The sequence below is a fragment of the Schistocerca piceifrons genome, chromosome 1 (assembly GCF_021461385.2).
Source record: "Schistocerca piceifrons isolate TAMUIC-IGC-003096 chromosome 1, iqSchPice1.1, whole genome shotgun sequence".
Taxonomy (NCBI): Eukaryota; Metazoa; Arthropoda; class Insecta; order Orthoptera; family Acrididae; genus Schistocerca; species Schistocerca piceifrons.
This window is the reverse complement of record NC_060138.1, coordinates 661,311,422-662,464,854: the sequence shown is the minus strand read 5'-3', so window position 1 is coordinate 662,464,854 and position 1,153,433 is coordinate 661,311,422. Positions and strand designations below refer to the sequence as shown.

Below are 1,153,433 nucleotides of genomic sequence, written 5' to 3'. Positions count from 1 at the left end.
TGAAGTAACTGGGGGTTGTGGTTGTTTGGGGGAAGAGACCAGACAGCAAGATCATCAGTCTCATAGAATTAGGGAAGGACGGGGAAGGAAGTCGGCCGTGCCCTTTCAAAGGAACCATCCCGGCATTTGCCTGGAGCGATTTAGGGAAATCACGGAAAACCTAAATCAGGATGGTCGGACGTGGGATTGAACCGTCGTCCTCCCGAATTGAAGTAACTATATCAACTAACTAAAGCCAGTAAATATACTCACTCAACGTGACCATGACGAATGAATAAAAATTACTGCAAAAATAGTGTTGGCATTGAAATATGGAGAGCTAAAATAAGTAGACTGAATGTTTTCAGTCATGTGTTGACAAATTCTAGCTCTGTTGTACTTGCTACTGTTATGTACGGTAAAGGAGGGAGTGGCCAGCGGTTGCACAAAACTTCATCATCTTCTAATAGGTAAGTCAGTGAGTAAATGATCAAACAAAAGATTGCCAGGTTAAACAGTTATCTAATGGTTGCGTCATCTTTAGGTGGAACACAAGAATACATCTCTCTTGTAATCGTATTAACAACATTGGAGAAAAACATCAATTTGTTTGCTTTAGCTTTTTTACATTTGTAAAGACAATTCACCTTTTGTAATTGCGTTATTTATGACTTATGACCATTCTGTAATATCAAAATTACCGTTCCTGATATATTTTACATAATTATTTTACATCTGTATTTTATGACTAATCAGTCACTATCATAGTTGTCAAATGACGATACTGTTCGGTTTAAGCACTTGTAGCCTGCTGTTTTATATATTTCGTCTTACAGCTTGTGGGTGATAGCAGTTAAGATACATAACTTAAAAGAACCGGTAAACTAGATGGCATGACCGTGTAAGCTGAGTTCTTACTACCCCCACTTTTCGGCACAGATTCTCTAACTGCGCGCGTGGATGACCTATCAACGCATCTGATTCCGTTTTCATTTATTTTTATAAGATTAATAAGTTCTGGGTGTCTTCTGGATCACTCACACGTTTGTGAGTAATAGCAACCTGTATGTAATAGTACCGTACTTGGATAATTACACAACACTGGATTATACCTGCCCATATTTAAACCAAAGACTCTCTAACAGTTACAGTTAAGCCTTTAGGACTATTACTTTTAATGATATGATAATAACATGTTACCCTAAAGGGATGCTAGCTGGAGATTTTATTAATGTTTAGATATCTGTAGGGTACCAGTCGGTACAATTATTTATTTACTTTACGTACAGCAACTGAACTGTGATGTTCTAAATAACAGCTTGCTACCCAAGTTGAAAATCTTTTTCTACAATATTGCTTGCTGTCAGACATGATTAAGTGTACGATCTTTTAAAGTACGTCACTAACTTTGGCGTTTCCCGTAAACACATCGTTTACCCTTCCGATAAAATACAAAAGTTCTGTCTTCTTTACAATTCAAAATCTGATAAAACCTACTCTACAAGATTGTATTGAGAATGATTTACACGCTTCTTTTGTTTATAATTCACCCATCCACGCGAGCAAAGATTGTTCTCACAATAAAATCAGCGATGTAACTATTTCTTAACAGTTGTTACGAATTTTACACAAACTGATAAAAAATTAAATTTCTATCAATCTTTGCTCTCGTATTACTTATCGGTTTCTCTCAGTGATTCCTCTCCAAAAAAAATTAAATAAATCACTAAATAATTACAACCATAAACGATACAGCTGACTACCATCTCTGTTTGGGTTTAGTCAGAAACCGGAAATTCAATTAAAGACTCCTTTCATTTTTACTAACGAAGATCAAGCAAACTTTTTCGTATCCTTCTGTCCCTAAGAGATTCTTTCCCAATCAATCAGATTACATCTTTTAATATTCAGAAATATAATTTGTCTGTTGTGCATGTATTCTCTTTTATTAGTGCTTTTCACTTCAGTATTTATAATACCTTTCTTTCGAATAAAACTCTCTCAACTTTTAAAGATAGACTTGAAAGGAATAGATGTACACTTCTTCTTCAGTTTACATATGAGCGTGAAGCTCGTTTCCTTTTATTTGTTTCTTCAAATACAATACACGAAGCGTCGGTTGTGAACGAGTGCCCGTCAACCCTCCGAAAAGAATTACAAAAAAATGTGCGCTGGAAAAAAAATGCCTGCTTTTCCACTGCCACTTTAGAACTTAACGTTAACAAATTGTACGAAGCTATACTTTTCAGCCTCTGGCGCTACTCGGAAACTTCCACTTACACAAGTTGATGTGCGTCATTCGTCGTAATATGTAGAAGTGTACAGTATCGCCAGTCCTGATTCTAATCTGTGGTTCCAGCGGGCATAACTTTACTAAAACTCAGAAATATGGATATTAGCAGACTGTAATAGTTTTGTAGTGATGTTGTAAACCTTGAGTTCCGCAAAATTAACCACACTAAGACCTGTGTTCAATAAAACCACTGAGGCACCCACAGCTCACTGCGGATCCACGCGAATAACCAGCTACTGAGACGGTACTTTGCTCAATGCTGTTTTCCACAACCCACCAACTAATGGCATACATGAAATTCATTGGCAGTTGCGAATATGAACAACCATCAGCTGTATAACGCAATGACGGCAATGAAAATTTGCGTCGGACCGGGACTCGAACCCGGGTTACCTGCTTATCTCGAGCAAACGGCTTACCATTTTTTTATCTCATTTTGTTCTACATTGTTCATTGAATTTGTTCTGGGCAGAAGTCCGTCAACACCCGTTCAGGCTGTTCTTTGAGCCATTCACCCGGTTTTTTTATTATTATTATTTCAGAGGGTAGCAAACCCTCTGACCGGTTACGCTGAGCTACTGTGCCGGCGCCCGGCAGGCATTAGGTTATCCGAGCGCGACCCACGGCCAGACAGAAATTTCCGTATGTTGTCAACCAAGTGTCTACAGCCTGCCCTCGCACATGCATGAAGTATATTCCCGTACAGCGTACAGGAGAGACACTTTACTTGAAAGTCGCGTCCCCGGTGTCGTGTTGAATTACTGGAATTTTCTCTTCCGCACAAGAATCGTTAGTTATTCAGCTGTAGCTCGATCAGTAGCCTACCACGCTGATCGAAGCCAATGTCCTCAACACACAAACTTTCCACACAGTACTGGTCAGAATATCTTCTACTAGTGAACAATCTGACATGAATTTCACTACAAAATATTTTCTTACACCGACCACGATTCCCTCAAGATTTCTACGTTTATTGTGAATTTCTCTTCATTCACTTCTATCCTCCACGGAACATAAAATTACTCCTGAAATCGGAATATACTTTAAATAACTGAACAGTTATGATAAAATATCGTCCGATGATCAAGATTTCAGGTTGAAAACTCAGCCACAACGAGATAAGAGCTTGATCCCAGCCTGAAGAGGACTAGATGAGAACTCTCTACGTAGAACCCTTTCGCCGGCCGGAGTGGCCGAGCGGTTCTGGGCGCTACAGTTTGGAACCGCGCGACCGCTACGGTCGGAGGTTCGAATCCTGCCTCGGGCATGGATGTGTGTGATGTCCTTAAGTTAGTTAGGTTTAAGTACACTCCTGGAAATTGAAATAAGAACACCGTGAATTCATTGTCCCAGGAAGGGGAAACTTTATTGACACATTCCTGGGGTCAGATACATCACATGATCACACTGACAGAACCACAGGCACATAGACACAGGCAACAGAGCATGCACAATGTCGGCACTAGTACAGTGTATATCCACCTTTCGCAGCAATGCAGGCTGCTATTCTCCCATGGAGACGATCGTAGAGATGCTGGATGTAGTCCTGTGGAATGGCTTGCCATGCCATTTCCACCTGGCGCCTCAGTTGGACCAGCGTTCGTGCTGGACGTGCAGACCGCGTGAGACGACGCTTCATCCCGTCCCAAACATGCTCAATGGGGGACAGATCCGGAGATCTTGCTGGCCAGGGTAATTGACTTACACCTTCTAGAGCACGTTGGGTGGCACGGGATACATGCGGACGTGCATTGTCCTGTTGGAACAGCAAGTTCCCTTGCCGGTCTAGGAATGGTAGAACGATGGGTTCGATGACGGTTTGGATGTACCGTGCACTATTCAGTGTCCCCTCGACGATCACCAGTGGTGTACGGCCAGTGTAGGAGATCGCTCCCCACACCATGATGCCGGGTGTTGGCCCTGTGTGCCTCGGTCGTATGCAGTCCTGATTGTGGCGCTCACCTGCACGGCGCCAAACACGCATACGACCATCATTGGCACCAAGGCAGAAGCGACTCTCATCGCTGAAGACGACACGTCTCCATTCGTCCCTCCATTCACGCCTATCGCGACACCACTGGAGGCGGGCTGCACGATGTTGGGGCGTGAGCGGAAGACGGCCTAACGGTGTGCGGGACCGTAGCCCAGCTTCATGGAGACGGTTGCGAATGGTCCTCGCCGATACCCCAGGAGCAACAGTGTCCCTAATTTGCTGGGAAGTGGCGGTGCGGTCCCCTACGGCACTGCGTAGGATCCTACGGTCTTGGCGTGCATCCGTGCGTCGCTGCGGTCCGGTCCCAGGTCGACGGGCACGTGCACCTTCCGCCGACCACTGGCGACAACATCGATGTACTGTGGAGACCTCACGCCCCACGTGTTGAGCAATTCGGCGGTACGTCCACCCGGCCTCCCGCATGCCCACTATACGCCCTCGCTCAAAGTCCGTCAACTGCACATACGGTTCACGTCCACGCTGTCGCGGCATGCTACCAGTGTTAAAGACTGCGATGGAGCTCCGTATGCCACGGCAAACTGGCTGACACTGACGGCGGCGGTGCACAAATGCTGCGCAGCTAGCGCCATTCGACGGCCAACACCGCGGTTCCTGGTGTGTCCGCTGTGCCGTGCGTGTGATCATTGCTTGTACAGCCCTCTCGCAGTGTCCGGAGCAAGTATGGTGGGTCTGACACACCGGTGTCAATGTGTTCTTTTTTCCATTTCCAGGAGTGTAGTTCTAAGTTCTAGGGGACAGATGACCTGAGAAGTTAGGTCCCATAGTGCTCAGAGCCATTTTTCAAGAACCTTTTCGGAACCATTAAAACAGAAAACGATCCTCACATTTAACAATCTAGTTATTATTACATTCGGCGTTCGTTGGGGCCTCCAGGGGCCGGCTGCGGTGTGATGGGTACTCTTTGCCGCTTCCGAAACTTTGGTATAGCGGTGCCGCTACCGACGCAAGTACTTTGACGGTGGTCGTTATACTAGATGACAGTATGACGCGTCGCTCTACTTACTTTTACAACATTTAACAAAAAATATAAGAAACACATGTTAAAAAACACAACACCGCAAGATCTATTACCATCGACAAATCGATTAAAGTATGATTTGAGGCAACGTCTTGCACTTCTAGTAACAACGGTCAATTCTTTTCAGACGTTACACACCGTCACCTGCTCCCTTGTTACTGTGCATAATTGTGCTGTTAACTTTTGATCGTTTCTATTTTTCAATTGTTGGGATTAACTGTGTAGTCTTTAGTACCAGTTTTGAGCTTAAGGTGTTGTCATTGTTCGTAATGATTATCATCGCAAAGGCCTCGACAGAGGCCAAGTGTTACGTTTAGGTATTGGTTACCCGTGCCGTGGCGCGGCCCTGCCTCGACGGTTTGCTGTAGGAAGCATGCCGAGCCTGCTTGCCATACTTTCGCCAGGTGGTCGGTAGAATGTTTTGATAATTGTTTTTGGATTGGGTCTTCAACATTATATACAATAACCATTGAGCATGACTCGATGAGTATTCAGTATAAGGCTGTTATTAGTGTGAGCTGGCAATTTTCGTTAAGATGTTGGAGCTTTAGCTAATTTCCTCTTTTGTTTAGCTGCAGGCAACCAGAAGAAGTTCTAATAACGATCCGGTCGTAACACAGTAAATGTGTAATAATACATCTGAGGTGATTTTCATTGACATTAATACTAGTGTCAGTTGTGGCGCTCAACACGAGCAAGACTAAAAGTATACAGTCAGCCCGTGTTCAAAATGGTTCAAATGGCTTTGTGCACTATGGGACTTAACATCTGAGGTCATCATTCCCCTAGAACTTAGAACTACTTAAACCTAACCAACCTAAAGACGACACACACATCGATGCTCGAGGCAGGATCCGAACCTGCGACCGTAGCTCAGCCCGTGTTATCCACCTTCACTTATGACAGTGACCTATGGACTTTTAACGCGAAAACGATTCAAAAACTGACGGTTGCCGAGTGAGCAATGGATTGATGCTTGTTGTAAACCACAATGAGAGGCAGGGAAACGAAAAAAATGGATTAGACTGGGATGAAGATGTAATCATGAACGTAATAAAAAATGAAATGGACGTGTACGGAATATCAGGCCAGGTGTTTGGCAAATGGACCAAGTAACTACTTTGTTAGATGCCAAGAAGTAAAATACGGCTGACAATTAGACAACGACCTAATAGGAGATAGGTGAATAACAATAGAAAGAACACAGGAGCAACGTGAATGCAGGTAGTAGAAGACAGCGACGCACTGAAAAGTCTAGAGATGGGTTTTGTCGAACAATGAACGTCAAATGCCTCATGGTAACGATGATGCTCATGAAGATGAACATATTGGCAGTTATTGGCGGTATTTGTTAAAACGTAAATGTATTGAGTATATCAAGCGTCATATGGAGGGCGAACAGGTGGGAGGAGTGGTAAGTGAAATTTCAAAGAAACTATTGTTACTGTATTCCACTACTAACTAAGCTAAGTACATTATTATGGTCGCAGACGAATCCAGAAATGATAATCGATCATAGCATGTTTCCTTTGTAAGGAATTCGTGTTAATCAGAGAGTGGAATTTCGTGAATAAATATTTAGTGACTCTCTCTGTTTGGCTCTTACTAACATCATCAATATTGCAAATAACTGTAGAACGCTGCACCAACATTCTGTAGCTGCTTGTAAATCCTAGAAGAGTTTCTGCCCCATTTTAAGCCTCAGGTTAAGGTCTACCTCACAAATATTTTACCTAAATATTATTAGTATGGTGCATAAGTTCACGAGAGTTCGCAAATGTGATGAACTGCGACCAGTCGATCATTCGTGTATTGATACCGCATGCTCTAAGCTAAAATCATAAAAATCTGCGGGTGGCCATGTGTGCATCTCTGCTTGTTCGTCATCAGTTGGCTCGTGAACAACACCGACCATTCCTATCCGGCATCATTACTGGTGACGAGAAATGATGTCTTTGTGCTGACGTAAGGACAAAGACGTACGCACATTCGTAAAAGATGGTGTTATGCATCTGGTTTAAGAGCGACAGTGTGGTGCACTACAATTGCTTCCCCGAGGTGTAATCATCACAGCTCAAAATTATTTTCAACAAAGGAATCGTTCTGGAGACGCAGTCCAAGAACAAGGAGTGAAGTGATGCTACTCTGCGATAACGCCCTCCCGCATTCTGCTAGACTGACAAAAAAGCATTATATGGGAGTTGGTTGGGAAGTCATGTCACATCCATCTTATTCACCTGATCCTGCAACCTCAGACTTCCACCTTTTCCGCTCTCTGTCGAGCATCCTTGAAGGAACTTCCTTCCCGGATGAAGATCTCCGAAGATAGCTCGATGAGTTCTTCGCCTCAAAACCAAATGATTTCTACAATTACGGAACAGAAAAGTTACCCCAGCGTTGGCAGATTGTTGTTAAGTCAAGGAGAATATATTACTAGGTCTACAACTTTGCTTCCACCGTTTTTTTCTCGAAGTTCGGGGTTTTATTGTGAAAAACAAATTATGAATCATAGTATTGCCTATCGCTGGCCACTACATTCTCCCATCTTTCGGATAGCATACGAATCCCGTGGTGGAAGAACTGGGCGCCTTTTGTGGGGATCCATGAATCGATTCAATTTTGCACTTGTTCATATGATCGGAAGTGCTGGTCAGCCAGACTGTACGCCACTGATCGAAAAAGGTGGTAGTCAGAGAGAGCAACGTATGGAGAATACGGCAGGAGGGATAGGACTTCTCATTTCAACGGTTCCGTGTGTATTTTGACGGGTTTTGCGACATGGGGTCGAGCACTGACCTGCTGCAAAATTACCTTTACGTGTCTATCGCTGTATTGTGGCCATTTGTGTTTCACTGCTGGGCTCGAACGCACTAATTGCTTTCGGCAATGATGTCCTGTGACTGTCTTCGTGTGTTTCAGTAGTTACGAAAACGTTCTGTCTTCCACCTTCATGCTGGTCTTCGACATCAAAATCACCATTCTTAAGGCGTTGAAAACATTCTCTGCACGTTCTTCCACTAATAGTTCCCTCACCATTGGTCTTACCCAACATTCTAATAGCCACAGCCGCAGATTTCTTCATGTTAAAGAAGGAAATTAAAACTTACCGCAAATGGCGAGAAATGGGTACGTAAGTTGACGTGCTTAATCGAGAATAACCTTATGATGCAATCACAAATCGACTAATACTTTTATGGCATTATGTTTACAGATGCCTAAGCTTATAGTATTACACCTATGACCAACCACCCGAACCCCACTTGCCGCTATTACAAAACGGCGAATCTGGTGTGTTTATTGAACTTATGGAAGAACGCTAAGAACTAATGTACCAAACAAAAGCAGGTTCTCTTAGATTCTGACCGAGCGAGGTGGCGCAGTGGTTAGCACACTGGACTCGCATTCGGGAGGACGACGGTTCAATACCGTCTCCGGCCACCCTGATTTAGGTTTTCCGTGATTTCCCTAAATCGCTTCAGGCAAATGCCGGGATGGTTCCTTTGAAAGGGCACGGCCGATTTCCTTCCCCATCCTTCCCTCACCCGAGCTTGGGCTCCGTCTCCAATGACCTCGTTGTCGATGGGACGTTAAACACTAATCTCCTCCTCCTCCTCTCAGATTCTGTCCGCGTTTCGCCTCATGGAACGCGTGCACATCTCGTAGTAGCTTCGTAGACTTAACTGTTTCGCTTGTTTTGCCTTCATTCATGGCTCTTGTTCAAATATGTGTGAAATCTTATGGGACTTAACTGCTAAGGTCATCAGTCCCTAAGCTTACACTACTTAACCTAAATTATCCTAAGGACAAACCCACACACCCAAGCCCGAGGGAGGACTCGAATCTCCGCCGGGACCAGCTGCACAGTCTATGACTGCAGCGCCCCAGACCGCTCGGCAAATCCCGCGCGGCCTCGTGGCTCTTCTAACCTGCTAATATGCAACTCCGACCTCAGGTTTCTATAATTGTCATTAACAAATCTTCGCTTAGTTTATGAGACTTGTTGCAGTGCATAGAGTTCTCATAAAATGTTATCGGTAACTAACGCCTTTCATAGATTAAGTCTTTCCAGCCTTTCCCGTCCACTTCGTGACCGAGTGTCCCATTCGTCGGAAAATTAGTATTTGGCTGCTATCAAATAAACTGATGTCGCTCATCATATCCCTGTTGACGTTGATTCCCATAGCGACCGGCTATACAAGGTGTGACAACATCTGAGTAGCGTGACCCGCGCCGATTACTCTGGCCGAGCGGTTCTAGGCGCTTCAGTCTGGAACCGCGCTGCTGCTGCGGTCGCAGGTTCGAATCCTGCCTCGGGCATGGATGTGTGTGGTGTCCTTAGGTTAGTTAGGTTTAAGTAGTTCTAAGTTCTAGGGGACTGATGACCTGAGAAGTTAAGTCCTATAGTGCTCAGAGCCATCTGAATAATCTCGGAATGGGTAAATTCAAGTCCCGTATGATTTTCGATGGAATATTAAACAATGACAAGTTAAACTAACAATGATTAATATGAATAGTGATTGCTCACCGTTATCTCCAAAGTAGACCTCAAAGGCGCAATACTATTGAGATGAGATGACTGTGGTGGCCAGGGAAGATGCGACATTTCATAGTCGTGCTCACAAAACCACTCCTGGACGATGCGAGCTGTATGGACAGCTGCTCTGTCGTCATGCAGCACAGCATCGTCACTGGGAAACAAAATTTTGTGCAACGGGACTTACCTGATCACCCGAAATACTCACATAATCCTTGGCAGTAACGCAGCATTCCAGAGTAAATCTGAGACTCATGGAGGACCACGATATGGTTGCAAAGATCATCATCGAACATCAGCCATGTTTCACTTTCGGGACGCAAACTGGGCCAGACGTTGCAAGCAGTGTGAAACAAGATTCATTCGACCAAATAATTTTCTTCCATTTCTCCTTAGACCAGGATTTATGGCTTCCGCACCGCGGGCATTTGTATCACTGATGAGTGGTTTTGTAATTCCAGCTCTCTGAAATTCTTTGTTCATGCAGCTCCCTTCGTGTTCTTTTGGAGTTGACAGAGTTAGCGAGTGCGAAATTCAGTTCTGCAGTAACCTTTGCAGCTGTCATTCTCTTATTTTTTGTTACAGTCCTTTTCGACCGTCCGTCACGATCATTCATACATACACTTTCCTTCGCGTTGTGACTTGCCGCATCATGTTCTTCGCTTTCTCTGTGAGCGTTATAAGTCTTCGAGAAGGTCCCTTTGAAACACCAAACACTTCAGCCACCTTGGCCACGGAAGCACCCAACGTACGAGCCCCAACAATTAGCCCACGTTCGCATTCACTTTGATCCGACATAACGCACTCACAACAACGCAGAACTCTGTTCTGACCACGGCTGACACGTGCTACGTATTGAGGGCACTGGAGAGATGCCGTTCGTGGTCAAATACAGCAGCGCCACCTGCAAGCTTGGCTAACATCTGCGTTTATATTCAAGCAAGCATTTCTCGTGGAATTTACATATTTTTGTCCAAACCACCGTGAGCGGTTTGCTCGCGTCAACCACTGCCAATTATCTGCAACATAAGACACATCAGCGGCAGACAATATTCTGAGGCAAGAGGTACACAATCCTAATTGCACAACTAGTAATCAGTATCTTTCAATGATATCCTCCACACTTGAAACCAACATAATTAACCTCCGTGACTTACTTGGGCAGTCACAGCTCTTAAAATTTGGTTAGCCAATCTCTTAAAACCGTCACTAAAATAATGGCATAAAGTTAGAATAGCAAGAATAATCTCGGCGCACATTTAAAGGCCAAACTAAAATCATGACATAACAGGTAGAATGAGAAAAATACTTCTGCGTAGCTTGTAACGCCAAACACTGACTTACGCACTACTTAGTTACACTTCTAGCTACGTGTGTAGCCATGCTTCGTGTCTGTTTGGTGGGCGTCGTTACACTTCCTTAACTGCCGTCGAAGTATCAAGTGAAGACACCAAATTCAGTCATAAGCAACTGGAACAATTCCAAATGGTTTCTAGTACACTGGAATATTTAGTTAACATGAACACCACCCATCGAAGCAACTCGACGACTCCAATTCATTCGGCCTGTGTAATCTGTAGCCAACTTGACGGAACTTGTCCTTCCAACCTCGAGGAAATCCCAATCACCATGGGCAGAAGATTTGCATTGTAACGGTTAAACTCGCAATAGCGGCTGGCCACGCTCCTTCGTTGTGCCGACTCTGCCTCTCGCCGTGCTGGATACACAGTCAGTCCCATGTCACTCCACCTCACACCGCGGATACCCGCACACCATCCCTCAGTAGAGCGCGCGAACTGCAGTTAAAATCCCCCCGCCGCCAAAGATGTGAAGAAGACAAATAAGCATCGAAGTCGACTCAACGATCAAAAGACAAATGATGGAAACTGGCGCCAGCAACGTACCAGCTCACTATCAGTTTAACTAAATACCTAGCGATAACAATAACTAATAACTTAAACTGGAACGAACACATACAAAATTTTACGGGGAAGGTGAACGAAAGATTGTGTTTTATTACCAAAGACTTAGAAAATATAACAGTTTTGCTAAAGAGATTGCCTACACTGCGCTTGTCCATTCTCTTCTGGAGTACCGCTGCGTGGTATGGGATCCTTAACATATAGGAGTGACGGACAACATCGAAAAAGTCCAAAATGGCTCTGAGCACTATGGGACTTAACATCTGTGGTCATCAGTCCCCTAGAACTTAGAACTACTTAAACCTAACTAACCTAAGGACATCACACACATCCATGCCCGAGGCAGGATTCGAACCTGCGACCGTAGCAGTCGCGCGGTTCCGGACTGAGCGCCTTAACCGCGAGACCACCGCGGCCGGCGAAAAAGTCCAAAGAGGGAAAGTTAATTAGAACACTGATATTTTTCGTTGCGGTGAGATCTTTTCACGAAATTTCAGTCACCAACTTTCCCCCCCGAATGAGAAAACATTTTGTTGGCGCCCCACCTATAGAGGGCGAAATGGTCATCGTAACAAAATAACAGAAATCAGAGCTCACAAGGAAAGGTTTCTCCCGCGCTCTTTACGGAAGAAATAGTCTGAACTTTTCGCCGGGAACCAAGTGAAATTTGCAGGGCGCAATCAGATGTGGATGTTGTAGACTGACTGTATTGTCCGAGTATCCAGCGAAAGAACCGGAGTCTTCCATCATCTTTACCTATGACTGAGCCTATGTGATCATTCCATTTCATACCCCTGCCAATTGTTACACTGAGGTATTTATATATGTTACAAGTTTTATAAGTTTATATAAGTGTTACACATGTAAGTCTATATAAGTATTTTATATAAGTTAAGTCTGACCCGCCGTCACTGAATCAAACTGATCAACAGATGGGCCATCTGAAAAACAACAGAGCGCCAGGTCAAGACGGAATATTAGCTCAGATGTGCAAACTGGGAGGGATGCGGACAGCTCGAATCATTTGTAAGGTTATTAAAGATTGCTGGGAGAAAGGAAGAATACCGGACGACTGGAAACAACCCATAATCCATCCGCTACGTAAGAAGGGTGACAGGACAGACACCAACAATTACTGAAGCATGTATCTACTTCCACCCATCTAGAAAATTACAGTTTATCCAAACCTCCAATGAAGAAGATAGAAGATCAAGTAGAACATACCACTGGCCACTATCAAGCGGTTCCAGAAAATATGGATCGCGCCCAGACCAAATTTTTAATTTGAAATCCATCCTCAGGATCAGAAAACTGCGCAACCTTAACACAGTCGTTACAATCATTGATTTCAAAAAAGCCTACGACCGTGTAGACTGAAAAACAGTTTTACCAACACTGGAAGAAGCAGATATGGACTAAACCACCAGACAGTTAGTCGAACAGCCACTCACAGACACAACTTCAAAAGCTAAATTCCTGGAAGAAGTTCCTGAACCCTTCAGAATTTACAAAGGTGTTCGGTAGGGCGATCGGCTCTCACCGATTCTCTTCGGTTTGGTCTTAGACAAGGTCACGAGAGAGTAGGATTAAGAAATAAAAGAGGAAAACATCAAAGGAATCCATCTAGAGCAAGGAAGGGGAAGATTCGAGGTGAAATGTCTCGCTTGTGCTGACGATGTTGCTGTAATTTCTAAGGGCAAAACAGAAGCAACGATGATGATAAAAACACTTCATGAAATTGCAGCTAAAATAAATATCGTATGGGAAAACGGAGTACATTGATCGTAAATACCACAGAAAAGAAATGTATACAAATGCAACACGGAACCATTAAAAGAGTTGATGAGTTTAAGTATTTGAGGGAATAGATACAATCAAAGAGATAACTCCAGAAGTAATGAAAGATCGAAGAAAAAAGACTTAACATACAACTCACCCAAAACCAATATGATAAAAGATCAGCATCATTCCACGTGAACATCAAACACTACACAACAATGAATAAATGAGGCGAATAAGAAGAACTGGAAAAGAAAGAAAGGAAAACACTCAGAAAAATTTTAGGACCACAAAAGAACAAAGGCAACAACTGTACCAGGATAATAAATGAATATCTACATATAAACATGGAAACAGTCGCAGGCACGATAAGAAAGATAAAATTAAAATTTTACGGTCATATTTACAGAATGAATGACAATAGGCTAACGAAGAAAATTTTTAATTTTATTTCCAAATTAAAAATCACCACGGGATGGCAGGGAGAGACAAGGAGCAGTTTGAGAAAACTTAACATCACAGAAGACACCCCACAGAACAGGTAATGCTTCAGGCTACTGATCAATGCTGCAAAATTTCTTGTACAACAACAAAATTCATCACCTAGGAGGGTGGCGTCAAAATAACAGAGGCAGCCCATCAACCAGAGCATTAATATATTCTGAGAAGATAAGAAGAAAACGATTGTTGCTTAGTTTTAGGTTCCAATAGCACTATAAATGGCCAGATTCTGCAATAAAAAACTAAGCTGACTGATTCCAGTTGTGAGTCACTGATAGTGTATTCATAGGATACTAAGTTTTTTCTTTATTTGAAGTGAACATTTGTACGGTTCTGAGCATTTAAACTGCCTGCCAATTTAGGCACCACGTCAAAATCTTATCAAGACCTAACGGTATATCTGTACAACATTTTTCGGATAGTACTCCTGAGCAGATAACTGTTTATCTGTGAAAAGTCTGAGTCTACATTGTCTTCCAGGTCATTAATGTACTATATGAACAACAAGTGTCCCAACACACTTGCACGGGACGCCCCTGAAGCTATTTCTAGATCTGTAGGTGACTCTCTCACCAACGTAGCTACGTCGTCGAGGAAATAAATCCTCAGTCAATTCATAAATTTCTTTTGAGACTCTGTTTCAAGATGACCTCGGTAGAGTGCTAGACTTCAGCCCTGAAGGTCCCGGATACATCTACATCTATATCAATACTTTCTACATAAGCTCACAAATTTGGCAGAAGGTTCAGGTTTGGAATATTTCTCGACCGATTCACCACCGATCAGCACGTGTGAGAAATGATCACCTAAATACACTGAAGAAAAAAGTTGCAACACCAAGAAAGAGCTAAGCAACATAAATGAAAGTTGGCAGGCGTGTTTTTACACCTGAAAGACGATGTCTATTCAAATTTCGCTCCAGTCGCATAAGAGAGGCGCTAGTGGAACCACTATGAGGTCGCAAATCAGGATTGCTTCAAATACACGCTGTAACGGTCGTGAGTGTTACTTACCTTTGTGATTGGACCTGGTGAGCTGACGTTAGTCAAGAATGCCTTTAAGGCGACCAAGACGCGATTACCAACACGTCACAGAACGAAGTCATTTGCTAGGATCACAAGAAGCTGAATGTTCCTTCTGCGATATTGTAGAAATACTTGGCAAGAACTTAGGCACTGTACATGATTGCTGGCAGTGGTTGTTACGAGAATGTACGGTCGCAAGAAGACCAGGCCCCGGATGGTCACTTGGCACTACCAGGAGGGAAGACCATCGTGTTCTGTGTATGGTTCTGGGACATCTGCAGCAGCAATTTGAGCAGCAGTTGCCACCACAGTGACAAAACGAACTGTTGCTAATTGGTTACTTCAAGGACAGTTCTGAGCCAGACGCCCTTAAGCGTGGTTTCCACTCAAGCCAAACCACTGCGATTTCCGACTTCAGTGCTGTCAAGTGAGAGCTCATTGGAGGTTCACGTTGGAAGTACGATGTGCTTTCTGATGAAAGCTGGTGCTTCCTCAGTGCCTGTGATAACTCTGTGTTGGTTAGGAGGAGAAGGCCAGCCGAACGCCTGTCTGAGCCCTAGACACATTGGACCTACATCTGAATTAGGGTCTGAAGTGCGATTTCGTATGACAGAAGGAGCACTGTCGTGGTTACCCCACGCACCCTGGCTGCAAATTTGTACTTCAGTCTAGTGACTGCGCCTGTTGTGCTGAAACTGTGCAGGAAACTCCATCTCACATACTGACATCCGGCGCCTGAACAACGCAATGTATGCACGTTTCCATTCAACACTCTGGCGGTTACACGGGTTATTAATGTACCAGTAGTTCACATTTTGCGATGATACAAATCGAGTTTCCCTTCTTTGAAGTTTTTCAGTGTTCTTCTTCAGTCCACTCTGGTAAGGATCCCATATCGCGCAGAACTAGTCTAGCAGTATCTTGTAATTGTTCTGTCAATAAAAGGCAGTCTTTTGTTCGCTATACACAAATATTCTCTGTGCGGTAGTTCCAATGTAAGATGTTCGTAATTGTAAACCCCGGGTTTTTTTTTTTTTTTTTCATCAGTTCATCAGTCTACTGACTGGTTTGATGCGGCCCGCCACGAATTCCTTTCCTGTGCTAACCTCTTCATCTCAGAGTAGCACTTGCAACCTACGTCCTCAATTATTTGCTTGACGTATTCCTATCTCTGTCTTCCTCTACAGTTTTTGCCCTCTACAGCTCCCTCTAGTACCATGGAAGTCATTCCCTCATGTCTTAGCAGATGTCCTATCATCCTGTCCCTTCTCCTTATCAGTGTTTTCCACATATCCCTTTCTTCTCCGATTCTGCGTAGAACCTCCTCATTCCTTACCTTATCAGTCCACCTAATTTTCAACATTCGTCTATAGCACCACATCTCAAATGCTTCGATTCTCTTCTGTTCCGGTTTTCCCACAGTCCATGTTTCACTACCATACAATGCTGTACTCCAGACGCACATCCTCAGAAATTTCTTCCTCAAATTAAGGCCGATATTTGATATTAGTAGACTTCTCTTGGCCAGAAATGCCTTTTTTGCCATAGCGAGTCTGCTTTTGATGTCCTCCTTGCTCCGTCCGTCATTGGTTATTTTACTGCCTAGGCAGCAGAATTCCTTAACTTCATTGACTTCGTGACCATCAATCCTGATGTTGAGTTTCTCGCTGTTTTCATTTCTACTACTTCTCACTACCTTTGTCTTTCTCCGATTTACTCTCAAACAATACTGTGTACTCTTTAGACTGTTCATTCCGTTCAGCAGATCATTTAATTCTTCTTCACTTCCACTCAGGATAGCAATGTCATCAGCGAATCGTATCATTGATATCCTTTCACCTTGTATTTTAATTCCACTCCTGAACCTTTCTTTTATTTCCACCATTGCTTCCTCGATGTACAGATTGAAGAGTAGGGGCGAAAGGCTACAGCCTTGTCTTACACCCTTCTTAATACGAGCACTTCGTTCTTGATCGTCCGCTCTTATTATTCCCTCTTGGTTGTTGTACATATTGTATATGATCCGTCTCTCCCTATAGTTTACCCCTACTTTTTTCAGAATCTCGAACAGCTTGCACCATTTTATATTGTCGAACGCTTTTTCCTGGTCGACAAATCCTATGAAAGTGTCTTGATTTTTCTTTAGCCTTGCCTCCATTATTAGCCGTAACGTCAGAATTGCCTCTCTCGTCCCTTTACTTTTCCTAAAGCAAAACTGATCGTCACCTAGCGCATTCTCAATTTTCTTTTCCAGTCTTCTGTATATTATTCTTGTAAGCAGCTTCGATGCGTGAGCTGTTAAGCTGATTGTGCGATAATTCTCGCACTTGTCAGCTCTTGCCGTCTTCGGAATTGTGTGGATGATGCTTTTCCGAAAGTCAGATGGTATATCGCCAGACTCATATATTCTACACACCAACGTTAATAGTCGTTTTGTTGCCACTTCCCCCAATGATTTTAGAAATTCTGATGGAATGTTATCTATCCCTTCTGCCTTATTTCCGATTCTAATACTGGATCCCCTATCTCTTCTAAATCGACTCCTGTTTCTTCTTCTATCACATCAGACAAATCTTCACCCTCATAGAGACTTTCAATGTATTCTTTCCACCTATCTGCTCTCTCCTCTGCATTTAACAGTGGAATTCCCGTTGCACTCTTAATGTTACCACCGTTGCTTTTAATGTCACCAAAGGTTGTTTTGACTTTCCTGTATGCTAAGTCTGTCCTTCCGACAATCATACCTTTTTCGATGTCTTCACATTTTTCCAGCAGCCATTTCGTCTTAGCTTCCCTGCACTTCATATTTATTTCATTCCTCAGCGACTTGTATTTCTGTATTCCGGTTTTTGCAGGAACATGTTTTTACTTCCTCCTTTCATCAATCAACTGAAGTATTTCTTCTGTTACCCATGGTTTCTTCGCAGCTACCTTCTTTGTACCTATGTTTTCCTTCCCAACTTCTCTGATGGTCCTTTTTAGAGATGTCCATTCCTCTTCAACTGTACTGCCTACTGCGCTATTCCTTATTGCTGTATCTATAAAGTTAGAGAACTTCAAACGTATCTCGTCATTCCTTAGTACATCCGTATCCCACTTCTTTGCGTATTGATTCTTCTTGACTAATGTCTTGAACTTCAGCCTACTCTTCATCACCACTATATTGTTGTTCTGAGTCTATATCTGCTCCTGGGTACGCCTTACAATCCAGTATCTGGTTTCGGAATCTCTGTCTGACCATGATGTAATCTAATTGAAATCTCCCCGTATCTCCCGGCCTTTTCCAAGTATACCTCCTCCTCTTGTGATTCTTGAACAGGGTATTAGCTATTACTAGCTGAAACTTGTTACAGAACTCAATTAGTCTTTCTCCTCTTTCATTCCTTGTCCCAAGCCCATATTCTCCTGTAACCTTTTCTTCTACTCCTTCCCCTACAACGGCATTCCAGTCGCCCATGACTATTAGATTTTCGTCCCCCTTTACATACTGCATTACCCTTTCAGTATCCTCATACACTTTCTCTATCTGTTCATCTTCAGCTTGCGACGTCGGCATGTATACCTGAACTATCGTTGTCGGTGTTGGTCTGCTGTCGATTCTGATTAGAATAACCCGGTCACTGAACCGTTCACAGAAACACACCCTCTGCCCTACCTTCCTATTCATAACGAATCCTACACCTGTTATACCATTTTCTGCTGCTGTTGATATTACCCGATACTCATCTGACCAGAAATCCTTGTCTTCCTTCCACTTCACTTCACTGACCCCTACTATATCTAGATTGAGCCTTTGCATTTCCCTTTTCAGGTTTTCTAGTTTCCCTACCACGTTCAAGCTTCTGACATTCCACGCCCCGACTCGTAGAACGTTATCCTTTCGTTGATTATTCAATCTTTTTCTCATGGTAACCTCCCCCTTGGCAGTCCCCTCCCGGAGATCCGAATGGGGGACTATTCCGGAATCTTTTGCCAATGGAGAGATCATCATGACACTTCTTCAATTACAGGCCACATGTCCTGTGGATACATGTTACGTGTCTGTAATGCAGTGGTTTCCATTGCCTTCTGCATCGTCATGTCGTTGATCATTGCTGATTCTTCCGCCTTTAGGGGCAATTTCCCACCCCTAGTCCAGAGAGTGCCCTGAACCTCTATCCGCTCCTCCGCCCTCTTTGACAAGGCCGTTAGCAGTATGAGGCTGACTTCTTATGCCGGAAGTCTTCGGCCGCCTTTAGGCAGTGGCGGGGATCGAACCCGGGACCGATTACGAGTCAAAGACGCTACCCCTAGACCACGGGCACTTACTTGAATCAAAAACCTTTAAATTTATATGATTTATTGTGTAACCGAAATTCAACGGATTCCTTTTAATACTCATGTGGTGGACCTCACACTTTGTACTGTTCATTGTCAAGAGATAGTTTCCCCTCCACCGTGTCTAAAACATTTCTTAATTATATTGATCTTCTGAGGAATTTACTAGACGATAAACGATAGGATCAGTTGCATTCAATTAGTGAGGACTGTTCACATTGTGTTCCAAAACATTCATATATAAGGGACGATCAAAACGTTTCCGTTTGACGGCGTTGCTGCCGGCCGCGGTGGCCGAGCGGTTCTAGGTGCTTCAGTCCGGAACCGCGCGACTGATACGGTCGCAGGTTCGAATCCTGCCTTGGGCATGGACGTGTGTGATGTCCTTAGGTTAGTTAGGTTTAAGTAGTTCTAAGTTCTAGGGGACTGATGACCTCAGATGTTAAGTCCCATAGTGCTCAGAGCCATTTGAACCATTTTGAACGGCGTTGCTGCAGCATGTATGCAACGTACATGAGTGCAATAAATGCAGAAACGTGAAATATGGATGACTTTATTGCCTAATGCGTCCAAAGAGAACCAACGTATTGATATTGTTTTCTTGGCTGCCGAAGGGCAAAGACCGACAGACACCCATTGGAGAATGAATAATGCATATGGGGCAGCGTGTCTGTCGAAAACGACTGTAAACTGCAGAAGGCATTAAGGACTCTTCACGCAACAGGACACGGTGTTTTATCAAACAAGTATCTTCAAACTGGTGCGTCGGTGGGATGATTACCTCAATACTGACGGCGGTTTTGCTTGATTGGCATACCGATTCCGGACTCCATGTCCTTCGAGCGGAATCTTTTTGATCGCCGCTTAAGGTCAGAAACGGGAGAGGGCTCCTAACACTTGCTTGGGGAACGCCAGATATCACTTGTGTTTCACTCAATGATTTGCCGTTAGGCCGGCAAGAGTGACCGATCGGTTTTTGGCGCTACAGTGTGGAACCGCGAGACCGCTACGGTCGCAAGTTCGAATCCTGCCTCGGGCATGGAAGTGTGTGATGTCCTTAGGTTAGTTAGGTTTAAGTAGTTCTAAGTTCTAGGGGACCTCAGAAGTTAAGTCCCATAGTGTTCAGAGCCATTTGAATCATTTGAAATTGCCGTTAGCTACTGTGAAGTGTGTCCTTTCTGATAGGAAATCAGGAATCATCAGGCAAGACGACACTGCACAGGCACCCAATTTGATTAGCACTCGCTTGTGCGGAACGGTGACAAAAGCCTTCCTGAAATCTAGAAATATGGAATCAAATTGAGATCAAATGGCTCTGAGCACTATGGGACTTAACATCTTAGGTCATCAGTCCCCTAGAACTTAGAACTACTTAAACCTAACTAACCTAAGGACATCACACACATCCATGCCCCAGGCAGGATTCGAACCTGCGACCGTAGCGGTCGCGCGGTTCCAGATTGTAGCGCCTAGAACCGCTCGGCCACACCGGCCGGCAGAATGGCTGCATTCTACTTGCAGTCAAGACAATAGCGCGGTCACGGGCTTGAGTCGCAGGCCTTATTTTACTTACTCTGTATCATCGTTTTTGCATTAATAAATGTTGGTGTAGAACCGGGTCAAGCGGTTTTCTCGACAGTGTATCGTTCTGGCAGTTGTTTACACATGTGCGGAAGAGGGAGAGAGCAGCTTGTGGGAATTCCGAGAAGGTATCGATGCAGATACGCTATCGGCAGCTGCGTCGCCGGGGTGACGAGCGGCGACCCGGCGCCGTGCTGTGGTGGGGAGGGTGCTGCGTGACGTGGCGCGGCGCGGCGCCGCATATAAGCGTTCGGGGGCCGGCGCGGCTTACAGTGTCAGCCGCACCGCAGCACAGACCAGACCAGACTAGAGGAACCATGCGCGCCGCCGCAACAGCCGCTCTCTGCCTCGCGCTCTCCGTGAGTACCGCAAGCAGGGCCGCGCAGCCACTCTCCCCCAGCCCACCGCCCTGTGTTTACACACCGCGCCACGTGTTGTCACAGGATTGCTTCCATTCAGTAAACTTTGTCCCGTAAAGAAGAGAAATAAGCCATTTGAGCTCTGCGTGTTTAAGGGAAATTAGATCAGCACCGCAACCGCAAATCCCTTGCCCCCAGGTTTTTTATCCTCATCTACGGATGTTAAAAACCTTAAATCATTTTAACCTGTTCGGTAAACGTAGATGCCAACTTTGACTACATTTTAATGCAACTTAGTACAAATGGCTCTGAGCACTATGGGGCTTAACAGCTGAGGTCATCAGTCCCCTAGAACTTAGAACTACTTAAACCTAACTAACCTAAGGACATCACACACATCCATGCCCGAGGCAGGATTCGAACCTGCGATTGTAGCAGGCGCGAGGTTCCGGCCTGAAGCGCCTAGAACCGCTCGGCCACCCCGGCCGACTACAACTTAGTCTTTCATATTATTAATATATTCCGCACAAGTTCGCAAGTAATGAAACTGATATCATGAAATATCCACCGGAGTATTTCCGTAATATTGTCAAGTCAAATGCAATCGTGCTACAAATTAACGTCGCATACTGCATGCTGTTAAAGGTTAGTGATGGAGTTCGTTTATCAAATGTACTTTAATTCGCCAGTTTCTTCTTTTTCGTTCCTCTCCTGCCCTTGTTTCACGTCGGTGCAGGATCGGCACGGCTAAGAACGGATTTGCAAATTTGAGGTGTGGCCGGATGCCCCTCCTCTCCCCACGGGACGCAATGGGCGTACCCCCACTAACTGCGTGTAGTGTTATTTATGTGAAAGTGTGAGGAAGTTTCTCTGAATATTTCCGAATCGTGTAACCGAGCCAGCACATGGCTACCAACCCGCCATTCGCCTAGCGGAATGTGAGCAACCGCCTAAAAGTCTAATCCAGGCAAGCCGAAATGTCCCCATCACAGAACGGTGCCTTAATACTCTCGGCTGTGCTAGCAGATTACGTTTATTTACCACAATGTTAAATAATGTTTCTCTGCTAGACATTTCAATGTAATGAGCGTTGCACTGCATACTAGTGAGCAAATTTAAGAGACAAGCTAATAGACCCACTGATTTTGTATCTAAAATTATTTATTTCGTGCGTGCTACATAAACAGGAGTCACACCACAAAGCAAAGAGTCCACTGGACAGAGTATCAGCGTCGTTTTGTAGTGGCTTCCGATAGATCCATAAGACCCCCTGTTACTCCAGCCCGAAGCTGGGTGGACTCGGGCCTCAGACTGGTACGACGAAAACTGGACGGACGCGTCACTGTGCGAGACACTAGGCTGGAGAGCACGTCGCCTGCTTTTCTAGTCCTTAAAGGCGTCGGCAGAACGTCTGCCCTCTCCAGGACACTGAACTTTACAGTAAGTTCAGTGGCACTTCGTCCCGAATAAGTAATACGAATAAAAAGTATAGTAACAATCATTATCGATGGCATGTAATGGAAAACAGGCAAAAAATGTAATATTGACGTTGTCCTTTGACTTTTAACTACAAAGTAGTTATTGCTACGGATATCGGCAGATATATTCACCCGCACGAACACTTACCGATAGTATCCGGTTACAGGTTTAGCGATAAACATCGTGTAAGTTGTTAGTGGTAATACTAAAAAGCGACATACACTGGGACGAACCTGTTCAATCGCTAGTAGGAAAGTCGATTGGTTTGTCGGAAGGACTCTGGAAAAGTGCAGCGTATATGTAAAGGAAATTGCACACAAGAAGCTGGTGCGACCAATTCTAAAGTATTTTTCCACTGTTTGGAGTCCTTATCAGGAGAGCACGTCTGTAGACGTCGTACGCTCTTCGAGACACGCTGCTAGAGGCGTAACGGGATGTGTTCAGCAAACTGAAATGAGAATCTTTGGAAGAAAGACAACATATCGCTCACCAAACGCTATTGGGTAAATTTAAGTACAGTTTCACGAGGTGGTGCCCCACAACGCGTAGATATTTGATAAATATCTCGATTACCGTCTCGAACTGCGATAAAATCTTTATTTAAACAACCAGTTTCGGCCGACTGTCCAACAGGTTCCTAAGAGAATTTACAGAATCATCTTAGATGAATATAAAATCATTAACTTCAGATAGTTGTTGTTGTTGTGGTCTTCAGTCCTGAGACTGATTTGATGCAGCTCTCCATGCTACTCTATCCTGTGCAAGCTTCTTCATCTCCCAGTACCTACTGCAACCTACATCATTCTGTATCTGTTTAGTGTATTCATCTCTTGGTCTGCCTCTACGATTTTTACCCTCCACGCTGTCCTCCAATACCAAATTGGTGATCCCTTGATGCCTCAGAACATATCCTACCAACCGAAAAGTATGAATTTGTCACTGTTGTCATGTCGTAATATAAATTATACACTGTCGAATCACATTAACGTGATCAGCTGTCAAAAGCCTGAATAATCACCTTTTGCAGCGAAGGCCGCTGCGAGGAGTGAGAGAAGAGTCAGTAAGGTCCAAGAAGGTTCAGACGGGTACATGGAGCCACGCTGACTCCACTGCCGTCTCCACCTGCGCCAGGTTTCCCGGTAGAGGACCCATGGGGCGAACAGCCTGATCGAGATGGTCCACAGATACTCGACTGGGTTTAAATCTAGGGACTTTGGAGGCCAGGGGAGTACGGTAGACTCAACCTGGAGCTCTTCAAACCACGCACGTACACTAAGAGCAGTATGACACGCTGTATTGTCCTGCTGGTAAATGCCATCGTGTCGAGAAAAACCACACTACATATAGGAATGGACGTGGTCCCCAAGGACAGATAATAGTTGTGCTGATCCACTGTGCGTTTTAGAATGTCGGGATAACCCAGGGAATGCCACGAAAAAAATCACAACGTTCTTTCCCCCGTCCTGAATCCTTGCGATGATTGTTGCAGGGCGTTTTCCATCTCTCCGATGGAGAATACAGCGTGATACATCTGAAAAGGCCATTTGTCGCCACTCAGTGGACGTATAATTGCGGTACTGGCGTGCAAATTCCAGCCTTCGTTATCGATGAGCAGCAGTCAGCACGGACGCACCTACTAAGCGCCTGCTGCGGAGGCGCATACGTAGCAACCTTCGCTGAGGAGACACTGTTGGTAGCCCCCTCGGTTCAGATTAATGTGACTGGATCGCATGTAATCAAAAATGTTCAAATGTGTGTGAAATTTTATAGGACTTAACTGCTAAGGTCATCAGTCCCTAAGCTTACACACTACTTAACCTAAATTATCCTAAGGACAAACACACACCCATGTCCGAGGGAGGACTCGAACCTCCGCCGGGATCAGCCGCACACTGCATGTAATCAGTGTTACGCAGTTTATTCTTTCTGTTGCATCAGCAATCGGCGTTAAGGCTGTGAACAGATCTATCCGTTCAATCAAAAATACACTAATTTACGTTTTTCGAGCATCCACTAATAATATTTACGTTTAACAAGTCGCTGAAGAGGAAAAAATATACTCAAATGTTGCAGGAAAAATAGTACGAGTGAGTGTTCTTCTACACATTATCATTTTATAATGCACGGAAAGCAGGCACAGTTGTAGTTAATTTTGTCTTTTCGAGCGTTTACGACACTACCATCATTTATCGACTTCAGCTATTAAGCGTACAGCTATAATATCCCCCTTAAAAGATGAGATATGCGCCACACAGGGTAAACAGCAACGTGAACAGTAGAGCAGATATGTCGCAGTCATGAGGCATTTTTAGGGTTTATAGAAACCTCTTTTGGTTCAGCATAACACGCTGTAAAGAGTGGGTCTCTTGTATTTAGTTCAAATGGTAAAGAAAAGACTTAATGTTAGATTCAGTGTAAACAGCGATCACAAGGCTATTATAGCGTTATTGATCTCTAGAAAGTTGGTAAGGTAAATCTGTTTATTTATATCCTAGGAAAGTGATCAGAAATTACCTGAGCAACCAGTTGCAAACGTTGAGCTCTGGGAAGCAGAGTGTGGACGTCTGGCAACACAAATTGAGAATTATAGTAAGCACCACGATAGTTTGTGCAGTGAAAGACAGTGATGGATGCGAAATACTTCAGTGGCAATATCAGAAGCACGATGAATTATAATTATTATGTCTGCTGAGTTAACACAAACAAAACAAAAAGATTTGACTCACGTAAAATCGGTTAACGGATTTAAATCTTCTAGCTTGACGCTCGTTGTTCGTAATGAAACCAAACCGAATGGTGATAAAATTACGGTTAAATTAATAAATACTGCCTTCTGAAATTCGAAGATCACAAAATAATTCCCACTTTCGTCAGTCACTCGAATGCAGCATTGATAGCTTTAAAATCTGAGTGCAAAACACTCGATAGAAATGGTTCAAATGGCTCTGAGCACTATGGGACTTAACATCTGAGGTCATCAGTCCCCTTGAACTTAGAACTACTTAAACTTAACTAACTTAAGGACATCACACACATCCATGCCCGAGGCAGGATTAGAACTTGCGACCGTAGCGGTCGCTTGGTTCCAGACTGAAGTGCCTAGAACCGCTCGGCCACTCTGGCCGGCCACTCGATGAGCAGAAGCTCATGAAGTATCCTTTTGACTGTAACACAGATATGCGGAAGATATCGCCCATCTTCAAACAATGGTGTGTCGTAACTCACTGGAAGAACGGTGCATCCCATACGATTGGTAAAACGCCCGCAACTCGTTCCAGTCTTTAAGAAGAGATGCCCTTCGGACGCGCTTCACTACACACCCACCGGACTGCAGTAGAATTTTTGTCGTCGTGGTCTTCAGTCTGAAGATTGGTTTGATACTGCACTCCGTGGTACTCTATTCTGTGCAAATCTACTCATCTCCGAATAACTACTGCAACCTAAATCCTTTAGAAACTTCTTACTGTATTTATTTCTTGTTCTCACTCTACGGTTTTTACGCCCCACACTTCCCACCAGTGCTAAATGAGTGATCCCTTGATATCCTACCAACCGATTCCTTCTTTTAGTCGTGCAAAAACTTCTTTTCGCCCCATTTCTTTTTAGTACCTCCTTATTAGTTACATATATCACCGATTTAATTTTCAGCATTGTTCTGTAGCACCACATTTCGAAAGCTTCTATCTCTTCTTGTCTAAACTATTTATCGTCCACGTTTCACTTCCGTACATGGCTACATTCCATGCAAATACCTTCACAAAAGACTTCCTAACACTTAAATCTATATTCGATATTAACAAATTTCTTTTGTACAGAAACTCTTTTCTGGCGATTGGTAGTCTACATTTTGTATTCTCTCGTCTTCGGCCATCATCATTTATTTTGCTGCCCAAATAACAAAACTCATCTACTACTTTAAATTTCTCATTTCATAGTCTAATTCCTTCATCATAGCCTGGTTTAATTAGTTTACATTCCATTATCACTGTTTTGCTTTTGTTGATTTTCATCTTATATCCTCCTTTCAGGACACTGTCGATTCCGTTCAACTGCACTTCCAGGACCTTTGCTGTCTTTGTCAACTATAACTTAATCGGCAACCCTCAACTTTTTTATTTCTTCTCCCTGAACTTCGATTCGAACTCCAAATTTTTCTTTGCTTTCTTTCACTGCTTGCTCTACTTACTTATTGAATAACGTCGAGGATGCGCTACAACCCTGGCTCACTCCCTTCTCAGCCAGTGATTCCCTTTCCTGCTCCTCAATTCTTATAACTGCTGTCTGGTTTCTGCACAAGTTGTAAATATTCTTTTGTTCCCAGTATTTTACCCCTGCTACCTTCAGAATTCCAGGTAGTGTATTCCAGACAACATTGATAACAAATTTCTCTAAAAATACAAATGATGTAAAAGCTGATTTGCCTTTCCTTGATCTATCTTCCAACGTAAGTCGTAGGCTCAGTATTGCCTCGCGTGTTCCTACATTTCTCCGGAACCCAAACTTATCTTTTCCGAGGTCGTTTCTACCGGTTTCTCGATTCTTCTTTATTTAATTCGTGTTAGTATTTCATGATAATGGCAGTATAATTATGAAACATATTTATGTTCGCGTGTGGCCTTTTCGTATAGCGTAACGTGGAGCGCGCCGGCTTGGGAGACCGGGTAGCGAGCTAGCCTTGCATCGAATCCGCGGAGCGGATTAACGATCGTGGATTGATACACCGACCAGCCTGGATGTGGTTTTTAGGCAGTTTTCCCATGCTCGTTTATGCAAATGCTGGGCTGGTCCCCGTCACGGAATATAGTACATGAAGAGTTAAAATACGATAGCACACAGAACGAAGTTTACACAAGAAACTAACAAATGGAGTACTTGACATCGCTGCCTTAGGTTACCTTGACGACTGCGGCCTCAGAAAGAGGATACGGCCACAAAGTTAAATCCGTACGTATTGTAAAAACGGATGTGTGTTTGTGTGTATACGTTGCATATGTGTGCGTGTGTGGGGGGGAGGGGGGGGGGGGAGAGCAAGAAACACCTATTATCACAGTTCAGCAGATATGACGTCTTAAAGTCTGAGATGCGTCAAAAAATGCCGCATCGTACACGAAGTTTTACTGCACATATTTTATTCTGTTACGGCAATCCTACATTCGAGTCACCTTAAGGAAATCCATGTGACCTGGCAGCGCTTTTGACAGCTATCAACTACGAAGCGCAAATGGCTGTAGGAGAAAGCAACAGCCGTCTACAGAGTTAAAAAGAAGGTTTGCCACAGGAACGTTTACAATATCGGGTTTCATACCGCGAAGCAGGTGCTCCCTGCGCACAGGAACCGTACGTTTCTAATAGAAAATTGGCAAAATAAATTCCCGGGGAATAACCGGTTCGTCAGCTAGTAGTAAAATAAAATTTGCAGAATTCTGAAGAAGCGAACCCCTTACTAGACGGAATAAAGATTATGGAAAACAAAAAGATCTGATGCTCGCGTTGATGACATTTTGCACTGGCCAAAAAAACTTCTGCGTAGGAATCAATATGCAGTTTTTCAATTGTCTTAGATGTCAGGAGACTTTTTCTCTTCTGCCGGCCGGGGTGGCCGTGCGGTTCTAGGCGCTTCAGTCTGGAACCGCTCGACCGCTACGATTGCAGGTTCGAATCCTGCCTTGGGCATGGGTGTGTGTGATGTCCTTAGGTTAGTTAGGTTTAAGTAATTCTAAGTTCTAGGGGACTGATGACCTCAGCTGTTAAGTCCCATAGTGCTCAGAGCCATTTGAACCATTTTTTTCTCTTCTGGTTATCAATTCAGAATGCCAACTAAACTCCTAATTCATTTGAGGAGTTGACTCGATAATCGGCCGTGCTCTGTGTCAGTTTGCCTCGGTAGCACTATGCTGTTACAATAAACGTAGATTTATACTTAGCTGCTAAATGGAGAAAAAATAGCAGCCATTTGCCTACGGAGTCGTCCTTACCGTCAGTGACTACATGAATATATGAAAACGTACTAATCGGGAGGGATAACTTTTAAGAAAATAAGTGTTCGTTTTTAATTAGGTCCTCAACTGTATGATCAGACTTCCTATAGGTGAGACAGAGATGACACTATGTCTTTAAAATTTAGTTTAGAGCACATGAATCCAAACTGAATGTGGAAGATACAGTTTCAATCACCGTTCAATCAAATATCACACACTTCCAAATTAATACCGGATTTTTACGTTCACTTTTCTACTTCATTTGCTACTTCCTACTTTTCTTTTTTATAACGTTTTGTTTCTGCTTTCGAGGTTTGAAACTCCTGTGGACGGCAAGTGCAAGAAAGAATAAAGAGAGAAGTCGGTACAGGAGTTGGAAAGGCTTGTTGTAGGAATAATCTTAGAGTGGTTTAAGGAGACGAGGGATGTAAATTATAGTGATCAAGTGGAACTTGAAGTCTAACATTCTCGAATACGAACGTAGGAAAGAACTACACGATCCCATTGAGATAACAGCTATTAGAGAAGGGACATCTGATTCTTTGGATAATATTCTGATACTGACCATGATATTTTCGGTGACAGCTAGCGGATTCGTCTCACTTGATTTAGGAAAACCATGGAAAATCTAAATCTGGATGATCGGTCGAGGATTTGAGCCTCGGTGTATGCGTCTACTGTCTCATCTCTGCGCACCTCTCTCGATCCTGGAAACTAGTTCTGTGTCTTAGCAGTTATCGCTACTCATGATTTTTTATTTACGTGACATGTGGTATATAAAAGAGTCAAATTAACAACTTAAGCCACCTCCCTCCGTATCAACAACTCAGTAAGTGAAATTGTAGAAATTTTGCCCTCCCTTCTCCCCTCCCCCTTTGCCACTAACACTGCTTTCTATTTTACTCAGTTCTTGTTATCCTTCAACTGCAGCCGTCAGTACTGGCAGCTGTTTGCTAACTGGTATCCGCTTGTTGGCAGTCATAACCATTCAGCTGCGTCGAGACCAGTCTTCGCCGCTGAGCGACCTTTGCCACTGCAAGCGCAAAACGCCGCAGACCCGGGACAGGCGCGTGACGTAAATGCGAAATTACATAACGCTGATTGGCCAAAAGGCCAATCGTGCCTGCCAGTCTATGACGTCGCTTCATTCGCCGCCTGAAAGAGAATATTGCAACCGGTATGTTTACTTCAAGTCAACAGGCGCAATCCGTCACACTCATTTTACAGAAAACAGGTCTTAGACGTAAATTTTCCTACTCATAACACATGGCATTGATGCTCACTGACTGAACCGTACTTAAAGCATAGATCTGAGAGACAAGCAGATGGGCCACACTCGGAATGACTCAGTGCATCGAACTGACAACTGTCCAGTAGACAGGCCAGCGCTTTTACACATCCCAGAACTGGATCGACTGTGGCTGATTCCGTTTGCAGCTTCCTCAGCAGTGCCGCAGGTTCTTTATACACAAATGCGATGTGAAAGGGAGAGGCCCGTGACGAGAGATACTTGTACAAATGGCGAGACGCCTTTTCGCTACCAGACTTAATATAATACGACTTTATATGAAGATAGTAACTGTTCTCGAAAGAACAGATACCACTGACGAACGTGCAGCTTCTGTAGAATAAACCCGGCCATTGACCGTCGTCTGTGCGAATGCGCACAGGTTGCCCGAACTCTTACGGGAATCGTCACCTTAGTGTGCGCGAGTAATGAGTGGATGGGCAAATATCTATTAGGTACATTACGCATGTAGATTGTGGACAGTTGGGAATGTGGGTCTTACGGGAAGCGTGCAAGGGATAAGTCCCTGCAGTCGCGGTATTCACCTGTGTGCTCGGTGGCTCAGATGGATAAGAGCGTCTGCCATGTAAGCAGGAGATCCCGGGTTCGAGTAGTGGTCGGGGCACACATTTTAGCTGTCCCCATCGAGGTATATAAATAACACCTGTCGGCAGCTGAGGGTTTCAGCTAGTTATCATTTAATATGACTTTGCTGCGACAGGAATAGCATTTAGCCACAGAAATGGAAATATCCTAAGAGTCACAACTGTTAATACATTTATCACACTGTGAGATACGATGGTCAAAACGGAAAAAATGTTTGCGGTTCCCTGCGGGGAGCACCTCTTCGTCGGAAGCAAATCGACGGCCACGAATCTCTATCTTTTTTTCAGGGCTCCAAAAATATGGAAATCGCATGGGGAGAGATCGGTACTGTATGAAGGACGTGTAAAGGTTTCCCAGAGAAATTTCTGCAGCGTAGTCGAACCGACCTTGCAAAATGTGGGCGGGCATCATCCTGCAACAGAATGATGCCGTCCGTCAACGTTCCTCGGCTTTTGGACTTGATAGTGCACTTCAATTTTTGAAAGTGTCCGTATACCGCTGTACGTTAACCGTGGCGCGTGTTCCGGAAGGTTAACGAACAGCGACCCCTTGCAGCCGAAGAAAAAGGTCACCAAGACTTTCCCGGAGCTGGTGTGAAGAAAGACATTCGTGGCAGTCGATTTGCTTTAGACGAATAGGTGCACCCCTGGGTACAATCACGATTCCCTAGGCAGCCGCAAACATTTTTCCATGGAGTCTTTGACCATCTTGTCTCACAGTGGTATAAATGTCTTACTTTTGAAATAATAATCAGTTTACTTACTTTTTCCCATCTGCCTCGTTATCATTTGACTACCGCTTATACGTTTGGAATTATCCAATAAGTGGCGGATTTTTCACAGAACTTTCGAAGTCTCACCTGGGTTTGCGGGAGACATCATAACACGTTGCGTTGTTTCACCATTTCGTTCACGCTAGACAGGAAGCCAAATTTGACGATATATCGTAGTGCGATGGTTTCAAAGATACAGAATCTGGCTCTAGTACAATCTGCATATCGAGTGACGCGAAAATTATTCGCAGTAATTTGGCAGAACACTTCATCAGTGACACTGGATGACGTTAATGTCAACATTCTTCAATTTAAGACCGAAAACTTGTACAAATCAAGAGAGAAAACTTTAATTTGTACTCAATACAGAGAGAACTGCAGTAGAATGTGTCGACTACGAAACTCTCTACGTTAATCGTAGTCACTGTTAGCTCCATCTAGGCGCTACAGTCTGGAGCCGCGTGACCGCTACGGTCGCAGGTTCGAATCCTGCCTCGGGCATGGATGTGTGTGATGTCTTTAGGTTAGTTAGGTTTAAGTAGTTCTAAATTCTAGGGGACTGATGACCACAGCAGTTAAGTCCCATAGTGCTCGGAGCCATTTGAACCATTTTTTGTTTCCTCCATCGCCAGACGCGCGCACAAAAACTTTAATATTCTTTGGACTAATGATATACAGCTAGTAGTCGACAGAAACTGTAAGCTTCTGATCTGTCAGAGTGTACCGAAACTGAGGTTGAGAGTTCACCTCGTAACTGCGGGCAGGCAGCTTGAGGTGTCCCATCTGAAGACTGCCATTTCACTCTGTGTAAAGCGAGTAGCGACGATTGCCTTGGAAAGATACACGACAGCTACAGCGAAGCGAAGACAAAGCTCTGCGTCTTTCGCGTGAAAGCACCCGTAAAATTCAGTGAAAAGCGAATCGTTTCAGCTCTCCGTATTTGGGTGCACGGCGTCCCTTGCGAAAGTGTAAAAAATATTTAGCGCATAATAATAATAAAAATAATAAAATGACGATACAGATGTAGATAGTTATTTCACTGAATAGGTAATGGGAATGAAATGTTTTGTATCTCCAACGGTGTGTTCTCAGAAGCTCCGATTGCCAAATAATTCAGCTACTTTTCTCGGTTGGAAATATTTGCACGCTAGTACTTTCTTTCTCTCGCAGGAGCGTAACAACGTCTTTCGTGATACGCAAATTCTAAATACACCTTCTGTGCGTATCATTTGAACGTATAAAAATAATTAATAACAATGGGACCGTACCACAACATTCCATCATAAGATAGTGGATTAGTCTCATAAAAGCGTCATAAATTTAAAATAATTTTCAGTTTCTGTAAGAAATATGAGTGTTGCGTTTTTCGTGCCGGTCAGTGTACTAAAACTGAATATTTGGCGCATTGGTAATCTGTCTTGTTTAATTAATCTTCTAGAGAGTCACAATGATACATGAAAGACTCGCTCTTTAGTCAGTACCTCAGCACACAATATTTCTGATGCAATTTAATGCCTACCATTATGGGAGCAATCGACTTTTGCGTCCTGCTCGTAAAAAGACTCACGCCACAAAAGTGAATACTGCACGCGATCAGTCTCGCATCGGTGTAAAGGCAAAACGCTAGGCGACGGACTCCCATCAGTGGTGTAGTAGTTACAGCATTAGGTTTGGATCGTCAGCGATCAAATGGTTCAAATGGCTCTGAACACTATGAGACTTAACATCTAAGGTCATCAGTCCCCTAGAACTTAGAACTACCTAAGGACATCACACGCATCCATGCCCGAGGCAGGATTCGAACCTGCGACTTAGCAGTCGCGCGGTACCGGACTGAAGCGCCTAGAACCGCTCGGCCAGCGCGGCCGGCTTTCAGCGATCAATTACTGAGCAAAAGTTAGACACACTCGTATTAAAAATAGTGATGGTTACTACAAGGACCCTCACTAACAAAAATCGATTTGTAGAGGAAACTATTTGGGTATCCACGCCGCCATTAGTGCAGAAAATAAAGGTCAGTTGCTCTATTAGGTCAGCCGCAGTGTAGTATCTATTACACTCGCAATCAATCTGTGTAACCAGTCCCCGCACCATGCAAAAGGACAGAAAAGAACGGAAGCAGAAAAGACGAAAAAAGCAAAGACTGAAGGAGAAAAAGTGAAAGCTTAGAAACTCGCAGAACCTGACGAGGACAGCCTGTCGTCTTCGGCAAATTCCAGTCGTCTATCTGGCTGCACGAGGATCGGTAATTAGCATTCCGGAAGGACCGGTCTCGACACACATGTCGCTTTGCGCTTGTTTCTTGTTTGAAGCCCGCTGGCGCCGGTGGCAGACAGCCACAATTCTGCACCGCGGGGAGGCAACGCATCCTAACAGCCTCTTCACTGAGAGACAATACCCACACCGGGCCACCTTTTTATTTTGAGCAGCTGCCTGCAGCGACCTTCCCGCGTAGCATTAAGTGACGAAGTGCTCGCGCTGACTAGCAAGTGATTACGTTTACAGCTACAGAGGTAACCTGCAAATCACTCTAGGTGGCACTCGGATGCTTGTGCTCTCTTTACATACCTGCGGCTTCATTTGTACCCAAACACAGTTTGAAATACTGGAAGTCAAGAACACGGACTATAATTATAGAAGCCGGCCGGTGTGGCCGAGCGGTCCTGGGCGCTTCAGTGTGGAACCGCGCGACCGCTACTGTCGCAGGTTCGAATCCTGCCTCGGGCATGGATGTGTGTGATGTCATTAGGTTAGTTAGGTTTAAGTAGTTCTAAGTTCTAGGGCACTGATGAACTCGATGTTAAGTCCCACAGTGCTCAGAGCCATTTCAACAATTTATAATTATAGAGCAAGCCCTACAGCAAAAGTATATATTTATTTCATTTCAAATAACTTCGACCATTGGCATCTATAGCCAGCTACAAGATTCGAAAACATGAGGTGAAATTAAATTCTAGTGCGTTACACGAGGTCCGTTCAAAAAATCCAAAAAAAATTCTACGCTTACCTTTTACTTATTGGGCATGGGCTCCTTCGAGATACTCTCCTCCACAATGGATACAAAGCTCCCAACGCCGTTTCCACTTCCGGAAGCATTCTTCGTACGCCTCTTGCTGGATCGCGCGAAGCACCGTCTGCGAATTTTCTTTTATCTAGTCTATCATTGCAAATCTTCGTCCTTTCAACGGGGTTTCCAACTTCAGAAATAAAAAAGACCACAGGGGCCAGGTCTGGAGAGTACGGAGGATGAGATAGCACAGAGATTTGATTTTTGTGCAATAATCACGCACCAGCAGTGACGAATGTGTGGCTGCGTTATCGTGACGCAAAAACCATAAATTGTCTCGCCACGTTTCAGGCCGTTCCCTTCCCACATTATCTGGCTGTCTTCACAACACGTCCCGATAGTACCACAGATTAACAGTTTGTCCCTGTTGCAGGAATTCATGATGAACTTATCCTTCAAAGCCAAAGAAAACTATCAGCATGACTTTCGCATTTGACCTGACCTGACGAGCTTTTTTTGGTCTTGGAGAACCTTTACCGACCCACTGTGAAAACTGAACCTTAGCCTCACCATCATAACCGCAGGCTCACGTCTCATCGCCAGTTATGAGTCTCTTAAGGAACATCTCGTTGTCATTTGTGCAATCCAAAAGCTCTCCTCAAATTGCGAGGCGAAGGTCTTTGTGGACTTGACTCGTGAGCCGTGGGACGAACTTGGCGGCAACAAGATGTATTCCAAGATACGTGTCAGGATTTCATGACATGATCCAACTAAAATCTCTCGGACAGTCAGTCTTCGATTGGCAGCACTATTTCTTTGACGTTCCTGATATGAGTGTCGTCGGACGGCTAAGCACTCGTCTCCGTAGCCTTCCTTCATCATTTAGTGTGTCTGTACAGGTTCTCTTGAGTTTCACGCAAAATTTAATGCGAACGCGTTGCTCCTTTAACTCTACCATCTCGAAATTCGCAACTGTGAGACACAACGTTCTATTCAATACAACACTGTACAATAACTAACAGATATACTACAACGAAACTTCCGGCAGTTACACATTAAACACAGGAGTGTGCAGGGATGCCAATCGCATTTCGCTCCAACACGCCATTGACGTGAAATTACGTACGTTCTGGAATTTTTTGAAGAGACCTCGTTCGTAGGACATAAACATAAGGGTATTTTTAAAATTAATATTCGTGTATTTTTATCATGAATATAAGAGCACTGAACGTTGTGACATTCAGAGTTAAGTTTTTCATAAAGTAACAAGTAAAAAAACCAACAAATCACGTGATAAGTACAAACGAAATATTATTCAAGATTCATTTTGCAAGGTCTAATGAATTTCTACATATATTTACAGGTTTGATGGTTCAAATAACTTAGAATCAATCGGAGTGAAAATTAATCAGAAATTTTTAGTTCTAAATGTAGTATTTTCTAGCCTTTTTATTGATATTTTTCACATTCCAGTTTAAAAAAATGCCGAGTATCGTCGTGGACTGCACAATAATCGCAATTCATAGAGGGTATTAACATTACCAGATGTTTCGTTTTGTTGGTTGTAAGTAGGCTGTTAAGGTTTTTATGTTGGTAACTCCACGTAGCGCTCTGTGGACGATATGGACGTGTGTCCGTCAGAAAGAGGAAATTTTTAAGACTGGATATCATGAACTGATTTATATATGATGACTTTTGAACATTATTAAGGCAAATGCAATGTTTGTTCTCTATCAAAATCTTTCATTTGCCAACTATGCTGATCAGTAGTTAGTGCCTTCAGTAGTTAGGATCTTTTATTTAGCTGGCAGTATTGGCGCTCGCTGTATTGCAGTAGTTCGAGTAACGAAGATTTTTGTGAAGTAAGTGATTCATGAAAGGTATAGTTTATTGTTAGCCAGGGCCATTCTTTTGTAGGGATTATTGAAAGTCAGATGCGTTGCGCTAAAAGTATTGTGTGTCAGTTTATTGATGATCAGAATAAGTAGAGAGAGCAATGTCTGAGTACGTTCAGTTTTACTCAACTGTCTCTGTATGAAATAACGTAGACGTTTACCAGCACAGTAATTCATAATATTTCTTAGGGGACGTTTCATGGTAACCATGTGGCTTGCTCTTAATATATTAATGGTGATAATCTTTTTCCGCTTAAGACCACAACTAAGCGGTATTTGCTATTGGATAGCACAGTTCAAAATTTCTTTCAAGTTTAAATTATTGTTAGCCTTAACCGCAAGCCTCTGACAGTAAACATAATCCTGCAAGGAATTTATAGTGAGCATCAGTTCGTGCACTTTTTTGCAGGATGGTCAGAACGTTTATTGCCCAGTAGTCCGCTGATTTCCTACGACAACCTTAACAGGCATATTTTCCGTTGTTATCAAATTTGCACCATAACAAACTACCAGATGAAGACATGAAAAATCAAAGAGTACATGTGGCGCAACAGGACAAGCGAAAATGTAGTTACGGAAACCATCATGTGTCAGCGGAAAAATTCATAATTTGCAGCCGACTTGCTTGATACTGACTTTTTGGAACTACTACTATTACTTTTTGGAACTATACTTGGCGTCGGAAGACCTGTCCCTCAGCAGAAAGACACTCAAGCAAGGTCATGGACAAACCGGTTACAGGAAATGTTCTTGGCAAGAACGGTGGGATAGCCATAACAATATAACAATTAAAATGGAAGCGTTACTGTAATTTAGAGGGTCAAAGCTGAACCCTTCCAGTCTACTTACGGAAAACTGGAACAAATAACCACTAGAAATTTATGTACCTTTTACCAAGTACAATCAGGAGCACCGCAGGACTTTGGTCATTACAGGTGCGGGCATGATACATTTACTTCTACAAGTTTACTCTGCATTTAGCGCTTGTGTGTTTTACAGAGGATTTATAGATAGACTTTCTGACTATTTCTCGACCGTCCCTCTCTCGATTAACACGTATGAACGACGAACGCCTACGTCTTTCCGTGCGAACGCTGATGTCTCGTATTTTATTACGATAGTTGTTTCTCCCGAGGTAAGTGGAATTCAGCACTATGACTTAACATTCGAGGAAGAAATCTGGTGACTGAAATTTCCTGAAAATATCTCGCCGCATAGAAAAACGCCTTTGTTTTAATAATTGCCACCCGAACTCGCTCGTTACTTCCGTGACTCTCTCCATCCCATTTCGCGATAATACAAAACCAGCTGTCCTCCTTTGGGCTTTTTCAATGTCCTCCAACCATTTAAACGATCACGCACCGCACAGTAGTACTCCAAAATAGGACAAATAAACATAGATTATGCAGATAAGTGAACGTCAATTGGTCGTAGCAAGGAGGTACGATTAGGGTTTCATCAAGTCGAAGACAAGACAAAAATGGACTAAAAGTTCGGATTTGGTAAGATTTGGAAGGAAATCCTCTGATTCGTTTACAAAGGAGCCATCCCGGCATTCGCATTAAACGATCCACAAAGACACTAAATATGAATGACTCGTTCGTCCCGCACAGCGCCATCTCATTCGGTCGATTGCTTGGTGAGCAAGTGAACACGAAATTGTACCAAATTGTAACAGAAGGTGAATTACCTATTCTACCAGTCACGGATGGAATTACGACTTTTGAATCGACGCCACGTGTTCACCTTGAAGACGATTCAAATCACGGGAAAACATTGAAAACGCAAATGCATCAGGGTCTGTCATCGCATGCAAATATTTAGGCATGTAGAAAAAAGTAGAACATTAGAAGCAAGCGGTGATATATTTCCTTGGCGTCCATCTCTAAATTTACAGTATAATTATAATGTATTCCGTATTTTGTCCCTCATCAAAAATATGAGACAATATTGCGGTTCGAAAGTCACTCATCTAGATTTGACAAGTAGGCAGTTGAGCAGCAGTCTCGAGTACGATTCAAACTTCTGTATTTGAGCACAAACGGGAAGAGTTTTGCAATATTTAGATATGTCGGCCGGCCGATGTGGCCGAGCGGTTCTAGGCGCTTCAGTCTGGAACCGCACGACCGCTACGGTCGCCTCGGGCATGGATGTGTGTGATGTCCTTAAGTTAGTTAGGTTCAAGTAGTTCTAAGTTCTAGAGGACTGATGACCTTAGATGTTAAGTCCCATAGTGCTCAGAGCCATAGATATGTCATGAGAGACTCTGGAGCTATATATTGTCATGGATGTTCGACTCGTAGTCAATCGATGTAATGCAAGCTCGACTTCTCAGGAGATGTCTTAGTTAATGACCTACGGTCGTCAAAGCTGTTTCATATAGTACTAGCGCTAGCAAATCTGGTTGGTTTACTGGAATTTTATACCACATATTTCATGAATATATAGTTTTTAAATACAGTCACAGCAATAAACTGTAATGTAACCCTAGTCATTATGTATAGGTGAGTAGTAAAATTTGATGTCAAGAACAGAAAGATCTAATTACGAAATAATTATTCCATATCTGTGTAGATCGATACTTTCTTTTGTGCGCTCTGAATAGCTTCTCGTAAAATACGTCCTTAAGTCAGCAGTATTGTATTCCGTATTTTTGTGAGATCGTTATAATGCAACACTGTCTCACAACCTCAGTTGTAAAATTATGCCCGACGGCTATGTTGAGTACTGGATGCCACGGCATTAGAAACACCATTTAATGCTTTGAATATTTGGCTTCAGATATCAAAATCGAGTGGAAGTATCGTACGACTTACTAATACAAATTTTTTTGCAAATGGAGTGTCACGTTATTTTGTGCGAAGTTGAGGCAACAGTGAGCAAATAGTTCAAAGCAGATTCACGATGAGTCATAAGCGCCATTAAAAAGTTATCTTATTCTTGACGGGAATTGCTAGTCAAGCACGACAAATATTTTGCTACTGATAACGTCGGCAGTAATTCGTTACCCTGCGGTGCGGTTTCAACCGGTATAAAGCAGAAACTCCGCCAGTTCGTCGCTCCCACAGCCCAGTCGTTGCGAAAATTGCAAGTATTGCTGTCCTGCACATGAAGGAACAACAAGTATGATCATGAGTGTTAGACCATTTGATAGGCCGCTGATTTTAATAGGAAAATAAACTCTGACGACACATTGTATGTGGGAGGACTGCGTTTCAAATCAGCGTCCCACCATGGCGATTTCTTATCAACCTGTCTTAATGGACTCTGAGCTTACACTGAATGGGCCCCGCCATTTTGTAGCGACTTGTCTTATAGCAGCATCGTCAAAGATTGACGTGTATTTTACGCAGTCATTACATTATTACGCCCTCTAAAATCACATAAACGATCAATAAAAAGTTTTCAACACACTGCTGGCCATTACCAATTAAAACTGCATGAAGACGGCATGCAGCAATCGATAATTGACGTGAATGTAGTAGATGCCTGGGTATGCAAATGATTAATATTCTAACGCAACCACACAGTGTAGATAGGAGTATATCCATCTATCTCTGTATACTGAGGAAGGCTACACTGCGGGTTTCTCGTTCATAAATCGCAACGCAGTGTCGGTTGTTTGTGAGAAAATCCCACGACTGTCAAGCGAATACAGTAGAGACAAATTCAGGAGGGTCATAATAACTGGCAGGATCTCAATAGCCTCTAGCGACCAGCGTCCGAGAGGACGGACTTATTGTTCGCTGAAGTGTGCGGTATCGTACGGACACGTCAGGTACCTTTAATTAGAGATTTGCTTGTTTCCGGCAAGACAAGTATGCAAGTGGACAGTACGACGACGTCTGCTGGACCAGCTCATGGACTGCCAGCAAGACGCCCGTTGTTGCAGCTCCCTTTGACACAGCAGTAGAGATAGAGCCGAGTCTACAGCGGTGCGAGCGCCTTACAACAATGCTAGATACAAGAGTGTCACCACGTCGTCTTTTCAGACGAATTCTGCATCGCCATCGACGTATCCGTGCATCGAAGCTTGGAGGATAACGAAAGTAAACAGACTGCATTCCTCATCCTCATTTGGGTCCAGCACCTAGTCTGTTGGTGTGAAGTACCGTTGGGTATACAATGTAATTTCCGCTGATTCCCATAGCGGGTAATATGGACACCATCAGTTACATTTTCGACTCGTAATACCTATTTTCGATTACTCCGAGCCATTTCTGTCCAACAACATAGAGAACAACTGCATGTTTCCAATGCTGTTCTGACCTACTTCGAAATGGAGTGTGTTCAACTGTTGCCCTGGTCAGCACGTTCTCCACATCTCTCAAGCGTCAGAAAGGTCTGGTTGCGGGTTTTTCGAGAGACTGGTGCGCCACCCACTGGCCATCAATAAGATTGGTGAACTCTGGTACAGATTTGTACCAGCATAGATGAAGCACCTGCATTTGTCATCCAGATTCACTACGATTTAATAACTAGCCAAGTTAGAGCCACTGTTGCTGCCAAATAGGGCACATCTGTACAAGATTTTGAGTACTGCATACTCTCAAACCACACACAAATTAAGTCATTTATTCTTTTATTCTGTATATGCACAATACATAAATATCACTAATTGCTGTTCTTCCTGGCCTTGTAATAGAGCATGTAACGGTTATAAGTGCAGGTATTTTTGTATATACACTCCTGGAAATTGAAATAAGAACACCGTGAATTCATTGTCCCAGGAAGGGGAAACTTTATTGACACATTCCTGGGGTCAGATACATCACATGATCACACTGACAGAACCACAGGCACATAGACACAGGCAACAGAGCATGCACAATGTCGGCACTAGTACAGTGTATATCCACCTTTCGCAGCAATGCAGGCTGCTATTCTCCCATGGAGACGATCGTAGAGATGCTGGATGTAGTCCTGTGGAACGGCTTGCCGTGCCATTTCCACCTGGCGCCTCAGTTGAACCAGCGTTCGTGCTGGACGTGCAGACCGCGTGAGACGACGCTTCATCCAGTCCCAAACATGCTCAATGGGGGACAGATCCGGAGATCTTGCTGGCCAGGGTAGTTGACTTACACCTTCTAGAGCACGTTGGGTGGCACGGGATACATGCGGACGTGCATTGTCCTGTTGGAACAGCAAGTTCCCTTGCCGGTCTAAGAATGGTAGAACGATGGGTTCGATGACGGTTTGGATGTACCGTGCACTATTCAGTGTCCCCTCGACGATCACCAGTGGTGTACGGCCAATGTAGGAGATCGCTCCCCACACCATGATGCCGGGTGTTGGCCCTGTGTGCCTCGGTCGTATGCAGTCCTGATTATGGCGCTCACCTGCACGGCGCCAAACACGCATACGACCATCATTGGCACCAAGGCAGAAGTGACTCTCATCGCTGAAGACGACACGTCTCCATTCGTCCCTCCATTCACGCCTGTCGCGACACCACTGGAGGCGGACTGCACGATGTTGGGGCGTGAGCGGAAGACGGCCTAACGGTGTGCGGGACCGTAGCCCAGCTTCATGGAGACGGTTGCGAATAGTCCTCGCCGATACCCCAGGAGCAACAGTGTCCCTAATTTGCTGGGAAGTGGCGGTGCGGTCCCCTACGGCACTGCGTAGGATCCTACGGTCTTGGCGTGCATCCGTGCGTCACTGCGGTCCGGTCCCAGGTCGACGGGCACGTGCACCTTCCGCCGACCACTGGCGACAACATCGATGTACTGTGGAGACCTCACGCCCCACGTGTTGAGCAATTCGGCGGTACGTCCACCCGGCCTCCCGCATGCCCACTATAAGCCCTCGCTCAAAGTCCGTCAGCTGCACATACGGTTCACGTCCACGCTGTCGCGGCATGCTACCAGTGTTAAAGACTGCGATGGAGCTCCGTATGCCACGGCAAAATGGCTGACACTGACGGCGGCGGTGCACAAATGCTGCGCAGCTAGCGCCATTCGACGGCCAACACCGCGGTTCCTGGTGTGTCCGCTGTGCCGTGCGTGTGATCATTGCTTGTACAGCCCTCTCGCAGTGTCCGGAGCAAGTACGGTGGGTCTGACACACCGGTGTCAATGTGTTCTTTTTTCCATTTCCAGGAGTGTATTACCTTAATATGTACACTCATCTGCGTGTTGCTTTTCCTTTTCGTCTGCGCTGAATATTGTTCTCTAGACGCTTCACTAACTTTACGACCTGATGTTTTCTGCACGGTTGTACTGCACTACCTCTGTCAGTATACGCTTAACATTTTGCATCCACGCTTCCACACCTCAACAGCTAACCTGCTGCCCAGGGGAAAATAAGCGTTAATGGCTTGCTCTTGCCACATGTACTTGGAACTACTAATCTTCCTTACAACATAAGACTTGTAATGGCTATTAGTCTGGAAATTACGTAAATACTGAAGTAATATTGTTCGGTACACCGTCCTCAGTCACCTATAGAAATATCTGCACTCATGCGCATTACATTCTATATTAATGGACAGGAGTAGATGACGTCTCCAAGTATTACCAACATAAAATAAATTGTATTTAACTAGTACAGGATGAGATGTAGGAGCATTCGGCGAGAGCCACGGCATCGGAGCCTTATCGGTGAGGGACGGCTGAACCGACCGTGGCCGCAGCCGGGCTCCCTAAGCCTCCGGCTGACTGTTGCTTACTGCAGACGGCAGTCCTGGCACATTACACAATTCTCCTGCAGAGGACCTGGCCGCAAAAAGCAACAGGTTTGCCGACCAGTTTTGAGAATATCCGGCGCGGATCTGACCTTGGCTGTAGTCACCAGCCGGAGGTTTCTGCTGCCTCCTTCCACAGACAACAGGCGTCTAAGAGCAGGATGCACGCGCTGTCTGCAGAGTCCTCGTCAACGACTAGGAAATGAACAGCTGCGTGAGGCCCTACTTATTGGGTATGCTTCCGATACCTCATATGAATCGACAGATCGCGGATATGAGTGGTTATAATTTCTATGAGAAATTGACAGCGTACAACTACTAGGAATTTTCTACATAAACAACTAATTTTTGTAGGTGTGGACATTCCCTCATAAAATTACTTAATTTAAAAAAATTCTTTGGATTACCTTAGAATATTTCAATTTTAGAACTAAAAATTTCCCATTGAGATGGTATCATCTGAAAATGGATTCTGTAATTCTGTGCTACGAATAGAAGAAAATTTTAATTCGTGAGATGACAATACTATCTAGTTTAAAGCTAGAAGTTGTGACTAACTGGCCATCAAGCAGATTTCAGTACATACAACACTTATTATACAGATCCACTTACATCCCAAATAAATTATTATTTCGATTTTGAACTCGATGTTGAACAGTTCAGTCTTGCAGTAGTACCAAGATTGTGTTATCGATAAAACCGTAATTTGTAGGACATGTTACGCAAGTGTGAAGTAAATAGAAACTTCTGAAACGCTCCTAAAATAATGATTAACTGTGACAGTGCATGTTTTTGTCTTTCATTTCAATCAGCTTATATGGCTTGATTCGCGTCTGGTTGCGTAAAGGTGGTAGCGCTTTCAACCTCGACTAAATACGAGAACGTAAAATTCCGTAAGAGTAGTCCATGAACGACAAGGACCACGTCTTCTTATCCTAAGAAGAACGCGTGATAAGTAAATTGACAAAGACCAAAGACTGGAATTCATAAACAGTTACAGTTGATATGCTCTGTATGGGTACACGATGCTGATAGTAGCTTCTAAGAAAAGTGTGATTTCACCCGAGCATGCCAAAACACTGCAAAATGCTGCTGCGGTTGTGGGTATATAATATAGAGACTTAGTGTAGGTATCCAAAACGTTCAATAAATAATGAATCTGCAAACGACATCTGAATGTATTTCCACGTTTTCTCATATATCCAATGGGAAAAAATAATACCTAGAAGATGTATGACCTATAAGTAGGCTGTTTAGGTTTTTATGTTGGTAACGTCACGTTGCGCTTTGTATGAAAATCACTGGCTGAGCTGTGTGCTGTGTGCAGTCTATGGCTGGTTGGCATTGTTGGAATATTCGCTATTATAGTGTTGGGCAGTTGGATGTGAACGGCGCATAGCGTTGCGCAGTTGGGGGTGAGCCGCCAGCAGTGGTGGATGTGGGGAGAGAGATGGCGGAGTTTTGAGAGTGGACGATCTGGACGTGTGTCCATCAGAAACAGTAAATTTGTAACACTGGATATCATGAACTGATTATATATACGAGATGACTTTTGAACACTATTAACGTAAATACATTGTTTGTTCTCTGTCAAAATCTTTCATTTGCTAACTATGCCTACCAGTAGTTAGTGTCTTCAGTAGTTTGAATCTTTTATTTAGTTGGCATTATTGGCGCTCGCTGTATTGCAGTAGTTCGAGTAACGAAGATTTTTGTGAGGTAAGTGATTCATGAAAGGTATAGGTTTTTGTTAGTCAGGGCCATTCTTTTGTAGGGATGCGTTGCGCTAAAAATATTGTCTCAGTTTAGTAATGATCAGAATAAGTAAAAAGAGAAATGTCTGAGTACGTTCAGTTTTGCTCAGCTGTTTGAACATCAAATAACGTTATGGGTTTACCAGCACAGTAATTCATTAATTTTTCTAAGGGGATGTTTCAGACCCAACAGATTTTCCGGTAAACGCTGCAGATGATATACTCCTTACGTGCAAGCGCGGTAAAGAGAGTAACGGTGTGGATGGAACAATACATCCTAAAAACAGTCATGAAATGAGACACATCCGTGTCTTTCAAAAAAATTTTCATTAACTACCTAATCAGCTGCGGCGACTGGTGGGCTACCAAACGGTCGCGGATCGAATATCGGCATCGGCAGGACTTGGACTTCAATGTGTGTGTCCTTCGCAAATGCAGTGTAGCGGAGGGGGCGGTAGGCGGTTGGGGTGTCGGCCCTAGTACATCTCTGCTCTAATACCCATCCGCGTCTAAAGTTGTAAAGTGATAAAGTGGTACAGAGTAAGGTACGAGATGCAACACCATTGCTGCACTGGTAACACCGGTCCCGTCAGATCATCGAAGTTAGCGCCGTCACGCTCGGACAGAGCTTGGATGGATGACCGGCTAGGTCTGCCAAGCACTGTAGGCAGTGGGGTGCATTTAGTCCCTGTGAGGCCAGATGAGGAGCTACTTAATTGAGAAGCAGCGACTCCGGTCGCGAAAGCTGACGACAGCCGGGAGAGCGGTGTGCTGGCCGCGTGCCCACCCTTCCCTCTCATCCGTATTCAGGGACGCCTAAGGACCGAGGATGATTTTCATTGTTTTATGCCTAATTAAGAAATACATATTTGTTTTCATATCGAATTATCTCCATTATCCATACACTTTAGAAAGTCACTTCCTTACATCGCTGTGCAAAAGTAGCAAATGAATGATTTATTATTATTATTATTATTGTTGTTGCTGTTCTTGTTATCATTTTTTTGGACATTTTATCGTCGTGGTACGTCTCTTAAATTCCTTCTCTGCTGTTTTCCCGTCGCAGACGTTAATTTTTAATATTCATCACGTTACGAATAAGCATGAAATTGCAAAAAACTAAAACAAATAACGACAAAATTAAAAATAATACTTTTGTACTATTTCTTGCTTGAGACTTATAACCGATATGCAGAGCAAATTTGAGGTTTCTTACACCGCAAGCACCCAGCGTTTCTTACTACACAACTGTGAGAACTATAACACGGCTCCGTAAAGGCTGTTAGTGCACTTTGCGATTATAGCCAGTCCGTATTTCGATGAAAAGAAAAATTTTATCATGAAAATTTTGTCTCAAGGAAACAATAGGCGGAGGCGTAACCCTTTATATACAGGGCGTATCAAAAAGAATCAACCGATTTGGCACATCTACATTTCTGAAACTAATAAATATATACAGTGATTTTTGTTTTTTTGATGAAGGGGAAGCTCAAAAAGTTTTTTTCATACCTTTTCATAGGCGTTCAATATGCCCCGACTTGAGATGCACGGCATATGTCTATGCGACATTCAAATTGTTCCCACACTGCAGCGAGCATGTCTTGAGTTACAGCTTCCACAGCTGCTGTTATGCGATGTCTCAGTTCATTCATTGTTGTTGGTAACGGAGGCACATAAACAGAGTGTTTTAAAACCACCACAAAAAATAATCACAAACAGTCAGGTCCGGTGACCCTGGAGGCGAGTAATGTAAGGCTGAAGCATTTGGTCCAGTGCGACCATTTAGTGATACTTTGATTTAAAAATTCCCGTACTTCTAGATGCCAGCATGCTACTTAGCGAGAAGCATGTAATACTCGAGAGTTTGCTCTTTCCAACAGTACGTTGTTCACACACATATCTCAAATAACGTAATAGTTATGATTTTTTTTAATTGGTTGATTCTTTTTTATACACGCTGTACTTCTGCTTTTGCAACTTGCAACATATGCAACGGCATTTGGACAACAACTCCGTATACGCCTCCAACAGTACGTTGTTCACACACATATCTCAAATAACGTAATAGTTATGATTTTTTTTTTAAATTGGATGATTCTTTTTTATACATGCTGTACTTCTGCTTTTGCAACTTGCAACATATGCAACGGCGTTTGGACAACAACTCCGTATACGCCTCCAAAATTTTTCTGAACGCACCGTCATGGTCATTCGTGAGTGAATGTGGGGGGGGGGGGGGGGGGGCGGATTCACTTGTTTCTTGACGTGTAGGGCTATACAACAGGTTCACTATCTGCAGGAAGAGACTCATGAGTAAAACAGTGCTGTAGAACGTAGCCAGTCTTGCTTCCGTTTTTCGTTAGCGAAGATGCAGGCATAAATGAAGACAGTTGACGTCACTGTTTGCACCTGAGAGTAGCAAAAATTTTTTGATAACTATTAAATCAAATGAACAGGTTGTCTAACTTAGAAGGGAAAGAAAGATACAGGCAGTAATGAAGACTAGAAGTGACAATAACAGCCAGTAGAACACAAAATTAGTCACAGATACAGTAGAAGCAAGGAAAGAATTTTAAGCCTTATGAATCGAAGACACAAAATAGTACATAGGAAGAACGCTTAGATGGCAAAATAAAAAAGGGCTTGAAAAATCCCTTCGTCTGCCCAAAGTCAGTGATCTGAAAACAGTAGTCCACATTTACAGAAGGAGTTTCTGGAACTAAGCTTATGTAGGAGGGTATAGTGTCGGAAAAGAGCCTTGGAATATCGCAAAAAATTGGCCAGGCGCAAGTAGGACACGCACATTGAAGGTTCCGTACAAATTTAATTATGTATATAGACAGTTCAATAATCTGAGGCACGAGAATCTCGACCATTTTTGCCTGTTATTGGCATTACTACTGGCAGTATATCGGTCCCCGTAATTCCAAGATTTTCCAGAATGTTTTAATTGCAGTAATATAAATGTGACATAAAATCTTGCATGAGGCTGGTGACCATTAATATAATAATCAGTAGTTCTCTATTCGGGAGGAATGGATTGCAGTGGTAGAAGTCAGACATAAAGCAAGGAATGATTTTATTGCTAATGTAACGCGCCTGCGAATGTTTGTATCACATGCAGCTTGAAATCGCCACGCATTCCAAGGCAAGCTGCAAGAGAAGTGGAGAAGAAGAAACAAGAAATTGATCCTAAACATCCTTTGTTCGGACATGACCCTCAACAGCCAAGACTGAGGTCAAGAAAAAGCTTCCTACAGAAAACTATGGCAATTCGTTCATCCCCCAGAACTCGCAGAGAGAAGCTTTGGCGAGACTCCCTAGCTGAAGACAATCACATAACGGTCAAGGAGTTCACACCTGTCATACCTGGCCTGGAAGACTTTGAACAGACTGCGAGTTGGGGTGTCAAGGTGCAAAGTCAACCTCAGGATGTGGGCTTCAGTAATGAGGAGGAAACTTGTCAGTGTGGTAACGTAAAGGAGGAACTACATCTGCTAGTCTGCAGGAACCTACCGGCTGCATGCACTCTCTGTGATCTTGCTGCAGCCAGCGAAACTTCTGTGATAACCGCCGAATACTGGGACCGTCAAAAAATATAATCATCTTGCTGTTTGTTTATCTGCTGCTTGTTTGTGTATATTGTTGAATCTGTGTCATAAATACTACTGTACATATTTAATTTTGCAAATTTGATATGTGAATCAATACTTACTAGTTTTTGTAATTATTTTATGTCCTGGACACGAAAAATTCAATAATGATGGATATCTCATGATGGATGAATTCTGAAAAGCGTCATATGAGCAAAAAGTTATTTCATGCCTGATGTTAACTTTTACCATTGCGACGCAGTCAGTTACAATGCAGAACGACTGATAGTCGTAATTTCAAGTTTGACGTCGTATAACAAATGAGAAAAGAAATATCTTTTCGTGTGATATAGTTACAGCTTCACAATTTTCGGATTTTTTTCTTTATTTGTATTGTAAAACCCTGCTTCCTGCCAAACTTCACAATTCTAGGACAAAGCGGAATACTCTAACAGTTTTGATGTGTGACTTTGCGAGTATCAAAATATGTGACATAAATCGCCGTAGCTTTTGATTTCGTTGACTTGGAAGATTCAATGTTTTACACCGCCAAGCGACCATGGACTTCAGTATGTGCCATAAATTTCAACTTGGTAGGTTTTTAACAGTCGGACAGACAGGCAGACAACAGACACTAAAGTGATCTTACAAGGGTTCCGTTTCTACCGACTGAGATACGGAACCCTACAAAGGGGTAGAATACGTCAGAATGCCATGAATGAGACGCCAGAGTAGCAGCTTCGATACGACTTCTGACGAGGTCGCCCGCCAGAGGACGCCCTCGATCTTGAGTGTTGTGTCCTTGTCAGGCGAGCTTAAACGGAGCGTGCGTCTGGTGCTCGGCAGACAGTAAACATCGCAGCTGCGCACGGGTCATCGACTATCGTCCTCTGCGGTGCTCGCCAGTCACAGCCTTGAACTTGGCCGACTTTAAGCTCTCCCTCTGCCTAAACACACACTGAACGCTCTTGTCGACACTCTCTTCGTGTTTGCGTCAGCTACTGAGGATCCCAAACACAAAATTTTAAAAATCTTATCGTTTATTAGTGCTTTACGACGCCCCATTTCCGATTAATTAGGAATCCAGGCGATGTTATTTCATTCAGACTCTCTCAGTCGCTGTTTGTTTCTCACGGTAGCCCCTTATTGTACTAATTAAACTCTTTACGGCTTTTCGTCGAATGAGGCAAATCTGATAGAAATAATCGAGCTCCTTATTTTCAAACTACTAACCCTGCCTAATTCGTCTACTAGACAGTGTCAGTAACTAGCACAAGCTGAGGTTTAAAACTCGTGATACCGCTGAAGTATCACTTTAATGAGTCGACGAGCACGATTAGTAACGCGTTACAAAGAAAAGTTAAAAGTGTTAAACAAGCACAAGTTTCGTCGTATGAGTCCCACACGATTTTAGATGAAGAGGTGTGGGCAAAGACAGATAAAGTAAATTCGTGAGGTTCTGTTTTTAGGAAAACCTCTTGGTCTTGGGTCAACTGTCCAATTGGAAAATTGCTCTTCTTCCGCGCGCATTGACACCTTTCCTTCGCGAAGTTTGTCTTGACGCGAATGTGAGCGTGTACTCTACATCACTTTTACGTGCACAGTTTGGCATACTGTTTGGATTGTGGACGATGAGAGGAAGAGAGGAATTCGGTGCTTTTACGTAACCTGTCCCTCTCGAATAGCGCCAAGGGAGCCGCCTTGCTTAGCGTTCCCACCAGATGAACGGATCGCTGATGTGCAGCGCTTTGGTTCCGTATCACGCTCGAGACACGTTTAGAATTTAACACAAGCCATTGACACAATGGCTAACGATCGGCAACCGCTCGTTTTCCTGACAAATACTGCCGATGAAAATTTCTTCCAGCAGCGGGATGTGAAACGCCAAACCCTGGACACTATTGTTCAGTAGGCACCTCTAATCCAGAGATATGGTACCTGCAGAGGAAAAGTCCCTGTTCGCAATAGTGGGGACTAGCTGCACGAGATTAATGTTCGTGAAAAGGAAGAATGACTACAGCAGTGGTGCAACAGTGACAAGAACAATCAGTACTGGATTTTCTTCACGTGCGGGTACATGCGCTCGATGCCAAGTATCAGACGGAAAGCGTCGATTTGTTCCCCGTTACAAACAAAATGATGTTTAAAGCGGAATTTGACGTCTCCATCGATAGAGCGGTCCCAATTAGCGACATTCATTTTATCGTTATGTATTACCAGTGACACTGAAATACGAAAATAACAAGGACTCCACGAGGGACAGGATCGCCCTTGGCGGCAATGACAGCTACGGCAATGCGGCAGCGCTACTCAGTTACTGCTGGAATAAAAGGCTATTATTCCGTTTTACTGTCCCGTTAATACATATCGATGAAAAAGGTATCGAACTAGACGAATTTGTGACCGCTCTATCGAATGGACAGATAAAATTTCCGCTTTAAAACTCATTTTGTTTGTAACAAAAAGCAAACCAGCGTTTTCCGTCGACACTGTGCGTCGCATGAGAGACGTGATGAGTGGTATTTGTTTTGCTGACTCCAGCTACACAGCGCAAACACAAAATCGCAAATATCTGCCGAAACACCAGAAAAAATGGCTCTGAGCACTATGGGACTTAACTTCTCAGGTCATCAGTCCCCAAGAACTTAGAAATACTTAAACCTAACTAACCTAAGGACATCACACACATCCATGCCCGAGGCAGGATTCGAACCTGCGACCGTAGCGGTCGCGCGGTTCCAGACTGTAGCGCCTAGAACCGCTCGGCCACTCCGGCCGGCGAAGCACCAGGGAAAATGTGTCTGAGGACTCTTAGGAGTGACACACCGTATGTACATTGTGCAATAAAAGTCATCTTACATTAGAGTATTTGAAAGCCTACGGTGTTTTTCTTATGGTTTCATCATTCTTTAACGTTTACAGTTTTATAGCGTTAGTGCAAGGCATAAACTGCTTAACTCAGTTTACACAGCGTATTGAATGCTATCAGACTGAAGCTCAAAACTGGAGGACAGCTGTCTAGGTAACACAAGGGGGAGGAGGGGGGGGGGTGAAGAGCAGCTACGGGAAAGACACAGTTTTCCGTTATTCTCGGATGCTTAATATTTTCCTACCAGTGATTCTGCAACACCAAAACAAAGGGAAGACATACGGAATTAAAGAAAGTATAAACTATAAACGTATAGCGAAAATAAAATATTTTCTGAAAGAGAACAGAAATTATGCATACTTGTGCCTCAGCAAGCTTTGTGAAAAGCTTGGAAGTTCACACGTAAAATAATTGGAAACGTTTATGGAAAAACCTGAACAGTCCGAGATAAGTGCTACAATTTTTTTCATATGCTGAAAACTAAAATGTTAACGTAGCGATGCCGTTCGACCTCTGTGTCATCCATCAACCTGTGTCGTTATATACACATCAGTATGTTGTGGTCTGTACCCCGATGTTAATACTTCGCTTTCCCGGCTATTAATGTTCGCTTTTCCAAAGCATACTTCTCCTTCACGTAGTTTTCAGAAATCCCAGAAAGAATAAGACCAAGGCTGTACCGCGAACAGAAATCAGCTCATACGCATTACAGACAACCCCACTGACTGCTCGACTACAGCTGTCTGGACTGCTCCTCGCACGCAATTTTTCCTCTCGCGAGCGAAACTTGCCACAGCCCGTCGCTGCCCCGCCCTCCTCTGCACACAGGCTCGCTTTCCAAAACCGAAAGACCAGCGCTGTTGGAGAACAGGTTTCAGAGAAATATGGCCCAACAACTAAGTCAAAACTGCATTCTGTTGTAATCTTTTCCTCACTAACAGTGTCAGTGCACGAGACGTGAAATGTTAATAAAGTTGGACGGGGGCCTTCAGCACGAATAAGAAGACGTATGAGATGCTCGAATGCTGGTCCGGAAACAGTTATAAGTGGACACATTGAACCCAAAGAATGTGATGCTCGCAAATGAGAAATATAGCCTCTTTATGGAAATACACACAGGCGATTCAGCTTGTTGAAGGAAAGTTCAGCTGCACACGTGCTGAGGAAATACGGCCAATGTCGTCTACTTCTTCAACAGCATCTATATCTGCGCCGATCCTCTGCAAACCACTGAATCGCATGACAAAAGGTACTTCCCAACATACCTCATACACAGGGATGTCTGACCTAACTGAGTCCTGAATACACATTTATTCTTTTATTGACCCATGTCGATTTTGGGGTATTTTGTCCAAAAGATGTGACTTAAAACTCACGTGCATAAATTGAAAATTGTAGATTTTGTCATCGTCCAAGATAGCATCAAACCGAAAGCCCAGTAATTTGATGACAGAGCCTAGACTTCACCACCTTTCCTCAACACCGCCGACAGACTGCCACTTGTTTTGCCTAATGCTGAGCGTATATAATTATTCTATTTTCGCATCCCTACAAATTGTTTTATCCATGTATTTATAAGAAATTTCAGTTGTGATTCAATGGATTGTGTGTTTTCTCAAGTGCACACTTTCACATTCCTCAACTTTTAATGCAAGTTGCTAATCTTTGCATCAGTTTGAAATCTTATCACAATCTGACTGGTTTTTTGTGAGGTTTTTTACGAATAGGACATTATAGATAACCCCATGATCTGCGATATATCGAAAGATACTGTTAATAGTGTCTGCCAGATGATTATATTACTGACCATTAAAAATATGCAGCCCCATGAATACAGCATGCAACAAGCTTCAATTCCCATTAACTGTTCTTCATGCCTCCAAATGAACAGCATTTCAGCAGAGCCACACAAAGTAAATAGGTTTAACACTATCTACATTTTGTATAAGGGCTGTAACGAGTACAAGTGCAGATCTTTCTATTGCTGACTGAGGGCGGTGTACTGAACAACATTGCATTAGTATTTCCGTGATTTGCAGACTAATAATTACAGCAATTACAAGTCATATGTTTTTCGGTTGGTAAGTACCTCCAAGTATATGTGGCAAGAGCAAGCCAATATTTACTTTTCCCTGGGTAGGAGATCACATGTTGAAGTGTGGATGCACGGACGCAAAACGGTTAGACTATTTGACAGGCATAGTCCACTTAAGTGTTAAAGTTACTACCTTGCGGCAAGCATCAGGTAGTACATTATGTGACGTGTTTGTGGGGACACTGTTCGCCGCAGAGAAGAATGAACTAACTCCCTGGTGTGTACACATATTAATGTACCACATGTACTTAAAAATATCTGCACTTGCACACGTCACATCCCGTATACGGAAACACTACACAGCGGGTCTCTCACTCATAAATCGCATATTAATGTTGTTTGTTCGTGAGAATATCGTGTGACGCCCCGTGTGAGCGTGAGAAACGTGTAGCCGGCCGGAGTGGCCGAGCGGTTCTAGGCGCTTCAGTCTGGAACCGCGCGAAAGCTACGGTCGCAGGTTCGAATCCTGTCTCGGGCATGGATGTGTGTGATGTCCTTAGATTAGTGAGGTTTAAGTAGTTCTAAGTTCTAGGGGACTGATGAGCTCAGATGTTAAGTCCCATAGTGCTCAGAGCCATTTGAGAAACGTGTACCAGTACATGTTGGAATTCGCAAGCGGCGGGGTCGTGATCCTATCGACATTGCACATGGTCGTTCGCAGTATTGTTGATCATATTTATCGGCGTCGAACTACTGTCGTTCACATATGGAATCGATGGGTTTTGTGCGTCATACTCGACGCCATGCCGGATGTAAAGCCTCCCACACACGGCTAACGCCTGAAAGGACAGACATTCGCTCGGCAGTGCAGGATTGTGCAGCCACATCGCGTACTTTTGGTCAGTAAATTGGCTTGTTTGCACGAAAACAAATATCCACGCTGACCTTGAGACGCCTTCTGGAGCTCCGCAAACTATAAGGAAGGCAACCATTATTGCAGTTTCCCTTGATGTGGCAGCCGAGAGGTACGCGCCAATGGTAGTGTGCCTGATGGCAACACTCGGCACCGAGTGGCAGCACGTCGTCTTTTTAGACAAGTCTGCATTCTGCGTGCACAACACGATGGACGCGAAGGTTCCGTGGGGTGTACGCGGCGTGGTGACATTGGCTGTCACTGGGTACACAAAATGATCATCTCCGGTTCACATGTCTGTTAATTTGAACAGCAATGGTTAGATTACTGATATCTTAAGACTGGTAACTATTCCCAACCTTCGAGGTCTCCGCGACATACCTTCCAACAAGATAACGCATGTCCGCATATTGCCCTTGCTGTCCTGACCAACATCTACACAGGTGTTCAATTGTTACCTTGGCACCACTTTCCTCAGATCTCACACCCATTCAAAAACATCTGGTCACGAGCTGCTTATATACTGGCGCCCACTCTTTCACCAGCCACTTCCAACACTGGAGTGAAACAGCATGGAATGGCGTACTCAGGTCTCTCTTCGAAGCTTATTAGACTCGATACTGAGCCTGGTTGGAGATGGCAGCTAGATTCTGCTAGAGATGGCAGCTCAAAGTACTAAATTCGCCGTCCTGTATACCAGTAAATCGCCTGAAAATTTAACTGTGGGTGCTTCTTATCATACTCTATACACACAATAAGAAAAATTTCGCTATTTGTTGCCGTTCTTCAGTAATGTAGAACATGAACGGCACTGGCCCCAACATGCTTTCCTGAAGCACGCTTTTAGTTACTTCTACATCTGTTAGTGGGACGGACTTCCAATGCAGTTGGAACTGGAAGTGCTTCCAGCTGTCTCGAGTGCCGGTAAGACTCTCACCTGTCAGTCAGTACAGCAGGCAAGAGAGAGAGAGAGAGAGAGAGAGAGAGAGAGAGAGAGAGAGAGAGCACGCGCCCGTAGCCCGAGCCAGCCGCGACGGCCGAGCCGGTCCCGGCCGGGACGGTGGCCTGTCCTGGCGGGGTGAGCAGATTCAGGTTTGGAACGGCTCGGGTGCTGACATTTGTGCGGGACACGCCGGCGCGTGTTGGGCGTGGCACTGGCCGCAGGGGCAGGGGCAGGGGCGCAGCCAGGCCGCGACGCCGCCAGCAGAAGCCGCCGCCGCGTACTCCTCTCACCCAGCGAGGACCTGTCAAAACACGAGTCTCGTATTCTGGGGGGCGCCGTTTCACATTCCGTCCGGCCACCCAGATTATCATTTCTCCTGATTTCCACGTGTCGCTTAAGGCAATTGGCGCGCGATGATTATTTCTAACGGCATGACCGATTTCATTCCCTATTTTTTTCCAGTCAGCCCTTTTTCTTGGTCTATAATGATCTCGCTTTCGATGGGACATTAAACTCACCTTCACACATCTCCCTCACCTCTTTCCAGTCTCTTCCTCCAGTTGCAACCCCTGTACCCTGGTGAAAATCAGTCTAAAGTCATGGATACTTGTAGGAAAATTAATATTGTCCGTTGGAATAGTTGTGCACAGTGTATACGCAATAGTATGAGATCCAGTACAACGTCGAATGCAAATACATATTATCGCTTTTGATGTCGGTAGAGCAGTATACAACAAGATATCTAAATTTATGCCGTTGGTGACCGTACAGCTTTCTAGAATGAAATTATAATTAATTCAGTACCATTAGCTGCTGACGGGCGTTGATATACATCAACGGGAACAGTTAAAAATGTGTGCTCCGACCGGGACTCGAACCCGGGATCTCCTGCTTACATGACAGACGCTCTATCCATCTGAGCCAGCGAGGGCAGAGAGGATGGTGCGACTGCAGGGATTTAGCGCCGGCACGCTCCCCGTGAGACCCACATTCTCAACTTATAGTCCACACACTACATTCGTAGTGTCCGTGCCATTATACCCATTACTCGCGGCAGACAATCTACCGAGTCCCGTAAGAGTTCAGGCAAATCGTGTGCATCCGCACTGAAGAACAGATGCCAGCTTCACATCGTTTAAGGCTAATCGGCTGATCGGCTGATGACCTTCTTCAGTGCGGATGCACACGATTTGCCTGAACTCTTACGGGACTCGGTAGATTGTCTGCCGCGAGTAATGGGTATAATGGGAGGGGCACTACGAATGTAGTGTGTGGACTACAAGTTGAGAATGTGGGTCTCACGGGGAGCGTGCCGGCGAAAAATCCCTGCAGTCGCACCATCCTCTCTGCCCTCGGTGGCTCAGATGGATAGAGCGTCTGCCATGTAAGCAGGAGATCCCGGGTTCGAGTCGCCGTCGGAGCACACATTTTCAACTCTCCCCGTTGATCTATACCAACGCCCGTCAGCAGCTAGTGGTATTGAGTTAATTATAATTTCATCTAAAATTCAGGTAGTACAGAGTAGAACTCGGAATAAAGGCTCTGTGTGGTGTTAGTGTATGTGTGTGTATGTACCTTGACTGAAGATAGGGAGCAGAGACCATTAGTGACAGTGTATAAATCACGATTCTGACAGTATCATGTGGAAAACAGTTACCATGAGATGAAAAAGTAAAAGTCGGTGTGCACAAGGATATCAGACTCTCTAATCTTCAAATCTCCACGAAGTCGAACCGTTCAAGTACACTTACTGATAATTTCTGTACACTGCAGAAAGAAGATGGGCAGAACTGAAGATATGAGCAAGGTACAAAATTATCTGAGGCATCGAAACGGTTACTTTCGCTCAAAGCAGGGGTGACCAACTGTTATTCTTCTCAACTTGTTGCTGATTTACAGTTGTCAGTATCTGCCAGACGCGTACAACAAATTTTGTCAAATGAAAACATCTTGTCGTCAAGAAACGACTGCAGAAACCTGCTGTAACATCCAAAAATAAGAAGACTAGATGCTCTTCAGAATGCGATTAAATAATCTGTGACGAGAAGTAGTTTAATGTAGATGGGCCAAATGGATTTCAGTATTACTGGTATGATCTGAGAATAGAGCAGAAGGTAAGAAAGAGAAAGTGTTATGATTAGAGCAGCCTTCTGCGCTAAAGGTAGATCACGCATTGCTTGACTGAACACTAGAAGTTGCTCTAACATGGTACACTGATATGATAGAGACAGAATTGACTAGAATGTATGACGACCTAGGGAATGAAAGTCTAATGCTTCAATAACATATTGCATCTGGTCAATCTTTGGGGAATACCTGCAAGGCGTGTTTATCACTATGGAGGGCAATTTGAGGTCGTATGTGAGCTGAAAAGTGCGATACAAGAAGAGTGGGTGACAACTGAACTGCAAGAACTAAAAACTCTAACAAAATTAATACCGAACAGAATTTTTGAGGTAATTAGGAAGAACGTAGATTGGAGAAAGTGCTAACAATGCAATAACACAAAAGAACAGCGAGTGCCTTTATGCCTGTTTCGGTCCGGGTAATGGAAACACCTCATTTGATACTCTTGCTATGAAAGAAACTACGTAATTCCGTCACGACTGCCTATATCACTTTAATAATAACTTTGATACAGTGTGCTTCAAACACTGTACTATTACTTTCGTAGGAACCTTGTCTTGGTACTGATTTCCACCACTGTAGAAGACATGCACTGCAATGACACATTCAATATCAGCAGACACGTCCAGTGCGAGACTCGAAACTGCGATCTTCACTTACCTAGAAACACACCATCCAGGCCGTCCTCTTCAGTGGAGACTCTTACGCGTCATATATAGTGAACACAACTATGATCTAATAGTTGCGAAAATGTGTTCCTACTTTTTTACACGATACGCTGAAAGCTCAAGAAAATCATAGGATGGTCATACTGCACAGAAATCACAGGCGAAACATGCTTGGATCATAAATCAAAATGATGAAGAATCGTAAAAGCAGACTTCCACCAAAACATGTTTACCTAGCACACACGGGACCTGGATTTAATGACTCTTTACACAGTATGTGAGCGGCGTCTTCTAGCGTTTGGGTGTCGGTTAAGGGCGCTCAGCCACAAGGTTATTACCCGATCACTATAATATTGCACTTGGCGTTCCGTCGACGTTATCGGAAACACACAGTGACGTTACAGTAAGCAAGTACAGTGATGGCTAAGGAAAACGTATATCACTGTGAATTATTTGAAGACAGTTGTGCGTACATTATCAAGTGCTTCAGCGTGTCCTCATGAAATATAACAATAAAAACTCACGATAAGTCGAACAAAGCGCTCTTGCTCTCAGGTGTAATAATATTATGGTAGATTAATACCACCACGTGTATTGTTAGCACAGCATGCATCTGAGCCATAAGAATGTAAACAGAACTGAAGTGGTTTGTGGTCTGTGCAACCACGTCAACGATCCAAGGGACTGCTCTTGCGTACCTTGCATGTAACCTACCGAATAAGTATTCGAAATCTCAGAAGGATGTCTGTGTCTTCGGTTGTTTACATTCTAGTCATGGTACAGTATGATATGAATTTATTCGCTAGTTAAAAACAATGTAAAATCTAAACAAAAGGCCTACCTTAGTTAATCTGTCGCATGAATGCGATGCTTATCTAGATCGTTTCATTGTCTCAGAAACTGACGCTCTACGCGATGTGACGTATGACAATTTGAATTTGTTTTTATTCGTGTTTCATATCATCATATTTAATGCACTGCTAAGGAAACAAATGAGTTTCTATTGCTTTTTCCTGTGGAAACCGGAACGATAAGATAATATTCGGACTCTGTGAGCATGGAAGTCATGAGAGACATCTTATTTTACCCTCTTTTGCGTCAAACCAGTCTGCACCGCCCGCTGTGGCCGAGCGGTTCTAGGCCCTTCAGTCCGGAACCGCGCTGCTGCTACGGTCGCAGGTTCGAACCCTACCTCGGGCATGGACGTGTGTGATGTCCTTAGGTTAGGTAGATTTAAGTAGTTCTAAGTCTAAGGGACTGATGACCTCAGATGTTAAGTCCCACAGTGCTTAGAGCCATTTGAAACCAGTCTGCATCGTTTCCCGTCTACTCTTGAAATGTCATCGGATGGAAACATAGTCTCCGATACTCAAAAAACATTGTCACCTGACTGGTGTCATAATTTGGAATTGCCTATCAGCTTTGGTGTAAACATAGTGTGGTGTTATACCTCGCATGCTCACCAGTTCCGCTAACAAATGGAACGCAATGAAGATGATTCCATACCGTGTGGCCTTAGAAGTAAGTGACTCGATCCTCTTTGAGGGTATGAATCAAGCAGTGATTTTGAACATAAATTAATCGAGGTTAATCATGGGGATGTAGGAGAACGAGAAGAACAATACCAAACTCGTAAGAATGGGAAGAGCCCAAACTGGTCTCCTTAATTGCGACATATTCAGCATTCAAGATTTACAAACAACAGAAGACGAATATTTAGCACTGGAATCTGGATGAAAGAGTGCACTTGTGTTCAAATTCAGGTTCACATGTCATGCAGCATGAATTAAAATAAGATTTAAAATAAGGTTTACCAGATCGGAGTCAATGAAGCTCCTAAAAGGTTGAGATGAGCGAGAGAGAGAAACGCTCGCAACGAGGAGCAACAGTGGACTACGATGGCGCGCAATATCTCCCCTTGTTGTGCCGAAGGTGGCCGGCGGACACCTGCTCCAGGACACTTACAGAAGTGAAGTTGACTTTCTCTACTGGGTCTATATCCATTAGGCTGCCAGTACCTGGCTGGAACTAACTGCCAACTACCTCCTAGGCATGCATCCTGCTCTCTTGGCGTCCTTGTTCAAATCAATATCTTCTCTTACGGCCTTTTGGTGATCACCAGTAATTATAGTTTGAAAGGCGTTACCTTAAGGCCCAAAATTACTCCTGTACAGAGGGTATAATGTTCAGTAATTTCAGTATCACTCTCGTTTCGGGGACAGAGAGAAAACAGGGAAGCAGATGGTGCAATGAAGGCTTTCACGACCGGATGTTTCAGCTGCCGAGAATTCTTCCGGAATGTTCGGCCGTGGTCCATGTAACTCTTCTATCCCTGACGTTTCGTCCAAAGCTACGTTAGACATCTTCGGAGGTGCTCCTGGTTGTGCTGAGTCAGAAAGACTCAGCACAACCAGGAGCACCTCCGAAAATGTCCAACGTAGCTTTGGACGAAACGTCAGGGATAGAAGAGTACCTTGGTCCACGTCCGTACAACCCGGAAAAATTCTCGGAAGCAGATGGTGTTTTACTTTAATTTACAGCGTGATTCCCTAATAAAATAAATGTAGCACCAGAATAGGACCCAATCAAAACTACAGTAAGACGGTCCAAATCGTTACATATTGTTTAAAATACCTTGCAATAAAAAGAAAGTCTGTGCTATACGTTCCCCCTTGCATCCTTCATTAGTTAACATATCCGTTGTTATAGATAATATAAAAGAAGACTATAATATGTTTGTTTGCATGATCATCTCCGCAGCAGCTATTAAAAGCAATTACTATTGGTTTCTCCGTCTTAAGCTTACTGCATTTAATTAAAGAAAATTTTTCATCAGACTTGTTTCACCTTTTTTTACAAAGTATGTTATGTCGTCATTCTGGAAATATGTATGTTGTACGTTTTGGTTGTTATAATCTTAACAAGCAAAATGAATGACGATATGTATCCATATTTCCAGAATGAACACAGAAGATGCTTTGTAAACAAAACCGAAGCGCGTCTGTTGTAAAATTCTCTTTAATTAATTGCTGTAAGATTAAGTCGGAGAAACCAAAAATAACTGGTAAAACAAGACGCTTCGAACCACTAGTTCAGGATTTTAATTGCCATGTCGAATGGTCTTATTTGCATTCATCTCATTTAGAAGAGAATGGCAGTAGCAGGTGTTCTATGAACGTTATATTACTAGAGTTTTGTCCTCTGTCTCCAAGTTAACTCTGAGTTATCCGCTAGTAGGTGGACGATACTTCCACGGCTGCACGAACTAAGCGAACACCGGAAATTTTCCGACAACAGAACGTTTTTCGGCCTTTTAGAGTTCTTGAAAACAGCAGAACAATAACATAAGACTTCTTAATAATGACGATTAACGACCTCTTAGGACCAGCTGTATAACGTCCTGGAAGTTAAGACTAACGGGACCGGCTCTGTGTCTATTGGCAAGTCAACATCACGTAACGGGTCTGAAACAAGGCTCTGTCGGCAGACTTTTGTCTCACATTTAGAAAATTTCCCGCCATCTGTGAAAAAAAACTTCCATAGCAAACAGCAGCAAAGCATTATATTAATATACCTGTTCTGAAGAACTGTGGAATATTATTCAGAATGATAATCTGTTCTGTTTACAGAAGTGACTTAGTAGTCGAAATACTTAAGTACATAAAAGTTTGCTAATGTTTGCCATAGAGCCAGCTTCAGGAGTTTCGCAGTTTTCATGGGTTTCAACCTTTCGCGGTCTATCTGTGCAAGTCATCAACTTAAAGCTGCTCAGTACAGGGTAACAGAATTACGTCACAAATTCTTTATGTAAAATCACTCAGTCGACAGCCCTGAAGAACATCGCTCGTTTCCTCCCGTAGGTGCAGCGTACGGAAATCAAGGAAAATACGAACTGGTACAGTTACAACGCAATACTCTGCGCTTAGATTTCAGAGTCAAACCAAACGTTGCCATCAGCTTAGGGTAAGAGCGCCATAAACAGCTGAGACGGCGGCAGGACGAGTGTTGTAGCACATGTGCAGGCGAGTGTAAGCGCAGCGGTGACGTTGCCTCCGTGCGGCCGCTGTCACGGTCTCGTCCGCCTCACGCCAGCACGCTGGCGACACACTTTCTCCGCTGCGCAGCCCGCAGACGCGCTCCTTTGAGCAATCTGAGGAGGAGGATGAAAAGGACGGCGGGAGTGGGGGGGGTGAGCGGAGGAGCAGCACAGTTAAACCACCCTCCTACGTCACTGCCTCAGGTACCCGAGAGCGAAAACCAGGGAAATCCCGGTGATAGAAGAAGACATTGTCACGTTAGAAATTGGACAACAATAAGTCAGTCGGCCCTCTTGTAGTGATCATAGTCAGGGTGGATTTCTGTGTCCTTAGTTCTATCTCTAATAATTTTGGTGTTTACGCCACATTTATTATTTCCTCACCATGTGTTATAATTGTGCAGTGTCTCTAGATGTGCAGAACTGAATATGTTGTCTTTTTAAAACTGAGAGTAAGACCATTCGCAGGAAACCAGTCGATGACATTTTTAAGACCTTTGTTTACCATTTCTTCTGTTTCTTTACGTGTGCTGGGACTGATTATGATACTAGTGTCGCCTGCAAAAAGAACTAATTCTCCTTTTTGTATGTTATCGTTTACATATATGAGGAACAGTAATGGGTTAAAGAGACCTCTCAGAGAGGTCACAGTTCATAGTGATAGACGGTAAATCATCAAGCAGAACAGAAGTGATATCTGGCGTTCAGCAAGGTAGTGTCATAGGCCCCTGCTGTTCCTGACTTATATAAATGATCTAGGTGATAATCTGAGCAGGCCCCTTAGATTGTCTGCAGTTGATGCTGTAATTTACCGTCTAGTAAAATCATCAGACGACCAATTCCAATTACAAAATGATCTAGAGAGAATTTCTGTATGGTGCAAAAAGTGGCAATTAGCACTAAAGAAAGAAAAGTGCGAGGGCATCCACATGGGTACGCACAAATCGACTAAATACCCAGGAATTACAATTACGAGCAATTTAAATTGGAAAGACCACATAGACAATATTGTGGGGAAGGCGAAACAAAGACTGCGCTTTGTTAGCAGAACACTCAGAAGATACGACACACCCACTAAAGAGACAGCCTACATTACACTTGTCCGTCCTCTGTTGGAACACTGCTGCGCGGTGTGGGATCCTTACCAGGTGGCATTGACGGAGGACATCGAAAAAGTGCAAAGAAGGGCAGTTCGTTTCGTGTTATCGCGTAATAGGAGTGAGAGTGTCACTGATATGATACGCGAGTTGGGGTGGCAGTCACTGAAACAAAGGCGGTTTTCTTTGCAGCGAGATCTATTTACAAAACTTCAATCACCAACTTTCTCTTCCGAATGCGTAAATATTTTGTTGACACCCACCGACGTGGGGAGAAATGATCATTATAATAAAATAAGAGAAATCAGAGCTCGAACGGAAAGATTTAGGGGTTTCCTTTTCACACGCGCCATTCGAGAGTAGAATGGTAGAGAAGTAGTATGAAAATGGTTCGATAAACCCTCTGCCAGGTAGTTAAATGTGAATTGCAGAGTAACCATGTAGATGTAAATGTAGATGAAGCTCAGTTTTATGATGGTGATTTGTTAGTCTGATGAAGATCTTAAAATTGGCGGTCCCACTGATACCGATCAAGAAGTGTACGCCTTAGCACTCCACAATGCTACACCTTCATCCGCAGGATTCAGAGATGCATATGGCACACTAGACTGAGGTAACAAAAGCCATGCGATACCTCAAGTGCACCATCTCCACGTGGCATGGATTCAAGAAGTCATTGGAAGCCCCCCGCAGAAATATCGAACAATGCTGCCTCTGTAGCTGTCCGGTGCAGGATTTTGTGCTCGAGCTGACCTCTCTATTATGTACAATAAATGTTCGGTTGGATCCACGTCAGGCGATCCTGGTAGCCAAATAATTGACTCGAACTGTCCAGAATGTTCTTTAAACAAATTGCGAACAATTGTGGCCCGGTGACACGACGCATTGTCATCCATAAAAGTTCCATCGTCTTTTGGCTGTAAATGCTTTCCAAGTCGCCGAACATAACCAGGACATAGTCCATTCCACGTAAGCACAGCCCACACCACTATGGAGCCCCCACCACTATGCACAGTGCCTTGTTGACAACTTGGGTCCATCGCTTCGTGAGGTCTGCGCTCACTCGAACCCTACCTTCAGCTCTAACCAACTGAAATAGGGACTCATCTGACGAGGCCATGATTTTCTCGTCATCTAGGGTGAAACCGATATGGTCACAGGCCTAGAAGTGGGTCTGCAGGCGATGTCGTTGTACTAGGAAAGGCACTCACGTCTGTCGTCTGCTGCCATAGCCCATTAACGCCAAATTTCGCCGCACTGCCCTAACGATACGTTCGTCGTACGTCCTACATTGATTTCTGCCGTTATTTCACTCAGTGTTGAATTGTCTGTTAGCACTGACAACTCTACGCAAACGCCACTGCTGTCAGTCGTTACGTGAAAGCCGTCAGCCACGGCGCTGTCCGTGGTGAGAGATAGTGCCCTAAATCTGGTATTCTCGGCACATTCTTGACACTGTGGATCTCGGAATGTCCCACGGGCTTAGCTCGAACTAACACTCCGCTTTCAGAGCCTGTTAATCCCCACCGTGCGTCCATAACCACGCCCGAAAACTTTTTACATAAGTTACCTGAGAAAAAATGACAGCTCCGCCAATGCACTCCCTTTTAATAAATTATGTATGCGACAGTGTCGCTATCCGTATACGTGCACGTCGCTACCCGATGACTTTTATAACCTCAGTGTGTATTGGAAGAGGAGACTCACCTCGTTCTCACATCATATCCCTTGCATATTATATAATAGCCGGCCGTTGTGGCCGAGCGGTTCTAGGCGCTTCAGTCTGGAACCACACGACCGCTACAGTTGCAGGTTCGAATCCTGCCTCGGGCATGGATGTTTTTGATGTCCTTAGGTTAGTTAGGTTTAAGTAGTTCTAAGTTCTAGGGGACTGATGACCTCAGATGTTAAGTCCCATAGTGCTCAGAACCATTTGAACCATTATATAATACCGGCCACTAGTCTGGACACGAACTAAAGACAAGGCGTAACTAGCCTAGAGACTCAGGAGAGGAGATGCGGGTTCATATGTATGTATGGGTGGACGGGGGTGGTGTGTACCACAATGTAAAGCGATTTTTAAGTTTAGTCTCAATTCACCTGTTTCTCATTACTTTCGTCTTTCTTCGGTTCACTCCGTCCAAACTGTGGCGTAATTAGACTGTTCATTCAATTCAACAGTTTCTGCAACTCTTTCTCACTTTCACTGAGGATAACAATGCCATCAGTGAATCTTATCATTGGTGACTAAACCATATCAGCGTAATAAAGCAAGGGACAATGCCTGGCATAAACCTTGAACGCTGACAATTCAGTACAGTCGCAGAGAACATTTCGAGAAGGAAAGAAAGGAGATCAGGGCTTAACGTTCCATCGCGATCGAGGTCACAACTAGAGACGGAGCACGTCCTTTAAACGAAGGACGGGGAAGCAGATCGACCGTGCTCTTTCAAAGGAACCATGCCGGCATTTGTTTGTGACGATCTAGGGAAATCACGGAAAACTTTAATGTGGATGGGAGGACGCGGATTTGAACCGGCGTCCTCCAGAACGCGAGTTCAGTATGCTAACTATTGCGCCACCTCGCTCGGTAGACAATTCGGCTGTGAACTGCTAGCACTCGACAAGTCACAAAAATGCTGCCTTCTGTCGGTCTCAGATTAGAAGTTCCAAGGCAAAACATTACGACATAGCCTAGTGTAGATATTATGAAATACAGTGACTCTTTGAATGTTTTTTTCATCGATCTTTCGCTATCGGGAACGAACGATGAACTTGATGTCTCGTATATATGCGGAAATCTTACCAATAAATGTCATATAATATTCATTACAATAAAACTCTATTTATAAGAAATATTTCAAGATTACTTTTTCCTCATGGTAAGTCAGTCAAAACTGAACTTTCAAGCAGATTTTTGATTCGGACAACTACGTAGATATGAAAACAGAAAGATAAAAATTATTCTTTTAGTTCAGCCAGCGCCACTCTATATTACGTAAAGAGAGTAACTGTAAACTGACTGGTGAAGCAACAACGAGATATTCGAAAAAGTAATTCTGTAACTTATAAAATCCTATCGACATGCCTATTAAACAGACTGATCCCAATTAGTGAAGAATTAAATGGTGACTACAAATGTGGTTTCCGCAGAAATAGATCCACAGTAGATATCTTTTCACTCTGAGACAGATAACTGAAAAGGCGTAGGAATTCAATGTAGATGTACACATATTGTTGGCAGATTTCAAAAAGCCCTACAATAGCATCCACCGACAGACACTTCTAAATGTATTGAGAGAATCTGAAATACCATCAGAGCTAATCAGATTAATTAAAACCTGTACAGATGAAACTTTACGTTGAATCAAGATAACTGTAGGAGAAACACAAAATTTTAAAGTCTTCAGTGGAATGAGACAAGGAGATGCCATTTCACCTATCTTATTTAACCCCGTCTTAGAGAAGATCGATAGAGGATTTAGTAAACCTAATCCACGAGGGATGCAAATGCAGGAGATGAACATTACTAGACTTCCCGACGCAGATAATATAGCATTAATAAGTACCTCCAAAACAGATTTAATCAAAATAATGCAAAATTATTACAAAATTGATGAGAAATCAGGATTACTTGTTAATGAAGAAAAGACAGAATATCTGCTCATAAGTAAGAAAGGCCAAAGTGATGCACCTTCGGCTGCAGATGGATTCACTTTCAAAACAGTTGACCGCTTCAAGTACTTAGGGAGTCCGTTTAGTAACAATAATGGAATGGATATAGAAATAGATGCCCGTTTAGCAACAGCGAACAAAACATTCTTTAGTTTTATCAAAATCTTACCGAAAAATCACTAAGTACTAACTTCAAAATAAGCTTTTATCAGTCGATCATTATACCAGTAACATTATACGGATGTGAACCACTAATATTTAGAAAGAAAGGTAAAGAAAAACTGTTAATACTTTAAAGAAAAATACTAAGAAAAATTTTTGGTCCAGTATGTGATGAAGATAACATGGAATGGAGGATAAGAAAAAATGAAAAATTAAGAGAGCTGTACAAACACAGTAACATCGTAGATGTGCTAAAGAAAAGAAGGTTGAACTGGGCAGGCCACATAGAAAGAATGACACAAAACAGGCTACCTAAAATAGCATTTGGAAGGACAATAGATGGGACGAGAGGAAGATCCAGAAGTAGGTGGAGAGATAACATCCGGGAGTACACAGCCAGGATGAACATGAACACTGAATGGACAAACAGTGCACTCAACAAAAGGAAATGGAGGAGGCTTGTAGAGCATGCGATGGTCGATAAGACCCTTGCCACTTAATGAAGAAGAAGAATTTAACGTTTTATTTGACAATGCTGACGAATGACTGTAAGTGAAACTGTTCACCAATTAAAGCCACAAAGATCAACTTTAACAAAAACTTGAATTAAGTATTTGAGATGCAGGAGGAAGGAGACGCACTAAATAAAACTGATTTTTTGACACGACCGAGACAGACAAGTCTATTTACTAAGATTATGTCGCTTTAAGAAAACCACGAAGGGATTCAGAATCAGTTGTCCCCCTCCCGACTTCAGAATTCCCACCCAACGCTGCGACGTGGGAATGCCGACACTGAAAACAGGCCAAACGAATGTTTTGTAAACGTTGTCTTCCGGTCACACGCTGTTCTTCCGGCAAGTCGCCGCCATGCGTACATCTGAAACCATTGTTCAGCTTCCCCACCATCAGATTCATGTCGCGAACGTTTTTCTGTCGCTGTTGCGCGTAGCGTAGTAGTCGTTGAATTCTGTAATGTTTTTCTTAGTCTTGTGTGTACAATATCTCTGTCATCTGAAAAACGATGATTAGTAAGGAATGCGTTCTCTGTCTGCCAATGTTCTGAAAATTTGAAAAATTACCGGAACAGGTGTCCATTTCTGGAAGTTATCTGCTAAAGACGGCCGTCGATCGCCTGACTACGCCTGCGTTTCATGTTGAGCTTTAAAATTGTCAAGAGTAAATGATAACTGCTCAGAAAGTGTACGTGTAACAGAGAAAACTTCGGACGATTTATTCCTGAACGTAGCTCACCGTTCTAATTTTACACCCCCTTAACTCTCGTGTTCCTCATTTGACTGTACCTGTTACTTCATTGCCGGCCGTGGTGGCCGAGCGGTTCTAGCGCTTCAATTTGGGACCGCGCGACCGCTACGGTTGCAGGTTCGAATCCTGCCTCGGGCATGGATGTGTGTGATGTCCTTAGGTTGGTTAGATTTGAGTAGTTCTAAGTTCTAGGGGACTGATGACCTCAGATGTTAAGTCCCATAATGCTCAGAGCCATTTGAACCAATTCTTCCCAAAGTGAGTCAACTCTTCTCTAGTTACCATCCCGGATGCAAGCCCACTATGCAGTTACTCTTAAATATGCAGAAGTCATATAATGCCAAGTGCCAATCATGATTTCGGAGCGAAAGATATACGGCCAGCCTTGGCTTCCGGAAAGGACTGTTTTCATTATTTGCAGCGATCTTCTTAAATCATTCAGTGCAGTCTGCATACAGTTGTTCACTTCTTTCTGTTATTGTTCTCGAAACTTGCGTTATGGCAGATCCTCGTGCTCCGTCAATCCTTGTGTATTTCCCGCCTCCGACACTACTAGCGGTTATGATTCTCGCTCCAGTCTTCGTCTTTTCCTACAGAATTTTCTCTCCGTCTCCAACCTTTACTCTATTAGTTATTCTGTATAATACCTTTCATTTTTCCAGGTGTTAATCCCATTAATTTTTACATCTATTCATTAACCGCATTCCTCAAAAGTACCAAGTTATTTCTTTTCTAGTTTTCCAATCGCCCACGTATAATTTCCCACGGGGCATTTCTCCAGATCTACAGTTTTGGGTACATGTTCACTATATCTGCGCAGTATCGTTCTGGGTATCCAACAAGAATCTTACTGACTTGTCTTAGCAGCTGTTTACATAGTCACTGAAGGATAAACAGCGCACGCTAACTTGCGACACCTACAACTAGTTACGCACCGGCAATGGTAATCTTCCACTATCGCTGCGGAAGAGAGTAAACAACAATTCTGTGAAACCCAAGGCTTGCATGGCACCCTATTCGCTTACACTACTAGCCATTAAAATTGCTACACCAAGGACAAATGCAGATGATAAACGGGTATTCATTGGACAAATATATTATACTAGAACTGGTATGTGATTACATTTTCACGCCATTTGGGTGCATAGATCCTGAGAAATCAGTACCCAGAACAACCACCTCTGGCCGTAATAACGGCCTTCATACGCCTGGGCATTGAGTCAGAGCTTGGATAGCGTGTACAGGTACAGCTGCCCATGCAGCTTCAACATGATACCACAGTTCATCAAGAGTAGTGACTGGCGTATTGTGACGATCCAGTTGCTCGGCCACCATTGACCAGACGTTTCCAATTGGTGAGAGATCTAGAGAATGTGTTGGCCAGGGCAGCAGTCGAACACTTTCTGTTTCCAGAAAGGCCCGTACAGGACCTGCAACATGCGGTCGTGCATTATCCTGCTGAAATGTAGTGTTTCGCAGGGATCGAATGAAGGGTAGAGCCACGGGTCGTAACACATCTGAAATGTAACGTACACTGTTCAAAGTGCCGTCAATGCGAACAAGAGGTGACCGAGACGTGTAACCAATGGCACCCCATACCAACACGCCGGGTGATATGCCAGTATGGCGATGACGAATACACGCTTCCAGTGTGTATTCACCGCGATGTCGCCAAACACGGATGCGACCATCATGATGCTGTAAACAGAACCTGGATTGATCCGAAAAAATGACGTTTTGCCATTCGTGCACCCAGGTTCGTCGTTGAGTACACCATCCCAAGCGCTCCTGTCTGTGATGCAACGCCAAGGGTAACCGCAGCCATGGTCCCCGAGTAGATAGTCCATGCTGCTGCAAACGTCGTCGAACTGTTCGTGCAGATGGTTGTTGTCTTGCAAACGTCCCCATCTGTTGACTCAGGTATCGAGACGTGGCTGCACGATCCGTTACAGCTATGCGGATAAGATGCCTGTCACCTCAACTGCTAGTGATACGAGGCCATTGGGATCCAGCACGGTGTTACGTATTACACTCCTGAACCCACCGATTCCATATTCTGCTAACTGTGTCCGCCCCCGGTAGCTAAATGGCCAGCGTGACGGAATGTCAATTCTAAGGGCACGGGTTCGATTCCCGGCTGGGTCGGAGATTTTCTCCGATCAGGGACTGGGCGTTGTGTTGTCCTAATCATCATCATTTCATCCCCGTCGACGAGCAGATCGCCGAAGTGGCGTCAACTCTAAAGACCTGCACCAGGCGAACGGGCTACCCGACGGGAGGCCCTAACCACACGACATTTCATTTCATTTCTGCTAACAGTTATTGGATCTCAACCAACGCGAGCAGCAATATCGCGATACGACAAACCGCAATCGCGATGGGCTACAATCCGACCTTTATCAAAGTCGGAAACTCGATGATACGCATTTCTCCTCATTACACGAGACATCACAACAACGTTTCACCAGGCAAGGCCGGTCAACTGCTGTTTGAGTATGAGAATTCGGTTAGAAACTTTCCTCATGTCAGCACGTTGTAGTTGTCGCTACCGGTGCCAACCTTGTGTGAATGCTCTGAAAGCTAATCATTTGAATATTACAGCATCTTCTTCCTGTCGGTTAAATTTCGCGTCTGTAGCACGTCATCTTCGTGGTGTGGCAATTTTAATAGCCAGTAATGTATTATCACAGTACGTTTCGGCAAGACAACTCAAGAATTTCGTAACAATCGTTATTCTCCGGTCGTCCTCTGCAGATGAGGTCGCCAGCTTGCGAGTTAAATCCGCTCTTTAGGAGGAAAACCGAAAGTTTCGTCACGTGTTCACTCACCCGCGGCGTGACTGACCTTGTTAACCCCGGCACTTTGCGTCATCCGAAGAAGACTTGCGCGATAAAGCTTTGCACTGTCGATTGCGGCGTGTGGAAACGCTGACTTTCGCCACACATGGACACACACGCAGAAACATCACATTGCCAATTACGCCGCATGTCATTGCGGTTACTGACGAGCTGCAACAAAACATGTCTATCCGCTTCGCGATCCTACTGTGTTGTACAGACCATCTTTTTGCCCTCAGCTCTAAGTTTCAGTCTTTCGCCATGGTTCCCCTTATTTCATTTAGGGCAAATTCTGGAGAGATGCCGAGTTCTCTGGATCTCTCCCCAATTGAGAACGTTTGGAGTATTGTAGGCAGGGCCCCCCAGCTACGTCGGTATTGGACAGAATTCGGCACGATATCCCTCAGAAGGACGCCCAACAGCTCTGCAAATCAGTTTCAGACCGAGTAACTGCTTGCGCAAGGGCCAGAAGTGAACCACCGCATTATTTACTTCCTGAGTTTATGAAGCTCTTTGTCTTGAATAAATCATCCATTTTTTCTGATACTGTGATCATTTGTCTGTCTGTGCGTGTACATCACATTTATCGATTCCCTCTCCATTCAGCTAATTCCATCGTAGTATGACGATTTTTTTCCTTAGAGGGTAATTCTCTCTAAATCCTTTGCTGGAACCCAAGTTCGACGTGCACAAAAATGAAAGAAGTTATGCTTTAGCGTTCTGTCGACAACGAGATAATTAAAGAATGAGTTGGGGAAAGTAAGAAAGGAAGTTTGCGCTGTCCTTATGAAAGATGAAAGCAACTATCCTGGCATTTACCTGGACAGATTTCGGAAAACCATGGAGAACTTATATCTAGATGGCATATTTCTCGACTTTCGAAAGGCGTTCGACTCAGTTCCGCACTGTCGCTGGCTACAAAAAGTGCGCGCTTACGGTCTATCCGATGACATATGCGGGTGGATAGAAAGTTTTCTAACAGACAGGAGGCAGTATGTCGTCCTGAACGGGGTGACTTCAACAGAAACAAGCGTAACTTCAGGTGCGCCCCAGGGCAGCGTAATAGTCCTCTGCTTCTTACGATTTACATAAACGAACTGGTTGATGATATTGACAGCGACCTTAGACTGTTTGCCGATAATGCTGTAGTCTACAGGAAAGTAGTATCACACGAAAGTTGTGAACAAATCAATGAGGATTTGCAGAAAATAAATGCGTGGTGTAATGACTGGCAGTTATCTCTCAATATTAGTAAGTGTAACCTACTGCGTATAACAAGGCGAAAATCCCCATTAATGTAAGAGTAGAAAATAAATGCCCAGTCTTTGGAAGCGGTAACGTCCGTCAAGTATCTGGGTGTGACTACTCGAAATGATCTCAAATGGAATGGTCAGATTATACAACTAACGGGTAAGGCGAACTCTAGATTGCGGTTGATTGGTAGAATCCTGAAGCGATACAGTCCTTCAACAAAGGAAATTGCTTACAGTACGTTAGTTCGTCCAGTCTTGGAGTATTGTTCGTCTGTATGGGACCATTACCAGTTGGGTCTGATTCAAGAGATTGAGAAGGTCCAAAGAAGAGCAGCAAGATTCGTGACTGGTACATTTAGCCATCGCGAGAGCGTTACAGATCTCATAGAAAGTTTGAAGTGGGACACACTTGCAGATATACAGCTCACTAAATTTCGAAATCCGATCTTCACCGAGGATGTAGAGCATATATTATTACCACCAACTTTCAAATCGCGCTATGGTCACCATTCAAAGATAAGGGAAATAAGAACTAGTACTGAGGCGTTCAGACAGTCGTTTTTCCCTCGCACGATCCGCGAGTGGAACAGAAGGGGGAAATATGACTTTGGCGCCAATTGTGCCCTTCGCCACGCACCGCTTGGTGGCTAGCGGAGTATATACGTAGATGTAGATGTATGGATTTAAAAAGCCGTCCTCCCGCATGCAATGCCAGGGTACTAACCACTGTTCCACTTTAATCGGTATGGTGCACTAGCACTGGTCGTCAATATGTTCGGAAGAATATTAGGGGGCAGCATAACATCTATTTATAGATTCGTTAAAGGATTGTTCATGCAGTGCGTAAATGTTATTACCGTTACAATTTGTATCATTACGTTCATCCTAGAGTGGAAAAAGTGGAGTGCGAAAGAAATTCTGTGCACATACAGGGAAGAGGAAAGAGTGAATTGAAAAGTAATTTTTGTACCAGGCATAGCTTTGTTTCCGTGACTTAAGGGAAGTTTTAAAATTGTTCTTTACTTGTAAATCTTCACTTCGATCTAAAACAGCGTTTAAGTGTACAACTGTGTGTGACTTCATGATACAAGAATCAAATTTGTTTTTAGCTTTCGATTCAATGGTCGAGGCGAATAACGGTGATTTATATAAGATCGAAACATTTAAATCCACTGTATCAGGAAAACGTAATGCTTCAAATTTTGAGGTGTCTTTCTCGAGGTGTCTGCTAATACGGTACCATTCCCACACTTTGAACGCGCAAGTTTTTTCTTCATTTGTTCTCTACTGTTAAATTTTGAAGCATAAAACATTTTATATGTCCTTTCTTTTTCAATCTGTTAGTATTCTTACTTATAGTTCCGACACAGACACGACGGCTCGCTTACGCAACTAATGAAAATGATACCTGGACGTAGAAACCAGTTATACTAGAAAAAACGTGTGACTGAAAAATAACGATATATAATTTTTTTAAATATCCACACAATTACCAAATTCTCTCAGAACGAATATGCCGGCTATAGTGGATTTTGAAATGATCGTGTCAGAAACACAATGCTAACTACAAACAAGGTATCCTCGACTCGCCAGGCATATACTATTTAAGCGTTTTCACCTTCAGCATTTTTAGGCATCTCTTTAGGGCTTATTGATTACTTTTACGAACTGAAGAGTGTGCAACATTGCTGATATACACTCCTGGAAATTGAAATAAGAACACCGTGAATTCATTGTCCCAGGAAGGGGAAACTTTATTGACACATTCCTGGGGTCAGATACATCACATGATCACACTGACAGAACCACAGGCACATAGACACAGGCAACAGAGCATACACAATGTCAGCACTAGTACAGTGTATATCCACCTTTCGCAGCAATGCAGGCTGCTATTCTCCCATGGAGACGATCGTAGAGATGCTGGATGTAGTCCTGTGGAACGGCTTGCCATGCCATTTCCACCTGGCGCCTCAGTTGGACCAGCGTTCGTGCTGGACGTGCAGACCGCGTGAGACGACGCTTCATCCAGTCCCAAACATGCTCAATGGGGGACAGATCCGGAGATCTTGCTGGCCAGGGTAGTTGACTTACACCTTCTAGAGCACGTTGGGTGGCACGGGATACATGCGGACGTGCATTGTCCTGTTGGAACAGCAAGTTCCCTTGCCGGTCTAGGAATGGTAGAACGATGGGTTCGATGACGGTTTGGATGTACCGTGCACTATTCAGTGTCCCCTCGACGATCACCAGTGGTGTACGGCCAGTGTAGGAGATCGCTCCCCACGCCATGATGCCGGGTGTTGGCCCTGTGTGCCTCGGTCGTATGCAGTCCTGATTGTGGCGCTCACCTGCACGGCGCCAAACACGCATACGACCATCATTGGCACCAAGGCAGAAGCGACTCTCATCGCTGAAGACGACACGTCTCCATTCGTCCCTCCATTCACGCCTGTCGCGACACCACTGGAGGCGGGCTGCACGATATTGGGGCGTGAGCGGAAGACGGCCTAACGGTGTGCGGGACCGTAGCCCAGCTTCATGGAGACGGTTGCGAATGGTCCTCGCCGATACCCCAGGAGCAACAGTGTCCCTAATTTGCTGGGAAGTGGCGGTGCGGTCCCCTACGGCACTGCGTAGGATCCTACGGTCTTGGCGTGCATCCGTGCGTCGCTGCGGTCCGGTCCCAGGTCGACGGGCACGTGCACCTTCCGCCGACCACTGGCGACAACATCGATGTACTGTGCAGACCTCACGCCCCACGTGTTGAGCAATTAGGCGGTACGTCCACCCGGCCTCCCGCATGCCCACTATACGCCCTCGCTCAAAGTCCGTCAGCTGCACATACGGTTCACGTCCACGCTGTCGCGGCATGCTACCAGTGTTAAAGACTGCGATGGAGCTCCGTATGCCACGGCAAACTGGCTGACACTGACGGCGGCGGTGCACAAATTCTGCGCAGCTAGCGCCATTCGACGGCCAACACCGCGGTTCCTGGTGTGTCCGCTGTGCCGTGCGTGTGATCATTGCTTGTACAGCCCTCTCGCAGTGTCCGGAGCAAGTATGGTGGGTCTGACACACCGGTGTCAATGTGTTCTTTTTTCCATTTCCAGGAGTGTATATTAACGCAGTCGCACCAAATGACGGCCGGCCGCGGTGGTCTAGCGGTTCTAGGCGCTCAGTCCGGAACCGCGCGACTGCTACGGTCGCAGGTTCGAATCCTGCCTTGGGCATGGATGTGTGTGATGTCCTTAGGTTAGTTAGGTTTAAGTAGTTCTAAGTTCTAGGGGACTGATGACCACAGTAGTTAAGTCCCATAGTGCTCAGAGCCATTTGAGCCAACCAAATGACGAACGGTAGTCGCATGAAGTTGCTGTAGCATTTAAATCTTATGGCAAACTCAGATCGCGCATGTGCGCCTCACCATATGAACGCATGGAGTTCAATTTCTGGCCAGCTGATAGCTCTGAAAAGTATTCTAAGACGAAACACGGGTCATGTGTGTCACGTGGTAGTTTCTGTTACTAAACGACCAACATGGTGGAAAGAGTAGTTCATGGTGATGCTTAGAAGGGATTGCAGAAGTGTGTTGATAGTGTTTTCGACAGAGATAATGAACTGTTGACAGGACGAGAACAGGCAAAGCGAGAAGAAAGGAAAGCCAGACACCAAGACAGGAGCTGATAAAACCTAAATGTGCCCTTGAACATTTGAAGGGAATTTGTGGATAGACTTTCATGACCAAATAACAACTCTCCTTCCTGTCATGTGACACACAGTTAAGGGTTACGGAAAAATATTTTTTTTTTTTATCTATCAGTTGTATGTATTCTTTACTGTGTATCACAAAATCAGTGGAAAGAAAAAATCTACTACACTGACTTCACAGCAACACTAAATCTTTTTTTTTTTAAAAAAAAGTATTTATTTAGCATTTAGCTGTTTCACAGAATAACATGACATAACAGAAAACAAATTCATTTTAAAAGTAGCTATACACTCTACAACACACATTTTAGCCTTTACTACGGAAATCTGAAAGAAATTGAGTTATTTCTTAGATGATACTTCTGTAGAATTCACTTCAGTGAACTGCTACCTTTTCAGCGATTACCATCTCTGAGACTTCAGGCAAGACATGGGCTCATTTCCCGATGCACGTACCCCAAAGGACAAGAAAAAAAAATCACAAAAGGGTATTGTGTATGCTACTCATGAGGGAAAAGAAATGAAAGTGCGTGGCAGTGTAAAAAGTGTGGTGTTGCCCTACATTTAGAAGGCTATTTTGAGATCTGTCAGACCGGACTATGAGATAGACTGATATGTACAACAACCATACCGGCTCCTATTTATTAAATCTGATTTCACAGCAACAAGTAGAATACTTAAATGCGATCCCTTTGAGTTAAAATTCTCCTGCTATTCTGCCTTCTAAAATCGTGATTTATTGCACGAAAACCAGGAAAAGTTAAGAAATCCTCGAAATTGCAAAGCAGTAGAAAATCCTTGACTAAAGCTCTGTGGACACCCCAATGAAACAAATCCTGACAGCATCTGTAATCTTGTTGCTCCTTCCTGTCTTAAGAAAGCATGAGTGCAAACCTACTTCAAGTTGGTGTGTGAAACTGGTTATTACACAAAGAACGCCAAATGGGGACAAATAATATGTCCTAAATACTGCTCGAAACTCATTTGGCTAACAAATTTAGGTTGAAATAATCTATGAAGGTTGTCATCTGCTCGAGGAGAAGTTATTAAGGCTAGGAGCTGCACCACTCGTACCTACGTGCTGTGCGATTTCGTTGTTACAAGAGATGGGAATGTGGCAACCAGACGCTCCTGTTGCAGGTGTCGCCCTGGTGGGCGGTATGTGTGACCGCCAGCCCCGTGCCGTCGCCCGTCACGCCGGAGGACACCTCTGAAGTGGACAACTTCGACAGGTACGCATGCCTACCGAATGTCGTATTGGCAACCTCAGTTAATTTATGAACCTTGTGATACAATTAAATGTTGCATGAATCTACAAGTGCATTATGAGACTGATTTATAACAGGAATTATCCTCATTCGTTGTAGTAGTTACATAAACTGCCACTAAAATCTACTTTCTTATTTCATATTGTCTTCTGTGTAGCTAAGACCAGCACGGGTAGGAAATCTCAACGTATCGTTTATATTGTGGCGAAACTTCCTAGCAGATTAAAACTGTGTGCCGGACCGAGACTCGAACTCTGGACCTTTGCTTCTCGCGGACAAGTGCTCTACCAACAGAGCTACCCAAGCACGACTCGCGCCCCGTCCTCACAGCTCAGTTGGTAGAGCACTTGGCCGCGAAAGGCAAAGGTCCGAGTTCGAGTCTCGGTCCGACACGCAGTTTTAATCTGCTAGGAAGTTTCATATCAGCGCACACTCTGCTGCAGAGTGAAAATCTCATTCTGGAAACATCCCCGAGGCTGTGGCTAAGCCATGTCTTCGCAATATCCTTTCTTTCAGGAGTGCTAGTTCTGCAAGGTTCGCAGGAGAGCTTCTGTAAAGTTTGGAAGATAGGAGACGAGATACTGGCAGAAGTAAGGCTGTGAGAACGGGGCGTCAGGCGTGCTTGGGTAGCTCAGTTGATGCCGGCATGGTAGCTCAGCGCGTTCGGTCAGAGGGTTAGCTGCCTTCTGTAATTAAAAAAACGCCGAGTTAATCGATCAACAACGAGCTTAAACGGATGTCATACGACGTCCGCCCCGAGCAGATGCAACGAACAAAAGCAAACAAAATGAGATTTTAAAAAAATGGAAAAAAAATAAAAAAAGTTGGTAGAGCACTTGCCCGAGAAAGGCAGAGGTCCCGAGTTCGAGTCTCGGTCCGGCATACAGTTTTAATCTGCCAGGAAGTTTCATATCAGCGCACACTCCGCTGCAGTGTGAAAATCTCAATCTGGTTTATTTTGGTTCTTGAATTAATAGCCGTAGGTTTGCTGACTGGAAAACTCTACAAGGAAAGTATTTCCTTCGCTCTCAAATTAATTACATTTTTGAGTATCTCAAGCATGCTGGAATTGCACAGGGCTGCAGCTTTTCTGTGATTACAATAATTATTAGAGGAACCGCCTTAAATTGAGTAGGAAGTTTTATTTATTCACTGATGACTAGTTTCGGACAGTTGGTCCATTATCAAATAATCCATGTATGTAAGTCTTGCGTTAAAACTAGATGTGCATTACAGACCACAAAACACGTAAACGTGGCACTACGGCTATTAGCATGTGTTGACGCTGCGTTTTATAGTGCGGCGTTTACATGTTTTGTGACCTGTATTGCACATCTAGTTTTAACGCAAGACATACATACTTGAATAATCTGATAAAGGACGAGCTGTCAGAAACCAGTCGTCAGTAAATAAATAAAACTTCCCACGCAACTTAAGACGGGTCCTTTACCAGTTATTGTAATTTATTTTTCATTTCGCTATTAGCGCTCTGAAGGAGGAGCAGAGTTAGTTGTTTTCTACAATGATCAAAACAATTACGAAAACAGACGAGATGTAAAGATAGATTTCTAATCCAGTACGATGAAAAAGTAGTAGAGTTTGTTATCAGACAGCGCTTGATAAATCATCTCCCATTAAAATGACACCACTGTGAACGCGGCATCTTACAAACGTGAAACTGGCATTAAATGTATTACATGCCTCGCTATGCAAACGATTAGCATTTCAGCGCAGCTGCACTAATTAAGCAGGCGTAACACCATTTATGTTCTGTATACGAGGGAAGATTACGCAGAGCGCTCCTCATTCATAAATCGAATTTAAATGTCAGTTAGTCGTGGGAAAACAGATCCGCGATATTTTTTCTCCCGTTTGTCGGGATCCCGCAACCGTCACTCGAACATGGAATTGATGGGTTCAGGGAGACCGCGTTCAACGCCATGCAGGATTTTAAGTCACATGATTTTAGCGCCCGAGAGGACAACCGTATTCTTCGCTTGGCTGTGCAAGATCATACAGCCACGTGACCTACCTTGAGTCAGGAAATGGGCTTGTTAGCAGCCAGATAAATACCCACATGGACAGCGTGATAAAATCTGCAGCACCACAGAGAGGAGCCCCCACAAAGTGGGGAGCACAGCGACAATTCCGTACAAAGCAGTGGCACCACGTCGTCATTTCAGACGACTCACGGCGCTGCATACAACATCACGATGTATGTACCCATCATGTGTGGAGGCTCCATGAACGAAAATTGACAGATTGTATTCGTCATTGTCGTATGCGCCCAACAACTGGCTTGATGCTATGGAGTGCCTTTGGCTGCACAACACGATCACTTATAGTTTGGATGGTCAGTTGGACAGAAATCTGGACAGGATCTGTTCCGTTTCGTGTTATACGTGCTGTAGATTGGCGCAAAACAATGACTACCCCATGAATTGCTATCTATGTAAATGAATATTGTTACTTGATGCTTACGAAGCACCTAGTATGTTTAAGTATCATTTCCTCCTCTCCGAGACATTCACGCACCACAATCAAGTTATGAACTGCATTTGATAAGCTTCAGAATATAAGAATGTAGGTGAATCACTATGAACAAGGTGCTGAAGGGATTACCAGAGCCAAGATGGACTCAAAGCCTCGACTCATCTCGGTAGTACAAGTATACTCATCCACCAGCTGCACAAACCAGGATAACTGATTGAATAGCTTTCCTTCAATTCATTTAACCCCTTGATGCGTATGTACCTTCTGATTCCCTTCCTGTCCCTGCAACAAAACTGGTCCTGTTACTAGACCTGATGCATCAGTCTGTAAAATGAATTCAGCATTTAAATCTGGGATAGCCAGTACCGATGCTGACCTTAACGCGTCCTTTAAGGCCAAAGATGCGGCTTTCTGGAAGGTCCTCCACATAAATTTACATCCCTTTTTACACCGTTAAGGAGAGCTACCTTCGCCGGCCGCTGGTGGCCGAGCGGTTCTGGCGCTATAGTCTGGAACCGCGCGACCGCTACGGTCGCAGGTTCGAATCCTGCCTCGGGCATGGATGTGTGTGTTGTCCTTAGGTTAGTTAGGTTTAAGTAGTTCTAAGTTCTAGGGGACTTATGACCTCAGCAGCTGAGTCCCATAGTGCTCAGAGCCATTTGAACCATTTTTGAGAGCTACTTTCTCCGCAAAGCTACTAATAAATGTCCTAAAAAATTGGCCATCCCGGCTGTCCTGGCATCTTGTTTGACATTCTGCAGTTGTTGCGGGAAGTGATCAGTGGCTTCCAGTCTCTCTTGGTCAGTAAAAATTCCATCCCCTGAAATTTTATGTCCATAAAAGCAAATTCAAAAACAACTGTCTAACACACAATGTCACAACTGCCTTTCTTAATTGCTCGAACATCTCATGTAAGTGCTGTATGTGTTCCTGAATCGAACTACTCCTAGATCACCAGATCATCCAGATACTGATAAACACACTGCATTACATTTTATACAGGAAAACATGGCATCCACAAGCTACAAAGAACCGCTGCCATTGTCGCCACACACAATTTTGATCTTATCCTTTATAAATTCATCTAAATGAGCTAACTGGTCATCTAACGAATCTTACTTCCCCATATTAGCTACCTCTTCACTGGGTTCATTACAAGCCAACACCACCGTGCTTCTTTGCCCTTTCCAGCTAAACAGAAAAATTCTTTGTAGCCTAATTTTATAATGAAACTGCTCCACTGACCAGAGGGGAATCAGAAATATAGTCAGTGGCTAAATTTTCAATGACCTTCATCCTCATCTTCCAAGAAAACTCGTCAATCATCAGCTTGATTTTAACATATATTCACAATTCAACTCGACGTATCATCCGTCAAGTATTGTCCGTTATCTGCTACCATCTCCCTCTACGCTCAGATTCCCTCATGCTCCGAAACTATTTCTAATTAACTACCAAGATCGTACTACGTAAATCCAGAAGGGTGCAGATTGCTTCATTATTCAATGCTGCACATACAAATGGCAATTGTGAAATTCTTTTATTCTTTATCACACTAATCCGTTAGCCTTCCCCTTGCAGTAATTGTCACAATTCTTGTTCTCGTCTTTCTTCCCGATGCCTTCACTTCTTAGATGTACGTGCTTCCCACACTTCCAACAAATTAACTTATGTGACCACCTGTCTACCCACCTTTGTGAATCACTGTTTCTTAGTATGCCTTTCTGTTGAAGTCTTGCTCCTTCTGTTTCCTCTCTAAATCGTTACTTCTACAAGCTCTTCCTTTTACGGATTTGCTGTCCCTGTACGATCCACAAATTCTGTGGCTGCATGGCCTGCTTGTGCCTTACTACTTCATCCAATTGAGTCACTGTCATGGAGATTTGACAACATACCGTGTGTTGCCTACTATTAGGCTTCAACCGGCGTAAAATACGGTTTACTTGCTCTTTGGTATATGAAAGTTCCAAGGCTATCACGCTTCTTTTATCTCTCTCCAAATACTTTATCACTGACTCATGAGTCCCCTGTTCACGTCCTTACTGCCGAAAAATTAACTCTTGCAGTGGTCTTGGTGGAATTAACCTACAAATTGTAGTCCTAAACTGTTTCTGCATACCATTTTCTTGCGTCACTTTGCAAAACTTCATCAAACAAATAATCCTTTACTTTAATGACAATCAGTCTCAAGGCATCCAAATCACTCATTTCCGTGGTCCGTACTCCATTTGAAACTCCACCCTAAAATATAAAAATCAACTCTACAATCAACTGAGTTCAACGGAAAATGGGAACATTCATTTAAAATTTCCTGTAACTCTTTCTGCAGTTTTATAAATGGAGTATCAAGGATCATTTGCCTCACCCTCTACTTTAATCTTTCACTTTAACTGCACCGTCAACAACCCTTACTCTTCTGTTACTGGTCTGAAACCACCCTCGAATAGTATCACAGTATGTTACTAGACTATGCACTTGTTCCTTGTTCCCACCCATTAGCTCATTCATTCTATCCAGGTAATTTTTAAACCAGGCCTCTAACTTCCGTATTTGATTCAGTGTCCAACTATCCTCACTCTGTAGCACCCCTGTCATGCAGCAGCATCCAAACTCACCTCACCGGCCTCGGTAATGTGTTGCTCCACCGCAAATGACTATTTTGAAGCACTTTTTCAACCAGCTCATAGACAGTGCCTTTAGCCTCTAACTTTGGTCATTGTAATACATAGATTAACTGTCCACACCTAAAATAAGGCGGATACTTTACATTGTCAGGCATTCTGAAAAATAAGAACAGTATAAGGAAACAATACAAAAACCACTGCAACAAAAAATATCCACCTTCACTCAATCAATCAACGATACTCTGCTTCCAAATGTACTGTACTGTAGTAGATTAACATGTTAAAAGGGTGGAATCAATTGAGGTCAGGTTAATATTTGAACACTTCAGTCAAATACAAAGGTGCAATCTCTCTTGAACAACAAAACTATCCTAATAAATGAGATACCATAAGGACCACAAAATGTTTTAAGGCTCTAATTCAATAAAATTCTACAGAATTTAGCTCCATACGAAAGTAAGTGTAAGCATAAACGATCAGGTGACAAATACTCTCCATTTGTCCTCAGTTTAAAAAAGAAATATTTGCAAAACACTCTCTAATCACATTCTTTAAACTGAGAATCACTGGCTTACTTTAGAATCCAAAAAAACTGAATTAGTTGCATTTTAGATATGCACGTGTTCCTTTTACAAATTTTCAAACAGATTGAGATCAAATCTGAGTTTTTTTTAGAACCATAAAAGGAACAGTAACTTCCTTGGCATAATCCGCTGGGTCCCAAGCACTAATTCTATCTTAACATGAGGTGAGCAGTCTGACCCATAGAAACAGTGTAAGGCAGTCAGACAAACTATCACAGTTTATACATTCTGTCGGCACATAGTCTGTCAGAGGTAACTGGAAAATGGCAAGAAAATAGCGATATGTCCACACCAAAGCACAGCATCTGTTTCAGTCAGAAAGGTCCAAGGATCGTGACAAGCATTCACTCCATGAATCAAGTTCACTGCCCTAAAGTAAGGCTGCGACGTCTCCAGAATCCACAGTACTGCACGCCCGCGGTCGCTCATTGTGTACGGCGGACCCGTTAAACAAACCGCATTCACAGGTAGCGACAAGGGTCCTTCCAAGCGAGCAAGCAACCGCCTTTCCTCGGGGCTCCGTGCACCGACTGACTGGTCACCTCCGCGTCCCGACAGCCACCAGATAAGCGCTTCGCAACCAGAGGTAGAAGACCGCCATGGACAAGGATGTATAGCCAAAATATGACTTAAGTCTGACACACTATGTGATCGAAAGTATCTGGATACCTGGCTGAAAATGACTTATAAGTTCGTGGCGCCCTCCATTGGTAATGCTGGAATTCAATATGGCGTTGGCCCACCCTTAGCCTTGATAACAGCTTCCACTCTCGCAGGCATACGTTCAATCAAGTGCTGGAAGGTTTCTTGGGGAATGGCAGACCATTCTTCATGGAGCGCTGCACTGAGGAGAGATATTTACAGGGATGTTATTGTCGTGCAACCAATCCGCCACAGATCGTTTATTATGAACAGGTGCTCGATCGTGTTAAAAAATGCAATCGCCATCCTCGAATTGCTCTTCCATAGTGGGAAGCAAGAAGGTGCTTAAAACATCAGTGTAGTTCTGTGCTGTGATAGTGCCACGCAAAACAGCAAGGGGTACAAGCCCCCTCCATGAAAAACACAACCACACCATAACATCACCGCCTCCGAATTTTACTGTTGCCTCTACACACGCTGGCAGACGACTTTCACCGGGCATTCGCCATACCCACACTCTGCCATTGGATCGCCACATTGTGTACCGTGATTCGTCACTCCACACAACGTTTTTCCACTGTTCAATCGTCCAATGTTTACGCTCATTGCACCAAGCGAGGCGTCGTTCGACATTTACCGTCGTGATGTGTGGCGTGTGAGAAGCCGCTCGACCATGAAATCCAAGTTTTCTCACCTCCCGCCTAACTGTCATAGCACTTGCATCGGATTCTGATGCAGTTTGGAATTCCTGTGTGATGGTCTGGATAGACGTCTACTTATTACACATTACGAACCTCTTCAACTTTCGGCGGTCTCTGTCAGTCAACAGACTAGGTGCGCCTGTACTCTTTTGTGCTGTGCGTGTCCCTTCACCTTTCCACTTCACTATCACATCGGAAACAGTGGACCTAGGGATGTTTAGGAGTGTGGATATCTCGCATACTGACGTATGACACAAGTGACACCCAATCATCTGATCACGTTCGAAGTCCGTGAGTTCCGCGGAGCGCCCCATTTTGCACTCTCACGATGCTTAATGACTACTGAGGTCGTTGATATGGAGTACTTGTCAGTAGTTGGCAGCACAACACACCTAATATGAAAAACGTATGTTTTTGAGGGTGTCCGGATACTTGTGATGACGTAATGTAGTTTCAGCCAGCACACATGGCACACTACTGATATTTTTGGATGGGATTCAAGCATAAGTAAATTTTAAGTATTTGTAAAGAGTTCCTATGGGATCAAACTGCTGTGGTCGTCGGACCCTAGGCTTACATACTACTTAATCTGACTTAAACTAACTTACGCTAAGGACAACACACACACCCATGCTCTAGGGAGGACTCGAACCTCCGACGGAGGGAGCCGCGCGATTCGTGGCAAGGCGTCCCAGACCACGTGGCTACGCCGCGCGGCTTGTAAACAGGATGTAAGACTTTTTACAATAAATTTTTACTGTATTGTTCCCAAAATAACACTTTGTTTCAAAAAAGGGTCTTTCTCTCCTGTCATAATACAGAGTTACATAAAATGTAATAGTCAGCTAGCCGGTTGCACACAATAAAAAAAAAGAAAAAGAAAAACACGTTAACCAGGATTCGATAGTTGTAAGACTATCTTCATTAGAATGGTAAAAGCTACCTAGAAAAATATATAAGGTATAAATAAAATATATACATAAAATAGATACATATTTGAAAATTATAAACCAAAAACAGAAAACTTTACTTACATGAAATCACATAATAACTTTATAAACTCAGCAACAATGATCTCGACAAATGACATGTTTGCGTTCTATGAGTCAAGAATAAAAATCATAATAAAAAAAAACAGACAGTTATCACAGAATGACAAAACCATGGCTGCAAGCGGTGGCACAAGTTAACAGCTGTAGCCGGCTAAGACCGCCACGTACGCAGTAAGAGGCGTCAGACTAAATGGCATGTAAGCCGACACTGCCATGATGTGGACAAGAGGATTAGTAGTGCCATCTAGTAACAAAACGGCAAACTTACAAACAGCTGCCTTTTTACAGGTAGTTTTAAATAAAGTAAAAAACTGACAATGACAAGTGGATAAGGGAAACCGACATCTCCGACGCTACTGTAGTGAAAAATTAAAAAATCAGGCAGTTCTAAGTAACGACTCTGATTGTTCGTTAAGAATAAAACCGTCTTTAAGGGAGAGGTGTTTGTAAATTCCCAATTCTTCAAGGATATTGAGTCTGAGACCTTTTTTCTCGGAGTGTAGGATACTGATATCTTGCAGTTGTTTGGGTTTATGTCCTGTGATTAACAAGTGGCCGGCAGAGTACGAATTATGCATATTAGTACCTTTTTTTCCTGGAAGATGTTCTCTAAATCTTACAGACATAGCCCACTCCGTTTGTCCTATGTAATAGGCCGGAAAGAGTCACAATCGATTTTATAAACTGACTTTTGCAAATGAGACTGTGTTGAATCCAGACTGTGAATAAGATTACTTTTTAGAGAATTATTGGCAGAAAAATCTACTTTGCAATCACATTTGATTTGCAGATGACGCTGTATTCTGTAAGAGACAGAACCAAGAAATTGTATGGAACTAAAATTTCTCTGATCATTTCGGTCATTAATTGAAAATTGATCAAAAACATTGCAGTTAATAGTGGCTACGAACCCAACATAGTAAGTAACATTTTCAGTAATAAAACGAAGATCAGAATCACCAATCTTGGCGTTTCCATAAATGACGAAAAGATCAGAAAAATTTTATTTCCATACCATTTCTTGGACCTGTCTCACAGAATACAGCGTCTTGTGCAAAACAAATGTGATTGCAAAGTAGCTTTTTCCGCCAATAAGGCACTAAAAAAGTCTTATTCACAATCTCATTTGTAAAAGTCAGGAATTTATAAAATCGTCTGTAACTCTTGTCCAGCTTGTTACATAGGACAAACTGTGCGAGGTATATCTCTAAGATTTAGAGAACATCTTCCAGAAAAAGGGATACTAATATTCATAATTCATCCTTTGCCGACCACTTGTTAATCACAGGGCATAAACCCAAAGAACTGCAAGATGTCAGTATCATACACTCAGACTCGATATTCTTGAAGAGTGAAAATTTTCAAACACCTCTCTCTTAAAGGCGGTTTTTTTCATAACGAACAATTACAGTTGCGTAATAAAAACTTTTCAAGGTTTAGGGCCGTTACTTAGAACTGATTGATTTTTTAATTTTTCACTACAGTAGGGTCGAGGATGTCGGTTTCCCTTATCTAACTGTCATTGTCAGTTTTTTACTTTATTTAAAACTACCTGTAAAAAGATATTTACTATTTTTGCAAATTTTCATATTGCGCATTATCTGGGTACTATATGTTACTAGTGCATACCTACAGCCATGTAATTTTGCTCTTAACGCATATGTATATAATTTTGCCGTTTTGTTACTAGATGGCACTACTAATCCTCGTGTCCACCTCATGGCAGTGTCGGCTTACATTTTTTATTATGATTTTTATTCTTGACTCATGAAACACACACATGTAATTCGACGAGAGCACTGTTGCTGAAGTTATAAAGTTGTTATGAGATTTCATGTAAGTACAGTTTTCTGGTTTTGGTTGAGAATTTTCACATATTTATCTATTTTATGTATATTATTTATACCTTATATATTTTTGGAGGTAGCTTTTACCATTCTCATGAAGAGAGAACTATCGAAACCTGGTTGATGTTTCTTTTTTTTGTTTAATTGTGTGCAACTGGTTGGCTGACTATTATATTTTATATAACTGCATACACGGTTGCTGAGCTCACAGCCACAGAATGTTTAGAATAACACAAAGTACAAAATAATTGTCAGTAGCTTGTCTTTTCATTTGCAGTACACCTGAGGATTGGTGCGAATGAGCCATCTCAGTATTTTAACGTTTCGTATTATTTAGATCCGAACAAGGCCTATTGTCTACCTTTTGGAACCCTCCTCGATATAATGATGATGCAATTCTTGCAGCACTGCATTTTTCCTGGTAATATGTTGCCTCCACAGCTACAGTTTACAACAGACGACCTATTACCACGAACGTACTAATTATGGCATTCCTCAATGAAATGCACCATTATTAGCACAAAACATAAAAATCTTTGAGAGCTAACTATTACATGAACTTTGCTCAACCACTGCTTGCTGGCTAGTATCTCTACTACAATCTGTCTGCTGCAGACTTCTTCCAAAGAAAAGCCGCACCAAAGAATGGAAAAGCCAAGGCCACCTCCTAACCCTATGATGACCGCTGTCTGCGGGGACCGCCTACCGCGCTTTTCTCTCAAAGAAAAGGCGTTAAAAAAAAAAAAACGAAACAGAAGCAGCTTGGAATTTAAAAGACGTAATGACTTCCCTATTAAGGTAGTCGAATACCAACCTTTTCTTTATAATAAATTATTTCTTCCTCGAGAAGAGAACAGATTTTCACAGTTATGACTGTTGCAAATAGATATTAGCATAAGCATGTAATAAAGCAATAGTCTGCTAATTACTCTCTCTGAATGTCAAACACACTGACGCAATCATTAATGAGTTATCTATGTTACTGATACATTACGAAAAATTAAATGTGACGGACAGCAGAAATACTGTCTTCAGATGTAGCTTGATTGATCCGAGGGGGGATAGGCTGAAAGGACAATTCGCAAGTAATCAAGAAATTAGTTTGGTAATTTGCTGATAGGAGTGGAATGTGGGGTACCAAAGTTTAAATACTGTACGTACGTGGAATAGATGCAGTGTCCAGCAGCTATGCTGGTGGTCAGGCACGGATCCGGGGCTAGATTCTTGGATTTGGGGATTGGCTTATAGTTTCTAACTTTCTCCTCCCTCACCATTCCCAAACATAATTTGCTGATGTCCTCTTTTAACGTCCCATATTGCCTAATATTTAATAATAATAATAATAATAATATAGAATGCTTAAATATAATAATAATAATAATAATAATAATAATAATAATAATAATAATTCCCTATGTTTGATGCTTAGTGCATCGCTTTGGCACCCTCCAGCAAACCACTGAACAGTATCCTGCGTTAAACGCAGCTGTATTTTTGCGGAATTCCATGCTATTTTTAAACTGTCTTCATCCTACTTTACTTCCCAAAATTTATCTAAGTAATTTGAGAATCGATACACGTAGAAATATAAAAGCTTAAATGTCTTTTTTCTTTTGGGTGGGGGAGGGGGGGGATGGGAGCGAGGGATGGTTTGCCATGACTCTCCTTAGATCTGCGCCTGAGGCAGATGTGAAAGATCTTGCACAAAGTACACTACTGGCCATTAAAATTGCTACACCACGAAGATGGCGTGCTACAGAAGCGAAATTTAACCGACAGGAAGAAGATGCTGTGATATGCAAATGATTAGCTTTTCAGATCATTCACACAAGGTTGGCGCCGGTGGTGACACCTACAACGTGCTGACATGAGGAAAGTTCCCAACCGATTTCTTATACACAAACAGCAGTTGACCGGCGTGGTCTGGTGAAACGTTGTTGTGATGCCTCGTGCAAGGAGGAGAAATGCGTACCATCACGTTTCCGACTTTGATAAACGTCGGATTGTAGCCTATCGCGACTGCGGCTTATCGTATCACGACATTGCTGCTCGCGTTGGTCGAGATCCAATGACTGTTAGCAGAACATGAAAAAGGTGGGTTCTGGAGGGTAATACAGAACGCTGTGCTGGATCCCAACGGCCTCGTATCACTAGTAGTCGAGATGAACGGCATCTTATCCGCATGGTTGTAACGGATCGTGTACCCACCTCTCGATCCTTGAGTCAACAGATGGGGACGTTTGCAAGACAACAACCATCCGCACGAACAGTTCGACGACGTTTGCAGCAGCACGGACTATCAGCTCGGAGACAATGGCTGCGGTTACCCTTGACGCTGCGTCACAGAGAGGAGCGCCTGCGATGGTGTACTCAATGACAAACCTGGGTGCACGGATGGCAAAACGTCATTTTTTCGAATCAATCCAGGTTCTGTTTGCAGCATCATGATGCTCGCATCCGTGTTTGGCGACATCGCGGTGAATACACACTGGAAGCGTGTATTCGTCATCGCCATACTGGCATATCACCCGGCGTGATGGTATGGGGTGCCATTGGTTACACGTCTCGGTCATCTCTTATTCCCATTGACGGCACTTTGAACCGTGGACGTTACATTTCAAATGTGTCACGACCCCTGGCTCTACCCTTCATTCGATCCCTGCGAAACTCTACATTTGAGCAGGATAATGCACGACCGCATGTTGCAGGTCCTGTACGGGCCTTTCTGGATACAGAAAATGTTCGACTGCTGCCCTGGCCAGCATATTCTCCAGATCTCTCACCAACTGAAAACGTCTGGTCAATGGTGGCCGAGCAACTGGCTCGTCGCAATACGCCAGTCACTACTCTTGATGAACTGTGGTATCGTGTTGAAGCTGCATGGGCAGCTGTACCTGTACATGCCATCCAAGCTCTGTTTGACTCAATGCCCAGGCGTATCAAGGCCGTTATTACGGCCAGAGTTGGTTGTTCTGGGTACTGATTTCTCAGGATCTATGCACCCAAATTGCGTGAAAATGTAATCACACGTCAGTTCTAGTATAATATATTTGTGCACCCGTTTATCATCTGAATTTCTTCTTGGTGTAGCAATTTTAATGGCCAGTAGTGTAGTTTAGCGTGGAGAGCTGCATCAAACCAGTTTCAGATTTTTGTCAACAAGGTTCACAAAAAGCGCTAATTCTCTGATCGCATTCTTTAATTCAAAAAAGTTGCAAAAGCTATTTGTATCATAGCACCATGACTGATATATGCAATGATATTTTATTTATCTCGCCATGGAAAACGCTTCACGAACTGGAATTCATTTTGTTTTGTCATTTCTGAACGTGAAGTATGTCCGGTACTACACCTTCAAGTGAAATTTTTCAAGCATACTCGCAGGATATAAAAGGACGCAAGTCGACTCCAGCGTCCTTACTCGCTCTTCCCCGTGTCTAAAGGCTGCCGCTGCTTCTTGCAGCGAACTGTGTCCCGGCCTTGGACCTTGTTCCTGAGGCTGCAAGTGTCGTGTGCTGTGGTTGCTAGTTGTAATATTATGTACCAGCAGACAGATGGAAATCGAACCTTTGTTCCGCATGTTGTTCGTGTGTTAGCCGTATCTTTCATTTTTCTTCCGTTATATGGGGGTATTCAGGTGATAGACTTGGGTACGTCACCAAGCGACTAACAAGACAAGAAATTAGTTCACTAAAAACAGTTGTACCCATGAGCTTCCAGTCGCTATAACGTAACTTCCTTATCGAGATTAAAAAACAACATTTTACTGTCAGTACATTAACTCATTACAGCTCTTCGGAACCGAAAAACTGTGTTGTAAAGACTACATTGACACGTGAACTTCATTTATTGCAATTCCCTCAGGAATTGGTTTCTGTATGAAGAGTAGTATAAACCACTTAAGTCATGTACTACGAAAAGATGAAAAAGACTGTCCGCTGAAAGGATTCTGTGACACATGTTGCTGGAACGTCTCTCCTTCTTGAAAAGTACCTGATCCAGAACCTCGTACCGCGTAAACAAACATGTAAAAATCTTCTTCTTACAGATCTCAGTTCTCAAGAGATGGCTTTATTATAACAATCATGGTTACTACTGAAAGTACTTTCTCTTATTATTGTGGTCGAAAAAAGGAAAATTACAAATTAATCATACAAAAGAGTCCATCCCCACCTGTAACCGAAAAAATTTATTTGTGAAAGACTTTGTACGATAACGTCGCCCTAATCAAGAAGTGGAAGCACTAATAATCGTTCGAGCTACTTTTTGACATGGAAAGGGGTGATATTTTTAATTTCAATTTGAGTAGACGAATCAGTGTGACAATATATTTTTCGGAGTTACCGTCCGATGACCAACTGAAGTATTCGACGATTTCGTCTCTATATGTTCGTTAGGTAAAGTGATAGTGTGACAAAATACAAACAAAATAGTTGCTCCAAACGCGCTTATAAGGAATATCTTCCCGCTCGCTAGGCACTTGTGCAGCCGTTTCGCATCGAGCAGGTTTTGCACTCGTAATAGAGGCGGATGCTGCCACGCCGCAAGGCTAACGTGTCGCAGAAGGCCTTCTGCGGCCGTGTAATGGTGTGTGAGGGATATCTATCTCTGGCGGCCCGTGTGAACACGTGGGAGAGTCCCCAGCAACGCTCTCTACCTGTCGCCCCACAATGGCACTTCAACCTTTCAAGCACCTGACTTTGACGGAGATATATACAGGTGTACAGGTACAGCTGCTCATGCAGCTTCAACACTATATCACAGTTCATCAAGAGTAGTGACTGGCGTATTGTGACGAGCCAGTTGCTCGCCACCATTGACCAGATGTTGCTGAGAGATCTGGAGAATGTGCTGGCCAGGGCAGCAGTCGACCATTTCCTGTATCCAGAAAGACCCGTACAGGACCTGCAACATGCGGTCGTGGATTATCCTGGTGAAATGTGGGGTTTCGCAGGGATCGATCATTTATTGCGGGTCGTAACACATCTGAAATGTAACGTCCACTGTTCAAAGCGCCGTCAATGCGAACAAGAGGTGACAGAGACGTGTAACCAATGGCACCCCATACCATCATGCCGGGTGATAGGCCAGTGGCGATGACGAATACACGCTTCCAATGTGCGTTCACCTCGATGTAGCCAAACACGGATGCGACCATCATGATGGTGTAAACAGAATCTGGATTCATCCGTCAAATGATGTTTTGCCATTCGTGCACCCAGGTTCGTCGTTGAGTACACCATCGCAGGCGCTTCTGTCTGTGATGCAGCGTCAAGGATAACCGCAGCCGTGGTCTCCGAGCTGATAGTCCATGCTGCTGCAAACGTCGTCCAACTATTCGTTCAGATGGTTGTTGTCTTGCAAACGTCCCCATCTATTGACTCAGGGATCGAGACGTGGCTGCACTATCCGTTACAGCCATGCGGATAAGATGCCTGTCATATCGACTGCTAGTGATACGACGCCGTTGGGATCCAGCACGGCGTTCCGTATTATCCTCCTGAACCCACCGATGCCATATTCTGCTAACAGTAATTGGATCTCGACCAAGGCGAGCAGCAATGTCGCGATACGATAAAGCGCAATCGCGATAGGCTACAATCCGACCTTTAGCAAAGTCGAAACGTGATGGTACGCATTTCTCCTCCTTACACGAGGCATCACAACAACGTTTCACCAGGCAACGCCGGTCAACTGCTGTTTGTGTATGAGAAATCGGTTGGAAACTTTCCTCATGTCAGCACGTTGTAGGTGTCGCCATCGGGACCTACCTTGTGTGAATGCTCTGAAAAGCTAATTATTTGCGTATCGCTGCACCTTCTTCCCGTCGGTTAAATTTCGCGTATGTAGCACGTCATCTTCTTGGTGTAGCAATTTTAATGGCCATTAGTGTAGTTATTTCATTATTATTTGTTATCAAACATAACCAGATAATTGCATGTCGTGAGACTATCAATAAAATAATTTAGCAGCAAACACCAGTAGGTGATAGTAACGGCGCGAGACAATGATGTCATGAAAGACTGTTCTGGATGTCATGTTAATAATCGAGCACAAGAGAGAGAGATTGGAGATATCACACACTGTCTGCATTCACACTTGCCAAACCCACGTGGAACTATTACACATCTAAACAATCTTTCATTGACTTGTCGCGGACTACGGCATGAACGGACTACCGAGTATGCCGTGATTCCGGAGAAACTGTCGCCGCCATAGTAAACTGCCATCCCCGTCAAGGTACAAACAACGCCAGTCACCATCGGATAGCTCGAATTATAATAGCAGACAGGCAGATATCCCTCCAGTTCAGTGCTGGACAAAGAAGCAGCCACATTAATACAGAAAAATTTCGTCGCTGTGAGAGAAGCCACCGACCCTCACGGGTACTGCTGAAGGAGTGGCTCACATTGTAACTATTGAGGGGACGCGCGGCTCACATGGGAAAACGCTGTGTGGACTCAAGTGTCGCACAAAATGTCGTTGCCCTAGAGTGGCGAGGTACGACGGCGTAGAAATCGTAAGTGGCAATGGCACAGTCTCGCCAACAGTCTGGTAATTAACAATAGTATCTTCATTTGGTTTATACTTTCTACACTAGAAGCTGCTCTGGGACATTAACAAGATGTACTTGTGGTGGTATATCACATCGATGACGTGGCTTAAGTGCCTGAAGATGAAGTCTTAGTTGCTTCGAGGTATATAGCAAATACATCAAAACAATAAACACAACTAACAGGAAGAATATTAATAAGAGAATAGCCTTAGTTTCAGATAGCACAATATTTCACAGCTGATGTCTCCATTGTCCATCGCTAAGAAAGAAGGAACAGTGTACGTAAAACGTTTACTTTCTCCGAGATAGGACGCCTAGCATGTGTGCCATCGTCCCTCATATATACTTACAACAGGATACAGGCTGACAAGCCTTATGCACCAGTTCCTCCTTCTTTTCCTAACCTGGAGGCTAGTTAAATAATACACTGCATAATTGTATTACGCTCACTTCCGCATTCTGTCAATATCGATTGATGAACATTCCGAGAGATGGGGTTATTTCATCTGTCTTCAGTTCTTTTCGGAACCCCACCTGGGGCTCTGTCGAGAGGGATGTGCACAATTTGAAGCCTACATGTGGACGTAAAGCAGTCGTGGCTCAAATGGCTCTGAGCACTATGGGACTTACCATCTATGGTCATCAGTCCCCTAGAACTTAGAACTACTTAAACCTAATTAACCTAAGAACATCACACACATCCATGCCCGAGGCAGGATTCGAACCTGCGACCGTAACAGTCGCGCGGCTCCGGACTGAGCGCCTAGAACCGCTAGACCACCGCGGCCGGCAAAGCAGTCGTGGATCAGCGTGGCTCCCTATCACTTGGACTGTCTTGCGTAGCCTTATTCTCGGAGTGCAAGAGAAATGTGCACTTGATCAAGCACGTTTCGCGTTCGGTGGCTTTAGTAACCTAGTACTGTCACCGTCAGTTGTCAGGTTCACGGGGCTTCCCGAACGGTTGTAAGCTATTAATCCATCGCCAGCTCGAAAGTGTGTATAGGTCTAAGAAAATCGAATTATTAAAACAAATGTTCAACTCTCGAGTTCTCTGTTTGTAAAGTTCGTAATTTCGCATTGTTCAACTGTCTAACAAATGTTGTTGCGGCTGAGAATGTGTAAGTGCTAAACGTCTCATATCTAAAGGATGATTATCGCCGCCATTCTACCGTAAGTACCAGACCTTCGACACAGGAAACTTTAAAATTTGGGACACCCTCCGAAATGTACACGTCGTTGCAGTTGTGGTTCATTAATATTGTCAAGAAAATACTACAGACCGGTAGCGAGCGGCTCTTTCAACTACTATAATAACGTCTAAATATTTTCCCATTTGTAGTTTATGCACGAAATATTCAACGCGTCGAATCTTAGAACATGGCAAATGTTTCGTAATCACCTTAACAACTCATTGATTCGTCTGTAGTTGATATTGTGCACATCACACCAGTTTCGTCCCACTGTTGCTCGAATTCCAGCACCAGTTCCCCTCTCTCCGAGATCTTCCTTTTCTCGACTCTTAAGCTATCATTTGTTTGCACTCCCTTGAATCAGTCGGCCGAAGTAGACACCGTAATGAGCCGACTGACGTGTTGTGTTGCAGCCGAGTGTCGCTCACCCTGGAGGAGATGTCGGCGCTTCACTCTTCCACGCTTCGGCCGCACGCTCCGCCCGTCGTCAAGTAAGCACCTACCAAAATTAACTTTTGTATTGCTGGAGTAGTGATTGTAAGTTAACAGTCAATAAAATGTCTCAATTTGTTCAGAGTAGATAAATAAATAATAAACATACATCAATGTTGAAAATACGCAGATGGAAATGTAGTGTTATTCGATGAAACTCCAACTTGATATTAGCCAAACTTTGAAGAGATGTTCTTCACATAAAGAATATTAAACGTATAAACATTCATTCCATTTGGAGCTGATGTCCACCATCAGCATCATTACAAAGTGAGAGCCCCAAAGTCAAGCATACTTTCTTGTATTCGTTATGGTATGGAAGCAAACAGCCTTCGAGTGTCATCTTTAGGGTTTTTTTTTCTGCCACGCCAGAACCACCGTCCGTGTCAGTTCACGAATGCTGCTGACTGCATACTGGAATGAATGTAAATGACTTCCTATCAAAACAACTGCCTAATTTATACTGGTTTCGGACAGTTACCGGTGTCGGCAGGATTCCTTCGGCCAACGTGTTCCATTCAAAGGTGTAACTGGAGCGCAGGTTCACTGACGTCACGTCGTGTGACAACCAACAGAGGAAAAGATTTCCGCCCAAATATTGGGCGTTACCAACCTTCCCTTTGTTCTGACCAAGGATAGATCAAGCTTCGCAAAGGCAGACAGTGTGGGATATCCATTAACAGAGATATCTGTATGTTGGGTCGGTGTGTAGTTCGTAGCATTTTTCCACAAGTTTAATAAACACAACAGATACACATAATTGACGCTTTAGTCGTCAATAATATATTCTCCTCCACTATTTACAACAGTCTGCCAACGCTGGCGTAGCTCTTCGATTCCGTGAAAGTAGAAATCACGTGATTTTGAGGAGAAGAACTCGTCGAATCATGTTCGCAGGAAAGGAAGGTCCTTGAAGGTTGTTCCTTATATTATCATAGAGACACCATTTGTCGTCACCAGGATGTGACTGGTCGACGTTGTTCACGAGACAACTGATGACGTGCAAGCAGTGATACACGTACGTCCACACGCTGACTTTTGTGATTTTGGCTTAGAGCAAGCGGTATCTATTCACCAACTTTTTGAATGTTCCGCATTGTATGGAAACCTCGCACGATGGTGGGATGATCATAGTTCATAACATCTGCCAATTCTCGAGCACACTGACGTGGATCATTGTGGATTAATGCGTTTAAACGATCTTCATCAAATCCCGAAGATGTTCCTGAACGTGGAGAATCAGTAATGTCAAAACGATCCTCCTTAAATCGACAAAACCATTTTCTTGCTATGGTCTGACCATTGCTATTATCCTCATGCACGACGCAAATGCTTCTGGCTGCCTCCACTGTGGATCAATAAAAATGGCAATTGATAAATAAACCCATAGCAACCGGAATACCAACATGAAAAACAGACTCGCTAAGAACTTATGCACCAACCTAATACGTCCAGCGATAGTCGCTTTGCAACCAAGCAGCGGCACAGAGATATGACTACCTGTACAGCGATATGGTGCAGAGAGGTGGGGATTTAAGGTAATGGGAACTGGAAAAAACTGAAAGAACCAGTGGTTATACACAATTTAAAAAGTAGCATCAGGCAACGACTGACTGGGACAGGGGTAAGGAACACATCAGAAGACGAATGGGTATCCTTGAGAGACGTAATAGTGGACCCACCAGAGGATCAAATGGGTAAAAAGCCAAAACCCAATACAAATCGTTGGGTAACGTACGAGTGGTTGAATCTAACTGATGAAAAGAGAACATATTAAAATGCAGCAAATGAAACAGACAGCAGAGGATACAGACATCTAAAATATGAGACTGACAGGAAGTGCAAAATGACAAAGCAGTAGTGGCTAGAAGAGAAATGCAAGGGTGTAGGAGAATGTGTAACTACGGGAAGGATAGACACTGCCTATAGGAGAATTGAAGACACCTTCGCAGAAAGCAGAAGCGGCTGTATGAATATCAAGAGCTGAGATGTCAAGCCAGTTACAATCAAAGATGGGAAAGCTGAATGGTTGATCGAATATATAGGACTGTTTAAGGGAAATGAGCTCGAAAGCATTATTAGATAAAGGAAAGAGGAAGAAGATGAAAATATAAGCTGTGACGCTACGAGAAGTATTTCGCAGAGCACTAGAAGACCTAAGTCGAAACAAGGCCGCTGGAATAGATTACATTTACTCGAAATTATTGAAATCCTTGGGAGAGCCATCCACGAGAAAACTATCCGATCTGGTGTGAAAGATAGGAGACAGCCGAAATACCTGCGTACTTCAAGATGAATGGAATAATTCCAGTTCCGATGAAGACAGCGTCTGACAGGCCTGATAATTAACAAATTACTCCCATACCTTTAATAAATTATGGTTGGAAATATTGAGACTAATTTTTTTACAGGAGAATGGAAAAACTGGTCGAAGCAAGACTCGGGAAAGGCCAGTCTGGTTTTTCTAAGAAATGTAGGACATACTAGACAATACTGAGCCTACGAGTTATCTTAGAACGTACGTTAAAGAAAGGCAAACCTACGTTTATAGTATTTGTAGACTTAGAATAAACTTTCAACAATGTTGATCGGAATGCATTCTTTCAGTGTACTATACATGGAGCGAATGGATATTTTCAAGTTGTAAAGAAACCAGAGTGCACTCGAAGGATACGAAAGTGAAGCAGTGGCTGAAAGGAAGTGAGGTAGACTATCGCCGATGTTATTCAATCTTTACATGGAGCAGTACTGGAAACCAAGAAGAATTTTGGGAAGGGAATCAAAGTTCAGAGAAAAGAAATAAAAACTTATTGTTTGCTGATGACATTGTACTTACGTCAGAGATAGCAAAGGACTTGGAAGAACAGTTAAAAGGAATTTTTTTCATCAGTCTTCTGACTGGTTTGATACGGGCCACCACGAATTTCTCCCCTGTGCTAGCATCTTCATCTCAGAGTAACAGTTGCAACCTACATCCTCAATTACTTGCTGGATGTATTCCAATCTCTGTCTTCCTCTACAGTTTTTGCCCTCTACAGCTCCTTCTAGTACCATGGAAGTCATTCCCTCCTGTCTTAACAGATGACCTATCATACTGTCCCTTCTCCTTACGAGTGCTTTCCCCATGCTCGTTTCCTCTCCCATTCTGCGCAGAACCTCCTCATTCCTTACCTTATCAGTCCACCAAATTTTCAATATTCGTCTGTAGCACCACATGTCAAATGCTTCGATTCTCTTCTGTTCCGGTTTTCCCACAATCCATGTTTCACTACCAAACAGTGCTGTACTCCAGACGTACATTCTTAGAATTCCTCGAATTAAGGCCGCTATTTGATATTGGTAAACTTCTCTTGCCATTGCTAGTCTGCTTTTGACGTCCTCCTTGCTCCGTCCGTCATTGGTTATTTTACTGCCTATGTAGCAGAATTCCTTAACATCATCTACTTGGTGACCATCAATCCTGATATTATGTTTCTCGCTGTTCTCATTTCTGCTACTTCTCATTACCTCCTTCTTTCTTCGATTTACTCTCAGTCCATATCCTGTACTCATTAGATTGTTCATTCCTTTCAGCAGATCATTTAATTCTTCTTCACTTTCACTCAAGATCAATGTCATCAACGAATCGTATCATTGATATCCTTTCATCTTGAATTTTAATTCCACTCCTAAACCTTACTTTTATTTCCATAATTGCTTCCTCGATGTACAGACTAAACAGTAGGGACGAAAGGCTACGTCCTTGTCTTATACCCTTTTTAATACGAGCACTTCATTCTCGGTCGTCCACTCTAATTATTCCCTCTTGGCTGTTGTACATATTACATATGACCCGTCTCTCCCTGTAGCTACTTTTTTCAGAGTGTCGAACACCTTGCACCATTTTACATTGTCGAACGCTTTTTCCAGGTCGACAAATTCTATGAAAGTGTCTTGATTTTTCTTTAGTCTTGCTTTCATTATTAACCGCAACGTCAGAATTGCCTCTCTCGTGCCTCTACCTTACCTAAAGCCAAACTGATCGTCATCTAGAGCATCCTCAATTTTCTTCTCCATTCTTCTGTATATTATTCTTGTAAGCAACTAGGATGCATGAGCTGTTAAGCTGATTGTGCGATAATTCTCGAACTTGTCAGCCCTTGCCGTCTTCGGAATTGTGTGGATGATGCTGTCCCGAAAGTCAGAAGGTATGTCGCCAGACTCATACATTCTTCACACCAACGTGAATAGTAGTTTTGTTGCAACTTCCTCCAGTGATTTTAGAAATCCTGATGAAATGATATATATGCCTCCTGCTGTATTTGATCTTAAGTCCTCCGTAGCTCTTTTAAATTCTGATTCTAATACTGGATCCTAAATCGACTCCTGTTTCTTCTTCTATCACATCATACAAATCTTTCCCCTCATAGAGGCTTTCAATGTATTCTTTTCACCTATCTGCTTTCTCCTCTACATTTAACAGTGGAATTCCCGTTGCACTCTTAATGTTATCACCCTTGCTTTTAATGTCACCGAAGGTTGTTTTGACTTTCCTGTATGCTGGGTCTGTCCCTCCGCCAATCATTCCTTTTTCGAATTTCTTCACATTTTTGATGCAGCCATTTCGTCTTAGCTTCCCTGTACTTCCAATTTATTTCATTCCTCAGCGACTTGTATTTCTGTGTACCTGAGTTTCCCGGAACATTTTTGTACTTCCTCCTTTCATCGATCAATTGAAGTATTTCTTCTGTTACCCGTAGTTTCTTCGCAGTTACCTTCTTTGTACCTATGTTTTCCTTCCCAACTTCCGTAAGGGCCCTTTTTAGAAATGTCCGTTCCTCTTCAACTGTACTGCCTACTGAGCTAGTCCTTATTGCTGTATCTATAGCCTTAGAGAACTTCAACTGTATCACGTCATTCCTTAGTACTTCCGTATCCCACTTCTTTGCGTATTGATTCTTCCTGACTAATGTCTTGAACTTCAGCCTGCTCTTCATGACTACTATAATGTGATGTGACTCTATAACTGCTCTTGGGTACACCTTACAATCCAGTATCGATTTCGGAATCTCTGTAATCTAATTGAAATCTCCCCGTATCTCCCGGCCTTTTCCAAGTATACCTCCTCCTCTTGTGATTCTTGAACAGGGTATTAGCTATTACTAGCTGAAACTTGTTACATAACTCAATTAATCCTCTCCCATTCCTTGTACCAAGCCCATATCCTCCTGTAACCTTTTCTTCCACTCCTTCGCCTACAACGGAATTGCAGTCCCCCATGACTATTAGATTTTCATCCCCCTTTACATACTGTATTACTCTTTCAATATCCTCATAAACTTTCTCTACCTCTTCATCTCCAGCTTGCGACGTCGACATGTATACCTGAACTATCATTGTCGGTGTTGGTTTTTGTCGATTCTGCTAAGAACAACCCTTTCACTGAGCTATTCACAGTAACACACACTCTGCCCTAACTTCATATTCTTTCCACTTTACTTCACTGAGCCCTACCATATCTATATTGAGCATTTGCATTTCCCTTTTCAAATTTTCTTGTTTCCCTACCACGTACAAGCTTCTGACATTCCACGTCCCGACTCGTAGAACGTTATCAAATTGGTTCAAATGGCTCTTATCACTATGGGACTTAACTTCTGAGGTCATCAGTCCCCTAGAACTTAGAACTACTTACACCTAACTAACCTAAGGACAACATACACACCCATGCCCGAGGCAGGATTCGAACCTGCACCGTAGCGGTCGCGCGGTTCCAGATTGTAGCGCCTAGAACCGCTCGGCCACTCCGGCCGGCTTGAACGTTATCCTTTCGTTCATTATTTAATCTTTTTCTCATGGTAACCTCCCACTTGGCAGTCCCCTCCCGGAGTTCCGAATGGGAGACTTCCGGAATCTTTTGTCAATGGAGAGATCATCATGACACTTCTTCAATTATAGGTCACATGTCATTTGTATACACGTTACATGTCTTTCATGCAGTGGTTTCCATTGCCTTCTGCATTCTCACGCTGTTGATCATTGATGATTTTTCCGCCTTTAGGGGCAGTTTCCCACCCCTAGGACAAGAGTGTGCTCTGAAACTCTGTCCGCTCCTCCGCCCTCTTTGACAAGACTGTTGGCAGAATGAGGGTGACTTCTTATGCCGAAAATCTTCGGCCGCCAATGCTGATTATTAATCAAAATCTAAGCAGCGGTGGGATTCGAACCAGGGATTGAATACGTTTTGATTATGAATCCGAGACGCTATCCGTAGACCACGGGTGTAAATCAAGTAATGGATAATGTCTTGAAAAAAAAGATATAAGATGAACGTCAACAAAAAAGAAGGGTAAGGAATTTTAGCCGAATTAAATTGCTAATTTGCTATGTGGGCTGTAAAATAACTAGCGATGGCCAAAGTAGAAAGACAGAAAATGAAAACTGTCTATACCACGCAAAGCATTTGTTAACAACTAATATCCGTTCAAGTGTTAGGAAGTCTCTTCTTAAGGTATTTGTCTGTAGTGAGGCTTTTATGGCCAACGGCCTTGCCGCAGTGGTAACACCGATTCCCGTCTGATCACCGAAGTTAAGCGCTGTCAGGCTTGGCTAGCACTTGGATGGGTGACTGTTATGTCTGCCGAGCGCTGTTGGCGCGCGGGGTACGCTCAGCCCTTGTGAGGCAAATTGAGGAGCTACTTGATTAAGAAGTAGCGGCTCCGGTCACGAAATCTGACAGCGGCCGGGAGAGCAGTGTGCTGACTACACGCCCCTCTATATCCGCATCCAGGGACGCCTATACGCTGAGGATGACACGGCGGTCGGTCAGTACCGTTATGGTCTTTCGAGGCCTGTTCGGACGGAGTAGGCTTTTACGGAACTGAAACGCACAAAAGAGAATAACTTTTGGAACGTAGCCCTACAGGAGAATGCTGAAGATAAGATGGGTAGATCGCATAACTGAGGAGGAGGTGCTGAACCGACTTGAGGAAAAGAGAAATATATGGGACAAGTTGAATAAAAGGAGGGCTCGCTCGACAGGAACACACTCTGAGGCATCAACAAATCGTCAGTTTGATAATGCTGGGAAGTATGGGGTGAGGGGAGGGGGAGAAAAATTGTAGAGGGACACCAATACTTTGGGTACGTCGAAATAGTTATACGGAGATCAAAACGCTTGCACAGGGAGAAAGTGGTGTGGAGAGCTGCATCAAACCAGTGTTTTGACTGAAGACCACAACAATCTGGCGATTAATCACCTTCTGCAAGGCAATACAACGTAAACATACTTTTACTGACGTAGAACAATTGCAGAAGATATGGCCACTTTTCAACATGCAACCACATCCCTCCTCCCCCTCAGCCCCACCCCACCACCATGTATAGGGGTGTCTTACACCCACCCAATAGTAACTGTCTCCTGGCATGTGTGTAACGAGTTTGGTTGAAATTGCTCCTGGCGTTCCTACCCATCCTATTGCACATATGCATACATACATACTCTCTCAAAGATCCCCGGTGCCTGTTGTACCAGGAGACAGGCAGCTTGGATCCTAACAAGCAGCTCTTCATCCGTTTCTATGGAGTTTGGTACACCAATGTCTTGACGTAACCCCATAGGATAAAGTCCAGAGGTGAGAGATCCGGCGATCGCGCTGGTCGTGAGTCACGACCTCCCCTTCGAATCCAACAATGTGGGTACGTGTCATTCAGCTGCTCGTCGGCATTAACATCAAAGTGAGCTGTTGCACCTTGTGTTGAAACCACATGCTCTCACGGGCAGGGAGGAGTACAGTTCCCAAGAACTGTGGTAGCACATCTCGCAAAAACACAACACACGTGCTATGAGCTAAGATGTGTACAGTATGTTTGTATGGTTGTCAGAAGTGTACGCTGTTTATCACCCACTACCTGTTCCAGTGTACAACAGACACCCGGGATCTTTGCAAGAGCGTGGCAGAATTGCAGTGCCATTGCCAATACATGCATTGAGACTGGCGGTCTTGGCTTTGAACAACTGCTATGAGCTACGTTGCTATTCTGCTATGTGCATCCATAACGCAATAAATACGCATTTTCGACCATTAGTTTCCTGTCTCAATATAATCGGTTGTGGACAACCTATCACCTGTTTCAATTTGACCCAAAAGGTTTAAGACAGCCTATATGGACATCAGTTTTGTCCTGTACATTATTTTGAAATCAGTATCTTTGGTTTTAGACCATTCCTGTGTTCCTGGTTGTCAGAGGCATTGTGATTAAGCTTTAACTTGTTCCACAGCCTTCCAACATACACTACTGGCCATTAAAATTGCTACACCAAGAAGAAATGCAGATGATAAACGGGTATTCATTGGACAAATATATTATACTAGAACTGACATGTCATTACATTTTCACGCAATTTGGGTGCATAGATCCTGAGAAATCACTACCCAGAACAACTACCTCTGGCCGTAATAACGGCCTTGATACGCCTGGGCATTGAGTCAAACGGAGCTTGGATGGCGTGTACAGGTACAGCTGCCCATGCAGCTTCAACATGATACCACAGTTCAGCAAGAGTAGTGACTGGCGTATTGTGACGAGCCAGTTGCTCCGAACCATTGACCAGACGTTTTCAAGTGGTGAGAGATCTAGAGAATGTGTTGGCCAGGGCAGCAGTCGAACATTTTCTGTATGCAGAAAGGACAGTACAGGGCCTGCAACATGCGGTCGTGCATTATCATGCTTAAATGTAGGGTTTCGCAGGGATCGAATGAAGGGTAGAGCCACGGGTCGTAACACATCTGAAATGTAACGTCCACTGTTGAAAGTGCCGTCAATGCGAACAAGAGGTGACAGAGACGTGTAACCAATGGCACCCCATACCATCACGCCGAGTGATACGCCAGTATGGCGATGACGAATATACGCTTCCAATGTACGTTCACCGCGATGTCGCCAAACACGGATGCGACCATTACGATGCTGTGAACAGAACCAGGATTCGCCCGAAAAAATGACGTTTTGCCATTCGTGCACCCAGGTTCGTCGCTGAGTGCACCATCGCAGGCGCTCCTGTCTGTGATGCAGCGTCAAGGGTAACCGCAGCCACGGTTCCGAGCTGATAGTCCATGCTGCTGCAAACGTTGTCGAACTGTTCGTGCAGATGGTTATTGTCTTGCAAACGTCCCCATTTGTTGACTCAGGGATCTAGACGTGGCTGCACGATCCGTTACAGCCATGCGGATAAGATGCCTGTCATCTCGACTGCTAGTGATGCGAGGCCTTTGGGATCCAGCACGGCGTTCCGTATTACCCTCCTGAACCCACCGATTCCATATTCTGCTAACAGTTACTGGATATCGACCAACGCGAGCAGCAATGTCGCAATACTATAAACCGCAATCGCGATAGGCTACAATCCGACCTTCATCAAAGTCGATACGTGATGGTACGCATTTCTCCTCCTTACACGAGGCATCACAATAACGTTTCACCAGGCGATGCCGGTCAACTGCTGTCTGTGTACGAGAAAACGGTTGGACACTTTCGTCATGTCAGCACGTTGTAGGTGTCATACCGGCGCCAACCTTGTGTGAATGCTCTGAAAAGTTGATCATTCGCATATCACTGCATCTTCTTCCTGTCAGTTAAATTTCGCGTCTGTAGCACGTCATCTTCGTGGTGTAGCAATTTTAATGGCCATTAGTGTATTCTGAAATCAGTATCTTTGGTTTCAGAGCATTTCTGTATTATTTCTGTATTCTTGGTTGTCAGATGCATTGTGATTAATAAGCTTTAACTTGTTCCAAAGCCTTCCGACTTTGATTTCACAGCTAGCTGTAGCTTGTTGGTGTGAGCAGTGTGTCTGCGTGTCCGGCAGGAGGTCGCTGACGGTGGAGTCGGACCCGCCGCCGGCGGACAACAGCGACGCGGTGCTGCGCAGGGCGCCCGCGCTGCCGCTGCTGCGGCTGGAGGGCGGCGGCCGCGGGGGCGTGCCCAGCCGGCCCGAGGACAGCCCCAACCTGCTGGCCGCGCAGCCGCCCCCGCAGCCGCAGCCACACAGCAGCAGGCGGCGCCGCCAGGCCCTCGACGCGCCCGCCGTCGAGTCCGAGGACGCGGAGGACCCCCAGCCGGCAGTGCCAGCGCCCAGGTAACGACAACGCACAGAGCGTCGGTGTGAGTTACACCGTGCCGTCGATAGGATCGCCGTGGACGTCCCACGTGGCTCATAAAACTGGAAGTATTGGTGCTGTGCTCTTTCCGCTTTGATTTTTTGCAGTGGTTACAAAAAATGGTTCAAATGGCTCTGATCACTATGAGACTTATCTTCTGAGGTCATCAGTCCCCTAGAACTTAGAACTACTGAAACCTAACTAACCTAAGGACATCACACACATCCATGCTCGAGGCAGGATTCGAACCTGCGACCGTAGCGGTCGCGCGGTTCCAGACTGAAGCGCCTAGAAACGCTCGGCCATCCCCGCCGGCAGTGGTTACACCAAATCACCAACCCGTGGTGGAAGACCCTATGCATTCATCGATGTTGTGAAACCCAGCTCGTTTGTGAACACGCGGCAAACAGGCACCAGTCTCCCCATTTCCTGTCTTCCTAAATGCGTTAGATACTTTCATATTGTCGTCCAATGAACAAAATACGAGCATATAGACTATCTAATTCTCCTTTACTACTCTGCTGTTCACACTTAAGTGCTTGACAGGTGTTCATCGAACCACCGTCAGACTACTTCTCCACCGTTCTACTCTCGAATAGGAGATCTAATTTCTCTTACTTTATTGGTTGGTTGATTCGGTGGAGGCGACCAAACAGCGAGGTCATCGGTCCCATCGGATTAGGGAAGGATGGGGAAGAAAGCTGGCCGTGCCCTTTCAAAGGAACCATCCCGGCATTTGCCTGAAGCGATTTAGGCAAATCATGGAAAACCTAGATCAAGATTTTCTTGATGCAATAATTCACCAACAGCCGTATGTATTGTAGAAATTTATTTTATTTTATGAACTTCTATGTGCTACCAGTTTCGGCATTACATTGATGCCATCTTCAGGCCCCACTCGTCATAGTCGTGAAATCTCTATACACACTGGATCAGTGAATCAAATCGTCCTGAAACAGCTCAGTCTGTGTCGCCTGGCCACCAAGAGCTGTTGCAGGACGATTTAATTCACTGATCCAGTTATATGGCTCTTTCGTGTATAGCGATTTCACGACTATGACGAGTGGGGCCTGAAGATGGCATCAATGTAATGCCGAAACTGGTAGCACATAGAAGTTCATAAAATAAAATAAATTTCTACAATACATACGGCTGTTGGTAAATTATTGCATCAAGAAGTTCATGCCAGCCGTCGTCCCACGATCCATAATGGATCAACGAAGACTAGATCAAGATGGCCAGACGCGGGTTTGAACCCTCGTCCTCCCGAATGCGAGTCCTGTGCGCTAACCACTGCCCCATCTCGCTCGGTTCTCTCACATTATTACGGTGACAAATACACCCCTATATAGATGGGCGCCAGCAATGTATTTTCGCATTCAGTGGAGAAAGTCACTGATTGAAATTTCGTGAAAATATCTCTTTGCAATGAAAAACGCCTTTCCAGAATGAAATTTCCACTCTGCAGTGGAGTGTGAAGTGCTATGAAACTTCCTGGTAGATTAAAACTGTGTTACAGGCCGAGACTCGAACTCGGGACCTTTGCCTTTCGCGGGAATGTGGTCTACCATCTGGACTACCCAAGCATGACCCACGATTCGTCCTCACAGCTTCAATTCCACCAGGTCCCGAGTTCGAGTCTCGGTCCGGCACACAGTTTTAATCTGCCAGTAAATTTCAAAAATGCCTTTGTTTCAATGTCTGACACCCCAACTCGTATATCACACTTGCGTCACTTTCTCCCCTACTTCGCGATGTCCTGTATCAATACTGTCTCAAAAAGTCTCTTACCGTGCAGCAGTATCCCAGAAGAGGGCAGGCAAATGCTGTATCTTCTAAGTATTCTGCCAATAAAAGACAGTTATAGGTACGCCTTCCCCACAACATTATCTATCTGATCGTTCCAATTTAAGTTGTTCGTAATTTTAATTCCTTTGTACTTACTTGTATTGACAGCTTTTTAATATCTGCTATTTGATGTGTAACCGAAATTTAACGGATTCCAGTCAATTGGCACTTTTCACGCCCTACAGACATCTTGCCTAAATCATATTGCAATTGGTTTTGATGTTGTAGGGATTTTACTAAATGGTAGACGATAGCATCATATGCTAACAGCTTAATAGGGTTGTTCAGACTCTCTTCTAAATCGTGTACATAGATTAGGAACAGCAGAGGGCCTATAACACTTCCCTGAGAAACGACAGATATTACTTCTGTTTTAATCGATGACATTCCGTCAGTTACTATGAACTGTGACGTTTCAGACAGCAAATCACGAATCCTGTCACACAACTGAGACGATACTCCACAGGCACACAATTAGATTAGAAATCGCTTATGGGAAATGGTGTCAAAAGCGTTCTGGAAATACTGAATCAATCTCACGTTTCCTGTGATAGCAGTCATTACTTCATCTAAATAAATGGCCAATTGTCTTTCACAAGAACAATATTTTCTGAATCCGTGTTGACTAGGTGTCAATAGATGATTTTCTTCGAGGTAATTTATAATGTTCGAAAAACACTGTATGTTCATAAATCCTACTGCCAATGGACGTCAGTGTTATGGGTCTGAAATTTTCGGATTACTCCAGTTTCCTTTTTTGTGTCTTTGTGTGACCTTTACAAATTTCCATTTCTTAGGAACGGATCTTTCGTCGAGAGAATGGTTGTACATGGTTGCTAAGTATAGAGCTACTACATCAGCACATTCTCAGAGGAAGTCGATGTTATTCACTCGAGAGCGGGAGAAATGACTTTATTAAATAAATTAAGTTGCTTCGCTACATCATGGATATCTACTACCAAGTTACTTATGTTTGCAGCTCTTCTCGATTCGAATCCTAGAATATTTGGTTCGTCTTCTGTGGTGAGATAATTTCAGAAAACCGTGTGCTGTAGCCGCTTTAGTGGCACTGTCGTCGGTTTCATAACCATTGCTATCGTGCAGCGAAGGTATTGTTTGTGGCTTCGCACTAGTGTACTTTACATACAATCAGAATGTCTTTGGATTTTCGGCCATATGTCGAGCCAGAGTTTCTTTGTGGTACCTGTTAAAAGCACCTGGCATTGAACTCCGCGCTAAATTTCAGAGTTCTGTAAAACATCGTCAGTGTTAAAGTATTTGCGTTCTTTTAAGTCTGCCATTCTTTTTTTCGTTGTTTCTGCAGCAGATTTCTGAACTATTTGGCGTACACAGTTCCACGAAAAATCCTACAAATTTAAAGGCTGCCACTACAACTTACTACCTTGGGAGTACGGCTATGAAGAACTTAAACTGGGACTGTAATGCCCTGAATCTGATAAGACCGGGCTCAAGGCGACAACACAAAAGAATCAGGCCGACTGGCCTAGGACCATCAAAAGCCTGTTGCTGAGAGTTAACAATAAGGTGAAAACAAAAAGAACAACAATGGAGATGGCACGACAGAATAGTCAAACAACGAGCGTAAACTTGGGATGTGACGAATCCAGAAATCAAAACAACTATGTGTAGCGAAATTAATACAAGACCACAGTGAAATCACCACTGAGGATAGAAGTGCTCCTTTCAAAGGAAGCTAGCCAGAGGAGCGAGCCCCTTTGGCCAGCTCTGCAGCAGTGATGCCAGCGCTTACGGATGAAGCACTGCTGCCTAGAAGCGGCCAATGAATTCCATGCCCTCCGGTGGGCCTTAAAAGTCGCCAGCCCAGGCTACCAGATTACCCCCCCCCCCCCTCCCTGGCCCAGAAACCTGGGTATAGCTCCAGAAGGAAATTGGATGACGCTTTCGGAGGTGAACTGGTCACACAGTTGGTGTCCCAGCACTTAAGCCCACTTATGGGTTGTTAGATTAAGAATCCACCACAACGAGTGACAAATCCTAGAAATGGGCCCTCTAAATCCAAATGAATACAATCCCAAGGGCGAAGAGGGTGGAGCGGCACAAGTGGCACTGGCCAGTAGGCATACTGCCAATGTCCACGATGGAGGAGTTGTAAAACCTGAGGTCACAAGGCAGTTGGTTCGGATCTCTGGATCGGTGTTCTTTGAAAAGTACTTGAACCACCCATGGGGAATACAGTTCACTACACAGTGTATGAAACACTTGCAGCTCGTGGCTGTAGCGATCCGAGCAGCCATAATGGGAAACACTTTCAAAGCATGTCACTGTTCCACATCTACCTGGAAACATGAGGTTTCCTGTTGGTCCAAGCCTGGGTGTAGCCCTGCAGGCAGGTGAGTTAGAGCATCAGATTTTGCATGTTCTGCTGTGGGTTTGTACTTAATAGTATAATTATAGAAACTGAGGAAAAGTGCCCAGCGCAGGACCCATTGTGCTGTCCACTCTGGAAGTTGGGAGTACAACGCATAGAATTCGACCAGTGGTTTGTGGTCCACAGTGAGTGTAACCTTGGTCACGAATAGATAAATGTGGAACTTCTTAATTGCACAGATAATCGCCAAAGCATCTTTTTTGTCAGTAAGTTCTTTGAATAACTGTCGGCATCTTTGACGCATGGGTGATTGGTTGCTCGGTGCTGTCATGATTCTGATGTGCTAAGACACCACCAATGCCGTAAGGAGAGGCATCTGCTGCAAAAAAAAAAAGTGGATGTGATGGGGAAAAGGGCATAAGGCAGGGTGCCGTGCATAGCAGATCAAAGTGTGTCCAGCCGGCTGCGGTGACCGTGCGGTTTTAGGCACTGCAGTCTGGAACCGCGGGACTGCTATGGTCACAGGTTCGAATCCTGCCTCTGGGATGGATGTGTGTGATGTCCTTAGGTTAGTTAGGTTTAAGTAGTTCTAAGTTCTAGGGGACTGATGACCTAAGCTGTTAAGTCCCATAGTGCTCGGAGCCATTTGAACCATTTTGAACCAAAGTGTGTCCACAGTCAGCCATGCACCTGTAATGAATTCCCTTTTTCTGCAGCTGGTTTAGCAGACCCATAATATGAGCCACTTGGAGAAGGAACTTAAAATAATAACTCACTTTCCCCGAAAAAGCCTGTAGCTCCTCTAAGTTTTGGAGGTGCTGGAGACAGTCAATAACTGCTACAGTACTGTCAGTGAGCTGGAGCCCTTCTTTGCTGAGCAAGTATCCAAGGTGTTCCATTTGTTCCTGAGAAAACTGGCATTTGTGTAAGTGGGACTTGAACCCTGCGTCTGTGCCAAGGTTGCACAGATGGCCCTGACGTGTAATGTCCATGACAATTAATCTAGGTAGTTAGTGCAAGCAGAGATGGACATGGTTAACTGTTCCAGCTATCTCTGGTAGACTGCCAGAGCAGAAGAGGTCCCAAAACTCAAACGCTTGTATAACCGAAGGGAGTGTTAATAACGACAATGATTCACGATTCCTCTTCCAGCGGTATCTGAAAATATGCCGTGGCCAAATTTATCCAGCTATGTGAGAAGGTCCTTTGGACTCCGTATTGGGTATTTATTGTCCATTTAAGTCTCTGTAGGGCTGTATGGAGCCATTTGGTTTCCTGGCCACTACCAAGGGTGTGGCCCAAGCACTGGTTCTAAGAGATTCAATCACTCCTGTTTCGGGAAGATGATCGAATTCCTGCTTAACGGCTGCCTGTAGGGAGATGGGAATGTGTCGCGCCCAGCAGAAAATGGGGCCAATGTGTGGAAACACAGAGATATTAGGCTGAAAATCTGTGGATACCCTAGGCCAGGCGCTAATATAGGTGCGAAAGCAGTACAAGGTCGTGAAGTTGCTCTAAAAGATCTGTGTCAGAGACGATCTGAAACGAATCAGAGAGCCCAAACAATGAGAGACATCCAGACCGAAAATGTTTCCTGGTGAGTGACTAAGGACAATGAACAACGTCATCAGCCGTCCTACATTTTCGTGCGCAGTGGTGATTGTGAATTGAACCCAAAGAGGAATCGAACTGTCACAACACCCTACCATCGTACGAGAGGGTGCGGACAACTCAGGGGAACCCAGTCGAGATTAGACTCTCACCTGGAAGCAGGCTTCTTGATTGGCAGATATGCAACTTGATCGCCGTGTGATATCCAATTCGAACGCTCCAGTTCATATTACCGGATCGGGAGTCAACTGAACCACTACGTATCGATGGAAAGAATCTGCAATGAGGTTTTGCAAGGCAAGTTTGCGCATTTGAAATCGCAACGGAGACTCAAGCTTTGCAAATCGATCACCCACGAGCGATATGACTGACCAGATTACTTTAGTATTAATAAAACTCGAGGCGCGACGCGACTACGTAGAATCATTGCGGGTAATAATTCGGAAGCAACAAACACGTCTTCTCGAAGTGAGTGTGACGGAGTTCGAGAGTGGAACCAACTTCTTCTGTAAAGAAAACTTACCTGGAGAAGCCCAAGAAAGATGCGCGACCGTTGAAGAGCGTCATCAGAGGCCCGAAAATCTGCATAATGCGGTTTCAGCCGCTCAAAACTCGTGTCCAAACCCTCTTTGGCGTCGTTAAATTACGGAAACGCGGGTGAACGACTCTCTACCTGTTAAATGACCTCATCCTGGATGGGTTGGGTATCCTGAATCTGCAGTTGATCTTCCGCAAGTTGAATTTCCTGACAGACCAACTCAATTTCCTGCTAGAACTGCTATTATAATTCCTGCTGCAAGAACAGGTGTTGCTGTTACTGCCAGTCTTTTTCCTCGTCGCCAGTTATAGTGACCGGAATCTGACGAGACCGCAGACGACTCGATAACTCGCGGAAACTGGACAAGAGCCGTCAGTATCGAATCACCGAGAGTTAACAGGAAAGCAACAACAAGAGGAAGGACGACGCAGTTTCGTAACACGTCGAACGAGTAAACCAACTGAGAACCTGAGACGTAATAAATCCGGAAATGAAAAAAGCTGTGTATGGCGAGATCAATACGACAGCGCAGTGAAATCAGGACTGAGAACCGAGTTTTTTTTTTCTTTATTGTATTTCAATTCCCCATCGGGGCGGGCTGGTTGCAGCATATGTGTTGCTCTTCAGCCGAAAGACATAGAAAAAACAATAGAAGACTGTTAAAAGTACACAAAGGAGAGAATATGGTGAACATAGATATAAAAAAGGGGGAACATCATGGAAGGCAATAGACAAAAAAAGGGGCGACTGTAAAATGGAGATAAAAACCGTAAAAAAGTAGCGCACACAAGAAATCACACACTGGGACAATTAAAAGAACACAAGGCACAGTATGTCTGGAACATGAAAGTATCGACGGATGGCATAGCACATAACAAACACTGACAGCAAACCTCAAGGCAGCACAAAATTAAAATCACACCTCTTGACGCACAGGAGAAACAGCACTAAACACAACACTGACGTGGCACACTGACGATGATCAAAACAGAGGATCTGCCAGGCGCAAGGAGATGAGGGAGACCGGAAGAAGGGAGGGAGGGAGGGAAGGAGGGGAAGAGAGGGGGGAGATGGGTGGGGGGCGTGCTGAAGAGGGCCAGGTAGGGAGGGATGTGGGAGGGAAAAAGGCAAGTATGGGGTGCAGGGTCTCAGGGGGGGGGGGGAAGGAGGAAAATACGCTCTGGAAGAAGGAGGGGAGAGGAAAAAGGGGGCCCTGGGGAGGGGGGGGGGGACAAGGCCAGGTTACAGTTGGAAGGAAGGGTAGATGTCACGGCGAAGTTCATCACCCGGGACGGGGAGGCGCTGGAAATTGCCCTGATGAAGGGGATGGAGGGTGTGGAGGTGGAGAGAGGGAGTGATACAGCGATAGAGGTGTGGCAACGGGCGGGGGGGGGGGGGGGTGGAGAGGAAGGAGGAAACCAGAGGGTGGGGGGGATCAAGCCTGCGGACAATGTAAAGGATGCGGAGATGTTGGAGGAACAGGAGGAGGTGGGGGAAGGGGATGAGTTCATACAGGAGCCGTGTGGGAGAAGGAAGGCGGATATGGAACGCAAGGCGGAGCGCATGGCATTCGAGGATTTGGAGGGTCTCGTAAAAGCGGGTGGCTGCGGAGATCCAGGCAACGCTGACATAACAGAGGATAGGACGGATGAGGGATTTGTAGGTGTGGAGGATCGCAGAAGGATGCAATCCCCATGTCCGGCCAGACAGGAGTTTCAGAAGGCGGAGGCGAGAATGGGCTTCCTGCTGGAAGGTCTGGAGGTGAGGGGTCCAGGTGAGGTGTCGGTCGAGGGTGTGGCCAAGGTATCTCAGGGTGGGGGTGAAGGACCGAGTTGCTGCGCTGCTAGCTTTAAAGAGCGGCCGCGAGCACATAGGAGCACAGAGGAGCGTGCCTCTGCGGCCAGCGCTGCAGTAGCGACGCCAGCGCCAATTGATGCAGACCTCCAGCTAGCGGCCGCCACTCAATTCTGTGCTCTCTGGCGGGGCTTCAGAATCGCCACGCCGGGATACCACAACAACGACCATGTACAGGGTCAGTCTGAAAAGCGTTGCAGGATAGGTTGTGCTGAGAAATAATTGGGAAGAAAAAGATTTGCTACGTTGCTCCACATTAATTAGTATTGAGGCTAGCCAATCAGGGCGCTGAGCGCTCCGATTCAAGGGGCCCTCCAGATATATTTGGTGTCAGAAGTTCTCATAGCATGGACGATAGTACACGAGACTGCTCTGCCTTTGGCTCGGGTCCGACTCTTACTGCCGTCCCATGTCCAACTTCTGTATCGCTTTCTTGTTTGATTTGAGGAAGCCAAACGAAGAATACGTTTGGCGACACTGTCTCTGGTGGACCGCTGCGCGCAACGGCCTGATCGGCTAACTCGGAAACGGTGCAACGTATCGAATTTTTTTCTTAAGGATTATTACTTAGCGCAACCTACAGCACTCTTAACAAGCCTTTCAGGCAGTTTCTGACCACGCTGTGGATAATGTTGCGGGAAAGGCGAACCAAAGACTGCGTTTTATTGGCAGCACATTTCGAAGATGCAACGTATCGCCTAAGGGACTGCCTACACTATGCTTGTACTTCCTCTTACCGACTTCTTTTAAATGCGGTATGCTTTTATCGTTGCTTCTGAAACAGTGTTTTGACCTGTTTTACGTACCAAGAGTGACCTGTTCCATCTCTTATTAATTTATTTGGTATAAATCTCTCAATTGCCAGCTATATTACCTCTCTGAATTCCAGCCACATCTGGTCTACTTGCACATAGTTTGTTTGGAACAAATGAAGACGGCCTCTAAAAAGGCGCCAACTGAATTATGATCTGCTTTTTTAAATAGATAACTTTTGCGATTATTTTTAGTAGATTTGTATTTTACAGTATTCAACCTCGCTACCACGACCTTATGGTCACTAATCCCTGTATCTGTCATGATGCTCTCTGTTTTCTCAGGAGTCTTTGTCGCAAAGAGGTCAAGCATGTTTTCGCAACCATTTACTCCGCGAGTGGCCTTTTGAACTAATAGCGCAACATAATTTTCGGAGTATGCATTTAGTACAATTTCGGACCATGTTTTATGCTTACAACAAATTTTAAACAAGTTTTTTCGTCAACATGTAGAGTCTAGATGGAAGTCACCGCCAATTATGATTGAAGAGTCGGATGAGACTAAAATCTTCCTTGGAACCTTCATCAACTGTATTAGATAGTCGGATATTAGAGCAACTTTTTGATCCATCTGGAGAGTTCCTGGCAAATAAAACGCAGCATATCGTTCTTAACGAAGAAAAAACTTCTGACGCAACTGTAGCTTCAGGCATATCCGACAGGAGTGTTAATAATCCCATTATTGTTGGCTACAAAGCAGGAAGACCTGTATATGCTCAGTGCTTGGTGCGGAGATTAACATTTGGCTCTCAAAATAAATGTAACATATTGCGCGTAAATAGGGGGAAACATAACAAGTTTGATTACATGGCTGCAGAACAATCACTGGAAACAGTCACATCCATTGAATACAAAGGAATACGCGCAAGGAGCGATTTAAAATTGAACAACCACAAGAAACTAATTGTAGGGAAGGCAGATGCCAGACATAGTCATTGGAAGAATATCCTACTAGTACAGTTTACCCGTAAAGGAGATAGCTCACAAAGCCTGCGTTCCACCAACACTTGAGTATTGCTTCGGAGTATGGCACTCGTACCAGGTAGTACAGGGAAAGTAGAAAAGATCCAAAAAAGAATTCCGCAGTTCATCACAGGTTCGTTTAGTACGGACGAAGGTATCACGCAGATGTTCAAGCAGCACCTATGACAAGCGCTACAACAGAGGCGTTTTGCATCACAGTGCGGTTTACTACTGAAATTCTGAGAGCGTATGTTCCTAAAAGAGTCAACGAGCATATTACTTCACCCTGGATATGTCTTGCGAGGAGACCAAGCAAATAAATTGAGAAAGATTTGTGATCATACAGAGGCTTACCAGCAGGCGCTCCTGCATGCCATCCACTGCTGTAACAGTAAAGGGGGAAAAGAGGGGGGGGGGGAAGGGAGATTAGATAGTGGTACACGAAATGGAGTATAGACATAGACATGAAATATATGTACTTATAGCTATAGACGTAGATTTATAGAAGCGTCATCAACAAACTCATTTAGATCACTCCACTGTCGTCTTGTAACTGAAACAATAATTTCATACTCCGTGAGGTGGAAGGCGGCAGCGTTGCAGCACTTACAATATTCCTTCTCGTCTTCTTTTCGAGAATTCACACGAAATGTCTGTTACAATCATCTACCTGGTCTGTTATATGCGAGAGTGATGATTTCGCTACACCATGCGTTAATTTCACTGTCGAGAAGGAAACATTTACAGTCGGACGTTAATCCATTTTCTATAGCCCTGCACCTGTGAAGTTCACCGTATCAGCGACTAATTAGTCACAACTCTTTCACTATTGATTTTAGCCCTCTATCTACCTGACTGCAATCACATAAACTCCTTCTTGGACATCAGACCGTAAATTGTACACCCCTGACAGTCTCGACTTAATCATCTCGTTCCTTGCTACGTCCTCAGATCAAAACAAACAATAGAATAATAATTAGAGAAGTATGGGGCTACAGTAACACAAACAAACGCTTTACTTTCCACAAAAATGATTTCCAATTTAACAACTTAGGGAAGTGCGACCCTATGATCAAAACTATCTTGCTTTCACTTCTGTCAAACAACAGAGAGCTGGCATAAAAAGGTAACAGCATGTGTAGGCTAAGACACAAACTCTCACCTTCGATAACTGGAATTTTGTGAAAGATCTGTAACCTTTCTTCACACCTCGCATGCGGTCAACCATGCGTTAACCCCTCTGCAAAGTTAAGATTGCGCTGACATCATGGAAATTCTCTGATAACTGACGCAGTCCAAAAGTCTCTGCCAAGAGTTTTCTACGAACGCTATTTAAGATCCAAACAATACTAGGCTTACGGAAAGAAAACATAAGTTAACATTATTTGGAGGCTCCAAGATGTTCTCTTGGCGTGGTAAAGGCTACAAATTGTACACTGCGTTCTAAATGGCGAAAATTATCCGTAATTGTGGAGGTTTCTCCCAATTAAAAACACCGATAATCTACTGCTATGAAAGCTGGGCTTAGAAATGACTGTTCTCTGGTGGTTCGGGACCAGTTTCATTACATCATCATCATCACCATTTATCGATATCACTCGTGATGGAAAACAAAAGTCTACCAAAATATTCGTTTAGTCATTTTTTGTTTACCAAGTAGTCTATCTCCATCCGTTTCTTCTACTCTCTCGTATTTTAACTTCAATGATGAATTCCCAATTGTTCTTAGTCTTTCACGGTTTCTGCTGTTTGTAACACTCTTGTCCATCTCCTGTTCCTCAATAGTGTCTGCTCATTGCCTATATTTCTTTATTGCTAGACATCCAATTTAATAATTCTCCAATAAGTCCTCATTAGATATTACAATTGGTCATCCGCCACCAATAATTTGTTGGAGATACGTGTTCATGATATATGGTTGACTGTACTTTCATTACAGTTTCTTCTTGTAAGTTTTTGCCACATCGTTCTGAATTTTCCTCAGGTCGTCCTATAAAATATGGCAAAGTTATTATCTGTCCTACAAAATGAAGAAGCGTCTGGACAAATTGTATTAGATGACATTAAGAAGCAAGCACTGAACAACTCACTATGCCCCGTCAACTTTAAATGCTAGTTTCTGCCACACTGACACGCTCTCTTAAGGTGGTTATGACCAGAGAAGTTACGTGGCCACAGCATGTTGTATTTTTTTCGTTTCTTATTGCGCACACCTGTCAGCACCTCTCCCGCCCAACAAATGTCTCCCCTCTCGTCGTAATAGTAAGACAAGATTCTTAACATGTTTCTGCCCACCCATAAAATGAAAATTTCCTCAGAGTTTTTCTCCATTGAATCTATCGAACTCTGGAACTCCGGCACAAGTTTTCACTAGTCACCGTTGACTTTATTTCAGTGTCCAATTTCGGCCGATGTCTTTGTTCCTCTTTAAACCTCGTACATATTAAACGATTAAACTTTCATTCCTTTCGGAACTGATGTCCATAGTATACATCAGAATGGCGTATAATCGAACGGTCACGAATATGATTCAAATGGCTCAGAACACTATGGGACTTAACATCTGAGGTCATAAGTCCCCTAGAACTTAGAACTACTTAAACCTAACTACCCTAAGGACAGCACACACATCCATGCCCAAGGCAGGATTCGAACCTGCGACCGTAGCGGTCGCGCGGTTCCAGACTGAAGCACCTAGAACCGCTCGGCTACAGTGGCCGGCGGTCACTAATACCACACACTGTTACTTTGATTGTGGCATGCAAGTAAACAGCCTACGGATGTCATCTTGAGGATTGTCTTCCTGTAACTGATATACATCCTGTCTCATTTCATGAACACTACTGGCTAGAGGCTGGCTTCCCATCGCATCCTAGACATGCTTGGGGGAACTTGCAGGCCGGTTAAGTGCCCTTACATTCTTCGAGGCGTTTACGGAGTGATCTACAGCGTGCAGTCTTGCATTGTCCTGGTGGAATATTCAACTTTTTATCCTGGTCGTGAAGGGTATGATAACAGAGCTTATCATTCCTGCCGCATGCCAGCGAGTATTCAGCTCCCATTCACAACTACCCAATAACTCCTGTTAAGCCGTATCCAGTTGCTCCCTGCACCATGATTTGAGTAGTTGGACAGGTACGACTCTCGAGAATCGCTGAATCGTACGGACGTACACCGGGTCGTCGACGGACGCGTTGGTGCTGATCTGATCGCCACAAACAGTAGCGATACTCGTCGATTAACACCACAGAAAACAACACAATGCTCCAATTGACTCGGCTGTACACCACGCAACTCTGTTGTGTCAGCAGTAAACAAAGCATGACATATCGAAATCTCAACCGAGCTCCCAATAACACACTACTGGCCATTAAAATTGCTACACCCCGAAGATGACGTGCTACAGACGCGAAATTTAACCGACAGGAGGAAGATGCTGTGATATGCAAATGATTAGCTTTTCAGTGCATTCACACAAGGTTGGCGCTGGTCGCGACACCTACTACGTGCTGACATGAGGAAAGTTTCCAACCGATTTCTCGTACACAAACAGCAGTTGACCGGCGTTGCCTTGCGAAACGTTGTTGTGATGCCTCGTGTAAGGAGGAGAAATGCGCACCATCACATTTCCGACTTTGATAAAGGTCGGATTGTAGCCTATCGCGATTGCGGTTTGTCGTATGACTGAAGAATATGGAATAGGTGGGTTCAGGAGGGTAATACGGAACGCCGTGCTGGATCCCAAAGGCCTCACATCACTAGCAGTCGAGATGACAGGCATCTTATCCGCATGGCTGTAACGGATCGTGCAGCCACGTCTCGGTCCCTGAGTCAACAGATGGGGACGTTTGCAAGACAACAACCATCTGCACGAACAGTTGGACGACGTTTGCAGCAGCACGGACTATCAGTTCGGAGACCATGGCTGCGGCTACCCTTGACGCTGCATCGCAGACAGGAGCCCCTGCGATCGTGTACTCAACGACGAACCTGGGTGCACGAATGGCAAAACGTCATTTTTTCGGGCGAATCCAGGTTCTGTTTACAGCATCATGATGGTCGCATCCGTGTTTGGCGACATCGCGGTGAACGCGCAGTGAAAGCGTGTATTCGTCATCGCCATACTGGCGTATCACCCGGCGTGCTGGTACGGGATGCCATTGGTTACATGTCTCGGTCACCTCTTGTTCGCATTGGCGGCTCTTTGAACAGTGGGCGTTACATTTCAGATGTGTTACGACCCGCGGCTCTACCCTTCATTCGATCCCTGCGAAAACCTATGTTTCAGCAGGATAATACACGACCGCATGTTGCAGGTCCTGTACGGACCTTTCTGGATACATGAAATGTTCGACTGCTGCCCTGGCCAGCACATTCTCCAGATCTCTCACCAACTGAAAACGTCTGGTCAATGGTGGCCGAGCAACTGGTTCGTCACAATACGCCATTCACTACTCTTGATGAACTGTGGTGTCGTGTTGAAGCTGCATGGGCAGCTATACCAGTAGACGCCATCCAAGCTCTGTCTGACTCAATGCCCAGGCGTATCAAGGCCGTTATTACGGCCAGGGGTGGTTGTTCTGGGTACTGATTTCTCAGGATCTATGTACCCAAATTGCGTGAAAATGTAATCACATGTCAGTTCTAGTATAATATGTTTGTCCAATGAATGCCCGTTTATTATCTGCATTTCTTCTTTGTGTAGAAATTTTAAAGGCCAGTAGTGTATATTCCCGACGGTTCATAGTGGTGTCACTCTGCCTATAACCTCGAGCCGGATTCCAGTTGTTGTCTCCCATCTGTTCGTCAGTGTCTGTCGTACTATGCTACAATTTCTCGAAGGGTAAATCTTCTCTGCCACGCTGCTGACCTGAGACCAGCTGATTGCCACTCTTTCTGCAGTAATTCCACTGACTGATCGATTTGTCGGTATGGTGCTCCAGTGCTACGACCTTAAAACTCGAAACACGCCAATAAGCTGCACGCGCGCATCCTGTGGGACTGGTCATTTGCGACATGCTCCTGAAAAGTTCCAATAATGTAAGGAAGACCCAACAGGCATTATGTACTCACACCATTCAGCAGTTGTACCAGGGGCTTTGTCCTGTATTGAAAATAATGAAAATGAGCTCTCATAGGAACGAAATTTTAATTAATATCCCACACCCATAGAAATACTGAGAATGGTTAGGTGCAAGGACGTGTGGCAAGCGGAATAAGTAAATACAGACAAAACTGTTGCAGTGGAAACGGGGCAGACGACTCGTACGCGAACTACTCTGAGTGAGAAGCCTGCGGCAGGGCGGCGGCCCTCGCCCGGCGCCCCGCCCACGCGCCCAGCGGCGGCGCCCCCTGCAGTGCGGCGCCACGGCCGCCCCCACGGAGCGGCCCAGCTCGGCGCCAGTTCTCCGGCAGCCTACGTACCAGCCGTGCTGCGCGACCACGGTGCCTCGCTCTTCAGGCACAACGGAGAGACATTTGAGGCGTTCATGAGCCTTGCACACGTCGTGTAAACGACAGCGCGGGGAAAACTGTTGTCTTAATGAATATTTATCACTAGTGTACGCTTACTCTTCCTAGTTGATGTGTTTGTATATAATAAACATTTGCTAGAAAAACCTACGACATTTGTTCAGTTTTGTACTTTACTGCAACCTAATGAACGAAATACGTGCTTATAGAATAATAAAACGCGAATGGTACCTCATAGAAACTTAAGGTAGACAGAACTCGGTAAGAAACCTCCAGTGTCGAAGTGAAAGTTACGATAGCTGTACGATAAGAGTGTTGTGTATGAGGCGGAACTATGGGCCTCATGGAAAAAGGGTGACTTGGCTGAGTCACGCAATTTGACTCTTACAAGGAGACGACACGACTGTGGGGTCAGGGATTTGTCCGCAATGTTGTGTGGTAAAAGAGGACCCCTAACACCTCATGTGGTTAAAATATTAGGACGCACTACTCGGAAAATCCCGAGAAAAATCGATCCAAAGTTTCTTAGGTGCCGTATAAGTATAAAATGTTAGTTTAATGCCGAGCCGTCGTTTAGCCTACATGGATGCCGGCACGGTAGCTCAGCGTGTTCGGTCAGAGAGCCGGTTGGCCTCTGTAATAAAAAACTGAGTGGAAGGATCAACCACCGAACTTGAATAGGATGTCTTGCGACGTCCGCAACGACCAAACACAACGATCACCGCGAACAAAAAACATGGTTAGCGTTCGGAAATTTATGCCAGAGGTCTTGGGTTCGATTCCTCCTTCTGTTACTTGCAAAATTGCAGCGCACTGTTGCAGGAGAATCGTGAAATTAATTCCCGGGAAGATTATATAAAAATTCGTTCTATAATTCACCATCAATTTTCGTCACCAATATTCCGAGACATGATTCAATTTTCCTGGTTTGCCTCAAAATTATCAGAAACTCAAATATTTTCGTAAATTTTAATGGGGCATGTTTTTGTACAGATTTATTGCAAACGCTCTGTGATTGTAAAAAATTCGCTTTCATATGTTGCGCAAGATGTCGCAAAAACTATTGCTTTGTTTTTACGATAATTACCACTGCGGTTCTTGTTTATAATTATTATATGTATAAAAATTGAATGTTTCCCAATCGACTTTGCTATTCTGATTAAAAACGCAATGTTTCTCCTCATATACTTTACAATGAAAAATGGGAAACCAACCGCCATGAATTGTGTTGTTGGACAAAAAGAAAATAATTTTTATTCAATAATGTAACTAATTTGTTAAAGATAATGTAGGTTTGGGAAACTTTCTGAATAATTTGTGGAATAACAAAAAGAAAATGAAACAGAAGGAAAAAAAGTGCCGGAGAAGGAATCGAACCCGAGACCTCTGGTTTATTCTCATACAGCACCTAAGAAATTTTGGATCGATTTTTCCCGGGATTTTCCGGGTAGTGCGTCCTAATATTTTAACCACGTGAGGTGTTAGGGGTCCTCCTTCACCACACAAAATTTCGGACAAATCCCCGATCCCACCGTCTCCTTGTTAGTCTGATCACGAGGTGTGGCCATTGCACGCATTGATCACATAGGCTGACGTGAGGATCAATGAACTCTACTTGACGGGATGTATCTGGAACAGGGATACAATTTAATACTTAGCTTTCATTCAGCATCAGCGGTGAACGAAGATCTTGACTTTGTACAATAATATTTACAGGTGCAGTTATAGACTGGACTGCGAATACTTCTTTACAATTCTGATTGCTTCACACATATAGATCAATTGTCAATGCATAAACTGTATGTGCCGCCTGGCTAGGTCGTAGCTTCTGACTTAGCTGAAGGTTATGCTAACTAGCGTCTCTGCAAATGAGATCTCTGAACCTATAACAAGAGAACCAGTCCTATTAAAGTCGGCTGTAGAACTGGGCAGTGCGCTAGCTTGTCTCGTGTAAGACCAGCCGAATGGCGGCGCTCGGTCTGCTAGCGTCGACAGTGGCGGCTCGCGGGTCCGATGTGTACTGACGGACCGCGTCCGATTTGAAGCCTACAGCCTAGCAAGTGTGGTGCCTTGTGGTGACACTACAAAGTTACTGAGCTATTACTACTCCTTACTTTAAAATGAGTGACCAAAGGTTACGGGAAGGTATAATATGTAACGTTGAGAGAGATTACATTATTCGTTCGGGTTACCTGACTACATGCAACAATGAGGCATGTTAATTTCTTTCTAAGCCATAAATGAATTAAATCTTTAAAAAGAAACCATGACGATGAAGTTTCGAAATACGCCAAAATCAAATGAGCGACTAACGCCTCAGGTACTTGCAGTGCCAGGTAGACACACAGATATATTATACATCGTAATTTTTCTGCTGATTCTCTTTTTCCATGACAAATAGAAATATTTTTCTGGTTATCTCAGATTCAGATTTTTTTTCTAAACAAGAACGCGGTATTTAAGCCATAATTAGCTCACTATTTGTAGTTAATTTAACATAATTAGCATACAAATACCTTTAAAAATGTTAAGTCAAAAAATGTTAAATCTTTCAAGCATGTCAGAAATTAGCAGAGTAGGGAGTGCAAAATGGCCATGTTAAAACATTATTTTTCATAATGCAAAGAGCGAAAGGAGGAGGGCGACAAAGATTCAAAGTATGCACGCACAGCTCCTCTGTTTCACTACGTTACTGACTGCAGATCGCGAAATTCTACTAAAGAAATATTACGTTGCCTAATTGGGGCAGCTATTAATCATAATCATACATAACTGAAGAGTGGACACTTTTGGTAATATGTTATGATTAGCACATTTCAGTTCTAATGCAGCACAGCTGGATTTGAATGGACAGAACGAGGTTAAATTACTTTTTCATGCCATTTAGTGAACAATATAACATCACATATACAATCAAATAACATCTGAGTCAAATTATATAAATTTTTATTGTAGAAATACAATACAGTGCAATCGCTGACAGCCGAAATTATTGTAGGGTTTGATACTGATTGTGACCGACATTCGTCTCCAGTCCCACTCAATTATGATCACTTTCAGTAGGCATTATCACATGGTTCTGTCTGCACTCACAACCAGCATATCGAATAACTTCATTAACGGTATCGTAGTGGGCATGACGAAACACGACAGCTCTTTCTCCCTTACTGTAATGTTATAGTATGCCTTGCTTTTCCCATCGGATCTGGTGCTAAAAATGCTTTCAAAACGTTAAGTCTTGTAATAATGTTAAGAAATTAGGCTATCAGACTTCATATAATTAAATGCAGTTTCGTACTCAGATCGTGAAAAGCACTCCGTCTTCAGGTCACAAGTGGCCCATCGGGACCATCCGACCGCCGTGTCATCCTCAGTTGAGGATGCGGTTAGGAGGGGCGTGTGGTCAGCACACCGCTCTCCCTGTCGTTATGATGGTTTTCTTTGACCGGAGCCGCTACTACTCGGTCGAGTAGCTCCTCAATTGGAATCACGAGGCTGAGTGCACCCCTAAAAATGGTAACAGCGCATGGCAGCTGGATGGTCACCCATCCAAGTGCCGGCAACGACCAACAGCGCTTAACTTCGGTAATCTCACGGGAACCGGTGTATCCACTGCGGCAAGGCCGTTGCCAGATCGTGAAAACTATCATATAATTAGATTTCGTCATTTTTTCGGCATGCATACACACCACATCACAAACTAAAGACGAAGGGTAAATACCTAGTGACAGTCGTCAACCCTACACTAAAGACGAAGGGTAAATACCTAGTGACAGTCGTCAACCCTACACTAAAGACGAAGGGTAAATACCTAGTGACAGTCGTCAATCCTACACTAAAGACGAAGGGTAAATACCTAGTGACAGTCGTCAACCCTACACTAAAGACGAAGGGTAAATACCTAGTGACAGTCGTCAACCCTACACTAAAGACGATGGGTAAATACCTAGTGACAGCCGTCAACCCTACACACTGTAAACAAGCATATTCAGTACACAATGAAAAGTGGAAAATAAGTGTTGAAATAAATGTGGTAGGAAAAAAAGCCGAAAATTGGCCATCTATAATATACAGACCGAGTACATACATCTCCTGGACGATATACATGGATTAACATCGGAAATTGTAAGTAATTCCAAACGATAATTTAACATCATGAAAATTGTGCTGGAAAAGTTGTTTCTAACTTGAAAAACAAGAGAGTAACAAGAGGAAACGTATTATAGTAATATACTTGTCACTACTATACAACGCCTTTATTGTATACAGTAAAAAACAGGTTTTACAGACCACTGTAGATGCTTCACAAAAAAAGTTAGCGAAATGTATATGGAAAAAACAAACTGCATCTCATTTAGTAGCAGAGACGGAATAGACATCTATGACCTACATAATTATTGAATAAGCACACCATATGAGTACAGTGCTGTACATACCATAAGTTTAATTGCAAACAGAGCTGAAGGCTCTTTAATTAACTTGGCAGTTGTAGAGCTTAGGGCGGTTTAATTAATTTTTTAATGTCACATAATGTGATCTGAAGTTCACCTTCTAATTATAGATCGAAATTCAATTCTGTATACTGAAAGAGAACACGTATGCAGGATAACAGTTTTTTTATTGTACCATAGAAACACATTGAACCTGAACAAAAGGAGCAAGACATAATCAGTGATGTGAGAGAGAGAACGAGAAAGAATGTGATCCTTAAGCCATTGCAATATGTTTCACGTTTCGTAATGAACCACCGAGTGGATACCAAATGTAGGACTGAATCCCTACAACGATAAATAATGTAGTTTCCTAGATGACAGCTGCTCAAAGAAGAGATATCACTGCCACACCAAGGACGCATTGTTACATATTTCAAATTACTTTTAAATCGTACTACTACATGATGTACTACAATAACTCCACATCGACGAATCTTATGGTACTGATTCCACATCAGCGACTTGCACATATACACCACTTCACCGCTAAGACTTACTTCAGTTGTGGAGGCTCATATGACTGCCTGGAACCAGTTCTACACCATCTACAGCTTTCCAGAGGGACCAGGGTGCTTTTTTTAAGAGGGGGGGGGTGGTATTTAGCCCAGTGAAATTAACAAAGGTTTGAAAAATCTTTCTATACCCCACATTAAGTTCAAATATTGGCACGGAGCTGGAATATCACTACACGCTGGACGACAATCAAACTGTAGTAGATTAAACTTACTATTCATTGATTTGGAGATAGCTGCTGCCTTGCATGGTAGAATGCTCCTGTCAACGTGGAAAAATGAGTGATACATTGTATCAAACAGCTTAGGTGTCTTCATGCCTTATACTGGCATGAGAGATGGGAGCAGGCTGAAAACAAGTGCGATGTCGGTGCATTTGACTGTGTATACATTCCTGTTGCCCGGTGAATGGATGCTCCTTCTCCAAAGCTCCAAAGTCGCGCAACTATAGCACCTTCATCTTGTTGGGGGGGGGGGGGGAGCATTGGTTCCTCCATTCAATGTGGCTACCACCATCAACATGTTGATGACAGTGGCCTAAAGTGGACTGTAACACTGGGTAGATGGGACATAGTGTGGTGAGCACACACCAGTTCAGTGATGAAGGGCAGCCGGTGGGAGGCCATGCTAGTCAAAGCTGTCTTCTCTCTGTAAAGTCCAGGGACCACAACCTCACACTTTCTTCTACGCTCGCTGCGTGTCACAGGACACATGAACCGGGCTATGCACAGGACACTATTAATGGAGACAGGTCATCTGGACTGGTGAGTTCAATTCCTGCTGTTACACATCAGTGAAAGGGAGGAGAACATTGAAAACCACATTAGGTAATGCAACGTGGTTATAAATATGGCACCGTTCAGACAGGTGTGGAGGTTGAACTGCAGTTCCTCATATACCTATATTTATATTTCACCAGTTAACGGGACAGGGAAACCATTGTCTGATCATGTGCATACTTTGGTTCAATCACACTACTCTGCAGGCATTCTATTAATGCACCAACCTATCGCTTTTGGATTGTATGAAATTTGTGTGAGGAATCATACACAGATGTGAGGGTGCCTGTATGGCCTCCATTACACCCAACCTCAAACATAATCAGTTGATATCGACTACAAGATGTGCATGCTTAGAACTCAGCTCTGATCAATCTCTGTGAGCTGTGAGCATTTGTCAAGTAGTCACTGATGAGTATAGCATCCCAACACTTTGAGTGTATCATAGAATCCCTACCACGATGCTTTGATGCCATATCATGAAGAAAGTATTTCGCTACCAACTTCTCTAGAAATGGTCTGATTATTTAAAATCAAGGACTGAATTTTCCTGATAGCTACACAGCAAGTAATGATGTTCATTGCTAACCTGCAAGAGAAATACTAGTGTGTTTTAAAGAGGCCTCATTGCTACAGAGATAGGTAACTACTTTCTGTGAGAAATACCAACATATTCAAGCAATTATTAAGCTACCAATAGAAGGTAAACAAAAAGTATTTAATATACATAACCGAGGAACCAGAAAGTCAATAAAAACAGCTGTGTTCCTACTAATTTTCATTTAGGTATAGTAATCACAAGAAAATGACCAAAATATTCAAATAATTATCAAGTTACTAACAGAAGGAAAACAGAAAGTATTTACTACATGTAACTGAGGAAGCAACAATTCCATTGAAAACAGCTACTTTCCACCTAACTTACGTGTAACTGGAGGAAGCACAAGTAACTATTAAACTACCAATAGAAAGTAAACAGCGAATAATTTATATACATACCTGAGGAAGCAGCAACTCCATTAAAAACAATCGCTTTCATAATAATTTACCTTTAGCTGGAGTAGGCACACATGTTATTAATAGCACGTCTACAGCCATTCCAGCATTCAGTTCAAGCAGCCGCCATTAGTCGGTACTGCAGTCACCGAAAAATCCAAGAAATTTAAAAATCCAAGATGGCAATGGAGGGAAATTTAAAAAATGCAAGACGGCAGTGGCAAAAAATGTCACTGACAAGAGATTTAAAAAAAAAATCTGTCGCATCAATTTAAAATGAAAAAGAGAATTAGAGTGCAGTATTTTTGCTGAAGAGACCATTAACACAACAGCCAATGTGTATGCACCCACAATATTTAAAAACATTCGATTATTTATGAGAGATATTCACAATAATATAGCTCTTAAAAATTATGAAAGCTTCACCTGAATAACTTTAATTGGTATCATCTTCAAAAATGTATGCAAATGATCTGAATTTTTTATCAAAATTACCTAATCTGACACACACACACACATATATATATATATTATGTAAAATACTAGTGCCTCATCAGTATATTTCACCTCTCTCTCTGATTTATATATCACCAACAAAATGTTTGTGTTAGACAACATACTCAATGTACTGCCTCAGTGAATTTCATCTCTATCTCTCTCTCTCTCTCTCTCTCACACACACACACACACACACACACACACACACACACACACACACACACACACACACACACACACTTTGTATTATATTAAAGAAGGGGAATGGAAAAAGTAAAATACAAACACTGTATATATAAATTTTATTATAAAGAAAGTTTATATTCTAAAGAGAAGTTAGATGTGGGCCTGGTTAAGTGCACAGTTAAAGCCAGTCTCGATCAACTAAGATCTGTACAGCCTATCACAAACCGTGTAAGTGATGAACGAAATTCTGAGTTTAAATTGCACAATGTTTTTACGTTTTTACACATGCAGTAAAATCAGTTACTGATCACATACAGCTTTTATATTCTCAGATGTTAGTGACTCCATGCTAATATATTTAATTGTATTAATATTTCACAGCCGTGAATTTAACTGTATTTAAGACACAGTTAGTACGAATAAAAAAGCCTTCAGTTACAATTTTTCCATGTTTTGTTAAATTACATGATGCATTTCAGACCCTGTAGGTCCACCATCAGGTACTAATCATCTTAATACATAATGTACTATTGCTCCTCAGTGAGGTGAAATGTATGTTCCTATTAGGAGAGGGTAAAATATTAAGTTTTGTATTTCGTGAAGCAGTTGAGAAAAATATAATGAGAAGCAGTGGAAAATAAAGGAAAAATTCTTTAACCTTTTAATGTCAGCAGATGTTGTTTTATCTTTTCTCTTATCACACATCACGCCACTCAAAGCACACATACATTTACAAGTTTCAAAATCACTTCACAGATGTAGTTTAGCATGATGAGGATGAAATTTCCCGCATAGTGTCGAGATCTGAATATCAACTAAACTGACATATACAGGGAATAAATTTGAAATAAGTCTTTAAAATTACTAAAATAACTTTGCCTAGAGAAATGTGCCTGTTGATTCGACATAGAGTCACAAGCTTTTTGATTTTATGGGGATATATTTCCACCTGTTCTATTGAACAAATTCTCTTAGCAAACAACATTACTAACATTATTTAGAATCATAAAGAAATACCTGAAGCTGCTTATGAAGAGAGAATGTAAACATCATAAACAAGAAACTTAATATTAATGACGCCATGACTGTAAAGGATTACAAAAATAGTCCTGTATTAGTTATGAACAAAAATGAGTATACCCATAAAAACTGACTTTCTTTCCTGAAAACAACATAACTGAGCTTAAACAAGATCCAACAGTAAAATTCCAGAGCAAAATCAGAAAAATGATTAACAAATGCAATTTCCTATTCACAGAACAACAAGCAAGAACATGTATTGTAATGGACCCATTACTCTGAAGCTGATAGCTCAACCTAAAACCATAACTCTTATGCCCCAGTGAGGCCCATTATTAGTTCTAAAAATACACCTTCCTTTAACCTCTCAATTACTGAAGCAGTGCTATACTTTTGAAAATTCGTACTCAGTTAAGAGTACAAATGACTTAGCAACTAAAATCTAATATATACATAAATTCCTGCTGGTAATAGGTGTGTTGGTTTTGATGTGACTAACCTATTTACAAATGTACCAACTAACAAAAGAATATGCTTAATCTCCTAAAACTTAGTAAAATATGAAAAGTAGCTATTTTCAGGTGTATCAGAAGTCACTGACATGTTGCAACTAAAATTCTCACATAATGAACCATGGACCTTGCCGTTGGTGGGGAGGCTTGCGTGCCTCAGCGATACAGATGGCCGTACCGTAGGTGCAACCACAATGGAGGGGTATCTGTTGAGAGGCCAGACAAACATGTGGTTCCTGAAGAGGGGCAGCAGCCTTTTCAGTAGTTGCAGGGGCAACAGTCTGGATGATTGACTGATCTTGCATTGTAACATTAACCAAAACGGCCTTGCTGTGCTGGTACTGCGAACGGCTGAAAGCAAGGGGAAACTACAGCCCTAATTTTTCCCGAGGACATGCAGCTTTACTGTATGATTAAATGATGATGGCGTCCTCTTGGGTAAAATATTCCGGAGGTAAAATAGTCCCCCATTCGGATCTCCGGGCGGGGACTACTCAAGAGGACGTTGTTATCAGGAGAAAGAAAACTGGCGTTCTACGGATCGGAGCGTGGAATATCAGATCCCTTAATCGGGCAGGTAGGTTAGAAAATTTAAAAAGGGAAATGGATAGGTTAAAGTTAGATATAGTGGGAATTAGTGAAGTTCGGTGGCAGGAGAAACAAGACTTTTGGTCAGGCGATTACAGGGTTATAAATACAAAATCAAATACGGGTAATGCAGGAGTAGGTTTCATAATGAATAAAAAAAATAGGAATGCGGGTTAGCTACTACAAACAGCATAGTGAACGCATTATTGTGGCCAAGATAGACACAAAGCCCATGCCTACTACAGTAGTACAAGTTTATATGCCAACTAGCTCTGCAGATGATGAAGAAATTGATGAAATATATGACGAGATAAAAGAAATTGTTCAGGTAGTGAAGGGAGACGAAAATTTAATAGTCATGGGTGACTGGAATTCGTCAGTAGGAAAAGGGAGAGAAGGAAACATAGTAGGTGAATATGGATTGGGGGGAAGAAATGAAAGAGGAAGCCGCCTTGTCGAATTTTGCACAGAGCATAACTTAATCATAGCTAACACTTGGCTCAAGAATCATAAAAGATGGTTGTATACCTGGAAGAATCCTGGAGATACAAAAAGGTATCAGATAGATTATATAATGGTAAGACAGAGATTTAGGAACCAGGTTTTAAATTGTAAGACATTTCCAGGGGCAGATGTGGATTCTGAACACAATATATTGGTTATGAACTGCAGATTGAAACTGAAGAAACTGCAAAAAGGTGGGAATTTAAGGAGACGGGACCTGGATAAACTGAAAGAACCAGAGGTTGTAGAGAGTTTCAGGGAGAGCATAAGGGAACAATTGACAGGAATGGGGGAAAGAAATACAGTAGAAGAAGAATGGGTAGCTCTGAGGGATGAAGTAGTGAAGGCAGCAGAGGATCAAGTAGGTAAAAAGACGAGGGATAGTAGAAATCCTTGGGTAACAGAAGAAATATTGAATTTAATTGATGAAAGGAGAAAATATAAAAATGCAGTAAATGAAGCAGGCAAAAAGGAATACAAACGTCTCAAAAATGAGATCGACAGGAAGTGCAAAATGGCTAAGCAGGGATGGCTAGAGGACAAATGTAAGGATGTAGAGGCTTGTCTCGCTAGGGGTAAGATAGATACCGCCTACAGGAAAATTAAAGGGACCTTTGGAGAGAAGAGAACCACTTGTATGAATATCAAGAGCTCAGATGGCAACCCAGTTCTAAGCAAAGAAGGGAAGGCAGAAAGGTGGAAGGAGTATATAGAGGGTTTATACAAGGGCGATGTACTTGAGGACAATATTATGGAAATGGAAGAGGATGTAGATGAAGGTGAAATGGGAGATAAGATACTGCGTGAAGAGTTTGACAGAGCACTGAAAGACCTGAGTCGAAACAAGGCCCCGGGAGTAGACAACATTCCATTAGAACTACTGATGGCCTTGGGAGAGCCAGTCATGACAAAACTCTACCATCTGGTGAGCAAGATGTATGAGACAGGCGAAATACCCTCAGACTTCAAGAAGAATATAATAATTCCAATCCCAAAGAAAGTAGGCTTTGACAGATGTGAAAATTACCGAACTATCGGTTTAATAAGTCACGGCTGCAAAATACTAACGCGAATTCTTTACAGACGAATGGAAAAACTAGTAGAAGCGGACCTCGGGGAAGATCAGTTTGGATTCCGTAGAAATGTTGGAACACGTGAGGCAATACTAACCTTACGCCTTATCTTAGAAGAAAGATTAAGAAAAGGCAAACCTACGTATCTAGCATTTGTAGACTTAGAGAAAGCTTTTGACAACGTTAACTGGAATACTCTCTTTCAAATTCTGAAGGTGGCGGGGGTAAAATACAGGGAGCGAAAGGCTATTTACGATTTGTACAGAAACCAGATGGCAGTTATAAGAGTCGAGGGGCATGAAAGGGAAGCAGTGGTTGGGAAGGGAGTGAGACAGGGTTGTAGCCTCTCCCCGATGTTATTCAATCTGTATATTGAGCAAGCAGTAAAGGAAACAAAAGAAAAATTCGGAGTAGGTATTAAAATTCATGGAGAAGAAGCAAAAACTTTGAGGTTCGCCGATGACATTGTAATTCTGTCAGAGACAGCAAAGGACTTGGAAGAGCAGTTGAACGGAATGGACAGTGTCTTGAAAGGAGGATATAAGATGAACATCAACAAAAGCAAAACGAGGATAATGGAATGTAGTCAATTTAAATCGGGTGATGCTGAGGGGATTAGATTAGGAAATGAGACACTTAAAGTAGTAAAGGAGTTTTGCTATTTAGGGAGTAAAATAACTGATGATGGTCGAAGTAGAGAGGATATAAAATGTAGACTGGCAATGGCAAGGAAATCGTTTCTGAAGAAGAGAAATTTGTTAACATCGAGTATATATTTAAGTGTCAGGAAGTCGTTTCTGAAAGTATTTGTATGGAGTGTAGCCATGTATGGAAGTGAAACATGGACGATAACTAGTGTGGACAAGAAGAGAATAGAAGCTTTCGAAATGTGGTGCTACAGAAGAATGCTGAAGATAAGGTGGGTAGATCACGTAACTAATGAGGAAGTATTGAACAGGATTGGGGAGAAGAGAAGTTTGTGGCACAACTTGACTAGAAGAAGGGATCGGTTGGTAGGACATGTTTTGAGGCATCAAGGGATCACAAATTTAGTATTGGAGGGCAGCGTGGAGGGTAAAAATCGTAGAGGGAGACCAAGAGATCAATACACTAAGCAGATTCAGAAGGATGTAGGTCGCAGTAGGTACTGGGAGATGAAGAAGCTTGCACAGGATAGAGTAGCATGGAGAGCTGCATCAAACCAGTCTCAGGACTGAAGACCACAACAACAACAACAACAATTACTTTACCCATGATGGAAAAGAACATCAACAGAAAGAGGGTCTTACCATGGGCAGTAGTACTGTGTATCAAGTTTTCTGGCAGATATATTTCTCAATCATCTCAAAAATCTGTTGGAATAAAAACCGAAAACAGATATTTGTAAGATCATTTATTTTGAACCATAACTTATGAGTACTGACATTTTGTTGGTGGATCTCATATGGTGAAGTGACACTGTTCCTGAAGTTTGGTTCTGGATCGATTTTTGGGGATTTGATGGCACTCTTCCCTGTGTGGAGTTGCTAGTCTCCCATCGGCCACCTCCCCAGGTGGCAGATTGGGGAACGTTCACCAAATATGTTGGACATCGGGAAAATAAAATACCCGGGGCAGACCAAAACTAGCAAAACAACAGCTCCTGCCTTGTGGGTGAGAGTTGGGTCTCCAAAGGCTAATGGAAGGAAACTCTGATTAAACATCACCTGTCCCCTGGTAAGGGTTAGATGCAGGGTTGACAGCCCGCTCTGTAAAAAACAGTTGTTGCGAAAAGTAAAGCTGGAAGGATGAAGGAAGATGGACCTGGCTTGGAAAAGGACAATGAAGATGGAATACAAGTAAATGAAGGAGGGAAAATAAGGAAGAAGAGAAATATAAGGCGTAGATCAGATCTATATATTGGATCTTGGAATGTGAGATCCCTATATCGCCCAGGAGCACTGAAAGTAATGCTGGATCAAATAATGAATCTGAAGCAAAGTATAACAGCACTACAAGAAATTAGATGGACGGGGAGTGGAGTTTTGGAAAAGGAAGAAGCGAATATATTAAGTAGCTGCAGCGAAAGAAATCATGCGCTGGGGACAGAATTTGTTGTACACCATCAATTAAAGCATTTGGTTATAGGGTTTACAGCAATTAGACCAAGATTGTCAACGCTCAGGATAAAGGGAAAATTCTTTAACTATTCCATAACTAATGCCCATGTACCAACAGAAGAATCCGAAGAAAAAGTATTCTATGAATCTTTGGAAATAGCATATGATGAGTGCCCAGGGCATGATATTAAAATAATAGCTGAAGACCTAAACGCTCAGGTGGGGAAAGAACAGATTTATAGACCGATAATTGGCCCCCACAGCAAACATGCAGCAAGTAATGAGAATGGAACAAGGCTTATACTGTTCGCAACATCTAGAAATATGGTATCAACACTTTTCCCACAAAAAAAAATACATAAGGGAACATGGACCTCGCCGGATGAAAACACAGTAAACCAGATCGACCATGTGTTGACAGATGTGGGCACAAATCGAACCTACTGGACGTGAGGAGTCTCAGAGGCCCAAACATAGATACTGATCATTTTCTGATAAGGGCACAGGCGAGGACGAGGATATCTAATGCAGCGAAAGGAGTCCGACCCAGGACACAGAAATATAACAGCTTTAGAACCAGTGGAAGTTAGAGAACAGTGTCAGGAGAAGATAACTCGGATTCTGGAAAATTTTGGAGAATATAACAACATCGAAGATCAGTGGGAAGCGATAAAAAAGACGGTGGAGACATCGGCAAGAGAGATACTTGGAATTGGGACAAGACAAGTAAGACCATCATGGTTTGATACTGAATGCGAAATAGCAACTGAAGAAAAGAACGAAGCAAATAGAAGGTCACTGCGATCACACTGTACACGGAGGATAGTAGAAGAATACAAGGAAAAACGGAGGATTGGGAAGAGGACCCACCAAAGAAAAAAGAGAGAATGGATGAAAGCAAGTGTCCAAGAAATGGAGCTCATGAGAAGCAAAAATGAAATAAGAAAATTCTGTAGAGAGGTGAATGCGGCATGGAAGCCTTTTGGTAGTAAAACAAGCTTAACAGAAGATGAGACAGGGAATATAATAAGTGAAGAGAAGAGAATATGCGAAAGATGGCGCAGGTATTTTGATAATCTCCTCAACCCCAGAATAACTATACCAGGTAATCCAACTGAAACGAATGGGAAGAGAACCCAGACAACAACACTGACCCCCAAATATAGAACTGAAAACTGCCACGAGGAAGTTGAAAAACAGCAAGGCGGCAGGGACAGAACTGTTTAAGCAAGGAGGCAAAGAGCTGGAGCGAAACCTTCTGAAAACGCTCATCAGAATATGCGAAGAGGAGAAAATGCCCCAGCAATGGAATGAGGGTATCATATGTCCCATATATAAGAAAGGAGATCAGATGGACTGTGGCAATTACAGAGGGTTCACACTACTTGATCTGGGATATAAAATATTCTCTAATATACTATTCGACAGAATCCTCCCAATCATACAGATAGAGACAGGGCCGTACCTACACGAATTTCTCCCTGGGAAGTCAACTATAGATCAAATATTCACCTTAAGACAAATCCTGGAAAAAACAAATGAATATGGGGTTGGCACGCACCACCGCTTTATAGATTTCAAAGCAGCTTATGATAGCATAAATAGAAAGCAGTTATATCAAACTATAGATGAACTGGGGATTTCGAGAAAGTTGGTAAGGCTGGTGAGAATGACAATAAGCGAAACACAAGGTAGTATAAGAAGAGGAGGAATGATGTCCAATACATTGAATATTAAAAACAGAGTGCGACAAGAGGATGTATTGGCATGTCTTCTCTTTAATGCCGCCCTGGAGAGGGCGATGAGAAACGCAAACCTTCAGAATAGGGGAACGATCTTCTATAAATCAGTGCAGATACTGGCCAACATGGATATCAAAAACCCAAAAAGCAATGGAAGAGACATTTACGGCTCTCGAACAGGCTAGTAGGAACATGGGGTTAATTATTAATGAACAAAAAACAAAATATATGGCAGCTGGAAAAGCACATAGAGATAATATGCGAAATGCAATAACAACGGGTAATTATAGGTTTGAGAGAGTTGAACATTTCAAGTATCTGGGTTCCACAGTTACCCGTCTAAATGATACCTCATATACAATTAAGCAGAGATTAATACTAGCCAATAGAGCCTATCTGGCCCTAACAAGATTTCTATCCTCAAGGCTCCTGACTCGTACCACTAAATTAACTATCTATAAATCACTTATACGACCAGTGCTTACATATGCCTCTGAAACCTGGACATTAACAACTAAAGATGCATTTGAAAGAAAGGTACTTAGACGAATTATCGGCCCTATCTGTGAAAGAGGAAGATGGAGGAGGAGATAAACCCATGAGTTGTATATCATATACAAAGATCAAGCCAGCAGAAAGATAGTGAAATCATCCAGACTGAGGTGGGCGGGACATGTGGCACACATGAATGATACAGAAGTACCAAAAAGAATATTACAAGGAAAGCTAGGAGGGCAGAGAGGACGTGGTCCACGAAGAGCCAGATGGGAAGATGGAGTAATCGAAGGTCTTAGGAAGATGGGCTATAGAAACTGAAGAGTATTGGCAAAGGACCGAGAGAAATGGAAGGAAATTGTAAAAGAGGCCAAGGCTCATCGTGAGTTGTAGAGCCAAGAAAGAAGAAAAAGAAGATGATACTTTTCAGCTTATTTACGATTTGACAGTCTACTCACTTGGCACATTTATATTATCTGGGCAGTGAAGGTTGCGTCTTCTATCTACCCCCTCATCAGGATCTCATGTGGTATAATTTAGATACCAACCTGAAGACGTGGCTTTAAACTACGAAACTGATTGTGGTTCTGAATATAGAATATTACATACATATAGCTATTTGTGGTTTTCATTCCACAAGATGTACGTTCACAGCTCTGGCCTAACACAAAGTTGTTTCCATCTCAAAAATAATTTCTTTACGGAAAACGATAGGTTCAAAAGTAAAATAGTATATTACTGGAGGTATGCTGATGATGTATTCCTAATACATGATAGTAGAAAGGAAGAAATTGAAGAACTACTTGCAATAATCAATTCTTTCCACGAAAATATGAAATCACAGGCCCTGCACGTGGGGAATGCGGCCATGATATACCCATCACATTGGGGATTGCATCCATGATAGGCTTAAAATTGGTGTCTCAGATGGCTTCACATGTAGGGAATACAACGATGAGGGGCCTGGACATGGTGGTGGCACTGGACACGTCAAGAATTGCTTAGCCAATCATGTTGTTGCTGCCTCAACTCTGCCTCTAGCTGGTTCTCTCGAATGTTCCGCAAAAAAATAAAAACGACATGACAGGCATTATGTACGTATAACTATTTTGAAAACAAAATAAATCATACATCAATAATAACGATTTCTGGCACTTACTCATACATTCATCTACGTCGAATGTAGCCCTTATATCTTCATCGTCTATTTGTGGGCCACTTCACAGCAGCATCTCCAGATCATTATCATCCCACTGTGTTATCGTTATCGAATACAGCTATAAACAAAGAAACATGTCAAAAGCATTACATGTAAGTATGGAAAGTTGCTGCAGAAGCAGAAAAAACATCACACACATATCTTCTCATCTATGTGGGGGAGACCCATCCCTGTGAGCTCGTGGTGGAATACTGAGTCATGGGCTCAGACAGCTCATTCTGTTCGATCACCGCTGCTGCATCATCGACCCATCCCCCTGGCCTCATTGACAGCACCTAGAAATAAGAAAATCCTATAAGCAATACATGTAAATCAAAAAATTGTGAATGATTATTATCATAGAATAAGAATGAATTTTAAAAAATGGTTCAAATGGCTCTGAGCACTATGGAACTTACATCTGAGGTCATCAGTCCCCTAGAACTTAGAACTTCTTAAACCTAACTAACCTAAGGACATCACACACATCCATACCCGAGGCAGGATTCGAATCTGCGACCGTAGCGGTCGCGCGGTTCTAGACTGAAGCGCCTAGAACCGCTCGGCCACACTGGCCGGCTAAGAATGAATTATTACCACATACAAATTTGTTCATCTATTATGGGTATCCATTCCTCTGGAGCAATGGATGAAAATAGAGTCATAACCCGAGACAGATCATTTTGTGTATCAATACTATCAAGAAAAATGAAGAACTCATAGGCAATGCATGCAGACGCAGTAATAATAATAAGAATTATTGTAGAAGAAGTGTGTATCACAACATACATATGTATGTGCTCATTGACAAGCTGAGTTGAGCTCTGGGAACTCAGAGCCAAAAATGGCGTCACGGGCTCCACAACATAATCTACACGAGGTACTTCCATGAGGGAGAAAACAGACGGTAATGTATAAGTATCACATGTAAGAAAAACACAAAACAAGTGGAAAGATCGCGTTATCAGTCACCATTTTGTGGAGACGTCGGGCTGCTTACACCCCAGTTGTCAGCTTGTGGAGCGACTATGCCTTGTCAAGGCGCAGTCATAGGAGGGATGGGCTCAACTTGGGCCATATTCGCCCCCACAACATCACTGAAAAAAAAATCTACAAAGACAAAAAAGAAATACGTTGGATACTCGTAGTAGTATAGACACACGTAAAGATATATACAAGGTGTTCGGTATTTCCCGTTATGAACTTCTAGGACTTGTAGACGAGTATGAGTACATAATATTTTCAATAGGAACCCTTTTTTGGAAGTGTGTCGTTTCCCTCCTACAGAGTTTGATAGGTAGGTATGCAAGAGGGTAGTTATGGTTGGGGGGGGGGGGGGGGGTGCTCGCGTCGTATCAGCTCATGTCATTTGATGTCTGACCTACCTCTCTGACTGTTTCAAGCTTCATTCACAATTCAGTGAGTGTTGAAGCAACTTGACTGATTACATGTTTGCAGATTACACTGATGTGATCCTTCTGTTTGGTGAAATTCATGGTAGTGGAAGAACTGCTCCGTCGCCTTTATAAAGATACACCACTGGCCATTAAAACTGCTACACCACGAAGATGACGTTCTACAGACGCGAAATTTAACCGACAGGAAGAAGATGCTGTGATATGCAAATGATTAGCTTTTCAGAGCATTCACACAAGACGCGAAATTTAACCGACAGGAAGAAGATGCTGTGATATGCAAATGATTAGCTTTTCAGAGCATTCACACAAGGTTGGCGACACCTACAACGTGCTGACATGAGGAAAGTTTCCAACCGATTTCTCATACACAAACAGCAGTTGACCGGCGTTGCCTGGTGAAACGTTGTAGTGATGCCTCGTGTAAGGAGAAGAAATGTGTACCATCACGTTTCCGACTTTGATAAAGGTCGGATTGTAGCCTATCGCGATTGCGGTTTATCGTATCGCGACATTGCTGCTCGCGTTGGTCAAGATCCAATGACTGTTAGCAGAATATGGCAACGAACGAGTACATAGATATACACAAATTTCACAATACATACCGTCATCAATGGGAGTTCACTTACCTGTCTTACGATCTGAGAAAGAAGAAGTAGATTGCTGACGCATCTTAACTACAAGTGGTTCTGGCGGCTGTCTAATCAGGACTGAGGTGCGCTGCCATCGCGTGATCTATTAATAGTCCACTGGTGGGGGCAACTAGCGTCTGTGGCATGGCCAGATCTGACCAATAGAGACGCCCCACCACCATATTTCCAGTCAATCAGAGCAGAAACATTGACTTCATACTTCTCAACCAATCAGGACAGAGATACTGACGCTCCTGTGGGCTGAAACAGGATTTTTCGCTTTACAGAACTGATACCGTATTGTGATATAGTATAGACCAGACATAGACAAAAGCTGTCTGTTGGCATGCACCTGCTTTTAAAGAGAGGTTCCTCTGCTATATAATAAACCTCTGTACCAAACAAATATTATCGGAGGCGGGGGGGGGGGGGGGGGAGGGGGAGGGAGGCGAGACACATCTGGTGCTCACAGCGGGTACTGTCTGTGGTATATAATAAATTTTATAGCAGACGATGTCCACCGCAGCAGACACAGCTTCACAGTAGTCTCATGCACTATACAATAAATTTTTTTACCGGACAAATACTGTCTGCTGAAAGCAGATGCAGCTGCTCCATAGCAGAGTCCTCTGCTGCACATACAAAAAAATTTGTGGCATTCAGTGTCTACCAGAGCACACTGTATGGTACAGGCAGAACAAGGTCTTCCAATAAATTTTTGTACGAGATGCACAAGCAAACACCATCTGCCAGAGCAGACCATGCTCCATAGAGCAAGCTGGCTGGATGTCTGTTACATTTATATGAGTGTGCCTCTTGACACTGCAGGATGTGGTAAGTTCTCAAGGCAGACACCATTGTATATTTACATTCAACTGGCCCTTCCTTAACACTTCGCTGTGCATGCGATCTTAAAAGAATGCACTAGATATATTTACACTCCACTCTGCCAGAAGTGATAAATTTAGTGCTGTTTTTATTCACATAAGCGGGATGTGTCTTTAATGAAATTGAGATGCTCTGAAATGAAAGCCTAACAGCGTACAGAGAGCAGTGGCCAGTGTTCTTAAAACACTTCAACACACCTCAAAAGAATTATACTCCATGCCACTGATAAAACGCTACAGCCCAGCTCTCTGCAGCCACTCCCAAATGAACACACTGCCCATTGTAGCATGGAGGATGCCTGCCAGTGTAAACATGTGCAGCATGTTATCCAGCCCGCCAAGTATTGGCCACACACTGCAGTGGAGACAAAGCACATTTAGTTTGCAGATGGACATATCATAGTTCACTGTTTGATTGCTTGTTCATATGGTATGTCCAAATGTGGGCGATACATGCACTTGACCAACACTGATTTCAAAAGCATATTCGAAGACTGTCTGAAATTCTGTCTCCAATTCTGGAACCAAAACACAGGGAGTTTATGCAGTTAAAGCTACATATTCACCATTAAAACCTATTGGTGTACGAGGGATAATGGAATAAGTCAAATGCATTATTTTGTTTTAAAAAATGGTTTGTTGGTGAAACTGAAAATAAGTGTAACATTATTTGAAGTGGAAATAAAAGCATTGATTCTTGCTTCCTCTTCTTCATCTCCGTACATTTTCTTAAGTTGGCAGATTGCTGGGCAGTCTGGGTGCCAGACTTAACTGTTTCCCTCATCCAACATTCCTTCTCACTGCCTTTGGTGTAAACGGCACCATCGATGTGATCGATATTCCGGACCGTCGTCAGTAAGTGTTCCAGAGGTAAGCCAAATTCGCCCTAGTTCTTGAAATGGTGATTTCGCGTCATCCACAGTATAGTCCTCCAAGTTGTAGTGCATTTAATGGTTTTGAATGGTTTAGGAGCTTCATCATTCACAGAGAATGTCGCTATTACACTTCCAGCTTCTGAAAAAGATAGAAATGCCAGGTCCTTTAACATGAACTGCCCGTATTCGTTGTGAAAATCCTGTGTATCAGTAATAATTATAGCAATCGAAGGTCCCAACGTGAAATGCTGCGGATGTGATGCATCGCTCAGTAATTTATACTGTTCGTTGCACTGTTACAGTCAGCTGAGAATAATTCACCACACTATCTTGCAACAACAATGTGTAGGCGACAGTTCCCTTAGATACATTGTCCAGTGACAACAATGCTGTTATACGTTTCAAGACTAATAGCTTCAATACTCCATTCCCCTTATTTAGGTCAATTGGGAAGTAAATTGCGTTTAATATTGAGGATAGTTCTTTCAAAGTTAAAGTGAATGACCTCACATCTACACATCAATTGATGCGCTCATGTACATGCAGTTTGTTTTTTATGCTGTCTTCAGGATGTACATTAGACAGAGAAACGCAGAGTGATTATAAACTGAAGCCTCAGTAGCGTCTAAAATTGTAGAACATGCATGTTGTCAATAAAGTAACACTGCAGTTCTCCTGGCGGATGTAAATCACCATATGAGTTGAAGTAGTACACATTATTCCTGTTCTTCTTAGCACACGCAACCCACTGAGTCCCAGATCCTCCTCCAACATTTAGGATCACAATGCCATATTACGTACATTTACACATGGTCTTCAGGAGTGTATTAATTATAAACACTCCTTGGAATCATGGGATGTGGAATTTTTTGACGAATGTAAGTAGATCTGTTTTTTAAGTGTTTTCTCAGGTAGTAGGACTACAATCTTCTTTTCCCCATGAACAGTTCCTTAGCGTCTTAGGTCTTTTCGCTTCCTGAAGTTGCTGTTCCATTCTTAGTTCATTCTGCATTGTCCGCGCTGTTGGAATTAAAAATGGGATGATTCCACTTGATGCCTTAGGTGTTCGTAGAACCCCACGTATTTTAATGTCTTCTCCTTCTTACTCCTTCCTGCTTCAGAACTCTTTTAGCAACTAACAACGATAACTTGATGCAATTTTTTAACCATCCTATACATATTTTTTAAGTGGGCAACATGTTGCAGCTCATAATCTGTTTGACATTTATCCCAGCGCCTGTAAAACTGCACCTTTCATATTTACCCCCTTTAAAGCGCTAGCGCTCATATTTCTATGAATGAAGTTCTAGTAAGACGGTGTTATTCTTTTTTTAACAATGTGAGACGCGCAGCGCGTGTGGACACATTTCTGTTAATGAAGTTCCAATGAGATGATGCGAATTTGTTTCACAACGTGAGACGTGTACAATGATGCACAAGTTATGCAAACAGTAACTAAAATTACTAAATAGCGCCCAGTCTCTAATTTCTGACTGCAAGAGAGAAGCCATGCGCTCTGTGTCAATCGGCAATTCTCTTTGGACTTAATAATAATTAACGAATTATGAAAGGACGTTCTGGTGCTAGTTCTCCAACTGAGTAGACGTGTAATGAGTTCTTGTCTGTAGCTAATTTCATGAATTGTTGAAAGTCAGCCATCTTGTTAAATTTGGAATTCTGAAAGTTTACTGATTTGCTAAAGTTGTGATAAGATCGATACAAATAAAATTTGATGTTGGGTAAGAAGAACATAGTAAAATACACCATTTGTTAATACAAAGAGACTAACTACAAATTTTATTTCAAGTCATACAGCTTATATGTATCCCGACGTGTTGCTCATCAGACTAGACCTTTGGATGGATGGACTCTGGTAGCAATCCAAGAGCCTGCGCACCGTCAGAACTTTTCTAGATGAATTTTATTCACCCTAAAAATATTTTCCTTCGTTTTTTAAGGTTTTTCTAGCATGGATAATATTTACCAGCATCCAGTCCAGAATATTGTCATTGTGTGGACGATTTCTGAATGGTTTATCACGAACAGTCTAATCTATTCCCGACTTGTGGCCTACAGCAAACATACCAGCCAGACGTGGGGCAGCAGAAGATTCAATTCGCCGAGCTGCAGAAATCTTGAAACTAACTTCCGATTCAAAAAAGAGTGGCAAATAATGATCATACTACTGCGTATAACAAACGTTCATACATGCAGATTTGATTTCTCGTTGAATAGTTAGAAAATTATCTTTGATATTACGAGATTAACTGAATCCAATTAAATTCTTTCTTTTTTTTCTATTTTAAGTGTCAACCTATCTAGACAGGACATAAAGAAAACCTTGGAGATTAGATGTGGACTTTCAATTGTTTCCTATGTATTGTATTATTATATATGTTGTATATTAATACTATCTATCTATCTATCTATATCCGAATCCCGCTCCAGCTACTGCCGGGTCTGGGTGCTGATGAGTCCTCTCCATTTGGCTCGGTCCTCCCACCACTTTTCTTCCTCCACTAGTTGCCAGGTCACACCTCTCCTTTCTACAGATATTCTCACTCCCATTTTCCACCGTGTTCTTGGGCGCCCTCTAGGTCTTTTCCCATCCATCTTTAGTTCTTCCATAATTCTGAGGAGTCTCAGCCCATGCATCCTCTTAACATGCCCATACCATCTTAATCTCTTTCTTTCAGTTTCTTCTCTCATACTTTCTTGTTTGAGGTCCTTTCTAATCTCTACATTCCTTACTCTGTCCATTCTTGTTTTTCCCTTAACTGCTCTGAGAAATTTCATTTCCCCTGCTTGCAGTCTGCTCCAGTCCCTTTCTGTCATTGTCCATGTTTCTCCACCATAGGTGACAATAGGGAATTCTTATACATAAGGAGTTCTGCTCTTTCTGAAACTGCATTATTCCAAATCAGGTGTTTTATTGTTTGATAGAAATTGCCTCCCTTCTGTAACCTCCTATTAATTTCGTTCGTTATTCTTCCATCCCTAGATATTTCACTCCCTAAATAAGTAAAACTTTCTACCACTTTGAGGGTTCTCCATTCAAAGTAATATTTCTGTTGATTCCTTTCTCTCTTCCAAATACCATTACTTCACTCTTATCTTTATTTATTTTGAATCCATACCTTTTCATTATTTCCTTCCACACATCAAGCTGTACCTGTACATCTACCTCTTTATCACCCCATATTACCATATCATCTGCAAAAATCATCTTTTTGTCTTTTTCTTTTACTATATCTTTAACCGCCCTATTCATTCCCTCCATCACAACATTAAAAAGTGCAGGAGATAGAATATTTCCTTGCTTAAGTCCTTGTCTTATTTCGAAGTATTCAGAGTTCCCCAGTGGTGTTCTAATTCTACAATTGTGTCCTCTGTACATTGTCTTTATAACATTAATGTATCCATCTTCTATATTCATCTTCCTCATTTCTTCCCAGAGTCTTTCCTGTCAACTGAGTCATATGCCTTTTCTATGTCTATAAAAACCATTATCACCCTTTTGTTATACTCCCAAGTTTTTTCCATCAGTTGACGGATAGAAAATATCAGGTCGATCGTGCTTCTTCCTTTCCTAAACCCATGCTGTTATTCACTCAGCTCCTTTTCTATCTTTTCATTTATTCGATTTAGTAAAAATCTTGGCTGTGTGACTCATAAGGGTTATTCCTCTGTAGTTTTTACAGAGACTTTTATTGCCTTTCTTGAAGATGGGAACAATGTCTCCTGTTCTCCAGTCGTCAGGTATTGTACTATTTCTCCACACGCTTGATAGTGCTCTATACAGCCACTGCATTCCCACTGGACCTGCTGCTCTTATCATGTCCACTGATACTTCATCAGGTCCTGGGGCTTTCCCCCCATTCATCTTCTTCACAGCTTTTTCCATTTCTTCCCGTGTAATTTCTCCTAATTCTGCTTCCCAACTTCTCTCAATTTCTCCATTATTTGTTGTTTCCTCATGTACCTGCTCCTCATCGTTTAGCAGCTTCTTAAAATGTTCTTTCCAGAGATCTTTTATATTCCCTGGATCTTCAATAATGATACCGTCCTCTGTTTCTGTTTATTAATACATGTGTTGTATTTTGTTGCATTACTTGTGGGTGCAGTCGTGGGGAAATAACTGCAATGCAGCCAAGGTTCTTCACAGAGATCATTTCATCAGTGAAGACTTCGAACAGGCAAGTTTAGTTAACATTTTCACCTACTTCACGTCTGTGCCAGTTCAGTCAAGTAAACTTCTACATGTAGCCATAGACAGTTGTACGATTGTCATACGGTATTTAGTGTAGTGATAGTCTGTGTCTTGAGTTAATCTTTTCAAAAAAATTTTTATATGTGTCAAGTGTTAGATTAAGAATGAATTCTTATTTGAGTAACCTTACTAGGCTGGATTAACAACTCGTATTTCAAACTCCATTTTTGGTGCGTTATAGCTAGAACTCGAGTAATGTTTACCCTGCAGCATGAATAACAATCAAATGTTGAACACGTAATTGAGCATTCAGGAGTACAAGAGGCCACAGCATCCACGTAAGTAGTCACACATCTGCTTGCGGAAACTTTGAATCATTTAAGACTTTTATCGTCTCAACAAACCGGAATGTTTACAAAGGTATAGAGTTGTATCTACAACTGCTGAAAATGTTTTTGCTCAACAAACCGAAATGTCTACAAAGGTAGCAATGTCTAACCAAACAAAACGAATTACGAACCACATGAGACTTTGAATTAGTAACTTCGCAGGTGTCTGTTATTGAAACTAAGCAGTTCGAGATCTCTAATGAGATAGTTAGTTACGATAGGCTCAGGAAAAATTTCCTGATAGGTTCGTGAATGTGTCAAACGAAATTAAGGATTTAAGAACTAGCTAGGAAACGATTCACACCAGTGTTGGTCCGCTAACTGGGACTATTAATATTTTCTCATCCAAGTTATGAATAATCAGTTGTACATAAGCTTGATGAACATCAAACCCATTTTAGTAGTAAATTAGAAGGCTAAGGCCAAGGAAAACAAGAGCTTTATAGCGTTGATAAAGGAATAAAGGAAGCTGTAGCTAACTTATAAATCGAAGATTTACTTTCAAATAGCCAGTGTCAAGAGATAATTAAAAAAGATACCAGAACAGCCGGGTTCAGACTTTGCTCAATGGAGAACCAAGGTAACAAACACTGTCGAGAATGTATCTAGGGATGTAGAGGAGGTCCGAGGTTCATTACAGATGCTCGAACAGAGATTTATGTCAAGGCACGACAACGACAGATTTATGTCAAGGCACGACAATGACAGACCTCGGGCACCGCATCAGGCTCTAACAATGCAGAAGCATATCAATCGTTCTGTGCATACAATCCGGACACAGCTCACGGTGTTTTGTCACCGACGAATTTGTGTACCATGATGCTGATGGAGGAGAAGCTCCCTAAGCACTGTCAGTTCCATCAATATTCGCCGGACAAGAAAACATTAAATCCCTTTGTGTTCATAAGGGATTTCGTGATGTGCTACCCCACACATGAAATGAATATCAAAGGAAGCTACATGGCAAGGCATATGCAGGGGAACGCAAGCCTTTGGGTGACTGACGTGAAGAAAATTTGTCAGACTTGTGAGGAGATCGAGAGAGCGTTTTTCTCGAAGTACTGGTCTGATGAATAGAAGATCACTTAAAAAGGAACCTGGACAAATGGTTCAAATGGCTCTGAGCACTATGGGACTTAACATCTGAGGTCATCATTCCCCTAGAACTTAGAACTTCTTAAACCTAACTAACCTAAGGACATCACACACACACCCAAGCCCGAGGCAAGATTCGAACCTGCGACCGTAGCGGTCGCGCGGTTCCAGACTGTAGCGCCTAGCGCCTAGCGCCTAGAACCTGCACATGTTCTCTTAGAATGATAATCTCCGACACTCTTTTGAGAAGTGCTTAAATGAAGTTCAGTGTTGGTACGAGTCCTTTACTCATAAAGATATCTTACATACCTTGAAGACGAAACTGCTGGCCGAGATGCGCAAGAAACTCATTCATTCTCGTGGTGAAAGGATGAATACAATTCAATCAATTTCATCCTCAATGATTTCAGATCATGGTGCAGGCCAAACTGTAATACGAGGGTGAGTCAAATGAAAACCTTAAATATTTTTGAAATATTATTTATTGTGCAGAAGTGATACAAAGCTGTATCACTCTTCAACATAATCTCCCCCACGCTCAATGCAAGTCCTCCAGCGTTTACAAAGTGCATACATTCCTTTAGAAAAAAATTCTTTTGGTGGTCCGCGCAACCACTAATGCACCGCGTGGTGTACCTCTTCATCAGAACGGAACTTCTTTCCTCCCGTTGCGTCTTTGAGTGGTCCAAACATATGGAAATCACTTGGGGCAAGGTCTGGTGACTATGGTGGATGAGGAAGACACTCAAAATGCAGGTCTGTGATTGTTGCAACTGTTGTACGGTCAGTGTGGTGCCTTGCATTGTCATGTTGCAAAAGGACACCTACTGACAGCAATCCACGTCGCTTTGATTTGATTGCAGGCCGCAGATGATTTTTTAGGAGATCTGTGTATGATGCACTGGTGACAGTGGTCCCTCTAGGCATGTAATGCTCCAGAATGACGCCTTTTTCGTCCCAAAAGAGAGTCAGCATAACCTTCCCTGCTGATGGTTCTGTTCGAAACTTCTCTGGTTTTGGTGATAAGGAACGGCGCCATTCCTTGCTCGCTCTCTTCGTTTCCGGTTGGTCGAATTGAACCCAGGTTCTTGCAAGAAAGCCATAACCTTCTCGTTCAAAGCGCCGAAGAAGTTCTTCACAAGCATCAACACGTCGTTCTCTCATTTCAGGAGTCAGCTACCGTGGCACCCATCTTGCAGACGCTTTGTGAAACTGGAGCACATCATGCACAATGTGGTGTGCTGACCCATGACTAATCTGTAAACATGCTGCAATGTCATTCACTGTCACTCGGCGGTTTTCCTTCACTATGGCTTCAACTGCTGCAGTGTTCTGTGGACTCACAAAAAAATGGTTCAAATGGCTCTGAGCACTATGGGACTTAACATCTATGGTCATCAGTCCCCTAGAACTTAGAACTACTGAAACCTAACTAACCTAAGGACATCACACAACACCCAGTCATCACGAGGCAGAGAAAATCCCTGACCCCGCCGGGAATCGAACCCGGGAACCCGGGCGTGGGAAGCGAGAACGCTACCGCACGACCACGAGCTGCGGACGTGGACTCACAACTCGTTGTGCCTGGCCTGGACGAGGAGCATCTTCCATTGAAGTCATACCATTTGCGAACTTCCTACTCCATTTGTAGCCTTGCTTCTGTGACAAACATGCATCACCGTACTGCAGCTTCATTCGTCCATGAATTTCAATAGGATTCACACCTTCACTACGCAAAAACCGAATAACAGAACACTGTTATCCCTGGTGCAAGTCGCAAGTGGGGCAGCCATCTTTATACTGATACTGCGACGGTATGTGTGAATCTGCACTATGCTACCACCTACAGGCCATTCTGCACGTTGTTTGCAGCACGCTTACCAATTTACAGGATAACAGTGCGAAATTTCGATTTGTTATTACAAATTTAAGGTTTTCATTTCACTCACCCTCGTATTTCAGGTCCAAGTGTACACAATGGCGATGTTAGTAACATCCATCATATTCAATAAACTAAGGGTGACTGCCGACATCAGAATCAGTTGGTAACAACCATAATGCACAAAGTAATGGCAGTAACTGATGACGTAGAAACGGCCACAGGTATCAGCTAAAATTCGATATGAAACGTGACGTTCTTCTAAGACTTTATTTGTATACTATGCTAAATCATGTTCCTTACATGCTTCAGCCAGAGGTTAAGCCCATCACAACATGTCAGACGCGTTTGGAGCTTTGTTTTGCATACACAATAATTATACCCAGATTTCAATTGGTAAACTGTCAAGAATACTATCTTTACCATGATGATGTGCATCCTATGAAACATGTTATGACGCTGCATATTTAAAGGGTTTGCTCACATTACTATATACTGTGTCTTTACTATCCACCCAACTGTTGTGCTTTGATAGAAAACTAAGCCATTTCACTATAGCCTTGCTCCCTCAGTGTCTTATGAAGCGCTCTGTGAGAAACACGGTACGTTTAGAGCTTCTCTCTAATTCCTCTGTGTAGAAGCTAACAGCAATATCTTCATGTTTACTGTTCTTTAAGAAGTAAGTTTTTGGGATTTGTTCATCGCACTTTGTAAACTGTAAATAACTCTGTAGACAAGTACGGTAGGTAAGATTTCTCAAACACTGTCTTGTATTTTGAAATATTTTGAAACGTTAAATTTATGCTTGTATGGATCCAGCATTTTAATGCGATAGTATGCTGTATTTAGAAGCTCAACATCACAGACATCAAGAGGGCTCGCGTTTATAGTATTATATCAAGACTGATCATACTGTGCAATTTTTGTGGGAGAGTATTGAGCTCCTGGTATGATACTTAGAGATTAACTGCACCCACATATGGTCTTTTATTATCGTATTTAAATGTACCACAGTATTCTGTTTCGTGTGGAAGAATGCTGAATGGTGGCGTATGCAGTGCTGATCCATTACTGCCCTGAAATACTGATTGTAGAATTCGCCCCATGATCAGTTTGAAGATTGTCTGGGCAGTGATTCATCCCTGCCTGCATCAACTGCTCAAACACATCTGCAACTTCCGTATTAGTCTTCACCTTCACATGTAGGGTCCATTCGAATTTGGAATATGTATTTATAACTATTAAAATATATTTGAAACCTTTATTCACTCACGAATATTGCTTCATATCAACCAGACCTGCCTGCCATAGATCATACAAACCACGTATAATACCATACCAGCATATAAGTGTTTGGCATTGTTAAGGTGCGTTTACACCTGTGGGCCTTTTGACTCGTCCCTGTACAGCTGTGCTTGCTCCACATGCTAGCAGAGGCAATTGTCTTCCAATTCCGTATGGGAAATCTCCTGTGGATGAACCTGCTTTCCTCTTCTGTGCAATGGCTGCATGCACCTAGTGTGCATGGAAGGTCGCACAGGTGTAAACGCGCCTTTAGTCTGTACCTCGCTCAAGCAACACCATGCAACATGTGGAATGCTCAGCATGGTAATAAATCCCAACGCTATTTACCGATTGTGTTAAAGAATGCAGATACAAATATGGAATTTAATGACATAGAGCACCAAAAAACACGCCCTTGCTAATTTGAAACTAATATTATAGCAAATAGCGTTCCTGAACAAGAATACAGGAGCTGGAAACTACTACCACAGTGCCTAACCTGCAACCACGCATAATAATGTTTAACTAATGTCACACTATACAAAACAATAGGTGCATGTTGCTCTGACACCATAATATTCTAGTAAAGAACAATGGGATACGTAGCTATACGCTTTATTATGCACTGTACAGTCGCAGTAACCGTTTTAGATAGCATCATTTTGCAGTGCACAGTACACTTCAACCATGGCGGCATACATACAGTTTGCAAACTTTCAGACATGCTTCCACTATTGACCTGATAGCCAATGATCAAGCCCTTTTGAATGTCATATAAATCGTTCTGTTTCTGCATTATGACAATAACAGCACTGTTTTCTGTGTTACCCTCGAATACTTTCTACTGCCACTTGCCACCTGTGGATGGTTATTGTTTGTTGACATTGAAAGTAGGCAATGGTCACATTAATGTGACTGGACCATGAATATTTTACACACAAACACACACACACACACCAGCGCTACACTCAGTTGGGGGATGATGGGTGCAGGCAGTGGTGTGGTGTGGGGGCAGTAGCTCCACTCCATGCAGTTGGTGGTCGCTGGAGTGAGTTTGATGCAGGCAATGTGGATGGTGTCCTATGCACACCCCTACTTCTCTTCAGGTGCCTCAGTAAATGCACAGACAAATGGCTTGCTGTCTCATAGCATCAGGCTATCTTCAAGATATGCATCTGATTATTAGCGCTTAAAGATGTGTAATTGGTTTATCACAGTCAGTGTCATACTTGCAGATAGGAAAAGGGAGTGCCCCCAAAAAGAAAGTAGGTGTATTAAATACTGTCCATTTTATTCGATCTCTTTTATAACCTACTCAGCATAGTTTAGTATGAGTTGGGACATCAACCTCATAATCTCCATAGCACTCATCAATTAGTTTCTTATAAATTTCAAGAGTCGCCTGACACATGTTTTCAGATTGAAGGCATTTGAATGTGTGATTTCAAATTATTGTTCGCTAGTAAGGTTTTTGCAAATTTCAAGAGTCACCATAGACGTACATTTGGATTTGAGGCATTTGAATATATAATATACATCAACACTCTCTGTCTTGTTGAATCCATAGTCTTCTACATGCATCATCATTATATATTTGGGACCAGTGACCTTCCTGTTTGGTCCTCTCCCCCAAATCAATTAACCATTATATATTAGTAGTTCCCTGAAAACGCCGATGCTGTACAATCATCATTCCCCATCAGCAGTATGTTAATGTTTGACTACAGAGTATTGAAAGATTCTTCAGTATTGAGAACTTGCAGTGTGCACTCATCACCTATGTGTAATTTAACGAACAATCCTATTGACCTCTCGTTATCACACACAAACACACACATGCACACACACACACACACACACACATATATATATATATATATATATATATATATATATATATATATATATATATATACGAGCTCCACAACTAGTTCATCATATGAGACAATGAATGAAGTCGTGATAGCAGACATTAAATGCAATAAGGTGAGGGTGATGGTATTAGCCATTAAATTACACTTGAAACCAAAAATTATATATATAAAGAGAGAGAGAGACAGAGAGGTTTTTCGTTCTCGCGTACACTGCTGTGAATATTATATATTAACAGCAATTTACGGTAACATTATATCAGCTGAATGAGAACTCTTAAACGGTGAAGATTTAACTACAGATTGCAACTAACCTTCTCCTCAATACAGGTGGCAAGTGAGTAGTGCCACTGAAGTGAGTATAGCGAGCAATCAAAACGTTTCCAATGCTGGTATATAAGCACTTACATATAGGAAAGGAATTAGTCCAGCATTTGTGTTTCAGACATGCATGTGGTAAATGCAGAAAAGTGAAGTATCGCGATTCTATCACCAAACGTAGGACCAACGTACTGTTATTCTTTTCTTGGTTGCTGAAGGACCAACATTGGTAGACATCCACTGGAGAATGAAGAATGCGTATAAGGTAGCATGTTTGTCAAAACAACCACTCTGGAAAGATGTGCCAAGTTCTGTGCTGGTCATGGTTCGACACAGCATGCCGGTCGATCTGGGAGGCCAGCCTCATCTGTTACGGATGATGACAACTTAGATGGGAGACACTCGAGCACAGGCAATTATCATGCCTTCGATCGCTTGAAAAAGACCTTGAAGGGTCGGCAAATCTTGTCAGACTAGGATGTACAAAAGGCAATGATGGACTTCTTCACACAGCAGAACATAGTGTTTTACCAAATAGATATCTTGAACCTGGTGCGTCGATGGGATGATTGTCCCAATGCTCACTGCAATTTTGCCTCATTGGCATACTGATTCTGGACTGTATGGCTTTGAATGGAAACTTTTTGATCGCCTCTTGTAGAAAACGTGACCACACGTGTGTATCTAAAACATTTCTTCTTCTTTCTGCAGGTGAGGCAAAGCCATTACAGAAGCCACCAGATGTTAGAATTGTTATGTAATACCACCTACACTTGAAACACCGATGACAGCAAAGATGTTAGTGTGAGGATGATCTCAGATCGCGGGTTCTACCGAGAGCTGGTTTTCGAAAATCCCTGGTACAGTGATACATCCCTAGATATTGAATTTGCCTATGAATGCTGGGGACACTGAGGGGGTGGGGGGTGGGGGGGTGGGGGGTGGGGGAAGTCCAGTAGGAGCACACTGTACCTGTGTGTGTGGGGGGGAGGGGGGAATGCCATTTTGGGCCATAAATTACCATCTTTATTAGACAATTGTCAGACAACTGGGTAGAGTGCAAGTACACTACTCGGCCACCATCTTGTCTACAAATTATGGTAATTAAAATGATAGTTATGGACTATTAATTGCAATTATAGTGGCAGTTATAGTTCATTAATTACAGCCTGAATAGACAAAATATGAACACAACCAAGTTGCTTGTTTACATACAGGTCATTAAATTAGGCAAGGCAAAGTGACCAATTTGTTTACATAAGAGGACAACAATGTCACCCATTAAAGTCATAGTGCCATAGTGGCATGGCGCCCTACTAATGTGTGTGTGTCTGTGTGTGTGACAAGAGGAGATCATGTAGGAATGAGTTTAGTCAATTTAAAAGTATTACTATATATGTACAACGACCAAGAAGGAGTTTTGCGACATAAATTTTATAAATAAATGAATTCAGATTTTTCGCATAATTTTTTGAACTTAACACCAATTTACACAATTCAGGTGAAGCTTACATAATTTTTTTTAATGATGAAGTTCTGTGACTATCTTTTACAAATAATCGAATACTTCGGGTTGCATACTAATTGGCTGTATCATTTTGATGGTCTCCCAAGTAGAAATACTTTGCTGTGATTGAATGCATCATTTTCAAGCAATGCAAAAACAATCTTTAAATTTCTCACCAGTACCATCTTACATTTTTAAAATTTCTCATCAATGCAACCCTTTACCAACTGCATCATCTTGAAAATTTAAATTTCCCACCACTGCCATCTTGGAATGTTTATTTAAACTTTCTGCCTCTGCTGTCTTGGTTTTTTTAATCTCTCACTACTGCCATGAGCGACAGCAGCGCTCACTAGCAGCGGCTGCTTGAGCTGTGTGTTGGAATGCCAATAGACATACTACTGTTATTATCCAGTATAGTGATAGTTCATTAGTAAGCATATACTTCAAATTCTTAAGATTTGCTTCTCTTTTGTAAAGGTCCGACTTCAAGCTTTTCAAATATCGAACGTTCAGCTTGTGGATGAGATCCATGGAACACAACGAATGAATAAATAAAATTCGAGGATGCACATCAGGTGTTATCCATACAGCTTTTGTATATTTTGTGTCTAATTGCAGAGTTAGACCACAAAATTATCCCCACTTACCTTAATGAAGGAGATCATGAAAAGTAACGCTTTCATAATCAGTGACATGCTCAAAAAGTTGTTTTTCAAAAGTGTTTGATTTCCTATTCCGATTTTGATTTTTATTAACAGGTATTTTCAACATTGCTTTCCCAGCACTTTATTGTTATTGGCGATGTTACATCCTACGTTTTACTAAACTGAATGTATCCAGGATAACCGGCAGTGCTATGGGTGGATTATTTTCAGTAAACAAGAGATGCTGTAGAGTGAGGAATGTCATATTATTGCATTACTTCGAAGATGAAATGGTTCTGAAAGCCCTACCACTTCTTCGTAAACGCTGAAAACATCTGAGAACTTTAAGGCTAATGAAACAGAATGTCAAGAGGAGATCATATAGGAACGAGTTTAGTCAATTTAAAAGTGTTACTATATACATACAATGACCAAGAAGGAGTTGTACAACATAAATGGAAATTGGCAGGCGTGGTTATACATCTGCATGATGATGTCTATTCCAGTTTCGCAGGCCGGCCCGGGTGGCCGAGCGGTTCTAGGCGCTACAGTCTGGAACCGCGCGACCGCTAGGGTCGCAGGTTCGAATCCTGCCTCAAGCATGGATGTGTGTGATGTCCTTAGGTTAGTTAAGTATAAGTAGTTCTAAGTTCTAGGGGACTGACGACCACAGCAGTTAAGTCCCATAGTGCTCAGAGCCATTTGAACCAATTGACCCAGTTTCGCACTAGTCGCGTAAAAATGGCGCCAGTAGCACCAGTAAGAGGATACAAATCAGGCTTGCTTTAAATACACGCTGTAACGGTATTGAACGTTAGTCACCTTTGAGATTTGACGTGGTGAATTGATGTTAATAAAGAATACCTTTACAGCGACAAAGACGCAATTATCAAAGCATTGCTGTGTATGAACGGGATCGTGCAATAGGGCTACGGGAAGCTGGATATTCCTTCTGTGATATTGCAGAAAGACTTGGCAGCAATATTGCCACTGAACAATATTGTTGGCAGCCGTGGTCACGAGAATGTACAGTCGTAAGATGACAGGGCTCCTGACAGCCACTTGGCACTACCGAAGGGTAAGACCAAAGTGTTCGACGCATGGCTCTGCTGCATCGTAATGCATCTGCTGCAGCAATTTGAATTGCAGTTGGCACCACAGTGACGCCACGAAATGTTGCAAATCGGTTACTTCAAGGACAGTTCCGAGTCAGATGCCCCGCAGCGTGCATTCCACCAACCCGAAACCACCCCCATTTGCGACTTTATTGCCCATTAGAGGGCAGGATGGAGATCTGTTGTGTTTCCTGCTGAAAACTGGTTCTGCCTCGGTGCCAGTAATGGCCGTGTGTTGGTCAGAAGTAGACCAGTTGAGGACCTGCAACCAACCTGTCTGTGTGCTAGGACACACTGGACCTACACCTGGAGTTACGGTCTCGGGTGGGATTCCATGACAGCAGAAGCACTCTCGTGGTTTTACCACACACCGTGATTGCAAATTCGTACGTCAATCTGGTGATTTGACCTGTTGTACTGCCATTCATGAACATCATTTCAGGGGGTGTTTTCCAACAGGATAATGCTCGCCCACATACCGCTGTTGTAATACAACATGCTCTACAGAATGTCGACCTGTTGCTTCGGCCTTCTCGATCACAAGATCTGCCTCCAATCGAGTACATATGGGACATTATCGGACGACAACTCCAGTGTCATCTACAAACAGCATTAAGCGTCCATGTAATGACCGACCAAGTGCAACTGGGGTAGAACTCCATCCCACGAACTGAAATCCGGCACCTGTACAGCACAATGCATGCACCACTGTATGCTTGCATTCAACAGTACGCCGGTTACACCGGTTATTAATGTTCAGCATTCCACATTTGTAGTGGCTTAGCGATATCTCGCCCTCTGCTAATTACGGTAAAGTGTCCGTGATTCATGTTGGCCCCGTGGACACTGGTAAAGGTCGGACATTGCGCTTAATCGGGTGTGTGATCACTACGGACGGCAATGTATGCTCTGCAACATGCTGTCATGCAAGTTAGGAAAGAGTTCCCGAGGTAGGGCGTTCCATTGCTCCACCAGCACGGTTGAGAACTCCTGGAAGGTCGTTGGTACATCTTGAAGTGCTGCAATACGCCTCCCCAACGCATCCCACATGTGCTCGACAGGATTTGAATCGAGGTAACGGGCAGGCCTGTCCATTGTCAAAACACCCGCTCGTTCCAAGAGCTTCTCCACCTGCTCTGTTCGATGCGTTCGCGCGTTGTCGTCCATAAAAATGAAGACAGGGCCGAATGCACCCCTGAAAAGACGCACTTCTTTTTCTTGTGTATATTAATGACCTGTCATGTGTTACAGTACCAGATGCCAAGTTTGTCTTATTTGCAGATGATACAAACATTGCAATAATAGTAACTCAAATATAAATTTAGAAAGGGCAGCTAATCAAATGGTTTCTGACATTAATAAGTGGTTCATGGCCAATTCACTGTCATTAAAGTTTGAAAAGACCCCCTATAGGCAGTTCAGAACTTCCAAGAGATTTCCTTCTAGTTTGTGTATAAAATATGATGGCATGGAAATAGGAGAAGTTGCGAGTGTAAAATTCTTGGAATTAGAACTTGATATTAAATTCAGTTGGGAGCGACATACTAACGAACTGTTAAAGCGCCTAAACAAGTGTGTGTTTGCAATGCGAATGATGTCAGACATAGGAAATATAAATGTAAAAAAAGTTACATATTTTGCTTATTTTCACTCCATTGTGTCATATGGCATCATATTTTGGGGTAACTCCACAAACCGAGAAAAAATTTTTAGAGTACAGAAGCGTATAATAAGAGTAATGTGTAGTGTAAATCCAAGAACATCATGTCGAAACCTATTCAAAGAATTGGGCATACTAACCACAGCTTCTCAGTATGTTTATTCCTTAATGAAGTTTGTTGTAAATAATGCATCTCTTTTTCCAACTAACTGCTTAGTACACAGTATCAATACTAGGAATAAGAACAATATACATCAAGATTTAAAATCACTTACTCTTGCCCAGAAAGGAGTCCAGTATTCAGCAACGCATATTTTCAATAAGTTACCAGTAACCATTAAGAGTTTAGCTCAGACAAGGCACAATTTAAACAAAAATTAAAAGAAATTTTGGCGATCAACTCCTTCTACTCCAGCCATGAATTTCTCAACAAGTGCAGTAGACCATTTTAATGAAAATTTATTATACTTTAATTTTTGACAATACTTGGTTGTAACAACCAAGTAAACTACCTATTGTGTGAATGATGGATGTATGGAAAGCAGATGTAAGTCTTACATCTGTAAATAGTGGAAGTTTAATTTTAAATCTTGTACATAATTTGACTGTTCTTAACTGAGGATCAGTGAAATGAATAATTTACTTTAATTTTTGAGAATACTCGGTTGTAATAGCCAAGTAATTAGTTACTGGGTGAATTATGGGCTTAATGAAAGCAGATGTAAGTATTAAACCTGTAAATATTAGAAGTTTAATTTTAATTCATGCACATAATTTTACTGTTTATTGACTGAGGATCAGTAAAATGAATGAAACTCAAGTTTTTCTAATTACATTTTTATAATGTGTTTATCTGACATGTTCCACACCCAGGAGGATCCCCTCTTTTGTGGGTCTATGGAATGAATAATTAAGAAAAAATATAAAACATGAGGAACGATGTTTTAAGGCTTCCCTGATAACACGAATAAGTTCGCTGAACCACTCGGGCACACATATTCCACGAAGGATAGATTTATCAACCAGACTTTTATTAGTATGTTATCTAAGAAAGATAAATATTATTCATTTTCGACAGAGAAAAGCTTGCACTGATAAATGCTGAAGAAAATTCCTTGGCGAATGAGTAGCATGATTCTCTGGGACGTTGACCTGTTCCCTAAATCACGAGCTTACATTTTTTATGTTAAGCGGAATTTCTGGTCGCATTTTGTTTGTGCTTCACTGTGTTCAGATGCTGTACTACTCGGAGCTTCTTTGTCAGAAGCAATACTTCAATCACATGACAAACATGTTAATACTTGCCCATCCTCGCTTAAGTTATCACTCTCGAACTCTGTACATATTTACGTAACACAGATTATTGCGACAGTTTGACTGTGGTAAAACGAAGCAAAATATTTTTCAGTCCGCATTCTTGCTCTGAACTGTGACTGCAGTTGCAAGTAAAGGCTTGTAACACATCCGACAGATGTAATCTTATGTCATATCTCAGATGATTCCTCATCATTCTATAAACAAGGAGAATCCCAGCTTCTGTTGCAACGTAGCTAAACAATTGGCTCATATGATGCAATCGCACTATAGTCACTAGTCGTCATTTCAAGAAAATAGAGAAAACTATTGCATTTGTCAATCAACTAGACTCTTAAATACCGCACTTAGGCACTTTTAATGATAAAATATGATTTGATTATGACTGGGAATTTTTATTTTGGTTGGAGAAATGAAAATTTGTCATTACTTGTAATTCTAATAAATGTGTATGCAAAATCAGTTTTCCCCAAAATATGCAATTATTGCTCTTTAAAATTGTACCAGTGACTTCTTAAAAGAGAGAACAGTAAAGAACACTGCTAATACATACTTTTAAACTACTCAAAACTCTATGCATTTTGCAAACAAATCCGGTCTCTGGTGATCGCACATCCTATTAAAGAAAATGTCTCGCCTTTTTTAATGTCCAGCGGACCACCATGAATCGCGGTGACTTCAGTGTAATTATTGTGGATGAATAAAAGTGTTACTTCTGTTCGTCTCATTGCGTATTTATTTCAGTTATCTTCTGTGCTATACTGTAGCAGTTCATTCAACGTAAGGTCCAAGATCTACCGAGCTATGTTACTTGGCAGGGACACAACATCCAAAAATTACTTTCATCCTTAAATTTTGCACGCCAGGTTGTGAAGGAAACTTTCACCATTAAACAGCCAAGTATGAAACTGGAAGTGAGAACGACTTTCTTAGAGACGAACTTAGCAGACCCTGTATCAACTTAGAAATCATGTTCCGTGCATTGTTGTAGAAATAAAGGACACATAACCGCGAGGTGTGTTTAGGAAAGAGTTCAAATATATGCTAATTTTTATTAGTGTCTATACCTTTGAGGAACGCATAAAATACTCAATTGCTAATTTGTTAAAGAATGTGCATAATGGGTATATTATGTATGGTATTTCACATGAAGAATTTATCTGCTGCTTCTTTTCTGTGTTGATTGTTGCATTGCAGTCGTATCCTAACAAGTGAGCCTGAGGAATAACAACTATGACCTGAATGAGTTAAAGCGTGTATGTGAAAAGGTTTGAATGGAGTAGGAAAATTCCACGGAAAGTAAAGGTTTTGTTACGTCTGTAACACGTCCTGTTCCTTCGTTCAGCGGCAAATAAACCCAGGCTGTTTCATCAGATCTTGGCGTATCTTGTTCATACTCTGGTATGTCTGTTTTTAATTTTCATATTATTACTGCTTTGTCAATTGTACAAATGTTACGCCCGTAACCATGCAATGAGCCAGTAGTGACAGGTATTAGAATGTAAGATATTCATTTTTTATTCATAATTAAGACATACATATTAGTGTGTTCCGATAATTATCTCCATAGTATGTGTCAGATTATGTATCTCTTTAGAACATGACTTGTCTAAATCACTGTACAGAATGATCAAACGATGAATGAATATTATTGTTATTGTTATTAGTAGTAATATTATTATTATTATTATTATTATTATTATTATTATTATTGTCCCTTTCTTGCACGTATTGTGGTTTCTGTCTCTCCTAGTGAAGTTGAAGAAGTTGTCAACGACTTATTATGGGCTACGGTGCAAACAAAATTTTGTATATTCCATAAAAACGGAGAAGCTGAACGAGGGATATTAAGAATAATTTAAGAAAAACACTAGAATTATTACACCTTCCAGAAGCAAAGAGTCTCTATAAAGCCAGACTTATGTTCTGTTGGATGTGGGATTAGCCTTGAAGTAGTAGACCAGGTTACGTCCAGACCACTAAATAACTAGACAGAAAGGGGCACTGGTTCTGATGGTATCGCAAGGCGATGCTTGAAGTTACGAGTGGGCTGCTTGATACGCAACCCACTGAATGCATTGCGTAATACGCTATTGGGAGGAGGTCAGCAGGTGATCTATATTGGCCCAATTTGCTGTGGTTGAGTTATTCCTTCGTTAACATAAGTCACGTTTTAATTTCAATTTTCAACTTTTCGTTTTTCTTTTTTGTGGATAACAACACATCTGTGTGCCACGATGTATGTGACTTTACAGCAGTATTTTAGTGTAACTGTGACTGACGATGACTCACACGTGTCAGTATCAAATCGTTGCAAATGAGAAGCAGAATCCCGAAATCTCCTCAGATGAACGCAGCAGTGTGAGTAGGCTGTTGTGACTGATTTAAGTGAACAATCGCTAATAATGTAAAGAAAGAATAATATTCAACTCAGAAATTGCTATATCACTCAAGTGATTATTTTTTTTTTTACTTTCAGAGCCAGGCAGATTTATTTAAGGAATCCTCAGGAGCAGCTGAATTAACGGAAGAAATAGCGAAGACACAAAGAAGTACTGTGCGATTTATATAGCGTTTGTAGGATTTTTCGGGTTAGACAATGTAGGAAATAAATTATTCGCCTTATAAGAGTGAGGGAATACCCTGAAAAATGACGCAAGGAAAGTATTACTTCCTGCCACGTACATTTTGCGTAAGGGCCACGACGGGAAAATTAGAGGAAATTTGACCCAAGGGATCACACGAAGACATACCGACAATCATTCTTGTCACGCACCACTTGCGAATGCAACAAGAAGAGAGCACGTGGGTCTGGTACATTATGGATGCTATGTTAGGAGATTAATATTTGCGACGTGAGAAAATAGTAAACAAAATTGCTGTACTATGTCTGTTGGAAACGAAAAAAAGCTGCTTACATTAGTAGAGAAGATTTACACATTACATTAGAATGAGATTTTTTCCGTCCTTGAATCGTGTCCTTACACCCTGATCAGTTTCAATTTGACCAATAGACCCAGTGACAGTGGACGAGCTGTGGATTCTAGACGTTCTTGCCTTCACCAGATAATGTCCTGTTTTAAATCCACTGCTTAAAACGTTTTGGCTGCGCAGTAGGCCTACACTATGTTTTCAGATGCAGCGCAGTAACTCGTCTACAACAAACTACTCATCCATTATTATTGACGCAACCGACAAGTTTCAGCTTGTCACAGAGAAATATGTTGTTCATCTACATCTACATCTACATTTACACTCCGCAAGCCACCCAACGGTGTGTAGCAGAGGGCACTTTACGTGCCACTGTCATTACCTCCCTTTTCTGTTCCAGTCGCGTATGGTTCGCGGAAGAACGACTGTCGGAAAGCCTCCGTGCGCGCTCGAATCTCTCTAATTTTTGTATTCGTGATCTCCTCGGGAGGTATAAGTGGGGGGAAGCAATATATTCGATACCTCATCCAGAAACGCACCCTCTCGAAACCTGGCGAGCAAGCTACACCGCGATGCAGAGCGCCTCTCTTGCAGAGTCTGCCACTTGAGTTTGCTAAACATCTCCGTAACGCTATCACGGTTACCAAATAACCCTGTGACGAAACGCGCCGCTCTTCTTTGGATCTTCTCTATCTCCTCCGTCAACCCGATATGGTACGGATCCCACACTGATGAGCAATACTCGAGTATATGTCGAACGAGTGTTTTGTAAGCCACCTCCTTTGCTGATGGACTACATTTTCTAAGGACTCTCCCAATGAATCTCAACCTGGTACCCGCCTTACCAACAATCAATTTTATATGATCATTCCACTTCAAATCGTTCCGTACGCATACTCCCAGATATTTTACAGAAGTAACTACTACCAGTGTTTGTTCCGCTATCATATAATCATATAATAAAGGATCCTTCTTTCTATGTATTCGCAATACATAACATTTGTCTATGTTAAGGGTCAGTTGCCACTCCCTGCACCAAGTGCCTATCTGCTGCAGATCTTCCTGCATTTCGCTACAATTTTCTAATGCTGCAACTTCTCTGTATACTAGAGTATCATCCGCGAAAAGCCGCATGGAACTTCCGACACTATCCACTAGGTCATTTATATATATTGTGAAAAGCAATCGTCCCATAACACTCCCCTGTGGCACGCCAGAGGTTACTTTAACTTCTGTAGACGTCTCTCCATTGATAACAACATGCTGTGTTCTGTTTGCTAAAAACTCTTCAATCCAGCCACACAGCTGGTCTGATATTCCGTAGGCTCTTACTTTGTTTATCATGCGACAGTGCGGAACTGTATCGAACGCCTTCCGGAAGTCAAGGAAAATAGTATCTATCTGGGAGCATGTATCTAATATTTTCTGGGTCTCATGAACAAATAAAGCGAGTTGGGTCTCACACGATCGCTGTTTCCGGAATCCATCTTGACTCCTACAGAGTAGATTCTGGGTTTCCAAAAACTACATGATACTCGAGCAAAAAACATGTTCTAAAATTCTACAACAGATCGACATCAGAGATATAGGTCTATAGTTTTGCGCATCTGCTCGACGAACCTTCTTGAAGACTGGGACTACCTGTGCTCTTTTCCAATCATTTGGAACCTTCCGTTCCTCTAGAGACTTGCGGTACACGGCTGTTAGAAGGGGGGCAAGTTCTTTCGCGTACTCTGTGTAGAATCGAATTGGTATCCCGTCAGGTCCAGTGGACTTTCCTCTATTGAGTGATTCCAGGTGCTTTTCTATTACTTGGACACTTATTTCGATGTCAGCCATTTTTTCGTTTGTGCGAGGATTTAGAGAAGGAACTGCAGTGCGGTCTTCCTCTGTGAAACAGCTTTGGAAAAAGAGGTTTAGTATTTCAGCTTTACGCGTGTCGTCCTCTGTTTCAATGCCATCATCATCCCGGAGTGTCTGGATATGCTGTTTCGAGCCACTTACTGATTTCACGTAAAACCAGAACTTCCTAGAATTTTCTGTCAAGTCAGTACATAGAATTTTACTTTCGAATTAACTGAACGCTTCACGCATAGCCCTCCTTACGCTAACTTTGACATCGTTTAGCTTCTGTTTGGCTGCGTTTAAACTTGGAGAGAAGCTCTCTTTGCTTTCACAGTAGTTTCCTAACTTTGTTGTTGAACCACGGTGGGATTTTCCCGTCCCTCACAGTTTTACTCGGCACGTACCTGTCTAAAACGCATTTTACGATTGCCTTGAACTTTTTCCATAAACACTCAACATTGTCAGTGTCGGAACAGAAATTTTCGTTTTGATCTGTTAGGTAGTCCGAAATCTGCCTTCTATTACTCTTGCTAAACAGATACACCTTCCTCCCTGTTTTTGTATTCCTATTTACTTCTATATTCAGGGATGCTGCAACGGCCTTATGATCACTGATTCCCTGTTCTGCACTTACAGAGTCGAAAAGTTCGGGTCTGTTTGTTATCAGTAGATCTAAGATGTTATCTCCACGAGTCGGTTCTCTGTTTAATTGCTCGAGGTAATTTTCGGATAGAGCACTCAGTATAATGTCACTCGATGCTCTGTCCCTACCACCCGTCCTTAACATCTGAGTGTCCCGGTCTATATCTGGTACATTGAAATCTCCACCTAAGACTATAACATGCTGAGAAAATTTATGTGAAATGTATTCCAAATTTTCTCTCAGTTGTTCTGCCACTAATGCTGCTGAGTCGGGAGGTCGGTAAAAGGAGCCAATTATTAACCTAGTTCGGTTGTTGAGTGTAACCTCCACCCATAATAATTCACAGGAACTATCCACTTCTACTTCACTACTTCACTACAGGATAAACTACTACTAACAGCGACAAACACGCCACCACCGGTTGCATGCAATCTATCCTTTCTAAACATCGTCTGTGCCTTTGTAAAAATTTCGGCAGAATTTATCTCTGGCTTCAGCCAGCTTTCTGTACCTATAACGATTTCAGCTTCGGTGCTTTCTATCAGCGCTTGAAGTTCCGGTACTTTACCAATGCAGCTTCGACACTTTACAATTACAATACCGATTGCTGCTTGGTCCCCGCATGTCCTGACTTTGCCCTGCACCCTTTGAGGCTGTTGGCTTTTCTGTACTTGCCCGAGGCCATCTAACCTAAAAAACCGCCCAGTCCACGCCACACAACCCCTGCTATCCGTGTAGCCGCTTGCTGCGTGTAGTGGACTCCTGACCTATCCAGCGGAACCCGAAACCCCACCACCCTATGGCGCTAGTCGAGGAATCTGCAGCCCACACGGTTGCAGAACCGTCTCAGCCTCTGATTAAGACCCTCCACTCGGCTCTGTACCAAAGGTCCGCATCAGTCTTGTTGACGATGCTGCAGATGGTGAGCTCTGCTTTCATCCCGCTAGCGAGACTGGCAGTCTTCGCCAAATCAGATAGCCGCCGGAAGCCAGAGACGATTTCCTCCGATCATTGGTGCCGACATGAGCGACCACCTGCAGATGGGTGCATCCTGTGCCCTTCATGGCATCCGGAATGACCCTTTCCACATCTGGAATGACTCCCCCCGGTATGCACACGGAGTGCACATTGGTTTTCTTCCCCTCTCTTGCTGCCATATCCCAAAGGGGCCCCACTACGCGCCTTACGTTGGAGCTCCCAGCTACCAGTAAACCCACCCTCTGCGACTGCCCGGATCTTGCAGACTGAGGGACAACCTCTGGAACAGGACAAGCAGCCATGTCCGGCCGAAGATCGGTATCAGCCTGAGACAGAGCCTGAAACCGGTTCGTCAGACAAACTGGAGAGGCCTTCCGTTCAGCACTCCGGAATGTCTTTCGCCCCCTGCCACACCTCGAGACGACCTCCCACTCTACCACAGGTGAGGGGTCAACCTCAATGTGGGCAGTATCCCGGGCAGCCACAGTCGTAGTACGATCGGGGGATGCGTGGGACGAGCTGGCCGTCACCGACAAACCCCATCCGGACCCCCTCAGTGGTGCCCGTTGGCAACAGCCTCAAGCTGTGTGACCGAAGCCAACAGTGCCTGAAGCTGGGAGCGAAGGGATGCCAACTCAGCCTGCATCCGAACACAGCAGTTGCAGTCCCCATCTATGCTAAAAACTGTTGTGCAAAGAACGTCTGAACTAATCTACAGAGAGCACAAACAATTCGAGACAAAAGTTAAACGGTTATTAAAATAAGAGATTGCCTAGTAAATGCAGTAATGCTGCTACTTGCGCACTGCTGACACACTGCTCGGCAGCGGAAAGAGACTATGCGATTTTACACTATTCAGGTACTAAAACGCGGTGCTACAACTCTCAAATACTATAATACGCCCAAAATTTATGAATTAAACAATGCAAGTACCAAAAACACGCAAACAAATTAAGAATTAAACTATGTAACAAATAAGTGAGCTAGGAGTATACGACTTGGTGCTGCAGCTGCTTATCCAACGGCGGCAGGGAGCACACTGCTGTCGTTGTTGCAGTTGTGATCTTCAGTCCACAGACTACCCTCTGCAAGTCCCTTCATCACGGCATAACTGCTACTGCCTACATCCATTTCAACCCGATGTCTGTACTCCACTGCTTACCATACCATACGTCCTACGTATCCTTCCATTACCAAACTGACATTACTGGACGCCTCAGAATAAGTCCGATCAGCCGACACCGTCTTTCAGTCAAGTCTGTCACAACTTTCTTTTTTCCCCAGTTCGATTCAGTAGCTCCTCAGCCGGCCGCAGTGACCGAGCGGTTCTAGGCGCTTCAGTCTGGAACCGCCCGACCGCTACGGTCGCACGTTCGAATCCTGCCTCGGGCATGGATGTGTGTGATGTCCTTAGGTTGGTTAGGTTCAAGTAGTTCTAACAAGGGAACCTCCCCATCGCAGCGCCCTCAGATTTAGTTATAAGTTGGCACAGTGGATAGGCCTTGAAAAACTGAACACAGATCAATCGAGAAAACAGGAAGAAGTTGTGTGGAACTATGAAAAAAATTAGTAAAATATACAAACTGAGTAGTCCATGCGAAGATAGGCAACATCAAGGACGATGGGAATGTAGCAGCGCCGTGGCCCTGTGGTTAGCGAGAGCAGCTACGCAACGAGAGGTCCTAGGTTCAAGTCTTCCTTCGAGTGAAGAGTTTAATTTTTTATTTTCAGTTTATGTGACAAACTCTTATGTTTTCATCACTTTTTTGCGAGTGATTATCAAATCCACAAGAAAACCTAAACCGGGCAAGGTAGAAGAATCTTTTTACCCATGAACAAGTTAGGTGGGTCGACAACATATTCCTGTCATGTGACGCACATGCCGTTACCAGTGTCGTATAGAATATATCAGATGTGTTTTCCTATGGAGGAATCGGTTGACCAATGACCTTGCGATCAAATGTTTTCGGTTCCCATTGGAGAGGCACGTCCTTTCGTCTACTAATCGCACGGTTTTGCGATGCGGTCGCAAAACATAGACACTAAACTTATTGCAGTGAACAGAGACGTCAATGAACGAACGGACAGATCATAACTTTGCGAAAATAAAGAAAGTAAAATTTTCACTCGAGGGAAGACTTGAACCTAGGACCTCTCGTTCTGTAGTTGCTCTCGCTAACCACAGGACCACGGCGCTCCTAGACTCCCATTATCCTTGATGTTGCATATCTTGCGCATGGACTACTCAGTTTGTATATTTTACTAATTTTTTTCATTGTTCCACACAACTTCTTCCTGTTTTCTCGATTGATCTGTGTTCACTTTTTCAAGGCCTATCCACTGTGCCAACTTATAACTGAATCTGAGGGGGGTGCGATGGGGAGGTTCCCTTGTAAGTTCTAGGGGACTGATGACCTCAGATGTTAAGTCCCATAGTGCTCAGAGCCATATGAACCATTTGAAGTAGGTCCTCATTATTTATTCGATCTACCCACCAAATTTTCTACATTATGCTTTATATAGTTCCAGGAAAAAACAATCGTGTATCAGGATGCTGCGAGACAGATAATAAAGTGGCCAGGCTAGTTCCTTGGCTTTCTTTCTGGCCAGGCCTCTTAGACGTGCATCCAATCCCGAAAGGTTTTAAAAATACAGGGAACGGAAAATTCATTCCTCTTTTATTATGTGGTGCGGAAATATCGGTGACATATTCATTAACATTGTTTCTTCATGAACGAATAAATGAGCACTATTACACTCACATTTCTATTTATTTTTGAGTAAACCTGTTGGTTGACCAAAGAATAAGCTGTTCCGTTGGTCAGATGGAATGAAAAGTATTTCCACAACTAGGAAGCCGCTCTACATTCTGCACAGTTGTTAGGTAATGCCTAAGGCTTCCTAATCAATTGATTTATAGTGTTGATACTATAGTCAAGCCGCAAACATCTCCACAGCTATGTTTTTCTTTGTGTGACAGACATGTAAACAAGAATGAAGTTACAAAAGATGAACTGCCGTACGCCCTGACGCACTTCCTTTTCACTTTCATTACAGTCACGATTATTTCTTCCACTTCATTCTGCTCCGTGAGTCATCCGTTTACCTTTCTGTCAGTAATTCCCAACGGGTATCTCTCCAATGTTCTCTGAGCAACCATCAGGTCTTAACAGATTTCTCATTGGACGTCTCACTGCCATAATGCATAACAGTACCCTCAGATCGCTTATACACATCGTAAAGACGTCTTCAACACGGGATGAAGCAGCTGACGTTGACGTGGACGCCGAGCGGAAATCCAGCTGCACGACAGATAGCGCCAGCGTCGTATAGTTCAGTCAGTAGAGTTCAGTCAACGAAGGAAAGTTGGGGGAAAAAATTCGTACAGTCGCAAATTTCTGTGCAGTGGAAGGGGGAGAGTGCAAAAAATAACATACTAAAAATCATAACCGCAAGGGGAAGGGAGAAGGCATGGGGAGGGGGGAGGCCACCAAGTTTAAAAATCATATTTTAGGCTTCACTTGACTCTCTAAGAAACTGCAGCATTCAGCGAAAATGTTTCCCAGTACAAACTTCATTACGTTTCCTACGGAAAAGGTCCTATTAATTTTTTTTGTGTAGGACTAACAGCTCTCGTGTTTTAGTAGATAGAAAAAGCGCAGATTAGTAAAAATAGTGTTTCAATGGTATAAAATTGATGTTTATTGTTAACTGATGTTGTTTAAAAACAAGTATTAAATGTCTGTACCACATCAGAGTGCAGTAGAATCGTAACAACGGATAGATTGCGTTCTGGGGGTGTAGCATGGTGGAAAGGCAGGAGTGGGGGTGAGAAGCGTAAAGGACGATAGGTCATTGGATTGTGGTCATAGACTTCCCTCCCTCACAGGTCGGCAAAATGAAGAACGAGCAGGTAATTCCCCATTGTCTCTGTCGCACCTAGTCACAAAAAGCAAGTACAGGGTATCTGACAACACGGAGCTTCCGCAGATCGCCTTCTGAATCACTGGCGACCCAGTCTCAACGGAACGGGGTCGTCTATTTTCCACAAAGTTCGTTAACACTACATGAAATACAATATGAATTACTAATAACACTAACACAAGAATTTCATATGGACAGTGAGCACCTAAATATTTGCAAACTGTTCTACAGTGCTAGAGCAAAATTGATTGTTAGTCATTACGTACAGCAGCAGTAGAGTTCTTTCGGAAAAGGCAACTTCCCCCACCACGAGCGCTGCTCACTTTTCAGAGACACGCTGTACCTCCCCAGCAACTTCTGTCCTCTCTAGTGAGTGGAGTAAATAGCTTCACTGAAATCGTGTTTAAACAAAGTGATTCAGGAGGAAAGGTACATGCTTTGAGGGGTGATAGTATTGTTGATTCTGAACAAAAAACTTCAAATTACATATGCCCTTTTCTTAATAGTATCCGACGCATAGCTGTTTGAAAATAATGGCATCAATAACACGCGCAACTCTCGCGTCTGGGTAGATTAAAATCTTCACGCTACTGTGGAAACAAATTTTCCACGAAGTTTTTTAGTGATGTGCTGTGCGGTACTATTGGTAACCAGCTCATCGTTCCATTTGTTTTATAGAACCGTCTTAATTGAGTACGCTACCTTGATTTCCTTAAAAATATGTTACCAGAATGCTTGCAGGATATTCCTTTGGCAGCACGGCGTCATATTGCATCCCGGCAAGAGACGAGACACAAGTCGAAAAACGTCATCCTTAGCTTACGCCACTGAAAAATACGTGTGAAGCGCACCAACATTCTTGAAACATAATATGGAATTTATTGCTAACAGTACTTATGTGAAATACGGTATAACGGCAGCTTATTCTATTTCAGTATAAGTTTCATAGAATTAATTCTAAGAGTCGAGTTTCCTCAAGTATAGCATTTATGAGTTATGTCACTTTTTTACCGGGGTGCGATATGTACTATCATACCCAAAAGTATCCGAATTATCTGAATTGCATTTCTCCTGATTTGCATGCAGCCCACATAACGTATCTGCCTTGCAGGTCTTCTAATCTCTATGCAAAAATATGTTCAAATGTGTAAATTTCTAATGGACCAAACTTGTGAGGTCGTTGGTCCCTAGAATTACAAACTACTTAAACCAATTTATGCTAAGAACAACACACACACCCATGCCCGAGAGAGGACTCGAACCTCCGGCGGAAGAGACCGCGCAGTCTCTTTGCAGTACAGACGTTAGACTATACAGAATGAATACCACAAAAGATCACTAGAGAACACTGTTCCTTAAAGTAATCAGTCTAGACGTAAATCAACACCAAGATATTGTAAATTCTAGGAAATGCGTCATTAGAGATGAGACAGTCCTCGACGATTGTAATGTCAATTTTATTACACTAAGTGTTATTTTAAAATCACTACCATACTCACTAGATTTTGAGTTAAGTAACTCCATCATATAAGTCATTCCAGCAATATTTATGCAGATTTAAATATTTTCTATGGAGAAAAGATTTTGGGACAATATTTGGACTCTCAAAGTTCTACAATTCGAAGTAGTTTTGCTCTTTAAAATGTTTTCCCACACCAGTGAAACGTCGCTCCAGATACGAGTGGTGTGGCACAAACTGGATGTTGAACTAACCAGTTAAAAAGCTACGCGATTAACAGCCCAAGCGCTCCTTGGAAACCTCAAAATTAACATCGTACTACCAGTAATTTCCGTATAATCATACTTGGGCCAATATTTGTGCACATGTGTGAACTTAAAACGACGAGGCGAGATCCTTTGTTCTGGATCTGGATTGAAACCAAACACCTGTAGTCATTGTACCTAAGTAAAGCTTTCGTGCCTGACCGATACTCGATCAGAGCAACGTTCGTCATTGGCGACTGGGCGTAAAGAGTCGTCAAAAATCGAAGTTTCCACCACTATCAGTTAGCAAATATGAACTTGAAAATTTTTGTGCTCTGCGTGGAATCCTGTCAAGACCCTTATCTCCCTGTTAGCTAACCACGAAAAAGGTTTGATATATTTTAAACTAACAAATTTTGGGAATGTATTAAACGAACAGCCCTGATGTAAAGTTTTGTGACACGGCGACTCAAACCCAGCACGTAATCACATTGTTAAGTAAGTAAAATCAGATGTTAGATGTCGATTATTTTCACTAACAACAAGATATTTGAATTTAAAATGAAAGAATTGAACCTGGCACCAATCACCGTTGTTGTCTATCCACGAATTGCTTGCTCACCAGTGTGCATGTGTGACTAGATATAACGGCACCTATTGTTATTGTTGGCAACACATCAAGAGACATTAAAAAAATTATTTATCACCAGTTAGTTCGGTGTGCATGTGCTAGGACTTGAAATAAAACCATGAATATTTTTGTGCTGAGCCTTTTGTGGAGACCGAGAAGAGTTTCCAATCTTGGGGAAAACAACTAAATGATCGAAGTAAGTCGTTTCGTGTGGGTCAGATACCACGAAGAGGAGATCTAGATTCGAATCCCGGTCCAGCACCAAATTTTTCAACGTCTCAGGAACAAATAAATTAAAGGCCATGTGACCTTGAATGACCGTTGTCTCATTAAATAAAATAAAGATTCTAATGCACGGAAGCTCACTGGCGACATAGTTTCTGTTTACCTGGACTTCTGCCTCTGCTGCAACCCAACCTAACTCGGCTCTGCCCCAGCTAGTTGCGAAGGGATATCATGATGTTTATAATGAGGATTCTGAACTAAGGTGCAACCTGACGTTCTTCAAAAATGGTTCAAATGGCTCTGGGCACTGTGGGACTTAACATCTCAGGTCATCAGTCCCCTAGAACTTAGAACTACTTAAACCAAACTAACCTAAGGACATCACACACATCCATGCCCGAGACAAGATTCGAACCTGCAACCGTAGCGAGCGCGCGGTTCCAGACTGCAGCGCCTAGAACCGCTCGGCCACGTCACCCGGCTGACGTTCTTCACTTGGCGTTACTAGATGTGAAGGAGGTCTGTTCACGTGTCTTTAAAATACCTGCCGGAAGTGGAAATCGAACCCATACCGCACAAGCCAGAAACTAAGATCAATGTACCAGACCACTGACGCCCACAGATGCCTTCCTGACTGTGTCGTAACATATGATCCCCTTTGCTTACAAATTAGACACGGTGAAAAAAAATTCAGTTCCCTATTAACTGGTTAATCATCAGTAGGCTTCTGACAAGGAAATTATCTTACAAGGGGAAGGCCTCAGACACGGCCAATCGATTCGGCTCAAATTTGGCAGGTCGCTTGTGTACAACCTAAAACGAAGGACTCTAAGATATTTTGGGTCAACACCCCCGCAATTTTGAGAAAATCACACCTAAAGGCTACGACGAGCAATCGACTCAGAATTGGAGGGATCGGTAGATAATTATAAATAGAGCATTTTTCATCATCAGGTATGGGGTCGGCAAACGCAAACTTTTCCAGAATTCGAGGAAAGGAATTTTTACAACTGCCGCGTCTGTACCCATATGGTAAACGCCGACAGTGCCGATAGTGCCGACAGTGCCGATAGCGCAACGGCCAAGGTAACGCTGGGAATCGCAGAAGCAAACGAAATGACTTGTTGATACTGTAAGAGGTCCGAGCAGATGTAATTTCGATGTATTGCTCATGCGCTGCCTGCGATATGCAAGGTCTCTGACCAGAGAGCAGTGTTGACTGCAGTAGGAACTGTGTAGCTGTAGCAGTAAGTTGTTGCTAGTCTGGAGTCTGCTCTGGTCTGGTGTGGTGTATCGTGTTGGCTGGCCCGGTCGCGGTGCAGTGATGCCGGAGCTTGAGTATTATTGTATAAGGTAAAAAGCAGCCTCGCGCATATGTAGTAAATGTTTTAAAACTGTCGTAATAATAATCTTCCTCATAAAAAGTAACTTTTAACAACCATTCTTTTCAGTGTAAAGAATTTACTAATTTCTCCCATCCATGATCATCCCGATTATTGCAATAGAAAAATCAGTTGCTTCCTTTCATAAGTGACAGATAGGTCGGCCAGCATTGCACAGAGCTGTGCCGGAAAAATTTATTGTAAGAGCAGATATATCCGGCGACTTCATTGAGGTAAGAATTTTTCCTTTTTTTATTCAGAATGAGCTTTCAGGGCCATGACGTAGCACTGCTGTCGTCCAAAATTTACCAGGTTAAATTCACAGTGAATTATTGAAAAGTCATAAATGAGAGACAATTTAATTGAGAGCTTAGTTACATTGTTTTATTACCAGGTTACTGAATTTATTTTTTTATTGGGATGTTATACTGAATGTGAACGACATAATTATAATTTTTACTGATGAGAGGTTCAGGAATTTTTCTGTTTTGAGGTTACGCTAAATGTGAATGAATTTTGAGCTTAGATTAAATCAGAAAGAATTTTGTGGGTAGATTAAATGTAAACGAATTTTGTGTGCAGGTTAATGTGAAAAGAATTTTGTAGGGAGGTTATAAATGTAAAGAATTTTGTTTTGAGTTACACTAAATCAGAATCATTATTAATAATATTTATTATATTTTTTTGTGGGGAGGTTACACTTGGCGACAACCGGCCAGTATCGTATTTCTTTGTGAATCTCTGAGAAGTAGTCATATATCTACTCTTATTTACTTAAACGTAGTTTGCATCTGGCGCAACGCATTTACTAATTTGTCACTTTTTCTTTCACAGATCATCGGCAATTTATTGCTCTTTGTTGTAATTGTGTTTGTTACATTTCGCTTTGTCTTGGTTTCATTTTGTGCTTAATTTTGATTTGTGAAAAATGCCGCGAAAAACTGTTAGCAGTACAGCGCGATGTGCAATGAGTGACAGAGCCGACTCGAATAATTTGACCGATAATACTTGCGACACTCGGTGTAATAGTGATAATCCCCTAGTTACAGATAATCAGTGTGTGCCGATCACTAGTAATGATATTGATCCTAATGATGAGCAAACAAATTCAACTATGTCCACAGTAATTTTAACAATTGATGACGCGGCACTTTCCGATACAATGAACGCTGCCCAGTTTGACACACCCGGTTTGCAAAATTTGAATTGTGAACAGATAAATTTTTCTCACGAAGATGAACAATGTAGTCAGAATACGTTAGATTTATTTGATTCCGATTTAGTGACCAATAGTGCACATCCGATTACCAAACCTTTTCAAGAATCAGAGGATGACCTAATGGTTACACAAAACGTGACAAATGCACATACACCATCAAACAGCACAGAAAATACAGCAGTTAATTTTGACATGGATCGAGTTATGGCATTATTGATACAACTTAATGAAAATCTTAAACAACAACTTAATGAAAAACAAGACAACAACTTCAAACAACTTAATGAAAGTCTCAAACAGTCGAATGATTAGCAAGACAACAATTTCAAACAACTTAATGAACAGAACAAACAACTTAGTGAACAGATTACAGCCGTTGCCGTGCAATGTCATGATACTAAAGAACAATTACGTGAGGAAATTAAGGCCTGTGCTAGGAACAGTAGTGAAGAAATTAGATCTATGGCACAAGAATTAAGTAATACACATGCAGCCACAACTAAATTACTTAGAGATGAAATTAGTGCAGTCGTTAAACAATGCTCTGAAAACGCATCACAGTCACGCGACGAGTTTAAATTAATGTCATCAGAACTTTCACGCACACTGGATGTGAAAGTAGATGCGAAATTTGACCAACAGAACAGCCAAATTGACGAACGTTTTAATCACCACCTACAAAACAGTGAAACGCGTTACCGTAAATTTATACAGGAACAGAATAAAGTAAAGCAACAAGTCATGGAAACAGTTACTGTACAGAGACAGGAAGATAGGCGTAAATTATTTACGAAAGCAAAAACATACGTAGACAACAATATTGCTACACTATCGGACGAAATCAAACAGTTGAACACCGAATTGCATGATGAAATCTCCGATCTTAAAACAAAAACAGACACACACACATTAGACTTTCAGACAATGACCAACAGACTTTAAAAGTTAAAATTAATACAGGATCCCGATGTCATTAAAGCAGACGTTAAGAAATTGAACAAAACCACACGTAAAATACAAAAACAAATTAATGCTTGTGATACTAAAAACGATGATCAGGTAAAAGTACTGACTGAAAAATATTATGAATTGGCCAGTCGTATTGATGTTATCGAAAATAATAATGACACCAAATCAGACGATACATCACCAATTTCGTTTAATCAAACACCCGAATTACAAAATTTACAGCAGACAATCAGTGAGATAGGTTCGTCCAATAATACATTACGTAGAAAATTGTCATCTTTACAACACGAAGTGACGGAGATGAAAAATATTTCAGCCTTGAACACATCACAGCATACGCCACTCTCCGAACATTTGTCAGACTCACACAGCCAGTATAATTTAGGTAATTTACAGAGAGTACATGAGTTAGATTTCGAACAGACACAGACAAATAGATTCTCATACAATCCTGAACCTGTTCATACATACAGAGACGATAATTTTGATTATAAGCAATTTTTATACGTGAAAAAATTTAAGGTATTTAAAAATGACAGAACACAAATACGCCCTTTGGACTGGATACGAAAGTTTGTTTTTGTACTTTCACCAGCTTGGCCTTTAATGCAGAAACTTGAATTGGACTGGATACAACAATTTGTTTTTGAATTTTCACCGGCATTGCCTGTAACGCAGAAACTAAAATTTATTTGCAGCGCGTAATATACCTAGGGGATTCATTACACTTTGATGAATACGTGCCGTAGCGTGCACAGGGCCCCGAGCTGTAGTAGTGCTATGTCATCTTTAGTTTTCTGCACTGCTGCCTTCTCTTCTACTATCCTTTATATCCGTCAAAACAGCTCTTCAACTATCGATCTATCTAGGACTAAGAATGAGTAAGGAAAACCTGATATGACAAGTTTTACCGAAAGTGACAGTTTCATTAGACACTCCCGAAATGGCAAGAACTACCAGCATTATTTTAATAACATACAAAATTTTAATCATCAGTATGTACAAAATTTTCAGCAATCGCAGACACATTTTGGTAACAATAGAGGTTTTTCTCAACAACAGCAACAAAACCAACCGGTTAGCATACCTAACCGACAATGTAATGTGCAAGGTCAATCAAGCTATAATGTTTTGCCGCCTACACGTATAGCGTCGGCTCCACCAAATAGTAACACACAGCAGCAAGGAAATCACTACGTGCAGAAAACACACCATTTCAATTCCTATCGCAATGCACCGTATAGAAATGACTATCATGAAAGACGTAAAAGTAATGAGCACAATTTTCAGCGTACGTTTAATCACAGTCGGTCTTACCAGCAGCAAAATCATCCGCAACAACAGATTATCATGAATGAACCAGACAGTAGGTATCATCCCGAACCTAATGCGTCAGGACGAAATAACAGAACAGTACAAATAGTGAAAATGCCACAGCATCCTCCCGCAAATAATAGCACGTCAGATAGAATTTGACTAGATACATTACAGGTTACATCTTCCAGCAACGTAAGCAATACTTCAGATACACAGAATCTTGTTCACGAAAATGTTATTTGAAACATGCCTTGTTGAATGCACCTCTTTTATCACATCCAGATCTTACTAGAAATTTTTCCATTGCCACCGACAGTTCTAACACCGCTTTAGGCGTACACATTTTTCAGGAAATTGAAGAAGATGGTTCTACAGTAATCAAAAACATCGCCTTTGCAAGTCGCATTCTGTCACCTGCTGAACGAAATTATTCTGTTACAGAACTTGAAATATTATGTGTTGTATGGGCATTTACGAGATTCAGGCATTTTCTTTATGGAAGACATACGACCGTTTACACAGATCATAGAGCTATACAGTTTCTACTTTCCGCAAAATTTACACACGACAGGTTAAGCTGATGGAAACTTTATTTACAGGAATTTAATTTTACAATTGTTCACATTCCCGGTACACAAAATATTGTAGCAGACGCACTATCCCGTTCTCTCAGCAACAATCAGCAAGACATCGCAACCAACTTCTGCAAAGCAAATTTCAGCGTCATGTATATTCAACAAGTTGCATTTGAAAATTTCATTTCGTCGTCATTACGAGACATAGCACAAGAGCAGAGCAAAGACAACGTATGGAAAGAAATTATACACCTTTGGCAAGATAGGAATAATGTTACCATCAGAAACCATTACACTGTACGCAATAATATTCTGTTTCGCCACTCTCAGCCTGACAGCAACAATTGGTTACTATGTATTCCTGACGAGCTTGTTAACAAATTAATTTGGTATCCTCATTTAAGTTATGCACATTACGGAGCCAGAAAATGTTTTCTTATACTGAGACAGAACTGTTATTTTGCCAACATGGAGAAACGTATTCGACGAGTTTTAGAGTCATGTAAAATCTGCCAGAAAGCTAAGTCAGACACGACTTCACATATTCCTTCGTTACATCCCATTGTACCTGTTAAATTTAGACACATGGCCGCTGTAGACATTTTTGGTCCGATTCCCAGATCTAATAGAGGTTTTTGCTACATCTTTGTCGCTGTTGAACTCACTTCGAAATTTGTTACCTTCACTCTGTTACGCAAAGCTACTGCTAAATCTGTTTCGAATGCATTTGTAAAACATTTTTTATTCCATGTAGGGCATGTATTGAAAGTAATTTCCGACAATGGATCACAGTTTCGATCTGCGTTATGGACATGTATGTTACGAACAAGAAACATTTCTCCGATCTATATATCCAAGTATCACGCTTCTTCGAACCCTTGTGAACGACTAATGAAAGAAATTGGTAAACTATGTAGAATATGCTGCCATAAAAAACATATTGATTGGGATACACACTTACTGTCATTCCAGGATTTAATTAACTCAATACCAAATGAATCTACTATGCTATCTCCGACTGTTATACTGAAAAATGTTGAACCACCTAACAAAATTAAAGAATTAGTATCCTTTCCTACATCTCGTCGACTACGACACCATGAAATAATTAACATTGCGCTGAACAACATCAAACGTGCCGCAGAGCGCCGGAGAAGACAGCAAAAACAGGTTTGTACACGCCGTGACTTTCACATTGGACAGAAGATATTAGTACGCACACATTATTTATCCAACAGAGGAAAGAGTAGATGCAGTAAATTTGAACTTTTATACGCAGGTCCATATCGAATTCGCAGCATTCCTCACCCCAATGTAGTACACGTCGAAACTCTGAGAACCAGAAAAAGTAATCACCATGTCTCCAATATTAAACCCTTTATTGAATGAACATACTTTATGATTTATCACACTGTAATGCCATTTTCCTGATTTTTTATATGACCAATTATGCAATTCTATCTATATGACTACTTACTGATGATTATCATTTTTTTTCCTGGCAAGTGCCCGGCAAGGTAAGGTTAGCAGGTCGCTTTTCTTGTCGTTACACATCAGACTGTGCACATTTTTCCAGATAAAGTTACATATTTTATGACCAATTATGCAATTCTATCTATGTGACTACTTACTGATGATTATCGTATTTTTTCTTGGCACGTTCCCGGCAACGTAAGGTTAGCAGGTCGCTTTTCTTGTCGTTATATATAAGACCGTGCACATTTTCCATTTTTCGTGTATGTATGATTGTTTTCCTGTTTTTTTTTTTTTTTTGTATGCACTACGAAATCTTTAAGGTATAACAAACACCAGTTGACTTTGACATTTTTCCTTATGATATCTCAATATCTTGACTATTCTATACTTTTGGCTACTGCATTATGAGACTGTGTGTACATTTTTGCCCCTGAACACTCTCTATGTTTTTGACATAATACGTTTCCTGTCATGCTATGCTGTATGCTTAATTATATCACTAGAAACAAGTTTTTATTTAATGGGTATATGATTTAAATGCAAGATATAAATCCTTATTCATTATTTTCAGAAAGCAATAACGTGTAAAAGAAATAACTTAAACAAACCACAGTGGATTACTATGAAATGGGAATTTCACCTTCGGAATGAACGAAAGAAAATGCAATACCATGTCACAAAGAGTAAATGGATCAGAATTAACAAGCATTAACAAGAATATACTATACACATCGTATGATAGCAGTCTTAACTAACTTTTTTCTTTCAGAATACGAGGTAATTGATGCATGCTGTCAGACAGAACCACACATCTTAGTTTTAGTGATGAAATATGCTAGAAATAAGAAACTCTATACTATGAATAGTTGTATGAAGTAAATGGTAATATGAATAATGAATAATGAAGTGTCTTTTATTGCAGATGATAATGAATAGTTACGTGAAAAATATGCTAATATGAATAATGAAGTTTTTCTTTGCAGGTGATGATAGTAATGAAGTTATGGTAATATGAATACTGAAGTTTTTCTTTGCAGATGAGGATAATGATGAAGTTTATATATTTACTGTTAGTTAAGAAATGCTATGTAGTTATTTAAGTATTTGTTGCAGTTCGTTTTGACAGTATGTCTTATATCGCATGGTATAATGACTGAATGTTTTGAAAAGGACAGCTAGAGTACATACATATTGAGTACACGTTTCATTACCTGTTAATTCGAAGTTCACTACTTTTCAGCATAATATGCGTTTCTTCTTTCAGCTTAATAATCCATTTGGTATTTTTTCCAAGAGAAACTATTCATGAATGATGAAGTTTATATATTTACTGTTAGTTAAGAAATGCTTTGTAGTTATTTAAGTATTTGTTGCAGTTCGTTTTGACAGTATGTCTTATATCGCATGGTATAATGACTGAATGTTTTGGAAAGGACAGCTAGAGTACATACATATTGAGTACACGTTTCATTACCTGTTAATTCGAAGTTCACTACTTTTCAGCATAATATGCGTTTCTTCTTTCAGCTTAATAATCCATTTGGTATTTTTTCCGAGAGAAGCTATTCATGAAATTAATGTGCTATAAGCAGTTAGTTATTAAACCTGTTCTAGTACTTGCATTTTTTTACCCATTTGTGAGTGTCATTCATGAATGTGATCACATATACTCTACTTGTTCATAACCTTGCTACAGCTGACTCATGACGAATGGCGTTACTAATCCTTATTTGCAGCAATAAGTCAAAAGCAAATATTTTCATGCCCCAGCAATTAATTATCGATCCCAACGCAATGCATTGCTGGCACAAAAAAATGTATTACCAGTCCCAAATAATGCTACTAGTTTAAGAGATATTTATAGTACTAAATATAATGCAGATTTGTCAGATGTATTGAATCCATTATATCTATGTATTATTGGAACACAGACCTTGAGTAATAGCTACAGTGTGTTACATTTTAAATATGTCCTATGTCACTTGAATGATGAGTTCTGAGTAATACTGAATGATGTTTTGTAATAATGCATAAATGCTATGCCAATAATTTCTCTAAATAATATTTTTGTTATACTCTATAAATGCTATGCGAATAATTAACTCTCATTTTGAATGATAATTTCTGAATAATACTGAATAATGTTTTATAAAACTATACAAATGCTTTGTAACTGGCCAATGAATGCCACTGTTTCTTATATTTTAAATTTGTCTTATCTCACTTACATGATATCATATATGAATACCAGTAGCTTAATGCTACACTCATTAACTCTTGTTTTGAATGAACACTTCTGAATAATGCATAAAAATGGTTTGTAACTGGCCAATGAGTGCCAATGATTACTATAACTAGATGTATTATGTAAATGGTATGCCATTAATTAGCTCCTGTTTTGAATGATGACTTCTGAACAATGCATAAAAATGGTTTGTAACTGGCCAATGAGTGTCAATATTTAGTGTAATCAGATGACTTATGAATGATGTTCTGTAATACTCCATACATAGTACAGAAATGTTTAGTAACTAGGCAATGAGCGCCAACAATTACTCAAATCGGTTAATAGACTAGTGTAATTCTCAATGATGACTAGCATAAGACTTAATGTCCTTCACCTTCTGACCTAATTACCAGAAATTACTGCAATATCCGTTTGTCCTGTCTATCCTCATGATCATGGAGCACTATATTTGGATTTTGCACTAATTCTATGTTGGTGAAAAAGTATCAATTCTGCAGGAGTGTGGTGTTGACACATCATGCTGTCCACCACCTTGAACGATGGAGATGTTATTGTGGTCCCACTGTTTGGTGTACCTAATAACTACGAAAATGATAACTTTGAATATTAATACAACATTTCAGTGTCTTGGCTACACTGATTAATACTTCAGGGAAGAGAACTTCAGATTGTCTCACTTGGTGTTGTGCTTCTGTAGAAAGATATTGACTTTCAGTGCAGCTACGTGCAACCTACTGTGCTACAACCACGATGCAATCCTTCCCTTTCCTTTCCTAGTTCTTGTAAAATGGCAGAGACATATACAGTGCTTGTGCACTTTATGTCATTTGTTAATATGTTTTGTACTCATTTCGTATCCTAGTTCTTGTAGAATGGTAAAAAATATATACAGTGCGTGTGCACTTTATGTCGATTGTTAATGTGTTTTATGCTCATTGCGTATACATTTTGTCATTGCTTGATATGTTCTGTACTCAGTGCATGTGCACTCTATTTCATTTCATGTTCTGCACTTATATATATATACTCTGTGACAGTAAACTTAGTCAATTAAGTAGATTTTAGAAAAATTTGTTGCTCATGGCAAGTCCAATTGACTCACCATCGCTGCCAAATTTTTGCCCCTCCCCCCCTTTGGAGGGTTATGTAAAAGGTCCAAGCAGATGTAATTTCGATGTATTTCTCATGTGCTGCCTGCGATATGCAAGGTCCCTGACCAGAGAGCAGTGTTGACTGCAGTAGGAACTGTGTAGCTGTAGCAGTAAGTTGTTGCTAGTCTGGAGTCTGCTCTGGTCTGGTATGGTGTATCGTGTTGGCTGGCCCGATCGCGGTGCAGTGATGCCGGAGCCTGAGTATTATTGTATAAGGTAAAAAGCAGCCTCGCGCATATGTAGTAATGTTATCTCAAGTCACATGTAAATGTTTTAAAACTGTCGTAATAATAATCTTCCTCATAAAAAGTAACTTTTAACAACCATTCTTTTCAATGTAAAGAATTTACTAATTTCTCCCATCCATGATCATCCCGATTATTGCAATAGAAAAATCAGTTGCTTCCTTTCATAAATGACAGATAGGTCGGCCAGCATTGCACAGAGCTGTGCCGGAAAAATTTATTGTAAGAGCAGATATATCCGGCGACTTCATTGAGGTAAGAATTTTTCCTTTTTTTATTCAGAATGAGCTTTCAGGGCCATGATGCAGCACTGCTGTCGTCCAAAATTTACCAGGTTAAATTCACAGTGAATTATTGAAAAGTCATAAATGAGAGACAATTTAATTGAGAGCTTAGTTACATTGTTTTATTACCAGGTTACTGAATTTATTTTTTTATTGGGATGTTATACTGAATGTGGATGACATAATTATAATTTTTACTGATGAGAGGTTTAAGAATTTTTCTGTTTTGAGGTTACGCTAAATGTGAATGAATTTTGAGCTTAGATTAAATCAGAAAGAATTTTGTGGGTAGATTAAATGTAAACGAATTTTGTGTGGAGGTTAATGTGAAAAGAATTTTGTAGGGAGGTTATAAATGTAAAGAACTTTGTTTTGAGGTTACACTAAATCAGAATCATTATTCATAATATTTATTATATTCTTTGTGAGGAGGTTACAATACTGAAGTACTATACCATGAAGACGAAGCAGAAAGTGATTCAGTGGAAGATATCCCGACTAGTGAATCACAAAATGGTCATAACACTTTGAAAATCTCCCCGTCACTGGGAATATCTGCTTCATCTGTTCCCAATGAGTATTACGAACCGGTTACTAAACGATTGAACTACTTGAAGCACATCTACATCTACTTGATTACTTTGCTATTCACAATAAAGTGCCTGGCAGAGGGTTCAATGAACCACTTTCAAACTGTCTCTCTACCGTTCCACGCTCGAAAGGCACGCGGGAAAAACGAGCACTTAAATTTTTCTGTGCTATCCCTGATTTCTCTTATTTTATCGTGATGTTCATTTCTCTCTATGTAGGTGGGTGCCAACAGAATGTTTTCGCAATCGGAAGAGAAAACTGGTGATTAAAATTTCAGGAGAAGATCCCGTAAGTAAAAGTTAAGTCGGTAGCGCTAGCCAGGACCCATCCAAATTGGAACTTTCAAACACTGCAAAAGAATGGAGCAACAACAGGGAAAAGGAAGAAGGACTTGAAATTATGGGAAAGTGATATCGTTAAAGGAGGGACAAGATATGACAAATACCAGGTTATAAATAAATGGACATACGACCGATTTGTCGAATCTCGTTGTCGTAACGAGAATGTTACAACGAGAATACTTCAGGAGTGGGCTGCAGGTGCAGCGCTTCAAAATACGGACAACAAGGATTTTACGTTTGCTGCATCATTACCTTGGGCAAGAAATTTCACATCGGAGTATAAAACTCGTCAACGGCACATCACTAAATACGTCTCTCATAAGGAGGTACAAAATATAGAAGGTATACAGAAAGTGGCGGCTCTTTTCAGCACGCATACGACGTCACTTATGACTGGTTTTAATCACGATTTCGTGATCAACACCGATCAAACAGGATGGGAGTATCGGGTGAACATTCGACGCACGTTGTCGCATAAGGGAGAAAAAAGAACCCTTGTCGCAGTTGGTAGTAAAAACAAACTAACACATTCGTACACGGCGCAATATGCTATCACAGCCTCTGGAAAAGTGTTGCCTAAGGTTTTCCTGTGTTTACAAGAAACAAAGGTTACATTTGGCCCTCCGGTTATAGAAGAGGTCAATCGTTTAACCGTATCATTTGAAAAATGTTTACATTACCTGCTCCAAATCTGGGAAACTAACGAATGCGATTTACAGAACATTTCTTGAGAATGTTTTAAAACCATACGTTTCTGATAACAAGTTTTGTCTAATATTGGATTCCTGGAGTGGACAAATTAATACTACAAAATGTGACACAATGTTTATAGATGGCGAGGGTCAGCCGACGTGCACAGTAAAAGTAATACCGCCAAACTGCACACCTGTGTGCCAGCCGTGTGATGTTTATTTCTATCGCCAGGTTAAAAACTTCATTTCCAGGCTTCAGAAGTGCAGTGTGGTTCTGGAAACCCAGCGGGAATTGCACTACCGCACGGATGCAGTAACTATTCACAGCATAATTCATAACCAACTTTCAGCACCGATTTTTCAGGCAATGTTATCGTATACGTGGTATGTATCAAAATTAATTCCCGAAAAAGACATATTTTTAAATGTAAGCCAAGTTTGCTTTCCGCCGACTCTTCGGAAGGAACAGTGTAGCTGTCGAAAGATTGCATTCTTTAGATGTTCTTAGTGTCGTGAGTATATTTTTTCGAATGTTTATATGACCAGTACCAGCCACCTAGTTGTTCGAAGAAAAGTGAGGACATGTAACAGTGACTGGAAGAGCCATTGTAAAGTGACCTGGAGTAACATTTTAGTTGTTTACTATCCCAAGAGGTTTGAGAAATTTATTTGCCTATCTTATTATTATCATTCCTTATTGATTTACTTACCTTATTAACCCTCCCATCCCTATCAATTGAGATACGGAAAAATACAAACGAAAAGAATAACATCTGCTAGGTTTCTCCGATTCATAGCCAGTTACCTTGGCCGTTGCACTACTTTTTTTTTTTTTTTTTTGGTAGTTGTGGACTTCACGTGACATCCGTTACAGTTCGTTTGTTGATCTTTCCGCTCAGTTTTTTTATATATATATCTGACCGAACACGCTGAGCTACCGTGTCGGCTGGACGCGGCAGTTTTAAATGTTTCTTACCTCGATTTCTGGAAAAGTATGCGTTTTAGGAATCCATACCTGATCATGAAAAATGCTCTATTTACAATTATCTATCGATCCCACCAATTTTGAGTTGACTGCTCGTCATAACCTTTAGGGGCGTTTTTCTCAAAAACGCGGGGGTGTTGACCCAAAATATCTTAGATTACTTCGTTTTAGGTTGTACACAAGCGACCTGCCAAATTTGAGCCGAATCGGTTGGCCGTGGCTGAGGCCTTCCCCTTGTTAGTCTCATGTCAGTTAGATGTAAAGACACTTTTAGCCATCATAGCCTCGATTCGAAGCGGTTTAGAAATGTTCACTACTGCAAGAAATTTCTTAGATCGAGAAATACCTTTGCAGAGTATGAAGTTACCAAATACGTCGATTATTGCTGTCACTATCTCTGTTAACTTCTTAATTCTGCTGCTGCTACTCTTATGCTGGAGGAAATCATTTAATGCTTCTTGGAAATTTTTAGAAGCGGTTGCCCAAAAACAGGTAAAAATTTAGTTCGCAGCAAATGGTTGTGCCGTTCATTGGCGACTGGACCGTAACGAGTACTTGTCTAGTTCTTTCCATGTCTAGGGAATACTTTTCAAGTGAGTACCGGCCACCTTCAATTATTCGTAGATTACATTAAAAATAAATCAACTGATGAAGACGTTACTTGAAAATAGAAATTGCGTTGCATTACTTCATTTACTTGCACTTAGTAATGTCGCTTGTAAAATGCTAAAACTGGCGGTTCAAAGCGAAAGGATGTTAATGTCTTCTGTTGAACGTCAAAATCATTCTCTCCAGGCATCTTGATCGACGTCACCTGTTTCAAATAGCGCAAGGTAGAAAATATTGCAGATCAACTGTTCTCCGTTGCAATAAACTCTTTCTACGTGGTCCATGTTAACATTTTCTAAGTGTAGTATACACTTCAACAACGCAGAAAACTATTTCAACGTTGCAAATCTCACATAGGACAACACTTAGGCGCCAACAAGAAATTCTAATCCTGTGGAACACAAGTTTCACTAAACTGACGTAGCGAAGACTGTTTACCACTGCTCTTTCTCACTGGAAAATACATACTTATTGGGCTCTATATCTATACAGCAACAATAATTTCCTGCGCAAGCAATGCATACGAATTAAAGAAGTTCATAGTGCCTTGGCTTCAAGTTTTGTATGTGCCTGACCTCTGAATCACTTCAGGCCGCAGCTACTGCAACTTCATACTGACACCAACAGTGTGCTTGTACTTCCAAATTCATTGCTCGTTTCGCTTGATTTTGTAATCATTGAAATAAAAGTCACATGACCTCCCAACATCAGGGGTTTAATTTCGTTCCATCTTTCCTCATGGGAGGTTACTTTTCTGGCCAGTAAGCCCTTCAAGGCCGGCGTCTGTGACCGAGTGGTTCTAGGCGCTTCAGTCTGGAACCGCGCAACCGCTACGGTCACAGGTTCGAATCCTGTCTCGGGCATGGATGTGTATGATGGATGTCCTTAGGTTAGTTAGGCTTAAGTAGTTCTAAGTTCTAGCGGACTGATGACCTCAGATGTTAAGTCCCATAGTGCTCAGAGCCATTTGAACCATTTTAAGCTCTTCAAATTCTAACCAGCGAAGTGCGCCAAAATGCGATCATTAATCGCTTCACAAACAGCTACTTAGCTCTGTTAAGAATAGTTCTTTTAACGGTGTCGTAGATAAAAGAATTTAGTTTAATCTTAAAACTTCTTAGGCAGCAATATACACTTATTTACCGATAAGAAAAACTTATTGCCCAAGAACGAAAAGGTTTAAAACGAAGTCTGCACCTTCTGGACCAGGTCGACATTTTCGTCTGATAGCACTACATTATTGTTTGCCTAAGAAGTATCACATCTTCATCAACAGCTTCAGGTTCAAGGTCATTCATCAAAATACCCATATAATAATTACCACCATTATTATCTGTCGAAATCATTCATTGAAACTGAATTTAACATCTAAGGGTATGGTACTGCTAGAAACACAAAACGTTTAACAATCGAAGGCTGCGTTTATCCTCAAACTGAGGCGTATTTATATACTGAAGCGCCAAAGAAACTGGTATAGGCATGCGTATTCAAGTACAGAGATATGAGAACGCAGAATACGGCGCTGCGTTCGGCGACGCCTACAAAAGACAGCAAGTGTCTGGTGCAGGTGTTAGGTCGGTTACTGCTACTACAATGGCAGGTTATCAAGATTTAAGTGAATTTGAACGTAACGTAGTGTTATAGTCGGCGCACGAGCGATGGAACACAGCAGCTCTGAGGTAGCGCTGAAATGGGGATTTTCCCGTACGACCATTTCACGAGTGAACCGTGAATATCAGGAATCCGGTAAAACATCAAATCTCCGACATCGCTGCGGACGGAAAACCATCCTGTAACAACAGGACCTACGGAAACTGGAGAGTATCGTTCAAACTGACAGAAGTGTAACCCTTCCGCAAATTGCTGTAGATTCAGTGCTGGGCTATCAACAAGTGTCAGCGTGCGAACCATTCAACAAAACATAATCGATGTGGCCTTTCGGAGCCGAATACCATCTCGTGTACCCTTGATACCTGCTTGACACAAAGCTTTCGCCTCGCCTGGGCCCGGTAACACCTACATTGGATTTTTGATGACTGGAAACATGTTGCCTGGTCGGACGAGTCTCGTTTCAAATTGTATCGATCGGATGGACATGTACGAGTATGGAGACAAGCTCATAAAGCCATGGACCCTGCATGTCAACAGGGGACTGTTAAAGCTGGTGAAGGATCTGTAATGGTGTGGGGCACGTGCAGTAGGTGTGATATGGGACCCCTGATACGTCTAGATACGACTCTGACAGGTGACATCTGCATAAGCATCCTGTCTGATCACCACCATCCATTCATGTCGATTGTGCGTTCCAAACGGACTTGGGCAATTCCAGTAGGACAATGCAACACCAAACACATCCAGAATTGCTACAGAGTAGCTCCAGGAACACTCTTCTGAGTTTAAACACTTCCGCTGGCCACTAGACTCCCCAGACACGAACATTATTGAGCATATCTGGGATGCCTTACAGCGTGCTGTTCAGAAGAGATCTTCACCCCGCGTGCTCTTACGGATTTATGGACAGCCATGCAGGATTCGTGGTGTCAATTCCCTCCAGCACTACTTTAGACATTAGTGGAGTACTTCTGCGTGTTTGAGGGGGACCTACACGATATTAGGCAGGTGTACCAGTTTCTGAGACTGTTTGTATTTGCATTGGAAGTCACATACACAAATGTTAAGAATACTACGAGTACTTTTAAGGTTACAATTGACGTTGTCCTCCTAAACTAACAATTCTTTGTTTACAACGAATTAAAATTTCAGCGGCAAGATTCGAACCTAATAACAAAAGATATGAAACCCACCACTATCTTACCATTTGTTATAAACTGCTGTTAGAGACAACCGTGGTGCAATATGTGAGGTAACATAGTTCACTGAAATACAATATCCGGAGCAACATGACCTGCATCTCAACGTAAGTCTAAATATTACCTTTAGTCTCTCAAAACCTTGTCATTATTATTATTAGGTATGATGGTTAGATACAGCCATGTGCACTGTCTGGCAACACTGTAGGGTACAGGAGTGTACAGATAAAGTTGTGTCAGACTTCTCGAGCTCAGTAGATGTTTACTTGAAATTATGATGAAATTTTTTAAACAATACGTGTGTAATACGTAACATTCATTGAAAATTTTAAGTTTTGAACTGTAAGATGATTATTTAACAGCAAAATTACAATGTCTCTTTCAGTTACTGTGTAGGAAACCTGCTTCTTTCTGCAATAATTGTTGCCTCACTTGCGAAGTTTAGGAACCACGATTCTGTGGAATAATTACGTCCAAATCAGTTTCAGATGAGGCAGTGCAAACGTGTGACGTTACAAAGAGCTACTCCAGAGCATCAAAAAGAAAATGAAGTTTGGGAAGGTTAAATCTTAAGTGAACAACTGACGTAAAAAGAAAGTGTTTCACATTCTGAAGCACCACGGTAACAGCTGCAAAACTACCTGTTTTCCATACAGCTCCACGACCGCAGACAGCACTACCAGACGTTGATTTCTGGCCACCCACTGGCAACCTCTACCGCAAATACTCCAATAACCACTCCAGCAGCGAGCAGTGAACAAATCAGTTCGTTGTTAAGCTATACTAAGGTAATTTATCTTTATGTAACAGTTTTCTGTTATACACAAGCGCCTGATGATGAACAAAAAATGCCTGATATGCGCTACAATAAGTTAAACATAAAATAAATAATTAAACTGCCTTTCTCTGCCTTAGTCTGTACTATTTCAGTTATTGCTTTCTCGGTAGCCGTGTTACTAAAACTGTAGCCATAGGCTCAAAAATCCCAGTGGAATGGTATATTTAAAGTCAGACTTTTTCCTGCTTCTCTATCTTAACCCATAAAGACTGCAACAAATTCCTAAGAAACTCTTAAGTTTGTTCTGTTTTCCATAACCGTCATATAACTGATGTGGTATGCTAAATTTCACTGATTATTTTTTATTAATTCATAGCTGCTAGATGATCGCCATACAGAGTGTTCGTATCGTTTTTAAGTATTGCCAGTGAGGCAAAAAAAAAGTATCTTCATTTCAAATTCAAACGTCTTGCTGTTGGTGAAATATTTCGATATCTAACATCTGATTTTACTTAGTTAACAATCTGATTACGTACTGATTTGAGTCACCGTCACAAAACTTTACATCAGGGCACTTCATTTTATAGATGCACAATCTTCGTTACTTGAAATTATATTAGTCCTTTTTCGTAGTTGGTTAACAGGGAGATAAGCGTTTTGACAGGATTCCAAGCAGAATAAAAAATTTTCAAATTCATATTTACTAACTGATAGTTGTGAATTTCACGAGTCTACGCCCAGTCACCAATGACAAACGTTGCTGTGATCGAGTCACGGTCAGGCACGAAAGCTTTGCTTTGTTTCAATGGCTATAGGTGCTCGGTTTCAATGCAGATAACAAAGAAGTTCGTCGTCTCGTTTTGAGTTCCATGTGCACAAATAATTACTCAGTTATGAGTATAGAGAAATTACTGATGATAAGACGTTAATCGTGTGGCTTTTAACTGGTTAGTTCAACATACAGTTTACGACAAACCACTAGTATCAGGATGGACATTTCACAGGTGTGGGAAAGCATTTTAAAGAGCAAAAATACTTCGAATTGTAGAACTTAAAGAGCCCAGATGTTGACCCAGAAACTCTTGCTCATAAAAAGTATTTAATTTTGCCTAAAGATGGCTGTAACGACTTTTATGATGGAGATAGTTAACACAAATTCCAATGAGTACAGTAGTGATTTTGAAATATCACTTGCTGAAATTGAACTGACTTTAATGAACTGATTGCTTTAAAGAATATTATTCTCTAGTGATTTCTTTTTCTATCCATTTTGTATTACGTCTGTACTGCAAAGATATTAGAAGACTTGCAAGGTAGCTACATTATGCGGGCTGCATGCAAATCAGTCGAAATGCATATCAGGTCGTTCTGATACTTCTGTTTATGATAATACTCTCTGAATGACTGCACTCCTGCACCTTCCGTACGTCCAGCGGCGCAGTACCTCACTGAATAGTAACCTGGGCGTTGGATCGGTCCCCATGGAGTCATTTATTGGCCACGAAGGTCACCTGGTCTTACTCCGTGAGATACCTGTTCGTGGGATTGGCTTAAGACCGAAGCCTACAAGCGCAGAGCGGGCACAAAAGAGAAATTTATCGCTCGTATTTCACATATGTGCACTCAAGTAAAGGACCATAGGAATGAGCTCTGAGCAGTAACACAGCAGCAGCAGTTCACAGTGACAGTGGACTTCTTGTGCATCATTTGTAAGGAAACGTAAACAATTAAACAAAACATTAGATCACAATGTTTCATTTACTGTCACCCACATTTATGCTGTTCACCATTGTTTTCACTAGTTTCCTCAGAAACTGATAAAAACAGCGCTTATGTTCCTTCTCAGCCATTGCTTATAGCAACGTATTGCAAACGGGACACCACTGAATTCCAACGTGTAGGCCTTACCTGACTGCATGCAACGAACACAGCATAACTATGTCGCTCGTTCTCTAAACCCTCTGCAGTACAGTCCTTTGACAGTACATAATGGATACAATAGACCACTAGAGTACACTGATATTTATGACAGTCTGTCCAGATGTAAACCAATACCGTCACACAACAAATACTTGAAAACACGTTGTTAGAGGTGAGACAGTCCTTAACGCTTGTAACTTAAACTGCAACATGACACACTGTAGAAGTCATATCATACTCCACAAGTGACATGACAGCTTGTTGCTCATGATCCGAATTTGAACCCTTTGTTAACCAAACAAAGCTTGCGTGTCTGATCAGTACTCGACTAGACATAAAGAAATACAAAACATCGAAGTGCTCACAATTATCAGTTTACAAGGCTGAATGTCCAAACCTGTCAATAAATACGATACGTTTAGCACTGCACCAGGAGCCCCATGAAGATTCTATTGCCCCTGAGAAGTAACCACGAAAGGTGTGTAATAAAGTGCAACGCACATGTGTAAACGCTATGAAGTAAAGCTGTGGTGATAGACGGGAAGTAGAACCCAGTGCCTATACGAATTGTTAGGTAAGCTCAGTTAGATGTCAGATATTAAATATGTACACCAACAGCATGATAATGGAACCTGAAACAATGATACAAATGATTTTTGCCTGGCAAGGACTCGAGCCTGCACCTTTCGCTTTTATTTTCTCTTCACCAGTAGTGAGATGTGCACATATTTGGCTAGAGGTAACACGATGAATAATTTTGTGCCGCCGGGGGCTAGGACATCGTCCTCTAGCATTGCTTTTCCTCAAAAGTATTATTTTTCGAATTTTGGACTGGTCACTGTTATCTCAGTTGCTTTCTGAAATCTTCCATATAATTTTATACTCAGTATGCTATATTTCAAGCTAAAATTTATGAAAAGGATTTTTTTATAAACTATTTTACTTTCGATGTTATAATCGATACGTACTAGTTCTGAATGTACATTTAAAATTATTTTTCAGAAACATTTGTAATTGCGAATTATTTGCACACTTAAAATTTCTATTATTAATTATGCAATCCTGTACTGTTTACTACATTTATTTCTGAATTCATTTATAAAATAATAATCGAAATTAATAATGTAACGAAAACTAATAGGAATTAATTTGGGAAGAAAAATTGTAGACCCTTTGAAATATTGTTATTTCCGCAGAGTCGGAGAGTCGTAAGCTTGCCTGTGATGTGATGGGACCTATTTTTGTGCGAACAATGTAATTTCGACTTTGTTAATGTGAAAAAACAAAATACTGTATGATATACTAAAATGTGAGAAAATCGGTGGAAAATATATTTAGGTAACAAAAAATTCTGCAACAGCGATCTTCCAGTTTATTTAGTTCAAACCAACCGTGAGGACCTGATGTAAGATTTTCAGCTTCAAGAATCAGACCCCTTGACAAGAAGAACTGCAGCCATCTCAACATCACAAGCTAAGTAAACTTGAAAGTTTATTGCAATCTCCGCTCCTCTCAAATCTTCACAAAAGACTTTGCTTATTAATTACTTGGACTGGGTGTTTTTGTTAATGTGGACAACAGATGGAAGAAGGAAGGGGGGGGGGTGGGAGATTACAGACTCCAGCCCCGCTCATATCGTCGTTGTTGACCCCACACGAAGAGGTGTCAAGTGTCAAATTCTCTTTCATTAGTAGTTAGGATCGCGCCGTTCATAGAGACCTGGAGGAGTTTGGCATCATGATGAAACAACGAAATTATGGGACAGTATCATCTCGAAGGGTTCAGATCCAGAGAAAAATCGGAATCGGAGCTCAAAACCCAGTCCAGTGCCAGAGTCATTTTCAAAACTTCAGGGTCACTTAAAATAAAAATGAAGGTCCGATGACCTTACATAACGATTGGTTCGTGAACTAAAATAACATTACCAGCGCAAGAAAGGTTACTGGAGATGGACTTTCTGCAAGAAGCGACTTCCGCCTCTCACAGTCAAGACTAATTCAACTCTGTTCCAGTCAGTAACGAATGGACATGTTTAATGTTGATTTGGAATCACAGCAAAGTCCTGCGTTCTTTACTTGACTTACTGGAGGTGAAGAGGGTATGTTTGCGGCTGTTAAAAACTGTTACCCACCGCGGGAATCGAACCCACATCTTAGACATTATAAGCTAGCATCAGTCCAACCAACCACTGAGTTTCGCATGTATTAGTATCATGTTGTTGTCACAGTGGGGGTATGCAGCACACGTTACGAGGAATGTTGACTTCCACTTGAGCTGTTGTGAATAACCTATTAATGGTCTAGCAGTCAACGTGATGCAGTGCGAACGCAAATACGTGATATCGACACCATGATTTTCCTTTCCTTTTTTTAATGCTGTATTCCGTCTATCTGCTAAGAGCATCAGTCTGACAGAAGGTCAGAGACAGTTTCTTCATGTTCTAATCAGCCAGTAACAGAAAAATCTTGCGATAAAATGTTTGTGTAAGGTCTCGTGGGTTTCTGTGTTGGTAAGACCAATTCCAGTGTCATCATTCAGCGGTCGTTTGATACTAACTAGCGTCCGCCGTCCGCCCAAGTGATCTATGATCTCCAGCGGACTTTTCTGCGCCCAAATTAGCAATTATAACATCATGTAACGTTGCTTATGATATAACACTATGTTTCAGTATGCTCCGTGGCGATTTTGTATGGCCTGTTGCTATAAGCGTATTTAACTATGGTCATATTTTGTTCAAGTTTGTAGTACAGCGCGTGCCATGACAACTTGAATATTACTCATGAGGAGAGTCGTTTATGCATTAGGCAACGAAGTATAAAACGGAGTAAAGTCTAACATTTGTGTTTAATAAGAGGGTGAAAGCGTTGGAGGCAATTCGAAACACCTCTGTCCTGTGTCCTATCGAGAAAGTCAAGTTGTATTGTTTCAAGTAGGATCGTTGCGAGATAAGTTAATCACTACGCTCAGGAAGACGAACAGGCGTTGATGAACGACATTTCTGCGATTTAGTACTACGATCACTTTACTTGCGGAATCACACTCATCACTTCCGTTTCACTATATGACGTCCCATCAGTTCATCAGTTACTGCGAAACGTGACCTTTCAGACAGGAAATTACCAAGCCACTCCCACAACTGAGACGAATGTCCATAGGAATGCAAAGCGGTAGGAAGCCGCTTATGAGGAATGATATCAAAAGTCTTTTTGGGTCTCTATAAATACGGAACCAATTTGAGAGCGCCCGTACGCAGTATGCCGTGCGAATAAAGTGGCAGCTGTGTCTCTCAGGAATGATGCTCCCCATATCCATGCTGGATTGATTTCAATAGGTGATATTTCGGGGTATTTAATAATGCTGGAACAAAGTATTTGTTGGCACGTTCAGATGATACTGTCCCATCATTTCGTTGTTTCCTCACGATGCCGAACTTCTCCAGGTCTCTGCGAACGGGGCGATACTAACTGTTAGTGAAAGGGAATGTGACAGTTGACAAGTCTTCGTGTGACGTCAACAACGACGACATGCACGGAGTTGGAGACCCAGGCGGCAGAGAATTATTCACTGCCGAACATGTGCACATCTCGCTATTTTTGAAGAGGCAATAAATATTTCGTGTCTATTCTTAACTATAAGATAACAGCGAAAGATTCCAGGCTCCAGTCCCTGCCAAGCAAAAATCACTTGTATCATTGTTTCTGGTTCCAATATCACGCTGTTGGTGAACATATTTAACATCTGACATCTGACTGTGCTTAGCTAACAGTTGATGTAGGCGCTGGGTTCTAATCCCCGTCCATCACCACAACTTCATGGCGTTTCAAACATGTGCGTTTCATTTTACTACATACCTTTCGTGGTTACTTCTCACGGGTAACAGAATCCTCATGGCGTTCCTGGTGCGGCGCTAAACGTATCGTCATTTATTTACAGGTTGGGACATTCGGCCTTGTAAACTGATACTGGTGAACACTTCGATGTTTTGTATTTCTTCATGCCTAGTCCAGTCTTGATCAGACACGCAAGCTTTGTTTGCTTAACAGAGGGTTCAAATTCGGATCACGAACAACAAGCTGTCATGTCACTTAAAGAGTCTGATAAGACTTCTACAGTGTCTCATGTTGAAGTTTAATTTACAAGCGTTAAGGACTGTCTCACCTTTAATAATATGTTGTCGAATATTTGTTGTATGACGGTATTAGTTTACATGTGGCCAGTCTGCCATAACGTGCAGTGTTCTCTAGTGGTCTCTTGTGGTAACCATTGTGTAAAGTCAAGCAACGACTGTCCCCCATAGGGTTTTGGCATTTAGAGGACCTGCAACACATCCTCGTAATGTTGGTTGCATTCAGCAGTGGCCCATTTTTTTTGCTGTCAAATGTACGAGGGCTGTCCAGAAAGTAAGTTACGATCGGTCGCGAAACGGAAACCACAGTGAAAACCAGAAACATTTTATTTGCAACAGTTAGGTACACCTTCCACCTACTTCTCTACATAGTCGCCGCTCCAACTTCGAGTTTTGTCGTAGTGTTGTATCAACTTTCCAATATCCTCGTCATAGAAAGCAGCCGCCTGTGCTTTCGGCCAGGTCTGCAGCTCGTTGTCGGTCGAAAAATTTTGTCTTCATGGCCAGCGGTTTTTGTGAGCAGAAATGAGACTCATGGGGAGCCAATTACGGACTGTATTGTGGGTGATCAAACACTTCTCATCGGAAACGCTGCAGGAGCGTCTTCATTGCCCCTGCAGTGTGTGGCCAAGAATTGGCTTGAAGAAGGAACTGCTCGACAGTTGTGTTATGTGGGCTGCATGACACAGGCGAAATCTCTAACCGGGCCCTCGTGCTTGGCGGGAGACGCTATTCCCTACGCGTCTTTACGTGCTCACTGTTCACTCAAAACTGAAAAGAGCGTCGCGACACGATTGACGGGCATACTAGAGACACTGACCAACACATCTGTGCGAAGCTTTACCGGATTTTCCCAGTGGTTTCCATTTCGCGGCCGATCGTAACTTACTTTCTGGACAGCCCTCGTACATAACAGCTCACTTAACACCTGAAAATGAGTACTTGTTTAAAAAAACTCCACCATGTAAACATGAGCTCAATAAAGTTATTTTGCCTGCTTATGTAAGAGAACTAGACAGGAAATACCTGAGATGCAGAGAATGTTTGTAAACTGAACAGCAAGCAGTGTTCACGGTTGAGGAAGTCGCCTTTCCCGGAAGAATGCTATAAGTGCCATAAGGGGTTGACTGTAGTCTGATTAAAATTACTTGATAGTTGACGTATGTCACTTCTCTCTACAGTGCTGCCACATTCACTGCCGGCTACCATTTGGTTATAGGCAGTACACAAACACAGCAGATCACTTCACAAATGTTGTTAATATGTAACGCAGAGCAATGTTGGGAATAGCCACCACGAGGTGTGACAGAAATAGGAGATGTTCTGTCGACAGCTGATTTTAAATGACCAATTACTGAACAGCGCAGACAACAGCTTTTGTAGTTCTGAATTTAAACTCATTTCCTAAGCTAACCACAACCTCGTGATGTGCAATGTATCCGACAAAATGGTGATCAACAACCTGCAGCAGAACTAAAATCATGATCGCTTTGGCAACGTTTATGGCTAATCTCTACCGGAAAACTCAAGACAGAAAAATTTCATAACATTTTTGTTTCATAGCATCTTCCGCAGAAAAATTTCAGCTTTAGAGGTAAAATCAGACCGTAGCTTATTTCTGTTATTGATTACTTGAAACTATAAGAGGAGATGCTACATTACCAACCATTACCTTTACAGTGCTTGTTGGCACTTGAATGCGGAGTATAGGTGACATAAGCAGATTCCAAACGAGAAAAAGAACGCTAGGAAGAAAAATAAGAGCAAATGACAAAAGTCAATATGACTGTGAAATTGACATGGCGAAGAGTTAGAAGTAAAAAATACATTTAAACCAACTAAATGCCATAAAATGATAATCATAGTCTTTTGATTAGGTTCAGAAAAGTAATAAATGTCGCTGCATTTGATGAAATTCGAACCTACGACCTTCTTCTACATGTCAGGTTTACAAGCTAACCACTACACTACGCCAGCACAGAGATACTAGCGTCCCAGTCGCAACGATTAAATACAGCCTTAAAAAATTCGGCTTCGTGGAATGTCATGCAAAGCTTATCTATTGTAAGCCGATGTCTTCGATTATAGTAACTGTATAAAAGACGCGGAATGGCGTTTTGTGCAGAAGGTTGCAATCGTTGCTGGCGAGAATTTCAGTGAATATCTTGCACGTCCTTACGAATACACTGACAGGTCTGTAGTTCTTTATCTCGTCTGTTTTCTTTCGGGTGAATTAGATAATTACTGTTCTGAGGAATAGTATTCCTTCACATATGTTCAGTTATCAATTTTATTTATCTATTCATTCATTCATCCTTTGGTCACTGTTTAGAGTGATACTGGATACACCAAGTCCTTTTACATTTGAGTTTCAGGCAAGTGTGTCGAGTTTTACCTCTCTGCCAACATTCTTCCCTGAGTTACAAGGTGTACAACTTTGCTTCCGCCGTTTCTTCCCCAACATTTGAGGCTTTAATGAAACTAATTGATTACACATGTATCATTCAAAGTATTTTCCATCGCTGGCCACTACCTTCTCCCATCTTTCGGGCAGTGTACGAATCCCGTGTCGAAAAAATTGTTTATCTTTTGAAGCAATCCACGAATCGATCCAATTTCTGACTTCTTCATGAGGTCGGCCATTAATCTAAACAGGTTTTAGTCAGAGGAAGCAATGTCTGGAGAGTACAGCGGGTGGGGTAGGACATCCCATTTTAACGTTTCCAAGTATGTTTTGACCTCTTTTGCAACGTGGGGTCGAGCGTTGTCGTGCTGCAAAATCACTTTATCGTGCCTCTCGCTGTACTGCTGCCGTTTGTCTTTTAATGCTCTGCTCAAACGCATTAATTGCGTTCGATAACGAGCACCTGTGATTGTTTTACTTGGTTTTAACACCTCATAGTACACGACGCCGAGCTGGTCCCACCAAATGCAGAGCATGATCTTGGAGCCGTGAATATTCGGTTTGGCCGTCAACGTGGAAGCATGGCAGGGATATCCCCATGATTTTTTGCGTTTAGGGTTATCGTAATAAACCCATTTTTCGTCCCTGCTCACAATGCGATGCAGAAATCCCCTCCGTTTTTGCCTCTGAAGCAACTGTTCACAAACACACAAACGCCGTTCAACGTCTCATGGTTTCAGCTCACAGGGGACCCAACATCCTTCTTTCTGAATCATGCCCATAGCCTTGAGACGTTTTGAAATGGCTTGCTGTGTCACTCCCACTAATCGTGCCAATTCTTCTTGAGTTTGACGCGAGTCTTCACTCAGCAGTGTCTCCAGTTCTGCATCTTCGAAAACATTCTCTCTTCCACCACTATGCCGGTCTACGACGTTAAAGTCACCGTTCTCGAAGCGTTGAAACCACTCACGACACGTTCTTTCACTAATAGCGTCCTTACCATACGTACTTGAGAGCAGGCTATGAGACTCAGACGCTGATTTCTTCATATTGAATCAAAACAGTAACACTCCCGCAAATGACGAGAATTAAGCTCGTAAACTGACATTTTCAATCAAGAACAACTTTATGATGCAGACACAAATGGACTAATGTTTGAATGAGGTTATGTTGACCGAGGTCCAAGCTACTGCCTGACGTCTGCCATCTGTTTCTTTCGACCGCTGCTTACCGTTGTAGTCACCTATCGGCAAAAGGCGGAAGCGAAGTTGTACACCTTTTAGTACTTTTTCAAATGTTAATGGACTTTTGGGTCACCCTGGTTTACGGTTTATGGTAACAGAGTTCAAAAATGGTTCAAATGGCCCTGGGCACTATGGGACTTAACTTCTAAGGTCATCAATCCCCTAGAGCTTAGAACTACTTAAACCTAACTAACCTAAGGACATCACACACACCCATGCCCGAGGCAGGATTCGAACCTGCGACCGCAGCGGTCGCGCGGTTCCAGACTGAAGCGCCTAGAACCGCTCGGCCACTCCGGCCGGCTGGTGAAAGGGCAATTACAATTTGGGCACTTACATATTTTACGATAAACACGTGTATACATAGATGAATAAATAATAAATGAAAATATAACCAAAACAAAATTTTATTTTTATGTAATTTACTATATAAACCAATTTCACTTTCTGCTGCAATGTTTGATTGCTCATCAAACATAAGAAATGGTATGTGTATTTCTGAGTGACAAGCTTCTGGCTGCTGCTACAGCGACAGCGGGACACCAGTGACAAGACCTGCGGCACCTCTGGTGTCGTAGGAGTTCCCTGGTGACCTGGTTGTCTCTGTGTCTTCAGATACGCAACGTCTGATCAGTCTGTCTTCATTCCACAGTGAGTGGCGGACAGTGGGGTGTTCGCGCGTAACTCAGCGGAAGACTAGAGAGGAATGGGCCGCACGGCTGACTACTTACGCCTTAGCAACAGGTACGAAATTCTACCCAGTGTTGGCAATATAGAGTGTCCATAATTAAAGTTTCAATTTCAAAACGCCATAGAAAGAGATCCACTGCTTAGAATGAAGTGAAATTTGAATACCATATTATTGACACAGGGGGAAACGTCATGGGGAAAAAAAATTATCAAAAATTTTATAAATAGATGGCGTTTGCCATAAATGGGGTCGGCTACAAATGACACACAAATCACAATACGGCAGCCATGGTTTCAGTTGCACGTTACACCATCCGTACCGTATCATGCGCATGACTGCATAAGTTCGGCAGCCAATAGTTGTGGCACCGTTCGTTACTCCACAGTAAAGTCATACCTCATCGGATGGGAAAAATCGGTTTTTAATTGTCCTCAGGTCAAAAACCGCATACAAATCCAGATACATAGGTTTTTAATTGTCCTGGGGCCGAAAATTCTAATAAAAAGCAAAATTACATTGGTTTTTAATTTTTCTGAGGCCAAAAATCGCATAAAAAGCAAAATGACGTCGGTTTCTGTCGCGAGGCTGAAGCAAGACATGCTCAATATGCTGTCCACAGTTTTTTGCGAAAAGTTGAAATCGAGAAAAGCACGTTCCACTACAGATCGGAGTGTCTCGGGGGTCAGAATGCGTTAAGCAGTGCGTGCCTTCAATTCAGCTACGTTTGTAATTGTAGCACTGAACACAACATCTTTCAAACATTTTCTGGCAGATTAAAACTGTGTGCCGGACCGAGACACGAACTCGGGACCTTTGCCTTTCGCGGACAAGTGCTCTACCAACTGATATACCAAAGCACGACTCACGACCCGTCCTCACAGCTTTAATCCCGCCAGTATGTAGGAGAGCTTCTGCGAAGTTTGGAAGGTAGGAGACGAGGAACTGGCGGAATTAAAGCTGTGAGGACGGGTCGTCAGTCGTGCTTGGGTAGCTCAGTTGGTAGAGCACTTTCCCGCGAAAGGCAAAGCTCCTGAGTTCGAGTCTCGGTCCGGCACACAGTTTTAATCTGCCAGGAAGTTTCATATCAGCGCACACTCCGCTGCAGAGTGAAAATCTCATTCTGGATCTTTCAGATAACCCCACAGCCAGAAGTCAAATGGATCAAGATTAGCCGATCTGGACAGCGAGGCTGTAGGGAAATGACGGCTGATAATTCTGGCATGTCCGAATTCCTACGCAGCAGCCGCTTCACTGGCTGTGCAAGTGCTGTGGAGCACCTTGTTGCACATAAATGATTCTACTCACACATTCACGCTGTTGAAGAGCTGGAATGACGATGGTGCGCAAAAGACTCTCATAGTCTTTACCAGTGACGGTCCAGCTAACAAAATTCGCAGTACAATCGCCTCGAAAAAATACATCCCTACGATAAATGATGCCGTCAACCTGCACCACACAGTTACCTTTGCAGAATGAAGTGGTGCTGGTTTATGTGCGTGCGGGTTTTCCGTTGCTCATATTCTGCAATTCTCTATAGTGACATGTCCTTGTAGATGTAAATAGGCTTCCTCTGTCCACAGAATGCTCCGTGGCCATTCACTATGCACTTCCATTGAGCAAAAAGTCCCAGACTTAATTATTGTCTTGCTGGCAGGTTAGCTGAACATTGCTGATTTTGTATGGATAGCAACTCACGCTGTTTCGTAGGATTTTATGCACCGTGCTCGCAGGCATGTCTAACGTTTGGGCAATTCCCGGTGTAATGTTACTAGTAAATCATAAAAATTTTGTAAAGGAAAAAGATTGTTTTGCAATGGTATATAAGAAAATGCGTGTTTATCGGTGAAAAATAACTGCGTCTTGTATAACAAACACATTAGAATCATTGGAGTTGCCACAGAAACGTTGATGTACGAGAAAGGTGAAGCTGTACGACGCTTTTTGTTACATTTGTTCGTTCTCTTGTCTTATTTCGTCATGTTCAAGATGCTGTTCTCTCCTTTTGTGTTCTTCATATGTAAGAGTCAAAGAAGAAGTATTTGGTGGATATATATATATATATATATATATATATATATATATATATATATATATATATATATAGTATGAAATACATTTGTATCTCGTGGATTTATTTATCAAATAATAATACAGCAAGTCAGTGCTAAAAGAAGTAGGCGTAACATTAGAATGTCCGATTCGCCTCCATTACAACTACATGGAAAAAACTCCTGAAAATAACATTTTTTAGACAGCCTCACAGGGAAGAATCAAGAAGACAAAAAGTAAAAGATTGAATTTTACAATATTTACGAACGATGGACTAAGTAAGTGCATCAAGAACTGATACGCAGAGCTTAACAGTACACAAACTAAGAACATTCATTATTACAATATGTTATTCACTTGTATTCATGTATCTAAATTTTATCCTTTCTGAGTTCGTCATAACATATTTTATTGTACATTTTTATTAATATATTGTGTACTGGCGACTGTGACAGGACTGTGTTCAAAAATGTTCAATTGTGTGTGAAATCTTATGGGAATTAACTGCTAAGGTCATCAGTCCCTACAGGACTGTGCCTGTAACAATAGTTACATAGCTATACATATTTGTATAAGACTCATCATTCATATAATAATGGACGTAAAGTTTCTTTCGGTTACATGACAAAAAAAGAAGTGGAGTAAAAACACGTGAAAGAAGAGAAGAGACAGGAAAGAAGGTTTTTAAAAAAGTATAATGCAAAGAATACGTAATATCTGGAGCGGCAAATCAATAAGAAGGCATCATTTAAGGTATGACGAAGGCTTGATATTTATTCGGCTGCAGTCAGTCAACTGCAACAATAGGCTTTTTCTATGTAGATTTTCTAGTAACATTTTTCAGCAGAACGTAGTATTCTGTGCTAGCAATCTTGGGCTACACGAAACGTTTTTGTAAGAAATAGCTGCCATCTTGTTGTACGCGAATGCTGCGCTAAAAGATTTTCCGATTTATAAAAATTATTACGACTCACTGTAATAATTTTCAAGTGTGAATATCTGATTAGCCATTAAGGATCAAACAAAAGATCAGTAAACTAATACAAATATTTTTAAAATCAGGCTTAGGAAGTAGTAAATGTGGATGTACCAATACCAACAACTGATATGGTACGTCATCAGAATGACGACAGTATTAAGAGCAATCACAATATGGATTTAATTGAAACTTTATCATTTTGTTACGCAATATTTCAATGCAGACTGTAGACGAATTATCACACAATCGCCATCCGAAAGTATTTTTTCCCAGAGCAGTTATGAAAGAGGTATCGCGAGATGGCAGGAAATTTCATATACTGGGTGATCAAAAAGTCAGTATAAATTTGAAAACTGAATAAATCACGGAATAATGTAGACAGAGAGGTAAAAATTGACACACATGCTTGGGATGACATTGAGTTTTATTAGAGCCAAAAAAATACAAAAGTTCAAAAAATGTCCGACAGATCAGAATAGCAATAATTAGCATAACAAAGTAAGACAAAGCAAAGATGATGTTCTTTACAGGAAATGCTCAATATGTCCACCATCATTCCTGTAGTCGAGGAATAATGTTGTGAACAGCACTGTAAAGCATGTCCGGAGTCATGGTGAGCCATTGGCGTCGGATGTTGTCTTTCAGCGTCCCTAGAGATGTCGGTCGATCACGATACACTTGCGACTTCAGGTAACCCCAAAGCCAATAATCGCACGGAGATCGCAAGAGATCTTTCATGCGTCTAACAATATGGGGTGGAACGCCATCCCGCATAAACATCGTACGTTCCAGCAGGTGTTTATCAGCCAGACTGGGGATGATGCGATTCTGTAACATATCGGCGTACCTCTCATCCGTCACGGTAGCAGTTACAAAACCAGAATCACGCATTTCCTCGAAGAAAAAAGGCCCAATAACAGTAAATGTGGTAAATCCAACCCATACCGTGACTTTCTCGTCATGCAATGGAGTTTGCACGACAGTTCTAGGATTTTCGGTAGCCCAAATTCTGCAGTTGTGGGCGTTGACAGACCCTCGGAGCGTGAAATGAGCTTCGTCGGTCCACAACACGTTCCTCAGCCAATCGTCATCTTCCGCCATCTTTTGAAACGCCGAAACCGCAAATGCCCTCCGCTTTACTAAATCGTCAGGTAACAGTTCATGATGCCGATGGATTTTGTTACGGATAGCATCGGAAGGTACGCCTCAGTGCCAACCAAACACTATTGTATGGAATGCCGGTGCGACGTGCGACTCACGAGCGCTGACTTCCCCGTGCACCGTGTACGAACCCGCTACAGTCTCCATTTCTTCCTGAACTGTCTCAGCAGCATTACCCCTTGTGCTCGGTCGGCCACTACGGGGTCTATCGTCTAAACAACCCGTGGCTTCGAACTTCGAAATCATTTCCGCCACAGCTGCATTTGTCAACGGACCTTTACCCGTTCGAATCCCCTTCCTATGGCTATAGGATCGTAACGCTGATCTAGCACATTCCCCATTCTGATAATACAGCTTCACTAAAAGCGCCTTTTCAGGTAACGTCAAAATGCTGCGACTGCTGGCGCATCTGATTCTCTCTCTCATTACAGCTCCTTTTGTACACGATTGTCACGCGCAGTCACTGACGTTCTGCTGTCCAGCGCCATCTGTCGGACATTTTGTGAACTTTGGTTGTTTTTTTTTTCCTTTTTCTTTTTTTTCCCTAATAAAACCCTGTGTTATTCCAAGCATGTGTGTCAATCTATGGGGTCAATCTATCTACATTATTCCGTGGTTTATTAAGTTTTCAAATTTATACTGACTTTTTGATCACCCGGTACTCTGATGTTCAAACTTAAAGCAACAAACGAAATTTTGCAAGGTTGCTTTTATTTTGCCACAAGACAGTATAAACAGGTGATAATATACTGGAAACAAAGCAAAGAATTCGGAATGTAAATAACTGCAACAAGCTTAATGGTAGATAAAAATGTTCTTCGTTTTTTTTCCAACTTAACGGACTTGGACACACATTCCGACAACTGGTTAATGTGCTCAGTATGGGGTGTGACTCCCTCTGGCAACAACACAGGCCCGACAACGATGGGACATGCCGTGTATGATGTCATCAGTCTCATGTTGAGACAATAAGGCCCATTCTTCCTGAAGAGGTGCTCGCAGTCTTGGAGAGTGGTTGGTGGATGCTGACGTGATGCAAGCCATCTTCCTAGTGCATCCGAGACGTTCTCTGTAGGATTCAAATCGGGAGAGCGATCAGGCTACGCCAAACGTGCTGTTTTAACGTTAAAAACATCTTACCAAGATGACGCCGTGGAAAAAACTCAAATGTACGAGTGGTTTGCTTGATTTAAAAATGGCGACATTTCAGTTGATGAGAAACCTCGTTCTGGACGTCCATTAACTGCCAGAAACAACGAAAATGTTGAAAAAATTGAGAGCTCGTGTTCACAGACCGTCGACAGACAATTGATCAGCTGTCAGAGATTAGTGGGTTATCTTGGAGCTCGGTTCAGCGAATTTTAACGAAAGATTTGGGCATGAAAAGAATTGCTGCCAAATTTGTGCCTCGGGTTCTGACTGTCAATCAAAAGGAACGTCGAGTTGAAACATATCGTGCTTTGAAACAACAGCTTGAAACTGATCCACATTGTCTGTCAAAGGTCATTATCGGTGATGAGTAATGGTGCTATGGTTACGACCCAGAAACAAAATAACAGCCAACGGAAGACGTAATTATCACCCTACTGAAAAAATGTCGTTAAGTCAAATCAAACATCAAAACAATGCTGATTTGCTTTTTTGATGCCAAGGGCATAGTTTATTCAGAATTTCTTCCCCCTGGCCAGACCGTGAATCAAACCTTTTATTTGGAAGTTTTAAGAAGATTGGGCATGTGTTCGTCAAAAAACACCTCACTTCTTGGCAGATAAGAGGCTGGTTCTTCAGTTACGGAAATGCACCTGCACACACAGCCACTTCTGTTTTTGGCTAAAAATGGCATGGTTCCGCGGCTCCACGTACGTTACTCGCCTGACCTGGCTCGATGCGACTTCTTATTTCCGCGCATGAAAAGGAGCATGAAATGACAACGATTTCACAACGTGTGTGCGTGTGTGTGTGTGTGTGTGTGTGTGTGTGTGTGTGTGTGTGTAAGATTATGTACTACTCTGTACTAGTAATAAACTTTTTATTAAGAAAAGGAGGACAGAATCTATATTCTGTTCATCACAAGAATAAACCTGAAGTAAACAAACACAAACGCGATGATTGCTCAGAAACTGTAGCACACGTACACTAGTGTTATAACGGGAAGCAGGTCCTGCATATGTACTAGATATATCATTACTAAGTTACGTTATATAAAACTGAAGATATTCTAATGTATTATCGGCCTCCGACGTTGCCCTTAATCATGCTTTAGCTCTGTAGTTTTTATTTTAAAAATCGTGTACAGTTATAGTCTTTGTATTGTTGTGTTCTGATTGTCGCGCTATTAATACACAGTATGAAAACGGATGAGGCTGCCTTCTGTCCCGTAGGGAAACACTGTTAAAAAGTTCCGAGAAATAGATTTTCCTTAATGTTTTTCATAAATTCACAGAAAAAACTGGCTTTGAAGTTTCCCGAGGGCTGTACTTGATGCAGTTGAGATACATATGCACTTTGTATGTGTAGCGGAATCGGTAGCGTAGTAGATTGACAATCTGGTGCAGTTCAGGGATCGCTGATTCAAGTCACGTCTCCGTCATTTTCTTCGTTCAATTTGAAATATCTACATCTTGTAATTGTAAAATCCATCATCATTTTCATGAATAATGCACGTCTTCTTATTTCTAGTTACATATTGCACTCGAAATTCTTGTTTTTATTTAAAATGTAAATACTTATCTGTCGACATTTTATGAAAGAATGTTTATAAAGGTTGCTTAAATTAAGAATACATAACAATTTAACTTTTGGGCAAAAATGAAAAACCAAATACTCTTTATTTGGGTTATTTCTATTGTTTTATGCCATAGATGTAGTCTTACTCGAACCAGAGTCCCAAGTGTCAAGAAACGTGGAAAACGATCATTTTCACAGCATCGAGCACGAAGTACAAATGCTGCATTTTTACATTTGACACTGTACCATTACAATATGAACCCAACAGACCTCATCTGGAGTCAAGTTAAGGGATTTGGCCCGAGAAATAACAAGTATGTTAAGCTGCCAGACCTACTGGAATCAATGCGCGCAGCTTTTTCACATTCACCTTAGCAGTGGCATATGAAAAAGCTGGTGGGATATAGAACGGCACGTCATTAAAGAAGAAGAGAACATGCGGCGCCTGCGTGGATTCCGTGTTGATCGACTCGTTATCAACGTAGCAAATGGCAGTTCCAGAACTGAAATGTATTTCTCGAACTCGGTTTAAAGGAGGAGCTGAGAGATTACCGGACGACTGACAGTAATTAATACCTTCAGTGGCTTCAGTATTCAACAATGCGGTGAAATCCCGCAGTACGCTTTTGTATCACACCTAGCTCGATCAGAAAAATTACCCCGTGTTTAAGTTAGGAATTGTTCGCCTCGATAGCTGATTGGTCAGCGCGACGGAATGCCATGTTAAGGGGTCCGGGTTCGATTCCTGGTCGGAGATTTTCTCCGTTCAGGGACTGGTTGTTGTGTTGTGTTGTCTTCATCATCATCATCTCATCCCCATCGACACGCAAGTCGCCGAAGTGGCGTCAACACAAAGACTTGCACCAGGCGACCGGTCTTACAAGGCGGGAGGCCCTAGCCACACGACATTTCATTTCAGTTAAGGATTTTCATCACTCTTATTTGTAACTAGAATACTATATTAGGTCAGAAGGAGTGCATTTTATGCTTTCCGTCTGGTCACCTAAGAAGCGTGCGGTAACGCTGGAGTTTTGCCAAATATTATTTCATTCTCATTAAAAACTAAATGACATTCGAAGCTATATTGTTTCTTTGCTAGTCTCTTTTTTTATGTCTGAACTGCAACTGCTCAAATCGTTGGAGGTTAGTTCGAGCAATTGGCTGGCCACTGCTGTCCAAGTTTAATGCGCCAATAAAGCTGTTGTCCCACATTACCGTTCAGTCTATGTGCGAGTAACACAGCATAAAACTTACCCTTATGGTAGTATTTGTCTGGACACGGCTTGGCTTCCGCTCCACGTGGAACGAAATCCAATGCGCTTCAAGCAAACGTGGAAGAATACGTGGAGTAATTTTTACATCAGGTTTATTCCTATCCTGAACAGAGCAACAAAACTCGTAATAAATGGGGAAGTGTTACAGTTACGGCGATTGATTATGGACTGGTGTAAAGAAATTTAATTTTTTTAATCCTGTTAAATACTGAAGGGATATGAAAAAACGCATGGGAGACTGAGTGTGCGCGGTATATCAAATGAACGATGGCAAATACTATACGTCTTGTGTAATATTCGATTTTCACTCTGCCACGTGTGAACAGTCGTAATATCCTAGAGATGTGACTAACAGACACAAGGCAAAATACGGTGTCCGTCTTGATGCAACTGATGCGCCCATTCACTCATGCCAGAATGAAACAGTGGAGGTCCCGACAGCCGGCTGGAACAATGCAACGATGCGAAACCCGACCTTTGGTACAATGCTGCACTAAATGTAGTAGCTGAAGTGTTTCGGTGACAGGAATCGACAAAAACTCAAATGAGTCCAATCCGTCGTACATTACACAAGCAGTGCTTACTGTAAGCCAATCTATCTGTAAGGACATGAATGAATACGTAATAGTATTTTTTTTCTCTCTTCACTGTAAACAATTAGTCATGTAACATTATTTGTTTAGAAAGTAAGAAACAGCGTATCAGCCGGAGGGGCAGTCACCTCCTCTCCACCTAACTTCAAATTCTGGGGGCGGGGGCCAAGATACGGTTTCTGCCCCCCTTGCCCCAACCCCCTCCCTAAATTCACTTGGATTTTATTTGATCTACAGGCAGAGCCACTGCACCAACTATGCTGCCGTCAAGAAATATAGGATCAGTATTTCTTTTGGCAACGATTTTTGTTTTTGAGTGAAGCATCTTATAACATCTACTACATTCTGTTCTCTCCCTTCGTCCCATTTTTCAGTTTTGTGACTCCTAATGGGGGACGGTCTCTTCGCGCATATGTAACAATTTCTGCACAGCACTTTCGAACAGTAGTTGAGACTGATCAAGCCCCCAAGGCTGTGTGTGTCGTATGGGCGAACCACAGAGTGGCCAGTAGACCGAATTTGGGGAGGGGGGGCGCCAGACTTAGGGCAGATTCTTGAGCGTAAAAAATCGGTTTTGCTGACCCTTTACATTGTTAACAGCTATCCTCTGCTCCTGCATAATAAAGTACTGTTCAAAACAAGTATTGTCATCACCCTCATTACTTACTGTTCGATTTCCCTTGAATCTGAGTCCACACACTTTCGCAGATCTGCAGGTGGTGCAAAACCTTTTTTGGTCAGTTTAGTCTCTCGGTCCTATCGAAAGTAACAAAACATCGGTCAAACTGCCTATTGGCTTCTGTCTCGGGTTCTTCGGCCGACGTTCATCTAATGATTTTTCTGACGTTTCGCCAGCACGAGTGGCTGGCATTGTCAAAGCTTCACCCTCCATTGCCGGTGGTGAACTGGAGGCGAGCTCGCGGCCGCAGACTATATGTAGCTGGCGCGCCAACGTCCGAGGGCTTCTCCGCGGTCATTTCCGGTGCGGTTCTCCTCTTGCTACCTGCGACGGTCGTTCGCTGCAGTACGGGCAGCCAGGATCCGTTTTCCTTAAGGCTTTCCTCTTTCTTGTTGAAACTGTTCGCGTGTTTTTGGATTTCTACAGCTTCTCTGAACAGTTCACCACCGGCAATGGAGGGTGAAGCTTTGACAATGCCAGCTACTCGTGCTGGCGAAACGTCAGAAAAATCATTAGATGAACGTCAGCCGAAGAACCCGAGACAGAAGCCAATAGGCAGTTTGTCAACAAGTGGCCACGAAAGCCTTAACAATTTTGTATTACTCCTCTATGGGGAGCAGATTTGCACATTGTACCGACGCCTTGACCTACGACGGAAGAAGAAAGCGTGACTGATGTCCTCTCTCGCCTTTCTGTCACGGTGCCGAGATGAATGTGCTACACCGAAGTTCTTGAGATGCAAGCGCCTATTCACCACCGCCCAAGCACATCGTATCTACGACAGAATGGAACGAGCTTTTCTTCGTGAGCGAATGCATACAACACGGAGAGACTTGGCAAGAACGGATCAGGAACTTCTGGACATTTTCTATCAACTAAGTAGCAGAATGCATCGAGACGACTGGGACAAGATCGACAGCATCACTCACAGGAGCATGCAGAACGAACTCCAGCGCTGCACCGAACGGCAAAAGAAAAAGTTTGAAAGATGCCGGAAGCAGACCGACAAGGCGATTCCCGACATGTCACACACAGTGGTCAACCTCACTGAACGACAATTGACCGAAGAGGAAGTGTCTGTTCTTCAAAAAGGAGGGAATTTCGCTATCATCCCGAGAACTATACCTATGGAGGACATCATTGCCAACACCGAAGCAGCCATTCGGACCCTTCCTTGTGAAAGGGCAGAGGAAATACGCACTGAAACAGCCAGGATACTGCGCCGAGCAAAACCACCAGCTTGCAACCTGAAGAAAGAAGAGGTACAAGCCATTAAGAATCTCAACGCCGACAAGAGTATATTGGTACTGCCTGCCGATAAGGGGAATGCGACCGTCGTAATGAAGACCCAAGATTATGAGAAAAAGATCCGAGACCTATTAGATCCGACGACGTACCGAAAACTAAGCGCAGATCCGACGCAGCGTATCACTCGGAATACGAATCGATTAATCAAGGCGTCTTCTCTGCCGGCGGACATACAGAGACCTGCGCAACACAAAAGCCCTACCGCCTCCGCTGTATGGATTACCCAAGATCCATAAGAACAACGTTCCACTGAGACCGATCGTTAGCGCTCTTGGCTCACCAACGTATAATCTGGCGAAACACTTGGCCTCTCTGCTCCAGCCACACGTGGGAAAGACCGACACATACATTAAGGACTCAGGACATTTGATTGAGAAGCTGAAGAAACTGAAACTTGCGCCAAACGACATCCTGGTCAGTTTTGATGTTGTTTCGTTATTTACGAAAGTGCCACTCAGTGACGCTCTGGAGCACATCGGTTCCATGTTCCCGCAAGACATCAAAAAGCTCTTCCATGCATGTCTCACCACGAGCTATTTCACGTGGAATGGCGATTTCTACGAACAGCTAGAAGGTGTCGCCATGGGTAGTCCTCTCAGTCCAGTGGTGGCCAACTTCTTCATGGAACAATTCGAAGCACAGGCACTGGACTCGGCGACTTGCAAACCTAAGGTGTGGTACAGGTACGTCGATGATACTTTCGTGGTGTGGAGCCATGGTGAAGAACAGCTCGGTGAATTCCTGAGACACTTGAACAGCCTCCATGCCAACATAACATTTACCATGGAAGTAGAAAAGGACAAGAAACTGCCATTTCTAGATGTGCTGGTCACAAGGGATGGCGAAAACCTTGGACACAGCGTGTATCGGAAACCCACACACACGGACCGATACTTGCACAATCTGTCAAACCACCACCCGAGCCAGAAAAGAGGCATGATTAGTACGCTCGTAACGAGAGCAGGACGAATATGTGAGCCTCAACACCTCAAACGAGAAATGCAACACCTGGAAACTGTTCTGCGGGGCAATGGGTTCTCCACAAATTACATTAGAAGTGTAACAGAGCCAAACACTCGGCGAAGTAAGGAACCAGAAAAAGAAATGTCGGGTACGGCCTTTCTGCCATACATTCCCAGAGTGACGGACAGAATCGGCCGTATATTGCGCAAACACGGCGTAAAGACGATTTTCAAACCGACAAGGAAGATCAAAGAGTGTCTTAGATCGGCGAAGGAGAAAAGAGACCCACTTGCAATGTCGGGAATATACCGTATACCATGCACATGCGGAAAAGTTTATGTCGGAATGACTGGACGATCAATTAACACCAGGATCAAAGAGCATAAGCGACATTGCAGGTTGGGGCAGGTGGAGAAATCGGCCGTGGCAGAGCACGCACTGAATGAGACCGACAACGTAATAAAATTCGCCGACACGGAAATTCTGGCTGTAGAGAAGCACTATCACACGCACTTGTTCAGAGAAGCTGTAGAAATCCAAAAACACGCGAACAGTTTCAACAAGAAAGAGGAAAGCCTTAAGGTAAACGGATCCTGGCTGCCCGTACTGCAGCGAACGACCGTCGCAGGTAGCAAGAGGAGAACCGCACCGGAAATGACCGCGGAGAAGCCCTCGGACGTTGGCGCGCCAGGTACATATAGTCTGCGTCCGCGAGCTCGCCTCCAATAAAACACAGATCAGACAATAAAACACAGACAGACATATACATCAGACAATAAAACACAGACAGACATATACTTCAGACAATAAAACACAGAAACACAGACAGACATATACCCTATATACCCTCTCTCCCTCTTTCTCTCCCTCTCTCTCTCTCTCTCTCTCTCTCACACAAACACAAACACACACACACACACACACACACACACACACACACACAAACAGCAAAACGACAACACTCGCACACTTAAACAAGCCGGCACACTCTTCAACTACTCAATCCTGTTCTGCCACTGAAAAATATGAAAATAGAAAATAGCTATAATTGTACAACAAACCAAGTAACAATACTAACATCATTATATGCTACTCACAGACTAACTTCAAAAACCTCTTCTCATATGCTCTCCTCCCTTCTGCTCCACAACCGAACACAAACGTAATTTAGGAAATATTACACACAAATCACACACAGAAACACTACACACTCCAATGTAAATAACCACAATTATATATCACCATATGTCAATGTTTACACCTACAAACCTCACCAAATTCCAATGCTTAAATCTTTATCTCTTACTGTCACACCCCTAAATCTCTCCCTTAACCTCTCCCCTTCCATATTCTATTATTATAAACATTGTTAATTCTAGTACTATATACATTGAGAAACTAAAATATAACCATGTAAATCATATCTTGTTGTTAAATTCTACTACTATATTCTTTGTTAAACCAAAATATAACCTTGTTAAATTTACTATAACCTTGTTAATTATATAAAATTGTTAATCATATATTATAATACTAAATGCTAATTGATTGTTAAGTAGCGGAAAAGCATCCGGACCAGACGAGATACCCTTAAGATTCTACAGTGATTATGCTAAAGAACTTGCCCCCTTTCTATCAGCAATTTATCGTAGATCGCTGGAAGAACGTAAAGTACCTAGCGACAGGAAGAAAGCGCAGGTCGTTCCCATTTTCAAGAAGGGTCATAAATCAGATGCGAATAATTATAGGCCTATTTCGCTTACGTCAATCTGTTGTAGAATAATGGAACATGTTTTGTGTTCTCGTATTATGACGTTCTTAGATAATACAAATCTCCTTCATCATAACCAACATGGATTCCGCAAACAGAGATCATGTGAAACTCAGCTCGCCCTATTTGCCCAAGAAATTCACAGTGCCGTAGACACTGGCGAGCAGATTGATGCCGTATTCCTGGACTTCAGGAAGGCATTTGATACGGTTCCACACTTACGTTTAGTGAAAAAAATAGGAGCTTACGGAATATCGGACCAGGTTTGTGATTGGATTCAGGATTTCCTAGAAGAAAGAACACAACATGTCATTCTTAACGGTTCAAAATCTGCAGATGTAGAGGTAATTTCGGGAGTACCGCAGGGAAGCGTGATAGGACCTTTATTGTTTACAATATACATAAATGACTTAGTTGACAACATCGGTAGCTCCGTGAGGCTATTTGCAGATGACACGGTTGTCTACAAGAAAGTAGCAACATCAGAAGACTCGTACGTACTCCAGGAGGACCTGCAGAGGATTAATGCATGGTGCGACAGCTGGCAGCTTTCCCTAAACGTAGATAAATGTAATATAATGCGCATACATAGGGGCAGAAATCCATTCCAGTACGATTATGCCATAGGTGGTAAATCATTGGAAGCGGTAACGACCGTAAAATACTTAGGAGTTACTATCCGGAGCGATCTGAAGTGGAATGATCACATAAAACAAATAGTGGGAAAAGCAGGCGCCAGGTTGAGATTCATAGGAAGAATTCTAAGAAAATGTGACTCATCGACGAAAGAAGTAGCTTACAAAACGCTTGTTCGTCCGATTCTTGAGTATTGCTCATCAATATGGGACCCTTACCAGGTTGGATTAATAGAAGAGATAGACATGATCCAGCGAAAAGCAGCGCGATTCGTCATGGGGACATTTAGTCAGCGCGAGAGCGTTACGGAGATGCTGAACAAGCTCCAGTGGCGGACACTTCAAGAAAGGCGTTACGCAATACGGAGAGGTTTATTATCGAAATTACGAGAGAGCACATTCCGGGAAGAGATGGGCAACATATTACTACCGCCCACATATATCTCGCGTAATGATCACAACGGAAAGATCCGAGAAATTAGAGCAAATACGGAGACTTACAAGCAGTCGTTCTTCCCACGCACAATTCGTGAATGGAACAGGGAAGGGGGGATCAGATAGTGGTACAATAAGTACCCTCCGCCACACACCGTAAGGTGGCTCACGGAGTATAGATGTAGATGTAGACCACATCAAAGCGCAAAAAATTTGTAAAGCACCTTTCTGCAAGCACTTTAAATTATATTAAAAAGAAAATAAAATTGTAAACCTCGCCTAAGGCTAAAAAGTGCAACGCAAGCACTAGAATAGCCCGCCCTCCCCCCTAAGGGAAGGGAATGAAATGTGCTAAAAAAAAAAGAGCTCGCCTTCACGCCTCCAGTTCACCACCGGCAATGGAGGGTGAAGCTTTGACAACGCCAGCCAGTCGTGCTGGCGAAACGTCAGAAAAATCATTAGATGAACGTCGGCCGAAGAACCCGAGACAGAAGCCAATAGGCAGTTTGTCAACAAGTGGCCACGAAAGCCTTAACAATTTTGTAAAACACCGGTCAACAACACCAAAACGCACTCGGTACGCCTGACCTGGCTCGCCGCTGCGACAATTCCCGCCGCACTCTGTGAACAATCCAACATTTAAGAAAATAAAAACAAAGTGATAACCTAAATGTTAGGAGAGGCAGTATTTTGACACTCCCCCCTTTCCCCTCCCTTCACGTCGACCATGCCTCCACGCCGTAACTACATCGCTATGCACTGTTGTTCTGGTTACGAACGTGAAACGTGTACATTGTAGCCAGTGATTTTGCTTCAATTTTCTAGACAGAGATAAAGAGACGCAAAATTGATTTGCAGTTTGGAGGTGATAAGACTGAAGCTTTGCGGTGAAATGTATGTAATTATATTATGTCATTTATTTGTCATAAATGTCCTAGCTCAACACCGAGTTATCTAGTTAGTTAGTTGGTTGCGTGTTCCATTGATCAATCGCACGGTACGGTACCCGTTACAGTGTGGAACATGTCAAGTGCACAAGAAATGCACATATGAAACAAGATTTTTTAATATATATTACGGTACAGTGTTAAAGTTTAATATTTCTCTTATTTACCCCATTCTCTTAAATGGGACAACATGCATATACTATATTTATAGATTTATTTATTCCTATTGAAGAATTCATCTTTGATATAGAAGATGTTGTCAAGGAGATATGATTTTAATTTATTTTTTAGCTATTACTGCTGTCTGTCAGACAACATTTTACTCTCAGTAGTTCTTTGAAGAACGTAAATGTAATTACATTCCCACACTTCTCAGTGAGACTATTATGGGCAGAGGGTTGACGGGGCAGGGGGGGAAAGCTATGGTGTACCCGAAAGCATTTGCAAAAAAGATATCAGTTATATGGTGTACAACAAAGTATTTGCAAAAAGATGTCAGTCATTTCCGATACAGTGGAAATGCTTTTGAGTTAAAAGGGGCACCAAACGCCATTGCAAAAGCGACAAAACTGTGTCTGGATCTACACTGGAATATTTAGAACTCACTTGACTATCTTTACCTGTGGCAAACAGGTCAGCCCCAAGGATTCGAGCAGGGAAAAGCGAAGAAATGTTCAAATGGCTCTGAGCACTATGGGACTTAATTTCTGAGGTCATCAGTCCCCTAGAACCTAGAACTACTTAAACCTAACTAACCTAAGAACATCACACACATCCATGCCCTAGGCAGGATTCGAACCTGCGACCGTAGCGGTCGCGCGGTTCCAGACTGTAGCGCCTAGAACCGCTCGGCCACCACGGCCGGCGAAGAAATGTTCCAGAAATAATTAACAACGGTCGCTGAAAAAGCAACTGCAGCAAACCAAGATGAGGTTTACTCAAGAAAGATGTCGATAGTCACTATGTAACAATATGAGTTAAACTCGTACAGAAAGGCGCAAGCGACGTGCATAGCTTCGTATCGAGAACTGAGATGGAATAATTCTTGTGCGCTGCAAGAAAACTAGTATTTTCAAGAAAACTAGTATTTGGACGCATGCGTTTGAGCTACGTGTAGCATTGCACGAAAATCCCTCCGTAGCCCACTGTAGCTTTTCCTAAAATTAGGCATCATGACAGGGTACTCAGATCATCGTTTTATTCCACAGCAAGAGAAAGTCCACTGCTGTCGCAGGATAAGAAAAGTGAGACGAATGTTTCGAAACATTAGTTAGTGGTAGTAGTAGTAGTAGTAGTAGTTAAGCAATGCACTCTATCAGAATTATTGCTTAGATAATGTCCTTCATGCTAAAAACAGCCCTCAGTTTACTGAGGCATTATAGATAATTTGATCCTGACGTTCAGTATACTTTAATTTATTATCCAGATTCACGATCGCAATTCGTTATCCCTGGCTCAGAGACACGTATCATTTTTGCGGACTGTTTGTGGAAAACTTTTTCTCGCCATGCAACACAAAAGAACCGAAGCGGAAACCGAATTTTCACTCATAAGGATCAATGTTTTTTATAATGAGGCAAGGCTACATCCTTTTCTGAAATTAGTTTGTTTGGAAAACGTTTTACTACTTGCACACAAAAATTAAGAAAATACTGTTCTTGGATTTGCGTGGGGTTTTTTCTTTTATCTGTGCAACGTTTCTCATGTGATTTCCTAAAAAAATTGATGGATAATAGTCGAACATTCTTGCATGGCAGTGAAGTGACTACCTTTTCGTTATTGTATTGTATTGTATGTTAACCGGGGGCCTAGAAACGACGGAGAGGCTCCGTCTTCGCCGCAGCCGCAGTGGTCCACAACCCCACGACGACTACCGCAGTCCAATTCACCCCTCCGCCGCCCCACACCGAACCCAGGGTTATTGTGCGGTTCGGTCCCCGGTGCCCCCCCCCCCCTCCCCCCACCCAGGGAACGTCTCACACTAGACAAGTGTAACTCCTACCCTTATGTTTGCGTGGTGGAGTAATAGTGGTGTACGCGTATATGGAGAACATGCTTGCGCAGCAATCGCCGACATAGTGAAGCTGAGGCGTAATAAGGGGAACCAGCCCGCATTCGTCGTGGCAGATGGAAAACCGCCTAAAAACCATCCACAGACTGGCCGGCTCACCGGACCTCGACACAAGTCCGTCGGGCGGATTCGTGCCCGGGACCAGGCACTCCCTCCCGCCCGGAAAGCCGTGCGTTAGACCGCACGGCCAACGGGATTCCTTTATTAGTCATAGTTTTTACGATGTTTATAAGCGTACCAACTGAAGCTAACGTACCGAAGTAATTTTTTATCGTGGTAGGAAAGCTGTATCTTTCCAGTGACGAGTAAATGGGTCTACGTGTTGGTGATACGCCGCACATGATAAGTTTCTGCACGCCTTACAGAACGCAGCGTGACAATTCAGTGCACATAAACAGTTAAAGGTGTACTAAAACAAGGTTTTCAGCAAAAATTGTAAGCAAAGAGATGAGTAATTCTCTCTACAACAAATACTGAGATGTTTTCATCCATCATAATGTGGAAGTATATTAATGTCATTTGTTTGCTTATGAAAGGAAAAGTACAGTGCTATAATGCAAGTCAATTTTTACAGTAAAACTTGTCGCAAAAACAGCAGCAAGTAAAAATGTGTCTGGGAAACTCATGACACTCCTCGATGAGAAGGGGAATGATGTGCCGTGACACTTAGCTGGCGCTAGTGATACAAAATTACTGGAAATTATGACTCACATGAGAAATTGTGCACCGAAAAAATGTTCCCATTTTACGGAATTATGGCAGATTCAGCGACGGGCGTGGCTGGCTAGGGGCAGTTCACGTACGGTGTGTTGACCCTGAGATGCTCGAAATAAAGAACTTTTTCTGTGTTTCTGTACTCGCCGGACTCCCAAGGCGCAAACGCGCGCCCACTGTTTCTGTGGTGCAGCTGGTATGTCTGGGCAGAACAAAGGTATGAAGCAAATCCTTGCTCAAGGCCAGCCAAAGAGTTGTTACATCCGCTGCAGGAATCTTTGGAACTGGCACCACAGGAAGTTCAAGAAGCTGTGATCCACCGTGTGATGTACTGTTAGCTGTGAAAGACGTCTCAAATATAATTCTAGAATTCGCAAAAAGGAAAACCGTGTATGCAGATGTTGTGCTATAGTCTGGTGTCGATGAGACGAATCCAAACCCAATAGCTCAACGACTGATTTCAATGTGTCCCACCCGACGCGCTGTAAGAGCAAAATCTTTGACACGTTTCAGGGAAAACTATAAATGGGTCCAGAAAACAGTGACCAAAGTCTTGAATGTGCCTGGCTCAGTTACAGAAGAATGAAGGTCAGTCCTGTGGGGTTACGCGAAGTGGTTCGAAAAGTTTGAAATTATTTTTTATACAATAGCAATTGAAGTGTTTGGACTGTGTGACGTACTGGCCAGATCCCTATAGAATCCAGATTTTAATACAGCTGGAGTGAAACATTCTGTACAGATTGTAAAAGTAGCTCTTGCAAATCTTAGGACTACAGAAGCATTTGACATGCTGTTACAGAAATCTGAAGATTATTCTAAAATCGAAATATGAAAGACCCAAGTATCTCACGGCCAAGAAAAATACCAGCGAAATTGTAACACATAGAAACGCCATCTGTTCCAAAACGATTGTCTCAAAAACGAATATTTAGTAAAAATTTGTTTAAAATTCTTGATTCCTTCTGAATGAGATTGATCGAAGGTTCAACCTAGAGGCTCTAAAGCGACTATCCCACCTAGAAGAGATACTTATTACGTCCTCCCAAACACATCCTCCATCTGCACGATGTTTGGAAGAATTGCTTGGAGAACATACAACAGACTTTATTCTGGACAGGCTTCATGTACAGTTCGAAATGTTGCAAACCATTACGACTGGTATACAACCATGTAATGTATCCTCTATTACAAAGAAAACTTATTGCTGAACGTGGTTGGACTAAAAAAACCTTTCAGGAAGTCATTCGCCTCATCATTCTGATTCTGACAGTTCCAATATCGTCAGCATCTTCTGAGAGGTCATTCAGCGCCCTGAAACGACTTAAAACTTCCCTCAGATCAACAATGACTCAGTCAAGACACACCCATCTACTCCTCCCCCATGTTCATCAAGACAGGTCTGAAAAAATTAGTCTTATGGATGTCATGAAAGAATTTCTTTCCCGAACTGTTGAAAGGAAAACTACTTTTTAAAATCGTATGTAAAATTTTTTAGTCTAAATACAAAACAAAATACATGCTTTCTTCTTTTCCAAACAGATTATGTTCTTCTTTTTTTCACTAAGTAATAATAACAAAAGGTTTCTTTCTGGCGGATTAATATTGCAGTCTGCTGTAAATATGAACTCATTTTCATAAATGGTCTCAGAACAAAGTAGGACCAGTGTCTTCCCAGATAAATGATATCTTTTTAAAAATTAAAGCAACGAAATTGTCTTCAAAAGCATGACCTGTAAACATGTGTCCATGTTAATATTAATGAGTTGTTTCTCTCTGTAGAACACCATAGCGCTGATTACCTGTCACGCTTTACCGTAGTATGGTATGAATGTATTCTTAACGGTTTTGCTGAAAGGCGAAATCAGTAAATGCGTTTGCTTGCCTCCATCTCTAAAGAAAAGGGTGTGCAGCATCTCCTTGGAGCACCACAGTCATGCCTGATGATGGTGACTTTTCTCAAAGCTGTTGCGTAATTGTAGCGAAAAGGGTACGTGATGGAGTCGGACGTTATGGAGAGATCTTAATAAAGGCGATAAGTAGCTCTCCCATTCATGGGTTCCTATTCAAAATATTGCATACTCACTCCCCTTACAAGTCCTAGAAATCTGTAACAGGAATTTCTGAATGTCCAGCATAAATGATCTAATAGAAAGCGTCGGAAGCTCAAGACAATTTCCAGAGGATATGGTTGTCTATAGAACAGTAGCAAAGCCAGAAGATGTATCCATTTGCAGAATGACCCACATAAGATTGATGAATGACGCAGGCTCTGTCAGTTGATCCAAAACTTAAATAAATGTAACACATTGTGCATACATAGGAAAATAAATCCGCTACTATACAATTAAACTGTTGGTGACAAATTGATGGGAACGGTATACACTGTAAAATATCTAGGAGCAGTGCTCTTTTTCTAAAAAAAATTGAGGATACTCCGACATGCGATATAACGCAGCGAAAATTAGTTAAAAAGAAAAAAAAAGGTATCGGACTCTTCAGTTAACTTTGCTCAAATGAAGCAGGCGATACCGGGAAACACAAATATACAAGAGAACGTGGCATCGAACACTTCAGTTTACATCACCTCAAATGAAGCATGCAATTTGAGCGTACGCATATCCGTTTAGCACTACCATCGCCCACTATTAGCGGGCGAGGGCACTACATGCTTGTCGAACTGGCTGCCAGCGATTCAGTTGTCGAGAACGGTTGCTGCAGCTTCGAAATGCTTGAAACAGTCAATGACATCGATTTTCCTACCAAACACTGCACTGGTATCATTCGTATTGCAATTACCAACACGAAAAAATGAAATAAAAAATTTTCGAAGTGAAATAAATCTTTGGCACTTTTCCAAGTTCTCAATATCGTAAAAAAATTACTTTGTCGACGAAAACGTTTAGGGGTACGCATCCCCCAGCGTTCCCCTAGAAAAACAGCACTGTCTAGGAGTAACTATCCAGAGCAATATTAAGTGGAATGACGACGTAAAACAAATAACGGGAAAAGCAGACGCTAGACCAAGATTCATCAGAAGGATCTAATGGAAATGTAACTCATCCACGAAAGAAGTGGGTTACAAAGAAGTTGTTCAACTGATTCGTGATATTATTAATCAAACTGGGACCCTTAACAGGTAGGTCTGATAGAAGGAATAGAGAAGATCAAACAAAGAGTGACGCATTCTGTCACTGGATCATTTAGTCAGTGTGAGAGCATTACTGGGATGCTCAATGAACTCCATTGGAAGATGCTACAAGAGACATGTTGTACATGACGGAGAGGTTTACTGTTAAAATTTCGAGAGGGTGCATTCCGGGAAGAGTCGACCAACGTATTATGTCGTTCCACATACATCTCTCAAAATGACTGTGATTCCTACGCGCCATTTATACTGTGCAAACCACCGTGAGGTGCATGGCAGAGGGTAAGTCCCATTGCACCAGTTATTAGGGTTTCTTCCTGTTCCATCATGTATGAAGCGCGGGAAGAATGATTGTTTGAATGCTTTTGTGCATGTAGTAATTATTCTAATCATATCCTAACGATCCCTGTGTGGGCGATACGTTGGGGATTGTAGTATATTCGTAGAAAAATCATTTAAAGCCTGTTCTTAAACTTTGTTAAGAGACTTTGTCGGGATAGTTTATGTCTGTTTTCAAGAGTCTTCCAGTTCCGTTCCTTCCGTGTCTGTGACACTCTCTCTCAGATTAAACTAACCTGTGACCATTTGTGCTGCCCTTCTCGGTATACGTTCAATATCCGCCGTTAGTCCTATTTGGTACAGGTCCAACACACTTGCGCAATATTCTAGGATGGGTCGCACGAGTGATTTGTAAGCAGTCTTTTTGCACTTCCCAATATTCTACCAATCAACCGCGTCTACCACCTGCTTTACTCACGACTGAACCTATCAGGTCTTAACATCTTTCTACATCAAAAGTCATATTTTACGCAAAAATACAATTTACACACAGATGCTGAAATTATTTAGCGTTAAATTGCGTGTTATAATTTGAAAGTAATTTGCGTAACTGTTGTATTTGTGTATCACTTCTTACTAAAAGTCATACAGTATACTTTCTCACAAAGCTTGTAAAATAATCTAAAATACACCACTAGCCATTAAAATTGCTACACCACGAAGATGAGGTGCTACAAACGCTAAATTTAACCGACAGGAAGAAGATGCTGTGATATGCAAATGATTGGTTTTTCAGAGCGTTCACACAACGTTGGCGCCGGTGGCGACACCTACAACGTGCTGACATGAGGAAAGTTACCAACCGATTTCTCATACACAAACAGCAGTTGACCGGCGTTGCCTGGTGAAACGTTGACGTTTGCAGCAGCATGAACTATCAGCTCAGAGACCATGGCTGCGGTTTCCCTTGACGCTGCATCACAGACAGGAGCGCCTGCGTTGGTATACTCAACGACGAACCTGGGTGCACGAATGGCAAAACGCCATTTTTCGGACGAATCCAGGTTCTGTTTACAGCATCATGATGGTCGCATCCGTGTTTGGCGACATCGCGGTGAACGCACATTGGAAGCGTAAATTCGTCATCGCCATACTGGTGTATCACCCGGCGTGATGGTATGGGGTGCCATTGGTTACACGTCTCGGTCACCTCTTGCTCGCGTTGACGGCACTTTGAACAGTGGACGTTACATTTCACATGTGTTACGACTCGTGGCTCTATCCTTCATTCGATCCCTGGGAAACCCTACATTTCAGCAGGATAATGCACGACCGCATCTTGCAGGTCCTGTACGGGCCTTTCTGGATACAGGAAATGATCGACTGCTGCCCTGGCCAGCACATTCTCCAGACCTCTCACCAACTGAAAACGTCTGGTCAATGGTGGCCGAGCAACTGGCTCGTCACAATACGCCAGTCACTACTCTTGATGAACTGTGGTATCGTGTTGAAGCTGCATGGGCAGCTGTACCCGTACACGCCATCCAAGCTCTGTTTGACTCAATGCCCAGGCGTATCAAGGCCGTTATTACGGCCAGAGGTGGTTGTTCTGGGTAGTGATTTCTCAGGATCTATGCACCCAAATGGCGTGAAAATGTAATCACATGTCAGTTCTAGTATAATATATTTGTCCAATGAATACCCATTTATCATCTGCATTTCTTCTTGGTGTAGCTATTTTAATGGCCAGTAGTGTATTATGATGTCAAAAATATATTTATAATATAAAGTCATTTACGACACACGTGACTTTTTCCAAAACTATCATGTTTAATTGTTAATCAATCAATGTCATACGTTCAATGAATTGGAAGCCATTATTGTAGCATTATTGTCCTTATGGAGCGGACCACTGTGAAGAAACGAAGGGTGTGGCGGATCGCCTTTCGGCAGAGCTTGCTCTGTCGGCGGCCCCATCCGGCCCACCCGACGACAACAAAACGGCAGACGTCCTTGGACAACGAGATGGACAGCAATACGGGCCAGCGCAGTCATGTGACCTCAGTCTCGGCTGAAGCAGCGAGTGGTGTAGCGGAACCACCGGCCACCTACGACAGACTGGTCCAAAAGGGCAGGCGCGCTATTTCAGCGGATGGGGTCGTGCCGCTGCATGCTGTAGCCAGCGTGCTTGACGTAGGCGGCCCGCCGGTCCCGTCCTGTGCCTCCTCCATGAGCAGCGCGGCCGTAACTTCGGCTTCACCGCGCCAATGTCGGCCGTTCCGCAGCCACGATCCGAAACGGATACGTCAGCTACTGCACCAGACGATACCATTTCGCAGGGGATAACGCCTGCAGAAGATCCAGCCCAGACGCCGGAAGCAGAGAGGCGGCTCGCCTTCCTGATGGTCCTTATCCCACGCCCCAACACGGCGGCCGAAACGATGGAGGTGGAGAAGCACTCGCGAAAGCGGCCAGCTGATGCGAGCGCGGCAACCATCTCCAAGAGATCCGCCACTAGCACATCTAGTAGTGCACCAACCCTCTGCACTCAGCGGAAGGCGTCACGGAAGGGATCCAGGCCCCTTCCACCAACCATCGAAGATGAGGACTTCATGCAGCCCACCAGGAAGCACAAAAAAATTTTCAAATGAGTGTGAAATCTTATGGGACTTAACTGCTAAGGTCACCAGTCCCTAAGCTTACACACCATTTAACCTAAATTATCCTAAGGACAAACACACATACCCATGCCCGAGGGAGGAACCTCCGCCGGGACCAGCCGCATAGTCCATGACTGCAGCGCCCTAGACCGCTCGGCTAATCCCGTGCGGCCCCGCAAGCACACAGCCAGGGCACAACAATCAGCTGTTAACACGGGCAACCAGTTCTCTGACCTCAATGACGATGCCGGCGAGACCATGGAGGACCAACAGCAGAAGAGGTCGCCCCCACAACCCCCTGTCGTCATCGAGTGTACCGGCGGCTTCAGAGAATTTCGCGAGAAAATTAAAGCCGTGGTCAAGGGGAACGTGACATTTCGCGTTGCAGGACGCAACTAGCACCACGTTCTCACGAAGACCGCAGAGGATCATCGTGGGGTCATGAACCTCGTCGAAAAAGAGACTTCACAACTTCACCTACTCCTGGATGCCGGTGATGACTCAAAGTCGTCTTCTGCAAGTTCCCCTTTAGTATGAACCATGGGTACCTGCGGGAGCTGCTCGAGGACCAGAGCTTCCCTATACGCGCCACAGCGCGTATGAAGTTACCCAGGGGCAACTCCGACAAGCCACTGTTCATGGTGGTCCTCGATGACACTCTTGAGAACAGCAAAATCTTCCAGCTGACCCACGTGGCGGATGTCGGAGTTACCGTGGAAAAACTGCGCAAGAGACGAGGACCGCCACAATGCTTCAACTGCCAGGGCCTGGACTGTGTGGTGAAGCTCTGCGTGGGAGACCATCTCAGTCAGGACTGCAAGATCCTGAAGACGGTCACGCCAAAACGCTGCAACTGCAGCAAGAGGCATGTGGCGTCCTACCGAGGCTGCATTGTCTTCCGGCGTGCGGCCTCAAAATAACGAAGGCAGCCGGCGCTTTCCGCGCTGGTTCAACCAGGGAGGAGCCTCGCTTCCGCTGCTGCTGATGCGGCACCAGCCAAATCAGCTGAGCAGCGCCCTGCCACCTCCACAGACGTCCAGGGGCGTGGCAGACAGTCGGAGCCTGCCGTGACTTCTATTAGGCTTCTTACCTAGTTGATACGTAGCTTCAGCAGCCTACACTGCTGTTCCTACAGCTTCCTATGTGTTTTCTTCCATCTCTTCCTTGAATTGTCGTTTTAGTGGCACTAGTGAGGTCTTCTTCTTCTTTTGCTGCTGGTGCATAGTCGCTACTCGCGCAGCAGGTCCGCCCAGCGTGTGGTCGGTCGCCAGTGGACTTGATTCCAAAGTCCTCTGACGAGTTGGTTGTCGGCTTCACTCGTTGCCGCGTAAAAACTTGCCGCTGCTTGCCCGAAGCACTGTTTAAGCGGCGGTATTCCGGCAAGTTCGTGCAATTCCCTTGCGGGAAAATCGCGTGGGAGGTGCAGTGCGAGCCTGAGGGCTTTGTTCTGCACGGTCTGGAGCGTCTTCACTGAAGTGTCGGCCGCGTTTCCCCAGACTGCGGCAGCGTACTCCAACACTGGCCTGATGAGCGTTAGATAAGAGTGTTCTGCCGCAGTCTGGAGGTAGTCTCGACTCTGGGTTCAGCAGCAGGTACAGCAGGCGCATGCTGGACAGCGCCTTTGCTCGCACCTCCCGAATATGCGTCTTCCACGTCAGGCGCCTGTCGAGGGTAACGCCGAGGTATCGACCAGTATGTGACCATGGTATGGGGCCTCCCATTAACTGCACCGGCCTGACGTCCGCTGGCACCTTCTTCAGCGTGACAATCGCCTGGCTCTTGCCTGCGTTGAATTTGAGCCGCCAACCGTTGGTGGCCCAAGCTCCAAGCTCGTCGCTGGCGAGCTGCAGGCGGAGACGCAGCAGTTGCGTGTTCATGCTCCTCGCGAACAGCGCGGTGTCGTCCGCGAAGAGTGCCAGGTGAACCCTCGGCGTTTTCGGGACGTCTGCGGTGTAGAGGCAGTACAGTAGGGGGCCGAGGACGGACCCCTGTAGTACTACCGCTCTGATGGGGCGCGCTGTAGACTTCCCATCGTCGGCTCGCACGTTGAACTTGTACAGGAGGCCGTTGTGCCACATGCAGTCGAAGGCGCCAGCGACGTCCAGTAGTAGCGCCCCTAGGTACTCACGACGCTCCAGCGCCCCCATCGCCAGCTCCACGAGTCGCAGCAGCTGTTGTTGTGTCGAGTGTCCTCGGTGGAAGCCGAACTGCTCGTCGGGAAGCAGGCCTTCTTCGCTGACGTGGCGGCGCAACCTTCTCGCGTACAGGCGCTCAAACACGTTTGAGGTGGAAGGCAGGAGGCTGATTGGCCCGTAGTTCTAGGCCAGCCTGTTGTGTTCCCCTGCTTTCGGAATGGCCACGATCTCAGCACGTTTCCACGCCGATGGGTAGCTGTAGCTCTTCAAGATGGCGTTAAAAATAGCCGCCAGGACGCGGACTGCGTCAGGTGGCAACCACCCGCCTTCCTGGTTGGCAGGAGGGCGAGCTGCTGTTGTACCTCTTCTTCGGCTATTTCTTCGATGTCGTCGTCGTCCGCTCTGGCGGGCAGGTAGGCAGGCAGCCGCTCTTCCACCAGGCGGACGTGTTCTTCGTCGATGTCGTCTTCCAGCGGCGTGAATTTTGCCGCAAAACGTGTCGGCTAATACGCTGGCTTTAGTGTCGGGTTTCGCGGAGACGTCACGTCCCACCAGCAGCGGCGGAATGCGTTGGCGACGTCGCAGGAACCTCTTGGTGGTTTTCCACGGGCTGCCGTCATCGATCCTGAGCGTTGAAATCAGGCCCGCCCAGTCTCGGTTTCGGTGGTCTGCTACTGCGGCCGCAATGTGGCGGCGGCGCCGGTTCAACTCTCGCTTCGCGGCGGGGTCACTTGTGACCTGCCAGTCACGAAAGAGCCTATTCTTCTGCTTGAGGGCGTCTATGATGTTAGGAGGCAACTGGCGGGAATAGTGCCGTGGTTTCCTCGGGCCTTGAGGTGTGGCTGCAACTGCTGCATCCAGCGTGAGACGCGTGAATGCTGCGATGGCCGCGTCTGCTCCCATGACGTCCGGCTCGGGCGTGGCGGCGACTGTCTGTGCCAGGTGCACTCGGAAGTGCTCCCAGTCGATGTTGTGCAGCGTTCTGCGGCTCTCCGGTGGTGCTACCCCATCTGTGTCCATATCGAATATCAGTGGCAAGTGATCTGACAACAGGGCACAGCGGGTAGACGCGATTGCGTTGTGGGCGGCCCCCTTGATGATGGCGACGTCGAGGACGTCGGGGAGGCCGCATCGTGGGTATATGGTAGGGTCATAAGGCTCTACCACAATCGCATCGTGGTTCCTGGCCGCTCGGAGTAGCCACCATGTAATATTTCTGGCTTATTCAGCCATCATATTAGGCTCCAGGAAGCTATTCCCAGGGCAGTGGAGATGCAAGAAGCATAGAGATGACGCAGTGTGGGATGAGGTATCGGTGACAGATGTTAGATTCGGTACCATTCCCGTGAGAAAGACCGCCTGCATGATGCTGCTGCTCTGTGATTGGCTGCTGTGTTCGGTGGTAGGGCGCCAAAACGTTAAACTTTAGTTGGTATTATTAATTAAACCTGTCATCCAAATTACTTCAGTTTTTTAAATAAACATCTCACCAGCCAGCTATCAATCAGTCATTTCAAAATTATTAAAATCAAAGTATTGCTAAAACAAAAGACTGACGATATTACTGCCGATGCACTTCGGTGGCGTTCGGGTCACGCCTTGCTGGCTTGGCGCGCGAAGTGTCTCAGGCAGTCCGGCTCTCCAGTTCTGACCGTTCCAGTAGGCAGACATGTTGTCTGTTATAGCAGTATTTGTTGCATGCAATTTTATTTACTACAGTTCCGACCGTCCCTAGGTACAGACATGTTGTCTGTAATAGTAGTATTTGATTCATGTAATGTTATTCTCCAGTTCCGACGGTTCCAGTAGACGCGACATGTTGTCTGTGGCAGGACGTATTTTATGTTATTTTAGCCAGATATAATGACTGTGGAAAGATATGTTCAATACGTTGTGATCAAGAATAGTTTCTCATGTCTATATAAATAAAAACGCGAGTGGCATCCCAAATGAGTTATAGTTTATTCATAGCAGCAGTTCCTTGCGAAGTTAATTTCAGCCTCAAGAAAAAGAATCCACGACCTGCGTGCTGTTTATTGCTCTGGGGACATCATCATGAAGACAGCAGGTTAGTGAAGTGTACAAGAACTTATGTATTCCACACAGGGCAGTGGAAACAACTAGGCACCTCACGTCTACTGCATACACAGTACAAATGTGCTCAGTGACACGTCGTCTGCAGAAGGATGAAAGTATTAACACTATCTCACTTTTATTCCTTTTTTCTTGCTGTAACCTTCCGCTATTGTTCGTTACTCGAGAGTTCCATTCCGAGTGTTTGGCGTCGCCGATGAAGAGGTTGCTGCGCATTGCCAGCAGCGCCTCGAAGTCTGCTTGTTGTAGTGTCCCGCTCGGTGGCTGGTATGCTGAGATGAAGGTAATCTTCCCCGCCGATGTACTGACAACGACGCCAGCTCTGGAAGTTGTACAGGGTGGTGGCGCAACGATGTTTTTACGTACACCGCCTTTCCACCTCCCGCCGTTTCTCTGTCTGTGCGGTAGCAGTGGTAATTTGCTGCCCACAGGTTGACACCGGGTTTCAGTGAGTTTCCGTGACGAGGCAAACGTCCACTGCCTCGTCGCACAGATACTGCCGGAACGCACCTTCTTGGGTGCGAATGCTGTTAACGTTACAGACACAGGCTGTGAGCCCCAGTATTGGCGTATAGCCATGTCTGGGCGTTGGGGTTGCTGTTGTGGTGTTGGCCTGGGTGGCCGCTTGCACTGCAGCCACAATAAGCGGCAGAATCTGCATAACGAGCTGTTTAAACTCATTTAGAATCGCCTTGAGTTCTGTTGCTTCGCTTGTTCGTGAATTTTAACTAGTAAGAATTACGAGAATACAGTCAGTAGGCTGAGAGTTCTTTCTATTGCAGATGCTAGGGAGACGTGCACCGTGGGTGACCACCCTTATTGGAAATATATTGACATCCTGCTTCATGGAAAAAGGAATGTCGTTCCAGGATGTACAAATGCAACAGTTCCAGTGTGCACCAGGGATATATTACAGTAACTTTTGTATAGTCAGTCTATATAACTTGGAGGATTGTTAGCTATTTCAGCCTAAGAGAACTACATGAGAGGTTTGCACAAATGCAACAAATGGCCACAGAGATGTAATGCATTGGATTACACATTGGATCAGGTCAAGGTAAGCACAAGCGAGTGCAATAATGCTCGGCAAACTATAATGTGGCATGTAGGGAAAATTATGGAAGTAAAAGAATTAACTGGGCAGTTGAGCATGCTTGAGCAAACACCGACAAAACAAGGCATACTGAACTTTATTGCCACGACTAGCAAAATATTGTTTGGTACATTAGACAAAGATGATGCTTCCTTCTTTAAGGTAAAAATAGATTTGTTAGAAGAGCAACAGATGGAACTGTTGTAACTGTCTAAAGAGCAAGTCACTATAGTAAGAGAGTCTCTAATGGGGGGGGGGGGGGGGGAGGGGGGGTTAATCAAATGATAAATGCCTTGACCAAGAATAAGCAGATTATTGCCAAAAGGCTTAGAAAACTGAACATTCGTGTGGAGGAATACAAAAACAGTATGAGTAAGAAGTTGCAACATGCCACAATTCTAATAATCATAATGGAGCAATTAGTGTAACTCACGACCATGTTCAGTGAATTAAAACACATACTGCTGATTTCTGCTATAGCGAATGCGCAGAAGGGTCTATTGGAAACACACTTGATCAATCCCCCACAGGTTTTTAAGCATCTTGTGCTCATTAAGAAGGAACTGAAAAATACATTTAGACAAATTTTTAGCAGGTACTACGTTAATCCACATGTTAAAGAGACCCTAGTAATACATATAATCTATATAAAGTTTGGACCCTAGCTGCTGAATTTGATAAGTCAAAGCCATTACCCATTTTCTGATCATACACGAAGCAAAGCGACAGTATGTGCAAATGTCCAGTGCCCAACTACTATGTAAAATGGTCACCCTGACACATCAAATACCTAAACAGATTTTCATATTAATGTCCACATAAGATCACAAACGATGCAAAGCTCACATAATGCAACCTTTACGAGAAATTCCCCAAATTTTCAACAGTAAGTACATAGTGTTGAATGAAAGTATCTGGACGCAGATACAAAACAACCAATGGTTGCATGTCGCTCCAAAGAACGAAGTGTTGTTATACTGTGTAACTACATACCTCCCACTGAATTCATTGTGTGAGGCATTGGAGGCTAACATTTCTTGTGTAAATGTAAGGGATATGGTGCACAGATTATGTTGCAGTCTGACCATATGGTACACACCACTACAAAAAAAAAATAAATAAATAAATAAATAAATAAAAAAAAGCATAGTTGCTTAGTTAAATATAGGCATAGATTGTTGTCTAACAGAAGAAGAGAAACAATAAGTGTCCCAGATCCCCCTACTTTTAACATTAGAGCATGTAATTATACGTTTAGATGACCCCTAGGTCGCTGGACGTAAAATAGAAGAATTACAAAATTAAATAGACTACCAACAATGTACGACCTGCAGAGGATGGTCAATGAGTACTACACGTAAGGGTTCGCTGGTTCAGCAATACTTTGTTTTGTAACTGTGACCTTTTGTTTATGCACTTACTGTAAATGCAAATGGATTTGTGAAGTAGGAGACAGGTGTTAAGCTAGAATATGTGTAACTAATACATTAGTGTCTAGCAACACTCGTACGGACTAGTAGGGTTTACGACCTCTCCACAATCTGACCAATAAAGTGAGGCGAAGGAGTTATTCAAGTACAATGCTAAAGTAGTCCGACATACTCCCATTCCTGACAAAGTGATGTGGAAAGAATGAAGTCAGGCACCATGATCTTCCAGAAAGATGGTAGTCGTAGTAGTTGACATGCTTACATTAGAGTCACCCAAGTTACATGCTGATGAAAGATAGAATGAAAAGAGGATTGTAGACAATGCGTGCTATATGGTGTGCAATAATGAAAATTGTAATTATTCTGTAGTATGCCAATGATTCCATCAATGCAAGTTTTGCGCTATGAGGAAAGGTGATTTATATTGAAAATATTGTATTATGTGAGATGCACTGAGAAAAATTGTAGCTCTGCTGTATATTGATGATTCCATTAATGTGAGTTTTGTACTATGCGAAATTGTAACCTATGCTCAAAACAATGTGTGCTCATGTATTATATGGAATATGATTGATTACTGAGCCTACTCCTGTAAATTGATATGTGAAAAAAATTTATTATACTGAAACAGCCTTCCTAGCAGCATGTTGAACCTGTTTTAATAAATGTAAATATGTCTGTTTGGCAATAAAGATAAGAAAAAGTCCAGTGGCGCACATGGCTAGGAAACAAAAATTTTATAACTCCAGACGTCTGAGTTTACAAAATTTTCCCTGGGGGAAAGGGAGGTGTCATGAATGTCAAAATATTCTTACCAGTTCCTTAATACAGCTCAGAGAGCAATTCTGAGCCAGAGACAAGATGCTGGATGTTTCAGTACTGGAAGCAGCGAACCAGTATTTGAACCCTATGATGGACACTAGCGCTGCTGCCCTCGTGACCAGTAATAGTGGCATATGTGACCAGCTTCCTGTAGCTTACATGGTAGCAATGAGAGAATATGCCAGAAGAACCAAATATGCTGGGCATCTCATACTAAATGTGTGGCCAGCCACTCCCGCTACATCACTGGGTACACGGAAGGGGGCTCCTCGAAGATCGCAACAAAGGGATAAATACAATAAGACAATGGAAAATTGTACTGAAATGCAGGAGGATCTGCAATGAATTGACGCATGGTGCAGGGAATGGCAATTGAATCTCAATGTAGACAAGTGTAATGTGCTGCGAATACATTTGAAAGAAAGATCCTTTATCATTTAGCTACAATGTAGCAGGTCAGCAACTGGAAGCAGTCAATTCCATAAATTATCTGGGAGTACGCATTAGGAGTGATTTAAAATGGAATGTTCATATAAAGTTGATCGTCGGTAAAGCAAATGCCAGACTGAGATTCACTGGAAGAATCCTAAGGAAATGCAATCCAAAAACAAAGGAAGTAGGTTACAGTACACTTGTTCGCCCACTGCTTGAATATTGCTCACCAGTGTAGGATCCGTACAAGATAGGGTTGATAAAAGAGATAGAGAAGATCCGACGGAGAGCAGCGCGCTTCGTTACAGGATCATTTAGTAATCCCAAAAGCGTTACGGAGATGACAGATAAACTCCGTGGAAGACTCTGCAGGAGAGACGCTCAGTAGCTCGGTAAGGGCTTTTGTTGATGTTTCGAGAACATACCTTCACCTAGGAGTCAAGCAGTATATTGCTCCCTCCTATGTATATCTCACGAAGAGACCATGAGGATAAAATCAGAGAGATTAGAGCCCACACCGAGGCATACTGAGTCTTTCTTTCCACAAACAATACAAGACTGAAATAGAAGGGAGAACAGATAGAGGTACTCAAAGTACCCTCCACGACACACTGTCAGGTGGCTTTCAGAGTATGGATGTAGATGTAGGTTTAGATGTAGACATGTCATCATCAGCGATTAGGCGTACCCTGGGCAACGCTGGGAGTACTTTCAGTGGCAAATCCTTCCACCATCAGAACATTACACCAGATTATAAATCGAAAAGGCTTTTTCCAAAGCCAGCTGTTACAATAATCTCCATAAATGTAGAAGGAAAATCAGTGCAGAAAGAATTATTACTATCCAATATGTGTAAGACAAAGAACTGTGATGTCCTGCTCATCCAGGAAACTCACAGAGGTCCGAATGACAGAAGGCCAAGGATACATGGAATGAGATTAATCACTGAGACCCAGTGAACAGTATGGCAGTGCAATATTTGCTAAACCAGGCCTCAACATCTCGTCCTCAGACTTAACTGTAGATAACGACACAGAAATATTGACTGTATCAACAGAGACTTATACGGTAACATCAGTGTTCAAAATGGTTCAAATGGCTCTGAGCACTATGGGTCTTAACTTCTAAGGTCATCAGTCCCCTAGAACTTAGAACTACTTAAACCTAACTAACCGAAGGACATCACACACATCCATGCCCGAGGCAGGATTCAAACCTGCTCAGCCATCCCGGCCGGCAACATCAGTGTGCAAACCGCCAAACAATGTATTCCGTTTCAAAGAATCTGATAATTTCAATTTACAACCAGTGAAGTTGGTCATGAGAGATTTTAACTGCCACAGTGTATCATGGGGCTACAGAGAAACAGACCAAAGTGGAAAAGACCTTGAAAACTGGGTAGAAAGCACGAGCCTGAAGTTAACAGACCAGCCAAAACTACCATACTCCTACAGGAGTGGAAGTTGGGGCCATGGATGTAACCCAGATAATATCTTTGCAAGTGGATATGTTGCCCACCAAGTGAAGAAAGAAATGGGAGACCCAATTCCAAGGACACAACACCGAGCAATTATTTGCACTATAGAAGCAGGCATCAAACCCAGCTACACCCCCCCTCAAGAGAAGATTTAACTTTAAATGAGCACAATGGGATACATTTACTGAAGAACTTGATTCCAAAATCTTTGAACTAGATCCTTCTCCAGAGAAATATGACAGCTTTATAAAGCTGGTGAAAGCTGTCTCTTGTAGGTATATACCCCACAGATGAAGAACAACTTACATACCAGGATTAGACAAAGATACAAAAACACTTATGAATAAATATAAACACATTTATGAAGATGACCCATTTGCTGAAGAAACAATACAGGTTGGTGAAGAACTTATACTAGCCATATCAGCTAGAAGGAAAGAAAAATGGTGCAACCTTATGACACAGCTCGATATGAAACAAAATAGTAGAAAGGCATGGCAACTGCTGAAGAACCTTGGAAATGATGCAACAGCTATTCCCTCGACCATCTCTGATAAAACACCTAACCAGATAGCACATCAGTTACTGCTGAATGGCAAAGTTAATAAAAAATCGGTAACTCCAAAGAGCCAGAGAATTACTGAAGAGAATAACTATATTGACACACCATTCTCACTGGACGAATTAGAAACCGCAATATGCTCAATGAAGAACAATAAAGCTGCGGGGTTAATTGACTTGAGGACGGAACAGATAAAAATGTTTGGACCAGCAACCAAGAAGTGGATTCTAGATATGATGAACACCTGTGTCTCAAAATTGCAAATACCAAAGATCTGGAAAAAAACCAAAGTTGTGGCCCTACTGAAACCAGGCAAACAGCCAACAGATGCCAAAAATATCTGACTCATATCACTCTTATGTCATCTATACAAAGGTTTAGAGAGAATGATCCTCAATCAAATCTCAGACCAAATCGATCAAACACTGATCAAAGAACAATGTGGGTTCTGCCCTGGGAGGTCATGTTGTGGACAGATCTTGAACCTGAAACAACACAGAGGATGGATATGAACACGGGCAGATCACCGGTGTCACTTTTGTGGATCTTACTGCTGCATATGACACCATTAATCACAGGAAAATGTTAACAAAGATCTATGCCATCATGAAAGACTTCCACCTAACACGGTTTATACGATGCCTGCTACAAAACAGACATTTCTTTGTTACTCTACAAAACAAGAGGAGCCGGTGGAGGGCACAGAGAAATGGTATCCCACTAGGAGTGTGCTAGCCCCACTGCTGTTTAATATTTACACTAATGACCAGCCAGTTAATCTTGTCACAAGATCTTTCATTTATGCAGATGACACACCACTTGCCAAGCAAAGTTGAACTTTGGAGGAGGTGGAAGAAAAACTCACAATAAGTCTTGAGGCATTATCTAACTACTACGATAACAACTACCTGAAGCCAAACCGCTCGAAAATACAAGTGTGTGCATTCCACTTACGGAACAGAGAAGTACGGAGGAACTGAAAATAACCTGGAGAGGTCAACAGCTGACCCACTGTGACACCACAAAGTACCTCAGAGTGAAGTTGGACTGGTCCTTCACCTTCAAGGACCACTGTACAGATACAAAAATGAAAGTCAGTGCAAGGAACAACATTATTAGGAAATTGACCCGTAACAATTGGGGAGCACACCCACAGGTCCTCCGCGCATCTGACCTCACTTTGTGCTTCTCCGCTGCTGAATATGCAGCACCTGTATGGCAGAACTCCAGCCATGCCAAACAGGTAAATATTGCCCTAAATGAATCAGGACGAATTGTAACCGGCTCCTTACGGGCAACCCCTGTTGACAAAATCTACCACCTCATGGGTGTAGCACCTCCAGACATCAGAAGGAGAGCAGCAGCTGAAGTGGAAAGAAAGAAGCTGGAGATGGATCAGACACACCCCCTGTTTGGATGCGAACATCAAACACCAAGACTCATGTCGAGAAAAAGTTTTCTCTGGACAACGCAACCAATCTGGATATCACCTGCAGACCACAGGATACAACTCTGGCATAGCTCATCATCAGAGAAATATTGGGTCAACCCCAAGGACGAACTTGCTACAGGTCATCTCCCACACATGACATGGAAGGTACTCACTACACTGAGAACTGGAGTATCTCAGTCTAAGGAGAACATGAAGAAATAGGAGATACATCTCAGGGGACGAACTATGTTGGTGTGGTGAACCTGAAGACCATCAGCATCTATACAATTGCAGGAATCTGTTGGAACCTGTGTCCATGGGTGATCTGATTATCGCCAATGATAAGGCAGTCTGTGCAGCAGAATTCTGGGCAGCACATGGAATATAAATATGCATATATTCTCTGTAATACTTGTAATATATATGTATGATAAATCATATTTAATATGTTATGTTCTGGACACGTATAAATAAAATAATCACTAAACCGACCAGAAAGGGCCAAGGGCAAAACATGTAGTATAAATAGGGACCCTCTTACCCTAATGAAGATGGGTGCACTGCTGGCAGGGAGCCAATGACACCGTGTCCATGGCCCTCATCTGTAGGTTCCAAACTTAGTAGTTTTCACAGCCTTGGCCAATGTAGACTCAGAGAATGGAGAATCAGTCGTTTACCGATGGTAACTTGTAAATAGGAAAAAGTGCCAGAGGTACTTCTGTGAACTGCATTCACTTCAGTACTGAGATAATTCCACTCAGTTTCCTAAGTAATCCTACTGAGTTCTGTACTGTGCACCACTCAAAGTTTCTTTTCAGCCACAGTCAAGGAATTAGCAGGCAGCCCATCTCCAGCTAACCTTATTGAATTAATCGAACAAGGTAAGGTCCTTTGTTAAGCATTGATCTATCCTCCTTTCTCCTTCCCAGGACACGGCACTGCATCAAACCAACTCAAAAAATAAATAAATATCTCCCCCGTGCTGTTGCATAATAATAAGTGGGTTTCTTCTTACTTACCTCAATATAAGTTGTTTAGCCAAGCTATAGTAAAAATTCTCTCATTGATGTTTTATTTAACTCTGTTTCAGTTTCTTAGTTTTCACTACCATTTGTTTGCCTCATGCTCAAATTACAGCGTGCAGGGGGACGAAATAGTGACGTCGCAAAGTAATTTCCCACTTCTTCTGTCTGTACTCTTCATTCTGTTGCCTTCTTACTTGCACATCTCTTTATCAGAGGTTAAGACCAAAAATATTGCAGGACATAAGGACGTGCTGTGACACAGTTCCAGCCTATGCAGTTTACAAGTTGATACTCGGAAGGCAGAGGATGGGGACAGAAAGATCCAGATGGTGGAGGTAGTGAAACAGCCACTGACATACACTATTGTGTATCACATCCAGTGAGGGTCAACCTAATCCTTCACAAAAGTTGTCATGCCCAATCATGAAGAAGTTGCAGCAGACAATCACATGACTTATCTTCAACTAAGCCCTGGCCTCAACTCCTTCAGTTACTTTCCAATCCTTTCCAGTAATCTTAATGCTCCTCACAACTTCACTATTGCAGCCGCCTTTCAATTTTGTTCATGAGTACACAAGTCTATTACTCTTTATCCACATGGTCCTCTCAACAGGACCCCCCTCCTCCTCCATGCTCCATACTCCTATTTCATCAACAACAATATAACCCCTTCCTACATCACAGTGAGCTTTCTATGATATTGTATTCGGATCCCCCTTGCTACGCTACCCCTCCTTCTCTATCATTTCCTCTTCCACATGTATATTGTCAAGAATAATAACAGAACTTCATAAGCATAGTTATGTTCTAGTTGCAACTACAGTAGTAATGTGAAGTACTGTTACATAGTACTGAGTTGCAGAAGACGTATGTACAACTTTTTATCAATAGTTACAATGTGTCAGCATATCTGTTTTTAATGTCAAGATTACATTTGTCAGTCATGCCACAATGACATTTTTGTATCAGGTTGTAATGTTTGTCACAAGTTGTCTACATCTGCATACATACTCTGCAAAATCACTAAAGTAAATGGCAGAGGTATTTAGCAATGTACCACATTTTTGGGTTTTTCAGTGACCCATATGGTATTTTTGGTCATTGTGGTTGTTAACTACACAAAAATGCTGAGAGGATGAGCTTTTTTTCCATGCCAGGTGATCTTGTGATTGAAACAAATTGTAAAATAAACTATTCATCAAAGCGACTGCGGGTCTATCAATACAACTTCTAATAATAACAATAATAATAATAATGTTTTGTTCACTGGCCTGGTGCAAGTCCTTCAATTAGACTCCACTTAGATGATTTGCTTGCCCCTAACCTACACCAGTTATCTAACTGACAAAAGGGGACGTTCAGTTTAGTGTCGTATCCGAACTAGGTGTCATTTCTAGCAACTCCTCACATCAGCGAGCCTTGAAAGCAAGCTTTAAAATGCAGACTGAAAAATTCAAGCTCCGTCTGGCATTTAATCCTATGACCTCTTGGTTTCCAGTCAAATGATTTACCAGGCCCGACTCTTACCTAGATAGTTCATCTACATCTACACCTACATGTTTTAATGCCCAACTAGAGTTACAGAGAACTGTCAAAGTCTGATTGACAACATATTTATAGATAAGTCAAGAGTCAAAAATATCAATGTATGTCCAATTCTTGGCCTTTCTGATCATGGTGGCCAATCCTTTCTCTCACTGACATCAATATGAGCAACAGTTCTGAAATTCTTGGGAATCCTTTAGGATAATAAATGATGAAACCCTCCAAAATTTCAACACCAGCCTGCAAGAGATAGACTGGAGTCCAGTTTTCAATGAAACAGATGTGAACAAAAAGTATAATACATTTCTGAATGAATTTATGTCTATCTTTGAAGCCACATTTCCCAAAAAATAATTAGAAACAGTCTTGTAAGCACTGTCAATAAGTCATGGACCACTGCAGGAATAAAAACATCCTGCAGAACAAAGAGGATGCTATATTATTCCCTTAGAACTTGTAATGATCCAAAGAAATGTCAGCACTACAAACTTTACTGCAGCATCCTAAAGAAGGTAACAAATAAGTCAAAAAATATGTGCATTAAGTCTGAAATTGATAAGTCTGACAGAAAAATAAAAACAATTTGGAATGTGATAAAGTGGGGAAAAAAAGAAAAAACGAGGACAGGACACCCATTGAAATTAAACAAGGTACCAATATTGTAAAGAAACCTGAAATGGTTGCAGAAATCTTCAACAGGCACTTTTTGTCAGCAGCAGAGAAGACAGGCTGTAAAGGTTCTGTGGATGAGCCATTGGCTCTTCTACAGAATGCTATCAGTAATAGACCCCCACAATTACCCTTACATCATCTTACAGTAAAAAGAGATTGAAAGAATTATTACCTCATTAAAAAATAAAAAGTCTGTTGCTGTGGACAATATTTCCTGTAAAATGTGAAATATTGCTATAAATATGTAAGTCCAGTCTTATGCAACATATTCAATACATCTCTGCAATAAGTAATAGTGCCAGACAGGCTAAAACTAGCTGAAGTGGTACCTCTCTTTAAAATAGGTGAGAAAAACAATGTTACAAACTATCGCCCAATCTCCTTCTTAACCATCTTTTCAAAAATTCTTGAAAAACTCATGCACAGGTTGATTGTCAATCATCTCAGCTTCCACAATATCCTAAACAAAAGTCAGTTTGGTTTCCGTGCAGGTCTTTACAGAAGAAGCAATATTCTCTTTCACCAACCAAGTTCTGGAAGCCATGAACAAAAAATGTCTGCAGTAGGTATTTTTTGTGACCTCTCAAAAGCCTTTGATTGTGTAAACCATCTAATCCTTTTGAGGGGTTGAGTTGGGTTCTTTGGGGAAGGAGACCAGACCGCGTGGTGATCGGTCTCATCGGATTAGGGAAGGACAGGGAAGGAAGTCGGCCGTGCCCTTCCGAAGGAACCATCCCGGCATTTGCCTGAAGCGATTTAGGAAAATCACGGAAAACCTAAATCAGGATGGCCGGATGCGGGATTGAACCGTCGTCCTCCCGAATGCAAGTCCAGTGTCTAACCACTGCGCCACCTCGCTCGGTAATCCTTTTGAAAAAGGCAGAATATTATGGTTTGGGTGGTACTGTTGGTTCCTGGCTCCAATCATACCTAAAGGACCGAAAGCAGACTGTAATGCTGAATGGCTCATCCAGAGAACCTGCCTCATCTGAGTGGGACTCAGTAAGTTGTGGTGTGCCACAAGGCTCTGTTTTGGATCCACTGCTTTTTCAAATCTTCATTAATGATCTCCCACTTTGTTCTGATACAAACAGTAAATTTACTCTTTTTGCAGATGACACTACAATTCTAATTGACGATCTTACAAACAACAATCCTGAACAAACTAAGACTAAAGTTTTCAATAATATTGTAAACTGGTTTTCTTCAAATGGTCTCTCACTCAATACAGATAAAACCCTTTATATGAGATTCCATACTCCACAAAGAAATCTGGAAGACATTAACATTAAAAAGTACAGAGATCAAGAAATACAAAAAGCTGAGGTTACAAAATTCCTGGGTACTTATGTAGATAGCAAATGTAACTGGTCAGCACACATTCATCACCTTTATAAAACACTTAGCTCAGCAATATTTGCACTACGTGTTATTGCTTCAGTGGCTGAAGTAGACACCATTAAGGCTTCGTACGTCGGCTATTTTCATTCATTAATGTCATATGCTATTATATTCTGGGGGGAACAAACGTCTCGCAAAGAGCATTTTCACTGCACAAAAAAAAAAAAATCCATTAGAATAATGAGTGGTGTCCATCACAGGCACTCTTGCAGGTGCTTGTTTCGAAAGATGGGGGATCCTTACCACCTCCTCACAATGTATCTTTTCCTTGTTGACCTTTTCCTGTAGAAACCCTTCTATCTACAAAGATAACAGCCAATTTCATGACTATAACACAATAGCCAATAACAAGCTGCATACTGAACTGAAAAGCCTCACTATGGTTCAAAAAGGAGCTTATTACTCCAGCATTTAGCTGCTTAATGCTCTCCCACTACACATCAAATGCCTTCACAAAAGATTGCCAGCATTCAAACAAACTCTCAAGGAGTACCTGATAGAGAAATCTTTTTATACAGTTGATGAATATGTGAAAGAAAATGTATATAATCACTAAGCTTGTAAGTGTTGCAAACTTAGTATAATTAATTTTATTTTGAGTACTATCATAGGCATATGACAATTATTTATTAGTATTCCTGTATTTCCTTTGTAATATTTATTTTATCTCGACTCCTGCATATATTACATATCCTTAACATGTGAAACAAAAATGTTCTGTTAATTGAATGTGCTGTTGTTTAGCTGATATCTTATTTACATTGCATCTTTTATTTATGGAAGATATATTTCAACTGTGTACAATCTGACGCATTCCATATCAGAAATATATTACTCACCCTTCATGTGAAACACAATTTTCTGTTAATTGATTGTGCTATTGTTTAGTTGATTTTTATTTACATTGTATCTTTGTACTGTACTTATACAAGTTACATTTGAACTATGTAGAATCTGACACATTCCATATCTTTGCGATTCACTCGCTACCAGGATCTACGGAACATGAAATGAAATAAAAAAGAGTTTGTGAATATCAAAATGTGTGAAATAAATGATCACATCTTTTGATTCCATTGATTTAGAGGCTTAAACTATTTACACTGCAAAGAGACTGAAGACCTTACTATTCGACATAAACTCAAATAAAGCTGATTCAGGTGACAGTAGTAGTGTATAACATGCAAGCTCCCAGTCATTTGAGTTAATGCAGGCTCGAGACTGCACAAACAACCAAATGACATGTTTAATCAAAGATACACTTTTAACTGCTATTTACTGTATTTACAAAATATACACTAGCTTTCAATTCACTTTCAGGAAATAACTGTCCGACTTTTTCTGTTTATGTTTCTCCATTCACATTTTCCTGATAGTGCTGCTCATTTTCTGGAGAGTAGCAACATTAAACAAATTTTGTCCTGATTACTTTCAACGACAGACCAACTTATTTCAGTGCCTCAGTGAGTCAATAACCACTTCCTCCATCTCCTCATCGTCACTCTTTTCCTATACTGAACACACTTTGTTCACTATCTAGGTCACATGACAGCTAAAATCCCATTTTACAGGCATCAACACTTAATTACATATGGATGTAAACTTAATCTATGCCTCTCATTTCACAGGATCGATCAAATAAGCAGCTGCATCACGTAACTTACTACTATAACTTTCTAAGTTACTTTCAATGGAGGTGTTGCAATTTTCTTCCACAATGCCATGGACTGCACGAAGCACTTTCAGTGATTTCAAGAAACTAAGGATGTCTGAACCTTCTTGCATAACCTATTACAAGACACTCAACTGGTAATATTTCATAGCTGTGAGCATACGTTGGTTATGCGAGTGCAGTAACAAGATGTAACACATCTCATAAAAGGCATTTGTCATCCGAAACAAGCACATCTGCTGAATGATAATGTGGTGTAACTGCACAGACACATCCAGAATCACAGACTGCATTGGGACACAAGCACAGACTACTACTGGACAACATACAGCACAACAGCCGCAGCCATTTCCACGTGTGCATGGCCTGAGAAGTTGACCAACCTCCTGGAAGATTCCGTGGCTTGACCCACCGTTGCTCAACAGACAGACAGACAGACAGACAGACAGACCGCAGCCAAGGATCTTCTTCCAGACATCCCTGTGTGATGCATAAATGCAACCCCTTCCACAAAGTCAGAACTGGACAGCTGTATTTAAACCCATCTCTAATGACCTTGATGTCGACAGTATGTTAAATCCTAATTTTCCTTCCGAATAAGCAGCTCGCACCCCAGCTGCAGGGGAAGTGCCACTGGCCACTGGCCACTTGCCTGCCATGCTGGGTTGAAACAGTAAAGGGCGATGCCAAACCACTCTAGAGATGAGGGTGACCCTGAAAGATTGTTTAAGTTCACTGGATTAATAAAGAACTATTTATAGATCAAATTCTTGTCAGGTCTTCAGCCGGATCGAGCTATCATCTGCACACAATATTTCCGTGGTCCACCTGGCCGCCATCATCAGGTGAGAAAAGCTAAGCCACTCTCGCCAGTTATCGATGAGAGCAGCTTAGCTTTTCTCACCTGATGATGGTGGCCAGGTGGACCGCAGAAATATTGTGTGCAGGTAACAGTTTGATCCGGCTGAAGCTCCGACAAGAATTTGATCCGTTAATGTGCCGGGGAAGTATACATAGCCACATCAAGAACTGTTTATATTTGTTGAGTACTTGTCTACAGCTTCCCCCACTCCAGTGGGTGTCAAAGTACATCCTGACAAATGCGGAGATGGCTCCCACCAACCAATAGCTGCCATACGCCCCCCCTCCCCCCCAAACTGTTAAAGTGTGTTGTACAGTAAATTAGCAGCAGGGGCAAACACAGAATGGAATTAGTCTCTGAAGATAGTACTGTTCGTCCATGCTCCTAGTGCTTGGTTCTTGTTTCTTAGAATGTGCATAGTATTTTCGATTTTCCAATAACTGGCTTCACACACTGAATTTGCATAGAAAAGAACAGTAAGTCTGTACTACACTTGCTTGCACTTCAGTCTGAGTGACTGAAGTTCACACAGGCATTTCCTTCCAATACAGGGAGCTTTTTACATCTGTTCTGGGAGAAAATGATTCTATTGATTATAACTGAAGAATTTATCATAAAAAGAACCACGTGCGTCTGTTAGCATTAAGTTTTTCCCCTGAACAGCTATTTCTTGAATCCTGTAGCAATGCTTAAAATGAGAAATATATAAGATAATGGAATGGCAACACTTACCTATAGAGGATTGGTGAATGGAGCACAGAAACACCTAACATGTTTAAATTGAGTTGGTCATCCTGACGCAGCATTAAATTTTCCTTCAGTCTTCAATTCCATGATAATCTCCTGCTTTCTCTGTTAAGATCAGATCTTATACGAAAACTACTGCTGCTTTATTCTGCTGGAGCCGAAAGTGCAGTGCTTCCCATAAGTTTCATGTAAAGTGAAGCTTTAGGCACATCCAGTGACAGTCTGTTTTGGCTATTAGCTTTGTTTGCAAGAATTTAACAACTTTTCTTTATTTTTCTTACAGTCTCTCACTGTTCGTATGCCTATCCCGTAATCCTGAGAAATTTTTATTGCAGTTTTGCCCCTTTGTTGTTTAACTGTAACTTCTAATTCAGTTTAGATTCTAAGAACAATACATTTGTGTTTATCTGTTAATTTCCACACTTTCTCTAATTTCAGCAACAACATGAAGTGTGATACAGGTTGACACTCATTCCCAATAATCCATTTTAGAAGCTGCAATATTATTGAGATTTATTGACAGGCAGAAAAGAATGATCAACTAAGCATTCCTCTTGGCAATGTTCAACAGTATGCTTTCACTGCGTATCAACACAGAGCAAGAATTCTAATTCTGAAGGGAACTGTCCGAGAGAGAGAGAGAGAGAGACGACCTAGGAGAAAGGGAGGCAACAACATAGACAGGAAATTGGCTGCAGACATGTTATGAGGGCTGAGCACCCACATTTACCTGGTGGTGAAATGAAAACATGAAAAATATTTCTGGGCTGCCTGATGGCGGAATGGGGGGACTGCATTGTCTTCCATGGTAAAAAATGAGTCAGATGCACAATACTGTACTCTAAACAAAAATATTCATTCTAGTAATTATGCGTGGAAAATGGATAATCTGCACCTTGCTCTTTAAGTAATTGACTCACATTCATCCTGATATTCTAACATAGGCTGATGATGTTAAATACTACCATACAATTGATTTGTCTGGCTAAACAGATTAACAGTGTATTAATCCTATTACTGTTGTGCAAAACACGTAGTGTGTGTAACATATCTACAAGTCCGTGCAGTTTGTAATGAAATTTCAAAACTGTAACCAAATGAATAGTGATATCATCCTGGATTTTTTCTTTAGCATAAATAATTTAACACAGTTTTAAGGTATTCTCGTAAATGTTTTTTCTTCAGTAAAATAATCTATGAACATAACATATAAATAACATACATATGCACACAAAATTGATTTATGGCAGCAAAAACTTCACAAATGTTGAATTCTTCCTGGCAATACAAAAATACTTACATTACACGTGCTCAGTATAATCACTGATACTCAGTTTTAACAAGATGAGACGAGACGAGTGTATGAATTAAGATAAATGTATATCTCAGGTGAAAATTTACAACAATGTTTAACTCTTTGCAGATTTCTATTAGTTTCTCTAATGTGGAAGTGTCATTCCATAAATGATATAAGTAAATTGTTTACAGTAATGCTGTTAACAGCTTTTGACCACACCAGTGAGTTTTGTTTATTGGAACAGCTTCAAGGCTTCACTATTACTGCTCTCAGAAATTTTTTGCCTGGCTAGATGTAACAGTTTCCTGCTTTTATAGTCAATGGCAGGCAGGATATTCACTAAGCAGGTATATACTTCACTGCAGTTACAGTAGTGTACTATTTGCCTCATTAGTAAAGATTCATAATGAATGATAATACACTGTCAAACACTCCAGACAATGTTGGAGCGTTTAACCAAAATGACAGTCGTAATTCAGCTCACATGAATGAACAACAAAATTTGTTATGGCATGAGCTGAACACTGTGACTTGAGTGAACGAATGTAATGGGACAAGGAGGACAATCCTAACCACAAAGGTTACCCATCATTTGCAGTACTTTTTGGCTTGCAACAGTTTCCTCAGAAAATGTATAACCAACAGTGTTACATAATTCTGAGACGATTAATAAGAGGCTAATTACAAAATGTTGTCCTAAGCCACCTACTCAAATTTTGTCATTCCAAAGCTTTCACTTAATTTCTCTAGTTTAGTGTACATTCTACAATGTTCTGTTAAGCAACCACACTGAATGACCCTATTTCAAAATACAGCAAAATCTACAACTAAACTTAATGTTCAACACTTTTTGAAATATGTTATTGTCTACTTTCACTGATTTACCAACTCTCATTGTAAACTTTTGTGCTATGCAATGTCCAAGCTTCATACCAAATGCACTGTTGTGCAACAAACAACAATATGCTAAGAATAAAAGAGAACATGATTCATAAAACCGAACAAAAATGAGTGAGAATATTTTGGATTATGACTGAATTATATCTGAAGTTTTATTATTTTGTTACTAGAGCAACATAATGAATATATTCAAAGGAGAATATTTTAAGAAGTTTGTTTATTTGTTCATTTAACACCCAAACATTGACACAGTTTATACAGTTTGTTCTCTAGCCTGTGCAAGAAGCTGGCGGAAAGTTTTCCTTGCTAACACAAATTAGAAACAAAATATTTCAAGCAGCTGAGAAAATTTAAAATATTTACAACAAGGTGAATGAAAATTAACGTTCCACCCTCTTCTCAGGCTGTCACGGGGAAGAAAGCAGCGTGTTGCAATCCATTACAGGCCACATGAGCCATGTATCATGACGACAAGGAAACACTAAACCTAATGCATGTCTATTACCTAAGTATCCAGTTCGGTTCAAGCATGGACATTAAACTGTTTACCTTTAAATCATCTATGTAGCTCAGAAACCTTTACACCTCTTTTCTTGTTAGCTAACTAATACTCTGGATCTAGTTTTAAGTGTTATTTACACCATTCTTCTCCTCCAAAAAGAAAAGAAAAGGAAAGAAAAAAAGGATATGAAAAATCTGCACTTATTACTGTTATATGTTTCAATGGAGATAGTTCAAATATCTAGTTAACACCACTGCTTTATAATCTCTCTTGAAAGTTTTTTCTGATGCAACTCGGGGAAAAATTCTCAGCAAGCCTGACTGGGGAAAAACCAAATTTTAACAAAGCTCTGTTAACACTTCTCACTTCCTACACAGATGATACGTTCACCCAAAACACAGCTTCCACTTAAGGCAACTATTCAGACGTGTGGAATGTCATAAAAGATCACCTGCCCTCCCCAAGAAGCTGAATGGTTGAGAAAGGCTGAACATGTCTGAAAAAGACTAGCTGGTTCTATCAAACAAGACACTTTTCCTGAAGAACAAGGCAATTCATCAAACTTCACATCTTTAACAGATCCCTTCTTTTTCACTTTCCCATTGTAATTCTCAACATACACTGTACAATAAAAGAACATTGAGTTTGTGCACACTTTTCCACATTTCAATAACAGCTATTTTCACTAAACCAAAATATCAACTGCAGCAACCCGTCAAATTCGGCAGACTGCTATTGACAGCTCCAAAAGTGCACGTAAAAAAAGAACGGCTTCCTGGGAGCTAACCGGCCCAGCCGTGTCCCTTGGACAGCGAACACAAAATGTTTAAAAGTGTAGTAGAAGAATACTTAACAGTGGAATTATATATAATATATATATCTTGCACTTTTAACAATCAATATTCTTCTGTTTTCTGTAACTGTTTAAATATCCAGACACTGTAAGAGCAGAACAGTACACGCATGACACACTCTGTGGTACACCGCTTTCCTCCTTCCTGATGTGCCTACTAAAACGTGGCAGGCTTAACGCTGGCACTGCTTGTCACCAGGCCTGGAGCACTCTAGTAGTATGTTTCCTGTTCCAACCAACCACCTGGGTTTCGGCGTAGGTAGAAACGGCGCACTTCATCGTAAATGAAGATGGCTAGGGAGAAGGGCAGTCCTGGTAGCCACCACACAAATCTGTAAAAAAAAAAAATAAATTGAAAAGACAAAAGAATATGGGTAAGACAAGCTCTAAGCTACACCATATTAGTTTGAAACATTCTAACCACAGGTATAAATACACGAACTTCCTTCTTTTTATATTTTTAACCACAAATTTGTGTCATATGCATGATAAATCTAATATTTTAAATGTTTTACACAGGATGTAAAGTATCATGTTACATATTATACATATATGTATAGAATCAAATACAAAATTGTGTGTTGCATCATTTAGGAAAACATTCTAACACATGCTACCCATTAACAACCTAATACCTTCTTTAGTGGAAGTATTTCAGCAGCAAACACTCTTATGACAGCAGATTTCATTTCTAGAGGCATGTTCATATGAATAGTTAACCCTTTTACCACCAAGTACGATCTAATTACAATACACAGTACCTACAAAATGTGTAAATCTCAATCTAATTGTGATACTGATCTTGTGGACTTCTTTGCAAAATATCTTCCTCAACCACCTCATTTCTCCTCCCTGAAGAAGGAATTTAAAAATGCTACTAAAGGGCGAGTTTTAATTTGAATAATTTGCACAATTTTTTCTCAAACTTTAAGATCTATTTTTGTTGTATTTTTATACATCACATTTGTTGCAAAAACCTGCGTGCAGCATGACTACCTTGCTTTTCACATATTCTCACAAAATAATGTTATGTGCAATTACAGTACTTACCACAAAATGAGAGAGGCAATGAGACATAAATAAAATACAAACACTAGACATAAATAAAATACAAACACTGAAAAACATATATCATCCTATGGAATTTCAACAGGTCTAACCTCACACCACTTGAAAACTGACAGTATGGGTAGTTGTCATTGCAGATGCCTGTCAGTAATATGGGACAAGATTATACAACTTTTCCTACATTGTTTACGAAAAGTTTTAGGCAGTCACTTTACAATACATTTCAAGCACAAAGTGATCATCATGTCTCCACACCCTGAAATATTGTCCACATGACATTCTGGAAATAGTTGGGAAGTGAGACAACTGCCATTAATTAACTTGCAGGCAGTGGACAAGTTCAATAAGAGCATATAAAAATGTTTGTGCATGTGTGCACAATGCTAGTTGTGTGTATATTTTTGCTACTTAATGCCAATAATTTCTTAAGCTTCATTTCCATTTTCCTTTGCCTGTTGACCTATTTGTTTCCAGACAAAGTGAGCAGCTGTCACATGGAGAAATAATTAAGATTTTAAAGAGTAATAAGCTTTACAGCAATGATGAGCTAAAGTGCAGTACATTATTTTGAGACACAGGGAACTGAGCCAGGCCCTGACTGAACTCACGTAATACATTAATGATTGTCGGCGTGGTAGACTGGCTGCCAGCCTGAGTATGGTCTTCACGCAATTTTCTGCACTAGTTTAGGCATAATGCTGGGATGATCCCAAACAGCTGCCTCCAAGAATATGATACACAAACAGCTAATATACAATAATATGCAGAACAAAGCTTACACAATTCACACAACAGGTTCCACCCACAACTCATCTCCCTTGGGTTAACAATGACTGTGGCAACAGGAAGGGCATCTGGCCAGAAAGTTAACATAAAATAAATTTGTCAAATCATGAAAACAGGAAGCAATGTATGATGGGATAAACAGAAAGATGAGAAAGACAGATGATGAGCAAAGGTGAATTTCTCAGAAAAGGTGGAAATAAGTGTAAAGTATCTTTGTGATTAACCTGTTCTCTCTGGTGAGATAACATCCTCAAATATTTGTCTACGAGAGGTGAAGAGGTGCAAGTCTCATTTCCACAATTTTGACTTGAGACCATATTTATAATACCACCACACTGCTTCATTTATGGAAGAGGGCAGTCTTGCTCCAGCCAATGACGTATTTAAGTAATGATAATTGGACACATCCGTTTCAATACTGCCTAAAACAGCCATGGCTTGCAGCAGGTCTGCTGCCCTTCTTCCACAAACAAAGCAGTGTGTGATTATTACCTATATGTGATCTCAAGTTGTAATTGCATAAATTTACTTATGGCCCCTTTTGTCTCAAATACAGAAATATTTGAAAGTACTATAGTGACTGTCCCCCACTAACTGTCAAGAATCACAATTCACTTCATTGTTCTCCATTTACACATTCTTTTCTCTCTGTGCATTACTGCATTTCAGCTGTTGTCATTCCTTCCTTATCAACAGGGGCAAACTATGGTGTAACAAGTTGGTCATAGGGAATAACATGTTCCACTACTAACTGCTCAGATGTGCTGAAGCTCCAGAACAACAAGCCCATGGCATCTGATGATGTACCTGGAAACGTAAAACTGTGTTCCGGTAGCTTTTAAGTATGGAACAGCCCACTGTGTACACCTTGGTTTAACGTATGTGCAGATGGGGTACAAAAACTGTCAGCTCAGGACATTGACATTGTGCAATGGCAGAGTGCATACCTCCACCTGCTGTGGAGGCCCACTTATGCTTTGGCATCATGACTTGGCAGAGACTTTTAAGCCACAAAGGAGGTGTGGGCAGGCATCCCAATGCAGATGAATAAGACTTGAGAACTGTCATTCTACATGCTACAATCTGTTGTAGGCTACAAGTTATGAGCAACCCCCAGCAAACAAAACTGTAAAAGCAGTTATAATACAGAAGAGTTATCCCCGATCTGATTACATTCTTTCAGTAGCTTAAATAGATCACTGCTCTTCCAGCACTCGCTCCAATTGCAAAGGAAGACGTCACAAAGCACAGTTTAGTGGCACTGCACAGCAGGCTCACTCAATCAATTAACTTCAAGAATGGTGACTGCGAATTATTCGTAGGTAAAGTTGACACACACACACACACACACACACACACACACACACACACACACACACACACGCAATGGAGTCACAGATGATGTATGGAGTGCAACCCCACACCATAACCCAACGATACCAGATACATTCGAAACACACACACACACACACACACACACACACACACACACTGGTGGAAACAACTTTGAAGATTATTAACTGACTTATGTTCATACAGGAATTTTATAGCATACTCCTTTGGGATGTGCCAGATAAAATATAAAATCAGATGTCTACTTGAATACACATTAAAAAAAATAAAAATATGAATTTGTGTGTTGATAAGATTGTTTATTTGCCTAGAAAATAGTTAAACATCTGATGAGATATCAACTTACTTCAGGGGATACATCCGCAGGCCTTTGTCCATGCCTGGACAATATGACAAGAAGGCAGCCAGAGCAGTCTCAAAAACAAGACCGAAGTTCAGAGCCCAGTTCCTGTAAATATAACAACCTTTTTAGCATCCAAGTGTACATAAAAGATTAAGGAGGGACTAAATTTTTATTGCAAAATCATCATATTTATTTGTTGCACTTTATTATATTTCCATTATATCCCAGCTGATTTGAAAAGCCAAACTTCTTTCTAGGATTCCGTACATCAATTGATAATAATAGAAGTCTTTTACAGGATCAGTTTTTGTCAGTCTGTTTGTCTATCAAGACCCCGTTTCCCTAGGAACGAGTACTGGTGACAAGCTGAAATTTATGTCAAGTACTAAGGTCTGTATTCCCTTGGAAGTGCAAAAAATTTAAGTTTCTAAGTCAATGCAATCAAAAGATACAGCTATTTATTTGTCACCTATTTTGACACTCGCCAAACCTATAGGTGAACTACCTATACACAGTAAATAATCCAGTTTGTACAGAACCTTCAGAGTGTGAGACCTACTAACACTTATTTTTTTTATTTATTTTTTATTATACCCTGGCTTATACAAATCTATAATGAACAAAACTTTATGTTTCCACTGAACACTGGGGCTGTAAAATATTTAGTACAAGAATATTATTGAGAGATGAAACCTCATGCCTGAAGGCAAAACTTATAAAAATAAATTTGACTCATCTGGTACTTGCACCAAATATCTAAATTTGGACTATATCACATAAATTCTGATCTGAGATTATTTAAATCGAAAATAAAATAAACAAAGCCAATGCAGATACAGTACACAATATTAAAATCACCATGTATGTAAAATGTTACTTAGCAACACAGCAGAGGTCACTGATTGTATACAGTGTATCACTTAGGTATCTAATACATACTCACTCAATACAGAGTTCTCATTGCTACCGTATGGTCTGCCACTAGTGACCACTTTATATGGTCATTGCTCTGCTTCTAGGGGCACATCAGTTTTGATGCTAGATCCAGGTAAGTAAAAAACCTCCTGAGTATGTGTTTGCAAGGGGCTGTATACATCAACGAAAGTTTTGTTCTTGTACCCAAAGATGCAGAATCAACTATTGTACACTAAGCATACTCCTAACTCATTTTTGACCAAAACTAACAACTGATTTTTACACCAAGCCCCACAATTACAATTAATTGTAATATATTGAATTAATCCACAACTGACAGCTTTGTGTGTTCACCCTTACTGTTTCTCACTTTTTGATAAAGCATCCACTTCCGCAGCTCAGTGGTCAGTGTGTCTGGCTGCTATGATAAGGACCCACATTCAGTTCCCAGTACCGTGTAGCATTTTTCCTTGGTAGGAGGTCTGGTACAGGTGCAGTCGGTCTCATGAAGTCAACTGAGGAGCTACTTGAATGAGAAGTAACGGCTCCAAAGTCAGGAAAGCTGACAATAGCCAGGACAGCGATGTCTAATGCCACACTCCTCCTCACCACAATTCAGTGGAGCCAATGGCAGAGGATGACAAGATGGTCAGTTGGTCCCGTTTGGTCCATCAGGGCCAGAATGTAGAACTGCACTTTGCTTTTGGCACAGTGGTAACGAGCCTCTGCTGTTAAATTTTCCTCATCACCTGTCCCAGTTTAATGTTACACCAATGATGGTTTTACCTTAAATTATCCAATATATAACCTTATATCACTTTCAAGAAGGGTTAGGGAATAATTGCGACATTTGCTACTTACCTGTTAGTTCTCCTAGATGAGTGTCCTACTGTGTAAATATGAAATAAACAAATTTCAAAAAAAGAAGTGCTCTATTCAGCACTTCGAATTTTCAGCTCTCTACCACAATTATGAGCCAACTAGGTACACCATATCAGATGGCGTAAGGTTTTCTTCGTATTTTGCTGGTACATACCTGAAGTTTTGGTGACAATTTTTTGCTCATAGTAACATGCACAGTAAGATACCATCTCCAATTTCTAAATTAGCCAGACACTTCAACAGTAATGAAACTTACAAACAGAGAATGAAAAATGACAAAAAAAAGTCATGACTTTTGGTTTTTCAGCCATTTCAGTGACTTATCAATAATTTGTTATGACTTATTAGTCATTTCTTACTTCTATTCTCTCTCCAGTCGCAGAAAACAGTCCTCCTCCTCTGAAGACCTAACTATTTTTCATTATGTTCATTCTGTTCCTGCAACTACCGTCAATAGATTTCATTTCATATTTGTTATTTTGCATACTTCAAAATTATTTAAGAAGTGGTCTACAGTGACCAACTTATTATCAAATACGCTGAAGTTCAGTCACAACAGAATACTTTGCAAGAATGGAAATATTTCTGTAGCAATTATCACATCTGCATATAACAAGTAGCAATGTTTGTCAATTTCTTCCCCCTCCCCCCCCCCCCCCCCTCTCTCTCTCTCTCTCTCTCTCTCTCTCTCTCTCTCTCTCTCTCTCTCTCTCTCTCTCTCTCTCTCCCCTGCCCCTCCTTCATTTTTTGTCCTGGTGATACTGCAGGGCTTTCAGTTTTAAGTATCAAAATATTTGAGTGTATGCTACTGTTGATCTTGTTTCTTTAATCTGTGTATTTCCATATGAAAACATGGACTTTATATCTATTTTTTTTGGAAACCTAAATCAACATGTATGGAAGGCAATTTCAATCTCATTCCTCTCATGTGTGAATTGTATTTATCGAGGGTTTCAACCACTGTGCCATCATGTTTGATAAATATATATATGATTACTCCACATATTTTCATATTTTTAATCTTACACTATAGAAATTGTCAATGTTTAATGAATAAACACTTGATCAATACCACATACACTGAAAACCGTGAAGGACATCATGCACAAATAGCAGAAATAATTCTGAAAATAATGAAAGGGAAAAAAGTTGTACACACCTCATTCCCTGGTGAATGATAGAGTTGCGACGAGTCTTGCAGATGATCAAATCAGCCCACTGCACAATCACAATTGTTACGAAAAACGCAGTGTGGCAGGTGTATTCCAGTTTCTTTCTGTCCTGATAGGTCTGTAAATATAAGTCATTACAAATATCATTGTTCTAATGGAACCCATTATCAGTTCTGAGAATGTATCTTAAATTAAAACTAATATACAACCCACTTTTAACTAAAGCACTATGTACCTACCATCCTTCCTCATTTAGTTTCAAAGGTTCATCACAGGACAACAGCAATATACAACAGCAAATGAAACACTGTCAGACTGGCACTAGGCATAGATTTACGACACAAAAACAGATACTTTACAAGACAAAACATCAAAAATTAGTTACATGTTAAGTGAACACTTTTTAAGTAATATACTTATTGGTGAAAACCTTGACAGTGTACTGCTCAATGAATCTGAGGACATCTTAAATGACATAATTCATCATAATCATTTGTATTTCTAACTACAAATTATTATTCAGCTTAAAAGGTGCCAGAATGCAATGCTGTAGGTAAGGCTATCAAACCAGAAGCATGAAACTTAATTATAGGATATGGCTCAGGCCATGCACAAATAAATCACAAGACATTGACCCTAAGTAAAGGCGTGGATGGTATTAGCCATCCCAGCATTTGGTCTACAGCTCACACAAGCTATTATCTTTGTAGTTAGGTGTGTTTGGGGCTCAGTCTTCAACGTAAGTTTAAAGTGTTATTTATGAATCCAACAATTTCAAAAATATTGCAGAAAGCACAATTAACAATTTATGTTCTTAACCTAATGGAGATTCCTTGATGGAATAAGACATAAAATAAAGGGAAGGCAACCACTAACCTATAGCAGACTGATGTCTGGCACACAGAAACATGCAACAGAAAATCTTATTTATACAGGGCTATTACAAATGATTGAAGCGATTTCATACATTCACTGTAGCTCCATTCATTGATATATGGTCACGACACTCTACAGATACGTAGAAAAACTCATAAAGTTTTGTTTGGCTGAAGCCGCACTTCAGGTTTCTGCCGCCAGAGCGCTCGAGAGCGCAGTGAGACAAAATGGCGACAGGAGCCGAGAAAGCGTATGTCGTGCTTGAAATGCACTCACATCAGTCAGTCATAACAGTGCAGCGACACTTTAGGACGAAGTTCAACAGAGATCTTCCAACTGCTAAGTCTATTCGGCGATGGTATGCGCAGTTTAAAGCTTCTGGATGCCTCTGTAAGGGGAAATAAACGGGTCGGCCTGCAGTGAGCGAAGAAACGGTTGAACATGTGCGGGCAAGTTTCACGCGTAGCCCGCGGAAGTCGACGAATAAAGCAAGCAGGGAGCTAAACGTACCACAGCCGACGGTTTGGAAAATCTTACGGAAAAGGCTAAAGCAGAAGCCTTACCGTTTACAATTGCTACAAGCCCTGACACCCGATGACAAAGTCAAACGCTTTGAATTTTCGGCGCGATTGCAACAGCTCATGGAAGAGGATGCGTTCAGTGCAAAACTTGTTTTCAGTGATGAAGCAACATTTTTTTATTAATGGTGAAGTGAACAGACACAATGTGCGAATCTGGGCGGTAGAGAATCCTCACGCATTCGTGCAGCAAATTCACAATTCACCAAAAGTTAACGTGTTTTGTGCAATCTCACGGTTTAAAGTTTACGGTCCCTTTTTCTTCTGCGAAAAAAACGTTACAGGACACGTGTATCTGGACATGCTGGAAAATTGGCTCATGCCACAACTGGAGACCGACAGCGCCGACTTCATCTTTCAACAGGATGGTGCTCCACCACACTTCCATCATGATGTTCAGCATTTCTTAAACAGGAGACTGGAAAACCGATGGATCAGTCGTGGTGGAGATCATGATCAGCAATTCATGTCATGGCCTCCACGCTCTCCCAACTTAACCCCATGCGATTTCTTTCTGTGGGGTTATGAGAAAGATTCAGTGTTTAAACCTCCTCTACCAAGAAACGTTCCAGAACTGCGAGCCCGCATCAACGATGCTTTCGAACTCATTGATGGGGACATGCTGCGCCGAGTGTGGGAGGAAATTGATTATCGGCTTGATGTCTGCCGAATCACTAAAGGGGCACATGTTGAACATTTGTGAATGCCTAAAAAAACTTTTTGAGTTTTTGTATGTGTGTGCAAAGCATTGTGAAAATATCTCAAACAATAAAGTTATTGTAGAGCCGTGAAATCGCTTCAATCATTTGTAATAACCCTGTACTTGCTTTCAAGCTCTTGATCTTCCTCTAGAGAAAATACACACACAATGCAGGCACGGTTGTGTGCATTTGCTCTCTCTTCTACTACTGGTAGACAGAGAGTTCAAAAGCTAAGCTAAATACTTTTTTCTGTTGTGTGTTTCTATCCACCACACATCAGTCATTATAGTTGAGTGGCTGCATTTTCTTTATTTTGCATATGTTCATAATCCATTAGTCACAGACTGGTCACTTTGTGTCTCAAGAGACTTTTTTTTAAAGTTCTGGTGGCTGGCAGATGCCCCTTTAAGTATTGTGGCAATATAGGTAAAGTTAAACTTTCTTTCATATTCTGGAAGAAAATTATAATTTTTTTAATCTCAGATTCAACTGATTTATATGCATAGGACTCTCTATAAAGTAGTAGAGATGTTTGAATGAATTAAGGAAACAATATTAGTGAGTATAAAAAATGTGCTAACAGCACAAATTCGCAAGTCCAATGAAGTACAAAGTGGGAAGCCATTTAGCATATGTTCCCTACCTGGCACTAGCTTCCAAAGACAAAGTACTACAGATCTTACACCTATGAACACCAGATTAGTATACAATCCCCAATAAGCTCACAAGGTTGTGTAATTCTCCTGTCTAGCAATTCAAAAACACTCGTATGTAAAAGTTTATTATTTCTCTAGAATTTCAGTCTACAAAGTTCTGATTTCTGACTGAGAATGAGACACGTATGTCTCCAACATTCATCCAAGGAGAAACTAATAATTATAAAAAGACAGGACATGGCAGCAACAATATTGCATGCAAGAGCACATGATGGTGGCAATATGCCGAAATGGGCTCATAGTTGATTTATAAAATAAACACTATTTAAAGGAGCAGTGTAGATGGCTGATACTCATAACAATTCTTGCACTAGTTTAGGCACAGAGAGAGAGAGAGGAAGGGAGGGGGAGAAAGAAAGAAAGAGAGAGAGAGAGGGGGGAGGGGGGGGGGGGAGAAAGAAAGAGAGAAAGAGAGAGAGAGAGAGAGAGAGTGCGTGTATATTTTCACTGGAAGGAAGAGGAAAGCTTGATGGCTAATGAAATTATCAGTGCTGTTTCATGTGTCTACGCATCAACACACTGAACATAAGTCATCGTTTATTGCCGATTTTTTTCATTGGTTCTACCCTGGAATATCAATTGTCAAACTGCACATAACTTTTTTATATGTTTCAGTGCAGTATTTTGATCACAGAACTAAATACGTCACATTTCATGTAGGTCTTATTGTATGTAATCACTTTCCTTATGAGAGAGTAGTGTTCAATAATATTAACATGTACATGAGTAGAATTCACTTGTGGATATTTTAGAAAATATGACAAAATATGTTTCAGTTTTTGTCAACTGTTTCACATTTATTCCTTATAACAAAACTTTTTCTTAAACTTGAGATCATTAACTACCGTATTTGAAATTTGAGACTCGAAATTCAAGGGGAGAGAAAAGTTTTAGACCGCACCTCCAAATCGAAACAAAGTTGGTCCATTGTAACATGAGACACAATTTAGATTGAATGGATGAAGCTACAGCTACAGTAGGTTGGTTCGAGTCATAATCTTAACTGTTAAGCTTTCCCAAGTAGCCATTGCTATGTGTCAGGCACTCCGTCTGTATTTATATGAGTACCCTTCCTTTTTCACATGCTTCGTCTGGTTTGAATCGATTGATTATTTTGTTTGATCTGATAAGTGCCGTTCTCTTTGTTATAGGTGTTTACGTCACTCTGAGCTGAAAGTGCATTATCGTACTGTGTCATGCATTGTTCGTCGCATTCTGATAATGAGTGTTTGCGACCTGTCGCCGCTCGCGGCATGGCTTGCTTTTGTGCGTGCTGCCGCCGCTTTCAATAATAATAATAAAAAAAGAGGAATTGTCTAATAAGCAAAAAAATGGCAAGAGACTGCTATTTGTTGTTACTTACTCTGCTGCTTTCTTTGATAATGATCAACAAGAACCAAATAATAGACTGCGTATGATAGATGATGTTCTGAACGAGAGTTTAGCAAAAATTTTTCTCCGTTTGAAAATCTTTGCAGACACCTCTTTAGTACATTACATTCTGCACAGAAATTAGAGTCATCTTAGATTTAAAAATCTAGTCAGTTGCTGTACTTCATTTCTGACTGTATTACTATTCAGCATAAGAATAATACGAATATAATCATGACATGATGAGTATATTCTTCCGCATTTGCTGTTGTCTCACTCTAGTTTCATAGTTTATTAGGCAGGCAGGATTTAAATGAGATAGCAGCAAACACGAAAGAATACATGGCATAATGCTTACATTCTTCTACCTTTTCTTTTATTTACTGACACAGAGGTTTTGGCGCCAGTATTTATCTTTGTCCCTGCAAAGCGTGCCTGTATAGCGGTACACATATTCGACAGCAGAAGTTAGTTGTGGCGGCACCTACCAACATTTTTCAGAACTTCCAGTTACTTTGCACTCGATTCTAAGCCTCAGGCGGTTTTTTGGATTACAAAAACTGGAAAAAAAGTGCGGCTTAGATTCGAGTGAATACGGTAGTTTTTAGTAACAATGTATGTAGTTTTACCTGAACAGAATGAAGCACTCATTAGAAATGAGAATTTTTTTAAAGGTTTGTTAATACAGGGTTTCACTACACTTACCACAACATTATTATGATGATGAACATCGTACATGAATGGCAGAGGCATGTCAGCCTTTTCTTGGAAATATAAACATAGAGCTCTGTTGATTAGCTTTCACAGTTTCTTTCACAGCTTTCACCAAATAGCAAAGTTTATAAAATCCAACTTTTGAAGTAAGAGCATCCTGCTTGATTGCCCATTAACAAAATGAGTGCCGAGATAATTAGGCAACAAAGGTTTGGCAATTACATGCTTCTTGCTTTCATCATTTTTGTAAATTGATGTGATCTAACCATTCTATGTGAAGGTATTACTTCAGTTATTAAGTACAATACTGAAACTAAAGAGCTGATCTTCCCACCATCTTTATTTTGTATATTACAATTATTCTGAGAACAATTTTGACCTACACTTCATCATTTAGTTGATTAACTCTTAACTCTACATTTGAGGTAAGTACAAAAAAATTACTATGGAAAACCAATATACATAAAGAAGAAAACTAAAAGACATCCACTTTTTCACTACAAAAAGTTATACACCTAATTACCTGCATAGGACAAAAAACAAAATGTAAAGTATGCCCAACTGAAAAGGAGACCTTAGCTGTAGCAGTGCTGTACGTAGTCCCAGTGGATAAATGTGTTTCTGAGAGATGAAATGGTGGTATTTCCAGTTGTACAAGAAGAATTAATGGCTTCACAGCAATTGCCTCATTTCTGGAGAGTTGTTTCCGCAGTTTGTTGGAGAGCGGTTATCCAGTTTATTCATAGAGAAGGGAAGCATGCTTCACAAATATATCAAGGGATGAAAGAGGTGTATGGACAGCAGAGTCTCATATGGTGCACAATATTTCGGTGATGTCAGTGTTGTGAGGCAGGATGTGTAAACATCAAGGACACGCCACAGTATGGGCAGGTGCATGTTCTCACCAGTGGTGCCACAATTTCAGCTGTTGAAGAGCTTACAAGGTTGAATCATTGAACCATAAGTGATGCTGCCACTGAACTATCAGTAAACTAAGGAACTGTGCCATACATAATCCACAAGAAGCTTTGTTATGGCGAAGTTAGTAAACCATGGGTGCCCAAGCATCTTTCAGATTCAGAAGATGGAAGTTTGCCTGACCAATCTGTTAAAGATACACAGAGCAAGGAATGGATTTCACTGCTCAGATTGCGGCATGTGATGAAATGTGGTGTCCCCACTTTGACTGTGCCACTAAATGGATGACCACTGAGTGACAACGTCTTGGCTCCCCTCATCCAAAAACAAGTCAACTGCTCTGGGGGCCAGAAAAGAGATGCACAGATCCTTTTTCAAAGAAGGACTTCTACTCATCAACTGACTATCATGGGGTGCAACATTTAACACTGAGCAGTATTGCAACACATTGCTTAGGTTCTGACAGGCCATCAAGAACAAGCACAGGAGCAAGCTTTCAAATGGGATAGTGCTTCTCCAGGGCAGTGCTGGGCCAAATGTGGCCAAAAAGACCCTCAATTTCTTTCAAAAATTTCAATGTAGATCATGGAACAAACATTCCCCTTACAGCCTCGATTGTCTCCCCACATGATTTGCATATTTTCAGCCCCTTAACACAATCTCTGAACGGTCAGAGGTTCTCCTGTGGCAAGAGAGTGGAGGACAGCTGTGGAAAACTGGATCTGTCAGCAACCCAGGAGTTTCTACACTGAAACCATCCTCTTCCTTCCTATGCACTGGGATCAGTGTATTGATGTCAATAGCAACTGTGTGTAGTAGTACTGTTCCAGATGAACTGTAACTATAATACTGTTGTTATAACTTCTTAACATATAACTCTAGTCTCCCTTTCATTTGGGCACACCCTATATTAGTTACTTGATCCAAAACAGGTTTTAATCACAAAAAATTAAAATAATCCTTCTCTTTCAATCTTTATATTTTGAAAAGACTCATACCCATTCTTGTCCATAAGAATCTGGAAGATCATTAACAGCCTTCGAGTCCCACTGCTTTCGAATTCCAAATAGTTTGAGAGGCAAGAAACCGTTCTCAGCCATTATTACAAAATAGACAAAGAATCCTGCTGCAGCCTGTATCATGCCAATCTGCCCATACGCCATGGAGATAAGCCTGCAGAGCAAATATTCACCATTAAAGTATTCACTCACACAAGAAAACAGACTTTACTGAAAACAGATTGAAAACACATTTTCAACTATCAAGTAAAAGTATTTATTGCACAAACTGACTAAACTGCATTTCTTATATGATTTTAGTATTAATTTTTTCTTTTTAAAAAATGAGCTGATGAAACTATTGAAATTCCAAAAGTTGCAATTTTTTTTTTTTTTTAAGAAAAGAAGTTCTGTTGTTAACTGATTTAAAATCACAGTTATATATCAAGCAATACATGTTTGTTATAAATCAACTATGTTGTTACAGGTTATTTGTGAAATGATATTCATCTAATAGCAGCAATGTCAGATAACTATGCTGTGTAAAACACAAGCCAGCACCACTCATGCATAATAACAACATAATAGTAACAGAAAAGGTCTTAAAATGGAATGAACTCACCAAACCACTGTCTCAGGTGTCCAGTCTGGCTTTTCAAGGGTAATATTTACCTTGTGTAACAGGGACTGCAATGTGTATGGGAATAAAAACAGACAAGGTTATGATGAACACATCAAATAAAAATGCAGCATTCCCCACAGACAGAGCAAGATTAATAGGTAGTTTAGCATGTTCTCTTTCACAAGACACTTGCAACTTTAAGGCTCGCAACTAGGGTGATGCCCCCTGTGCCATAGTTCCATCAAATATTCATTTACATCACAAACACAATGGAACCATTACTCTCCATCTAGAAGTAGGGGTTATACTCAGAATTACTGTATGCATATTACTTCTGGTGATTATGGTTGGACAGGAAACTGGTAGTGATGGAGAACTGAACGTAGGCAAATGAAACACACAGGTGGGGGAACGGGAGACACCACAGTTGTGTGATATGGTCAAATCAATGTATCACCAAGTATGTAAAAACTGTTGCCAATTACTAAGAACATACTTTAAACTCACATGACTGACATACTTACTTTCACATACTAAACAGAAAAAATAAATTTATACAATAAATGATCAGTGACAGTCTACACAGCTAGTCTGCTGAGTGCACCTGTGACAAATTACTGTACATTAATACGAAAACTAGTTTCTGCTGAGATACTAAAGAAAATGTACTAAGTGCTTCCAGGTTCTAATACTAGTTACTACCAGCTGCATTTGTGGTAGTAAAATTGTGTTTATGTTATTGCTTACATGGAGACAATTTATGAAAATTGGTGAATGTACAAAGATGATTAGGAACTTCTTACATTTATTCCTTTTGTAGATGAGAGATCCAAGAGCCATAAATACAAAAGAAAATAAGCCTGACACATATATGATTTTTTTTTTAATTTATGAGGAGGAAGACAACATACTCCAAGTCTTGGCAACTAAAAATCTGCATACAATGTCTGTAAATTCAGCATGGGTGATGCAATGAACTATAACAGAAATTTCTTATGAGAATAAAATCTCACACTGTATAAAATAACTGAATGGAAATGACAGTTTGAGCATGGTCACAAAATAGAAGTGTAATGCATACTTCAGGAAGTCTATTTTGGTCCAGTATATTTACTTTTATCCTACAAAATATCTGTGAAAGGGGCGAGGAAAACTAAACAGTTTTCTGCCACAATCTGTAATGTGAAACAAAATGGAAGCACAGGGTGATCTTAACATTAATGAGTCTACACAAGATCAAGATTACAGAGTGATCTGCAAGTGCAGCCAGCTAGGACTAAAAACCTGGTTGCGAGCCAATGCCACAATATAGACATGCATTTATCTGGTTGCCGGTTGTTGTTGGAGATATAAGGTGACAACACCACAGTCATCCAGCAGCCAACGGGGGTTATCATTCAAACATACCTGCGGTTCACCAGATTGTCCCTGTACGGATCGCGGGGCTGCCGTTTCATGATATCCGACTCTGGAGCTTCGTAAGCCAGAGAAATAGCAGGCACCTATAGTGGCAGTGTTAGTAATACAGTAGAGAGTTAGTAATCAAGAACCATGCAATGGAAATTTCCCTGTCTACTTAAAACCAGTAGAGAACAATAGACATCTAACAGAGAAAGACAGAGGCTGGGACTTGTAAGGTTTGTGACAGGAACAAGGGATGTGTAATGGGGAGCAGCAATGAAAACAACAGAGATGAGACTGAAATTTCAGCTTGCATGCTAGGATATACAGAGAAAGTCTAGCACAGCATAATTAAATAAAGAAAGAAAGCAACAGTTACACAATATACATAGCGAAAATGAATGGAAAGTGAAGGATTGTTTGATGCCATCATCACTACTTTGGTCACAATTAGATTAGTTTTCTTTTAAAGCGAAGAACTGCAACTTATATTTAAGAAAACATACCTCGACAAACCACAATGGTTCTCAGCCCTGCTCCAATTTTGTTTGTCTCCCTGTATGAATTCAAATGTTTTGATTGTGTAAGTCCTTATCTTAAATGTAAAATGTAAACCTCACCTAAGGATTAGGCCCTAGACCTGTTCTGACTGGTGTACTGCTTTCTACAAGGTAGAGCAAGGAGCAATCTACGATTGTAGGGAATGTGATCACCATGTTGCCAAACCATCCAGCCATTATTAACAGTAGGTGAATCCTGATGATGCCACTGTGAATCACTATAATGCCCAAAAACAGGGAGCAGGGATTTATAAAAATAAATAACAGGAGAGGATACACACTTATGTGAAGAACACAACCTAAAAAAAGGAAAGGCAGATGTCTGGGAACTGTGAGCAGATTTTCATTAGTAACAAACAAATTAAGTGAAGGGGTTCAGACAACAACAGCAGTAAAGTGTACTAAGGGACCTGAAATTTAGTATCTATTTATGGCAAGATTAGCTTAATTCTTTTTTTTTTCCTAAATGATTAGACGTACAAATCTGAAAGGTTGTCACATTATGAGCCTACAGGCGATGTCTCCGTGCTGTGCTTAGAAACTGGCTGTTAAATATTAAAAAAGGGGGTGATTCCCCAATCAGCTTTTCAATTAGAATGTTTGCTTTTATTAAAACACATGCTTTTTCTCAAGGTAGGTCTTTGTCTATTTTCTTCTTCTGGCTCTACTTGAGCTTTCAACAAATGATTTTTTTCTGTCGAGAAGCAGCAGCATTTTCCCACCATGGACCAAGACTGACTTAAGATGACTGAAGATGTTTCTAGACATTTTTCTTGTTGCACCAAATTAAATAACAACAAAACCTACAGAATATTGGTTTTGCCCTTTCGTGGGCACTCACAGCTGTGGGACTCATATCTGCCACTGCTACAGACAGAACCAACAAGGTACTAATGCTCATTTAACATTAGCAACTACCTGACCAAACTCAACTTCTCGGAGTGCATGCGCCTCTCATGCCTGGATGTAAATCAGCAGCCGACCATGTCACAAATGTGTGTGTGATGTCACTAATCGACAGATTGTGCGAAGTATGCTGCAGACTACACATGCGCAGAAGCATGGGTTTGGCAGAGTCTGCTAATATTGGAAGTTAGCTTATTCCTGCCATACTTACTTCAATCATAGATTGGATTTTTTGCTTTAGTGTTTTCTGAATCTTTATCATGTTGGTTGCTTTGTTTTCATGACACACCGGAGAGGTCGCACGAGATCTCTCTACAAGAGAGAAAATAATCCAGAAGCAAAAACGTTATTTCATTTTACAAAGACTAAAATGTGCAAAAATAAGAACATAAATAGTTAAACAGGTCATACCGAAAATTATTTCCACAGAGAAAAAGCCAGAATTACTAAGAAGAAAAATAATTTTCGGTATTATTTGGCACTAAGTAAGAAAACAAAATATGAAAAATAATGTAAGAAGGCATTGTTTACTGCATTCTAGATATATGATTTGTTTGCAGGTCTGTACTTTCTCAAGCAAATGTTTATGTCTTGAAATGTTTGGATGACACCTTTCCCATTATTTCATTTCTCTGGAGTGGAAAGAGTTTAGCACGTGGTCTTTGGCAAGAACTACGAATTTTATTTGATGATTAATATACTATTGTCTTTGCTTGTCCTTATTATATCTTGATTTTTTTCACAAAAAGGATAGTCCCTCATAACATCACTTCCACCACACAAGTGCCAAACTGCACGGCAGACAGCTCTCCCTACATACATGCAGTTTTGGCACCAACGTGTGAATAAAGAGACCCCTCAAGACTCAGTAGCAGAATAAAGTCCCATGCGTGCTGCAGCAGACTCACTCATTTTGAGTAGTCAATTGAGATAGGAAAGTTAATTGTTCTGAAAGGGACTTTAAATAGAAGCAGGGGGGGGGGGGGGAACCTCTTATTTCCACATTAGGGAAGGAAATTCGGCACGGTCAAAATACATTAACATCATAAACAAGGTAGGTCAGACCCGATCTCTACTGATATTTGATGTAACCAAAGTTCAAAACACCTGCCACCTGAAGCTGCCATATTAAAGTTTATCATTCTTTTTAATGCCAGCTCTTGAACTTTAGCTAGCACATAAAACTGTGTGTTTATTTGTTCTAACATGCTAGGTCCCACAGCTCAGTTCTACATTGCATTATGCAGCATGTATCTTATACAGGCCCATTAATCACCCAAAACTGACGTGGCACCAGAGCACTGAGCACACCGATATGTCATTGCACTTGTGCACTTTTTATTTTGGAAATACATTCTTACGTATCTTTCCCAGTTGGGCTTAGTAAGTTGATGTGTAATGCCAGCAATCAGAAACTGGTCACATTTATGATATTTCTATGCAGAAAAGAAGCTAATTCAAGCAAGCTCTGACAAAATAGTTCACCTGGATAAAATTCACTATGAAACAGCATTTACTGGCTAAATTTTCATTTTCACTTTTTGAGGCAGAATTTGCTTCTGCATTTGCATTTATCACAAACTGAACTTTTCAGGTTCCTAGGTGTACTTAACTGATAAAACCAGAACTCAGCAATTCCCTGCTTGTTATTGAATGCTTTTTGCTTTTCCTCTTGCACCAACCAATATTCCAACTATTATCTCCATTATTTCTACTTAACTTATTTAGTCTTTGTATCGTTTATTGCTGCAGTCTCTAAATCACACCCAATGGTTGTGTTATACAGTCATCATGCATGCAGAATATACTTTTGCTGTTTATATTTCATGCTTAGCATCCTAGCTTGCTTATGTTTCTTTGTCTTGGTACTTTCAAAACTTTTGCTCACATCTACTCACCATTCTATCAACCTTCGTTCTAAGCTCTGTGTTCACCTTTCATAAAAGGAAGCTTAAAATTTATGTGTCTGATGGATCACTTTTTCAAAACAGAAACATTATGCTAAACAAACACCACATATTTTGTTTAAAAAATTCACCCGCCACCTTGCTTGTTTCTTCATTTATCATTTTCATTGTTTTCTTTTGTTTCATAAGTTATCATGACACTACCTTTTTTTTTTTCTTTTACATTCACCAAGTGACACGCAGCAGCACTAATGTGGCAGATTTCACATAATTACGACAGATACGATAACCATTACAACAGTTCCATCAATAGGGCTATGGGCAATTCCTTTCTGAATTCTTGCCGAAACCAAGTTAGTAGCCCATTGCTGGAAATCTCAATATGCAAAACATGAAGTATTGGTACCAAAAGACGATTTTGTAGGCTGGGAGGAATGGGAAAGATAGAAAAGGTATGGCGTTTCCATCTTGTGTGTGTGTGTGTGTGTGTGTGTGTGTGTGTGTGTGTGTGTGTGTGTGTGTGTGTGTGTGAGCGCGCGCGCGCGTGCGTGCGTGCGTTTTACGTATGTACAAACTCATGATCAAAAGGAAAGGCAATACAGATGGTATCTTTCTTTCACTGTTGGAGTAACAGGCAAAACAGAGTAATGTAACACAATGTGCTCGATTTTAGAAGGGATGTTTACCAAACACCGGATGTTCACTAAAAACTGTGCTTCCCAAAAGTGATGATGGCATTCTAAGTTTAACATACAACATACGGAGCTAAAGCACAATAAACATTCAGACTTACCTTTATATCCTTGGCAAGTGAGTAATTTTCAGAAGTCACATATTTTTCGGGGTTCTCATCATTTATAGTGTATTGAGAGAAGTAAAATAAGGGCCCCACACAACCAAAATAATGACCCCAGTAGAAATTGGATATTTTGACCATTTACCTTTCATTTACGAGCTTATCTGTGAAAGGATTTCGAGGCTGTCGCTTCATGATATCAGATTCTGCTTCTTCATAGGCCAGAGAAATGGCAGGGACCTAACAAAATGGCGCAACATGATGAAAACACAAAACTAAAGAAAATGAGAACAAAAATTTAAAGATTTCTAAAAGTGAGGGTACTACATAAAAGGCATGAAACTGCAGGGTATAAATTAAACAAAAGACATTCAAGTCAGCAACTAAGTGCAAGCACTATTTCTGTGGACACATAACTAACCCTAAACATTCACTTATGAGACTTTCCCTACAGGAAAGAACTATGTAAGTGCAGTAGTTACACACATCTACTACATTCTACCCATATGAACGCAAAGAGCAAGGAATGGTAAGGGGAGGTCTGAGGAATCACACATTATAATTATAACTTTGAACTGATATTATGATTATTATTATTATTATTATTATTATTATTAATCATCTAAATTCTCTGTAAAACACACTATAATATGAAACTAATTACTATCACAGGTACTGCGACATCAGTAAACCATCCTCCAGAACCAGTAAGTTACAATTATTACAGTTTATGCCCACATTTGGTTATGTGAGATTAATGAGACTACACATCACATTTCTCACATACACCTGACGGAATATACCTTCTGTTAACCAAGTTATCCGTTCTTGGGTTTCTTGGAGGACGCTTCATTATATCTGCTTCTGCAAGCTCATATCCTAATGAGATGGCAGGGACCTAAGAAATATAAGTGTCCAGAAATTCAAAATTATATTTCTTCAAGCAAAACTTATACAAGAAAACTGATTTCCTATCCAATTATTTCCCCAGAACATCCACAAATGGAGGCTGCTTGTATTTGATCCTATGTAAATAACTGATACTAGAAGGAGTCTGAAAATTAAAATTGCTGTTTCTACTACAATCATAAGATGGATGCAATATGTGACTACTCCAATATACACACAATACTCTCAATGGGTAACAAAAAGAAACAAAAAAGTGGAATGACTCTGGAATGCATAACTATTCATGGCTAAAAGTAGAACACAAGGTTATACAAAAATATGTACCGTTTTCACACTTCATGCAGTGAGCTTCTCTGGAAAGTAATCTGCAATACAATTAACTGTCTAACAATTTTAATTCATGCAAATACAATAAAAAAGAGAATTAGTACAGATTTATATCCCTGAGAAGTTCCACTGTTATTACAGATAAATGTTATAAAATGTTTGACAAATGTTCTGCTATGATGAATGAGCTACAGTTTAATAACTGTTTTTAAATGCTCACAACTTTAATGTTATTCTTTTAGCCATGAAAACACTAGAAAATTAAAAAAATAAATCATCCAGGATCAATGGCATCAGTTACAAAATACTGCAGGTACAGGTCATCAACAAATGCAAATTTCATCTGAAAAACAAGTGTCTATTAGTCTCTACATGTATAGTTATAGAAGTAATGGATGTTAAACTGTTTGGAATTTGAATACTACAATTATGAGACAAGCACCATACATGAGACAGTGTTGAAAAATGTATGAAATACAGTTGCAATGTATGAACTGTTGCATAGTCTAGTCACTGTTTTTTGTATTTACTGATGAGTGATACTCAACTAATTCTACAGCATCATTCATCATATAAAAATTATTATGTGGCAGTGACACTGTTCATACAAATGCACCAAGAAAGCATTGCAACCCAACAGATGCTACAATACTTTCTTGTGGAATCTGAAAGGCTGGATGGCAGAACAATAACAACTGCCCCCCCCCCCCCACACACACACACACAAAACACAGTGATAGTAGCTACAACATAATTACTCATTGCTCTCAATGGTAAGAACTCCACTAAACTTCAAAATCTCAAACGATTCTCTGTATGAGTGCGTCAGAATTATTAAATTTCTCTCTATATTTCAAGTACAGTAGATACTATGGAAAAAAAAATTAACTGGGCAAAACAGAAATTAGAAACTGTCTAGCATAATCATAAAACTGCAATCATTTAGCATCACTCATATGTAGTAATATCTCTATAATCTTCTTAAGAAAGTAAATACAGAGTCTATGGTAAAAAAAAGAGACTAGCCCCCTAATGGCTGGAACATTGTGACAGAGGAAATGGGAACAGGAAAAGGAACCTTGTCATTTGAGATATAACTGCAAAGGTCAGTGTAGCAGTGGCTTATAGTGAGAACTTACCACTTCACATCCAGCTGAAGAAATTTCAAAAGTAAGAGATAAATAATAAAACATGCATGGAAATTAAATATGAATGTCAGAGAGGACGAAATAAAATAAAAACTAAGAAGCAGTAAATACTCTAGCTGCACAGCCTATTAAAGACATTCTCTAGCTTGACAAAGATCTGTTTATGCATCAGTATAAAATCTAAGGGGTAATATGCATAAAAAGTGTTGTGCTCAAGTAATATGCAAAAATGTTTACATTACAGTAACAATTCTTTTGGAGGATAAGCCCACTGAATCAAGTTACCTTTCATTGACCAAATTATCTTTGTAAGGATTACGTGGACGTCGCTTCATTATATCAGACTCAGCCTCCTCGTAAGCCAGGGAAATTGCTGGTACCTGATAGTGACAGAAAGATGTACACAGGTTCCTTCTCCAAACAATATTTATAATCTTTGTCCCTAATCAGTCTGTGTAGGTCTCAATCATGTAGTAATACAAAAAAATGTGATTCTGATGAGGTAATATTACTGAATTATATGAGAAAATATACCAAATCCTTCCAGAAGGATAAAACTGAATGAATGTTAGCACTGCTTTTTCAAATCGACTGAGATTAAAAAATTTCTGCACACCAAACATGGTGTGAAGATTTTTTATTCAGTAGACTGTAAGCTCAAACGTACAGTATCATTTTAACATAAAAAAGACCACTTAACAGCTCATTTAATTAAGTCACAAAACAAGAAAAATGTCTGGTGAATGCAATTGTGTCCCTTATACCAGACATGAGCAGAATGACGAATGTAAAGAAAGAACTGGTACAATACAGAGTGTGTGTAGAAGGGAAAAGTCAGACGAACAGATTTGACTGGAATGAACTATAAGCACGTCTGTTGATCATTCATGAAAATGCCAAATATTGACAGTGCAGACCGCTCATATTTCCTTCCAATGCACTGTCACAAACACATCCACTTCCCTCTAACTGCACAGACATATTCTTAAGAATCAGTATAGAGAGAATGGACCATAACAGATTTAACTACAACTCAATGAAGAGCAGCAATACTAGTGCACTTCTCCTGGAACAAGAAAGCTGCTCCTGCAATGCAGTATCTATTCTGAACTCATATTTCACAGTTTTGTAGACTGTACTGAAATTAAAAACAAAGAGCTAACAACAAAAAGAGACAAGACAGAGAAGATGCAGAAATTTATTACAAAAATTCTGTACTGAGAAACATTTTCTCTTTTGAAGTATCATAACTGATACGACACTTTAGTTTCACACACACACACACACACACACACACACACACCTACCTTTTGTATCCCTAAGAAGAAGAAAAATGAAATAAAAGTAACTCATAGTTAAGTAGCTACTGGCTTCATGCTGAAAAAAAAAATCAATCATGCTGAATAAACATATCACACACACAGAAAAAAAACACACAATTCAAGTAACTCTTAAGCCACACCAATGACGGGTAAGGTTCTCTCAAATAGTACAGGTATCTGAAATTCAAGTAAAACTGCAGCAATAGAAAAAGAAATTACAAACTACTATGAAATGTCAATCATTAACACTGAAACAGTGAACAGCTGTGGCAGCATGACATTACACACACTTCAGATACTGGAAAAACATGCTGAATCTTCAACCATAATTAAGGTACTGTTTACATTACACAATTTAGAGAAAGTTGGTCGTGATTGCTATGGGACAGTTGGGTGTTCTTTGATTTTTAATGTCCTCATCTCAAAAAGGAAATCATCTGTTCCCTTGTGTCACTGTGATCCAAAGAGTCATAACAAATGGTGTGCATTTTACATACAAATACATATACAGGTAGACTTTCAGTCAAGAACAGAAGAAACTGGTCACCTTAAGTATTTGCAGCAATACTCTGACCACAATGAAGTGATACTGGCAGCTGGACTCGGGACTTACAGGACTGGATAATTTCTGGATAAGGATACACTGTTCCAGTTTCCCCATTATTTCAAATTAACATGAGCTAAAAATTTTGTTACTGAAAATGTAATTATTACCATAAACAGTAATTCTCTGACCTGTAACATGGAAGTATCTATACATAAGAAGAAATAGTATAATAAATACTCACCATGTCAGTGCCCAGATCAATGCACAAGATTGTAACTGTGCCAAGGGGTAGAGGAATGTCACATAAGATGAATGCAAGGAAAGGTGATATTTCAGGGATGTTGGATGTCAGTGTGTATGCAATAGACTTCTTCAAGTTGTCAAAGATCAAACGCCCCTCTTCCACACCAGTTACAATTGAAGCAAAGTTATCATCCAACAGGATCATGTCAGCAGCCTGCTTTGATACGTCAGAGCCAGCAATACCCATAGCCACACCTGAAATGTAATAAAATTATCCAAGATGTTACAAGATAATCACAACTTTTAGCCTAATTATCACAATTATCAGTGATTTCATGAACACACAACTTCAACCTTTTCTTAAATAATCACACACACACACACACACACACACACACACACACACACACACACACAATTAAAATGTGTCATGTCCTCAACAAATATTAAGCATGGCACACTAGTTTACTTGAAGAAACCAGATAAGTGGAAGCTATGGCTTACCGACAGAATCAGGGCAGCATTCACTGAAGTAATTTGGGGAAACAAAAATCAAAATCAGAGTGACTAGATTATTCACCCTGCTCCTATTGATTCCAAGACAACTCTCTTAAAAGCTAATCCTCCTTACAATTCATATTACAACCCGAAAATTATAATTTTACTTCTAGTTTTCCTGTTTTCCTTCGTGGTGGGTGCTTTCAGGATTTTGTTCCTTTCCACTTTGTCCGTGGAAAGCAGCAGGAATTCGAATGCTGAAGACTGAATACCATTACCCGTTTCCTTTCTGCAATGTTAGAACTTTGACTAGTCTCAGATCGCATCCTCACACCATCATTTCATAATTTCTGATACTTTCAGTCATAACAATCTTGGTTTTGCAAAAAACAATTGATGCTGACTGTAATCTAATAGGCTAAACTTCATATTCAGGCAATTTTTCCCAGTGAAAGGACAAGAAACGATCATGGATCCCTGAAAGGTCTACACTAATTTGATAATCCATGCAATTATGATCAAATACGGACTGACATGTAATATTCCTTGATGTCCAGAACTGAAATGTAATCAGAACAATATTCCAAGCAATACTTCAGTTTTGCTTGCTTTGGATACACAAATATGAGAGTACGCTGAAAAGCAATGCACACATGCTTCTGAGAGACAAATAAAGAAAAAGCAGAAACATCAGGCACAATGTACATTAAAGTACAAGTTTTAAAATTCAAAACCATCTATTTATTTTTCAACAGAGTCAGCATTATGACTAACACACTTCTCCCAATGTGTAACAAGTTTTTTCATTCCATCACAGAAAAATGCTTCCAACTTTTCTCAAATCCAGGACTGGACAGCTCCCTTCACCTCATTGTCTGAGTTGTAATAATTACCCTTTAGGTCCCTCTTGAGTCCAGGAAAAAATCAAATTCGCAAGTCACAAGTTCACTGTAGTAACAAAGGTATGGAATTGGTTCAAACTTCAGGTTTCACACAGCCTTTTCAGTTGAGGGTGATGCGTGGATGAGCATTGTCATGTTGCGAGATTATTGCTCAATAATGAAGCTGACACATTCCTTAGATATTCCAATATGGTTTGCAATATGCTTTTGAGTGATTCACTGATTATTTTGAATCAAATCATCGATGAGTTGCAATGTTTATCATCTGTGGTAGTGATCACATGTATACTGCATGTTTCACCAACACTTATAGCTTTTCCAGGCTCACAACCACAAAGTTTATTACTCATCAGTTTAAAGAACACCTATAAACAGCATTGTCACCATAAACAACCTTTAAACAACGTCGAGTTTCACAAATAGTCACATTTTCAGCAATTAAAATCACGATAATAGCAAGCTGTTTAACTGATGCTGACACAGCACTAGAACACATCTCCATACTTCCATGACTCAAAACATACTGGACGAATGCACCCTGGATGAATGCAACACATTTAAACTAAGCGTTCTTAAAGAGGGGCAAGTTACCTTCCAAATGCTACCTGGCATATTTCTCAAAGTCATTTCATTCATGTTCTATAAGCATATATGTATTAGTTCTCAGTCTACCTACATACACTGCATAGCACTGACTTTTAGATACAAACTTCCTGTTCTCCAACACGATTATTTCCTGGAGCAGAGCAGTAACTCAACTGCATTTATTTTACAGAAACACCTACACGCTAGAGACATTTTCAAGAACCTATATCTAGTTATTGACTAAAGGGTCAACAAAAGGATGTGACTGTAAAGAGTTATACTGGTCTCTTTCAGGTCTTTTATATAATATACATTTTAGCGTAGTACTTCCAAGATCAAATATCACATGTATTACAAAAACTGTACAAGTATTACCACTGGTATGGCACTCGATGTATATGTTATGATTGAACTGCACTTTTTGTCAACAAATTTCCACTGATGGTGCTGTTATGAAGAACTTATACAAAAAAGTAAGATCTTTCTAACACCACTATCAACTAAAATGTGTTCACATAAACTGCTGTTCAGATGTATCCTGTGTGTCAAATGTGATTATGTTATTTACTAATGAATGTGATTTTAACTTTGTGACAGGGTAGCCCTACCAATGGAGACCCTGGTACATTTTTTTTTAATTATACATGTGGGTTTAGCTCTGGGAAGTGCAAGGCTAAAGACATGAATCATACATAAAGATTAAAAGTTACCAATACAGCAATACTTGTAATCTCATATACTTGTAATCTCATATTTTTGATGACCCTGTAGTCAATAACTGTACCTAGGTACTTGAAAACCCTCGCCCTCGCCCCCCCCCCCCCCCCCCATGAACCATAGACCTTGCCGTTGGTGAGGAGGCTTGCGTGCCTCAGCGACACAGATAGCCGTACCTTAGGTGCAACCACAACGGAGGGGAATCTGTTGAGAGGCCAGACAAACGTATGGTTCCTGAAGAGCGGCAGCAGCCTATTCAGTAGTTGCAGAGGCAACAGTCTGGATGATTGGCTGATCTGGCCTTGTAACACAAACCAAAACGGCTTTGCTGTGCTGGTACTGCGAACGGCTGAAAGCAAGGGGAAACTACGGCCGTAATTTTTTCACGAGGGCATGCAGCTTTACTGTATGGTTAAATGATGATGGCGTCCTCTTGGGTAAAATATTCCAGAGTAAAATAGTCCCCTATTGGGATCTCCGGGCGGGGACTACTCAAGAGTACGTCGTTATCAGGAGAAAGAAAACTGGCGTTCTATGGATCGAAGCATGGAATGTCAGATCCCTTAATCGGGCAGGTAGGTTAGAAAATTTAAAAAGGGAAATGGATAGGTTAAATTGGATATAGTGGGAATTAGTGAAGTTCGGTGGCACGAGGAACAAGACTTTTGGTCAGGTGAATACAGGGTTATAAATACAAAATGAAATAGGGGTAACGCAGGAGTAGGTTTAATAATGAATAAAGCAATACGAATGCGGGTAAGCTACTACAAACAGCACAGTGAACGCATTGTTGTGGCCAAGATAGACACGAAGCCCACGCCTACGACAGTAGTACAAGTTTATATGCCTACTAGCTCTGCAGATGACGAAGAAATTGAAACAATGTATGATGACATAAAAGAAATTATTCAGATAGTGAAGGGAGATGAAAATTTAATAGTCATGGGGGACTGGAATTCGACAGTAGGAAAAGGAAGAGAAGGAAACATAGTAGGTGAATGTGGATTGGGGCTAAGAAATGAAAGAGGAAGCCGTCTGGTAGAATTTTGCACAGAGCACAACTTAATCATAGCTAACACTTGGTTCAAGAATCATGAAAGGAGGTTGTATACATGAAAGAACCCTGGAGATACTAAAAGGTTTCAAATAGATTATATAACGGTAAGACAGAGATTTAGGAACCAGGTTTTAAATTGTAAGACATTTCCAGGGGCAGATGTGGACTCTGACCACAATCTATTGGTTATGAACCGCAGATTAAAACTGAAGAAACTGCAAAAAGGTGGGAACTTAAGGAGATGGGACCTGGATAAACTGAAAGAACCAGAGGTTGTACAGAGTTTCGGGGAGAGCATAAGGGAACAATTGACAAGAATGGGGGAAAGAAATACAGTAGAAGAAGAATGGGTAGCTTTGAGGGATGAAGTAGTGAAGGCAGCAGACGATCAAGTAGGTAAAAAGACGAGGGCTAGTAGAAATCCTTGGGTGACAGAAGAAATATTGAATTTAATTGACGAAAGGAGAAAATATAAAAATGCAGTAAATGAAGCAGGCAAAACGGAATACAAACGTCTCAAAAATGAGATTGACAGGAAGTGCAAAATGGCTAAACAGGCATGGCTAGAGGACAAATGTAACGATGTAGAGGCTTATCTCATGAGGGAAAGATAGATACTGCCTACAGGAAAATTAAAGAGACCTTTGGAGAAAGGAGAACCACTTGTATGGATATCAAGAGCTCAGATGGAAACCAAGTTCTAGGCAATGAAGGGAAAGCAAAAAGGTGGAAGGAGTATATAGAGGGTCTATACAAGGGCGATGTACTTGAGGGCAATGTTATAGAAATGGAAGGGGATGTCGATGAAGATGAAATGGGAGATATCATACTGCGTGAAGTGTTCCACAGAGCACTGAAAGACCTAAGTCGAAACAAGGCCCCGGGAGTAGACAACATTCCATTAGAACTACTGACAGCCTTAGGAGAGCCAGTTCTGACAAAACTCTACCATCTGGTGAGCAGAATGTATGAGCAGGCGAAATACCCTCAGACTTCAAGAAGAATATAATAATTCCAATTCCAAAGAAAGCAGGCGTTGACAGATGTGAAAATTACCGAACTATCAGTTTAATAAGTCACAGCTGCAAAATACTAACGCGAATTCTTTACAGACGAATGGAAAATCTGGTAGAAGCCGACCTCGGGGAAGATCAGTTTGGATTCCGTAGAAATATGGGAACACGTGTGGCAATACTGACCCTACGACTTATTTTAGAAGCTAGATTAAGAAAACGCAAACCTACGTTTCTAGCATTTGTAGACTTGGAGAAAGATTTTGACAATGTTGACTGGAATACTCTCTTTCAAATTCTGAAGGTGGCAGGTGTAAAATACAGGGAGCAAAAGGCTATTTACAATTTGTACAGAAACCAGATGGCAGTTATAAGACTAGAGGGACATGAAAGGGAAGCAGTGGGTGGGAAGGGAGTGAGACAGGGTTGTAGCCTCTCCCCGATGTTGTTCAATCTGTATATTGAGCAAGCAGTAAAAGAAACAAAAGAAAAATTCGGAGTAGGTATTAAAATCCATGGAGAAGAAATAAAAACTTTGAGGTCTCCGATGACATTGTAATTCTGTCAGAGACAACAAAGGACTTGGAAGAGCAGTTGAACGGAATGGACAGTGTCTTGAAAGGAGGATATAAGATGAACATCAACAAAAGCAAAACGAGGATAATGGAATGTAGTCGAATTAAGTCGGGTGATGCTGAGGGAATTAGATTAGGAAATGAGACACTTAAAGTAGTAGAGGAGTTTTGCTATTTGGGGAGCAAAATAACTGATGATGGTTGAAGTAGAGAGGATATAAAATGTAGACTGGCAGTGGCAAGGAAAGCGTTTCTGAAGAAGAGAAATTTGGTAACATCAAGTATAGATTTAAGTGTCAGGAAGTCATTTCTGAAAGTATTTGTATGGAGTGTAGCCACGTACGGAAGTGAAATATGGACGATAAATAGTTTGGACAAGAAGAGAATAGAAGCTTTCGAAATGTGGTGCTACAGAAGAATGCTGAAGATTAGATGGATAGATCACATAACTAATGAGGAGGTATTGAATAGAATTGGGGAGAAGAGGAGTTTGTGGCACAACTTGACAAGAAGAAGGGATCGGTTGGTAGGACATGTTCTGAGGCATCAAGGGATCACCAATTTAGTATTGGAGGGCAGAGTGGAGGGTAAAAATCGTAGAAGGAGACCAAGGGATGAATACACAAAGCAGATTCAGAAGGATGTAGGCTGTAGTACGTACTGGGAGATGAAGAAGCTTGCACAGGATAGAGTAGCATGGAGAGCTGCATCAAACCAGTTTCAGGACTGAAGACAACAACAATAGCAACAACAACAACTTGAAAATGGCATGAGGTTGAATTCTTATGGTAGTATGAAAAACAAATGGAGAATTGATAATAGCAGGCGTTATGGTGTCCATTAATAAAGTTCATTTCCTCTTATAACAGCATGCCCATTTCATGGTATTCCTTATTTTCCCTTCTACTTCTTTGTTTCTTTTACCTTGTTTTTTCTTTTGGCTTTGCCTCTAGTACAATGAATTTCACTTTTCTTGCACATACAAATCTTTTATTGCTGTTGTTACTTTTATACATCAAATTCTGACTTATCCTCTTTTCTTGAATTTCTCCACAATCAAATGTGTACATGCTGCTACTGTTAATGAAGTTACTCCTTTAAGTTCTTCTGTTCGAGTTTCAAATATAAACCAATAAATGAAAAACGTGCTGTTGATTAACTCACCAATGTCAGCTTTCTTGAGTGCAGGGGAGTCGTTTACACCATCACCAGTCACAGCTACAATAGCTCCCATTCTTTGACAGCCTTCTACAATGATCAACTTTTGTTGAGGTGATGTGCGCGCAAACACAATTTCAGTGTGATACCTGAAATCATAAAAGAAAAAAAAAAAAAAAAAAAAAATTAAGTAACCTACACTGCGATCTACTGCAATTCTCTTTTCACCTTCACAGATTATCTGCAGATTCAAGTTCATGCTACCATGTTACACAAGGCCTACATACCACTAGTAAAAAACAGAAAATAATTTTAAATTATTATTCCACCTCTTCCCTTGACGAAACATCATCGATATGGGCTTTCAGAGCTGAAGGCCCACTCGTGTAACCTTGATGACTGCACAACACAAAGCTTTACACCTTGCCTGTGCCCATCAATGCAGACATTGGACTGTCCATGGCTGGAAACATGTTGCCTGGTTGGGCGAGTCTCATTTCAGATTGTATCGACAGGATGGACGTGTACGGGTAAGGAGACAACCTCATGAATCAATGGACCCTGCAGGTCAACAGGGTACTGTTCAAGCTGGTTGAGGCTCTGTAAAAGTGTGGGCATGAGCAGTTGGAATGATATGGGATCCCTGATACGCCTAGATATGACTGACAGATGACTCATATGTAAGCATCCTGTCTTATCACCTGCACCCATTCATGTCCTTTGTGCATTCCAAATGGACTTTGGCAATTCCAACAGGACAATGAGACACCCCACACATCCAGAATTGCTACAGAGTGGCTCCAGGGACACGCTTCTGAGTTTAAACACTTCCACTGGCCACCAAACTAACTGGCATGCCTTGCAACATGCTGTTCAGAAGAGATCTCCCATCCTCATACTCTTATGATTTTATGAGCAGCCCTGCAGGATTCATAGTATCAATTCCCTCCAGCACTACTTCAGACATTAATTGAGTCCATGCCACATCGTGATGCTGCACTTCTGCTTGCTCGTGGGGGCCCTACACTATATTAGGTAGGTATACCAGTTTCTTGGGCTCTTCAGTGTATGTCAAACTTACTGATTTGTCTCTTTTCAATGATTCTAATTGCAAATGTGGCTGAACTAAGTTATTTTAGGAGATCCAAAATGTGCATTTTCCAATTTCAATTCTCATCAATATGGACATCAAAGAATTTTTAAGTTTTCACCCTATTTACTATTTCCTACTGTATGTTACACTTACCACTGGTATAGGACCATTAGATGTGCAGAACTGAATATTTCGTGTCTTTTTAAAGCTGAGGGTGAGACCATTTGAAGAAAACCAGTGATACATATGAACTTTGTTTACCATTTCTTCTGTTTCTGTGTGTATGTTTCGGTTGATTAGAATACTATTGTCATCTTCAAAAAGAACTAATTCTGCTCGAAATATATTAGATGGTAGATCGTTTACATGTATGAGGTAGTGGGCCTAAGATTGAGCCTCGTATGTGATTTATCCCCAGTCAGATTTATGTCCCTGGATTATATACTCTTAAGATAACTGGACAGTATACGGCCAAAACATCAGAAGATGAAGTGAAATTTACGCAGCTGTACACCCGAAATTTTATGAAACAACCCTTCTGAAACCAAACTATGATTTGCGGATGATACTACTGTTTTTAAAGTAAGGTACTATTGTAGAATACATCATCTCAAAAATTTTGGAAAATGACATCAGCAACAAAACAGATCAATAGTTATTGACATGGCTTCAGTGATAGTATTTCTTATAGTTTTAATCTGTGAATATGTATGATCAAAAAGCTTTGGACAATTTAGTATTATCATAAGCTGATAAGCCGTAAATATAACTTTCCTGTTTTCTGTTAAAAGAAACTGCAAGAAGCAAAATGATGTGCTATACTGTGCTATGCTATGAAAGTGTGCAGTTTCGATGTCTTTCTTACAGTCAGTTTCAACTATCATAGGAGGGCATATGAACTATTAGATAAATTGTTTATCTCATATTTATACACTTCTCCTTTACATACAGGATGAATCAAAATGAATGGTACAAAAAGAAAGTATTCATGTGACTACAGTAATGACTTTATTTCAGAAATACACATATAGACTAAAAGGTTGACTATCACAGTTTAAGCTGGCAACAATGAAACAATGCAAAGTTGCCCTTATTGTTCATCACTGGCTTTCATATTCAAACTGTTGGCATGGAAAATAAAAAAAGGCATATCACGTCTTAAAATACTCAAATACATCATTAACAATTGTCGTTGAAAGACATTTTCAAAACAAATTTGGTAAAGTAGCTACCGTACTGTCACAACAATGCTAGATGGGAAAACCAACTCGAGGTGACAGGGTCCACAAGCAAGAAGAAAACCACAGGACAGCCATCCATCGAGAACAAAGTGGTGGAAAACATTCGTATGATCTAACAAAAAAGCCACAGAAAATGCACATGTCTTGCTGCCAGCAGAGAAGTGAACGTGTCACATTCAAAAGTGGTGTGTGTGTGTGTGTGTGTGTGTGTGTGTGTGTGTGTGTGTGTGCGCGCGCGCGCACAATCATCTGCTGTTCAAGGCCATAAAACCAGCTTATAAACCAAAACAGAGACAACTATGCATTGATTTGCACACACGAATGGAGGTAAATGGTTTTGCAGACAGACTTGTGTTATCTGATGAAGCCACATTTCACGTAAGTTGCAAAGTGAACAAGCATTATATGAGGTACATGAAACTCACCTGCCTCTCTGGAACATAAACATTATTCTCCGAAACTTAATGTTTTCTATGCCATAACAAACAGCAGAGTCTATGGTCCTTTCCTCTTCACAGGATCTACCATTACAGGCACAACCTATCTCTCTGGCTGTTGCCTCAGTTGACAGAAGAATTATCCAACTCCATTTTACAGCAGGACAGGGGCCCGCCACATTGCCATGACATCATAAGAAATCTCCTCAAAGAACACCTTCCACAGTGCCAGGCACAATTAACTCCACTGGTATGACTACATTGGAACAGGTCCCAAAAATGCAACACTAGATAGGCATCTGCCACTTTATACTTCTGCGAATGTCCATGGGAACAGTGGGAGTTAACCTTTCGGTCTAATGTGTATTTCTGAAATAAAGTCATTACTGTAGTCATAGGAATATTTTCTTTTTGTCCCACTCATTTTGAAACAACCTGTATTTTCAGGCAAAATTTGTATAATCAAACATATCCTGTTCTGTTTTCTTACACACTGTTGGTTATACAGGAAGTTATATTTCTGGCTTATTGGTTTATGGTGAGAATACTACTACGGAATCTGAATCATCCAAAACTTTGTAGTCCTATACATTCATAGATTAAAGCAACATGAAATACTGTCACTGAAGCCATTACAGTCACAGATCCAGCAGCTGGAGAGATGTCTCTCATTCTCCATGTACCAAATATCCTGACCAATTTACCCATTCATCTTATGTAACTTCAGTTTCCAATCATGGTTTCGCTTGCAATAACAATAAACAAGGCTCAAGGTCAGAGAAAGGGGTAAGAGAGCAGAACCATGAGGGGGCACGGGAGGGGGAGCCAATAGATATAGGGAGGGGGAAGGAGGAGGAGACTGGCAGATGTGTATCCAAATACCACATATCTGGTAACTGTAAAGCCTTGCCATGTTTGCTGTATATTAAAAATATGTAGCTTATATCTGTCCAAATCATCTTAGAACATTGCGTAAAAATCTTAAGTAAATCGATCAAGAACTTTTTGTTGTTTCCTCTTTATCTATTACATATACGGTTACATACAATATTAAAAAATATATCCAGCCTATGTCCATCTGAATTATCATTAGTGCGTCGTGCAAAAATCTTAAGTGAATTAATGAAGTATTAATGAAGTACTTTTGAAAAATTGTAACAACGTTAACCAACAACTTGCCTTTAGATAGTAGTATAGGTATAGCATAAAACTAGTCCACAGTTCTGGCAGTCATACTGTTAACAATGTTACTGTTCATAACAGTACTAAAAGTTTGTTATGAACAGTAGTGTTGTTAAGAGGATGACACTGCAGTCCCTGTTGCCTAATTTACACGGGATTTCAAAAATGTGTGACACTGCTAAGCTAGTTTTGTGTGTATTTTTTTACAATGCCACTGTGGCTTCATTACATTAGGACATGTTTTAAAACAGCTCTGATGATGGTCATGTTGGCCAAGGCCTGTAGCCTAAGGAATGAAAAAAATTTTTTGGTCTCATAGACAGAAGTAAAAGAACACTCTGTAATGCAATTTCAGCACCTGAAACTGAAATCAGATAATCATCTAGTAGGAGCATATACTGAACAGGTTGTGGCTATTCACACTTTGATGGTAACTATGGTGAGGAAAAATAGGTCCTTGCAAGAAAGGAATTGTGTTTTCTTCAACCGATAATTGGTGTAATGAGGACAAAAAAGTGACCTAAGGAGGGTACAAGACTATTTCACACCATTTAAATGACATCATCATGAGGAATTGCCATAAGTGGACTTCTCGTGTAGAACAAATGAGTGCTGCAGACAGTCATATATCATATTATGGGCTTTATCAGAGAGAGCAGGCTGAAATTAAGACAGAAAAACTAACAGTGTGTAGTATCTGAAGTTGGCAATAGGAAAAAAACTTACTGCTTTAAGTATATGAAGATGGTTTCTGTCATCTGACAATAATACGCAAAGGATGGATGGCTACTCCCCACACAGAGGCAGCGCTGAGTCACAGACAAACACAATGAAAAAGAGTTCTAAATATATTCAGCTAGCTGGCTGAGTCCATCATGAGACATAGATTTAAAGAAAAATTTACATGTGTGTATACGTACGCACGCACGCAAGCGCACACACACGGCTACTTTTGTCTTCAGGTGCTAAGGTGGGAGCCTCAACACCTGGAGAATGACCATTTGTGTGTGAGTTTTGTTTGTGTGAATGTGTGAGATTTTTCTACATTTGGTGGATCTCTCTCTTCAAGTCAACACCAACTCTATGTTGTCGGGGTAGTCATCTTTTCATACTGTGTTACTTCATCCTTGATTTTCTATTATCATCCTTGATTTTCTATTATTTTATTTCTGTCTTTTTAATGACCCTCTTCTACCACACACACAACCACTGCTCAATGCATAAAATAATGTGGAACTTGAATAAAAGTTTCTGACAAATCCTCTGAAATTTGTGCTTCTCTTACACCTAATGCTCTTTTTGCTCTTACCACCTCCAAAACACTGTATTTTATGTGGAACAGGAATTATGGAGCAATAGACAACTATATGGAAGAACAGATGAGTACTAAGTTTCCTTACACGTATCACTTGGTTTCTAGGACATACTTCCATCGGTCAAGTGGATCAAATTTTTTTTTTCCTCAAAACACGCACACCTGCACCCCCAAGCACGTACACGCACACACACGCACGCACGCACGCACGCACGCACGCACACTCACTCACTCACTCACTCACTCACTCACTCACTCACTCACTCACTCTGCAAGATAATGTTCAGTTAAACTTGACAGACTTAGCACTGCTTAGTCTTTTTCTCAGTAAATATTTCCCTGATTATTACTGAAAGAAACAACTCTCCTTGGATAACTGTTTCCTCATAATTAATAAACAACAACTGAGGCAGAAATCTTTTTTTCCATTTCAAACAACTTTCCTTGGATAACTGTTTCCTCATAATTAATAAACAACAACTGAGGCAGAAATCTTTTTTTCCATTTCATAAATTTCTCAACCTTCAAATACTTTCAAATGAATTTTTCTTCAAAAAGTAAAAAGCAATGCGAAAAATCAGTAGGCTCCTGTTCATCATGGAACTGTAACACTATTATGCATACTTCACAAGAATGTTATTCCTTGACGATGAACTAGTGATACGTACCTGAGGATCTCATCTAGCTGATCAGAATTAAGGTCACGTAGTTCTGTACCATGAACCACAGCTGCTTTTGCTTCACGAGGATTAACTTCTGACACTGGAATGTTTAATCGTTGTGCAATATCTTCCACAGTTTCATTGCCTGGAAATGGAGGTGTGATTAAGATTAAAGTTCACAAAATGAGATTTATTTTATTAAATCTTACTCTGGTACAATTTAAAAAAAATAATGAATCAGTTATCAATAAATTAAGCATCATATATGCACAGAGGACACTGTCCTGTCATATCTCTCTCACATGCCTCTGCAGACTGTACATTTGATACTCTCACAACTGAGAACTGTGTTGGCAACAGTTTAACTACAGGTATGTTGTCCCATTCCAGACTGGTAGAAGGCCCAGGTTAGTGTCTCCCTTGATGACACATCTCGGTGATATTTCTTTATATTTGAGAGTATGGGATGAATCAAAAAGCTTAGAACCCCTAACTTTAATGGTTACTTTCCTAAGCTTATGCACACAGTTTGCAGGTGGAAGAGGATTACCTTGATGTCGGAGACACAAAAATAAGTCTAGGAGAGTAGTTACCCTAAGGAAAATCATGAAGTTCAGAATTAACACATCAAGGTAGCACTTCCATAACTGAGCTATTTTTGTGCAAAGATTTTCTACAGCGATCTCATTCATTACGAATCAGTCGCTGCAACATTAGAGCTGTTTCACAATTTTGGAATTGTGTAATATTAACAACCACAATTCAAATTGATGTGATGTATGTGCAGTTACTTTTCCATATGAATGGACAGTTTGAAATTAACTTAAAACTACGTTTTTATTACTAAAAGAAGTTATGGTGCTCAGTCTGGTGCAAGCCTTTCAGTTTCACTCTACTTCAGATTTTGACAGACAGTTTCACTATTTATTTACATTGGAAGATTCTCATTTGATTTTCCAAGGCTGAGTGGATCTCATCCCTGACCTTTCCATCACTTACAAACTGGAAGCGATCAACTGTGCATTAAACTAATGACCTTCATATCATTATCCATCAATGGTAAAGACTAAACCACAAAAGGAGCATATCAACGCAGTTATTTATTTACAGCATGGCCATGATAAGTTGACCCTATTTACTGGACTGTCAGTAGCAGAGAAAATCGGCACTACCTGGAAGACACTCATTTGTTTCCAACCACTGCCAATATTTTTGTGTGTCACCTCTGCTTAAATATGAGTACAAAATATTAATAATGGTGCCAGCACTGCTGGTAGGGGAAGGTACTGCCTTCCCTTCACTGCTCCCCTCCTCAATGCTGTCTTAATGCATGCTGGGGCAAGGCATGGCCTCCTGCAATTTCCACCAGCCATCAAATGAAGGGTCAATTTATAGTGGTGAAACAATATTTATGTGTTTACTTCAGCTGGCAAGATTCGGATCTTTTGAGGGAGCAGCATGGATAGCTCACATTTATTTTAACTATTTAATTTTTTCTTTACATTTCTCCGTGTCAACAGGCTACAGTTTCCCACACAAAATGTTTAAAATAATCTGATTTAAGTTTATATATCATTTACTTTTTTCATGTATGAGAACTCCAATGAGACTAGTTTCTGGTATCTGAATACATAACTGCTTTTCTTTAAAGCAACACGATTCACACCAGACAAGCAATACAGAAAAGGACACACTTGTGGCACCTTGTGTTGGCAAAAATGGGAACCTCTAATGGAAGCGGAGAGAACACTGTGTTATTAGGGACTGGCAGATGGCAATGTGTTATCTCAACATAAATCAGAGAAACAAGTATTACAACTAAAAAGAATACAATGAGATGCAAAGAATAATGTCCTTAGTTAACACTGTTGTGTTAAGTTAAAGAAAGTGAACAATTACAAAAAATATAAAAACCGCTTTGTTGATTATTAACATAAAAGTTGGACTTCCCCCCCCTCCCTCCCCCGTCTCTCTCTCCCTCTGGTGTAATACTGCAAAGAAGTTATGTAATTATCCATAGTAACTGTGATTTTAAAAAATTTATAAAATAAAGAAGTGAATTCTAGTGTTCATCAAACATTATCCTTCCTTATGACGTTTGTTATACTGCTGCAGCGCACAGTGTAGGAAGTTGCGTACCAATACAAGTAGATGTAGAACTGAATTTTTCTCCCACTCCAGGCAGAATGCATTTCTGGGATTATTTTCTGACATTCTCTTGATCACATTATTTCAAAAATGAATAATAATATCCATTACGTACCAGTCAGAAATATAAAATTAATCAGAGAAAGGTTGCATAAAATCGCAACAGTGCACAGTTTTCTTTCTTTGTGGAGGATATGTCTTTAAAATTTATTAGCAAACAAATAAATTAGCTTTCCCCACGGCAAATTAGCAGTAAAGGATTGATTTAAGGGCAGTAAATAATTTCACTAGCAAAGAAGGAAGAGAGAATTTTTTTGTGTTGTTGGCTAACGTCAAATACGAAAGCTCGACTATGACTTACAGGAGACACTATCTCACAATATTATTAAATGTATGTAGACATATGAATCTGGTTGCTACAGTAAAATAATTACGTAGTTTAATCAAAATCAACAACAAGGTAAAAGTATTAGTTTTGTTTTCGACTGTCACTGAGCACAATGTATGGTGGTCAATTTTAGTTTCAATGCCACTCTTCAGATGGTCGTTCTCATGACAGGCTATAGAATATTAACTTTTATGCAGTAGTCTGTGAGTTGCTCTACACTGAGAAAAAAGGAGCTCGCAGTCTTCAGGTCCCCACTCACCAGACTTCCACGGTGAATAAATATTACAATTTGTAAAGTACACTGTCAGTATATAACAACAATAATAATAGTAATAATAGTAACAATTATAATATCCATAGCAATAAGTAAGTGGGGAATTTAACATCAAGGAATTTTCTCACTACATTCTTATCAAATGTGAGTAACCACATCCACAAAAAACATGGACAACAGTAGAAAAGAAAGCTGACAGACAGAGAAGAAGTTTACTGGTCAGAGGAAAAGTGATAAATAACAGGGAAGGATTAGCAGATGAGAAGGAAAGCAGAAAACAAAAATAGAAGCGGATGAGTAATGCAAAGAGAGGGAAAATACACCAATGATAGAAGACAAAGCTTTAATCTCAATGCAGGATGATTTGGGATAAGACGCATAATCGTAGAAATAAGTCATCTACATTAATATTGCAAATCAGTTACTTTTACATTCTTTCTCCAATTCGCCAGAAAATATAAATACTGTACAGACCTTCAGAGATAATTCCAACAGATTTAGCAATAGCCTTGGCAGTGATGGGATGATCACCAGTCACCATGATAACTTTTATACCAGCAGAACGACACTTTGCAACAGCATCAGGTACAGCTGCACGAGGTGGATCAATCATTGACATAAGCCCAACAAAACGAAGTCCATTTAGGGGAAAATTAGGATCATCAGCATCAAACTTGAATCCAGGAGGAAACTTGTCTGTTGGCAGCATAAAGTCACAGAAACCTGAAAAAATTAAGAAATAATGTCAAAATTAGACAGACTGTGGAAAAAAGTAGGGAAAAATTAATATTGCACATTATCAAAAATCTCTGAAAATTGAACATTGGAAAATGATTATAAGTTTGTTTCTCTGTACATAATTATACCTTGTTTTTATTTGTAATTAGGATTTAACATACTCCAATTTAGGCTCATCAGCAACAAAGCACTACTTCACATCAACAACAATAAGGAGTGAATCTAAGCCTTTATAAAGCAACCAGTTAAAGAATCAAAATTATTTACAGCTTTTTGTTGTAGTTGTTATCTTCACTTCGAAGACTGATTTGATGCAAGTCTCCACACTACTCTATCCTGTGCAAGCCTCTTCATCTCTGCGTAACTACTGGAACTTATATCCACTTGAACCCCACTATTGTGTCCATCACTCGACCTCAGGCTACAATTTTTACCCGTCATACTTCCCTACGTGCCAAACTGATGTTTCCTTGATGCCTCACTGTGTGTCCTGTGAACTGAAGTCATTTTTTAATGAAGTTAGGTCACAAATTCTTTTTTTCCCCAATTCGATTTAATACCTCTACACTAATTACCTGGGCTACCCACCTAATTTTCAGAATTCTTCTGTAGCACATTCCAAAAGTGTGTGTATTCTGTTTATCATTCATGTTTCACTTCCATTCATGGTTAGACAAAAACTCTGAAAAAAAGACTTTGTAACGCCTAAATTTATATTCAGTGCCACTGAATTTTTCTTTTTCAGAAATGCTTTTCTTGGTGCTGCCAGTCCTCATAGCTCATCCCCTACTTCCACAGCTACATTTATACTCTGCAAACCACTGCAGTTATGGCACAGGGTATGTCCCAATGGACCAGTTGTTGGGGCTTCTCCCATTCTATTCAGCATGAGAAAAATGAGTGTTTAAATGCCTCTGTCTGTGCTGTATAGTTCTCGCTTCCCATGTCCGGGTCCCCGGGTTCGATTCCCGGCGGGGTCAGGGATTTTCTCTGCCTCGTGATGACTGGGTGTTGTGTGATGTCCTTAGGTTAGTTACGTTTAAGTAGTTCTAAGTTCTAGGGGACTGATGACCATAGATGTTAAGTCCCATAGTGCTCAGAGCCATTTGAACCATTTTTTTTTTTTTGTGCTGTATAGTTGGTCTAATCTCGTCTTTGCAACCCCTATGGGAGCAATCTTCCCCCTAAGAACCATGGACCTTGCTGTTGGTGGGGAGGCTTGCAAACCTCAGCGATACAGACAGCCGTATCGTAGGTGCAACCACAATGGAGGGGTGTGTGTTGAGAGGCCAGACAAACGTGTGGTTCCTGCAGAGGGGCAGCAGCCTTTTCAGTACTCTCAGGGGCAACAGTATGGATGATTGACTGATCTGGCCTTGTAACACTAACCAAAATGGCCTTGCTGCGCTGGTACTGCGAACGGCTGAAAGCAATTGGAAACTACAGCCGTAATTTTTCCCGAGGGCATGCAGCTTTACTGTATGGTTAAATGATGATGGCGTCCTCTTGGGTAAAATACCCCAGAGGTAAAATAGTCCCCCATTCGAATCTCTGGGCGGGGACTACTCAAAAGGACGTTGTTATCAGGAGAAAGAAAACTGGCGTTCTACGGATCGAAGCATGGAATGTCAGATCCCTTAATCAAGCAGGTAGGTTAGAAAATTTAAAAATGGAAATGGATAGGTTAAAGTTAGATATAGTAGGCATTAGTGAAGTTCGGTGGCAGGAGGAACAAGACTTTTGGTCAGGTGAATACAGGGTTATACACTCCTGGAAATGGAAAAAAGAACACATTGACACCGATGTGTCAGACCCACCATACTTGCTCCGGACACTGCGAGAGGGCTGTACAAGCAATGATCACACGCACGGCACAGCGGACACACCAGGAACCGCGGTGTTGGCCGTCGAATGGCGCTAGCTGCGCAGCATTTGTGCACCGCCGCCGTCAGTGTCAGCCAGTTTGCCGTGGCATACGGAGCTCCATCGCAGTCTTTAACACTGGTAGCATGCCGCGACAGCGTGGACGTGAACTGTATGTGCAGTTGACGGACGTTGAGCGAGGGCGTATAGTGGGCATGCGGGAGGCCGGGTGGACGTACCGCCGAATTGCTCAACACGTGGGGCGTGAGGTCTCCACAGTACATCGATGTTGTCGCCAGTGGTCGGCGGAAGGTGCACGTGCCCGTCAACCTGGGACCGGACCGCAGCGACGCACGGATGCACGCCAAGACCGTAGGATCCTACGCAGTGCCGTAGGGGACCGCACCGCCACTTCCCAGCAAATTAGGGACACTGTTGCTCCTGGGGTATCGGCGAGGACCATTCGCAACCGTCTCCATGAAGCTGGGCTACGGTCCCGCACACCGTTAGGCCGTCTTCCGCTCACGCCCCAACATCGTGCAGCCCGCCTCCAGTGGTGTCGCGACTGGCATGAATGGAGGGACGAATGGAGACGTGTCGTCTTCAGCGATGAGAGTCGCTTCTGCCTTGGTGCCAATGATGGTCGTATGCGTGTTTGGCGCCGTGCAGGTGAGCGCCGCAATCAGGACTGCATACGACCGAGGCACACAGGGCCAACACCCGGCATCATGGTGTGGGGAGCGATCTCCTACACTGGCCGTACACCACTGGTGATCGTCGAGGGGACACTGAATAGTGCACGGTACATCCAAACCGTCATCGAACCCATCGTTCTACCATTCCTAGACCGGCAAGGGAACTTGCTGTTCCAACAGGACAATGCACGTCCGCATGTATCCCGTGCCACCCAACATGCTCTAGAAGGTGTAAGTCAACTACCCTGGCCAGCAAGATCTCCGGATCTGTCCCCCATTGAGCATGTTTGGGACTGGATGAAGCGTCGTCTCACGCGGTCTGCACGTCCAGCACGAACGTCGGTCCAACTGAGGCGCCAGGTGGAAATGGCATGGCAAGCCGTTCCACAGGACTACATCCAGCATCTCCACGATCGTCTCCATGGGAGAATAGCAGCCTGCATTGCTGCGAAAGGTGGAGATACACTGTACTAGTGCCGACATTGTGCATGCTCTGTTGCCTGTGTCTATGTGCCTGTGGTTCTGTCAGTGTGATCATGTGATGTATCTGACCCCAGGAATGTGTCAATAAAGTTTCCCCTTCCTGGGACAATGAATTCACGGTGTTCTTATTTCAATTTCCAGGAGTGTAAATACAAAATCAAACAGGGGTAATGCAGGAGTCGGTTTAATAATGAATAAAAAAATAGGAGCGCAGATAAGCTACTACAAACAGCATAGTGAACGCCTTATTGTGGCCAAGACAAACACGAAGCCCACGCCTACTACAGTAGTACGAGTTTATATGCCAACTAGCTCTGCAGATGACGAGGAAATGTATGATGAAATGAAAGAAATTATTCAGATAGTGAAGGGAGACGAAAATTTAATAGTCATGGGGGACTGGAATTCGGTAGTAGGAAGAGGGAGAGAAGGAAACGTAGTAGGTGAATATGGATTGGGGCTAAGAAATGAAAGAGGAAGCCGTCTGGTAGAATTTTGCACAGAGCACAACTTAATCATAGCTAACACTCGGTTCAAGAATCATGAAAGAAGGTTGTATACATGGAAGAAGCCTGCAGATACTGACAGGTTTCAGATAGATTATATAATGGTAAGACAGAGATTTAGGAACCAGGTTTTAAATTGTAAGACATTTCCAGGGGCAGATGTGGACTCTGACCACAATCTATTGGTTATGAACCGCAGATTAAAACTGAAGAAACTGCAAAAAGGTGGGAACTTAAGGAGATGGGACCTGGATAAACTGAAAGAACCAGAGGTTGTACAGAGTTTCAGGGAGAGCATAAGGGAACAATTGACAGGAATGGGGAAAGAAATACAGTAGAAGAAGAATGGGTAGCTTTGAGAGATGAAGTAGTGAAGGCAGCAGAGAATCAAGTACGTAAAAAGACGAGGGCTGGTAGAAATCCTTGGGTAACAGAAGAAATACTGAATTTAATTGATGAAAGGAGAACATATAAAAATGCAGTAAATGAAGCAGGCAAAAAGGAATACAAACGTCTCAATAATGAGATCGACAGGAAGTGCAAAATGGCTAAGCAGGGTTGGCTAGAGGACAAATGCAAGGATATAGAGGCTTTTCTCACTAGGGTTAAGATAGATACTGCCTACAGGAAAATTAAAGAGACCTTTGGAGAAAAGAGAACCACTTGTATGGATATCAAGAGCTCAGATGTAAACCCAGTACTGAGCAAAGAAGGGAAAGCAGAAAGGTGGAAGGAGTATATAGAGGGTCTATACAAGGGCGATGTACTTGAGGACAATATTATGGAAATGGAAGAGGATGTAGATGAAGATGAAATGGGAGATATGATACTTCGTGAAGAGTTTGACAAAGCACTGAAAGACCTGAGTCGAAACAAGGCCCCGGCAGTAGACAACATTCCATCAGAATTACTGACAGCCTTGGGAGAGCCAGTCCTGACAAAACTCTACCATCTGATGAGCAAGATTTATGAGACAGGCGAAATAGCCTCAGACTTCAAGAAGAATATAATAATTCCAATCCCAAAGAAAGCAGGTGTTGACAGATGTGAAAATTACCGAACTATCAGTTTAGTAAGTCACCTTGGGGATTTTGTGTTCTTTTAAATTTGGCATTCTTTTTTCGTTGCTTCTGCAAAAATGATCTGATCCATTTGTGTACCATGGGGGATCAGTACCATCACTTATTAATTTATGTGGTATGTATCTCTCAATTGCTGTCTATACTATCTCTTTGAAAACATTCCACAACTTTTCTACACTTACATGATCAGATCGTAAGACTGTCTCTTAAAAAGGTGTAAAGAGCATTTTTATCAGCTTTTTTAAATAGATATACTTTGCGGTTCTTTTTGATGGTTGTAGGTGTTACAGTATTCAGCCTAGCAGCAGCTGCCTTGTGGTCGCTAATCCCTGTATTCGTCACAACTCACTATTTGTCCAGGATTATTTGTTGCTAAAAGGTCAAGTATGCTTTCGCAACCATTTACACTTCGAGTGGGCTCATGAACTAATTGTTCAAAATAATTTTCTCAGAAAGCATTCAGTACAATTTCGGATGACGTTTTATGCCTGCCGCCGGCTTTAAACATGTAATTTTTCCAGCATATCGAGGGTAGATTAAAGTCACCACCGACTGTAATTGTATGAGTGGTGTACTTACTTGAAATGAGACTCACGTTTTCTTTGAACTGTTCAGCAACTATATCTTCTGAGTCAGGGGGTGGGAGGGGGGGGGGGGGGTCGGTAAAACTATCCAATTAATAGTTTAGTCCAATTGTCAGGTATAACCTCTGTTGTTGTGGTCTTCAGTCCTGAGACTGGTTTCATGCAGCTCTCCATGCTACTCTATCCTGTGCAAGCTTTTTCATCTCCCAGTACCTACTGCAACCTACATCCTTCTGAATCTGCTTAGTGTATTCATCTCTTGGTCTCCCCCTACGATTTTTACCCTCCGCGCTGCCCTCCAATACTAAATTGGTGATCCCTTGATGCCTCAGAACATGTCCTACCAACCGATCCCTTCTTCTGGTCAAGTTGTGCCACAAACTTCTCTTCTCCCCAATTCTATTCAATACTTCCTCATTAGTTATGTGATCTACCCAGCTAATCTTCAGCATTCTTCTGTAGCACCACATTTCGAAAGCTTCTATTCTCTTCTTGTCCAAACTATTTATCGTCCATGTTTCACTTCCATACATGACTACACTCCATACGAATACTTTCAGAAATGACTTCCTGACACTTAAATCAATACTGGATGTTAACAAATTTCTCTTCTTCAGAAACGCTTTCCTTGCCATTGCCAGCCTACATTTTATATCCTCTCTACTTCGACCATCATCAGTTATTTTGCTCCCCAAATAGCAAAACTCCTTTACTACTTTAAGTGCCTCATTTCCTAATCTAATTCCCTCAGCATCACCCGACTTAATTAGACTACATTCCATTATCCTTGTTTTGCTTTTGTTGATGTTCATCTTATATCCTCCTTTCAAGACACTATCCATTCCATTCAACTGCTCTTCCAAGTCCTTTGCTGTCTCTGACAGAATTACAATGTCATCGGCGAACCTCAAAGTTTTTATTTCTTCTCCATGAATTTTAATACCTACTCCGAATTTTTCTTTTGTTTCCTTTACTGCTTGCTCAATATACAGATTGAACAACATCGGGGAGAGGCTACAACCCTGTCTTACTCCCTTCCCAACCACTGCTTCCCTTTCATGTCCCTCGACTCTTATAACTGCCATCTGGCTTCTGTACAAATTGTAAATAGCCTTTCGCTGCCTGTATTTTACCCCTGCCACCTTTAGAATTTGAAAGAGAGTATTCCAGTCAACATTGTCAAAAGCTTTCTCTAAGTCTACAAATGCTAGAAACGTTGGTTTGCCTTTCCTTAATCTTTCTTCTAAGATAAGTCGTAAGGTCAGTATTGCCTCACGTGTTCCAGTGTTTCTACGGAATCCAAACTGATCTTCCCCGAGGTTGGCTTCTACTAGTTTTTCCATTCGTCTGTAAAGAATTCGTGTTAGTATTTTGCAGCTGTGACTTATTAAGCTGATAGTTCGGTAATTTTCACATCTGTCAACACCTGCTTTCTTTGGGATTGGAATTATTATATTCTTCTTGAAGTCTGAGGGTATTTCGCCTGTTTCATACATATTGCTCACCAGATGGTAGAGTTTTGTCAGGACTGGCTCTCCCACGGCCGTCAGTAGTTCCAATGGAATATTGTCTACTCCGGGGGCCTTGTTTCGACTCAGGTCTTTCAGTGCTCTGTCAAACTCTTCACGCAGTATCATATCTCCCATTTCATCTTCACCTACATCCTCTTCCATTTCCATAATATTGTCCTCAAGTACATCGCCCTTGTATAGACCCTCTATATACTCCTTCCACCTTTCTGCTTTCCCTTCTTTGCTTAGAACTGGGTTTCCATCTGAGCTCTTGATATTCATACAAGTCGTTCTCTTATCTCCAAAGGTCTCTTTAATTTTCCTAGTGAGATAGGCCTCTACATCCTTACATTTGTCCTCTAGCCATCCCTGCTTAGCCATTTTGCACTTCCTGTCGATCTCATTTTTGAGACGTTTGTATTCCTTTTTGCCTGTTTCACTTACTGCATTTTTATATTTTCTCCTTTCATCAATTAAATTCAATATTTCTTCTGTTACCCAAGGATTTCTACTAGCCCTCGTCCTTTTACCTACTTGATCCTCTGCTGCCTTCACTACTTCATCCCTCAAAGCTACCCATTCTTCTTCTACTGTATTTCTTTCCCCCATTCCTGTCAATTGCTCCCTTATGCTCTCCCTGAATCTCTGTACAACCTCTGGTTCTTTTAGTTTATCCAGGTCCCATCTCCTTAAATTCCCACCTTTTTGCAGTTTCTTCAGTTTTAATCTACAGGTCATAACCAATAGATTGTGGTCAGAGTCCACATCTGCCCCTGGAAATGTCTTACAATTTAAAACCTGGTTCCTAAATCTCTGTCTTACCATTATATAATCTATCTGATACCTTTTAGTATCTCCAGGGTTCTTCCATGTATACAACCTTCTGTCATGATTCTTAAACCAAGTGTTAGTTATGATTATGTTGTGCTCTGTGCAAAATTCTACCAGGCGGCTTCCTCTTTCATTTCTGTCCCCCAATCCATATTCACCTACTATGTTTCCTTCTCTCCCTTTTCCTACACTCGAATTCCAGTCACCCATGACTATTAAATTTTCGGCTTACCAGAGAATTCATTTTTTTAATGATAGTCTCCCTTCACAATCTGAATAATTTCTTTTATTTCATCATACATTTCTTCAATTTCTTCGTCATCTGCAGAGCTAGTTGGCATATAAACTTGTACTACTGTAGTAGGTGTGGGCTTCGTATCTATCTTGGCCACAATAATGCGTTCACTATGCTGTTTGTAGTAGATTACCCACATTCCTATTTTCCTATTCATTATTAATCCTACTCCTGCATTACCCCTATTTGATTTTGTGTTTATAACCCTGTAGTCACCTGACCAGAAGTCTTGTTCCTCCTGCCACCGAACTTCACTAATTCCCACTATATCCAATTTAACCTATCCATTTCCCTTTTTAAATTTTCTAACCTACCTGCCCGATTAAGGGATCTGACATTCCACGCTCCTATCCGTAGAACGCCAGTTTTCTTTCTCCTGATAACGACATCTTCTTGATTAGTCCCCACCCGGAGATCCGAATAGGGGACTATTTTACTCTGGAATATTTTACCCAAGAGGACGCCATCATCATGTAATCATACAGTAAAGCTGCATGCCCTCGGGAAAAATTACGGCTGTAGTTTCCCCTTGCTTTCAGCCGTTCGCAGTACCAGCACAGCAAGGCCGTTTTGGTTATTGTTACAAGGCCAGATCAGTCAATCATCCAGACTGTTGCCCTTGCAACTACTGAAAAGGCTGCTGCCCCTCTTCAGGAACCACACGTTTGTCTGGCCTCTCAACAGATACCCCTCCGTTGTGGTTGCACCTACGGTACGGCTATCTGCATCGCTGAGGCACGCAAGCCTCCCCACCAACGGCAAGGTCCATGGTTCATGGGGGGGGGGGGGTATAACCTCTACCCACACTATTTCACACGAACTATCTACTTCAATTTCGCTACAAGGCAAACTACTCTGACAGCAATAAATACTCCACCACCGACTGTATTTAATCTATCCTTTCTGAACACTGTTAGATTGTTTGAAAAAAATTCAGCTGAACTTATTTCCGGCTTTAGCAGCTCTCTGTACCTACAACTATTTGAGCTTCTATCAGGGCTTGGAGCTCGGGTTCTTTCCTAACACAGCTACGCCAATTTAAAACTACAATGCCAATCGTTTCTACAACTACCTTACTGTGTTTTACCTGCCCGCTTTTAGACGGACGTCCCTTCTGTGGTTCCCTGAGGCCCTCTAACCTAAAAAACAACCCAGCCCCTTCCACACAGCCCATGCTACCCGTGTAGCTGCCTCCTGTGTGTAGTATAATAGGGGCTGCATGTATCCTAAACTTCAATAACATGTGTGAGAGTATGTCAGTATGTTTTGTATTAAACATCTTTATAACTGCCAGGTAAGTTGAAAAGGTAGTTCCCTTCATTTACATCTGTAACTCTGCCCAGGACATATTTGCCTTTTTGTGTGCTTTGGTGGGAGCATTTTTTTTCTGGTACCACTGTAACAAACAATGTTTTTCATAGTTTTGTATCATTAAAAAGCATTATGTGGCAAATGAAAAACTTTAGGGATTAACTACTGGCCATAAAGAGCACAATTTGCATGTTCATTTGTTTTCACAGTGTAATGACTGCTCCATTAAATTTCAGGTGTGTGGCTACATAAATTCCACTTCTCCTAATATTTCAGCCATATACCGTTCAGTCATCTTCAGAGTGAGCCAAAAGATTGACGCTAAAGCACTGGCTCCATCCTTTTAAACTCACTGACCATGCCAATGTGCATGTGGCTGCAGATACTCAGGCGCCAGAGACACTGATCAAAGGCAGCGAAGTGCACGTACACACAAATTAGATCTATGGCTACACTGCCAATCTGCACTGGGAAGTAGGTATACCACTGTTTAGCTGCAGTGTGCAATGTCTTTGCAAGATTACAAAGAAAGTGCCAGGTTCCATGGCTAATACCAGCTGAAATTGGTCTCTCTGTTAATAAAATTTGTTGCCAAATGAATATCAGTTACTTATTTCACAACAGAGTTCCAAAATGATGAAGCTGGTGCTAGAATTTCGACGCTTTTGTACAATACAGAGTGATCAGTGTCAGTACAATGCTCTACCATAGCCAAATTATTGGGGTGGAAGAGCTTGCTACACCTAAGGTGTTCCATGTGTCTTCCATGGACATTATGATTTATCTATCCATATCTCCGATGTAGAATGGCCACACCTACAGCAGATCTTGTAAACCTGAGCCTTCTGAAGCATCAAATTATCCATAACAGAGCCTAAGAGTGTTTTTGGTGGACAGTTAAAAATAACTTTTATTTCGTGCTTGCTGAGAATCCGTTCTATTTCTGATAACAGGCTACCCATATCCGACAGGAAAGCCATAGACTTAAATCTTCCTGTACCTTCTTCTGCATTCCTTGGGCCCATCTTTAGTTTCATTTGTAGCGTCTTACTGCTTGTTCAAAATAACTTGACGATTTTATTACTGCTGCCAAAAGTGGGGAAAATTGGCACTAGTTGAAGGGTATTCACCTCATCTCTCGGTGCTGCTAACATTAAAGTACACCTAGACATGAAGTGTCACTGTACACATTATTAAGGATTACAAAGCCAGCACTGCAACAAGCAGTGGACACTGCCTTCCCCTCACCATTTCTCTTCCCTTGGCAGTCTTAATGCAGGGCACGACATGCCTTCTGCCATTCCCAACAGGCACCGCATGAATCGTCAGTTTACTGTGGACGAACAGCATGTATCTACTATGGAGAATACCCATTGACTTCAAATCCGTATACATCGATTTCCAATACACTTCATGTCCCAAAGTGCCATCATCCTTGTGTAGAAGCAAAACATCCAAAAATGAAAGTCATCCCTCCTTTTAAATTTCCATTATAAACTGGATTTGTCCATAGATAGAATTCAGATGACTTAAAAATTCTTGTAATTTATTTTCACCATGGGGTCACACTATAAATGTACCAACAGATCTCCAAAACACTGTGGGCTTCAAGCTAGCAAATTCCAGAGTCTCTTCCTCGGAGTCCTCCATGAACAAACTGGCCACGGAGGGCAACAGGGGACTGCCCATAGTGATACCATCATCTGTTCAAAAAATCCGTTATTTGTTGAGGTCTTAACATGTTTGAACAAAGGGGTCATCATACACACAACTCTGTGGACTTCTTTAGCAAACTAAAATCACTTAAACCAAACAGTTCTGATCTATTTGTGAGCTCTCTTATTGGCAAAAAATTTAATAGAGAGATTTCAGCTTTGTTCAAACATGTTAAAAGACCACAACATACTGTTTATTTAATAACAATTTTTTTGAGCAGACAGACTGTCAACATGGGTAGTCCCCATTTGTTTACAGGGGAGTTCAACAAAATAACAATGGAACCTGCATTTGGAAATATGCTGACAATGCATTTGTAGTGTGGCCTCACGTTGAACATAAATTACAAGAATTTTTAAATCACGTAAATTCCATCCATGGACAAATCCAGTTTACAATGGAAATCTAAAGGGAGGCACACTTTCCATTTTTGGGTGTTTTGGTTCAGTGCAGAGCACACAGCACACATCACTGCTGATAAGACAGCTCCGCAAGACAAGTTTCAACTCAAAGGGAGGTTTTGAAGTCAAAAGGAATTCTGCACAGTAGATAAGTAAGGCACTATGAATAAAATCAAAGATGGGCATAAGGAAAAATAGATTTACAGCTATCTAAAATAGTATGGATCATCAACAAGCACAAGGTAAAAGTGATGTTTTGCCCTCCATCGAAGATAGTAGACATCTTTGGTTCCATTAAAGGCCGTTTGATGCTTTGGAAGGCTGGGGTGGCTGGACACACGACTTGTAGAGTACCTGAAGGACGCATGGAACACTCCAGGTACACCCGACTCAAAGTACAATAAATTGGCCATGGCAGGGCATTGTATTTACATTGCTCACTATGTAGTATGAAAATGTCAAAATTATAATGTCAATTTCATCTTTATAGGACTTGACAGTGATAGGAGCACTTGAAATTGTTAGGCAACAAATTTAATTAATAGAGACAAGGGTTTCAGCTTGGGGACTTCCTTTAATAAACTTACAAAGATATCGCTATGGTGCATCTCACAGTGATGCATAGACTTCCCAGCAAGAACTACCCACATAGTCACAGCTCAAAGCATACATGTACTTCTTTGCCCCCAATCAAAGTCTGTGTGTCAGTGGTCACATGGCAAGATCGAAAAGTTTAAAAGTATGGCGCCAGTGCTGTAGCGTCAGCCTTCTGCTCACTTCAAAGCCAGCTAAACAGTATACCACCAAAATATCAAAAGAAGTGGAATTTATGCGGCTGCGCACCTGAAACTTAGTGATCACGTTAACTTAATGATCACCTTAAGCCATACAGACAGAATATAAAAAAAGCTATTACTATCAATAGTAAGCTTACTATACAGTAATACTAGTTACATTTAAAGATAAAAGACATACCTCACTATAGGTGATAATTAACATATGTTGTACAGAAAGGGGCATTACAAGGGGGGAAAAACTAAACTGCAATCATACTGTTTCTAGATACATATTAGGAGAGAGAAACATTCCTAATATATTTATATTTAACAAAGGAAAATCAGTCATGGTTCAAACAACAACCACTATGCATAAAATTAAGTCGGTATCATGCAACCTCCAGTTAGTTTCTCACACTCAGCTTTGTAACTGCTATGGATCTGCCTGCCTGATCACAATAACATTTTCCTTAGCCATGACATGTAATCATATACACTCCATTGTTGTCATGTCTTTGTTGAAAGACACTGTGCTGCTGTGTTATAGTTGCAGGGATGCACTGTTTTTGCCACCTCCTGGGAGGAACATTAGGCAAAGTGCATAGTAACAGACATTTAAAAAATGTCCTTTCTCCGGAATCAAGAAACAAAATGACAGTTTCACACAAACTTTGGATTTTGCTTTACTTACCAAGCACACGTTCTCCTAGGCCACCCAATTCAAGGTATGCATTATTAAAAGCTTCCTTCATTTCTTCATCCAGGACTTTCTCTTTACCACCAATAAAAATTGTAGAACATCTATCCAGAATACGTTCCGGTGCTCCTTTCATAACCATTAAGTAACGGGGATCATTCGCATCTTCTGTTTCATGGATAGATACCTGATACTTGTTAGTTGAATTAAATGGTATCTCACAAACTTTCTTGTTGCGCTTTCGAATTGACATTACATCTCCCAAAGCAAGTTCCATACACTTCAATAAGGCTGCCTCTGATGCATCACCATTTACTTCTCTGGAAACAAACAAAGTGCTTACTGAATATAGTAGTCACAAAAATGCAGTGCAGGTTATTACACATTTAAAATGTTGTAAGCTGATTATTTTTTACAGACATTATTACAGCCACTGTTCTCTCATTCTGTTGAATGGATTATTTATATGATAAATAAGTAACGTCTAAATAAGAAACTGTAACATTTCAGTGAAGCTTGCTTTCAGTCTCTGCTTGCACCCCCATCCCTTCCCGTTTCCCACAGGAAAGAAAGGTTAACTCTTCATTAAAATTGTTTTTTGATAACAAACCAGGAAAGTTTTTATCACCAATCAACACTGCATGTGAATCGTATTTAAGATGAAACTGTTAAAAGCCCGAGAGTTGAAGAGACATGGTGATTTGACACCCACTGTTGAAAAATGGCACCTCCAATCCTTTCCATGTATTACAGTGTCTCCAATTATACATACCCACATTGCTTATGTGTTTCCTAATGCCATCTACCAATTTCCCATGAGGTAATCCCCTATCATCATCATCATCATCATCATCATCCTCGTCGTCGTCGTCATCTCTCTCTCTCTCTCTCTCTCTCTCTCTCTCTCTCTCTCTCTCTCTCTCTCCTCTACCTATCTACCTATCTACCTTTTAAAATCCCTTGGAACACAGCAAGGAACTCCCTTCATCCATCCACCATCCATTCACTTGGATAAACATCTTGCCCACTCCCTTTCATTTTCACTATGGTCATAAATAAACTTTTCCCTACAGTCTGTTTCCTGATCCATTATGGTTTCCTCTCTCTTAGAAATGCTCAACATGCATCCCTCCAATGCTCACTGACCAACCCTCAGCCTGAAAATTCAATGTCTCACAAGAACTCTTCAACTGATTCAATGACTTTAGTGTTAATATGTACTAATTCCTTTTGGATAAATTATTTTCTGTATATATTATTTTTATATTAATAAAATTGATTTTGATGTCTACTTTCAAATTTGCTCCATAAAGATGCTCCATTTGTTGCCAAAATTTATCAGCCCAAAAAGCAAACAGAACAATGTCACTAGCTAAACTACGAGAGATCAGGTCACATATGTTATACTAACACATTTTGCTTCTTTACTTTCCCTGTTTGTCTTCTTGGTCATTAAGTCTAAGCTTGGTTTTAAGCAATACCCCATTCCTATACTTTGCCAGATTTTCACTTTATTCCAGCACAAATTATGTATCCTATATTGTCAACTGTCTGCTATATATATTTATAATTTTTATGCATCCCATATTGTCAACAATCTTCTAAATATATTTATACCTAGTCCTGCACCTGCAATAATTTCCTTCCACCACCTTTCTAAGATCATTTTCTGCAATTAGTGCAGTCTTAATATGTAACCACCTATTTCTTCTCTTCAATTCATTTGGTTCTTTATGGGATATTTTCTCATGGACTAACTGCAGAACATCTTCATTCCCTATTTTATCAATCCATCTGATCCTCAACAGGCTCCTGTACTATAGAGTACATTTCAAAGGTGTCTAATCATCTCATTTCTGTCCTCCCCACTGTCCATGTCTCTCTCTCTCTCTCTCTCTCTCTCTCTCTCTCTCTCTCTCTCTCTCTCTTTTTTTTTTTTTTTTGGAGGATAGCATCTGTTTCTTTTAGCAGAAAGTCCTTTTGCAGTACATGCTGCAACAGCATTCTCGTTTATTATCATCTACTTTCAAGATACCAACATTCATCTAGCTCTTCACGAATGTCTCTTCCAAGTTTAGCATTTAGACATCCAGAAAGCCTATCTGTTGTGTGCCCCTTGGCCTTATTTTTCATTTACATACAAACTAGAGCGACCAGCTAGCTCATGTTAACTATGCACCATATCAGTTCCTGTCACCTTTCAGTGACCACTGCTATGCCATCTTGCGGATTTACTGTCAAGAAACAAAAAAACTCCCACGTCAATATAATCCCTTACTTCCCTCATTGTCTCTTAAATACACAAATTCAAATTAAGTATCAACCGTGCATCTGAACAATCCCGCCTTACATCCGTCCAAATTTTGGGCTCTTTTACCATTCTACCAATCTGCCCCCATGGCTCATAAGATTATCTTTCTATTCCTTTAGCTGATACCAAATGTATATGAATGGAAAATATTTTATTCCATTCCACATTTTAAAAAGTCTTCTTCGTACCTACAAATGGAATGTATGTTTCCTTGTTTTTACTAAACCCTCCCTCTGTAATGAACCATATTGCTACCGAGCGAGGTGGCGCAGTGGTTAGCACACTGGACTCGCATTTGGGAGGACGACGGTTCAATGCCGCGTCGGGCCATCCTGATTTAGGTTTTCCATGATTTCCCTAAATCGCTCCAGGCAAATGTCAGGATGGTTCCTTTGAAAGGGCATGGCCGACTTCCTTCCCCGTCCTTCCCTAATCCAATGAGACCGATGACCTCGCTGTTTGGTCTCTTCCCCCAAACAATCCAATCCAAACCATATTGCTAAAATTATTTCTTGAGTCCCCCTACTTCAACTATAACCAAACTGGTCTTCTCCAAATATGATTTCATCTTCTATAATTTTGTATTCTTCCCACATACAATCTTAGACTGACTGACAGGCAATTTTCACACCTATCTTTTCTTGCTTTCTTCTTAAGAATAACAATTACATTTACTTCAAAATATGTTTACATAGATTTAATTCACAAACTTGCTCCACCCTTTGGCTTCATGTCCTTAATATGTCTACTGGTATTCCATCAATACTAGGGCACTTCTTTTTTTCTTCCAAGGTCTTAATAAACTTTCTGAATTTCAGAAATAAGTATCAATTCTCTTCTTGCACTGTATCCTCATTTTCAACTGGTATGATTGCTTGTCGACACCACCTAAATTTCTCTGAGAATTGTATCCAACTTCTCACCTTATTTGCAGCCATCATTATACAATTACTTTTTTTATCTTTTGTCACTATGATCCTTATTCCATGCTTCCTAGAATCTGTGTGCAGTATCTATATCACCTTAATGAAATCTTCCCTTCCTTCATTTTTTTTATTCACATAATTTTGTTTCCGACCTACACTTTTGCTGTTCTCGTTCAACATACCAACTTTTTTTTTTCCTTTATTAAATCCAGTATCTCATCCATCTGTTATCCATGACTGCCTCTGTTCTACCTTATTCAATCCCAGTACCTTTTCCGCTAGATTTAATACACGACTTTTAAGACCATTCTGTCAATTTTGCACAGGAGTAACTCCATCAGGTGTTATTATTACTTTTGCCATATGTTCTTTCAAAAAATTCGTTTTCTTTCTTCCTTTCACAATTTATGGATCTCAAACTCTTCCCACTGGGGCTGCTGGGATTAGTTTTGGCGACAGGGATCTTTTTGTCCAATTTCTCTTTCAGTTTGGAATTTCCCATTACACTGATGAAGTCTAATGATGACATGGTGGCACTGATGAATTATTCTTCAGTAGAATTAATTTAAAGACTACCTTGCTTCTTGAGGGCTGTAAGTATAGATTTGGCTGAAACTTGAGCAAAAACTCTCAGTATCATATATTTCACACCATTCTATAATGTGACAGTGTTCTGTGTTTGGCTCCATTATCTTTTTATGCCATAATGTACTATGCATGTTCTTTCATTACTACTCAAATGACTTACAGGGATGCTGTAAGTCAGTTGTCAAAAATGCATTTGGTGCAACAATACTAAACTTACGAAAATACAAATTTTTTGTCAACACAGAAATACATGTTGAGGTTATTGAACCTACACAAGATGCTCAAAGTAGTTTCCATGCTGTTTTAAGCAAACATTGCATCTTCTTGACACTGATTTACAAATTTTATTCCCAATCTTCTGAGACAATAAGTTTTCTGATTCTAATTGGTTTATTCTTTCAAACACTCAATATCACACATTTTGGGGGAATAAACCTCATTTGGGAACCTTCAATAGCACCCAATCTGCCACTCCATTCCTCAAAGTTTTCATTTAGAAAGTCTCTCATCACAATTCCATAAAGTGGGGGTGCCCTATCTTGTTGACATCTCATTTTTTCCTTAACTAGCTGCAGATGTTCAAAATCTGGAATATTTTCTGGTTCTAATGATACTTCTTGAAGCAAGTCTAGGCCATTTACAGAACTGACAGTGCCGTTAAAAAGATATAAGGCCCAATTAGCTCATCACCGAAAATCCCTGCCCATACGTTCATGCCACAAGAGTTTAACTCTGTCTCTACAGCCACATGTGTATTCATAGAATCCCAGTTCACACAGTTGTGCCTGTTCACACTGCACATTCATCTTGAGAGTCACTTTGTCACACACAAACAATGCTTTTGTAAAACTTGAGAGGGGTGCCCTGCTGGATTGTGTACAATTTGCAGAATTCCATTCTTCCATACACCCATCTGGATCACATTCAATTGGGCCTTGAAGTAAAGTAGGTCTACGTGATCTCAATTTCAGCCTTTTCTGAAGTCTTCACAGGCTTGTTCTTGCTATTCCAACTTTCATTGAATGCTTTCTTTGAGATTTAGTCAGTGATTGAACAAAACACTGCACAGCAATATTAAGACCCTCTTCTGTAGTAACGGACACTGACCTACCTGACTGACGAAGTTCCACTACCATCATATGGGGTGAAGTATACTGCTGAAGTGAAGTTGACTGAGAAGCTCAAAAAGCATTTTATGTTAAATAGCTATACACGATGATAAACATTATTTCATTTCAGTTATTATATTTTCTATTCGAAAGTTCTTAACTTGTGGCACTGGCCAAGTGTGCAGTATTCTAAATCTGAATACTGTTGTTTTCAAAAAGACAAACTTTTTAAACTTCTTTAATGAGCTAAAATGTGACTGACATAAAACAACTCTTGTATCTAGATCTAATATATGTTATGCACTAACCCTCCATAACAAAAACTAGAGCAGTAACATCAGTTGATCTATTATATGTACATATTTTATAGACGCCAAATAGAATGTACAAATTCTTGGTGGAAATCAAGGTGAAGTTGACCAGCTGAGAAACCTGGGGCGAAATTGAGTGTCTTTCCTTGAGTGGTTCCTTTATGAACAAGCATTCGTGAATGTGGCAATAGTGTGATCTAATGAATGCAGCAACAATGTGGTATGGTGGATGCAGCAACAATTGTCTATAATAGTCTAATGATTAGTGAAGAAGTCGTCGTTGCAGGTGTATGTATGTTAACTTGCGAATTTGTCACTCAGGCCACAGTTGTGTTTCTTTCATCATACTGCAAAGATCATAATTTGTCGTGCAAAAATTCCACATGTATACAAATGTAAACTGTGTGAACTGAAGAAATATACCTGGGATACTTTCGAACTGTGTCTCACAGAAATTATGAATTGAAAGATAAATATTAAGAAGACTAGTTGAATGTAAAAATTCTCAAAAAAAAAAACCACATAAATAGGACTCTTGGCTTTCATGATAAAACAAACATGGCCAGTTTTTAGTGTTAAAGAAGAAGAGGACTTACTGATGTACTGACGGTACTTCTCGACTGAGCAAACTGGGGATTTCCACTTTTTGTCATGGATATCAGAGGTATCTCTTTGCATTTCTGTTCCAAGAAAACAGATAAACACTATGTGGGTAAAATACCTATGAAAAGCCACATACAGCTATTTCTTACATTCCTTCATAGAAATGAGTCTCATTTTGTGTGGCCTGTAATTGATGATATACACACAATAGAGGGTTCAGATATAAAATTTTGCCAACCAAATAGTTGGAAGAAAGAGGGATTTTCGTATTGAAATTGACTTATTGGGGTTCAATATACAGTGAACACATTTTTTGTGCGTGTTTATTTGGAATTTCATAAAGCATATTTTGATAACATAGTTCTGTCCTTAAATTTTCTCTGTATCTTCCTCTGAGATTACTATTAAAATTTAATAATTATGCTAAATTTCTTTTCCATTTATTTACAAAGGTTTGAGAACAATAAAAAATCACTCTAGTCATAAACAATTCACAATTATCACATAACAGATAATCAGTCATATCCATCCCCTGGCGTGGTGAAGTTGACATAAGCAGGTTTTTTTTTTTTTTTTTTTTTTTTAATTTCTGATTTTTTATAGTAAACAAACAGCAAAAATTCTAACACTACTGCTCAATACCCTTGCTCTGAAAGAAAAATTAATATATTAGTTTTATTTGTTTCAGAAGTATTTATGCTTGAAGTCCAAAATCTGTCAGTTTCAACCCTTATGTCAGTACCAACCCAGACTCTTCAAATATTAAATTTCATTTGTGAATACTTGGTTAAGATGAAGGTTGGATGTTCGGAAAGTGTTCCACAAACAAATACATGCTGTTATATTCACTGTTTCTTAGATATAAACAAACAACGTAACCTGTGTCAAGTTACTTCACACTAGTGAAGTCCACTACTGACTAACACTATGTTAAGCAAAACAAAGTTTAAGGATTGCTGGTGACAATTGACTTACCTTGTAGCTTAGAACCAAATTTGAAGGGACTTCACTACTTTAATATATCTCCAAAAAATTACTCAAACATACAGCATACCATATAACTTAAGTAATTTGAAACACAGATAAATACATCTGAATGAAATGCTAAAGTAATAAAGACACTGAAAGAGAATGAAATGGCAAAAACAGTAATGAATCTATATGCAATAACACAATTTTTCAATACTTGGGCCCTAAACAAAAAAAATACAGATTTGTAGTGCTTAATTACAATTATATTAACCTTTTCAAGATTGGTACTCCATCCTGACCGGGCTTGAATTCAGCTCTGTTACAAAGTGTTGCTATTCTGGCCAATGCCTTAAATCCTGGGCTTGTTCGATCATACTGCACACCTGAAATAAATTATTCAATAAGCTTATAGATGCACTACCTGCACATACTACTGAAGAGTACAAAAAACAACAACATGGTATTCAGAGACACAGGCATTACAGTTTCAAGTAATTTACAGGCTTCTAATATGTCCTGTTGCGTAATAATGGAGAATGTCTGACAACTTACAGTGTAAGAATAACAACAAAAGTACAGATAATATTTTGTATTACTTCATTTTAAATGCCTCTGCAACACACAAGTTACTCATACTGTTCAACAGGTATTTATATATAATGGCACTAATTAAACCCTTCGCAAAAATGAAGCTAACAGTATTTCCATTTTCCTATGTAGAGTTATCCATTGCAGAACAAATTTAAATATTTAAGTAAATTAGAATTTGAAGAGCATGTACTATTCATCACTCACATCGCATATTACGAAGTGAAACAAAGAGGTACCCGAGGCACTGCATGACGCTTAGCAGTACAGTACACTCACAGTTCTGTATAAATGCTTCATTACTACCTCACAAATTAAGCAGATAGACCATGTGAGAAATGAAGAAGCACTACAAAGAATATGTGAGGAGAGGGAAAAAGTGACAGGTTAATAGGACATCTGCATCAGCAGCCAGTAACAGTTAAGTTTTTGCTAGAAGAAGCACCTAAATGGAAAAGTGGTAAGGTTAGATAAAAAAAAAAGATGGATGATATTAGGTGAAGTACTTATGAGTGATGAAAACAGAGGTCAGCATTAAACCAGTGAAAAGACTGAGGCTTTAAACAATGCATCACAAATTAAAGCACAAACCGTATTTTTCTCTTTTAGTATATGTCTAAGTAATACATTTTGTGCAGAACTGTATTCAAATCAGACCCAATGACAACATATACATTGCAGAAATAGTGTACAGGTAGCATATACGATATGCTACTGATAACAAATGATATACCTAACATGTTAATGGCTAGAAATTTTTGGTTTCGTTAGCCAATTATGTTTCTGTACTACTTGTTTAATTGCTTGGATACAAAGAAGTCCCATGAAGTGAGTACATCAAATGTTTGGTTTTGTTAGCCAACTATGTTTCTGTACTACTTGTTTAACTGTTTGGATACAGCAAAGTCCCATGAAGTGGGTACATCAAGTCCACTTACTTACACTGTCTCTATATGGCCCAAATGAGATAACCAATTTTTCCCTATTGATGTTACTTTATTTGTTACTTGCATACAAATAATATAAGAAATTATTGTACTGGATTTTCCTAATTTCCATAAATTTTGCCCTCATTATAAGCACAATGTCCCGAAAATACATCAGACGACCATCCTCAATATAATTAGTTCCTAATTATGATCTGTGAAAACCAGCAAGGGAAAAAATCTGAAACTATTTCTTTACTTTGTCATATCAAAACGAGAGTTAACTTCAGCAAATAGATTACTACGGAACTGGAGACTGAGGATCAAACGTGAACCGATATCACTTGAAGATAGAAGATAAACCTTTGAATTAAATTTTAAACTATTACTTTTGTATAGTGAAAAAACTATCTGAAATATTGAATTAAGCATAATTAAATAACACTTGCTATATCTGTACAACCACATAGGAGGGACTGCTCCTGAGAGATTCACAGACCATGTCACGAAACAAGATGGAAACATTGACAAAACACAATATTTGAGAAGCACAAAAATCCTATAGGGTTCTGTATGTGCTCGAACTATCATGGACTGTTAATGATTGTTTAGTCAAAATAACCTTGTTTTTAAGCTCTTGTGGAACATTCACCTTTGTTACATTTATTTTCTCAAGCTTCACAACAAAATGTTAGAGTTAAGTGGCACCACAGTTTGTCCTCTCCCTCTCCCTTCCTCCTTACCCTCCATCCCTGACCTTTACTTCATGTCTCAATCAGCAGTGCTCTTTATCATTCAGCCACCTCAAACTCTAATCAATGTTCCCAGACAATATGAAAATATTTTCTGATGAAGTATTTCCACTATGAAGGCTCAGTTCTGACTATCTTACTGGAATTTCTTTTCAGAGTCTCCTGCTCTCAGAATAATTTAATCTCACTGCTGAAATTCTGCTTCTTTTGAGTCCATACTTTAGGTGCTGTATTTTCTCTTCAAGACAATGAGGGGTCTTCCTGGAACTAGCTTAAATTTAATGTTAATAATTCCTCTCTTCTCACTACACTACTAATATTTGAAATAGGGTAGGCATGAAACTTAATCCACCATTTTCTGGCATTATATGCTGCCAGCATTTCACACCCCCTATTACCATGGCACTAACAAGCATTTAAGCACTGTCATTAAATCCACTGCCTGTTGCTAAAACTGCACATGTTAATCATCCCTGTCATTAACAGAACCCCCAAATCATATCAAGTAGGTACACACTGACACTTCTACCTATGTATACACGGACATTAGAACTAGTCTGTAATAACTGGAAGATAACTGCATGAATATGCAATGAATTAGTATAAAAACTGATGAACTGTATGATTTGATCCATATCTTCAATTCTTTCTCTCACACGTGCAATGAAAAAGTTTTTGGATCGACTGCACCAAGGTTAATTAAAAGTTCACCAAGGTTACATTGGCATTTAACCTTTGTCAACATAAAATTCAAATGCACCAGCCTTGGTTAAAGTTAAATGAAGGAGTTTGTCACAGTCAAAGTTGACCAAGGTTGGTGGCCCCTTAATCTTGAACTGGGAATTGTTAAAATAAGTTAAATAAATTTAAGATGGCAGCACATTTTGATATTTTAGATGGCATAGAAGATAAAAAATTTTACATCTTGACCACATAAATTGTCACCACAACCATATTAGTATACTTATGGAAAGGGGGAAATTCTTTCAGTGATTATGGTGACAGGAAATCTGAAGAGAGATTTCGACTTTCAAAAGAAACAGTGTGGTGATTATTAGGTCATATCAATGAGAGGGTGGAATTTCCTACTTATCAGAATAACCCTGTCTCACCCATGAACAGACTTTTAATAACATTAAGGGCACGGTTATTGGTGATAGTGCTAATGTACACAGAACAACGGAACAAAGAATTATCAGTGATGTATGGGGAATCACGGCAGCAATGTCTCCACAATACATAAAGTTTCCTTTTCAAGCAGAATTACACTCCATGATAGATGGTTTCAGTGTACTGGAAGGATTTCCTGAAGTCACAGGTACAGTGGATTTCAGTGCTATCGCAGAATCATGATCTATCAAAAGAGAGTCATTTTGTTAGAATTTGTCAAAGCTAAATATAAAAAAATATTTGTAGATTCCATCTTTACATGGTATATAGCGATTCAGAGAATTTCCTACTCTGTTGAAGCTGTAGTTTCATTGATAGTACCATGAGCTGTGAAGTGGATGGTACCAGGTTAACATCCTCCTCCTTCCAAATATTTTTTCACCTTTTGTTTTCTGAATGGTTCTGGGTCTTTCTTCTTAATCTAATAGAAGTATTACATGCAGTAGTCAATGTTATTTACTATAAATAATGTATTTGCTGTATTTTCTGGAATGTTACCCCAGTGGCCCGAAATCTTAATGTGACTGTCGGTCTATATTAGATAGTAAACAGAAGTTATTTCTTGGTTTTATGGAATGCCTCACATTTTTATCTTGTCAGCAAATACCTTTTTCAGTGATGACATGCAGCATTGAAAAAAAATTCCTCTTCCATTCAAATGAAATTATGAAACAAATCATGATCTTGAAACCTATGTGATGAAGTGCATTACTTCAGTCAATGCAACAACAGGAATATGGATATTATGCACATGCAAACTGACATTAGACACTAGAGTTTAACTATAATTAAATTTAAAATTGAAAATGGGATGAAGAGTGAATTGAGTTAACAAATAACTTTCACCGGTGTGTATCTCAGATCATTGCACGGCACTATTCTGTGTTCAAACCATCGGCGATTTCTAAATCTTCTTAACAATACATCATAGAATTATCGCATTACAGGTGACCAGCTCTAAAAGGAAATCAGTTTCAAATTTTAAGAAACCAGGCCTCCTTCCCTTGTTCTCCATAGCACCGTAAGAATACCCATGTTTCACTGACATACTGAAAAGTGCCTGTAAGTACCAAATACAGCAATTATTGTTAACTGTGCATGTACAATGGGCACTTTTCCTTTGTAAGACACAGAGTTAACCACAGTCACCTGGTTAGCTGAACACATTTTACTAACCAGCATTTAATGTTGGTGCAGTGCAGAGAGAACTAAGTTGTGACTAAGCTTTAATCATGGTCACAGGACCCTTGTTTACCTTGCTTTTTAATTGACGTTGATGCAGTTTTTTCATCATAAATTTCTGACAATTATACAGCTATAGTGGGAAAGCTAGCCTCTTCCATGTGGCTTGAGGTATATTTTCTTAAGTTAGTTGGTAATTTGTGTAATGCCTTGTCACATCACCACTTATTTTCTAGAGAGACACTGAGCACCTGCTCGCGTCGCCAAATTTTCTCTGTAATGCTGCACTGCCCTCACTCTTAAGCATGAATCAAATGTTCCTGTCCAAGTTGATTTTTTTATTTTTGTTTTCTTTAAATCAAATCTGCAACTAATAGTTCAGATAGTTTTACAGTCCAATATTGCCTCCTTCATGAACAGCCAGGAGCTGTACAATCCATGTGTGCAGTTTGCAAAAACAGAAATCTCTTCATTAGTTCAATTTCCACAATGTTTAACTGTTCTACAAAAAGGCTTGCTTCTGCCCTGCTCTTGGCCATTTCTGGTGCCAACTGTAATCAGTAAGAACTCAAAAAAATTCATATTCTATAATAATTTGTAAAAAAAGGTAACGATATTTTGATTAATTGCATTACATATCACCATACAAAGCCCAATTTGGAAAGAAAATATATGTAAGAACACATCTGCAAAATAAAAGGTCCATGAATGCAACCACATATTGGTGTTCTCAATGTTTTGGTGAAAAATCAGTTATGGATAGTTGAATGTTCACTATACATGCCATGTAATGCACTTTACAGCTCGGCCATGGGACCTGTTGTCTTAGAACGAGGAAATACATGTGGTATGTTTGCCTCTCAGCTAAAGTCCAAAAATTTCTATAATCACTATTTTTACACATGACAACTTCCAAAAGATGAAAACCAAATTTTGGAAACTGTTTTTCGCTGTTGTGTTTACATGTTAAGGGCTGAAATGCTTTTGCTAGACTGGTCAAATATTGCACCTGGAGATCATCTGTTCTGGTTTCTGATTTAGTTAACACAATGGCTAATCTTTTACAGTTAAATATTAAAGGTACAAAACTTCATACTCGATCTAATATTTCTACTTCTCCTTCATTGCACAAGATGTCACTCCATCACATTAGCCAAAAATTCTTAAAGAGATGTAACCTGACAATCCAAGCATTTTAAAAAAATGGTTGTGTGTCCACATGGAAGATAAAATTGATTGTGGTTGCTGAAATCCGGCAACAACTGAATTCCCAGTATTGATATTGGAGTTTTTACACAACTGACCAGGAACACAACTGCAAAATTGTTTTACAAAATACAGTTTTGGGAGCTACATGTAAGTGCAGTGCATATGGACACTAAAATGGCTGTTTTAGGTGGCTGATGTTTTTAACTGTGGTTGTGTCAAATACCAGTAGAGGTCTGGCCTGAATACCTTGTTTACAACTCTACCAACTTGTGTAAACAACTGCATGGTAGCCATTACCGAATGCTTTGTGTTGTGTTTTGCTCATCATTTTACTTTCTTATTTTGAAATGAGTCAAAAGACTAATCCCAGACTGTCATCATGGAGTTCAATTATGACCCCAACAACACTAGCCGGGACTGGTGATCCTTAATATACCCTATGGCCCTTACAATCCTAGTTTGTTTATGCTCATGGCCAGCTGCCAGTTTATAATGTCCACATACTGCCCTACAGCGACTGGAAAACAAAACTTGTCAACATATTTTGATGACCCTGAAGTCTTTTCCTAACGCATCAATAGAGTTATTTTTGGTTCTACTTCTATGCTAAGTACCTGCAGCACAGTTGAGTATGGGTTGGATGGCTATGAATGGCCATGAAAAGCTGAAGCCTAGAAGAGGTAGAATGGGATGAAGTACACACAGAAAAGGATTCCGATGCCAAAATCAATTTATTCCACCATAAATTTGTCTCAATATTTGAGAGTTGCTTTCCTGAAATGTTATCCAAACAATCCATTACAAAGTCAAGCAAGAAATGGATTACTAAGGGAATTAAGATATCGTGTAAGAGGAAGAGGGAAATATATGGACCGGCCAGAACAAGTCAGGATCCGACATTACTTGCTTACTACAAAAGATACTCTAATATTTTAAGGAATGTCATTAAGAAGTCGAGAAGCTTATGTGTTCCGACAGAAATTAATAATGCGGATAATAAGATTAAAACTACATGGAATATAGTCAAATGGGGGACGGGGCAGCCTGACAGTGCACAGCATACCATAGCAATAAAGCTAAATGACGATTGAGTGATAACTCACAAGTTGCAAGTATTTTTAACAATCACTTTCTGAATGTAGCAGGAAAAAAGGGTTAAAGGGTTCCACAAAAATCTTAAACATGACATTCCCCAGGACTTTAGAAATAGCACCAACATCCCCCACTGAAATTAAGGGAATTATAAATATACTAAAAAACAAGAGCTCATGTGGTGTTGATGGAGTCTCTAACAGAATTTTGAAGTGTTGTTCTAATTCAGTAAGGGGAGTCTTCAGTGACATATGCAATGCTTTGCTGGCACAGGGAATTTTTCCAGACAGATTGAAATACACAATTCTCCAACCTCTTCATAAGAAGGGGGACAAGAGTGTAGACCAGTCTCATTTCTGACTTAATTTTCTAAAATACTAGAAAAAGTTATGTATTCAAGAGTAGTCCCACATTTAAGTGAAAATAATTTACTCAGTATGTCACAGTTTGGATTCTGGAAGGGTTACTCGACTGAAAATGCTATCTACGCATTTACCCATCAAATAGTACAAGCCCTAAATAACAAATTATCGGCAGTTGGTGTTTTTTGTGACCTTCCCAAGGCATTTGACTGTGTGGATCATGTCACATTCCTAGAAAACTCAGATTTTATGGAACTGGAGGCTATACATACAGCTACTTTGAATCATACGTAACGAACAGAAAGCAAAACGTTGTGCTGAAAAACACAAATAATGTTGGGAGGGTGGTAAATTCTAGTGAATGGGGAGTTATCACAAAGAAAGTCCCATAGGGTTCAATTTTGGGTCCTCTGCTGTTCCTTATTCATGTGAATGACCTCTCAGCTTAACGTTCAGCACGCAGAACTAGTACTTTTTGCAGATGACAGAAGTGTTACAATAAACCCCATTCCAGAAAAAGCAGCTGAAGATATAGTTAAGGACGTCTTTCATAGAATTATTAAGTGGTTCTCAGAAAATGGACTCTCCCTTAATTTTGAAAAAACTCACTATATCCAGTTCTGTACACCGAATAGAGTCATACTGAGAGTTTATGTAGCATATGAACAGGGTAGATTTCTCCAAATTTTTGGGTGTTCACACTGATGACAACTTGAATTGGAAGAAGCATATTACTGAGCTTCTCAAACAATTAAGTTCAGCTTCTTTCGCTCTTCGTATAGTCGCTAGTCTTGGTAATAAACAAATCAGCCTCCTAACGTACTTTGCATATTCCCACTCAATAATGTCTAATGGAATATATTTCTGGGGTAAAATACCTCTTAGACAAAGTATTGATTGCACAAAAGAGAACAGTGAGAAGAATCAGTGGTGTAATCAGTGGTGTTCACCCAAGGATATCATGTAGGCACCTATTCAAGGAGTTAGGCATTTTAAGTACACCATCAGAGTACATATATTCGCTAATGAAATTTGTTATAAATAATCCATCTCAATTTGCGGAGAACAGTGATGTTCATATGTACAACACTAGAGGGAAAAATGAGCTTTTCTATCTGTTATTGAAGCCGTCAGTTGCTCAAAAAAGGAGTACATTATTCAGCAACAAAAATTGCCCAGCAACATAAAAGTGTCTAGCAGGTAGCAGATCAAGTTTTAAATCTAGCTTAAAATCATTTCTTCTGGACAACTCCTTCTATTCCATGGACAAGTTTCTGTTTCAGAAATGGGGAAAAAAAAAGTACCTCTAAATGTAGTTGCATGTGTAGAACAAAAAATTTCAGCAATATTAATATTAGCACTATTTATGTGTGTATATCTTGTAATCTGACTTGTTCCTAATCATATTGGTGAAATAATCACAAAAGTGATCTAAGGAACATCGCACACAGGGTGTATACGTGGACAAGGAAAAAAAAAATTCCCGGATTTCCCGGTTAAAAATACACTTTCTCCCGGGTGGAAACATCATTTTTCCCTGTTAATTGACAGTATATTTTCTCTCAGAACTGTATAATTTATCAATCCTTTGAATGGTTATAGTTTTGTACATGCGCGTAGAATTTCCCGGCGCTTTAGAAAACGAAACACCTTTTGGAAAGATGTTTGATGTGCAGTAACATGTTACACTGCATATTTTCGTATTGCGAAAGTATAAATTCGAATTCCACCAAGCACCGCATGTTACTTTCCGAAGCATTGAAATAGAAATTGCGATGCGTATTTGTAAGCCAGTCATAGTTCATGTCACGTCATCTCGCCAGCCGATGACAACGTATATTCAGAGCTTTGGACACGTGGTGTAGTCAGCCAATAGCAACATCACTATTAAGTAGCGCGAACACACGAACAGGAAAAGTTAATGGTTTAAATTAATATATATAATGTTGCTACAAGAAAAACAAAGCTTTTACATATAATATTGATCTCTAAGGCCAATACGCTGCAAGAGAAGCTAGGATTTCACATATAATGTTGGGCTTTTATGCCCATATTACATTTTAAGATATATCACACAAATGTACCAGTAAATTTTTTAACAACGACATAAAAGTGTGATCTTCTGGGCTATAAATTTTTGTAAGTAGCTCGTCATTAAAGAGCTGATTTTTAAATGAGTCCCAGATTCCCAGTGAAGTAGGCATCGACTTTATAATAAGCTATTCAAGGTTGTTTCAGGATGTAAATTTCCCTGCGTACCAGTACTTTGTTATCTCATGTCTGGTTCTTTGTTATGGCATAATGCCATACGTTCTAGGAGATGAAAACGTACACTTGAAATGCTCCGAACAGTTGAAACTAGCCAATAGTTTGAAATTAAACCCTTTGTTTCAAATATATTGACCCCCTCAGCGGAAAAGATTAATAAAAGAAAATTTCTTCAGCAAACCGATAAAAATAACTTCATTGTTCTGCATGGCAATTAATGCTTGACTGTCAGAAAGGTGGAAATAAAATCTGAAACTAATAACGTATTTTAGCCATCCGTAATTATGTGAATGTAATTTTGTCATATGATGACATGATTGAGACGGTGGCTGTTGTTTGAAGACAAATGTTGATGGTGTTAGGACAGCAACCAGCCACAAATTTACTTTCAGTTCCTTTATTCAAAGGCTACCGTTACTGGTTTTGAATCGTTGTGATTCATCCTCAGACGGTTTACATGCTTTCTTTATGACATGTGGTGTGTTTTTTCTTTATGACTTGTGGTGTGTTTTTTATACATTAATTGTCCTAAAATATAAATAATACATAATTATAAACACGCCACACACAGATGGTTGCGTTACCGATTTTCGTTGCATGTGACTTACGTGAAACGTTGGTTTCGAGTGCTTGTTTTCATAAAATTCATCCAGCAGATGTAAATGCATTCCCACTGCATTCTTATTGTTGCACACGTAAATTGTTCTCACTGAACACTTAAAATTTTTCACTGAGATGATTTCTACCACGCACCACATGTTTTGATTGTAGATTGTATTTTATTGGTCCTGTTGTCTACATAGCAGCTTATGCATAAGACATTGGACAAGTCAAGTTATAAATATACAGGCTGAAAGTCATTTCAAGGCATACATATTTAAGCTTACAATAATACACTTTACACGTAAGTATTTATATAACACATTTCATAAATTTAAATATTCTTCAATGGAGTAAAAGCAGTGATGCTGTAAATATGACTTTAGAGGTTTTACAAATGTATTGACCTCAGTGATAGCTGAGGAAGTTTGTTATAAAGCTTAACTCCCATGTGAAAAGTACCTTTTTGGCACAGTGCTGTGCTGATTTGAGTCATATGTAAGTTTCTGTTTTGTCTGGTAAAGTGCTCATGTATATCACAGTTTTTTTGCAGTCTCCGGTCCTTGCCTATTACATTTAATTTAAAGAACAAAAGGGTTTCCATAATGTATACACATGGTAATGGAGGAATACCAGATTTCTTAAACAGGGGTTTACAAGAGTCTCTAGGATTGCACCCAAACAAGATTCTAATGGCTCTTTTTTGTAGTTTAAAAGTGCTATTAGCTGTTTTAGAGTTTCCCCAGAAAGTGACCCCATATCTAAGACGAGAATGAAAGTACGCATGATATGCATTCAATACTGTTTTCTCACTACAGCATGATTTTAATGAACAAAGAAGGTAACATGTTTTGCTCAGTTCTGCATTGAGATATTCAATATGCTTATTCCATCTGATGTTACTCTGCAGCCAAAGTCCTAAGAATTTGGTTTCAGTACTGTTACCAACTGGTTCGTCACTGATAGAGACTGATGGGACAAACATGTCCTTGTTAGGAACATTGTGGAATTTTAGAGCAACGGTTTTCTTACTGTTTATTACAAGCTGATTACTCTGTGCCCAGCTGCTAAGTTGTTTCGTGACCGTGTTTACTGTCTGCTGTAACTGTTCATCGTCGTCTCCTTTTAGTAGAATCGTGGTGTCATCTGCAAATATGATTGTTTTGTGTGCATTAATATTTAAGCTTAGATCATTTATGTACAGAAGAAACAGAAGGGGTCCCAATACTCATCCTTGGGGTACACCACATTTTATTTGTTTATAGTCAGATAAGTGATTAGATGCAGTTTTTAGTTCAATATTTGTGTGCTTGACGCACACTGCCTGTATACGATTAGTCAGGAAGGAACTGATCCACTTGTTGGACAGACCTCGAATACCATATCTTTCTAGCTTTGATAGCAGAATTTTATGGTCCACCATGTCAAAAGCTTTTGACAAGTCAATAAAGACTCCTATTGTTTCCTGTTTTTTGTCCATCAGGTTTAGGATGGAATTGATGCACTCATAGACAGCAGTTGTCGTTGACCTCTTATTTCTGAATCCATGTTGTTCATTACATAGGATGCTGTTTTTATTTATAAATTTCATAAGTTTCTCATACATAAATTTTTCCAGTACTTTAGAGATGCAGAAGGAAATTGTGATGGGTCTGCAGTTATTTACATTGTCTTTATCCCCTTTTTTATATAAAGGAATAACATTTGATGTTTTCAACACATCAGGGAAAGTGCCTGCCTGAAGTGAGCAATAAATGTGTGAGTACTTCAATTAGGTTTGATGCGCTCTTCTTTACATTGTTGCAGGTTTACAATCAATACCTGTCGATTTGGAATTTTTTAGTCCTTTTATTGCTTTAGCTACTTCATCTTGTGAAACAGAACTGATGTACATTGATCCTCTACATGCACTTATTTTATATTCATTTGCCTGGGTGCTCTTAAAGTTTGATTGTTAACATATTTTCAGCAACACCTGTGAAAAAGTTGTTAAATGTGTTGGCTGCTTCTAGGGGGTTTGTTACTTTTTTATTTTTATGTGATAGTGTTATATTTTTGCAAGGTTGTCTATATTCTCCACATTCTTTTTTTATAACACTCCACATAGCCTTTGATTTATTAGCTGAATTATAAATGATTTCATCATTGGGCATTATTTTTGCTGCTTTTATTACTTTTCTTAATATTTTGGAATATTTTTTATAGTATGCGTGTACTACAGGTGAGGAATTTTTTGAGTTACATATTTCATGAAGTAGTCTTTTCTTCTGGCATGAAACCCTTATTCCCTTTGTGATCCAGCTGTTTGTTCTAGACTTTCCCTGTGTGGTTAATGTTTTCAGTGGAAACGCAATTTCAAAGAAATGGGTTAATGTATCAATGAAAGTGTTGAATTTTTTATTTATATCGTTCATTTTGTACACTCATAGCCATTTTTCTTTCTGTAATAAGTTGTTGAAGTAGTTCACATTATGCTGATTATAACTTCGATATGCTGTTCTGAAAGACATGTTGTTAATAATACTGCCTTGTACCTTTATGCTTAATATTTGAGCAAGATGATCACTAAAACCTGCATTCAAAATTTTTAGTGAGGTGTTGTGTAAACTCTTCTTGACTAGAAACTGATCAAGAGCTGTTTGGCAAGTTTCTGATACTCGGGTAGCTGCTTCTACTTCAGCCTTTAAATTGTAGGACGTTGCAAGGTTCAAAATGGTCTCCCTATTTCCACTATTCATGAGGAAGTCAATATTGAAGTCACCACAGATTATCAACACACAATCCATTTTATTTACTTTATTTAGCAATGACTTCATTTTGTTTAAGAAAAGTTCAAAATTCCCGTATGGTGATCGGTAAACTGTAGCAATAACCAGGTTGAACTGAGTAATTTTTATAGCTGCAATTTCATAATCCTTTTCGACATTTGCCCTAGTTAAGTCAGGTAGTGTAATAAAATCTACATTATCCTTTGCGTAAATTGCTACCCCACCCTGCTTGCTGTTTTTCCTGCAGTAGTAAGCAGCCAAGACAAATTTGTTTATTTTCGTATTCTGGATTAATTCTGGGTTAAGCCAGTGCTCAGAAATGCATAACACTGAGATATCATTAAGTTCATGTGTTAATAGAATGTTAATTTCATCTATCTTATTACGCAGGGATTGCACATTTTGGTGATAAATTTTTTGTTCGGGCATATTCACTATTTGGTAATTGGGAATCATATTTACAGCATCACATACCTCTAGTTTAAATTAGGAATGTCAGCAGTGTTGTATTTTCGTTCTTGTTTCTTGTTTATTTTGTTTTCCTCGCTGTTGGAAGGATGTTCAGGAAGCTGATAAATTGTTCTATCCCTTACAAGTCTTTCTTTAATTATTTCACTAACACGATCACAAACAAATCTTTTCCCTTCATAGTTCAAATGCATTCCATGTTTCGTGTACAGATTTAGATGCAGCTTGCTTATATCCAGTTCATCGCACTTAGCGTATTGAGAACATAGTTTCCTTATTTTAATGTTTGTTTTCCGAATTTCTTTGTTTACACACGAACTATAAATCAGAACATGCCTATGAAGAAGTGTGGCAACTACTGTGTTTCTGCATTTATTAGCTTGTAAAAACTTCTGTAGCGTTTTCACGCAAACCTCTGCTTCATTTTTTGCCACATTGTTCGAACCCATTATACAGACGATAAAGTCATTTTCTTGCATTAATTTCATCTGAGAGTTAATGTCTACAACATTTTTACATCCCGCTCCCGGTCTCACTACACTAGTCACTGCTTACAAACATATGAGTACCACACATCATTGTCAAATGTTACGATATATCATAGCATCTGTGTTTGTAATTATGTATTATTTATATTTTAGGACAATTAATCTATAAAAAAACACACCACATGTCATAAAGAAAGCATGTAAACCATCTGAGGATGAATCACAACGATTCGAAGCCGGTAACGGTAGCCTTTGAATAAGGGAACTGAAAGTAAATTTGTGGCTGGTTACTGTCCTAACACCATCAACATTATGTGAATGTATTTTAATTCACATGACTGCTACAGGCCAAAGAAATCAGTTTTGTTTTCATTTGACGTGAGTGCAGTAGACAAAGAGGAAACAGCAAAATCACTAAATGTAAACACGGGTCACATGGAGACTACCTGCTTCCCTATTATAACTCAGAATGCTCTGCGCATCAGACCCGTATCTATGATATTTCCGAACCGGGGCAATAGAAGATAGTGGCGTCCCTCAAGCATTTGAGATAGGACGTAAAAAATTGAAAAAAATCGAATTTTGATAAATACGTTCATTTTGTAGCACACATCTTTCTGAAGACTCTGATACATAAAACATACGTGTCCGAGGAATTTTAAGACATGTTATCTGACCTTAAGTGTGCCAAAGTGCAGTGCCACACCTCTTCACACAGCATTCTTCTATCGCACGTCACTGTATTTTGGTCTGTGGAATTGAAACGTGTATATTTTGCACTGGATGCCATCAAACTATGTTCAGGACAGCGGAAACTGAAATGTCCTATGGTGCCTCTCCTGCTTCCAGTCAGCCGGTTTGACATCCTGCCCCTCTTATTTTCTTTTTTTTTAAGAAAAAAAAAACTCTTCAGAAAATTTGCACTCTTTATTCCCTATTAGCTAACAACTTGCTGCTTTGTGTGACATAAAATTAAGTATAGGATACATAAAGCCAGTAAAGAGAAGAGACAAGCAAGACAGTACACATTCCTTCAATCCTTAGCTCCTAGATTTTTTTTTCTGCCTAATCTTGCTACAGCTTTACATGGCGTGCTTTCCTTTCTGTGAAAGGATCTGTTACCTCATCAAAGTTCGTTAAACATTTTGCTACATGAAAAATCGAAATGTCATTGTCTAATACTGAAAAAGCTGTAATTACAAATAGGCCCAAGACTGGTGTGGTTTCTCGACCTGATTACCTATATTTTGTCACTGTCTGCGAGATAAAACAAAATAGGGCTTTATAATACTGCAGCAACTGTAACACACGACAAATAAACGAGACCGTTTTGGCAGAAATGGTCGTTTTTATAACACGGCAGATTATAATTCACGAAGTACCAATATCAAACGCCTATTAGGCCTACTACAAGCAAAAATCTTTACGTTAGGAAATAGTTTTACACTTCATTCATACGATCCAGTTTCTCAAGCATGAGATCGAAAATTAGTAGTGCGAAATTTTTACAGAAATTTGGAATTGTCTTATTCTTTCGTAATTTGTGTGATGTCCCCGTTTCTTCTTCTTCCTCGTTCTAACAAACAATGTTGTCATCACTAATTCCGTATCTATTCCTGCCAATGTCAAAGCTTATTCACCAGTTAACTTCACTAACGCTGCCAGAATCACCAGTTTAGTTATCCCGCGATTATTCTCCGGTTAGGCATTGTTACGTGTTCGTACAACGCGTTTTCCGCGCTGCTTACAGAACAGACCTTAAAGCGGCTGCTAGCTGGAGACTGTAGAATTGGCCCTTGCTAGTATTGCGATCTGGAGAAAAATTTTCCGTCAAAATTTCATTTTCTTGGATACATTGAGAAGATAATACGTAATCTTTCTTACCTGTTATTCCTGTTAGTCGTTTATTTGCACTCTGGAAGTCTGAATCTATGGATTTCGCTGGTAATCGTAACAACGCTCATCATTCGCAAACCCTTATCAACCACATAATCAGACAGTGGTTGGCATTCTTTCGTTCGGCTATACTATGCTCAGCTCGTATAGCCCCCTTTGTCCACAGGAAAGTTTATTTCTAGATGTGACGAGGATTCAACTGACAGAGACATCACGTCCACTATGCACGCATTCTCAAATCAACTTATGATTAATTCAGAAATCAACTCAGAATGTGTTCAACAATGTTCACAAACCGACAGGCACACGTTTCAAAGTCATACGAATAATCGATAGACCAACGTGCGGTGGATGCTAGGCGCTTTGTGAAACAAGTTTTATATGAATTCCCCCCCCCTCCCCCCCAAACCTCACCCCCACTCCTAGACCCATGGCTGCTGAGCAATCCGGCAGCTTGGGCGCGCCAGTAAAATTTTTCCCAGTAGCACCTAGCTGCTTTTTTTTTCTGTAACCAGAAGCGGAAGAAGGTACTACTCAACCGCGCATGCGCATGATCCCACTCGTAACTGCTAAAACAAATCTAATGTTAACAGTTGTGACGTCATGCTCATCGGAGGCAATTTGTTGTTACAAAGCATTGCATAGTCTTCCTAAAGCCTTTGACACATTTTGCTGCTGCCAGACGCTTGTATGGGAACTGTGTTCTGTTGCTGTATATGGCGCATTTCCTTTGCAATTTAAGTTTTATTTTAGTTTTTTCTCTCGTTCATGTTTTATAGGTGCAGTATTATTCTGCAGTAGCAGGATAGAGTAATATCCTTTGTTAGAGTATTGGTTCTTACCAGTCCAAGTGACAAAAATTTAACTGAGAACAAAAACAATGAAAAAATTCACGGATTTCAAAAAAATTCCCGGGTTTTTCCCGGTTTTCTCCTGGATAAAAAAGTTCCCGGTTTATTCCCGGATCTCTCAGTTGTCCCAGGTCGTAGACACCCTGACATAACTAAACTAAACTGACATCAATATTCCCCCAATTTGTTTAGTTATCAAATTGGGTGAAAAGAAAAATAATGTCAAGAAAAATATTAGATCAGAGAAACACACTGTTCATCAGCAGAAAAACGCTGCTGATTCCCAAAATAAATAACCATTAATTTGAAATTTAAAAAGTTGAAGTTTTTGTGAAAGATAACATTCCAGTCAAAAAGCTTTTTTGTAATAGTCATTTTCAATGATCGGAATCCACTCAGTAACGATTGGAGTCCCTAATGGAAGTTTCTTATGAAACTAGCTTGCATCCAAATATCTAAAAAAAACTTTAATACAAAATACAAATTTTATTATAGGCTCATCTGTCAGATTGAATATGACTTTATCCTTAAAAGACAGAGATGACACAGAATTGAAATTCCTGAAAAGCTTAGTGAAGTTAATTAGAGGAAACTGAATCCAAAGTAACTAGACAATATTTTTATAAAACACACGCAGATCATGGGAAAGTGAAATGTAAAAATAGAATGGAGTATATTTTGAAAAATGTAAACAGTACACGAGACCAATCAGAAAGATAAACAAAACTGCATATTTTTTGGGAACAAAATTGTCTTGTTTGTCTCACAGTTCCTGTATAACTGAGTATTCCAAAGCATTCATATGAAAAATGTGCTTTGTAATTAGAAAAAATATGAAATTTATCAGATTTCACAGAACTAACATACATTTCCATTAACGCGTGTAATGTAGGATCAGTAATTTCAAAATTATAGTTAACAAACCTGACTGGTCTTCTGTAGTATCAGCCTCAATTATCTGGTTATCAAACCACATATGGGCAACAGTCATACGATTCTGAGTCAAGGTTCCAGTCTTGTCTGAGCATATGGTTGAGGTGGAACCAAGAGTTTCTACAGCTTCCAAGTTCTTCACCAAGCAGTTCTTTGAGGCCATCCTCTTTGCTGTCAGCGTCAGACACACTGTCACTGTGGCCAGCAGGCCCTCAGGTACATTAGCTACAATGATACCTAACAAGAAAAAACAGTCATTACATTTTGCATATTTCTATCAGTTAAATACGTCAATATTTTACAGTAAACCAAACATTCATCTCTCTCTCTCTCTCTCTCTCTCTCTCTAGGTATGTCTATGCAAGTGAGCTCAAATACAATTTTCAAAGCTGACCAACAATGTTACAAATTTTCACTGATTTTCTCCTTTGCAAATAACTATATGATAAAAACAACTAATTTTTAAATGACTTCTCTACCAAGTAAAGCTGATTTGATTTTTACTTCATTAGTATCCTCTTCACAGTCACATTAAATGACTAAAAATGATCAAAAGTCTCTTTTGCAAGTTACTGAGTCACATCTTCAATAAACTAATATCTACTACTATGATCTGCAGGTGACTAATGAACCTCCTTACAACATAATGAAAGTCTGTTATTTCCTAAGCACGTAACAGTAGTCAGTGTGCACCATGATTTTTTCTATGTAGCTATCACAGTCTTAGACTTCTCAGAGCAATATAAAAATAAAATAAACATTTACACACGACATTCATACTACTTTACGATAAACATAAAAAAATATATAATAAACATACCAATAAGAAATATGACAGCGTCGAGCCAATGATAACCAAGGATGAAAGCTATGACGAAAAATGTAACTCCAAGAAAAACAGCAACTCCAGTGATTAAATGGATGAAGTGGTGAATTTCCTTAGCAATAGGTGTTTCACCAGTATCCAATCCCGATGCCAAACCAGCAATTCGCCCCATTACTGTATTGTCACCACAGCTTATAACTACTCCTTTGGCAGTACCTTTGAAAATAAAGAAATCTGTTATAGTTCTATCAAATTATTTGTACAACTTTCTCCACAGCTTTGGCAGTACCTTTGAAAATAAATAAAGCTTAGGTCTATCAAATTATTTTTACAACTTTCATGAACTAAATAATTTAAATGTTGTACATCATGGCAGAAAGATAATTTCCTTCCATACCTTATGGAGGAATTTAAATGAAGTCACATCCTATTTCCCTGTCAACTGAAACTACATTGCCAACCAACAATTTTGTACATACAATAATTTCATACATCCCCAGCTGTGAGCACTAAGAAACAGTACATATTTAAAGTAAACGAATTCTCACAACAGGAACAAATCTTTACAATTAATTATATACCTTCAACAGCATTTGTAGAGAAGAATGCAAGATTCTTTGTCTCGAGGGGATTTTCGTGTGTAAATTCTGGGCTGCGGCTCTGTGGTTCCGACTCTCCTGTCAGTGAAGAGTTATCAACCTTAAACCCTCGAGATTCAATAATCCTAATATCTGCTGGAATGCGATCACCAAACTTCACTTCAACCACATCACCTAGCACAATGTCTTCAGCTCGAAGTGTCAGTTTTTCACCTCCACGGAGAACCGTTGCGAACTGAAAATGTCATTAAGAACATGTCAATTTTTTCAGTAAAACTAAACTCTATATCTAGAGTGCTGTTTGACACAAAAGTGTGTCTGTGCAATCTTCCAACACGTTTTAATTCCTCCCATCACCATAAATAAGCTTACAAAATGCATCTACAGTATTGCACTTAATCTGATTTTAAAAAATCAACAATTCAGAGTTCTAATTTATATCCTGGTTATTTCTAAATGGAACATGAGCAAATATATGCGAATATACTGCATTAAAATTAATTACATTTCTCATGTACTATTTCTGGAACACAGATTTTGTGAACATTACTTGCCTAAATTTTGTCCAACATTATATTGTTAAGCTCGGCATATAAATTCACCTTCACGGATTTTTCATGGTAAAATGCTGTACATTGTTCCTAAGGATTTCGGCATCATAATGCCAGGTTGCAAAGGTTCACAAATGAAAATCTGCTGACATATAAGCATAACAGAGCTTGTGAATACTTACAATTAAATATCAAAAACGAAGTCCTGTACAGGTTACAACACACTGCCAAATATTTTGGAAATTCTTGTTGATGGTACAAGTGAGTGAATCAGTAAAGCAATTCTTCATTTCAGGAAACAGCACTTTGTTTTAGTAATCCCTCAAATAAATGTTATGAGCAAAATGCAGTAGGTACAAGAAACACATTTTGATTTTTTTTTTTTTTTTTTTCCTATCACATATTCCTACAGGAGGTAGTCTGGGTCAAAACTACATGGAAACCAACACCTGTTGAGACACTGATCAATCTGTCCTCTCACTCCCTTCTGTCTGTTATGTAGAGGTAGGCACTACAAGCAGTGCTGCATGTAGTTGCCACACATCCTACCACACCCTTCAACCATTCTTCGCAGGACTTTTCTTCTAGTTTTGACCAATAGTAGCTCCTGCAGGAAGACGTGACTTTTTAAAAAAAAAAAATTAAGTAAGTCCAGAGATGGTTTGCCTTAAATTGTTTTTGGTAACTGATATGTTCCTCTTGCAGGTTTGCAATCAGAATGTTATTCATATGGATCAACTCAGAATGCAAAGTACATTAGCCAAAAGTAATGAAACACTTTATGGAAAAAATATATATTTCTACACATCCTGAGAAAAAAGGATCAAAATCACAATGCCAAATGGTATACAGAGTGAATATAAGCTACCTATAAGCTGCTATCATTGTACAGCTTCTAATTCAGATGGCAAAGTGCTGTACAGCTTAATGTTGCTAACTGACAGCATTCACAGACAGTGGCCCTTTTCACTGAAATAAAATACAGTGCAGACAAAACAATAAGAGTGACTTTTTAATGCACACTAAATAACAAAATCAATGCTACAATGCAAATGCATGGAAGTGTTCAGCTACAATATATTTTAAAAAATGGATAACATTCCCATTAGTATGGGAGGTTTGCAGTATATCTGCCTAACAAGCATGAGCTTTTTGCAAACCACAACAACCATGCCTTATGCAGAAGTATCTTACCCTCTCACAAAGTGAATAATCATCTCTGCTAGTGAAACTATTCTTTATTTTATTACAGCTGTATCTGAAGGCCTACCTGAATACAACTAAGAATTAGTACAGAAGAAAGTTTAATTATAAAACACTTAAATTGTATTTGAAAATGCAACAATACTGGATAGCAACATGGAGCAGTAAGTATATTTAGACCTTTATTATAACAGTACCAGTGGTGTTTTAATGTACTGCATATATGAGTTATAACATTAAAATGCGTATATTTGGTATCTGTTATTGTGGACATGTCCAAAAAGAACAGACAAATTCTGGTCCATCACAAACATTCAACTGGCCAACTGATATAATTCAATGCCCACTGCCATCTAATATCTTTAATTCCGTTGTGTCATGATTAAAAAGAGTTGTCAGAATCAATAAATCTTCCATTTGACTGACTCTCCCAGTAGTTTTTTAGCTTTCTGACACGTACAGCCTACTTCTGGGACAATATTTTAGTTGTCTACATTTTGGATACCTTCTGTTATATGACATGTTAGTTTTGCTGCTGTCTTTTTTATCTGTGCAATATGTAAATTACAATTAACACCTAATAAATCACACACATTTGTCAAGAACACTTTCTTACACTGAATCTGAGAAGACTCTGCAAATATCTTGGGATCACACAGTGGTAAACTGATAGTGATGTTGCTGCAAGCCTCAGGAAAAATACGGGCACCGATAACATATTTCTTTAACAATGTTTTGTCATAGTAGATCACTGTATGTTTGTGGAGCTTAGTCACTAAACAATTAAGTTCTTCATACAACAGAAGTCGCTCAAATTTATGTAAAAAACTATAATTAAACTTTTAGCTGTCGGTTACATGAAGAAATTTTTAGCTGTCAGTTACATGAAGAAGTAGTTTTTCACAAAAGTGAAAACATATCTTTAACTGGAATGCAACACACATTGCATGTTTGTTGGTTGGTTGGTTGGTTGGTAGGTAGGTAGGTAGGTAGGTAATGGGGACGGGGTGAAGGAACCAAACACAGTCATCAGTTCCCATTTATCCGAGAGCCAAGGGTGGTGCGTCCAGAGTAGAGACATCTACTAGGAAAGTTTTCTGATGAAGCTGAGAGATACAAAGGGCATTCAAAAAGTTTTGCACAGTCGTCTCTAATTTTTTTATTTTTTGCAGGAGGAGAACGAAATTTTTTGTGAACATACTTGCAACATTTAGCTAATAAGTTAGTATATAAAGTATTTTCTTTGATTTACAGGTGAGCCATACTGGACCGTGAAGTAGATGTCAGGTTGCTACAACGGTCAGTGATGGCGTTCCTCTTCAAGACCGGCAATGACTTTGCCACATCGATTGACAGGAAGTTGCTCCCAGTTTACGGGGAAGACACAGTGGATCACAGCAGTATCCAGCGATGGTTGCAGAGGTTTAAAGAAGCAAAGCATGAACAGCAGGATGAAAGGTGATGGCCTCCTTCTTCTGGGATCAGTTTGGTGTCATTTTCATTGACTTTTTGGCACCTGGCTCCACAATTAACTAGGACCATTACTGTTTGTCATCGGACAATCTGCGACATGCCATCAAAACCAACAGACCACAGCTTCATGGTCACATCATCAGACTACACCATGAGAATGCTAAACCCCATACAGCCCTGATGACACAGGAGAAAATCAGGAAAATGTCCTTACAATCCGGACTTGGCTAGGACTGTTTTTTATCTCTTTGGTCGTCTGAAGACCCACCTGTGCGGTAAAACATTTGATAATGAGAAAGACCGTATTTCCTGTGTCAAGCGATGGTGTAAAAGTCAATCCCCACAATTTTACCAAAGTGCATTTACATCATGGAATGAACGTTGGGCCAGATCTGTCACAGCTGATGGGGGCTACATTGAGTACGCACAATGTATAGATAAATGTTTCAAATATTCACAAAAAATTTCCATTCTCCTCCTGCAAAAAATAAAAAAATTAAGAGACGGCTGTGCAAAACTTTTTGAATGCCTTTTGTACATAACAGTAAAACAAGAAGGCTAAAAATGCAACGGACATCTTTTGGACTGTCAGTAACAAAAGCAAGATGAAAGACATATGGAAATCAGCAGGTGGGAACACACTGTTTGCTGTACTATTTAATCCCACTATTAAACACGGTTTTGGCCGTGACATACAAGATTGTAATTTTTAAAATGTGTTTCTTATTGTTGTGAACATTGTTTCAGGAAAGATTACCATCATCACAACAAATATCAATTAAAAAGATACACTCCAAATTCTTTACCTAAATTAGCACCCAGTTTTGCAGCAACAGATATTTTCATCAACAGGAAATGAAGGTAAGTCACCATGTGTCAGCAAGAATACCTATTTGTTATAATCGAACACCATTTGCACTTCTGATGGGGCCAATCATTCTACCCACAAATTACAGAAACTAGGTAAGTGGATTCTCTACTAAAATGTAAAACAGGTTATAGTAATGTGTGTGGATTTAAACACAATGACATAATCTGCAGTGAAACCATGAGATACCAAATATGTCATAACTTACTATTTTCCACTTATTGTAAAATGCAATATGAAATGTAATATAGATGATGATGATGATGACAGAAGGGAAGAAGTTTAGATTTGCCATACCAATGGCGATGAGGTCATTAAGGGGAAAACAAGGAAGATTAGGGTTTAACACCCCATCAACAAAATTATTAGAGATGGAGCTTAAACTTGCTGTGGGAAAAGCAATTACGCATTTACTTTTCAGCGGAGCCATCTTAATTTTAGTACTTGCTTTATGCAATTTGGGAAAACTTAAGATTCATGAAATGTTTTGACAGTTGCAAATTCTGTGGCTGTGTGCTTCGCCTTATAGGCGGCTGACCTTGAGCGGGACTTAGCCATTTAGCGAGGCAGCCAGCGAGACGCGGCCCCTAGTATTACTAGGGCCGCGTCGGGCAAAAATCAAGTTTATCAGCGGAAGTTGCGCAAGCAATAAGGCAGCGCTGAATGGAGCTCTCGGCGCGCTTCCTGTTTCTGCATCAGATAAACTTGATTTTTGCCCGACGCGGCCCTAGTAATACTAGGGGCCGCGTCTCGCTGGCTGCCTCGCTAAATGGCTAAGTCCCGCTCAAGGTCAGCCGCCTATAAGGCGAAGCACACAGCACACAGCTGTATAATGAAATGATGAAAATGAAAATTTGCGGTGGAGTAGGAAGAGACAGATTGCTACTGCTACTTACAGTAAAGAAGACACATTAAGCTGCGGGCAGGCACAATTAAAAGACACTTACATAGAGCTTTTGGCCACAGCCTTCATCAGCAAGCACACACACACACACACACACACACACACACACACACACACACACACACACACACACCATTCATATACACAAGCAAGCACCCCTCATCCACACAAGACTGCCACCTCCAGAATCGCAGGTCTTAATGCCCCGTAAGTAGCATTCTATCTTTTCCTACATTGTTGATATTCCTCCCTGGAGTTTCCACTGTTTGATTTTACTATAATGCTATCTGAACATGACCCACAGCCAGACCCAACTTTCCATTATGTCGTCAACTCTACGCCTACAACCTGCACTCGTGCATTCGTTATCTATATTCCTGTACAGGGAAGACATTTTAATTGAAAGTTACTTGCATGTCCAAAGGAATAAGCACTGTGGATACATTTAATGTATTTCATGATAGCTGTAGTTACTGTGGTGTCTGTTCCTGCGGTCATGCAGGTATGCATGACTGAAGGAACACTGTGTTGTTCAGAAGTATTTCTGAACAACACAGGCACTGCAATATAGTATTAAATTAAAATGGCTAGACAGGAATTTAAAATGCAATCCTCCCCAATGTAATTCTAGCATGCGATTACGAGTCACCTTGTTTGATGAGGCCATTGTAGAGTGTGCGTATGTTGAGTCCATGAAAGAAAACTTGATAAACATGAAAATTTCAATTATTTAAATCACAGTACAAACATAGTAGGTGTGCACCAGAAACTGCATCATTATGTTGTATCTTAAGTGCAAAATAAAAATCCACATGAAAATGCCAGCACATGGCAGGTAAAAAAGAAACAAACAAACAAAGGAGAACATATGCTGCATACAATAGGACCAAAATACCACAGAATGGAGAACAGTCTACAAACAAAGGAAAATAAATATCAAGAAGAAATTAGTAAAAAATGAGAATATAAAGTGCACGATACTTTGAGCGAACAATAAAACAGTAAATGGAAGTGGGAGTGGAGGGGAGGATGGGGGTGGGGGTGGGGACGGGGGGGGGGGGGAGAAGAGAGGGAGCAGGAGGAGAAGAGGAGGAGTTAAAATTTAAACAGTAAATTACAAATGAAAAGGTGAACAATAAAACTTTGAGTAAAACTGTGAAGAATTTAAGAAAATTGCCAGGCTCGAGGAAGTGGTAAAAGCAAAAAAAGTTCATGTAATTACATACTTCACTTTTCACTGATTACAAATGCAGAATAAGTTTCTACTAAGAAAACGAACAGTTGCAAGAGGTCACACTGAAAAAAATACCAAAAATATTTCAGTTAAAGATAATACTTTCATTTTCAAAAATTAATGAATTTATAACCCACTCCTGTCCCTACATTGGGAGCTGTGCTGCAGCTGAAGAACGTGCAATAACTTTAACATTATCTTTTCAGTTGTTGTTGTTGTGGTCTTCAGTCCTGAGACTGGTTTGATGCAGCTCTCCATGCTACTCTATCCTGTGCAAGCTTCTTCATCTCCCAATACCTACTGCCACCTACATCCTTCTGAATCTGCTTGGTGTATTCATTTCTTGGTCTCCCTCTACAATTTTTACCCTCCACGCTGCCCTCCAATACTAAATTGGTGATCTCTTGATGCCTCAGAACATGTCCTACCAACCGATTCCTTCTTCTAGTCAAGTTGTGCCACAAACTTCTCTTCTCTCCAATTCTATTCAATACCTCCTCATTAGTTACGTGATCTACCCATCTAATCTTCAGCATTCTTCTGTAGCACCACATTTCGAAAGCTTCTATTCTCTTCTTGTCTACACTATTTATCGTCCATATTTCGCTTCCATACATGGCTGCACTCCATACAAATACTTTCCGAAATGACTTCCTGACACTTAAATCTATACTCGATGTTAACAAATTTCTCTTCTTCAGAAACGCTTTCCTTGCCATTGCCAGTCTACATTTTATATCCTCTCTACTTCGACCATCATCAGTTATTTTGCTCCCCAAACAGCAAAACTCCTTTACTACTTTAAGTGTCTCATTTCCTAATCTAATACCCTCAGCATCACCTGACTTAATTCGACTACATTCCATTATCCTCATTTTGCTTTTGTTGATGTTCATCTTATATCCTCCTTTCAAGACACTATCCATTCCGTATCTCTTCAGTACATTACAAAAATTATCGAACAATGATGTGTGACACACACGCACACACACACACACACACACACACACACACACACAATAATATTGTGTATGTAACTGATACACATTACTCTTAAGGATGTTGTAAAAGCTATATTGTATGGCCTTTGCAGCAGAGTTCACAGTATGATTGCATCATCAATATCACTGTAGAATATAAAATGCCTCATCAACTGTCACCAATGATTGCAGAACATATTGACAACTGATTAATCTCAGCAAATATTGAACCAAAGTGTGTTAGCAAATGCTGTTCCAGATAGTCACCAAACTTTGCCTGTTACTACAGAATTAGAATTGAGGGTGTCGGACTTTGAATTCATTCTTTCTTCACATTTTTCCGGTTAATAGTAAAAATATTCATCATCATATTCACTTGCAACTTTCTGATTGCAGTCAATGATGTGCTGTATAATTTATTTCTTAAAGTTTCCATACAATATTTTAGACCCTGAAGTCTGGTGTGTTCTTTAGGCTGAAAATTAGTGTGACGCAGCTCTCCATGCTAGTCTGTCCTGTACAAGTCTCTCCATCTCTGTGTAACTACTGCAACATCTCTTCTTAATGTACATCTACATCAAGCTGTGCTCTACCTCTACAATTTTTAGCCCCCACACTTCCATTCATTTCCAAAGTAGTTATTCTTTGATTCTTCAGGATGTCTTATATCAACCTTTTACCCACATTTCAATTCAACGCCTCTTCATTAGTTACTCTAATGTCAATAATTTCATTACAACATAATCCCTACACAGTATATATTAGGAAAGAAGGAAAGAAACTTAAGAATTAACTTCCTGTCAACTGTGAGGCCATTAGAATTGGAACAATTTTATTAAAAAAAATCTCTATTTTAACAAGCAATCATGTAAAACCAAAGATTGACGAGGGCAACCATGCATAACCTAAATTAGATTGGCCATACACTCCAATGCCATTCTCCCCAATGCACTGAACCAATTCATTCAGTGGGCTAGTTTAGACTAAAAATGGAAAGAGGGAGAGGGGGAGAGGGTCATGAAACTGAAGTGTGTATTGTAGAGAGTACCGCCCCCCTCCACCAAATCTGTGCAGTGCAGAACACTAATGGAGGTGGGGAGACTACAAATGGTACTGATTGTGAAGTTGCAGTTGAAATCAACCACTTCATGTTGCGCAGCATCCTCAGACTATGGCCACAGCTTGATTGTGGCCATTCAAAATAGTGGGTGATTTATCGATGGCCTTATTCACACAGAAAAATTTGAAGTGGTTGTGGCAAAGGTGTTATTAATATAATTTTGCTTGTTCCATGTGTTACTTTGTCTTCGGTGGAGCAAGAAAAGTTAATGACTTTGCTGCAGACAGAAGTGGTTGGCTGATAATGGGATAGTCTTGCATCTGGGCCTTCCACAGGGACATAGCCCATGGGAAGGGGTTAGATGCAGGAGAGGTATAGGATCAGATCAAGGATGTTGTGCAGGTTGGGTGCATGGCGTATGGTGTTGAAGACAACAGTCCTCATTTCAGGGATCAAAAGATAGTCAATGTCTTGGTGGAGAACCTGATTTAATCATCCCAGTACAGAAAGATAAGTGAAGGAATATTTCTTTGCCAATGGTCAGCAAGTGTGTTAGGATTGATGGACGATAGGACACAAATCTATTTTGAACTAAGGAGGGTAGTTTCTGTCTGTGAAGACCTCTCCAGGACACTCAGCCTACCACAAGTGATGGCTTGTCACTGCAAATGCAGCATCCATATGCTACCAAGCTGTATTAGGAGACACATTTTGGCATGTAATTCATGGTGGACTTTAAATTGGAGGTGTTGTTGGCAATCCTAAACTGTGAGCCCAGATTGTATATTATTGTGTTCCTCTTGAGGCTTAACGGAGATGCAGGTATTTTAGGTTTCTACGGGACTAGAAAGTATTCCCCAACACCGCCCATTTACAATGTGGCACCAGAAGGAGTAATTCATGTGTGCATGACATGGCAAACATTCTGGTGGTATCTTCAAAAGAGAAGAAATTTCATGTTTGTTACAGTTACACGAAAGGAGGATGAAAATTTATCTGGTACAGGTAATGTGCAATTGCAACAAGATCATGGGCACTGAGAATGTTGGTCTAGAGGAAGATGGCTTCACCAAAGGCAAGCACAATACCAATTGGGAAATGAAGAAAAGAAGAAGAATTGTGAAGAATCAGTGGAGAATGTGGTCAGTATTTTGGATGTAGCATGGTAGGCTGTGGGTAACAACTGGTATCCTTCCCCATGTGCTCTCCCTCCCCTCTTCTTATCTGGTCTACTTCAACATACCCACCTCCTCTTCTGCCTCTGTATTGCAGGTCATGCTGATCTCTAAATGCGTAAAACTGCTGGTACTACCACCATATTACTATAGAAAATGGAGGAGTATTTTCTGTTGTCTCACTCTCATATCTGCATGCTTTCTTAATGTATAATCTATCTTACTGCAATACTCATTGTATATTTAGCCACCATCTGCAGTCTTCTCCTCCCTCTCTCTCTCTCTCTCTCTCTCTCTCTCTCTCTCTCTCTCTCTCTCTCTCTATCTGCCAATCAGCTACTGAGTGCAACTCAGTTTCAGCTTTCGATCAAAGTGCACCTTCTACTTATCTCAGAATGTTGTATAGCCTTCACAGGTTGTAATCAAGTTATTAATTATCACAATGCTCAATTATGGATTTATGACGAATCAATGATTACTAGGACTCACCACTACTTATTTATAAGATGAAATACGAAGGGAGATATGATGGTGAAAGCAACCACACTCCTCTTCCACCCAAGACTAGCAGAACACCATGTCTGGGAAGAGTAGTAGTTACTGATCTTATTACATAGCTGATTCTACAATTTGTTTAAAGGACATTTATACTACAACCATTACTGGGGTAATAGTTGTAGTAAAAATGTACATTAAACAAATTGTAGAATCAACTATTTAATACGAACAGTAACAAATGAAGATAAAATAAGGTGTGTGTGTGTGTGTGTGTGTGTGTGTGTGTGTGTGTGTGTGTGTGTGTAAGTGCGCGCGCGCGCGTGTGTGTTGTCTCACACCAATCTGCACAAAAAATTTAACCATTTCCTTTAAATTTGTTTTGAGCACTGCTATGATACTGTAGTCCCAGCTGATGAAATACAATTTCAGGAAAGTGATTGGACAACATAAAGCATAATAAATAAACAAAACTCTGATATTTTAACAGATAAAAAAAAGCTGTCACACATGCATAAGATGCCACAGGTATATTTAGAAGTAAAAATAATAATAGTATAAAATTTAACCAATAAGACATCAATAAAATTAGGAATAACTAAATGAAGCAAATCTGGATGAATAAATTACAAAATTTAATTAAAAATAAATATGATTCAGGAAATAATGTAAAATTCCAAATGATTAAAGCCTCTTTTCTGTACGCAATAACTACTGTAGAAATGAGAAACACTAATGGAAAATGGAAAAGTTGTAATATGCCATGGTCCTGATAGCATTGCAGTTAACCATTACTAAACAATATTCAGTAACATTGATGACTTCCTGATACAACCATGATATTCTTTAGAGTAAGAATATATCAAACCATCTTTCACAAAGCATATGCAGCTATTGACCACTGTTGCTATTAACTGGCTTTCCACTGGCAACAAAAAGTGTCAGTGCATTAAATGTTGTTTAAATCAAGATTCACTTCTGTAGATAACTGCACTATGTTCAAAATCATTTTTGGCACTGAAGCAAATGGGCATCTTTGCACAGGTGCAGATCTGTCAAGAACTTAACCTTTACTGTTAGCACAGTTTGCAAACTTCTAGATAATATGCCAACATTCCTAATCTTATAAAAATATAAATCTACATCTCTGATGCATACAGGATAAAACTAAAATTTTATTTCTTCCTAAATTAACAATTATGAGCTGCTGAATATGATTCTTTTTTTCACACCAAGAAAATTCTGAATGCTCATCAGCATGTGTGTCTGTATGTTGATTGTGGTATTCATCACAGTGACAGACTAGAGACAAAACAGAGTACAATTGGGTGCTCTGTTAACCAAACTTCACAATTTTAGTTTCCTGATATAGACAGCAAATCACAGTTTTTCTTAAGCGTATGCTTACTGTCGTATGCGCAAATGAGATCAAGAAAAATGTAAACATTCTTTGATAGTTAATATCTTCGAAACAAAATGATATATTTTTTGCCACAGTAGCATACTCCATTGTTTCCTAAACATATTTTAGCGTGCGTTTTCCAGCGCAACAGTATAGCAATGAATGAAGTAAGATTGTCATTTCAGTAACCCAAGGCCATATTGAAGTGGTACTGGAAGTACGAAAACACGATGGAGTGCAACGGCAATGGTGTAATGCGTGCAAAACTCTGCCATCAACACATACAATAATTTATAGTATTCGGGATGCATTTGAAGCTGATGGTACTGTTCAGAATGTGCATAAGGAAAGGTCTGGCTGACCAGAAACATCAAGAAGTCCAGCTTCCAGAGCTGCTGTGTTGCAACATTTTACTACGTCACCTCAAAAATCTGTGAAGCAGGGTGCACATGGAAGCGCGTTAAGCTGATCAAGTGTATGATGAATTCTGAAGGCTGCAATGTGGAAAGTTTACAATCCAACATTGCTGCACACTATGAACAAGGACAACATGGATCGAAGGATGGACTACTGCGAGTGGTTTGCAGGCATGCTACAAGTGGATGAATGGTTTGTAGAGATGGTTATCTGGTCTCACATTAACCTATCGAGTGTTAATGTATGGTGTGATCTGGCACACAATTTGATTGGCCCATTCTTCTTTGAAGGTACTGTAACTGGTGAGGTGTAGCTTCATATGCTGCAAACATCGATTTTACCTGCCATCCAAGAGATGTTTGGAAAGGAAAGATTTTACTGACAACAGAGATGTGTTCAAAGAGATGTCAGAGCCTACTTGGATGAAACTCTACCTGAACAATGAATAGGTTGAAGAGAAGCTGTTGAGTACCCACCACAATCTCCAGACCTTGCACCTCTTGACTTCTACCTACAGAGGATCTTGAAAAATGAAGTTTATCAACAGAAACCTGCTGCATTTAACGAGCTATGTGAAACCATCAAGGTGACCTATGCGGCTATCACACCAGCACCACTGGTGGCTACAGTTCAGTTAACAGTTCAGCTTCATTGACTGCTGTTAATGGGGGTCACTTTGAACACATAAAATAACCTCCCCCCCCCCCCCCCCAACCTGCAACAACTGTACCAGTATGTCATTTTGTTCCATTGATATTGGCTATTAAAGGGTGTCTTCATTTTTCTGGACCCCTCTGTATGATGATATGGGTGTCAAATATACAAATAAATAAATAATATTTTGAAGAAAAGAACAGATGTGGCAGAGCACTTAATCTTAAATATAATAGACCGTCTGGCCTTTAACCAGTATTTAACAATGTCAACTATATGCTTATTAACACTTTAAACTTTTGTCTTAAATGAATGAAGATCACATGCCTCATTTTTAGAATAAAATTAAAAATCAAATTCTTATTTCAAAAATATATGTATAGATAATTACCTGAGGAACCATGTTTTTGAAAGAATCCATAATTTTAGAACTCTTGCTTTCCTGATAATACGAGAAGATGCCAGTGATGATAACCACCGCAGCCAGCACAATACCCAGGTACAACTGAAAGTGTGATTCTCAGTTGAAAGGTTATGCAATAATTAATACGTACGATTTCCGGTCTCTGGACGAGCACAAGCTTGTACAAGGCAGACACACACATATACATATAAAAGGGTACACACATTAATTTGCACTACACATATCACAATAAGCACTGGGAATACAGCAGCCTAAGGAATTCTGGGAAGACAGCATAGGAAGTTTTGGGGAGAATACTGGCATTCTCTAAGAGAAGCATCAGCTGTCACATTATTTCTGAAGTTCTGCATCTCATTCCTGTCAGGACACGAACTATTTACAGTGTGACTTAGCACTGAGTGAGTCACTTGAAGGTGAATAGCAATAATGAAGCAAGATTACCTGCTTTCAGGAACCACTGCCATTTCTTTGTACGGCAAGTATGAGAGCAACTTCTCTGATTTTCTGGCAACAGCTTCTTCTCTAACACTGGCTATACACTAAATGTCTACAACATCCCATTCCTGCTGGCAACACAAAGTGGTACAAGTGCAATATGATCTATTTAAAGCAGCAAGGGTGGGAACATTCACTGGATGCACGGGTTACCCCCGCTTACCTGCGGGACCATGTGTTTAAATGATTCCATGATCGCCGAGGACTTGGCTTCTTGATAATATGAGAAGCAGCCCGTCACAATCACTACTGCTGATAAGACTACACCCAAAAATAACTGCAAGAGTTGATTGGGTGAGAAAAATCACACAGAAATTTAGTTAATTTCAATGGTTCAGAGGGATTAGATGAAAGCTATTTCTAAGCTGTGTTTTCTACAAAACAACAGACAAGTGTTTAAAACACACAACTGTAGCTTACATAAATACAGTGGAAACTAGACCACAAGGAAGTTCTGCATAAGTGAGAAAGACAGTAATATTTAATTATCAATTGTAACATACAATAGAAACAGTAGAGTAACAGAAGAAAGATGGCCACTCATTTTACACTTTCGGGCAACAAATGGTGAGTAGATTACACAGAACAAAACACAGCTGTTTGCTCTGAGTGCTCTATTCCTTGCTTCCTACATGGATGAGTGGTAGCCATTTTCCACATTGCTGTAGTTTTGTTAGTCACTACAAAGGTTAAAATGTTAGTAGTGTTAGTGGATATTTTAGGTAAATATTGAAGTATTTTGCACACCCCAAAATAAATAAGGCACTAGCACTTCTACATATTTTTTACACACAACATGAAACACTCAACAATATGAAACTAAAACTGCTATTCCATGACAATACAGGTTAATTCCACAAATATCTTATATTCTATGATACGCCTATAGCACAAGCTAAGGTGATCAATTTTTTTATGCTATTTAGTATCAGTTTCTACTATTTCAATTTTTTACTTAAAATTTATTTCCACTCATTATTACTACACGAGACATTCTCATTATTGAAATAGAGTAGCTATAGAATCTTTAACATTGTAAAACAAGAAAAGGTTGACTCTATTCAGATTAAATCATGAAGCAGAATCAACACCATTCAATAAAATTTCAGGAGTACTGCTGGATGTCTCCAGCTTGCTGCCCAGACAACAAGTTGCAGACATCCAGCAGTTCTCTTGAAATTTTATGCAACTAACTGTACGACACCAGGAAAGTTTTAAATGTCACAAATCTAACCGGTTTCATTACCTTCTGTACAGAAGGTAGTCAAAGTTTTAATCACAACTTTAAAAAAATGAAGTTATGTAATTAAGTTTTCGTTTGTTTACAAGTCAAGTCTTGTAATTCTGGTATGCACTGAAATTCCTGCACCATGTCACTAGGGCAGCCAAAACAAAATGATTCAGTCATATCAACTAGCAGCATCATTTGGTTGTTTGCCGCTCCAGCACCATGCTACATTACAGTGACATGGAGATTTCAATGTGATTCATAATTAAAGACATGTAACTGCAAGCAAACAAAAATTTAAATACACAATTTTGTTTATTCGAGGTGGTGATTAACACTTGACGACTACCCTTGTATATAGTCACAGTCTCTTTAACACTATGGCACCAAAGGCAATAAAACACACTATACTTACTACCACAACTAAAGACAAGGAGTATTGTATATTGAATGATTTATGTAGTTGGTTGCATGTTCAATGATTCATGTTAACAATATATTATTATGTAGGAATAATTCACTGCATTTATATGCCTACACAGTGACCTTACTATATTGAGCCATTAAAAAAAAATATTTTTTTATCATTATCAGTTACTCACTGAGGCAGCACTGTCTCTCAAACAAAAAAGTAACATTTCATGTCTATGAATGGCATTATCCAAAAATCTCATTCCATTTTACACTGAACGAAAACAGTCAAAGTGGACTATCTTTCACACATCCCCACTGTAAAAGTTACCAATCATACATAGAATATCAATTTTGGATGAGTAATTAAAATACTGAATGTGAATTAACTGAACACGACAAAAAAGGTGAGTACATCAACCATGCCAAATGCTGTGTACACACTTAGGGCCAATTGTATAAAGCCGTTAATCTTAATTTGACACAGAAAATGGCCTCCAATCAAGCTGAACTCCGAAATCTGCACTGTTTAAATCTCAAATTACATCACAGTGATGTAGGATCAACTTTGAGGCATAATTTTATTGCTCAAGTGGAGCAATCATAAGGTTACAGCCTGGTGACATTACAAACCAATACTTCTGTTTTGTGCAAATTTGAGTTACGAAGACATAAATAATAAAGAAACTGTTACTAACACAAAAATTTTTAAATAAATATATGCGAATACGCCACTGTCACAGAACTGAGATTTGAAATATTATTATTGACCCGTAAGGTTAGGTGACGAAATTATTGGTTATGTAATGAATGCAGATAATAACTGTTTTAGTAACAGTTCTTGGGGACAACTCTTAATTAATGTGAATAGTTTAAGGCATTTTAACACTATGCAGCAGTGCAATAAAGGGAAATTCGAAATATCTGCAGTGAAAAGTTAAGTACAAGGAGTTTGCCAACAGTCAATAATGACACTTCTTTCAAAACTGTTCTCTTGGTCTGAATAGTAGTAACCACACAATTCACATTTAATTTTTAAGTACAAAACAAGTTCTTAAATTGTTACATAAACTGCATGTAGGTTGATGAACGTGACTAGTAGTACACAAACATAAGTCAACTTCTAATTGTAAGGCAGGGGACCAGTGGCAACGTCATTGAACGCAGTTCGCAAGATGTCAGGTTCAATCCCACAGCAGGTCTTTTAATTTTTTACACTTTCCCCGCTGGCAAGGTTTGTTAATGTGGAAAATACTGAGAAGTTTAAGTATCAAATCTGTTTCAAAAAATTTATTGGAGCCTATTAAAATGTAAACAAAACACTGCATTCTTTTAAGGGCTGTTAATAGGTATAAATTCTGGCTTCAGGCCTGCAATTAGCTTCTATTTTTCTGAACCATAGGTATGATGAAATTACCGCTTCCAATTTTGAAAAGTTTGGACACTTTTTTTGCTCCAGTTTACACAAGACATGTAATAACATAGGGATGAAATATAATAATTGTAAAGTAAGGCTTAAAATTTCACTCTATCACATGCAAATGGTTCCTCACCTTTTCTTAATAATGACGTAACAAATTTTCAAACACTTCCAGCCACAGTTTGTCCTTACATTCAGTGAATTCTTCGCCTTTTCTTTGGGAGCCGTAATTACATTTTCAGTTTTTTTGACTTCCAGCATGTTTTTATGATGACCCAATACAATTTCCAGAATAAAATCTTTTTTGGCTGGGGAGAAATGTGAAGATCACAAAACTTCTGCTTATTTTCGTCCCCCTTTCCTACACCACACCTTTGATAATAAATACTGCGTATTTATGATTTGCAATCAGTATCTGCAGTTGAAGTGAGGTAATTGTGGCGACAGCTGATTTTGGCGATGTTGCCAAGCCTTTTCACACTAATTTAGATCAAAATTAAACCTGCTTTTGTAGATTGAAGTTTAGTGTTATACAACAGAGCATAGTCCTGAACAGAGATCATTTTCTGACCTAAGATAAAAACTGTTTATACAATCGGCCCTGAGGATGAGTGACAAAAAATGTGTAAAGAACAAATGAGAAAAAGTTACTTAAAGACAAAAACAACAACATCAAAACTACATAGAACACTGGATGGCTGTGTCTCTCCTGAAACACACTGAAACAAACAAAGGTTATTTTTAAGATGTTATCACAGATGACCAAGCCTTGTTACTCGAATCTGATCTTGAAACCAAGTGGCATCATCAGGAGTGACACACACAATTTGTCAATTTAAAGATTCAACCATAGCAAAACAAATTTTATTATATTACTTTTATTTTTCTTTATTTGCAAGTGAGGGATTGGCCTTTCCCTAAATTGTTTGTGTTGGTTATCTGCCACATGATAATGCCCGACCAGTTTACATAATGGCATTATAGGATAGTGGATGCAGTAATTTCCACATTAACTACGGCATGTTAATGGTCCACCCTTGACTGATTCTACTGCTCTTTAACTGGCCTTTTTAAAGTATACACCAGTAACTGCTTCACTTAATAAATTAGAGTCCATTATGTTAGTTTTGATATGCAGTACTGGGTGAGGAAAGACCACAGCTGAGAGTTGTATTAAGTTGGCTACACACGTAGCTGCATGCTTGTATGCATGCACATGCATGCTTCACCCTCTGTAGGATAAATTTGTGATGCAAGCATCAGGACTGTACACGCAGCTTGATGCTTGATCAAATTGTGATTATGCATGCTTATGCAAGCAATGAAACTTGAGCATGCTTGAGGGTGTGTACCAAGAATAGAGAGGCTTGTGCAAGCATACATCATTTCTGAGACAGTATCTGCATGAACATCATACTATGTTTCTGTGGCCAGCACGTGTGATCTCAGAGATATCAACCGCCAACTGTTGGAGGAGTCTATTTGTACCTATGAAATGCATCCACACTTAAGGAATATTAAATGTAAAAAATACCACAACAAAGAACAGAGAGATGCTACATAAGAAGTACTTCTTGCAAAATAGGCCTATAAAGCATTAGAACCTGCAGCAACCAGAGGAACAATAATAAAAAGATAAATTCATTAAGAACCAGTTTCAGAAGAGAGAAAAGAAAGCTGGAACGCAGCTGCAAGACAGGGGCTGGTGGTGACGAAATACACTGACGTGACGAAAGTCATGGGATAGCGACATGCACAGATGGCGAGGAAATTTCATTTCAGAAACCGTTACAGAATTCAATATTCCAAGATCACCTGTCAATTTCTTGCATTACCTCTCACCACAGACAATAAAGTAGCCAAGAGCCTTCACTTAACAACAAACAGCAGTGGTGTTTGGAGAAAGTCGTCAGTGCTAACTGACAAGCAACACTGTGAAATAACAGCAGAAATCTATGTGAGACATACACTGAACGTATCCATTAGTACAGAGAAGCCAAATCTGACATTAATGGTCTACGGTAGCAGACCACCAAAGCAAATGCCTTTGCTAACAGCATATTGCCCGTGGTGCCACTCCCGAGCTCAAGATCATATTGGTTGGACCCTAGATGATTGAAAAACCATAGCCTGGTCAGGTGAATCCCAATTCCGGTTGACAAGAGCTGACGGTAGTGTTCAAAGGTAGTGCAGACGCCATGGAGCCACGGACCCAAGTTGTCAACAAGGTCCCGTGGCCCCATAATGGTGTGGGCTGTGTTTACATGGAATGGACTGCATCCTCTGTTTGAGCTGAACCGATCATTAACTCGAAATTGTTACATTCAGCAACTTGGAGACCATTTGCAGCCATTCATGGACTTCATGTTCCAAAATAGTGATTGAATTTTTATGAATGACAATGTGTCTTGTCAATAAGCCACAATTGTACACGATTAGTTTCTGGACAATACGAGTGAATGATTTGGCTACCCAGATTGCCCGACATGAATCATCAAAAATTTATGGGGCATCATTGAGAGGTCAGTTCATGCACAAAATCCTTTACCAGCAACATTTGGACTTAAAGTGACTTGTTGAGATGCCACATCGAATTGCTGCTCTACACCAGGCAAAAGGAGGTCTGACAAATTATTGGGAGGTATCCCATGACTGTTTGTCACCTCTGTATTTATAAACCAGTGTTACAGTATTTCAGTTTGTTTTGGTTCATGAACGGGCAGGAGACTCACAGTGGTTTTACAGCCTCTCTCATGAGTGTATGCTGCTTTTTAATCAAAGGTGTAACAAGTGGAAGAAAATACAATTATGTTTCTTCATTTATCTTGAGATAGCTATGTCATGAAAGTGTTTTTTTCCATTCATCTTGAGGTAATTATGACAATCATGACGATATATCTTCAGTTAAATGAGAAAGTTACAAATACATGAATATGATTTTCATTTCTGTAACAACTCTTTACTACACAATTACACATTCCTCCCTGAGCTTGACATATTCTGGTCACCAAACTGATCACTGTACAAGCATGCTTGAGCTGTGTAGAAGCACAAGGTATTTGCACTTATTTGAGCAAAGTGACAGTGTGCTTGCCAAGCACGTGTGTAGCCACTTTTACTATAGATGATTTAAAAACAAAGTGTTGAATACAGCATTTATGAAAGTTAGACAAACTGCAGGTTCCCACTAACTGAATTCAACCTCTGAAAAGTTACATACAAGCCATTACTCACTAGACATAAAATTTCTAATACGTTTCTCACATGGGCCTTAGCAATCGAGTTGGTATAACAAATAATGCCCTATTACTTATTTTTTAATTGGTCATTTCAAGACATTAGGTTATTTTTATAAGCAGTTATTAGCCATATAGCTATGACAAATTATATTTAGGACTGCATCAAAGAGAGACCTACATCATTATATGAAAACTGAGTTGGAGAAATGTATCAATCATAGACAAAATAAAAATGAGATAGACAACCAAATACAAAAACACTTACATTATCGTCTGAAGGTTCCTCTACAGTACTTGCTAAGATGGAATAAGCAATGAAGCATAAAATTGCTCCTATCCACAGCAGCAAGGCAAAGCCTCCAAATAAGTTCTTACAAAACTTCACCCATTCAGGTGTTTGCTTTGGAGGTGTGAGAGCATTTGGTCCATCACGTTCAAGAATTTCCTTTGCTTTTGCATGTGTTAGACCCTGCAATGAAAAAATGCAGTTTAATTTTGTGTCATTAAAGAGCAAATAAATCACAGGCTGTATAAGAATCTGTCCCTCAACAATCACTAAGGGCAGGCTAACGATTATATACCAGCAACCAGAGACTGTTTCACATGTTTTTTGAAATTTAACAATTAAACCTTTATCACTACATAAAGTTCCTTCATCTCCGGTAAGAACCAAATTCTCTACACAAATAATTTCTCAGTAGAATCATTTCACTAAATAAATGAGCAATCACACACACATTAACTTCTGAAAAGTTTGATGTGAAATACAATCTGTAAATGAATTCACAATATGTTAGGTATAACCAACTGAGAGAGTTCATTTTTTTAAGACAAAGGCCCCAGATTCAGGAGGATGGAAATTTATGCTCTGTCTGTTCATACTGAGCACATATACATTCATGTGGCTGTTTATTTCACTTTTCTTTCCTTGTATCAAGCTGACACCACCACGAATTCCTCTCCTGATGACATACATCATTGTAAAAATAATCCTTGGATAAATAAATTACTGAGACAGAAATTAATGTTATTCAGTAGCAAAGTTACAGGCAAGAGAAGAATTGAGAATTTGCGCTTTCACAATGCCTATCGTGTCACAGATTTTCCACTTTTATCTTGAAATGGCACAGATGTGTAATGCAGATACTTACTGTTTCTGGATTTGTGCTGAAACGTGCATAGAGCTCTTCTGGTGAAATCTTGTGGAAATCGATATCTAACTCTTGTTTCAAATCATCTAAGTTATCTGCTTTCTTCTTCTTTGATGATGGTTCTTTCCGCCGGGACTGTAAGTAAAAGGAATATTTTAAATAGAAATTTGTACACGACTATAGACATCATACATCTGGCAAACAAGTAACTAATTTAAAAATTGTCTTTTCATACGATTTGGTATCTTCCTACAGCTTTCTTTGGGAAAAAGGAAACGTCAAATTACTGATGTAAAGTACTTAACCAAACATAATGCTGTGAAAATTACCATTGTGACCGTTCCTTGTTTAATGCACAAATTACTAAAAAAAAGTCTATCTGTGTACCAAAGCGAATTTCATATCGCTCTGATTTATTAGAGGGAAATTTAAGTCTTTGATTTGCTACAAACGATCACAACTGAATTTCCGATAAATAATAGTAAACTCTTCACAACAAGCCAAAGTTCTTACCAAAACGAAAGAGATACACTCGTCTCATAGATTGAACATTCCGTAAACCCTTGCTTTTGTCAAAATATTAAAAGTGATAGAAAGTCATACTTTTAAAACCCTGCTGGAGTCCTTGTTAGTTGACAGTTTCAGAGATTAAGATTAGCTAATATTTTAAAATGATTTTACACGTAAAGTGCTAAATAATATACTTTTACTGATGATCTATAACCGAAATTGTTACAGTAAAGTCGATTAATGGTGTTAATAGCCAGCAAGTATACCGTTGAAAACGGCTATTTCAACATTCGTAGAGTTTTGTTTGTGGGTAATACTTTTCCAGACATTGCGAAGATGCATACATGATTTTCCAGTCTTATTTTAGGGTCGGTGTCGACACTGCACACGATGTAAAGTCTGCTACTGTGCCGCACATTTGTAAAATTCATTATTGCAAATCATGTCGACATGCTCATGGGAATAAAACCTGTAATGTACAACACATTTTGTTTTATACACACAGAACAAGAGTTTTGCATCACCCCTTTATTTGGAAATTCAAGTCACAGAAAACAAAAACTGGCCCTGAGGTGTGTATATATATTCATTTGCAGTGCGTACAGATAAAATAATGTTTAAGTCGTCTGTTTCTCAACCCATTCTAACGATCCTTGCATGCTGAAGGAATGTATTCACAAGGGCACTACGATGAGCATAGTCATCAAGATGAAATTGTTACCAAAACGTTGTAGATACCTGTCCCACTATTGGTTACAAAATCTCGCCTCTGTACCATAGAGCAGTGAGATTGCCCTCAGGAACTACAAGAGGCATACCTTAACCACATGTCATGCCACCCCAGAACATCACTCCATCACCATCTTGTTGCACATGTGGAACACTGTTGGAGGCGTTGGATATTACGGGGTTGTCTCCAAACACGTTGTCTGTGATAATCACGGTAGAAACAGATCGGAGTTCCGTCCGTAAATAACACCCGACGCCAATCCTGGGGAATCCATTCTGTATGATTTCTTGCCTATCGGTAACAGACTCCATGGTGTTGTCGTTACGACGTAGTGTTCGCCATGGTCAGCTTCCCGTTCGCATCATACAATCGGCTCCTGACAGTTATGCGATACATGGCGTTCCGCAGCCTCATCGAACGCCAAATTCGGTTCTGGAACACTCAGCCCGTGATTCTTTTAACTCATCAAAGGCCGTAGATATCTGTCATCCTGTGCACCTTCTGCACGTGGACGTCCTGTGCGGTGTAAATCCTCAATACTACATGTCAATTGGAACCGATCCCATGTCTGCACGACAACACAGGGGTGATCTTATGATTGACACTAACAGTCACAATAGTAACACAGCTGCACGATCTACCAGGGTTGTGTCCGCCTGTTTAGCTGGGTACTACCGTATCTCGCCTCCCCTGCAAGCGGGCCCGGGTTCGATTCCCGACCGGGGCGGAGAAGTTCTACGCTCAGGGACTGGGTGCTATGTTGTCATCATCATCATTTCATTCTCATCACCGGCGCGCAAGTCACCCAATGTGGCGTCGAATGAAATAAGACTTGCACCTGGCGGCCGAACTTCCTCGAATAGGGGCCTCGCGGCCAAGATGCCATACGCTCATTTTCATTCTTTTTATATTTTTTTTTTACCAGGGTGATGCAAAATTTTTGTTGATAAGTGTATATTGATAATCAACACAAACCACGATGCATATGTTTGTTCTGCGGCTCCAGTGTCACCTTATATTCTCTGCCAAAACGCATTATTGATATCGCAAAATTTAGAAAATCTCTTTTAAGTGGAGCAAAGGACGTAGTGAAACGTATGAAATTAGACTGATATAAAAGACGTATTTTCACTTAATAAGAAGTGATCACCCCCTTATTCACAATGAAGCCAAACGTCGACATTGAAATAAGAACATAGTATGTGATGGTACTAGATTTTAAGAGCGATCCTTTGATACAAGATACAGGACATTTTAACAGATATTCTTACGTTGCATTTTGACAGAGTACTAGATACTTATGATTATGTGTTAGTTGATGATAAATGGAATGGTTAGTGAATCCAACAGAATAGGCGCTGCCTTCCAAACCGACCAGGGACTCATCGTCAAAGTTGAAAGTCTCCTATCACCATCTCGGCTCGAATGAAAAACGGATGTGACATGACTCGGTCGATTACTTTTTCATTCTCCGTTAATTACCTTCTCGCCCAAAAAATTGAAAATCAGAATTTATTGAGATCGAGTGCCATAATTGCTTACAGACGCACAAAAGCCCTACAACTGACCACATCTGCCCAAGGACGTACTTTGAGAAACGCTAATTAGTTGATTGAAAAGGAGCGCTGTGCATACAATACGAATAGGAGGAATACTTGAGAAGTAACACAGCGACGATAACGAGCGAAAACCTGGTTGCAGTTACCTAGAAACATGATAGTCAAGAAAAAAGCACGTCGTAGTTAAATAATGTGCAAATTACTGCTGCAGAAAGAACTGTTACATTGGTTTCATACCATATTGTTTTTGTCAGACAGTGCTACAACGAAAACTCTAACTTAACCTAACCAAGAAATGATCTCGAAATGTACAGGCAACAAATTGCTATGGCGCATAGAGTGCCAAATACAGATTCGGCGTAGCATGCAGAACATGTCTATGCGTTTCACAACTGTCAGTACGATGACTCTAAACATACGAGGGCTATTCAAAAAAGAATCCGACTTTTATTTACAAAATCGGTCTTTATTCAAATACAACTGTTTGACACTAGTCACCTTCAAAGTAATTCATGTCAGCTTCTACATATCTATCTCAACCACTGCTTGAAGCATCTCTGGATAAACCTCTTTTGATATGGTGGCAGCTGCTCCGTCGAATTCTACATGATGTCTTTCCTGTTCTGAAATGTGGTCCCTTTCAGAGCTTTTTCAGTTCAGGGAAAAGCCGGAGGTCACTCGGTACTAGGTCAAGGAAATAAGGAGGTTGACAAACCACAGCCGTGTTGTGTTTCACCAAAACGATTAGCGGGTGCTTTATCATGGTGAAGATGTTAACCGGTCGCTGCCCAAAAGTCCAGCCATTTGCGTCTCATTCCTTCACTAAGGCGACGCAGAACCTCTTGGTAGTACTCCTTATTGACATTAGTACCGTCTGGGGCGTACTCATGATGGACAACGTCACTGGAGTCAAAAAAGGCGGTCAGATGATTTTCACATTGGATGCTTCCATTGCTCGTGACTTCTTCATCTCTGGAAAACTACTGCAACCTACATCGATTTGAGCTTGCTAATAACATTCAAGCCTTGGTCTCCCTCTACAGTTGCCCCCCTCCCAACATTTTCCACCATTACCTTCTTTTAGCCTGGCTGAGCCATAATTTTTTTTCCTAATTTGGTTCAGTACCTCATCACTAGTTATTCAATTCACCCATCTAATCTTCAATATTCCTCAGTAGTATCTTCTGTTGCTACTTATTGTCAGAAACTAATTTTTCAAAAACTTTGTTGAATCTATACCATGTGTTTCAGTGATGAGTGGATATATGAGACGTGTAATTGTAATGCGGAGACAGCATATTATATACCGTACATCAAACCAAACCTCATGCAGAATCTTTCTGTGCGGAAACATGTCGAATTGCTCTACGTAAACATTGCAGAACGCGCTATATGGAGAACAAATGCAAAAGCACGGACTACGGCGGAAGGAGAGGCTTTTCGTAGAGAGTCCCAGGCCGGAAAGCGTTGCAGCGCCACACAGGAAGAGAAGACAGGAGTTGTAGAGAGGTGAGAGGGGTACCTTAGCCTTGCCGTCGGCAGTCTTGTTGTCGTCCGGCAGCGACGGGATGGTAGCCACGCGGTACGAGTCTGTCCGGCCGTGCTGCAACACACACTCACAAGATGCCACTACTGGCTACACGCTACACTACAAGGCTGGCACGGCTGGCGTAGCTCTTCAACAGCGCAGGCGTAGCAAAGCGTGCTGTGCAGGACGTTAGGAATCATCCTCAGTGTGCAACTTCATGATTTCTTATTTTATTAAGTCGGTGGCTTCATGGAGGTCTTGTGTCGAGGAACTGGCGCAAGTTCAAATGGTTCAAATGGCTCTGAGCACTATGGGACTTAACATCTATGGTCATCAGTCCCCTAGAACTTAGAACTACTTAAACCTAACTAACCTAAGGACAGCACACAACACCCAGTCATCACGAGGCAGAGAAAATCCTTGACCCCGCCGGGAATCGAACCCGGGAACCCGGGCGTGGGAAGCGAGAACGCTACTGCATGACCACGAGCTGCGGACCTAGCGCAAGTGGTTTGAGGTGTTACTGAACAGAAGCAGGCGAGATTGTGTTGCCTTACATGGACTACACAGAGAATTCGTCGGGAACGTAAGTGCTTTTTTGTATTATTTATGGAGTCCGACACATTATAGGACAAACCCGGTAGCTCAATGGCTGTAACATCTTTTCCCTGGTCCTTTGGCAACATCTCATGTACTATTACGTGAAACGTGCTGGTTCGGATTCCACAATAAGCTGCAGTCCACTTTCAACAGGGACGCCTCTTCTACACTAAGCTGTACCGTGTTAAAAACCAACCTCTGGACTAAATACTGGTACGTACGAGAATAACTTGTGCGATAATTTCACTCAGTAACAAAGTGAAGAAGACGAGTCGTTGCAGAACACTCGGGTCTTTCCTGTGATACCATCGGAACGGCACTGAGGCAAGACATCCCCTTCTGGGAATATCTAGGAGATTACCAATATCGACATTTGCCTTGGTCGGAACAAGTTGCTCCTTTCTGTTTGTTGTTGGACGACACTGCCTCAGATAAATAAAAAGAAAAAAAAAACGCCTAGTTAGTTTGCTCGTACAGTATTCGGTTGTATGGGTAAAGGGACAAAGTTGGCGTCGAACTGTACCAAAATGTACCCATTCTCTCTGCGGCATAGTATTTTTCTGAATCTTAGCAAATCCGTGGCAGCAAGCGCTCTTCTTTATTCTCATACAAAAAGAAACACATGTAAGATGTACACGATGTGCGCTGAATCGCCAGAAACAGAGCCTGACTCTTTAGAAGTTTACAATGCTGCTGACGGGGAATGTAAATTTTTTTAAAAAATTCTCTCTGCAAACGGCTAATCGTGACCGCCATGAAACCACGGACTCAATAGTTTGAGAATATCTGGAAAAATACTGACAAATGAGCACTTCACCCATGCCAGGAATGTCGTTGCACTGCGCTGTCAAGAGCTGACGCCTAGTTAACATTCCACAAAACATTACATTCAACAAATAATGCAGTTATTACACATTAGCAGTCACTAACATTCACTAAAACTAGCAGCAACAAAACAGCAAATGCGGATGCACCTTATAAATTAATATTTTCTACAGGTCAGCACAAAAACCTGCTCGTGCGTTCTCTCTTAATAGAAGACGAGAAGCATGAAGGGTGAAGAGGTAGTCACAGTGCGCTAGAGAATCTGACCGTACCTGCGCTTCATGCAGGAAAACGCTAGTAGCCTCAGGAATGCAAGGCAGTTTTTTGTGCTGTCCACAAAACAATTAGCGACAACAGGGTAACGGTTACATAACAATTAAAACAAGATTATACAGGAACATAACATGCAGGTTTGCGTAGCAGGTCAGATTAAATACTATAAAATCACATCTGCTCCACATCTTTACGAATAGTATATAGAAACATGCTATTAAAAGGGACCAACAATAAAACTAGTTTATTCACAAAGATACAAAGGCTGCTAAGAGACTGAGCGACACAGATGATCACTCGAATAAAAAAGGTATTTTTCCATTACGTATCTGCTGCTGATGGTTCGCAATGACTCCCAATGTCCATGGAGAATGCTGGATACATACTTACCAGCATAATTTAATGTCTAAATGGAGACATCGTGGCTTTCAAACAGAAGAAACTTGCTACACAACTGAATAACGACTCATCATTTCCTTTCCGATAGTAAAATACTTGACACAGTTTTTCAATTTTCGATGCGCCTTCTGTGTCTTTACCTCGGGGACCACCAATAAAGTAATAAAACAAACCGAGCATGCGAGTGATTTCTTTACTAATTGGTTACGTCTCATAAAATCGATTTACAGCATCGTTCTTTGGACTGTACGGGTCCGTTGCTAGTCTGAAGACGAGTAGACAGTCTCAGATAATAATTTCGAGTTTTGTGACAAAGCCAGCTGTAGATTCCTCAACCTGTACTGCAGGCTGACACTTGTAAAAGTCGCCTTAGATCAAAGTGCACTATAAACCGGAAACGGTCACTCGGACAGCAGATTATGTGTTACGCAGAACAAAAACGCATCTTTTGTGTTAGGAGAAACTCCAAGATCCCTAAACCAAAACTGACCTTTAGACAGACTGACTATTAACATAATTAAATAGCAATTACGGAAAGTGAAAAAATTAAAACATATGTTATTAACCGCCGGCCCAATCGCAGCTAAGTCTCGGAACCGACGTCTCTCCTAGAAAACAGTTGCCTCTACTGAGTCAACTGCGAGTTAGTCGAAACCCGAAGTAGAAAGTGGGGAAATTATAGGAAACAGGTGAAACTTATGCATCAGGCTGCGTTCACACTGCCGGCCGGGCCGAGCCGAGCCTGGCCGGGCCGCCGCCAGCTTCGATATCAAACACATGGTTTTGAATTGCGGTGTTCACACTGGCGGCCGGGCCGCGTCGACACGGCGTGTGCCTCCCGGAGCCGAGCCGGCGACATCCCGAGTGTTTAATATTGCCGGCGCGAGCCGACCGCAGGCGCGAGCCTGTGGCGCAGCACTACAGCTTCTGCAGTACACGCATCACACGTCTCCCTTCTGCTTTCTTCACAAGTGTGACTGCACACGTCTTTTATTTTAAGATGTTGCCTCACATTTCACAATCAGTCAGGAAAAATTACGTTTATTATAATGATACATGCGAAATTACTTTTATTTCATTTATTTAATCTACCGTATTTACATGCATTTACAACAATAGCTTGCCAGCGATCGCGGCATTGCCGCCACTGAATAGTTCGCATTTACTTGTAAACGGAGACAGATATGAGTGTCACTGAGGGACGGAAATGTGTCCCTGCCAGATGATAATGCATTGTAAAGTCATGCTGTGGCAGTTCCTTATCAGTGGAAATAGAACCACTGAGTCAAAGGGCATTATCTCAAAACTCTTCGCCTATCAATCTGTCTATCTTACAAGGTAATGAAAAGAATTCTGTGAGGTCATCAGTGGCTCCACATGATGAACCATCACCACTGCCAAGCGCTGCATCATGAAGAAAAAAGAAGAAAAAGTTACAAAATTCTGAAGGAGTATTTCTGCGATTCTTCGTTGAAGGCACAGCAAGACATTACCCAAAATGACGAAGCTAATTACTTCCTAATGATTCTCAGGAGTCCCATAAACTCTCTTCCCCTCAGAGGTAAGGGTAAGCGTTTGTGAAATTTAAAATACAAAAGCATGACTACAATTAACTGGAGGTAGTGAATGCTGTACAAAGTTCTACTGCGAGCCAAAAAGTGTGTACTAACGAATCTTACCTTATCGTTATACACAATTTTTCTTCTGCTGTTATACTTCTGCGAAAATTTGTGTTCTGTTTAGAAATTTTGTCTTTAATGTTCTGCAGCACATACTGAAATGTATTATGATTCGTTCTGTAATTTGAATAAAATTTTTTAAGGATAGTTTTTAAGTTCTTCATATAAAGAAAAAAACTCTCCTAAATGTCTGTCGCTATTCATGGGATGAATCCATAACCTCCTAGTTCTTCTGTACTTCAAAACTCGACGAGTTACTGCAGAATCAAAACAATACCAATAAAAGAGTGAAGACATTGTTCTACACGACAGCACAGACCAGCTAAAGGCGAGCAACTGTTGACTGCAGCTGCGTTTTCTACTGACTTGCTTGTCAGCTGTCGAAGGGTGGAAATCTTTTTAAATTTATTTATTTGGCCTCCCGCCAGCCATTTAGCCAAAGAGTGGGGATTACTTTGACAGTGCAGCGCAGCCCGCCAAGGAAGAAAAAAAAAACAATGAAGAACAATGAAACGCACATCTGTGCCGATCTACAGTAGTTTCATTAACTCTCCATTATTTTTTCTGTCAAAGTAGACAACGAGACTACAGAATTGCGCTTCAGTTATCTTTTAGTTCGAAATACGAAATGTACATCATACTAATTGTAGGATGTTGATGACAAATAATTGTTTGTCTTTTGTGATGCAACGTGTGGCCAATTATAAAAGCATAGCAGATGATTGTCCAGTAGCCGAGTGAAAAATTCTTATACATTTGGATTTATCTAGAGAATGATACCATTAAAAAAATAAGAGGGACCGGCACTAGGTCTGCGCTGATCACTAGTAATTAGTTTTTTTCTGTCCTGCATTATACGACTACACTAAACCAAGCTGTAACCGCGCGAACTCCGTGGCTTGCGGACGCGGCATTGACGCCACTGAATAAGCTCGCATTACTTGAGACCAGACACAGATATCAGTATCATTATCATTTCAAAAACTTTTTGGTACTTTTAGCTACATTTCATTCCCAACAATGTATGGTCTAAAACTGATCTAACAGTAAGCTACCCGCTACATAACTTTTTCACTACAAGATTTGTAAATCAAGTGCACAACGTTGACAAATAGCATCATTTCACAATGACTGTTAAGAAATATGGAAAGATAAATGATTCAATACGAAGCTAAGATGTTGCACTACCACGTGTACAAAAATCAGATTCTTTAGCCGCATACTTTCTTCAAAATCGGTTGGGAAGCGTTACGAAACTAAGAAATCACGCGAAACGAAAAGTAGACTTTTTCTTTTTTCACGACGTAAGTAACGCTTTTAAGGAAAAAATAAGTTCATAAAACGATGTGGCGACGTCTTATATACCGCTAAGAATTTTTAAAACATGAAAATCGGAGAAGTGGATTTTCCCCCATTCCGCCGTCCCGGCTCGGCGCGGCGCGCAAAGTGAATGCACTACTCGTCGGCCTGAGCTGGCTAGGCACGAGCCGAGCCAGTACGCGTCAGCCCGGCCCGGCCCGGCCGGCAGTGTGAACGCAGCCTAATAGACTTTACAGTAGGAACCAGAACCATTAAGATCTAGTGAGGCCAAAAAGGTCTGACTGAAAACACTTAATTATGGACAAGAACAGCCGATGTCGACGGGCTTACGATTAATAATCTGAAGCTTCTAAGAGTCAACAAATTCAGACATACACTATGTGATCAAAAGTATCTGGACACCCCCAAAAACATAACGTTTTTCATATTAGGTGCATAGTTGCATTGTGCTGCCACCTACTGCCAGGTACTCCATACCAGGGACCTCAGTAGTCATTAGACATTGTGAGATAGCAGAATGGGGCGCTCCGCGGAACTCACGGACTTAGAATGTTGTCAGGTGATTTGGTGTCACTCGTGTCACAGGTCCGTACGCGAGATTTCCACACCAATTAACATCCCTAGATCCATTGTTTCCGATGTGATAGTGAAGTGGAGACGTTAAGGGACACGTACAGCACAAAAGCGTACACGCCGACCTCGTGACTGACAGAGACCGCTGACAATTGAAGAGGGTCGTAAAGGCCCGTCCACACTCAACGATCTGTCTGCGCACATCACATCTGCGCAGACAGATCGTTGCGTGTGGACAGAAGATTTGCTCCAACCTGAGGTGTGTGCAAACCTGGAAGTTGGAGTTGGCGGTTTGAGCGAAACCTTTCAAATCTGTGGGTTCAAACCGCATCTGCGCAGACAAGTTGGAGCGTGTGGACAGGAGATCGCCGCAAATCTGGCGCGAAACAGCTGTTTGCTCAGTATAGTGTTTGTATTTGTGCGCACAGGGCATTAAAATGGCTGATACTCGTGTGTTCTCGAGAGTTTGTAAGTGAATTCATTGAAATATATAGAAACCACCCATGTTTGTGGAAGATTAAAATTAAAGAATATAGTGACCGAGACAAAAAGACAGCAGCATACAATGTTCTAACTGAAAAATTGTGGGCAGTTGACGCCTCGGCAAACAGAGAAACAGTAATAATAATAATAAAAAAATTCGTTGCGAACTGTTTACCGAAAAGAGTTATCCAAAGTTCAGAAATCTAGAAGATCTGGTGTAGGAGTAGATCAAGTATACCAGCCAACGTTATGGTATTTTGATCTGCTTGGCTTTCTTAGTGATCAAGAAACGCCAAGACCAAGCAGGAGTACAATTGAAGATGAAATTGGAGTGTCAATGTGAGAGTTAATGTAAAACAATATATTTCACATACGTTTATCAAAAGTTTATACAAAAGAATATATTTGTGTGCAAACATAATAGAAAATTAACTGCTATTATAAAAAGAAACATGAATATACTTGTCCATGTTTTAGGTTCGCCCTGCAACTCTCGCAGTAAATTTACGTGAGAAAACTGCTTTCGCTGTTAGCAGCCACTGTCTACACCATTTTGACCGCTTTCTCTGTTTCCTGTGGTTGCTCTGAATGTTTCTTGCAACACAAGTTGCGAACACAGACCACAACAGAACTTCCTCCATTTCTATATTTCAAAATAACTGAATTAAATTTTTGACGTTTACGGGGAGCGTAGTCGCTTGCCACTGATATTTCTTTTCTACACCGACAGATGGCGGGCGAGTAGTAGATTGGGGTTTGTGTCGTGTGAACACACCACATTTGCAGCGATCTTTTGCATGTACAGACATCTGCGCCGATGTCTGCGCAGACATATCGTTGCGTGTGGACCGGGCTTAATGTGTAATAGGCAGACATCTATCCAGACCATCGTAAATGAATTCCAAACTGCATCAGGATCCACTGCAAGTACTCTGACAATTAGGCGGGAGGTAGAAAACTGGGATTTCATGGTCGAGCGGCTCCTCATAAGCCACACATCTCGCCGGTAAATGCCAAACGACGCCTCTCTTTGTGTAAGGAGCGTAAACATTGGAAGATTGAACAGTGGAAAAACGTTGTGTGGAGTGAAGGATCACGGTACACAATGTGGCGATCCGATGGCAGGCTGTGGGTATGGCGAACGCCCGGTGAACGTCATCTGCCAGCATGTGTAGTACCAACAGTAAAATTCGGAGGCGGTGATGTTATGATGTGGTCGTGTTTTTCGTGGAGGGGGCTTGCACCCCTTGTTGTTTTGCGTGGCACTATCACAGCACAGCCCTACGTTGATGTTTTAAGCACCTTCTTGCTTCCCACTGTTGAAGAGCAGTTCGGGGATGGCGATTGCATCTTTCAGCACGATCGAGCACCTGTTCACAATGCACGGTCTCTGGCGGAGTGGTTACACAGCAATAGCTTACTAATAGCCCGTCTATCTGATGCTTTGAGAAAATTTTATTCAAATTTGACAAACGCAGAAGAGTTGTGGTTAGGCTCAAACATATCTTAAAACGTACTTTAGACAAATACGTGCCAAGTAAGGCAACAAAAGATAGAAGAGGCGCACCACGGTTTAATCGTGTAATGAAAAACTGAGAATGGTGAAGGACGTATAAAAAAATCAAAGCTAATAAGCATTTGCATACATTTTATCCAGTCTCTCGTAGATTAATCTGCTGAAGAAAGTGAACCCAAGAGACAGAAAGACGAAATATAAATTTTCACATTTAAAAATAAACACACACATTAGTATATAACCTTATCAATGTTTAACCGCTACTCATGCTGTCGAATGGGAGTCACTGAGATGTACAACCACGGTATTGGAAAACACTCAAGAGTGCTCAAAGCGAACAAGGTACCAGGCTCTTGCGAAATTCCAATTCTATTTTTCATTATGTAAGAGGTACAATTAACCTCGTTTCTATCTTGTCTCACTGAATCAGTAAGGTTTCAGAAAAATATGACTGGGATTTACTACAGTTCGTTTTATTAATACACGATATCTTGTAGATAGAAGATACAGATGAAGAAGTAGATGGCGTCTACCTAGGTTTCCGAAAGCCATTGCACACTGTATTAAACTATCGATTGCTAATCAAGGTATCACAAACATGTCATTGGTTCGAATAATATTTGATTAATAGAGTTAAGTCATTATTGTGAACGTCTACTTATTCGACATAAACGAAAGTAAAATTGGTCGTGTCCTAAGGAATCGTAAGAGGTCGACTAACGTTTACAAACGGTTCATTAGGTAGGATCGGCGATACTTTCAAAGTTCTCGATAAGGATGTGTTGTCTAACGGAAAACTGATGTAAGAGAATCACCGCAGAGCGCCTTTCCAGTGTTTCTAATAGGTGTACCGAATGGCAGTTTTGACTGCGGATAAATACAAATTATACACATAACAAAGATAAATAAACCTATAGTATGACTAATACAATGAGGCTGATTGAAACGGGAGGAACACATTTGTAGCAGGAAAGGCAAATGTGAAACTTAAATTTGTTGGATGCCTTTTGCAAAAGTGTCTTTTTCTTTATAGGTGGATTGCATACAAGACGCTAGGGCACCCAGTTCCAAAAGACTGTTCCAATGCTTGGATCTCTTTAATAAGATGGTATCAAAGCGGATATCTAACGAGTTTGTGGTCCGATTGAACACGTCAGTATAACCTATAGGGTAAATTTAGAGAAATGGTTCTAGTGGAAGACTGTGAGGCAATTATACTTCTATCAAATGAGTGGAATGGTCAAATGAGCGGAATGGCTGCCAAGTGGTGTGTGTCCAACATTCAGCTTTCTCAAGAGAGTACATTTAAAGTTTCCAGCTCATAATTACATATTTCTTGAGTAAATTAGGGCACGACAGTAACCTGTAAATGCAAACTTTGTACCATAATGTATAATTCTATTGATGAAAAGTCTCAACAACCTCAAAATTAAAGTCTTCAAAATCATTATCTTAAAAAAATGATTAGCGTATGGTAATGAGCTCCAATAAACGTTGACCACAGCAATGGACCAAAGAGAGAGAGAGCATTTTGTTAGTGCGCTCTCTCTCTCTTTGGTCCTCTACTGACAACATATTCAAAAAAACAGAATTGTTATTTATCGTCAGAGTATGAAAAACGAAAAGTGAATAACACAAAGTGAAAATTCAGACAATGTCATTATTTTGATGTTATCACCGTTTCATCAAATTGTTCGGCTGTGTTTGAAACGCCACGACCGCATTGTAAACCTAGAAAGAAATCGTGCTGGCAGGAAGGTATAAAGTTCAGAAGGTCAGCCATTTTTGTTTCTCTGCTTCCGTGACGAATTTTCTACCAGCGGAAACTATTTGAAAACTCACTGAAAGGCGGCCAGCCCTGTTTTCAGAAGCGCGTCCTTTCCTCAGATCGAGTTTCTGGAATTCAATCTTTAAGTTCGGGGTTTATTTCCTAAAAGCAGATGTTCCACGCGCTTTATCGTACTTGATATGACGCATTTTCGGTCAGCTGCTTTCATTTCCAGCAACATTCTTTCTTCTCTTCGTGACACACTTGAAGGTGCAGCAGGGAATAAAGGCGGTGTCAGCACATTTTTCAGTTTTTGTGACTTACACCACTTGGCAGCCAACCTGCCCGTTCGTAAGCAGTATCAATCGCAGCGCAACAGAGGCACGTAGCCAGTAACTTTCCCTCACGCCATGCGCAAATGGAGTAGGAGAGGAGATGGGCAACAGTGGTACACTGCAGAATGGCTCACGGAGAATTAGGTGGATCGAATAACATTAGAAGTCTTGTTCTCAAGGAAAGGCTTTCGATTCTCATAGAAGCCAGCGTTCATCCCAAAATGCTTTATTATATGTAGACTGCATGGTTAAGTGTATTTTCATAGAGCTGTGTGGTTCAGTTTTCTACCCTGAATAATGTTTCCCGTAGTTTCCTTAAATTGTATCACGTACATGCCGACATAATTCCTTCAGTAGACCTTGGTCGATTTCTTCTCCCATACTAATAAAAAGTTACTGTATTCCGTTTCTAATGATGTAGCTGTAGGTGGAACATTAAGTTTCAATTTTCCTTCCTTCCTTATTATGTATAAATCGAGAACAGAACGGGAAGAAACCCAAATACGTAAATGGTTCACTAAACAGTACACTCTCGTACACGTTTGTTGAAAGTGATGCAGGCAAAGATTCCTTTAAAAATATAAATTCCTTAAAAAATAGAAAGATTCCTTTGAACAAAATACATAAATCTGGTGGAGGGCCGGCCGCGGTGGTTTCCCGGTTCTAGGCGCTCAGTCCGGAGCCGCGCGACTGCTACGGTCGCAGGTTCGAATCCTGCCTCGGGCATGGATGTGTGTGATGTCCTTAGGTTAGTTAGGTTTAAGTAGTTCTAAGTTCTAGGGGACTGATGACCATAGATGTTAAGTCCCATAGTGCTCAGAGCCATTTGAACCATTTTTCTGGTGGAGGTCCACGGTTCCAACCGAATGCTGCACGAGGAATCTATAAAGGCGGTACATGCCATGCTACGCAACTATGGATTGAGCTATTGGGCGCGCCCGACAAGAGCGTCTACTTGTCACTGTTTCCTTTCCAATGTGAACCTATTGTCAGTTTTCATACATTAAATAGGAAGCGACAGAGGCTGAGAGAGACAATGACGATTTGTAAAGGAGGGCTCCTGCCAACGGCAGCCGATGGACGCAGAGAGGTTTTTTTTCTTTTCTTTTCTTTTTCTTTTTTTCTTTCTTTGCTGAAACGAAATTTTGTGATTAAATCTGTGATCTAAGGTATAATTTTCTGGCTATCACTTCCTTTCCGTTTGTGGAGGATACTGTCATAGGCTGAGCGGGCGAATGATTAAATTCTTCGAAGTTAACTGCTTCGAAATATGAATCCATACACAATATATGAATGGATGTGAGCATGCGCGCGCGCATGACTATGTGTGTGTGTGTGTGTGTGTGTGTGTGTGTGTGTGTGTGTGTGTGTGTGTGTGTGGACCTTTCTCAACCAAAGCCGGCACACACATCCTTATTGTCAATCAACAATAACTATGTGGATAAAAACCACCTGCCTATCGTAGTTCAGGAGATATGACGTCATAAACAATGAGATCCGTCACAAACTGTCGCATCATGCATGGCGTTTAACTTTATTACTTCTTTTCTACCAACTCTGTTCGCAACACGTGTTGCAGAGAGTTCTACATATGCTTCTCAATGTACCTGTAAAATTATATCATTGTTTGAGACATAGGTCAGGAAAAATGACGTCATGAATGATGAGACGCGAGAAAAACTTGCGCATCATGCATGGCATTTAAATTTATTGTTTCTTTGCTATTAACATATTTCGTTGACAGTATTTACGTATGGCGCTGAATGTATCTACGCAAATATATCATTGTACGACAGATAGTTCAAGAGATATGAGGTCGCCGGCCGGAGTGACCGAGCGGTTCTAGGCGCTACTGTCTGGAACCGCGCGACCGCTACGTCGCAGGTTCGAATCCTGCCTCGGGCATGGATGTGTGTGATGTCCTTACGTTCGTTAGGTTTAAGTAGTTCTAAGTTCTGGGGGACTGATGACCTCGGATGTTAAGTCCCATAGTGCTCAGAGCCATTTGAACCATTTGATATGAGGTCATAAACACTGAGATACATGAAAAAATTCCGTACCATGCATGAAGTTTTACTAGATGTATTCTTTACTAACAAGATACTCCTATAGTCGAGTCAACTTACGGAAATCCCCGACACTAGGCGGTGCTTTTGACAGCTTTCAACTGCGAAGCCCACAGAACTGTAGGTAAAAACGATAACCGTCTATAGAGCTATGAAGAGGCGTTGCCACAGAGACGTTTAAAATCGGATTGTAGACACGCGAAGCCGCTGCGCCCAGCATGCAGAAGCTATCCATGATCATGTTTCTTAATTCTGGTTACTTTACTTACACATATGTAAATTTTGACATATTTCTATGTACGACTGTTTCATAATTTCGGAGGTATTTTTCACGAATACATGGGACTGAAATTTCTTTTCGTACTTCACTACAAAGACAGTTCATTTTTTGTTTTCATTTCTATTTAAAAAATGACAAAAAACACCTGGGAAATGCCGGGTTTGTCACCTAGTATGAAATTAAATAAAAACTCGCTTTTGATCCTTTGATGTTCATAAGTTTTTGGTCAGAAAAAGGTATACTCTTTCGTTCAGATTATCTGAGTAGTGTTGCTAGAATTTACTACTGAACACAACAGAGCCTTGCTTTATATTCGGAACGCGCGTGGATCATTTTTGAATGTAGCACCTCTGTGTACTTGAGTGCGTTGTAAAAATGAATTCGATCGAGATCTATGTATGTAGCTCTCTTCATGGGTGAAAGTCCGTCTGCGTCTCGAGGAAACTAGACCATTCACGTTCGAAGAGATAGCAGGACTGCGGACGGTCATCGTAAACTTCACTCCACGATATTTCAAATGGACACCTACCAGTCATCTTCAGGTGAGCCATCGAAGACGAAGGCGCGGGGTAGCCGCGCGGTCTTAGGCGCCTTGCCACGGTACGTGTGGCTACCCCCCACCCCCCTCCTCCGTCGGAGGTTCAAGTCCTCCCTCGGCCATGGATCTGTGTGTGTTGTTCTTAGCGTAAGTTAGTTTCAGTTAGATTAAGTAGTAAGGCTAGGGACCGATGACCTCAGCAGTCTGGTCCCATAGGAACTTACTACAAGTTTCCAAGAAGACAATGACGTTTCCTGCTCCGCCTTACATTGCGCGCTGATGGTATTACCGCGTATGCGTCAGAGTCACGGTGACAGTAGGACAACATCGTGCGGCGGCACCGCCCTCGCTGGTGGAACTGTAAAGATCAGCAGTCTTCGGAGTTGGCGCTAATGTTCTGACATCTTCGTCCGCAAATCTCGGAGATAGGGGATTCCACCCATTATCCAGCTGGTAGCCGCTGTCACAGTTCATTAGATTTTCCGCGATGCCTATTTCAATGGATTCTTTTATAATGGAGCCCCAAAACCACGTTGCTGCGGCCAAAATTAATGTTTTGTCATACTCCATTGAACGTCCGTTGGAGATACCATGTTCCGCAATTGCAGACTTGCTGGGTTGCAGAAGACGAGTGCAACGTTCATGAACAAGTTATCCGTCACTGATCCCAGCAGGTCCGAAATGGTGGACGCGATATGTAAGGCGGAGCGGAGAACGCCTTCTTCAGTCTTCAATGGGTCACCTGAAGGTGTCCAGCTGAAATATCGTGGAGAGAAGTTTACAACCACCGACTGCAATCACAAAATCTCTTCGAACGTTTAATTCGCAGGAAAAATTTTAAATTTCACATTAGACCATTCGTGGCAAAGAAATATCATTGATCCATTTTTGGCACTTATCGTTCCAAATGAGGCACTGATTCTGTAGCTTTACGTGAGCCTTCAGTAATAAAATTTCAGTACAACTCATTATTTTCATTACAATGCAGTGGCAACGACTCCAACACATACCTTCTCATTAATAAGTCTCATCGTCGTTGACAGATAAACAGACGAAATAAGAAATGTTTTTTTAACATTTAGTATACGAGAGGCAGTCAAATGAGAACCGAAGACCCGCTACAGCGGGACGGTCGGCCGCTAACTGATCCACAACCTGGAACCATTGCATAGTCCCGCAATGGCGAGTGTTCGGTTTTCATTTCACCGCCCTTATACTTCATTTGCCTTTCAGTGTCGTTGATGAAATACTCCAGAGCTCCAGAATTTTATGAAATGAAGAAACTGCACCGTTTTCCGAAGTTGCTATGTTGGAGACGTGTTGCTACTTTCTTTTCGCACGCACACAAAATTAGAAACTCAGTAATCTAGCCATTAAAATATTCCCCCTACCTCCCTCTCTCTTCAAAAACAGAGAAGAGTTTCGGGATAGGAGCTACAAAATGAAAATGCAACATTAACTCTGATCATCGCATAATTGCTTCAATTTTTCTCGAAGACAGGGTTACCAGATAAATTGCTGACGTTTGCTGACCAGACGGAACTTAAGTCCATGTTCTGTACACTATTGTCCGTACAACAGAATCATCCCTGGTACTTCTGTCCAGTCAGTGAAAGGGGAAGGGGCGACCTTTTCCTGGATGCCACGGACATTGAACTAAAACAATTCTTTATAAACATGGGGATTAAAACCCAGGGGTCAAACACTAGTCGAGCGCAAAACTGGAATCTCTTCGTGTCGTCCTAAAATTAAAATATTATGACATCTTCAAGTAAACATACGGCAAGTATAGTTGTGCGCAAGGTTATTAAAAGGAAGGTTGGGCCTGAAGCGAAACGGGTCACGATTGGCTTGCGCAATGACGTCACTGCTGGAGGAATGCGACGGAACGGTTGGTGCAGCGAGCCACTCGCGAACACAAACTACTTACAACTGAAATATAAAGCACTCCGTCTTCAGGCCACAAGTGGCCCATCGGGACCATCCGACCGCCGTGTCATCCTCAGATGAGGATGCGGATAGGAGGGGCGTGTGGTCAGCACACCGCTCTCCCGGTCGTTATGATGGTATTCTTGACCGAAGCCGCTACTATTCGGTCGAGTAGCTCCTCAATTGGCATCACGAGGCTGAGTGCACCCCGAAAAATCCCAACAGCGCATGGCGGCCTGGATGGTCACCCATCCAAGTGCCGACCACGCCCGACAGCGCTTAACTTCGGTGATCTCACGGGAACCGGTGTATCCACTGCGGCAAGGCCGTTGCCCATAACTGAAATATGCTTTCAGAAAATTATTAAAACAGTTGATTTACCTATTTAGATGTTAGTAGTGGATGAAGAATGCAACTGCAGTGATTTTTCGCCTTTGTGCTGTAGCTGCCTTTCGCATTCATATTCAGGAATCGAATGCAAATGAAAAGTCTATTCTAACGTAAAGTTTCATAATTTCTGGCAAAAAAATCATCACATTTTGTTTGGACAGCAGCGCAGATTGTTTTCACTACACTTATTTCTGCCCAATCCATTTAATTCATTAAAAATGAGTTCAAATTGGGATACTTCATGTATCACAGACACCCATCCCAGCGCGAGATAGTTCAGTCCAACTACAATGTTACGGTTCCCTAGCAGGAGGACTTAAAATATAACTAGACGGTCTTCCCAGTGTGTCAATACAGTACTCGGCGCCACAGGTGATGTAATCAACCAGGTAGCGAATTCCTTCGGAGTAGTCATGTCCCTCTTTTACAGCAGACTCTTCTGGTGCAGGTTGAAGAGTAAAGTTGATATCCTGCAGCTCTCATTCACCATCTATCATTTCCATTGTTTCGCTCATGTAGGGCAAACTTGCTCTGAACACATGTAACGTCAAAAATTCGTCTGACATCTGGCTCCACGGAAATTTCATTTGATAGAGAGCATTGTGCCCCAAGAGTGGCAGCTATACGGAGTGTTACGGGCAAATATTATCATTGGCGGCTGAGGACAGTGTACGGAACAACATTCATCACTGTTTACTTCATTTACAGACTAATAATTATATCTATTAGGTGTAGAATGTTTTTAGGCTGACTAGTACCTTCAAGTACGTGGGGCAAGAGCAAGTCATTAATGCTTATTTACCCCTGGGCAGCAGATCAGGGGTTGAAGTTTGGTGGCGTAGATGCAAAATGGTTAGTCTATACCGACAAGCGTAGTCCACTTAGTGGCACGTTTACCACTGTGCAGAAAACATCAGGTACTACATTATACACGTATTTGAGAGAACACTGTTAGACACAGAGAAAAAACTACTAACACACTAAAGTGGGTATATATTAAGGTACCAACTTCTGTTTTATTACCAACAACCTGTATAATCGATGTTTTACTTCTGTTAGAGAAGGATTCAGGTGGAAAACACCGATGTCTCTTATCTGTGAGAAAAAAATTTGCAAACCGTCTTGGTTCAATCGTGCAATTAGAATATATTTCATCTGCGATGGCTAAAAGTTTGCAACCCACATGAATAACGTGCACGCGGTTGTCAATATGTCATGCTGGAATCGGAACAAACGATTTGTACTGGCTACGCAATTTTTTTTTTCCTTCCTTACAATTCTTTCCTCGATGATGATGTATTCTTGTCATTGCATCTTCGGGCACTCAGGATGTCAAATGCACCGAAAGCAAGTAAGTAAGTAAATAAACAAATCTGCTGCTTCTTCCTCTTCTTCGGGGCAGTACCTTATGGTTTTAGCCATGGTGCCCGAAAAAAAGTTGCGGGAGTAAATAAACCCTTCTACTTTCTCAACCCTTGACACTGAGGCGAATCTTTCTGTAATAGATTTTATTAGCAATTTTCTCATGTGAATGTATTTATCCATCAACCAGAAAGTGGTTTCTCACTAATTTAAATACATGTGGAACATCCGAAAACATCCACATTCGTTTATCTTCATATTGTGGGTTGGGTAAGCAGGAATTTGTCTCTGTCACATTAAGACCTTTCCGAATAGTTAGATTCTTTGAGCTGAGGTCGCACACTACCGCAACAATATTGCAGCCAGCAACTTGTATGGAGCAGATAGTAGTGTTTAACTGATCAGCTGTTATCTGTGTGTGGAAACTGCAGTAGACTGGTTGCTTCCATCGTGAACAATAGCAAACAACACGTTAGTGTGCTGTCGTATAATACGATCTTCAACAGAAACTTATGTAACACTGGTGTCCACAACCTTTTCGTCGAATGAGAGCACACATATAGATTCAACTTTTGATAAAAGAAATGGGTGGGCTTTCATTAGCGGCAAAACCTCTGTAACCACATCAGGAAAGTATCTGAAAGAGCGTGATGTCATCTCTTCAACATTGTCAGTCCTGGAAATGGGTAACCAACTTGATTTCTTAAAAACAAATAACACTTCCTAGATACAGCAGGAAGTGTAACTGCTTTGCAGATGTCTTATCTTTGACACTTTGCTCGTTTATTTCCATTCGACCAGCACGCTTCCTGCGTTCTTGAAAACAGTTTACCTAATATTTCGGTCATCTCATCCTGCACTAGCTTCTATTGACACTTTCCCTTATGTTTGTATTTTCTCTCCACAACCTTTCACTTAACTTCAAGCACTTCTCTCTATACCTCATGATTACACAACTACACTACGTGATCAAAAGTATCCGTACACCCCCAAAAACATACGTTTTTCATATTAGGTGCATTGTGCTGCCACCTACTGCCAGGTACTCCATATCAGCGACCTCAGTACTCATTAGACATCGTGAGAGAGCAGAATGGGGCACTTAGCGGAGCTTACGGAGTTCGAACGGGGTCAGGTGATTGGGTGTCACTTGTGTCATACGTCTGTACGCGAGATCTCCACACCAATTAACATCCCTAGGTCCATTGTTTCCGATGTGATAGTGAAGTGGAAACGCGAAGGGGCACGTAGAGCACAAAAGTGTACACGCCGACCTCGTCTGTTGACTGACAGAGACCAGCTACAGTTAAAGACGGTCGTAATGTCTAATAGGCAGACATCTTAGGTGACCATGGCACAGGAAATCCAAACTGCATCAGGATCCACTGCAAGTACTATGACGGTTAGGCGGGAGGTGAGAAAACTTGGGTTTCATGGTCGACCGGCTGCTCGTAAGACGGTAAATGCCAAACGACGCATCGCTTGGTGCAATGAGCGTAAATATTGGACGATTGAACAGCGGTTAAACGTCGTGGGGAGTGACAAATCACGGTACACAATGCGGCTATCCGATGGCAGGGTGTGCGTATGGCTAATGCCCGGTAAACGTCATCTGCCAAAGTCTGTAGTACCAACAGTAAAAGTCGGAGCCAGTGATTTCATTGTGTGGTAGTGTTTTTCATGGAGGGGGCTTTCACGTCTTGTTGTTTTGCGTGGCACTATCACAGCACAGGCCTACATTGATGTTTTAAGAACCCTCTTGCTTCCCACTGTTGCAGAGCAGTTCGGAGATGGCGATTGCATCTTTCAGAACGATCGAGCACCTGTTCACAATGCACGGCCTCTGGCGCAATGGTTACACGACAATAACATCCCTGTAATGGACTGACCTGTACAGAGTCCTGACCTGAATCTTATAGAACACCTTTGAGATGTTTTGGAACTCCCACTTCGTGCCAGGCCTCACAGACCGACGTCGATAGCTCTCCTGAGTGCAGCACTCCGTGAAGAATGGGCTGCCATTCCCAAAAAGCCTTCCAGTACCTAATTGAACGTGTGCCTGCGAGAGTGGAAGCAGTCATCAAAGCTAAGCGTGGGCCAACATCATATTGAATTCCAGCATTACCGATGGAGGGTACCACGAACTTGTAAGTCATTTTCAGCCAGGTGTCCGGTTACTTATGCTCACATTGTGTAGCTGTCAGTCTGCGGTTCCTACATTCTAATTCTTCTATGCGTTTACTAAGTTCGCTGATTTGTTTACTGACATTCACCTGTAGCTGTTGTCTGGTCTATTTTTCCTTTTTGGGAGACACATTACCTATTCATTGTCTTCCTTGCCTGCAACCTGTCTGCCCTATTCGTAGAAACTGCATCTGCACTCATATTACCGCTTATGATAGAAACACTTCCTACTATATTTATATTCGGCACTGTGTATGGCTTAGCATTTTCCTCGGTGGTAGGTTAACAGGTTCTCCTTACATTTGACGGACTAGACTGACCATCAAGCGTGAAATGTAGCGAATAAACGGTTGGTGTACCGTAACAGCGAAGCGATCTTTTCAGTGGCACTCTAATACAGATTTACTGCAGTCGAATGTCCTTCGGGAGGGTATGTTAGATTATATCCTCACCTTTTATCTTTCCGCTGTACGACAGGCATCCCGTTGAACACAGCCAGGCATTTTAAAACCAAACTTTTGTCGAACACCGCAAGAGCAGTATAAACTAAATAAACAAAACAACAACACAACTCCTTTACGCGCCTTAATATCCAATGGCGTTGCGTGCCCTCATGATAACGTCATGCGCAAAAAATCAAACCGTTCAGCGATCTGCGCATGCTATTAGTTTGGTACGTAAGTTGGTAGCGTTTTTGTTTTGGATGTTCATATTCCGGTTGCTATGAATTTATTTATCGATTGCCATTTTTTATTTGTAGTTCAGTGTTGCTGTTTGAGTTTACATATTGTCATTTCGTCATTTGGAATAGTAAGTGGAGCTGTGGACGCTAGAAATTAGAGTACCAACTGAAGAAATCGGCACATTTTCGACATATTCTTCTGTCTGACTTCAACAGAGGTGACAGCAGCGGTGGCAGAAACATTTGCGTCGTGTAGAGAGATAATGCCGCTGGACAGAGCACAGAAAAAAATGGTTTTCTCTTTTTAAGGAGGATCGTTTTGACATTGGTGATTCTCCACGTTCAGGAAGATCTTCGAGATTTCATGAAGACCGGTTAAACGCATCAATCCACATTGAACCACGTCAGTGCTCTCGGGAACTGGCAAATGTAATGAACTGTCGTCGTTCCACCGTCGCGGAACATTTGCATGCAGTCGGGTGTACGGCTACCGACTACTCCAACACCGATCATTCCTGTCCTGTATCGTTACTGGTGACGAGAGATGGTGCCTTTATACTAACAGAAGGAAAAGAAAAGAATGGTTGAGACCAAAGCAGCGACTCCCCATACAAGGACCTGCGAGCATGCATAAAAAATAATGCTATGTATCTGATGGAACAGCGATGGAGTGGTGTACTACGAATTGCCTCCCCGAGATGTAAACATCAGTGCTGACATTTACTACCAACAACTGAGACGTGTTTCAGACGCCATTCAAGGACAACGACAAGGAAGAGTGCGTGAAATGATAGATACTACTCCACGACAACACCCTCCCGCGTTCTGCTAGAGCGACAAGACACACTACACAAGAATCATCCTGCACTGATTGTATTCACCTGACCCTGCGCCCTCAAAGTTTCACCATGTCCTCCCTTTCTGTCGATCAACCTTCAGTGAACTTCCTTTCCGGATGAAAATGCGCTGCGAACATGACTCGACAAGTTCTTCGCCTCAAAACCATGTGATTTTTACAGTCGCGGAGCGTTGGCGGACTGCTGTAAACAGTGAAGGAGAATATACAGGGCTATTACAAATGATTGAAGCGATTTCATAAATTCACTGTAGCTCCATTCATTGACATATGGTCACGACACACTACAGATACGTAGAAAATCTCATAAAGTTTTGTTCGGCTGAAGCCGCACTTCAGGTTTCTGCCGCCAGAGCGCTCGAGAGCGCAGTGAGACAAAACGGCGACAGGAGCCGAGAAAGCGTATGTCGTGCTTGAAATGCACTCACATCAGTCAGTCGTAACAGTGCAACGACACTTCAGGACGAAGTTCAACAAAGATCCACCAACTGCTAACTCCATTCGGCGATGGTATGCGCAGTTTAAAGCTTCTGGATGCCTCTGTAAGGGGAAATCAACGGGTCGGTCTGCAGTGAGCGAAGAAACGGTTGAACGCGTGCGGGCATGTTTCACGCGTAGCCGGCGGAAGTCGACGAATAAAGCAAGCAGGGAGCTAAACGTACCACAGGATGGTGCTCCACCGCACTTCCATCATGATGTTCGGCATTTCTTAAACAGGAGATTGGAAAACCGATGGATCGGTCGTGGTGGAGATCATGATCAGCAATTCATGTCATGGCCTCCACGCTCTCCCGACTTAACCCCATGCAATTTCTTTCTGTGGAGTTATGTGAAAGATTCAGTGTTTAAACCTCCTCTACCAAGAAATGTGCCAGAACTGCGAGCTCGCATCAACGATGCTTTCGAACTCATTGATGGGGACATGCTGCGCCGAGTGTGGGAGGAACTTGATTATCGACTTGATGTCTGCCGAATCACTAAAGGGGCACATATCGAACATTTGTGAATGCCTAAAAAAACTTTTTGAGTTTTTGTATGTGTGTGCAAAGCATTGTGAAAATATCTCAAATAATAAAGTTATTGTAGAGCTCTGAAATCGCTTCAATCATTTGTAATAACCCTGTATTTTTGATAACTAAAGTCTCTGTTATGTGTATCTATTGTGTTTATTTAAATTATGGTTAAACGCTACGAAGTTATACACCAACCTAATATTTGGGCTCCCCGTGGTTCATCGTCTGTCGCTCACTGGACAGAATGTATAATGATTTATAATATAATATAAGGGTGATCAAAAAGTTTTCGTTTAAGGGTGTCGCTGCAGCTTATATATATGCAACCCAGCGCGACTCTGATACCTGTGTATAATCACCGAATGCAGGCAATCGGTTAGTGTTGCATTCGAGTGGAAAGTTTTTGATCGCTCCTAACATAAATTCATAAACTCTCACTGGATCTCATTTAATTCTTATTAAGGAACAACATACTAAAGGGAAAACACTAAGAAGACCAACAGTAAAAATGTGCTCTGAACTAATGAAATGAAATGATCGTATGGCATTGTTGGCCGGGAGGCCCCATGCGGGGAAGTTCGGCCGCCGTTTGGCACAGTGGATAGGCCTTGAAAAACTGAACACAGATCAATCGAGAAAACAGGAAGAAGTTGTGTGGAACTATAAAAAAAAAGCAAAATATACAAACTGAGTAGTCCATGCGCAAGATAGGCAACATCACACAGTTCGAGAGCTCAGAAGCGCGGTGGTCCCGTGGATAGCGTGAGCAACTGCGGAATGAGTGGGCTTTGGTTCAAGTCTACCCTCGAGCGAAACATTTTTCTTTCTTTATTTTCGCAAAGTTATGATCTGTCCGTTCGTTCATTGACGTCTCTGTTCACTGTAATGAGTTTAGTGTCTGTGTTTTGCGACCGCACCGCAAAACCGTGCGATTAGTAGACAAAAGGACGTGCCTCTCCAATGGGAACCGAAAACATTTGATCGCAAGGTCATAAGTCAACCGATTCCTCCACGGGAAAACAAGTCTGATATATTCTATATGACACTGGTGACGGCATGTGCGTCACATAACAGGAATATGTTGTCGACCCACATAACTTGTCCACTTGGCGAATGGGTAAAAAGATTCTTCTGCCTTGCCCGATTTAGGTTTTCTTGTGGATGTGATAGTCACTCCCAAAAAAATGATGAAAACATAAGAGTTTGTCACAAACTGCAACAAATGAATGCAACAGTTTCACAGTCGCACAGTTTTCCCTGTGTTCTGTCAAAACATATGTTTTTAAGGTTTTCAAATTTTTTCGTGCGTAGACCGTCAAATCCTGCATATCTCCAAGCAAATCTGAACATGTCCTGGAATTTTGGAGAGCAAAGTTGATTATGTGTGAGTGCCTGAACTTCGATAATTGTCTGAAAATAAAAAAATTTCACTCGAGGGAAGATTTGAACCAAGGACCTCTCGTACCGCAGTTCCTTACGCTAACCACGGGACCACGGCGCTCGTGAGCCCACAATTTCTTGTTATGTTGCCTATCTTGCACATGGACTACTCAGTTTGCATATTTTGCTTATTTTTTTTCATAGCTCTACACAACTTCTTCCTGTTTTCTCGATTGATCTGTGTTCAGTTTTTCAAGGCCTATCCACTGTGCCAACTTATAACTAAATCTGAGGGGGGTGCGATGGGGAGGTTCCCTTGTTAGTGCGACTTGCGAGTGTGTGATGAGGAAATGATGATGAAAGACACACAACACTCAGTCATCACGAGGTAGAGAAAATCCCTGACCCCGCCGGGAATCGAACCCGGGACCCCGTGCGCGGGAAGCGAGAACGCTACCGCAAGACCAAGAGCTGTGAAGAATGGAGACGTATAGCAAACGCATTCCTTTTGAGCGTCAGACCCGGACCCAGGTGCACATATAATCGTCCTTGGAATTGTCAGGAGATGTTATGCTAAAAGCGTGAACGGAACACAAGGACGGCAAACAACGGCCGCCTAAAACGTGTTCGTTGTTCTGGGCGGGTCAGACGATCTCCCCCCCCTCCCTACCTCGCCCACGCCAAACGACCATCGTAGGTACACGTAGAAGGTGGCTTGCGTAGCTGTAGAGTCCATTCAAACTGTGTTTCCTTACACACGTGATGAGTCCTGACCTTACAGTTGGTTTGAAGAGCGTTGTGATATTTCCAAGCCAGACGTAAAAGTAACTTACTATACACGTGCGCAGTCTGCAGCCGTAAAACGTAAAGCTCTTCCGACGCAGTGTTGCCAGCACTGGAGATAGGAGCTGGCCGTTCGCCTGTCACCTCCGTAGACTATGCAGTTGTCTCAGGCTACAAACGCAGTACTGCTAGGCTAGATTCGATGTAGATACTATTCATTCATTTTTAACGACAGTTAACGCGACTTCTGTTTCTGTCATTTACTTGACCGAGCAAAAAAGGAATGTTAAAGTGCGGTTACGATTCTACGTTCAACTATTAACCTCTCACAACTGGTTGAACGCGACAGTTCACTGACCAGAAAAAGAAAGCGAAAAGTGCGTTCGTCAGAAGAACAACGGAGTAGCAACCGATCCCAGGTTGATCACCACTGCAAGGGACACCAATGAGGTCTATGTTTGGGTGTTTGTGACTTGACTTTCACCTTTGCTTTAGCTCATGGTCGTGACTGCATCGATAGCAGAGAACACCTGAAGGTCATAGACACTCTAACTGGTACTGCGAAACACATCGCTTGGGTTAAAGTCACCTACAAGTTAATCGTTCCACCTGCAAGTTTGTCGTTCTCGACTGATTCAGTATTCAGAAAATTAGGTAAAAAAAATTGTCTTGAAGTTTTTAACTTGTTCGCTTACTGGTTCATTTTTTCTATTTCCTTTTTTTCTCTCGTGCGTTGTTATGCGGCAGGTTCGTTTTGCTGTCGGTCGTTTAACCAGGAGGATTATCGTCTGCTTTCTCCGAAGTGGTTCGTTAGGAATCTGCTTTCAAACTAGCACTACCACGTCATGCAAGAGGGATGACCAAAGAGATGTCGAAACTTGGGCTCACAGCTTGAAGACAGGGCACGACATGTTTTAGTAGCAACATGTTACTGTTATTTTGTTGCCTTTGTCGATAGATTGCAGCCAGCGTCGTAATGATCCAGTTAAAAAATACGAGAACACAACGAGCTATGTCTACTCCTTTCAGTAACTGCATTAAGTGCAACCGCTGCAAACGCCAAACTCTGATGAAAGAGGAATCAATATGGAATGGAACAAATTCTCTATATGGAAACCAAAATGCTGTAAAAGAATGGTTGCTCTTCGAAACAGATGGTTACTGACACCTAAAGCAGTAATAAATTCTTACGTATCTTCAAATATTCAAACGATTCGTTGGGAATGAAGGGATTCTTGCAAAATATACCTACAACATCAGCCCGAAGGTCTGAACACTGTAGTGCTTTACTATGCCTCGAGGTGGTATGCCCTTGATTTGCTTCGACCTTTGTGAACTGACTTATCCAACAAGTTATAGGAAGACACATCTTTAAAGTGGCCCTGGCATTTTTACTATAAACAAATTATTGCCAGAGGGGGGGAAGATGCAGCAAGTGACAAACAAGATCCCAGAATTGATTAAGGACTGAATTCCTGAACTGTGGATTGTAGTCTGCCATCGACTTTGCCACCGAACAACCCGTTATTTGTTATAAAGGAATACTACACTGGGAAACCTATTTCTATCTGAGCCCTTTACTCAGCAACTTGGTAAGAAGCGTTGGTTATCACGTGACGACACACGGCATACGCCATGTTCCAACGAGCTAGTAGAATACTACGTACTGTGCCACAAGTATTCCTCAAGGATACTTCGCAGTAACTGCTTGGAGGAAAACTACGGTGCCGGTGTTTTCGTGTTATTGCACCGGGTTGATTCAAAGAATCACTTGTGCACTTGAATTCTTCGTCCCGACGCAGACGGTGAAGTCAGCAAAATGACACTGCAATACTGACGAGCGAGACAATGGTTTCTCTTCGCTTAGCTAAGGAACTTAGTTTCGATGACTGTACTCATAACTCACGCATAGATGCCGATGCCAAGTATCGCTATACCAAGCGAAAACTGTTATGCATTCATACAGCTGGCGCCTGAATTAAATTCATTTCGAATATGTGTGTTACTAGCAATTCAAATTTTTGTCGTAACCTATCGCTCGACCTGCTCTAGTTGTTAACAGAATAAAAATTATAATATTTACGCCTACATTACTGCAATTCACACTTAAATGCTTAGCAGAGGGTGCGTAGAACCACTTTCAGACGATTTCTCTACCGTTCCATTCCCGAAGGGCACATGGTGGAAATGAACGCCTAAATCTTTCACTCCATCATCCAAAAAAGAAATTCCTGTACAGAACTGAGCCAAAACAATTCAGTTACTCCGATATCACTCATCTGGCGTTCATATCACGTTACGTGTTAGGAAGATATGTTCTTATAAAGAAATGCTTTGCTATCTACTGCCGCTACCCTAGTAACATGCAGATCCTCTGGCCATCTCGAAGGCAGCTGGTGAGATATAATGAATCTTGAAACACCTCATAAAAAAAACTTTGCCAGAATTGAGAACGCTGTTAGAATACGAGTCATAAATTGTCCTCTTCGCGGTTGCAATCCATTCTCTTAAAGTATTGTGTCCATTGTCATTCATATCCGACCAGCTCTGCGTTCTCGCACCAACCAGTCGCCGCGTCATCCTCCATCAATGACATCATTTGGATGCCGTGGGGAGGGGCGTGGGATTAACATAGTGATGTCCGAATAGTTGTCATATTCCCAGACTTTAGTGCTGCTACTTCTCGCTCAAGTCACCCCTCAACTGCATGAAGGAAAAACCTCTGGCCGTACCGAGAGTTGAACGCGAGTGCTCCACACAGCAATCAGAGCTGCTGACTGCCCAGCTACGAAGACAGGCCATTCATATACTAAACATCGACTTGGAAACGTGAGCGTAATTGTTTATTAACAAATTTCGAACGAATGGTCTGATGGTCCAGATATTCCCTATACAGGGTGTTACAAAAAGGTACGGTCAAACTTTCAGGAAACATTCCTCACACACAAATAAAGAAAAGATGTTATGTGGACATGTGTCCGGAAACGCTCAATTTCCATGTTAGAGCTCATTTTAGTTTCGTCAGTATGTACTGTACTTCCTCGATTCACCGCCAGTTGGCCCAGTTGAAGGAAGGTAATGTTGAATTGTGCAATCACGTCATCAACACAGATTTTCTGTGAACGTTTGGGCAGGCATTGTTGGTGATGTCTTGATTGGGCCCCATGTTCTTCCACCTACGCTCAATGGAGCATGTTATCATGATTTCACACGGGATACTCTACCTGTGCTGCTAGAACATGTGCCTTTACAAGTACGACACAACATGTGGTTCATGCACGATGGAGCTCCTGCACATTTCAGTCGAAGTGTTAGTACGCTTCTCAACAACTGATTCGGTGACCGATGGATTGGTAGAGGCGGACCAATTCCATGGCCTCCACGCTCTCCTGACCTCAACCCTCTTGACTTTCATTTATGGGGGCATTTGAAAGCTCTTGTCTACGCAACCTTGGTACCAAATGTAGAGACTCTTCGTGCTCGTATTGTGGACGGCTGTGATACAATACGTCATTCTCCAGGGCTGCATCAGCGCATCAGGGATTCTATGCGACGGAGGTGGATGCATGTATCCTCGCTAACGGAGGACATTTTGAACATTTCCTGTAACAAAGTGTTTGAAGTCACGCTGGTACGTTCTGTTGCTGTGTGTTTCCATTCCATGATTAATGTGATTTGAAGAGAAGTAATAAAATGAGCTCTAACATGGAAAGTAAGCGTTTCCGGACACATGTCCACATAACATATTTTCTTTCTTTGTGTGTGAGGAATGTTTCCTGAAAGTTTGGCCGTACTTTTTTGTAACACCCTGTATACTGACTTTATCTAGCGCTAACGTCAGCTTTTGCGCCAATCTACACTGTGCAGTCACATTAATGTGACCACCTGTTATAGGACTTTTAGCCACCTTTTGCAACGCGAACCGCTGCGAAACGCGCAGAAAGCGTCAATGAGGTACTCGGAGGTACCGAGAGAGATGTGGAAAAATGCCAACTCCAGTGACGTGGCCAGCTCCGCTAGATAACTCGGTTGAGCATCCATAGCCGGAACAGCGACTGGATTTAAATCCGAGAGTTTGGTGGCTAGGGTACTACAGTAAACTCAAACCCCGCATGTCCACTGCGAACTGTGTGACCCATGGCATCGTCCTGCTGGTAGATGCCATCGTGCTGAGGAAAAACACACACGTGGTCCCCGGGAATAGATGGCATACTTATGCTGATCCACCGAGCCTTCCAGAATAACGAGGTCACCCAGGGAATGCTACCAAAACACTCCCCCAGACCACAACGCTCCTTCCTCTGGTTTGGACCCTTCCGACCATTGCTGCATCTGCCATCTGTCCGATGGATCGTAAAACTTGATTCATCCGAAAAGCCCACCCGTCGCCGGTCAATGGACGTCCAGTTGCGGCACTGCCGTGTAAATTTCAGCCTCCGTTCCCGATGAAGAGCGAAGAGCAGTCAGCACGGATGCATGTATTACGCGCCTGCTGCGGAGGCCCATACGCAGCAACGTTCGCTGAACGGTCGTTGAGGAGACACCGCTGGTAGCCCATTGGTTGAGCTGGGCGGTCAGTTGCTCAGCACTTGCACGTCTGTTCGCTCGTATACATCTCCCCTGTCCTCTATGGTCCATGGTGCAGAACAGTTGCCTCGGCGCCGGTTTTGGATAGCGCCACTTTGCCATCCGCGATATACTTTTGCCAAAGCGGCACGCAAACAGTTTACAAACACACTCGTTTCGGATATGCTCCCACCCTTGGCCCGAAAGCCAAAGACCATGCCCTTTTGGATGTCAGATAAAACGCTCCGTTTCCACATTACTACAACGACTGCACGGTCCTCCCCGTCTCCCAGACAAGCTTTATATACGCCCTACTGCTAGTGCTGCCACCTACCGCTGTGAGTGGTTACTACACGTTCACTTTAATATAGGCGATGGTCACGTTAATGTAACTGGACCGTGTAATAAGTCACCGTGTGCGGAAATCGGATCGGCATGTAGAGTCCTAGAGTCATCAACTTATAGGTTCAAACACTGGAGATCTCCAGGACCACAGACATGTGTTAACAGCGCTGGAAATCGTTAACTAACACCGAACGATACATTCACAATACGGAACTTGTGCTACAAAAGTTGCTTGTAACATAAAAAGCAAGAGAAAAACACGACAAAACGTAATACAGCAGCATATTATATCTATCACATAATACGTTTATTGTATGTGTAAAAAGAAACATGTATTTCAGGCCAGTGATGATGCTTCCCAAATAAAAGAAACGAAACGCATATGGCAAGAAACAAACTGCCTTCATTTAGTTGCATACACGGTAAATACCTCAATCGAGGTTAGATTTACGTGTCAGGAAGTCTTTTCTGACAGCATTTGTATGGAGTGTAGCCTTGCATGGAAGTGAAACATGGACGATAAGCAGTTTAGACAAAAAGAGAATAGAAGCTTTTGAAATGTGGTGGTACAGAAGACTGCTGAAGATTAGATGGGTAATCCCGTAACTAATGAGGAGGTACTGAATAGAATTGGGGAGAAAAGAAATTTGTGGCACAATCTAACTAGTAGAAGGGATCGGTTGGTAGGACACATTCTGAGACATGAATGGATCACCGATTTAGTACTAGAGGGAAGTGTAGAGGGTAAAAATCGTACACGGAGAGGAAAAGATGAATACAGTAAGCAGATTCAGAAGAATGTAGGTTGCTGTAGTTACTTCGAGATGAAAAGTCTTGCACAGGGTAGAGTAGCATAGAGCTGCATCAAACCAGTCATTGGACTTCACAACAACAATAATATCATTTACAATAAATAACATCGACTATTGAGGGTAATACTTCTATTAATTTCTATTAATAAGAAAGATCCGAATCTGTTAGGAAACATAATGTGAAAAAGAAATGCCTTATTGAGAGAACATGGCAGCAATAGAATGTACTCGCAGAGCTGTAGGGGGAGGGTGGGATGGGGGTTTGGGGGCACTGACACGATGGGCACGATGGTACACTTGGAGGATGCAGTGAAAATTTAACCAGCACCCCTTCCCTTGTTCTTGAAAGGGCCCGGTGGCAGGTTCTTGCAAGCAAACCACTTCCACTGAGCAGGGGCGAGGACGAGTCAGCGAAGCGCTTGCGAAAGATAACCCCGGGGCTGCACAATGGGCCGACCTAAACGACGAACTACAACCAAGAGCGTTACAGTTCTAGCGATTAATTCGAACTTCAGAGAACGTGGAACCCCCCTACCCTCCCAAGAAAAGTACTAATGATTTATGACAGTGAGTATTGCATTAATACCGTTTTTTGGGTAGTGCAGCCGAAAATTAATCCCAGAATGGAAGAATGTGAAAATTTTTATGTCTCCTACCACCTAACACCATTTCAGCGACATGAACAAAGTCAGCAATGATTTCGCACCATCATAACAACAGAGTGTTCTATCAATCATTCTTTCGCTTCATACTATTTTGAACCACGATGAATGTCGAACACTACTTCAGAATAAGAAGAGAAAACCTTCGTGGCTTCAAGCAATTCATTTTTGTGGTCTACATTTACAAAAGAAATTATGGCACTGTTAGAAGAAACTGAGGGGTTCAAACGCCTAGTTCTAAAGGATTTCTCCAGTCGCGTACATTGGCAATTATCATTCGCGCTTTGTGTTGAAGTGTTAGTCTTTAATAAATGCGTTTAGAAAAGCGACATTGACAGTTATCCTTCGCGCTTTGTACTGAAGTGTTTCTCTTCAATAAATGTGTTTAGAAAAGCGACCTAATTCGACTCGCATCTGTGCAAATAAGGGTATCGATGAGCGCAGTGAAATATCTACATTTCATAAAATATTCACAATAAGGTGGGTGGGGGGAAGAACTTGGTTCGAGTTTTCATCTTAGCCACGCCTGATAATAACCGCGTTCACAGAAGGGTTCAACGCTGACGTCGGCTACAGGTACGTGACCAAAGGTTTTGGTTAATAGCGGGCTTCCGGATGTTCTGTTGGGTTATTGTTTCCATTTTATGCACAATGTTTCGACGAATGACTCAGCCGTCTTCTTCAGATACTCTTACGCGTGCTCGCGGCCTGGACTCCAACCAGACTGTTGCGAGTTCAGACAGCGGTTGGAGTCGAGGCTGCGTGTACACGTAACAGCAATATTCGCAGCATCTGAAGAAGACGACTAAGTCGGTCATCGAAACATTTGCATAAAATGGAAGCAGTAACTCGGCAGAACACCGTGGTTTTGGTGTCTTATTCCGCCAACGAACCCCATCGGATAAGTTCCACCAGAAGTGCAGTACTCATGTGGAGCAAATGCAGACATTTTACGATTCTAATCCGTGACGGAGCATATAGGTACAAATAAATGGATAGCTAGACGCCGCGGAACTACTTTTATGTCGTCAAGTCCCCCACACAGGCGCGTAGTGAAGTTGTAGAGGAGTCGGTGTTACGAAGTATTTCTGCAAATGCTCTCTATGCCTCTGCAAGGCGTTAATCGCTGTGCAAAGGGGGCTTGTCTTACCAAAGCACTGGGCTGTGCGTATGTGGCGCTTGTAGCGTAGTAACCAAGCAACGCGGAAAATTAGACGAACGTTTTTCTCTTACGAGATTTCAACGGTAAAGCAAAATTAATACTGGCAGACAACTCAGGTTTCTACATGAGAAAAGTCCGCCAAAACTCTTCTTCCTGTTTGATCGACTGTGAAAAAAAAAAAAAAAACTATAACACGAATCAGTAGGTGTCAATCAATCATTCTGACTGCTTATATTACGTTATGTTAGTCATCTACGGTTCCTTCAGGGCTTTTCTAATAACACTGGGGTCAGAGGAAGGTATTTCCGATCACTGGACATATCACCAACTCACCAATTCTAATATCAGCACATTTCCTCCACTGACTATCCAAATCTTTCCGTCAATGTCCATGTTCCTTCCACCGACCACGTGTTATATTATAACACTGATCATGTGATTTCCAGCAGTTAGTATCACCCTTCTTCTAGAGGATATAGCTCCAATCGGATCTCTAGCGTTTTATCGTCGACTTGGTGCTATACTTCTGTACTTTCCTGGAGGTTTCTCTTTTCGGAAGTTCTAAACAGCGACACGTTCATACTGAACTAATATTTCACTTCAAAGTTCAAATGTAACAATCCAAAATTACGTGAAGACTTATTGCCTAGAAACACAAATCAATCGGCCTAATTCAAAAAAATAACAATTCTTAGGACTGAGCAACAGACTAAATACAGCCACAATTTTTAAAAAAGAAGTTCTCTGGTAATTTTTAATATGCAAAAACACAGAAGCAATTTTAGTCATTTTCGGGGTTCGGACCAACTCAGAAGAGATTCAGTACTGAGAAGAAATTAATTCATACAGAATGAAATGAACTCAAAGGTGATACAATGTATTTGGCAACGTGCTACCAGAGCCACGAACGTGCTTGACACAGCTGTTCGTTCAATCACGCTAGAAAATAGCTGGTTGCTTTAACCCTGTCGCGCATGCGCAGGGCGCGTTTCACTCAGCTAAAACTGTTTTGAATCAGCTGTACTCTGGGATAATATACACAGCTCAGCAAACTAAACTAAGTGAATTCCGAAATTTTATGCCACGGAAATCAAGCTGTGGACGAGAAAATGTGACGAAGCTCTCTGATCTGGATTTCATGATAGGCAGGACTAACGAGTACAGTGCTGTTCAAACCAAACTAATGCCCAATGAATGTTTTATTTTCAGTATTAAAACGATACGTTGGTATTCGTAGGATAATGTTTCGGGCTACATACAATACGATAGCACCCAAGAAGAGCTTTTCTAGCCAATTAACACAGGTTTAGCCTTTCCTGAGCGAAAAAAGTTGTCAAAAGACAACTGAATGCGTAGTCTGCTGTCACGCTACAGGCTTCTTCCTCAGCTGACTGGATTGAAATGTCTTAGAAGATAAACGTCACACCACTTGGAATGAACAAGATCTAGTAAAGGCACGGCAACGTCCAAATCAACCTTCAGTTTGACAGTGCTTAATTTATTTCTGCATCGCAAACATATTGTCAGCTACATACTCAACGACAGTTAAGTCCGAAGCAAAGCGAGAAACGAAGAAAGTTCTAGATAAAAAAGGGGCGTCTATTTGCATTTCTTGCATAATTGTAGGGCTGCAGATTCCCCGGCGGTGAAACGAACAATGAAAGAAAGAGAACAATTATTATAAAAGGAAAATCGAAAGCAATATCATGAAATACAGATCTGGCAACGAATGAAATTAATTCATCATTCCCATGAATGTGGTTTGAAGCTAAATAAATGCATGTGCATGTCTGGACCTACACACAATCGACAGGAGCCTCAGTTTTATTGCAGCTCTTCGTCGTTTAGCATGGAGATTTCGAAGCGGAGGAAACAGCCATCACGACTTGTTGCGTAACATCGTTTTCCTCGAGATTTGGCAAGCCACCGGTACTTCAAGAAAACTGTCTACCATTTTGTAACGGTTCAGAGAATCCAATTTGGACACATTAAACCTCAAGGGCCTGTCCACAAAGAGCGATCTTCTTTGTCGCTCACTGAAGAAAATATAGCTTCGCTATTAATACTGCCGTAGAAAATAGATGAGAGTGCACCCTTGGACTTCTCCGCTCATCTAGTTCACATTACTATGAGTTGGTTCTTTCACAAAGGCAAAGCTGCAGCATGGAGCAAAAACCTGTACAGATGATTACCCTGCAGTAAGCCTCTGGAATGTTGAACATCCTCTGTACATTCTCTAGTTTCACTTGCTTCCTCTAGCGAGGTCTCTAGGACGGCGATTCTCTGTTATATTTTCTAGTTCTTCAGACATGGAGTAATGCACATGCGCAGTTGTTAGAACATGTTTGTTGAAAACAATGGTTTGACGAGCAGCTTTTAAAGGACGGAAAAGTGCACTGAGTGCAGAAGGCGTAGTTTGAAAAACTAAAAAAGAAAATTCTATGTTGCAGAACTTCCCTAATGTCCTTTATCTGTACCAACCTCGTTGTTGGAACACGCTAAACATTCGCGGAATTAACTTCTGCTACAAATGATAGAACACTGCTGCACTTTCAGTAGCTAAGTGAGAAACGCTTAGGAGAGCTTGGGACTACGCATGGCAAAGCGTAGTATTAATCTGTTAGAATAAGCAGCAGTTCATGTCATCTCCATGTATGTGAACTATAAACTTCTATTCAAACTAAAGGAATTATTAGTTCGAAATGATTTCGCTGAGAGCGAATGTCTCAACATCGACTAAGTTAGGTATAGTAGACAGCAGTGACGTATGAAAATTTTTGCCGGACCGGGACCGAACCCGAATTTCCCGCCTATCGCGAGCGTTCGACTTAACCACTTTGGCTATCCGAACACGCCTCCCGGACCGACCCAATCTTCTGTATGTCACACTGTCTACATACTTGTACCTCAGTCCCCTACACTCATGATTTGATGCTCGCAGCATTACTCTGGATTCCCGCACTAATGAGAACGAGACTATGAGGAATCTGCACCAGTGGTCTTACCGTCTTTTGCTCGTCATGGCGCGTAATTAGTTCGAGATAAATTAAGGTAGAAATCCGGTTTCGAGTGCCAGTCCGGCACAAATTTACATACGTTACCTAATAAAACCGATGCCAAGATATTCGCACTCGACGAATGTATCTTGAAATAATACCGAACGGTTGTCTACCGTCAGTAAATATCACGTGCAAAGGCGGGCAAAAAACGAAGCTTCATTGGTCACGATTTCTCGTGGTCTCATTGTCACAGGTGCGGGAATCCAGAGTAATGCTGCGAGCATCAGCTGTGAAAGTGGGGGACTGTGCTACAAGGATGTAAACAGTGTGACACACGGAAATTTGGTACGGTCCGGGAGGCGTGCACGGATGGCCGAAGCCGATAAATTTTATAGCTAACTGTGAAACTTCCTGGCAGATTAAAACTGTGTGCCAGACCGAGACTCGAACTCGGGACCTTTGCCTTTCGCGGGCAAGTGCTCCACCGTCTGAGCTACCCAAGCACGATTCATGACCCGTCCTCACATGAACGCGAAAGGCAAAGGTCCCGAGTTCGAGTCTCGGTCTGGCACACAGTTTTAATCTGCCAGGAAGTTTCATATCAGCGGACACTCCGCTGGAGAGTGAAAATCTCATTCTGGAAACATCCCCCAGGCTGTGGCTAAGCCATGTTTCCGCAGTATCCTTTATTCCAGGAGTGTGCTAGTTCTACAAGGTTCGCAGAAGAGCTTCTGTGAAGTTTGAAAGGTAAGAGACGAGGCACTGGCACAATTGAAGCTGTGAGGACGGGTCGTGAGTCGTGCTTGGGTAGTTCTGTCGGTAGGCAAAGGTCCCGAGTTCGAGTATCGGTCGGGCACACAGTTTTAATCTACCAGGATGTTTCAGAGTCAGTTATAAAATTTATCGACTTCTTGAAGCAAAGAAGGGGGAGTTCTCACAAAAAAATATAGTGTCCCAGGAGCAATCGTCACTGTCCAGGGATATGACATAAAAGGTCATTCGAAGCAAAAATGTCTAGTAAACATTGGCTTCCAAATGCATACCTTAACCCTCCACCTGTCGCGCGTTACGTTCCATACAACAGCCAGGGGCGTATTGACGAAATTGTGTACGTACCCGCAACAAAGAGGTGGGGAGCGGCAGGCAGAAAGAAGACTGTTGTCGCGATGAGTAGCTGACTGGAAACGGTGGGCAGTTAAAACAAGGTTCAAGTTTTGTCTAAAACACAACGGCGCGGCCGGAGGATTAAGAACTACGAGCACTTCTTCATCTTTGGTACTGTAAAACAAAGCTCCACTACTGCCAGCTCTTTGCTTTCCATATTTTGTGATGTGATAGTATGGTCTAAAACAAGAGAAAAAGCGGCGCAGTAAACATGGGTTCTAAAGTGCATACATTAAGAGCCATGAACAGTTGTTCATCTTCGCTACTGTGAGATATGCATTTTAAGGGCCGTGTTTGGCAGACTTTTTTTGCTTCGAGTGATCATTCCCGCATATCCGTGAATATTGACCGTTCCTCCTGAGACACTCTGTAGAAAACTTAAACATAGTTATCTCCCAACTATAGCTGATTTTACCTCCTATTTTCTAGGTATGTGTTTCATCTGTTTTGCAATTATTTGTGAAGCTACGCAGTCCACAAACATATGAACCCGCTGTTTCGTACATTACATCGATGTGAAACGAAGGGAAACGTTGATAGGATACACCAGACTGTGATTAGACGGAAAAAAAGTTCCCGACGATAGGCAGCCCCGAAGAGAGCATTACGTAAGCACTATATTGCGAGCAGCCCCCCTGTCATCAGACACCAGGCCGCCGGCAGTGCAAGGGTTTCGCAGTAATCCCAGGGAGGCCATACACGGACGGCATGCCGCTCAGGTTTCAACCGCTGCGCCCACCAAACAATACTGAAACAACTGCAAGTCTTACTGCTGAACGATCACGCCTCTTACTCTACGGCATAAAAGTAATTACTACGTCGTGGAGCAAGCACTGGCGCATGCTACATCTTTGGAAGATAATTATAATAATTGCGAAAAAATACATTATAATATTAAACAGGAAAACACGTCCTAATAGTGCGCAAAATTTTATTTGGCCACGTACCGTTTAAGATATCTCATGGAGATGGCATAAGAATCCTAAAGCCAAGTCCTGATAAAATAAATACAGGTGGCGCAGATAAAAGTAGCCGTGTAATCATAAAGGAAATGCAGGGAAATTACAGCATCGAAGAGCTGAAACGGACTAACCAGTTATTTACAATGAAAAATACATTTATAGAAAACACTGAAAGCAACCCCTGCAGTATCAAAGTTCAAATATCTATGGCAACCACTTACGGCTGATGTTATTTTTCGGTTCCTGTACTATGCGTGGATTTGTTTCATATACATTGTTCTTTAAGTATCCCCAAAGCAAAAATTACATGTTGTTAGATCCGGCAAACGTGGTTCGTGGTTCGTTTCTCAGTGAAGACATCATGGACTCGTTCCAGGGTACCTAACACGTGTGATATGTCGCCTCATCTTGCTAGAAGAAGCAGTATTGTCTTTCATATTCAGTGAGTTTCACACAAAAGTATCAAAATTTTCATTATAGGCATCTGTGCTGACGGTTGTGTCAAAAAATACCGGTCTAATGATGCGCATTCTTGTGACACCGCACCAAACGCAAATTTTTTCATCATGGAGTGGTTGCTGTCACATAGTGTTGGGTTTACCGTTGCCCAGTACCTCGTGTTCTGTGAATTCACATGCCCGGAAAGATGAACCCATGCTTCATCACTCATGATGTAATGGAAAATTCTAACAAACCGCTGTTGCTGTAATTCAAAAGCTACGTGCAATAATCTGCACGTTTCTGACTCTCATCCTCCCGTTATTATTGCACAACCGTCACACACTATGGCTTAAGACTTTTCAATATCCACTGGCAATTTCTACTACTTAGATGCACCTGTCGGGCTCTCTGAATAATTCTTCGGCGAATATCTGCAATAACTTCTGGGGTGTGAACTGAAGGAATTCTTTGTCGTTTTGCATGTTGCAGAGATCCGTAGGTGTGCCAACTTTTATGCAGACTCTGTATTGCTCTCTTTGCTGGTAGTCCTTTATCCGGATACTTGACCCCGAAACTTTCGCGAGTTTCCTTAACCTGTTTTCACATATGCTTCAACAATTTCAATTCTTTCTTCTGTCGAGAAAGTCATTTTGCACACCGCAAAGAGAAACGCCTAGCGTCACTGACGAAGTAAACTGAACTGCTGACAGAAGACTCTTAACAATCGATAACTGCATAGTACTCTCCACTGTTGTAGCTGCTTACTCTACTTCAATTACGTTATTGTGTACAGAAGCGAAATTCAGATAAAGATACATTGTATCTCTCAGTCAGGCAAAAGTATAGCTGAAAGACACTCCTTTGTAAACTGAGCGATTAGTGTAAACCAAATGTTTTTCCGGCCGTGGAAATGGTAGTAATGATGATGATAATACACACAGATCAGCAATAACATTATTACCGTTGCCGTGGCACCAGAATGTGCACTTCTTGGCAGAGGTGACTCTTTAAGTTTCAATACTAGGAAAGATTGTGTGTCTGGTACCAACATAGTCAATTACTCGAGTGCCGAGGAGCCCCCTTGACTTATGGCTTAAAATAACTGTTTTTGACAGTCCTAAGTATTTAGCACGCTGTTCTATATCGTCAAGATACGTGTTAAGTAAGAAAAGCAAACTTGCAAATAACGCAATTTATCAACCAAACCGTTTAGAAAGCGAGGAAGACGCTAATAACAGCATGTAAAGAAATGTTTCGCGTCCTTATTTCATCTAATCCCTCTTGACACCCTCGCTGTAGGTGAACTGATGCTGAACTGATGTTACCGTATGCTAGAGCACACTAGCGACACATTTACGAACTTCTCACGTTTTTACTACATTGAATATTCAGGGAATTAAAACTACACTTTTAACTGTATCAATACAGTAATATTAAACATCGATTAAGGACACATCAAAGCATAATACAACGGTACATACACAGAAATTGTTCAGTCACACCGCCGATTCCCATTCGTTGTAAGCTGCGGAACGTCACAATCGTGTGGCTATTGGTACGACTTTCATAGGCCAAGCTACTTAAGCCTTCTGGAAGCCCATTTAAGTTGTACTCTGTTGAAGCCATGCCCGCTATCCTCTGCTATAAATGGAACTAACCGGAATTTCAAGGCGCAGCCTGTTTAGAAAACTTCACTCTATATCAACATTTCTAAACAAGTCGACTATCATTCTTAGAATTCACGAGGAAATATTGGAAAGGCTTCAATATAATTTAAATTTTGTATTATGTTATTGAAAGACATATTTTAATATTTGTTTTGCGGTGACCCCGCATCTGGACCTTTACGTACAGAAAATGGGAAACGTTGCCGATTAAGGGACTTTGGCAAACGACGGACTGTGATGAGCTTAGCATGTAGGAACGGATATCACGAAAACAGCGATACCCGTAAATCGTTCGCGTGTGTTTTGGGTTAGAGTACTTCGAACGATACGAGGATGGTGAAGCGCTAACAGGCGACAAGATGTTACAAGTTCATGTCAAAGTTTGCCTCGGCCGAACGTGCCTTACACACAATTGTCACGGGAATAAAATTCAGTACCGTGCAAGATACAATTAACGTCACCAAACACCAAGCTTCCATATTCAGAGAAACCATTGTAACTCTAAGTACCATTAGTCTGATAGCGGTTATAAGCCGCAGTCAAATGTAGCCACTATCGCGTGATATAAGCACAATGTAGATTTACATCTACATCTGCACTACGTCTAAAAAATGAGAGTGTCAAAGAGCAAAATGGCTAATCAGGAATGGCAGGAGGGCAAATGCACGGCTGTGGGAACATGCATAAGTAGGGGAATGATAGATGCTGTCTATTGCAAAATTAAAGAGGCCTTTCTAGGAAAGACAAGCAGTTGTATAAATATCTCAAGAGCTGAGATGGCTAGCCAGTACTAAACAAAAAAAGGAAAGCTAAAAGGTGGAAAGAATACATAGAGACTATATATTTGAGGAAAATGTTATAAAAACAGAAGAAGAAGTAAGTGAAGATGAGATTGGAGATATGATACGGCGAGAATAATTTGACAGAGTACTGAAAAGCCTAAGAGGAAACAAGACCCATGGAACAGACAACATTCCCCCAGAGTTATTGAGATTCTTGGGACAGCCAGGTATACCAAAATTATTCCACCTGGTTTGCAAGATGTATCTGACAGGCAAAAATACTCTCATACTTCAAGATGAATGTAATAATTTCATTGTCAAAGACGACAGGTACCGGCAGGTGTGAATAATACTGAATCACCAGTTTAACAAGTCTTGACTGCAAAATAGTGACACGAATTGGGAAATTACACAGTGCCCTTAAAAGATGTGACCCTCTCTGCCATGGTCTAAATAACTCTCCGATAATATCACTCTACCACAGCACGCGCGAAAGTAACCATATTATAATTAGTTTTCTTTATTTATAGCTTTTGCTTCCCTCTACAAAAGCGGATGCTTTTACCGTTCTCAGTTCAAGATCAAAACGAATTCGTTTTCAGGATTCTCTTGAGTTATCTCTTGCATGACAAGTAATTGTGATACGCATAGTTCCGTATTTACTGATTAAAGTTCGAAATAATTGAAGATTATTGGTACTATGTTGCAGAAGAAGAATAAATTGATATTGGATCCCTCCAAAAAGTTGATGTTCTGTTCACAAAAAAAAATCCTTTTTACGAACTTATAAATTTTATTAGGAAAGTTGTGTGTATTATTGTAGGGGACGTACAAATGATTTATGGTGAAGGAAATACGAGAAAGGAGGTAGATTTACACACCTTGTTGTTAATTGCAGTGGAATGTCTTCGTCTTCCCCGATGCTGAATTAGTATCTACGGCTTGACAAGGTATCTAGGAAGCAACTTATCACAATCACTTAAACAGAGCGAGGTGGTGCAGTGGTTAGCACACTGGACTCGCATTCGGGAGGACGACGGTTCAATCCCGTCTCCAGCCATCCTGATTTAGGTTTTCCGTGATTTCCCTAAATCGTTGCAGGCAAATGCCGGGATGGTTCCTTTGAAAGGGCACGGCCGATTTCCTTCCCAATCCTTCCCTAACCCGAGCTTGCGCTCCGTCTCTAATGACCTCGTTGTCGACGGGATGTTAAACACTAACCACCACAATCACTTAATGTTGTGGCAGATAAGAGAGATGAACCAAATGAACTACGAAGCCATGTGCGGAAACCTGTGTTAATTGGCCATAACTGCTAGGATACATCTAAATATAATAAAATACCATATGTAAACAAGAAAGAATAGTGGAGGCATATTATGAGCCCATAAATAAATTACCGCGATGGAAAATCATGAATGAGCATGCAAAAGTGAAAAAGAGGATAAATTTGCTCTCTTTATTATATGGAGCGTGATCGTGAGTTCCTGAAACGCCTGCGGAAGTTTCTACCGACAGTCAGACGCCTACTGGGGGCGGCGTCTCTTTTCGCGTGGCCAGCCGCCGGCCGTCTATTTGCAGCGCGACGGACAGAAATAACTGGCCACCCCTGACCTACTGTGTGCCCCCTGCCAGCGGGTCATTCGTGCATCGTCGGTCACACTCGGCGGCACTCGGCTCCGCCGTCCTACAAGCAATCAGTTCCCGCGTGTCGCCTCGCTTCATTGAGTGACGGCATGGCGTTTTTATGAGAGGAACAGACTGGTATTAGTTTACAGCGTCAAGAAAAAAACACACATTAATTCCAGCAGTCTGACAGCTATTTTGTGTTTCTTGTACTTCCGCAAGTAATCATAGAATAGGATTATCTTTGGCGTGAGCCAAGCATACTGCGTCATGTGACTTATGACGGCGTTGTTTACATTTTGAACAAAAACAGCAACTTCAATATTGCACACATTCGCTCTGTTTTTACACGTTTATTTATTAGTATCGGAAATGGTGAAAACGGCAGCTGTTACGGATGAGAATCGAAACGAAAGAAGGAACCATTAGTTTGCAAAAGTAACTACCTAAAAGTCACGTGACGAGGAGGCAATATATGCTGGCGAAAAAATTACGTTTTTGCATCTGGTGGCTCACTCAATAGATATTCGTACTCTGTGTATCATAACAGAATTTGTGACAAACAATGAGGCAGTGCATAGTGCATAAGGCGTATCTGAAAACTGTAATTTATAGGCATACAAAAAAATCATTTTAGAAAGTTTTGCGGCTGTACATGAACTGCACAAACTGCATGTCTTCTTCAAGTAACAGAGCATAAGTGAATATCTTCCTCTGCATTAGTCATTTCTTTGTCCACAGCTTTCTCTCGGCTTTCTTTGGCTGTGTGTGCTTCAAAACAGCCAAGGCAAACCCCTATTTGGGTGCCTGCGTAATACCAAACGGTGTCTCGTGTAACAAAACCTTAATGAACGGAAGATAAAGAAATCACAACCAGCTGGATCGACGAAATTGGTCAGTCAGTTCCTCCCTGTGAAGGACCATTTAGCAAGTATGTAACCGTAGCAGCATTGTGGAATGTGCGGTTATTCATGTTTTAGAAGTTTTGAACGCTGTATTGTGAATAATCAGATGAAAAGGAAAATATATTTTTAATAGATATAGTGGAGGTTCAAATGGCTCTGAGCACTATGGGACTTAACTTCTGAGGTCATCAGTCCCCTAGAACTTAGAACTACTTAAACCTAACTAAGGACATCACACACCGTAGCGGTCGCGCGGTTCCAGACTGTAGCGCCTAGAACCACTCGGCCACATAGGCCGGATATAGTGGAGGATTTAAACTGCAAGACGGTGGCCGATAACGATCTTTAGCACTGGATTAATTTACCATGTGCATACTCCGATTTTTGAAACTGATGGAGCTACCAAGAATGTAACTGTAAACTATTGTCACTGCAACATTGAAAATTAGATTTCTGTACGTTAGTAAGGAAGAAACGGAATGAATTCTTTCAGGGTGCTTTACAACGTACAATAGAGTAAAATCGACACTGGTCGAAGTCAGATTTTAATTCGAAATGTTTCTGAGTCTTGTAGACACAAGATTGTCACCTACCGCATGGAAGATGTCGATTATCTCTGCAAATAAAACAAGGCAAAGGATAAGTGTAAAATGAGTGTAGTGAGTTCTCCAGTTTGGCGGGCAGCTCGTCGCGAGCGGCCGAGGTCAAGATGTCATCGAGCAGGATTGTAGGCTTCCTCAACCATAGGAACAGTTTCCTGTTCATAGTATATTAGTACAGTATAGTAGATGTCGTTAAGGAATTTTACTACCTGGGCAGCAAAATAACTAATGATGGACGGAGCAAGGAGGACATCAAAAGCAGACTAACACTGGCAAAAGAGGCATTTGAGGAAGAAATTTCTGAGAATATACGTTTGGAGCCACCCCTATGAACCATGGACCTTGCCGTTGGTGGGGAGGCTTGCGTGCCTCAGTGATACAGATAGCCGTACCGTAGGTGCAACCACAACGGAGGGGTATCTGTTGAGAATTTTGCACAGAGCACAACATAATCATAACTAACACTTGGTTTAAGAATCATGAAAGAAGGTTGTATACATGGAAGAACCCTGGAGATACTAAAAGGTATCAGATAGATTATATAATGGTAAGACAGAGATTTAGGAACCAGGTTTTAAATTGTCAGACATTTCCAGGGGCAGATGTGGACTCTGACCACAATCTATTGGTTATGACCTGTAGATTAAAACTGAAGAAACTGCAAAAAGGTGGGAATTTAAGGAGATGGGACCTGGATAAACTAAAAGAACCAGAGGTTGTACAGAGATTCAGGGAGAGCATAAGGGAGCAATTGACAGGAATGGGGGAAATAAATACAGTAGAAGAAGAATGGGTAGCTTTGAGGGATGAAGTAGTGAAGGCAGCAGAGGATCAAGTAGGTAAAAAGACGAGGGCTAGTAGAAATCCTTGGGTAACAGAAGAAATATTGAATTTAATTGATGAAAGGAGAAAATATAAAAATGCAGTAAGTGAAACAGGCAAAAAGGAATACAAACGTCTCAAAAATGAGATCGACAGGAAGTGCAAAATGGCTAAGCAGGGATGGCTAGAGGACAAATGTAAGGATGTAGAGGCCTATCTCACTAGAGGTAAGATAGATACCGCCTACAGGAAAATTAAAGAGACCTTTGGAGATAAGAGAACGACTTGTATGAATATCAAGAGCTCAGATGGAAACCCAGTTCTAAGCAAAGAAGGGAAAGCAGAAAGGTGGAAGGAGTATATAGAGGGTCTATACAAGGGCGATGTACTTGAGGACAATATTATGAAAATGGAAGAGGATGTAGATGAAGATGAAATGGGAGATATGATACTGCGTGAAGAGTTTGACAGAGCACTGAAAGACCTGAGTCGAAACAAGGCCCCCGGAGTAGACAATGTTCCATTGGAACTACTGACGGCCGTGGGAGAGCCAGTCCTGACAAAACTCTACCATCTGGTGAGCAAGATGTATGAAACAGGCGAAATACCCTCAGACTTCAAGAAGAATATAATAATTCCAATCCCAAAGAAAGCAGGTGTTGACAGATGTGAAAATTACCGAACTATCAGTTTAATAAGTCACAGCTGCAAAATACTAACACGAATTCTTTACAGACGAATGGAAAAACTAGTAGAAGCCAACCTCGGGGAAGATCAGTTTGGATTCCGTAGAAACACTGGAACACGTGAGGCAATACTGACCTTACGACTTATCTTAGAAGAAAGATTAAGGAAAGGCAAACCTACGTTTCTAGCATTTGTAGACTTAGAGAAAGCTTTTGACAATGTTGACTGGAATACTCTCTTTCAAATTCTAAAGGTGGCAGGGGTAAAATACAGGGAGCGAAAGGCTATTTACAATTTGTACAGAAACCAGATGGCAGTTATAAGAGTCGAGGGACATGAAAGGGAAGCGGTGGTTGGGAAGGGAGTAAGACAGGGTTGTAGCCTCTCCCCGATGTTGTTCAATCTGTATATTGAGCAAGCAGTAAAGGAAACAAAAGAAAAATTCGGAGTAGGTATTAAAATTCATGGAGAAGAAATAAAAACTTTGAGGTTCGCCGATGACATTGTAATTCTGTCAGAGACAGCAAAGGACTTGGAAGAGCAGTTGAATGGAATGGACAGTGTCTTGAAAGGAGGATATAAGATGAACATCAACAAAAGCAAAACAAGGATAATGAAATGTAGTCTAATTAAGTCGGGTGATGCTGAGGGAATTAGATTAGGAAATGAGGCACTTAAAGTAGTAAAGGAGTTTTGCTATTTGGGGAGCAAAATAACTGATGATGGTCGAAGTAGAGAGGATATAAAATGTAGGCTGGCAATGGCAAGGAAAGCGTTTCTGAAGAAGAGAAATTTGTTAACATCCAGTATTGATTTAAGTGTCAGGAAGTCGTTTCTGAAAGTATTTGTATGGAGTGTAGCCATGTATGGAAGTGAAACATGGACGATAAATAGTTTGGACAAGAAGAGAATAGAAGCTTTTGAAATGTGGTGCTACAGAAGAATGCTGAAGATTAGATGGGTAGATCACATAACTAATGAGGAAGTATTGAATAGGATTGGGGAGAAGAGAAGTTTGTGGCACAATTTGACCAGAAGAAGGGATCGGTTGGTAGGACATGTTCTGAGGCATCAAGGGATCACCAATTTAGTATTGGAGTGCAGCGTGGAGGGTAAAAATCGTAGAGGGAGACCAAGAGATGAATACACTAAGCAGATTCAGAAGGATGTAGGTTGCAGTAGGTACTGGGAGATGAAAAAGCTTGCACAGGATAGAGTAGCATGGAGGGCTGCATCAAACCAGTCTCAGGACTGAAGACCACAACAACAACAACGTTTGGAGCACAGCATTATATGGCAGTGACATATTGACCGTGGGAAAACTGGAAAAGAAGATAATCGAAGCATTTGAGATGCGGTGCTACAGACGAATGTTGAAAATTAGGTGGACTGATAAGGTAAGGAATGAGGAGGTTCTTCCCACAATCGGAGAGGAAAGGAATATTTGGAGAACACTGGAAAGAAGAAGGGACAGGATGACAGAACATTTGTTAAGACATGAGGGAATGACTTCCATGGCATTAAAGGGACCTGTAGAGGGCAAAAACTGTGGAGGAATACAACCAGCAAAGAACTGAAGACGGCCGGCCGCGGTGGTCTAGCGGTTCTAGGCGCGCAGTCCGGAACCGCGCGACTGCTACGGTCGCAGGTTCGAATCCTGCCTCGGGCATGTATGTGTGATGTCATTAGGTTAGTTTGGTTTAAGTAGTTCTAAGTTCTAGGGGACTGATGACCACAGATGTTAAGTCCCATAGTGCTCAGAGCCATTTGAACCATTTTGAACTGAAGACGTAGGTTGCAAGTGCTACTCTAAGATGAAGAGAATGGCATAGGAGAGGAATTCGTGGCGGGTCACATCAAACCAGTCAGAAGACTGATGATTCAAAAGAAGTATAGTAATTACGTGAGAGAGCCTCCACAGTCCGAAAGCGACTAATCCTCTAAACACTCTAACTTCCCACGAGGTCGAGTGTTGAAAAAGCAGTTCAGACCAAGCTGTAATGTTCATCCGTACAGAATATCTTTTCCTAGTGCTAAGGGAGATCATGAGCTACTTAAGAGGAAGACCACTGCGAAATAATAATTTAATAACTGCGTACAATAAGTCGATTGGAGTTCCATACATATGTTCGGATATTCTGATGATGGAGTATGCAACTTATAATGTGTACTAAGCGTCAGATGGCACTCCAAAACCTCTAAATTTTACAAGCTATGATTTTAGCTATTTCCCAAGTAAAGGTCTGCACACTACCAGTCGCTCAGTGTTTCGGTATCACGTATACTATATCGACGCCGCTGCTGAAGTCTGTGTCGTGGAAGGGCTCGGTGTGTTTTGCACAGCACGCTTGGCAGTGCAGCCAGCAGACTGAAGTGGTAATGCGAGAGTCAGCACGGAGTTGAGGGGTGTCCTTGCAGTGAGCTGCGTCGGCGGGACACACGAACCACAGTTCAACAGCCTACAACGCAGCTGCATCCGTCGCGAGATGTGGCGTGGCTGTTATTCCTACCGCACTGAAGTGCAACGTCCGACACGATATACGCTCTCGAGCAAACAAATACGAGGTCGACATGTTTCACAATTATGCAATCATTTCTGCGCATTCCATAACGTAGAACGCAAAATGTCGTACGAGGTGGATTCCAAAATTTTCGGGACTGGTGCTGCCATCTGGAAAGTAGGAGTAGTAGATCTTTGCACCGCTAGGTGGCGAAAGCTGCATATCTGATGAGTCAGTGTGCGAAGTGGCATTCAGCTGGGAGGACGTGTTGGGTGTCCACAGTGATTTCCGTAATACTCTGTGTTTGGTGTGTGGCGATTTTACGATGGATCCGCGGACCTTCGTCAGACCGCATCTGATGATCCAACCTTCTGGTCACGGGGTTATCATCGGCGACGAGAGCTGGATTTACGGTTATGACCCAGAGACAAAGCAACAACCGTCCCAGTGGAAGACCCAAAAAAGCGAGACAGGTGAAGAGCAAATAGAAGAGCATGATCATCGTTTTCTTTGATACCAAGAGAATTGTGCACAAAGAATTCGTCCCACCCAGCCAAACAGTGAATTCCGAGTACTACTGTGAATTTCTGCGACGGCTCCGTGAAAACGTGCGGCGACGACGGCCCGAACTTTGGCGTCAAGGGAACTGGCTGCTGCATCACGACAACGCGTCCTGTCACACGTCCTTGCTCACCAGGACTTTTTTTGGCAAAAAACAACATGACGATTGTACTCAACCCACCGTACTCGCCAGATTTGGCACCTTGGGCCTTCGCGCTGTTCCCAAAACTGAAACTCAAGTTGAAAGGCCGTCGGTTCGACACTCTAGAGAGGATTCAAGAAGCATCGCTGGCGGTGATAAACACCCTCAAAGAACAGGACTTCCAGAAAACGTTTGACCAGTGGCAGAAGCGCTGGGACCGGTGTGTACGTACGGATGGGAACTACTTCGAGGGTGATGGTGACCATTAGTCCAAAGGTAAGGTTTTCAACAGATGGCAGCACCAGTCCCCAAAATTTTGGATAGCACCTCCTATGCAGACAACCACTTTTACTTTTCACAGCGAACCGTATCGACTGTTTCTGTAATAAAACGCCGGCCGGTGTGGCCGTGCGGTTAAAGGCGCTTCAGTCTGGAACCGCGTGACCGCTACGGTCGCAGGTTCGAATCCTGCCTCGGGTATGGATGTGTGTGATGTCCTTAGGTTAGTTAGGTTTAATTAGTTCTAAGTTCTAGGCGACTGATGACCTCAGAAGTTAAGTCGCATAGTGCTCAGAGCCATTTTTTTGTAATAAAACGTCTGACGATGCGCCGTGACGTCCACAACAACAACAGTGGAAGGACGTTGGTAGAACACAAGCATGAGGAAGACGCTGCACACAAGAATAAAAGCAATTCATGGAGAGTGATACGGATAGGCGTTACTGTAAGAAGCGTAATTCGGTTATACATCATTGTTAAAGGCGGAGGAAAGAAGGAGACCGACGTAAATACCACATTACTCGCCGTACGTGGGCAGGAGACTGTCGAATAGCGTCGTAGACACATGGAGTTGGTATGGTGGATTCAACATGATAGCGCAACGAAAGAACTGAGGTAAAAAAAATGGAAGCTGTCGATGAGATAAATTCGGAGCCACATTAATCTTACTTACATTCAGAAGACATGAAGTTAGTGTGGTACCAAAAGTCTAAGAAGTAGAAGTAGCACCGTATTCGCCAAAAAGAATTATCGTGACAATGCCAAAAACTTCACAAGCTGGTACGATCGGTACTCTCATTCTGTCAGTTTGCCATCTAACACCAGTGAAACGTCGATTCAAATGTTACGTAAGAAAAATCAAACAAAAAAAAAAAAAAACAAAAAAAACCCAGAAGGATAATCTGTTCCATTTCAGCGACTAAAAGTATTCAAGCAGAAATTTTTAATCTACTTTTAACAATCGTAGAAATAATTCTAAACGGGAGTTCTGAGACGTACAAGTAAGGCTATTATGAGGTGCATTCAAGTTCTAAGGCCTCCGATTTTTTTTCTGATTAACTACTCACCCGAAATCGATGAAACTGGCGTTACTTCTCGACGTAATCGCCCTGCAGACGTACACATTTTTCACAACGCTGACGCCATGATTCCATGGCAGCGGCGAAGGCTTCTTTAGGAGTCTGTTTTGACCACTGGAAAATCGCTGAGGCAATAGCAGCACGGCTGGTGAATGTGCGGCCACGGAGAGTGTCTTTCATTGTTGGAAAAAGCCAAAAGTCACTAGGAGCCAGGTCAGGTGAGTAGGGAGCATGAGGAATCACTTCAAAGTTGTTATCACGAAGAAACTGTTGCGTAACGTTATCTCGATGTGCGGGTGCGTTGTCTTGGTGAAACAGCACACGCGCAGCCCTTCCCGGACGTTTTTGTTGCAGTGCAGGAAGGAATTTGTTCTTCAAAACATTTTCATAGGATGCACCTGTTACTGTAGTGCCCTCTGGAACGCAATGGCTAAGGATTACGCCCTCGCTGTCCCAGAACATGGGCACCATCATTTTTTCAGCACTGGTGGTTACCCGAAATTTTTTTGGTGGCGGTGAATCTGTGTGCTTCCATTGAGCTGACTGGCGCTTTGTTTCTGGATTGAAAAATGGCATCCACATCTCATCCATTGTTACAACCGACGAAAAGAAAGTCCCATTCATGGTGTCGTTGCGCGTCAACATTGCTTGGCAACATGCCACACGGGCAGCCATGTGGTCGTCCGTCAGCATTCGTGGCACCCACCTGGCTGACACTTTTCGCATTTTCAGGTCGTCATGCAGGATTGTGTGCACAGAACCCACAGAAATGCCAACTCTGGAGGCGATCTGTTCAACAGTCATTTGGCGATCCCCCAAAACAATTCTCTCCACTTTCTCGATCATGTCGTCAGACTGGCTTGTGCGAGCCCGAGGTTGTTTCGGTTTGTTGTCACACGATGTTCTGCCTTCATTAAACTGTCGCACCCACGAACGCACTTTCGACACATCCATAACTCCCATCACCACATGTCTCCAACTGTCGATGAATTTCAAGTGGTTTCACACCACGCAAATTCAGAAAAACGAATGATTGCACGCTGTTCAAGTAAGGAAAACGTCGCCATTTTAAGTATTTAAAACAGTTCTCATTCTCGCCGCTGGCGGTAAAATTCCATCTGCCGTACGGTGCTGCCATCTCTGGGACGTATTGACAATGAACGCGGCCTCATTTTAAAACAATGTGCATGTTTCTACCTCTTTCCAGTCCGGAGAAAAAAAAAATCGGAGGCCTTAGAACTTGAATGCACCTCGTACAATGAAAGCCGGAATAAGACGCTCAGAATTACGACGAATTACGCGCGAATTAATAGTGCCAGGCGAATGATTTGCAGCATCCAATTAAAACAATGGAGACAAGTGGACAGTCACAATAGACACGCACATGGGTAAAGGTCAAAATGCGCTTTCGTACTGCAGAGGTTTAACTTGCGCACCGAATTGGCAATGAAAGATCTGTTTAGAATATGCATATAGCCAGAGGAGAATACGTATCGCTGCTACTTTTAGCACATACAGTATTGGCCTCCTGGAAAAAATAAATATAAGGGGCGATCAAAAAATTTCCTTTTGAAAGCGTTGCTGTAGCGTATATGCAACGTAGTCCGACTCCGATACGGGTGTATAGGGACCGAGATGCTGGCAAGGAATTCGCGTGGCATTCGTGCCTTTCCGGCGTGCGTGCGGTAAATGTGAAAACGTGAACTACGACGACGTTATTACCAAATGCGCCCAAACAGGACCAACGTGCTGTTATACTTTTTTGGCTGCCGAAGGAGAAACATCGGTAGACATTCATGGGAAAATGAAGAATGTGTACAGGGCAGCAGGTCTGTCGAAAACAACTGTTGTAGAATGGTGCGCTAGAAAGGTAATTCTGATTACCAGGGCCCATTGCTTACTGATTTCAATGAATCTGGTGTCTTCATCACTGGGAAACGGTATTGCGCAACGCTGGAGAAATTACGGCGCGCGATTAAGTCGAAACGTTCAGGAAAACTGCGTCAACGAGTATTGCTGCTTCAGGATAACGTACTTCCCCATGTCGCAAATGCAACGCAGAAGTTTGACCAACTCGAGTGGGAGACGCTCGAGCACCCTGTCTACATTTCCGTCCCAAGTGACACGGCTTCACTCCCTTAAAATGGCTTTGAAGGGAGGGCGATTGCTGTCGGACGAGTATGTGTAGCAGGCAGTTACGAACTTCTTCTCGCAGCAGAATACGGTGTTTACCAAACGGGCACTTGAACCTGGTGAGTCGGTGGGGATGATCTCTCCAATGCTCATAATCGCCTCTTACATAGCACTTAGATGACTCTTTAAATATTATTGACGGTTATATTAGTACGGAATTATTTTGATGACAATGAAAAGAAGAACAAAAGTGATAGGTATTTGTGATAACCTCCGGCTAATGACTGTAGAAGGGGGGGGGGGGGGTGAAAGCAGTGAAAATATTATACTAACTAGGGAGCAATATCGTATTAGGTGGTTATAGGAATGAAGACAAAGATAAGGCTGCATCAGGCGAACTAAGCTATCTTTAAGAGAAGAAGTTTGATCGTATCAAACACTGAGTTAGAGCCGAGGAAGAATATTCCACAACAGCACATTTTGAACATTGCATTATGTGTAAGTAAAAGTTGGAGGGTACGAAAACCACACAAGAAAGCTATAAGCTTCTGGAATATGATGATAAAGAATATGTAATGTGGCGAACTGTGGGGGAAGGAAGTAGGGATATAACACCGGAGAAAACCTGCTACCGAGAAATTACTGTCATACTCGTGTACACTATAGATTTCAGTCAATGTTGCGTATGAAGAAACAACCACGATATTATATGAAATGGCAACAGCGTGAAAGCAGACAAGGCTGAGGACTAACTAACGAAAGAGAGAGAAAAGAAACAAAACACATCGTCACATCGAAAGAAGAAGAGCTCGACAACATCGAGCCGCTTTGTTGTGCAGTCTGCTGCTAACAGTTTTCACGGAGAGGAGTTCACGAGTGCACGACTCAGCGGGCAGCCTGCGCTGTGGCGCTTCCGAGTGACAAACTCCGGTGCACGGAGGTCAGAGGCCGGTGGGGGCACAGCCAGGCCAACGTTCCTGTCCGTACACGGCACACGCTACACAACGAGGACGGGCTCGGCCTTCGCCTCCGCCAGGAAAACTACCCAAACTTTAACGGATTTTCCCCACGCAGGACATTCCAGCTCTCAAATTTTCGGTGCAACGTGTTTATAGGAGTTATTAATACGTTTTTACTAAATTAGTAGTATACTGATTGATGTTACGTCAGTTCTCGAATTTCATGAGGCCTTAACGAATTTTACTTAATTTGATGTCAGCGGCGAATATTTTGCATATCATTACTCAAAACTGTTCCCATAGAAATTACAACTCTGTCGAATTTTCTCAGTAATTCGTTGGCGTATAGCGCAATGCCCGGTAGATTACAGTGTGTATCTGCAAAGGTGACTGTCGAGATCTTCAGTAGTAGACATGTTTTGCTTTTGGGGAGAACCTTTATCAGGTTATTCAGACATATGTGCAGAATGAATTTGCACTGGTTTCGCAAAATTTGTTGAAGCACTTAATATGATGGTTGAAGTAATGACGAAAGTCTTTATTTACCTCTCTGTTAGTAATAGAATTTAAATGGTAATCCTACTGTAATAATTGGCCAATTGCGTGTGGGACTCGCGCTCTGAGGGCTCAGTAGAAGCTAGTTTATGTATATAGATAGCTTATCCATCCCGGGAGTCAAGAATCTCGACAATTTTTGCCTCTGACCGATATCGATACACGCAAGACATCAGTCCCCTGAATTCCAAGACTTTCCGAAATGTTTTAATTCCAAGTTTTAAATTTGAACTTGTTATATAATTTCGCGTTTGCTGCTTTTGGACATGTGACCACGTCATGGTATTGCTACCATGGGACCGGCACACAGTTTTAATCTGCCTGGAAGTTTCGTATCAGCGCACACTCCGCTGTAGAGTGCAAATTTCATTCTAGAAACAACCCCCAGGCTGTGGCTAAGCCATGTCTCCGCAATATCCTTTCTTCTACGAGTGCTAGTTCTGCAAGGTTCCCAGGAGAGCTTCTGTGAAGTTTGGAAGGTAGGAGACGAGGTACTGGCAGAATTAAAGCTGTGAGGACGGGACCTGAGTCGGGCTTGGGTAGCTCAGTTGGTAGAGCATTTGCCCGCGAAAGGCAAAAGTCCCGAGTTCGAGTCTCGGTCCGGCATACAGTTTTACTGTGCCAGGAAGTTTCGTAAGGCAGCTTTCATCACACTGTTTTGCTCAATACCCAATACTGCCATTATTATTGGGCGGTACCCCGAGCCACGTATCTCCGGTCTTATTATTAACTGCTAAGCTACATAAATTAGTGCGTCATGAGCCCCCAACAGACTAGCTGTAGTAAGGGCGCAGCAAGTTGACAGTCGGTCCACAAGTACTGATCGTTTTCTCATTCGAAACTTTTCGTGTCAGTAGATCTTTTTAAGATTTTTGCCAACCTCAGAGATCTAACAGCTGTGGTGAAGCGTTGGTTTTACTACGTGCGCGAATGACTAATAATACTACTTGTACTTAAATTTAAATACGCAATCTGAATGTCGGACAACACCCCAAAAGTTTGATGAACTGTTTAAACGCCAATTTTCTTCTACTGATTGCATCGTATTACAACAGCCTCAATTTAATTTCGTATTCCTCGCTACGTAAGTGTATCGCGTTTGAAGACGACTATCCCTGTAACGAGCATTCAAAAATCCATGTTAGTTATCTGTCAGAAGTTTTACCATAGGAACTGATAAGTACGAGTTGTCGGGGAACCACAAACGACAAAACATTCCCTCTGTCACATCCAGTAAGCCCACAGTGGCCGCGCTACTCACCCCTGCTCCCTTGAAACAAGCAGCTTACTTTACTCACGTTACAGCCGAGTTCATCAACGTCATTTACAATGAAATATATTTTAAAATATTTTTGTTTGTCACTGAGGAGGAAAACTACACCTTTAAGAAGCTATTAACGTTAATGTCGTTTTTGAATTCGGCCGTTAGTTGCTAGATACGTATTATTATAAAATGCGGGCCGCACAAACACATGATTCGGGCCAAATGGGACACGCAGACAGCAGTTTGACGACCACTGGTAAACGGTAAACGGCAATAAAGGAGTCAACGATAGAGGTAAATCCTTTCACTAAATAGGAAAGAACAATCCAATTGCTTTCCCTCTCACTTAAAAATAACTGAGAAGGAAAAACCATATTTGCTGTGTCAGGTATAGATGCACTTACACTGCTCATGGAGGCTTTCTGTCATTCCGCTTTATTTCGAACTCACACAACGAGAAGGCTTACTTTAATTGCGCGTCGCCTGAAAAAAAAAAGAAAAAATACAAGCTCGGAGTGAATGATTCACTACGCAACTTCAGGGATTCGAGTCTGTTACTCTCGTATACACCGTCATCTTCTGACGCCAAGCGGAAATGCTAAACTTGTATCGTGAAATCTGATCCTCCCCTGTGCAAAGACTTGCCACAACTATCAAAACATCAAAAACGCAAGGGTACACTGGGATATATATTTCAGAAGTTTTTTTCTGACGTAGCATTCTTGTTCGTATTTCTCTTTTACTATGACGTCTCTGGATATGTTGTGAGCTGCAGGTACGTCAGTGGTCGTTGTGTTGTTAATCTACAGTCATATCGGAACTTACAGGCTTCTTACGAGGGCAACTCGTCAACGACGGCTTCTCTGTTGCCTCCGCTGCAACAGTCACATCTAATAAAAGTACCTAGTGGCACGATAGAACAGTTTCTTAGGAATTTTTTTTCTGCTTAACAGCAATCTGGAAGAAACTCTAATTTTACTAACTCAGACAGGGCATTAAAATACATTATATTACGAAATAGCACGGACACGAAAATGGCAGTTGAGTTTAATATGTGTTTAGACCAATGGCGGATACATATGGGGGGCTCCCGGCGCCTCTCCCCCCTCCCCCCCCCTCCTTGCGGGGCCACCAGCATTGCCACCCGCGCCGCCCCCGACAGTCAGCCCGCACGCTATTCGTTCGTTTCTTTCATCAGTCGACTCGATGAATCGAGTTATCGAGTAGTAGTACTTTCCTATGTAGCACGAGCGTCCGCGTCATCGTATTTTATACGGCTCTGTCTGGCATGTAGACAGCTAACACACCTACGAGAAAAGTCGCGGCCATTCTAGTGATCTCGATACGTTATTCCGTCTGGAATTTGTTCCAGAAAAGTCGCGAATATTCTACTGTTTTCTTGTACAGAGAACCTTCGATACGTAGCTTTATAAATACGGACTATTCGCCGAATAGGAAGCTAGTTTACATTCAGAAGCAGAAATATTAAGACTGAAGAATGAATAAGTAAAAAGTCCTAGCGGTAGAAAGTGCAAGCGTGAAGATTAGTCAAGAGTGAGAGTGATCGGTTGATTGTGATTCCGTTATGCAAGCGTTGTCTGTATGTCCAAGGTCTGACTATCCTACTTTGCACACTCTGTACAAAATACTTGTTTGTCAACCTGCATCTATTGCTACAGCAGAAAGAAGGTTTTCAAAAACGCGGCGTACAAAGACGTGGCTGTAACGTGTGACATGATGAATTTTAGGGTGGCCATGGGAGTATGCCCTTGGGGTGAGACTATGGTGTGTTTGAATGTGTATAATATTACTGGAAAGACGGCCAATGCTCGAAAGGTAATGTTAATGCTGTTTTCTGTTACGTGTTAAGTGCTCCCTGCATCGACCCACCTAGAATTCACCATTTAAGGAAGAGAACCACAACTGTAACTTTTTTATATCATAAGATGGCATTGTCTTGTATATGTGTATAATTAGTTTAAATAAAACTTTCTTAAAACTTTGTATGTGGCTTGATTACTCTTTATTACGGTAAAAGTAAATGTAGTTCAAGATATCTTTAGCGCCCTTCCTTAAGGTTTTTCTGTATCCGCCACTGGTCGGCCAGTGTGGCCGCCCGGTTCTAAGCGCTTCAGTTTGGAACCGCGTGACCGCTACGGTCGCAGGTTCGAATCCTGCCTCGGGCATGGATGTGTGTAATGATGTCCTTAGGTTAGTTAGGTTTAAGTAGTTCTAAGTTCTAGGGGACTGATGACCTCAGAAGTTAAGTCCCATAGTGCTCAGAGCCATTTGAACCATTTTGTATCCGCCACTGGCTTAGACAACAAAGTATCACTAAAATAGTGCGACCAGAACTGCGTAAGTATGATACTCATCATAAAGCTGCCACTGTGAAACTTCTTGTAACTCGGATGAACGCAAAAGGCTGCACGCGCGTAACGAACACACAACGCAAATGGCAGATGAGAAAATATAGTGTGGGTCGACACGACTACTTTCATGCTGTTCGCTGCCGCAGAATTTATTATCCATACACAGAAGACAGTTGAAACATTTAATCCAGATTTTTTTTTTATAAAAGTTAAGGAGAATGGACATTCATTCATTGACTTAGGCAGCTACCTTCCTCAGCAGAGAACTTCATCTCCCGCGATAATACCCCGCCAAACCCCCCACTGCTCATATTGTTGGAAATGGCCTGGATGCTTGAAAATTACACAGTCCCCCGCATATTCACAGCTGCAGGAGGGCTTTTATAGCGAGTCGTTTTGGACAGTATTGCGAAACACTGAATTATCCGGTGCCCTCGTCTAGCATTTCCACACGGTTTTATTACGTTTGAATCGTCACAGTTTCCATATCATACACTGAAGCGCCAAAGAAACTGGTATAGGCATGCGAATTCAAATGCAGAGATACATAAACAGGCAGAATGCGGCGCTCCGGTAGGCAACACCTATATAAGACAAGTGTCTGGAGCAGATGTTAGATCATCTCCGAGATGGCGATGAAGGGGGGATTTTCTCGTACGACCATTTCACGAGTGTACCGCGAATATTAGGAATCCGGTAAAACATCAGATCTCCAACATTGCCGCGCCCGGAAAAAGATCCTGCAAGAACGGGACCACCGACGATTGAAGAGAATCGTTCAACGTGACGGAAGTGCAACCCTTCCGCAAACTGCTGCAGATTTCAATGATGGGCCATCAACAAGTATCAGCGTGCGAACCATTGAACGAAACATCACCGATAAGGGCTTTCGGAGCTGCACGCCCGCTAGTGTACCGTTGATGACCACAGGACACAAAAGCTTACGCCGCGTTTGGGCCCGCCAACGACGACGACGGGCCTCGTTTCAAATTGAATCGAGCGGACGGATGTGTACGGGTATGGAGACAACCTCATGAATCCATGGACCCTAGATGTCAGCAGGGGACTGATGGAGCTGGTGGCGACTCTGTAATGGTGTGAAGCGTGTGCAGTGGATACATCTAGATACGACTCTGACAGGTGAGTACGTAAGCATCCTGTTCATCACCTGCATCCATTCATGTCAATTGTGCATTCCGATGGACTTGGGCAATTCCAGCAGGACAATGCGACACTCCACATGTCCAGAATTGCTACAGAGTGGCTCCAGGAAAACTCCTCTGACTTTAAACACTTCCGCTGGCCACCAAACTCCCCAGACATGAACATTATTGAACACATCTGAGATGCCTTGCAGCGTTCTGTTCTCGTACTCTTACGAATTTACGGACAACTCTGTAGGATTCACGGTGTCAATTCCCTCCAGCACTACTTCAGACATTAATCGAGTCCATGCCACGCTGTGCTGCGGCATTTCTGCGTGCTCGCGGGAGCCCTACACGATATTCGGCAGGTGTACCACCTTTTTTGGTTCTTCAGTGTATTTCGACGTATCATATACGTCGCTATGTTCAAACCTGCTACAGGAATTACAACCTAGCTGATTAGCTGCTTCATTTCAGGTGCACAAATCTGCGAGCTGTAAGCACAAGGCCATCGTGTGGCGGTCCATTCTTTGTAAGCAACAGCTTGTTGTTCTAGAAACAAAAGAGCTCACAAGAGACAGTGTGGTTCCACATGCTGCCACGGTTGAGTGGGGGCGAGAGAAACGGCGGCGTAGCGTGTCCACGCAGCGCGCGGCGTCGCACTTCCCGGAACGCTCGCTCCGCGAAAACCGCAGCCGCCCGGAAACCGACACGGCAACGTAGCGCAGCGCAAAGCGCGCCGCACGGCTCGCTGCATGCCTCAGTGGCGACTGGCGACCGTCCTCAGCACAGCGCGCCAGTTCCCGTTACCCGCTGCTCCCCTAAGCCGCCTGGTAGCAGAGCAAAAGCGCCGACAGTGGAATGTGGCGAAAGTCGTGGTTCGCTCGGAGCGGACGTAAACATATCGCCGTTTATCCTGCAAAGACCTTAGGGCACATGCAGAAAGATATACACGAGTTTTGATGACGATGATGATGTTTGCATGTAAGTCTGCAGGCTTCCGTGACCGTTATCACTGAAGTTAAAAATCTTCTGGGTTATAAGGCCGCGTCATGTTTTTTCTAAAATGATCAACGTTTCGATTCCTCTGCTGGGATCTTCCTCAGGATCTTCTGGTGTCCACTACTGCTAGAACACTCTAGCAGTAGTGGACAGCAGAAGATCCTGAGGAAGATCACAGCAGAGGGGTCGAAACGACGATCATTTTAGAAGAAACATGACGCGGCCTAATAACCCAGAAGATTTTAACTTCAATGATGATGTTTGGTTTGCGGGGCGCTCAATTGCGCGGTTATCAGCGCCCGTACAAATTCCCAACTTGTTCTCAGCCCGAACTCGCCTCTTTCATACATGAGTTTTGAGTCGCCGGACACAAAAAGAAAGCCTTGGTAAAGCTTGGTCAGCGTCGTATGCCGATTGCTAGAAATAAAGGGAGAGTTGTGCGTTTATTGTTGGCAGGAATAACGTTAAACCCGGTACTGAGCTAGATTTTCTTCTTACGCACATGTTATGATCTTTCCTTCGTGCGATGCGACAGTGTCGTAATCGGGGACAAGAAATAACTATGTTTCCTTTTCTATAGGTCAAGACTGAGTTTGTGGTACAGTCCTCGAGCTATTTCATAACTGTCAAAATAAAATTAGCCTATTTTCGGAACATCAGTTACGTAACTACTGAAATAATATGTGACATCACATTAAGATTATAATATTCATATTTGTAAACTTTGTTTGCCTTCACCTTAGGGTTTTTGACATTAATACTTGGCGTTTGATGACGATGTGCGGCCCGATAAGCAGGAAAAGGGATTAGCACTGCAGGAAAGTACGAAAAGAAGCGGGTATTTTTGTGTACTGCTTTTTTTATAGACATAAAAAATTACAAAACTGCGACGGAAGAATACATTCTCCTATCTAAGAAGTTGGATTACAATAAAGGAAGAAAGGAACTGAACCGCAACGGCGACTTGACACTTAGCCACGATGTGTTCTTGAGAGAAAAAATTGGAATACAACACTACGATATGCGTTTCATACTTATTTACGCTGCGCTTTTCTTGTCATTCATGGTGCGCCATTTGACTAATCATTATAGTTGCAAATACGTAATACTTTGGGGTAACCGTAGATGGCAGGACAGGACAGTAAAATCCTGCACAGTACAGCCTATTTTCCCTACTGCTGTCATTACCTGAGTCGACAAAATGGAGTGTGATTCTCAAACAGAGCTCTGAACGACGTAGTTTCTGTGGGAGGAGGGTGTAAACATTGCAGATATTCTCAGGCGACTGGTGGCAGTCACGAAAAAGTGATCTTGCAGCACGACAACGTTCGTCGCTATACCAGTCAGAACCACGATTGTCATTGCTGAATGGGATTCCACATACTGCCCATTCTGGTGGTGGTAAGGTCTTATGGGACCAAACTACTTAGGTCATCGGTCCCTAAGCCTACATACTACCTAATCTAACGTAAACTAACTTATGCTATGGAGAACACGCATACCCATGCCCGAGGGAGGACTCGAACCTCCGGCGGGGGGAGCCGCAAGGACCGTGACAAGGCGCCCTAGACCACGCGGCTACCACGCGCGGCCCATTCTAGTGGCTTTCCCCGTTTATCTTCTGCAGGCCCTCCTCGAACCACTTTCTAGTAGGCTGGTGCACCCACCGCACGACAGCTGCTGACCGTTCGTGCAAATCTGAGAAATGTCTACACAAAGGTCTTCATAGTCTGAATAGGTGGTAATTAAAAAGTCAGGAGGACACGATGGATGACGCAGCATATGGGACCCAAGTTCAGCGATGGGAGTCGTGGTCTTTCGGTTCGTGTGGAGTCAAGCATTGTCGTACTGCAGGTGCACTTTTTCGTGACAGTGCATACGCACCACACACTGCAACCAGTCGCCTGTGAATATCCGGTGTTCACAGCCTCCTTCCACAGAAATAGCATCGTCCACTCCACGTTGTCTGCTCACCTATTCTAATGACAGCTATTGGGAAAACGGGCCGCACTGTGTGGGGTTAGCATTCTAGTGACTGTACTGTCACCTACGGTTACAACGAAGTACTACATACTTGCAGCTGTAATGATGAGTCAAATGGCGTATCACGAATGATGGAAAATAATACAGAGCAAACGGATCGTCCCTCATACTATCAAAAACCGGTCATGGATCGAAGAAGAATTTTTTCTATATATCTCGCGGATGATTGTGCAACCAGGAAAGAACTTGGGAAATGTAGAATTTAGTGCAGAGTGATGTTACGAGTTTAAGCGGACAAGATAGATGCTAGACAGTATGGATGATGTAGGAAGTCTCTTAAAAAAAAAAAAAAAAAGAAAAAGAAAAAGAAGTGTGTGAAATATTATGGGACTTAACTGCCAAGGTCATCAGTATCAGTCCCTAAGCTTACACACTACTTAACCTTAATTATCCTAAGGACAAACACACACACCCATGCCCGAGGGAGGACTCGAACCTCTGCCGGGATCAGCCGCTCAGTCCACGACTGCAGCGCCTCAGACCGCTCGGCTAATCCCGCGCAGCTAGGAAGTCTACAGAAAAACCTTACCGGATGATGTAGAGGCAGCTAAAAGTCACCATATCGTGTCCTACAATCGTTAATTAGCTCACAAAGCTAGCACAAAACCTGCCGGGCATTACAGAGATTGAACTAAAGGCATCGAGTGTCGCAGGTGGTCAAAGGATGAAGAGGTTGCTACAGTACAAAACGACAAAATCGCGAATGAAGATAAGAAAATAAAATTTTAAAAATCTGAAAATATATCTTCGGCAGAGTCTGAGCTGAATACGTCCTTTGACATGCGAGCCTGAATGAAGACCTGTTGACGTTAGGGCGGTATTTCAGGTGGTCTGTGGGAGCCAGCCAGTGTCGTCTGCTGTGGGTGAACACAGAGGCGGATTGTTTGCAAGCAGGCCGAGCGGCCGGCGGTTACATCAGGCGGCCAGAAGCGGCCGGGCCCGGCCAGGAATGTTGGCCGGCAGGCGGCGCCCGACGCCAGCTGCGGACCCTGGCTGCGCGCCCGGGCTGCTTCCAACGCCCTTTCAAAGGCTGCCTTCCGGTGGCTGCCAGCCTCATCCTAATGTTGACGCTCCCACAGCGCCGGCCGTCGGGGGCTTCAGCTGTGAATTATTTTGTTAGACAGCACGAAGGCCTTTTTCAAACTAAAATCTGTAGTTGTGTCCGTTGTTTATTTGCAATCGATTCGGAAACCTTATACGTATTCAGTCATATGGGCAAAGTTATGAAAATGGCATACACACGGAATTACGCCACTGGCCATTAAAAATGCTACACCAAGAAGAAATGCAGATGATAAACGGGTATTCATTGGGCAAATATATTATACTAGAAATGACATGTGATTACATTTTCACGTAATTTGGGTGTATACATCCTGGGAAATCAGTACCCAGAACAACCACCTCTGGCCGTAATAACGGCCTTGATACGCCTGGGCATTGAGTCAAACAAAGCTTGGATCGCGTGTACACGTACAGCTGCCCATGCAACTTCAACACGATACCACAGCTCATCAAGAGTAGTGACTGGGCGTATTGTGACGAGCCAGTTGCTCGGCCACCATTGACCAGACGTTTTCAGTTGGTGAGAGATCTGGAGAATGTGCTGGCCAGGGCAGCAGTCGAACATTTTCTCAAACCAGAAAGGCCCGTACAGGACCTGCTACATGCGGTCGTGCACTATCCTGCTGAAATGTAGGGTTTCGCAGGGATCGAATGAAGGGTAGAGCCACGGGTCGTAACACATCTGAAATGTAACTTCCACTGTTTAAAGTGCCGTCAATGCGAACAAGAGGTGACCGAGACGTGTAACCAATGGCACCCCATACCATCACTCCGGATGATACGCCAGTATGGCGATGACGAATACACGCTTCCAATGTGCGTTCACCGCAATGTCACCACACACGAATGCGACCATCATGATGCTGTAAACAGAACCTGGATTGATTCGAAAAAATGACGTTTTGCCATTCGTGCACCCACGTTCGTCGTTGAGTCGCAGGCGCTCCTGTCTGTGATGCAGCGTCAAGGTTAACCGCAGCCATGGTCCCCGAGCTGATAGTCCACGCTGCTGCACACATCGTCGAACTGTTCGTGCAGATGGTTGTTGTCTTGCAAACGTCTCCATCTGTTGACTCAGGGATCGATACGTGGCTGCACGATCCGTTACAGCCATGCTGATAAGATGCCTGTCATCCCGACTGCTAGTGATACGAGGCGGTTGGGATCCAGCACGGCGTTCCCTATTACCCCCCTGTACCCAGCGATTCCATATTCTGCTTACAGTCATTGGCTCTCGATCAACGCGAGCAGAAATGTCGCGATACGATAAACCGCAATCGCGATAGGCTACAATCCTACCTTTATCAAAGTCGGAAACGTGATGGTACGCATTTCTCCTACTTACACGAGGCATCACTACAACGTTTCATCAGGCAACGCCGGTCAACTGCTGTTTGTGTATGAGAAATCGGTTGGAAACTTTCCTCCTGTCAGCACGTTGTAGGTGTTGCCACCGGCGCCAACCTTGTGTGAATGCTCTGAAAAGCTAATCATTTGCATATCACAGCGTCTTCTTCCTGTCGGTTAGATTTCGCGTCTGTAGCGCGTCATCTTCGTGGTGTAGCAATTTTAATGGCCAGTTGTGTACCGGATGATCAAAAAGTCAGTATAAATTTGAAAACTTAATAAACCACGGAATAATGTAGATAGAGAGGTAAAAACTGACACACATGCTTGGAATGACATGGGGTTTTATTAGAACAAAAAAAAAATAATATTGCTAGACGCGTGAAAGATCCCTTGCGCGCGTCGTTTGGTGATGATCGTGTGCTCAGCCGCCACTTTCGTCATGCTTGGCCTCCCAGGTCCCCAGACCTCAGTCCGTGCGATTATTGGCTTTGGGGTTACCTGAAGTCGCAAGTGTATCATAATCGACCGACATCTCTAGGGATGCTGAAAGACATCATCCGACGCCAATGCCTCACCATAACTCCGGACATGCTTTACAGTGCTGTTCACAACATTATTCCTCGACTGCAGCTATTGTTGAGGAATGATGGTAGAGATATTAAACATTTCCTGTAAAGAACATCATCTTTGCTTTGTCTTACTTTGTTATGCTAATTATTGCTATTCTGATCAGATGAAGCGCCATCTGTCAGACATTTTTTGAACGTTTGCATTTTTTTGGTTGTAATAAAACCCCATGTCATTCCAAGCATGTGTGTCAATTTGTACCTATCTACATTATTCCGTGATTTATTCAGTTTTCAAATTTATACTGACTTTTTGATCACCCGGTATATACACTGAGGTGACAAAAGTCATGGGATACACCCTAATATCGTGTCGGGCCTCCTCCTGCTCGGCGTAGAGTAGCAACTCGATGCGGCTTAGACTCAAGTCGTTGGAAGACCCCTGCACAACACTGAGCCATGCTGTCTCTATAGACGTCCATAGTTGCGAAAGTGTTGCCGGTGCAGCATTTTGTGCACGAACTTTCTCGATTATGTCGGGCGATCTGGGTAGTCCAATCATTCGCTCGAATGGTCCAGACTGTTCTTCAAACCAATCGCGAACAGCTGTGATCCGGTGACATGGAGCATTGTCATACATACATGAATGGCTGCAAATGGTCTCCAAGTAGCCGAACATAAGCATCTCCATCAATGATCGGTTCAGCTTGACCAAAGGACCCAATCCAAGTTAACACAGCTCACACTATTATGGAGTCACCACCAGGTTGCACAGTGTCTTATTGACCACTTCGATCCATGGCTTCGTGCCGTCTGCGCCACACTCGAACCCTACCGTCAGCTCTCAACAACTGAAACCGGGACTCGTCTGATGAGGCCACGGTTTTCCAGTCGCCTGAGGCCCGACCGATGTGATCACTGGCCCAGGAGAGGCGTTGCAAGCCATGTCGCGCTGTTAGCAAAAGCACTAGCGTTGGACGCCTGCTGCCATTCGTGGTCTTGCGGTAGCGATCTCGCTTCCCGCGCACGGGGTCCCGGGTTCGATTCCGGGCGGGGTCAGGGATATTTTCTGCGACGAGATGATTGGGTGTTGTTGTGTCGTCTTCATGATCATCATTCATCCCCATTACAGTCGGAGGAAGACAATGGCCTTGCCTTGTACAGCGGTGCGGGTCTCCCATATCGTCCCCTACGCTCCTCGGAGAATGGGATCTCATCATCATCAACTTAACGTCCCACATTGATTTCTGTTGTTATTTCACGCAGTGTTGCTTGTCTCTTAACACAGACAGCTCAGTGCAAACGTCGCTGCTCTCTGTCGTTAAGTGAAGGCCGTTGGTCATGCATTGTCTGTGGTTAGAGGTAATGCCTGAAATTGTATATTCTCAGCAAATTATTGACACTGTGGATCTCGGAATATTGCTGGCCTGCCGCGGAAAATACAGAGTTACATTTTTCTCATTTACAGATAAAATAATTCGTACACCAGAAATTCACAACCATCGGATCAAGACTGAGTCACAGTCTCCAAAGCAAACGCTTAAACACGACATTGGCTTGGTCGCTTCCTCTTTCTATTGATGTGGACAATGAGGGACGTCAACTAGTCTCTATTGGATGTCGCAAACAATAAGATTCACAAGACTCTAATAATCTTTGAATGTTGCAGCTCTTCTTATTTTTCGTGATTGCTAAGGAAAACAGTAGAGGAATTCTGCCGTATGCAGGACACTGTTTTATAGTTGTCTTGTTACTCAAACAAGTTTCAGCGCTTTACATGCCATTTTCAGTGGGATTTTTTGTTTGTTTTCTTTCTGAAAAATTATCATATGTTAACCTATTGTGTAGTTAACATGTAACAATAATTTTTCAGAAAGAAAACAAACAAAAAATCCCACTGAAGATAGCACATAAAGTGCTGAAACAAGTTAGGGTAATCACAAAACTATAAAACGGTGCTCTGCATAAGGCGAAAATCCTCTCCAAGTGTCCCGTCACAACTCAGCTCCTACTCTACCAGACGAAACTTGACTTTTCTGTCCAGATAGATAGCAAAATACCTCCGACATACTCTGGTGTCTATCCCATTTGCTTGTAGTAATGGCTTTCACTGAATTACGTCTAGGATAATTTGAATCACTTTTATTTTGTCATCTGATTTGGTTTACTTTAAATAACGGGCTTAATTATCAGAGATAAACAAGTATGTGTGTGTGGTGGGGGGGGGGGGGGGAGGATAGACGAGTCTTAATTAACTTGGGAGACGGATATATTTCATTGTTTCCTTACGTTTCTGCTTGTAATGAAGCTACTCTGATACGAACTAAAATTAGAAAAACAGTTAAATTATGGAGAGTGCATTTCTCCTATCGTCTGAAAATGGGAACGCAATGTACAGATAGGCGTACAGTCGTGTAAACAATAGCGATGCACAGCTCAGGTAGCGTATGCGATGTCAACCAAGGCACAACATGCTTTTCGTGGCACCGCCAGTCAGAGTGTTGGCGAGTTAAACGTCAAGAAGGTTCCCTGCAGCGTGTTCTCCATGCGAGAGCGTCAGATTCCATTCTAGAACCACGTTTAAGGCGATGGTAATTCACTCATTATCTCTCCTAAAATCAATAGTCTCTGCAAGATTGCGAGGAAGTTACGCAATTTAAAAAAAAAAAGTTCGATGAGGAGAGGTGGGATTTGGGGGGGGGGGGGGGGTGAGAGGAAAATTATACTGTTGGATTAAATTTATATGTTCGATCTTTATTTCTCTGCCTCGTGATGACTGGGTGTTGTGTGATGTACTTGGGTTAGTTAGGTTTAAGTAGTTCTAAGTTCTAGGGGACTGATGACCATAGATGTTAAGTCCCATAGTGCTCAGAGCCATTTGAACCATTTTTTTGTTCGATCTTTATCACTGGACCGCTGGCTGTAAGAAATTAACTCTGATTTCAGTTTCAGTGAATCATGTAATTTTACTTTGTGGGGTGTTTTCAGATAAATGTGACATGGAGCTTCCATACAAAGTTCCAAATTTCAATTGGTTTGCCCACCGCAGCGAGAGCTACATAGGTTACAAAACATTGTAAATGTTCTTCTCTCAAGGCCATCACATTGTAATGATATAGTGTGATGGCGTCATTGCAAGCCGAAAGCTAGTTAACTAAATAATGTTACGCTGTACAACGTCCACAGTTTTGTGTTTATCATTTATAATTATGCAATCAGCAAAAGAAGGTTTAATTAGCTAAATTGGACTTCGGTATAGAACAAAGAACCGTCATTGAACTGGAAAATTTTACGATGTTAACTGGTCCGAGTTTTATCTTCTTTACTATCTCTGTGTGAAAGTAATTATCGCCTCTTGTCCAGCTGGCTGCTTATCAAACAAGACCTAGGTAACTCAAACTGCAGACACAAGAGTCCGTCAGCTGGTTGAAGGTTGAACGATATCTTGATAAACTGTAGGTGTGGAATAGAGCGTCCATCCTACAATTTTCCCCACAGATTAAAATAATTTTCGCCGCTGGTAATAAATCTGCATATGCGTAAAATACAAAATTCTTACCTTGTGTTTGACTCCACGTTAAGCTACGGGTTCGCCAACGCTAGACAGAGTGTCATTCGTCAGGTCTGAAGAGGGCAGGAGCAGTCGTCTCCAATTATTACTATGCCTCGCAAAGCTCTGGTGTACTCACGCCAAACTTAGTAATGATACGTGATGACGTGACCAACGACGGGATCCGTTTGAACATTGTCCCTCCTTCAAATCTAGGAAGTGACGCTTCAACACACTTTCAAATTTAGAAGCTAACTGTAGAACGCAGCAAGCAAAATATGACGATTAGATAAAAAAAAGAAAGAAAGCAAACTACACCCTGTTGAACTGGAAGGGCTTTAGCACAGAAAAGACCACAGCAGATTGTCGTCTCTGTAGAAGTGTCAAATTTAATGCTGCCTTGTGTGGGTTGTTAGGTTACAGTATTCATTCTCGGCCTCCTTGCAGTGCAACAGATGTGACAATGAGCGTATGAAATACAGCTCTCGGCTTTTGACTGAGCGATGGCCCCTGACCTTTAGGCGCGCCTCATGAACCTATTACAGCGTTCCATAATATGAGAGCGCGTGAAGAGACGTCAGCGATGAACGGAACACACAGCTGTAATACGCCATTTCCATCCACTGCCGGCTCGCATATTATTAGCATTACAGATATTTTAAAACCATGTACCGCATATGTTTCAGAATAACACTGATGTCTGACAACATATTGGGTTGGTGCATAATGTCGTAGTGTTCTTCCGTAAGTTTAATAAACACAATAGATCTCGTAACAGAGACTATAGTCATCATAATATATTCTGCTTCACTGCTTACAACAGTCTGCCACCACTGTGGCACCTTTTCGATTCTGCGACTGTAGAAACCACGTCGTTCTGAGGCGAAGAATTCGTCGAGCCACGTTCGGAGCGCATTTTCATCCGGAAAGGACGTTCACTGAAGGTTGATCGACAGAATGCGGAAAAGGTGAAAATCTGAGGGCGCAAGATCAGGCGAATAAGGCGAGTGCGGAATTATCTCCCACTACGGTCGCAGGTTCGAATCCCGCCTCGTGCATGGGTGTGTGTGATGTCCTTAGGTTAGTTAGGTTTAAGTAGTTCTAAGTTCTAGGGGACTGATGACCACAGCTGTTAAGTCCCATAGTGCTCAGAGCCATTTGAACCAATATCTCCCAACATTACTCCTGTACAATGTTTTTTATCAGTCTAGCAGAAAGTGGGCGGGCTTTATCTAGAATAGTATCACTTCACGCAGTCTCCCTGGTCGTTGTTTTTGGACTGCCTCTGGAAGACGTCTTAGTAGTTGGTAATAAAAGTCTGCAGTGGTGGTTAAACCTCGCGGAAGCAGTTCGTAGTACACCACACTGTCGCCGTTCCACCAAGTACATAACATTATCTATTATGAATGCACGCAGGTCTTTGCGCGAAGAGTTTTTGAGTTCCGTTCTTTTCCTTATGTTAGCATAAAGATACCATTTATCGTCACTAGTAACAATAAGGATAGGAATGGTCGGTGTTATTCGAGTTCCAACCGATGACGAGCAAGAGAGATGCACATACGATCATCGCCGATTTTTGTGATTTTGGCTTAGGGCATTCGGTACCCGTACACCAGATTTTGGGAACTTCTCCACTGCGTGAAAATGTCGCACGATGTTGGAACGATCACGGTTCATCATATCTGCTAGTTTTTAAGTACACTGACGTGGATCACTGTGGATTAATGCGTTTAAACGATTTCCCTCAAATCCTGAAGGTCTTCCTGAACGTGATTGGTTGCTGATTTCAAAACGATCCTTCTTAAAACGAGAAAAACATTTTCTTGCCGTGCTCTGTCCAGTGGCATCATCCCAGACACGACGCAAATATTTGTGACTGCCACCGCTGCCATCACCCTCCTATTCGACTCAAACGGAAGAATATGTCAGAAACGTTCCGATTTCCGTTTGGCAGTCCATTTTATAGCGTCCACGGTACAACTATACAACTATAAAACAGTGTCCTGCATAAGGCAGAATTCCTCTTCAGTTTTCCATAGCAATCACGAAAAATAAGAAGAGCTGCAACATTCAAAGGTTGTCCACATCAATATAGAGAGGAGGCGACCAAACCAATGTCGTGTTTAAGCTATTGCTCTGGAGATTGTGACTCAGTCTTGGTCCGATGGTTGAGAATTTCTGGTGTACGAATGGTTTTAGCTGTAAATGAGAAAAATGTAGCTCTATATTTTCCGCGGCAGGCCAGCAATATTTCGAGATACACAGTGTCAATAGTTTGCTGAGAATATAAAATTTCAAGCACTACCTCAAACCATAGACAAGGCACACTATTACCATTCAGTGTACAATATATTACCCTCTAGTAGCGCTTAATACGAATGCTGAATATTTTCACTATATTTTGTGTGTTCGAAGCATGAGTTACTACTTGGGTAAAATAAGAATGTCATCTTTGTTTGTCCTTCGATGACACATGTCACCTAAGTATCTGAAGGAAGACTATGTGGCACTAACTACGTGAGAAATCTTGGGTAGGTTCAGTCTCTAATCGTAGGAGATTTTCTTCCTTACAAGGATAGTGTACGAACTTCCCCTCTCTGATTTCATTCATATTGACAGGTTGTTTATGAAACGTCAAAAGACTGCAACAGATGTAAACAGGAACACGCAACTCTCAGCAGTTTTCAAGAAAATCTAGTTGGAAACTTTTAGGCGTTCTTATAGTTACACTTTGTACGGTCGCTAGTATTCAAGGAGCCCACAGGCGAGCGAGTAAGCTCCTAGTTCCGTAGGCGAGAGGCGTCTAGTAGTTCATTTTCATTCCCAAGTATTGCTAAGCGGCCCTTTCTTTATTATATATGTGTTTTGCGTCTGACGTCTTTTCGTGTAAATGACAATAATGGGTGTATATAAAGTACTGTGTTGTTTCCACAATGTTGATGACAACGAGCACCACCTAAAAATCGCTCCAAATGGACTCACGAGCTTTAACGTGCCCACCAGATGGACGACACACCATCAACACTGTCAAATGAAAGACTGTGGAGATGTGTGATCTAAACGACGCCATTAGCGCAAAGGCTGGTGACCAGACGCTCTCCTTACCTGCCAAATTCTTCCACTACAAGGAGCCAGACCTACTTTTCAAGCAGTGTACATTGCAATTTGGCATCCTTTGCGTCTAGTTGATTTCTAAACGTTCCGATGGCTACTACGGGGACCAATGCAAGGAATAGCGAGTGTATAGTCGTGCCCTTCAGCTGGCCGTAATCCGTGGAGCAGTTGGTAAACACGGATGTATAACCGTCAAAGCACGCGCGCCGCCAGCGCCCCAGGCGGCCACATCGGCAGGTGCTCCGTGCCAAGTGGTTACGTCACCGCGCGGCGCGCTGGCACGTGCGGCCGCTGCGGCGCCAAGCCGCTGACCAGCCCGCCTCCTGGGCTGCCTTCAAACACTGCCCTCCTCCTACTGTATTCACCACTTGCAGGAAAGCTCACTGCCAGCTGCGCACTTTCCAGTGCCTGCAACTGCACTCGAGGAAAACAGATCGCTATAACTTGGCAAAATGGAGCTCTTCGTCAGTAGAAAATCACCGTTCTTATTGCAATATTTATACCTGTTGGGTCTTCGTCAGATACCTTACAGCTCTCTGCTGTACAGACTGGGTGTTTTGAACTGCAGATGATGTGTTCATCAACTTTTTTGTTTTGCAGTATTGCTTGAACATCGAACAAACAAAATCAGTTTACGTGACTATTTGCGTAACTCGTTACACCCCGAGTAACATCCTTTATTTTACTTTGATTCGCGGGGGAGGCTGTGTCATCCACTCTTCAGACGAGGAGTAACTAACTTTCGCCGGCCGATGTGGCCGTGTGGTTCTAGGCGCTACAGTCTGGAACCGCGTGACCGCTACGGTCGCAGGTTCGAATCCTGCTTCGGGCATGGATGTGTGTGATGTCCTTAGGTTAGTTAGGCTTAAGTAGTTCCAAGTTCTAGGGAAGTGATGACCTCAGAAGTTAAGTTCCATAGTGCTCAGAGCCATTTGAACCATTTTTGAACCTAACTTTCAAACAACGAAGCGGCCTTATTTAATGTTGTCTTCGGTAGGCATACACAAACGAGAATTCCTGTCTCTCTTCACACCCTGGGTTTCCTCCGCTAGTGTAAACACAAGAACATTTTGTCTTCTGTGGCCAATACAGGTCGTAAACAGGAAGGGGGCTGGATAACTTCTCTATAACTTTTCGAACCATCGAAATATGGTAGTGGCGTCGGCTGTCTCCCTGAAGCACAAAGGTTGTGCAGTTCAGTGGCAGAAAACGAGAAAAACTTGTACCGCAAAATTATTGTCAGATCTCTTCTTTCTTCCAGTGCGAAATCTCTTGATGTGAAATTAAGCGCGTGAGCTGAAAACCCAATTAACGCCTTCTGAATTTGACTTCTAACTTGATAAAATATTCGTTGAGGACGGAACTATGGCTCTGTTTCCAGTGGCGGTTGTAAATGAAAGATTAAGAGGGTATATTTGTGTTTCTGACGTTTTCAGTAACATTTTAAAACTTCTCCTCAGCGCCGGCCGAGGTGGCCGAGAGGTTCTAGGCGCTACAGTCGCGCGACCTCTACGGACCCAGGTTCGAATCCTGCCTAGGACATGGATGTGTGTGATGTCTTTAGGTTAGTTAGGTTTAAGTAGTTGTAAGTCCTAGGGGCTGATGACCTCAGAAGTTAAGTCCCATAGTGCTCAGAACCATTTGAACCTTTTTTCCCTCCTCAACGTTTATTTCTGAACTGTGCACGACAGTGGTCATCATATTTTCGTCTGGCGATGTTGCTTATTAGCTTGTAGATCCAACTGGGATTACACCAAATGGGAAGCTGGATGAACTGTCACTATTCGTTGAGATTGCACATAGCAGCTAATATTTGCTTTTAACTATCGAACTCTGGTGTTGGCGACCACGCAGTATTGACTGGCTGCCGTGTCGTCCTCTGCCAATGGCGTCCTGGAGAAACGTGTGATCAGCACACAGCATTTGCAAACTTTGTCAGCTATCCGACCTTCCGATCGCCAACATCTCACTCACGCAGCTTGCCAGTCGACCTTATGATCTTAAACGCGCACTCTCCCAGTCCTGCCACCGATGGCAAATCCATGGCAGTATCGGGAACTGAACCCGGGCCATCCGCAGCGCAATCTGACGCACTGACCGCCCACCGACGAAGGCGGGCCTTATCTGTGCTTTACAGCAGACAACTAAAAGCGCCTGATCGCAGGAGTCGATGTGCAGATGCATCACGCACGATCAGAAAGTAATGTAGGCGGTAGCTCTTTACGGAAACCGTTTAGAACTCCGTTCGACGAACGCTTTTCATTAGAATCTTTGTCATGGCACCCATATAATCATTATTTTCAAATACTAAATTTAAGTACCCCTATTGCCATTCCTTGCACCGAAGTACAAAGTAACATACGGCGAATGATGATTGCACGTCTTCTGGAAGGTCGAATGTTTATTCACTGACTGCCTGCGACATCTGAGAACGGAGGCTATGGTGATGTTTCGCGTGACATACACTATGTGATGAAAACCATCCGGACACTACATTGTGCTGCCACCTATTGCCAGTGACTTCAGTAGACATTAGACATCGTGAGAGAGCAGAATGGGGCGCTCCGCGGAACTCACGGACTTCGAACGTGGTCAGGTGATTGGGTGTCACTTGTGTCATACGTCTGTACGCGAGATCTCCACACCGCTGAACATTCCTAGGTCCACTGATTCTGGTGTAGTGAAATGGAAACGTGAAGGGACACGTACAGCAGAAAAGCGTACAGGCCGACCTCGTCTGCAGACTGACAGAGACCGCCGACAGTTGAAGAGGATCGCAATGTGTAATTGCCAGCCATCTATTCGGACCATCACACAGGAGAACCAAACTGCAACATAATCCACTGCAAGTACTATGACAGTTTGGCGGGAGGTGAGAAAACTTGTATTTCATGGTCGAGCGGCTGCTTATAAGCCACACGTCACGCCGGTAAATGCCAAACGACGCCTCGCTTGGTGTAAGGAACGTAAACATTGGACGATTGAACAGTGGGAAAACGTTGTGTGGAGTGACGAATCACGGTACAAAATGTGGCAATCCGATGGCAGGGTGTGGATATGGCGAATGCCCAATGAACATCTGCCAGTGCGTGTAGTGCCAACAGTAAAATTCGGAGGCAGCGGTGTTATGGTGTGGTCGTGTTTTTCATGGAGGGGACGCGTACCCCTTGTTGTTTTGCGTGGTTCTATCACAGCACACGCCTAAATTGATGTTTTAAGCATCTTCTTGCTTCCCATTGTTTAAGAGCAAGTATGGCGAATGCATTTTTCAACACGATCGGGTACCTGTTCATAATACACGGCCTATGGCGGAGTGGTTACACGATAATAACATCCCTGTAACGGATTGGCCCGCACAGAGTCCTGACCTGAATCTTATAGAACACCTTTGGGATGTTTGGAACGCCGACTTCGTGCCAGGCCTCACCGACCGACATCGATTCCTCTCCTCAATGCAGCAGTCCGTGAAGAATGGGCTGCCATTCCCCAAGAAACCTTCCACCACCTGACTGAACGTAGGCCTGCCAGAGTGGAAGCTGTCATCAAGGCTAAGGGTGGGCGAACACCATATTGAATTCCGCATTACCGATGGAGGGCGCCACGAAATTGTAAGCCATTTTCAGCCAGGTATCCGGATACTTTTGAGGACATAGTGTATTCGGCTACCATACATAGAATCATTAAACAGGAAGACGGTGTGCATATGTACGTCCATGCGCATGTGTAATTCTGCGCCAACAAAGACGGCACGAAATCTACACTAGCCACGCAAGAATTAGGAATAGATCGTACTCAAAGCATAATTCTATAACATAGGCACCCCGTACCATTACCAGGGCTTTCCTTTCGCTTCCACTCGCAAACAGAGCGAGGAAAAGACGACTGTCTACAAGCCTCCGTATGAGCCTTACTTTCTCTTTTCCGTCCTTTTGAAAAATGTATGTTGGCGGCAATAGAATCGTCCTGCAGTCAGCTTCAAATGGAAGTTCTCTGAATTTTCGCTGTGTGTTCCTCGAAAAGAACGTCGCCTGCCCTCCAGGGATTCCCATTTCAGTTCTCGAACCATCTCCGTAATACTTGCGTATTGTTGGAGCTTATCGATAACGAATCTAGCAGTTCGCCTCGAGGTCTGGCCGGCCTCTGTTGCCGAGCGGTTCTAGGCGCTTCAGTCCGGAACCGCGCTACGGCCGCAGGTTCGAATCCTGCGTCGGGCATGGATGCTTGTGATGTTCTTAGGTTAGTTAGGTTTAAGTAGTTCTAAGTCTAGGGGACTGATGTCCTCAGATGTCACGTACCATAGTGCTCAGAGCCATTTGAACCATTTTTAGCTTTGATGTCTTCCTTTAATCCGATTTGGTGTGGATCCCGAACAGTCGAACAGCACTCAAGAATAGGTCGCACTAGTGAACCACACTTTCTTAAAATTCTCCCAATAAACCGAAGTCCACCACTCGCCATCCCCACAACAACCCTTACATGCTCGTTCCATTTCATATCGCTTCACTACGTTCCACCCAGATATTAAAACGACGTGACCGTGTCATGCAGCACTCCACTAATGCTGCATTGGAACGTTAAGGATTTGTATTTATATGTACAGCGCTTTTTTTACTTCGTTATATGACATAATTACTGTCCCCAAATAATAACTCACAGAAACATCTAATAGTTTCAGTTTTCCAACCCCGCCACGCAATAGCTGAAAACGGAGAGGAACTGGCGATACCATCACAAGTAGTTCGCTTGCCCGCAAGTAGCGTCACCCACTTCAGGCTGTAAGTACATAACGTTTTCACTCGAAAGGACCGTAATTCGTCCGTGTGTCCGTTTTAGGATCTCTGTAGGTACAGTGGACACTTTGTGAGAACGCAGAAACATGTTACACAGTGTAGCGTCTCTACTGCTACATCGTTTCGAAGAGAAATAAAAAAATCGACGTTTAAGTCACCTCGCTCCGAGTAGAACGTATCTGGGTTACTGAAAGCTAATCAACACTACGTTGTCACTCTTCCTGTTGTCGCCCTCGTACCGTTTCTATTGGGTTTGTCGATGCTCTTGTATATCTTCAATGTCACACAGCTTTTATTCTCTTCTTTTATATTTGTATCAGACAGTTTCTTTCTCTGAAACTATCTCCTGAAGCCACTTAGATTTTTCTTTTTAAATTTCAATTATGTTAACGATTGTTGCTAATATCTCAGCTTGTTACTTACAGAGAGTGTTGACGGAGGAAATGAGACAATTAGCTCCAATGTTGACGTCCTTTATTTGGTTCAAATGGCTCTGAGCATTATGGGACTTAACATCTGAGGTCATTAGTCCCCTAGAACTTAGAATTCTTAAACCTAAGTAACCTAAGGACATCACAAACATCTATGCCCGAGGCAGGATTCAAACCTGCGACGTAGCGGTCGCGCGGTTCCAGACTGAAGCGCCTAGAACCGCTCGGCCACACCGGCCAGCACGTCGTTTATTTGACTGCTGACCCAACCACATTAATTATGTGTTTTCGTAATTTACTACGACCATGTCAAGGTAGTTCTGCGGTTATTATTCAGTCTGATATGGTTCTTTAAGTCCGACACTGGTCCTACTTTTTTTTTCATCGTCGACTTTGCTGTCCTGCTCCCGGAGCTAGACACCACCATCTTAAAACAAGCAGTGGACGGGTGTTGTTATCGTGCCCACCTTTATCTGAGACGTTGTTGTACTGGGACTACTCCATGCATAAACAGGTATGTCTCGGAACCGCCATGCAGCCGACGTCCTTCGATTTCGGTGTCACTGGAACGGCCACCTTCACGTTTTACCGTTTAGCCTTTCCACAAATGACAACAAATTATAGGCAAGTCGCAGATACAGTCAGAACGACGATCGGTTTGAGAGGAAGTCCATGTATCACCTGGCCCAGGAAAGGGCGTGATGTTCCATGAGCCAGTAATCAGACTACGCCCTCACCAATCCCCCCTCCCCAGCCCATCGCTCGGCTTCTGGTAAGGCAGCTGGCAGCCAGTGGCGGTCAGTACGGAGCAACTGGGTCAGCAGCGCGCAGGCGCGCGTCTGGCGCCCTTGACCCAGTTCCTCACCCTCTGCCTCCTACCCACAGGCACCGCCAGTGATCACACCTACGAACGCATTGCATGCTGCGACTTGTACTTACCCATGCTCCAAGTGCCATCTATAACAGAGGTCGCTGATACCTTTCCGTAGTTTCTTAATGGCATCCCGTTACAACCTCTTCAACGAAAATGACTACTTGTGTAAATAACAGCAAATCTACATCTGTGCAGCCGGACGAGGGTCTGAAGCAGACACGCTGTGATGCGAGTCCGGAGGGACCATCAATCGACTGCGTCTTGGTAAAATAGCCCTCCCTAAGCGGATAATTTTAAGACAGCGCTATTATTTTATATAACACAGAGGATATACTCAGGTAACGAGGGACCCAGAAAAACTGACCTTTCGGTAAATAATATTATAGAAATCCAAACACCTAGATTCTGCGATGATCTGCATGGTACAATGATCACGACGGACACAGTCTTGCCATTGCTCAGTCAATAAGCATGTGTTTTCCCACTTTAACTTTGATCCTGAGCAACACTGTCCACGAGCAATAGCTTTAACAAACGTAAGGAATCTCTTTGTCAGACGAACAATTTCAGGCAGAGATTGTCGGAATCTGGAGAATCAAAATTACTTTCCCTACAAAGATAACATGCTTTCCTGCATTCCACAATGATAAAATGGTTACAGGCAAATATGACTGACGATCGTACTTACTGGAGTTGAAATCTGCTGACGATTTCTGGAAGGATACCTGTGGTATCGATAGTTACGATGCCTCGGCGTAGGTACAAATTCTTAGGTTGGCACTACGACACCGACGACAGCGCCCTCTAGCCGGCGCTGTGCAGCTCCACGAGCGCCGCTCCAGATTCTGCCCATTTGAGACAACCTACAAACATTGTTCATAGTGGGCGAGCCACTACAGAGTTTGCCTCTGTAGCTTGTTAGCCTTCATACACCCGGCTTCGCCCCTACGTTCATCTCAGCCAAAGTTAGGTGACAGTTTACGTATTCAAGTTAATATTGTTGTGATACAGTAGAACCACTTTAACCTATTCGCAGTAACGAGAGTTTTACCTCATCTGCTCCTACTCGCTTCCTACATTCGGCCTACCCTTCAGTTTTACGGGAGCAGAACCACGCGCCGCCTTCCAGGAGGGATACAAAAGTACCAATTATACAGTGTGGTTAGAAACAGTCTGCAAAGCTTGTAAGGGTGTTGCAGGAATCGTTGCGCTGAGAAATAACTGTTAAGAAAAAAATTAGATAAGAGACGGTGTCGCCAGATAAGTTCTTCGTTTGGTTTCCTAAAACCGAACAGGAGAGCGATAAAAATTTGACCTGGGACGGTAGTAAGGATAAATGGCTCTGAGCACTATGGGACTTAACATCTGAGGTCATCAGTCCCCTAGAACTTAGAACTACTTAAACCTAACCTAAGGACAACACATACATCCATGCCCAAGGCAGGATTCGAACCTGCGACCGTAGCGGTCGCGCGGTTCCAGACTGAAGCGCCTAGAACCGCTCGGCCACACAGGCCGGCCCGGCAGTAAGCATAGAACCCGAGCCAAAGGCTGAGCAGTATCTTGCGCTGTCATCTGTCTTATGAGAAAAACTGCACTGATTGTATCTGGCGGGCTCTTGAGTTTGCGCGCACCCGCACGACTAACTTCAAGGCTAATTAACTCGGAAACGGCGAAACACATCAAATTTTTTTGCTTAACAATTATTTCTCAGCACAACCTACCCTCCAAGCTTTTCAGGCTGTTTCTGACCATCCTATACATAATGAAGCCCTCCTACAATTTACCAGCACAAAATACAGCACAGAACACTGACCTGTAGGATTCGTCAAATGCGAAGCTTTTTTACAAATGAAAAAAAAAAAACGAGATGCAGTAATAGGTTGCCGGACTTTTACATGGGAAATTGTACGCGAGATGGAAAACCTATATCGGAGGAACCCCGCGAAAGGCTGCTATCAGCTTAGGTCAGCGGGCTGCTGCCCTCTGCAGCCATGACTCGCGAAATTTTCGCAGCTCTGTATTTCTCATCTGCTTCTGACATCATCTCTGTGGCGGCAGTCGCACTCAGTTAGGGGGCGGTAGTGACCGCGTTTCGTCATTATTGCTGGTGGCACTGCCTGCACTCTCCGGCTCGAGGTCCACCTTCTGCACGACAGCAGCTGAAAATTGAGTCACTGAAAATCGAGTCACTCGTATCGGATCAAATGGCAACGATACTGTTACCATGCTCTGTAACTCAGCTAGCTCATCTTTCCAAATTACAAATATGTATCTCTAAGTGGCAAATTTAACCATTCTCGATGATTACTTTTGATCTGAACAACATCCACCTGTTCTTCCAAATTTCCCCTAGCGTTATTCTGAGTTCCCCACGCACTGTCGAGGTCATTCTATATAAGCAAAAGTCGACAGGTGTGAGCCTGTTGGCTCGACACTGCACGTTATTGAGATGAAATGTTATGCCTACACGCCTTTGTAATCCTCCAGAGAATCCTGATATTAGGGAATGAAAAGACATATGGGCTACCTGCAAATTCCTTGTAACGGTTGTATATCTTCCTCTCAGTTTCGTGCTCTGAGCTATATGCCTTGCCTAGGAACGGAAACCCAGTCCGTTGAAAGTAAAACGTCAAGTCCCCGTTGACAACCATGGTACCGCCTGACATACGTTTTGTGGATCAGTCTTCCCGTGTTACAACTGTTGCTGATTCCCAGTATTAGTTCACGAGAATCCTTTAGACTCCAGCAACAGTTTACTGCAATGTTTGTAAATTATGGGTTGCCTTGTTATCTATCGAAAATAAGGGAGACTTCGAAGAAATTCTGGATGACGTAACGGCTTACTTCAATAGACATAAAACGTAGCAGCGACCAAAATGCATAGGAAAATACCGACTTCCTTAATGTGTAAAGTGAGCCAGATTCGAACAGCGCTCCATTGGTATCAGTCAGTGAGATGGGAACTACTATTTCTGCTTTTGCGGTACACTATGTGAATGGCACTTTGGGTATTTTTGACGTTGGATATTTTTGACCTAGAGAAGAGTATTTGAAATGTACTGCAATAGATAGTTGTTAAAAATTAAGTGGGCAGGTAAAGGAAGATGGTTCAAATGGCTTTGAGCACTATGAGACTTAACTGCTGAGGTCATCAGTCCCCTAGAACTTAGAACTACTTAAACCTAAGTAACCTAAGGACATCACACACATCCATGCTCGAGGCAGGATTCGAACCTGCGACCGTAGCGGTCCTGCGGTTCCAGACTGTAGCGCCTAGAACCGCTCGGCCACTCCCGCCGGCAGGTAAAGGGAGAAATCAAGATTTACTGTAATGGACAAGCAAGGAAAGAAGTCTATGGAAGACCCTTATCAGAAGAAGAGACGAACTGATGGGACATCAGATGAAAACGGGGAGGCAGAGACGAAAAGGATAGTGGAAATATGATGCCACTGTCGACTGATAACTGGCGAGGAGACCAAAGCATAAACTTCTCAACCACTGACTGGACAGCAGGCATGGAATACCCTAAAGACGTGTACTATGCTGTTTCCGATCTCGGCACTAGTCGGAAATTAGTCGTGTGTCAACGCAAGCATGTAGGCTGAGACCTTTCAACGATGGCTGGAGAGACGCTTTCTGACTGTTGTTGGCGTAAACCTACAACCACTGTACGCTTCGTTCGACGGTAGTAAATAAGACGCGCGTTAACCTTTAGGTCGACGACTGCTTGAATTTATTTGTAGGGAGCCACTTTTCCATTTGCACTTTCGTTTTTTTGTCCGGTACACCAATTTCCAGCAACATACCGGTCACACTGTAGCACAGGTGGTGACGTGATGGCAAGACGTGGGCGCACGCAGGCCTGTGCGGCCGCCCTCGGCCTTCGCACGCACGCGAGCCACACAGTCGTTGGCCGCGGTGAGCCGCCGAGCCTCGGCGACAAACTCACCTCAGCCGCACCACAAACGCGCCCAGTTGTCCCAGTCCACAAGTATACCAGCCGCAAGTCAAATACACATGCAAGGCAGAAGCGCCGACGCCATGCCTTGTCTGCAAGCGCTCACATCTCTTCCTGTCAGTTACTCTCTTTTTCGTAATTTGTGTATACTTCAGTCGGAAATGATTCGAGATGTTTTACATTCCTGTGATATTTTCCCTAATGAGGTAGCAGCCTAAGAAATACCTCAGTATGCTAAACACAATGTGCCCCTTCGTACCTCAACGGTCAACGAGTCTCTCACGTGGAGCACCTGGGTTCGATCCCGGTACTGTCAATGATTTTTCCTTGTGAGAGCACTGGACGTGTTTCACTCAGTTTCATGAGGTCAACAGAACGGCTTTTTCGAGGAAAAGTAGCGGCTTCGTTTGCGAAGACTGACATCAGCATTCATGGCAGCAGTGTATTAATGGTATGCCTGTTCTACCATTCACTAGTGTCTTGGACGTTTTCGGTGGATTTTGCAATTAGCCAATTTCCACTCAAATGAAGCATCGTCAAATCAAGCATTTTCTTTAAAGAGTCAGGGTCAAGTCGTCACGACTAGAAGATGCTGGTTTTGATTATTCATTATAGTCGAATCCGGTAACTGTCAAATCCACCAAATACAATCAAGATTTTTGTGAATAAAAGTGTGTTTCAAACAGATCGCGTGCTCCAGTTTGACAATATCAAATTTCAGGCGCCGATGTAGCGGGCAGCCGGCAACATCTTTTGGCTGGCTGGGTTGATGGCCGAATTACGTAATGGTGTTCTCGACAGAAGAGCGTCCGAAAAAAATTTAAGTTTGAAACAAAATTGTTTTTAACACACATGTTTCTTCAGACAGCGTTGAACACTGCTGTGATACCTATCTGTATCTACCATTCATTCCAAACCTGTCATAAACAGCCAACTTCGGGATGCAGGTTTGAGTAAAACCGTGGAGATTGCTTAAACAACTCTCTAGCTCACGAGATGACTGGTGCGCACCGAACACGAAAGCAAATTCTGACATTATTGGCAGTGGTTACCAACGACCGATGGGGCACTTCGAGCCAGTTTACTATATATCTGAAAACCATTCAGCGCTACTGCACAGTACCAAAACTGGAATATGGGAGAAACTTCTCAAACAATTCTGCCGAGAGCTCTCGAAACATCTATCCAGTGGAATCTACCATACATGCTCGCTTAGATATACAGTTTCATAGAGGTATCTACACACACATTAAGCACAATCACAATCTTGTGAGTACAGAGTACAGCCACAAATGTAATTGGGCATTGCTCTTATTACAAGATTATATGAACTATATCGTTCTTTGCAACTATAACTGGAAAAGATTGCTCACGCTATCCCAGTAAGTCTCATCTGTTGTATGAGATCTTTGAGGTCGACTGAAGCAGCTGCGCCGGTTTATGAATTTCAGTAGAATCGACTTTGCCGTTCTTCGCACTTTATGTTCTCTACCCAGCTGCAGCATCTCTTGCGCAGGAAATAAATATTTTATTATTTCATTCCACCTGATAAACTGGCAATTGGCAATATTGATTTTGTGAGCACCAAGATAAATAATTTTGTCCAATCATTTGCTGCTATAAACAGAGTAGCCCCAAATCGATAACGTTTCACAGATGGCACCAAGTTTAATTGAGCCAACTTCCTTGTGCAATTTGGCTTCCTATTTTTGCTTATCATTCACTTCCGTTTGAGGCTTATTATTAATTTCCCACTTATTGTTCAGGTATGTCAAATCTGTTTGATCCGGATTTTGGTATCTTTTTATTACTTCAGAAGGCGATGTACGTTAGATTGCCTGCCTAAAATACATCGAAACAAGAGTGTTGGGGGACACGGCACAAGCGCGGAGACAGTAGAGGTGTAACTAGACGGGTGCCGAGGTCTGCAATGCAGACTGCGTGCACGTCCCGGAGCACGCCCGTCCGTGTGTTTTGTCTACGTAGGCGCTCGCTGGCGAAGTCGTGGAACGTGCAAGGTCGATACCCCGAAGTCGAGAACTCACTGTAGCTCTCTTTCGGGAATGTAGCACCGTGAGACGGAGGCAATTCCAATAATCCACTACCCGCCATTCGCTTTCCGGTGAAGCTGGGAATGATTATTGCGTGCAGCACCAAGAAATTGTAAATGCGCGATAATAAAGAGCTTCCTTGATCGGTGGGCAGTTTACAACGCCAGCACGCTAATTATTTATTTGTAATTCCTTCGGCGATGGACAAGAATTATATCTGCGCCATGAGCTCGTAGAGTAGTCTGACCACCGTGGTATGTTCCAATGAAGGTTCAAGCGGTCGGTAGAATGTCGAGGTCGCTAAATCCTAAATCTTCATCATTGTAACGGGGAGGTATAGTAGCTGAAATTGATTCTTGAATTAATTATTGCATTGTGGAAATCCTTGTTTTGTAATCTACCCCTGGAAGATCACTAAATGGGAAAGGGCGTGTAGTGCAGTTGAGAAGGGTAATTACGCAACGAGCACCTGTCGGGTGTATTATTTCTTTACTATTTTGTGAACTTTCGGATCCGTATCAGGAAGGTAACGAAAGGCAAGAGTAACTTTAGTGAAGAATAAGGCATGGTGTTGCACAGTGACTGCCGCGTGCTGGAGGCAAGAGAAACAGTTATACTGTCTTGTTAGAACCGTACATCCTGTACATAGCCAAAGCTTAAGACGTAGGGACATGTCAGTAAACGATAGAAAATCTGAATGCAGATAACGAAAAATATTCCGAAGTATACTAGATGATTTTGAGTCATATAAATGCCGCTTCTTTCTTCTTTCTGATTACAGTATTGTGTTTGTTATTAGTTATGTCCAGTACGAAGGGTTTGATGAATCGTAGCCTGCGACTGTTATCGTAAACCACACAAAAATCCCACGTATTTGGAAGTATCCTATTGACTCGACGACTGGTTGGAAGACAGTAAATACTTGCTACTCACTGTTCTTGCTTCGATGCGTGAAAAAAGGGCAGTCTCTATGCTACAGGCCAAGATATCGTAAAAACAATTAGAGAACATGTATACTCGTGGTAGTAGCTCATCATCTCCGTAAGTTGAAATTCCAGGTATGCAGATGAAAGGTACGTATGTCAGACTGAAAAACTGAGTAAGAAACCAATTTGCCCTTCGTATTATTAACGAGTGTTTCAACCCTAAAGACGCGTCCATCGCTTCTTTTATCTACATCCATACTCCGCAAGCCACCTGACGGTGTGTGGCGGAGGGTACCTTGAGTACCTCTATTGTTTCTCCCTTCTATTCCAGTCTCGCATTGTTCGTGGAAAGAAGGATTGCCGGTATGCCTCTGTGTGGGCTCTAATCTCTCTGATTTTATCCTCATGGTCTCTTCGCGAGATATACGTAGGAGGGAGCAATATAGTGCTTGACTCCTCGGTGAAGGTATGCTCTCGAAACTTCAACAAAAGCCCGTACCGAGCTACTAAGCGTCTCTCCTGAAGAGTCTTCCACTAGAGTTTATCTATCATCTCCGTAACGCTTTCGCGATTACTAAATGATCCTGTAACGAAGCGCGCTGCTCTCCGTTGGATCTTCTCTATCTCTTCTATCAACCCTATCTGGTACGGATCCCACACTGCTAAGCAGTATTCAAGCAGTGGTCGAACAAGCGTACTGTAACCTACTTCCTTTGTTTTCGGATTGCACTTCCTTAGGATTCTTCCAATGAAGCTCAGTCTGGCATCTGCTTTACCGATGGTCAACTTTATGTGATCATTCCATTTTAAATCACTCCTAATGCATACTCCCAGATAATTTATGGAATTAACTGCTTCCAGTTGCTGACCTGCTATATTGTAGCTAAATGATAAGGGATCTTTCTTTCTCTGTATTCGCAGCACATTACACTTGTCTACATTGAGATTCAATTGCCATTCCCTGCACCATGCGTTAATTCGCTGCAGATCCTCCTGCATTTCAGTACAATTTTCCAATGTTACAACCTCTGGATATACCACAGCATCATCCGCAAAAAGCCTCAGTGAACTTCCGATGTCATGCACAAGGTCATTTATGTATATTGAGAATAGCAACGGTCCTACGACACTCCCCTGCGGCACACCTGAAACCACCCTTACTTCGAAAGACTTCTCTCCATTGAGAATGACATGTTGCGTTCTGTTATCTAGGAACTCTTCAATCCAATCACACAATTCTTTTAAGCGTTCTCCACATCAGAGGCACTTAAGTTTGTACTCGGACTTCAGTACTGGTACCAACAATGCTCTCAGGAAGGCGACCTTGCGCCCCGCTGGGTTGCGCCACGGCAGAGCCGGGAGGTGGCGTAACGCCCTCAGGATGTGCCCGCTGCCCCTCCCGACACGACCTCGTTCAATCCAGCCGCTCGTCTGTCAGGACCGGCCAGCAATCGCCATCCACCGGCGCCGCTTAGAACGCTCCAACAATTTTCGGAGAGGCTACTTTACTGATACTGTAAACCTGACCATCTTCCGGCAATCAGGAATTTCACTGAGGGTGCAGTTGGCATTGTCAAAAGAAACAAGAAGAGAAAAAATGCTTCAACTTCACATGGTGATATGAGTACTATATCATTAAATAAATTATGCTTTCTGTTACATCAGTAGTTCTCAAAACAGGGAACAACAGTTAAGGGATCTCTCGTGTCCGCCAGTCTTATCTATCCTGCTATAAAGATACCGCAGTTTATAAAAGGATTATACATGTGTTCGTAATTTTCCACTCTCTTTATTTCAACCATTTCGTTCTGTTGCGCAAGTTCCATTTCGTAACTCAGCTAGAGGGGGAATCTTCGTATTCATTAAGCGAAGTTGTGTGCTGTTCTATTAATTCAGAGCTTACACTACTCCACTAATTACTGGGAGCAGTCGGCACTAAATGTTTTATATTACTCTGATTTATAGATTACGTTCTTTGACTTTTCGAGTGGTTAAATGAGCTCATTGAGAACATCATCAATAGATGTTATTTCGTTTACGCTTATCGTGCTACTGTCTACGAATTTTGTTGACCAACACGTGCGTATTCTCACCGGACATATACTGCACATCATTTCACGAGTATTCCAGTATTCCCATTCCGCTTGTACTATAACATCAAACAGAAATAATTACAGAGACTTTCCGTGTAACATAATGCCAAGAAATTATTTCTCGCAATCTAGTCTCCGAGAATTCCTTCTCTGTAACATTATTTTCGACAGCAATCATACACATAAAGAAACACCTGTGTTCGATCTGTTTATTAGGCAAGTAGCGGCGCTTGCGCAGAACGCAATCGATATTTCTCAGTTCGACATACCCGCGACCTCTAGCGGCTGTTCTCGGCGTGAGGGCGTCAGCAAGGTGCTTCACGGCATAAACCGAACGCCAGTCGGTGAAATGTGCGTATTCGCAATGCAACGAAAAGACGATACTCTGAGCTGAGAACTGAAAATGCTGTCGTGAGCGATTATATGGCGAAGACAAACAGTCTAATTCCGCTTTCTCTTGGCAAAGTCGCAAAAATTGCGGTACTTTACTTTTTGAAACAGTGTACCTGATGTTAGTGGGAACACATCTCGCAGGCGCACCTTCGTCTTGAAGCTGCTAGTTCTGTAAGACATTTACTGTGATACAAAGAGTGCCTACTATGCCATATCGTCTAAGAGACTACTGAGATGTTACACTCACGAAAACAAACTTTTTGCCCATCGCACGACACACTGAACTTACCGCCTTTCACGTCAGTAGGTTACGTAAAAGTGTTGACAGGCATACTTACTAATGCAATGAAATTTTGAACTTTTACCGTAGTGCTGTAAATCTTCTCAACTTCGAAAAGAAGACAATCAAAGCTTCCAGCCTGAAGCTGGGGATGTTGAACGTAGTTCGCTCCTCAGCTGGCTCTGATACAGCAGGAAACGCTGAGCTGCCGACTTCTTGCCTATGTTCTACTACACATCGCAGAAGCTAACCTCAAAATAACGTCGCTATACAGAAAAGCATTATCTCATATTTAGCTCTACATTCGAAGCTATTCTGGACTGCAACACAAAGCGTCTAGAGCAGGGAGGGAACAAATACGCATCGGAACACTTTTTACTGCTGGCATCCAACGTGCAGTTCTGCAGGATGTCCGACGATCACACAGGCCTTGCTCCTAGGCAGCTATGGCGACTAACCTTATCGGAAGGCATGTTGCTGTTGTTTGTCCCAGGCGCTGGGCACAGGCACTACCGTAAGAACTTTACTCCTTCTGCGTCCCGAGGTGTCTGTCCGATGTTCTCTGGCTGCACTCACTAAACTGTACCGCCCTGCTCCCAGGCGAGAACTGAGACCCTGCGACAAGTCCACTTTATTGAGCGGGAGCTATCCGACGTTGACGTCACACTGCGTCACGGCAATGGCCGCCGCTATTCGGCTGTCGCCGGAAGCATTCGGGTGTTCTCGGTAGCCCGATTCGGCGGCGGTCTTTCGCGCTGGAGCTTCCTGCAGATAGCGCAGCAGCCACACGTTTATCTAAGCTCACTGCAATTCTGCACGGATGTCTGATGTATCGGCTTGACACCGTGCCTTTTTTCCCGCTCTAGTGTCTTCTGCCCGCTTTCTGCTTTCGTTTATCTGCTTCTTGCCTAAACGTGTGCGTGAAGCTGAAAACCTTTAATGAATGTGAATCTTACCGCTTCAGCGTGGAATTTCGTTCAGTTCTACACCTCCCGTTCGAAGATTATTGTAAAGCGCCCAGTACTCAAACTAAGACGAAATGCTGGACGTGGAGGATTACGCGGTTCATGGATGGAAATCTGGCCACATAACATTGCAACATACATTTCACACTAAGTCTTCTACCGTCGTGTTCGTCTGATACGGATCGTGTGCAAATACTTGAGCGTATTGTGTTAAAATTTCTTCATTTTAATTGTACCTTACCAGTAAGGTAATTTGTATCGCTTTCCTGTTCCATTTTCGTATTCCACACCGTCAGCCGTTGCAATTCAGCACCAGCAGCAACGAATCTACGGTATTTCCGAGCCGGGGCAAGAACATGATAGTGGCGCCCCCTCCAGAGTTTGAAATAAGACGTTAAAATATTTAAAAAAATCTATTTTTCAAAAATATGTACATTTTGTAGTGCACTTCTTTCTGAAGAGTTTGGTACCGGTATGTAAAACGAATATGTTCGAGGAAAAGTTCGATATGTTATTTGGTGTTAATTGCGCCAAAGTGCAGCGCACTCATCTTCATATAGCATTCTTATAGCGCACTCACTGTACTTCGCTATGTGGAACTCAAATGTGTATATTCTGTAATGAAAGCCATCAAGCCTCTTCCGCTTCCAATCAGCCGGTTTGACATCTTACCTCCTCTTAAAAAAAAAAAAAAAAAAAAAAATGCTCACAATTAGTACTGGGTGGGTTTATTTGTGACCGGGAGAATAAGAACTCTTGCCCTCTTTGTCCTTTTTTCAGTTCCAAATATAGACACATAACTTGCACTTTTTTCTCTCGAATCTTGCTACAGCTTTACATGGTGTGCTTTCCTTTCAGCGAAAGAATCTATTATTTCATCAAAGTTTGTCAAACGTTTTGCTAAATGAAAAATCAAAATGTCGTTGTCTAATACTGAAAAAGCCGTTAATACGCATAGTGCCCAAGATTGGTGAGGTTTCTCGATATGATTACGTCTATTTTCCTATTGTCTGCTAGATAAAACGAAATAGATCTTTCTAATATTGCAGCAGTTTTAATACACGCCAAATAAGAGAGACTGTTTTGGCAGAAACGATCGTTTTTATGTACCTGATTTACGCAGTACCAATATCAAATAAGCAAAAAGTTTTATGTTAGGAACTAGTCTCACAATTCATTCATATGCTCCAGTTTCCCAAGCATGAGATCGAAAAGTAATGGTAGTACGAAATTTTTCTATAAACTTGGAATCGTCAAATTCTTCCATATATGTTGTGTGATGTCCCCGTTTCTTCTCCTTCCTCGCTCTAACAAACAATCTTGTCATCACTAATTCTGTAAGTATTCCCGACACTGTCAAAATTTGTTTTCCTGTTAACTTCACTAACCCAGCCAGGATCACAGGTTCAGTTATCACGCGTTTATTCTCCGGTTAGGCGTTATTACGTGTTCGTACAAAGCGTTTCTCGCGCTATCCCGAGAATAGAATTAAGTGGCTGCAAAACGGAGAATTTCTTTATCTCTAGAAGCGACGGAGATTCCCCTCGCAGAGACATCACGTACGTCGAACATCCCTCTCGAGTTAAAGAATTCGTTTGAAAATCCTGGTACAGGACCTATCTGTAATTAGCCTCGTGGCGAAATCCCTCCAGAAAAGAGCAAACATAAACTTCAAATTACGGAGGAGCCTCTGACATAATTAGTTATAGCGTTACTTATTCTCAAGTAGAAATTTCATTCGCCGTGGGAATGCTGAACACAGGTACTTCCAAGCTGTTCGCATACTGGTGCGAGGAGTGATATTAGATGCCAGTAGCGCGCTAGGAAAAAAAAAAAAAAAAAAAAGAACCACTCGAGGTCAACCACAACGAGTGTCTCGCGTGCTGCTTCCTCCTCTCGTTCCAGGAACCAGTCGATCCATTCTCCAGACATCGCACAGTCTCTTGCAGAGTGACAAGACACTGCGCATTCTAGTAACAGAGAAAATCATTCGCTATCGTCGTCATAATTTAGTTGTGTAACGTGGGTTTTGCTTCCACACAAAGGAGGGAATAATCGACCGTTGTTCACGAAACAAAGACGGCGCCGCTTAACTTCGTCTTGAGGACGAAGGATTCCGCTGTAGAGCGTATGTCTCTGTCATTGACAATGAGATGTCGTTTTCAATAGAACGTGAAAGGTAGGCGCTGTGCTTTTAAACTGCTTTAGTCACATGGATGATAGTTATCTGAATGTCCCACAGCACATATTCAGAACAAACTTATTGAGGTGGAATGCTTCGTTTTGAAGTAATTACAAAAATTTGGTAAAATGTTATGTATCTCTACCGCACATACTTTCCTCTAATCAGTTAGTTATGTTACAGAAGGACAAGGAAAAGCAGCTGTAATCCGCCTCCCTTAAAATGAAAGTAATAATCGATCACAAATTCCAGTAAACGTAGTGATACATACAACGCTTACAGTTATATTTAGTAGATTTTTCCACATTGTCTACCTGTACAGTGTTTTCCGTCGACAGCTTGAGTCTGGATTAAGGCAGTTGCATATGAATGACTCAGCACGCATCGTACCTACCTGATTACCCTGATCTAGTAACGACTTTAAACAGATCCTTTCCTCACGCTAGGTGCTACGCCTTCCTGTCCACTTAATGGCTGGAATCATACCTTCAGTTTCTTCATTTACATCTTTATCCTCTTTTCAGTTCCAAGTATAGACAAATAACTTGTTATCAGCTCACGTATTTTTAATGTCGGTGTTCCTCAGAAATCCAGGATCTTTTTAATAATGCTGTTGTGCAGGTAATTTCATGTACATACAACTATAACGGAGGATACATCAAGATATAGGAGCTAACAAGTCCTTGATTTCGTTGGACATGTCAACTGGCAACTCAGCGGCGTATGAAGGTAGACTAACGTATCAACATAGTTATCGCATCAATGGAACGATTTTATTTCTCGTAAACACAAAATATTTCTGCAGATAGAAATTAGGGAGTACTATGCTGCACAGAATAGTGTATCAATTTAGCGATCGCGTGGTCAGATTATTTACCTATGAGATTACCACAAATAAGGTCAGGAAGCGCACAGTTCGTGGTCAGTACTACCTTGGAACTAAATATCCATTTACTGACGTCTCTGCACTGGAAATAACATTACAGGTGTTCTCCTGGATGTACTAACTTATTAAAACGAGCCGGCCGGAGTGGCCGAGCGGTTCTAGGCGCTACAGTCTGGCACCACGCGACCGCTACGGTCGCAGGTTCGAATCCTGCCTCGGGCATGGATGTGTGTGATGTCCTTAGGTTAGTTAGGTTTAATTAGTTCTAAGTTCTAGGCGACTTTTGACCTCAGAAGTTAAGTCTCATAGTGCTCAGAGCCATTTGAACCATTTGATTAAAATGATATTGTCGTTGCAGCTGCGAAGCACTATTTTTACGACTTACAGAAATATGGTCTGTCTTTGACCTCACGAATCTTATATGAGGCGGAAAATCTCGTGACTTTAGCTCGAGGTAATCAAGTCTTTCTACAGACACATTACAGTTTAGCTTGCTCAGTATTTCCAGTAGGAAACGTAGTCGACGAGATATCGCGCGCGTTGTCGTTCTCCGTGGACTTTCAGTGCCTTCCGTTAATCTGATGTTCTACGGATACTGAGCTCTCACGCGGAGTTTCATAACATATGAGGGAATATTGTACGGTCTGTCCCTTCCGCACACGATTCGTGAGTTTCTTCAGTGTACAGAAAGAGTCCTCTTGGTAAGCCCAGTGTTAATGCTATGTTGCAGAGATTGTATCCCTTAGAGGCCAACCCGGATACAAGCTCGTGTACCAGAAGTACGAAATAAGAATACCTTCTGATGTATCAAATGGAATGAAATTATGTCTACCTAGAATCAGAGCCCCTGATCTATGTACGCAGGCAAAGAGAGAATCGAAGTTAAATGGACGATTGACACTTCTATGAGTGACAAAAAGAGGGAAAGAAAATGAAGTATAAATCTGCAGTTGAAGCCTAAGAGTTGATGAAAAGAGAGAGAGAGAGTGTGTGTGTGTCTGTCTGTGTGTGTGTGTGTGTGTGTGTGTGTAAGAGAGAGAGGGAGAGAGAGAGAAAGCAGACTAGAAAACATTGAGCTTTTTGTCAATTGGATGACGTAGTTATCACTATTTCTTCCGCGACACTCACAGACGGCTGTTCTTTATCTCCTGTTCTGTTTGGTAGAGAATAGTTGATTACTACAAACGAGATTAACATGAGACTCGTGATTATGCCTGTGGAAATTTGTGCAAACGCATGTCACATGCTTTCGGACGTCCTTGCCGTGCTAAAGAGATTTTAGCAACTGCGATGGTACAATAGTACTGTGAGGCAGTAAGCAAGTTATAATAAACTAGCTATCCGTCAAACAATCTCTCTTCCTTGCGAGATCAATGTGCAGAGCAACGACACATGGTTGTCACATAAGCATGTGGAGTTACAGAGGCAGGTTGCTAACATTTGAGATGGACTTTAGGAAACGAGTATTGGTTCACGTCAGGAACGATAGAATGAGAAAAATATTGCAACTTGGTAGTGAGATCCCCCTTTTATCAAATAAACTAATCGATCGTTATAACGTGAAAAGTAATCACAGCGTTGGACACCGTCCAGAGGAGCATTAAGGACGAACTACTGCAAAAAAGCTGATTGGTTTGACGTTTGTGAAAGGAGAAGCAAAGCCGAGGAATCTCAGATAGTCCGAGTGTGAAGTGAGGAGCCGAAGCTACCGAAAAGCATCTGACTGATGGTGACACGAAACTTCTTGCTAATGTTAGTCCTTGAAAAGGAAGAGTGTATATTAAAAATGTCATTCCACAAAACTTACCACCAACATTCTTCACTGAAATTGACAGAATTATGAAAATTCTAAAAAAAAAAAAAGTTCATGTGGTGTTTATGGAGTTTCAAACAGAATTCTGAAAAGTTATTCCAACTTAATAAGTAATGCCCTTGATGATATGTGCTTTGCGTCACTGGCACCAGGAGTTTTTCCAGACAGTTTAAAATATGCAAATGTTAAACATCTTTATAAGAAAGATAACAAGGCAGACTTAAACAATTATTGTCAAATTTCCTTATTGACATCCTTTTACAAAATATTCGAAAAAGTAATATACTCAAGAGTAGTCTCATATTTAAGTGGAAACAATTTACTTAGCACGTCACAGTTTGAATTCCAGAAGTGTTGCTGTTATACTATTTATAGTTTCACTCACCAAGCATTAAATAATAAAATATAGCCAGCTTGTGTTTTTTGTGATCTTTCTAGGGCGTTTGATTGTGTAAATGATGTTATTCTCTTATAAAACCTAAAATTTTATGTAATTAATGGTTTCATACACAGTTGGTTTGAATCATACTTAACAAACAGAATGCTGAATGCTGAATGATTCAGACAATGTTGGAAAGGTAGAAAATCTTAGCGACTGGGGAGACATCACAAATGGAGTCTCAAAGGGTTCAATTTTGAATCCACTCCTGTTCTTTGAATATCTAAATGACCTTTACGTTACGTAACATTCAACAGGCAAATGGTACTTCTGCAGACAATATAAGTATGAAATAAATACCATTAGAGAGAAATAAAAAAAAAGAAGAGGGCAGATGATATTTTCCAAAGGACAATAAAGTGATTCTCAAAATTATGGACTCTCACTAAATTTTGAAAAAAACCCACACTGTTTTCAGTTTTGTACAATAAATAGAGTCATACCAACACTGCGTAGTACATGGTTCAAATGGCTCTAAGCACTATGGAACTTAACATCTGAGGGCATCAGTCCCCTGGACTTAGAACTACTTAAACCTAACCTAAGGACATCACACACATCCATGCCCGAGGCAGGATTAGAACCTTCGACCGTAGCAGCAGCGCAGTTCCGTACTGAAGCGCCTAGACCCGCTCGGTCACTGCGGCCGGCTGTAGCACATGACCAGGGATCAGTAAACAGGGAAGAATGCCCCAAATTTTTGGGTGTACAAATTGATGAAAACTTAAATTGGAAGAAGCATATTACAGAGCCTCACAAACAATTAAGTTCAGCTAATCTTGGATAAAAACGAATCAACCTCCTGACATATTTTGCATATATCCCGTCAATAATGTCTTGTGGTATTATTATCTGGGGTAACTCATCAGTTATAAAGAAAATACTGGTTGCACAAAAGCGACCAGTAAGAATATTATGTGGTGTTCACTCACAGGCATCACTGGTACCTCTCCAAGGAGCGAGGCGTTTAACTACGCCGTCACAATACATGTATTCGCTAGTGAAATTCGTCATAAATAATTGATCACAATTTGAGAAGAACGGTGATGTCCATACCTACAACACTAGGGCGATAAATGTCGTTTGTCACCGTTTATTAAAACTGTCAATGGCTCAGAAAGAAGTTCGATAAGCAGAAAAAATGATTTTACCTCATTTTCCCAATAACATAAAAAGTCTCACATGTAGCGAAACAAGTTTTAAATCTAACTTAAAATTATTTCTCCTGGTCAACTCCTTCTATTTCATTGCCGAATTTCAAAAAATGTTCAAATGTGTGCGAAATCTTATGGGACTTAACTGCTAAGGTCATCAGTCCCTAAGCTTACACAGTACTTAACCTAAATTATCCTAAGGACAAACACACACACCCATGCCCGAGGGAGGACTCGAACCTCCGCCGGGACCAGCCGCACATTGCCGAATTTCTAATTAAAAATCGTTATACAGTAAAAGAACCTGTTTTTAAGTATGGTTTGAAACGCGTATGTATTCAGTACCAGCGATGGCGAGGCATGACAGAATCTCTGACCAGAGAGTTGTTTATCGTTGCTAGTGTGCGCTTGACTGCGCAAGAGTTCAGTTGCGAGTTGCCTGTTGCGAGTTGGACTCAGTCGAAGTAGTGTGTGTGGAGTCGGCGGGCGTCAACATGGGTCTCTGGTCACGGTTCGGGACGAGGGATTTTGTTAAATAAGGTAATGAAGCAGCATTGCGCTCAGCCAATAACATCTGATAATTGTAATTAATTTGTTCAAGAAATGCCCCAATAATAATTTTGTTTTCAAACCAATCGTTTTTAAGAAAAGAATCATTCCAATTGAAACAATATTTCCTATGCTTTTCCTCCCAGAATCAATTTATCAGATTAATTATTGCACAGGGCCTAAGGTCAGCGCTGCTGCCCTATTATTGTGGGTTTAAGGATTAATCTTCATTTCTTAATTTTTGTGTCGAGTTTACATTTGGGTCATTATTATTCTATAATTTTTGTGGGGAGCAAACATTTGGCTCGTTTTCATGATCATAGACTTTTCTTTTATTTCTGCTGCGAGGTTACGTTTAGCACGATGACCATTAACATTTAATTAATTATTTTCTCTTCAAAATTCTGCGGGGTGGTTACACTTGCTCTATTCCCATTAACATTTAAATATTGTCGTTGAAAATTTTGCGGGGAGGTTACAGGTTGCAGGAGTAAGACTAAAAAAATAATGCGTTCATTATTATTAACATTAGTCATGCATACATAGCCTGTAAACTGACTCGTTCCTCATCATTTCGATAAAAAATGTCGTTCCAAATGAACTATGAAACATGTAATTAACTAATACACTTTTTTCTCAACGATGGATGACTTTGCGCAAAACTTGGTTATAGAAGTTTGCGTTTTGGCTCTTCATGAAACGTCCCATTTCGAGAAACACGTCGTGGTCGTTCTGGAAATGCCTGCCACGCAATAGGTGCACTATCAGGAGAATGCGGGGTTGAGGAAAAATGGAATAGCCCAAAGGAGCGCATAGCCTTGTCAGAAGATTTCGGAAGCGTGTTCCTGTGACAGTTTCCCCCAACAAGCACAATCTCTTAACACCACACCGTGGCGACCACTAAGAACGTGGAGCACCACCTTGACCACTGATGGCTGGATCTAAACCTTTTACTGCCGTCCTGGTGCGCATTGAAATTCCATTGCCGCAGTACCTTAGCACACCGCTAAAGGAACCAAAGCAAAATGGCGCAGCCCATTGATAACGTGATAGTGCCCTAACTGATTTTCGATATTTGCTGCAACAACCCATGCTGAGATGGTGGAAATGTACGACAGCAGCGCACCATCATAAGCCACAACGCTCAGGTGGCGCAGACGTTTGCAGTGTGGTCTAAATGACGAAGAACGAATTGGCAGACCTTCTCTCCTTGAAGAACCGGCAATCGCGAGAGAAGTGGAACCCTATTAATCTAAGTCCAGCGTATCGCAATCGAGTCGATAGTGGTAAAAGAGGAAATCGGTGATGGATCAGTTCTGAACACCTGCACATTTGAACATTGCGTAGGTCGTCACCCACTGGTTTCCGCGACCATTCGCACCAATTCCAAAAGACCGCCGATTGAGGCAACAGCGGAAATCTTCCAGATGTGTCAGGTCAATCCAGATGACTTCCTTAGCTACCTAACACCATGGACAAATGCTGCGTGTATCACTGTAACCTTGAGACAAGGGAGGACAGCAAGCCATGTGAACAGTGGATTCACCACATCCGAAAAAGGCAAAAGCGTTTGCTGGTATGGTGCTAATGCATTATGCTCGTAAGGGGCAAACCTTCACAACTTCATACTATCGAAAAATCCTGAGTAGGTTACGGGGTCTGTCAAGGTGAAGACGCCCCAGCTCACTCCGCACACGACGCTGTCACACATGATTCATCTGTGGGATATCATATTTTACCTCACCCCCGTATTCTCCTGTCATGTCACCCAGTCACTTCTAATCTCCTCAGGTGAAGGGAACCATTGCCTAGTAAGCATTTTCAAAATTATGGGGTGTAAGTTTTCCTGAAATGCTTCTACAACCATCTTCTGCGACAAGTCATCCACTGACAGAAAAATTTATCGAATTGAACGGTGAATATGAAGAGAAGAACCGTCACAAATTTCATGGATACAGTTTCATTTGTTTCCAGGTGATAATCAAAACGTCACGAGAATCCTTCATAGTGCCAACTAGTGGAGATAGAAATCTATGACTCTTTTGATCTCTGTTTTGCTAGAACCACACGTCATCTTTTCTTCTTCTTTTTCCTGGTCTTATCCCGTATCTTCACGAAGTCGGCATGATATTCTGGATTTGGCAATGAAGGTGGTAGAGGGAGGCTGGATGCCCTATATGTCGCCACCCCCTTCACCATCTCCCCCAGTGCAGTATTTGAGTACCCTATCTATCTGTGTCTACTGTTACTCTATGTGAAAGTGTCAAAACGTTTTCGAATCGTGTGTCTTAGATGGGACGTGGGTACCAGCCCCATATTCACCTACTCGGGAGTGGCCCGGGGAAGTATGAGAGGGCCGCTGTTATTTTCAGTATACATAAAGGATCTTGCAGACAGGGTCAGCGGCAATCTGTGGCTGTTTGCTGACGATGCTGTGGTGTACTGGAAGATATAGTCGTTCAGTGACTGTAGGGGGGGGGGGGGGATACAAGATTACCTAATTATTTCGAATGAAGACTCTGCTATACATATGCTTTTTTTAATAGGAATTTGAATACAGTTGACTTTCTTTGACAAAATGGAAAATGCTCTTTCAGAAAACTCAAATGAACAATCAACATGGAAGACAAAACACAGCATTTACCAGAAGCAATTACACGGCAATAGTTAAAACTTCGATAGTGAATTAATCCATTGGCCAATATTTATGGCCCAATATATAAATACTCGATGTGTAGATCTATAAGTTGGTTCTTTCTATCACTATCATTCAAAGACGATATGAGTCTTGCAGAAGGAACAGAACTTCCTACTACAGTCTATATATATACAGTGTTACAAAAAGGTACGGCCAAACTTTCGGGAAACATTCCTCACACACAAATAAAGAGAAGATATTACGTGGACATGTGTCCAGAAACGCTTAATTTCCATGTTAGAGCTCATTTTAGTTTCGTCAGTATGTACTGTACTTCCTCGATTCACCGCCATGATTTCATACGGCATACTCTACCTGTGCTACTAGAACATGTGCCTTTACAAGTATGACACAACATGTGGTTCATGCACGATGGAGCTCCTGCACATTTCACTCGAAGTGTTCGTACGCTTCTCAACAACAGGTTCGGTGACCGATGGATTGGTAGAGGCGGACCAATTCCATCGCCTCCACGCATTCCTGACCTCAACCCTCTTGACATTCATTTATGGGGGCATTTGAAAGCTCTTGTCTACGCAACCCCGGTACCAAATGTAGAGACTCTTCGTGCTCGTATTGTGGACGGCTGTGATACAATACGCCATTCTCCAGGGCTGCATCAGCGCATCAGGGATTCCGTGCGACGGAGGGTGGTGGTGGTGGTTAGTGTTTAACGTCCCGTCGACAACGAGGTCATTAGAGACGGAGCGCAAGTTCGGGTTAGGGAAGGATTGGCAAGGAAAGCGGCCGTGCCCTTTCAAAGAAACCATCCCGGCATTTGCCTGAAACGATTTAGGGAAATCACGGAAAACCTAAATCAGGATGGCCGGAGACGGGATTGAACCGTCGTCCTCCCGAATGCGAGTCCAGTGTGCTAACCACTGCGCCACCTCGCTCGGTGCGACGGAGGGTGGATGCATGTATCCTCGCTAACGGAGGACATTTTGAACATTTCCTGTAACAAAGTGTTTGAAGTCACGCTGGTACGTTCTGTTGCTGTGTGTTTCCATTCCATGATTAATGTGATTTGAAGAGAAGTAATAAAATGAGTTCCGGACACATGTCCACATAACATATTTTCTTTCTTTGTGTGTGAGGAATGTTTCCTGAAAGTTTGGCCGTACCTTTTTGTGACACCCTGTATATATATATATATATATATATATATATATATATATATATATATATATATATATACTCCTGGAAATGGAAAAAAGAACACATTGACACCGGTGTGTCAGACCCACCATACTTGCTCCGGACACTGCGAGAGGGCTGTACAAGCAATGATCACACGCACGGCACAGCGGACACACCAGGAACCGCGGTGTTGGCCGTCGAATGGCGCTAGCTGCGCAGCATTTGTGCACCGCCGCCGTCAGTGTCAGCCAGTTTGCCGTGGCATACGGAGCTCCATCGCAGTCTTTAACACTGGTAGCATGCCGCGACAGCGTGGACGTGAACCGTATGTGCAGTTGACGGACTTTGAGCGAGGGCGTATAGTGGGCATGCGGGAGGCCGGGTGGACGTACCGCCGAATTGCTCAACACGTGGGGCGTGAGGTCTCCACAGTACATCGATGTTGTCGCCAGTGGTCGGCGGAAAGTGCACGTGCCCGTCGACCTGGGACCGGACCGCAGCGACGCACGGATGCACGCCAAGACCGTAGGATCCTACGCAGTGCCGTAGGGGACCGCACCGCCACTTCCCAGCAAATTAGGGACACTGTTGCTCCTGGGGTATCGGCGAGGACCATTCGCAACCGTCTCCATGAAGCTGGGCTACGGTCCCGCACACCGTTAGGCCGTCTTCCGCTCACGCCCCAACATCGTGCAGCCCGCCTCCAGTGGTGTCGCGACAGGCGTGAATGGAGGGACGAATGGAGACGTGTCGTCTTCAGCGATGAGAGTCGCTTCTGCCTTGGTGCCAATGATGGTCGTATGCGTGTTTGGCGCCGTGCAGGTGAGCGCCACAATCAGAACTGCATACGACCGAGGCACACAGGGCCTACACCCGGCATCATGGTGTGGGGAGCGATCTCCTACACTGGCCGTACACCACTGGTGATCGTCGAGGGGACACTGAATAGTGCACGGTACATCCAAACCGTCATCGAACCCATCGTTCTACCATTCCTAGACCGGCAAGGGAACTTGCTGTTCCAACAGGACAATGCACGTCCGCATGTATCCCGTGCCACCCAACGTGCTCTAGAAGGTGTAAGTCAACTACCCTGGCCAGCAAGATCTCCGGATCTGTCCCCCATTGAGCATGTTTGGGACTGGATGAAGCGTCGTCTCACGCGGTCTGCACGTCCAGCACGAACGCTGGTCCAACTGAGGCGCCAGGTGGAAATGGCATGGCAAGCCGTTCCACAGGACTACATCCAGCATCTCTACGATCGTCTCCATGGGGGAATAGCAGCCTGCATTGCTGCGAAAGGTGGATATACACTGTACTAGTGCCGACATTGTGCATGCTCTGTTGCCTGTGTCTATGTGCCTGTGGTTCTGTCAGTGTGATCATGTGATGTATCTGACCCCAGGAATGTGTCAATAAAGTTTCCCCTTCCTGGGACAATGAATTCACGGTGTTCTTATTTCAATTTCCAGGAGTATATATATATATATATATATATATATATATATATATATATATATATATATATATATATATATATACACCTGCTACAACCGAGACCAAACAAATACCGAAAAATACCGGTTATTCAGAACTAAAATACCGGTATCGGTTTTAACCGGTCGCTTTTTCCCATCCTACACCGATCCTTGTAGTTAATATGACGGGCTGTTTCGATCCGGGACTGACGTTTCTCCCGAAATCCTGGAAGTGGCGTGCTAACGCGCTCGGCTATCCAGGCAGGTCTGTGATCTAAATGTGAGAAACTACGTAAAACAATCCTACAGCAGCCCAGTAGGCCATTTGAAAGATAGTCAGTCCAGCTCGGGGTTACAGTTTATATTTTGCGCCTCAGCGGTCAAAACAGCATTCCTCTTCTTCATCTGACATTGCGAATTTACTTGCAATTAGAATGATAACATTTGAGTTTTAAGTTGCGACATATAGCTGCGCAGAACGCGGACATACTACCTAGTGTCTGGTAACTCTTTACCATTGCGGTAAGTAACCAGGTGGAAATGCCTTCCAGGCTACAGGGCTTTCGCTTCCTAGTATCTAATGGACAGCCATAGCGTTCGCCTGTGTAGAAACCTGAGTACGATAACGCGGGTTGTCAAGATCCATAAATTTGTTCTAAGGATCGCTTCTTAGGAGACGCGAAAGTACAGCTTCTCCTTCAGCACTGGTCTTCCTTTGACGTGGTGACAAAAAAATAGAGAACTGATAGTGTAATTTACAAATAGTTTCAATTGCATCCATAAGAACATCACTTTGCTAAAGGCCTTGAGTTGTAGATATTATGCTACGACTGCCCTTCTGAGATGTGAAACTTCACAGCAATTCCTACATAATTAATTAACTGCATCACTTTTAATGTTTACTCTGTAGGATAAGAACTATATAACATACGAACTATCTAGTACTGTTGATGACCCTGCAAATGTCATTTTTACTTTTCATTTACGCAACGGTTTTAGTTTTGTGTGATCCAATCAGAATGCAAAAGGAAATATTAGTGAAAGAATTTGTGACATTTAGTATACAATCTTGCTCACCGAGTCCCATAGTTTTTTTTATATTAAAGAGAGTTTTAATCTGTCTTCTACGCTAGAAGTGATGGTTTCCGGAGCATTCTCTGGTCTGCAGTTTAATCAGACTGCTGTTTGTTTCATTCACTGTGTAAGTAGGCTGTTTAGGTTTTTATATTGGTAACGCCACGTAGCGCTCGGTATGAAAATCACTGGCAGGGCTGTGTGCAGTCTGTGGCTGGTTTGCATTGTTGTCTGCCACTGTAGTGTTGGGCAGCTGGATGTTAACAGCACGTAGCGTTGCGCAGTTGGAGGTGAGCCGCCAGCAGTGGTGGATGTTGGGAAGTGAGTGGCGGATTTTTGAGAGCGGATGATCTGGACGTGTGTCCATCAGAAACAGTACATTTGTAGGAATGGATGTCATGAACTGCTATATATATTATGACGTTTGAACAATATTAAGGTAAATACAATGTTTGTTCTCTATCAAAAACTTTCATTTGCTAACTATGCCTATCAGTAGTTAGTGCCTTCAGTAATTTGAATCTTTTATTTAGCTGGCAGTATCGGCGCTCGCTGTATTGCAATAGCTTGAGTAACGAAGATTTTTGTGAGGTAAGCGATTTGTGAAAGGTATAGGTTAATGTTAGTCAGGGCCATTCTTTTGTAGGGATTGTTGAAAGTCAGATTCCGTTGCGCTAAAAATATTGTGTCAGTTTAGACACAGTCATATATAATTTTTCTAAGGGGACGTTTCATATGGCGACCCTGCCAGGATACGAACTTGTTATCTTCTGATACGCAGTCAGAAGTGTTATGCATTGCTCAACAGGGCCAACGTCCCCTTACAACTGTAAGACAGGCAACCCAGCTTACATAATCCTTACCCGGGGTTGCTATCTCCAAGGTGCATGAGATATTCTCCAGGCCAAGTATACTTTTTCCACCCTGTAGTTGTAAGTGTTCATCGTGTTTAGTTAGCCACCACATCTTCCAACTGATTTTATGTTACACTGACGAATGGTGAATGTGTATACCATCATATACATAAGGACACCGTGGGAGCAGGGTTAGTTTCGTGTGAATGGTCCGGGAAATACGACAGCACCAAGTAGAAGGCATAACAAGAATTGTTAGAATGCGCATAATAGTAACTAACCAATAAAACGGTCATAAAAAAGGCAAGTAGTTGATGTGGTTTCGAATAGAACCAGCTCTGCTGCGTAATAGTCTCACGGAGTTGCATACTTCATATTTTTAAGTGGGACAAAAATGATCGATGAGTGTGCGAGACACTATGCGTCTTCTTTCCGTTTGTCAGATGGTGTCTCTGTAACTAGCAACTAGTTCCTACGGTTTTAGAGTGTCTCGAAGTGTTGCGTTGGCTGTGAAATACGTATAATCAGTTCTCAGTACAACTGTCATACTGTATTTCTATCTGAATCAGTGCATCATTTTCCTATTGCAGATTACAAGAGCTCGGGTACACGCCTATAATGCTAGTCTAAGTGTGCTTGTGGGTCTGTGTCACGTAATTCGAGGTACAGCATAGACTCTCAGTTTGCCTCACAAGGCCTGAGTGCACCCCACTTGCCAACAGCGCTCGGCAGACCGGATGGTCACCCATCCAAGTGCTAGTCCAGCCCGACAGCGCTTAACTTTGGTGATCTGACGGGAACCAGTGTTACCACTTACATCTACATCTACATCCATACTCCGCGAGCCACCTGACGGTGTGTGGCGGAGGGTACTTTGAGTACCTCTGTCAGTACTCTCTTCTATTCCAGTCTCGTATTGTTCGTGGAAACACTGTGGCAAGGCCGTTGGTGCTTCCAAAGATGTGGGTAAAAGGTCTTGCAAAATGTGTTCGTAGGGTCATTTACCGATATGGAGATATCACACATACGGATGTCCGCTTTAGCTGTCTTTGCAATTCCCATCCAGACTCGTGAACAATATTCAGCCACGCTGTAGACAAGAACTAGTGCTGAAGTCCTCATTACGCTTGTTCTGCAACCCCAGGTCGTTCCAGTCAGTTTCAACAGGAATACATCGCGCGTCTCAATTTTCCGTTTCGTATTTCTGAATTTGGGTAATATGTTAGAGTCGGATATCATTTCACTTCCCTGAAATGAAGCTATTACATTTAGTTACAAGAGCATACAGAAAACTCCTAGACAACCCTGAACTACCCACGCACAAAAACCCAGCACCTAACAAACAAACGCAAATTTAGATCATCTTTATGGAAAGTCGGCGAATATCTCCAGGGCTTCGACTAAAACACAACTTGGAAGGGACTGTCGGCTGTAAGTGGACGTAAGAACTGAAGTTTGGTGGATGGCACCAACAGGAAGAACGCATGATGCAACCTCCCGAGGAAATTGTGGACAACTTTGAATCGCCTTTGGGTTGTCTATGGACAGTCCTGAACGAGAGTGCGTGAAAAACCAATCTGTGGACTTTTTACTTGTGTGTGAAATGCTTGGCTTAGAGGGTGAGCTGAAGGACGCATACAGGCTCTCTGACTCAGCCGTAGAGCGGCTCAAGAACATTTATATAGAGAATAGGACATTTGTGAAGAATATTGCAGCCGGCCGTGGTGGTCGAGCGGTTCTAGCAGCTACAGTATGGAACCGCGCGACCGCTACGGTCGCAGGTTCGAATCCTGCCTCTGGCATGGATGTGTGTGATGTCCTTAGGTTAGTTAGGTTTAAGTAGTTCTAGGGGACTGATGACCTTAGAAGTTAAGTCCCATAGTGCTCAGAGCCATTTGAACCATTTAAAGAATATTGCAATTGAGTGCAGAGCAATAAAAATATTGCAGCTCACGTATTTCGCTAAGCATTTCATGAGGTAATTGCCTCAGAAAATGCCGAACGAGTAAATAAGTAACACATACAGAAGTGTAGCAGCAGGGCCATTTTAATCTTGTCGAGCAAGTTACTGACTTTCTCATTGTCACGTACAAACAGATACTCGCATAACGTAAGGAACACTCACCTCTGGCTGGGAAAATACTGCTCAGTTACAAGTTAAATTTAGTATCTTGTTCCAACCAATATCGTCGGAGAGTTTTCCTTGGTTGTAAGGTAGACGCTGAATCCATAAAACCGCATCCGAACATTATCAATTGGGAACCTTCTTGGCGCTTAAAAATAAAAGCAATCACAAAAACAGAAAATAATTCCGAATGTTGCAGTGGATACTCTGATGTACACCAATAAAGGGGCACATGTACGTCACGTTCATACATTTTTTTGCTGTTACATCCTTGGGCACAAACGCAGTTCGACGGAGTTAGGCTAGAAGGAGCAGAAAGCACTACAGCAGGTCCCCTTAATTCTTTTAGGCAGGGAATAATATAGGCGTGCCTTATGCGACCAAATGCATCAGGTAAGGCAATGCTCTGCCTTACAAGAACAAAGACGCTACATTTGTCCTTGGATGATCAGCGTGGCGTTACACACATGCTCCATACACTTATGACTCAAAATCATATTCTTGTGTGTTGGTCCACCTCTGGAACGCAATACAACATCAATCCTGCTTGTCGTGAATTCGAAAAATCCTCTATAGGTTTCCGGAGCTATATGGCACCAAATGTCTAAGCAGAGGCCACGCAATTTCCGCAAATTAAGTGGCGGTGGTGAGTGAGCATGCAGCTGGCGGCCGATAGTGCCCCAGATGCGTTCCAGGGTTCAGGTAAGGCGAACTTGGTGGCCAAAACACCAACATGAGCTTGATGTCACGTTCTTCAAACAACTTTAGTATGTTTCTGGACTTGTGACGCGGACAGTTATCCTGCTGGAGAATATCATCACCTTTAGCAAACACATCAACCATAATTGGAAATAGGCGGCCCGTAATGATCTTCAAGCATTTCACAGTTATTATGGTTTCCGTTGATTTACTCTACAGTCTAGATGGTACTATGCCCACTGCAAGCATAGCTGACGATGTCGTTGGACCAACATGAGAACACATATGGATGGTTCGCCATGTACACCGAACGATGTGTTCAAAACACTTGTGCAGCAGCAGCATTATACTCTGTGTCGTCAGATCTGCCACATATGGCCGCTCAACTCGTTCAAATGGCTCTGAGCACTATGGAACTTAACATCTGAGATCATCAGTTCCCCAGAACTTAGAACTACTTAAACCTGACTGAAGCGCCTAGAACCGCTCAGCCACAGCGGCAGCCTAATATGGCCGCCTGTCCTGCACCGTCGTCCACCATTTCGTCTCCTATTCGTGGTCTCGACGTCCTTCGTCCACTTTCCACAGGTGCTCGATTCCGAGACTGTAGAAATCACTTGGTTTCGAGGCGAAAAACTCGTCTAGCCATATTCGGAGCGCATTTTCATCCAGGAAGGAAGTCCCTTGACGGTTTTCTATAGAGAGCAGAAAAAGTGAAAATCTGAGGGCACAATGATGATGATGATGATGATGAGTCCCATACTTCTTTACAGAGGAGCGACGCGGGAGACCCGCGAGGCCTTACTAGGCAAGATCCTAGTGGAGGTGGTTTGCCATTGCCTTCCTCAGACCGTAACGGGGATGAATGATGATGATGATGAAGACGACACAACAACACCCAGTCATCTCGAGGCAGGAAAAATCCCTGACCCCGCCGGGAATCGAACCCGGGACCCCGTGCTCGAGGGCACAATATCAGATGAATAAAGTGGTTGCGGAATGACTTCCCAACCCAACTCCTGTGTAATGTTTTTTGTCAGTCTAGCAGAATGCAGACGGGTGTTATCTTGGGGTAACATCACTTTACGCAGTCTTCCTGGTCGTTGTTCTTGGATTGCGTCTGCTAGACGTTTGAGTTGTTGTCAGTGAATGTCAGCAGCGATGGTTATATCTCGGGGAACCAGTTCGCAGTACACTACACCACCGCTGTTCCACCAGATGCATAACATTATCTTTTGTAGATGCCAGCAGGCCTTTCTGAGGCAGTTGCTGCTCTGTTTGGGCTCAACCTTTCCTGTCTTTTCCTTATGTTAGCATAAAGACACCGTTTCTCGTCACCAGTAACAATACGGGATAGGAATGGTCGGTGTTGTTCCCGAGCTAACTGATGAAGAGCAAACAGATATGCTCATTTGGTCACCCACTGATTTTTGTGATTTTGGCTTAGAGCATGTGAAACCCTTAAATCCGATTTTTAGACCCTCCCCATTGCATGGAAATGTCGCACGATGGTGCAATGACCACAGTTCATCATATCTGCCAGTTCTCGAGTACACTGACGTGGACCGTTGTGGATTAATGCGTTAAGCGACCTTCATCAAACCCTGACCGCCTTCCTGAACGTGAAGAGTCACTAATGTCAAAACGATCCTCCTTAAAACCATTTTCTCCCCGTGCTCTGTCCAATGGCGTATCCCCTTACACGGCGCATGTGTTTCTGGCTGCCTCCGCTACCGTCACCCATCTATTGAACACAAACAGAATAACATATCAGAAATGTTCCGATTTCTCCACTTGCAATCCTATTTTCTAGCACCCACAGCGCCACTCGCTTTCCAAAAGACAAAATAACGGTATGTAAACACAAACAGCAACAGTAAACCACGAATAAAGAATGACAAACGATAAATAAACCCATAGCAACTGGAAAACCCACGTGCAAACAGAAACGCTACGAACATGCTCACCAAACTACTGTTTTCCTTACTGCGTCACGTACTAGCGACGCATCTACTCCCACGGCTAGTAGTGGTCACAACGTTTGGGTTCAACAACAGTGGACATGTCGATAACCAGTCGGATTCAACTCAGTATTTCGAACAGACCGGTTTGCACTCTTTTCCCTCTCCTTGAGGCCATTAACTCATGCTATAGAAAAGAGTGCTCCTTAATGTTAATACTGACTCTATGCTCATTCCCGAAGAGTTTGGAGGAATATTTTGTCATCGTCTGTTTTGACAACGGATCACTGAGCAAAAAGAATATAACACTCTGTACCTTCCAATTTGAAAATTTTACTGTAGGAACTACCAAGATTGGTTGATACCGTTCATTACATATATTAAAAGGAGTTTGCTCTTACAAGGTCCAGTGTCATGACTTCATGCAGCGCTTTGGTAGCTTCTTCCATTTCCCAATTTTTTCGCCGGCCGGTGTGGCCGAGCGGTTCTAGGTGGCTCAGTCTGGAACCGCGTGACCGCTACGGTCGCAGGTTCGAATTCTGCCTCGGGCATGGATGTGTGTGATGTCCTAAGGTTACTTAGGTTTAAGTAGTTCTAAGTCTAGGGGACGGATGACCTCAGATGTTAAGTCCCATAGTGCTTAGCGCCATTTGAACCATTTTGAACCAGTTTTTTCACCGACGTGCAGCGCGAGTGGTTCCTATATTGGACGATCGTAAACTCCCTGTTTCTAATGATACTGCCCACGCATCCTGTGCAGTTAGTGATATCGCCGTATTTCGATTGACGTCCAAGAATATTGGTCTTTCAGCATACCAGTTCCATGAAAGTAAATGTGATTACATTTCATTTACGTGTCATTACATTATCGTTATTCAACGTTTGAAGGCCTAACTGAAGCTGTTTCCAGGACGGGGAAACTAAGACTTCCGTCTGTAAGCGGCTGTCGCTCCTTGTAAGCCTCTACTATAGTTGCTTCCTAGGTCGTTTCTGTTTACTATTACCTTATTATGAGTTGTCTTAAAGCGTATTCTTATTTCCGGCACGTTTTCTACTATATGAGAAATTGTGGTATTATGAATCACTCTAAAACTACGGCATTCTTATTTCCACAAGTATTTCTGCTGTTTGTAAAACTGTCTTTAAGTAGCAATAAAAATCTTTAAATACATGTCTGACTCCCTGACTGTGTACCACTGAAGTGTGACTAGTTTATCCAATAGCACAACGTTACAGTCAGTTATCGATCAGTGTTATGCGCATACTGGATATCTGCATTGTAAGCTGTGCTAAGTGAGTAATACGTTGGCTATTAAATATACTGTGAATATGTCTCGAATGACAAATCGTAAATGAGAGGAAGGCATCCTGCTAGGACTCCACCGTTCGTACGGGTGTTATTTTAGATAATACACACGAGTTTTCCCAGCAATTTTTGGCCGTGAAACCCTTCATGGATTTATTCCTTAGTGAACCGTGACGAAATGTCACGGTTGGTTCTCTGCGTTTCCTCCTTGTCTATAGCGCGTTCCTTTGAAATTCCCGCTTCGCGCTCTGCTGTTTTCTTACCCTAGCCAGAGGGCGCTGTGGCGTTGCTGCGGCCGGCTGCCTGCCGTGTTTGCGGGAGAGCGTCGGTCGGGAGGAGGAACTGATTGCGGTCGTCTGGGAGTGTACAGGAGGCCACGCCGTTTTGTTGATGGTTTGGCGTGACACGTGTCAGGTGTGATGCATCGTTAAAGCCGTGATAGCAGCCAATGTTACGGACTTGGTCGCAGGTGCATCCAAGGGGATGAGGCCTGAAACTCCTATCCTACGGATGTCATCTGACTGAAAGTAAGACGTTTTGACCATTTTTTGCGTCATTTGCAAGCAACTGGAGATTCCGGCATCTGCAGTAATTCAGTGAAGATTGTTTCGTCGGTGTGTAAATGATTGAACAAGGAGCAGTTTATTTAATGTTCACCTTATGGTCGTGTTCTGCGTGTGATACTTGCGAGTGTAAACTTGACCTTCACCTTTGTCTGTTGATTTTAAGCGCATCGTTAAATATTGAATCCAAGAAGTGACTTTCAATTAATTAGCTGGATTCTTTCTTTCCTCGTCACGACGCGTGTTAAATGGCTAAGTAGAACTGTAGACCTTAACTTGCTACCTAATTTGCGTGGCATCAGTAACAGAGCCTAACCTGTTAACTAATTAAGGCTTGTGGTAAACAAAGGTATGTTGTTTCAAAATATTATCTGAAATGTGTCAAAGATTTATGTTGCGCTAGTTGATGCTGGGGTATGAACGGAAATGTTGGCACGTCTGACGTGTAAGGGAATCCTGCTAGTTTGGATTGTTTTGGAAACTTTAATTCAGCGAGAAACTAGTGTGCTTTAGTCCTGCCTTGGGTTAAGACTATAATGAGGCTCTGGCATTTGTACTGCAAGCTGCAACATCATCCTTGTTTCATTGTGGTTGTTCTCAAACTAGGTGTTTGCCCTAAACATGTTTTGGTTCAAAATGGTTCAAATGGCTACGAGCACTTTGGGACGTAACATCTGAGGTCACCAGTCCCCTAGAACTTAGAACTACTTAAACCTAACTAACCTAAGGACATCACACACATCCATGCCCGACGCAGGATTCGAACCTGCGACCGTGGCAGTCGCGCGGTTACGGACTGCAGCGCCTAGAACCACGTGGCCACAAACATGTTTTGGGCTGAGCGTTTCACCCCTCAGCATCATACTTGGGTTTTAGCTGTGTGTTCAGTTTATTGACTGCTCATTGTACGCCACATCGGTAATGGTCAGCCTGTCATCAATTGATTTCAATGCTATAGTTAGCTGTAAATTAGTACTGGTTCCATTACCTTCTGACCAGGGTTCTTGCTCGACGCTTGTCTTTAAATACGCCGCTAACCTGGTTAGCGTATATTGTGGCTAGCTTGAATTAATCACTGCCCAAGTGCCCAACACAGTTTGTCGGCCGTCAGAAGCCGCGTATATGTTATTTATTCCTTTATTCTAGTCAATCTATAAGCATGCTATTCTTAATTTTGTTACTCTAGGTAGACATTTAGTTGCCATCTTTGGGGTGTTTCGATGGAGTGCGGCTCCTTTGGGTATAGATTTATCAATTTCCAAATTTCCAATTTAGTGTTTGTCCACCAGTTTTAATCGTCCTTATGCGCATATCTAAATGTCATATTGTAAAGAAAGGAACTTACTGGAGGTTAACCGTCGCCGTATGGTGTTGCGGACGGTGCACTTCCCTGTTATTCACCTTAATGTTCTAGTCAATGTGTAAACTTGCTAATTATTTTCCCTATAAATGGAGTGTGCCTGTTATAATGACTGTTTCATAACCAGTTCTTTAACGCGCCTACGCACGTATTTATATTTATGGGAGAACTTAAATTGAGTTCGCCTGTTGAACTTTAAAGTGCAGAAAACTGAATCAGGTGTTTATTATTGTTCTAGTGCTATTATCTGTCAAGTGTAACACGCGATATTTTCTTGGTCTGTTATCAAGTGTTACAATAAATGCAAATTGCAGTGACGTGATGCTCTATTTCAGGTGTTTCCGTGATTTCCTATCTCCGCATATAATATTTGTTTGATATAAGACTGATTAAGCCTCAGTTGAAAAATTGAGGGAGATGCGCATGTCTCAATTAGTATTGAAGGTGTACAAGCTTGTCATTGTGCTTCGTACATCTGAAAACTTTTTATTAGTTCTCATGAATACCATCTGATATTCGGAGGGTGAATCCCAATGTGTTAAGGTTTTTGGTTATTTTACTTTATTGGAAGGGAGGGGGGGCTTCAGTTGTTTCAGTACTTAGATTTAAGTGCGTTATTGAGAAGGTGGCGTGTCTATCGACAGAAAAGACATTAAATTCATTATTCACAGCTACAAATTTCGTGTGAATTATTAAATTTTGTGTCGTACAACATAGAAAATGTGACAAGGAATCAGTTGCTGGTTTCATATGCCAGGAGTAGACGGTATATTTATGGCAACGTAAGAAGTGGAGTATCTCCTTACTAATGCGTTTCAGTATTCCGGATAAGTGTAAGCTACTTCTGAGAACGAAAAGCGTATTTTAATGGTGGTCCATATACTGTATGTGAACGTTATGCCCTATGTCCCTCTCGTAAACTGAATGGTATAAGTGTCATCGCTGAATTTCTCCCTCGTCATTTCCTTTCTATTCAATCATCTACAGCAAGAAATACGGCGCACAATGCGTACCCATTTACATCCACCTGCATTGCATATTTATACAGATATCAGTTCGACTATAGCTCTCTCAAAGGGAACGGCAAAGCCACGTGTAGTAAGAGCCTGCCCAGCATAACAATGCGCCGCTCCCGTATTGTTGCTAATACCTGATGACGAGTAGGGAAAAATTGTGTTTTAAAGACGCTTCGCAAGGTGCCAGACAGGTCACCAGTGTTGGCTGAACATGGCGACCGACCAGAGACGGGGATTCATTGAGGCGGTGGGCGCCGGAAGGGGAGCGCTGAATGGTGCCGCGCTGCCCTGCCAAGTGACGCAACGTTTTTCCGGTTGATCGGAGTGACGGCCTGAAACGAAGCGGCCTTGTGGCCTGAATGGCGGCCTCATTTCCTGCTGTTTGTAGCCTGCCGGAGGACGCGGCCACGGCGGTTCCCACAGCGACACCTGCCTCTGCTGTACTCCAGCAGGTCCCATTCGTAGAGCACCGTGGAGAGCTCTCAGCCGCGGCACTGTACTGGGATAGGGGCAGAGCTAGCGACTTGCTCTGGATCCAGACAAGAGTGCCTCCATGCACAACAGGCGCTCTAAGTATGTAGCGGGAATTTAATATTTGCCTGGAGTATTTCTGATTAGATAGGAAAGTTTCATCTCAATCCTCCTGTTTTTCAGTACAATTATACAGGGTACAAAGCGGGTATAAGTGCAGATATTTTTATATATTGAAACTTACCCTTAAAAAAATTTATAAATGACTGTGCTGATGCCGGCGGGGGTGGCCGAGCGGTTCTAGGCGCTACAGTCTGGAACCGCGGGACCGCTACGGTCGCAGCTTCGAATCCTGCCTCGGGCATGGATGTGTGTGATGTCCTTAGGTTAGTTAGGTTTAAGTAATTCTAAGTTCTAGGGGTCTGATGACCTCAGATGTTAAGTCCCATAGTGCTCAGAGCCAATTTTGGACTGTGCTGATAAACCTCTACATTATTTGATTTTCAAACAGCTGAGCAAAACTGAACGTACTCAGACATTTCTCTCTTTACTTATTCTCAACATCGCTAAACTGACATACAATATTTTTTTTCGTGCAACGCAATCTGACTTTAAATAATCCCTACAAAAGAATGGCCCTGACTAACAATAACCTATACCTTTCACGAATCACTTACCTCACAAAAATCTTCGTTACTCAAACTAATGCAGTACAGCGAGCGCTGACACTGCCAGCTAAATAAAAGATTCTAACTATTGAAGGCACTAACTACTGATAGGCATAATTAGCAAATGAAAGATTTTGAGAGAGAATAAGCAATGTATTTACCTTAGTAATGTTCAAAAGTCATATATATATATATATATCAATTCATGACATCCATCTTTACAAATTTCCTATTTCTGGCGGACACAGGTCCAGATCGTCTGTTCTCAAAACCCTGGCACCTCTCTCTCCACATCCACCACTGCTGGCGGCTCACCTCCAACTGCGCAACGCTACGCGCTGTTCAGGTCCAACTGCCTAACACTACAATAGCTAATATTTCAACAATGCCAACCAGCCACAGATAGCACACAGCACAGTCAGTGATTTTCATACAGAGCGCTACGTGGCGTTACCAACAAAATAACCTAAACAGCCTACTTACAATATGATACTTTAATATATACTCATATCAGTGTGCTATCTGTCTGTTCGTTGCATCTAATAGTCTTCCTGCAAACACGTCATATGATTTACCACCTGTTTTTCCTGCACGGTCGTAACTGCACCACTAAGTGGACAACACTTGTTATATAGGCTAACCCTTTTGCGTCCACACTTCAGCAACAGACCTGCAGCCCAGGGGAAAACAAGCAGTAACGGCTTGCTCGTGCCACATTTACTTGGAGGTACCAACGAACCTAAAGACACACTACTCTTAATAGCTATAGTTTATAGGTCTGCAAATGAAGTAAATACCGATGTAATGAGTTCAGTGCACCCTCCGCCGTCACCAATAGAAATATCTGAACTTATCACCGTTACGCCTCGTATTTACCAGTTGCAAGCAAGGTAAATACGTCCTCAGAGAGTGCACATGACCATTCATCAACTTTTTTGCTTTGTGAGGCCTTTGTTCCTTAATGAACTCCAGAGACAACGCAGTAGTGGCGCAGTGCTCTCCTTGACAAGTGCCTTCTGGAGATAGTTTAACATTACCTTCCTCCAAAGTATGGAGATTTTATTAGATTTGTAGCTGCATTGTCTGGGTGGTTCTAATGAGTCTTTGTGCAGTATAATTTTGGGTCTGAATTGCCGCGGATAATTATAGACTGGAAGGAAGGGCCGGCCGGTGTGGCCGTGCGGTTCTAGGCGCTTCAGTCTGGAACCGCGTGACCGCTATGGTCGCAGGTTCGAATCCTGCCTCGGGCATGGATGTGTGATGTCCTTAGGTTAGTTAGGTTTAAGTAGTTCTAAGTTCTAGGGGACTGATGACAACAGATGTTAAGTCCCATAGTGCTCAGAGCCATTTTTTTGGAAGGAAGGGAAAAGTTGGAACCCAACGCCGACGCTCGAAATGCGCCACAGAGGCTGTGAGGTTGAAGCCCCCATTATCAGCTGTGTCCCGTATTCTCACTCCACAAGATACTACTTGTCGTTCGCACGACTTCTGTCATCACCAGCTGCATGTGAAACAGTCACCACTGGATCGAGTGACAGCCACTCACACGTATTTGACATCGATCTCAGATAATCTGGGAACTATGTCTCGTGTGTCATGGTATTCCAATCTAGTCGTTCGTTGACAAGAAAAGAGTTCTTCTCAGTTTAGTTACTCGATTTTACCGAGATGTCTTACTTTTTTTTAGATAGGATAGTTGAATACCATCAAGAAATATTAAGGTAATGTTTCACGAAAATTTCGGTCTAATATGAGCATGATCTTTGAATTCTTGGGGTATAATTTAAGACAAAAATCTTGTGCTCATCGTGATACAGGCCAGAAAGCGTCATTCATAATTGACGCGGGAGCAGCGGTATTAGATACAAATGGATAACTTCTCTGATCCACAGAGGGCTGACTGACGTCTGTTTTTGAAGTGACTTTCTAACCATAGAACTGCGTTGTTTGTGTAATTCAGCTGTTTCATTTTCACAACTAATAAGTAATTATACAAATGATCTACGCTTCAGACAGAAGAATGAGGGAATTGAAGGCACTTGTTTCACTGATCAAATTTTCCCTCCTGAAAGAATTAATCGAATTATTAAACATATGATAGGGGAAATCGGTAAGAGGGGGAATATATCCCAATGAAAGCTAAGAACTTGCAATGTTTTTAATATTACATGTCACGTTTGTTGGGCAGCACAAGAACATGGTTGCTATTGACAAACTGAGTGCGTCGTAACTCGTAATTTCAATGAGTTTCGCACAGGAGACTGTAGTTCATGTTACCTTTCATGGTTTAACCAGTTTTGTGGAACTCTCGAAGACTAATATGAGCAGCACATAGTCTCCATTTGCTTCGTTGTACTTAAACAAACATAAGGCCTCATCTGCACCAACCCATTGTGCAAACTGACGACAGTTGTTGCACGATGGCAATGTTTCATCACATGCTGCCGCGAAAGGTCATGGTGATGTGTCGTGTTCCTCAGTAACCTCATAAGCAAACAGTCATCGATCTTCTTGCAAATTCCGTCTACCTATGAAGTGATATACAGATATGTTGTGTTCTTCAGGGTATGGAGTCACAACCGCCATCAGGAAATTGTAGAGAGTGAGAATAAAAAAAAGTTTTCCTCTGCCGAGGCTCTCGCGACGAAGTCCCTGAGTTCACATTTCTCTTAGAAAGCACTCAAAAAAATGGTTCAAATGGCTCTGAGCACTATGGGACTCAACTTCTCAGGTCATTAGTCCCCTAGAACTTAGAACTAATTAAACCTAACTAACCTAAGGACATCACAAACATCCATGCCCGAGGCAGGATTCGAACCTGCGACCGTAGCGGTCTCGCAGTTCGACTGCAGCGCCTAGAACCGCACGGCCACTTCGGCCGGCCAGAAAGCACTCACTTCCCCACAGTATTCGGAACCTTAAAAACCGGGGTTGAGGGTTTCATCAAACATTCATGGCGTTGGGGTTAAAGCTCATAGACATCTCAGTCTATACAGTGCACCAGGTAAATACGTTCCACATCGACTAAGACGATATCATGATAAAATGCAAGACGGAGATTGCTAGATTCTTGCAACAAAATAAGTATGAGGAAGTGGTAGGGAAAACTTCCACATCCTGTACTCCAACTGTCGCAATTTTCGAGCTAGTATCCCGCAACAGACGGGAGATGTGTTCAAAAGTATCCGGACACCCTCAAAAAATAAGTTTTTCGTATTAAGTGCATAGTGCTGCCACCTACTGCCATGTACTCCATATCAGCGACCTCAGTACTCATCAGACATCGTGAGACAGCAGAATGGGGCGCTTAGCGGAGCTCACGGACTTCGAACGTGGTCAGGTGATTGGGTATCACTTGTGTCATACGTCGGTACGCGAGATTTCCACGCTCCTATACATTCCTAGGTCCACTGTTTCCGATGTGATAGTGAAGTGGAAACGCGAAGGGACACGTACAGCACAAAAGCATACACGTCGACTTCGTCTGTTGACTGACAGAGACGGCCGACAGTTGAAGAGGGTCGTAATGTGTAATTGGCAGACATCTATACAGCCCATCACACAGGAATTCCAACCTACATCAGGATCCACTGCAAGTACTATGACAGTTAGGTGGGAGGTGAGAAAACTTGGATTTAATGGTCGAGTGGCTGCTCATAAGCCACACATCACGTCGGTAAATGCCAAACGAGGCATCGCTTGGTGTAAGGAGCGTAAAAACTGAGCGATTGAACAGTAGGAAAACGTGTGGAGTGATGAATCACGGTACACAATGTGGCGATCCTATGGAAGGGTGTGGTATGGCGAATGCCTGGTGAGCGTTATCTGCTAGCGTGTCTAGTACCAAAAGTAAAATTCGGAGGCGGCGGTGTTATGGTGTGGTGGTGTTTTTCATGGAGGGGGCTTGCACCCTTTGTTGTTTTGCGTGTCACTATCACAGCACTGGTCTACATTGATGTTTTAAGCAGTTTCTTACTTCCCACTGTTGAAGAGCAATTCGGTGATGGCGATTGCATCTTTCAACAAAATCGAGCACCTGTTCATAATGGACGGCTTGTGGCGGAATGGTTACACGACAATAACATCCCTGTAATGGGCTGCCCTGCGCAGTCCTGGCCTGAATTCTGTAGAACACCTCTGGGGTGTTTGGGAACGCTGACTTCGTGCCAGGCCTCACCGACATCGATACTTCTCCTGAATGCAGCACTCCGTGAAGAATGGGCTGTCATTCCCCAAGAAGACTTCCAGCACCTGATTGAACGTAAGCCAGCGGTAGTGGGAGCTGTCATCAAGACTAAGGGTGGACCAACACCATATTTAATTCCAGCATTACCGGCGGAGGGCGGCACGACTTTGTAAGTCATTTTCAGCCATGTGTCCGGATACTTTTGATCACATAGTGCATAATAATGATGGCAGATGTATGTAAATGTTGATAATGAAAGATAACGCACACGTTACACAGGAATAATCCAACAATATCCGATTACGAATTTGGCAGTTAAAATCTGGAGACCGTCACGTCGATTAAACGACTTTTGAAGGAGCGTCGGTTCAGCCAATATTTCCAGGTAAAACAGATGCCAGTTAGCTCTTTAATATTGGCTAAGACGAAATAGTGACATGCATGAAGGGGGAGGTACGTTGATCTTCATAAGTCGGCCGTCAGGTAGTCGAACACTCGTCAGAGGTGACTTTTTGTAGCTCTTCCCTTACGATAAAGTGTGTGGCGATGTTTAAGGCTTGGATAGTGTGGCAGCTGCTGCCCATGCTTTAGTAGCCAGCTACACTGACGCTTTGCGACCGATATTGCCAGCAGCAGTCATGGTTACTGTAGATACAACACGTTTATGGAATTAGCGAGTGTGATGTGCAGAGCGCATGACCTGGCTGGTGTTTTACTTTCATAAATAAGCAATATGTAAGAAAAATTAAATTGCGTGACGAGTGCACAGAATCGCTTTTAAGTAAACGATTGTCCTTCTGTGGAGCTGTGAAGGCAACATCACTGTACATTTTTTAACTAGTTGTTTCAACTGTCTTTCAAGAAATTTATTAGTCAAGTTTTAGTGCAGTCGATCAAAAATACGAGTACCAAGTTGGATTGGACTTCTTGATGTCATTTTGGATCAGAGCAACTATAGTTTTGAGTTTCACAGAAGTACTATGGCGCCTTAAGAAAAAATAAACAAAACAATGAATTCAACTTGTGTGGCCTACTAAACATTTCACGGGGGACGACTGTCAGCCGGTGCATCCACGAGCACTTCACAGCTCCATTTATGTGAGAGGAATACTTTTTGCGTTATACATTCACACCATTCACAAAGAAATTCTGAATTTCCCGTCTCTTCTTTACAGCAGAAGCGATTTTTTTTTGGAGGGGGCTGGAGGGGGTGGAGGAAGGGGACGAAATGGGGATCAAGTTTCAAAAGCAATTGCTCTCAGTATGTGTGTGCACTTGTTCATGTTATGTGTGCGGATGTACAGTGTATTAACTGTTTCTGTACATGGAAACTACTCAAGCAGTCACTGGAGGACAAAAAAATAAACGCTTATTCGTAAGATTGAAAAATAGTAACGTTTGCAAACTTATGAGATCTAGTCGCAAAGTCAAGTGATTAATTTTTGGTTTGTTTGCAGGTATAGGTCAGCAGTTCTCGCACACAAAGGAAGTTCTGTATTCCACAGTACTCCTCTAGAGGAGTCAAATAAAATGGCGCAGCCCGTTGATAAAGTGGAGTATCGTGAGATAATTGATTTATTGTATTTGAAGGGTAACAACATTACAACATGCAGCTTGTAACATGCACCGTCGTAATGGCACTGTACTTAACGCGGCGCAGGTGCTTCCCGTTGTATGACACAAATCTGAATGATGAACAACGAAGAGGCACAACATTTCTCTGTAAAGAACAGGCAATCACAAGACGAATGGAGACCTGGTGATCTAAGACCAGCGTATCACAATAGAGACGATAGTGGTAAAAGTGTAAATCAGTTACGGATCAGTTCTGAATATCTTGCACGACATTTGAAGATGACATAGGTTGCCGCCCACTGGATTCTGCTACTACTTAAAATCACTCAAAAAGCCCGCCGAACCGAGGCATCAACGAAAAGGTTCCAGCTGTGTCAGGCCAATCCAGGTAGCTTATTTAGCCGCATCAGAGCGTGGATGAGCGATGGTTGTATCACGGCCCGGAGACACGGGAGAAAACCAACCTGTGGAAAATGTGGATTCATCACTTCCGAAACAGGCGAAGACCCAACCGTCGTTAAGCAAGGTACTTCTGGTGTGGTGCTAATATATTATGCTCGTAAGGGACAAACGGACTCAGAGGCATACTAACGAAATCTTGTGACCAAGTTACGGAAGGCTGACGAGACGAGGCACCGCTGGAAGCTGTCCAACGGGCGGGGGGGGGGGGGGGGGGGGGGGATGCCGTTGCTCCACGAGAACGCCACAGCTCATTCTCCACAGGAAAGTCACACAGGCTCCTTCTTTGGGCTATCACATTTTTCTTGACCCAGTGTTTTCCTGACATAACACCTGCCGACCTCTTCCTTTTTTTCGGAAGAAGAAATCATTTGCAGAATGACGACGTGATGTCTTTTCGGGGTGTAGACGTAACATTTTCTGAACAGCCTCAATGCAGGGGAACCGTTTGCAGAATTACGACGTGATTTTTTCCGGGCGTAGACCTAATGCTTTCTGAACAACCAAAATGCAGACTTCTACAGCCAAGGTCTGCGCCAAGTCATTCATTATAGGTTAACGTGTCGTATTGAGGCGTGAACATGCAGCGAAGTACAAACACAGTCATATTTAATGGTCGCAGTTTAATTTTTTGTAAGTCATAATTCAAATTAATAACCATCAATCGTGAACAGTATTGTTTAACGTCTCACCGTCATCTTGATCCTTAGACATAGACCATTTAGCTAGAGAGACACCGATACAGAATAGAATATCATTGTGTTAACAAAGGAACGATCTGAGGCACAGGACACGTAAATCAAATTCCGATTTGCATCCCATTCTCGCCAAATACAAATTCAATGTCTTAATCATTCCACTCCCGATCTCAGTGAGAACTTTGCAGTTAACTGTCTGTCTTCTTACAAAATTTTCAGATGTGTGGCATATCTTATGGGACTTAACTGCTAAGGTCATCAGTCCCTAAGCTTACACACTACTTAACCTAAATTATCCTAAGGACAAACACACACACACACCCATGCCCGAGGGGGGACTCGAACCTCCGCCGGGACCAGCCGCCCAGCCCATGACTGCAGCACCCTAGACCGCTCGGCTAATCCCGCGCGGCTCTCTTCTTACACCGTGTCTAGTAACACTGCAGCCGATTTGATGCAATCCGTGTGCACAGTAAGCGTTTGTTAATCTCTTCTGTGAAAAGGAATCTGTGTTGCTGTATCTTGCGGTGTTGAGTCACTGGTTTGTTTACCGCGCTCTGGGACTTAATGGGTGCCGTGTGTCACAACGATGCTGCAATAACTTGGTCGCGCTCTACCGTGTCTTACATGTGAACAGGTGAACGTGTCTACCCAGGCAGCTGCCGAAATCTGTGGTGACCGGTAGGCTGTAGAGGCACACACTTGCTAAGGAAATGTACTGTACATCCCGTTTACAGGGCAAACCAAGTCCGCTGGTGTTTGTTTCCAAATCAGGCAGCGTTATGAAGGGATAACGCCGTATCTAGAAAGTCTTCCGGTCATTGGCTCTATTGTTTTGGTGTGGCTTACCGATCTATAGACCGTAAGCCTTTTATAAAGTGACTATTGACACAGTTTTTCTCATAATGAAGCAATGGACGGAGGCTATCTTATAAAAGGCGTACATTGGAATTCTACTCAAGTGACTGGTAAGAGAAACAGTATTGCACGTCTACGGCTGGAGGTTTTAACCCAAAGCTTTTGAAATACGTGTCCAGTGTTTTACGACCTGGCCATTTTCCCCCGTTATTCCGTTGATCCTCACCATCACGAAGAATACGATAATCTTGGTGATCGGCCTTCGATTCCCTCATTCACTACCTGTCTTGTATAAACTGTAGCTTGTTATAGTCTGAACTTAGTTTTTCCCGTAAATATACTGCTGGAATTTTTCGTCTTGTAATAGACGCTTATTAAGTTACGACTGCAACTATCAAGTATAGGAACAAAATTTATGAGAACTATGGGGGCCTAAAATACATCATCAGTACTTCGGACATCTGTTGATCTTACCTTGAGTCAGGTTTATACACTCCTGGAAATTGAAATAAGAACACCGTGAATTCATTGTCCCAGGAAGGGGAAACTTTATTGACACATTCCTGGGGTCAGATACATCACATGATCACACTGACAGAACCACAGGCACATAGACACAGGCAACAGAGCGTGCACAATGTCGGCACTAGTACAGTGCATATCCACCTTTCGCAGCAATGCAGGCGGCTATTCTCCCATGGAGACGATCGTAGAGATGCTGGATGTAGTCCTGTGGAACGGCTTGCCATGCCATTTCCACCTGGCGCCTCAGTTGGACCAGCGTTCGTGCTGGACGTGCAGACCGCGTGAGACGACGCTTCATCCAGTCCCAAACATGCTCAATGGGGGACAGATCCGGAGATCTTGCTGGCCAGGGTAGTTGACTTACACCTTCTAGAGCACGTTGGGTGGCACGGGATGCATGCGGACGTGCATTGTCCTGTTGGAACAGCAAGTTCCCTTGCCGGTCTAGGAATGGTAGAACGATGGGTTCGATGACGGTTTGGATGTACCGTGCACTATTCAGTGTCCCCTCGACGATCACCAGTGGTGTACGGCCAGTGTAAGAGATCGCTCCCCACACCATGATGCCGGGTGTTGGCCCTGTGTGCCTCGGTCGTATGCAGTCCTGATTGTGGCGCTCACCTGCACGGCGCCAAACACGCATACGACCATCATTGGCACCAAGGCAGAAGCGACTCTCGTCGCTGAAGACGACACGTCTCCATTCGTCCCTCCATTCACGCCTGTCGCGACACCACTGGAGGCGGGCTGCACGATGTTGGGGCGTGAGCGGAAGACGGCCTAACGGTGTGCGAGACCGTAGCCCAGCTTCATGGAGACGGTTGCGAATGGTCCTCGCCGATACCCCAGGAGCAACAGTGTCCCTAATTTGCTGGGAAGTGGTGGTGCGGTCCCCTACGGCACTGCGTAGGATCCTACGGTCTTGGCGTGCATCCGTGCGTCGCTGCGGTCCGGTCCCAGGTCGACGGGCACGTGCACCTTACGCCGACCACTGGCGACAACATCGATGTACTGTGGAGACCTCACGCCCCACGTGTTGAGCAATTCGGCAGTACGTCCACCCGGCCTCCCGCATGCCCACTATACGCCCTCGCTCAAAGTCCGTCAACTGCACATACGATTCACGTCCACGCTATCGCGGCATGCTACCAGTGTTAAAGACTGCGATGGAGCTCCGTATGCCACGGCAAACTGGCTGACACTGACGGCGGCGGTGCACAAATGCTGCGCAGCTAGCGCCATTCGACGGCCAACACCGCGGTTCCTGGTGCGTCCGCTGTGCCGTGCGTGTGATCATTGCTTGTACAGCCCTCTCGCAGTGTCCGGAGCAAGTATGGTGGGTCTGACACACCGGTGTCAATGTGTTCTTTTTTCCATTTCCAGGAGTGTATGTGTTATAAAACCACACAGTACATGCGAACACTCACGAAAAGCTCTCTCACCGGTTTCTCTGATATTCACTTAAATCTGATCTCGGTGACGGTGTGTTTAATGACCTTATGGTTCTCAGCGCCTTATATTTGCTTTTTTACTTTAGAATTATATGCTTTAAGTGCTCCATTGCGCTCGAACATAGTAAGTTATTACTTGCTGAAAATATGACACTAAAAAGCTGAATTCGATCATCAAAAGGATGATTTAAGTTTAACGACTCGTCGAAGATACGATCATTGGAGACGGAACACAAACTAAGCTCTGACAATGACTCAAAAAAATAAAAAAGCTGGACATCTGTTTAAATGCTGGACTTGTTGAAACGAGGCCACTATTTCAACGACTGCGCTCCCTCCCATGTTAATCTCGTCCATACAAAACAGCAACAACCATAATATACACTGTTCAGTCACATTAATGTCACCACCTGGGAAAAGCCTGAATACTCACCTTTTGGACCGTTTCGAGACGTGCTAGAAGAGTCACTGACGTCCTGAACGTTCGTCATCACCCCGTTACACCAAGGTAGTTCCATACGCCTTCTTTAAGAGTGGATACCTAGCTGAACGTGTGCAAGGTTTGTAACTCCCAAGGAGTTCTTGATGGTGCGAGCCTTTGTGATCGCTGTGGCGCGCCATTTTACATTCGGTGTTCGTGGGGTAAGTTAATGGTGCGTTTTGAACATTTCTTGAATGTCAGGGATGTCCATTTACTGAAGTGTAATACATACATCACGTTGAAGGCTGATCTTAGCAACTCCCGGACACTCATTTCTGTCGCCCTCCTGATGCACATGGTGAGTCATTAGCAGCTAATGTTTCTTCTCGTACCTGTCAACACAAAACTTTCAAATGAGCGTTACTACTGCTTGAACTTGCGACCTCGATCTGAAGGAGTTCCTTGTAAGACACGTTCGGGTAAAAGTAGTTTCAAGATGTTGGAACCCGGGTGACCTCAAAGTTTACGAAGTGGAGGCATGCTCTTGAATATTTCAACATCCATGCGAGCAACGCTGACTATAGCGCTTCTGTAATCGATGGTGACAATTTTCTTACGTGATGATGAACAAGACAAAAGATATAAAACATTGCATGGAGCAAGATTTGGTAGAGCAGGTGGAGAAAAAAAAATAGAAAACACTTAGTCCCTGTCATCGAGGAGGTGATTCTCTGTGAATGTCAGAAGACTGTTTAAGGAAACACAGGAATTTCGGGCCTATTGAAGTTGACAAACAAGATGACAGCAACATGAGAAACTTTCTTGCCATTCTAAAACATCGCACGAAAGGGACGAAAACTTGCGAGCAAGTTTGGAAGGAACTGGTAAACGTGACAATTACATTAGTGCACGAATTCAAAATCAGATAATCAACTGCATTAAAAGCCAACTCCTGTGGGGGATTGCTCAGAGCGTTAATGACGCCACAGCTTTCACGGTTCTGGCGGATGAATCCCTGACGTTGCTCTCTCTCTCTGTGTCCGTTATATTTCAGCGGATCTCAGTATTTCTGAAGATTTCCTGCCATTTGTTCCAGTGTTAGATGTGACTGGCAAAGGATTTGCTGGATCTAAAATTGAGAACTTGGTAAAATTTGGACTTGATGTGTCCTTTTTACCAGGACAGGGCTATGAAGGTGCAGCATCCAAGTCGCGAAAAGCTCGTGGGGATCATGCATTAATAACACAGAACTATCTGTTAGCTGTATATTCTCAAAGTACAGCTCGTAATTTTAGTTTGGTAGTCACCGAAACATGCAATATTCCATTTATCAGGAATTCACTGGGAACGTTGAAAATGGTAAGTAATTTCTTGGGCCACCAAAACGTAGGCAAATGTAAAATAATGCCTTTGAATTATTAGTCGATGTTCGAGTCAGGAGTCTGAAAAGTATCACCTTCACTAGATTGACTGAGTGTCCTCGCAGCGCACAAGAGTTCAAGGAAATATATGGCTGTGTTGCTTCGACTCTGTGAGAATTTCAAGAATTTGACAAGACTACATCTCACGATGCCATGATTCTGTTAGCAGCTTCACGAAGGGAGATTTTGTCGTCTGCTCGGTTACACGTTCTATACAGTTTGCGCTCGGTGAGTCCATCTGTCGTCAACTTCAGCGCCAACAATGGATTCTGCAAGGTTAATCAACATCGCCAGGGATCTCAAAAGGAAATTGTTGTCAGTGGGGGAAAATGTTGATGATATTTTCAGCCGGCTTTTCTTAGAAGTCAAGGAATTTGTTTTGGCCAATTGAGTTGAACAACCACGCATTTCTACAAAGCGAGCACATCGTACAAATCAGGATACCGGCGATGGTGTTACGGGTTACTACAAAGTGTCTGTGTTCATCCCTTTCTGGATGCCTTCAGTAGTTCATTGCAGGATCGGTTCTTGACACATTGTGGACTTTTTAACAGCTTTAATTGTCTTCTACCACGAAGACTCTTGGTGGACTCAATTCATTTTATGCGACAGATCCAATAGTCGCCTATTTGACAGCGTCGGCGTCTGAGTTGAAACTCTTTCATCAACGTCTGAGTCGACTGGAGCAGCTGCCTCAAAACGCAATGGAAGATTTGTTTGTCTGCGACAGTCAGATCTAGCTCATTGTGTTTCGGTCTCTACAGCTCTCAGTAACTCTATCAGTGGCAACGGCGACGAACGAGCGCAGTTTCTCCGCCCTTCAGAGAATCAAGACGTACCTAAGGAACACAACTAGAGAGGCACGTCTGAATGGGCTCGCGATTATGATAATTCATGGAGAAGAAAGGACTGATGACCAAACTGTGAGAAATGATGTGGCAAAACAAAGGGATCACTGTCTTCCTTTTGTACTTTAAATTGATAGTAAATGGTTTAATCGTCTGTTCTACTTAAGTGCATTAAAGTATCAGACAGAAGCAGATTTTATACACTTCAAACTAACACTAGCCTAGACTATGAACCGGTGCATAAAATTCTCTTACTTAGTGGATTATGTTTTGTTAAAATTACTCAGGCTTAAAAAACCTATAAAACTGTTTTCATGGTGTAATTCACAAACTCAATAAATCGTTTTCTAATGTCATTAGTGTTATAGTAAAACAAATGGAATACTGTGACACACGTTATTTTTATAATTTTGGACATCAGTAAAATTAATCTTCAATTTGAGCTATTATAAAGTGAAAGGCATAGCCCCCCCCCCAAAAAAAAGCAAAATTATAAATACGCCACTATCTGCATTGGTGTCCTGGAGATGTCATAGCGATGTAACGGGAGGTAGTACTGAAATTACGAAATATAAGTTGTTTTTAGTGCACCGTAAATATACTTTCTTCTTACACTAGAATGTTAATGATCTGATATTGCTTTAGATTTTGATGAGCTCTGCAGGATTCTCGTTATATTGTTTCTTTCTAATTTCCACGATGTAAACCAGTAAACAATGCTTTTTTGTGGACTGTACGTGTCAACGCAAATTACACATAAAGCTCTGTAACTGCAGCTGATCTAAGGTGTCATTTCGAAGATCATATCATATACAAGATAACACAAATGTGGAGAGCTGGACGAACAGAGCAAGTATGTGAAATCGGGGAACAGAAACGAAGCAGATGAGAAGAGAACTGAGACAAGAACAGAAAAAAATGCAACAAAGAAACTGAAGAAGATTGAAACAACTTTGTTCATTGCACATGCAGAGCTTCCCTAGAACAAAATACGTATCAGTTTTTATGCGAAGACGATGTCACTGAATGGAACGATAAATTTAAAGATAAGTAACGAAAGTCGATCCTGTACTGGATGAGACTTGGTAAGAGTGGAGAAATCACGCGTATTTGCCATGGTTGATTAGTGGAGATAGTCTGCCTGTGTTCTGGATTACATCAGGTGTTTAATTACATTTTGTGCATGGAGTTTGCGGTGGGGTTTGCATTCTTAGGGGTGAGTGTTGGAAGCATCGAGAAGGCTGCGTGCTTTTAGAGCGACTAATGGGCGTATCGGCATTAACAATGTCTCACGTTTCCTCTGTTAGAGACTGCCTATTCAGCGTAGGTCTTTCACGCACAATCTGGTCATAAGGAACTTCATGGTAGCAAATCAGTTCCACTTATCCGGTAAATTCTGGCAACGATAGTGTCTTCTGTGACTAGGATTCAAACTGACTACCTCTCGTTTCCGTGCCAAGAAAATTATCTTGAGTTAATAAGGAAGAAATGTCGAATAACTAGAAGTGTGCCGATAAATAAAGGCTGCTATTACGACATTAATGGATTTCTACGAGGCAATCATGTGTCAAATATATGATGTACGTAATTTTCTATCTCCAGTTAAATTTTGTTCAGAAATACTGATGACCAAGTAAAATTCTCTCGGACTCGTACGAACCGGAATGAATGAAATCTGGGTTACTGAGAAGAGAGCGCAATGGGTAATTTTCCAAGAATACTTATTATTTCGCTAATAGATATGCTGATAATGTAACTCATGACATGACTCGTTTTTGCTGTTTTATTTTCGAATTTATATCTCAATAAAATATATGGTGATGATTATTTGATAAAACTATTCATACTAGTGATTTATACAGTGCAGAATCCCTCCCTGCGGGTCCGGGGATTAGAATAAGCCCGAGGTATTCCTGCCTGTCGTAAGAGGCGACTAAAAGGAGTCCCACCCCCTCAAGGGGGTCGTTAGCGCCTGCGTCCGGAGACGGACGGTTCCACGACCTCTATTTGCGGTCATTATGCTTTTTCACTTCTCGTTTCTTCCTTCCTTTGGTTGGTTCCTTTCTTTTCTCTTCTCCACCTCACTGTCTTCCTTACTCTTTCCCTTGCCTTCTTCTCCGTGCCTTCTCATTGCCTTCTTCTCCGTGCCTTCTCATTGCCTTCTTCTCCTTGCCTTCTCATTGCCTTCTTCTCCTTGCCATCTCTGGTCTCCGCCTCGGCGTTTGAGACAGTCTGTCCTCTCTCTCCCTCTCTCTTTTTCCTCTTTTTCCTCTTCTTCCTTCCTCCCTGTGCGCGCCTGAAGGCCGACCCACGCGTTCGCACGCGTAGCCGGTGACGGGGTAACGCGTAATTCCCCGCCCTGGGTAGACATGTAAGGCACGCACGTACCCCCTGGTAAAGGCCAGGCCCAGGGAGGGGTGATTGCCTGAGCTGATACCTTCTGATCATGCCGATTGGTCCCTCCGTCTGTTTCCCGGGAGGTGTGACCTGAGGTGTAAACATTCACCTAAGGCGGGAGTGCCCTCTGAGAGGGTCCCCACAAGGAAGGAGCGCGCCATCGGAGACGCTGGCAATCATGGGGGATTCCTCCGCAATGGATTTCACTCCATCTCTCTCGACTTCTGCCCAAAAGTGTTAAGCTGCCATCGCGCATCAAGGCGGGCTACGAGGTTATTTCTGTTCGCCCCTATGTCCCGACACCTACGCGCTGCTACCAGTGTCAGCGTTTCAATCACACTCAACAGTCTTGTTCCAATGCGGCTAAATGTGTCACTTGTGGCAGGGATTCCCATGAGGGTGACTGTCCACCTCCGTCTCCTCGTTGTGTGAACTGTCAGGGTGACCATGCCGCATCCTCCCGCGACTGTCCTGTCTATAAGGAAGAACGCTGTATCCAAGAAATTCGGGTCAAAGAGAAAGTGTCCACTTCGGCTGCTCGCAAGCTATTGGCTAGTAGGAAGCCCACGCTGCTCCCAGCGGGGAAATACAGTACTGTCCTCGCCTCTCCTCGGACTACCAGGCAGGTGGCAACCCAGACATGCGATCTGACCTTCAGCACCACGGTCGTCCGTTCGGCCAGTGCTAAGATCGCGCGGTCGACATCTCCTCTTCCTCCCGTCACCCCACAGACACCAGCCCCTTCATCAGCTTCTGCTAAGACGAAGACCCAGAAGTCAGATGCACGGGCCTTCAAGAAGGAACCGTCCCGTGCAGACTTCCTACGTACCTCGAACTCCCTGCCATCGACCAGTACTTCCACTAAACGACCTTCCAAGAAGGCTCAAAGGAAGCACAGTTCTCCTTCTCCGCCACGGCGCATTTCTTCTCCTGCGCCACCCAGCGGTTGCCGTCCCAGGCCGTCATCCGTTTCGACTGGCCGCACTGCTGGTAGCCGAACATCTGGCCGCTCACCGGCGGAGGAAGCTCCCCCTCCCGGCCATCTTAACAAGATGGCCGATGAACCTATAGACCCAATGGACGATGACTTGCCCGGTCACGGCCCTCCGCTCCAGGGCCTGATTCTATTCATATTCAGATGCTGAAGAACCTTTCTCCTGCGGGTAAAGGTTTTCTTCTTCGTACATACAATCGCATCTGGACTGAGGGACATGTTCCCGCATGCTGGCGCGAGTCTATTGTTGTCCCGATTCCTAAACCGGGGAAGGACAAGCACTTACCTTCCAGTTATCGACCCATCTCGCTTACCAGCTGTGTCTGTAAAGTGATGGAGCGAATGGTTAACTCCCGTTTGGTTTGGTTGCTCGAGTCTCGACGCCTACTTACCAATGTACAATGTGGATTTCGTAGGCGCCGCTCTGCTGTTGACCATCTGGTTACCTTGTCGACCTTCATTATGAATAACTTCTTGCGGAAGCGCCCGACCGCGGCTGTGTTCTTTGATTTGGAGAAGGCTTACGACACCTGTTGGAGGGCGGGCATTCTCCGCACCATGCATACATGGGTTCTTCGCGGTCGCCTCCCTCTTTTTATTCGTTCCTTTTTAATGGATCGACAGTTCAGGGTACGTGTGGGTTCTGTCCTGTCAGACACCTTTCACCAGGAGAATGGGGTGCCACAGGGCTCAGTTTTGAGCGTCGCTCTCTTCGCCATAGCGATCAATCCAATAATGGATTGCCTCCCAGCTGATGTGTCAGGCTCCCTTTTCGTGGACGATTTTACCATCTATTGCAGAGTGCAGCGTACACATGTCCTGGAGCGCTGTCTTCAGCGTTCTCTTGACCGTCTTTACTCCTGGAGTGTCGCCAATGGCTTCCGTTTTTCTGCCGAGGAGACGGTCTGTATTAACTTCTGGCGCTACAAGGAGTTTCTCCCACCGTCCTTACGACTCGGTCCCGTTGCTCTCCCATTCGTGGAGACAACAAAATTTTTAGGTCTTACATTTGACAGGAAACTTAGCTGGTCTCCACATGTCATATTTGGCTGCCCGTTGTACCCGTTCTTTAAATGTCCTCCGTATTCTCAGTGGTATGTCGTGGGGAGCGGATCGAACCGTCCTACTTCGTCTACATCGGTCGATCGTCCGCTCCAAGCTGGATTATGGGAGCTTCGTATACTCCTCTGCACGGCCATCCATCTTACGCCGCCTCAACTCCATACAACATCGGGGTTTACGACTTGCGATCGGAGCGTTTTATACTAGTCCCGTAGAGAGTCTTCATGCTGACGCTGGCGAATTGCCACTCACCTACCGGCGCGATATACTGCTTTGTCGGCTACTGTCAATGCCCGACCACCCGTCTTATCGTTCCTTTTTTGACGACTCTCTCGACCGTCAATACGGGTTGTATGTCTCTGCCCTACTACCCCCTGGAGTTCGCTTTCGTCGCCTCCTTCAACACCTTAATTTTTCACTCCCTGCAACCTTTCGAGTGGGCGAGAGCCACACGCCACCTTGGCTCCAGGCTCAGGTTCGCATTCACCTTGACCTCAGCTCGCTCCCAAAGGAGGTTACCCCCGGTTCGGTCTACCACTCCCGTTTTGTTGAACTTCGTTCGAAGTTCATTAATATGACCTTCATTTATACAGATGGCTCTAAGACCAATGACGGGGTCGGTTGTTCTTTTATTGTCAGGGCACAAAGTTTCAAATACCGGCTCCATGGCCATTGTTCGGTCTTCACAGCTGAGCTCTTTGCCCTCTACCAGGCTGTTCTTTACATCTGCCGCCACCGACATTCTGCTTATGTCATCTGCTCCGATTCCCTGAGCGCCATCCAGAGCCTCAGTTTTCCGTATCCGGTTCACCCTTTCGTGCACCGGATCCAACGCTCTCTTCAGCAGCTGGTGGACGTCGGTTCTCCGGTTAGCTTTATGTGGGTTCCTGGCCATGTCGGTATCCCTGGGAACGAAGCTGCAGATGCCGCGGCCAAGGCTGCGGTCCTCCAGCCTCGGACGGCTTCTTGTTGTGTCCCTTCGTTGGATTGTAGCAGGGTAATTTGTCGGCGCATTTTATCGCTGTGGCAAGCCGATTGGGCTGCACTTCCGGACAACAAGCTTCGGGCCTTGAAACCTCTTCCCGCGGCTTGGACGTCCTCCTCACGCCCTTCTCGGCGGGAGGAGGTCGTTTTGGCCAGGTTACGCATTGGACACTGCCGGTTCAGCCATCGCCATCTGCTGACGGCTGCGTCGGCGCCGTTCTGCCCATGTGGGCAATTGCTGACGGTCCGCCACATTTTAACGTCCTGTCCGGGTTTTAACACACTGTGTTTTGATCTTGGCCTGCCATGTACTCTAGATGCCATTTTAGCGGATGACCCACGAGCAGCTGCTCGCGTTCTTCGTTTTATCAATTTGACAAACCTCTCTAAGGACATTTGATTATGCTGTTTTTTTAATCCTATGCCTGTCAGTCTGTCTTTTATCGTGTTTTCCCTTTTAGTTGTTTTAAACTTGTGCCTCGCGGTGCATTCTTAACGTAGTCTGGGCGCTAATGACCATTGAAGTTGTGCGCCCTAAAACCACAAAAAAAGTGCAGAATCATTTAATTGCTTTTATTATTTGAACTGGCATGAAGGATTATTTATTTCATTGTTAGGGGAGGGGGATGACAATCATCATTCAGAGATTACTCAGTGGATTTCGCATTTAAAATAAGGAGTGCAAAAATATCGTATACTTTCATTTGTAATTATTAACCAATACGAAACGAGCAAATTACTTCGGAACAATACTTTAAGGATGTCGACTTATACCTTATCATCTGTATTCTGCAGAATAAGAAGGTGTAAGTTATCAAGTAATGACGAGCTCGTAACAAGTCAAGATAACACTTTGCAACATTCATAATCAGCACATCAAGAGTATCAGTACGATCGCCGAAGGGTGCTGGACTCTGCACAAGGACGAACTCGAGATGACCTTGCCTGTTTACTGGTTGACTTTCATTAAATGTAATTAATTTCAGTTAATGCGCACACTTATGACTCAACTGCTTCTGTAATCTGTTATTGTATAACTCTGTTCTGATTGGTTTCTGATTGATAAACAGGTTTATCATCTTCAATAGTCGTGCGTCACATCTCCGAAACAAGAGTTTGAAAATATGTTCAAGTGGTTCCAAACATTAAAAAACTTCTTCCTTAACAATAATGTAGTGTTCTCTCGGGTCTGAAATACGTCACCTTTACTCTATGAACTGCAGCGATAAGATGTCGCTATTTTGAGCAGAAACGTCCATCGGAGAGTAGCTGGCATAACAGAAATCAGTTGTTTGATGCGGAAAACCGACGAAGATAGATTTCTTTCAGTTGTGTGCATGAAACAGACGGCAGGAAGGATTATTTTTGATGACAGAGCAAAATGAACTAGCCGGCCGAAGTGGCCGTGCGGTTAAAGGCGCTGCAGTCTGGAACCGCAAGACCGCTACGGTCGGAGGTTCGAATACTGCCTCGGGCATGGATGTTTGTGATGTCCTTAGGTTAGTTAGGTTTAACTAGTTCTAAGTTCTAGGGGACTAATGACCTCAGCAGTTGAGTCCCATAGTGCTCAGAGCCATTTGAACCATTTTTTGAAAACGAACTACATATTTTCTATAGCAACCAACAAAATAGTGTAATTTTTTCCGTTTAGTGATGTGTAAGCTTTCAAGATAAAAAAAGAGGAAAGAAAATATAGCCTGCTCCATTTTGTCACTCGGTTAGCCTACGTATAACTCCACGAATTTACTAATAAATGTAACTGTCAAAGTTTACCAACATTCTGTTCTAAAAACATGTTCTGTACATAAGAAATCATTGACAGGATAAACAAAGTATGCACAAGCATATATTGTGTCCGTTTTATGTAGCCCGGAGGTAGTTCTGGTACAGGAAACATGCAACTACATATGAATCTATTAACGAAATGTTGCGGACGTACAAGTGAATACCGATTGCTTTTTTACTGACTTTTCTATTTGTCCCAGTTGCACTCACTATAGTGGACATAGTTCTATGGCATGCAAAAAATGTCGCTTTGGAATAGCTGCCTGTGACTAGTTCACGCCGCAGTAATCCTGAGTACAACTGTAAGAACACGAAGGTGTAGGAAGTGGAAGGGCGTCTTAGTTCCCTGTTCACTGCTGAATTTTGCTGAAAATGAAACAAAACCAATTTTAGATGCAACAGACAGTAGCACCTAGTTTTCATTTTCCGGTTTAAAATAGGAATTTCTGCTCTATGAAATAGAAAACTGTAGTGCCGTTCTTATGTGAGAACGTTAATTCTTATTCTTACATGATTTAATTTGTATTAGGTGTACGATTCAGAAACAAAAATCGACGCATTTCCAACTGTATTTAATTGCTGTATCAAGAAGAAGTGCTTATGTATTACATACTGTGGTTTTTGCGTAACAGAGCTTGCGTTTTTTTCCTAAATAAATATTTTGACATTGTACAGGCAAGACGGTGATCAGGTGAACACCAGTGGGCGACAAAGCCTGTCCTCCTCCTCAGTGACATCATGACTCTAATCAGCGACGTTGTCATTCTTATAAGTGACATCATCAAGCTACATCCCCTCCTGCCTATCTCCACTCAATCAAAAATTCGAGATGGCGAAACTAGCCTAGTTGTGCTCTGTAAACCACCTGCTCTTTCCAGCCAATCACGGTGAAGTGTAAAAATGATGCAAAAAATGGTGTCAAGTTACATTATTTGCAGAAATTTACGTATACATACACGCCTCTGGAGTATTATTAAAATGAAGTATAAAAATGACGGCCAGGTCAGAGAAATGCAATACTTCAGTGATATTGATGTAAAATTGTGCACACATACATACCTGTGCGTAATATTAAAATTATGTGTAAAAATGAAACAGATCAAAACCTTCATAATACAATGACGGAAAAAATAGCAACACAAAGGAGGAATCGTGCAACATAAACGAAAGTCTATAGGCGTGTTTCTACATCTGCAAGATGATGTCTATTCAGTTTTCGCATCAATGATATACGAGTGGTGCTAGTACCGCCAGTAAGAGGATGCAAATCAGGTTTGCTTTAAATACACGCTGTATTAGTCGTGAGTGTTAGTTACCTTTGAGATTGAATGTGGTGAGTTGATGTTAATCAAGAATGCCTTTATGGCAATAAAGAAGCAATTATCAGCACCGCACTGAGTTTGAACGAGGCCGTCTAACAGGACTGCGAGAAGCTGGAGGTTCCTTCTGCGATACTGCAGCAAGACTTGACAGGAACGTAGCCACTGTACTTGATGACTGGCGACGTTGGTCACGAGAATGTACAGTCACAAGAACACCGGACTCCGTACGATCAAGTGGCACTGGGGAAGACCATCTTGTTCGGCGTATGGTCCTGGCGCATCGTACTAAATCTGCAGCAGCAATCTGAGCAAAGGTTGACACCACAATGACACAACGAACTGTTACAAATCAATTACTTCAAGGACAGCTCCGAGCAAGACGGTCTGCAGCGCGCATTCCACTGACCCCAAATCACCGCCGTTTGCAACTTCAGTGGTGCCAAGCGAGAGCTCATTGGAGGGCAGGGTGGAGGACTGTTGTGTTTCCTGATGAAAGCTGGTTCTGCCTCTGTGCCAGTAATGGCCATGTATCGATTAGAAGGAAGCCAGTTGAGGGTTGCAACCAACCTGTCCATGTGCTAGACACACTAGATCTACACTTGGAGTTATGGTCTGCAGAGCGATTTCATATGACAGCAGGAGCACTCTCTTGGTTATGCCACGCACCCTGACTGCAAATTTCTACAATTGGTGATTCGACCTGTTGTGCTGCAATTCATGAACAGCATTCTAGGGGGTGTTTTCCAACAGAATAACACTCGCCCAAATACCACTGTTGTAATCCAACATGCTCTACAGAGTGTCGACATGTTGCCTTGACCTGTCCGCTCATCAGATTTGTCTTCAATCGAGCACAAATGGGACATCATTGGACGGCATATCCAGCGTCATCCGCAACCAGGATTAACCATCCCTATTCTGACAGACCAAGTGCAGCAGACGTGGAACTCTACCCCACGAACTGACATTCGGCACCTGTACAACACAATGCATGCACGTTTGCGTTATTTCATTCAACAGTCTGGCGATTACACCGGTTATTAAAGTACTAGCATTTCACATTTGCAATGACTTCTCTCGATATTACATTAACCTCTGTTCTTGCAATGGTGATCCCTTAAATCTATCTACGTTACATTAATCTGTGATTTTGCAATGTTGAACCCTTAAATCTGTCAGTGTTAATTTTTTTTAGCTGTGATTTTTTTTCCCCATCAGCGTATATACATTAAATGCTTCTGTGATAATCATGTTAAATTTGCATAGACATATATAATACTTCTGTGTTTCATCAACATTATATTAAAGTGACAGTGTAATCGGCCTCCTATCAGAACCTAATATTTTTGCCGATATTAAAATGAAAGAGCCAATTACAGTTTAATCCAGTCTTGACTGCACTCAAAAACATGGAAATGATTTACCAAAAAATTAAGTTAGCAATATTGCCACACATTACATATGGCACACACCCAAAAAACACTGAATTACGTAAAATGACAGCAAAAATATTCTGAACTATGGTTTCATAACACACCACAAAACAGCTTTACAGGCTCTCACCAGTAATATCTGAAAATTTCATTGGAAGCTATATATCATACGCTATTGGATATCAGAACGAGAGAAAAACATGCTCTCCATAAATAATTAAGAACAAACGTTTGCTTATACGATATTATTAGTGAATCAGTAATATATAGTTGTCTAATATGAGTTTTAATTTAAATATTACTATGCAAAATTTAAAAAAAAAAACGTGAAATAGTCATCTGCTGAGGTAAGTCCCTACTGGCTGTCTTCATCAACAGATGTCTGCCCTAGTAAACGTCTAAAGTTCGAGCACTGTAACATAGTCTCATACCCAACAGAGGCTGAAATCCATTATCTGGGACATGTATCAAGCTTGTCAAATGTCGCAATATTCTTTCAAAGTGTTACACTGGTGTATTAATGCAAAAAAGGTGTTCAACTCTCATCGCCTAACGTTTTTCAGGCCGCCACAAATTCGGGAGGAGCGAAGGTAATGTAACACAAGAGAAGTGTAATTGGCGATGTTGATCAGTAATTGTTAGAAGTGATTGTGCCTAGTCGAGGCTAAGTACGAAAAGAACTGCTGCAATCGGAACTATGGCTTTCTGAAACATTTGCCAATAGGAACTAAGGCTCTCTAAAGAATTTACAGACTGTATTTCTTATAATCAGCTACTAAATAACACCAACATGTAATAAAGATATGTGGTGTAAAACACTGCATTCAGAAAACATAATCAAATATGAGATTAGGAGGAAGGGAGATGTTGTACACTCCTGGAAATGGAAAAAAGAACACATTGACACCGGTGTGTCAGACCCACCATACTTGCTCCGGACACTGCGAGAGGGCTGTACAAGCAATGATCACACGCACGGCACAGCGGACACACCAGGAACCGCGGTGTTGGCCGTCGAATGGCGCTAGCTGCGCAGCATTTGTGCACCGCCGCCGTCAGTGTCAGCCAGTTTGCCATGGCATACGGAGCTCCATCGCAGTCTTTAACACTGGTAGCATGCCGCGACAGCGTGGACGTGAACCGTATGTGCAGTTGACGGACTTTGAGCGAGGGCGTATAGTGGGCATGCGGGAGGCCGGGTGGACGTACCGCCGAATTGCTCAACACGTGGGGCGTGAGGTCTCCACAGTACATCGATGTTGTCGCCAGTGGTCGGCGGAAGGTGCACGTGCCCGTCGACCTGGGACCGGACCGCAGCGACGCGCGGATGCACGCCAAGACCGTAGGATCCTACGCAGTGCCGTAGGGGACCGCACCGCCACTTCCCAGCAAATTAGGGACACTGTTGCTCCTGGGGTATCGGCGAGGACCATTCGCAACCGTCTCCATGAAGCTGGGCTACGGTCCTGCACACCGTTAGGCCGTCTTCCGCTCACGCCCCAACATCGTGCAGCCAGCCTCCAGTGGTGTCGCGACAAGCGTGAATGGAGGGACGAATGGAGACGTGTCGTCTTCAGTGATGAGAGTCGCTTCTGCCTTGGTGCCAATGATGGTCGTATGCGTGTTTGGCGCCGTGCAGGTGAGCGCCACAATCAGGACTGCATACGACCGAGGCACACAGGGCCAACACCCGGCATCATGGTGTGGGGAGCGATCTCCTACACTGGCCGTACACCACTGGTGATCGTCGAGGGGACACTGAATAGTGCACGGTACATCCAAACCGTCATCGAACCCATCGTTCTACCATTCCTAGACCGGCAAGGGAACTTGCTGTTCCAACAGGACAATGCACGTCCGCATGTATCCCGTGCCACCCAACGTGCTCTAGAAGGTGTAAGTCAACTACCCTGGCCAGCAAGATCTCCGGATCTGTCCCCCATTGAGCATGTTTGGGACTGGATGACGCGCCGTCTCACGCGGTCTGCACGTCCAGCACGAACGCTGGTCCAACTGAGGCGCCAGGTGGAAATGGCATGGCAAGCCGTTCCACAGGACTACATCCAGCATCTCTACGATCGTCTCCATGGGAGAATAGCAGCCTGCATTGCTGCGAAAGGTGGATATACACTGTACTAGTGGCGACATTGTGCATGCTCTGTTGCCTGTGTCTATGTGCCTGTGGTTCTGTCAGTGTGATCATGTGATGTATCTGACCCCAGGAATGTGTCACTAAAGTTTCCCCTTCCTGGGACAATGAATTCACGGTGTTCTTATTTCAATTTCCAGGAGTGTATTACGTTGTCACTCAAACTGGTGCATGATTGTTTTGTTTACACACACACACACACACACACACACACTACCAAAGACGGTGACTGAGATGTAACGTCTCCAAAGACGATGACTGAGTCGCCGGCCGGAGTGGCCGAGCGGTTCTAGGCGCTTCAGTCTGGAGCCGCGCGAACGCTACGGTCGCAGGTTAGAATCCTGCCTCGGGCATGGATGTGTGTGATGTCCTTAGGTTAGTTAGGTTTAAGTAGTTCTAGGGGACTGATGACCTGAAATGTTAAGTCCCACAGTGCTCAGAGCCATTTGAACCATTTGATGACTGAGTCGATACATCGAAAGTAAATTCTTTGATAAGACTATTTTAATTTTATTTCCTCTGTAATCAATTCGATTTTTGCAGCTTAAAGTGCTCCAAGAATTAGCAAAGTAAAAAATGATAACTCTCCAAAACTCTTTGCACTATACATCTTCGATTGTGGATAGCAATATAATAGTTCGTGGAGAATGGTAGTTAGTAGAGATAATGAAGGTCATGGAGAATGTTGGTCGGTGAAGAGAATGGTGATCAAATGATAGTTATGGCCAGTGGAGAGAATTAGGGTCACTGGAGAACGATGGTCATTGGACCATTTCCTTCAAACGATGACATGTTCCTTGCATAAAAAGTTCTCGGTTTACTTGCCGCGTCAACGGAGGAAGTCATCGAAAGCTCGGGATTTTATCCAAATTTGACGCGGCAAGTAAACCGAGAACTTTTTATGCAAGGTTTGGGTTGTGTTATTTGGGGGGAAGAGACCAAACAGCGAGGTCATCGGTCTCATCGGATTAGGGAAGTAAGGGGAAGGAAGTCGGCCGTGCCTTTTCGAAGGAACCATCCCGGCACTTGCCTGGAGCGATTTAGGGGAATCACGAAAAACCTAAATCAGGATGGCCGGACGCGGGATTGAACCGTCGTCCTCCTGAATGCGAGGTTATGCAAGGACTCCGTTGCGAAAGACTTCGTAGTCAGATGACAGGTTCCGTTTCTTAATCACCCAGGAGAATGATGGCCACACTGTAAAAGGACCACTGACCATAAGTATCCATTGACCATCAATCTATCCACTGACCTTGTACGGTGCCGACCAAGCCACTCATGAGTCTGAGTTCGGTAAAGTGTACACTGCACCTGGAACTGCGTGTGATGGACGACTCCGGTGAACACAGATAGCTATTCAAGGTGCATGCATCAGATTGCTACTGAACTGTAAGAGAAACTGACATTAAAATGATACCAAAGAGGGGTACAAATAACTGGTCACAGTGTCTGATCAAGCACATACAATATCCTATCATGCTATTGTAAGGTTCCTCTAACATGAAATCATTAAGGGTCCAGTAAGAGTACACATTTATCAACACAAAATTCATCTACAAGGGATCGATGAAATTCAATATAATGAGGATCACAATATCAAAAGAGATATCAAAAGTCACATTTAAAAACTGAGACAATTAGTAATTATAACATATAGCTGGCAACACCATTCTCTGGATGGATATAACTGATGGATATTAACACCCTGAATTTTGCTTGGCTGCATTGCAAGTCATCACACACTTATAAACTGTGATTGTGCTGTCTGACAGCGAGTTTAGACATATCCCATACGTAATCCTAATGGTGATGCGTTGCGTGTTTGGTCACCCAGATGAATGGTGATCATCTGGGAGAGAAATGATGGTCACTTAAGATAGGACTTGTGGTCATCTAGGGGGAATGATGGCCACCCAAGTGCAATGGTGGCCACCCAAGGGAAAATAGTGGTCACCTAGTGAGAGATTCTGGCCAACCGAGGGGAATGGTGGTCACCAAGGGGGAACGGTGACCACCCAAGGGAAAAAACACGCTCACTTGGGGGGACGTGGTGGGCACCCATGGGGAATGGTGGTCAAACAGGGGGAATGGTGGCTGCATAAGTGGGAATAATTGTCAACTAGAGGAGAATTATGGCCACACAAGGGGGAAAGGTGCTCGTGTACGGGGGATGGTGGCCACCCAATAGTAATGGCAGTCCCCAAGGGTGATGGTAGTCATTCTGTAACATTACTGTAGTCATCCATAGGGAAATAGTGGCCACCCAGCAGGGCATGTCAGTCATTATTCCCCCAGGGGAAGTCAACCTACATCATTATTATCCCCAGGGTCACCTAGGGGGAATGATTGCCACAGAGTAAAATGACCATCAGTGTCAACAGGAAGAATAGTGCTCACCTGAGGGGGAATGGCAGTCATCATATAAAATGACCATCATTACCCCAAGAGGACTCGTGCTACCATCATCTCTCTGGTTTATAAACAACACCAAATTCTCTCTTTCACCGTAAAGTGTCCTTTTTTGAGGAAACAACATTATAACATATACACTGAAGAGCCACAAAAACTGGTACAGCTGCCTAATATCGTGTAGGACTCCTGCCAGCACACAGAAGTGCCGCAATACGATGTGGAATGAACTAGAATAATGTCTGAAGTAGTGCTGGGGAATTGACACCATGCATCCTGCTGGGCTGTCCATAAATCCTCAAGAGTACGAGCGGGTGGAGATCTCTTCTGAACAGCATGTTGCAAGATATACCGGATGTGCTCAATAATATTCACGTCTGGGGAGTGTTATGGCCAGCGGAAGTGTTTAAACTTAGAAGAGTGTTCCTGGAGCCACTCTGTAGCAAGTATGGACGTGTGGGGTGTCGCATTGTCCTTTTGGAACTGCCCAAGTGCGCCGAAATGCACAATGGTCACGAATGGATGCAGGTGATCAGACAGGATGCTTACTTACGTGTCACCTATCTGATCTATCTAGAGGTAACAGGGGTCTCATATCGCTCCAACTACACATGCCCCACACCATTACAGAGCCTCCACCAGCTTGAGCCATAGATTCATGAGGTTGTCTCCATAGCCGTACACGTCCATCCGCTCGATACAATTTTAAACGAGACTCGTCTGACGAGTCAACATGTTTCTGTTCATCAAGTCGAATGTCGGTGTTGACAGGCTCAGGTGAGGCATAGAGCTTTGTGTCGAGCAGTCATCGAGAGTACACGAGTGGGCCTTATCGATGATGTTTCGTTGATTGGTTCGCACGCTGACACCGGTGATGGCCCAGCACTGAAATCTGCAGCAGTTTGCGGAAGGGTTGCACTTCTGTCACGTTGAACAATTCTCTTCAGATTCTTGCAGGACCTTCTTCCGGCCGCAGCGATGTCGGAGATTTGATGCTTTACCAGCTTCCTGATATTCAAGGCACACTCGTGAAATGGTCGTATGGGAAAATCCCCACTTCATCGCTACATCGGAAATGCTATGTCCCATCGCTCGTCCGCCGACTATACTACAACGTTCAAACTCACTTAAATCTTGATAACCTGCCATTGTAGCAGCAGTAAGTCATCTAAAAACTGCGTCAGACACTTGTTGTTTCATATCGGCGTTGCCGATCGCAGCGCCGTAGTCTGCCTATTTACATACCTCTGTATTTGAATACGCATGCCTATACCAGTTTCTTTGGCGCCTCAGTGTTTATTATGGAAGGAATGGAAGACATAACGCTTGCTTTAATGAGGTAATAGCATTATAATACATATACTACAGAATGAATAAAGTTTTCCATTGTGTAGGAGCAGAAAATGATAATGTTTTGTACTGTGCTGGTGGTAGACATTCTGATCATATTACTAAGTTAAATGCTATGGAAGATGTATGCTGAACCGCTTTTGGCTATGTTGTCATTATTTACTGTGCTAATTCTCAGTGTACTTTAAGCTGTAAGTTAGATCTGCAGTTGAGTTATGGATGAACTGAATGTTGGCAGTAACTGATCTATATGTTTCAGTAAGTTATACGAAGAATTTAGGTGCGAAAACGTTTAATTTGAAGGTCAATCGTGCCTATAAAGTGTGGTTGGAATAACAAACTTCCGGTTTTAGAGACGAGTTTTAGATGGGAGAGTAACATTGGTAATTCTGGGTGCATTTTAAGATGTAAGTTCGATCTGCAGTAGTGCTCACGTGCGTGTTATGAAGCAGTTTTATATGTTTAGAGGACTTGAATGCATGGTATAAAGACCGACCTACAGTCTTCTACTAAACACATTGTATGAATCTTAATAAGTAACACAGATGATATATATGCGGAAATATTTAATTTGAGAGTCGATAGAGCTTAGAGAGTGTGGTGCAGCAACGGAACGCTTGTCATCAACGAGCGATGATGAGCCAAAACGTTTTTATCAGAAGTGCCAGTATGAAAGCTGCCTGATTTTAATAACTAATACAGACAATGTACATGTGGAAATATTTAATTTGAAGGTCCATTGTGATTGAAAAGTATAAGGAATCTTAAATATTTCAAATTCAATTTTAGTTTGATCGAATTTTCGTAGAGGACGGTAATTGTGACTGTAGGCGTCCCGGCGTAAGCTATTGATGAAGGTTTCTCGGGTCTCCAGTCGGCTGGTACCGTTGATATCTCGCGACGTTTCGGGAAGTGTCATACTACCTATCTTCTTCGTCAGAAGATTTGTAATATGACACTTTCCGAAAGTTCACGAAATATAAATGCTACCACCCGAATGGAGACCCGAGAAACCTTCATCAGGACTGTAATTGTATTTGTGTATTGTGATAAGCGGCCTGCGTGTGTATAATCTCCCATCTCCCTCTCTGTATAATGTTTACTTTAATCAGGAAACAACATTGTGATATTTATTACAGAGGAAATAAAATTTTAATACTTCACTGTGAGTGGTTGGAAAGAGACGGGGTGGGGTATAAAGCGCAGTTGCGGCAGTTCTTCCACCTTAGATTTTTGAGTGACTGGAGATGGGCAGATGGGGGAGTGGCTTGATTTTACTGATTATGTCACTTATAAGAATGATATCAGTGATAGGAGTTACGACGTTATTGATAAGTAGGGCTTGTGGCGTCATTGGTGTTCACGTGATGATCACGTGATCACCGTCATGATCTTGTCTCAGAAGAAGATGCAAGGCTTTATCACGGTCCTCCCATTCGAATCAGTGCATGCGTCCATGCCAGAGTATGCAACGTCATACTGATAAGTGGACTCACACAGCCAAGTTCTTTTTATACACTGACGAAAATAAAATCGCAGTACCAAAAAAAATTAATATTGGATAGTGAAATTTCGGGAATACCTTTGTCTAGGTAACATATTTAAGTGATTAACATTACAAGATTGCACGTTAATAGCAATTGCAAATGTCAAGTGCTGGTGCATTAATAACCGGTGTAACTGCCACAGTGTTGAATGCAAATATGCAAACTTGGATGCATTATGTTGTATAGAGGGCGGATGTCACTTTGTGCGATGGAGTTTCATGCTTGTTGCACTTGGTCGGTCAGTACAAGAACGGTTATTGTTGTTTGTGAATGACGCTGAAACTGTCGTCCGTTAAGGTCCCATGTGAGCTCGACTGGAGACAGATCATGTGATCGGGCAGGTCAAGACAACATGTCGACTGTCTGTAGAGTGGTATTTGGGCGAGCGTTATCCTGTTGAAAAATATCCCTTGGAATCCTGTTTATGATTGACAGCACAATAGGTCGAATCACCAGTGTTACGAACAAATTTACTGTGAGGGTGCTTAGGACAACCACGAGATTGCTCCTGCTGTCATATGAAATCACATCCCGGACCATAACTCCAGGTGTAGGTCCCGTGTGTCTAGCAAACAGACCGGTTGGATGTAGGCACTTAATTGCTGTCCTCCTAACGAACACACGGCGATCACTGGCACCGAGGCAGAACCAGCTTTCATCAGAAAACCCAACTGACCTCCACCCTGCCCTCCAATGAGCTCTCACTTGTCACCAATGAAGTCGCAAATGGCTGTGGTTTGGGGTCAGTGGAATGCATGCTACAGGACCTCTCGATCGGATCTATCCTTGAAGTAATCGATTTGTAACAGTTCAGTGTGTCACTGTGGTGCCAACTGCTGTTGAAATTGCTGTTGCTGACATTGCTGATGCAGATGCAGTACGATGCGCCAGAGCCATATGCCGAGCACGATGGTCTTCCCTCTCGGTGGCGCCACATGGCCGTCCGGATCCCGGACTTCTTGCGACCAGACATTCTCGTGACCACCGCTGCCAGCCATCATGTACAGTGGTTACCTTCCCGAAAAGTCTTTCTGTAATATCGCAAGAGGAACCTCCAGCTTCTCGTAGCGCTATTACATGACTTCGTTCAAACTCAGTGAGGTGCAGACAGTGTCGTTTTTAAGGCGTTAAAGGCATTCTTGACTAATATTAACTCACATCGTCCAATCTCAAGGTAACGTTCACGACCGTAACAGCGGGTATTTAAAGTAAACCCCATTAGCGTCCTCACACTGACGCCACTAAAGCCACTCATATGAGAATGGCGCTAAATCTGAATAGGAATTATCTTTCAGATGAAGAAATACGCCTACCAACTTTCGTTTATGTCGCACGAGTCCTTCTTGGTGTTGCGATTTTTTTTCCGTAGTGCATCTACTTCGAGTTTATACTCCTCTAATGCCCGCGCTGTGTACAGGGCATTAAACTCTAAGCTTCCTTCCTTTCCTTCGCATTTATAATCACTGAAATAACATAACGTTCCCTCTCAACTTGCGAAATTTTTTGTTTCCTCCTCTCCTTCTGGATCCTTTCCTTTTCTTGCTAGACGGTTTATAACGTAGTGTTACAAAATTGTTGACAAAAACATTTAAGCTCGTGTGGTTGACCAAATCACGGGTAACGTTTCATTTAGTTACGCTTTGTGTCTGTATGATAAAGTACAGATACTGTGTTTTAAAGAACTGTTATCTGGTACGTGAAATTTTACTTTTACAGGCTTTCATTCTGGTCGTTATATTTTTTTTTAATTTCATGTGTGACAGCGGGCGCCGCGGCCGACTGGGGCTCGCCCGCTGTGTTCAAATGGCTCTGAGCACTATGGGACTCAACTGCTGAGGTCATTAGTCCCCTAGAACTTAGAACTAGTTAAACCTAACTAACCTAAGGACATCACAAACATCCATGCCCGAGGCAGGATTCGAACCTGCAACCGTAGCGGTCTTGCGGTTCCAGACTGCAGCGCCTTTAACCGCACGGCCACTTCGGCCGGCCGCCCGCTGTGTGTCGTAGACTGGCCACTGATGAGCATGCCACTCGCGCCAAGAATGTTGAGTGGACGAACAACATTTTAATTTTTTTGTTTTATTGGTTGGAGTTTGTAAGAGAGCAATGGAGATATATTAATTAGTTTCGATGAGCAGTTACACCATAGATGAAGAATACATATTTATATATTAGAAAAAAAAGTGGACTAAATTTCATGCTAGCAAGGAAGAAGAAATTGCAATTAAATTTTTTCCGGGTTAGCTTTCTGATGCTTGTAAAAAAAATCACTGATCCTGCTACATGAAAAAAAAAATTAGAGAGAGAGAGAAGGAATAACTGTAACACACAGAAGTGACATACACAGGTGGCGGTAGTATCGCTTACACGAGGTATAAATGGACAGTGCATTGACGGCGCTGTCATTTGTACTAAAGTAATTCACTAGAAAAAGTTTCCGATATGCTTATCGCCGCACGACAGGAATTAACAGGCTCTGAACACGGAGTGTTAGTTGGAGCTAAGCCCATGGGGCATTCTATTTAGGAAAACGTTAGGGAAATCAATATTCCGGGATTCACAGTGTCAAGAGTCTGCCGAGAATACTAGATTTCAGGCATTACCTCTCACTTCGGTCAACGCAGCGGTCGGCGGCCTACACTTAAAGACCGAGAACAGTGGCGTTTGCGTAGAGCTGTCAGTGCTAACAGACAAGCAGCGCGGCGTGCAATAATCTGAGCAATCAATGTGGGACGAATGACGAATGTATCCTAGAGGACAGTGCGGAGAAATCTGGCGTTAATGGGCTGTGGTAGCAGACGTCCGACGCTAGTGCCTTTGCTAAAAATGGTTCAAATGACTCTGAACACTATGGGACTTAAGTTCTGAGGTCATCAGTCCCCTAGAACTTAGAGCTACTTAAACCTAACCTAAGGACATCACACACATCCATGCCCAAGGCAGGATTCGAACCTGCGACCGTAGCGGTCGCGCGGTTCCAAACTGTAGCGCCTAGAACCGCTTGGCCACCTTTGCTAATAGCATGACCGCTTCCCTGGGCTTGTGACCATATCGATTGGACCCTAGTCGACTAGAAGGCCGTGGCCTGCTCTGAGTCCCGATTTCAGATGATAAGAGGTGGTGGCAGGGTTCGAGTGTGTCATGAAGTCATGGACCTAAGTTGTCAACAAGGCAATGCGCAGGCTGCTGGTGGCTTCACAGTTGTGTGGGTCCTCTGGTACCAGCTGAACCGATCATTGACTTGGAGACCATTTTCAGCCATTCAAGGACTTCATGTTCCCAAACAAAGCTGGAATTTTTATGGATGACAATACGTCATGCCACCGGGCCACAATTGTTCGCGATTCGTTTGAAGAACATTTTGGACGATCCGAGCAAATTATTTGGCCACTCAGATTACCTGACATGAATCCCATCGAACATTTATGGGGCGTAATCGAGAGGTAAGGTTGTGCACAAAATCATACACCGGCAACACTTTTGCAGTTAACGACGGCCATAGAGGCAGCATGGCTCAGTATTTCTGCAGAGGACTTCCAATGACTTTTAGAGTCCATGCCAAGTCGAGTTGCTTTACTATGCCGGGAAAAGGAGTCCGACACGGTATTAAGTGGTAACCCATGACATTGGTCACCACAGTGTAAAAATATCAGACCGTTAGCAGAACTTTCAAATTATTACCGATATCACTTAAATATCTATAGATAATATTACGAAACGATGAGGGATTGGACGAACATTTGAAATGAGTATTGGGGAAAGCTATTGGTTGGTTCTTTGAAACTGTGAAGAATCTGTAAGCAAGACACATACTAGACGCTAGCACGAGTTATTCCAGACTATTGACTGAGTGTTTTTGGTCTCTCTATCAAGTTGTCATTACAGTAGACTTTAAAATATGTTATTTAACTGGTTAGTACAACCCTTACAGAAGCGTAATGGGGATACAGAAGGAACTGAAGCTAGAAACTGTGGGGCAAAGGTGAAGTCTTCACTCATGAACCGTGTAAAATTAATTTAAAGAACTGGTTTTCGAGAAAGAAGAATGTGCCAAAGGTGTGTTGTATGTCATATTGGAATCATGAGAATAGTAGGATGAGAGAGAATGGGACTAGAACTGACAAGGTAAACTCCCCATCGCACTCCCCTCAGATTTAGGGTAAAGCGGCCCGTGGATAGCCTGTCAAAAACTGGACACAGATCAATCGTGAAAACAGGATCAATGTGTACTGAGCTGTGAGCAAAGAAGCAAAATAGAAACAGTGAATGGTCCAAGCTCAAGATGTGCAACATCGAGTGAGTTGCACGAACCACGGTTTCCTGATTGGTGGTCACCGTGTTGGGCTACTGGGCTACAGAGCGGGAGATCCGTGTTCAAAGCTCACTCGTACCCCCCCCCCCCCCACCCCCTCTCCCCCTGTTCTTTTTTTTTTCACAAAATTATGAACTTGCCATCCGGTCATTGACTTATCTGTTCATCTTGGTAGTCTCGGCAATTGACATGCTATACATTGGTTACAGAATATAAGTCATGTGGTAAGAACATATTACCGCCGTAAATAAATGCAATGAAATGCCGTTTAGACCTCTTACAGAAATGAAAACAACAAATGAACAGGTGTGAACTATGTTACAACAAAGAGATTCAAGAGCCTAAACTTCCAAAACATCACGGAGAAGTCGTAACATGAGGGCACTTGTGTAGAACCAATAGGATGGTTGCACATCTGGAGGTCCCTTCCTTACACCTCGCTGTTGAAAATGGATGTTACACCACTTCACAGATACAAATATGAATACTGCAAACAGACACGACAGTGACCGGACAGACAGTTCACAATTCTGTGAAAAAAATATATATGGGGCATTGGGGAAATCTGAACAAAGTTTTCCCCATTCGCAGTCCAACACCGTGATCACATAACCACGACGTCGTGGATATTCAAATTCGCTCGATGTTGCACATCTTGAGCTTGGACCGTTCAATGTTTCTATTTCGCTTCTTTTTCACAGTTCAGTATACCTTGTTCGTGTTCTCATGCTTGATATGTGTTCAGTTTTCGACGGACTATCTTCCACTGGGCCACCTTGCCACTAAATCTGAGGGCGGTGAGATTGGGAGTTTCCTTTGTGAGGATTACAGACAGCCATATAGCGTCGCTTGATTCGCGAATGGAAATGGGCAATGTTGAGTACTCTTGGCACGATGTACCGTGCGCCAAGCATTGTACAGCGACTTGCAAAGTAAAAAAGAAAAAATGTTTCAAATGGCTCTGAGCACTATGGAACTTCATCTGAGGTCATCGGTCCCCTAGAACTTAGAACTACTTAAACCTAACTAACCTAAGGACATCACACACATCCATGCCCGAGGCAAGATTCGAACCTGCGACCGTAGCGGTCGCGCGGTTCCAGACTGAAGCGCCTAGAACCGCTCGGCCACCTTGCAGAGTAAGTACACTGAATTAGTATACATGTAACGTCAATCCTCTATGGTCCTACTTTTATCATTCGGCAGCGAAATACCCAGTCAAAGGCAAGAGATACGACGTACGCTCCCGAGTTTACGTGTGCTACTATTTCACCTCTGGAGCTGCGGAAGTGTGTTTTACGAGGACCATGTTTACTAACGGTGTTCTCGTATTCGAGGAATGTCTCCGCTTGGGAATTAGTGAATGCTCTTGGAGTCTAGAGTAAAGAGGCGCCAGCGCACACTCTTTCTAACGTTGTTGTTAGCCGAGGTTGGAGAGCAGGAAGAGGAGTCCTCTCTTTTAAGAGTTTGAGAAGGAAGACTGTCAGGGAGGCAAAAATATTATATTCTCCATACATCGATACTGAAACCAATTGGAAATGTGAATGCTGAAACAGAATTTTTCTCTTAGCTTTCAACTGTTGTTACTTCATTTTCTGTTACAATGCCTTTGTTACTACCTTACTGCATATGTTACTACCTTACAATTATTGTGTTGATTCGCTATTAGTCTTGCAAAACAATTGTATTTATGACAAAAGCTTCGAGGAAGCATGATTTCAAAATGAAGTGATACACTTCCATATCTTGTAAGAAGCAAACTGTTTGCTGTTGGAGAGTGTAGTATAGAGATGCGAGACGTCAAGAAAGTGTCATTGAAGATTACGAATTATGGAAAATTTGTTTTTGTTGTTATTTCCGGCAATACGTGTGACAGAATACACTCTCTTCCCTGTCGGCGCTGATAGGAGAATGACATGTCGATTCGATTTACGTAATTCGTTATGCAATTTCAAGATAGTAGGCATATCTCAGAGGAGCGGCTCATCAGAGTGTACTGATAATGTTATCTGGAGTATGTCGGCGGCACGTCACAGCTAATGAGTCCTTCTATCCAAGAGCTCCACTCATCTGAAAGCGTGAGCACCTGAAGAATCGGGAACGGCGCTACAGTATTACATGCACTCTTTCCTGCATTTTCCGATCTTAACCGGCAAGCGAGTGTGCAAATAAATGGAAAATTAATTTCTAGTTGATTACCCATCTCCCACATAAGTGCAGATATTTCGGATCTGAAGCGCAGTATTTGTGTTTTTATGGAGGAATTCAGAGCAAAACGGCGTCACAAGTAGGGGGAAAAAAAAAGGTTTGAATTCTTCATCCCGGCAATGCTTGCAGTCCAGAGAAAGACTGACGGGGCGCCTACACGGTTCTACACAGAGTAAGCAAACACTTGCTTTTAGTACAAAAAAGCCGGCCGCTGTGGCCGAGCGGTTCTAGGCACTTCAGTCCGGAACCGCGCTGCTGCTTCGGTCGCAGGTTCGAATCCTGCCTCGGGCTAGGATGTGTGTGATGTCCTTAGGTTAGTTAGGTTTAATTAGTTCTAAGTCTGGGGGAATGATGACCTCAGATATTAAGTCCCATAGTGCTTAGAGCCATTTGAACCATTTTTAGTAGAAAAAAAACAATCTAGGTTCAAAAATAGCAAGGCTTTATTGAAGCGTTTCGCATTTTTGAGGCATCTTCAGAAATCATATAGTTCTTATACGATTTCCTGTACGGTACGAGTTCCTACAGAGTTGCATAACAGAAAATGTGACACCCGAACAACGGACGAGGCCTGCGAAAATAAAACTACAGCATAACACTTTGGAATTCTAAAAACAGTAACTGCTCCTGTTCAAGACTATGGAAAGAAGCGTCCGGGGCTACGTAACAGGAAAAACGCTCTCTCCTCGTGGTTGCCTCATTCAAGATCGCAGAAGTCTCTCGTTCCTACTAAAAAACCATAGCATACATCTTCAGAAATCGTATATTTCCTACATGACTTCGGAAGATGCCTCAAAAGGACGAGACGTGTCAATAAAGCCTACGCTATTTTTGCCACCTAGAATATTTCCTCTTCCTGAAGATACATGACGGTTGCTGCACCATGGCTACGGAGCCCGAGGGTTTATACAAAACCTGCTACTTTTCTAGAAGCGGTATACTGTAAGTTGCTGGCAGGACGAAGCGTTTAATGTAATTGAAAAAAAAAATGCGAAGATCATCGCAATTCTCAACCACAGCCTTCGAACAGAGGCAGGCAACTATTTGCTGAAGTCAGTCTGTTTTAGAACTGAGAAACGCTTTTTATGCTTGCGTATTTTTACTTTCTGGAAGTTGAAAATATCATCTGTAGGAAACAACGTGGACTCATCGGGCCTGCTGGTGTAGCGGTAAAACGCATAGCTGGAAACCGAGAGAACGCAGGATCGAATCCCGGTCACACCATGGAAATTTCAAGTCTGCCGTTAATGTAGCCTTCATCTCTCAATGGTGTGTGGAGAGTCACCAGGAACGACACGTGGTTCGGATTCCACGTTAAACTGTATGTCGCCTTTCCACCGTTGAATAACTGGGGTGAGTTAGGGACACGCAAATCATGAAAGTGGCATCCGGTTGAAAGACTTGCATCCGATCGTTGAACGGCACAATATTGTTACTGCAGGATGGATTCAGAAAACAATGATCGTGTGAAATCCAGCTCGCACTGTTCGTCCACGGGACTCGTACATACAGAGCACATCACTGACGCTGTGTTCCTTGACTTCCAGAAGGCGTTGGGTACAATTCTGCACTGTCATCTAATAAACGAAATACGAGAGTTCAATCCAGTTTTTCGACTACATTGAGAGGTTCCTAGTAAGTAGAACGCAGCGTGTCATTCTTAACGGAGAGACAGCGGATGTAGAAGCTACTTTGGGCGCACCCCAAGGGAGCGTAATAGGAGCATTGCTGTTCCTCTTATTTATATATGACGTAGCGAGTAACGTTAGGAGCTCCATAAGGCTGTTGGCGGATGGTACTGTATGCAGAAAATTTTAAAACGCTAGAAATTGTAGCGAAATGCAGGAAGACCTGTAGGGGATTAGGGGATCGACGCTTGTTCATCGAATAGTATTTCACGTTAAAAAAAAGTAAAGTATTGCATGTAAATAAGTGGAAATTCTCGTTATCGTGTGAGTACAACGTTAGTGAACAATAACTAGAAGCAGTCAAATTCACTGAATATTTGAATATTTGCTAGTATGCCTAAGAAACGATTTGAAGTGGATTGGACACACAAAACGGTAGAAAAGGCAGATGCCAGACTGAGATTCATTGGAAGAATTCTCATGAAGAATGATTAACGCACTAAGGAGATAGCTTCAAACCCGCGTTCGACAGACCGCTTGTCGGTCTGGGGCCCTTACCACGTAGGACTCGTGGAGAAAATAGAAAAGGCTCAAATAATATAAGTGCGTTACGTTGGAGGTTCGCTTAGTAAGAGCAAAATCGTCAAGGATGTGTGTATACAACTTCAGTGGCAGACGTTACAAGAGAGGCATTGTGCACCACGGTGAGGCTACCTATTAAAATTCCGAGAGCGTAAATTCTAAAAAAAAAATCAAGCAATGTATTGTTAACTCCTATGTATATCTCACGAAAAGATCATGACGGTAAAGCGGGGGAGATTAGAGCTCACACGGAGGTTTACTAACAATCGTTTTTCCTGTTCACCATTCGCGACTAACGCAGAAAAGGGTCGGAAGTGACCAGTGGTACACAAAGTACCCTCCGCCACATATGAAAGGTGGAGGTAGGTACTTACGGTCCATAGCATATACGCAATATTGCAGATATGGAGTTTTAAAGACAAGTGACTGTGCAGTTGAAAAGCAGTTAGTCTCTCCTCTTTTAGTTGCTAACAAAATCATAGCGCCAAGGAAGCACCCCTGTTACGGAAACTGAGGAAAAAGGAGAGAGTGTTGACAATGAGGTCATTAAAGGCGACGTAGAAATGCGGATAGGTTATGGATGGGAAAGGAAAGAAATCATCCCAGCTGTTGCCGTATTCGAATTAGGGAGACCACGGAAAAACAGGATGGACAGACGGGTATTTGAAAACCGCTAATCTTGAATGCCGGTCCATTATGTTAAACACAGGGCCTCTCTGTCGCTTCCCTGGAAAATTCCACAAATCTTTCAGGAGGAGCATTATAGCGTAGAAGCTCAAAAGTCCAGATATGCGCAACTGCGTAGATCTGCTGTGAAATTACGTATAGCGTTTTATGGCTCCGTGGAATGGCCTTTTTTGAGGCCGAACGACTCTGTAGCAATAAGCATGTTCTGGAAACCTGCGATTGTGCAAAACTGAGGTAGCCATATTCATTCACTTGATCCAGACGCCAGCGGCGCTCAGACTGTTTACTCCGTCGAAGGACATTCGGAGAATCTATCATGCTATTCCAAACTGTCAGGAAACAAAACGCGCGTTTAACGGATACATGGCGACTGGACTGAAAATCGCCTTCGTGGCATAACGAAATACACTCCTGGAAATTGAAATAAGAACACCGTGAATTCATTGTCCCAGGAAGGGGAAACTTTATTGACACATTCCTGGGGTCAGATACATCACATGATCACACTGACAGAACCACAGGCACATAGACACAGGCAACAGTGCATGCACAATGTCGGCACTAGTACAGTGTATATCCACCTTTCGCAGCAATGCAGGCTGCTATTCTCCCATGGAGACGATCGTAGAGATGCTGGATGTAGTCCTGTGGAACGGCTTGCCATGCCATTTCCACCTGGCGCCTCATTTGGACCAGCGTTCATGCTGGACGTGCAGACCGCGTGAGACGACGCTTCATCCAGTCCCAAACATGCTCAATGGGGGACAGATCTGGAGATCTTGCTGGCCAGGGTAGTTGACTTACACCTTCTAGAGCACGTTGGGTGGCACGGGATACATGCGGACGTGCATTGTCTTGTTGGAACAGCAAGTTCCCTTGCCGGTCTAGGAATGGTAGAACGATGGGTTCGATGACGGTTTGGATGTACCATACTCTATTCAGTGTCCCCTCGACGATCACCAGTGGTGTACGGCCAGTGTAGGAGATCGCTCCCCACACCATGATGCCGGGTGTTGGCCATGTGTACCTCGGTCGTATGCAGTCCTGATTGTGGCGCTCACCTGCACGGCGCCAAACACGCATACGACCATCATTGGCACCAAGGCAGAAGCGACTCTCATCGCTGAAGACGACACGTCTCCATTCGTCCCTCCATTCACGCCTGTCGCGGCACCACTGGAGGCGGGCTGCACGATGTTGGGGCGTGAGCGGAAGACGGCCTAATGGTGTGCGGGACCGTAGCCCAGCTTCATGGAGACGGTTGCGAATGGCCCTCGCCGATACCCCAGGAGCAACAGTGTCCCTAATTTGCTGGGAAGTGGCGGTGCGGTCCCCTACGGCACTGCGTAGGATCCTACGGTCTTGGCGTGCATCCGTGCGTCGCTGCGGTCCGGTCCCAGGTCGACGGGCACGTGCACCTTCCGCCGACCACTGGCGACAACATCGATGTACTGTGGAGACCTCACGCCCCACGTGTTGAGCAATTCGGCGGTACGTCCACCCGGCCTCCCGCATGCCCACAATACGCCCTCGCTCAAAGTCCGTCAACTGCACATACGGTTCACGTCCACGCTGTCGCGGCATACTACCAGTGTTAAAGACTGCGATGGAGCTCCGTATGCCACGGCAAACTGGCTGACACTGACGGCGGCGGTGCACAAATGCTGCGCAGCTAGCGCCATTCGACGGCCAACACCGCGGTTCCTGGTGTGTCCGCTGTGCCGTGCGTGTGATCATTGCTTGTACAGCCCTCTCGCAGTGTCCGGAGCAAGTATGGTGGGTCTGACACACCGGTGTCAATGTGTTCTTTTTTCCATTTCCAGGAGTGTACGTTCTTTTCAGACAAAAGAATTTCTTACACAAACAGGTACCTTTATGATGACATCTTTTGGGCAAATGGATCACATGTGCGTCGACTTCGGATGTAGTGACAAGCTTGAAGGTTTCTGTCGATCGCAGAACAACCGATTCCACTCTCGCCCGTCCTCTCGTAAAGACTGTGGGCGTTAAGAGCGTTCTCTACACAGCACATGACCTCACTACATCTGTTCTTCCTGGTTGGAGCCCGGATAGCTGTCGTTAGAGTAATCCCTACCTCCGAATTCATAACATGGCAACTTTCTGTATAAACACAATGAATCTCATCCCGGCCTTGAAATTCAATACTGGGGAGTGCCATTGAAATCTTCTGTAGTGACGTCTATGATGAAATTTTATTGCTTTAAATCGTGCAAATTCGATTAAATTTCTCGGGCTTCTGACTGCTGTCATTACAATCATGGTTCGGAGGAAACTACGGTCCGTCAGGATTAATTCGGTATAATGCCTAATGCGTGGTGTAGTTCTTTCCCAGCGCAAATTCATTCTTTCAATCCATCTGTGGAAAGCACATAGAGTTATGTATAAGGCCTCGAAGTGTAGAACACAGAAATAAATCACAGCTGTCAGCAATTTTCTCGTGACCAGAAGGCGACAACTGTTTGGAGTTTGAAGATAGTAATTGAATTTGCTTGAATACCAATAAAATTTTATTCTGTTTCTCAGTTCCACTGAACAGACACCTTAACACGCGCTACTGACAGGACTTAACGGTTCTTTTAAAGAAAAGAACGTTGTGCAGCTATTGAAGTGGCGTTTGGAGAAACAGGAAGCTGTCAGCGTTTGTTGTTCGTTAAGGGTATGAGGGTTTCGGCGCAGATTATATCAAAGCTGGAGCAATTACGATGTGACATCCTGAAACAATTTGCTCTGATGAGCCGTTCAGTGTTTGTCACACCCTTACACCGCTTTAATTGTAAGCTCTCATTTCGTTCAGTATACTTAGACGTACTGAAAGCACTATGGTAAAATGGAACTATTTCGCCAGAGGACGACCGAACAGAACTATAGGAGCTGTGAGTAAAATTAAGCAATATACTACCTTAAAGGCAGAAAAAAAATTAAGAGAGAAGTACACAAGGGAAGATTAGTGTCACATGACTGCGGAAGACAGTTTACAGTAGAGTTACTGCATGTGAAATGAGGAAAGAAAAAGTTGTTGAAATCTTAAACATTTTCTAAGAAATGCATCATGTAACAAGTCTTCTTGTTAGTAGTAAAGTAAGTGATTCAGTATGCTACGATGAAGGCCAAGCTTCTGTAGGTTACACAATATCTCTCAGAATGTGTTGAACAGTTTTTCTTTTTCTTTTTTCTTTTTTTTTTTTGAACATCACTATAGAGAGTAAAAGGACAGTCGAAGGACGGACTACTACGACCATATCGGCACAGTATCTAATTCAGAAGCCATTTGTCATACATTTGTGTAGTTACTAACATGATATCTCAACACTTAACTGCCTAGTCCAATAAGTGATTTATACCAGTACTGAAAATGTTTAAAATGCAGTAAGCTGATGAATAGTTTTCAAGTCTGTTATTGACTAAATGACGACTGATTTTTCTGCGTACACATTGGTCTTTCTGAGTCATAAGAAGATTAGTGATATGTAATGAAGGTAATTTTTTTCTTCTGGTGTCACAGATGTGGACTACACGGTCCAGTCAGGTTAATTTGGCCACCACCTATGTTCGACGTCAACATGCCGTAACAACTCACGGCAGGTGGTAGTGCTGCGTGTCATGGATACGCGGAAAAAGTATAGTCGTTGTCGTAATATGGAAACGGAGTAATTTCTCTGTCGTCCAAAAGGGCATGAATATCGGAATTCGGGCCAAGGGTGGAGGCGTTCCGAAACGCCTAAGTTTGTAAACTTCTCATATGAGAAAGGCCAACCTACGTTTATAGCATTTGTAGACTTAGAGAAAGTTTTTGACAGTTTTCACTGGAATACTCTTTTCGAAATCCTGAGGGTAGAAGGGGTAAAATAGAGGGAGCGAAAGGCTATTTACAACTTGTATAGAAACCAGACCGCAGTTATAAGAGTCGAGGGCATGAAAGGGAAGCAGTGGTTGAGAAGGGAATGAGACAGGGTTGTAGCTTATCTCCAGTATTATTCAATCTGTACATTGAACAAGCAGTAAAGGAAAAAAAAGAAAAATTTGGAGTAGGAATTAAAGCCCAGGAAGAAGAATACAAAAACTTCGAGTTTTGCCGATGACACTGCAATTCTCTCAGAGACAGCAGAGGACTTGGAAGAACAGCTGAACAGAATGGACAGGGTTTTGAAAGGAGGATATAAGATGAACATCGAAAAACCAAAATATGGATACAGCAATGTAGTCGAATTAAATGAGATGCTGTGGTATTTAGATTAGGAAAAGAGGCGCTTAAAGTAGTAGATGAGTGTTGCTATTTGGGCAGCAAAATAGCAGATAATGGCCGAAATAGAAATGGCAATGGCAAAAAGAGTGTTTCTGAAGAAGAGAAATTTATTGACATCGAGTATGGATTTAAGCGTCAGGAAATCTTTTCTGAAAGTATTTGTCTGAAGTGTAGCCATGTATGAATGTGAGACGTGGACGATAAATTGTTAAAACAAGAAGAGAATAGAAACTTGTGAAATGTGGTGCTACAGAAAAATGCTGAAGCTTAGAAAATTGGTTCAAATGGCTCTGAGCACTATGGGACTCAACTGCTGAGGTCATTAGTCCCCTAGAACTTAGAACTAGTTAAACCTAACTAATCTAAGGACATCACAAACATCCATGCCCGAGGCAGGATTCGAACCTGCGACCGTAGCGGTCTCGCGGTTCCAGACTGCAGCGCCTTTAACCGCACGGCCACTTCGGCCGGCAGAAAATTGGTGAAGCTGATATCGTTAGACCACGTAACTAATGGGAAAGTACTGAATAGAATTGGGGAGCAAACAAATTTGCGTAACAACCTGACTGGGAAAAGGTATCGGTTGGTAGGATATATTGTGAAACATCAAGGGATCACCAATTTAGTACTGGAGGGAAGCGTGGGGGTCAAAAATTGTAGAGGGAGTCAGAGAGGTAAGTACAGTAAGCAGATTCAGAAGGATGTAGGTTGCAGTAGTTACTTGCAGATGAAGAGGTTTGCACAGGTAGAGTAGTATGGAGAGCTGCATCAAACCAGTCGTCGGACTGAAGACTACATCAACAACATGATAAGCTCAGCCCAAATCATAAAGGCACTGAAACTGTTCTTTAATAATGCTTTGGGTACCATGACAAAGGCAATGACTGCTGCATTATACTTGAACTTAGAAACTGATAATGGTGTAGTGTTTAGTGCCTGAAACTGTGTACAATTTGCAACACAGCTGAAAATATTGGTTCAACCATAGTGTAGAAATGGTTAATTCAGAGCAGTGACGACAGTTTTTATGCAGTGACAGTGCATTGTAAAACATGCGTTCTTTCGTACTCATTCGAATGCAGTATTGATGAAGGGCGTTACTGCAGCATAAAGTGCGAATACCTCCTGAACAGTTCCCAAATTTTCAAAATTCATTTAGGTTCTTGCTGGCATATTTTAGAATTTCTGTCAAGGGTTACTAATTTAACAATAAAACGTTGTTTTAAGACTTGAGATTGATTAATCAATTCGATGAGAGATTCGTGCAAGCTATAGTTTGAAGCAATCCCAGTGCCGAGTAATACTTGTGAGTAGAGAACAACCGAAGCAGATAAGGAGGACTAAAACTATCTATCGTCGTAGGTCTGTCCTCAGAATTGTAGGGATTTGTATACATCATTCAGATACGAAAAGGTAAATTAATACTTTCGAAAAGAGGCATAGGCTGAAAGCTATGACGGAAATCGACACACTATAATGTTAAACATCCTGAATTTACCGCAGTGAAGGCACTGACAGACGCCGATGAATCTGAATCTGTCAGGATCGCCAGCCTCACTTTATCCGTGAGACAGGGTTGCTATTGTCTCAACTCCCATACCTCTAATACATGCTCTGTAGCTCTAGAACTACTGTCAGAAAGAGTCTCACATACGAACATTAGCCTGGAAAACGTTCACTGCAGTCACCGCCTCCAGTTGGTTTCTAGCAACGACTGTCGATAATATCCACAAAAAAAAACCCGCACGAAGGCTAACAGTTCAAAGAAAAAAAGTGGAAAAGCCAAACAAAAACAGCACTCTTCCAATTTCCAAGGGAAAAAGAAGGCTATATTACCTTGAATTAGACACCCTCGAGTCTTTCTCGTTCATGAAACACGACCTGCAACCAGTTACTGGCTCCCAGATCTGCTGTGCCACTTACTCCTAGCAAACAAGTGATCACTTACTAAACCGTAATACTTTCCGATAAAATTGCAAACTGAGAATTCCATGCTGTGCTTGGGGAACGTACTTGCGAATTCTGACGAGCCTTCCCTACTGGCAGAGAAACTTTTTTTGTCACTGAGAAATATTCAATCCAGACCGTACGCGCATTCGCATAGGGTCCACCAATTGACTCCTTCAACCGCGAGCTAATCCCGCAAACTGCTCAGTATTGCAGGAGCCCACCTGCTCCACGAAAGCCGGCCGCGGTGGCCGAGCGGTTCTAGGCGCTTCAGTCCGGAACCACGCGGCTGCTACGGTCGCAGGTTCGAATCCTGCTTCGGGCATGGATGTGTGTGATGTCCTTAGGTTAGTTAGGTTTAAGTAGTTCTACGTCTAGAGGACTGATGACCCCAGATGTTAAGTCCCATAGTCCTTAGAGCCATTTGAACCATTTTGAGCTCCACAAAATTGTTTTAACATCCATCAATTTCAACCAGTCAAACTCGGGAGGGGAATGCAGGTATTTTCATTGGTCAATTCCTGCTCCCGCTGACACTCCGCAGTAAATCGTGGTTTTTTGCCCGAACTTTCCAAACTTCCATTTTCAACAGGTGCCGGAAAACGCATGCTATTATGGGAATGTCACTATCCCTTTACATCTTCATAATAGGCCTTGACCAAAACCCATTTATAAGGATTACAGAAAGACATCTCCAGGTGGATGTCCTCCTTCCTCCAGCTATCTGTTTAGCCACTGGGGGAGTATTAATATAATTTTTTCAGTTACTTTTACCTGGGATTCAATAGCCAAAGAGTGCGAGCCTATAAATGTGCTGAGTAATGGTTCAAATGGCTCTGAGCACTATGGGACGTAACTTCTGAGGTCATCAGTCCACTAGAACTTAGAACTACTTAAACCTAACTAACCTAAGGACATCACACACATCCATGCCCGAGGCAGGATTCGAACCTGCGACCGTAGCGGTCGCGCGGCTCCCGACGGTAGCACCTAGAACCACTCGGCCACTCCGGCCGGCTGCTGAGTAATGATAAGTGACACTTGATGTAGAGAGACTATACTGTACTTGAACAGACAGATCTGTACATGTGATTAAGAACTTTCTTTTCTGATCAATCTATTCCTCAATCTCCTGGGAAAAGACCCTTATGTCTTCGACGAACCTCGTAGAGCTCAAAAACGAAACCAGTATCCAAGATTTTTTGACTCTTGTTGTAGATTAGGGTAGGGAATCCTTTGTTTTTTGTAGCGGTTGCATTCGAAAAACATCTCAAAAATCTTGTGTCTGGGCAGCTAGATTCTGAGACAGTGTTGGGAGGTTGACACTCAAGGCTCTAATCCTTTATTCCGTATTTAGGAATCCAGTTTTTACGCCGAAATCTGCGTCCTTACGATGGATTTGAAAATAGTTCCTGTGATGGGTGGAGAGAATTTAATACTCATGTGGACATATGAGACTCCGCCTTGGACATATGAGACTAATATTGAGGATTAAAACACCTCGTAGTGTCGTAGTCCTGTACAAGCCCACCGTACCTGGCAGATTTAGATTCTGAGGTATTTAGATTTCGGAGGGAAGGCTTTTCCCAGTCTAGGAGTCAGTGCGGTGCATGCGGTAATCTAACTTCGTTGCACACAGACGTCGCTGCGAGACAGCGCCCAGCGAGAGGACACGGCTTCTGCAGGATTGTCCATGGCTCGCAACTACTTTGTAAGACGAAAATGTTGTTTGTGTTAATTTTAAAGGATGCTTAGAATGGCATAATACAGTTCTTCTGGATCTGATTGGGATCAGTTACGGCTCTTGATCTGAGAGCAGTAGAAAAACATAGTTGACCTGCAGTAGTTCATGTTTTAGTCCTTAAATAGCCTCACTTTCCACGTGCTACCCATAAACTGTCAAAGAAAACCAGAGGACCTATTCATGATGCAATTTTGATAGGGGTGTCGATTGTGGTACCACCCATTGTATGTTATACGAGGGTGTGCTGGAAAGTAATTCCTCTGAATTTTTTATGTGAAAACTGTCAAGGATTTTTAAATAAAACAAACGTTATTTTCATTATGTATCTTTCTGCTTCCTGTCTATATGTTTATTCCTCGGCATAGTCACCCTAGCGACGAACACATTTCTCCCAACGATAGACCAGTTTGTCGATACTGTCACTGTAGAATGTCTGACTTTGTTGACGGGGTTACAATATCACCTCTCCTTGCACTGCTTCATCACTATCAAATTGAAGTCCTCGACGTTGTTCTTTACGTTTTGGAAACAGATGAAAATCGTGTGGGACCAAGTCGGAACTCTATGGAGGATGATCGATGACAGTGAAATCAAGGCGTCGGATTGTTGCAGATGTAGCAGCGCCCATTGCCATGCTGAGGGAGAGGGTGCTCCATGTGTGGACGAACTATTCGAATTCGAACCTCGATTACAGCACGCAGTTTCTCACGCACCGACATGCTTACATTAAACACCATCAGGTTTGATGCTACACTACTGGCCATTAAAATTGCTACACCACGAAGATGACGTGCTACAGACGCGAAATTTAACCGATAGGAAGAAGATTCTGTGATATGTAAATGATTAGCTTTACAGAGCATTCACAAAAGGTTGGCGCCGGTGGCGACACCGGCAACGTGCTGACATGAGGAAAGTTTCCAACCGATTTCTCATACACAAACAGCAGCTGACCGGCGTTGCCTGGTGAAACGTTGTTGTGATGCCTCGTGTAAGGAGGAGAAATGCGTACCATCAAGTTTCCGACTTTGATAAAGGCCGGATTGTAGCCTATCACGATTGCGGTTTATCCTATCGCGACATTGCTGCTCGCGTTGGTCGAGATCCAATGACTGTTAGCAGAATACGGAATCGGTGGGTTCAGGAGGGTAATACGGAACGCCGTGCTGGATCCCAACGGCCTCGTATCACTAGCAGTCGAGATGACAGGCATCATATCCGCAATGCTGTAACGGGTCGTGCAGCCACGTCTCGATCCCTGAGTCAACAGATGGGGACGTTTGCAAGACAACAACCATCTGCACGCACAGTTCGACGACGTTTGCAGCAGCATGGACTATCAGCTCGGAGACCATGGCTGCGGTTACCCTTGACGCTGCACCACAGACAGGAGCGCCTGCGATGGTGTACTCAACGACGAGCCTGGGTGCACGAATGGCAACACGTCATTTTTTCGAATGAATCCAGGTTCTGTTTACACCATCGTGATGGTCGCATCCGTGTTTAGCGACATCGCGGTGAACACACATTGGAAGCGTGTATTCGTCATCGCCCTACTGGCGTATCACCCGGCGTGATGGTAAGGGGTGCCATTGGTTAAACATCTCGGTCACCTCTTGTTCGCATTGACGGCACTTTGAACAGTGGGCGTTACATTTCAGATGTGTTACGGCCCGCGCCTCTATCCTTCATTCGATCCCTGCGAAACCCTACATTTCAGCAGAATAATGGACGACCGAATGTTGCAGGTCCTGTACGGTCCTTTCTGGATACAGAAAATGTTGGACTGCTGCATTCTCCAGATCTCTCACCAATTGAAATCGGCTGGTCAATGGTGGCCGAGCAACTGGCTCGTCACAGTACGCCAGTCACTACTCTTGATGAACTGTGGTGTCGTGTTGCAACTGCATGGGCAGCTGTACATGTACACGCCATCCAAGCTCTGTTTGACTCAATTCCCAGGCGTATCAAGGCCGTTATTACGGTTAGAGGTGGTTGTTCTGGGTACTGATTTCTCATGATCTATGCACCCAAATTGCGTGAAAATGGAATCACATGTCAGTCGTAGTATAATATAGTTGTCCAATGAATACCCGTTTATCATCTGCATTTCTTTTTGGTGTAGCAAATGGCCAGTAGTGTATATTTCGGAGCTCTTTAACGGCAGGGGGCTGCAAATACGTAGACATGAAGAATAAAAATGTAGAATGTTAATAACGCTGGCTTTATTTTAAAATATTTAAGAGTTTTTACATAAAAAATCGGAAACATTATTTTTCAGCACTTTTCTCTGAGATACTCCAATAATTCTTCAACGTTTTCTGGTCGGACTTAAACAGAGCTGGTTCGTTTCTAGCCTCCCATAACCAGCGAATTGTTACCGCTTCGTCGACATTCTATTTGGACCGTAAATTGTGCGCAAGAAATGGCCTGTATCTTTGCAGCGCTTCTTTGAAGATAAGAAGTGTATAGACAAAAGTGCAGCCAAGTCAGTTTTTATGAATGGTCCGAGGAAGAAATGCACAGATCTACATTGTCTTGAAGAATTCTGGAACACTTTTTGCTCTCGCGTAAGACGAATATTTGATGGTCTGCATCTCCTCTTCAAAACTGTACATGAATTAGGAAGTACCAACCGCGTCAAATTCAACTTATAATTTCAGTTGATTAGGCTCAGAACGCTACAAAAACAGGCACCCAACGTGATGCCATGTTTTCTCTTCTGTAAAAAGCTTTTGATTCAGCTCTGTACCGCAGCCTTGCAAATAATGTATGAGCGATTTATAAGACTGAATTTAAGAATGCTTACAAAGTATAGTTCAGCACGTTATTTTCTTAGAAAGGATAGGAAAATCTGATGAAACTTCGCTATGTAGTAGAACGCGTCGGTAGCTCGTTTATGGTTTTTCAGTGAAGACGCATTTATATTCAGGAAGTGCCATCATTAAGAATTGTTGCGAAAAGGAGAATGGTCCGCAGTTGATCAGCGCTTGTCGCAAAGACGGCTAGCCACCTGTTAACACACATGCACGTAAATAGGGGTCCGCAGTTCGTGGTCCAGTGGCTAGCGTTGCTGCCTCTGGATCCCGGGATCCCGGGTTCGATTCCCGGCCGGCTGGAGATTTTTCTCTGCCGGAGGACTGGTTGTTTGTGCTGTCCTCATCATTTAATCATCATCATCATCATCATCATCATTCGTGACAGTGACTCGATTACACTGTGTAAATAATTGGGCTGTGTAAAAATTGGGACTTTGTAAGGGCGCTGATGACCGCGAAGTTGAGCGCCCCACAAACCAAACGTCATCATCAAACGTAAGTAGGGAAAGAGACCCGATATTATTAGACTATATTTTTGGCCATAATTCATTGGAATCAATCAAGGTGTACACGTGCGGCGTGATTTAGCCCGAAAAGAGCATTCCCATCAAATTGTGTGAACAGCAGATCTGAATCTAAAACTCATAGAAAAAATAAAAAGAATGTGTTATTCTTAAACGAAAAAAGTGGCTTACAGAACCCTCAGTTGTCCGATTGTTGAATATTTCGTCAGTCTGAGACTCTCAGCACACTAAATTATTAGCAGTGCTGGAGAAAATTCGCAGAAAAACTGCGCGATTTGTCACGAGCTTGTGTAGTCGGCTCGAGAGCATCACAGTAATGTCAAAGTGTCAGAATTATTTCTTAGAGATATTCTGTGGTTGAGGGAACACTGCGTCATAGGGGAAAATGAAGTTGCTGGCACGCTTGCCAAGGGGACAGTGCGCACTGCGATAAAGAAATACTGAGAGGTTCCACGTATAGACCTGTTCCAGGCAGTGAGGCAACCAGTTGGAACAGCAAGTTGCGAGTTTCATGTCAGTATAGTGGATAGGGCTGAGTGGAAATTTTCCCGAACATTCTACCACTACAGTGGTCTGACATATACCACAAAAAATTTCTCTTAGCAATCCTTTTTTTTTTCTCAAGGAAAGGACAGGTACTTTATTTCAGTTTCTATAGTAATGTGTTACATCACCAACAACTTTAATCTTGGCACAATTCAGTGCACCTTTAATCCATACAGACACAGACTCTGATTCATTTACTTTACGACGATTCCTTGTCCTAAGAACCAACGGCATTGTAGACATATAGTAATATGAACCACGTTCTCTGCTATACACTTCGCATATCTGAAATGTACGATAAGCAATAACTTCTCGGCTGTTAAAAGTCTCCAGCCCTGATACAGTCTCCACTTTACCACCACGAACTAGAGCCACGGTAACCCAACCATAACCATGTTCACTATCATCAGCATTAGTAAGTGTAAAATTCAGTACGCGTCCACAAAACACTGAAGAACCATGAAGAATAACTGCGCAACTACTCCGTTCTTCGTAGTAATAGATATATACTACTGGCCATTAAAATTGTTACACCACGAAGATGACGTGCTACAGACGCGAAATTTAACCGACAGCAAGAAGATGCTGTGATATGCAAACGATTAGCTTTTCAGAGTATTCACACAAGGTTGGCGCCGGTGGCGATACCTACAACGTGCTGACATGAGGAAAGTTTCCAACCGATTTCTCGTACACAAACAGCAGTTCACCGGCGTTGCCTGATGAAATGTTGTTGTGATGCCTCGAGTAAGGAGGAGAAATGCTTACCATCACGATTCCGACTTTGATAAAGGTCGGATTGTAGCCTATCGCGATTGCGGTTTATCGTATCGCGACATTGCTGCTCACGTTGATCGAGATCCTATGACTGTTAGCAGAATATGGAATCGGTGGGTTCAGGAGGGTAATACGGAACTCCGTGATGGATCCCAATGGCCTCGTATCACTAGCAGTCGAGATGACAGGAATCTTATCCGCATGGGTTTAATGGATCGTGCAGCCACGTCTCGAGTCAACAGATGGGGACGTTTGCAAAACAACAACCATCTGCACGAACAGTTCGACGACGTTTGCAACATCATGGACTATCAGCTCGCAGACCATGGCTACGGTTACCCTTGACGCTGCATCACTGACAGGAGCGCCTGCGATGGTGTACTCAACGACGAACCTGGGTGCACAAATGGCAAAATGTCATTTTTCGGATGAATCCAGGTTCTGTTTACAGCATCATTATGGTCGCATCCGTGTTTGGCGACATCGCGGTGAACGCACATTGGAAGCGTGTATTCGTCATCACCATACTGGAGTATCACCCGGCGTGATGTTATGGGGTGCCATTGGTTACACGTCTCGGTCACCTCTTGTTCGCATTGACGGCACTTTGAACAGTGGGCGTTAAACTTCAGATGTGTTACGACCCATGGCTCTACCGTTCATTCGATCCCTGCGAAAGCCTACATTTCAGGAGGATAATACACGACCGCATGTTGCAGGTCCTGTACGGGCCTTTCTGGATACAGAAAATGTTCACCAATTGAAAACGTCTGGTCAATGGTGGTCGAGCAACTGGCTCGTCACAATACGCCAGTCACTACTCTTGATGAACTGTGGTATCGTGTTAAAGCTGAATGGGCAGCTGTACCTGTACACGCCATCCAAGCTCTGTTTGACTCAATCCGCAGGCGTATCAAGGCCGTAATTACGGCCAGAGGTGGTTGTTCTGGGTAGTGATTTCTCAGGATCTATGCACCCAAATTGCGTGAAAATGTAATCACATGTCAGTTCTAGTATAATATATTTGTCCCATGAATACCCGTTTATCATGTGTATTTCTTCTTGGTGTAGCAATTTTTATGGCCAGTAGTGTATTATCAATAACTTTATGCACTATAAGGCGCGAACGCCTTCTCCTCCTAAAAGAACGCGGCATAACCAATCTGTGTCGATGCTGCTACACATGCGGCTGCCCGACGACTGACGACTTAAACCTTCCTCCATGCATGATTTCACAGATTGTGACGTTAAGAAGTAATTTCTTACCAATAATGTGTGGTGATTTTGATTTATCAATTGAAGTAAGATATCTCTAGCGATGCTTTAGGGCTTTCTTAGGGACAGATAACTGTTTTTTGAGGAATTCGAAGTTTCATTTTTGTTGTTGCTCTTGACGCTTAAAATATTCGATGCGTTATACTTACACAGTCTGGATGTTTTGTTTGTAGATGTTTCCTTAGCTTCATGGGCTTCATGCTATCGTTGGCTAAAATCTCCAAACAAAGAAAACATTGTGGTCGTTCCTTATTTTTCAGAAGACTGTTGGTAAAGCCTCACGTCAGATTATCAAATGTTCAAATGTGCGTGAATTCCTACGGGACCAAACTGCTGAGGTCATCGGTCCCTAGACTTACACACTACTTAAACTAACCTATGCTAAGAACAACACGCACACCCATATCCGAGGGAGGTCTCGAACCTCCGGCGTGAGAGGCCACGCAGTCCGCGACATGACGCCGCAAACCGCGCGGCCACTCCGCGCCGCGTCAGATTATCAACTTGATAGTTACACACTGTAGTTTTGCGTTTAGAACTAACGTTGCTGATAGGAACAGAAGACGATGCGAAAGGAGAATGTACTTTCATTAAATTCGAATCTTTTTTCTTATTTGAACTGCATATTTTCGAAGGAGAAGAGACACTCGGCGAATCCCTTCCATACTATCTCTTGTTATCACTATTAATCAGCCAATTATCCACGGGAATGGCGGAATTTGTATCACTTTTTTTAAAATCCGGTTAACTACTTTCATTGAACACGTACTAGAACTGAACTGACTATCGTAGACCTGACTCCGGAAGCATCGCTGAAATCGAGTCGTCAGTCACGATGGCTGTGAGTGACAGTCTTTTCTAGTAGTCAGTGTTGCAAGGCTATGGGGCGGTCACATTGTCAAGCAGCTTAATGTCATTAGTGGTTGTTAAATGTTTGGTAAGTAACTAACCCCGGCCGCGCGGGGTAGCCGCGTGGTCTCAGGCGTCTTGTCACGGTCCGCGCGGCTCCCCCCGTCGGAGGTTCGAGTCCTCCCTCGGGCATGGGTGTGTGTGTGTGTGTCGTCCTTAGCGTAAGTAAGTTTAAGTTAGATTAAGCAGTGTGTAAGCTTAGGGACCGATGACCTCAGCAGTTTTGTCCCATAAGGCCTTACCACAAATTTACAATTTTCCAAACTAACCCTGTGGACGATCGGTGACAGGGGCCAAGTGATGAAATATTACTCGCGACTTTTCTCAACATTTCTACTGACAGGACCTATTGGTCAGTTCTTGTGGAATAAGACAGCACATTAACGACGGAGGAGTTTCCTAACGTGTTTCTTGAAAATGAGAACCCGACGCTAGTAATGTGTGTTCGTCGGAAGTCTTACGTAATGTGAAATGTAACTGTTTCAATGAAAAACAGCGTCCCCATCTATTACTCTGTGTGCTACACCCCGTCCCCGCCCCCGCTGCCCCTTCCACACAGGGTACACACCCCCCACTTCAAGGGCGGCTGGTATATAGCACTCTATGCGCCAATCGCCGTCCGCCCCCTCCCCCCCCCCCCCCCCCCAAATGCCCCACCAGGGGACGCGCCCACCACTATGAAGACGGCTGGTATACTGTATAGTACTGCACGAATATCGTTTGAGAGCTTCGACCGGCTCCGGTATTGCCGCTTTTGCTACTTACTGGAGATACGGCATCGCGAGTGGCTGGAGCTGTGTAAGGGGAGGGGGCGGGGTGCGTGCTGCAGAATGTGGGTTGCCGGGAGGCAGTGGAGGCGGCGGGCGGCGGGCGGCGGCTGTATCGACCGGCGCGGCTGCCGCGGCGCCGCTCTGACCTCGGAGAAGGCGGCCCTGCTGCGACCTTCCTGCTGCCACCGCAGCTGCCACCAGCTCCTTACAGCTCCTGTGCAGTGTGCAGACGCCACACCAGAAGGGCTCTTCCGCTGACTCTCTGATTTTCGTGACGTCTTCGAGGGCTATTTTTTTCCTACCTCCAATCGTTCGCGAAATTACACTACTGGCCATTAAAATTGCAACACCACAAAGATGACGTGCTACAGACGCGAAATTTAACCGACAGGAAGAAGATGCTGTGATATGCCAATGATTAGCTTTTCAAAGCATTCACATTAGCTTCGCGCCGGTGGCGACAACTACAACGTGCTGACATGAGGATTTCTCATACACTAACGGCAGTTGACCGGCGTTGCCTGGCGAAACGTTGTTGTGATGCCTCGTGTAAGGAGGAGAAATGCGTACCATCACGTTTCCGACTTTGATAAGGGTCGGATTGTAGCCTATCGCGATTGCGGTTTATCGTATCGCGACATTGCTGCTCGCGTTGGTCGAGATCCAATGACTGTTAGCAAAATACGGAATCGGTGGGTTCAGGAGGGTAACACGGAACGCCGTGCTGGATCCCAACGGTTTCGTATCACTAGCAGTCGAGATGACAGGCATCTTATCCGCATGGATCGTGCAGCCACGTATCGATCCCTGAGTTACAGCTAGGGACATTTGCAAGACAACAACCATCTGCACGAACATTTTGACGAAGTTTCCAGCAGCATGGACTATGACCTGAGCCGGCCGCGGTGGTCTAGCTGTTCTAGGCGCTCAGTCCGGAACCGCGCGACTGCTTCGGTCGCAGGTTCGAATCCTGCCTCGGGCATGGATGTGTGTGATGTCCTTAGGTTAGTTAGGTTTAAGTAGTTCTAAGTTCTAGGGGACTGATGACCACAGATGTTAAGTCCCATAGTGCTCAGAGCCATTTGAACTATGAGCTGCCGGCCGGTGTGGTCATGCGGTTCTAGGCGCTTCGGTCGCAGGTTCGAATCCTGCCTCGGGCATGAATGTGTGTGATGTCCTTAGGTTAGTTAGGTTTCAGTAGTTCTAGGTTCTAGGGGATTGATGACCATAGATGTTAAGTCCCATAGTGCTCAGAGCCATTTGAACCACTTTGACTATGAGCTCGGAGACCATAGCTGCGGATACCCTTGATGCTGCATCACAGACAGGAGCGCCTGCGATGGTGTACTCAAAGACGAACTGGGTGCACGAATGGCAAAACGTCACTTTTTCGGGTGAATCCAGATTATGTTTACAGCACCATGATGGTCGCATCTGTGTTTGGCGACATCGCGGTGAACGCAAATTAGAAGCGTGTATTCGTCATCGCCATTCTGGGGTATCACCCGGCGTGATGGTATGGGGTACCATTGTTTACACGTCTCGGTGACCTCTTGTTCGCATTGACGGCACTTTGAACATTGGACGTTTCATTTCAGCTGTCTTACGACCCGTGGCTCTACCCCTCATTCGATCCCTGCGAAACCCCACATTTCAGCAGGATAATACGCGACCACATGTTGCAGGTTCTGCATGGGCCTTTCTGGATACAGAAAATGTTCGACTGCTGCCCTTGCCAGCACATTCTCCAGATCTGTTACCAATTGAAAACGTCTGGTCAATGGTGGTCGAGCAACTGGCTCGTCACAATACGCCAGTCACTACTCTCGATGAACTGTGGTATCGTGTTGAAGCTGTATGGGCAGCTGTACCTGTACACGCCATCCAAGCTGTTTGACTCAGTGCCCAGGTGTATCAAGGCCGTTATTACGGCCAGAGGTGGCTGTTCTGAGTACTAATTTCTCAGGATCTATGCACCCAAATTGCGTGAAAATGTAATCACATGTCAGTTCTAGTATAACATATTTGTCCAATAAATACCCATTTATCACCTGAATTTCTTTTTGGTGTAGCAATTTTAATGGCCAGTAGTGTAAGACCGCAATGGAGATCTGCTGAAGCTTTGCGCAGCCTCTCAAGCACGCCCGTCTACAGCGAGCGCCTGAAAATGCTTAGGAAATAGTGCGACGTGACTGCTGACAGGTTCCGCCTGATTTGGTGCATCCCACATAACGTAACTCTCACACGTTTCTTACTTGACGACAGTTCTCGGCCGCACACTGCAGGGGTAATGATGACTCTCCCGCAGCGTTTTCCATCGGAAATGTTTGATCACCCACCATACAGCCCGGACTTGGCTCCTTCCTATTTTAGTCTCTTTGCACACATGAATCTTCGGCTGTGAGGACAGCGTTTTGGCAGAGACAACGAACAGCAGACCAGCTTAGGGAATTGGCGGAAATCTCGGGGTCCGCAGCTCGTGGTCGTGCGGTAGCGCTCTCGCTTCGCGCGCCCGAGTTCCTGTGTTCGATTCCAGGCGGGGTCATGGATTTTCTCTGCCTCGCGATGACTGGGTGTTGTGTGATGTCCTTAGGTTAGTTAGGTGTAAGTAGTTCTAAGTTCTAGGAGACTGATGACCGTAGATGTTAAGTCCCATAGTGCTCAGAGCCATTTGAACCATTTTGAAATCTCGGCCGGCTGCTTTCTATGACGAGAGTATTGGAAAGTTGGTACCACGCTACGATAAATGTGTAAGTGGCGACTGTGTAGATGAGTTTCTGCAATTCTTTCTCGTCATTAGATGTGTGAAATGCCCACGCCTATTGTGATGGTATGTACGGAAACCAGTTTGATATAGTGGTTCGTTTATTTCGCACAAACGACTGGATGGTTTATCTCGTTTCGTGTGTAGGGGGCTGAAGATGGTGCCAATGAAGTAACGAAACTGGCAGCGTAATAGAATTATTCAATATATTTACGGCAGTTGGATATCTTTTTTCTGCAAGAAATGTAGTTACGTAGCTGGAAGGTGAAATTAAATGTTGCAAATAAAACATTTTTGTTTTACACTGTGGTTTCCATTTCACAGCCTATCGGAGGATGAGAAAAAAATTAGCCGTCATATTGCTCTTTCCCTTGTGAATCAAATTCATTTATGACATTTGTGCTGCCCTTCTTAATCGAATCGAATTTGGATGCCTCCACTTAGTTTCTGTTTCTGCATAGTCTGCACGCATTAAAAGACGTCAAAAGTAATCCATTACGTAGATAAAAGAACTTATCCAGTATTACCCGTTTGATTTATCCGCGACTGAACTCATAAGGTCATTTCACTTCATATCGCTTCTCATTAGTACTCTCACCCAGTTGTGTTAAGTATGGCCTCGAATTGTGACTCGTTAATGTAATAACCGAACGTTGCTGAGGTTCGACTTTCGACGTTTCGCAAAATGAACAACAGATTTCTCTCCTGATATGAAGATCGTCTGTTTTCGCACGATCTGTTTCAGTGGCTATTTTGTTTCATAAAGGTCATTAAATTGAGATCAGAATATCTTCTAAAATTGCCCTCCATGCAGAGGAAATTATACATCACCTCGGATTTCTGTTTTATAAATGGTTGTTATCTGTGATAATACGAACCACCTGTGACCAGTTCTCCATTCAAGGGGTTTACGGCAAATATTGCTAAGTTACGTGACTGACTTGCAAATTATGTATAGAACCGGACAAGATCTCTGTTGCTTCTTCCACCTTGTTGAGTTTTAGCGATTTAGCAGTTTCAGTACCGCTGATACTATATTATACGTAACTTATACTTGCAGCAGTAGGACAACTGAATGCTATACTTTTATTTATCAAGAAATTTGTAAAACAGAATTCACCATTTTCTTTTTTATTGTGGTGTTGTCCACTTCGATGCGCTTGTAATCGACACATATCTAGAAAGTAGGCGTTATTTAATTCCGTTAGTTTAACATTCTATGTGACACTTCTAGAACGTATCTCGTTTGGCACAAATGACCAAGAAGTCACACCGCATTTTCTATTACTCTGACCAATTTTACTAGTAGTTCCTGAGAACCGATCATCTTTCATTATAATTACTGACAGCCATTTGTACATATTCTACTGACTTTTTCAAATGCGACAACGGTTCAAATGGAAAATGCTCTTTTGAATCATTAATCTCTTATTTTTTGGGAATTCCGAAGATGCAGTTTCGTGAAAGTCAAGTGTTTACTTAAAGCAATAAAAGACAAACATGGAGTTTGTCATCAGGAGAAACTCCACGAATTTCTGGACGAAATGTGAGGAGCATAGAAGAGTCCCCAACGATTGCCAGCACATCCTAAAATTACACTTACAGAAATTCATTTGGTATTAACTACGAGTGTATTCAAAAGTACTTTGGATGATTAACTCTTTTGTTAAGACAGAACGTCATGACAACTCACAAAGGCATAAGAAGTCCTAAATTAAAGCAAGAAAACACAATTACCCACCATTTGTCAAGCAATGTTTCTATGACAGAGTAATAAATCCGACAGCCATTAATTTCATTGACTCTGAACTAAATTTGTGGAACAAGAGCTCAAAACGTTACAAAGTAAACAAAAATAATGTCAAAGAAGTTACTGTTAGAACCACAATTTCATGTGACATAGCGAAACAAAATAAAGATGAAAAAATTCAGTGCTGTTGGGAATAAAGGAAATAAAATAATTCAGAAACACGTAGACGAGGCACAAGGGAATATTTAAGCTGAAAAATAAAGAAGACACTTAAAGATAATAAAGCACTGATGATAAAAGCTCATAAATGAAGCTCCACAGTAATGTATGAAGACTACTACCTAATAACACACTGTTTCCGCCCCAAAAATGAGCAACATAAGAGAAACTCATTCTGATCCAACCCTCAAATTAGACAAAACGTAAAAATTTCTTCGATGAATGTAACTTTCTCTTATCCCCATGAGAAAAATCTCTAATGAATTCCTCTGCTCTAAAACCGCAATCACAACCTGTAGTTCATAAAGCGAACTGTCCAATATGCTCAACTGTTAACTTTCAGAAAAGGCTTTTCTAAAACATGAAATTACCACTAAGGCTTATAAATTAGAAGATAAACGAACAATAGTTAGGAGCTCAAAGACAGCATAATTAATATACTGAATACAGCTAGGTTTGTATTTTTCAATACAGTTAATGTGTACAAAAACATACCAGTTATCAAACAACATCATTGATTAAAAATAATGTGCTTAAATGTAAAAATCTTAAATTGCCAGGAATGTATGAATTTGTTGAAATACTGACACTGTTGCTACTGCACAATTATTTTATCTTTGGTAATACATTTTATATACTGGAAGATAGATTAGCAACAGAAGTTGTCTATCTAGTCTGTTCTCCAACATAGACATTAATAATTTAAAAATATCTTTTTTAAAATTAATATACTAATAACAAAATTAAACAAATATTATAAACGTTATGTGGATGATATTCCTGTCTTTTTTGGAGGGAAGAGAAGGTGAAATAGATTACTCGTATTATGATAAAAGAGTATCAAAATATAAAATTCACAGTTAATTGTGGCATTAACTTCCTTGATTTAAAAATAAGCAAATACAACAGCAAACATAAATTTCAAATATGTGGAAAACAACTACAACTGGTGGCACAAACAACAGCACTTCATGTCATCCTGAGCAACAAAAAAGGCATATTTTAAGACAATGATCAATATAGTGGAAAGAATTCGATTGGATACTGTAGATAAAATACAATTACTCAACGAAATTAAACTGATAGCTCAAAATAAAGATTGTAACTCTGTCATCATCTACCGGCTGGTGTGGCCGTGCGGTTCTAGGCGATTCAGTCTGGAACCGCGTGACCGCTACGGTCGCAGGTTCGAATCTTGCCTCGGGCATGGATTTGTGTGATGTCCTTAGGTTAGTTAGGTTTAAGTAGTTCTAAGTTCTAGGGGACTAATGACCACAGATGTTAAGTCCCATAGTGCTCAGAGCCATTTGAACCATTTGAACCATCATCTATAAGCTTCACAGCAGCACTGAAAATAAATACAGTTGCAATGTCTACAGGAAATAGCAATTTACCACTCCATCCCCCATAACTATATGAAATATGCCTGCATAGTATTCACTGGCATAGTATTCGCATACATGTTTAGTGCTAATGTTATCCAGATTGATTACTGAAATATAAACTAATGACCGGCCGTTGTGGCTCAGCGGTTCTAGGCGCTTCAGTCTGAAACCGCGCGACCGCTACGGTCGCAGGTTCGAATCCTGCCTCGGGCATGGATGTGTGTGATGTCCTTAGCTTAGTTAGGTTTAAGTAGTTCTAGATTCTAGGGGACTGATGACCTCAGATGTTAAGTTTCATAGTGCTCAGAGCCATTTTTTTTATAAACTAATTTGTGGCTTAAATTTAAATAATGAACCACATCACAAATCTGACATATATGAATTGTATTGCTCTGTTCCCAGAATTTTGTATTGACAAACTGGTAGGAGCTTCAGTGCAAGATATTGAGAACAAGTGGATGTGCTTAGATTAAACAACAAATAAATCAACTTTTGCTGCTTTCATGATCCAACGTAGAGACATAGAGAATATAATTGAAGAAAAAATACTACATTTTGGCTAAAATAAAAGTTTTCTGAGAAATATCCCCTACAACAGATGATAATGTACCACCTCTTGTATTAACTGTGTATGTACAGTGAAATCAAAAAGTCATTATTGGAATCTTGTTTTTTGGCTATGTGACTAATTAGTAGGACTCAGATTTATATGCACTGTAAAGTATGAATATATGCATGCATCTATGGACTAAAATATGGTAAATATGCTATAAAATCTTTAACATATGCTTAAAAATAAAAGACGAGTATATTTATTCAACTTTCTCAGGTTTATTAATCTGTATGAAGTACTCAAATAGTAAACTTATTATTAAACTCAGTCATTAGCAAAATAAATATTTATTACTCTCTCTCTCTTAATCTAGTTTAGCAATAGTGTTTTTTTTTGCAGTAAACAGTTAAATATTTTCTACAATTTTCTAGAAGAAATTCTGTTACATAAAATGTTTTTCTATTAAGAGAAAGATCTCTCTACTTCACACAGAATTACAGGATAATACCGAAAAGAGGCTATGTCAGAGAATAAGGGTTAAGTTGTTGCTGATATTCTCTTGTAACTCCTTATTGGTTTGCTGAAGAGACATTAAACCTCGATTCCTTGCTTCAGTTTTCTCAGTTTTGTTACAAAGACACTTCCCTATTTCTCCTGGTACGTTTCCAGCGACAGCTGTTTCGTATGCCTGCAGGGCAGAGGTCTCCCTTTTTCTCCCAGATGTGTGAGTGTACTAAAACAGTTCTTAAGGAATACTTGCTGCTTTGTGTTTATCCATCACATCGAGTATTTCTTTCACATCTTTTGAATGATCACTGTAATTCAGATCTGCTTCAGTCCAGATTCACCATCTCGTTAGGATTGGCTCTGGAGATAAACGAGAATCCTGCCTCATACAAGTAAATAAGTTCACTCTTGGTGGCCCGTTCGCGAGTCATATGCAGCCGCGCGGGATTAGCCGAGCGGTCACATGCGCTGCAGTCGTGGGCTGTGCGGCTGGTCCCGGCGGAGATTCGAGTCCTCCCTCGGGCATGGGTATGTGTGTTTGTCCTTAGGACAATTTAGGTTAAGTAGTGTGTAAGCTTAGGGACTGATGGCCTTAGCAGTTAAGTCCCATAAGATTTCACACTCATTTGAACATTTGAGTCATACGCACTGCGTTAGGATGAAATACCTGCAAAGGTTTGGCAGTCTTAATCATATGTGCAGCAGCATCCTTGCTATTGCCAAGAGTTTTCCTAGCAGACTACAATGCACGTAATGCGTCACGAACATGTCAATGAGATTGATTGCTCCTGTTTCACATTACGTAATTTTTCCCACGACAGCGTGACAATAAATCACACACACGAGTGAGTTGTTTCATTTACAGACAATCACAAGTTAGAATCGCCGATATCGTCTCTTATTTCTTCTATTACCTGAAAAGAATTATTTCATTGAAAATGAACAACGATTAAGAGCGTAATTTGGGGTCTCACTTTTGGAGGGGAAGAAGTTTAAAAAATATTATAAAGAAATATGTTTCTTGATCATAAACTAAGCTAGGCCACCCTCTGTGGCTCTGCAGGGCACATATAATTTTATGTTTCGATTTTGAAATGTTTTTGTATCATATATTTGAAAGTTTTAAGTAGCTGACATTTTTATAAAGCTCAAAATATTGGAAAGGGGGTAATTTACACACAAACTAATTTCATTAACTCAGTTATTAAACTTATCTCTTCATAAACTTTGGCTAGGTAGTTTTTGATTATTGTTGATTCATCAGGGACTTTTCGTTCGGAACGTTCGATATTCTACATTGTTTAACTTACTCGATGGGATGCTGGTTGAAATTAATGATCTGCAGATATCTTTCGAAAAATTATGGTTCTCATCATTTCTACCGCTGCTTGCAACAAATGTTGTTTTTAAATTATTTGGATCTTGGAGACCTCTTTGTTAACACCACGTTTGCAAATGTTGTCTTATCTACAATTTTTTTGTGACAGATCACCTATAACAATAGTTAAAAATAATGTGAGTTTAATGAGAACCTGAAAATGAAAAAAAAAACTTACGTGATTTCGGACACTTCGCACAGTACTATATTTTCATCTGTTGTTATAGAAGGATTTCAATGAATCGACTGTTGAAGCAAATAAGCTTCACTGCTCTTCTCCTTCGGGATTGTAATATTCTGTCTGCTCCTTCTCACACTTGAGACATTACCAGTGACAGCACGCTAGTTACAACTTTAAAAGTTAACTGAAAATGACAGTTTTTAATTTGTGAAAATCTTATCGTTGTGAAAGACGGATCCGTTTGGTAACATAATAATATAATAAAAAACGGTATAGAGTTGTCTGACGCGACGGCCGCACCGAACATTAAAGATTTGTCGCGTTATTATTGAACGCTGTTTAGCTTATCTTAAGATGTTGAGCGGCATATTTTTCATACTACATCAGGAACCGTTCGTTGTTGATAACTATGTTCTCTTCATTTTTCGACGCCCTGTTTCGGATTCAGAAACTTGGTAGATAACAGTGTTTCTACGCAAAAGGAGCAATAAAAGAGAAATTTGCTCTGGTCTTTCTATTCTTCTTAAAGTATCGTGGTGAAATATTTTTACTTCAAGAAACATGGCTGAATAAGTAAAATACGAGCATAAATATGCACAAATTAGTAAAATATGCAGTAACCCATTATACTCATAGAGTGTGAACGAAGAGGAAAGGTACGTGATTTGAGGGATGATAGTATTAATGATTCTGAACAAGAAGCGTCATACGAACATATGTCCCGCTCTTAACCGTTTCTGAGGAAACTAATGAAAACAATGGGAAACAGGAAAACAGGTGATACTAAATGAAACATTATGATTTAATGTTTTGTTTAATTGTGTACATTTCCTCACAAAAGATGTTGAAAAAGTCCACCGTCAACTGCAATGTATTACTCAGCTCTTGTAGACAGTTGCTGTATTGCTGATCTGAGTTCATTCGTATGGTCCTTTACTTGAGGACACGCATGCAGTACCCTTGCACAAAGATCGTGTCATAATATCCTTCTTATGTGCAGACGTATGGCATTTTCACTACACTGCCCCGTACTGTTTTGACTGAAAACGAAACAGCGCTGTACTACACTGGTGCAACGAATGTGGTACTGACTGTGAGAGGCGAGGTACACATCGTGTAACTTGCAAACCTCGTCGCCCCACCGTGGACAAGCGACATGGGCATTGGAATGGTCGGTTAAGACAACACTACGCAGCCTAACGTCGCTTTGGTTATATTCACATGTGAGTGTTGGTGAAGATGGAAATACCATCGAAACTCGTGATTTTCATACAGCTCTGTGTCAGATAGTACAGGAAAAAAGCGTGTGTTCATTTGAAGTTATTTTTCAGACTAATCAATACTATCTCCCTTAAAAGTATGTTCTTTCCTCCTGAATCACTCTATACGTGTATTTATGTGTGCTATCACGCAAATATGCAATAATCCGAGCTCTACTAAATAGGCAGGACATGCAAAACCTCTCTGCATGATGAACTCTGGCATGGGTGTGGCATGCTGGAGTTTTGGCGAACACGTAAGCTCGCACGCACACACACACACACACACACACACACACACACACACACACACACACACACACAGATTGATACAGACGCAAACTTGCAATTAAACCCAGACTAACGAACATTGTTCGTATCTCTGAGGAACCAGCTGGAGAGAAAAAGTTCGTAAACATTCTCGAATGAATCCTTCTGCATTTCCTTCAGCGAAGAAGTTGTTGCGAAAACTACAGCCGAGAGAAGACCGGAGTTTTTCCTGCAGGTAAAAAGAAAAATACCACAGTCGGATTGCCAACTAGAATATTAACGTATACGACAACAGTAGCCAGGCATGTTGTATGAATGAATTCCGTATAAGAAACAATGAAAATAAAATAACATATTACTATTAGAACGACGCGTTAGGAGAAACAAACCGATTGTTGTGAGCTGTCAGACGATCACTACTCATAAAACAAATAATAGCTTAAATGTATTGTCCGTAAATACGACACGATTCTGAACGAAACATTTTTTGTCTTGCTTCACAAACTTTATTATTATTATTATTAGCGAATGGAGAACGATAAGCAGATGATTTTCAATCTTTCTGAGGGTTCTTCTTCTTCTTTTCCCTATATTTTTTAATATTCTCCCCGAAGACCTTCTTCCTTTCTTCAGTCCACTTTGGTCGGTATAGTTTTAGTTCCATCTCCGGAATAAACTTCCACTTATCAATTTGGTTCTGAATGTATCCCTTTCTGATGTGTCTGTTATGTCCATTTTTGCTTTTGTCAAATTCTTCTTAAAGTCAGTCACCCAAGATACTGATGCTTTGAATGATGTCCCATAGTCCAACAGACGTTTAGTTAGTCTGTTTCCAGGTAATCCGTCTAGGTGTCCATAAAACTCCATTTGTCTCTTTCTGATATCTATTACAATGTTTGATACTTCGTTGTCTCGACAGTTTGCAGTCTGTATTCGTCTTGTGTGGTTCGTGGTCCCAGAATTTTTCTAATAATCTTTCTCTCTGCTTTCTTAATTTCTTGTAAATCTAGTTTTCGATTCATTGACAGTGTTTCACTTGCATATGTGACTGTCAGTTTGATTACTATGTTGTAGTGTCTGATTTTAATGCGTTTTGAAAGGGATTTTTTGTTATACAAATCTGAACCAAGTCCGCTTTCTTGATTTTCTGCGGTCTGTTTTGTGTGTTATTTATTCAAGTCCTGTTTGTTCAGTAATTTCACCGAGGTACTTAAAGTGTTTGACTCTGTTGTTTTCGCCACAATTTGTTTTACGTTTAGAAATATATAACTCGGAACACACGAATTCAGTCTTCTCAAAGGCGATTTGCAGGACAACCTTCTCTGCAAATTCTTTGAGGGTCTAGATTTGTTTTACTGCTGTTTCTTCAGTGTAGGTTAGGATCGTTAGTTATCGTGAAAGGTATCTGCAAACGCAAAGTATGGAACGTTCAATTTTCCTTGACCTCTTCCTCGTTCGATTGGCTTCCAAAAGTTTTGTTTTCTTAGTTCCGTTTCCCATCCTTTCATTACTTGAATAATAGTGGTGAGATCCCATTTCCTTGTCTTACTCCTGTTTTAACTAAGAATGGTTCCGAAATTTATTTTTTTACTTAATTCTTGATTTGGTTTCTGACAATGTTTGTTCGATCAGTTTTCGCGCTATGGTGTCTAGTCCGCGTTCTTAAATACTGCATAGAGATTGTCTATCTATAGAATCGTATGCTTTTTAAAAATCAACAGTTGTGCAGACTATTGGCTTCGACCTGATTGCTTTAATTTTTAAAATAGAGTTAAGATTAAAGATCTGTTCCGGGCACGATCTGGTAGGTCGAAAGCCCGCTTGGTAATATGAAATTATATGCTCTAGCTGTTCTTGTGCTCTCTGTAGAAACATGCGGATAAAATTTTATAAGTGACCAGCAAAAGTGAAATGCCTCTGTAGTTGTTTACATCTAATGTATCTCCCTTTTTGTGCAATGGATGAATTAGCGCATATTTCAGATTCTCTGGAATTTTTTCTGTCTGCCAAATTTCTTGGAAGATTTGACTGATTTCTTTTAAGGAATTGAGACCAAGGGTCTTCAGTAGTTCAGCTACAATTCTATCTTCTCTCGATGGCTTGTTATTTTTGAGCTTTTTAATGTGACTACCAATTTCTTCTTGAGTTAGCGGTAGTGAAGTTCGGGTGTTCTGGATGTAATTTGAGGAATCTCGTACTTGGTTGTGAGCAATTTAGAAGTTGTGAGGAATATTTGGCTAATTTTTGACAATTTTCTTTGTTAGTGCTAATTTTCAATTTTGCTTCCCGAAACGGAGGTTTCATGGAGTGTGTCCTTTGATCTGATTTGCAAACATTTTGTAAAAGTCGTGTGTTTTTTGGTTCCTGAAGACTTCTTCAATTGAGGTTAGTTGTTCATTAAAATATTTTCATTAAATTTGTCTAAGTATTGTAGCTTACACGACCCAGATTTCGTGCTATAAGTCCATTATCTAGTACACACCTGATCCAAAAGATGTCAACCAAGCAAAAGCAAACACTTCAGCTTCTTAGTCTATCGATTCTTGACTATAAAAGTTATCTCTGTTGACAATTTAGGCAGTTACATTTGTATACTATGACATTCATTTGGACAGCATCTACAATAACTGTGAATAAACATCCACTTTAGTAGAGCTGCGTACATAGGAGTGGGAATTTAGGTCCTTACCTGTTTATGAAGTAGGGCACGAAGGTTCTTCACCTGTGTACATGTTGTAATACTGCTCATTCAATAGTAACTGTGAGGATACACATATCGTTTTTCAATTTCTAATATTTCTTATTGACAAGTTTTGCATCCTTTCACTGCATGTATAGGTCTTCTAATCTGTTACGCAGCTGCGGTTTTGGTTGAAGCAAAGGATGTATCTGGCTTCTTTAATCATCAGTTGCTAGAGTGTTCTATGAGCATAGATTGACCATACAGTTTTTTCATTACAGCAGGAATGACACTAACATCAGACTATCTCATAAACAACACTTTTCATAATAGCCGGTTGCTTATCTTTTGAACTGAAGGAACATTTGCCTAACGTGTGTGGGATATTTGCTTTTAAAATGTTGCTCATCGTATGGGAAATTTTGCCTGTAAAAGGTAAAATACACCACTTCCTTTTAGGCCTATCTACGTTGTCCACTGGGTACAGCAGGGATCTGCTTGCTTCTTCTGTTTTCTGTTATGTTGTCAATAATGTTGGATTCAGATTTATCATTCGTAGCAATTATTTCTATTGTACTAAATTTCTCGTCATATTCTTGTGACATGGGCATAGAAAGGAGACGATGGAACATATGGTGGACCACTGCATATTTGTAGGCTATTCAGTGTTTGAGGAGAAGCTGGGATGAATGTGTCAGTAAACGAGCCTTTCCGTTAAATTTTGAATTTATAACTTCGGTTTTTTAAATTTCGTCTTATGCAAAACACTAATTATTTCATTTTATTCACCCAAATATGTTTCGACCTATGTGTCATCTTCAATGGGTCAAACTGATTTATGAAAAATATAAAGTTCGTCGTCATTTATCTATTTTAGGCCTAAAAATTGTAACGTGTCCATTTTGTTTGGTTTGTTTCGATTACTAATCTGAAAATTACATTGCTAGTGAAAATGAATTTTGTAGTTCGACACTTTTTTCTCGTTTCAACAGCACGTCTGCAAAGTAGTCATGCAGAAATTTATGCATTTTTGAAATACCTTTTCGTGCTTAGTGGTTAAGTATGTAACTGTACTTACCTTTTCCGTAGTGTTGTCTAGCGGTGGTGGGTCTCTTACTATTTTGCTGTTGTGTACACTGTTTTCACACAGTTTTCTTAATAATTTTCCATTCACATTTACTTCACATGTATTTTCCACAGAACTTGATTCAAGCAGACTCTAATACACTGAAGAGCCGAAAAAGCTGGTGCACCTGCCTAATATCATATAGGGCCCCCTCGAGCACGCAGAAGTAGCCCAACATTTATTATTACAATAATAATAATAATTTATCTATGTTTAGCATTATTAGCAGTGCCGCAACACGACGTGGCATGAACCCAACTAATGTCTCAAGTAGTGCTGGGGGGGAACTGAGACCATGAATCCTGCAGGGCTGTCCATAAATCCGCAAGAGTACGAGGGGATGGAGATTACACAGCAAATTGCAAGGCGTCCCAGATATCCTCAATAATGTTCATGTTTGGGGAGTTTGGTGGCCAGCGGAAGTGTTTAAACTCAGAAGAATGTTCCTGGATCCACTATGTAGCAATTATGGATGTGTAGGGTGTCGCATCGTCTTGTTGGAATTGCCCAAGACCGTAGGAATTCACAATGGACATGAATGGATGCAAGCGATCTGACGGGATGCTTTGTGCCTGTCACCTGTCAGGATTGTATCTAGACGGATCAGGGGCCCCATATCACTCAAACCCCACAAGCCGCACATCATTACATCAGCTTGAACAGTCTCCTGCTGACATGCAGGATCCATGGATTCGTGAAGTTTTGTCCACACCCGTCCACGTCCATCTGCTCAATAGAATTTGAAACGAGACTCGCCCGACTAGGCAACATGTTTCCAGTCATCAACAGTCTAATGTCGGTGTCGAAGGGGCCCAAACGAGGCGTAAAGCATTGTGTCGTGCAGTAATAAAGGTACTCTAGTAGGCCTTCGGCTTCGAAAACCCATTTAGATGTTTCGTTGAATGGTTCGCACTCTGACACTTGTTGATGGCCCAGCATTGAAATCTGCAGCAATTTGCTGAAGGGTTGCACTTATGTCACGTCGAACGATTCTCTTCAGTCGTTGCTGGTCTCGTTTTTGCAGGCTCTTTTTCCGGCCGCAGTGGTGTGGGAGGGTTGATGTTTTATCTGATTCCTGATATTCACGGTACACTCGTGAAATAGTCGTATGGGAAAATCCCCACTTCATCTCTACCTCGGAGATGTTGCCATTGTAGCAGCAGTAAGCGATATAACAACTGCGCCAGATACTTGTCTTATATAGGCGTTGCCGACCGCAGCGCCGTATTCTGCCTGTTTACACATCTCTGTATTTGAATATACATGCCTATAGCAGTTTCTTTGCCGCTTCAGTGTACGTCCTCCATATTCATTTCGAGGCGCAGTGTTATTGTGTGGCGCTAAGTTTGAATGTTTCGTGAGAATTGGTGTGGTGTGATAAATGGAGAGAGAGAGAGAGAGAGAGAGAGAGAGAGAGAGAGAGAGCTGGAAAGAGCAGAGGGGAATTGAGGAACAGCTGTTTTTGGACATTTGAGGGTGTCTTCTGACTACTTTTTCTGTGGGTAAGTGTGTGTGCACAGTTCACTGAGTGTTCCAAACTGTGTTTTGTTGCACAGTGCTGTATTTTTATTCTAGACTTAATTTCTATGTATCATTGCAGTTTGCTTTTTATGTGTGGCAATTCTCTTCTTTTGTGAGTTTTTGGTAGACACTATTGCTTTTTCTGATGATCCTAAGATCAGTCTCAATGTTGTTGGGCTTGCGGTTTTCTGGTATGAGATGATCTACAAATATGGGGTGTGTACTGTCACTTTTTAAGGCTCTGAGGTGTTCAGAATATATCATTTTAAAATTTCTACCTGTTTGCCCGTACCCGACTGGCATGAACTATAGTTCATCTACATCTACATCTATACTCCGCGAGCCACCTTACGGTGTGTGGCGGAGGGTACTTATTGTACCACTATCTGATCCCCCCTTCCCTGTTCCATTCACGAATTGTGCGAGGGAAGAACGACTGCTTGTAAGTCTCCGTATTTGCTCTAATTTCTCGGATCTTTTCGTTGTGATCATTACGCGAGATATATGTGGGCGGTAGTAATATGTTGCCCATCTCTTCCCGGAATGTGCTCTCTCGTAATTTCGATAATAAACCTCTCCGTATTGCGTAACGCCTTTCTTGAAGTGTCCGCCACTGGAGCTTGTTCAGCATCTCCATAACGCTCTCGCGCTGACTAAATGTCCCCATGACGAATCGCGCTGCTTTTCGCTGGATCATGTCTATCTCTTCTATTAATCCAACCTGGTAAGGGTCCCATACTGATGAGCAATACTCAAGAATCGGACGAACAAGCGTTTTGTAAGCTACTTCTTTCGTCGATGAGTCACATTTTCTTAGAATTCTTCCTATGAATCTCAACCTGGCGCCTACTTTTCCCACTATTTGTTTTATGTGATCATTCCACTTCAGATCGCTCCGGATAGTAACTCCTAAGTATTTTACGGTCGTTACCGCTTCCAATGATTTACCACCTATGGCATAATCGTACTGGAATGGATTTCTGCCCCTATGTGTGCGCATTATATTACATTTATCTACGTTTAGGGAAAGCTGCCAGCTGTCGCACCATGCATTAATCCTCTGCAGGTCTTCCTGGAGTACGTACGAGTCTTCTGATGTTGCTACTTTCTTGTAGACAACCGTGTCATCTGCAAATAGCCTCACGGAGCTACCGATGTTGTCAACTAAGTCATTTATGTATATTGTAAACAATAAAGGTCCTATCACGCTTCCTTGCGGTACTCCCGAAATTACCTCTACATCTGCAGATTTTGAACCGTTAAGGATGACATGTTGTGTTCTTTCTTCTAGGAAATCCTGAATCCAAACACAAACCTGGTCCGATATTCCGTAAGCTCGTATTTTTTTCACTAAACGTAAGTGCGGAACCGTATCAAATGCCTTCCTGAAGTCCAGGAATACGGCATCAATCTGCTCGCCAGTGTCTACGGCACTGTGAATTTCTTGGGCAAATAGGGCGAGCTGAGTTTCACATGATCTCTGTTTGCGGAATCCATGTTGGTTATGATGGAGATTTGTATTATCTAAGAACGTCATAATACGAGAATACAAAACATGTTCCATTATTCTACAACAGATTGACGTAAGCGAAATAGGCCTATAATTATTCGCATCTGATTTATGACCCTTCTTGAAAATGGGAACGACCTGCGCTTTCTTCCAGTCGCTAGGTACTTTACGTTCTTCCAGCGATCTACGATAAATTGCTGATAGAAAGGGGGCAAGTTCTTTAGCATAATCACTGTAGAATCTTAAGGGTATCTCGTCTGGTCCGGATGCTTTTCCGCTACTAAGTGATAGCAGTTGTTTTTCAATTCCGATATCGTTTATTTTAATATTTTCCATTTTGGCGTCCGTGCGACGGCTGAAGTCAGGGACCGTGTTACGATTTTCCGCAGTGAAACAGTTTCGGAACACTGAATTCAGTATTTCTGCCTTTCTTCGGTCGTCCTCTGTTTCGGTGCCATCGTGGTCAACGAGTGACTGAATAGGGGATTTAGATCCGCTTACCGATTTTACATATGACCAAAACTTTTTAGGGTTCTTGTTTAGATTGTTTGCCAATGTTTTATGTTCGAATTCGTTGAATGCTTCTCTCATTGCTCTCTTTACGCTCTTTTTCGCTTCGTTCAGCTTTTCCTTATCAGCTATGATTCGACTACTCTTAAACCTATGATGAAGCTTTCTTTGTTTCCGTAGTACCTTTCGTACATGATTGTTATACCACGGTGGATCTTTCCCCTCGCTTTGGACCTTAGTCGGTACGAACTTATCTAAGGCGTACTGGACGATGTTTCTGAATTTTTTCCATTTTTGTTCCACATCCTCTTCCTCAGAAATGAACGTTTGATGGTGGTCACTCAGATATTCTGCGATTTGTGCCCTATCACTCTTGTTAAGCAAATATATTTTCCTTCCTTTCTTGGCATTTCTTATTACACTTGTAGACATTGATGCAACCACTGACTTATGATCACTGATACCCTCTTCTACATTCACGGAGTCGAAAAGGTCCGGTCTATTTGTTGCTATGAGGTCTAAAACGTTAGCTTCACGAGTTGGTTCTCTAACTATCTGCTCGAAGTAATTCTCGGACAAGGCAGTCAGGATAATGTCAAAAGAGTCTCTGTCCCTGGCTCCAGTTCTGATTGTGTGACTATCCCATTCTATACCTGGTAGATTGAAGTCTCCCCCTATTACAATAGTATGATCACGAAACTTCTTCACGACGTTCTGCAGGTTCTCTCTGAGGCGCTCAACTACTACGGTTGCTGATGCAGGTGGTCTATAGAAGCATCCGACTATCATATCTGACCCACCTTTGATACTTAGCTTAACCCAGATTATTTCACATTCGCATTCGCTAATAACTTCACTGGATATTATTGAATTCTTTACTGCTATAAATACTCCTCCACCATTGGCGTTTATCCTATCCTTGCGGTATATATTCCATTCTGTGTCTAGGATTTCGTTACTGTTCACTTCCGGTTTTAACCAACTTTCCGTTCCTAATACTATATGCGCACTATTTCCTTCAATAAGAGATACTAATTCAGGAACCTTGCCCTGGATACTCCTGCAGTTTACCAATATTACGTTAACTTTTCCTGTTTTTGGTCTCTGAGGACGGACGTTCTTTATCAACGATGATAATGTCCTCTCTGGTAAGCCGTCAGGTATTTTATCGTTTCGCCCAAGGGGGGGTTCCTCTAACCTAAAAAACCCCCGTGTGCACGCCACACGTACTCTGCTACCCTAGTAGCTGCTTCCGGTGTGTAGTGCACGCCTGACCTGTCTAGGGGGGCCCTACAGTTCTCCACCCAATAACGGAGGTCGATGAATTTGCAACCATTATAGTCGCAGAGTCGTCTGAGCCTCTGGTTTAGACCCTCCACACGGCTCCAAACCAGAGGACCGCGATCGACTCTGGGCACTATGCTGCAGATATTAAGCTCAGCTTGCACTCCGCGTGCGATGCTGGTTGTCTTCACCAAATCAGCCAGCCGCCGGAAGGAACCAAGGATGGCCTCAGAACCCAAGCGGCAGGCGTCATTCGTTCCGACATGTGCTACTATCTGCAGCCGGTCACACCCAGTGCGTTCAATAGCTGCCGGAAGGGCCTCCTCCACATTACGGACGAGACCCCACGGCAAGCACACCGAGTGCACACTGGCATTCTTCCCCGACCTACCCGCTATTTTCCTGAGGGGCTCCATAACCCGCCTAACGTTGGAGCTCCCTATAACTAATAGGCCCGCTCTCTGTGACTGTCGGGACCTTGCCGGAGAATCGGCCACTGGCCCAACAGGCGAGGCATCCTGTGGTGGCTCGGAAACGATGTCATCACCACTAGGAAGCACCCCGTACCTGTTGGAAAGGGGTAAGGCAGCTGCCACGCGGCCAGATCCCACCTTCGCCTTTCGGCCAGGCACGCGCGAGCCCACCACTGTCCGCCATTCACCCTGGAGTGATGGCTGACCGGTAAGATGCTCACTGCCGGAAGACGCAGCGACATCAGGGGTTCCATGTGATTCCAAGGCCACCGAAGTAGGCATAGGTCTCACCACAGTTGCCCCAACGCCACTACGAGCCGACGCCTGCGCCTCGAGCTCGATGAGGCTAACAGACAAAGCCTCCACCTGCCCCCGAAGAGTGGCCAATTCTCCTTGCGTCCGCTCACAACAACCACAGTCCCTACACATGACTATGTTTACCCTACTCTATACGGTGACAAATTCCCAAGATAATCTTCTGATGAGCTACTCTGATAATCAAGAAACACTCACTGAAATACGAGACGCGAAAACTACGCTAGGTTTTCCCAGAAAAACTATTTAAAAGCTAAGCGCAGCAAATAAGTACAAAAACGCTTTATACAAACAGTACTCGCTGCTGCTGGTGCTCTCGCTCTGGCTGTCACAAGACAACTGCTGATTCAAGTGACAAGTGGCTAACGGCCGCGAAACAAACAAAAGACGGTTTTAGGGCGCTTTCTGTTCTAAACGATCAAGAAAACACTAAGAAATCTAACACGAAAACTACGTAAAGTTTTATCAAGAACTGTTAGTTACTATGCAGAGCAGATAAACACAAATAGAATCCCTTCCTTAGTGGAAGGTCGTAAACAAAATGCAAAATAAACGCTTTATACAAACAGTACTCGCTGCTGCTGGTGCTCTCGCTCTGGCTGTCACAAGACAAGACAGTTCAACTGATAGATTTTAGCTTTGTAGAATTTGTCTGTGAGTTGTTGTTAGTGTTTAGATTTTTCTGTAATGTGTTGTTTGTGCGGAAAGATATTTGTAGTTCTTGTGTCTTGATGATGTTTCCCACTTTGTGGACGGTTTTGTTTCTGTATGTTAGTATGTGCCATGCTACATTCTTTGTAAGGTGGTGTCGGTTACCTCTGTTTATCAAGTGTTTGTGTTCCTGGTTCTCTGTTGTGACTGGTAATTTGTTCATGGTCGTTTTTCAATTTGCCTAAGGCAGAGTTTAAAAATACACAAATTTTAAATCCCAAACACGGAAAAAAATTTCAAAAAGAGATGCCAACAGGAGCAAAAAGATTCTTTAAATTTATGGTTACTGTTTTCTACTGTTTTGTAAGCTTTTTCCAGGAAATTAATCGAGGACCCCCTAACTCCATACTGACCTTTATGTTATATGCCACTGGTTCCTATTTCTCAAGAACTTCTGGAGTTGTCTAGTGGATCCTTTCCACATACAGACAATGTCGTCATCTTCTCTCAAGAAAATCAGTATCTCACTTGTCCATGAACATTTCTGTTACTTACCAAGGGGGATAAGGTTGAGCCCATTGTCAGACTCTCTACTTACTTATAATAGCCTCCTCAAACGCAGCAATAATTTTGATTTAAGCAACATTTTGCCTTACTAACCATGCTCAGCTGTTCTTCTGGATTCATATCGTGTAAGTACAATGATTGTGACACAATATCTCCACAGTCTTTTACGGGAATGCTTGGGAACAGGCTCTGTACATCAAAAAAGAGTATAATATTGGATTGGTTTAAATCAAAATTATTTCTGCTTTCAATAGAAGTTATTGTAAATGCTGTCCTAATTAGTGTTGTTGTGTACAAATGTAACTCTGTCAAAATTTTCAACAGAGCTAACTTTTATAGTTTAAGTCAAGAACTGATAGATTAAGAAGTTGATGCGTTGTACCTCTGTTTGTTTGCCACCTGTCGGATGAGTATTGTCAAAGAAATTAGACTTAAACCCGAAACCTAGGTCTTACAATAGTAATAAGGTTTGTGGAATAAGGCAAAAAGTGTTTCGTTTATGTTTCACCAAGAACCCACATTTGGATCAAATACAACGCTAGTAATAGTGTAATTAGTTACACATTACAGGAAATATTTCTGCAGAACAGAGATACGGGACCCAAAATAATACCAGGCACTAGACAAGAAATAGAGTCGTCTGGTAACCTAATCGGAGCCGTTATTTAGCCTGGATTTTGTCACGGACTTCATGAAGTGAGCGATATTACAAGACACAGTAATTCTGGACTGAACATAATTAAGTCCGTCTTTTCACTTGCAAATAGTCGGGGTTGATAATAACACTACAAACAATTGATGGAAAAATGCTCTTTCTCTCCATCTTCCCCCCTTTTTCTCTCAAACAAACACACACACACACACACACACACACACACACACACACAACACACACACACCGAAAGAAGCACGCATAATTAAGTCCCAAAATCGACGCTAAATCTAAATGAAAGACTGAGGATGAGAGTAAAACGTTACAGATTTTTTTATAAACGAGTGTAGTGTTAGTGAGTGCGTGAGCCACTCATCTCGGATAGACAAAAAAATCTGGAGGAAAAGGACGTCACAGGATACCGCACCCTTGCCATCACTACGTAAAATAGTGGGCGAGTGCTCTATAAAATTATTAGCCGCTCTTTTATCAGGACATGAAATGCGGAGCATTGCATGTTCTTGTGAGAGCAGAAATCAGTTCCTCCTGCATAACTCCTGCTGAAATGCGGTTGAAGTTTTGCATAGGTCTCGCATTTCTGCTGTTGACGTTTAACTAGCTCTGAGTCTGTTTCTAGTTTTGAAATATTAATTCTAGAAGATACTGCTAATTCTGTGCCCCTGTTATGGTAGACCATGTAATCTGTTATTTACGCACATAGGTTTCTTTGCTGTCTCCGCAGAGGGACTCACTCGAATCTATAAAGGCGCTCAACCCGACAATAATAACTTTAAATGCTAATGATAGAGCCACTTTTCTCATTTCCTGCTTTTTGTCTGACGAAGAGGGGAGGGGAAGCAGCAGATTGTTCTCGACTGTCTAGAGTCTTCCGCAGAATCGAACGAAGCGAGCGAATATGAAGCTCTTTAAGGAGATCCGCCTGTCAGAAATCGGTAGGCCCGACTACCCCCATGCTGCCATTACACAGGGAAAGACTGGATCCGGGGTTACTCTCTTCTGTCGCATAACCATAATTTGTAAGAAGAATTCACCACTACACAAGACGGTAACTCTTCATTGTCTTGCACATAACACTGGACCGCATCTTCGCGAACAACTATAAACAACTATAACAACTGTAACAACTAGGATCTCATCTCCAAAATGAGATCATCTGCAGTGTGTGAGCCAGAAGTCACAATTAACATATTCGAGAGCAGCGGGGTTCAAAACTTCGCCCGGCCAGTCAGTTTTAGGTTTCGCGAGGTTTCACCTTATACATTTGAGGTGAATATCGAGACGGCATACCTCTGTACAGGTCGCGGCCGAATTATGTCCAGTCACTGTTCAACTGTGGTACATTACAGTTCCAATAAAACAAATTGGTGAGTGAAGGACTGCAGAGGCAGAGAGCAGTATTGTTGGCAAGCAACCAGCCACACTTGAACAGGGCTCTGTATGTACCTGCAGCACAGCTAGCACGCTGCACTCGAGAAGGAACTACGAGCGGTTGGCCCCCTACATCTACATCTACATCTATACTCCGCGAGCCACCTTACGGTGTGTGGCGGAGGGTACTTATTGTACCACTATCTGATCCCCCCTTCCCTGTTCCATTCACGAATTGTGCGTGGGAAGAACGACTGCTTGTAAGTCTCCGTATTTGCTCTAATTTCTCGGATCTTTTCGTTGTGATCATTACGCGAGATATATGTGGGCGGTAGTAATATGTTGCCCATCTCTTCCCGGAATGTGCTCTCTCGTAATTTCGATAATAAACCTCTCCGTATTGCGTAACGCCTTTCTTGAAGTGTCCGCCACTGGAGCTTGTTCAGCATCTCCATAACGCTCTCGCGCTGACTAAATGTCCCCATGACGAATCGCGCTGCTTTTCGCTGGATCATGTCTATCTCTTCTATTAATCCAACCTGGTAAGGGTCCCATACTGATGAGCAATACTCAAGAATCGGACGAACAAGCGTTTTGTAAGCTACTTCTTTCGTCGATGAGTCACATTTTCTTAGAATTCTTCCTATGAATCTCAACCTGGCGCCTACTTTTCCCACTATTTGTTTTATGTGATCATTCCACTTCAGATCGCTCCGGATAGTAACTCCTAAGTATTTTACGGTCGTTACCGCTTCCAATGATTTACCACCTATGGCATAATCGTACTGGAATGGATTTCTGCCCCTATGTGTGCGCATTATATTACATTTATCTACGTTTATTGAAAGCTGCCAGCTGTCGCACCATGCATTAATCCTCTGCAGGTCTTCCTGGAGTACGTACGAGTCTTCTGATCTGCAAATAGCCTCACGGAGCTACCGATGTTGTCAACTAAGTCATTTATGTATATTGTAAACAATAAAGGTCCTATCACGCTTCCTTGCGGTACTCCCGAAATTACCTCTACATCTGCAGATTTTGAACCGTTAAGAATGACATGTTGTGTTCTTTCTTCTAGGAAATCCTGAATCCAATCACAAACCTGGTCCGATATTCCGTAAGCTCGTATTTTTTTCACTAAACGTAAGTGCGGAACCGTATCAAATGCCTTCCTGAAGTCCAGGAATACGGCATCAATCTGCTCGCCAGTGTCTACGGCACTGTGAATTTCTTGGGCAAATAGGGCGAGCTGAGTTTCACATGATCTCTGTTTGCGGAATCCATGTTGGTTATGATGAAGATTTGTATTATCTAAGAACGTCATAATACGAGAACACAAAACATGTTCCATTATTCTACAACAGATTGACGTAAGCGAAATAGGCCTATAATTATTCGCATCTGATTTATGACCCTTCTTGAAAATGGGAACGACCTGCGCTTTCTTCCAGTCGCTAGGTACTTTACGTTCTTCCAGCGATCTACGATAAATTGCTGATAGAAAGGGGGCAAGTTCTTTAGCATAATCACTGTAGAATCTTAAGGGTATCTCGTCTGGTCCGGATGCTTTTCCGCTACTAAGTGATAGCAGTTGTTTTTCAATTCCGATATCGTTTATTTTAATATTTTCCATTTTGGCGTCCGTGCGACGGCTGAAGTCAGGGACTGTGTTACGATTTTCCGCAGTGAAACAGTTTCGGAACACTGAATTCAGTATTTCTGCCTTTCTTCGGTCGTCCTCTGTTTCGGTGCCATCGTGGTCAACGAGTGACTGAATAGGGGATTTAGATCCGCTTACCGATTTTACATATGACCAAAACTTTTTAGGGTTCTTGTTTAGATTGTTTGCCAATGTTTTATGTTCGAATTCGTTGAATGCTTCTCTCATTGCTCTCTTTACGCTCTTTTTCGCTTCGTTCAGCTTTTCCTTATCAGCTATGATTCGACTACTCTTAAACCTATGATGAAGCTTTCTTTGTTTCCGTAGTACCTTTCGTACATGATTGTTATACCACGGTGGATCTTTCCCCTCGCTTTGGACCTTAGTCGGTACGAACTTATCTAAGGCGTACTGGACGATGTTTCTGAATTTTTTCCATTTTTGTTCCACATCCTCTTCCTCAGAAATGAACGTTTGATGGTGGTCACTCAGATATTCTGCGATTTGTGCCCTATCACTCTTGTTAAGCAAATATATTTTCCTTCCTTTCTTGGCATTTCTTATTACACTTGTAGTCATTGATGCAATCACTGACTTATGATCACTGATACCCTCTTCTACATTCACGGAGTCGAAAATCTCCGGTCTATTTGTTGCTATGAGGTCTAAAACGTTAGCTTCACGAGTTGGTTCTCTAACTATCTGCTCGAAGTAATTCTCGGACAAGGCAGTCAGGATAATGTCACAAGAGTCTCTGTCCCTGGCTCCAGTTCTGATTGTGTGACTATCCCATTCTATACCTGGTAGATTGAAGTCTCCCCCTATTACAATAGTATGATCACGAAACTTCTTCACGACGTTCTGCAGGTTCTCTCTGAGGCGCTCAACTACTACGGTTGCTGATGCAGGTGGTCTATAGAAGCATCCGACTATCATATCTGACCCACCTTTGATACTTAGCTTAACCCAGATTATTTCACATTCGCATTCGCTAATAACTTCACTGGATATTATTGAATTCTTTACTGCTATAAATACTCCTCCACCATTGGCGTTTATCCTATCCTTGCGGTATATATTCCATTCTGTGTCTAGGATTTCGTTACTGTTCACTTCCGGTTTTAACCAACTTTCCGTTCCTAATACTATATGCGCACTATTTCCTTCAATAAGAGATACTAATTCAGGAACCTTGCCCTGGATACTCCTGCAGTTTACCAATATTACGTTAACTTTTCCTGTTTTTGGTCTCTGAGGACGGACGTTCTTTATCAACGATGATAATGTCCTCTCTGGTAAGCCGTCAGGTATTTTATCGTTTCGCCCAAGGGGGGGTTCCTCTAACCTAAAAAACCCCCGTGTGCACGCCACACGTACTCTGCTACCCTAGTAGCTGCTTCCGGTGTGTAGTGCACGCCTGACCTGTCTAGGGGGGCCCTACAGTTCTCCACCCAATAACGGAGGTCGATGAATTTGCAACCATTATAGTCGCAGAGTCGTCTGAGCCTCTGGTTTAGACCCTCCACACGGCTCCAAACCAGAGGACCGCGATCGACTCTGGGCACTATGCTGCAGATATTAAGCTCAAATCGGGTCGCTGAAATGTCGCTCGTAATTTTAATCCACATGTACTTGCTATTAGTTTTTCGCGATAATTCCACTTAGATTCGCTGGGCTACACTGTCATGCCTAAAGTTCTGACTGTTCGACTTTTCGACGTTTCATTTACTGCCTCAATGGCTTTTTTGTTATGTAGGTTGAATGCGCGGTTAAGGACGACAGACAACACATCTCTTTATTCTCTTAGTCTCTAAACATTCTGCGTGGTGTCTGTTTGTTCTATATCGTGTCTCCCTACCACTTTCGCGCAACGACGCTCTGAGCATGTTTTTTAGGGAATTGACTAGTTTGAACCTGGGACCTGTTGCTGGTAAGGAGACGCCAGACCACACATGACATGTAGAATTCAGAAGCGTTCAGTGAGACTAGCGATGATACAACCAAATACTTAATGATTTCAGCGTCAGCTCCACTGCACTCCCTGTAAAAGAATCTTATTACTAACTAAATTTAGTGGAAGGGGTTCAAGGCTTTCCTATTTTTAGTTAGCTGGTAAAATAACGTCGAAAAAGCAGTTAAGTTTACCATTGGAAATTTTATTCTACTCAGAAAACATTGTTTCTAAATTGCACTATTGATAAAAGGAAATGTTTTAATACAGGATGGTAAAAACCAACTACGTTCAACAAAAATGTGAACGAATATTCCCTGAATAGGTTTCCAAGTTCTACAATGGATCGAAGGATGACCTATGCCATATCACATCTATAATCTAGGTTTAAATTAAGTTTCACAAAAGAGAAAACTATGAAAATGGTCTACAGTGACCCTCAATTATCTTTAAATACTTATCTAACTTGTCGTAAATTACAGTGGCTGATGTGGCTTCTCAATAACTATATAACAGAAAAATCATCGCGTTTCAGATTTTCACTTCAAGTGCCAAATGTGAATACCATGAGCTTTGTGAATTTTAAAATTTTCCCGGCGAATTGACTGTTCAAACAAATTTCGGGCTTGCAGCCGGTCGTCGTTCAATACTTCACACGATATTTCAACTGGGCACCTGCCAGTCATCTTCAGGTGAGCCGTCGCAGACTGGCGATAAATTTCTCCGCTCCGCAATATATACCGTACTGTAACTGTTCTGCGCATGCGTCGAAAACTTGATAGTTGAGCCAACACTGCCCGCCGGCCGCGCCCTCGCTGGTGGAATAGCGGAACTCAGTCGCCCTCTGCGTTGCTGTTTGCCACGGCCATCGACGCACTCTGTCGTCTTCGATTTGAGCAAATCGTGGAGATGATGGGATTCCATGCACTGTCCAGCTGGTAGGCGCTGTCACGGTTTAACAGATTTTCCGCCAGTCGTATTTCTACGGATTCTTTAATAATGGAGTCCCAGAAAGACGTTGCTGTAGACAAAATCATTGTTTTCTCATACTCCATTGAATGTCCAGTAGAAATACAATGTTCAGCAATAGCGGACTTGCTTGGCTGCAAAAGGCGGGTGTAACGCTGATGTTCAGTGCAGCGTTCTTTCACGGTGCGTGTGGTTTGACCTATGTAAGCCATACCACATTGGCACGGTATCTTGTAAATTCCGGCCTTTCGTAGTAACAGATTGTCCTTAACTGATCCCACAAGGTCCGCAATCTTCGATGGTGGGCGGAAAACCACTTTTACCTGAAATTTTCGGAGGATTCTTGCTATTTTAAACGAAGTGTTTCCAACGAAAGGTAGAAAAGCTAAAGATTGTTCCGGCATGTTCTCCTCCTTATTCACTTCCTGCTTCTTAGTTTTAACTGTTAGTGCCCTGTTAATCTGCCGGATGGAATACCCATTTTCGATGAATACTGTCTTTAGATGGGCGAGTTCTTGAGATAAGCTATCTAGATCTGAGACAGTATGAGCTCTATGAACAAGCGTTTTAAGCAAACTCATGGTTTGCGATGGGTGATGGCAACTCGATGCTTGCAGGTACAAATCAGTATGAGTGGGTTTCCGGTAAACTGAATGCCCTAGAGAACCATCATTCTTCCTTCGAACCAGGACATCCAAGAAAGGCAAACAACCATCTTTCTCTATTTCCATGGTGAACAGGATGTTGCTATGAATGGAGTTGAGGTGATGTAGAAACTCCATTAATTTATCTTCTCCATGAGGCCACACTATGAAAGTGTCATCCACATAACGCCAAAAAACTGTTGGCTTCAGGGCAGCTGATTCAAGCGCTCTCTCTTCAAAGTCCTCCATAAAAAGGTTCTGAGTGAAGCTTTATGTGCTGTTATGCGGCATCGCGTGCGTTCATTACCTTGTCGGTGTTCGTCAGGGGGCGGCGGACAGCACAGCTCCGCTCACCTCGCCGTCTCCAAAGCAACTCTTCTCCTAACTTCTCCTTACTACAATTTACCGAAGTTGGTTTAAAAAAAAACTATCTGGCTGTGTTTTCATCTGACCAATCAGGGTCTCAATGTTAACCTTAAGCTCCGCCTACAAAAATTCTGTCTATCCAATGAGAAACGTTATACTTTTCATGGTGGAGCAATGTTTTTTAAAGTTTGCAACGTAACAGAGAAGCGAAAAAGTCTCACGCTAAAACTTGCAGCTGGTGTGGTCCTTTTAGCGTTATCGTAAGATCTATACTGTCCTTCTGGAGGGCTCTATCTTTTAACATGGGCTGGGGGGTGGTCCTAACGTAACAGAGACGCGAAAAAGGTCTCACGCTAAAACTTGCGGGTGGTGTAGCCCTTTTTGTGTTATCGTAAGATCTATACTGTTCTTCTGGAGGGCTCTAGCTTTTAACATTGGCTGGGGGTGGTCTTGACGTAACAGAGACACGAAAAAGTCTCACGCTAAAAAACTTGCGGGTGGTGTGGTCCTAGCAGTTAGCTGGCGACGTGGGTGTCTGTCCGTCCCTTATCGTAGGGCCTTCTCGCTTAACACGGTTCTGCTCTCGGCTTCTGTTCTCGTTTCTCCCCTCGGAACTGCGTCTGTCTCACGGTGGGAAGGTATGACATGCATTTAGCCATTGTTGTGTTAGTCTGTGGTATTCCATTTGCTCACTCGTTACTCGTATTACTTTGATTAATTTAATGTCACGATTTATTCGGAGCTATGTGACATACTACTGGATTTGCTTATCATGTCAGGGTTTTCATGGAAGGTGTTGGATTGCCTGACACCTTACAAGTCTATGTGGAATATTGAATATGTATCAGAAAAGTAGACAGACAAAATATCCTCAGACTCCAAGAAAAGTGTAATAATCGCTATTCCTAAGAAGACAGCCGCTGACAGGTCGAATATTACTGAGTCATACCAACACGAACCGTTTACAGAAGAATCGAAAGATTGATAGAACCTCATCTCGGGGGGAATCAGTGTGGGTTCCAGCAAATTGTAGGAAAACACGAAGCAATAGAGACTATAGATGAGTTTAGCCATTTGGACAGCAAAATAACTGATGAAGGCTAAATTAGAGAGGATATGAAATGTAGAATGCCAATAGAAAAAACAACTTTTCTGGTAAGATAGTTTGTTAACATCGAATAATAATTTAAACTTTAGCCATGTAGTAGCGTATTTGTTTGGAGTGTGGGTAAACATTTCAGTAAGAAAAAGAAGATTTTGAAATGTTTTACTGCAAAAGAGTGCTGAAGATTAGGTGGTTAAATCGGATAATGAAGAGGTAATGAGTCGAACTGGGGTGAAGGGAAATACGAGGGTCACTCCAAAAGAAATGCACATTTTTTTTTTTAATCCATCTTTTATTCTACATGTTTGAAAGTTTTACAATGTGTAGATACATCTTTTAGGAACAATATTTTCATTTCTCCACATAATTTCCATCCCTCTCAACTGCCTTACGCCATCTTGGAACCAGCGCCTGTATACCCGCACGGTAAAATTCTGAACCAACCTGTTGGAGCCACTGGTTGGCAGCGTGCATTAGGGAGTCATTATCTTCAAACCTTGTTCCACGAAGAGAGTCTTTCAGTTTTCCAAAGAGAGGATAGTCAAATGGAGCCAGATCAGGACTGTAAGGCGGGTGTTTCAGTGTTGTCCATCCGAGTTATGTGATCGCTTCCATGGTTTTTTGACTGACATGTGGCCTTGCGTTGTCGTGCAACAGCGAAACATCCTGCTTTTGCCGATGTGGTCGAACACAGTCGAGCTTGAAGTTTATTCAGTGTCGTCACATATGCATCAGAATTTATGGTGGTTCCACTGGGCATAATGTCCACAAGCAAGAGTCCTTCGGAATCGAAAAATACCGTAGCCATAACTTTTCCAGCAGAAAGTGTGGTTTTGAAATTTTTTTCTTGGGTTAATTTGTATGATGCCTCTTCGTCTCTGGTGAAAAATGATGGAGCCATGTTTCATCACCTGTCACAATTCTTCCAGGAAATTCATCTCCACCATTCTCGTACTGTTCCAAAAGTTCGCTATATACACTTTTTTCTTGTTTCTTTCTGAGCCACTGTCAACATCCTGGAAACCCACCTGGCACAAACCTTTTTTAACGTCAACACTTCAGTATTCAGCAAACACTTCCTTCCCCTATCCCAACGTAGCGTGACAATTCGTTCACTGTGATGCGTCTGTCAGCAGTCACCAATTCGTTAACTCTTTAACATTGTTTGCAGTGTGTGCAGTACGAGGCCTGCCGCTGCGAGGACAATCCTCAATATTGCCGTGTCCGCTTTCATCACGTAACCTGCTTGCCCACCGACTAACTGTACTGTGATCGACAGCAGCATCTCCATACACCTTTTTCAACCTCTTGTGTATGTTTCCCACTACTCGTTTTCACAACACAGGAATTCTATGACAGCACGTCGCTTCTGACGAACGTCAAGTGTAGCAGCCACCTTGAAGACATGCTGTGACGGCGCCACTCACAAAAACGGGTTGAACTAAGTTTGAAAACAGGCGGGAAGGATGTATCTACACACTGTAAAACTTCCACACATGCAGAACGAAAACTGTATTTTTACAAAAATAGTGTGCATTTCTTTTGGAGTGACCCTCGTATGTGGCACAAACTTGAGTAAGAAAAGGATCGGTTGATAGGGCATGACATGAAGCTTGAAGGAATTATGAGTGATTGTAATAATGGAGGGTGATTAAAGGTTGACTGCAATGAGCAAGTTCAAGTAGCTGTAGTTTGCTGTAGTTACGAAGAGATGAAGTGAGTTGCAAAGCATAGACCAGCTTGGAGGGCTGCTTCAAATCATTCTTCGAACTGGATATCACAAAAAGAACACCAGTAAAATGGGTACACGCTTCCAGATACTGCACTTTTGTAGCCCAAGTTGCGAAGTTGATGTCGGCATCCTTCCAGGCTAGAAGCAAGAGTGTCAGAGTGTTGAGGCCACTGTACAGTGTCTGCGACGTCGTGGCGCTTGCGGTGCGGAGCTGTTCACTGTGCGCGCTATCTCCGCGGCCGGCCGGCGCGGCGCTCGGCGGAATGGCGCCTCCGATAGCGGGCCGGACCGCCTACCTGCGCCAGAGCGGACCGGGCCCCGGCAGGCGCCGGCCGCTTCCAGGAAGCTCGCTGCGCTTATCCCGTTTCCTGCTTCTCTATCGCGCCGACGTAGCTGCGCGATATGCCGGCCAGGCGGACACGTTCCTCTGAACTTCACTGTTCGTCTCGAGGCTTCTGGTAGCGGAATGCCATGTAGCCTGACTAAGCGAAGTTTGTGGTTGGCAAGGAGGTCGGATCCGTCACTTAACGTCTCAGAGGCCAAAACTGGTGCAGCTAATGATGCAACACACTGCGCCTGAAGCAAATGGTAAATGCATCGTTGTTTTTCAACGCAGGCACTTCATCTATATACCTGCCCTATATGCCTGCCCTACATGATTAGGCCCTTCAGCCCTTCTTTTACGTCTATCTAGGCATTCCATATGTTTTTTACTGTACGTTCAATGCGTCAAATCTATTAGGTTTTTATCTTTTTTTTAAATTTATTTATTGGGTTTTGGTTCCGGACCAACGCATTTTCATCTAACATGGAATCCAACATGCCTATGTCTACACTATGTGATCAAAAGTATCCGGACACCTGGCTGAAAATTACAAGTTCGTGGCGCCCTCCATCGGTAATGCTGGAATTCAATGTGATGATGGCCCACCCTTAGCCTTGATAAAACTCCCACTCTCGCAGACATACGTTCAATCCGGTGCTGGAAGGTTTCTTGGGGAATGGCAGCCCATTCTTCACGAAGTGCTGCACTGAGGAGAGGTGTCGATGTCGATCGGTGAGGCCCGGCAAGAAATCGGCGTTCCAAAACATCCCAAAGGTGCTCTGTAGGATTCAGGTCAGGACTCTGTGCAGACCAGTCCATTACAGGGATGTTATTGTCGTGTAACCACTCCGCCACAGGCCGTGCATTATAAACAGGTGCTCTATTCTGTTGAAAGTTCCAATCGCCATCCCCGAATTGCTTTTCAACAGTGGGAAGCAAGAGGGTGCTTAAAACATCAGTGTAGGCCTGTGCTGTGATAGTGCCACGCCAAACAAGAAGGAGTGCAAGCCCTCTCCATGAAAAACACGACCACACCATAACACCACCTCCTTCGAATTTTACTGTTGGCATTACACACACTGGCAGATGATGTTCACCGGGCATTCGCCATACCCATACCCTGCCATCGGATCGTCACATTGTGTACCGTGATTCGTCACTCCACACACCGTTTTTCCACTGTTCAATCGTCCAATGTTTACGATCCTTACGCCAAGCGAGGCGTCGTTTGCATTTACTGGCGTGATGTGTGGCTTATGAGCAACCACTCGACCATGAAATCCAAGTTTTCACACCTCCCGCCTAACTATCATAGTACTTGCAGTGGATCCTGATGCAGTTTGGAATTCCTGTGTGATGGTCTGGATAGATGTCTACCTATTACACATTACGACCCTCTTCAGCTGTCGGCGGTCTCTGTCAGTTAACAGATGGGGTCGGCCTGTACGCTTTTGTGCTGTACGTGTCCCTTCACGTTTCCACTTCACTATCACATCGGGAGCAGTGGACATAGAGATATTTAGGATTGTGGAAATCTTGCGTACAGACGTATGACACAAGTGACACACAATCACCTGACCACGTTTGAAGTCCTTGAGTTCTGAGGAGCGCCCCATTCTGCTCTCTCATGATGTCTAATGACTACTGAGGTGGCTGATATGGAGCACCTGGCAGTAGGTGGCAGTACAATGCACCTAATATGAAGACGTATGTTTTTGGGGGTGTCCGGATAGTTTTGATCACATAGTGTATATTCGGGTAGTGTAGACAATGTTTTACCGAAAGTCTGATGATATGTCTCCAGCTTCATAGATGCCACATGCTAACTAGTATAGTCGTTTGATTACCACTTCCCCCACTGATTTTACAAATTCAGATGGAATGTTATCGATCCCATGTAGACTGTTTGATCCAAAGTCTTCCAAAACTCTCTTAAACCGTAACTGTAACACAGGATCCCCAATGACTCCCATTTGTTCTTTTGTCACGTCATCAGACAAGCCATTCGCCTCGTAGAGAGCTTCAGTTTATTCTTTCTACCTGTCCGTTATGCTTTTAACAATGGAATGCCCATTGCACTCTTAATGTTGACACCGATTCTTTTAATTTCATCGAACGTTGCTTTAACTTTTCTATATTATGCAGAATCTGTCCTTCCGACGAGTTTCTTTTTCGATTTTTTCACTTCTTTCCTGTAGGAATCTCTCCTTGGGTTCCTTGCATTTCCTGTTTATTTCGCTCCAGGGTACAAAGAAACACAGTAGAGGAAAGGAAATACATTAACCTGACTATAGCGGAGGCTGAAAATGATCACCATTCATCTCTTGGCACTTTTGGGCCCCGATCAGCAAGTTTCTGAAGGCGGTTCGAAGCTGGACTGCTGCAATTGCTGCAGTCTCATTAGAAATGTTCTGCTGCAGTTTTAGAAGACCATGAGGTTTCTTGCGATACACCTTAGACCTGAGGGCTCGTCACAAAAAAGTAATCACACACTTGTAGATCAGGTGACCCGGGCGGCCACCTGGAGCCTCGACCAGACTGATTTCTGCTAACAACTCTGTCAAGTGTGAAGATTGTGTAAATGTGCACCAAGGTTCGGTGGTCTGTATGGGCAGTTGTTCTATCCTGCTGGAAGTAACTGTAGGTCTTATCCTCCTGCGTTAATGTTGCCACAAATGGTACTCACTCTTACTTTTATTTTTCCCACCCTGGGAGATAGATGGAAGGAGTAGAGGGATAGAAGGGAGATGGAAAAGAAGAGAGGGAGGCAGAGATGGAAAGAGAGAGGGGAAGAGGATTAGGTCAGAAGGTGGGGGGAGTGAGGTATGGTTAGTGAGAGGGACTGGAGGAAATGGACAGAGAGACAGGGAGGAGCAGATGAAGAGTGGGGAGGAGGAGGAGGTGGACAGACGGAAGGAAGAAGAGGTGGAGACAGAGAGGGGGAAGAGGAGGCGTGTTCAATAGAATACGTGCGGAACGCACGTGCAGGTGAAGCCGTGGGGAAAAGGCTAATTATATATGTTAAAAAACTATGTACCGTGTGTCGTTCGAATGTTTGTTGGATTAATATAAAAATTTGACGTAAATGAGTCAAGAACTTTTCAAGACTTTTGCTAGCAACGTTTCCTCTGTGTATTGTGTATACATTCGTTAAGAGTATGTAACTTATCATCGTCCAGACTTTTATTATAGTTTCGTGTAAAAATTAGAAGTAATTGGTCAAGATGTTTCGTAGATTTTTGCTTACAATATTTCGTTTATAGCTTACGTTCCTCCAAATATTTATTTGAGTATCATGTAGAAGCAAATCGTAAAGAACAAGTAGATGCCGGCCTTCGGGAAGATCAGTTTGGGTTACGTTTAACTGTAGAAACACGCGGGAATACATTAACACCACATTTATTTAAGAAGATGTACCGGTAAGTGTAGACCAGCTGTGGCTTGAATTCAAAGAAATATTATCGACAGCACTTGAGGGATTTATACCAAATAAATTAACAAACGACGGAGCTGATTCACCTTGGTGCACAAAACGGGTCTGAACACTGTTGCAGAAACAACGAAAAAAGTATGCCCAATATAACAAACGCAGAATCTCCAAGACTGGCGATCCTATACAGAAGCTCGAAATTTAGCCCAATCGTCAATGCGAGATGCTTATAATATTTTCCACAGCGAAACTTAGTCTCGATACCTGGCAGAAAATTCAAAGAGATTCAGGTCGTATGTGAAGTATGCCAGCGGCAAGACACAAACAATACCTTCTTTGCGCGATAGCAATATAAATACTAATCAATGACAATGCTGCTAAAGCAGAGTTACTAAACACAACCGTCCGAAACTCCTTCACCAAAGAAGACCAATATTCCAGAATTCTAATCAAGGACAGCTGCCAGTATGAGTAACTCAGAAGTAGATATCCTCGGGTTAGTGAAGCATGTTAAATCACCTAATAAAAGCAAGTCTTCTGGTCCAGACTGTAAACCAATTAGGTTCCTTTCAAAGTATGCTGATGCAATAGCTCGATACTTTCAATCATATACAACCGATCGCTCGACGAAAGATCCGCACCCAAAACTGGGAAGTTGCACAGGTCACATCAATATTCAAGAAAGGCAGTAGGAGTAATTCACTAAATTGCAGTCTCATATCATTAACGTCGATATGCAGCAAGATTTTGAAACATATATTGTGTCTGAACATCATGAATTAGCTCGAAAACGGTCTATCACACACAGTCAACAAGGATTTAGAAAAGATCATTCTTGCGAAACATAACTAGCTCTTTCCACACACGAAGTGCTGAGTGCTACTGACAAGAGATTCCAAATTGATTCCGTATTTCTAGATTTCCAGAAGTCTTTTGACACCATACGTCACAAGCGGCTTGTAGTCGAATTGCGTGCTTATGCAATATCGTCTGAGTTGTGTGACTGGATTCGTGTTTTCTTGTCAGAGATGTCATAGTTCGTAGAAACTGACGGAAAGTCATCTAGTAAAACAGAAATATATCTGGCGTTCCCAAAGGTAATGTTGTAGGCCCTCTGCTGTTCCTTGTCTGTATAAATGATTTAGGAGACAATCTGAACAGCCGTCTTATGTTGTTTGTAGATGATGCTGTCGTTTATAGTCTAGAAAAATCATCAGAAGATCAAGTCAAATCGCAAACCCATTTGGAGAAGATATCTGTGTGGTGCGAAAATTGGCAATTAGCCCTAAGCAATGAAAAGTGTGAAGTCATCCATATGAGTGCTAAAAGGAATCCGTTAAACTTCGGTAACACAATAAATCAGTCAAATCTGAAGGCCGTAAATTCAACTAAATACGTGGTAATCACAATTACGAACAACTTTAATGGAAAAGAACATGTATAAAACGTTTTGGGGAAGGCGAACCAAATACTGTGTTTTATTGGCAGAACTCTTAGAAGATGCAACAGTTCTACTAAGGAGACTGCCTACGCTACGCTTGTCCGTCCTCGTCTGCAGTACTGCTGCGCGGTGTGGGGTCCTTACCAGATAGGATTAACGGAGTATATCGAGATAATTCAAAGAACGGAAGCACGTTTTGTATTATCGAGAAATGTGGGAGAGAGTGTCACTGACATGATATAAGATCTTTGGAGGATATCAATAAATACAGTACAAAGGCGTCTATCGCTGCGGCGGGATCTTCTCACGAAATTTCAATCACCAACTTTCTCCTCTGCTCCGAATGCGAAAATATTTTGTTGATCCCAACCTACATATCATTATAATAAGATAAAGGAAATCAGAGCTGTCACTGAAAAACATAGGCGTTCGTTTTTCCGCGCACTGTTCGAGAGTGAACAGAAAATTATTGTGAAGGTGGTACAACGAACCCTCTGCCAGGCACTTAAGTGTGATTTGCAGAGTATTCCTGAAGATGAAGAAGATGAAGACGAAGAGCTAGTGGAGAGTTTTATCAACAACGTTTCCCCTTTATATACAATATACATATTGATATAAAAACTTTAAAAAATATGTATTCTATGTCCATCTGAATCTCTATTAGAGTAACGTGTGAAAATTTGCAGTAAATCGGTCAAGAGCGTTTCAAGATTTTCGTTAACAATGTCTCCCTATTATACAGTATATTATATAAATGTTCAACAGCTGGCACTCCAGCAGATATTCGAATTCAACGTTTTGCAAAAACTTCAATGCAATCGGTGAAGAACTTCCGGAAATTTAAGATTTTGAACGAACGAAAATTTGCATTTTTATTTATATAGATTTGACCAGTGGCTGAGTACGAACCCAGTACCCAGGATGCTTCAAGTTCTAGTCTGATATGGTATCTCTAGACCACGGCACTCCCATGTAGGGTACGGAAAAAGGAATTTCCATGTGATATTGTTTTCCACTGGTCTCCGCTTATATTACAATCAAGAGTTTTTCGTTAAATGTTACTACGCGGATTAAGCAGACCTTATCGAGAGACACCTTTGATTCTGCCTTGGTTGTGTAGAGGAAGGCGGCTTTTGACGAGCGTCGCCTATTGAGAATTAACTGTAGGTGAAAATGGAAGACAGCAAAATGTAATCTGGTCATTCTCTCACTGAACTACCTTATTCCGATTACAATGCATTGCCGCAGATTCCTACGCCAGAACATTATTCCATTCTTGAAGTACATCATTGCTGCCTTCGACGAATGGCTTATTTTTAAAATCTTTAAGTGCAGTTTCGATCATCAGCCTTTCTTATCGATGAACTGACTGACGAAGTATTTTATATGCATGTTGTGTTATTTTGCCAGTCCATTGTTCTTTCTGAGTGAATTTAAATTAGCAACAACTAGACACAGAAGTTACGTTCTGAGTTGATGTCGTTATATTGTGAGCAAGAAACGGAGACATGTAAAATGAATGTCATAAGTAAATATTCAATTCCCATACCTATATGTGAATTAGTTTTATTTTCTAGTCAGTGCTATTTGGTTACCAGTATGACTAAACATTATTCCTTAAATAATGAATAATAAGTTTGAATGTTTTTTCAGCTCATTAGGCAAATCGCGGAGATGACTGAAATGATGATTTTGACTCGCCAAATAGAGTGGACAGGGGGATGCGCATATGAACAATAATTTTTCAATGCTAGGCATGTAGCATAACTAGAACCCAAATTCGGGTACAATTTTCCGCAGATATGATCAAATGTTTATTCCATTTACAACATGAATTTCAGCAAATCTACCAATGACGATAATAGGGATTGATTTTTATTCTGATGTTTTTTAATCTCCTTGGGTTGAATTGTTTTTAGGTTTTTTCCATCGAGATTACGACATAATTCTGTACTACATTACCATATGTAACAGGTAAATGCGTGTATGTTGAACGTTTTTTTGTTGATAGTTTAAAATCGTGCCAAACCAGTGTCTACTATATGTTACAAGTATACGCTTTTCTTCAGCCGGGTTACTTGGTACTGCTATTATTTGAAATTCGTGTTGCTAATTGTTATGTTTCGTATGCTTAGAAGCATTATGACTTCAGAGTTATTTTGATGGCTCTGATATAGACTGCGTGGGATGATTTTTATCAGTGGTGAGAAAAGTGATGTGTTTCGTTACAGTTGGTACGGTGGTGGCTACGTTATACTTACAAAACCCTCAGCTTACTTCAACATTGTACCACACAGGAATGTAAGAGTGATAAAATCGAATTGGTCATGTTCCACAAAGTACCCACCTTGGGTGTACTATAACGCCTTCAATTTGGAAACTTATTTCCGTCTTTTCTATACTCTGTCGAGCACTGATTTTGTTCCACCTACATTCGCGGTCATTGGCCCTGATGCGATGCGCTTGAACAAAAGTCTTTTGTCTATTTTTGATGTTCAGTTTGGAGCCCTCTTCAAGTGTCTCATTTTGACACAAGCTGTTAGTGATCAGTCCAGTTTTGTGTTTACTCATTAATGTCACAATAGCTACGGGCAGAAAATACTTATGTATTTCTTCAGTTCCGTTTCTCTAATTATCTGAAAATGACGGCGGAGTTCATGACGACGCCACCTTTCTGAACTCTCAGCAGCACAAGCTCTGAAATACAAACCCTCTATACTAGTATTAGTAAAACTATAACTTTGTGGAGTCAGTCTGATTTAAAGCTTACTTCGTCTACGATAAACTAAATGAAAGCCAGGACTTCGACCAACACTATAGACTTTCCGAAGATACTTTCTTTCATTGTTAGCAGCTCTTCAGATATCTTTTGTCTTAATAAGTGGACGATAAACCGCTTGTGTGGAGGTATCAGTCATGAAATTTATTTATTTAGGATGAGGTACTATGAATGGAAAGTAAGGGACCTCATGCATTATTAATTTTTACAAGCGAAGCCAATGAAATTTGCCTGGTACGTCTGAGTGAGAGATTAATTGTACCTTCTTTGCTCCATGAGAGCAGCTGACTGCAGTATCATGTAGCAGCACATGTCTGTTTCGCGTCCTCGGTCTGAGGACAGTGGCCAGTGACGAAGAGGCGTAGTCAGCTAGCATAGCTTCTGGTCTGTCTCGGAATACCATTTGTAAGCTTGGCCGGCGCGTCTTTGGCGAAAAGCGGTAGCGATGTCCACGCTTCCTGTGATGACGGCCATTGGAGTGGCAGTCGTGTAGGTGGGCAGGTGTTTGTTGAATATTAATATCGCAGAGCGACAGAGAGAGAGAGAGAGAGAGAGAGAGAGAGAGAGAGAGAGAGAGAGAGAAAACAGTTTTCAGCACCGAATTAAGTTCATTTGTTTGGAATAACAGAGAATTGTGAAGGTGGTTCGATGAACCCTCTGCCAGGCACTTAAATGTGATTTGCAGAGTATCCATGTAGATGTAGATTTATCATAATCGTTACATAAATCTGCTTAAACGGATAGGATATGGTCAAAAAGTAACTTGACCCTATGTTGCGAAATTTTCACACAGTCCATGTGATAATGAACTGTTTGCAGATATGATTCAAAACCCAACAAACAAAATTACACCACATTGATTTTCACTATATTTACGTAATAGAAATCCCAGTTTTATAATGTTTCCTTGAATTTTTTTCGTCAGACTCCCTGATAAGCGATATTTATGGAAAACACTGATTTCCAACACTATTCGGAACATCTACGATCGTATTTTCAGTGCTTCCATATTTAACTCTCCGTTAAACAGCCAGCTTTCCTCTTCCACTGCATTCTACCTACTTCACTTCTGAAAAGTAGAGTTCCCAATTTTCTTTCTGTTACTTTCATTAGCCAATTATCGCTGCAGTATAACAGCCTACTCTCACACCAAAGTAATGCAAGTCACAATCGTTTCTCTGTTAGGCTAGTTTCAAATTAAACTTCATCTGAGATTGGTGAGAAAGGAAACCACTGATGGATGTCAATTTGCCAAGAGTGATTCATCCTGCAATTGTCAAGCCTCTTACTCACTGCAAGCTCTGACACGAGGATTGTATGTGGCTGTACAACGCCATGAAATTCTTATGCGGTAAATTAGGAACTCACAATGTGATAACCCCTCTACATATGTCATCAACATACAGCACGAGCTCGGATTAGGCAGGGATGGGGAAACAAAGTCAGGTCTGCTGTTATAGGATACGTGTGTGTACAAATATTTGCAAGCATGTGTGTGTGTGTGTGTGTGTGTGTGTGTGTGTGTGTGTGTGTGTGTAAGCATCTTACACGGTGAAATGCAGACTGAACTGGGTGGCTGAAGAGATAGGATATTATTGGCTGAAAGCGCTATACTGAACTCATAACATAATGCACAGCCTCTAACGAGTCTAAAGAAGATGAAGTTCAGATATTTATTCACATAATACTAGTGTCATATTACAACAAGACAACACGTGAATCTCGATTTATAAGGTTATTTCTCATACAGAGTGAGCAATTACTGCTACCAGTAATCATTGTTTTGTTATGCTGAGCTCGATCGGTTTCGAAATAACTTATTTTCAACCGCTTCATGGTTATACTTTTATATTTGATATCCATTACGTGGGTTTCTCCTGACTGAGGGACCGAATTTTATGTGTTTTTCTTTGTCATTGTTCCGCAATAAAACGAAACATGCCAGTAGCCTATTGCAGTACGTACGCAATTTGTCCTTCAGCGTTCTTCAGCAATCAGTACTGAAGAGCTATATAACAATTTGTGAGATTGGTGCGTAAGAACGCCGTTAGACGTATTGTCACTTACAGAGTCTTCTACTGACGCTTGTAGGGGCATCGCAAAGTTCCGATTTGGAGTCAAGAAACAGGGTGCCGAAACTTGTTGATCAATGTGCTGCATTAAGCAAGAGACCAGAATTTTATACGAGAAAGTGGAACCTAAATTCCCGTGGTGATTTTGATTTGATATTGTATGGTTTACCTGAATTGCTTCACGCAAATTCCAGGATACTTCTTAAACAAGTCCACAGCCAGTTTCCACTCACACCCTTATCCAAATTAGTTAATACCTAACAAAGACGACACCCTAATCATATGGTCAGCCAATATGAAATATTCTGCAGTTAGGTGTGTCAGATTTATTATTCCTCTTAATTTAAAGAAAGCTTGTGGAGTTTTCATATTGAGAATAAAAATGTACACAGGTACTTTGAAAACCGCTGTCAAAATAACGCAGACATACATTTTACTGTAGGATACTCGGTATAAAAATCACATACATAGACTGTTAGACTCAAATTTAAGGAAGGAGAGCATTCATCAGTCAGTCGCAGAAATCCATTATTTATTCCACATCTTGACAGCGACTATAACATCTATTAATGCAGCGATGATGACTATTAATGAAGTCGAAATCTAGATCTGTAGAAAATTACTGTTTTCTACGACTAACTACTGTCCTTTACACCTGAATATACAACGGTCGTTGTGCACCAGCGGTATCCAACGGATTCCGGTTTAGTTAGAACTTTCAGAGTGTTTAGAGGAGGAGGAGGTATACTCCGAAAAGATTCGGAGACACGGATAGATTCCAGTTGGATTTCCATAATGGTCATACAGAGATTCCAAAATTAGATACTGGATTGTAAGGCGTATCCAGAAACAGATGTAAACGTAGACCTTAATTTTGTAGTGATGTTTAATGATGTTTTAGAGAATCGTACGGGAGAATCAGAGTGGAAGGAAGTGGGCTACTGTAGTACTGAAAAGCGATGAGAGGCTTTTGAATTTCACTAAGGATGTGGATACTGTATAAGGAACACGAGAGTAGGCAGCTCAGTTGAAGAGGAGCGGACATCTCTAAAAAAGGGCAATCACAGATTCAGATAGTCGGACATACACTATGTGATCAAAAATATCCGGACACCCCCAAAAACAGTCGATCGATGAAAAAGGGGAGTACAAAAATGTTCAGGGAGAGACAGGAATACAGCAGTTCCCTAGGGATAAAATAAGGAGCAAGTGCAGAGGAGACAGAGCCAGTTGATTGCAGGGAAAATGTAATGAAATCGAAAAAGAAATGATTGTCGGAAGAACTGACTCAGCATTTAGAAAAGTGAAAACAACCTTCGGTGAAATTAAAAGCAAGGGTGGTAACATTAATAGTGCAATGGGAATTTTACTGTTAAACGCAGAGGAAATAGACGTCGCAAAGAGTGCATTGAGGGCCTCTATGAAGGGGAGAACTTGTCTGTTGACTTTATGAAAGAAAAAAAAGAACTGGAGTCGATAAGGAAGTCATAGGGAATCTGGTATATGAGTCAAAATTTAAGAGACCTATGGAATACCTGATCAAATAAAGTAAATGAGTAAATAACGTTCCATCGGAATATCTAAAATCATTGGGGGAAATAGCTAGCAAACGTACCTTCGGACTTTCGACAAAATATCATCCACACAATTCCGCAGATAACAATGGCAGATAGGTGCGAAAACTGTCACTCAATCGGCTTACCATCTCATGCTCCAAGCTGCTGACAAGAATAATATACAGAAAAATGGAAAAGAAAACTGGGGATCTATTAGAGCACAGTTAGTTTGGCTTTAGGAAAGGCAAAGAGGCCGTTCTGTCTGCGCTTGATAACAGAAGCAAGAGTGAAAAAAAAATACGCTCATTGGATCTGTCGGTCTAGGAAAAGCACACGACAGTGTGAAATGGTATAAGATGTTCGAAATTCTGAGAAAAATAAAATTTAGTTACAAAGAAAGATTGATGAAATGCAATATGTAGAAGAACTACGAGGGAACAATAAGACTGAAAGACCAAGAACGAAGTGTTCGAATTAAAAAGGGTGTAAGACAGGGATGCAGTTTTTTGCACCTACTGTTAAATCGAAGAACAATGATGGAGATAAAAGCAAGTTTCAAGAGTGGGAATAAAATTCGGGATGAAAGGATATCAACGAGAAGATTTGCTGATGATGTTGTTACCCTCAGTGAATATGAAGAAGAATCACAGGATCTGTTGAATGGAATGGTTTAGTAGTACAGAATACGGACTGAGAGTGAAGCGGACAAAGACAAAAGTAATGAGAAGTAGCAGAAATGAGAATGGCGAGAAACTCATCACTAAAATTGGTGGTCACGAAGTAGACGAAGTTAAGAAATTTTGCTACATTAGAAGCAAAATAACCAATGGAAAAGAAGCAAAGAGATCGTAAGAAGAAGACCAAGAGAAGCCTACAGGTATCAAACGTAGGCCTTAATTTGGGAAATAAATTTATGGAAATGTACGTTTGGAGCTCAGCATTGTGTCGTAGTGAATTATGGACAGTGGGATAACTGGAACAGAAGAGAATCGAAGCGTTTGGGATGTGGTGATACAGGAGAATGTTGATAAGGAATGAAGAGGTTCTCTGCAGAATCGACGAAGACAGAAACATATGGAAAACACTAACAAGAAGAAGGGACAGGATGATACGACATGTGTTGAGGCATCAGGGAATAGTCTCCATGGTCTAGAGAGAACTTTAAAGTGTAACAACTGCAGAGGAAGATAGAGATTTGAATACATCCAGCAAATAATTCATGACAGATGATGCAAGTGCTGTTGAGGTTGGCGCAGGGGAGGTATTCGTGGCGGGGCGAATTAGAAGACTGAGGACAAGAAGAGAAAAAGTAGAGACGAAATAAAGAAACATTCTGTTATGTGACAAATATATAGGAAACTGCTGCATCTTTTCCCCTCTAGGGATGATGAAGGGTTTGACCCTAGTCATGTTCAGAGACGTGATGGGTATTTTACACTCCTGGAAATTGAAATAAGAACACCGTGAATTCATTGTCCCAGGAAGGGGAAACTTTATTGACACATTCCTGGGGTCAGATACATCACATGATCACACTGACAGAACCACAGGCACATAGACACAGGCAACAGAGCATGCACGATGTCGGCACTAGTACAGTGTATATCCACCTTTCGCAGCAATGCAGGCTGCTATTCTCCCATGGAGACGATCGTAGAGGTGCTGGACGTAGTCCTGTGGAACGGCTTGCCATGCCATTTCCACCTGGCGCCTCAGTTGGACCAGCGTTCGTGCTGGACGTGCAGACCGCGTGAGACGACGCTTCATCCAGTCCCAAACATGCTCAATGGGGGACAGATCCGGAGATCTTGTTGGCCAGGGTAGTTGACTTACACATTCTAGAGCACGTTGGGTGGCACGGGATACATGCGGACGTGCATTGTCCTGTTGGAACAGCAAGTTCCCTTGCCGGTCTAGGAATGGTAGAACGATGGGTTCGATGACGGTTTGGATGTACCGTGCACTATTCAGTGTCCCCTCGACGATCACCAGTGGTGTACGGCCAGTGTAGGAGATCGCTCCCCACATCATGATGCCGGGTGTTGGCCCTGTGTGCCTCGGTCGTATGCAGTCCTGATTGTGGCGCTCACCTGCACGGCGCCAAACACGCATACGACCATCATTGGCACCAAGGCAGAAGCGACTCTCATCGCTGAAGACGACACGTCTCCATTCGTCCCTCCATTCACGCCTGTCGCGACACCGCTGGAGGCGGGCTGCACGATGTTGGGGCGTGAGCGGAAGACGGCCTAACGGTGTGCGGGACCGTAGCCCAGCTTCATGGAGACGGTTGCGAATGGTCCTCGCCGATACCCCAGGAGCAACAGTGTCCCTAATTTGCTGGGAAGTGGCGGTGCGGTCCCCTACGGCACTGCGTAGGATCCTACGGTCTTGGCGTGCATCCGTGCGTCGCTGCGGTCCGGTCCCAGGTCGACGGGCACGTGCACCTTCCGCCGACCACTGGCGACAACATCGATGTACTGTGGAGACCTCACGCCCCACGTGTTGAGCAATTCGGCGGTACGTCCACCCGGCCTCCCGCATGCCCACTATACGCCCTCGCTCAAAGTCCGTCAACTGCACATACGGTTCACGTCCACGCTGTCGCGGCATGCTACCAGTGTTAAAGACTGCGATGGAGCTCCGTATGCCACGGCAAACTGGCTGACACTGACGGCGGCGGTGCACAAATGCTGCGCAGCTAGCGCCATTCGACGGCCAACACCGCGGTTCCTGGTGTGTCCGCTGTGCCTTGCGTGTGATCATTGCTTGTACAGCCCTCTCGCAGTGTCCGGAGCAAGTATGGTGGGTCTGACACACCGGTGTCAATGTGTTCTTTTTTCCATTTCCAGGAGTGTATTTAGAGATGTTACTGAAAATTACATCCATTTACATCAATACACGGCTGGCATCTGCGCGTTAATGGTTGTCTGATACGCTCAAGGCAACTACACTGGTGTCCAAAATTAAAACAACAAACCGCAATTTCCTTCTTCTGTGTCTAATTCATGACATAATCGTACAAATTGTCACCAAATGGCCGTACGACGGTGTTCTATACGGAAGGTAGCATTCCGGTTAACGGACAACCACGCGAACGATGTCAGTGCACCTACCAAACGCGGTAGTGTTTGGCGAGTAGCCCCGCACTCACAATCGCTGTGTACAGACTCACAGACAGTACAGTAGGCGCAGAGAAGACGCCTACCAGACTCTCTGCTGTGGAGGGTCGTAAGTTGCAAACTGATGTGGCTAGATGGTTTAATGTGAATCGTTCAGTTGTTTCTCGGACGTGGCGACAGTTTGTAGAGACCTAAACTGTATGCCGAAGACCAGAAAGCACCGTGCACGCGTGACGTCAGAAAGAGAGGACTGTTATTTTGCTGTAAGGGCACGACGTTACTGCCTCAGTACTGCATAGCAACTGGCATCTTACCTCGCAGCGTGCACTAGATGTGTTATATCGAGGCAAACGGAACAAAAGGCTTGTTGTATGTGTGCCTCTGACTCCTCCTCACAGAAGGAAACGTCTAGAGTGGAGTCGTCAACATATCACCTGTGCGGTCTAACTCCGAGTCAATGTGCTTTTTACAGATGAGTCCCGATTTGATATGGAGAGTGATTCTCAGCAGATTCGCACCTGGAGGGAACGTGGAACACGATTTCGGGATCTAGACATTGTGGAAAGAGTCGATATCGTGGAGGCTCCCTATTGATGTGGGTAGGGATTATGTTGACCACTCAGACACTTTTTCAAGAAACTGCAACGGGAGAATCGACAAGGTTTAATTGTTGTCATGTATTGTGACGAGATCTTGGCACCCCAAGTGTGGTTATTGCGAGTTGCAGTTGGACAAGGTTTCGAACTGATGGACGATAATGCTCCTCCTCATGGAGCACCGTTAATTGATGTTTCTGGGAAATGGACTATATTGTACACATGGCGTGGCCAGCATACTCTCCCGATTTCAGTCCCATAGAGCGTACCTGAGATTCACTAAGGAGACATGTTACATCACGTCTGCATCCACCAACCATTCTCTAAGACTTGCGAGCAGCTCTGCAGGAAGAATGGGTGTAATTGTCTCAAGATGAGATCATTCACTGCATGCCCCGTCGTTGTGTGACCTGTATTGCTGCCTGAGGTGGTCACACCCCCTGCTGAGCACATTAACCAGTTATCGGAATGTGTGCCGAAACCCGTTAAGTTGGAGAAAAAGAAGAACCTTTTTTGTCTAGCATTACGCATGTTGCAAATGTTTACGTCCTGTATTTTTCACTTTGTTTTTACTTTACTATCGCCTGTTTATACTGTTTTGTGGCGAAATACACACAACCTTGCAAAATTTCCGCTTTTTGCTTTAATTTTGGACACCAGCGTTTGTGTTTCACGAAGAGTGGCTGGAACTTGAGCCATACGGGCAACCAACTCATTTGGAGAGTCTATGGGTGTCTTGTACACAAAATGCTACATCTTCCTTCCCAAAAACAAATCTGTTGGAGTGAGATCTGGAGTACGTGGTGGCCATAGTTCTGCCCCACCCATCCCAATCCAATAACTGGGGAAAACGTTGTCTAAATGTTCTCTGACCTCAACGGAGAAGTATGGTAGACTCCCGTCATTCCGGAACCACAATCATGTGATCAGCCATCAAAAACGTATAAACATCAGTAATAACGTTTATGTAAACACAACGTAATAATATAACGTAATTGTTTATCCAAGGACGTGCACATTGCTAGCATTAATGAAAACTTATGCTTAGTAGCTGTAAGAAGTAGTTGTGTGGCAAATCAGATTCAATTGTCAACGCTTTGTATAAAAAGCAGTCAAAACAACTGTGAACGTTGGCCTAAGGGAAGCGTGCCTCAAACCCTTCACTTACCGTTAGCGGGGTAACTGCATCTCTGGCATTTTTGTCACACAAAAAGTGTCTCTTTTTATGTCCCCTAACCGCTCTAAAACTTTGTATACACAGGCTCTTTACACCCTGTATGTAGTAACATTCATGATTTTACAGATCTTTACTTGAGCTATTATTAAGAGAATTTCACCTCGAGAGCAGTGTTGAACGCTGGAGAAAATATCTAAATTTTAACCCTAAAACAGACTCCTGGAATTTACAGATTAAGTTTCAATAGGTATTAAACACCTGACTTCGGGCGTCGGCCACTTTATATAGTACGCTGTCAGCAGTCACCAAGGCAGTCACATCGCATTTAAATGCATACCTCAGCAGATTTCGTGTACAACCTGTATGGTATTTTGTAACCAGTCTCTTTCGTAAGAAAACGTCTCTTCCCCAGTGTCCTACCCATAAAATGAATACTGCCAATTGTTTTATCTACAAATGACCCTCCGCGATTTCTCAACTCGACTATAGACAGCAGCTTTACTCCAAGGTACACTCATCTCCGTGAGTCACGGAACCTTCAAAATGTACGAAAATATATCACGCTTGTGGGGATTAAGCTGCGGCAGAACAATGCGAAAACACGTGACTTAAATGGCAAAACAGCAGGAGAGCGCTCAGTGTTTCAAAACAGTCCAGGTAGGTAGAGACCTTAAATTCAGTGGTTCTGAATGTGTGCCATGTGAACTTACTACACAACATTCGAATTATAGAGAAAGGAATTGCACAGAATACACATGTGGATGGTACTATGCGTGAGTATACAACTGAAAGATTATCGGGCGCCCACTGTCATCACAGAATCATTACCTTGCCTTACGTGGCCAAAGACATCCAATTAGCGCTGCACCTATCTACAATCCGTAACTGATGTACTCGTACGTCCCTCGCCGTCGGTTTCAAATTATTGTCCTATGTGGCAAGCTACCCGTCAAATGCATTCCCCTAGCAGAAAGATACCATACTGGTCGATGAATATACTCGTAGTGTCTGGCCCGCTGTCGACGGGTCTAGGAGCATTGGGATGGCACCCTGTTCACTGGTAAGTTGTTTCTTAGGCTGTTTATCTTCGTACCTATGGAATAAGCTACAATTCTGATAGTGTTGTCCGGTGGGTCCGATATAGCGGCAGCAGTCCTTTCTTCTGGGGTGGTATCATGTTAAGCCACTGCAATATGTTTCCTTCGAGTTTTGTGACGGTTGTGATGTACAGCGTTGATAGTGTGTAGTAGTATGTGCGTTCTTCTAATGGGTGTGAGCACATGGGGCTAGCCTGATGGGCGAGTGTTAGCAACGTAAGACATAGCGTGTCTTAGAGGGATCAGTTGCGTTCCCGGACTGACTTGGGCGTTGTAGGCCGAAAATTTGCAGTCTTCACATTGCTTTCATAGACGACTGCTTGACAATAATGGGAGGTACTATGTTGATACTGTGTAAAGAATCAGCGGTGTCACAAAAGATCTGGTAACAGTTTTCCGTATAAACTTGAATCTGTAGCGCGGTATCACGTCACAATGTTGCCAGGGGGTCTGCAGTGGCCATACTTCGCAAAGTAAAGTTATGAGGCATTCCTTACTGGAAGACACCAAGGAGTAGGTTCGACCTACTCATTGGAAAGGTTTTTCTTTCGCTGTATACGATAAAGCCCTTACTTAGAGAAAAGTGAAATGTGAGAGTTGTGCCTTATGTGTGTGTGTGAAATGTGTATATATGATATTGTGTTGTGTTGAACTATGATGCAAGAAGGAAGCGGGTGAATACCAGTACAGTCAGATAATTTTTTACTTTCGAATAACACCAAGGGGTCCACCGACTTAATCGTCCTCATTCGACAGGCGGATCACCATCAACAGCTTCGCACGCCCTCACTCCACGAGACTCTGCCGAGAGATCTCGATTTTAATCCAGGAAAAAATTGTAGTAAGATCCTATGGGACCAAACTGCTGAGGTCATCGGTCCCAAGGCTTACGCACTAGTTAATCTGACTTAAATTAACTTACGCTAAGGACAACACACTCACCGCCGGAGGGAACCCTCGACCCTCCGACTGGGGGGAGCCGCGCGAACCGTGGCAAGACGCCCTTAGACCGCGCGGCTATCCCGCGCGGGTTTGATCTAGGAAATTGGCGTAAAGTCTGGTGATCAGGAACTTTCTATCATGACCCAGAAGATTCCTTATCTTAAGTGGAAATGCCTGTTGTCCGCCAAGACAGTCTCAACTTGTAACTATGTAATACTATGATCATAGGCTGCATCATTGGGTTTTGTCATGTGTAATACTTTACACTCTCCTACATTACGGATTAGGTGCATCACGTTTATATTTTATGCATTATCAAATGTGTACCAAAGGTTTAATGTGACCGAATTATATTTTTTTATTATTACGGCAGCGCTTTTTACTATCTGTTGCAAGTTTCTGTGTACCGTTTATAGGATAGTCTGTACATCACTCTTATGTCTATTATGGACCCTCTATAGCTCATATGAGACCAAGACTGAGGTGTCGCCATCAACGCCATGAATTTCATTATCTGAACGGAATCATCTAAAAATTGCTGTTAGTCAACGTGGATGTATCACGTTTCCCTGAGGCGTACCTAACGTTATAAGCACGCCTGTAGATGAATCTCTATTGAATAACTGTCCAGGATGTTGTGTTGAGGTTTTCTTTTCAAAAATCTTCTACATTTCACTCGCGAAAGCTGAATAGATATCCCATAAGAAGTTTATTCTTATTTTGTTATTTGCAGACGTAGTTGTGGCTCTGACTCGTAATCTTTCTCATATACTAGAAACATAATATCCGACTGATCACCTATAACTTCAGATCTTAGCAAACCATGTTAGAAGAGCGAGAGATGTTTGTATTTCTGTAATTTGCTCGCCTACTGTTCGTCTTTTATTTGTCTCCCAAAGACGGCTGACATAAATTAGTGCTGTGTGATTTTACCAACACGAATATCAATTTGTAATATTGTGTAATGGTAGGTGGTAGCACTTATCATTTTCATAGTAGTGATGCTCAGAAACATACGTTAAGCGCGTCTACAGCCTCTGGCGGTACCATCGATACTGACTGACCGCCGTGTCATCTTCCGCCAATGGCGTCATTGAATAAAGTAAGCAGGGCTGTCTAGGGTGACCAGACGTCCGGATTACTCCGGACATGTCCTCCTTTTTAGCTCTTTGTCCGGGATCTGGGCGGATTTTTACAGTGTCCAGCTTTTACGCAAAGTTGAGCGTAATACAGTTAAATTTACAATTCTTTCCGTTCTATTGCTCTTTTCTTAAATACTTTAATTATTGGCACAGCCTTCGTGATAAACACGCACGAAGGCGGTGTTAGCAGGTGGCACCAGGATCGTCGATATTGTCGTTGATCGACCTATAAGTGAATGCAAATATCGATTATTTAAAATTTTCGTTTCGTATCTTCGCTTTGTATTGGCTTGGCTTCCTGTAGTGCACGTGTGATTTGTGAGTGTAATTTTTAACCGAGTGAGTTACGTAAAATATTTGGCTATGCCTAAACGAAAGTGTACATTTTCTGAAGTCCTTTCCTGCAAATATCCGGCTTTCAAGAAAGAGAGAAATGAATTTGAAGCGGAATGTAAGATATGTGGGGCTGGAACGTACGTCTCAGTGGCCAATAAAGGTAATAAGTAACTCGACAGATTAACTGTCATGGTTTTATTTCATTGTTTCATAGTCATTCAATTTATTTCTATTCGGAAGGTTGAAGTGCAGTTTACCGGTCGTCAGGTGCTGCTTGAATTGTAGATGTTGGTAGCGGTGCGTCGAATGAAGGGAGGTGAATGGTCTTACGTTTTTCGCTTTGTAAACAGTTCCGTGTTGTTGACATAACAAAACAATTGACGCCACACTGTCACCACAATCAATGTTTCTAATCTAAAATATAAAAAATATTGCTCTGGGAATCACCACCTGACCACCAGTAACAATTAACTACTAGTTTTACCGGTAATTCACGGCAGTCACGCGACTTGTCCAAAGCTGACGGGTGGTACCCTCATCTACAGTAGACCCGTTTGATGTGTCCTCTTTTTTCTTCCTTTGTCGTCCTTTTCAAACAATTGCATCTGGTCACCCTAGGGCTGTCGTGTGAGCACATCATTCTCCCGGCGGATGTCAGTTTTCGTGCCCTGGAGCCGTTACTACTCAATCAAGTAGCTTCTCGTTTATCATGAGATTGGGTGCAGTCCTCCCACCAAGGAAAAATTCCTGGCAGTGCCGGGGATCGAACCGGGGTCCCCTGCATCCTAGTCAATCACGCTTACCATTCAGCTGCGGAGGCCGCCTGATAGAAACATATCGTGTGTATAAATGCTGAGTTACAAACACATCGATTGTTTAAGTTAAAATAATTTGTGGAAATGGGTCGAAAATTGAAAGTGATGTACTAAGTACATGCAGGATGAATCAGAATTGTTATGTATCAAAACTTTCAGTCTTCTGGAAGAGACTCGTTAAAATAATTATAATTTCACAACTCACGTTTAAGTAGATGGGAAGTTAAATAGCAGCTGCTACATTCTGGATGCAAAGACGGATTAAGTGTATTGTTGGGCAACAATGCTGCTTAGATTACGGTGACGACTAAATGGTTCAAATGGCTCTGAGCACTATGGGACTTAACATCTGAGGTCATCAGTTCCCTAGTCTTAGAACTACTTAAACCTAACTAACCTAAGGACATCACACACATCCATGCCCGAGGCAGGATTCGAACCTGCGACCGTAGCAGCAGCGCGGTTCCGGACTGAAGCGCCTAGAACGGCCGGCTGGTGACGACTAATTCACAAATTTTCGTGTTTTTTTTTTTTTTCAAATATTGCATAAATATATTTGTCGCCTGGCATTACAACTGAACTATTTGCGTTATAAAAAATTTCTAACGCTAGTATCTGGCAGTAAGGATCCATATCGTCCACTAGGAACTCGACAGCGTGGAACGCTGGCAACCAACACGCAGAAGGTGTGCACGTGGAACGTGTAGGTACGGCTGGCGCGCCTCGAGACGTCAAATGTCTGCCAGACTGCGTCGCCGTTGCAGAGTGGCCTGGACATCCAATCAGCGCGGCGGTCGCGCGCTGAGTCGGCCGCAGACTACAGGAAGTAACAGTTGAGCGCCGGTCCGAACCAGTGCAAGCTGGTCAGGCCTGCCAACTTTCCGTCTCACCCCGACCCACCCGGGGAAATTAGACCGCCGCCTGCACAATGCTGCACGGATATGTCGGCCGTGACTCATGCGGAGTTCCCGACGACACGAAACGGCTTGTGGGATCCCTACGATAATAAGTCGTGCAGTGAAATTGCCTTCCTTTTTATCGTTGTCTGTGGGTTGTTAGCAAAGGCATTTTCCGTATCATACAGCTTTCATATTGTCAGATGCTCCGAATAAAATTTAGAAAGGCTTCCTGATTCTACAACGTTTCCTTGTCGCTCTTCGTATTTGTGCATCACCCATCGATTACAATGATGGCCAGACTCTCAAAATCAAATACTGATATGCAGCAATTGAAGACCTGAAAATACTAAAAGCGAATAAATAATACCATGTGGATTGCGCAGATCTGTCTTGACTCACTGTTGTTTGCCTTTCAAACATGCTTCGGTAAACCTGTGCCATTACAAGCGGAATTTATTTGTTTCTGAAGACTGGAAAAAGTGCCGAAACATGTTTGTGTAAGCACAAACAACAGTTTCTTGCATTGTACTGGATCTGCCAATAGGATATTGCTTTCTCCAGGCATGGATCCATCAAAAGACTCTCTAAAAGTGTCTAACAAGCAAACAACCGATTAACTGTATGAACTCATTACGGGGAAAGTATGGTTAGGGGCGACATGAGACATACAGGGGTGTTCGGTCTGACCGTGGCAAGACTAAGTCCTTCCATTATCAGCAAAGAAAATTATGAGTTATGAAGCTAGCGTAGAAAGATTAAATCGATTATCACGAGGAAGACTACAAGTATTCAAAAGTGCTAAAAAAGAGGCGCAAATTTTCAGTACGACATTTTAATATACGCATAATGGAAAGCGACATTCAAACAGAATTAAATTAGCTGATATGTAACACTGAAAAGGTTTTCTCTGACAGTAGTTGATCCGCTAAAACCAGCGGTGCTCGAATATGAAAGAATTATACTCAATTTGTATTGTATAACGATAACTGACCATGTAACAAATTCTTTGTTGAGCAATTGTTTTATGGACTAATACTTTTTGACTTATCGGTATGTTTCCGAAGTTGAAGGCATATTTAATAGTAATCTTAAAGTCTAGGCCCATCAGTTCACTATTTGATCACAATAAAACAGATACATCTAAAATCTGTGGCGATTATTTACCTACAATAGGTTTCAACTGGAATATTGACGCCCGTGCCTTTGTCTTGCTTATACATAAAAAACTGAATTTTCTGTGAGCGAAGACTTGTTGCCAGTGAACATGAGGGTCTATCAGTGGACATGCGGAAAGCGTGCTTTGATGCGTGATTTTGATGGATGGAGAATCTCGTTCACTATATAGCATGTTATATTGAAAGAGTAGTAGGCACAGAGCAGTAATTGAAACTAATTTACATAAAAAGAAATTAAAGGTTACAAACAAATTACGAGTGTGTAATATTTATGCATCAACAATGACTTTGAAAGAGGTGGAACTAATGATCAGATAGACTCGAAACTGAACAACTGTAGCCTAAGAAATGAAATGGAAAACAGAAGAGACTAAAATGTGCAACGAAACCCTTTGCTTACAAGTAATAGTTATACACAAGGAAAACGGAGACATACGAGTAGATAAACGCAGGAAAGAAGTCTAATAAGCGGAACATTGTCGTACTGTAATGTTATGGGTAGTTGTCAATTAATGTAATCGTTTGTAATAGGCGTATGATTACTGAATGCATAAATGAAGGCACATAAAGTTATGACATATTATTCCTGCGTGAAGTAATAACTTTAAGTGTATTGACCATGGCGAAACTATCCGATTTACACTTGGCAAAGTATTGTGAGTCGCAAGCCACAATGAGATTGGTATTGGTTGAATTCTGCGGTTGCCTTGCTGTGTGATGGGGCATAGGGTGGTGGGGGTTGCCTATATTGCCCCACACGGTGAAACTACCTGCAGACACGCAGCTCTATAATCTCTTCGAGCGATGCCTTTGAAAATAGATGATGAACAACGTCGGATGATGTGTTCGTATTATCAGACTCTATGCGAAGAGGCGTCAATAAGTCGCAATAATTTCGGATTATAATGTATGCCTGGATTCGAACAGCGCATTTGGATGCGTTTATTAGTAACTGTATAGCTCGTAGAAGTGTGGTCATCGTCATTGAAGAACTTTCTCCCACAGATCTTGGGAATAATAATTGCATCTGATTTCTGACGTCCAACTCGCTATTTCTCTGGTGTTATTCGATGGTTATTGTTTACCGAACTATCTTACAGGAAGATTGAAGAATTAAGAATTTTGAATGAATGTCTTGGGAACTGCGTCGGTTAATATGATTTGCGATAGCGAAATTTAAAAAAAAAAAAAAAGAAATACAAGATGTGAAAATAAAGGCCATACCTGGTTTAACAGAGCTTTTAGGGAGTTCTTTGGAACATGCTGGAAAAGTGGACGTCTACAGATGAGACTGTTTTTATACGACTAGTTCGTGGATCCAAACTATATGAGACTAAAGATGGAAGTTGGACACACACAAAAAAGAGCGGATCGATTGGTCACAGTTTTGTTTGAGCCACGAGAAGATGTCACAGAAATGATGAAAACCTGAATTAGATGCTGTTATCCCATGACAACCTGCTTACAAAGTTTCAAAAATCCCTATTAAATAAAGATGTTATATCTATCCTTTTGCGCCCTGCGTATCGTTTGAGTAGGGACCGCGAGGACAAGATGAGGCTAAGAATAACGTGCAGTGAGGGATTTGAGCGATTACTCTTCCCTCACTCCCTGCACAATTGGAGCGGGCAGAGACCCAAACACGTCGTACTGTGTTAAGTGTCCCCTGGCAAGCGCTTCACAGTGGTTTGCGTAGTATGCATATAACTGTAGATATTGCACAGTAGTCAGCATGATTGTTCTCAGTCAAACAGAAGCAACAAATAATCCACCGTTCTTTTGTTCATGTTTCAGGAAAACACTTGGAATACTGAATTAATAGCTTATCATGATTACGTGACCATATTCTCTGTTAGTGTGTGTGTGTGTGTGTGTGTGTGTGTGTGTGTGTGTTAATATGGCACCAACCGGTTTTCGGTGTCGCAGCACAAAATGTAAGTGTCCTTGTGTTTATTCCTTACTTCTTTATCCCGGCAATAGTAGTAGTCCGCTGTATTGTGTCTACATCTCCATCTCCATCTACATGGATACTCTGCAAATCACATTCAGGTGCCTGGCAGAGAGTTTATCGAACCACCTTCACAATTCTCTATTATTCCAATCTCGTATAGCGCGCGGAAAGAATGAACACCTATATCTTTCCGTACGAGCTCTGATTTCCCTTATTTTATCGTAGTGATCGTTCCTCCCTATGTAGGTCGGTGTCAACAAAATATTTTCGCATTCGGAGGAGAAAGTTGGTGTTTGGAATTTCGTGAGAAGTTTCCGTCGCAACGAAAAACGTCTTTCTTTTAACGATTTCCAGCCCAAATCCTGTATCATATCTGTGACACTCTCTCCCATATTTCGCGACAATACAAAACGTGCTGCCCTTCTTTGAACTTTTTCGATGTACTCCGTCAGTCCTATCTGGTAAGGACCCCACACCGCGCAGCAGCATTCTAAAACAGGACGGACAAGCGTAGTATAGGCAGTCTCCTTAGTAGGTCTGTTACATTTTCTAAGTGTCGTGCCAATAAAACGCAGTCGCTTTGATTAGAGCTCTTCTGCTCAAGCTGTTTACCTGTGAGGGAGGACTGCCCGGGGAGGGAGAGTCGAACCATGGGACGCCGAAGTCGAAAATTTCATGGCCCTATGTTCTAGATTACTCGTGGGAAGATATAAGGTACTGGGAAAAAAATGGTGTACTTTGATTGGTTACATTGAAAACAAAAGCTGAGTAATCGCAAGCAAGGCATGCTCTGAGCTATAACAGGGAAAGAAATACATTTCATGTAAGAGTTCTTGTTGAAGACTTTGGCCTTAGGCTTTTTTAATGTTATTTCTATTCGAGACTTTTGCCTGCACATGCCTGACCTTGATCGTCAATGCTGATGAGATGGTTGTACGCTGGACGTAGCTGGTAAATCTCTATATATTTAATTATGTATCGATTAATAAACATTTAATTTCAACATATCGGGATTGATCGAGAGCCCCAAAGTGTGATTGGATTGTCTAATAATCTGAAATTTGCGACAGGTAGCAAAGCACATACTAAAACTAAACTGAAATATTTTTTCTTGGACTTTTATTTAGTTAATTTAAGTGAATGTCGCTTGTAACATATTGTTTAAGACATATATTCATGTTTATTAAATTTACGTCAGCGTGATATTTCGTAACCAGTAAAAGACCAGCAGGAAATTAAAAGCTCGTTTAGCTTGAGAACTCCATATCATTAAGATAGAGACGGTACAAATAATGTACAGAACTTGAAATTAGCTGCTTACTCTTAGCTGTGAGAAAAATACAATTGTGGTAATGCATTAATGTTCTGTTGGTAGAGGAAATTTGCTTCACTCAGTCTTCACTTCAAGAGGGAGACTGAGGGTACGGGCGAAGATTGGTAGCGTAATGAACCAAATTACTTGCTAATGTCTCAAGTTAGTGTAAAGCCGTCACGTTAGTGTCTCACAGAGTGAGCATATGAGACACTGTATGTAGGATGGGAGCGATAAATCTGGCAACACTATTTTAATTATGCCGAGCCGAAATCTATATCTTGTTAAGCCAACTCTATGCTTGTGATAACTGAACATCTCCAGGCAACGGTAACAGAAAAGTAGCCGCGAATCGGCGTGAGGTTTTCCCGCAGAGCAGAGAGAAGAGTAGCAGACCGGCGCCGTGCCGCGGCTGGAACAATGTTTGCGGGCCTATGAAAGCAGGCGGTGTTTGCGCGGCAGCCCAGACCCACCAACATTTGCCCAGCGCCGATATTTACGACGCCGCAGTCAGCAGGCGGCCATGTTGTGGCCGCGATAATCGATAGCTCGCAGCTATAGCCGCGCACACTTCCCTATGGCCAGTCGCGATATCTCGACACAGCGTACACACGCTCAGATACCACTAATTACCAGTTAGGCATCTGAAATAGTTGTGTAGAAGGTCACGGCCTTCGAAATAACTTTAACTTAACTTTGGGAGAAAGAAAAGTACTCGGCTAATGCAAGTGCTCGAAGAAGATGAGGAGAAGTGGAGAAAAAGTATATTCCTACATCTGTCGTTGCTATGAGCAAACAACACTAATCCTAATTTATTTTGCCGTCTAACATACATTTGCGGTTTAAGCGTTATACGAGGCTCAGTAGAAAGTATCATTTACTGCTTGTAACTAGGACTAGATCAGATTGTTGGTAAATGATAGATATTGTGCCTTTACTGTATGCACGAAAGCATGCGTACCGTAACATGCTACGTATGAGCCCTTTATTTACAACGTCGTTTCAGTTACTACCAACGTCAGATCTATTAAGATTAAATAAAAGTAAGAATGAGAGTTGTTTTCTGTACGTTATGAGGCGACAAAAGATGAAAAAAATGAATGGTTAGAAAATTAAACGTTCACTTAACAAAATTTAGACCTCACAAAACCACGTTCAGTGTCAGTATCAATAAAACCTATGCTAAAGAGGGCATCATCTGCCAACTCGACTCGGAAAATGTGGATGGGGCAAGGGGGGGAGGGGAGCAGGAACGTTGCCTTCATTTTTTCGTTTTCCCCCAGACATATTCGTAAAACGACAGACTGTTTTGAAAATACAAACATTCGAATTTAAATTATGAAACTTGGTTTAACTGTTGCACATTCATAAAACTAATTTTCACTTGAAAGCTGACGCCCACTTACGCATAAGTTTTATTGAAAACTGAAAAATGTTTCACGAGTTTTACGTTTCGGTAAGTGAACTTTTCAAAATGTTTTAACTTTTCACATTTTTATCTTCCGTAGCGTCATGACGTGAAGGAAACACCTCTCACTCTTATGTCTTTAAACATTGATTACAGATCTGATAATGGCGGTAACCGAAACGGATTTTAAATAGAGAAATATAATAAGCTATATAAACGGCTTAACTCACAAAAAATTTACTATCACTGGAAAATAATTGGGAAAATTTATGTACGTTATTAATAACGTGGTCACAGCCAAGGGGTGTCGTTTTGTTCGTTATGCCATACGAGTGCATATACCACTTCATGTCTGCGATTAACGTACAGTGCCCGCTGAACAGGCCGCCGTGTTTCTTCTACGGGCTCCTCTTGACCACATTTTGCTATGAGTGACCATCTTTCTCCTATGCCCATGAAATACAGCCGACCGGACGCTGGTCACTTCACGGAATAATAAGATAAGCTGTATTTAACTCACAAGTTTAGATTTTTACTAACGCAGTAAAGCTAAATTTGTCGTTAGACTTATTAGAAACGCCCTCAGTTAGGAGCCGTTGTGCGCGGAGGAACAAAAACCATTGCGATTAGCCCGCTGAACAACCTCCTGCGGTCTCCCAGTCAACAGTGCCTTACGACTATTGACTTGTCTCTTTTCTTCCGGCTGTTATTTGTTTAGTGCATTGTGAAAACCTGCCATCTTGTGTAACCAAATCAGGTCCCACAACATATTCCATACCTTGAAATTTCTCTGCATAATACTATCTTCTTAGTGATCGAATATAAGAGTGCAATAATAAACACATTGACTTACATCGTATAACTTAAGAGTAACAGTTCAGAAATAGTCTGAAAAGCGACTAAGGATGTTGCAGCGTTGGTTGTGCTGAGAAATTACTGTTAAGCAAGAAATTCGATACGTATCGCTGTTTGCTAGTTAACTAGCACTGAAGTTGCGCGCGCGAATTCAAGCTGCCCGCCTGACCCGGCACCGCGAGACGTGTTCTTCGTTTGGTTTCCTGAAACCGAACAAGCGAGTGACACAAAAATTTGATATGGGACGGTAGTAAGTATCGAACCCGAGCCAAAAACTGAGCAGTCTCGTGCATTGTCATCTACTTGATGAGAACAACTGACACTATTTTCATCTGACGGGACGCTTGAATTTGCGCTCGCAACGGCCTGAGTGTTAATTAACTCTGAAATGGTGCAGCATATCGAATTGTTTTAATAACAATTATTTCTCAGCACATCCTACCCTGCTACACCCTTACGAGTTTCTCTGGCTGTTTCTGACACTCTGTATACAAGAATCATAATTGATTAGAAACATTATGATATGAAAATGAGTAATGATACATAAAAGTTGCTTCTCAAGTGTATATCGCTTGCTGCCCTTTTGCGGATGCCGGGGAATGTCTTGCGTTTAAGCTGCACCGAGCGGGAAAATGAACTACAGCCATACGTTTATTGCTCACGGATACCTGCTCGTCGTGGCTCCTGTCAATTGCGTAATATACAGTATGACAACACACACTCCCTCAACATTGGCACTAATGACGTCTGTTTACACCTCGTCATGATTGACATCTTCCCTCTCACTCGCCCCTGCCCTCTGTACAACATTTCTAACACCTCCATTTCGGTGTCTAATATTTACTCTCAGCTTGTTTCATTCGTTTCTAGATCTGTTCTTTCTTAAATTTTCAGTAACTAAAGTTTTCAGCATTCATAATTAACAACAACGTTTCGCTCTGAGGAGTTCATGTTTCCTAGCTTCCAATTGTCTATTGTTAAACTACAATTTATGAAAGATGTTTATATTTTATTAATAGGATTAAGTAGGAATAATTAATATATGCCATTTTGGAAATAACTGTGGTAGCAGGGAATGTCTGCACCAAAGTATTGTTGGCGGGAGGGACCGCACATTGATAAAATTTTAAAAGGGGCGGGAGAGACCACGTATGGATACATTTTAAGAAAAGAGCGGGAAACACCGCGCATTGATACATTTTGTAATGGTAGCAGGGATTGTCTGCACCAGAAGGCATTGTTGGCGGGAGAGACCGCACTTCAGCGTTCGTAGGAAGTCAGTAGTAAGCGAGATGTGAAGAGAGTCGGTAGCATGTCTGAAGCGAGAGGTTGAGAGGAGCGGTGTGCCTGCCAGCCACCAGCTATGATTTACAAGAGATTATAAACTATTACCATAGGAGGAACTAATATTATTGAATTATTTTTTTTTGGAAACTCAAGACTATTGAAGGTATGTTTGCGCAATGCTAGTTGTAAGATCATTGTAAAAAGTAAGTCCCATTTGAACGTTTGTAAAATCATTTCATTATTAACAGTAAATATTTGAAGAATCATTTTCAGAATATAATTAATTTTTGCCAGCAATATTGTATTACTGATTATAATCCATCCCAAAAACCATCAACGTAAAACTTTGCAAAATTTTATTGTTGTCAATAAAAAGTTTAACCATGAATTACGTAAATTCAGTCAAATTAATTAAAGAATAACGTCAGATTTGCTATTAAAGAATAAAGTCAGCTTTGGTAATAAATACAGCCACTTATTATGACAGCCCACCAGCAGCTAATAGAGTATAGTAAAACAGAGTAAGTATATTCATGTCGCAGTTCGATGTAGCAGTCAGATGGCGATTCAGTAACAGTAAAAAAGGTAAGGAACAATTTTGGGTTATTGCAGTGTTTCGTCGAAATAATCAGAAAATAACTTTTAATAAGCAGCATTTAAATTTGTATGCGAAGATTGCACTTATTATTATTGAGAAAGAGAATTAATTTCAAAGGGAAGATTTCATTTGTTATTAGGCAAGCGGTAGAAATCCTAAGGGAAGGTTTCATAGGTTATATTAAAAGGGAAGGTTGCGTAACAAAAGAGATGTAGAGGAGACGGGAAGGTTTCACATGTGAATTCCACATGGTCAGGTGATCCTAAACCACCTCAACTGCACTGTGTTTGGAAAAGGAACATGAAATTTGATACCGCCTGTTCTTGTTCTAATATATATATATATATATATATATATATAGGGTGTTTCCGTAAGAGCGTGCAAAGGGTGACTGAACATAGAGAATGTTCCACTGAACAATTTGAGGCAGGGAACCTGGGGTCGGAGAAGTCAGCGTAAGGAGACATGGAAGTAAACTTGTCTACCACTTTGTCTAACACTTCTGTTTCCCAGCTTATTTACAACTAACATGCATACAAGTTTACATGTACTGTGAGGTTTATTTACCAGCACATTCTTTATTTCCTGCAAAGGAACAAGGGGGACTAGCCTGGTTACTAGCATGAAATTACCATTAAATCAATACAATTAGCCGCCGGCCGACGTTAATATACATCAACGGGGAGAGTTGAAAATGTGTGTCCCGACCGGGACTCGAAGCCGGGATCTCCCGCTTACATGGCAGACGCTCTGTCCAACTGAGCCACGGAGGGCACAGAGGATAGTGCGACTGCAGGGACTTATCGCCGGCACGCTCCCCGTGAGACCCACATTCTCAACTTATAGTCCACACACTACATTCGTAATGCCCCTGCCATTATACCCATTATTCGCGGCAGACAATCCACCGAGTCCCGTAAGAGTACAGGCAACTCGTGTGCATCCGCACTGAGGAAGGTCAGCAGCTTGTTAGCCTTAACGATATGAAGACGGCATCTGTTCTTTCGGACATGTCCGAAAGAACAGATGCCGTCTTCATATGATTACTAGGAAGTCACGACGCAGGCTTTGTTTCCTTTACTTGTCTATAAGGTGGCTCTGTTGTATAGTATTTACTTGTCTCGTGACAGAAAGTGCTATGAATCGACATGGCGGCGCACCACTTCACTTCAGTGTGAATGTCCGCAACCATCTCAGTGCTGTATTTCCTGGTCACTGGATTGGAAGGGGAGGTCCTATTCCACGGTATGTGAGGTCACCTAATCTGAATCCCCTTGATTATTTCCTACGGAGATATCTAAAGTCACTTATGTATGAGACCCCAATGGATATAGAGATGAAATTAGTTGACAGAATTGTAGCTGCCTGAGATGTGATTCGAAACACACCAGGGTGCATCAGAATCTTGTTCGTAGATGTCATGCTTGCATTGAGGCTGATGGACGTCAGTTTCAGCGCATTTTGTAAGATGCAGTACAAATGATACGTTCATTGTATCAAAGACGGTATTTGCAGTTAACTGTAACTAATGCAAATAAAAACGTACACAGTGATGTGATTTTATTCTTGTTATTTTCTTAAGCTGGTTTCTCCGACCCCATGTTCCCTACCTCAAATTGATCAGTGGAGTTTCCTCTATGTCCTGTTAAATTTTTCCACGCTCTTACGGAAACACGTAAACATCCTATACAGGGTGGTCCATTGATAGTGACCAGGCCAAATATCTCACGAAATAAGCGTCAAACGAAAAAACTACAAAGAACGAAAGTTGTCGAGCTTGAAGAGGGAAACTAGATGGCCCTATGGTTGGCCCGCTAAATGGCGCTGCCGTAGGTCAAACGGATATAAACTGCATTTTTTAAATAGGAACCCCCATTTTTTATTACATATTCGTGTAGTACGTAAAGAAATATGAAGGTTTTAGTTGAACCACTTTTTTCGCTTTGTGATAGATGGCGTTGTAATAGTCACAAACATATGGCTCACAATTTTAGACGAAGTGTTGGTAACAGGTAGGTTTTTTAAATTAAAATACAGAACGTAGGTACGTTAGAACATTTTATTTCGGTTTTTCCAATGTGATACATGTACCTTTGTGAACTTATCGTTTCTGAGAACGCATGCTGTCACAGCGTGATTACCTGTAAATACCACATTAATGCAATAAATGCTCGAAATGATGTCCTTCAACCTCAATGCATTTGGCAATACTTGTAACGACATTCATCTCAACAGCGAGTAGTTCGCCTTCCGTAATGCTCGCACATGCATTGACAATGCGCTGACGCATGTTGTCAGGCGTTGTCGGTGGAGCACGATAGCAAATATCCTTCAACTTTCCCCACAGGAAAAAATCCGCGGATGATAGATCCGGTGTACGTGCGGGCCATGGTATGGTGCTTCGACGACCAATCCACCTGTCATGAAATATGCTATTCAATACCGCTTCAACCGCACGCGAGCTATGTTGCCGGACATCCATCATGTTGGAAGTACGTCGCCATTCTGTCATGCACTGAAACATCTTGTAATAACATCGGTAGAACATTACGTAGGAAATCAGCATACATTGCACCATTTAGATTGCCATCGATAAAACGGGGGCCAATTATCATTCCTCCCATAATGCCGCACCATACATTAACCCACCAAGGTCGCTGATGTTCTACTTGTCGCAGCCATCGTCGATTTTCCGTTGCCCAATAGTGCATATTATGCCGGTTTACGTTACCACTGTTGGTGAATGATGCTTCGTTGCTAAAAAGAAAGCGTGCAAAAAGTTTGTCATCGTCTCGTAATTTCTCTTGTGCCCAGTGGCAGAACTGTACACGACGTTCAAAGTCATCGCCATGCAATTCCTGGTGCATAGAAATATGGTAGGGTGCAATAGATGTTGATGTAGCATTCTCAACAGCGACATTTTTGAGATTCCCGATTCTCACGTAATTTGTCTGCTACTGATGTGCGGATTAGCCGCGACAGTAGCTAAAACACCTACTTGGGCATCATCATTTGTTGCAGGTCGTGATTGACATTTGACATGTGGCTGAACACTTCCTATTTCCTTAAATAACATAGCTATCCGGCGAACTTTCCGGACACTTGGATGATGTCGTCCAGGATATCGAGCAGCATACATAGCACACGCCCGTTGGGCATTTTGATCACAATAGCCATACATCAACACGATATCGACCTTTTCCGCAATTTGTAAACGGTCCATTTTAACACGGGTAATGTATCACAAAGCAAATACCGTCCGCACTGGCGGAATGTTACGTGATACCACGTACTTATACGTTCGTGACTATTACAGCGCCATCTATCACAAAGCTAAAAAAGTGGTCGAACTAAAACATTCATATTTCTTTACGTACTACACGAATATGCAATAAAAAATGGGGGTTCGTATTTAAAAAAAACTGAGTTGATATCCTTCTGACCTATGGCTGCGCCATCTAGCGGGCCAACCATAGCGTCATCTGGTTTCCCCCCTCAAGCTAGACAAGTTTCCTTCTTTGTAGTTTTTTTTTTTTTTTTTTGACGCTTATTTCGTGAGACATTTGGCCCAGTCACGATCAATGGACCACCCTGTATATGTCGCGCTACTTGAATACAACGGATATACAGGTGTGCTTAGAAAGAGTCATGACACGCACCCGTTGAAGCTATAAAAATATGCCCTCATATTATCTCCAGGAGGGCCGGATATTCTCCTGGAACAGCAGGCGTTTGGAGCGGCAAGCAAAACCCACGCGCTATGGAGCCACCGTTGACGACTGGACGGCGCGCCGGCTACTTGCAATGCACGAGCCCAAAACAGTGATGGGGGGGGGGGGGGGGAGGGGGGTGCTCAGAGGCAGCGACGCGTGGATCCCCGACTCAGCGCACCCGGTGGCGAGCTGTCGGCAGTTCGCCGCACTCGGGCCCAGTTCCGGTGAGTGCTGCCTTTGCCAGCAGCACACTCGGTCTGGCAGCGAACACGAAACACCAACGCCCTGCCACACGGGATGCTACCGGCAGAACGCCGTCCGCACATAGCTTTCAACACTGGCCACCGAGTGGCGGGGCACCTCGACTCACCACCGTCCTGTCATGTGAACGTGTTCTTCCGTTATGCTGGTATGCGTGCTCTGTTAGATGATAACTGTATCCAGTGGCGACACATTACGGATTTATTTTTAAGTTATATGGGGTGGTTGTACATAGGTTAATTCCTAACAGTAGCAGAACACACAATTTATGTCAGTCACCCAGCTTTCTGTGGCTCACAGAAAGTAATCAATGTCAGCACTGCTACTCTTTTTTTTCCTTTATTGATTTTCGATCCCCCCCCCCCCCCCAACTGGGGAGGGGCGGACTGACAGCAGCTTAATAAGCTGCTCTACAGCCGAGAGAAAAGTTAAACAAACAGTGGTGAGAGAACAAGCAATATAAAAAGGCGATAAATCGGTGACTTTGTTAACAACAGTAAAATGGCGAAAAGTCGCGAAACATAAAATACAAAAACACGGCGTTGACGTTGCGGATGAAGACACACAGGAAGGAGAAAGGCACAATTAAAAAACACGGCGACAGTTTGATTTCTGTTCGCATGAGATAAAAACGTAACTATCGACAGTATGGTGGCTGTTTGCAACACTCAAAGGGGACATACAACACTGAACACTCACTTTCAACAGCACTGTAGAGGCGACACGGCGGCAGATTGCGGGGGGGGGGGGGGGGGGGGGGAGGACCCGGACTGATGAAGGGGAAAAAGGGAGGAGGAGAGGACAGGAAAAAAAGGAGGGAGCCGATGGAGGGAGGGAGGGGACATAGGAAAAAGGGGAGGCTTGGCGGACGCTAGAAGGAGTAGGAAAGGCAGTGGAGGAGTGAGCAAAAGGACTCATGGGAGAGAAGGGAGGCAGAGGGAGGGTAGGTGGGGAAAAAACAGGATGGAAGGTGGGGGAGGTAGCCTGGAAAAAGGACAGAGGGGCAGGGGAGAATCAGAGTTGATAAGAGGGATAAATGGAGGGAGAGAGGGCATCATCCAGGAGGGGAAGTCAACGGAAGCCACCTTGGGAAAGGAGATGAAGGGTGTAGAGGTGGAGGTAGGGGGGACACAACGGTGAACGTGCGGCAGAGGGCAGGGGTTGGAGAGGAGAGCAGCAACCAGAGGATGAGGAGAATCAAGGCAGCAGGAGGTGTAGAGGATGCAGATATGTTCGAAGATTAGGAGGAGATGGGGGAAAGGAATCAGGTCGTAGATGACCCGCTTAGGGGACGGAAGGCGTATACGGAAGGCGAGGCGGAGTGCATGGTACTCAAGGATCTGGAGGGCCTTACAGAATTTGGAGGGGGGGGCAGATATCCAGGCGGCACAGGCATAACAGAGGATGGGATGGATTAAGGATTTGTAGCTGTGGCGGATGGTAGAGGGGTTCAGCCCCCATGTCTGGCCAGAGAGGAGTTGGAGGCGGTTGTGGGCTTTGGACTGGAGGGAGTGGAGATGAGGGCCCTAGGTGAGGTGATGGTCAATGGCGAGGCCAAGGTAGGTGAGGGTGGGGGAGAGCGGACAGGACGGGCGCAGATGGTAAGGGAGAAATCAAGGAGCCAGAAGGAGCGAGTGGTACAACCTACAATGATTACCTGGGTCTTGGAAGGATTGATTTTCAGGAGACACTGGTTACACTAAGCGGCAAAAAGGTCAAGGCGATTCTGGAGAAGGCGTTAGTTCCGTTGAAGGGTAGGAGCGAGGGCAAGGACGGCGGTGCCATCGGCATACTGCAGGAGGTGTACTGGAGGGGGCGGTTGGGGCATATCTGCTGTGTACGGGAGGCAGAGAGGGGAGAGGACAGAGCCCTGGGGCACACCTGCGGAGGGTGCGAGAATCTGCGTTATGGATGGTAACATAGGAGGGGCGGCGAGAGAGGAAGGAGGCAATCAGACGGACGTAGTTGATAGGAAGGGCGTAGGTTTGGAGTTTAAACAGGAGACCGGGCACTGCTACTCATCTTAGCGGAAAGGCGAAAAAGCGTGTTTCGAATAGACATCAAAGTTCATACACTGGAGAACATTCTGACAACGCTCCAATGAAACTGACCAGTTGCTCTGTATATGTGAAAACAATCACAATTCCACTAGGCAATTAAATACACGTGTGTTGCCAGGGTGGAGCACTGATCTTTCATAACTGGGTATCTAAACAGTGACCATTTTGCGACATAATGAACCATACACTATCTGATCTAAAGTATCCGCATACACCTATCTATCACTAGATGTCGCCTTAATACGACCGAGATTATTCCCTACCTCCCGAATTTTTTTTATTTTCAGCTCTTACTGACCCTTCCTCACTGCACCCGGCACCCAGATCGCCGATATACGCTATACAAAAGTAACTGTAGCTGCTTTCAGGTCACTGTTTCCTTTTAAGTCCAGAAAAATTTATCTTTGCGTGTGGTTTTGTGAAACCGCAACTTCTAGCGAAGTATATAACGGCACGCAGTAAGTGAATTTTACACAAAACTTCGTTCTTAGTGCTGCAATGTCTCTGCATTCCATTAAAAATTTCTGGATCAAAGACCGAGTGAGCAGAGAAAACACAGAACGGATGCCTCCGAGCCAGCATAAATAATTTTTCAAGGAAGTCTCTCTGTATTTTTCTAGCCATCGGATACTCTCCTGTGTCGTAGTATCGAAGTACAGTTCCACGCTCAAACGTTTTATCATAAATTGTCAAATTCTGTTGATTTCCGTTTTCATTTATATTTCTTTCTTGCAGAATCCAAAAACGTGCTCACTTCTAGAGATTCTGTCGATGCTGCTGCACTGTTAATATCGTGTACAGTCGATTTGGAAATACCACAAGTCATCTTATGAACTTGCGTGAAATTTATATTATTTCTGGCTTCTGCTCTGTTGGCCAAATCAGTAACAAGTCATCAGTTCGCTGATGATTCCTTGATCCCTCAGGAATGACCTATCAGTCGATTCCTTCTTTCACTCAAGTTTTGGCACAAATTTAGAGTAAGTACCTCCGCATTATTCGATCTACCCATTTTATCCTCAGTAATCTTCCGTAGAAGCACATTTCAAAAGCTATTATTTCTTCTTGTTTGAACACGTCCACGTTTCGCTTCCGTAAAAGACAACGCCTTCAGAAATACCTTCAGAAAAGGTTTCCTAACACTTAAATCTATTACCGACGTTAAATTCTTTTCCAAAGACGATTTTCTTGCTATTTCGTCTCCACTTTACATCCTCTCTATTTCACCCGTCGTTAGTTATTTTGCTGCTGAGTAGCAAATCTCGTCGATTGCTTTAACTGTCTCATTTCCTAATCTAATTTTGTAAACGTCTACAAATGGCTTTCATTATTGAACAAAGGATCTTGTCAGAAACGAAACGTGCCGGCCGGGGTGGCCGAGCGGTTCTAGGCGCTACAGTCTGGAATCGCGCGACCGCTACGGTCGCAGGTTCGAATCCTGCCTCGGGCATGGATGTGTGTGATGTCCTTAGGTTAGTTAGGTTTAAGTAGTTCTAAGTTCTAGGGGACTGATGGCCTCAGAAGTTAAGTCCCATAGTGCTCATAGCCATTTGAACCATTTTTAGAAACGAAACGTAACTTGAATGGGGATCATGGCGACGCGAAATGTCGCTTCAAGCACAAATGATTTGGTATATAATTACGAAAACATAGCGTGACCACACAGCTATTTGAAAAAGGCAAAGACAAAATTAAAATAAAAGTGGAAGGCCAAATACCTTTTTACTAAGCACAACACTGATATTAGAAAAATGGTTCAAATGGCTCTGAGCACTATGGGACTTAACATATGTGGTCATCAGTCCCCTAGAACTTAGGACTACTTAAACCTAACTAACCTAAGGACATCACACACATCCATGCCCGAAGCAGGATTCGAACCTGCGACCGTAGCGGTCACGCGGTTCCAGACTGAAGCGCCTAGAACCGCACGGCCATACCGGCCGGCTCACTGATATTAGACAACAGATCTCTGTTTCGCACTATTGCATTCTTAAATTGAGTTCAAACAATGAGATGGTTTTCTCAATTGCATTGCGAAAACCGGAGGAACTTTCGTAGCTCAGCACATATTTCAGAAGAGACGACGGTTGATGGAAACGCACCGTACACACAAACACCACCATTTAAAAACAACCCGCGCTGAGGAGACGTGGCAACCATTTACGAAAACAGAAAAGGACCATCTGTTGTCAAATATCTTGTACTCCTAGCTATTGTCTATGTTGAGAATGTACAAAATTTGTATCTAGTGTTGCAAAAAAAAAAAAAATATCCAAAGAAGTATATAACGCGCCATTTGTTTTCTGTGCGGCAACATCCGTTGGTACGCATCGACTGTTGCATTGCAATGGAATGGGAGGTGCGACTCACCCACAATAAAGGCCAGGGGTCGCACCCTGGAACTTTTAGTTGTTTCCAAAGTTGAAAGACTGCCAATGAGGAAAGAAACTTACACAGCACGAGAAGAATGATGAAAAATCCCTTCAAACTTTTGTATGTCGTTTACGTATTTTCAGTTTTATATGAAGGATCTAATTATAGTACAATACTCGCTTGAAAACTATTACATTAATGACGATATTATTGAGAATACAGATAATGGTCGTAGTCAGTAACACAATTAGTAATGCATGGGGCATCTTTAACGGGAGATTTTTAAAACTTTGAGAATCTCACTTAACAGATAAATCTAAGAATCATTACCTCCCGTGTTCACAAACAGTGTGAGAGCTCCTGTGATAAAACAAAAGGCACTGAAATACGTTACAATTCCACAGGATGTTTTTCTTCATGTATTAACCATAAAACGGGAAAAGCGAAAGTCATAACATGCAACCAGAAACGCGTCGCTCCATTGCCTTAGGGATCACAGCTGTGGACGTGATGTGGGAAAGGTCATCTGAACTAGTCATAATTGTCACCGATACCGATTAATTGGACATAATGCCAATAAAAAATCAAATATTCTTCTTTGTGACAAGAGAGATCAAGGCTGTCGTTTTTCAGTCAAAGAAATGGATAAGAAAGGTCATTAATGACGGCATACTTCACTGCTTGAAGTCTTGAAACATCTGGATGGAACCGGCTGGCGAGTGAACATACTTGACCCAGAATATAAGAGATTAAGAATGGCTAAGCCACGCCTTCCAAATCAGTTCTACCTCTCTCCTTAATTCGTTGAATTACCACAGCTGGTGCATCTCCCTACATGCATTACACATACAGGTGGTAGCCAAAAACATGGAGAAACAGCGCGAAATGCGTGCTTGAACAGAAATGCAGATGTTAGCTAAGCATGAGGTTGCGCTGTTGTATCTGGCCGTGAACACCATCCCTGCAAGGTCCTCACTACTTTGCAAATGTTAGTCGTGGTCAGAAAAGTGTTCTGTGTAGTTGCATTCGAACGTGTGCAAATTGTTGGTGCTAATGTGGTGGGTTCTTCCATAACGAAGGTGGCCGAAGTGTTTGATGTTTCAAGAAGCAGCGTGTCGAAGATTTACACTGCAGACAGGGAAAGTGCAAAAATATCGTCTGGTAGGTCACAACGTGGATGAATGTGAGTGTTGGGCGATCGTGACGGATGACCATTGGACAATACTGTGACGAAGACAAAGAGGGCAACAATTTCAAAAGTCATTGCAGGCTCAACGTCTTACTCGCGAACCTGTCAGCACCAAATCAACATGAAAAGAACTCCATAACCTAGGAACCGGAGGTTGAAATGGAGTTCCAAAGCCAGACATCATTGACGCAAACGTCCGTCACAGGTAAACGTGGTGCCGAAGCCACAAAACCAAAGATTTGAAGCGATGAAAGAAAGTCATTTGGTCGGATGAGTCTTGTTTAACACTGTTTCCAGCTTCTGGTCGAGTTTACGTCCCAAGTGTGTGGCACGGCGGTGTATTCGATGACGATTTGGGCGCCCATATATTGCTGTTCGATGGGTCCGTGGGTACTCTGCAAGGTCTCATTACTGCCAAGCATTATATGACTAATTTGGCTGATCAGGTACATTCAATGGTACAATGCTTGTTCCCCAATGGTGCTGCTATATTCCAAGATCACAACGCTCCCGTTCACACAGCTTTCGTTGCCAGTTACTAATGTTATGAGCCGAGGATGAACTGTCACATGTCACTTGACCACTACAGTCACCAGATCTCAATATAAGTGAGCCTGTGTAGTCTACTTTGGAGTGGAGATCTGGGAAGTTTGCTGGGATACCTCGACATCACGGGACACTTCATAAAGATACGTACCATATGTGGTCGAAAATTGTCTTATTGAAAAATGGTACCACACGTCACTTGAAGTCATGCACGATATCTTCCCACACTGTGACGCAATGAGGAACACCGCTGTTTCTCTCTAAAACATTGGAAGCATGCAATCTCTCACCACTGTGGTCATCCGGGGTAGCGCAGAACTGCAGTTCATCGACAAACACAATGTGAAGCCCTTCATCAGCATTCCATGCTTTCCGTTCAAGGCAGCACTCCAAATGAAGCCGTTTATGTTGTGGTATTAAAGGCAGCCTATTCATGAGGCGATAATTTCCGATTCCAACTGCTAGTCTCTGACAAATGACGCGGGATGACGTAGAACTTTGTAGGAAGTCCATTACTTGGTCTCAGATGGTAGATACAGTCTTGGAGGGGCTACAATGTGCTTGGTGCACTGTACGGTGACCGTCCCTTCTAGTGGTCCGATGCGGTCGACCATTAACTTCACGACAAGTACGCATGCCCTCAGGTTCATATGCAGTCCCAATCGGCTCACAGTCACATCCGAATGCCCCAAAAATCTTGATACTGTACGATTCGACGAGCCGGTCAAAAGGAGACCCACAATGAGGCCCCTTGGAAAGTCTGTCAGGAGTTGATAACGGTATCCTACACGAGTACACCGCATGTCCGTGTCCTTCACAGTGATCAGTCAACATGTGACTCTGTTCGCGCCACTTGTACACTAAAGAGCTAAATATACTGGTACACCTGGCTAATATAGTGCAGGGCCCACTTGAACGCGCAGAAGTGCCGCAACACGACGTGCCATGGTCTCGACTAATATTTGAAGTAGTGCTGTAGGGAATTGAGACTATGAATCCTGCAGAGCTGTCCATAAATCCGTAAGAGTGCGAGGGGGTGGAGATCTCTTCTGAACATCACTTTGCAAGGCATCCAAGATAGTTCAATAATGTTCACGTCTAGGAAGTTTGGTGGCCCACAGAAGTACTTAAACTCAGAAAAATGTTTCTGGAGACACTCTGCAACAGTTCTGGACGTGTGGGGTGTCACATTGTCCTGCTGGAATCGACCAAGTCCGTCGGAATGCAAAGTGGCCATGAATGGATGCAGGTGACCAGATAGGATGCTTACGTACGTGTCACCTATCACGGTCATATCTAGATGTATCAGGGGTCCCATATCACTCTAACTGCACACACCTCACACCATTATACGACCTCCACCAGATTGAACACTTCCTTGCTGACATGCAGGGTCAATCGATTCATGAGGTTGTCGCCATGTCCATACACGTCCGTCTGCTCGATACAATTTGAAACGAGACTCGTTCGACCAGGCAAGATGTTTTCAGTCATCAATAGTCCAGTGTCGGTGCTGACGGGCCCAGGAGAGTCGTAAAGCTTTTAGTTGTGCAGCAATGAAGGGTACACGAGTGGGCCTTCTGCTCCGAAAGCCCATATCGATGATGTATCGTTGAATGGTTCGCTCGCTGACACTTGTTGATGATCTAGCAGTGAAATCTGCAGCAATTTGCGGAAGGGTTGCACTTCTGTCACTTTGAACGATTCCCTTCAGTCGTCTCGTCTTGCTGGGTCTGTTACCGGCCACAGCGATGTCGGAGACTTGATGTTTTACCGACTTCCTGATATTCACGGTACTCTTGTGAAATGGTCGTGCGGGAAATTCCTCACTACATCGCTACGTCCCCAGACGCTGTGTCCCATCGCTCGTGCACCGACTGTAACGCCACTTTCAAACTCAAATATTGATAACCTGTCATTGTAGTAGCAGCAACCAACTTAACAAGTGCGCCACACTTGTTGTCTTACATAGGCGTTGCCAACCAAAGCGCCGTATTCTGCCTACTAACATATCTCTGAATTTGAATACGCATGCCTATACCAGTTTCTTTGGCGCTTCAGTGTATATCCTATGAGGCTTGATAACAACACTAAATACGAGCAAAAGTAATATTCTCTGATGGCCACTCTATCTGTCAAACAGAATTGCAACTCTAATAATCTACATACCCGACGATGGTGTGTACGCGTACGACGTTACACCGGCATCAGACCATGCCTCCACGGTGCCTCATCCTTTTTAGCAGAGAGTGTAAAAGGTGCATTAGCAGGACGTCCGTTACACTACTCGGAACAGTTGTACGATGGACACTGTTTCACATAAAGAATTGCGAAATAAAGAACACTAGAGACAACTACATTAAAACTATTCTTGAGAGACAACGCCTTGATCCAATTTGATTACGCACAAGAAGGTTTCGATCACGACGCCGATCACGTTGTCATTTTATAATTGTATGGCTGTGTCAGAATTATAAAAAATTGATGGCCATGAAATGCGTAAAACAATAATTTTTACCGTGCTTAAAGAAGTGGCTAACTCTTCAGTAAAAGATCTTCTTGTATATAAACTGGTATCCAAAATGAAAGCAACAATCGGCAATTTTCAAGATTTCTTTTATTTTGCCAAAGACGGTATAAACAGTTGATGGTATGGTAGAAACGAGGTAAGGAGTACAGAAGGTAAACGTTTTTCCAACTTAATGGATTTGCAGACACATTCCTACAACTGGTTAATGTGCTCAGTATGTGGTGTGGCCACCTCTGGCACCAATACACGCCTGACAACGTCGGGGCATGCTGTGAATGATGTCTTCAGCCTCACGTTGGGGCGATAACGCCCATTCTTCACGCAGAGCTGCTCGCAAGTCTTGGAGAGTGATTAGTGAATGCTGACGTGATGCAACCCGTCTCCCTAGTGCACTCCATACTTGATCTATGGGATTGAAATCGGGAGAGCGAGGAGGCCATACCGTGCGTGCAGTATCTTCCGTTTCCAAGAAAACATCAACGACCTGTGCTCTTTGAGAGAGCATTATCGTCCATCAGTACGAAGCCTGGGCCTACAACACCTCGCAACAACCGGACATAAGGTCTCAAGATCCTGTCACAATATCTGACACCCGTTAAACCTTGCCCATTCACCTGTACAGTTTCACGAAGAGGTGTTCGAGTGGTCAACGTAATCCTTGCCCAAATCGTAGGGGTCCTCTTCGATATCCGTCTTTTTTCACAGTATTTGCGTCCCGAAATCGTGTTCCATGTTCCTTCCTGATGTAAATCCGTCGAGAATCACTCTCCAGACCAAATCGGAACTCATTTGTGAAAAGAACATTGGCCCACTGTTCGACAGCACAGGTGGCATGTTGACGGCTCTAGATGTTCACTTCTGTGGGCGCGTCAGAGGTAAACATACAGCAGGTCCCCGACAATAACAGCCACTCTGCCTTCTGTACGCAGTTGGCATCGATACAACACGCCCAGTAGATGCGGCGAGGTCAGATGCCAGTTGCCGTGCAGTACTAAGGTGGTGAAGTCGTGCCTCGTGACCTTACAGCTAAATAACAGCCCTTCTCTTTGATGTCACACGTGGTCGGCCATGCCTTGGTCTTTGGGATGCAGTTTCGGTCTCTATAAACTGACGCCCCATTCGAGAAACAACAGAACGACCACATTAAGCCATCGGACTACGTCAGCTTGCGACTGTCCTGCTACATTCTTCCTATGGCCCTCCACTGCAGAGAGTCTGGTAGGCGTCTTTCTGTGCCGCACTGCACCGTCTGTGACTGTGTACACGAGCACTATGGATGTCGGACTCTTCGGCAAACACTACCGTGTTTGGTAGGGGCCCTGACGTCACCATTGGCGTGGTTGTCCTTTGACAGAAATGCCATCTTGCGTGCAGAACACGATCATACGGACATCTGTGGACAGTTTGTATGATTACATTGCGAATTAGACACAGAACGGGGAAACGGCAGTTTGTAGCTTTAATTTTGGACACCAGCGTATTTTCAACACCAGCTAGTGAAGGCATACCTCAACAGGCACAATTTCTGGAAACGAGGATGTAAAAATAATGTTTTGCTATATAGCATGATTAAAAAAGATTTGGATATACCGTAGCTAAAACACAGGAACTTATTCCCCTTAAAAGTATAATTTAGATGCTGAAATGGCGACGATAGTGCAGGTAATAATTCAACAGCTGTATTGTTTCAATGCTGGGTGGTTTTTTAGAAAAGAAGAAGTGTAGGACTTAAGCGATAGAAAGGCGTCAGCAACGTGTGAAACCAGAAAAGTTAGGGAAAATTTATAAGATTTTCCAAAAGCAGGAAATGAGCCCGAATGTACTGATAGTTTCTGCTGCAAATGTTTACATTTTACCGAGCAGGTGATGCGAAGGAACATGGAATTTTCTGGTTTCGAAGCAATTAAGAAAGTTTAGAGGCCGACATCCCGCCGATAACGATGGTGCTTGAGACAGAGCTTGAACAAGGTTCCAGGGAAAATTCCATCGCGATCTTTTTTTTTAGATTTTTAGAAACCATTCTGATAATCAGAGTGATTTGAGGGAACTACTGAAATTTCAATCAACCATTCCGACATTCAACTTATCTAATTTGGCGGGACCAATGGAGGTGTAACTGACGAATGAGGGGTGTGAATTTCAATCTTGTTACTTCCGCATATGAGTTTGTTGGCTCAGCCAGTGAACCACTTAGCTCAATTTCTTGATTTTGGAATGGGGACAGGGAACCTGAACACGCTATCCTGTTGCAGTATGTACGCCTTTTGTCTTAAAAAGTTAAATCCCGGTAGAACTCATGGAATTGTTGCTAACTTGGCATGAATATTTCACATCGTAAGATACGAAGGATAACTGTATTTTCACGCTTAACTGGGCATCGTGCTCCAGGAAGCATAGGGCTTACTCCTTCCAGAGACAGAGAGACAGAGTTTTAAGCGTTCGTGAAGGTCGCCGTTTTATGTGTACAGACAGCTAGTTCGACATTTAAACACATCGATAGTCGAAAGCTCGCACAGAAATGTGAACAGTGCTTGATGTTGGAAGGAATGGTTTAGAGAACGCTGACGCCACCAATGAAAAGCGTCTTAAATACGCTGATATACCGAACCCAGTTAGGTCCAAACTCAAAGTGACCCATTGTCCCCTCACTTTCTGACACTCAGACGATATTGCGACCTGGAATAAACTACACCCTTCTTCGGTTGCACTACTGCCAGAATTTTCCACGACGGCGGAATACTCTCGTGACGAATTTCATGTCATTGATTGGCGACTCTATGGCGTGTTGTGTGCACCACGACCAAATAGTGGATAGAATTGAAAGGAAAATCAGCATTGGCCGTATTTTGTTATTGTCAGCAAAATCGATTTTCGGTCACTTGGTGACCATCCTCAGTGCTGTAAGATACAATTAAAATCACTATGTGATCGCTGTAAGCTTATGGTTATAGCTTGATACCAGTGCCTACCAATTTTAATTGTATATTACAGTACTGAGGATGGTCACTAAGTGACCGAAAATCGATTTTGCTTACAATAAAACAACAAAATACGGCCAATGCTGATTCTCCTTCCAATTCTACTTTCATGTCAGGTCATCATGGGCAGCCTCAACGTGCTGATATATGATGACTATTGTTTCTGTGTGGTGACTTGTGAAACCCTTTACGTACGATTCCTGGACTATGCCACCTGTCACAGATTGCCCTCGTTTTTACTCCGTTCTAAGATCTAACGTCATTGCGTAGGGACAGACTCACTAATTTCAAATCATAGTTTAACAAGTAGTTTTAACAAACTGCTTGAGCGGTCGTTTGCAGGTACCAGTTGGTACTCATGGCAGCTCCGTTTACTGGCCCTTCACGTTATCTCATCCTCTGGCCTGGAGACGGTCGTATAGATTGAAACCGGTTACCGGAATTAAAAATAAGCCATTATTGCTATCTGGATAGCGTTCCAGTTACAATATTAGGTGCGACCGGTGTGGTCCCTCAGTGACTCAAAAATTATTACATTTCAAGTCTTTCCGTCCATTCATTTCAGGCTACTTAAATGGATGCCGGTACGTTGAGGGGATCAAATGGTTCAAATGGCTCTAAGCACTATGAGACTTAACTGCTGTGGTCATCAGTCCCCTAGAACTTAGAACTACTTCAACCTCACTAACCTAAGGACATCACACACATCTATGCCTGAGGCAGGATTCGAACCTGCGACGGTAGCGGTCACGCGGCTCCAGACTGTAGCACCTAGAACCGCTCGGCCACTCCGGCCGGCGTTGAGGGGATCCTGAAGTTACGTTACTTCATGAGGCATCGGTCCTGAGGGAATGTTCCAACAGCGCTACACATGACCTCATACAAGTTCCGTAAAGAAGAACAGTATGAAAAGCTGCTGAGATCGTCCCATGCGATACTACATTGGCTGATCTCTGTCCTAATACGATGGAGACGAGATTAAACCGGAACTATCGTTATGCCCGCGGAAGAGTTCACGGAACTGACGGGACAACAGGCTGTCGTTGTGGAGCGCACTCTGTAATGATTTAACACCGATATCCTCGCCTTCCATTTGGAGTTGCCCATTAAATGAAAGCCTGCTTCTGGATGCAGCGCTTTCGTCGGCTAGTGACGTTTTCAGCAGGCGGATGAGAGCAGTATGAAGAGCGGGCGGCATGACCTCTGCTCTCCACTCGGCTCCGGCCGCGAGCATTCCTATGTGGGTCGCTCAATACCGGCGCCTGGGTTCGATAGGCCGGCTGTCAGCGGCCAGGAGCCGGGAGAGGGCGGGGCAGCCGGCGCAGCCTCCAGCCTCAGGCGGCAAAATACCAGCACGGCGCGCCCTGATCCGCACTGCAGCGCCACGTGGGGTGATAACAGGGCTGTGCAGTAAAACTCCTTATCGTTTCAAATTTTCGAAATTCTCATAAATTCCGTACACTCTGTAGGGGAAGACTGGTAATAAACATCTACATCTACACAATTACTGTGTAGTTCACAATTAAGTGCCTGGCAGAGGGTACACTGAACCACCTTCAAGCTATTTCTCTATCGTTTCACTCTCGAACAGCGGGCGGGAAAAACGAACATTTAATACACTACTGGCCATTAAAATTGCTACACCACGAAGATGACGTGCTACAGACGTGAAATTTAACAGACAAGAAGAAGATGCTGTGACATGCAAATGATTAGATTTTCAGAGCATTCACACCAGGTTGCTGAGTTGACCGGCGTTGTCTGGTGAAACGTTGTTGTGATGCCTCGTGTAAGGAGGAGAAATGCGTACCATCACGTTTCCGACTTTGATAAGGGTCGGATTGTAGCCTATCGCGATTGCGGTTTATCGTATCGCGACATTGCTTCTTGCGTTGGTCGAGATCCAATGACTGTTAGCAGAATATGGAATCGGTGGGTTCAGGAGGGTAATACGGAACGCCGTGCTGGATCCCAACGGCCTCGTGTCACTAGCAGTCGAGATTACAGGCATCTTATCCGCATGGCTGTAACGGATCGTGCAGCCACGTCTCGATCCCTGAATCACCAGATGGGGACGTTTGCAAGACGACAACCATCTGCACGAACAGTTGGACGACGTTTGCAGCAGCATGGACTATCAACTCGGAGACCATGGCTGCCGTTACCCTTGGCGCTGCATCACAGACAGGAGTGCCTGCGATGGTGTACTCAACGACGAACCTGGGTGCACGAATGGCAAAACGTCATTTTTTCGGATGAATGCAGGTTTTGTTTACAGCATCATGATGGTCACATCCGTATTTGGCGACATCGCGGAGAACGCACATTGGAAGCGTGTATTCGTCGTCGCCATACTGGCGTATCACCCGGCGTTATGGTATGGAGTGCCATTGGTTACACGTCTCGGTAACCTCTCGTTCGCATTGACGGCACTTTGAACAGTGGGCGTTACATTTCAGATGTGTTACGGCCCGTGGCTCTACCCTTCATTCGATCCCTGTGAAACCCTACATTTCAGCAGGATAATGCACGACCGCATGTTGCAGGTCCTGTACGGGCCTTTCTGGATACAGAAAATGTTCGACTGCTGCCCTGGCCAGCACATTCTCCAGATCTCTCACCAATTAAAAACGTCTGGTCAATGGTGGCCGAGCAACTGGCTCGTCACAATACGCCAGTCACTACTCTTGATGAACTGTGGTATCGTGTTGAAACTGCTGGGCAGCTGTACCTGTACACGCCATCCAAGCTCTGTTTGACTCAATGCCCAGGCGTATCAAGGCCGTTATTCTGGCCAGAGGTAGTTGTTCTGTCAGTTCTAGTATAATACATTTGTCCAATGAATAGCCGTTTATCATCTGCATTTCTTCTTGGTGTAGCGATTTTAATGGCCAGTAGTGTATTTCCGTGCGAGCTCCGATTTTTCTTACTTTATTATGATGGTAATTTTTTCCTAGGTAGGTGGACGCCAAAAAAGTATCGTGATTGAAATTTGATGAGAAAATCCTGCCGCAAGAAAAACGGCTTTGTTTTAATGATTGCCATCCCAGTTCGCGTTCATATCTGTAGCACTTTGTCCGCTATTTTGCGATAGTATAAAATGCGCTGACTGAACTTTTTTGATGTCCTTCGCAGTACTTCTGACGTGGTGTAACCAGTCTCTTTTGGTAGACCTCTTGCACTTTCTAAGTTTGCTGCCAATAAATCTCAGTCTTTGGTTTGCTTCACCTACAACATTATCTATGTGATCGTTACAATTTAAATTAGCGGCAACTGTCATCTGTAAGTATTTAGTTGAATATAAATCCTTGAGATATGTGTGATCTATCGTGCAACTGAAATACAGCAGATTTATTTTTGTACTCGTGTGGATTATTTGACACTTTTGATTATTTAAAGTCAATCGGCACTTTTCGCACCGTACAGATATCTTGCCTAAATCGTTTTGCAATCCATTTTGATCATCTGATGACTTTATAAGACGGTAAATGACAGCATCATCTGCAAACAATTTATGAGGGCTGCTCAGATTGCCTCCCATGTCGTTTATGTGGATCAAGAACAGCGGAGATCCTATAACACTTCTTTGGGGAACGCCAGATAACACTTCTGTTTTACTCGATGACTCTCCGTCAGTTGCTAGTAACTGCGACCGTTTTGACAGGAAATAACGAATCCGATGGCAGAGCTGAGACGATTCTCCATATGCATGCACTTTGGCTAGAAGTCTCTTCTGTGGAAAGGTGTCAAAACCCTCCTGAAGATTTAAAGATATGGAGTCAATTTGACACCCTCTGTCGATAGCTCTCATTAACTTCGAGATAAGAAAGAATTGGCTTATTTAATAACAACGATACTTTCTGAATCAGTTTTATTGATTTGTCAATAAATCGTTTTCTTCGAGGTTATATACAAAATATCCGAAATATACAAAACTTCCTGGCAAATTAAAACTATACGCCAGATCGTGACTTGAACCTGTAACCCCGGCCGTTGTGGCCGAGCGGTTCTAGGCGCCTCAGTCCGGAACCGCGCTGCTGCTACGGTCGCAGGTTCGAATCCTGCTTCGGGCATGGATGTGTGTGATGTCCTTAGGTAAGTTAGGTTTAAGTAGTTCTAAGTCTAGGGGACTGATGATCTCAGATGTTAAGTCCCATAATGCTTAGAGCCATTTGAACCTGTAACCGAAACCTTTCGCGGGCTATCCAGGCACAGGTAAGCAGGAGAACTTCTATAAGATTTGGAAAGTAGGCGAGGGTTACTGGCATAAGGGAATCTATGTGTCGTCAGTGTAGCTGGATAGCTCAGTCGGTAGAGCTTTTTCCTATGAAAGGCAAAGGTTCTGCGTTCAAGTCAATTTCCAGCACGCAGCTTTAACCTGCGAAGAAGTTTCAAATTTGAACACATACCTCTGTGGGGTGAAAATACATTCACATAATACGAAATATGCTTAAGAACTAAGAGGGAACAATACGGGAAGATTATTCAACAATTTCCCCCGCCGTACTTCATCAACTAGAACATTTCCTCCGTCTGAAACGGTATCGTCGGCGACCAATGTTAATACCGACAAGGATGTACAGGGAATCTGGGCATTACCTGTTAGAAGTGTCATTCCAGCATTTAAATGGAAAAGTACTGAATATCTAAACTGTGATATTCCATGAGGGATTATATCGGTGGGAAAACCGGAATGGAACAGCATCGAAACGTTTCGGATGTGATGTTTACGGAAGGATGCTGAAAAATAAGTGTACTGATTAGGTTCTTCACAGAATTGGCGTCAAAGAAATATATGGAAATCACTGAGCAGAAAAAGGAATATGGTGATAGAACGTGTGTTAAGATACCAGGGAACAACTTCCGGTGCATTAGAAACGTAGAAGTCAAAAACTGTAGAGGAACAACCAGCTGAGGAAATTGGGTGTGGGGCTGCTCCCAGATGAAGAGGTTCCAACAGCAGAGCAAATCGTGGCAGGCTGCATCAAAGCAGCGCGAATGAAGGCACCAAAAAAGTATCGCTACAGGCAAAGTACTTCTTCTTCCTTCAGGCAACGAGTTAAGTACATGCACTCCAACTTGCAGGTGCTCTTCAAGTAGTTACTGACTGCAATAGGCAGAAGCATCTCTTTCATGGCGGAACAACCGACTTTCGGATGTCCTTCTTGGATGATGAGACTTCTCAAATACTGACCGCAACCTTTTTTTATGATTTAGTACCACATGTTTTAACACCCCATGGATTCTTTCATACTTCATATTCGAACGCGGTGTATTCCTTACCATGAGATGCGCACTTGGGAATGTTTTGGGCATTTCTGTGCTCATACGAGAAGCGTAGTTTCTATGAAGAACGTAGCTTCCTCTCAGAATTGCAATTTTGCTGAATCGCGTGAACTGTAGGCCGAACAAACCCAGTGATTTCCTCGGCTATTTTCCGTTTGGCGCTGCTTTACGTGACTGACCCTATTTGCACCTGTTCTCGGGGCTGAAATTACCATTCTTAAACTCTCGACTGGCGACTTGGGCGATCATCTCTATGCGCTGCTGAAATTTTTTCCAAATACTGATCACTGGCAACCCTCAAGGAATGTCGTACCAACAAAATGCTCTTCGTTATTCTTTCTTCTATTGCAGTGTGTCTCGGTGGTAACTGATCGTCAACTACGACGGATTAAATATATGGCTACATCACGTGTATAGATATATCTAGAATCTAGATAAACATTATAGGAGTTATTCCTTGTATTACTTGTTTGAAGTCTTCGGCGTTCGTTGTTATTATAACTGGATAGTTTAGCGTCAGCAATTGTCCCAACAAATTTCCATTTGCGCATGGATGTGTAATGTAAAACCAGTAATACCACTGAAAAGAACTGAAAACAAGAATCAGAACATGTATATTATTTCATTATTTACCCAGTAAGTTACATATACAATATTAGTTCAATAAGGGACGTTGTTGTAAATGTAAAATAAAATCACACTTTATGTGTTCATCTGGAAAGCAATTGAGAACAGTTTTTTTTTTTCCGAAGGAGATAAACTGATACCATCGCTTTCCATGGTTATGTCGACATATAACAATAAAAAACGGTATTTTGGGATCCAATATAACAGATGCCATATTTCTTTTCTGGTGAAAACATCTTTAATTTATAGTAAACGCATTGTGGGTATGCGTGCACGCAGTAATACCGTTACGCATGGACCTGCGCGATGTTCGACAGAGAGCGGCCATGCAGCCAAAACTTATGCGCATGCGCCATCTCGCCAAATTTTGGTATAAAGTCGGCGACGTTACCCAACAACCTCAAGTTGTAAACCTCAGCTGTAGGCGTGTATCTGGTTCTCAGACGAAATATCGTATCAAGACATCGATATCATCCGACTGTAATCCCTCATGGAATATCTCAGTTTAGATATTCCGCAGTTTTTCATTTAAATGTAGGATGACTCTTCTAACAGAGTGTCCAGTTTCCCCGCACGTCCATGTCGCTTTTAACATCCGTCACCGACGAGACTGTTTCACACGCAGCAAAATCTCTGGCAGATCAAGTATCGCGGGGGAAAAGTGCTGTATTGTCTTTTTTTTATAAGAATCATTCCGATATTCATCTAATCGCCTTAATCGATTTCAGAAGTCCACACAGAACGTAAACCTTGAACCCTGAATATTTTCTATATCAGATGTCGTTGGTGACATTATGTCCAGATGTAATAGTCGTTCCTCCTGCAACTCTCGTTCATTTGCAGTTTTGTCGGCGCACGCAGTAGACCTGTCGTGCGTTGGACTTCAAACTGGCCAAGCGTGACGTGGCCACTACTCTTTATTTACGTTCAGCATTCAAAAGGAAATGGTGACAAAAGTAGTTCAGCTCTCGAAGCGCTAAACGTATCGATTTCTCCTAGCATTTGGCGTTTTTTTGCAGTAAACGGAGAATCCTGAAAATGACATCGTTAAATTGTTTTACCTTTATACTCAGATCACTGTGATTAATCTTCCAGTATCCCGCATCAAACTTGTAACTGGCCATTTGCGAGAGCTTCTCCAGAGACGCCGCTGAAGACATTATCGAATTTCACGTGAACGCAATCATAACGTAAATATGAGTTTTACCTACAACAGCAGAATTATCGTACGACTGAAAATGAAATTATGTTTGATGATGCAACTTATGGCGACTGTTCACAATACGTAATATCAACATTTAAACGACTTCCATGTGACTGTTACAATATTTCATTGACAACAGCCGTATTGTCATAGCCATGGTGACTGCTTATGTATGAAAAGCTTCCGTCAGTATACAAGGTTCCATCGGTTCCGAATATTTGTGCAGTCTTCTCATAGCTAGTCTCCAGTCGTGGGCGTCAATGTGACTGACTGTGGACAAATGCTTCACAGCCTAGAGGGACACATCAACGACTGGAAACAGGCTACATGAAGGGACAGATGCACCGAAACCTTTATAGCCGTGTGTATAACGGAAATATGGTGTGAGATTGTGATACAATAAAATTATTGCTACAATACAATCGCACTTTGTACGAGAATGGTCATTATCACTACACTCTAGAAGTGCACAGCACTAATACTAGGTACTTAAGTAGCTCAAAAAGTATTTAAGCAGTTTTTATCAAAAAATAAATTTTTTGTGAAGGGCATAACAGGGATTTACAGATTTGAGAGACACACTAAATGCCGCAAGAACCCCGAGATTGACTGGGAACAGAATCACGAGTTCTTCGGTTTTTTATTTAACATGTAGCTATCCAGCCAACAAGTCACAATTTCCAGTGTAGAGATCAGAAACGCCAGTAATGGATGGGGATGTCGTTTTGCCGGCTGTGTAGGGCTCATCTTTTATAAACAGAAGAGAAGAAAACGTCGTGTCGAATATGTCTATTTCTGCGTAACAAGCTGTGTAGGTCTAAGTTTATTTTCTCCTAAAAGATACAGACATTAATTCGTTTCTGATGTAGTGCATTGACATACATACTGGACGAAATTTCTCTTTGCATTATTCTCTAACTGTTCCACTTGCCACTGTTCAGAATGATATCACACTTTCAAAGCAGTCTGAAATTTTTTTCAATTTACAGCTGAGACTAGCGTACAATTTATTTTTTTCCCTTACATCTAGGTAACAGGAATATATTTTCTGTCAGTATTGCTACTTCATTTCTACTGTAATTGCAGTGGTATTCCTAAAATAGGAGACAATTTGAATAGTGGATGTGTAAAACGTTTTATGTGCTGTTTTTTCATAAAAGGCGTTTTCAGTGCTGCTGTGTTCTTGGGTCTCCGTTGCACATCCCTAGACTTCATCCAGGTGCCAAAGCATGGAGGAAGTCTCTCATACACGCGTTGGTAGATGGCGCATGGTCTTTGGTTAGGCTGTGCTTCCCTCTGGATACTACAATTTGAAAGATATGAGAAGCTGAGAAGCGCTTTCTATTGACTATTAGTTTAACTAACTAGAAACCTAAAGCTGTATTTGTGTATTTGTATTACCACAAATAAAACGTAGAGCTTCAGTATTAATGGCACTTTGAACAATAACTTTGTTCCAAGTATTCTGTCGAAAACTGACGTTTTTTTAGACTGTTGCCATGTAAGAAATACAAAGTGATTCATAAAAATAAGGAAACAGCAACCAGCCTTTGTTAATAATACTGTTTATACACATTTAATACGCTGTTACTGGTTTCGAATTCATATTATATTTGCTGTTGTTTACATTGTTTTTTGTAGAAAACGCCCAACAACTAATGTAAACAACAACAAATGTAATATAAACATAACAAGCTTCTAAAGATAAACAGGTCGTTTCGAAACCGGTAACGGCGCTATCTGTGTAAACAAATAACGTTATTAACAGTGACTGATAGCTGTTTTGTTCTGTCCAAGAATCAAATTGTGTAAGCTTTTTCAGTGTAACTTAAAATCAGTCAGTTTCTTAGTATGGTACTACGTAGAACGTTCATAATAAAATATTTATTTTACAATTCGTCACATTATTTTTTGGCGTGATAAAGTAGCAGCATAGTTCTGTGGTATCGGAATACCTTCTCAATTTCTTGGACACAAAACACTTATGTACAGAGACAGAGTTGTTTCAACCTCCTGAAAAAATATTTGATTTGGCACTTAGAGCGTTTTCCATTTTTACTCTTCATTTTATAACGATTGAACGATATGATCTTTAATTCACCGAACGTCTTATACATCTGATTAAACTAGGTTACATATTTCAGTCGTTAATGAACTGTTACAGGAGCCTGAACAACAGATAGAGACGTGCTAGGGCATGTGTAACAACTCTGAAATACTGCATTGATAATGGCAAGTTACTAGCCGAAATCTGGATCTGCTATAATAAAGCTAGAATGGAAACGACTGATTGCTGCTCTCTACCATTTTGAAATTCATATCACAGTCGTTCAGCGCGTTCCACTTTCCTAACGGAACATTTTTTCATGTAGGGTATATATCATCCACTTGGGATGTATTTTGAGAAATCTGTTGAGCGAGTTATTTCTTTCTGGAACAGTTGTCAACGGTGGCCTGTGCCTTATATGCACTAAATTCATTAGCTGTATACTAAAATATGTCGTAGAGCTTAAGGTTTTTCAGTGGGGAAAAACCAGAATGTGCAGTATTTTTCCTGTCTCCAGAATTATGGTGTACAAACCACACTGCTACGGAAGCGATGCGTCACGCACTTTTCGCGGCTTCCGCCGTCAGCACACGCACGCTGACGCATCGCCCAGCGACTTCCTGCTGTTGCTGTTGGGGTGGAATGTGGCGTGAGGGAGAGGGAGAGAAAGAGGGGAATTAGTTTTATTGTTGTTATTAGTAACAGAATACATGACAGCTTGGTCGTTATCACCCAAAAGTCCTCTTTCCATCGCGATTATCCCTTGCTAGTGATCGGCTGTTCATGTGATTTGGCTAAGTCATTTTCATTTTAACTTTGCGTCCGGTTGCCCCTCCTGTCACATAGTCGTCAGTTAAGGAGAGGGAGGCAAATCGTATGCAACATGTATGAATCGTGTAAACTTTTCTCTGTGTGTTTTCGCACTTTTAAATGCTTTTTTTGGCATATTTTCTGAAGTGGAGGGTTGGGATAAGTCCAGTTTCAAGTCCAGTATTTGCAAAAATGAGAATGGAAAACCGCCTAAATCCGCCTCAAGCTGGCCAGCGTACCAGACCAATGGTCCTCAATCAGCCACGCGAATTCGATCTTGTCTGGTTCACCTCCCTTCTCGCAAACTAGAGCACTTCCCGTTAAGCTGTATGACCAGGTCAAATACTAATCATTGTAAATGTATGTAGAAAAATATATTAACCTCGACGCATAATCATATAAAATATGGTAGTATGGAAAACATAAAAGTGTATAAGAAAGTAAGTGAAAGCGTATCTAGTAATAAAACAATGGAACTTTTAAGACTGTCACTGTTGGTACCAGACTGAGGGAAATAAATATCAAACAGTTATTTCTTAACATTTTGACAGGAAGTTTATGTTCCATAGAAATTTTAGAGGTGGTTGACACTTTGAAGGGCAGGTCTCTGTTCATATTATGGAATATAATCTCTTGTGTCTACTAGTCAAAATCTGGCCGTAATCACCGCAAACTGATAGATTATCTAGCTTTAGAAGGAATCGGTGCGTCAGGGGTCAGTGAACTATCTGGAGACGTGCAGTAGAATTTCGTACTGCTACAGTGACTGGATGAAGCTATACCATAGCCTATTTTCTACTGTACTGATTCTAGAGTCATATTGCACCTTTTCAGCATCTATGGTAATACATCTCTCCAACCCACAATGCAAGGACCGTAACTTGGTCCACACTGAATCTCGTAAGGTCTCACATCACACATGTCTCAGATGACTTTGTTACTCGAGGGTAGCTCCACGAACAAGTGACTGCTCAGACGGAATCCTGGTGACTTCAGATTAAAAAAAAAAAAAAAAAAAAATCTCTACTCGCGATGCACCAAGAACAGTCGCCGCTGAATAGGCAATGACAATTCTTTGGCCTTCAAGCGGAGGCCGTCAGCGGTTCTGGTGCTGTTGATGCCTTTGAACAGCCTGATCCTCTCATGTTTTTTAGATGTTTAGGTCTTGCTGAGCTATGAGGGTTTATAAAATTCAAGAAGATGCATCCTATCAGTTTAAGACGTTACGCCCTGCTTAGATCAGTCAGGTGTAGTACTCAAAAGAACTTCTTATTATGGACGAGGCCCAGAAGCCTGAACGAACCATCCACCTCAGAATGATGTCCCTTATGTCTAGTTTATGAGGATTGTAAACTCGTCCTGAACAAAGAAAACGTCAAACTGGTGCATATTTGTGATCTCCACAAAATTCTCTGTGTACTTCTGGATATGCAAGCTATATGCCGGTAAGGATATGTCAAGGATATCGTAACTTGAACGGAAATCGTCGATCATTTCCTACTGAGCAGTATCAGCAATGTTGAAATGCTCGTGTTCAGGTGTCACAATTCTTGCTCCTCATGAGATTCTAAACAGTTCTACTCCGCGGATATGTTGCGGCTGAGCTTCGGTGCCTGCTGTGTGCACTAAAATCTTGGCAAAGGAGGTATGATCGAGGCAGCTGTGTAAATGAATTGTTGATAGCCTCGGTATCTAGAGCTTAATTTGGATTCCTGCAATTTTCTTAGATTGTGTGCAGGTGGAGAGGTGAGGATTGCATTTATCTTGGATGAACATCGCCACAGTACCTTTAGGTCTGAGGTTGTCCTTTCTGTTCAGCTTAGCATAACGGAATCACTCTTCCTCAAGTGAGTCTCGTGGATATCACTTGGATTCAGCGTCACTATAACATTACCTGCGCTAAGAAAATCAGTTCCTATATACCAAACCTGATCCAGTTCAGTAAGGGAGTCATTCTACTTATGGGGTGTTTCTTTTTCTTTGGCTTTATCTTTCTGTCCAGAAGAGATGCATACAGCTGAAGGTGGTTTAGCTTGGACACTAGATTGTTCCCTGCGGAAAAGTTTCAATATCATATTTTCGAGAGGATAATCTTCATCACGTCCACCAGGCACAAACTTGAGCTCTATAATACGAAGGTTTTGGACCTATTTTTCTCATTTTTAATGGTTATCCATCTGGTAAGAAGACGGAGTTTGTGTAGTTTTTAGTTCATTAATTGCAGTAAAGTCATGTTCATTAGTTAACTTCGATTTCGCCGTTTTCAGTTTTCTGGACGAATGATTGTTTTCGTTATGTCAACTGTCTTCTTACAAGGGCATTTGCATGTACAGATGTTTGTATTAGTTTCCAAAGACTCGGTTTGTGTAGCTGCAATGAGTTTTGCAACAGTCTTGATTCGAGTTGCGGCAAACAAAGTCGTAAACGTTCTGGCAGAAATGGCTTACTTGACTTTATCATGTCAACATACAATATACGCCTTATTACATTTATCTATCGGGTCTTTACTCTTTCAATGAACTCTGGGAAACCACGGTTCCAGACTGCATAGTCATCACTATTTATTCATCGCATTGTAGCTGGACTATATGGTATGATTTTGAGCCTGCTGAAGACAGGATTGATATACTCGGGCAATCTGAAGTGAATGTAAGAATAAGGATGAAGATTGCTGGAGTTCGACATTAACTCCCTTTAGGAGTCACTCCATTTTCCCACTCTTTCTTCAGGTCCTGTATTTCTAAATGCATCAATGCATTGTGAACATGGACAGAGCGACAGAGAGAGAGAAGAGAGAGAGACAGAGTGAAAGGGGGTTGGGGAAGAAGGAGAAAGAAAGGGAACTCAGTACCATAGGAATATCTAAATATTATTGTATGTTGAAGTAATTGGAGCTAATGGAAGGACAGTCTTTCGTTACAAGTAAATGTCCAATGCCCTAACATGAACCCGTGTGCCACACTCATTAACTTTCTTAAGAAGGGCTAATGACTTAATTGAGAGACGTGTTGTGCCCAAAATTTAGGCGACACCAAGTATAATGTTTCATGAGAAATTCAGTTTGCATACGATACAAAGATGTAACGAAAGGAACAGGTTTTGAAAATGGTTACTGTAACTGAACCTCACAAAGTGTCATATAAGGAATTCTTCTTTCGACACCACGTAATCGAATAGACCGAGAAAGACATTTATCGTAACTCTGCCAAGAGCTTTGTAGTTGCTTACAGTACACGGGCGAGAAAAAAATGCAAAACGTCCTTTACGTCTAGCTGTACTTTACGAGTGTAGTTCACGATTAATATTACTATGTCTATAATAGTTGAGGATGGTTATACCATCTTATTTCATGGTAGCCAGGAAATGTTAAGCCACAGTTAACGTTGAACACTCGCTGTCGCATGCTTGCTTTTTTATTTCACACAGCAATAGTTCCTTACTTATGAAGGAAACTGAAAGCGTTCCAGCAAACTGTTCAGCAGCAGATTTGATTTTTGTAATGTTATCATGCACGCTGTACTATCTATTAGGATTCATGAAATTGCAGTGTGTAACATGTGTATTCGATCTCTCAACGCTCAAGCTACATTCTAGGAGGTTCGTTTTAATAAGTAATGCAACACAGTATTTTCTCGGCAGTTTCGGTTGAAACACAGCGGAATTTGCTGTGGGACATCGTGGAATATTTCCACCTCAGCCGCAATAGTTTCATGAAGTTCCGATTGCTGGCGGCGCAATATGTGGCCTTCAAAATTGCGTCTGCAACGGAGGTGCACTCCAAGCAGAGAGCTGTCATTGAGTTTCTTTCGGCATAATATCCGAACATCGCAGATGTTCATAGGCGCCTGCAGAATGTCGGCGGAGACCTGACAGTGAACAAAAGTACGATGAGTCTTTGGGCGAGGCGTCGGTCGTCATCGCAAGAAGGTCGTGCAAACCAGTCCGATCCCCCGCTTGTCATGGCGACTGCCTTCTGGGACTTTGAAAGGGTTATCCTGTTTGATGCCCTCCCTCATGGTGCAGGGATCAGCTCTGAGGTGAACTGTTCTACCCACACGAAATTGAAGAAATGTCTTCAGCGTGTTGATCGCCACGAAGATGCAAAAGAACTTCTCTTTATCGATGACAACGCAAGGCCTCACCTAAGTCTGTGCACCTGAGAGCAGTTCACAAAACTTCACTGGACTGTTCTTCCTCGTCCTCCCTACTGCTCGGATCTCGCACCTTCCGACTTCCATCTCCAGTAAGATGGGGTAAGGCCGTCATATTGAAAGGAGATTATGTTGAAAATACGGTTTTCTGACCAAAAGAGTGGGGAGTGATGTGGTGCATTGAAATAAAACCAACCTGCTTGTAGAAAAAAAAGTGTTGCGTTACTTATTGAACGTCTCTCGTATATTACCATACTGCTGCGAGCATCTGGTGAAAGCCATAGACGTCAACATACCTGTAACAAAATGAAAAGGCAACGAATTAATGTATTGCTCGTAAGGTGTATAAGGCATACCATAACACACAGTTTTACATAGTTACAGAGTATAAATTAGAATCTGGCGTACGAGGTTTCCCCAGTATCTGAAGATGATGAGATCACAATCATGAAAGTTTCTCGAAATCCAGAGTTCCACAAATATAGAGAGTTGGCTGAGGCAGAAATGTTTATAAAAGAGGAACTGGCCGATGACAAACTGTAAGACAAAATAATAATAAAACAAATATGTATATATTTCAGGCCATTAAAGACGCCTTAGAAATAATAAAGACGAAACATGTATGGCAATAAAAATCGTTTTATCCAGTTGTGATTAGACAGCTCTAAAGTAATGATTATTAACATAATCCTAATCGGCCATTTGCCATCAAAGGAAATCACATCAGAAGAGAATAGAGTTGATCCCAAAACGCGTTAGGAGAGCGACAGTAGTATATCAACGTCTCACGGATAGGGAAATCACTGAAAGATGACAGACGCTTGTCTTAAAATATCATTCCTACGTTTTAGGCCGAATATTACACACGTTTTGAGCAAAATACGTAATCATTGCGGTACAAACGCCTCTTCTCAAACTTCTTCTCCGTCTTTTCTGTGGGGCAATGATATTGTCTTCCACTTGCACTACACCAAGTTTGCAAGGGACAATATATCTCTGATATATTTCCAGAGAATAAAAAACTGTCAGTTCCAGATTAGTTAGTACATCCGTGGCACCAAAAATCCACTTGGATTTTCTAGAGACTTTGTGTGTAGTGTCATTACATTATGCAGAGTTCGTGGAGAAACTGGGTCTGCTGCAAATACCTACGAAAGTGATACAGACTGATATCGACAGAAGAACACTACAACGAACGTGAATGCTGACCTTAATATGTGTCTAGATACACTATTAACGAATAAGGCGAAGAGGGAATTGTTTAAGCTGAAATTCATGCTTATTTGCAATTTTAAAACTATCGTAAAGTAGTAGAACGAAAACAGTAAAAACCTTGGACTACTGACCAAGTGAAGCATATAATTCGGCTCGTTGCACTCACTTTTACGCTGTTCCTTAGCTCAGAACGCTTTTACTTGCTGAGAATACCAGAGAAGCAGTTAAATCCAGACCGCTTCCTTCCGAACTGAAGCATAGTTGCAGTGCTGCAATTGTTTTGGATTGTCATGTAGTGGCTTCTCTACAGAGACACTGAAATGAAATGTAATTTGAGCGCTTGTGATGCAATTCAGAGTGGCGAGATTATTCAGTGACACAGGCATCCGTCTCAGCATTATTTTGTCCAACTGTGGTGTGCGTACTGTAAGACCTTCAGTACACACACCATCAGATTATTTGACTTGTCGCTCTAACGAAGTAGGCGAGTGTCAGCAGTATGTCTCGTGGTCTTAACATGGCGTGCTTATCTTCTGACGTTAGGTCATACGATAGAAATGCCACTTGCACGCTTAGAGTAGCAGATTGACGGTGACCAACTTTAAACAGAACTTGATTAACTTTCACACACATTTATTAAAATAATAACAAGCATAAAAATTACTTAACTTGGTTCTGGATGCTATTTACAATTGGCAATCTGAAGTTCCTTTGGTATTGGTACGTTAATCTTATTCTCACATATATCTCTGATACTTGACAGAAGTGTCTACACATTTATCTTCATGGCTATGTACAGGAATATGGTAATCTTATCAGGCGCAGACTGAAACTTGACTATAGACTGGTACAGACAAATGTAGAACTCGTATAGACTGGTACCGACTAATGCAGACTGGTACAGACTGGTGCAAACAAATGCAGAATGACTAATCGGAGGTCTGTACACTCGTTATAATACCTCGCGCGTTCATGTATCACTGCGCGAGTGTGATCCGTGAGGAGAAAAGGTTCTACGTTAGCAGCAATCTCACTGGCTGCGTTACATATTAATACGTGGATCGGCCGAAGCAGAATTTGGTCAGTCTCTATGGCAGCGCCATCTCATAGTGCGGAGAGGGGCGAGCGCTGCGGCTGCACTGTTGTGCTTAGCGCTGACTACGCGGAACTATGTACACAACACCAACCATGACTGTTACTAGTTTTTTGTGTGTTGGAAGTTTATAATTTAGATGTTAAGTACCGCAAGTAACATTTTACTTTTGGGGTACAAAAATACTAATATTACTTATATATTAGTATTTTTGTACCTCAAACTGTAATTTAATGGAAAAATGAATTATGCACTGTCCAGTCACCTTAACTTGAAGACCTATAAAAAGCCTGGAAGGTACCAACAGAGGTGTGGAGCCGTGCCGACTCCAGTGGCCAGCTGCGCTAGATTTCTCGCCACGTCTACAGCCCACAGCCACCACCTCGGTCGCACATACTCTGAATCGTGTTTAAATATGGGAAATTTGATGGCCAGGGAAGTACAGCAAACTCAACCCAGTCCTCTTCCAACCACGCACGTATACTGTCAGCTGTGTGACACGTTGCATTGTCCTGCTGGTAGATGCCATCGTGCCGAGGAACAACAAGCTGCTTGTAGGGGTGGATGTGGTCTCCAAGGATAGATGCGTACTTGTGTTGATTCAGTATGAAGAGATCACCCAAGGAACGCCACAGAAACATATCCCAGGCCATAACGCTCCCTGCTCCGACCTGTACCCTTCCGATGATTGTTGCAGAATGTTTCCTTTCAGACGTTTCACCTCGTACACGCCAATGGCCATCTGTCCGATGGAGCATAAAGGCAACCTGTCGCCACGCAGTGAACGTCCAGCTGCGGTAGTCGCGTGCAAATTCCAGCCTTCCTCGCCGATGAACAGCAGTCACCACGACTGCATGAAACAGGCGCCTGCTCCAGACGTCCCTACGCAACATTCAGTGGACGGCCCTTGAGGAGACACTATTGGTAGCCCCTTGGTTCGTCTGGGCGGTCATTTGTTCGACACTTGCACGTCCATTTGCCTGTACACATCGCCGCAGCCGTTGCTCACCCCTATTACCTATGGCCTGTGCTGCATCATAATTACTTCGGCCTAGGTTTTGGATAGGGCCAATTTGCCATGCACTGTGCAATTTAACCACAGTGGCACGTGAACCGTTTATTACACTACTGGACATTGAAATTGCTACACCAAGATGAAATGCAGATGATAAACGGGTATTCATTGGACAAATATATTATACTAGAACTGACATGTGATTACATTTTCACGCAATTGGGGTGCATAGATCCTCAGAAATCAGTACCCAGAACAACCACCTCAGGCCGTAATAGCGGCCTTGATACGGCTGGGCATTGAGTCAAACAGAGCTTGGATGGGGTGTACAGGTACAGCTGCCCATGTAGCTTCAACACAGTTCATCAAGAGTAGTGACTGGCGTATTGTGACGAGCCAGACGTTTTCAGTTGCTGAGAGATCGGGAGAATGTGCTGGCCAGGGCAGCAGTCGAACATTTTCTGTATCCAGAAAGGCCCATACAGGACCTGCAACATGCAGTCGAACATTTTCTGTATCCAGAAAGGCCCGTACAGGACCTGCAAAATGCAGGGTTTCGCAGGGATCGAACGAAGGGTAGAACCATGGGTCGTAACACATCTGGAACGTAACGTCCACTGTTCAACGTGCCGTCAATGAGAACAAGAGGTGACCGACACGTGTAACCAATGGCATCCCATACCGCCACGCCGGGTAATACGCCCGTATGGCGATGACGAATACAGGCTTCCAATGTGCGTTCACCGCGATGTCGCCAAACACGGAAACGACCATCTTGATGCTGTAAACAGAACCTGGATTCATCCGAAAAAATGACGTGTTGCCATTCGTGCACCCAGGTTCGTCGTTGAGTACATCATCGTAGGCGCTCCTGTCTGTGATGCAGCGTCAAGGGTAACCGCAGCCATGGTCTCCGAGCTGATAGTCCATGCTGCTGCAAACGTCGTCGAACTGTTCATGCAGATGATTGTTGTCTTGCAAACGTCCCCATCTGTTGACTCAGGGATCGAGACGTGGCTGCACGAGCCGTTACAGCCATGCGGATAAGATGCCTGTCATCTCGACTGCTAGTGATACGAGGCCGTTGGGATCCAGCACAGCGTTCCGTATTACCCTCCTGAACCCACCGATTCCATATTCTGCTAACAGTCATTGGATCTCGACCAACGCGAGCAGCAATGTCGCGATACGATAAACTGCAATCGCGATAGGCTACAATCCGACCTTTATCAAAGTTGGAAACGTGATGGTACGCATTTCTCCTCCTTACACGAGGCATCACAACAACGTTTCAGCAGATGACGCCGGTCAACTGCTGTTGGTGTATGAGAAATAGGTTGGAAACTTCTCTCATGTCAGCGCGTTGTAGGTGTTGCCACAGGCGCCAACCTTGTGTGAATGCCCTGAAAAGCTAATCATTTGCAAATCACATCTTCTTCCTGTCGGTTAAATTTCACGCCTTTAACATGTCATCTTCGTGGTGTAGCAATTTTAATGGCCGGTAGTGTAAGTTAGCCGTTTTGGAAACGCTCCACCCTTGGCTCGAAAGTCAGTGATCAACGTCAGATAAATTGGTTCGTTTCCGCATTAAGACAACGACTGCACTGTTTTCCACGAACCCTCCAACGCACCTCGATACGATCCATACTCCCTCCAACGATAGTTCTGCCACCTGCCGTCTGTGAGCCGTTATGGCGCGTTGACACCGAACATATGATGGATCGTGTATGATCTCACCAGGCAAAACGTTAGCCACGCCGCCATTAAAAGAGCACACTGGTCGCTATGGGACGCCATAGATGGTGCAGAACTGACACAGGCGGTCATGTGATGCTCGGTCTTTAAAATGCGTCACGGCATTGAGGCGGTGAGTCTCTGCGAGTTTGTTGTGTGGAATCAGCGCCGTAAGACGGGTCACCGTGGAAAAATCACAGAATGACATAAAGGAAGTAACGCCGATGGACGTGCTCGTGACCGCACCGTTAAGGGATTCACCCGTAATGCCATTGTATCAATGCGGGCTGTAGAGCGAATTTAAGAGAAATGGTATACCACCCGTGGCGCGTAACAGTGTGAGAACAGCGGTCGTAAATATATCCTGTTCGATAGGGACCGGTTTGAAAAATATCAATCGCTTTCAAATCCCAACAGAAATTGTTGCTGTCAGTGAAAATAATATTTCAACAAGATTTAAAGCGATCGCTGCGAAGGGAACTGCGCCCAGAGGACATTTAAAGTCAGGTACCTCGCAAAACGCCTTGCTCACAGTGGAACATGAAGCTGCACATATGCAAAGGACCAAACAGTGGACAAAGGACCAGGTAGTGGATATTGCCTGCCTAGAGTCATATAGCGTGGTCCGAGAACACGATTTTGCCTTTCCTTCCATACGATTCTATATCTGCCTAATATCGTGTAGGGCCACCACGAGCACTCAAAAGTGACGCAACACGACGTGGCATGGATTCGACGAATGTATGAAGTATGCTGGACAGAACTGACACCATGAATCCTGCGGAGCTGTCCATAAATCCTAAGAGTACGAGGGGGTGAAGATCTCTTCTGAACAGCACGATTCAAGGCATCCCAGATACACTCAATAATGTTCATGTCTCGGGAGTTTCATGGTCATCGGAAGTGTTTAAATTCAGAAGATTGTCCCTGGAGCCACTCTGTAGCGATTCTGGATGTGTGGTTTGTCGCATTGTCCTGCTGGAATTGTCCAAGTCCGTCGGAATGTACAATGGACATGAATGGATGACGGTGAAGACACGTTCTGGTTGCCGAAAACATGAACCGGAAGCATTACTGGCGCTCAAAGGTTCCCATCTCTTCTACATCTGCATGGTGAGTAGGCTGTACACACACTCCCTTCTTCCAAGGTGATATCAGCAGACCTCAAGGGGTAGCACGTGTACGTCCCCGGTTTGATGAACATTCAGGTTCGCTGTCGCACCTTGACTGGCCCTCTAAATCGTCCGATCTTAACACCGTAGAGAAGCGCGTGGAACAGCACATGAAACGTAGCGATCAACATACCTGCTATTGGTTGCTCCACGGGCTCCAGTCATCAGTTAATGGTTACATCAGTGTGTGGAGATCGTGGAGAATCCCGTGGCCTCCCTTCCTCGCCAAATTAAGACAATTATCGAGGTTTTTTGTTTTCTTTCATGGCGCAAAAACAACTGGGGTCATACGTGCCCAACTCAAAACTATTGAACACGAAGGCAGAGAAGTGTTAAAAAACGACAATACGTCAATCCCAATTGACGTAAGAGAAGACAGCTAAAAATAAGGACGTGGAGAAAGGGCTATAAAAGACACCATACAGAAACGGAGGTGTTTTGTGCTATTAACGCGATGTCCCTTAGAACTGATTAATGTTTGTTCATTGCACAAGTAAGTATTGTGCAAGCTTAGCATGTATCTTGAAAATACCGAAGTAGGGAGATATTATCTGGTCGCTAATAATGCTATGAAATGTCTATTACAGATAATAAAAGAGCCTATGCAGGAAAAAGTTAACATTTAAGAAATGTATCCATACCTACCAGGAAGTCAGACAGCAGGACACCAACCCGGGGAACGTGTTCTAGGGCGCTTTCGATTTCCTAAAGGAACAACGTGTGTTCAAGGTCAGAATCAACAGCTTTCTCTTACACGGAGCTTAACAGAACTTCATGATGTAAATCACGCATCGTATCTTATTATCCAAACAGGAATGTCGCAAGAGGCGGCCAACAGTCAGTTACACTGTTCTATTCATACATGGGAAGGCACCAAGAGGAATTAAAACAGCGTGAAAATAAGTATTGTGAGTAATTTACATAGTTTAACTACTTACAGTACAACTCTGTAATGAAGAAATGACAATTATTAACACTGATGCAAAGCTGAATTAGAGACAGCTACTACATTAGAGGGATAGTACTCCAATCGAGACTATGAACAGAATAATTAGCCGTGGTGTGTGACCGTAATGTCATTTCACCGTGTGCTAGCTCCCAATTGGCAATAGCCAACTTCACGCACGAGGTGTGAAATCTCCTCGAATCCAGATCAAGCAGTGCAGTCCGATGAGGGCATTCGATGTCCGAAGTTCCTGCAAACATTCGGGGGCTCACTGGTGAAATTGTGACCTCTCATGAATGCACCTGTCTGGGTAAAGCAACCCCCAATGTGACCAACTATGCTAACGCTAGAAAGATTGCTTTCGTTGAGAAATATAATGCTTGTGTGACTCTTGATTCAGCGGTAGTCAACAAAATACGTATCTTAACAAGTCAAGCATAACAGTAAACAAGACTTCAGTACCAGACACACTGACAAGTGTAGAAAGAATGTTACGTACGGCAATAATGGCACGAAATAATCAGACACTAGCACAAAAACAGCTGAAATTTGAGTGTGCTGAAAGAAAACTAAATTAATTGTGTTTTATATAAGGCGGCAAAAATTCCCTCCAACTTCCTTTTGCAAGAACAGAAATCCACATTACTGGTTCAGATCGAACCATCTTCAGGAAAGTGTGGTGATTTGCCTGTCTTGGTGTGTTTTCTCTCCGACAGCTAAAATATAGCTAGGTGCTTACATAACCCACCCCACCGAATACTGAACACAATTTTAGTTGAGCTTCTCGTCCATATCGTTCAGTTATTAACGAGACAATTGATGACTTGATTTAGGTTTATAATGTTATTTAGAATAAGTTCCGCGTCTCGTCACATGTTCATCACGTTGTTTAGCAAGAACTTGTCAGCCAACGTGAATGAAACTATATACATCGTGTTTTTCAACCTTTTTATACAGAAACTTTGTACTGTCATCGAGCACTGGACTCGCATACAGGAGAAATGTGGTTAAAATCCCCGTCCGGCCGTACCATTTAGAGACGAAGGCTGAAATGGGTGCTTGAAGAGTTCCACGCGTGATTTCCGTCAAATCCTTGCCCATTCTGACATGTCGTTTGATCTCATATGTCTTTCTTCTCGACGAGACATTAAACCTTAATCCATCTTGTCTTTATTATGTATATTTTCGAAAGCAGCAGACTATAAGATAGAGGACTGACGTCCTTTTTACGACAAGGTCATTAGGAACGGATAAGAATGGGACAGAAAATTGACATTTTCAAGAGAACCATCCCAATATCTATCTGAAATGATCCTAAATCTGAATGTAAGGCAACGAATTGAATCCCGCTCTTCGCAAATGCGTATCCAGTGCTTTAACCACAGCGCTACCTCCTTTTGTTCCCAAAGAACAGCGAAACATTTTCATTTTATTGGATTTGTTTTTACTAATGAACATTTGCTGTTTTTTCTCTGCCTAGTAAAATGTTGGTTCATAGCATTTTAGATTAATATTTTTGGACATACGGATTCCCTTATGATTTTGGTAATCATTTGAATGTTTGATTTTCCCCCACGAGTAGCATATAATGTGCCCTAATGTGCCTTACTGTACCCACTACTGTTTTACTAACTGACTTAGGTTTGAGTTAATAATCCGTTCAACTCCAGGGTATGTACTGTGCAATGTATGTGTAGCATGAGTGTTATATTTCTTCCGTCCCCCTCTCCCCCTCCCCCACTTTATTTCCCCTGCACCCCCATTCTTCTTCATTCGAGGCTACTAGAGCAATGACTGTCGAACTGATTTAAAGCTCATTAGTACCCATTGTCGAATGGACCTGATCTCAACACATCCGTTGCCAAAACTTCTTTTCGGTGAAGAGCTACTAGACAACTTCAGTCGGCGAGCAATTAAATGACGTCGCAGAAGGACATTCACCCTATGTCGGTTACAGTAAAAATTCATCTCAAGACATACTGTAAAGCATGTAAGTAAAAGGATTATCCAGAAAGTAAGCTACATTAGGCTATAAATAAAATACTGGAATAGTTAAAGCGAATGAATTTAAAAAAAAAATCTTAAATCTTCGTATTACTTCTCCACGTAATTTAGTGGATTAATCATATCCATTACCGGAATGCAGCCGGGTGACGCCTTTGACTACAATCACTATTTTGACAAGTGTAGGCCCCGTCATTTTCAAGGCAAAAATGAAACGAGAGAGCACTCTCCAAGGAAATATCAAACCTCGGTATACGTGGGATATCCAGAAAGACAACACACACACACACACACACACACACACCGTAAACCGCTAGCACACAACCAAGAAAGACCAACGTCAGCAGTTATCAGTAATGAATACAGGTGAGTAAGTAGCATCATCTCCGTCCCTCTGTTGTCCGACAAGGGAGAGAGAGAGAGAGAGAGAGAGAGAGAGAGAGAGAGAGAGAGAGAGCTGAATTTAAGCAAAAATCTTGGTTTCTATTTATGCCACTTGCTAATTTAATAACACTGTCCAAAACTTTAAGTGCACTCCAGAATCTCTGTGTTGCTATATTGCACAGGATAGCCGATGCCAAGGCAGTCTGCTGCAATAGCAGATTGCCTCGGATGTTGTGAACGCGTGTGATGCTAATGCTGAGTACACCGGTCTTCCACGGTTCTGATGGTCTGACGAATGTTTCATATGCCACAACTGCATGCCACACGGTACATAACTCGCCTTATACAAACCAAAATCATTCTTTACGGGTGCTCAAAAGCCCTAATCTTAGGTGGTGGTCTAAGAACACATTTTGCACCGTGCGCAATACGACTAACGCCGTTTGAAATACCTGCGTAAGCTAAAAAAAGCCTTTGACTTAAGTGCAACCTCTTTGTTTTCATCATACACCCGATTCACGGTTGGTCGATAGCGGAAACCGCATCTGAACTGCCTTTCACTATAACCATTCTTTCAAAAGGTCACCTCGCTTCTTAGGGCCCACAGCATCTAAGACGATAAAAGTTGGTCATTTGAGCCAGGCCACCTCGAACTCATCTGCGGAAACTTATCCACCAACAAAGATGTTGTGGAACGCTATTCTTCAGGAATTTTGTAGTAGATTTTCAGTACCATTTTGTTGGTGACTACAGACGAATGGTCATTTTTGGCATCATCATGAACAATCGGCCTTCCACTCTTAAACAAAAGACGCCATTGAAGGACAACGCGTTAACTCATTTCATTCTGTCCGTATGCGATACAAATATCGTGAGGCACATCAACATCTCTGAGATTTTTAGCTGCTAAAAGCCGTATATCAAACGATTTCACATTTGATTGAATTCTCAATTGCAAAGCTCATACTGAACGATAAGCAATGTCGATTTCTCGCTATCACGGCCCAAAGCACACCGACCCACTGTGTAAGTCAGCTGCTGTACAGCTAGTGTTCCCCCCCCCCCCCCGCTCCTCCCACTCTCAATTACTTCGCAAGCTACATGAAAACAGAGGATGTTCCTCACCGTAACCAGAAAGAAAATGTCCGTCAGCACGAACGACCCTCGTTAGCACACTTTGTCAGTTCGGCAGGCGCCGTGCAGAAAGGCTGACGCTCGGTAATTGCGTCCTTACGAGCTGCTGAGCGCAGCTGCCAGACTCGCTGAGCTGTAAACTGGACTTGATGGTCCTTATCTGAGAGTCGCAGCGCCACGTCACGGTAATGTCGCTTCCGCCGTGCTCGTAATTGCATTGTGTGCTGCGGAAATTTCCTTCGCTCCTTTCAGAAACACGCGCCTCATTATGCTTCAAGAACTTCAACTTGTGTTGTGCCATGTAACCAGGAAATTAACATTTCGCCGCCGCAAACGAAAGTTAATGTGGCGACAAACCGCATCTTTTTGAGAGTGGAATGGGCGCTTCTAAGAGAAAATCGTGGAAGTTAGTAGTTCCTGCGCAGTAATAAAAGTCTTTCTGTGCTGTTTTTCTGTCTTTATGTCACTTTTTAGGTCAGAAGTCTTTCTCCTGACTTAATTTTTTTAACATCTAGCGCATATTGTTTTCACATTTCCGTATTTAGTGCAAGACTGTTGTGTTGGGTTGTTTGGGGAAGGAGACCAGACAGCGAGGTCATCGGTCTCATCGAATTAGGGAAGGATGGGGAAGGAAGTCGGCCGTGACCTTTCAAAGGAACCATCCCAGCATTTGCCTGGAGCGATTTAGGGAAATCACAGAAAACCTAAATCGGGATGGCCGGACGCGGGATTGAACCGTCGTCCTTCCGAATGCGAGTCCAGTATCTAACCACTGCGCCACCTCGCTCGGTTTTGCAAGACTGTCCAAATTAGAAAGTGAGCCCTCAGAACGTGGGTGGAAAAACATTACGACAGTTATTGACAAGGGTAAAGGACACTAAGAGTTGGCACAGACAACGTCCAGAGCATGACAAACAAATACACTGAAAAAAAGAACGAAATAAATCGTCGTACGTGAACACAGTTGTTTTGTCAGAAACAAAAAAGGGACAAGGAAATGAGAAATTTTACCCATTGTTGGCCTATAGTTGATAGAAACAAACGGTCAAAAGTAGGTGCTTCCATTCCAGTTACCAAATCTCTGAACGTTTACATCATGGACTACGCATTTTATATGAAATAATTGTCACCGTCACTATCAGGTTCTATGGGACTGAAACGCTTTATAATAGGAGTGTATGCACTGGATGATGGTATGTCACAGCAAACCAAAGACCATTCTACCAGAAATTTAAACAATCTATTCAAGCAAACTACGGAGAAGTAATAACAGCAGGAGACTTTAGTGCAAGAGTGGGTTCACAAGTAAATTGTGTGGTAGTAGGAAGATATGCAGAAAAAGTCGTTAATAATGCTGAAGAAAATTTTGTAGAATTCCGTAACCAAAATACTTGAGAATTCTGAACATACATTGTTCACATAAATATATTCACAGATATACATGCGAAATACTAATTACATTACTACTAAGCAAAGAACAAACATATTAGTTCAAGACTATAGAGCAATGCAGGAAGCCAAGTGTGGATTTGATCACTTCTAAATTTCATCAAAGATTTCATATTCGTATAGGAGGAAACAATCAACAATGGGACGCTAACTGCCCGGAGCAATGAAGAGGAACTGGAGCAGACACAGTATAAGCTCATTCTCCTCCTCCATAAAGTATTTATTTCAACGAAGATTAGACTGTGAACTACAAATGATGCCAGAAGATAACAATATTGAAAGGTAATATGAGAATATTAAACAAGCAATTAGCAAAATTGCTCTAGAGGTGCTGGGGACTAAGAGTAATAGCATAGCGAACAGGATCCTTTATGAATGTCGGATGATCTTAAGAAGATGATTTGGGAAAAGAAGAATTTATGCAAAAAAGGTTATCAACTAATCATCTCAAATAGACAAACTTAGTAGACTATAAATTAGGATTTAAGGAACAGATTTAAACCAGAACAGAACAAGACTTGGGAACAGAAATGCATTGAAATTGTGAGTTTAGTGGGTGGATCACAAACGACAGAAGTGTGGGGGACAGTTACTGGTATGAACAAAACACGAGTAAACAAAGCAATAGATAACTGAAGTCCAGTAAGGAAATAAAGAAAGCATTTTGCAGATCTTCAAACTGAAGGCAGACCCCAGTACACAAAAGAGGAATAATGTAAGACTGAAGAAACTGTTCGAAATATGCCCATTACGATAGAGGAAGTGAGCAGCGCATTAACGAAAAGGAATAATGGTCGAACACCTGGTCCTGGAAATATTCTTGTGGAATTATTGAAGGCTGAACGACACCATTTGAAGAAGAGAATACGTAATGCTCCCGACAAAAAAATGTTGTCAACGGATTACAATTCTATCATTGTGGAAAATATCGTATATGATTTCCATTTCCCAAAAGAGAAATGGAAAAGGCCCTAAGTGCTACAGAGGCATTAGCGTGAACTGCACGATGAGCCGCTTATTTGGCAGAATTATGTATGAGAAATTAAGGCAGAATGTAAGCCACTATACCGGAGAATACTAGAGAAGATTCTGATAGAAAAGATTATGTACTGATAACCTCTTTAATCTAAAACAGCTGTTGGAGTAATTTATGACAGTAGGGAAGGAGTTACAGATTGTCTTTGCAGATTTAGCTAAAACTAATGACACGGTTCCTAGAGAAAACTGTGGGAAACTGCGGAACATATCTGGATGACCATCTCGTACAGATTATTATTGAAATGTAAAGATAATAAGGTACAGATTAAAAGGGCGTCAGAATTATAATAAACAATGTCACAAAAGCTCTGCGACATAGTTGCAGTATGTCACTCATAGAAATGGCTTCCGAAGATGAAATAACAGTTGTGGAGGAATGGGAATCTTTGTTAATGACGTACAGGTGTTTTCATTGAGTTTTGTTGATGATCAAGACATTCCAGCTCAAGATAAATGAGATCTTGAGTTAACGATATGACGTTTATATCAGGAATAGGAGAAATTGGAACTACATATGAGTTTAATAAAAACCAATATCTGGTAGAAAATAGTGACAATAGAACTGAAGTGCACATCAGTGACGGAGTAGTTGTGAGTCAGGTAGAAACATTTAAATGTCTAGGTACATACATAGACAAAAGTGGATTGGGTAATACATAATACAACAAAGCAGAAAAGTGACAGGATGTATGAATTCTTTTTCGTTAGTTAGTTAGTTAGTTGGTTGCGCGTTCCATGGATCAATCGCACGATACAGTAGCCGTTACGATGTGGAACGTGTCAAGTGGGACAAGAACATTCCTACAACAATGACAAAGAGTGGGTAGACTACTGGCTGAATCTGTTCTATGCTATGGACCAGTACTATGGATTGTAAATACTGAACTCTACTGAAGACTAACAGTTGTGGGAATTGATTATTTACACCAGAATGTCATGAACTGATAGAAAAACGAATGACGAAATATGAGCTGGAATGAAGGCAAATTAAACAGTGATAGAGAGAATTGAAAGAAAAAATTAAAGTGGTATGAGTATTTGTTGAGAATGTCAGATCATCGGTGGCAAAAGAAAATTTGTAATTGGAAGCCACCTGGCAGACATAAATATGGTGGACCACGACGTTCTTGGAAAGACCGTATCAATGAAATGACGTAGCATCACAGTGTACGCAAGGAGGATGCACTAATTAGAGATGCTTTCAGAAGATAGGAATACAGAATAACGTGGCTGTAATTGATCTTACCAATTCTGTAATAATAACAATAATTACCCAAACTAATCGCAGTAATACAGAATACTTCTAATCTTCATCCAGTTTCAAAGTGTTGTAGACACAAAACTAAACGTATTCGGTTCAGCCGGCCACAGTCTGAAAGAGGGAGAGGGACGAAAAACTTTTGTTAGAGTAGTGAATGATGTCAGAAGAGAGTAGGAAAAAAAATGGCGCAGTTTTGTTCAGTACGGCAAACCAGTCGGAATGCACATTTGTTTCCCATCGAGTGGTACTTTCGATAAGAGGCCTTGTTGATATACTGTTAAACAGTCAGATTACTGTCGTAAATCTGAGAAAAACGGCGAACCTACTCGACAGGAATTCATTATGTCTGTGAAAACTTACCTGACGTCGAAGGCGATAGGTTGGCAGACCCCTCAAACAGTCTAAGAATGATGCTTGTCCTTAGAACTGCAAATAATTAAGAGGAAACGCATTTTATGTCGATATTTAAGAAAGATAAGAGGAAAATTAAAAGCTTCTGTGCCTTATGTTTCCAAATGACGAGGCGTCGCTTCACTTATATGTAGAAGTTAACAGACGTAGTACTGAAATTTAGGAATTCATCATGGCACACTATTGTAGAATCTGAAAGAGTGTCGCCCAACGTTAATGAATTTTCAGCTATTAGATGTGATAAACAAGATCCATACTGATTGGCAAACAATGCTGTCTCCGAAAATGTATGCCTTGGGATGCTGATAGAGTGGCTTCTTCCAAAATTGGACAGAAAGAATTCCCAATACACTGATATACCAACTGTTCGCCAGATGGCTGTGATAGAAATTTTGAAGAACTATGTTTTTTGACTTTGACTTGGGGGAAATTACTCTAATTTGGGGGGGGGGGGAGGGGGATGATATACATTTCGACGTAGGGGCTTTCGCTAATAAATAGATGAACTAAAGATACTCGTTAAAACGTAGACGTGTTACGTAGTACATGGAAGAAGGTCCAGTAAGGATTGCATGTGCGCTACGAGGGTGAGTCAAATGAAAGCCTTAAATTTGTAATAACAAATCGAAATTTCGCACCGTTACCCTGTAAGTTGGTAAGCGTGCTAAAAACAGCGTGCAGAATGTCCTGTAGGTGGCAGCATAGTTCAGATGCACACATACCGTCGCAGTATCAGTATAAAGATGGCCGCCCCACTTGCGACTTGCACCAGGGAAGAACAGCGTTCTGTTATTCGATTTTTGCGTAGTGAAGGTGTGAAACCTATTGAAATTCATCGACGAATGACGGTTCAGTACGGTGATGCATGTTTGCATAGCAGCAAGTTTACGAATGGAGTAGGAAGTTCGCAAATGGTGTGACTTCAGTGGAAGATGTTCCTCGTCCAGGCCAGGCACAACGAGTTGTGACACTACAGAAGATTGCAGCAGTTGAAGCCATAGTGAAGGAAAACCGTCGAGTGACACTGAATGACACTGCAGCATGTTTACAGATTAGTCACGGGTCAGCACACCACATTGTGCACGATGTGCTCCAGTTTCACAAAGTGTCTACAAGATAGGTACCACAGCAGCTGCTCCTGAAATGAGAGAACGACGTGTTGATGCTTGTGAACTACTTCGGCGTTTTGAACGAGAAAGTGATGGCTTCCTTGCAAGAATCGTTGCTGGGGACGAAAACTGGGTTCACTTCCACCAACCGGAAACCAAGAGAGCGAGCAAGGAATGGCGCCATACTTCATCACCAAAACCAAAGAAGTTTCGAACAGAACCATCAGCAGGGACGGTTAAACTCACTCTCTTTTGGGACGAAAAAGGCGTCATTTTGGAGCATTACATGCCTAGAGGGACCACTGTCACCAGTGCATCATACACAGATCTCCTAAAAAATCATCTGCGGCCAATAATCAAATATCAAAGCGACGTGGATTGCTGTCAGCAGGTGTGCTTTTGCAACATGACAATGCAGGGCCCCACACTGCCCGTAAAAGAGTTCCAACAATCACAGACCTGCATTTTGAGTGTCTTCCTCATCCACCATACGCACCAGACCTTGCCCCAAGTTATTTCGATATATTTGGACCACTCAAAGCCGCAATGGGAGGAAAGAAGTTCGGTTCTGATGAAGAGGTACGCCACGCGGTGCATGAGTGGTTGAGCAGACTACCAAAAGAATTTTTTTCTAAAGGAATTTATGCACTTTGTAAGCGCTGGAGGACTTGCATTGAGCGTGGGGAAGATTCTCTTGAAAAGTGATACAGCTTTTACCACTTCTGCTCAATAAATAACATTTTAAAAAATATTTGTTTTCATTTGACTCACCTCGTATTTGCCCAAGGAGATTTCATAGAAGAAACTTTCTTTCAGTCTAAATCTTATGTAAGCTCAGTTAGCCTATATTGAAACACGAAAAAATATTTTGTATTTAAAGTAGATTAACACGTTTAGATGGGATGAACCTATCAGAGACAGTCTGAATACTGAAGGCTTCACAGCAGGTGGCTGTTTTACTGCAGCTCTTATCATTATTTCTGTGGTCAATCACTTACGATTAATTTTATGAATACACAATCTGAATTAAGAACCTGTAACAGCATTTCGTTGAAACTCGTTTTGAAATAGTTCAGGGTCATGCATTCGTCACGGGACTGCAGCATTCGTGTGTTTCGGAACCTGGCAGGTTGCCATGTCTACCACGCACGGCAATGGAGCTATTCACTAGGCACCTGCAGCTAAACTTGCGACACGCGTAACAAGGCCTGCGGCAGGCAGTGGACTGTTGACGACGTAGCTCCGTTTGTGGCTGCCTCCAGTTGTGACCCGAATAACACAGCGCCTTTCACTATTTTAACTATGTCACAGCAATTCAAGTGTTATAGTTAGGCAGGCTGGCACATTCTGTTTACGTTCCTTTATGACCATCATGAACTTTAAGAAGGAACATTACGTCAGAGACGAGGTGATCAGAGGTGGAGTACAAACTCGGATTGGATGGTGCTTCCTCTCTCGCAGCGGACGCCCTGCTACGTGCAGCAACACCTTCCGTATCCGCCTGCTGGCGGCATAGCGACCCAATGCCGTCCCGTACTTTTGCACAGAAGCGACGGGTTCTGCTCGTGGCCAAAACTCATCTCTTATCTATCGCAGTTTTATTTAGTTGTAGGTTGGATGAATGTATCACGTTATTTAAATGGCTCCCTACAACGGAAAATGTACTGTCTAAACCACTGTAAATGACAAGGCAAATGCCACATCTAATATATATCAGACATTCTTGCTGGTCGTTTCCAGGTTGGTTTTTTGGGGACGAAATCACCCAGTAATTCAGCCCGCATCTCGTGGTCGTGCGGTAGCGTTCTCGCTTCCCACGCCCGGGTTCCCGGGTTCGATTCCCGGCGGGGTCAGGGATTTTCTCTGCCTCGTGATGGCTGGGTGTTGTGTGCTGTCTTTAGGTTAGTTAGGTTTAAGTAGTTCTAAGTTCTAGGGGACTGATGACCATAGATGTTAAGTCCCATAGTGCTCAGAGCCATTTGAACCATTTGAACCCAGTAATTCACTCATCGTGCTCCGTTCGTTACACCTAGAGAAAGACCCGACAGTGATGTAAGAAGGTATCTATTTTGAAAAGGGTAACTGCTGCTCGTATTCATTGTTCAGCTGCTGTCCATCTAATAATTCAAACACTGAATTATGTAACTTCACAGAAGCGCTGTCAGCCGACTATTACGAGGCTTATTCGGAAAGTAAGGTCCGATCTGTCGCTAAATGGAAACCAACGTGAAAATCACAAATGTTTTATTTACAACAGCTACTTCGCCACTTAGCTGCCGCTCCGATTTAGACATTTGTCGTAGCGTTGTACCAACTTTCCATGCCCTCGTCATGGAAGGAAGCCGTCTGTGCTTCCTGCCAATTCTCTAGGCTGGTCTACAGCTTCTGTGCCAGAAGGTTGTCTTCATAGCTAGCAGTTCATGTGAGCGGAGATGAAGCTCAGGGAGAGTCAGTTACTGGCTCTGTTATGGGTGATCAAACGCTTCCCATCGAAAACGCTGCAGGAGCATCTTCATTGCCCCCTCAGAGTGCAGAAGGAAACGTATGACAATTACGTTACGTGGGCTGAATGACATCAGGCGAAATCTCACACCAGGCCCTCATACTTGGTGGGAGACTCTATTGTTAGAAGCATCTTTACGTGCTTACTGTGCGCTCAGAACTGAAAAGAGCGACGTGACGCGATCGACGGGCATACTAGACACACTGCCCAACATATCTGTGCAAAGATTCATCGGATTTTTACTGTGGTTTCCATTCCGCATCCCATCGGACCTCACTTTCCGAATAGCCCTCGTAACTTGCAATGTTATAAATTTATCTATGTAAACATTGGAGTTAAGTTGGATTTACACTACTGGCCATTAAAACTACTACACCACGAAGATGACGTGCAACAGACACGAAATTTAACCGACAAGAAGAAGATGCTGTGATATGCAAATGATTAGCCTTTCAGAGCATTCACACAAGGTTGGCGCCGGTGGCGACACCTACGACGTGCTGACATGAGGAGAGTTTCCAACCGATTTCTCACACACAAACAGCAGTTGACCGGCGTTGCCTGGTGAAACGTTGTTGTGATTCCTCGTGTAAGGAGGAGAAAAGGTCGGATTGTAGCCTATCGCGATTGCGGTTTATCGTATCGCGTCATTGCTGCTCGCGTCGGTCGAGATCGAATGACTGTTAGCAGAATATGGAATCGGTTGGTTCAGGAGGGTAATACGGAACGCCGTGCTGGATCCCAACGGCCTCGTATTACTAGCAGTCGAGATGACAGGTATCTTGTCCGCATTGCTGTAACGGATCGTGCAGCCACGTCTCGATCCCTGAGTCAACAGATGGTGACGTTTGCAAGACAACAACCATCTGCACGAACAGTTCGACGACGCTTGCAGCAGCATGGACTATCAGCTCGAAGGCCATGGCTGCGGTTATACTTGACGCTGCATCACAGACTGTGATGGTGTACTCAACGACGAACCTGGGTGCATGAATGGCAAAACTTCATTTTTTTCGGATGAATCCAGGTTCTGTTTACAGCATCGTGATGGTCGTTTCCGTGTTTTGCGACATCTCGGTGAACGCACATTGGATGCGTGTATTAGTCATCGGCATACTGACGTATCAGCCGGCGTGAAGGTATGGGGTGCCATTGGTTACACGTCACGGTCACCTCTTCTTCGCATTGACGGCACTTTGAACAGTGGACATTACATTTCAGATGTGTTACGACCCTACCCTTCATTCGATCGCTGCGAAACCCTACATTTCAGCAGGATAATGCACTACCGCATGTTGCAGGTCCTGTGTGGGCCTTTCTGGATAAAGAAAATGTTCGACTGCTGCCCTGGTCAGCACATTCTCCAGATCTCTCACCGATTGAAAACGTCCAATTAATGGTGGCCGAGCAACTGGCTCGTCACAATACGCCAGTCACTACTCTTGATGAACTGTGGTATCGTGTTGAAGCTGCATGGGCAGCTGTACGTGTACACGCCATCCAAGCTCTGTTTGACTCAATGCCCAGGCGTGTCAAGGCCATTATTACGGCCAGAGATGGTTGTTCTGGGTACTGATTTCTCAGGATCTATGATCTGGGTACTGATTTCTCAGGATCTATGAACCCAAATTGCGTGAAAATGTAATCATATGTCAGTTCTAGTATAATATATTTGTCCAATGAATACCCGTTTATCATCGGCATTTCTTCTTGGTGTAGTAATTTTAATGGCCAGTAGTGTACATCACTGAAAACCAGAAATCTAATAAATTACAGGAGGAGTGGGGAGAGAATGTATTGTTTTACTTTACCTTTGAATATTTTGGAATTTTCAGTATCCTGCAGGATGTCAAAAGGCAAAATGTTACATACTTTTGCAGCATAATATACACTGCTTGGCAGCTGCTAAGGAACAACTGACGCTTCCCAAGGAACAACCGCCAGTTTATACGGAACGACCATCAATTGCTACCGAACAGCTGACCAATAATAGTAAAAGCAGTGTAGAGGGGGGGGGGGATGTGTTAAGTGCAGCGAAGCATGTGCATAAGCGCTTTGTATGCATTCGAAAGTTTGTGGTGATCGGTTTTTGACGAAGGTTGTTGTGGAACAGATTAGTGTGACATTCCGTGTGGTAAGCTTACACGTCTGCAAGACCTCATTTGAGTGCATACGACCGTGGGCGAGCAGCTGGATGGCTCGAAGCCGGTGACAACAGTAATGTGTGCCTACACAAGTGTTATCTTGCTATTAATAAAGGCTGCTGAAGATGGAAATCCATTGCGAAAGCATGTTGTCGGTCGTAGACGGACCACAACACAGCAAGAGGCTCGATATGTAGTTCTAGTGGCGAAAAGGAACAGACATTTCACTGTTAGACAGAAGGCTGCAGATCTTGCAATCCCTACCGGTACACGTGTCTCTGCCAGAACCATGGTTCGTATGCTCAGACGCCTGTTAAATGCAAATAGCGCCATCGATCGTCGAGAAAGGATTCTTTGCTATAGAGAGTATGCTTGTTGGGGTCAACAACTGTGATCCAAAGTAGTTTTCTTCGACGAATTCCGCTTCACTACGACAAATTATTCTGGCCACATGTTTGTGCGGAGAGAGAGAGTAACACGTTACAAATGACAGATTGTTCGTGAACATTATCGGTATGGCCTCCTACTCCTACTCGGGTGGTAAAGGATAGCAGCTCACTGATAGATAACTTCTTTATAGACCAAGATAAGTTTAACCAGATAAATGCTCAGCCTGTTGAGAATGGTCTTTCTGATCATGGTGCACAGCTAGTTACAATATATGACATAGCTCCATTCAGCAATACTAAACAGTCTTCCAAAGTAGTACGTTCAGTCAACGATTTAACAATTGCAAATTTCAGGGAAAGCCTACAGCAGTTAGACTGGGATGATGTGTACCGTGAACCTGATGCCAATTTAAAATATAATTTATTTCATGACATTTTTGTAAATGCATTTGAAAACTGCTTCCCCAAGAAAATAGTTAAATATACTCGTAAGAAACCTTGTAACAAACCATGGCTTACTAAGGGTATAAAAATATCTTGTAACCGGAAAAGGGAAATGTATCTGACAGCAAGAGAGAGTAGTGACCCAGAAACTATCAAACATTATAAAAACTACTGTGTTATATTAAGAAAAGTTATTAAAAAATCCAGAAGAATGTGTATCATGTCTGAAATCAGCAACTCTGATAATAAAATTAAAACAATTTGGAATATTATTAAAAGAGAAACAAGTCAACCAAGAGCACAGGAAGACAGTATTACCATCAAATTGAATGAAAACTTTGCGAACAAAAAGTCAGAAGTTGTACATATTTTTAATAATCATTTTCTAAATGTTGTGGATATAGTAGGATCCAGGTGTTCATTAGAAGATGCTAGGCTGTTAATGGAAGAGGCCATACCTACGCAATTTGATACAATTGAAATCTCACCCACTTCTCCCTCTGAAATTAGGAAAATAATAAACTTGCTTAAAAGCAAAAACTCACATGGAATTGATGGCATTTCCAGCAAAATACTAAAAGCTTGTTCTCAACAGATAAGTAAGATACTCAGCCACCTGTGTAATAGCTCTCTGGAACAGGGCATTTTCCCTGATAGACTGAAGTATTCTATTGTTATACCTTTGCATAAAAAGGAGGATGGATCTGATGTCAACAATTACCGTCCAATCTCCCTTCTAACAGCTTTATCCAAAATTTTTGAGAAAGCAATGTATTCAAGAGTAGCCTCACATATCTGTAAAAATGAAGTACTAACAAAATGTCAGTTTGGTTTCCAGAAAGGTTTTTCAACAGAAAATGCCATATATGCTTTCACCAATCAAATTTTGAATGATCTGAATAACCGAACACCACCCATTGGGATTTTTTGTGATCTCTCAAAGGCTTTTGATTGTGTAAATCATGAAATTCTGCTAGACAAGCTCAAGTATTGTGGCATGAGTGGGACAGTGCACAAATGGTTTAATTCATACCTATCTGGAAGAGTGCAGAAAGTTGAAATAAGTAGTTCTCATAATATGCAAAGATCAGCACATTCCTCAAACTGGGGAACTATCAAGAATGGGGTTCCACAAGGGTCAGTCTTGGGTCCTTTGTTGTTCTTAATATATATTAATGACTTGCCATTCTATATTCATGGAGAAGCAAAGTTAGTTCTCTTTGCTGATGATACAAGTATAGTAATCACACCTGACAAACAAGAATTAACTGATGAAATTGTCAATACTGTCTTTTAGAAAATTACTATGTGGTTCCTTGTAAATGGACTCTCACTGAATTTTGATAAGACACAGTACATACAGTTCCGTACAGTGAATGGTATGACGCCATTAATAAATATAGACCTTAATCAGAAGCATATAGCTAAGGTAGAATATTCCAAATTTTTAGGTGTGTCCATTGATGAGCGGTTAAATTGGAAGAAACACATTGATGATCTGCTGAAACGTTTGAGTTCAGCTACTTATGCAATAAGGGTCATTGCAAATTTTGGTGATAAACATCTTAGTAAATTAGCTTACTACGCCTATTTTCACTCATTGCTTTCATATGGCATCATATTTTGAGGTAATTCATCACTGAGGAATAAAGTATTTATTGCACAAAAGCGTGTAATCAGAATAATAGCTGGAGTCCACCCAAGATCATCCTGCAGACATTTATTTAAGGATCTAGGGATATTCACAGTAGCTTCTCAGTATATATACTCTCTTATGAAATTTGTTATTAACAACCAAACCCAATTCAAAAGTAATAGCAGTGTGCAATACTAGGAGAAAGGATGATCTTCACTATTCAAGATTAAATCTAACTTTGGCACAGAAAGGGGTGAATTATACTGGCACTAAAGTCTTTGGTCACTTACCAAATACACTCCTGGAAATGGAAAAAAGAACACATTGACACCGCTGTGTCAGACCCACCATACTTGCTCCGGACACTGCGAGAGGGCTGTACAAGCAATGATCACACGCACGGCACAGCGGACACACCAGGAACCGCGGTGTTGGCCGTCGAATGGCGCTAGCTGCGCAGCATTTGTGCACCGCCGCCGTCAGTGTCAGCCAGTTTGCCGTCGCATACGGAGCTCCATCGCAGTCTTTAACACTGGTAGCATGCCGCGACAGCGTGGACGTGAACCGTATGTGCAGTTGACGGACTTTGAGCGAGGGCGTATAGTGGGCATGCGGGAGGCCGGGTGGACGTACCGCCGAATTGCTCAACACGTGGGGCGTGAGGTCTCCACAGTACATCGATGTTGTCGCCAGTGGTCGGCGGAAGGTGCACGTGCCCGTCGACCTGGGACCGGACCGCAGCGACGCACGGATGCACGCCAAGACCGTAGGATCCTACGCAGTGTCGTAGGGGACCGCACCGCCACTTCCCAGCAAATTAGGGACACTGTTGCTCCTGAGGTATCGGCGAGGACCATTCGCAACCGTCTCCATGAAGCTGGGCTACGGTCCCGCACACCGTTAGGCCGTCTTCCGCTCACGCCCCAACATCGTGCAGCCCGCCTCCAGTGGTGTCGCGACAGGCGTGAATGGAGGGACGAATGGAGACGTGTCGTCTTCAGCGATGAGAGTCGCTTCTGCCTTGGTGCCAATGATGGTCGTATGCGTGTTTGGCGCCGTGCAGGTGAGCGCCACAATCAGGACTGCATACGACCGAGGCACACAGGGCCAACACCCGGCATCATGGTGTGGGGAGCGATCTCCTACACTGGCCGTACACCACTGGTGATCGTCGAGGGGACACTGAATAGTGCACGGTACATCCAAACCGTCATCGAACCCATCGTTCTACCATTCCTAGACCGGCAAGGGAACTTGCTGTTCCAACAGGACAATGCACGTCCGCATGTATCCCGTGCCACCCAACGTGCTCTAGAAGGTGTAAGTCAACTACCCTGGCCAGCAAGATCTCCGGATCTGTCCCCCATTGAGCATGCTTGGGACTGGATGAAGCGTCGTCTCACGCGGTCTGCACGTCCAGCACGAACGCTGGTCCAACTGAGGCGCCAGGTGGAAATGGCATGGCAAGCCGTTCCACAGGACTACATCCAGCATCTCTACGCTCGTCTCCATGGGAGAATAGCAGCCTGCATTGCTGCGAAAGGTGGATATACACTGTACTAGTGCCGACATTGTGCATGCTCTGTTGCCTGTGTCTATGTGCCTGTGGTTCTGTCAGTGTGATCATGTGATGTATCTGACCCCAGGAATGTGTCAATAAAGTTTCCCCTTCCTGGGACAATGAATTCACGGTGTTCTTATTTCAATTTCCAGGAGTGTAGTATCAAAAGTCTGACAGATAACCAACAAGTATTTAAGAAGAAATTAAAAGAATTTCTGAATGACAACTCCTTCTACTCCATAGAGGAATTTTTAGATATGAATTAAGAAAAAAAGAAAAAAAACAAAAAAAAAATATTTAAAAAATAAAATAATAAAAAATAAATAAAATAAAAACACAAAAAAATAAAATAGTTGTTATATTAACTTAAGTATGTTGTTAAATTAGCTTAATTATGTCTTGTATTGGAAAATTTGACTCGTTCCACATCATTACGAAATATCGTATTCATGATCCATGGAACTAGTATTAATCTAATCTAATCTAATCTAATCTAATCTAATCTAAGCGTTATGGTGTCGGCAAGCATTTGCAAAATGGCCGACACCGCTGTGTATCACTGTCTGAAGTACCGTTACAGCACAGTGGTATTGCAGGGAGATTATTCTAGATCATTTCCGTCTGTATAGGGGTGCGGTAGGTCACAGCTTTCTGTTGAAACTTCTATATGTATGTGTGAAACTGCTGAATTCAACTGAACCTTCTGAAACTACTGAGTAAAAAAAATGGTTCAAATGGCTCTGAGCACTATGGGACTTAACACCTATGGTCATCAGTCCCCCAGAACTTAGAACTACTTAAACCTAACTAACCTAAGGACAGCACACAACACCCAGTCATCACGAGGCAGAGAAAATCCCTGACCCCGCCGGGAATCGAACCCGGGAACCCGGGCGTGGGATGCGAGAACGCTACCGCACGACCACGAGCTGCGGACTATTGAGTAAAACTTCTAGTCTTTATCACGAGTCGAAATTGTTGAGTGAAACAGAACCTACTGTTTCTTTACTTGTTTTTATCATTTCAACACTGACTTACAGAATTTTTCCTGACAAATACAGCTCAAACTTATCCTGTTCATTTATGACCGACAATATACAAAGGCAACGCAATCTGACTGCAAATAATCGACACAAAAAAATAGCCTTGAATTAGAAGAGATCCTAACAAGAAAATCTTTATGACACGAATTACAGCAAATACAACAAGCATACAGCCAGCTAAATAAAAAGATTCTAACTACTGCAGGTTCTAACTACTAATAGGCATGTGGTTAGCAAAGGAAATATTTTGTTGCAGAGAAAACAATGTATTTAGCAGATTTTACCTTAATCATGTGACATCCAGTTCCAAAATTAAATAATCGTCAATAATTCAATTTCCCAGACATTAGCAAATACATCAATCATCATTTTACAACCCATTTCCAAACAGCACAAAATCTCCATGACGGACACACGTCCATATCATCCGCTCGCGCTAACACTGCCAACCTCCAACACTGCTAACTATTAACTTCAACTACGAGTCCGTCCAACCACAGAGTCTCTTAGCGAGGGCGCAAAGCGCTGTGAGTGATATTAATGCAGTCTACAGCGCTGCCAACATACAGACATATAAACAGGCTACTTACACTGTTTATAAACGACTATGCCCGCCCACAAAGAACCGCTAAGGTGTCGGACACAATGGACTTGAGGATCTTGAAGTATGGAATGGCCTGCGTGCTCCTCGCACATAAACCCTATACTTCATGTCTGGGATGCTCTTGGCAGACGTGTTTCTCAACCAACGCCCTCTGCCTGGATCGTGTAAGAAATGAAAATCGCCTTGAGAGAGGACTGGGACAATATCTCTCAAAGACTTCTCAACAGTTTGGTAGCCAGCATGAATAACAATTTCACAAAGTGCATTACTGTGGCAGGAGGGCATACGTATTCCTTACTGAGAGTCTGATAGTGACCATTTTGTTGGTAGTCTGACTTAGGAACGTTATTTATGTCTTTTTTTTATTGAAAATGAAACTCCTCCAGCTGTATTCCAGATTTCATATTTATTTGGCTAGTAGTTTCGACGTCGCGTCAACGTCACCTTCAGGCCTGTACACTTTGATGATATCAGTTGTGTGTGGCTGAGAACTGGAAGTCCAAAGTGATACCAATACGTTCTCCACATGGGTGGCGGGCAGTAACTAGTGTAAATAGTATTGTGTAACTAGTATTGGTCTCACCGCGGATTTCAAGTACTCAGCCGCACGCAGCTGATATCATCAAAGTGTACGGGCCTGAAGATTACGTTGACGCGACGTCGAAACTAGTGGCCAAATAAATATGAAATCTTAAATATAGCTGGAGGAGTTTCAGTTTCAATAAAAAAATTATACCAGTTTAAATATGGGTGTACGAAGGTTATTTATGTCATCCTGCTTTAACATGTGGTGAAATCTGTACCATTTTTCGTTATAAATATACCACTCCTTCTCTGTTACATGTGTACTGTGCTTCACGTCGTCCATCATTACCTGCGATCATTCCTGTCCAACAATGATTCTGTTCGTTGGCAATTGTCAAGCAGTGTAAACTTCGTTCTGTATTCTAGACGAGTATGAAGAGTCTACAGGCAAATTACTTTTACTTCTAGTATTGTGTTTATAAAATGTTCAGTTCATTCTAAATTCACTCTTGTTACCCTCCACACACTGCAGGTTAAATACGTCATTGGGCCGTCGATGTACTTGCACCGTTTTAAATGGTCAGAATCACGACTCGTCGGCTCACTCTGCTTTGCACGTCTATAATCAATTGCTGTGTTCTGTGGCCCATTGAAAACGAGCAGCTTTATTTGTTGCTGTGAGAAAAGACTTTTCACGATATATATATATATATATATATATATATATATATATATATATATATATATATATATAGTGGTGGTTATCTGACTGGTTTGATGCGACCCGCCACGAATTTCTCTCCTAAGCCAACCTCATCGTGTCAGAGTATCACTTGCATTTTATGTCCTCAGTTATTTGCTGGATGTATTCCAAATCTCTGTCTTTCCCAAAGTTTTTCCCTCTACAACTCCCTCTAGTAACATAACGGTCATCTGATGATGTCTTAACACATGTCAATGTCGTCCTGTCCCTTCTTCATGTCAATGTTTTCCATATGTCCCTTCTTCGCCGATTCTGCGAAGAACCTCCACGTTCCCTATCTTGTCAGTCCACCTAATTTTTAACATGATTCTGTAGCACCACATCTCAAACACTTCGACTCTCTCACCTTCCGGTATTCCCGCTTTCAGTGATTCACTAACATTCAATGCTGTTCTCCAGACGTACATTCTTAGAAATGTCTCTCTCAAATTAGGGCCTATATTTGGTACCAGTAGGCTTCTCTTTGCCAGGAATGCCCTCTTTTCCAGTGCTAGTCTCCTTTTTATGTCCTCCTTGCTCAGTCCTTCATGGGTCATTTTGCTTCCAAAGTAGCAGAACTCCTGAACCTCGTCTACTTCATGATCACCAATTTCGATGTTCTTATTTTTGCTGCTTTTGTCTTTTGCCGATTTTCTCTCAATTCATATTCCGCACTCATTAGACTATTCATTCCAGTCAACAAGTCCTGTAATTTTTCACTTTTACTGTTAATAGCAACATCATCAGCGAATTTTATCATTGATATCCTTTCACAGTGAACTTTAATCCTACTCTTGTATCTTTCTTTTATTTCCGTCATAGCTTCGTAGAGGTACGTGTAATGATCAAATGGCTCTGAGCACCATGCGACTTAACTTCTGAGGTCATCAGTCGCCTAGAACTTAGAACTAATTAAACCTAACTAACCTAAGGACATCACACACATCCATGTCCGAGGCAGGATTCGAACCAGCGACCGTAGCGGTCGCTCGGCTCTAGACTGTAGCGCCTAGAACCGCACGGCCACTCCGGCCGGCATGATCAGTAGGAGCAGAAAACTGCATCCCTGTCGTACAGCCTTTTCAATCCGTGCACTTCGCTCTTAGTCTTGCAGTCTTATTGTCCCCTCTTGGTTCTTGCGTGTATTGTATATTACTCGTCCTTCACTATATCTTACTCCCATTTCTCTTAGAGTTTCGGATATCTTATACCATTTCCCTTTTGCCAAACGCACCTTCAGACCTCCCGAAATATGAAGTGCCTTGAGAAATTAAAGTATGGTAGCAGCCATTCAATGCCGAGAATCTATAACCCACTGCATCATAAACGACTTGATACCACAGGGAGGCCTGTCTTCTTCCAGCACGAACATCCAAGTTTCTCTTTGGAATCTAACGTAAAAGTTAAAGTGTCGTAATGGCCGCACTATATCAAACGCAGGTCTGCCTTCTTCCAGAGCGAATGTAAAAGTGTCCCCTTAAAGATCTAACCGAAAAGTGTCCTGAAAAGTTAAAGTCTCTGACCGGTTGTTCGTTGTCCCGAAGTTTCATACCAGCTGTTCACCGCCAATAATATATCACCTATACGTCTGAAACAGGTACGTTACCATACCCGTAGGCAGGTCTGCCTTCTTCCAGCACTCGACACAAAGTGCCAGAATCGCTCCCTTGAGTTCTTCACTCGAAAAGTCCCAGTCTCCAATGGACTCCCTAGTGTTCCAGTACTGTCTGCTGTTTCATTGGCTGAAGACCATCCCCACCAAAAATAGATCGTTCTTATCTTCTACAAACATTATTTCACTCATCATGACCACTTTTAGGACTAAATTGCAACAATATTTAAATAAAGAAATGTTGTAAATAAAGAATCACACTCAGATCACTCACAACAATTACAAAAAAAAGGATTTTTCGTAAATAAATAAGCTAGTTTTCTTGAGCAAGTGCACTCACTTTAAAAAACAACGAATTGCCCTTAAAATGATTTAAATAATTATTTATGTCTTCTTGACAGAAACGTCTTTTGGTTCTCTTTTCAGTTGTGGTGTCTGCTAACATATGTGACTGATCATTTTTAAATTAGCAGATTTTTTTAATAGCACTTGCAAACAACTTTTAAATAAAGTTACTGGCAAAATATTAAACCGTTCATTAAATAACTACACAAGTATCACAAAATATGAGGTATTTATGCTGTGCTCATTTGCCGTGTTAATGTGGACAATACGATGTTATGACAAACATTTTGAAAGGGTACAGTGCTACCCGACATAGAAAAGATTTGCCTCATTGTGTACAGTAATACCCATTGTATAACAACATACTTCGCTGCTCTTGTCAGAACAGCGGTTTTATGGTAACACAGTTTTATTCAGGACACTGAAACCCGATACTGATATAGAAAAGAAGGACAGTTTGCATATTTCATTATTCATATGTGCACTTCCTTCAAAAAATAGATCCCTATATCTAGTTTTGTGATGTTTGAGAAATGAGTGAATGGTTCGTCGTCTGCTGACCGCAGATAGTGGATGTAGAATCTGTAATTATCTTTGAGACAGTCCTCTGGTCACCTTTGGCAGAACCAAAGACAGGAAATATTTAAGAGTATTAGAGGGCCTGGAGTGTGGCTGACCAATACGGTAACAGGATCCTCCCCGACTTCTGAGGAAGCGTGGGGTGGCCTGGTGAACGGCCATGTTCCAACACTCTGTCGCTGGTTCCTGAAGTTGAAACACCTATTTTTAATGAGCTCCATAAAACTAAAGAATATGGGAATGGTATGCACGTGGAATATTTAAGAGTAGCTAGAAATAATGATTTCCCCTTTCAGAATATCGACGAGAACAAAACATTTTGGTGGGAAATACATGCAAAGGTAGGCAGGTAAAACTCATGGGAAACTTAGGATGCTTTGGTAGTGACCAACAGTCACAATGAAACCACGTGTGGTAATTTTGAGATATTTGTATGTGGAAATTTTAAGCTGAGATACTTGCTTGTGTAAATTTAAACTGAGAGTATTTAAGAACTGCGTGTGCATAATTTGAATTAGGAACAAGCACTTCCACATGGTGAGTACTGACGAAGAGACAATGGAAAACAGAAGTGCTTGTGGAAGCTTCAGTTGACGATCCATGTGTGATATAATTAAGTAATCATGATACCATAATTACTGTTATTAATTACATTCGTGTGAAGCAAGTTAGAAATTTTGATACTCTGAGAGTGAAAAAGGTGAGTTAGCGATCTGCCCAGCAACACAATGAGGGTTACATTGCAGTAGGAGATGAGCGTAAATCCTCCAGAGTATGTGGTAGGTCCGTAGGAAGGGTTGCGTGTGAAATTTGATCCGAAGGTCTGTGACTTCTTAATCTCGTTTGAAATTTTATTGTGGGGAAGATTTGATGTGTACTGGCAAAAGTCCTGATCTCTTTTACATGTTTAATCTGTGTAATTTGAATGTGGCGACTTAGTTACAAGTAGTGTACCAAAAAGCAAGAATTTTCTTTGAATAGCCTGACCGCTAGTAAATTCTCTAGGTTATTAATGAATGAACTTATGAGAGTGTGTGTGTGTGAGAGAGAGAGAGAGAGAGAGAAGAGAGATGTAGTGGATACCTGTACCAGTCCAGAAAGTGCACTATAGTAATAAGAAAAAACATTGAGAGACCATAGGACATTGAAATGCTTTCGTAATTTCATTCGGCAGAGAATTCCTTCTTTTCTTTTATGGTTAAATGTATTGGAGGAAATGTTGTATCATTGCGGTGGTAGAATCTCAGAAAATAAAAGAGGAGATGTGAAACAAAAGTGTGGTCATGATAATTCAGTAGAGGGTAGCCATTTTGTTCAGACTTTTTTGCCATAAGCTCCCTATTACTAGAACAGCCCAGCTCTGATTAAAATGAATGCAATAGAATGACAATGTGGTGTTGCTAAGGTGGAGTGAGTCCATCGGAAATGTTTACAGACAGTGCCATATTTAAAATTTATTAGTCAGATGCGTTTAATTCCGTTGCGTTGAGATAATTAAAAAAATTATAGTAAAACAGTTGGATGATAGGGCTTTGCTATCAATGTACAGTAGCAGTGGCTACGATAAGTCATTTCAACATTTCCGATGCATAATTATTAAAAGTACTCGTATGGCAGGCCTCACACTTAGTATGCCTAACTGCTAGATGCAACAGATGGGAGAGTTGCGACCAGAAAAGATAAAGGTAATAACCACTCAATTTGTGTAATTAAAAATATATAAAAGACGTAATAAATCAAGAAATAAAATACATACAGATATATAGCTTTCGGAGATGATAGTTATAGTGCAATGTTATCATCTGAGATATCGTTTGTTGAAACTGCATGAAGTGATTAAAAGTTGTTAATTCAGGGGTTCATTGTGTAAATGTTTATTCACTGTGAAATATTAGTTTCTGTAGTTTTAAAGATATTCAGATAATGTCATGTCGCTGGATACACCTAATTTTATGAGATCGCTGATGTATTCAGATTTGCATCAATACTTCATTGTGATTTATTTTTGAAGTTGGTAACGCGCGGAGTGGCCGCGCGGTCTTGGGCGCCACGTCATCATGGATTCCGCGGCACCTCCCGCCGGAGGTTTGAGTCCTCCCTCGGGCATAGGTGTGTGTTGTTCTCAGCATAAGTTAGTTTAAGTAGTGTGTAAGTCTAGGGACCGATGACCTTAGCGGTTTGGTCCCTTAGGAATTCACACACAAAAATGGTTCAAATGGCTCTGAGCACTATGGGACTCAACTGCTGTGGTCATTAGTCCCCTAGAACTTAGAACTACTTAAACCTAACTAACCTAAGGACATCACACACATCCATGCCCGAGGCAGGATTCGAACCTGCGACCGTGGCAGTCGCACGGTTCCGGACTGCGCGCCTAGAACCGCGAGACCACCGCGGCCGGCAATTCACACACATTTGAACATTTATTGTCGAAGTTCAGAGAGCTATAACTTAGTCACCCTTAAGACTGTCCGATACTCCATTTCTTGGAGCATTGTCTGTCCTCCTAACGACCGCCGGTCGCCAAAATCGTTCGTACTGCGATTAACGCAGTACCGGTCCTTAGCTGGCGTACATGGTTCGCCTGGAGCGGCCGTGGAGGCCCGCCCTGAGCGCTGGGCCCACTAGCTTTCAGGCGTACATGAAATACAGGTACGCCTTACCTCGTAGCAATTATAGCCAGCCGATCAGCTGGCCTGCATACTCGTAACATTACGGGGTCTATATCTGCTCCTGGGCACGCCTTGCGGTGCAATATCTGATTTCTGAGTCTCTGTCTGACCACATGTAATACAATTGGAATCTTGCTGTGTCTCTGCATGTTTCAAAGTATACCTCCTCCTCTTGCGATCCTTTAACAGTCTATTCGCTGTTACCATCTGAAATTTATTGCGAACGCAATTAATACTTCTCTTCTCTCTTTGCTACTGCCAGGCTCATATTCTCCCGTAACCCTTTCTTTCAATCCTTCTCTTACAATCACATTCCCAATTCCCCCCGATTATTAGATTTTCGTGTCTCGTTATATTTGCGTGATACCTGACTTTAAACATTCCTTGCATGCTGTTCCCTTCAAAAGATTTGCTTGGAAACTGGCTGATACTGACCTTCATTCAATGATAACAGCAATTTTCGGTGAGTCTGAAACAAGGCAACACATGACGATCACTTATTTAATAGTGTGTTGGCCCTTCTTTGGAATATAATACAGCAGCGATTCTGCGTGGCATGAATTCTACATCTCCTCCATAGGCTTCTTGAGCTGTGCTGCACCAGAGGTCTACGCGCATGTTACGTAGTTCCCACAAATTAAGGACCGATTCAAACGGTTCAAATGGCTCTGAGCACTATGGGACTCAACTGCTGAGGTCATTAGTCCCCTAGAATTTAGAACTAGTTAAACCTAACTAACCTAAGGACATCACAAACATCCATGCCCGAGGCAGGATTCGAACCTGCGACGGTAGCGGTCTTGCGGTTCCAGACTGCAGCGCCTTTAACCGCACGGCCACTTCGGCCGGCCTAAGGACCGGTGGTTGTGGGTGCGTAGTAGTGGCCAATAGTATTCCAGGTCAAATCCATCTGGTTCAGATAAGGAGAAATTACTGACCAAAGCATCGGTGTGAGTTGCGTATCATGCTTCCCAAGCCACTGTAATTATTAGTGACACGTTTCGAGCAGTTAGTCTCGTCGTCATGCATGAAGACTAATTAATTATGATTTACGCTGCTAATAGTGTTGGCTACATTATCGCTAACTGGTTACTTTAACAAGATCTTCATTAGGAATGGAACATACGGTTTCTGAATGTTCTGTGGCAACGCCACACATTAGTGATAATCTAGTTTGTGTTGGGGGGGGGGGAGGGGGGAGGATTGTTCATAATACAGGGTTATTCTAAATGATGGACCCATTTTCAAAGATTCGTGTGTATTCAAGTACAAATACAAAATGAAGTTTCAAAGTCTTTGGCGGGCGGCGGCGGGCGGGCGGTGATGGTTTCAGAAGCGGCCGGCACAGATAAACAGGCCCGTCACTCCGTTTCACTGTCAGTTATGAGTGAGATAAGGCTATGGAGTACAAGGTTTCCTGCGTTCTTGAGTTCGCAAAAAGTGAGTCGCAAATTGCACTGCAGAGGGCATTTTGTATCAAATTCGGTATTCAACCACCAACTCGCAAAAGCATTAGCCGTTGGTTTAAGCAATTTAAACAGACTGGGAGTGTGTGCAAAGGAAAAAGCACAGGCTGGCCGAGTGTGCCAGAGGACGATGTCCGATGGATTCTAGAAAGTTTGGTGCGTAGTTCCAGTAAGTCTACCCACAGAGCCAGTCGAGAACTTGGATAACCCCAACCAACGGTATGGAAAGTTCTGAGACAGCGTTTGCTTTATAAGCCCTACCGATTACAACTTGTGCAGTCTCACAACCCCAATGACAAAGAAAAACGTCTCGCATTTTTTGGTTAAGTGCTAGCAAAGATGGAGGATGACGCTTTTCTACAGCCTGTGACGTCACACCTTACTGGAAAAGTCAACAGATACAATGTTCGCGTATGGGGTTTGGAAAATCTATATTCACCATCGCAACATGAAAGAGACTCGCCGAAGATCAACGTGTTCTGTGCCGCATCCCGTACAAAGGTTAATGGACTATTTTTCTTTGCAGAAAGAACTGTAACGTGAATCACGTACCTGGACATGTTGGAACATAGGCTGTCCCCTCAACTTATGGAAGAGTCCCTGGACTTCATTTTCCAACAGGATGGAGCTCCGCCTCCGCCCCATTGGCACCGTGATGCATGAGGCTTTTTGAATGACTCCCTTCCTCAGCGCTGGATCGGTTGCCGGGGACTTGAGGACCTGGCTCTGCACTTCTGGCCACCGAGATCTCCTCATCTCACACCCTGCGACTATTTCTTATGGGGTTATGAGAAGGAAGCTGTTTACGTCCCTCCTCTGGCAGCCACTCTGAACGATCTGCGGAACCAAATCACTGCTGCCGTGCACTCAGTAACGGCAGATGCGCGTTCGCGTGTGTGCGACGAGTTTGGCTACCGCGTCGATGTCTGCCCTGCAGCCAACGGTGGCCGCATTGAACATTTATAACTTTTATCACATTTCTAATTATTAAAGACGAATGAATTACAAATTATTAAGTTTATTAAACTGATATTAGACGTTATGAGAAAAACACTTTGAAACTTCCTCTTTTCATTGGTATAAAGCTTCTTCATTTGGATTTGTGCTTGAATAAATACGAAGTTTTGAAAATGGGTCCATCATGTATTTAAGTAATTTACTTGCAATTATGTCTCAGGATGAGAACTAATAGCCCGAAAAGCGTCGTTAATAACTTGATATCGTAAGGTTAATAATCATTCAACATGGTGACTGGTTGTGTAACGTACACTAATGGCCATTAAAATTGCTACATCACGAAGATGAGGTGCTACAGACGCGAAATTTAATCGACAGGAACAAGATGCTGTGATATGCAAATGATTAGCTTTTCAGAGCATTCACACAAGGTTGGCGCCGGTGGCGACACCTACAACGTGCTGACATGAGGAAGTTTCCAACCGATTTCTCATACACAAACAGCAGTTGACCGGCGTTGCCTGGTGAAACGTTGTTGTTATGCCTCGTGTAAGGAGGAGAAATGCGTACCATCACGTTTCCGACTTCGATAAAGGTCGGATTGAAGCCTATCGCGATTCCGGTTTATCGTATCGCTACATTGATGGTCGCGTTGGTCGAGATCCAGTGACTTAGCAAAATACGAAATCAGTGGGTTCAGGAGGGTAACACGGAACGCCGTGCTGGATCCCAACGGTTTCGTATCACTAGCAGTCGAGATGACAGGCATCTTATCCGCATGGCTGTAACGGATCGTGCAGCCACGTCTCGATTCCTGAGTCAACAGATAGGACATCTGCAAGACAACAACCATCTGCGCGAACAGTTCGACGACGTTTACAGCAGCATGGACTATCAGCTCGGAGACCGTGGCTGCGGTTACCTTTGACGCTGCATCATAGACAGGAGCGCCTGCGATGGTGTACTCAGAGACGAACCTGGGTGCACGAATGGCAAAACGTCATTTTTTCGGATGAATGTAGGCTCTGTGTAGGTCATCATGATGGTCGCATCCGTGTTTGTCGACATCACGGTAAACGCACATTGGAAGCGTGTATTCGTCATTGCCATACTGCCGTATCACCGGGCGTGATGATGTGGGGTGCCACTGGTTACACGTCTCGGTCACCTCTTGTTCGCATTGACGGCACTTTGAACAGTGGACGTTACATTTCAGATGCGTTACGACCAGTGGCTCTACCCTTCATTCGATCCCTGCGAAACGCTACATTTCAACAGGATAATGCACGACCGCATGTAGCAGCTCCTGTACGGGTCTTTCTGGATGTAGAAAATGTTCGACTGCTGCCGTGGCCAGCACATTCTCCAGATCTCTCACCGATTGAAAACGTCTGGTCAATGGTGGCCGAGCAATTGGCTCGTTACAATACGCCAGTCACTACTCTTGATGAACTGTGTTGAAGCTGCATGGGCAGCTGTACCTGTACACGCCATCCAAGCTCTGTTTGACTCAATGCCCAGGCGTATCAAGGCCGTTATACGGCCAGAGGTTGTTGTTCTGGGTACTGATTTCTCATGATGCATGCACCCAGATTGCGTAAAAATGTAATCACATGTCAGTTCTAGTATAATATACTTGTCCAATGAATACCCGTTTATCATCTCTGTTTCTTCTTGGTGTAGCAATTTTAATGGCCAGTAGTGTACATATGTACTTTACTATAACGCAGTCACGCAGAAACAAATTTTCCAATACGACAAATGATTATTCTGTGCTAGACACCTAACGAGACAGATTCTTAGTTTTCTCTCTTTTGCACGTCAGCTTAAGTTTGCTTGTGACGCTTTGCGGTTTTCTGAGCGCAGTCGGAAATATCGCGTTATTTTCTCAAGCGAAGAGAAGCCGCAGGTTGAGGAGTTCCGCCGCAGGCGGCTGTTGTGGACAGGCCATCCATCTCGACAAGCACCCTCACAAAAGAAGCCTTTTACAGCCTGAATCTTTCACGTCTTCGGGCGCTATTCAGAAGCACTCGGCCTTTTTTCGTCTGCCTCGCGGCCAACCCCTTCCCCATATACACACACATACACACACACAACTAAGCGCCGCTCGATGAGAAGAAAGACGGCCCGTCCAAAGTTAGGGCAGCCCATCGATCGCGGCGGAGCGCTCCCGGAGCTCGCAGCCCGCTGCTTACAAATTGCCCGCAGCTCCGCTGTGCGCCTTTCGTCGGGGCTTAATCCCCTCTCCGGGGGAGACCTACAGGCAATCTAAGTTCTGCGACACGCCCAAGTTGGGACTGCTCCAAATTCAATTCCCGAGCGCCATTCGCGCCACAGGACTTGAAACCCGATCAGGCCGTTGCTGTTGCCGCTGCTACTCTTCCAGGGCACAACTAATTGATGCACGGATTATTCGCCAATCTGAGTTTCGCACTTTGTGTTTCATTTACTCATCTGAAACGATTTCCACTGTAATGCTCGTAACCGACAAAATTTGCCATTGGCATGAAAATAGCAATAGCCTAATGCTGATAAATCATTGAAGAAAATGTAACAGTAAACTGATGGATTGGCAGTACATAAACAAGATAACAGTTAACAAACGAACATGAAGATGTTAACCTGTTGAGGAAGGCTAGGCTTTTTGTCTCTATCTTATCGGTTAAGGGTTTTGAAATGAAACAGCCCACTTAAATTACTCACATATTCTCGAATTTAATATATTCGCAAGTATAATAAAAATATCTGACATGTTTCTTCCATTTGCGTTCAAGACTGGTAGGAAGCTGAAACTTCCTGGCAGGTTAAAACTGTGTGCTGAACCGAGACTCGAACTCAGGACCTTTGCCTTTCGCAGGAAAGTGCTCTACCAACTGAGCTACCCAAGCATGACTCACGCTCCGTCCCCACAGCTTTAATTCCGCCAGTACCTCGTCTCCTACCTTCCAAACTTCACAGAAGCTCTCCTGCGAACCTTGCAGAATTGCTCTTCTTCCAGGACAGCTTCTGTGATGTTTGGAAGGTAGGAGACGAGGTACTGGCGGAATTAAAGCTGTGAGTCGTGCTTGGGTAGCTCAGTTGGTAGAGCACTTGCCCGCGAAAGGCAAAGGTCCCGAGTTAGAGTCTCGGTCCGGGACACTGTTTTAACCTGCCAGGAAGTTTCATAGAGTGAAAATTTCATTCTGGTAGGAAGTTGTTTCTAGGCTGCTCACAAGAATTAGGGGAATATGACTTTGGGCGTCTGCGATACTCCGTTGACCAATAATTGAGGACTGGGTATATGCACAATGGGGGTATAGGCTGGAACTCACCGCCGGTCATTCCATTACTTCAATGTCCAGGCTTCACAAGACATCCTTGCTGACGCCCGCCCTATAGGCCCTTGTATTATAGGGAGTTCCGTGCCAGCACCCTATGTAGCAACCATCATTTCGTCCTACGGGATCTGCTCTATGTAGTGCCTGACGGTAAGGTGACTATGGACATCGTCAAGATCCATATGACTGTCAACACTAAAGGCTCCCCACAACATCACAGAACCTCAGAAATCTGTCGAGTTGCTGGACAACGTTTGACAGGTACCGCTCACCACGGGTCTCCGCACACGAGCACGGCCATCACCTTGCATCATAGGAGATCCGGATTCGTCTGTGAGTTACACGCTTCTCCAGTGATGAAGTTTCAAGTTGACGTCGCAACGGCAGAACTGAAGGGGAACAGCAAAATGTTATCCTGTCAACCGCGGTATTCGGCCAGGACGTCCCGGAAGTAACGTCTTTTTTCGTACCTTGTTCATTACAGTCTGATCGGACACAGCGGCTCCAGCGGCCCTTCTGACATCGTCTTGCAGTGCTCTGGCGATATTGGCATGACGCCGCAATGCAGAGATAGCCACTGTCGGTCTTTACGTGGGGATATAATGCATCGGCGAAGTTGCCTAGGTCGCTTTGTGTACGGTACTGGTCTGTCTGCCTGTAAGGTGTCAACAGACGACAGACCTTGAGGAATTGACATTTGTAGCAACATGACCGAAAGTACACCCTTGTAACTTGCACAGCATTAAGATGTCGCACTGCATGAGTTTGGTTGAATACAACGACTACAACTGACAAATGCCATCTGTGTACCTCACTAGAAAACATTGGGACACGAGTTCTCACTTTCTTCTGAGGAGCCACCTGAAACTGTAATGCATTACACAGCCAATAGATGCCGAATGATTTTAATTGTTGCTTACACTGTAAGCGAAGATCTCAAGCCGCCTGTATCAAAACAGATTTAACATACCGGACGGTGATACAAGCGTTTCCATAATTCTTTTAAACAGTGTATTTATGCTTTTTCATCCTTTTGGTTTCATTTTAATATGTATGCTACCATTATTATTATTGAAAATAAGATGCTGCAAGAGCTCACAATTTATATCTAGGTAAATAATTCTAAAACTCGTTGCTGTATTGGCGTCATCCATCTAAGGATATTAAAGCGTTTCACCGTTGCATCAGCGGGCACACGCACATTATGCTCTATCTTCGAAGTATTGCAGGTACACAGTTTTTTGCTGGTATCGAGTGTATCGATTGCAGTAAATGTGTGTTGCCATGGTCATGACAGAGTGAAGAGAAGATGTCGGCAAGACTGAATTGTAACCAGGTATAAACCACGTAGACTACACCACAGCACTCGAAGTTCTGTGCTGCAGAACGCTACATGAGTAGCCGTACGACCCACATAGTAAAGGAGTCACTGCTCATCACGAATGACTTTCTTGACAAGCCACTCATCACAGGACACTGCAATTAGCCTGGATGCAGCAGCGTTGACTTTGAACTCTCGGTGCATGAAGAAAAGTCCACTCAACTTCTGATTTGGTGCACTGTTAGCTACTTGGCAATGGCAGGCCACTGGGACAGAAAAGTATAGGAACGATGGACTCATCTCGTCGACAGGAAATTCTACCGCTCGCTGTCTTGTCTGTGGAATGACTGTGCGGTGTGAAGTCGAACCTCTAGTACTTGTACAGAAGGAGGTGATGCAATGTTTAAGGCACTAAGACAGTGATTCCAGTCCTTGTTCGGCCATCCAAATTTAGGTGTTCCGCGGTTTCCCGACATCTCTCTAGGAAATTACTCGCATGGTTCCTTTGAAAAGAATGTGGCTGATTTTTTTTCCTTCTTTCCAATTATTCTCCAGTCCGCGCTTGTACTCCGACTATAATGAACTTTCAGTACATCTCTGCAAGATCTCACAATACATGGACGTCGTGGCGGATCATAGATATCTAGTACGGGGGAAACGACACAGTAAATTACTCAAGAATAAAGCAGCTTAGGTAAAAGAAGAAATGAGATCTCCTTTGCACGATTGTGGGGGGTTACGGAACCCAGGAGAAAGAAACTAACTGGAAATCCGCGTGTTTTCGGGTATCATTCAATAGACATGTACTTTCAGACACATTATGCGCTTTCCCGTTCCTTCAGAATTTTATCGAAGTGATTTGATGAAGATTCCAGGGAAGTCCGAATGCTGGAACCTAAAATCTACTGCATCTACATCTCTACTCTTCAAAACACTGGTGAAAGCTGGAGAACAATTTTCATTGTATGACGTATCAGGGTTTCCCCCATTCCATTCGTGTAAGCAGCACAGAAGAATTATTTCTTAAACACCTCTGTACACGCTGCTATTAGTCTAAACTCTTCACAACTCCTATAGGAGCGATACGTATGGCGCTGTAGTATAATGTTTCATCACTTAGCATTGGTTCTTAAAACTTTATAAGAAGCCTTTCGTTCGTTAGTTGACATCTTCTAGCGACTACCAGTTCACATTATCAGCATTTCCATGACATTCCACAACGTGTCAATTAAACCTGAGACCCTTCGTACTGTCCTTCTTAGTACACATTAGTTGCCCGCATCTCGTGGTCGTGCGGTAGCGTTCTCACTTCCCACGCCCGGGTTCCCGGGTTCGATTCCCGGCGGAGTCAGCGATTTTCTCTGCCTCGTGATGGCTGGGTGTTGTGTGATGTCCTTGGGTTAGTTAGGTTTAAGTAGTTCTAAGTTCTAGGGGACTGATGACCATAGATGTTAAGTCCCATAGTGCTCAGAGCCATTTGAATTTAGTACACATTAGTCCTATCTGGTATCTGTCCCACGCGTTTGAGCAATATTGTAGGTTGAGGCACTTGAGTGTTTTATAAGCAATCTTAGCTGGTCGTTGTGGCCGAACGGTTCTAGGCGCTTCAGTCCGGAACCCCAAAATCTGATGCATTCAGTTATTTGTATGAACTGACTGATTCTAATTGGGAAACCCTTGTGCTTCCACTATTTTGGTGTCCTGTTAACTACCAAGCGCGTCAGTTGCGTTCCGTGCTCGCGTTTGATTTTTTCTTAATATCTTAAATTTGATGTAATACTTTGTGAACAAAATGCAAGCGTCACAACTGCATGATAACTTATTTGCTATTTAAGATTTATTTATTAATGATACATCATATATAATGAAACGTGCGAGCAGCTATTAAATGCAATAATTCATTACATGTTTCGGTAGTCCAGTCAGGTGGTCCAGGTGCCTAACTTCTGATGCTGCCAGGGAGCATAATTTCGACTACCTAACAAATTCAGATCTTCATAGATTTCGCTTTTTATTTCTTTTCAGAAGAAGTATGGGAAGAAAAGAAAGTGTTGAGCAGAGCAAAATATGAGGAATGCTATGGATTCCATTAGAAATAAAGAAACGGGATTCTTAAAGGCGTCTAAAGTGTTTCAAGTGTCAAAATCTACACTTTTAGATTACGTAAAGGCACGAAACTTGGAAGATAAACTGGGATATACAAGATAAAACGCAAGAGGGCAATTTTAGAAAACTGTTAGACTCTTCAAACAGGGGAAAACATCAAACCATCAAAAACGGCAGCCAGAACACAAAGGTGGCTAAAATGAGTAGGCGACAAAGAAAACTTACATGTGAATTATCATCTGCTGACGATTCCGAAAGTTCTGTTTCAGTTACCTTGACAGATAATGCCGTGTGGCTGGGGCCTCCCGGCGGGTAGACCGTTCGCCTGGTGCAAGTCTTTCGAGTTGACGCCACTTCGGCGACTTGCGTGTCGATGGGGATGAAATGATGATGAGAAGGACAACACAGCACCCAGTCCCTGAGTGGAGAAAATCACCGTCCCAGCCGGGAATCGAACCCGGGCCATTAGGTATGACACTCCGTCGCACTGACCACTCAGCTACTAGGGGCGGAATTGACAGATAATGAAGACAGCGTAGATGAGGAATGAATCTATTTTCCTATCCAGGAAGGTAAATCTGGAGAAGATTGGGTAAGGTGTTTAATATGTTTGCGCTCGGTACATGAACTACATGCTGGGACTGAGAAACATGACTGGAAGATGTAAAAATACAAAAACTGCGAATGAGAGCCTCAATGTAGTTATAAGTGTTTCATTATTGTAATCAGACTGGAATATCTCAACATTACTTTTTTTACCCTATCCGAAATTAAGAACCACGCTATTTGAAGTTGCGCACTTTTTTAGTACACGTCCCAAAATGCACTAGTTCCTTTGACATAAATTATTAAGTATAATCTGTTGTCTTTTACTACAAAATTTTATATAAACTACTGGCCATTAAAATTGCTACACCACGAAGATGACGCGCTACAGACGCGAAATTTAACCGACAGGAAGAAGATGTTGCGATATTCAAATGATTAGCTTTCCGGAGTATTCACACAAGGTTGGCGCCGGTGGCAACACCTACAACATGTTGACATGAGGAAAGTTTCCAACCGATTTCTCATACACAAACAGCAGTTGACCGGCGTTTCCTGGTGAAACGTTGTTGTGATGCCTCTTGTAAGGAGGAGAAATGCGTACCATCACGTTTCCGACTTTGATAAAGGTCGGATTGTAGCCCATCGCGATTGCGGTTTATCGTATCGCGTCATTGCTGCTCGCATTGGTCGAGGTCCAATGACTGTTAGCAGAATATGGAATCGATGGGTTGATGAGGGTAATACGGAACACCGTGCTAGATCCCAAAGGCCTCGTATCACTAGCAGTCGAGATGACAGGCATCTTATCTGTATGGCTGTAACGGATCGTGCAGCCACGTCTCGATCCCTGAGTCAACAGATGGGGACGTTTGCAAGACGACAACCATCTGCACCGACAGTTCGACGACGTTTGCAGCAGCATGGACTATCAGCTCGGAGACCATGGCTGCGGTTACCCTTGACGCTGCGTCACAGATAGGAGCGCCTGTGTTGGTGTACTCAACGACGAACCTGGGTGCACGAATGGCAAAACGTTCTGTTTAAAGCATCGTGATGGTCGCATCCGTGTTTGGCGACATCGCGGTAAACGCACATTGGAAGCGTGTATTCGTCATCGCCATACTGGCGTATCACTTGGTGTGATGGTTACACGTCTCGGCACCTCTTGTTCGCATTGACGGCACTTTGAACAGTGGACGTTACATTTCAGATGTGTTACGACCCGTGGCTCTACCCTTCTTTCGATCCCTGCGAAACCCTACATTTCAGCATGATAATGCACGACCGCATCTTTCAGGTCCTATACGGGCCTTTCTGGATACAGAAAATGTTCGACTGCTGCCGTGGCCAGCACATTCTCCAGATCTCTCACCAATTGAAAACATCTGGTCAATGGGGGCCGAGCAACTGGCTCGTCACAATACGCCATTCACTATTCTTCATGAACTGTGGTATCGTGTTGAAGCTGCATGGGCAGCTGTACTTGTACACGCCATCCAAGCTTTGTTTGACTCAATTCCCAGGCGTATCAAGGCCGTCATTACGGCCAGAGGTGGTTGCTCTGGGTACTGATTCCTCAGGATCTATGCACCCAAATTGTGTGAAAATGTAATCACATGTCCGTTCTAGTATAATATATTTGTCCAAAGAATACCCGTTATCATCTGCATTTCTTCTTGGTGTAGCAATTTTAATGGCCAGTAGTGTATAAAAACTGCAAATGTGTGCCTCAATGTAGTTATAAGTGAATCATTATTGTAATCAGACTGGAATATCTCAACATTACTTTTTGTACCCTATACGAAATTGAGAACCACACTGTCTGAAGTTGCGCATTCTTTTAATACACTTCCCAAAATGCACAAGTTCCTTTGACATAAATTAATAAGTGTAATCTGTTGACTTTCGCTATAAAACGTTATTAATAACAAAAATCTATTATGTTTTACATACGTCAGTCATTTTTGGAGCTTTTAACTCACTTTTAACCAACCATATCATTAGATATCTTAGCTATTCGAAAATATAGCACCCTACTCCACATCTTTACTTTCTGCGAAGCGCAGAATTTTACATCTCAGAACGTTTAACGCAAGCTACCAATCATTGCACTACTGTGAAACCTTACGAGGATCGCCGGCCGAAGTGGCCGTGCGGTTAAAGGCGCTGCAGTCTGGAACCGCAAGACCGCTACGGTCGCAGGTTCGAATCCTGCCTCGGGCATGGATGTTTGTGTTGTCCTTAGGTTAGTTAGGTTTAACTAGTTCCAAGTTCTAGGGGACTAATGACCTCAGCAGTTGAGTCCCATAGTGCTCAGAGCCATTTGAGCCTTACGAGGATCAGTTTTTTTTCAAACAGTGCTTCATTGTAGATAAGTGCATCATCTACAACAGTCTGACAGGTCGTTAATATACTACATGAATAGGAAGGATACCAACACCTTTTTCTAGCTCACACTTAAAGTTACTTCTACGTATACCGAAGACTCTCCATCCAAGATAACATGCTGCGTGCTCCCTACCAAAAAATTTCCAACCCAGTCCCAGTGTTGATTGATACCCTGCATAATCGTACTTTTGTTAATAAACATTAGTGTGGTACTGAGTCAAAATCCTTTTAGATGTCAAGAATTCCTGTATCTACCTGATTGACTTGACTCAACGCTTTCAGGATGTCATGTGAAAATAAGTTGGGTTTCGCATGACTAGTGTTCTCGGAATCTCCCTGGTTGGATCGGTGGAGGTCATTCCGCTCGATAAGCCTCATAACTTTTGAGCTCAGAATATGATGTGATATTTTACAAAAGACAGGTTTCAATGGTACTGGAAAGTAGTTTTCTGGATCATTTGTGCTACGTTACTTGTAGACTGGAGTGACATGTGCTGTCATCCAACTACTGGATACAGTTTTATGTTTAACGGATCTACGGTGTATTATGATTAAAATCTCAGTCGCAAATTCTGGATAGAATATGTTAGGGAATCCTTAGGACCCTGGAGCTTTGTTTAATTTTAGCGATTTCAGGTGTTTCTCAACGCCACTGACACAAATCACCATAACAATAATTGTAAGAAAGTAACGAAGGTCATGAAAGATAAAAAGAACATACATCCATTAGAATGTGACTAAACTCCTCCCGAACAGGCCATGAAGACCCAACGGTACTGACCGGTCGCCGTGTCATCCTCAGCTCATGGCGTCACTAGATGCGGATATGGAGGGTCATGTGGTCAGCACACCGCTCTCCCGGCCGCATGTCAGATTCCGAGACCGGAACCGCTACTTCTCAATGAAGTAGCTCCTCAGTTTGCCTCACAAGGGCTGAGTGCACCCCGCTTGCCAACAGCATTCGGCAGACCGGATGGTCACTCATCCAAGTGCTAGCCTAGCTCGACAGGGCTTAACTTCGGTGATCCGACGGGAACCGATGTTACCACTACGGCAAGGGCGTTGGCTCCTTTAGAGTGTAACAGAAAATTTTTATTTCAACACCTTGGCTATGAAAACCTTTTTTCCTTCTTCTTCGCTACTGTGAAACATCTCTTCTACTGAATATGTGCTCACAGCTCTCAAGGCGTTCGTTTTAGAGCCCATGCTTACTCGAATTTTTTGCTTAGAATGGTCGTTGCTGTCATATTCCTGAATGCCACTTTGTCCTATGGGCAAGACTAGTGAAGCGCCAGAATAGATTTTGTCCTGTGGGACATGACTTTTGAATCAGCTTGTGTACTATTCTTCATTTTTACAATCTAAGACTCACCATAAAACTCTGAGCCATGTAATAAAATAGAGTTTAGGTTTTTCTTTCTCCTACTACACGGTGCAATATGTTACCCGAAAGGCGTATAAATACAATACATTCCTGTGTTATTAACAGAAATAAATCCAACAGATGATCGAACTTGGACCTTCCCAAACGTGAAGTGGATATAAAAATATAAACGATTGTGTCTGGTTGCAGTATCTTGTAGTTTGGATTGATATTTATAACAGTCACAGTGAAGAGCTACCTAAAATACTCACTTCTAAAGTTAATTGGCGTTATTCACAAGAGTTACTAAGTCAGACGTTATATACTATAACCACAGTGAACAATAGCCTGTAAGCCCGAGAATGAGTGAGTTCAACAGTGCATAACTCTGAACGACTGCACAAGACAACAACAACGGTGCCATCCAAGAAAAAGACATATCTCATGCGACAGCTTAGGGCATCTACAAGTACCAAAATACGTCATCTGATCAAAAGTGTCTGGACACATATTAGTGGACATAAATATGGAGTGAGTCTACTCTTCGCCTTTATGACGGTTTGAATTCTGTTGGGGTCGGTTTCGATGAGCTGCTTGGAATTCTGTGGAGCAATGGCAGCCCATTCTTCCCCGGGAGACGAAACCAGAGAAGGACTTTGGGGTCTGAAGTGATGTCGACGTTCTAACTGATCTCAGAGGTGTTCTGTTGGGTTCAGGTCGGGATACTGAGCACGCCGGTCCACAATCACCAATGCTGAATTATCTCTCAAATGTACGCAGTGCCGGTCGGAGTGGCCGAGCGGTTCTAGGTGCTACAGTCTGGAACCGCGCGACCGCTACGGTCGCTGGTTCGAATCCTGCCTCGGGCATGGATGTGTGTGATGTCCTTAGGTTAGTTAGCTTTAAGTAGTTCTAAGTTCTAGGGGACTGATGACCTCAGATGTTAAGCCCCACAGTGCTCAGAGCCATTTGAACCATTTTTGAAATGTACGGAGTACACAGTGCTGTAAAATGTGTTCTTATCTTTCCTCATTTAGCGTTTCCTCAAGCGCAATAAGGGGACTACGCTCTAACTACCAAAAAAACATCACGTCCTCTGTACTTCACTGTCGGCACTGCATGCGAAGACAGATAACGTTCTCCAGGCAATAGCCGAAGGAAAACTCTTCATCGAAGGGCCACAGGATACAGCGTGATTCATCGCGCCGTATCACTCGTTTCCAGTGATCCCTGTTCAGTGACGTCGATGTTTACACCACCTCAGTGCATAGGCTACAGAAATGTGTCGCTTATGAGGAGCCACTCGACTCTTGGACCCCAATGTTTTTGACTCCCTACGCATTGTGCTGACTGGACAGCAGGTAGCACTTTAGAACGCACGAGTGGTTCATGCGGCTTCTTACAACCACTTTTCATAATGCTCGACGGTCCCTGTCCATCAATACATGAGGTCTACTTGTTCTTGGTATAGTTGTGACTGTTTCTTCGCATTTCCACTTCTTAACCACATCACCAACAGTGGACTTCTACAGCTTTAAATGGTTCAAATGGCTCTGATCACTATGGGACTTAACATCTGAGGTCATCAGTCCCCTAGAACTTAGAACTACTTAAACCTAACTAATCTAAGGACATCACACACATCCATGCCCGAGGCATGGTTCGAACCTGCGACCGTAGTGGTCGCGCGGTTCCAGATTGAAGCGCCTAGAACCGCTCGGCCACATCGGTAGGCTGGGCAGCTTTAGGAGGGTTGAAATGTCACTGGTGGATTTGTTACTCAAGTGACATTCAATAATTAGTCCATGTTCTAAGTCACTGACCTCTTCCGACCGACCCATTCTGACATTACTAGTTCTCCATGGACAATACAATACTACCCTCTTCCTTTTATAATGGTGGATCCGCCTCCCGTGATATTTGACGGTAAATTCCACATTACATAGGTGTGTCTGGCTACTTCTGATCATATAGTGCTGCTGTTCTCCTTTATGTTGGTACCAATACCTTGAGACAAACGACATCGTGTCTGTTGAAATGTGATTCGAAGTTAGGTATAACAACCTGCTGGTGAAGCAATGACGAAAGTAAATGAACTGAGTGCACACCGGAAGAGATATAAATAAAACATTGCACAGGTCAATAACAAAGTGTTTAATGATGTGAGACTAAGAAATTCTTTTTACTCACTGCCATATTTCTATCACCCATTAACCGCTTAAAACGTTTGACTGGTGTGTTTGCGTATGATTGTGAAGTCGAACAAAGAAGAATCAACAGAGGAAACAGTAAATAATGTTTCTGTGAGTTACTGAACGGTTTTGTACAAATGGTTTAGTTTTAAACTTCGAAAAAACGCAGCTCATCCAGTTCTGCACTGTCAAAAATATTCCACCTACTATTACCCTAGTATGCCAAAAAGAAATAATAAGCAAGGTAGAAAATTATAAGTTCTTATATGTGCAAAATGATGAAAATTTAACCAGAAATGCCAGATAGTAGATTTGCTAAAGCGTTATGGTACAGCTTTGTCATAAAAGTAGTTACCAACTTTGTGTGTATAGCAATCAGTAAGTTATCGTATTTTGCGTATTTTCATTCATTTATCTCTTGTGGGATAACAGCCTAGGGTAACTCTTCGCTTAGGCAAAAAGTATTCATTGCGCAGAAGAAAGTGATTAGCATTATGTACAGAGTTGACACATATACATCTTACAGATATCTTTTTAAGCAGCTGAAAAAATTAGCCGTAGCTTCAGAGCACATTTATTCACTTATGTAATTTGTTATCAGTAATCCATCAAAGTTTGAGATTGACAAAGATATTTAAAAGTACAATACTAGGAGGAAAAATGGCCTGCATTACCCTTTAACGAATCTAACTTTTGCACAGGAAGGTGTGGAATACGCAGCCACAAAACTCTTTGATAATCTACCGATGGAAATGAACTGACAAATAGCACGAGTGTTTTCAAATGTAGATTATTTTCTTTGATGACTCCTTCTATCCGTAGATTCTTGAGTAGGGATAATTAGTAGTTAAAATAAACTGTAAATGGCCAGCACGTAGCGATATAGAAATTATTTTTTACCTTTTATTTTACCTTTTACAAGTTGTATATAACTGTCTGTCCTAGTGACACGTTCCGAATCATAACGTTTATCGCGAATCTCATCTATTGTGTAAGTAACTAACTAACTAATTAACAGGTACAGATGCACGAGTCTCCATCTTTGACGTCATACAGGCAGTGAATTTTTATCCAGAAAAAGAGATAGAAATATCACTTTGAGTATGTATTATTCACAGTGACAGAAAAATTATCAGTAATCGTAGATTTCAGAAAGACTGATTCAAAGGAAACACTTAGATGTTTTACGAACGTAGATCTGAATGATAAATTGAAATGGAAGTACCTGTTGCTCTAATGAAATGCGATAAACAGAGAGTTTGGCATAGGGATGGTGGTGAGTGGTTTGTGGTGGTGGCGGTGGGGGGGGGGGGGAGGGGCCTTATCTCTATATTTCTATTCATACGGAGTAGACGTCGACAAACAGAACAGAAACAAGCCAGGAGAAAAATTAATGTCCGAAGCTACAGGGAGTAACAATCTCGGCATTTCAGAATGCAGTAAAGAGGTATAAAATAACTTCGAGTGATGAAGAAAGCATTTGTGCCTAACAGACTTTTATTTCATACAGCTAAGGGCGCCAGTAATAATGACACAACAGCGCAAAATACTTGTACATCAATATGCGACAAGAGCGTTCGTCTTTGCAGCCAGAGAAGTTGCGACACTAGAGAACTTTATGTATACAAGGAAAAGAAGAGTCACGATTCTTGTCCCTAGCAACGGTTATCAAAGTCCATCATCTCTGACGCAATGCCCTAACCTGTTTGCGATCAACAGAAATAGCTAACAATCGTAGAACTAAATCGTTACCACATGGCAGTGCCTCAATGACTGTGGCCCACAGACCGGAAATAATCGGTATGTTTTTTCACCAGATGTTGTAGAAGGCTACGAAACGTATCCAGCGATAACCAGATCTTTTCTGAAGGTTGTCTCCGAACAGGAGAGATTCGCGAAACTGATGCTGTAACGAAGCTACTTTGCGCTTTCTGTGCAATCAGATATTCAGACTTCAGAGCAAAATGTTGATTTTAGTTCGTCGTATCCGGTATGAAATCGAAGGAAACGCGAGTGACATGGTCTGTGCTGATGCAGCGTGTTACAGTTGCGCCGTACCTTATTACGCAAGTATCTGACAAGTCTCCGGGAGGCACGAGACTATTTTGCAGTTCATCTGCATGGAACGCTATTGTATAGTAGTATGGGAGTATACTTCCTGCAACTGACTTTTGTGCTCGTTCATCTACATTTGTTCACCACAAACCATCTTACGAAATATAGCGAAGGATACTTCTCGTACCATTATTACTTCCCCCTTTCCCGAAACGTTGTGAATTATGTGTGAGTAGAACGACAGTCTATAAGCCTTGATACGAGATCTTATTCTCTGACTTTCAGGTCGTGGTCAATTTCTGAGACGTATGTGTGAGGAAGTAACATGTTGCCCGACTCTTTTTTGTTAGTTTTCTGCGAAACACTCTCGTGCTTACTAAAATAAAACGTCACAAAACGTGCCACACTTCGCTGATTCTTCTCTATCTGTTCTGCTGATTCTACCTGATAAGAGTTCCAAACTGTTGACAAATACTCGAGAGCCTGTCAGAGGAGTCTTTTCTGTGACGCTACTTTCGCAAGTGAATCAGATGTTAAGTCCCATAGTGCTTAGAGCCATTTGAACCATTTTGAACTTGTTGTTTACTTCTAATCATTTTACGATTGTTATTGTTAACGAATTCTGTAGTGACTCAGGGACATATTAAACCTTTGATTTTGGGTTGCCTACACGTCAGGGGCAATTATGTTGTCAGTCACTTTTGACCTTACCTGGTGACGTCATTACTCTTATCTATGACGACATTATCATCATAATCATCAAGTGACAAGCGACGTCCCTATTCCCCTTCCACCCCCTCCCCTTCCCGTTCTCTCGGAGCCGAGTACGGTATTTTAATCACCATTAAAACGAAACAACCAATTGAAGTGTAGTACTTTGGCAAGCATTAAAATGAAGCAGCCTATCACAATGCAACCATCCTGGGTGAGGTAAAAAGTATCCCTGGGTGAGGTAAAAAGTATCTGAATGATCTGAAAATTTTTTCACATGTTCTAATGTACTTATCCAAAAAAAGTGTGTAAAGGGTGCAACTTGTAGTATTTCCATGTCTAAAATATGTCAGCAAAACAAAAACACAAAACACACACACACTTAAATAAAGTATTTAACCCCTTCCCCCGCACTGCGCAAAATGGCGCCATGTTACAAAAAACAAATTGTATATTTTCATATTTCACTAAAAGGAAATTGTGTACGACACATACTGTAGTGTATTTTCAGTATATTTCATGCCATATCTATAAATTTCATTGGAAAACATATAGCATTCGCTATGGAATAAAATGCAAAATAATATCAGCTGCTATTTTATGGCCGGCCGGGGTGGCCGAGCGGTTCTAGGCGCTACAGTCTGGAACCGCGCGACCGCTTCGGTCGCAGGTTCGAATCCTGCCTCGGGCATGGATGTGTGTAATGTCCTTCGGTTAGTTAGGTTTAAGTAGTTCTAGGTTCTAGGGGACTGATGACCTCAGAAGTTAGGTCCGATAGTGCTCAGAGCTATTTGAACCATTTTTTTGCTATTTTATGTTCCTGTTGCTTGGCGTCGCCAACATATGAAAGCTTTCATAGTACTATTTTTGTAACATACATAGTGTAAGGTACAGTAGACTCTCAAATTAATTACATTCCGAATTTAAATTGTTCTTTGATGTTTGTCAAGTGTCAAATGCTAAATCAATGTTTAAAATTTCTGAAAAAATACGTTAGCAAAGTAAGAAATACAATTTTTACAAGTGTCACACTGTTATTTCTAACAAACGCACACACACACAAACACACATACACACACAGGTGAATTCCGAAATTGAGTAACGCAATGCTATTTTCATGCCTAAATATTGATAAAACACGTTTGGATAAAACAAAATAACATTGTAACCAGATAAGGTTTAGGCCTACATTTGGTTTAAGGTACAGCAAACTTTCAAATTAAATATTTCCACATCTAAATTGTTCTATGATGCTTCACAAGTATTACAACGATATTCAACATCTGAAATACATCTAGGGTGTTGATATTTCAACCGGGGGTTGTGTTATTTGGCGTTCGTGAAACGAATTGTAATCATCTGTTGGTAATGTATTGCCTTATCATGCACTATTTTAGGGGGGGGGGGGTGAAGATGTTTGTTCTGTACTACAAAAATACTTTCGGTGATATTAACAAGCTAATATTACTCTTGATCTGCATTTGATCTAGTCCTACTACTGGTTATACAAAACGAAATTTCGAGGCAGGCTGCATTATTTACTAATCGGAGCTATGATGCCAATGCTGTCTGAAAATTGAGAGCTTATAATCTACGACAGGAACATTATTTGTTGAGTGTTATTGTTGTGTACTACCTCGTACACAACGGTAAGGAGAGAGCGTCTGCAGACTCGTGCAGCAGCTGTCGTCGTAGGAAAGCTAGACAGGAACAGAAATGATCAGCGAACAAGTAAATACAGTAAACAGAAGCTTTGCTTAACTTGTAGCTTTCTTCAAGTGTTTGACGACACTTTACAGATGAACACGCAGTAGCGAAGCCCAGGTAATACAACAGCAGTAAGATCATCGCAAGGACAGGCTCTCCTAACTAATGCGTGAGCGATAATCAGAGCCGCGCCTTGTTGCGAATGGGTAGTGTGGCTGCCGCCGGTCATCCAGTATCGCAGCGGCAGACGGCGCTCGTGGTACGGAGCCGCCACAGGCGTGGCTCAGCAGGCGTGGGCTACTGGATCCCGCACCACCGCTATCGGCGTCATCTACATCTACATGGATACTCTGCAAATCACATTTAAGTTCCTGGCAGAGGGTTCATCGAACCACCTTCATAATTCTCTATTATTCCAATCTCGTATATCGCGTGGGAAGAACGAACACCTATATGTTTCCTTACCAGCTCTGATTTCCCTTATTTTATCGTGGTGATAGTTTCTCCCTATGTAGGTCGTTGTCAACAAAATATTTTCGCATTCGGAGGAGAAAGTTGGTGATTGGAATTTCGTGAGAAGATTCCGTCGCAGCGAAAAACGCCTTTCCTTTAATGATGTCCAGCCCAAATCCTGTATCATTTCTGTGACACTCTCTCCCATATTTCGCGATAATACAAAACGTGGTGCCTTTCTTTGAACTTTTTCTAGGTACTCCGTCAGTCCTATCTGGTAAGGATCCCACACCGCGCAGCAGTATTCTAAAAGAGGACGGACAAGCGTAGTGTAGGCAGTCTCCTTAGTAGATCTGTTAGATTTTCTAAGTGTTCTGCCAATAAAACGCAGTCCTTGGTTAGCCTTCTCCACAACATTTTCTATATGTTCCTTCAAATTTAAGTTGTTAGTAACTGAAATACCTAGGTATTTAGTTGAATTTACGGCTTTTGGATTAGACTGATTTATCGTGCAACCGATGTTTGAGTTCCTTTTAGCACTCATGTGGATGAACTCACACTTTTCGTTATTTAGGGTCAAGTGCCAATTTTCGCATCATTCATATACCTTCTAGAAATCGTTTTGCAATTTGTTTTGATCTTCTGGTGACTTTATTAGTCGATAAACAACAGCGTCATCTGCAAACAACCTAGGACAGTGCTCAGATTGTCTCCCAAATCGTTTATATAGATAAAGAACAGCAAAGGGTCTATAACACTACCTTGAGGAACGCCAGAAATCACTTCTGTTTTAATCTATGACTTCCCATCAATTACTACGAACTGTAACCTCTCTGATAGGAAATCATATATCCAGTCACATAACTGAGACGATATGCCATAAACACGCAATTTCAATACGAGCCGCTTTTGTGGTACAGTGTCAAAAGCCTTCCGGAAATCCAGAAATACGCAGTCGATCTGAAATCCCTTATCAATAGCACTCAGCACTTCGTGTGAATAAAGAGCTACGGGAACTTGCTTTCTCGTTTCCAACTGTGGGACACCAGTGGGGTGGTATTAATCTATGGTACCACAGTTACAGTGTTCGAAGCAGGCTTTGCTTATTATACCTGTGCCTCAAACTCTTTCTTATACTATAAATATGTGGAAAAGGCAGCGAAATAATCATTTTTGAAATAAAGTTCCTTTCATTATGGCCAAAAGCATTCAATCAAGAGAAGTCATATTTATTCCAGAGTTTCTCGTTTATGTTCCATTAGCAACTCTGGATAACTCTCAAACAGATTAAAGTGCTCGGTCACAATTTTACTAGCACACTTTAAGTTACATTTTCCTTTTGCATCACTGACATGTTACCGATCCTAAAGAATCGAATAGTACTCAAGAATAGGTTCACTCACTATAGAGTCTCTAAATCAGTTTCAGGAGAGCATCGAATACGTGTATTCATGAAAACAAGACTATGTTGTGTACAATGTACTATTCTATACAAAGACTCGTGAATATTTGCTTTCAGGTGCACGCTGTGGGAAGTTATGTGTGCTACACATCTCGTTACACTTTCAAATTTGAGGATCCCTACTGCACAGATAACAAGATGGTTCAGATGCAGAGGATTAACGTTCCTGCTGGTCGTGAAATTCCTAGTACTGTTTTAGTATTCAGTAAACGACCTCTGAATATCAAATACTTTCTCGTCGTCACGCGGTGCCTACGGAACCATGGTAAAGCACTGCAGTATACAGCAACATCAGATTTTTAATTTCAAATGGTATAACTAAGGTGAAATTAATAAATATCCAGAAGGTTGATCTTATGGTACTAAGACTGTTATACGTAAATAGATGAGTTTAGGTTATACAGTTCATTACCAGATGGAAACGTAAGTTAGTGTTTAACGGCTGGTCAGTGGCGAGTTGTTTGAAAAGCACTAATGGTATCTGAGACGTGATACTTGTGTGGTGATTTGGTCGTGGAGGCAGGAGTACCAAGAAGACAATATGCTTCTGTTGATTACTTGACTGACAGAATTCGCAATATTGCCGATGAAAGTGCCAGCAAAGATGGAGTGCAATAAATCTTGGACATTGTTCATAATACTGTCATAATACTGAAAACTGAAAAAAAGCTTTAAGGACAAGCAAATGTCAGATTATAGAGCTTAGTGATGACACTTTACGGATACAGTTTTTCTGTCTACTTGCCGTACAGTGGGCAAGATGAGCAGTATGACGTTGCCCCATTTCGTTTCATTACTTGGCTTTTTCTTTCATCGCCCACACAATGTCTCTGTTCGGTTTTGACAAGGTGTTCAGAGGTCATTGCCATCAATTTTATAATCTGCAACGAAGGTCTAATGTTCTTGGCGGAATATGACGTTCTGTGAACAGTCCGTTCTCATTTATCCATTTGAAAATTCATTTCAAACGCCTGAACTTTCCTACCGCATCTTCTCTATGGTTTAAGAGTTAACCTCTTGTTACCCGTGCACTCTGTTTCGTTCTTGAACATCAACATACTTAGCGTATCATTTGTGACGCAGTAGCTTTAACTAAAATGTTCCCAAAAAACTTGATTGAGTAAACAAAAAAAAATGATATTCACTGTAAGACAAGAAAGATTATACTCTACCAACCGCTCATATTATTTGCTGCTGGAGTTGATGAGAAGTCCCGGATCGTGTTTCCAACGCATATGGTCGTAGTAGCATGCATAGCTGTCTCTTTTTTGCTGTTGATTTTTAAATCTTGTGATGTATATCGGACAGAGTCCACAAACTTCATTACCTAAGTTATGTCTAACCCATGTTGAAGTAAGTCAAAGAAAGGTCTAACGGAATAGACGCTGAAAGGGTAACAGTGAGAAGTGTTACGATTTACGAATCGCCATACAGTTTTTGGATGGTGGAGGTGTGAATTTCAGAGTAAAAGCAAATGATACCAACTGTTTTATCAGTTAAGAATGGGCGATTTCGTTGCGTAACTTGGTCTCGCTTCTTTACTTGCTAAGTGAACTTTATCTTGTATTAATTTAAGAAGTAAGTCAAACTGGAAAGATGTAGTTTCTCTTCCTAACACGAAAGGTGACAACTTCTTATTTAGTTGAGTGTTTTATCAAAATTTATTACGTATTTCAGTAATTGTTGAAGGATATTATGAAAAAAAAAGAGGTCACTATGTGCTGATTTGTAACGCAGAGTAGTTTATGCTTGAGATATGTGTAATGTGTCATCATCCATGGCGGAAGGTTGTGTAATGGAAATGGAAAGGAAACCAAGTCAGCAACACATGGCTCAGTGCTTCAATGCTAACAGTAAGAAAATAATACATACAATAAGTTAAGGCACATTGGGACCAGTAGCTGTACAGCAACGTGCTATGTACCCCCTTACAATCTCTATTATCTCAAGATGAGGATGTGGATCTCCAACATGAGCGGCACTTGCTACGTAGCAAAATTCACTATGTAATATGGCGGAAACGTTCTGAAGTCGCCTCTGATTATAAGGAACAAGGCCACCACAACTAGCCCGCCTGCTAAAAAGTGTTTCTCATGTTATCACTTCCGTTCGAAAATTTTGCTATTTATCATCTTCCCTCCCCCGTCAACCCCTACGACGCCTATCCTTCAACTACATGCCTGCCAATTATCAGCTGAGCTGTGCAGTCTATAAAAGGACTTGGAAGAAGATTTTCTGTAGAAATAAGAAATATAACTGCTTAGTTTTTCTTCACTTTAGACCACGGTTTCCTTACATCAAGAAACTGAGTCAACATTCACATGGGGTTTCAGGAAGTTTGTGAGTACAAATCTTTTACATAAAGAATCATGGGCGTTGTAAGGTTACTGGAGAAATCTCTGTAATCTGCAGGACTATTGGCAACCCATTACATGACCCTTGACAGACTTGACAACAAAGCAGCCCATGCTTTTCACGCGCTCTACTGAAACTGCAGTAATAAACCTCGGGGAGTGAAATGCGTCACTGTTCGAGTTATTGAGTCATCACTGCAGGAAAGTTGTCAATCGTAGAAAGGATATTCGCAATACGGTTTTGTACAAGTGTTACCAATCACGGAATAACAAATACTTATTAATTAGTATTAAACGTACTTAAAGTAGCCATATTTATATAATTACACAAATTTATGAGACCGTTATATTCTAGAAATATGCATAAGATGAAACCAATAATTTTCCCACTTATGTAAATTCACACAAAAAATAAATTCAACCGCGAACGGCATATGCGTTCTGTCAGTACCTCATCTGTATAAACAAAACTATCAAGTAAAATTCATGATTCAATACTTACGAAGATGTGAGAATATCATGGTAAGAGCAACTTACAATCTCTATAACGCATTATTTTATTATTCCTGAATAATGAGAATCACTTCTGCAAATGATTGTTTGCGGTGTGCCAGTGACTAATCAAAAGTATCCTAGAACATGGTAGTACATAGCAAATCTTGATTAAGAACACCACGAGAACCCAAATAAAGTTCAAGCTAAGAGACAGAGGCGAAAGGAAAATGGGGAAGCGTTTTTACAAGTACCTTATCAGCCAAATCACTGGTAAGAAAATGTACTGCCAAGAAAAGTGGAGAACTATGTAACAATCACTGGTCTTTAACTACGACTCAACGGAAAATTCTCTTCTGATTCGACGAATCGCCACAAAGTTTCCAAGAAATCACGTTGTTGTATAGAAACTGCCGATCCAAGCTTATGATCTGGAGCTTTTTATGTCAGCGGTTAAGCATGATAAATGGGTTGTCATAATTTGTATATGGAGCTTTTTATGTCAGTGGTTAAGCATGATCAATGGTTTGTCATAATTTGGACTGTCGTATATTGCGTCCTGCCTGATCCACAATTACGCTCCAATTCGGAGTATTATGCAGAAATAAGTGAACTTATTTGTTCCTTTCTCCTGACATAGTGTAGAACATGTTTGTCTCGGGAGATGTCTTTCAAGAGGAAGGCTCTACCCCTGGATCATTCACCTGCCATTTCGACATACGGGGCTTTACGTAGTCCTTGCCAGCCATACTCACAGGGTCTGGAGGGAATTTAACCTCTGTGCTCTGCCTTGTACAATCGGATTTGTCCTCACTTATCTTGTTCCGCTTCCATTCACCTGTTTGAACAATTACTTTATATTGAAGGTATAAGCACTGAGTAACTTCTGTCTAACACTTACCTGTATTAATTAACAGGCAAACCCTCATTCTTCACCACATATCATATTCTGCACCACAGCAGATGAGCCTTGCTTTGTTCCGTCACTTATTTCTGTCGCAACTCTGTCCTTAGTCTCCTCATGCAGTTTATCATATTCCCATATACAGCTGCTCTTGACTTATATTACGATAGTTAGCAGCAGTAAAGGGTACGTCGGTTCAAAGAGTGTCACCCACAATTTAGGTGTCATTAGTCAGCGTTTGCGTCGCTATGCGGCTGTTAAGTTTTTCGGAGCTATGATGTCATTGTAGGGGAAGTAGTTCTGAGAAAGCGCTGATTACCTTCCAAATTCTAGAATCTAGAGAATAAGTCACGAAGAAGCTTCTCTGCATACAATCGACAAAGGTTATGTGGAGATGAGATACTGCTATCCTATGTTTTACAACCCACGTCCTTCGTTTGAATAGGCTTGTCCCTCGTGAAAGTGAAACAACTGATTCAGCGAAAACCGTTTGTTTCTGTGGAAGATAACACCTGTAGAATTTGCCAATTATTTAGACTTATCCAGCTCATTTGAATCAAAATTCCAATAGACGGAAACAGTTGTTTATATTGTAACTTCCTGTTCAGTGTGAGACCATTAGAGAAAAGCGTCTATGTGAGATCTGTCAATGACTGGGGAAAGACGAACATTATTTCCATCAAAGAAACATGGAGATATTCAAGGGCCATGATTTGATCGGTGTGTCTGTCAGTTGCTCGTTCCATGGTTTCCTAGATTACGAGGCCAACATATTATTGTCGTACTACTTCAGTGGCTCGTACAAAAGAAAAAGGCAAGAAAAGCTTCTCCTTTAAGTTATCACTGCTCTTAGGAGCTCACACACAGATAGGATTCCCGTCTCCCCGTATCTCAATTCCAACATGAGAATGGCTTTAACTATTGCATCGTTACTGTGTCACATGCTCTATTGATGACCACAGCAGTGTACGTTGCGCTGTAGTCACGTTTAGAGACGTAAAGGAAAAGAAGTGGTATTTAAATCACCCCAGCCTCGCATGTACTAACATGTGGCACTGTAGCTTACACTCTAGTCCTGTACCGGATGGAGCGATGCAAATAACGTGCAAATACTTTTCGATTCATTGAAACGCTGTCAGTATTTAAGAGTCTCAGGCGTATATCATCCCGATACTGGACACCGTCTAATACCGCCACTGCTGCCGCTGGTGTTTAGTGTGGCTGGCTTCTGATGTGTAGGTCTCCCGATTCCTAGCGGCAGCGTGAGATACTTACGCAATGAAGAAATGAACTGAGCGACGAATACAGGAAAGCATAGTTAAAAGTCCCGATGCGGTGCAGCAGAGGAAGAACGTGAAATCCATTTCACAATGACGGCTCACCATCTCTTGCCCATGAGTAATCGTCCAATAAGCGTATGAAGTAACAGCTGTGTCCTTTTTGATATGGGGTTAATTTCATTTTCAAGTGCACTGTGTGAAGATACTGCTGAAAGTGGTTCCTAAGTTCAACGCACAGCGTACTGTCGAAAGTTCATGACCTCTTTCTTAATTGAAGTAGTGAAGTTGTTCCGGTACTAATTCATATAAAGAAATATAAAATTAGCAGTTTCTCTGCTATTTCACTTTTAAGCTTCACAAATCCGTATCTGACGCCTTCAGGTAGAAAATGGTGCACAGCGTCTTTGTCGTCACTGCGGCGAGTCTAAACTTGCGCGTGTTTAAATTGTTACATCTTAGCATTCCACCTTCCCCCAGTTCTCTTGTGCTATCACAAAAAATGAGCGGTTTAGAGGTGTTTGAATACAACATTGAATATCTTTTCGGAAGGAGTGATGATGAAAAAACCGTCCACGTCCGGAACCGCGTTGCTGCTACGGTCGCAGGTTCGAATCCTGTCTCGAGCATGGATGTGTATGAGGTCCTTAGGTTGTTTAAGTTTCAGTAGTTCTAAGTTCTAGGGGACTGATGACCTCAGATGTTAAGTCCCATAGTGCTCAGAGCCATTTTCCCCGTCCACGGTCTGTCAGGTTTCCGTGCTTTCCCAAAATGGCATTAGGCATATGCCGCGATGTTTTGTTAGATAAATTCAAGGTCGGTTTCCTCCATCATACTTGCCTACAAGTGCTGGTGATTCATCCCTAATGACCTCTATGCCGACAAAATATAACTCTAAGCATCCTTCCTTCATTCATGGATGCCGCCTGACTGTTTCATCGGAAGGAATCTTTCGTCCTTCAGTGATGAGTGATCGTATTTATTTCACTTTCGGAACCTTGAGGCTTTTTTTAAAACATTTACTGGTTCTTTTACTGAGATAGACCTTCGAGATCGGTACTTGCCGGCCGCTGGTGGCCGAGCGGTTCTAGGCGCTTCAGTCTGGAACCGCGCGACCGCTACGGTCGCAGGTTCGAATCCTGCCTCGGGCATGGATGTGTGTGATGTCCTTAGGTTAGTTAGGTTTAAGTAGTTTTAAGTTCTAGGGGACTGATGACCTGAGATGTTAAGTCCCATAGTGCTCAGAGCGATTTCGGTACTCGTCTCTGTCACTGATTTACTGATAAAAATGGCATTGCGGTAAGTTCTCTGGATTGATGAAGTAGGAGACACAGCAATGGCCTCTAGCACACACTGCTCCTTGAAATCCTGATGACGACATTTTGAAGTCCTGGAGGCTATTATCTCGCTTGTACCTGACTTTTACAGGGCGTGAATTTACAAAGTCGCTTGAAGCTTTTTGTTGTTTTGCGTTTGGTGTTTACTGGCCAGAATACGCGGCCATAATCTTCGAGTGCACAGTTAAAGTGCACTGGTGAGTCAGTGGCGCCTGTCCTCGAACAGCAAGGCTCGGCCACGCGTGGGCGGCGTGCAGACCGCTGCGGCCGGCGAGCACGTGGTGGCGCAGCCCGCAAGGCTAAGCGAAGGCTGTCCTTCGGCTCGCCCTAACCGCAGCCAACGTCGCAACCGCACTGCCGGCTCGAGTTCTGCACAGCACGGCCCTGTCCACGGTCAGGCTCTTCATGCATGCCTACACCGCCGCTGGTTCTGACTTTCTGTCAGAGCGACTCGCATTCTTACGACCAAAAGACTCTTCGACGACTTGCGTCTCCCATATGTTACGTGTGTAACAGAACAGTGTCGTCGACCGTGATACGTGCTCATCGGTATGTTTCAAGGCATGTCTTGGTGAATACCCAGATGGCAAACGAGAGGACAGAACTTGGTGCCGGCAGATTATCGATTTTCTTTGAGAAATATCGACGGGCCTGCAAACTGGAGATCCCATCCGAGCACAGTTTGGTGACTGTGAGACTTCTTTGCTGAGCAAATTCTTGGGATGAAGATTTTTGTGTTAGCAGAAGAGCCAACAGCGTGTTACGAGTGGAGGCCGAAATGCACGCGTTTTAGCTCACGCAGGCTGGCGTGAGGAGGGAAGAACTATACTGACGTGAGGTCCGGAACATGACAAGGAATGAGAATTCAGAAAGCGGACGTAATTAGTTTGATACTTAACTTTAATCCATAATGATGAACATCGCTCTTGACGGTACATGATTCACAATATTATCTGTTCAGAATACATTCTTGAAGTAATTATAGTAACTGAATATGGCACTTTGCTAGGTCGTAGCAAATGACGTAGCTGAAGGCTATGCTAAACTGTCGTCTCTGCAAATGAGAGCGTATGTAGACAGTGAACCATCGCCAGCAAAGTCGGCTGTACAACTGGGGCGAGTGCTAGGGAGTCACTCTAGACTAAACCTGCCGTGTGGCGGCGCTCGGTCTGCAATAACTGATAGTGGCGACACGCGGGTCCGACGTATACTAATGGACCGCGGCCGATTTGAAGGCTACCACCTAGCAAGTGTGGTGTCTGGCGGTGACACCACAAAGATCTGTTTCACCAGTAGCATTGAGAGAGGCTGCGCAGTTGTTAAAACAGTCACGTCGTATTTTGGAAGAAATTCGTTCAACACTCGTCCGGACATCCCGGTTGAAGCTTTTCGTCGTTTAGCTATCTCACTTCGGGAAAATACCGCGATCAGAATTTCAAGTCGTGTGCTCTTTGGTAGACAATAAACATGGCACAAAAATCCAGGACATAACAGCCGAGGTACAGAAGACAGTTAAACATTGTTCAAAATGTGTGAAATCTTATGGACTAACTGCAGAGGTAATCAGTCCCTAAGCTTACACACAACTTAACCTAAATTATCCTAAGGACAAAGACACACACCCATGCCCGAGGGAGGACTCGGAACTTCCGCCGGGACCAGCCGCACAGTCCATGACTGCAGCGCCTTAGACCGCTCGGCTAATCCCACGCGGCACAGTTAAACATTCAAAAATGGCAGAGCACCAGGACATGGAGCTGTATATACACTCCTGGAAATTGAAATAAGAACACCGTGAATTCATTGTCCCAGGAAGGGGAAACTTTATTGACACATTCCTGGGGTCAGATACATCACATGATCACACTGACAGAACCACAGGCACATAGACACAGACAACAGAGCATGCACAATGTCGGCACTAGTACAGTGTATATCCACCTTTCGCAGCAATGCAGGCTGCTATTCTCCCATGGAGACGATCGTAGAGATGCTGGATGTAGTCCTGTGGAACGGCTTGCCATGCCATTTCCACCTGGCGCCTCAGTTGGACCAGCGTTCGTGCTGGACGTGCAGACCGCGTGAGACGACGCTTCATCCAGTCCCAAACATTCTCAATGGGGGACAGATCCGGAGATCTTGCTGGCCAGGGTAGTTGACTTACACATTCTAGAGCACGTTGGGTGGCACGGGATACATGCGGACGTGCATTGTCCTGTTGGAACAGCAAGTTCCCTTGCCGGTCTAGGAATGGTAGAACGATGGGTTCGATGACGGTTTGGATGTACCGTGCACTATTCAGTGTCCCCTCGACGATCACCAGTGGTGTACGGCCAGTGTAGGAGATCGCTCCCCACACCACGATGCCGGGTGTTGGCCCTGTGTGCCTCGGTCGTATGCAGTCCTGATTGTGGCGCTCACCTGCACGGCGCCAAACACGCATACGACCATCATTGGCACCAAGGCAGAAGCGACTCTCATCGCTGAAGACGACACGTCTCCATTCGTCCCTCCATTTACGCCTGTCGCCACACCACTGGAGGCGGGCTGCACGATGTTGGGGCGTGAGCGGAAGACGGCCTAAAGGTGTGCGGGACCGTAGCCCAGCTTCATGGAGACGGTTGCGAATGGTCCTCGCCGAAACCCCAGGAGCAACAGTGTTCCTAATTTGCTGGGAAGTGGCGGTGCGGTCCCCTACGGCACTGCGTAGGGTCCTACGGTCTTGGCGTGCATCCGTGCGTCGCTGCGGTCCGGTCCCAGGTCGACGGGCACGTGCACCTTCCGCCGACCACTGGCGACAACATCGATGTACTGTAGAGACCTCACGCCCCACGTGTTGAGCAATTCGGCGGTACGTCCACCCGGCCTCCCGCATGCCCACTATACGCCCTCGCTCAAAGTCCGTCAACTGCACATACGGTTCACGTCCACGCTGTCGCGGCATGCTACCAGTGTTAAAGACTGCGCTGGAGCTCCGTATGCCACGGCAAACTGGCTGACACTGACGGCGGCGGTGCACAAATGCTGCGCAGCTAGCGCCATTCGACGGCCAACACCGCGGTTCCTGGTGTGTCCGCTGTGCCGTGCGTGTGATCATTGCTTGTACAGCCCTCTCGCAGTGTACGGAGCAAGTATGGTGGGTCTGACACACCGGTGTCAATGTGTTCTTTTTTCCATTTCCAGGAGTGTATGTTGTTGAAGGCCGTGCAAAATGGATTGTTTGAACATCTCACGAAGACATTTACTCTCCATTTTGGAGGAGTGTAAATCCCTATCGAGTTTAGAGAAGGGTTGCATCACATACTGTTTAAAAAGAGAAGCAAGGATGATTGCGCAAATTATCAAGGGATCACAGCTTACATCTCTATATGAGACTGTATGGTAAGATAATTAAAACTGAGAGGATGACTGGCGAAGAAGGAAAACAGTCTGACATCCTCTCAGCCAGGTCTTGTGTTCATAATGCCTGCAGCATTAGGTAGATGGCTGACGAGAATGGCACATAACATGGAGATGTACATGGTTTTTATAAACTTTCGTGAGGCCTACGACAGTGTACCACACTATAGGCTGTGGGAAACAGTGAATAACCAGAGCAGTCATAAATGTCGTATTCAAGCTGTTAGAAAGCTGTGTTCAGATAATACTTATCGTGTTAAAACTGAGAAGCTACTAACAGAGAAATTTAAGATTAGCAAAGGCGTGAGGCAATGATGCTTCTTAGCGTATAACCTCCTTAAAATGTTTTTGAACGAAACACTGGAAAATTGGAAAAGGCTGTGCAAAATCGTCAGAATTAGAATAGCTGATGACACAGCGTTCACCATAAATTTCACGATGCTGCAGGTATTATGACACAAGACCTGGCTGAGAGGATGCCAAACTGCTTTCCTCCTTCGCCAGTCATCCTCTCAGTGTTAATTATCTTACGGAACATTCTCGATATAGAGCTGTAAGCTGTGATCCCTTGATAATTTGCGCAATCATCCTTGCTTCAAAATGATTCAAATGGATCTGAGCACTATGGGACTTAACTGCTTAGGTCATCAGTCCCCTAGAACTTAGAAGTACTTAAACCTAACTAATCTAAGGACATCACATACATCCATGCCCGAGGCAGGATTCGAACCTGCCACCGTAGCGGTCGCGCGGTTCCAGACTGTAGCGCCTAGAACCGCACGGCCACTCCGACCGGCCATCCTTGCTTCCTTTTTGTAAACAGTTTGTGATGTACCCTTCTTTAAACTCGATAAGGATTTCCACTCCTCTAAAACGGAGATTAAATGTCTTCGAAAGACGTTCAAACAATGCATTTTGCACGGCCTTCAACAACATATAAACATCTCCAGGTCCTGGTGCTCTGCCATTTCTGAATGTTTCACTGTCTTCTGTACCTCGGCTATGTCCTGGAACTTTGTGCCATGTTCGTTGCCTACCAAGGAGCACACTACTTGAAATTCTGATCGCGTTATTTTCCCGAAGTGAGACAGCCAAACGACGAAAAGCTTAAACCAGGTTGTCCGGGCGAGTGTTTGAACGCACTTCCTCCAAAATACGATGTTACTGTTTCAACAACTGCGCTGCCTCTCTCAGTGCTACTGGTGAAATAGATCTTCATCGCAAGAATTTGCTCAGCAAAGAAGCGTCACAGTCACCAAATTGTGCTCGGATGGGATCTTCAGTTCTCAGACCCGTCGATATTTCTCAAAGAAAATCTATAATGTGTCGGCACTAGATCGTTTTCGCCGAGGAAGAAGAGGATAAAGATTATAAGAAAGCAGTGGGGTGCAAAAATAAACTTCACAAAGACACAATACTTGGTGGTCGGAGGTATAGAAAGAGATCTCGTCATTAGCGACAGATTTGTTGAAAAAACATGACTATAAATATTTAGGCACAATCCTTTCGGACAAAGTTGGGAGCAACGAGGAAATCAAGCTCAGAATGGAAAAAGAAAGATGGTAATGAAGCAGCTGCACTGCACTATTTGGAATAAAAATACGCCAACAAATTAGAAATGGAGAATACACAAAACTATAGGTAACAGTATTGAACGTTATGTTACTGAGCTGTGGGAAGCCTCCAGGGCCAATAAGATGGAATAAAGGCAATGAAAATGGAGTTTTCAAGACGAAGTTGTGAAATAACAAGAGAACAAAATAAGAAATGAAACGCTACGAGAACAGATGGGAGTTGCCAAGGACATTGTAGACATAACTGGAAACAAACACCTAGCATTTTAAGGACATCTTTAAAGAATGCCAGAGGAAAGATTGGATTATAAAATATACCACTGGAGACCTCCACGATACAGAAAACGACACCTCACCCCGCCTACGTTGGAACAATGGAGTGAGGCGTGTGATGCGAAACAGAGCAATGCAAAAAAAAAAAAAAAAAAAAAAAAAGGACTGACAAGCTAGATGGAAAATTTGATGGGAGATATGCCTCGTGGTGTAGAAAACTGGCAGAAAGAAAGATGAGTATTCTATTATTTTTCAATGGGCTTGAGTAACAAATAACATATTTTGAACGAAATGATCCGCATTGGCGACCGTTTTCGCGTCAAATTGAAGACGCACTCTCAGTTGACAGGTTGCATTTAACAACTCATAGTGGAAAGGTAACTGCCTTAGAGCCACGCCCCATCAGTCATGTAAAGTTATGACCACGTGGTGCACAAAAAGCGGTACGCCATGTTTAAAATGAAGGGTGTGGCACAGAACTGTGTCAGAAGCATGAAGCTGGTTGAGTGGCTGCAGGCAAGGTAGTACTCATTCAAAATGTGGAAACTTGGCAGTGGCTGCACGCAATTTAAAATAACGTGCACGGGTTACATATTTGGCACAAATGCGCTAGTCAGAGAAAAGAATTTAAATGTCAAAGATAAAATGTTGCAAGCATGAAGGAAAAATAAACACAAAGCTGCTTAAACAAGCCGCAAATTGACAATGATACTGCATCGTACAAGATGGTGGCAGGTGGCGCAACGCCAGGCAGCGAAGGCTGGGGACAGGAATTTCTCTGAGAGTGATGATGTGAAGTGGTAGGACTCCAGTAGCTGTCTAACTGGAGGTCCTCGTCCCAGCTGGTAATGTGGTTTGATAATCGTATTTACACCGTTTCTTTGTCCACAGAATCACAAAAAAGATTACACTACTGCCAGTAAAAAGAACAATGTCGTAATTCACAGAACGGCCATGGATAAAAGATGCTCAGCCACTGCAGATTTCATTGGCGGCAGCGCATTGGATATCAAATGGACGGACTTTTAGAGATATCTTCCGTTGAAGCAGATAGTCCTTTAAAGTGGCCAGGAGAGCGGTCGTCTTGACCAGTTGATATTGCAACTACTTCTCTTGAGTGCAGCCTACAGATTGTCCTGAATGCTGTCGGCGTAAGACGTAACATGCCCTCTGCGTACCAAAAGTTAATGACTTTCATAGATTCTGAAGCGTCGTAGCAACTGGACATTTATATGTATGAATCCGTATGAATGGGCTTATAGTGTACAGAATGCACTCGAAATTCGTCCTCCTTCCATGGAAACACTGTCACATTTCATTCCTGGTCGAGCGGTTGGACACGTTGCTCGGTGCACCAAAATACCTATCTACAGTTCAGAACTGGAAGATATCGTTATAATCCGAGGTTTCTCGCTGAAAATTCTTCCTATTCCTGCTTAGTGAATCTGACTCTAGATAATCAGTCTCTTCCATGTAACTGTTGAGGTAGTTACGTGTGTCAAGTGGAGCTCTACAAAACGGAGATTCCCTAGTGAAATTGGTTTTCAATTCTTTATTGCAGCTCAAGGGGAACAATAAAACTCGTAATTTATTCGAAAACAAAAATACCTTTTATTCCTAACACTGAATTTGATTAATAATCTGATGAATTATGTACTGAGAGAAATCTTCTATCTCTCATCCATTAATGTAAAGTACTTAAGACAACAAACTTAACTTTAAAACCAAACTTAAGTTAGCCGGCTGGAGTGGCCGAGCAGTTCTAGGCGCTTCAGTCTGGAAGCGCGCATCCGCTACTGTCGCCGGTTCGAATCCTGCCTCGGGAGCCGGCCGCTGTGGCCGAGCGGTTCTCGGCGCTTCAGTCTGGAACCGCGTGACTGCTACGGTCGCAGATTCGAATCCTGCCTCGGGCATGGACGTGTGTGATGTCCTTACGTTAGTTAGGTTCGAGTAGTTCTAAGTTCTAGGGGACTGATGACCTCAGATGTTCAGCCCCATAGTGCTCAGAGCCATTTGAACCAAACATAAGTTATTTCTTACTTATAACTGGCTTTACTGAATGTGGAAACGCGAATTTGTGTAGTGCAGCAGAACAACGTACATAGTAATAATAATTATTATTATTCTTAATATTGGACTTTCGACACCGTGTTCAAGAGCAATATACACTACTGGCCATTAAAATGGTTCAAATGGCTCTGATCACTATGGGACTTAACATATATGGTCATCAGTCCCCTAGAACTTAGAACTACTTAAACCTAACTAACCTAAGAACATCACACAACACCCAGTCATCACGAGGCAGAGAAAATCCCCGACCTCGCCGGGAATGGAACCCGGGATCCCGGGCGCGGGAAGCGAGAACGCTACCGCACGACCACGAGCTGCGGACTACTGGCCATTAAAATTGCATAGATCCTGAGAAATCAGTACCCAGAACAACCACCTCTGGCCGTAATAACGGCCTTGATACGCCTGGGCATTGAGTCAAACAGAGCTTGGATGGCGTGTATAGGTACAGCTGCCCATGCAGCTTCAACACGATACCACAGTTCATCAACAGTAGTGACTGGCGTATTGTGACGAGCCAGTTGCTCGACCACTATTGATCAGAAATTTTCAATTGGTGAGAGATCTGGAGAATGTGCTGGCCAGGGCAGCAGTCGAACATTTTCTGTATCCGGGAAGGCTCGTATAGGACCTGTAACATGCGGTCGTGCATTATCCTGCTGAAATGTACAGTTTTGCAGGGATCGAATGAAGGGTAGAGCCACGGGTCATAACACATCAGAAATGTAGCGTCCACTGTTAAAAGTGTCGTCAATGCGAACACGAGGTGAGCGAGACGTGTAACCAATGGCACCCCATACCATCACGCCGGGTGATACGCTAGTACGGCGATGACGAATAGACGCTTCAAATGTGCGTTCACCGCGATGTCGCCAAACACGGATGCGACCATCATGATGCTGTAAACAGAACCTGGATTCATCCGAAAAAATGACGTTTTGCCATTCGTGCACCCAGGTTCGTCGTTGAGTACACCATCGCAGGCGCTCCTGTCTGTGATGCAGCGTCAAGGGTAACCGCAGCCATCATGGTTCAAATGGTTCAAATGGCTCTGAGCGCTATGGGACTTAACATCTGAGGTTATCAGTCCCCTAGAACTTAGAACTACTTAAAGCTAACTAACCTAAGGACGTCACACACATCCATGCCCGAGGCAGGATTCGAACCTGTGACCGTAGCACTCCCGCAGCCATGATCTCCGAACTGATAGTCCATGCTGCTGCGAACGTCGTCGAACTGATCGTGCAGATGCTTGCAAACGTCCCCATCTGTTGACTCAGGGATCGAGACGTGGCTGCACGATCCATTCCAGCCATGCGGATAAGATGCCTGTCATCTCGACTGCTAGTGATACGAGGCCGTTGGGATCCAACACGGCGTTCCGTATTACCCTCCTGAACCCACCGATTCTATATTCTGCTAACAGTCATTGGATCTCGACCAACGTCAGCAGCAATGTCGAGATACGATAAACCGCAATCGCGGTAGGCTTCAATCCGACCTTTACCAAAGTCGAAAAGTGATGGTACGCATTTCTCCTCCTTATACGAGGCATCACAAAAGCGTTTCACCAGGCAACGCCGGATACCTGCTGTTTGTGTATGAGAAATCGGTTGGAAACTTTCCTCATGTCAGCACGTTGTAGGTGTCGCCACCGGCTCCAACCTTGTGTGAATGCGCTGAAAAGCTAATCATTTGCATATCACACCATCTTCTTCCTGCCCGTTAAATTTCGCGTCTGTAGCACGTCATATTCGTGGTGTAGCAATTTTAATGGCGAGTAGTGTATTTTCAGTTGTATTAAATCGCTGTACGCAACCTCCTGCCCATTTACATCAAAGTGACCCCATGCTGTTACTACCTTGTGATACCCGAAGCAACAGTTATGGTTAATTCGCTGGATAATGTACGTTATTAAGCAGAAGTGCAAGTAAGACAGGTACTGTCTGTCCATGTCACTTTGTCTCCAGCTGACTCCAAAGAGGCAGAGCCCAGAATAATGGAAACGATTGAATGCCACGGCACATTTTCCTGACGAACGACGTACGAGCAAACAGCGACAGCTTTGTTCCAGCTTTATGGACTTCTGGGAAGCGATAATTCTGGCTACGGCATGGACTACAGCAGCTGTCGACTACATAAATAGCGCCGTGATGGAGGAACCTGTGGAGCAGAAGACGCAGCCGTGGGAGGGCGTTTAATACGCACAAGGTAATATGTATTTTGCTACGTGTCCGACTGTGGACGGCGTTTCAAATGGTATCGTCTTCTGCTGTGTGCAGTTAACCGAATTTATGACCCACGAGGCGTAAACCTAGACCAGAGTAGTTAAGTGTACACGCTTTGCGTTGCAGTTTAACTACTCGCCACACTCGTTTTCTGTGCAAGATCAGAAACTAAGGTAATAGGGCAGTAGGAAGATGGTGTTGATGTAAACCGAAGTTAATGTTTCATATATTTACAGCTTTCACAACAACGTAAGCCATATGTAAGCTTGATCTATGAACTAGTTTCGTTTTTACGGCTTTTTGAACTAGTCATGTAGTGTGTGTAACATAAAAAAAGAAGAAGAAAAGAAACCTGTTAAAATAACATAAAAATTTTTTTGCCTGGTTTTTGAACAGTTTATGGTCAACGGAAAATCGGTAAAAGTTGATGAAGTCTGTTACAGAATCTACTTCTTCATTTTCAACAGCTGTATGTACGTATGTATGGAACTGGGGACCTAGAAACGACGGAGAGGCTCCGTCCCCGCTGAAGCCCTCAGTGGTACACAACCCCGCAACAGGCTACGGCAGTCCACCCTTCCCACGCCGCTCCACACCGAACCCAGGGTTATTGTGCGGATTCGTGTCGGGGACCGGCACGCCTTCCCGCTCGGAAATAGTCATATTTGAAGGAAGGGCACGGTAAATTTTATAAGAAAAAATAAATATGAAAAAACTTCGTGCAAGATGGGTGGTCGGTCTGGTGAAAGCTATTCAAAAGTAAATGCAATAAGAATTCCTGAGCAATCTTTTACAGTTCAAGTGGTTCAAATGGCTCTGAGCACTATGGGACTTAGCTTCTGTGGTCATCAGTCCCCTAGAACTTAGAACTACTTAAACGTAACTAACCTAAGGACATCACAAACATCCGTGCCCGAGGCAGGATTCGAACCTGCGACCATAGCGGTCACGCGGTTCCAGACTGAAGCGCCTAGAACCGCACGTCCATAACGGCCGGCTTTTACAGTTCCTCAGCAATCTTTTACAATAAGTCCAACTTATTTTGTGTGCCGCAAACTTAAGTACATCATTTCTGATCAGAAATAAAATGTCAGTCAAAGCATTGGACGGCAGCCGGTGGCCCAGAACTAAAAAAGTACCTAGTGTTTTCTGGGATGTAAAAGGCTACTGTTCTTATGAGTTACCTTGTAAAGGGTAAACAAAAACTAGCGAGTACTATGCAGGTCTTCTGCATAAGTCGATGAAAAAGTACGGTAGAAGAGAACTTTACATATTCAATGCCTTGCAGGATCCCAACTGCCCCACGCGACTAGCGCCGAGAGGACAGGCATATTGTTCACTTGTTAGTACAGGATAGTGTAATCACGTCACGTAACTTGACACAGGAAATGGACTTGCATGCTGCAAGATACGTCCACACGGACCAACTTTCAGTTCAAAGACAGTAACTGACAATGACATGATCGAGGTAGTCAGAATATTTAACTGTTTAGAATTTCTTATGATCACAATAAAGGTCTGATAAATTTAAAACATAATGTCTGTAGTGCAATGGACAGTCAGCACGGCGACCATTGTTGCGGGTTCCTTTGACGGGGCAACAGAAAGTTGCGTCGACAATGGGGCACAACGAGTCCCGGTACTGCGCACAACGTCACGTTGGCAGCGTTCCTATGTGAGAGCTCCGAGGAGAACACACGTTACCAGATCACTTTCATCATCGTCATATAGGCCCAGCACATCACGTGATGGTATGAAGAGCCATTGAGAATACAAGATCACCTCTGCTTCGCACATTCGCTGATCTGGACAGCAGGCGGTTCATTTCCGGCGTTGTTAGGCCGGCGGCTGTGCACTATCTTCGAGATCTTCGTGACACTGTCTTTCAACAAAGTCACGCAAGGCCGCATGTTGCCCTTACTCTCCTGGTGTACCTCGATAGCGAGGATGTTCGACCGTTGCCCCAGCCAGCATCTTCGCCAGACCCTCACCGACGGCAAACATCTGGTCATGGGTTGCCGGGAGAGTCGCAAGCCGCCACTCGCCAGCCACTATGCCTGGTGATCTCTCTGGTACAGAGATGAAGAGGCATGGAATGACTTATCCATGCCTGTCATCCTAGCTCACTTCGATTTGATGCCCAGTCAGGCTAGACAAAATATTGATGGTAGCGGTGACAGCTCTGTGTATTTCATTTTGCAGCTTGTATATCTTCGAATCATCTACAAATTTATTCAAGTGTTCTTCTTACTACATTTATACGCACAATAAGCAAAGTTTCATTATTTACTGGGCAATAATAGGTGTTAGGGGCACCGGTATAGCTATTTTGATCATTGGTACCATAATATGTACCCATTTCCGTGTTACTTTTTTTTTCTGCTTCTATCAGCATTCCAGCAGACACATGACATAATTTACTATCTGACGTTTCCTGCACGGCCATAACTGCACTGCAAAGTGGAATACTCCCGTCAGTAGAGAACAACCGTTTTGTTTCCACGCGTCCTCACTTCAATACCTGACCTACTGTCCAGCTGACTTGCTTGTGCCACACGTACTTAGAGGTACTAACCAACCTAAAAATATACTAATCGTAATAGCTATACGTGTGAGTATGCAAATGTAGTAAATACTGATGTTCAGTTCACTGTCCTCAGTTACGAGTAGAAATATTTGCACTTATGACCCCAACACCCTGTATATTGACACAAATATAAACGAGTGGTAAAGTAATATAAAACATATTGAAACTTGAAAAACTGTTTAAAATACGAGTTAATTTTATGACGATAAAGTATTACTTGCGAGCTTCGTCATTAATCTATAGCCGCCCGCGGTGGCCGAGTGGTTCTAGGCGCTTCAGTACGGAACCACGTGGCTGCTACGGTCGCAGGTTCGAATCTTGCCTCGGGCATGGATGTGTGTGATGTCCTTAGTTAGGTTTAAGTAGTTCTAAGTCTAGGGGACTAATGACCTCAGATGTTAAGTCCCACAGTGCTTAGAGCCATTTGAATTAATCTATAACTGAAGATGCATCACCTTTCCTACTCGATTTTAAACGACAAGCTAGATTTATCCCTCAACAGCTCTAAGGTAAAGACATTCAGGGGACTATTCAGTCATTTCAAAGACAGTAATTGACAGTAACTTGATTGAGGAAGTCAGAATATTTCACTGTTTAGAGTTTCTAATGATCAAAATGTGGGTCTGAGAAATAAAAAACAGAATGTTTACCAACAAAATAAAAAAGAACACTCGAATGATATATTGTAAAGTTTTGGCGGTACCTCCGATTGCATGGTTGTGAGAATAGGGCCAAAGTGAGCTATTAAAACAGCTACTAAAACGGCCATCCCGTCCCAGTTGCAGGTTACCTATCTAACGGCTTCCAGGAACAATAAAAATTTGATTTTCAGTATTTTATGTAATTATTGATTGACTTAAAAATACTTTCATAATATATTCATTAAGAGGTGTAAGCTTACGTTAAAAGGTTTAACAGAATAAGTATTAAAGCTAGGAACTGCGTATACAGGGTGTTAAAAATTGTCGAATACTTTGGGAGGGGGTAGTACTCATGGAAACAAGAGAAATAAGTTCAATAAACATGAGTTCGGAAAGCCAAACATTCTGCGATAAACAAGTGCTTGATCACGATAAAGGTCTGATAAATTAAGTGACAGTGCACCCGTCTGCCCTCCGGCATAAGGAATGACGCAGCCTTTGAAGTGTACCCTGTGTGGTAGAGCTAGCATGCATTGAAGACGTGAACCTGTGATGCCCGTACTTCGTTGATTGGCGTGACGTAGACCAATTCCTTCAAGTGTCTCCATAACCAAAAGTCTAGGGCATTGTGGTCCGGAGAAAGAGCAGGCCAAGGTGTGCCCCCCCCCCCCCCCCTACCAACCGAAACTGTGATGCGCCATTGTGAATGAACCACGTTTGTAGTCGTTGCTGCAATGCCACAGCTTCTAGCAAGATCGGCATATAATAAAGAGAAAATCCAGACAATGTGCCCTAGTTCATCTCTGCGGTAGCACGTATGGCTCTATTAATCTGTCGCCAAGGACACCTGCCCATACGTTGATTCAGAATCGGTGTTGATGCCCTCTTTCCTGAACTGCTTTGGGATTTACATCTACCGATACATGCTGGTTATGACAATTCACAACACCATCTCTTGTGAACCCTGCCTCATCGGTAAATAAAATCTTGGACGTGAACAGTCGATGTGCGGCGCACTTTTGCAACCGCCGTCTGTCATGATGATCCTGTGGCCTCAGGGCCCGAAAGATATGGGTACAGCAGTTGTTCAGATAAGACACGCCTTCTGCTGCTGCTAACCGTCGCACATTGGACCCATGGACCCAGGAGCTTCTTCCATTAAACGTAGCACACGTTCCTCCATGTCAGGCGTTCGGACTGTGCGGGGCCTTCCACTGTCAGTCTTCCCAGGTGCAAGCGTACCTGTGTCGAACAGAGGGCACTCTGCCCTGTGGATGTCTTTCCGCTTTGAGGGCAAGGGTTCACGGGCTATATGCACCTGCTAAACCATAGTAGAAAATCATATCCGTCATTTCACTTGTCGAGTAGTAGGTTTCCATTGCTAACAAGCGGTGGAAGAGAGAGAATGTATGTCTATTACACCATTTGTACAGACACTGCAATAACAGTAAACACGTAAGTGAATCCGCGTTTGGAAGATGCCAAAACTGTATAATAGGACACACAAACACGACCATTACTAAAGTAGCCTAAAACACTACTCGAACCACACAACTGACTGCAGACCACCTAATGGTAGGTAGAGTAATGTGCGTAAGACGTCATAATTCGCTGTGGTTGACGCCGGCACTGTAGCTCATCGTATTCGGTCAGAGGGTTAGCTGCCCTCTGTAATAAAAAACTGAGCTAACGGACCAACGATGAACTTCAACTGGTGTGATGGGGTGTTATGGGACGTCTGCCCCGAACATATCCAACGAACAATTACGAACAAAATGAGATCAGCGAAAAAAAAAAAAAACGCGGTTCTACGCGCTTCAGTCCGGAAGCGCGCGGCTGCTACGGTTGCAGGTTCGAATCCTGCCTCGGGCATGGATGTGTGTGATGTCCTTAGGTTAGTTAGGTTTAAGTAGTTCTAAGTTCTAGGGGACTGATGGAGTGAGCTGTTAAGTCTCGTAGTGCTTCGAGTCATTTGAACCACATGAACGTCATAATTCCCTACCGACACATTTGACTGAGCGCCAATGCAACTATTGTGCTAATATCCGCAACCAAGCATTGCGGAGCCCTTCCTATAAACATGTGTTTATCTCGGAAAGTATGCATTTCCGGACCAATGCTTATGGGACTAATGTTTCTTGTTTCGATGAGTACTGCGTCACCTCAAAGTATTCGAGACTTTTTTTTTGAACACTCTGCGTATTTTGAGGCAGCGTCAGTCAGGTGCACAATTTACGCGAGTATATTCTTCCACTATATGAGACTTCCGACAGACTTTACATGTAATTTCAAACCATTTCGAAACTTTTTCTCCCTAACACCCCTCCACAAAATAAGGAAAGCAATAAAGTTTATCACTATTTTCGCCGTTCATGCAGTGAATTCAGGTTTTGCGTCTTCAACCATAAAGGTTTAGATGCTTTATGTCAAATATTTAACACATTATCTCATTTGTAGTCAGACGTTTGAAGCTCTTCATTATTATGAGCTCGTTTCGCTAAAGAATCGGGGATATGGGACTATTGGTTTAATAAAAAAGTAAATAGGAGAACAAAATGAAGTGTTACCATCTCATTAAAAAAATAGAATACAAAAGTTCATGTAAAAGGCGTTTCTCTACAAACCAACTGGCCAGTGCAAATTTGGACGCCTGCAGGAAAGACTGGTGTTAACCCTGGAACTCCACTTTGAACAGACCAGACTGCCTGGTCCGCTGTGAAGATGATGATGATCATCTCACCTTAAACACACCTCCTGACAGTGCATGGAATCGCCTGGAAATATTGTGCACAAAATGAACAGGTATTCAGGAGTGCGGCATCCAACACAAGTTTTTCCAACATTGTGTCCTCGAATGATTTCCAACGTTATAAATGTTACTGAGTTCTTGGGGTTAACCTATAAACTTCCTGAATTTAGCACGGTCAGTGCTAGATTACGTTGTTCGTACAAGGTGTATCCCCTGTCTCTGTTAGATCAACTGGCACTTGCACCGATGTGGAGAGAGCTTTACGGCTCGCTCTCCCTCCCATACTGCTTCTGTACATTATCCAGTAACAACTAACTTAAACGTGATTATTTCGGAGATCAACACTTCACTTACCTTTTACAGCAACCACCGACATCACTAACCGGCAAGACATTTTCATAAAACGCGACACAAGATGTGAGCTTACATTATTTTTTATGTATGTGTCATAACTTACGTAACTTAGCGATGAACTGCGCAGAAGAGTATCGTGTTGCCAGATGTATATTAACATCATAAAAAAGAAAATACGCTGTGAAAGCACGAAGAATGTTGGAATCGCTTCGAAAGAGTTCACAAGACAACACACTTCACCACTGTTGGTTCATAATTCGCAATGCATTCTAAATTGTATGTTAAAGAGTGATATACCCGTTGATTAAGGCTGAACGTGTGAATGTATAAAACAGCTTGGCAGCAGCGTTGAGGAAAAATACTGCCAAAATGTGTGTTTGAATCATCGCACATCGACCAGATGCAAAATGCTGTTGTTGTACGTCTAAATGAGGATACGAAGCGGAGGGTTGACCATATGAATGTAGGTTTTGTATCCCTACTAATTAATGCTCCAGCTGTTCGCCACTGACCGGCCGGGGTGGCCGAGCTTTTCTAGGCGCTTCAGTCTGGAACCGCGTGACCGATACGGTCGCAGGTTCGAATCCTGCCTCGGGCATGGATGTGTGTGATGTCCTTAGGTTAGTTAGGTTTAAGTAGTTCTAAGTTCTAGGGGACTGATGACCACAGATGTTAAGTCCCATAGCGCTCAGAGCCATTTGAATTTTGTTTGCCACTCTGTAGTAACTGGACCTATTAGGAAAGGTCGCTGAAATGCCGATGGTGTGTAAATATTACACTGAGGTGACAAAAGTCATGGGATACCTCCAAATATCGTGTCGGGCCTCATTTTGCCCGGCGTAGTGTAGCAGCTCGACGTGGCGTGTACTCAACAAAACGTTGGAAGTCCCTTACAGAAATACTGAGCCATGCTGTCTCTCTCTCTCTCTCTCTCTATATATATATTTTTGAGTCATCAGTCTTCTGACTGGTTTGATGCGGCCCACCACGAATTCCCGTCCTGTGCCAATCTCTTCATCTGAGAGTAGCTCTCGCAACCTACGTCCTCAATTATTTTCTGGATGTATTCCCATCTCTGTCTTCCTCTACAGTTTTTTCCCTCCACTCCTCCCTCTAGTACCACGGAAGTCATTCCCTCATGTATTAAGAGATTTCCTATCATCTTATCCCTTCTCTTTATCGTGCTTTCCACATATTCCTTTCCTCTCTCATTCTGCGCAGAACCTCCTTTTTTCTTGCCTTATCAGCCCACCCAATTTTCAATATTCGTCTGTAGCATCGCATCTCAAATGCTTCGATTCTATTTTGTTCTTGTTTGCCCACAGTCCATGTTTCACTACCATACAGTGCTGTGATCCAAACGTACATTCTCAGGAACTTCTTTCTCAAATTAAGGCCTATGTTTGATACCAGTGGACCCCTCTTGCCCAGGAATGCCCTTTTTGAGAGTGCTAGTCTGCTTTTGATGTCCTCCTTGCTCCGTCCGTCATTGGTTATTTTACTGCCTAGGCAGTAGAATTCCTTAACTTCGTCTCCTTCTTGACCATCAATCTTGATGTTAAGTTTCTCGCTGATCTCATTTCTGCTACTTCTCATGACTTTCATCTTTCCTCGATTTACTCTCAGTCCATATTCTGTACTCATTACACTATTCATTCCATTCAGCAGATACTGTTATTTATCTTCACTTTCACTCAGGATATCAATGTCATCAGCGAATCTTATCACTGATATCCTTTCACCTGGAATTTTAATTCCACTTCTGAAACTTACTTTTATTTCCATCATTGCTTCTTCGATGTACAGATTAAACAGTAAGGGCGAAAGACTACATCCCTATCTTACACCCTTTTTAATCCGAGCACTTCGTTCTTGGTCGTCCACTTTTATTATTTCTTCTTGGCTCTTTTACATATTGTACATTACCCGTCTCTCCCTACAGCTTACCCCGATTTTTCTCAGAATTTCGAGCATCTTGCACCATTTCACATTGCTGAACGCTTTTTCTATGTCGACAATTCCATTGAACGTGTCTTGATTTATCTTTAGTCTTGCTTACATTATCAACCGCAACGTCAGAATTGCCTCTCTGGTGTCTTTAACTTTCCTAAAGCCAAACTGATCGTCATCCGACACACCCTCAATTTTCTTTTCCATTCTTCTGTACATTATTATTGTCAGCGACTTGGACGCATGGGGTGTTAAGCTGATTGTGCGATAATTCTCGCACTTATCAGTTCTTGCAGTCTTCGGAATTGCGTGGATGATATTTTTCCGAAAGTCAGATGATATGTCGCCAGACTTATACATTCCAAACACCAACCTGAATAGTCGGTTTGTTGCCACTTTCCCCAGTGAGCTAGAAATTGTAATGGAATGCTATCTATCCTTTCTGCCTTATTTGATCTTAAGTCCTCCAAAACTGTCTTATATTCTGATTCTAATACTGGATCCCCCATATCTTTTAAATCGACTCCTGTTTCTTCTTCTATCACATCAGACACATCTTACTCCTCACAGAGCCGGACGGTGAGGCCGAGCTGTTCTAGGCGCTTCAGTCTGGAACCGCGCGACTGCTACGGTCGCAGGTTCGAATTCTGCCTCGGGCATGGATGTGTGTGATGTCCTTAGGTTAGTTAGGTTTAAGTAGTTCTAAGTTCTAGGGGACTGATGACCTCAGATGTTAAGTCCCATAGTGCTCAGAGCCATTTGAACCATTTTACTCCTCACAGAGGACTTCAATGTACTCTTTCTACCTATCCGCTTTCTCCTTTGCATTTAACAGCGGAATTCCGGTTGTAGTCTTAATGTTACCATCCTTGCTTTTAATTTCAACGAAGATTATTTTATCAATTAAAGACTTAAAGTCTGAAAATGAGTCCGTGATCATATTTTTGGCATTTTATTTTACAGGTCCGACTTGGTCACACAAGCTTTTACACTTCACTATTACCAGTTTCGGCTACTGCCATCTTCAGATCATAAAATATTCTGATGAAGTATCATCGTCAAACTAAACGTGTAGCTACATGTAGGTACATGACTTTGCTATATGCTGAGTCACTCCTTCCGTCAATAATTTATTTTTCGATTTCTTCAAATTTTTCATGCAGCCATTTCGTCTTAGCTCCTTGCGCTTCCTAATTATTTCGTTCCACAGCGACTTGTATTTCTGTTTTCCTGAATTTCCCTGCACATTTTTGTACTGCCTTAATTCACCGATTTCTTCTGATACCTATGGTTTCTTCGCAGTTACCTTTTTTGTGCCTATGTTTTTCTTTCCTGCTTCAATGATTGCCCTTTTTAGAGATGTCCACTTCTCGTCCACTGTAATGCCTAATGAACTATTAATTATTGCTGTATTTGTAGCCTCAGAGAACTTCAATCGTATCTCGCCATTCCTTAGTACTTCTGTACCTCACTTCTTTGCTTGCTGATTCTTCCTGACTAATATCTTCAACTTCAGCCTACTCTCCGTCACTACTACATTGCGATTTGAGTCTGTATCTGCTCCTGAATATGCCTTACAATCCAGTATCTGATTTCGGAATCTCTGTCTGACCATGATGTAATCTAATTGAAATCTTCCCTCTTGAACAGCGTATTCACTATTACTAGCTGAAATTTATTACACAACTCAATCAGTCTTTCTCTTCTCTCGTGTCCCAAGCCCATATTCTCCTGCAATCTTTTCTTCTACTCCTTCTCCTACAACTGCATTCCAGCCCCTATGGCTATCGGACTTTCATCTCCGTTTACGTTCTGTATTAGCCTTTCAATATCCACGTATACTTTCTCTATTTCTTCATCTTTAGTTTGCGATGTCGACATATACACCTGCATTATCGTTGTCAGTATGCTGTCGATTCTGATAAGAACAGCCCTATCACTGAACTATTCAGTGTAACACCGCCTGTATAGCCGTCCATAACTGCGAATGTGTTGCCGGTGTAGGATTTTGGTTATGCCCCATAAATGTTCGATGGGGTTCATGTTGGGCGATTTGGACGGCGAAATCATTCGCTCGGACTGTTCATAAAGTTCAAACGAATCGCGAATAAGTGTGAAGTGTGGTCCAGTGACATGACACTGTTGTTTGAGAAAATTAAGTCAGTGGTTGAAAATGATCTCCAGGTAGCCTAATACAACCGTTTCCAGTCAGTGTTCGGTACAGCTGGATCAGAAGACAAAAAAATGGTTCAAATGGCTCTGAGCACTATGGGACTTAACATCTATGGTCATCAGTCCCCTAGAACTTAGAACTACTTAAACCTAACTAACCAAAAGACATCACACACATCCATGCCCCAGGCAGGACTCGAACCTGCGACCGTAGCGGTCACGCGGTTCCAGACTGAAGCGCCTAGAACCGCACGGCCACACTGGCCGGCGATCAGAGGACAGCCAATTGCATGTAAAGACAGCCAACATCATTATGGAGCAACCACCAGCTAGCACAGCGCCTCGTTGACCATTTGTGTCCACGGTTTTGTGGAGTCTGCGCAACACTCGAACCCTACCATCAGGTCTCACCAACTGATATCGAGATTCGTCTGACCAGGCCACGGTTTTCCAGTCGTCCAGGGTCCAACCAATATCGTCACGAACTCAGGAAAGACGCTACAGGCGATCTGCTCTTAGTTAGCAGAGGCACTCGCGTCTGTCGTAAATTTCGCCGCACTATCCTAACGGATCCGTTCATCGTACGATCCACGTTGATTTCTACGGTTATTTCACCCCGTGTTGCATATTTGTTAGCACTGACAACTCTACACAAATGCTGCTATTCTCGGTCGTTAAGTGAAGGCCGTCGGCCACTGCGTTGTCCTTGGTGAGAGGTAATGCCTGAAAATGGGTATTCTTGGCACACTCTTGACATTTTGGATATCGTAGTATCAAATTCCCTAAAGATCTCGGAATATTGAATACCCTAACGATTTCTGAAATGGAATGTCCCATGTTTCTAGCTCCAACTATCGTTTCGCGTTCGAAGTCTGTTAATTCCCATCATGTGGCCATAATCACGTCGGAAATCTTTTTGCATGGAACACCTGAGTACGAACTACAGCTCCACCAATATACTGCCCTACCTTGTGTGCGCGATACTATTGCCATCTCTATATGTGTATATCGCCATCCCACGATTTTTGTCATTTCGGTGTATTTGTATGTTACTTTTGGCTGAATTCATGAGCCATGAATTGTCCCTGTTAGCGGAGGTGAGCTGTATGGATGTGACGTCCAATGTGAAGACATTGTGTAACCAATGGTTATAAGTAATGTGCAGTTACTCACAGAGGTCCGGTTTAGGCTGTAATTACCGTAAGGCAGCAAAACGTGGTAGATATTCTAATGCGTTAGTGCGGAACCGATTTACGCTGGAAAGATTTCAGTTACTGCCACCAGGTTCAAATTTGGCGCTGTGAGTGCAAGAAAGACGTACAGAAATCCTTCCATACGTAATGGTTTAGAAACGTGGCGTGAACTGAAAAGGTCAAACAGACGAGAAAGGCAAAAATGTTGATTTCTATTATTAACTGCCGCTTGCATAATTTGTTCAGTATGAGCACCGGAGATGTCGACGAGATGCCGGGTTTGTAAAACGACGTGATCAACAGTTTCTCGCAGCAGTTCCGGTGGAATCTGTGCAAAGCGTTCCTGTTTACTGCCCTTCACATCAGGTGGAGACCGAACCCGTCCCTGGTAGCCGCTTTCGTTTAGATATGCCCGGAGCCACAAGTCACATGGACGCGGATCAAGCTGTCTTGTAGGCCATGCATTTAGGAAACGTCTGAAGATAACATGTTCATGGAAAATTGTATTAAGTAGATCTTTCACCAGGAAATCGAGATTTCCACACAGTTGCGCTCTTCCAAAGCAGGAATCACATGGTGTACGAGGAGATCTCGATAAAGTGCGGACGTCACGATACACCTGACAGGTCCTCTTGGTGTATTGTCTTCAAAGAAGAACAGAATAACAATAAAGGTACTTGTGATTCCACACCACACAGTCACAAACGCCGAGTGCAGCGGCTCGTCGTGCAATACACACTGTTTAAAAGAACTCCAAATTCGGCAGTTCTGCGTGTTCACTGCACCCTCTAGTGTAAAACATGCCTCGTCACTCCATAGAATATTGCTCAGCCACGGCCGGCCGCTGTGACCGAGTGGTTCTAGGCGTTTCAGTCTGGAACTTCGCGGTCGCTACAGTCGCAGGTTCGAATCCTGCCTCGGCCATGGATGTGTGTGATGTCCTTAGGTTAGTTAGGTTTAAGTAGTTCTAAGTTCTAGGAGACTGATGACCTCAGATGTTAAGTCCCATAGTGCTCAGAGCCATTTGAACCATTTCCCAGCCACGTCTCATCAACTTCAAAAAAAGTGATTCAAATGGCTCTGAGCAGTCTTGGACTTAACTTCTGAGGTCATCAGTCCCCTAGAACTTAGAACTACTTAAACCTAACTAATCTAAGGACATCACACACTTTCATGCCCGAGGCAGGATTCGAGCCTGTGACCGTAGTGGTCGCGCGGTTCCAGACTGTAGCGTCTAGAACCGCTCGGCCACTTCGGCCGGCCTTATCAACTGCGACCCGTGCCAGAGACCGAAGAGCAAAATCACAACGTTTCTGCGGATCATGAGCTTTCCGTTGTTGCACCGTCTGGATCTTGTACGGGTGACCAGTGTGAGGTAGACCGCAAGACCTCCCGTACTTTTGACCATGGGATGGACGATTCTCGTGACACCGCACGAGCACTAGCACTAACCAGGGCGCGTGCTGCAATCGGTTACAGCTACACCAGTCTCGTCAATAAGTTCCACCGGGACTTTTCCAGGTGCCACACCAAACTCACTCGTGTTTCCGAATTACACTATCATCTTATTTAAACCATTTAATGACATCTGGTCTCTCCTCAGACCTTTCAGTCGACGATACTCTCTCAGTGGAGCAATGTAATTGCTGCCGTTCACATAAAACGGTTTCAGTAACAGTGCACAGTCTCTCTTCTCGATAACCATACTGTTCACTCACGTTATAGCTTGAGAAGTCACGGCGTGGATGTCATACCGTCATAACAATGCAAAGCGCCTGGGTCACAACTGAAACTTTTTTTTCTGCAGAAGTAGGTACCAAGTTTCGCTGTCACACGATAATTACAGTTCACAAGGGACCACCGTGAACAGGAGTACTTTAATTATAACCACCCAATACTTTCGCGTGGCGTGAATGAACTCAAATCTGCATCCGTACGTTGCAAATAACTGTGAAGTTGGGTGCAGAGGCCGTTTCTGATTGCACTGTTATATCAGATATTCTCCTCGTTCCAGTCATATTGAAACTTCCCCTTTTTATGTAAAGAATGACAGTGCTGGTAAAACTCTTACGGTGTTTGATTTTCAAACAGCTCAGCAAACTGAACGTACTCAGACAGTTCTCTCTTTACTTATTCTGATCATCACTAAACTGACACACAATATTTTTAACGCAACGCAATCTGACTTTCAACAATCCCTACAAAACAATGGCCCTGACTAACAATAACCTGTACCTTTCATGAAACACTTACATCACAAAAATATTCGTTACTCGAATTACTGCAATACAGCGTGTGCCAATACTGCCAGCTAAAGAAAGGATTCTAACTACTGAAGGCACTAACTACTGATAGGCATAGTTAGAAAATGAAAGATTTTGATAGAGAACAATGTATTTACCTTAATAATGTTCAAAAGTCATTATATATATGGCCATGTGGGATTAGCCGAGCGGTCTCAGGCGCTGCAGTCACGGACTGTGCGGCTGGTCCCGGCGGAGGTTCGAGTCCTCCCTCGGGCATGGGTGTGTGTGTTTGCCCTTAGGATAATATAGGTTAAGTAGAGTGTAAGCTTAGGGACTGATGACCTTAGCAGTTAAGTCCCATACGATTTCACACACAGTCGAACAGTTGAACATTATATATATGTAACATCCAATTATACGAAGTTCCTTTTTCTGACGTACACACGTCCAGATCGTCCGCTCATAGTAACCTCTCAAAACTCTGGCATCTCTCTCTCCGCATCCACCACTGCTGGTGGCTCACCTCCAACTGCCCAACGCTACACGCTGTTCATATCCAATTGCCCAACAGCCCAACACTAGACAAGCGAATATTGCAACAATGAGTCCAACTAGCCACACACTGCACACAGCGCAGTCACCGATTTTCATACAGGGCGTTACATGGCGTTACCAACATAAAAACCTAAACAGCCTACGTACAATATTTGAAACGCGGGAAGACTGTGCGCGCCAGTCACATATTTGCGAAGACAACTCGTATTATCGTATGTTGGTTAGCAGTCAGCGACATCGTACAATGTCGGACGCCTTACAGAAATCTTGAAAGACAGAACCTACCTGTTCACCTGCAGCTGTCGTTTGGAAGATATCATGTATGAATAAGTGTTTCAAACGAGTGTTTTTTCTGAATCTGTGTTGATTTTTTGAGAGAAACTTGTTTGCCTCCAGGAATATCGTAATGTTTGAGCTTATGATTTGCTATAGCACAATGCCACAGATGAACGTCAGTGATGTAATTACATAATTATGTCCGTGGGGTCATAGTGAGGGTATTCATAGAATAGACGGGGGACATATAACCATTTTTTGAATAACTGCTTCTGCCTCAAGTAGGAAGTCAATGAAAACACCCACCATTACTTTGTACATGTAAGTCCTTGGGTACAAGTGAAAATATATGATAAGTGCTTCAATCTCGCAGTCCGACACTCTTTCTCTTCTCCTTTCTTTTCTCTCCTCTCTATCCACTTTTGATTCTTGTAGAAATTAGAAACTGTAATTGTTTCATGTTTTTGTTAATCTGTGAAGTTTTAAAAGAGCTGCAGAAAAGAAAACAAGGAAACAAGAGCCCGCCTCCACGTGGCGGGTCACGGGCAACGGTGTAAGTGGAGGCGGGAGCCGGGGTGGTATCACGTAGCCACCTCGGACCCCGAACCCTGTCACAACGGCCAAGAGTCTCTTACAGACCAACTATAAGCAATTACAGGGTGCGCCATTAAATAATTGGCATCAAGTGAAAACTAAGTCCGCGTTCAAGTGTTAATGACCTCCTGAACTGGACAGTCCAATCTGCTTGATATTTGCACAAATATTATTTTACTGATTGGTTCCTACGCGCTTTATGGGACATGGTGCTGCAGCAATGTGTGTATTTTTGCAGGTGAAGATTTTAGTCGCCTCAGAAAGACGACATACTCCGGTGGTGAATTTATTGACGTCTCTCAACGATTTATTTCTCTATTCCAGGAAATATATCTAAATAACTCAATCTTATTTCTGTTCACAGTCATATGGTAACTTTACTTATGACTAACCCTCGGGAAAGTAAGGATGATCCTTGTGTCCAATGGTAAGAAATACTTTGAAGTTCCCAACAATCTAAGCAGCTGCCGCTTGTGTGTACCAAATTGACAGGTGATTAACATTAGGTGTCGTCAGCGTACCAGAATTACATAGGTATATAGCGAAACACGGAGATTGCGTTACGTACTAACTCAGAGTCACAGTGCAGGGCGAGGGTTACTGGTCGAAAATCGCTCTGATCTGTACTGTCTTCAACTTCCTACAAGTCGATGTGACTGTGGGGAGAAGCCGTTTGCGAAAGACTGGCCGAAGAGTCTGTGTGCTGGTAACCCGTTACTCAAGCGAACTCTTTAGTAAGCTAGCCGAGACACGCCAACAATATTAGCTGACGACCGTAGATCGCCAGGTTCGTGTTAGCAGACCTGTGCTAATCGTGCAGAACGAAAATAAAGCAGTTGACTACGAACACGCGATGGGCAGGCTGAACGACTACATTCAAAGTTATGTCTACCTGTTCGTCTCTCTCAATGTATTACACTTTCTTAAGCCTGGACAATAGCATGACATGTACAACGAACCATAATAGCGTATGTTTTTCAGGACCTAGTGACACAGGAGGACCATGGAATCGAATACGCATAGCTAGACAGGCTACACAGACTGTTTAACAGTAACAGGAAGCTCTGTAGAGGAATCATATGAAAGAAAAAAAATCTTACTTCGCGGTCTTTGCAATGAAAGTGCTAAAAAACATCAATTGATTATGTTAGACTTAAGTACTGCCTAACACGAAAACACTTGCAGAGTCTCTAAAAGAAAGAGGCCACCTACACTGGTGAGTATGGTACCTGTACCTGTGTATCTGCATACATTTCCGTCGGAGAACGTCGTTCACGAGATATAGAAGGCTGCAGACCGCACATCACACGTTAATGACGTATTTCCGACTTCTGTAACGTTTTAGATGTAGTTGTGCAGTGGCGCCTCGCAGAAAGGAGCGCAGAATATTAGACCAAGCAAGTGTATGGGCAGAATACTTCTTAGGAAACAGGATTCAAAGCGTCACTCTCAGTGAGAGGCATCAGCAGAAAAAAGCGACTTCGGGTGTACCTCAGTGATTTGCGTTTTGCTGGACACAGCAATTAACGTTAGTAGCTCTCTGAGACTATTCAAAACTATTACTAAATGAAAAAATAGTTACTGATGAATACTTGCTGCAACGAATGGAAACTGATCCTGTTCGAGTACACGATCGTCCAGTAATCGCTGGAATGAGACACTCTCTTAAAATGTACATTGTGAACAACTATAAAAATTTAGCTCAGATAGATGCCAGACAGATTCCTTTGAACAACCCAGAGGAACATATTTTAACTACGAAGTCGGTCGTCGTCAAAACTCTCGCCCATGGTAGTCTGGACCTCCAATAGATTGACGGAAATTATCGTGAACATCGAACAGAGACTCATGAGTGTTTGCGCTGACATCGAAAAAGCAACACAGAATTGCTCGCAACAGATGCGTGGTATCTGTTGGTCATGAACTTAAAAGAATGAGATTAGATGTTCCAAAAACGTAAAGGAATCCACTAATTTCTCCCGTATACACTTCGAGTAATGAAAATGTCTGTAAAATTGCAGAGTTTTAGTTTCATAAGAACACTATGCGTGAATGGAATGTAAAGAGAGAAAAATGATACCGGATTACTCTTTAGTCTCAGTCACTTACCATACTATTGGTTGCACATTTGATTACGAATGATGATGTAGGTCTTGTTTGAGAACGTGGGAGAGCTACACAACAGTCAAACGTGTTTCATTGACTATACTATATTGCAGTGCCTGTTTTTACAATTTACTCTACATTGTCCGTCAGACATTCATATATGACATGCATGACTTAGTTTTGTACCACTTTCTCGTAAGCAGCTGCATTTGTTAGGTGAAATGTAGATCTCCGTTAGCGGTTAAAGAAACGCCTGAAGTAAAGGTCTATCTCGCTGTTATGTAAGTTTATTTTCAAGCGATACAGAGCGAGATGATGCAATCACTAAAGCAGTAGAGCAGTGTTTAGATCCCCTTTTGGCGACTCAAATTTAGTTTTATATTTCCATTTCCATAATCATGTGTTCCCTAAATTGACTGACACGAATTTTATGATACTTGCTCGCTGGTTCGATTCCCAGTCCTTGCCCTAGTGTAGCCTGTGCTTCGTCTGTAGTAGCCACGTTGTCGACTGGAAGTTCTACCTCAGTCCTCTGCTCCTTTTTTAAAGTAATAAATACACTACTGGCCATTAAAATTGCTACACCATGAAGATGACGTGTTACAGACGCTACATTTAACCGAGAGGAAGAAGATGCTGTGATATGCGACACCTACAACGTGCTGACATGAGGAAAGTTTCCAACCGATTTCTCATGCACAAACAGCAGTTGACCGACATTGCCTGGTGAAACGTTGTCGTGATGCCTCGTATAAGGAGGAGAAATGCGTACCATCACGTTTCCGGCTTTGATAAAGGTCGGATTGTAGCCTATCTCGATTGCGGTTTATCGTATCGCGACATTGCTGCTCGCGTTGGTCGAGATCCAATGACTGTTAGCAGAATATGGAATCGGTGGGTTCAGGAGGGTAATGCGGAATGCCGTGCTGGATCCCAACAGCCTCGTATCACTAGCAGTCGAGATGACAGGTATTTTATCCTCATGGCTGTAACGGATCGTGCAGCCACGTCTCGATACCTGAGTCAACAGATGGGGACGTTTGCAAGACAACAACCATCTGCACGAACAGTTCGACGACGTCCGCAGCAGCTTGAACTATCAGCTCGGAGACCATGGCTGCGGTTACCCTTGACGCTGCATCACAGACAGGAGCGCCTGCGACGGTGTACTCAACGACGAACCTGGGTGCATGAATGGCAACACGTCATTTTTTCGGATGAATCCAGGTTCTGTTTACAGCATCATTATGGTCGCATCCGTGTTTGGCAACATCGCGGTAAACGCACATTATGCGTGTATTCGTCATCGCCATACTGGGGTATCACCCGGCTTGATGGTATGGGGTGCCATTGGTTACACGTCTCGGTCTCCTCCTGTGGCTCTACCCTTCATTCGATCCCTGCGAAACCCTACTTTTCAGCAGGAAAATGCACGACCGCATGTTGCAGGTCCTGTACGGGCGTTTCTGGATACAGGAGACGTTCGACTACTGCCCTGGCCAGCACATTCTCCAGATCTCACACCAATTGAAAACGTCTGGTCAATGGTGGCTGAGCAACTGGCTCGTCACAATACGCCAGTCACTACTCTTGATGAACTGTGGTATCGTGTTGAAGCTGCATGGGCAGCTGTACTTGTACACGCCATCCAAGCTCTGATTGACTCAATGCCGAGGCGTATCAAGGCCGTTATTACGGCCAGAGGTGGTTGTTCTGGGTACTGATTTCTCAGGATCTATGCACCCAAATTGCGTGAAAATGTAATCACATGACAGTATATTTATGCAATGAATGCCCGTTTATCATCTGCATTTCTTCTTGGTGTAGCAATTTTAATGGCCAGTAGTGTAATGTGTGTGTCCTAAATAATACAGACAGTCAATGGCCTTTCCGCATTGGTAACACCGGTTCCCATCAGATGACCGAAGTTAAGCGCTGTCGGGCTGGGCTACCACTTGGATGGGTGACCATCCGCTCTGCCGAGCTCTGTTTTCAAGAGGGGTGCACTCAGCCCGTGTGAGGTGAACTGAAGAGCTACTTGATTGAGAAGTAGCGGCTCTAGTCTCATAAACTGACAACGGTAGGGAGAGCGGTGTGCTGACCGCATGTCCCTCCATATCCGCATTCAGTGACGCCTGTGGGCTGAGGATGACACGGCGGCCGGTCGGTTCGGTTGGACCTAGCAAGGCCTGTTCGGACGGAGTTTAGTTTAGTTTAGTAAATAATGTAGAAGGTGAACTGAACTTATCATGAGATTAATTTTCACGATACGGCTTGTGTCTGTCCCCAGCCACGAGATGTTGGACTATAATTTTACTGATACAATTTTTTTTTATACCTGGGAGTAACCTCGTCTTTGTTTACTGTTTCAAAAGTAATCACCGTAACTGTTAATACTTTTATCCCACTGTGAGACAAGACGGTCAGTGCCTTCATGGAAAAATGTTTGCGGTTGCGTACGGAATGGTGATTTCTCTCTTCGTCCGAAGAAAATCGACGGCCACGAATGTCTTTCTTCAGGAGTCTAAAACGACGAATATGGCATGGGGAGATATCGGGACTGTTTGGAGGATGTGTAAGGGATTCCCAGCAACTCTTCTGGAGGGCAGTCGAAACAACAGGACGCCAGCTCTGGAGAAGTCAAGACGACCTAATTATTTGACTGCAAGAACCCGCTGCTCAATGACTTTTTGGAACATGGTGCTTCAATTGGTATGTGGACACTTTGTATAAACTTAAGTGCCCCAAGTCTACTATACGACGGAATGTTGCAGCGCAATGCCCGCCCACATGTTGTCAAGGTTGTTTCGACTAAGCTGCAGGAGTTTGGTTGGGAAGCCCTTACACATCCTCTGTACGGTATCGACCTTTCCCCATGCGATGCACATATTTTTGGAGCTCTGAAGAAAGACATTCATGGCTGCCGATTTGCTTCGGACGAAGTGGTGCCGTCTGGGTACAACAATGGTTCCGTAGGCAATAGCAAACGTTTTTCCATGAAGGCATAGTGGGATAAAAGTATTATTTCATGTGATAATTTGCGTCTATCTTCAAGAGTTCGCTAGTTCAGGATTTTCTACATTTCCGTGACGCTTTCCAATAAGTCAAACGAATCTGTGACGATTTGTGCCACTCTTCTTTGTATACATTTACTATACGCTGTACGTGCTATTCGGTATGGATCCCGCACACCTAAACAATATTCTGTTTTGGGACCCACAAATTATTTGTAAACAGTCTCCATTGTAATAGTGCATTTTTCCATATCCTCCAAAGCAAAAGAAGTTTGCTTCCTTCCTTACCAGTGATTGCGCCATTCCATTTCATATCCCTACAAACTGTATCACCAAGGTTTATATTAGTTGATTGATTCCAGTTGTGACGCAACAATTGTTTTGTGAAGTGTAACATTCAAAACAAATTACCTATCTTTGAATAACTTTAAAATCTAATTAAGTTCTGACTGAATATTTCTGCACATTTTTTTTTTCGCACAGTACTTCATTATAGATAACTGCGTCGTGTGCGAAAAATCTGAGGTTACTATCAATATTTCCATACTAGACTGGTTGACAAATGATTGTGTAGATGCTCTCATCTCCCTTAGCGATTTTAGATAACACCAGTATGTACTAAGAGTCTATGAAACTCGCTGTACGACAAGAAGGATTTGGCTGCTCCACGACAGATTGAGAAAACCACAAATTCCTTAGTAGTGGATGACGCAAAACTACTTAACCCTTCTATGGGCTTTTCTAAAAACAAGTTAGAATTCATAGTTCAGAAACCTACCAATGACGTAAACATAGATTTGTTGGCAATAAATAGACGTGATGAATCTGAGTATGCTCCCATAGTGACTGGGCTGAGCCATTATGACGCACATGTGGCAACCACGGTTTCTAGAGTACAAACGCAATATCCAACATGTTTTGTTGCTGCAAGAGTCATCCAAATAGTAATTTTTAATTGACACAGGGATGCATTCATGTTGGGTGTTAATGACTTTGAGAATAATTTGAAATGCAAAAACATATCGACGGTGAGGTGGTTATAGTACATGACGAAGTATTATCTGGTGGAACTTTCAGTAATCCTGTACCATTCCTTATCTTGGCAAGCTACTAACTGGTAAAAACATTACCTTAAGTCTAAATGAAGGTACGATATTGTAAGTTTTAAGATTAAGGTTTAGTATCTCGTCGCCGACTAAGCCATCAGAGGCGGAGCGCCGGCCGTTGTGGCCGAGCGGGTCTAGGCGCTTCAGTCTGGAACCAAGCTGCTGCTACGGTCGCAGATTCGAATCCTTCCTCGGGCATGGATGTGTGTGATGTCCTTAGGTTGGTTAGGTTTAAGTAGTTCTAAGTTTAGGAAACCGATGACCTCAGATGTTAAGTCCCATAGTGCTCAGAGCCATTATGAGGGGGAGCAGAAGCTCGAATTGGAGAAGAATGAGGGCAGAAATTACCCTTATTGTTTTCGAATGAATCACATTGGAATTTAGAAAAACCACGGAACGCCCAAACCTGGACGGACAGACTAGGATTTGATTGCAGATCCTCCAGAATGTGAGAGTCTTAACCCTGCACCAGCTTCTTAGGACTCCCCGTGTGAAAAAATAAACTTGTATAGGCTGTTCCACTAATGATCTTGACCTCATGAGTTTTACATATACATGCACGTTGCTATACGTTTAATGAGTCATAACTGGCGGTTGTGGTATGGTAAGAACAACCAGGGAGGTTCAGTACTTGGAGGCAAAATGTGGAACATTTACGTACGGTCAGTCGTGAGTAAAGCACGCAGCTGACTCCGTTCACTAGAAAGAAACTCGGAAACTGCGGTTTGACCGCGGAAGTTTTTCATAAAATATACATTACTTCCAGCTGATCTGCTATTGCCCAAGACAACTACATCACATTTATATGAAAATCTGACAAGGTAGACGCTGCAAGAAAGATGATTAATATCTCGCGACGCACTACAAATTTCGATAGCTACTTTATTCATCAGTATATATTAACATTCTTCAGTCTTTTAGATACCGCTGCCGTAGCGACCATGCAGATAAAATTATATTAACAACTCGTAAGAAATGTATATAAGATAACTATTCACTGAATTTAAAAATTTAAAATGCTGTCATAATCTACCCATTAGAAGGTATAATCAAGAGAGCATTTAGCGACTTCCAACAAATTTTACAAGTAATTGCAAGCCATTTCGAAACTTTTTCTCGCTGACTCCTCTACAAAATAATGAAAGGAAAAAAAGGTTATCGTTTACTATTTTCGCTGTTCATGCATTGGGCTTGAAGTTTTAATTTATTATTTCTTTACTGCTAATTCTATTGCACACATTAGTAGTATTACCTACGCCGATTCTGGACAACTTTTACCTTTACCCGTAGGGTTGCCTACAAGCAGGGGCAGAGGCTTGCCTAAATGCCAGGAGCAATGGCGGGAAATTAAAAAAAATTAAAGGTGATTGGAAATTTAAAAATAAGAAATGGTGTTGGGTAGGAAATTTAAAAAATGTAGTTGATGACGTCGGAGCAAGAATGCCCTCACCATATGATGAAGCCAGACCTCAGAAACCACTGCCCAGTATTCGGCATTCAGCACATCCTTCAGCCCTGCGTCTGGATGCTCTTTCGTGCGCCATATTCGACCAAAAACTATGAAAGTCCAAAAAAATTAGTAAAGCAGCCCTTGCGTATATGCAAAGTTTGAATGGGGCCTAAAATTAATTATTTCCCACATCTAAATTGCTATCAAGTGTCAGGCAGGAATTGGCTAGACTCACCTCGCTAAGTGAACCATCTGCTTGTTCTGACAAGTCTTGTCTTGCTGATATCCAGTCAGCGTAATATGATATGCACATCACATTGAAAAACACTCAATGGCACTTCAGCTTAAAGTCACTTGTCGATGGGAGTAAACAATGTTATTCTCTCGTCAAATACTCGTCCCTCAATACTTACTCTATACTCGTAAATTTATGCATTGTAAGGTGTTGAACTTACTGTGCGAAGAACAGGCAAAATTATTCTCACCAAATGTAATTTAATTCACCAAATGTAATTTAATTTTTGATGCAACAGCAATAAAAACAGACACTGTGCATGTATTGAGGTTATTGACTGAGAAGGTCGTCACCATGGCTCGATGTCGTCGATGACGTCACGCCAGAATGTGTGCTGAACTCTGAATAGAGAACGCCTTGCGCAGAATGCAGAATGCCATACGCCGACACCAAATGCTGACTGCCAAACGCTGAAATGCCGAACAGCACACTCCTCAGCCCTGGGTTCTGATATAGAGGTCTGGCTTCATGATCTAGTTTGGATATTATGTTATGGCATCATCTTTAATTCCAGCCATTTTTATTGTTTTTCGATTTCCTACCAGCTACCATAATTAATTTTCCCGCCAGCCGCCACCTTAATGACAAAATTGCCCCTTGCATTTAGCCAGGCCCCTGTCCTGTTTGTAGGCAACCGGATGGGCAAAGATAAAGTGATCTAGAATCAGGATGACTAATAAAATTCATATTTTCCAGATAGCACCCAAAAACACCACTGAATGTGGCTGCAAAATTAGGTAACTGCGCGATAAATAGTTCAGGAGATATGACGTCATAAACAATGAGTTGCTATGAAAAGTAACTTTTCAGAAAATGCAATGCAAATTACTCAGAGAAAACTCGTCCAGTGAGTAATCCAAAACTAATAAAACCAACATGATCATGGTTTTTGTATCTTCGTGCATAAAAGTTTTACATGCTTCACGTTAAATATTTAACGCTTTAACTCATTTGGAATTGTTTTATTCATGGAAGTTTCATCCCTCAAGGCTCGGGGGTAAGGGGGTTACTGATGCTAAAACATTAGTAGCGCCATATCATCGGCAAACAAAACGAAACTTCAAATCAATGACTTTGTTGTTCCAGAAGAAATAAAAAAGGCAGGTTTATTCTGTTGTGAAGCGAACTCAGTCCTTAAATACATTCGAGACGAAACACAATGATTATAGTAAGCTTAGGAGAGAAGAAATTAGTTTATCTACGTGTACATTTTACGAACTACATGAAAATAACCAAATGAATTAACAATAATAATTCTAAAGAATGTGTAAAACACAGATTAACATCGATATCTAGTCACAAATTATATTAGTTGTAGAGTCTCGCGATTCTCAAGATTTACTGTAGACAAGATAATGATTAAAACCTTGAACGCGTTGTACATCAGAAATGAAATCACAATTTCGTTTATAGTACCGTTTTTCACAGTCATGTTTTGGGTGAATGTGTTTCAAAATTTAGAAATATTTCAAAAGCAAAAGAACTGGCTATATTCTGACCTATTCCTCTACAAGTACCCTTTTTGGCAAATGCTTTTAACTTGGAAGCTGTACACTTGGTGTTTACGAACGTTTTCCATTTTCGCAGCCGACATCCAGTAACAACTTGTACGAGTAAAATGAGTTCCTACATCAGTCTCAAAAGTAATCTAAACTATAAATACCAAGTGTCTCTACGATTGTCTTCTGTCATACAGTGACATGAAACCGACGCAAACTTTGCAGCTAACTGTGTTAGGTAATGAGCTGATCTTGTGTTCACAAAGCCGCCGAGGAGTAAGACTAACAGATGTCGTTCAGTAGTTGTAGAATCCCGTACCAACCATCAAGCGCAGCTGTAAAGCAGCTTTATGGGCTTGAATACCACCAGATGATCGCATACGTACGTGTCTGAGTCCATGAACGTACACCCACATCATGAGAGCAGTTAACTGTAAAATTTTCCTGTCTGCATGGATAGAGAACGACAATGGGCGGGGTCGATAACCGCTGGAAATTCAATTACTTTATGTACCAAAGTCATACAAACATCACAAATAACACATAGTCTCCTGTGTACAGTCTGCAGTTCGTGAGCTATTTGACTATTTGAAACGCTGTCCTTGTAGGCTTGCGATTAAAGGATCCTTTTTTTTTTTTTTTTTTTTTTGTCATCAGTCTACTGATTGGTTTGATGCGGCCCGCCACGAATTCCTTTCCTGTGCTAACCTCTTCATCTCAGAGTAGCACTTGCAACCTTATTTGCTTGACGTATTCCAATCTCTGTCTTCCTCTACAGTTTTTGCCATCTACAGCTCCCTCTAGTACCATGGAAGTCATTCCCTCATGTCTTAGCAGATGTCCTATCATCCTGTCCCTTCTCCCTATCAGTGTTTTCCACATATTCCTTTCCTCTCCGATTCTGCGTAGAACCTCCTCATTCCTTACCTTATTAGTCCACCTAATTTTCAACATTCGTCTACAGCACCACATCTCAAATGCTTCGATTCTCTTCTGTTCCGGTTTTCCCACAGTCCATGTTTCACTACCATACAATGCTGTACTCCAGACGAACATCCTCAGAAATTTCTTCCTCAAATTAAGGCCGGTATTTGATATTAGTAGACTTCCCTTGGCCAAAATGCCTTATTTGGCATAGCAAGTCTGCTTTTGATGTCCTCCTTGCTCCGTCCGTCATTGGTTATTTTACTGCCTAGGTAGCAGAATTCCTTAACTTCATTGACTTCGTGACCATCAATCCTGATGTTGAGTTTCTCGCTGTTCTCATTTCTACTACTTCTCATTACCTTCGTCTTTCTCCGATTTACTCTCAAACCATACTGTGTACTCATTAGACTGTTCATTCCGTTCAGCAGATCATTTAATTCTTCTTCACTTTCACTCAGGATAGCAATGTCATCAGCGAATCGTATCATTGATATCCTTTCACCTTGTATTTTAATTCCACTCCTGAACCTTTCTTTTATTTCCATCATTGCTTCCTCGATGTACAGATTGAAGAGTAGGGGCGAAAGGCTACAGCCTTGTCTTACACCCTTCTTAATACGAGCACTTCGTTCTTGATCGTCCACTCTTATTATTCCCTCTTGGTTGTTGTACATATTGTATATGACCCGTCTCTCCCTATAGGTTACCCCTACTTTTTTCAGAATCTCGAACAGCTTGCACCATTTTATATTGTCGAACACTTTTTCCAGGTCGACAAATCCTATGAAAGTGTCTTGATTTTTATTTAGCCTTGCTTCCATTATTAGCCGTAACGTCAGAATTGCCTCTCTCGTCCCTTTACTTTTCCTAAAGCCAAACTGATCGTCACCTAGCGCATTCTCAATTTTCTTTTCCATTCTTCTGTATATTATTCTTGTAAGCAGCTTCCATGCATGAGCTGTTAAGCTGATTGTGCGATAATTGTCGCACTTGTCAGCTCTTGCCGTCTTCGGAATTGTGTGGATGATGCTTTTCCGAAAGTCAGATGGTATATCGTCAGACTCATATGTCCTACACACCAACGTGAATAGTCGTGTTGTTGCCACTTCCCCCAATGATTTTAGAAATTCTGATGGAATGTTATCTATCCCTTCTGCCTTATTTGACCGTAAGTCCTCCAAAGCTCTTTTAAATTCCGATTCTAATACTGGATCCCCTATCTCTTCTAAATCGACTCCTGTTTCTTCTTCTATCACATCAGACAAATCTTCACCCTCAAAGAGGCTATCAATGTATTCTTTCCACCTACCTGCTATCTCCTCTGCATTTAACAGTGGAATTCCCGTTGCACTCTTAATGTTACCACCGTTGCTTTTAATGTCACCAAAGGTTGTTTTGACTTTCCTGTATGCTGAGTCTGTCCTTCCGACAATCATATCTTTTTCGATGTCTTCACATTTTTCCTGCAGCCATTTCGTCTTAGCTTCCCTGCACTTCCTATTCATTTCATTCCTCAGCGACTTGTATTTCTGTATTCCTGATTTTTCCCGGAACATGTTTGTACTTCCTCCTTTCATCAATCAACTGAAGTATTTCTTCTGTTACCTATGATTTCTTCGGAGCTACCTTGTTTGTATCTATGTTTTCCTTCCCAACTTCTGTGATGGCCCTTTTTAGAGATGTCCATTCCTCTTCAACTGTACTGCCTACTGCGCTATTCCTTATTGCTGTATCTATAGCGTTAGAGAACTTCAAACGTATCTCGTCATTCCTTAGTACTTCCGTATCCCACTTCTTTGCGTATTGATTCTTCCTGACTAATGTCTTGAACTTCAGCCTACTCTTCATCACTACTATATTGTGATCTGAGTCTATATCTGCTCCTGGGTACGCCTTACAATCCAGTATCTGATTTCGGAATCTCTGTCTGACCATGATGTAATCTAATTGAAATCTTCCCGTATCTCCCGGCCCTATTCCAAGTATACCTCCTCCTCTTGTGATTCTTGAACAGGGTATTCGCTATTACTAGCTGAAACTTGTTACAGAACTCAATTAGTCTTTCTCCTCTTTCAATCCTTGTCCCAAGCCCATATTCTCCTGTAACCTTTTCTTCTACTCCTTCCCCTACAACTGCATTCCAGTCGCCCATGACTATTAGATTTTCGTCCCACTTTACATACTGCATTACCCTTTCGATATCATCTTACACTTTCTCTATCTGTTCATCTTCAGCTTGTGACGTTGTCGGTGTTGGTCTGCTGTCGATTCTGATTAGAACATCCCGGTCACTAAACTGTTCACAGTAACACACCCTCTGCCCTACTTTCCTATTCACAACGAATCCTACACCTGTTATACCATTTTCTGCTGCTGTTGATATTACCCGACACTCATCTGACCAGAAATCCTTGTCTTCCTTCCACTTCACTTCACTGACCCCTACTATATCTAGATTGAGCCTTTGCATTTCCCTTTTCAGATTTTCTAGTTTCCCTACCACGTTCAAGCTTCTGACATTCTATGCCCCGACTCGTAGAACGTTATCCTTTCGTTGATTATTCAATCTTTTTCTCATGGTAACCTCCCCCTTGGCAGTCCCCTCCCGGAGATCCGAATGGGGGACTATTCCGGAATCTTTTGCGAATGGAGAGATCATCATGACACTTCTTCAATTACAGGCCACATGTCCTGTGGATACACGTTACGTGTCTTTAATGCAGTGGTTTCCATTGCCTTCTGCATCCTCATGTCGTTGATCATTGCTGATTCTTCCGCCTTACGCGACCTATTTGCTATACAGAAGCCAATTGCAATTTTGATGTGATAACGTTAGCTGCCTTTGAGGTTGGACGTGTTGAGTTTATGTCAAGAATGTTTTTAGGCGACAAAGACGCCATTATCAGCACCTCACTGAGTTTTAATGATGTCGTATAACAGGGCTACGAGAAACTGGATTTTCCTTCAGCGATACTGCAGAAAAACTTGGCACGAATATAGCCCTTATAAATGATTGCTGGCAGCAGTGGTTGCGCGTATGTACGGTCACAAGAAAACCGAGCTCCGGGCACTACCGTGAGGGAGACCCATCGTATTCGGCATGGTGCTGCATCTGCAGCAGCAATTTGAGCAGCATTTGGCACCACAGTGACAACGAACTGTTACAAATCGGTTACTTCAAGGACACCCCGAGCCAGACACCCTGTGGCGTCCATAACACAGACCCCGAAGCACCGCCTTTTGCAGCTGCAGTGGTGTTATGCGAGAGCTCATTGGAGAGCAGCGTCGAGGTCTGCTGTGTTTTTTGATGAAAGCTGGTTCTGCCTCGGTGCCAATAACGGTAGTGTGTCGCTTAGCAGGAGGTCACCTGAGAGCCTGCAACCACCCCTCTTCGTGCTACACACACTGGGCCTACACCTGGAATTATGGTCTGCAGTGCGATTTCGTTTTACAGCAGGACCACTCTTTTGTTTACCCCACACATCTTGATTGCAGTGTTGTACATCGATCTGGTGATTCGACCAGTTGTCTTACCATTCATGAACAACCTAACCTAACCTAACCTAACCTAACCTATTTCATGGTGGGTTTTCCAGCAGGATAACTCTCGCCTAAATACCGCTATTTTGACCCAGCTTGCCCTACAGGGTGTCAGCAAGTGGCCTTGGTATGGTCGATCATCAGATCTGCCTTGAAGCGAGCACAAATGGAACACCATGGGACGACAACTCCAGCGTCATCCACAAACAGCGTTAAGCGTTCCTGGGTTGACCGACCAAGAGCAACAGGCATGAAACACCGTCCCACACACTGACATCCCGCACCTCACAACACAATGCAAACACGTTTGCATGATTGCAGTCAACATTCTGGCGGTTACACTGGTTATTAATGTACCAGCATTTCCCATTTGCAACGGCTTATCTCGCACTTACAATAACCTTTGATCTTGCAATGTTAATCACTTAAATATGTTACCTAGACAAATGTATTCCCGAAATTTCATTACCCTACATTAATTATTTCTTGGTACTGCGATTTTTTCGGTTAGTGTAATTGGAGTGCTTGAAAATCGAATGAGCATTCTGGCATCTCACCAAATTAATCTCAGTTCCAAAACGCCTACTGGTTAAAAAGAAGTATAACTGTGACCTTGGTCATTGGCACAGCCAGAAAACCGATGTGATGAGATAAATGGAACAAAACGGAACTATACCGTACCGTACTGCAGTGTCATTTCATACCGGGCCTACCCGAGAACAAATTACAATTAAATAAAGACCCTAAGCTGTCGACAGGCGTTGATATACATCAACGGGGGCAGTTGAAAATGTGTGGCCCGACCGGGGCTCGATCCTGAGATCTCCTTACGTGGCAGACGCTCTATCCATCTTTTTTTTGTAATTAAAGGATTTTGTTAATCAAAATTTAAGCAGCGGCGGAATATGAACCCTGGACCGAAGACGTTCTGAGTATTAACCAAAGACGCTACCCCTTTTTATTTTCATTTTTTTGCTAACCCTCTTTTTTCCCATTTTTTAAATTAATTTTTTGTTTTCTTGACTACTTTTTGGTGGACCTATCTTCTCATTCAGACAAGTTTAATCTCCAAAAATAAAAGAAATAAATGAAATCAAGCTTTACTTGGCACCGCCACTTTGCCATAAAAAAGAAATGAACTAGCCCTTTCCAGGCGTTGCCCCTAACTATTCCCTCACTTTTTTATTTTTATTTTATTTTATTTACTTATTTATTTTTTTACCTGATTACATTTAGGAAACCTGTAAAAAGGATAATTCTAGTAACTGAGTGTTACAACAACAAAGGTGGAATTCAAAGAGTAAACAAAAAAAGTAATAAAGATGTAAATCACTAATGCAATTCCAGCTAAAAAAGTTCTTCAATAAACGTAACTGGTTGCATTTGGTACTTATTCATCTGAGCCACCGAGGGCGCAGAGGATAGTGCGACTGCAGGGATTTATCCCTTGCACGCTCCCCGTGAGACCCCCATTCCCAATTTAACGTCCACACACTACAGTCATAGTGCCCCTGCCCATTACACTCATTAGTCGTGACGGGCAATCTTACTGAGTCACGTGAGAGTCCGGGCAATGCGTGTGCATCCAGCACAAGAAGAAGGTTAATGGCAGGTTAGCCTTAACTATATGAAGATGGTATGTGTTCTTTCGGACCTGTCCGAAAGAAGATACCATCTTCATATACTCGAGAACATTTTTTCCATACAAGCGAAACATAATTATGAGCCCTTTCTTCCATTTTCCACACACACTACGTATCATTTGCCATCCATCCCTCTTTCCCTTCCTTTCTTCTACATCTACATCTACATCTACATGATTACTCTGCAATTCACATTTAAGTGCTTGGCAGAGGGTTCATCGAACCACAATCATACCATCTCTCTACCATTCCACTCGCGAACAGCGTGCGGGAAAAACGAACACCTAAACATTTTTGTTCGAGCTCTGATTTCTCTTATTTTATTTTGATGATCATTCCTACCTATGTAGGATGGGTTCAACAAAACATTTTCGCATTCGGAAGAGAAAGTTGGTGACTGAAATTTCGTAAATAGATCTCGCCGCGACGAAAAACGTCTTTGCTTTAATGACTTCCATCCCAATTCGCGTATCATATCTCCCACACTCCCGCCCCTATTACGTGGTAATACAAAACGAGCTGCCCTTTTTTGCACCCTTTCGATGTCCTCCGTCAATCCCACCTGGTAAGGATCCCACACCGCGCAGCAATATTCTAACAGAGGACGAACGAGTGTAGTGTAAGCTGTCTCTTTAGTGGACTTGTTGCATCTTCTAACTGTCCTGCCAATGAAACTTCATGCACTACTTACCGTTACTTGGCCTTTTGGTTAGTCCTTTAAAGATAAATCGAAATCTGATGACCGTGGAAATTGTTTGTTTTCGCTGTCAATCATGGTACACCCTGTGGACCAGGGGTGCATCTGGCGCTCCCCTCAGTGTGTCGCCACAAGCGGACGCTTGTGTGCCTTAAACTGGCTTTGATTTCGTGCACCAGACATTTCATAGTGACTAAGAATCAATTATTTTTCTCTAAGTAGAATATCTACTGCAGTAACTATGTGACAACGTAAAACTATTTGCAGGAGCCGGATTCGCATCCAGACCGTTCGCGAGCTAAGCTGTACCAGTAAAGCTCGACGTCCCATCTGTCGCAAAACCTTTCAATGGGAGCCGTCACGCGACGGTTTCGTTGCCTTGTCGGTGACGGCCTGCTATTGCCTAGCTCGATTTCTGGTGCTTTCTGTGTCGTATCGTCGATTATGTCTGTTCTGTGACCTCACTTACCTTTCTGAGTCCGAAACTGAGAACTGTGGTAGTCGAGGTTATTACTCCACACATTCGCTCACGTATTTGTTTCTCTCTAAATAATGACAACTATATGACAGATTCAGGTTGCAAAACTGGACAGTATTTTGCTCTTTTCTTTTGGAAAGGGTGGTTTACGACCAAGGTCTTAGAGACTTTATCTAACAGTCTGTTTTCATTAATTATTACTTCTCAGTGAATTTTTATTTCTTAATAAATAATAGTATCATTTCCAGATAGTTCAGAAGTTTCAGATAAGAACGACGTCTAGATGAAAGGATAGTAGAAAGGGTAGGGAACGATGAGTCACTAGTTACCAAAGTTATCGGGAGCTGGCATTTTTTTACGTCAGAAACATTTTAGTGAAGATGCTATGATATGCAAATAGATTAACGCATAAAATTTTCGACTATCCTTTTTTTTTTTTTTTTTTTTTTTTGGTCATCAGCCTACTGACTGGTTTGACGCGGCCCGCCACGAATTCATTTTCTGTGCTAACCTCTTCATCTCAGAATAGCACAGTTTTTGCCCTCTACAGCTCCCTCTAGTACCATGGAAGTCATTCCCTCATGTCTTAGCAGATGTCCTATCATCCTGTCCCTTCTCCCTATCAGTGTTTTCCACATATTCCTTTCCTCTCCGATTCTGCGTAGAACCACCACATTCCTTACCTTATCAGTCCACCTAATTTTCAATATTCGTCTATAGCACCACATCTCAAATGTTTCGATTCTCTTCTGTTCCGGTTTTCCCACGGTCCATGTTTCACTACCATACAATGCTGTACTCCAGACGAACATCCTCAGAAATTTCTTCCTCAAATTAAGGCCGGTATTTGATATTAGTAGACTTCCCTTGGCCAATAATGCCTGTTTTGCCATAGCAAGTCTGCTTTTGATGTCCTCCTTGCTCCGTCCGTCATTGGTTATTTTACTGCCTAGGTAGCAGAATTCCTTAACTTCATTGACGTCGTGAACATCAATCCTGATGTTGAGTTTGTCGCTGTTCTCATTTCTACTACTTCTCATTACCTTCGTCTTTCTCCGATTTACTCTCAAACCATACTGTGTACTCATTAGACTGTTCATTCCGTTCAGCAGATCATTTAATTCTTCTTCACTTTCACTCAGGATAGCAATGTCATCAGCGAATCGTATCATTGATATCCTTTCACCTTGTATTTTAATTTCACTCCTGAACCTTTCTTTTATTTCCATCATTGCTTCCTCGATGTACAGATTGAAGAGTAGGGGCAAAAGGCTACAGCCTTGTCTTACACCCTTCTTAATACGAGCACTTCGTTCTTGATCGTCCACTCTTATTATTCCCTCTTGGTTGTTGTACATATTGTATATGACCCGTCTCTCCCTATAGGTTACCCATACTTTTTTCAGAATCTCGAACAGCTTGCACCATTTTATATTGTCGAACACTTTTTCCAGGTCGACAAATCCTATGAAAGTGTCTTGATTTTTATTTAGCCTTGCTTCCATTATTAGCCGTAACGTCAGAATTGCCTCTCTCGTCCCTTTACTTTTCCTAAAGCCAAACTGATCGTCACCTAGCGCATTCTCAATTTTCTTTTCCATTCTTCTGTATATTATTCTTGTAAGCAGCTTCGATGCGTGAGCTGTTAAGCTGATTGTGCGATAATTGTCGCACTTGTCAGCTCTTGCCGTCTTCGGAATTGTGTGGATGATGCTTTTCCGAAAGTCAGATGGTATATCGTCAGACTCATATGTCCTACACACCAACGTGAATAGTCGTGTTGTTGCCACTTCCCCCAATGATTTTAGAAATTCTGATGGAATGTTATCTATCCCTTCTGCCTTATTTGACCGTAAGTCCTCCAAAGCTCTTTTAAATTCCGATTCTAATACTGGATCCCCTATCTCTTCTAAATCGACTCCTGTTTCTTCTTCTATCACATCAGACAAATCTTCACCCTCAAAGAGGCTTTCAATGTATTCTTTCCACCTATCTGCTATCTCCTCTGCATTTAACAGTGGAATTCCCGTTGCACTCTTAATGTTACCACCGTTGCTTTTAATGTCACCAAAGGTTGTTTTGACTTTCCTGTATGCTGAGTCTGTCCTTCCGACAATCATATCTTTTTCGATGTCTTCACATTTTTCCTGCAGCCATTTCGTCTTAGCTTCCCTGCACTTCCTATTTATTTCATTCCTCAGCGACTTGTATTTCTGTATTCCTGATTTTTCCAGGAACATGTTTGTACTTCCTCCTTTCATCAATCAACTGAAGTATTTCTTCTGTTACCCATGGTTTCTTCGGAGCTACCTTGTTTGTATCTATGTTTTCCTTCCCAACTTCTGTGATGGCCCTTTTTAGAGCTGTCCATTCCTCTTCAACTATACTGCCTACTGCGCTATTCCTTATTGCTGTATCTATAGCGTTAGAGAACTTCAGACGTATCTCGTCATTCCTTAGTACTTCCGTATCCCACTTCTTTGCGTATTGATACTTCCTGACTAATGTCTTGAACTTCAGCCTACTCTTCATCACTACTATATTGAGATCTGAGTCTATATCTGCTCCTGGGTACGCCTTATAATCCAGTATCTGATTTCGGAATCTCTGTCTGACCATGATGTAATCTAATTGAAATCTTCCCGTATCTCCCGGCCTTTTCCAAGTATACCTCCTCCTCTTGTGATTCTTGAACAGGGTATTCGCTATTACTAGCTGAAACTTGTTACAGAACTCAATTAGTCTTTCTCCTCTTTCATTCCTTGTCCCAAGCCCATATTCTCCTGTAACCTTTTCTTCTACTCCTTCCCCTACAACTGCATTCCAGTCGCCCATGACTATTAAATTTTCGTCCCACTTTACATACTGCATTACCCTTTCGATATCATCTTACACTTTCTCTATCTGTTCATTTTAAGCTTGCGACGTTGTCGGTGTTGGTCTGCTGTCGATTCTGATTAGAACAACCCCGTCACTGAACTGTTCACAGTAACACACCCTCTGCCCTACTTTCCTATTCATAACGAATCCTACACCTGTTATACCATTTTCTGCTGCTGTTGATATTACCCGACACTCATCTGACCAGAAATCCTTGTCTTCCTTCCACTTCACTTCACTGACCCGTACTATATCTAGATTGAGCCTTTGCATTTCCCTTTTCAGATTTTTTAGTTTCCCTACCACGTTCAAGCTTTTGACATTCCACGCCCCGACTCGTAGAACTTTATCCTTTCGTTGATTATTCAATCTTTTTCTCATGGTAACCTCCCCCTTGGCAGTCCCCTCCCGGAGATCCGAATGGGGGACTATTCCGGAATCTTTTGCGAATGGAGAGATCATCATGACACTTCTTCAATTACAGGCCACATGTCCTGTGGATACACGTTACGTGTCTTTAATGCAGTGGTTTCCATTGCCTTCTGCATCCTCATGTCGTTGATCATTGCTGATTCTTCCGCCTTTAGGGGCAATTTCCCACCCCTAGGACAAGAGAGTGCCCTGAACCTCTATCTGCTCCTCCGCCCTCTTTGATAAGGCCGTTGGCAGAATGAGGCTGACTTCTTATGCCGGAAGTCTTCGGCCGCCAATGCTGATTATTTATCAAAATTTAGGCAGTGGCGGGGATCGAACCCGGGACCGAAGACGTTTGGATTATGAATCAAAGACGCTACCCCTAGACCATCTACAGAGAAAGAATCTCTATTAGATGCATTTGCGGTGTAAATTCGAGAACATCATGCAAGGAACTTGGTATTCTAACCACTGCATGTTAGTATATTTATTCCTTAATGAATTCTGTCAATTACCAGCCAATAGCTCAATACATAATATCAATACTAGGAATAAGAATAATCTACATAAAGACCTAAAATCGCTTGACTTGCTCCAAATAGGGGTTCAAAAGTCAGGAACACACATTTTCAATAGATCGCCAGCAACCATTAAAAGCTTTGTTTCAGACAGAGCACAGTTTAAACAGAGTTTGAAGGCTTTTTGGTAGGCGATTCTTACTACTCTATAGAGGAATATCTTAACAGGAACTGTTAGACCAGATTAAATAAAAATGTTACATTTCAGTTTTGACAGCAGTTGGTCCTAACAGTCGAGACTAAGTACTTTATGTATGATAAATTTATTAAAAGTGCTTATCTATGTTTCATTCGGACATCATATTGATTCTGTAAATATTAGCAGTTCCACATTTCTGTAGTGTATTCACATATCTGACAATTTCCTGACAAATGATCTGGGAAATGAGTATTATATTCAAATGTTCTATATTCTTTTATGTTATACTTTTTGACATGTTCCACACCCATGAGACTCATCTCATTTTTGGGTGTATGGAATGAGAACTGAATCTGATCTAATCTAGAGGAATGTCAGTTATAGTTTATGGCTATAGAGCGACGTCACTTCCGACATGTGACTACTTGCTTGAATTATTTGATAATTGTGGCAGGCTAGAACGAAATTTCACTCTGCAGCGGAGTGTGAACTAATCTGAAACTTCTTGGCCGCACCAGGACTCGAACGTAAGGCTTCTGTCTTTGGCGGTAGGCACTCTCACCGACTGAGCTCTTTGGCACTGTTCACGACCGGCCTCACGGCCTTACATTCATCGGTACGTCTCTCCCAGGTTTGAGCCCCGTATGCGGCTCACAGTTTTAATCTGCCAGGAATTTCATACCTGAAAACGTGCATCATAAATCGACACTATTTACAGAGTCTCGCAATAGTGATCAAGTTACAGCTGTTACAAGAGATCAAGAAAAATTTTCTAACTCAGGAAAACGATTACGTTGTTTCTGAGATACGTCTGTTACATCTTTGACCTTCTATGTTAAACACATTAATTCTACACATGTTCAAGTAAATACAACCTTCTCCGTCTTTTTAAATCATAGATAGAGAATATCATCAACGAAAGAGCTGATGTGATGCACAGAGTGCCGTTAACTTTATGAATGTTCAGAAAATGAAGTATAGTAAAAGGTAGAATGTGGCATGTTGCTTTTAAAGGCTGTTATATTTCTGAAGAAGAGGTATCGCTGCCTCAGGTGCTGCAAGCTCAGAGTGATATATTTAGTATAGAAGATGTCCTGGAACTCGGAAAAAGTACAACGTACATTTTTATTGCTCTAACTGGTACTAACTGCAACCGAGCAGAAAAGTGTCGGCCTACCCATCAACGATATGACTGTGCTGAAGCTCCTTTTCTCAAGATTATGCAACAGTTTTGAGAGTGAAAGAGTCTTCATGACGGAAGGACAATTGTGGATCTAGAAAACCGTTGGTGTCAGTTATTCTTACAGCCTGATCGTGTTACGTGAATGAGTGATACAGAAAACTATGATAATGCGCAAAGAAATCATGCTGCAGTTGACGGGCGTCGCAACAGTCCAACCAGCAAATCATCTGTGACTTCAGCCGTAGAACAACTCGGAATCCTTACTCTTTCACTACGTTCGTGTTAGAAGGCTTATCATGGCTCCATTTGAAGGAAGCTACCCTGATACGAGAGATCAAGTAATTTCCCCAGAAGATCGCTGATTCCAGTAGGGCAATGCTTCGCCGTTCGAAGGAAGCCTACAAAAGTGACAAATTATTTTTAGCAGAAATGATTCATAAAAGAAAGTTACAACCTGGAGAATTGTTACTTTAACCATAGTGTCAATATTGTACCCTGCTGCTGCCGCTGGACGCAAGAACGCTTCAGTACCGTCTACTTACTGTCTTCTCCCTGTCTCCCTTAGGCATGTCAACGCGAAGTCTTAGAAGTCTGCATTGAGTCTTACTTTAAAAGTTAAGTTCAAGATGTTGAACGTTTCCACTCGCTCTGATACTTTTCAAGGTTCGTTACAGTGTGTCACAGATAAAACCAGCTAAAGACTTCTGCAGCACAATAGATCAAATTATACCAAGTGATCAAAACTCAGTATAAATTTGAAAACTTAATAAACCACGGAATAATGTAGATAGAGAGTAAAAATTGACGCACATGCTTGGAATGACATGGGGTTTTACTAAAAAAAAACAAAGTTCACAAAATGTCCGAGAGATGGCGCTGGACAGCAAAACGTCAGTGACTGCGCATGACAATCGTGTATAAAAGGAGCTGTAATGAGAGAGAGAATCAGATGCGCCAGCAGTCGCAGCATGTTGACGTTACCTGAAAAGGCGCTTTTAGTGAAGCTGTATTATCAGAATGGGGAATGTGCTAGTTCAGCGTTACGATCCTATCGCCATAGGAAGGGGATTCGAACGGGTAAAGGTCCGTTGACAAATGCAGCTGTGGCGAGAATGATTTCGAAGTTCGAAGCCACAGGTTGTTTAGACGATAGACCCTGTAGTGGCCGACCGAGCACAAGGCGTAATGTTGCTGAGACAGTTCAGGAAGAAATGGAGACTGTAGCGGGTTCGTCTATGCACGGGGAAGTCAGCGCTCGTGCATTCGCATGTCGCACCGGCATTCCATACACTACTGTTTGGTTAGCACTTAGGCGTACCCTCCGGTGCTATCCGTACAAAATCCATCGGCATCATGAACTGTTACCTGGCGATTTAGTGAAGCGAAGGGCATATGCGGTGTGGGCGTTTCAAAAGATGGCGGAAGATGACGATTGGTTGAGTAACGTGTTGTGGACCGACGAAGCTCATTTCACTCTCCGACGGTCTGTCAACACCCACAACTGCAGAATTTGGGCTACCGAAAATCCTAGAATTGTCAAGAAAACTCCACTGCACGACGAGAAAGTCACGGTATGAGACGAACTTACCACATCTACCGTTGTCGGGCCTTTTTTCTTCGAGGAAATGAGTGATTCTGGTTTTGTAACTGCTACCGTGACGGGTGAGAGGTATGCCGATATGTTACAGAATCGCATCATCCCCAGCCTGCCTGATAAACACCTGCTGGAACGTATGATGTTTATGCAGGATGGCGCTCCACCCCATATTGCTAGACGCGTGAAAGATCTCTTGCGCGCGTCGTTTGGTGATGATCGTTTGCTCAGCTGCCACTTTCGTCATGCTTGGCCTCCCAGGTCCCCAGACCTCAGTCCGTGCGATTATTGGCTTTGGGGTTACCTGAAGTCGCAAGTGTATCGTGATATACCGACATCTCTAGGGATGCTGAAAGACAACATCCGACGCCAATGCCTCACCATAATTCCGGACATGCTTTACAGCGCTGTTCACAACATTATTCCTCGATTGCAGCTATTGTTGAGGAAGGATGGTGGACATATTGAACATTTCCTGTAAATAACATCATCTTTGCTTTGTCTTACTTTGTTATGCTGATTATTGCTATTCTGATCAGGTGAAGCGCCATCTGTCGGACATTTTTTGACCGTTTGTATTTTTTGGTTCTAATAAAACCCCCTGTCATTCCAAGCATGCGTGTCAATTTGTACCTCCCTATCTACATTATTCCGTGATTTATTCAGTTTTCAAATTTATACTGACATTTTGATTACCCGGTACTTACGATTGTAAGGCCTCGAGGCCTCGGAGACAACAGATACGGAACAATAACACTGTTTATCAAGGGTGTTAGAAGTAACAGTCTATGAAGTCTTTAAGAAATAACTCCGGTAGTCGCCTGCAGTGATTTAGGAAGAAAAAGTGAGACTGGACAGACAAGTGCAGTATCCTAACTTGAAGTGCTTTATGGCCGTCGTCTGAATCTGACGTCGGATCGAACTAGCAAATCAACGACGCCATGTAGTATCATGACCTGTTGTGGTGAGCGCGGGGCGCACAGTACGAGTTTTGATGAAGTACGTTAATTGCAATAATGTGAAAGAAAGACTGATTTATTAAACTTAGTGTAAGTGGGAGGCATTATCACTACAGAAAGTTCATTGTTTGCGTGCTACTGTCATCGAGCAATTGTCAGTACAGCCGATTTCAGACATTTATGTCACAGGTTCGATAGCGTTCTCATCATCAAAGTGGAACAATTGTCTAAAATACCTTTTTAGCGGATCCTACCGGACTACGAAAAAAAAGAAAAAAAGTACGGCTTCTGCACATTTGTAATGAAATGTACCTCATCCGGTCGTATTCGATAGGATGACCACTGACTGACCGAAGTGTTACCTACAGCTGAGTACTGTGATCGGCACCATCGTGTAGTGTTACTTGAAGCAGCTCAGAGATTTGCAGGACCATGAATTACGTAACAAGCAGTTGTCACTGAATGACTAAAACTTCTGTGGCTCTCAAATTGGAACCAGCTGTTATTGTCAACCGTCGTCATGGTTCTCAGGATGCTCTCACGATACAGTGGTCATTGTCTCACAGTTGTGGACATAGCCGGCATTCACAACCCAGCGAATCGTTCGTGAATATCGCGGGCACAAGATCAGTCCGTTCATAAAGAAGGCATTTGTATTCGCAACAGTTATCTTCTGCTCGGCCTTACAAAGTATGTATGGGTATGTAGACAGTCAAGAGACATCAGTAGTGTTGTGGACATGGGGAGTGTTCCGAACTACTTTTTGGCCGCGTTCCACGACGGCAGATATTTCTGGGAGCCCGTTTACGTGGGCAGCTTCATGCTTCCCAGGTTGCGTCACTACACCTACGTCATACACGGCATTCGCCGTCACTCATCCCACCCCTCCTGCGCGACGTGACGTTGACGACAGAGGGGCACACCTACTGAAGAAGCGCCAATATCCGCGCTTATTTTAGGAGAAGACTTGCCCGTCTGGGATACGATCGTCGTCGCGAATACGCAGTTGGCATGGTCTCTAGCGTTTCTCGTGTCGGCAGTACCCTAGAGGAAATCGTTCTACAACACGTCACTTCAGCAACCAGAGTGTCAATGTCACTGCTTCTTCGTCAAGAAACTACTCAGACTTACCCCGCCTTCGTGCGTGAGCCGTCTTACGTCGTCAAAAACAAAATCTTCGAACATGCGCAACATACATAGATAAATTCGTGAATAAGACATCACAAATAAGTACGAATGTGTAATATACAGATGTATGCATGTGTATGAAGTATGCTTACAGATTTTGTCTTTGATCTGCAATCTGTTATCATTTAAAGCGTTTATGACTGCATGACAATGTGGTTATGCTCTGTACTACGATGCGTTCATGTTCTTACACGAGTCACTGATACGCACTAGGTAGATTTAGTATTACCATTGTGTTGAAATTGGTCACTAGGATCAAGTAAAGCATTGTTAGAAGACAATACGCCTATCGGAACTATGGATTCTTCCAACCGATTTCTGCCGACTATGTAACGTAGTTTGCAGAAAATGAAAAGAATCTCGGTATTATTGAAATCCGACTATTGTGGTGACAAAGGAAAACACGTTATTTCTTTTCAACCTCATTATGCCGTACTGGATACTTTCAGCCAACTGACTGAGTGAGTTATCTGCCAAACATTTAATGATCCACTGGTATTTATTTTGGCCGCTCTCTTACGGGACACTGTACTGTAAATAACCTCTAGACTATGTCACAGGCAGAAACCACTGGTAGATTGCTTACGGAATGATAGGCACAAGCAGACCCGTTGGCGAGATTACTGTACGCCGGCTGAAGTAAATATTCTTACGAGACTGATGTAAAATTAGATCTCTTACTTCGTAGGCGTGCGCTACTGCAGACATGGGTCTCGTGGGTTGCCACGTCCTTATAGCAAGACCTTGTGTAAGCCAGGAAGGATGACAGCCGTTAGCTTAAACGTGACTGGGGCAATTATGTGAGGCACTCCAGCAATTGAATGCGGGCAGTTTCGCAGCGTGTTGTCAGTACTGCTCTACCTTCACGGAGCACAGTCGCCCCGGGCTACATATTTTAAGCCCGTATTATGCTATAAACGAGCTAGTGACTCACTAGTCGATGTTCGTATTGATCGTATTAGAACTCACGCGTAGAATCCAGTTTGGAGGTCACGCACCTTTGTCGTGTACTTATGGCATTATGGGACCAGTACAATGGTGAGTCTATCGCTCATTCAATGGGCAACCAAGTTTCTTCTTTATCTGTTACATGTTTTATTTTCCTAACAAAAGTTCATTTATTTCCTCTAGTATTATCTCATATCTTAGGAAATACTATTTTTACAGCTAAACATCAACAGTTCGTACGTTAGTTTTAACTGTAAAATAAAATTTTACTTATTCAACTAATGCTGGGTTTCAGCGCTTTTGTAACCATTTTCATTAATTTATTATTACATTCAGTCGCCTGCAATGTATTCTTCTTCAGATAATCTTGTTTTCACATATTATTCGTTCATTTATATACCATTAAACAATGCAGTGTTCAGTACCTGCGTTTTTTACCTTGCATTATTGACTTGTACATTTAAGAAAACGAATTTCAAAATAAAAAAATCTCTTATTTGCTTCCACCAATGATATTTCATAAAGAGCCCGTTCGAATGCCATACTTTTTGATTATTTAATATGCAGGTATCGTGTACCTCACTAACCCAAGGTATCGTACAATACATTACTCCCCTAGACGTGTCAGTCATATTCAATCTGCACACATACACATGGTGTTCCACGTATCGTAAACACTTCTAATACTTCAAGCTGCACGAAATATAGTTCAAAGTTTTTAGCAAGTGATGATATTAAAAAGAAACCAAGGATATTTTTGTACGATTAATATTCGCACCATTTTTCTGCATGAAACTTGAAACTTCCTGGCAGATTAAAACTGTGTGCCGGACCGAGACTCGAACTCGGGACCTTTGCCTTTCGGAGGCAAGTGCTCTATCAACTGAGCTACCAAAGCACGACTCACGCCCCGTCCTCACAGCTCTCCTGCAAGCTTCTGTTAAGTTTGGTAGGTAGGAGGCGAGGTACTGGCAGAAGTAAAGCTGTGAGGACGGGGCGTGAGTCGTGCTTGGGTAGCTCAGTTGGTAGAGCACTTGCCCGCGAAAGGCAAAGGTCCCGAGTTCGAGTTTCGGTCCGGCACACAGTTTTAATCTGCCAGGAAGTTTCATATCAGCGCACACTCCGCTGGAGAGTGAAAATCTCATCCTGGAAACATCTCCTAGGCTGTGGCTATGCCATGTCTCCGCAATATCCTTTCTTTCAGGAGTGCTAGTTCTGCAAGGTTCGCAGGAGAGCTGCTGTAAAGTTTGGAAGGTAGGAGACGAGGTACTGGCAGAAGTAAAGCTGTGAGTACCGGGCGTGAGTCGTGCTTCGGTAGCTCAGATGGTAGAGCGCTTGCCCACGAAAGGCATAGGTCACGAGTTCGAGTCTCGGTCCGGCACACAGTTTTAATCTGCCAGGAAATTTCATATCAGCGCACATTCCGCTGGAGAGTGAAAATCTCATTCTGGATTTTTCTGCATCTTTGCCATTTGCTGAAAGTGAGGTTCACAGATACAGTTTCTTCTTCCTTGGTCTATAAATATCAGAAAGCTGGACAGAAGCAACACTGCGCCACCAGACGAGTGCCTACTTTACCGACATTTTTCGTTGGAAAGAAAAAGCAGTCATTCTTTCGAATATCTGTCTAACGCTGTTAAAATACAGAGATCAGTTAAGACAGTACAGTATTAAGCAAGTAGCATCATATTGCTGTTGCCACCTCATGAAACCAAGCAACTTTAATTAAAACTGCAATTGAGATACAAGTCGAGATGTACTTTATTCGAACCTGGAGATTCAATAGCAATCCTTATCTCCAGTGACAGTACTGAATCACAATATTTTGCTTGTGATTCTCAGGTGATGGGGAGGTAGTTTTCTTTCCGAACTTACACTAAACTATTCCAAAAATAGAAAAGAATATCTGTTGCAAGTGTTTTATGAATAATAACGCGCTTCGCGCGCAACCGTGCGAAGCGCGTCATTATTCATAAAACACTTGCAACAGATATTCTTTTCTATTTTTGGAACATTGACTTGTTGTTACCGCAAAATGGAGTGGAGCAATGTCTTACAATTCACTGGTTTGTTTGAACCAACATTATGGTGGTATGACGCTAATCAACGTATCGGTTGAATGGAGACGAGCGTAAAAGGGAACAGCCCCAGCGCATACATTCCAGCAGACAACGGCAGCGTCGGTGAGAAAAATTGGTAGGGTTCTGACCTTAACTGCTGAATCGTTTACGTGTATCAGGAACATTAGCGATTTCATTACACTACATTTCTTCCTTTTCTATGCAACATTCGACGTTAAGAATAATATACTGGGTTGTAAAGCAAAACATATTGGAGCATATCACGTATTTGTGAATATATTCCATATGATCACGTTGGTTATCAGCCCTCCAATCTGATACAGAGTCGACCGCTTTTCGAAAAAATAGGAAGTAGGACTCTATTTGTTCACCTATATGTACCCTTTCCAAGGTGTCGTGTTTGAATAAACAATACTGCGTGTAGTTATTTTTAATCCATGCTGATTATTTGAGAGAACTATCTGTTCCTACTTGAAAACCGTTGCGTTCACGCTTAAAATACTTTTTTATATACTGCAACAAAGAGACTTTACCAGTTTTGATCTGTAATAATGTGCATTCGTCGTATTAGCCTTTTTGTAAACAAGTGTGACCAGCGATCTTTTCTTTTTCTAGCCAGAGCTCAATATATTTGTCTTCTGTTGCATATCTTCTGCATGTCTTTACTAAACATTCACACTCAGCGACGGCGTCAGTAATGTCTTGTACTCGCAAGCAAATGGAAATCACATGTCGGATGACAAATGCACCAGGCTACGTAATGCTGTGTGCGCTAAAACTGCAGAATACTTGAGCAGTGGGGGTGGTCGCGAGCAGACTCCTGAAGCCGGGAGCGGCAGCACAGTCCAGATACATCCGGAGAATGCTAGATATATCCAAGGAGGACCGCTGTGGCGTCGGGAAGTGTGCCCTCCTATCAAATTTCGCGTCCTCCGTGACCGCTTCAGGTTCCCGCAGGTAAACCGCCAAGCCCGCGTTGGCATGGCGGTCCGGTTTACAGCTGCGTTATAGTGCCGAGATGAAGTGGCCAGCTGTATGTTTAAGTGATGAGTGGGAATTAGATCCAAGAAGCAACGACAAAACAAATACGACTTCAAACGGCTACCAGAAGGCCGAGTAGTATGACAAGCACTCCTCGGAGAAGTTCCGAGAAATCGCAAGTGGAGTGTTACTCTTCACTACCCTATTCTTGAAGACGTCGTTCTGGTTTCGGCTTAAACAGACGGTGCCGTGACGTGCAGTATCGCACAAAAGTAAACATTTGCTCCTATAAAACGGCTAGTCCGCATTGGCGGACGGTTGATGGACACGAGAACTGTAGCAGAAAGTAAACTAGTATCTCTTCAGAAATGTCGGCATGTCTTTCCTCTTTCCATATGCTTCTAACACTTCTATTACAGCAACAATGACCCCATGTAGCCGACATATTACACTTTCATAAAACTTCATTTCAATTTCATGATGGCGAGCAACAATTCAGGTGAAAAATCATGGCTTGCTTTCTGGAACTAAAAAACGAGAAACAGCTAATTTTGAAACACAACTGTGCAAATTAATTGTGAAAATTCTGTAGAAGACGAAGAAATGTACATTGATGTAAGAGACACTTTGCAAAAGATCTATGTCGATGAAACCACTCAATTTGGGTTAAGGATATACATGAAAATGCCCTTCACTCGTCAAATCATTGTAGCCGGTTGCGACCTTGTAGTACGAACAAATGCTCCTCTGTAAAGCGCCGAATCTGTTGAGGAAGACGTCACAGGGGACGCAAGTGATCAGTAATAAAATTTACATAATGAAAATGTAATGACAACAGAAAACTTGTCTCATGCCAGTATTCCAACCTTGATTTGATATACGTGGCCATCATTCGTGTTAACCATTAGTGTATCTTAGCACACGTCGAGATTTGACTAGAATGTTCACTATCAATGATGGTTACATCTACTTTACTGGTTCAGCGTATCTGCACTTCTTACTCTAGCATTATTTGATTTAATTGTATCTTCATTAATTTCATCCCCACAGATCCATCGTTTCAGTGAAATTAATTCATTTTCAGGGTTCCGTACCGCAGTCGGTATAAACGGAACCCTCATACGATCACTTTGTTGTCACTGTCTGACTTCTAAGACCCCTTTTTTCAAAAACTGATTGAGGTATTAAATTGAAATTTATGCCAAATATTGTTATGGTTCTTTGGGAGTGTAAAAAATTTAAGCTTGACTTAAAAACATATTTGGTAAGGAGAAGCTATTCACAGTACAAGTAAAGGAAAAAAATGAAAATATTGTTAATTTGTAACTATATCAAAAAAGTATTTACATACATAATTTACTTTGTACGGAACACTCAGAGCGCGAATTCTACGTGCACTTGTGTTTTTAAGTGCATAAGTGCATGGAGTATATATATATATATATATATATATATATATATATATATATATATATATATATATATATATATATATATATATTAACCACCACAATATTGTCACTTCCACCAGAATGTTTTGTTCCTCATTTTTTTGCCAGCTTGTACTGAACGATCATCAACGATGGTATAGTATAAGGCACGATACAATCAGGAAATCGTTGCTATATTCCGCGGTTCATTTTAATTGTAACCTGCGACTTCTAGCAAAGCATATGAATTATTCACCTATTCCTGAGATCCATTTTCCATAAAGTCTGGTGAACGCTGTGCTTTGAAAAACTTGCGCGTTCCCCATTATTGTAATCACCAACTAGAAGTTATTTATGTTCTCGTTCCTCCACTAAACATGCTTTGTCGTCTGCTAGGAGTTTGATCGTTATTCATCGATTATTGGCAGTTACTTAAGTTGAACAGCACGGCAGCTGAACTTGTGACCGAGTGGCTGGAAGACACAATCGGTTGCTATTCTTCGATTATAATCTGGGCAGCAATGAAGGACCGAGGGACAGACAGAGGAGAGGATTGGTGAAAAGTACGAAGAATTTCCTGTACTCGTTACACATTTCGAACAGAGAAAGAAGTCGTTGAGGAGGTCCCTCACTTCCTGAAAAATTTCTTATCATGTTTCTAGTGACCTACATATCTGGCGTCCGAATTTGGAGTGCGCCGCCACAGATTTCTACACAGTTCTGAATACTGCTGTCGCAATGGTTACGACGCAGCAGCCTATGACGTCCGTGGCTTCATCTGCGTCCTGTGCTTCACCTGCCAGCTGGCAAGGAGTCCAGCCGCGCAGGCGTCCCTGTGGGGGCTGCACACCGTGCTCCAAGGACGCAAGGACGCAGGATGTTACTCTCGAGCTCATAATCTCGTCCTTCCTAACATTTAGTCCAAATGAAAAATTCTTATTTGTTTTACCAGAAAATAGATGGAATTAGTGGTGAATGACATCAAATATCTGGTTTCACAGTTGAAACTGATTTTTTAGCAAACTAAAAAGAAGTACTGTGTTTTGCGGGTGCGAAGTTACGAAAAAAAAAATCACGTGACAGTGAAGAAAATACTGAGTTACGACCAGATACGTAGAGACGGCAAAGATACACTATGTGATCAAAAATGTCCGGACATCCCCAAAAACATACGTTTTTCATATTAGATGCATTGTGCTGTCACCTACTGCCAGGTACTCCACATCAGCCTCCTCAGTAGTAATTAGACTTCGTAAGAGAGCAGAATGGGGCGCTCCGCGGAACTCACGGACTTCGAATTTGGTCAGGTGATTCGGTATCACTTGTGTCATAGGTCTGTAGGCGAGATTTCCACACTCCTAAACATCCCTAGATCCACTGTTTCCGATGTGATAGTGAAGTGGAAATGCAAAGGGACACGTAAGCACAAAAGCATACACGCCGACCTCGTCTGTTGACTGACAGAGACCGCCGACAGTTGACATCTATGCAGACCATCACAGGGGAATTCCAAACTGCATCAGGATCCACTGCAAGTACTATGATAGTCACGCGGGAGGTGAGAAAACTTGGATTTCATGGTCGAGCGGCTGCTCGTAAGCCACACATCACGCTGGTAAATGCCAAACGATGCCTCGCTTGGTGTAAGGAACGTAAACGTTGGACGATTGAACAGTGGAGTGACGAATCACGGTAAACAATGTGTCGATCCCATGGCAGGGTGTGGGTATGGCGAATGCTCGGTGAGCGTCATCTGCCAGCGTGTGTAGTGCCAACATTAAAATTCGAAGGCGGCGGTGTTGTGGTGTGGTCGTGTTTTTCATGGAGGGGCCATGTCCAGACATTTTTTATGGATGTACGGGGCAACACTAGAATACTCTATACATCAATGTGGGTCTGTACACAGCGGACAACATGCGATTTTGAGTTATCTTGTTGAAACATAACGTCACGGGGGCCTAAGAGGTAGGGAAAAATACACACACCTTTACAAAGATACACACACCTTTACACGAGAGAAATGTTAACAGCTGTTGCCTGCGTTACCCAATCGCAACGCATACTATGACGCAAGGTCCTGAGCACATATGAAGACGAATATAATATTTCGTTCTCCTTGGTGCTTGTACGCATCGTGATGCTTTACCCAGATCCGAGACTTGTCTGTAAATGCAGTGTGGTCCTGAGTTGTCATTGGGCGCTCCTGTAGGCACGGCTTTGCTTGCTGTCGTATCAAACAAAGCCCAGCAATGACCACCATGGAGAGTTCGTGGTGTTTCAACCGTCGTCTCACTGCCCTTGTGGATACTTGTGTTACTGTAAAGAAGCCTATTTGACTAAAGGTGCGATACGCGGTTGTGCGATTCTGCACGCCTGTTGGAGTAATTCGTCTGTCCCTCGGGCGCTAGTCATGCATGCCTGCTGAGATCCTGCGTGGCTCGGAAAATGGCCTTCCCGAGCCCTTCGATTTCATGGTCGCATATCACTTGTGAGACCCTGAAGAATACGAAGAGCAGTATCGAAGAATGATTGACTACAATCTCGATAGACTATGATCCTGCCACTGGCAAGTTTTGGCAGCCTTCTTATATGAGGCGTAACACGATCTTCTCACAAACAAATATCACCCTACTGCGATTTATGAATGAGAAACTCCACCTGACTGCTCTGCAATTCACAGTTAGGCAGAAGGTTGGGAGGAATACTGTCAGACTGTTTCTCTACAATTCCACTCTTGAATAACACGTGAGAGAAATGAACCCCTAAGGTCAGTGCGGGGTCTGATTTCTTTAGAATGATCTTTTCTCACTACTTACCTGGGTATCAACGAAATATTTTAGCATTCTGAGGAGAAAGTTTTTGATTGAACTTTCGTGAAAAGATCTCACCCCAATCGAAAATGCTTTTTTAAATGATTGTCACTGCAACTCGCCTATCATATCTGTGACGCCCTCGCTTCTATTTCACGATAATAGAAAACGAGCTGTTCGTTCTTGAATCTTTTCGATGTCCTCCGTCGGTCCTGACTGGTAGCGATCACATACCGCGCAAGACGGAGAAGGGCAGTGTAGGTAGTCCCATCAGTGCAGTTCCTTATATACGGAATGCATGATGTTATTATTTCTACCTAGTCTACATCTAGATCTACATCTACATCTACATGCATACTCCGCAAGCCACCTGAGGGCGTGTGGCGGAGGGTACCTTGAGTACCTCTATCGGTTATCCCTTCCATTTCAGTCTCGTATTGTTCGTGGAAAGAAGTATTGTCGGTATGCCTTTGTGCGGGCTCTAATCTCTCTGATTTGATCCTCATGGTCTCTTCGCGGGATATACGTAGGAGGGAGCAATATACTGCTTGACTCCTCGGTGAAGGTATGTTCTCGAAACTTCAACAAAAGCCCGTACCGAGCTACTGAGCGTCTCTCCTACAGAGTGTTTGAGTTTATCTATCATCTCCGTAACGCTTTCGCGATTACTAAATGATCCTGTAACAAAGCGCGCTGCTCGCGGTTGGATCTTCTCTATCTCTTCTATCAACCCTATCTGGTACGGATCCCACACTGCTAAGCAGTATTCAAGCAGTGGGCGAGCAAGTGTACTGTAACCTACTTCCTTTGTTTTCGGATTGCATTTCCTTAGGATTCTTCCAATGAATCTCAGTCTGTCATCTGCTTTACTGACGATCAACTTTATATGATCATTACATTTTAAATCACTCCTATTGCGTACTTCCAGATAATTTATGGAATTAACTGCTTCCAGTTGCTGACCTGCTATATTGTAGCTAAATGATAAGGGATCTTTCTTTCTATGTATTCGCAGCACATTATACTTGTCTACATTGAGATTCAATTGCCACTCCCTGCACCATGTGTCAATTCGCTGCAGATCCTCCTGCATTTCAGTAAAATTTACCATTGTTAAAACCTCTCGATATACCACATCATCATTCGCTAAAAGCCTCAGTGAACTACCAATGTTATCCACAAGGTCATTTATGTATATTGTGAATAGCAACGATCCTACGACACTCCCCTGCGGCACACCTCAAATCACTTTCACTTCGGAAGACTTCTCTCCATTGCGAATGACATGCTGCGTTCTGTTATCTAGGAACTCTTCAATCCAATCACACAATTGGTCTGATAGTCCATATGCTCATACTTCGTTCATTAAACGACTGTGGGAAACTGTATCGAACGCCTTACGGAAACACGGCATCTACCTGTGAACCCGTGTCTATGGCCCTCTGAGTCTCGTGGACGAGTAGCGCGAGCTGGGTTTCACACGATCGTCTTTTTCGAAACCCATGCTGATTCCTACAGAGTAGATTTCTAGTCTCCAGAAAAGTCATTATACTCGAACATAATACGTGTTCCAAAATTCTACAACTGATCGACGTTAGAGATACAGGTCTATAGTCCTGCACATCTGTTCGACGTCCCTTCTTGAAAACGGGGATGACCTGTGCCCTTTTCGAATCCTTTGGAACCCTACGCTCTTCTAGAGACCTACGGTACACGGCTACAAGAAGGGGAGCAAGTTCCTTCGCGTACTCTGTGTAAAATTGAACTGGTATCCCATCAGGTCCAGCGGCCTTTCCTGTTTAGAGCGACCTTAATTGTTTCTCTATCCCTCTGTCGTCTGTTTCGATATCTACCATTTTGTCATCTGTGCGACAATCTAGAGAAGGAACTACAGTGCAATGTTCCTCTGTGAAACAGCTTTGGAAAACGACATTTAGTATTTCGGCCTTTAGTCTGTCATCCTCTGTTTCAGTACCATTTTGGTCACAGAGTGTCTGGAAATTTTGTATTGATCCACCTAACGCTTTGACATAAGACCAAAATTTGTTAGGATTTTCTGCCAAGTCAGTAGATAGAACTTTACTTTCGAAATGCAGAAATGCTGTCATTTGCAAATGCAAGCGCATGGCAGTTTGACAGGTGTTGCATGTCGTCTTCTTGTTTTGCAATTATAATGATCCGCAGTGGAGGAAGATTGTCGGTTTCGGTTTCGACACCCGACTGACGGTGACCGCAGGAACGCCGTGTAGGTTGGGCTGTAGTGCGCAGGCAGGGGACGGAACGGGTGGGAAACAAAAAACGGGCGGCAGACGTGGAGATTAGGATTTATGCGAGCGGGGCTGCGCCCATTAGCCGAGGCGAGGCGGAGTGTGGACTGGCAGCGGCAGCGGCAGCGGCGGCTCGCGACCCCAAATTGCGCGCGTCCTGCGTGGCGCCGAGCCGCGCCTCGTCGTGGCTGGGAACGGCGCTCTGCCAGCAGCAGACCTACCGCCGCGGCGCACCCCGCCTCCGCCCTTCCAGGCAGAGGAACGACGCCCGTCCACCTGCTTCTCTTAGGACCCTTCCTACTCCGTCAGCATCTACTGGCGGCACGAGTGTGGAGGAATACCGGGGTTCTAGCAGAGCAACTTAAGTATCACAAGTAGCATCAACGAAAACAGCGAGAAACTTCACATCAGAACTGGGGATCACGAAGTAGACGAAGTTAAGGGGGGACGTTGATGAAAAACACACACTATTTCAAAAATGCACCGAATTCACAGTTTTGGAGATATGTCAATGAAATTTTGTACCACGCTTTACATGAAAGTAACAGATTTACATATAAAATCCTTTGATTATATGTATTCAACATTTTTTTAACGAAATTTGAAGTTTTATTTTCAAAAAATAAAGTATGTTCCTTTTTCTCAGAAAGTATTCAAGAGATTTCTACAAAAATTTCTCTGTTTCATCTCTTTATATGTTGTAAGCTTCTCTCGTGAGGATTTTGGAGTAGGTCAAAAAGGAGAATTTTCATAATTTTTTAATTATAATTACACAAGTACAATTTTAAATTCATGCAAAATTCCAAGCACGTTGCCCCGTATCTCAGCTTACAATCAGAATTTCAAAATTTTCTCTTGAAGCAACGTTTATTAGGTTTACAGAAATATGTGTACAAAATTTCATAATTCTAGCAGTCATAGAATCTGAGGAATAGGTACGTAAACTTTAAAAAACAAACTTTTCAGGAAACGCAATTTAAAGTTCAACCTAACTTTCTTCCTTATGTCACTTCTTCATAAGGCACCACATTTGTACTCTGGGTCGTCTTTCCCTTCAAGGCTTCTCTTCTGGTTTCTTGTTGTCTGTCTTCTTCCCTTTACCAGGTATTCAACTGACTTTTCAGCTGCAGAGACGCGCTGTAAATCTATTTTTGTCATGATGTCTTGAGTAAAATTTCCTATCTTGAAGCCCATTCTTTCTAATACTTTCATCCTCCCGACGTTCTCATCATTAAATACAATAACTGCATCATAAGTTGCAATTCTGACAACTGTAGCAAACGCAAATGTGTTTTTAGTGCATAGTTTCCATATCAATGAATTCAGAGACTCATTTGGATTTTGGGTTTTGCCATGAACACGGTTTTTGAGAAGTGCAGGATCGGCCAAAGATGATCTATAAAACCAAAGAGTATGTATCACGGCCTTCTAGGTGTATTCCGCACACGTCTGGTTGAAAGTAATACTCAGAATCGTTGTTCACTGAGCTGGTATTGAAGAGCTGCTTCAAAACGTGGGCGTGGCAGGAAGACAACGTCACACTTTTAATTAATTTTCAGGCACTTCGGATGCGATTTCAACATTGAAACTTTGGGAACTTATTGTCCATGAGTTGTACTAACAAATAAAAAATAAATCGAAAATTGATTTTTGGTCAATTTCATCAACGCCACCCTTGGTATTCTGCTATCTAGACAGCAAAATAATTCATGGCGGACGGGGCAATGACAACATTAAAAGCACACTAGCAGTGGAAAAAAGGACATTCCTGGCCAAGGGAAGTCTACTGGTATCAAACGTAGGCTTCAATTTGAAGAACAAATTTCTGAGAAGGTACGTTTGAAGCGCAGCATCGTTTGTCGGTGAGATATGGATTGTCGGAAAATCGCAACAGAAGAGGATCGAAGCATTTGAGATGTGGTGCTAAACAAGAAAATTACGTGGAGTGATAATGTTTGCAACAATGTGGCTCTCCGCAGAATCGACAAGGAAAGGAATATAGGAAAAACACTGGCAGGTAGAAGGGACAGGATGACAGTTCATCTATTGAGACACCAGGCAATAAATTCCGTGGTACTAAAGGGAGTTGTAGAGGGTAAAAACTGTGGGAGAAGAGAGGTTGGAATACATCCAGCAAATAATTGAGGAGGATTGTGAAACCCAACTCACGTTCTTCTCACCTGTTGTCCTTAAACTAAATATCAAAGCAAACAAGTCTGCAGATTTTCGTGGTCGTTGTCGCTCGAGGCAATGTCTTTTGGATTATTACGCCAAGTCATATTACAGGTAGTTCTGTACAGTAGACATTCCGACCACTATGCTAGGATTTTCTTCAGGTTTTTGTGGGGTCCGGGAATGAATGCATAGTAAAGGATGGACACAACAAGATCATGAAGAAGATCACAGTAAATGGGTCAAAACCTCAAACGCATAGCACAAATACGACTCAGTTTAACAGTCCAGAAATTTTTTACCTTTTTTACTATTTTACAGTTAAAAAGTTTTTGAATCTGATTACAGGATAAGTGTTGAACATCTTGAGCGCTTCACATAGTTGAAGTATGTAGATATAATTACAACTATCGATATGAAATGGGTAATTTTTGAGATCATTTGTATTGGAGAAAATCAGCGGTTTAGGTAAAATACTTTAAGAATGGATTAAAAGCAGTCTTGAGAGCAATAAAATATTTATTTTCAGTGGTACCCGGTTTCTTTCAGATTGTGACTGTCTTCAGACTACACCATGATGGTAGATGGTGGCGACGAACGGAGCAGGCGTCGTGGCTCCACGAACGTCCATCAGTTGCTCAAGTTGAGCAGTTGAGCCTGTCGTCATGGTATAAATAGTCTGACCGTAACCAGTTTCCATTGAAAATAAATTTTTTATTACTGACAACACTGTTTTTAATCTATTTTTTAACATATGAAATGGGACCACCACGAAAAGGCGAATGGAAGCATAGGCATTCTTATGAACTAGGTATGACAGCAAACCACGAATGAATTAAGAGATGCGCTGCTAGCATCGTATACAGATCAATATATCCCATATGGAGTTGTACGAGAAGTGTTCGCGGAATTTAAAAGGGAATCCCTGGAGGAAAGACGACGTTGTTCCGCAAAACACTGTTGAGCAGGTTTAGAGAATCTGTTTTGAAATAAGACTGAGCAACCATTATACTGCCACCCACGTGTATCTGCCTAGGGATTATGAGAAAAAGACATTAGAGATTACGACGCGTATAGTGCTCATTTTTCTCTCCTTCATTACGCGAATGCAATAGGACAGAAAATCGATAGCATTTTGACGCTGTTCTCTCTATCATGTGATGTGTAGTGGCTTGCAGAGTATTCATGTAGATACAGAAGTAAATGTAACACATTCGCCACCTAATTCATATAACTGGTAAATAAGTCGATACGGAACATGAAACCCCTACATCAGAAAACATCACACTCTACGTGAGTTGTTTATAGACACAAATACGTACCCCAAGAATGTATATAACAAAACGATGTACTTCATTTTTGTTCGTAAGATCAAAATATTTATGAAGGAAGTTTTCTCGAGTGAGTGAACTCTTTGTTGTTGATACAGAATAATGTACAGTCTGTAAGTGAAGAGCACATCGAGGATTTTTAACTACGAAATAAAAAGCTCCTGGTGCAGCATATTGTTGTAGATAGTTAATGAGACAAATGTTAGGGCGTCTACAACGTCAGCAGAACGCACGTTTCCATACTGTGATGAAAGCTAGTGCGGTGGCGGTAAAGGCGGAAGGTGCCAGAACAAAACACAAGAGTGGAAGATATTTACATCACCACTGTTCAGACGGAAAATGTAAGAGATACGGTGCTGTACAGTCTCTGATCACTTCGCAACATTAGGCACCCGCTTCTTGCACTATATCCGACAGCTTGTATCGTGGAGCGGTGGGATACGACATTGTTGATGGTGTTATATCGGCGTCTAATGGGCGCGTATTTGACCTCAGCAGAGCCCCTGACGATACTGGAGAGAAATACACTCCTGGAAATGGAAAAAAGAACACATTGACACCGGTGTGTCAGACCCACCATACTTGCTCCGGACACTGCGAGAGGGCTGTACAAGCAATGATCACACGCACGGCACAGCGGACACACCAGGAACCGCGGTGTTGGCCGTCGAATGGCGCTAGCTGCGCAGCATTTGTGCACCGCCGCCGTCAGTGTCAGCCAGTTTGCCGTGGCATACGGAGCTCCAGCGCAGTCTTTAACACTGGTAGCATGCCGCGACAGCGTGGACGTGAACCGTATGTGCAGTTGACGGACTTTGAGCGAGGGCGTATAGTGGGCATGCGGGAGGCCGGGTGGACGTACCGCCGAATTGCTCAACACGTGGGGCGTGAGGTCTCCACAGTACATCGATGTTGTCGCCAGTGGTCGGCGGAAGGTGCACGTGCCCGTCGACCTGGGACCGGACCGCAGCGACGCACGGATGCACGCCAAGACCGTAGGATCCTACGCAGTGCCGTAGGGGACCGCACCGCCACTTCCCAGCAAATTAGGGACACTGTTGCTCCTGGGGTATCGGCGAGGACCATTCGCAACCGTCTCCATGAAGCTGGGCTACGGTCCCGCACACCGTTAGGCCGTCTTCCGCTCACGCCCCAACATCGTGCAGCCCGCCTCCAGTGGTGTCGCGACAGGCGTGAATGGAGGGACGAATGGAGACGTGTCGTCTTCAGCGATGAGAGTCGCTTCTGCCTTGGTGCCAATGATGGTCGTATGCGTGTTTGGCGCCGTGCAGGTGAGCGCCACAATCAGGACTGCGTACGACCGAGGCACACAGGGCCAACACCCGGCATCATGGTGTGGGGAGCGATCTCCTACACTGGCCGTACACCACTGGTGATCGTCGAGGGGACACTGAATAGTGCACGGTACATCCAAACCGTCATCGAACCCATCGTTCTACCATTCCTAGACCGGCAAGGGAACTTGCTGTTCCAACAGGACAATGCACGTCCGCATGTATCCCGTGCCACCCAACGTGCTCTAGAAGGTGTAAGTCAACTACCCTGGCCAGCAAGATCTCCGGATCTGTCCCCCATTGAGCATGTTTGGGACTGGATGAAGCGTCGTCTCACGCGGTCTGCACGTCCAGCTGGTCCAACTGAGGCGCCAGGTGGAAATGGCATGGCAAGCCGTTCCACAGGACCTCATCCAGCATCTCTACGATCGTCTCCATGGGAGAATAGCCTGCATTGCTGCGAAAGGTGGATGTACACTGTACTAGTGCCGACATTGTGCATGCTTTGTCGCCTGTGTCTATGTGCCTGTGGTTCTGTCAGTGTGATCATGTGATGTATCTGACCCCAGGAATGTGTCAATAAAGTTTCCCCTTCCTGGGACAATGAATTCACGGTGTTCTTATTTCAATTTCCAGGAGTGTACATTATGTACCTTAAATGGAACAACGAGTTTATTGTTACCAGTCACTGTTTATTGACCTCCACGACGCATTTCAAAGCTTTACTCCGCGATCATCAGGTGGATTTACATTTGTACAAATTTTTACAAATTTCTGGTTCTGGGTTTTTTCTGACAAAAAACTAAACGTATTTCTAACGGTAAAAATAAAATAAGTAAAATACAGTACCACCAGAGGTCACAGATTTCTTTCACTGTCATACCACATCACATGTATACTGTCGTGTTTTGTAAACAAATATGGCGCCTGGAAACTATTAGGTGCAAGGATCATATAGCATAAGAGAAACATTATCACAAAGTAAAAGAATAGCATTATTATGGAATAAGTTTTAAAGGATTTTGGAGGTCTTTGTTTTAAGGCGTTGAATACATGCATTGGAGTAAATATTTCAGATGGTATATAAATTCGATTGTGTCAAGTTTTGTAGCTTAACCTTCATACTCGTTTATACAATGGTGTGACATGTTTCAAACTTTAAGTTCAGTAATTATATTGGCTACAGTGGTACAAATATACATAAATTACAATTTTTGTTGGGATTCACAGATAGGAATGAAAGGCTGGATGCAGAGGTAGATGAAAAGAAAGAGAATATGAGAGGGAGAGAGAGTGTGGAAGGAGTGATTGGATGAGAGCAAACTTTCCAAAGTAGGGGATTCTTAAGATTTATAATAACTGCCTAAATCTTGGGGTAATACATTGGTTAATGCTTTAAAATATGCAGATAGATGTGCTTGTGTGCGCACGCGTGCGCATTGCAGATTTAATACCGTAGGCAGCTGCTGAAAACAGAAATGGTACTGTTGTAAATAATGTCATTTTTGTCATTTCAGATGGACTCAGGTGGTTTTGTTTGGTGTCTGTATATTTGGAGTGTTTCAAGAATATCTAGTTTCTTGCCTTTAGGTTGGATGTGTAGGATGCTGATACTTGTGTTATTAACATGGTTGTTTGTTTCATGCAGTTCGGTAGCTATTGCTGATGTGTGGTATTTTTTGTTTTTTAGTGTTGCCATGTATGTAGAAACAGTCACAGTCCAAACATTCAATTTTTTTACACACCTGTGTGATGAAGTAGGTTTTGTGTGTTGATGTTGTGAGGTAACTTCTGTCCCATCTTGTTGCCTGTGGTAAAGGATACGTTTATGCCTCTTCGTTTTCGTGCTTGAACAGAGTAACATACATAGAATAAGCTTTAGACTTCTTCCGAGCCAACAACATAACAGAAATATATAAAGATCCAACAGCCAGAAACGAAACGAGATTGAACATACTCCAAATAACATAAACTTCCTATTCACCATCCAAAAAGCAAGAAACATTGTAACAATGAGCCCGCAAGCACCTTGCCTTAGATCGCAACGATAGATAAACAAAAATGAGACTGCCATCAGGCCTACAGTGAACTGTAGGAACAACCCAACATTCGCTCTCAACAAAATCCTCCTCAAAATTCTTTAAGAAGCAATCACATTCAGTAATAAGAGAAATTACAGAACATGTCAAAAACATAGAAGTTCTTGATGGAGCCACACTTGCTTCATTTAACATAGAAAATCTTTATTCCTCTGTGCCAATAGATCCCACACTGCAGATAATTAATGCCAACCTACAAAAGCACAAAAAAAATCCTTTCTACAAGCAATGGACCTGCTCGAATACACACCTTCACACAAATATTTCAAATTTAACGATAAAATTACAAAGAAACAGACGACCTGGCACTGGGCTCAAATTGTTCAGGATTGTTAGCTGAAATATTTGTAAGTAATTTAGAAGACAAAATCCTGAATTTCAGTCACTACCTCCACAAAACTACTACAGATGTGTAGATGATACCATCATTTAATCAATGGCACAAAAGATGACATCAGTGAGTTGAACCAATATTCAACAACTCCAATGGGAACATCAAATTTACAAATGAACACCGAGCAGGTGGCAGTATAAATTTTTTAGATCTTACCATTAGAATAAAGAATAATTGACATCAGTTTGAAGTTTATCGGAAGCCTACCACAACACATACTACAATCCCAGCTCTTTCTGTCATCCCACAGCATACAAAATGGCAGCCTTCCGGTACATGATCGGTAGAGCTATCAAACTACCACTCTCTGAAGACAAATGTGAACAAGAAACGAAAATAATAGAACAAACAGCTACTGCAAATGGTTGCAACAACTCCACAGTAGACACCCTAAAACATTGAATAGTGGTAAAGCAATCAAATCACAAAAAAAAACAAAAAACAAAAAGAAAACAACATCTTCCACACAATCCCTTTCTAGATAATATTCCAGTCCGATTACCAACGTCTTCAAACGAAAAGGAATAAACATATCACAGGCAACAAGTTTGGGCAGAATTTAGGTCACAACATCAACACGTGAAACCCACTTCATCACACAGGTGTGTACAAAATTGAATGTTTGGACTGTGACTGCTTCTACATAGGCCAGACAGGTAGATAATTTGAGATTAGATTCAAAGAACAGATGGAAGCATTAAAAACAAAAAATACCGCACATCAGCAATCGCCACACACCTGCATGAAATGCAGCACTATGTTAACAACACCAGTATCAGTGTCCTACACATCCAACATATAGGCAACGAAAAAAACATCCTTGAAACATTCCAAATATACAAACACCAAACAAAACACCTGCATGAAACAAAGAACCAAGGTAACAACGTAAGTATCAGCAGCCCACACATCCAGCCTAAAGACAAAAAAACTAGACATACTTGAAACCCTCCAAATACACAAACACCGAACAAAACCACCTGAATTCAACTTAAATGACAAAAATGGCAATCCCCGCTGCCTCCAGTCTTTCCTTCCTATCTGTGAATCCCAACCAAAATTGTTAATTATGTATAATTTTACCACTGTAGCCAACATCATTATTGTACAATTTTGGTAAACATTTTTGGAATACAGTAATCAATAGATTATTATATTTTGACTAAAGTTCAGTCTTGATCACACCATTTATGTTTCACTGACATAGGTAACCGTTTTCGGTTATTTTTACATAACCATCATCAGACCTGTGGATTAATTTTAGGAAATATTAGAAACCAATGACGTCAAAATCTTTTTTAACAAGATAAAATAAAATTAATTATACCCATGGCTCCCTTAGGATGGTAGGCAGAGCTCTCCTCAGCTGCTATGAAGTCCACTGATGGTTATGAGTGCTGAGCACGAGCTTAAATATGCAGGGGCTCCGCCTACTTCCTGTCACACTACTTCACAACTGCCAATCAGCGTTCATAATACGACGCCATCGTCAAAGTATAAAAATAGGAAATACACTAATAACATAAAATTGATTCATTTAAAATGTCTGATTAACAGATAGTTAGTACATGTACAGCTTATTTATATTTTAGAAAAAAAAAACGGTAAACTACGATGTGTAATAGTTGTGCCCTTTATGGGCAACCTTGATACTATTACGGTGTCAGTTGCATCAAAGATGTGAAAGTCCTTGGAGTTGTGGTATATATCGATTATACCGAGTCGCCTACATCACAATTGCATCTTTGTTGGATGTTGCAGAATCTAGTAATGTAACATATGTACAACAAAAGAGTAGTGTCTTATGGATTAAATCTGAAATTAGAGATGCTTTTAAGATAAAAGATCTTTTTAATGTCGAAATGTATAGTCTGCATTTATTGCAAAGTAATGAACTCTCACCTTTGATTTTTTCTATTTTACTAAGCAGCACTGATGAGAAAATAGACTTTTTACGTAAAGCTATTACCCAAAGACATCGGAGAAAAATTGATTTACTCGTAGCTAAACAACAAAATAAGCTTTTAGAAAAGGTCAACAATATACATCAATTTTATCCAAGGACAATGACTCTTACAGATATTCAGTTCACAAAGTCCGAAATGTCGCTACTTGACAAAGGCTTAAAATATAACCTAACTCCCCCACTAAATAATACCAATGTTAAACACATAATTGGTGATGTTATAGCAACAAGCAAAATATTGAAAATAAATAAACCCGCAGCATGTAAGATAGCCCTAAAAACGAAAGAGAAAAATAAAATGCACAGAAAAACTGAAGGTAAAACACTTAAATATATCAATAACAAACTACTAGCAGAGAAAGCAATTGTAGTAAAGGCCGATAAAGGAAATACCCTTGTTATTATTAAAAAAGACGATTATATATTTAAAACACCTCTCATTTTTTAATGAAAATGGGATCGTCGAAATAACTAAAGACCCCACTCCAAAGTTCCAGATAAAGATGAAGAAATTAGTCGATGAAAATATTCACCTCTTAACCACTGAAGAAAAGAATATGATGAAAAACATGAATCCCCAAATACCTAAATTAAGATCACAGATTAAACTGCATAAAAAAGAGAAATCTATATGACCTATTGTCAACTAGAAAAGTAGTCCTTCATATAAACTAAATATGAAATTTAATAAAATTTTGAAAGCATTCTATATATATGACAGCAATTTCAGTATCAAAAACAGTTATGAACTAGCACAACAAATCCACAACATAGACATTCCAACTAGTGCAAGTTTTGCCTCATTAGATATTAAAAATTTGTATACAAATATACCCATTAATGAGATGATTAATATAATTAGGGATAATTTAGTACAATACAAAATATGACTAAAGACGAAATAATCGAATTTATAGAACTGCTTGAATGCACTTTAGATTACAATTATTTCTCTTTTAATGCTAAAATCTATTGTCAGAAAGATGGCTAAGCAATGGGCAATTCTTTGGCTGGGACAGTTGCAGACATTTTCGTGAACCACATTGAGACGCAATTCCTGAAAAATAACCCTGATATCGCAAATAAAATCATATATTACAAGCGATATGTAGATGATACATTACTGCTTTATAATGGTTCAAAAGATGAAATTGAGAAGCTTGCTATACAATTATACTCTATGCATCCGAAGTTACAATTTACGGTTGAGCATGAAAATCGAAAATCTATTAACTACCCAGATCTCACTATAACTAATAACAATGGGAAACATTTCTTCACCATATACAGGAAACCTATAGCCACTGATGTTATTATTAATGCCACATCATGTCATCCTGACAAGTATATAAAAGCATTTTTTAAGTCTATGATACACCAAATACTAAAATTACCCCTAGAAGCTAATGAGATCAAAAAGGAAATGACCATCTTAAAACAAATTGCAAAAACCAACTCTTTCGACACATGACAGGTAGATATCATTTTTAATAAAGTGCAACAATCACAAAGTACACCACTAATAGGTAATCCAAAATATATGAAGATGACATATATGGGAAACATATCAGATAGAATTACTAATTTATTCAAAAATTCTGGAATAACAATAGCATTTACAAATGACAATACTTTACAACAAAAATTAAGACATACCGTAAGTAAAGATAAGGGAAAATGTACCAGATCAGGAGTGTACAAGATCCAATGTAGAGACTGTGAGAAAATATACATCGGACAAACAGGTCGAAATTTTGCAGTAAGGTACAAAGAACATACGTCGGGTACCTCACGAACAAAGTCTGTATTCGGCCATCATATATCATTCAATAATCATGCTGAGGGGACAGTAGAGCAGAATTTACAAGTTCTTCATTATGCAAATAAAGGCTTACTTATGAATATCTTAGAAGAAATCGAGATATTTGCTCATTTGAAAACCAAATCATCAATGCTGCTCAATGAACAATTAGATTTTCGCGAAAAATATTTTTACGACCTTTTTGACGAAATTTTGTAATAAAAGCACCTACTCTTTTGTTTTAAAATATAAGATTAGTTATACCCATGGCAAAAGCTATGTATGTAAAATATGCTGTACAACACATAAAAATTTTATTAAATTGACATTGATTATTATAAAAACTATTAGATCGATGAGTTCTAAAAATGTAATCAGCGGTCTCATCAGTTATTCAGACATACATAATGCGGAACGTACTCTTGGCTGCTACCCTACTGCTATAAAGAATATTGCTATGAAAACTACAGTTAAAGTAAGACGATTCTGCAACATCCAACAAAGATGCAATTGTGATGTAGGCCACTCGGTATAATCGATATTTACCACAACTCCAAGGACTTTCACATCTTTGATGCACCCGACACTGTAATAGTATCAAGGTTGCCCATAGAGGGCACAACTATTACACATCATAGTTTACCGTTTTTTCTAAAATATAAATAAACTGTACACATACTAACTATCTGTTAATCAGATATTTTAAATGAATCAGTTTTATGTTATTAGTGTATTTCCTATTTTTATACTTTGACGATGGCGTCATATTATGAACGCTGATTGGCAGTTGTGAAGTAGTGTGACAGGAAGTAGGCGGAGCCTCTGCATATTTAAGCTCGTGCTCAGCACTCATAACCATCAGTGGACTTCGTAGCAGCTGAGGAGAGCTCCACCTACCATCCTAAGGGAGCCATGGGTATAATTAATTTTATTTTATCTTGTTAAAAAAGATTTTGACGTCATTGGTTTCTAATGTTTCCTAAAATTAATCCACAGGTCTGATGATGGTTATGTAAAAATAACCGAAACCGGTTACCTATGTCATTGAAACATAAATGGTGATCAAGACTGAACTTTAGTCAAAATATAATTATTGTACTTTTAACATGTCACATCACTGTATAGACGAGTATGAAGGTTAAGCTATAAAACGTGACAAAATCGAATTTATATAACATCTGAATACTTACTCTAATGCAGGTACTCAACGCCTCACCGAGCGAGGTGGTGCAGTGGTTAGCACACTGGACTCGCATTCGGGAGGACGACGGTTCAATCCCGTCTCCGGCCATCCTGATTTAGGTTTTCCGTGATTTCCCTAAATCGTTTCAGGCAAATGCCGGGATGGTTCCTTTGAAAGGGCACGGCCGATTTCCTTCCCGATCCTTCCCTAACCCGAGCTTGCGCTCCGTCTCTAATGACCTCGTTGTCGACGGGACGTTAAACACTACCCACCACCACCACCTCAACGCCTCAAAACAAAGATCTCCAAAATCCTTTAAAGCTTATTCCATGATAATGGCGTTATGATGTATGTTCTTTGTACTTTGTGATAATGTTTCTCTTACGCTATATGATCCTTACACCTAACAGTTTCCAAACGCCAAATTTGTTTACAAAACACGACAGTATACTAGTGATGTGTTACGACAATGAAAGGAACCTGTGACCACTGTTGGTACTGTATTTTACTTATTTTATTTTTACCGTTAGATATACGTTTAATTTTTGTCAAAAAACCCAAAACCGTCTTCTGAATAGTATTTTGTTTCTCCACTAGACAGTGCTATAGGTTCCTCCAAAGAATCGTAACATAACACACACATACACACGCACATACTCGCCACACTAACAAATGTAAATCCACCTGATGATAGAGGTTTAAACCTTTGTAACGCGTCGTGGAGACAAATAAATAGTGACTGGTAACAGTAAACTTGTTGTTTCATTTACTGTCAAAAACCTTTGTAACGCGTCGTGGAGACAAATAAATAGTGACTGGTAACAGTAAACTTGTTGTTTCATTTACTGTCAATACTAGTCACTGTAAAATTGGACCTGAAATGTTCGCATTAAAAAAAAAACACTATGTAGCTTAAAGTATCACACACTTCCTCCAGATACACCCACACAACAAGCACATGACACTAACAGTATAGCAGTACAGGCTTTCGCCGCCGTCATCCACATGATACACCTGCACAACTGCCGGAGGAATGTAGATGCCAGTCACCTTCACTAGTACGTCAGCAAGTGGTTCCGCATTGTCACCAAGTTAAGCGATGACTGCAAATAGCTGTCAGTGAGTGTCAGCTACTCACTGCCGAACACTGAGATACACGTGCTCGGGAAGTGCATATACGTGGCTTACTTGTCAATCAGAGTTCGTCTATGGCGGTGCTACGTTCTCATACAAGAATACCAAATTCTGCTCTTTCTAACATAAATAATAAAACAGAAAACAAATACATTCTCCTGATTTATACGATTCCAAAAGACTGCATAGATCAATGTGTGCACTGGTTAGCATATAACGATATTCTGGAAAATCTCTAATTTAATGTTGTCGATAGGATGTGCGGTAGGTACATATGGTTTCCTTTAGTTAAAAAGGACATTATTCTGCTGCCAGAGGTCGAAAAGGTGAAAAGTGGTGTGTTTCTTCCTGCGTAGGTGAGGAGTTGCCAATGCGTGCGCTAGTCGGACGCAGCGCGTGCCGCACCGGATTTCCTCACCAGCCAGCTGATTGTTAATGTGTGAGTAACGTAACCCAGATCTCGAGGCGTCACTACTTTGGTAAGTGAGCTAAATGGTACTGCAACGAGTGAGAATAGCCGGTGGGTCGGACTAAGCCTGACGGAGTCGGTGGTCCGAGTGAAAATGTCAAAATCTGGAGCGCTAATGATTTTCTTTAGATGGAATAGCTTTCCTGGATTAATTAAAAACTTTACGTATCTCAGATATCGGATTTGTAGCTTGCCTAGCCATATGGAAGCACATATGTAGTACGCATCAAAGCTCATTACCCAAAACATGTCTCGTTTATACTATTGAAGGTCATACACTGCATTTTTGATTTTGGTATTAACACAGTCTACATCTTTTGATTCATAGATGCCCCATTATAACTACTCTCCTTTTCTTTTTTATAAAAAATAAAAGAACACAGACAAGTGTTAGTACGAATCACACAATGAGTGTTCCGAACAAACTTAATTATGTGTACAGGATAGTCAGACACAATCGTAAAAGCTTGTTAGGTTGTCGCAGGGTACGTTGTGCTGGGAAATAATTCTCAAGAAAAATCTTCGATACGTTGCGCCTTTTCCCAGTTAATTACCTTTGAATTTTGCCAATCAGGACGTCGCCCACGCAGATTCAAGCGGCCCGCCAGATGCATTGGGTATATCAGTTGTTCTCATAACGAAGATGATAGCGCACGAGACTGTTCAACCATTGGCTCGATCCTTACTAACGTCCCATTTACAAATCTTGTTCAGTTTTAGTATAAAAGTTTGTATAGACAGCCAGTTCATCTAAAAGTTTTGATGGCAGTTTGCGAGTGTCAAAATGTGTGACATAAATGGCCAAACGAAGTACACAACACTGGCTCTGGCGGGCAACTTGAATTTGCGCGCGCAGCGCCTGACTGGCCAACTTTAATGGTAATTAACTCGGAAGCGACGCAGCGTACCGAACTTTTTTGTTAACAGTTATTTCTCAGCACAACATACCAAGCAGTACCCTTACAACCTCTTCAGCCTGTTTCCGGTCACCCTGTATAGACAGACAGTTCATCTAAAAGTTTTGATGACAGTTTGCGAGTGTCAAAATGTGTGACATAAATGGCCACATCTTTTGATTCCATTGATCTAGGAGCTTAAACTTCTTACACCGTTAAGGGACCGTAGATCTTAGCAGTTTAAGTAAATTTCAACCTGATACCTCTCCCCTTTTTGAGAAAAAGGAGTCTTAACAAACGGCCTTATCTTTTGATTGCAGTGACTTAGAAGCTTACATTGTTTACACCGCCAAGAACTATAGCACTTAGTGTATGACAAGAAAATTCAACCTGATACATGTAACCTTCCCTGAGGAATAGGAGCCTTAACAGACAGACAGACGAACAACAAATGGCAAAAAATATTTTTTATGTAATTACAAATTAACAATTTTCGGATTCTTTCCTTTACTCCTACTATAAAACGTTGTTTCTTGGCAAATGCCACGATTCTAGGTCAATGAGATGTGCCCGGTAACTTTGATGAGTGAGTTTATGAGTATCAGAGTACAGGGTGTGGCAGAAAAATAGGCCGATTTGGATAGAGCCAAACAGGGCGCGGATTACACTATAAGACATTTTTTCACAACAACGAAACTATTCCGTACCGCCATTTCACGCGATTTATGTTGACGTTCAGACAACTTGCGATGTAAATCGCCCACGGCACTTTCAAGCATTTGAATAAGATTTTTTTTTTTTTTCTATATCTGAGAGACCACAAAGTGTCCCCATTCCTTGAAATGATGTGGTTACCAAACACTCTGTGCACTGCTGCTATTGAAATTTCAGCACGATGAGACGAAGAACCATCCAGTTGAAATCAATACTCATTAGTAGGTAGCTGTTCAAGTTCAGGTGCTAGGAATATGTCAATCACGGCAGCATACCTCTGAGGTGTGACTGTGGAGGCTCGTCTTTTAAAAAAAGGGCCAATTATGTCTATTGAATAGACAGTGCCATGAACTGTGACTTTGTGGCCGTATAGATTGCGTTGATGAGCTCGTGAGGATGATCTTCGCACCAGTAACGGCAGCTTTGTTTGTTAATATAACCACTAAGATGAAAATGTGCTTTGTCACTCATCCATAGAAAATTTAAGAAGCATTCATTTTCTCTGGTTTTAGTCAACAGTTCAACAGACAGAGTCATTTGTTTTTTATAATCAATTTCATTTAACTGTTGCACAACTTGTATCTTGTGCAATTGCAACTTTAAATCATTCCGTAAAATTCTATGCACACTACGACTGTTGCTTCACAATTTTTCACCCGTAACCTGATCGTAAGTGCTGATGGTGCAGAATTATTCGGTCTAAGATTGAAATGACGACGGTATTCCCGTCTAGAAGCAACAAATGGTTACCGCTTTTGTAGAAGTCCTTCACAGCCACAATACGTCCAGCCCCGCTCGAGCGCACCGTCTCAGCAAACTGGCGTACTTACCTGAAACATATGACAAATAGTTATTGATGCCAATAATACCATTACACTTTCAGAGACTAATTAAAACAGCCGAGTTTTCTGCCATATTCTGTATGTGACGTAATTGGCCGTATCTTTTGACTGCTTTGACGTAGAAGCTTAAATTTTTTTACACAGGCAAGGAACTAAACTTCAACTTGGTACGTCTAATCGTTCCTGAGAAAAATGGGTCTTAGCGGACGCCAGGCAGACGACAACAAAGTGATCCTACAAGGGTTCCGTTTTTACCGACTGAAGTACGGAACCCTAGCAGTCGAAACTAGTTGGTCTTTATACACAATATGTTGCACTTTTAACCTAGGTCTCTATAGTCGCACACGAGCAAACGGAAATATTGACAGAAAGCAAGTGAGAATATTAAAAGTAGAAAATTGAGAAAATAAAGATGGATGTATACTAGAGTCATGGTTTATAACTACTTTTGTTTCACTTATCTCTCCACGAAGCAATGAAGGATGTGAAAGAGAACATCTGAACTGTAATAATTGCTTGTAATAATAGCATCGCCACTAAGTTTCTCAAAAGCCATTAATGGCTGAAAGTAAGGAAAACATAAACGTGTTGAATGGACGGACTATTACTAAAAGAAATTGTCATAAGGATAAACAGAGCAAGATCGAATATAATGCAGAATATAAGTATGAGAGAACTAAAAAATAGGGATGAAACACTAGAAAAAACGAATTAATTAACGAGGAAGCAAGATTATTTTAGGTGGTAACAACAAGGAACATATTAGAAGCCAGACTGGTGCTGGAATGAGAGCTTCACTTGCAGCAGATACTGGCTTGGCATTAAAACGGATATTCTGAAACCCAAGTCAGCAGCTTAGAATTGTGTGGAAGGAGATAGTGAGTCTAGGACAGTTGGAGACAAGAAGAAATGAGTGGCCTCTGAAATGAGGTACTTCAGAAAATTGTTGAAATTTAGTCACGAAATTAAATCGTACTAGCAAGGTAAGACTATGGGAAACCGTCAGTAGGACAAGGGAGGTTAATAGGGCATGTGCTAAGCCATTAAGCAATATGTAACTTGACACTGCAACAAGCGATGGAGACGGTAAACTGAAGGGCACGCACAAACTAAAATACGTAAAGGTTATTATCTAGAATGTTGGCTGTAGTCTGTACACAGATAACACGAGAAATTAGTTTGTTTGGAAACCTTTCGGTTCTTAAGAAATAGATCTTCAAATTAAAAAAGCAAGAGTAGGCAACAACAATACAATATTATAGGAAGAGAGAGAGGAGGGCATCGAAGAAATGATGGATTTGGCTGCTTAAAAATAGGTTGTATCCCTGCCTCCTCCTGATATTCCTTCTCCCATCGGTGATCTAGGGGTTGCGTCTTTGATTAGTAATCAAAAACCTTCTCGGTTCCGGGTTGATTGATAGTCAACATTGGCGGACGAAGGCTTCCGGCTTAAGAAGTCACCCTCATTCTGAAAACGGCCTCCTAAAAAAGGGCGGAGGGGCAGCCGGAAGTTCAGGGCACTCTCTTGTCCTCGGGGTGAGGAACTGTCCCTAAAGACGGAAGAATCAGCAATAATCAACTGCACGAGGGTGCAGAAGGCAATGAAAACAACTGCGTTAAAGACACATGACGTGTATCCACAGGACATGTAGCTGTAGTTGTAAAAGCGTCATGATGATCTCTCCATTGGCAAAAGATACCGAAATATCCCCCCTTCGGATCTCTGGGAGGGGACTGCCAAAGGGGAGGTGACTATGAGAAAAACATTGAATAGCCAACGTAAAGGATAACGTTCTACTAGTCGGAGTGTGGAATGTTTAGAAGCTTGAACGTGGTAGGGTAGCTAGAAAATCTGAAAAGGGAAATGCAAAGGCTCAATGTAGATATAGTAGGTGTCAGTGAAGTGAAACGGAAAGAAGACAAGAATTTTTGGTCAGATGAGCATAGGGTAGTATCAACAGCAAACCTATCATTAGGTTTGTTAGGAATAGGAAGATAGGACAGAGAGTGAGTTATTGTGAACAGTTCCGTGATAGGGTTGTTCTTATCAGAAAACGACAGCAAACCAACACCAACAGCGATAATCCACCGAAGACGCAAGCTGAAGATGAAGAGAAAGAGGAAGTATCTGAGGATATTGAAAGGGTAATATAGTACATAGAGGCAGATGAAAATCTAATAGTCATGGGGGACTGGAATGCAGTTGTAGGGGAAGGAGTAGAAGAAAGGCTATAGGAGAATATGGGTTTGGGACAAGGAATGAGAGAGGAGAAAGACTGAGTTTTGTAATAAATTACAGCTAGTAATAGCGAATATTCTGTTCAGAAATCACAAGAGGAGGAGGTATACTTGGAAAAGGCAGGGTGATGCGGGAAGATTTCATTTAGATTACATCATGGTGAGACAGAGATTCCGAAATCAGATACTGGATTGTAAGGCATACCCAGGAGCAGATGTAGACTCACATCACAATGTAGTAGTGATGGAGAGTAGGCTGAAGTTTAAGAAATTAGTCAGGAAGACTCAATGCGCAAAGAAGTGGGATACGGAAGTTCTCTAAAGCTATAGAGACAGTAATAAGGAATAGCCCATAGGCAGTACAGTTGAGGAGGAATGGACATCTCTAAAAAGGGGACTCACAGAATTTGAAAAGAAATATATAGGTACAAAGCAGGTTAAATATATAGGTACAAAGCAGGTTAAGTATGAAGGGACATCGAAAAGGCTTTCGATCGTCTCTGGCACAACGGACTCATACGCAAACTAAGCGAAGCTGGATTCCCAGACGGACTCGTACGTCTCATACACTCATATCCCACGAACAGATGTTTCAACACTAACGTGCAGGATAAACAATCAACACAACACGGTATCCAAGCTGGAGTACCCCAAGGGAGCATCCTAGGACCCATCTTGTTTAACCTGTACATTAATGACTTCCCAGCGACACAAAACACGACGTTAGCCGTCTACGCGGATGACACAGCCATCCTCGCGCAAGACTGGAAACCGTCGAACATTCACGAATACAGACAGCACTCAGAACAGCTGAGCCTTGGTTGGAGCGATGGCGTATTAAAGTAAACGTCTACAAGTGCAAAGCAGTTCTGTTCACACGCAGACCGAAACTACTGCGTAAACACCAACACTGTAGACCAATAGCACTACATACACGCCCAATACGTTTCCGAGAGAAAGTCAGGTACCTTGGTGTCTGGCTGGACCGGAAACTTACATGGGGGGACCACATCGAATACGTTGCCAACCGAGCGCACGCGAGGCTCGAACAGCTCTACCCAATGCTCAACAGGGAAAGCACACTGAATGAGAGGGTGTCGAGGTCCTTATACATGACACTGATTAGACCTCTGATGTACGCAGCTCCCGTCTGGGGATATGAAGCTCCCACACGACTGCGCCGCTTGCAGATCATACAGAACAAGGTGCTACGAATCATTAGCCATGCTCCACGCTACACACGCACCGTGGATCTTCACCATGAATACCGCCTTGATACTCTCAAGGAAGTATTCAAAAAACACGCCACACGACTATACAGGAACTCGAGACACTCGAACAATCCTTTCATCCTCACTCTGGGAAACTACGATCACAACCACAGGTGGAAACACAAGCAGCCAAAGACACTGCTAGCTAGGGCATAGCCACCTATGGTTAACTAACACACGCAAACAGCGACAAACGTCGGCAAGCCCCTGCATATCAGCAACACTGACTGGCAACTACCAGCTGCTATTAGTGCCGACCTACAGGCCACAGCAGGGACACCGACGTCCTCGCCCACAGACGGACAAACAATCTGCCAACATTCCCTCACACTGTGCCTCCGGTATATGACCTATCGGACACAAGATCGATAACAAACCTAACTGTTGCAGGATGCTGACGCTGAACGAGGACTCTGTACCAGCACCCAGCGCCAGCCGCCGAGCAGCACAAACGCACAACGTCAAGGTATCGACATGCATGATACCCACTACTAACAAAGCCTATCCTTACACAACCTATCGCAGGCAGCAAGACAACCGCTACTGCTCTTGCCGCCCAACCTAACTTTCGCAGAGGTTTTTTTCCCTTGGCCGTTGCCTTGGCACTTTTTTTCCTCTGCCCTTCAAACCGCTACCCTTCGTCAGATTTCGACCAATCTATCTCTAGAGGAGCGCGTATTAATGGTTAATCCTAACCAGACGTATGCAAACATCGCAGTACCCACATCCTGCGACACCTCACTTTAGTGAATACTAACCCTTATGCAGAGATGGCAGTAGACCTTTTGTGTTGGCCATCATGCCGGTGTGGGTGTGGAAGGGGCTCCACCTCTATTTTTTTTTAAAAAAAAGTATGAAGAAAGCATGGGTAACAGGACAACTACTTCAGTTGATCGACGAAAGAAGTAAGTACAAAAATGTTCCGGGCAGTTCAGGAATACAGAAATACAAGTTCAAATGGTTCAAATGGCTCTGAGCACTATGGGACTTCTGAGGTCATCAGTCCCCTGGAACTTAGAACTACTTAAACCTAACTAACCTATGGACATCACACACATCCATGCCCTAGGCAGGATTCGAACCTGCGACCGTAGCGGCCGCGCCGTTCCAGACTGAAGCGCCTAGAACCGCTCGGCCACACCGGCCGGCGAAATACAAGTCCCCGAGGAACGAAATAAATACAAAGTGCAGGGAAGTCAAGACGAAATGGCTGCATGGAAAATGTGAAGAAATCGAAAAAGAAACGATTGTCGGAAGGACTGACTCACAACACAAGAAACTCAAAATAGCCTTCGGTGAAATTAAAAGCAAGGCTGGTAACATTAAGAGTGCAACATGAATTCCACTGTTAAATGCTGAGGAGAGAGCGGATAGGTGGAAAGAACACATTGAAGACCTCTATGACGGGGAAGATTTATCTGGTGAGACAGAAGAAGAAACAGGAGTCGATTCAGAAGAGATAGGGGATCCAGTATTAGAATCAGAATTTAAGAGAGCTTTGGAGAACTTAAGATCAAATAAGGCAGAAGGAATAGATAACATTCCAACGACTATCATGTGCCGCGCGGGTTTAGTCGAACGGTCTATGGCGCTGCAGTCATGGACTGTGCGGGTGGTCCCGGCGGAGGTTCGAGTCCTCCCTCGGGCATGGGTGTGTGTGTTTGTCAGTAGGATAATTTAGGTTAAGTAGTGTGTAAGCTGATGACCTTAGCAGTTAAGTCCCATAAGATTTCACACACATTTGAACATTTTTTTTGACTATCATGTCAGTGTGTAGAATGTATGAGTCTGCGACATATCATCTGACTTTCGGAAAAATATCATCCACATAATTCCTAAGTCTGCAAGAGCTGAGAAGCACGAGAATTATCGCACAATCAGCTTAACAGCTCATGCATCCAGCTTGGTGACAAGAACAATACACAGAAGAGTGGAAAAGAAAACTGAAGGCGTGTTAGATGAGGATAACTATCACGTTAGGAAAGGTAAAGGCACCAGAAAGGCAATGCTGACGTTGCGGCTGATAATGGAAGCAAGAACGAAGAAAAATCAAGACACGTTTATAGGATTTGTCGACCTGGAAAAAGTACTCGACAGTGTAAAATGTTGCAAGATGTTAGAAATACTGAGAAAAATAGGATTAAGCTATAGGGAGACCCGGGTAATATACAACATGTACAAGACCCAAGAGGGAATAATAATAAGTGACGAGCAAGAACGAAGTGCTCGGATTAAAAAGGGTGTCAGACAGGGATGTAGTCTTTCCCCTCTACTGTTCAATCTGTACGTCGGATAAACAGTGATGGAAATGAAAGAAAGGTTCAAGAGTGGAATTAAAATTCAAGGTTATTTGATTCGCTGATGACATTACTATCCTGAATGAAAGTGAAGAAGGAGTACATGATCTGCTGAATGGAATGAACAGTCTGATGAGTACAGAATATGGCTTGAGAGTAAATGGAAGAAAGAGGAAAGTAATGAGAAGTGGCAGAAATGAGAACAGCGAGAAACTTGACATTAGGATCGATAGGCACGAAGTATTCGAAGTTAAGGAATTCTGCTAGCTAGACAGCAAATTAATCAATGACGGACGGAGCGAGGAGGGCATCAAAAGCAGACTAGCACTGGCAAGAAGGGCATTCCTGGCCAAGAGAAGTCCTCTAGTGTCAAACATATGTCTGCATTTGAGGAAGAAAAAGTTTTGAGAATGCACGTTTGGAGTACAGCATTGTATCGTAGTGAAACATGAACTGTGGGAAAACCGGAACAGAAGAGAATTGAAGGATTTGAGTTGTGGTGCTATAGACGAATGTTGAAAGTTAGATGGACTAACATGGATTGAGAAGGTTCTGTGAGAAATCGGAGAGGATACATTAGGTGGAAAACACTGACAAGGAGAAAGGACAGGATGACAGGATATGACGTAAGACATCAGAGAATAACCTTCTACTAGAGGGAGCTGTGGAGGGCAAAAACTGGAGAGGAAGACAGAGACTGGAATACATCAAGCAGATATTTGAGGACGTAAGTTGCAAGTGCTACTCTGAAGTGAAGAAGTTGGCACAGGAGAGTTATTCGTGGCGGGCCGCATCAAACCAGTCACAAGAGTGATGACTCAAAAAAAAAAAAAGGTTGTCAGTGCCACTCTCACGATGACTAATCCAACAGGTGACAATGTGCTCTTACGTCGAGGTGACAGAGGTCATGGGATAATCCTAATATCGTGTCGGACCTCCTTTTGCCCAGAGCAGTGTTACAGTTCGACGTGGCCTAAGCCCCCCGCAGAAATATTGAGCCATGCTACCTCTATAGCCGTACATAATTCAAATGGCTCCGAGCACTATGGGACTTAACATCTGAGGTCATCAGTCCCCTAGAACTCAGAACTACTTAAACCTAACTAATCTAAGGCCATCACACACATCCATGCCCGAGGCAGGATTCGAACCTGCGACCATAGCGGTCGCGCGGTTCCAGACTGAAGCGCCTAGAACCGCTCGGCCACACCGGCCGGCCGTACATAATTACGGAAGTGTTGTCAGTGCGGGATTTTGTGCACGATCTGACCTCCTGATTGTGTCGGGCGATCTGGGTGGGCAAGTCATTCGCTCGAATTTTCCAGAATGTTCTTCAAACCAATCGCGAATGATTGCGGATCGATGAGAGGGCACATTGTCATCCATAAAAATTCAGCCGTTGTTTGTGAACATAAAGTCCACGAATGGCTACATACGGTCCCCAAGTAGATGCACATAACCATTTCCAGTCATTAATCGGTTCGGTTGGATCAGGGGGCCCAGTTCATTCCATGTAATCTCAGCCCGCCCCCTTATGAAGCCACTTCCAGCTAGCACAATGACGTGTTGACAGCTTGGGTCCATGACTTTGTGGAGTCTGCACCACTCTCGACCCTATCATGAGCTCTCACCAACTGAAATCGGGACTCGCCTGACTAGTCCAAGTTTTTCCAGACGTCTAAGGTGCAACCGATCTGGCCACGAGCCCAGGAGCAGCGCTGCAGGCGATGTCGTGTTGTTAGCAAAGGCACTCGCCTTGGTCGTCTGCTGCCGTAGCCCATTAACGCCACGTTTCACCGCACTGTCCTAACGGATTCGTTCGTCGTACGTCGCACATCGATATCTGCGGTTATTTCACGCAGCGTTGTTTGCCTGTTGGCACTGACAACTCTACTCAAACGTCGCTGCGCTTTGTGTTAAGTGAAGGCGTTGTCTGTGGTGAGAGGCAATGCCTGAAGTTTTGTATTTTCCGCACACTGTTGACACTGTAGATCTCGGAATGTTGAACTCTTAACAGTTTCCTAACTGGAGTGTTGCATACGTCTAGCTGTAACTACCATTCCGCTTTTGAAGTCTTTTAATTCCCCTCGTGCCCCCGTAACCACGTCGGAAACCTTTCCACATGAGCCGGCCGCGGTGGTCTAGCGGTTCAGGCGTTCAGTCCGGAACCGCGCGACTGCTACGGTCGCAGGTTCGAATCCTGCCTCGGGTACGGATGTGTGTGATGTCCTTAGGTTAGTTAGGATTAAGTAGTTCTAAGTTCTAGGGGACTGATGACCACAGATGTTAAGTCCCATAGTGCTCAGAGCCATTTGCACCATTTTGAACTTTCCACATGAATCACCTGAGTACAAAAGACAGCTGCGCCAAAGCTCTCCCCTTTTATGCCCTGTGTACACGATACTACCGCCATTTGTATATATTCATATCTCTATGGAATGACTTTTTATCACCTTAGTGACCTGAATATTCTTCTCTGTTATGCTTCGCGAACAAGAGTTTCATGGATGAATTTTGTCTCCTATGTTACTTTCACTGAACCTCAGCCTAGCACATGATTTCGTTGCGACTAGTTTAACACACTCCGAACGAATATCCTTAGACGTGTTACGATTGTTAGTTTACATCGATTGATCGCCAATGGTGCAGTTTAACAATAATAGTTCCGTAATTTTAATGCTGCATCGTTTAGGGATTCATACTGTGATGTAAGGCATGTCGTTCTTCCAGGTTAACGTTTCGCCTCCTACTGAGCGAGACACCTTTAACGCAGTGTAGCCAACCGGATATGTTCTCCGACGGTTACTGCATCTAAGAGTGGAAACTTCTAAGAAGCGTAAAGTTTCGAAGTTATAGTGCATAATTAATTAATATTTATGGATGGCTACCTGCTAGGCGGTTACAGGTACTTACAAGATTTACTGCTTATACTAAGTAATTCATCAACATAAATAATGGACCCGCCGCAGATGGCTATATGACTTAGCAAACCCCTTCCGGTATTCGAGGAGGCGCGCCCGCCCCAGGCGGGATCAGCACGGCGTCTTAACGACGAGGGCCAGCCTGCAAGCGGTTTTCAGGCGGTTTCCCACGTCCGCCTAGGCGAATACCGGGCTGGTTTCCACGTCCCGCCTCATCTGCTCGATTCGAAAATATTTCGAGAACTTTCGAACACTTTCATATGAATAACACTGGATGCAAACAGATGGGGTCCACAAATTTCGTCTCGGCGACCCTCTACCACTAAATTTCCCAAATCCGGAATAACATGACGACCTCGAGAAGACGCGGGAGAGGGCCTGGGAAAAGCTGTCAACAAGAAACAACTTTAATATATTTTAAGGAACATATGTTTTTTCTGCCAGGATTCTGACTTTCATGGCTACATTATGAAACGGTTTCGTGAGAGTGTGTTTAAACAGACACATCAGAAAAGATTATTGAAGAGAGTGTGTATAAACACATTTATTTGGCATCTTCGGAAATGCCATTTTTGACTTTGTTATGTTGATCTGAAAATGGGTCTCCGCCCGAAACTAGTCATCGAATGAAAAACAAAATATTTGCTCTTTGGACTGGGTTTTCGTTCTATTGAAGAGACGTTTTTTCCATGTGGTGCACGTTTCTGAATACTGTTTTTATTCGCTAAATGGGATGCACTGTTGAAAATAAATTCCACTAGAGAGTAAATGAACGTGAGCCTGTAGCAAGCACTCTTAAGAAATCGTCTTTGAACCTGATACGTAAATGTTTAATTTTTTTCAGCAATAAGTACTTCCTTCGCCTAAGTGAAAACACTCTGCAATATTGTACCGAGAACAGTAACTCATTTCGGGATAGCAATAATGTGGTGGCTGCGATCGAAACTTGTGAAATGTCCTTTCCAATAATCCAACGCGTATATAATCTGGAGGCCGTTATTTGAATTGTTAAACAATAAGATTCCTTGTCCCTTTCCTTGGACGATCGGCCAACGAGTGAAGTATTTGAAAGTCATAAGGAAACTTTTAGTACAGTGCATTCAGGCCACTTGCGTAGTGTGTCAGGTGGATGTTTCGAGGAAGGAAAATGTATTAAGTAAATGTTTCGGGTTGTACTACATAAAATTTTAGAACTCGGAAGTTTGTCTCCTGACTGCCGAGCCACCCAGGGAGGTGTGTGGACTGGGAGGTGTGCGGCAGCCGGCGTGGCAGAGTGCCGCGGAGGACACCTAGGCCGCCGCCGCCTCGCCAGCCGCCGTCCTCGCCGTAATGAGGATGAGGGTCCGGCCCCGTCTGGCTCCCATCCCAGCCCGTAATGCACATCCGACGGCCGCCTCTCCTTCAGCTGCCCGCCAGCCGCTTCCTTGGCTGCTAGCCAGTTTCTAAAAATGGTCACGTGCGGCTAAGCCATCGGTACGCTGCTGATATAGAACCCGTTTACACCTCCTATATGATGGTAACTATGTATAAATACTTTGTGGAAATATGAGCGATGTTTATTGAGATTGTTGTCTACCGCTCGCTAAGTCAATCTCCCACGTGGGGTCCAGGTACTTGGTTCTGCACTAACGTAGCGGAACCACCCTTCAGATTGCACCTCGGACGTCTTTATCCATGTTTTCTCTCATTCCCCTAAAGCACCCAGCATTCAGCCCATTCCCAGTACTCACACGTCAACAAGTTTGTTCCCAAGGTAAACGCCGAAATAATAAAAGACAAATCAAAACAATTATCTGTGTCAGTCACATCTATTTTCTTCCACAACGAGTATCCACGGCTTATAGCTTCATCTTCAGGCGACTCAGTGGTTTAAGTGAGAATTTATTTTCTTCACATAAGATAATATCATAAACGGTCTAAATCACTGCCGGCCGCTGTAGCCGAGTGGTTCTAGGCGCTTCAGTCCGGAACCACGCGGCAGCTACGGTTTCAGGCTCGAATCCTGCCTCGGGCATGGATGTGTGTGATGTCCTTAGTTTATTTAAGTAGTTCTAAGTCTATGGGACTGATGACCTCAGATGTCAAGTCCCATAGTGCTTAGGGCCATTTGAACCATCTAAATCACAGTCCAGTGCTTACGAAATAACTTCTGAAGGATAGGAAACATAAAAAAAGACCATACCAAATTTTTTATACATGCGTACACCTTTTGCTCATTTCACTACGATCATAATTATTCTCAAAAGCTCCTTTGGCATCGAAGAACAAGAATTAAGCTAAACCCTTTGAATAAAAACCTCCAAACTGGGTTTTAAGACAATCGACGGTAAACGTTGACATGCACGCCCTTACTTTCTGCAGAGAAAGACGTAATGGGCACTATGTATGATATTATAGCTGAAAGATGAAGGAGGGGAAATTTTCCTCCCAAATCCGAATCGTACTGTCGTAACAAAAGGGCAGCCGTTAAAAAGTAAATATTACACCTATTCCAAGCAAGATGTTCACATTCAGTGCACTTGGAGTATACGAAATAATTTTCGTGGATTAGTTAAATTTTGCCTTACTGAAGAACGAAATAGCCCGTCATCATTTTGTGTCGGAGATTTGCATGTGTCGTTAGCACGGAACATTCAGGCTGCGTTAGGTAATATAAACTTGATGCGCTTTATTTTAGTTCTATTACCCTTCATTAGTGTAATAGTTATGGGGAATTTCAAGAAAATATGCGTTTTCTATTGTGAATTTGAACACATTAAGAAAGTTCAACTGTTGGAGGAACCATCAGCGTTAATTTATACTACAAAAATCGTCGAATACATTTCTTTAGGGCAGTGATAATTGTTTCTGTTACTACAGTAGTTTCACGCGCAGTAGCACATACGATTTAAAACGGGTATCTTCCCTACACGCAGCACATCGTTTCTTCTACGCATGTTCGGTAGCCTATTTGCAGTACACGTGTGAAAATTTATTTACGAAGTTTCATCTTTTTGTCTGGTGTTACCAACCAAGGCAGAGAAGTTATATATCGAAAAGAAGTGATGAAGTCACGACGATAGTAATGACAGTGTTGATGTAAGAACCGAGACGACCTGTGAGTTAACGTACATAATTTTCTACCTGCGTAAATAATTCGTGAATATAAAGCTCTACAGAGATCTTTTGTGCTCGGCAGACGCTCTCATTTTTGCAAGTTGTCGCTTATTGCAGAAGAGACACGGCGTTGCTACAGAGTAGAGTTGTTATTACGTACACGGCTTGCCACCGGTGTAAATTGTCTGCAGTCTGTTATTCTCGCAGAGAGTGAGTTAGCAGACCTGCCGGGAAGATTCTGTCTCGCTCTCCTGAGGTTTTCTGTTTCAAGTTACCGTAGCTGTATAACTAGCACTATAGACATAATGCCACAATGAGTATGTACAGAAGGCGTTGGTATAATTACTATTTTATTACGTGGCCTCCCCCTTTACTTTAAAAGGAGAATTTTATTGGCGGGTTTGTAGCTAATAAAATGTTTCAGTTAGACACAGATGTTCCACAGTTAGACTGTCTTTATGTTATTTATTTATTTTTCGCTCTTATTGCTAGTTTCGAGGTCGTGGCCCCATTATCAAGCAATCATTACGGTCGTCAGCAAAGCTGACAGGCTGGGATCAATATACCAACACTATGAGCAGTGGTGATACATGATTGTAATCTAACACTTTGGCTAATGACAGGAATGATTGCTTAGAAATGGGGCTACAATCTCGCATCTCGTGGCAAGAACGAAAGATGACTAGATGAAACAGAGACAAAAAAAAAAAGTGTGTGAAATCTTATGGGACTTAACTGCTAAGGTCATCAGTTCCGAAGGTTACACACAACTTAACCTAAATTATCCTAAGGACAAACACACACATCCATGCCCGAGGGAGGACTCGAACCTCCACCGGGATCAGCCGCACAGAGACAAAGCTTAGTTGTAAAACGTCTATTTCCACTTCCGCCGTTCGGTGTGGCCGAGTGGTTCTAGGCGCTTCAATCTGGAACCGCGCGACCTCTACGGACGCAGGTTCGAATCCTGCCTCGGGCATAGATGTGTGTGATGTCCTTAGGTTTAAGTAGTTCTAAGTTCTAGAGGACTGATGACCTCAGATGTTAAGTCCCATAGTGCTCAGAGCCATTTGAACCATTTTTTTTCTATTTCCAAAACAAATATTTCATTACAGTCGTAGTCTAAACCTATCAAAGAAGTCTATAAGTCAGTTGTAACTGATTTCGAGTTTAAAAAGTCATCTTCAGACATTCACTATTCTTCGGTGACGCACAGTTTGAACATAGCCTTGTCTGCAACATTCGGTGTTGTCTGCGTGATAAAAGAAGCAAGCGAAAAATGCGTACTGCACCATGAAAAAGAAACAAAACCAACGTGTGTAGGCAAGGTTTTGCTCGCTGGAGAAACAGTAGGTAGTGAATCTGTCAAGAGTAACAATGGATGAAACCAGTTTGGGATTGAGTGGGGTATAAACTACTAGTTTATTGTATTTGTTGAGAAATAATATTCGTGGTAAGTTTGTTTAATGTACAGCATTAGAATTGTTGTTGGTGGAAGTGGAAGACAGTAAACGGCAGGAAACGGTGTTGCAACATGAAGTGACTCTCGATAGCTGGTAAACGATCATTAAAGATAACTCTGCAATCTCTTGGATGTATGGTTGTCAATAGTGCTCTTGTTTCTATGGGCTACATACTAACCAATCTGGTGATGAGAGATAGTGCAGTAACATTCTGTATAACCTTCACTCAACAGCGAAAGTCCGCTCATGTAATGAATGTAACCTTTGCCTGCAGGACCGAAATTCAGAGTCGTGGGAGTTTCGTACTTTGGAGCTGGCTAAAAGAAGTATAAGAAGAGTTACTGTAGCTCTCAGTTTTAGCTGGTACGCAGGAAGCCGGGAGATATTCTCGTAGCTGCTGGAGCTGCCGCATACGTGACGACGGGTCGGTCAGAACTGGTCCCGGCCGGGGCCGTGCAGAGCCTCCACGGCAGCGCGTGTCTGGCGGGGTGCCGGCGTGCCTGCGGCCGCGACGTAACGAGGAAACTCGCCGCCCCCGCGACTCGGCCTGAGTCAGCCGCCAGCGCGTGCCGCGGGCCGCGGGCCGCGGGCCGCCCCCACCCCGCCACTGCCGCGCTCCAGCTCGCGCCTGCCGGCCACCGGTCGTCTCGTTTATGTCCTTGCCTCTGCCCACAGTACTGAGCGCTACAGAGCAAAACCTATGTGATATCTACATCCAATTGGTCACCTCCTACGTCCCATTCTCAGTCAAAATTCCGTGACTCATCTCTAGAACAACCTGCTCTAGATCGACAGCCAACAGTACGGAAACAAAATAACGTAAACAATTCAGAAAGTAAGTTACAAATTTCCCATGCTAAAACTATTCCTCAACATATGTCACCCATCGTCAAAAGAGAGCACATCTTCTGCTTTTCCTGTAGAGCCTTTCTGTTGTGTTATGGACAAGAGGTGCACCACAATATGCGACTGAAATGACGTGGCGACTGGAAATGTAGGCCAGAGTTGAAGTACGCGGGACAATACGATTCTTGTGAGCAAAACGTCTAAATTGCACAAGCATTCACGGTGAAATTCTGGCTCTATACGTAGCAAATGTAATGTTGGGTCCAGTCGTAGGGAAATAGTGCCAACAGTTTGATCAAGGCCGCTCAGTTCTGGGCGATGCTGATCGGGAAGGAACGCCAGCCCCATCGACGACGGTGTCCAGTCATTGTTTTCGGCAAGCTGAAAGAACGTCTGGACGGGAAAGAGATTTACTAATGATGAAGAGGTTCACACAGAGGCTCTGAAATAGCTTCGTGACCGAGGAGCCAATTTCTGAAGTCGAGGAACTAAACGACTGGTAGAACGTTCTGACAGTTGTTTACTGAGACGTGGTGTCTGTGTTGACTACTAGTGTCAAGTACCTGTGTCACTTTGAAGTGTGTGTAGCGTTCAATAAAAGTTACTTGGCGCTCGCTATACTCTTTCACACACACACACACACACACACACTCACACAAATACATCTTTGATTTTTGTCGACAACAATGTTATCTCAAATAAATTAAAAATGGGTCCATTCCCGATTCCGATCAAGGTTTTCCAGACGTTCCTTCTCATTGTAAGGCAAATGTCAGAACTGCTGGATCCCGCCTATTTATTACCGATTGGAAACCGCTGTACCTCACTAACAGCTCGCCTGGTAATTAGCGGAAACGAAGCACGACTCTATAACGGGCCTGATATCAAGTAGCCCGCTATACTCTTTGGAGACGAAAAAAAGATGTGTAACTCAATTGGGGACAATGATACGCGCAGAGCAGAATTTGTGTTGCTATCATACACTGCCTGACAAAGAGGTGAAGCACCCAGAAGACACTGTTGGATGTCAATGTAACTTCGCACACGTAACCACCATCAGGGTTATGCAAATGATTCGACTTGTATTTCCCTGTGACAGGTAAACGTTGCTCGTGTTTAGTGTTGTTACCGTGCCTGGTAGGGTATATAAGCGATGTTAAGTGTGTCAGAGGTTGAATGAACACGGAGGAGACGAAGATGCCGCGTACTCGTGTGAAACAGCGTTATCAGTATCTGACAAAGTTTGAAAGGGACCTCATTGTGAGCCTCCGATTCGTCGGCTGATCGTGTCGTGCATTATTCAGATTTCACAGGGCCCATTGTTCGACTATGCAGGAACATGGCAGGTATACTTGTCAAGCTTCCAGTCGACCACATCTGACCATCAAAAGGCACGATCGTCATATTGTGCACTAAGTACATCCTAAGCAATTCATTTCTGCAGCTGACAATTGAGAACAAGTAAATGCTCTCTCTGAAACATTATGTCTCACCCCCACCATTCACTGGAGTCTGCTACCAGCCAGACTAGCCAATTAACGTCGCGCACGTAGGCTTCTGGTAACACCAGAACACAAACGGCTGCGTTTGGAGTGTCCCGTGACCACGAAGCATGGACTGTCGGTGAATGGCTTGGCACTGCATTCAGCGATGAATCACAGTTCTACACTACCCCAGGTAAACATCGTCGACGAGCATGGCAGTGACCGGTGGATAGGCCTCATTCTTGCTATGTTGTGGAGATACAGAGTGGTGTTACTCCTGGCGTCAATGTATGGGATATGAATTCAGGCCATGGCTGGTAGTGTTCAGGGAACTCTAACGGCACAACGGTACTTCACGGACATTCAGCGTCCTCGGTGTTAATCTCAAATGCGAAAGTATCGTGGCACCATTTTTCAGCGGGACAGTGCTCTTCCACACATGGCACGTGCCTCTACGAACTGAGTGCGTGGTGTTGAGGTACTTCCTTGGCCAGCGAGATCCTCAGATCTGTTCCCAGCAGAAGATCTGTGGGACCAGCTCGGACGTCATCTCCATCCCAGTGTCAATATCCAGTATATAGAAGACGATTTGCAGCAGTTGTAAGCCAGCTTGCCTCAGGGTTGGATGCAACGGCTTTGTGGCACCCTTGCAACTGAATCAGTGAATGCACCTACGACAAAGGGTTACAGCGTAATACCGGTACGTGGGCTCTTACAGCCAAATTCTTCGCACATTTGACTCGATTTTGCAATCAGTAAAATAACATCGCATATTCTCTTAACCTATGGCGTTTCGTTTATTTCCTCTTCCGCTTCTGAGTGCTTCACTCCGTCATCAGATAATGTAAACTGAGTTCAAAAGTCACCTGTTTGCTGTTGCGTAGTTTGTCCAAAAGCGCTCTGCTGTTTTTCGATGTAATTACGTAGCTATTACAGAGATATCCCGCTCTAGAATACTGTAGATTTTTACATGCTTTTCATGGACATCTTAATCATTTCAGTGGATGTCTGGAATGATCTCATCTTAACAATACGCAAACATAAATGCAACGGCATTTCACTTGCTTGAGACAAGTGTCATGGCACAGACGTCGTTGTCTCTTTTTAAAGGAAAAGAACAGATAGCCAAGGCTACTTTTTAAGCTTTATATCGCATTTTATCGTACTGACGAGCTCTTCTTTCGATGAATTATGTTCCTATGCCATTGAAATAAAAATGGCTTCTTAGTATGCTAAAGTGAAAGTGTCCCAAAAAGCAACGAATTCGGAGGTATGACATGTACAAAGTAGCAATTTATCGCTCACTGAAATATTTACCGGGAGGAAATTCCTTTCTGTTCATCTTACAAAAAATACCGATTGTCAAGATTATGTAGAACTAGTGTGGACAGACAACTCGCACAGTGTGTGGCCTCACTTCCTGTGTACATCAGTCGAGTTATGTTCTGACGAATTACAACACAGTCTGTAGCATGGTGTTGGACATGAAATACACTAATATTGTCCCCGTCAGCAAGACTGGAGGAAATTAGTTAAAATGATACTTTTTGAAAGCTGGAATTAGACGAAACATTGTAAAATGGCAAGAACTATGCCCCTTACCTGAAGTCATTACAGATCACCTAACTCACGTTGAGCGAACAGTAGGGCTGAACAAAAATGCCTGACAAGGCACAATGCATGGATGTATTGGAATAATTAATGTTGGGTTACGGTTTTAAAGTAATTTACACGACATGAAAACTTTGTGGAATCGCGTCGCTTTACTGGAGGCTAGTTTATCCCAGGGAAGTATTCAGAGTTGACCGTGGTCGGCTGGGGAGCGGCGAAAGGAAGCGACAATTGGCAGCTTAGGACGGCTCAAATGCTGAGAAAGCGGTAACGGGCGCGGCCTCCAGCTGCCTTAAGATGAGTGATGGTGAGAGGGTGGTTGACCCCATGCTGGTGTACCGGGAAGCAGACGGAGAACTTGTATTCTTGTTGATAAATGTCCGTCGTCCCGTTTTCAGTGAAACATGCGAGAAAGCCACGCAAAGCTACGGTGGAACGGTCAACAGAGGCCAAAATATGCGCGTTCGTGACTATAGCAACTTCACGCCAGAGTCTGAAGAAAATCAGGTGAAGAGCGACAGAATGAAATACGCCGGCCTCCGATGGAAACGTAGGACCACAGAATTTGAAGTACTCTCCTGGGAGTCAGAATTCTGGAAACAATGGTGTTTTGTGCAGACGCTAACCTTGATGGGTGGCCTGGGAGGAGCTAAATAGCAGAAGTGAGAGGAAGGGAAATTTTGTGGGAATTTGTTCACTTCCCAGAGCAGGCATTGGTCGGCACTGGGAAGTGACACATAATTAACGCGTCTTGCGCTGCAATTGGCGTAAGTGATTTTGCTGGAGGGGAAATCGAGTCGAAGAGCAGACTGGCAGAACTCTCCGTAGAGGTCTTCCGTTCCCAGCTTGCCTAGAGTGCGGACGTGGCGTTCTTTACTCAGCTTGCCTGAGAAAGAGCGAGCATCTCTGCAGTTTAGGACTTAGCAAATGGAACAATTCAGCTTGGAGATAGAAAGTTTTGGTTCAGCTACGTACTGAGTAAGGTAGCTAGGAGTGAATAGATGAGCGCAGCCTAGCAGCATCAAGAGGTCGGCCGACGTCCTCACAACGATGCCGCCCCGCCACGCTGAATTCGGTGATATTGCACCCACTCTGGCTTGAATTAGGCCACTGATTAATTTGTTGGATCACGTCGGCGAAGTTTCCACGAGGGTTTCATGGGATGTGTATCGGGGAATTCATCTCACACTTCACATTACGCCATGGGTCAGTCGATAGGAATTAATTTTGATTTATCGCGCTTCACTCCAAGTAAACGCAATTTATTACCACTGCCTGATAGGAGAGTCATATAATATGATGATTGAAAGTCAGGAGTTAAAATAAATTTGTGCTAATCGACTGCATCTGTTTTCAATCAAGTAGGCGAAATCCCAAGTCACTTTCTTAATTAATTTTATGTTCAACATTTGCATCTGGTGTTCAATAGCTGAATATAACATCAATGTGCACCCCTTTTTAATTAAAAATGATCAATTCTGAATCAATTAATGTCAACACTGCCACCACAGTTCAATTAGGAGTCACAAGCCCTTATTACTTTCTTTGCGTTATCCAATATTGCGGCAGTTTTCCACTCTCTGTTGATCTGTTAGTCAATTAGCTGGGGCGAACATACACCAAAAGCAGATAAGTGACGGGTGCAGTGTTACAACATTTTGAAAAATACACAAAAGAAGATAGATGTCATAGTTCAACAGAATTATTTAAATTCTTTTTCGTCTAGCTCATCACATTTGATTACACTGATTCGTAGGTTTAAACCTAGTAATCAACCGTGATATTCTAGGGAAAATAATTGTTTTGAATTTACAGGTGTCCACATTGTTCTTTAATGTTCAGCAACTTCAAGTTTCTGGTACTGCTAGAATATACGGCAAAACATGCATGTATTCTGGAAGTTGGTGTTAAACTTGCTGGATGAAGTCATTAAATGCAGTCATCACCTGATTTGGGCCAGGAGGGAATCAGACATCGTGAAGTCACCTAACCTTTGATTAAAATAATTTGGAGGCAGTGTGTAAACGGATTACGACATAAAGCTATGTTCACTGTTTTAAATAACAATGAGACCAGCATGAAAAAAAAAATGTTTTGTGGCTTTGTGGCTTCATGACTCTTGCCCAAATTATTGTGTAGGTTATAGTAACGCATCTCGGAGTCACTCTTTCATCCATTTTTAGTTAATGATATAGCTAGTGACGATTATCTGAATCAATTTTCAGTTCTGACTGTGTGTCCGTTTGTATATATTTCTAAGCTGCGACTTAGGTAAGGATTAACAACATCTGTGTATAGAACTGTTACCCAACACTTACTTGTTCTCACAGTGGCTGGCTCTTTCAGTAATCAGCTCGCCCCATGTACCAGGAAATAATGTTTAGCGTTTTTATCACAGAATTCTCGTTTTATTTAATATTTCATGTCATGGACATTATAGATTTTCTTAGCGTGCGAAGAAGGCGTGAACGAGCATGTAGAAATGTACGGTCCGATGTGTGATTTTTAGTATCTATTTTAACGTATTGACAGGCAAACACTGTACGTATTGCAGAAAGATATTTTCACTCTGCAGCGGAGCGTGCGCTGATACGAAACTTCCTGGCAGATTAAAACTGTGTGCCGGACAGAGACTCGAACCTTTGCCTTTCGCGAGCAAGTGCTCTACCATATGAGCTACCCAAGCACGACTCACACTCCGTCCTCACAGCTTTACTTCTGCCAGTACCTCATCTCCTACCTTCCAAACTTAACAGAAGCTCTCCTGCGAACCTTGAAGAACTAGCGCTGTCGAAAGAAGGGATATTGCGGAGACATGGCTTAGCCACAGCCTGCGGGATGTTTCCAGGTCCCGAGTTTGAGTCTCGGTCCGGCACACAGTTTTAATCTGCCAGGAAGTTTCACTGTACGTGTTGTCATCGCCAGACAGTCTTTGTAGTCTCTAATATGTGCCCGTGGGGCATATTCCCAAGACGATTGCTTATCTGGAAAGAATTTATTCTCTCAGTATTTGGTTCATATTCCGCAAGGGCGTTGATAGTCATGCCGCTAAACGCTCTGAAACCAATGTATCATCATCTTCATCATCTCATAACAAGGGGAGAATCATCGTAACATGGAAACACGGTTACCGGCGGATTGTCGTGAAGCGGATGAAAAAAATTACACAGAGCATCAAAAGATTTTTGTCACAGCAGTATCAACCATTTAACTCAAAAAATCCTTCGGCAACGGCACAATCGTTACACGAAGTGGAAAGCAAGAATATGGTCCCACGAGATGGGCCGAGTGATCGGCTAAAAGCCTCCGCGCTTTAATCCAGCGAGATTTACGGCCGCTTGCGCCCGGAGGTCGCTCCCGCGCGAATATCCGCGTCTCCTCTCAGCTCTGGCTGATGGCTCGTAAATCAGAGCGACCAACCGGAAGGCGCTGACGTGCCATAAAACTTGCCTTTACTGCGACTGCGGACTGAATTCGGAATGGCCCTTCTGCTCTATTGCTCATGTTGTCACAACGAAACACATCGGTCAAAAGATTTCTTACCTCCAGTGGCCATCACGCTAATACCGTGTAACAACGTCTCTATTGTTGACAATGGCCTCAGGTTGGAGAGGAGAGAACTCGGTAAGGTTCCTCAGGTGTACGACATCCAGCCACTCGTTGATCTATAGCTCACGTACACATACCAAATTGCGGGAATGTTAATTTCTGTCTTTCGTCCGTTGTTTCAAATAGTCTCAGACATTTGCTACCTGATAAAGATTGGATCCTCCAGCGGACCAGTCATATTAGAAACGTATGAATGCAGCATTGTGAAGATAACTCTTGTATCTTCGAAGAGTACTCTCCACGAAAATATAGAAGAACGGGTAACCGCGAAGAAATAAATCTCCTGTTTCATATTCCTGGTAACCTGAACGAATGGGCCCAATTCATTATACGAAAAACACTTCAAAAACATCATAGAATCAACTTAAGCCTTAACTGAACCCTCCACACACAGCGTAGTAAATGTCTCATGAAGCGCTGTCAGTCCTCTTGGCGAATTGCATCATTTGAGTAGAGGGAAAATCGCGACCCGTCACACCATATTGCACTCCCTCAGTCGGCAGTTGTCCAGCTTCTGCGTTGTAAGGCCCACTGAGGAAGTGAGCAGCGGCCTTCCACGAGGTAAGGTACCAAGCACTGGACGTCCATTACATGCAGTTTCCTTCATTTGGAAGCAGATTGAGATGCATTTGCAATCACTGACAGTAACAGTTCCTGTCGGATTTGAAGCAGATTGTTATTGAAAAGGCGTGGTTCCCGTCTCTAGTCCCTGTCGGTTAGGATCTTTTTGCCACCGCTGTTCTTATGCTGTCTTAAATGGTTGCGAGTTGTGTACCATTCCTTGTAGGCAAATTGGAAGGTTTGTGTTCACACAGCATCAAATGGGGCAGCTGCATTCACGGTGTGATCATGAGTATGCCCAAACGCGACAGCTCTTTTCTGCTATTCTATCACGTCCTCGAGTCGACTCATGTTACTGCGCTCGTCCAAATAACTGGCAGATAAACACCATCTCACTGCCAGTACTTACTTTAGCGATAGAGGGTCAGATGACCTACGGTAGCAGTTCTACACCGTCTAAGGCTTTCCAAACAGAGCAGTGTGCTTTTTCAAACAGGATGACTCATATATTGGTTAGTTTAATATGTGAACAACACTGCTGATTTCCTTCGCAATCCCCTTCCAACTGAGCTAGAGCTCCGTCAGTGATTAGTTGCGGACAGAGATTGTTGGCTTCGGTGTGAAGAGCCGGATGGCAGATAACACTAGAAAGCCGTGTACGCATTGTATGCAATTAGCTGCCCGTCTGATAGGGCATGGACTGTGCTGGAAACAGAAAATGAGCAGCATTCGACGCGTCCCGGAGGTGGTTATGGTTTATGCGAGCGGAGTTCTTTTAAAGGGAAGATAAAAATTTTCGATGTGAGCTCATGATGATATCGCTCATTTATGCAGTTGTTCAACTGGCCAGACAGCATTATTTCCCTGTTACGAAATTAGTTCTTCCCCCTCGTTTATTTATTTATTTATTTACACGTCAAGTTCCGTAGGACCAAACTGAGGAGCAAATCTCCAAGGTCATGGAACGTGTCAGTACATGAAATTACAACGTGAAAGTAATAACAGATAAAAATAAAATTTTTGTGAAGCCAAAAAAGTCAAGCCATAAGTTTAAGTAATCGCAATCAACAATACAACAAGAAACAGCTTAATTTTTCAAGGAGCTCCTCGACAGAGTGACCCGTGAGGAAACTCTTCAGTTCTATCTGAAAGCGCATGGATTAATGTTAAGATTTTTGAATTCTTGTGGTAGCTTATTGAAAATGGATGCAGCAGAATACTGCACAACTTTCTGCACAGGAGTTAAGGAAGTCCGATCCAAATGCAGGTTTGATTTCTGCCGAGTATTAGCCGAGTGAAAGCTGCTTATTCTTAGGAATAAGTTGTTAACAAGAAATGACAGTAAAGAATATATATATTCAGAGGCCAATGTCAGAGTACCAGACTAGTGAACACAGGTCGACAAGAGGTTCGCGAACTTAGCCTACACCACTTATTGCCCGAACCGCCCGTTTCTGAGTGAAAAATATCGTTTTAGATTGGGAAGAGTTACCCCAAAATACAATACCATACGACATAAGCGAATGAAAATAAGCAAAGTAGACTAATTTTCGGGTCGGACGATCACTTACTTGAGATACCGCTCGAATAGTAAAAAAGACAGCATTAGATCTTTGAACAAGATTCTGAACGTAGGCTTTCCACGACAGTTTACTATCTATCTGAACACCCAGAAATTTGAACTGTTCAGTTTCAATAATCATATGCCCATTCTATGAAATTAAAATGTCTGGTTTTGTTGAACTGTGTGTTAGAAACTGTAAAAACTGAGACTTACTGTGATTTAGCGTTAGTTTATTTTCTACAAGTCATGAACTTATGTCATGAATTGCTCTATTTGAAACCGAGCCAGTGTTGCACACAACATCCATTACTATCAAGCTAATGTCATCAGCAAACAGAAATATTTTAGAGTTACCCATAACACGAGAGGGCATGTCATTTATGTAAATAAGGAACAGGAGTGGCCCGAACACTGATCCCTGGGGCATCCCCCATTTGATTGTACTCCACTCAGACTCCACATCACAGCCATTCTCAACACTGTGAATAGTGATCTTTTACTGTCTGTTGCTAAAGTAAGCTGTGAACCAATTGTGAGCTACTCCCCGTATTCCATAATGGTCCAACTTCTGGAGCAACATGGTGTGAGCAACAGAATCAAACGTCTGTAAGCCATTTCTTATATTCTCTTACGCCTCCCTGACAAGGCGGTCAAAATGTCTGGCAAATGGAGGAAAAGTAGCGGTCGTAGTTTCATAGATTGACATTAACGTCCAACGAAAGCGAGAGTGCCTTTATATTCGGTGTTTTTCATCTAGCTGCTACAAAAAATTCCCGTTAGGCAGCTTCGAAACTCGCGCTATTGGCCACTTTCTGGGAATTCACGCTAGGCAAACTAAGAACACTTTGCGCTGCGCAAGCCGGCCGCTGTGGCCGAGCGGTTCTAGGAGCTTCAGTCTGGAATCGCGCGACGGCATGGCTGTGTGTGATGTTCTTAGGTTAGTTAGGTTTAAGTAGTTCTAAGTTCTAGGGGACTGATGACCTCAGATGTTAAGTCCCATAGAGCTCAGAGCCATTTGAACCCTTTTTTTTTCAGTGCGCACCAGCTTGTGAGAGTATACATTTCTGATCTTATTTAGTTGTCGACTTTCTCCATTAGCTATTGACGTCATATGTTCCCATAGTGAACGCAATGCGTTAAACAATTTACTGGCCTCTGTAAAGACGTTCTCCCTACTAGAATTACCTGCTTGCGGATCGCAATAGACAGATTTCAGTCAATAAAACGTGCCATTGTGTGCCTACAGCACCTGCCACCTTCTTGCCGCACCCCCTCCGCCTTCCCCCCCCCCCCCCCCCCCCCCACACACACACACTATCGCGACGTAGTTGGCAGCTTATTTACGGTTGTGCAAAACGGGCTTAATAGACCTGCGGCTCTACTTTAAACATTTTTCTGTTTTCATAGGTCGTCAGCCTTGGTGGTGGGTTTCGTTGTATCATTGTATTGTGTATTGTATTCTATCAACAAGGTTCAAAATGGTTCAAATGGCTCTGAGCACTATGCGACTTAACTTCTGAGGTCATCAGTCGCCTAGAACTTACAACTAATTAAACCTAACTAACCTAAGGGCATCACACACATCCATGCCCGAGGCAGGATTCGAACCTGCGACCGTAGCGGTCGCTCGGCTCCAGACTGTAGCGCCTAGAACCGCACGGCTACTCCGGCCGGCTATCAACAAGGAATTAAAAAGAAAGCCATCAGTCTCTCTACTGGTTGGATGTAATTTCTCCCTACACTGTGTTAATTGTTTCCATTACACATACACTATGTGATCAAAAGTATCCGGACACCCCCACAATAATACGTTTTTCATATTAGGTGCATTGTGACGCCACATTCTGCCAGCTACTCCATATCAGCGACCTCATTAGTCATTAGACATCGTGAGAGAGCAGAATGGGGCGCTCCGCAGAACTCACGGACTTAGAACGTGGTCAGGTGATTGGGTATCACTTGTGTCATACGACTGTACGCGAGATTTCCACGCTCCTGAACATCTCTAGGTACACTGTTAGTGAAGTGGAAACTGTTAGTGAAGTGGAAACGTGATGGGACACGTACAGCACAAAAGCGTACAGGCCGACCTGTCTGTTGACTGACAGAGACAGCCGACAGTTGAAGAGGGTCGTAATGTGTAATAGGCAGACATATATGGAGACCATCACACAGGAACACAGGAATTCCAAATTGCACCAGGATCCACTGCAAGTACTATGATAATTAGGCGGGAGGTGAGAAAACTTGGATTCATGGTAGAGCGGCTGCTCATAAGCTACACATCACGTCGGTAAATGTCAAACGAATCCTCGCTTGGTGTAAGGAGCGTAAAGATTGGACGATTGAACAGTGGAAAAACTTTGTGTGGAGTGACGAATCACGGTACACACTGTGGTGAACCGATGGCAGGGTGTGGGTATGGCGAATGCCCGGTAAACGTCATCTGTCAGCGTGTGTAGTGCCAACAGTAAAATTCGGAGGAGGTGGTGTTATGGTGTGGTCGTGGTTATCATCGAGGGTGCTTGCACCCCTTGTTGTGTTGCGTGGCACTATCACAGCACAGGCCTGCATTGATGTTTTAAGCACCTTTTGCTTCCCAATGTTGAACAGTAATACAGGGATGGCGATTGCATCTTTCAACACGATCGAGTAATTGTTCATAATGCACGGCCTGTGTCGGAGTGGTTACACGACAATAACATGACTGTAATGGACTGGCCTACACAGAGCGCTGACTGAACCCTGTAGAACACCTTTGGGATGTTTTGGAACGCTGACTTCGTGCCAGGCCTCACAGACCGACGTCGATACCTCTCCTCAGTGCAGCACTCCGAGAAGAATAGGCTGCCATTCCCCAAAATACCTTCCAGCATCTGACTGAAGGTATGCCTGCGAGAGTGGAAGCTGTCATCAAGGATGAGGGTTGGCCAACTCCATATTGAATTGCAGCTTTACCGATGGAGGCAGCCACGAACTTGTAACTCATTTTCAGCCAGGTGTCCGGATACTTTTGATCACACGGAGTATGTTCTGAAATATACACGTTGTAGTCACATTAATGTTACCACCAGTCAAAAGCCTGAATAATCATGTTTTGTATCGCGCACCTCTGCGGAATGTGCAAGAATAGAGTCAAAAAGGTTCTGGAAGGTTCCGAGAGGAATGTGGAGCCATACCAACTCCAGTGCTGTAGCCAGCTGCACTAGGTTTCTCCGTTGATGATGCATGGCGCGTACCCCCCAGTGGAGTTCGTCCCACAGACTCCCGACTGAGTTTAAATGCGGTGAGTTTGGTGGCCATGAAAGTACGCTAAATTCATACTGGTGTTCTTAGAACCACGACGAGATTACTCAGGGATTGCCGCGAAAAGATTCCTCCGACCGTAACGATTCCTGCTGCGAGATGGTCGAATTTTGATAGTGATTCGAAGTAGCTAAGGATGCTTATGCGTTTTCAGCACTCCTTTTTTGTGTCCTCCTGTGTCATGATCATGGGGAGATGCGACAATAGCACATGTGTGAATAAAATTGCGTAAGTCCTTCTGAGTCCGTCCAGTTCTTCAAAACCCACGGTGGCATCTGCCCACCTTTATTGAACCCGTGTCGAGAGTGCTCTTTCGCCGCTAAAATCTACCTGACAGTAGGCCATCGGGGGTCGGAGATTGTCGAAGGGGTTGTCGGTCTGCAAGCGCCTAGGACGTCGTCACGGGCTCTAATATAGGGTGAAAATTTTAAAAATAGGAGCGCTGAAAAGACATAAGTATCCTTTACTGCTTTGGATCACTTCAGATTTCGTCGACTGATTTTGAACGGTCTCTAGTAGTTCTAGTCAAGAGCAAGAACTGCGTTCGCTCTGCGCTCCAAAAGGATGATGGGGATACCGCCCCAACAGGTCCTTACGGAATGAATGAAACGCCCGAGGGTGTCAGCAGTGTCAAAGGTTGTGAAAGTGGTATTGCAAACTGTCGTTTTCGGTTGCGAAATGTGTGGGAATCAACGCCCCAGCGAAAGGGGTAGTTTTAGTGACTTTGTGCCACCCTCTCGAGCCTTTTCATGCCGATTCTGAGCAACAGTGTGCCTGGAATGTTTTCCTAAGCCACCCACAGGAAAACTTCGTGACTTCAACGCTGGGCATCGCTGTTCTAGGCTCCGTGGCAGAGTCGTCAAAAGAAGGGCTGAAATGTGGGTGGGAGTGGGTGTGACGACCTTAGGAGCATGTGACCCGTCCGTGGCAGCGTCGGGCAGAATTACGGTGAAATTTGGCACGAATGTGACATCAATAACCCACCTCACAGCTCACGTGAACTTCTGAGCTGTGAGCTTTTTTTCGCATGTGTCGGCACCTTGCTGTCTGATACGCCGCCAATCCCGAGGATGACGTCGCATGACACCACGCTTATACGGACCCTCGAGCCATATTTCAAACTTAAGCGTAACAATGGTTGGATATTAAGGGATTTCGGAAAAGTGTCCTTTAATTCTGTTTCGCATTGTAGAAATGAAGAAAAAAAGAAATTTTTTGGACAGCTACCTTAAGGCTAAAAGTCAACCTGGAAGCAGCCTCATACTCCTACTATTTTCTAAAATTCTACGTAATGGTTATGTTCGTACATATGACGAACTTTCTTTATTGAGGGCATTTCCCATTATCTTACACATCAAGCGTTTATCCTCACGTGTAAAGCACGTGATGCTAAAAGAGAGATTCCTCTGACTGTGCTCCATATCATGCCTTCCACTATTCTGTCTGGCAATACGTAGTACGTAATGAATCTTGCCAAAGCTCCCTACAGGGAACCTCATGAAAGGCACTCTCCTCTTTTCGCAGGCATAAAAAATAGTAAACACCACTGAAGATACTTAAATTCATCGTGGTGGACCTAAAATTGCAATGATCTGACACTAAGTCGTACAGTTGAGTGTGATAGTTCCACTTCACGTGAGCGTGTAGTTACAAGCATTGAAACGATAATGGCGGGGTTTGAGCTGTGAGGGAGCATAGTAATTTGTGCATGGATAGCTCAGTCGACAGGGCACTTGACGCAAATGCCAAATGTCCCGGGTGCGTGTCCCGTTCCAGCACACAGCTTTAAACTGCCAGGAAGTTTCAAAAACCTCGAGTGACAGTTAACTTCAAACACTAATCCCGTGCATCAACAACCAACAACCACCGCCAACAACGAAAGGCAAGTTTCTTGCAAGGCTACTTAGTATGAACGCACCGTCGAGCAGGTACTACCTATAAAAGATAACGAGCACCACGATGGCGATTTAGTAAAAGAGGATGTAGAAGTGGGGGAAAGATACAGTGTGAAGAGGTAGTAATAAAATTATTTTTCAGATTTACAGGGTAATAGTACAATCCTAATAAGCTGGCCGGGGTGGTCGAGCGGCTCTAGGCGCAACAATCTGGAACCGCCCGACCGCTACGTCGCAGGTTCGAATCCTGCCTCGGGCATGGGTGTGTGTGGTGTCCTTAGGTTAGTTAGGTTTAAGTAGTTCTAAGTTCTATGGGACTTATGACCTCAGAAGTTAAGTCCCATACTGCTCAGAGCCATTTCTTTCATCCTAATAAAATACGCAGCAGCAGACAATAAGTCGTGGTGCACTTTGAAAAGCAGGATGGATGGATGGACGAAGATGTTTGTGAGGTTGCGCGACAGCAAGGTCTTTAGCGCCCGCGAAAAAATAGTTTGAGACGAGTGTCAGTAAAATACTCAGAACAGGAAGATAAAACAGCATGCAAAACACAGGTAACAAAAGTTGGAAAACTATGTGCGTACCCGCACAGAAGCACAGGACGACGCATTCCGTCTGTAGTAAAACGTTAACGATACAAGAAGAGAGTGGTATAAGGAGCTAAACAATATAGCAGATGGATGTGGCCGGCTGATCGTAAGACAAAAAAAGGAGGAGCAAGCCACTCTGCAACACCCTAAAATCTCCAGCCTAAAAGTTCAGGCCAGAGTCCAGACACATCGCAAAACTTTAAAACCCTAGTTACGCTCACCTGATTATCACTTAAAATAGGGGGCAGATCCTCCCAATATTTGCTTCTGACCTTGCATCACGGTATAAAATGCACTCCGTTAAAATGTGGCAGATAGAGATGTGCACACCACAAGCATCACAAAACGGGGTGTTGAAAAGCAAGCATACATAAGCATGTAGTAGTGGATTAAGTATGTACATGTTCAGGTATTTCCCGAACAGACAGTTGATGAGTACGGCACTAAAGTGGCGGCAGTCGTGGCATGTGCGTTAGACAAGTGAATCTCGGACTTGGTATCGCACATGCAAGACTTAAGCAGTCAACGTCCATCCATAGTACGTATAACTTAATTCTTCAGGTATGAAAGTACTTGTAGTATTATGGTTTATAAATGATAGACATTATCTCGTATGCTTACAATCTTATATTTAATTTTACTTAATTGATAATTAGGGTACGTTTTCCGTAAGTACCAAAAACCGAGATAGTGACTGAGTTATGAACTTGATTAAACACGACCGAAGACTGTTTATTGCACCAATCATAACAATATTTCTCTGTGTTCCTTTTTAATATTAATAGACTACTGGCCATTAAAATGGCTACACCACGAAGAGGACGTGCTACAGACGCGAAATTTAACCGACAGGAAGAAGATGCTGTGATATGCAAATGATTAGCTTTTCTGAGCATTCACACAAGGTTAGCGCCGGTGACGACACCTACAACGTGGTGACATGAGGAACGTTTCCAACCGATTTCTCATACACAAACAGCAGTTGACCGGCGTTGCCTGGTGAAACGTTGCTGTGATGCCTCGTGTAAGGAGGAGAAATGCGTACCATCACGTATCCGACTTTGATAAAGGTCGCATTGTTGCCTATCGCGATTGCGGTCTATCATATCGCGACATTGCTGCTTGCATTGCTCGAGATCCAATGACTGTTAGCAGAATATGGAATCGGTGGGTTCAGGAGTGTAATACGGAACGCCGTGTTGGATCCCAACGGCCTCGTATCACTAGCAGTCGAGATGACAGGCATCTTATCCGCATGGCTGTAACGGATCGTGCAGCTACGTCTCGATCCCTGAGTCAACAGATGGGGACGTTTGCAAGACAACAACCATCTGCACGAACAGTTCGACGACGTTTGCAGCTCGGAGTCGATGGCTGCGGTTACCCTTGACGGAGCATCACAGACAGGAGCGCCTGCGATCGTGTACTCAACGACGAACATGGGTGCACGAATGGCAAAACGTCATTTTTTCGGATGAATCCAGGTTCTGTTTACAGCATCATGATGGTCTCATCCGTGTTTGGCGACATCGCGGTGAACACACATTGGAAGCGTGTATACGTCACTGGCGTATCACTCGACATGATGGTATGGCGTGCCATTGGTTACACGTCCTGGTCACCTCTTCTTCGCATTGACGGCACATTGAACAGTGGACGTTACATTTCAGATGTGTTCCGACCCGTGGCTCTACCCTTCATTCGATCCCTGCGAAACCCTGTATTTCAGCAGGATAGCGCACGACCGCATGTTGCTGGTCCTGTACAGGCCTTTCTGGATACGGAACATGTTCGACTGCTGCCCTGGCCACACATTCTCCAGATCTCTCACCAACTGAAAACGTCTGATCAATGGTGGCCGAGCAACTGGCTCGTCACGATACGCCAGTCACTACTCTTGATGAACTGTGGTATCGTATTGAAGCTGCATGGGCAGCTGTACCTGTACACGCCATCCAAGCTCTGTTTGACTCAATGCCCAGGCGTATCAAGGCAGTTATTACGGCCAGAGGTGGTTGTTCTGATTTGTCAGCATCTATGCAGCCAAATTGCGTGAAAATGTAATCACATGTCAGTTCTAGTATAATATATTTGTCCAATGAATACCTGTTTATCATCTGCATTTTTCTTAGTGTAGGAATTTTAATGGCCAATAGTGTAGCATATTAAACGACGCAGTAGTGTAATTCTAGGCGGAAATCATGTTAAGATATTGCAGACATTAATAAATAAATGGAAATAGTTTTGTACTGATCAGTTACTTAGTTGAACCTTTAGTGAAGTCTCTACGTCGGTATCGTAGTTGAAATATTACCACAGCATATAGAAAGCCGTTCCGTTAGCAGTGCACTTTTGACGATGGTATGGAGCCACAAGTCAATATTATAGCGCACAATGATCTAAACTGTAATTAAGACACGTGGTGTTGCTGCTGTGTGATACGTTAAACTTGGAGCAACCTTTAAGCCGACTGCTCCTCACTTTAAGGAAGCTGCTGCTGTAATGCGTTACGTAAGAGAGACGGTGGCCGCTAATCGTGGCCTTCGACCTCATAGAACGTAATGAGGTAAACATCCGCTGCAACTAACATCTGTTTGACAACACGCGCTCTTCATCCGAGTTCTGGAAACTATTGAGCAGCAACACGTACGTGAAAATAACATACTTGAATTTAAATGAACCCTTAATAGCGGCCTTTGCTCAGCACCTTTTTGCCCTAGGTGGCATTTGTACTTGTAGTACCTTGATCGGTACTATATTTCTGCTTGTACTTCATTTATTGGTACAAGCCCGCTCACTCTCTTTTCATCATCTACTTTAGCACTTGCCAGTTATTACCGTGTCGCCTTCATTTTCAAAGATCTATTTCTCAAGTTTCCTATTCTCTTTCTCAGGGGATGCAATGTGTATTTATGTCGCATTAGTTCGTACCGTATGAGTGAAGCTAGAAATAAAATTTTAAAAAACAAAAAATTGTGACTGTACCAGTCAGTATCTAGATGAAGAAAAGTGAGAACTTTGAATTAAAACCTGTTAAAATTTCGAGGCAAAGTTGTTGGCCTGGATTCATTCTACCCTCATTGCTATTTTAGCTTCGGATATGTGTGGTGAGTAAACGAAAAGCAAACTGCTCCTTTGTGCAATGCACGTGTAATTTTCCATAATAAAACTGGGTCAGTCACGATTGTCAATACGATAATTGAAGTGCCTACCTATGCGTCTGACAACAAATTGCAACTCGATTCGAAAAATTGAGACTATTTGAAATGAGGAGCATGTGCTATGGAGGACGACGATACGTTGTGTATTCTCTAGTGTAATCGAGAAAAGAAGAAAAAGGAGATAGAAGAGGTGGGAAGTTACCAAAAAAGACCTTTAAAGTTTCTTCACTGTGCTCTTTATATAAAACAGCTTCGAAGAATGACGCGATTAAAAGATAACAATAAGCAATGCAGAAGGGCAATAATGTCTCTTTTGTTCTGAGTTGGGACTGGTTCCTACAAGGTTTACAACGTAATGCCACAAAGACGCTATTCTGACACTGTTTTGCTGCGATTACTGTCATAATGTGCAACGAAACGTTGTTTAAAAGATTTCGAGATTCTTCGAATGCAGTAAATGTTTGTCGTGCGGCAGTCGAGGTCCATTAACATCAGGCAGTAAATTAAATCTGATGGTGTCTGCAAGACGTCTACAGAATTTAAAGCTGCCTCAGGATGTTACCAAAGGAACTGTGTATCGGAAGCTTACAGAAGCTGATATACATTGATCAGCCAAAATTTTATAACCACTTATTTGATCCATTTTGGTTAGAGAACACCGCAGCTGTTTTCGTAATTTACACTGTAGGGAATACTGCAACCAGCTACAACTTGTGGCTGTAGATTACGAGCACCATCCAATGTGAGACAGAACGTCGCCTGTTTGCGTTGTGGACACATGACGCTTTAATGGAAGTATATAAGCTTAGCAGAGGCGAATGGAGAGTCATTCCAGTGACGACAAGGACCGAAAGTGGGAAAATCGCATAAATGACCTTTCTTATTTTATCCATTTGAAATAGTTGGTGAAAACCTGAGATTGTGTAAACAATTGTTTTGTTTATGAAATAAGCAGAAAAGTTATATCAGATAACAAACCTATAAGCGGCTTTGACAAAGGTCAGATATGTTATGGTCTGGCGCCTGAAAACGACCGTTTCGGAAACGGCGAGCCGGCTCGGCTTTTGGTGTGCCACTGTCGTGAGCAACTATAGAAAGTGGGTGAAGGACAGAGAAACCATGAATAACGCGGCAAGGTGCAGGACCACGCCTCATCACAGAACGTGAAGGCCGGAGGCTCGCTCGCTCTGTGAGGCAGGACAGGCGGCGATATGTGCCACACCTGATGACTGAATACGATGACGGTGCCAGCACAAGTGTTTCGGAGCAGATCATTCAGCGAACATTGTTGAACATGCGAGCTTCGCCGCAGACGACCCCTACGTGTTCCTGAATTTGATACAACGACATTGTCAATGCAGTGGACGTGGGATCATCGAAACTGGTCCGCAGATCAATAGCAACGTGTCACCTGGGCGGATGACTCGTGTTTCTTATGTCACAAGGACGCTGGTCGAGTTTGGGTAAACTGTCATCCACCGAACGGTTCCCCAAACTTTGCAACGAGTCACGGATGCAGGCTGGTGGAAACGGTCTTGTGCTATGGCGGAAATTCACCTTGGCTTTCACGGAACCATGACAACTGTGGACTACACGAACATTACTGCGGACCAACAGCATGCTTTCATGCTGGATGCGTGCCCTGACGGCGGTGGCTTCATCTGCAGGATAACAGCCCGTGTCACAAGGGCAGAGAGACGTGACGTTTGAAGAACAAGACGGGAAATCACGTTGATATCTTGGCCACATCTGGGGCGCTATCGGGCGCTATCTCTGCATCCACAAACCACTGTCTTGTAAGTTATGGAAATTGCGTGATTTGTGCGTGTACATTTGGTGCCACATACCTCCAGAAATATACCAAGAACTTGTTGAATCAACGCCGTATTGCATTCCAAAGGTGGACCAGCACACCATTAAGCAGAAGATCGAAATATTTTGGCTCATTGATCTATTTGCCCGACATCTGGCAGTGCGTGTCCCATTGCCAACTTCGGCGAAACGGGTACTTGTATTGTCTATTCAGCAACGGCGAGACTGACAAAAGATGAATGGAGGAACGTGCTCTTTAAAGAGGACTACTGCCGCAGGTTGAGAAAGATTCTCGTGTCAAGGGAAAATGCTCAAAGAAATCAGTTTGGTGGTGGTGACGTGCTGATGCTGGTGGGCGGAAAAATATTGCTATCAGAGATACAGAAATCAGATTCTCTTCGTGGACAGTAAATCTCGCCGCATCGTGCTGCTCTTGTGGTGTAATTTCTCTTAGTTGAATAGATCCATCACACGGACTGACCAATGAGATCCCCAGATATGAGTGCCATAGAGCATGTCTGAGATGCATTATGAAGACAAATCACAGCCATAGTCTAAAATAGACTGGTTATGTGGAGAATAAAGCAACTGTAATATGTCTTAAACACATTTCTGTAATTAGTTTCAAATGCGATGCACAAATGCATCATTTTAGTTACTCTACATAATTGCCATTTGTGTGGCTTAAATGCCTTGTTGGTACATTGTAAATGTAATTAACGCAAATTTTCTCATAAAGCAGAATGGCATACTAATTTCATCACCACATAAACTGTCTGACCCGCCCGGAAAGCAATGCGTTTTAAAGCACCGCTTCCGGGAGGAGATGTGCGTCAGTTCCGGATCGAACCCACCCGGCCGATTGACGAGGAGGCTCTGCGAGCCAGCCAGCCTGGATGCGGTTTTAGGCGGTTTCCCACACCCGAATAGGTGAATACCTGGTAGTACCCAAGGCCCACCTCAGTTAAACGATTCTCAACCATTTAGAAAACTTTCGCTCGCTTTCACTTCTATTTCGCTTCACGCCGACACTTGTCGTACGTATATTCGCCCTGTGGGGTAACGGGATGGCGGCAGAAAGGGCATCAGCCTACCCCTTAAACTAACCATTTCAAATCCGTTAATAATCATGCCGAGCCGGCACCGATGCGGGAGAAAAGGACAAGAAAAGGAAGACTACCTAAGTTGATTGCCCATTGTGCCATCCTAACAAATTACACTGTAATACGCAAAATTCTAATCACACACACACACACACACACACACACACACACACACACACACATATATATATATATATATATATATATAACTTCCCATGGCAGGGTTAACAAATTGCGCGCTAGCGTGTTATAATGTTTAACTTTCGAGACTGAAACGTTGTCTCTGCAGCGGAGTGTACTCGTATACTGTTGCGACTCCAAATTGAACTCGAACTCCTGACTTTCGTGGGCAATGCCTTTAAGGTTTATCTTGTTGTTCCGACATCCTGCAAAAGGAAATTTGCTACCTTCAAGTACTCTAAGGCGAAGCGAAGGGCTTACGTCTACGTCTTTGGCAAGGGATAGTCGTAGATGCATGGAAAGACTCAAAGTTTTCATCATGAGAACTGAGCAGTTAGTCAACTTATTCCGAACTCCAAGGTAAAAAAAAAAAAAAAAATGACCAACTGAACTTCTGCCAGCACAGAACAGATATCACGAAAGTACATTGTATAAACAGGAAAAGACGTAGTCCGTAGCAAAATATGCAGCACTAGGACAAATGCCACAGGGTGCACAAACAACGACGAAAGACGAATCCACAGAAGTCAATACGCACATGAAAGTAACAGACAGAAGCAAATACAGACTATTAACGTACAAAGCTTAGATATAGTAAGCGATTATAAACTAAACCTAATAATAGCCGCCGGCCACGGTGGCCGTGCGGTTCTAGGCACTTCAGTCCGGAACCGCGTGACTGCTACGGTCGCAGGTTCGAATCCTGCCTCGGGCATGGCTGTGTGTGATGTCCTTAGATTAGTTAGGTTTCAGTAGTTCTCAGTTCTAAGGGACTAATGACCTCAGATGTTGAGTTCCATAGTGCTCAGAGCCATTTGAACCATTTAATAATAGCCTAAAACATATAAAGAGACATAAATAGTAGATTTAAATAATGAACTGTGATTGCAAGGCGTCATGTTAAGTCTGTTCTAAGACCAATAGTTCTATAATAGTTAGAACAGCACGTACATTTAACAAACAAGGTACATAACATAGCCAAAAAAGGCACAACATAAATTTTAATGTCGGGATTATAAAAATTAAGAATATTAAGGCCGTCCGAAAGTCGATGGCTCGAGCAACCATAACGAGACTTTCATCTCCGGACGCCTAAGGTGGTGCGACAAACCTATAAACTTATTCTCTCTGCTCTATCCTGTCATTTTTTAATTCTCTTTTTAAAATTCAAATGTCATGATTTCCTCTTTCGCATAAGCGTAGATTTTAAGTTCTTTAAGGATGAGTGTAAAGCTGCATTACACAAACAATAAAAAGAACAGAAAAAAAGAGAAAATGAAAAGAGTCCGCCTCCACGTGGTGGGGACGAGCAACGGCGCCTGTAGTGGTCTGTACTGGGGTGGCTTCCCGGTAGCCTCTACGCATAATATCAGACCCAGTGGCTAAGAGATCTCAAGAGCCGGCAGTAATCAATTAGGCAGCCGGCCACAAAAAATTCAACAGCACAAAAAAAAAAAAATTCCGTTCACCATCCTAGATGAACGCTTAGTCATGAGGACACCTACAAACTAAAAAAAAATAAAAATAAATAAAGAATACCCAGGTGCGAAAGGGAATTTGTTGAACATTTCAGTGGATTATTGAGAAAGGCTATCTCATGCCAGTACTGTTAACTAAAGCCGTCTTATTCAATAAGTAGTACAGAATTTGGATTAGATATAAACAAAGGGAAAAGACTGATGAAGATCATAGAAAGGAGACTGTCAGCATTAGAAATATCAAATCTTGAGATGACGCAGTGGGAGAATACTCCTGCGTGGATATCAAATATGCACACTGTATTTGAAGTACAAGGGAGTCCTTAAACATTTCCATGGGCGAAGAAAGTTTCCTTCAGTATCGCTTTGTAGCATAACATTTTGTGGATGGATCGTGGGCTAACTCGAAAGGTGAAGACTTTGAAGTGTGATGTTACAGATGAAGGGTTAACTTTACGTGGATGCCTTAGGTAAGAGTAAAAAGTATAGGTGGGAAAAGAAGTGTATAGAAAACCGTTAGTCAAAGAAGGGGCTAAGGCAGAAACATTGTAGGCATAGACAATGACCGGAACATGTAAAGCAGATTTTCAGAAATACTGAGTGTTGCAGGTGTGCAGAGTTAAAAATATGCCTGCGAGTTAGCAAAGCGGCTGCGTTAAGCCAATTGCCAGGCTGGTGTCTTAAAAATCGTAAACGCACAAGAAACAAACATGAAAGCTCAGTTTGAAACTTACAAGGCTCATTACAGAATGCTACGGCTGGTTTGTTTGCGGCAGAAATAACATAGATTACCTTCTTCGGCTACCAGGAAACGTTAAACCAACATTAAATCGCATTTTCCTCTTTAACCTACTCGTTCACTGCCTAAAATGAACAGTAGCCACTATGTATTGATTTGGTGATCAGTATCCATCTTCTTATTAAATGCATCAGCTCACAAAAAACACATAGAACGTAAGGTGCACCCTCCATAGAGCCCAGAACTTGCCTCGTGGGACACAGTTCTTTTCTTTCGCTTCTAGTGCGTACTAAGTGGCAAATACTGTAAGTTATCAGTCAATGTTCTTTGAAGGTTTTGATCTTTTTGAAAGCGACGTGTGGTAATTGCTCGCTTTACGGCTTAGAGGAATCACCGAGCAGTTGGACCAGAAACATGCAAGTCGAAGGAGCTAGTAAAAGAAAAATTGATTTAACCTATTTACATATCATATTTTCAGTGTAAGAAATCATTATCATTTATTTTCTCGTGCTTTCGTGATAGTAAGTTAATTATATTTTGTGTTGTAATGATGGACACTTTCAGGAGGTAGACATAACCGGAAGATTTAACTGCCAGCTAAGGAATAGTAGGCGTTCAACACATTTCGTAGAAGCCATGGCAATACAAGACTACACAAGGACGCCTGATAACAAGAGATACGGTGGGGTTCCGGGCAGTAAATTTTATTACAGAGCTACACAGTCCTTTCGTTACTTGTAACGCTTGACGAAATGACGCCTGGCTCGGCATACAAGTTGACTGGATTTTACGACAGCACAGCCGTAAACTTCATGCAGTCACGCCGAAGACAACGCTTTGTTGGATTTATTGCGTTGTTTCTGCAGTCAGTATCTTCATCTGAGCGTTCTGCGCTGTCGTTTCGAAATTTCCAATTTACACTAGGAGTCTAGATGACCCAAAAACTTTTGAGAGACCTTAGTTACGTGATAGCCTTATTTGTACAGCTATAGTCAAAACGCCCAATGCTGCTACCATCGTCTGCTGTAATGACTAAGCATTCCGTGGAAGATGGGCCTAGGAAACCTACCGACAAGAGATATGTTCATCTCGTCCTTGGTGCATTAACTGAATAGTTAAGCAGCTTCTATGGATCGGGAGCACCTAAAGTTCATAGAAGAGAAAAGGAAACTGAAGATAATGGCTCATAACGCAAACTGAAACCAAGAGAGTTTTCAGACGCTGTATCATCCGGCTTTAGGACACATTTAGCACTGGAAAGCCACGCGGGGTAGCCTAGGGTCCTCTGGCCTCAGTAGTTTGGTGCCATAGGAACTTACCACCAGCATTGGAAAAAGAGTACTGTGAGGGCTAATAATCCAACTCAAACGGAGACGATGAATGCTAGGACCAATAATTGGACTTAGTCTAGTATCCTCACTGCAGAAGGAGGAAAGCTGCTGCAGGTAAAAGCACATCAAGCACTGTGAAAGCAACACCAAAAACATCTGATACTAACTTAGAGGTGACGGAGGTATAGACGTAGATGTGTCCAACACCAAAAACATCGGGTGCTAACTTAGAGATGACTGAGGTACAGAGTCACCTACTCCCCTTGTGCCTTCGCTTTGGTCTCAAGTGTCGCCATCACGGTGAACAGAGGGAAGGATCACGTCCAGCTTCAGTGTTATTTAAACAATCACAAAGAGAGGAGCTAAAGATTATCGCACCGACATAAAGTTTCAATTGTCACCTCGAAAAGATTAAGTTACATAATTAATTTTTTGTTTGTTTGCAGGTATATTTATAACCTTCGCCGCAGTACCGTAGCACGCCGATAGAGCAGCCTCAACAAAATGGCACAGCCCGTACATAAAAAGGAGCATGGTATGGTAGTTTGTTTTCTGCCTTTGAAGGGGAACAACGTGGCAACAGCCGATGCTGAACTGGTGAAAGTGTACTGTATGTAATAATGCTACCATTGTATGACACAGTGTTTAGTGTGGTGAAACAAGTCAACGACGAATAACAAAGTGGTAGACCAATTCTCTGCGCGGAACCAGGAAAGTGGAGGCCGTGGTGCTCGAAGACCGTGGTATGACAATCAAGGCGACAGTATAAAAAGTGAAAATGTCATGGATCAGTTTTCCACATCTTTCACGACAGTCTGAACATTACACAGGTCTTCGCCCTCTGCGTTTCCCGACTGCTCACACCCACCTAAAAAGTCCACCAAACCCAAGCCACAGTGAAATTGTTACAGCTTTGTCATCTAGGCGCTTCAGTCCGGAACCACGGGGCTGTTACGGTCGCAGGTTCGAATCCTGCCTCGGGCATGGATGTGTGTGATGTCCTTGGGTTAGTTAGGTTTAAGTAGTCAAGTCTAGGGGACTGATGACCTCAGATGTTAAGTCCCATAATGCTTAGAGCCATTTGAACCATTTGAACAGCTATGTCAGGGCAACCCAAATAACTTCTTCTGTCGCCTAATTACCATAGAAGAGTGCTAGATGTTTCTCTACAACAGTGGCTAACCAAAAAAGGGCCTAGACTCAGCCATCATAGAACAAGCTGCCCTCTCTCCTGTGCCAACCTCTAGAACTCAGAGAAGCTCTTGCACCCAACATCCTGAATTATTTGTTGGAAATATGCCGATTTCTGTCTTTCTGCCTTTACCTCCTACAGCTCCTTCCAGTACCATGGACGTTATTCCTTGATGTCTTCATATATCCTGTCTCTTCTTCTTGTCAACGTTTTGCATATATTTCTCTCCTAGCCGATTTTGCATGGAAAATCCTCATTTCTTACATAATCACTCCATCTTCTTCTGTGGCACCACATCTGAAATGCTTCGATTCTCTTCTGTTACGGTTTTCCCACGGTCCATGATTCATTACCATACAATGCCATACTCGGAACATATTCGCGAGAATTTCTTCCTCAACTTAACGTCCATATTTTACACTAATAGGCTTCTCTTTTGGCCACTGTTTTGGGCCAGTTTTTCCCTAAAACTGTCGCGCAACGTTTGCAGGATACTATATGATTATCACCTTGGTCATTCTAGACGATCTCTTACCCTGGATCACAACTACAGACAATATTCAGTACTACCACTGACTCTCCAGCGAAATGCTTCTTTTCTTCTCTTCTTTTATTGCGGCGAGGTCCTTACTATTTTTCTGCAGAGTTGAAAGCTTCCAAGCTGGATGGGCCACCACAGTTCACTTAAAAAGGACAGAAGAAACCATAAACCCGTTTAGGGCTGAGCGCTAACTTCAGTGCAGGTAGCTGAAAGTTGAATTCGCTTTGCCCACTCCTGCACTCCGTACAGAAGGCCAGCTATCTGCCAAAAACAGTATTGTTCGAGACACAGGGAAAAATCGCTTTAGAAAAGATAACATTCTAAGCCAGGTGCAGCTTTTCAGAGACACTACAGTGCGAGAACTGCTGCTTACCTTAGCAGCTACGCTATGGAAGAAAGTTCATATCAAACCCTTGTAACAGGCTTCTGATTGGTTCGTAGAGCACATGTTTTGTCATGTCTGTCTATAATTAAGCCTTTCTGTTTTATCGCTTCAGAATCGTACCGTGGAAGGACTTTTCGGGTTTCCTCACGCCACAGCACTACTGGTTAATTATAGCAGAACCCTCAGGAATAGAAATTCCTTTAACCATTGTATAAAATTATTACTGGATGGGACTCGCAATGTCTACTACTTTAGATGGCAAGATTCTAGCTCCTGCAGAAACAACAAGGTTTCGGAGTGTTAAGACAGAATACTTCTGGACCGATAAAGAGTAAACACTTGCTACCAAATGAAACTTGGTGTCATGAAGGATGTCACCATTTTCGTACTACTGCTGTGGGTGTGATAAGAATGTCCCGGCATTTTATGGACACAATATTAGTTAGCTCCCACCAGGAGCTAATTTCACAGTTTTAACATTTTACAGCCAACTAGTTGCTTCCATCTTGCACTTCGGCAATATTACTGGCGTTAATACTTATTTTTCCGTGTTTTTTTTAATACACTGATCACTCTTCTGGTCATTGGCCGTATCTGAAAATTATTCATATTATTTTCATAATTACGCTTTCATCATGTCAAGGTTAGATTTCACAGTTATAACCCCTTGTCGATTTATTAAATGTTCATTTACTTATGTCAGTGGGTAATTCATGGGTTGATGCTTTACAGTAATAAACCTGTTACAGTGACCACTTGTTCCTGTTATAAATAGACGATCCTTCTCCCAGTGATATATCCTTGTCTGGTGTGCAACCAATATTTTCATACTTGATTGGGCCACCCCTATTAATTGGCATTCAACAAGATGTTTCCGTTTGCACAACGTTATAATTTTGTTTTAAATTTGCTTGATCTTATTGGGAACTTCCCTTCTCTGTCGGTCACGAAAGATAGGACTTCAGCATCCTGGCGGTATGCTGAAACAGCTCAACAGCCACCCCACACCAATAATGCCCTCTTCCACTGTGCCAGTCTGCTTTTTATGTCCTAAATTCGTCCGTCATAGGTGATTTTGCTTCTAAGGTGAGCTATTACTTAATTTTGCATATTACGTGATCACAAATCTTGAAATTTCTAGCTATTTTCATTTCTGCTACTTCTCATTACTTTAGTCTTTTTCCATTTTACTCGCAGTTCGTATTCTGTACTCATTAGTCTGTTCATTTCATTCAACAGATTCTATAATTTACTTCACCATCACTGAGGACAGGAATGTCATCAGCTATTCTTATCACTGATATCCTTTCACCCAGAATTTTAATCCTTCTCTTGAGCCTTTCTTTAGATTGCGCCAATGCCTCTTCTGTGTATATACTGAACAGTAGGGGACAAAGACTGCATCCCCGTGGTACACCATTTTCAATCCGAGCACTTTGTTCTTGATCTTAATTTTCTTTTTCCATTCTTCTGTATATTATTCTTATCAGCAACGTGAATGCATGAGCTATTAATTTGAATGTGTCGCACTTAACTGCTTTTGCTATCTTCTGAACTGTGTAGATGATGTTTTTCCGAAAGCCTGTTCATTGAATCTCTGCACTAAATTGAATAGTTGTTTGGTTGCCACTTCCCCCAGTGATTTTAGAAATTCCGATAGAATGTTACCTATCCCTTCTGTATTATTTGATATCAAGTTTTCCAAAGCTCTTTTAAATTCTGACTCTAATACTGGATCTCTTATCTCTTTCTCATCGACTCCAATTTCTTCTTCTATCACGTCATCAGGCAAGTACTCCCTAGATGTTCTTGTACTTTTAGCAGTGTAATTCCCATTGCACTCTTAATGTTACCGCCCTCGGTTTTCATTTCACCGGAGGTTGTTTTGACTTTGATGGACGCTGGATACAAATATTAGGTGTTTTTGGGACTGCTGTGGTGCGGTGGTAACACGTTATTCTCGTTAAGGGGCATACTGTCACAGGAGGATAGTACCGAAATCTTCTGACGAAATACGTGGAGGCCGCCTACACGAAGCGCCGAGAAAAGATGTCCACAGAGCTTTCTTGTTCCACAACAATGTTCCAGCTGATTCTGCGCACGACACAGTCATGCATCTATATCACTGAGCTTACCTCATCCGGGTATGGCACCCTCTGTGTGGGAGACATTTCCAGAACAGAGATTTCTGGTGAATGTGTAGACCAAGACCAACCTTCGCTGCAGCGTCTCGTTTTATTCGAAGTGATAACTGGTACTTAACGACTACCTTCTTAAGTCTAAAGGAGACACAATTCAAGCCTTGTGATACGTGTGCTAAGAGGGGAAGAAGCCTCAGTTGTGAAAAGGCTAAGGATTGAGTCACTGTGCGTATCGGCGATTCCTACCACTCCTGTTACCCTCAGCAGCCAACTAGAAGCAACAGCTGTGTTGTGTAGGTTCCACGTGCAACAGTAGTATCAACAGTCAAGTTCTCAAGTGGCTCATTGAATCCCCCGCCCTCCTCCCTTGCCTCCACGCTTCCCTCTCCCCCCCCCCCCCACCCCCACTTCCTGCCATTTCTCCTTCGAGAAATTAATGCACAGAGTGTCCTATGTAATGCTCCACCATCTCCCTCTGGTGCTGATCTATTTACTCTTACATCTACATCTACATCTACATTAATACTCCGCAAGCCACCCAACGGTGGCAATATATTCGATACCTCATCCAGAAACGCACCCTCTCGAAACCTGGCGAGCAAGCTACACCGCGATGCAGAGCGCCTCTCTTGCAGAGTCTGCCACTTGAGTTTGCTAAACATCTCCGTAACGCTATCACGCTCACCAAATAACCCTGTGACGAAACGCGCCGCTCTTCTTTGGATCTTCTCTATCTCCTCCGTCAACCCGATCTGGTACGGATCCCACACTGATGAGCAATACTCAAGTATAGGTCGAACGAGTGTTTTGTAAGCCACCTCCTTTGTTGATGGACTACATTTTCTAAGGACTCTCCCAATGAATCTCAACCTGGTACCCGCCTTACCAACAATTAATTTTATATGATCATTCCACTTCAAATCGTTCCGCACGCATACTCCCAGATATTTTACAGAAGTAACTGCTACCAGTGTTTGTTCCGCTATCATATAATCATACAATAAAGGATCCTTCTTTCTATGTATTCGCAATACATTACATTTTTCTGTGTTAAGGGTCAGTTGCCACTCCCTGCACCAAGTGCCTATCCACTGCAGATCTTCCTGCATTTCGCTACAATTTTCTAAAGCTGCAACTTCTCTGTATACTACAGCATCATCCGCGAAAAGCCGCATGGAACTTCCGACACTATCTACTAGGTCATTTATATACATTGTGGAAAGCAATGGTCCCATAACACTCCCCTGTGGCACGCCAGAGGTTACTTTAACCTCTGTAGACGTCTCTCCATTGAGAACAACATGCTGTGTTCTGTTTGCTAAAAACTCTTCAATCCAGCCACACAGCTGGTCTGATATTCCGTAGGCTCTTACTTTGTTTATCAGGCGACAGTGCGGAACTGTATCGAACGCCTTCCGGAAGTCAAGAAAAATAGCATCTACCTGGGAGCCTGTATCTAATAATTTCTGGGTCTCATGAACAAATAAAGCGAGTTGGGTCTCACACGATCGCTGTTTCCGGAACCCATGTTGATTCCTACATAGTAGATTCTGGGTTTCCAAAAACGACATGATACTCGAGCAAAAAACATATTCTAAAATTCTACAACAGATCGACGTCAGAGGTATAGGTCTATAGTTTTGCGCATCTGCTCGACGACCCTTCTTGAAGACTGGGACTACCTGTGCTCTTTTCCAATCATTTGGAACCTTCCGTTCCTTTAGAGACTTGCGGTACACTGCTGTTAGAAAGGGGGCAAGTTCTTTCGCGTACTCTGTGTGGAATCGAATTGGTATCCCGTCAGGTCCAGTGGACTTTGTTGAGTGATTCCAGTTGCTTTTCTACTCCTTGGACACTTATTTCGATGTCAGCCATTTTTCCGTTTGTGCGAGGATTTAGAGAAGGAACTGCAGTGCGGTCTTCCTCTGTGAAACAGCTTTGGAAAAAGGTGTTTAGTATTTCAGCTTTACTCGTGTCATCCTCTGTTTCAATGCCACGGTGGGTCTGGATATGCTGTTTCGAGCCACTTACTGATTTAACGTAAGACCAGAACTTCATAGGATTTTGTGTCAAGTCGGTACATAGAATTTTACTTTCGAATTGGCTGCGTTTTGGCTGCGTTTAAACTTGGAGTGAAGCTCTCTTTGCTTTCACAGTAGTTTCCTAACTTTGTTGTTGAACCACGGTGGGATTTTCCCGTCCCTCACAGTTTTACTCGGCACGTACCTGTCTAAAACGCATTTTGCGATTGCCTTGAACTCTTTCCATAAACTCTCAACATTGTCAGTGTCGGAACAGAAATTTTCGTTTTGATCTGTTAGGTAGTCTGAAATCTGCCTTCTATTACTCTTACTAAACAGATAAACCTTCCTTCCCCTTTTTATATTCCTATTAACTTCCATATTCAGGGATGCTGCAACGGCCTTATGATCACTGATTCCATGTTCTGCACTTACAGAGTCGAAAAGTTCGGGTCTATTTGTTATCAGTAGGTCCAAGATGTTATCACCACGAGTCGGTTCTCTGTTTAATTGTTCGAGGTAATTTTCGGATAGTGCACTCAGTATAATGTCACTCGATGCTCTGTCCCTACCATATGTCCTAAACATCTGAGTGTCCCAGTCTATATCTGGTAAATTGAAATCTCCACCTAAGACTACAACTTGCTGAGAAAATGTATGTGAAATGTATTCCAAATTTTCTCTCAGTTGTTCTACCACTAATGCTGCTGAGTCGGGAGGTCGGTAAAAGGAGCCAACTATTAACCTAGCTCGGTTGTTGAGTGTAACCTCCACCCATAATAATTCACAGGAACTATCCACTTCTACTTCGCTACAGGATAAACTACTACTAACAGCGACAAACACACCACCACCGGCTGCATGCAATCTATCCTTTCTAAACACCGTCTATGCCTTTGTAAAAATTTCGGCAGAATTTATCTCTGGTTTCAGCCAGCTTTCTGTACCTATAACGATTTCAGCTTCGGTGCTCTCTATCAGCGCTTGAAGTTCCGGTACTTTACCAATGCAGCTTCGACAGTTTACAATTACATTACCGATTGCTGCTTGGCCCCCGCATGTCCTGACTTTGGCCCACACCCTTTGAGGATGTTGCCCTTTCTGTACTTGCCCGAGGCCATCTAACCTAAAAAACTGCCCAGTCCACGCCAAACAACCCCTGCTACCCGTGTAGCCGCTTGCCGCGTGTAGTGGACTCCTGACCTATCCAGCGGAACCCGAAACCACACCACCCTATGGCGCAAGTCGAGGAATCTGCAGCCCACACGGTCGCAGAACCGTCTCAGCCTCTGATTCAGACCCTCCACTCGGCTCTGTACCAAAGGTCTGCAGTCAGTTCTGTCGACGATGCTGCAGATGGTGAGCTCTGCTTTCATCCCGCTAGCGAGACTGGCAGTCTTCAGCAAATTAGATAGCCGCCGGAAGCCAAAGAGGATTTCCTCCGATCCATAGCGACACACATCATTGGTGCCGACATGAGCGACCACCTGCAGATGGGTGCACCCTGTACCCTTCATGGCATCCGGAAGGACCCTTTCCACATCTGGAATGACTCCCCCCGGTGTGCACACGAAGTGCACATTGGTTTTCTTCCCCTCTCTTGCTACCATATCCCTAAGGGGCCCCATTACGCGCCTGACGTTGGAGCTCCCAACTACCAATAAGCCCACCCTCTGCGACCGCCCGGATCTTGCAGACTGAGGGGCAACCTGTGGAACAGGACAAGCAGCCATGTTCGGCCGAAGATCAGTATCAGCCTGAGACAGAGCCTGAAACCGGTTCGTCAGACAAACTGGAGAGGCCTTCCGTTCAGCACTCCAGAATGTCTTTCGCTCCCTGCCACACCTCGAGACGACCTCCCACTCTACCACAGGTGAGGGATCAGCCTCAATGTGGGCAGTATCCCGGGCAGCCACAGTCGTAGTCCGATCGGTGGATGCGTGGGACTAGCTGGCCGTCCCCGACAAACCCCCATCCGGACCTCCACAGTGATGCCCATTGGCAACAGCCTCAAGCTGTGTGACCGAAGCCAACACTGCCTGAAGCTGGAAGCGAAGGGATGCCAACTCAGCCTGCATCCGAACACAGCAGTTGCAGTTGCAGTAGCAGAAGAATTATGTGGAAATGAAGTATTCGTAGCAATAATTCAATATCAAGCATTCTTGTACGCGCGCGGGCGTGTGTGTGTGGGTGTGTTTATGTCTTCGCCCACCGATGGAAACAGATTTTTCATTGCACTTTGTGGTGAACAGTTAACGTGCCCGCAATGATTGCTTTACTGCCTCAAAGTGATTACATTACTGATAACACATTTCATAATTTTTGTACTTTTTGACATACATGAAACCAGAAGACATACGAAGGTGTGGGTAAAGCTGAAATGCTAAGAGCCAGAAAGAGTTATGTGAGAGGTTGCGTAGGGGATCGGAGTCGGCCGTTGCAGCCCGCAGCCGTGGGAATAGCGGGCAGTTAGCGCCGCCATTAGCCATGTCGGTCAGTGGGCTGCGGCCTTGCTCCGCACCACTTTCCTCATCAAGTCTGACCGCGCGGAGGCGGTGTCCGTTCTGTCTCCCATCAAAAGCTGCTTTTTACAATCACTCAAGAAAATATAAATTTTCAGGATGAAACTGAAATCTGCAGCCGAGTGTTCGCTGACTTTTTTTAAAATACACCCTGGAAAGGTAAAACTTTTTACCAGAGTGGGCCTAGAATTCGGAACCTTTACTATTATGGACAATGTCCTTACCGACTGAGTTATCCAGCCACGACCCGCGACTTACAAACTTCGGCTGTTGAGGGTTGGGAGGGGGGGGGGGGTGGAAGGTTTGGGGGGGGGGGGGGAGGAGAAGTTGCGGGCAAAAGTAAAGCTGTCCCTGCCGTGGTAGCTCAGTCGGTAAGAGCATTGCCCACAAAAGCCAAGGTTCCGCGTTCGACTTTTTTTGCGTTGAAGAAATTTGTCCGAATACTTTATCCATGAATAGTGGTTGAATTCCATACCTGTGGATTAAATTACTCAAAGAAATATAACTACCAGCCGCCTTTTATGAAACTTTATTCAAACCAAAACGTCTTTGGGGTTTTCAGCTATTTCTGTTGGCATAATACAATAATGTCTTCGTCATTATTCAGTTTATGTCAACTACATTTCCAACGCCGTGCATATACATATATTCGTAACAGGAAAAAAAAAACTAAATAAAAATAATTGCTCCTAACTGGAACATAGGTGTACAGGAGGGTTATGATTAAACTTTCGCTACTTGAGAGGGCCCGCATGCAAAATGAGTGATCGTAGGACAATGAAACTTTATGGAAACATTTGTAAGAATAAACCACTGAAGGAAACATATTTTAATTTCTACATGATAGGGTAACATATGTTAATGGCATATCATGTTTACGTTTCAGGTTACAAACGTTACTCAGTGTGGCGCCCATGTACAGCCTGGAACCGCACCTGAGACTGCTCTACTTCTGCCCGAAACATCTCACGCCGGATGATGGCTACCTCCCACGCAATACTCATCTTCAAATTCGAACGTGTGTTAATGTCCAATTGATAAATCCTGTCCTTCAGTTAACCCCACAGCCAGAAATTACACGGATTCAAATTTAGTGATCTTGGGAGCCACGGAGCTTAGAACGATTGGTCAATGATTCCGTTTTCTCCAAATGTGTTAAGGAGTAACCGAGCGACCTCACGAGTAAAGTAAGGTGGAGGTCCGTAGGACATCAAAACCAGCTGAGTCCAAGGCGCCTCTCTCCCGTAGGGCAAGGATCACATGTTAGCGAAGCGGATCACATTAATGTGTATCGTTCACGCCGCTTATCCTTGGTACTTGGGATCTGAGTTCCGTACCAGTATCAGCGCCTAACGGCAAGACACGACAGTAACACTACAACAACGCAAATCCTGCAGAGTACTGACTGAATATCATTCCTATACATAGCCATAAGGTTCTTAGTTTTCCGTGTGCACTGGTTCAAGTGGTGAAAGTTTAATTGTAGCCACCTGGAAAATTTTCATTTGAGAAACTACGTATATAAACGAACCACAAGGCAAGTGCAGCGTTCAAAATGCAGTCGACACGAAGGCAATAATGATGAACATATAATTTTATTACGCCAGCAGAAGAAGGGCGATAACAGGACACGATTTTTGGCAAAAAATTGCTAAAAAGTTGCTTGTTGCTGTATTTCTTCAACTAATTTGTCTGGATGATGTTCTAACCGCGTTTGCCGCAGCCTGTACGAAAAACACCTTAATACTGAAGGTGTTGTTAGCAACTTAAGGGTTCGGTCTCTTTTTTGGGCTCTCAACAACCAATAAAAGAAATATGAATTATAGCAGACCTTTATTTTATTTATACCCCCGGCAGTACTATACCACTACCACCAACACCATCTTAACTCTCACATGCACGCGTAACATGTATTGTCTGTGGTTAGAACTAAATCCAACCCCATAAAAGAACTGTTTAAGTAAAGGAATTTAAACAGCTTCTTGGATGTTCCAAGATATCAGTAGGACTTGTTACGAGATAGGGGCTACGGCATCACACTCTTGTAGAGAAACGGACAAACTCAGCAGATGAGAACTGGTGCACACAATTGAAACGTCATATCTGTGGAAGCTATACAGTTTATTTCACGAGCCACCCTCTAATGAATTGAGACGCTGCACTCTGAAGCACCAAAATCCAACGGTTAGGAATGGAGCGGTCCTGCCGAATGTGAAAACCGTGCATGGTCTTTCGAATATGCAGATCATACAGCCAAGAAGGTGAGGAGAAGTAGTTTATGCTCACCACAAAAAAGTTAAATAAAAAACAAATATCGTTAATTGCTGTCAACCTTTATTAACTGCACACGTTTTAAGTAGGTACTGATATGTAGGTAGGGTCCGTAAGCTGAAAATGTCATTCAGCACAGTCTCAGCAATACCAACACATTTTGCGTTATGAGTACGCAAAGGGGAAGGGTGTTTTTAAGATCACTACAAAAATTTTTAAAAATCCAAAATTTCGTTAAAGCTGTTGGGAAGTGAGGCACATAGCAGAAGTCTTCTACAAACTTCATAAAAAAACAATATCATGTCGTGAAATTTGCCGACCGAGGAGGTCAACTATGCAATGTGAGGACGTATGCCGCTTAATGCCGATCGATAGCTAATGCAAATCACTCCAAAAAAAAAAAAAAAAAGCTCTTATATACAGGTGCCAACGCTGTTGTGCTTCGTCCTATTGATAAACGAAAGTTTTGGCAAGTTCCCACATATATGGAAAAAGCTAGAGATCCAATCGCGTTTTGCGCAAGAAAAATCGGGCTGTACTTTTTTCTCTGAAAAAGGTGCAAAACACGCCATGTTTTCGAGTGTTTCTCTCATGGTCGACTACAGTTTATGGCTGCTATGTTCTCCACATTTTCACATTGTGACGATTTCCGGCTGGACGGGGTGACCGAGCGGTTATAGGTGCTACAGTCTGGAACCGCGCGACCTCTACGGTCGCAGGTTGTAATCCTGTCTTGGCCATGGATGTGTGTGATGTCCTTAGGTTAGTCAGGTTTAAGTAGTTCTAAGTTCTAGGGGACTGATGATCTCAGAAGTTAAGTCCCATAGTACTCAGAGCCATTTGAACCATTCTGATGATTTCCTTTTCTCCTTGAACGGAACCCAGTTTCATAAATTAAAACAAAGTCTGTGGCGCAAATGACATGGGCGGGGTTCTCGCCTGTCTGTAGGCTTTCTTCCACCGCAGCATTAGAAAGACAAGGGTGGCGATCTCATCGCCAGGGAACCCTTCACTCCTGCGAATGGTCCTCGGTACTCAATCTGTTTGCAGGCCGTGTGGAACGGAGGTCGTCTTGACAGGTCACAATAAAACAATTAGATTTTAGAGTTCTAAAACAAAAAACAACATAATTACCACACATACCATAACATTTTAAAACACATTTAATTTAAGAGAAGGCACAATTTAATGGCACGATTGAATTTATCAAATGAGTATTCAAGTACTCAGTTAACTAAACGGCCCTTTTGGCAGAGTCGCATTGAACTGTGTGGCATCTCAGGCGGTTAAATACAAAAGCAATTTACGGTGAGATGGCGCTTAGAAAATGCAACCCTTACGGACAAATTTAAATCACACGAGCACACACATGCTACCACTGACACTCCCTTTGGAATCTCAGATAAAAGGAACACACAAATCTGACATCCAGTACCGCAGTGTGTGCCTTGCGCCAGCTGTATCGGTGTCTTTGGAGATTAGCATCGATACTGCGGCAAGTTGGAACATCTGTGGCGGATGACCGACCGCGAGAGGTCAATACACTTGGCGGAAAAAGATTTTATGTTTGGTTGCTCGAACCGGGAGAGAGTAGTAGGAGTTTGTTCGGAGGTACGCTGTGAGTCTTCCCAGCTAAGGCAGCGCATGTCCGCGAGTGCAAGGCTGAGGCACTGGATGTTTATGGGTTCGGTTAAGCAGTACCGATGGCGGCAGCCGAGACTGGGAATTGCGCGAGCTGTTGTGGCTGTTAAGTTTGAATTAAAGTCCGTTGAGTGGACGCGCCGTGCATTCGTTTACGACTGCACTTTCTGGTGAATGACAGACCTGTGGAGTTAGTCGGTCTCTGATGGTTCAGCATTCTGTCCACAAAAATGGCTCTGAGCACTATGGGACTTAACTGCTGAAGTCATCAGTCCCCTAGAACTTAGAACTACTTAAACCTAACTAACCTAAGGACATCACACACATCCATGCACGAGGCAGGATTCCAACCTGCGACTGTAGCGGTAGAGCGGTTCCAGACTGTAGCACCTAGAACCGCTCGGCCACACCGGCCGGCATTTTGTCCACCAAGTGTCGTTATTGTGTACATTGAATACAGGAAGTGTGTGGCTCTTAACGGCGTTTCAAGTTTTATTAAATTGCTTTGCTGATATACATGCTCGTAACCGTAGCGAGGAGTTATAATACATGCATGTGTGTGTGGCGATTATATCGCTTGTTGCAGTCAGTTTCCAGTAGTTCTGTGTTGCTTCTTTCGTGTGTGTAGTTCATGTAATAAGTTTCAGGCAGCCACGGTATAAAGTTTCTGAACCATAAAAACATTGAATGGCACCATTTGTAGCTAGACCATTGACTTAAACATGTTCTGTGAAGATCTTAAACGAGTGGTGTTGCTGATTGTACGGCTGTGGCTATTTATCTTTTCGACTGCTGCCATCTCAAAAGGTGACTTTTACCATTTACTATTCTATAAAATTGTATGTTTATGGTAGTACTTCAGTATGTTTTAAGGTAAATTACTAGCTGATTTACGTGACGTAACTGGGTAACCCTTAGGGGGCTGTGTTTTCGTATGAAGGCGCCATCCTACACACATCAAAAAAAGTTTTGCATCACCCCATTTCCCAAAACTCCTGAAGATAGACGTTGATTGTGGATATGTATCACAGACACAGTCCCTTTTACTGCTCAAAGATGTCACTAAACCCGCCCAAAGTTGTAAAAAATCATGCATGGGCAGCGCCTGTTAGACAGAGGGGGTCCGACAGCCGATCAGTTCCAGTCATTCCACCACGAAGGAGGTATATGGCACGTGTTGTCTGTAGTTCAACTATGCCTAGACGGTCAATCCCGCGGCTCGATCGCGTGCCAGGAAGGCCTCTCAACAAAGGAATTGTCCAGGCGTCTCGGAGTGAACCAAAGCGACGTTGTTCGGACATGGAGGAATACAGAGCGACAGGAACTGTCGATGACATGCCTCGCTCAGGCCCCCAAAGGGCTAGTACTGCAGTGGTTGACCGCTACCTACGGATTATGGCTCGGAAGAACCCTGACAGCAACGCCACCATGTTGAATAATGCTTTTCGTGCAGCCACGGGACGTCGTGTTACGACTCAAACTGTGTACAACAGGCTGCATTATGCGCAACTTCGCTCCCGATGTCTATGGCGAGGTCCATCTTTGCAACCACAACACCATGCAGCGTGTTACGGGTGGGCCCAACAACATGCCGAATAGACCACTCAGGATTGGCATCACGTTCTCTTCACCGATGAGTGTTGCATACGCCTTCAACCAGACAATCGTTGTAGACGTGTTGGAGACAACCCGGTCAGCCTGAATGCCTTAGACACACTGTCCAACGAGTGCAGCAGGGTGGAGGTTCCACGCTGTTTTGGGGTGGCATTATGTGGGGCCGACGTACGCCGCTGTTGGTCATGGCAGGCGCCGTAACGGCTGTACGATACGTGAATGCCATCCTCCGACCGATAGTGCAACCATATCGGCAGCATATTGGCGAGGCATTCGTCTTCATGGACGACAATTCGCGCCCCCATCGTGCACATCGGTGTGAATCAGGATAACGACTTCGCCTGACTAGAGTGGCCAGCATGTTCTCCAGACATGGAACATATCGAACATGCCTGGGATACATTGAAAAGGGCTTTTTATGGATGACGTGACCCACCAACCACTCTGAGGGATATACGGCGAATCTCCGTTAAGGAGTGGGACAATCTGGACCAACAGTGTCTTGATGAACTTCTGGGTAGTATGCCACGGCGAATACAGGCATGTATCAGCAATCTGGACCACCAGCTCTGAAGGTCCCGCTGTATGGTGGTACAACATGCAATGTGTGGTTTTCATGAGCAACAAAAAGGGCGGAAATGGTGTTTATGTTGATCTCTATTCCAATTTTCTGTACGGGTTCCGGAACTCTCGGAACTGAGGTGACGCGAGACTTTTTTTGATGTGTGTATTATTATTGTTATTAAATGTGTTTGCTGTCGACGCCATTACTTGCTTGCATTGAGGCGCGTGTTACTCCACCTGTCTTGTTCACATATTACTGTGCTCCTTTCATTTCAAAGGCTGTGGACTGTAAATAAAGCCTCAAATTTCTACTGAAAGCTTAATGTCCGCGTCATTAGCAGTAATCTATTACTGTGGGGCTGTAATCGGTGCTGTTGTTACTTACGATATTGGGTAAATCACTTTTATCAAACTTAAAATTGGTAGTTATTGTGAGTAAGCCGTTACGATATTGAAAATTGGCTCTGATACCTTTCTGCCTGAGGTAATCAGTGTTATGATCCTCGTTTAGTTGGTGCCTCCAAAAACTAAAATTCTGTATTGTTGCTCTCAAATACTGTAAAGAGATGTAGCTTAGTGACTGAATGTTTACCTCCTTTCTTTAAAGCCGCTTAGGCCATTATTGTAAATAACAACTACGCATTGCTATCTGTCTATTGCTCTGACTGCTTGAAGTGACTTGCGTCACGTTTAAATCTCAGTCTTGTTAAAGTATACACTAAGCAAATAAACTCAAGATTTGTCTTAACGATGGTTATTTGCCCTGGGAGTGTTTTATTTAGTTTCTGAAACGGGCCGCTGGCCATTATGACAGTTAATCGTTATTTGCAAAACTTGTCTAGAACCTGATTACCTCTTAGCAGAATTACTTAATTTTTAAATTGTTTTAAATTTCATTACAGTCGCACCTCTGACACGGACCATGGGGCCCTGACTGCAGCGTTTAGCTGCGTTATGCCGACTTGTTTATTGTAGCAGCTTGCATCTGAATACCGCTGATTGTCATGGTGCCGTGGAGTCGTGGCAGCAGAACTGTAGCTGCCTTATGTCCACTTGTTTTTTGTACTAACTTGTACCTGAATATGATTAATTGCCATGGTGGTGTACTGAAAACTTGTAAAGATCGATGAATCTGAAGACAGAGTTGTACGAGCGCGAATACTGGAGAAAAATTGTTTTCTTGAATCAGTACCTTAACACTGTAGTTAAGCGTTCGCTAATAAGCTATATAATAATTGCTTCAAAGATTCTGATATTGTTACAGGCTATTCAGTAATTGTTCCAAATTTTCCATCTTGAGTAGTCCTGTACTGTTTTACGTCTAGTGTACTCCAATTAATCTTTCAATAAAGGATGTCAAATTATGTTTTTGGATTTAATGTGCCCACCCGCTTCCTACTATATCAGAATGGTTGGTACCTTATTTGACAACGGCCAATATTAAAACAGAAACATAAATGATAGAGCAGCCGAGCTCCCAAGAGCATTATCGAGACTGAGTTACGCAAGTAGTACATTCACTCTCCAACCTTCTGCCTCTCTCACAGGCCCATAAATTTTTCGTAAGTTTCAAACGCCCTTAGGCTCTTACTGTATGCGTCTGTTATTGTCCATGTTTCTTATCCGTATGTGGCAACAGGTCGTACAAGTGAATAGTATACTCTCAATTTAGTTGTCCTTGTAATTAGAGAGTTCTTGAGTATCTTTAGGTTTGCATAATAGGCTTTATTTTCTGCTTGTATCCTTTCTTTAACACATTTTCTCATACTATTATCATTGGTTGGGAGGACACCTAAATAACGGAAGTATCTAACAGCTTTGAAGCACTTATCAGAGATCTTCAGGTCCTGTGGTGTTCTTCTAGCTTCAGAACTGGACATAATCATATATTATGTCTTTCTTTCATTTACAGTAAGTCCAGTTCTTGTTCCTTCTGCTTCCATTTGTCCATTTACTTCTTCAAGCGATGTTACATCCCTTGTCAGGATGCCAATATCATCTGCATATGCGCATATCTGGCTGGACTTCATGATTATTGTTCCTCTTTTATCTACTTTTTGTGTGATACTATGCAGTGCTAAGTTAAACATAACTGCAGAGATGTCATCGCCTTGTTTCAAACTGCCGGGTCATTCTGTTATTCACTTTTACTTTTTTATCCTTCATTGTTAGCCTTCTCAGTTTATCACATATGCCCAATTCACTTAGCCCTTTATACAATGCTGGTCTATTAATACTATCGAGAGCTTGTTTAAAGTCAACGAACAGGAAGTGGAGATCTATATCATATTCATAAAATTTTTCCATTATTTGTCTAACAACAACTCTGTTTGGTCGGAATCGACATTGGTATTCTCCGTGTGTCTTTCTGGCGCACTTCTCTATTCCTTAGTTCAGCAGTCCAGAGAAAATCTTATATACTGTATTCAGTAAGGTTATGCCTCTATAATTTTCACAATTGAGCTTTTCTCCTTTCTTATATATTGGGCATATTATTCTATTATTCCACTCCTCCGGCATGCTTTCATTTACCCATATGTTATTTATTAGTTTAAATATTTCACGTCTTAGATGTTGCCACCCACCCCCTCGGCCGGGCGGGGTGGCCGAGCTGTTCTAGGCGCTACAGTCTGGAACCGCGCGACCGCTACGGTCGCAGGTTCGAATCCTGCCTCGGGCATGGATGTGTGTGATGTCCTTAGGTTAGTTAGGTTTAACTAGTTCTAAGTTCTAGGGGACTAATGACCTCAGCAGTTGAGTCCCATAGTGCTCAGAGCCATTTGAACCACTTTTGTATTTTTACGTTCTATTACTTGCCTGCATTCATCATCAAACCACTCATTTCATGCATTTCTTATCATCCCGACTATGTCTTCTGCTGCCTTTCTCAACGCTTTCTGGATCTTAGTCCATCTCTCCTGGATTCGCCTTGTTTCTTCACTGGGAGTTAGTGCACGTTTGCTTGGTATGCTTTCACAACTTCTGGGTCACTCAGTTTTTCTGTGTCCCATTATGTATTTTTCTCCATTCCATGTTTAAGTGTTAAAGGTGGTTTCTCTCTCACTACAGCTTCTACAGCATAGCGGTCTGAGTCTCAGTTAGGACCCCTGCAGCTCCTCACATCGACAATTGACGTGGCATGTCGTGCCTTTAATAACAGATGGCCTATTTGATTGACTACTCCACTTAACTATTCCACTTAATTTGATTTTCCTGTTCCGAGATGTATTCTTTTATGTGGGAAACACGTGCTCCTTATGATTAGATTATTTCTAGTAGCAAACTGACATAGCATTTCTCCATTCTTGTTACTTTCTTCATGTAATGTGTATCTCCCAGATACTCTTCCATATTCGCTTCGTCCAAACTGTGCATTAAAATCTCCCATAACTGAGAACAATTCATACTTTATACTTTACTGCATGCCCTTTTTAGATCTTCATAAAACCTTTTCTTTGTTTCTTCTTGTGATTCCTCTGTTAGGGCGTATGCAGTTATTATCGTTATATTTCTGTATTTACCTTTCTCTCTCAGTCTGCTAAGTCTTTCATTTATGGGTTCAAATTCCAAAACACTTTTACCAACCTCCTTTTTAATAACGAATCCTGTTCCGACTTGTCCTGTTCTTCCGTCTGGTCCACTATACGGCAGAGAATACTGGGGCATATCTATCCGTCCTCGTCCTTACCATCTTATATCTTTTAGCGCTACAATATTGAACTTAAACTTCATGATCTCATCAGCTATTTCTTTCACTTTTCCAGGTTTCAACATTGTTTATACATTCCATGTAACATTGCCAAATCTTTTGTCCTTTTTCTTTGCCGAGGTCGTGTTTTTTGTGCCTCATCCATCATACGAGGTTCTTGTTGAGATACCGTAATGTGTCATTTTTACAGTGTGGGGTTATCGGCCAACCCCCATCTTGGAGGACCTAGATTTCTTTAGGGTTTACTACCCTAGGGATGTTGGCTTCCTACGCCTGCAGAGCCCCCTCCCCCCACCCCCCTCCGTCCTATGTTGCGTGACACACTTTGTCTGGCTCCTCAGTCGAGACCAGTCCGGCTTGGAAGACCCTGCCAGTAGCTATGCTACCGCCGGCATAGCTCTCGACTTCATCAATGCACGCAAGCCCTCCCACCCGGCACTGGGGGTGCTTACGATAAGGCGGTGTCCCCTGGGAGGGAAGCACCTCCTCTAGCTTACGAAAAAATCAATACAAACGAGACTGTTTTATGTCATCTGCACGCCACGAATTAATTCACTAAACTCTGTCAGCTATTGTTTATCACCTACCAACTAGTATTTTTTTAGTTTTAGTTACGTCATGTTCTGTAGATCATTTTCCCAGTTATTTTATCGATATGATGTGGAATAAGTCAGATTACAAGATATATATATATATATATATATATATATATATATATATATATATATATATATGAATAGTGCTAATGTTACTGAAATTTTTAGTTCTACAAATGCAACTACATTTAGAGGTACAATCTTTTCTTTTTTTAACCATTTCGAAACAGAAACTCGCCCATGGAGTAGAAGGAGTTGTCCAAAAGAAATGATTTTAAGCAAGATTTAAAACTTGATCTGCTACTTGCCAGACACTTTATGTTGTTGGGAAAATGATCAAAGATTTTTGTTGCTGAATAATGTACTCCTTTTTGAGCAACTGACAGCTTCAATAACGGATAGGAAAGGTCATTTTTCCCTCTAGTGTTGTACGTATGAACATCAGTGTTCTTCGCGAATTGAGATGGATTATTTATAACGAATTTCATTAGCGAATATATGTACTCTGATGGTGCAGCTAAAATACCTAACTCCTTGAGAAGGTGCCTACGTGACGTCCTTGAGTGAACACCACTAATTATTCTCACTGCTCTCTTTTGTGCAATAAATACTTTATGTCCAAGTGGTGAGTTACCCCAGAAAACTGTTCCATAAAACATTATTGAGTAGAAATATGCAAAGTACGTTAGGAGGCTGATCTGTTTATTACGATTATACAAAGAGCGAAAGAAGCTGAACTTAGTTGTTTGAGAAGCTCAGTAATATGCTTCTTCCAGTTCAAGTTGTCATCAATGTGAACACCCAAAAATTTGGAGAAACCTACCCTGTTAACTGAGCCCTGTTCGTATACTACATCAATTGTCGGTATGACTCTATTCGGTGTACAGAACTGGATATAGTGAGTTTTTTCAAAATTAGGGGAGATTCCATTTTCTGATAACCACTTAATAATTCTTTGAAAGACATCCTTAACAATATCTTCAGCTGCTTTTTCTGGAATGGGATTTACATTAAACACTCGTGTCATCTGCAAAAAGTACTAGTTCTGCTTGCTGAACGTTAAGTGAGAGGTCATTCACATGAATAAGGAACAGCAGAGGACCTAAAATTGAACCATGTGGGACTCCCTTTGTGATAAGTCTCCATTCACTAGAATTTACCACCCTCCCAACATTATTTGTGGTATTCAGCACAACTTTTTGCTTTCTGTTCATTAAGTATGATTCAAACCAGCTGTGTGTATAACTTGAATCGTATGTGGTTTCAAGCAGAAAAGTAGCCTTAAAATATGGCAGACATACAGGCTGGTACAGCGACCCTATCTATGGGTTTTATGCAACCCTCAACTCCTTCAAAAACCACAGGCGAGATTTTAATATTGTCTCGCTCACCACGCGCAAACTACACTGAGGTGACAAAAGTCATGGGGTAGAGACATGCCCAAGTACAGATGGCGGTAGAATCACGTAAACGAGGTACAGAAGGGCAGTTCAGTGGCAGAGCTGTGGTCCGTGCGATTCAGTGTGTCCTACGGGATTATGGCTGAACGCAGGAATCAACAGACTTCGAACGCAGAGTGGCAGTTGGAACTAGACGCTTGAAACATTCCGTTCAGAAATCTTTAGGGAATTTGATACTACGATATCCAAAATGTCAAGAGTGTGCCGAGAATACCAAATTTCAGGCATTACCTCTCACCATGGACAGCACACAGGCCGACGACCTTCACTTAACAACCGAGAGCAGCGACGTTTGCGTAGAGTTGTCAGTGCTAACAAATAAGCAACATTGCATGAACTAACCGCAGAAATAACTGTGAGACATACGACGAACGTAACCCTTTGGATTGGGCGGCGTAGTTTGGAGATAATGGTCTATAGCAGCAGACAAACGGCGCGAGTGCCTTTGCTAACAGCATGACATCTCCTACAGCGCCTCTCTTTCACTCGTGACCATATCGGTTAGACCTAGAGGGCTGGAAAACCGTGGCCTGGACAGATGATTCCCTATTTCACTTGGTAAGAGCTGACGGTATGGTTCAAGTGTGGCGCAGATCCCAACCCAAGTTGCCAAAGGCACTGTGCAAGCTGGAGGTGGCTCCAAATTGGTGCGGGCTGTGTTTACATGGAATGGACTGGGCCTCTGATCCATCTGAACCTTCATTGACTGGACGTGGTTATGTTCGGCTACTTGGAGACTGTTTTCAGCCATTCATGGACATAATGTTTCCAAACAACGATGGAACCTATATAGATGGCAATGCACTATGTCATCAGGAGAACACTGCTCACGATTGGTTTGAAGAACATTGTGACATGAATTTCATCGCACATGGGACATTATCGAGAGGTCAGTGCGTGCATAAAGACCTGCACCGGTAACGCTTTCACAATTGTGCCTATGGAGGCACCGTGGCTAAGTATTTCTGCAGGGGAGTTTCAATGGCTTATTGAGTCCTTGGCACGTTGAACTGCTGTGCTACGACGGTCAAAAGGAGGTCCGAAGCGATATCAGAGCGTATCCCATGATTTTGTCACCTTAGTGAATTAGAGTAACAGAAAAAATGAACGAGGCCTTTCTTTAAGAAATTTTGTATTGGGACATGGTTCGCTAGAGGCCACGGTTTTCGAGTTATTCAAGAAAAACTCGTTTGAAGGTCACTTTTATAGCCGGCTTCAGTGTCCGAGCGGTTCTAGGTGCTTCAGTCTGTAGGTGGTGCAGTGCTGTACTTTCGACGACAGTCGTGTCGTACAGTTGTAAAGTAATTGTATCGGTTGTAAAACGTCTTTTGTTGCTGTGTTACTGCCATCTCAACTCGACGAACGCTGTTCAATCGACGAACGAGCGAGCTTGCGGCATGAGGTGGACCCCTACCGGCAACCACATGATGCAGCATCTCATAACTGATGCCAATGCAAGTTTCTATCTTCATTAATGTAGAAGCTATATAGTCTTATGACGTCGGATGAACCTCTTTGAGACGCCCTGCAGTTTCATGTTAAAGGTTATGGTGCTCAGAGGCTGTAACATCAGGAAGCAGGCCACCACGCAGAGACGGAAGAGCAAACAAAACCCAGGGAGAGAGAGTGAATGTCGGCTATGAGGGACGAGCAGGCGGGGCGTGGCTGTGCCGTGCAGCGGTGCGCGCGGCTCGATACGGCCGGAGCTGGCGCGGCCTGGCCTGGCCTGGCCTGGCCTGCCCCACTGCGGCCACACTACTCCCAGCTGCCGCCGCTCCCAGCCACCCAGCCACTCAGTGAACCACGCCACACGTGCAGGTTCCAGCTTCCAGACGAGTCTTCACCGTGTGTTCCTTGTATGTTGCAGGCTGTGTGATTGACGCAAAGTATAGTAAGCAACAGAATGATCTGGTATTCATGTCAGGAACAAGCCGAGATTGTATTGTGTACGGCCAGGCAGATGGAAACGGTTGAGAGACAGTACGGTGATATCAGAAAAAATACCTCACGGACACCAGCAACATCACAACATTTCAAGCCCTTTTTGGGCGTTTGTGTGGTCCTAGGTCCTTTGAGTCAGCCGAATATGCAGGGAGTCGATGGGAAGTCCGCACACCAGATTTGGAGGCCCAGGTTCTTCAAGACATTGAGATGAATGTGGCTCCAGGCAAGTGGCCCGCCAACTTGGAGTAAGCCAAAATACGCGCCTCCTGCATGACAATCGCTACTGCCCCTAATCCCCACAACGAGTGCAAGGCTTGTTAACAGCCCATTTCCCTCTACGAGAAGGATTTTTTCGATGGTTTTTGCATCAGACCACCACAGTTATGGGATATTTGTCACCAGTCCTCTTTACTGACGAGCAACCTTTACCAGAACTGGCATCATTAATCTCCTCGGGGAATGGTTGAGGCATCTCATCAGCAACGGTTCAGCATCAACGTGTGGGCAGGGATTCATAACGACCACATACATGGACCACTTACGGAGGAACATACCTGGACTTCCTGGAGAATACTCTGCCTGGGCTACTTGAGAATCTGTCTTTGGCAATACGACACGTTATCTGGTTTCTGAATGACAGTGCATCACCCCATTTCCGCATTACGGTTCGCTGACACCTCACCAACATCTTTCCTGGTCCGCCTCCGCTAGCTGAGTGGTCAGAGCGACAGAATGTCAATCCTAAGGGCCCGGGTTCGATTCCCGGCTGGGTCGGAGATTTTTCTCCTTTCAGGGACTGGGTGTTATGTTGTCTTAATCATCATCATTTCATCCCCATTGACGCGTAAATCGCCGAAGTGACGTCAAATCGAAAGACTTGCATCCGGTGAAAGTTCTACCCAACGGGAGGCCCTAGTCACACGACATTTACATTTACATCTTCCCTGGACGTTGGTTAGGACAGGGAAGTCCTTTAGCAAGGCAAGGCAGATCACCGGACATAAACTCCATGGATTTTTATCTCTGGGGGCATCTGAAAACCGTTGTGTATGCTGAACCAGTTCCTGATGTGCAGATCCTACAACAGGGTGTTCAAGACGCCTGTGACGCTATTCAGAGACAGGCCGGAATATGCGAAAGAGTCCATAAATCCACGATGCGACGTGTGAACGCATGCATTGCATACCAGGGACGCCACTTTGAACATCTGTTGTGATATGGAGGCGATGTAGCTCTGTACTGTGTTCCGGGACTATTTGTTGTCGTTGCATGCACTGCACTGACCATTTCCGGATACATATTAATAGGACCGTTTTTCCTTCTTATTCAGTCAGGAATCCGTTCCTGTAGTTTATCGGTTTGATTCATGTTCGCGCTGTGTATAGTCTAAATAATAAATGTAATTTTTAGTAAGCATTTGTAATATAATATTTATTCCTGATGTCGCGATACTACTGTCACTAACATCATCTACTGGTGAAACAGTTTTCCCGGTATAATGTCGAACTGACTATGTCATTTGGGCACTAATGGTATTACGCAGTAGAGCAGGGGCCGCCAAGAATTCGATTCGTAATCCGTGCCCTGACACGAGCGCCAAAGCACTCAGCCTCGTTGCACAGACGCAGACAATTTCACAAATTTTCGTATTCAGATAGCTATGTAATCTTGACTTATATAGTTTCATAATCGGAAACAGGTCTTTCATACATATATGTCGATCGAAATATTTCAGCAGTTTTGCAATGTGATTGTGGAGACGTGAGGACGCTAGCCGACGAAAGTAATGTACATGTTCAGGACAGTTTTGACGTAAAAGGATTTGTCTTTAAAACGGAAGTTACCTTGCAGATCCACCAATTACATCTGCACATACACATGGGCATTTTTAACGTAAATGGTAAAAGGCCTCGAAAACAGATAAGACTGGTATTGTGCTCAAAACGTTGGGAAACTATCGTTCTAACTCTTCGACGGTCACAATGTTTTCTTTAACGGCAGCATTCTTAGGGAACTGGACTATGTTTCTCAGAATGTATCCCTTCTACTACGCAAGTTTCTTTTTAAATCCTTCCCCATGAAATCACAAATAAGTTGTTCCTAATCTTGCAATTTCTCACTGTGAGCGGTGTGTAGTCACTTAAAATGCGAGGTCTGACAATCTATTCCAGATGTTCTAATTTTCTTTCCGCCTCTCATTCTGCCTTTCGAAAATTAACAACAGCAAGCTTTAAATCGAAAAATCTTTCAAGGCATATCGCCTTTCTTAACCAACGTATCTGGCAGTAACATATCAAGTCTCCATACTCTTCGGTCAGTTCCATCGAAAACTGTTGTAACGGACAGTGAGATATTGCGTGTGACTTCAGACATTTTCCCCGTCTGAGGTTCGAGTCCTCCCTCGTGCATCGGTGTTTGTGCTGTCCTTAGCGTAAGTTAGCTTAAGTTAAGTAGTGTGTGAGCCTAGGGACCGATAACCTCAGCAGTTTGGTCCCTTAGGAACTTACCACAAATTTCCAATTTCAGAAATTTTAATATTCATAGCACCAATTTCTTCGTTTGCTGCATGCTTGCAAATTTATTACAAAGTACTTTTTAATGTCAGAATAATGAATCCCCTGTGTCAATCGTTATAATTTGTTGCCCTTTCATTGTCAACTAAATCTTAAAATCCTTTGTACATGGCATTGTAACTACTACGTTTTGGATTGCTGTTCTAGGATTATTGACGTATTTGCTGCACCCTGAAGTCTCTGTGTACTATCATGGAGTGTTCTACAATTTGCGATGACTTGCGTGGCCTGGGACCTGTGAACTATCAAGTGATTACAGTGTATCGATATTTCCTGTTTAAGATAGAGAGTGTTGCACTATAGCGGGTATAATATACAGAAGATAAGAATTTGGAAAAAGAATGGGAATATGAGAAAGAGGGAAATACTAAAAGCAAAATCGATTCTGTGATAGCTTTCCATAGAAGTAAGAGGCTAAGGACACTAGCTTCGTGGATAGGAGAAAAGAGGAGCTCGCAAGTGAGGATCAGCACCAGGTGAGGCTTACACGCACTGCCGGTACCCACTAGGAAACGGAGAAAAGAAAACAGCGACTTCTTAGTACAGGTTACTCGTTTCTTGCACACAATTTCTTCGCAACATATATCTTAGTCAATATGTTTTCCTCATTCTAATCATTTACACTAATTTTCTTTCCTTTCTTATTATTAGAAGTATTTCTTCATTCGTCATTCTCCCAGTACGATTCACTTTTAACGTTACCCTACAGAACCACGTTTCAGAACCAATCAAATATTTTCACTCTTTATTTTTACTGTTCATGATTCGCTACCGTATAGTACTACACTTAAGACAAAACACTCGTTGAATCTATTTCTTAATCCTACGGCGATTCTTTTTGTTATTAACTAACAATTCACTTTGTGAAAAACTCTTTTAACCATGCACATTCTACTACTTATTTCCTTTACACAGTTTCTACGTCAGTACCAAACTTCCTAAGTACTTATTAGATTCTACTGGTTCCAAAGCTTCTCTTTTCATGTTTTCTGATTCTCATAATTTGTTTTTTTTGTGTTTATCTTCTCATATTATTTTGTGTCTTTGAAGATTATTCCCATTATAAATTGTAGTTTTTCCTACGATTGAACCACCACTTCCTGATCACATGGATACTTAATTGTTTTTATCCTTTCTTCTCTTAGTTTTGGACCCCTACTTTTTGTAACGCAGTCCGCCTCCGTAAGCTCTGTGGTCAGCGTGGATTGCTAGCATGCGGAGGACCCATGTTCGATTCCCGGGATTGTCAGGCAATTTTCCTTTGTTGCGGGAGCTGATACGGAGTTGCACTCAGCCTCGCGAAGTCAATGGAGGAGCAATTTGAATGAGAGATAGCGGCTCCATGGTCTGGAAAGTCGGCAAAACGGCAGGGGAGTGGAGTGCTGGCCCCATGCCTCTGCCGCAAGGCAGAGGAGGAGACGGCGGCCAGTCGAAATCCCTTGGGCCTTCAAAGGCCTAAAGAAGGATCTCTTTTTTCTAATGCATTGTCTGTTCGTTCATCAGAACAAACATGGAAAATCGTACAATGTAAGCTTTCACAACAGGCGTCTTCTTCAGTTAAAACTTCTAGGCTGAAACGCCGTGGTCGATGCATAAAATTGCTTCCTGACGTTGCGTCTCCAACCGCTGGAGACATCTTCCGAGGTCAAACGCCTACTGCCAGTAAGGCTTGATGGGCTCTCGCATTTATAGAGAGCAAAAAGGGCACCATTATAGGTCACATGATGTCGACTGTGTGACTATATTTGGATGGCGTCATCATTCTTAATTAAAAATAACCGACTTTCTGTTGGGGCCAAGTCGACATCCATATTTTATCTAATTTCAAACCTTCTTCTTTTCTATTAAAATTATTATGGTGTTCATGAATCTCTGTTGCTTCTCTATGCATGAGTGTATAACATCGCGATGTCCTTCCTAAAACGCTCGTCTCACAGAATTTTATTTCGTGGTTCCCATCTAGAAAACCATGTTATGCTACGGCCGATTTTTTTCCATGTACCCACACGACTGTTCCTTTTGTGTTCGGCTATGCTGGTGTCGACCCTTCTTTTCGTGGTTCCAATATACACTTGTCTGCAACTACACGTAATTTTATATACCCCTGGTGTTGCCGTTCTTAAATATTCATTAATCCTTCTGGTAGGTGTACAGATCGTTTGGATCCCATACTTGGCCAAAACTTTCCCGAAAAGATCCGTAATTTTATTCATGAACGAGAGAAAAACTTTTCTAGGTGGCAGCCATTATTGCTCAGTACTACCGGCTTTTGTTCTTCTTCTATGGAGCATTCAATCGGTTTCCTTACAAGTACACTACTGGCCATTAAAATTTCTACACAAAGAAGATGACGTGCTACAGACGCGAAATTTAACCGACAGGAAGAAGATGCTATGATATACAAATGATTAGCTTTTCGGAGCATTCACACAAGGTTGGCGCCAGTGGTGACACCTACAACGTGCTAACATGAGGAAAGTTTCCAACCGATTTCTCATATACAAACAGCAGTTGACCGGCGTTGCCTGGTGAAACGTTGTTGTGATGCCTCTTGTAAGGGGGAGAAATGCGTACCATCACGTTTCCAACTTTGATAATGGTCGGATTGTAGCTTATTGCGATTGCGGTTTATCGTATCGCGACATTGTGTTGGTAGAGATCCAATGACTGTTAGCAGAATATGGAATCTGTGGGTTCAGGAGGGTAGTACGGAACGCGGTGCTGGGTCCCAACGGCCTCGTATCACTAGCAGACGAGATGACAGGCATCTTATACGCATGGCTGTAACGGATCGTGCAGCCACGTCTCGATCCCTGAGTCAACAGATGGGGACGTTTGCAAGACAACAACCATATGCACGAACAGTTCGACGACATTTGCAGCAGCATGGACTATCAGCTCGGAGACCATGGCTGCGTTTAGCCTTGACGCTGCATCACAGACAGGAGCGCCTGCGATAGTGTACTCGACGACGAACCTGGGTGCCCGAATGGTAAAATGTCATTTTTTCGGATGAATCCAGCTTCTGTTTACAGCATCATGATGGTCGCATCCGTGTTTGGCGACATCGCGGTGAACGCACATTGGAAGCGTGTATTCGTCATCACCATACTGCCGTATCACCCGGCGTGGGGTGCCATTGGTTAAACGTCTCGGTCACCTCTTGTTCGCACTGACGGCTCTTTGAACAGTGGACGTTACATTTCAGATGTGTTACGTACGGCCCGTGGCTCTACCCTTCATTCGATCCCTGGGAAACCCTACATTTCAGCAGAATAATGGGCGACCTCATGTTGCAGGTCTTGTACGGGCCTTTCTGGATACAGAAAATGTTCGACTGCTGCCCTGGCCAGCACATTCTCCAGATCTCTCACCAATTGAAAACGTCTGGTCAATGGTGACCGAGCAACTGGCTCGTCACAATACGCCAGTCACTACTCTTCATGAACTGTGGTATCGTGTTGAAGCTGCATGGGCAGCTGTACCTTTACACGCCATCCAAGGTCTGTAAAAGACTCAATGCCCAGGCGTATCAAGGCCGTTATTACGGCCAGAGGTGGTTGTTCTGGGTACTGATTTCTCAGGATCTATGCACCCAAACTGCGTGAAAATGTAATCACATGTCAGTTCTAGTATAAATTATTTGTCCAATGAATACCCGTTTAATATCTGCAATTCTTCTTAGTGTAGCAATTTTAATGGCCAGTAGTGTACCTCCATTTTTATTGAAGGCGATTTAATTCATCCACCAAGGTTTTAATGACACCGCTTTTTTGTCTAGGATGATGGTTTGATTCCTTGTGGAGGTATCGATTAGTGTGTATGTTTTCTCTGTTCACATTAACTACAGATACATCCAGCATATTAAATTAACCATATCTCTCTTTCTCCAATGTAAGCTGTATCTTTAGTTAATACCATTGAGGTTGCAAGAAGAAGACATCAAACTTCTCTTCACCTGAGTCTACACTACAAAGATATCGTCCACATAGCGGGACTAATTAACTGGCCGTCTGCAGCACTTGCTGATCGAAAAAGATAAATAAATTGGCAACAGCTGGCCTAAGAGGGAATAGATCGAGGTGGTGCCTACGGACGGTGAGACGAAACGTCAGGGAGCAGTTTTATACACCGACCATGGCCTCTCAGCCAGGAAGTTTTAACTGAAAAAGAAACATTGAAAACGTTCATGGCGAATAATATTATTTTCTAATAACTCTTCCAATGCCTGTTTCATCCGTTTTCTCGTCTCCTGTCCTGGCTACCACTTTTTGCTTGTGTAGAGTTTGAGATTTCTGTCCTTTCACTCTACACCAACATCTGTCAACGTATTTAGAAAGATAATCTAATCAACTCTGTCAAATGAATTTTCCCAGTCAATAAACTGATGTAGATATTGTTGTTATCTTATACAATAAGTTTCTATCATCCTAAAGGATCTCAAGTTCATTTTCTTTCCGTGAATCATTGCTGATTCTCATATTTCCTTCAACTTTTTAATTTTACAATTAAAAGTATTCCTAAGGCCTTCGTGCTGTGGCATACGAAATTAACTCTCATCTAATGATTCCATTCGTTGACGTTATATTTCTTTGGTTAAGGGACTAAAATAGTTTTAACTAAATCTTTGGTCAAATGCCATCGTCGTATATCATATTGATAAGAGACCTGAATATTGCCCCATTTCCCAAGACTTTTAGTGCTCCAGGCGGTATTTCATCACGGACCACTGGTTTCCTCTGAGATCCATAGCAGCCTTCTTTTATTAGACTTGTAGAAATAGAAAATTACATCTTATCTTCCTGTTTTATACACCGATGTGTTTCAAATTTAAAAAAAAATACGCCTAGTGCTGACACCAGACACACTGCATACAACATTCCTACAACTGTCCATTTTCACGCCGTTTCACTACGAGCTTTGCGAGTTGTTGAGTAATACTGGCAGCTATTTGTCTGAAATGCTGGATGCAGCCCACTGTGACCTACAATTAAATTTTAGGATTCATATACAAAAGTGTTAGTCAGACAAGAAATATAGTTTTGTTCAGTGATTAGCTAATCACGTGTTTTATGTTATTGTGCTCAAAATCACATGCAACCATTTATTTTATACGATAAAGGTTACAGTGAAAAATGGTTACTAAGTCTCTAACGTAATATGATGGCCTGCTCAAATACAGTGAGAACTTCACTAGTTAGTGTTAGGTTCAAATGGCTCTGAGCACTATGGGCGATATACAACAATATTCTTCTCATTATAATGAAGATACTTCTTTCAGTTCAATAAAGATCGATAATATTCAGAGGATCATCTCTTCATATTCAGTTCCCTGTGCAAACCCAGGTGACATACATTCTCTGGTCAGGTTCCTGTGTTAGGCTGTGGGAAATTACGAAAACCTGTAAATCGTGCGCTTAGACAGCTGGATAGGGTTAATTCAGTTCCTTCTGATGGTCGGTATAAAAGTACGAGGACAGAGTAGGAAAAAATGAAAAACAAGTAGTAACGTAAATGACACGAAAATAGATAAGGGTTTGCTAACATCCGTCAGAAACGTATAGTGTTAACGGGAGATTAATTTCTCATATTGCTTCGTGCGTAGTAAGCCGTCGACTGTCACATTTATTAAACTACGAAATTTATTTGTGATACACGGGACACGTTAGATGCCATCCACTCATCATGAGGAACGTATCTGTAAAAAGTAATGTGTAACACCGACTGCATCCCTTTTCGGCAAAAGCTTCACAGTTGCTAGGCACTAGTATACAGGGTGGTCCATTGATAGTGACCGGTCCAAATATCTCACGAAATAAGCATCAAACGAAAAAACTGCAAAGAACGAAACTCGTCTGGCTTAAAGGGGGAAACCGGATGGCGCTATGGTTGGCCCGCTAGATGGCGCAGCCTTAGGTCAAACGGATATCAAGTGCGTTTTTTAAATAGGAACCCCATTTTTATTACATATTCGTGTAGTACGTAAACAAATATGAATGTTTTAGTTGGACCACTTTTTTCGATTTGTGATAGATGGCGCTGTATAGTCACAAACTTGTAAGTACGTGGTATCACTAACATTCCGCCAGTGCGGACGGTATTTGCTTCGTGGACCTATTACCAAATGCGGAAAACGCCGATATCGTGTTGATGTATGGCTATTGTGATCAAAATGCCCAACGGACGTGTGCTATGTATGCTGCTCGGTATCCTGGACGACATCATCCAAGTGTCCGGACCGTTTGCCGGATAGTTACGTTATTTAAGGAAGCAGGAAGTGTTCAGCAACATGTGAAACATCAACTACGACCTTCAACAAATGATGATGCCCAAGTAGGTGTTTTCGCTGCTGTCGCGGCTAATCCGCCGTTCAGTAGCAGAGAAATTGCGCGAGAATCGGGAATCTCAGAAACGTCGGTGTTGAGAATGCTACATCAGCATCAATTGCACCCTATCATATTTCTATGCACCAGGAATTGCATGGCGACGACTTTGAACGTCGTTTACAGTTCTGCCACTGGGCACAAGAGAAATTACGGGACGATGACAGATTTTTTGCACTCGTTCTATTTAGCGACGAAGCGTCATTCACCAAGAGCGGTAACGTAAACCGGCATAATATGCACTATTGGGCAACGGAAAATCCACGATGGCTGCGACAAGTGGAACATCAGCAACCTTGGTGGGTTAATGTATGGTGCGGCATTATGGGAGGAAAGATAATTGGCCTCCATGTTATCGATGGCAATCTAAATGGTGCAATGTATGCTGATTTCCTACGTAATGTTCTACCGATGTTACGACGAGATGTTTCACTGCACGACAGAATGGCGATGTACTTCCAACATGATGGATGTCCGGCACATAGCTCGCGAGCGGTTGAAGCGGTATTGAATAGCATATTTCATGACAGGTGGATTGATCGTCGAAGCAGCATACCATGGCCCGCACGTTTACCGGATCTGACGTCCCCGGATTTCTTTCTGTGCGAAAGTTGAAGGATATTTGCTATCGTGATCCACCGACAACGCCTGACAACATGCGTCAGCGAATTGTCAATGCATGTGCGAACATTACGGAAGGCGAACCACTCGCTGTTCAGAGGAACGTGGTTGCACGTATTGCGAAATGCATTGAGGTTGGCGGACATCACTTTGAGCACTTATTGCATTAATGTGTAATGTGGTATTTACAGGTAATCACGCTGTAACAGCATGCGTTCGTAGAAGTGGTAAGTTCACAAAGATACATGTATCACATTGGAACAACCGAAATAAAATGTTCAAACGAAACTACGTTCTGTATTTTAATTTAAAAAACCTACCTGTTACTAACTGTTCGTCTAAAATTGTGAGCCATATGTTTGTGACTATTACAGCGCCATCTATCACAAATCGAAAAAAGTGGTCCAACTAAAACATTAGTATTTCTTTACGTACTGCGCGAATATGTAATAAAAAGGGGGGTTCCTATTTAAAAAAACCCAGTTGATATCAGTTTGACCTAAGGCTGCGCCATCTAGCGGGCCAACCATAGCGCCATCCGGTTTCCCCCTTCAAGCCAGACGAGTTTCGTTCTTTGCAGTTTTTCTGTTTGTCACTTATTTCGTGAGATATTTGGCCCGGTCACCACCCTGAATACGGGTGACATTATTTATCTTGACCACAGAAAATAAGTTTTTTCCCAGAAGCTTAATTGAAAATGAATCAACCAAATATTGCTTAAATAAAATGAAAGTATTTGGTTCTAGAGACATTTTCAAGCCTCAAACTTCTATGATGTACTTGTCTGTATGCAGACTGAAACGAAGAGTAAAAATTTGTTGTAAGGGCAGTACTCGAACCCAGGTGTGCTGGTCAGTAGGCAGACGGGGCAACCACTACGCCACCTTCGAACAGCGACATTGCGCAACTCCACAGACCACCCTCGCACGCCTCCCTCGTCATTCTAAATTCCCGTTCTAGGCTCAGCCCACTTGGTAACGTATTTATAGCGAACAGGAGACCTGGGTTTGAATGCTCTCCATGGTGTAAATTTTCACTTGTCGCTTCAGTCCGCATATGTAAACCACACATTTTACTTAGCTATCACGAAGATTTAACTTTTCTTGTAAATTTATTTGTTACATAGATATGAAGAAGAGTAGGTCTGTTTTAAATAGTGCCGCATATTCTTCATTAGATAATCCATTTGCTCTCAAGACGTTCATAAACCTACCATGTATCATTCAAGAAAACGTGACGTTGTCAGAAAGGTAAGAAAAAAACCGATTTAAACTCTTCTGCACTAACACACAGTGGAGGTACTCGTTGTAACGTAATTTGTCCACTTGCTGGAGTTGGTAAAAAGTTTCAATGCTCAAGGCGTGCCGGAAGAGATTCAAAGAAGGATGAATCCCCAGAATGAGATTTTCACTCTGCAGCAGAGTGTACGCTGATATGAAACTTCCGGGCAGATTCGAGTCTCCGCCCTGCACATAGTTTTAATCTGCCAGGAAGTTTCAAGGATGTATGTCGTCAGCGGATGACCCACGATCAGGGATGCCAAACCGCATTACCAGTACCATTGTCCACCAGGTGGATGCCGTCATTACTGAAGACTGGCGAGATTCGGTGGCAGACATTGCCATTGGGGACATACAGAGCGTTGGAACTGCAACGGGCATTTAGTATTCTTGGTGCACTTGTATCATTATTCGATGAATTTCCGTTCCCCGCATTCCATTTGCTGTAAGGAAACGCGGTGCACCCTTCAGTTCTTCTTTTGAAAACTCCATTCCTTTGTTTCCCGCACGACTGACTGCAGTAGACCGACGAGGCGCGCACGCACTCACTGCGTCGTCAGGAGGACGTGCGCCCAAGTTCCTCTGGCGGTGAGGTTGGGACCTCAGCGGTTTAAGAGAGACCACACCACCTTCCGTAGGAAATGACATTACGATTCCTTCAGAGGCTTTGGTTTTACAGCCTTTGGCTCGTTTCATTTCGAATGACCCTAATATGAATAACCCGTAGTGTAGGTATGTACATGAAATGTTCAGTTATACGCATTATGTTGCTGATACATATCAGATGACGGACAGACAGAGTGAATCACATAGCATATGTAATATATAATTTCGTAATTTCAAAATTTTAGCGTGCAGTTCCTAGTTACAAGTCAGTGATTCATCGAAAATTTTCCATAATATAAAAAATTGCTGAGATACAATAACCTAGTAACTTACGTGTGGATTAGGAGAAGCGCAAAGTTTTTTCTGGAAACAGCAGTCCCGCAGCTACACATTATTGTTTCTTTGCGACTGCAAATTAATGAAATGAAACAAAAAAATGGTTCAAATGGCTCTGAGCACTATGGGACTCAACATCTGAGGTCATCAGTCCCCTAGAACTTAGAACTACTTAAACCTAACCAACCTAAGGACATCACACACATCCATTCCCGATGCAGGATTCGAACCTGCGACCGTAGCAGTCGCGTGTTTCCAGACTGAGCCACCTAGAACCGCTTTGCTACAGCGGCCGGCTGAAATAAAACAATAAAGTTTAGCTGTGGTACTGCTATTTCCAGAAAAAGTACTTTATCAGCTGTGGAACCGTAAAGAAAATTCACCTTCTACAATAAAAGAGAAGATAATGAGAAGCGCAAAACTTGTGATCGTGCTGCATCGCACAGATGGGTTCGGTGCGGCGGTAGTGGACGCGTGCCTGGCGGTTGTACCTCTCGGCGGTAGCAGGCGGCGGAGGCGGCGGCGGCGGCGGCGGCGGCGGCGGCGGGATCCGTATTTCCGTCGAAATGATTTCCTCTGTGCTCCGCCCCCGCGAGAGGTGAAGGCCGGGCCAAGCTGCGGCGAGCGGCCCCGATCAATAGTCCGCCGCCGCCTACGAACCCACTGTCTCGCCTAGGACCGCGCGCAGATGCTGCATTTCCAAGTCAGCGTCTCCATTCGTCTCGATTTGTGATCTCGTTACCGCAGTATTTCTCGCTGTCATCGTCGTCACATGCTACTCCTTTCGTGACAGCTTGCGAATCTAATTTTTGTGACAATCCTAGACTGACGTCTACCACAGTTCTTTCACAACGTGTGTCTTTTGATGGACACTGATGACAAGGAAACTGACGTACGGTCTGTACGCATTTCATTCGCTGTTGTCATGATTGGTGGAGCTGTTTATCCGAGTTGGGAAACGGGTCAAGCCAAGGAGAAGGACGAGTTGAAATCACGGTCTGGACGAGCCGATTGCTATGGCTTTCTCATATCATATCAGCTGAGTGATGAGATGAGTATACTGGTCGAAAAATTAGTCACCCTTGGGAGAGATCTCGCTGAAGTAACACCGTCTGTAGCGTCGATAATAGTCTCACTTTGCACAGAAAGAGAAGACAAGTTTCCTAGGTGCGCTATATCCAGCTGAAGCCATTCCTTAACTATTAGCTGGAGCTACCAAACTGCGACGATGTTTGTTGTTAAAGTTCACCCATTGTGCCAGATACGTCATACTTTATCTATGCGATTAAGGTCGTGTGAGTTTTGGAACCAATTATCACTGAAAAGGCATGACATTAACCTCCATTCCTGCCGATTAGGCCAAGGTACATGGTTTCGAGTGGTACCCCGTTACTCGTAGACACCTGGACAATCTGCGTTGGTAGACAAACAAATCTGTGTGGTCATGGGTATATTCAAACACGATTGCTCCTTACTGCCATTCTGTCCTGACTCTACGTCGGCCCAACTTACTGATACCACCCAAATGAATGGCGTACACACAACTTTTCACTGGTACGACTTACGTCAGCGGTGGAGAGTCACCTGATCGCTTGGTACCAATTCTGTAGCTCAACTCTTTCAAATAAGTAACGAGTATTTTGTCTGTTGAGGTTATTGCTGTAACGGCGATGCGTATCGCATTTCTCTGTGATTAAACTGTACTCTGAAAATGATGGAACCAACAAAAAAGTATGGATGCTGCAGTATCCCAAATGTCGCTGACGTCCTAAGTGAACGATGGCCACAACGATACGTGATGGTCGGCTGACACGCTACTGGCTCTGAGCACCATGGGACTTAACTTCTAAGGTCATCAGTCCCGTAGAACTTACAACTACTTAAACCTAACTAACCTAAGAACATCACACACATCCATGGTCGAGGCAGGATTCGAACCTGCGACCGTGGCGGTCGCGCGGCTCCAGACCGTAGCGCCTAGAACCGCTCGGCCACTCCGGCCGGCTGACACGCTACTGTCCAACGCACCATTGCGTAAATAATACAGAGACTCACCAGACTGGTACATAGCACAACGCTTTGGCGGTGGGTTTGGAAGCAAATAAGTTGCGTCTATACTTTTGCTAACGAAGGTGCATTCGTGGGAAAATTTATATTTGCCCTATACTTCAAACCTCGACTGCTGCCGATTGAGATTAACTTTTTTCAGTGAGATATTCTATACTTCCGGTGGATCTCGGCACGAAACTTCCACCGAACAAATACCACCCAGTGGAAAAATACTCCTCTCTGAGCACAAAAATGGCGAATGTGCTCCTGTTTAAATGACCGACCCTAAATTTGGGTACCAGCTGTCCCATTCTACCTTCCTTAGCACCTTTAAAAATTTTACCAAAAATTTTGGCTTTTGAACATGTTCGGTCTCACTCTCACGAGCTCCCCTAAATGTAACTCGCTGACACCCATTACTTCATCGCTGTAAGTCGCTCATACCCATCCATTCTCACGTACCCATTCTCATACACTCATTCAGCCCAACTAACTATAATTATATCTTTGCGTCTTTCTGCCTCCTGTGCCAAAGTCATAGTCTCCTTCGTCCTGTCCTACTACTACTCTCTCATCTCAGTGTCGCTGTCCCTCTTGCTCCCTCTTACTGCTACTATCTCATTCATTCCTTCTCAGTGCTATTATCTCTTCACCGTCAATACCTATCTTATTCTCATTGTCAGAGACTCTACCCTTCATTATCACTAGCTCCCACACACTTACACTTTGCCTTTCTCTTTATTTCTCTCTCATTTGTACTGACGCCTTCACTCTTTTCCTAGCACTGTTCTGCTACTGTCAACTATGTTCCACTGCCACTATGTCTCTCTCAGGATAAAAAAAGCACGAATGTGTTCGCATGCCAACATTTTTGGTTTAAAGTTGCTGAAGAAGGTAGAATGAGGCAGCTGATACACCAATTTTCCCTCAGAGTCTGTTAAAACACGACGATGTTAGCCTTTTTTGTGGTCCGATGGGAGCATTTTCCTCTGCTTTCTTAGAATTTAGTTAGGTGAAACTGAAACAACGCACAACTAATTTTACACCTCAGACCGAATATTATGTTACGGATGGCTCGAAACAGGGGGACTCTGTTGGCTGCTCTGTTGTTCTCCCGGATCATGTTCTCAAGGTCCTACTGTCTCAAGTGTTTACTGTGCTCCATGCCGAATTATATGCGATCTTGCGGGCACTGGAGCACGAGACGTTCTTCCAGTGCAAGGTTTCTTCTCTGTTCCGATTCTCTGAGTGCCCTGGACGCTGTGATGCGTTTGCACCTATCAGATAAAGTAGTCCAAATATCCAGGCTGTCCTCCCCCATGTTCAACGACTGGGGAAGGAGGTGTCATTCTGCTGGGTACCAGGGCACATGGGACTTGCGGGGAACGAATGCGCGGGTCTAGCAGCCAAGGAGTCGCGTCGTGATCCTCAGGTATTTCAGTGTGCCATCCCCTTGCATACTATAGTCTCGCTGTTGATATCCCGAGTCTTGTGTCGGTGGGAGGCTGAGTGGCTGGAAGTGACAGACAACAAACTTCGCGTAGAGAAGCCCACAGGGCGACCGTGGCGTACCTCCTTCCAGCCAGGTCGACAGTACGAGGTCCTCCTTCCTCGTCTTCGCATAGGCCACAGCCGTATGGCAGGTAACTGTGCGTCACATTTTGCTGGACTGTGTTTTACTTTCCGACGAGTGGGCCGCGGAGAATTTGCCGACGGACCTGTCCTCTTTCTTAAGTAATGTTCAAATGGATGTGGTGCGAGTTTTAAAGTTTTTTGAATTGTCCAACATCTTTCCCCAGATTTTAGGGCGATGGTTTTACTATGTTAGCAGGGTGACTGACTCACCTATATTTTTGTAAATGGTCAGCCAGTCACACATGCCTGTGCATTTCTTTTATCTCCTTTGTCGTTTTATTTTTGCTTTAACCCTATGCGTAGCTACTTTTACCCTATCTCCTTTGCTTTAGGGCATGTAAGGTAGAGTGATGGTGCGCTTGCTTCGAGTGCACGAGTGTGGAACAATTTTCGAGGTTTCCACTCGCATCCGTTTGTTTTAATAAGTGTAATGGCGCTGATGGCCTCTCCGTTGAATGACCATAAGCTGCAAACAACATTATCGGATTTTACGCGCAAAAAAAATTATGTTTGCTTCGATAATACAACATGGTGTTTCCAGAACCTTTGTGCTGATAACGAAGACACCTTACAGGAGTTTTCTATGTTTCATGAGTTTATAAACTATAATTTCGCCTCACACCGAATTTTACTTGCGTATTCTACGTATCAAGTTGTGAAGTATTGTCATTAAAAGTGAGGTAGCCGGCTAACAGAACGAATAAATCACAATTACATTATTTCTATGTAACGAACCACTGGAGACCACGGGTCTTTTATCCCAAAATACTGAGAAAATGTCTCTCAGCAATCTCTGAAATTTTATCAGTGGAGATTTGTATATCTGTATAGCGCTACGTTGTTAACTGTGGTGAATCCTTTCATGTGTTCTTTCGCTTCTAGTGCATGAGGGAAATAAATGACAGTAATTTCGTGCCACTCTACGCCCTTAATTTTCGTTTCAGGTTTGGACATATTGCAAATGAGACTTACAAATACTTGACTGTAACAGCCATGCGGGGAGTGTGTTCTCGCAGCGATTCAAAATTTAACGGTGCACAGCAGCAAGTGCCGTGCAGCGACGTGGAGGTGTACCTTGCGCAATGGCGCGCGCTTGTTAGGCTGGGCGGCGCGCCGTGTGGTAACCCGCCCTGACCTACGGCCGGATAAATGCAGCTCGTGCTGTGGCGCTGCCGCCTCTAAACTTAGCGCGGGTGAGTGTCCGCCGGCCGGCGGCAAGGGCGCCGCGCCTCCCCCACGCAGCTCACACCAGGGGGCCTCAATGAAGCCGTGCGCTGGCAGCCACTGAATGTGGACACTGCTGGTCAAACCTTGTACGCCTGACAAAGACGATCCTCCTGGTGCAGTATACGAAAGTGCACCTTCGCTGCTTACATACGCAGGGTAAAAAGCAGGGCAGCCGCTTTCCATCATGTCATGACTAAAAAAATCTTGTTAATTATCACGAGGTTCAACTACAGCAATTTCCATGAACTATAAAAGGATTCACATTTGGGTTTTACATCGGTAAATAAAGAGCAACTGATTTATATGGTGGAAACAATACACAGAACTGTATAACTTACATCATCTGTACACAGCAAAACTCAATAAGTACACTACTGGCCATTAAAATTGCTACACCAAGAAGAAACGGAGATGATAAACGGATATTCATTGGACAAATGTATTATACTAGAACTGACATGTGATTACATTTTCACGCAGTTTGGGTGCATAGATCCTGAGAAATCAGTACCCAGAACAACCACCTTTGGCCGTAATTACGGCCATGATACGCCTGGGCAATGAGTCAAACAGAGCTTGGATGGCGTGTACAGGTACAGCTGCCCATGCAGCTTCAAGACGATACCACAGTTCATCAAGAGTGGTGACGCGTATTGTGACGAGCTAGTTGCTCGGCCACCATTGACCATACGTTTTCATTTGGTGAGAGATCGGGAGAATGTGCTGGCCAGGGCAGCAGTCGAACATTTTCTGTATCCAGAAAGGCCCGTATAGGACCTGCAACATGCGGTCGTGCATTATCCTGCTGAAATGTAGGGTTTCGCAGGGATCGAATGAAGGGTAGAGCCACGGGTCGTAACACATCTGAAATGTTACGTTCACTGTTCAAAGTGCCGTCAATGCGAACAAGAGGTGACCGATACGTGTAACCAATAGCACCTCATACCATCACGCCGGGTGATAAGCCAGTATGGCGATGATGAATACACGCTTCCAATGTGCGTTCACCGCGATGTCACAAAACACTGATGCGGCCATCATGATGCTGTAAACAGAACCTGGATTCATCCGAAAAAATAACGTTTTGCCATTCGTGCACCCAGCTTCGTCGTTGATTACACCATCGTAGGGGCTCCTGTCTGTGATGCAGCGTCAAGGGTAACCGCAGCCATGGTCTCCGAGCTGATAGTCCATGCTGCTGCAAATGTCGTAGAACTGTTCGTGCAGATGGTTGTTGCCTTGCAAACGTCCCCATCTGTTGACTCAGGGATCGAGACGTGGCTGCACGATCCGTTACAGCCATGCGGATAAGATGCCTGTCATCTCGACTACTAGTGATACGAGGCCGTTGGGATCCAGCACGGTGTTCCGTATTACCCTCCTGAACCCACCGATTCCATATTCTGCTAACAGTCATTGGATATCGACCAACGCGAGCAGCAATGTAGCGATATCATAAACCGCAATCGCGATAGGCTACTATCCGACCTTTATCAAAGTCGGAAACGTGATGGTACGCATTTCTCCTCCTTACACGAGGCATCACAACAACGTTTCACCAGGCAACGCCGGTCAACTGCTGTTTGTGCATGAGAAATCGGTTGGAAACTTTCCTCATGTCAGCACGTTGTAGGTGTCGCCACCGGCGCCAACCTTGTGTGAATGCTCTGAAAAGCTAATCATTTGCATGTCACAGCATCTTCTTCCTGTCGGTTAAATTTCGCGTCTGTAGCACGTCATCTTCGTGGTGTAGCAATTTTAGTGGCCAGTAGTGTGTTATTGTGGGTAGATGTTTAACATTGTGAGTACGGGAGAGGACTGTCACGTTAGCCCACTTGGTGTAGAGGCATCTTGATAGAGATTACCCCGTATAATGCCATGGAGGTCCAGGTCTAAACATGCGACTGGCATGTGATTAATAACTGTAGCGTTTGCCTGTAAACTCGTCTTTGAAGACCTGTAAGTTCAGCATAAAGATCATTAAAGACCACGGGCCCCGCCGACGACAGACATGTTTTTAAAATTATGACTTCGGGAGAATTGATCAATATTCTATAATTAGTGCGGTATATGCTTACTGCGGCTACCGCAAGGGTGCTGTCGTGAGATAAGATGTGCATAACACTTGATAAAGAAGTGTATAGCGACTAGCCATTAGTGTAGCATCCACCATTCGCCGACAAATATCGGCAATCGTAGTCTTTCTAGCGTGCTCATTAGTTATGGCATTGCAGAGAGGTTTCTTCAAGTGTCACACACGAGTTCAGTCTACAGTTATATAAAGATAAGAAAACTAATAACGGGAAGGAGCCTCTACTGAACCGTGCCTTGCTTATCTGAGGCCTAAAGCAACTACTAGGGTCAAAGATCAAGCCACTTTAGATACATCGTCAATACATTCACGTCAGCGACATTAGTGGACGGAAAAGTCGATCTACCAGTAAGTGTGAATATCGTCTGCCAAAGTCTTCACCAAAAAAGAAAAAAGAAAAAGAAAAAAAAACAGTGCACTAGAACTCATAGCTTGGAAACACGGTTAGAGTTCTGTATCCAATACCTCCAAGCTGCTGGGACTCCGTGGATTGCTGTTTGAGGTCGGATAACTCCTTAAGCTAGAATGATTAGCTGGTTATAATCTAGACCAGGATTGACTCACAGAAATTCACTCATCTCTTAGACTAATTTAACCGTCAACCGTTCGATCCTTTTATCCAACGGAAGGTAAGCCTATCATCTTTCTCATATACAGCAGGATCAACACCTTGAAAACAACTAAATACGGCTGTACAAATATATAGAATTATCGGTGTTGGAATGGCCTACGAAGTCTACAGACGTAAATCCAATCCAGCATGTTTGGGCATTAGTGGTTTGACTTTGAGAGCTGCATTAGGAACATAGTCAAGAGTCTTCTCGGAATCATATTTCTGCCGTAGGGAGAACATCAGGCGACATCACATATGTGTAGTTCCTTCTATTCCTCCATCCCTCGAAGACTCAGCGAAGTGTTAAGTAATGAGTGAAGGTTTACTAAGAAGGAGGGCAGGGAACACTTGGAGTGAAGCCTGGATCAATAGCGCCAGGTGCTCTTCACCTACGAGTGAATGATTTGTATGACACCTGAAGATGGACAGATACCAATGCAAGTCTCAGGCAGGCAGTCCCACGTGACACTTTGATGCCTACGTAGTATCGTGATGGGAACCCATAACCAGTTGTTCAGCTGTAGAGTACACATTTCAGCAGTGGGTTTCTCTATCAAGACGATAAGGCACGAGCACACCACGTCCACCACGTCATCACCTTTCTCCGGCAGGGAAGGAATCGATGGACTGGAATGGTCTGTGGTACGTGCCGTGATGAACCTGGCTGAGCATGGTCAGAACAGCTGAAACTTGCAGTGTGTCCTCGCAGGTACCTCCTCGAGCGCTGGATGAGTTCAGACGGGTCCCCTTTGAAGAGTGGGACGAGTAGCAAAGCATCGACTACCTTGTGCATGGCAAGGAGGGTCCAAACATGCTACACTGCATGGGGAGAGAAAGACGTCACTGACTGCTGCCGATCTACAATGATGATTGCCTATATTACGGTTATCGTTTAGCTTTTAGCGCACAGTATTTTTTTTAGTTCCATAAGGGGCGCCGTGGTCTAGGGGTAGCGTCTTTGATTCATAACCAAAACACCTTCGGTCCCGGGTTCGATCTCCGCCACTGCAGCATTGGCGGCCGAAGACTTCCGGCAAAAGAAGTCAGCCTCATTCTGCCAACGGCCTTGTCAAAGAGGGCGGAGGAGCGGATAGAGGTTCAGGGCACTCTCTTGTCCTAGGGGTGGGAAATTGCCCCTAAAGGCGGAAGAATCAGCAATGATCAACGACATGAGGATGCAGAAGGCAATGGAAACCACTGCATTAAAGACACGTAACGTGTATCCACAGGACATGTGGCCTGCATTTGAAGAAGTGTCATGATGATCTCTCCATTGGCAAAAGATTCCGGAAAAGTCCCCCATTCGGATCTCCGGGAGGGGACTGCCAAGGGGGAGGTTACCGTGAGAAAAAGATTGAATAATCAACGAAAGGATAACGTTCTACGAGTCGGGGCGTGGAATGTCAGAAGCTTGAACGTGGTAGGGAAACCAGAAAATCTGAAAAGGGAAATGCAAAGGCTCAATCTAGATATAGTAGGGGTCAGTGAAGTGAAGTGGAAGGAAGACAAGGATTTCTGGTCAGATATCGGGTAATATCAACAGCAGCAGCAAATGGTATAACAGGTGTAGGATTCGTTATAAATAGGAAGGTAGGGCAGAGGGTGTGTTACTGTGAACCCATCAGTGACCGGGTTGTTCTAATCAGAATCGACAGCAGACCAACACCGACAACGATAGTTCAGGTATACATGCCAACGTCGCAAGCTGAAGATGAACAGATAGAGAAAGTGTATGAGGATATTGAAAGGGTAATGCAGTATGTAAAGGGGAACGAAAATCTAATAGTCATGGGCGACTGGAATGCAGTTGTAGGGGAAGGAGTAGAAGAAAAGGTTACAGGAGAATATGGGCTTGGGACAAGGAATGAAAGAGGAGAAAGACTAATTGAGTTCTGTAACAAGTTTCAGCTAGTAATAGCGAATACCCTGTTTAAGAATCACAAGAGGAGGAGGTATACTTGGAAAAGGCCGGGAGATACGGGAAGATTTCAATTAGATTACATCATGGTCAGACAGAGATTCCGAAATCAGATACTGGATTGTAAGGCGTACCCAGGAGCAGATATAGACTCAGATCACAATATAGTAGTGATGAAGAGTAGGCTGAAGTTCAAGACATTAGTCAGGAAGAATCAATACGCAAAGAAGTGGGATACGGAAGTACTAAGGAATGAAGAGATACGTTTGAAGTTCTCTAACGCTATAGATACAGCAATAAGGAATAGCGCAGTAGACAGTACAGTTGAAGAGGAATGGACATCTCTAAAAAGGGCCATCACAAAAGTTGGGAAGGAAAACATAGGTACAAAGAAGGTAGCTGCGAAGAAACCATGGGTAACAGAAGAAATACTTCAGTTGATTGATGAAAGGAGGAAATACAAACATGTTCCGGGAAAATCAGGAATACAGAAGTACAAGTCGCTGAGGAATGAAATAAGTAGGAAGTGCAGGGAAGCTAAGACGAAATGGCTGCAGGAAAAATGTGAAGACATCGAAAAAGATATGATTGTCGGAAGGACAGACTCAGCATACAGGAAAGTCAAAACAACCTTTGGTGACATTAAAAGCAACGGTGGTAACATTAAGAGTGCAACGGAAATTCTACTGTTAAATGCAGAGGAGAGAGCAGATAGGTGGAAAGAATACATTGAAAGCCTCTATGAGGGTGAAGATTTGTCTGATGTGATAGAAGAAGAAACAGGAGTCGATTTAGAAGAGATAGGGGATCCAGTATTAGAATCGGAATTTAAAAGCGCTTTGGAGGACTTACGGTCAAATAAGGCAGAAGGGATAGATAACATTCCATCAGAATTTCTAAAATCATTGGGAGAAGTGGCAACACAACGATTATTCACGTTGGCGTGTAGAATATATGAGTCTGGCGATATACCATCTGACTTTCGGAAAAGCATCATCCATACAATTCCGAAGACGGCAAGAGCTGACATGTGCGACAATTATCGCACAATCAGCTTAACAGTTCATGCATCGAAGCTGCTTACAAGAATAATATACAGAAGAATGGAAAAGAAAATTGAGAATGCGCTAGGTGACGATCAGTTTGGCTTTCAGAAAAGTAAAGGGACGAGAGAGGCAATTCTGACGTTACGGCTAATAATGGAAGCAAGGCTAAATAAAAATCAAGACACTTTCATAGGATTTGTCGACCTGGAAAAAGTGTTCGACAATATAAAATGGTGCAAGATGTTCGAGATTCTGAAAAAAGTAGGGGTAACCTATAGGGAGATACGGGTCATATACAATATGTACAACAACCAAGAGGGAATAATAAGATTGGACGATCAAGAAGGAAGTGCTCGTATTAAGAAGGGTGTAAGACAAGGCTGTAGCCTTTCGCTCCTACTCTTCAATCTGTACATCGAGAAAGCAATGATGGAAATAAAAGAAAGTTTCAGGAGTGGAATTAAAATACAAGGTGAAAGGATATCAATGATACGATTCGCTGATGACATTGCTATCCTGAGTGAAAGTGAAGAAGAATTAAATGATCTGCTGAACGGAATGAACAGTCTAATGAGTACACAGTATGGTTTGAGAGTAAATCGGAGAAAGACGAAGGTAATGAGAAGTAGTAGAAATGAGAACAGCGAGAAACTTAACATCAGGATTGATGGTCACGAAGTCAATGAAGTTAAGGAATTCTGCTACCTAGGCAGTAAAATAACCAATGACAGACGGAGCAAGGAGGACATCAAAAGCAGACTCGCTATGGCAAAAAAGGCATTTCTGGCCAATAGAAGTCTACTAATATCAAATACCGGCCTTAATTTGAGGAAGAAATTTCTGAGGATGTACGTCTGGAGTACAGCATTGTATGGTAGTGAAACATGGACTGTGGGAAAACCGGAACAAAAGAGAATCGAAGCATTTGAGATGAGGTGCTATAGACGAATGTTGAAAATTAGGTGGACTGATAAGGTAAGGAATGAGGAGGTTCTACGCAGGATCGGAGAGGAAAGGAATATGTGGAAAACACTGATAAGGAGAAGGGAGAGGATGATAGGACATCTGCTAAGACATGAGGGAATGACTTCCATGGTACTAGAGGGAGCTGTAGAGGGCAAAAACTGTAGAGGAAGACAGAGATAGGAATACGTCAAGCAAATAATTGAGGACGTAGGTTGCAAGTGCTACTCTGAGATGAAGAGGGTAGCATAGGAAAGGAATTCGTGGCGGGCCGCATCAAACCAGTCAGTAGACTGATGACCAAAAAAAAAGAAGGCTTATTCTTGCAATCCGTAACCCTCTTGAATCCAAGCCCATGCACTTTCGTAGATTCACAGGGGTGCAAAACTTTTTCAGTATTGAATTGACTGGCCACAATAAACATAGATCATGAACTGCAGCTTACTTGCGCTTGCTGTCACAGGTAATGTCAACCAACCATATAATACTGGAATTTAATACGGTATATAATACTCTGCCTCACAAAAAAGCGAAGTACTTAGAAGAATGGGGTGGGGTGGATAGTAAATTAAACTTCTCGAGTTGAGAGTGTATGTGAATTTACTTCACTGATTACAAAATCGAGTCAAATTTGCAAATAACTTGGCAGTCCGAGGCCACTAATCAGTATGACGTTGCACAGTCTTCGGTAGGGATGCATGTATTGATTTAAATGGAAAGGGTGTCATAAAGTAGTTGCATCCTCTCCTGAGGCAAGCTGGTCGGTTGGTTGGTTTGGGAGAGTGGGTCATCGGTCGCATCGGATTAGGAAAGGATGGGGAAGAAAGTTGGCTGTGCCCTTTCAAAGGAAACATCCCGGTATTTGCCTGAAGCGATTTAGCGAAATCACAGAAAACCTATATCAGGATGGCTGGGCGTGGGTGTGAACAGTCGTCTCCCCAATGCCAGTGTCCTAACCACTGCTCCATCTCGCTCGGTGAGAGGCAAGATAGTCTACAGCTGCTTTAACTAAGTGTTGGTGGCCTGGATAGTGGCACTGGGATGGAGTTGACGTCCACGTAGATCCTTCACACTTTCTATCATGGACCTAGCTGGCCATGGGAGTGCCTCAGCGTCACCCAGACATATCATAGAGACACACACCCTATGTGGACGAGAATTGACTCATTGGAAACTGGGACCACGATCCTGTAGCATTAAAGGTAACACATGAGGTTGCAGGATGTCTGTGACGTATCACTGTGCTATCAGGATTCCTGTATCTACTTGCCATGACCTGAAGTCATACCAGTCGCTCCCAACACCTGGTTCCAGGAATAACACTGCTGTTCTTCTCCAGGCCGCCATCACACTCGCTGATGATGATTTTTGGGGAAGTGTAGAACCACGATTCATCGGTGAACGCAATGCGACGCCATTCACCAGCGGTCCACTCTCCCTGGTCGAGACAACACACCAAAGGCAGCCATTTGCGTTGAGAAGTTAACAGCAGCCTAGGCATGGGGCGGTTGTTCCCTAGTCGGGCTGCTGCTAGTATCTGACCAATACTGCAGGATGAAAGAGAATGTTGCAGGGAGTCCATTACTTGCTCTCAAATGGTAGGAGCAATGTGAAGGAGTTATGATGTTTTCGGGGCACGATACGACGATCATCACTTGTAGTGGTCACACCTGATTAAACAAACCTTCACGATGAGTGGGCCCGCTCTTATACCACCAAGCATTCTAGTACAAGGCCGCTGTCACATCCAAATGCCTGCACCTGCACAGGTCTGCATATAGCATGATTCGACCAGCCGCCTCAACGGAGACCCACAATGAGGCCGCTTTCAAACGCTGTCAGGTGATGATAATGCTGTCTCCTACAAGTAAACAGCATTTCTGGGTCCTTCACGTTGGTTACTGAACATCTGACGCTGTTCACAACTTTTATATACCGTGGGGCTGTAACTAAACTGATGGTGTTCCGAATGCTGCTACGCAGCCTGTGTACATCGTAGGATGCTGAAACATCGTAGGTATGTTCATTAATCGGTGCACTCACTGTATATAACAATAGTTCCATTTTCTGCTACCAGATGAAAATACGGCGGTACAACTATTCATAATGTGAAATGTTTTGACGTCAGTATCTGCTTGTTGTTTGGCGACGGGTGTTGATTTCTACTGTGAAATGGCTGTTGATATGAAAGGCTAAGAAGGTTGACGTTTTCCGTACTAAATACAATGGCTATTGAGGAAAAAGACTAATGGGAAGTTGCTTTAACAAAGCGGCACCCAATAGAAACGCACTGTAGCACTCGGAGTGCCATCAGTTTGATTACAAGCACCTGGTACACATCCTACGAGGCATCTCTGCATCTCTGCTTGCTCGTCATCTAATGGCTCGAGAACACCACCGACAACTCCTATCCTGTATCGTTACTGGTGACGAGAAACGATGCCTTTATGCTAACATAGGGAAAAGAAAAGAATATTTCAGCCCCCCAAAAAAAGCAGCAACTCCCCCTACAAAAATCTGCGTGTGTCTACATAAGATAATATTACGCAGCTTGTGAAACAGCGACGGAGTGGTGCACTACAAATTGCTCCACCGAGGTGTAACCACCGCTGCTGACTTTTATTGTCAACGACTGAGACGTGTTGCACATGTAATCAAAGAACAACGACCAGGAAAACTGCGTGAAACGATGCTTCTCCGCGATAATGCTCTCCCACATTCAGAGGAGATGGGTTGGGAAACCATTCTGCTCCCACCTTATTCACCTGATCTTCCACCCTCAGATTTTCACCTTTTCCGCTCTCTTCCGAACAACCTTCAAAACTCCGTTTCCGAATGAAAATGCGCTCCGAACTTGGTTCGAGGAGTTCTTCGTCTCAAAACCAAGTGATTTCTATAGTGGCGGAATCGAAAACTTACGGCAGCGTTGGCAAAAGTGTTGTAAACAGTGAAGGAGAATATATTATTGATGACTCAAGGTTCCGGGTTCGATTCCCGGCGGGGTCGGGGATTTTCTCTGCTTCGTGATGACTGGGTGTGGTGTGATGTTCTTAGGTTAGTTAGGTTTAAGTAGTTCTAAGTTCCATGGGACTGATGACCATAGATGTTAAGTCCCATAGTGCTCAGAGCCATTTGAACCATTTTGATGACTCAATGCTCCGTTATGTGTATCTGTTTATTACACTTACGGAAATAAGCTATGAACTGAAGCACCAATCCAATATGTGTTACATAACTAACAAATTCCACGGGTTAATGTAGGGTGCTCGAGTCACTATTATACAATTTGGTAGCTTGTCGTAAACATATCTTCTTCGTTCGTCAGAGAATCAATTTTCTTTCAGTTAGTCATCAGGACCCATATACCCTACCGTGCGCTTAAAAAATCCTCCTCAGAAGAAGTCTGTGTAATTGGCATAGTGTTACGAGTATTGCTCTAGTTTACCAACAGTAGCCTACAAATGATAACTGAACATTTTTCAAATCTCAGTAATATTAACAACTCTTCTAGCGACTTCTTTATATCCCAATTTCAGCGAATTAGCAACCGAGCCGCTCCTAATACTATTCTGGTAATATTCTACATTGTTTTCTGAAGTTTATGTACCCTATATGCAAAATCGCATGTGCCTCGGGTTTGTTACAAAATTTGACAAGATCGTACAACTTTTTGCTGAAATGAGCTGTTAGAGATGGTTCTTGATTGTCAAGTAAGGTTCGATACAATCCATACTTTCTTTTACACTCTATTCTCTTGGTTTCTGTTACCTACACTGCCTTTCGTTATGAGGCTTGTGGTTTATATTTTAGAAGATAGTATCTTTCATTAGATATGAGAAATGTCTCTTTGCAGAATCTTCCACTGTTGGGCAGCAATGAAATTTTAAGTCTTGCCGATTATTTATACATAAAGACTTTGGACATTTCAAGGAAGGATATTCAGATACAGTGGAACCTCGCTTGACGAGCTCCTCTCATAACAAAAAATTCGCATGACGAACAAAACAAATTGTGAGAAAATGACTCGCTTGAAGGGCTATGTTTCGCATAGCGAGTGACGACGATGTAGTGTGACATCACCAGAAAGTCGCACGCGGTGGTGGGACCGTTCAGCAAAATGATCGCCTTTCATTGTCAGCAGCGGCATAAAAACAATGTCTTTAGTACGTACTGCAGCGTGGGTTTAACGCTCTTTCTGCTGCCGTCTTAGACCAGCTTGTGGTCACACACTTTTCTAAACTTATGTCCACCCAGTGCTTTTTGTGTGCAAATTTTAATAACCTTCGTAGAAATGTCCCCAAAGATAAAACTGCAAGAAGACGGCCATAAGAGAAAGAAAATTACCTTAGAAATAAAAGTAAAATCATTGACAAACGCGAACATGATGTGAGCGTTGCTGATTGAGCACTCGCATACAGTCGGTTTAAATCAACTATTTGCGCGATCCTCAAGAACAAGAAAAGGGGACAGATGCTTCAAAAAGAGTGACAAGAGCATCTGAAAAACGGTTTCTTATACTGGACGTTGTCGAAAGGTTACCTCTTATATGGAGAAATGAAAAGCAATTGCAAGGTGACACTACTAATGAGAACATGATTTGTGAGAAGGCGAAAACGATTTTCCCCGACCTCTTTAAGACGCCACGATCATCAGCGGCCGAAGAAGTGTTTAAGAGAAGCCGTGGGTGGTTCGAGAAGTTTAAAGTTGAACCGACAACCACGGCGTTGTGAGGCACGGCGAAGCAGCCAGCTCCGACTCAAACACAGCAGGGGACCTCATCAGCAATTTCAAAATGCTCCCAAATTCTGAGGATTATCTACCACAATGCGTGACGAGACGGATCTATTCTGGAAAAAATGCCGAAGCGTACTTTTATAACAGCAGAGGAGAATGCATTGCCCCGTCACAAGCCAACGAAAAACCGCCTGACGCTACCATTCTGTGCCGATGCAAGCGGCAACTTGAAAATGAAGCCACTGCTTGTTTAACATTCAGAAACTCCACGAGCCCTCAAGAAGTGTAAAGCCGAGAAGAGCAGGTTAAATGCGATTTGATGTCCAACAACAAGGCTTGGGTGACACGTGATCGTTTTTGTGGCTGGATCAATGAGGTATTTGATCCTCCGGTTGAAAAATATTTGCTTGGGATGAATCTGCATTCCATGACTTGCTTGTTATGGACAACGCTTCTGCCTATTCTCCAGGCCTACAAGACCACCTCCTCGAAAAACTTCATCAAGATCCGGTTTCTGCCTCCTAACACCACTCCGTTATTTGAGCTTACGGACCAGCAAATTATTTCAAACTTTAAGAAGCTCTACGCTAAAGCACTCTTCGAGCCTTGCTCTGAGCTGACTGAAGCTACCACTCTCACTCTCAGCGAGTTTGGAAATATCACTTAAGCATCGTTGTCTGCATCAAGATGATCGAAAAGGCATCGGAAGAGGTTACTAAGAGAACTCTCACTTCTGCTTGGAAGAAGCTTTGGCCAGAGTGTGTTGTCGAATGTGATTATGAGGCATTTGAGTCAGTGCCTGTGGGGCCTGTACCTAGACTTTGACCAATAGCATGGGAATAGATTTCAATAACAATGTCGTCGATGAGCTTGTGGAAGAATACAATCAAAAACGACCACCTAAGAGCTTATGGAGTTGCAGTGTGTCTCGCAGCAGGAAGATATGATGAGTTCTTCAGAGGAGAAGGAGTAGGAGCCGGTAACAGCAAAGCAGAACTCTCCTGGCGCAATAAGAAAAATGCTGAAAGCATGGGAATTGGTGTTGCATCGTGCATTGAAAACCATCACCCGAATAAAGCAGTGGCTACGCCCTGCAACTTTATTTGACGATAATCCTGTGTCGCATTTTCGCCTAGTGTTGAAGCGTCGACAGAAACAAATGACTCTAGATAGTTTCCTAGTAAAAACGAATTAGTTATCTATCGTGAATAATAAAGTTCGTAATACTGCACGTATAATTTTCTTTGAATAAATGGTACAATTAACATAAAATTTCTAGTACTTTTTTTGCACGGAACACATTATTGTGTTTTCCATTAATTTGTATGGACTAAATTGTTTCGTTTAACGAGCGTTTCGCACTACGTGTAAGGTTCTGGAACGAATAATGCTCACTACGCGAGGTTCCACTGTAATGTTGATCAATCCCATCACCATCATCGTTATCATTCAGCACCACCAGCACAATAATACGTCTGAAGCCCATTGGAGGATAAGGAGTTTCTAAACATTGTTCCATAGACAGCCTTTATCTACAGCTGTCCATGTCGCCCCTGAGTATTTCCTAATGTCGTCTACCGACATTCGATTAGTTCCTAGTCTCGGCCTGTCTCATCTCTTGGAATCCAGGAAAAGAATATTCTCGGTCTACCTGTCACCCATTCTCCTGGCTCCATGCCCTGTGTACTCCCATTCCATTCTCATTACCGTCATATTTGTGCCTTGCACTTCAGTTGTCTCCTGATCCATTTGTTTGTTTTCCTGTCGCTTCTTTTAATCACTCAAAATGCATTTTTCATCGATGATTTAGTTTGAAAATCTGTTTTCATTTTTCTCTTTATGTCTTTAGCTGTTCATCCATTCGCTGTTGTCAACTGTCTTAGGACAAAACCCTTCAGTTGCTTCCATGACTAAATTATTAATTTGTTCGGTATTCTTTCTAAATGGTTCAAATGGCTCTGAGCACTATGGGACTTAACATCGAAGGTCATCAGTCCCCTAGAACGTAGAACTAATTAAATCTAACTAACCTAAGGACATCACACACATCCATGCCCGAGGCAGGATTCGAATCTGCGACCGTAGCGGTCGCGCGGTTCCAGACTGAAGCGCCTAGAACCGCTTGGCCACACTGACCGGCTATTCTTTCTATACTTGGCTTATATTCTGTTCTAGTTTTATTATTCGCGATTTTCAAACATAGTTCAAACTTGCTATAAAAAAATTCTTCCATTCGTTGTTGAAACAATTGTAAACTGGTTTTGGGCCATCAGAATATCTTTATTGTGTGATAAAATACCGCCAGCTTCTTTCTTGGTTCCATCTGGTCCTTACCAAGTACATTTCTATTTCCATTCTTACAGAAGAATGTATTAAAGACTAACATAAAGATCTTCTCAGCCAGTTCTGATAAACAGTAACCTTTGCAGCTACCGATATCCTATCCAAAGATTCACACCCACAACATCCCTAGTGTGACACACTGCGTGACTAAAGAGTGAAGCACCTTTTTTTTAAAAAAAAATTAGAAATATTTGTGGAAAATGTGGGATTTGGTGTTTCTTTGAGGATAACTACCGATGAACGTGGAGCAGTTGTAACGCACACGACCGCAAATCAGAAGGACAACGCTTCCAATATCCGACCATTCATGCATACTTGTTATCGTTTCCAAACAGAGCTTGTGCTCCATCTTTAATGACCTCATTGTCGAACGACCGTGTTCCTCTATATCACAGCTTAATGATAAAATGACAGCTCTGTTCTCATAATACCCCTACAGTTGATTTGACAGCACACTGTACCAATCCTTGCACAAAACAGTGAAAGGAAATTTGTGGTAAAGACGGTGGGACCAAACTGCTGAGGTCATCGGTCCCTAGGCTTACGCACTACTTAATATAACTTAAACTAACTTTCGCTAAGGACAACAAGCACACCCATGCGCAAGGGAGGACTCGAACCTCCGACGGGGAGAGCTGCGCGAATCGTGACAAGACGCCCCAGACCGCACTGCTACGCCGCGTGGCACAGTGGAAGGTAGTTGTAGATGAAACTGCGACAGTCGGGTGTCTTCTGTGGTTTACAACAAGGTGACGAGAGTCTTGGGGTAGGCCTGGCTCCCAATATCGCGTCAAACCTCCTTTTGGCCGGCGTAGGGCAGCAACACGACTCGAAAAGTCTGTGGAAGTCACATCTGCCAAGCTACTTAGACAGCCCTACATAATTGCGAAAGCGTTGCCGGTGCAGTATTTTGTGCACGAACTGACCTCTCAGTTATGTCCCATAGCTGTTCGATGGGATTCACGTTGGGCTATCTGAGTGGCCAAATCATTCACTCGAATTGGTCAGAATGTTCTTCAAATCAATCGCGAACAGTTGTGGCCCTGTGACATGGCACACTGTCAGCCATAAAAAATTCCATCATTGCTTGGGAACATGAAATCCATAAATACCTGAAAATGATCTCCAAGTACCAGACATAACCATTTACGGTCAGAGATGCTTTCAGTTGGACCAGAGGACAGCCCACACCATTTCGGAGCCACCACCAGCTTCCACAGTGTCTTGTTGACAACTTGGGTCCGTGGCTTCGTGAGGACTACACCACACTCGAACGCTACATCAGTTCTTACCAACTGAAACCGGGACTCATCTGACCAGGACACGGTTTTCCAGCCATCTAGGGTCCAACCGATCTGGCCATGAGCCGGGAAGAGGTGTCGCAGACGATGTCGTACTCTTAGCAAAAGCACTCGCGTTGGCCACCTCCTGATGTCGCTCATTAACGCCAAATTTCGCTGCATTCTCCTAACGGATACGTTCGTCGTACGTCTCACATTGATTTCTGAGGTTGCTTCACGCAGTGTTGCTTGTCTATTAGCACTGACAACTCTACGCAAAGGCCGTTGCCCTTGGTCGTTAAGTGAAGTCCGTCGGCCACTTCGTTATCCATGGTGAGTAGTAATGCCTGAAATCTGGTATTCTCGAACACTCTTGACACTCTTTTTCCGAAATGGAATGTCCCATGCGTCTAGCTCCAATTCCACGTTCAGAGTCTAATAATTTGCATCGTGCGACCATAATCACAACGGAAGTCTATCCACTTCAATCACCTGAGAACAATTGACAGCTCCGCTAATGCACTGCCTTTTTATACCTTGTGTATGCGATTCTGCCGCCTTGTATGTATGCGCATATCGGTATCCGATGATTTTTGTCACATCAGTGTAATGTAGTGTTTTGACAGTGTAGACCACAATAGAGATTGTTTTCCTCGTGAAGGAGTGGCTTAGTTCCCTCTCATCGAAACGCTGGTGTTCTTCGGCAACTGTTGATTGTATGTTTACTGAAATTAAACACTCTAGCTGGCGATTATGTCATTTCATTATCACAACCGACTTAGATTTAGTTACAATTTTTTTCAAGTGCATTGAACGTTTATGCCAAGGACACCACGGTTACATAACAAATGTACAAATCTGGACGACATGCGTCTTTGTTAGGTAAAGATTGCTAATTAAATTACAATACAGTGAAGGAAGGGTGGACGGGAAGTTCCTTTCAATCGCGTAAAGATTAGTGATGCGAAGGACACCAGACTTCACGTGCACTGTTAGATTCGCGACTCCTGCGAAGTTGAGTGCGGCTACCTTTACAAATATAGAAACTACAGTCAGAGCTAAAAGCTTTCAACCTATATGAGTTAATGTTTTGGACTCGTATGCTCAGGCAGAACACTTTTAGTTATACAGGGAGCAAACAGTTGAAGGCAGTTATTGACGAAATGCAAGTTATCAAACTCTAGTTGAATTATTTTGTATATATGACGCCAGTAATATCCCTGAGAGAATATTTTAGTTCCAATTAACGATATTTTGATGATTCAGATGAAAAGAAAGGAACAATAGACAACATTGTTCATCTATAAGAAGTTTAGGATTGAAACTTCCTGGAAGATTAAACCTTGGTCCGGCACACAGTTTTAATCTGCCAGGAAGTTTCATATCGGCACACACTCCGCTGCAGAGTGAAAATCTCATTCTGGAAGTTTAGGATTGCTTGATTCTGCTGTTATAAATGGAAGTTACAAAAATGGATCCGGCATTCAGAAACACCTGTTTATATATAGCTTACACAGATTCGTTTACATAATCCGGACATCAGGATATGAGTTTTGAACTATTTCCGCAATAAATTCAGGTCGGAGCCGGGTACCTGTTAATAGGTAATGGTCAACGTAATCATTTCATGCCCATTATCAAGCTTTGTAAAATGAACTTAATTGGTGCACTGTCTGTTTATTGTTATTATTATTTTTATTCTGATGTTTGTTTTGTTGTCTTTCATAATTTCTGTTTCGGTATGATACATTTTATGACATGTATTACTGACACAGAAGTGCAGCTGAATAAATATTAAATAAACAACATAATACAATTAAGAATGTGAACTTGTTGATGTAATCTACAACATCATCAGCTGTATTCTTCAGATATCTGGATGTGTATCATGGAAATCCACATTTTGGTGGGTGCAGTGGCATCCATCTTCTCAGTGGTTCTATCAGCTTTTCAACACTCTCTCTCCTATGTCTCTCTTCTCATCTCCAAGAAGAACATCCTAAAGTAAAATAGACATGCTGTGGGGTGTAAAATGGAAATATTTTGACTACAGGAGACGTTGTTTACACTTCACCATATTGAGTAAATTGGTGTTCGAGGCAGACAGTGCAACAATTCCTTAACATCCAGAGTACATTTTGGGCAGGAATCATGAGGAAAAGAACGATTATTGCCCGTACAGAGGGACAAAGAGTTATCTTCTTGCATATTTCACGAATGAATTAGAACGGAGAGTGGCTGAGTACTGATACAAAGATTAACAGTGGTACCAAGTATCCTCAGCTACACACTGAGAAATGGCATGCGGGGTATTGATGTTTACAGATACAGACATTCTCCTTTTCGGTGTGGACTGTGGAGGTCTAACCCTAGGCTGTTTTAGGCGGCCCGTACCGGTGCATTCCGGGAACTGTGGACGACGTTACGGGCGGTGAAAGCGGCCTCCAGATTGCGGTGCCACCAGACTGGAAAAAAACTACTGGACGTTGAGCTATGCGCTGTGCACCGGGTCAGGCGCCGCTGTCGAAATGAAACTTGATTTGCGCCACGAGTCATGTATTTAACTGTAATACTCGCTTTCTCAAATGAAGTAAAAAGAAGGCAAAGACATACCGGCTCGGATATTCCTTAGGCGCCTAGTTGCACAAGATTTCTGTACTCTCGCCATTCATACCTACTTGCGACAGTGCCTTGAGATGTCTCGAAGGAAACAGTCCATGGCAGAAGAATATCGTGAACATGGATAGGACACAGTGTTGTCGATAATGCGGCCAGCTCGTAGTAGCAGATGAACCCAGTGATCCAATTTAAAAGCACCTCGGAGGTCCTCGTGTTACCCGTTCTCATGCAACGGACGGATCAATATCTGCATTGTCTTACACATTCGGTCCACAAGAACTCTGCGAAGAGATTAGACCTGGCTCATGACATTACCGCATAATCTGAAGACCAGAAAATATATGCTGACAGCCAGTATTTCGACATCACATATTATGCAGTACAGTATCCGCCGCCTCAGAGGTTTCAACGAATCATCAGTCCGTTCCACTGGGGAAGAAACTGTTTTACTCTTCGCGGATTATCCAATGAGCTGTTTATCTATGTACTGGCCTTGAACAGGGATACGAGGCTCACTCAGAAATTGTTCTTCTGACCGAGCCACCTGAGACACCCATTATGGTTTCTCTCAAGGCTTAATACAACTATTGACTCCTCTCCATTTTTCTTGAACACAATAGTGACTGTTTAACCCTGTGTGACAGCGTACCGAGGATATTACTACTGCTCCGAGACAGGACAGCAACTTTATGTGTCTGTGGCGTGCGTTCAAGCGACTCAGTCAGGAAAGCACTGCCCATGTAAGGCCTAGTTCGAATCTCGGACTGCCATATTTACATAAAGATCAGCTGTCGCTTGTTTCAGAGTTTAAAGAGCTGTCTCGTGGCCCAATGCGCAAGCCTGTAGACAGAGTTCGACCTATGAACTTTGCAGCTACGAGCATTCTTGTTTTCTTCACAGTTTGATAGCAACTGTAGAAAAAATATTTTAGGGCTGTAGAGGATATAATAAATATTATTGTAGAATATTATGGAATACCAGTGTAACACATTCTTGAGTACTGTGCATGTCGAATTACGAGAAGACATCGAAGCAGTTCAGAGACGGTTTGATAGAGTTGTTACCAATAGGTTCGATCAGTACGAGAGTATTACGGAGATGCTTCGTGAACTCAAACGGAATCCCTGGAGGGAAGATGACGCTCTTTTCGCGAAACATTATTGAGAAAATTCAGAGAACTTGAGTATTAAGTTGGCAACAGAACAGTTTTGCTGCTGCCAACGTATATTTCGTGTAAGGACCACTAAGATAAGAAAAATTAGCGGTCGTGTGGAGGCATATGCAGTAAAGAGTCGTTTTTCCATATCTCTATTTGCGAGTGGATGAGGAAACGAAACGACTAATAGCGGCACTAGACACCCTCCGCCATGCGCCATACGGTGGCTTGCGGGGTATGTATGTAGATGTAGACGTGGATATAGCTGGAAACAGATCATGACTGTCTAACATCGAAGACGGAGCAGGGAGCCGGCAGTTGTCGTTCTCTGTTTCTATAGTACTGTCCTCAAGTTTGTTCCTCTTATACAGACACTCTACATATTCACTATAGCCCACATATTTGTTCCACTACGTATTATTTCCATTTTTCAGCTTTCCATTCTTTGTTGAGTACACGCTCTCCATATTAGTACAGCTGATTTTCTTTCCTCCAGAGCTGTCTTCAGTTTTCCTCTTTGCGGCATCCACCTTCGCCGTAGCTAGGCGTGATTATGCAGCCTTGCATTTGCCCTCTAGCAATTCCTGCATACATATTTTGCATTTTCCGTCAATTTCATTTTCATTTGTTGAGTTTTTATACTTATTCGTTTCGTCAAATAAAAACGATAGCTCCTGGTTTTACCGAAGGACTTCTGGTAGGCCTTGTCCTCTCATCTATTTCATCTACTGTTGCCTTCACCCTAACGAGGCTACCCATTCATTTTCTATTGTACTTATTTCCTGATTTTCAGGCAATAATTGCCTAATACACCCTCGAAACCCTTAAAAATCTCTGGTTCATTCAGTTTATCAAGTCCCATCTCCTTAGTTTCCTCTCTTTTTGTAATTTATTCAGTTGTAATCTGTAGTTCACAATCAACAAATTATGGTAAGAGTCCACATCTGCTCCTGAAATCGTCTTACGGTTCAAAATCTGGGTTCGAAGTTTCAGTCTTACCACTACGTAATCTATATGATACCTTTCAGTCTCCCAGATCTCTTCCATTTACACAACCTACTTACACGATTTTTAACCCAAGTGTTAGCCATGATTAAATTACGCTCTGCGGAAAATACTACGAGGCGTCTTTGTCTTCTATGTTTTCCACTCAGTCCATGTTCTCCTACTATTTTCCTTGTCTTTCGTTTCCTACTATGGAATCCAATCGCAATAGAATTTTCGTGTCCATTAACTATCTGAATGAATTCTTTTATCTTATTGTATTTCTTTCAGTCACGTCATCAGTGGAGCGAGCTGGCATGTAAATTTGCACTATTGTCGTGGGTGTTGGCTTGGTGTCCATCTTGCCTACGATAATGCTTTCACTGTGCTGTTCATAAAAGCTTATGTGCATTCCACTCTTAAAGCTACAACTGGATTACTCTTATTTGATTTTGTATTTATAACGTTGTACTCACCTGACCAAAAATTTGTTGCTCTTGCCACCGTATTTCACTATTTTCCACAGCAGCTAACTTCAACTTACTGATTTCATTTTTTTAATTCTATAGCATACCTATCCGATACAAGGATCTAATATTCACGCTCCGATCCGTAGAATGCCAATTTTGTTTTTCCTGATGACTAAATCCCCTTGATGCGACCAGGCATACAGATGAGGAACTATATTCCCTCCGGAATATATTACCTAAGATGTTACCATCATTGTCCGCAGCTCGTGGTCGTGCGGTAGCGTTCTCGCTTCCCGCGCCCGGGTTCCCGGGTTCGATTCCCGGCGGGGTCAGGAATTTTCTCTGCCTCGTGATGACTGGGTGTTGTGTGTTGTCCTTAGGTTAGTTAGGTTTAAGTAGTTCTAAGTTCTAGGGGACTGATGACCTCAGACGTTAAGTCCCATAGTGCTCAGAGCCGTTTGAACCATTTGTTACCATCATCATTTAATCACAGAGTGGAGATGCATTCCCTCGGGAAAAATTACCGCTGTAGTTTCCCCAGTACCAGCACAGCAAGGCTGTTTTCGTTGATGTTACAAGACCAGATTAGACCATCATCCAGATCGCTACCTTGCAACCACTCGAAAGGCTGCTGTCCCTCTTAAGAATCGTAGGTGAGTCTGGTCTCACCACGTACACCACTCTGTTGTGGATACAACTACAGTTACGTCTGTCTGTATCGTTGAGACACACAGGATGTTCCACATCGACAAGGGCCACGGTTAGTGGAGGACTGATTTAGGAAAGTGCTGGCAAAACTAAAGTAGAAGTCGAAGTCATTAGGAAGGTTTATCATTGTGTCCAAAGAAGTATAAAATTGCTGCATTTGTTCTTGTAAATTGCGGAAGAGCTGATCGGAGTAGCAAACCACAATTCATTACTTGGACACCTGTGTCTTCGTCGCAGATTTACCTTGACGACAGTGTTTTTATAATCAGCTGCAGTAAATATTGGTGATTTTAGTGGGTCATTTCCTCAGAAAGTATAACTAATTAGGCATTGTGTTCAGTTCGCGGAAGATATACGATGATGGTTCCTCTTCTACAGTTATCGCCGCTGAATGAAAATAAATTCAGTTGCTAGTGTCAGAGTTCCTCGTCAGCAATACAGGGGCGTCCGACGACAGCAGAAAGGTTTCAGTGACTGTCACGTAGCAAACCGATTCACGCGCTGACAACGGGCTGTCTCCTGGTGTTATTTCTAAACGCACGTCCCGCAGCAAGGCGGGAGGCGCTTGGCTGCCAAAAGTTACTACCGCGGCGTTCCGTCAAGGCGCCTGTGGAGAAGTGGTGTCTCACAACTTCGGGTCCCGAGTGTTTTAAACTGGACATTCGGTTTTCGAATCAATGTTTGTAAGGATTCGCTAGTACGCAATCTACAATTACACTTAGTTTTCAAAACAATGAAATATTTCAGCTTCAAATGCTGCAAATGGCTCTGAGCACTATGGGACTTAACTTCTGAGGTCATCAGTCCCCTAGAACTTAGAACTACTTAAACCTAACTAACCTAAGGACATCACACACTTTCATGTCCGAGGCAGGATTCGAACCTGCGACCGTAGCGGTCGCGCGGTTCCAGACTGTAGCGCCACCCCGGCCGGCTATTTCAGCTTCAGGTCAGACGAATTATGCCATTACTGGATTCGACTTCTTAGTAACGAGGATCACGGCAAGTGCCACCGCCCCATTTCCCCAGGAAACTTCGCTCAGAACAAGAGGGGTCAAAATAAGCGAAAACGTGTCTTGCCTTATCCTTAGATCTTGTCTGAGGTAACGATGGTCGCTGTTTTCGAGGTAGTTTATATGCCGCTTAGCGAGTGACAACCTACCCCAGGAAATGGCAGAGTGGCTGTCGTCGCGGCTTCTCAGTTTTGCACCCCGTGTTCGGAATCCGGTTATTGTTTTTATTTTTGTTTTTGTTTTTCATTTATGTGCCATGTCTGTAGAAGACTACTGCACCAATGTTTTCCAATGTATGTTGAAACAACTCTGCCCTTATTCGTCTGCCAATTGCCAGTCTGGTGAACGAATTAAAGGAAACAATAAATGAATAAGAAAATTATTTGAAATTATTTTCAATGAAATTCCTGTAGTGTAGCTTGATTTATAATCAATTGCAAGTCGGAGTTTTCGTAAAACTGATCCGTTATGCGTGGTTTGCCGAGAAATTATTGCCAATGAGTGAAATCTTCAGCAATGTTAACGATGTTTCTTTCCCGAGTGATATTCACACAAGTAAATGACAGTGAGGCCAACCTGCCTTCGCTCGATGCTCACGGTGTTCGTAATTTCTATACTTCCAATGGTTCTACGATCGGTATCACCCAAGGAAAAGCACCAAATCTTCCTCAAGAATAAATATCAGAATAAAATGTAAGAATTAGTATAAGCATTGATATAAGAACGAATGCAGGATATGACAATTTAAGAATGTAACCCATGGAAAAACCATAGGTTCATATATATTACATAATAAATGTGTGACACTTATTATGAAACCCAGTTGTAATTTTATAGTTAATGTAACGCCCTTGTATCCTCTACTTTTATAAGAAACAGTTGTATAATAATCTTCTACGGACATGGATAGATAAATGATAAGAAAAAAAAACTGAAGACAGTAATCGGGTTTCCAACATGGGGAGCAAAAGTGTGAAGCAGTAACACTATCCACTGTGCCACTGCTTCTGTTCAACTGACCGCCTGTTAAAAGGCGCATATAAATACGCGTATATAAAGTACGGCCGAAACTTTGACCGTCGCTTTCTCAGAAACGGTTGAGTACCTACGGACAAGCTGAGACAAGTGTTCGCATACGTAAACCCCTCTTCCACTGAGCACAGTTTGTGGGAAATCGCGTTATGCCATTTGCTGTGTTCTCCTCGTAAGTCATCATCAGATGATTCTGGCTCAAAAATGGCTCTGAGCACTATGCGACTTAACTTCTGAGGTCATCAGCCGCCTAGAACTTAGAACTAATCAAACCTAAGTAACCTAAGGACAGCATACACATCCATGCCCGAGGCAGGATTCGAACCTGCGACCGAAGCGGTCGCTCGGTTCCGGACTGTAGCGCCTGGAACCGCACGGCTTCAGATGATTTTAATAACGAACAATCCTGTTGGAGGAACATCCGCAACTGAGCATTATACCAGAGGCTGAAGATACCGCTTCAGTTGTAAAGTTCTTTTATTATCACACGACCGGTTTCGGGCTCTTATAAGCCCCTCTTCTGGTGTCGTAACTTGATGTTGTGGCCCCCGAGCACAGCGATGGACGTGTAATAGGCGCGGTGTGCTACCTACGAGCGCAGAACAGGGAGTTGTGCGCTCATAGGTAGCACACCGCACCTATTACTCGGTCATCGCGGCGCTCGGGGGCCACAACACTAAGTTACGACACCTGAAGATGGGCTTATAAGAACCCGACACCGGTCGTGTGATAACAAAAGAACTTTCAACTGAAGCGGTATCTTCAGCCTCTGATTTTAATAAGTTACATAGTTTGCTCTTCACAGTACAGCTGATGAGAATAGTTTTTTTGGCGAAAAATTTCTACATTGCCTAGCAAAAAAGGTGAAGCACCAAGAAATAGAGCAGGAAAGGGAATGAAATTTCACGGGCTGAGAAATGTTATTTCACTGATTACAAAACGAGTCAAATTCGCAAAGGACGTGGCAGTATCATCCCAGTTATCATATGGCTTTGCAGTGCCTCTAGCCCGGATGCATGTACCGATTCTGTTGGGAAGACTGCCATAAAGCCGTCGTCTCCTCTGCTGAGGCAAGCTGGCAGACAACTGTTGCAACTGCTCCTTGATATCCCGGATACTCGCACAGGAACGGAACTGATGTCCGAGCTTGTCCCGCACGTGCTGTATGGGGGACAGCTCTGGGGTCACATGGGGCAGACGGTTCATACGGACAAGTGTCATGTGTGGACGAGCATTGTCTTGTTGAAAAATGGCACCACGGTATTGTCACAAGACTGAACAGTCTGCTGTACACAGCATGCTGTGTCTGCTCACCTTATTTCCAGACCGTCGGCAGAATGTCTGTGACCATTGTTTTTGGATTTGGTCGTAACATTATATACGACAACAGGACCATTTAATCATATTTTTACCGTAACTCGAAAACGTAAATATTTTCTAAGAGCAGAACCGATCATAACATAACAAACATGTAATAATACCGCTGTCGTGATTTTCATTAATCTTTAAAACTAAGGAATTACGCTTAGTCTGAGTTCACATAACTCTATCACTTAATTTTGTCGCCATAGGACACACAGTGTTACAGAACATTTAAAACGTACACCTACACAAAGAATGTGGTTTTAACCAGATACGAGACAACGATGCTATCTAGAAGACGGAGGCGCCTTTTCATACGTCTTGTGTTTACCGAAACCACTAAGGTTCTAATCCTTCTCAGACTTTGTCCTCGGTAGAAAAGTCGGAATCCAGTTTCGTCTTCGAAGTTCATTTTGTAGGGGTGGGATTTACTTTGACTGTGACAAAAAACCTCCAGTAACTACTTGCATCAAGGACGCTAATACTAACTTATTTTTTTATTTATTTCTTTTTAATGGCAGCGGTAATTCATTTTCGTTTCAACCTGTGGCAGTCATTGTCAATCGAAGTGAACCAGCAAGTTCAGTTGATTAACTTCAAAATTAGGTTTTAGTTTAAACAAATACGCTCTGAAGTATACTATTATTATTACTCCTGTTACCTGCAGAAGTTGCTGCCATGTCAGTGAGTTGAGAAGTGAAGAACTCTATCTTGTACTTATGGTTATTTGTTCATGAACAAAGTACATATGTGGTATACTACATATATTTGAAACTGTGATATAACTGTTTAGAATAATTATTAGACCGTGCTCTATCACCTTGGTATTTCGTATTTACAGTGAACATATACCGGCCGATTGCAAATACTTAGATATTATTCTATACTGAAAAAAATGTGTTGTTAATTAGTGTATATGCGATTACAGTTGTTAAACACTATTTTGTTAGTTATCATAACCATCAACATACTAAAAATAAGGAGAGAGACGGGTAAAAAGAGATAGAAGAAACGAGTTGAGAACTTCAACTGACAGCTTTGTGTTGAATCTGCTTCAGTTAGAAACAGCTGAGCCTCAGGCAGATATAGCTGTAGAAAGAGCATAACAGAGTTACAGCAGAAATTTGAAAAGTAAGAAATTAAGGAAGTCAGCAAAGACATCTCTAGCTCGTTCTCAAGCTAGAGATGTAGGCCAATTTTTTCAGGATGAAGTAGCTTCACAATACCAGGCAACCATTTTTTTAAAACTTAGTCCTGGTCTCGAGACTGCGACACAGGATTTAGGATTATTTTGCATAGACTTTACCAAGGAAGATAACCAGGTAATAGGGGATGGGTTGGCAATAGTACTGACAGGTCCTGTAGTACAAAATAGAATGTAACCTGGTAAATATTGTATCAGCATCGAGACATACCAATGTTGAGCTTATATCTATTCTGAGACCTCATGATCAATCTAATTGGAACTTTCTTGTTAGGAGAGTTAATTTGGAGTTGGAATAGTTGCTTATGTCGGGTGCAGGATCACTTATTGGCGGGGTTCCTGTTTATTCTCTCAGTAGATGGGATTATACTAGGTATAGATTTCACCTCAACTGGAAGCGCATGGGTGAATTGGCTGGGCTAATAGCAGAAAATTTAAGTGAAGTGGATGCTGTCATGAGTGGTAAAATACCAGTGGTTATAGGTGTCAGAGTAGAACCTGTTTTAGAGTAGGGAGGACAGGAAGAAACAAAGTTTTAAGAGAAGCTTGTGTAGAAACAAACTTCAGTTTGAGAAAGAAAATAAACAATATAATTCTGGCATACTGCGTCGGCACAAACAGCTGTTGGTTAAAAATTTTCAGAAATCAGCAAAAAATCGTATTTACATGCAATTTGATCTCAGTCTATATGAAATGTTAGCTGTCTGTTTTGCATCCAAATATTCGAAGACTAAGAAGTAAAATTAATGAACTACGTATCAGCTTTGATGAGTTAGTGTCATCAAACCCATTTGACATAAAATGCCTCTTGAGCATCATGTGATCTCTAGTATGGATTTGTTAAGTGTTTAAGTGTCACAGGATCTAGGTTAGCATCTCATTTTTTTAGAGCAGGAATGGGAAAAGAAAGAGTTGACACATTCATCGGGAATTGTCATACATTTAAGAACATTGATATTCACGAATTCTGTGTAGAGCAGCGTATGGAAGAACGTGTGACAGAAATACAAATTCATAATAAATCCTTCGTAATGATAAGTGAATACCAAGCACCTGCAAGGAACTTCAGTCTGTTCACACTTTATCTTGAAGTCCTACTGGCCTATTTAACAGGAAAAAATAATAGTGACTGCTCAAGGTTTTAATGAAGATTACCTTTTAAAAACTCTGCCAGTAAGAATTTATTACAGCGAATAACACTATTACTCCACTTAATTCCTAACGTAAATTTCCCAACTAGGGTAACCAATTGCTCACAAACAGCTATTGATATTATCTTTAATGAAAGGTCTAGTGAAGAAAATTATATTACAAAACCAGTACTCCATGGCCTCTCAGACCATGACATGCAGTTCCTTCTGTTAAATGTTAATAGTGAACAGGACACAAAATGTACAAAATCTGAATTTAAGAAGATAGTCAGCAAGCTAAAAATTTATTAATTTAGGACACACCTCAAAGATATGAACTGGAGTGATGTATACCCTGCTCATAGCATGAGTGAAAAGGGCAACACTTCTTTCATAAAAAAATCATTACCTTATTGGAATACTGTTACCCTCCAAAGGTAACCCACATTAGACCAAAGTCAACTAAGAAGCTATGGATTAATCAAGGAATAAAGATGTCTTGTAAAACAAAAAGGAAACCACATCTGTCAGCAGAAACAACTATAATGTTGATGCTGTAGTTCAGTATAAGACATACTACAAAATATTAAAGATAATAATACGAATATCAAAGCAAAAGCATTGTGAGAAAAATATAATCACATCAGATAACTAAATAAAGACAATAGTGGATATAGTAAACAAGTAGACTGGAAGAACCAGACATAAAAAGGATCAGATAGCACTAAGAGTAAAAGAAACATTGGTAACACACGTGTGCAATATTGAAAACTTTTTAACAAGCACTTAATGACTATTACTGAAAAGATGAGTTTGTCAGGTTCGTTAATGCTACCATGGAATACCTCAGATCAGTAACTTCAGTAATGTGTGCATGACCCTCACTACACCAATAAAATAAAGTCCACCATAAGATCTTTAAAGTCAAAAAATTGTAGAGTTTATGATAAAATATCAGTAAAGTTAATTAAAGGAAGTGCTTCTGAGTTTAATAACAGACGTTATCTTTCTAACCAGTCATTTAATACTGGAAGATATTGTGAATCGTCGAAGTATTCTAAAGCTGAGCTTTTGTTTCAGAAAGGAGATAAAGAAATACTATCAAATTTCGGTCCAGTTTTTCTTTTTCCTGCATTCTCGAAAATTTAAAAAAAGTTAATGTGCACTCGAATTCTTAGACATCTTACAACAAATAATATGTTGTCAAATTCATAGCTCGGATTTATGAAGGGTTCAGATATTAAGAAGATCATCTACACATACGGTGAAAATGTGCCTTATTCATTAGATCGTTAATTACAGGCTAATGGTACTTTTGTGATCTTTTACTACATCTGTGACAGGAAACAAAGAGTGTCATTAGGAGAGAGACTCGTATTGAGCTATGAGGCATCATCCAACAGGGAACGAATTACAAGTGGTGTCCGACAAGGTTCCATCTTAGGTTTCTTACTTTTTATTGTATATATACATAAAAAAGCGAGGAATTATCCGAAACGAATGGGACGAAAATCGTAAGATGTTATAACATGTACTAACAAACTAATTCCGGCAAATTGGCTGATTTATCAAGAGGAAGAGCTTCACAAATTCAGAATGTCAGCAACGCGTTGGTCCGCCTCTGGCCCTTGTACAAACAGTTATTCGGCTTAGCATTGATTGACAGAGATGTTGGGTATCCTCCTAAGGAATATTATGCCAAATTCAGTCCAATTTGTTCTGCCTGCTTTTTAGTGGTACTCTGTTGTGTCGATCGTTTCTACAGTACAAGTTCTCAGCGTTTTCGATCTCTGCTAAAACGAATGAGCCAAACCTACTTACGAAGCAATTTTGTCAAATAAAGCTATGGTCGGAGACTGTATCCGTTCTGCGAAATAAAAAAAAAATAGTTTTAGGTTACTTTATTGAAAAATTATCGTGACCAGTTGTGAATTTATGAAATTCATCATCAGTTGGCTTTCATTCGTTTGTCGAAACATATGATACAGTGGTTTACTGGTGAATTGCGAAAAATGTACGTGGTTGAGGACAAATCCCAAATTAATAAGCCAAACGAAAACTGAAAAGACTAAAAGCTACATTTAGTGAATGGATTACGATTAAAAAAAGAACGAAATAAAAGTATCAGAGTGACCCCAATCGATAGGAAGGCAGAAAAATTCTCTCTCTATAATTGCAGCAGTGGGCTATTACGCTCTATTATGTTTTGAAAAACACATTGTAGCGTTATGCTGTTGATAAATAATTAATGTTATCATGCTAGACACTTTTTCATAAACAACGAATCGGACTATGAAACTCATTAAAGGCTTTCTGGGATTACAAATTGAATACAAAGTTAAAACAGGAGAAATGATTTGTAAGGCTAACAAACAGAAAATACTACAAATGTCCTTGTAGCTAAAGAAATATGTTACATCTATGCCGATTAGAAACTGCGTCCTTGAGGTGCGGTGTTGTGGTGGTGACTGAACTGAAAGTAAATGGTTGTGAGTCCGGTGGTGGAAGCAATGTCCATCTACTGTATTCGGTCTGCTATAGGGGAGGAGCCAGACTGATTCGTATCTACAGTGTCTCGTATGACAATGTTGGTGGCGATAGTACCGTCGTAAGCTTGCTGGCTCCCTTTGCGCTATTCGACAAGAATAGATAAGCCAACACCCAGTTTCACCGTCCCACTCTTATTTCACTCTAACTGATAACAAAACAAACATAACATTACTTTACAAAATCGCTCAAATGATACAAATACACCATTGACACTTGATGCCAGGGGGAATAAAAGTAACGTCAGATCATCTCCGCTTTAAGGCTGCTCAGGACAAAGATGCGGGATTATGACATTATCTGAGTTGGTATCGATGAGTGAAATACCATTTTTGACTGTTAGTTGATGTAAGCCTCTGAAAAAGATTTTATAAATTACCTATCTATGCTGCATTATCCCGGACCGGTTTAGTTACGTACTCGTCAAGAATCGGATCAGGACGAACAGCTGCTGCTGTGATTACGTGAATATGCACATTTCTACAAGTTCTGTGACAGGTTACCAGTCTCTGATATCGTCATTATTTGTTGACACCTTAGCATATTGTTGTTTTAATAAAACAATTGAATACAACATATTGACAAATGTTGATCGTGTTAGGACAGCAACCAGCCACAAATTTACTTTGAGTTCCTTTATTCAAAGGAAACCGTTACCGGTTTCGAATCATTGCGATTCATCATCAGACGGTTTACACGCTTTCTTTCTACACACCAAATGTAGAAAGAAAGCGTGTAAACCGTCTGATGATGAATCGCAATGATTCGAAACCGGTAACGGTTTCCTTTGAATAAAGGAACTCAAAGTAAATTTGTGGCTGGTTGCTGTCCTAACACGATCAACATTTGTCTTCAAAAACAGCCACGGTCTCCAATATGTCATCATATGACAAAATTGCATACAACATATTGAATCACATGAAAACTTTACGTCTTGGTCTGTGTAACCTTTTATCTGACATCCACGATCTCTTGATCGCAGCAGTTGGTGTTTTTTTGTCAGAGTTTATATGGACAGTCATTTCACTGAACGATGAGCTACAGAATTGTCTTTCGATGCACTTAGTTGCGCACTAGGGAGATTGTCACATGCCAAACACGAATTAACCAGCGTTTCACTTACCACACGTTTCGATGCGCTAGAAGAAGTTAGGGTTAAATTTTTGTACTTCGTTTTCTAAGTATAATTCTCTATTACGTCACTACGGGTCCAATGGTCAGGATTGCTTCTGAACATATCCTTAGTTTTTGGAAGTAAGCAAAGATCAGGACAAAACGACTTGGAAGGAAAATTGGTGTTAAATAATGCGTCGACGAGGGTGTCATTGACATGGAGCACGAGCGTCATGGGTGCTAAGAAAACAAAGAAACGTAATTAAGAGTAATGTTAACATAACGCACAAGGCCTGGTGTCAGATGGGCAACGGGAAGTGGGCCAGAGATCCTCCGTATGAAATAAGACGTGTTATCCGTCAGCCAAGAAAGCTGTCGTGGCGTAACTGCCGGCAAAGATAACACCCACACGGTAGATAGAAGGCCAAGGTGACTGAGCCCAGGCAGAAGTAATAACAGCGACAACATTCTAGAACCTTCTGGAAAAATCTCAGCCCTTAAGAGTTAGGAAAAGCAACGCTGTGAGAGATATTGGTCCAAGTGCCCTAGGGAATCAGTATATAAGTGAATAGCGGAGGCAGTCAGAGGAGTCGGTACCATGAGTTAGAAGCAGTCATTATAAGGAAGTGCTCAGGAGCGGTACCACTGCCGGGTCTTTGAAGTACCACAGCCGAGTCTCGAAGTCATTATAGAGTGGCACTTCGATGCTTCTGCTGTAAACTACCCGGAGCCTTTGCTCATACGAGGGAGGATAACTGAGTTTCCAATAAGAATCCAGCAACATTTATCAGCTTGAATTTTCTGCCTGTTAAAGAAGTACACACATCAAAAAAAGTTTAACATCACCTTGGTTCGGAGAGTTCCGGAACCTGTACAGAAAATTGGAATAGAGATCAACATAAAAATCGTTTCCGCCCATTTTATTGCTCATGAAAAGCACACATTGCAACTTGTACCACCATACAGCGAGACCTCCAGAGGTGGCGGTCCAGATTGCTGTACACACCCAGTAGGTCCTCTTCCATTGATGCGTACCTGTATTCGTCGTGGCATACTATCCACAAGTTCATCAAGGTACTGTTGGTTCAGACTGTCCCACTCCTCAACGGCGATTCGGTGTAGATCCCTCAGAGTGGTTGGTGGATTACGTCGTCCATAAACAGCCCTTTTGAATCTATCCAAGGCATGTTCGGTAGGGTCCATGTCTGGAGAACATGCTGGCTACTCTAGTCGAGCGATGTCGTTATCCTGAAGGAAGTCATTCCCAAATGTGCACGATAAAATGCCTCGCCAAAATGCTGTCAATATGGCTGCACTGTCGGTCGGAGGATGGCATTCGCGTATTGTACAGCCGTTAAGGCGCCTTCCATGACCACCAGCGGCGTATGTCGACCCCACACAATGCGACTCCAAAACATCAGGGGCCCTCCATCTTGCTGCACTCACTGGACAATATGTCCAAGGCGTTCAGCCTGACCGGTTGCCTCCAAACACGTCCCCTATGTTTGGCTGGTTGAAGGCATATGCGACACTCATGAGAACATGATGAGAATCCAGAGCGGTCCTTTCCGCATGTAGTTGGGCCGACCTATACCGCGCTGCATGGTGTCGTGGTTGCAAAGATAGACCTCGCCATGGACGTTGGGAGTAAAGTTGCGCATCATGCATCCTATTCCGCACAGTTTGAGACCTAACACGACGTCCTATGGCTGCATGGAAAGCATTATTCAACATGGTGGCGTTGCTGTCAGGGTTCCTCCGAGCCATAATCCGTAGGTAGCGGTCATCCACTGCAGTAGTAGCCCTTGGGTGGCCTGAGCGAGGCATGTCATCGACAGTTCCTGTCTCTCTGTATCTCCTTCATGTCCGAACAACATCGCTTTGGCTCACTCTGAGACGCCTGGACACTTCCCCTGTTGAGAGCCCTTCCAGGCACAAAGTAACAATGCGGACGCGATCGAATCGCGGTACTGACCGTTTAGGTATGGTTGAACTACAGACTACACGATCCGTGTACCTCCTTCCTGGTTGAATGACTGGAACATTTCGGATATAGGACCCCCTACGTCTAATAGGCGCTGCTCATGCCTGGTTGTTTACATCTTTGGGCTGCTATATATCTGACGAACAGCATCCAATCTTCTTCTTCTTTGGCTCTGAGCACTATGGGACTTAACATCTATGGTCATCAGTCCCCTAGAACTTAGAACTACTTAAACCTAACTAACCTAAGGACATCACACAACACCCAGTCATCACGAGGCAGAGAAAATCCCTGGCCCCGCCGGGAATCGAACCCGGGAACCCGGGCGCGGGAAGCGAGAACGCTACCGCACGACCACGAGCTGCGGACATCTCTGAAGAGTCAAAGGGACTGTGTCTGTGGGCAATGTCCACAGGCAACGTCTATCTACAGGAGTTCATGGAACTGTGGTGACCCAAAACTTTTTGTGATGTGCGTTTTATAGAGTTTGCCTCTAGTGGAAACGATCAATAGTTTACATTTTCTCTCTGTCAGAGTATAGGTAGAAACAAACGCTATCTCCCACTTGTCCCCTGATATGAATAAAGTATCTGAGTGCGTAAGTCACAATGTGTAATAGGCAACATTTTCTACCTGTCAGAACATAAATAGTGGAGCAAGTGCAGTCTCATAATTGTTTCCAGTTGTGGTTAAGGCATTTGACTGTGTATTGTTGGAAATAGTTGTAAATAGAGCTCTTATTTTTAATAGAGCAAAGGAGAACTCAGAAACCGGGAGTTGCTGGAAAGGCCTAACACACAGAATAGTGCTGGTCACAGCGTCCCAAACTTCATGCATGCCGGGTGTGAGGACCACGTGCGGGGCCAAGATTCGGCCTGTCTCCGCCTTGCTCGGTACTTCTCGGACGTACCCTCTACAGCGCGACAAGTTATTTTGTAATGCGATGTGGCGTTTTTTATCTGGCACAACTCTATTCATTTCGGGAGAATAGTTGTGTCAGCGCTGTTTACCTTTCGCTATTTGTTCGTGGGATGAAGGACGTTAACAGGTTCAGTTACTGTTTGCACAAGAAGAGGCAGCCTTGCGGTCTATCGTCAAAAGCCTAGAAAAATGAATGGGAATGACGGAAGTGAGGAATTCTCAAAATATATTATTCAGTAGCATAAACGACGTGTTCTGCAAATTTGCTGTGAAACGACATTATAATACAATAGAGAAAGAACTTAAAGATTTAGTTTAAACCGAAACAGAAAAAGAATTACAATTATCTACAGACACGATTCATTATTCTGTACATCAAGATGCACTTTAAGGTAAATTTTCATGCTCACAGCACGTGAATAAATTGTTGGTACGAATAATAAAATCTGTAAAGTCCCACGCATTATTCCACTGTCAGTTGCAACAATTTTTGATGGGTGTGAACGAAGAGTATGGACACTTTATACACTGACGAAAAAAGATCGCAAAACCAGTAAACGGTTAATGTAGAATAATGAAAAGTTTGGGAGTACATTTTTCTAGGTAACATACGTAAGTGATAAGCGTTGCAAGATGTATGTGTAACATGAGCCATTGCAAATGTGAAATGTTGCTACATTAATAACTGGTGTAAGCGTCAAAACATTGAATCCAGGCATGCAAAGGTACATGCATTGTATTTTAAAAATACCGGATGACAGATTGTGGGATGGAGTTCCATGCCTGTTGCACCTGGTCGGTCAATACGGGACGGTTAATGCTCTTTGTGGATGACTATGGAGTTGTCTTTCGATGATGTCACATATGTGCTAGATTGGAGACAGATCTGGCGATCGAGCAGGCCAAGTCAACACGTCGACGCTCTGGAGAGTAATGTTGTTTTACAACAGCGGTATGTGGCAGAGCGTTATCCTGTTGGAAAACAACATCTGAAATGCTGTTCGTAAATGGCAGCATTACAAGTCAGATCTCCAGACTGACGTACAATTTTGTAGCCAGGCTGCGTGGGATAACAACGAGAGTGCTCCTGCTGTCATAAGAAATCGCAGCCCAGCCCATAACTCCAGATGGAAATCCAGTTTTTCTAGCACGTCGACAGATTGGCTGCAGGCCCTCGGCTAGTCTTCTAACAAACAGATGGCCATTACTGGCACGGAGATTTTATCAGAAAACACGACAGACCTCCACCTTGCCCTCCAATGAGCTCTTGTTTGACACCACTGAAGTCGCAATTGGCGGTGGCTTGGGGTCAGTGGAACGCACACTATAAGGCGTCTGTCTCGGAGCTATCCATGAAGTAAACGATTTGTAACAGTTCGTTGTGTCAGTGTCGTGCTAAGTGCTACTCAAATTGGTACTGCAGATGCCGTACGAGGCGCCAGAGCCATACGCCGAACACAGTGGTCTTCCCTCTCGGTAGTGCCACGTGGTCGTCCGGAGCCCGGTCTTGTTTCGACTGTACATTCCCGTGACCACCGCTGCCAGCAATCGTGTACAGTGTCTACATTCCTGCCAAGTCTTTCTGCAGTATCGCAGAAGGAACGTTCAGCTTCTTGTACCCTGTTACACGCTCGTTCAAACTCGCTGAAGTGTTGATAATTGCATCTTTGTCAGCTTAAAGCCATTCTTGACTGACATCCGCTCATCAGGTCCAATCTCAAACGATCGTTACAGCGCGTATATAAAGCACAACTGATTTTCGTGCTCATAGCGGCGCTACTAACGCCACTCTTACGCGACTGGTGGGAAATTTCAATAGACATCATCTTTCAGATGTAGGAACACGCCTACCAACTTTCATTTATGCCGCACACCACCTCCTTGATGTTACGTTTTTTTCCGTCAGCGTATATTACTGCAAAGAACGTTGGTTAACTCAAGGGATATGGCAGAAACGATTTTTCGATTTAAAACTCGCTATTGTTGAATTTATGAAGGGAAAATGAGTAGAGGAACAAAAATTAGAACATCCAAAATGGATTTCAGGCCTCGCATTTTATGTGGACTTCATCGCACAGGGCCACAGTGAGACACCGCAAGGTGAGAAACAACTTGTTTCTGATTTGATGGGGATGCATTTGAAAACAAGAGACACTTTCTGACTAATTCAGTCCAGACCCCTGAGCTCACTGACTTTAAAGAAAATGCAAAATATGAAGAATTCATTGTGGTCTCGAAAGAATTTACAACGATAGTTTCGTCATCGGTTTGAGGACACTGTCAATCTTTGAACTCTTATAGAGACCGTTTGCCATTTGTGCTGAAAGCGCCCCCGTGCATGTAAAGAAGCAACTGACTGATCTGCAACGTAATTCCTTTTGCATTATAACTGTTAGGACGTCTACATTGTTGTCCACAGGTAGAGTTTCTACGTATTCATAATGAGGCTGTAAAAGCAGAGAGTGAGCTACCCTCTTTAATAAATATGAACGGTGTCATTAGACGTCCGAATCGAACAAATTCAACGAACAAAATTGAACATAATTAGATCAACAACAAAAGAAAAAAGGGGATAGCGTCTCTGATTCATAATCAAAACGTTTTCCGTCCCAGATTCGAATCCCACCGCTGCTTAAATTTTAATTAATAATCAGCATTGGCGGCCGAAGACTTCTGGCATAAGAAGTCACCAGTCATTCTGCCAACGGCCTTATCAGAGAGGGCGGAAGAGCGGACAGAGGTTCAGGGCACTCTTTTGTCCTAGGGGTGGGAAACTGTCCCTAAAGGCGGAAGAATCAGCAAAGATCAACGGCGTGAGGATGCATAAGGCAATGGAAACAAGTGCATTAAAGACACGTAACGTGTATCCACAGGACATGTGGCCTGTAATTGAAGAAGTGTCATGATGATCTCTCCATTGGCAAAAGTATCCGGAATAGTAACCCATTCAGATCTCCGGGAGAGGGCTGCCAGGGGGGAGATTACCATTAAAAAAAGATTGAATAATCAACGAACGAGTCGGGGCGTGAAATGTCAGAATCGTGAACGTGGTAGGAAAATTAGAAAAGGGAAATGCAAAGGCTCAATCTAGATATAGTAGTGGTCAGTGAAGGGAAGAGGAAATAAGATAAAGATTTCTGATCAGATGACTACAGGTTAATATCAGCAGCAACAGAAAATGGGATAACGGGAATAGGATTCGTTATGAATAGGAAGGTAGGGCAGAGAGTATGTTACGGTGAACAGTTCAGTGACAAGGTTGTTGTTGTCAGAATCGACACAAACCAACACCGATAACGATAGTTCAGGTATACATGCCGACGTCGCTAGCTGAAGATGAAGAGATAGAGAAAGTGTATGAGAATATTGAAAGGGTAATACAGTATGTAAAGGTGGATGAAACTCTAATAGTCATGGGAGACTGGAATGCAGTTGTAGGGGAAGGAGTAGAAGAAAAGGTTACAGCAGAATATGGGCTTAGGACAAGGAAAGAGAGAGGAGAAAGACTAATTGAGTTGTGTGACAAGTTTCAGCTAGTAATAGAGAATACCCTCTTCAAGAATAAGAAGAGGAGGAGGTATACTTCGAAAAGGCCGCGTGATACGGGAAGATTTCAGTTATTTTACATCATGGTCAAATAGAGATTCCAGTATGAGATACTGAATTGTAAGGCGTACCCAGGAGCAGACATAGATCACAATACAGTAGTGATGAAGAGTAGGCTGACATTAGCCAGGAAGAATCAATACGTAAAGAAGTGAGATACGGAAGTACTAAGGAATGACGAGATACGGTTCAAGTTCTCTAAGGCTATAGATACGGCAATAGGGAATAGCTCGGCAGGCAGTACGGTTGAAGAGTTATGGACATCTCCAAAAAGGGCCATCACAGAAGTTGGGAAGGAAAACATAGGTCCAAAGAAGGTAACTGCGAAGAAACCGTAGGTTACAGAAGAAATACTTAGTTGATTGATGAAAGAAGGAAAGGAGGAAGTACAAAAATGTTCGGGGAAACTCAGGAATAGAAATATAAGCCGTTGAGGAATAAAATAATAGGAAGTGCAGGGAAGCTAAGACGAAATCACTGCAGGAGAAAATTGAAGACATCGAAAAAGAAACGATTGTCGGAAGGAAAGACTCGGAATATAGGAAAGTCAAAACAGTCTTCGGTGACATTAAAAGCAACGGTGATAACATTAAGAGTGCAACGGGAATTCCATTGTTAAATGCAGGGGAGAGAGCGGATAGGTGGAAAGAATACATTGAAAGTCTCTATGAGGGGGAAGATTTGTCTGATGTGATAGAAGAAGAGACAGGAGTCGATTTAGAACAGATAGGAGATCCAGTATTAGAATCAGAATTTAAAAGAGCTTTGGAGGACTAATATCAAATAAGGCAGAAGGGATAGATAAACAATTTACCAGAATATCTAAACGTGGGGGAAGTGGCAACAAAACGACTATTCACAATGGTGTGTAGTAAGTATGAGTCTGGCGGCATACCATCTTACTTTGGGAAAAGCACCATCCACACAATTTCGAAGACGGCAAGAGCTGACAGGTGCGAGAATTAGCGCACAATCAGTTTAAGAGCTCATGCATCCAAGTTGATTATAAGAATAATATACAAAAGAATGGAAAAGAAAATTGAGGATGTGCTAGATGACGATCAGTTCGGCTTCAGGAAAGGCAAAGGCACGAGAGAGGCAATTCTGACGTTTCTGGTAATAACGGAACCAAGACTAAAGAAAAATCAGGACATGTTCATAGGATTTGTCTACAAGGGAAAAGCGTTCGACAATGTAAAATGGTGCAAGATGTTCGAAACTGTGAGAAAAGTAGGGTTTAGCTGCAGGGAGAAACGAGTCATATACAATATGTACAACAGCCAAGAGCGAATAATAAGAGTGGACCACCAAGAACGAAGTGCTCGTATTAAAAAGGGTGTAGGGACAAGGATGTAGCCTTTTGCCCTTACTGTTCAATCTGTGCATCGAAGAACCAATGATGGAAACAAAGAAAGGATCAATACGGGAATTAATATTTAAGGTGAAAGGATACCAATGATACGATTTGCTGATGGTATTCCTATCTTGAGTGAAAGTGATGAAGAATTACATGATCTGCTGAACGAAATGAACAGTCAAGTGAGTGCAGAGTATGGGTTGAGAGTAAATCGCAGAAAGAAGAAAGACGAAGGTAATGAGAAGTAGTAGGAAGGAGAACAGCGAGAAACTTAACATCAGGATTGATGGTCATGAAGTAGATGAAGTTAAGGAATTCTGCTGCCTAGGTATTAAAATAACCAATGACGTACGGAGCAAGGAGGACATCAAAAGCAGGTTAGCAATGCCAAAAAGGGCATTCCTGACCAAGAGAAATCTGTTAACATCAGATATCGGCCTTAATTTGAGAAAGGAATTCCTGAGAATGTACGTCTGGAGTACAGCATTGTATGGTAGTGAAACATGGAGCCGGCAGGAGTGGCTGTGCGGTTCTAGGTGCTTCAGTCTGGAACCGAGCGACCGCTACGGTCGCAGGTTCGAATCCTGCCTCGGGCATGGATGTGTGTGATGTCTTTAGGTTAGTTAGGTTTAAGTAGTTCTAAGTTCTAGGGGACTGATGACCAAAGTAGTTAAGTCCCATAGTGCTCAGAGCCATTTGAACCATTTTGAAACATGGACTGTGGGAAAAGCGGGACAGAAGAGAATCGAAGCATTTGAGATGTGGTGTTACCAGCGAATCTTGAGAATTAGGTGAGCTGATAAGGTAAGGAATGAGGAAGTTCTGCTTTAGAATCGGAGAGGAAAGGAATATGTGAAAATCACTGACAAGGAGAAGGGAGAAGATGACAGACATCTGTTAAGACAGAAAGGAATGACTTCCATGGTACTAGAGGGAACTGTAGAGGACAAAAACTGTAGAGGAAGAGAGAAATTGGAATACACCCAGCAAATAATTGAGGACGTGGGTTGCAAGTGCTTCTCTGAAATGAAGAGGTTAGCGCAGGAAAGGAATTCGTGGCGAGCAGCATCAAGCCAGTCAGAAGACCGATGAAAAAAAAAAAAAAAAAAGCATGTGAATGACCTTTCTTTGATTATGAAATTAAATAGGTCACGATTTCAAGGCAAACTGAATGCGAAAATCCATGAAACTGCTACATCTGTCTGTATGCTGACAAGTTTGTATTAGATACAAATTATTTTATGTTTCCAGAGCGCGAAAAATAATGAAATAATAGTGAAAATTTGTTTCGTTTGTGATATGTGTGGTTCCAAAATGTGAACTATAAAATCAAGTCATGGGCAGTGCGACTGCACTGCCATTTAAATGTGGCATGGTCGCAGTTTCCCCTCTTCCCCCTCCTCGCGCTGAGACAGTGCGGTGTGGAGGTGGGGGAAGTGTGCTGCCAGGCACTCATGCCACAGCACGGTTCGTGAGTCGAATTTATGGCTGCCTCTGATATAGAGTGATGGGATGTACTCACTGATTTGCAAAGATTTAAAACCACTGTAAGACACCTCTCCAAGTAAGGCTGAACTATTAAGAAATAAACTGTTCTTAAATTGAACTGTTACACGTTTACATCCTTATTCACTTCCTATGAAGACAAATGTTTTTCTCAATTTCAAAATTACCTGTGCTACGCAGTTTAGGAGACTGAAGTGTCTCACTCCATTAAAGGTAACTTCGTAGACCTCAGCCCACATTGTCATCATGGGAATTTGGAAATTTGTGGTAAGGTCTAATGGGACCAAACTGCTGAGGTCATTGGTCCCTAAGCCTACACACTAGTTAATCTTACTTAAACTAACTTACGCTAAGGACGACACACACAGTGATGCCCGAGGGAAGACTCGAACCTCCGACGGGGGGAGCCGTGCGGACTGACAAGACGCCCCAGACCGCGCAGCTACTCCGCTCGGGTGTCATCTTGGTCCCAGTTGCGCTACACAGACCACATCTTCGTTCAAAGCTGGTGACAAGACCTGTGTTGGTAAGCGACACAAGATCGGATTCAACAGTAGTTGGTCAGGAGAGGGCTACGACCTTTCAAAATGAATCATCCTAGTACGGGTTTTAATTGATTCATGGAAATCATAGAACCAAAGGAAACCAAAGCCTGGATGACAGACCAGGCTTCCCAGATGCGTGCTGTGTGACCGATTCACAGCGACTCTGTACATCTACATCTACATTTATACTCCGCAAGCCACCCAACGGTGTGTGGCGGAGGGCACTTTACGTGCCACTGTCATTACCTGCCTTTCCTGTTCCAGTCGCGTATGGTTCGCGGGAAGAACGACTGTCTGAAAGCCTCCGTGCGCGCTCTAATCTCTCTAATTTTACATTCGTGATCTCCTCGGGAGGTATAAGTAGGGGGAAACAATATATTCGATACCTCATCCAGAAACGCACCCTCTCGAAACCTGGCGAGCAAGCTACACCGCGATGCAGAGCGCCTCTCTTGCAGAGTCTGCCACTTTAGTTTATTAAACATCTCCGTAACACTATCACGGTTTCCAAATAACCCTGTGACGAAACGCGCCGCTCTTCTTTGGATCTTCTCTATCTCCTCCGTCAACCCGATATGGTACGGATCCCACACTGATGAGCAATACTCAAGTATAGGTCGAACGAGTGTTTTGTAAGCCACCTCCTTTGTTGATGGACTACATTTTTTAAGCACTCTCCCAATGAATCTCAACCTGGTACCCGCCTTACCAACAATTAATTTTATATGATCATTCCACTTCAAATCGTTCCGCACGCATACTCCCAGATATTTTACAGAAGTAACTGCTACCAGTGTTTGTTCCGCTATCATATAATCATACAATAAAGGATCCTTCTTTCTATGTATTCGCAATACATTACATTTGTCTATGTTAAGGGTCACTTGCCACTCCCTGCACCAAGTGCCTATCCGCTGCAGATCTTCCTGCATTTCGCTACAATTTTCTAATGCTGCAACTTCTCTGTATACTACAGCATCATCCGCGAAAAGCCGCATGGAACTTCCGACACTATCTACTAGGTCATTTATATATATTGTGAAAAGCAATGGCCCCATAACACTCCCCTGTGGCACGCCAGAGGTTACTTTAACGTCTGTAGACGTCTCTCCATTGATAACAACATGCTGTGTTCTGTTTGCTAAAAACTCTTCAATCCAGCCACACAGCTGGTCTGATATTCCGTAGGTTCTTACTTTGTTTATCAGGCGACAGTGCAGAACTGTATCGAACGCCTTCCGGAAGTCAAGGAAAATAGCGTCTACCTGGGAGCCTGTATCTAATATTTTCTGAGTCTCATGAACAAATAAAGCGAGTTGGATCTCACACGATCGCTGTTTCCGGAATCCATGTTGATTCCTACATAGTAGATTCTGGGTTTCCAAAAACGACATGATACTCGAGCAAATAACATGTTCTAAAATTCTACAACAGATCGACGTCAGAGATATAGGTCTATAGTTTTGCGCATCTGCTCGACGACCCTTCTTGAAGACTGGGACTACCTGTGCTCTTTTCCAATCATTTGGAACCTTCCGTTCCTTTAGAGACTTGCGGTACACGGCTGTTAGAAAGGGGGCAAGTTCATTCGCGTACTCTGTGTAGAATCGAATTGGTATCCCGTCAGGTCCAGTGGACTTTCCTCTATTGAGTGATTCCAGTTGCTTTTCTATTCCTTGGACACTTATTTCGATGTCAGCCATTTTTTCGTTTGTGCGAGGATTTAGAGAAGGAACTGCAGTGCGGTCTTCCTCTGTGAAACAGCTTTGCAAAAAGGTGTTCAGTATTTCAGCTTTACGCGTGTCATCCTCTGTTTCAATGCCATCATCATCCCGTAGTGTCTGGATATGCTGTTTCGAGCCACTTACTGATTTAACGTAAGACCAGAACTTCCTAGGATTTTCTGTCAAGTCGGTACATAGAATTTTACTTTCGAATTCACTGAACGCTTCACGCATAGCCCTCCTTACGCTAACTTTGACATAGTTTAGCTTTTGTTTGTCTGAGAGGTTTTGGCTGCGTTTAAACTTGGAATGGAGCTCTCTTTGCTTTCGCAGTAGTTTCCTAACTTTGTTGTTGTACCACGGTGGGTTTTTCCCGTCCCTCAGTTTTACTCGGCACGTACCTGTCTAAAACGCATTTTACGATTGCCTTGAACTTTTTCCATAAACGCTCAACATTGTCAGTGTCGGAACAGAAATTTTCGTTTTGATCTGTTAGGTAGTCTGAAATCTGCCTTCTATTACTCTTGCTAAACAGATAAACCTTCCTCCCTTTTTTTATATTCCTATTAACTTCCATATTCAGGGATGCTACAACGGCCTTATGATCACTGATTCCCTGTTTTGTAATGTGATTAACAGAGTCGTTGGAGCCTCTTTGTTGTCGCTAGTATAACCTAGATTCCGATCTAGGAAGAACAGGTATGCACATGCCGATTTTTTCTCCCTTAGCCCATTCTGGCTGTCAGGTATCACATAGCCAGAGTTTTATCCCTGTTATGTAACCTTCAGAACCACGTGTAAAAACCACACATAAAACCATAAAGGAGCTGTTGACATAGGAGTTCACATAACCTATTTTCTGTGCGCCGTGAAGAAGACAGAGTGATGAGAGGGAGTATACTTCCGTCAGGCCTGTAGCGTGAGAGCGGGAACCCAGACGGGCACGGCAGGAGTGCAGCGGCGACCCCACAACAAGTTAATTAGATGAGCGCCGAGAATGAGCGCGCCCTGCCCGCGGCCTCCCATTACGCGCAATTAGCGGCGCTCCGTTTTTTCGCAGGCCGGTCGCAACTGGGCGAGCACGAGCCACTCTCACGCAGCGCCTGCTTGCGCTTACAATACAGAGGTTAAAAGTGTGTCACATATTCTTACAGAAGGTAACATTTGTCAAAACTACTAGAAAAGTTCCTGTGATGCTATGTCCCGACACCAATACCAGTTGAGATACAAGCCATTGAAGCTAGACAGTTATCAGCCCGCATTTTATTTTCAGAGGAGGCAGGTGTCACAAGAGATGGTATAGTAACTTGTGCTATCATTCCCACAGATACTACTACAACGCCGCGCCAACACAAGGTTGGCAGGCCGTCGTCTGCCGAGCACAACGCACTCTAGCGGGCCGTGCAGCTCGACGGAACTGGAGTGTGCCTCGTTCACTTCTTAGATAGGCAGACGCACCTTCACAATCGGCACTGAGCCAGTTCTGTTTGCATTGATTCTCTGAGGAGGGCCATCAGGCTTAGTCCCTGAGAATATGTTGCATTAGTCCATGGTATTCCATGTTTCGATGTTGTTAGTTATAGCCGCAGCTGCAGTCCTACAAACTACTGAACATGAGTAATTTTCGTTGTACTGTGTGTTTCTTGAATAATAATCCTTCTCTCTAACAGTGTCCCGTACCGCATATTATTGCAACCTGGACTTCTTCAGCTCCTATCAACTCGGTCTCCTACTTATTTGCATTTAGTAACGAGTTGAAAACACCCACGCGTTTTGTGCCTCTAAACAGTGAGACACAATATAACTTACCACAGTACGCACGTGTGGACAGGCGAAAATCATCAAACAGTCATGCAGGTAAGTCTTCGGGATCGCCTCAGTATCGATGTATCTACAAGCAATGTTGCTTACAGACTCACAGGGCCATACATTTTGCCAAACAGATTAATAGGTACAATGTTTCACCGATTTATGCGATATGAATTACGAGCGCTATTGGAGAACGGTACCCTTGCAGAAAGATTAGATTGTTGTTATGCGCGGCTGTGCACCACACCGTTTTCTGCGAGTAGAGCGACAGCGCCTCACCACAACATTTCATGGGCGATGGACTGGTCGGGGAGGTGTGATAGGATGGCCTCCCCGTTGACAGGACATGAATGCGTTAGCCTTATGGCTATGTGGACATTTAAAGGCACTGGTGTATGCCCAGCTCATCAACACAGTGCAGACGTAACGGGATCAATGCGCGTAACCCAGTCCCAATGGAGCCAGGTGTATCTGAAAGAGTGTGATTCACTGCGAAGTACGGCTGAAGGATGTGTGGCTACTGGAGTTGAGCTCTACCAAAAGCATAGTTCGGTAGTTCTAGTACTGTACATAAATGACGTAGTAAATGGTAGGAGTACCAGTAGTACTGGTAGCATTGGTAGGTAACGAAACGTAAATGAATTTCTAAGAGACGAACTGGGAGCCGAAGATTCCTCTTTTGTTGTTGTTTTGCTCATGATTAGAGCCGCACATCATTCAGCGCTAGTCCAATGCGTATTCCATACAGCTACAGAAAATAAATTAGTTGACTGCATAACTTCTGCGCCTTTTTGTAACCAAAGCAACTACATTTTATGCAAGTATAGCCTGCATGCACAAACATAAAAATATATATAACTATTGTTGTTTTTTTCTGCTCAGTAGAATGTTATTCATCATGATCAAAGGCAAGAATTTTCTTTTTTTCATAATGCAGAAGTTGTTTATGAATATAATTTTGAGGAAGTATTGAATCAATGTTTGATATATTTTTGTTTTGCGTTTTTTCATTTTACAATTTCTTTTAGGAAACTCAGTTTTTTTAGCGCTATTTGATTAATCGGTATTGTTTTCTTTCTACTTTTACTACAACATCCCTCTGTTTCACGCTTTAAAACAAAGATTTTTGAATAAAACATGAACTGAACGTTAACAATTTCAGTTTTACTATAAATACTATTTATTTTTAAGTAACAGACAAGGGGATAAATTTGTAGAACAAATACGTTCCACAGATTATGCGGCCCTTTATACATCCTCACTCAGTTTCTAGATAGTTCACTGCTTCCACTCTCTAGGGGAATCCAGAAAGACACTGGTCGCATACGGCAAGAAATGGATCGTTATGAGTTAACGCCCGATAGGTATGCAACACACCTAATGTACAGGCACCTTAACTGACCAAAGCTACTAGGAAAGCTACCGTAGTCTACGCTTACTTATGATAGTCTACAGTAGCCTACGGTAGTTTTACGACTCTAGTGATCACCACATACAGCACTCCATACAGTGTTTGCTTCTATGTAACTGACAGATCGGAGTGACAGGATGATTGGCCTATATCTCAACAGGTATTGGTTTCTGAACATGTCATTATAGGAATTTTTCTTATTATTTTGACCAACACTATCTGATGTAGGAATACGTAACATTTTTGATTTATAAATACACTGAGTACATTGTCGTGGGCAAGGCTCCAGCCTTTCTAACACTGATCCCGGCCGATGGCCGACACAGCTAACTGTCTTCTGCGGAAGGTGCTTCATGAACCACTGTCATTTCCCCCTTTTCCTGTACTACTCTTTATTATGATACACGTTTTGTACGAACTGCAAAGAATAGGTGCTGAAAGAGCATAGTAGACACATAAGAAAAGAAGCGAACGAAACTTCCTGGCAGATTAAAACTGCCAGGAAGTTTCATAACAGCGCACACTCCGCTGCAGAGTGAAAATCGCATTCTGGAAAGAAGCGAACGTTTATGTGTTCTCCGTTTCAACCTGGTAATTCTCATACATTCACATACAAAACCTTCCATTGCCAAAAAACTATTTGTTGAGGAGTCAGAACGTTTCTTGGCAGCCTATCCCTTCTTTTAGTCTACATCTACGCACCGCAACTCACTTTACGTTATGTGGCGTAGCTTACATTTGGTACCACTAAATTTCCTCGCCATTCACTGTCCCATTCGCTAATGGTACGTGGCAAGAACGACTGTAGATAAACATTCGTATTAGCTCTGAATTCTCGTAGTGGTCATTTCACGAGACGTATGTGAGAAAAAAGATGTTGACCTTGTCTTCTTGGAACATGTGCTCTCGGAATTTCAAGAGTCAACATGTTGGCCAATCCTATAATTTCCGGTTGAGACTTGAAAGCACTAAGTTTTACCCTTCCAGAAGGAAGCAAAACCAGTGAAGGGGCTGCCACGTTACAGCTTCTGGAGCAGATTTGGATGTTATTTCAGCCGTCCTTAGCATAGGGAACCGACACTGTTTGGTAGCTGTCTCTGACCTGAGGAACGCACGCTGCCAGGTGGGTTGAGATGGTTTGCCCGATTTATACGTGAACACATTCGCTTTTATGCTATAAACTATCCGTTCTGAAAGAAACAGACCTAGCTGAAAAAGTAACCAGGCCTACAAAAACGGAGTTGTTAATAATGTAAGAAAACCTTCCTAGTCCTGAAGAACACCGTAAGATCTTAGCAAGATCTGTGCTGTGTTTTGGCACCGAGACCTGGACAATTAAGGCAAAAGATGTGAAAAGATGAACAGACTGTGAAATGAAAACCTTGGCACCAACAGCTTGTTACGCCAAATGGGATCACTAAAGGAATCAAGATGTGTTTAAAGAAGCTAAGCTGAAACACACCACACGCTATAATCAAAACTATCGAAATGACTGGGGGAAACATCTACAACGAATGAGGTCAAGGAGAGTCCCATAATCCATGCTACACTACCATTATTTTCTCTATCTATTCTATTAATTGAACTTGACAAGTATCTCACATTGATAAACAATACTCAAGAATCAGTAAAACAAGGGTTTTGGGAGGTAGTTTCATTAGTGGATGAAATTACGAGGGGCGTTCAATAAGTAACGCAACACATTTTCATTTCTCGGCCAATTTTGGTTGAAAACTTCTGAATTTCTTGTGGAACTTCACGCAACATTCAGCCCCTATAGTTACATGAAGTTGCGGTAGGTAGTGACACTACGCGTAGCCTTCAAAACTGCGTCTGTAACGGAGGTGCGTTCCAAGCAGAGAGCTGTCATTAAGTTTCTTTGGGCGGAAAACCAGAATATCGCAGATATTCGTAGGCGCTTGCATAATTTCTACAGAGACCTGGCAGTGAACAAAGCACGACGAGTCGTTGGGCGAGGCGTCTGTCATCAACACAAGGTCGCGCAAACTTGTCCGATCTTCAGAGTGCCGGCCGGCCGCACACAGCTGTGATTCCTGCGATTTTGAAACGTGCGGACACTCTCATTCGAGTTTATAGACGGATCACTGCTCAACTGGGCGTCTTGTTGGTAGTGCTGACACACTCGTCCATCAGGTGCGGTATTCAAAGTTGCGTGCCGGCTGCGCTCATCGCTGATAACGGAAGACCATAAATGGTAACGAAAGACAATCAGTGCGGAATTTCTTGTTTGTTACGAAGGTGATCGTGATGATGTGTTGTCGAACATCGCTACAGACTATGGAACATGGGTTCATCACTTCGAAATGGAAACAAAACGGCAACCCATGAAGTGTCGCCACGCCACCTCTCCTCCGATGAAAAAGTTCAAAGCTGCACCTTCAGCCGATAAAGTCATGGTGATGGTCTTCTGGGTCTCTGAAGGGGTTATTCCGATTGATGTCCTCCCTCATGATTCAACGATGAATTCTGAAGCGTGTTGTACTACCCTCAGGAAACTGAAGAAACGACTTCAGTGTCTTAGTTGCCACGGAAATGAAAATGAGTTTCTCCTTTTTCACGAGCCGGCCGCTGTGGCCGAGCGGCTCTAGATGCTTCAGTCCTGAACTGTGCTGCTGCTACGGTGGCAAGTTCGAATCTTGCCTCGGGTATGGATGCGTGTGATGTCCTTAGGTTAGTTAGGTTTAAGTAGTTCTAAGTCTAGGGGACTGATGACCTCAGATGTTAAGTCTCATAGCGCTTAGAGCCGTTTGAACCTTCTCCATGACAAAGCAAGGCATCACACAAGTCTGCGCACCCGAGAAGAGGTCACAAAACTTTTTTGGGCTGTTCTTCCTCATCCACCATACAGTCTGGATCTTGCTCCTACCGATTTCCATCTGTTTGGCCCAATGAATAATATAATCCGCGAGGAGAACTACGTGGATGATGGGGAGGTTATAAAATGTTCAAATGTGTGTGAATTCCTAAGGGACCAAACTGCTGAGGTCATCGGTCTCTAGACTTACACATTACTTAAATTAACTTATGCTAAGAACAACACAAACACCCATGCCCGAGGGAGGACTCGAACCTCCAGCGGGAGGGACCGTTGGGAGATTATAGGTGGGGCAAGGCGTTGTCTCCGACGTCGACCAGTAGAGTGGTACCATGTGGGCATATAGAGCCTCCCAGTTTTGAGGCGTAAGGTCGTAGCTCTGAATGGAGATTATGTTGATAAATAGGGTTTTGAAGCCGAAAGAATAGGGAATAATGTGGTGCACTGGGCTTCTGAATAAAATCAACCTGCTTCCAGAAACAAAATCTGTTATTACTCCTCGTACATTTCCTTAAGATTCTTCGATTGGATATGAGCGTGGCACTGCTTTTCCTACTGTTCCATTTATGTGGTCATTCCACTTTAGGTCGGTCGGAATGGTTTCTACTAAATGTAGTACGATACTTGCTGTTTCCATTGATTTGTCGTCAACGCTATATTCAATCAGTAACAAATTCTTCGCCTCTTGCTGAAGAATGTCGTCTTCTGTATAGTGTTGATCTTTTTTGGTTCATCATTTGCCTGACTGGCTTAATGCCGTCAACCTCGACTTCCTCCCTAGTACCATCCTCTTCATTTAAGAGTCGCACTTAAACCCAATGTCCTAAATTGTTTGTTGGATATGTTCCAGTCTTAGTCTTCCCTTACAGTTATTGCCTTGTGTGCTTCCCTCCAGTACCACGGAAGTTATTCCATCATGTCTTAACACATATCCTACCATCCTGAGTCGTTCCTGCTTTAGAAATATTACTTTCCTCTCAGATTCTGCGGAAAAGCTCCCCATTCCTTATATTGTGAGTGCACCTAATTTTGAACATCCTTCCATAGCACCAGATCTCAAACGTTTAGATTCTCTTCTTTCCCGGTTTCCAAACGTACATTCTCAGATACCATTCCTTCAAAATAAGGTCAATGTTTGATACTAGCAGACTTCTTTTGGCTAGGGATATCCTCTTTGCGTGTGATATTCAGCTTTCTATGTCCTCTTTGCCTAGTCTATCATATATTATTTTGCTTCCAAAGTAGCAGCAGCTAATTTTGATGTTAAATTTGTCTCTAACATAATTTTTACTACTGCTCATTATTCTCGTTCTCCTTTAGGTTACTCAAAATATTTTATATACTTACACGTCAAGTTCTGTAGGACAAAATTCAGGAGCAAATCTCCAAGGTCATTCTGTAAGTCATTCAGTAGTTCCTCTAAATCTTCTTCGTTTTTGCTGAAGATAGCACGGTCATCGGCGAATCTTTTCATGGATTACCTTTCACCCTTAATTTTAATCCCACTCTTGAATCTTTGATTTACTTACATCAAAGCTTCTTCGATGTATAGACTGAACAGTAGGGGTGAAAGACTGCGTCTTGTCTTACACTATGTTTAATCCTTGCACTTTGTTCTTGGTCGTCCATTCTTGTTGTTATTTCTTGGTTCTTGTACATCTTGCATATTTCCATGCTTTCCCTATAGTTTACCTCAGTTTTTCTCAGAACTTCTGACATCTTACACCACTTTACATGCCGGATGCTTTTTCCAGGTCGGAAAAACTATGAAGATGTCTTGATTTTTCGGTCTTGCAAAGTCAGAACTGCCCCTCTAGTATCTTTACTTTCCCTAAAGCCAAACTAGTCGTCACCTACGAAATCCTCTGTTTTCTTTTCAATTCTTCTGTACATTATTCTTGTCAGTCAGAAGCTTGGGTGCGTGAGACCTTGAGCTGGCTGTGCGGAAGATCTCGCAATTATCTCCCTTTGCTACCTTCGGAATCGTGTGAATGATATTGTTCCGAAAAACCGATGGAAAGTCTCCAGACGTACCGACATAGATTCTATGCACTAACCTGGATAGGCATTTGATTGCCAATTTCCCCATTGGTTTTAGAAATTGCGAAGGACTGTTATCTATGCCTTTAGTCTTATTTCATCGCAAATCTTTCAAAGCTATGTCAAACTGTGACTCTAACACTAGATTCCTTGCTTCTTCCGTCTTCTTCTTTCCGTTTAACAATGAAATTATTCCTTCACTTTTAATGTTTACACCTTTCCTTTTAATTTCACCGAAGTTTTTGACCTTTGTATAAGCTGAAACAGTTCTTTCAACGATAATTTCTTGATCGATTTCTTGCATTTTCCCTGCAGCCATTTAACCTCGGCTTCTCTACACTTCGTATTAATTTCATTCCTAATTGATTTAGATTGCTGTAGTCATGTTTTTTCCTGGATATTTTTATACTTCCTTATTTCATCCATCAACTGAAACATTTCTCCTCTTACATAAGGTTTTTTTTTTTGCATTTACCTTCCTTGGTCTTAGTTTTGTCTGTCCATCTTCTGTGATTGCCCTTTTTAGAGATGTCAATTCCTCTTCAACTGGGTAGTCTACTGTGGTGTTTATAATGGTAGTATCTACAGTCTCGGAGAACTTCAAATGTTTCTCATCATTCTTCAGTATCTCAGTATTCTACTTCTTTCAAGGCTGAATCTTCCTGACGATTCTCTTCAAACCTCAGCCTACTCCCCATCATTACTACACTGTAGCGCCAAAGGAACTGGCGTACTCAAATTCAGAGATATGTAAACAGGCAGAATACGGAACTGCGTTCGGCAAAGCCTATATAAGACAACAAGTGTCTGACGCAGTTGTTAGATCGGTTTCTGCTGCTACAATGACAGGTTATCAAGATTTAAGTGAGTTTGAAGGTGGTGTTATATTCGTCGCAGGAACGATGGGACACAACATCCCCGAGGTAGCGATAAAGTGGGGATTTCCCTGTACGACCATCTCACGAGTGTACCATGAATATTAGGAATGCGATAAAACATCAAATCTCCGACATCGCTGCGGCCAGGACAAGATATTACAGAACGACTGAAGAGAATCGTTCAGCGTGACAAAAGTGCAACCCTTCCGCAAATTGCTGCAGATTACAATCCTGGGCTATCAACAAATGTCAGCGTGCGAACCATTCAACGAAACATAATCGATTTGGGCTTTCGGAGCCGAAGGCCCACTCGTGTACCTCTGATGACTGCACGACACAAAACTTTACGCATCGCCTGGGTCCGTCAACACCGACATTGGACTATTGATGGCTGGAAACATGCTGCCTGATTGGACGAGTCTCGTTTCAAATTGTATCGATCGGGTAGACGTGTACGGGTATGGAGACAATCTCATGAATCCACATACCCTGTATGTCAGTTGGGGACTGTTCAAGCCGGTGGAGACTCTGTAATGGTGTGGAAGGTGTGCAGTTGGAGTGATGTGGTACCCTTGATACTTCTAGATACGACTCTGAAAGATGACACGTACGTAAGCATCCTGTCTGATCACCTGCACTTATTCACGTCCACTGTGCGTTCCGACGGACGTTGGCAATTCCAGCGGGACAATGGGACACTCCACATGTCCAGAATTTCTACAGAGTGTCTCCAGGAACACTTCTGAATTTAAACACTTCCGCTGGCCACCAAACCCCTCAGACATGAAGATTATTGAGCATATCTGGGATGCCTTGAATTGCTGTTCAGAAGAGATCTGCATCCCCTCGTACTCTTACGGATTTATGGAGAGCCCTACAGGATTCATGGAGGCAGTTCCGTCCAGCACTACTTCACACATTACTCGAGTCGATGCCATGTCATGTTGCGTCACTTCTGCGTGCTCTCGGAGGCCTTATACGACAATAGGCCGCCGTACCAGTTTCTTTGGCTCTTCAGTGAAAATTGTAGTCTTAGTCTATGCGTTACAATCGAAGATCTGATTTCTGATTCTCTCTCTCTGGCTGTGATATAATATATCTGGTATCGTGTCTCAAGGTCTTTTCCAAGTACTCCTCCTTATCGTTTTTTGAAAAGGATATGCACTATTACCATCTGACTTTTGCCGCAGAACTCTATTAAAGTCTTTCTCTTCTCTCTTTCTACTGCTAAGCCAATATTCTCCTGCGATATACCTAAACGATATTGCGCAGTTTCGTACGTATGTGCCTGGTTGCATCTTATGGCTGATTATGGCTGCCTACATACGACTAGCGTGGTTGGCAAGTACCTTCCATAGTGACAGTCTGTGAACAAGCAGGTAACGGACATTACACGTGGCGACTATTACCACAGCCCGGCTGTGGTGTTCATTCTTCCAACACGCTATTCTTGACGAGAGCATTGGCGCTGCCATATCGGCCCATTTTCATAATATTGGAGGCCTGTATCCCCTTCTCCCCCTCCCCCTCCCCCCCCCACCTTCCCTGCTCGCAGAATCCACTCGCGGAGGGCAAGATTCGAGGCTGTGCGTCTGTGCGAGGTGTGTGTATGACGAACATCCGACACAAGAACAACCTCTAGAAGCCGACGATAAGCAGTCTTGTGGTGTGTGACCCAAATTCTGCCGCGATGCCTCCATCGTGAACAGTTGCTACACCGGTAGAGCGTTTTGGAAACTCACGGCAAGATAACGATTATGGGGCATGGCTTTAATACTCCGTAAACCTTTTCTGCCATTCAGTCTTTACTTAATATCGGAATTTTCCCCACAGTGGTTGTGTACGTGCCAGACTTGGCCAGGATGGAAATGAGCGGAAAGTGGGGCGTCGGTTTGTGTTGGGAGAAAACATTCGAAAGAGAAGATTCCAGTCATCAGCGCAGGTTTTATTTCTCCAAAAGACTACACCTAAGAGGTACACTAAAATCAAACTCCGTAAGGCTACAAGAGGCTTTCGCAGTTAAATTGAGAGGCATTTCGCTCCCAAAGGGAGGACTAGTGAACACTTCTGGTCGTGGACAGAACTGGCGAGCAAGAGAGCGTCCCGAATACCGAAGCACTCTTATCGACCTGTCCTCCGCGCCCCCTGTGACGCTTACCATTGGTGGGAGGAGGATGCTTCAGTGGTGTCCCTTCGCCAGTGGTGCTCAGATATACCGTCTCTAGTCAGCGGTACTACCGTGCGACGATGCTCACGAGGACTGGGCGTGGGTGTTATTCTTAACTTCCCCTACTATGCCAGCCCAGGTTCAGCCACTCTCTTACCAAAGACGTAGTACCGTAAGTCATGTGAAAGACAATGAAAACGGAAAATTCGAAAAAAAATTTGATTACCCTCTTTTCTCTCCAATAAAACTACTATCATGCACACTTGGTGCGAACCACTTTTCCTAGGTTACAGGACAAACCATCGAAACAACATAACCGTGTGAGAGTACAGGCGAATGAATCCCGTCCTCCTCGATGATGACACAGTTCCCTGCTAGGATAACAGCACGTTTCTTTAGGTATGTTTTATTAGAGGGACGCCTGTTGTGATCAGTACAATGGCAATAAATTAACACATTTCCATCATTTTGATTTGCAGCTCCTTGTATTGGCCGTGTTTGCAAAAAAAGAAAAAAAAATGTTCAAATGTGTGTGAAATCTTACGGGACTTAACTGCTAAGGTCATCAGTCCCTCAGTTTACCCACTACTTTAACCTAAATTATCCTAAGGACAAACACACACACCCATGCCCGAGGGAGGAATCGAACCTCCGCCGTGTTTGTAGTTAAAATTGTTGCATGTCAGGTGCCACACACACACACACACACACACACACACACACACACATACACACAGACAAAGATAAAATGCAAACAAAAATTCAAATTTTGGCGCCGAACTCTCTGGTGAACAAATGTACACTGACTGGGCTGGGACACATAACAAACCACAATCAAACTGTGTTCTGGTGAAGTGAAAAGTGTTTTACTAAATTATTTGTGAGAAATTCTTGTTATAGTTACGTGTGCATCACAACACCTCAGCATTTTGCGGAGAATGGAAGTACTTGCCACACGAAAACGTAAGTAAAAATGAATAAAGGCGCGAAAACATCGCAAAAAACTGATTACATCCTAGAAGATAAATAAAAAATAAATAAAAAACGTTTGGTTGCATATGACAAGCTACATGTAGTAATTAACACACAAGTGATCCAGAAAATTCATGCACACCAAAGGTAAAGGTATTTGAACTAAAAATAAACATACTTTTATAATCATTTAACAAAAATGTTGACATTGCAGAATAAATAAAAACGAAAAGCCACTGATGATGGCACAGTGCAGCCGAAACACATTTGGGTACTGAGAGAAACGGTGTTTTGTGTAACTGGCGGACCTCACATCCAACAATTTTAACACATTTCCGTCTCAAGATTATTGAACTTGAAGCATTCCACCTATCACTGAACGGCTAATATTCTTGATTTATTATTCATTCATGTTCCCAGCTGTCATTCTTCGACTACTAAAGTTTCCCACATCACAAACAAGAAATCTCGGTCGCACTGTTTAGAGCGAACATCAAAAATTATCTCTTCTTGCACATTTATATTGACGCCTACTGGGCGTTTACGTTCACACATGGGAGCCATTTCAACCAAAGAATTTCATACCTATCACGTGAACTGCAAGATCACCTCCCCAGCAAAAAATTACGGTTTAATTTCTAACGAATTCGATGTCGGCGAGACTTTAATCGTTCCATCACTCGTTTCCTACAAATTTACGTCCTACCATCAGACGCTCGCGCCCTGTGCAGCTTTCCAGTGACCATATGGCCGCCCTAGAGCGATCGTTATGGGCCCGGTGCAGACGCAGACGCAGACGCAGCAGCACGAGAGGTTCGGTTGTGGGAGTGTGGGGGAGGCGAGCGGCGGGCCGCGACCCACATCGGGCGGCGCGATCGTTACGCCAGCTCGCCTAGCCGTGGCCAGGTGCGGCCGCGCCGCCGTCTCCACCCAGATGCGGCCCGGGGTTCCCCTCTGCGCAGCCGCCTACTGCACGCAGTACTCGAACGGCCTTTCAAAGTATCAGCCAGGTTTGCCAGGAGACAGAGAAACATACTCCTGCCTCTGACAGGCGAGTGCAGAACCTCAGATTTAATAGGCTTACAATGACGTGTAAAAAATCACAGGATAGCGATATGCACTTACACAGATGACGGTAGTATCGCGTGCATAAGGTATAAAAGGGCAATGCGTTAGTGAAGCTATTTGTACTCATGTGATCCGTGTGGAAAGGTTTCCTCCAAATTATGGGCGCAGGATGGGAGTTAACAGGCTTTGATCGCGGAATGGTAGTTGTATCTAGACGCATGGGACATTCCATTCCGGAAATCGTTGGGGAATTCAATATGCTGAGGCCCATAGCGTCAAGAGTGTGCCGAGAACACCATATTTCACGCATTTGCTCTCACCACGGACAACGCAGTGGCCAACGGCCTTGGTGTAATGACTGGCAGTTATCTCTCAATATTAGTAAGTGTAACCTATTGCGTATAACAAGGCGAAAATCCCCATTAATGTACGAGTACAAAATAAAGGCCCAGTCTTTGGAAGCGGTAATGTCCGTCAAGTATCTGGGTGTGACTATTCGAAATGATCTCAAATGGAATGATCAGATTACACAAGTAACGGGTAAGGCGACTCTAGATTGCGGTTTATTGGTAGAATCCTGAAGCGATGCAATACTTCAAGAAAGGAAATAGCATACAATACGTTAGTTCGTCCAGTCTTGGAGTACTGTTCGTCTGTATGGGGCCCTTACCAGTTGGGTCTGATTCAAGAGATTGAGAAGGTCCAAAGAAGAGCGGCAAGATTCGTGACTGGTACATTTAGCCATCGCGAGAGCGGTACAGATCTCATAGAAAGTTTGAAGTGGGATACACTTGCAGATAGACGACGCGTTAAACAGAAGGGGTTACTCACTAAATTCCGAAATCTGATCTTCACCGAGGATGTAAAGCATATGTTATTACCACCAACTTTTAAATCGCGCAATGATCACCATTCAAAGATTAGGGAAATAAGAGCTCGTACTGAGGAGTTCAGGCAGTCGTTTTTCCCTCGCGCGATCCGCGAGTGGAACAAAAGGGGGGAAATATGACTTTGGCGCGAATTGTGCCCTCCGCCACACACCGCTTGGTGGATAGCGGAGTATATATGTAGATGTAGATTTAGCGACTGAGAGCAGTGACGTTTGCGGAGAGTTGTCAGTGCTAACAGACAAGCAACACTGCATGAAATAAACGCAACAATCAATGTGAGACGTACGGCAAACGTATCCGCAAGGACAGTGTGCCGAAACCTGGCGATAATGGGATGTGGCATCTAACGACCGACACGAGTGCCTTTGCTAGGAGCACAACATCGCCTCCAGCTTCTCTACTGGCTTCGTGACCATACCATTTGGAGCCTGGACGACTGGACAACCCTGGCGTGGTTAGATGAGACCATATTTCAGTTGGTAAGAGCTGACTGCAGGGTTCGAGTGTGGCGCAGACCCCACAAAGTCAATGACCCAAGTTGTCAATAAGGTACTATGCAGTGATAGTGACTTCATAATTGTATGGACTATGTTTTTACATGGTATGGACTGGACCCTCTGGACCCACTGGCTGGAAATGGTTATCTTCAGCTCTTGAGATTCATTTTCAGCCATTCATGAAGGTCATGTTCCCAAAAAACGATGGAATTTTTACGCATGACAATGCGCCATGTCGTTGGGCACAATCATTCACGATTTGCTTGAAGAAAATTCTGGACAATCCGAACGAATCACTTGGCCACCCACATCGTCCAACATGAATCCCATCGAAAATATATGGGACATAATCGAGAGGTGCACAAAACCGTCCGCTGGCAACACTTTCTCAAATATAGACGGCTTCAGAGGCAGGGTGGTTCAATAGTTCTGCAGGGGACTTCCACCGACATGTAGAGTCCATGCCCCATCGAGTTGCTGCACTACACCGGGCAAAAGGAGGCTCGACAAGATATTAGGAGGTATCCCATGACTTTAGTCAACTCAGTGTACTAACGATAGCCCTAGCCTAAAGAGAGAGAGAGAGAGAGAGAGAGAGAGAGAGAGAGAGAGAGAGGTGCTCGGTATTGGATCGAAAAGGGTAAATGTAAAAAGGTGGACGAGTTACTGGGCACAAAAGCCAAATTAAAGAAGCAAATTAAGGCGTGTGATTGACATAGATTGGCACGAAATTTGGAACAGGGCAGAAACAATCAGAGAGGGGAATCTACCAATTCTTCCTTAATAAAGGGTGTCGTATTTTTCGCCGACAAAGAGAGCACCAGTAAAATACACCAACAAACCACAAAAACCTATGAATGTGCAGCAGTCGGCACACGGGGCTCTTTTGTCCTGGAGTGTACAAGTAGACAAGATATTACAGGCCAGGACAGGTACATCTACGGTAATGAATAAGAATCTGTGACACAAGTAAACTTGCTGACAGGCATAATCTGCTTGCCTACCTGGCTACACACACCATACAGATACAGACACAGGCGTGCGCGCGCGCACGCACACACACACACACACACACACACACACACACACACACACACACACACACACATATATATATATATATATATATATATATATATATATATGTCCAAAATTAACAGAAGAAGGATACCGGATACAATCAAGAAGAACCACAGAAACTATATCAAACCTGGCAGCAGACATAAGAAGGCGAAGATTAAAATTTTATGGACATGTCACTAGACTTCCCCCCACACGACTCACCAACAGAATTCTCACTTACATAGAAAAAGTCAAATCAACAACACCATGGATTAGCCAAGTAAAATTAGATTTACAAAAAGCAAATATTGAACTTAAAGATGTCAAAGATAGAAAAACTTTTAGAAATAAGGTGGAAAAGTGGATTGTATTGTCGGAGAAGGAAGCACTAAAGAGACCAGGAAAAAATGGACAGAAGAAAGAAAAAGAAAACATGGAGAACGAATGAAAGAAGTATGGAAGAAACGACGTCAGAAAGCTTTGCGTGATCCTTCTGGGTCCATTCGCGATAAGTAAGTATATATATATATATATATATATATATATATATATCTCGCTACCTCGGAAATGCTATGTCCCATCGCTCGTGCGCCAATTACAGCACCATGCTCAAACTCACTTAAATCTTGGTAACAACAGCAGCAGGCACTTGTTAAGTAAGCGCCATATTCTGCCTGTTTACATATCTCTGTATATTACGCATGCCTATACCAGTTTCTTTGGCGCTTCACCAAGCGCCATATTCTGCCTGTTTACATATCTCTGTATACTACGCGTACCTCTACCAGTTTCTTTGGCGCTTCAGTTTTTATATATATATACATATGTCTATACCAGTTTCTTTGGCGCTTCAGTAAGCGCCATATTCTGCCTGTATACATATCTCTGTATATTACGCTTGCCTCTACCAGTTTCTTTGGCGCTTCAGTTTTTACAAAAAGCCATATTTCGTGACAATACCGCAGCTCGTGGTCTTGCGGTAGCGTTCTCGCTTCCCACGCACGGGGTTCCGGGTTCGATTCCCGGCGGGGTCAGGGATTTGCTCTGTCTCGTGATGACTGAGTATTGTGTGTTCTTTATCATCATTTCATCATCATTGACTCGCAAGTCGCCGAAGTGGCGTCAACTAAAAAGGACTTGCAATACGGCGGCCGAACTTCCCCCCATGGGGCCTCCCGGCCAACAATGCCATACGATCATTTTTTTTCATTCGTGACAGTGGGGGAACACACAATCGTAACGTCCTATGAAGAAAAGCAAAGACATCAGCCTCAAGAGGGCCACATACGACTTCCTGTGATCGCGACAGCAATCTCTGCCTCACTCTCTGCCCTCTGGCCTGATGGCAGCGCATGTGAATTTTCTCCTATGCCTCAGTGCGCTAGGGGTAAGAAGAAAAAAACAGAGTTTGCTTCTGACAATAAGTACAGTACTGCATTGTAGTGTCCTCAGTCGCAGGTTCGAATCTCGCAACTGCATAAATTTTGATAAATAATCGGCATTGGCGGCCGAAGACTCCCAGCATAAGAAGTCACCCTCACTCAGCCAACGGCCTTCTCAAAGGGGACGGAGAAGTGGAAAGAGGTTCAGGGCACTCTCTTGTCCTTAGGGTGATAAACTGCCCGTAAAGGCGGAAGTATCAAAAATGATCAACGGCATGAGGATGCAGAATGTAATGTGCATCCACATGACATGTGACCTGTAAGTGAAAAAGTGTCATGGTGGTCTTTACATTGGCAAAAGATTCTGGAACAGTCCCCTGTTCGGATCCCCGGGTGGGAACTGCCAAGGGGGAGAAGACCATGAGAAAAAGATTGAACAACCAACGGATGGATAACATTCTACGAGTCGGGGCGTTGAATGTCAGAAGCTTGACGTGGCAGGGAAGCTATAAAAGCTGAAAAGGGAAATGCAAAGCCTCAGTCTAGGTATAGCAGGGGACAGTAAGGTGAAGTATAAAAAAGAGGGATTTCTGGTCAGAAGAGAATAGGGCAATATCAGCAGCAGCAGAAAATGATATAACGGCGTAGGATTCTCTATGACTACGAAAGTAGGGCACAGAGTGTGTTACTGTGAATAGTTTAGTGATAGGGCTGTTCTTACCAGAATCGAAAGCAAACCAACACTGACAGCGATAATTCAGGTATAGAGTACATGCCAGCGTCGTAAGCTGTAAACGAAGAGATAGAGAAAGTACATGAGGATACTGAAAGGGTAATGCAATACTTAAAGGGATATGAAAATCTAATAGTCATGGGGGACTGGAATGCAGTCGTATTGGACGGAGTAGAAGAAAAGGATGAGAATATCGGCTTGTGACAAGAAATGAGAGAGGGGAAAGACTAATAGAGTTCTGTAATACATTTCAGTTAGTATCAGTAAATACTCTGTTTTAGAATCATAAGAGGGGGAGGTATATTTGGAAAAGACCTGGTGATACGGGAAGATTTCAGTTAGATTAATTACATCATGGTCAGGCAGAGATTCCGAAATCGGATACTGGATTGTAAGGCGCATTCAGGAGCAGATATAATCAGATCACAATGCAGTAGTGATGAAGAGTAGGTTGAAGTTTAAGAGATTAGTCAGGAAGAATCAATGTGCAAAGAAGTGGGATACGGAAGTACTAAGGAATGACGAGATAGTCTTGAAGTTCACTAATGCTATAGACACAGTAATAAGAAATAGCTCAGTAAACATTACAGTTGAAGAGGAATGGCCATCTTTACAAAAGGCAATCACATAATTTGGAAAGAAAAACATAGGTACAAAGAAGTTAACTGCAAAAAAAAAAAACAAAAAAAAACATGGGTAACAGAAGAAATACTGCAGATGATCGACGAAAAAAGGAATACAAAAATGTTCAGGGAAATTCAGGATAACAGAAATACAAGTCACTGAGGCATGGCAATAAACAGGAAGTGCAGGGAAGCTAAGACGAAATAGCTGGATGAAAAATATGAAGAAATTGAAAGAGAAATAATTGTCGGTGAAATTAAAAGCACGGGTGGTAACATTAAGAGTGCAACGGGAATCCCACTGTTAAATGCAGAGAAGAGAGCTTATAGGTGGAAAGATTACACTGAATGCCTCTATGAGGGGGAAGATTTGTCTGATGTGAGAGAAGAAGAAACAGGAGTCGATAGGGGATCCAGTATTAGAAACAGAGTTTAAGAGAACTTTGGATGACTTAAGATCAAATAAGGCAGAAGGGATAGATAACATTCCATCAGAATTTCTAATATCATTAGGGGAAGTGGCAACAAAACGACTATTCAGGTCGGTGTTTAGAACGTGTGAGTCTGACGACATACCATCTGGCTTTCGAAAAAAATTGGTCCACACAATTCTGAAGACTGCAAGAGCTTACAAGTGCGAGTATTCTCGCACAATCAGCTTAACAGCTCATGCGTCCAAGTTCCTGACATGAATTATATACAGAAGAATGGAAATGAAAATTGGGGATGTGTTAGATGACAATGAGTTTGGCTTTAGGAGAGGTAAAGACACCAGAGGGGCAATTCTGACCTTGCGGTTGATAATGGAAGCAAGACTAAAGAAATATCAAGACACGTTCATACGATTTTCCGATCTGGAAAAAGCGTTCGACAACGTAAAATAGTGCAATATGTTCGAAATTCTGAGAAAAATAGGGGAAAGCTATGTGGAGAGACGGTTAATATACAATAAGAGCAAGAGCAAGGAGGGGATAATAAGAGTGGACGACCAAGAACGAAGTGCTCGCATTGAAAAGGGCGCAAGACAAGGATATAGTCTTTCACCCCTACTGTTCAATCTGTCATGTGAAAGTGACCTGTGGACAAATAAACTACCTAATACTTCGTGGAAGTAATGCTGTCGTTGCCACAAGCACAAATGGTTTCTCAAGCCTAGCAGTCAAGGTATCAGCAGAGCGAAACCCAAGAAGTAGAGAACCAACGAAGGAATAGACCAAAAGGTTTATCGATGTGACAAAATACAGTATGAGGGTGTAAATCAGGTTTGCTTTAAATACATGTTCTAACGGTCGTGAGCTTTAGTTACCTTTGAGATCGGACTTGATGATTTGATTTTAGTCAAGAATGCCTCTAAAGCGAGAGAGACACCATTATCAACAACCCACTGAGTTCGAACGAGGTTGTGTAATTGTACTACGAAAAGCTGAATGTTCCTTCTCCGGTACTGCAGAAAGACTTGGCAGGGATTTAAGTACTGTACAAGACTGCTGGTTGCGCTAGTCGGGCTCCAGACGACCACGTGACACTACCGAGAGGGTAGATAGTGACACAACGAACTGTTACAAATCAGTTAGTTCAAGGACAGCTCCGAGACAAACGCCTCAAGTGTGTCAAGATACGTCACACAATTGGAAATCATTTCTCAAGAAGAAATATTTGAGGAAATGACCTTTCCTAACAAGGCTCATCAGAACAACACTGTGAAACTTATGATGGAGCTTGAATTTTATCTTTGGTGAGAGTTTCACAGCAACCTCAAGAGCAGCAGTCTGGAGAATATCTATCCGCCGCTCACAGGGGTAAAATATAATAAAATATAATTTTAGAATAATTTTGTATAATAACAATAATTTGTCTTTACGGATACTCCGGCATCATCAAAAGAAAACTGTCAGCATTTCCAGATTTTGTAGAAGCACTGCAGTCATGAAATTAGTGTGTTTTAAATACCTTCTACACTAGGCTAAGAAGTGCATATTGGGACGAACTGACATATTTTATTCTTATTACCACTTTATCACAAGAAGTCAAAGTAACTGCTTACCAAAGTATCTTTATTGTTACGAACATTGTTTTCGTGACAAAATAGTCTAACACAAAATATTTAACATAAAACACAGTTTTATTTGCAATATCTACTATTGTACTATATACAAGTAGCAACTCTTTCCATTGTAATCCATTACATTAATGTAAATATTAAGCCAATAAAACTATAATTTAAATATTTGAGTAATCAGCTTATATTAAATGTAATTTGTATAACATGTTCTTCCAAATGACTTTTGTATTTATTAGTTTTGTCCATTAGTATCCATGAAATTTGGTTTCGAAATTTAAAATTGCTCTCCTGAATAGTTTGATAACGTGGTCAAAGCACTGCCTTTTCCTGTGCTTTTCATATGGGACATCGGACGACAACTCCAGCATAATCCACAGTCAGCATTAACCGTCCCTGAACTGATCGACCAATGCAAAAGGCATGGAACAAACCCCACAAACAGACACCCGGTACCAGTACAACATTATGCATACACCTTTCCATGCTCGCATTCAACATTCTAGCGGTTAAACTGGTTATTAATGTGCCGACATTTCACATTTGGAATGACATTTCGCATGCTGACATTAATTTTCGATTTTTTTATCCCGTCGGTATAAGAATCAGGGACATCGGGTGTAAGGTTTCGCAACAGAGTTTCGTAGCTATGAGCACTTTTTATCTTTTTTTTAATGTGAGAGACATATCTTCTACTGAACAAGTGCTCGTAACTCTTTAAGCCCATGTACACTAGGCATTTTTTGTTTTGTTTTGGTCCGTACTACCACGTCTCAAAATATGGAAGGCAAAAGCTTGCAGTAGAAGAGATTTTTTTATAGTATTGTGCTCAGAAGTCTTAAGGTACGCATTTTAGAGACCGTATTTATTAGACTTCATTGATTCGAATGATTGTTCCTGTTATTACTCCTGGGACATTCTGCAGAAGGATAATTTGGCGTTGTTTGTAAAAAAATTTACACATTATAGACAAAATATTAACTACTGATAAGAATTTCATTGTCGCATACGAAATGCTGACGAGAAGGTGATGCGGTAGGGAGACTAATTAACTTTAGTGCAACGTGTGCCGGCCGGTGTGGCCGTGCGGTTCTAAGCACTTCAGTTTGGAACCGCGTGACCGCTACGGTCGCAGGTTCGAATCCTGCCTCGGGCATGTATGTGTGTGATGTCCTTAGGTTAGTTAGGTTTAAGTAGTTCTAAGTTCTAGGGGACTGATGACCTCAGAAGTTAAGTCCCATAGTACTCAGAGCCATTTGAACCTTTTTTTTTTTTTTTTTTTTTTTGCAACGTGTTTACTTTAAGGATAATATTATCGAAGACGGTGCATTCAACCCATAATGCCTGTATAAGTAAAATAGAGATATGTAAATTTCAACATAATATACGAATATGGGCCTAAGATTTGTTAGGTCTACGAAATGTATTTCGATTGACTTTGGCATCTTGTGTATAACTTCACATGAAATTTGTAGGGATTGCGTAGATAAATTTATTGTCTGTACAAAAATGACAATGATGTATAACGGTACAAGTAGTTCTAACCCATAAACAAATAAATGTATTGCAGACAGAATCATTCAAAATCTCGGACTTTCCGCCATTGTCACAGTTTTCTATGAGCATGTTCTATCCTATAAAAATTGTGTCATATCTGTTGTAAACAAACTGAGTGAATTGATTACATCGTCTTGGGTTATCAGACGAGCCGTGGGGTCATAACGTTTCGACAAGTTTCGCACTCTTCATCTTCAGGCGAAATACCAGGTTCATGTCCGGTTCCTTCCTTTATAACCACAGGACCACAGACTCTGATGCCGAAAGCCCAATGAGTGGACCAGTCCCGTGCCTCGGGAAGAGAAGTCTCGATCGGTGATGGTGGAGGGAGCGTGTGGTGGGGAGGGTGGGGGGCGGGGGGGGGGGGGGTACGTCACCCGGCGCGGTGGAGGGGACTCCAGGCGTCGAATCCTGGTTCTGCCTCCTCGTTCTGTCCGAGTGAAGATGATGAGTGGGAAACTCGTCGAAACGTTGCGACAACACAACCCCTCGACTCGGCTAATAACCTGAGAAGATTTCGTCAATGAAATTCACGGAGAAATCCTGCCTTCCCATATACAGGCTGACAATTATTGAAGTATATGAAAAAAAGCGTAAATTAGTTACAAACTACGGCGCGTAAACACTTCATTCAGCATGTACCAACGTTACTACAGGTATATGGATTTAGGTTACGATATGTTCGATATGCCTGCAATCACTGGCGATGATGTGGCGCAGACGAATAGCGAAATTCTGATCCGCTGAAGTATCGGAACGCCGATGCTGTTCACGATCTCCTCAACGGCTGTTTTCAGATCAGCAATGGTTTAGGGGTTATTGCTATACACCTTGTCTTTAACATAGCCCCACAAAAAAATGGCACTGAGCACTATGGGGCTTAACTTCTAAGGTCATCAGGCCCCTAGGACTTAGAACTACTTAAACCTAACTAACATAAGGACATCACACACATCCATGCCCGAGGCAGGATTCGAACCTACGACCGTAGCGGTCACGCGGTTCCAGACTGTAGCGCCTAGAACGGCTCGGCCACCTCGGCCCGCTATAGTCCCACAAAAAGGACTCGCAAGTGTTCAGATCCGGAGAATATGGCGGCCAACTGAGGTACACGTTAGTGGCCCCCGGATACCGCAGAGCCAGAATGCGGTCCCCAAAGCGCTCCTCCAGGACATAAAAAAAACTCTCCTGCTTTGATGGGGTCGAGTTCCATTTCGCGTGAACCTCATCTTGTCGAAATCAGGGTCACTCTGGATAATGAGGATGAAATCATCTTCCAAAAACTTCACGTATCATTCGGTAGTCACCATGCCATCAAGGAATGTCGCACCGATTATTCTGTGATTGGACATTGCACACGACACAGTCACCCGTTGATGGTGGAGTGACTTTCCGGTCTTCAACAACAATTTGTCATAGTGTCTCTCGGCTGATTCCCACCTGCTGTGCAGCTCGTCTGATCGATTTCCTGGGGCTAGTTTGAAACACAGAAAGTGTCTTCTCGATGTTTTCAGGCGTTTTCACCCTTTTTGGACGACCAAAATCGCCAAGACTGTCATCGCGAAGACTACCCGTTCTCTCAACTCTCGAGTCAAATTCTTGATTGTTAGCACACTTTGACCGGTTATCTTCAGCTAACTTCGGTCACCAGCTTCCTTTGAGCCGCATTTGAGCTGTTGTTGCTCCCATAGTAGGCCTGCACAAGCACTGTCGTTCATTCACACTGTACCGTTCCATTTTCACGTGCAAATGGCCGACAACAACAGGGCGCGTGCGCATGCACCTACTGTGGTGTCACCGCCAGACACCACACTTGCTAGGTGGTAGCCTTTAAATCGGCCGCGGTCCGTTAGGATACGTCGGACCCGCGTGTCGCCACTATCAGTGATTGCAGACCGAGCACCGCCACACGGCAGGTCTAGTCTAGAGAGACTCCCTAGCACTCGCCCCGGTTGTACAGCCGACTTTGCTGGCGATGGTTCACTGTCTACATACGCTCTCATTTGCAGAGACGACAGTTAAGCATAGCCTTCAGCTACGTCGTTTGCTACTACCTAACAAGGCGCCATATTCAGTTACTATGAATGTATTCTGAACAGATAATATTGTGAATCACGTACCGTCAAGAGCGACGTTCATCATTAATGGATTAAAGTTAAGTATCAAACTAGCTACGTCCGCTTTCTGAATTCTAATTCCTTGTCATGTTCCGGACCTTACGTCAGTATAGTTCTTCCCTCCTCACGCAGGCCTGCGTGAGCTAAAACGCGTGCATTTCGGCCTCCCTTCGTAACACGGTGTTGGCTCTTCTGCCAACACAACGCCTACCATTCCCATCAGCCCCGCGGCCAACCGTGCAGTTTGAACGTCCTAACACAAACTGTTCAGAAGTTATGACGATTTTATTTCATGTAGTTCAATAACTGTCACCCTGTAGATTAAAGGAATTTATAGGATGTGGAGTAGAACGTGAATAGGAGACTGGAGCTATTAATAACTTTGCGATAAAGGAGCGTAGCACGAAAAAAAAATCTTACTTTATTTGGTTCAAGTAGGTCATAGTGTTAAGGAGTCTTATCTAGCTCTCTCCTCAAACACGTGGTGGTATTAATTTTTCTGGGTAGATTCAAACGTGTTTCAGGCTTCACATAATCTGTCAATGGTAAAGCGCCTTAGACCAACGCCGACTCAAAGGAAGGCCTCGGCGCTTGTTGGTAACGTCACGTCAGCTAGGCACGTCGAACGCCAGGTCTGTTGCAGTCAGAAACGCCTGGGCGTGCTCGTCACTATCAATCTCTAATTTTTCGAAAAATGTTTGGTATTGTTTTGGATTCTGCAGTTTTATTTAGATGAAAGATTTTCTTACTATCGTAAAGCTACAAATGAAGATCATAGTTCTGTATTACGGAGTCCTGTCGAAACAAACGTAGATCAATATGAGAAGGCGCTTTGCCCCATTGCAAGCTTCGGAAATTTTACACTCAAGTACCTATATTTACTTGATTCATTTTGTTATCGAATATCACCCCAACCCCCTTACAATGAACTCGTTTCTTTTATTTATTTATTTATTTCCGTTTGATATCGTCACTGGAAATGTGAACTAATTTACATGTGTAAATGTCCAACTGTTGCCAGTCGTTAGATTACAGTCGTTTTCAACGAAAGGAATTCTAAACAGGAAACAAAATAGCTTCATACATCGAAAATACCGCTGAGCTTAAACTTTTTTAAACATGCACATTAGAAAAGATAAATATTCCCCTCTTGCAACTGAAAGGAGAAACTTAATAAGATAAAAAATTTTATTTTATAAAACAAGTATCTCTCTTTTGCTTCTTCTCCTGTCCCCCACCCCCTCCCCCAACGTGTACAATCGCAAGATATTTCATTAACATTCAGTGCTCCTCACCCCATAGTCAACCAAGATACCTAAAGAAGAGCACCAATATGTTCACAGTTTCTTGTAAACGCAACCCAGTACAAACGTAACTTCCTAAGATTTAGAAATAAGGTAAAGAAGCACGAATTCTGTTGCTGCTGGACCATGAAGTTGTTTTTGTATGTCAGTCCTTAAAACAGGTGGAAATTTAAGTTCAGAAGTACACTATTATCCCTCAGAACAATGTGTATTGGTCAACTACCGCCAATAGTTTCACATTTTGCTGTGTCAGAGAGGGAGACTCCACCATTATGAGTATGCTTGCAACAGACCTGGTGTTCGCCGTGCCTAGCTGACGTGACGTCATGAACAAGCGCCGAGGCCTTCCTTTGAGTCGGTGTTGCTTAGACCCGGTTTTGTGACAACTGTACATCTTCGTCTTGTCGGCAGTCGAACTCATCCTCGCATGTTTGTGGCTCGTAGTCTCGTGATTCACAAAGCTTCCTAACTTCAAAGTGGCTGTGATACATTGGCGTGCGGTTAGCGGGCTAATGGCAGGTCGTTCCGTACGCCAGCCGAATGAAGTTCCCTGGTGACGGCGAGGCAGGCAGGCGCAGCTGCGGGGCCGGCATCAGCGCCACTTGACGCCGGCTGCACCTCTGGCCCCCTCACAGCGAGGCGCCGACGTCACGCCGCGATCCTGCGCGCTGGCCAAATACCGGAGCACCATTACCGGGCAAACCGAGGCCCACGAGTAAGGCACGCCGCTGCGTTTACGTCACAACACGTGACACGACAGGTCTCACGAGTGCCTGCAGCCGTCTCGGGCGGAGAGCTAGTAACTATTTCAGGCGACTTTAATAATTCTTAACTGGGCATTCAAATGCGTGCAAGCCCTCGATAGCGCACAACAGACTTAATACCTTTAGTGGGTACCGTTTCATTGACATATTGATCCTCGGAGCCTTGCCTGCCTGGCGACGATCATTCGCGTAGTATGGTGGACAAGGCGAATAGGGTGACATCACAGGTTCAAAAGTCCTCTTGTGTGGGCGGGGGGCGGGGGGAGGGGGCGGGGGGGGGGGGGGGGGGGGAGGGTGGGCGGATGCTATTCCGTGTGGGCCCAGCGAGCAAACACCGTGCTGCACCTCACCAAACGCATGGCAGTATCAGCCTGGCTAAGGCGAGTAAATGTCTGGACGCAACAGTGCTGAAATCTGGGACTAGTTGGTATTCAAAGTACACAGCCTGACATGACCTCATATGGCTCTACAGGGTGAAAAGCATTTAAACCGACAAACTCTGGGAGGTTGTAGGGGACGTCTAAACAAATATTTTTCCCTAATGTCATTTTTTCCTATGAAGATTATTTAAATCGGTGGAGGCCGTATTACGCTCTTCAGTTGTTAGAGGCCGTATTACGATCTTCAGTTGTTAGAGGGCGTATTACGCTCTTCAGTTGTAGGCAACTTCTGTCCACCAGTGTAGTAGTGCATTGTCTCTATTTGCTAATGGAGCGATACACCTGGAGTGAGTACATTGATATGGTTGGTGCGTACTACGTAGCGCACCACAACGGACGAGCTGCACAGCGGGTTTATCAATTACCCGCTCCTTACAAGACAACGCATGTCGTTCCAACATGACAGGGAGCCGGCGCTTTTCAGTCGTCGTGTGAGTCGATTCCTGGACCGACGGTTCCCAGAAACGTGGATTGGCAGAGGTGGTTTGTAAGTAGGCTGTTTAGGTTTTTAAGTTGGTAACGCCATGTAGAGCTCTATATGAAAATCACTGACAGTGCTGTGTGCAGCCTGTGGCTGCTTCGCATTGTTGGAGTATATGCTATTGTAGTGTTGGGTAGTTGGCTGTTAACAGCGAGTAGCGTTGCGCAGTTGGAGGTGAGCCGCCAGCAGTGGTGGATGTGGGGAGAGAAACGGCGGAGTTTTGAGAGCGGATGATGTGGACGTGTGTCCATCAGAGACAGTAAATTTGTAAGACTGGATGTCATGAACTGATATATATATTATGACTTTTGAACACTATTAAGGTAAATGCATTGTTTGTTCCCTATCAAAATCTTTCATTCGCTAACTACGCCTATCAGTAGTTAGTGCCTTCAGTAGTTTGAATCTTCTATTTAGCTGGCAGTAGTGGCGCTCTCTGTATTGCAGTAGTTCGAGTAACGAAAATTTTTGTGAGGTAAGTGATTTGTTAGTTAGTTAGGGCCATTCTTTTGTAGGGATTTTTGAAAATCAGATTGCGTTGCGCTAAAAAATATCGTGTGTCAGTTTAAGCACAGTCATTTATAATTTTTCTAAGGGGACGTTTCAGGTTCTGTACCATGGCCTGCTCGATCCCTAGATATGTCCCCTATGGACTTTTTTGTGTGGGGAGAGATGCGCAACCTTGTTTACGCAACTCCTGTTGCATCAGAAGAGGATCTGGTTGCCCGGATATTAGCAGCAGCAGGAACAATTCAGGATACTCCTGGGCTTTTTGCCAGTGTCAGAACATGATCAGACGGTGTAACCTTTGTTTACGTGTCAATGGAGGCATTTTTGAAAATCTACTGTAATTGAAATTGGGTTGTGTTAATGTGTTGTCTCTTGGTCATAAAAAATGGAAAAGTGTTTGTTGGTTTAATTGATTTGCCGCCAGAGAAATCTTCCTCTACCGGTTTAACTACTCCTCATACGAAAAAATGACATTAGGGAAAAATATTTGTTTTGATGTCCCCTACAACCTCCCAGAGTTTGTCGGTTTAAATACTTTTCACCCTGTATATTCCGTTTCTGCAGGAAGCAATAATATGGATCACAACATATGATACTTCATATTGTATGTTTCGTTTAGCCAGAGTATGCCAACAGCAAATTATATTTTTCATCCAATGCGTAACACTGTGCATTGCTTGGCTTATTGCCAGGCACACGCTTCGCCTGCCCGTGCAACAGCTCTATTGATCACAGATGGTGGATGAAACCATTCCGTCGACCGTCGAAAATGGCAGTGCAATCACAAAAAGTTTAATCAGTGGACATGATGTGTGCTCTCTACATACAAATCCAACAACCTAAGTGCTACGCCATCGCTTCGGACTCAGATGCTAGGTACCAAGATGAGAACCTACGTTAAATAATAAAATGTCAAAGTTATGTCACCTCGATCTTTAAATATAAAGTTAATAATCTCGGCACAAGAATTAATCTCGACAGTACAAATGCCGCCACGAACACGAGAGAAATCTATAACAGTGAACGTTGGAAAATACAGATCAGTTTCACAATGGACGCGTCTTTCCAAATGGTTAAACTGATCAGCTAAAAGACTCGATGAAACTGAATGGTGCCTAAATGGACAATATCTTATACTTATAAGTTCTATAGTAAAGCATGGAGCGACCGGAAAAATGTTATAGTTAAGTTACTCTTACATCGAGTTCTTTGTCCGAATCATTAGACAGAGAATATCGAACATCTACCAGAAATATTACGAGCTGCCAAAAGGACGAACGCTTGCATATCATACAATTATAAAGGTAAGTTGACTTGGTATAGCACAATTTTCCAGCACTGCAGTTCCATTAACAGAGATATGTCTTGGTTTATTATTTAAATTACGCAATATCAATTTATTTTGTAATAATCTTCGGTAGATATCCAGTCCATACTGCCTCTAACTAATAACATTTGTTCATTTTAAATAAAATCGTTTTGGGTATTATGAAACACTAAAACGCGTGAAAAAGACTATTATGAAACACTAAGACAATTAAAATGACGACGTTCCGAGCGACTTTGCAGCTCTTCTCTTCAGGGTGAGTAACATTTTGCTCACTTCGTAGATGACTTAACCACTACCTATCGACGTCTCACATGTATATTAAACTGACTCCACATACAAAGACAGAAGATTTCTGGACAATGTGAAGTCCTAAGAAATTGTGCGCTAACGCTTTTCCAGAAAAGTAGACTTCTTTCTAAACAAACTTCCGCGCTAGTGGCTGTTTAATGCATATCAGTAGGAAGAACGTGGATCTTCCTTAGCAAAAACTGCTTAGGCAGTTAACAATCGATTTCACGGGAGCAGTTGTTCAGTTTGCAAATAAAGTGCAGTCTCAAGTGTTATGGTAAGATTACTTATCAGGTTCAAGGAAGACAGGGCCAGGACACAACATGAAATACATTCTTCAAAAATATGTTGTTAAAAGAAATTTCCAGAATAAAGATTTATAATAAACGCAAACGTAGTAGCGTGTTACATTTAACGAACAGCACCCAATTAGAAAATACGTTAATAGTTTGACCCAAAAAACTGAAGCAAAAATGTAAATAATTGTATCGACGTATCTCGTTTGTTTTAAAGATGGATATAGTTATCAAGATACATGTGAATAGAATGGAGTGCGGTTCAAACAATATTGCTGTCATAAGTGGTGACAGTAAGAAATCTCAAAACAGTACGATCATTTTCGTTTAGAAATAAAAGACAGAGTTAAAAGAAATATTATTTGCAGAAGGAGTTAAAATAAGAATGATAAAGGTAAACGTTATTTACGTTACGAAAACAAAATACTTGCAAATGTACTTGAAAAAGTACATTCATATCGACAAAAATGTCAAATGACTGAGAATAAATGATTGGAAGTAGAAACTCTAACTTAGTAATGAGAGTAAGCTCTTAGAGGACGTTTTCCTCAGCTGGAAAATTTAGAAGGTCAAGAGTCTCACAGATTCCTCAAATATAGCCAGGGCAAGTGATATGGCAGGTTGAAACGACAACAAAGCGTTTTTTAACTACGTCATCAGGAGCAGTCTGTACTGCACGTCTTTGATGTTCCTTTGTGTTGATGCAGCGGAGAGGGGAATAATGTTGTTGTTGTGGTCTTTACAGACTCGTTTGATGCAGCTCTCCATTGTACTCAATCCTGTGCAGTACCTACTGCAACCTACATCCTTCTGAATCTGCTTAGTGTATTCATCTCTTGGTCTCCCTCTGCGACTTTAACCCTCCACGTTGCCCTCCAATACTAAATAGGTGATCCCTTGATGCCTCAGAACATGTCCTACAAACCGACCCCATCTTCTAGTCAAGTCGTGTCACAAATTTCTCTTCTCCCCAATTCTGTTCAGTACCTCCTCATTAGTAATATGATCTACCCATCCAATCTTCACCATTCTTCTGTAGCACCACATTTCGAAAGCTTCTATTCTCTTCTTGTTTCAACTATTTATCTTCCATGTTTCACTTCCATACATGGTTACACTCCATACAAATACTTTCAGAAACAACTTCCTGACGCTTAAATCTATACTCGATGTTAACAAATTTGTCTTCTTCAGAAAAGCTTTCCTTGCCATTGCCTGTCTACTTTTTACATCCTCTCTACTTCGACCATCATCAGTTATTTTGCTCCCCAAATAGCAAAACTCATCTACTACTTTAAGTGTCTCATTTCCTAATCTAATTCCCTCAGTATCACCCGATTTAATTCGACTACATTCCATTATCCTCGTTTTGATTTTGTTGATTTTCATCTTATATCCTCCTTTCAAGACACTGTCCATTTCGTTCAACTGCTCTTCCAAGTCCGTTGCTGTCTCTGACAGAATTACAATGTCATCGGCGAACTTCAAAGTTTTTGTTTCTTTTCCATGGATTTTAATACCTACGCCGAACTTTTCTTTTGTTTTCTTTACTGCTTGCTCAATATACAGTTTGAATAACATCGGGGATAGGCTACAAGCCTGTCTCACTCCCTTCCAAACCACTGCCTCCCTTTCATCCCCTCGACACTCATAACTGCCATCTGGTTTCTGTCAGAATGGGAATAACATCAGCTGTAAAAGATTTAGCTTTCCTCTTATGGGATACCACAGAAATATATTGAAGGTTACCAACACTTCTTATACCAAGGTTGTTGCTTAAATAGCAGTTTTTTGTTTCCTGTATCAACTCTGCTGCTCAGTGTCACGCCAAAGGGCCATTTTCAAGTGCTGACAAGTATGTGACTGAATATGATCATCAAAATCGAGCTTAAGAAAGTAAAGACATCGATCTATATTGACATGTAAGCATTTGAAAATAAGCTACTTGGCAGTGGTTGTGATGCAATAAACAGAATTTGTAGACAAATGCCTTTATTTATGATTTTCGATGATCTTTAATTACATTATGGTCATTTTTCCTGAGTGCATGTTAGATGCAGAAATACATGGCATAGTGCCACCACAATCACATGGCTCACACCTGACTTGATCGCGCTCCGAGGGACACACAAAGGTGGAAATAAGCTAACTGCTCAAGATGGAAGACAGAGAAAGTTAAACTACTAAACAGTTTCTCGCGCTGCAGGTGAAATTTTTAAAACACATCGTCATCAAATTTGGTCATTAAAACTGTTTATTTATAATATTAACTATAGCAAATTCGACCGCTTAGTGATTTGAATTTCGAATACAGCGCAAATTGTGTGCTTCAACGCACAATCTATTACGTCTTCATTACATTTCAGATGTTCTGAAGTATAAAATTTTCACTATATTCCACTGGAAAATGGCTAGAGGGTTGACTTTGCAATAGCGCATGTTATAAACAAACAAGTTTATCAGTTAACGGATACGAAGAAGACTTTCCACTAGTTTTCTATGACTGTGAATTTCAGCCAAGAAAAATTAAGCATGCGGAATGTTCGCAGTCTGTCGTCGGGAGTCATCATCAGATGATACGACGCAATCAACCCGCCCAACATGACGAGCAGCTGACTCTTGAAAAGGCTACTCCGTTTCTGCATCTTCCACCAACGTGACGGTCGATAATCGCGTTACTAAACAGCAGATAGTTGCAAGAAGTCCACCGAAAATCGGATATTGGCGTGTGCTAAATGAAATGTAATGCAGGGCACGGAATTAGCCCCCCATTCAGCGAAGTGTCACCAAACAGTAAAGAAGAGCATGACAGTAGTAAAGATGAACGGACAAGGTGTGCGTCAGGGTTATTAACAGTTCGGCTATTGAGCAAATCCTGCCAAATTAATATGATACAATAAAACTGCCTCTTTACTATTCGTGGAACGCTATGCAATTAGAGCAAGGCGTAGGACGTGCAATATTGTTTAAAGCTGCGTTTCTTATATAATGTCGTAATTTGCACTTATTATGGAAGGGAACAAGAAGCAGCCCTTCTTTTCATATATTTAGTACTGAGAAGCTGACGAAAGTAGCGTAAGTAAAATGCTTTTACTTAGCTTAGTTGAACATTTCTTGGTGCAGTTGTTTATTCCACACAATACGTGATAACGATCTTTGTACGTAGAATCTAAACGCCTCTTTCTCGTTATGTAACACCACGGAGGACTTCTTAGCTGAAGTAAACAACACTCAGGATATATTTTTCTCAGTTCGCGCATAACAAATCGGTGCAGAGTACAAGTCTGAGATAGAGGTTAACTTCGTAGCTTCTGTGGGTTTGGGGGGGGGGGGGGGAGGGTGTCAACAAAGCAAGCGGCGCAGCACGAAAACCCGAAAATCATTTCACTTAACTGAGGTTCCATTGATGGCAGAGACTTCATACTGTGCGTAAAATTAAAAAAATGACGCATGGACATGCTAGAGCCTCCAACAAGGCTTGTGTGAAATGGCCAAGAATGTCTTGCTGATGCACACAGCAGTGCTTGGACGAATTTGAAACAGAATAGAGATCTTGTTCTTCCAGCAAGCGAAGTCATTTTCTATATATTCTCTTTGGTTATTAAAGTCGCGAGACTCAGGTGCACACAATTCAAAAAGTTGAAAGAATGTGTTACTGGCACTGTAAAGCTCAAATATTCAGAAACTAGCCTACCATTATTCCTTTCTGACGTAAAAGAAAAGAATCATTTACAATCCGTTCAGAGAGATATGAAGCGTGAATATGGTTAACTGGCCTCATAATGTGACATAACTCTCTATTTTATCTTTATTATGGGTAGCTGAGTGGTAATACGTGGTACGGCTGTGTCTACATACAATTAAAGTCAGAAAAATAGAAGTACAGACGCAGGTCGTTGCATGAATGTGGATGACTTTGACTTTCTCCCACAAGTCAACAACAACGCACTTTTTTTTTCTACAGAGAACACGTCAATATTTACTATTTTTCTGCGAAGAAGCTGTTTATGTTGTAGTTGCACTCACCACGTTAATCACCATCGCATCAGCGAGTGTTGGCTGGAGGCGCCTCGACACAGGAAAGTTTCACAGAGGGATGGAGCTTCACAAGCACTGCAGTCTGAGCTGCTGTATGGTGAACTGGCGTCGTGTGGCAGGCACGAGCGCTCACATACCTTCTTTGCGTGTTTACAGCATACGCTACCTGCTGCAGCTGTGTCAGCATGGTACCATTCCACAGGAAAGAATTGAGGTGTCATGTCGTACATACCTGCAACAAAAGAACGCCTCGCGTCAATTCAGGGCTTTGCGTGTTGTGTACCTACTGATCACGAGAACGCGTCACGGTGGCGCCAGCTAAGTGTTACGTACAGAGGTAGCGAAGGCCGTTTCGTTACAATTGTTATTACTCGCAACTTTACACTAGTTCAATTTCAACAGCAAAATTCAGTATCAGTGACTTATAATGGAATAGTATATACTGAAACGTACATGCACCCAGTTGTGAATGGGACGAGTCGGCCTTCTGTAGCTGCCACAAAATTTGCGAATAACCATAGTGGGTGGTGTAGGCTGCACCACAAACAATGTAACCAGAAGATATTAAGTCATGAAACTGTTCAGATGTCCATGTGATAGACACTTTGGAAACCAACGCAGTTCAGCTCTCTTCTCACCTTTGTGAAAGTGTCTTCCCACACATAACTACGATCAAGTCCTACTGGACTATTTGTAGAGTGTACTTCAGCTTCTTCCAGGTGCCGTGGAAATTATTCCCTGATGTCTTAAATATTTCCTATCATCCTTTCCTGTTTTGATTCTCCGTATATTCCATATCCTATCAGTCCTCTTAATTTTTAAGATCCTTCTATACCATTACATCTCGCTTCGTTTCTCTTCTTTTCCACTTTTCCCCACAGAACGTGATTCGCCACCATATAATGCTGTACTACAAACGTCCCTTCTCAGAACTTTCTTCCTTCAGTTAAGTCCTATGCTAGATGCCAGTATTCTTCTGGCCAGGAATGACATTCTTTGTCTTCGCTAGTCTGCTTATTATACCCTCCCTGTTTCGTCAATCGTGTGTTATTTTGCTTCCAATGTAGCATTATTCCTCAACTTCGACTGATTCGTGGTCAACAGTTTTGCTGCTAAGTTGTTCGCTGTACTCCTTTCTGCTATTGCTCATGACATTCGTCTTTCTTCGGTTTACTCTCAGTCCATATTCTTTACACGTTGGAATGTTCATTTCATACAAAAGCTCCTGTAATATTTCTTAGCTTTCACTGAAGTTAGCAATGTCATCAGCGCATCACCAAATCATATCATAGATATCCTTTCACACTGAATTTTTTATACCACTCTTGAACCTTTATTTCCATCATTCCTTCTTCCCTCTATAGAATGAACTTTAGGAGCGAAAGACTACATCCCTGTCTTACACTCTTTGTAATCCGATCACTTCGTTCTTTGTCTTCCAATCTTATCGTTCCCTCTTGGTTCTGGTACATCTTCTATATTATCCATCTTTCCTTATACCTATTTTTCTCAGAATTGAGAACATCTTGCGCAGTTTTATATTGTTGAACCCTTTTTCTAGATCGACAAATCTTGGTTCTTGTTCATATTGTATATTACCCTCCTTTCTCTATAGCTTACTCTTATTTTTCTCAGATTTTCGAAGGCCCCTGTCGTTGCCCTAGCTTGTAACGCCCCCTTCATCCCCCCTCCCCCTTCCTTGTCCCCATAAAAAGAGATAGAGAGAATCACTTTCCACAATAAATTTCAGACGCATCTCAGTATACCTTATTATCCCACTGTCTTCCACACTGCTTCTCTCTGGTAATTCTCTTAAACTTCAGTTTACTCTTCATCATTACTAAATTGTGATCTAAGCCTATGTAACTGCTGCTCGCCACGCTGAACTATTCAGTATTTGATTTCCTGTCACTTCATCTTCCTGCTCCTGACGTCGGTATGTGTGCCTGAACATACGTTGTTGGCGCTCTACATCTACATCGTACTCCACAAGCCACCTAATGGTGGGTGGCGGAGGGTACTTTCGGTACCACTATCTGATCCGTCCAACCTTGTTCCACTCGCGAATACTGCGTGGGAAGAATGATTGTCGGTAAGCCTCTGTATTGGCTCTGATTTCTCGAATTTTCTCCTCGTGATTAATACGCGAGATGCATGTGGGGGGGAAGTTATATGTTGTTTGACTCCTGAAAAGCGCTGTCCCGAAATTTCACTAGTAAATCCCTCCGTGATGAACAAAGTCTCTCTTGTAACGTCTGCCAGTGGAGTTTGTTTAGCATTTCCATAACGCTCTCTTGCCAGCTAAACGATCCCGTGACGAAACGCGCCGCTCTCCGTTGGATCTTCTGTATCTCATCTATCAGCCCTACCTGATAGGGGTCCCAGACAGATGAACAATACTCAAGAGTCGGGCGAACAAGCTGCTTATGAGTCACTTCTTTCGCGGATGAGTCACATTTCCTTAAGATTCTTCCGATGAATCTGAGTCTGGTGTCTGCTTTTACCACTATCTGTTTTATATGGTCATTCCACTTAAGGTACTTAAGGTCGCTCTGGATAGATACGCCTATATACTTTACGGCAGACGCTGTCTCCAGCTGTTTGTCATCAACAGTGTAGCTGTACAGTAGTGGATTTCTTTTCCTATGTATGCGCAGTAAGTTACATTTATTTACATTCAGGGTCAACTGCCAAAGTCGGCACCATTCATTAATTCTCTGCAGGTCGTTCTGCAAGTTCTTACTATCTTCTGACGTTGGTACTTCGGTACAAACAACTGCGTTATCTGCGAATAGCCTTAAAGAGCATCCGACGCTATCTACTAGATCATCTGTATATATTGTAAACAGCAACGGTCATAGAACACTTCCCTGTGGTACTCCGAACATTACCTTTACATCTGTCGATTTAGTTCCGTTAAGAACGACGTGTTGAGTTATGTCTGCAAGAAAGTCTTGAATCGAATCGCAGGTCTGCTCCGATACTCCGTAAGCTCGTATTTTTTAATTAAACGGCAATGCAGGACGGTGTCAAATATCTTACTGAAATCAAGGAACATGGCATCAACCTGAGCGCCGTTGTCCACTGCGCTGTGGATCTCTTGGAAGAAAAGAATCTCTGTTTGCGGAATCCATGTTGATTTTTATAGAGGAGATGTTCATTTTCCTAGAACGTCATAATTCTTGAGCTTAAAACATGTTCCATAATACTACAACAAATTGACGTCAAAGATATAGGTCTATAATTGTGTAGATCTGTCTTATGGTCTTTCTTAAAAACGGGAATGTCCTGCGCTTTTTTCCATTCGTTAGGTACCATTCGTTGCTCAATCGATCAACGATAAATTACTGCTAGAAGGGGAGCAAGTTCTTTCGCATAATCTTTATGTTATAGATATCTCATTTGGTCCTGAAACCCTTCCACTACTGAGGGATTGTAGCTGGTTTACAATTCCGCGAACGTTATCTCAATATCCGCCATTTCGACGTTCGCACGACGATTGAAAGGAGGAACAGTGTTACGATCTTCCGCGGTGAAATAACTTCCGAAGACAGAATTCAGTATTTCGGCCTTCTCTCTGTTAACTTCCGTATCGGTGCCCGTGTGGTCGCTGAGAGAATGAATAGATGATTTTGACCCACTTACTGATTTTACATACGATCAAAATCTCTTAGGGGTTTTGCTCAGGTCGTTTGACAAAGTATTACCTTCAAAATCATTCAACGCTTCTCTCATTGCTCTCCTTAAGCTCATTTTCGCTTCGTTCAGCCTTTCTTTGTCAGCTGGGTTTTTACTTCTCTTGAAGATGAGATGAAGTGCTCTTTGTTTACATAGCGCTTTTCTAACACGGCTATTAAACCATGGTGGATCTTTCCCGTCCCTTAAAACCTTATTTGGAACATCCTTGTCTCGGGCATATTGAACGACGCCTTTGAATTTTTTCCATTTGTTCTCCACATCTTCGTCATAATCACCGAATATTTGATTCTGACTGCTGAGATATTCTGAAATTTGTATCCTGTCACCCTTGCTGAGTAAATATACACATCAGAAAAAGTTTTTCATCACCTCGGTTCCGAGAGTTCCGAAACCTGTAAAGAAATTTGGTGCGGAGACCAACATAAACATCGTTTCCGCCCTTTTTATTACTCATGAAAACCACACATTCCATATTGTACCACCATACAGCGAGACCTTCAGAGCTGATGGTCCTGATTGCTGTACACACCGGTACCTCTAATACCCAGAAGCACGTCCTCTTGCATTGATGCATGCCTGTATTCGTCGTGGCATACTATCCATCTACATCTACATCTACATCTACGTGATTACTCTATTATTCACAATAAAGTGCCTGGCAGAGGGTTCAATGAACCATCTTCAAGCTGTCTTTCTATCGTTCCGCTCTTGAACGACACGCTGGAAAAACGAGCACATAAATTTGTCTGTGCGAGCCCTGATTTATCTTATTTTATCGTGATGATCATGTCTTCCTATGTAGATGGGTGCCAGCAGAATGTTTTCGCAATCGGAGGAGAAAACTGGTCATTGAAACTTCATGAGAAGATCCCGTCGCAACGAAAAACGCCTTTGTTTTAATGATTGCCACTCCAGTTCACGAATCATGTCTGTGACACTATCTCCCCTATTTCGCGATAATACAAAACGAGCTGCCCTTCTTTGTACTTTTTCGATGTCATCCGTCAGTCCCACCTGATGCTGAACCCACATCGCACAGCGATACTCCAGAATAGGGCGGACAAGCGTGGTGTAAGCAGTCTCTTTAGTATACCTGTTGCACCTTCTAAGTGTTCTGCCAATGAATCGCGGTCTTTGGTTTGCTCTACCCACAATCGTTCCAATTTAGGTTATTTGTAATTGTAATCCCTAAGTATTTAGTTGAATTTACAGGCTTCAGATTTGTGTGACTTAGCGCGTAATCGAAATTCAACTGATTTCTTTTAGAACTCATGTGAATAAATTCACACTTATCCTTATTCGGGGTCAATTGCCACTTTTTGCACCATACAGATATCTTATCTAAATCATTTTGCAGGTTGTTTTGATCATCTGATGACTTTAAAAGACGGTAAATGACAGCATCATCTGCAAACAGTCTAAGACGGCTACTCAGATTGTTTCCTATGTCGTTAATATAGATCAGGAACAATAGAGGGCCTATAACACATACTTGGGGAACGCCGGATATTACTTCTGTTTTACTCAATGACTTTCCGTCTATTACTACGAACTGTGACCTGTCTCACAGGAAATCACGAATCCAAACGCACAACTGAGGCGATACTCCGTAGGCACGCAGTTTGGTTATAAGACGCTTGTGAGGAACGGTGTCGAAAGCCTTCTGGAAATCTAAAAATATGGAATCAATCCACAAGTTCATCGAGGCACTGTTGATCTAGATTGTCCCTCTCCTGAACGGCGATTCTTCATAGATCCCTCAGAGTTGTTGGTGGGTTACGTCGTCTATAAACATCCCTTTTCAATCTGTCATAGGCATATTCGATAGCATTCGTGTCTGGAGAACATGCTGGCCACTCTAGTCGAGCGATGTCGTTATCTTGAAGGAAGTCATTCTCAAGATGTGCACGATGGTGGCGCGAATTATCGTTCATGAAGACGAATGCCTCGCCAATATGCTGCCGATATGGTTGCACTATCGGTCGGAGGAAGGAATTCATGGAATTCACGTGTCGTACAGCCGTACGGCGCCTTCCATGACCTCCAGCTGCGTACGTCGGTCCCACATAATGCCACCCCAAAACATTTGGGAACCTCTACCTTCCTGCACTCACTGGACAGTGTGTCTAAGGCGTTCAGCCTGACCGGGTTGCCTCCAAACAAGTCTCCAAAGATTGTCTGGTTGAAGGCATATGCGACAATCGTCGGGGAAGAGAACGTGATTCAAATCCTGAATTATCCATTCAGCATGTTGTTGGGCTCATCTGTACCGCGCTACATGGTGTCGTGTTTACAAAGATGGACCTCGCCATGGACGTCGGGAGTGAAGTTGCGCATCATTCATCCTATTGCGCACAGTTTAAGTCGTAACACGACGTCCTGTGGCTGCACTAAAAGCATTATTCAACGTGGGGGCGTTGCTGTCAGTGTTCCTCCGAGCCATAATCCGTAGGTAGCGGTCGTCCACTGCAGTACTAGCCCTTAGGCGGCCTGAGCGAGGCATGTCATCGACAGTTCCTGTCTCTTTGTGTACCCTCCACATCCGAACAACATGGCTTTGGTTCACTCCGAGACGCCTGGAAACTTCCCTTGTTGAGAGCCCTTCCTGGCACAAAGTAACAATGCGGACGCGATTGAACCGCGGTATTGACCGTCTAGGCCTGGTGAAATGACTGGAACTGTTCGGCTGTTTAATAGGCGCTGCTCATGCATGGTTGTTTACATCTTTGGGCGGGTTTAGTGACTTCTCTGAACAGCCAAAGGGACTGTGTCTGTGATACAATATCCACAGTCAACGTTTATCTTTACGAATTCTGGGAACCAGGGCGATGCAAAAAGTTTTTTGCTATATTTCATAATATTCGTTGTAGGACCCGTCGTCACAGCCTTATGATCACTGATACCTTCCTCTACATTAACTGATCCGATAAGTTCAGGTCTGTTTGTTGCCAGGAGGTTCTCTAACTATCTGCTCGAGGTAATTTTCTGACAAGACATCCAGAACAATGCCACACGATTCCCTGTCTCTGGCACTAGTTTTGATGGCATAACACTCCCAATATATACCTGGCAAGTTGAAGTCACCCCCTATTACATCGGCATGATCAGGAAAAATACTAATGATATTCTGCAAGTTCCGTCTGAAGCGATTTACAACTACACATCCTGATCCAGATGGTCTATAAAAGCATCCGATTTCACCCAGATTAACTCACACTCGGAATCCGTGATAATGTCACTAGATTTCATCCAGTTTTTTACTGCAATAAACACGCCACCCCTATTGGCGACTAACCTATCTGTATAATAAACATTCCAGTCTAAACTTAGGATTTCGTTGTCATTGACGTCTGGCTTCAACCAGCTTTTAGTTCCCAATACTATTTGTGCGTTGTAACCTTCAGTAAGCCATACTAATTCTGGGACCTTTCGCTGGATGATCCTGCAGTCTTGGCGTTGGTTTGCTATAGATGCTGATAAGAATTATCTTGTCAGTGAAGTGTTCACAGTAACAGACTCCCTGACGTACCTTTCTACTCATGACGATTCCTGCACCCATTACAAAATTTTCTACTGCTGTTGCTGTTACCTATGTTCGACTGAGCAGAAATGCTCCATCTTCTTACAGATTTTCTAGCTTCCCGACAACGTTCAGACTTCTGACATTCCACGACCCGACTTGTAAATATTAACGTTTCGTTGGTTATTCAATTATGAAGCCTCACAGATCCCCGATGGACCTCACGAAGGTGAGTGTTAGCCTTCCATCAAAAAAAGAGAAAATCTCTTGCAGTATGGGGAGATGAGGGAGATGGACCCAAGTCATCCACATGACAGTCATACATGCTACGTGTATTGTATAGCTATGGAAAGAACAATAGCGTACCTGTTTTATTTCTGATAACTAACTGTATACCTTCTGTAGATGGCTGTAAAAGTACTCGAAAGCAGTACGGAGTAATAAAACAATTTTATAGTAGTGACTGGTGGGGTTGGTGCAGTTCCTACTTCGGTGACATGCGACAGTCATGATGTTTATTAATCCATTAAGGAAGAACATTCTATCAGCGTAGTGTACGTTGATATAGGCCTACAGACTCTTCTTTGCTTTAGTCCATGAACTTCATCGTATTCTGAAACTGAAAAATTAGCTGATGTCATGCTTTGTGTCTTTCTTATTTTAGACAAACGATTCTGCGTGAAGGGCAGAAGGAAGAAAAATTAGGGTTTAAAGTCTCGTCGAGAACGAGGTCATTAGAGACGGAGCAAGGCTGGGGAAGGAAACCGGCCGTGCCCTTCCAACGAAGCCATCCCTGGATGGTCGGACGCGAACTTGAACCGTCGTCCTCTCGAATGCGACTCAACTGTGCTAAGCGCTGTGCCAACTCGCTCGGTGAAAAAGGCCGAGAAAAACTGGCGGAAGTGCTGTCTTACCGTCCAGTGAGTCATAGCTCGTTTCGTCGTTCATGGAGAACATAAATTTATTTTCATATGCGGGTTCGGTAGTGTGACTGCACTCGCCATAATGGACTCGCAGTTGTAAGTTACTATCAAATGCTCCAAAAAGTGAAGATCACCTACGCGCGGGCTATAAATCGCGGAGAAATTATTGTCAGATATTAGTGAATGACTTTAACTAGTGTCGTTTACGACAACCTGCTCAAACAGTTGCTTTTCCAGTTCGTAAACATATAGGAATATAAGCAGAAATTGCCACTGTAAGATCAGCTCAGTTAATCAGTTTACTATTCCATTTCTTCGTAATCGATCATTTTCTGTAATTTTTTGCCAGTGTTGCTACTGTCTTTTGCAATTTCTATTAATTACTTGAAAATTGTCTGACAATAGTGTTAAAAAAAGGATTCACTAATGAACGCATTCCTGTATGTGCCTCTCCCTATCAGACTGTTAACGGAGGTTGAAACAGTGCGTAACTATTAAATTCACTTTTCTTGAGGGTCTGGTCAGTATACAGAAGCAGGAAACCAGTTATTTAATTGTACAACGATAATTTGAAAACTCATTATACACTCATTTTCCGATCCGCTTTGAAACTAACTACTCCTCTTACTCGTGATTTGGAGGTATTTCCTGTTTAATGATATTACACGCGCTCTACCTTCATATGTAATAACATTTCAACTAACAGACTCCATTACTTTCTGCCTTTCGTATTCAGTCCTTCTTTAATAACTCGTAATGGAGTAGTACTGTAGGCAGTAGACTATTCATTTCAAAGCAGTAGTGACCTCTCTCACACATTCACGTGCAAAGAATATTCCAGTTACAACGAGAATCGCAAGGTTGCTTCAGAGATAACAATATCTGTGAGTGTAGTTTCTGGCTGTTTCGTAACTCGCCAGCCAGCTCAACGAATACGTTCTCTCACCCAAGAATGAAAATATTGTGCAGCGAATCGAAACGATGACAAGGCTGTGCATGGAAAATAAGTTCAAAAGGCGGTAAGTTTCTATGATAAGTTTTTTCATTAACTAAGTTATAGTAATCTGGTAGTAGAAACTTTTTTGTGATAAAAGGGTCTAAATGAAATATCAATAGCACATACTGTTCGTGAAATTAGAATCGGTGAAGTTCAATACAGCTATGCGACACTAATATGGGAAAGGTTAGACAAAACAAATTCAAACTAAATGTGACTGGTGCTTCCATAAAAGACGAATTAGCCCCTCAGTTATATGAAAATGAATGTGCATCATTCGATGCGTAGTGTTTGGGTCGTCAACGAGCGGAACAATGCATACGGAATTATGGAATCCTATTTAAGGTAGCTCAGCGGAAAAATGAATGCCGTGTTACAATTCGGTTACTGACGAAAAAACTTCATGGAAAACGTGAAAAACTTACTTCCCGAAGAACATGGTGCACCTGCAAAGGATAATAGGAACCCAATCTATGAATCTGCTGTATCTTTTATTTCTTATGAACTCGCTTTTAGCTCACAGTGCTGTCATCGAACAACGACTGACTGTGAGTGGGAAAGGCAATACCATCCTCGTGGAAAAGTTTTGAGGAAAGATATTATAATACACAGGCGTTCAGAGATTACTGGGTGTGTAAATTCGTCATGGAGTTGACATTACGTCACGAACTTGAAGCTGATGTCAGCCATCTTGAGTAGCTCAAAACATTCGGTTCATCGCATTCATACCTCCATGGTTCACCGCGGTGATACTTCCCTTTGACGTCACCCTGACGTCCCTGTGTCCAGTTTAGGCCGTGTTGGATGCTTTGATTGTTTGGAGACGTAGTTGTTTCATCAAAAATACCAGCTTGCGTTGTTTACGGCTGTACTAATAATCTGATCGTAGTTTGAAATTTAAAGGAATAGAACTTCATTCCTAAGTGAATATTTTCCTTTGTATAAGTGAATTATGGTTGCGCTGTTTACATTTATTGTAGCGTTTCTTCCTATCATTTGACTGTAGATTTGCCTAACTTTACCCAGTGTCCATTCTTTCTCTTCTTTCCTGTGTTTTTCTTTGCCTTCTAAACTGCAAACACTCCGACATTAGAACCACACTGTATCAACGGTCTCCTCACAACACACGCTTACGTAACCACGCTGATCGTTGGGGCAGCATCTGATGCCCTAAATTCCTCCGCCGATAATTATTCATTGTTCACATTTCCTCCTCATTTTTAAAAAAAGATTCTGGTTAGAACAGCCGGAGACAGCGGTCATGTGTGTATGAGTTTCGTGTGTATGATTGTATGAATGTGTATGTGTACTCTGCTTCCTTCATGAAGAAGGGTTTGGCTAAAAGCTGATGTGAACACTCTTTATGGCGACCTTGTCTGCTGATCGGCACCCGAGTAACAATCTGTCCCTTTCGTAGTATAGTCATTCCCTCGTGAAGTTCGTTGTAAATAATCCATTGCACTTCAAAAGGATCAATGTTGTACTTAATTACAACACCAGAAGAAAAAAATGACATTCATTACGCCACATTAAGATGGTTGTCTGTAGCACAAACAGCGCTTCACTATGCTGCACCCAAAAATTTTGATGACATACCCATTTATATAAAGTCTCTGACAGACAGCAAAGTAAAATTTGAAACTAAACTGAAAACATTTCTCTTTGACAAGTCCACCTATTCCACAGATGATTATATATTAATGTAATGTATAAATGGTGGTGGGTAGGACTTACTGACTAAGATCTACCTGTCTTTAATTAAAAAACGAAGGAACTAATAAATGACCGGCATGGAGGTATATTAAAAAAATTGATGTCAGTATACAATGACTCGCTTCACATCTTTACGATTTATTGGGAAAATGGTACGTGGAATATGAAACAAAGTAACTAATTAACTAACTACTGATGTTTCACAAAGCATGGTGTATGACTAGCATGGTGGTATATTTTAAAAAATTGATGTCCATGTATAATGACTCACTCCACATCATTACGATTTATTGTGCAAATGATGTATGGAACACGAAATTAAGTAACTAATTAACTAACTATTGATATTTCATAAAGCATGGTATAAGCTTATATACTTTGAAAACTCCAAATGGAAATTTAAAAGTAAAATCAAGTAGATGATCAAAGTAAAAGCACATTCCAATTGTGTTATGTGTGGTTACTCCTGAACTAAACTGACTAAATATTCCGGTAAAAAGTGGGCCTACATCCTACACAGGTTAGGCAATCATTACTAAAAAAGATTACTTACATATATGTGAAACCAAAACATCCATTTTATGGGGTCTTAACCGTTTGAGACCATTCCCTTAATGACATTTATTCCACAATGCTGAAAGATGTTAGAAAACTCTATATGTTTTTACCCTGTAAATTGCTTTTGTTGGTTACATACTGAATGACACATGATAGTAAGATTTCACAGTTAGAAGATGTATAAACTACAGTTAAACTAATGCACTGACAGTCTAATAAAAAGAAACCTATATTCTGCATGGAGATATGCCTCGGTACAGTTCTGTTTCTTTGACATTTCAATAGTTGTTTACTTTGTTGATATGCACAAGATACGACAGCATGCCTTACTTCTTTCCTCAATGCACACGCTTATGGGGTAACAAAGAACACGTATGTAAATTTTTCAAATGTGAATTTTAAAAATATTGTGCATACGAGTTGAAAGCTGAAAATGTAACGAGCAAGAAGCAGTACCAGTTAGCAAACAAGCGTTAGTTTCTGAGTTCTAGATTCATTTGATTTCGATATAAATATAGTAAAAGTGGAACAAAATGCATTGCGAAAGCATCCTTTTCACATCACATCCTTCTCTTTTAGATTATTCGAAATTCGTCAACAAAAACAAGTTACATTAAGGGGCCATATGTGTTAATGTATTACTAGAGCAAATACGCATTCAAGAACAGAAAGACGTTCGAAATTCCTTCCTGACACTATGTTGGCCTTGCAGGTACTGTAATTCTTACAGTTTTTGCATGCACATGACAGAAATAATGAGCAAGAACAATCATTGACAGTGGTCTGCTCATGTTTTGTCTACTTAAAATGGCGGCAGGGCCCTCCAAAACCGGCTTCAAAAGAACGTGCAGCTTATGTCTATAGCACCATCTCCATTATTTTCTTACCTCCCCTATATTCGTAGAGTAAAATGCATCTTTGAAATTGTAAGTGCAACAATAATGGAAGTCGCCAAACTAAGCACTAATCTGTATGTAGGTTAAATCTGTCTTTAAGACATACGCTATTCTTATATTAAACCGTTACATCTTGCAACCACGAAAAATCTTAAAATAGTACTAGGGAAGTTCTGCATTATGCGACTCCAACAGTATAAAATAATAGCAACTTTTTTTCGTATTTACACCAATACAATTTTTATTGAGGGCAGACAAACGACTAGTGCTTTGAGGAAATATTATGTTTTCTATTGATCACTGCAGAAACTGTTGTTGAGGACCGAAATCTAGGTTCAAAAATGGTTCAAATGGCTCTGTGCACTATGGGACTTAGCATCTGAGGTCATCAGTCCCCTAGACTTAGAACTCCTTAAACCTAACTAACCTAAGGACATCACACACATCCATGCCCGTGGCAGGATTCGAACCTGCGACCGTAGCAGCAGCGCGGTTCCAAACTGAAGCGCCTAGAACCGCTCGGCCACAACGGCCGGCCGAAAGCTAGGGAAAGAAAAATGCTAGCAGTATTACCAGATCATCGTAATTGTTGTAAAATTATTTCAGATCATTCTGTGAGTCTAAGTTCAGATGAGGAACCGAGGGAGGTGGTGCAGTGTTAAAGACACTAGACTCGCTTTCGGGAGGACGACTGTTAAAATCCTTGTCCAACAAATCAGATGTAGATTTTTTCCTTGTTTCTTTAAACCGCTTAAGGCAAATTTCGGAATGATTCCTTTGGAAAGGAGACGCCTTACTTCCTTCCCTATCATCCCTGGATCCAAGTTTGTACTCCGTCTGTAATGACGTCGTCGTCGACGAGCGTGAAACCCAAATCTTTCTTCTTTCTTCAAGTGAGGAAGCATTTCTTGTAGATAATTCTTCACAGAATTCCAAAGTATCGTGTCTTGTATGGTCTTCTTACAGAAATCGAAATCCAGTTGTATTACTATGACATATCAGTCAAGGTTGCGTCTTTGGATATGTCCGCAAACAGGGTAACAACGGGAATTTTCTCTTCATTAAGATATTTTCGAAAATATGGCGGTGGATTCTCGAAAACGGTCTTTGGGAATATATTTTTAAGACGTGAAGCAAATGGGGTTGTAACGTATAACTTTGTTGATACTATTTGTTCTTTGGTATCAGGGAGAGGGCGTAGGCACGCCGAACATGGACAGGCCCAGAAGCGATTCTCAGAATATGTCGACACCGATTTAGAGGAATGATAGCACCTTTTGCAGTTGACATCTCTCCTCGGGCGGGATAAAAAAATTGGGGGAACTGCTGGAACAAGCCATGAAACAATGTGTCCCATCAAGCACTCATCAGTGATAGTGAATCGGCATTAAAACTGGAAAGTCCGTGAAGAAATGGGGAGAATGAAAAATAACACATTACATAATTTACGATTTGTCCAACTTAAACCACGTCCTCCACGATATAAAATAAGAAAAATAACTAATATGTCATAAAAACCTTAATTCACGGGTATTGAATGACGGTTCATTCTGTAACGCCCTAACAAAATAAGTACCCTCTTACACAGTCCTCTTCCCATCTTTCCAGTCTAACGAAATAAGTTCTATAATTTGACTAATTTGTGGCTGTTCTTTATTAGCCATAATTTCCCATTATTGTTGAATGGCAATCGACACATTCGACGACGAACATACACGCAGAAGCCTCGAGAGTGTCCATCTCTAAGGCTCAGAAAACAGATGGAGTAAGGCAAATAAAATCTTTTCACGCAACACTGTAGCCAACGGATCTATGAACTATTAATGTAAACAACTTGTATAAACAACAGTAACTTTATGATTGGCTTTATAATTGCTTGTCTTATTGTGGAAACTCATTTTGATGCATTGGTACTGGAATCGCCAGTTAAGTATTGACATTTAGTGCAAAATTCCACCGGCCGGAGTGGCCGAGCGGTTCTAGGCGCTACAGTCTGGAACCGCGCGACCGCTACGGTCGCAGGTTCGAATCCTGCCTCGGGCATGGATGTGTGTGATGTCCTTAGGTTACTTAGGTTTAAGTAGTTCTAAGTTCTAGGGGACTGATGACCTCAGCAGTTAAGTCCCATAGTGCTCAGAGCCATTTGAACCATTTTTTTGCAAAATTCCTGTACGTAACTGCTTTATACGGTTTTCTCCAAGCTCTTGAAATAAATCGTACTTCCTTGTCTTATTCTTCCTTAACATTTTGTATAAATATCTTCACTCTTCATGTTCTTCAATAGAGACAATACTTGCCCAGGAATCAAATGTCTTGTCTGATACTGACGAATGCCAGCTCGGATGCTGCATCAGCCTAAGAGGTTATGTCGTCTGAACCCATTCACAGATAAAGAAAAAATAAACGAATGGAACTTTTATGAAACTTCACTGTTAATATAAGAACCAGTATTGCAAAATTATTTTGGTAATAATTATGAAATTTAAGACAAGACGGGCACAGTTTTTGCTGTCTTTAATGGCAGTTTGCCGAATTCTTCTGTTGAGGTTAACGAAATTAAGACAGTAACCAAATACATGACCAGGTATGTATCTCATTCTTACATCTTCTTCCTTCATGAACTTTAACACCATTGAAGTATGGAGCACGCTATCTGATTAACGTATACAACTTTTTACTGCATTTCCTGTATCCCCGCACTTTTTTCCACATATGAACTTTTCTGTATCTTCAGACATAACTTTAACGGAGAGAAATTGTCAGAAAAGGTCATTAGGTTCAAATAATGCTACACACAATAAAATGTACACAGCATAGTAAGTGATCTTTACCGTAGTAGCTCGTCAGTTCAGTAAATCGAGAGTTGCTGTACAATCCTCACACAGTAATGTAGGAGGATTGTATAAATTGTATGGCATTCAATACGGCAAGTCGCGATTTAGTGAACTGACTAGTTACTGCGGTAAAGACTACTTAGCATGACGTGTTTATTTTATTCAGTGTAGTATTTGAACCCACTGAACTTCTCTGATTATTTATCTTGGTTACAATTATATCTGAAGATGGAACGAAGTCCGATCGAAACGGGTCGCGTATATAAAGAAAATGTAGCTATGTATACATTGTAATAAAATGTTTTGATCAACCGTTTTCTCTTCCGTTCGAATTAAGTTCTTGATCATAACACTGTATATACATGTAACACTGGCTGTGGTAGAAGTCTCAACAGAAACTGGCATTTCGAATGTTGTATGACAAAAGATTAATAAAAACGCTTGAGGAGTTTGAAACAGAATAGGCGGAAAGAATTTTTGCGCGAAAGGGAGTAGTGAAAAAAGAATGTGTCAACCGATCAAGTACTAGTTACAGTGCCAAAGAAAGAAATAGAAGACGAAAATACTTCTAGTAAAGTTAAATGTACAATGCGCTTTGTTTGTAATCTAGAACGATCGGCGCAAGAGGCTATGCGTAGAGAATGATTTGAACGTTATAAAAACAAGTATAATAAGGAACAAAAATGCCTGATTTTCTATCACATCAGCTGTCAAAATCTCCTTGATAGACATTTTGGTACCCAGTAACTATATCATCATCAAATGCTACGCTAAAACAAGAGCTGCTTCATAGCTACCCAGTCAGAACTTCTCGTTTTAGAAGTTATATTCTCAGAAAAAGGTACATGTTACTTGAATCTAGATATGTACAAAGGAAAAACAAAGGAAATTTTGAGAGCGAGTTGATAGTTAAGAAAATATACCCAGTACTGAATTAACATATATATGACACATAATTAAGGGAAAATTTCTGATAAATATAGAAGGACTCGAATATGAGGAAAAAGTTCACGACAATTGTTAGAAAGTGAGAGTAGCTTGAAGTTTTGAATAAGGAAGCATGGAGAATATATGGAGACACAAGTCATGTGTTACGAATACAAAGAGTGAGTTACGGGGTGACAGTTATTGAACTAAATTAATTAACTTCTGAACGTTTTGTGTTACGACGTTCAAACTCCACTGTTGGCCACAGAGCATGATGGGAATTAGTATGCGCAGGCAAGGTTTGGTTTAGCGACGAAACCAACATTCATTTAGATGGGTTCGTCAATAAGCAAAATTGGTGCACTTGGGGGACTGATAATCCACATTTTGCGATCGGGAAGTCTCTTCACCCTCAACGGGTGACTGTGTGATGCGCAGTGTCCAATCACAGAATAATTGGGGCGATATTCCTTGATGCTACGGTGACTACTGAAAGATGCGAGAAGGTTTTGGAAGATGATTTCATCCTCACTACCGAAAGTGACCCGATTTCGACGATATGTGGTTCATGTAAGACGGTGCTCGACCCCACCGAAGCAGGAGAGTGATGTCCTGCGGCAGCACTTTGGGACCGCTTTCTGGATCTGGGGTACCCAGAGGCCACTGGAATGGGCCTCAGTTTGCCGCCTACTCTCCGGATCTGAACACATGCGACTCCCTTTTTGTGAGGCTATGTTAGAAACAAGGTCTGCAGCAATAACATCCATTCAGGAGGTCATCGACAGCATGGATGTTCCCACATTTCGGCGGGTCATGCAGGATCTCACTATTCGTCTCCACCACATCATCGCCAATGATGGAAGGCATATCGAAGATGTCATAATCTAAATCCGAATATTTGTAGTGACATTTACATGTTGAGTAAAGTGTGTGCACGCCGTAGTTTGTAACTAATTCACGTTTTCTTCATATAGTTCAATAATTGTTACCTATACGTAGCCAGTCTCCAGATTGGGAACTGGCATGTGAAACTGCTGGATTTTCTTTCGCTTCAATAAAGTGGCTAACAGATTACATCATAAACAGTGTAAATAGGCTGTTTAGGTTTTTATGTTGGTAACGCCACGTAGCGCTCTGTATGAAAATCACTGACTGTGCTGTGTGCAGTCTGTGGCTGGTTGGCATTGTTGGAATATTCGCTATTGTAGTGTTGGGCAGTTGTATGTGAACAGCGCATAGCGATGCACAGTTGGAGGTGAGCCGCCAGCAAAGGTGGATGTGGGGAGAAAGATGGCAGAGTTTTGAGAGCTGACGATCTGGACGTGTGTCCGTCAGAACAAGGAAATTTGTAACACTGGATGTCGTGAACTGATATATATTATGACTTCTGAACACTATTAAGGTAAATAAATTGTTTGTTCTCCATCAAAATCTTTCATTTGCTAACTATGCCTACCAGTAGTTAGTGCCTTCAGTAGTTAGAAACTTTTATTTAGCTGGCAGTTTTGGCGCTTGCTGTATTGCAGTAGTTTGAGTAACGAAGACTTTTGTGAGGTAAGTGATTCATGAAAGGTATAGGTTATTGTTAGTCAGGGCTATTCTTTTGTAGGGATTATTGAAAGTCAGATTGCGTTGCGCTAAAAAAGTATTGAGTGTCAGTTTAGTGATGATCAGAATAAGTAAAGAGAGAAATGTCTGAGTATGTTGAGTTTTGCTCAGCTGTTTGAAAATCTAATAACGTAAGAGTTTTTCCAGCACTGTCATTCCTTACATTCAAAGTGGAAGTTTCAACAGATCGAATAACCAGAGCCGAATAAATCACAGGCAGAAGTAGAACAGTGTTCACGGCTGGTATGAAGAGACGAATGGGGGGAGGGGTCTGTAGAGGCACTCCTAGAGTTTGGAAAATATAAAGAGTAATGCAGAATTAACAGATATTACGATAATGTATTCACTCATGCAGACGCTAGTGGAATGTCAGATAAGATGCGGCCGGTCAGTGTATTAATGACATGATCTTCATATTGGTGTTAAGTAGCAGTATCAAAGACAGCCTTGATAAGATAATTTTAATTACAGAGTATTAAGCAACATATCTTCACACGCAGTATCTGCAACTGCTGAGGTAGGACGATCAGGAGCATCCACTCCTCCGTAATTCTCAGACACTACGGAGAATAGATGAACCTGCGGAATCGATGGCAATACATTTAAAAGAATCTTAAACAGAAGCCTTCCGATACTTCCACGAAACAACATCTCAGGTGGAAGGCGATGACCTGTCGTAGGATGGAAAGAAACAGGTTCAAATTTCAGCAGCATATCAACAAGTCAGTTCAAGAAATTGATCTGATATACGAACGAGCGATTACAGTCTCGTCTCAGAAATTTGCTGTTAATTTAGGATGAATACTAAGAATTGTTTCGGAAGCGAATAAACATAGCAAAACATAAGATTTCGCGGCTTTTGCCGATTAGGTTAAAATTTCTTGTGTATTGATACCATTAGATTCTTTCTGAATATTCCAATCCGAGTTCCGCCATTCTTGCTGAGGCCTTCTTCCGGGTACTAGCAGAAGTTTTTCGGAAGTAAATTACTCGATGTTCGCTTTCTACTCAAAGTCAGTTCTGCTAGCTGTTTCCCCATCATGGCAGATCCTCCGTACACTACAGCCGAGTACTTCGGCGCCGTGTTGTTGCAAATCTCGCTGCTAATGAGTTGCATTCCTCCTGCTATTCTGACGGGCTTCGAGTAATAGGTAGTGATCATCTATGGCTGCCTTGAATCGTGTAGAAATTTTTTCCAACTACTTCAAGTCTCTCTCGCTGTGTAAAAATGAGTCAACAGTCAGGAATTCACTTTTTGTAATATTTCATTTGCATTTGATACCTCACGTTGAAACTAATCTGTTTTGGTCCACAAATAGCTCACAAATTCACTGTTCCGGTAAGTCACATTGTTGAAATGTTGAAACACATTTTGTCGTATAGAAATGGACAGTATCAAAGAGATCGTTTAGTACTCCAATACTTGAGCAATGTCCCCTTCACCAGTCACTTGTCCAGGTGACTAATAAAGTATTTTTCCTGTAGAGTTGCTGCTGTAATGCAGTAATACTCAGATGCTTAAGATATATAGGGATTTGTTGATCTCTTTTTAAGAGTGTACCATCAGAAGACCCGAAACTTATAATTTTCACTTGCTTTAGAGGCACGATTTTTGTTGAGTCGCGTACATGACGGCCATCACATAGATATGGTAAAGATATGTTGACAAGTGTGTGTAGTAACACATATATAGTATAAATTTCCAAGTACGGCAACGCAGAGCCCTTGCACAGTTCAGGTTGTGCTCTAATGAAGACTTCCGCCATTAACTACCTATCACCGTGTTGTGGAAGTGTACAACACAGTCATCACTACCTAGCGAGGTGTGCTGGGGTTAGGGCACAGATTTTGCATTCATGAGAAGCGGGATTCAAGTTCTTGCTGTAAATCCCGCTTTAGGTCCTCGTGCACATCCCCAAGATGGGTCCTTTAAAAACATATGGCCGATCTCCTTTCAAGTCCTTGTCCACGCAGTGCTTGGGCTCTACAGATAGCTTGATGGAAGCGACGTTAAGTCCTAAACAAAGACAATGAACACCGGTACTCGGATATGAGATTAAATAGAAGTTACAGCGCTAAAAATAAAGGACGGTTCGTCGCCGTACGACAACATCTTGCCTAGCGATTTCTGTTTATCCTGTGTTGAAGGCGTCATTAGGCGGCGCAACAGGAGGGCACGTGGATGTCCTGGTTGTTAATGTGGGATTTTACTTCTTCTGATTAAAGCAGAAGTTGATGGCCGGGTCTCATTTCAGTCCTCCCACCAACAATATCCGTGGCAGTTTCGGTGACAGACTCGCGGTCGTGTATACTGCTGACCATCCAGATACGGAAATGGACGAGACTATACTGTATGAAAGAAAAAAAAAAAACTACAGAACTGCATTCAGGAACGTCCTAAGTATGGCATGAAATTATAAGACAAAAATTAATTCCTGTTACATTCTGTTTAGACAACGGCATACAAGTCGTAAGACTATGTATAATATAGACAATGCAGTGAGTTGACTCAACGTAACACAGAACTTCTCGTATCATTCGTACCACCGACGTTAGGTAACTCTTCTGTATTTTGTGTAATGCGGAGAAAATGTTCATGATCGTACTTGCCAGACACCCATAAGTATTAAACTGACGCTGAATTAGCGATAACATAATAAGAGTCGTAAATAAAATACAGCTTTTAGAATCATATTTCTGTCAGCAAGTAGCTTTATCAGTATAATATATGACATAGGATTAAATACTGCAAGCTGCACACTATTTTCTGTTTCTCAATCTCGTATCCTCTCGGAATTCTCATCGTGCAAGTAAGTAGAGGTTTCTGTGCTAGTAGGTCTGATTGCGTGCTATTCTTTTGCATATGACGTAACATTTGCCTCATGAACCTGATATGAACATCAGTGCATTATTCTTTAACTGGGGATCTTCGTTTTACACCATAAATGTGGCAAAATTTTTAAGTTATTTGATTCAGTTATTTTTCAATTTATGGTAGCCATGTTATCGGCCAGAAGCAGGGGACACAACTGAAATTCCTTCATTTTTCTGCAGGATCTGGTAATGTTTGTTTATTTCTTTTATGTTTCGTATCCAGTAACATACTAAAACTTAATCGGAAAGAGAAAGTGACAACTCAGCTGTAAATCTGAACAATTGTAAAACATTAGTTTCACCGAGGAAGTTTGGAAGTTCACAGAAATCAGAAGGTTTGTAGTTCAAACTGCGGTGTGTGTGCTCGTGTTTCCCCAATCATAACACAGATATTATGACGGTTTGCATGAACAAGTTGACGTATAATCGAAATCTATAGGACACGTAGATATTCATGCCATTTAATTTACACTGCGTACAAACTAGGAGAATGAAAACAAACGTTACTCCAATAAGAAATTTTCAGTAGACTCAGCATTTAATTTCCTTCTCTATACGAAATTAAGGTGAATTAAGCGAGCTTGGAATAATTTTAGGAATTTACTTTCTACTGGAAGTATCACTTCAAGCTCTAAGTTCCAGTGCCAGCATCCAAAATCTTATCCTGAGAGATCGGTATACGATGGAAGGACAGCATTTCCGAACTTCATGAGGCGGGCATGCTGGGGGAAAACATACCACTTGAAATCTAGAGCGGACTGCACTAAACTTCGGTAATTACATTGTTTTTATTTGAGATGTTCGTTTATGATACAAACTGAGTAATCTTGGAAAAAACAGTTTACATTGTTCTTTATGTATGAAAGAGAATCAATCAAGTTTAGCCGGCCGCGGTGGTCTAGCGGTTCTGGCGCTGCAGTCCGGAACCGCGGGACTGCTACGGTCGCAGGTTCGAATCCTGCCTCGGGCATGGGTGTGTGTGATGTCCTTAGGTTAGTTAGGTTTAACTAGTTCTAAGTTCTATGGGACTTATGACCTAAGATGTTGAGTCCCATAGTGCTCAGAGCCAATCAAGTTTAAATGGAGCGAACTATGGATGGAACGCATCCTTAGACCTCACAAAATAAGTGTGAACAGCATTTCACGCATATGACTTCCTAAGACGCGACTCCATAGCAGCGGTCGCTAACTCACACTTATTCGGTGGCACTCCTGTCGGAAGTAATGTGTTCACGTACTGATAGTGGAAGAAATTATCGCTGCCTATTTGGCCGGCAGGGGCAGTACAGATGGTGGCTTATTGTTCCTGATCTTCAGACTTTGCTCAATTTCCTGGATTAAACTCAAAACCCCTACTGCACACTCAAAACACCCCTGAACTGTCTAGTGGAAAGAGAGAGCACTTTAATGGCGATTCGTCTGTTGTATGCAGACATTAAGCATGGTTTCCTCCATGTGGAGCATCGGGTTGCACACTTTTCCTTGTCTCTCGTCGACAGCAATGATACCGAGCTCCATCACAGATACTTGCACTACACACAGAAATGACCAGGATAACAATAATGGTTTGATCACAGGCTTCTAAAACTTTTGTACATTAGCCAGATATTATTGTGAAGTGCTGTACAGTATTCCGCACTATTATATGTGATACACGAGGAAATACATCGCAGCAATACACGGAGACGACGCGAAAGCGTCAGCTAACTGCAAGGGCTGTATACTGTCGCTCACTTGGGTCGGAGCTGCGCCTAGTCCAGCACTCTACTTCAACACATTTCAATAAAAGTTTTGCATCACTCTCTTACTTCGAAATTCATTGCACAGAAAACAAAAAATGGCTCTGAGGAACGAGTTTATATTGATTTGCAGTGTGTCCAGTGTATCTTTTAAAAAAGTTGTGTAACGACAAAATCGCATGCTTCGCACTGGGATTTTTTAACACATCTCCTGAACAACGTCAGTACATGGTGGAACTTGCCATTAATCATTAATCATTAATCATTAACCTTGAATCCGTCATACTATACCATCGATGAGAACATGAAGCCAGCCCTGGTCCAAATTGTCCCACTCTTCGATTTTGCATTCAGACGCGCTGAATATGTGGTCGTTGCCGACGTCCAAAACACCTCGTTTCAATCGATCCCACACAAGCTCGATTGGGTGCACGTCCGGTGAACAGACAGGCCACTCCTTTCTGGTGACGCTATCATGCTTAAGGAGTGTTCGCGAGAACAGTACCTTGAGATCAAGAATTATCATCTATTTACACGAAACTGTCACCAACGTGTTGGCGGTACGTCCCACTACTTGTTGCAGAATCTTGTCCATGTATCGTAGAGCACCGAGATTGCCCTCGACCGTCACGAGAGGTGTGTGGTGACCCCAGTCGATGCCAGCTCCGAACATAACTCCAGTGCCACCATTTTGCACATGTTGGGCAGTGTTGGAGGCGTTAGCTTGCATTTATCGCGAATCTCTCGCCCAGTGAAAAGTCCCAAGCGACTGAAAAAAAGTGCAGGTGACTCCTGTGGTCGGAAATTCCCGTTACAGACTTCTAGGGCTTGTAGTCGGGAGTGCGTACATCGTATTTTGAAGAGGAACCCATGTCCGGGGACGTCACCCAACTAGACTAGAGAGCGTCAGTGTTATAGGCGCGGGCGTCTGTAAATGTGTGTATGCACGGAGTGATTCCGTGATGATGTTACAGACTGTCTAGGATGATGGAGAACGATAAATATATTAATATGAAGTAAGGATCCCTGTACCGGAAACGAACGAGTCGGAAGTCATAAACGAAAACCGTTCTCATACCTCTGACAGTTGAATACATGTGCCGGTTCTTGTGTTGCGAACAGCGTAGGGTTGGTAACTTTCAGAGGTGGCAGTATGGACAAAAACAAGAAAAAATGTCCAATAAACGTGGGCTCTAAATTGCGTACCTTAACAGCTATGAACACTTGCTCAATAGAGGAGATGCGTTTCAAGTTAGTCAAGATGAACGAATGGTCATAGCTCCTCATGTATGCATTTTAGAGCCCACGTTTATTGGACATTTTTTCTTGTTTTTGTTCATACTGCCACTTCTGAAAGTTACCTACCCTACACTCTTCGCAACACAAGAACCGGTACATGTATTGAACTGTTAGAGGTATCAGAACGGGTTTCGTTTATGACTTTCGACTCGTTCGTTTCCTGTACAGGGATCCTTACTTCAAATTAATTCATTTATTGTTCTCCGTCTGTAAGATCATCTCGGAATCACCCCGTGTATACGTACATTTACAGACGCCTGCGCCTATAGCTTTGACGCTCTGTAGTCTCGTTGGGTGACGTCTCCGGACATGGGTTCCTATTATAGTCACTCCCCTCTGCAAGTCCTAGAAGTCCGTAACGGGAATTTCCGACCACCCTGTATAATAAAAGTAAAAGAACGGACCCGCAGACCAATATCCATAACATCGGTTTTCTGTGGAATTCTAGTTCGAATATAATAAATATCTTAGAGACCTAAACGCTTCGTTCTCGACAGTGGCTTAGAGAGGGACAGGGGCGAGGGACAAGGGGGTCTATCATGCCCTAGGCGCCACTTGCTGAGGGGGGTTAAATGGTATCCGAGACAAACAAGATTTTCCGGAAAATATATTATTATTAGAGTAAATTGTTTACATTATACTACTACATGTGTTTCTACAGTGTTGTATGATGGACGCAGAGGAGGGAGGGGGGAGCGCCGTTAAAGTGTTGTGCTCCGGGTTCCGATAGGCGTGGGGGAGGGAGGAGGGGAGCTGTGTCCCGGGCGCCAGTTTTCTTCGCTACGCCACTGGTCCACGAATCAGCACGTTTTCAGAAAGCATCGCTCGCATGAAATTCTACTTGCCCTTTTCTCACATGATGCACTGCGAACTACGGATGAAGGACAACAGGCAGATTCCACATTTCCAGATTTCCGAAAGGCATATGACGCGGTGCTCCAGGCCAGACTGTTAACGAAGGTAAGAGCATGCGGAATAGGTTCCCAGATACTTGAGTGCTCGAAGACTTCCTACGTAAAAGAACGCAGTTCCCCAGGGGAGTATGACATGACTGCTATTATTTACTGTATACATAAATAACCTGGCGGACCGAGTGGGAGCAATCTGCTATTCTTTGCTGATGAAGCTATGGTGGTTTTCGGGAAGGTGTCAAATTTGACTGTAGGATGATGCAAGATGACGTGGACAAAATTTCGAGTTTGTATGATGAATGGCAGCTGGCTCGAAATGTAGAAAAATGTACGTTAATGCGGACGAGTAGTAAAAACAAACTCGTAATGTTCTGGTACGGCGTTAGTAGTATCCTGCTTGTCACAGTCACTCCATTTTAATATCTGGGCATAACGTGTCAACGCGATACGAGGTGAAACGAGCATTGAGAAATGTGGAATGGAAGGGGAATGGTCGACTTCGGTTTATTGGGAGGATTTTTGGAAAGTGTGGTTCATCTATAGAGAAGACCGCATATAGGACGCTAGTGCGACTTGTTCTTGAATATTGTATCGTATTGTATGGAATTGGGGACCTAGAAACGATGGAGAGGCTTCGTCCCCGCCGTAGCCCGCAGTGGTTCACAACCCCACAACAGGCTACAGCAGCCCACTCACCACACCGTCACCCCACACCGAACCCAGGGTTATTGTGGAGTTCGGTCCCCAGTGGACCGCCTACCGGGAACGTCTCACTCCAGACTAGTGTAACCCAACGTTTGCGTGGTAGAGTAATTATGGTTTACGCGTACATGGAGAAAGTGTTTGCGCAGCAATCGCCGACGTAGTGTAACTGAGGCGGAATAAGAGGAACCAGCCCGAGGCACCTGGGAAACCGCCTTGAAAACCATCCACAGACTGGCCGGCACACTGGACCTGGACACTAATCCGCCGGGCGGATTCGTACCGGCGACGGGCACGCCTTCCCACCCAGAAAGCAGTGCGTTAGACCGCACGGCTAACCGGGTGGGTTTGTTCTTGAGTACTGCTCGAATGTTCGGGATCCGCACCAAGTCGGGTTAGAGGATGACGTCGGAGCAATTCAGAGCCGGGCTGCTTACTACCGCCAAAATACGTTTCGTGCAGGGACCATGAAGATAAGATACGAAAAATTAGGGCTCATACGGAGGCATATAGTCAGTCGTTTTCCCTCGCTGTGAGTGGAACAGGAAAAGGAAACGACTTGTAGTGGTATAGGGGTACCCTGCGCCACGGATCATACGGTGTATTGCGGAGTATGTAGGTCGATGTAGATGTTCGATATTACCAGGTTGTCTCCAAACACGCCATCGACAATTATAAGGTTGTTACATCCGAGTTTCATACATAAACAACACCCGACTCCAACTGTGGGGCGTTCACTCCGCCAGATACACTCTCTACCTCTAAAGGAGTTCTTGGTCGTGTGGTGTACGACAAGGTTGTCGGGAATGGAGATTCGCATCATGCAATCGTCTCCTAACAGTTTCATACTATAAAATACGTCCTGAAGCTTCTTCGAACGCCAAAATCAGTTATGGAGCACTCAGCCCACGGGTCCTTTGACCCGAAATACATAGATATTTTCATCATGTGTGTCTGTTGAATGCGCTAGGAGTCCTCAACACTAACTGTCAGTTGGAACCGATTACCATATCCACACCGCATCACTTTGACTCCAGTGCACACTTCGAGCAACTTCCCTCGTTGACAATCCTGCACTTAACGTGATGATGCGTATCCGATCGTGGCTCACTACTGTCCATCGTAGAACAATGGATGTTCACTTTATTGTTTCACAGACATCTGTAATGCGTCTCTGCTGAAGCCTTACTTTCAACTGACATGTTGCAACGCTTTCGGATGCGACGTTCTACCCGTCTGTAGCGCCCATTGCAAGTGTGTGTATGTTTATAACGTAATGGGTGACTTTCCGATCGGCGCAGTAATAGTCACAATAGCAATACATATGCGCTACATATCGGGATGATGCAAAAATTTTGTTTATGTATGTCGGAACCCAGCAATTTCGCGGGCACTGCACTTTACTGGCTGAGCTATCCATGCACGATTCTCGACTCGCCTTGCAGGTTCGTGTCCTGCTCGGGCACATGGCGTCAGACTGTCAAGAAGCTTGAAACAGCGTACGCTCCGCTAGCGAGTGGAAGATTCGTTAAAGGAATCTGCATGTGGAGTCTCCTCAATGCAAAGCGCCACTTGCGGATAATGAGACGGTTCCTGCAAGGAGGCAGCGCAGGTTTCCTAAGCTGTCGTTATTTAAAAAGTTGATGTTCCGCCTCTAAAGAGAAATATGTCGCCGAAAGTTTAATTCTAGCTTTTCTTCTTGGACTGTGTTTTTCTCCCTTCAGAGTGATGTACATTTCAAACTTAGTGTCCTCTGCGACTTACTATCCGGCCTTGCAGTTTTAAGGAGGATGGAAACCTAAGGTTTTAGTGACTCGTGTGTAATGCTAAAAACTTCGTCCGAACAGGCCTTGGAAGGCCCAACGGCACCGACCTGCCGCCGTGTCATCCGCATCCTACAGGCGTCGCTGGATGCGGACATGGAGGGACATGTGGTCAGCACACCGCTCTCCCGGCCGTATGTCAGTTTCCGAGACCGGAACCGCTACTTCTCAGTCAAGAAGCTCCTCAGTTCATCTCACAAGGGCTGAGTGCACCCCACTTGCCACCAGCGCTCTGCAGACCGGATGGCTACCCATCCAAGTGTCCCACAGCGCTTAACTTCGGTGACCTGACGGGAACCGGTGTTACCACTGCGGCAAGGCCATTTCTCCCATGTAATGTCTAAAACATGTTTATATTTGAGTAGACAAGCAAGAAGTAAACAGGAAACGAAAAGTGAACTTGGTGAAACAATACTGTACAATATGAAAACAATATTTTGCAAGCAAACTGCTTACCAATGGGTCCTGGTTTCCTCAGTAACGATCTCGCTAATAATCTGGAAGCCGGATACCGTTAAGTATCATCTCTATGCAAGGATGTTTCTCTACGCAAAGACTGACCTATGATAATTAAAAAAGAAACAGATGTTGTGTGTGCGTCACGGTATATTTCGCAGGAAAATCAAATTTGATTACCATGAGACGCAAAGTTCTTTCGCTATCGAAGAATTTTATAATAATTAAAGAAGAGATTCAACAGGACCAAACTTTAGTGGTACTAGAGGTATCCCCTAGTGACTGGTTATCATCAAGATTTCCAGGAATTTTTTTTGGGTGTAACGCATGTCTAAAGAGTCTGTGTCTCGCAAGAACAGTTGCTTCTGAAGATGCAATAACGTATAAATGTACAAGCGAGACACGCAAAGTCTGCATCACAGTTTCCATCCCCATCGTAATTGCAGAATTGATGAGGAAGAAACAGATGTTGTGTGTACGTCACGGTATATTTCGCACGAAAATCAAATTTGATTACCATGAGACGCAAAGTTCTTTCGCTATCGAAGAATTTTATAATAATTAAACAAGAGATCCAAGAGGACCAAACTTTAGTGGTACTAGAGGTATCCCCTAGTGACTGGTTATCATCAAGATTTCCAGGAATTTTTTTTGGGTGTAACGCATGTCTAAACGAGTCAGTGTCTCGCAAGAACAGTTGCTTCTGAAGATGCAATAACGTATAAATGTACAGGCGAGATACGCAAAGTCTGCATCACAGTTTCCATCCCCATCGTAATTGCAGAATTGATAAAGACTCCTTCTTTTTCTTTGGCTTTAGAAATTTATTGTTGCAGAGAAAGCGCTCACGCCTGGTGCGTATTTGTAGGTTTCTTTGTTCGAAAGAAGCGAACCAAAGTCGGATACTCGATAGAGAGTCAAAAGATGAATGCTGTATCTGCAAAAAATAAAAATCAAGTTTAACAGCGAAGGAGTTCAGTCTCATTGGCGTAAACAGCATTAGAGAACGAGCGCTATGTCAGACGGGCAGGAGTGAGGGAAGAAAACGGCCACTGTCTTTGGAAAGGAACCATCACGCATTTCGTCTCCAGAGAGTTAAAACATAATATTTCGTAGTGAAACGACAGTGAATAACGTTCACGTAAAAAACTGTGAAAAAGAAATTGGCCTCTCTTGCAGGCACAGATAATTGTTTAGATAGCGGCATTAGATAAACGAATTAACCGAGATATTTCTGAAGAGCACTTAAGGCGGTAGCCAGAAAGTCCTGTAATCTGCCACTTAGATGTTATCATACATTTCTCGGTATCATTCTTTCGTAACTGAAAACGAATTGTCCATTACTTGAGGACTTTTCGATACTGTACCTACTAACTTGTGTCGCTCGGCTACCCTGCGCTATACAGTGTGGTCCATTGATAGTCACCGGGCCAAATATCTCACGAAATAAGCATCAAACGAAAAAACTACAAAGGGCGAAACTCGTCTACCTTGAAGAGGGAAACCAGATGGTGCTACGGTTGGCCCGCTAGATGGCGCTGCCATGGGTCAAACGGAAAAATAGGAACCTCCATTTTTTATTACATATTCGTGTAGTACGTAAACAAATATCAATATTTTAGTTGGACCACTTTATTCACTTTGTGATAGATGATACTGTAATAATCAGAAACGTGTAAGTACGTGGTATCACGTAACATTCCGCCAGTGCGGACGATATTTGCTTCGTGATACATTACCCGTGTTAAAATGGACCGTTTACCAATTGCGGAAAAGGTCGATATCGTGTTGATGTATGGCTATTGTGATCAAAATGCCCAACGGGCGTGTGCTATGTATGCTGCTCGGTATCCTGGACGACATCATTCAAGTGTCCGGACCGTTCGCCGGATAGTTACGTTATTTAAGGAAACAGGAAGTGTTCAGCCACATGTCAAACGTCAACCACGACCTGCAACAAATGATGATGCCCAAGTAGGTGTTTTAGCCGCTGTCGCGGCTAATCCGCACATCAGTAGCAGACAAACTGCGCGAGAATCGGGAATCTCAAAAACATCAGTGTTGAGAATGCTACATCAACATCGATTGCACCCGTACCATATTTCTATGCACCAGGAATTGCATGGCGACGACTTTGACGTCGTGTACAGTTCTGCCACTGGGCACAAGACAAATTACGGGACGATGACAGATTTTTTGCACGCGTTCTATTTAGCGACGAAGCGCCATTCACTAACAGCGGTAACGTAAACCGGCATAATATGCACTATTGGGCAACGGAAAATCCACGATGGCTGCGACAAGTGGAACATCAGCGACCTTGGCAGGTTAATGTATGGTGCGGCATTATGGGAAGAAGGATAATTGGCCCCCATTTTATCAATGGCAATCTAAATGGTACAATGTATGCTGATTTCCTACGTAACGTTCTACCGATGTTACTGCAAGATGTTTCACTGCATGACAGAATGGCGATGCACTTCCAACAGGATGGATGTACGGCACATAGCTCGCGCGGGTTGAAGCGGTATTGAATAGCATATTTCATGACAGGTGGATTGGTCGGCGAAGCACCATACCATGGCCCGCACTTTCACCGGATCTGACGTCCCCGAATTTCCTTCTGTGGGGAAAGTTGAAGTATATTTACTATCATGATCCACCACAACGCCTGACAACATGCATCAGCGCATTGTCAATGCCTGTGCGACCATTACTGAAGGCGAACTGCCCGCTGTTGAGAGGAATGTCGTTACACGTATTGCCAAATGCATTGAGGTTGGCGGACATCATTTTGAGCATTTATTGCATTAATGTGGTATTTACAGATAAACACGCTGTAACAGCATGCGTTCTCAGAAGTGATAATTTCACAGAGGTACATGTATCACATTGGAACAACCGAAATAAAATGTTCAAACTTCTTTTTTCTTTATTGTGATTTTAAAACCCATAGAACAGGTAGGCTGGCAGCAGCACAATACGCCACTCTTCAGTCAAAGATAGTACAATGATAAAAACAGAGGAGACACATGGGTTGGAAAAAACAATAGACACATGAACATAAAAAAACGTGAAGCCGTTCACACTCGATAACAATCCACACCACAAACTGATGACACGAAGCCCAAACACTGAAGATGTCGATGGCACTGGTGAACGATGGAGTGTGACGGTGAACACTGAACACTAAACACGACAGCACACACGAGACACTGATGGCGATGATCTCTGGCGCGCAAATGTCCACTTAGCGTGTGCGAGTCCGGGGACGTGCCAAGAGGGGAATAAGGGTGATGCCAATGGCTGAGGAGATGGGGGGAGCAGGAGAGGGACAGGGGAGGGGAAGCCTGGGGGAGGAGTGGGGAGAAATGGAGGAGGGTGGGAAGAGGGAGAGAAGGGAGGGAGGGTGCCCAAAGGAGCAAACACAGGAAGAGGGTGGGAGGATCAAAGTTGGTAGGAGGGGTAGATGGAGGGGAGGAGGACATCATCAGGGAGGGGGAGCTGGCGGAAGCCACCTTGGGAGAGGGTGAGGAGGGTGGAGAGATGGATACCGGGTGGGACGTGGGAATACAGGCGCGGCAGCAGGCGGGGGTGGGAGAGGATGGGTGAGACAAGCGGATGAGGAGGATCGAGTTTTCGGGAGGTGTACAGGATCCGAGGCCAGCATATATCGGCTATCTCATCCTGGGAGTGGTTGTGGGCACTGCAAAGACGAAGTTATCTGCAGTTCGTTAACAGGTGTTTACGATAGTGAAATGGCGCGCAGCGACTTGACGGAGGCCGAGATCTTAGATAATCTTTATGGAGATGTAGGATCTGAAATTGACGATTCTGACAAAGAGGATTCGTACTCTCCAGACGAAAGTACAAGTGATGATTCGGGTATGTATGTGTCTCAATTGTAAATAAAGTGAAGAGTTCGTTACCGCATTTTGTATTGTGAGTAGAGTTCATTACTTCACTTGAATTTAGTATCATTTAGAACCAAACTTAGAATTATTTTTTTTCTATGCAGACAGTGGTACAGACCATCAGTCACCATCTGTGGTACCTGGCCGTGTGTGCCTCACTGATCACAAAGAGTAAGACTGGTCGGGAGTAGATGATCAGCCAGTACTGCCGGATTTCCAGGAACTAGTCGGCGTAGCATCGCATTTTTCAGATGCCACTGAGGAGCTTCAATATTTTAGTTATTTCTTGATGACGACATTATTCGGCTCATCAAAAGTGAAACGGATCGGTACGCTGGTAACGTTATTACGGCAATGAAACGCAAAGGTAGCCTGGAAATAAACTCTATTTGTTATAAGTGGTCTGCAGTTTTTCAGTATTATTTTGCATATGTGCGTCGTCAAATTGCCGAAAATCAGTGATTATTGGTCAACAGAACCGTTTTTGCTGTTTGGGGAGAAAAATAATTGATGATGGTCGAAGTTTTGCAGACGGGATTTGCGAGTAAATTGAGTCGCGGTCGATTTTGCGCTATATTGTCGATGTTACACTTGAATGACAATGCTACGTTCATTAGCAGAGGCGAATAAAAGCATGACCCACTTCACAAAGTGAGGCCTTTTTTTGATTCCTTTGTGAATAAAATCAAAAGTAGTTTTCATTCAGGCATGGATCTGGCAATAGATGAGGCAATGAGTCACTTTCGTGGTAGAATAGGCTTAGAGTATACATGAAAAACAAACACAATAAATATAGGATAAAATTGTATACTCTCTGCCATTCATCAACTGGTTGTATGCTAAACTGTGATGTATATACAGGTTCTGCAGGGAATGTTGTCAACAGTGTCCAGGGCCTTGTAAAAAGGTTGTGTTCACTGTACATGCCAAAGGACCTTGCATTTATATGGATAGGTACTAAACCAGTCCATCTCTTTTGGACATATTGTGGGAAAATAAAACTCTTGGAGTGGGAACTGTACTGAAAACCAGTAAAGGTTTGCCACGAATATTCAAAACACTAAAACTAAAAGAAAGGTCAGGTAGGTTTTCAAAGGAAACACCCTCTCTTGGCAGTGGAGTGGAAGTCAGAACGAGATGTTTTTTTGTCTTTCCACAAAGCATAAGTCTACCAGCACTAGAATTCAAGTGAGGGCCAAAGGCGGAATGGCAGAAATTGTAAAGCCAGACGTTATTATTGATTACAATAAGAATAAAGCTGGGGTTGACAGAGCAGATCAGTTCTCCAGCTATTATCCGTTTGCCCGAAAAACTTTGAAGTGGTGCAAAAAGCTGTTTTTCCATTTGTTTATCATGTCAACTGTCAACAGTTTTATTTTATATAAAGAGAAGACTAGGAAGAATGTATCCCTAGTTGACTTTATTCACAAAGTGGGGAAGAAATTGGCTGAGAAGGGCGGAAATATTTTTCAGCAACAAGCCGCTTCATCCTCACAAATTGAGAGGACATTTGCAAGGCACTTTCCAGAGAAGGTCCCACCCACAGCAGACAAGGTGCATACTACTAGGTATTGCGAAGTATGTTCAGACATGGGGAAGAAAGAGACGGTAAGCGCATCAGGAGGGAAAGTAGATGATGGTGCAAGGACTGTGGCGTTGGCCTTTGCGTCCCACAGTGTTTCCAGGATTTTCACACCAAGGCTAACTACATCTGAACTATTAAAATACTCTAGTTTACAGGTACCTGCAATTAGACATTCCAGTGATATTTTTTTTAAAATTTAGATACAGTAAAATGGCATTACTCAAGAGAGAGATCATGTAAAACTTTTTTGACCACGACATTTTTGTGTTTCCTTTTTTTAATTATAACACCCATTTGTATTTTATATTGTAAAAGAAGCTCACATTCAAGTAAAGCTCTTACTTTTTCCTTTTAAATAATGCAAGAATCATATTCCTACCATTTTTCTGTTCTTTCCAATCTAATTTCAAACATCCATTAAATAAGCCAGTTCACAGCCAATTGCAGGGTGTAAAGAGGGCAGTGTTGAAAGTGTTAAGGAACATCAGGATACGGGAGGTTTTCCACAGGTCGGGGTAGTAACGGGTGGACAGGACTACATTGTAGAGCCTGGCAAGGGTGGAGAGGAAAGAGACAGGAGCTTCACGAAGGTGACAGTAGGTGACTCGATTGTGACCAGGAGCGGTGTTGCATTTCGTGCGGAGTGTAGCAATGAGATCCTGTGTAGTGATAGGGGCATTGAGTTCCGTGTGTGCAATGTTGTCCAAGTACTGGAAACCAGGTGCGAGGGGTGGGATAGAGGTGTCAGTTCGATCGCGGACATCCGGGAAGAGGGAGTAATCGAACTGGGGATCATCAGGGATGGAAAAGACATTGGAGAGGTAAGAGGCAAAGTGATTGGCCTTACTAAGGGTGTCAGGGAAGGGATGATCATTATGGAGAAGAGGATAGTAGAGGGAGGGTTTAGTTCCAGTAAGGCGATGGAAGGCTGACCAGAACTTGGACGAGTTTATAGGTAGGGTAGCATTTAAACGGGTGCATGTCTGTCGCCAGTCCCAGCGTTTCTTAGCCGCGAGCAAATTACGAAGGTGTCGCTGGAGTTGCCAGTGGCGTTGGAGTGTGTCCGGGTCACGCGTGTGGAGAAAGGCACGGTAGAGACGACGGGATTCACGGAGGAGGAGGATGGCCTGTGGTGGTAGGGTAGGATGGTGGGGGTGGATGGGACGGTAGGGACGTGGGCCTCGACGGCCTCAGACAAGGTCTGCTGGAGAAAGGAGGCAGCATGGGTTCCATCGTCAGGGTGGCGGTAGGTGAAGGGGTGGCTATCGACCTTGGTGGAGAGGGTATCCCGGTAGGCATTCCAGTTGGCACAGGAATAGTCATGGACATACTTTGGGGGAGGGTCAGTACGAGGGTTGGGGCAGGGGCGACGACCGTCTGAAACAGTGAGGACAGGGAGATGGTCGCTACCAATAGGCTCCAGGACATCCACCGTTATGCGGCCAAGGAGGTTAGGGGAGAAAAGGATAACATCGGGAGTAGAGTTGGATTCGGGACAGGTGTGCTGGGGGATTGGGATGAGGTCGCTTTGAAGGGAGGAGAGGAACCGATGCCACCGCCGTAACTGGGCGGCGGTACGACTATGGATGTTGAGGTCGGCGGCGATCACGTAGGAGGAGAAGGTACGGTCAGTGTGGGAGAGGAAGTAGAAGGGAATAGGGGCATTAGGGCGGACATAGATGGTGGCTCAGGTGACGATAAGGCCAGGGAAGAAGAGACTGAGGATCAGGTGTTCGGTGGGGTTGGGAAGGAGAGGTTGGAGCCAAACTGGGATCCGGCAGTGGTGAAGGCATCCACGCGGTGGGTGGCAAGGGTGTGAAGGAAGAGGTTCTTGTTGGCGGGAAGGGAGCGGATGTTGTTGAAAAGGATACGGTGCTGTTGCGCCATGACAGGGATTTAGACAAGGGTGTCAAGACGGGAGAAGGTGAAATGGGCCTGGTTGTTGGAGTAGGTGGCATACATTTTTAAGTGGAAAATGGAACGGGCGGCGAGGGAGACCTGTTGGAGGGTGTGAGGGTGCTGGAAAGGGTGGACGTTTTGTAGGACAATGGTGAGGAACCTGATGATGTCCTCAGCAGTGGGGGGGGGGGGGGGGATGAAGGGAATTGCCAGGAGGGGTGGGGGCGTCCAGAGGACGGACAGGAACGGTGAGTTCAGGAGTGGTCGGAGGGGGTCGGGCTTTACACTTCTGGGAGTAGGTGGGATGGGGGAGATTGCAGGTATTACAGGAGGGAGGGAATTGAAGGTTGGGGCACTGCCGGAGGAAGTGCACTTGCCTACAATGCGGGCAGGTGGGGGCCTCGTGGCACTCAGCTGTTGGGTGTGCGTTATAGTGCAGACACCTCTGGCAGCGCAGGGATTGAGGAGGGGAGCAGGAGGGGTCGAGCTTATAGCGCTGGTTGAAGTGGAGGGCACCCTCCTTCAGGAGACAGTCAATGGAGGGGGCATCCTCGGAGAAAACCCTCATAAGGCGGGTGGGGTCGGCCGAGTTGAAAATGCAGTGGACCGCCCGCACCTCCAGTGCGGGAGGCGCCTTGAGCTCTGCCAACACTTCCTCCTCTGTGATCGTCGGACTGAGCCGAGTGATCACGGTGGTGAGGGTCGGTGGGCAACGCGGGGGTTGGGGTTGGTGGGTAGGAGATGGAGAAGGAGCAGGGGTGAGGGAGGCGTTGGGGCCAAAACGGGTGATGGGGAGGCAGGAGAGGATGTCAGTATGGAGGGTGGGGCTGGGGGAGGAGACGAGAACGGAATCGCGTCTGGGAGTGAGGAGGGAGATGGGGGCACCAGGGAAGTGTTGGCGGAGGAGGAGGGAGAGATTTCGGGCCTCGGCTGGCGCTGACGCTGACGACGGCTGACAGGATTGCCGCAGCTGCTGCTGCTGCTGCCGCGGACGGGGCCAAGGCCGCTGCTGCTGCTGCTGCTGGAGGGCTGGCTGGCTGGCTGGCTGGCTGGACTGCCTCTGCTGCAGCTGCTGCTGCTGCTGCTGCTGGAGGGCTGGCTGGCAGGCTGGCTGGACCGCTGCTGCTGGAGAGCTGGCTGGCTGCTGCCAGCTGGACCGCTGCTGCTGGCCGGTACCGCTGCTGCTGCTGCTGCTGCTGCTGCTCGGCTGGACTGCTGCTGCTCGGCTGGACCGCTGCTGCTCGGCTGGCTGGCACCTGAAAACCTAGCGCTTCGATTAGTGCTGGAATGGCACAATCGAAGGGCGGTATCCTTACGGAGTACCGCCGTAGATGTCGTATGTTCAAACGTACCTACGTTCTGTATCTTAATTTTAAAACCCTACCTGTTTCCGTCTAAAATTGTGAGCCATATGTTTGTGACTATTACAGCGCCATCTATCACAAAGCGTAAAAAGTGGTCCAACTAAAACATTCATATATCTTTACGTACTACACGAATACGTAATAAAAAATGGGGGCCCCTATTTAAAAAAAACGCAGTTGATATCCGTTTGACCTATGGCAACACCATCTAGCGGGCCAACCATAGCGCCATCTGGTTTCCCCCTTCAAGCTAGACAAGTTTCATTCTTTGTAGTTTCTTCGTTTGACGCCTATTTCGTGAGATATTTGGCCCGGTCACGATCAATGGACCGTCCTGTATATTAAAAGACGTAATCCATATATGCGCCGAGAACGTCACCGCGATGTACAAACAAGAAGGTAAATAAAATGAAACGTACAGTTTTTGACTAGTTTAGTAATGATGCGAGACTGACGTATATACTAAATAAGTAGTTTGCTGACCTACTGCAAACCTCGTGTTCTTTATTACACACTGCTCAGTCCCAGAGAGCTGAGACTTTTCACAGGTCTGCTGTGATCAGTTAGGCTACAGCTTACTGTGGTGCACCCACGACGTGGCCCGGTCTCAGGAGAAGTGCGACGCGGCCGTCGAGCGCTGTCGGTATTCTGGCCGTGCGCAACGCAGCTACGCACGAGACGTGACGCAACCTCCGTGTCAGAGACGCAGAAGTAGGGAGGCTTGCGTAACTGGCAGCGCCGCCACTTGACCGCCAGCCGGGGATGCTGCAGATGCGTCACGGGAACCGAGCAGCAGCGGTGACGCGCCTCTGTGGAGCCACAATCTCGGCCGTGAGCTCGCTGATGCATGGGAGGGCTTCGCACAGCTACACTCTGTAAATTGGATCCGATTAACTGCAAACGACAAATGAAGCAATCAGCTTCATACTCTTGACAGCCACTTTTATACGTTCGTAAACACTTTAACATCAGGCGATGCTGTGACGGTTTGAACGTTGCCAATTTGAACTACAGGTCTGCTCACAGAAGATTAGATGAGTCAGTTGGTACGTCGGAGAGAGGATGGGACATATCATCACGAAAGAACCGCAGATAGTTCAGGCACTGCAACAGTCGAACCAGTGGCTGGCTGGCTGGCGCTGAGCACTATGGGACGTAACTACTGTGGTCATCAGTCCCCTAGAACTTAGAACTACTTAAACCTAACTAACCTAAGGACATCACACACATCCATGCCCGAGGCAGGATTCGAACCTGCGACCGTAGCAGTCGCACGGTTCCGGACTGCGCGCCTAGAACCGCTAGACCACCGCGGCCGGCAGTCGAACCAGTCTTCTGGTTGATGACTGCTTTACCTTAATACACTGACGGAAAAGAAAGCGCAAGATCAAGAAGGAAATAGACTTATATATTAATACCTTCAGCTGCTGACGGGCGTTGATATATATCAACGGGGCAGGTGAAAATGTGTTCCCCGACTGGGACTCGAACCCGGGGTCTCCTGCTTACATGGCAAACGCTCTTTCCAGCTGAGCCACCGAGGGCATAGAGGATAATGCGACTGAAGGGACTATCTCGCTTACGCCTCCCGCGAGACCCACATTCTCACCTTTTCTGTCCACATACTACATTCGTAGAGTCCCTACCCAACACACTCACTACTCGTGGAAGACATTCTTACCAAGTCCCGTAAGAGTTCGGATAATACGTCTGCATCCGCATAGAAGAAGAAGATAATGGCCGGTATTGGCAGAATTATATACTTATATGGATATGGTATCTGTTCTTTCGGACATGTCCGAAAGAACAGGCACCATATCCATATAAGTATATCAAGAAGGAATTGTGCGACATAAACAGAAGTTGGTAGGCGTGTTTCTACATCTGTATGATGATGTCTATTCAAGTTTCGCCCCAGTTACTTAAGAGGATGCAAATCACGTTTGCCTTAAATACACGACGTAACGATCGTGACCGTTTGTTACCTTTGAGATCGGAGGAGGTGTGTTGATGTTAGTCAAGAATGCCTTTAAGGCAACAAAGATGCCAACATCAGGCCTCACAGAGTTTGAACAAGGTCGAGTAACAGGGCAACGAGAAGCTGAACGTTCCTTCTACGATACTGCAGAAAGACTTGGCAGGAATGTACCCACTGTACACGATTACTGGCAGCGGTGGTCAAGAGAATGTACGGTCGTAAGAAGACCGACTCCGGACGACCACGTGGCACTACCGAAAGGGAAGACCGTCTTGTTCGGCGTATGGTTCAGCACCATCGTACTGCATCTCCAGCAGCAATCTGGACAGCAGTTAGCACCACAGTGACTCAACGAACTGTTACAATCAGTTACGGTACTTCAAGTATCACTCCTACCAAACGCACCGTAGCAAGAATTCCACTGACCCCAAAACACCGTCATTTGCAACGTCAGAGGTGTCAAGTGAGAAGTTGTTGGAGGGTAGGGATGTGAAGGAAGCTGGTTCTACCTTGGAGCCAGTGATGGCCATGCGTTGATTAGGGCCCAGTTGAGGGCCTGCAACCACTCTGTCTGTGTGCTAGACCGACTGGACCTACACCTCGAGTTATGGTCTGGGGTATGATTTCGTACGACAGTAGGAGCACTATCGTAGTTATCCCACGCACGCGACTGCAACTTTTGTGCGTCAGTCTAGTGATTCGACGTGTTCTGCTGCAATTCATGAACAGCATTCCAGTGGGTATTTTCCAACAGGATAACGCTCCTCCACATATCGTTGTTGTAACCCAGCATTCTCTATAGACTGTTGACACGTTGCCTTGGCCTGGTCGATCAGCAAAATGGTTCAAATGGCTCTGAGCACTATGGGACTTAAGATCTATGGTCATCAGTCCCCTAGAACTTCGAACTACTTAAACCTAACTAACCTAAGGACATCACACAACACCCAGTCATCACGAGGCAGAGAAAATCCCTGATCCCGCTGGAATCGAACCCGGGAACCCGGGCGCGGGAAGCGAGAAAGCTACAGCACGACCACGAGCTGCGGACGTCGATCGGCAGATCTATCATCAATCGAGCACATTTTTGACATCATCGGACAACTCCAGCATCATCTACAACCAGATTTAACCGTCCCTGTTTTGACAGACCAAGTACAACAGGCCTGGAACTCCACCCCACAAACTGATTTACTGCACCTGTACACCGCAACACATGGTCGTTTGTATGCAGGCATTCAACATTCTGGCCTTTACACCAGTTTTTAATGTACCAGCATTTCACATTTGCAACGAATTATCTCACCCTTACGTTAACCTGCGATCTTTCCATGTTAATGACTTAAATATGTTATCCTAGACAAATGAATTCCCGAAATTTCATTACTCTACATTTATTTCTTTTGATGCTGCTATTATTTTCCGCGTCAGTGAACATCCAATTTGCGTGTCTTAGAGAATATATATTTCTATCTATCGCTGACATGAGCGATCAGTATCTATAAGTGTAATTTAGAATACTCTACAGATTATGCTTTTATGGAGCTACCTAGGCTGGCCCGATACGGTAACTATGCTGGAGACAATTGAAATAATATCGTGTAATGTTTATTGAATTAAACAGCAATGAGGTGCACAAAAATGTGTCTTATTATATCCATGGTGTTATGTCAAAATGGCTCAAATGGCTCTGAGCACTATGGGACTTAACATCTGTGGTCATCAGTCCCCTAGAACTTAGAACTACTTAAACCTAACTAACCTAAGGACATCACACACATCCATGCCCGAGGTAGGATTCGAACCTGCGACCGTAGCGGTCACGCGGTTCCAGACTGAAGCGCCTTTAACCGCACGGCCACACCGGTCGGCATGGTGTTATGTATTCACGTAAAAGTAAGAAGAGGGAGAAGCATTTTACTACCGATTATTACTTGGGTAAGACACTGAGTCACAGCGCTCTAACGGTATCCACCAAGTGGCGTGGTGCCAGCAACGACAAGGCTGTAGGTCTGGCATTACGTACAGGTCAAGCGGTGCGAAAGACGCCTGTCGCGTGACAAAACTTGTAGCACGTGCATTGTTTACACAGGAGCTCGTCCGCTGTAGAAGCTGCCCTCACCCTGTCGATATCATGCCAGAGGAGATAAACAAAATTTCCAGTAGAACGCATACTAATGCTTTTGTTCCCACATGACAGACCATTTGGGTGAAAATAATGAGTCATGCGATGACTGTTATACGATATGTACAACAAGAAAAGTGGCAACAAATGATAGGAACAAAAGTACTTCTAGTTAAACACTAATGGAGGAATATAAAGAAGAATGTCAGGTAGGAAGTAAGAGCCACTGAGAAGGAAAAAGTTAAACGAGTAGTACAGATTGACACTAGCGAAGGACGTATTTTTGATCATCAAAACTTTCTCTGAATGGAGCATTTGCCCCAAACTGGTGAAGAAAATCTAAAATTGTTTTTTTGGAAAATCGTCACTTATGGAAGTGAAACGTGTATGGTGGGAAAACCAAGGAAGGACTAACTGGAAGCAGGTCAGTTGTGACATTTGAGAAACATCTTAGAAAATAAGTGTATGGACAAAAAAACAAAATGATTGTATATTATGACACAAGGGCAATCGAGATTCGTAGGATAAACGAAAATTTGGTGGTATGTACCACTGTCCCCAAGAATAGCTCTAGAAACGTAAAACGTGTTTACAGCCGAATGCACAACTCTCTAAGTGACTAGCTTAACTTCAGAACATGTACTAAATAATATAAATGAAGAAACAAAGTTATCTGGAAAATTCCGGATGCGAATCATTCTTCCCCGTCTCTCAGATTACCAGGAGTTAGCATGTAAAGTGCTTTACGAACTACACGATAAGCGTCTTCAGCGAACTTCCTTCCGCAAATGTTGCGCAGAGACAAGTCTGCGATACCCAGAACCTAGAAGTCTGTCCCTGTATCTCTATTCTGTCTCCCTATAAATGTTTACACCCGTGTCACACTTTATCCCCTATGCACTATAAAAAGTATCCATACACAGCTATGTGACCGTAATTGACTACTAGATGCCACTAGAGGCGGATCCGGTATAGAGAGCCTGTATACAGAGAGAGTGGCCGTAGGTGAAGTTGCCCGTGATCGGTTGATTAGCTTTGGCGCCATTTTTCTGCCAAACGTCTCTCGCGCTTCCTATGTTCGCCGTGCTTTTGAGTTGAATTGAAGTTCAGAGGACTTTTGGAAACGATTAAAAGGTATTTCAATTTTTGAGAGACTTGTTATGCGTTGTGCATGCAGGCTCGATTTAGTTGTATATAGTTTTTAGTACGTAATTAGTGTTTGAGATCTTAAATACGAGTTGAAATAATGAAGCGTGTTGTGATGAAGTCGGTGGGCCTACATGTTTGAAGTAAACACGTTAGTAATTGTACAGTATTGTTTTTGACATCTGTAATTCGTTCTGCAAACGTTCGTAAACGGTGCCAGGTTGTGCTGCATTTGGTTGTTCCAATAGAGGCGAAGGTGGATTTCGCATGTTAGCATTTCCACGCAATGAAGAAAGACGAAAGCAGTGGGCAGTCGCAGTCAACAGGGCTGACATAAATCAAACAGGAACCTTGTGGAAACCAACCAAGTACTCTTATCTATGCAAAGTAAGTCGTTTTTGCTTTTTACTACATATAAAACAACTTGCAATATGCAGTTTTTAATAGGCCTACTTACTGTGTGGTAGAAGGGATACTGTAGTTTTCTTGTTATATTTGGTCGTTATTACAGTAGCCTACATTTAACATTACCTGATTTTTGTAATCTTTTTCGTTTGTTATCTACGAGAGGTATTAAAGTCGTAAGCAGTTGTTTACTTGTGACATGCAAAAAGTTTGAAGACGTGACAAGAAGTACTAATACGTCTCACACTTTTTGCATGTCACAAGGAAACAACTGCTTACGACTTCCATTCATCTGACGTAATACAGCTGTGCGTGAGATGTACTGCTAGGTGTCAGTATGTAGAGAAGAGAGGCGCTGGTGCTTATTTAACAACCCACATGCCACATCAAAGGGATTGCCAAACTTACTTCTCCCACTAAGGCCTTTCCTCTCTGGTTCAAGATATTTGTGATTTTTCTGAATAGCAACAAGGGAACACTGGGATCATTCATTGACAGACCACTTCCTTCTGCCCCATCTTAGTATGCCGTTTCGGATGGCATCCTGAACGTCAACGATAAGTTTTAACTGTGGCCTTCTTTCCTTCCGACGGGAAGATTGCCATCAACGGTTCTCTCATCAGAAGAAATTACAGAAGATAGGGATTTTAATACATCTTTCTAGATGAAATGTGACGCTAAGTTCAGGTAATGCTTGGCAGCTTCATTGTGAGTACACATGTACAGGTTGTTTCAAAAGTGATTGTCAATATTCAGGGATATGACAGGAATTATCATTCTAAACAAAAAAGTCAAGTAAACATAGTCTCTAAAACGCATACCTTAAGAACTATGTGAAATTCGTAATCTTCGGTACCGTGAAACAAATTTCTTCTACTGCAGTCTCTTTGCTTTCCATGTTTTGAGAAGTAGTGGTATGGAAAAAAACAAGATAAAAAGTCTAGTAAATATGTGCTCTAAGATGCATACATTAAAAGTTATGAGCACTTGTTCATTTTAGGAGTTGTGTTTCAAAGTAGCTAAGATGAATAAGTGCTCGAAGCTCTTAAGGTGTGCATTTTAGAGTACGTGTTTACTGGACATTCTTTTCTTGTTTTGATGCATTCTACCACTTCCTGAAATATGGAAAGCAAAGATCTTGCAGTAGAAGAGATTTGTCTCAACGTATCGAAGATCAAGAATTGCCCACAGCTCTTAAGGCATGTGTTTTAGAGCCCATGTTTACTCGACTTTTTTTGTTTAGAATGATCATTCCAGTCAAATCCCTGAATATTTTAATATTGACCATCACTTCTGAAACATCCTCTATTTACGACGTATCTCACCCAGTGCAAAATCCCAAGCGAGAGGTGACGCTCGTATATAAGAAAGGTAAAAGAACGAACTCGTAAAATTGCTGACCAATACCTGTAACATTGCTTGCTGCAGGATTCTTGAAAACATTCTGGGTTCGAATGTAATAAATTTCCTCGAGGCAGAAAAGCTTCTCTGCACAAATCAGGACGGATTTTGAAAGTATCGCACGTGCGAACCTCTTCTTACCCTTTTCTCACGTGATATCCTGCGAGTTATGGATGAAAGGCAACAGCCAGATTCCATACTGCTAAATTTCCGGGAAGCATATGTCAAGGTGCTTCAGTGCGGACTGTTAACGAAGGTTCGAGCATACGGGTTAGGTTCCCAGATATGTGAGTGACTCGATGACTTCTTAAGTAATAGAATCCAGTATTTTGTCCTTGGCGGCGAGTGTTCTTCAGAAACAAGGGTATAGTAGGAAGTGGCGCAGGGAAGTGTGGCATTACCGCTTTTATTCTTTATATGCATAGATGATCTGAGGACAGGGTGAGCAGCAATTTAAGGCTGTGTATTGATCAGGCTGTGGTGTAAGGGGAGGTGTTGTCGTTGAGTGTCTGTGAGGGGACGTAAGATGACGTAGACGGGATTTCTTGTTAGTGTGATGAATGGCAGCTAACTCTAAAAGTAGAAAAAAGTAAGTTAATGCGGATGAGTAGGAAAAACAAACCCGTAATGCTCGGATGATGCATCAGCAGTGTCCTGGTTGACACAGCCACGTCGTTTAAAGGCTTGGACAGCGATATGAAATGGAACGAGCATGTGAAGACTGTGGGAGAGAAGGCGAATGGTCGTCTTCCGTTTATTGGGAGAATTCAAGGACGGTGTGGTTCATCTGTAAAGGAGAACGCATATCGAACGGTAGTAAGACTTGTTCTTGAGTACTGTTCGATTATTTGGGATCCCTACCAGGTTGGATTAACGGAAGATATCTACGCAATTCAGAGGCGGGCTGTTAGACTAATTACCGGTATGTTCGATCAGCTCGAAAGTGTTACAGAGATAATTCGGGAACTCAAATAGGAATACTTGGAGCGAAGACGTTCTTTTTGAGAGACAATATTGGGAAAATGTAGAGAATTGGTATTTGAGGCCGACTGCAAAACGATCCTACTGTCGCCAACATACATTTCGCTTAAGGGCCACGAAGATAATATGAGAGATTAGGGCTCGTATGGAGGCTTACAGGCAATCATTTTTCAATCTCTCTGTTTGTCTGTGGAACAGGAAAAGAATTAACTGGAAGTGGTATGTGATTCGCTCCGCTATGCACCGCATGGTGGCTTCCAGAGTATGTACACTATGTGATCAAAAGTATCCGGACATCCGCAAAAACATACATTTTTCATATTAGGTGCATTGTGCTGCCACCTACTGCCAGGTACTCCATATCAGCGACGTCAGTAGTCATTAGACATCGTGAGACGGCAGAATGGGGCGCTCCGTGGAACTCACAGACTTCGAACGTGGTCACGTGATTGGGTGTCACTTGTGTCATACGTCTGTACGCGAGATTGCCACACTCCTAAACATCACTAGGTCCACTGTTTCCGATGTAATGGTGAAGTGGAAACGCGAAGGGACACGTACAGCACAAAAGCGTACAGGCCGACCTCGTCTGTTGACTGACAGTGACCGCCGACATTTGAAGGGGGTCGTAATGAGTAATAGGCAGACATTTATCCAGACCATCACACAGGAATTACAAAGTGCATCAGGATCCACTGCAAGTATTATGACAGTAAGGCGGGAGGTGAGAAAACTTGGATTTCGTGGTCGAGCTGCTGTTCATAAACCACATATCACGATAGTAAATGCCGAACGACGCCTCGCTTGGTGTAAGGAGCGTAAACTTTGGACGATTGAACAGTGGAAAAAAGTTATGTGGAGTGATGAACCACTGTAAAAACTGTGGCGATCCGATGGCAGGGCGTTGGTATGGCAAATTCCCGGTGAACGTCATCTGCTAGCGTGTGTAGTTCCAACAGTAAAATTCGGAGGCGATGGTGTTATGGTGTGGTCGCGTTTTTGATGGAGGGGGCTTGCAGCCCTTGTTGTTTTGAATGGCACTACCGCAGCACAGGCCTACATTGATGATCCCATGGCCGAGCGGTTCTAGGCCCTACAATCTGGAGCCGAGCGACCGCTACGGTCGCAGGTTCGAATCCTGCCTCGGGCATGGATGTGTGTGATGTCCTTAGATTAGTTAGGTTTAATTAGTTCTAAGTTCTAGGCGACTGATGACCTCAGAAGTTAAGTCGCATAGTGCTCAGAGCCATTTTTTTTATGATCCCACTGTTGAAGGGCAATTCGGGGATAGCGATTGCATGTTTCAACACGATCGAGCACCTGTTTGTAATGCACGGCCCGTGTCGGAGTGTTTACACGACAATAATATCCCTGTAATGGACTGGTCTGCACAGAGTCCTGACCTGAATCCTAAAGAACACCTTTGGGATGTTTTGGAACGCCGACTTCGTGCTAGGCCTCACCGACCGACATCGATACCCCTCCTCAGTGCAGCATTCCGTGAAGAATGGGCTGCCATTTCCCAAGGAGCTTTCCAGCACCTGACTAAACGTATGACTGCGAGAATGGAAGCTGCCATCAAGGCTAAAGGTGCGTCAGCACCATACTGAATTCCAACATTACCGATGGAGGGAGCCACGAACGTGTCCGCCATTTTCAGCCAGGTGTCCGGATGCTTTTGATCACATAGTGTAAGTAGGTGTAGAGTTCTAAGAGAAATATCGAACTATTTAAGAAAGTGTAAGGTAGTCTGTGAAGGAAGAACTTCTGAAAGCCATTTACATCGCACCGCATGGATTCTGTTCAGGAATGGTGGAGTAGAAATCCTGTTAGTCGACAAATCAGTCTCGTCGAGCCGGCCGAAGTGGCCGTGCGGTTAAAGGCGCTGCAGTCTGGAACCGCAAGACCGCTACGGTCGCAGGTTCGAATCCTGCCTCGGGCATGGATGTTTGTGATGTCCTTAGGTTAGTTAGGTTTAACTAGTTCTAAGATCTAGGGGACTAATGACCTCAGCAGTTGAGTCCCATAGTGCTCAGAGCCAGTCTCGTCGAGATGAAAATGATCTGAAGTGTATTCTGTAGAAGATCATAGTGTCGTCGAATAGGTTTTTGAGGAATGAATGGGTATTACGTAATGGGTTAGAGAGACCAGAATAGTTGTATAGCGCGAATAGGCGACGGAGACGGGCGAGTGTAGGTCACAGTTTCTCTAGTTGCATGCTGATGGTGACAAACACCTAGTGTGAGATAAACAGGCCACTGTAGTGCCCTCTGCGGGTGCTCGGTGTCGGTCAGGACAAGTTCAAACCAGTTTGGGAGCGAGCGGACGCGACCGGTTCAGTTATCGTGGCAGGCGTGGAGGCGGGCATTCTGCATTCAGTGCGGCGGGCGCCGGGCGACGGCTGACAGCTCCGGTTGACACCCTCGTCTGCGGAGGAACAAGAGCTGGAGGGCGCGGACGCGCTGGCAGCGTGCTCGCGTCCTTGTGTGCGGCCCCCGCCATTCATTAGCCACGTCTGGGGGAGCTGAGCCACGTGGCCGACGGCGAGCAGCGCAGCGCGTCTCGTCCGCTCACCTATACCGAACCACGGCATACGAGCGTGTGAAGCTTCCTTTTCCGAATGGCCACCATTTTCTTACGAACCATTGCCTGCAGATGTAGTGACATTTGTGCCGACGCCAACATCACAAGCATCTAGATTTTATTTTACTCGTGTCCAGAATATAGAATACAGAGGTAGTGTTCTGGTGGTGGAAAGGTTTGCCCCTGAAATATCTTCCAACGTTGCCCAGGGTACGCCTGATCGTTTGAGCATCTAGAAAATTGCCGATCTTCAGGTGTCAGTCTCGCAAGATTCGAGGCGACGCATCGAAGGACTGAACGAAACTTGTCTCCTAAGTTGTTTATGGAACAGCACGAGGAATATATATCACCACCACATGAGAGGACGATGTTAGTTCACAAGCCATGATATCGATGACTAACCGCCCTTGCCAGTACACAACTGACCGACGTACGGGACGAGAATGCTCAGTGAATTCGTAGGTCGTTGCTCTTTAAAATGACGTACTAATGGACTTTCTGCAGACTTTATGCAATTACATCTGCCACAAAGGGGCAGATGTGGATCACCTGAAGATCAACACCCAACGTGTTCATCATTTTCACGTTAATTATTACCTGATGGTATAGATACAGTTACATTACGAAATTGCAGTGCAGTGTGTGGCAGAAGGTGTATTTCATTTTACCACATACTAAGGATTTTCTCTTCCATAGACAGTGCACTAGAAGAATGTCCATTTCTCTAAATTGTCTAAGGTTTGCCTTTATGGGCGGCCCATATCAAGGTCAGCAAGGGTGCTGTCTTTTATTTCGGGCTGCGATACCGCAATGCTTCAGCACAAAACAAATTGCAACAGACGTCAGGTACGGTGGTGTGAGTATAGGATGACCTGCTCTCCCGTATTTCCTCCCATATTGTGACAACTTTTCTTTAATCGTCCGGCTTCCATAACGACCGCCTTATTCTTCCATATATTTCATCACTGATCACTCTTATTAATTCCATGAAGTAGGCTGCTGTCGATAGTTCAAATTTCTTGGCCGACAGATATCGAAAAGTTTTCGTATAATAATCGATATTTTTGTCGATATGTAGTCTTTCTTCTGTTTATTCTATGGGAAGAAGATGGTTTGGCTCAATGGAATGATAGAAACAGAGAAAGAATGGCACAGTGTCTAGAGCATTCGTGAGAGGGAAAATGTTTACTTGTTTCTGGGTCAGTATTGTCAACCAACGGATGTGCTCGCGTTGTACCGATTAAAAAAAAAAAAAAAAAAAGTTCAAATGGCTCTGAGCACTATGCGACTTAACTTCTGAGGTCATCAGTCACCTAGAACTTAGAACTACTTAAACGTAACTAAGCTAAGGACATCACACACACACATACCCGAGGCAGGATTCGAACCTGCGACAGTAGCGTTCGCGCGGTTCCAAACTGTAGCGCCTAGAACCGCTCGGGCACATCAGCCGGCGCGTTGTACCGATCAGCAGCTATGATTCACATAAGATATCCGTCTCTAATGACCGCGCTATCGACGGGACGTTAAACACTAATCTTCTTTCCTTCCTTAAATATAACAAGGATATAAGAGTTCACGAGAGAGGATTATAGAGGCGTACCTGTTTAAACACACTCCTTACATTATTTATTTCTCAGTTGACTCACACATTGCGACAACATTTCGCATAGTAACGAAATAGCCAACACTGATAGATCGTTCGACCTGGCGGAAATCGAAAACAGAGGACAGTCAACATGAAATTTACGAATTGTGTAGTCTTCTTCACATAATCGTACCTGGTATGCCAATCAGAGTTCAAGTGTATCTTCATTTGCTTCTAAAGTGAATCAGTTTTCACCATGTGCTCTCACAGTGAAAACGATTTAAGAACTTCACGAAGCAAGAATCATGCTTTTCTTTAATTTATACCACAAATGAGTCTCAGCCGGCCGGTGTGGCCGTGCGGTTCTAGGCGCTGCAGTCTGGAACCTCGTGACTGCTACGGTCGCAGGTTCGAATCCTGCCTCGGGCATGGATGTGTGTGATGTCCTTAGGTTAGTTAGGTTTAAGTAGTTCTAAGTTCTAGGGGACTGATGACCACAGATGTTAAGTTCCATTGTGCTCAGAGCGATTTGAACCATTTTGAAATGAGTCTCATTACAGACTTTTACAATCTAAAAACTTCCTCTAGGTTTGTGGAGTTACAACAAAATGTGGTATCATGTGTAAAAGAAATCAAAGTAAGTCAGTTTTTTTTGTATTTATATCTTCATTGTGACCCGTCGCAAGTATCTGCCATTTAGTTGCACAGTGAACATTTATTTCGACTAAATATCATTTAAACCTCCCATAAAATCTTGGACAGATATTGCTCATAGCCCTTAAAAACCATGATGAAAGTGGTTGGTCGACCTATGTGCACATTACGTGTGACGAGGAATCAATATTTCAAGCGATTAGAACAGTTTTACTAACGAACTCCAAATGTTTGTTCAGATAGCGTACATACGTGTCCGCAGTTTGGTCATTTGGGTTACGAAAAATGACTTAACTTGTACAGAGCTGCTAGAGATTCTATTCGATACGTCTTATGTAACATCCTCTCAAGATTTCGAACCGCCGCACCCTTGATGTTTTCAGCTGTTTCTGACTTTTGAAGAGGATATGTTATCTTAATGCGTAGCGTGTGAACAACAAAGTGACTCGCTTAGCAACCACTGGCGCAGTCTGCCGTATCGACAATTATCTGACAAGCAGAAAAGCCAGACGGACTATCTGTCGTTGCTGGTGGCGACAACATCGGGCAGTATCCACAAGATAGACGGACTTAGGTTTGCGATGTAACGCCACAGCAAATAGCCCATTTGCTGTGGAACGGCGGCTCGTACGGGAAGCGCGGGAGAATGCTATCAACTGCGGAATTAACATCAAAGCGTGTTTGCTGCCCGGTGCGAGCGTTCTTGGCTCGGCGCTTTACGCAACCCGGCATTTAGTAACAGTCTTATTTGCACTCGACTGAGAAACGTGTGACGAGCTGCCGGTAAACAACAACCAGAGGATGGCGGCAATCTGGAGCCATCCGGCTAATGAAGGAGGCCGAACTCTGCCTCCGCGACACAGCGCCACCCACTGAAACCACACATGTATACAGTGCCTTTAAACCGACTCGTTCCACATAATTTCGATAAAAATGTTTCAAATGATAGATGAACATGTAGCAAACTAACAATTTACTTAGACGGATACCCAGAATACTTTTGTCGTCGACAGACTTATTCTATAAACCCACCCCCCAACCCTCTGTCTACCAGACTGTTTCATTGGCGTTCCTTATCTCTTTTTACGTTTTCTGATCTCTTCATCTCGGCATACTCACAACACCCAGCATTCTCTATACTTTTATTGTAATAGATGTTTCAAACTGTTGCTCTATGACCTGGGCACAGTACCGTGCTTCCAGCGCCAAGTTAATTATCCCACGATGTCGTAACAGGTGCCCCATCAAACTGTTTCCTGTTTTGGTAATAGTTGTTCTTTCCAAGCCTATATTTTACAGTATTTCAATATTAAGAACTTTACAAGACAAGTTTTACAGTTCTGTTTTCTGTAGAATCACATTTCAAGTGATTTCAGTTTCAGATTTTGTGGTTAATAAAGGTCCCCATTCGACAACTGAAAACATTTCTTTTGCTGAAGAAATCTCTCTATACCTATTAGAATTTCCTTTAGGTGTCTTTTTCGATTAACCACGGTCCACTTTGGACAACTGAAAAGAATTCTTTTGTTGAAGAAAGCTCTGTTTCTCTGTCAGGATCTCCTTTTGGTGTCTTCCCTGCTTTAGCCGTCATGAATAATATTGTTTCATAAATAGCAGAACTATTTGACTTCTTTTCGTAGTGTTTCTCCCTCAGTTTCGATACTCGGTAAGTTGCTACTTTACTTATTACTATTTTCCCCACTTTCATCGTAGATTTTTATCATTCTCAAATCCTGTCCTGATAATTGCATCAACATTTCTTTCAACACACGCTAATTTTCGGCTGCCAGGATTATGTGGTGCATTGGTTTCATTCAGGGCCGTTGCTAGGTGTTTTGCCGCTGTAGGCGAGAACTGAAAAATGACATCTCCCTTTATTACTACCGCCGGTCTCTCCGACGGCACAACAATGCACATCTGCTACCATATCTTTAATTGTTATACCAAGGTGACCAGATATCCTCATTTTCTGTGTACCATCTTCAATTTTAGCGCTTTCTTCTTAATTCCTTTAAAACTGATTGAGGACAATAAAGGTCTCCAGTTCCTTATTTTCGCCCTAAATTAATAAAATTTCCCAAAATACCTGAAATAGGGAGAATGTGCTTTTGAAAACGATTTGGTGTTTTAGTTTTTTCTCTTTTTCGTTTTTTCTACTCGTTTGCTCAATTGAGTCTTTGCTTGATTTATAAGTTACTTTTTTCCGCCCTTTGCATCCCATAAAATTTTGCCGCCCTAGGTGCCCCCCTAGTTTTGGCTAATGGTAGAATCGGCTCTAATTTCAGTTACTCTTGTAGTTTTACTGTTCTCCTACTTGTTTTTCACTTTCTCCACAGTGTAAATCACACGGCAATAACCGTATTTCTGTGTAGCTGCTTTCTGTAACACAAACTTTTCTGGCTTCATTATTCACTTTGTTTTTTTGCATATTTGTTGATGTGAGTTTACTTTATCCCAGTTTCCTCAGTAAATGTATTAACTCAGTCCGTTAGATATGTTGAGAGTCTTTCTGTAGATGTGCCAATATTAAGAAAATATTCTGATTTTTTCTTATTAGCGTTATTAAAAGCTAGGCCAGCAATGTCATTTTTGCTTGTTATGAAAACAAGCTACTCCCTAGTTTTGCTATGTTCCGGGTATGATGACTTTTTTTGACAAACTCGAGTTTAATAAATTTTAACCCTTTATCAAATGGCTTAATAGTCCCTATACGTCCTACCGGTTTTCTTAATTCTCACTTCATATAACGGACTTTTGCTGAGCAAAAAAATTGTTCAGATGTCTCTGAGCACTATGGGACTTAACTGCTGGGGTCATCAGTCCCCTAGAACTTAGAACTACTTAAACCTAACCAACCTAGGGACATCACACACATCCATGCCCGAGGCAGGATTCGAACCTGCGACCGTAGCGGTCGCGCGCTTCCAGACTATAGCGCCTAGAACCGCTCGGCCACTCCGGCTGGCTTTTGCTGACCCTTTTTAATTATCAGTAATATAGTTCAGTGCACCGTGTAGCTCTTAAAGGGTCAGTGGGCCAAATCAGCCTGTTTTTATTCCATTTTTAGGCTTCGAGAGAGCTTTATTCGTAAAATAGACGAAGTATTCGCGTCTCATTTATCTCCTTCCTTCTGCGTTAGCCAGATTTTACGTCTGAGGGAGAGATAAAGCAAGCAACCATTAGCAAATGTAAACCTGACAGCAGTATACCCAAATTGGTGCATGAGACAGTCTCACATTTTCTAGTAGATGAAAGTGGATCTTTTGTGAACGTGTTCTCAATGAGACATGGTGACAACAAGATGTGTCTTGGGCGAGAGACGTGTAGAAGCTGAAGAAAAATGCAGTTTACTGACGTTTTTGTGACTTACGTAGCCAACGAGCTTACAAAACAATACATTTAGGCACAGCTTGAGGCTTTCCCATATTGTATTCCAATACACTGGGCCCGCAGCTGTGTACTTAATTACATAAGGATAAGCATCTGCAATCAACATTTATTTTGCAAAACAGTTTCGAGACATTGTAGCTTCCTTTCCACCGCAAACGGTTGCTTCGTTCTTTTCGCTCTTGTGACTGCTGGAACCAATTTCAGAGGATGCGAGCTTTTGTTGACCACGGAAATGATGATCTGGTCTTTCAATAATCTTTATAAATGAGTTTTGGTCAAAACATACCGACTGTCTTAATAGCTTACTACTTTTCCTGACTTCTAGCTTTTCCCAGCAGCCACCTGAAAGAAATTTCTGAAAATCCTGACACAAAACAGCACTTTACAAAGCAGTGCGATCACTGGGAGCGTGAAACGGCCAGATGAGATTCTCTCACTCAGCTCCTGAAGCTGACTAGCAGAAATGCCTCGACGCAAAATAATTTCGTGGAGCTGTTTGGAGTCCGCGAAATCGAAAAGTTTGTATGAAAATGTAAGTCGTGTGCGTTCTGGGGCGAAGTTTGTGTTTTGAAGAGTTTATCATTTAGGAAGTCTGTAGCTAGATTAATTTTCCAGTACGGAAGATCTATGACCATTTGACAGTCCGTTCCCGTGTGCGGGTCGGAGTTATGCATGGGCACTGCCAGTCTGCTGTAGGCAGAGGTCTTACATCAGCTCGTGGAGCCAGTAGCTAACTGGGAGGCGACGTGGGTCTGCATGCTTTCGTTTCCCTTTCCGCTGTAGATAGAATCTTCTACCTTGTTAGGGTTCGTCATTTTCATTTTCAATTTCTTCTCACACAGTCAACCTTCGACCCCGCTGCTGAGATTTTCTTCAGGATCTAGTACCGACATAGAGGGATGGAAACGTCGATTTTGTGAGAAGAAATTGAAGAGGAAAATGACGAGGCCTAAAGACATAGAAGATTCTTTTTCAGTGGGGGATGATGTCTGAAAAAAGTGACAGAGTGAGGTGACAAAGACACAGTTGACAGAGAAGTAAGGTGTAATACAAACAAAAAAAAGTCACGTTTGTGTCCGATACTTTCGATCCATTGAGTAATGTAGTAGTACAAGGAATTAATCTGAGTCTGTCAATAAATGTTTCCGAGCAAATCAGCGTCCCGCAATTTGTCTCGAGCGCCGCACAAAGCAATGCTTCGGTCTCAATAGGGACATCGCATGGCGCTACGATAGCTTCGTTGACGGACGAAAAGAACAATTCATAATCGGATTCAATCAAATTCTCAAAGTCATGAGTGTCTTTATATTTGCAAAACAGGTTTAAAAGCAATAAAAAAACAAGATTAAATTTACTTTTGTCAATGGCAATAATCACACGCTCAATACTCGTCTATAACTAGAAAACGTACAGGTCTTTCCAAATGTTGTTGTAGTGGACAAGCTTTCAGAAGACCGTCCACTAAACTAAAAGACGGAAGAGAACACCAAGGACACGGCTCTCTGCTCCACAACCGTGGAGCACTTCAGGAGCAAGAAATTGTCTCGAAACAGAACAAACTTTATTTGAGGTTTATAATTGAGCTACTGCTTACTATTACGTGTCGGCGGAGTGAAGCGAGCCTAGCGAAAAATTAAACACAAAAAATGACAACATTTTACGTAACTAGCATAACAACGCGGATCGGCCCCCGGTAGCTGAGTGGTCAGCGCGACAGAATGCCAATCCTAAGGGCCTGGGTTCGATTCCCGGCTGGGACGGAGATTTGGATTGGATTGTTTGGGAGAAGAGACCAAACAGCTAGGTTATCGGTCTCATCGGATTAGGGAAGGACGGGGAAGGAAGTCTGCCGTGCCCTTTCAAAAGAACCATCCCGGCATTTGCCTGGAGCGATTTAGGGAAATCACGGAAAACCTAAATCAGGATGGCCGGACGCGGGATTGAACCGTCGTCCTCCCGAATGCGAGACCAGTGTGTCGGACGGGGATTTCCCCCGCTCATGGACTGGGTGTTGTCTTAATCATCATCATTTCATCTCCATCGAAGCGCAAGTCACCACAGTGGCGTCAAATCGAAAGACTTGCACCCGGCGAGCGGTCTACCCGACGGGAGACCCTAGTCACACTCACACAAGGCCAACCGATTCGGCAAAAATTTGGCAGGTCGCTTGTGTACATCCTAAAACGAAGGACTCTAAGATGTTTTGGCTCAACACCCTCCCGTTTTTGAGGAAATCACCCCTAAAGGTTATGATGAGAAATCGACTCATAACTGGGGGGATCGATAGATAATTGTAAATTCAGCATTTTTCATTATCAAGCATGGGGGTCCGCTAATGTATACTTTTTCAGAAATCAAGGAAAGAAACTTTTACAATTTACCAGCACGGTAGCTCAGCGTTTTCGGTCAGAGGATTAGCTGCCCTCTGTAATAAATAACTGAGTAAGTGGCTGAGCGATGAACTTGTGACATGTGACGTCCGACTCGAACAAATGCAACGAACAATAACGAACAGAACGAGATAAAAAAAAATAGCGCAACTGCCGAGGCAACGCGCTGTGAAGCGGAGAACCGGGGTTCGAATTTCGAGGAAACTGTACGCTTTTCCTTTTTTTAAATTGTAGTTTTTCGTATCAGAAATCAAAGGTTCAAAAATTGTTCAAATGACTCTGAGCACTATGGGACTTAACTTCTGAGGTCATCAGTCCCCTAGAACTTAGAACTACTTAAGCCTAACTAACCTAAGGACATCACACACATCCATGCCCGAGGCAGGATTCGAACCTGCGACCGTAGCGGTCGCTCGGCTCCAGACTATAGCGCCTAGAACCGCCCGGCCACCGCGGCTGGCAAATCAAAGGAATATGAGGGTTAATAAGATAAGTAACTCAACACGGAATAATAATGTTTATAAGATAGGCAAACTAATTTCCCAAGCGACGTGAATTAGAAAAGAATTAATCTTTTAAGCCTTGTCACATGAAAATAACTCCGTGTAAGAGTGCTGCGAACTCCTCACGGATTACCACAGATAGGCAACCGCTCGACTCTTGTTTACAGAAAGACACGGGACAGAAAACACGCATGGAGAGTTATGTTGTCCCGGTTGCCTGTTCGTCATATCATAGTTACTTACGTTGAAGATTGAGGGTGTCCAGCACGAACCTTATAGAAGTTAATCGGAAAGGGTTGTTTTCCGGCATTAGGCTCCACGAACCTCGAGGATACATGTAATGATTTTTCATCTTTAATCCACAGAATAAATACAGTGATCTTCCGTAAGTAACATATTACTTGTATTGTATTTAGTTTGTAGTACTTAGCTTTTCTGTTTAACTAGTTTATTGTTTGTTGTATCATATGTTTCAGTTGCATGATATGAATACTAGAGGATGTACACCCTTCGATCAGCGCTGAAATATTTGGGAGCCTGTCACAAACGATGGAAAGCGGGAAGTTACCGACGCTGTGTTTTGGTTTGTAAGTCTGCTGCAAGACAGATATATTATCAATGCAATGCCGGAAGGAGGCAGTTCTGTTTCTCGGCGTTCCAGATTGATAGGAGTGGCTATTGCCGAGCGATTTTTGGAGCTGACGAACGGAATGACTTTTGTTGATACTGAAGAACTATACCATGAAGGCGAAGCATTAGGTGATTCAATGGAAGATATCACGACTAGTAATTCGCAGAATGGTTATAACACTTCGGAAATGTCCACGTCGCAGGCAATCTGTGCTTCATCTGCTCCCGATGAGTATTACGAACCGGTTACTAAACGATTAAACTACGGCGCTATGCCCCTTGAAGTAAAAGTAAAGGCGGTAACGTTATCCAGGAATCATTCAAACTGGAACCTACAAACACTGCAAAAGAATTGAGTAACAGCAGCCCTGAAAAGGAAGAAGGACCTAAAACCGTGAGAAAATGATATCGTTAAAGGCGGGACAAGATACGTCAAATACCAGGCGATAAATAAGTGGAAATTTGTGGACTCTCGTCGTCGTAACGAGAATGTAAGAACGAGAATACTCAAAGAGCGGGCTGCACGTGCAGCGCTTCAATATACAACCAACAAGGATTTTTACGTTTGCTGCATCATTATCTTGGGCAAGGAACTTGAAATCGGAATATAAAATTCGTCAACGACACGTCGCTGAGCACATCTCCCACTAGGAGGTAGAAAATATAGGAGATATACAGAAAATGGAGGCTCCGGCTCTTTTCAGCACGCAAACGGCTTCACTTAGGACCGGTTGTAATCTTGATTACGTGATCCACAACGATATAGCAGGACGCGAATATAGGATGAACATTCGACGCATGTTATCGCTTAGGGGAGAAAAAAAGAACACTTGTCGCAGTTGGTAGTAAAAAAAAAAAAAAAAAAAAAAAAAAAAAAAAAAAAAAAAAAAAAAAAAAAAAAGAGTAACACATTCGTACACGGCGCAATATGCCATCACAGCCTCTACAAAAGTGTTGCCTAAGTTATTCCTGTGTTAACAAGAAACGAATGTTACATTTGGTCTTCGGATTATAGAACAGGCCAGTCGCTTAACTGACTTGTTGAAAAATATTTACGTTACTTGCTCCAAATCCGAGAAATTGACAAATGCGATTTACAGAACATTTCTTTGAATGTTTTAAAACCATACGTTGCTGATAACAAGTTTTGTCTAATATTGGATTCCTGGGGTGGGCAAACTAATCTACGAGACCATGTTTATAGATGACGAGTGTCAACCGACGTGCACGGTAAAGTAATACACACCTCTGTGCCAGCCGTGTGATATTTATTTCTATCACCAGGTTAAAAACTTTGTTTCGATGGTTCAAAAGTGCAGTGTGCTTCTGGAAACCCAGCGAGAATTGCACAACCGCACGGATGCAATAACTATTCGCAGCATACTTCATAACCAACTTTCAGCACCTATTTTTCAGGCAATGATATCGTATGCGTGGTACCCATCAAAATTAATTCCCGAAAACGGTCATACTTTTAAATGCAAACCAAGTTTATTTTCCACCGACTCTTCGAAAGGAACTGTGTAGCTGTCGAAATACTGCATTCATAAGATGTTCTTGGTGCCGCGAGTATATTTGTTTCGAATGTTTATATGATAAGTACGATCCATCTACTTGTTCGAAGAAAAGTGAGGACACGTAACAGTGACTGGAAGAGCCAATGTAAAGTGACAAGGAGTAACAATTTAGTTGTTTACCATCCGAAGAGGTTTGAGAAATTTATTTGACTACCCTCCTATCCCTATCAATTGAGATATGGAAAAATACAAACGAGAAGAATAACATCCACTAGGTTTCCTCGAGATTCGAACCGGGGTTCTCGGATTCCCAGCCAGTTACCTTGGCCATTGCGCTTTCAGAGCTCGCAGCGTAAAAATTTATTTCCTATATTTCTGGAAAAGTATGTATTTGCGGACCCCATACCTAATGATGAAAAATGCACTATTTACAGTTATCTATCGATTCCGCCAATTTTGAGTCGATTGCTCGTCATAGCTTTTAGGGGTGATTTTTCAAAAACGAGAGGGTGTTGAGCCAAAATATCTTGGAGTTTTAGGTTGTAAGCAAGCGACCTGCCAAATTTGATCCGAATCTGTTGGCTGTGTCTGAGGCCTTCCCTTGTGAGGATATTCCGCCTGACTCATAAACTGGTGAGCAGAAACATTACGACCACTTGCTTAATAAGTCTACCATTGGAACGCAATAAAACGGATATTCTGCGTGGCATAGATTCGACAGGTGCTTGGTGTAATTTCGTAGGCATCCATGGCCGGTGTCACGCCGAATCAAAAATTTTGGGTATTAGGCCGCGTCATTGTAAAACACTTTTGCCGATATTTCGACAGAATTGCTGCGGTCGTCTTTAGGACGACTGAAGTCGTTGGTGCAGTAATTTTCCAGAGCTATACGACACCAGATGTCTACGCACAGTTCATGTATTTCCCGTAAATTACGTGCTGATGGTTTATGGGAGTAGAGCTAGCGACCGACGGCGTCCCGATCAGGCGAATTTGGTGGCCAAAATGTCAACGCAAGCTCATTGTCATGCTTCTCTAACAACTGTAGGCCGATTCCGTCCTTGAGACGGACAGTTATCCAGGTGGAGGAAGCCGTCACAGTCAGGGAACACATCAAGAGATGCCGCTGGTCCGCATCTGTCGTTGTGTCTTCGATTAGTACCACAGGTGGCACGGTTGCTTAGGTGAATGTTTCCATAGCATAACACTGTCCACAGCATCCTGCGAACGTGGCCAGTTGCCTGTTTCGTGCTGGCGTTCACCATGATGACGGCACATCTGGACAGGGCTATCGACCTGCTTTAGCAAGACACTTGATCCATCAGACCAAGCGGCACGTTTTATTAATCCACGGTCCAAGCTCTATAAACCTGTGCCCACTGCAGTCGTAATTTATAGCGCTGACTCAGTATGGGAACACGTAGGATTGTTCGTTACGAGCACCATATTCAACAGTATCTACATCTACATCTACATTTATACTCCGCAAGCCCTCCCAACGGTGTGTGGCGGAGGGCACTTTACGTGCCACTGTCATTACCTCCCTTTCCTGTTCCAGTCGCGTATGGTTCGCGGGAAGAACGACTGTCTGAAAGCCTCCGTGCGCGCTCGAATCTCTCTAATTTTACATTCGTGATCTCCTCGGGAGGTATAAGTAGGGGGAAGCAATATATTCGATACCTCATCCAGAAACGCACCCTCTCGAAACCTGGCGAGCAAGCTACACCGCGATGCAGAGCGCCTCTGTTGCAGAGTCTGCCACTTGAGTTTGCTAAACATCTCCGTAACGCTATCACGCTTACCAAATAACCCTGTGACGAAACGCGCCGCTCTTCTTTGGATCTTCTCTATCTTTTCCGTCAACCCGATCTGGTACGGATCCCACACTGATGAGCAATACTCAAGTATAGGTCGAACGAGTGTTTTGTAAGCCACCTCCTTTGTTGACGGACTACATTTTCTAAGGACTCTCCCAATGAATCTCAACCTGATACCCGCCTTACCAACAATTAATTTTATATGATCATTCCACTTCAAATCGTTCCGCACGCATATTCCCAGATATTTTACAGAAGTAACTGCTACCAGTGTTTGTTCCGCTATCATGTAATCATACAATAAAGGATCCTTCTTTCTATGTATTCGCAATACATTACGTTTGTCTATGTTAAGGGTCAGTTGCCACTCCCTGCAAAAAAAATGGTTGAAATGGCTCTGAGCACTATGGGACTTAACATCTATGGTCATCAGTCCCCTAGAACTTAGAACTACTTAAACCTAACTATCCTACGGACAGCACACAACACCCAGCCATCACGAGGCAGAGAAAATCCCTGACCCCGCCGGGAATCGAACCCGGGAACCCGGGCGTGGGAAGCGAGCACGCTACCGCACGACCACGAGATGCGGGCCACTCCCTGCACCAAGTGCCTATCCGCTGCAGATCTTCCTGCATTTCGCTACAATTTTCTAATGCTGCAACTTCTCTGTATGCTACAGCATCATCCGCGAAAAGCTGCATGGAACTTCCGACACTATCTACTAGGTCATTTACATATATTGTGAAAAGTAATGGTCCCATAACACTCCTCTGTGGCACGCCAGAGGTTACTTTAACGTCTGTAGACGTCTCTCCATTGATAACAACATGCTGTGTTCTGTTTGCTAAAAATTCTTCAATCCAGCCACACAGCTGGTCTGATATTCCGTAGGCTCTTACTTTGTTTATCAGGCGACAGTGCGGAACTGTATCGAACGCCTTCCGGAAGTCAAGGAAAATAGCATCTACCTGGGAGCCTGTATCTAATATTTTCTGGGTCTCATGAACAAATAAAGCGAGTTGGGCCTCACACGATCGCTGTTTCCGGAATTCATGTTGATTCCTACAGAGTAGATTCTGGGTTTCCAAAAACGACATGATACGCGAGCAAAAAATATGTTCTAAAATTCTACAACAGATCGACGTCAGAGATATAGGTCTATAGTTTTGCGCATCTGCTCGACGACCCTTCTTGAAGACTGGGACTACCTGTGCTCTTTTCCAATCATTTGAAACCTTCCGTTCCTCTAGAGACTTGCAGTACACGGCTGTTAGAAGGAGGGCAAATTCTTTCGCGTACTCTGTGTGGAATCGAATTGGTATCCCGTCAGGTCCAGTGGACTTTCCTCTGTTGAGTGATTCCGGTTGCTTTTCTATTCCTTGGACACTTATTTCGATGTCAGCCGTTTTTTCGTTTGTGCGAGGATTTAGAGAAGGAACTGCAGTGCGGTCTTCCTCTGTGAAACAGCTTTGGAAAAAGGTGTTTAGTATTTCAGCTTTACGCGTGTCATCCTCTGTTTCAATGCCATCATCATCCCGGAGTGTCTGGATATGCTGTTTTGAGCCACTTACTGATTTAACGTAAGACCAGAACTTCCTAGGATTTTCTGTCAAGTCGGTACATAGAATTTTACTTTCGAACTCACTGAACGCTTCATGCATAGCCCTCCTTACGCTAACTTTGACATCGTTTAGCTTCTGTTTGTCTGAGAGGTTTCGGCTGCGTTTAAACTTGCAGTGAAGCTCTCTTTGCTTTCGCAGTAGTTTCCTAACTTTGTTGTTGAACCACGGTGGGTTTTTCCTGTCCCTCACAGTTTTACTCGGCACGTACCTGTCTAAAACGCGCTTTACGATTTGAACTTTTTCCATAAACACTCAACAGTGTCAGTGTCGGAAAAGAAATTTTCGTTTTGATCTGTTAGGTAGTCTGAAATCTGTTGTGTTGGACAGTGTGATCCGAAGCTTTTATGCCTGCACCAGCACTGTACTGTGTCATGAGATTTGCCTCAGACCGCAGGCTATCCTGCTTTACAGAACTCCATGACCTTGACACCTAACTGTGGTTTCAGTAGCTTTCTATAGATGCTTACAACTGTAGTTTCGTCGTTCCTGAGATGCTCGTTCCAAGGTACTGGGCCATAAAACCTATTCTGTGTAAAACTCACTCACGTCAGTGGATTTCTTCATTTGCGGCGCATATCGTCACCAGATGACACCCACTCTACTCTGCTCCGCTTATATACTTCCCTTGCTACTTCATATGCTCGTAACGCCTCCAGGCGGCATCTAATCTCTCGATTGGCAGTTGTCATAATGTTATGGCTGATCAACGTACATCTTGTACACCAGGTAGAATAGTTTGGACATGATCTATTGTCTGGAGGATCTCAATAATTCTGAGGGAAAGTGCACTGCAGAGGTCTGTAGTTCAACCATGCCTAGACGGTCAATACCGCGGTTCAGTCGTGTCCGCATTGTCACTTTGTGCCAGGAAGGGCTCTCAACAAGGGAAGTGTCCAGGCGTCTCGGAGTGAACCAAAGCGATGTTGTTCGGACATGGAGACGATACAGAGAGAGAGAAACTGTCGATTACATGCCTCGCTCAGCCTGCCCAAGGGCTACTACTGCAGTGGTGACCACTCCCAATGGATTATGGTTTGGAGGAATCCTGACAGCAACACCATCATGTTGAATAATGCTTTTCACGCAGTCACAGAGCATCTTGTTACGACTAAAACTGCGCAATAGGCTGCATGATGCGCAACTTCACTCCCGACGTCCATGGCGATGTCCATTTCTGCAACCACGACACCATGCAGCGCGGTACAGATGGGCCCAACAACACGTCCAATGGACCGCTCACGGTTGGCATCACGCTCTCTTCACCGATGAGTGTCGCATATGCCTTCAACCAGACAATTGTCGGAGACGTGTTTGGAGGCAATCCGGGTCAGGCTGGACGCCACAGACACACTGTCCAGTGAGTACAGCAAAGTGGAGGTTCCCTGCTGTTTTGGAGTGACATTAGGTGGGGCCGACGTACGTCGCTGGTGGTCATGGAAAGCGCCGCAACGGCTGTACGATACGTGAATGCCGTCCTCCGACCGATAGTACAGCCATGTAGGCAGCATACTGCCGAGACATTCGTCTTCATGGACGACAATTAGCGCCCCCCCCCCCCCCCTCCCGCTCCCTTATCGTGCACATCTTGTGAATGACTTTCTTCAGGACAACAACATCACTCGACTAGAGTGGCCAGAATGTTCTCCGGACATGCACTCCATCGAACATGCCTGGGCTAGATCGAAGAGGACTGTTTGTGGACGACGTAACCCACCAACCACTCTGAGGGATCTACGTCGAATCGCCCTTGACGAGTGGGACAATCTGGACCAACAGTGCCTTGATGAACTTGTGGATAGTATGCTAGACGAATACAGGCATGCATCAATGCAAGAGGATGTGCTACTGGGTATTAAAGGTACCAGTGTGTACAGCACAGCAATCTGGACCACCACCTCTGAAGGTCTCACTATGTGGTGGTACAACATGCAATGTGTGGTTTTCATGAGCAATAGAAAACGCGGAAATGATGTTTATGTTGATCTCCATTCCAGTTTTCTGTACAGGTTCCGGAACTCTCGGAATTGAGGTGTTGCAAAACTTTTTTGTGTGTAGTTCCTTTTCCCTCTCCACAGCATTATCTTCAGGTTCATTTTACGTATACAGCCCTTCCATTTTTCAGCTTTCCCTTCTTTGCTCCAAAAATGGCTCTGAGCACTATGGGGCTTAACTTCTAAGGTCATCAGTTCCCTAGAACTTAGAACTACTCAAACCTAACTAACCTAAGGACATCACACACATCCATGCCCGAGGCAGGATTCGAACCTGCGACCGTAGCGGTCGCGCGGTTCCAGACTGTAACGCCTAGAACCGCACGGCCACTCCGGCCGACATTCTTTGCTCCATACCGGTTTCCTTGTAGGCTCTTGATATTCGTATAGGTACTTCCCTTTGCTACAAAGCTCTCTCTATTTTCCTATACTCGTTTCTATATTTCTCTAATCGTAAAAGGCACTACAGTGTTGCATTTGTGCTCTGGCCATTGCTACTTGGCAAGTTTGCTTTCCATCTCTGAATTTTTTTTGACGCCTGCACTCCATTTTGCAGCTTTATTTTACGCAGTTTTGTGTTTTCTCCTTTCATCTATTAATTTCTTTATCTCGTGTGTTATTCAAGGATTTCTACTGGGACGTCTTTTTACCTAGTTGATCCTCTGCTGCTTTCAATATTTCATCTCTTAATGCTATATATTCGTCTTCTGTTGTATTCCTTATCCCAGTTTCAGTTAATAGCTAACACTCGCATTGAAGTCTTTGATTCTTTCAATGTATCTTGTCACTTTTTGCAATTCTTTCACTTTTAATCTTCAGGTTATAACCAATAATTACATGATTCGAGTTCGAGTGATGTAGTTGATTAAGTTTGTTTGTGGTGATATGTGCTTTAGCGAAAAGATAATTATTTCGAACAACGCTAAGTTATTTTAAGGAATAAGATAACAGCATTGTTGCTGTTGCGATCTTCAGACCGAAAACTGGTTTGATGCAACTTTTCATGCTCATTTGTCTTGTGAAGCTCATTTCATTTAGGCATAACAACAGTAACCTACTGTATTTCTACTTACTTACCGTAGTGAGAGCTATACGATTCCCTGATGCCTCAGCATATGTCCTATGAACGGATCCTTCCATTTCAGCACGTCGTTTGTGCCATTAGTTTCTTTCCTCCCGAGTTAGTCGCAGTACCTCGTTGTTAGTAATCCAATCTACCCATATAATCTTCAGCATTCTATATCAGACCTACCTCTTTAATCTTCAGCATTCTCCTGTAACATATCTCAGGACGGATCACTTACATTTGAAGTCTAATTCCATATCATTCCACTCAGCTTCGAAGGGATAACGAATGCTTCAGTACATGTGCAATTATAAGTAAAGAGTGAAGAAGATAGGACTGCAGATATGAATGTAACATCATCTGCATTTTTTTTATATATAACCCACTGGTGATATTGTTAGAAGCATTAGCTCCCTTACGGGGATATTCCCCGTGATGCTTTCGACGACGGCTGTAGGTACAGATGCCCCTCCTTCTACATTCTGTTTTAAGCCCTGTGTAATTACAGAGAGCTTTTTACACATAACTTGAGCTTGTTCCTCACACGAACGAAACAAACACCTCGTGATTTGCTTGTGGAAAAAGAAAAGAAGGAACAGTGCCACGCAATGTCATTTGTTTGTTCTGCAACTTACACCAGGGCTTTGTGAGACCAAATTGTGTCCCTGGGTGCCGCAAACCTGCTGCACCGCTGGGAGTTGCTGCAGCTTACTGTCCTTTGTTCCGATGCAACAACAGAGCTTACTATTCACCGGGGCTTGTTTTGTGGAGGTCAGGGTGTATTCCCTCCAACATTCTTGAGTTTTATGGAGCCGTAATTTTCTTCGTGAACTCATCTTCCTCCAAAAATGCCATCAGGTCGTTAACCCACGCCAGGTTCATTACTTTACAAGATTTCTATAGTATTTGTTTGGTTAAAAATAATTAAAATGGAACGACAGATATACCATTCCACAGTTTCGAAGCATTCGTTAAGAGCGACTTCTACAGAAGCGATTCCTTCTAAGCGATTCAAGAAATCTCGGAACATAGGTGACGTAGAAGAAGCCGATTAATCTTCTGGTGAATGAAAAGAGGTAGTAAGATTTTCGCACATAGGAACATAAGTGAAATTTCAGATCTTATTCTAGGGTTATCCAAAAATAAAAACAAAGCGCGATATCAGCTGTCAGGTATCCAACCGGGTAATAGTTGAAAACCCTTGACATTTCGACTGAAGCTCATACGTCGCCGACAACGCACATAAGCGGTAAGTCGCCGCAAAACAGAGAGGTGAATCTGATAGAATGTTGGGAGCTCAGGCGGTAAACGGGGAGATGAAGAAGAACCATTATAAATGTATGAAGGAAGTTGAATGGATTCGGCCACACGTTTGACCTTCTCAAAAGTGTTGGACCGTATCGGTCGGGACATCGTTATTAATTAGGAAAAAGAAATTCGAAGCCTGCAATCGGAAAAAGCGAAGTAGGTTCGACTACAGGCTCATTGATACAGAATAGAACAATGGTGGAGCGCAACGCTTGCTGTCGCTAAGATGTTGTTAAAATAGCCCAATATGTGGGGAAGGCGAATACAACGGTACAAATCCATGCCGACGACTAACTCCGTTAAATAACAACACTATTGCAGGAAGCTCGAGAAGGACGCAACACAGATGGTAAAGAAAACAATAACCCTGCTGTGGAATTCATAACTACCAGAAGAGGTAAAGAATTGGCTGTGTCCAACGATGCCACCAATAGCAGACCTCTACTAACTTCCCAATCTCTACAAAGAAGAGACAGGTACTGGAGGGTTGTGGAACAACGAAAAAGTATTAAACAGAACATTAGCTTCACGATGGAAATCATCTCTTTCCTGGATATCTTAATGAGTAAGAGGTAGCTGGAACTCTAGATCATGTAGTTTATAGAACGAAGACCCTCACAGGCCTGCACCTACATGCAACGACCTGCCATCGTCCGTCATAGCGACCCACAGTGCTGACCTCCCTGGTCCACAGAATGGGTGCATTTAAAAGAAGCGCTTCACGAAAACGGGTGCAGTGATGTCAATGAAGAAGAGCAAGGAAATAAGAAACTTGTTTTTGTTCCCCGTATATTACCAACTTCAGCCAAGATCTTGAGGTCGATAAACACATGCAACACTATAACCGTCTTACTACCATTCTGTGGCTGCCACCGTGTGTTTTCCGAGCCTCTCCCCCCGCCCCCCTTCCCCCTACCCACTGCTTATTTAAGTCAGTCGTTCACCAGCAGCGCATGTGTTGTTGCAGTGTCAGGCCGTGCCCTCGCCGGCAGTCTTCGTTGCCGTACAGTTTCGCAGGCCTAAGCTACTTCTATACAGTATGAGTAATGGAAATAATTACAACAGAAGGGGAGCTGTGTCTTCAAAACTACGACCAACGCCACCGGCTGCGCATTTAAAATGTGATGAAAGTACGAACTGGTAGCGCGTGAATTGCAAACGGAGTAAGTGCCGAGGCAGTTTAAAAAATGCAAATGGTAGAATGGTGGGTGAACAGCAGCATTTTGGTAAAGTGATGATGCGAATGTGCAGATTACGAAACGAATGCAAACGTCAGGAAGAAAGTCCACAAAGAAAAGAGTGCATGTTATTTAAATTTTCAAAGAGTAATTTCAAGATTTGAAAGATAGATATTTATATTTCGTCGCAAATATGCCAAAGTATGAGAACTCGAAAACTGCACTGTGTACAGTAAGAAGGGAAGCTTTTCGTATGACCCCTATCCTTGGGATTAGATCGGGGATTCAGCTGAGCGAAGACATTTTGAACGTAACTGAAGGTTATAGTTTTTCGAAAACTGACATGGTTCTGTTCCTCACTAAATAAGTGTTCCGTTATGAAGAAGGGATCAACATCCTGCGTGAAAATGGAACTGTGCTTATGGGTAGGACCTTTGACAGTTGTTCGAAACAGTTTAAATATGCAGCTGTAACATTTTCTTGGAGGAGAACCAGAATCTTTGAGTTAATAATTCTTTATTCAAATTTCAGTCATAGTTGGGTGTTATATATACTAGTGATTAGTTTCGAACGTAGACATTCATTTTCAAAGCAGACCTGCACTAACACTGCTTATCAAAGCAAGATTCCGCTGACGTACTTGGGTTACCCCCACACAACGCATAGTCATATACGAGATTTGGGTATCTTATTACGTAATAAGATCACTTCGTACCTGGTGTATGACTGTGTGTTGTGTGGATGTCACCTTATTATTATCTTATTACATAATAAGATCCCTCCATATGTTGTATGGACGTTATCCAAATATGTCAGTGGAATTTTGATTTGATAAGCACTTTTAGTCCAGTTCTGCTTTGAAAATTTACGGCTATGTTTGAAACTAGTCACCAGTATAAATTACACGCAATGGTGACGAGAATTTAAATAAAGAATAAACAGTTCAAACAGCTATACCGCAAACACGTTTACATTGGACGTATGGAACAACAGACGAAGGTATTTGGTGTTTCATTTGCTTTACACGCAAAGAAAAGTCAAAACACCGAAGAAATACATTTTTTCTGGATTGAAAAGCAAGATGGTTGGGTGGTCACCAAAAACTGCAGCGCTAGCCTTTGAAATGGCTATGAAAACAGTGTTTCCCGATCCATCCCTTTCTGGTCGCAATTTTCACTTACACCGATGTCTGTGGAAGAAAATACGAGAACTGGGATCAACGGTGGAATTCATAACTCTTGTCGCATGTATGCTGCAGTGCAACATCTTTCAGCAATATTGATGAAGCGTGGATGGTATTAATGGAGGAAATGCCCAGTGGAGTATATGTCATAAAACTCTCAGACTATATGGTAAGTCAATGGATGGAAAATCCTAGCATACCAATTGAGCTGCTGAATGTTGTTAACGACGTTTTAGGACCACGTATGCCCTCGAACGTTGTGCACAGAAAACTAAACTTCTCAATACATCAAAAATGCCATAACGTGTACTTTCTGACAAATGAGTTGAAGAAGGAAGCAGAAAATGCTATATTTAAATTAAAAATGATTCCTTTGGCTTCCCTCTTCAAAAAAAGAAGAAATAGACACATAGATCTTCACAAAAAGTTGAAAGATGTTTTAAGAGTATATAACAACTTGGGGGGGTTAAGACGATGTTTAAAATCTGTAGCTTTCTTACAAAAATTGAGTGAGAAATTGAAATCCATAAAATAAAATAAGAATCTTGATCATTTAATGCAGTAATGTTGTAGAAAGAGAAAAGGTGACAATAAAAAATAACAAGATAAAATAATAAATAAAAAAATAAAAAAATTTAAACATGCCGATGTACTGTGGGCATAGCCAGGCCTACGCCACTATTGCGACTTCCACTGACGGTCGGAAAACTAACGGATAAAATATTTGTGGCCAAGAAGACCACGGTCGGAAAGCCCAGGGCACCTCTGTACCAATGGTTCGTCACCACTCGTAAGGAGATTAATTAACTGAAAAGTGTGCGGGAGGGGTGAGGGGTGGGGTATGATCAATACCAAACGTACCTGCAACTCTGTTACTACATCCTGCAATTTTACAGATGAATTAGGGCTTACGTGCAAATCTGCCTGTCTCTTTTATCGTTCAGGAATACTATCGTAATACAGGTTTGGTGTACTACTGTCTCCAGCAAGGTACCCAAGAAAAACAATGCGTAGATCATACAAGAAAATAACGGTGAGCGTTCTTAACAGCCTTTAGAGATAATTACTCGAAGTATTGAGAGAGAACCAATCAGAAGGAAATAAAAAAATCCGCTAATGAGCCACAAGAGTGATAGAGACGATAAACACGATGGTTACCGCAGACGCAGTGCCGTGCGGTCTGTGGACAACTTGTGAAACCAGCGCGGGTGTCGTTACCGCGATAACGACAGAAGACGTCGCTGGATTCCTATCGCGAGTTTACTGTATACGCCTGACTTTGAAGTAATCAAACCCAGAACATTTTGAAACTATTCCAGTTAAATACTCGTGTGAAGTTTCAATTGCTAAATCGGTGTAGACCGATTTTCAACAGCGTCAAAACGTGCTGGGTCACAATAGGCATGCCGTCCGCTGTGGCCGAGCGGTTCTAGGCGCTTCAGTCTGGAACCGCGCAACCGCTACGGTCGCAGGTTCGAATCCTGCCTCGGGCATGGATGTGTGTGATGTCCTTAGGTTAGTTAGGTTTAAATAGTTCTAAGTTCTAGGGGACTGATGCCCATAGTGCTCAGAGCCATTTGAACCAACCACAATAGGCATGAGACTCCTCGTCGATATTTTGATGAAGCCTTAGGTCAAGATATTATTGAAATTGACTTATCAGTCGAAAACAGTCCATCCATTGAAGATTTGGCGCACATATATGATAATAATGAAATTTATTGCTCGCACCTGATACCTACCAATAACAAAGGAAACACGAGAGAAGATACACTTGCTCTGCGAAGGACCGAATGTAAATACTCGCACCAGGCATATACAGCATTGCATGTTAGTGTGGAACCGCCAACATATCAAACAGTAACACTCATTATTTCTCAACGCTGCGTCGAATGTGTTCGAATGGGGCGAAAAGAGAAACCAGTGCTGACAAATAAGGGCATTTGTTTGAATTTAAAAACACCACGTTGCCATGCAGATTACACGGCTATTGGGAAAGTATCATTAAGGAATACAGAACGACAGGAACGAGGGCTGTCGGCTTCACTATGTATGCAAATCCGCGTCATTGGCTCTGCAACTAAATGGCGCTCTGAAGTGGTTGACAAGAATGAACACGGAAGGAATCGATCTCAACGCCTGCTTCCGCCTCCACCCACTGAGTCACACCTGGAGCCCGTACTCATGGGGAAGGGATGACGTTCTATTTTTGTTTAATAGAACATCCGAAAGTAAAAAAAATAAAAACAGAACATCCGTAACATTTCACCAGAAGATGATAAACTCAGTGGACAAAACTGATCCCTTGATAGCACTGCCCGCATCTCGTGGTCGTGCGGTAGCGTTCTCGCTTCCCACGCCCGGGTTCCCGGGTTCGATTCCCGGCGGGGTCAGGGATTTTCTCTGCCTCGTGATGGCTGGGTGTTGTGTGATGTCCTTAGGTTAGTTAGGTTTAAGTAGTTCTAAGTTCTAGGGGACTGATGACCATAGATGTTAAGTCCCATAGTGCTCAGAGCCATTTGAACCATTTGATAGCACTGCGCGTGCTGTAGAGCTGGTATCAGGCGATCATTCCACCGTACACTGCTGATGTAGTATGTCATGACAGTGAAGTGGTGTGTATGTGCCAGTCGGTTGCATGGAATAAGCCCAGTGATAGAGGTTGACGTGAAGAAATGTGTAAAACCAGAAAGGAGATATCATACAGGACGACGATTATTGAACTACATGAAGTAAAATCGTCATAACTTCTGAACGGTTTGTGTTGGGACATTCAAACTGCACGGTTGGCCGCGGGGCATGATGGGAATCAGTATGCTCATGCCGATGGTCTGATTTAGTGACGAAGCCCTCTTTAATTTGGATGGGTTCGTCAGTAAGCATAATTGGCGTATTTGGGGAATTGACAATCCGCATTTCGCCATCGAGAGGTCTCTTCACCCTCAACGTTTTACTGTGTGATGTGAAATGTCCAGTCACGGAAGAATCGGTGTGATATTCCTTGATGGCACGGTGACTAGCGAACCATGAAGGCTTTGGAAGATGATTTCATCCCCATTATACAAAGTGACCCTGATTTCGACTAGATGTGGTTCGAGCAAGACGGAGCTCGACCCCAATGAAGCAGGAGAGTGTTTGATGTCCTGGAGGAGCGCTTAGGGGACCGTATTCTGACTATGAGGTACCTAGAGGCCACTGACATGGTTCTCGATTGGCCGCTATATTCTCCGGATATGAACACATGTGACCCCTTTTGTGGAGCTCTATTAAAGACGTGGTATACTGCAATATCCCAAAACGATTGCTGAGCTGAAAAAATCCATTCAGGAAGTTATCGACAGCATTGGTGTTCCGACACTTCAGCGGGTCATGCAGAATTTTGCTATTTGTCTGCGCCTCATCGTCGCCAATGATGGTAGGCATATCGAACATGTCATAACCTACACACGAATATCTGTAGTGACTTTTACATTTTGAATAATGTGTGTGCACCATGTAGTTTCTAACTAATTTACGCTTTTTTCATATAGTTCAATTACTGTCACCCATTATTTAGACGTGAACATGGCCGCACCGTGACTGATGTCCGATTTCTTGCTGTATCTGCTGCATGCACTGGGCTATTGGAGTCGGGTACGTCGAGAAAGGTCATTGATCACAACGGCACGTAAGACTGCACGCCTTCAGTGGGCCAATCAGTAAAGAAACTGGACAACAGCTGGCTGGAAGCGTGTAGTATGGCACGACGATTCGCGATTTTGCATCTACTCCAATGATGCCATGGTCCTCGATTGGCAGCCGTATTCTCCGGATATGAACGCATGCGACTCCTTTTTGTGGAGCTCTATTAAAGGCGTTTAACTCGCAATTTGTGGAGAGTGTAGTTGAGGCCAGAGGTAGTCCTGTGATGGTTTCGCGGAAGCTTTTCATATCATGGCCTACCATCAACATGAATCAGCATAAAACGACAATTTCATTTTCAAGCTTGGTTGTTACACAGTCAGTGTCATTTATATCACACAATCAGCCGATTTCGGAGATGTGCCATTTTCAAGTGCTAATCATATCGAGTAATAGAACAATATTGTCGTTGGAGTGCGTGACGACAGCGGTTATGTACTTAAATGACAGGCGCACAGGGTAACGGTGTAAAATTTTGACGACAGGAATAGCAATTGAAAATTTTGTGAAAGAAAACAGTGTCCGTAATAGGCTGCGCAGTTATGGCCTCTATTTGTTGTGCGAGTGACCAGTTTCGACACTGAATCATTTTCAAGCACCTACGAAAGAATACATCAACATGGACGAGTATGATATTAAATATACATAACTTTGGAAAACCATTGAATACTGCCACAATAGTGTTTAAATTCAACAGAACCAGTCTTACTTACTTATATATAAGCATTATGGAGTGTTACGTGATGTGGTATACAATCGAAAAGTCATTCCATATGAAATAATCCATCTACATTACCATCTAAGGAAGAAAACATCGTCCTAAACCCACATAACCACGTCATATTATGCATGAACGACAACACTTGCACATATATAATGAGACTGAGACCAGCTGTTCTAATTTCTAGCAAAGATGCATTCAAACATAACACAAATGACTAGCGATAATGTACAGTTATGATCAAAAGTATCCGAACGACCTGAATTGAATTTCACCTGATTCGCATGCAACCCACATAACGCAGCTGTCTAGCAGGTCCTCTAATCGCTCCTTGGTACAGTCGTTTGACTATTGAAAATGGTTCCAACAAGTCACCACTAGAAAACACTGCTCTGTATCGCAATAACTCAAGATGTAAAGTGATACTACGATTCTACAAATACCAGGGAACACCTTATCACAGGTAAGACTGTCCTTAAGGCTTGTAAGCTCACATTTATTACAATAAATGACATACCTGAAATGTTACCACTCTCATTATCACGTCAGATAGGTAATGCACGTAGTAAGTTCGTCATATTCATAATTTCCTCTTCAAAGTAACATACCGTACTTATTATTTAAAACAAAATGACATTAAAAATTGAAGTTGTTCACGAGCAGCTAGTTGAGAATATGTATGAACTTCAAATGACACGACGAACCGTCTCGTTCTGCATATGGATTCAAACCCAGGTCATGCAGACTAGGCAAAGATTACGTGACTGACGGAAACTAACAGTCATTCCTGATTAGGCATACAGAGAGTGATATACCTCGATTTTAGACAGTATCAGTTAGCAAATGTCAACTTTAAATTACATAACGTAAATATTTTTAACGGACGCGAATTCCTACCCAGCACCTATTGTCCCTGTTAACGAACTACGAGAGATGTTAAATATTGCTTCTTAACAAGTAACTTACTTGAAATGCAGTGAGGTAAAGCTTTTTGTTGGACAGGGATTCGAACCCAGAACCTAATCGGATAGATATCGAAGCACAGTCAACTGTGACATATCGAATTTTCTCAGCAGTAGCTAGATGTTTTAACTGAAATGACGAGACGAAACATTAATTTTTTCCTTCCCAGGACTCCAACCCGGCACCTATCGCTGTTATATTCTAGAGAAAACGAACGTTAAATATGGGTTTGTTGCACCAGCAGCGACATGTGAGCATGTTTGAACTAGAAATAATATGACGAAGAGTTCAGTGCTGACTGGGAATAGAGCCCCACACACAAAGAGACGACAGCTACCGAATTTTTCTCCACCAGCAGCTCGGAATAACATCTTGAACTTACAGTGATCTCACAAATAGTTCTGTGTCTCACTGGGAGTCAAAAACGTCAAATATCGTTAGTGTTGACAACGAATGAAAATACATTAAAAATCGAAATTATTATCCACCAGCAGATAGGTGTTCTCATGCTAGAGCCTGATAATACATAATGAAATCTTTAGTGCCGGGCCAGGATTGGAACCCATTCACGCGCAATATGTGGAGATGTTGAGGAATCTGAAGTTTTGAACAAACAACAAATTGTAGCCGAGCTGTATTGTCACGAAGGGAACAAATTCCGCGTTAAGGGCGGTCTGAGTTGCATTCCCAGTTCAGAACCAATTTCATCGACATACAGAAGCTCAGATAAAGGATGGAATAAGTGTCCTGTCAGCCTACATAGCGTTTGTTCCGTCACTAGAAATAAATAACTAGTATAAGAAAGGTTACTGGTGATAGAGTTTCTACATGTCACCATTCCAGACATTATTGTGGCTCAACCTAACGTCTACTTAGTAGAGAAGGAATGTCATTTTTAATGTGAATTTCAGACCACAATACCGTTATATCTTCTTCACTTGGTGTAGCCAGAAGAGAATGGAATCTGTCTCTCGCTATCTAAAACCATAGACTGAAGCTGGAATCGAACCCAGACCAGAGATATATGATCCTATCATCATCCCAACAGACTACCAAACCCTATTCTCAGTGGCTCATTTTTCTATATAACGCCGTTGTACCACACTGGCTTAGAATTCTGACACACAGGCTCCCTGTATCAATTTGCATGTTCAGTAAATTCATTTACTTGGTTGACTGAATCACCATGAACTAGCTGCCTCGGCTACCCAGTGCATACATTTAACTTTATTTTGTAATCACCAAAATAAAATCACGTAACTGCCACCAACACAGAACTTCCAACAGTGCAGGATGCAGAAATTTAAAGAGGAAGTGTTCCTTTCCACTTGAGCTACTCTATTGCGCTATCTGCTTGTTGTAAACGTCGTGCAGTGCAAAAGAAAAGCTATAACTGTTTGTCTCTCATAAGTATTCACCTGGCCATATGCATTATTGTACAGCGTTGTGGAACGCAGAAGTTCTGGAGGAATTGTTGTTGCCTTCTGGAGCTGTTGCAGCTATGAGTCAGCTAGTAGTGTAATGGTAAGTATCGCGCATGGTAAATAAGCGGTCGCGAGTTCGAGTACATTCAGTGCTATATTTTTTTAAACGCAATGCTGCTGTCTGCTAAAGTTATCAATCTAATGGAACTTGTAACATAATTCCCTTCACTACTCAACCCAAAATAGTCGCATGTGGGGAAAGGGCTAACTTCTGCGACATTTTGTTCATTTCAGGTTTTATAGACAGCCAGAGAGTAGATGCATCTCGAAACTTTTGTATTATGTATGGGTAGAGTGTATCGTGCCAAATTACGTCGGAAAAATATTTTCTACATTAGCTGTCGTCTGGTAGTGGCATTTTATTCTTCTTCAAACCTTGTTTGACAGCTTTAACTCAGAACAAGTTTTCTACATGCATGTAATCAATAAACTGCATGTGCATTTTCAGACTGTTATAGATAACATCAGAGAATTCGCATATATCGTTGATGATTAATTTCTCTCTCATGTTTACTATTGTTTTAACAACATTAAAGGAAACCTTACGAAAATTGTGAACTGTATTATAAAAAGTGAAATAAAACTACCCACGATAACCCTACGACGAAAGTCTGTTTTAATAAAACTGAGTATCTGTACACAAGGGTGCCTCTATCGTCACGAATTAGTAAAATACTACTCACTTAGATTTTGATTGGGTCTGTGTTTCATTGGTATGCTGTGTCATACTCAAGTGGTATGCAAATGTGGCATTTCATAAATAAAGTTATGTGTTCCTAGAAACCCAAAATTTGCTTGTCAGCAGAGGAAAGAGGCGTTACCTGTTGTGCAGCATTGTAAGTTTTTCACCATTGTACTATGAGCCGAAAGTATTTTCTTGCGCTTTCCTTATCGATGTCTGATCTGAGTGTTTGTAGCTCTTTCACAGAAGGGATAGAAACTCTACACTCAGTGAGACTGGAACTGCGAAACATAACAGACGCTTTTTCACATGTCAGCTCGTTACCACAGACCTGGCGAAGAAGCATGTGCCTTAGCTTCCTCTTACGAGACCAATAGTGACTAGAACTCGTAAACCGCTATTTGAAGGACGAGATTAGTTGCGATTTCCACGTGCAACGACTATCCTGGGCTGAAAACCGCAAATTTATAATCTTTTGTTACACCTCAAGCGATATTAACTCAGATTAATCAATGGAAATGACAGGTAAAATCAAGTGAACTTTGTGGATTAATTCCGTGCACACCAGGAAGTAACTCGTCGATCACAGAGTTGCCAAACATACATTGCCTTGTTGCCAATTCTCAGTTACAATACCAACAGGAAGAAGACGAACCGATGTGATCCTACAGCGGGCTGGGAAGTGGCCATAGCTGGTGTCTCCAAGTCGCGGCTGCTACAGCCTGGAATACGTAATGCGTCTGATTCGCATTTCTGTAACTAGGTTTAGGGACTGGAGCGCACTTACTAATAATACTCAGAACTGACTGCAAAATAAGCATCATAAATCAGTAACTCTCATAGTTTTTTTATATTTCTTTTGTAAGTGTACTCAAAAGTAAGAAACTCATTCACAGACGTTTTCGTACCTCGCCGATAGTCGAGCACAAGAAACAAATAAAAATAAAAAAAGAATGTGTGTGTGTGCGTGTGTGTGTGTGTGTGAGAGAGAGAGAGAGAGAGAGAGAGAGAGAGAGAGAGAGATAAAAATCAAAAAGAATGAGAGAGAGAGTAAAAAATTGTAAAGAAATCGAATCATGGTATGTAAAGGAATCTTTCATTAAAATCACACGTTCTACATCATTACGAAATATCGTATTCATGATCTATGAAACAAGAATTAATCTAATGTACTCTAATCAAATCATATCATATTGATGACTAGCCATGAAGAGTCGAAGAGTCATGAATTACCGAAATTTTTGCCAATACCATTAACCAAATCTATACTTGAAAATAAAAGTCTACAATTTTTGTAATAAACTGGGACTTCTGTCAAGACCCTTTCGTCCCTGTTAATTGACCACGAAAGATGTCTCATATACCTCTATTCTGAAGTAACGAAGTGTGCATGCATTTAAAGATGAAGTGCATATGGCCAGGTGAATACTTATGAGAGACAAACAGTTAAAGCTTTTCTTTTGTACTGCATCTAAGATAGATTTCATTGGTACAACTATCTTTTTGATCTTAGGTAATATGCACAGCCTGGAACGTACTAGAGCACGTGTTCCGAGAGTTCTCATGACATCGTCTGGTACACAAAAGTTCTGCAGCATCGCCAACGTTTTTCAACTGTGTGACAGAACAGAGATCTATGTTAGGTGTACGTACGTATTATCCTCCAGGGTTTTACATACTGGGATTCCATTATTAAAGAAGCTGTAGAAATCAGAATGTGCGAGGACAGCTTCAACCACGACGGCTGACGTAATTTGAGTGGTGTATGGCAGCGAACATTTAGTGATGAGAAGAAAGAGAAATTTGCCAAATTTTTCACAGTCCTACAGGAGCTGTAGCACTACCAATGCAGACGTTGACACCACTTGTGGCAGCATGGCGTAATAATGACATTCACCAGCAAATCAGAAGCCGCTCATGAGCTATACCAGATCAAACAGTAACAACGACGACAGTCAGTTGCTCCTGATGAAGTCGATGATGGTAATTATCGAAAGCTTGAGGTTGTATCCAGATCTGACAAAGCAGAAAATCCGAGAATATTTTATACTGCAGGCAACTTCTTTGCAGGTGCCTGCATATAAGAAAATACAATTTATAGACCTACAAGATGACCAGCTGCACGACTACAGACATGTGCCTCACATGGCGCTACTGAAGCTGAACCAAACAGGAGGTTACTAAACCTATACTGCTCTTCAAATGGAGCGCCAGAGTGACTATAAATTTCGTATATCAGTGTTGAATTAGAAATTCTTGCATTGTATTAATTTTAAAGGGAATATTTTCTGCTTTGTGAGACGCATTGAGACGCCTTTATAACCTGAAACATATTTTCGTTTCCGTCGAGCTGTTACTTTTGTAGCTACACTGCCGTAAAAAGATTAGTACGCTTGGAAAGACGACTCCGATTTTGATCCAATGTCGGTATATGCCACCGGGGAGATAGTAGATGTACTGATAATTGTTTCAACGTCGTCTGACAACAGGCAGCGTAACGGCACAGCTACCAGAGTGCCATCTGTGTCTACCGTTTAATAGGGAATGCTTGCAGCCGGAAGGCTCAGTGTGGTGCTAACGTGTGAATCAAGTACCATGCCGGGGATGACGAAGATGCACCCGTGCTTCCTACAGCCAACTGAACGAGTTTGGAAGGGGTAAAACTGTGGCCTTTCGAGTGGCGACATGGTTCTTTCGGTTGCGTCAGATGTACAGCAATGCTGGTATCAGCGGTCACGTGAATACTCTGAAACCAGTAGACGGTGCTCTGGACATCCACGCAACACAGACGCCTGCCAGGTTCGTTGCATTGTGAGGGCAGCAGTGGCAGATCGTACAGCTAGCACCACAAGACAAGAGGGCTTCTGAGGGCAGACGTATCAACACGAACTGTTGCTAACCGGTTATTAGCAAGGGGACTAAAGGTACGCACACCTCTAGCCCATCTTCCACTCAGGTCACAGCATCGAAGTGCACAGCTCGATTAGCGCCGTCAAAGGATCACTTGAAAGATGGAACGGCGCGCTATGGTCTTCAGAGATGAAAGCAGATTCTGCCCGCACGCAAGTGATGGTTGCTTGCTCATACGACACAGATCTGGGACGCCTTCTCGTAGAGTACCTACGTCCAAGACACACTGCGCCCATCCCAGGCCTCAGTATCTGTAATGCGATAAGCTACACTTCCTGTGCACCTTTTGGTGTATCTGGAGGGGATACAAAGCAGCGCACGGTACGTGCGGAATGTTGATAGACCCGTTCTTTTGCCGTTCTTACAACAGGAAGGTGATGTGTTGTTCCAACAGGATAATGCTTGTCCATACATTCCCCGTGAAGCTCAACGTGCTCTGCAAGACGTGCAGCAACTTCCCTGGCCAGCACGATGCTCAAACTTGCCTCCAATGGAGCACGTGTGGAATGTGATGGGACGAGAAGTGATTCGTGCAACTCATCAACCAACGAATCTTACAGAACTACGTGTACTGTTCGAGCAAGCGTGGCCCAATGTATCTCAGATAAGTATTTGCGAACTCTACGATCGACTGGACACCGGACTCAGTGTCTACAAGACCACCAATATGGGTTTTTCAGCAATAATCGATACCTAATACTTCCTAACCACTTTCGCTTTTTTTTCCGCCACGAATTCCTCTCCTGTGCCAACCTCTTCGTCTCACATATTCCTTTCCTCTCTCATTCTGCATAGAACCTCCTCATTCCTTACCTTATCAGTCCGCCTAATGTTCAACATTCATCTGTAGCACCACGTCTCAAATGCTTCGAATCTCTTCTGTTCTGGTTTTCTCACAGTCCATGTTTCACTACCATACAATGCTGTGCACCAGACGTGCATTCTCAGAAACTTATTCCTCAAATTAAGGCCTACGTTTGATAACGGTAGACTTCTCTTGGCCAGGAATGCCCTTTTAGTCAGTGCTAGTCCGCTTTTAATGTCCTCCTCGCTCCGTCCGTCATTGGTTATTTTGATGCCTAGGGAGTAGAATTCCTTAATTTCATCTACTTCGTGACCAACAGCCTTGATGTTAAGTCTCTCGTTCTTCTCATTTCTGCTACTCCTCATTACTTTCGTCTTTCTTCGATTTACTCTCAATCCATATTCTGCACTCATTTGACTGTTCATTCCATTCAGCAGATCATGTAATTATTGTTCACTTTCACCCACGATCGCATGTCATCAGCGAATCGAATCATTCATATCCTTTCACCTTGAACTTCCCATCATTGCTTCTTAAATGTATATATTGAACAGTAGGGGCGAAAGACACTTCCCTCTCTTAGACCCTTTATATTCCGAGAGCTTCGTTCTTGGTCGTCCACTCTTATTGTTACCTTTTGGCTCTTATACATATTGTTTATTACTAGTCTCTCCCTATAGCTTATCCCTATTTTTCTGAGAATTTCGAACATCTTGCACCATTTTACGTTGTCGAACGCATTTTCCAGGTCGACTGCTCTTATGAAAGTGTCTTAATTTTTCTTTAGTCTTGCTCCATTATCATTCGTAACCTCAGAATTGCCTCTCTGGTGCCTTTACATTTCCTAAAGTCAAACTGATCGTCATCTAACACATCCCCAATTTTCTTTTCCATCCTTCTGTATATTATTCTTGTCAGCAACCTGGATGCATGAGCTGTTAGTCTGATTGTGCGATAGTTCTCGCACTTGCCAACTCTTGCAGTCTTAGGAATTTTTTCGAAAGTCAGATGGTATGTCGCCAGACTCATACATACTAAACAGCAACGTGAATAGTCGGTTTGTTGCCACCCCTCCCCCCCCCCCCCTCCCGCAATGGTTTTAGAAATTCTGATGGAATGTTATCTATCCCCTCTGCCTCATACAATGTTAAGTCCTCCAAAGTTCTCTTAAATTATGATTCTAATACTGGGTCCCCTTTCTCTTATAAATTGACTTCTGTTACTTCTTCTAGCACATACGACAAATCTTCTCCCGCATAGAGGCCTCCAATGGGCTGTTTCCACTTATCCGCTCTCTCCTCTGCATTACCGTTGCACTCTTAATGTTAACAGCCATGCTTTAGATTTCACCGAAGGTTATTTTGACTTTCCTATACGCTGGGTTAGTCTTCCGACAGTAACGTCTTTTTCGATTTCATTACATGTTTAGTGCAGCCATTTCGTCTTCCTCTTTGTTTCACTCCTCAGCGACTTGTATTTTTGTATTCCTGAATTTCCCCAAACATTTTTGTACTTCCTTCTTTCATCGATCAACTGAAGTATCTCTTCTGTTACCCAAGGCTCCTTCGCAGTTACCTTCTTTGTACCTATATTTTTCTTTCCAACTTCTGTGATTGCGCTTTTTAGAGATGTCCACTCCTCTTCAAGTCTACTGCCTACTGACCTATTTCTTATTGCTCTGTCTATAGCCTTAGAGAACTTAAAGCATACCTCGTTACTTAGTACCTCCGTATCCCACTTGTTTGCGGGATCATTCTTTCTGACTAACCTCTTTAACTTCAGCCTACTGCGTCGCGATTTGAGTCTATATCTATATCTATATAGATACGCCTTACACTCCAGTATCTGATTTCGGAATCTCTGTCTGATCATGATGTAATCTAGGTTAAATCTTCTCATATCACCCGGACTTTTCCAACTATTCCTCCTGTTCTTGTGATTCTTGAACAGAGTATTCGCTATTACTAGCTGAAATTTATTAACAGAACTCAATTAGTCTTTCTCCTCTTACATGCCTTGTCGCAAGCCTGTATTCTCCTGTAACCTTTTCCCCTATAACTGCATTCCAGTTCCCCATGACTATTAGATTATCATCTCTGTTTACTTACTGTATTATCCTTTCAGTATTCTCATCCACTTTCTCCGTCTCCTCTTCTTCATCTTGCGACTTTGGAACGTATACCTGAACTACCGTTGTCGGTGTTTGCTTACCGTCGATCTGATAAGAACAACCCTATTACCGAACTGTTCACAGTAACACACTCTCTGTCCTATCTTCTGATTCATAATGAATCCTACTCCCGGTATACTTCTGCTGCTGTTGATATTACCCTATACTCATCTGACCAGCAGTCCTTGTCTTCTTTTCATTTCACTTCACTGACACCTTCTATATCTAGACTGAGCCTTTGCGTTTCCCTTTTTTGGCTTCTCCACCAAGTGCAAGTTTCTGACATTTTAGGCGCCGATTCGTAGAATGTTATCTTTTAGTTAATTATTCAATTTTTTTCTCGTGGTCCCCCCCCCTCCCCTTTGGCAAACCAGAAAAAGGGTCCACTTATTTTTGTTTGAGGCGCTATATATGTAATAATGTAAACGCTCGAATTCGTCATTTGTGAAAACCGTGTAAATGAACAGATGTTGCCATTTTCGAGGACAGGCTGAATTCGATAAGATATGCGTCGCCAAATCATTCCTCTACGCACACAAATGATTAAAGCTTACGCTTTGAACTGTTAATGGTTTACAGACTCTTAACCCCACCCCGCCCTCTTTAAAGATCAGGTTGTCACCGCAACGTTAAACACTGTGTAATTTCTCTAGTCACAAATTTCCCAGTAGTTCTTACATGGACGAGTAACTGGCGTTCACCATTATTCGAACCCCTACGCTTCTGCTGAAAGATAACTAGGTAAGCCATCACCTCCTGAACTTCTTTTTCCTGTTCCTATGTTTGATGACATTTTCCAATATTTCCAACATGTTTTCTAGCCTAAGCCAGCTGTTTCTCTTGAGAGGAGATGCTTATGTCTCTCAGGACGATCAAGAAGACTGGCAAGAACAGATACTCGTAGAGCTCTCTAATTATTTAGTGAGAAGGAAGTTTTCATTGTTGGAAGAGTGTCCCTTATCAAACGCTTTATGAACATGACAGTTTTTGGACTATTGGCGTAATATTACTTTTCCGTTGCATTATGAAATAGGAATTATAATAGAAAGTCCGGGCAGCAGTTGGAATCTCTAAGAATGAGTATAATTTCAATAGAGATGACGGCTACAGGCTCCGAGCTTCTTGGCTTCACGCCATCAAGGAAATAATTTCTTAGCCGGGCCACGGGGCGATAATTAACACTACCTCCATCTTCCCAACGATTTACACAAACTCAAAATGGTGACTAGAAGGTTCTGTTATAGGACTGCTGCTTGTCAAAATCTTTACTCAATGTTCCACTTTGTAAAACATATAAACCATGTTATACGGGCGTTCCCTAGTAGGATTATGTCAATTGCGCAGTATTTGCGCCTCAGTCCAGGACGTAAGCCGGGACGTCAGGTAGCGGAATGTAGACGCTATTGTTCCAAAGTAAAGCCCACCAACGTAAAAACGTCGTGAGTACCGGCAGTAAATAACGCACGCGCGGCTTACCAGCATTACGTGCTTACAGACGGCGAAACTCCATGTTCAGACTGCTGTTATTTCTGACTTTAGAGCTCAAAGTAAGTACACCATAAACGCGAGACACGTTCTAAAAACACCAACCATAAACTTGAACACTGGGCTTTTAGTTCTAAAGGTTGCAAGCTGGCATTCTGTTTATCCTGTCCTGAGATCAATTTTTTGTTATGTAGTGAAACAACACTCAATAAACAGATGACGTGTTTCTGGAGGATAATACGATTCCATAACCGAGAGAACGGAAATGAAGAAACAGTTTTTCTTTATGAGCCCGATTTTAACCTCCCAGTTTCATCCCTCTGCGCACCCGGGGTTGGTTGTCCGTATCTATCGCCCAGCCAATATGCCGAATCACTATCCAGCATAATTTCAATGCCGCAACAATTACCACGCAATCCGTCACCAGGTGGAGATCACCTGTTTTGATATCACGTGGTGGTGTTTCACCTCTACTGAGGAGAATCCATTCTTCTCTTTCTCCTCTCGAGAAAAAAAAAAAAAGAAAAAAAAGACTCCTCACACACGCCGACATGGTATGTAGTATGACTACTCGTAGAGTTACGCTCTAGCAAAACTACGATTCGGTGTTCTGTTACAGTGCATAAATGATGTAGTATATTGTCGGATTACCGGTAGCATGTTTGAGAGAGAGACTAGGAGTCGATGACATATCTCTGTTGATTTTTTTTCGTTTTGCACATAATTAGAACCGCACATTGTCGAGTAATGGTCTACTGTGTATTTTATATCCTCACAAAATATAAATTGAATGTTATAAGGATGACACAAGATGGCCACCGAGTGAGATAACAGGTATTTTCTTCGTCCTCTAAAAGGACTTGTTTAAGAAAAATTAGTGTCAAATTTAAATTTTCTTTCCTTTGTATACTTGCTGTAGTGTCCGTTCTTGTCACACAACTGAATATTAGCGTCCCAGCAGCGCTTGTTCTTGAAAAAACTTGTTCTTTAGCTGATGTCCCGATAATCGCGACATAACCCGAAATTTTGCGCGACATAAACACAAAAAATTCTATTCAAGTTTTCTTGATAGTGCAAAATTCGTTTAAAAAAGACTACTACTAGTTTCATCAGTGTCTACTGTCGCAATAAAGGTGTAATTAAACGTTTCTAAATCGTATTTCACTAACACATTTCGCGTTGTTTACTAGTTAGATAGACGCGATCTAGGCCTGAATTTTCCGAGTTATAAACGTTTAAAAATCCTGACCAACCACGGCTGATAACGTAAATTCTCTAAAAGCAAATTAATTACAAATTCATACTTCTGTCATTGTATCTCTAAATCAGTACAAAAAAAAAAAAAGAAACCACCGCACGTAAGACCTTTGTGTCGTTTTTTCTTTACACACAGCCAATCTCGCGTCCTTGACAAATTTAAAACATTCTTTAAACTTAATTATTCTTCCGGAACTGACCATGAGTGAGAAATGTGGGAGCTGTTATAGGGTAGTGAGCAGAGGGATTTGTTGCCAATCTTGTAGGAAATATTTTCACTGGGGGGATGCAGTGGGGGAGAATGGTGAAGGAACGGAAGAGGCTCTCTCCTGGAACTGCATATGTAGTAGAAGCATTTTGATTGGGGAACAGGAAAGGAAAATCTGTGCGCTTCAGGCACAGTTGGATGAAGCAAGGAAGGAACTCATAAGGATCAAGGGAGATAGGGGGGAGGAGGGTGGTAGGGAACTGGCAGCTGGTAGGAGGATAGGAAGAAAGAAAACGCGATCTGACAGTTTTATCAACAACACAAGAAAACAGGTATCTACCACTGCCAGAGTTAAATAGAGAAGAGCCTCAGGAGCAGGAAATGTTCAGCACACTACAACCGAGGCCAAAAAGCCTAGGAATGTACAAAGTGTTAGGAAGAAGAAAGTGCTGCTGCTAATTAGTAGCCATGCGCGAGGTGTAGGCCCTCAGCTGCAGGAAAGTTAGGGGCAGCGTACCATGCCACCAGTATGTTCAAGCCAAATGTAGGGCTAAGTCATGTGATAGAGGACCTAGGGTCTTTATGTAAGGACTTTACAAAAGAAGACCATGTAGTGATAGTGGGTGGGGCGGTAAACAGTTTGGACAGGGATGGGGTGACCTGGACAAAATAGCTTCCTTGACTCATGGTACCAACGTACACTTTGTTGAACTGTTCCGACGTCATGATCGGGGCGCATAACTACTTCAAGGGGTCGAGGATCATGCATTTATATCAGAAAAGGAACACAGTTCAAATCAAGACATGACCTCAGTACCGTAAGTGAAGAGAAACACGTTGAAATATCAGCTATTGAATTAACAGGGTTTGTTATTACCAAGAAATTAATCATTTTGTGTGTGTATAGATCTCCCAGTGGTAGTCTGGACACTTTTTACAATAAGTTAACAGAAGTTCTAGATAAAGCCTCAAGTACAAAAGTCAACATAATTCTGTGTGAGGACATTAACATCAACATTAATGTTATAAATGAATCCAGCTGCACCTTCATAAACATCCTTCAAAGTTTTGGCATGTCCCTATTGGTCAATAGTGCAACAAGGGTTACCACAACGACTTCATCATTAAGTGACCATGTGGCCACAAATATGGACAGGGAAAAATGTGATGTAGCTGTAAAAGATCTCGAACTATCAAACCATCTCTGTCAAATAACAACAGTAAAGTCAGGTATCGAATCATTCCCTAAACTACGAGCCTACAAACGACATCTATCAGAAATCAAAATAAAATATTTTTGAAAAGAACTAGAAAAACAAAGCTGGGATGAAGTGTATAAGGAAACCAATATAAAAATGAAATTCTCTAAATTCTCCACATTGTTTAAATTGAACTTTGAAAAAGCATTTCCAAAAGTATGCATGTCTGTATCAACATCTCACAAAAACAGATGGATAACAGAAGGTATTAAGAAGTCCTCCCAAACATTTAAACACCTCAGTTCCATGAAAAAGTCTCGCAGTGACCCATAATTCTTAAATTTCTATCATAGATACAAAAAGATCAATAGGAAGGTGCTGATTGCTGCAAAAAAGTCATTTAATGACAAAATAATATATAACGCAGAGAATAAAAAGAAAGCAGTCTGGGATTTTATAAAAAAGGAAATGGGGAGAGGAAAACAAACGCAGAATAACATACTGCTAAGGGAGGGGGATAAAGTAATAAATAATCCACAGCACTTAGCAAACTGTGCAAACGAGTATTTTTCAAGTATTGCAGGGAAGTTACAGCAAAAATTCCCCACAAAGAATATAGTATCTGTAAATAATGTTGAACTAAATACAATGATGTTACTTCCAACTACAGAGAATGAAGTCAGTAAAACAATTCAAAAACTAAAGAATAAAAAGTCAGTAGGCTTAGATGAAGTACCAATGTGTCTACTGAAACAATGCATAGGGATTATACAAGGCCCCTTAACAAATATAATAAATGAATCTTTCACATCAGGGACATTTCCAGAGCAGTTAAATTCAGGCAAGAAGACATAGAAAATTACTGGCCCATTTCCCTGCTGTCAGCATTCTCAAAAATTATAGAAGCAATTATGAAAGACAGGTTAATGAATTACCTGAATAAATACAATCATTTAAGCGAATCACAGTTTTGTTTCTGATGTGGCAAAAATACGAAGTCGGCCATAGTAGAATTAACAAAAGTTGCTCTTGATAAAGATGAGTGTGTCACAGGCACATTTTTGGATCTTTCTAAGGCATTTGATACAGTCGACCACAAGATTCTATTAAATAAATTAGAAGCATTAGGAATAACAGGGGTAACAGACGACTGGTTTTGATCATACCTAACAGATAGGGTACAAAGAGTAGAGATAACACACAGTTCAAATAGATCTGAACATTTAGTAAAACACTTGTTGTTGTGGTCTTCAGTCCTGAGACTGGTTTGATGCAGCTCTCCATGCTACTCTATCCTGTGCAAGCCGCTTCATCTCCCGGTACCTACTGCAGCCTACATCCTTCTGAATCTGCTTAGTGTATTCCTCTCTTGGTCTCCCTCTTCGATTTTTACCCTCCACGATGCCATCCAATACTAAATTGGTGATCCCTCGATGTCTCAAAACATGTCCTACCAACCGATCCCTTGTTCTTGTCAAGTTGTGCCACAAACTCCTCTTCTCCCCAATTCTATTCAATACCTTCTCATTAGTTATGTGATTTACCCATCTAATCTTCACCATTATTCTGTAACACCACATTTCGAAAGCTTCTATTCTCTTCTTGTCTAAACTATTTATCGTCCACGTTTCACTTCCATACATGGCTACACTCCATACAAATACTTTCACAAACGACTCCCTGACATTTAAATCTATACTCGATGTTAACAAATTTTACTTCTTCAGAAACGCTTTCCTTGCCATTGCCAGTCTACATTTTATATTCTGTCTCCTTCGACCATCATCAGTTATTTTGCTCCCCAAATATCAAAACTCCTTTACTACTTTAAGTGTCTCGTTTCCTAATCTGATTCCCTCAGCATCACCCGACTTAATTCGACTACATTCCATTATCCTCGTTTTGCTTTTGTTGATGTTCATCTTATACCCCCTTTTCAAGATACTGTCCATTCCGTTCAACTGCTCTTACAAGTCCTTTGTTGTCTCTGACAGAATTACAATGTCATCGGCGAACCTCAAGATTTTATTTCTTCTCCATGGATTTTAATACCTACTCCGAACTTTTCTTTTGTTTCCTTTACTGCTTGCTCAATATACAGATTGAACAACATCGGGGAGAGGCTACAACCCTGTCTTACTCCCTTCCCAACCACTGCTTCCCTTTCATGTCCCTCGACTCTTATAACTGCCATCTGGTTTCTGTACAAATTGTAAATAGCTTTTCGCTCCCTGTATTTTACCCCTGCCACCTTTAGAATTTGAAAGAGAGTATTCCAGTCAACATTGTCAAAAGCTTTCTCTAAGTCTACAAATGCTAGAAATGTAGGTTTGCCTTTCCTTAATCTTTCTTCTAAGATAAGTCGTATGGCCAGTATTGCCTCACGTGTTTCAACATTTCTACGGAATTCAAACTGACCTTCCCCGAGGCCGGCTTCTACAAGTTTTCCATTCGTCTGTAAAGAATTCGCGTTAGTATTTTGCAGCTGTGACTTATTAAGCTGATAGTTTGATAATTTTCACATCTGTCACCACCTGCTTTCTTTGGGATTGGAATTATTATATTCTTCTTGAAGTCCGAGGGTATGTCGTCTGTATTATACATCTTGCTCACCAGATGGTAGAGTTTTGTCAGGACTGGCTCTCCCAAGGCTGTCAGTAATTCTAATGGAATGTTGTCTACTCCCGGGGCCTTGTTTCGAGCTGGGCGGTGTGGCCGAGCGGTTCTAGGCGCTACAGTCTGGAACCGCACGACCGTTATGGATGTGTTTGATGAACTTAGGTTAGTTAGGTTTAAGCAGTTCTAAGTTCTAGGGGCTGATGACCTCAGTAGTTAAGTCCCATAGTGCTCAGAGCCATTTGAACCATTTGAACCTTTTTTCAACTCAGGTCTTTCAGTGCTCTGTCAAACTCTTCACGCATTATCATATCTCCCATTTCATCTTCATCTACATCCTCTTCCATTTACATAATATTGTCCCCAAGTACATCACCCATGTATAGACCCTCTATATTCTGCTTCCACCTTTCTGCTTTCCCATCTTTGCTTAGAACTGAGTTTCCATCTGAGCTCTTGATATTCATACAAGTGGTTCTCCTTTCTCCAAAGGTCTCTCTAATTTTCCTGTAGGCAGTATCTATCTTACCCCAAGTGAGATAAGCCTCTACGTCCCTACATTTGTCCTCTAGCCATCGCTGCTTAGCCATTTTGCACTTCCTGTCGATCTCATTTTTGAGACGTTGTATTCCTTTTTGCCTGCTTGCATTTTTATATTTTCTCCTTTCTTCAATTAAATTCAATATCTCTTCTGTCACCCAAGGATTTCTACTAGCCCTCATCTTTTTACCTACTTGATCCTCTGCTGCCTTCACTATTTCATCCCTCGAAGCTACCCTTTCTTCTTCTACTGTATTTCTTTCCCCCATTCCTGTCCATTGTTCCCTTATGCTCTCTCTGAAACTCTGTACAACCTCTGGTTCTTTCAGTTTATCCAGGTCCCATCTCCTTAAACTCCCACCTTTTTGCAGTTTCTTCAGTTTTAATGTACAGTTCATAAGCAATAGATTGTGGTCAGAGTCCACATCTGCCCCTGGAAATGTCTTACAATTTAAAACCTGGTTCCTAAATCTCTGTCTTACCATTATATAATATCTCTGAAACCTGTCAGTATCTCCAGGGTTCTTCCATGTATACAACCTTCTTTCATGATTCTTGAACCAAATGTTAGCTACGATTAAGTTATGCTCTGCTCAAAATTCTACCAGGCGGCTTCCTCTTTCATTTCAAAGCCCCAATTCACCTACTATGTTTCCTTCTCTTCCTTCTCCTACTCTCGAATTCCAGTCACCCATGACTATTAAATTTTCGTCTCCCTTCACTACCCGAATAATTTCTTCTATCTCATCATACATTTCATCAATTTCTTCGTCATCTGCAGAGCTAGTTGGCATATAAACCTGTACTACTGTAGTAGGCGTTGGCTTCGTGTTTATCTTGGCCACAATAATGCGTTCACTATGCTGTTTGTAGTAGCTTACCCGTACTGCTATTTTTTAATTCATTATTAAGCCTACTCCTGCATTACCCCTATTTGATTTTGTATTTATAACCCTGTATTCACCTGACCAAAAGTCTTGTTCCTCCTGCCACCGAAATTCACTAATTCCCACTATATTTAACTTTAACCTATGCATTTCCCTTTTTAAATTTTCTAACATACCTGCCCGATTAAGGGACCAGACATTCCAGGCTCCGATCCGTAGAACGCCAGTTTTCTTTCTCCTGATAACGACGTCCTCTTGAGTAGTCCCCGCCTGGAGATCCGAATGGGGGACTATTTTACCCCCAGGATATTTTACCCAAGAGGAAGGCATCATCATTTAATCATACAGTAAAGCTGCATGCCCTCGGGAAAAATTACGGCTTTAGTTTCCCCTTTCTTTCAGCCGTTCGCAGTACCAGAACAGCAAAGCCATTTTGGTTAGTGTTACAAGGCCATATCAGTCAATCATCCAGACTGTTACCCCTGCAACTGCTGAAAAGGCTGCTGCCCCTCTTCAGGAACCAGACGTTTGTCTGGCCTCTCAACAGATACCCCTCCGTTGTGGTTGCAGCTACAGTACGGCTATCTGTATCCTTGAGGCACGCAAGCCTCCCCACCAACGGCAAGGTCCATGGTTCATGGAGGGAGTAAAACACTTATCAGAACCAAAGTACATTAATATAGGGGTTCCGCAAGGTAGCATATAAGGACCAATACTGTTCCTGATATACAATAATGATTTTCCCAGTAGTGTTACTCATGGTGAAAATATCCTGCTTGCTGATGACAACAATATTATAGTCACTGAGAAAATAAGAGAACTCCTTGCCAAGAAAGCAAATGAAACTCTCAAGGAAGTTCATGATTGGTCAATGAGTAATAAAGTGACATTGAATATAAATAAAACTAATGCCATGAATTTCAGTTCGAAGAGGAAAAATGACAATGTTAAATGTAGATGGCACCTCTATAGATTGTGTAACAAATGCAAAATTTCTAGGAATGAATACTGATTCTCAGTTGAAGTGGTGTGAACACACAAAGGTACTTGCAAACAGAATGTCATCAGCATGTTATGCCCTTAGAATCCTATCATCAGTGTGTAACATGCAGTGTCTTTTAGTTACGTATTATTCATATGTGCACTCAGTTCTTAGCTATGGAATTCTTTTTTGGGGAACAAACGCACAAAATATGAACACAATTTTCAAACTCGAGAAAAGACCCATAAGAATAATAACAAAAAATTCTAGTCGAGCTCATTGTAAAGATCTGCTCAGAACGCTAGGGATTTTAACTGCTCCCTGTGAATACATTAACCAGTCAGTTGTACACATCAAAAATAGCATTCGTAATTACTGCACAAACAGCTCTGTCGATGACCATGCAACACGAGATAGACGCAACTTACATTTACGAATAAAAAATAAACATAGAACTCAAAACAGGATTTTCTACCAAGGAATAAAACTATAAAATAAATTACCAAAAGAGATTAAAGAAATTTCCAAAATACACTTATTTAAAAAGGCAGCTAAAAAGTACCTATTATGCAATAGATTTTATACATTGATGGATTACTTAGCTGAAACAGAGTAGGGGTTTGATAAAAAATGTTATACAAATAAATAATAATACTAATGATTATAAAAGATCCAACATTCCACATAACACCTTCACTTTATGTTTTTTTCCCTTTTTTTCCTTTCTAGAAATTCTTACGACCAAGGAATGCATAGCACAATACTTAACACCTCTTCCTCTTTCTGAGCTCAACATATCACTCATTATGGAGGGGTGCAGACTCAGTTTTTCCGGATAGCAAATGTGAACTTGCAGTACAGAAAATGGCCCAGAGATCACCAGTGTGTGTGTGTGTGTGTGTGTGTGTGTGTGTAGTGAGTGAAGTGTTATGAAACAACGTGTGTATAGTGTGTGCAGTAACTGATAGTGAGATATGAGTGAACAATGTGGCATTTCATTATTTAATAAATTATTTGTAAAAAAAGTATTGTATACCAGGAGTAAATCTAATGATTGTCTCTCACTAGAAGTCTGTAAATACATGTGTATACGAATTAGCTTATTTTATGTCATACATCCTTGTTAAAAGTGATTTAAGGATGAATAAAGCTACTACTACTACTACTAGTATTACTAAGTAATAAGAATTAGTGGAACGCGTAACTTCTGCCCTGTTATGTAACCAAAGCAGTTACTCTTGTTGCAAGCACCGTCTATATGCACAACCATAAAAAATCCATATAATTATTGTTGTTATATTGTACTCAGTAGAATGTTCTTCTCATGATCAAAGACAAGAGTTTCTAGTTATTATTGATAAGTGTGAAAGTTGTGTGTGAATGCCACGAATATGTTTTACAGAAGCTCGACGAACTATTGAAGAGATGGTTGATATGTTTTTGTTTTGCAATTTTTTAATTTTACCTTTTTTTGAGGAAATTGTGCTTTCTAGCGCGACATGCTAAATCCTTTTTTTGTTTTGTTTTTACTACAACATCCCTCTGTTTCACGTTACAAATAAACAGTTTTCGAATTAAAATCTGAATTAACACTGATAGTTTCATTTTTGGTGTAAATACTGTTTATTTTTAAACAACATAAAGGAGGATAACTATGTAGAACAAAAATGTTCCGTAGGTTACGAGGCCATTTATATATCATCACTCAGTTTCCAGACGGTTTCCAGTTTCCGGGGAACTTAGTAAGACACTGAACGCATACGCAAACAAAGTGACCCAAATGTGGCAGCGCTCGATAGTTATGTAACAAATGGTTCAAATGGCTCTGAGCACTATGGTTCTTAACTTCTGAGGTCATCAGTCCCCTAGAACTTAGAACTACTTAAACCTCACTTACCTAAGGACATCACACACATCCATGCCCGAGGCAGGATTCGAACCTGCGACCGTAGCGGTCGCGCGGTTCCAGACTGTAGTGCCTAGAACCGCTCGGCCACCCTGGCCGGCAGTTATGTAATACATCTAAAGTAGAGCTAACGCGGTTACGATCCTAATTGACCCAGGCGACGAGCAAAACTACCGCACTTTTCACTTGCTTATGGTAGTCTACATTAGCCTACGGTAGTTTTGTAACTCTAACTACGACTATGCGAAAAATAGATGCTGCGTATAGATAAATTGAAGAAAGTGTGTTGTCTTTCGTAAAGTGATGTGCCAGAACAAGGTTGTATCTCGCAACATTACCACAAGGAAGGATCCAGAATAAAATTTTGACTCTGCACCACAGTGTCCGCCCATATGAAACTTGCTGACAGGTTAAAACTGTGTGTCGGACTGAGACTCGAACTCGGGACATTTGCATTTTGCGAACAAGTGCTGCACCAACTGCGCTACCCATGCATAACTGACGACCCGTCCTCACAGCTTTACTTGCTCCAATACCTCGTCTCCTACCTTCCAAACTACACAGAAGCTCTCCTGAGAACCTTGGAAGATAGGAGACGAGGTACTGACAGAAGTGAAGCTGTGAGGACAGGTCGTGAGTCGTACTTGGATAGCTCGTAGCTCAGCTGTGTTCGATCAGAGAGTTAGTTGCCCTCTGTAATAAAAAAAAACTGAGTGAATGGATCAACGATAAACTTGACCGGGTGTCATCGGACATCCGCCCCAAACAAATACAACGAACAAAATGAGATCAACAAAAAATAATAATAAAAAGAAGTTGGTAGACCACTTGCCCGTGAAAGGCAAAGGCTCCGAATTCGAGTCTCGGTCTGGTACACAGTTTTCAGTTTTAATCTGCCAAGATGTTCCACAATAAAAGACAGTCGCCGTAAGCAGCGTCAACGAATGAGCGACTCCAGCGTAGCCACGCCGAGAAACATTTTTCTACTCGGCCGCAAAAGCTCTTCTACTTAACCGCCAAGTAGAGGGCAGCTCACCCGAGTCCGTGATCATCAACTAAGCCAAACGTCTTCTAGTAGGCCAGCTGTGTGAACAATGAATTAGCCAGAACTCTACGTGAAAGCGTTCTTTAAGAGGGTGATTTGAATTTTGTCTGTACCAAGTGGTACCTTAATGTTCAGAGACAGTTGTAAATACTTATAATGTTTCCGTAGAAATGGATTGTTGAAACTTATGTAACTTATCTTAAGTATATTATAATAAACTGAAATAATGTATTGTATGTTATAGTATCCACTTGTTCTCCTGTCGGAGAAAAGTAAAGAACGGCATCATGTATTTTCGTCCGGTACAACAGATAGGTATGGAGAAAAGGGAAGCAGCTGCATGAATATTGAGAGCTCAAATGGTAAGAAATGTTGGAACATGCGAGGCAATACTGACCCTACGACTTGACTTAGAAGAAAGGTTGAAGAGAATAAACCTGCATTTATAGCGTTTATAGATTCAGAAAAGGCTTTTGGCAGTGTTAAAAGGAATACACTCTCTGAAATTCTGAAGACAGCAGGGATAAAATACAGGGAGCGAAATGTTATCAATACCTGTACAGAAACCAGACTGCAGTGACAAGGGTAGAAGAAAAAGAAAGGAAGCCACTAGTTGAGAAGGGGGTAAGACACTGTTATTAATACATTGAGGAAACAGTAAATGAATCTAAAGACAAATTTGGAAAGGGAAATTAAGTTCAGTGAACAGGAACAAAAACTCTAAGGTTTGCCAATACATTGCAATTCTGTCAGAGACAACAAACGAGTTGGAAGTTCAGCTGAACAGAATGGATAATGTCTTGAAGAGGAGTTTTAAGATGAACTTCAACAAAAGAAAAAGAACGGTAAACGAATGTGTTAGAATTAAGTCAGGTGATGCTGGGAGATTAGAAAATAAGACACTAGAAGTACTAGACGAGCTTAACTATTTGGGAAGTAAAGTACCAACGACGTTTGAAGTAGATTGTGTATATAATACTGACTGACATTATCAAGAAAAGAATTACTAAAAAAGAAGATAACTTTGTTAACATCAAATTAAATTCAAATGTTAAGAAGCCTTTTTCGAAACTATTTGCCTGGGTTGCAGCCTTTGACGGAAGTGAAACGTGAACGCTTAGGAGGATATCCAAGATTAGATGAGTAGATCCAAAAAATAATCACGCAGTAGTGAATCGAATCGTGAAAAAAAGAAATTTGGCTATAAGAAGGAACAGGCTGATAGGATACATACTGATTCATCAAGGAGTCGTCATTGTGGTAATTGAGGGATGTACATGGGGTAGAAATTGTAGAGTAAGAAATGCTTGACGGTTCAAATCGCTGTAGGTTGCAGTAGTTACGCAGAGATGAAGGGGCTCGTACAAGACAGATGAGTGGTTGGTTCGTTTGTAAATTAAAGGGACTACACTGCAAGGTTATCAGTCCCTTTTTCCTTAGTCACATAGGTCTCGGGTTAAAACCATGCACCAAAAGAACCCTGTCGCCTGAAATCCGGGGAAGGAACAGTGTGCGTAAAACTATGTGTATAACCATACTGAAGTAGAAAATGAAAGCATCAAACCAAAATTGATAACATTAACTAAAAGAAAAAAGCGGTAGAAAGTGTTGAAACAACATAGCATATGGCCTTGGCTGGCTGATCGCAAGAACAAAATGGATGAGCTAACCACTCTGCAACACCTCCAGCCTAAAAACACAAGGCAAGTGAAACACAGATGGTGAAAAGACTAACACTAAGTCGAACAGACAGCACCAGAGAGAGCGAGGAAGAGTTAAAGTGCAGGTAGGATGAGGGCCTGAAAGATGAGGCCAAGGCGGCCACCCATAAATAGAATGATAAAAAGCCCTTCACGGGTAAAACTACGTTAGCTGTTGAGGCACTGCCACCTAAAATCGAAGGGAGTGTCAGGGAGATAAAAAGACCGCCTCAGAGCGACTAAAACTAAACAGTCCAACAAGGTGTGAACCACTGTCAAACGTGAACCAAAGGGACACTGAGGTGGGTCCTCGCAACATAGGAGGTGACCGTATGTCAGCCAAGTATGGCCGATGTTGAGCCGGCAAAGGACATTAGAGTCCATGCGAGAGGCTCGCATGGAGGACATCCACACACTGTCGCACCCATTACCACACGTAACTTATTCGGCAAAGTCATGGAGCACCATTCTGTATTCCATAACCCATAAACTTCGCGGTGTAATGCCGATCGAAGATCAGATTCCGATACGCCAATCTCCAGACTCGGTTTATAAGAAACCTCTTTGGCTAGCCTGTCAGCAAATTCATTTACCGGGATTCCGATGTGTCCCTGGATCCATCCGAAGACCACTGATCGTCCACGTTGTTTGTGGGTTTAAACGGACTCTCGGACTCAACACAACCACCAATTCATCATGCCTTCGAGCAGCTTGCACAGAACATTGGTAAGGCTAATAGGACGATATTTATCCATATAATAGCGCTGTCTTACCAGGTTTTAGCACTTGAACGATGATACTTTTTCGCCATTGCGTCTAGGATTCTCCATTGCTCCAGATGCGGTTGAAGACTGTAAGAATGTGCGCTGGTAATCCGCTGATATATGTTTAATCATTTCGCGATGGATGCGGTCAGGCCCAGGGGTTGTGTCGGGGCAATGTGCAAGGGCACATTCACTGAATGGAGCAGTATATGGCTCAGGGTGGCGAGTAGTAAAAGACAGGTGTTGTCGCTCCACCCGCTATTTTCGGGTACGAAAGGCGGGATGGAAATTCTTAGACGCACAGGTTCGAGCAAAATGCTCAGCAAAACGCTCTGCGATTGCGTTTGGGTCGGTATATACAGCTCCATTTGTGGAAATCCTAGGAATAATACCTGCAGGGGTCTGATATCCGTAAAGGAGTCTGGTCTTAGTCCAAACCTGGGAAGGAGAACTTCGTGTTCCCATGGTGGAGACGTATTGATCTCAACCCTCCTGCTTCCGCCTGTTGATTAGTTGTCGGACTCGAGTACGGAGCCGTTGGAAGGCAATGAGGTGCTCCATTGATAGGTGCTGCTGATGGCATTGTAGGACCCGCCAAAGATCTGTAAAGGCGGCAGCGTTTTCCGGTGACCACCAAGGCACTGTCTTTCGCCGGGGGCAACCTGAGGAACAAGAGATTACCGATTCAGCTGTAGAAACAATGGTCTAGTGATATTCGAAGTTGCCGTGCGATGAAGATCCAGCGGTGGTAGCAGAGGTGAAAGCGTTCCAGTCAGCCCTGATAAGAGTCCATCCAGGCAAGCGTCCAGGTTAGTGAGGCCGGGGTTGGATCAGGAAGAGCGGAAAGTGATCATCGCCACACAAGTCGTCGTGAGCTCGCCAGTGTATAGATGGTAGAGGACCAGAACTTCGAACTGAGAGGTCAAGGGCCGAGTATGTGCCGCGTGTCATACTGAAATGGAGACGACAACAGTAACAACTCTTCCATGACAGTAACGAGACGTAGGATGATGTGGTTGTGTGAATGACGCGATGAACCGATAAGGCAGACGTCGACAGTAAGTTTGGGTGTTTTGGAAGGAGAGTTTGCCTTAAACTTGTTGCAGCAGGTGGGAGGACTTGGTTTCGCACTGGAGTTTAACAGTCTTGAGATAGATTATCATGGCTGATGTGGAAATTTTGATAACTGTAGCTTGAGCTTGATATAAAAAAGTGCTACGTAATGCGTCAGGTGGCAAATGAAGGCGCCGTGGGTAATGAGGTAATCAGTACTTGATGGGTTTTCTAAATAAAGTGATCAGGGAATATGGGACCAGCGTTGTTGTGGATGTGATGGTTTTCCCCGATCTGAAATTCTGGACGGAATTTCCAGCTACTCTTTCGTGTCCTCGGGGTACACACCATTGAAATAATACTGAGCAGACGGCTTTGGCACCGGAGATTGATTGGGGCATGGAGAACCATATGAGAACAGGGATGCTTGGAGACCAAAATTCATGGGAAAAATTTGCGCAATAAGGTGGCATGAAAGTAATATATAGGTAGAAGGCATTATGTGTCGACTTGAGTATTGCAAAATCGTTGGGGAATATGAGTGTTGTTGAGGTCTGGGAGATACTTTTTATTCAAATGATCGGGTTTTAAGGTTGAGGAATTTTCGCTTATGTCGAGGGAGAAAAAAATGAATAAGTTAATGTTTAGGGGTGTAATGGGTTGGATTCCATTGTTCCAGTGTAGTCAGTCTCATGTGAGATTTTGTGGCTTCTGGATGTGGGCTGACGGTCGGAACTCTGTCTTTTCAGGATAGTATTTTTAAATAAGTTCGATGATCACATTACTGGGATATGTTATGGAAATATGTCTTACCCAAAGAATGGTCATGTTAATAAGACGAAGAATGTGTTGATGATGGAGGTGTACAGGAAGTTGAGGTAACTATGGCTCATGCAAATGAAGCTGACATGATGATGACTAATACTGTCAGATCTTGTGCTGCTGTGATAGGTGGTAGCGACGGAGCTATAGCACACGCTGATGCAGCTGCAGCGACAATAGAGAAAATAGTTTAATTAGTGGTTGTAGATAGTGTGATGGATGTGTGTGGGGTGATATAAAAGCTAGGGATGGGGTGACTGGGAAGAACGGATGCCAACAAGATGTAGGTGCTGAAGGTGATTGCGCGATGATGTCACAAACTTTCAGGAATGATGGAGAAGACTAAACGTATCAGTTTGAGGTAGCGGATCCTGGCCAGGAAGCGACACATCTCTTCTACTGAATAATGTTCCCTTAGCTCTTAGGATATGCATTCTAGTGCCCATGTTTACTGGACATTTTTTGTTGTTGCTTTGGTCCATACTACCTCTTCGAAAACATGGAAACCAAAGAACTTACAGTAGATGATATATGTTTCAGGGTATCAAAGATGAGCAAGTGCTCATAGCTCTTAAGGTATGAATTTTAGAGCCAATGTCTACCAGAAACTTTTTCGTGAAATGGGACAAGCTACTATCTCTTAAATACGTACCCTACTATCTTAGCAGCAACAATACTGCACCGTCAGAAGTAACAGAAAGATAGTTTATTGGACGACGACATTATTTTCGAGGAGCGCTATTGACAAACTCTACGGAACCGGTATTTGAGGATGACTGCAGAAAAATTCTGATGCCGCCACCGTACATTTCGAGTAAGAACGATGAAGATAAGATTAGAGAGATTAGAGCTCGTGCAGAGGCAGTCGTTTCTCCTTCATTCTATTTGCGAACGGAACAGAAAAGGACATGACTAGTAGCGATGAAAGGTACCCTCCGCTACGCACCATACGGTGGTCTGCTGAATATGTACACTATGTGACCAAAAGTATCCGGACACGTGGCTGAAACTGACTTACAAGTTCGTGGCGCCCTCCATCGGTAATGCTTGAATTCAATATGGTGTTACTCATCCTTACCCTTGACGACAGCTATCACTCTCGCAGGCATACGTTCAATCATGTGCTGGAAGGTTTCTTGGGGAATGGCAGCCAATTCTTCAAGGAGTGCTACACTGAGGAGAGGTATCGATGTCGGTCGGTGAGGTCTGACACGAAATCGGCGTTCCGAAACATCCCAAAGGTGTTCAGGATTCAGGTCAGGCTTCTGTGTAGGCCAGTTCATTATAGGGATGTTATTGTCGTATTCCGTACATTAGAATAGATGCTCGATCGTGTTGAAAGATGTAATCGTCATCCCCAAATTAGTCTTCAACAGTGGGAAGCAAAAAGGTGCTTAAAACATCAGTGTAGGCCAGTGATGTGATAGTGCCCACGCAAAACAACTATGGGTGCAAGCCGCCTCAATGAAAAACACGACCACCGCCTCCGAATTTTACTGTTGGCACTACACACGCTGGCAGATGAAGTTCGCCGGGATTTTGCCATACCCCCACCCTGCCATCCGATCGCCACATTATGTACTGTGATTCGTCACTCCGCACAACCTTTTTCCACTGTTCAATCGTACAATGTTTACACTCCTTACACCAAGCGAGGCGTCGTTTGGTATTTACCAGCTTGATATGTGGCTTATGAGCAGCAGCTCGACCATGAAATCCAAGTTTTCTTTCCTCTCGCCTTACTGTCATAATTCTTGTAGTGGATCCTGATGCAGTTTGGAATTCCTGTGCGGTGGTCTGGATAGATGCCTGGCTATTACACATTACGAACCTCTTCAACTGTCGGCGGACTATGTCAGTCAGCAGATGAGGTCGGCGTGTACGCTTTTGTGCTGTTCGTGTCCCTTCACGTTTCCACTTCACCATCACATCGGAAACAGTGGACCTAGTGGTGCTTAGTAGTGTGGAAATCTCGCGTACAGACATGTGACACGGGGAACACCCAATCACCTGACCACGTTCGAAGGCGCCCCATTCTTCTCTCTCACCATCTCTAATGACTACTGAGGTCGCTGACATGGAGTACGTGGTAGTAGGTGGCAACATAACGCACCTTATATGAAAAATGTATGTTTTTGGGGATGTCCGGATACTTTTGATCACATAGTGTATGTAAATGTAGATGGATTTCATTGTCTGGGAGAGAGAGTCTCTTGAAGCTGCGTCGGGATAGGAAATGAAGTGTGTGTAGCGGTAGGAATAGTGGTATGTGTTTATAAAAGTGGGCCATCATACCAGGGTTAGTTATCAGATGGGAAACAACAAGGTTATTAGAATCTAATTTGGGGTTAGTGTAGGAGATAAAGAGGTGTTGGATGTGGGTGAGGAGAGGTGGGAATTTGATGAGATGGTAGAGAATTCATGTGGGGGAAGGTAGATGGATGCAGAAAGAGAAACGAAGTACATGGCGTTTGTGGTTTTGGAGGGACTTACAGAACATTGGTGGGGCAGATATCCATGCAACATTTGGATGGACATTTGCACGCCCCATCTTAACTTCATCAGTAAACACAGTTACTAATCTCTTTTACTATATTTCCTCACACTAAATGGTAAGTTTATCCCAAAACTGCTTTCTGATGATATTACCTGATTGTTCTCTATATAAATATATTAATTCCTCCTCTTGTTTGTAACACATATACCATCAATATGTACACAAACTTCTCACGCTTATGTGTCTTGTTTCTACTTACTGATACTGGTACATATAGGATATCGTTAACTGTCTTATAATTACTAGATTTAGACAATAAAAAAGATTTTATTTTAGGTATTTCTTGTGAATATAGTAGTATAAAGTTATAACTACGTCTCCTGTTATTAAATTTTATTTCTCATGGATCTTGCTTCTTATTCGGCTACAGATGTTAGCACGCCAAGAGTTTGCCTTGCCTTCCGTCTCCTACCTGGACTCTTCTCTCAACAACGTATGGCGTGACTAACGTGTTTCACTTATTTAACCACCAAAAAACTGTCGTCGTCTACGTGAAATATCCGCCAGCGCAATCCTACTGTGTAGGTTGTAAACTCTAGTATACAGGCTGTAAAAAGAAGAGATCCTGCGACAGAAACTTTGCATATGGACAGAGTGAAGATAGATTTGGTACGCCTAACGAAGAAATGAGAAAAGGAAATGGAGAGACAGGTAAGTTAAGATCGAAGAAGAAAAGAAGATAGTACCCCATAGCCCTATAGATAGATTCCCTAACCACTCTCCACCCTAGGGACCCCATCTACTAAGTTACTTCACCGTGGCACCGGAGGGAGAAGTTGTTCGGTATTCCCTACAGAACGGACTTCACACGGCTTCACCATCGCAGACATCACGAGAATTGCTCCTAACAAATGCAATGGAATAAGTCAGCATATTCACGTAATTCGTCGTCAATGGTCGGTATAATTTCTGTGGTCGCTCTTTTCGTCAGTCAGTTCTCGATAGAGGTGATGTCACTAACCATGTTTAATCTCTCCTAAAAATTCAAATACAAACCCAATCATTTTATTCTTCTTTCTTTATGTTTAAAAAATGTACAAAACCAAAAATTTCGTATTCTAAATTCCAGAATATTTAGCTTAGTATATTCATAACTTATGCAAATACCTTGTGAGTTAAAGCATTTCTCTGCAAGTGTCATAACGTTATAACTTCCTCCAGTTTCCATTACTACCATATGATAATAGAGCTACATCGTTCTTATCCTTTGTTTTTTGTGTATTACATGTACATCACACATCTTCAGAATTTTCCCTGATATGTTAATTTATAGTTAAGTTTATTAAATAACCTCATGGATATCTTCGTAAGCATATCCATGCAATTATTATTGAACAAACACTAGACGCACCGCGCGTTTGTGTTGGGGTCGTACATTTTTTTACAGTTCTGTTCCTGGAAGAAGTGGCAGCAGAAGGCATGATATTAATAAAAAATAATAGAATAGTCAAAGAAGATATACATTATCCCTGAGAAAACTAAGACAGAAATATTGAAACAATTTAATTCGGACGGCCGGTGGTTGTCAAGCCAAGGGCGAAAACCCTTCTGGAGTCTTAAATCCTTTAATCATATCTATATTGTTTAATTCTTTATCTTGTTCTGTATCTGAGTCTATTAGATATACTGCTGTTGACTGCGGTATATTCTGAACTTAAAAAGGTCCACTATAACAATGAAAAAAGTTTGCTCGTTTCCTTCTTTAAATCGCCTACTAATACCAAATCGTTTATTTGGTAGTTTGGTACAACAATCTTATCATTGAAAGTTCTCTCTTTTTTGTGCCTGTTTCTCTTGTACCTTCTCTTTCAACTTTTCCAAGGCAGTCACCGGTGAATTCGGCCATGTAAAAAATTTTAACAGGGGCTCTCCTATAAAGGTTTATTCATAATTTCTACAGGACATAATCCTGTTGACATATGAGGTAATTCATTAAGGATTACTAGGAATTCCGGCACTAGTGCCTCGTAAAACAGTACGTTTTCCACAATCGTCTTAATTCCTTCATAACACGTTCACAAGGGTTATTTTGTGGACTATGCTTGGATATAGTTACGTGTCTTACCCCTTCCCGAAACAAGAATATCTTGAAATTATGGCTAATAAAGTATGGACCATTATCAGTTACTAGACATTGTGGTTTACCTACATTTTGAAAATGCTCTTGCAAACAATGTATTACTGTATTATTATTTGCTTGTTTAATGGGATAAGTTTAACATACTTTGTCCAAGATTCGACCAACACCAGTACATAATTTACTCCAAAGAGGTCCACTGCCGTTAAATTATGCAAACCTTTTGGAACTACCGAATACAGTCCACAGTGCACATGATTATTCTCCTCTTTAACGATTTGATAGGTTGTACTCGGTCTCAACACGGTAACTGTCTTCCGACTCACATTCTTGAAATAAGATCATTCATTGTTATTTACGACTGCCTTTACGGATTTCCCGCTCCGTGCTCTCAGTAGCCTCCCACGGCCTCGTTAATTCTCTTTTGAGTTCTTCAGCACCTCCCTTGGAAAGAGTGTTAGTGTTAAACGATGCTACTTTCTCTCGTACGGTACAATTTACAAATACGTGTTATCTTTTCCCAAAGTTAGATAGCATTTCAGATGTATTAGCTATTTACCTAAATACTTTGCATTGTTCTAATTCAATTATACGCTCATTCACCTCTGAGGTTTGCTTTTTAACCTGGTGCTACTGGCTAACGGAAAACTGACCTACTTTGTTAATTTTACAATCAAATTATTTGAATTGCTCTTTTTCTTCCTCGCTAACTAAATCACATTGGTTACATCCTTCAGCTCCTGAGGCAACAGGGTCAAAGTATTTGCAATGTTAGTTAATTTAGCTTCAGTTTCCTGTTTAACATCTTCTTTTGTCTCAAATTTTAGTTCTTCTTTCGTATTTTCTACCTTGACAGGCAGTTCGTTACTTTTAGACTCTGCTTTGTCACATAGTTCCTCAATATTTGAACTCATTTCGTCAGATATTTGTTGTAATAAACCTTTACACCATCTTGCAGCCTTTGCGCCATTTTTCTAGTAACGACAGGCATCCAAGTGAAAGGGTTTGACTTTTTCACGTTCTGGAGCTGTTATTGGAGCAAAACAAGATAACTTCTATTCATATCACGAAAAAGAATGGCCATTACTTTTGATGTACAAACATATATTTCCTTAAATGTTTGTACAGATCATTACAGTGACTCAAGAATTAGAGTTGAACACAACTTCCCTCTCCCAGCATGTGAAGCCGTTTCCTCGTATTCCACACCTCGACATACACCTCAAAAGCTCAACATGACATTCCAGATTAGAATACACTTTATTTGTCACAAAACCATCATCTCTTTCGTTTTCATTCATTGGAGAGTTTGGTTGCTCCTTGACGATCAAGCAACCGCCAAAACGTAAAACGCCCCTCTCCCAGCAAGTGAAGCCGTTTTCTCGTATTCCACACCTCCCGTTTAATGCCTACACCTACGAAAACAAACACCCGCGCACGGTAAATGTCCCGCGACTTAGTCCCTACTTAATATTATTCTGTCACGATCATCTTCCCCTTTACTCAAGGAGTGTGAAATGTCGTTTGCTGAACAGCACATAACACTTGGATGGAAATAGAAAGCGTGAAGGAGGAGATGGACTAATAGAAGATGGGAATAACTGCATACCTGGGCAACGCCAAGTACTCAGCTAATATTTCGATGATTTGGCTGAATTACGATAAATTTGTCAACCGTCGCTGTGAAAACGATGCCATTGCCATCTGGCGGTGAACAGCATAATTCCCTGGACTCATCTCAGTGCGATGTAGCCACTGCCCAAATGCAGTACCTTATTAATTTTATTTATTTATTTCTTGTTCCGGTGATCCATCTTGTGACAATATGACAGGATATGAAACATGCCACATATCTAAGGTAGCACATAAAAACAAAACAAAATGATTTCATATTACAGTAAACAGTAACTTAGGTTCTATTACTGAAGATCAGTTTTGAGAGATAAATAAATGTTACAAAATAATAAGTGTTACAGAGAATAAATATTACAAAATGTATGTTTATCATAAAGAATAGCCAGGATTACATGTAAAGATTTGGGCATATATTTGCAGTTAACAATACAAGAAATGCTAAACACCGTAATTCACGAACTCTTCTATCGTATAAAATGACCCTTGAAATAGGAACAGCCTACAAGTTTTTTTTAAAGAACAGCTCATCTTCTACCAAACACTTAATTCTTGAAGGGAGAGAATATACACTCCTGGAAATGGAAAAAAGAACACATTGACACCGGTGTGTCAGACCCACCATACTTGCTCCGGACACTGCGAGAGGGTTGCACAAGCAATGATCACACGCACGGCACAGCGGACACACCAGGAACCGCGGTGTTGGCCGTCGAATGGCACTAGCTGCGCAGCGTTTGTGCACCGCCGCTGTCAGTGTCAGCCAGTTTGCCGTGGCATACGGAGCTCCATCGCAGTCTTTAACACTGGTAGCATGCCGCGACAGCGTGGACGTGAACCGTATGTGCAGTTGACGGACTTTGAGCGAGGGCGTATAGTGGGCATGCGGGAGGCCGGGTGGACGTACCGCCGAATTGCTCAACACGTGGGGCGTGAGGTCTCCACAGTACATCGATGTTGTCGCCAGTGGTCGGCGGAAGGTGCACGTGCCCGTCGACCTGGGACCGGACCGCAGCGACGCACGGATGCACGCCAAGACCGTAGGATCCTACGCAGTGCCGTAGGGGACCGCACCGCCACTTCCCAGCAAATTAGGGACACTGTTGCTCCTGGGGTATCGGCGAGGACCATTCGCAACCGTCTCCATGAAGCTGGGCTACGGTCCCGCACGCCGTTAGGCCGTCTTCCGCTCACGCCCCAACATCGTGCAGCCCGCCTCCAGTGGTGTCGCAACAGGCGTGAATGGAGGGACGAATGGAGACGTGTCGTCTTCAGCGATGAGAGTCGCTTCTGCCTTGGTGCCAATGATGGTCGTATGCGTGTTTGGCGCCGTGCAGGTGAGCGCCACAGTCAGGACTGCATACGACCGAGGCACACAGGGCCAACACCCGGCATCATGGTGTGGGGAGCGATCTCCTACACTGGCCGTACACCACTGGTGATCGTCGAGGGGACACTGAATAGTGCACGGTACATCCAAACCGTCATCGAACCCATCGTTCTACCATTCCTAGACCGGCAAGGGAACTTGCTGTTCCAACAGGACAATGCACGTCCGCATGTATCCCGTGCCACCCAACGTGCTCTAGAAGGTGTAAGTCAACTACCCTGGCCAGCAAGATCTCCGGATCTGTCCCCCATTGAGCATGTTTGGGACTGGATGAAGCGTCGTCTCACGCGGTCTGCACGTCCAGCACGAACGCTGGTCCAACTGAGGCGCCAGGTGGAAATGGCATGGCAAGCCGTTCCACAGGACTACATCCAGCATCTCTACGATCGTCTCCATGGGAGAATAGCAGCCTGCATTGCTGCGAAAGGTGGATATACACTGTACTAGTGCCGACATTGTGCATGCTCTGTTGCCTGTGTCTATGTGCCTGTGGTTCTGTCAGTGTGATCATGTGATGTATCTGACCCCAGGAATGTGTCAATAAAGTTTCCCCTTCCTGGGACAATGAATTCACGGTGTTCTTATTTCAATTTCCAGGAGTGTACATTGCACAGTGGATGTAAGGATTCCAAAAGTTTCTTAAAAAGATTCCTGCATGTGGCTCGAGGATGGACTCCACACGTGATCCATATGGCTCTTTTTTGTGCACACGGTACTTTTTAGCCAGTGGCTGATTTCCCCAAAATATAATTCCATATGCTATAATGGTGCGAAAATAACCATAATAGGCTGGCTTCATGGTTTCCATACCTCTATAAGGAACAAAGGATAATGCGTAAGTTGCTGAACTCAATCTTTTGCTTAGATCCAGGATGTAGTTTGACCAGTTCAGTTTGCTGTCGATATGTAAGACTAGGTGTTTTGAGGTATCCATCCTGGTTATCACCTGCTCACTTATTTTTAATACTATTTCTTCATCTTTGAATGTTGTGTGGGACTGAACGTAGTTTGTTTTAGTGTAATTTAAAGAAAATCCATTTATGTTAAACCAGTTCACTGTTTCACTTAAAAAAATATTTGCTGTTTCTTCAAGTTTACCTACTGAATTATCAATAAGTAGTGTAGTGTCAGCAGCAAAAATCTACAATATTCTGTGCAGAGAGGGAGATCATTTATGAAGATAATAAAAAGAAGGGGCCCAGAACTGAGCCTTGGCGCTCTCCGCATGTGATGGTACCCGATTCTGAAGATAATGGGAAACCATTTTGACTATCCAATACAACCTTCTGTTTCCTATTTGACAGGTACGAGTCAAGCCATTTCCCTGATGAACCACTTATAACGAGATGTGCAGCTTTTTGTAAAAGAATCTGGTGACTGACACAGTCAAACGCTTTTGTTAGGTCACAAAAAATCCCAAATACCTTCAGTTTTTTCTTGATAGATTCCAAGACTTTGCCAGGAGAGGCAAATACTGCAACTTCTGTTGTCAAACCTTTCTGAAATCCAAATTGACTTTCGATGAGGATATTTTGATCCCTGAGATGCTTAACTGTCCTGGTATGCATTAGTTTCTGTAAAGCCTTTGAAAAACTTGCCGGTAGTGATACTGGCCGATAGTTAGCACCATCCATCTTATCTCCCTTCTTATACAATGGTTTTACAACAGCGTACTTCAAGCCTCTCAGGAACTATTCCTAGCTTAAGCGATGCATCAAAAAAGTGACAAAGGACTTTACTTACATGGCTGCAGCAGTATTTCAATAATTTTTTAGAAATATTGTCAATTCCAGTAGAGTTTTTACTTTTCAGGGATTTAATAACTTTTTCAATTTCTTGAACAGTGACTCACCTTCATGTGTTGTACTGAGCTAGTTCCTCTGGCTTTCAAAACATTGATGGCTTGGGTCATGGAGCCTTGTAAAACTATTTTTTCTGTTGCTGTCAAAAAAGTTTGTTTCATGTGTCTGCAACTATTTTTAGATTGCTAACAAGATGACCCTCACTTTTTATTTGGGTATTTTCACTACAAACTGCATTTTCCCTTGTTTCCTTCTATAGAAAATTCCAAATAGTTTTTACTTTATTGCTCGAGTAATAAATTTCTGCCTTCAAGAACATGTTCTTTACTGCTTGTATGGTCTTATTCAGAACTTGACTGTAGAGTTTATAGTGCATACTCCTAGTGGGGTCATTTGTTGTCTTGGCTGCTGCATATATTTCTCCTCTTGTTTTACAAGAAATTTTGATGCCTTTAGTAATTCAAGGCTTGTTTACAGATTTTAATTGGTTTTCCCTCTCTGAAATTATTGGAAAGCTTTCTTCAAAAAGACTTCTAACTTCATTGATAACTATATTAAATTTTGAGTTAACATCAATTGCAGCATACATAAGAGACCAGTCCACTAGCTGTAATTGCTTATTAAAGCTTCCAGTGGTGTGTTCGTTTATAATCCTAAAATTTTTCCAAATGAGATTTTCTTTCCTTTGTACATTTATTTGGTTTAGAGTGAGGAATTGCCCTTCACGATCAGAGAGGCCATTTATAACACTTTTCACAGTTAAATTATTGTAAATACCCTTATCTACAAATACATTAGCTATTAAAATGCAAGAATCGGCTGTTACTCTACTTGGAGTGTCCACCATTGGTACTAAGTTGTAAGAGTGCGTCAGGTGTTCAAAGTCCGTTTTGTTTCTAATTTTAAAAAGTCATCCATAACAATGGTTGATTTAGTTTCCTTACATAGGCGGGACAGAAGTGATTCTATATGTCTCAGAAACACATTCAGATTTCCAGCAGCTGCCATTTAAATAGCCAGTACAATAACTGTTGCAGTGTCTGTTGTTAACTCGATGCCACATACCTCAAAACGCTGTTCATTACAGTATTTGCTTAAATCTAGAGATTTATACACTAAATTAGTTTTTACAAATATTGCAACTCCACCTTTTCTCATAATAGACTTGCAGTAATGTGCAGCTAAACTAAAGTTCTCAATTTGTAGCATGCTTATTCCACTCATAACATGATGTTCTGTGAAACACAGTATATCAGGCTCACTTTGACACTCGTCTTTTAAATTTATTAGCAACCGGTCTATTTTATTCTTGAGACTACATACATTTTGGTGGAATAAAGACAACGTTTGATTTTGGCTCACCCCTGGATTTGCATGATGTTTGCTAGGAGCGGCTTTTTCGAGTACACTAGTTAATAGTATTGCTCGAGGTGTGGAAGACTCATATTGAAAACACGAGAGAGATGTTTGACGCAACTTGGAATACTTTTCTCTCGTGTTAATCACCATAAAAAACGCTGAGTTTGCTTTCTGTTGCGTGTATGACTGGCAACAGTTTCTGCTGCATGTGTTGCAGTTTCAGCTGTTGGTCCTGCCACTGATGATTCTGCTGCTATACTGCTTCTCCTGCTGCTGAAACTGGTCCCATAACCGTACATGCAATTTTGCTGTTCGTTCTCTCTCTCTCTCTGTCTGCAATGATTTCATGTATCATTTTACACACAAAGTTTTTTCCTTCGTAATTTAAATGCATTCCGTGTTTGGTATGCTGGCATCTGTCGTATTTGCTTATATCAAGGACGCTACATTTTCCAAACAAAGAACACATTTGTTTTATTTTAATGTTAATTTTTCGAATTTATTTGTTGACCCACGAATGGTACGTTAGATCATATCTGTGTGATGAAGTTGCAACTATTGTATTTCGTTGTTTATTGCAATCCAGGAACTTTTTTTGTTCCATTACGCAGTTATTTGCTTCGTTTTTTGCAATATCATTTGCACCCGCTACACACATGACACAGTCATTTTTCCGGACATTTTACTGTGTAAGTCGACACCAATAATGTTTTTCGTTGTTGCTCCTGGCTTCACAACACCTGTTGCGTCGTATATTTTGTTTTCAAGTGTCGTCACGTTTTTGCCGTGACTGCCCGTTAAAAACAATACACCACTTTCGCGTTTGCACTGTTGTACGTTTTTGTTGATATTGTCTTTTTCATTCGTCCCATTACTACGTCCAAAAGATGGCATGCTCAATTTCTCCCCGTCACTGTTTGCCTTAATGCTGAACTTCGAGCATGTATCACCATTTTGTTGATACGGTTAGTTCAAAAGTTCATGTTCCTTTACCGAAGTTAGACGTAAATTCGCCTCTTCACTCACCGAAATTACACGAAATTTATTTTTAACCGCCAACTGCTTGGTGTTTTCACTCCCTGGCAGTGCGCACGAATACTCTCCATTTGCTGTACCGACAATCATGAGGGATATGTTCGGCGCGGTGCTGTCACTGTGGACGCGACTTAGTGTATTAAGATATTATTTGTGTGAATACTTTGAAATAAATCTACATTTCGTGCGCACGTTGTATAGCCTTGAGTGCGCCAACCGAGAAGTAGCACCATTGCTCATAAACGTTGACAGTTTCGCTACCTTCCTAAAGAAAGAAACAGACGTGTCACGATTTCCTTGACACTTTAATAATAGAGGATAGGATGGCTACAGAAACTCCTAGAGGATGACTACAGAAGATTTCGAAAGACTTCTACAGAGTGTTGAGGAATGCATTTCGAAAAATTATGATAATCGCAGAGTGTCAGTTTCTGCTTCCCTCACATTTGCAACCGCCAATTTTCACTTAAAATTCATTGCACATTTTTCAAACAACGAGCAGTAAGTTACTTAACTTTGAAGTATTGTATACCACCATTTCAGAACTACTGCACAGCGAAAAAACATGCTAAATCTAAGGCTTCTTAAGTTTTAATGCAAAAAGTGAAACATTTTACGAAAAAATACTTCGGTGATTAATATACATAAAGTAAGTTCTTACAACAGCGAAGGAGATGACCCATATTTCAGCATTCTACTTCCCTTAAATCAAATCTAGATGCAGACACGATTCTTTGCGTAGCAGGGCGAAGAAGTCCTCCGTAAAGAGTCTGCGAGAAGAAATTGAAACAATGAGCCTGAACAATGAATTAGTGTGTATTAAGTTTTACAAAAGAGTGATGTCGCGGGCTGCACATCTAAATCGGGCGTTTGTTTTCTTCTGTTTCATTTTCTTTTGCTTGTGGCCTTTGGACTACACCCATTCAACCGCCTCCGATAAATGATATGCTACAAATCCAAACACTTATCCAATCACACATACACGTGCATACACCAATGATTCGCATGGAATATTTACGTCTGCTGTAGACATAAATACTATACGCGAATCATAGGCGTATATGTGCGTACATGTGACTGTATATGTCTTTAAATTTGTAGCATATTATGTACTGGAGGCTGCCCAAGTGAATGCAGTCTGAAGGCTGCAAATAAAAGAAATTTGTATTTACTGTAAACATCCACCCTCCATGAACCATGGACCAAGGTTGGTGGGGCGACTTGTGTGCTGCAGCGATACAGATATCCATACAACAGGTGCAACCACAACGGAGGGTTATCTGTTGAGACGCCAGACAAATGAAAAGGTGCAGCAGCGTTTGAAATAGTTGCAGGGATAACAGTCTGGATGATGGATTGTTCTGGCCTCGTAAAATCAACCAAAACGTCCTTGCTGAGCTGTAACTGAAAACGGCTGAAAGCAAGTGGAAAGTACTGCCGTAATTTTCCCGAGGGCATTCAGCTCTTCTACACGGTTAAATAATCCGGAGGTGAAACAGTCCTCCGTTCACATCTCCAGAAGGTGACTACTCAGGAGGACGTCGCCAGAAGAAGCAAAATTGGCGTTCTAAGGATGGCAGCGTGGAATGTCAGGTCCCTTAATCGCGCAGGTAGGTTAGAAAATTTAAAAGGGGAACCGGACATGTCGAAGTTAGATATAGTGGGAATTAGTGAAGTTCGGTGGCAGGAGGAACAGGGCTTGTGGTCAGGTGAATACAGGGTTATAAATACAAAGTCAAATAGGAATAATGCAGGAGTAAGTTTAATAATAAATAAGGAAATAGAAATACGGGTATGCTACTATGAACAGCATAGCGAACGCATTATTGTAGCCAAGATAGACACAACGCCGACACCCAGCACTGAAGTAAAAGTTTATATGCCGACTAGCTCTTCAAGTGATGAAGGGATGCAAGAAATGTATGATGAGATAAAAGCAATTATTCAGATAATTAGCTTTCCCCATGAACCATGGACCTTGCCGTTGGTGGGGAGGCTTGCGTGCCTCAGCGATACAGATAGCCGTACCGTAGGTGCAACCACAACGGAGGGGTATCTGTTGAGAGGCCAGACAAACGTGTGGTTCCTGAAGAGGGGCAGCAGCCTTTTCAATAGTTGCAGGAGCAACAGTCTGGATGATTGACTGATCTGGCCTTGTAACACTAACCAAAACGACCATGCTGTGCTGGTACTGCGAACGGCTGAAAGCAAGGGGAAACTACAGCCGTAATTTTTCCCGAGGGCATGCTGCTTTACTGTATGATTAAATGATGATGGTGTCCTCTTGGGTAAAATATTCCGGAGGTAAAATAGTCCCCCATTCGGATCTCCGGGCGGGGACTACTCGAGAGGATGTCGTTATAAGGAGAATGAAAACTGGCGTCCTACGGATCGGAACGTGGAATGTCAGGTCCCTTAATCGGGCAGGTAGGTTAGAAAATTTAAAAAGGGAAATGCATAGGTTAAAGTTAAATATAGTGGGAATTAGTGAATTTCGGTGGCAGGAGGAACAAGACTTTTGGTCAGGTGAATACAGGGTTATAAATACAAAATCAAATAGGGGTAATGCAGGAGTAGGCTTAATAATGAATTAAAAAATAGCAGTACGGTAAGCTACTACAAACAGCATAGTGAACGCATTATTGTGGCCAAGATAGATACGAAGCCCACGCCTACCACAGTAGTACAAGTTTATATGCCAACTAGCTCTGCAGATGACGAAGAAATTGAAGAAATCTGTGATGAAATAAAAGAAATTAATCAGATAGTGAAGGGAGACGAAAATTTAATAGTCATGGGTGACTGGAATTCGTCAGTAGGAAAAGGGAGAGAAGGAAACGTAGTAGGTGAATATAGATTGGCGGTAAGAAACGAAAGTGGAAGCCGCCTGGTAGAATTTTGCACAGAGCACAACATAATCATTGCTAACACTTGGTTCAAGAATCATAAAAGAAGGTTGTATACATGGAAGAACCCTGGAGATACTGACAGGTTTCAGAGAGATTATATAATGGTAAGACAGAAATTTAGGAACCAGGTTTTAAATTGTAAGACATGTCCAGGGGCAGATGTGGACTCTGACCACAATCTATTGGTTATGAACTGTAGATTAAAACTGAAGAAACTGCAAAAAGGTGGGAATTTAAGGAGATGGGACCTGGATAAACTGAAAGAACCAGAGGTTGTACAGAGTTTCAGGGAGAGTATAAGGGAACAATTGACAGGAATGGGTGAAAGAAATACAGTAGAAGAAGAATGGGTAGCTTTGAGGAATGAAATAGTGAAGGCAGCAGAGGATCAAGTAGGTAAAAAGATGAGGGCTAGTAGAAATCCTTGGGTAACAGAAGAAATATTGAATTTAGTTGAAGAAAGGAGAAAATATAAAAATGCAGTAAGTGAAGCAGGCAAAAAGGAATACAAACGTCTCAAAAATGAGATCGACAGGAAGTGCAAAATGGCTAAGCAGGGATGGCTAGAGGACAAATGTAAGGATGTAGAGGCTTATCTCACTAGGGGTAAGATAGGTACTGCCTACAGGAAAATTAAAGAGACCTCTGGAGAAAAGAGAGCCACTTGTATGAATATCAAGAGCTCAGATGGAAACCCAGTTCTAAGCAAAGAAGGGAAAGCAGAAAGGTGGAAGGAGTATATAGAGGGTCTATACAAGTGCGATGGTCTTGAGGACAATATTATGGAAATGGAAGAGGATGTAGATGAAGATGAAATGGGAGATATGATACTGCGTGAAGAGTTTGACAGAGCACTGATAGACCTGAGTCGCAACAAAGCTCCGGGAGTAGACAACATTCCATTAGAACTACTGATGGCCTTGGGAGAACCAGTCCTGACAAAACTCTACCATCTGGTGAGCAAGATGTATGAGACAGGCGAAATACCCTCAGACTTCAAGAAGAATATAATAATTCCAATCCCAAAGAAAGCAGGTGTTGACAGATGTGAAAATTACCGAACTATCAGTTTAATAAGTCACGGCTGCAAAATACTAACGCGAATTCTTTACAGACGAATGGAAAAACTAGTAGAAGCCGACATAGGGGAAGATCAGTTTGGATTCCGTAGAAATATTGGAACACGTGAGGCAATACTGACTCAACGACTTATCTTAGAAGCTAGATTAAGGAAAGGTAAACCTACGTTTCTAGCATTGGTAGATTTAGAGAAAGCTTTTGACAATGTTGACTGGAATACTCTCTTTCAAATTCTGTAGGTGGCAGGGGTAAAATATAGGGAGCGAAAGGTTGTACAGAAACCAAATGGCAGTTATAAGGGTTGAGGGGCATGAAAGGGAAGCAGTGGTTGGGAAGGGAGTGAGACAGGGTTGTAGCCTCTCCCCGATGTTATTCAGTCTGTATATTGAGCAAGCAGTGAAGAAACAAAAGAAAAATTCGGAGTAGGTATTAAAATCCATGGAGAAGAAATAAAAACTTTAAGGTTCGTTGATGACATTGTAATTCTGTCAGAGAGAGCAAAGAACTTGGAAGAGAAGTTGAATGGAATGTATAGTGTCTTGAAAGGAGGATATAAGATGAACATCAACAAAAGCAAAACGAGGATAATGGAATGTAGTCGAATTAGGTCGGGTGATGCTGAGGGTATTAGATTAGGAAATGAGACACTTAAAGTAGTAAAGGAGTTTTGCTATTTGGGGAGCAAAATAACTGATGATGGTCGAAGGAGACAGGATATAAAATGTAGACTGGCAATGGCAAGGAAAGCATTTCTGAAGAAGAGAAATTTGTTAACATCGAGTATTGATTTAAGTGTCAGAAAGTCGTTTCTGAAAGTATTTGTATGGAGTGTAGCCATGTATGGACGATAAATAGTTTAGACAAGAAGAGAATAGAAGCTTCCGAAATGTGGTGCTACAGAAGAATGCTGAAGATTAGATGGGTAGATCACATAACTAATGAGGAGGTGTTGAATAGGATTTGGGAGAAGAGAAGTTTGTGGCACAACTTGACTAGAAGAAGGGATCGGTTGGTAGGACATGTTCTGAGGCATCAAGGGATCACAAATTTAGTATTGGAGGGCAGCGTGGAGGGTAAAAATAGTAGAGGGAGACCAAGAGATGAATACACCAAGTAGATTAAGAAGGATGTAGATTGCAGTAGGTACTGGGAGATGACGCTTGCACAGGATAGAGTAGTATGGAGAGCTGCATCAAACCAGTATCAGGACTGAAGACCACAACAACAACAACAGATAATTAGGGGGACGAAAATTTAATTGTGAAGGGGGACTGGAATACGATAGTAGGGGAAGGAAGAGGAGGAAAAATTGTAGGTGAATATGAACTGGGTGAAAGGAATGAAAGAGGAATCTGCTTGGTAGAATTTTGCACAGATTATAATTTAATCATACCAACACTTAGCTTAAGAATCATGAGAGAAGGTTGTATACATGGACGAGACATAAAGATACCAGAACGTTTCAGACTGATTGTATAATGGTAAGACAGAAACAATGGAACCAGATTTTAAATTGTAAGACATCTCCAGGGGCAGATGTGGACTCTGACCACAATTTATTTGTTATGAACTGTAGATTAAAACTGAATAAACTGCAAAAAGGTGGGAATTTAAGGAGATGGGACCTGGATAAGTTGAAAGAACCCGTGGTAGTTGAGAGTTTCAGGGGTAGCATTAGACAACAGTTGACTAGATCAGGGGAAAGGAATTCAGTAGAAGACGTATGGGTAGCTTTGAGAGATGAAATAGTGAAGGCAGCAGAGGATTAGATAGGTAAAAAGGCCCTAGTTGATAGGGATCCTTGAATAACACAGGAGATATTGAATTTAAATCATTAAAGAATTTAGGCGAAAGGCAATACAAACGTCTAAAACATGAGATCGACAAGAAGCGCAAAATGCCTAAGCAGAAATGACTAGAGAACAAATGCAAGATTTTAGAAGCGTATTTCACCAGGGGAAAGCTATATATCGCCTGCAGGAAAATTAAAGAGGCCTTCAAAGACAAGAAAGCAGATGTACGAATATGAAGACCTTTAAATGGAAAATCAGTCGTAAGCAAAGAAGGAAAAGCTGAAAGGGAGGTGAAATTGAAAGCAGTATTATAGAGATGGAAGAGGACATAGATGAAGATGAGATGGGAGATACGATACTGGAGAAGAATTTGACAAAGCACTGAAAGACCTACGTCGAAACAATGTTCAGGGAATAGACGATGGTCCGTGAGAGCTACATCTATCCTTGGGAGAACCAGTCATGACAAAAATGTTGCACCTGGTGTGTAAGATGTATGAGATGTACTTAATATCCTCAGACTTCGAAACAGTGTAATAATTCCAGTTCCAAAGAATGCGGTTGCTGACTGGTGTGAATATTACTGAACTATCGGTGTAATATGTCATGGTTGAAAAATACTAACACGAATTATTTGTAGATGAATGGAGAAGACAACTTCGGAGAAGATTGGTTTGGATACCAGAGAAATGTAGGAGCTCGCGAGGCTCTTAGAACACAGGTTAAGGAAAAGCAAAACTGCGTTTGTAGCATTTGTAGATTCAAAGAAGGCTTTTCACAACGTTGAATGAAATACTGTCTTTGAAACTCTGAAAGTATCAGGGGTAAAATACAGATGTAAAGTGCAGGGGGCGAAAGGGAATTTACAACTAGTACAGAAACCAGACGGCAATTATAAGATTCGTGGGGCATGAAAAGAAAGCAGTGGTTGAAAAGGACGCGAGAAACGATTCTAGCATTTCTCCGATGTTATTCAATATGCATATTAAGCAAGCAGTGAAGGAAATCAAATAAAAATTTGGAGTAGGAATTAAAGTTCAGGGAGAAGAAAAAAGAAACTTCGAGGTTTGCCATTGACACTGTAATTCGGTGAGAGAGCGAAGGACTTGGAAGAGCAGTTGAACTGAATGGACAGTGTCTTCAAAGGAGGATATAAAATGAACATCAACGGATGCAAAACGAGGATAATGATATGTAGCTGAATTAAATCGGGTGATGCTGAGGGAATTAAATTAGAAAACGAGACACTTAAAGTAGTAGATGAGTTTTGCTGTTTGGACAGCAACGTAAGTGATGCTGTCAGAAGTAGGGAGGATGTAGAACGTTGACTGGCAGTGGTAAGGAAAGCGTTTCTGAAGAAGAGAAATTTGTTAACATCGAACATAGATTTCAGTGTTAGCAAGTTTTTCCTGAAAGTATTTGTATAGAGCATAGCCATGTATGGAAGTGGAACATGGACGATAAACGGTATGGACAAGAAGGGAATAGAAGGTTTTGAAATGTGGCGCTACAGGCGAATGCTGAAGATTAGATGGGTCCATCACGTAACTAATGAGGAGCTACTGAATAGCATTGGAGAGAAAAGAAATTTGTGGCACGACTTGACTAGGTGAAGGGATAGGTTGATAGGAAACATTTTGAGACATCAAGGGATCACCAGTTTGGTACTGGAGGGGTGTATGGGGGATAAAAATTGTAGAGTGAGACCAAGCGATGAATACAGTAAACAGATTCAGAAAGATGTAGGTTGCAGTAGCTATTCGGAGATGAAGAACTTGCTCAGGATAGAGTAGCATAAAAATCTGCATCAAACCGTTCTTCGCACTGAAGACCACGACAATAACATTGTAAACGTACTAATTAAGTCTTGATGTGATGTCGTGATTGGCACGAAACGTTACTCTAGATACTTTTGGAACAGATAATGTTCATGCATCCTAAGCTGTTTCTGGGAGTGCGCTGCTTACGCCATTTCAGTTATACAGAACTGGTGATATCCGATGATTTGACATTGTTCTCAGTATTTTATGCATAATTATATGCAGTGGCCCGTAAAAAATTTACCACTACCCCAGGCAAATCGTGCGGCAGTAGGCACTTAGCCGACGCTTGGCCGAAGCAGGGGGCGGGTCGCTAGTGTGGTTGTAATTGACTGAAGATGATGTGCTAGTGCAAAAATCCATTGCTGGTTGTTCCCAGACACAGAAAGACCCGAACGGAGAGTTCACCTGACGGAACTGTGGAACAGCTACAAGACGGCTCACATGATAACGATAACCAGGACAGTCCTCGTAATGGCAGGTGGCGTGACGTAAGGCAATCCAGGCGGAGAAACAGCAATTAATCCAGGTAACGGAGGTGTTGATATGGGATGGTGACGGGCGAAACCAGAATCACTGGCTGCTCTGCAAAATTTATTCTTCATGAACAATATCTCTTTGCGAACGTTAGTCCTGAGAGTTGCCCTTGCTGTCTACTACATGGGTCAACGAGAGCTGTCGGATGTGTGTTTAAAATTTTTCATAATTACGGTAATCAATACCTATTCAACCGCTTATCTGGGATGTATTTCTCGTGATTTCTTGGAAATCGTACAGTTTTCCGTTTTATAATTTTTGCATGTAGATAATGATTATTTACTTATGATACAAAATACACTTCTAGCGCCATTTTAAACAATGTTATGCATATACAGTTACATCTACGTAATTACTGTGCAATTCACAATTAAGTGCCCGGTAGAGGGTTCATCCAACCACCCTAAGCTACTTTTTTTACCGTTCAACTCTCGAACACCGCACGGGAAGAACGAACACTTAATCTTTCCGTGCTAGCTCTGCTTCTCTTATTTTATTATGATGATGATTTCTTCCTATGTAGGTTGGCACCAACAAAATATTTTTACTCTCTGAGGAGAAAATTTGGTGATTGAAACTTCATGACAAGGCCCTGCCCCAACGAAAAACAACTATGTTTTATTGATTGCTACCCCAAATCGCGTATCATATCCTTGGCACTCTCTCCCCCATTTCGAACGACAGTACAAAACGATCTGCCCTTCTTTGTACTTTTTCGATGTTCTTCGTCAGTCCTAAGTGATATGGATCCCACACTTCACAGCAGTATTCCAAAAGACACCGGTGAAGCTTAGTGTAGCTAGACTCTTTACTAGACCTGTTGCTTTTTTAAGTGTTCTACCAATAAATCACTGTGTTTGGTTTGCTTTTCCCACAACATTGTCTGTGTGATCTTTAAGTTTTTCCTAATTGTAATCGCTAAGCATTTAGCTGAAACGAGAGCCTTTAGATTTGTATGAGTTACTGTGTAACCGAAATTTAGCGGATTCCTTTTAGTACTCATGTGGATGGCATCACACTTTTTATTATTTAAAGTCCATTGCCGCGTTCTCGCACCATACAGATTCTTGTCTAAATCATTTTGCGATTGGTTTTGATCATCTGATAACATTACAAGGAGAACAATCTAAGTGGACTGCTCAGATTGTTTCCTAAATCGTTTATGTAGACCAGGAAAAGCAGAAGGCCATAACATTTCCTTCGGGAACGCCAGATATTATGTCCCTTGGTTAACAAACGCTTCTACATGGACCGCGGATGCTACATGAAACGTCCCGTTTCATGTTGTCGTTTCTTAGAGCTGCGCAACAGCGAGTATTAATTCCAAGGATGTCTTAATAATAAGTTTTTTGCATGTAGATTAGGTTTTGTACTCCTAATGAATGTATCTTGGTTCTTCTGTCGCTGCTTCGAAGAACAGTTTCATATTTACAGTGTTATGTGTGTTCTACCCATATTAATTTACTTAGTTAACCGGTTTGCCATCATGGGAATATGAGTGACTGCACATGGAGCTAAATATCTGGCACTCACTCATCCTTTAACACTAAATAATGAAACTCAACTTCCCTCTCTTAAAATTTACTTAAGCCGCATATTTTTCAATTCTTCTCACACTATCATCCATTTGTAATTATTTACTTAATGTTGTTACAAATGTATTTCAGATTGCTATGTTTTCAGTAATTTCATCATGTTTACATCTTCCCTCCAGTAAAGTATATCCTTCATAACTACTGATACATAATTTCTGCATATATTTCCAAATATGGAACAATAAGATTGTCGGTAATATCTTTTAGTCTGTTTCTGCATCACCTAGCATTTATAATATAGTCATACGTTATTCTCCAGTAACTCTTGATTGGAATTCTTTATACTTGAATGTAATCTCTTGCACTTGGTTATATATCATTTGTTAAATATGCACTGCAGGGGCGACGCCGCTTGTCAGAAGAATGTGCGTGAGAAACTGGTGGTCCATGGATTTTGTGCGATTGACGAGCCGTCTGGTGGGCATTCCGCCAACCATCGATTACACCAACTTCAGAATGGCGCGAAGAGAGGCACTACAGAACTTCTAGCAACAAATTAACCACCACAGTCACCGACCGTCGTTTTCAACGTTATTAAAACCTATTGTGAAAGAGAACAGTCGTCGCTCATTCCGTGACAACTACATTTTAAAAGTCGAGTTCAAGACTTGCTTGAGAGAACACGTATTGTGACAGGCGTGTAAGCTCGCTGCTTCTTGTTTGAAAATCTGAAAATTTTGTAGACTAGTAGTGTACATTTAGTCTGAAAAAGAGTATTCTTCTCCAGTTTAGAAGGTTTTGCATAAGTCCGGACTTGGTTTATTGCTTTTGGAGAAAACAATGGTGGGGAATGTACGTATGAAGCAGTATCCAGCGTAAAGTATTGAATTTGGTATAGAAAGTAGAGTATGTGAACACTTACTATTTTTTATTGTTTTCCAGCTTAGACCTGTATTAGGTGTTTTTAACTGAGGGATATACAAGTTACGGCTCATGCGAATACCTTGCTTTTATATGAAGTCCGTAGATACCTGAAACTTTAATCCTTAAAATCTTTTAGTTTGCTAATTTTAAGTCTGTATGTAACGTACAGCAGTTCTGAATCATATGAAAAACGTTTTACGAGTAGTAAACTTTAATTTCTAATACTCATTTTACTAAGGCATTAAGCTTCTCTTGATGTTCTTCCATGTTTCCGATTTAAACAATGGGTTGTTTTGAAAATCAGCCTTATGCAAACACAGTTTATTTTTATATTTACCCAGACATGTTTCGACACCTATGTGTCATCTTCTGTGGGTCCAATTTTTATTTCTATAAAGTACAATATCAAATTTATAATAATTTAACTGTTGTTGGCCTAAGAATTACAATATGTGCAATTTGCTTTCTTTTGTTTAGACGATCATCTTAATGAACTGCATTATTATACATCAGTTTTTGTGCTCTTTTTCGTCGTTTTTTGACAGTGTGTCGTCTGGAAACCAGCCACAAAGAAAATTATTGCGTATTTATGAAGAACTGTTCTGCGTAAACAGTTCATAAACAGTTTCTCATAAATATGCAATAATTTTCTTCATGGCAGACGACATGCTGTCAAAAAAACGACGGAAAAGAGCACAAAAACCGCTATATAATAGTGGAATCCATTTAGCAATGTGATTTTAAGGTGAGCATCTAAACAAAATAAAGCAAATTGCACATATTGTAATTCTTAGGCGTACAACAGTTAAATTATTATAAATTTGATATTGTACTTTACAGAAATAAAAATTGGACTCACAGAAAATGACACATGGGTGTCGAAACATATCTGGGTAAATATAAAAATGAACTAACTGTGCTTGCATAAGGCTGATTTTCAAAACAACCCAATTAGTTTCTAATACTGAGTTTCATTTCAGCAACAGAAAATGATCTAATTTTTCGTCTGTTTTAGAACTAAGAAGTGTACGTGTTATGTTACAATAGTTTGTTTACAAAAGTTTGAAGTTCCGCTACAAAAATAACTATGTATACATAATTTTCGTCAAGCTTCTCAATCATCATGATGCTAATGTAAACCAAATGTATTGCAGCCTTTTAATATACCTTTAACAAGACCAGTTTCTTATAGCTCTTGAAAGTAGCGTAAAATACCAGTATCCCACACTGAATAAAATTTTGTTATTGCCCTCACACATTCTTGGTGTATCTAAGGCTCGCCTACGTAGGAGATGTGGCCAAGTACGATGTGGATTGACAGCAAGTCAAGGTCGTCATCGTATATTAGGGTATAACCACAGTTGCATACCCATCACGTGGTCTCAAAAATCTAATCGCGGATATATATCGGCCCTAAGTAATTAGAGTACCATGTCCTTTTAGTGATCACATACTAAAATGCACACTGGATAACGCATAAATGAACTTAAATCATTGAAGGTTACGCACAGTGAGCCACTCAGTGTATTTCCTGATTGTCCACATTCCTTTTAAAGTATGCATGTTCTAGTCTCACTGTATTGATAATGGCGGCCATGATCGGAGAAAATGGCGGGAGTGGGTAAATGGAACTGGGTACAAATCAATGTGGACGTCCCATTCCGTCTTTTGAACACCGTGAACATTTATTTATTCTAAGACTCACTGTTGGCGGGAAACAGATACTCTCTCATTTTCTCTACTCTCCTGTGATTACTATTTGCTACGGACATTTATAATGAGGAAATTTGAGGATTAGTGCGGAATGTGCATTGAGAGATAAAATAACGCAGTTTGTCCATGTCTTCTCCATAGGTCCCTGGTATCACTTTTCCGAAAAAAACAATGAAGTTATGTGGACACGTTATGCCACAAATCATTTCAGTGTCATTGTCAGTGTAATTGTCATTGTCCTTGGTCGAATCCTTCGGTTGATGTTGTCCATCTAAACTAGCAATCCATCTGTGATGACTTGCTGTTGATAGGAAATTCATCCACAACAATGAGGAGAAGTAAATCTTGGCTCCTCTTAAAATATGGACAGCACCCAGCAGAATAAAGCTAATCCCACCTCCGAATCTGCATTCAGAGATCCTTAGACGGTAGCGCGATGCAATTCATTGAGCGTGTTGGCTCGTACCCATAGCGGTTGTCCACTATTACGTATCAACGGTTGTTACCCGGCAACGGGTTAGGCTGCGTTCTGCCAGAGGGCGCAACCTATCCGGTTACGAGGCTATTACAGTGCAGGCTGGCTTCATTCTGTTCTGCGTTCGGAGTGGAGCGGATGAGCAAGACACCGCCAGCTGAGGGCCACGCGTCAGAGTTGTGGAGACTCGCAAGTGGAAGTGGACGGGCTGACAGTACTCTACGCTGCTACGATGTGTACGATTCCGAGACCACCGGCTAGTGACAGGCAGAAGCTGGACGGACGAAAGAACTTGCTGCTGCTCTCTCCATCTCATGGGTCAGCTGCCATCACCAGGTGAATTAAGATTGGTGAGTATGTTTCTAAACATTTTCTCCCGATGTTTCTACGTTCTGCAAAACCATGCCTGTTGGCACTTATCCTGGCCAGATTTGTTTGGGCTGTCAAGCTTCACCAGTCGTTGTAAAGACTGATTCCGATAGTGTTTAGGTACCTGGTCCTGCCTTTGCTTCTGGTTTATAGTAGAGTCCTATGAGCTTGGATAAACTGAGGGCTGTTCCCTGTTTTGCAACTTGAAAAAATGTTAGCTTCATCTTGTGTTTTTGCTACAGTTCAAATTTTTTATTAAATTAATTTTTCTGGTAGTTTTGGATCTTAACAAACTGAATTTACCTTTCAAAATTGTGATCTCATTAATTTTGTTGGAAGTTTCAGAATAGTTCAAATGGCTCTGAGCACTATGGGAGTTAACACGGGGGTCATCAGTCCCCTAGAACTTAGAACTACTTAAACCTAACTAATCTAAGGACATCGAACACATCCATACCGAGACAGGATTCGAACCTGCAACCGTAGCAGTCATGCGGTTCCGGGCTGAAGCGCCTAGAACCGCTCGGCCACCGAGACCGGCGGTGGGTGTTTCACGCGGATTAGTCACCCTAGGTTAACCACCGTATTGATTGCATTAGTTAAGATCCTGCAGTTTTATTAATATTTATTGAAGTTTCGTTATTTTTTGGATACATGGTTCAAATGGCTCTGAGCACTATGGGACTTAACATCTGAGGTCATCAGTCCCCTAGAACTTAGATCTACTTAAACCTAACTAACCTAAGGACATCACACACATCCATGCCCGAGGCAGGATTCGAACCTGCGACCGTAGCGGTGGCTCTGTTCCAGACTGAAGCGCCTAGAACCGCTCGGCCACTCCGGCCGGCTTTTGGATAGATCTTGGCTTTATGAGTCAATGATGGTATTCGCTCTGTCTATTTTGTAGAAGTGTTATACCAAGGTTTTAATGACTTTTTTTTAATGGTATTGTACGGCCAGTTACTGCACGACTTATCCAGAGAGTCGAACGTGGCGCATATCCAGCACTGGTGGCTGGAGCTGGCTCCTGGGTGTATGGATCATTCATCCTGTTGTAAACGTATTTGGTGTCTGTGTGGGACGACGTGTTCCTTGTTGTAAGCTTTACGACAAGTGTTAGTGCTTCTTATTTCATTAATGCAGTGCCGGTCCAAATAAATAATTTTTTTTGTTTCTCTGTTTTTGGGAATGAGACTTTTTTTTTTAACCTTCCAACTTCCGCTCCCAGTTCCTCACTCCACACCTTTTACGCGCAATTAGTTAACCGCCCCTAAGTGATTCCTGCTGAAGCTGTCGGGTGAGTAGAGAAGTGAGAGACTCAGAACTGAGGCGCAGCGCCATTTATGACAGGAGCGACAACTTGTTCCAAAAGCGTTTGCCGCGCGGCGGGAGGCGGCAGCTTCCGGCCGTAACGATCCGTGCCGTACTACTGCGGGCCCAGCTGGCACAAGGCCAGAGCCAGAGGCGCCGTAACGATTTTGGCGGCGCTGGCGGGGGCGGCGGCAGGGGCGGCGGCGGCGGTGGCGGCGGCCGACCGGTGTGCACGTGCTGCGGACGTGCGCCGCCCGCTGACCTACCCCTTCTTCATCTTGCCGCAGTCTGCCCTACAAAGCCCAGACACTGCGGTGTCACAGAACTGTAGCTCGTGTGATGGCGAACTTAAGTGGCCGAACGACTTCCGCAGCCTCTACTCCTAAGTCACGTCACGTCAGGTCACGTGACCGAAAAGTCATTCTGTTAATAACCACTGTTCTCCAAAATATCTACTGCTTTGAGAAACGCCATATCTTCCAACAAATTACACTAGCTGCTCATTTCGTTGCCACACCCACATACTGCGAAAAGCCACCGACAAGTATGCTGTTACACTCCACAAGTCAATAAAATTGGCCGTCTTGATCACTGCTAGCACGACTCGAATTCGGGAGGACGACGGTTCAATCCCACGTCCAGCCATCCTGATTTAGATTTTCCTGAGTTCCCTAAATCGCTCCAGGCAAATGCCAAGATGGTTCTTTTGGAAGGGCACGGCTGACTTTCTTCCCTAATCCGTTGAGACCAATGACGCCGCTGTTTGGTCTCCTCCTTCAAACAACCGAACCGAACCGATCCGTCTTGATCGCTGTTTATTTTTTTATTTTTAAAAATATACACCTTAATTCATTTCTGTCATAACTATCATCAGAATCACATTTAAATTTAGATATACTGTATTTCGTCAGTTCACATATAAACTTGTACCATGTCCCGTCATGGCATATGTGTACATGTGTACTGACGAGGTACAGTGTATCGAGATTTGTTTGTGGTTGCGATGATGGCTGTGATCGAAATGTGTACATTTTTAGAAATAAAAGTACGAATAATAAAAATATAAATAGCGATCAAGACTGGCAACTTCATCGGCTACTGATAATGTCCAAGGACTTCTACAATGATTTTATGTCATTTATAGACAACTTTAGCTAACAAATGGAACCCAATGAAAGTCGTGCCACACTCTGTGGACTTGGAAGCATCCGACTCTAATCCGATCGCAGGTGTGAATCAAGCAGTCACTTTCAACACTGATTAATCGAAGCCGATCATGGCCATATAGGAGAACAGGACGGCAAGTTTCTCAGTCATAGCAACGGGGAAGAGCCCAAATTCGACACCTTAATTGTGATATGTTCTGCAATCGAGAATTACTAGGCAACAGATAATGAAATGAGGAGGCAAGGATGCACTAGTTTTCAGTATTAAGTTCGCACGATATAAACCACCAACTAAGATGAACCTTACAAAAATGAAATCAGTAAAGCCCCTGTAGGGTTGAGAAGAGCGAGAGAGAGAAAAATGCTAGCTGCGAGGAAGAACGGGCCGACGGCGGCTGGCGGTAAGCCACGGCGTCCTCCGTGTTGGACACGAACTCCACGTGTTGTCTGGTCCAGGACACCGACACCGGCAAAAGCAAGGCCCTCAAAAATATAATCAAGAGCAACAAAACCTTGCAATGAGGAAAGTAAAACCTCTGTCTTCCTCTACAGTTTTTGCCCTCCACAGCTCCATCATTCCCCGATGTCTTAACAAATTTCTTATCATCCTGTCCCTTCTCCTTGTCAGTGTTTTCCACACATTCCTTTCCTCTCACATTTTGCGCAGAACCTCCCAATTCCTTTGTTATCAGTCCACCTAATTTTCAACATTCGTCTGCAGCACCACATCTCAAATGCTTAGATCCCTTCTGTTTCGGTTTCCAACAGTCCATGTATCACATAAATTGCTGTGCTCCAAACCTACATTCTCAAAAATTTCTTCCTCAATTTAAGGCCTATGTTTGGTACTAGTAGACTTCTCTTGGCCAGGAATGCCCTTTTTAACAGTGCTAGTCTGCTTTTGATGTCCTCCTCACTCCGTTCGTCATTGGTTAGTTTGCTGCCTAGGTAGTAGAATTCCTTAACTTCATATACTACGTGACCATCAACCCTGATGTTAGGTTTCTCACTATTCCCATTTCTGCTACTTCTCAGTACTTTCGTCCTTCTTCGATTTACTCTCAGTCCGTATTCTGTACTCATCAGACTATTCATTCCATTCAGCAGGTCGGGTAATTCTTCTACATTTTCAGTCAGGGTGGCAGTGTCATTAGCGAGTCGTATCATTGACATCTTTTCACCTTGAATTTCAATTTGACTCTGTACCTTTCCTTTATTTTCATCATTGCTTCTTCGATGTGCAGATTGAGCAGTAGGGGCGAAAGACTACATGCCTGTCTTACACCCTTTTTACTCTTAGCACTTCGTTCTTGGTCGTCCACTCTTATTCCTCCCTCTTGGCTCTTGTACATATTGTATGTTACCCGTCCCTCCCTGTAGCTTACCCCTATTTTTCTCAGAATTTCGAACATCTAGCACTATCTTAGATTGTCGAACGCATTTTCCAAGGTCGACAAGTCGTATGAACGTGTCTCAATTTTTCTTTAGTCTTGCTTCCGTTATTAACATCAACATCAGAATTTCTTCTCTAGTGCCTTTACATTTCCTAAAGCCAAATTGATCGTCATCTAGCACATTCTCAATTTTCTTTTCTATGCTTCTGTATATTATTTTTGTCAGCAACTTGGCTGCATGAGCTGTTAAACTCATTGTGCGATAATTCTCGCACTTGTCAACTCTTGAAGTCTTCGGTATTGTGTGTGGACGATATTTTTCCGAAAGTCAGGTGGAATGTCATCAGACTCACGCATCCTTCATACCAACGAGAACAGACGTTTTGTAGCCACTTCCCCAAATTATTTCAGAAATTCTAATGGAATGTTATCTATACCTCTTGCGTAATGCATTTGTTGTGTTAATTTTACCGCCCTTTCTTTTAATTTCACCGAAGATTATTTTGACTTTCGTATATGCTGAATCAGTCCTTTCAACAATCATTTCTTTTTCGATTTCTTCACATTTTTAGACCAGCCATTTCATTTTAGCTTCCCTGCACTTCTTGTTTATTTCATTACTCAGCGACTTGTTTTTATATATTCCTTAATTTCCCTAAACATTTTTGTGCTTCCTTCTTTCATCGATCAACTGAAGGATATTTTATGTTAATCATCCTTTCTTCGCAATTTCCTTCTTTGTATCTATGTTTTTCTATTCAACTTCTGTGATTGCCTCTTCAACTGTACTGCATACTGAGTTATTCCTTATTGCTGCATTTATAGCCTTAGACATCTTCAAGCGTATCTCATCATTCCTTAGTACTTCCGCATCCCACCTCTTAAACTTCGGCCTACACTTCATCACTACCCCGTTGTGATCTGAGTCTATATCTACTCCTGGGTACGCCTTACAATTCAGTATCTGATTTCGTAATATCTGCCTAATGATGTAATCTAACTGAAATACTCCCGTATCACCCAGTCTTTTCGAAGTATTCCTTCTCCTCTTGAGATCCTCGAACAGAATATTCGCTACTGCTAGCTGAAATTTATTACAGAAATCAGTCTTTCTCCTCTCTCATTCCTTTTACCAAGCTCATATTATCCTGAAATCTTTTCTTCCACTCCTTCCCCTCCAACTGCATTTCAGTCCTCCATGATTATTAGATTTTCATCTCCCTTCATGTACTGTTGACACAGTACGTAAAGGGAGATGAAAATCTACTAGCCATGAGGGACTAGAACGCAGTTCAATATCCTCATATGCTTTCTCTCTCTCTTCGTATTCCGCTTGTGAAGACGGCATGTATACCTGAACTATAGTCGTCGGTGTTGTTTTGCTGACGATTCCGATAAGAACAACCCTGTCACTGAACTGTTCACACTCTCCACCCTACCTTCCTCTTCACTCCCAATACTACTCCCGTTATACCATTTTCTGCTGCTGCTTGTATTATTCTGTACTCATCTGACCAGAAGTCCCTGTCTTCTTTCCACTTCAATTCACTGTTCCCTGCCATATCTAGATCGAGACTTTGCATTTCCCTTCTCAGATTTTCTAGCGTCCTTGCCACGTTCATGCTTCTGACATACCACGCCCCGACCCGTAGAACGTTATCCTTTCGTTGGTTATTCAATTTTTTCTCATCCTCACCTCCCCCTTGGGAGTCCCCTCCCGGAGAACCGAATGGGGGACTGTTCCGGAATCTTTTGCGAATGGAGAGATCATAATGATACTTTTTCAGTTACAGCCCACATTTCCTGTGGATACAGGTCATGTGTCTTTAATGCAGTGGTTTCCATTGCCTTCGACGTACTCATGCCGTTCATCACTCCTGATTCCTCCGGCTTTAGGAGCAGTTTCCCATCCCATGGGCAAGAGAGTGCCCTGAAAGAAGACCGTTATGAAGCCAGAAACGCCAAGTCAAGCCGTTCTGTGCCTGCCACGTGTTCATTTGTGTGGAAAGTCGAGCTTGAGATGCCAATGGTCTTGTCGGAGTGGTAGCACCGTTCTCGTTAGATTATCGAAGGTAAGTGCTGACGGGTTTGGTTAGCACTTGGATGGGTGAAGGTCCGGGTCTGCCGAGCGCTGTTGGTAAACGTGGTGCACTCAGCACTTGTGAGGCCAATTGAGGAGCTATTTGTTTGAGAAGTAGCGACTCAGGCCATGAAAACTGACAACAGCACGGAGAGCAGTGTGCTGACTACATGCGCCTCCACATCCGAATCCAGTGACACCATTTCACAACTAAGTCTCACACCACAGGCCATCTCATAGTGTGTGGCGGAGGGTACGTCTGGTGTGTGGTACCATTAACTTCCTCCCTGTTTCCTCGCTCCCCCCCCCCCCCCTCCAGTACCACCACCCTGTTCCAGTGGCGCATGGGAAGAATGATTGTCAGTAAGCCTATGTATTGGTTCAACAGTCCGGTGTTTCACACACAAACGTGAGATGATTGTGTGTGACGAGCTAAAACTGTGTGCTAGACCGGTATTCGAAATGGGATCACCGTTTTCAAAAGGCAGAGTGCTATAAAATACATCATCGAAGCACTCGTCCTGAAGAGACTCAAAAGAACCTATCTCGGTTATCGAAGCTCCTGACAAGTTCACTCTTGAGTTTATCAAGAAACGTGCATGGTAGCACACTGCCCACTAGAGACAGGGATCTGAGTTCGAATACTGATCTGGTACACAGTCCTCACTTGTCACATAGAATCATCGCAACAAATAAAATAATAATCAGAAAATTTAAGAGTATCTACTTCAGTCTTCACTATTAAACTGTAAAATCTGTAATATCAAACGAAGAGTGGCGCGTTTCGTCACGGAATTGTCTAGTAGATGCGAGAGCGTTAAAAGGATGCTCAACAAACTCCATTGGCAGTCGTTACAAGAGAGGCGCTGTGCATCACGCAGAGGTTTACTATTGAAATTTCTAAACATCACTTTCTGCGTAGAAACGGACAACATATTACTTCCTCCTACATACACCTCACGTAATGACCACGACAAGAAAATATGAGAAATTAGAACCAATACATAGGCTTACTGACAATCATTCTTCCCATGCGCCACTGGAACAGGGTGGTGGTACTGGAGGGGGGGGGGGGGGGGGGGGAGCGAGGAAACAGGGAGGAAGTTAATGGTACCACACACCAGACGTACCCTCCGCCACACACTATGAGATGGCCTGTGGTGTGAGACTTAGTTGTGAAATGGTGTCACTGGATTCGGATGTGGAGGCGCATGTAGTCAGCACACTGCTCTCCGTGCTGTTGTCAGTTTTCATGGCCTGAGTCGCTACTTCTCAAACAAATAGCTCCTCAATTGGCCTCACAAGTGCTGAGTGCACCACGTTTACCAACAGCGCTCGGCAGACCCGGACCTTCACCCATCCAAGTGCTAACCAAACCCGTCAGCACTTACCTTCGATAATCTAACGAGAACGGTGCTACCACTCCGACAAGACCATTGGCATCTCAAGCTCGACTTTCCACACAAATGAAAACGTGGCAGGCACAGAACGGCTTGACTTGGCGTTTCTGGCTTCATAACGGTCTTCTTTCAGGGCACTCTCTTGCCCATGGGATGGCAAACTGCTCCTAAAGCCGGAAGAATCAGGAGTGATGAACGGCATGAGTATGCCGAAGGCAATGGAAACCACTGCATTAAAGACACATGACCTGTATCCACAGGAAATGTGGGCTGTAACTGAAAAAGTATCATTATGATCTCTCCATTCGCAAAAGATTCCGGAACAGTCCCCCATTCGGTTCTCCGGGAGGGGACTCCCAAGGGGGAGGTGAGGATGAGAAAAAATTGAATAACCAACGAAAGGATAACGTTCTACGGGTCGGGGCGTGGTATGTCAGAAGCTTGAACGTGGCAAGGACGCTAGAAAATCTGAGAAGGGAAATGCAAATTCTCGATCTAGATATGGCAGGGAACAGTGAATTGAAGTGGAAAGAAGACAGGGACTTCTGGTCAGATGAGTACAGAATAATACAAGCAGCAGCAGAAAATGGTATAACGGGAGTAGTATTGGGAGTGAATAGGAAGGTAGGGTGGAGAGTGTGAACAGTTCAGTGACAGGGTTGTTCTTATCAGAATCGACAGCAAAACAACACCGAAGACTATAGTTCAGGTATACATGCCGTCTTCACAAGCGGAATACGAAGAGAGAGAGAAAGCATATGAGGATATTGAACTGCATTCTAGTCCCCCATGGCTAGTAGATTTTCATCTCCCTTTACGTACTGTGTCAACAGTACATAAAGGGAGATGAAAATCTAATAATCATGGAGGACTGGAATGCAGTTGGAGGGGCAGGAGTGGAAGAAAAGATTCCAGGATAATATGAGCTTGGTAAAAGGAATGAGAGAGGAGAAAGACTGATTTCTGTAATAAATTTCAGCTAGTAGTAGCGAATATTCTGTTCAAGGATCTCAAGAGGAGAAGGAATACTTCGAAAAGACTGGGTGATACGGGAGTATTTCAGTTAGATTACATCATTAGGCAGAGATTACGAAATCAGATACTGAATTGTAAGGCGTACCCAGGAGTAGATATAGACTCAGATCACAATGTGGTAGTGATGAAGTGTAGGCCGAAGTTTAAGAGGTGGGATGCGGAAGTACTAAGGAATGATGAGATACGCTTGAAGATGTCTAAGGCTATAAATGCAGCAATAAGGAATAACTCAGTATGCAGTACAGTTGAAGAGGCAATTACAGAAGTTGGATAGAAAAACATAGATACAAAGAAGGAAATTGCGAAGAAAGGATGAGTAACATAAAATATCCTTCAGTTGATCGATGAAAGAAGGAAGTACAAAAATGTTTAGGGAAATTAAGGAATATATAAAAACAAGTCGCTGAGTAATGAAATAAACAAGAAGTGCAGGGAAGCTAAAATGAAATGGCTGCTCTAAAAATGTGAAGAAATCGAAAAAGAAATGATTGTCGAAAGGACTGATTCAGCATATACGAAAGTCAAAATAATCTTCGGTGAAATTAAAAGAAAGATAGGATAGATAACATTCCATTAGAATTTCTGAAATAATTTGGGGAAGTGGCTATAAAACATCTGTTCTCGTTGGTGTGAAGGATGCGTGAGTCTGATGACATTCCACCTGACTTTTGGAAAAATATCGTCCACACACAATACCGAAGACTTCAAGTGCGAGAATTATCGCACAATGAGTTTAACAGCTCATGCAGCCAAGTTGCTGACAAAAATAATATACAGAAGCATAGAAAAGAAAATTGAGAATGTGCTAGATGACGATCAATTTGGCTTTAGGAAATGTAAAGGCACCAGAGAGGAAATTCTGATGTTGATGTTAACAACGGAAGCAAGACTAAAGAAAAATTAAGACACGTTCATACGATCTGTCGACTTGGAAAATGCGTTCGACAATCTAAGATAGTGCTAGATGTGCATGTGTCTGGGCTCTTCCACTGGTGCACAGTCAATTCTTTCAGGCTTTGAATCACATTCCGGTAAATAAAGATTACATATCAGTAAGTTATTCTATATCGGCTATCCTTGCCACATTTGCTTAATCGAAGGGAAGTTTTAAACTAGATACACTAGGGTTCAGGAAACGGAGACATTAAGATTTTGCACAAAGTGTCGCAGTACATGTCAGAAGTCGTTTTAGAAATCCACGGAGTGTGTATCTGTGGGTGGACCAACGCGTCTGCTCTTCCGTAATAGAGGGCCGCGTCAAATGATGTGACACCTCTCTTGGTCAGTGAAGCCACAGTCCACTTCTTTTGTAGGTCCTCTCAGAACTGAGCATGGGTATCGTTTACAGATAGCGTATCTGGCAGGCAAAGCGAGAAATGAGCTCGAAACTAATGTCAGAAGTGTGATGTCGATGTGAGAACAAGATTGTGCAAACTGCGAGTAAACGAGTTTTTTGAAGCTCGGATAGCATGCACGCAGTGTGCGTGACAGCGTCAGACGCTGTGCCTGACCTCGTCAAGAACAGGGCAGCTGGCAGAGAGGGGGCGTTGCCCACAGACTACCTCACGCCCCCCGTCCTCCCTGCCTCTCCCGACAACTAGCAACTAGCAACCGCAGCAGACCAGACACCTGACTCTAATTAGGCGCAGCCGCCATAATTAATGGCGCCGGGGGAGCGTCTGGGAGCAGGTGGAGCACGTCGGGGAGAGCACCGCTGCTGTACTCGAGGTTGCCGCGGGGAGGGGCGATCTGTGCGCCTGCGCGGCCCTCTCCCGCAATGCGGGCGCCCGCTCCGCCAATCAATAGCGTCCGCGCCGCGCCGCCAGCGCACCTAGCGGCCGCCGGCGCATCTCCGCCCAGACGCATCCATCATCTCACCGGCGCCGGCGCATCGTCCCAACCTGGCCGGTACACTGAAGTCGGCCTACTATACCGTAGCAACTTTCAACACGCAAACACCACTTCCCTTTACGCTCACCAGAAGTTACATTCCGAAGAAGAAGGAAGAAAGACTGGTGTTTAATATACCGTCGATGATTAGGTCATTAGAGATGGAGCACGAGCTCGGAATTGGGAGAGGATAGGGAAATAATTAGGCTCTGTCCTGTACAAGGGAACTATCCCTACTTTTGCCTTGCGTTATTTAGGGAAACCGTGGAAAACCTGAACCACGGGGAATCACTGACCTTCCAAAAGCGAGTTCAGTGTACTAATCTCTGTTGTTACACTATGGGGTCTCACTAGAGTTGTAAAATTACCATGGGACACTGTAAGTAAGTGTAGATAATGGTAGTTTTCCAAGTAGCTTTGATGAGTATCATCGTAACGACGTTACCTGCAAATTAGGTGTGTTGCATACCTATCGTCGGCTCCCAGTTTCTCTCTCGCACATACAATTGTTTTTCTTTCCCCACAAAAGCTACCTGTACTACCGATAACTCTACCATTTACTACGTCATCTATGTACTGCACCAAAACTATTGAACCGTGGTTTGGTAGAGCGCAACTGCAGGTATCAGACATTGCCTCTCCAGCAGCTCCATTGTCACTATCGCCCAGTGCTAATGGGGTTATTTCTTCCCTCTGGTTCTTAAAATAACGAGTTTACACTTCGTGCCCTAAGGTATCCAGACACCCACTACTGTTTATTCTAAAAACGTCACCACAATACCAACAGCGTGTACCTTTCGCTATGATCACAGAGTTTAATCATGGGGGAAAGCTTTCTAGCAAGTACTAAAAAAACGTTGACGGATTTTTTACAGTCCTCATTAAGCGTAAAAAACAGTTAGTGACGGATTTTTGGGCGAATTGATGTCGAACAGGACCTGTGTCGTATTTCATTGTGAAGATATTGGGTGAGATCAAGGAGGGATTTGCGCAGGCAGTCCAGAATGACCACTTGCGTTTCTTCGAGCTACGGAGCAACAGTCCTTTCTTTGTGGACAGTAGCTTTACGTAGAAGTGGTTAAAATTTCTCGGAAGGGCAGCTCAAAGCTCTTTCTATCTCGGGCCCCTACTAGGTCAATGCACCTTTCCCCATGTTTTCTATTAAACAGAATCGATTCCAAAAGTGCTATTCTGAAAGGTCTGTAAAATACACAAAAAACATTCCAGCCTCATGAATGGGAATAGGAAGAAAACAAGGGTGCCAAATGGGATGTTTCAACATATAGTATTTCATATCCCTCAGGCTCATTGAGAAAACATTCTGCAGTGCCCTCCTGAAATACAAGGTGCACAAAAAATAAGGACCAAATTAACTTAACCATGATATATCGTTGTAATGTAACAGAGCTTGATAAAACGTGGACTATACAGAGAAACAACTACCATTATAGTACAGAACGTAACTCAAAGGAATATACAATGAGACGAACAGTCATCGGGGCTTGGTTCGAAGCAGGACTCATCATTGAATACAATTCTACTCCAGTCACTGAGATTCCAGGCCGAAGACGTCTCTGGAGGAGCCCAGGACAGCAGTGAGATACTAACCTGACTTCATTTGTGTGGCCATAGTGTCCGTAGTTGCTTTATAATTTTTGAGGGCATTTTGTTCTGTCGTTACAATTATGCAAAAATATGTGATTTTTTTCACCAGACGCGTTTCTCTTTATTGAAGTAAAGCATCATCAGTGGCCTGTTATTAAGTTATTTACATTTTCATTTACTTTTAGATGGAAAAACAGTTTGTTAAGAGTAAGTTGATATGTACTTTCGGTGATTTTCGGTTGATTTCTCGTCTATATCGGGAAATGTCGTCTGCTAGCATACCGTCGTTTTTCTGCGTTAGACACTGATAATTCTGGTCTAACAGTTAGTTGTTCTGCAGCCCTATGCATTTCTTATGTTTTTCACAACACACTTTGTAAGTAGGCTGTTTAGGTTTTTATGTTGGTAACGCCACGTAGTGCTCTGTATGAAAATCACTGACTGTGCTGTGTGCAGTCTGTGGCTGGTTGGACTCATTGTTGGAATATTCGCTTGTGTAGCGTTGCGCAGTTGGAGTTGAGCTGCCAGCAGTGTTGGATGTGGGGAGAGAGATGCCAGAGTTTTGAGAGTGGACGATACGGACCTGTGTCCGTCAGAAAGAGGAAATTTGTAAGACTGGATATCATGAACTGATATATATGATGACTATTGAACATTATTAAGGTAAATACATTGTTTGTTCTCTATCAAAATCTTTAATTTGCTAACTCTGCCTATCAGTAGTTAGTGCCTTAAGTAGTTAGAATCTTTTATTTAGCTGGCAGTATTGGCGCTCGCTGTATTGCAGTAGTTCGAGTAACGAAGATGACAACCGAGGTGAGTAATTCTTGAAAGGTATAAGTTATTGTCAGTCAGGGGCATTCTTTTGTAGAGATTATTGAAAGTCAGATGGCGTTGCGCTAAAAATATTGTGTGTCAGTTTATTGATGACCAGAATAAGTAAAGAGAGAAATGCCTGAGTTCGTTCAGTTTTACTCAGCTGTCTCTGTATCAAATAACTTAGAAGTTTACCAGCACAGTAATTTATAATTTTTCTAAGGGGACGTTTCAACTTATATGCACACTACTGTATTCTGTTTGTTTTTTTACTTCCAACTACGTATTGTGGTTTGTGTTTTGTACTGTGGCCAACGTAACCTTTCCATTACTTTGTCTTTGACCGACAACTTCCTTTTCTTAATGTACGCATGTAATTCTATTTAATTATGTTTATGCATTTTTGTAGTTGCAATGACAGAACAAAATACCCTCAAGACCAACCTAGCTGTCGCCCGCTATACGTCCCGACAGCCATAAGAGATGGTGTGAGGTGCCGTTTCATTTCATAGTAGCAGCCCTTCGGTTGTCATTGACGGCATCCTTACAGCACAGCGGTACATGGACGATATTCTACGCTCCGTTTTGTTGTCCTTCACAGCAAGCCATACTAGGCTTACGTTTCAGCAACGTAATGCCATCCCAGACATGAAAAGACTTTCTACTGCTTGTCTTCGTGGTTGACACATCCGAATCTCTCCCCAGCTGAGAAAGTTTGGAGCATTATGGGGAGGACCCTCCAACCAGCTCTGGATTTTGACGAACTAAAGCGCCAATTGGACAGAATTTGGCAAGATATCCTCCGGCAGAACATCCAATAACTTTATTAATCAGTCTCAAGCCAGATACCTCCTTGCGTAAGAGACACAGGTGGACCAACACGTTGCTGACTTGCTCAAATTGTGAAGTTATTTCTTTTGAATTAAGTCCAATTTTTCTGAAATTGTAATCTACATCTACATCTACATGGGTACTCTGCAAATCACATTCAAGTGCCTGGCAGAGGGTTCATCGAACCACCTTCACAATTCTCTATTATTCCAATCTCGTATAGCACGCGGAAAGAATGAACACATATATCTTTCGATACCAGCTCTAATTTTCCTTAATTTATCGTGGCGATATTTCCTTCCTATGTAGGTCGGTGTCAACAAAATATTTTCGCGTTCGGAGGAGAAAGTTGGTGATTGGCATTTCGTGAGAAAATTCCGTCGCAACGAAAAACGCCTTTCTTTTAATGTTGTGCAGCCCAAAACTTGTATCATTTCTGTGACACTCTCTCCCATATTTCGCGATAGTACAAAGCGTGCGGTCGTTCTTTGAACTTTTTCGATCTACTCCGTCAGTCCTATCCGGTAAGGATCCCACACCACGCAGCAGTATTCTAAAAGAGCAGGGACTGGCGTAGTGTAGCATGTCTCCTTAGTAGGTATGTTATATTTTCTAAGTGTCCTGCCAATAAAACGCAGTCTTTGGTTAGCCTTCCCCACAACATTTTCTATGTGTTCCTTCCAATTTAAGTTGTTCGTAACTGCAATACCTAGGTATTTAGTTGAATTTACACCTTTTAGATTAGACTGATTTCAGCTGCTCAGATTGTCTCCAAAATCGTTTATACAGATAAGCAACAGCAAAGGGCCTATAACACTACCTTGGGGAACGCCAGAAATCACTTCTGTTTTCCTCGATGAGTTTCCGTCAGTTACTACGAACTGTGACCTCTCTGACAGGAAATCACAGATCCAGTCACATAACTGAGACGATATTCCACAAGCACGCAATTTCACTACGAGCCGCTTGTGTGGTACAGTGTCAAAAGCCTTCCGGAAATCCAGAAATACGGAATCGATTAGAAATCCCTTGTCAATAGCACTCAGGACTTCATGTGAATAAAGAGCTACTTGTGTTTCACAAAAACGATGTTTTCTAAACCCATGTTCACTGTGTGTTCATAGACGGTTTCCTTCGAGGTAATTCATAATATTCGAACACAATATATGTTCTAAGATCCTGCTGCATATAGACGTTAACGATATGGGCCTGCAATTTAGTGGATTACTCCAACTATCTTTCTTGAATATTGATGTGACCTGTGCAGTTTGTTTGTCTGAACGTATACATCATATCTAGATTCCCGTCCCATTTGGATAATTGCTTTGAGTGCATCTTTGTCTTCCGGTGTATTTTTTCTTAAAATATTAATGGTACGATTTTGTATTCTATGAAAAGCTCAGATGCTCATTTTTATGACAGCCTTGCTGATCTCTTCGTCTGGAGTTTTACATTGCTGTTGATGCTGATGGTCCACAAATTGGGATTGTCATGAAGTAGAAATGGAAAGGAGATTTACTATAGTTATATGCAGGTAATAAAAGGTCGCGTGGTTTGTTATACGCTGAGAAGGATGGAGAAAACTTTGCGGCGTTGCAATATGCTCTCTGTGTGCGTCCCACGCTTCAGCTCCAGCCATTGCCTTCGGTAGTCGCCAGATCGGATCACCCTTTCTGTTTCTGACTCTCTCAATACATATTTATATCCCTGAAAAATATTGCTGTCGCTGTTTAAAGTAATACTTGTAGTGTTTGCTTTGTGCCATTCATAGTGAACACTACAGATCCTGTGTACTCTCACCGTACCTAGACTCACGTGATCAGCGCTTAAAGTTCCACGCGCACCCTGCAGGGTACGTTACGGGCAAAGCAGTAAATGACGTTATTGTCTGGGCTTCACATGGTACACTGTTCCTTACTACTGCGCAATGGCCTACCACCCACCTTCTCGTGTGCACACGACTCTAATGCTTCGAAAGAAAGAATCAGGCGACGAAGGTTTTTGAAGGAGAGGGTTTTAGAAAGGAATGAAAAAGATGGGAAAGGCGACCCAAAACCAAGCTCTTGGAAACCGAAGGAGAGGGGAGAATGGAAAATAATATTAGTATTCTGTTGCAGCTCGAATCATGGGTAGATCTTTGAGTGATTTAATTGTCAGCGAGGGGGAGGTGGTTAAAGTTACATCACAGTGGAATAAGGAGAATATTTAAGGTAGGTGTATAAATTATTGGTTCAAATGGTTCTGAGCACTATGGGACTCAACTTCTGAGGTCATCAGTCCCCTAGAACTTAGATCTACTTAAACGTAACTAACCTAAGGACGTCACACACATTCATGCCCGAGGCAGGATTCGAACTTGCGACCGTAGCTGTCGCGTGGTTCCAGACTGTAGCGCCTAGAACTGCTCGGCCACCCCGTCTGGCGTATAAATTAAGGCCCACTTAAAGTTCAGAAGCATAGTTATTTTTAATTTGGACATTCATTTATCTACTTTACTGGATAGTCAAATCATTTCTCTGTTAGACGGAAAAAGGAGAAATTAAAAATTTCATAAATTTTACTTTGTGCAAATACGGAAGAGTTAGTCAAGAGGGCCTTATTAAAACCATGATTTCTAAATAAGGCCCAGTGAGTATACTGGAGCTAATGCCATTAAAGAAGTAGAAAAAAAGGCACCGTCTGATAAATATTGCTAACAAAGTTGTTAATTGTTACAACAACGTAATTGTATTACAAATGACTCATTTTAGTGCAACAGTTGCTGTGCACATGAATAAAAAAAAGGTCTGTTGAGATTTACAAGCAGAAAAATTTAAGGAAGCAGAATGCATGTAAAATGAAGTATGAAAATCTAGTTAAACTGGTAGTGAAAAGTTCAGTCGTCACATCAGAAGGAATACTCCCAATCAGGGCTAATAAAAGGTTCAACGCCCTTGCAACGTAGACCCACACATTCTTTATCAATATATTCCTTGCACATCATGCGCAGCCGTATATACAAAATACGATCTTTTCGATAGATCTTGGAATGCTATGATACTTTTGCGTCTTTCCTCTTGTAGGTATCACTAGGTCCTACATAGTTTGCAGTCTCTTTGTTCCATTCCCTGCAAGCAAAAACTTCGAAATAATTTTTCCCTTGGTTTTTATAGTCTTGCTACATGGTGCTATTTTTTAATATAGTTTTGCTGTGGATAAAAGATTTCGAAAAATTTTAATGGATGCACTAGGTAGTGTGGATGTTTCTCCGTCATTATTCTTTGACGTCGTTTCCTGAATGTTACTTATCGAAGGATTCATTGACGTTAGATCAATAACATCATGAGCACTGCCAGTTGCTGCATTGCCAAATGAAAGGTCGTATGCATTAAGGATGAAATTTGCTTCAATAGGTTGATTCGTTAAAACTGAAAGTGTAAATGCACATTTGCGAATCGTTTGAGGATTCAAAGGAAAAACTCCTGTTTCTTTCATTTAGCTGATGTCATTGCTCTCAGGCAGGCACAGGACAGGCCCTCCGGGTTGTTGTTATAGACCTCCTACTTTCCCTCGTTCAGGTTTTGACTACTTCGATACCACTAACAATTTTGAAAATTTAATTACACAGTTTTAAAGACGAGTAAACGTGATTTCCAAGGTTGTATAACACATACCAGACTACTTGCATGTTACTGCAGATATGTGAAGAAGTCACACTTGCGAAGCTAGCACTTAATAGCAACAACATAAAATGGAGGGATACCAATCATAACTAAAATTTGTTACTAGCGCCGTCGGGTGGTTACTAGCAGAAGGTTCAATAAGTGCTACCGTCTTCCAGGTCTTATTTGATACAGTTACCAAATGTGTAAAGTTGGGGGAATGTGCTTTTATAAGTGCATCAGAGAACGAAAGTTGGTAATCAAGGACGAAGCAGTTGTGTGGTTTGTGTCAAGTTTTCGGCAAGTATAGGAATTTCAAATATTTTCAACGAAGGAGAGTGTTTGACCCGAATGAACGGACAGTTTCTGCACCATTATATGAACTCTGAAACAGGTGAAGTGGCCTCCATTTTTTAACAGTGTGTGTGGACACTACCGAGGCTCAATCAGTACTGCTCATCACCTTACTCATCAAGACACAGTCGAGCCGTCAGATTGCTATTTCGAGTAACGGGGAATTCCGTACGTCCGCGGCAGCTGATGACGTCATTCATGAAGCCTCGGAAGCGTTGGCGTACAAACGTGGATTTGCTTTACGCCACACTCTCTCCAGATTTGAAACGTCGCATTTCATAACTCATACATAAAAATGGATGTATGTAATTACGTGTGTGTGTGTGTGTGTGTGTGTGTGTGTGTGTGTGTGTGTGTATCTGTGTGTGCGCGCGTTCCACATCTCCTTCTAAACCGGTAGAAAGATTTCAACCAAACTTGGTACACATATACCTTACCATCAGGCGACAATCTGTGTGCAGCCTACCTATAAAAGGAGGAGGGGGGGGGGGAGGGAAGAGAGAGATAAGCTTAGCCCGCGAAGCGTGCGTTTCCAGACCACAGGTATCCACTTTTTGAGAATGACAGCACTCAAAGACTTACAACAGATTTTCCACATAATTTCAAATCTTTACGAAATTGTTTCTTGTTGCCAATCCCTACAAAATGAGGAAAGGAAAAAAGTTTTGTCAGATACTACTTTTCCGCTGTTAATGCAGTAAAAGTACCGCCTGTGGCATGACGTTATAATTTGTTACTTCTTTATTATTAACTGCATTAGTGACTCGTTTTTCCGACAGACTTCACATGTACCACTGAATCTAAATACGAAATTATATCATTCTGCGACACATAGTTCAGAAGATATTACGTCATAAACAATGCGATGCGTGAGAAACTGCTACATCATGCATGACGTTTAAATTTATTACATGTTTGTTACTAACTCTATTCGCAATAAATGTCGCAGAAAATATCGACACATGCAAGCGAATGTACTTACAGTATTATTTGATTGTACAACACATATTTCAGGAGATATAATGTTATAAACATTGAGACGCGCAACAAAACTGCCGCATCGTGCACGACGTTTGAATTTATTACTTCGTTGTTATTGACTATACTAGCAATAAATAGTATCCACATATTCCGCTGAATGTACTGACAAAATTATATGAGTGTACGACGCATAGTTCAGGGAGATATGATATCACAAACGTTAACCACAAGACAGATGCTGCGCGGACGCACAGCTACAAATAAGCAACTGGGCAACGCCGCCTTTTTCGAGTGGTATACAGCAGAATACAGCTCTATTAGATTTTTTCATCCACACTCTTCGTCAAGCCGTTGTGGTGCATAGTCGTGTTGTTTATGGAGGCCATAGCGTCGAACAACGTGGGCGGTGTGACGACTGCACTCCAAGTGTTTCGCTGCTGTCTGCGTGTCTCGCTGCAGTTCAGTTGCAGCCTGTCGTTTGTTTTGACTGACAGTTCGTTTAGCTGTGGCTGTAAGATGCTGATGATTAGAACACAAGTGAAAAATTTAACTATTCACGGAAAAAAAGTGAGACAAAAGGAATATTCATTTATTCGTCTGCTAGGAACGTGCTCCACGCTTGCTTACGTTGCACGAGGAAAAATGCCTTCTGGTTGTCAGTTAGAGACGCTTTACAGTACAGAGGTGTATGCAGCGTCAACCTGAACACCACCGCTAAATTTTCGGAAGTTGACGAGGAATGTTTTCTGGGTATTTTGGTATAAAGGGCTTGTAATGTCACGTAGCTCATTGCACAGTAATTGCATTGTTTGATTTTTTCCCGCCATTTGTCTTTCTATCCTTGTTGCACTGAAAATATTTGAAAATCCAAAGGCCGGTGGTATCCACTGTGTGTCTCGTTTGTTTCGTTCACTCATGGTACTTTCTGTAGACGACAGTAACGCTTACTTTACGCTTCATCCTCAAGTTTGCAGTCAGTGCTGCTAGGTTCTGTCCCTGATTTGTTTTTCTGACAGTGTTAGTTGCATGCTATCGGTGATACACAAGAGTACGGACGATGTGCAACTCGTGTATGGCTTGGCTGAATGCCATGCAGGAGCAGAACAACGACTCTGTACTGACCAGTTTCCGCAGCGGCGGCAACCACATCACAGTAGTTCTGCTTCTCTACAAAGGAGCCTACGAGACACCAGAACTCTCCGTGTCAAAATGATTGCATATTACAGGCATTTTCACTGTAGGGAAGGTATTTTCACAGAAACGAAAGTGATTGGGGTAGCAAACTGAAAATAATCATAATTACATTATTACTCTGTAACTATCACAGAAAGACTGCTAAACCCTGACACCAAAATACACAGAAAATATCACAGCAAATTTCAGAAATTTTGTCGCTGCTGTTCGCGTTCACCCTGTATAAAACATCGGTCAAAAAGTAACATATTGTTACTCGTCACTGGCTTACACTAAACACAGGAAATTTTGCAGGTGGAAGGACTTGCCCCCGATACTTTACATCTACATCTACATGAATACTCTGCAAATCACATTTAAGTGCCTGGCAGAGGGTTCATCGAATCACCTTCACATTACTCTCAAATTCCAATCTCGTATAGCGCGCGGAAAGAATGAACACCTATATCTTTCCGTACGAGCTCTGATTTCCCTTATTTTATCGTGGTGATCATTCCTCCCTGTGTAGGTCGGTGTCAACAAAATATTTTCGCATTCGAAGGAGAAAGTTGGTGATTGGAACTTCGTGAGAATATTTCCTCCCAACGAAACACTCCTTTCATTTAATGATGTCCAACCCAAATCCTGTATTATTTCTGTGATACTCTCTCCCATATTTCGCAATAATACAAAAAGTGCGGCCGTTCTTTGAACTTTTTCGATGTACTCCGTCAGTCCTATCTAGTAAGGACCCCGCACCGTACAGCAGTATTCCAAAAGAGCACGTACAAGCGTAGTGTAGGCAGTCTCCTTAGAAGGTCTGTTACATTTTCTAAGTGTCCTGCCAATAAAACGCAGTCTTTGGTTAGCGTTCCCCACAACATTTTCTATGTGTTCCTTCCAATTTGAGTTGTTCGTAACTGTAATACCTAGGTGTTTAGTTGAATTTACGGCTTTTAGATTTGACTCATTTATCGTGTAACCGAAGTTTAGCGAGTTCCTTTTAACACTCATGTGGAAGACCTCACACTTTTCGTTATTTAGGGTCAACTGCCACTTTTCGCACCATTCCGATATTTTTTCTAAATCGTTTTGCAATTTATTTTGAACTTCTGATGACTTTATCAGTCGATAAACGACAGCGTCATCTGCAAACAGCCGAAGACGGCTGCTCAGATTGTCTCCAAAATCGTTTATATAGATAAGGAGCAGCAAAGGGCCTATAACACTACCTTGGGGAACGCCAGAAATCACTTCTCTTTTACTCGATGACTTTCCGTCAATTACTACGGACTGTGACCTCTCTGACAGGAAATCGCAAATCCAGTCACATAACTGCGACGATATTCCATAAGCACGCAATTTCACTACAAGCCGGTTATGTAGTACAGTGTCAAAAGCCTTCCGGAAATCCACAAATACGGAATCGATCTGAAATCCCTTGTCAATAGCACTCAAAACTTCATGTGAATAAAGAGCTAGTTGCGTTTGACAAGAACGATGTTTTCTAAACCCATGTTGACTGTATGTCAATAGACCGTTTTCTTCGAGGTAATTCATAATGTTTGAACACAATATATGTTCCAGATTCCTGCTGCATATCGACGTTAACGATAAGGGCCTATAATTTAGTGGATTACTCCTACTACCTTTCTTGAATATTGGTGTGACCTGTGCAACTTTCCAGCCTTTGGGTGCGGATCTTTCGTCGAGCGAACGGTTGTGTATGATTGTAAAGTATGGAGCTAATGCATCAGCATACTCCGAAAGGAACCTAATTGGTATACAGCCTGGACCAGAAGACTTGCTTTTATTAAGTGATTTAAGTTGCTTCACTGCTCTGAGGATTTTTACATCTACGTTATTCATGTTGGCGGCTGTTCTCGATTCGAATTCTGGAATATTTACTTCGTCTTCTTTTGTGAAGGCATTTCGGAAGGCTGTGTTTAGTAACTCTGCTTTGGCAGCTCTGTCTTCGACAGTAAATCCATTGCCATCGTGCAGAGAAGGCATTGATTGTTTCTTGCCACTAACATACTTCACATACGACCAGAATCTCTTTGGATTTTCTGGCAGGTTTCGAGACAAAGTTTCGTTGTGGAAACTGTTATAAGCATTTAGAAATAACAGTACGTGATCCGTACGTTTCACTAAATTATAGCAATATTTTTTCTGCAATCCGATTGGATGTTTGTCTAACTCTTATCATAATTTCACACACGCCATGAACTGATTGTTACATCGAAAGTGGACCCTATGCAGGAGAAACTTCAGTCTTCGAAACGAAGGTATTATATGGACAGCCGTCTGATCTGTTGTATACGAAACGTGTGGTCTTGTGCTTTTGTGAAATTACTCCAAATCACCTGCGTGTAGCTCTAGCATCCTTATAAGGTACCTTGCAGGACGAACGACTTCTTCTTTGGCAGATGTCACTCGATGTTGGAGAAAGCCTACGAACATAATCCACCTGTAGTACAAAAAGAATATCGCCAGTATCTTGCTTGACCGAGTAAATCGCGGTTTCTTTCTAAGTGCAGATCATGAACGCCTCAGTTCTATGGACAGTCTTTCGCTCTCTAGACTGAACTGATTCGTAACACGTGACAACTCCATGAAAGCACTACGGAAATCGACAAAGTTGCTTTGCAGAAGAAAATCAACCACGTTCTATCTTATCTAATTTAATTTCTAAAGTGTATAACATGACGCAAAAAATTTTTCTGTCTTCCAATTGTTTAGTGAGGCTTTACAGAGACGATTTCATCGTAAATATGTGCTGCATAATCTGTCTCGTGGTAATGGATCTGTCACTCTTGATGAATTTATCAATGAAGTGTATATCCAGCGGATATGGCGGCGGATGGTTTACCTGATCATGGCCGAAGTCCCTAAAAGATTACTTCGATTAATTATGGTGTCCGTAGAATGGGCACAGCTTACTGTGAACTCATACTGCTGAGCTACCTTTGTGTTTGTCGGCCGTAGAAGGACATGCTGCTGAACACCCATGTTGGCTTACCTGAAACAACAGAAAGCAAAAATTAGGTAACTACTGAGTGGTGAGGGACCAAAGCTTTTCTTACAAAATTTAAATTCCCTCCTGCTTGCATCTAACGCGCTAGAGTGTATTGAGCATTACTTTTATAACATGCGCCTGTTTCGCTTTGAATCATGAACTCAGTAAATTCATCATGAAACCATTTTAGTGTCGCAATTTACAAATTGAGATTAACAGCTAAACCGCTGCATAATTTCGTTTCTCCAGTTTCCAAACTTACAGATTAAAATAATATAGAGGATCTTCAAATACGTGAAAAAAAAGGATTATAGATCACGTCTATGATTTAAAATCCACCTTCTCAGCAGTGGTTGTTAATGTGATCTTCTGCGGCAGCCGACTGGAAGCATTGTAGTGGAAGAAATTTTCACCACTGTATTTGGCCGACAGGCAGAGCAGAGAATCTAAATGCTTGAGATCTGGTGTTGAAAATTAGGTGAACCGACCTGAAAAGAAATAAGGGCGTCTGCCGCAGAACCACCGAGCAGAGAAATATGTGGAAAACATTGGCTAGAAAAAGGCAGAGGAATTATAAGACATTTCTTTGAACTTCAGAGTATAATTTCCATGGTACTAGAGGAAGCCGTAGAGGGCACAGATTGTAGGGAAGGAATATATAAAACAAGTATCTGACGTAATACCCTGAGACAAACAGAGTGACACAGAAGTAGCAGCGGGCCGTATCATACCATTTCAAAGACTGACGAAAAATAATAAAAGAAAATGGTGAAGGAAGGGAGAGGCGATGACGTGAAGTTCCTTATCACCAGACTTTACCTAAATTAAATTCCAAACCATTCCACAGTATTTCATAGAAATAACAGAGAAATGCTTTTGTCTGTACTTACCCTGTGGTCACCAATGAGAATACAGGCAAAAAAGCAAAAGGTCTAAGCACAGCACAAGCAGTAAGGCATCAAACAATACTGCCAGCTGGACAGACTCATGTGAGCCTCGAAGGAATAAAAACAGAGGTCGAAGGTACAATAATATTTTATTATATCATCTGCACTGTGAAGAAAGAGACTGGGAAGTTAAGAAAACCTGTAGCAACAGTTTCACGAGAGCTCGCTACAGATGATCGCTGGAAGATGCTTTTCGGTACAGCATGTATGTCGTGATGCTTCTGGCATTCCCTTTAAACTGTCAGACCAAAAGAAAATTTCTCGGTCAACGCTGGGTGCTTTACAAAGGAGGGTGAAGGTATGATTAAGAATTGGCAGTAGTCATATTAGTCATGAATCAGCACGTTGTTTTAGAGGATATTAAAAGCCTGATAATGCCGAACATAGGGAACTTCGTAATAAAATCTGGAAAATGCACCTAAGTGGTCAATTAGAGCGTCTCTTGGCGGACGGGAAAGTAAATGAAGATATAGCGCAACTAAAATGAAACCAGTCAGTACGTCTAGACGGAACTGCAGCAGTCTGATGTACAGACTATCTCATACTTCCGCGTGCAAATTAGCAGTATTGTACCAGCTGGAAAATGTATATCACCAAGCTTTGTCGACGGGATTTTAACTCTGGCGGTCGTTCCTTCTTTCCATGAAAAACTTAGAACAAAACATATAATCAACAATATGAGAAACAAAAATTATTATTTTAAAAAATGGCGAAGACAAAAATCCTTCTCTAGGTCCTACAGGCAACTACGCTAAGTTGCTGGAATTTTTTTTTTTTTTTGTAACGGACTGCAGGCGCTAACTCTACAGTATCGAAGCGGATCTCAATATTTTGGTCCTAGAAAAGCAAAGTGAATGGAGGATACTTCAAACGAGAGGACAACGTGGCAACATCTGGTGGCAAGCTGTCTTTTGGTAGCCTGATTGAGTTGAATGGAACTGTGGGAAATTTGAAAAAAAAAAAAAAACAACTACGGAATCGAAGGGCTTGAGATATGGTGTTACAAAAATACGCTGAAAATTAATTGGACTGATAAGAAATGAGGGGTTCTCCACAGAATCAGCGAGGAAAGGAGTATTTGAAGAGCACTGTCTAGAAGAAGGAAGGAGTTGATAGGATGCGTGTTGAGGCATCAGGGAATGTCTTCCACGGCATTAGACGGAGCCGGAGGGGACAAAAACGGAGGGAAAACAAATACTGGAATATATCCACAAATAGTCGAGGATGCCGCATGTAAGTACTACTTAGGGATAACAGGTTTTCACAGGAGAGGAAGTCGTGGCGGGACACACAGAACTAATCAGAAGATTGATGACCCAAAAAAGTTCTGATTAATCCATGATCAACTTGAGGATTATCTGCAGAACCAACTTGGAAGCCGGTTATAACTACGTTATCCAGTGCTGCACGATTGGTGACAAAGAGTAAAGTTCTTAGACCACGCAGAACTACATATTCTTCTTGAAAGGCCACCTGTTAAGAGACGCACTTATTCAGTTTAACAATGCAACCAGAAAAAAATGTACTCTGATATTTAGGCGTTAGTGATGACTATTGGTCCAACTGCAGAGCTCGTATGTGATGACTGGGTAAGAGAGAAGTCAAGTAGAAATAGTAATATCAAGTAGCAGTAGTAATATCTTCTTTAGGTGGTACTCCACAGCTTTCTTAAAATCACTTGCATTGTTACGTACCTTACAAATGCTCCTAAAAGCTTCATAATGCTGCAACTAGTTTCGATAATTTTTGTCATCATCTGGTAGAGTTAAAAGCTTAAAATGGTGTAGACATAAAAACATAAAAATATTAGAAGGTTGGCCAGGTGTCATTATAATCTCATACGAACAGTATGATCGTGCAATGAGGCTGTTTTAACTGGAATTGCGGATTGTTGTTCTGTGACAGCCTGCACTCGTAGGCTACTACTGGTAATATCAGCATGAACTATAAGCGTGGCACAATGATCAGTGCTCCTCAGTTTTTCAGGTGCTTCTGGCACCGTAACTGTCCAGTGATGGTGGGAATATGTCCGCTTTACCTTGAAGTACAGAAGAAAGCTGGAAAGGAATAACTATTACCAAGTTCAGATCTATAGTATAAAGTAAGAAAATGGATCCTCGTTCCCCAACAGGAACATTGGGATGACGCTAAAAACGGAAGTCGAACCGACAACTCGGAGCTTGGGAGAGCATCTTTCGAATGAGCCTGCTTTCACTGTACGAATGGAACAGCAGTGCTGGTCCACGCATCCAGAGGACTCAAGACACTGGGTTCGCACGTCGTCATACTGCGACGATTCTCAATGGATACGGCAACACGACCTAGAACCAGGGGAACTTCCTGCAGTCAGGGAACACAGGAGAAATATGTGCAGATCTCTCCACATAGAAACAGATGAAGAATTCAGGTTCTTTCACAACGTGTTCGGAGTGCCAATGGGACCGGCAGTGAACGATCCTGGTGCCACAGAGTGACAGTGAGGAATATCTATTGAACAGTTGGTAGTAGTGGTCACGTTACACGGTAGCGGTAAATAGTTCTCTGTAGTTGTCCATCATAACAGTAGTAGAAATAATTGTGGTCGGGGTAGACGAAGACAGAGACAGTAGTATTAATAGCTGTGGTGACGATGGTAGTAGTATCAACAGCAGTTGGAATAGCAAGAGTAATATTTTGCATTGTTTGTAACTAAAGCAGTGTTATTAAAGGGGACGTCAAATAATAATTCTACACAGAAACTACATTCTTCGGTAGAACATAGGTAGTATACGATCCCTTTCCTACCGTCTTTCCCGCCGCACGAGGTCCGCTGTTTTCACGTTTTGGCAAATTTATGTTATTTTTAAGATTGTGGGTTGATGCCATTCCCGTCTGCCACACTAGTCAGTTAACTCGAAATCGGGTAAATCGTATGCTCTGTCTGTAAACCGTGTTAACCATTATTCTGTATGTTATTATGCAGTGTTCAAAATAAATGCTGGATATTGCCAATATTTTAATGCTTAACACTGTGATCCAGAAATACGTTATCAAATCAATAAATTGGTTGGTTTGTAATTTAATTCTATCGGAAATAGTCCATTTGTCTATCGTGAGGGGACAGTTTGTGCAGCCTATGGCAACCATGTCATCTGTAAACATTGCAGTACTTGCGTTCAGTGTCATTATGAGAGTTGTGTTGCTTCTGGAGGTTCCGTTTGGTTGATAATTGAGCAGGGAATGAGACAGGTGGATGTCGCAGCGAATGTCGCTGTGAGTCAAAGTGCTATCTTCAGAATCTGGAATAAGTTTCTAGCGACAGGATCAGTTGATGAACTTCACAGTAGTGGGCACGGATTTAAAACAGCAAATGTGCAGGACCGATATTTGCGTATAAGCCTCAGCACAATGCTACACGTCTAAGAGGCATTTCCAAACAGCTACAGGCGATCAAGCGTCAACACAAAAGATGTGAAATAGGCTCCACGAGCAGGGATTACCTGCCGGAAGACCCAACAAGGCTCCTCTTCTAAATGGGGTCCGGAGAGGGGCGGTTGTCGAATGGACACGAAATCACTCTTTGTGAACAGGGCGGTAGTGGGACACAAGAATGTTTTCTGATGAGACCTGTATCAGTTTCCACGTTGACAATTCTGATATTAGTGTGTGGAAGCAATGAGGATAACGCTTACACCCTAACTGTATCATCCACTGCCATCATCAAGGGGGCTCAGTTATGTTTTGTGGTGGAATCATGTATGGTTGCAGGACATTATGGTTCAAAAATGGCTCTGAGCACTATGGTACTTAACATCTGAGGTCATCAGTCCCCTAGAACTTAGAACTACTTAAACCTAACTAACCTAATGACCTCACACATATCCATGCCCGAGGCAGTTTTCGAACCTGCGACCGTAGCGGTCTCGCGGTTCCAGACTGAAGCGCCTAGAACCGGTCGGCCACAACGGCCGACGTGACATTATGCCAATACAAGGAAGGGTGACCAGTGGAAGTATCGGGACGACATCATTGCACACATTGTCGCTCCATTTGGTGACTGTATTGGAGAGGGATGGACGACATCGCAAACCACCTTCCTAGTCCTTGATCAGAGAATCAGTCGGATGGAATTGCCTCCACGTTCTCCATATCTCAACTACATTGAGAATGCGTGAGGCATGCTAAAACGAGCGGTTTGCAATCGTCCTTACAAGGTATCATAGAGTCTGCTGTGGAGGAGTGTGACAAGATGTGGACAATTTGGTAAGGAGTATGCCTAACCGCATCCAAAAGTGTCAGCAATTACGAGGAGGGCCAGTTGGTTCATAAGCAATGTGTTATGCATGATGAAACTGAGAAGAAACTATAGTGTCTATAGTGAAATATTTTTTAGGGTTTTGGTTGTGTTTTCTTATTTGTGTGTATCCTCATGACTGTAACTGACAGAAAAAAAGCAATTTTGTTTCCTATTATGTATAGTGTTGACAATAAAGCAATATGTAACATTTATTACCCAGACTCCCCGTTGTACTAGACCAATGGTCGTTAATCCGCTGCACCAATTCGATCCGGATCTGGCTCACCTGCCTTCTCGGAAGCTAGCGCTCCGTGTTAAGCTACACGAACGGGCCAACATAGGCAACAGGCTACATCGCAGCATCAGCAAATAGTGACACTTGGAGTAACGGCCTGTGGCACTGTTTGGGGTCAGCGCTCCCTTTGGTGCTGTTCGAAGGAAGAAAGGAAAATTAGAATTTAACGTTTCGTCTACAGTAAAGTCATTGGCGACGAGACAAAAGGTCAGATTCGGGAAGGGTGACAAAGGAAATAGATTATGTACTTTTTCAAAGAACCCTTCTCAGCAGTTCGCTTAAGCGATTTAGGGAAACCGCAGAAAACTTAAATCTGTATGATCTCTAAATGCGATTCCAGTGCTTTACTACTGTGTTAACGTTCTATGTATCGGCACCAGATTTCACCCTTTTCTTCTGTCATCATTAGCTAGACAAGCACGACGCCACACTATATACACATCCACTACAGTCACCTACACTCATTAGCTACAATTAAGTTGCAGACCAGACTAAAAAATGATTTTTTTGGCTAGTTTTTTATTGGCTTAAAATGTTCTACAGATAGTCTATTTATAAGATTAATTCACATGTAGTTTACCATATGTGTTAAAACATATTAAAAACGCGATTTATTGCATGGGGGTCCGAAACATCCAAATGTTTGAATGGAACCAATGTGCGAATGATACTACATTACTTACCGACGGAATAGGTGTCACGTGAGTTTCGGATAATATTACGGACGGCATTAGAATCAACCAAAATTCTATTCTCAAAAAGATCTCTCTCTGTAGCTTGATTCGTTTATACTAAACTTTCAGAAAGAACGTGCTTGTCTCACGTCTGCTTAAGTTGTCATTTCTCTTGTTTCTTATATGCAGCAAAACGCAAGTGCTTGAAAATGACTAACAAACGTATTTATACGGATAGAAGAGGTTCGAAAAGTAATTCCAATCACGGAAAAGCGCTTCTATTGGCAACCGAAAGCCAGTGTCTCTATATAATTTCGTTAAAATGAGATTGTTTCGATATCGGCTACTGTTCAGTGCTGGCATTGCCGATTAAAGTTATATTCATTTTCAATATTAAAAAGCACAAGTTGTAACTTTAAAAACTTGTTTTTCTCAAAACAACGTTTTTCAACTTGGCGGGAGCTATAACTAGCGAAATATACATGCAATTACAGTATATCTTTTTTGTAACTTATGAGTCGGCGTTTTTTCCCTTGTAGTATAAAGGATTTTTGAAACGTATTTTAATTTCGGTTTTCGGTGCACGTTTTGGTAACGATTTTGCTGTCATAAAAATTGACTTTTATTTCACAGTGCCGCCATTTTGTTTGAAACCATTTTTTTTAAATATCCACACGTACTACGTTAGACAGTGTCATCACCTTCAAAGCAGTTTTTTAAATTCGTTCTATGTTGAAAATTGTGGGGTTTATACATTCCACCAACCGCCGTTGCATTCCGTGAAGGCCTTTCGGCGATGTCATGTAGAGTTCTCTGGACACAAGTTTCTTACTTTTTTAAAAAAAATCTTAAGGGTGTACAATAAAGGTCTAAAGTCAATTTATCGATTGTAATCCTGGTCTGCCCCCTAAAGACACAGGCTGAATACGTCGCGAAGAGTAGATATCGTTGTACTCGAAGAAAGAAAACCTTTCCAATCAGGCGGCCAAACTTGCTCTAGGTGTCTCACAGGCAAATGTGCCACACGAGGCTTTCTTTCTTTCTTTTCCTTCGTTTTAATAAACGCCATCCAGTTTCTTCTACGTTGGCATTAACTCTCTATTGTAGTAAGACAGGATTTTCATATCCTTCGAGTTCAATGAATCCACAGTGCTAAGTACGGTAAAGAAGGTCACGTTAACGGTCGCAGTGCAAAGGAGAGTACGCGGAAGTGAATCTTGCTGAGAACACAATCGTGCGCCACATATGCGCTGATCCTCAGATCACTGTCTCCCTGCGCTCCTCCAGCAGCGTTTACAAGCGAGTATCTTCGTGGTTTGGTAAAAGTAGAAGGAGATGTGCAATTTCTGGTGTGTTGACAGACAATCGCTGAGTAAAGACGCATGAGTCCTGCTTCAGTCTGCCAAAGGCACCTAGTTTTGAGTGACGACTCACTACCAGTTACCTGGATCGCCAAAATTCGATGTATTCACTCGACAGAAAACTAATCAATAATTCTTAGAATATAATTTTTGTTAGTTTCAAACGCGACCTAGGAAGCATACATTGTTACGTTTAGCATGACGCTCGATTTCCCACGCGGAAATCGTGTTCCGCTGCAACCGACATATGTGCCCAGCGATATGGTGCGTTAATTAGGGGGGAGTCCATTGTCCACACCGCATGAGCGTCACGTGTTCCCGCTGAATTGGCACATGCAAATTTGCAGCTGTCGGGCTCCTGTACCCCATTGTTCAGTTTATGGTCCCGTAATCACCTACAAACTACACGGTTTACTGGCTTCCCTGGGACTGCACACGTAGGTACCAACCAAATTCACTCAGAACCTAAAATGAATTATTGAGTTGTCTCCTACGCATGACTGTAGCAGGATGAAAGCGAAAGTTAATCCGTCTTGTCGCAAGTTACGACCCGCAGGAATGAAGGTACGACTTTGTTATTGAAGGTTACCTTCTGCAGTCTTTTCTTTGTTATCATTTTTACTCTTGTTATAGCTTAGCTACGCAATCTTTTTTATTTCCTTTGTATTTCCTTAATTATGTTTCGTCATGTCTCTATTCTTCTCCTCCCTTTACCACCAGTATCCCTCATACTCCCTGCTGCTAGCACTCCTATCTAAAACCAGTCTCTTTCATAATGTCTAATTATAACAGTACTTATCATCTACGAATATAAACTCTATATGTATGTATTTTTCCAAGTGTGCCTTTGTAATTGTTTATTTCACTTTTACTTGTACTAGATGTAGTTTAACATGCCTGCTAACACATATGAAGTAAAATAAGTAGAATGCGTGGTTAGATGTAAGAGAGGGCCTGATGGCCCTAATCTTGCCAGGTTAAATAAATAAATAAATAAAAATAAATATACCTTTCTTAGGATAGAATATTGGCTTGTTGCTGATGTACCGAGTCGTAAATCTACAAGTATAAAGGGATAGACGCGTTTATGTACAACAGGTGCATCAGTATACGAGCTGAAAGTGACTCAAACAGATGCTGATGGCACTTCACGGGATTTTACGACGTTTCGTCCGACGGCTTCCCACAAACGGAGGGAAGAAGGCGTCCCGTCGACGATTATGTCATTACAGACGGAGCGCAAACTGAAATGGAAATAGATAGGGAAGGAAACTGGCTCCGGCTTTTTCCAAGGAACACTCACAGAAGCCGCCCAGACGGGATTAGGCCCAGACGGGATTAAGGGAATAACAGCCTAATTCGATATGACCGAACGTGGATTCGAATCACAGTCTCCCCGAATAAGTCTAGTGATTTATCACTGAGCCACATCTAATTCAAAATCCGTCATTAAACAGATAGTTTTGACTCTACTGCACGGTAAATATCTGAACAATTCATGCACGGTTGAAATTATTCTGTTTCCAACATCCTGTTACAGAATAATTACTGTTTTGATTATTATCGTATGTTAAGAGACGCCGTAACTGCTTGCAGGCAACCCGGAATGAAAACGGAAACAAATCCACAACAGTATATACATAACTTACAGCTGTACGGAAAGTGTATAAGATTGTAAAACACAATAACGCGGGTTATGACACTGAAAAAGAAGAGACCATTTTTCTTTCATCACAAACTAAACCTACATATTCATTCAACTGATAAAAACTGCACAAAGAAAAAAAAAACATAATTTATTTTTAATTAGTTAAAAAAATTCCAACCACTATAGTGATACTGGTCCTTTATTGGATTTGGTTTTACCCTACAGTTGTTTTGTGTATTTAAACTTAGCGAGAGTATGAAGTTCAGACAATTCTAACATTGGATTATGTTTACATTAACACTGCCGCCAACAGAGCCATCCAATATACCAATACTAAATTTAGAACTTTCATACATCTCTTTACCTCTTTTAGCCAATAACCATGCAAGCAAAAGACTAATCACTCTAACATTGTTGAGGACCTCAACTATGAAGAAAATGACGCTTGTAAAGTTCTGGATTCATTAAACGAACAATATCATTGATATAAAAATGTAGCGGAGAAGTTCAGAGGAGACATTTTTCTATACCATGCGATGTGTAAAAAACACGATGGATTCATTGCTTCACTGACAAAATTAACATATCATCTTTAATGTTGCTGAGCTCCAGAACCTGTAACTAGTAATACAGTACCATATTAGTGACCACGTCTGTGTGAATGGATTAAGTTTCTAGTTTTCCGTAAGCATTTCACCTCAGTTTATAAGAGTATCTTCAGTTAGCTGAAATACACACACATTTGCAGTTAGATGCTACTGGAGTGGAGTCCGAGAGAGCACAGAGCACCGGAGGCCTAGAGGAAGACCACCAGACAGATGGGACAAAGACATCAAGAAGGTCGCTGGTAACACCTGGCAGAGAGCTCCCAAAGACCGTCCCACTTGGAGAAAACTGCTGAAAGCCTACACGAATCCACGGATCGAAGAGGCCACATCATTTAATGATTGAATTGGCTGATGATGATGATGATGATTATAGATAAGAGGTTTAGTGCACACTTTAAATGTAGGAAGAGATAGGCTTGTAGAACATACCTGTGACGTCAAAGAGTAGTTGATTTGATAATAGAAGGAAGTGTGCGACGCAAACATTGTTTTGCGAGATGCAGAATGTACGTACACAGAGAAAACTAACACGGAGAGGTACATCAACGCAGTATTCGGCTGAAGGCTTCAGCAACGCTTATCTGTCGGTTACAAATAGTTATGGCGTCTTATGGGTGAGTGAGTGTTTCACACTGTAGATGTCTGACGTAACAATACATGTTTGTTAGCATTTTACTTTCACATACTAGCTGTCTCAACAATTCACAAACTGTATACACATTTTTTTACCATGTCGAAGTATTTGTGTGTTTGTTTCGCAAGTTTTTGAATTCGTTTGTGAGATGTTCAAGTTCAATAGTTTTATTTGTGTTTGTGTTTTATAGTTATTTCCAGTTTAGCAGTGAGTGGTTCTTTATAGGTGGTTGGTGTTTGCTGTCTAGTTTCGCATTTTGGATTTGGTAGTTGTCTTTCATTGGGGTGAGATGTAAATTATGATCATTTGTCCTGATGGTATTCGTGTCTTTCTCCATATTTACCGAGTGACAACTAAGTTGTTTTAAATGCTTGTCAGATGTGAAATAAATAAATTCACTTGTTTTAAAATTTCTGTTAATAGTGTCCAGGTACACATAACTGCAGCTATAGTATTCAAGACAAGCTGGTATGAGTATTTTTTCTAATACTCTGTCTGAAAAAAAAGGCGAAGCACTGAAAAAAGTGTGGAAAGCAAATGCAACTCTCGGGTTTGGGAGGGTATGCGATGCTATTACGGTGATTAGAAAACCGGTTAAAAGTTACAGAAAACTTGGAGGTAAGACCCCACTTGTGAGTATGACGTTGCACCTCGTCTGGTCTGGGTACATGCACGGATTCGGTTGTGAAGAGTTTCATAAAGCCGTTGTATCAACTCCTGAGAGAAACCGGCCCACAGCTGTTGTTAACTGGCCCTTGATATCCTGCACCTTGGCACTGGGGCGGAGCAGACGTCTGAGCTGGTATCACACATATTCTGTCAGGGACAGATCTGGGAATCCTGCTGGCCACGGGAAAACCTCAACATAACGGAGGCAGTTCATAGACACATGCTATGTGTGGACGGGCATTGTCCTGTTGAAAAACGTCCCCACGATACTATCGCATGAACGATAACGCACGAGGACTCAGGATGTCCGTGACGTCCCGTTGTGTCTTCAGAATCTCATGAGTCGCTACAAGCCGTGACCTGAAGTCATACACCATGACTCCCCACACAGTACCACCAGGAGTAACACCGCTTTGTCTCTCCAAAGCATCGGAAGAATGGGACTATTCGCCAGGTAGCCGCCAAACAGGACGACTATTGTCATCTGGGGAAGTGCGCAACCACGAGTCAGGGTTGAACGCAGTGCAGCACCACTTATCAGCTGTCCATGTCTTCCAGTCACGACACCACTCCAAAATAATTAGTCGAATAACGACTGTTGGTGTTTATTTTCTTCAAATTCCAATCACAGCCGTTTCTGTTGTGATGCCTGCAAATGAGACGGCAGTTCCCTAGTTTTGCTGCCGCTAGTCTCCAAACAATGGCGTGCGACCACACAGAATGTAGCAGGGAGGGCATTACTTGTGCTCGTACGACATGCGGAGTTGTGGAGGGGCTACGATCTGCTTGGTGCATAATACGGTGATCCTCCCTCGCGATGGACGGCCACGTTCGCCGGGAACTTTGACGACGAGTGTTCTTGACCTCGCCTTCCCATGCAGAATGGCACTGGGCCACTGTTACATCTAAATGCCCCAAATATGTGGATGTTGCACGATTTTACCAGACAGCCAGAGGTTCACCTACAATAAGGTCGCTTTCAAAATCTACACTACTGGCCATTAAAATTGCTACACTACGAAGATGACGTGCTACAGTCGCGAAATTTAACCGAGAGGAAGAAGATGCTGTGGTATGGAAATGATTAGCTTTTCAGAGCATTCACACAAGGTTGCCGCCGGTGGCGACACCTACAACGTGCTGACACGAGGAAAGTTTCCAACCAGTTTCTCATACACAAACAGCAGTTGACCGGCGTTGCCTGGTGAAACGTTGTTGTGACGCCTCGTGTAAGGAGGAGAAATACGTACCATCACGTTTCTGACTTTGATAACGGTGGGATTGTAGCCTATCACGGTTGCGGTTTATCGTATCGCGACATTGCTGCTCGCGTTGGTCAAGATCCAATGACTGTTAGCAGAATATGGAATCGGCGGGTTCAGGAAGGTAATATGGAACGCCGTGCTGGATCCCAACGGCCTCGTATCACCAGCAGTCGAGATGACAGGCATCTTATCCGCATGGCTGAAACGGATCGTGCAGCCACGTCTCGATCCCTGAGTCAACAGATGGGGACGTTTGCAAGACAACAACCATATGCACGAACAGTTTGACGACGTTTGCAGCAGCATGGACTGTCAGCTCGGAGACCATGGCTGCGGTCACCCTTGACGCTGCATCACAGACAGGAGCGCCTGCGACGGTGTACTCAACGACGAACCTGGGTGCACGAATGGCAAAACTTCATTTTTTCGGATGAATCCAGGTTCTGTTTACAGTATCATGATGGTCGCATCCGTGTTTGGCGACATAGCGGTGAACGCACATTGGAAACGTGTATTCGTCATCGCCATACTGGCCTATCACCCGGCGTGATGGTGTGGTGTGCCATTGAATACGCGTCTTGGTCACCTCTTGTTCGCATTGACGACACTTTGAACAGTGGACGTTACATTTCAGATGTGTTACGACCCGTGACTCTACCCTTCACTCGAACCCAGCGAAACCCTAAATTTCAGCAGGGTAATGCACGACCACATGTTGCAGGTCCTGTACGGGCCTTTCTGGATACAGAAAATGTTCGGCTGCTGCCCTGGCCAGCACATTCTCCTGATCTCTCACCAATTGAAAACGTCTGGTCAATGGTGGCCGAGCTACTGGCTCGTCACAATACGCCAGTCACTACTCTTGATGAACTGTGGTATCGTGTTGAAGCTGCATGGGCAACTGTACCTGTACACGCCATCCAAGCTCTGTTTGACTCAACGCCCAAGCGTATCAAGGCCCTTATTACGGCCAGAGGTGGTTGTTCCGCGTACTGATTTCTCAGGATCTATGCACCCAAATTGCGTGAAAATGTAATCACATGTCAGTTCTAGTATAATATATTTGTCCAATGAATACCCGTTTATCATCTGCATTTCTTCTTGGTGTAGCAATTTTAATGGCCAGTAGTGTATCAGGTGCTGATAACGCCACCTCACATGAGCGGGCGACATCGTGTTCTTCACAGTGATCACTCAACATCTAACTCTGTTCACGCCCCTTATGTACGGTAACAGCCCTGTAACAACACTAAACACGAAGGAACCTAACCCACTGTAGTCGCCGTTCTACCTGTGACAGAGAGTTGGAGCTCTAATCATCGGCCGGCCGCTGTGGCCGAGCGGTTCTAGGCGCTACAGTCTGGAACCGCGCGACCGCTTCGGTCGCAGGTTCGAATCCTGCCTCGGGCATGGAGGTGTGTGATATCCTTAGGTTAGGTACGTTTAAGTAGTTCTGAGTTTTAGGGGACTGATGACCTCAGCTGTTGAGTCCCATAGTGCTCAGAGCCATGTGAACCATTTTTTTCTCTAATCATCTACACGTATGCTAATGGTCCTACTTGTAATAAGTTACAATCACATCCAAACATGTTTTCTGTGTGCTTCACCATTTTTGCCAGCCATTGTATTCATTTCTCTTGAATGTTGGATTTCATTTCTTTGGAGACAGTTTGTTGTTTTTTAAATTATACAGAAAATATGAAGTTATGAAGGAAAAAATACAGGCAGCGAAATGTTATATGAAATTTGTATAGAAACCAGATCACAGTTCTAAGGATCGAAGTACATGAAAGAGAAGCCGTAGGTATGAAGGGAGTACGATACGGTTGCAGCCTCTTTCTCATGCTCTTTAATCTGCACATAGCGCTAGCTGCATCGGATACAAAGGAGACATTTGGAAAGCTAATGAGGGTCAAAGAGAAGAAATAGCTGGGAAATAAAACAAAACTTCAGAATTTGTCTATTACATTGTAAATTAGTTAGTCACATGTTCCATAGATGATTTGAACGGTTCTTTTCTCGGAATAATGTGCAATGACTCAGGTTACAAGGTATGTACACATGATTACTGTTAACATTAATGAACACATTGTCATTTTATTCTCACTCATGCAATTACTCTTAAAAACAGGTTCCTTTAATTTTTTCTGGCTACTAGTTTTTAAGTAGAAATTCGTCAGTGGAATAGAAGGAGCTGTCAAGGAGAAACGATTTTAAATTAGATTTAAAACTTGCTTCGCTACCTGTCACATATTTTACGGTATTTGGCAAATCACCCAAAAAATTTTGTTGCTGCATATTGAACTCCTCTCTGAGCAACAGACAGTTTTGACAGTAGCTAATTAGGATCATTTTCCCTCTAGTGTTGTAGGTGTGTGCTCAGTGTACTTCTCAAATTGTGTTGGGTTATTTATGACGAATTTAACTAGCGAAAATATGTATTTCGACGGCGCAGTAAAATGCCTAGTTCCTCGAAGAAGTACCTGCGTGACGTCCGAAGGTGAACACCGTATATCATTCTTACTGATCGCTTGTAATACTGCCAGAGACGTCGAAGTACTTTGAATATCAGATGAGCGGAATGGACAGGTCTCGAAAAGACGTTATAAAATGTAAACCGACAAAATATGGAGAATGGAGTGTAGACGATTTAAATCGGGTGACGGTGAAGAAGTGAGACAAGATAGTAGACGATTCCTCTATTTGGTTAGCAAAACAACTGACGACCGAAGTGAAAAGAAAATAGAACGGCAAGAACGGAAGTCTACACCCAACTAGGTAATGTGGCTCAGGTCTTTAGAAAGAATACAGATATATGTTCTGAAACTTATGTGGACAGTGTCATGGCGCCGCGAGCTACGAGGTGTAGACGACACGTGAGGGGGTATTTACAGCAATGCAAACCGTCAGTACACAGTTTCAGAGTCCCGTAACTCGTAGACTAAAATGTAGGTAGATTTTCTAGATTCAATTTTTTGTAGCTCTCCGGATTACAAGCGAATAAAATGTAGGCACAGGACGACTGGCTTTCGTAGGACAAAAAAAGCAGCGACCTGGAAAAAATTACATTGTCTTCATTCTTGATAGAAGTATGCGTTTTTTCTTTGACCGGTTACATTCTCATCGCAAATGGATTTTGGAGAAACCTGAGTCAGACATCAGACAGTCAAAAGACGCCACAAGTTTAAATATTTGTCTTGGGGGTGATATAGTGCATACTACTGCTATTGTTGATGATAAAGACTTGTAAGTCAAAAACTATTGTTCTTGGCTGGAATGTGTGTCTTGTTCACACTTCAGGAGAAACGAATCGAGCAAAAGGAACTTCTGATTGCGTCCATGCAATTCCATCCACAAGTATTTTGTACGGGCGCACAGGTGTTTAATGAAGGGCCGAAACACTCTGTAGGACCTGGCCTACTTGCCTCACAGAAGCTACCCCACTCTATTTGCCTAACGATGGTTACATCCGAGACGCTAAAGCAACGCCGTCATCAGTATAAATCGTGATAAATCGGTAACACACTGTCACCATGCGGAAGAGCGTAAAAGAGAAAAGCCCTCGAAATAAATCGGGCCATTGAGTTTTGCCAGCCTCTTAATCTCGTAATAACATTTGCATCAAATGTGCCCAGTTATTGCTTGGACATATTCCGAACTCTGGCGGCCATCATGTATCCTGACAGTTATTAACACGTATCCTATCATCATTTCCCTTTCTCCTGCCAATGTCCCCCATAAGCTTCTCTCCTTGCCGATTCTGTGAAGAACCTCCACATTTCTTATCATTCCACTTACCTCTCTACTAGCTTCACATCTCAAACGCTTGGAATCGCTTCTTTTCCAATTTTTCTACGGTCTCCGTTTCCTTTCCATAGGATACTGTGCTCAAAATATACATACTCTGAAATTTAGTAGTTTTTAATACTACACAACTCGTGGCCAGGAATGCCCTCTTTTCCTACGACAGTCTGCTTCTTAGTCCTATATACTTCGCCCGTCACGCGTTTTTTGAATATCAAATCATTTCGGTCGTCGATCGTTTAAAATAAATATGGCGCGGCCTAACATCCGGGATAATTTAATCCTGAATACCTACGGCGACGAAACTCTGCAGACTTAAATGGGTTACTTTACTTTCAAGACAACAGAATTACTCCATTTCTTCCCCTTCGTGGCCCCAGTTTTGATGTGAAATTTATCGCTAATCTCATTTCTGATACTCCTGATCACATTTCTCTTTCTTCGGTTTACTCTCAATCCATACTGTGTGCTCATTAGACTGTTCATTTCATTTCATTCAGTAGACCCTGCAATTCTTCCTCATTTTCACATTATCATCGAATCTTATCATTGATACCTACCTACTCCTGAACCTTTCAATTCTGTCTTTGCTTTTCGGATGTGCAGACTGAACAGCAGGGCCGAAAGACTGCATCCCTGCCTTACACCCTTTCTAATCCGAGAACGTCGTTCTTGGTCTGCCCTTCCTCTTGTTTCTTCTTGGCTCTCGTATACAGGGTGTTACAAAAAGGTACGACCAAACTTTCAGGAAACATTCCTCACACACAAAGAAAGAAAATTGTCATGTGGACATGTGTCCGGAAACGCTTAATTTCCATGTTAGAGCTCATTTTAGTTTCGTCAGTATGTACTGTACTTCCTCGATTCACCGCCAGTTGGCCCAATTGAAGGAAGGTAATGTTGACTTCGGTGCTTGTGTTGACACGCGACTCATTGCTCTACAGCACTAGCATCAAGCACATCAGTACGTAGCATCAACAGGTTAGTGTTCATCACGAACGTGGTTTTGCAGTCAGTGCAGTGTTTACAAATGCGGAGTTGGCAGATGCCCATTTGATGTATGGATTAGCACGGGGCAATAGCCGTGGCGTGGTACGTTTGTATCGAGACAGATTTCCAGAACGAAGGTGTCCCGACAGGAAGACGTTCGAAGCAATTGATCGGCGTCTTAGGGAGCACGGAACATTCCAGCCTATGGCTCGCGACTGGGGAAGACCTAGAACGACGAGGACACCTGCATTGGACGAGGCAATTCTTCGTGCAGTTGACGATAACCCTAATGTCAGCGTCAGAGAAGTTGCTGCTGTACAAGGTAACGTTGACTACGTCACTGTATGGAGAGTGCTACGGGAGAACCAGTTGTTTCCGTACCATGTACAGCGTGTGCAGGCACTATCAGCAGCTTATTGGCCTCCACGGGTACACTTCTGCGAATGGTTCATCCAACAATGTGTCAATCCTCATTTCAGTGCAAATGTTCTCTTTACGGATGAGGCTTCATTCCAACGTGATCAAATTGTAAATTTTCACAATCAACATGTGTGGGCTGACGAGAATTCGCACGCAATTGTGCAATCACGTCATCAGCACAGATTTTCTGTGAACGTTTGGGCAGGCATTGTTGGTGATGTCTTGATTGGGCCCCATGTTCTTCCACCTACGCTCAATGGAGCACGTTATCATGATTTCATACGGGATACTCTACCTGTGCTGCTAGAACATGTGCCTTTACAAGTACGACACAACATGTGGTTCATGCACGATGGAGCTCCTGCACATTTCAGTCGAAGTGTTCGTACGCTTCTCAACAACAGATTCGGTGACCGATGGATTGGTAGAGGCGGACCAATTCCATGTCCTCCACGTTCTCCTGACCTCAACCCTCTTGACTTTCATTTATGGGGGCATTTGAAAGCTCTTGTCTACGCAACCCCGTACCAAATGTACAGACTCTTCGTGCTCGTATTGTGGACGGATGTGATACAATACGCCATTCCCCAGGGCTGCATCAACGCATCAGGGATTCCATGAGACGGAGGGTGGATGCATGTATCCTCGCTAACATTTCCTGTAACAAAGTGTTGGAAGTCACGCTGGTACGTTCTGTTGCTGTGTGTTTCCATTCCATGATTAATGTGATTTGAAGAGAAGTAATAAAATGAGCTCTAACATGGAAAGTAAGCGTTTCCGGACACGTGTCCACATAACATATTTTCTTTCTTTGTGTGTGAGGAATGTTTCCTGAAAGTTTGGCCGTACCTTTTTGTAACACCCTGTATATTACATATTACCCGTCTTTCCCTGCAGCTTACACCTACTTTCTTGAGATTTTAAGCATCATGCGAGATTTTGTATAGTCGAACACCTTTTCCTGGTTAGCATTGGTTCAAATGGCTCTGAGCACTGTGGGACTTATCATCTGAAGTCATCAGTCCCCCAGAACTTAGAACTACTTAAATCTAACTAACCTAAGGACATCGCACACATCCATGCTCGAGGCAGGATTCGAATCTGCGACCGTAGCAGTCGCTCGGTTCCGGACTGAAGCGCCTAGAATCGCTCGGCCACGGCGGCCGACTCTTGTCAGCATTGATCATTAAACAAGTTTAAAGGTCTAAATCGTATTCACTACGGACGGGCTGGATGGTAACGTGCATGACGGGCCCAGGGAAATTGTGTGTGTGTGTGTGTGTGTGTGTGTGTGTGTGTGTGTGTATGTGTGCCTTTGTGTGAGTGTGTAAGGCGGGGTGGGGGCAGCTGCAATGTAGGCTGGAGGGATACAAGGCGAGTAAGCCAGGAGCGGGGCTACAATTGTCAAATATATTCCTGGCCCCATGTCAAATATTTGCCAGGCGGTGGGAGGGGGGGGGGGGGGCGGGAGTGGTCGAGGGTGTGAGCGGGAATGCTTGCTTGTGGAGAAAGTGCCAAATGTTTGCCACTGGCAACTATGGCTCTTCAGCCCATCACCTGTACGCGCCAACCCGACACTGTTTAGCTAACCGAGAACGGATAGTTGAAATACTTGCAAGTTTTCAACATTTCTTTGTAACGTATCTGGTGTTATTCATTTTCGACCCTTGTTAAGCAACAACTTTCAGAATTATTGTATTCTGAGACCATCCCACATGGAGGTGAATCACTAGGTTTCCAATGTGACGGTAAAAATTATGAGGAGAAAAAACTCCTGAAATTGTACTTCGTATTTTTGTGTATTACACGGGCATGATGTATTTGATGTAACTTACTTTCACGCAGTAGCCAGACAATCTGAGCTTCTCTCACTTACATTATCCGTAGGGAAGAACGATTGTTACGAAGGTTATATATCAAAACACAACAGCTTTTGTGGTGGAAAGAGAACGTGATTCTACGGCCACAGTGAATGAGGTATTTCATCGTCATGTGAGTGAAACGTCTTCAGATCTTGTACGATCGCAGGAAGGGCAAGACTCAGACACCAGCACATTTCATCATAACCTAAACGCATCGAACAAGTCTGTGCTTTGCACGTTCCATTGTGCCAATAGTAATGTGTGGGCACTGCTATTCGGTGAAAATCGCCGTCGCCTAGGTCACTCAGAATGGTTAACAACATGTTGGTAACGGGAGGGGTAATCGTCGACTATTTTAGTTTGCAACAGGGAATAAACGCACTACAGTAAAGACAACGTAATTTTTATTCTGGACAGGACCAACTGGTCAGCACTGATATAATCCATAACTATTATATCGCTACGTGTTACAGAAACCACGGCTACATGCGCGTATTTCTCTTCGCTGTAAGACAGAATGTAAAAAGTGCAGGATGGGAACAACAACCCTCCATGATCGGTCGAAACTTGGAATGGTGAGTCGTGGTACACGATGGCCAGTTGTAGGATCTATGTGGGTCTAAAACTGCATGAGGAGATGCATTCGTTCGTCGACAAGATACCGTTCAGGGAGATAATGGAGAGAGTCTCCTATGGGGAATTTTTACATGGGATGAAATGGAGCCGTTCGTAGCCTGACATCGTCTCCCTCCGGTGAACGGCAAAAAAACGCTAGTCATGTCTGTTCATGTATTTGCCTATAACATCATGTAGGTGACTCGTATTTTTATAAAGACACTGATCCACCTTATCATTTCTGGATTTGGTGACAGTCATTTGAGGAACACTGCATGGCTTGAGGATTCATGTTACCTGACCTCAGCTGAGAATATCTGGTACGCCTTTGAGCAAGAATACTCAATGGCGGCCCATGTGTGTTCAGTTGGTTAGAGTCAAAGTAAAATGCATCCTCAGGTACTTGCTTGCATTCAGCTTTGACCAATCTCGGTGTATAGTGGGTGTGGATGGACATCCAACACTTTAGATGCCTGTTGGTGTTCTTGTTTTGCCCTCATCTGGGTGAACTGGTTGCTCCAAGACCATAGGTAGTACATTAGTTGTCCGTGAGTGTGGTATGTATCTCAATATCCAATCAGACATAAATCGTGTTTTTATGATGCCATTCCGTTAACGGTACTTTTTACAGGGTGTTTCAAAAATGACCGGTATATTTGAAACGGCAATAAAAACTAAACGAGCAGCGATAGAAATACACCGTTTGCTGCAATATGCTTGGGACAACAGTACATTTTCAGGCAGACAAACTTTCGAAATTACAGTAGTTACAATTTTCAACAACAGATGGCGCTGCGGTCTGGGAAACTCTATAGTACGATATTTTCCATATATCCACCATGCGTAGCAATAATATGGCGTAGTCTCTGAATGAAATTACCCGAAACCTTTGACAACGTGTCTGGCGGAATGGCTTCACATGCAGATGAGATGTACTGCTTCAGCTGTTCAATTGTTTCTGGATTCTGGCGGTACACCTGGTCTTTCAAGTGTCCCCACAGAAAGAAGTCACAGGGGTTCATGTCTGGCGAATAGGGAGGCCAATCCACGCCGCCTCCTGTATGTTTCGGATAGCCCAAAGCAATCACACGATCATCGAAATATTCATTCAGGAAATTAAAGACGTCGGCCGTGCGATGTGGCCGGGCACCATCTTGCATAAACCACGAGGTGTTCGCAGTGTCGTCTAAGGCAGTTTGTACCGCCACAAATTCACGAAGAATGTCCAGATAGCGTGATGCAGTAATCGTTTCGGATCTGAAAAATGGGCCAATGATTCCTTTGGAAGAAATGGCGGCCCAGACCAGTACTTTTTGAGGATGCAGGGACGATGGGACTGCAACATGGGGCTTTTCGGTTCCCCATATGCGCCAGTTCTGTTTATTGACGAAGCCGTCCAGGTAAAAATAAGCTTCGTCAGTAAACCAAATTCTGCCCACATGCATATCGCCGTCATCAATCCTGTGCACTATATCGTTAGCGAATGTCTCTCGTGCAGCAATGGTAGCGGCGCTGAGGGGTTGCCGCGATGAATTTTGTATGGATAGAGGTGTAAACTCTGGCGCATGAGACGATACGTGGACGTTGGCGTCATTTGGACTGCAGCTGCAACACGGCGAACGGAAACCCGAGGCCGCTGTTGGATCACCTGCTGCACTAGCTGTGCGTTGCCCTCTGTGGTTGCCGTACACGGTCGCCCTACCTTTCCAGCACGTTCATCCGTCACGTTCCCAGTCCGTTGAAATTTTTCAAACAGATCCTTTATTGTATCGCTTTTCGGTCCTTTGGTTACATTAAACCTCCGTTGAAAACTTCGTCTTGTTGCAACAACACTGTGTTCTGGGCGGCGGAATTCCAACACCAGAAAAATCCTCTGTTCTAAGGAATAAACCATGTTGTCTACAGCACACTTGCACGTTGTGAACAGCACACGCTTACAGCAGAAAGACGACGTACAGAATGGCGCACCCACAGACTGCGTTGTCTTCTATATCTTCACATCACTTGCAGCGCCATCTGTTGTTGAAAATTGTAACTACTGTAATTTCGAAAGTTTGTCCGCCTGAAAATGTACTGTTGTCCCAAGCATATTGCAACAAACGGTGTATTTCTATCGCTGCTCGTTTAGTTTTTATTGCCGTTTCAAATATACCGGTCATTTTTGAAACACCCTGTACATGTTATAGCGCGATTGAACTCCTTCATATATTGCTGTGCGAAAGAATACTCCTTAATGTTGATGCAATACGGATACATCTACATCTACATTTATACTCCACAAGCCACCCAACGGTGTGTGGCGGAGCGCACTTTACGTGCCACTGTCATTACCTCCCTTTTCTGTTCCAGTCGCGTATGGTTCGCGGGAAGAACGACTGCCGGAAAGCCTCCGTGCGTGTTCGAATCTCTCTAATTAGAGGTTCATTGTGTGTCCACTCTAATATGAACTTCTACTACTATTGACTACGTGTAACAACTAACAAGCCTATAAAAACGACTGAGACTTTATAAAAACCACCAGCTGCCAGTATGTCTAATTTGCCAAACTCCTTTTCCCGAGCGACTTTAATTAGTCGTTACGGCTTTAGATTAGCGAAAATCTTGCTGCGACAGATGCGACCTATTCTGCTAAATGAAGACTATTGTTCTAATAAAAAGTCACATAGTAACGTATAGGCATCGTTCAAGGAGCGAAAGATATACACGCCACACCGTGACTAGCAACTTAAGAAGTTTGGATCTAGTACGCGTGACATCAGATAATTAGGTATAGCATTATTATTGGCCGAAACTCATGGCAGTAATGGAGGAACGTAAATCTGAATGAAATGCTTTATCCAAAAGTACACTGGGTTATTACGCTGAGTAATAGGGAACTCCAAACCGTTCTCTTTTCAGCAGGCGGAAGAAGTAGGATATAGCTTATTCAAATGGGCAAAAGAGGAGGAAAGTCTGTGGCGGGCTATTTCGGCCCCACGGACTCGTCCTAGTGATACTGCAGCGACCGACTTGGCGTCGCCGTCTCTTCTGTAACGACCGGCCATTTGACTGGCAAATTCGGATACTGTCACGGTAGCAGCGGTAGAGGGACGGCAAGCCGTCTCCGAGCCGTCGCACTGCGGGAAAACTCCTCACCTTGTAACTCCCAGCAGGCAGCTACACTTTCGGTTTTCCATAAGAATTATAGTCAGCAGAAACGAAATCAAACATATCAAGTGAAATGAACCAGCAGAAAATATGTTACGATAAAATGTACCCTTCAACATGCCGTTTATATGATTCACAGACTGCGGATGTGAACGTAGATTATTCCACTACAACACCAACTGCTTATCTGTACTGCACAAGTCAAGTCAATTAACGACTTTATTCCGTGTACACAATAAACACGCACATCTACACATACATTAGGTTTTCATATTTTTGTAGGGGTATATTATAGCAAAGTCATAATTAAAGATTTCTGGGAGGTTTCCCTCGTTTGTAAGGCAAATTCTGGAACTGGATATCCCCCCCCCCCCTCCAGATATTTTCGACTGGGGCTCCCTGTGCTCCGCTGCCAGCTCACTCGTTATCGGGCTGCAAAATATCTGACTCTGCAATGCGTCATTACGCCAACAACTAGCTCTGCCTTTAGGGGTGGGGAATGAAAGTACTAAGAAAAGTTATTTTACTGAAAGGTGCACCGGGTGGAAATACAACGCAACTTTAAACTATTAGCAGTTGGAAAGAAGAGTTGTAGACAAACTATCTTGTAATAAGTGTAGTGGAGCGCAGTGTTCTAAAAGAAGCACCATGGCAGCTTGAGAATGTCTACCATGCAGTGTGTTTGGAGTGCTATCTACAGGCATCTTGCCACTGACATTTCTCCTCTGCAGCTTCACAACACATTGACATTGCTGTTGTAAGTGCACTGCTAAAGTTCGCCACAAGCGTACTCAGTACGTGCAGGGTGACTCAGCTGCATCTATCGTTGTCCTTTTATGCAACGCACAGTGTTTTAGCTGGCCTTAATAAACACACGTGAGATTTTCGTATTCTCTCGCTCGCTACGCGCAAACTGTCAGTACTACAAACAAAATGAGCAGGACCCTCATGTAGTAATTCTTTGAACGCACACTCTCAGAATTTCTTCAGAAAACCTGTCATGCACAAAGCCCCTCTTGTAGTGCCTGCCACTAGAATTTGTTGAGTATCTCAGTAACGTTCTCGGGCTTGCGAGAATAATGCGAGAAATTGGTGCAAAGTCTAAATTAGCAAGGGCGAAATGCGAGGCTACTCGTTACATCTTTTCTATCTCTTCTAGTAATCCAATCTGATACGAGCCCCGGAACAAACACAGTAGAAACAGTATTGAACCAGTTAGGTGAGTATAAAGTTGGTCTTGCGAAGCGCAGATCATGTTTTGAACAAATATTTGATCTGAAGTCAGTCATTCGCCACAGATTTGTTGAATTCAAAAGATACTGTAGTAATATTTTTTGATTTCTGAAAACGGTCTTTGACTCCGTTGGCAGATAAACCGTAGAAAAAACAATACGAGAATTTGGCGTAAAGTGTAAATCAGACAAAAATCTAATTGGCAAACCACTTACACATAGAGCATCTTAAGTGTAATTTTGTGGAAGAAATATCTCAGTCCTTCGAAATAAGCAAAGATGTGTGGGAAAGTGACCAGCTATCCTTAGTTTTCTTAATTGTGTGCTAGAAAAAACACTGAGAAGTAGGAATGAAAAACTGAATGAATATAGGAGTTCACCAACAAGGTGGCGAAGAGACGACAAATACTGGGTGATCAAAAAGTCAGTATAAATTTGAGAACTGAATAAATCACGGAATAATGTAGATAGAGAGTTACAAATTGACACACATGATTGGAATGACATGGGGTTCTATTTGAAACAAAAAAATATATACGTTCAAAAAATGTCCGACAGATGGCGCTTCATCTGATCAGAATAGCAATAATTGGCATAACAAAGTAAGACAAAGCAAAGATGATATTCTTTAAAGGAAATGCTCAATATGTCCTCCATCATTCCTCAACAATCGCTGTAGTCGAGGAATAATGTTGTGAACAGCACTGTGAAGAATGTCCGGAGTTATGGTGAGGCATTGGCATCGGATGTTGTCTTTCAGCATCCCTAGAGATGTCGGTCGATCACGATACACTTGAGACTTCAGGTAACCCCAAAGCCAATAATCGCACGGACTGAGGTCTGGGGACCTGGGAGGCCAAGCATGACGAAAGTGATGGCTGGGCACACGATCATCACCAAACGACGCGCGCAAGAGAACTTTTACATGTCTAGCAGTATTATGTTTTTTTTTTTGTTCTAATGAAACCCCATGTCTTTCCAAGCATGTGGGTCAATTTTTACCTCTCTATCTACATTAATCCATGGTTTATTAAGTTTTCTAATTTATACTGACTTTTTGATCACCCGGTGTATTGAAATAGATTCTCTCACAACTACAGACGGCTTTGACACACTTTCGAAAAATGTGACATCTGCTGTAACAAAAATTGCTGTTTTAGAAGATTTAGTCAGGAGGACCTTCTTAAGAATTTCTGTAGAAAAAATAGCTTTTTTTCAAAAATTATAAACCAGTTAGGCTTCATTGTGTATGGAATTTAATCTATAATTTCAGTGTCTGCAGTAAGAATAAATTCAAAGAGCTTTTGTGAAGTCTGGAAGGTACGAGACAAGGTACCGCCAGAACTGAAGCTGTGAAGAGGACTCACGAGTCGCTCGAGTAGCTCAGTCGGTAGAGCACTTGCGCACGAAAGGCAAAGGTACCGAGTTCGAGTCTCAGTCCAGCACACAGCTTTTAATCTACAAGGAAGTTTCATACCAGCTCGCACTCCACTGCAGAGTGAAAAATCTCATTCGGGAAATTCAAATATTGTTTTGAAACTTGCCAACATTGGTCTGAATTTTTCATTTATTTCCAACAAAGTCGGACGGATTACAAAGAACACAGCCAGTTTAGGAATTTGCGCCATTTTTATTTCCTGCAAGGTCGCACGGATTGCAAAGAACACAGGTAGAGAAATTATTGTTTTCATTATTAGATGCTATTTACAAAGTGTATAATACGACTTATTCAAATTAGAGAATACCCCCATCGCAGGCTTAGATGTAGATACGAGAAACTACATGTGTAATAACCACAATACAGCACAGCACCCGCTCGGACTGTTGGTAAACTTCTCCACTGCGAAGAGACTTGAAACTGCTTTTAAAAGGCGCTTGAGTGCTGCACTATACTCCTCCCCCCTCCCCCCCCCCCCCCCAAATTTTTCGACTGTGTTTAATTTGGGAAGTGGTCCAGTTGTTACGTTATACTGTTTCATACCAATACTGTAAAAAAGTACTTGCTAAATGAAAGGCGAGCGAGCGCCCGCACTCACACACACACTACTGGCAGTGCATTATGCGGCCTGTTCCCCGCGCCGTGTCCCTAAGCTGAACGGGCGCAAGGGCGCTGGCCGCCGGACTCGGGATGCCAATACTCGCTGGCTGGGGTACATTATTTTCAATAGAGCGCCGCCGGCTCCCAGGGAATCCAGCCTCTACGAGGAAATAGGGTCCCTGCAACCGACGAGAGCCGAAAAACCCTCCAGCCCAGACACGAGGCCAATATTGGGGCTCTGCGTGCTGGTTACAGGACTGTCTTCCCCCCAAAAATTCTACAGAACAAAGACTTATAAGGATTTACTTCTTCTGGATAAAAGAATAAAGGCAGAATGTAAAGGAAGGAACCTGTTTTACGTCATCGTCCTTAACGACTCATCATCAATAATTTTCTTCTTGCTGCCACAACCGTTTGCTTATACTGGGTTATTGTTAAGTGACTTTAGGGTCCCAAAAGAAGACTGCGCCAAAACTAGAAGACATACAGAAAAATTACACTTGTCATAGGATTGAACATTTTTTCGGGTTTCGATTCACATCATGCGCTGGACCGTACTTCCAGAACGCAGCACGAGGGTATGCATGTACGTCTGCAAGACCATCGCATCGTACTTCTGAACAACACAGGCAGTGCAACATCGCAACGTACTTGGGGAGATGCTCTATCGTCTCAAGTGTGACTATTTTCCGTGTATCTAGTAGTTTACACGCAGTCGTCTTGTTGACTCACAGATGCAAGGTGTTTAAGAAAGAGTGTCCAATACTCTAACAATACACAGAATAGATAGTACTGGTCAAAATTGGGAAAAAATTCCTTAAACATACGCTCAGAAACAAAATATACTTATTTATATATGTGGCTTTCTGTCCTACACGAACCACCAAGCCGGCCGCGGTGGCCAGGCGGTTCTAGACGCTGTAGTCCGGAACCGCGCGACTGCTACGGTCGCAGGTTCGAATCCTGCCTCGGGCATGGATGTGTGTGATGTCCTTAGGTTAGTTAGGTTTAAGTAGTTCTAAGTTCTAGGGAACTGATGACCTTAGATGTTAAGTCCCATAGTACTCAGAGCCATTTGAACCATTTTTTTGGAACCACCAAGCGAGGTAGCACAATGGTTAGCACACTGGACTCACATTCAAAAGGGCGATAGTTCAGGTCCATACCTGGCCTTTCAGTCATATGCCTAAATTTTGAAGCAAAGACCAAGATGGTTCCTTTGAAAGTATATGGCTGATTTTGTTTCTTACCCCTCTTTAATCTGACTTTGTGGTCTGTCTTCAATAACTTCTTAGTCAATGGTGTGGAAGTTAAACACTAATGTTCCATTCAGTTTCTTCTGAGGGCCATCAGAATTGCGGTCCAAATAATGCACGGTGAACAAGCAACAAGAATACAAGAAGAAGATTAATTGTTATAGGAAAATGTTGAAATTTAAGTGAAATCTGTATCTACCTATACAGATATATACAGGGTGGTCCACTGATAGTGACCGGGCCAAATGTCTCACGAAATAAGCATCAAACGAAAAAAACTACAAAGGACGAAACTCATCTAGCTTGAAGGGGGAAACCAGATGGCGCTATGGTTGGCCCGCTAGATGGCGCTGCCATAGGTCAAACGGATATCAAGTGCGTTTTTTTAAAATAGGAACCCCGATTTTTATTACGTATCGTGTAGTACGTAAAGAAATGTGAATGTTTTAATTTTACCACTTTTTTTGCTTTTTGATAGATTGCGCTGTAATAGTCACTAACGTATAAGTACGTGGTATCACGTAACATTCGGCCACTGCGAACGGTATTTGGTTCGTGACACATTACCCGTGTTAAAATGGACCGTTTACCAATTGCGGAAACGGTCGATATCGTGTTGATGTATGGCTATTGTGATCAAAATGCCCAACAGGCCTGTGCTATGTATGCTGCTCCGTATCCTGGACGACATCATCCAAGTGTCCGGACCGTTCGCCGGATAGTTACATTATTTAAGGAAACAGGAAGTGTTCAGCCACATGTGAAACGTCAACCACGACCTGCAACAAATGATGATGCCCAAGTACGTGTTTTAGCTGCTGTCGCGGCTAATCCGCACATCAGTAGCAGACAAATTGCGCGAGAATCGGGAATCTCAAAAACGTCGGTGTTGAGAATGCTACATCAACATCGATTGCACCCGTACCATATTTCTACGCACCAGGAATTGCATGGCGGCGACTTTGAGGTCGTGTACAGTTCTGCCACTGGGCACAAAAAAAAAAAAAAAAAAAAATACGGGACGATGACAGATTTTTTGCATGCGTTCTATTTAGCGACGAAGCGTCATTCACCAACGGCGGTAACGTAAACCGGCATAATATGCACTATTGGGCAACGGAAAATCCACGATGGCTGCGACAAGTGGAACATCGGGCACCTTGGCGGGTTAATGTATGGTGCGTCATTATGGGACGAAGGACAATTGGTCCCTATTTTATCGATGGCAATCTAAGTGGTGCAATGTATGCTGATTTCCTACGTAATGTTCTACCGATGTTACTGCAAGATGTTTCACTGCATGACAGAATGGCGATGTACTTCCAACATTATGGATGTCCTGCACATAGCTCGCGTGCGGTTGAAGCGGTGTTGAATAGCATATTTCATGACAGGTGGATTGGTCGTCGAAGCAGCATACCATGGCCCACACGTTCACCGGATCTGACGTCCCCGGATTTCTTTCTGTGGGGAAAGTTGAAGCATATTTGCTATCGTGATCCACCGACAACTCCTGACAACATGTGTCAGCGCATTGTCAATGCATGTGCGAACATTACGGAAGGCGAACTACTCACCGTTATCAGGAATGTCGTTACACGTATTGACAAATGCACTGAGGTTGGCGGACATTTTGGGCATTTATTGCATTAATGTGGTATTTACAGGTAATCACTCTGTAACAGCAAGCGTTCTCAGAAATTATAAGTTCACAAAGGTACATGTATCACATTGGAACAACCGAAATAAAATGTTCAAATGTACCTACATTCTATATTTTAATTTAAGAAACCTACTTGTTACCAACTGTTGGTCTAAAATTGAGTGCCATATGTTTGTGACTATTACAGCGCCATCTATCACGAAGCGAAAAAAGTGGTCCGATTAAAACATTCAAGTTTTTTTACGTACTACACGAATATGTAATAAAAATAGGGGTTCCTATTTTAAAAAAAACGCAGTTGATATCCGTTTACCTATGGCAGCGCCATCTAGCGGGCCAACCATAGCGCCATCTGGTTACCTCCTTCAAGCTAGACAAGTTTCGTTCTTTGTGGTTTTTTCGTTTGACGCTTATTTCATGAGATATTTGGCCCGGTCACGATCAATGGACCACCCTGTATATCTTAATGTATACATATGAAGCAGAGAATACGTGGGTGTGTTAGGCTCAAATTTTGCACTCAAACTCCTTGTCTCAAGAGGACCAACATAGAGTTTATTACACTCTAGCTCTATACAGTGATACAGACATGTGACGTTTTCTATGCCGTCCCATATAGTCTGCTCTGCACAACAGGTACATTGTGGGGGAACAGCATTGACCTGCATTGTCGACCTACTCTGCAGGGCAGCCTACAAGTCAAGTTTCTGATGGGCAACTGGATAGGCAACCACCCTACGCCAATATATCGCCTCTACCTGGAATATGCCCATCCTTTCCCATTGTTCCACAATGTGTCGTTTTCGAGGTGATGACGATCAGTACATCACAGCAAGCACTTTACACATTGTGATTACACACCTGGAGTGTGCAGCAAGTTGTGAGGTCGCCAGATATACATTAGCCTCTTAGTGCAGGTATGTACCTTTGTACTCATCTAATGTGAAATACTTGCTTGGTTTCATCCTCATTATACTTAATTACAAATGCTTTATCCAGTACATATGAGGCGAGGATGATGTAATACGCTGTGCGAAATAGCTGAATGGCATCTCAACACTGGATTTGAACATCCTGCGAAACTCCTCTATTGCAGTACATGTGACGTACATAAGTGTAAAATGCAGAGATAAAAACGCATGCCAATAGGTCAAATGTGCCCCTCTGCCATACATAACAAAATGTTACATGCACAGGAACATTCTACCGATATGAAACGATGTCATGCACAGGAGAAGTCAACTGCAGCAACATGCAGAGCATTCAAATCAGCCGATGATCATCCCATGAGACGTCAGTGGCTGAGACAGTATGCCTCTCACTCACAAAAACATGAAACTTCACCATAGTGTGAGACACACTTTGAAAATGTGAGACATTCTCTGCACATGCACAGCTCTCAATGCGAGCGTATCATTATGTCATGAGACACATGCAGAGATAACAGTTGTTTGTGTGGGTGAAATGTCAACATTATGTTTACACTGGGGTGCAAACCAGTTTCCTACCAAACCACCTGGCATGCGTTGAAGGAATGGTCTGGGCAAACTATCACACCCCAGCCCACCACCAGCCAAATTATATGCACTGACGTAAGGGGACATGCCACAGTCGAGACATTTCTCACAGCTCAAACGAAAATATAATGCAGTATTCCAGATGATCTCATTCAGCACAACAGTGCCAAATCTGCTCACCACAGTAACCACCACAACCTAGATCCAGGTGCAGATATATTACTGGATAGGTCCGTGTTGCCACCTGAAGACAATGCATCCAAATATTAACAGTTTTTTCTAGGTAACGAGGTCCTCGAGGCAGACAGATGATGTGAATGCAACCGTGGCACACATCAGGAGGTCATGATTACATTACAAAAAATGCTGAATAGGTACAGCAGTCTCAATGCACAGTTTAAACTGCCTTACAACATGTACTAATTGGTGAGTACAAATTAGCTACACAGTTCAATGTACGATCATCAGTGGAGAATGAGTGCCACTTCAGTCCACCACAGTTGCCTGAGATTGCTGTGGTGAGAGATGGACAAACGGAGAGGGGGGGGGGGGGCAGAGAAGGAGACTGACAGAGGAGGGGATGGAATAGGAGATAGACAGATAGGGAGGTGAAGAGATAAAGGGTAGAGAGGGGCAGGAGAAGATGGACCAAGAGGTATGCGCTTTATACACTGATCTGTCAGAACATTATGACCACCTGAACACCAGTATTCCACATTTAGCACGAATAACAGCAGCAATACAACATGTCATGGAAGCAATGAGGCTCTGGTAGATTGCTGGAGGGAGCTGGCACCACATGTACACATACAAGTCACTCATTTCCAGTAAATTCAGGGGAGGGGATGGACAATGATCCTTGACGCCACATTCAATCATATCCCAGATGTTTCGGTCGGTTTCAGGTCTGGGGGGGGGGGGGGGGGGCATCACATTAATTGGAAGTCGCCACTGTGTTCCTCGAACCACTCCATCGCGCTACTGGGCTTGTGATATGACTTACTATCTTGCCAAAAAATGCCACTGATGTTAGTAAACATGATTGTCATGAATGGGTGAACGTGGTCTGAAACCAGTGTACGATACGTCTTTGCCATCATCATGGCTTGTACAAGCTACACTGGACCCATGGATGCCCACGTGAATGTTCCCCAGAGCATAATGGAGCCGCCATCAACTTGTCTGTTCCACAGTTCAGGTGTCAAGGACCTGTTCCCTTGGAAGACGACGAATTTGTGCCCTCCCATTGGTTTGATGAAGAAGGTATCTGGATTCATTAGACCATGTAATACTCTGCCACTGTGCTAATATCCAGGGCCAATGATCATGTGCCCACCTCAGTCGTAGCTGCCAACATCGTGGTGTTAACATGCATAGGTCATCAGCTGCAGAGGCGCATCGTTAGGAGTGTTGGTGCACTGTGTGTTCAGACACACTTGTACTCTACCTAGCATTAAAGTCTGATGTTAGTTCCAGCAAAGTTTGGTGCTTGTTGTGTTTTACCAGTCTGCTCTGCCTATGACAACTGACATCTGTAATGAGGGTTAGCTGCCCAACGCCACGACGTCACCTTGGTCTCGACATGTGTTGGAAACACTCACCACAGCACTCCTCAAACAACTGACAAGTCGTAAAGTTTCCAAAATGCTCATGCTGAGCTTCTGGGCCATCACAATCTGCCCTCGGGCAAAGTCAGATAGGTCGCATGCCTTCCCCATTCGACAAGTGGACAGCATGTGTGCGTCTCACTAGCAGTTATTCCATGCCAGGTGATGCTGCTATTTCATGGACAGGTTTATATCGACAGTAGTTCGATAGTTGTAATGTTCTGGCTGATCAGTGTGTGTAACATACATTTATGCAACCAATGCTGTGGGTAAAAGCCTGTCTTAATATATAAAAGGTTGAGAATGAGTGTGTATTTTTGGAAATTCCTCTGAGGCACCTGGACTGAAGTGGGCCAAATTTGGTTTACAAGTTCCTGATGCAGGGGGTTCGTAATGCTCTAGTTCTAATATATTCAGAGATACAGACATGGGTATATTTTGAAGCCTCTGCCACATAGGCTGCCTTGCATGACAGGTGCGTTTTGTGGGAGTACTATCAACTTTCATTATCGACCTGATTTTCAGGGCATCCTACATGTCAGGGGACAGAAACGGTTTTTCCAGTCACCAATGTGTAGTTTTCTATTCACAAGAGATGTGCTCTGATGGAGTAATATCAGCCTTGATATTGGCGTGCTTTGCATGACAGCCTACGTGTCATTGGACAAGAAGGGCTTCCAAGGCGTGTTGTATGAGAGGAATTTTGTGGCTCTGCCTCCAACTCTAATATTTACAGAGATATAGACATGTGTCAGCTGTATAGGCTGCCCTGCATGTCAGGTATGTTGTGTAGGAATAATATCGACCTGCCTTATTGATCTACTTTGCAGGACAGCCTACATGTCAGGGGCAAATGTTTTTCTAGCCCCAACGTATATGCTGCATGCCACAATAGGTGTTTTATGTTGGAGTAGCACAACCTGCTTTACTAGCATTTTTGTGGGGAGGAAAAAGAGTTTCTAAGCCCATGGCATATAGGCTGTGCTGCATGACAGTAGTACCAGACTGCTTTATCAACTTCTTTTGCAAGGGCTACACATGTGGATAGTCATGCCTGGGAATGGGATCAGATGGACAGAGGAGGAGCTCTAGAGGGAGGATGCGAAGGGATAGATAGGGAGAGAGGGAACATGAGGGGATGGATAGAGAGAAAGTGTACAGGAGGGCATGGATAGGGAAAGAGTGCACAGGGGAGACATAAAGAGGGAGGGGTAGAGTAGATGGACAGAGAGAGAGAGAGAGAGAGAGGGGAGGAATGGAGGAATGGAGGAAATGGACACACAAAGGCCAGTGAAGAAGAGATGGGCTAACAAGTTGGAGGAGGAGATGGACGGATAGTTGAGGAGATGAGGGGCTGAAAAGGTGGAGGAGGTGATGGACCAAGGGATGTGTCCATTATATGGGACATACATGTATGCAAGTGAAGCTGTGAAGAGAAGGCTAGTGGTAATATATGTAAAGCTGAATGTACCTGGATCAAAGTGGTCAAATTTTACATACAAATTCCATGACCTGAAATGATCAACATATGGGGAGGGGTTTATAATGGTCTAGCTCTAACATTTATCGAGATACAGACTTGCCTGTTTTTTAAACCCATGCCATATAGGCTGCCGTGCATGACAGGCTTGTTGTTTGGAAACAGTATTTGCCGGGCAGCCTATATGTCAAGAGCAAGAAACAGTTTTCCAGCACATGATGTATGGACTGCCCTGTACAACAAACATGGTGTGTTCGAGCAGTATCATCCTGCTTTATCTATCTGCTTTGATCTGATTTGGGAGGAGGGGATAAAGGAAGGGATGAGGAGAAGATGGATGGAAACAGAGGGAGGAGGCAGTGGACAGAGAGGTAAGACATAGGGAGACAGAAGAGGTAAGGGGAGGAGGAGATATGTAACGATGGGGGGCAGATGTGGATGAAAAGAGATGGGGGCAGGGAGGATGATTTGAACTTGGAGATGGAGGAAGAAGTTGTATAGAGAGAAGGAGATGTAGAAGCCAAATAGAGAGAGCAGGACGAGGAGGAGATGTGTGCAATATATATGCTGCACACATATGCAGGCAAAGCTATGGAGCCGGCCGGGGTGGCCAAGTGGTTCTAGGCGCTACAGTCTGGAACCGCGCGACCACTACGGTCGCAGGTTCGAATCCTGCCTTGGGCATGGATGTGTGTGATGTCCTTAGGTTAGTTAGGTTTAAGTAGTTCTAAGTTCTAGGAGACTGATGACCTCAGAAGTTAAGTCCCATAGTGCTCAGTGCCATTTGAACCATTTTTGAAGCTATGGATAAAACGTACATCATTGTATGACACATTGTTCAGGAAGGAAGACACTATAAACACTGAGAAGCTCCTATAGGCATGAGAATGAACAGAGATGACACTGAAGCATAACTCAGGATTTTTTGGAGCAAGTGATTTCCATTTGAAATGTCTCCTTGATGTTGGACTGCAGGTTGTGCCCATAGTGTTGACAACACAGGGGTGGGCCCATAGCTACACCATCAGTTTGCTCATAAAATTGACCTCTCCACTTGAAATAGGACGGGTACAAGCTTCCGAGGTCTTGGCTGCCTGCAATAGCAGGGCTACGGAGCGGCGGCAGAGCCGTGGCGGCCCATGCAGAGACGCGGAGAGCCGCAGTAGTGGTCGCGAGCACACAAAGCAATGGCACGCCGCAGCCGGCTTCTGGACAGCATGGAAACAGTGTGACGTCACAGCCATCACCTGTTCGCTATTCGTCCGTCTCCTCCAATGTGGTGGATTAATATAAAGACCAATAGAAAACAGCTATTTCAGCCAATGACAGATAATAAAGGAAACACCAATAAAGCATACCTTTCACCCCTCCTCCTCCTCCTTTTACAGCCAATCAAGTAACGACACGGTTTTCTCGTGCAGCTATTTAAGGAACCAAGTGTGTTCATTTAGCAGTTAACGTAAGGCCCTGATGAAGGCTAGCTGCAACGCTGGCCGAGACGTTGGCGCATTTTAAATTATGACGATGCGGTCTGATACCCTGAAGAATTTTATTGAAGAAGACAACGGCCACGGAAGCCTACGCTTACATTTAACCAACCTGTATGGGCAGGAAATCCACGGAAACATCAAGAAGTTAGAAGCACTGCGTTTAAAAAGATGTAAACTGCTGAATGACCTTGCTTTTTTGAAGAGATGCAGAGACACGACTGTTGTGCCGTATTCTTTGCGGTTGACGTCTCACATAAAAACGAACAAGGCGAGGAATATCTGTGTTAAAGCCAGTAAAGCATTGCTACGGGAAAGTATCCGCCACATCCGCATAAGTCTCGATGCTCACAACAGGAATTTGTGTGATCTTCACCTATTTCTGGCCGGAAAACTTCAGATGGAAGACTGGGATAAAGTCGACAGGTTAACCTTTCAGCAAGCATCAAGGACCAGCAATAGTATTACTAACCGCCAGATGAGAAAGTACGACAAACTTCAACAGAAAGCCACGGACGAAACATTGACGCTGGACAGGCGACGGACAGTGGTCAACCTCTCCAGCCACACCTTGAGCGAAGCAACCACAGCAATTCTGGCCAAGGGGATGAATATCGTAGTCGCACCTAAGCGAGTTCCAAAAGAAGATATCATAGAATCCGTAGAGGCTTCGGTACGTCATCTGCCACAGGCCGAGGCGGAGAAGATCCGGCAGGAAACGGTCAGAGTTCTGAATAAAGCAAAGCCACCGAAACAAAACATCAACGCTGAGGAATACCATGCCATCAAGGAACTCAGGGACAACCCCCACTTAGTAGTGGTACAGGCAGATAAGGGCAACGTCACTGTAGTCTTGGACACAACTGATTACAACAAACGAATGGAAGATATTCTCGCAGAACCTATCTACAAGAAACTTCAGGGAGATCCGACGGCCAAGGTAATCAAAACGACGCAGGCATTGCTCAAGCACTCTAGAATCAACTTCGACAAGGCCAGAAGATTCATCCCGCAAGGGACACAGGCACCAAGGATATATGGTGTACCGAAGGTACACAAAACCGACTTCCCCTTAAGGCCCATAGTAAACAGTATAAATTCGCCGACCTACTACCTAGCGAAAGAACTGGCACCTAGGCTCCGACACCTAGTGCATCAAACCGAGTCCTACGTTAAGGATTCCACTCACTTCGTGTCTCTCCTAAAGGAAATGCGTGTTACGGACCAAGATCTGATGGTTAGTTTCGACGTCAAATCCCTATTCACGAATGTCCCAGTGTCAGATACTGTGAACATCCTAGAAGAACGCGTGGCACCTGATATATGTGAGCTTGTGCGCCACTGTCTGACGACCACCTATTTCAAGTGGAGAGGTCAATTTTATGAACAAACTGATGGTGTAGCTATGGGCTCACCCCTATCGCCTATCGCAGCAGAAATTTTCATGGAGGCCTTTGAGGAAACAGCCCTCCAGTCCGCACCACTACGTCCAAATTGTTGGCTTCGCTATGTCGATGATACTTTCGTCATCTGGCCCCACGGAGAAGAGGAGTTACAGAACTTCCACAAGCACCTTAATCAACAGCATAGGAAAATTCAGTTTACAATGGAAACAGAGAAGAATGGGGTGCTGCCTTTTCTCGACGTGGAAGTTTATCGAAAACCTGATGGTAAACTTGGCCACAAAGTGTACAGGAAACCAACCAATACGGACAGGTACCTTCACGCCTCCTCCCACCATCACCCCACGCAGAAGAAGTCCGCCCTGCACACGCTAACGAAGAGAGCATACAGGATAAGCGACGAAGAACATCTGAAGACAGAACGCCTCAGGTCCATCTTCGGAACTAATGGCTATGGGAAGCAGATGATAGACAGCACCATGTCGACAAGGGAGAAGACTAATAGGGAAGAGGAGAAGGAGGCACAGAGCATTGCTGTGTTACCATATGTACAAGGGGTCACCGAACGTATTGGCAAAATTCTACGAAAAGCCGACATCAAACCAATTTTCCGAAGCAGAAACAAAATATCAGACATGCTCGGTTCTACCAAGGATGCAGTTGACAAACTACACACAGCTGGCGCGTATGAAATTGGTTGTGCGTGTGGATTAGTCTACATAGGTGAGACGGGACGTCCGATTAGCACAAGGCTCTCGGAACATGAAAGATATATCCGCCTGAAACAACACACTAAGTCAGCAGTGCGGAACACCGAGACGAGTGCGGGAAACCAATATTTTTTCAAGAAGCCCGCGTCCTGGCGAAACAGCCTCTCACCTTCAAAAGAAAGATTAGAGAGGCGATAGAAAAAGCCAAAAGACCCGCCAACATGAATAGAGAGGACGGGTACAAGCTTCCGAGGTCTTGGCTGCCTGCAATAGCAGGGCTACGGAGCGGCGGCAGAGCCGTGGCGGCCCATGCAGACACGCGGAGAGCCGCAGTAGTGGTCGCGAGCACACAAAGCAATGGCACGCCGCAGCCGGCTTCTGGACAGCATGGAAACAGTGTGACGTCACAGCCATCACCTGTTCGCTATTCGTCCGTCTCCTCCAATGTGGTGGATTAATATAAAGACCAATAGAAAACAGCTATTTCAGCCAATGACAGATAATAAAGGAAACACCAATAAAGCATACCTTTCACCCCTCCTCCTCCTCCTTTTACAGCCAATCAAGTAACGACACGGTTTTCTCGTGCAGCTATTTAAGGAACCAAGTGCGTTCATTTAGCTGTTAACGTAAGGCCCTGATGAAGGCTAGCTGCAACGCTGGCCGAAACGTTGGTGCATTTTAAATTATGACGATGCGGTCTGATACCCTGAAGAATTTTACTGAAGAAGACAACGGCCGCGGAAGCCTACGCTTACAGTTTCTAACAGAGTTATTCGTTTTGTGGAATAACTCCATGTATAATTATCCATCGAGTGTTATTGCAATTAAAAGGTTATGTTTCGAAGTTCGTAATTATTTTAACATATATGTTTACTCACTATGATTCACTATAATGCTGTGGGTCTATATATCTTATTTAAAGTAAGTATAGTGATAGTTACGATGCTGACTTGTGCTGCTTGAATAGATACACTTCGGTCGGACGGCCGATCTCATTAACGTTGTAATCAAACGGTTGTATTATTTTCAGAAACATCGTAGTAACTAACACGAAGACACTACGGAGACGCTTTCAATGGAATCGCGCGATTCATCAGGAACTTCAATGTGTAGTTTTCTTCTGTCTCCTCGGTGGCTTAATTTCAACTACGGAAATGACATAGAATGATGAAACTCAAGCCGATTGCCTCCGTATAAAACATTCCTAATGGCATCATGACGTTGCAAAGTCGGGAATATGAACGTTATTGTAATTTAACATATGGCCGTTTACAGGACACAATTATAGCCTGAAAACGAAGTGCGATGGCTGAATATAAATGACTGATAGCCTCATTTCACAAGATATTATGTACATATGCCTATTTCTGTTGGAATTTCTCAGTCTGCTACAACATTCACAAGAATGACAGTTTGTCCTAGTTTCACTTTCCACAGATTGTATAGGACTATATACTAAACAGTTATACTTCCTTTGCTTTTACGGTTTAATCAGATATCAACTAAGTTAATTATTTACATGTATCAGTAACGTAGCAGTGAAAATGTTCGATTTTAGCAGTCCACTACACGTATCACTGTATTCAAAAAACTAATGTTATAACAACTTCCCTTGTCTATATGAACTCAGGAGATCAGGAAAAATGCTGAAGACTGGTTGAGAAACTTTGCTCTAAAAGTGCCACGCGCGTATAATAGTGTCACAGCCGACTCGTCCCTTCCTCGACATTATGCATAGCAGCTGCGCGGGATTAGCCGAGCGGTCTTAGGCGCTGCAGTCATGGACTGTGCGGCTGGTACCGGCAGAGGTTCGTGTCCTCCCTCGGGCATGGGTGTGTGTGTTTGTTCTTAGGATAATTTAGGTTAAGTAGTGTGTAAGCTTAGGGACTGATGACCTTAGCAGTTAAGTCCCATAAGATTTCACACACATTTGAACATTTATGCACAGCAAAATGAAAACCTCCGCTTCTGAAGCAGTAGCTGAGCGATTGTAAAATGGAATGGAGTTCATCAGGGCAGGACTAGGAAAGGAAATGGGTCTTCATAATTTATGTACTATGTTTGCAAATGTATGAGGAACTGTCTGATACGTTTAAGCAATAGAAATCTCGTCTCCATTAAATTACTTTAATTTTTCTTCAATATCATAGAGAGAAAGCAAAGTACTTCTTAAAAAAAGGGAAAAAAGCGTCATTTTAGTTCTTCTGGGAGTTTATTTTATTAATAAATTTGTTTATTCTCGCCAGATTAGGGCCAGAAAGCCTTGTGATATCTAATCTGGCTAATGTGATAGTTGTCCAACAGACCTGTGTTACAACACATCTTGTAGAAATAACCACAGTTTGTATTCATATGTGAATAAGAGAGTGATTTTACATGTATCTAGAAACAGAATGATTGACTGCGATGGGCGAGATGAAAGAAAGTGAGGTAGCGGTGGAGTACAGGCAATGAAGCGTGGAGATAAAGTACGATGTGCTGGGAGACTGGAGAGGAAAATAAAAATGAAAAAAAAAGCAATTGAAAGAAGAAATGATTCGACTTAGTGTAATACAAGGTAACCATTCATAACGTTATATTGTGAGTGATGAATTACGATAATAAAAGGATTTTTCAGTAGGTTTTAAACGCTAGAATTTGCTTAGACTATTTGTTACGGGTGCAGATAGCTACAGTGGAGACATTTCCGTTTTATATGTGGATACTTGCAGGGTACAAATTAAATCCGTTCTTGCAATAAGACTACGATCACTTATTTGAGAAACTGATGAAATAGAAACTACATGTGGTTGTGACATGGTCATACAAGGGAATGTTGCAGACGTAACGCAGCCAAGTACCGATTTTCCTAGCTGCAGCTGTCTGTTGCGCTTCTTGTGCTATCTTCTGTTACATAACAATAGAAGAGGTCCTCCAGAATGAGTGACTGCATACGTTTCTGTTTCACATCAGGTGGAAATGTACTGCACTTTCTCCAGACGTCGAGATCTATTCGGGTCCGCGTAACACATCTTGCCCGTCTGAGACTAAACCAGCAGCCTTGTTGCGCTTGCTTTCGTTAGCATTTCGCTAAATGGCGCTTGTTCCGTTAACGAGTGCTAACCAGACCGCGACAAACAGCAATCCAACAGACGAGTAGGCAGTCTGTAAACCGTTCTATGCCTGACTCTAGCAGGCCACTGCTGTTCACGTAATAGATGTTGGGGTAAATCACTGCAAGGGGGTGTCTCCAGAATCATGAGAAACGGAAGACCATATCCCGTTGTGCCTCCCTTGCTATTGTACTGTTTCTGAGTGAATACGGAGTGTGACGTGACAGAATAGCTATAGTGTCAACGTCTTGAGAAGAGCAGTTTCAATTCCTACTCAACATCCTTTATGTATGTTTACCACTAACGAGAAATGAGACATAGCGGGTATCAGACTGCATTTGTACATGAGATCACTTCCAATACGTTCTTTGATTCTTACCAATGTTCACTCAGTTTTTTTATTAGTTTCTAATAGGAATTACGCAGTATATATTCTGCCTAATGGTGGCAGCACAATATTTGGAATAAAAGGATTATGTAAAGAATAATGCCGATGAAATAAACCACTGCTACTTCTTACAATAGATCGAATAAGTCACCAATTAATAGCAGCTGCGCAACTCAGTGTTTGGCGCACTGACGCTTTTTTATGATTGCACAGCTTCGAATTTTGGTCCTGGGAAACGATTAATGGAACACACTTTATAAAATTTCATACGAGGTGAAACGTTTAGGCCGGCCGGTGTGGCCGTGCGGTTCTAGGCACTTCAGTCTGGATCCGCGTGACCGCTACGGTCGCAGGTTCGAATCCTTCCTCGGACATCGATGTGTGTGATGTCCTGAGGTTAGTTAGGTTTAAGTAGTTCTAAGTTCTAGGGGACTGATGACCACAGATGTTAAGTCCCATAGTACTCAGAGCCATTTGAACCATTTGAAACGTTTACCTCTTTATCGAAACCAGTTACGACGAATGTTAAGGTAGCAAAGAATGAGTGCATTATCCAACTGTTCCCGACAAGTTACAGAACGTCACTAGTCTCAATATCCCTATTACCTTCGTTTCCAGTGGGCTCTTACAATGATTACGAAAAGCAATAGACTGACGAAATCTATGGTATAGTTTCAGTAGCAAGCCTAAGTGACGCAATACAAGGAACTGACACAACTGCTTTAATATTTGCCTGTGGTATTGTGAAAACACAGAAAAGATGTTCGAGCGACTCCACATCAGAAGGTGACTTAAATCACCTACTGTTTTCACGTGAACGGCAAGCCACTAGAGGTCTGACTGAGTCAATTTGAAACACCATTTTCTGAAAGTATCACAGCTATCATCACTCCGGAAAATACAGCTTAGAGAATCGGCACTGACTTTTTAACAGATTGTAATCTGCACGTACACTGAGGAGCCAAAGAAACTGGTACACATGCCTAATATCGTGTAGGGCCCCTTCGAGCACGCAGAAGTGCAGCAGCACGACGCGGCATGGACCCGACTAAAGTCTGAAGTAGTGCTGGAGGGAACTGACACCATGAATCCTGCAGGGCTGTCCATAAATCCGTAAGACTACGAGAGGTTGAAGATATCTTCTGAACAGCACGTTGCAAAGCGTCCCAGATATGCTCAATAATGTTCATGTCTCGGTGTTTGGTGGCAAGCAGAAATGTTTAAGACCAGAAGAGTGTTCCTGGAGCCAATCCGTAGCAATTCTGGGCGTACGGGGTGTCGCATTGTCCTGCTGGAATTGCCCAAGTCCGTCGGAATGCACAATGGTCATGAATGGATGCAGATGATCGGACAGGATGCTTACGTACGTGTCACCTGTCAAAGCCGTATCTGGACGTATCAAGGGTCCCATATCACTCCAACTGCACACGCCCCATGCCACTACTGAGCCTCTAGCAGCTTTAACAGTCTCCTGCTGACATGCAGGGTCAATGGATTCATGAGGTCGTCTCCATACCTGTACAGGTCCATCTGCTCGATACAATATGAAAGAAGACTCGTCCGAGCAGGCAACATGTTTCCAGTCATCAACAGTCCAATGACGGTGTTGACGGGCCCAGGCGAGAGGTAAAGCTTTGTGTCGTGTAGTCATCAAGGGTACACGAGTACGCCTTCGGCTCCGAAAGCCGGTATTGATGACGTTTCGTTGAATGGTTCGCACGCTTACACTTGTTGATGGCCCAGCATTGACATCTACAGCAGTTTACGGAAGGGTTTCACTTCTGTCACATTGAACGATTCTCTGCAGTCGTCGCCCTGTTCTTGCAGGATCTTTTCCCGGCTGCAGCGATGTCGGAGATTTGATATTTATCGAATTCCTTATATTCACGGTACACTCGTGAAATGGTCGTACGGGAAATTCCCGACTACATCGCTACCTGAGAGATACTGTCTCCCATCGCTCGTGCGCCGACTCTAACATCACTTTGAAACTCACTTAAATCTTGATAACCTGCCACTGTAGCAGCGGTAACCGATCTAACAACCGCGCCTGACACTTGCTGTCTTATATAGGCTTTGCCGACCGCAGTTCCGTGTTCTGCCTGTTTACAAATATCTGTATTTGAATACGCACGCCTGTAACAGTTTCTTTCGCTCTTCAGCGTATAATAAATGTCTGTTGCCACGGTGAGCTTCTGTATCATTCCACACATTATCAGACGTTAGTGCTGCATCGATAATAAATCAATCAATTAGCAGGAGACTAGCTTGAACGCCACAGAGCTTTACTAGGCATCGTCCTTCTGGAGGTGGTACGCGCTTGCCTTCCTCCCACTTATGATCTGACGTAGCCAGTCATCTACAGGAGGACGTAAAACTTATCATGGACTCAGAACCCCGTTGTAACTCGATATTTCTCGAGGGAAGAGACGCGATAAGCAACAGAGATTAATCCTAGGAGTTGAACCCAGAATAACTGAGTGTGTTATAAGGGGTCTGAAAAGCTTGTATCAATCGTGCAGAATAGTTTGTGCTGAGAAATGACTATTAAAAAAATTCCATACGTTGCATCGTTTTCATGTTAATTAGCACTGTGTTTAGCAAATCAGATCGTTGCACGTGCAAATTCAAGCGGTCCGCCAGAAACGGCGTCGCCAAACGTGTTCTTCGTTTGGTTTTCTGAAACCGAACAAGAAAGCGACACAAAAATTGGAGATGGGCGACTGTATGGATCGAACCCGAGCCAAAGGCTGAGCATTGTCGTGCGCTATCATCTACAGTACACTATGAGAACCGCACCGCATTTTCATCCCCACCCCTACGAAACGTAGGTGGTTCCTACCCCCACAGTCCTTTTCAAGACAGTAAGTAACTAGCACACCGCCTATTCTTTAAAGAATCGAGCTCACTTGTATAAAGCAGTTTCCAACTTGTGATTACTTGATGAATGAGAAACTGTGTTAAATATTTCACATTAAACTTGTAAGTGGGAAGAAGTTCAGAACTGGTTCGAAATTAAAGTTGAAGTTTGTTGGATGTCGGTATCTATTCCCTTCACCACAAATTGGATAATTACAGTCAATTATTTGCACTACGATTTAAGAAGAATACCAATGTCATATCTCCTGACATATGGGTCATACAATGATATAATTTTGGAAGTACTTTTATTGGTTTATGTTGATACTGTCACTTTAGAAACCATGTTTACTGTAAACTTGTTGTTTTGGTCCATAGCCGGCCAGTGGGGCCGAGCGGTTCTAGGCGCTTCAGTCTGGAAACGCGCGACCGCTACGGTCGCAGGCTCGAATCCTGCCTCGGGCATGCATGTGTGTGATGTCCTTAGGTTAGTTAGGTTTAAGTATTTCTAAGTTCTAGGGGACTGATGACCTCAGATGTTAAGTCCCTTAGTGCTCAGAGCCATTTGAACCATTTTTTGGTCCATAATACGACCTTTCAAAATATGGACAGTAAATAACTTTCAGTGGTGAAGATGTTTCTCATAGCAGCGAAGACGAAGAAGCACTCATAGTTCTTAAAGTATGCATTTAGAGCCAATGTTTACTGCAGCTTTTTTTCTTGTTTTGGTCCATACTGTACGAACTGTAAAAGTTTGTCGGTGGAGATCTGGTTCACCCAGTATAGAGATATTGTTCTCAGTCATCAAATAAATCATCGACATAACAAGTGCTGACTGCGTCCTATGTTCATTTAATAAGTGGAGTACGCTGTATGGCTCGGGAGATTTCTGTTTGCCGCGTCTGATTTAAATGGAACGCTCCACAGTATCAATAGTGCACGTGCAACGACAGGAGATCAGAAAATTCACTGTATGAATATATAGGACTTCATCTTGTTTCAGGACCATGATGTTAAAAGCACATGTCCATTTTAATTGTTCCTTTTTTTCACTCCTACAACGTAAGTTCCTTTCGACATAACGTCACTGCCAAATCGAAGCACGGGGACACTACAAATAAACCAATAAATATCCTTTGGAAACGGAAACTTTAAATCCAAAACAGTTGTGAGTGTGCTTAAATAAAGAACATATGATTAGATTGTGGTGACTTCTGGGTTGCAATTTGAAATTGTGGTATACTGATAACCTTCTACAACTGCGTAAACGTTCCTGTTACTGCAGTAATGTTATGTTGTTATAGAGTCTTAAGGACTTGAATGCAGGTCCTGCTGCGTTGTCATTGCTACTACTGTGAGTTAACGAGCATTTCATCTCGTGTAAGTATATGGCCGAAAAAGTCAGCCTTCAGGAAATGTGAAACGAATCCTGTCGTCCAGGACCGTCTGCCACTAAGAGCACAGATTCACCATGAGATGGGGAAAATCACAGGCATCTATTGTGCTGAATGAGGCATAAGCGCTGTAGTGTACGAGTGAGACAGATGAGAACGTACATCGTAGGGAAACCCCGTAGAAGCTGTTTGTGGCCAGGGAGATGTGGCAGTGTTAAATAAAGCGCAGCTAAGATCGGCCATAAAGGGAAACATTTATGAAAACTATTTAATTCTGCAGTAATTCAGGGAATGAAGCCACAGTCATTTTAATTTACCATCCTTCAAAAATTTTCATGGTGATCCCAATAAAACGTGAATATTGATCATATCTACAATAGTTTAGGATTTACTGTTAAAGTGAAATTAACAAGTTTTGCAACAAAGACCTGAATGCTAAAATCTGAACGCTTTGGTCGATCTTAAAGATCGACGTTTCATATGGAAGCGCATCATTAAATTGACAAATGTTATAAATATCAACTCTGTAACTTTATTTGTTTAAAAGACATAGCAAATTTAAATTATCAGTATTCTCAGTTAAGCATCAGATCATCATTTCCTCCACACAAAACACATTGAACGATGAAAGCATGACACCTAATTGAATTATTAGGTAACAGAATATTTGTCGTAAAGTTTAGTGCATAATAGCTACTTTTGTTCTTTATTTATCTATCAGAAAGCACTTTGGTGCAAGGCTACTGGCCGTGACATCCAGAGTTAAGAAGGAAATTGTACTGGTTTTATGTGAAAGAGTTTAACGTTTATTATGTAATGGATGTTGTTGTTAGTTTATTTAGAACGTGAAAGTGGTCAATGTTTGATCATTTGTATGTTAAAATGTAAAATAATGTAGAACAAGCTGTAGACAATCAGATGTTCGGCTTCAGGAAAGGGAACTAGACTAGTCAGTTGAGCGAGGATGTTCGGTGCGTGGGAAACGCGGCCGGGGGCGGCCAGTGGGACAGGACAGTGCTGGTGGAGACGCGAAAGCGGACGGTCGGTCTTTAGCCAGCTAGGAAGTGAAACGACTTAGAAAATTTCACGTTATGTGGTATCGCGGGACTTGGTCTCTGAGCGGTGAGCAGTCGCGCGCCTGGTGTGAGCTCTTAACTTTTCGCGTAGTTAACGAGTTGGAGTATTGGAATTGTAATTCGCGATGAGATTGTAAATGATCGAACTGTGTCAAATGGATATGCGCCCGAGTGTAATAGTAATTCTAAATATGATCACTTTCGCTATTAGTATGCTTTCTGAATAAACATTATTCTAACCAAATCGCAACTATGTGGCCTACATCATTTATGGGTCTTTAATTTAGCTCCCGATATTATTATTGCTGTTGTTATATGTTATATTAACTTTGTATGTTACATACAATCGCAAACTTTCCATCAGCCAGACAATTTAGCTAGAGGGTCACAAGTGTCTAATTTAGGGCGTGTAATGCGACACGTGCGGTTCAACCCCTAGACGAGTTTGAGCCAAGGGGATTTCAACGAAGAGGAACCGCATGTGAGCCCGAACATCTTTGGGACGTTAGCTCGCCCTACTCGGATTACGAAACACTTGAGCACCGGGTCGCGAAGTACGGTCTAAGTTTTTGGCATGAGAGGCCTCCAGTGTTACGAAAGCTGCCTTTGTAGTAAGGAAGCCGACTGTAAAACTCGACACTCTAAGCGGCTGCTGTATTCTGTTTAAAATTTTGCCTGAACTTAGTGAAACCTCCTTTAGGAGTACTAGCAGTTAGCGCTTTACAACATTTGAAAGTAAAATTCTCATATTGTCCCTTACACCCAACGTCCTCGATTATTTGTTGGAAATAACCCAATATCTGTCTTCCCCCTACAGTTTTTGCCTTTTGCGGCCACTTCTTGCCTTCATGTCACCTATGTGGTCCCCAATCTTGATGGTAAGTTTCTCACTGTTCGCATTTCTACTACTTCTCGTAATTTTCGCCTTTCTTCGGTTTACTGTCAGTCATAGTGTGTGCTCAGTAGACAGTTGGTTCCATTTAACAGGTCCTGCAGTTCTTTCTCACTTTCACTGACAGTAGCAATGTCATTAGCGAGTCGTATTATTGATATCCTCTCACCGTAAATTTTATTCCTGCTCCTGAAACTTACTTTTATTTCCTTCATCGCTTCTTCGATGGACAGGTAGGGGAAAAAGACTGTATATTCGCCTGTACATCCTTCGGTCTTCCGTTCTTATTGTTCCCTCTTTGATCATGTACGTATTTTTTTACTTTTCGAATATCGATAATGTTTACACCTATTTTCCTCAGATTTTCAAAAATCTTGCATCATTTTACGTTTTCGTACAAGTGTTCTGAATCGACAGATCCTATGAATGTGTCTTAATTTTTCTTTTGTTGCCTCCGTTATCAGCCTCTCTGGTGACTTTACTTTCTCTAAAACCAAACTGTCATCTAAGAGCGCCACGGGAACTAGTGGGCCACCGTCATGAAGATCTCTCGCACATCAAACTGTTTTATATGAACTCCATCTCCTCGATTAATCTCAAGTGCTAAGGCTCCAGACTAATCAACAGTAGTCGAGTGAGTATTCGTCCAACGATAATGAATTGCTTTCCACTGGAGACTTGGAATGAATCTTATGCGTGATTTCTACAACTATTTTAGTGTTTATTCCAAATTTCGCCACATGCAGTCTTCTAGGTATTATACCGTTACGTTATATTGTTACGAGCAAATCATCGTCAATGAAGTCGTAAAAGTACAAGCTCTTTGCATCTGCTGACTTTCAGCTGGCGCTTATTCGTGCTATGTATATGACAGACCATTTTTAGAGATAGTAGCTTGTTTCCCGAAAATTTTTATATGAGTCTCAAGAGGGCAAATCGTAGAAATTATATCATGTCGTATGTTTAATGGTTTGTAAATATTGCACGTGAGTCGATTGACAATAATCAACTTCCTTATACACTGATGAGCCAAAACTTACGACGATCTGATTAACAGCGTGTTGGAACGCAGAAGAGCAACGATTACGCGTGGCAAGGGTTCGATAAGCCACTGACAGGCTTTTGGAGGTATGTGACACGAGATGTCTACCGACTGCTCACGTAGTTCCCGTTAATTTCAGGTCAGTGTTTGTGAATTCCGAGCCGGCGCTCGATCGTGTTCCAGATGTGTTTCACTGAGTTCAGATCAGGCGAGTTCGGTGAATAAGACATCAAAATGAGGTCACTATCGTGCTCCTCAAAACGCTGTAGTGCTACAAATGTGACATAAAGTCATGCAGGAGGCAGACAACAATTATTATTGTAATCAATAGTTCTGGATTCAGGCTTACTGGGTCCCAAAGGTAAAAGTCAGACATCAGACAAGGAATTATTTTATTGCTCATATGGCGCGTTTGGGAGTTAATTCGGCATCAGATATGTACAAAAAGTCAAATGCAAAAATGTTTTTTTGAGACACAGTAATTGATAGCTATAGAACTCCACTTTACTGAAATCACTTGGCACAAATTGTACCACATCCACCCCAGAGCTATTGCTGCAGTACCACATCCACCCCAGAGCTATTGCTGCACTTAGATATGGCGTTTAAAGTTGTGCGGGAAACAAACATGCACAGGCTACAGATACAATCCTGCAGAGTGCGGACCAATAAGTTATTGTTGCCACCAGGTGGAATTACAAAATGTACAGTGGTGCCAAAGCGCATCAACCAATGTACACTTATTGTACCAAATGTCTTTATACAAGTGGTAATGACGAAAATACAGTGATAAAAATTACACAAAATATTTGTTTAAATTCGAGAATATTACTTGGTGCCACCCATCGTCAAAAGTTACAACGATAACAACAATTATGCGACATGACGAAAGACGTAAAATCAGAATAAAAACAGCAATAGAAACACATGCCTCAAAGTTAAATGTAGACAGTAAAACAGGGGAAGGGGAACACAACATTTCCGTTGTGTATTGCCACCTGGTGGCAACAATATCTTATTGGCCCTCACTCTTTAGAATTGTGTCTGAGGTCTGCGAATGTATGTTTCCCATACAACTTGAACAGCCATAACTCCGTGCCTCAGTCGCTCTGGGGTAGATATAGTGTAGTTTGTGCCAAGTGATTTTTATCAAGTGGACTTCCATATCTATCCATTGCCGTGTTTTATAAAATATTTTTGTTTCTGAATTTTTGTAGATATCTGATTATGAATAAACTCCGAAACGCGTCATACGAGCAGTTAAGTCGTTCGTTGCCTGATGTCAGCTTTTACCTTTGGAACCCAGTCAGCCTGGATGCAGAACTGCGGATTAATCTGTAGCACTACTCACGCGCAGTTATCCTGCTGGAGGACGCTGGGGAAGCATCAAGCATGAAAGTGTGCAGGTTATCTGCAACATGTGCACGTAGTCCACAACTGTCGTGGTGCCACTGCCACAGCACTCATGGCAGCCCAAGTGAATGTCTCCCATAACATGTTACGGCCAGCCGTTCACAGGCAATGGCGAACCCGGACACGATAGTTAACCTGGTGTAACAGTAAACGAGATTCATTCGAGCAGGCAAATCATTTCCGTTGATACACGATCCAGTCTTGGCAATCCTGTGCCCAATGCAATCGTACTTGACAATGTCCTCAGATCTGCCACAGATAGCAGTTTACCGTTCCGACGTGGACGGTCAACATCCTGTCACCTGCTCACGGTTTCACCGTCCTTCAGTCATTTTCCTCAAATGATAACGACAGCCAACCAGCTTTGCCATTTCGGAGCTGCTCGTTTCCAGGAACCACGCAGTAACAATGTGTCCCTTGTCAGATTCGCTTATCTCAGTACATTTCTCCGTTCGCCGTCCGTATAATGAGTCCCATCATTCGAAGCAAAAAAGTCCGGTAAACAGGCCTCTGAATTGCATAACTTAATAGCTTTGAGTACTTGTTCAGTAGAAGAGGTTTGTTCCAGAGTAACGAAGATGAACAAGTGTTCATAGGCCTAAAGATATGGACTTAGAGCGTATGTTTGCTCGATATTTTCTTCTAGGTTTGGTCCGTGCTAGCAACTCTCAAAATACGGAAAACAGAGAGCTCACACTATAAGAGATTTGTTTCACAGTATTGAAGATGAAGAAGTGCTCATACTTCTTCAGGATGCATTTTAGAGCCCTGGTTTACCTGACTCTTTTGCTTCGAGAGATAGTTCCTCGCAGGGAACGTCTCACACCAGACGAGTGTAACTCCTACGTTTGCATGATAGAGTAATGGTGGTGTACGCGTACGTGGAGAAATTGTTTGCGCAACAATCGTCGACATAGCGTAGCTGAGGCGGAATAAGGGGAACCAGCCCGCATTCGCGGAGCCAGATGGAAAACCGCATAAAAACCATCCACAGACTGGCCGGCTCACCAGACCTCGACACAAGCCGCCGGGCGGATTCGTGCAGGGGACCAGGCGCTCCTTCCCATTCCGGAAAGCCGTGCGTTAGACTGCACGGTTAACCGGGCGGGCAGGTGATAATGTTTACTCACATCACTTTACACCGCTGTCGGAAGTATAGGGGAGACTATATCCCGGCTGCCTCGATAAGGCGCTACAGTCATGGACTGTGCGGCTGGTCCCGGCGGAGGTTCGAGTCCTTCCTCGGGCATGGGTGTGTGTGTGTTTCTCCTTTGGAAAATTTAGGTTCAGTAGTGTGTAAGCTTAGGGACTGATGACCTTAGCAGTTAAGTCCAATAAGATTTCACACACATTTGAACTTTTTTTTTAACTATATCCCGTTTAGTGTCATCAAGACTTGTAAGCACGCCGGTCAAGAAATTAGTCACCTTCTAGACTTTACGCTAATACCCTGTTACATCGCCTACAGCATAGATAAAGACCTCACATCGGAGAAGAAGAGTCCACGATTTACATCAGATCTGCCAGTTAAACCGGAAGCCTCTGACTGATGATTAGATTCAACAGAGTTACCAAATTACGTTTTACCCGATACTGCAAATCCAGATATTTTGTACAGGATGTCGCAGGGTGTTTGATAGTCCATCGTACTAAGAACGTGTGCGTGGAGCTCTGTGAGAATGTCCATTGCTATCGTGAAAGATGGGAGTGTCCACAGTGTACTCTTCATGAAGATCTAAAGGAGAACCGTCGGTCAACGAGAAGAAATAAACTTCCCGATTCACATCCCCAGTAACATGAATCAGTAGGCCGAAGTTACTAAAAGTATTACGAGAACGTCACAGAACCTGTCAGCTTAAACTTTCAACCTCTACGGATTAAATGCCTGAAAGGGCCCTCGGTGCACTCGATGCCTTACATCATCGGAAGAGTTCAAATCAAATGGCTCTGAGCACTATGGAACTTAACATCTGAGGTCATCAGTCCCCTAGACTTAGAGCTACTTAAACCTAACTAACCTTAGGACATCACACACATCCATGCCCGAGGCAGGATTCGAACCTGCGACCGTAGGAGCAGCGTGGTTCCGGACTGACGCACCTAGAACCGGGAAGAGTTCAGAATGAGGCATCCAGTTAGCTTAGTGACCAATGTCTGCGTCGTTTGGCCAATCGAATACACGTAGGTTCGATTGACGGGGTGGGCAGTGGTCTTTTGCGAGGTTCCAGATTACCAACTTGAGTAGCGAGAGGAGAGACGTAACGTGAGAGTGCGAGTTACCCCGCTGCGGCTGTGGGAAAGGCGGCCCCGGCGCCGCACGTGTGGCGTGAGTCAGCGTCGGCCACTTGCCGGCGCGGCCACGTGGGCAGCGCTTCCTGCCGGCGGCGCGCCGCCTCTGCTCGCGTCGCCGGCAGCCACCAGTCTCACTCACGGCTCGTTGCAAACGGTCACACTCGCGCCAAATTGCTGGCGTGATTGCAGACATCTCGACAACGAGCGAAGTTTACGTGAATGCCGAATTACCCAGATGAGGACATCTACTTATTATCCTGTGAGGCCCCATCTCTGGCCGCGTCAGCACGTAGAGTGCCTCCACAACAGATGTTGGAACACAACGGTATGTGCGAAACGAAGATTAACAGTGTTTTGAACACTTTATTATTGACACTGCCATGTTCTAGGGCTGCCCAGAAAGTAATGCACCGCATTTTTTTCTTGAACACAATGATAATTCTTCCTGGAAGGTCTAATGTTAAAACAAAAGCTGACCTACTTTGGACACACAATGCGAAGGCATGCCTCGCTGGAAAAATATTAATGCTGGGGAAGATTGAAGGAACTAGAAGAAGAGGGTGTCAGAGGATGAGATGGATCGATGGCATCACAGAAGCAATGTGTTCCAACCTGGAAGGTCTACGGGAGAGAGTGCAAGACCCGAAAAAGTGGAGTGATTTGGTTCATGGGGTCACAAAGAGTCGGAACCGACTAAACGAATAGAGAGAGAGAATTATAATTACACACACGAAAGAATGGTGTTTCATCTACAATCCTATTTTTCCCGTGCTATGGCCTTCCTCAAGCGCGGAACAAGGGCGTGTATGCCCTGTCGGTATCAATCCTTGTCCTGGTGGTCGAGCCAGTGCTTCACTGTGTGAACCACCTCCTCATCCTCCTCAAAATGTCTTCCACGAATGGCATCCTTTAATGGCCCAAACAAGTCCGAGGGGGCTATGTCAGGGTTGCAGGGTAGATGAGCAACACTGTCCAACCCTGTTCTGTGATGTGTTCAGCAGTCCTCTGACTTGTGTAGGGTCGAGCGTTATCGTGTTGCGGCAAAACATCTCCTGGGTTGCTCTGGCGCAGAAGTCGCCGGAGGCGCATCTTGAGATTTGTTAATGTGTTGACAAATGCTTCTGAATTAATGGTACCGCCTTTTGGTATCACATCAATGACAATCACACCTTCACAATCCCAGAACACGGTGATGATGATCTTACATGGCAATATTAAAGCTGTGGTATCATAGAGAGATCTCATTGCCACACCAAAGTTGGTAACGCGAACCGACACCACAGATATTAGTGAGGGCTCGCTGCAATCTATGGGAGGCGCTTCTGGAGACCGCGCCTCCGTACTCAGCATAACAGCGCCCTCACGTTGAGGTCAATATAGGATGAAGCTGGTAACAGCTCGCACCAATTCGAGACCTCAGCTACAGCAGTCAACATCACTGTGTGGGACTAAAGTAGTAGACTTTCTGGTGGACTTGAACATTGAAATGTGGAACATTATACTACAAGGGAACAGTTTCTTAATTAGTGCTTCAAGTGACGCTTTGCTAGCCCATGATAGTACTCCAATGGTAAAGAAATGTGTGAAAGTGAAGAAAAACTTATATTCGTTTACATACTAAAGTGAACTAATATTTGATGTGTTATAGCTCGATGAGCCTTTCTCCCATAGCAATCAAAGAACCAACAGTTGTGGCCAGACAAAAGTAGTTTCGCCTAGGTACAACAAAAACTGTAGCGCGCCACGTTTCCGTCACTTCCGACAGTTGCTTCGAATTTTTTCTTCTGTTGGGAGAGGAAATGGCGCCATTCCATCGACTGTCGTTTTGTTCAAAAATGTGTGTGAATTCCTAAGCCACCAAACTGCTTAGGTCATCGGTTCCTAGACTTACACACTACTTAAACTAACTTATGCTAAGAACAACACACACACCCATGCCCGAGGGAGGACTCGAACCTCCGGCGGGAGGGGCCGCGCAGTCCGTGACATGACGCCTCAAACCGCACGGCCACTCCGCGCGGCTATAGTTTTGTTTCGAGTTCCAAATGGTAACACGGGTTTCAACATCTGTCATAATCCGGGACAACAAGGCCTTTCCCTGAGCTTCAAAACGTTGCAACAAATCAAGACAAATGTTTCTTCTGTGCGGTTTGTCATCCACCGTTAGATACCGTGGTGCATCCATGTTCCACACCCTTTTGAATATCCAGGAGTGAGGATAATTGCATCCAAACTTCCTTTGCCAATTGACAGATGCAGCGCCAACTGCCGAGTCGTAATGCGTCTGTCCTCGCGAATGACAACATTAGCTCGCTGCAGCATGTCAGGTGTGGCAGCTCTGTGACCAACATCCACATAGAGAAAGCCGGCCGATGTGGCCGAGCGGTTCTAGGCGCTTCAGTCTGGAACCGCGCAACCGCTACGGTCGCAGGTTCGAATCCTACCTCGGATGTGTGTGATGTCCTTAGGTTAGTTAGGTTTAAGTAATTCTAAGTTCTAGGGAACTGATGACCTCAGATGTTGAGTCCCATAGTGCTCAGAGCCATTTGCACCAAACGAACGTAGTCGCTCCGACACTCTGCTTGTCATGAAGAGACCGACCTATCGAGGAGATTCTGCTCTGTTGCATTCCACCTTTTTGTTAATTAAATAAGCAATATTTTTGTCCATCACGTTGGCAATAGCATTGTGTCGTCCCTTCTGTGAGGATTTCTTGTGAAGTAGGGAGTTAAGGAGGGAGAAGTAATTTTCGTGAAATTTGTGTCCCAGCCACCGTGCTTTGATCTCTCGGATGCTGTCTGGTGGTGCTAATGGGTGCATGCTTTTCTGATTTTAGAAAAATGGAAGTTTCACAGTCTACTGGAGCACGATCCGCACTCTAAGCTGCTCGCTACTTACTGCTTCTGACATGTAACTTGCACTGCTCATTTGATTATAATTTGTGATTTTGCCTCATTAACGTTGAATTTGTGAGTTGCCCTGATAAGGTTAACTTGTGTTTTCTTCATGCAGCATGCCATACAATTTGACCTCTCCTTATAGTGATAGCGCCATTTTTGCGTGAAATCAGTCCAGATTTTTTTTAAAATTTTGCTCTCTGCTAATTACTTGTGTGCTGGGTCCAATAACAAGAGCAAACAAAAATCTGTTATACCCTGACTTGGCTTTAATTATAAGAATCTTTAAATTGTCCTACGATTTTTCGATGGTTAGGAGACCCGATAATAAAAAATATAATCTGTTGCATCCCTAAGCTTGTTGTTCTCACTGTGAAGGTGTTACTATTGTGGACAGTGGCCAAATTCAATGATCATTCTCTTATTATTCAGCAAAGGTAAAGAGCATGGCAGTCGCTCGTTTTGTTTGACGAAAAGTCTGTTTATTGACAAGGGACAGCTGTGTCGATTTCCCCTAGAATTATAAGTTTTCTGTGTGTTGTTTCACGACTATTTGCCTAACGATCATACAGTATTCAGATGTAATAAGCAACAACACGTTATATCAACGTCATCCCATAAGACAGGTTTATGGTTAAAAACCCATAGAAACAGAATAAACTTTCAACCTTTTCCTTTACGGGTCGCGACGTTTTAAAGAGTTCTCTTCTTAATTACTAAATGAATATCCGTCACTGTGCATGAAGTGCGCGATTCCATAGCGAATCAACGAGACACAGAATTAGTGGCTGCCCAGGAAATAGTATGCAAAGAGAGTCAAGAGAGCAGGCAAACAGAGCAGCGGAAATAGTTGAAATACGAAACCTAGCCCTAGGCAGTAATCAACAGGCTTGACGAAAGGGTGTGAGAAAATCAATGCAGACGGGGGCCAAACTTACGCTCTATGATGAAATAAGACGAGGTCAGAGAGATGAGTAACACTAAGCAGCAGCGTATGCCGTTATAGAAATTAAAATCGGTAAAATTATTGTTTGTGTTTAGTGATAAGCTTGTATGTACTTTATATAACCTTTTTATTACATCCTTTGGAGATAGGACAGGGCCAGAATGAGGTATAGGGCGTTGGAGCTAGATGCGCCTCACATATCATATTTTTTGTTGTTGAAAGTGAGTTTCTGTACATGGAGTGTAATGCCTGTTTTGCAAATATCTTTTATGTAATGAAGTTCAGCTAAGACTAGCAAGAATTTTTATATTCTGTGTGATAACAGAACGCATTGCAGACGTTATTACGAGTTTTTGGTCTACCGCCAGCTGTGAATTATACCTTGGGGTACTTGACAAGATATTCTGAGGATTTTTCAGAGGCTAGTTTCCTTCAGTGGAGCGCTGATCAGTCCTGACGATATTTACGTTAGGATTTGTGTCTTCCTCTGTTACATTTTCGTATGTTAACCAACCTTTATTGCTGGACTGTGTTGTCTAATTTAGATTACGACACCCTCTCTGAATTTTCAATGCATAGTACACATCTCACGTAAATTATCACATGGACTGATGTATGGTTTTTGGGGTTTATTACGATTTGTGTAAGCTAATCAGCTATGAATTTGTTCGATTTAGGATTTTCCACAGCTGCACATTCAGATTCTTTTTGGGTTTCACTCATGACAAACTTCTGGTCAGAATTACAATGTGCTGGGATAATGTTGCGTACGATTGCAAAACTTGCTGATTTAATCTTACGGCTCTTTCGGAAGCAAATATACCGGAGCAGATGCGAGGAGAGGCCCGGACAGGGCATAGAGTGGAGGGCTCCCCTCCCCCCGCCCAGAGGGACTAAGCAGGCCGGCGACCACACACACATAAGCCACAGAAGAACATCTTACACTCACCCGTTGTCAACGGTGGGTCAGCCAGCACATTATACGTGCCGATAAATGCTAGTGTTTGGCAATATTTAAAGGCCCCATACAAAAGTCGACCAGACGGCTGGCCGCCCTGCTGCACTAGTCTGCCCCGATCTGCTCGCGATTTTATAACTGACGGGTCTGCAGTCTGGATGCGTCAGTTTGATGGCGAACTGCTACCTAGTAGCCCACACTCCGTCAGCGCAGACAAGTAGGGCCCACCAAGCAGACTTTACTGCCCACACACAGTAAGACTGTTTGACGAGCACATCGGCAGAAGAGTCGGCGCAGCGTTCGATCTGTGAGTGGGTGGTTCACGACACAGAGGTTGCTGGCTATTCAAAGGAGCGCAGCTATGTGCAACTACATAATGTAACTGAGTTACATCACAAAATTTTCACTGTTAATCTATTTTTGTGAAGAATAATTGTATGTACAAACACACTTAGTATATTTTTGTAAACTTCGAAACAACAAGAACTATAAATAATTTTTCACACTCATTTATTTTCGCCCTATACACATATTTTTTTATCCTGTGTGGCATAGGTGGAAATTTTTTATCGTCACATGCTCAAGTGGGTACACAGGGAGACGAATGCGCGTACGTGTAAGTCCACAATAGATTCAGTTCATGAAGTGAATGAAGCACTAAGATGTCCGGGACATAACGAAACCGGTTAGCAATTCAACAGTTCCGAACAGTAATCACTCAAGACCGGAAACAAAGTAAGTCAACTTAGCTGTGCAGTGGCGCGATACGAACAGCTGCCAAGTACAGCAGGGAGTGGGGCGCGCCGCCAACCCAGGTCACGGGCTCAGCGGCAAACAGTCGCCACCGCGTGGCGTCACGTGACACGCATACCTCAGTGGTGGCCGTCGCTCACAGCCTTAATACCTCTGGCATGTCCACGTCCGTGCTAGGTGGGGAATCTGCATCACTGTCATACACAAAACGCGAGGCAGATGCCATGTTTTGGCAGTGCAACGTATTTTTACTCACTAGATTGTAATCACTGGATTTCATTTTTAAAAATAGTTCATTTATACTGTGTGCTTTTCATCAGCTTAAGACGCTAAGTAAGTGGTGAACTGTAAAAAGCAAATTAACAAATCTCGGCTAGTGTAATGGACAATGCTACTGTAATCAAGGTATTCCAGCGTGGCAGGATATCATTACAATGGCACATGAAAATTTGATCAGTTATGTTGTTCAGGACTGTGCTCCCTCTATCGAGCCTGCACTGTGAACCCACGCTGAAAGTTAATCTTATAATTACTCAAGGGGATAGAAGATTCCTGATATTATATTTTAATACTGCTAATATGTTATCTATGTACAAACTAGAGCTACCATATTGATTCTCACGTAATATGTTTTTATAAATGCAGGATTCATTTCGATCGGTACCCCTGGGATTTGCAGTGGGATGATATAGGCTAGCAAGAGTGCGGTTGTTGCAGGAATCTGGAACATTCTTTAATAATTAGTACTGGAATACTTTAGTAAATAACTTTTACTTAAGAAACTTCCTGGCAGATTAAAACTATGTGCCCGACCGAGACTCGAACTCGGGACCTTTGCCTTTCGCGGGCAAGTGCTCTACCAACTGTTTCACATCAGCGCGCACTCCGCTGCAGAGTGAAAATCTCATTCTGGAACTTTTACTTAATTTTGTCCTGCTACTGCACTCCAGGAACATAACTAATAACAACTATCTTTCTTGAATACAAATGACTCACTAACAAACATTAACTGGATTATACAACAAGCAAGATAAGACAATTCTGTTATTACGTGCGTAATACATGGGCGAGCTAGAGGCTGCGAACCTAGGGAGCTGAAGGCTATTCTAATCTGACTACCTGTAGCTGACGGCCGGTGCGACCTGCAATTTTCTGTCCGTGCCATACGGCGGCGCTGCAACCGCCACCGAGTCCAGAGAGGTTGCAAGTTCTCGACCGCTATCGATTATCGCAACCTCTAGCGTGGTGTCTAACGTTGACACCACAATTATAAATCAGCCAGGTAACATGATGACTTGCGGTTTCTTTTATTCTGATGGAAAACTGTTATTATTTCTTTTCAGGTTCCCCGTGGTTGTTTGAATTAATTAATTTCTGGGATGCCAAAACCCAAGTGAAGAACCAGTATTGCATTCCATGGAAATTTATTTCGTTCTGAAAGAGGGATGAAAAGGTGATGTGAAATTACTGTCACATATCACTAAACGATATTGTTGCATTTCCTGCCACTATTCCATGGTTATTTTATTGAGTGCACTGAGCATGTGGGCTTGGGAGAAAGGGTTTGCATTTTTCGCACTGGGAAAATGCACTCCTTGTGTGATCTCAATGTCCTGTTGGTGGAAGAAGACAGTCAGTGAATCCTATTTGGAAAAGTGAGCCTCCCTGGTGGACGGGAAATTTTTCACCCAAATGAGGTTGCGATTTTTGCCATGTTTTCGTGGGCAGAGCCGACACCTGGCTTAGCTTAGGCTACGGGACAAAAAGCTGCCACTGCCGGCTCCAGAGAACAATTTTTGCCTTTTCTGCACGACATCTAAAGTCGTGATGTTGCGGTGCTGCTCGACCAGAGTGAGAAAAACGGTTGCTTTCACTCCAAAATTTTGGTTACCCAATCGAACCTAGTCACCACGCCGGTGTGCTCGGCATAAAGAAGCCGAAGAATCGAAGAGGCACTGGTCCAGGCCAATAGCAACCTTGTTAATGTGCATTCTGTACTCCAAGAGTGCGAAGTTTCTGCAGTATCACTCTGCATTTTTTCTTCATAGAATAAGTAATATTCTCATCTGTCACATGGGCAATGGTACTGAGTCGTCCCCTCCAGGTAGAAAGTTTTGAAAGTAGTGACTTAAGAAGGGAGAAGTAAATTTTGTGGCATTCGTTTTCCAGCCACCGTGCTTTGATTTCTTGGTTGCCGCCTGGTGCTAATGGGTGCACGCTTTGCTGATTTTGGAGAAAAGCTGGTTTCACAATCTACAAGAGTGCAATTGCTACTCTGAGCTGCTCTCTGCTTACTTCTTCTAACTTGTAACTTGAATGCTCATTTGATTATAATTTGTGATTTTTTTCTCATTAGCACTGAATCGGTGTGTTGCCTTGATAAGGATGACGTGTTACGTTAACTGCCCGACTTCAGTCTTTGGCAGCTTCCATCGCACATTCGTATAGTTGTGAAAGACTCCCTACTGTGCTATAAGTATTCTTGTTGTGCCAGTGTAAAGATTCCTGATAGTATCGATGACTGTCCTAACGTCACAAGTTCAATGTGATGTCATTGCTTTCGTCTAAGAAGCAGTGGATCACGTCGTTGCAGTTGACTGAACAGCTGGACTCTGTGTTAGCAGCCCATATCCTTGTGGCAGACGCTTTACTCTCCATTGTCCCCAAGGATCTGTGCGTTGATTCAGTTGTGTCATCGTACACTATGACAAAATGAGTGATCTGGAAGCCTTCACCCTCGCGAAAGTGAAATCCAGCTACCATTCCTCAACCTTTTGGAGAAGACTGCAGGTCAGATACTGTACCAACATTCCCACTGCCGCATTAGTCGCACAGAAACATAAAGAAAAGCATCACTTTCAGACGATCTACCGACGCTGTATCCAACTTACAACCGGGGAATGAGATACTGCCGCAGATAAGGTGGCTTCGTAGCGCCTCTTCCGACCCTGTTATCTCCAAGGAGCTACCTTCAACACTACCTCCGAGTTACTGTTATCCTAAGGCCCTACTGCGTCTCAGCAGAGGACCATACCTTCAGGTTGCTACTATTCCCACGTCACTACACCAAATTCGAATTGAGTTATACTAACTCATGTATCTGCTGACGAATGTAGCTAGGATCTGAAGGATGTGAGCCATGCTTTGGATGCAGAAAGATTTCAGGTGATGATAGATGGCTGACAGCAACGTATGGATGTTGTTGTAGTTTGTAATGTTCTGAGCAACAGCTCCAAAATTTTTGCGGACCTCTTTCTACCGGCGAAATAAGGAACGTCCATCAACGGAGAATTGCATTCCAAGATTCTTCACTATCTTACCAGTGATATGGTTAACTTGTTTTCCACGTACAACTTCTGCTTTTTACCTCTAGACCTTATGCTACAAGAGAGAGAAATGTTCCTTTGTGTTGACGTGGAAGACATTACCGGTCTCCAGCCATTTTATTCAGTGAACGGTTCTACTTATCAAACCAAGGTTTCCAGCAAATCATTGTGCACATAGTGAAAGCCCTTGAAGACATGAGTACTGTAATATAACGCTTGTTATGGTTGATGTCAAGACTTTTCTCAAAAGCATCCAAGACACGTGACGGAATTGAAAGACAAGGCTATTGGAATTAGCTCTTGCGGTGTAAACATTCCGAAGTGGTGTTTTCATGCCAGGGTCCATCTTTATATGCAGCAAGAAGATACGTTGCGGTAATGAAACATTTGGCTCTAATTTATGTAACATAGTTACGGGGCAGCTGCAAATGGAATTATAAAGCGTGTAACAAGTATAGGTGTAGATACTGTTGGTGACTGAGGACGATGTACTGAACAACAATCATCAGTATATACGTCATTTACAGACTATTATTTATAAACGATAGAAGTTCTGTGTTTTTAGGTTAGTTTGTACCTTGAAGTACACGTGGCGAGAGCAAGCTATTAATGCTTATTTTCTGCTGGGCAGCTGATCAGGTGTTGAAATGCAAAACATGCGTAGTCCACTTAGTGGTGCAGTACGACCACGCAGCAGACATCAGGTCGTAAAGTTTGTGGCGTGTTTGTGAGAAGACTGTTCGACGCAGAGAAAAAGCGATCAACATACTGACATGTGTACGTATTAAGGTAACGCATGTAAAAGTATCTGTGTACTAACTTCTAGCGTACCAGAAAGGGCTTAGGGAGCCTATTTCAAATTGACTGAGACGCCATGTTTAAGAGAGGAGGTTTTGTGGAAAAACAGTCGAAAATGTTGCTACTACGACGGAGTGCGGCATGTGTTCCCAATTTGACGCACTGTAAACCGATACAGCCGATTCAGACGCATTGCTTTTCAAATGTGGAACATTTTCCGGCTATTTTGGTGAAAAGTTTCGACACCTCATTAGCAAGAGTTCTATCTATATAACCGTCTATTCAGAAACTGTCGAACGCCGTTAAACGAAGCATATCATTTCATTAGTAAACATACTTACTTCACTAACTCATTTGATATCAGAGTTAAGAGCATGGCCATATGCCTACTATAATTTGCCGAAAACTTTGTTTCGAGATCCTAAACGGCTCAAGAAAGAAATAGATGTTTCTTCTTACGAGAGTCACAATATTATACACTCCAACAGCGAATAAGTAGTGCTGCTGCATGGAAATAACAGTCAGCTCGGACCAGAACTGCACGCGAGTCACTTCTGCAGTGTGGGTTAATCTTTGTGTTTTGCTGTCTCTATTAATAGGTATCGGTAAAACAAATATCGGTGTAGACTTGTTTGGGACTACTTATGGAATGGGCGCGTAAAATTCTTCTTTAAAAATCACTTTGTTTGCAACACAAAGCAAACTGACGCATTCCGTTGACAATGGCCGTTGCACGAAAGACTAAGTGAGCAGTACTTTTTTTTTTTGGGCTGTTTAGAGCCACACAAGCGAAAGCGAAATTTCAAATGTCTGCCGAAACACCACAGAAAATGTGCCTGATGATTGTTAGGAGATTCACCTGGCATATATAAACTGGCACCAGTGAAAATGTAGGATAATAAAAGCAAAAATCTTTCAATAAGTAAGGGATCGCTTTTCAATCGCTGGCGATATAATTACGAATATGTGATTACCAGCTGCCACTGACGTGATCGAAATAGTCTGATAAGTAAACGTCATAGCTGCTTGCGCTCTATAGAATAAACGTATTCTCCAGGTAGCTTTGGAGTTATTGGCTCTTACATAACGTAAATGGTAATCTTGTTTATCACCTGTGAGGCTAGAGCACTAGCCGACGTTGGTCAACCCTGCACCCACAGAGTAAACGAAGCGGAAGAAACGGCGTGTAGTCCCCGGAAGGTCTCGGCCGGTTATCGAGGCCGCCAGCAGATTGGATTTGGTGTGGGCGGAGCTCGGGCCCGCCGGCCTGCCCATTCCATTAGGTTGCAGCCACAGACACAGGCACGCCGCGTCCATCTGAGCTGATTGCGCCCCGTCCCTTTCTCACAGACGAAGGTAGCATTGTGGCCAAGATGTACGCCACGGACACAACACGTCAGCTCGCCCTCCTCCATCATCAGGAGTTTCGAAGTCATTATTCCCGATATACTGCAAAGTGCAAACGATTCATCCATACTTATGTCTGCAGCTGCATGTAAACATTTCAGTAGTTTGGAAAAAAAAAGAGAATTGGTTCTAGATCCAAGAGTATTTGGGAACGAAAGAAAAAGCTTTGTCAGAAACAGTTAAATTTACTGTGAAACAGAAACAAAATAATAACCACTATAAAGGAAATCTTTTCGAAACTGCGCATATTTGACGCTGAATGGCATTTAATTACATGCTGTGGAGTGTCAGATGCGTGGGTACTCCTTCGTACGCACATCACAAGGTGGTCAAGGCGTTGGAGCTCAAGCCTGTCCATTGCTTCGAAGATTACCCTGATGAGATGGAACCTCGACGTAGGAAGCTCCAGTCTATTTAACGAAGTATTCCATAAATACCGAAAGGGAGGTTTGGCTTTATAGGCAGGAGAGTGTTCACTGCAATCGTCAAATATGTTGTATTAATCGAGATAGACATTACGCCTGACTGCGAAGTTGTCCGGCCTAGGTAAAGTCAAATGAGTAGTCGAATGTTTCCACCGATCACTTGGTTCCGCAGTAACAGTTACAGAATCACTCAAAGAAAGTTGACGCTCAGTAGCTTGGAAGTACTCAGTATCAGTTGGATACGACTTCAGTACAGAAATCTGTGGATTCATTGCAGGCGGCACGAACAGCCAGTCTTACAAAGGAGTTCTGAACGCTTTCTCCGAGAACTGTCTTGAGCAACTTGTTCGTTAATCTTACACGTAATCTAAATGTTTCAGACCACGTAGCTGCAATCGGGCCTCAATGATTGCAGTGATTCTGTTATGTAAACTCTTTAATTTTAAATTTCTTTGGCCCAAACTGTAGCTTCTTCGCTAAATAACAATAATGGGTAATACCCATCTCACAAAACTCCCAGCAAACATGACATCATTTTGACGTGACATGCAATATCGAAAACGAAAAGAGCAGTCTAACGACTTTCGTGATCGTACGTTTCACAATACATGACACGAACATGACGTTCAAAACAAAAACATTCGCCTCAGCTAGAGAGAACTGGAGGTTACGCTTTTTATTTGCAGCACGGTTCGTTGTTAATAAATGTTGAAAGTTCTGCATTCACGTGGATAAGGAAGAGATTAATATGTTTATAGAAATTAATTCTAAAACTTACTGGAAAAAATTGTTCTATTTTTCCTAATACGTCTTTTCAGCTCCCGTTGTGAGACTTGTTGATTTGCTTGAAAAGAAAAAAAAAAAAAGGAAAAACAAGCTAAAGTCAACCAGCAATGAATCCAATAACGCATATATTTAACATTGTTTATTATGGTGTCTCAACAACATAAGTTTAGTTTTTGGGACTCTGAAACTAGTTTCAGGAGCTGGTCTGTAATTAAAACGGACGGATAGTCATTCAAGTAAATGAATTAAAGCGGCAACTCCTCGAACTTACGTTCCATGAAAAATGCTGTTCGAAAATACTGGCACACTGAGGGCCTCTTGAAAACGAGGCGGTATTACAGCAACTTGTTCTAATAAAATAGCGAAAATCGTCATTTTGGTGGTTGATATGTACTTTAATTGAAGACATTCTTGTTCAACAAAGAAGTGACCTAAAAGAACTAGTTCGTACGTTTGCTTTTCAGCTTTATAGATGGCTGAGACAACTTACCTTTTAACTCTTTTGCAAATGTTTCAGTCTTCTCTATACTTTTCATTCTGACTGCTAGTTTATTTTGTGTGATAACCAACGTATTTTGAATATTAACTATTATTTGCGTGTTACGTACTTAATTTGTGAGTCACTGACATTGACAACTCATTCCTGAGAGACCATTCTTATACCTATGTATGTAACATCGAATATTACAGAGCCGTTCTAGGCGCTTCAGTCCGGAACTGCCCTGCTGCTACGGTCGCAGGTTCGAATCCTGCCTCGGGCATGGATGTGTGTGATGTCCTTAGGTCAGTTAGGTTTAAATAGATCTACGTCTAGGGGACTGATGACCTCAGACGTTAAGTCCCATAGTGCTCAGAGCCATTTGAACCATTTGAATATAACAGACCATATATCTATCAAATTAATAAGGAAGTCACAGATTCTTTCAGGAGGAGGAAAAGATTAGAGGTAGCCAGACGCGAACCAGCAACATACAATCTCCTACTACACCCGCATAACCACTACATCACAATGTAAGTATAGAAGTTTAGTGTCTTTGCTGTAACTTAGACCTCATAAAATCTTTAACCGCCGATAAGCCATTACGTGACATTTAATCATAATAATAATTATATTAGATCGTATCAAGGACACTGTGTGTGACGTCAAAATGAAGTCAGATGGGCACTAAGTATTGTGAGCGGTTACCTGTGCGAAAAAAGCCCACGTCAAACGCTAAAGAAAGTCGACAGCAGTTCCTGCGGTTGTCAATATTGCGTGTGACGTCAAAATGACGTCACGTTTGCAGGAAGTCTTGTGAAATGAGTGTTACCCAACAACGACTGTAGCTGATGTACAGTGGGAAGCAGCTGCGATTTACAGCGGCAGCATGCAGCACAGCACAGATGTGGCTTCACTTGCGTTGAAAATACTTTTAAGATTTTTAAGCCATTGCCTATGTTACATCCTTATCTTCTGTGACTAATTCGCTCAATTATCAACGGTACAAATTATAACATAACCAACTATTTCCGCTGTAGAATACGTCTTCCACAAGATGACATGGTCAAACATCGAGACGCATAGTGGATAAAACAAAATCTGTGACTGACGCGGCCTTATATGTTTTTTCATAGGGAATAGGCAACAACCCTATATAATTCACTGCTTAATTACTGCCTCCATTTCATGTCCTTTGACACTTACAACCGCAGTATAGTTTCTGTACAGGTTGTCTAACACAGAGATGCAAATTAAAAAAATTAATGTTTAAATATATTCCGATTTATTACATCGTGTATAATACAAACGCCCCATGTCACATTCACAATAAAGTCCCATAATACAATAGCTGTGTTGAGATTTATTTGTACTCGGTTACCGTGGTGCAGATAAGTGAACATTAATTATATACCGAAACTGGACGCTCTAGAGATTTTTATATTCATGAACAAAGACTAACGTGCTGGTCTTGATGACTGACTCATAAATCTCAAAGATTAACAGACAGAGTCCGTCTTCGTTACTTGAGGAAGTTCTGTATCTGGTGTGGCAGTCATGGCACAGTAAAAGCCAGTGGGAAACCAGCGAACATACCTAAAAAACATGTGTGTTCTCAAGCAGAAGTAATAGCGGAGTTCTGTTGACTCACAATAGTAAACTATTACTTTTTTGTGTGACGAGCATGGGAACAGAGTCGGGCCAGCTTGTTATAGATAACACTACATCTGCAATTATTCTCCGTAAGTCATTGCACAGTGTATAGAAGGCGTATGAGGTAGAGAATTTTTGGAAAACTAAATTTGGGATTTTTTCCCTTTAAGTTAGAAGAGGTGCAAAGTTTTCTGCACCCTCGTCGTCTGTAAATGAGTAAACGTATTGTTACTTAATGTTACGTTAAAGTTAATGCATTTAAAATAATACACACTTGCGTTTCGTATTTTTATACGTATGATATTATGTGGTAGTACAGATATGTTCTGCGTTGTATTGTATCTCTGAAGTACTCCTTGGGCGGCGTGCGGCGGTTGGAGTTCGTCAGAAGGCGCTTGTACATTGAAGAGCTAAAGAAACTGGTATAGACATGTGTATTCAAATACAGAGATACGTAAACAGGCCGAATACGGCGCTGCGGCCGGCGACGCCTATATATGACACCAAGTGTGTGGCGCAGATGTCAGATCGGTTACTACTGCTACAATGGCAGGTTATCAAGATTTAAGTGAGTTTGAACGTGGTGTTGTAGTCGACACACGAGCGATGGGACACAGCATCTCCGCCGGCCGGACTGGCCGTGCGGTTCTAGGCGCTACAGTCTGGAGCCGAACGACCACTACGGTCGCAGATTCGAATCCTGCCTCGGGCATGGATGTGTGTGATGTCCTTAGGTTAATTAAGTTTAATTAGTTCTAAGTTCTAGGCGACTGATGACCTCAGATGTTAAGTCGCATAGTGCTCAGAGCCATTTGAACCATTTTGAACAGCATCTCCGAGATAGCGATGAAGTGGCGATTTTCCCGTACGACCGTTTCACGAGTGTACCGTGAATATCAGGAATCCGGTAACACATCAAATCTGCGGCTGGAAAAAGATCCTGCAAGAACGGGACCAACGACGACTGAAGAGAATCGTTCAACGTGACAGAAGTGAAACCCTTCAGCAAATTGCTGCAGATTTCAATGCTGGGCCATCAACAAGTGTCAGCGTGCGAACCATTCAAGAAAACATCATCGATACGGGCTTCCGGAGCCGAACGCCCACTCGTGTACCCTTGATGACTGCACGACACAAAGCATTAGGCCTCGCCTGGGCCCGTCAACACAGACATTGGACTGTTGATGACTGGAAACATGTTGCCTGATCGGACGAGTCTCGTTTCAGATTGTATCGAGCGGATGGATGTGTACGGGTATGGAGACAACCTCCTGCATGCATGGAGCCTGCATGTCAGCTGGGGCCGTTCAAGTTGGTGGAGGCTGTGTAATGGTGTGTGGCGTGTGCAGTTGGAGTGATATGCGAAACCAGATACGTCTAGGCATGACTCTGACAGGTGACACGTACGTAAGCATCCTGTCTCATCACCTGTATCCATTCATGTCCTTTGCGCATTCCGACGGAATTGAGCAATTCCAGCAGGCAATGCGACACCCCATACATCCAGAATTGCTATAGAGTGGATCCAGGAACACTCTTCTGAGTTCGAACACTTCCGCTGGCCATCAAACTCCCCAGACATGAACATTTTTGAGCATATCTGGAATGTCTTGGAATGTGCTGTTCAGAAGAGATCTGCACCACCTCGTACTCTTACGGATTTATGTACAGCCCTGCACGATTCGTGGTGTCAATTCCTCCAGCACTACTTCAGACATAAGTCGAGTTTATGCCACGTCGTGTTGCGGCATTTCTGCGTGGTTACCGGAGCCCTACACGATATTAGGCAGGTGTATCTGTTTCTTTGGCTCTTCATTGTATGTTACAGTAGGTACGCCACTAACTTACAAATCCGACGGGCTCTCTCGCCTCAGAGTAGGCGACGTCGAGAATCTCTGTGTCTGAGTATCAAGGATATTTTCACAGTGAAAGAATATCTGCACATGTTAATATGATAAATGTTCATGATCATATAAACCAGTTGGAAGAAGAGTTAACGAGTAATATACTGAAACTACACAAAGACTATTTTTTTGCGATTTTACCATGCCGAACCATTCAGATTGTACTTCGAACAATATTGTCTCTTTTTTGTCCCATTACATTCTCAATCTGACAGGGGAAGTGGCTGACTTTATTTCTAATCTCTCATATCTTATTACTATACTATACGACAAAAAATAAAAATATAAAACAAAAATTAAAGAAAAGATGTACCACGAAGGATTTATGCATGTGGGTCACAAATTGATGTTGCTACAAGTACTGACAGAAAATGCAAAACTGTAAAATTTGGCGGCCGATGAATGAATGCGTGACGCTGCAGCGCGGTTTCACCGGACAGCTAGCAACGACAGTAAACATGGGACATGTTGATACCAGGGCATAAAGTCTTTACAGATTTTATTCCATGTGCTCTATTGGAGAGTATCCTTCGCAGACAGACACGTAAATAGTATACGCAGATGTCAGCACTTGAGAAACGACGTGTAGTTGGGCTCAGAGAGGCTGGATTGAGCAATCGGCGAATCGCTCGACACTTGAATAGAAGCGACACCACTATTTGACGATGCTGTCAGGAACCACGGCCATACTCGGCGTCAAGAGGGAAACCATCGACGTAGAGAGACGACAGAGTGTGAGGATCGAGCAGTCGTCAGAGAGAGACCCAGAGTCGCGCATTCATCATTATTATAGATCCGACGTGCAAGTGGTGCTTCAGTCACCGTAAGGTCAGTCGGCTCACACAACGGCGACTGTGCTCACGGCGCCCCTTACACCATCTACCATTGACCTCTATACACCAACAAACCCGTTCGTAGTGGTGTCGGGCACATTCGGCCTGGAACCTTACTGACTGGTGTAGAACTGTCTTCAGTGAAGAGCCCCTCTTCGAACTGAGCCGCAATACCCTACAAAGACGTGTCTGGAGACATCCCAGACAATCGTGGGATACCAATCTGACAGTCACTCACCATATGGACCGACAGCCAGGAGTGATGGTCTTTGGTGCCATTTAATTTCATAACAGGACCACTTTGGATGTCATCTGCAGCACCCTTATAGCACAGTGATACGTCGACGATATTGCATCCCACGTGTTGTTGTCATTGATGGCAAGACATCGTAGGCTTACGTTTCAGCAAGATAATGCTCGTCGCATATGGTGAGAGTTTCTATTGCTTGTTTTTGTTATTGGCTAACCCTACCTTGGCCAGAAAGGTCGCCGGATCTCTCTCCAACTGAGAACGTTTGGAACATTAGGGCTAGACCCCTCGAACCAGCTCGGTATTTCGACGATCTAACGCGCCAGTTGAACAGAATTTGGTACGATAACCTTCAGGCGGATATCCAACAATTCTATCACTCAGTGCCAAACGGAATAACTGCTTGCATAAGTGCCAGAGGTGGACAAACATGTTACTGACTTTCTCAGTTCGTTAAGCTCTTTCCCTTGAGTAACTGATCCAGTTTTTCTGAAATTCCAAAATTCCAGTCATTTGTTTTCCCTTAAACGTACGTCTACCGATCTTCACTCCTTTCGGATAATTCCTTCGAGATGAGTCATCTTTTTATCTTAGAGGATATAATCGCTACGTTAGATCATTTAATAACTACTCCAACTAATATAAACCTTCCATTCATTCACTAATACCATTCCATATTTCATCATTTCACTATATTTCATATAATCAAACATGACAGAGATTCGGTGATGATTTGAGCAGCAGTATCGTTATTTATCATGGGCCCCCTGGGTAACTCTGTATGACCACGTTATTGTGAAGTATTATCCGGCAATGTTGACTGATCAGGTCGTTTCATGGTACAACGTTTATTCCTGAAAGTTGGTGCTGTGTTCCAAGACCACGGAGCCCCTCTTCACACAGCTCGCTTAGTCAAGGATGAACTGCCACACTCATCGGATCTCAATATTGTTGAGCCTTTGTGGTCCACTTTGGAGAGAAGGGAGCGTGATCGCTATCCACCTCCATCATTGTTACCTTACGTTGTCACTTACTTCCACGAAGAATAGTGTAAGATTCCCCCAAAAACAATACAGAACCTGTATCTATTCTTTCTGAGGCGACTGGAAGCTGTTTTGGATGCCAACGGCTTTGCTACATCATATTAGGCATGGTAATGTATTGTGTTGGAGGCGTTTCCATGTTTTTGTACTCTCAAATGATTCTATAAAATACGTTCTTCTTTTTGAGACAATTGTTACAGAACTACCGTCCATTATAACGCACTGGATTCTATTAGCCAGAATTCTTCGAGGCAGTCACACACTTGTGAAGAGACTCCATATGACTGTATCTCGTTTTTGCTCAATCCGTGCTGAGTCTTTGGGATAAACTTGATGTCTTCTGGCAACGTCGTAATGTTTTAGCTTAGATTATGCCCTGTGGTCCAACAGGTGGACGACAGCGATGCTGATATGTAATGTTGTGCATCCAATATTATCGTAAATAAGAGTATTCTGCGTTCTTTTCCTTTCGATCGGTAAAGATTACTTATAAATGGGGGGAAAGGAGCTGATTCCGCGATGTGTTCAATGTGATATCCAATTCCGTCGGGGTTGGTGCTTTCTTCGCTTTAATTTTCTTGACGGTAAATACAGTAGAGTCTGTTATCTTCAGTTTTATCACCAGAAATGTCCGCTAGTGGTAGGTTTAGACGTGTTCATTACTTTGCAATTCTTTGTTTCCTGCGAGGCAGACTTGTTGAGATCGTCGAGACGGAAGCCGCTGCTGAGGAAGACGGAAGGCACCGGATGGCAAGCGGCGCAGGTGCGCCGGTTTATTTCGGGGCGGCTGGAGAAGCTCCAAACGCGGCTGCCATATTGCACTGCTGCTACAGCGACGCGCCCATATCACCATCGTTCAGACTGACAATCACGTTTTCTTATGCTTCAGACTAGAGATCTGGTTCCAGAGTTGGGCATGTATCTGACAGCACTCTCCAGCATTCAACAGTGTTCCATTGCCGACAGAATTTACGAAGTTTGTCTCATTTTATACGCAGCTTATTTTGTTCTGAAACCACATGACGAGAAACTCGTTATGTCATCGGGGTGGTTGTGTGAAAGAATTATCTCGAATTGGTTCAGTTGGAGTCATCCTGGATTTTACGCTCTTGTTTATAAAAAATATGATCACCATGTTTCGCTTTCTATCACGAACTGGATTAAAGTCTCCATTTTCCACAAACATATTTCACCACAGATAAAGCATCATCAGTAGACATTTATTTATTTCCTCTCTCTCTCTTTCTCGCTCTCTCTCTCTCTCTCTCTCTCTCTCTCTCTACACACACACACACACACACACATAGCGACTGGGGAGAGTTGCTGCATGGCGATAGCTGTCAGCGCCCTATTGAATAGGCATGTAAAACTCTGTCTATAACGGGAAACAAACCGACTCTTTACGTCGAAACTGGACGTCACATGAGAGACGTAATGAGCAATATTTGTTTGTACTGACTCCAGTTAAACGTTACAGTAACCGTTCCGCAAATGTCTGCCGAAACGCCAGAGAAAATGCGGCTGACGACGCTTAAGAGGGAGATACCGTATACACACTATCTGATCAAAAGTTAGTGGACACCTCTATGTAATGCAGAATCGATCACCAGTATGAAAGGAGGTAGGAGAGTATTGTGCTATCAGCACAGAAACAGTAATAGGATAATGGGTCTGTCAGGTGAGCTCACTGACTTCGAACACGGTTTAGTCATTGGTTGTCACATGAGTTACATATCCATCAGGGGCATTTCAACCTTTCTAGAGCTGCCCAAGTGAATTATTGGTGACGTGACTGTGAAGCAGAAACCCAATGAAACGACCACAGCTAAAACAGAACCAGACAGACCTCAAGTAGGGAAAAGTGAGCATCCCCCACATTGGATGTTGCCTACATCAGGGGCAAGCATACATTCAAGGGCAAACCTATTGTTCTCCTTCGGTAGACAAGCGCCTAACCTTTTGTCTTGTTAAGTGCATTATGACCCCCTGGGGATAATACGTCCTTTTGATTGACAGATCCTCAGACTATTGTTTGGTCAACCATACCCCTCCCCCTCTTCCTCCCCTCAACCTCCTCCACCCACACCTCTCTGGGAACTTCACCCGCCGACACAAGCACATTTTTATATCAACTTGATTGACTAGTTAATTAACTTGAACAATTAATTAATCCCTCCACTCCCAAACCTGGAAATTGTGAGGAAAATGTCTCATTTGATTGGCCATTTGGCAGGAAATCGACTGCTGTGGGTAGAATATTGTTTAAACAACTTACAGAGTATGTGGAATGCTGTTAATTTAAACAGTTTATGGATACAAGGCGGTGTATGAGGTATAGTTTATTTATTTAAAGAATTTGGCAGGAAATCGATTGCATTTTATGGAATATCATTTAAACAATTGCTCTAGGCCAAGTGTGGAATATAGTTTATTCATTTGTGTAAAGAATTTGCCAGAAAATCGATTGCGATGTATGGAATACTGTTTAAACAATTTAGACAGTGTGTGGAATATTGTTTATTTATACAATTTATGGTATATAGGATGGTGTTTGGAATAAAGTTTATTCATTTATTTAAAGAATTGTCAGGAAACTGCCGGCCGCGGTGGCCGTGCGGTTCTGGCGCTGCAGTCCGGAACCGCGGGACTGCTACGGTCGCAGGTTCGAATCCTGCCTCGGGCATGGGTGTGTGTGATGTCCTTAGGTTAGTTAGGTTTAAGTAGTTCTAAGTTCTAGGGGACGTATGACCTAAGATGTTGAGTCCCATAGTGCTCAGAGCCATTTGAACCATTTTTTGTCAGGAAACTGACTGCAATGTATGGACTACTGTGTATTTCAACAATTTACAGGATACAAGGTGGTGTATGGAATATAGTTTATGTAAAGAATTTCTGGAAATCAGTTGCATTGTGTGGAATATGTAAACAATTGTAGCGCTTTTTCATTCCAACCATGTAAGGAAAAACTTAAGTACACTGTCGCAGATCGCTTGAACATATCTGAAAAGCTCTCTCCCGTCTCGCCACGCATGCAGGCTGCCTGGGGTCGGCGCATGCTGAGAAACCTGGAAATGCCAGCGGGATCACTGAACTGCTGTCAGCTGCCGGCTGCTCCACAACTACGTGGAGTACCGCACTGACCCCTGAACAAAAGCGTCAGGTGGCGGCAACACTTTGATATTGATGCCTGAGAAGTTCCTGTCCAAACACATGATCTGTGTCTCTCATGTGTCCATGCCATGTCACGTACCACTAACAGGCCTGCACGCGCCGATGGTCGAGGTCGATCCGAAACTGTAAACAAAGCAGCGTTTACCTGGTAAACTCCAAGCTGTGGATGTCTTGGAAATATTCCAACACGCTATAAGATTATTGACTAATTAATTAAACCAACACATTTTCTGTGGGACAGCTTTTCCTTTCTTCCTGTTGGTGGATACTAGGACTGGAATATTTGGTGGGATTTGATCCTGCAGATGCCCAGTTTCCGAACGCTTCTTGATTTATTTTCCCTTGCCTCCTATCAGAGGGTAATGACTTAGGTAAGTCATTTGGTAGAAAGTGCATTACGTTGGAGGTAGAGGGAAATTTCAAATTTCAGCTCAGTTGCATGCAATGTCCTTAAACAATTTGCTGGAGGGACTGGACAGATGCGTGCTCACACTACAACTATCAGAAACAATAAATTGAACAATCGGAAATTTTACGTCGTGACTGGGTTCTTAAAGCACAATAGAATTCCTAAATTGTGTATCTCTGCTACATCCGGAAAGAGGAAGGACCTACTGCATGATGGGATAGTAACAACAACAACAAAAACCTTTGCAATGTATTGAGAAGCACTAAGCACGACACACTTAAACTGCAATTCAATCCCTAGTGATATGTTGTCTGGGCTAGATTTCAGAAATCGCCATCAATTGGGAGTATAATGTCGTAATTGTGTTTTTAAAGCACTATAGAATGCCAAAGCTGGTTCTCTGAGGGAGGTCCTACCATGTGGTGGGATAGTAACAACAACAGCAACAATAAATACCACTACAAGACAGAGTCCACTGCGATGTAGTGACAAGCGCTAAACATGACACAATTAAACTGCGATCTGAGCCCTAGCAATAAGTCCTCAAGGCTAGATCAGATTTCAATCAAAATATAAAGTGACGATTGGGATATTAAAGCACTATAGATTTCCTAAATTAGCTCTTTCCGCTACATTTGGGAGGAGGAAGGGCCTACTGCATGATAGGACAGTAAGAACAAAACAAATTCCATGGTGATGTATAGATAGGCACTAAACACGACACATTTGAACTGTGATCCAATCCATAGTAATAAGTTTTCATGACTAGATGAGGGTGAAAACTAACACTGCGGTTGCAACCACACTTATGAACTCGTGTGTATGCAAGAGTGCACTATCCCTGGAAATGGAGGGCATGCAGGGATGATTGCAATGGTAGGAAGTCAAATTTTATCAATATATCAAGTGCAAATAACCATCACTTTGAATCTCCCCTCACGCAACACACATCTCCATTTCCATCCCCACTCACCAGCACACTGGTCACTTTGCTAGCCCCCACCGCCGTAGCCAACATCAGACAGGCCAGCACGTTCCTTGTGCCTACCTGCCGATAACATGCAGAGCTAATTCACAACATCCGAAGTCCCATGACTGCGTCTTTCAGCAGCCACGATGCACAGGGAAACAGACGCTGCCACTCACAGCGGACTGCGCAACAAACACCTGCGCCTTGGATGAATACAGTAGTTCTGACCACTTCCATTCCGACATAGACCCCACAAGTTTAAAAATTCCACTTTCTCCAATCAGAGGCTGTGATTTTAGTGGCCATACACCTCGAATTTCTCACACGAAAAGTATATTTCGCCCTTTTATCAAAGTTATTTTCGAAGACAAAAGAAATTGGGCATACACACATTTTCAAATCGCTAAAGCATCATTACTTCTTATGAAAATCCTGTAACAACGTTGCATAGGTTACATTTTCTCTTAAATATTCTCCCATCAGGTAGGAAAAAATCTGTTCTAATCACTTAATATCTGTTACATCCTGCATCATAGGATGCACTCATTTTCAGCTCACGACAAAGCGCTACGATCTACCGAAGTCACAGGATACATTCTCTCTTTCTGAATGTAGTGTAGAGAACCAGTTTAGGAATTCTACAGCACTTCAAGAGCCCAGTCGCGGCATCAAATTCCCGTTTGATCAATGTTTTGTTTCTGATAGTTGTATTGCAAGCACGCATCTGTGCAGCCCCTCCCACAAATTGTTTTAATATGTATAAATCAACTGAGCTGAAATTTGAGATTTTTTGCTACCTCCAACGTAATGGACTTCCTACCAAATGACCTAACTGTGTCAGTATCCACCGATAGGAGGCAAGGGAAAACAAATCCAGTAGGGTTTGGAAGCCGGGTGGGTGCAGGAAAGAATCCCACTAAATATTCCAATCCTAGTATCTACCAATAGGAAGCAAGGAAAATCTGTCCCACACAAAGGGTATCGATTTAATTAATAAGTTGTTCATGGTTTCGTCCGACCACATCCAAAGGCACGTGTTGGCCTGGCCGTGGAATGCGATATAACGTGGCCCCTTGGGAGAGAGCGAGAGAGAGAGAGAGAGAGAGAGAGAGAGAGAGAGAGAGGGAGAGAGCGTGAGCGTGTGTTTTGACAGGAATTTTTCAGGTATCAATATCAAAGTGTTGCAGCCACCTGATATTCTTGTTCGGAGATTAATGTAGTACTTCACATAGCTGTGGAGCAGCCGACAGGCAACAGCAGTTCAGCGAGCCCACTGGCGTTTCTATGTGCCTCCGGTGCGCCCTGACTCTGCGCAGCCTGCATGGATAGCGAGATGTAAGAGAGTTTTTCCGGTATGTTTAAGCAATATATGACAGTTAAATTATTTTTTTCCTTAAGCAGTCGGAACGAAAAAGCGCTGCAATTGTTTAAATATTCCACATACTGAAAATGATTTCCAAAAATTCTTTACGTGAACTATATTCCATAACCAGCTTGTATCCTGTAAATTGTTAAAATAAACAGGAGTCCATACATTGCAGTCAGCTTCACGACAATTATTTAAATAAATGAATAAACTATAACCCAAACACTTTCTTGTATCCCCTAAGTTCTATAAATAAACAATATTCCACATACTGTCTAAATTCTTGAAACAATATTCCGTACATTGCAATTGATTTTTCGTCCAAGGCTTTACATAAATAAATAAGCTATATTACATACATGGCCTTGTAGCCCATAAATTGTTTAAATAAGCAATATTCCAAACATTGCCTAGTCTACCAGAAATGGTTTAAACAATATTATATACAATGCAATCAATTTCCTGTCAAATTCTTTAAGTAAATAAATAAATTATACTCCATTGACCACCTTGTATACCATAAATTATTAAAATAAACAATATTTCACACATTGTCTAAATTGTATAACAATATTCTATACACAGCAATCAGTTACCTGCAAAATGGCCAATCAATTGAGTCTTTTTCCCACAAATTTCCACGTGGGGCAGGAGGGTCCAGGACGTTTCTCAGACGGGAAGGGGTTAATTAATTGATCGAGTTCATAAATTAGTCAATCAAATTTATATCAGAAGTGTGCTTGTATCGGCGAGGGGAGTTCCCAGAAGGGTGGGGGAGGAGGAGTGTGAGGGGGGGAGGAAGGGGAGGGATGACATGGAAAATCACTTAATCAAAAAATATATTAAGTACCTGTAAATCAAAAGGAGGGATTATCCTCTAGTGGTCAAAATCCACTTAACAGAACAACAGGTTAAGGACATGTTCAAATGTGTGTGAAATCATATGGGACTCAACTGCTAAGGTCATCAGTCCCTAAGCTTACATACTGCTTACAATTGTAAATTTGCAGAAGCTGTACTTGCAATCAAGACAAGCGTTTTGATCGGTGGTGGCTTTCCGCTGAACAATACCTTCTTTGCCTAATCAAAATTCCTCTATATATTCCTGGCACCGCTTATCTGATACAACAGAGGATCTATAGAATCCTCCCCTATTTCTGATTCTTATTTGGTCGTTATTCTCCTTCCTGTGAGACGGTGCAATCCCTTTGCGCACATTTTACTTTTAGGCAAGGAAGATCGTCACCAATTATCTTTGACACAAGTACGTCCTTACACTGGTATTTCCTTTCTGTACGCTCCATTCACATGTTTTACAGTCTCTCCCGCATATAAAGCTGATAAAGCTATTTTAATGCACTCACTTTTTATATGATTTGTAAATTACTTCTGATACTAACAAGTAAACGTTAGCACCAGCAAGCGAATTCAAACCGTACAAAATGTAGCAGTTTTTATGTCCATTACAGATGCTGATGCCGGCCTCTGTGGCCAAGCAGCTCTAGGCGCTTCAGTTTGGAACCGCGCGACCGCTACTGTCGCAGGTTCGAATCCTGTCTCGGGCATGGGTGTATGTGATGTCCTTGCGTTAGTTAGGTTTACGTAGTTCTAAGTTCTAGGGGACTTATGAACCCAGATCTTAAATCCCATAGTTCTCTGAGCAATTTTTGAACAGATGATGACGTCCAAGAGTGAGCCGCGAATACCAATTTTCAGGGCAATGCTGTAGCCGACGGCCTTCACTTAACGACCGGGAACAGCGGAGTTTGCGTAAAGTTGTCAATGCTAACAGACAAGCAACACTGCACGAACTAACAGCAGAAATTAATGTGGGACGTACGAAAAACATATCTGTTAGGACAGTGTGGCGAAACTTGGCGTTAATGGACTACGGCAGCAGACCACCGACGCGAGTTCGTTTGTTAACTGCGCGACATTATCCGCAGCGCCTCTCTTGGGCCCATGACCATGTCGCCTGGACCCTAGACGAATGGAAATCCGTGGCCTGCTCAGATGAGCTCCGACTTCAGTTGGTAAGAGCTGCTGGCAGGGTTCGATTTGGCGCGGACTCGACTAAGCCGTGGACGCAGGCTGTCATTGTGCAAGTTTCTGGAGGCTCCATAATGGTGTGGGCTGTGTTTATACGGGACGGACTGGATCCGCTGGTCCAACTGAACAGATCATTGACTGGATTGGTTATGTTTGGCTACTTGGAGATCGTATGCAGCCATTCATGGACTTAATGTTACCAAAGAGCGATGGACTTTTTATGGATGACAATGCACCGTGTCAGCGGGTCACAATTGTTCGCGACTGGTTTGAAGAACATTCTGTATAAGTCGAGCGAATGGATTGGCCACCCCGATAACTTGACATGAGTCTCATCGAACAGCTATGGAACATAATCGAGAGAGCAGTTGGCGCACAAAATCCTGCACCAGCAATAGTTTGGCAATTATGGACGGCTATAGAGGCAGCATGGCTCAATATTTCTGTAAAGGACTTCCAACTCAGCACTACCCCGAGCAAAAGGAGGTACCCCATGAGTTTTGTTACCTTAGTGTAATGCATTAATGTTCCTGTTGTTGAATATCACTGTTATGAGCTGTCTCCATTTCCATACTCTAACCACTTCCTTGTCCCTGTGGTTGTGGGGTATGTCTTGTGTACAACACGCCAACAGTTTTAGAATAGCACCCATATTTTGATGGGCGTCATTACTCTGTACTGAAACGGAATGCAAGATGAACCAGAACTCCACCGAAGAACTTTCAGACGTACAGGGAGAGCTTTTCGGTGTTTTGGAATAAGTGACCAGAATATCTAGCAGTGCGTTACAGAATAATAATGTAATTACGATTTCTTCGGTTAGTTTGCTGCTTTCACTCTCGTTTCCCTCAAAATACATACACCTTCTTCGGAAAAGCCTGTAACATGCAATCATGGAAACGTACAACGAAAATACAGTGGAACAATCTTCAGATGAAAGGCGTGCACCACGATGTGACTGGCGTCGCTGCGGAATCATCTCCGCATAGCCTCGACGTATCACTCTTCCACTGCATTCAGTGAACTAACACACGAGGTGCATATCGTCCACATCTTCAACAGTAAACCTTCTCATAGTACTGCTCTGCATCGCTGTTAACTCGCAACCATCACTGCCGGGAAACGAGACAGGACCAAGCAGTACTGAATGCAGAATTGTGGCAAAGAGTTACAGAAGACATTAGGACATTTAATAAGAATTGCAACACTTGTTTTTTCCTGAAATCAGGTTGCTTTTATTCAGGATTACAGTACACCACACTATTCCCAATCTGTTCGTTATAACACCCTGTTCTTCAACTTAACCTCCGTCCAGTGCGACGACGTTACGCCTCCTTACTGGAAGATCCTTTATACCCGCATTGTACCACTCTACTGGTCGACGTCGAAGCCAACGTCTTCCTTCATCAATACCTCCACATCATCCACGTACTGCTTCCCGCCGAGTGTATCCTTCATTGGGCCAAACAGATGAACGTCGGAAGGTGCGAGATCCGAGCTGCAGGGTGGATGAAGAAGAACAGCCCAAAGAAGTTTTGTGCTCTCGTTTCGTGTGCGAAGACTTGTGTGAGGCCTTGCGCTGTCGTGGAGAAGGAAAAGCTCGTTTGCATTTTTGTGGCGACGAACACGATGAAGTCGTTTCTTCAGTTTTCTAATAGTTGCTCAATACAAGATGGAGAACACCAAACAGAATAACCCGTTAACAGTCGCAGAAGGCCGTCGCTATGGCGTTACCGGCTGAAGGTGCGGCTCTGAACTTTTTCTTCGGAGTAGAGGTGGTGTGGCGTGTGATTGTCATTTTGTTTCCTGTTCGAAGTGATGAACCCAAGTTTCAACGCCTGTGACGATGTTCGAAAAAAATTGCCGGAATCAACCTCGTAATGTGCAAGAAACTCCGCACAGCTGGTCGTTGCTCTTTATCTCCGCGGCTCGTGGTCTTGCGGTAGCGTTCTCGATTCCCGCGCACGGGGTCCCGGGTTAGATTCCCGGCGGCGTCAGGGGTTTTATCTGCCTCGAGATGACCGGGTGTTGTGTGTCTTTCATCATCATTTCATCCTCATTCACTCGCAAGTCGCCGTAGTGGCGTTAAAGAACTTGTGGAGCGGCGGCCGAACCGCCCCGCGAGGGGTCTCCCGGCCACCAATGCCATACGCTCATTATTATTATTTGCTCTTTATGGACTTCTTTTCGGTGACAAGGAACGCAACGGGCACACACCTTTGAGTACCCCAACTGGTGGACGAGTGAATCAGTACTACCCACAGAGCCGCCCAGTTGAGCAGCGATCTGTTTGGTTGTGATCCGCCAATCGCCTTCAATGAGAGTGTCCGCACGTTCCAACATTGCAGGAGTCACAGCTGTGTGTGGCTGGCTGCTACGCGGGAGATCGGATAGGTTTTGCGCGGCCTTCCTCCGATGATTACAGATGCCTCGAACAACGATTCATTGTGCGTTTCTTCACTGCCTGGTCTCCGAAGGTATTCTGCGAGCGCCTATGAATCTCTACGATACTCTTGATCTTCGCGTAAAGAAACCAAATTGCGGTTCTCGTCTTGTAACACTTCTGCGTTACAGATGAAATTTTGAAGGCTACGTATAGCGCTGCTACCTACGTGAAACTCATGAAATTATAGGCACTGAAGCGGGAGTATTCCACGATGTCCAACAATAAATTCCGCAGTTCTTTGAACCGAAATTGGCCGATAAAGGAATGTGTTTCATTACTTTTTGAACGCTCCTCATATTATGAAGAAAAGGTACCGTGATCGAATGGAAACAATACACTCAACACATACAGTCAGTATCTGGACTGTTGTGCACTATTTACAGTGCACTACAGATAGAGAGGTTTCTGGAGCAATAAACCAAACGAAATGCAATAGCTCTGTAACGATCCGCTAGAGACCAACGGTCCTTTGTACCAAAATTCTCAGAAGACATCTCAGAACCACCTCTGAAATTTTGTCAGTGGTATTCAGATTCACTCTGTATATCGTTTCCGGATTAATACGAAAGAAAACTTCCAGGTAACGTGTCTTGTGCTGTACAGTAAGTTTGTGGAGAATCCACTTCTTTAGGTTACTGCAAGAATCCGGATACATCTCTAAAAGCAAATAAAAGTACCATTGCTTTGAAACGGCGCGGTCGATATCGCTCCCCATCCTTAGAGAATCCTAAGTTTTGCTGTGTCTCTAATGACCTCGATGGCGAAAAGACACAAATATTATTCTTCCTTCTTCCATTCTTTAAAGTTAATTCACCTGTATTCCGAGATTATTCATTCAAAACGGTCGATGATGAATATCTATCTCATCATTGATCGACCCGAGCTTGAGTTGCGTAACGTTAAATTCTGATATTTCCGTCCTTACGATATCTACGTTTTGCAGCGGTTACTGACACCCCATCGTAAGGCAGAGAGAGGGAACTCCTCGCTGACGTCGATCTTCATCCTTTATTTGCGCCATATACATTTATTACAAAATGCATATCATGAACAATTAAAAGAAAAATGGGGTATGGGGGAATAAATGATGGCGAGAACCTAAAAATGAAATTGTGACGTTATTTGGAGCCTATCTTTTATAAAATACTTGGAACAAGCTCCAACTTTTATCAAAGATATGATAACAATAGCTCAACACATCGTCAAATATTTTGTAATAGGTCGTAAGATGTCTGGCAATGTTACTTTATAGCATAATAAGGGCTTTAATCCGCAGTGACAATTTTGGTGGAAAGTTACTGCACAGAGCGCAGCTGTTTGGATTCCTGCGCCGCCAACCTGAGCGTGACACCATCAGAGTGACAGAGTGGGGGCTGTCCAGCGTATGGTCGCCTCTCAGATGGACGGTAGTGACCCCATAAGGACGCAGTCGTCCGTGCCTTCCGCCACTGCGAGCAGGCGGAACAAGGAAAACACCACCGGCTAGCGGTCGTCGACTTTAAGGGCACACGTGCCGGCTCCCTGCACGCGGCGTCTCGGGGGCGAGAGGCTGCAGGTCGAAACTCACATCTGCAGATCGGCCTGCTCCAGCTTCTCATGACGGGTTCGGTGACCGATAATCGAGAGTAATTTCATCTGGATATGGGAGACAAGTGTGTTAATGAAACATTTCCATGTATTTGTGGTGTCAACTCAACACCTTGTCTCAATCTCATAACTCCTGTTGATAATAGCCGCGGACTTTCCCTATCAGCTGATCATAGCGACTGTTCCAAAGGATCTCCCACAGGGTTCAGTTTTGGATCCACTCATATTCCTTATATATGTGAATGACCTTCCACGTAACATTCAACATGCAGAATTGGTACTTGTTCCTGACGGTATTTATGTTTTAATTAATCCCAATAGAAAGGAAGCTACAGATGAGAATCTTAACGATGTTTTATGAAGAAACTATTAAGTCTTTCTCGGAAAATGGAGTCTCCCTAAACTTTGAGAAAATACACAATATTCATTTCAGTACAACAAATAGCCATACAAAATACATAAACAGGAGTCGCTAAATATGTAAGAATAGTCTAAAATTTTGGGTGTACGTACTGATGAAAACTTGAACTTGAAGAAGCACACAGCTGAGCTTGTTAAACTATTAAGTTCAGCTACTTTCACTCTTCGTACAATTGCTAGTCCTGGAAACAATTTAATCAACCGCTCGACGTATTTTGCATTTTTCCACTCAGTAACGTGTTATGAATAATTCACTGGAGTATCTCATCACTCAGAAAGAAACTATTAGTTGCACAAAAGCGAGCAATAAAAATAATAAGTGGTGTTCACCCAGAGTTGCCATGTAGGCACCCCTTCGAGCAGTTAGGCATTTTAACAGTGCCATCACAATGCATATATTCTCTAATGTAATTCATCATAAATAATCCATCGCAATTTGAGGAAAATAATGATGTCCATATCTACGACAGTAGATGAAAAAATATCCGTTATTACCTATTAATAAAGCTGTCAATGGCTCCTAGAGGACTTGAATATGCAGCAACACAGTTTCTTGGTCATTTTTCCAATAACGTAAATGTTTGAGAGATATCAAAGCAACTTTCAAATCTAGCCTAAAATCATTTCTCCTGGACAACTCCAAGTATTTCATGGAGGAATTTATGTTTAAAAACTAGTAGCCCGTAAAAAAGGAACTAATTTTTAAGTGTAATTGCATGAGCAGGACTAAAATGATTTTTTCATTAATTTTAACAGTAATCATATATATATGAGCCTATAAAGTGACTCTTTGGACATCATTTCGATAAAATCGAATCGTTAAAATGATCTATGGAACACTCGTAACTAACTTACTAACCAATATGTCATACCTGGGGCTTCCAACTGCACGTAGCCCCACAATTTTATAAAGCTGGATGTCTTTCGAGAGAGCTGCCTCCGCGCTTACTTGACCACATAATTATTAACCGAATCTTCTACGTATGATTTTATATTTCATATGTTGCCACCTTCTCACAGATAGCGGTTATCCGGCACGCTCTACCTGCTTTCCATTGACGTGCTTCTGCAGCTTTGAAACCTCAGTGGTTCGACAAACCATCGGCGACTCTCAGTCGCTCTGTAAATTTAACCCTTTCCGCTCCAGTGCCAGATCTCGTGCAATAATAGCTTTCGCTCCACTGTCGGACAACATCCGAAAGTCTATTTTTGTTTCTTTTCGTCAACCGATATTTAGTCGCAAGCAGTACAAGATGTTTCCTTACGTAGTACTAACACTGGCCATCAAACAGTGCACTTTGTATGCCCTGTAGAACAGCAGAGTACCTACTTAGGCGCACGGTTTTTACTTTTATGTAAGTGACAGGCAGATGGCTTATAAGTGACCATAAAATAGCGAAGTGACTTTCGGAGGAGACTGATGACAAAAAAGAGATTTCTGATAAAAGTTAGCAAGAAGAGTACATTCTTCTAAGCTATGTCCCAGTCGATCTGAAGTTAGCGACGAAGAAGAAAATGATGATAATGTTCTGTATTAGAAATAAAATTACCTCGGGTTTCTTCGTTCGCTTATAAGCCAGCTCTATAGGGAGGAAACCTTCTGCCATACACGTCAGCAAGAGGAAATTAGGGGAAAAAAAGGCCACGCTGCTCAGTATACTGGATTTCCTTCAACGTCGTCACGAGGTCCACAACCCGATGGAAACTGAGTCATCTTCCCCCGCACCAGTGAGACTCTCATAAGGGAAAGCATCTAATGTACTATTACACTCTTAGAAAACTATACACCTACGATATTGCTGTCTAGCCAACAATTTCTATCCACATTCCTGGCACCATAATTTTGGAACTGGGCAGAAACAGCGACCGCATCGTAAACCCATCTACAGTGATAGATAGCGTCAGCTCGAGAAGCCGATAAGTTTCACCTACTGTGTCCAGTGAACAGTGGCACAAGAGATCTCCACTTGTAGGTACTGCTATGCGTCTGACTGGGACAGAAATGAATTATGATCTTTGCTCCACCAAAAGATGACGTCATCAGAGGAGTGAAACGAGTCTCAGTGGACTTTTAATCAAAGCAGCCCATGAATCTGTAGAACGATGTGCCACATCCCAACGACTTATCGATCTCCCAAACCAGGCCATAACGTCTGTGGGGCCATCGGTGAGGAATTTACGTCTGGACGAGGTCACAGTCATTCTTCCTGCTTTCACCACAAAAGAGCCTACAGTTCTACATAAGCCAGCGTACAAGAAAAGTGACAGGGATCCAACAACTACCGTCACAATGAAGATTTCTTGCTTCGGTAACCACAATACATAGTGACTCGTTTGCAACCGCAAATACTGTGCCGCATCTTCCTTGTGTCTTCCACTGATAGAAGGCGTACCATTAGGTCTCATATTTAGTACCATTGGATCAACGGCGAATGTTTGTTAAAACATCTGGCCAGCGTGCTTGATGACCGCGGGGGTCGCTGCAATCACCATATAAGAAATTCAACAGAGTTTGAAGACAGCATTAGAGGAATAAAATTGCATCCAGACCTCATGTTGGCGGTTTTTGAGATTTAATTATCCATCATAGCTACGGTACAAAACCGCTGACTACAGTTTGAGCAACAAATTTATGTGTTAAGCTTGTCCAGTCAATGTATAACAACGATGTACTTTCCCCATGATGGGATTTCCTACGAGAAACTTGATGGGATTCCAACGGGCGCTCTTATTATCTGTTGTGGCGATCTTACACATGAAGAAATTTTTTAAAAAAAAGGAATAAAAGCGCAACGTCCATCGAAGCACATCTATCGGATACACAGGGGACGCATTCGTGGTGTGGAACAGGGAATTCCTCAACGACTCCCCACGTACAAAACAAGGCTAATGTCACCCTGGGACGTGGAGTATACAGAAAACTCTATTCACATGGATCTAAATCTACCAGCGGTGAGCTACCACTATCAAGGACAACGATTTCCGTGGAGGTAAAAATCTTCTAGGGTGTTAGGCTGCGTCGTGTTACACGCCAATTTCATCTACACGATAAACGTTTCAGCCTTTCTGCTGGCATCTTGTTTAGGTTCGTCTGGTTTTCACGGTTAGCTGACGACCATCACAAGATTCCGACGGAGATCGTAGCAGAGGGGTCGAAATGTCGATCGCGTAGAAGAAACTGACGTGTAACATGACCGGCCTAACATCCTAGAAGAATTTACCTTCAATGATAACGGCCACGAAAGCCTGATGCTGCTGTGACATCAAGTAAATACTATATGTGACGAAAAGAACGCACTGATGGAGTTGGGTTATCTGGAGAAAACTCTTGCCTCGGATGTTCAAATGGCTCTGAGCACTATGGGACTCAACACCTGAGGTCATCAGTCCCCTAGAACTTAGAACTACTTAAACCTAACTAACCTAAGGACATCACACACATCCATGCCCGAGGCAGGATTCGAACCTGCGACCGTAGCGATCACGCGGGTCCAGACTGAAGCGCCTAGAACCGCTCGGCCACACAGGCCGGCTTGCCTCGGATGGAGTGGCTGAGCGGTTCTAGGTGCTACAGTCTGGACCTACGCGACCGCTACGGTCGCAGGTTCGAATCCTGCCTCGGGCATGGTCGTGTGTGATGTCCTTAGGTTAGTTAGGTTTAAGTAGTTCTAAGTTCTAGGGGACTGATGACCACAGCAGTTAAGTCCCATAGTGCTCAGAGCCATTTGACCCTTTTTTTTTTTGGCCTGGATGGCTATAGGATGAAAGATACTGCGAAGGCGCTGAGGGGACCGAGACGAGACTAGAGCAAAGAAAAAACCAAAGAATCGTTGTCATGTTGCAACGGAATGTTGTTGCAGAGAAGGAAAAACGTATGGCAGAAAAAAAACATGTTAAAATTGATCAATAGATAACGCTGTATGTGTCGGAATACGTAATTGAAAACACCTGTCGTGCGTATGGCCCATTGAATTTGGTATAAACACGCCAGGTACACAATTTTTCCTCCTTTCGCGTCTGCGACGTTCGCCATGACTGTCTTTATGCAGGATCGCGCTCTGCTTGTAAAGCTGTATTACAAGATTGATGACTGTGCACACGTCGCTCAGATGTTCTAGACACTGAAGGGGTTGAAAAAAGGCGTTGGTCGGATGACTGCCGTGGGTCTGGAGAAAATGATTTGGAAATTCAAAAAGACGGGTTCTTTTGGTGTGCAATCTGGTAGAAGGAGGAAACGAATTGATTCGACGTCAGTGGAAGCAGTGGCCACAGTAACGCAGAAGGAGACCAATGCTAGTGTGCAAACGTGTAGTGCACGGAGAATTGCCCGATCATTGGACATCCCCGTAAGCATGTTGCGTAAAATCCTACGAAACATCCTTCCTTGCTATCCATTAAAAATTGCCCATGTGCACGAGTTGCTTACTGTTGACCTGGCAGCAAGAGAGACCTTTGCTTTGGAATTTCTTGCTTGTATGGAAGTGGACAATGATTGGCCGTGGAAGATTTTGTGGACAGACGAAGCCCACTTCCATCTGACAGGAATGTCAATACACACAATTGTCGCTTATGAGCAACGGAAAATCCACACGCAAATCAACCAGTACCACTTTATCCTGAAAAGGTCACTGTGTGGTGCGGGTTTACGGCAGCATTTATCATAGGGCCATATTTTTTTCGAAGAGACATGTGTTTCCGGTCTTGTTACCTCTACCGTCACTGGCAAGCGCTATGAGTGTCTTTTGCGCAACCACGTCATTGCAGTTCTCCAACAGCGTGGATGTGTGAATGGGATCATTTTTATGCAAGATGGGAGGGACACCTCCGCATATTGCAAATCCAGTTAAGCAGCTGCTGAAGCACCATTTCGGAAATACTAGAACTATCAGCCGCCATTTCCCTACAGCCTGGCCGTCCCAGTCACCCTTTTTTTTTTGTCTTATGGGACCAAACTGCTGAGGTCATCGGTCTCTCGGTCTCTAACCTTAGTCACTATTTAATCTAACTTAAAATAACTTACGCTAAGAACAACACACACTCCCATGCCCGAGGTAGGACTCGAACCTCCGACGGGGGGAGCCGCGCGGACCGTGACAAAGCGGCCCAGACCGCTCGGCTACTCTGCGCGGCTCCTGATGTTAATCCGTGTGACCTCTGGCTGTGGGGCTATCTGAAAGATGTTGTGTTCAGTGTTCCGATTGCGACCTTAGCGGCACTGAAGGCATGCATAGCGCAACACATTCTGAACGTGACCCCGCAAACACTTCGATCAGTTGTGGAACATGCTGTTTCTTGATTTCAACTTGTTGCACTAAACAGTGGACACAGTACTGAATATCTTTTGCGCCAATCACACGGAAATTAATAATCCTATTTGATTTTGATTAATGCTTTCTATGCGGTTTTTGGCTTCAGGATAGTTAAAAACCGTTGTGACTGATGCCCTTATGTGGTTTTTGACTCAGAACAATTAAAAACCGATGTGATTGATGCTTTTTATGCGGGTTTGGGCCTCAAGACAATTAAAAACCAATGTGAGTGATGCTTTTTATGCGGTTTTTGGCCTCAGGGCAATTAAAAACCGATTTTTCCCATCCGATGTGATGTGGTAGATAGGCTTACGTAGCTGACAGTATCACGCCTGTACACCCATCCACACTGAGTAGTACAGTTTGTTTAACGTCAAACGTACATCTTAGGCATTGTTGTTTGATTCAGTTGTCATTTGTAATCGACCACTATTAAATTATGATGCTTACAGCGCCATCTATTGCTACATTTTGTAATTATTTATTTTTCTTCTGCCATACGTTTTCCCCTTTCTCCTATAATATTCCGTTGCAATTTGACGTCATTCTGACCAGTGGTGTTATTTCTACAGCTGTTTGGATGTTTAATTATAATCACCCTGTATATTCCTAGAGTCATCATTTAAAGCCGGTTCTTGAAACTTTGTACATAGGCTTTCTGTGAATATAAAGAACTGTGAATATAAACAACCACAGCTCAGACACATCATGAATAAGAATAAAAGCACTAAAATTAAATAACTATTCAAATTATCATAAAAATTATAACTATTAGAGAGCCAAGAATGATGAAGTGTTTCAAAAGCAGCATAGCTGTACGAAGGTGCTGCATGACTGATGACCTTAGATGTTAAGCCCCATAGTGCTCAGAGCCATTTGAACCATTTTTTTCTTAACGTGAACAACTTCCCGACAGTTGTGACTCCGTAATGGTCCACCTACAGTATGAGAAAGGTAATCATTATAAACCTGAAGACGCGTCTGTACTGCCTTGAAGCCGGCAGTTGCGAATGAAGCACCTTCGCACAGCAGTGCGGCTTTTGCAAAGGCCTTATCATTCTTACGATTATTTGAATGTTTATTGAGTGTTGAGTGTTGTTATTATCATTGACATTTCTCTGGATAGTTTACGTCTGCCTTCAAGAGTCTATCAGTCCAGTTCTTTCAACAGCTCTGTGACGAACTTCCGGAGGTTAAAAAAACCTGTGACCATTCCTGCTGTCCTTCTCTGTGTTCGTTCAGTATCCGCTGTTAGTTCTACTTGATACGGGTCTCACATGCTTGAGCAGTATTTTGGCATGTGTCGCGCGAGTGATTTATTTGTTGCACTCAGGTATTTGCGCGAGTCGAAGCTTCCATTGACAGTGCGGGTGTCCTCCTGGGGGGCAGTGAGCCGCGTGTCGTGATACCCGTGGGGAGGTCCTCGAGACGAGACGGCCGTACGACCTGTCTCGCGTGCGCCGCGGCGCGCGGAATATTTCATGCGCGGCCGGCCAGCCTGTCGGGCTATAAATATATGCGGCCGGCCGGAGAGTGTGTGCCGTGCGCTGGCGTGACGCAAGGGGCCGCGGCGCGCCCGGCTGCGATCGATGCGGCGGCGATTGCCGCTGCTCCACGATGGCGCGGCCGGCACGTGGGGCGCCACACCGGACACGTGTCCAGGGGCTTCTCCACACAGCCGCCACGACCAGCGGACACCCGATACCTCTTCTTAACGTGAAACAGCCGTAACGTTGCATTTAGCTTACAAGGGGACCCTCCATACTGTAAATCACGGATTTCGATGCGCTTCAAATATTTTGTAGAGGCACGCTCTCTGCCCTACCTCTTCTTATTCGTAACGAATCCTACTCGCGTTATACCATTTCCTGCTGCTGTTGATATTACCCTATACTCATCTAACCAGAAAGTCTTGTCTTCTTTCCATTTCACTTCAAAGACCCCTACCACATCTAGACTGAGCCTTTGTATTTCCATTTTTAGTTTCCCTCCCACGTTCAAGCTTCTGATATTCCGCGCCCCGACTAGTAGAACGTTATCCCTTCGTTGATTATTCTATCTTTTTCTCATGGTCACTTCTTTCTTGGCAGTCCCCTCCCGGAGATCCGAATGAGGGACTATTCCGGAATCTTTTTCCAATGGAGAGATCATAATGACATTTTTTTCAATTACAGGGCACATGTTTTGTGAATACACGTAACGTGTCTTTAATGCAGCAGTTTTCATTGTTGCCGGCCGAAGTGGCCGTGCGGTTAAAGGCGCTGCAGAGTGGAACTGCAAGACCGCTACGGTCGCAGGTTCGAATCCTGCCTCGGGCATGGATATTTGTGATGTCCTTAGGTTAGTTAGGTTTAACTAGTTCTAAGTTCTAGGGGACTAATGACCTCAGAAATTGAGTCCCATAGTGCTCAGAGCCATTTGAACAATTTTTTTTCATTGTTCAAAAATGGTTCAAATGGCTCTGAGCACTATGGGACTTAACTTCTAACGTCATCAGTCCCCTATAACTTAGAGCTACTTAAATCTAACTAACCTAAGGACATCACACACACATCCATGCCCGAGGCAGGATACGAACCTGCGACTGTAGCGGTTGCGCGGTACCAGACTTTAGCGCCTAGAACCGCTCGGCCACAGTTTTCACTGTCTTCGGCATCCTCATTCCGTTGATAATTGTTGATTCTTCTGGCTTTAGGGGCAGTTTCCCATCCCTAGGAGAAGAGAGTGCCCTGAACCTCTATCCACTCTTCCGCCCTCTTTGACAAGGCCGTTGGCAGAATTAGGGTGACTTCTTGTGCCGAAAGTCTTCTGTCCCCAATACTGATTATTAATCAAGTTCTAAGCGGTGGTGGGATTCAAACTCGGACCGAGGACGTTTTGATTACTAATCAAAAACGCCACCCCTAGTCCACAAATTATTTTGTTTATCAAGGGGACCTTCCATACTGTAAATCGCGGATTTTGATGCGCTTCAAATATGTTGTAGAGGCACTTACCCTGAGTACCTGGCTATCCGTTTTCTTTTTTTTTTTTTTTTTAGCGACGGGCCTTGATTTTTGAGAAAATCGATTGTGAAGTTCACTGCGCGATTAGTATATGCGTAACATTACGTCCATTCCGAGTAAGTCAACGTAGCGCAGTGGTAAAAGTTCACAGCTACCACGCTGCATGTACCGTGTTCTAATCTCGCTCGGGTACTTTCTTTTTTTGAAAAATCTACCGAATTTTTCAATTTTATTTCAAAGAATATCCACACAATGTAAGGTGTGCCAAATTATAAAGATATACTTATTTATTAATTTTTTTTCTGTCATACAATATTATAAAATCTTATTTTTCATCGTCCATATTGCTTTATGTGCCGGAACAACATTGTGGTTGACTAGAAACAACCGAAGCACAAATTTTCGCTGCACCATGCGCATTTTATGAAAGCAACCGTCTTGCAGGCTATAACTGCCCACGTCGTGTTGTGCCGACTCCACTGTAGCTTGAATGGATTTTTAAGTTTGTTTTATATGCCCGACTTCTAATTTCACCACACAAATTTCCAGGGTTGAGCAGTTATTGCCCGATGACGACACGCATTACAGTTTGTTAAAGCGGGGTGCGCCGTTATTCATTATGTTTTTAGATTTAATTTTATTACTCATAGAGAGACTCAACGTTCCTTTGTTTAACAGCGCGTCGTCAAAATAAGTATGAAATGCTAATGTCTTTGCAATACACAATGTCGACTATTGAGTTAAAGTTCGTACCTATTTTGCCATTTTTGAGAAGAGAAACCTTAAGCGCTTCTGCTTCTACAGTCTCAGTATAAATTACTTCCTATCTCGGTTCAGTATTTAACACAAATTATATATCAATGTCATTTCAGAGATATTACATCGCTTCCACACTAACGGAATAACACGTAATTGACATTTAACATCAGTTTTATTAATAATCCTTGTAAGTAGGCTGTTTAGGTTTTTTTATTGGTAACGCCACGTAGCGCTCTATATGAAAATCACTGACTGTGCTGTGTGCAGTCTGAGGCCGGTCGGCATTGTTGCAATACTTTCTTGATCACGGTAATGTACGTAATAACTACGATATCTATACGCATAGCATTTCACTTTTGTTTATCATGAGGTAAGTACATTGACTTCTGCAGAACTTAGCTTTCAGAGGACGATAACTACGACACTTCCACAGAATTATCGTATAGCAAGACGCACATTTAGCGCTAAAGGACACGTATTTGAGTGATTTATTTTGTACTTAAAATATTTATTTTTAAAGATTTTTGAATTACAATGATAGAAAGGTTTTCCGTGATACATTTCATTCCATTGCTGTAATCTGTAACACCTGAGGGTATAATTACATTAATCCTCGGGGGGGGGGGGGGGGGGGGGGCGTACACGCTTGTGTACCATGTGTGTGGCAAGCACAAGGAGCCCTAGCTAATATGGTATTTGCTTTTCCAACTTTACACATCGGTACCATATTTCTCCAACACAGAATTACACAGCTACCTGATTATTTAACAGAGAAACAAACATTTTTTTACTACATCAGTGACACATGTTTACGCAATTACACAGTTGGATAACTTCACACTTATGAAATTGCATTTTGTCTATACTTTGTGAACTCTTCATATTTTTTCAGAACCATTGTGATACTATGAGAGCTTTGAATGATGTATTTGGTATAGGAACATGCTTTTTAAAGTACATTTGAGGTAGATGATACTATTGAAATGAGCAGAGAATTCTTTTTAGGTTTTGAAATTATTGTAGAAAGCTACGACGTTTTTGAGATTTGACTGAGGTGTTATGATGTTATTATTACGATGACGATGTGTATTATGCTGTTGAGGTATATTTATGATCAATAAGCTGATGCTATATGAGGAATTTGATTATGCTACGTATTTATTATGATGAAATATTGAAGAATTGTCGACGAGTATGTATATGTGTAATAAGGTAAGGAATAATGAGTAGTGGCTAGGAATTCTGATTTGTGAAAAAAGGATGTTGGAAACCAAGAATCGTACTTTAAGAGTTATGAAATGTGTGTAAATGCGTGAATGTATCACAATGCCGACGAAGATTTTTTGGACACTGTTATATTCATAGGATTTTGTTTCTACACATTTGCAATGCAAATTCTCGACCTCACTGTAGTGCAAACTGGTGTCGTAAATATTTCGGTAAGAAAGCTAAGTGACCTTTATGTAATGCGTTATGGGCGACCAGCTGTGCGAGTCGCCTGGAGAAAAAGCCATTAGGTGAAAAAAAAAAAGAGACCATTAACCTCGCTATTGACATTCCTTTGTAGAAAGCATCGCAAATACGACATGTTCGAACTTGAAAACATAAGATTATACTGTGGCGCTCTTAATTTATGATATTTACTAAAATGCCTAATGAAATGTTGAGAAACATTTTACATCTATTGTCTTTCTAGCTGAGAGCTTTATCATTTTGTTTAATATCTAGTTTCTAGCTGCACTGCAGCATTGGTTAAAATAAAATTTTATAGATGTACTAATATAGATATTTTATGCCTACAGATCCAGTAAATAATAATTTTATGATCTACTTTAAAAAACCCCAAGGAGCACAAAAAGACATTTACCTTCACAGGACTTGCATACATAATTTTCTTTTCAACTACTTGGTAATAATTTTCGTAGAATAAGTTGTGGTGCATCACTTTAATTACATAGACATTAAGATGTGATTATACATTTCCCTTACCTGCGTTGTTGTCTGCAGTGTACTATTTTTTTTCTTGTGGGTTTGTAATGTTTAGATATAAGTTATTACATTTATTGCTGCTTGCTTTGCCAATTTGCATTTTTTTCATTGCTGTTTGTGTTAAATTGTTTTGTGCTGCTGCATTGCCTTGTCCCTTAGTATATATATCTGAGCTCAGTAGATTTAAGTTAGCTTAAGAGGGGGTAGATTATATAAGAAACTAACTATGGAGAATAGGGAAAGAATGCATTGAGAAGTTATATGAAAAACATTTGGGCCACAATGAGTATTGAATACTGAGAAATAATTATCTTGAAAGAAATATGAATACGATACAGAAAGCAGGTATAGATAAGACTTTTTGGGAATAATGTTGAATGAAGGGAGATCTCCAAGAAGCAAAGAAAGTATTGCTTGCAAAATACTGCAGTAAAACAAACCCTGTCCTTTCCTTTTGTGTTACTCCGCTATGTGTTTGTGTACTCTTGTGTATTTGTGTTTTTCCTGTCGTTATGTGTTTAGCTAATAAGGTTTATGTTGTAGAATTTTTCTAGTACTAAGCTACATTCACTATGATGAGGAATACTGTTATCCTCAAATATAATTTGCATTAATAATATGTTATTTACTTTGTAAAGATGTTTAGACATTATTAATTCTGTTCTGTTTCAATGCTCATGTGTGAAATTAATGTTTCGAAAACTATTTTCAGTATTTTATATATTTACTTATGTCATAATTCCTGTAACAATGATGTATACGTTTATTTCTATTCTTTTGTAAAGCCTGTGTTACTACAAAGGTTATCTGTACTGTTATGTTCTGTATTTTGTACCCCTTTGTAATTCTATTCTTACGTTGTAAATTTATAATTGTAATTTAATATATCAAATTAAGTAACTTGTAAGCATTCATTTCACTGCACACATTTCTGTTGGTCATAGTACATGCACAATACGTGAAAAAAAGAGGACTGTTAGTGTTTGCACGTGTGTTAATAATTCAGCAAGGGACTGGATAACAGCATTGCTGATTCGAAGGACATTTCAAAAAAAAATTTTTGTGAGTGCACAAGTGGTGGTTCATGGACTTGCTATATTCTCCGCAAGATTGTGCACCTGCACAGTCACAGCAGATGCCTACTTGCCATCTCTACAAGGACTACAGTGAGTCCACACCTTTGATGACTCACCAATACCATTATTTCTACAAGGACTGCAGTGGGTCTGCACCTCTGGTGGCCTACCACTACCGTAATCTCTACCAGGACTACAGTGGGTCTGCTCTGTGACGACCTACCTACCGATATTCTTCAACTTCGACTGACTCTGTGGTGGGTTTGCTCTGTTGTGGCCCATTACCTGTCTGCATGTCAAGAGTCAGCACTGTCTTTCTGTTGGAAGGACAACACTACTTCTTCAAGACTGCATTGAATCCACTACTTCCGTGTACATTGTCTTTTACTGCTCAGACTTTGAGAAAAAAAAACACTGCAATTTTACTGTGATGAATGATCAAGACTGTCTTTATGGACTGTGAGGAAATTTTAGCTTTTGACCAACATTGTATCAATAAGTGTGTGCATTTGATATCTTTGTTATTGTAACTAAGAAAAATTTTTTCAAATCTGTATTGGCCACTGCCCAAAACAATTTGTAAAATTTTTTGTGGGGAGCATGGGGGCTATGTAAGTAGGCTGTTTAGGTTTTTTTATTGGTAACGCCACGTAGAGCTCTTTATGAAAATCACTGACTGTGCTGTGTGCAGTCTGAGGCTGGTCGGCATTGTTGAAATATTCGCTATTGTAGTGTTGGGTAGTTGGCTGTTAACAGCGCGTAGCGTTGCGCAGTTGGAGGTGAGTTGCCAGCAGTGGTGGATGTGGGGAGAGAGATGGCGGAATTTTGAGAGCGGACGATCTGGACGTGTCTCATTAAGAAAGAGTAAATTTGTAAGACTTTTGAACAATATTAAGGTAAACACATTGTTTGTTCTCTATCAAAATTTTTCTTTTGCTAACTGTGCCTATCAGTAGGTAGTGCCTTCAGTAGTTTGAATCTTTTATTTAGCTGGCAGTAGTGGCGCTCGCTGTATTGCAGTAGTTCGAGTAACGAAGATTTTTGTGAGGTAAGTGATTTGTGAAACGTATAGGTTAATGTTAGTCAGCGCCATTCTTTTGTAGGGATTTTTGAAAGTCACATTTCGTTGTGCTAAAAATATTGTGTGTCAGTTTAAGCACAGTCATGTATAATTGTTCAAAGGGGACGTTTCATCATTTTTCTTATGACGTAAATGCTAATGAATGATCACTATCTAGGAGGAAAGAGGGATTGATCCTAATCATGAGATAATAGCTTTTAATGAGCCCGCAATAGTTAATCAAATAAAAAGTCACGTTCAAGGATGATATGCGAACAACTTTCGTTACGTCCGTTTTCACCTATCTGTCAAAACTAATCCTGTCGCCCACAATTCAAATTAACACTGACGTTAGCCCCTTTTGTCGGAAAATCGAATCGTAACTATTATGTGAAAGTTTATTCTAGTCCCCGAATTAATTTCTTTCAGATACGCGCACGACCGAACAGCAGAACGGAAAACAAACGACTTGTTTTAACAACCGAACAACGCAATGACGTTACATTACGACAATGTCCGTCCAGTGAACATCTCTTTGACTTTATCTTTTCTACTCTGCTTAGTTAAATTATTCCTAATTACAATTTATTCAGCTATGTAACGAAAACATCTAACAAAAAATAAAATAAATTTATCCCAACGTAAAAGATCCGTTATAAGGCGCACGGTTTTTTCATGAGCCGTACCGGGCAACACGATTTTTCTGCATTGAAAAAGACTTCTCTTTCATCCGCTAATTTCGATGCGAACTATGCGTATCTAATCGTGCTTTCAAAATTAGGTGCGCTGAATTGATGTAGGATTAGCGAATTTAATTTTATCAAATCTTCCCTAGAAGTAATCTCTCTATCGTCTTTCATCAAGTCGGGAGCATTCAGAATAGTTTTCGTGAAGATTTTCACCTGTCGGTAAAAATAAACATCGTAGGGCTGGCAATATAGAGTGCAGGTGTTCGCTTTCCTTTCACCAGTGAATAGATGATCGTATAAAGTTGAATCGGTTTGTCCTCCCCACGAACCGATAATGTACAAATTTTTCTTCTATTCCACGTACGGAAGAATTACAAACACCAGTTTCGTGAACTTTCCGGATTTCGTGCAGGACACGACTACAGTTCTGTATTTCCGACTTAATTCGTCTACTCGTTTTTGAACGTTAGGACCAAATTTTCCGGACGGTTCTTGCTCGGAATATGTGTAATGTTACGGATATACAAAGTGCGCAATGAACTTCAAAACCGATTTTCTCAAAAACCAAGGTCCGTCGCTAAAAAACGAGATAGCCAGGTACTCAGGGTAAGTGCCTCTGCAACATATGTGAAGCGCATCAAAATCTGAGATTTCCAGTATGGAGGGTCCCCATGTTAAACAAAATAATTTGTGGACTAGGGGTAGCGTTTTTGATTAATAATCAAAACGTCCTCGGTCCCGAGTTCGAAGCCCGCCACTGCTTAAAATTTGATTAATAATCAGCACTGGCGGTCGAGGACTTTCGGCACAAGAAGTCACCCTCATTCTGCCAACGGCCTTGTCAAAGAGGGCGGAAGAGTGGACAGAGGCTCAGGGCACTCTCTTGTCCTAGGGATGGAAAACTGCCAGTAAAGCCGGAAGAATCAACAATTATCAACGGAATGAGGATGCCGAAGACAATGAAAACTGCTGCATTAAAGACACGTAACGTGTATTCACAAGACATGTGGCCTGTAGTTGAAAAAAGTGTCATTATGGTCTCTCCATTGGAGAAAGATTCCGGAATAGTCCCCCATTCGGATCTCCGAGAGGGGTCTGCCAAGAGGGAAGTGACCATGAGAAAAAAAATTAATAATCAACGAAGGGATAACGTTGTACTAGTCGGGCGCGGAATATCAGAAGCTTGAATGTGGAAGGGAAAGTAGAAAATCTAAGAAGGGAAATACAAAGCCTCAATCTAGATATGGTAGGGGTCTTTGAAGTGAAATGGAAAGAAGACAAGGCTTTCTGGTTAAATGAGTATAGGGTAATATCAACAGCAGCAGGAAATGGTATAACGCGAGTAGGATCCGTTATGAATAGGAAGAGGTAGGGCAGAGAGTGTGGTACTGCGAACAGTTCAGTGATATGGTTGTTCTTACCAGAATCGACAGCAGACCAAAACCGTCGTTAGTCCAGGTATACATGCCAACGTCGCGACCTAAAGATGAAGAGATAGAGAAAGTATATGATCGTATTGAATGGGTAATACAGTACGTAAAGCGAGATGAAAATCTAATAGTCATGGGGGACTAGAATGCAGTTGTAGGGGAAGGAGTACAAGAAAAGATTACGGGAGAATATGGGCTTGGGACAAGGAATGAGAGACGAGAAAGGCTAATTGAGATCTGTAATTAATAAATTTCAGCTAGTAATAGCGAATACTCTGTTGAAGAAGAACAAGACGAGGAGGTATATTTGGTAAAGGCGAGGTGGTACAGGAAGTTTTCAGTTAGATTACATCATGGTCAGAGAAATTCCGAAATCAGATACTAGATTGTAATGTGTACCCAGGAGCAGTATTGACTCAGATAACAAAATGGTTGTGATGAAGAGTAGGCTGAAGTTTAAGACATTAGCCGGGAAGAATCAATACGAAATGAAAAATGGCTCAAATGGCTCTTAGTACTATGGGACTTAACATCTGAGGTCATCAGTCCCCTAGAACTTAGAACTACTTAAACCTAACTAACCTAATGACAGCGCACACATCTATGCCCGAGGCAGGATTCGAACCTGCGACCGCAGCAGTCGCGCGGTTCCAGACTGAAGCGCCTAGAACCGCTCGGCCGCAGCGGCCGGCTAATACCCAATGAAGTGGGATACGGAACTACTAAGGAATGAAGAGATACTGTTGAAGTTCTCTAAGGCTATAGCTACAGTAATAAGGAATAGCTCAGTAGGTAATTCAGTCAAAGGGGAATGGACATCTCTAAAAAATGCCATCTCAGAAGATGGTACGAAAAACATTGGTACAAAGAAGGTAACTGTGAAGAAACCAAGTGTAACAGAAGAAATACTTCAGTTGATCGATGAAAGGAGAAAAGAATATGTTCCGGAAAACTCAGGAATACAAAAATACATGTCGCTGAGGAATGAAATAAAAAGAAAGTGCACGGAAGCTAAGACGAAGTGGATGCATCAAAAATGTAAAGAAATAAAAAAATAAATGACTGTCGGAAAGATAGACTTAGCATACAGGAAAGTCGAAATAACCTTCCGTGACATTAAAGCAAGGGTGGTAACATTAAGAGTGCAACGGGCATTCCACTGATAAATGCAGAGGAGAGGGCGGATAGGTGGAAAGAATACATTGAAAGCCTATATGAGGGGGAAGATTTGTCTGATGTGGTAGAAGAAGAAACAAGAGTCGATATAGAAGAGATAGGGAATCCAGTATTAGAATCAGAATTTAAAAGAGCTTTGGAGGACTTAAGATTATATAAGGCTGATGGCATAGATTACATACCATCAGAATTTCTAAAATCATTGAGGGGTGTGGTAACAAATAGACTATTCACGTTGATGTGTAGAATGTAAGTCTGGTAACGTAGTGGCATACCATCTGATTTTCGGAAAAATATCTTATCTGCGCAGTTCCGAAGACTGCAAGAACTGACAAGTGTGAGAATTAGCGCACAATCAGCTTAACCGCTCGTGCATCCAAGTTGGTGACAAGAATAATGTACAGAAGAATGGAAAAGAAAATTGAGGATCTAGATGACGATCAGTTTAGCTTTAGAAAAGGTAAGGCACGAGAGAGGCAATTCTGACACTGCGGTTGATAATGGAAGCAAGACTAAAGAAAAATCAAGACACGTTCATAGGATCTATCGACCTGAAAAAAGCGTTTGACAATGTAAAATGGTGCAATATGTTCGAAATTCTGAGAAAAGTAGGGGTAAGCTACAGGGAGAGACGGGTAATATATAATATGTACAAGAGCCAAGAGGGAATAATGAGAGTGGACAACCAAGAACGAAATGCTCGGATTAAAAAGGGAGTAAGACAGGGATGTAGTCTTTCGCCCCTACTGTTCAATCTGTACATCGAAGAAGCAATGATGGAAATAAAAGAAATATTCAGGAGTGGAATTAAAATTCAAGGCCACAGGATATCAAAGATACGATTCTATGACGACATTGCAATTCTTTGTGAAAGTAAAGGAGAATTACACGATCTGTTGAATGGAATGAACAGTCTACAGAATTATGACTGACAGTAAATCGAAGAAAGATGCAAGTGATGTAGCAGAATTGAGAACAGCGAGAAACTTAGCATTTGGACTGCAGATCACGGAGCAGATGAAGTTAAGGAATTCTGCTACCTAGGCATTAAAATAACCAATGATGGACGAAGCACGGAGGTCATCAGTAGCAGAATAGCAGTGGAAAAAACATAAGCCTTAATTTGAGGAAGAAATGTCTGAGAATGTTTGTCTGGAGTGCAGCATTGTATGGTAGAGAAACATGACTTTGGGAAAACAGGAAAAGAGGAGAATCGAAGCATTTGAGAAATGGTGCCACAGACGAATGTTGAAAATTTGGTGGACCGATAAGGTAAGGAAGGAGGAGGTACTGCGCAGAATGGAACATGTAAGACATATCTGGAAAACACTGATAAGGAGAAGACACAGGATGCTAGGACATCTGTTACGACATGAGGGAATGACTTGCATGGCACTAGAGGGAACTGTAGAGAGCAAACACTAAAGAGGAAGACAGAGCTTGGAATACATTCAGCAAACTATTGAGGACGTAGGTTGCAAGTGTTACTGTGAGATGAAGAGGTTGGCACAGGAGAGGAATTCGTCGTGGGCCTTATCAAACCAACCAGAACACTGATTAACCCGCCTCCCCCCCCTCCCCACCCCCCCCCCCCCCCCAAAAAAAATTATACATAAACCAGATTATAGGCATAAGAGTCGAATGACAAGAAACTGAATGAGTAATCGAGAAAGAAGTGAGACTGGTATGTAGCCTACCCCTATGTTATGCAACCTGCACACTGAGAAAGCATAAAGGAAAGCAAGGAGAAATTGGGAAAGTTGATTGAAGTTCAGAGAGAAGAAATAAACACTTTCATCTTTGCTGAAGACGTTGTGGCTGGATTAGAGATGTGGAAGCCTTTGTAGTCCATTTCGTCCGCTTGAACCGAGGCACTTTTAATACTTTATCCTCGAATCAATTAAATTTAAAACCTCTTATGATAGCCAACGGTTTCTACTAGTCCTTGTCTTTACCTAGTTGATGCCTTCGCTATTTCATCTCTCCACTCTATTCTTTTCCCCTGTTTGAGGCAGTCATTGCCTACTGCTCTTCTTGAAACTCTCAACAATCTCTGGTTTTTTCACCTTATCCAGATTCCGTTTCATTTATTTGCTAACTTTTTCGTAGTTTCAGTTTTAATTTATAGTTCATAAACAATAAATTATGGTCAGGCACTGGAAATGTCTTACAGCTAAAAATTTGGCTCCAAAATATCTCTCTTAACACTACATAATCAATCTGAAACCTTCCAGTGTCTCCAGATCCCTTCAACATAGATAACCTTCTTTCACAATTCTTAAACCAAGTATCGATGTTGATTGAATTATGCTCTGTGCAAAACTCTACAAGGCGTCTTTCTCTTTCATCCCTTTTCCCCATCCCATATTCACCCACTTTTTCTCTTCTCTTCCTTTTTCTACTATCGACTGGTAATCCACCATACAATTAAAGTTTCTTTTTCCATAATTACGTGAATAATTTCTTTTATTCCATCATACTTTCTTCCAAACTCTTCATCGTCTGTGGAGCTAGTTAGTATATAACTAGTTAGTATATAACTTGTACTATTGTGGTGTATTTGGGTTCGTGTCTACCTTGGCTATGATAACGCATTCACTATGCTGTTCATAGTAACTTATCTGTATTTCTATTGGCTTTTTCATTATTAGACCTACTCCTGTGTTAGCCCTATTTCATTTTGAAACGCAGATCGCTTTCTTCGTGCATGAGATTTTGAAGACAATATTTAACAGCCCCCATATCGGAGCCGTGTTTCTGGATTTGACGCTGTAGCTTACTCTACGACATAGATCCTTACGGAATATCGGATCAGTTTGGTGACTGAATCCAAGAATTCCTAACAAACAGAACTCAGTAGTACGTCCTTCGTGTGAGAAGATAATCATATGTACAAGTAACTTAGGAAGTACTCCAAGGGCGGTTATTCTTTCGTATACAGGTGTATTTAAAATGATCTACGTATTAAGTAGTAAGCTCTGTGAGACTGCTGACAAATGACGCCTCTCTCTACAGGAAAGTCACAGTGCCAGAAGATTGTAGCGAAGTGCAGGATGGCCTGCATAAGATCGAAGCTATATGCAGAAACTGGCAGTTAAATCATCAATGTAAATAAGCTAACGTGTTACGCTTAACTAGGCGGAAAGATACATTACCCTTCGATTACGCTACTGGCGGTAAATAACCGAAAACAGTAATTGCTGTGAAAATATCTGGAATTAAGTGATTGGAGTAACCTCTGGTGGAAAATGGAATGTTAAGTTAACATTCATCAACAAAATCACCTGTGAAAGAAACAGTGTACATTAGCATCGTTCGGCAGATTATTTTTTATTCCTCTTCAGTGTTCAGCCGTTATCAGATTCAATTACTCGTAGTAATCGAAACAGAGATGATCCAGAGAGGAACTGAGCGTTTCGTCATATGTTGCTTTAGTACGAACCATAGCATCTCTGACATGTTCATCAAATTCCAGCATATGACAGGCGTTGTAAGTCCCGTTGAAATTCCGGGAGTGTGCGTTCGAGCAAGAGTTAGGTAGCATAAACTTTCGCATACTTCTCGTGGAATGTACATGATGGTAAAAGTAGAGAAGTTCGACCTCATACTGAAGTTTGAAGTCTGTCGCTTTCCCTGCGCGTCATTCGCGACTTGAACAAGAAAGGGGGAAATAGAAGTGAGACCACATGCACCTACCGCAGCACAACCAATGTTGTTTTGCGGGGAATAGATGTAAAAAGCAGACGAAAGAGACTGAGCTATGCTGGGTAGGCTTGGATCGATCTGTTATTTGAAATATAAGTAAACTAACATATTAACTTTTTCATAATATAAACGTGCGAAGCCTAGAGCCAGCTCCGTTGGAGTAGGATGAGGACAGTTATCGCTCTTGCCCAATTTCGGCTCATACGTAAAAATGTCTGTTGGATTTATGGAGTCCCAAAATGCCATTAGTTTAACTGGAATGTCAGTCGAAAGTCATCACGTGTCAACGCTCATTGTGGACTCGCGGACTCTTCTAACAAACGTAAAAACGCCTGTTGAAGTTACGGACGCCCAAAATGCCATTAGTTTAACTGGAATGTGAGTCGTAATTTATTAAATTTCCCCTATCGTTGTGGACTCGCGGACTCTACTAACAAACGATATACTCCTGTGACCAGAAATGTTGCAACAAACTTCGAGCTGTTGTAGAGGGCGTCTTCAGGAAGACATCGTGGATAGGAACCAGTGTCCGGAAACGACATTCAGCAACGCTACAAAGCGTTGACGTTATAGGCGTCGGTGCCTGCCATTAGGCCACCACTTCTGTAGCAAACGTGACTTTGCACGCCGACAGAACGTCTCAGTGTTGTCTGTTGTTCAGTGATTGGGACTGATTGCCACGATAGGTAGTGGAGAAGATGGGGCTAGCTGATATGCAGAATGGCCTTGACTTCTGTGAATGAAGTGTTCTGTAGTGTCAGTGGATAATAGTTTTTCACACGGATTTCCATTTACAGTTTATTTTTTTCCTGCATGCCGAAAAAAAGATTGGAAATTTTAAACTGTTCCAGGAGAAAATTTAACTGCTGATGGAAAAATTTGAAACTTCATCCACAGACGCAACAGAGCATCACATTCACAGGAAACAAGGCTTCTCTATGCAGCAGCTAATTCCATCTTCTCCACTGGCGATTGTGGTAATCAGTCGTGATAGCTGAATAACAAGCAAAATTGCGAGACATTCCGCCTATGGCCCGTCAGCGTACAAAGTCACGTTTGCTGCTGTAGGGGTGGCGTACTAACAGGGGCTGGCGCCTATAACAGCAACACCCTACAGCGTCGTTGGATGACACTTCCAGACACGGTTTCCTATCCATGATTTGCTCCTCGACATACCATCTAAAGCCCCTCGGAGCTTGTCGCAACATATCTGGGACACACTGTATAGCACCTGCAGGAGAGCGCCACTACATTCATTTGATGTTGATGTTGCACTGGACAGTAAGCTTGTATATAGTGCAGCTGTTGTCAAACTTATTGGTACTTATTGGTCCACAGAGTCTGCAAGAGTCAATCTGCCTCGCCAAACGTGACTGCTCACAACACTGTAAAAATCTGGAGTGCACTTGCGAAGTGTGATATCCTCATGGGCAACTGCTAGCACAAAGAAGATAATTTACTATCGCATTACGCCATGCATTTGAAGTATTTAGGTTAACATTTCGAGAAATACGACAGCTTCTTGAAACACAAGTTCGAAACCCCTGTTCTGGTGAGTGTGTCGTGCTATTTCCATACGACGCTCTGTCCCTGAGTGCATGGGCAAAACGTGCCGTGTTTCGGAGAGCGAGGCTCGGCGTACGTCAGGCCGGTGGCGTGCACGCCTCCACTGCGGAGCACAAAGCGCGGACGGCTGTTTGTCGCCCGCTGCTCTTGTGGCGGCTGTCGCGGCGCGTTACGCACTACGAGGCCGCGAACGCCGGTAAACACGCCTCCCATTCACACTCCACAATGCGCCTTTGCGTAATACATCTGGCCGGGCACGGAGCAAACTCGTTCTGCCCGGTTCTCACTGTTAATTGTCTGGCCGCCCACTCTCCTTGGGCGTCATAGTGCACGTGAGTGACGAGTTTACGAAGAGCAGGTATAGGAGCCAACGTCACTTATACACTGCTGGCTACTAAAACTGCAACGCAACGAAGGCGGCAAGTAACAGACATCAAATAGGCGTGAACTGTGCTAGATGCTGAAGCATTCCCAACTCTCTTGTGGTTCCCTTTTTAGGTACTCCACGTCGACGTCTGCTCGTAGATACGCATCCTCGGTAGGTTTTCCGGGTTTATTTCCCGACGTGACAGCGACGACTCTCCGATGAAGTGCGGGCCTTGTGCTTTTCTATTACAGCGAGTCTTGTAAATATAGCTTTTATTTAGTAATTTGCCCGGCTTAAACTCTCCCCTTTTATGATTAAGACAGCCTGTGCCACCTTTCGGAGGGAGAGAGGACGTCAAAGAGTCACAAAAGTTCATATTAAGCAGTCCGTAAAACACGTAAACGTTCACTTCAGTTAGCATGTTAGTTAATGCCTACGTTTTCCGCTAGATGGTGCTGACTTACTGCTGAATAGCTTTGGTTCTGTAAAACCTTCACTGATTCGTACTAGGTAAATGAAATAAGTAGAACACTCTTGTATTTCAGTTTCACTCTATATTCAAGGATTAAGATGGATGATGGTCTATTTAAAAGGTTCCTAGCCTGCAGGAATCTAAATAGTCCGCAAATGCCGATATGCACGCGCTCTACGTCCAGATTCGCAACTAATGGCACACGACACTTTTAAAAGTCCACACGTTAATATCTAAATACCGGTACCTCTGAATTCACTCGTATCAGCAGATAGTTTGAGTTTCTGTCGCCTATATGTCTGTAAAGTTCCAATTTAGCACTGAAGTCCTAAAATCCCCTTAATACTCCGTTGCTACCAACAGTCAGAGATCGTACACTACATCACTTTTAACTCCGTAATATTCTAACAGTTTATCGTGAATCTTAACACGATAAAGTCCAATATAATTATTGTCTCGCTCACTGACACGGGTTCCCCCCCCCCCCCTTTAACGAAACAATCAAGGAAAAAAGGCGCCAATAATGACGATCAGGACTTTTTATAGGTTTTTCATCACAAGAGTTTAACGTCACTGCCTTCTCCATGACGGAGCTTCCGTGGCTTTGCTGTACTTAGACGTTAAACTACTTGCTGATATACTATAATTTTGATCTGCAATTACCGAACTCTGATTCTACACTATTTTCCCCTCTCAAATCCTATTCTTAATTTTAAATTATTCTTTCTATTACTTTTATCACTGTAAACTGAACCGAGGTGTTAGAATGCCTGAATGTGGAAATGATCGGCATTTCGGCACAACCTCAAAACGTAGGCAGGAGTAACAGTTTTTACATTCTGTATCCAAGAGAAAGTAGTGTGCTTCTCATTCAGAAATCACGTCTAAATTTTGGTTGGTTGTGAAAAGATTGCGTTATGCCTCGGAAAAGATATACCAGCGAGTCGCGGATTTCGATAGCATGTCCTGGCGAAGCTGTTGTTTATCGTCACGCAATATCGCTGCTCTCTCGTTGCTTGTGAAATCGGTGAGTTATAGAGTGCCACACTGAAAGCGATGCAGGACCTCAACGCCCCCATGTGCTTACCGTGCGAGAAGGTCAAAATATTGGCCGCTTGGCCGTGCAGGATCGTACAGTCACAACACGTACTTTAAGTCACGAGATGAACTAATTTGCAGGAACTTCTGGAGTACCACGCAATATCAGCGGTGCGGCGGCCATCGTTGCGGTTTCCCTCGAAGCGGCAGCGGAGGGAGGCGCACGGACAGTGTTACACTCCAGAATGAGATTTTCACTTTGCAGCGAAGTGTGCGTTGATATCAAACTTCCTGGCAGATTAAAACTGTGTGCCTGACCGAGACTCGAAATCGGAACCCTACCACCTGAGCTACGCAAGCACGACTCACGACCCACCCTCACAGCTTCAATTCTGCCAGTACCTCGTCACCTACCTTTCAAGGAGTCGAGGTACTGGCAGAATAAAAGCTGTGACGACGGGACGTGATTCGTGCTTGGTTAGCTCATATGGTAGAGCACTTGTCCGCGAAAGGCAAAGGTCTCGAGTTCGAGTCTCTGTCCAGTACACAGTTCTGATCTGTCAGTAAGTTTCAGTGGTGCACTCGTAACACTGGTCGGAGGAATGACACGCGTCGTCAGTTCAAACGAATCCCGTTACTGCTTACAGCATCATGATGGGCGTATCCGTGTGTGGAGACTCTGAGGAGAAGGAACGTTACAGTCTGGAACCGCGCGACTACTACGGTCGCAGGTTCGAATCCTGCCTAGGGCGTGGATGTCTGTGATGTCCTTAGGTTAGTTAGGGTTAATCCTAAGTCTAGGGGATTGATGACCTCAGATGTTAAGTCCCACAGTGCTTAGAGCCATTTGAATTTAGAAGGAACGTTATCAGACTGCTTTCGCCATCGTCATAAGCACCCAGCACTTGGTGTAATGATTTGGGGTGCCATTGGATACACAATGCAGTCAGATCCAATAATCTGAACAGCAGCCGTTACATTTTTTACGTGTTAAGACTGATTGCTGTGCCCTGTTCAAATGTGTGTGAATTCCTAAGGGACCAAACTGCTGAGGTCATCGGTGCCTAGACTCACACACTACTTAAACTAACTTATAATAAGAACAACACAGACACCCATGCCCGAGGGAAACTCGAACCTCCGGCGGGAGAGGCTGCACAATCCGTGACATGGCGCCTCTAACATTGCGGCCACTCCGCGCCGTCTGTGCCCTGTGTTCGAGATCTGCAAGAGGTTATCTTTCAATGAGTTAACACAAGAGCGCGTGTTGCACTTGCCGTCCTGACCTACCTCGATACAAAAGACGTTGAACTGTTGTCCTGGCCAGCATTTTCTACAGATCTTTCACCCATGTGGCCATGAGTTGCCGAGGGACTGGCGTGCCACTACTCACCAGCTGCTACCACTGAACTTTTGCATAGAGTTGAAGCAGCATGAAGTGACGGACCCGTAAGTGTCATCTAAATTCAGTTTGACTCGGTGCCCTGCTGGGATAGCGTCGTTGTTACTGACGGACGTGGCAGCTCTGCGTACTAAATGTCTTACCCTGTACATCCCCAAATCACCCACAGATTTGCTACACAATGTCTTCTATGAGGGATAGCCACAGCCATAAGTAGACGTCTTGAATAATAACGGCTTGCCTTCTCTTGTAAACAGTTTATTTAACGACCGCTTTCGTAGCCTAGAAGCATCATCAGGATATGTTCATTGAATTAGAAAAGGTGTTCCCTACAACTGTGGTCGAATACAATTACAGTCAATAGTAGCAAACAGAGAAAAGTTCTTATATGGTGAATCATGAGATTAATGTTACAACACGGATGAAAGCGAACATCCCTTGTCTGCGAATGAAAGAAGCAATTAGTGGAACTTGACGTAAGCGGAAGAATGGGTTCACGGTACCTCAGGCGCGTCTAAAACTTTAATGTCATGATTCACCGTTTAAGTGATTTACTCTGTTTCTTACTGTTCACTGTAACTATATTGGACCACGATTGTGGTGAACGGCTGTTCCAGTTCAACAGGTTTGACCTGATTATGTGATTTCTAGGCGATGAAACCGGTCGTTACACAAATTGTTAACAGCCGGCTATTATTCAAGACACCTACAAATTCAGTACTCCACTCTTGCTACTGTACAATATAAGCACAGTACTAAAAACTGCTACCTTTCCCAGCTTTTAT

The 1,153,433-nt window shown here is 42.6% G+C and overlaps 2 protein-coding genes, 2 non-coding genes and 1 pseudogene across 8 annotated transcripts; 3 read left to right on the top strand and 2 right to left on the bottom strand.

The window, feature by feature from the left end:
• Positions 1–21,222: 21,222 nt before the first annotated feature.
• LOC124805630 lies at positions 21,223–121,153 on the top strand. The gene is made up of 5 exons (XM_047266201.1): positions 21,223–21,322; positions 77,108–77,199; positions 95,338–95,415; positions 105,264–105,533; positions 120,776–121,153. Exons 1-5 carry the CDS (start codon positions 21,281–21,283, stop codon positions 120,816–120,818), a joined length of 525 nt encoding a protein of 174 aa, XP_047122157.1. The 5' UTR covers positions 21,223–21,280; the 3' UTR covers positions 120,819–121,153.
• Positions 121,154–245,925: 124,772 nt separating this feature from the next.
• LOC124805582 (sodium/potassium-transporting ATPase subunit alpha) lies at positions 245,926–899,428 on the bottom strand. Of its 5 annotated transcripts, none has more exons than XM_047266173.1 (19): positions 899,374–899,428; positions 350,797–350,877; positions 346,476–346,610; positions 345,590–345,793; positions 338,499–338,612; positions 325,674–325,926; positions 325,087–325,308; positions 324,258–324,503; positions 306,985–307,096; positions 299,888–300,213; positions 286,879–287,127; positions 283,601–283,739; positions 277,671–277,813; positions 271,158–271,414; positions 266,809–266,903; positions 260,472–260,646; positions 253,587–253,717; positions 250,634–250,735; positions 245,926–247,412 (listed from the first exon to the last, which is right to left on the bottom strand). In XM_047266173.1, the coding sequence occupies exons 1-19, from the start codon at positions 899,386–899,388 to the stop codon at positions 247,292–247,294; spliced, it is 3,120 nt and encodes a 1,039-aa protein (XP_047122129.1). In that variant the 5' UTR covers positions 899,389–899,428; the 3' UTR covers positions 245,926–247,291. The 5 variants fall into 5 exon arrangements, with proteins under 5 accessions (XP_047122129.1, XP_047122116.1, XP_047122122.1 ...); XM_047266160.1 differs by lacking the exons at positions 338,499–338,612; positions 899,374–899,428 and adding exons at positions 339,190–339,303; positions 436,179–436,347; XM_047266166.1 differs by lacking the exons at positions 266,809–266,903; positions 899,374–899,428 and adding exons at positions 269,333–269,427; positions 436,179–436,347.
• Positions 365,603–365,720, bottom strand: LOC124722926 (annotated as a pseudogene).
• Trnaa-cgc lies at positions 390,586–390,658 on the top strand. The gene has a single exon. It is a non-coding gene; the product is annotated as a tRNA-Ala (tRNA).
• Positions 741,977–742,049, top strand: Trnaa-cgc. The gene has a single exon. It is a non-coding gene; the product is annotated as a tRNA-Ala (tRNA).
• Positions 899,429–1,153,433: the final 254,005 nt, after the last annotated feature.

What these genes read in the sequence shown, in the direction of transcription:
- LOC124805630 (XM_047266201.1), top strand. Translation starts at nt 21,281, where the DNA reads ATGCGCGCCGCCGCAACAGCCGCTCTCTGCCTCGCGCTCTCC. An exon ending in GAAGTGGACAACTTCGACAG is followed by an intron (nt 77,200 to 95,337) that starts GTACGCATGCCT and finishes GTTGTGTTGCAG; the next exon opens with CCGAGTGTCGCTCACCCTGG. An exon ending in CACGCTCCGCCCGTCGTCAA is followed by an intron (nt 95,416 to 105,263) that starts GTAAGCACCTAC and finishes CGTGTCCGGCAG; the next exon opens with GAGGTCGCTGACGGTGGAGT.
- LOC124805582 (XM_047266173.1), bottom strand. An exon ending in CTGCCGACGGCAAGGCTAAG is followed by an intron (nt 346,611 to 350,796) that starts GTACCCCTCTCA and finishes TTTTACTTACAG; the next exon opens with TCCCGGCGGAAAGAACCATC. An exon ending in ATTCTTATGGACAAGAATGG is followed by an intron (nt 253,718 to 260,471) that starts GTATGAGTCTTT and finishes TTATATTTACAG; the next exon opens with ACCTATCAGGACAGAAAGAA.